The sequence below is a fragment of the Gorilla gorilla genome, chromosome 2 (assembly GCF_029281585.2).
Source record: "Gorilla gorilla gorilla isolate KB3781 chromosome 2, NHGRI_mGorGor1-v2.1_pri, whole genome shotgun sequence".
Lineage (NCBI taxonomy): Eukaryota > Metazoa > Chordata > Mammalia > Primates > Hominidae > Gorilla > Gorilla gorilla.
In genome coordinates this window covers 142,578,435-143,593,102 of record NC_086017.1, presented here as the reverse complement: position 1 = coordinate 143,593,102, position 1,014,668 = coordinate 142,578,435, and the positions used below count along the sequence as shown (strand labels likewise).

The following is a 1,014,668-nucleotide window of genomic DNA, read 5'->3' as shown; positions in this document are numbered from 1 at the left end:
CGCGTGCCCATGACCACGCCCCTCCGGCGTGTACCTTAGGGCCGCGCACCTCCGCTTGTGTCCTGCGGAGAGTAGGGTCGCAACCCGGTACTTAAGCTTTAAGTCCGAGGAAATCTTGTTTTAAATCACCTTTTTTTAGCTCTTGCCGTCAAGTGCCATGGAGCATCTGCGAGGCAGTCTGAAGCCTCAGCCTATCTCCTGGTTTGGCTGGATTGGGGCCAGCAGGTTCTTTTACTATTGAGACGTCCTGAACGACAGCAGAGCAGGGTTTAAGTTATGGATGCTCTGGAAGGTCTCGGAGACCAAATTCTCAGAGACGCCTAAGGCATTTGCAGGTAGGAATGCTGGAAAGATAGTTCTGGTAGCCCCATTTATTGTGTCCGGATCAGGTGTTTAGAAGTTTACTTAAAGCTGCTTAATCTTCAACTCTCTGAGATACGAATCATCCTCGTTTTGCACATAAGTTGAGGCCCAGCCTCAGAGTAGTGGATTTCATGTTTGCACCCAAGTAATTTGAACCCAGAACCTGTGCCCTCTAGATAACCATCTTCCTGAACCTCACCTGAGAGGGAAGTCAGGGCAGTGAAAAGAGGGGATATTGGGACTAAAGGATTCAGCTAGAAATTATGTGTTATCTGTGGGCAATGGTTTAAATAAGAAAGGTCAATGTCCACTCCCAGATCTGAGCCGTAAAGACCACAGTTTAAAAATTAGTGATTAGAAAAAAATAGTGATTCTGCTGCAGACTTCAAAGTAGAGGCAGTGTAGCGTGACCTGCATGGATACATTATTGTATAAGGGTTAAAGGTCTCTGATACGGAGTTGAATACTCATTCTTCATGGCAGTCCTGAAATTGTGATTTCTTGGCGTCCCCTTCAGCAAGTTGGCTCATTTTATAGACAGCGATTGCAGGATGAAAAAATGTGGAAAAATGGTTTTTACAGACTTTACCTCTTGATTTTATTAACCCTTTGCCCTACCTTAGGGCGGAAAAAGACTATTTGTGTTTATCCTTAGACTTTTCTGTAATGCAGCAGTAAGATAAGGTGCATGTAAGGGAAGGTACTAGGAATAGCTGGGTGTGGGAAGACAGAACCCGAAATAGAGTAGGAAGGGAGGAGGAGGAAAAAGAAACAGGAGGGCTGTGTTAAGGGGCCTTATTGGCTTATCCCATGGAAACAGAAACGTGTTTATGTGGTTACAAAGCCTTCCAATAATCCCAAAAGTAAATGTGGGGTATATTATTTCGATTTTATAGAAGCAGCAGACCCAGAGAGTCCAGGAGACTTGCTAAAGGTGACCTAACTCCTAAAGGTTGAGCCAAGATTAAGACACAGGGCCTGCCTGTAACATCAAGGCCAGTGAACTGTTCAACCTCCACACTGCCTCTCTGTTCAATATTTGAGACCAATAAAATCAATTCTCGTGTTGAGAGGAGCCTTAGGCATCATGAATTGTCCCCATCCTCTGTAGTGGAAAATTGCCTCACAAGACATCTTTTTCCATTGCATTTTTATAAGCCATTTTCCTTGTATTCAGCCAACTTGCACTCTCTTCTATGAGTAGTTATTTTGTCTTTGTTTCTTGCTCTTCTTGTATGTGACATTCATTTAAGGACTTACCAGTACAGCTTATCACCCTTTCCCACTCCCTCTCCCGTGCATATCCTTCTAACTACCCCTGCTACAGATACTCATTTTAAGAAACCATATTCAAAGTACTTTCAACCATTGTTCACAAGATGTAGTTTCAAGCCTTTTCACAACCACTGGTTGCTTTTAATTGGATCCATACCATTGGATCCTTCTTAAAATGCCACAACAAAATACAAGAGTCAGAGAGAGTAGGTCTTGTCTCTTCTTTCCCTATTACGTTAAATCAGTTGGATCCTTTCCCCACCCAACTCTTTTTTAAAGAGTGACAAATGCACACTTCTTTTTCTGGATTTGTCTTTTTATTCAAAATTGAAGTTTGCACTAGCGTTTCTGACACTTTCGTAGTGCAGATGTATCAAATTTACAATGTAAATTATGTGATGTACACTTAAAATATTTCACAGCTTTTTAAAAAATACATTTCACAGCCTTTTAGGCACCAATAGCCTTTATCAGTCTCCAAAGTTAGCATACAAGGCTGGAGTGATCTAAGACTTTAGAGAGCCCACAAGAATGTCAAACACTTGCTTATCTCATTCCCATTGCTGCTAAATTGACCTTCCTAATTATATCAATGCCCAGATCCAAAATAAATCCTTAAGAACTCATACCACTCAACAATGCTTGAACTATGTTTTCAGTACAGTAGCCACTAGCCCCATGTGGCTACTGAACACAGAATAAAAATTAAAATTGTTACGAAAAAATGTAAAATGTTGCATTAGCAATTTTTATATTGATTACACGTGTTAAAAGAAAAAAATATTTAGGCCGGGCACGGTGGCTCACGCCTGTAGTCCCAGCACTTTGGGAGGCTGAGGCGGGTGGATCACCTGAGGTCAGGAGATTGAGACCAGCTTGGCCAACATGATGAAACCCCGTCTCTACTAAATATACAAAAATTAGGCGGGCCTGGTGGTGCATGCCTGTAATCCCAGCTATTCGGGATGCTGAGGCAGGAGAATCGCTTGAACCTGGGAGGGGGAGGTTGCAGTGAGCCGAGATGGTGCCACTGCACTCCAGCCTGGGCAACAAGAGTGAAACTCTCAAAAAAAAAAAAAAGTATTATTTAATGATACTTGTTAAAGCTTGGTAATAGGCTGAGCATGATGGCTGACACCTGTAATCCCAAGGCTTTGGGAGGCCAAGTCAGGAGGATCACTTGAGGCCAGGAGTTTGAGACCAGCCTATGCAATGTAGTGGGACCCCATTGCTACAAAATAATAAAAATAAAAGAATTATCTGGGCATGGGGGCATGCACCTGTAGTGCTAGTTACTCAGGAGGCTGAGGTGAGAGGATCTCTTGAGCCCAGGAGTTCGAGGTTACAGTGAGCTATAATTGTGCCACTGCACTCCTGCCTGGGCAGCAGAGCAAGACCCTGTACCCCCTGCTCCCCACAAAAAAAGATTTTATTCAGTTTATTTATGATCATTACAATAGGTACAGGAGCCACTGCAACAGGGGCTTGCAGTAAGGGAGAGAGACTGGGCTCAGGTCAGAAAACGACACGGGCAAGTATGCATTTATCTCCAAGGAACAGTGTGTGGGGGTCAGTGGATGGAAAATTACTAAGAGAAAACATCAGGGGTGAGTGGGGATCCTGGCTAAACCTACATAACAGGATTCTTGCTAAAGACAGGCCAGAGTGATCAGACATCTTCTGGGGGAAGGTGAAAGATGAGGAATCTGATCACATATCAAGGGAATTTTGGCTAAACTGACTTAGCCAGGTTCTTTTGCAGACTAGACTTTTCAAGGAAGCACACAGAGGGGCCTAAGGAAAGGTTCAGAAGCCTGATTAAAATTTGGCTGAGCAAAGACTCTTTGTCACATGTGGAAATGATAATATTATGGCTGTATATTTGGTTAAATAAAATGTTATTAAAATTAATTTCACTTGTTTCTTTTAAGGAATGTAGCTACTAGTAAATGTAAAATTAAATATATGGCTCCCATTGTATTTCTCTTGGACAATACTGCTATTAGAAAATCTTGTGCAAGCAAACAGTGTCAGAAAACTACGTCGAGTTGGTGAGCTTGAAGCCTCCACAGAATCTTCTACTGGACTTCATTTTAATTTGTTATGTGATTGGTTGGTTGTTTGTCTTTAGTGGTTTTTCTCAAGATTTATCTGGCCACACGTATTTAGTTTTCTGTGTTTCTCTATACTGTAATTCAAATAATTGAAATTATTTACAACATATGACAAATTATGACATGAGAATTTCTTGACATATATACATATGTATCTGCATAAATATATAGGATCCACATTTTTTTTTTTGTAACTGATAGCCTGGCTTCCCCAGCTCACTTAATCTTACCCCAGGAAGTCTAGTTTTATTATTAATGTGAATGAAAATATCTTTTTAAATAGTATAATGATGTTCATATATAAAGGATTTTGAATTTATAATATTTTATTAACAAAAACATGCTTTCATTTAATTACAGGAAATTATCTAGATTTGATTATATTTTCAAAGATGGATGAGGAGGGAAAAGAAAATAACTTATTCTATGGTCTAACAATTTTAAACTATTATTGAAATTTTAACTGGTTAAGAAAAAGGCCTGTGTTCTTTTTCCTTATTAAATTTTACCACAACTGCTCTTTTACAATATATACACTGCTGAGGGTTTTCTAATTCAGGTGTTCTTACTAATTAATTCAAATACTTCTTGTATTATCAGATTTGAGAAAACTCAAGAACCTTATGTGGTTTTTTCCATAAAGGGTTTTGAAGTGAACAAGATTTCCAATCTGCTATGAAATTATTATATTCAGACATTTTTAGTCATCAGCACTTGAAGGAAATATAATGTAGTTTAAAAAACTCACAGGCAAGTTCGTTATCCTCTTTGAGTCTTAGTTCCCTCTTCTGTAAACTTCAGATATTGATACCTACCTTGAGAGACATTTGCAGGAGTTACATAATTTATGTAGAGCACTTCATTACTGAGCACACACTATAGTTAATATCAGGGTCTCCAGCTTGTTTATGTAATCCTTGTCCTTGAGTTTTTAAATGAAACAGGTTTGCTGTAGTTCTTATCATCAGAGGACTAACCAGATGCAGATAATACAGATAATAACTTATATAGAACAGTTCATTACTGAGCACACACTACAGTTAATATCAGGGTCTCCAGCTTCTTTATGTAATCCTTGTCCTTGCGTTTTTAAATGAAACAGGTTTGCTGTAGTTCTTATCATCAGAGGACTAACCAGATGCTAATAATACAGAATGTCAGATAAGCAGATATTCTGTATTATTAGCAGAATGGGGAAAGTTCAAGTGTTCATTCTTGACAACCATATTTGAATACTCCTATCATGAAACATCATTAAATAGTTCATTTTATTTATTATGGAGAACACAGAGTTGACTTGTTCAATTCATCTGTGAATGTTAACAATGCAAAAAAGACTTAGATGCATGGAATTTCGACAGTCACAATATATTTTAAAAATTGTGATCCAAAACTTGACCATGAGGAAGTTCTTAGAATGACAATGACTCATTCACGCCTAAATCAAGGTGAGTTAATCAGGTGCAACAAAAGCTTTTTTTTCCCACTAATTTTGTTAAAGATCATTGCAACCACATAGAAGGAAAGGATATCTATTCATTAATCTTGGATAATAACTTATTCATATTATGCCTATCTGAGAACATAAAACTTCATTACCCAAATTATTGCTGGCTTTGAGCATATAAAGATGATATGACTGTTATTTCCATGTAAAACTTAATTTTGTCAATGAAAAGATGATTTTTTTTTCTTTTTGTGAGCAACAGTAAATGAGGTGGCAGCCACCTACTTAGCGTAAAGGAAAATAAAACATAGAAGTAGTATTTCAAGCTCAACTAATTAGCTTGTAAAGTTATTGGTTCTCAAATCTATACAGTGAAGTCTGAGGAAAAAAAAAAGAGTAAATCAATGTAAACCAAAATAAAAAGCACATACTAACAAAGCCAATTTGAAAAAAATCTTACTAATATAGAAGAAACTCACATATACTAGTCACTGCAAATGTTAAAGTTACTTTGGGTCTATTCCTAATCTGCCTGTCAGACAAACTTTGAGAGTTGAAGGATTATACATCATACTACTATAGAGACACATGCTCACATATGTTTATTGCAGCACTATTTACAATAGGAAAGACCTGGAACCAACCCAAATGCCCATCAATGATAGACTGGATAAAGAAAATGTGGCACATATATACCATGGAATACTATGCAGCCATAACAAAGAATGAGTTCGTGTCCTTTGCAGGGACATGGATGAAGCTGGAAACCATCATCCTCAGAAAACTAACACAGGAACAGAAAACCAAACACCGCATGTTCACACTCATAAGTGTGAGTTGAAAAATGAGAACACATAGACACAGAGGGGAACATCACCCACCGGGGCCTGTTGTGGGGTCGGGGGAAAGGAGAGGGAGAGCATTAGGACAAATACCTAATACATGCGGAGCTTAAAACCTAGATGACAGGTTGATAGGTGCAGCAAATCACCATGGCACATGTATACCTATGCAACAAACCTGCACGTTCAGCACATGTATCCCAGAACTTAAACTAAAATTTTGTTTAAAGAAGGTTTTTTTTAAAAAAAGTCTATAACCATCAGCGCATGTATCCCAGAACCTAAAGTAAAATTTTAAAAAAAGTATGGTTTGAACATGTTAAGTTTTAGAAACCCTGTATATTTCCAGAGTAAATACTATTGCCTACCCAATATCATTTTCCTCTTCTTCCCTACAAGTTGAAGGTGGCAATGTGCCACCTAACAAGTACTACATCGTCAACCTCCTCTCAGATGGGCTGACCATATCAGAGATGACATAAGTCTGGCCGATGAAACATAAGCAGACATTGTTGGTGTGGGCTACCAGATTCAGCTAGTAGGTGTCCTTTTTTCCCCACCCTTTCCGTTTTTTGTGTGCCCAGAGCATAGTTGTGATGGCTAGAGCTGCTTGTCTCTGGGCATCTGCTTCATTTCTGAATTCATTACTCAATGATGTTGCATTTTTTAAGGGCTGGGCTGTTGAGTGTCACTGTGTTATTCATGCAAATAAAAAGAAATTAATAGAGTATTACTATTTCAGCACAATATAGTAAGAGGCTACCAATAAAAATAGCCACATTGATGAGCTTCACAGAACAAAGTGCAATTTTGTTTGGTATTCCTTTGAATCTCTTCACCAGAGTACAGCACAACTGTAATCTCTAAATACTACGTAATAATAAATAAAGTAGAGCAAAAAAGAAAATAGTGTACTATACTAGAAAGAAACAGAGGTTTAGTTACAGCAAGTAAGGTATTTTTTTTTTTCTGGTTTATAACTGTCTTCTGACAGTGTATTTACTTACTAGGGGATATATTTTTTCTCTACCTTACAAATGTTCAAATCCCAGTTCTACATTATTAGCCACTTAACTTTTGAGCCTCAATTTCTTTATCAATGAGATGAAGGTAATAATTCATGTCAACAACAGTTGTTTTGATATTATATAAGAATCAAGATATGCTATACTGTCTAATATTGATGAACCAATATTATTTAATATTATAAATGTATATAATACAAAAATAAAAGTCATAAACTCTAAAAAATGGGATAAGGGAGAGGGAGATAGTCTAAATGTGCCAATTCTTTATTTAATAATAGGGAGTGAATTAATACTTTCCCAGATTTTAAAAACCAAGAATGAAGGGCAGAAGGAAAATAACGTTTATGGATCATTTAGTAAGCACCACTCGTTCTCCGTAAGTGTTAACTTTCTCCCTTCCTTATATACCCTTTGTTTTCTTCCTCCGTAATTCTAGAAGCAGATAATGTAATATTTGGAGTAGTACTGTATTAAGTAAGCGTTTAGGGCACCAGGAAAGCAAGGACCATCAAGATGAAATAAACTTGAAAAGGATTTGCTAACTAATGTTTTATAAAAGGCATCAAAACAATAATCACAGTGGAGAAATTAGAACTTTGTTATGTTTCCTTCACTAATTTCATGAGTATAGAATTGAGGACCTCTAGCGATATAAAACCAGCTCTGAATTGGAGAGATTTAAAAAAAATCTGTGAAAATATGGAACAAGAGGCTTTATATAACTATGATGATAACAGGAAATGAAGATAGGCCTGAGAGATCAAAGGAGAGTTATAAGAGAAGGCTTTGCTGGACATTGAAAGTTTACCACGCACCCTGCTCTGTTAGAACAGCCTGTTGCTACCTGTTGCTAACCCCATCTGTACAGTTGAAGATGCTCCCCAACGTTCAGAGAGCTAATGGGATTTGTCCAAAGCCTCATAGTCAAGTAAGTGCCAGAGTTAGAATTTGAACCCAAATCCAGTTGGTTCCATGGCCCAGCATTCTCTAAGAGCAATCACTGACTGCTGTTTTTATTTCTAAGTCAAATGGTACGCTGTGAGTAAATGGAATAAACTGACTGAAATCTTCTTTTGGTCCTTCCTCTGGGAATTTTAAGATTTTATGTCATGACTAGAACATAAACTGTGTAGTGGTTATTATTACTGTCAGTAGGTGGGGGAAAAGATACGTACATATGGAGGTCACAGATAGTCTTAGGGGGATTACAAAGGTGATAAATAGAATTTCCACTGGAGAAAAAATGTATATGTTAATAGTTATTTAGAAATGTTGTAGTTATATTTTTCCTGAGATTCATTATCATTTCCACTCTAAGGATTTTCCAACATGTAGTCTTATTTATAGGCTTAGTTATATCAGCTTCCCCTTTATGATCTGAAAGCAGAGTCTTTCAAAAATTATATGAATAGATTGGATTAAGGAACTCTTTAAAAATGTACCAGATCATTAAATGTAATTGCCTTCTTATCCTTTTTTTCTGTATAATCGGAGAAGACATATACTTTCTTTAATATGGATTTCTTTAACCTATGTGTCAGTGTGTAAATATTGATTACTGGAAAACCATGTGTTAGTTCACTTGGGCTGCTATAACAAAATACCATAAACTTACAACTTATAAACAACAGAATTTGCGGGCGATTGGGTGCGGTGGCTCATGTCTGTTATCCCAACACTTTGGGAGGCTGAGGCAAGTAGATCACTTGAGTCAAGGAGTTTGAGACCAGCCTGGGCAACATAGTGAGACCCTGTCTCTACCAAAAAAAAAAAAAAAAAAAAAAACTGGGCATGGAAAAAAAAAACAAAACCCTGTGGTTCCAGCTACTCAGGAAGCTGAGATAGGAGGATCACTTGAGCCTGGGATATTGACACTGCATTGGGCTGTGACTGTGCCACTGCACTCCAGTCTGAGTGACAGAGTGAGACCCTGTCTCAATAATAATAACAATAATAATAATAAAGCCCAGAATGTATTTCTCCCAGTTCCGGAGCCTGGGAAGTCCAAGGTGGTAGCAGATTTGGTGTTTGGTGTGAACTCTCTTTCTGGTTGGTAGATGGTGTATAGCAGTGTCCTCATATCATGGAAGGGGTAAGGGATTTCTCTCAGGCCTCTTTTACAAAGGCATTAATCTTCCCAAAGTCCCAACCTCCTAATACCATCACCTTGCAGGGTAGGATTTCAACATACAAATTTTGGGGGGTTGCAAACACTCAGACTATAGCAATATGTAACTATTAGAAAACTATGTTTGCCATAAGATATTTCTGTATTTATATATGTTAAACATATAATTTAAGATTGTTTCCAAATATGAAAATGAAATAGCATTTATTTTTTAATTTAAATCTCTGTCAGCAACCAAATTGATTCTAAAACATAAACCCAGGTTTAGCAAAAATGTCCTTGACACACAGTGAGAAATTCAAATAGACAATGGTTTCACGGTGCCTTAGCTCTGAAACAAGTGAAAGTGGAAAATTCTTTTTATTGAACACTTTCCAAGAAAATACACTATTTCTTATTAAGGTTTTCTATGCTATCTCATATAACCAAGGAAAAGATATTCTAGTTAATCCAAAGTTCTGGTTAATTTGGGGCAAATTTTTAAAGAAATGTCGTATGTCATATATCATCCTATCTCATATATATCATTTATTGAACAGCTACTTTGTGCTGGGCACTCTACTAAGGACTTTAATGCATCAACTCATTTTATTTTCATAACACACAGGAAAACACTGTTATTATCCCCATTTTACAGATGACGAACCCAATACTTTAGAGAGGTTGTTGAGTTTTCCCCACGTCATATCACTAGAAAGCAGTAGTACTTTTCAAACCAGGTCTGTTGGATTTCAAAGTCCATGCTGCAAATCATTACATTTCATTTAGTACGTACGCTGTAGTAGCCATGACTTCCTCTTTCCTTAGTCATTCAGGAGTCACTTCTGGTTATCATTCTACTAAAAACTTATATTAGAGATTTTCAAATGAAGGAAAGACAGTGCAACTCTTTCACACTTGGTTCATAGAGCATTTTCTCAGAATAACATGGCTTACAGCTTGTGTTTTATTCTTACAAATATAATTTTATAATACTATATTATCTTTTTATTAAAATCTGTCCTACAGATAAACTATCTCCTCAAAAACATCGTGTCTAGGAGTACAAAATTTTAAATAACAGAAAATATGACTCGCCCACATCTGTAGCCTTCCTCAGTTCTAGCCCATCTGTAGGCTAAATTAGGAGTAAAAGAAATGGAAATAAAATAGTCTATTTCTAGTGAAAGCAAATAAATGACAAAGGGGAAGTAAAACTGCAAAATAATCTAAAATGAACTGAAATTAAACTGTGTAGCATTGAAGTTGGTGGATTAAAGAGGGGATTTTCATAGTTTTTTTTTTTAAGTAAAATGGCTGTATCTTAGTGTTTGAGTTAACTTATTACATAACCAGTTGACATGAACACAAGGTCCAAGTCTACATGACAGCAGGTAGATTAAGAAATCAGGTCCTGGAAGCCATTGGCTCTTTCCTTTGTTTCCCTTAGCTTTACCCCTTAACTCACATACTTCCTCTTCCATTTGGTAAAAGATGTCTTAAGAAAAGGAAAAACCTAGCTCAACAATGGGAACACTATCTCAATATTTTAAGAAGGGAGCAGGTGGATTTATTACTACCTGGGCAGTTAGCAGTGGTGATGACCTATACAAAATATGGGGAGGGATTTCTAGTTTTATCTACAAAAATGTTTAATATACTTGTCTTTATTTTCCTCTTCAGCTTTAATTTTTTTTTCGTTTTGCTTCACTTTTATCACCCTACCCAGCTTTACTCAAGCGGACTTTTGTATAGAAAATAACCAAAGGCATTCAGCCATCAACAGTTAAAGAGGCCTTCTATGTAGTCAGGCCATCTCTCAGCCAACATTTATTACAACAACAACCCAATTAATGTCGTTCTTAAGAGTCTGCTAACTTCAGTGGCATTTCAATTACACAATTTTAGGTTATTAGAGTGGTTCTCATTGAGAAGGGGAACCAAACATTCCTTGTTGCCCTCCCTTCAGGATATGCTCTTGAATATTTCTTCCACTGAAGGTTTCCTGGAAATGGTGAATCCAGTGCGGCAAAGCAGGTGGAAAGGGGTAGTGAGTTGGCTGTCCAAAAGAAAGTCTGACTGCCTCTGCTTGGTTCACCAGTGGCCAGCTAGGAATACCACAATCATTATTACAGATCATTCCCATTAACTCATAGTCCTGAGATCTTACTCAGGTCTCTAGCAACTCAGACTGTGAGTGGTAAATTTCAGTTCTGCCTGTTGAGGGGCCAGAGTGAACCATGCAATTCCCGAGACTCAAACAAGCCTCTGAAGAGAAGCTGCTTATCTGATTTGCATAAAAACTCTGACTGCACTAGTCAGATAGGGTCATCACAGTTTTAAGAATCAATAAATCAAAATTCCCAGATAAATTTTGAAGATCATAAAAGGATTTGTTTAGACTAGTTGAATATACTCTTTTATTAGAAGGATGGAGTTTTTACAAAACATCAATTTTTACCATAGCACATGAAATAACTACAAAACGCATGTAGTAGGAAGATAATAAATAATTCTGCTTCCCTGAGGAACTGATTTGACAGCAGCCCAAATAGCCTTCAAAGCGCTAATTTAGTTTCTGTCCCATCCTGCTTTCTGTTATACCTATTTCCTCCTTGTGACCCAGTATATGATTCAAATAGAAGCTGTCTAGGGTCATTAAAGCAAGCTGTTGCAGAAGCTGGGCTGTTGATTCAACATTTGGCAGACTGTTCAGTGAAAGCCTTGATTTCATTTTTGTTAGGCCAGCAAACAATAGCAGCACACTGGCTCTGCTGATAAAAAGAACAAAGAAAACAAACCAATACGACATTTATATTTCTAAACAAAAGAAGGAGGGGGTTTCTCCCTATTGCACACTTTTCTGGCATGAGAAAGTCTTAAGTAGCCAGAATGAGAACTGGTTAATTCTCTGATAGTAAAGGTTTAAAACCAAAATTCATAAAAATACATAAATAAGTAAAGTAGATAATTGTCTTTCTCCCAGCCCTTCACTTCCTACACTGATGACCCTCTTCTCTTCCTACTCTGTTCTACATTGCTATCTGCTCAGTACAATTATTCTCTTTATAAAGCAGGCTATTTAGAAAGGAAAAGATGCACTGCTTTGTAACCTTCATGCTGCCATGAGCAGTGTCCTGGTTTATAGTTCAAAGCTGATATTGACCAGCATGTCAGAAGAATTTGTACAGTACTTTCTACTTGTCACTGCACAAAATGGAATTTTGATGATAAAGTTAATCACTATAGATCCTAAATTAGGTAAAGCAAGAGCCCACTTCGGGTGCCTATATTAATAAAACAATCCAGGCATTAGACACATCTTAGTATGAACCTACATATCTCCAAAATTTTTGATCAGACTAATGATAGATAATCTGAGCACTGAGGAGAAATTTTTCATGGCTGAAAGCATAACTCATTACAATCAGCATAATTCTTATCTCCTTAACAAGCAGCAAATTAATAATGTCACATTAAGGAAGCTTGGGCTTTTGTTGATCAGTGTCTTCTGGAAACAGGCCTCTTGGCGCAGTCATATCCTGAATGACGCAATTTGTAAAGGGGTCTTAGTCTAACACAGAGAGGCTTCAGGCAAGCTCACCCTTATCTCCAGTGAGTCTTTTCAAACACTGTTTGCTGAGGTCCTTTAATATAACTTGTCTAATTTTTTTTTTTTACAAAAAAGCATGAATCAAAAACTGATGAGAAGCACTATATTGGAATCTACCACAATTAACATTTTGTGGTGGCATTACAAAAAAAGTTTCTTAATTTCACTGTGCTTTTCTATAGTACCCAAATTTTTGATATCGAACAAAATAAAACAGTAAAATATTTTTCAGAATCTTACCATTTTCTAGTTGCTGCATAGCTTAGGTAAAATTGAATGGGTGAGTAATAAATCAACAGAAAGTCTCAGTGGTCATTTCATAGTTGTATTAGTCCATTTTCACACTACTATAAAGAACTGCCCAAAACTGGGTAATTTAAAAAGGAAAGTGGTTTAATTGATTCACAGTTTAGCATGGCTGGCCTCAGGAAACTTACAATCATGGCAGAAGGCGAAGGAGAAGCAAGGCACCTTCTTCACAAGGCAGCAGGAAGGAGAATAAACACAGAAGGAGCTACCAAACGCTTATAAAACCATCAGATCTCATGACAGCTCACTCACTATCATGAGAACAGCATGGAGGAAACCGTCCCCATAATTCAATTACCTCTACCTGGTCACTCCCTTGACGTGGGGATTATGGAGATTATGGGTATTACAATTCAACATGAGAGTTTGGGTGGGGACACAGCCAAACCACATCAATAGTATCATTTTATTTGGGGGTAAGGATCAGAATCTAGGCATGACTTTGTTATCACAAGAAAGAAAATACCTTGTAAGATCAAACAGTAGGGAGAAAGAATACGGAATCATACTTTAGTTTGAGAGCCAGATGTACTAGGCTCTCACATCTCAGTGTGCATATGAAGTTTGAGTAATGTCCAGTCAGGATCAGAAACCTCTATTTTCAGCCAGAGTGGATTAGACAGAAGAAATGTCCACAGTAGCAATTTGATTTCTTCTCAAGTATACTTCTGCACCTTGGACCAAAAGAATCAGCATCACCTGGGAACTTGTTAGATCAGCAAATTCTCAGAATTTACCTTAGACCAACTGAATCAGAGTCTCTGTGGATAGGGCCCAGAATCTGTTTTAACAAGTTGAATGTGATTGTGATTCTGATGCACATTCAACTTACAGACCTACTGGAATACAAATTCAGTAGCAGTTTAGAGTGGGAACTTTGGAACCAGACTACATGACATTGAATCCCATGTCTATCATTTACTAGTAGTTCTTTAAGAAAGCAGAATTTAAGCAAGTTATTAAAACCCTTTGTGCCTCAGTTTCCTCATCTAAAAATAGGGCTAGGAATAATAGCTTTTAAATGTTTGTTAAGACTAGAGCAGTAAATATTTATGAAGCACTTAGAATAGTCTCTGACACATGCTAAGTGCTTTGAAAGTTTCCCATTATTCTCCTAGGACTGTAGGAATATCCAACTTAATGTTTCTGGAATCTCTAAGTCCCAATAGGAAAGCAAACATGTATCTCATATCAAACAAGTATCATGTCATTTATGCATTCGTTCATCAAATATTTATTGAAAATCTACTAAGTTTAAGGTATAATGATATGTTCTTCACATTTTTAGATAGTAACTCATAATCTTAAAAGACATATTTAAGAGTGCATTAGTCAGAAGCCCAGATGATGGTAACTGGATCAGACTGGGAGGGGTAGAAATGGAAAAAAAAAAAGCAAACAAACAAAAAAACCCCCTACTTTAAAGAAAAGTATATCTATTTAACCAAAAACAGAATAGCAGATACACATAATACTCCCTATCAATGAGGATTCCTAACCTCATCTTAACTTCTCTTCTAATTGTAATACTATTTTCCATGTGACAGTGGTGGACTGATTACTGTATTTGCTACCTCAATTTTGTTAAACATGCTTATTTAAAAGAAAGATGTATAACTCAATAAAGAATATAATTATTTCTTTTATTCAACTGATTTTGCTCTCTCCATTTTATTTCCACTTAATGAATTTGCCTGACAATCTTGATGCACATGTGGAAATTTTGCCTTTATAGATCAAAAGCTATCTCAAGTATTGGACTATAGGTTTTTTTGTTTATTTTATTTATTTTTACAATTTCTACGTATCTACTGTGATTCAGGTACTATCATCTGGTCTCCTGACATAATTCACTCTTAAATATGGCTTTTAAGATTATGAGTTAGATAAAAATGTTCAGCATCATGTCTTGAACCTAGTATATTTTCAATAAATATTTGATGAATGAATACACAAATGAATGGTGTAATACTTGTTTCATATGGAATACATGTTTGCTTTCCTACTGAGAATATGTGGATTTTCCCATCCTTTATTTATTTATTTAAATTTTTTTGAAACAGAGTATTCTGTTTCATCACAAACACAAAGATCTGAAACCCCATTTTTGAGCCATCTCTGTATATAATAAGAATCCGGCCTGCATCTGTCAGTGATAGAGAGTACAGTAAACTAAGATGTCCCTGAAGAGGCCATAGTATTGACAAAATTCAACATGATGGTGGAGTCTACACAAACACAGCAAACAAAACTCGGCCCTTCCACACAGCTGTCCTTGCAATGACTTCGTTTTAAGTCAACATCTCTTCATGCTGTGCATATTCCCCAATGTCTGCTTGATGAAGTACCACAATCGCCATGGGGTCTACTTTTCTGCAGTCTTGTGTAGATTTTGCTGCCACCCCAAAACCCAAAGGGATGTCTGCCATGGAGTACACCACCACTCCCTGGTACTGAGAACTATTTTCGGTGATTCGACCCAGACTATATTTCAACACATGGTTCCCATAGAGGAAGGACTGCTCTGCACCACGCTTTATCCACACTTTATACTTGGCATAAGGTGCAAGGTAATTCAGGGCTGTGATGTGAACCGAAACTTGTGGGTCTTAGTGACTTTTCCGAAGCAGGTCCCCAGTGACACCAGCTTGTCCCTAGAGATACTGGCATCCAGCTTCACAATCTTCTCACTCACATAGTCCACCCGGTCATTGTACAGCCAGAAACAGTAGGTGCGGTCGGGCCGGTCCAGCAGCAGCTGAAGATTCTCCCTGATGTACTTCACAATCTTCTCAAACATGACACGGGTCTCCTCTTCAGTCAAAGGCCGCATTTTCCTGCTGGGTTGGAACACCAGATCCTCGTGTCTCAGTCTTATTTATTTATTTTTAAGAGATGGAATTTCTCCCTGTTGTCCAAGCTGGAGTATAGTAGTGTGATCATAGCCTACTGCACCCTCGAACTCCTGGGCTCAAGTGATCCTCCTGCCTCAGGCTCTCGAGTAGCTGGGACTACAGGCACACACCCATACTTTTAATCAATGTGTATTATATTTGAGTTGTGTTTCTTGTAAATAGCATAGAGTTGAGTCATGGTTTTTAAAAATCCATTTTGACAATTTCTTTTTAAAAAAAAAATCTCACTTTTTTGAGGTCTGACATATAAAAGAAGTTTTTACATATAACTTGTATATATAAAATGTATACTGCTTGATGAGCTTAGGGAAAATTCCTATTTTTAAATTAGTATGTTTGGATCATTTACATTCATGTTATGATTGATATGTATGGATTTAGATTAATGGTACTACAAAATTTGGCTGCTGTTATTCACTTTTCAGAGTCTTCAAATACTTGTTCTTGCCTTCTGTCCAGGGTTTGTAATTACATTCAGTGTGTGAAAAGGTGTGAAGCATGCTTACTCCTTCTTACGTGAAACTGGAACTCTGGGGATAATTATTGTTAGAGCTCCCCTTAAATCTAGGGATCAGAGTCCAAGTTTTTGAATCTTACATGAACATTTTTTTTAATCAAATCACAATCTCAAATTTGCTTTTAAAAGCTATTTTCCTCCAGCAATTAAAACAGTGCTCTCCAAAACTCCCAGGATGGGCTGCTCAGAAAACTCTTCCCAGTACACTGCTATGGTTTCAGGAGTTCCCCATAGTTCGGAGTTGCTTGAGGTGAGCATTCATGATGTTGTAGACTTTTCTAACCAGACCAAACCAAATCACTAGATGGCTAGTGTCACCAAATAATTGTATCTATTTATTTTTTTTCAACCAATGTTTTTAAAGCATTTATTATGGGTCAGGCTCTGTTCTAAGTATTGGGGATGTAGTAGTGAACAAGAAAAGGCCCTTGCTCCAGTGGGTGAGGGGAAAGAAATAAAGACAATAAATATATAGAAATATGACTGAATCAGACAGTTTAAGTTAGTGCTAAGTGATATGAAGAAATAAAATCAGGGTAATGGGCTAGAAAGTAATGGGGATGAGAAGGACAGAGTAGCCGCTTTACTCACTTGGTCAGAGAAAGCCTCTCTAGAAGGTGACATTTGAGTTGAGGCCTGAATCTTGATAATAAAAGAATCTGGTGAAGAAATCGGTGGCAGAAGGTTTCAGGAAAGGAGAAATAAAATTGCAAAGACTTGATCTACTTTTTGTTCTACCTTTCCTTCTGCATTTCTAACCACAGAATTTAAATCTGCATGAGGAAAAGTGTTTTTTTCCCCCAACAGCTGGGAACCTTAATCGAAACTCGAAGTGTGTAAACTAAACATACGAACCTCAAACCATGTAAGCTACCCCAGAATTAGACTGATATAACTCACTCCCCAATATTTTTTTCTTCAGATCAGTGATACCCAAATTCTGGCCCAATATTAAGGGAATTTGGACAGAGTTTTAGCTAGGTATAATGTTTTGAAGGAGGGAGTCAGATCATCAGATTGTTGATAAGAAATCCAGATGCACTATTCCATTCTTTCACAAAAGACACCAAAACATATTATTTGCATTTAAATCACATTTTTAAACTGCCATGAAAGCAAGCATGCAAAGACCACCTGTGGACTGTAGATGGCAGACTATACCCACAAACTAGTGGTTGAACCCTCTGAGCAACCTCAGAAACATTTGGGAAAGACTATGGGCCCCAGGTTCTTGTGTCACAATGATTATACCATGCAAAAGATCTATAACAAGGATATTTACAAATGTTGGAACAATGGGAAGGTTCTGTATACTGATACCACTGAAGTTACCCCCTCATGGTAACGAGACATTTGAGAGGCCCTGCTCTGAGAAATACTGTTTTAGTGACTAAAACATCCCAGACTCAGCCCTATAGGATGAAAGCTAACATGTAAGTAGTACTTACAGATACTGACAATTGTCTGTGATTAAGACTGTTGAGAGAAAGCGGGTGGAGTGGGGGGGTCTTTGGAGTTCTTAGTACTTTCTAGATTGAAAAACAGTATCTGGTGCACTCAAGCAGTATAGTAAGAAAAGGCGGTAAAACTTCCAAAAATGGCATCTTTATAAATTGCATGATTTTGTGACATCAGCCATTTGCTAGCCTAGGGATTCTGTTTGGTTTGGTCTTAGAAAAGTCTACTGCATGATTCTATTTTTATGACTGCCTCGAAAAGACAAAATTATAAAGATGGAGAACAGATTAGTGGTTGTCAGGAGTTATGGGCAGGGGGAGGTGGTGACCAAAAAGAAATAGCACAAGGGATACTTTGGGGGGTGATGGAACTGTTTTATGTCCTGATTATGGTGGTAGATACAGGAATCTACACATGTGTTAAAATTTAGAGAACGTACACTCATACACACACAAAAATTTACTCAAAATAAAATTAAAGAGTAATATAAAAGAGATTTTCCTAGTAATAATGACTTTTCCCTTCAAAAAGCCATTGAAGAAAAGCAAGAGGTTGAAGAAAAAATGCTCATGAAGAAAAGGAGCCCAAATTCTCCACTCCCTCAATCACAGTTACCAAATTTTGCTCAAGTCTCTGCCTTATTCCATCAAAAATATAGCTATTGAGTGAGTCTAAGATAAAAGTCTTCCATAGATACATCATTGAATAATATACACTTATGCTTTAAAGAGTAAATGATAGTTGTTCAGCTATGAATTAGTATTCACTTGTATCATATACAGCTGGGACCATGAACTAGGTCTTTCACAAAATGAAAAAATTTTAATTGTAATTCGTCAAAAAATTAAATTAACAAGTTAATTTAATAATAAGCAGTTTAATTAATGGACACATAATGAGTATTTAGGCCTGTATTCCACCAACCCATTTATCTAACTTTAATATGTAATTAAATTTCACTAAAATTCATTAAAACTCAAAAGACATGCTCTTTTTAAGCTTCTAGTAGTACATTTTGTATCAAGGTGGTAAAACTAACCAATAAAACAATTTTGAGCTATATCTTCCTGTCTTATAGCAGTATACTATATTTCCTAAAACTTAAAGATTCACTTTTATTTGTTTCATTTCTTAAGATGGTATGTTCTCTTGCCAATGTGAAGCTCAAGGCAGATTTATTTCTCTTTACCTAAATGCATTCAGGTAGTTTTTAAAACAAATGCAACTTGTCTTGTTCAGAATGAATTAAATTCAGTGTTGGGAATAAGGAACCGGTTTTAGAATCCAGACCAATCACAGAATGGTGGCGTGATCCAGTGGGTCCCTTAGTCTGTTTTCCAACAGCCTATCTCCCAAATGAAAATGTGGGATGTGACTAGTGACATGTGTTTCCTCTCTAGTCACAGGAGTTCATAACAAGGTGAATTATACTAATTATAATACTAACTACCACTGCACTAGGTTATTTATATATGTCATCTAACTGGATTGTCACAGACCCTTATGAAATAGATGTTGTAAGTAGATCTGTTAACTACCAGAAATTTGAAATTTTGAAGTTTAATTCCAGCTCTGACATCCTGGATGTCATGACCTTGCAAAGCTCAGGATCCTTACTTCTACTCTGCTCCAAACAAGTCTTCCTTGCTAGAAATGCCTTCACTGTGTCATCTGCTGACCTCTCTGATGATGTCGGCTGTTGGGTCTTAGTTCTTTAAGCTCCTCAGTTGCTACCGTTACCCTGTAGACTTTTAATGGTCTAATAGTTGTTCCATCCAAGATGTTATTATTGCTTGAATTCACCTCCAATCACTTTATTTTCACTCCAATTGTGTCCGGAATTGGTGGGTTCTTGGTCTCGCTGACTTCAAGAATGAAGCCGTGGACCCTCACGGTGAGTGTTACAGTTCTTAAAGATAGTGTGTCCGGAGTTTGTTCCTTCAGATGTTCAGATGTGTCCAGAGTTTCTTCCTTCTGGTGGGTTCGTGGTCTCGCTGGCTTCAGGAGTGAAGATGCAGACCTTCACAGTGAGTGTTACAGCTCATAACGGTAGTATGGACCCAAGAAGTGAGCACCAGCAAAACGTATTGCAAAGAGCAAAACAACTAACCTCCCACATAGCAGAAGGAGACCCAAGCGGGTTTCCACTGCTGGCCCCCGTAGCCTGCTTTTCTTTCCCTATTTGGCCCCACCCACATCCTGCTGATTGGTCCATTTTACAGAGAGCTGATTGGTCCGTTTTGCAGAGTGCTGATTGGTGTGTTAACAAACCTTTAGCTAGACACAGAGTGCTGATTGGTGCATTTACAATCCTTTAGCTAGACAGAAAAGTTCTCCAAGTCCCCACCAGGTTAGCTAGACACAGAGCACTGATTGGTGCATTTACAAACCTTTAGCTAGACACAGAGTGCTGACTGGTGCGTTTACAAACCTTTAGCTAGACACAGAATGCTGATTGGTGCATTTACAATCCTTTAGCTAGACGGAAAAGTTCTCCAAGTACCCACCCGTGCCAGAAGCCCAGCCGGCTTCACCTCTCACTGGCACTTGCAGTGGGACTTTGCTGCATCTAGCGGGAGCACTCTGGCAGCCCAGAGTGAGCTCATCCCCTGATGAAGCCCAGCAGGCGCTGGCCGGCTGCGCCCAGTGCGGGGCCTGCCTCGCCGGAGCCCACCCAGAACCTGCGCCAGCCCGCGAGTGTGGCGCACAGCCCTGGCTCCTGCCCACGCCTCTCCCTCCACACCTCCCTGCAAGCAGAGGGAGCCGGCTCTGGCCTCGGCCAGCCCCATAGAGGGGCCTCCGCAGCGCAGCGGTGGGCTGAAGGGCTCCTCCAGCGTGGCCAGAGCAGACGCTGAGGCCAAGGAGGCACTGAGAGCGAGAGAGGGCTATTAGCATGTTGTCACCTGTCACAATTCAGTTACCCATTCATTGCATTACACTTTGTAATTGGGAGTTTGAACCATCTTAGAAATCGAAGTCTAAAGTTCCAGTAACTGACCAAACCTTTCGTCCTTCTGGCTCTTATTCCATTTAATCTCATAAAAACCTCTGATCTGCCTGTTCTGTCCATCTTCCCCTTTGTGTCAGCTCCACATCCTTTCCATCTCTTTTCTCCTTGCCCAGCTTGAAATTCACAACTAATCATTTGACTTTCTTAATGTCCGTCTCTTCCTTTTTTAAGCCAGCAATTCTCAGAGGTTCATCCAAGGCACTCAATGTAGTACCTGAGTATTGCTGCTGGTTATTTGGGGCCCAAGGGCTCTTCCGTCAGCAGGTGATGAATGCCACCAGCACTGGGTCCTTTCCTTCAATATTGTGGGTTCCCTTTTGGCCCAAGGTGTATCTAGAAATGTCATCTGGGAGCTAAGGCCTGAAACAGGGGCCTCGTGACTCTGACCAGTGCCCTATCTTGCTGTGGTTGAGCTGGTATCCAAGACCCAAGATAAAGTCTCCCCATCTATTTCCTCTTCTCTAGTCAAGTGGAAGGAAGGGAGCCACAAGCTGTGCAGCTTGGGGTTAGGGGAAAGGTGATTCCAGCACTCCTTTGGCTGCCCCAGTTGGTGTGATGCCCCCAGACCACTGTCTCTGGGCCTAGTTCAGCACAAGGACTTGCTTAAGTGTTGCAGTCCTTATGGCCTAGACTTCCTTTTAAGTTTTCTTGGAGACAGACAGCACTGTAACCCCCAGTGGCAAAATTTATGGGAACTCAAGTTTAAACCCCTGGGATCCATGATTCCTCTCTGGCTAGGGCTAGCTTAAATGCTCCCTCTATAGGCAGGGGTCAGCTGAGTTTAGTCTGGTTTTCCTTTCTGCTCTAACAGGACAGCACCCAGTGGCTGTGTTCTTCCACTCCAAATTCCCAGAGATGCTCTCTGCACCACTCCCTACCACTGCCAGGATGGGGGAGGGGTGGCCTCAGTGACTCAGGCCTGATTTTTCTATCTTTTCAGTGCCTCTTTCAGCGATATGAAGATAAAACCAGGTACTGTGAGTGCTCACCTGAGTTTTGTGTGTTTTTTTTTTTTTTTTTTGAGACTGTCTCTCCTTGCTCCTCAGATTGCAGACAGCCTATTGTGGGACCTTGTAATCATGTAAATTAATACTTAATAAACTCCCCTTTACATATATCCTGTTAGTTCTGTTCCTTTAAGAGAACCCTGACTAATACACCTCAGTTTTCTCATTTTGGGAGATTAGCTGAATTAATTCATGCTTATCTCTGAATGAGCACAATGTTAAGTACCCAATGTTAGCTATTATTAGTAAGATGAGTAAATTAGGACTCCTATCCTTCCCTCTACTTCTTTCTCTACTCTTCTGTATGCACTGTTCTCCCACCCTAACAACTTTTGTTAGCTTTGGTCATCTCTTCTGTAATCATAATTAATCCTTGCATGCTTTATTCCTTGGTTGAATCTAAAATAAAAAATATCAATGCACAGTATTTCTATTGTGATTGTGTTAACATTGTTTACTATCCTATGATTTCAAAGTGTCTTATTTTATTTTTTATTGTATGCCTTCATCAAACACTAAGATGATGTATCTGCCTTAAACATATTCCATCTTTGATAAGTGATGTAATATAATTGTTGAAGACGGATTTCCCAGAACCATCTGACTTCTTATTACAATCTGAACCAGCTGCCCTCTGGGCTGGATGCCAAGCTGTCATCCTGACTTTTTTTCACCCAAGTCCTGGGTTGGAGTCAGTGTTCTGGGATCTCAAGTTTTTACGTTTCTTGGACTTAATTCTTGTTCTGGCTGGAGAACATCTTCAAGTAATTTTCTTGAAAGAGTGCGTGATAAATCAACTTGATGAATTTTTACATGCTGGAAAATGACCTCAATTTTTCCCTCTCACTTTCTCACTTGATTGATAATTTTTACTGAGTGTGGAATGTTAGGTCCATAATTATTTTTCTCAGAAAGTTGAAGTTATAGCATCTAGGTATTCCAATAAGAAATTACATTCTTTTTTCTTTGTAGGACATAGTGGTCCCCCTCTAGAATCTTTCACAATGCTCTCCATGACCAAAGTGTTCTGAAATTTCTTGAAAATGTTCTGTGTTTGGGTCTTTTTTTAAAAAAAAATTCATCTTGTGGTCATGGTTACACTCATGTATACAAGTGGTAAACATTATTCAAAAAAATTGCATGTTGAATTGAATTGTACCATCAGGAAGAAGAAATCCTATAATGCTTAAAGCCTGTGCCACAACATTCAACGTTAGATTGTACCATTATGTATGGTTTCTCTAATTGTTTTATGTGTATATATGTTTAATGTCTTGAACTTCATCCTAAGCAGGAAATACATTCTTTTCTCGTCTCAGTCTGTCCCTGTCAGTCTTTCAGAAGACCAAAGGTGGTAATTTTGTGCATTAAGAATACCCTGGACTGAATGGTGCTCTCATGAGGCCAGGAAGATTATCTGTGTAGGAAGGAGAAAGGAGATAAAGTAAGTGACTTTAAGTAACTTGGAAAAATTTCTAGCCCACTGTACCCAGGATTTGTGTCCTTTGAGAAGGGGCCATTCATGATTTTCTATTGGCTTGTGGGAGGGAGAATGCATGTTTTTCCATCCTGGGAAACTTGCTTCATAGTCTGACTTCATGGCCAGACCTGCTTGAAGTCAACCAGTTACTAAAGGGCATCCATATACCTGTGTAATTTTGTAGATGTTGCATGTCAGCTTCATTGAGGTCATTGAAACTGGGCCCAGAGGAGATGCAATTTACTTTTATAATAAGGAAGTTAAGATGTAGCAAGAGACTAAAGAGAGTTGGAAAGATATCTGCCACCTACATTCAATATTTTTTTCTGTTTGACATTATTCTATTTTGTTATTAATAAGGTAACAAATCTTTGTAAAACCAACCCTTTGCTTGTTTCTTTCTTTCTACAATATCTACTTTCAGATTAAATTGTTAATAACTTAATCTGGCTCTCCTGTAGAATCTGTCTTTACAATTTTAATGCTTTTTATTTTTTAAGCGCTCTATTACATTTGACCTTGTTTTGAAATCTGTTTCTTTTGTTTTGTTGTGGGAGAATGCTGAGAATGTTGTGTTCCCTTAGAAAGAAATCCTCAATCATAGTAACAGTTTTAATAAGATCACAAATCTGCCTGTTGTTCTACCAAATGAAATTTCCATCACTTTAACAATAGTTGTCATTTCAAGATGTGTATAAGAAGATTGAAGAAAACCCCTGATATGATTTGACTCTGTGTCCCCATCCAAACAGCAGGTTCCCCTCATGCTGTTCTCATGATAGTGAGTGAGTTCTCACAAGATCTGATGGTTTTGTAAGGGGTTTCGCCCTTCACTCAGCTCTCATTCTCTCTCCTACCACCCTATGAAGAGGTGCCTTCTGCCATGGTTGTAAGTTTCCTGAGGCCTCCCCAGCCATGTGGGACTGTGAGTCAATTAAACCTCTTTTCTTTATAAATTAGCCAGTCTCAGATATTTCTTTATTTTTTTTTGCATTAGTTGAACCATAAAAACTAGTTTAATAGCTTATTTTAAAAGTAACATTGCAGTACATGATAATCATTATATGAAATAATTACATGTTTATAATATAATGATTTTCTTATGATCATGTTCTTATAATGACTGAATGCTAAAGACACAGTAACTGAAAAAACTTACCTATTATACTCCCTTTGACTTAGTATTTAGCATTGAATACAAAAGTTCCAATAGCTTCCATGTAATTAGGGAAAAAATTTACAAATGCATAAAATAGAAACCAAGGTGAATTCTCATGCTGGCAATCAAATAAAGGCTTTTTACTTAACCCAAACAAAAAAGTCCCTTCCTAAAATTATAGAAACTAAATATTACAAAGTATAAAATTGTAAGTTTCTGGTGAGATATTTTAAAGAATCTTTATCTTGAATAGTAGAGAACTGTATAAAAGGTGTTAAAGTTTTCATATTGGAAACTGTTTAAAAACAATGAATATCAAACTAACCAAAACCATTAGCAGTAGATGCATTATAGGTCAATTTATAGTTTTCCTCAACATTGAGAGCAAGAGAAAACAGCCTTAAAATATACAATGTTTAGACAATTGCAATATTTAAGAAATATATATACAATTTATAAAGATTTACAGCATAATTCTTTTTTAAAATCTAATGTCAGTAAGAATTATGCACTGGTGATAAAATGAATAAGAAAAGAGGGGGACAGGCACGGTGGCTCACGCCTATAATCCCAGCACTTTGGGAGGCTGAGGTGGGCAGATCACAAGGTCAAGAGATTGAGACCATCCTGACCAACATGGTGAAACCCCATCTCTACTAAAAAGAAATACAAAAATCAGCTGGATGTGGTGGTGCACACCTGTAGTCCCAGCTACTCGGGAGGCTGAGGCAGGAGAATCACTTGAACACAGGAGGTGGAGGTTGCAGTGAGCCAAGGTCATGCCACTGCACTCCAGTCTGGCAACACAGCGACACTCCCTCTCAAAATAAAAAGAAAAAGAAAAAAAAGAAAGAAAAGAACAATTATAATGCCAACCATTTGACAAAATGACACTACAGAAAATAAATAACCTACAGGTTTCACTGGTATTCCTTGACCATACAGATTAATCTGAAAATCCTAATAATGGAACATCCTTCAAACTAGAAAACATTTTGCAAAATATTTATGCTTCACTTTAAAACACGAATATCCTAAATTATTTATACCATCTTATCACTAAGGCCCTGTCTACATATAAAATAAGTAAAATGAGGAATTGAAATACTGTTTTTAACTGTAGCTAACCCAAGTACAGTGCTCTCCACCTGCCACCCCCACCCCAACAAAGTGTGTGTGTGTGACTAGGGGAAATTAATTAAAACTACAAACCAGAAAATAGCTGTAACTAGGTTTTTTGGTTTGTATTGGTTTTTAAGTGTTATAAAAACAAAGTGGATAAAGAAACAAAGTATCTTTTTATCAACACATTTGGAATAAAACCTGTATGGTGAGTTTGCGGTTTACATTAGCTATTCAAACTCTTTGATAATTGATCCTTCAATTACTATTGGTAATCCAAAAGAATTCAACCAAAGACAAAGAAATGCCTTGTTTAATGCCTCTTAAATATTTCGAGTTGAAGTAAAACTTTAATTTGCTAGGTATGTTAGTGTATAGATTGAAAAAAACATGAGGGAACAAAGAAAAGTACACTGGGATTATTATTTTAGTTTTCCTTTGGTATTAAGAGAAACAGTATCTCTATCAAATCTATTCTGTTACTTTTCTTAAAAAATATCAATAATTTGGCCAGGTGCGGTGGCTCATGCCTGTACTCCCAGCACTTTGGGAGGCCAAGGTGGGTGGATCACGAGGTCAGGAGATCGAGACCATCCTGGCTAACATGGTGAAACCCCATCTCTACTAAAAATACAAAAAATTAGCTGGGTGGGTGGTGGGTGCCTGTAGTTCCAGCTACTTGGGAGGCTGAGGCAGGAGAATGGTGTGAACCCAGGAGGTGGAGCTTGCAGTAAGCTGAGATTGTGCCACCACACTCCAGCCTGACAGAGCGAGACTCCATCTAAAAAAAAAAAAAAAAAAAAAAATTATCAGTAATTTAATGATATTTCTTAAGAAGAGTGAGAATATGACAACAGCTGACACCTGCTTTGTGTATTAAGAAAAATATGGTTAAAACATTTTACTTCCCATAATGATTTACCTATCATAATGATTTACTTTCCTGGAAAACTGAACCATTACATCATTTAAATCTGATAATGGATTAAGGACATCAGACTTTGTTTTCCAATTTTTTCTTTTGTGGGAGTATAAATATGGGGACATGACTATGGGACTATATATTTTCACATTGTTAGTGCATTGTTAATACAGTTACTTTTAGGTATTGTCTTTTAGTAGCATTATTAAAGTTAAAAAATAAAGGAAACAGAAGTAAAGAGTTTATAGAAGGATACATAGAAACATAGTACTTATCTTTGAGTGGAGACATTGGAATAGGTTTTTCATTCTATCCTTTTTACTTTATACATTGTTTATATAACAAATATCATTCAAGAGCAATGAAGATAGCTATATAATGCTATGGTGCTAACTTACCTTAGCACATAACCATCTTGATAATGAATAATGGTCAAATGGCCAAACCTACGAATCCGCAGAGATCACTTAAATACCTAAAATGATTATGGATCAGACATACAAAATACCAAATATAGGATACAGAAAAAACAACAACAAAAATTTCCCATGACTGAAGCCAAGGCTTTAAAGAAGACACACTTTCTTAGGTATTTTCAACTAAATGTTATCCACCTCAAAAGTGTTTAAGCCCATGGAATGTCCATAGATTCCAGAAAATTTGTGCAATTCTGCTTTTTTTTTCTGAGATGGGGTCTTGCTATATTGCCCAGGCTGGCTGAACATCTCGATTCTCCCACCTCAGCCTCCCTTATAACTGGGATTACAGGCACATACCACTGTGCCCAGCTTAATTCTGCTTTTCATATAATACTTCCCACTAGGCATAATCTAACTGCAGTGTGGGTCATCTTAATATAAATCAGTAATCTAAAAACATTTTAAACAACTAATTTGGTGCCATCCTAGAAAAGCATGCATAGTAACACAAACCCCAGAATATATGCCTCTGATTTACATTACAAAATTTAACCAATTAGCTTTTCTATTTAATGCTTTAAAATAAAATGAGGAATAATTTGAAAATTGAATAAGCCTAGAAAAATTGTAGCATTCCATATGTAATCCTAATTTACAAAAATTGTGGGTAAAACAGGTTTTACTTTTATATACCATGCTACTGTACCTAAATAAAATCTATACAACCATTTTGAGAGTATTTATATTGTGGTTTATGAAGTATGTATATCAAGAAAATGAGAAACTATCACCTATTTTGACTAGTATGCTTTAACAAAAAAAAAATTTTCTTACCCTAAATGGCCGTAAAATTCCTTTATGTTCATATCATAAATTTTATTAGGCCAAGAAGCTAACTAGTTTGTTCAAAGTAATGATGAAAAGGTTAGGGAAACAAAAGACAGTTATCAATAGCAGCTTTTAAAGAAGCTTCTCTTTGTTCAAGGAAACATTTTAATGTCCAATGTAATGAGAACTTTCTTCCTTTTCTAGTCTTAGAGTGTTTCTTATGGTGAAGTCCATATTTTCTTGAAACTCTTTATATGTATTGGTGATTGGAATTGCTAAACAGTTATTACACTTGTTTCCAAAAGGAAAATCCACATGCAGACACTCAATTGAAGGAGTGGGTTTAAATCCAGCTGGAGGAATGGAACTGCAACCAGTTGCAAAAATAAGAATATTGGCCGGGCACGGTGGCTCACGCCTGTAATCCCAGCACTTTGGGAGGCCGTGGCGGGCAGATCACAAGGTCAGGAGATCGAGACCATCCTGGCTAACACGGTGAAACCCCGTCTCTACTAAAATACAAAAAATTAGCCGGGCGTGGTGGCGGGCACCTGTAGTCCCAGCTACTCGGGAGGCTGAGGCAGGAGAATGGCGTGAACCTGGGAGGCAGAGCTTGCAGTGAGCCGAGATCCTGCCACTGCACTTCAGCCTGGGCGACAGAGTGAGACTCCATCTCAAAAAAAAAAATAATAATATCTTCCATTGTTGTTGTAGATTTACCATCTTCAACAGCCTATGAGTAACTGTTCCAAAACCCCAAAGCTTTTACATCAGGTAATGTGTGTACTGTAAAAAGATCATTAAGGATTTTTGCAGAAAGACTCTCAGGTTTATGACACAGGATGCTACAAATCTTCTGGTTAAGCCTGAATTTTCTCCAAAACACCAGGTTTTCAGACCCTACTTAAAACTTTCAAAGGGTGCTTAGACTCTGAATTACATGGTAGACAAGTATGTCTTTTACCACCATATATTTATCACTTAATGTCGTTATAAATCTGAGATATCCAATTAACTCAGGGTAGTTATAGCATTCATTTATTACTGACTTTAAGTTAGTAATTTATCCTGATTGTTTTGTTGTTGCAGTATTTATCCTGATTATAATCTGTGCCACATCAAAGTCTGAAACATCATCTAAAATTGGCTGGGTATTTTTTGGTCCATAAACAAGGCAGTTAAAGAAGGTTTTAGAAAAGAAACCAGGTGAAGGACCACCATGAACTAAATAAATGGCAAGCATTTTGCCAGCTTCATAGTAAAGATTCCCTTTCAGAGCTTGAGAATTTAGAGATAAGTTCTTTGACAAGGACCCTTCAAACAATGATGAGTTCTCAAGATGTTGCATTAAGACACTCAGAAATTCTTGCTTTGATCCAGGATGTCCACTTCCAAAATTATCATTTTCAATATCATATGCAACTTCAATTGCATATGAAGGATTAAAGTTTTGATTTCTGAATCCATCTAAGGCACGATTCCAGATATTGGCTTTATTGATACATAATCTTGTAGTTTTTTTTTTTAATTTGTAATCCTAACTCATTAATAGTGTTGATACATTCCTTCTAAATTTGCTGCCTTGCCTCAGTAGATCTTTACTCTGGAATACAGGTGACTGTCTGGGTAATTTAGGTGATGACTCTTCCAACAATCTGTAATCCCCACATTATTAGAGTTGGATAATACTGTTTTTGGCTTTTTGGAACACTCCTGAACTGTAGATAATACCCCTACATTCCAAAAACTCCCAATTTTGTTCCCATGACCGTAGTGAAGAGCAGGCTAAGTGTGTGTCACTGGAACCACAACACCGACAGCGCTTTATTTCCCATTTGCTATCAGGTGCATTATAGTCTCACCCTTCTTTGCAATGACATCTTTGAACATCACAGTGCTCATAGTGCTGCAGAAGCTCTTGATAAGCATTTTCCTCTAATTCCCAGGATGCATCTTTTTCAGGAATATGAATTCCCATTCTCAACATCTCTTTCTGAAAGATGTCACTATTATTGCATATTGTACACCTAAAGAAAAACACTCCTGCATTTATTGCTTGAACCTGTAAACAGTCTCTATGAAACCAAGCGTTCTTACAACAAGCACTTTGTAATATGTTATAACTTAGAATAGGCTCAATAAATTCCGAGCAAATGGTGCATGGTAAGGAGTCTCTATAATTATTAGATGTCATTATTTGAACAGGTCGATGGTTCCAACAAAATGATGTGAAATTGCCAGTAAACTGGAAAATACGTTCTCTCTGAAGTCCACATGGGAAATAACTTCGTTTACGTTAGGGTGCAACACATCCAACTGAAGCACCATTTTTTTCTTGCAAAGACAGCATTTCAGTTTAGAAGCTCTATTCACTTCCTTCCTGGTATCTTCTAATAGAAAACCATAAACTCCTTCTTTACCTCTCTGCCAAATTCCACTTGACATCAACAAAGAATAATAATGTACAGTGAGACTCCATTTCTCCTTAGTTTTCTTTTCTCCATATTTATTAGGACACTCATCCTTTTTTCGACAGAAAACACAAGCCACCTACCATCCCCACTGCCCAGCTGGGCAGTGGTCTTGGGGTGGCCCATGTTCCTGGTCCAGATTACTGGTCCAAGAGGGGTTAAAATGGACCTTGTTCAAGGTTCTGTGAGTCACCAGGTTTATTTTCATTCATTTTACAAAGCGCGCTCGGCAGAAGTTCCAGAGCGTCAGTGTCACTTTTCCTGGCCCGCTCTGCACCGCAGCATGCTGACCATGCACGGCCACATTCAACCTCAGGTATTTCTTCATAGCAGTGTGAGAACAGACTAATACAACCCCACACTTTTAAGAGTAGGCAGAGAGGTAATGAAAAATGATGTCTCATGTTTGCTTCTTTTAACTTCGTAAAATTCACAATAATGATGTTTTTGGCTGGAAATGATAGATTTCTCCCTTTGTTCATTCATTATTTCGTTTAACAAACACCTACATGGTATTTGTTAAGTATTAACTCCTTTATTCTTCATCACAATTTTTTTTTCTTTTTTTTTTTTTGAGATGGGGTCTCTTCTGTCGCCAGGCTGGAGTGCAGTGGCGATCTTGTCTCACTGCAACCTCCGACTCCCGGGTTCAAGCAATTCTCCTGCCTCAGCCTCCCGAGTAGTTGGGATTACAGGCGCCTGCCACCACGCCCAGCTAATTTTTTTTGTATTTTTAGTAGAGACGGGGTTTCACCATGTTGGCCAGGATGGTCTCGATCTCCTGACCTCCATCACAATTTTTTGAGGTAAGTACTATTATTATCCACATTTGATAGATGAGGAAACTGAAGTATAGAGAAGTTAAGTAACTTGCCTGGGATCATATGGCTAGTAAGTGGCAGAGCTGGGATTTGAACTCACGCTGTTTGGCTCCACTAGTTTATCCTCTTCTGTTTTCTATGTATGTGTCCCCTTTAGTCACTTCACTAGAATAGTTACTTCTAACACAAAGGTACTTGGTAAAAAGTTGATTTAAAAGACTTAGCCCTCTTTTATAAAATTTTAAAATTTAATTATAGGTGGATCAGACATATATGTGAAAAGATACTACCAAAAAAAGGTAAGAAAAAAAAGAAACAAAACTCCATTTTTAAAGATTGAAGGAGTGGTATAGAAGTTTTATTTTCCCCCATTCATTTTCTTTACTTCAAGTATGATTTACTTTGTATAGCCTTTGTGAGAGGGATGGAGGAGAGAAGTGGTGATGGCAAGTAGCTTTAGATGTTATAACAACAAAGGGTCACATATTAAAATTTGGCTTTAAATTTTCCATGGTATGCCAAAAGCTTCTATTTGTTATATTTGCTATAGATTTTTAAAGTTTATTTTTCCATGCTTGGGCTTGGCAAATATGATCACAGTAACCATACTACTATTCATTTAATAATAAAATGAGTTTTGGGAACAATAATTGTAATGGTTGATCTTCTTGAGGAGCCATCACTCTTTGTTCTCAAAACCACCATTTTAAAACATGCCTAATTCTTTGAATGCCTTGGCTCTTCAGGTGACACTTATTAAGATTAAATTTAAAAATCTGAGCTCATTTCCAACTTCTATTATTCCTTTTTCTTTTCTTTTTATTATACTTTAAGTTTTAGGGTACATGTGCACAACGTGCAGGTTAGTTACATATGTATACATATTCCATGTTGGTGAGCGGCACCCATTAACTCGTCATTTAACATTAGGTATATCTCCTAATGCTATCCCTCCCCCCTCCCCCCACCCCACAACAGGCCCCGGTGTGCGATGTTCCCCTTCCTGTGTCCATGTGTTCTCATTGTTCAGTTCCCACCTGTGAGTGAGAACATGCGGTGTTTGGTTTTTTGTCCTTGCGAGAGTTTGCTGAGAATGATGGTTTCCAGCTTCATCCATGTCCCTACAAAGGACATGAACTCATCATTTTTTATGGCTGCATAATATTCCATGGTGTATATGTGCCACATTTTCTTAATCCAGTCTATCATTTTCGGACATTTGGGTTGGTTCCAAGTCTTTGCTATTGTGAATAGTGCCACAATAAACATATGTGTGCATGTGTCTTTATAGCAGCATGATTTATAATCCTTTGGGTATATACCCAGTAATGGGATGGCTGGGTCAAATGGGATTTCTAGTTCTAGATCCCTGAGGAATCACCACACTGACTTCCACAATGGTTGACCTAGTTTACAGTCCTGCCAACAGTGTAAAAGTGTTCCTATTTCTCCACATCCTCTCCAGCACCTGTTGTTTCCTGACTTTTTAATGATCGCCATTCTAACTATTCATTTTTCTAAAACACACACACACATACACACGCACACCCTAATGCCTACATAATTAAGGTAGTTTTAGACCTCTGAGTTACTTCACAGAATCTTGATTAAGTGGACAAACCTGCATGTTCTACTCACCCTAGGGGTTATTGCATAGTTATTTTTTAATTTCAACTTTTATTTAGATTCATGGGATATCTGTGCTATATCCATTTGTTACATGGATAGAGTGTGGGATGCTGAGGTTTGAGGTACAAATGATCCCATCACCCAGGTAGTCAGTATAGTACCCAATAGGTAGTTTTTCAACCCTCACCCCACTTTCCCACTGCCAACTAGTAGTCTTCAGTGTCTATTGTTCCCATCTTTATGTCCATGTGTATCCAATGCTTAGCTCCCACTATAAGTGAGAATATGTGGTATTTGGTTTTCTGTTCCTGCATTAACTTGCTTAGGCTAATGGCTTCCAGCTGCATCCATGTTGCTGCAAAAGACATGATTTCATTCTTTTTTATGGCTGCATAGTATTCTGTGGTATATATATACCGCATTTTCTTTATCCAATTCACCATTGATGGACACCTGGTGATGGTAGTGAGAGGCCATCTGGAGTGGCTGCTGCCATAATGCCAGCTGCAGGAGGAAGGTGTGGCTGGGGCTGCATGCTCCATGGAGCCGGTGGGAGCTGGGGACAAGTGGGAGCCCTGCCCCTTCTGAGTTGGGGTGAGAGCTCCTTGGGTGCCTCTGCAAACACCCAAGCCATGGCTGCAGATCTGAGCATCCCTGTGCTCTCGCAGCCTGTGAGCAGGCAGGGGCCCCACCTTCCCAGGCACAGCTGCAGCCACCCAAGTTGTGGCTGTGGAACTGAGCCTCCTGCTCCACAGAGCAGGCAAGAGGAAGGAGACCCATTCTCCTGGGCATGGCCACAGCCGCTCAAACCGTGGCTGCAGACCTGGGCCTCCTGCTCCCTGGAGCAGGCAGAATGCCCCCCTCCACTAACTGTGCACCTGCAGCCATCCAAACCACAGCTGTGGACCCAGGCATCCTGAATTCTTGGGGGCCCAGGAAGCCCGCACCATCCTCACAGGCTCAGAAGTGCTTGCTCCTGCTGCCTGGCTTCTCCCTGCTGTCAGCACCTGCTCCTATCTTGGAGCAAAGTTGGGGCCAAGCCTAGGTGCTATTGCAGCCCGACTGGGAGTATACACACTCGGAGCAGTGCTGACATGCCAGCCCCTGCTGCTTTGGCCCCCTCTGGACTTTGGACTCTGATGAGCATAGGAGGAAAGCCAATGGGGTGCTGAGGGCAGCTCAGCACTGGCCTATGGGCACCCCTTGACAGCTACAGCCTGAGCACCATGAATGGCAGCAGGAGGCAGACAGGTTCCTGGGCTGAATGGGGTGGATCCCCAGTGAGGCCCCACCTTCAGGCTAGGGAGGGCCTGAAGGCTGGGGGTTGGGCTGCCAATCCCATGGACAGGAGTGGGAACTTATGGCACCTTTTGCAGGCCTGCTCATGGCTACCCATGGATCAATCAGCATGCACTTCCTGCCTTCTGAGACCCATAAAAGCCCCAGGCTCAGCCAGACCTGAGCAGACATTGGGATGACCAGCTGCAGAAAGGAGCTACCCTCTGCTGATAGCTGAATACTTGTTGGGACAACTTGCCTAGCAGAGAGGAGCTACCCTCTCTCCTAGAAGCTGAACACTCATTGGTAATACAGGAGTTATTAAGAAATTGTTTTTAGGCAGCTAGAAAGGGTAAAAGAATTCTCCGTGGAATTTTCCTTTAATAAAAAGCAGCCCCAAACCATTTCTTCTCTAACAGAAAGCAGCCTGAAGAGTCAGGCATAGATATGCAAATTAGGAGCTTTTATATGTAAATGCTGGCAGCTGTACCTGGAAGCCAGATACATTCAATATGGCATCTCCCACCCTCTTTTCCTTGTCACCACGTGTGCCAGTGTCATGACAACTTCCAGGTAAAACCACGTGTACAGGCATGATGGCCACCACCAGGTAGAGGCCCTATTTGCATAATAGAAGACTAGGGTGGGAGGGTCAGTTTTTCATGGGCTATGTAAATGGCACACGTGGTCAAATCTATCCTCTAAGCCCTACATAAATCAATCACTGCTTCCTCAAGCTTCTGTACAAAATTGATTGCATTCCGCCCCAAATCAGAGAACCTTTCTTGGGCAACCTGCTTTCTCAGCATGAGGAAGCCTTTACTCTTTCTCTTCTTTTTCTATTAAACTTTCCACTCCTGAGCCCACTCCCCGTGTGTGTCTGTGTCCTGAATTCTTTCTTGACTGTGACAAAGAACCAGGGTACATACCCCAGACAATGGAGCCATTTCATTGGGACACCCTGCCTGTGGAAAGGAGCTGCCCCCTGCAGTCTCCCCTGAACTGTTCTATCGCTCAATAAAGCTCCTCTTCATCTTGCTCACCCTCCACTTGTCTGCATACCTCATTCTTCCTGGTCTCAGGACTCACTGAATAGTAAGGCTAAAAGAGCTGTAACACAAACAGGGCTGAGACATGCCCCTTTCTCGCCACGTTGCAGGCAAAGAGAAGGAAAGAAGAGCTGTGGCCCTTCGGGGATCCCAGACCTGGGAGTTCCCCGAGGCAGGGCTGTGACTCCCAAAGAGGGAGTCCTGCAGTTCCTGGTGTCTCCAAACTTCTGGGCACCACTGTGTTCCCCATTGCCGGCCATAGAAGCTGCTTACGGTGTTTCTGGTCCTGCTGTAGCCTCACAGATAGCCAGCATCTGTCCCGGCACCTGGAGCTGCCCACCCTGCTACAGCATCCAGCATGTCTGATTGTGCGCAGTGGCCAGACCCCATGCTTGCTCACACACCCCTCACCGTTCCACGTCTGACTCACCCTTGACAGGTGTGGGACCCAGGCTGGTAGCATGAGCTGAGTACAGCCTGCCAGGCCGAGTGGGCAAAATGAGCCCAGTGGGCTCAGGCAAAACTCAGATGAAGGTGCCACTGGCCACAGAGGTTTCCAGCCAGAAAAACAACACCCCAGGGATCCTGTAACACTAGGTAGATTCCATGTCTTTGCTATTGTGAATAGTGCTATGATGAACATGAGAGTGCATGTATCTTTTGGTAGAATGGCTTATTTTCCTTTGGGTGTATACCCAGTCATGGGATTGCTGGGTTGCATGGTAGTTCTATTTTTAGTTATTTCACTAATCCTCAGAGAAATGCAAATCAAAACCATAATGAGACAGCCTCCCACACCAGTCAGAATGGCTATTATTAAAAAGTCAGAAAATAACAGATGTTGGCGAGGCTGCAAAGAAAATGGAATGCTTATACACTATTGGTGGGAATGTAATTTAGTTCAGCCACTGTGGAAGCAGCTGGAGATTTATTGCATGGCTTGAAGCAGGGTTTCTTAAAGCAAGGTCAGGAACTGCCTGCAATGGAATCATGTGTAATACCTAGTAAAAAGGCAGATTGCTGGACCCACTGTAGGCATGCCGAATCAAAATTTCTGGGATTGAGACCTGGGAATCTGAATCTTGAACACACATCCTAGGAGATTCATATGCACACTCAAATTTGAGAATTGCTGTTTTAGTTATACTTCTGGTAGAGTTTCTGTAACCGATGAATTTAAATTGGGGCTTCACAAGAAAAATACTCTGGCTTTAAATTGAGCAATGCTGTTATGTTAGCACCAACCATTTTATTAGTTATGATAATAAACAAGTAATTATAGAGGGCCTAATTTGAATCTGCCCAATGTGTATTTTTGAACAATGGCCAGAAACAAGTCTTAAGAATATTGTGCAAAGTTAACTGGAAAGAGGGGAGACCTTGTGGTTTAAAACCAGAAATATGGGGTTAAGGGGCAAAATTTGGGGGTAACTATTAAAAGGAAGGGCCAAATCCTCAAACTCTGAAAGAAAAATAATATAAACTAGTGAAAAGTGAAAACCTCAGTTAAATTACTTAACTGTGACACTCATAAGGGCAGAGGCTATAAGTGATTCAGTGCTGCACTCCCTGTACCAAACGATGGCATTTTTCTTAAGATTCCCTTTTAAAAATATGATGGAAACTATGGACCCTACTGAAGGCTAAAAATAGGTACTTAATACATGTTTGTGAGATTAAATTAAATTGTTTACATAGTGTTATTACTGGTTTCTTCCCTTCACTGAATGTCTTGGCTAGTGTTCTTAACTTTGACACAAGTATAGACCCATTTGCTAGAAAAACAAGTTCAGGTTTCCTGTTTTATGGTAGATGTACCTGATAGCAGTAACTTAACCTATGCATACCCTGTGAATGACCCTGTATGGCAGACCCACCTGAATGCGTGCTTGGAGTTTGGAGCTAAGGAATATGGGAGTGGCCAACATGGAGATTCATTCCTTACATATGAGAAACATCTAAACCCATAGCCCGTCCTGTGGATTGTGGGCCATACAGGGGATCAAGGCCTGTTATTTTGGGTTAAATGAGGTTTGCCAGGTAAGGCTTGTTAGGGGGAGGTGGTTAAGTGAAAATGCTATATAAATATAACTGCATGCCTTTTGCAAATGGTTGCAGTTCTCCTGATCAGCCGAACACCACTGAACTCTCTCCCCTGTATGTAATTTCCCCAGTAAAATTCCATGACTCATTTGCCGATCCTGGGTCTCTACTTGAATCTGGTGCCATCCCCACTGGAGTAAATAGGAGTTTGGCACAACACATATTTAGGGTAAAAAGACCTATTGTACTGAACTTCCCTTTCTCCCAATCTTTTACTGAATTAATAGAAAAGATGTTAAAATAAGAATTAAATCATAACAGTGCTAGAGAGAACATCAGCAGGTCAGATATTTTGAGAAATTCTTCAAAGATAAGCAGATGTGATCAAACCAATGAGGAAATGAAAACAGAGGAATTGAAGTCACTAGAGATGAATGCGGTTCTTCCCAAGGGAGCCCTGGGGAAGCTAGGAACTTGGCTCATCCATACAACATTAGGGAACTATGGAATACTTGTCAGGGTAACGCATTAAAGGGTGCATTCCCTATCAGCTTGTCATCCCCCACCTTCCTCCATAGACACAGGGTGGCCTCCTTCAAGATAAAATCTGGAGGAGTGCTCTCTGTGGAAAGGGGGTGCTGTTTTAGGGGGAAGCCTCCTAGTATGGCTGCTGTGCCTTGAAGTGGAAGCAGAGCAGACATTGTGGGACTCATATCACAGACGTGGAAGGGAAATTTTAAAAGGTTACAATCACTCTGCCCAGGAGATATTTACACAGAAACACTCACCTCAGCCATGAGTAAATTCCTTTTATTTTTTGATATGTTCCCAGCTGCCATACCACTTCCCTGCTCACAAACGCTACAGGGCACCTGCTGCTGTAACTTCTGCCCTTATATGGAACCTCAAACCTGCTCTTTCCAATCAAGTGAGAGCATCCACTTCAGACAATGGTCTTGTGCCTCCTTTAGACTAACACTTCCACAGATAACTGTACACTTTGGGCAAAATATAGAATACAGCTAGTTGAAAGTAGTTGAAAGCAATTGAAAGAAGGGGCAAGGAGTCAACATTTGAAAAAAGGGAATGGCGCTAGGTGAGTTTTTTTAATTTTTTTGTTTATTGTTATTTTTTTAATGGCTTTTGGCCTGAGGGCAGGCTCATCTGTGTCATGCAGGGGTAAAGGGTGGGGGTGGATGGCTAAAAACCCAGGTAAAAAAAAAAATCCATCGTCTTGCTGGCTTGAAATACCAGAGGACAGAGTTTGGGGGCATTCATCACCTCTGAAAAGTGAGAAGGAAATTCCCCAAAATTGAAAGCCAAAGAAGGGGAACCCCATACTGTGCATATAAATTCTGCCCAAATGCTGTGGCTGACCTCCACACTTTGAACTAACCATACACAGGGAAGATTCCAAGCAGCCTAAATGAAGACTAAAAGAATTGGACTGAGATTTGAGTTACTGCTCATTACAGTTTTTCAGCCAATTTAACTGCCTGCTTTAAAAAAAAGTTTTTAGAGGAACATAATAGAATAGCATCCAGAGTCTTTACAACATATTATTCCAATGTCTAAGACACAATCCAAAATTGGCCTACATAAAAGGAAACAGAAAAACAGAACCCATATAGGAAAAGACAACAAAGACTGGTCTTGAAATGACTAAGATATTGCAATTAGCATGTGAGAATTTTAAAGCAGCTATTCAAGAACTTTTCTTGGGGAAACACATACATGGCTAAAACAAAAACCAACACTAACCATCTCTATTAATCCTCCAAGCTCTTCATTTGTGGATTATGATTTACAAGAATTTGAGAAAAAACCATAGCATTAAACACAAGGTCCAAGATTAATAAACCCAAACAACTGAGCCCAGAGAAAAGAGATAATTTAGGGAGCAGAGGAGAACTTGAAAAAATTATTAGTATCCTTAAAGATTTTCAAGAGGACATTGCACTGATAAAATAATGAGGCTGCCAGGTGTGGTGGCATGTGCCTGTAATCTCAGCTGTTTGGGAGGCTGAGGCAGGAGGATCCCTTGAGCCCAGGAGTTTGAGGCTGCAGTGAGCTGTGATTGTGCCACTGCACTCCAGCTGGGGTAACACAGTGAGACCCCATTTCTGAAAACAGACAAACAAAAAACAGCTATGGTGAAAAAAAGAACAGTCAGTAAATACCAAAGAAAAGAATACTCGGAAGTAAAACAGGAATAATGGATTTGCTGAAGACCAAGTTGATGTTCTGGAAAACGAAATTTACTGGAATGTAGAGAAATAAAATAAATGGTGGAAAATATGAGAGAAAAGTCAAGGCATGGAGGATAGACCCAAGAAATTCAAGTTCCAGAACACAATTTTTCTTAGTTGGAGAAAGACAAGTGTCTTTAGATGGAAAAAAATCATGTCAGCCATACAGAATTAGACAGAAAACAAACAAAAACCCAAAATACCCATGCCTAAACACAACCTGGTGAAATTTCAGAACTCTAAGCTAAAGAGAATATCTTAAAAGAATTAGAAAAAGCAAAACAGATTACTTACATTGGAATGAGAATCAGACTGATAGACTTCTCATCAGCAATCCTGTATGCTGGAAGACAGCAGAATACTGCCTTCAACGTTTTGGTAGAAAATGATTTTCAGGGGGAGGAGCCAAGATGGCCGAATAGGAACAGCTCCGGTCTACAGCTCCCAGCGTGAGCGAGGCAGAAGAAGGGTGATTTCTGCATTTCCATCTGAGGTACCGGGTTCATCTCACTAGGGAGTGCCAGACAGTGGGCGCAGGTCAGTGGGTGGGCGCACCGTGCGCCAGCCGAAGCAGGGCGAGGCTTTGCCTCACTTGGGAAGCGCAAGGGGTCAGGGAGTTCCCTTTCCGAGTCAAAGAAAGGGGTGACGGACGCACCTGGAAAATTGGTCACTCCCACCCGAAAACTGCGCACTTTTCCAACGGGCTTAAAAAACGGTGCACCACGAGATTATATCCCGCACCTGGCTCGGAGGGTCCTACGCCCACGGAGTCTCGCTGATTGCTAGCACAGCAGTCTGAGATCAAACTGCAAGGCGGCAGCGAGGCTGGGGGAGGGGCGCCCACCATTGCCCAGGCTTGCTTAGGTAAACAAAGCAGCCGGGAAGCTCGAACTGGGTGGAGCCCACCACAGCTCAAGGAGGCCTGCCTGCCTCTGTAGGCTCCACCTCTGGGGGCAGGGCACAGACAAACAAAAAGACAGCAGTAACCTCTGCAGACTTAAATGTCCCTGTCTGACAGCTTTGAAGAGAGCAGTGGTTCTCCCAGCACGCAGCTGGAGATCTGAGAACGGGCAGACTGCCTCCTCAAGTGGGTCCCTGACCCCCGAGCAGCCTAACTGGGAGGCACCCCCCAGCAGGGGCACACTGACACCTCACACGGCAGGGTATTCCAACAGACCTGCAGCTGAGGGTCCTGTCTGTTAGAAGGAAAACTAACAAACAGAAAGGACATCCACACCAAAAACCCATCTGTACATCACCATCATCAAAGACCAAAAGTAGATAAAACCACAAAGATGGGGAAAAAACAGAACAGAAAAACTGGAAACTAAAAAGCAGAGCGCCTCTCCTCCTCCAAAGGAACGCAGTTCCTCACCAGCAACGGAACAAAGCTGGATGGAGAATGACTTTGACGAGCTGAGAGCAGAAGGCTTCAGAAGATCAAATTACTCTGAGCTACGGGAGGACATTCAGACCAAAGGCAAAGAAGTTGAAAACTTTGAAAAAAATTTAGAAGAATGTATAACTAGAATAACCAATACAGAGAAGTGCTTAAAGGAGCTGATGGAGCTGAAAACCAAGGCTTGAGAAATACGTGAAGAATGCAGAAGCCTCAGGAGCCGATGCGATCAACTGGAAGAAAGGGTATCAGCAATGGAAGATGAAATGAATGAAATGAAGCGAGAAGGGAAGTCTAGAGAAAAAAGAATAAAAAGAAATGAGCAAAGCCACCAAGAAATATGGGACTATGTGAAAAGACCAAATCTACGTCTGATTGGTGTACCTGAAAGTGATGCGGAGAATGGAACCAAGTTGGAAAACACTCTGCAGGATATTATCCAGGAGAATTTCCCCAATCTAGCAAGGCAGGCCAACGTTCGGATTCAGGAGATACAGAGAATGCCACAAAGATACTCCTCGAGAAGAGCAACTCCAAGACACATAATTGTCAGATTCACCAAAGTTGAAATGAAGGAAAAAATGTTAAGAGCAGCCAGAGAGAAAGGTCGGGTTACCCTCAAAGGGAAGCCCATCAGACTAACAGCGGATCTCTCGGCAGAAACCCTACAAGCCAGAAGAGAGTGGGGGCTAATATTCAACATTCTTAAAGACAAGAATTTTCAACCTAGAATTTCATATCCAGCCAAACTAAGCTTCATAAGCAAAGGAGAAATAAAATACTTTACAGACAAGCAAATGCTGAGAGATTTTGTCACCACCAGGCCTGCCCTGAAAGAGCTCCTGAAGGAAGCGCTAAACATGGAAAGGAACAACCGGTACCAGCCGCTGCAAAATCATGCCAAAATGTAAAGACCATCCAGACTAGGAAGAAACTGCATCAACAAACGAGCCAAATAACCAGCTAACATCATAATGACAGGATCAGATTCACACATAACAATATTAACTTTAAATGTAAATGGACTAAATGCTCCAATTAAAAGACACAGACTGGCAAATTGGATAAAGAGTCAAGACCCATCAGTGTGCTGTATTCACGAAACCCATCTCATGTGCAGAGACACACATAGGCTCAAAATAAAAGGATGGAGGAAGATCTACCAAGCAAATGGAAAACAAAAAAAAGGCAGGGGTTGCAATCCTAGTCTCTGATAAAACAGACTTTAAACCAACAAAGATCAAAAGAGACAAAGAAGGACATTACATAATGGTAAAGGGACCAATTCAACAAGAAGAGCTGACTGTCCTAAATATATATGCACCCAATACAGGAGCACCTAGATTCATGAAGCAAATCCTGAGTGACCTACAAAGAGACTTAGACTCCCAGACATTAATAATGGGAGACTTTAACACCCCACTGTCAACATTAGACAGATCAACGAGACAGAAAGTCAACAACGATACCCAGGAATTGAACTCAGCTCTGCACCAAGCAGACCTAATAGACATCTACAGAACTCTCCACCCCAAATCAACAGAATATACATTTTTTTCAGCACCACACCACACCTATTCCAAAATTGACCACATAGTTGGAAGTAAAGCTCTCCTCAGCAAATGTAAAAGAACAGAGATTATAACAAACTATCTCTCAGACCACAGTGCAATCAAACTAGAACTCAGGATTAAGAATCTCACTCAAAACCGCTCAACTACATGGAAACTGAACAACCTGCTCCTGAATGACTACTGGATACATAGCGAAATGAAGGCAGAAATAAAGATGTTCTTTGAAACCAACGAGAACAAAGACACAACATACCAGAATCTCTGGGATGCATTCAAAGCAGTGTGTAGAGGGAAATTTATAGCACTAAATGCCCACAAGAGAAAGCAGGAAAGATCCAAAATTGACACCCTAACATCACAATTAAAAGAACTAGAAAAGCAAGAGCAAACACACTCAAAAGCTAGCAGAAGGCAAGAAATAACTAAAATCAGAGCAGAACTGAAGGAAATAGAGACACAAAAACCCTTCAAAAAATTAATGAATCCAGGAGCTGGTTTTTTGAAAGGATCAACAAAATTGATAGACCGCTAGCAAGACTAATAAAGAAAAAAAGAGAGAAGAATCAAATAGACAATAAAAAATGATAAAGGGGATATCACCACCGATCCCACAGAAATACAAACTACCATCAGAGAATACTACAAACACCTCTACACAAATAAACTAGAAAATCTAGCAGAAATGGATAAATTCCTTGACACATACACTCTCCCAAGACTAAACCAGGAAGAAGTTGAATCTCTGAATAGACCAATAACAGGATCTGAAATTGTGGCAATAATCAATAGTTTACCAACCAAAAAGAGTCCAGGACCAGATGGATTCACAGCCGAATTCTACCAGAGGTACAAGGAGGAACTGGTACCATTCCTTCTGAAACTATTCCAATCAATAGAAAAAGAGGGAATCCTCCCTAACTCATTTTATGAGGCCAGCATCATTCTGATACCAAAGCCTGGCAGAGATACAACCAAAAAAGAGAATTTTAGACCAATATCCTTGATGAACATCGATGCAAAAATCCTCAATAAAATACTGGCAAAACGAATCCAGCAGCACATCAAAAGCTTATCCACCATGATCAAGTGGGCTTCATTCCTGGGATGCAAGGCTGGTTCAATATACGCAAATCAATAAATGTAATCCAGCATATAAATGAGCCAAAGACAAAAACCACATGATTATCTCAATAGATGCAGAAAAAGCCTTTGACAAAATTCAACAACCCTTCATGCCAAAAACTCTCAATAAATTAGGTATTGATGGGACGTATTTCAAAGTAATAAGAGCTATGACAAACCCACAGCCAATATCATACTGAATGGGCAAAAACTGGAAGCATTCCCTTTGAAAACTGGCACAAGACAGGGATGCCCTCTCTCACCACTCCTATTCAACATAGTGTTGGAAGTTCTGGCCAGGGCAATTAGGCAGGAGAAGGAAATAAAGGGTATTCAATTAGGAAAAGAGGAAGTCAAATTGTCCCTGTTTGCAGATGACATGATTGTATATCTAGAAAACCCCATATTCTTAGCCCAAAATCTCCTTAAGCTGATAAGCAAATTCTGCAAAGTCTCAGGATACAAAATCAATGTACAAAAATCACAAGCATTCTTATACACCAACAACAGACAAACAGAGAGCCAAATCATGAGTGAACTCTCATTCACAATTGCTTCAAAGAGAATAAAATACCTAGGAATCCAACTTACAAGGGATGTGAAGGACCTCTTCAAGGAGAACTACAAACCACTGCTCAAGGAAATAAAAGAGGATACAAACAAATGGAAGAACATTCCATGCTCATGCATAGGAAGAATCAATATCGTGAAAATGGCCATACTGCCCAAGGTAATTTATAGATTCAATGCCATCCCCATCAAGCTACCAATGCCTTTCTTCACAGAATTGGAAAAAACTACTTTAAAGTTCATATGGAACCAAAAAAGAGCCCGCATCGCCAAGTCAATCCTAAGCCAAAAGAACAAAGCTGGAGGCATCACACTACCTGACTTCAAACTATACTACAAGGCTACAGTAACCAAAACAGCATGGTACTGGTACCAAAACAGAGATATAGATCAATGGAACAGAACAGAGCCCTCAGAAATAACTCCGCATATCTACAACTATCTGATCTTTGACAAACCTGACAAAAACAAGCAATGGGGAAAGGATTCCCTATTTAATAAATGGTGCTGGGAAAACTGGCTAGCCATATGTAGAAAGCTGAAACTGGATCCCTTCCTTACACCTTATACAAAAATCAATTCAAGATGGATTAAAGACTTAAACGTTAGACCTAAAACCATAAAAACCCTAGAAGAAAACCTAGGCATTACCATTCAGGACATAGGCATGGGCAAGGACTTCATGTCTAAAACACCAAAAGCAATGGCAACAAAAGACAAAATTGACAAATGGGATCTAATTAAACTAAAGAGCTTCTGCACAGCAAAAGAAACTACCATCAGAGTGAACAGGCAACCTACAAAATGGGAGAAAATTTTCGCAACCTAGTCATCTGACAAAGGGCTAATATCCAGAATCTACAATGAACTCAAACAGATTTACAAGAAAAAAAAAACAACCCCATCAAAAAGTGGGTGAAGGACATGAACAGACACTTCTCAAAAGAAGACATTTATGCAGCCAAAAGACACATGAAAAAATTCTCATCATCACTGGCCATCAGAGAAATGCAAATCAAAACCACAATGAGATGTCATCTCACACCAGTTAGAATGGCGATCATTAAAAAGTCAGGAAACAACAGGTGCTGGAGAGGATGTGGAGAAATAGGAACACTTTTACACTGTTGGTGGGACTGTAAACTAGTTCAACCATTGTGGAAGTCAGTGTGGCGATTCCTCAGGGATCTAGAACTAGAAATACCATTTGACCCAGCCATCCCATTACTGGGTATATACCCAAAGAACTCTAAATCATGCTGCTATAAAGACACATGCACACGTATGTTTATTGAGGCATTATTCACAATAGCAAAGACTTGGAACCAACCCAAATGCCCAACAATGATAGACTGGATTAAGAAAATGTGGCACATATACACCATGGAATACTATGCAGCCATAAAAAATGATGAGTTCATGTCCTTTGTAGGGACATGGATGAAATTGGAAAGCATCATTCTCAGTAAACTATCGCAAGAACAAAACACCAAACACTGCATATTCTCACTCATAGGTGGGAATTGAACAATGAGATCACATGGACACAGGAAGGGGAATATCACACTCTGGGGACTGTGGTGGGTTGGGGGGAGGGGGGAGGGATAGCATTGGGAGATATACCTAATGCTAGATGACGAGTCAGTGGGTGCAGCGCACCAGCATGGCACATGTATACATATGTAACTAACCTGCACAATGTTCACATGTACCCTAAAACTTAAAGTATAATAAAAAAAAAAAAAAAAGAAAATGATTTTCAACCTGAATATACCCAGCCAACTAATAGGTAAGTGTGAGGGCACACTGTAGACATGTTTAGATATGTTAGGATCAGAATGCTTACTGTTCATGCATCTTTTAAAAAAATTGCTTCAGGGAAATAAAAAAAGAATACAAGAAAGAGGACACCGTGGGTTGTAAAAGAAGGGAAAGATGTGAAAATTTCAGAAAATAAAAGTATGTTTTTTAAAATTAATGCCTCTCCTTAGAAGAAATAAAACCAGGTATTGTTGACAGGATTGCCACTAGTGATTGAAACTGGTTAGGAAGACCTTTCACTTTGCATTTTATACTCTTCTGTATTATTTTATTATCTGCATTTATTTTTGTTTTGAATACAGATTACTTGCAGTCTTTTTTTTTTTTTTTTTTTTTGAGACAGAATCTCACTCTGTCACCCAGGCTGGAGTGCAGCCGCACAACTTTGGCTCACTGCAACCTCTGCCTCCCGGATTCAAGCAATTCTCATGCTTCAACCTCCCGAGTAGCTGGCATTATAGGCGGGCGCCACCATGCCTGGATAATTTTTGTATTTTTAGTAGAGACGAGGTTTCACCATGTTGGCCAGCCTGGTCTCCAACTCCTGGCCTCAGGTGATCTGCCCGCCTCAGCCTCCAAAGTGTTGGGATTACAGGCATAAGCCACCACACCTGGCCCATATTATCTTTTAATCCTGCTGTCAGAGATGTGTGAACCAGAGCGACTCCATTTTGAGTGAGGGCTAGCAAAATGAGGCTGGGACTTGCTGGGCTGCGTTTCTAGAAAGTTTGGTATTCCTAGCCTCTAGATGTTTATGGTTAAAGGAACAAATTAATAATGTTTACTAAACAGACCCAGACTTGGGAGTGTCCAGATATCCTGATATCTGGAAAACAAAGGCATTTCTAATTTTGCTTTAAAGATAATAATGTTAATTCTTGCAAAATATAGTAATTAAGAAATCAATCCTTTATCACAAACCCTTGTGATACAAATAAAAAAATTTGCCGGGCATGGTGACACGGGCCTGTGATCCCAGCTATTCAGGAGGCTGAGGCAGGAGAATTGCTTGAACCCAGGAGCCAGAGGTTGCAGTGAGCTGAGATCACGCCACTGCACTCCAGCCTGGGCGACAGAGCAAGACTCTTTCTCTCAAAAAAAAAAAGATGATATGGAAAAAGTGTTGTGAAAGCTCTTACTTTTACATTCTACCAACCCTGTACAAGGTCGGTGTCAGAGTCAAGCAATTAATAATCACAATTGGGATGGACAATTTAGCATCTAGGTCAGTGATTAGCAAATAATAGTTTTCTCATCCACGTTTGTTGAATTAGCATAAGATATTGTGGCTTATGTACTGATATGGCTGGCTACTTTATCAAGGCAGTAATTTGTCCTTTATTCTTGCTGCTGTAGATATTTTTCCCTTTCCCAAGCTAAGAAGGTAGCCACGTCTTGTGTTTTTTGTTTTCGTTTTTACCTAGGTGGTTTTTGTATTCCATCAGGAAGCAGACATTGCCAAGCAAGAGAAGACAACTCCTTCTTAGCCTTTTGTTTGCAATAACCTTGGCTCAGTGAGAGTTATGTAGAAAGTAAGTGCATGAAACTTAACAGGTAGAAGCTGTGGGACCCAAGGGGAGAGGAAGATTCCTGAGACTAACAGATGGAGTCGGGTTCTGGGAGGCGGTGGGGGCGATTCTGTGCTGAGCAAAAGTATCACCCCAGGATTGCACAGTCTCAGGCTGGTGGACTCCAAGAATATAGTCCTGGGAGCAATGGCACAGATATCCCCTGCCTACCGTCAGAAGACCATGTGGGCAGGGATGGTGAACTTAACAGAGACCAGCATGGACAGAGGTCTAGAGGACTCTTCTACAACTCCTCCCACCAGCTATTCTCTGGGACCTGAGGAGTTAGAGAACCCTACTGAGGAGTGAGATTGAATATCCCACCAACTGGATGGCTGGGGGTTCAGGGCAGATTAAAATTGTTTAGCATAAATTTTCAGCTTGCCACAATACTACCGTCCTTGACAGTGCTTGCTTGGTCAATGACTCATCTAGAGCATAAAATGAAAAATGATTCACAGTATATGAGAGCTAGCTGTGACTTCTATGTTCATCTAATTCAGATTCTTCATTTTTAGGTTAGGAGACCAAGGTAAAAGATGTAAAAGAACTAGGCCAGGTGTGATGGCTCATGCCTGTAATCTCAGTGTTTTGGAAGGCCAAGGTAGGAGGGTTGCTTGAAGCTAGGAGTTCAAGACCATCCTGAGCAACATAGCGAGATCCTGTCTCTACAAAAAATAAAAAAATTAGCTGGGTGTGATGGTGTGCACCTGTTGTCCTAGCTACTTGGGAGATTGAGGTGGGAGGATTGCTTGAGTCCAGGAGTTAGAGGTTGCAGTGAGCTATGATCATGCCACTATACTCAAGCCTGGGCGACAGAGTGAGACAATGTGTCTGGAAAAAAAAAAAGATATAAAAAAAACTTGTTCTAAGTCATAAGCCCAAAGCCAGTGCAGGGCTGAGACAGTGGGCTGTCAACCCTCAGTTGAGCTATGACTAGCCCTTATGAAAGTAAGATCTTACAATTTTAAATGCAATAAAAATGGAAACTTAAAAAATATCCAGATCTGATAGTGGAGGTATCTGATAGTGGCTATGTGTATTTTCCAGTTAATCCCCACTATAGAAATTGTGAACAGATGACCTGAGTCATACATAAAGTGGGTGATATTACAGTTCAAAAATTAAATACCTCTTCTGTAGACATTTTAAATATGGATATGTGTATGTATGTGTGTTAATATACAGACACACAAACAGAAATCTTTCTGCTATCAAACACTGGGCAGAAATTTCTTTTCAGTTTGTGTGTGTGCTTGCATGTGCATGTGTGTGTGTATGTGTATTAAACGTACTTAATAGTTAAATAAAAAGTTTATTTATAATTTATGATTGGGTCTTCTTTCGTAAGAATCACCCTGTATAATAATTCTTCTAGTCTAACTTCCCCCAATATCCAGTATTTTTCTAATCTATGTCTTTGTCCACCTTCTCACCCTTCACTCTTTGCAGGTAAAAGGCTGATTGGAGTTTGGCTTCTTATTTCTCTCCGGACAACTGTGGCAGAGAATACAACCATCCTATGCATAACAGCCTCTTTCTAGCTGAACAAGCAGCCTGCACTACCACTCCATTATGAGAAGACCTAGGTAGCCTGAGTGTTCATCCAGCAGCAGTCTGTGGGTCACTGTGAGTTCAGACCCTGCTCTGGGCAGATTCAAAAGGCAGGGTGTGAGGATGGCAATGCCCACATGGCAAAAGCCTGTCCTTCAGATGCGGCACCACTGAGAGATGCTGTGTCACAGGAGGTTGGCCTGGCTTATCCAGCTGTCTGTTCAGATGTTCCCATAGGATTCTCGCTGCCAGCAGAGTCCACGGCGAATGTGGATAAACAGCAGTACCATTAGGACAGCAGATATCAGGCAAAAGGCAACAGCAAAGATGACCTTTAGAACTGTGGGAAAATAGGAAAAGTATTAATGTAAAATTAATGCATTAGGAAAATAGGAAGATCACATGTGAGTGTTGCTTTCTGCCTTAATTGCAAATTTCAGAGGAGTTGCTAAAGAGGCCTTGAAATCAGCATTATGTGTGTGCTAAGAAGAGCACAGGACTAGGAGTCAGGAGATGACCTAGGTTCCAGTTCCAGCATAAACTTTGACCCTTGAGATTCAGCTCCCCACTGAAAAGGGAGGGTAATTAGCTGAAGTATTTCTAAGTCCTCTTATAGCGCTAACTTTATGCATTTTTTACAGTTAAATTACCAATTGTCCATGGTTTCAGGGTCAAAGGAAATTCTGAATGCTCAACTGCAATCAATTGGATCTAAAAGAAATGAAATCCTTCGATTTTTAAATTTGATTTTTAGGTAAATATTTGTTAAAGAGGAGCTCTTGTGCACATTTTGTCTCTATGGCAAACATTTCTAGCATAACTGTGTACTATTTCTAATATGTACCTTTATTTACACATATTCTTTTGATAGCTGACCAGTAAAAGCAGATATTTGGGGCCATTTTGTAATGAGATGCTAATTCATTATTTCATCTGGAAAGTTACTCTCCTATACACGCACCCTAGTCCACTATAGTATACACATCATAAATACCAGTTTGTACCATCTCTAAATGTATGTCTTTTCATTGTAAAAATATAAGGTTTCTTGTTGGCTTAGGCAATAGGAGAGCAAACATCCCTCTGATCCCATCAGCTCTTTCTACAGAACCCTAGTGCACCATAGAACACAGGTGAAAATCACTGATTTCACCTGACATTATCATTAAGAGAATGAGGAAAATAAGAAGCAGAGCAATTAGATAATCTGGTTATGGTTAAGCAGATAATTGTAATGGGGTTGGGATCTTATCAGTCTCATGATTTTAAAAACCATCTATTCAGTAATTACTTCCAAATATAAATCTCCAGCTCTGACATCTATCTTAAGCACAAGACTCATATATCCAATTGTATACTTGATATGTTTCTTTAGATATCTAATAGGCATTTCAATCTCAAGTCCAAAACTGAACTCTTGATCTCCCCATCCTCATTCCCCACACCAAATTTGCTCTTCCCAGAGCCTTCCCTCTTCTTAGTTGATGGAAACTCCCTCCTTCTGTTGGCTTAGGATAAAACTCTTGGAGTCTTCTTTAACTCCTTTATTTTTCTCACAGCTTACGCTATCAGGAAATCCTATTGGTCCTACTGAAAAATATATCCCAACACTGACTTCTTTTCTTCTCTGCCACCACCCTGCTTTGAACCACCATCGTCTTTTGCCAGGATCACTATAATGGCCTCTTATTTGTTCCCTTGTTTCTATCTCTCCTTTCCCCTTTGTAATTTTTTTTTTTTTTTTGAGACAGAGTTTCACTCTGTCACCCAAGCTGGAGTGCAGTGGCATGATCTTGGCTCATGCAGCCTCGACTGCCCAGGCTCAAGTCATCCCCTCACCGCACCCTCCCTAGTAACTGGGAATACAGGCATGCACCCCCATGCCTAGCTAATTTTTGTATTATTTGTAGAGATGGGGTTTTGTCATGTTGCCCGGGCTGGTCTTGAACTCTTAAGCTCAAATGATCCATTTGCCTCAGCCTCCTAAAGTCCTGGGATTACAGATGTGAGCCACCACACCTGGCCACAAGGCCACAATCCTTTTTTTTTTTTTTTTTTGGGAAATGGAGTCTTGCTCTGTTGCCCAAGCTGGAGTGCAGTGGCACCATCTCGGCTCACTGCAACCTCTGCCTTCCAGGTTCAAGGGATTCTCCTGCCTCAGCCTCCCAGCGGGATTACAGGTGCCCGCTACAATGCCTGGCTAATTTTTTTTTGTATTTTTAGTAGAGACGGGGTTTCACCATGTTGGCCAGGCTGACCATGAACTTCTGACTTCAGGTGATCCACTCACCACCACCTGCACCTCCCAAAGTGCTGAGATTACAGGCATAAGCCACCGCGCCCGGACCACAATCCATTTTTAACACAGCAGTCAAATGACTTAAAGTCAAATCATGCCACTTCTCTCCTTAAAACAAAGTCTGCAATGAATGCTCATCTCAATCAGAATAAAAGCTACAGTTCTAATGATGATAGTTTATGAGGATCCACATCATCTGTCTCCTATGAGTCCCCTCACATTTCCTCTCCTATTACCCTCCCTTCACTCCCTCACTTCTGGCCTCATAATCCTTATGCTGTTCTTCAAACATGCCAAGCAGGCCTGCCTTAGTGACTTTGCTATACCTGTTATCATGGCCTGAATGCTCTCCCACACATCCCTTGCTTTCTTTGCCTAAATCTCATCTCCATGAGACCTTCCCATTTAAAAGTGCATCTTGTACATCCTCCTTCACTTCACCCCAAATTGGCCATTGTGATCCTCATCTTCCAAAACACTTATTATGCTTATTATTTGTTATCTATCCCTCTCTCCCTCTAGCAGAACACAAGCTTTGCAAAGGCAGGAACTTTTGTCTTTTTTGTTCATGAATGTATCTCAAGCACTGAGAACAGTATCTGGCACATAACGAGTACTAATAAATGTTTGTAGAAAAAACTTAATGACTTAGAACTTATAAGTTCCCAACTCTTAGTCCAGTATTTTTTTTCTGATGATGCCAGGATGCTTCTTAGCATCATGAAAAGGTGATTTTAAGTTATACCCTGAGAGACAGTCTCATTAGAACTGCAGATAGATTTAATATAAGTTTAAGGCAACTAAATGAAATTGAAGAGGTAAAGAAAGGACTCAGTGGAAATGAGGAAGGCAGATACTAGTGATCCTTAAAAATCTATCTTCATGGCTGACTCTGTATTTAGAAATTTATTTTCAGTTATTTTTATGGGCTGTGTTGTCATAGCAGTCCGATGGAACATGCTTTTCTGCTCTTTATCCTTCCTTCTTTCCTTTCTAGACATGTGGTGAGCACACATGTACCAGGTAGGCTGTACTGGATGCTGAGGTTCCATAATCTCTGCCCTCGAGGAGCTCAGCGTCTAGCAGGAGAACCAGAAAGGTAATTACAAGATACTGTGATAACTACTAAAATGGAGGTGCAAAAGAAATGCTATTGAAACAAAGAGAAAGTTGCAGTCAACAGAGTGTATTCTATTTGAAAGAGAAAGAGTTTGGAAAGTCTTCTGAGAATTGAGCTGACCTGCAAGGTGAGTAAGACTTTGCCACGAGACAGAAAGAGTTTCACAAGGGCATGTTTAGGACATAATGAGGAGTTACACGTGACTGGAATACAGGCTTCAGGGAGGTGAAACCACATGTGTAAATGGGGGGCCAGTTTGTTTTTGTTTTTGTTTTTGTTTTTTGAGATAGGGTCTCACTGCATTGCTCAGGCTGGAGTGCAGTGGTGCAATCACTGCTCACTGCAGCCTCAACCTCCTAAGCCTGGGTGATCCTCCCACCTCAGCCTCCCGGGGGAAGCTGGGACCACAGATGTGTGCCACCATGCTCAGCTAATTTTTTTTTATCTTTTGTAGAGATAGAGCCTCACTATGTTACCCAGGCAGGTCCTAAACTCTTGGGCTCAAGCGATTATCCCACCTCAGACTCTCAAGGTGCTGGGATTACAGGGATGAGCCACTGTGCCTGGCCAGGGGCCAGTTTTTAGAGTGCTTGGTTTGACGTGGGGCAAATGGAAGTCATCAGCAATTATTACATATGGAAGTGATACAGCCCACTCTGTGTTTATTTTATTTTTATTTATTTATTTATTTTTTGAGATGGAGTTTCACTTCATTGCCTAGGCTAGAGTGCAGTGGCACGATCTCGGTTCACTGCAACCTCCGCCTCCCGGGTTCAAGCAATTCTCCTGTCTCAGCCTCCTGAGTGGCTGGGACTACAGGCGCCTGCCACCATGCCCGGCCAATTTTTGTATTTTTAATAGAGATGGGGTTTCACCTTGTTGGTCAGGCTGGTCTCGAACTCCTGACCTCAGGTGATTCACCCCCTCGGCCTCCCAAAGTGCTGTGATTATAGGCATGAGCCACCGTGCCTGGCCAACCACTCTGTGTTTAAGAAAAACAAAAACTGTGGAAAAGATAGGATGGTGGAGATACATTAGGCTTGATAGAGAACTATTGAAAATACCTTTAATATGACACTCAGGGCTTAGAACCGCAATTGTGGCCCTGGGAACGAACAGGAGGGAATTCAAGAGATGCAGTAGAATTAACAGGCTTTAGTAACAGGCTACATATACTGGTAAGGGAGGAACTGTGGTCAAGGCAATCTCGTGGCTTCTTGTTTGGGTGACTGAGAAGATAAATTGAGATTGGGATCACAAAAAAGAATTGGTTTGGAGTAGAGAAGATAATTTATTTTGTCTCCAGTGTGGGATTGAGACAGGTTACTATCCTGATAGAGACTATCAGTAGGCAGCTTGACAAAACAGGTCAAGAATTCTACAGTTAGATGTGGAAATAAGGATTGTAGACATAGAAGACAGAGGCCTGGGTATACTGGCTAATACTGAATGTGGAATGAGGAACCTGAGAACAAAGAAAAGACTCAGGTGAGCGTGTATGCTTTCTCTCCCTGTGATATTTATTTATTTATTTATTTATTTATTTTTAAATGATATGCTCCTTTGTACTGTAAAATATTTCAGGAGTTTGGCAGAGCATTGTCCTAGACACTGAGAAAAGAGAGCGTGATTAATTGTATCTTACTACAAAGAGATCTAGTACAGGTAATGACTGAAAAGGGTCTTCCTAAAACAAGAAGCCAGTTACAGCATCTGTCCTCTGCCTAAAACCTTTCCATGAGCACAACAGCTCAACTTGACCTATGGAGCACTTAGTGCTTGCCTCTGCAGCCTCAGCTCTCCACACATTCACTAGACTTTTTCCAGTTCCCAAAGTGCTCTATGCTGCCTTTAGCCTCTTGGCCTTTATGCATTCTCCTCTTTTGTCTGTAACATCCTCCTCTCTCCTCACCTTCATTCACCTGCTTAGTACCATTTCTCCTTCAGGTTTCAGTTTGAACATCACTCCTCCAAGAAGCCTTCTCTGACCCATTAGGCTAATTGCCTCTGCTGTGTTTTCTCCTGTATTCCCTTCATCGTAGAATTCACCATACTTTGCTGTTAGGGCTGATTTAATTATTTATTTCCTTGTCCACCCCTCCTCTCCATAAGGTCTGCAAGCCATATGGGGACAGTCTTCTTGTCCGCTGCTGTTTACTCGGCAAGCTTAATGCTTGATACATAGGAAAATATTGAGTACATAAGAGGTACTCAGTAAATCTATTGCTTATTAAATAATCATTTATCTTGACCCACCAATCCTATTTTTGGAAATTCGTCTAAGAAAGTAGTCCATAAGACACCGTGGAATGAAAAGTGAGTATGATATGGTAGAAATAGGATGTTGGAAAGTGTTAGGCTTGAATCCTGATCCTATTACTTGTGGCATGTTATCCTCTGAGGTTCACTTTTCTTCTCTGTAAATTGAGGATACTAATAGCTGCTTCACAATGAAAGAAAGGCCACTGAATTAGACACTGATGGCTTTCAAAAGAGAAGTTAAAAAAAAAAGAGATGACAGAAGGGTGGACATAATTTTACAGAATAGTTAAAGCATAAGATGGATGTGAGAAAATAATACAAGAACATGTAAATCATTAGTTCAAGAAAATTGAGATTGAAGAGAGTGAGGTGGAATAAGCACTTGATGGTGTTTTGATGAGAGGATATTTGGGCATTTTCATAGTATAAGGGAAGGAGCCAGTGCAGAGGAAGAAAGTGAAGTTAGCCAAGAGATTCCCTGGGGTCCTGAGGAGACTGTGGAGATGGGTTCACACTCACAGTGAGGTCAGCCCATGCAGGGAGGAATGTGGTTTCCTGAGGGACAGCAGCAAAGGAAGGTTAAAGCTACTGAGATATTTTTGAGATTGTGAGAGTAGAACTTAAAGGACTTATCAATAGATTATCTTGCTTATAAGAATAAAGAAAACAAAATGGAATCAGACTTTTAGGACAAACAGGCCTTCCTGCAGGGAGTAGGAAAAGTGTTCAGTAGGGGTGAATACATTTACCAAGAAACACTGAGAGACTCAGTTGAGGATGGAATAAAATGTTTACATTCATCGTTTGAAATGGTGACAATAGGCTTGGACTTTTGCTTGCTTCAGCTCTACTCACAGATCAGAATGAAAAAACCATGTGACTGACTTGATCTAGAGGCTTAGGTATTGGCATGGTGAGCAGTGTATGGGACAGGTCAGCGTTATAGCTGTCAGAATTGCCTAGGTTTAGGGCAGGAGTGGAGTGAGGAGTGAATCGGAGCATACCAAAGCAAGTTGCCAATGTCTTTAGCAAATGATGAGATATATTCCAAGAAACTGAAGATAATGGCAACAAGAATGAGGAAACAGGTATTTTAATCACATGGCCTCATCTTTGAGGGAGGAGCGGTGCTGGATATCATTGAACAAGGGATATCATTGAACAAGGGATATCACTGAACAAGGGATATCATTGAACAAGGGCTTTTAATAGCAATGGAGGAACATGAGAATGCCAAAACAACTATGCTGAAAACAGAAGTCAAATACGACAGACATGTTGGCACATACAAATGCGTATATGGCCAATGATTGGGTCTCTACAGTATAATCACTTTTGAGGCTCATTCATAGCTTCTCTCCTTATTTATAAATAAACTGAGTTCCAGGCTTCTGACTTCTGAGCTCAGCCACAAGGAAGTCATGCTAGGTATGCAGGGCTGGACATGTATTCAGTTAGCAAATATTGATTGAAGGCACAAGGTTCTAGGCGTTGTCTACTGGCTGAACACTCAAAGAGGAAACATGTATGGATCCTGCCTTTAAGAAGCTCAAGGTTGAATCTTGGGCGTGTGTATTTGTGCTGTAGATTCTCAGCTTTACAAAGATAATGAGAGAAAACTGGGACTTCTCACTAGTAGGTCTCCTTCTTGTGAAATAATTAGAGTTGGACATTGAGATGCGGGTGGGAGAGCACTAGTGAAGAAAGTCTGAATGTGTTAGTAAAATGTTGGAATTAAAGAAGCAGTTTGACAAATTTTATTATTTTCAAGCAATGTGCTATGGCCTTAGACTTGTGAATTTTCCAGCAAAGACTCTGGTGAATTTAATTGATACGATCTGGAATCTGGTTAAGTGAGCCTACTGGCACTAGCTAAAAACACTGCTTATAGTTATGGATAGAATTTAATGGGTGGAACCCCCTACTCTAAGGAGTAGGGTTGCAAAGTATCTTGCATATATAGGACATATCCTATATTTAATGATTTTGTCCTGCTTTCTGTATCGGCTTTTTCAGAACATCCTAAGTGTCCTGTATTGTTTTTTTTTTTTTTTCCAATGAATTACAAAAACTTGGCAGTTACAGCCTTTTGTCAAATTTATCTAGGCATCCTGTACTTTTATTTGCTAGATTTGGTGGCCAAACTAATGAGCCACTCAACCCCTACAATCTTCCATGTTTCAGCCTTCTCTGTAGTATCTCTCTTCTAAGGTGAGTGGCCACCCAGCCTAATGGGCACTTCTTACCTCAGGAGTTTCCCAACACTGAACGAAAATCTGTCTCCCTGAAATTTTTACCTGCTGCCCCTAGCATCCCTCTTTAAAATCATACTGAATAAATCTAATCCTTTTCTTTACAGAAGTTCAAATATTGAACTCACTGTATTAGAGGCCACCTCATGTCACAGACTCTTAACAAACTTTCTATGAGCCCAAACCAGTGGTGTGCCGGTAGGATTTGTAGCATTTAATTTCTTTGGTGAAAATGCTCCTGCCACATTGGAGCTGCCCAGGTGAAGTGGTTGAACTGAGAGTTGGGAACTGATGTACACATTCCACTCTTGAGATCTGTATGAGCGGGCTGCAGCACATCAATCCTTACATTTTTCTTTCTATTAACATTTTTTGCTGCTTAATCATATTTCACCCTACCTGCATATTGTTATTTGTGTTTTGAGGGAAAGAATTCTGCAAACATACCACAGGTAGATTTACAAGAGGAGGTGAGAGACTATGGAGAATGAAGGAGAAGGTAGGGTAAAAAATAACTCCTAAGTTACCAGGTATTGCTGCTCATCAAGATAGACAAGAGTAGGGTCAGGGGAAAAGGTAACAAATTTATTTATTATTTATTTATTTATTTATTTATTTAGACAGAGTCTCGCTCTGTCACCCAGGCTGGAGTGCAGTGGCGCGATCTCGGCTCACTGCAAGTTCCGCCTCCCAGGTTCACGCCATTCTCCTGCCTCAGCCTCCCGAGTAGCTGGGACTACAGGTGCCCGCCACCATGCCCGGCTTTTTGTATTTTTAGTAGAGATGGGGTTTCACCGTGTTAGCCAGGATGGTCTCAATCTCCTGACCTCGTGATCTGCCCACCTTGGCCTCCCAAAGTGCTGGGATTACAGGCCTGAGCCACCTCGCCTGGCCTCAAACTGATTTTACATGGTACAGTTGCTACCTTCTGCAGAAAGCCTTTCCTGACCTTCCTTACTTCCCCCACTCCAAATCTGGGTAACTCTTGTTCCCACAGTAATCTGTGTAGTCATAAGACATAGCCCTGGTTTTTCCGTGGTGTACAGTATATATCTCTTTTCTTCCCTAGTATATTGTGCACTTCCTGAGGGTGTTTCCTCAGCAAATTCCATCTTAAATAGATGAGGCAGAGCCATCCACAGCTTCACCTTTATCTGAAGTGCTAAAGTCCAAACTATATTTTCAATGTAAAATGTTCATTTAAGCCAGTCAAATCATTTTACTTTATATTAATATTTTCCATCTTGTTATACTAAAACAAAAACCCCAAACACAAAGGGAGCTCCTGAAATCTGCCTAGAGGAATTTTATTCTAATTAAATACACACACATACATTTTTCAAAGTTCATTATAAAAGCAATGCTTTTGAACTTCCTAATAATGACTTTATTCACTATTTTACATTTGGCTCACTGCTAGAAGACAGTTACAAGCATAGAAAATGGACCCAAGGACAAACATTTACTTGGGAGGGAAATAACACAAAGAAGCATATCAATCGATGTCTTTGTCAGTCATTCTGTGACCAACCAGGAGCGGGGATGGCTTTGCTCTAGATTCTGGCAGCCAGTAGAAACCATCTCTAGAAACCATCTCATCTTTATCCATAATGGTAATAGAGCACAGTGTTCTCTAGACATGTAGATCTGCCACATGGCAAAGCTATGATTTCTTCTTGCAGAGTGGGCAGTTTCAGCAGGACCTGTAAGTTTGCTTAGGTTTTCTGAAGATATCGGCATTAAAGACTTACACATTCCTTTTGTCCTCCTAACGTATTTCGTAACCACACTCTCAACATTCCAATAAGTTTTGAACTTGGAGGCACTTAGAACATAATTACATTTCTAATTTTGTTTCAGTTTGATATGTGTCCCTTCCTTCCTTTTTTTGGTAGAGACAGTGTCTCAATATGTTGACCAGGCTGGTCTTGAACACACCAGGCCTAAAGTGATCCTCCTGCCTCAGCCTTCTAAAATGCAGGGATTACAGGTGTGAGCCACTGTGCCTGGCCTATACTTCCTTTCTTAATCAACTTTGTTTTTATTTATTTATTTATTTATTTATTTATTTATTTATTTATTTATTGAGACAGGGTCTCGCTCTCTTGCCCAGGCTGGAGTACAGTAGTGCACTCTTGGCTCACTGTAGCCTCGACCTCCGGGGCTCAAGTGATCCTCCTGCCTTAGCCCCACAAGTAGTGGGACTATAGGCACGCACCACCATGCCCATCTAATTTTTTGTATTTTATGTAGAGGCAAGGTTTCACCACGTTGCCCAGGCTGATCTTGACCTCCTGAGCTCAAGTGATCCGCCCACCTCGGACTCCCCAAATGCTGGGATTATAGGCGTAAACCACCATGCCTGGCCTTAAATCAACTTTAGAGTCAACATCTCTTATCACTGGAGCTTCTAGAGAAACTCCATCACGTGGTGCTCTCTTTCCTGATGTGTTGTGCCCAAATAGCTTTTTCTCATCAGATGACTTATTTGCTATGATATATATACTTCAAGAGCTGCTATATGTATTACATACATCAAATCTTTCCGTAAAGTTTGATTTTTGTTTCTTTAAAAGGAACATAAATGTTCCAGGACCAAGGGACACAAAGAGGTTTTAATTTTTAGTTCTGTAGCCTCATATATTTTAACAGAAATATAAAAACAGATAGTAGCAGTTTTCCAGTGGAGAAAACTTTCCAGATGTCTCCACTGTATCTCCTTTCTTTGCCTCTCCTTGAGAGAAGGCTGGAACTGATGGGTAAATTGGTTTTTTGCCCATCAGCCTATTCACATCTTTCCTTCCTTGTTCTCACCCTAGATTGTGGGGTTTTTTTTGAAATCTGTTCCATTTCAGACATTTAAAGAATAGCCTTATCTAATCCTGCTCAAGCAAAATCTCAGAATCCTTAAATACAAAAGGTCCTGTGTGGCCAGTCATATAGTTCATGGGAACTCTATGAACTTTGACCTAAGCTTTATCTCTGATTATATTTTGGCACTGCTGCCCCTTTACATTAACACTGAAAAACAAAACAAAACTTAGCTAAGTTTTATGGCAAGTGGGGACAGGGTCAGGTGAAGAGGTAGCAATTGCCTGAGGTTGGGGGTCCCTAAAACATAAAATAATCATCCAAAGCCCATTTTCCTCAAAGCTGGGGGTAATGGCCAAAGTATGTTCTCAAAGCATCATCTGCCCTGAGAAAGGGCAGCTACTCTTTCTACAGAGATCTCTGTGCACACTAATCTGTACTGTCCTCAGTACCTTGATAGCTGTTTGTGGTCATACACTCCGTGGACCAGTCTTGAGGGATCACAGGGCCAACCAGCTCAGCAAACCTCTCCAGAGGACAGCTGGGGCTGCAGCCAGGTAGCATGAGGGGATACGGCTCGTGCTGCGTCTCATTCCGATAGTACATCTCCACAAAGTACTCCCTGGCAGACAAAGGCAGAGGAGAGAGCTCTGTTAGTTCTGTGTTGTTGAACTGCCACTGAATTTCTTTCCACTTGGACTATTACATGCCAGTTGAGGGACTAATGGAAAAACTTATGGGGAGATTTTAGCCAATTTAGGTGTGTAAATGGGGAGACTGGGGCAGGTGGGACAGATTTGCAGGGTGGAAATGGGAGGGCTGGTTTGTTAGATGAACAGGGACATAGGAGGTAGGCACCAGGATGCTAAATCAGAGGAGGTGGTGAGAAGTGATGGTTGCAGGGAGCTGGGTGGGACTTTGAGCCTTTGGATAAGAAGTGGGAGGCAGGTTGGGGGTGTTGGGTTTTCCTTCTCCTCCTCCCTTCTTTTTAGGCTTCTCATTTGCTCCTTTTTTTCTTTTTCTGTTTTCCTACTTGAGTATTTCTTTCAGTCCTCTTTCTGAATGTATCTCCCCTCTCCTTAACTAGGCTATAAACATGGAACTGAATAATATATAACATATGTGCTTGAATATACAGCAAGACTTTATCAGAAAATTATCCCTCAGAACAAAGATGTGGGTATGTGTTCCAGTCCTTCCATTGTGTCATGTTAAGGAGAGTTCTCTCAATGCTTTATCTCAAAAAAACAATGTACTATTTGGGAAGGTCCAATGGTGTAAACTAACCTGAGTTAAACCAGCGTGAGTTGCTTATGGAAGCCATTTGCTAATCAAGGAGTCAGGAGGGGAACTCAAGAAGGATTTAGTGATCCTTCTTTTGGTGGTAACCTTACAATGGCTACTTTTGGTTGTCATTATAAACAAGCCTTTTAAAACATCACTTTAAAAAGCCATATAAACATAGTAACAGCAAATATTCACTTATGTCTATAAGGCTGGGCGCGGTGGCTCACGCCTGTAATCCCAGCACTTTGGGAGGTCGAGGCGGGTGGATCACGAGGTCAGGAGATCGAGACCATCCTGGCTAACACGGTGAAACCCCGTCTCTACTAAAAATACAAAAATTAGCTGGGTGTGGTGGCACATGCCTATAGTCCCAGCTACTTGGGAGGCTGGGGCGGGAGAATCACTTGAACCTGGGAGGTGGAGGTTGCAGTTAGCCGAGATCACGCCACTACACTCTAGCCTGGGCAACAGAGCGAGACTCCATCTCAAAAAACAAAATAAAATAAAATAAAATAAAATAAAATAATAAAATAAGTAAAATAAAATAAAATAAAATAAAATATAAATTAAAATAAGATGTCTATAAAACTTACAAAAACCTCCCTAATATGTATTATGAATGGGTACTTATATCTTGGAATAACTTTTTCAGTAACAGCATCTTCGTCTTAAGATGATATGGCCTAGATGACCAATACTCCATCAAACTCTGTTATTCTCTTTCCATAGAATTGAATTATGGCTCAGAAGTGACCACATTGCCAAGACTACCTTGTACCTAGGTAGGACCAAGTCACTAATTTAGCCAGTAGAAAGTGAGCAGAAATTATATGTGTCCCTTTTAAAAGGCTGACGTGGTTGATAAGTGGGTTGCTGCCTCCACCCTTTCATTCCTTTCTACAAGCTGCCTGCAAGTGAGCACAGCACTCTTGAAACCGTAGGTCCAAAGAGGGAACCCTGGGTGCCTGAATCACCACGTGTGAATCACATCTATTAATGTACACCTGCATTGTACTGTTAGATGAGTGTGAAATTAATTTTCATTGGGTTAAGACTTCAAAAATCTGAGGTTCATCTATATAGAAGACAAAATTATCTTTATTAGTGAATATATCTGGGAAACAATTTTAAAAGACTCAAAATTGGCTTTAGTGGTGAAGACACAAGCCAAAGATGCATACAAAGAGTTTAGATAAAATCATTTTATAAAATGTAAAAGTGAAACAAAGCAATATTAACTTAATGAATTATTTTATATAGTCTATGATTTTAAATCTCTGTATCTAACCCAAAATTAAATCTTTAAAGAATCTTTAAAGAATCTGTAGAAAGAAACTGTTCTACAACCTGAACAGTTTACATATTTAAGATGGTTGAAAATCTAAAATATTCTCTCTTTCTGTCTCTCTCCGTATCTTCTCATGAGAAAATGTGAGATCACTTCACAGTCAGGATCACCTAATAAGCAGGCTTAGACAGAATTCGTTAACTCGAAGCCTCCTTGTTCCTAATTTAAAAGCAATCACGTTTCACCTTTGATATTTCCCTGGAGTGCCAATAAAAAAAATCCTAATATAACAACAAATTGGACTTGACCTTTACGTGGCCCTTGGTTAATTTTTTCTGTATGTCACTGCCTTTCAGTTGAAAAAATACTCCATACTTGATTCGTAATATAGATTTAACTCAGGGTCATAAAGGAAGGCAATTCAGTGGGAGAAAATGCTTCTGTGCACCAAGAAAGCAAGCTCTGGACCACTGGGGTCCAGAAACCAGAGAACAGGGAGGTACGAGTAGAGTCAGTAGCTTCTCTTGTCTTATCCCAAAGGAGATGGTGCCTGCTCCTGAAGCTGATCCTGGAATTTGGTTGGATTTATTAACTCTGTGCCCAGAGCTGGCCTTCTGATGGGCAGACTTGTGCCAGGCTTGTTATTAAGAGAGGGTTTTATGTCTCTAGTCGTTTCGTTCCCATTTTCTGCTCTATTTGGCCAGTCTCCATTTTGTGGGTCTTACCTCTCCATGCTGACTCTAGATATTTGAGAGCAAGGTTAACTAAGACCACATTTTAGTTCTAGTTCATTGTGCCTGACACTCAGTTAGAGGTTCAATAAAGAATGTATCTACCTGTCCCTAACTGAGCAGAACTCACTTCTTTGTAAGCAGTGAAGATATTGGTTGAGAATGAAGTCTCTGTGCTGTTACTTTCTTACTCTACAAATTCAGGTTCCAGAAAGCTACATCCAAGACTACAAAATTTGCAAGATGAAATACAGGGCCCATTGTTTAAACATTATTACAATTTAAAGATGGCCATAGCAGATCATTAAAACAAGCATGGGCTCTTTTGAGCCAGGTCCCCATGTAACTGCACAGTCAGGTTGGTGTGCAGCTATTGTGAATGCCTTGAGGGAAGGGCAAAATAGATCTCCCTGACTAATCCCAAAACAAACTCTGGGGTCACTGCCTTAACTCAGCCCTTTCCTTGCTCTTATTTCACTAATAATATCCCATGAAGTCTGGTGACTTGTTCCAAACACCTCCTTCTTCTCCTCCCAATGAGAATGTCATTGTCACAGCAGATAAATATTTTTGGTATGACCTTGGTGTGATAATCAATTATTCCCCAGTTTTTCCAGGACATTCCTGGTTTTAACAATGAAATTCACATGTTCTGAGAACACCAGATTTCGTGGGTCAATTCTGGTGAACTGGGACATTTGGCTACGCTAACTTTGACCCTTCTAATGGGTTCAAGCTAAGCTGTGGTCATCTGGGGAGGGCCACACCAGGTCACACAGAGGTAGACACCAGTTAGAAATTGTACTTTAAGAATCTTGACTTGTGGATATGAATCATCAGAAGCTGAGTGAATATGTTTGAATTCTTTAATTGAAAAAATATTATTATATAACCATCAAGAAATTTTTCTCTTGCCAAGTATATATACAATACATGCCTACTTCTTAGAATACCTTAATTTTTTTAAAAATGTAATTTCTGTTACATAGGCTATTTCCCAATTTTTTCATCTACTGTGTATATTATTTTCCAGTAAAAGTCTTCATGAAAAAGAAAAAAGAGACATGACTAGCAAAGATCTTGTTACCACCATTCTTCCCTCTGAATATAAAACCAAATCAAAGACAAACAGGCACGCAACCCTTAACCCAAAATAATAATAATGAAACCCAAGGTCCAGTGATACTGATTTTGAAAAGCACTTAGTCACTTACCCCTTCTCAAAGTACAATTCCGTCAAGTGGCAAGAAGCGTAGGGAGGAAGGAGTCCGTTGTAAACATCTAGCGCCATCTGTAGGCCACTCACAGTAGTGTCATGCTACAGAGATTGAAATCAATTTTATCGCCTGTTCAGATTCACATTCAATAGGTATGAAGCACTTGTACAGCACCATGATGGCTTCTGATTCAATTAAATTTCCCATGCGCCCACAATGACTTAATAAGTAGAGAAGGAAAGATTTTGGTTGAGCATTAGCGGTGTGCTAGGCAGTATGATTTAGATATGTATCATTATTTTCATTTAAAAGATGAAGAAATTGGCTGGGCGTGGTAGCTCATGCCTGTAATCCCAGCACTTTGGGAGCCCGAGGCAGGTGGATCACTTGAGGTCAGGAGTTCGAGACCAGCATGACCAACATGGTGAAACCCCATCCCTACTAAAAAAAAAAAAAAAAGCTGGGTGTGATGGCATGGGCCTGTAAATCCAGCTACTTGGGAGGCTGAGGCAGGAGAATCGCTTGAACCCGGGAGGCAGAGGTTGCAGTGAGCCAAGATTGCACCACTGCACTCAGAAGGTGACAGAGCGGTACTCCATCTCGATAAAATAAAATAATTTTAAAAATAATAAAAGATGAAGAAATTGAGACCCAGGGAAGTTAAGCAACTTGCTTAATGTCATATAACCCCAAATGGAAGAAAGTAAATTTGAATCAAGTCTCCTTAAGTGCTGTGCCTTTTTGAAATATTTTGAAACACATTAATGCTAGATTATATTTTTCTATAGATTAGCATCATCTGTGATTTAAAGTTGTGGAAGAATATATGAGGTTTAAATGTTTAGAGAAGATAAAATACAAGGAAGTATAGGGTGCAATTTAAAAATAATTGTAAAGCTAAATGTTTACCCCAGAGTGGCTGGAAGGTATAGGGGAGTGGTTTTCAACCCCCTTTCTGCCACTGATTAGCTATCTAATCTTAGGCAGTCCTCAACTTCCATATCTACAAAATTGGGATAACATTTGGCTGCCTAAACTGTATGGCAGCGTGCACATATTCAAAAGGCGTTAGAAGTAATCTAATAGAGAAAAAAAAAAAGGAGCTACGGATATGACATGCTGGAAGTCACACCACAAGTTAAAACTAGAAATCAGATTAGACACTACGACAATTGGCAGAAATGACTAGTTTCAGGCCTATCTCTCTCCAGGAAGCACTCTGCTCCTGCCCAGGCCTATTTCCCTAGTCTATACCATTTAGGGCTCCTGATAATAAACAAACTTCCTGGCATCTTCAGTCACCTCTTTCACCTTCTTGCATGAATGAAAACATGACTTTCTTTCTCCAGCCACAGCTGAGAAACCTTTTGTCATGGAGATGTGAGTGAAAGGAGTCAGCATGCTATGTCCTGTTTCCCTGCTCATCCCAGACTCCATGGGCAGCTATTAGAATGTATAATACAATTGCAGAATTTTCCCCAAACACTGTGTCTCTCCTTGGCTTCTCAGACTCTTCTCTCCCTGGCTTCTCCAAGATGAAAGCCTTTTCTACGATCTCTTGCTCTCTTTTCTTTCTACTCCCAAATGTAGCTCCAACTTTGAGTTGCAGTCCTTCTTCCCTTTCCTCCTTCTATTCTCTTTGCCATCTGAAGTTTTCTGCTGGGATGCCCCTGTGGCATTTCAAACCCATTGTCTAATCAGTACATTTGCCTGGCCCAAGACCACCTCCTTCCTGCCACTGAGAACTGAAATCTTGACTTCATCTGGGGGTTCACTTCTACATCATTGTCTTCCACCCACTTCCAATTCATCACTGAGAATGCACACTCAGCTTTTCTTGTAACCTGGCTCACTTCTTTTCCTCTCCTGCCACTGCCCTAATTTTAGGCCATATCCCCATTGTTCTAGACTATCACAAAAGCTTTCTACACCATATCCTGTTCCCAACATCCAGTCATTCTATAAAATAGTTAATTTCCAAAATGCTGCTCCTATCCTGTCACTCCTGCCCTGCCTTCCCTGAGCAAACACTGACAGGGGGGTTCTCCCTTGCTTCCTTGCTTCTTTCTACAATTAAACAAAGAAGCAGAAGGACAAGATGGCCCTTCAGCTGCCATCCAGCATAAACTTCTGACACTCCATATCAGGGCTGTCTAAAAAACCTTCCGTGATGATGGAGATGTTGTATATCTGTGCTCTCCAATTCAGTAGCCACTGGCTATATATGGCTATTGGACACCTGAAATGTGGCTAATACAACCGAGAGACTTAATTTTTCATTCTACTTAATCATAATTAATTTAAATGTAAGTAGCTACTTCTGGCTACTAGGTTCCATATTGAGCAGCACAGTTAACATCCACTAATTTGGTACCACCTTTTCCACACAACATTCCTGGCCTTCAACCTCTGTCCTAATAATTTACTTTATTTGTCCTACACACTAGTGAGGAACACTTACTAACCCCTTTCATCTTGATGTGTTGGATGTGCTGCCTTGTCTAGGAAGCCTTTCTGCTTCTCTTCTCCACCCTCTTGGAACAGAAGGGATGGCTAGATTTTCTGAGGTGCCAAAGCACTTGCCTGCATGGCATTTCCATCCCATTTTGTATAGTGTTTATGTTTGTCTTCTTGTTAGTTTAGATTATAAATCCCTTAAAGGACAGAATGATGCATTTAATTCTAAAAGCTTTGTGCAAGTGCCTACCACGTACAAGGAGATGGGGAAATGAAGATAAAAAAAAGATGAGGTCCTGTGCTTCAAGAGATCCCACACTTGAACAAATACATGTTAAATGAAGATGAAAATACTTACCGCAGAATACATGATAAGTTTTTTGTAGCTTGGTATCTGAGTTGCTCTCTTCATGTGATTGAGGATTTCATTTACCAGGACACCTTAAAGGAGATGAATCAATAACCAAACTGAACCAAACATAAGCTTCTATTTTAGTTCATTAGCTTTTTGTCAATTCATAGTTGCAGACTCTCCCTGCCATGAGTTAAGAAGAGGGGCAAAGATCTAATTTTATTGAGCATCTGCTCTGTGCTAGGTAATGTGATTTACATACTTTTTTTTTTTAAACTGAATCCTACGTCTCAACCCTCATTTTTAGGTAAGGAATCTTAAGTCCAAAGATATTAAGTGACTCACACAGCCAGGTAAGGAAAGCTGGATTGGCACACTAGGACTCTACCATACCGGCTTTTGTTAAAGCTCAGGTTAGGAGGCTGATAAGCTTGGAAGGAACTTCAGACAGCTTTTTCAGATCATAAAAGATAATTCTTAGCCCATGTTCTTCTCCAGAGCAGACCTGAAATGACAGCACAGCAGGTACTCCTCTGTTTTCACCCCTCTTGCTTCTACTCTCTGGCAGTCAGACCTGTGGGAGGCCATGGGAGAAAGCAGCTCTCTGGATGTTTGTACAGATCATGGACTATTCTCTGTGGACCATTTCTCCAGGTTACCCTAGGTGTCACTACTGGGGGGACAGCCAGCATCTTTAGCTTTCATTTGAGTTTCTGTCTGTCTTCAGTAGAGGAAACTTTTGCTCTTCACACTTCACATCTGAACACCTAACTGCTGTTGCTCCTGAGGTGGTGAAAGACAGATATAGAGCTTACAGTATTTATCCTATTTCTAGGCACTGAGGGCTGTGGGGTACCTTGTGGTGCCAAAACAGATCCTGTTTTAAGGACATGTTGCTTCAGAGATGTCTGTAACTATCTGGTGTCTCTGTTGGTCTCTTTACCCTGCATCATGTGCTCTCTTGGCTGAGAATGACCAGTAGGGTGTGTTAGGGTGTGTGTGTGTGTGTGTGTGTGTGTGTGTGTGTGTGTGTGTGAGTTGTAATGCGCAGGGCATTGATATTAACAGATTGACTATAATCTCAGGTTCTGTAGTCCACTCAACAAACACACACTGAGCAGCTATGATGCGCCAGATACTGTGCTAGGAGAATCAGACCTGGTCCCTGCCCTCCAAAAACTCATAAAATCGTAAGAAGAGACAGGTCTGTACACCAGTAAGTACAAAAAAGGGTTAATTAAGGAGGTAGGTATCTGCTGTTTCTATAAGATGCTGGAAATTCCTTGAGGATGAACAGGATAATCTGAATGTACATGTCTAACAGGTCTAAATCCCTCCATCTCAGAGATTGGTTGCCCTGTGGAATGCATTAGGGACTTTAGCTTGATTCACATGCCATGTTGGTGCTAAACTCTGTGGCCAAGCTTTTGGGAGCCATGACAGCCACCTGAAATCAGCAAGTTGCCCTTTGTCAACAAGTGCCTTTTGGTCAGGCTGCAGTTTTGGTCATGAATATATCAGTTCTTGGTTCTGGTATGATTACACCCTTATCCCAGGAGTGATTAGGGGTGACTATCATGATTATCCTCAGGCTCTGGCATATCAATATTCTGTTTTATAGGGGAAACTGAGGCTTGGAGAGGCTCAGCAACTTAATTAGATTATACAACTTGCAAGCAGAGAAGGAGGGCTTTAAACCTAGCATGTCGTGTGTCAAAACCTTTATTTGTAATCATTAGACCACGCTATAGTGGAAAGCTAGCTTCAAAGTTATCTGTTGTATCCTTTATTAAATCTTCGTAAACTAGACAAAAATATCATTGATCTGAAGACATAAACTTTGCTTCCTTCATTTCTAGTCTACAGCGGAGGTTGGCAAACTTTTCTGTAAAAGTCCAGAGAGTAAATGTCTTAGGCTTTGTGGGTTAAAAAATCTGTTGCAACTACTCAGCTCTGCAGTGGTAGCATGAAAGCAGCAATAGACAATGCATAAATGAATGAGTGTGAATGTATTTCAATAAAACTTTATTTACAAAACCAGGTAGTGGGCTGGATTAGGCATATAGGCAGTAGTTTGCCAACCTCTGGCCTAGAGCAGGAAGAGCTCTCTTTTCACTGATATGACCAGCCATATGATCCTAAATTTGCCCCAGGGATTTTTTTGGGGTGTGTGTGTGTGTGTGTGTGTGTGTGTGTATGTGTGTGTGTCTTACTGAACAGTGTCACCCCTGAAGTTAAATGATGAAATAAAAATTCTAGACTGGGCACAGTAGTTCATGCCTATAATCCCAGAACTTTGGGAGGCCAAGGTGGAGGATCACTTGAGCCCAGGAGTTCAAGACTAGCCTGGGCAACATAAGGAGACCCTGTCTTTGCAAAAAATTTAAAAAAAATTTAGCTGGGCATGGTGGTGCATGCCTGTAGTCCCAGCTACTTGGGAGTCTGAGGTGGGAGGATCGCTTGAGCTTGGGAGGTCAAGGCTACAGTGAGCCGTGATCATGCTGCTGCACTCCAGCCTGGAGGACAGAATGAGACCCTGTCTCAAAAACAAACACAAAAACAAACAAAAAATACAAAGAAACAAAAACAAAACAAACTAACAAAAAAACTAGCAAAGGTCAGAAGATGGCCCTGATGTGTCCACATTACTCTTTGTCACCTAGACAATGTGTGTTTTCTGTGCAGGAATGTGTTCAGCTGTTTCATCATTCAATAAACATGTAGTTGACAAATCTCTCTTGCCCAGCCAGATCTGAATAATAGTCTGAGCTTTTGTTTTGGCTGAACCACACAGGAGAAATTTTCCTGCTTAACAATGGCGCTGGACTTTTTCCAGAGAGCAGGACAGCTGGTTTCATACAAGTGCCAGCCTTTAGAATCCAAGATCAGAGAACAACTCAGAGAAGGACTCTTATAGACAGGCTAGTTTAATCTCCTCATAGGTAGTGAAACAGAGATCCAGACAGGGGAAGTGGCTTCTCCCAAATGTAATCTTCTAGTAGGCAAGGGAAATAAAAGAGGAAACATGAGGAAAGTGGAGCAACTCCATTTCTTATTCATATATACACATCCCTACATCTACTATTAGACTACTGTCAACTCCCGTCTGGTATAAAGCATGTTGGGATTTTATTCAAATGCAGATCCTGATTCAACTCGTTTGGGAGTGGGGCCTGTGTTTCTAGCCAGGTGGTAGTTGATGCCGATGCTGAAAAGTAGACTGCACTTTGAGTTGTGAGGGACTAGGTGCCTGAATCCACCATAACTAGGTTGGGGGAGATAAATCAAGAGTCCCACTTCCACCATTTGATGGGGCTTGCGACTGAGTCACACTGCTGGTACCTGGTGGGCCAGAAATGAGGCTGAGTGCTTATGTGGCTTCCAAGGCACCCTCTACATCTTTTGTTGTTAAGCACTTAAGATTGAGCTTCTTCCTGGGTTCTGCCCATACACACAGTCTGTGTCCTGCCTGGTAATTTTTTCCAACACTCCAGCTTCCATCCAAGACTCCTGTCTGGAGACTCTCCCTTCCTCAAGGCTGGATCTTGTTGCTCATGTGTTTAATGTGAAGTAAGGACTTGCACATTTCTACCAAGTCTGTCTCTGTGCCATGCAATCAGGATTTTTGTAATAGCAGGTCTACAACAACCTCATGTCGTTAATGGCCACTGTCCTAAATTTTTTGCCCCAACCTACTTTATTCATCTCACATGAATTTGCTCCTGACCATCCTGGTTTCATACCTCATTCCCCTGGTTACAGCTTGCCTCACTCTTTATACCTGGTGTGCAGCCCTGCTTTTCTAGCTATAATTGATTCCTTTTCTGGTCAGTGATTTGAATTTTTTCCCTAGTTAAGTAGCCTCAGTGAACAACCTCCCAGTCTGGTCCAGCCCTAATATGCTTTGCCTCTATGCATTCTCTTGGGATTTTGATGGACTTGTCCTGATGCTGTGGTGAATAGTGTCTGTCAATGGCTGGAATCATGATGTGATTGTATTAATCTCAAAATGCCTTGAATATGTGTGTCAGCCTGACTTGGACCATCTCCTGTGGCTTGGACTTTCCTCATTATGTCAACCTGACATGATGGACTTTCTCTTCTTCTTTATCCCTAGTTTTAATACCTATGATAACCACATCTAAGTCTGACACCTCATTTGGTATCTTGGCCTGCCCATCCAGTTTCTCTCATAAGCCCCAACATCTGTCCTTGTCTTTGCTGGTCCTGACTTTTTTCTTCCATCCACTTATCCTGATTACAAGAATCCAGCATCCTCTTGCCTCGGTCTGCCTTCATATGGCAGGGTGTCCTGTGCTATGAAGAGCCAGTTCTAACCAAGAAGAGGCATCACTGATAAATAAATCTCAACAGCTTTCAATGTCAATGAAAAATTTCAAGCTGTGTTATAAACTTGTCAATTGCAACATATTTTAACAGCACATAATTGGTCTGAAAAATATAACAATTAGCCTGAAAAATATATTTTATCAGCTTTCAGAATGACTACCACTCAGGGTTTCAGGAAAACAGGCCACTTTTGTCATACCTCCCACTTAAAAAATTCATCATATAGGCCACAAGACACAATTGGTTTTCATGTGGCTCAGACACAGATCCTTGATTTTTGATCTGGAGGGGATGGAAAGGATCATTTAGCTTTAGCTTTCATTTTCCAGATAGAAAACTAAGGGCCTGAGTGAGTAATAGTTATGATTATACTAACATATGACATTTATTGACAGTGTATTATGTACCAGGTACTGTTTGCTCTAAGCCATTTGAATACATACATTCATTTTAATACTCACTGTCTATGAAGTAGGTATCATTAATATCCCCATTTTGCAGAATGGAAGCTGGTGCAAGAGTGATTAAGTGAACTGTCTGAGATCACACAGTTGATTAGTGGAGGGAATGACTCAGACCTGGATCATTCAACCACAAATCCAATATGCTCCTCTCATTTTTTAATACTTACCCCCTTGGAGCCTAGATTTCTCTTTCTGCTTGTGAATTCCATAGAGGGACAGGAGGGACAATTCTGACAATTCTCTCAACTTAGTCATGGTGTCCTCAGTGGCCCAGGAGGGTAAAGTGAAATTGTGAACACTCTGTAGCAAAGAAAAAGGAAGAAAAATGTGTGTGTATTTATATGACTGTCCTCTTTGTTGACTTATCCTTTTTCACCTCACAAGAACTAGTAGGGCCAGACTTTCTTGTCCTGCCATTTCTTTCTAAGAGAACTTCATATTGTGATAAATAGTGGTATTGACTTTCAGAAGAGAAGCTTATATAAATGAATTTACCCATTCCTACCCAGTCCATAGCTTTTGGTTTAACTCTGGATCAGTGGGTGGCTCATATTTTGCAGAGTAAGGGTGCAGTAGGGAAATAATACCTCATTCCTTTATGAAAGGGTTAGAAATCTTTCTATGAACCTGACAGAGTTAAATGATATTTCCTGAAAAGCTGAATGGGCTGCCTGAGAGGCCAGTTAGGAAAGGCAATATATTTCTGGAGCCTTCAGTAATATATTCTCCCCTACCCCCATCAAGGTCTAGTTTGCTGACTTCTTTTTTCTTTTTTTTTTTTTCAGAGACAGGGTCTTGCTCTGTCACCAAGGCTGGAATGCAGTGGCCATCACAGCTCACTGTAACCTCAAACTCCAGGGCTCAAGCAATCCTCCTACCTCAGGCTCCTGAGTAGTTGGGACTATAGGTGCATGCCACCACAAGTGGCACTTTTTTTTTTTTTTTTTTGAGACAGAGTCTTGCTCTGTCATCCAGGCTGGAGTGCAGTGGCACGATTTCAGCTCACTGCAACCTCCACTTCCTGGGTTCAAGCAATTCTCTTGCCTCAGCCTCCCGAGTAGCTGGGATTACAGGCATGCGCCACCACACCCGGCTAATTTTTGTATTTTTAGTAGAGATGAAATTTCGCCATGTTGGCCAGGCTGGTCTCGAACTCCTGAGCTCAGGCAATCCGCCCACCTTAGCCCAAAGTGCTGGGATTATAGGCATGAGCCACTGCACCTGGCCACACGTGGCTAATTTTTAAAAGTGTTTTGTAGAAGTAGGGCCTCATTATGCTGCCCAGGCTCATCCTGAACTTCTAGCCTCAAATGATCCTCCCATCTCAGACTCCCAGAAGTGCTGGGATTACAGGCAGGAGCCACCACACCTGGCTGTAGTTCACTGACTCTTGAGGAAAGCCTGCACCTTGCACACAGTAGATACTTGGTAAATATGCGTTAAATGAATGGTTAAGTACAAGCAGGGCAGGTAGAGACCTTGTGCCAATATTTATTACCCGTTAGGAAGAGTTGATTAGGAGTCCCCCAGTTTCAAAGGCAGAATTAAGAGTGAGGGAAAGTGAGTTCGTGAAAGAGGAGACCAAAGTGGAGTGACCTACAGAAGAAATAAGTGAGAGAGATTTGGAAAAAATATCACATGACATGACCACATTTTGGAATAGCTCAGATCAAACTGTAGTAAGGAAGAAAAAAAAATTATGACTGGAACAAAAATGGGGGCTCTTGTTTTCACTGAAGAGTCTTTTACAATGCTAATGAATTCTCACTGAAATAGTTGCTGATGATAAAGTGAAAATACTGGGAAAGTAGCATGTGATTGGGTCAATTAACTCTAGGATGGATGGAGGCAAACTGTGTCATCTGTTATTAAGACAGAACTACGGAAGTAATTGCTGCCCCCCAGACTCTCACGATGACCTCAAAGTTAGAAGTCAATATGAATTAGGTGGGTGGTCAGAATCTTGCCCCATATTTAGTGAGCTAGTTGGGAAAACAGGAACAGAGAGTACTCCTTTTGTCCAGAAGGTGGAGCATGGTGAGTGAGAAACACCATGTAACCTTGAAAAGCAATCTTAATTTACCTGGCCACAAACGGTATTTCAAATGCATCGCAAAGCAAGAAAGAAGTTCTTTCTTGTTAAGCAAACATAAATAACCTGGCTTATATTTTGCTTGTTTATTTCTACATTCGGAAATCAGGTAATTTTCCCCTCTTTCTTTATAACAACATTGTTTTTTCATTAAGACCAAGGACAGGAACCCAGCATTTTTGAGTGGCTGCAAAATAAATAAGCTCCTACTGAATCCAAGGGGGGAAAAAACTAAAGTGGAAACTCATAGAAGAAAAGCAATTTTGCTTGTAGTTTTCTAAAGGGTGAAAACATAAATAATAATAGAGAGAAAAGAGAAGTCAGCATTTTCAAGTTAATATAAGGAAGTTGTGAATTATGTTTCAATGTCAAAAGAAGTATAAGTAATACATTCATAAAGAAGTGAAAGAAAAGATATTAATCTATTTCAAAATAAGCATAAATCATAAAATCAGATTGCAAGTTAACCTGTGATTTTTTTTTCTTTTACCTCACAATATAAAGGGTCGTAGACTTTACTCCAAATTCCAAAAAGGTCCTGGCCATGTAATCCTGAAAGTTTTCCCAAGGTAGCTATAAAATCCTGAAACACAAACAGAGAAAGAAAAATTCCTACACAGGTTTCTCAGCTTCAGCATTATTGATATTTTGGGCTAGACAATTCTTTGTTGTAGGGAGCTCTCCTGTGCATTATAGGATGTTTCACAGTATCCTGGCCTCTGCCCACTAGATGCCAGTAGCATTCCTAATCTCCCACTTGTATAACCCAGAATATCTCCCGACATTGCCAAATGTTCCTTGTGAGGCAAATGCGCCCCTGTTGAGAACCGCTGTTCTTCACAGAAAAATGCACCAGTAATATTGGTTATGATAATATCATTCCAAAGAATTTTACAAACATGAATTGATTATTCCTTATTATTACATTTGAAATGTAGATAGATGCTGGCTGACTGCCACATGTTCCTGGTTCGTGCTGGAATTGGATTGAAGTGTACTGCCTTAGATTCTTTTTAGAAGTGGGTAAAGTATAACTCACGTGTAAATATGTCCCAGGTGAGAAAGGAAAGCATATTTCAGGCCAAAGCATCCAGGAACATGCAACACAAATAGGGCTTGGTCTTTGGCTATACATATAAAACTTGGATGGAATGCAAATCTTTCGCTAGGTTCTGTATGTTTCTTGGAATATCGCAATAATGAGACCCAATGTTCAGCTATCTGACTGCTGAAATTGGCAGCCATTTCTGGGAAGCCTTTTGGAAGATATTGTCTGTCTGATGGATGAAATTTCTAGGGAACTACAATTTGCCAATATTAACCTCAATAGATTTTCATAAAATAATAGAAATTATTGTTGAAGAGCTCCTACTGCCATCTTCTCAAACATAAAAGCTCCAGGGCCAGATGACTGTCATAGAGGAATTCTACCAAGCTTTTCAAGAGTAAATTATTCTAATGCTATTTTAACTGTTCTGGAGCATAGAAGATGAAAGAAAACTTTCAAAAACTTCTTATGAATTAAGTGTAACACTGATACTGACAAAGATTGCCCTCAAAATAAAACTATTAGTTCAATGCCACTTGTAAATATCAATGCAAAAGGTGTAAGTAAAATAACAGAAAGTAATTCAATGTCACATAAAAGGAAATGGGTTTGATTTGAGAAATGTAAAGATTGTTCAACATTGGTAAATCTATGAATGTAATCAATCATTGTAATTAATCCAAGGAGAAAAATAATTTGATTGTATTAAAAAATGTTAAAACAATCATTCAGGAGATTAAACAACCAATATTGATTTAAAAAAATACACTCAAGAAAATAAGAAAGGTGGATATTTCCTTAATTTGATAAAAATATGTCTATTTTGGTTTAAAAGCCTGTATGCTTATTAGGAAAACTCCTCTAAAATCAGAAATAAGGCAAGAATACCCACTACCAACACTGCCCATAACATTATACTGTAAGTAGTGGCCAGTGCAAATAGGCAAAAGGAAGAAATCAGAGATACACATTTTTGAAATCTGGAGATACTGTAAACCTGAAACAAACTTAACAAAAAATGTAAAGACATATATGAAGAAAACCCTAAAATAATCTTTAAGATAAAACAAGTAGGAACATGTACCATATTCTTAGGAAGATTTGACAGTGAAAAGTTGCAAATTCTCCCTAAGTTAAATAAATTTAATATGATCCTAATGAAAATACTAAAAATTAAAAAATACTTTTGGAACTAGACAAGCTGACTCTGAAGTTCACAAAGAAAATTAAAACATAGCCATGGAAACTCAGAAAAAGCAATGAGGGATGACTAGCCCTTTAGATATTAAAGCATATTATAAAGTCTTAATAGTTAAAACCCAAGTTTTGGCTAATAAAAAATTAAACAGAATAAAAATTACATAAATAGACCCCACACCTATGGGAATTTTAATATATAATAGCTTCAATAAGTAGGAAAAAAATGAACTATTCAATAAACAATGATGGAGCAATTAGATAATCTTCCAGGAAAAAACTTAAACAGGATACCTTCTACCAGTATGAACTGTAAATGAATTCAATATATAAATGAGAAATGAAGCTAGAGTGGAATTAGAAGAAAGCATTGCAGATTTCCTTTATAACCTAGGAGTGGGGAAAGCTTTTCTAAACATGACTCAAAATATAGAAGCCATATAAGAATACATCGATACAGAACCTACATGGCAAGAACACGGTAAGCAGTTAATAGACAAACTTTTTTTTAAAAAATGCCATTCATTATCTGTGATATTGTGAAATATATATTTGGTCTTTTTTTTTTTTTTTTTGAGATGGAATTTCGTTCTTGTTGCCCAGGCTGGAATGCAGTGGCGCCATCTCGGCTCACTGCAACCTCCGCCTCCCGGGTTCAAGTGATTCTCTTGCCTCAGCCTCCTGAGTAGCTGGGATTACAGGCGCCTGCCACCATGCCTGGCTAATTTTTTGTGTTTTTAGTAGAGACAGGGTTTCACTAAGTTGGCCAGGCTGGTCTCAAACTCCTGACCTCAGGTGATCCACCCACCTTGGCCTCCCAAAGTGTTGGGATTACAAGCGTGAGCCACTGTGCCCGGCCTTCTATTTGGTGTTCATCTCCATTTTCTGCCATAGAATTCCTAAAATCCTTGGAGTCTCCAAAGTATGTCATTTGCATGCCAATGATTGATTGATGGCTGGCAGTCCCTGGCCAGCTTCAGGATAGGGGCTGGTCACCAGAAAGCCAAGGCCAGGATTAGAGTGTTGGGACTTTCAGCCCTACTTCAGAACCTCTGGGGAGGGGAGGGAGTTAAAATTTAAGTTGATAGCTAATAGCCTGTGGCTTAATCAATCATGCCTATGCAATGAAATCTCCATAAAAAGCCCAAAGGGAGAGGGTTCAGAAAGCCTTCAGAGAGCTGAACACTTAGAGGTTCCTGGAATGTGGTGGTCCTGAAGAAGGCAGGCAAGCTCCTTGACCTTTTCCTTATATCTTTTGTAATATCCTTTGTAATAACCAGTAACTGTGTTTCCCTGAGTTCTGTGAGCTGTCCCTGCAAACTGATCGAACCCAAAGAGGAAGTTGTGGGAACCCCAACTTAAAGCCAGCCTGTCAGAAGTTTGGAGGTCTGGACTTTCATCTGTGTCTGAGGTGGCGGGTTGGGGGCGGCCAGTTTTGGGGCCTGAGCCCTCAACCTGTAGGATCTGATGCTATCTCCAAATAGATGGTGTCAAAACTGAATTGGAGGCCACCCAGCTGGTGTCTACTGCAGAACGGGCTACCTTTTCTTGCAGAGAGATCCCCCATATTTGGTCACAGAAGTCTTCTGTCTGTGTTGATTGGTGTTTTCAAGTGAGAAAAATAGGAAAAAACACATTGAGTGTGTTTTTTTCACACACAAAATATCACAGACAGAAATGTTAAAATATATACAAAAAAGCTTCTAAAAACTTAGTAAAAGGAAAATCAATCATCCAAAAGAAAAATAGTCAAGGGATATTGATATAAAAGGAAATATAAATGGCATTTAACTGATGAGAATACACGGACACATAGAGGGGAAGAAGACACACTGGGGCCTCTTGGAAGGTGAAGGGTGGGAGGAGGCAAAGGGTCAGGAAAAATAACCACTGAGTACTAGGCTTTATACCTGGGTGACGAAATAATCTGTACAACAAACCCCCATGACACATGTTTACCTATATAACAAACCTGCACTTGTACCCCTGAACTTAAAATAAAAGTTAAAAAAGAAATACAATATCAAAAAACAAACCAAAAAATGGTATTTAACTAGATGAAGATACCCAAACTCACTCATCACAAGAAAAAAAGTACTATAGCACGATGTTGTACAGTAGTTATAATAGTGAGCTTCCTTGTCTTATTCCTAATTTTAGGGGGGATGGATGCTTCTAGTGATATTATTTTCCACTTACCAGATTGGCAAATATCCCCAGAGTGGTCCACATACTGTTGGCAAAGTTGTGGAGAAATGGGCATTTGCATGCAGTGCTGATAGAAGTAGAAAGTAGTAAAACCTCTTTGGAGGGTAAATTAATAATATTTCAGATTAACCCAGAATGTCTACTTCTAGGATATTATCCCACAGGTATTCTTGTGAAACTATTTAGATGCACAAGTTATTCATACATGCTGTTTGTAAAAATGAAAGATTGAAAAATGACCCATATTCCTATCAATAGGGGCTGGTTAAATAAATTATGGCATAAATATAAATATTACACACTTGTTAAAAAAAAGGAAAAGAAAGAAAAGGAGGAAACTCTTTACATACAGATATAGAAATATTTCCAATATATTTTCTTAAATGGAAAAAAAAAAAAAACAAAACCAAGGTGCCCAATCCTATGAATAGTATACCATTTTCGTGTAACAAAAGAAGAAACTATCAGAATATATTTTTATGTTTGTATATGCATAAGGAAATTGTAAGACTGCATAAAATACTACATAAAATACATAAAAGACTGCATAAAATAAATACATAAAAGACTACTAGAAAATAATGCTAGTGGTTACCTGTGGGGTCATGGAGGCTTCCACTGTATTCCTTTTGATATTTTCTAATTTTTGGACAGTATGAATGTATTATATTCAAAAGATTATTTTAAAAAGTACATGGCATTATATCTACCTTTTGTATTGTGCTGAAAATGGGTATTTTGCAAAATAGAAACAAAAAAAAAAGACTATCCTTTGTATATGAAGACAATAATCCCAGCCCCTCAGCCTGAATAAAGCAGGTGATTTTAGACTTATATTTATTCTCATCCAGCCATTTACTCACACCTGGCTCCTCTCAAGGCCATGAGTAAAGGATTCAAAAGGACTGGCTTGTCTATTGGCTTGTGACCCCTGTACGGGGAAGGGAAGCAGGAGTGATGACCTCCCTCATTAAATATTCTAACCCATTGCTGTAACCAGCCACTGACAGATGCATTCGTCCCATCTTTTTAAGAAGCCAAAGCTTCATCTTGTGTCTTGGCCCTCACACTCAAGTACCACTAACAAACTAACAAGTACCACTAAACAAAACTAGCTTTTAACCTTATAAGGGTGCAGCCTCTTCTGGAATTCCTCTGATTTCAAAGTCTCACTCTCAAGTTCTTGAAAACGAGGGCAGTTCCTGAAAGGCAGGTATAGCAACTGAGGATAAGAGAAAAATCATAAAACTGTTATGAGTCAGAAAAACTTTGCTAAATATGCTGCAGCAATATTTTAAGCCTCATTAGGTTCAAAGCAACCTTAATAAAAGATTCAAATGTGTTTTGAGCTGAGTGGAAATTCCAGAATTGGGGAGAAAGAATCAAATGATCTATAGGTCTTAAAATAGTAGGATATGTATTCAGAATTGAAAACCCTTTTTTTTTCTTTCATAAACTTGCCATAATATAACTGAGCTGTTGGTGGTAAATATTTACACTTCTCAATCTTCCACGTGAATAACTGTTATCTTGCTTCCTTCCCAATCACTTTCATTTCTTGCAGTAGGTGCACATCTGTACACACACACACACACACACACACACACACACACACCCCAACGCATGTATGTATGGAGAAAGGAATTTGATTCTGGAAAAAATCTTAAGTCAATTAACCACTCATTAACTTCAGTTTTTACAAATTTGCAGACTGTTAAGAGTACGTATTAAATACTTAGAAAAATATACTTCAAAAACCTGTTGTGAGGACAAAGTGAACTTCCTAAAATTAATTAAATTTTGACAATGTTTTATAATTTTAACTGTAACCCACAGGTTTGTGGCTCTCAAGTTTATTTTGTTGCCCTTACTTTCCATCTGTGACTAGTCCAGTATTTCCAGCCCTTGGTAGAAATAACTAATTTGGATTTTTTTTTTCCTCAAATTTAACATGTACAAGGCTAAACTTGTACGTGTTACAAGGGCCTTCTTGCTGTCCCTGAAGGCATAGGCTTAGGATCTCTGCATAAAACTGTTCCCTGCCTTGAACACTCCCCAACTGACTTCTACTCCTCTTCTAGCCATCCTTCCCCAGCCTCTATCATATTAAAATGAATTCAACTTCATTTTTAACCATTCCCTCTTTGTAATTTTCTCTGCTTTTGCTAGTGGCAGAATTTATCAACCTACTTCATAGTCACTTTTGTTTCTCTATTTTCAAAACATATCCCCTTCTATTTCAAAATAGACCTCTTTTTTTTATCTTCATAGTCCCCTCCCAGTCCTAGCCACCATAACTTGTGTTTCAACTACTGTGAGAACTTCCTATTTGGTAAATCAGTGTTCACTCTTTCAGCCATCCTAATTCATTCTCCACACAGCAGTTACACTAATACCTTTTATTATTATTATTATTATTTTTTTTTTTGAGACGGAGTCTTGCTCTGTCACCCAGGCTAGAGTGCAGTGGCGCGATCTTGGCTCATTGCAAGTTCTGCTTCCCGGGTTCACGCCATTCTCCTTCCTCAGTCTCCTGAGTAGCTGGGACTACAGGCGCCTGCCACCACGCCTGGCTAATTTTTTGTACTTTTAGTAGAGATGGGGTTTCACTGTGTTAGCCAGGATGGTCTCGATCTCCTGACCTCGTGATCCGCCTGCCTTGGCCTCCCAAAGTGCTGGGATTACAGGCGTGAGCCACCGCGCCCGGCCTATTATTATTTTTTAAGCATGAATCTTTTTAAAGTATCAATCAGATCATGTCATTTTGTGGTTCATGACCTTCATTGGCTTTCCATTTTACCTAAAATAAAATCAAAACTCACCACCACACAGACTACATCAAGAGTTTGCATGAGTTGGCCTCTAGGAACTGCACTGCCCTCTTTTCCTATTACTGTCCCTTGTCACTCCTCTCCAGCTGTCCCGGAAGGCACTGGCTTAGGAGCTCTGCCTAAAACTGTTTCCTGCCTTGAACACTCCCCCATTGACTTCTACCCCTCTTCTAGCCATCCTGGGCCAGTCTCTATCATATTAACCTGTTTCATTTCTTTCCAGGAACTCATCGCCATCTGACATTATTTTATTTTACTTCTTTATCATCTATTTCCTATAAAATATAAACTTGACGAGAGCCAGGATCGTGTCTGTTTTGTTCACTGCTGCAATGTCAATGCCCAGCACAGGGCTTGGCATATTAGTAGCTACTCAGAAAACATTTATTTTAAAAGTTGCTTCCTGTTCATCATTTCTGATTCTGTGTGTCACCTTGTCTTACCTTGCTTCTCTTCCTCTAACATCTTTTACCATCTCATTTCAGGCCTTATTTCTTAATTCCAGAATTGCGTCAATAGTTATTCTCTGAGGCTCCAGTGTCTTTTCTGTCCAAGCTACTGTCAGGCAAGTGCCCAAAAGCACCACTCATCACATGTGCATAATACTGAAGAATGTATACAGGTTTCTTTTATGTCCATTGCTTTTAGTCTAAATTTGCATGCATGGCTTTCAAATTGTTCCATAGGAGAAATTATATTGTTAAGAGAAAAAGCAGAAGACTGTTCATTAAAAGGCCTGGAATTTAATTAATTACTTCCTGGATGTTAGTTTTTTTCATCCACAAATTGAGTGAGGCTGAAAATAAACAGAATAATCACCGAGACATCTGTCCAGAATTTTGCAGTTTATAGTGTTTTCCATTTTTTAACTAACTTGACTTTCACAAGTCCCTAAGAAGAAGTTGGGTGGGTGCTATTTTCCCATGTTACAGAAAGGAAACTGAGGTTTACGGAGGTTACTCAAGGTCATATATCTGAAGTGGTAGTTGGCTCTCAGATGTAGGTTTTCCAACTTCAAATTCAGCCCTTCTTCTAACATCACACTGCCTTTCTTTGAACTCAAGATTCCTCCTGGCTATTAAATTTGGATTATCTAATCTGTGTCCAATATAATCAATTTTATTTTCATTCTCTTTCTAAATAAGAACTCTGGGCACAGAAGAACTGGCATTCTACATATTCACTCATGGTCATGTTTTTGTGCTGCCTTCCTCTCCTTCCTCCCTCTCCTCTGAGGTCTGGTTCAAGTTCTCACTCTCTTTATGAAGACCTGAACGACTGCCCTGTGGTAACTGCACGTAAGTCTCATTCTCTGACTTCACCCAGCATATGTGGCTTGTACTTGAAATTATTGCCCGCCATCTTATAATGTCTTCTACACATTTCACACATGCTAATTTGCTTTCATCAAACTATAAATTAGAAAAACTTCGCCTCCTATTTCTCTACAGCATTCAGCACAGCTAAATGCTAGGAATAAGCTAGTGTTGATTGGTTTCATTAGATTTCTTAGTTGATATGAGAGAATTTTTTTTACCTTAGTGAATCAGATAGATGGAAGCCATAGGTAGATAATGTTCCTTGCTTCCCTCTTTCTCTCCCTCACTCTCCCTGTTTCTTTCCTCCTCTTCTACTAGCACCTGCATTCTCTTTCTGTGTAATTTAATTACTATCATTCAGGATTAATTGTTAAATAGCTGTTGTGGTCTACATTTTGCTAAGTTTTGGTGCTGCTATCCAGTCTTTGTTTTGTTTTGTTTTTTATTTATTTTTGAGACGGAATTTCACTCTTGTTGCCCAAGCTGGAGTGCAACGGTGCGATCTCGGCTCACTGCAACCTCCACCTCCCAGGTTCAAGTGATTCTCCTGCCTCAGCCTCCCGAGTAGCTGGGATTACAGGCGTGCACCGCCATGCCCAGCTAATATTTGTATTTTTAGTAGAAATGGGGTTTCACCATGTTAGCCAGGCTGGTCTCGAACTACTGACCTCAGGTGAGCTGCCCGCCTCGGCCTCCCAAAGTGCTGGGATTACAGGCATGAGCCACCGCACCTGACCTCCAGTCTTTATCTCTGCAGAAAAGGCTGGTAAAGTGATTTTTTTTCTTTTTGGAATAAAATATTCACAAATGCTTAAGAACACTGGTAATCACAATACTTCCCTCATGATTCTGTGAAGGAAAAGAGATGTAAATAAATCATCCTGTCTTTTCAAGAAACAGCAGAAAAATGGTTGGAGTAGATTTAACTCCAGTGACTTTCTACACAGCCTTTGGGAAAAATCCTTAAGTCCCTAGATGCAGCAATTAAGTCAAATTTCTAGGGGTACTGGCAGGACAAAGAGGATAGTAACCTACCCCAGAGGTCACTGGGCAAAAGTCTGGGTCCAGCAGTCAGGCTAAGCTTCAGCCATAAAGAGATGCGATGGTCATGCCTATGATGGGACTGCAGGGAAATTAGGAAGGGATTCTTTGTCCCAAACTATTTCTTTCATATAGCCTTAAGTTTCACACCTGGAAGATTAGTTAGATTTATCTATTACTACTTTAAAAATACCCATTCCTCTGAAAAGATTAAAGAAAGCTTGGTCGGTCCCACCCTGTGTAAACACGTTTGAGAGTTTCTCTCAAACAGCCCCATTCAGGCAGCTTAGTTTATAGTACTGGTTCTCAAACTTGGCTCCCCACTGGAATCATCGAGGGAGATTATTTTTCAAACACTGATGCCTGGGTCCAACCTCAGACATTCCGATTTCTTATGGAGAGTGCCCTGGGCATCAGGATTTTTTTTAAAAACCACGTGATCCTAATATGCAGCTAAGTCTGAGAATCATGATTTTATAGGGAAGAAAATTGCTCTGGAATGAAATAGGCCTAGTTTTAATCCCAGAGTGATGCTTGCCAGCAGTGTTGCTTTGGACCAATTTGTTTGTTATTTAACCTCTCCAAGCACTTATTTCCCTCACTATAAAAGGAGAGCAAGAATATTGTCCATTCAGAGTTGTTATGAAAGGTAACACAATGATTCATATAAAATGTTAGGCAATGATTATGCACTCAAATCTTTTTTTCTCTACCTAGGAATGTGGATTTTCATGAGTGGAGGAGTGTTTGGCGGTATAAATATCTTTGGATAATCTGGAGAGTGGAGAAACCTGTTTGGGGCACCAAAAGCCTGGGAATTAAGGCAGAACACTGGGGGACTCGTCTCTCTCCCTCTCCCTCTCTCTCTCTCTCTGTGTATGACGATGAGGGGGCAAATTGCCAAGAGTTGCAAGAGTGGCAAAACAAAGTGGATCATACAGATCCAAAGAGAAATTTGGCTCCTACTCTCTCTTAGCTAGGGTTTTCCACGTCCTAAATTGTCCTTTGTATCTTTATTTAAGAAAGAATTAAAACTGCACAGCTCCAGGAGTGTCCAGACTCCCAAATCCACAACTGCTGAGTAGCCTGCCTTCCTCATTCTAGGTCCATCTGAAATCTCCTGGTTTTCCCAGTGTACTGACCTGATCTTCAGAAAGAGGAACTGTGTGCACCGGGATGGGCTGCCAGAGTAGGATAGGATTCCAGATGCTGACACCTTCTGGGGGAAACAGGGCTGCCAGGTTTGTCATAGCACTCATCAAAGTCCGGTCAACGTCTGTGCTTCGAATATAAACCTAGGGTAGGAAAATCAAAGCAGAAGCGAACATAAAGGGAACATGAGGTTTTTTTCTACAGAGCTGCCAAGGTATTAGAGAAAGGACAGGACACCCACAGTGAAATATTACAGACATTGTGCTAACATCAGAATCATAATACTTGTTAAGGAATGAGCAATATTATGATCATGGTACAAAGCAACCTGGTTGGCCAATAGTTGAATTGACAAATGAGATCAATTAAGCAGTGGCTACTTGTCAAGCCAAAGTATTTATTCAGGTGTTCATAAAATCTTGAAATTACTCATATTCACAAACTTTTTGGAACAAAAAGTTGCATAAAGAGGAATATATTTGTAAACAAGACCTCTGACTTGTATAAGTTCCTTGGAAAACAGGCAAAGCACTTTTATATATGCAGAATTATTTTAATTATTTCAAAGATCAAAGTTCCCACTTTTGGCTCCCCAACTTGCCTGTTCATGTTTATAGGACTCATTCAAGAATTTTCTATATCTCTTTTTTATATACTCTCCAAGTTCATAATGCTGCTCCATGCCCAGCTATGGGAAAAAAATAAAAGCAAAAATTAATGAAAGTAAGTTCTATGAATCACACTATCATAAAAATTTGTTGATTTTTTTTCATTATGTGTGTAGAGTGAACAATGGTGTGGTTTAATAGTTCCACAATAATGACACATATTTAAGTGAAAACAAAAGAGCTGTACTCTTTAGTTACAGTTTCCTGACTCCCTGAGAAAACTCATTTATCTTCATTAGCACTTAACATAGAGACTTGCACATAGTAAGTGCTTAGTTGATAGTTGGGTGATTGATCTGATTTAAGTAAATGGTTCATCTCTGACGTAGTGGGATCCTTGTTGGTAGAGCATTCAAAGAGACCCACTTGGTGGGGATTTTGTGGAAGAAGCTCAACCATCTGATGAGATTAGACTCGATGAATCTGAAAGTCTCTTTCAACCTCTGTGGGCAATGGTTTACTATCTGCCCAGTTTATCAATTCCTGCTTCATAAAAAAATTAGAGCATGTTACTCTAAGTGTGGTCTGTATTGGCTTCACTTAAAAGCATTATAGAAATCAAATTCTTGGGCCCCACCCTTGACCTACTGAACCAGAACCTTTGGGGGTGGAGCTCAAGAATATTTTTTAACAAGCTTCTGATGGACAGTAATCACTGAGATGCACTGCATTAGCTCAGTGGTTCACAACCATTACTGTGCATCAGAAACAAAATTATCCAGCGGTGCATGTTGAAACGCAGATTCCTCAGCATCTCCATCAGAGATTCCAGCTCATTAGTTCCTGAGTGGGGCCCTGACATCTGCATTTTAACAAGTCTCCCAAGTGATTCAGATGCACATAGTAGAGCACCATGCTTTGGAAATGCAGCATTCAAGTTTGTCTTTAATCCAGAGCCTTACTAGAGCTTTGGGAGCCAGAGAGGAGGTTGTTACGGTGGCTGCTGCTTGGTCCCACTTGTCATTTGCTTGTCACACTTGTCATTTGCTTGACAACCACTATAATCACTTCCCATCTAGGATGGGGACAAGGTGGGAAAGGAATAATATACCATGACCTGAGTAGCGGAGAAGCAGGTACTTTAGGTCTAATTGTGTTCTTACAGCTGACTTTTTAAATAGTCGTCTGTATGAAGCAGTGATTTTCACACTTTAGCATGCACAGAATCACCTGGAGGACTCAATAAAACACAGACTTCTGGGCTTTAATTCCAAAGTTTATGGTTCACCGGGTATTGCGTGAAGAATTTACGTTACTGAGAAGTTCCCACGTGATGGTGATGCTGCTGGTCCAGGGACCACACTTTAAAAACCACTGATCTAGACAGCCATCATCTTATGATTATGCATATTAAAAATACCTAGACAAGGCAGATTAAAAGTACCTAGACACTGATCTAGACAGCCATCATCTTATGGTTATGTAGATTTAAAGTACCTAGACAAGGCTGGGTGTGGTGGCTCAGGCCTGAAATTCTAGCACTTTGGGAGGCCAAGGTGGGTGGATTGCCTGAGCTCAGGAGTTTGAGACCAGCCTTGGCAACATGGCGAAACCCCATCTCTACTAAAAATATAAAAAATTAGCCAGGCGTGGTGGTGCTGTCCTGTAGTTCCAGCTACTTGGGAGGCTGAGGCACGAGAATTGCTTGAATCTGGGAGGCAGAGGCTGCAGTGAGCTGAGATTGAGCCACTGCACTCCAGCCTGCGGGGACAGAGTGAGACTCCATCTCAAAAAAAAAAAAAAAAAAAAAAGTACCTAGACAAGGGTAGGAATCTGAGCCCTAGAACCTTGTCACTTCAAATGTGGTCCATGTACCAGTGCCATTGTCATCCTTGGGAGTATGTTAGACATGCAGAATTGCAGGTCCCACATCAGACCTGCTGAATTAGAATCTGCATTTTGACAAGATTCCCAAGTGATTCATTTGCACATGGAAGCTTGAGAAATACTGCCCTAATAGAATCTGATGGGTAATCAAGGTTCTTCAGAAGAAGAACTCAGATCCTGCAGCCTAGAAGAATCTTTTGGTCTTAATGGGAAAACATAGCAACAGAACAGGAGTCTATACATAGCCATAGGTATTAACAAGCAAATCTGAATTTTTGTAGCCTCTCTTTCATTCAAAGGGACAGAAGATGGGTAGGCTATGGTGAGAAGAGCTTTGACCTGGGAGACAGAAGATGCTGGTCTCAAATAGCCTGCCTGAGTTTTCTCCTCTATGAAATATAGTCAGGGCAGAAATTCTCAGCCTTGGCTACACATTAGAGTGAACTGATCACCAAGGAGCTTCTAAAAATCCCAATGCCCAGGACACATACTAGACCAGTTAAATAAGAACCTCCCGGGCAGACATCAATATATTTTTTAAACCTCTCCAGATAATCCCAATGTTTTGGCAGGATTAAGACCCGTTAGTTTTTGAGACATTCTACTCTAAAGATTCTGTGACATTTTCTTAATTAATATATTTAAACAGATCAGGACAGAAGCAATTCACCTGGCCTTGTGGCTCCAAACAGAAGAGTCATCCAATCTTACAAGCAAAGGGAATAGGGCTTTGGAACAGTGACTAAACATGGCTTTGCTCCCCAGTTCACCTTCTCCTTAGATGCTCTTCAGAAAGTAGGGCTCCCTGTGTTTAACTGACCACTTATAAGGAAGGTCGAATCCCAATATATCCAGCTGACAAGAAATCATATTCTGATATCAGCACTTTGGGGAATCATGTTTCCCAATGCTGTTGATTCAGCTTATTGATTACAAGACTATTTTTCACTTTCTCATGTGAAGCCTAAGAAATTCAAATCCTGGCTTATGATTACCACTTGGCTCTCTTCAGCATTTCTAAGCTCATATAGTCTTTGTTCATGTACATCTCTTATATTTTAATAAAGCCAGAAGGGCAAAAAATATCAAAACAGACAATTCTATATACATTTCCCCTTGAGACTCATCAAGAATCTTTTTTTTTTTTTTTTTTTTTTTGAGATGGAGTTTTACTCTTGTTGCCCAGGCTGGAGTGCAATGGTGCGATCTCGGCTCACTGCAACCTCCACTTCCCAGGTTCAAGCGATTCTCCTACCTCAGACTCCCAAGTAGCTGGGATTATAGGTGCCCACCACCAATCCTGGCTAATTTTTGTATTTTTAGTAGAGAGAGGGTTTCACCACGTTGGCCAGGCTGGTCTCGAACTCCTGACCTCAGTTGATCCGCCTGCCTTGGCCTCCCAAAGTGCTGGGACTACAGGTGTGAGCCACCACACCCAGCTTCATCAACAATCTTTAGCTAAAAGTCCAACCAACCTGGGTGAGTTGGCCAAATCCTTGTGGCCATGAGGATTCCTTTATGGGGTCAGTGGGAAAGGTGTCAATGGGACTTCGGTCTCCATGCCGAAACACCTGAAAATAGATGTGAGAGAGTGATGTTACAGACGTCACTTGGGTGTTTTGCTTCTGCTCATTATAATAGTTTTTTTTTTTTCTAAATCATTGGTTTTAACTTTGGCTTCCCATTGTAATCACCTAAGGAGTTTTAAAAGATTCTGAGGACTGGCTTTCAACCTTAGTGATTTTTATTTAATTAGTCTGGGATGTGGCCAGGACATCAGGATTTGAAAAATCTCCCTGGATAAATCTCTAGTTAAGAACCACTATTCTAAGCTCACTAACACTTTCACTGTGTTTCAGGTAATGTAAGAATCAAGATGATCAGCCATTAGAAGGCAGGTGACACATAATGGAGATCGGTTTGTACATAAGATAGGACAGAAAGGAACACAAAGCTGACAAGAGTACTTTACTGCAGACAAACTCTGATAAGAAATATTCTTCCCTTAATGATTATAGTAATAGCGTTATAACTTTTTTTTTTTTTTTTTGAGACAGTGTCTTTCTCTGTTGCCTAGGCTGGAGTGCAGTGGCGAATCCCAGGTTCAAGCAATTCTCCCACCTCAGCCACCTGAGTAGCTGGGACTACAGGCGCTTGCCACCACGCCCAGCTAATTTTTTTATTTTTAGTAGAGACGGAGTTTCACCATGTTGGCCAGGCTGGTCTCGAACTCCTGACCTCAGGTGATCCACTCGCCTCGGCCTTCCAAAGTGCTGGGATTACAGGTGTGAGCCACCGCACCCAACTAGTATAACTTTTTCTTTTTTTTTTTGAGACTGACTCTCGCTCTGTCGTCCAAGCTGGAGTGCAATGGCACCATCTTGGCTCACTGTAGCCTCTGCCTCCCGGGTTCAAGCGATTCTCCTGCCTCAGCCTCCCGAGAAGCTGGGATTACAGGCACATGCCACCACACCCAGCTAATCTTTGTATTTTTAGTAGAGATGGGGTTTCACCATGTTGGCCAGGCTGGTCTTGAACTCCTGACCTAGTGATCCACCTGCCTTGGCCTCCCAAAGTGCTGGGATTACAGGCATGAGCCACCACACCTGGCAACATTTTATATACAATAAAAATAATAGATTTTTAACACCACATACAATTTGTGACCATTTTGAGCCAATGATTTGTTCATTTTTTGGAGATTAGGAGTAAAAGATTGCAGGTGGGGAGGTTAGGAAAGCTAATTCTCAATACTTTAATAACATACTTCTATATTTGTACCCATGTCATGCTATTGTGATTGCACATTTCTCTTTGGGAAGAGTAGTCTGGACTTTTGAAATCTTGGTGCTTTGATTCTAATATGCTTTCTCAGTATAATATCAAACCAAACACAAAGCCATCTTATGAGCAAAAGATAAGGAAAGAAAACACTGAAGAACTACAAGATGAAGTCTACACTGATGTCAGCAAATATTTTTAATATAGAGACAGCTGCATAACACCTTGATTTATCTGAGGTTACCCGTACCTGTACTTATACTACCTGGCTAAAATGTTCCATTGAAAAGTAAGCTAAGAACCTGCTCTTTTGAAATTCTGTAAAACAGAATTCAATAGACATTAAATAAGAAAACAGTCTCAGACTTTAGTCATTTTTGAGAAGGAATTCCAAGAAAGTGGGAGATACTTGTTTTGTGTCTCTAATATCTGAAGAAAACAGATATTTTGGCCCTTTAAACTAGTGACAAATTAAAACTTCAGTAGAACAGTCTACAGAAACAGGGGCAATGATGCAATAAATGTTAAGCAATCATTTTGGTCAGGTGAGAAATTACTTTCATGAATGATCCCCTGAAGGCAGGAAGGACAGCTGCATATTTTTTTGTGAGCACCTGCAGTTACTAGTCTCAGGGGTGACTTGGTCATGATCAGAAATGATTATGGTTAATCATTGATGCCTCTTTCCACAACTGAAGTACATTTTAGAGTTTTTATATCCCAGGTAAATGTGTCTTTGAATAACTAAAGTTGTTACATGGTTTCAATAAATTACAAACCCCACACTGTTTTAGTTTCTAGGGCTTCTCAACCTCAGCATTGTTGACATTTTGGGCTAGATAATTCTTTGTTGTGGGGGTTGTCCTGTGTATTGTAGAATGTCTAGCAGCATCCCTAGCCTTTACCCACCAGATGCCAGTAACATTCCCCAGCTGTGACAACTGAAAAAGGCACATTTTCTGCCATAGGGGCAGAAAATCACCCCAAGTTGAGAGCCACTGAGTTAGCCAAAGAGAAGTCAGGTGAGAGACATTGTAATAAAATAATTTACAATGCTTCCCACCAACCTATAACCACAACGGTAACTCCTTAACATTTTTTGAACACTCACTCTGTCCTGGAAACTGTGCTAAGTGCTTCTCATAGATGTAATCTTCTCATCAGTTCCACAAAGCAGTTACTATTATTATTTCCATTTCACAAATGAGGAAGTTTAGCTTAGTTAAGTGACCTGTCTGAACTCACACAGCATATAAGAAGTGGTAGAGTGGATATTCAAACACAGGCTGTGCCTCCAACTCCAGCGTACTTAACCACCTGTGAGAGCTTCATTTCTGCATGATCACACTCCTCACAGTCCCACCAGCTAAATCTGAATGGTCTGGGATCTAACGCTTCTTTATTAACTCTACTTAATATACTCTTTTCCTCTAGGATTGGAAGGGGTGTGTGTGTGTGTGTGTGTGTGTGTGTGTGTGTGTGTGTGTGTGTGTGTGTGTGTTTTGTATCAGAAGAAACCAAAACCTTGATACGGAAACTACCCCGAAGGCACTGTGAACTATGTATATTATTGAAAGAATAGAACTGAGGTTATGCAACTAAACGACAGAATGGCCTGAGAGAGAAAAACAAGTGTGGTCACCTTAGCAGAGTGTTTTGAAGAGCAGAGAACTGGAACATAATCATGAGACTTGGGCAAGTTTTCTCACTCTGGCCCATAGTTCAGAAATAATTGTACTCCCCTACATTTCAGTAGGTTTTAAGTGTTTCCAAGGTAGTTGCTCAAACATGCTGTCAACCCTTTGGAAGGGATGTCCTGGAGAAACACTTAATAAACCATTCTCCACTTCCAGGGCTGGAAATCAAAATGTGTGCACACACCCCTCCCGCAGGCAAATGTGAAGCTGGTGTTTCTTGAGCTTTTGGAGTTTCAAAATTCAGCTGGAGTTCTTGGACTATGCGAAGACGTTCTTTTAATTCTGTGGTAGAGCAATCTTCTTAACTGCTGCTCTACCAATTATTACCTCTGTGCTCAGTCCAGCAATCATACTCTATGAAATCCTTTAAAAACCTAAAAATACTTTATTAGCAATTAGGATTTTTACAGTAGTAGTGGTAATTGTAATAGAAAGACATCCAAGATAATAACAATTCCTGGCCAGGCACAGTGGCTCATGCCTATAATCCCAGCACTTTGGGAGGCCGAGGCAGGCGGATCACGAGGTCAGGAGATCAAGACCATCCTGGCCAACATGGTGAAGCCCCATCTCTACTAAAAATACAAAAATTAGCTGGGTGTGGTGGCGCATGCCTGTAGTCCCAGCTACTCAGGAGGCTGAGGCAGGAGAGTCACTTGAACCTGGGAGGCAGAGGTTGCAGTAAGCCGAGATCGTGCCACTGCACTTCAGCCTGGCGACAGAGTGAGACTCCGTCTCAAAATAAATAAATAAAAATAACAATAAAAAAATAATAATTCCTTACATTTGCACAACCCTCCATGGTTTGTAGAATTTTCCCCTGCTACCTCTTTTAATTATTACATCCCCCTCTGAGGACAGGTTGGCACTACTGCTGCACTGAGCAAGTAAGAAAATTATATATGATCAAAGAGATCATGTAGCTGTCCAGATCTCCTAATTCTCATGATAGTTGGCCCACTGTTTCCCCACCATACTACAATCACTTCACACTTTTAAATCATAGGTAACTGTTTTTAAAAGGACTTTTGGTTTGGTGCCCCCATGAATGAACCTGCTCCATTGAATCTGCTAAACAAATCTGGCTTGTGGCTTAGGGTGTGGAGAACCTGGTGTGTACAGTCGAGGCTATATCCAGTGGAAAATGTAAAGATATACAAAAGTGGAGTTTTTTTTTTTTTTTTTTTTGAGATGGAGTCCTGCTCTTGTTGCCCAGGCTGGAGTGCAATGGTATGATCTTGGCTCACTGCAACCTCTGCCTCCCAGGTTCAAATGATTTTCCTGCCTCACCCTCCCAAGTAGCTGGGATTACAACCACCTGCCACCACGCCTGGCTAATTTTTGTATTTTTAGTAGAGACGGGGTTTCGCCATGTTGGCCAGGCTGGTCTCGAACTCCTGACCTCAGGTGATCCACCCGCCTTGGCCTCCCAAAGTGTTGGGATTACAGGCGTGAGCCACTGTGCCCAGCCTAAAAGTGGAGATTTTTATCATGAGCCCACCACTGTCTCCAACAATTATCAACTTGTATGTGGCTAGTCTTGTTTCTTTTATATCCTCATCACTCTTAGACATTATATCATGTTCTATTGCTCTTTGCATAAATTAAAAGTCCTTACAAGGGCTCACAAGATCTTACCTGATCTGGTCCCTACCCACCTTGATATTCTCACCTTGATGTCCTCAGCTTACCCACATGGGCCCTCCTGCTGTTACATCCAATATACTAAATTTGCTCCAGCCTCAGGGCCTTTGCTCTTGATGTCCTGTCTGCTTTGAATGTCTCAAGTCTGCTTCTTCTCTCAGCATACACACCACTCATCAATTTGAGGTCTGTCCTGAAAATTTGACCTTTACAGAGAGACATCCCTTGACCATCATTATAATTCTTGCTCAATCTCTATCTTATCTCACTGTTTTATTTCAAATAAATATTCCCGATGTTTTCTTATTTTTTGTTTTTACTAAAATTAAAAAAAAATCTGGCTCCCTCCCTCTCCCTAGAAACTCCTTGAAAGCAGAACCCTTGCTGTCACAAGCACTGCTATAACCCCAAACAGTGCCTGGAACATAGTAATATGCAAAAAAGGCCTGTTCTGATGAATAGATGAATCTTGGATTGGGTCTAGTACTTCCAGGTACCTTATGGATTTCTTTCCAATCTTCTCATTTCATGAGGGTTTTTGATTGTCATCCTTATTTATCAGCAAGGTGTGCTATGTGTGCTTTTTTTTTTTTTCCTTTCTTTCATCTTCTTGTCTTTCTCCTCTGTCTTAGCCCATTTTCTGTTGCTTTAACAGAATACCTGAGACTGGGAAATTTATAAAGGAAAGAGGTTTATTTTGCTCACAATTCTAGAGGTTAGGAAGTCCAAGATCAGGCAGCTGCATCTAGTCAGCTTCTGGTGAGGGCCTTGTGCTGTGTCATAACATGGCAGAAGGCATGACAGGACAAGAAGGGGCACACTGAGAGCCAAACTGGCTTTTATGATAGACTCACTGACATGATAACTCACCCACTTCTGTGATAACCTATCAATCCATTAATCTGTTAATCCATTAATCCATCAGGAGAGTAGAGCCCTCATGGCCCAATCACCTCTTAAAGGCCCCACCTCTTAAGGCTGTTACATTGGGATTAAGTTTCAACATGAGTTTTGGAGGGGACAAACATTCAAATTGTAGCAGTCTCTATCCTATTCATTTGTGCCTTTGCTTCTAGAACAGTGAGTCTGCTTCCAGACTGGATTGAAGTCTCATAAACCATCATGTTCTCCTTTCAGGTTTGGAATTGGAGACACATCATAAAACTTTGGGATGATTCTGGAAGTCCTAAAAGGAACCCTATCTCCTACCATTAAATTCTTCTTATTGTTTTATTAGGGTATACTCTAAGTTGTGAAAATCTCTTGATGCACAAAGATAACTATGAGTAGAAGTCTATTTTATTTTCTTCTTTTAGGACCTAAGAAATAAATCCATTGGTAAAGAAAATTAAAAATAAAATAGTTTGGGCAGAAATAATTGAGTAATGTAAATGAGTGTCATTTCAGAGGTTAGAAGGAAAGCTGGCTGACCTTGAAAGGAATCAGCATGAGAATATGTTCTGTACTCCCCGTGAAGCAATCAGGACAAGTCTAATAAGACTTTGATCCAGAGACTGGGACGAACACAGAGGCCTGCAAATAAGGGAAGCTGTAAAAACTGTGTATTGTGTTGTATAGAAGATGTATGATATATCAAAAAAGGTCTGGGTTTTCAGTTGGTTAGACCTGGGTTCAAACTCCTGCTTTGTCAAGGTCCTGCTGGGTGACCTTGGGAAAATGATTTAACTTAACATTCTGCATGCCTCAATTTCCCTTTCCTTTCCTCAATTTCCTTTCGTGTAAAACACAAAAGCATTATTTCTCATCCAGGAGCATCATGAAAATTAAATGTGTAATATATGTAAAGCCATCAGTATAATACCGAGCACACAGGATGCATTAGATATATGGGATTTATTATTATATTTGTTATAATTATTTTTGTTGTTATATTATTCAGACATTTAGCTTAGCTACCATATATACTTCCTTTCCTGCTGACAATAATTTGCAGCATATAGGGCAAATGAGCACTACATATTGAGCAATGGGAAACAGCACTCTCCTTCGAGACATACCTCTGTTAATTTCTAATCATCTCTCCCTACTTTTATTTCCTTGGCTGAGAGGAATAATTAATTATTCCTTTGCATTTAGGATACTGAGAAGCACCCACAGGAATAACCTGGTTGGCTGAAATGTCTTGGCCAAATGCACCCTGAAAATTTGTGAAATGCATTGGCATAAATCTAGGGAGAAGCTCATGTAAGCAAACTGAACTGAGCTGGCTCAGTACCAACTCTCAGCACACCGTGCTGTTTCCGGCAAATGTCTTTGAAAAACCTGTGGTCTCCAGACAGCTTGGCTGTTCCTTGGATATAGTGATTAGGAGCCATACAGCGAGGGAGAGAGATTGTATGTAAGGTTGTTTGTGAACTGAGGCAGGAGACCTGATTTTTGCTTTTCAGTGGAATTTTATCTGGTCCATCTTTTTTTTTTTCTTTTTTGCAGAGATGAGGTCTTACTATGTTAACCAGCCTGGTCTTGAACTCCTGGCCTCAAGCAATCCTCCTGTTTCGGCTTTCCAAAGTGCTGGGATTACAGGTGTGAGTTGCTGCACCCAGCCTCTGGTACCTCTTTTTATAAGCCAACCCAAGCGACAGGGTTTTTCCCTGTTGTCCAGGCTGGAGTGCAATGGTGTGATCCTAGCTCAATGTGGCCTCACACTGCTGTGCTCAAGTGATCCTCTAGCTCCACCTTCCCTAGTAGCTAGGAGGTCCTTCATGTCCATAATGTGGAAGTTACCCATTCCAGTGTATAGATTATGTGCTGAGAATTTGGAGGCTGCTTCCATCAAGAATATCATATTATGCCAGGCGCAGTGGCTCACGCCTGTAATCTCAGCCCTTTGGGAGGCTGAGGCTGGTGGATCACCTGCGGTCAAGAGTTCAAGACCAGCCTGGCCAACGTGGTGAAACCCCGTCTCTACTAAAAATACAAAAACTAGCCAGGCATGGTGGCGCATGCCTGTAATCCCAGCTACTTGGGAGGCTGAGACTGGAGAATCACTTGAACCTGGGAGACGGAGGTTGCAGTGAGCCGAGATCACGCCACTGCACTCCAGCCTGGGTGACAGAGTAAGACTCTGTCTCAAAAAAAAAAAAAAAAAAACCCAAGAATATTATATTACTTGATTAAGAATTCTGCATGAAGAAAGTCAACCATGAAGAATGAGAAGAGTGTATACCTTGTAAGTCATCATTCCTTTCTTAACACTGGTGAAATGAGATGGAATTTTTCTGTCTTGGATCAGCTGAACTTGTGGGTTTTCTCTGGGTTAGGGAGACAGGATGCTTTAAAATGACATTTTTCTGTTTCTGGATGATATAATATGATGCATGAAATAACTTAAAAAACTCAAGTGGGTGTGTGTGGGAAATGAGTGGCTATGTAGATGAAACAAGATTGCATGGGTGATAGTCTTTGAAGCTGGTTGATGAGGACATCCAGATTCACCATATTTACTATTCTTTCCATATAAAGTTTAAAATGTCAGTTATCTCAGTGTTTTCTACAGGACATTGGGGAAAAAAAGAGGGAGGTGAATGCTGTAATCAAAATTTTGAAAACACAGTTTGGAAAACACTAGATCTTTTCCTTGAAAGCCACAGTGCATATTAGCATGTTAAAGATTTAGGATTACTGAATTAAAGAGACCTTTTAAACACAGTTTAACCCAGTTCTATTCCCAAAGCTAACTTGACTATTGAAACTGATTTTTTCCCCATGTACACCTGTTAACAACTTGTCAAACTAGCATTTCATGGGTCACAGGCACTTCAGTTAGTCTGAGAACAAGAACCAAGGACAGTTTCCTCCTCTTTCTGCTGAGAACAGCTTTTCAGAATTGGGAAGGATTTATTTTTCTCGGATCACAGAGGAAAAGCAAGGGAACCAGCTGCTGATTCAGAGTCAAGCTAATCCAGCAAACCTTACAGGGGGATCTCAGACTAGCTCCATGTGCTGGGTTATATACACACAGCAGGAAAAGACCATGTCTAGTGATAAAGGGAAAGGCATCCGGGGTCAGAGAGCCTGGGTTCAAATTCTGTCTCCACCATTCCATCTGTGTGACCATGGGCAAGATGCTTAACCTTTTTGTGCCTCAATTTCTTCATCTATAAAATAGGAATAATAAGTTTTACAAAACTTTATAGAATGGTTGCCAGATTTGGCAAATAAACATACAGGATGCCCAAATATTGCATGGGACTAAAAAATTATTTGCTATTTATCTGAAGTTCAAATTCAAATGGTCATCCCATATTTTATTTAACGACCTTATTTTAGAGGATTGTTGACAGGCTTATGTGATACAATTCATATTGAACACTCAGAACAGTGCCTTGTAAACACTCAATTGCGGTAAGTGCTTGCAGTAAGCACTCAATTGACTATTGGTTATTATCATTAATATTACCACTTTAATCATGGGCATCTTTTAAAAAAATTCTGGTTCTCCTAATAATTTTCTAAGAGTTTTCTCATTTGTATAAATTAACCACCTATAGTCAAATATTCTCTTTAGTCAATAAAAATAAGAAACTGATGTTTACTGGCTTAAGTACTTAGATGGACGTTGTTTTATAAGGGCCAAGAAAGATGTATTAAGTGGCCCTTCATCTACCATTAATGGAAGGAAATCATGGTAGGAAAAAATAGTTAACACTGGCTTTGTGCAATATTTGTTAATTTTTTTAGTTCTAAGAGAGCTAGCTTTGTATTTTGGCTTTCCTGAGGAAAGAATTAACTTGCAGTCCCTGAATATAGGAAACCCACAACAATTTGGTAGTCAAAGGAAGTTAGCCTGGGCTAACTTGGGCAAAACATGGAGGAGGGAATACATCATGTACAGTGAACTTGGAGTAACTTGGATTTCTCAGAGGATTGCCGCTCAACCAGCTTGTCACAGGTTTACAGTATTACAAGCACGGCAGATGCAGTACAATTTCTACAGTCCCTAAACTTGCTTCATGCACATGTTAGCAAGAAAACTACTGATAGAAGTACAAGCCTAGCTCACATGGCTTTCCCTAAAGAAGGCACACAGTATTATATATTTTTTTCTGCACAGAAGTCTGACAGCTGGTGAATCATTTGTAAATAAATTGATAGTTTGTTTCACTGAGTTTTCTGTCATTGTTGACTCATGACCTAGTAAGGATTTACTGGACTATAAGAATAATGATTCAAATAAGCACATGGGTATCATATTTTCTGTAGAAAGTAAAGAGTTTTGAATATCCCATGCTGAAAAAAAAAAAAAAGCCTGAACTTTAATTTTTAAGGAAACAGTGACTTTCCTTCAAATTATAAAAATAATTTTTGAGTATACTTGACAGAAAGAAAATTTACCTACTTATCATCCCACTTTCACTATCTCAAATAAAAAAATGTAGGGAAGAGAAAGAAAACGAGAGAGGAAAGGCAAGAAGCAGCTTAGAGGCTTAGAGGCAGAGAAAGAGTGAAACAGAAGGAAAAAAAGATACAGAAACAGAAAATCAGACTCTTAGGTAACATGATGAATCCCCTTCACTTTGCAAACCCTCTTTCCATCTATTTTCAAACATGTCAACAGTATATTTTCTTTTCTTGATATTATGCATCAGCCACCCCCCACCTTTTTTCATAACTGGTCACATGTACCAATGATTTTAATCGTCAACTAAATCTATATATCAGAAAATCATCCTAAAATTCCAAATTTAGATTCACTTTTATGCTTCAAGGTTGTTTACAAATATTTGTTCTAATTTCCTGATAAACAAAGGCGAAAGGACTACTTAATTCAGAAAATGACTGTTTTTTGGCTTGCAAACAAATAATCATTAAATCGAATGAAGCCAGCTCTTGGTACATAAACAGCGCCAGCTGTGGCTTCTTCTGGACTGGTGTGGCTGTCAAAAGGAATCTGAATTCAAGGCAGTTGTAAAGTAAGTAAATAAATAACATCAGCAAAAGCAAATAAAAAGCAACCCCTAAAAAAACAGCGACCAAAAAATATTTTTGTTAGGACACGTTAGGTCTTCATTAAGAGGAACTTGCAAAACTTGATTATTCACCTTCTGAGTTTGAACAGAGCCTGGTCTCTGGGAAACAATCCAAGGATAAGATGAAACCTGACGCTTGCCTTATCAGACTTTGCTGGGAACACAGTTTTAAGGAAAAAGCAATGAGAAAAGTCTACTTACCAAAGTCACAAACTTCAACTCCTTGGCTAGTACACTTCGGTCTAGCCAGAAAAAAAGCAGAAACAAGAAGCCAAGGCTAAGGCTTGCTGCCCTGGCCAGGAGGAGGGGTGCAGCTCTCATGTTGAGGAGAGCTGTTTCTGGCAGGAGTTAGGAGGAACTGCTACCACTTCAAAAGCCTGTAGAGGGGAAGCTATTTAATTAAGGGATTGAAAGGGAAGGAGGAGCCACACTCATAAATAGTAAAGTTTCCAGGAAGCGTAGGGCAGGTTTGGTATGTAAATAATGTCATGTAAATTTTGAGCTGAGAGAGATCACAGTTTCCCCATTTAAGTTAGGACACCAAGGCCAAGAGCGGGGAAAGCTGTTGATCAAGGTCACAGAGCATGTTAGCAGACATTTCTATTCTTGTTTTCAGTTTACTTTTATCTTTGTTTTTTTTTTTTTTTTTGAGACGGAGTCTCGCTCTGTCACCCAGGCTGGAGCGCAGTGGCACAATCTCGGCTCACTGCAAACTCCGCCTCCCAGGTTCAAGCAATTCTGCTTCAGTCTCCTGAGTAGCTGGGATTACAGGCGTGCACCACCACACCCGGCGAATTTTTGTATTTTTAGTAGAGATGGGGTTTCACCATGTTGGTTAGGCTGGTCTCCAACTCCTAACCGCATGATCCGCCTGCCTTGGCCTCCCAAAGTGCTGAGATTACAGGCATAAGCCACTGTGCCAAGCCAGTTTACTTTTATCTTTTCTTTAGATAGGGTATGATACAGCATTGGATTTGTGGCTGTCACTTGGAAAAGGGATCTACCCTGACTTTAGAAACCTTAGACCAGTGATTCTTAATCTGTCGGGAGTCCAAAGTTGTAGGACTGAAATTTGGAAGGAAATACAGGTGTTGACATATTTGGGGCCTATTTCCATGCCAAACATGGCTACTTTTTCAAAAACTCTCATGTAGCCTATAGAGGTATTTTTAAATTAAAGAAGAAAAGTAACAGCAAGTTTATTTTGAAAAATTTTAGGCTGGGCGTGGTGGCTCATGTCTGTAATCCCAGCACTTTGGGAGGCCGAGGTGGGCAGATCACTTGAGGTCAGGAGTTAAGACCAGCCTGGCCAGCATGGTGAAACCCCATCTCTACTAAAAATACAAAAAAAAAAAAAACTAGCCTGGTGTGGTGGCACCTGCCTATAGTCCCAGCTACCTGGGAGGCGAGGCAGGAGAGTCACTTGAACCCAGGAGGTGGAGGTTGCAGTGAGCTGAGACTGTGCCACTGCACTCCAGCCTGAGTGACAGAGCAAGACTCCATCTCAAAACAAAACAAAACAAACAAACAAACAACAACAAAAAACAAACAAAAGAAAAATTTTAGTCACACCTTAAGACAACTGGACATTACCTGTGGTATCTCAAAATTAGATTGGAGGTCCCTTTCCAAACCTGACAGAGTTTTTTAAGAAAGCAAAAAGCCCAAACCTACAATTCTATATTATTAGTCATCAACTTTGGCCATAAGCCTTAAATTTTGAGTGAGTTACATCCTTGCCTCTCCAGCTATGATCTCATTGGGGACACTACAAAAAGCGATCCAGACTGACGGAACTTTGCTTTCCATTTTCCCCAACCTGTCAGTTCCATCATAGGCTAAAACAATACAAACTTGAGGTGCACATTGAGATTTTGCAAGATGTGGGGGCAGAGCTGCCTGTCATGATATTTCTATCCTAATGGCAGAGGGAGAAAAATGGTTTACCCGCAACCTGTTTCATGGTACATTGTGCTTACCTGTGGCAGGAGGATTGTGTTCTTATGTGATCATAGGATGCCCTGGAATGTGGTATATGGGAGAACTGTTGCTTCTTCTGGTAGTAGGAAACATGCGCAAATGGGTTGGGTATGGTGGCTCACGCCTGTAATCCCACCACTTTGGGAGGCTGAGGCGGGCAGATCACTTGAGATCAGGAGTTCAAGACCAGCCTGGTCAATGTGGTGAAACCCCATATCTACTAAAAATACAAAAATTAGCCAGGTGTGGTGGTGGGAGCCTGTAATCCCAGCTACCTGGGAGGCTGGGGCAGGGGAATCACTTGAATCCGGGAGGCTGAGGTTGCAGTGAGCTGAGATCACACCACTGCACTCTAGCCTGGGCAATAGAGTGAGACTCTGTCCCCCCTCCAAAAAAAAAAAATGTGCAAATAATAAATGCATGTGTGATTAGGATTAGACATTCAAGGGAACTTGCAACTTTCTCTTTGCCATCACATTCTCGACCTGCCAGTCTACACTGTCAATTTTAATGGGTAAGATTTTGAGGAAATGGGTGCAAGAAAAAGGAAATAAAAATTGGGAGGTTTTCCAGTCCAGGGCATACATGAAGTTGATACATTAATCCCTGCTGTGTGCACCAGGCAATCTGAGAAAGGAAGCTCCAGCACCTACGTACCATTCACAGGGAAATTTCTGAACCACATTTCTTAAATTGTGCCAAATGTCTGATTCTGTTGAATGCCTTATTTTCTCAGCAATCCGCCTGGGTCCTTGTTCTGTCTCCTTCCTTGTCTCACCCTTGGACTGGTGCTTGGAACTATTTCAGCAATAGCCTTAGACCTTCCTGATAATGAAGACTGATTCTATAATCTACCTATACCATGTTGCACTGGTTGGATAAACCCTCTTTCTGACCTAGACCCTAATTTTTTCTGTGGTACTGCCTCTGGGGTCCTTTTAGCTCTTCAAGTGAGAATGGCAACAACAAAGTTTTCTTTGAAAACCAGAGAAAGGCTGCTTGAATTGAATACATCTCAACTCAAACTTAATCCAAGTTGAATTAAATGGTTTATACTTCTATCTCAATCATCACCCTCACTTCCACTTTGATCATTGAGTTATAAGGGGAGAAGAAGTATTCAAAGTCATAAATGTAGAGTCTTGAAAAACCTGAACACCATGAAATGGAGTGTAAAAGATCCTCAACTCAGATGAAACCTGTTTTAGAATGTTCTGTGGCACCTTGAACTTTGAACTCAATAAGGTCTTTGCAAAGACATAAGGGTCATCTGGGATAAATATATGGATATAGTATGTATTAATCCACTTTCATACTGCTGTGAAGAAATACCTAAGACTGGGTAATTTATAAAGAAAAATAAATTTAATGGACTCAAAGTTCCACGTGGCTGGGGAGGCCTCACAATCATGATGGAAGGTGAAGGAGAAGCAAAGGCACATCTTACATGGCAGCAGGCAAGAGAGTGTGTGCAGGGAAACTGCCCTTTATAAAACCATCAGATTTCATAAGACTTAATCACTGTCACAAGAATAGCATGGGAAAAGCCCTCCTCCACGATTCAATTACTTCCCACCAGGTACCTTTCATGACGTGGGGATTATGGGAGTTACAATTCAAGATGAGATTTTTGTGGGGACACTGCCAAATCATATCATAGTAACATCAAAAGTGAGATTTGAAAAAACACTGGGAAGTCTTTATGTAAGAGTTCAGTGTGTCAATAATTTTCCATGATTAGTAGGACTTACTGACTGAATCACTTGTGTTCTCTTGTTGTGCTTCTTTCTCTATATGTCAAGTGCTCAACCTCTAATGAACTGTTCTAATGAACAGTTAGAAAGTTCCATAAGTGGAGCAGGTTAGGATTTTTGAAAATCAGACTCCCAGATAGATATTTGCATGTAGGAAGTTTATTAAGGAGTGCACTCAGGATTAACTCCAGTGGGGGGTAGAGAACTAACCAAGTTTGGGCAGAGTCAGAAGTTGATTTGTGATGCAATATTGTTGAAGACCTCAGCTGACCCTGTTACAAGTTCTGAAGATAGGAGGGCCTTTCAGGGTTGTCTTGAATTGAGGTGAGGAGCCAGGCCTTTTTTATTAGCCAGTCGTTGGATGAAGTCTGCCCCTGGTAGGGAGTATGACCATGGATAAGGCAAAGGTGACTCTCTTCTGCCAAAATAATTCCCAAAGGGGTTGCTAGCTGAGTGATGTCAAACAAATTTCCAAGACCTAGGAGCAGTGAATGCTTGGGCAGTGTAACACAGAATCTATGATGATGAACACTTATCGGAAAAAAATTGTGATCCTTAGTAGATCACAGCCTATGAAAGCACTAAATGTGCCTCTGACCATAAGAGTCTGAGTTGGGAGGTGAGATCCATCAGTAAGTATATGGCTGTTCACCAGCATCACAGGGAAGACTGTGTTTAACCTGTCTTGCTTCTTATGGCCTTCATAATTGTATTATTTGACTCTCAGGGCCTTATGAACTATTGGGTACTCAATAATACTGATTGACCAACTGTCAATATAAATGCAAATGACTGCATCAGAGCCCTGTTACAATGTGAATTGCTTTGAGGCAAAATTTAATAAGATGGCTTTAGAATAAATGTTCTCCTCCTCTCAAACCATCATTTTGTGGGGGGCCTTTTTGCCCTCGGCATAAAATAACTATTTTATTGTTTAGTATTTAGACATACATCCCCCATAAAACCAAAGACTGTATCATAAGAATGTCATCAACTAAGTTGTGTGTACCTAGGGGATTCATGCAATGGTCTAACCCTTTAAAAAGTAAAGAAAGTGTTAAAACTTTTATTTCTGTTTATTTTTTTACCTAAGAAAGAAAAAAAAGATTTACAATGGAAATTTATTCACAATGGGCTGTTTTAAAATGGGCTATTATTTGGCCATTAGAAAAAGATCCAAGTACTGATACCTGCTACAACAGGGATGAACCTTTAAAATATTAGGCTAATATTCCTTCTAAAATAGAACACATATTTGTATGATTCCACTTATATTAAATGTTCAGAATAGAAAGATCTTAGGAAACAGCCTAAGATTTTTTAAAGATTGCCTAGGACGGGGAGAAAGGAGGCAGAGGGTGATGATGGCTGAGGGGTATGTGGTCTCTTTTTGGGCTGCTAAAAATAGTCTAAAATTGATTGTAATGATACTTGCACAACTCTGAATATACTAAAAACTATTGAATTGTACACTTTAAATGAATGAATTTTATGACATCTGAATTATATCTCAATAAAGCTGTTATCTAAATAATTTACCACAAAATAAATATTCCAATATTTAATATAAGCATGGTAATAGAAGTATATCCTTAATAAATAAACACATATCTATTACTTGTAATACTGATGGAGTCCATGGTTGAACCAGTTTAAACATTACTAAATAAAATTAATATTAATTATAAAATATAATTTATATATATATATAAACTTAGAGTATTAAAATTATCTATTGCTGTGAAACAAATGAACACAAACTTAGTGGCTTAAAACAACACACATTTCTTATCTTACCTTTTTCCTGAGTCAGGAGTCTAGGTATAACGTAAAAGGCCTTTCTGCTCAGGATTTTTCACACGGCTCCAATCAAGGTGTTAGCCAGGCCTGGGATCCTGTCCCAGCTCCTGTAGTTGTTGGCAGGAATCAGTTCCTTGCAAGCTGTTTGGGGGCCCCAGTTCCTAAATTGCTGGCTGCTGCATAGAAGCTACCTTCAATTCCTTGCTACTTGGGCCCCTCCAAGAGGGCTGTTTGAGTCATCAGAACATGCAAACTAAGGCAACAGAGAAACTTCAGAGATCATCTTTCCAGGACTTCATAAAATTTATCATGTGTAAGGATTACCCAAAGAGTTTAATAAAAAACAGACTTCTCCTGGGCCTCACTCCTGGAAATTCTGATTCAGTGGGTTCAGGCAAGATGAGGAATGATGTCCCACTAATACTTAATGGTGCCTAAGGCAAAAGGCAAAAATCATTAAACCAATCCTGTCATTACATAAAATTTTGATATGTTGTTTATTATGGATTGTTTAACATTAATTTTTATTTTTCAAAATTTTGCATTAAAATATTCCTTCTTTTGATTATAGGTTTTTGGTACACCTTAAGTGTTGAGCCCAAGGAGAATGCCTCACTCACCTCACACTAATTCCCAGCCGTGACTCTAAGAATTGGAAGCAGGAGATAACATACTTTTTCCTTTTGAGATGAAATGATCTAACTTTCTCTGATTCTCTCTACAAGGAAATGCAGGCTTGGGTGAGGTGAATCCAGCTTTGGCTGACTGTACTGAGGCACTCAGGACTGAATGGGACTCAGGACTTTTTGTCTTTTAGACTGAACAGAGCTGACCTCTAGCTACTCCTTGGACTGTCATTACTTGCATAGAGCTAGCCCCCTCATGCTTCCTGTGTGTAACAAAGCTGCTTTTCTCACAGTCAGGAGGCAAACATTGGCCTATTACTATTTCACCTTTAATACAGGCTTACAGAATGAACTTACAAAAATATGATGTAATCTCATTTTGTATAAATGTGTATCGAAGAAAAGACAGAATAGAGATGGGCCAATATTTTTAATGGTGATTTTTTTGGGGGGTTGATGGGATTATAGGTGTTTTCATTTTCTTTCTTCTACTTTTCTCTACTTTCCAAATGTCTTATAATGAATAGATATTTTAATTAAAATCAGAAAACATATTGTAAAATATCTAGCATTAACTTCATGATAATTCTCATTTGAGTGAGTATCAGAGTTATAGAAGGTAGGCCTAGAAAGCAATTCGCTTCATAACACTGTTCACCTGTCTTCACATGGGCCAACTTCTAAGCCATTGAAGAGAGAACTTTTTCTATCTTCTGCTCCAGTTTCTGACCCTGTCCCTCTCCGCTTTTCTTTGATATGTCTTATATTAAACAGATAACTTCTTGTAGTAGCATGAAAGTACAAGAAAACACAATAACTATTTAGAAAGTCCTGTTTGTCCTTAAGAACTTCTTAAATCAAACCAGGTCAATGGCCTATTAAACATATTCCACCACACTTAGAATAAAATCCAAAGCCCTCCATGGTATATAAGCTCTGCTTATATCTGGCTCCTATGACCTCTTCAACTCACCTCCCATCAGGCTTCTTTTGCTTACTCCATTCTAGCCACACTGATCCCTTATGTCTCAAATGAGCCACATGTGCTTCCACTTGATGCACTTTGCATTGACTGTTCCCTCTGAGGGAACACTCTTCCCTCAGATGGGCTGATTCTCTCACTTCACCTCTTTGGATGGCTTTCCTTGAGCACCCCAGTTAAAAGAGCAGCTTCCCCAGCAATCTCTATCACACTGCAGCAGGACAAGCTGCACACAAAACCCCTCAGACACCGAGTTAAAGAAGGAAGGGCTTTATTCAGCTGGGAGCTTCGGCAAGACTCACGTCTCCAACAACCAAGATCCCCGAGTGAGCAATTCCTGTCCCTTTTAAGGGCTCACAACTCTAAGAAGGTCCGCGTGAGAGGGTCATGATCAATTGAGCAAGCAGGGGGTATGTGGCTGGGGGCTGCATGCACTGGTAATTACAATGGAACAGAACAGGACAGGGATTTTCACAGTGCTTTTCTATACAATGTCTGTAATCTATAGATAAGATAACCGGTTAGGTCAGGGGTCAATCTTTAATTACCAGGCCCAGGGCCTGGCGCCGGGGTGTCTGCCTGTGGATTTCATTTCTGACTTTTAGTTTTTACTTCTTCTTTCTTTGGAGGCAGAAATTGGGTATAAGACAATGTGAGGGATGGTCTCCTCCCTTACTCCCCCCACTCTGAGACTCTCACTCAATAGTGGGAGTTCTCACTTTCATTTTTACTACCTGTGTCTTCTTGCAAGACAGATTGATAGTGATTCATATAGTACACTTGTGATGAAGCATTTTGGTGAACTAAGGTAGTGACGAAGCTTTTTATCATTTGAAGAAATGCAGGTAGCAAACAAGGGAGCAGTAAGAAGGTTTCTATTACTATTATAACTCCTATTATAAGAGTTTTAAATCTCTTTAGCGCTGGGAATCATTTTCCAAACATGGCCCTAGGATCAAATCTATGCCACACTTGAATGGGCACATGTGTCAGTTTTGTCATATTTCTAACTATGTCTTCAACTACTTGCCCTTAATCATCTATGTGTAGACAGGAATTAGTAAGGTTAAATTTTCTGCAGACCCTTCCTTCAGCTGCTAGCAAGTAGTTGAGAGCCAATTTATTTTGATAGATAGCATTTCTTATCTGAGTTTCTTGCCAGGCCAGAATAGTCAAGGCTCTGCCGGTCTTATTAGTGATTATTTCTAAGACAGCTTGTAACCGTATGATTCAGTTGAGCATGTAAATATGGGTTCATGAGCCATCTTGTGCCCAAGTACCAGGCCAATAATATTGTATGATTCTCTCAGGAGGCCATTCATCATCTTTTTAATTTTTTATAGCTATGCTTCTTTTTTGAGGGAAACACAGACAGGGAAGCCCAGGAGTTCATCTGTCTTTACGTGTAGTAGGAAGAAAAATGGCTTAATAGTGCCAATAACACAACTACCTGCCCACTGGTTGGGCAATTTGGCATAAGGTCTATGCCCACATATCCAGTATAATCCAGTGGGGGCTGTCTAACGGGTGGGTCCACACAGTTTTCAACTTTGGGAATTTACTAAATGGATTTTTCTTAGTGTGGTTTGAGCTCCACTAGGTGGCTATTTTTGTAGTATTATTATAATACAGTTTTTGTCCAAAGCAGCTGAGTCTTCCCACAGGAATTGTGAAGTCCTTCCTTACTCTTGCTATACAGTATTGTCTAATGATTGAAGCTTTTAGGACCTAGAAGTTATCAGGGTGATTCTTTTCGGCCGGGAATTCATCAGGGACTGGGTCTGTAGGTAATAATTCTTGGGCTTCCCATGGCCATTGATCTCCCATTACAGTTCCTCCACATACATAACATGAAGTGACATTGAGAGACTGGGCTATGTGCTTAGCTAATTGCAAAAACAAATTTCTTGTTTTTCCTGGAATTTCTGATACTGGCACATTTAGTTTATCATAGAAGGTTTGAAATACTGGCTCTGGAGAGCGTTTATAAACTTCTCCTCAAACCACAATATTTACTTGAGGATCCAGTCCAGCCCCATTGATTCCTAGGGTTACACGCTCCCCTTTTTTCCAGCAAGGATCAAGGGGGTTGGTTATTACTAGTTCTAAGGGGTTACACTGACCACTGGTAGAGGAAGGGCCACTTTTCCCTTTCTGAAGGTGGACAGGATCCTTTTTATTTTTTATCCAAGTAGCCTAAATAACACAAGACCAGTATCCACATTCATTTCCACACAGTTCTAATTCATGACATATATACTTATTTTCTGCCATATAGCTTCTTTCCTAATTAAGAGAACCACATCCTATTCCTAACTTATTACTATTAATGACAGCACAGGCATCAAACTTCAAGGTGACTTGTTTGGGCACCCCTTTTTCTTTTGTTTTGGCTAACTCTTTACTTGTATCATTTATGAGCCCCCACCAGTTCTTAGTCCTTAATCTTGTTTCAAAAACTGTGGTCATGGGAGGCTCAGTGGGTCATAACACACATCAGGTTGGTCATTTCCTGGGCTACATACCTTGCATAGAATAGCATTATACAAACAAGTTTTTTTTTTTTTTAGAGTTCTGGTACACTTATAATAATCATAAAATAATAGGACTGTAGTAATTTTTTTGTCCTACCTCAGTGACTTGATGTATACACTGGGAACAGTCCTCAGTCTGAGGAAGGTCAGTTGAAGTCCTTATTGTAAAAGTCCAAATTTTAAGGAAAATGAGTCCCGCAATGAGTTTTTTCATGCTTCGGCCATGTGTGGACCAGTCAGCTTCCGGATGTGACTGGAGCAGGGCTTGTTGTCTTCTTCAGAGTCACTTTGCAGGGGTTGGCAAAGCTGCTCCCGTCCACGTACTGCTCACAGTCTACTGATGTTTAAGAATGGTGTCGGAGGTTGGGACTGCTAGAATAAACTGAGTCCAACACCTCTAGACAGTTATGTTCAACTGGGCTCTCTGATACCAGGAGCAAGGTGGCGAGGTTTAGGGTGTTGCAAACTTCAGTGGTTATGCAGGGATTTTCACATAGCAAGCTTTGGTAGTTGGTTAATCTAGCATTTGTTAACCAATGGTGTCCTTTGGTAGTCATTAAAGTTACTACAGCATGGGGGGCCTTTATATTCAGGTTTTGCCTAAGGGTTAGTTTATTTGCTTCTTGTGCTAACAGGCCATTGCTGCCAGGGCCCTTAGACATGGGGGCTAGGCTTTGGAAACCCCGTCTAGTTGTTTTGAGAGATAGGCCACTGGCCTTGGCCAGGGCCCCATAGTCTGGGTTAAAACTCTAACTGCCATTTTTTTTCTCTTTTTGACACATAGAGTGTAAAGTGTTTTGTCAGGTAAGGTAGCCCCAGGGCTGGGGCTGACATGAGGTTTTCTTTTAACTTATGAAAAGCTTGTTGCTGTTGGTTGTAATAGATGTAGTTTATTCAATCTACATTTTTATTAACTGTCACCCACCAAAATATTGACTCAAATCCTGCAGCTATTTGATTTCAAGCTTTAAATTGATATGGTATTCCCTGTGGGACTCCAGTTGCATCTAAATAGACGTGAGAGTCAAAAGATCCATAAAGGGCTTCTCTCGCTTTACGATGTCTTATTTTTCCTCCCTCTGGTTTTTGAAATGCCAGGGTGAAAGGGATAGCCAATTGGACTAAAGTATAAGTGCCACTCCAGTTATTCAGCAGAGTGTGCCCAGGAAAGGTCCACCGCAATACCACCACACATCCGCTCGGGGATGAACAAGGGCTGACTGATTGATAAGCTCTTGAAACTTTTTAAGCTCACTGCATCCCTTCAGGTCTCCAAGGAATGCTAAGTTTCCTCCCTGTCATGAGAGACACGAAGTGAACTTAGTGTTGGGAGACGGAGGCTGGATGGCCCTCAGCGGCTGACCTGCAGGGTGCCAGATTTTGGGACATAGCAGAGAGAGCTTGGCACGACTTATTAATCCAGGCTGTGGAATCCTGGAAAAGAGCTACTATGCAGCCCATGCCTGGTTGACTGGAGGACCACCTTAGTGGAAAGGGGACAATCTGGGCCTCTGGCCTGTCATGCGCACAAGCATAACAATTACTTTTTTTTTAATGTGCAGATGAAATATTTGATCCATTCCAATGAGGCATTTGCATCTTGGTATCGTGTTTTAATTGCCAAAGTTTTTTTAAGTCTTTAACTTCTATGATCCTCTAGTAAAATGAATGTATTTTGGGAAATTACAAAAACCGGTTTGGGCAGTCCATCCTTGCTCTTTAGTGGTCCACAGAATGTTGGACCAACTACGGCATAAAAGCTCTATGTTGGGGAGCAAACTCCTGGTTAACACTGGAGTCTTTATCAAAATTTCCCTGGATTAAAACGTCCTAATTTACTAATGTCTAGTCTGAGGAGAGTCAGGAGGGACAGAGGTACTTTTCTGAAGTAGAGATCTGTCTTTGACTTGGCAAGTCCCCACAGGATATAACAAGGCAAGCATTAAATGCAATAGTTGGAGGCAAAATTGACTTGGTTATGTTAATAACCAGATGGTCAACAATAGAGCAAGGTGGTTATGTTAATAACCAGATGGTCAACAATAGAGCAAGGAAAGAAGAGTAATAGAACAGATGAAAGAGTTAAATTTTTCTTAGCTTTAGTTTGGTAGGGTTTTCCCCTGGGACTATGGCCCACGACTCTGGAGGGGGTGGCGCTTTGACTTGGGTGTGATGAGTTCATCCCTTTTCCGCTGTACGAACAGCAGTCTCGGTAGTTAGCAGCACAAAGTAGGTTCCTTCCTAGGCTGGCTCAAGTTTTTCTTCTTTCCTCCCTTTGATGAGAACGTGATCTTCAGACTGGTGCTGGTTTACTGGAAACTCTAGGGGTGGTACCTGTGCTAAAAGACTTTTAGTTTTGAGGGAAAGGAAAATGGAAGATAAACCAAGTATATAATTTCTAAGAAATTGACCTTTTGTTTTAAATATGGGGACATTAGCAATGGATTTAATAGTCCTTGGTGCCTTTCTACTGAGAAATTTCTTTAGCATCTATTTTTATTAGTTTTTAGACCAAGGAAAGCCAAACACCATTTTATATTTAATAGTGCTTCTTGTATGATTTTTATACCAGATAAGCTAAATTTCACCTTTATATTAGTGTGCTGTTAATGTTAAACTTAGTTTTAATAAAACTTTGTATACATATTTATTCAATTTTTAATGTTGGGCCATGAGGTAAGATTTTTATAGACTCTTTTTAACCTTTTATAATCTTTGTTAAAGAGCAGGTTAGTGCTTTAAGAAAAACCTGTTGTGTTTTTACTTTAATGTCCAGTTCACAGAAAAACTGGATGATACCCCTTTAACTTTAGCTAATATGTTTACATACAGAATTTTTTTATATATATAAAATTAAAGTTTTAAAACTTGCTTAAATCTTCAAAACAAAATTTTTTTTACCCTTTTAATGTAGGTAAAAATTTATATTCTTATGCTTCCTTATAATCCTTTTACCAAAGGTATATTTTACTTTCCTTATACACCGTGCACATAAACTGTTTTTTCAACAGTTTTACATTCAGGAGGCCTAGTTACTTTTAAATTATACAACATTTCTTGCATAAATTCTTTTTTTATAAGTTTTTTTCTCTTTCACGACTTTCACAGACAATTCTTTGACATGCCTCAATTTTCTGACTTATTACAAACATTTCTTTCTTTAAACAACCAGTTAATTTATTTCAGGACAAGAATTTACCATATAACATCCTTTTTACATAAGTTCTGCCCCCCCACTTTTTTTCCCTTTTTTTTTTTTTGAAGATGATAACCATTGTTTTCCAAAGCAAATTTCTTTTATGTCTGTGGACTAGATTGTCTAAGGCCACAAGATTAGAAGTTACTATAATATATGGTACACTGTTAACTTTTAGCAAACTTTACCTTTGTTGAAAACCTTGTAAGTTTGGGTTTTAATTATCCTTTTGCTATTAATAAGACCTTGTTTTGTCCAAATTAACTTAGAATTTATATAGGTGGCTTTTTTTTTTTTTTTTTTGTCCGTCAATTACCTGGGAGGAACCATCGATCATCCTGTCCTGAAGGGAGTTCCTCCTAGATCTGGTCCAACTTTTGTGTTGTAATTAAGATTTAGGTCCCCTGTTAGGAAACCTGCTGGGTTAAGGGAATTTTCAGTGGTTAATGTTAAATCATCCTCGTTTTTTTTTTTTTTTCTTAGGATACTTCTGAATTGGTGAGGTGTGCTAACAATGAGGTTTCCTCTAAAAGTTATTTTTTTACTTTTTTCTGTTAGCAAAGCAGTTGCTGCTACAGATTGAATGCATTTGGGCCATCCATGGGTTACTGGGTTAAGGATTTTTGATAGGAAGGCCTCAGCGCTTTCGGGATATGCCCTTGTTTACACTGACAACAAAGTGGTATTTGAGTGTTATAGGGTTACAGAGAATTCCTTTAATTATCAATTATAGGTTTTAAATTTACCTTGGCTTTTAAAGGAATAGGGTAAACTGTTTTTTTTTCTTAACTACTTGTATATCTCTCTCTTTCTTTCTTTGATTTTCTGTCTCTTTTTCTCTTTGACTTTCCTTTTGCCTCTGTCTCTTTCTCTCTGCCTCTGTCTTTCTCTCTCTCTCTCTGCCTCTCTCTTTCTCTCTCTCTCTGCCTCTCTTTCTCTCTCTCTGCCTCTCTCTTTCTCTCTCTCTCTCTGCCTCTCTCTTTCTCTCTCTCTCTGCCTCTCTCTTTCTCTCTTTCCTTGACTCCCTCTTTGTCTCTCTGTCTCTTCCTCTTTCTCTCTCTGCTGGTCTTTCCTTGCCTCTGCCAGCCACTTATGCTGCTGTTAGACCACTGTGGCGGGGGGTTGGTCTAAAACCAGCTGTAACCAAGTGTCTATGTATGGGAACCGGTCTGGGTGCCCTGGCTTACAGGTTACCTTGTGCCATGCCTTTGAAACAAGGGACCTGTCCAGCCTTCTTTCTGATGGCCAATCCACCTCTAATGCTGGCCAGTCTATTTCACACAAAGTTCTAAGTTTTCCTGGTGTCATAGTAAGGGAGGAGACCACCCCTCATATTGCCTCATGCCCAATTTCTGCCTCCAAAGAAAGAAGAAGTAAAAACTAAAAGGCATAAATGAAATCCACGGGCAGACAGCCCAGTGCCACGCCCTGGGCCTGGTAGTTAAAGATCAACCCCTGACCTAACTGGTTATGTTATCTGTAGATTCCAGACATTGTATGGAAGAGCATTGTAAAAGTCCCTGTCCTGTTCTGTTTCATTCTGATTACTGGTGCATGCAGCCCCCAGTCACGTAACCCCTGCTTGCTCAATCGATCACGACCCTCTCATGTGGACCCCCTTAGAGTTGTGAGCCCTTAAAAGGGACAGGAATTGCTCACCTGGGGAGCCTGGCTCTTGAGGCAGGAGTCTTGCTGATGCTCCCAGCCAAATAAACCTCTTCCTTCTTTAACTCGGTGTCTGAGGAGTTTTGTCTGCAGCTCGTCCTGCTACATTTCTTGGTTCCCTGACCGGGAAGCGAGGTGATTGGCAGATGGTCAAGGCAGCTCCTTAGGCAGCTTAAGCCTGCCCTGTGGAACATCGCTGTGGGGGACTCTGATCAGCCCGAGCGATGCAGATCCTGAGAGCACTCCCAGATAGGCATTTGCCCCAGTGGGATGCCTTGCCAGAGCAGCGCGCAGCAGACCCCCATGGAGGATCAATGCAGTGGCTGAACACCGGGATGGAACGGGCACTTGGAATCTGGACATCTGAAACTTGGTAAGACTAGTCTTGAGAACTTGCCCATTCCATTTGAGTGGAAGCATGGCCTGATCACCCAAGGTGTGCCTTTATCAGCACTTTGGTTTGGTTTTGGTTTTGGTTTTGACTTGGTTTGAATTGCTTGACAGGACCGGTCTTGGGAACTTGCCCACTCCATTTAAGTGGAAGTGTGGCCTGATCACGCATGGCATGCCTTTATTGGCACTTTGGTTTTGGTTTTGACTTGGTTTGAATTGCTTGACAGGATTGGTCTTTGGAACTTGCCTACTCCATGTGAGTGGAAGCATGGCCTGGTCACCCATGGTGTGCCCGTACCGGCACTTTGGTTTTTGTTTTCGACTTGACTTGGATTGCTTTATGCTTTGGTTTTGGTTGTGACCTGGCTTGGATTTCTGGATACTCTGATTTTGGTTTTGATTTTAGTTTGGTGTAAACTGCAAAACTGTGTGTGTGCCCTTTTTATCCGTTCTTTGTTTTGTGGTGTGCGTGTGGTGTGAGTGTAGCGTTTTGTCTCAAAGAAGCATCGGTCAGGCACAAATAAGCCCAGCTTACTAGGAACTATGTTGAAAAATTTCAAGAAAGGATTTAAGGGAGACTATGGAGTACTGTGACACCAGGAAAACTTAAAACTTTGTGTAAAATAGACTGGCCAGCATTAGAGGTGGGTTGGCCATCAGAAGGAAGCCTGGACAGGTCGCTTGTTTCAAAGGTATGGCACAAGGTAACCTGTAAAGCCAGGGCACCCAGACCAGTTCCCATACATAGATGCTTGGTTACAGCTGGTTTTGGATCTCTCCACAGTGGTTGAGAGAACTGCAGCATAAGTGAGGCAGAGAGAGAGAGACAGAGAAGAGAGAGAGGAAGAGACAGAGGCAAAGGAAAGTCAAAGAGAGAGAGATAAAGTCAAAGAGAGAGAGAAAGAGAGATATATACAGGTAGTTAAGAAAAAAAACCAGTGTACCCTATTCCTTTAAAAGCCAAGGTAAATTTAAAACCTGTAATTGATAATTGAAGGTATTCTCTGTAACCCTATAATGCTCCAATACCACTTTGTTGTCCGTGTAAACAAGGGCATATCCCGAAAGCACTGAGGCCTTCCTATCAAAAATTCTTAACCCAGTAATGTGCGGATGGCCCAAATGCATTCAATCTGTAGCAGCAACTGCTTTGCTAACAGAAAAAAAGTAAAAATAATAATAATAATAACTTTTAGAGGAAACCTCATTGTGAGCACACCTTATTAGTTCAGTTCAGAACTATACTAAATCAAAAAAGCAAAAAAGTAGCTTACTAACTCAAAAATCTTAAAGTATGGGGCTGTTCTGTTAGAAAAAAAAAGAAGGAAAAAAAGGGGGGGCAGAATTTATATAAAAAGAGTATTATATTGTAAATTCTTGTCCTGAAATAAATTAACTGGTTGTTTAAAGAAAGAAATATTTGTAATAAGTCCGAAAGTTAACGCATGTTGGAGAATTGTCTGCAAAAGTTGTGAAAGAGAAAAATGTTATAAAAAAAAGAATTTATGCAGGAAATGTTGTATAATGTAAAAGTAACTAGGCCTCCTGAATGTAAAACTAAAAAAAAAAATAACAGTTTATGTGCAAGATGTATAAGAAAAGTAAAATATACCTTTGGTAAAATAATTATAAGAATACAAATTTTTACCTACATTAAAAGGTTAAAAATATGTATATTTTGTTTTAAAGGTTTAATCAAGTTTTAAAATGTTAATGGAAAGAAAATTCTGTGTGTAAACATTGGCTAAAGTTAAAGAGGTATTATCCAGTTTTTCTGTAAACGGGACATTAAAATAAAAGCATAGCAGGTCTTTCTTAAAGCACCAACCTGCACTTTAGCAAAAATTATAAAAGGTTAAAAAGAGGCTATAAAATCTTACCTTATGGTCAAACATTAAAAATTGGATAAATATGTCTACAAGGTTTTATTAAAATTAGGTTTAACATTAACAACACACTAATATAATGGTAAAATTTAGCTTATCTGGTATAAAAATCATACAAAAAGCATTGTTAAATGTAAAATGGTATTTGGCTTTCTTTGGTTTAAAAACTAATAAAAATAGGGGCTAAAAGAAATTTCTCAGTAAAAAGGCACCAAAGACTATAAAGTCCACTGCCAAGGTCCCCACATTTAAAACAAAAGGTCAATTTCTTAAAAATTATATACTTGGTTTATCTTCCACTTTCCTTTCCCTCAAAACTAAAAGTCTTTTAGCACATGTACCACCCCTAGAATTTCCAGTAAACCAGCACCAGCCTGAAGATCATGTTCTCATCAAAGAGTGGAAAGAAGAAAAACTCGAGCCAGCCTGGGAAGGACCCTACCTTGTGCTGCTAACCACCAAGACTGCTGCTCGTACAGCAAAAAAGGATGGACTCATCACACCCGAGTCAAGAAAGCACCACCCCCTCCAGAGTCGTGGGCCATAGTCCCAGGGGAAAACCCTACCAAACTAAAGCTAAAAAAAATTTAACTCTTTTCATCTATTCTGTTACTCTTTCTTCTTTCCTTATTCTATTGCTGACCATCTGGTTATTAATATAACCAAGTCAATTTCGCCTCAAGCTATTGCATTTAATGCTTGCCTTGTTATACCCTGTGGAGACTTGCCAAGTCAAAGACAGTTTTCTACTTCACAAAAGTACTTCTTTCCATCCTGACTCTCCTCAGACTGGGCATTAGTAAACTAGGGCCATTTAATCCGGGGAGATTTCAATAAAGACCCCAATGCCAACCAGGAGTCTTGCCCCCTGATGTAGAGCTTTCATGCCATAGTTGGTCCAATGTTCTGTGGGCCACTAAAGAGCAAGGATGGACTGCCCCAACTGGTTTTTGTAATTTCCTAAAATCATACATTCATTTTACTAGAGGATCATAGAAGTTAAAGACTTAAAACAAACTTTAGCAATAAAGATAGGATACCAAGATGCAAATGCCTGGTTAAAATGGATCAAATATTCCATCTGCACGTTAAACAAAAAGCAATTGTTATGCTTGTGCACATGGCAGGCCAGAGGCCCAAATTGTCCCCCTTCCACTAAGGTGGTCCTCCAGTCGACCAGGCGTAGGCTGCACAGCAGCTCTTTTCCAGGATGCTACAGCCTGGAGTAATAAGTCATGCCAAGCTCTCTCTGCTGTATCCCGAAGTCCAGCACCCTGCGGGTCAGCCCCCAAGGGCCATCCAGCTTCCGTCTCCCAACACTAAGTTCACTTCGTGTCTCTCATGACAGGGAGGAAACTTAGCATTCCTTGGAGACCTGAAGGGATGTGATGAGCTTAAGAATTTTCAAGAGCTTATCAATCAGTCAGCCCTGAGCGGATGTGTGGTGGTATTGTGGTGGACCTTTACTGGGCACTTTGCCGAATAACTGGAGTGGCACTTGTGCTTTAGTCCATTTGGCTATGCCTTTCGCCCTGGCATTTTATCAACCAGAGGGAGAAAAAATAAGACACCTTAAAGCAAGAGAAGCCCCTTATGGGTCTTTCAACTCTCACATCTATTTAGATGCAATTGGAGCCCCACAAGGAATACCAGATCAATTTAAAGCTTGAGATCAAATAGCTACAAGATTTAAGTCTATATTTTAGTGGGTGACAGTTAAGAAAAACGTAGATTAGACAAACTACATCTGTTAAAACCAACAGCAGCAAGCTTTTCATGAGTTAAAAGAAAAACTCATGTCAGCCCTAGCCCTGGGGCTACCTGACCTGACAAAACACTTTACACCCTATGTGTCAGAAAAAGAAAAATGGCAGTTGGAGTTTTAACCTAGACTGTAGGGCCCTGGCCAAGGCCAGTGGCCTATCTCTCAAAACAACTAGATGGGGTTTCCGAAGTCTGGCCCCCATGTCTAAGGGCCCTGGCAACAATGGCCCTGTTAGCACAAGAAGCAGATAAGCTAACTCTTGGGCAAAACCTAAACATAAAGTACCCCCATGCTGTGGTGACTTTAATAAATACCAAAGGACATCGTTAGCTAACGAATGCTAGACTAACAGATACCAAAGCTTGCTCTGTGAAAATCCCCACGCAACCATTGAAGTTTGCAACACCCTAAACCTCACCACCTTGCTCCCGGTATCAGAGAGCCCAGTTGAACATAACTATGTAGAGGTGTTGGACTCAGTTTATTCTAACAGGCCCAACCTCTGAGACCATCCTTAAACATCAGTACACTGGGAGCCGTATATGGATGGCAGTAGCTTCGCCAGCCCCTGCAAAGTGACTCTGAAGAAGACGACAAACCCTGCTCCAGTCACACCCGGAAGCTGACTGGTCCACGCACAGCCGAAGCATGAGAAAACTCATTGTGGGACTCATTTTCCTTAAAATTTGGACTTGTACAGTAAGGACTTCAACTGACCTTCTGCAGACTGAGGGCTGTTCCCAGTGTATACATCAAGTCACTGAGATAGGACAAAAGGTTGCTACAGTCCTATTATTTTATGGTTATTATAAGTGTGCTGGAACTCTAAAAAGAACTGTTGTATAATGTTATTCTATACAAGGTATGTAGCCCAGGAAATGACCAACCTGATGTGTGTTATGACCCATCTGAGCCTCCCATGACCACAGTTTTTAAAATAAGATTAAGAACTGAAGACTGGTGGGGGCTCATAAATGATACAAGTAAAGTGTTAGCCAAAACAGAAAAAAAAAGAGGTGCTCAAACAAGTCACCTTGAAGTTTGATGCCTGTGCCGTCATTAATAATAATAAGTAAAAAATGGATATGAAAACACGGTGAAACCCTGTCTCTACTAAAAATACAAAAAAAAAAAAAATAAGATGTGGTTCTGTTAATTAGAAAAGAGGCTATATGGCAGAAAATAGGTACATTTATCATGAATTAAGTCTGTGTGAAAATAAATGTAGATACTGCTCTTGTGTCATTTAGGCTACTTGAATAAAAAAAATAAAAAAAATCCTGTCCACCTTCAGAAAGGGAAAAGTGGCCCTTCCTGTACCAGTGGTCAGTGTAACCCCTTAGATCTAGTAATAAACAACCCCCTTAATCCTCGCTAGAAAAAAGGGGAACGTGTAACCCTAAAAATTGATGGAGCTGGACTGGATCTTCAAGTAAATATTGTGGTTTGAGAAAAAGTTTATAAACGCCCTCCTGAGCCAGTATTTCAAACCTTCTATGATAAACTAAATGTGCCAGTACCAGAAATTCCAGGAAAAATAAGAAATTTGTTTTTGCAGTTAGCTGAGCATGTAGCCCAGTTTCTCACTGTCACTTCATGTTATGTATGTGGAGAAACTGTAACAGGAGATCAATGGCCGTAGGAAGCCCGAGAATTACTACCTACAGACCCAGTTCCTCATGAATTCCTGGCCCAAAATAATCACCCTGATCACTTCTAGGTCCTAAAAGCCTCAATCATTAGACAATACTGTATAGCAAGAGTGGGGAAGGACTTCACCCTTCCTGTAAGAAGACTATGTGGTGGAGTTCAAACCACACAGAGAAAAATCCATTCAGTAAATTTCCAAAGTTGCAGACCATTTAGGCCCACCCAGAATCCCACTGGGACTGGACAGCCCCCACTGGGCTATGCTGGATGTGTGGACATAGAGCCTACGCTAAGCTGCCTGACCAGTGGACAGGTAGTTGTGTTATTGGCACTATTAAACCATCTTCCTTCCTACTGCCCATAAAAACAGGCGAACTCCTGGGCTTCCCTTTCTATGCTTCCAGCAAAAAGTGAAGCATAGCCATAGATAATTAAAAAGATGATAAACGGCCTCCTGAAAAAATTATGCAATACTATGGGCCTGCCACTTGGGCATAAGACGGCTCGTGGTGATACTGGACCCCCATTTACATGCTCAACCGAATCATACAGTTGCAAGCTGTCTTGGAGATCATTACTAATAAAACCGGTAAAACCTTGACTGTTCTGGCCCAGCAAGAAACTCAGATGAGAAATGCTATCTATCAAAATAGATTGACTCCCAACTACTTGCTAGCTGCTGAAAGTCTGTAGAAAATTTAACCTTACCAATTTCTGCCTGCACATAGATGATCAGGGTCAAGTAGTCGAAGATGTAGTTAAAGACATGACTAAACTGGCACATGTGCCTGTACAAGTGTGGCACGGATTTGACCCTGAGGCCATGTTTAAAAATGGTTCCCAGCACTAGGAGGATTTAAAACTCTCATAATAAAAATTATAGTACTAATAGGAACCTCCTTACTGATCCCTTGTTTACTACCTGTACTCATTCAAATGGTAAAAGGTTTCATCGCTACTCTAGTTCACCAGAATGCTTCAGCACAAGTGTACTACATAAATCACTATCAATCTGTCATGCAGGAAGGCATAGGTAGTAAAAATGAAAGTGAGAACTCCCACTAATAAAATGAGTGAGAGTCTCAAAGCGGGGGAATAAGGAGGAGACCACCCCTCATATTGTCTTATGCCCAATTTCTGCCTCCAAAGAAAGAATAAGTAAAAACTAAAAGGCAGAAATGAAATCCACAGGCAGACAGCCCAGCACCACGCCCTGGTCCTGGTAGTTAAAGATCGACCCCTGACCTAACTGGTTATGTTATCTATAGATTCCAGACATTGTATGGAAGAGCATTGTAAAAATCCCTGTCCTATTCTGTTTCATTCTGATTACTGGTGCATGAAGCCCCCAGTCACATACCCCCTGCTTGCTGAATTGATCACGACTCTGTCATGTATACCCCCTTAGAGTTGTGAGCCCTTAAAAGGGACAGGAATTGCTCACTTGGGGAGATCGGCTCTTGAGACAGGAGTCTTGCCAATGCTCCTGGCCAAATAAACCTCTTCCTTCTTTAACTCAGTGTCTGAGGAGTTTTGTCTGCGGCTCATCCTGCTACAATGGTAACACCGTAATCTCCCTTAAATCCTTTTTTGAAAATTTTCAACCTAGTTCCTAGTGGGGTGGGCTTAATTTGTGCCTGACCCATGCTTCTTCGAGACAAAACACCAGGCTCATACCACATGCACACCACAAAACAAAGAACAGTTAAAAAGGGCACAAACATAATTTTACAGTTTACCCCAAACCAGAATCAAAACCACAATCAGAGTATCAAGAAATCCAAGCCAGGTCAAAACCAAAACCAAAGTATCAAGCAATCCAAGTCAAGTCAAAAACAAAAACCAAAGTGCTGGTACAGGCACGCCGTGGGTGATCAGGCCACGCTTCTACTCAAATGGAGTGGGCAAGTTCCAAAGACCAGTCTTACGAAGTTTCAGATGTCCAGACTCCAAGTGCCATTTCCTTCCTGGTGTTCAGCCACTGTGTTGATCCTCCACGAGGGCCTGCCATGCACTGCTCTGGCGAGGCATTCCACCGGGGCAATTGCCTACATGGGAGTGCTCTCAGGATCTGTGTCGCTCAAGCTGGCCGGAGTCCCCCGCAGGGATGCTCCACAGGGCGGGCCTAAGCTGCCTAAGGGGCTGACTCAATTGTCTGTTAATCACCTTGCTTCCCAGTCAGGGAACCAAGAAATGTAGCAGGACAAGCCGCAGACAGAACTCCTCAGACACCAAGATAAAGAAGGAAGGGTTTTATTTGGCCGGGAGCTTCAGCGAGACTCGCGTCTCCAACAACTGAGCTCCCCAAGTGAGCAATTCCTGTCCCTTTTAAGGGCTCACAACTCTAAAGGGGTCCACGTGAGAGGGTCTGGATCGATTGAGCAAGCAGGGGGTACGTGACTGGGGGCTGCATGAACCGGTACTTAGAACAGAACAAAACAGGATAGGGATTTTCACAGTGCTTCTCTATACAATGTCTGTAATCTATAGATAACATAATCGATTAGGTTGGGGTCAATCTTTAACTACCAGGCCCAGGGTGTGGCGCTGGGCTTTCTGCCTGTGGATTTCATTTCTGCTTTTTAGTTTTTACTTCTTGTTTCTTTCAAGGCAGAAATTGGGCATAAGACAATGTGAGGGGTGGTCTCCTCCCTTAATACCATCCTGTTTTATTTTTGTTATAATGCTTTAAATATCAGACATTATGTTATATATTTATTGTTTGCTTGTTTATTGTCTCCCCCATAAGAATGCAAACTCCATGAAAGCAGGAACTTGTTTTATTTACTGCTATGTCCTCATTGCATAGAAAAATACCTGGCACGTAGTAAGGGCTCAATAAATATTTGTTGAATGAATGAATAAATTTTTAATATGAGCATCCTTACTTATCAACTCCTTTATTTACAACAAAACAAAACAAAACAAACAAAATATGCATATATGTATATACACATATATATACATATATTGTATACATAAAAAAATGTTATGATATGTATATCCCAATGTGTTTTGAGATTTCCTTGTAATATCTCTATACTGTTTATCTGTTTATCCTGTTACCAGAAGGATGGGCACTTTTACCCACTTGGATGACTTGCTTTGGATAAATAGTCATGCCAATCTTTATCTCTTGGTTCTGTGACTTTCAAAGCTTTGTGATTTTCTAAGTCTTCTTCAGTAAGGCTGCTGCGTCTAGACTCCCTGCTGTTTTCTGTCAATTGGTGTGCGTTCTGGGAGAATTAATCTGCTGAAGGAGAGACATTTTTTAATTCCATATTTGATCTGAAAATTAACATAATGTCTTCATTTTATTTGATATATCTGTGTTTATTTTAATAAAAATAAAATTTTAAATTACTTATCATGGGGTACATACTCCATGATTATGTTACCCCCACCTCTCTAACACACACACACACACACACACACACACACACACACACACACATGCACTTTGCTGAATGCATCATCTAAGATAAATATACCCTCCTTTTGGAAGTATGGCAATATACTATCCTCAAAGGGGAATTACTGTAAGAAAAAATAGAACCCTTTGTGATGCTTAATGGGAAAAGCTTTGTGATAAGGCATTAAGGCATCCTCTGTTATGTCATAGTAAAATTAGTAATGTTGTGGCATCCCAAAACATCCTAAATATATCCATTTTATCTCATTTCATTCTTCTTTTTTACATAATAAACTTAATAGAGTTGACAAGAGTGGAAACTGAGCAACCTGACATTCATACTCTTTATCTGAATCTGCTTATTGGAAATAATGTTGAAGAAAGAACTGGTATTCTTAGCATGAGAAAAACAAAAATACTTCTGTAACATAATTTTGGATATTATATAGATACAGGAAAGAAAAAGATTTTTATAGTCCCAATTTTGGAAAATGAAGTAGTGGCTTTCTTTTCTCATCTGTTCAAAATTAACAATTAAATAATAATTATTGTGGTAATGTATAGACATTAGTGGATTTGACCAGTGATATGGTTTCTACTTGTTTCCCTGCTCAAATTTCATGTCTGAATTGTAATCCCCAATGTTGGAGAAGGGGCCTGGTGGGAGGTGATTGGATCCTGAGGGTGGACTTCCCTGTTGCTGTTCTCATGATAGTGAGTGAGTTCTCATGAGATCTGGTATTTTAAAAGTGTGTAGCACCTTCCCCCTCACTTTCTTTCTCCTACTCCCACCATGTAAGATGTGCCTGCTTCCTCTTTGCCTTCTGCCATGTTTGAAAATTTCCTGAGACATCCTCAGCCATACTTCCTGTACAGCTTGTGGAGCTGTAAGTCAATTAAACCTCTTTTCTTTATAAATTACCCAGTTTCAGGTATTTATAGCAGTGTGAGAATGGACTAATCACTCCAGATTATAAAGCTGCATGAATGTTTCAATCAGAAAAGTCTTTAATTCAAAAGGAAACCACAGGAATCACTATTTATTGACCACTTCTTCTCAGTCTCAGAAAGCCTGATAGGAGACTAGGGTTCTATAGCTGGAGAGTTTTAAAGTTAGTGCTGCTTCCAGAGTAAGGTCAAGAGTCATAAAGTATACCCCAAAATATCAGTTGCTAAAATATGCCAATTACTTGATTTAAAAAATACCTCAGCCTATAGAAAGTCTATCAAAAATATGTAATTGATTAATGTACTTAGTACCACGTTTTCACTTTACAAAATTATTTAATCCACAAAACAATGACTCACATCAAATGACTACCAGTCCACCTTTCTCCAAGTTCCCTCTGGGACAGAGTTACTGTGCTTAATCCTAAATCATCAAATCCATTGTACCTAACTCTGTGGAATGTTTTTTTCTGAGTTAGTTTATTTAGTTGAAGAATTACTATAAGGCAGTGATTTTCAAAGTGTTGCTTGGGGGTCCTGAGACCCTTCAGAGGGCCCCTGAGACTCCTTCAGGGAATTCCTGAGATCTAGTCAGAGGGCTTGTGGGGTCAAAGTATTTTCACACCGGCCGGGTGTGGCAGCTCATGCCTGTAATCCCAGCACTTTGGGAGGCCGAGGCACGTGGATCATGAAGTCAGGAGTTTGACACTAGCCTGACCAACATGGTGAAACCCTGTCTCTGTTAAAAATACAAAAATTAGCTTGGCATAGTGGCACATGCCGGTGGACTCAGCTGCTGGGGAGGCTGAGGCAGAAGAGTCACTTGAGCCCGGGAGGCAGAGGTGGTGGTGAGCTGAGGTTGTGCCACTGCACTCCAGCCTGGGCGTCAGAGCGAGACTCCATCTCAAAAACAAAACAAAACAAAACAAAACAAAAAACATTTCACACCAACACTAAAATATTATTTTCTTTTTTATTCTCATTCTCTCATGAAGATTCACTGGAGTTTCGCAGAAGCTATGTGATGCGATGACATCATTACTCTCATGACAAATTGAATGTATGCTTATGTATTCTTGTGTTTTACATTTTTTCAGTTTAATTTTGAATATTGTAAATATCAGTAGACACAACCCATATTAACTAAAGCTCTTAAGGATCCTCAATAATTTTTAAGGGTATAAGGGGGTCCTGAGACTAAATGTTTGAGAACTATTGCTATAGATAAGCTAATGATTCAAATGTTTTATTCATTCAACAAACATTTGTTGATTTTCTACTATGAGCAGAAAATGAGATGGAGTTCCGCTCAGTCACCCAGGCTGGAGTGCAATGGCATGATCTTGGCTCACTGCAACCTCTGCCTCCTGGGTTCAAGCGATTCTCCCGTCTCAGCCTCCTGAGTAGCTGGGATTACAGGCACCCGCCATCATGCCTGGCTAATTTTTGTATTTTTAGTAGAGATGGGTTTTCCATGTTGGCCAGGCTGTTCTTGAACTCCTGACCTCTGGTGATCCACCCACCTCAGCCTCCCAAAGTGCTGGGATTACAGGTGTGAACCACCGCACCCAGCCAAAATCCTTATTCTTTTGATGTTATCAAACAAAGCTAGAAAGTTTACAAGAGAGTGGAATAGTGGTATCTAGAAGCAGAAGCCAAAGAGACAAATATGGAGGCTAGCGGGATATCACCAACAGCACAAGATCACAATGTATTAGACCTGGGAAGGTAACTGCTGGACAAGTCAATCTTCAGCATTCTGAAACAGCTTCCTACAAGGAATGTCTATGGCCATCGACAGAGAGGACATCCTGTTATAATGAAAGAGAATTCCCCTGTCCTTTTTCAGGAAATGCGAAGAGCTATGTGAATGTACCTTCAGCATCACAGGGATCAATGCCATAGTTAAAGGAATATGTTATAAGTAAAGTGCGTGAATTCAGAGCCATAAACATCTGATTTATGGTGGTCTATACAAAATTCCAACAAGAAAGGAGGAGGAAAGTTCCCAGGGAGATGTTTCTTCTCTCTGCTTTATTTCAATCATAGCTGCTATTAATGGTCTTCTTCAGCTTCTTCTCTCTGTTTTCCCTTCAATAGACACAAACAAGTTATTGCTGTGGACCCATAAATTATTGATCTTCCAGAAGTCTCCCCTCCTTCCATTGTACCTGCATCTCATGCTTTCTTCCTCACACCAGCCTCTAGATAGCATGAGAGCTGTTGGCCTTGCCCTGCACTTGGTTAGTGTGCTGGTTGGCTCCTCCAGAAAGCAAACGCCAAGACAGAGTTAGAAGGGCACTCAATTTAGTAGGAGTAATGGCTGATAAAGGAGTAGGGAGGGAAAGGCTTCAGACTATAATGCAGGTCCAATAACTGGGAAAGGAGAGTGGAAAGAAGGAGGATTGGGTCTGGAGAGCCTCAGATTAGTGCAACCCAGAGAAAGACAGCCTGCAAAATGGGGGCTCCAGTGCAATAGAGGAATCTTGAGTGGGGCAAAAAATGTTCAGGCCTGGTACCCCTGCCATGCTCAGTCGTCTGGGGCTACCAGAAAAGAATGTGGCCTCAGGTCAAACACTAGAGTAAATCCCAAAGGCACTGCAGCTGGAGGATGTCAGCTAACTGCTCTCCTTGGAATTTATGGGCAAGTTTGTTTTTGAAAGCATATCTGAGGATCACACCTCCCTGGTTGTTTCTGTGAAGGGCATTTTTTATATTCTTGGCTTGGCATTGATGGGAGGAACAGTGGGATCTCAGTCTAGGTAATGGGCTCCTGACCAGAGTCCCCTTCTCAACCTCCGATGTTGGAACTTTCTTTGAAGCCTGTTGTCCACTATAGTATTCAGGATTCCTTTGGAGGCAAGTAACAGAAATCTAATCTAATCTGATTCATTTTAGGCCAGGAAAATAATTTTTTGCTTCATGTTACTGAACAAAAGGAAGGGAAAAGATCAGTGGGAACTTGGAATAAAACTGCCACTGACGTTCATCTATTCCATTCTTCTTCTCTCCTAGTTTGGCTTCAATTTTGTAAACTATGTATCTTTCCAATTGAAGCTAGGGCCAAGGCTGCTCTAAGCTTCACCTAAGAAGAAAGAGCTCTTCTCCTTCAATTTCAGTTGAAAAAACCTGGTTTTTGTTTCCATGCCTATTGCCTCATATTCATTCATCCAAAAAAATATTTATGGAGTGCCTATATGTGTCGGGCACTGTTCAAGGTTCTTACAATGCTGAAGTGAACAAAATAGATAAGTTTCTTTTTAAAATGAAATATATTTTAGCAGAGAGAGATAGTAAATGAGTAACCAAATAAATAAACAGGATAATTTCAGATAATGATGAAACCATCCCTACAGACTTCAGAAAGTTAATCAGAGTAGAAAAGAGGGGGAGAAATAAAAATAAAGCAAGATCGCAGCACATTCACCATTAATCATGAGGTCAGTTTACTCTCTGACCTGCCTACTAAGAGTTATTCACTGTCTGTTACCCCAGAGTCACACACACCTGTCACCACTTAACTGTTCTGTAGATAACAACTTAAACATTGTGAAATGTTGTTTTCCATTTGAGATATTCTTTCAGGTCGTGCATACCAGTGAAACTATTGATGTCAACTGGTCTGAAGGACCTCACTGATGCCCCATGAAAAGCTGACTTAACAAAGAATGCAATTTCCACATCCTGATGATTTCATCACGCTTACCTGACCAATTAATGACCTCAATTTTCTTGGCCCTTGCCCTCCATGATCCCCTTAAAAACCCCAGCGCAGAACATCTCGGGGAGATGGATTTGAGTCTCCTCCTATCTTTTCACTTGGCCACTCTGCAATCATTAAACTCTTTCTCTGCTGCAAACCCTGTTGTCTCAGCCTATCAGTCTGATACTGCACAGCGGACATACAAACCCATTGGTCCTGTAACAGTGAGAACTACAGTGAAGACAATAAAATAAGGTGACATGACTGTGAGTGACTTGAGGTGGGGGATACTTTAGATGAGTGGTCAGAGAGAGTTTCTATGAGGTGACATTTGAGGTGAGACTTGAATGCAGGAAAGGGGAGAGCCATCAGAGCATCCCAGGAAGTGTGAAAACCCTGAGGCAGGGAGTGAGGTTGTGGTCTCAGAGGAAAGAAAAAAGGCCAGAGTGACTGAAGAATTGTAAAAATGGGAAAGGGCAGGAGCAGACAAGGTCAGAGAGGTAGGAAGGTGTTGAATCACCCAGGATCTTATTGAGGCCATGGTGAGGAGTTTGGATTTATTCAAAACTCAATGGGAAACCAAATGGGGTGTTCTAATCAGGGGAGTGATATGCATTAAAAATTCTGTGGCTGCTTGTGAAGAATGAATTATGGAGAAGCAAAAAAGGGAATGAGAACAGCCTGGAGGCTAATGTAGTGGCCCAGGAAACAGATGATTGTAGCTTGGATCAGGGTGGATTTGGGGAGGTCAAAAGAAGTGAATGGATGAGAAAAATACATACTAGTATTGGATATGAGATGTGAGGGAGAAGGGTGAGAAAAGGAAAATAGCTCAGAGCAGTCTGAGCTATGTGAGATATGCAGAATTTATCAGGCTCAGAGAAACATGAGTATGGGACTTCAGTCACCTTCTCCACTATGTCTGGGACAATTGTTTAAAGGCATTTTGTTCCTGACTAGCTGCTACATCCATTTTCTTCCTGTTTTTGTGATACAAAGAACAATATACAGCCAATCATTAGCTTATGTTATTTTAATGTAAATTCTTGGTAAACAACTTAGGAACTGCCTCTTCTTTTACTCCTTAAAACCTCAACTAGTAACTGCTACTAATCAGGGTGTATATTTATGGCAACTTGAATCTATGCTCCCATGTGGCCATCCTCAAGCTTTGGACTCATATAAATTCTATACTTAATTTTTGTGGTCCTCATTATTTAAGGCTAATGGGAGAATCAAGGAGCACTCCTAGGCATTGGGCTTCAGAAATTGGGTGAATGGCAACAAAAGTGTCAGACACAGATGATGAAGCTTCAGAGAGACACAGGTTTATCTTATTCATTTAAGACATACTTTTATATCTCTTACTATCCTGGTTCTCAACCTTAGCCTCACACTGAAGTTACCTTAGAATTAAAAAAATAGGCTGGGTGCAGTAGCTCATGCCTGTAATGTCAGCACTTAGGAAGGCTGAGGTGTGAGGATAGCTTCAGCCCAGAAGTTCGAGATCAGCCCGGGCAACATGGTGGAAGCCCCGTCTCTACAAAAAATAAACAAAGGTAGCTGGGTGTGGTGACTTTCCCCTATCTATAGTCCCAGCTACTCAGGAGGCTGAGGTGGGAGGATGGCTTGAACCCAAGATGGCTGCAGTGAGCCATGATTGTGCTGTTCTTGGATCTCACGCAAGAATTTGAGGCATATCCATAAAGTGAAAACAAGTTTATTGAGAAAGTAAAGAAGCAAAAGAATGGCTACTCCATAGGCACAGCAGCCCCAAGGGCTGCTGGTTGCCGATTTTTATGTTTATTGATTATATGCTAAACGAGGGGCGAATTATTCATGAGTTTTCCAGAAAAGGGGTGGGCAATTCCTAGAACTGAGAATTCCTCCCCTTTTTAGACCATATAGGGTAACTTCTTGAAATTGCCATGGCATTTATAGACTGTCATGGCACTGCTGGGCATGTCTTTTAGCATGATAATGCATTATAGTTAGTGCATATAATTAATGTACATGTCTTTGTGACCTGTACCTTGTGCCAACCTTTTATCTGATCCTGTGACTTAGAATGCCTAATCTCCTGGGAATGCAGCCCAGTAGGTCTCAGCCTTATTTTACCCAGCCCCTATTCAAGATGGAGTTGCTCTGGTTCAAAGGCCTCTGACAATGCCACTGCACTCCAGCCTGGCTGACAGGGCAAGACCCTGTCTCAAAACAAAATAAAAACAATAAAACCCTGTGCCTAATTAGTTATTAGAGAATTTTTTGGAGATTTTAATTTAATTGCTACGGTATATCGGCTGGATATCAAGATTTTTAAAAGCCACAAGTGATTCTAATATGCCTCAAAATTTGAGAAGCACTGACTCATTACCTGGCTGGTTCTGTTTCAAATGCTTTACAGATGTTAATTCGTTTAATTCTCATAACAATCATGAAAATTGATCATAAGAATTGGGTCATTCTTCTCACACACAACTAAAACAGAGTTGAGAAGCCAGGGGGAACAAGCACGCAGGGTACAACATTGCTGAAAGAATGTAATTCTCTGCAAGCCCAAACTGCTTGTTGTAACCTGAAACCAGTTTTATCTCTATCTTCTGAGATAACGTGCTGCAAAGGCTAGCACTAATGCCCACAGCCACCATTCACCAGTTGAAGCTTTCTGACTCCCTAAATTCTTTCTTATGCTAATGAACTTTCTCAAAGAAGAATACATAACATTTCTCCTTTTTTATAAAACTGATATGGGAATAGGGCAGGGAAGTGCTGGGCGGAGAAGGGCGGGTCCCTGGCGAGGGCTCCACCCCCAGGCATGTGCCCACGGACCTAGGTGAGGACAGGCATTTGTTTTCAGGTCCAAATGTTACATTTCCCAAGACCACGCTGGCCCACCATGCCCCCATCCCCCCATCCTGTGCCTATAAAAACCCTGAGACCCTAGTGGGCAGACACACAAGCGGCTGGACATTGAGAGGATCACAGCAGTGGAAAAAGACACAAGCACCTAGACGTTGAGAGGAACGCACTGGCCTAAGAACATGCTGACAGACGCCGGTAGGCCAGCAGGCCTGCAGGCCATCAACCGGCGGAAGGACACGGACTTTGGCCCGGGCGGTATAAGGTAAGCCCCGCTGCTGGGCGGCCTGGCTCCAGGGGAAAGCAACCTTCCATTCCATCTCCCTTCTGGCTCCCCCATCTACTGAGAGCCACTTCCACTCATTAAACCTTGCACTCATTCTCCAAGCCTACGTGTGATCTGATTCTTCTGGTACACCAGGGCAAGAAACCCCATGATACAGAAAGCCCTCTGTCCCTGCGATAAGGCAGGGTGTCTGATTGAGCTGACTAGTACAAGCCTCCTACGGACGGCTAAACTGAAAGAGCACCCTGTAACACATGCCCAGTGGGGCTTCAGCTGTAAACATTAACCCCTAGACACTGCTATGGGGTCGGAGCCTCACAACCTGACCGTCTGTATGCTCCCCCTAGAGGTGTGAGCAGCGGGGCACTGAAGAAGCGCGCCACACCCCCGTCACACGCCCTGCGAGGGGAATAAGGGAACTTTTCCCGTTTCAAAACTGCTAAGCCGTTCTTTGCTACTCGGACGTACCCAAAGACCACCAGGTCTGTATGTATGGCCCAAATTGCAATTCTTTCTTCCCAAATAAAATATTAAATTTATGGATTCATCTCTACATGTTTATTTTGACTTTGACATAATTATATGAGAAAGGTACTATTATTAACTCATTTTATAGATGAGGAAATTAAGGCTCAGAAAGATTAAGTTGCTCGTCTAAGGTCACATGACAGAAACGGAGCAGGGATCCCTCTTAGGGCCCCCCTCCCCCCTTGCCAAGCATGGAAATAGAGGAAAATATTGAGTTCCTTCCGGGGAAATTCTAGGCAGTGAACTAGCCGCCTCACTAGCCCTGAGAAGTAAATAAGCAACTTGATAAGCAAGAAGATAATAGTAGCTGAAAACAATAGCCAAGGTAGTTAGAGTCCTGAGATGTTTGGTTCCCTATAGAAACTAAAGACAACATCTTAACATATGTCCCTGAGCTACTTTTCAGAAACACAGACCCCCGCCAAACGGATCCACTGGCCTGTAGACCTCAGATAAGGGGCGATTGAGAACTGAACTCTGACTGCCGTTCTTTTTTCTAAACTTCTTCCTTAGGAGCCTAAAGGACGTCATACCCATGGGCCAGACCTAACATTCCTTTCTGCTGATCCCAAGTTTTTAGACAAAGTTTCCCTTCCTTAACCAATTGCGAATCAGAAAATCCTCGAATCCACCAATGACCTGTAAGTTCCTGCTTCAATATATACTGTCTTTTTAGGCCAAATCAATATATAACCTCCACATATGCCTTAAAATTCTGCCTGTAACTTCTACTTCCCTGAAATTTATCCCTGCTTTTAAAAACTCTTGCTTGTAAGCTATTGCGAAGGTTGGGTCTTACAGTGTGAGCTGCCTGATTCTCCTTGCTTGGTGCCCTGCAGATAAATGCCTTCTTTTCCCCCCTGCTGCAAAACCTTGGTGTAGATGTTTGGCTTTACTGCACTGAGTGAGCAGACCCTGGTTTGGTTTGGTAACATGACTAAAAAATTACAAAGAAAAGGAACAGGAACACAGCTCTCTGGTCCTCTGGTATTTAGAGCTGAAACAGAGGAGGAGGGGCCTGAAAACATGAAGGCAGAACTTAGAAGGGAAACAGGAGAGTGTAGTGTTGTAGAAGCTTGGTGGAGAGAGTATTTCAATGAGGAAGTGGTCAGCTTTTTTGAAAGCCCTGAGTGTTTGCTGAAGAAAGACAGAGACAGAGAAGTGACCACTGGATTTGGCAAGATGAGGTCGTGTTGAGTCTGATGGGAACAGTGCCTGTGGAGTGGTGGAGATGGAAGTACAATCACAACTGATTGAAAAAGCAGTGGGAGCTGAAGATGTAAAAGTAGTAACCACCAAGAACTCTTTGGGAAAAATTAGCTAAGAAAGGGAGCTGAAAACTGGGAGGGGGATGGAGGAGATTTGAAGTTTGTGTGTATTCAAGTATTAATTTTGTATGATGATAAATAAAGAGTACAGAGGATGGTGGGCACATCAGCTCATGCCCATAATACTGGCGCTTTGGTAGGTCAAGCCAGGAGGATTGATTGAGCCCAAGATTTGGAGGCCAGCCTGGGCAACATAGCAAGACCCTGTTCCTAATTTTTTTTTTTTTTAAATTAGCCAAGCATGGTGGTGTATGCCTATAGTCTCAGCTACTCTGGAGACTGAGGCAGAAGAGGATCACTTGAGCCCAGGAGTTGGAGACCAGCCTGGGCAATATAGCAAGACCTTGCCTTTTAAAAAGTGGGGAAAAAAAAAAAAAAAAAGGAAAGCATTTTGTTCCTGACTATCTGCCTCACCCGTTACTTTCATGTTCCTAGAATTTTTGATATGAAGAACAATGTATAGCCGATCAGTAGCTTATGTGATTTTAATATAAAATTCTTGGTAAGCAACTTAGGAACTGCTTCTTCTTTTTCTTTAGAAACCTACTTGTAACTGCAGCTAATCAGAGCATATATTCAGGGCAACTTAAATCTATGTTCACAAGCTGTAGTCTTCAAACTTGGTCCAAATAAAATCTCTACTTACGTTAAGTTGGCCTCCGTTTTTTCCTTTAGGTTGACATTCCTTTGATCTTTTAATATGTTGAATTTTTAAATTTCTTCATTGAATCCTTGATCGTGTTGCATTTTTTTAATAGATGTTTTCTTTTTCCATTATTTTATTTTGGATTTTAAAATAGTGTTCATAAAATATTGGTCTATAGTTTTCTGTGTTATTATTTTCAGATTTTGGTGTCAAAGTTATACTGGTTTTGTAAATACTGATTGAATAGGCTTTTTCCCTTATGCTTTGGAACTATTTTAATAACACTGGCAAGCTTTGTTCCTTGTAGATTTGACCGAAGTTGATTGAACCCCTCTGTGAAATTGTCTGAATTTAGTGTTTTTAAAAGGGTAACCATTTGATCACTTTCTCAGTTTCTTTGTAGTATTTTGTGTCCTTGGTTTTCTCCATCTCTTTTGCTGTCATTTTTGGTAAATTAACTTACATTTAGTATAAACTTGTAATTTATATTAAAATAATCTATTTCATCCAGTTTTTATAAACTTTTAAAATTCCCTTTATGTGCATGTATATTTTTCTCACTTCTAAATGTGTTCATTTTGTATTGCCTTTTAAAAATTATATTAGCCAGTTAAGCTACCTATTTCATTGTTTTTCTAAGATTCAGTTCTTAGATGTATTTATTAGTCCTGTCTCTCTGTTTTTTTTTCTGTAATTCATGGTTTTTTACTTTCATCTTTCATGTTTCTTTTGGTTTACTTTAGCTTTCTTCTTCTAAAATGTTTTGATTTAAAAGCTTAATTTAAAAGCTTTGTCAACAAAAAGAGTCAAACTCTATAAAATATTTGAAGAGATTTATTCTGAGCCAAATATGAGTGATCATGACCCGTGACACAGCCCTCAGCCCTCAGAAGGTCGGGGTGCAGCTTGGTTTTATACATTTTAGGCGGGCATGAGACATCAATCAAATACATGTTAGAAATACATTGGTTTGATCCAGAAAGATGATACAACTCAAAGTCAGGGGTGTGGGATTCCAGGCTATAGGTAAATTTAAACATTTTCTGGTTGACAATTGGCTGAGTTTGTCTAAAGATCTGAGACTGACAGAAAGGAAATATTTGGGTTAAGATAAAAGATTGTGGAGGCCAAGGTTCCTTTGAAATCTTATTGTGGCTGCCCTTAGAGATAATAGATGGCAAATATTTCATATTCAGATCTTTAAAAGGTGCTAGACTTTTAGTTAATCTCTAGGATTGGGAGGGCCTGGAAGAAAAAGATCTAGTTATGTTAACAGAGATTCTTTACAGACACAAATTTTCCCCCACAAAGGACAGCTTTGCAGGGCCATTTCAAGATATGGCAAATAAACATGTTTTGGGGTAAAATATTTTGATTTTCTTCCTTGTCTCATAATGTTATGCCAGAGTCAGGTTGGAAAGCCACGGTATATAGGGTTAAATAAAACCCATCTGATGAGAACTTAGGGTTTATAGGGCATGACTCCCCAGACTCTTTAGATGGGAATTTGGGCAAGATAAAAAAATCAGTTTAGTCCTCAACTCTTTATTGGTTAATATTTAAAATGTTTAAAGTTATGAATTTTTTCTCATGGTTTTTGAGGTTTCCCATAGTTTCTCATGCATTGTGATTTTATTGTTATTTTCTAAATTATTTACAATTCTTTTCTTTTTCCATGTCAGATGGGTAATGTGCGGATGTGGTAAAAAGGTTTAAAAAAGGCTGCCGGGCACGGTGGCTCACGCCTGTAATCCCAGCACTTTGGGAGGCCGGGGCGGGTGGATCACAAGGTCAAGAGTTCAAGACCAGCGTGACCAAGATGGTGAAACCCTGTCTCTACTAAAAATACAAAAAATTAGCCAGGCATGGTGGCGGGTGCCTGTAATCCCGGCTACTTGGGAGGCTGAGGCAGAGAAATGCTTGAACTCGGGAGGCGGAGGTTGCAGAGAGCCGAGATCACGCCACTGCACTCCAGCCTGGGTGACGGAGCGAGACTCTGTCTCAAAAAACAAACAAACAAAAACAACAAAAAAAGAAAGGCACATCTCGCACATGAGCGTGAAAACCCAATAATCACTCTTATGAACTACAAAAGGATCTATTTACTTTACTTGATTTGAATTTTTTCTGAAACAAATTCAGAGAGAGTTTTAAAGTTTTTTGGCTGTAGGACACTTTGTTTTTTATTTTTATTCATTTTCAAAGATAAGCTACAGTCTCTTACTATAATTAAATTTTTACCTATTTCTCATTACATTTTTAGAAGTTGTTGACTTATGGATTTAGATGCTGCATAAAAGTTTACAATAATTAAATCTTCATTGTAGACAGGGGCATTTATCTTGATATAGTGACCATTTTTATAAATTTTTTTGTCCTACCAAAGTGGCAAACTTTCCCCGGTTAATACATAGATAAGCCTTTTCTTCGTATTATTATATATATATATATATTCTAATCTTCCTCCCATTTTGAGACTGTCCCTCATCAAAACAACCTACATCCCAGAGTGGTATGGTTTAAATGTACCCTTTAAAACTCACACTGAAACTTAATCCCCAGTGTGACAGTATTGAGAGATGGGGTCTTTAAGACATGATTGAATTCTGGGCGTGGTGGCTCACACCTGTAATCCCAGCACCTTGGGGGGCTGAGGCGGGAGGATCACCTGAGGTCAGGAGTTCAAGACCAGCCTGACCAACAGGGTGAAACCCCGTCTCTACTAAAAATACAAAATTAGCTGGGTAAGATGGTTCATGCCTGTAATCTCAGCTACTCGGGAGGCTGAGGCAGGAGAATCGTTTGAACCTGGGAGGCGGAGGTTGCAGTGAGCCGAGATTGCACCGAGCCGAGATTGCACCATTGCACTCCAGCCTGGGCAACAAGAGCAAAACTCTGTCTCAAAGAAAACAAAAAAAGACATGATTGCATGAGGGCTCTCCCTCAAGAATGGAATAATCCATCCATGGACTAATGGGTTAATGGATTATTATGTTATCATGGGAGGGGAACTGGTGGCTTTATAAGAAGAGAAAGAGAGACCTGAGCTCATGCTCAGCCCCTTTGCCATGTGATATCCCGTGCTGCCTCGGGACTCTGTAAAGAAGTCCCCAGCAAGAAGGCTGTCACTAGATGTAACCCCTCGACCTTGGACTTAGCCTCCTGATCTGTAGAAAATAAATTCCTTTTCTTTATAAAATACACAGTTTCAGGTATTCTAAGCAACACAAAATGAACTAAGATGTAATAAACAACCAGATGAATTTATAATTTCTACAGTTTGATCCACAGCTTCAATTACAATGTTAGAGTTTCAGATGTTTCTAGATCCTTTCTTAGCACAAAGGAAAATGTAGAATGTGGGGGAACATATTCCTCATAAAACCAACCAATGAAACTTACAAACGTATAACTTGGACAACAGAGGGAGCAGAAGGCTGCTAGATAGAGGTTTTCTTAAAGAATCCCCTGAGGAGCTGGTGAGAAATTCATGTTCCTGGAATCTCCAGATTTGGAAGGTTCAGTGGAAGCAGAAATGGGAATTTCAAGCAAGTACTACAAGTGATGTTGCTGAAGACCCATGTTGACCCCCTTAAACACTACTGTAGGGAAAGGTTTCTCATCTATTACCTCCTCAGGAAAGAAACACTTAAACATCAGGAACACGTATTAACTATTTTTTAGGAAACTTGAGGCTATGTTAACATAACAAATTGGCCTGGCACGGTGGCTCATGCCAGTAATCCCAGCACTTTGGGAGGCCGAGACAGGTGGATCACCTGAGGTCAGGGGTTTGAGACCAGCCTGGCCAACATGATGAAACCCTGTCTCTACTACAAATACCAAAAATTATCTGGGCATAGTGGTGGGCGCCTGTAATCCCAGCTACTAAGTAGGCTGAGACAGGAGAATTGCTTGAACCTGGGAGGCGGAGGTTGCAGTGAGCTGAGATTGCGCTGTTGCACTCCAGCCTGGGCAACAAGAGTGAAACTCCATCCAAAAAAAACCACCACACCAAAAACAAAAAACAAAAAAACCCATAACAAATTAGCTTTAGGTGAATGTTTGTCTTTTTTTCTTTTTTCTTCCAGAGAGACTCAATTTACTAGGCTGATGTTGCTGTCTTTCTTCTCTCCCTCCCTCTTCCTCTATTTTGCCCTTTATATTAGTTTCCTGGGGCTTCGCTAACAAAGTAACACAAACCGGGTGGCTTTCATAACAGAATCTTGGTTTTAATGTAGAGTATTAAAAGCCAGAATTTCCTGAATATAAAGCTGGTATTTCTTTCTTTTCTTTCTTTCTTTTTTTTAAACCATCCTGCTATATCTCTGCTAAAAGGTATGTGTGAGCCAAAAGTTTAAAGAAATGGCAATTTTATATCTTGGTATTTTAATTATTGACAAATAACATTGTTTTCTATCATGTATTTATTTAACAAGTATTTAATGAAATCTGAAATATACTGTCAGGATCAAGAGCTTGGCCCTCTGATAGTTCACTGAAAAATCAACTCACAATAAGGCAGATAATCAGAGAAAGGTCATACAAATTTATTTAACATTATACAAAAGAGCCTACAGAATGAAGACCCAAAAATAAAGGGGAAATTGCCCATTTTTATGCTTAGGTTCAACAAAGTATGGACAGCTGTGTAGAACTGTGATTGGACAAAAAGGGTAAGATCTCCTGCTAATGGACTGAGTGGGAAACCCAGCAAAGTCTGCCTAGATTCTTCTTGGCCTCTCTGAGCATTCAGTCCTTTCTTCTGGCTGTGGGGCTGGCCTCTCTCTGCAATGGGGGTCTTATGACTAAAACCACCTCTGCAAAATTATAACTGAGGGAATTATGACAGTTGTTAGAAATACCAAAATTGTTAGAAATAATTGGTGTGGCAAAGAAAAGTCAGCACGGAGACAAAAGATCTCCCAGCAAGGCAATCTTTACTTTCTGCAGAAAGGGTGCTCAATCGCAGATGGAACAATGGTGAGAGCACACCTGAACAAAGGAAAAGCAGACATATTTATCCCTTGTACATTTGGGTCGTCCTTACTGCTGTGTCCAGCATCCATTGGCTGGAGCTGAACCTCACAATCTTAAACTGATACCCGATTTGCTAATAGCCTAAAACTTTCCTAAATAGGTAAGTGCAAGGAAGAACAAAGAAGTTGCTTACAAAAGGTTTAAGGAAGCAATAACATTTCCAAATAAGGAATGGGCATAGACTGTGAGCTGGAACATGCTTGTGAGCATGTCCAACAGTTACATAGGATAGGGCTTAACAAAGAGTTATTAGCACAAAGCAAGGAGGCTTGAAGAAAGTCTTTACAAGAAACTGCCATTTCTAACACTTATGATTTATTCTTTAACAAGACGGGGAACTTTGAAGAGGAAACTTTTTACTTTCTACAACAGAAAGAAATGAGACCTAACCGACTCCGTCTTGCTTCTAACCTTTAAGCTGTCCTTGTTCACTCCTGGGGATAGGCCGAACTGACTTTGGGAAGGAATTCAGTTCATGGTTTGACTTAGCGGTCATGCAGCCTGGCTCCAAGAGTCTGAACCTCCCCAAATTGCTCCTGGGGATAACATCACTATTGTGAAACCTAAGATCAATGCTGGAGATATTTTGCAGACCCTGCACTGGATGGATCAGCTGACACCACTCAGACCTGGCTCAACCAGTTCTGCCATCCCACCCAGTAACAGAAAACAGCAAGAAAAACTCACTTCAACCCTCTAGGATTCCATCTCCAACCTGACCAATCAGCACTCCCCACTTTGCAACCCCCTGCCGACCAAATTATCTTTAAAAACTCTGATCCACTGAATGCTCAGGGAGACCTATTTGAATAATCATAAAACTCCAGTCTCCTGCACAGCTGGCTCTGTGTGAATTACTCTTTCTCCACTGTAATTCCAATCTTGATAAATCGGCTCTGTCTAGGCAGCAGGCAAGGTGAACACATTGGGCAGTTACATGACCTGTAGTCAAACGAGGCAAGTCAGATAATTTCTCTATGGACAGTTTTTTTTTTTTTTTTTTTTTTAGGCGGAGCCTTGCTCTGTCACCAGGCTGGAGTGCAGTGGTGTGATCTTGGCTCACTGCAACCTCCACCTTCCAGGTTCAAATGATTCCCCTGCTTCAGCCTCCCGAGTAGCTGGGACTACAGGCGCATGCCACCATGACTAGCTATGTGGCCAATTGTTACACAGAAAAACAGAGAGAAAATTAGAGTAATATTTTTAGGTTTTATGGCTGGCATTGTGGAAAAGGGGTTCTGGTTTCTATGAACCGCCTTGGGGAAGAGGGATAATAATTTCTATGGCCCACTTTAAAGTTCATATGGAACCAAAAAAGAGCCTGCATTGCCAAGTAAATCCAATCCTAAGCCAAAAGAACAAAGCTGGAGGCATCATGCTACCTGACTTCAAACTATACTACAAGGCTACAGTAACCAAAACAGCATGGTACTGGTACCAAAACAGAGATATAGACCAATGGAACAGAACAGAGCCCTCAGAAATAATGCCGCATATCTACAACTATCTGATCTTTGACAAACCTGACAAAAACAAGCAATGGGGAAAGGATTCCCTACTTAATAAACGGTGCTGGGAAAACTGGCTAGCCATATGTAGAAAGCTGAAACTGGATCCCTTTCTTACACCTTATACAAACATTAATTCAAGATGGATTAAAGACTTACATGTTAGACCTAAAACCATAAAAACCCTAGAAGAAAACCTAGGCAATACCATTCAGGACATAGGTATGGGCAAGGACTTCATGTCTAAAACACCAAAAGCAATGGCAACAAAAGCCAAAATTGACAAATGGGATCTAATTAAACTAAAGAGCTTCTGCACAGCAAAAGAAACTACCATCAGAGTGAACAGGCAACCTACAGAATGGGAGAAAATTCTTGCAACCTACTCCTCTGACAAAGGGCTAATATCCAGACTCTACAATGAACTCAAACAAATTTACAAGAAGAAAACAAACAACCCCATCAAAAAGTGGGTGAAGGATATGAACAGACACTTCTCAAAAGAAGACATTTATGCAGTCAAAAAGCACATGATAAAATGCTCATCATCACTGGCCATCAGAGAAATGCAAATCAAAACCACAGTGAGATACCATCTCACACCAGTTAGAATGGCAATCATTAAAAAGTTAGGAAACAACAGGTGCTGGAGAGGATGTGGAGAAATAGGAACACTTTTACACTGTTGGTGGGACTGTAAGCTAGTTCAACCATTGTGGAAGTCAGTGTGGTGATTCCTCAGGGATCTAGAACTAGAAATACCATTTGACCCAGCTATTCCATTACTGAGTATATACCCAAAGGATTATAAATCATGCTGCTATAAAGACACATGCACACGTATATTTATTGTGGCACTATTCACAATAGCAAAGACTTGGAACCAACCCAAATGTCCATCAATGATAGACTGGATTAAGAAAATGTGGCACATATACACCATGGAATACTATGCAGCCATAAAAAATGATGAGTTCATGTCCTTTGTAGGGACATGGATGAAGCTGGAAACCATCATTCTCAGCAAACTATCGCAAGGACAAAAAACCAAACACCACATGTTCTCACTCATAGGTGGGAACTGAACAATGAGAACACATGGACACAGGAAGTGGAACATCACACACTGGGGCCTGTTGTGGGATGGGGGGAGTGGGGAGGGATAGCATTAGGGGATATATCTAATGCTAAATGATGACTTAATGGGTGCAGCACACCAACATGGCCCATGTATACCTATGTAACAAACCTGCACATTGTGCACATGTACCCTAAAACTTAAAGTATAATAATAATAAAATAAGAAAAAATAATGTCTATGGCCCACTTTCGGGCAGAATGGGTCTGGGAGACAGGAGGTCAGGAGAAGATCAGAGAAAAAACTTTTGATTCTGAGGCCTTCATTTGTTTTCTGAGCCTCAACAATACTAGGCACTGAAGTAGAAGCTGGTGATATAGAGAAAAACAAAGCACATTCACTCTTGGGAAATATTTCTGAGTGAGGCAACTTAAATCAGATAAACTAATAATTACCTAAATTGTGTGTGCCCAGAGTGTGCAGAAAAGAGAGAAATTAGTTCTGTGTGTACATCTTGCCCTGAGCTTCATAGGCCTTCTTCCCTTATTCTCTGAAAAACTATGTCCCTCTTAAGTGAAGCCACCCCAGAACTTGAGATTACTTTCCTCACATGACCATAAGCTTTTGTACCAACCTTCGTTCCAGCCACTTACTTCTTACCTTCATATAAACTATTGTTTGCTCTCTACTCCCTCTGCTCTTGGTATGAACTCACTGTTCTGAGCAATAATCTGTGTTGTATGCCTTTTGGAAAAGAACAAAGCAGGTTATTTGGAAAGGGTGTTTCTCGTGTTCCCAAATAGATCCTTATAAGGTCAATCTATGTTGGCTCCACTGGTCAAGTTAAAAGAACACTGTCCTTTCTGGAGCATCTTTGTTCTTTGTTCCTTTACTTGAGTTACATATCCATAATATAAGAACACTGATCTTTTGATATTCAGCTAACAAAAATTTGTTGGGCATCTGTTATGTGCCTAGATCAGTTTTAAGTGCTGGGTATACAGCAGTGAATCATGATGATAAGAATCATAACAAAACAGAAAAAGATCTTGTCTTCCTAGAGCTTATATGAGAGTGAAAGAAGTAGACAATACTCAAACATAAATCTATGATATAGTTTTAGATAGTAACAAGTTCTATGAAGAAACATTAAACAGGATAAAGGGACAGAAACAAAAGATGCTTAGAGATATCAGGGAGGTGTCTTTGAACAGGTGACACTTAAGCAGAGACCTGAATAAAGTAAGGGAGTAAAGTGTGGCTTTCTGAGAGAAGAGTATAGCTGTGAGTAGTTGTGGAGGGGAGATCATCTAGAAAAGAGGAAAATATTTGATTCTGCTATTTTGTGTTCCTGGTGTTCTTTGTTTCTTTGGTACAACTGTGGTTTGAGACTGGACTTCATGGGGGCCTGCTTTCACATGGGTTACACGTGATGAGCTGACTGGGTTGAGTGACCCTAGAAGAGCAGGGGAAATTTGATCCCAGGTCTTCGTGTATTAAGTGAAGTTGTCATTCCAGCAGGCACTGCAGAGCGTGGAAGCTCAGAATTTGAACCTGGGTAATAAATCAGCTGAGTTATATGGTAGATGTCAGAGATCTCCATTTTACTTGGTAAGTAGCTGCGAAGACTGAGGGACATTTTAGAGGTGATAAAAATGTACTGTGTTAAAGTGACTTCCCATAATAGGTAATGATGCATTAAGATTTTTTTCCCTTCTGTTTTACCATATATTTTTCTGATTTAAAATTTAAAGGAAATGTTGATTAAGTGCCTTTCATGTACCAGGCATTTTACATATGTGTCTCATTTAATCCTCACGATAATGAGGAAAGAAGGCTCAGAGAGGTTAAGTAACTTGTCCAAGATCACACAGATAGTAAGCCGCAGAACCAACATTGAAACCCAAGTCATTGAAACTTCAAAGCCTATGAGTTCCTGCTTACACAACAGAGCTTTTCTCAGGCAGGGAGTTTTAGCTAAATTAGCCGGTAGGACATTTTCCTCTGAACTTAAAGTTAAAAAATGTCTCTCAAAGGAGGTTCCTCAAATCTTTGTATTGTATTGTGGGTTGAAGCAGAGGGAACTAGGAATGTTTGATAGGCAGCTATTTTCTAAGTTGATCTTGAGGTAAGTTCATAACATTGAAGGGAAGTGCCAATTGAATAATAATTTTCACACCACAGAGATGTCCTCTTTTGAAAGATAAAGGCTGACCCTGTTTGACAATATCTCTCACATGTGTTTTTTGCATCTCCTCATCCCAACTCTGCATCTATCGAACTTGAATGAGGAGCCAGAGAGATCAGGTTGAGGATATTATGTCTTAAGAGAATTACCACAGTTTAGCTTGACTCCTGGCAGAATCTGGATTTGAGTGTGCAATTCAAACACAAATATGTTTTAAGCATCTCCCGTAATTACTAATTGCTCGTTCATTTCTTATATTTTCATCAATGAGTGGTGTCATTTCCCCAACAGTGGTTTGAACTAGAAACCTTGGTGGTGTTCTAGATTTCTTCATCTCCTGAATCCTTGCATATTAGATAGTTACCAAATCCTGTCAAGTCCTATTTCTTAGATCCAGAATCTACTAAGGTGTAGTTAACATGAATCCAGAGTTCAGACCCCAAACTAGCTACTTACTAGTAAGTTAATGAACTTTTGTGCATCCATTTCCTTATCTTTAAATAATACTGTATTAGTTTCCAATGACTGTTATAAGAAATTACCCCAACTCTGGTGGCTTAAAACAATACAAATTCAGTGAATAACATCTAGTATTTGAGAGCACAAAAGGGTGACTACAGGCAACAATAATTTATTGTACATTTAAAAATAACTAAAAGAGCTGGGTACGGTGGCTTACACCTGTAATCCCAGCACTTTGGGAGTCCAAGGTGGGCGGATCACCTGAGGTCAGGAGTTCGAGACCAGCTTGGCCAATGTCGTGAGACCCCATCTCTACTAAAAATACAAAAATTAGCCGGGCATGGTGGTGCACACCTGTAATTACAGCTACTCAGGAGGCTGAGGCAAGAGGCAGACCTTGCAGTGAACCGAGATCGTACCACTGCACTCCAGCCTGGGCAACAGAGCAAGACTCCATCTCAAAAACAAACAAACAAACAAAAAACAAAACTAAAAGAGTGTAATTGGTATGTTTGTAACACAAAGAAATGATAAATGCTTGAGGTGACGGATACCCCATTTACCCTGATGTGATGATTACACATTGTATGCCTGTATTGGTCTCATGTATCCCATAAATATACATACCCACTATGTACCTATAAAAATCAAAAATTAAAAAACCCACAAATTTATTATCTCATGGTTCTAGAGGTCAGAAGCCTAAAATAGGTCTCACTGGGCTAAAATTAAGGTGTTGGTAGGGCTGCATTCCTTCTGGAGGTTCTAGGTGAAACTGCCATTTGCTTGCTTTTCCATTTCTAGAGGCTGCCTGTATTCCTTGGTTCATGGCCCCTTTCTGTCCTTAAAGCCAGCAGTGGCTGGTTGAAACTTTCTCACATGGCATCACTCGAACACAGACTCTTCTTCGGCTTCCCTCTTTCACTGTAAGGAGGCTTATGGTTTCACTGGGCCCATCTGGGTAATTCGGGATACTCTCCCTAGTTTAAAATCAAATGACAAGTAAACTTCGTTTCCTACACAACCTTAATTCTCCTTTTGCATATTGACAGTTTCCAGGGATTAGGACATGAGCATCTTTGGGGGACATTATTCTGTCTACCATAGCTGCCTATCTCATAGGGCTATTGAGAGGATTCAATGAGTTTTAGGCTATAAAGCACTTTGCACAATGCTTAGCATGATGTAAATAATAAATGTTATCCTTATTGGTGTGAGTATTAGCTTATGTCTTCAGTCTCTCCCTCTTTACCCTTCATACTGGACTCAGAGTTGTATTTCAGGAGACCGGTTTCATCCTATTGTCCTCATCTTTAGTTCTTACTCTGGGTCCTCCTCTGTTCCCCCGCTACACTGTGTTTTCTATACATCAGTTTACCATTCTCGCTCTCTTTCTTTTTTTTTTCTTTTTTTTTGAGATGGAGTCTCACTCTGTCCCGCAGGCTGGAGGGCAGTGGTGCAATCTCAGCTCACTGCAACCTTTGCCTCCCCGGTTCAAGCGATTCTCCTGCCTCAGCCTCCTGAGTAGCTGGGATTACAGGCATGTGCCATCACGCCTGGCTAATTTTTTGTATTTTTAGTAGAGACAGGGTTTCACTGTGTTAGCCAGCATGGCTCGATCTCCTGACTTCATGCCCCACCACCCGCCTTGGCCTCCCAAAGTGCTGGGATTACAGGAGTGAACCACCGTGCCCGGCCTCTCTCTCTCTCTCTTTTTTTTTTTTTGAGACACAGTCTCACTCTGTTGCCCAGGCTGGAGTGCAGTGATGCTATCTCAGCTCACTGCAACCTCTGCCTCTGCCTCCCGGTTCAAGCAATTCTGCCTCAGCCTCCCGAGTAGCTGGGACTACAGGCGCACTCCACTGCGCCCAGCTTATTTTGTATTTTTGTAGAGACAGGGTCTCAAACATTCTGACCTCAAGTGATCAGCCCACCTCGGCCTCCCAAAGTGTTGGGATTACGGGCGTGAGCCACCACACCCGGCCTCAACTTACTATTCTCTAATTGTTGACTTACCTGTCTTCCACCAGAATGTAAGTGATTGTGTCAAAGTGTGGTGCATGAACCAGCAACATTGGCGTCACTTGGAAGGATGTTAGAAATGCAAAATCTAAGCCTCTGCACCCCACCCCCAACCCCACTTTTGCATCAAATGAATCAAAATTTGCTTTTTAACAAGATCTCCAAGTGATTCACATGTCCGTTAAAGTTTGAAAAATATTGTTCTGAAATATAACTGCCTGATAAATTGTAGGCACTCAATAAATGTTTATTGAATAAAATAAAAATTATACCAGGCACTTGTGTTAGATGGGAGAAGCACAGAAATAACAGGCATGGTTTTCCACAGCTCGTTGAATGATTCTGCTCTTATATTTCTTCATGTCTTTGGATAGCCTACATGATGGTCATCTCAGAATGGTTTCAAGGTGCAAGCTTGAGCTCCTATGAAATTACACAGAGGCATCACATAGTTCAGATAGGCAAGGAATTTTTAATCTGTTTTGCTTACCACCATATCCTAACACCTGGGATAATGCCAGGCATATAAGCAGATGCTTCATAAATATTGTTGAATGAGTGAATCCGTGTGTTTTTTGTTTGTTTGTTTGTTTGAGATGGAGTCTTGTTCTGTCGCTCAGGCTAGGGTGCAGTGGCACGATCTTGGCTCACTGCAACCTCCGCCTCCTGGGTTCAAGCGATTCTCCTGCCTCAGCCTCCCAAATATCTGGGATTACAGGTGCCTGCCACCGCACCTCGCTAATTTTTGTATTTTTAGTAGAGATGGGGGTTTCAGCATGTTGGCCAGGCTGGTCTCGAACTCCTGACCTTGTGATCCACCTGCTTCAGTCTCCCAAAGTGCTGGTATTACAGGTATGAGCCACTGCGCCTGGCCGGCCATGTGTTTCTTTTTCCCCCAGTGGGAAACTTCACCACAAGAGGGACCCATTTTCAGCTCAAATCCATGCAAGAAGGTATTTCTTTCACCAAAAAGCCTCAAGATATACCATGCTTTTCTCCTTGTTCCACCACAGGAGACTGCTAATCACTAAGAACAAACAGGCAGCTGCTCTGGAAAGTAAATGTTTAAATAAGAAAGAGGGAGAGAAAGCTTCAGGGTTTGTCACCAAAGAGAGAATGTGGGAGTTCAGTCAGGCTGGTGGGAAAAATTTTAAGATGAAATTATAGGAATGAAACACAAACCCTCTTGGAAGGCCTGGGGGTTTGTGTAAAGTGTTTGGCTGAAGACAGCTGAACTCCCTTAAAAGCGTAGGGTGTAGATACATAGGAATATAGAGTAGTTTATCTAAATAGCTTGTTTACTCATGTGGTCCTAAGACCAACCTTTAATCAACCACGGGTGCATAATTTCTGTCTACTGGTGGATCGGCAACCAGGTCAATTACCCTGTAACAGTGTTTACTCAAGACCTTTGTCATTTAATCCATACTGAATAAATGTGAGCTTTGCTGGCTGAACGGGGCCACAGCTGCTACTCTTTACAGCACCTTCCTTGGTATCTGTGAGGGGCCCGGACCCTTAGCCAGACTGACAAGCAGAATATCTGTGTCAGTGTACGTTATTCATCCGTCATTGGGTCAGTGTCTGTAGGATGGACCCCCGCAAGAGAAGCCATTTGCTGGCCAACAATTCACATAGTAAGCAGGAGAATTCTTCATGGCAAAACTATTGGCAAAGTCTCCGTTATGAAAGTGTCCCTTGAATATACATTGAAACAGCTATTAAAAGTACAGGTTCTGGTCCAAGAAAACAGGGCAGATTGTACTGGGATGAAAACAGCGTAAGACTCAGAAGAGTGGATCAGCAGATCATAAACAGTGAAAGAAGATTTGAAATCTGGTGTAACAGTTCCAGTGGCTAAGACTTTTACCAGTTCCTTGGTGATGAGAAAATGGAAATTAATGCCAAACCTATCTCAGTAGATACGGAACTGTGTGCATGCTACTGGAGCTGTGCAGTAAACTCTACATGGTTCTCATGCCATAGTCATTCTTTTTGTTGTTGTTGTTTTGTTCTTTTTTTTTTTTTTTTTTTTTAGATAGAAAGCGATTTGCCCACTTTGGCCTCCCAAAGTGCTGGGATTATAGGCGTGAGCCACTGTGCCTGGCCCCATAGTCACTCTTAATGAATTGTTTGCTGTTGTCATCAAGCCCTGAATTAAACTGTACCTACAAGTATCGGCCTGGGTGAACACAGGTGACAGATGCTCAATGCTGAGATACAGGATAACTCCCTGTCCTCACTGGTTTAATGATGTTTGTTTTTCTCTAAGAATGTATTTGCAATATGTCTGCATATCTGTTCTCTGCTTAGAAAACACTGTGTCTTGACTCTCAGCTCTAAGTTCACTTTTATATCTTCTTTTACAGCCAGCATAAATGTCACCCTTTCCCAAGTCTTTCCTGACTCTCCCAAGGAGTTATTTTGACACTATCTCTGCCATCCCATAGCCTTTGTACATACCTCTCTTATAATACAGTTACTTAGTTACCTGATCATCTCTCTAGATAAACTGCCAACTACTACAGCTATAGGCTGCACCTGATTCTCCTTTAATCTTCCCCCTGACTCCCAGAGATCACCAGCATGTAGTAGGCACCTGTAAATGCTCGTAAGTAGACCTTGGTCTCATCACCAGGACAGGCAGCCAAGCCTCATTGGTTCTTGGAAGATGTTAGTTAAGGGACAGTTGACTTGCTGTGGGCAAACATCTGGCCTTTAATTATTTAGCTGGTTAAATAGACTGTGATTGTCTCTGGTTGGTAGTTGCTATCTTTTTTACAGGAGAAATCAATCTGCTGATATATCAGTTAGAAGACAATGTTATAGATAATGCTTATACATGGTGACCTAGTTGCCAACTGCATTGTATAAGCTAACAGTATCATAACACTTTGGATTAGAAAACTTATTATCATTATTATTAAGAAATCATTTCAATTTTTATTGCTGGAAGGACTTCATCTGGAATAGAGGCCCAACTAAAATGAATCAAAATTCTGCCTTTAGAAAGCTATTCAGCTTAATCATTTTGAAGACATGCCAATGGCAAACTACAAATTTAACTAAGGGTATTATGTTTCCTCCCTCTTTTTTTCCCTTCTTTCTTTCTCTTCTCTCTCTCCCTTTTTTCCTCCCTCCCTTCCTTCTTTCACTCTTTCCTTCCTTCCTTTTCCTCAGATATTTATTGAGCACTTACACTTTGACAAGTTTTTTTTTTTTTTTTTTTTTTTGAGACAGAGTTTCACTCTTGTTGCCCAGGCTGGAGTGCAATGGTGCGATTTCAGCTCACTGCAACCTCTGCCTCCTGGGTTCAAGCAATTCTGCTGCCTCAGCCTCCCGAGTAGCTGCGATTAAAGGCATGTGCCACCGTGCCCGGCTAATTTTGTATTTTTAATAGAGATGGGGTTTCTCCACATTGGTCAGGCTGGTCTTGAACTCCTGACCTCAGGTGATCTGTCTGCTTTGGCCTCCCAAAGTGCTGGGATTACAGGCGTGAGCCACTGTGCCTGACTTGACAGGTCTTTTTTAGGCATAAGAGATAAAAAGTAAAGGAGCCATAACCCCCTGACTCCCAGTTGCTTTCTTTCTAGGGCTTTTCATTTGGAAAAAAGGAGAGAGAAGAGAGAGACTTTGAAATTTGTAAAAATGAATTAAGAGCAAGAGTTGGCAGCTAGTGATCAGCTTTGCACCAGTTGAGACAGCACTAAAAGGGTAAAATGTTACATCTGATAGTAAAATTCATTATTTAATTGCCATAAATCTAGACTGTATTAATTGCTCTTACTATATTCATATTGTATCAAATGAATACAAGATGTGGCCCCTGTCCTTGAGAACTTCATCATTAGAGTTATATCTTTTATGGAAATTTAAGTTCTTTGTCAACATGATGAAAGGCTAGCATTTTTATGTCTATGGAAATGCTGGAGGAAACATGGTTCTAAGGGTTTGCCTTTCTAGTCTAGATCAGTAATTCTCAACATGCCATCCCCAAACTTCCAGCATTATTGTCAATTGGGAATTTGTTAAAAAGGCAAATTATTAGGCCCAAGTCAGAGCTACTGAATCTGAAACTCTGGGGCAGCAATCTATGCTTTAACAGCCTTTCTCTCTGTAATTCTGATGCATGCCCAAGTGTGACTGAGAACCACTACTCCAGTCTTGACCCTTGATATGCATAGTGTGGTCCCTGGACCAGCAGCAGTCGCTCGGAGCTTGTTAGAAATGTAAAGTCTCAGGCCCCAGTCCAAACCTACTAAATCAGTATTTGCACTTTACCAAGATTCTCATACGGTTTGTAAGCACATTGTATTTTGCAAAGCACTGCTCTAGACTAGATTATACCTTGAAGGGCATTGAGCCAGAGCCAGTCTATGACTCCTCCCATTTCAGCCATCAAAGCACTGAAGTAGAAGATAACAGGCTGTTCCTTCCACTTTCCTCAGCACTTGAGTGTCACTATCTAGAACTGGCATTTTGCAAATTTGGACAACATTGCAGTTTCTACAGAGAAGACTCTGCTCCTGTCCATGAAGACTGGGAGTGGTACCATATGAAACATAATCAGTTTGCTAGTACCAACAGATTGCTATTAAAATCATTTCAGTGTCAGGAGATTTCCCCTTTCTTAAGATATAATTAGGTTTTCTGTCTGGAGGAGGGGTAATACAGTTTCCAACGTAAGTGGGTCAAACAGATTTACAAAATAATGAGTAACAGGAGAAATTTGGAATTTCTCAGCCTGGTATTACTTTGGTATCAGGAAGGGCCAGTTTAGTTAAAGTGATGAATACAAGATATTGCAATTCTTCCCTAATGGATTGGTAAATAGCTGCTGTCCCTATGCCACCCCAGCTGCCCAGCTCTTCCTTTGGACTCTCCCTAGAGCTCCACATGACTCAGCTGTCTGCAATCAAGGTATTCTTGCCTGGCATATCAGGAGTCCCTAGGACCTTAAATAATGTGATTTGCAACTCTTCTGGTTTGTTAGTGCTCTTACCCTACCACTTGTTAGATAGAGTCAATCTTTACTACTTGCAGATTCCATATTTGTGAATATACTTACTTGATACAAATTTATTTGTAACTCCCAAATCAACAGTTGTGATGCTTTCACAGTCATTTGTGGACATGTGCAGAGTGGGTAAAAACTTGAGTTGTCCAACAAGTGTGGTCACAGGCTCCAAGGGTTTAGCCAGTAAACTCTATCAAACATTTGTAAAACAAGTAATTCCAGTCTTAGACACCGTTTTATGTAAACAGAGACTCATTTAATGAATTTAGCATAATTTTGATGTCCAATCTGATAAAGTATGAATACAAAAATCATAGCAGAATCTTGCTCGTTAACATGGAAGCAAAAATGCTATGCAAAAAATCAGGAAATTCAATGATGTGTACAAAATGTCACATAAACAAAATGGATTTTTCCCAGAAATGCAAGGATGGCTTAATATTAGAAAATCTTTTAGTGTAATTCTCCACCTTAAGAAACTTATGCCATGATCTCAATAGATAAAAAGAACTCCAATAATATTCATCATTTTTAAAAAGACGAAAAACTAACGCATCAGGAACAGATGGGAATCCCTTTAACCTAATAAAAAGTAGCCCCTCCACTCCCCCCAGTGATTAAGATGTTGTGACCAAAGGCTTGCAGGAACCTACCTAGTATTTCCTTAGGAGCAGTGGTTGAGTATTTGCTAAATGAGAGTTCCAGGTGAATTTATAGTACATAGCTACCGTGAATAATGAGAATTAACTGTATTTAAAATATCATCTTATGGGTGTGGTTTATAAGTATTTTAATCTTTACTCTTGAAAGCTTTGTGAAAAAATGTGAAGAGTGCTGTCATCTCACCTTTTCATTGGATTGTGACTGTTTTAAGGTACTTACTGGGTGGGAATGGAGAATGGAATAGTCAAATGTTGCAGAAGGATATTCTCTGCGTGAATGTCTTCATCTTTGGATTCCCAAGGCAGCATTTATTAAATATTTCCCAAGTATGGTTAATTGATCGTGCATCTTCAAGGGGAAATTCCACGAACCAGTGACGTAGTTGTGAGGAGAGATTGGGATCTAGTTAGATCCTTGACCAGTGATTCTTACAAAATTCTGATTCCTTTTGCTACAGAGTGGATGTGAGGTGCCATAGAGAGAGAAAGTAGTAGGGAGAGCACAAAGCCATGAGCAAGACAGACATGTAAACAATTCCCACTCTATAATCATAGCTATATTTGAATGGTTGTAGGAGAAGCTGTGGGAAATTGGAGGAGGAAATGCCTGCCTTTTCTAGGAGGTTTCATGGAGAAGGAGATATTTGACTTGTGTCTTGAAGTATGGAAAGTCATTTTATTTATTTATTTATTTGAGACAGGGTCTCGCTCTGTTGTCCAGATTAGAGTGCAGTGGCACAATCATGGCTCACTGCAGCCTCAAACTCCTGGGCTCACGCCATCCTCCTGTCTCTGCCTCCCAAGTATCTGAGACTACAGGTGGACAACACCTAATTTTTCTTTTTTTTCAGAGATGAGGAGTTTCTATGTTGTCCAGGCTGGTCTCAGACTTGGGCTCCAGTGATTCTCATGTGTCTGCCTCCTCAAATGCTAGAATTACAGTTGTGAGCCACCAGGGGAAGGATTTCTTTAGGTAGGCAAGAGGGTGACATTAATTGAGGATTGAGAGGGGGTAGAATTTTAGGCAGAGATAGGGGAATTAGCAGAGGAATGGAGTTGTGTCCAGAGTATGTGTGTGTGTGTGCGTGTGTGTGTAAGTGTGAGGGTGTGTGATATGTATGTGGAGTGTGTGGGGTGTGTATGTGTAGTGTATGTGTGGTGTGTATGTGTGAGGATGTGTGTGGTATGTGTGGGGTATATGTTTGTGTGTGTGAGTGGGTATGGTGTCTGTGATGTATATGTGTGTGGTATGTGTGGGGTATATGTTTGTGTGTGTGAGTGGGTATGGTGTCTGTGATGTATATGTGTGTGTGGTATGTGTGGGTGTGTGTGGTGTATGCGGTGTGTGTGACAGTGTGTGTGGTATGTGTGTATATGATGTGTATGTAGAGTATATGCGGTATGGATGGAGTGTTTGCATGGCGTGTGTGTGGTGTGTGTGAGTGAGTGTGATGTGTATGTAAAGTGTGGTGTGTGAGTGTGTGTGGTGTGTGTGAGTGAGTGTGATGTGTATGTAAAGTGTGGTGTGTGAGTGTGTGTGAAGGAGGCTGAGCAGATAAGAAGGGGACAAAATGTTGGGGATGGGGTGAGGGGTGGTGAGTATCCTGTGCATTCAGGGGTTTGGACTTGATCTTGTAGGCCCCAGGAGAGCAGTAACAGGTTTGTTTAGGAAAGGTCACCTTGCCAGCTGTGGGAAGGATAGTCAATTAGGAAGTCCCTGTGGTAATATTAGTGCTGGTGATGACCCACTTCGCATTCCCTCTCCAGAAAAATCTCTGTGCTCTTGGGGCCTTGAAAAGCAGACCAATACCTCTGATATCATTCTCTAAATTTAACCTTTTCAGACTTGAGTAGGCATACGATCTTCTTGTTGAAATGCAATTATGGTTCCATAGGTCTGGGTGGGGTCTGAGTCTCTGTAGTTCTAACGAGCTCCGGGTGATGCCAATGCTGTTGCTCCACAGGCATGCTTTGGAGAGGAAGGCTTCATCCTGTTTGCAAACTACAATAGCCTGGATTATAAAGAAATGTTGATGTCTGGTGCCACCCTAGATATTCTGATGCAATAGGTGTAGGCGTAGGGTTTAGGCGGGGCACTAAGAATTTTAAAAGTGCCCCAGGTGAGGGATCAGTTTTTTTTGTTTGTTTGGTTGTTTTGTTTGTTTTAAATTTTTCAATCCCTTCATGATTTTAAAAAATACACTAAAAATAAATTAATAGAAAAATAAAATTGAGAAAAAAGACTTGCAAATATAAGCCAGAATTTAAAAAAATTATCGTTAGATTCAACAGATGTGAAATGACTGTGTCAAGTTGCTATACAGGTTCTGTTTGCTTACTCTTCATTTCTGCACTTTTCTTGTTAGCGACCAGTAACAAAGAGTAGACCTACAACAGTCCTTGGACTACACTTTGAGCATCAGTACACCACACTCATAGCTGAAACCACCAGCCATTCAAGGAGGGCAGAGAATAGGGGATTCATCATTCCAGGAGGGCAGGAGCAATTGCTTTACCTTGGGATGGCTACTGGTGGCTAGAATGGGCCTGATGGAATGAGATTTCTTGCTCACTGTGTTTCCGGATTCTATACTACCTGGTGAGATCTAAGGGCTCTTAATGATTCCCTGGTGGTGGTGGTGGTGGTGGTGGTGGCGGTGGCGGTGGCTTCACCTGTCAGAAAAATCATTATGGAAGAAGAAGGAGGGAAACTTTTTCTAGCTTCTTGGGTCTTTCTCTATAAATCTTTTCTCTTTGCCTTCAAGTTTTGTTGTAGTATAGATATTGGGTTTAAACTTCCTCCTTGAGAATGGTGACAGCTACCTTCTCCCACGCTATATTTTGCAATAAGCCTTGTTATTTTGTACAGGTTATTTCTTTTCCATGCCTTAAAATGCTAGCTAAAACCCTTAGCACAATGTTACATAGAAGTAGCGAAAGTCATTGAGTGCCCATGAGTTGTTTCTGACTTTACAAAAAATGCATTCAATGTGTTACCACATTTTTTTCTTTTTCTTTTGCTGGGGGTGGGAATTTGTGGGGGTTACTCTTTATTAGGTTAAAGAAATTCTCCCCTATTCTCGGTATGTTAGGAGTTTTTCTTCTTTTTTAAAATGATGAGTATTATTGAGGTTCTTTTTAATCTATTGAGATGATGACATAAGTTCATAAATTTATTAAGTGGAGAATTAAAAGATTTTCTAGACTGGGCGCGGTGGCTCACGCCTGTAATCTCAGCACTTTGGGAGGCTGAGGTGGGCAGATTACGAGGTCAGGATATCGAGACCATCCTGGCTAACATGGTGAAACCCCGTCTCTACTAAAAATACAAAAAATTAGCTGGGCGTGGTGGTGGGCGCCTGTAGTCCCAGCTACTCGGGAGGCTGAGGCAGGAGAATGGCATGAACCCGGAGGCGGAGCCGAGATTGTGCCACTGCACTCCAGCCTGGGTGACAGAGCAAGACTCTGTCTCAAAAAAAAAATAAAAAAAAAAAAAAATAAAAAAAATAAAAAAATAAAAAATAAAAAAAAGATTTTCTAGTGTTATGCCTTCTAATGAAAGTATTTCTGGGAAAAATCCATTTTATTCATGTTTTATTTTATACACATCACTGGATTTGCTTTACTTTGTGTTTAGTATTTTTTGCTTGGTTAGTAATAAGAGTGTCCTGTGACTTTTCTCATTCATACTTCATCATATTGGACCTCAAAGTTATGCTAAACTCATCAAGTGATTCTCTGTTTACTTGAAAGAGTTTATAGAAGACTAGAATTACTTGTTTAATGAATGTTTCATAGAGCTTGCTGGTTAAACCCTTGAAGCCCGAAGTTTTTGTGGGCAGAGTTTTAACTAATGACTCAAATTCTATAATTGTTGCAGTGTTCACTTATTTTTGTAGTGTGAATACTCCCACCCTGGCCAACATCAAGCTACCAACAGTTTAACAATCAGCTCACAAAATTCTTTAATAATTGACTTAATGATTGACTCCTGGATTCCTGTCTGAGATGGATGCATGACACTCATTGATAGTGTTGTATCTTCTGGATTTTTAATTGAAATTGCATTATATTTTTCTACAAATTTATTCATTTCTTTGTTTCAAATTTATTGGCATAAAATTATACTATTCTCTTGGTATCTTTTAAATCTCGACATTATATTTAGCTATGTCCTTTATATTTTTATTATTATTTTTTTCCTTGCTCAATCATGCAAATAGTTTGTCAACTTTTGTCTTTGTTGGTCCTCTCTACTGTATATGTGCTTTATATTGCATTAATTTCTACTTATCCTTATTTTTTCTTCCATCTACTTTTGCTGGGTTTATTCTGTTTCTCTTTTCTTAACTTCTTAAGTGGGATGCTCTGTCTGCCAAGGTCCTGGTAAGAAATAGATGGCACAGTCAAAGGAAGACTTAAGAGAGTGTAAGGAGGAGAGTATTTCCATAAATGTGTCAGGGTTAAAGAAACCAATAAGAGATGAGTTACCCAGAACTAGCAACAGTAGTAAGCCTCATTACTCAGTTGTGAGGGGAAGGTAGACTCTTTCCAGACCTTTGATAAAGGGGCTGCTCAAAAAAGCCATGACCTTGGGCCTCTGCTAAAACCATGGCTTTAAGTAAGGAGGGAGCAGATATATAAAAAACCTTATCTCTCTTTCTAATCTCTTATGTCCTGTGAGTGTCACCCATTGAGTAAACCCAACTGGAAGTCAGCAGGAAAGTAGCTGGGATGATGCAGTCTTTACAGGTAAGCCTTTTGGAAGCACAGAACAATGGACAGAAGGGCAACCAATAGATCTAGAGGGGTGCCCTGAAAGTGATCAGCAGAGAGACTTAGCTATTGATTTCAGTCTCTCCCATCCTCTCATTGGTATATTTAAGGTTATATATTTCCTTTTAAGTACTATTTTAGCTGCATTTCATAAATTATAAAATGAGGTAGTCCATTATTATTCATTGCCGAATATATTGTAAGTCCTATTAAGATTTCTTCTATAACCCATGATGTATTCAGATGTATGTTTATTTCCATACATAAGCGGTTTTGTGTGTTTGGTATTTATTTCTAACTTAATCACATTGTGATCTGAGCTAGTGTGTCTGACACTAATTCCTGGAAAGTTTTTGAGACTTTATTTCCAGTCCAGTATATAAAGATTCCCTCTGTGTTTGAGAAGATTGGGTGTTTTGGTTGTAGTATTCTGTGTATGTCAGTTAGTCCTCAATAGATCAAGCTTCTTATGATTTATTCAAATTTTCTATGTCTTTACTGATTTTTGTCTTGATCTGTCAATTACAGAGATAGGTGTATTGAAAACTGTCATTATGATATATTTTTTCATTTCTCTTGTTTTCTGTCCACCTTTGCTAATACATTTGAAAAATATTTTATTAGAAAGAATTTAGTCAGTATTTCTTCCTGGAGAATGCATCTCTTTAAAATATGTGCCGACCATCTTATCTTTTGTTTTTCTTTCTGTCTAAAAGTCTATCTTGATGGACAATAATGTAGCTCTACTAGCTTTATTTTGGTTAATATAATAGTGACATTTCTTTTCATCTTGGCTCTTTCATCTGGAATCACTTTTCTTCTGTAGGATGAACATTCATTACAAATTTCTTTAGTGAGAATCTGTTGGTCCATCTGTTAGGCATTTGAAAATGTCTTTACTTGTTCCTGTTTTTCAAAAATGTCTTTCCTTAACATGTAATTCTGAGTGAACATTTATTCCTCAAGGGAATTATTTTCCTCTTTACTCATTTCCAAGTTTTAAAGTGCAATTTTCCTTGCAATTTCTGGGAGTTTGGATAGGGGGATCACTGAGGGCTAAGTGTAGGTTGAACCATAGAAAATTGTTTTTCATAAGTCAAAAATAATCAAATATTGGCAATTTCTTATGGCTCAACCTTAATTGTCTACCCTTATGCTCAAATTGGATACCTTTGGGAAATCCTAGCTTTAGATAGAGGTGTTTGCTATAAGATCATCCATGTTGTTTGGGCTGTGGGTTTTGTCACCTGTCCTCCATATTCTATGAGGCCATGGAAACAGAAAATCAGTAACTTGACCAGGCAAATGACTTCAAGGTAAGAGCCAACTTTAATATTCAGTTTACTTCTTCTCGTTTTTATTTTGGCCTCTAACTATTCCTTGGTTTCTTGCAAGCTTATCAATATACTTAAAAGATATTTTGACTATTTTAGTGGCATCATTTAGTTTTCAGTGGGAGTGGTAATGGATGCAGTCTGCCACACTGCCAAAAAAAGAAGTGCTTCTCTTTGTCCTTTTTTCTCATACATTTTAAAATTGAGGTATAATCCACACAGCATAACATTCACTCTTTTATTTATTTATTTATTTATTTTGAGATGGAGTCTCGCTCTGTCACCCAGGCTGGAGTGCAGTGGTGCAATCTCGGCTCACTGCAACTTCTGCCTTCCGGGTCCAAGCGATTCTTCTGCCTCAGCCTCCCGAGTAGCTGGGACTACAGGTGTGCACCACCAGGCTTGGCTAATTTTTGTTATTTTTAGTAGAGATGGGGGTTTCACTATGTTGGCCAGGCTGGTCTTGAACTCCTGACCTTGTAACCCACCTGCCTCAGCTTCCCAAAGTGCTGGGATTACAGGCGTGAGCCACCGCACCCAGCCATATTGACTCTTTTAAAGTATGCGATCCAGTGCTTTTTAGTGTATGCACAAAGTTATGTAAACATCACCATTATCTGAATGGAAAACAGTTTATCATCACCAGAAGAAACTGTACTTGTTAGCAATCACTCTCTATTTCCCTTTCCCCCAGTTCTTGGTAACCACTGGTTTACTTTCTGTTTTTATAGATTTGTCTATTCTGGACATTTAATATTAGTGGAACCACACAATACGTTGGTCTTTTGTCACTGGCTTCTTTTATTTAACATCATGTTTTCACAGCTCATCCGTGTTGTAGCATATATCATTAATCCATCCATTTTAATGGCTGGATAATATCCATTGATGGAGACACCACATTTTGTGTATCCATTCCTCAGTTGATGGACATTTGGGTTTTTTCTACTTTTTGTCTTTAATGAATAATGCTGCTATGAACATTTGTAAACATGTTTTTATGCCAACCTATGTCTTCAATTCTCTTGGGTATGTACTTAGACATGGAATTGCTCACTCATCTGAGGTCATAAAAGGGTGTCTTAAGATAAATATCTACATTCTAAAATTGGATTGCAAGGACTTGCTTGAGAGGTGATCTGTGGCCTTGATGACTTCAATCCCCCTGCCTTCCTTTTGCCCACTTCAGCTTTCCCTCTTATCCCTGAATGTGCTGCTCCCTCTGCTGGGAACACTTTTCACATCCTCCTTTCACTTTACCAATTCCTGCTAATCTTTCAAGTCCCAGCTCATATGTCATTGCCTCAAGGAAGTTTTCTTGACACCCCAGATGAGGTCAGGCACCTGCTTATGTGAATGATTTAGCATCCTCATTGTCTCTTTTTAGTTATTTTCTTTTACTATTAGTAATTTTACATTCGTAAGTGATTATTTGATTTCACATCTGTGTTCCTTGTTAGGCTGTAAGATCCATAATGGCAGGGAAGATGCCTGTAGTTGTTCACCATTGTGTCTCTAGCACCCAGAACAGTCTTGGGAATTAGTAAGCTTTCAATAAGTATTTGATGAATAAATAGATGCAGTGAAAGCTGATTGTAAAGATGCTACATTAGTTTGCTAGAGCTGCAGTAACAAAGTGCCACACATTGGGTGGCTTAAATAACAGAAATTTATTGTCTTTACAATTCTGGAGGCTGGAAGTCCAAGATCAAGTTATCAACAGGTTTGGTTCCTTCTGAGAACTGTGAGGGAAGGATCTGTTCTGGGACTCTCTCCTTGGCTTGTAGATGGCCGTCTTCTCTTTTTCAATTCACATCGTCTTTCCTGTAAGCATGTCTCTGTATTCAAATTTTCCTTTTTTATAAGGAGGAGAGTCATATTGGTTTAGACCCCACTGTAATTATATTTTTACTTGATTTCCTCTGTAAAGGCCCTGTCTCCAAATAGTGTCACATTCTTAGGTACTGAAGGTTAGTACTTCTACACATGAATTTAGAGGGACACAATTCAACCCATAACAGATGGTTATAGACTACTGCCTTTAATGGCAACTGGAGTTTGAGGCTGAGAGGGATGGCAAGTTCATGACAGTGTGTGTTTCAAAGGAACAAGCGCCAAGAGGCACTTAGCTAGCAATTAGTAGATCCAGAATGCAAACTCTTTCACCTAAAACAGGTTTGCTTATTTCCATGTTTGGATCTTTACCTACTGTGGGATAATGCAACCCTTTGAACATACAGGATTTCAAAACATATAGGTCTAGGGAACTTTTCCCCATTTCTTACATAATCTGTACGTAAAGGGTTTCATGGTAAAATATATTTAGGAAATGCTTCAGACACACTTGGCTTTCTTAGAGTGTTATAAGGCACATATACTAGAGACTCTGATAAATCTTGCAGTAAAGTGACTTCTTTAATCCAATATTTCTTGAATTTATTTATTTATTTTTACCAAGGAGTCCCCTCTTGGTGTTAACATGCTGTATCATTTGTCATTTATTATGTAATTTATTAACTTACTGAATCATTTGGTCAGATAGGTTTGGGAAATGCTAGAGTTTCTTCTGTGAGTGGGAGAGAGATGCTATCCCTGGTGACCACCTTTCCGTCTTTCCTCTCCTTATAAGAGGGTAATTACCTCTCTATATCTCTCTCTTCCTGTTTACATGTCACATTTAGGTTTTGTATGAATATCAAAAGCCCTGGCTGTGGCTAATAGTTTTGGCTGCTGTCACAGAAGATGAGAAGGTGGCTGTGTTTACTGGTGTAAGTTTGTTTACACAGGAAATATGCGAAGAAACCCTCCCTCATTCCACTGCTCTTAGAAACACTGCAAGCCAAACGTAAGATCTTTTCTGGGTCTCTAAGTGCCTCAGCGATGATTTGAGCAGTAGTCATGCATCTGTTGTAAGCTTTTCTTTGTTAAGATCCCAATTTTAAGAGCATCAACAGTATAAAATATCACACTTGAGTGGGAGGCTGATTTTAAAATGGCAGATGAGATAATAAGATCAGATTGATGTTAATTCCCTTGCTGCGAATCCCACAGACTTTTGTGAGAATGGAGACCAGACTTATTCTAAGGCATCTGCTTCTTCCCACGTTCCTCCCACTTGAGACTGAGGAGGCAAATTGCTTGGGGAAACCCCCAGTCACGCAGCTGTAGCCTCTCTAGAGATGGATAAAGCAGCACGTAGGTGAATGGTATTAGGAAGCAAGTGAGTCATTGCATTTTGGCATCATAACTCACCACTGTCTGTGGCACAGCAGCAATAGCCATTTTCCTTACGCAACATCTGGACATGACTGCATGAAGTTACCCATGGGATAACAAGAAGGCCGAGGAGAGAACATGAATTCCCTGACCTTCATCCCAGGAGCTCAGTTTGTCTTTGTTTTAGCTCTAGAAGTACAGCTCTAATTAAAACCTCCGTCAAGGAGGTGAGGCCTGGTCTAAAGGACCCCAGGAAGGCCACATTGGGCCAAGGGGCCAGTTAAGTTTAAGGAAGCTCGGGGGTGAGTTTGATGCCAGGAAACAGAGATAAGCTTGAATGAGCAGCCCTAAAGGGTTCTCTTAAGAAACATTCTCCAAAGTCCATTTGGCTTCTATAATTCTGAGGTTCTTTATCCTAGAAATACGTCAAGCCCTCTGCTAAATGCTTTACCTACAGGTGTTTTTTAATCTGTAAAATAACTCTATGACACGTGTTCTGTAATTATCCTTATTTTATAGGTTTTGAAACAGGTTCATAAAGGTAAAGCCACATGCCCAAGATCACGCATCACTAGGATTCACATCCAGCTCTGTCTGACACCTGAACCCCTGCTCTGCACCACCATGTTGCCTAACTTCATGAGGGCGTGCAGCATGTTATGAATGGAAATGCGCTTTCACAATCATCTCCCGCCATCTCTACTATAATTGTGTTAGATAAGTTGAGCAGGTATTATTATTCCCTTAGTGCAGAAGAGGAAACTGAGGCATAGAGAGGCTAAGTGACTTGTCCAAGGTCCTGTAGTGATAGGTGGTCAGATCAAGGGCCCAAGTCATATCTTCTCCAAGTCCAGTTTCTTCCCACCCCATGCTGCTCTTTGAGGTCTGCTGTTTTACAGCCCCTGCTTCTCTAGCCTGAATGTGTGGTCAGGGTTTGTGGTGAATGTGAAATCGAGTCAGAACCCAGTTAATTATGGAGAGTACATCATAATGCCCTTAGGATGAAAAATTATCATTATTGTTGTTTTTAAACACAAGACTCACCTAAAAACTTCCCATGAACAAAATCTATAGTTTAGTTGGAAATATAATTGTTTCACTGACCTGTTTCTTAATGCTTCTCATTATAAATAACAGGAAAACTATATGTAATAAAACTTTGACAAAACTGTAAGTTGCCTAAACAAAATCAGTTAAAAAAAAAGTAAAGTTTTTACTTTATGATCGCTTAAGGAGCCTGAGGATATGAAAATGGTAGAGGTGGAAGAAACAAGGGCCAGGAGTTAAAAGGGGGTGTTTGGTGAGGAAGAAAAAACAATGAATTGCAGTACTTTAAGAGCCACTGAAATGAAGCAGTATAAATCGCTCATTAAAAAAAATTATTTGTGAATTAAACTTTCAAGATTTAAAAAAACAAATAAAAATTCTGACAGATTATAGCCTGATCAAGGTGCTCATCTTGCCCTTACTTTTTATGAAATTATTAAAAATTATGTATAGATGACATTAAGATGTCTGAGATTTGATTCAAAATAATCCAGTGGGCAGGATAAGTAAACATGATTGGCCACTTGTTGGTAACTGCTGACACTGGCTGATGGGTACATGGAAGTTCATTATATTCTCTCTAGTTTTGTTATTTGTTTGAAAATTTCTATAGTACAAAGTTTTTTTTGTTTTGTTTTGTTTTTTTCCTTAAAGAAACTTTATTTCTTGTAGCCACCTAGTGCCATCTATTGGACGTCTATGGGAACTGGCCTTTAGGAGAGGAAAACTTGCTGAATTGCTAAGTACAACGCACAGTAGTTAAGAAGTGAGACTCTTGGCTACTCAGTTACTTCAAAGGACCAAACAGTGGGCAGTTGACAGGCTTGCTTCTACTTTTGGAGTCACAGAGTTGGGTATAGGTATGAAATATGAACTTTTCAGCCAGGTGTGGTGGCTCACGCCTGTAATCCCAGCACTTTGGGAGGCTGAGGTGGGGGCAGATCATGAGGTCAGGAGTTCGAGACCAGCCTGCCCAACATGGTGAAACCCTGTCTCTACTAAAAATACAAAAATTAGCCGGGCGTGGTGGTGTGTGTCTGTAATCCCAGCTACTCAGGAGGCTGAGGCAGGAGAATCACTTGAACCTGGGAGGCAGAGGTTGCAGTGAGCTGAGATCGTGCCACTGTACTCCAGCCTGGGTGACAGAGCAAGACTTTGTCTCAAAAAAAAAAAAAAAAAAAAAAGAAATATGAACTTTTTTATGTCTCAGTCAGGTAGTCATCTATAGAAACAAATAGCATATATAAGCTTTTTTTTTGAGAGACCTTAGAAAACCAGCAGTTTGGAGGGTCACAAAAATTCTATTATAACTTCTGAAAGTAGAAAATAATATTTTTATGAAATTGTTTCTGCACTAATGTGTTTCTTAGGTTACTCAGAATCTGTAACAATGATAGATTTTAGAGTTCAGAGCCTCATGGGTTGAACTTTTGTTGTCTCATGGTCCCTTGTTGATTTGACCCTCTTCTGGCCAAATAGCCAACTTGCAGATTGAGCACCATTTTAACCAGGAAAGGGATGGAAAGATAACCACTTAGTGTCTATTTTCTCCTGCTTTTTAATATTTTCTCATTTAATCCTCACAAACACTCTGTAACATTGGTATTGATATTAAAGGGCTGCCATAACAAAGTACCACAGACTGGGTGGCTTTGGCAACAGAAATTTATTTCTTCACAGTTCTGGAGGCTGGAAGTTCAAGATCAAGCTATCGGCGGGATTGGTTTCTTCTGAAGTCCTTTCTCCATGGCTTGTAAATGGCCATTTTCCCCATCTGTCTTCACATGGTCTTCCCTCTATGTGTTTCTGTGTTCTAATCTCTTTTTCTTATAAGGACTAGATTAGGGTCCACCTCAGTGATCTCATTTCATCTTAATTACCTCTTTAAAGGCCACATTCAGAGCTACTGAGGGTTAGGGGCTTAATACAAGAACTTTTGGGGGGACACAATTCAGCCCATAACAGTGTTATCATCGTTACCCACCCCCCGCTTTTTTTTTTTTTTTTTTTTTGCCAGTGATAGAGTGAAGACTTGGATTATTTCAGTATCCACCCCCAGATCTCATAATGTGGAAGTGGCACGGTCTGGATTTGAATCTGGATTACTCTCACACTCTTTTCTCTCCCACACTGCGTGCTGGTGTCCTGTTTACCCCTTTCTGCATGCCAGGAGACACTTCTTGTCTCTGACTTCCTCTTGGTGGAGCTGAACAGCACCCCTCAGGTCTCTGCTGCTTTGAGAACAAAGATTTTTGTCATTGCTTTTATTTTAGTAGTAAATTAAGGTTTTAAACCTAAACATTTAAATTCAGTTATATTTATTTCAGTAGAAACTGAAGGTTTGTACTGCTCATTTCTCCAGGGAAATAGACAAGGGCTAACCCAAATACTAAAGTAGTAAGACATTTTTGTCCTGATTTCCTTCTCTGTTGTCTGGGTTGCCCTTCTTGGCTGGCTCTTCAGGAGCCCCAAGCCTTGTTATCTTCTGCTTTTATCCTGCAGATAAGCTGTTCCTCAGTTTCCCCCTCCCTTCATTTGCTCCATTTGTCCATCACCCCATCTTCCCCTGATCTCTTCCTTTAGGAAGACGTCTAGAGTCAATTCCTTACTGCGTTTAGAAGGCTCACTTTGAGCAGATCAGCAGTGGCAAATCAGTAGGTGATTCAAAAGACTCTCAAGCTATAATTTACATCTTAGGAAAAGCCTGAATAGGTAGCTCTCATTTTTCACAAAATTTTTTCTTACCTGTCAATAATAATATTAACAATGAATCTGCCTGTTCAAGATGGCTGACAGAGCATACCTGTTCAATTGTCCTCCCTTCCCAAATTCTGTGAGAATGAACGAAGAAATATAACCATTGAACATAATAACTTATATTTCTACTTTCACGTACACTCATTTGATATTCACAACAAATCTGAAAGTTAGGCAGTAATGGCTACATTTTAGCTAAGGAAGCGAAGGCGCAGACAGAGACTAGCTTGCCCAAAGCAAACAGCCAATCAGTGGAGGAGCTGGCAGCGCAACCCAGATGTCCAGGATTGTCTCATTCAGTGCTCTAGTTTGTCGAGGTTATTTTGTTCTGCAAGTCCAACCATCCGACCAGGCAGCCTCAGTTTCTAATTGCCTTAGAATTGCTCATATGGTGAAACAACTTTATATCTAATTTAAAATTCAAAGGTCTGTTTTTGTTTGCATTAGATCTCAATTTACAGCATAGGCTGTATCTGGTCTTACCATCCATCCCTCCTGTAACACAGGCCCTCTCCAGAGTAGCAGAATTTTCAGTGGTGTGTGGGCGATGCCCAAGATTCATTGAGCTGGCCATCTTAGGCAGCTCTCTATCGCATTTAGTATTATGACAGTATCTATGTTTTGGTTTGGTGGATAAAATAATAATGCAATTTGATACATGGTTTCTTAAAACTTTTTACCTTATTGGTGTCTACCTGAAAGCAATGCCAAGTGTCCAGTTTCTAAAAGTGATGAGCAGAAATAGATGAGGCAGGTGTCTATGGAGAGTTTGTCTTGTCCTTGAATTCAAAAAGGTTTGAGAACCATGGTTTCAGATCATACTAAATAAAATGCAATATTCCTGAGCAGTTGTGTAAAGAGGAAATGCACCCAATCCACGGCTTTACTGACATCATTAGGCAAACGATTATTGACCAAAAGCTGTTTAGGATAAAAGTGAGCATAAATCCTTATACTGGCCAAGGCAAACAACTTTTAGCTGTACATGGCAGATAGATATGAGTGAATTCTACAAATGAAACCAAATCACGCCAGACAAACAAAACACTAGTACCTAAATCTGAGAATTTGAGAGCTGTCAGATAAGGTGGTAACCTACAAGATATATTTGATAACGAACAGATTTGAATATACTGACATTTAAAAATAACAATTTTTCTTATTTGCTCTATGCTTTTCAAGAAAATTTCTTATTTGATTGCATTTATTATAGAATTTGGGAACAAACTACTTGTTATTTTACTATATGGACATATTGACTGCTACTTTTTGGTTACATTCTCTACCACCCTCTGTATCTTGTTCACTGATTATGTATAGACAGTACATATTCACACACGTACTATGTGTACCACATATACAGATACACTATGTAGTTAGTGGCTACCACACATACATACACACATACACATCAGGATTATATTGCACATGATATATTGTAAGCTTTTCTCCCTTAAATATATAATGAATTTATTTGCATGGGAACAAATAGACTTATACATTAAAAAGTGCCTTATGTTCTAGGCCAATTTGTAAGCACACAGGCTGCTATAGAAGATGAGGCCCATATTACTACTGAATTTCCACCCAGCCGGCAATATCCATTGCTTCTGTACATTGGATTTAATTTTTTATGGTTTATCATTTCCAGATCGGTGTTCAGGGTTTAGGTAGCTGGTTGATAGAGAAGTATAGGCATTCCTTGTTTAGGCATGGGATGATTTCCTGGAACTGGGAGACCAACCAAATGAGCAAAATGAGCAAGAGGTGGTGTTAGCAGAACATAACCTCTCTGAAGGCGCTTTTCTGTAATTGATCTTGTAACTACCTTGAATTCTTTTTTTTTTTTTTTTTTGAGATGGAGTCTCACTCTGTTGCCCAGGCTGGAGTTGGAGTTGGCTCACTGCAACCTTCGCCTCCCGGGTTCAAGCAATTCTCCTACCTCAGCCTTCTGAGTAGCTGGGATTACAGACATGTGCCACCATGTCCAGCTAATTTTTTTGTATTTTTAGTAGAGACAGGGTTTCACCATCTTGGCCAGGCTGGTCTTGAACTCCTGACCTTGTGATCTGCCTGCCTTGGCCTCCCAAAGTGCTAGGATTACAGGTGTGAGCCACCACGTCTGGCCCTTGAATTCTTTTAAAATCTCCTAATTTTAGGAGATGCCTCAGGCCAAAGTTTTTTAGGCTATGATTCCCTCAATTTTGGTCATTCTTCCCAAGCTGCAGTGGTAATGCCCTGACTACTTTTGACAGGCACCCTGTTTTCCCTGCCGTTTCTCTGAAGGCATCTTGAGCTGCTTTAAAAGTTGTATTTTAATACTCAGTGTGATAATCTTCCTCGCCACTTTTGAATCACTTTCAGCACAATTACTTGCAAACTTTTTGTTATCCATCATGAGTCAAAAACCTTCAGTGGAACATGGCATGAGGGCAGGAAGAGACAAAGTGACCAAAGATAGTGGTGTAACAAGGGTGGTATTGGTGGGAGCAGTCCCCTGTGGGTGCAGGCAGTGAGTGGGCACATTGTCTGTAAAGAGCTTAAAAACAGTAATAAGACAAAAAATTGGTCTGCTTTGTTATCACTGAGCACCAGCAATTCTAAATGATGTCAGTGATAAAATTCTTCTCTGTAACTCAGCTGACTGTTCCCATCTGCTGCCGCTCTGGGAATACCACTGCTGAGCAAACACTAGATTTCCAGGCTGTGTCCACAGTGAAGGAAGCACAGTTGAGTTCATTAGTACTTTCTGGATGACAGCATTAAAATATCATAGCCACATGTGGCTGTTTACAGTGATATCAATCAAAATAAAATAATATTAAAAATTCACTTCCTCAGACACATTTTAAGAGCTCATTAGCTCTATGTAAGTAGTGGCTACCGTACTGGACAGTGTAGACATAGAATATTACCATCATTAATGAGAACTCTAGGAGACAGTGTTGCTTTAGACTACCAGCAGTCTGGCCATAAGAAAAACATATAGTAAATTCACTGCTCAGATGTACTGTATATAGTAAACATTATTGCATGTATTACATATATATAGTCATAATATTTATGAGAATAAATAGTGGCATAACAAGTCAGCATTTTATGGGGCAGCATTAAATGACATAGCATCTTTGCCCATAAAAGTTTGAGAGTAGTATAGCTCAATGTTAATATCAAATGCCCACTTTGTGCCAGATACTAGGCTAAATATTGGAGACAGCAGAGTAATTAATTGAATGCCTGCCTAGGAGTAGTTTAGATCTAGTAGGGGAAACAAAGAGGTAAACAAATATTACATTGCAGTGAGATAGTTATAATAATTGAAATGTGTTTATAGTATGTGGCCAGTACAAAGGAGGGCTTAATAAGCTATCTCTACCTTGAAGGTGGAACTTGGTATTTCAAGTATGTGTGGGAAAGGGCAATATGGCAATGTAATTGGAGAAATGAAGACCTAGGGTGATTTACTCACAAGGATCAATTTAGCTCAGGCTACTGTAAAAAGGAATAAACAAGGTGGTTTCCAGGCTTAAGGAAAAGGGGTGAGCTGTACTGCAAGCACTGATGTTGTTAACCTGGAGGATGAATTAGGTTGTCAGGATTAGAAATGTCAGCTGAGTTAATGTCATAGAATCACAGTGTCATAGAATCACAGAAGTCATTGTATGAAGATTGAATTATGAATAATAAGTATGAAATGAATTGGGGATAATGGCATGCTAAGACAGGGAAGTGGGGAAGAAATAATAAAGGGCAAAGTATAGCAGGAAAAAACAAAGAAGCATTATTTGACCCAATGTTGAGTCCCACCTAGAATAACATTTGTGCTTTTGGCCATAATTAAACCAGCAGAGTAACTGGAGCTCCAGAGTAGGGGTAGTTTTGTCAAACCCCTGGCTTCTAGGGACATTGGTGCCTTTAAAACACTTGTAGGGTAAATATAAACAGTACTTATTGCAGTGGCTCTCAAAATTTAGTGAACATAAGAATTACCTAAGGAGCTGTTAGAAGAGATTTTCTGGGCAAGTCCCCACTCCACTCGAGTATGTTTGGGATGAGGCCAATAATGTGCATTTTTAACAACCATCCCAGGTATTTCTTATGAAAGTGGCCCCACTGACCACAGTAGGAGAAATACTAGTTTATTAGAACAATGAAATGGGAAAGAAAGAAGTCAGGACACATGAAGTCTTCCTGGTCACTTCCCTTTCAAAAGAAGAGAAGGAATATACAAAGTGAATATTAGTTTTGATTTCCAGAGAAATTTTCATCTAAAGCAAATGGTAAATGGATTCCAGACATTGGCTATTACACGTGGAAATGAGCTGACCCCATTAAGAATAGTAAGAGGGAAATAATTGCTTGCACTTTAAGATTTATTTAATTTGCAACATAGGTTTATTAACAATAATTTGTTTATTTCTATAAATTGGGGACAAGGCTAGGGTTTGTCTAGCCACAGCTCTGGGTGAAATTCTAAGCAGACACTTAGTGAAAATCAGGTCTTTGTTGTAGCCAGCATGCTGCCTCTCCATTAGTTCTCAAGGATCCTTTTTAAGTTCCTCTGAGGAACGTTTCTCACTCGAGATAAAGGGGAAGCTCATTATCCCCCTAGGTCACCATTATTGATCTGCCCTAAACTTTCTTTCTTACCAAAATGAAGGGCTCTGCGTCAAGGGATCTTCATGGAAGAAAAGCTCCTCTCAGCACGCAGGGCACAAGATGGCTGATGTGGTTGATGTTCTGTATCCTTGGGGATAAAAGAGAGGAGAAAGGGTAACTGGGCTTCTTGGAGTAGAAGAGAGACAAAGTCTAGGAGAATGTGGTAAGGTGTTTTGAACCTCTAGGGCTTCCTTATGTTTGATGTGGGCGTTCTTTGTAACTCTAATTTAGTCATAAAATCCTTAAATGGGTAGTGTTTGGTCCTTATTGGATGGATGGCATGGGCAAGGGGGGCCCGGGGAAAGGGAAGTCTTGGAGAGAACTCTAAGGAAGGAAATCCATAAAAGAGGGAGGAGAACAACGTGCCCTCCCAGAAGCCTGCTGGAAAGGAAGGCTGATAGAAGGTGCCTAGAGATAAGGTATTGAGTCAGAAAATGTTAAACAGAAGAATGCCTTTGGTAAATGCTGAAAATCTTGTGGCGGCTTATTGTTATTGCCCTGATACAAAGTTCCATCTTCCTCATTTGCCTGGGACCAATATGTCTGAGCTCCCTCCTCCTGGACAGGAAAGTAACTACCTAGTCATTCTGGGGACCCAAAGACCTTGCTACCCAGTGGGTCTCCTAACTACCACTGAGCTGGCTAGACAAAAAACTTTCTGGGTGATGGTAGCCTTGAGGTTTGGCTAGGGTCACCCTCCCATGACCCAGCATAGGATTGGCTGGAGGCTGAGGCAGATGGATAGACTGAGGAAATTCAGGGCTGATGAGAAGGAAGCCACTGGCCCACAGGATCACTGCTGAAGCAGTTTATCTTCTCTGAGTTTTCAGTTTGAGGAAAATCTAACTATAGAACAAAACAAAAAGTCTCAAGTGCTATTTATATTCCCATGGAAACACTCTCATAATCTAAAACAGTGGTTTTCAAAGCGTGTTTCCTGGACCGGCAGTATTAACATCACCTGGGAAACTGTTAAAATTGGCAAATTCTCAGGCCCCACCCCTGACCTACTGCATCAGACTGTCTGGATCTTAGCCAAGAGCATTAGCCATCTGAAGAAAACATTTTCTCAAAAGTTCTGTAATCCTTATGCCCCTTAGCTCTAACTAGGTTACTATTTTGGAATTTGAGGAAAATGTTTTGGGCATGCCTCCCGCCTCTCACTTGGAGCACACAAAAGAATACCTAGTGCATAGACAAAACTCAATACTTCTATCTCTTCACCCATGGCATGAGCTCTTATTAATATATATGTTTTTTCCTTTTCTTTTCTTTTTTTTTTTTTTTTTTTGAGACGGAGTCTCGCACTGTCACCCAGGCTGGAGTGCAGTGGTGCCATCTTGGCTCACTGCAACCTCCGCCTACTGGGTTCAAGCAATTCGCCTGCTTCAGCCTCCCGAGTAGCTGGGATTACAGGCATGTGCCACCACACCTGGCTAATTTTTGTAATTTTTTAGTAGAGATGGGGTTTGACCATGTTGGCCAGGCTGGTCTCAAACTCCTGACCTCGTGATCCGCCCATCTCGGCCTCCCAAAGTGCTGGGATTACAGGCGTGAGCCACCGCGCCCGGCCCCTAAAAATTTTTATTTTTATTAGCATGGAAAATCCATAGCAAATTGTGAAGCTGCAGATCCCATGTTAACACCAAGGTCTTGCAAAATGTGTATACTTACAGGATGTGCAGATATCTTTGTAAAATTCATGGAAAGAGAAAGAGAAAACAAGGCGCACAGGCGCAGGCTCCAGAGAGGCAGTGACACCTGCTGCTCAGCCTGTGTGCCTTCCTGGCAGGTGCTTCCATTACTCAACCTTAATGACGGTGGTTCTTACAGTGGCTCTCGTGGCAGGCCTGCCTCTGACTTCCTGGTGCACCATCATCTGCTGCTGCCTTCAGCAGCTGCCATATTTTATTCCTCCCCCTCCATTTCTTACTTGAGTTGAATTCAGGTGAGGTTGCTAGATTTACCAAATAAAAATACAGGAAGCCCAGTTAAATCTGAATTTCAGATAAACATTGAGTAATTTTTATAGCATAAGTATGTTCCATGCAATACTAGGACATAGTCATACTAAAAATAATTTGTTATTTATCTGAAATTCAAATTTAAGTAGGTGTTTTGTGTTTTATCTGGTAAGCTTACTTTAAGGAAAAGGAATTACCATTTCCAGTTGCCTAACTCAGGAGGGGCATTTTCTTTTAGAAAGGAATATACTTTGCCATATAAATAAGGACAGCCTTATCTGCATACACCTGTGCTATCTATTAAGCTAGTCACTAGCCACCTATTAAGGACCTAAAATGGGACTAGTCTGAATTGTGTAAATACTGGGTTTTGAAGAATTTGTGTGAAAGAGACTATAAGATGTCTCGATGTTTTTTTACAAATAGGTTATATGCTGAAATGATTTTGGATGTACCGGGTTAAAAAGTATTGTTAACTCTCTTTTCGGGCTGGAACCATGGAGGGTATTGAAGAGAAGAAGAAGGTTCCTGCTGTGCCAGAAACCCTTAAGAAAAAGTGAAGGAATTTCACAGAGCTGAAGATCAAGCGCCTGAGAAATAAGTTTGCCCAAAAGATGCTTCGAAAGGCAAGGAGGAAGCTTATCTATGAAAAAGCAAAGCACTATCACAAGGAATATATGCAGATGTATAGAACTGAAATTCGAATATCGAGGATGGCAAGAGAAGCTGGCAACTTCTATGTACCTGCAGAACCCAAATTGGCATTTGTCTTCAGGATCGGAGGTTATCAATTGGGTGAGCCCAAAGGTCTGAAAGGTGTTGCAACTTCTTTGCCTTCATCAAATCTTCAATAGAAACTTTGTGAAGCTCAGCAGGGCTTCAATAATGTGCTGAGGTTTGTAGAACCATATATTGCATGGGCATACCCAAATCTGAAGTCAGTAAATATACTAATCTACAAATGTGTTTATAGCAAAATGAATAAGAAGCTACTTGCTCCGACAGATAATACTTTGATTGCTCGATCTCTTGGTAAATATGGCCTCATCTGCATGGAGGATCTGATTCATGAGATCTATACTGTTGGAAAATGCTTAAAGAAGCAAATAACTTCCTGTGGCCCTTCAAATTATCCTCTCGACAACTTGGAATGAAGAAAAGGACCACCAATTTTGTAGAAGGTGGAGATGCTGACAACAGGGAAGACCAGATCGACAGGCTTATTAGAAGAATAAACATGCCTACCACAATTATTTTTTGTAATCTAGCCAGTTAATAAACAGTACCTGCTCTCAAATTGAAAAAAACAAAAAACCAAAAAGTATTATTAAGATTAATGTAGTCTGTTTCTTTTTCCTCTTTGACTGTGGCTACTAGGAAATTTAAAATGGCATAGGTAGTTTGCATTCATAGTCCACATTCCATTTCCACTGGACAGTGCTGGCCTGGAGCTGGAGCCAAGTCCGGGAGACATAATGACCATCAGGCCAGGAGCAAAGTGCCACCCTTTTGAGAAAGTGTGAGATTCTCCTCATTATAAGCTTGTGGCTTAAATGGCTGGCGGTGTACAGGTTCTTCGAATGCAGTATTTATTCACATAGTTTTCATTTTCTGTCCTGACAAAAACTTGGTGATGTTTGAATGATTACAGAACAAATAGGATTGTGGTTTATGTTTCCCATTATGCATATTTGGCAGTTGAATTACGACATTAGATTGGGACACGGTGAGAGGGGGCAGGATACGGGGTAGGAGGAGGGGAGCAAGTTACAAAAGGCCCCAGTTCCGGGAAGCTGGGCTGAGTTGTTCTGTTTAACTTCTTCTTCCTTTATTCCTATGGTTTTATGATTGCAAATTGGCAGTGGCAGGGCAGCTCTGACTATATTTGCTAGAAGCAGATGTCCACATTAATTTAGATGTTTAGGGATTGAAAATCATAGAGGGTGGCGCTAGGAAATATAGAAAATGCCAATGAAAATTTTTGTCAGGCAAATTAAATCTTTGCAAGTCCCCCGACTTCTGAAAACTATTTACAGAACTGGATTCTGAAAGTGGGACATCTTTTTATAACATAAAATATCTGGGGATTTCAAGGTTTAGATCTAGGACTTCTAAGTCCTGTGTTTGATCTGCCAACCCCTCCCTCTTTCCTCCCTCCATTACTTAACCTTTTTCCCTGAAGTTCCTGGAAAGCAAATAAACATTCGTGAAAGCAAAGGAAACAAAAATTTAGGACCTTTTAGAAGCCAAGAACTTGGTCAATGGTAAAATAACCTGATCTTTACCAAGCTCCATTTAAAATGTTTATGCCAACCATGTCAAATTGAAGAATCAGTTCTCAGCTGTAGGATCCACCATCTGTTGATTTCCATTTTTTCTTCCTGATCTCACCACCCACTGTCTGGGATGCCACATTGCCCTTCACAGATGCTTTGCCACCTGATTCTAAGATGTGACATCCAAGATCTCCAGCCAGAAAAGGAGTTGCTGCCACATCTTGTATGAACTAGCAATCAAGTGGCTATTTCGTCCAGCCCGGTAGCCCTCCACCCACCCCCTTGGTCTTTCACTTGGCATTACTTTCAGTATCTTGAGGATTATTGTAGTACTGTGTAACGCATGGCCTTTCAGTAAGAAGAGTGTTGATGGCATTGCCTGGCAGAAGGAAGTAGAGAGCAGAGGCTTAGGGGCTGTGTGCCAGATGACATTTTGAGAGAAGGAGAACATCTCACTTCTTTGAAGGCTTGAGATCTCAGGTCCAAAGGAGACTGAGTGTGTAGGAGGAGTGGTAGCTACTGACCAGGAAGTTGTTGCTGGCTGCACTCCCCTCCTGATAGGGAATCCTGGATTGCCTACAGAGGGGTCTGAGGCAATTGCATCTGGTTTGGGGTTCTACCAAGTGAAGCTGGAGATTTGTAAAAGCTTTGTCATCTATTGATCGTTGGTCCTTGTACTATACCAATGTGGAGATGGAGACATAGTGCAATTTGCTTAGATTTAGGTGCCAAAAAAAAAAAAAAAAAAATCAGACGTCTCAGGCTCATCTCAACAGATTATATTGCCAAGTGTCAAGTATTAGACTATGACTTCATTCTCCTTATTTACTGCCTAATTATAGTCATGTTGTGCACCACTGTGTTTGTGCTATTTTGAGATTCAGCTATAAGGCAGTGCAGTTTATCACAGCAAATCAAAGCAGGTGAGAGGAAGGACAGGGTTTGGGTGTAGCCTAGTGTGTTTGATGGTGGTGAGGCATAGTCAGCAAGACAGAAAAGGAACAGGACCCAAGGGCACTGCAATCTCTCATCCTGGTTGAGGCATGAGATGGGAGAATGCCCCAACAGGTACAGCAATGATGGTAAATACAGGCAGATAGTTCCAGCTAGGGCTGGAAAGATCTAAAGACTTGTTCAGTCACACATCTTGTTGGACCTTAGTTGGGGCTGTTGGCCTGAATACCTACATAGAGACTGGTGATAGTGGGACATCAGCCTCAGGTGTTCAGCTTTTCCATGTGGCAGCTTGGACTTCCTCATAGCATGGTGGCTGGGATCCAAGAGCTAGGATCCCAGGAGAAGGAGGTAGAAGCTGCACGTCCTTTTCAGACCTAGCCTCAGAAGTCACACAGCATTACTTTTGCCATAGCCTGTTGGTGTAGAAGTCCTAAGCCGCTGGCCAGAATCAAACGGAGGAAACATGGACATTACTTTTCAATGAGAAAAACATTAAAGAAATTTGGGGCCATATGGTAAAACACAATCTGTCCTATGACCACAATTGTTTACTTTCCTCCCAAATGCAACATATATTCACTCCACCAAAGATTCTAGAAAAATCTCATTCCATTATTAAACCAGGCTCAGACTCGAGGTCCACATGCAATTGAGGCTCCTGCAGTGTGGTTCCTCAAGTCCATCTTCTTGAGTACCATCCTTCTCAATCTGAAAACCTGTAAATTAAAGAGACTGATGATCTGTCCTACAGTGGTGGAACAGGAATAGGATAACTGCAGTAGATACTCCCATTCAGAAAGTGAGAAAGTAGGAGGCACACAGCAGCCACTGGTTCACAGCAATTCTGAAATCTCCAAGGCACATGTGGCTAATTCCTTTATTAGGGCTTAGTTTGCTATTATACTTATTATCTGAGAATGATCTCCCATGGTTCTGGTCTCTGCCCTCTAGGCTCTGAGTTACTCTTCCTTGTCCTTGAGAAATGGACCCATAGGTAATGCTAGGAGATTTGAGAAGAGAGGAAGCTAGTACCTGGCTCACTTGTTCATAGGAAGCAGAGCTCTGGATCCTGGGTTTGGTTCTGGAGCAGGGATCTGGCAGTCCCTGGGCATAGAGACTGGTGATAATGAAACATACGGACCTGGTTCTTATAGTAGGGAGTAGACAGACATTAATGTCTCAGGCCCCTTACACAAAATGAGGGACTGGGCTTAGGTATTCTTTAGCTCAGGTAGGGTAGAGGACCCAGATAAATAAGGGAGTTTTCCTATAAGGAAAAGATTAAAACTATTTCAGTCCATGGGAGCTTGGTCAAATTGACAAAAAATATGCTTAGTTTTTTTTTTTTCTCAAGCCAAATTCACTTCCTAGAAGTAAATCCGGGCCCTTTGAGAGCTGAATTGCTTTCAGCAACATTAATATAATGCATTAATTTGCTATTCCTAGGTGATATCATGAAGGAGTTTTAGATTGAGGTAGTTTTCCTTCAGAGCTGCTAGAATATTTTAATTATTTCCTTATGGTATATATTTCGCTTACTTCCAAATGGGATTGAGGCAGTATACATCTAAAAAGATTATCAAAACAAAAATAAAGGATCAGAAACTATATAAATAAGTGTGCTAAGACTTAGGGTTAATTTAGTAACAATGACTGAATATTAAATGTGCTCTAAGCTTCATTCCAGAACATACTTTCATACAGCTGTGTCTATGTTTGGTATGTCTTTGAATATGCATAAGAGTCTAAGTATTTGCTTCTGGAAATATTTACTTCCAACTTCTTTAAAGATAAAGCATCTCATTTATTTAGAATGGAATGTTTGAAGTTGGAGGAGTCTTTAGAGATCATCAACTCCAGCTTCTTCTCTCTGCAGCTGAAGGCTGGAGGATCCAGAGAGATTCAGGGGCTTGCCCAAAGGTCAGACTGATTGATCAGAGTTGAAGTTGACTTCATAGCCCAGTGTTCTTTCCTCTATACCATAAAGGAGCAATTCTTTTTTTTTTTTTTTGAGACAGAGTTTCACTCTTGTTGCCCGGGCTGGAGTGCAATGGTGCAATCTCGGCTCACCGCAACCTCCGCCTCCTGGGTTCAAGCAATTCTCTTTCCTCAGCCTCCCAAGTAGCTGGGACTACAGGCATGCGCCACCACACCCGGCTAATTTTGTATTTTTACTAGAGATTGTGTTTCTCCATGTTGGCCAGGCTGGTCTTGAACTCCCGACCTCAGGTGATCCGCCCACTTTGGCCTCCCAAAGTGCTGGTATTACAGGTGTGAGCCACCGTGCCCAGCCCATAAAGGAGCAATTCTTAGAGCTGAAGTTTTCAGAGTCACTGTTAATTAATAATTTAATGAGAAAGGAAAAAACTATATGTTTGCAATAAAAAAATATGATTTGATATACACAGATCTGATTTTAGATATGAAGTGGCTCTAAACACACATGAACCAGCAGGCTCATGGCTGGGCAGTGGTAAATACAGGGAGACAGTAGAGTAGAGACAGGGTTAAGGGTAAGACTGTGAAGAGAGACCCCTGAGGGAGGCCAGAAGTTGTCCTCCTGGTCCCTGCTCACAGTGAGGCTCCAGAGAAGGTGAGAAGTCAAGTCTGGATGCCACTACTCTCCTCTTCAGCCATTCAGTGAAGTGAAAGCCATTACAAGTAGGATTTGGTCAAATCAAAGAATTTCAGTCTTGCATGTTATTTTCTGACTTCCAAGGAGTTAGAATTCAATCAGAGAAGCAGAACCATATAAGTGATATAAAATATTTATTATAGGGATGAGATCTCACGCAGTTGTGGGACCTTGGTGAGAGTATAGGTAAGTCTGTTGCTCCTGTGTCTAGTGCTGGGCCTGAAGTCAGCAAGGCCAGCAGTCTGGAAAGGAAGATCAATATGAAGTGGGGGAGAGAAAGGATAAATTGGAACCCACATCAGTCTCTCAATGCCTCCAAACCCTCCAACTCCAACAATGTTGGGATTTGCAGAATGGCTGACTCATTTCACCCCAAAGCTGTTCACAAACTTGGCCCAGGATTCAGAGAAGCTAAAGAGAAGATCCAGTAGGAGGTGGAGGAACTATGGGCCTGCAGCTGCCCTGATGGACAAAGTGAGCCACAAGATCAGTGACTATGGGCAGAATGCAACAGCACCTGCTTCTACACCTCCTTCTCATTGTAAACATGCTGCTGCTTCACTTCCACCTTCACATGTGCACATTTTCTTGTGGGCAACTCTGATAGACAACCATGCAGAGAAGGGAATTTCGGGAGATGTATTTCCAGCTTAGCTAAGTTGATTTCATACAAGCCACCACATCCATGAATTAAATTACTCTCCTTATTCTCCCAATAATCTTATATTCAGTGCACTAGCCAAAGGGTTGGTAAGCTTGCTATTTTTTTAATTCTTAGGAAAGCTTAGAGAGAGAGAGTATATGAGAAAAAAAGACATTTCATGAGACAAATTAGCAGAAGCATTCATGGAGGGACACACTGATCTCACTGATATGGTGGTCACACAGTAACTTTTAAGGAACAAATCTTTCTCATAAAACAAGGCACATCTCTACCTGAAATTGTAACTGCTGGACTAGAACAAAGTAATCTGAGCAGCTTGAATGTACCTTGTAAAAGGGCTTTTGTTTCATTTAGAAAATAACTTGAACCCTAGGAAAATCTAGATCAAGTTGAGAGAGAGAAAGAAAGAGGAAGGGGAAGAGAGAAGAGAGAGAGAATGAGTTTGAGAGTGAATTTTAGAGTAAAACATAGCACATTGTATGACCTCCAGGCTATAATAGAGTGTATATAAAGCATATATATAAAGCATGTATAAAAGCCCCTGAAGGCTTTTGAGAGGTAAACTGCAAAGCATTGACTAAATATATCATTTGGCCAATTTTCCCGTGACAATTTAGTTTGGTGCCCTTTGACTGGGACGTTCTTTTTTTTTTTCCTTTAAAAAAAATAAAATAAAACTAACATGTACCTCTCACCTGGCTGAAGGCTTAACAAAAACTTGAAAGACTTCCCTAGACTACAGTGCCAACAGAGTGGGAAATCTGGGCACAGGGCCTAAATTCAGATGCTGCTTCTCCAAGACCAGAAAAATAGACTAATATTATTAGCTGCATTTTGTTTTGATGTTAAGTGAATAATGAAAAGGGCTAAAGGACACCATGACTATCTGGGAAATAAAGAATGCCAGGTGGTGGTGTGCCCTGTTGCAGGCAGAGGGAGGCATTTGAGTTTGCTATTGAGTTAAAGGAAGAATTTGTCTCTGTCTGTGAATCAGGCGCAATCTGTTCACTAACTTAGAGGTTGCAGAGTAGCTTACCCTCAAGTGACATAACATGTGCCTGTGCTTGCCATTTCCACAATAGGCATGCAGCTGCTTTCTTGAGATGGTTTACTTCATTACATAATTTCTTTCTAATATTAGACCATAGGTTTTTCTTTATTGTGGTAAAACATTACATAGCATTAAATTTACCATATTAGCCATTTTTAAGTATATAGTTCAATAGCATTAAGTACATTCACATCATTGTGCAACACAGTTCTAGAACTTTTTATCTTGCAAAACTGAAACTCTGTACCAACTAAACATCAATTTTTGCCTCTCCAACCCCCTAGCCCTTGGCAACCACATTTCTACTTTCTGTTTCTATGGTTTTGACGCTTAAGATACTTCATATGGTTAGACTCCTACAATATTTATCCTTCTGCAACTGGCTTATTTCACTTGGCATAACTCGAAGTTCACCCATGATGAGGCATGGGATATAATTTCCTTATTTTTAAAGGCTGAGTAATATTCCATTGTGTATATACTCCACATTTTCTTTACTCATTAATCTGTTGATGAACATTTGGGTGGCTTCCACCTCGGCTCTGTGAATAATGCTGCGATGAACATAGATATGCAACTACCTCTAAAGATCCTGCTTTGAATTCCTTTGGATAATACCTACAAGTGGAATTGTTGGATCATATGGTAATTTTATTTTTAATTTTTTGAGAAACCTCCATGTTATCTTCCATAATAACTGCACATTCTCACCAACAGTACACAAGAGTTTCAATTTCTCCACATCCTCAACAAACTTTGTTATTTTGTTCTTTTGATAGTGGTTATTCTAACGGGTATGAGGTGATATCTCATTGTGGTTTCGATTTGCATTTACTTATAATTAGGGATGTTGATCATATTTTCATAGGACATAGGCATTTATAAGAACAAATATTTTGTGCAAAATAATATGGGGAAAAATTAAGGTAGTAAGGTTGAGGGTGAATCTTGTGGCCATGGTAAGAACATATTTTCTTTTTAATGTGGGATTGTATTTGAAAACGCTCACACAGTTTAATCATTTTGTTCTGCCATTATTTGGCCATCCTTGTACTTTCTGACTTGGTCCTCCATGAGAAGGTAACATCTGAATTTGTGAGTCATTAATTGTCAGGATTAGAAATAATTTAGTAGATCTTCTAATTGTAACATCCACATTTTACAGTTGAGTAAACTTTGGATTAAAAAGTGAAAAAAATTCAATTGAGAGCAATATCTTGATATAAGGGGAAAATCCTTCTGATTACTGAGAATTTTAATTTTTTTCCTGGATTCATTGAGGTATAATTGACAAATAAAATTGCATATATTTAAGATATACAACGTTATAATTTTATATACATATACATTGTGAAATGATTATTACAATCAAGTTAGTTAACACTTCCATTACCTTACATAGTTACCATTTTTAAAAATGGTGAGAACCTTTAAGGTTTACTTTCTAAGCAAATTTCAAGTATACAATACAGCATTTATTATTACCTATAGACACAATGCTGTACATTAGATCCAAAGAACTTATTCATGTTATAATGGAAAGTTTTTAACCATTTGACCAACATCACCCTATTTCTCCCACCACTAAGCACCCAGCAACCACCATCCTACTCCACAACTATAAGTTCGATTGTTTTTTAGATTCCTCACATAAGTGAGATCATATAGTATTTCTCTTTCTCTGTCCAACTTTTTCACTTAGCATGATGCCCTCAAGTTGCACCCATGTTATCACAAATGGCAAGATTTCCTTCTTTTTTATAGCTGAATAATATTCCATTGTGTCTGTGTATATGTGTGTATATATATGTGTATGTGTATATATATGTATATATATGTGTGTATATATGTATGTGTATATATATTATATATGTATATATAAGTATGTGTGTATATAATATATGCATATATATACACACATACACATATATACGCATATATATACTTATATATACATATATACACACATATTTCCAATAAAATCCAAGTATATACATATATGTGTATATACATACATATATATGTATATCACAGGTGTGAAGTGATATTTCATTTTGATTTGCATTTCTATGATGATTAATGATGTTGAGAACTTTTTTATGTAATTGATGACTGTTTGTATGTCATTTTTGAGAAAATGTCTATTTATGTCCTTTGCCCACTTTTTAGTTGGACTATTTGTTTTTTTTTCTATTAAATTGTATGAGTTCTTACATATTTTCGATATTAACCCCTTGTCAGATACGTGGTTTGGAAATATTTTATCCCATTCTGTAAGTTGCCTTTTCATGTTTTAATTGTCTCTTTTGCTGTGCAGAAGCTTTGAAAAACTTAAATTCTAGTTTCCATTATTAGTTTTATGGAATCTAGAAATATTAGGAAGTTTCACTTCCTAAAACCCTGTGGTTGAACATATTTTGAATAATTGCCACAATTTTTCTGAGATCTCTGCAAGATGTTTTGTTTTGTAATCCCCTCCTTTTTTGTGGCTCTGATGAAAATCGTTGAGTGCTAGGCTTTGGAATCAGACCAGATTATTTGGCTTATATACCTTATAATTAAAACAAACATTAACTTTTACTTTTACTTATGTTTTGAGAGCACTGAGAGCAAATTCATATATGTGATCTCATGATGGCAGAAGGTTAGGAATATAAGAGCAGATCAGTTCAGCTCCTATCTTGTGGCAGGTGCTGTTCTGGGCCTTATGGGGTTTAAACAATCTCAACAAATATGGACAGGATCCTCAAAACTAGTGCAGGCCTGACTATTCTTCCCAGAGTATCCTGTGTGTATTAGTCAGGATTCTCTAGAGAAAAAGAACCAAATACGCACACACACACACAGATATATATATATGCACACACACACAGATATATATATATATACACGCACACACACACAGATATATATATACACACACACATACATACATATATGTATATGTGTATATATATGTATATGCTTGCACACACACATACACACATATACATATAGAAAGAGATTTATTACGAGGAATTGGCTCATATGATTATAGAGGCTGAGAAATCCCAAGATCTCGTTAGCAAGCTGGAGACCCAGGATTGCTGATGGTATAGTTTCAGGCTGAAAGCCAGCAGGCTCAAGACCCAAGAAGAGCTGATGTTTCATTTTGAGTCCAGAGGCTGGAAAAGACTGATGTCCTAGCTCAAAGCAGTCAGGCAAGAGAAGTCCCCTCTCACTCAGCATTTTTGCTCTATTTGGATCTCAACTTGATTGGAGGAAGCCCACCTACATTAGGGAGGGCAATCTGCATTACTCAGTCTACTAATTCAAATGTTAATCTCATCCAGAAATACCTTCACAGACACCCAGAATAATGTTTAATCAAATATCTGGACACCCTGTGGCCCAGTCAGGTTAAAATATTAAATTAATAAGTACACTATGGTGACCACTGAGGGTTTCCAGTATGACTTTGGGGACATATGGACAAGTTGGCTAGCTGTGTGACCTTGGGCAAGTTATTTAACTTCACTGTGCTTCAGTTTTCTCATTTGTAAGGTAAAGATGATAATATTTCCTCCCTCATTGGATTGTCTTGAAGATTAAATGAATTAGTATTTGTAAAATGTTTAGAAGCATGAATGGCAAGTTGTAAATGGAACATGTTATATATGATTTTAACATATTTTAATAGTTGTCTGTGTATTTTGATGTACAGTAAAAAGAAATACAACTAGCATGATTTCAAGGATATTTTTGGTCAGGATGAGGCTAAGTAAAAAAACAGTAAGTTGATTTCAAGACAAATAGTGAGTAAATACTACTATAGGAGGTATGTGGAAATGATAAAAACTGTGACAATGGAAAAAGTAAGTGATAACATTTAGAAAATACCCAATTTTCTGAGGAATTTCCTGTAACTGAAAGCTTTCCTGAGATGTAGAACATTTAGTACTAAAACTGGGTAACTCTCCAGTAAACCAGGATGGTTGGGCACCCTGTATACAACTACAGCCTGATATTTATCCCACAAGCATTTTTTGAACACTTGTGTTGTTCCAGGCAGTGGGAGCCTCCAAAGGACCCTGCCTCTAATGTGCTCTAAGTAGAGTGGACCCCAGTCCATATCCTGCCACTGACATGCTTGTGATTTTAAGCAAGGCTCTTTGGCTTCTCTCAACCTGTGTTTCTTAGTGTACAAAAGAAGTGGTTGAAATAATGATCTCTAAAACCCTTCCAGCACTGGAGTTCTTTGATATGAAGCACAGAGTACATCTGCTACTGTTAAAATCTCAACTCCCACTGATGGCCAGCATGAGAAAAGAACAATGAGCAAAGCATGCATTGTAATTCTTTTCTTAGCTCTCAGTTCCAGCCTGAGGTAGGGGAGCCTCTTCTATGCTCCCAACCAACCAAAACTCTGACACAAAATGATCATCCCAAATGTAGGATCCCTTGGAAATGCCTGAATAATGTATGTGGCCTAGGAAATTGGCAGAAGAGAGACTTCTCAATAGGCTCAAACATGTAAGATTTACATAAGAAGCACCTGCACAATTTATTGGGGTGAGAGGATATGTTTATGAGGTCAGGAAATATAGGTTGCTGTAACTGTGGTTGTGTTTAGAAGTTGACAATGAATCTTTGGTGGCTGGACCAGGATAAATTATTTACTTGGTTGATTAAGAGACTCTCATCTAGAGTGTTGTTTCTCTTCATCAAATAACCTTTCGAAGTTGGCAATATTCCAAATTTCAGGCAAGTTATGTTACACAAGAGTGTAACTCACTGACCATCTGTTTTTGTGTGACTAAAACCATCTTACAGTTGTGGCTTGGAAAAGCTATCTCACACAAATTGTTATTTATATATATATTTTTCCAGAGTCAATTTAATGCAACAAATATCTGGAGTGCTAGTTATGAGCTCAGTTCTGTGAAGTCATGAAGAGGAATAAGAATCTCAGTTGCTAGGAGCCTTAGCTAAGAGAAGCTCGACAGGAATCCAGTCATCCACATTATATTGATGTTGCCATTTGTGGAGAATCTGATTATTTTTACTTGGAACTGAGGTTTGCCTTCTGTGAGATATGGTGGACAGGAATAAGGCTCTGGGTACTGGCCAGTCTAAGAAGAGTTTCTTGGCTCCTGAGAACTTAGTTTTCAGGAGTCCTGTCTTTTTTCATAATAAACCTCTTCTAAAGCTTGTAATGCCCAGACTTCCTTCAGACAACATTCTAATTATAGCTCCCCTGAGTCACTGGAGGTTTTTAGAACCAGAATGTTGAGAGAGAGAGAGAGAGAGAGATAGACTATAAAAACAAGCTTACCAGTGTGGGGGTATAGCTCAGGGGTAGAGCATTTGACTGCAGATCAAGAGGTCCCTGGTTCAAATCCAGGTGCCCCCTGTGCATTTGTGTTTTTGTTTCAGAAGAACATGGATTGACTTTGACTTCTTATCTTCTATGGCTCATGGCTGATTGAATAATAACTAATGTCCCTGGCTTGCATTCTTAGTACATGCAAGTCTAGGCCCTTTACGTTGGTTCTCCTCTATTTCTGACCACAGTTTTACAAGATACATACTTGTTTGCTTGTATTTCCATTTTTCATGAGGAGGCTGAGACTTGGAGATACTTAGTAATTCACTCAAGGTCAAAAAGCTATAAAGGGCAGATTCAGGATTTGAACTCAGAGCACACACTCTCACTGACTTAAGTATACTACACATACTGCTCTCCTAATGTTAAAATCTTTGTGACAAACTCCTACTAGGCAATGTTCCCACAGTCCTGTGATTGCCTACAGAGTTTTAGAACCTGTTGGCCACAAGGAACACCAGGGACTTAGTGACTGTGCCCATACTTTGCATTGCCCTGGGGAAAGCGAAGGAATAGGGTTTTATCCACAGAACATTTTCAGGGAGGTGAACAAGAACTGGTCTGAAGTTTAAGGAACTGCATTTTTCTGCTTTAAAGCTTAAGGATTTCTATTACCTTCCATCCTCTGTCCATTTCCTACAGCCAAATACCCCCACATTGGGTAACTTCATTCAGGACCCAGGCATGGAGCCAGAAGTCAGGTGTAACTCCCACCCACAATACAGGCAATGCTCTGTTTTTAGATCACTCTCAACAACATACACTGGGCACCTACTATGTACCAGAACCATGCAAAGTGTGAGCCCAGAGGTGAATAAGACATTAGCCCCTGCCCTCATTCAGGGTGTAGGCATATAGAATAAGAAAATAGAGTGTATGAGCTGTACCTAGCTGCGATAGGTGCAGTAACACAGAAGAGGCAGCAATTACATCTGTTCAGAGGAGGGGAGGTGAAGGTAAGCGTCTGGAGGAGCTGATGGCCAATCAGGGTTTCAAAGATCAATAATATCTTACAGATGGAGGGTGGAATGGAGGTGGGGTTGTGGAGAGGGATGGTTGCAATTCCAGGCAGAGGAAACAGTGCAGCCGAAGCTGAAGCCAGGTAGGTGCAGATGGAGGCAGCTGGAGCACAAAATGTGATATGGAGAGTGCCAAAAGATAACGCTGAAGCTGAGGAGGCAGGTAAAAATCAGAGAGAAGAACTGCATGTTGTGCTAAGAGACTTGAAGTTTATTGTGATGGCGTTTAAAGGGCAGTGATCTAGATGGACTTAGTTTTCCAACAGGCTGCTCTGGAAGCAGTACAGGGTGGATGTGGGGGGAGGCCGGGAGGGTATTTAGGAGGTGGTGGCACTGACAGTGCAGAGGTGGAGATGGATTTGAGCAATGTCAAAGATAAAATCAATAGTGTCTTCTGATTCACTGGAACTGGGGAGGAGAGGGTGGGAGGAGCCTAGAGTTGCCTTAAGTGTTTTGGTCTAGATGACCGAGTACAGGATGGTGGCATCTCCAATCAAGATAGGAAGGAGACTGCTCAGCTGGTTAAGCAGGTGGGCTCTTCACACAGTCTGAGCCTACGCTGGAATCCTGGCCCTACCACCTGCTAGCTGTGTGACCTAGGGCTAGATATTCCAATCAATCTGTGACTCAGTTTCCATCCTGTATACTACTACTCATGCCTATTTTATAGGATTTTTGTAACAATTACATGAAGGTTGTTGGTAGAACTTTTAGTACCATGCCTGGCATATCGAAAATGCCCAACATATGTGAGCTATTATTATTACAACAAAGCAAAATAGATGGAGAGGCAGGTTTGGACAAGAAGATGATAAGCTTAGGTTTGGGTATACTGGATTTGAAATCTGAGGCTCCTGTTGGGCATCAGATTGGGCGGGTGCTGGGAGTGGGTGTCTGGGGCCCGCAGACGGCTTGTGAGCTGGAGCTGTGGCTGCTGCTTGTTCCCTGGCCCCATGGCAGCTGACAGACCTCATCAGGGAAAATTTGTTGCAATGACAAAAATTTCCTTGATCTTTTGCTCAATCTTGGAGATGCACGAGATTGAGTTCTTAGATTGGAACTCAAAGGAATAGGAATCAGAGGTGTTCAAAATTGAGTTTTGGGCTTTGGAACATTCAGGGTGCTTTGTTTTTCTTTTTGGTGTTTTTTTTTTTTTTTTTTTTTTTTTTTTTTTTACACTGAAGTGGAATAGTTGGTCCTGGATGAGGTCCCTGTTAAAAATCTGATAAAAATATGCACAATATACAATATGTGCAAATACATAATATTTGCCTATAATTTCAGAATTGAACATGAACATCTGAAGTCAATTTGTGGATTCCAAGTTCAGATCTCCTCCATGTCCAATACTTGTTGGTAGCCCCTAATGCTCAAAACATTCATTGATGTGCCCAGAGATCTATGGGCAGCTGGTGGTATATTTTTTTAAAGCTGGAATATTAGACTGAGGATACAGCATTGAGCTTCAGGTGCTGGGAAGAGAATGAGTATAAATGCTCTGGGAAAAACAAAAGATGGTACAGCTAGGAGGAAACTGGGGATGAGTTTAAATTCGAAAGGAATCTTAGACACCAAAGGTATTTATGAGGTGTTTTGCAGGTCATAAAAATGGAATAAATGTTTTTTTTGAAGGTTATTGGCATCAAGGGGGTGTAGCTCAGTGGTAGAGCATTTGACTGCAGATCAAGAGGTCCCTGGTTCAAATCCAGGTGCCCCCTATGACATGCTTTTGCTCCTCTTGGCAGCTTCATTAAAAATTCTGGACTAGGGTAAGGCAAGCAAGGTGCGTAAGGCTCAAAATTTAAGCAGATACTTACTCTCAGGTTCATGCAAGTGCCTTGGCTCACTAGTTCCCTTATAGCAGAGCTACCATCTCACATAAACTCACCCTGCCTCTAATATGCACACACAAACCCAGTCATAAACCATGACACATACACACACACGTGTGCTTTCTTACATGTGTCTTTATCTCTTCTTTCTTGTATATTCAATCTTATTAACCAGGCACTTTTTCTCTCCCTTTCTTCAAGTTTTTTTATTTATTTTAGATTTCATGGAAGAGTTTATAAATTCTGTAAATTTTAGATTTACAGAAGAATTGTTAAGATAGCAATAGAGAGGTTTTGTATACGCTTTACCTACCTTGTAACATGTTAACATGTTACATAATCATGGTATATTTATCAAAACTATGAAATGAAATGTTTGAGGTGATGGATATGCTAATTACCCCCAATATGATCATTATACACTGGATACATTTATCAAGATATCACACTGTATCACAATTATTATATGTCCATTAAAGGTAATAATAAAATAAAAAAGACATGCTGGTCCAACACCATTTAGTTTTATTTTTACTTTGTGTCAGTATAGACTAGATGTATATATTTATGGGTTACATGAGATATTTTGATACAGGCATGCAATGGTGCAACACTGTTAACCAAATGACAGACTATTCAGATTTCTCCAGTTTATTTTTTCTGCTATTTTTTTTCTCTGCTCCAGGATTCAATCCAGGATACCATGTTGCATTTAGTTGCTATCTTTGTAATGTCTCAGTCTTCTTCAGACTGTGACAGTTTCTCAGTCTTTTCTTGTTTTTGTCATTTTTCTTTTAACCTTGACATTTATGAAAAATCCTGGTTAAATATTTTGCAGAATGTCCTCACTTTGGATTTGTCATGATTAGACTGGGGTTGTGAATTTTTAGAAAACCTGTCACAAGGATAATGTGCCATTTTTTTCATATCACATCAGGGGTGGGAGATAAGGCTGCAACGATTTAAGGTTCTGCTACACTGGTAAAACTTTTAGGGCTGGGTGTGGTGGCTCACGCCTGTAATCCCAGCACTCTGGGAGGCCTAGGCGGGCAGATCACCTGAGGTCAGGAGTTCGAGACCAGCCTGGCCAACATGTGAAACCCCGTCTCTACCAAAAGTACAAAAATTAGCCAGGCGTGGTGGCTGGCGCCTGTAATTACAGCTACTCAGGAGGCTGAGGCAGGAGAATTGCTTGAACCAGGGAGGCGGAGGTTGCAGTGAGCTGAGATGGTGCCACTGCACTCCAGCCTGGGAGACAAGAGCAAGACTCTGTCTCAAACAAAACAAAACAAAAAACAAACAAACAGAAAAAACTTTTAGGAGTCCAGCATCTGGGGCATATCAGCATATGCCTTCTAAAGTGAAAGATGTAGCTATGCCTTACACTGCTCACCACACAGAACAAGGCCCATTGCTTGGTGGGCCACTTTGGATTTTGGTGGCAATGTATTTTGATGTGCTTCTCTGGTATATTTACCAGATAACAATAACCCGTAAGACTGTCAGGTTTTAATGGATCCCAGACCAAGAAAAGGGTCTGCAGTAAGAGTAGACTATAGTGAAATCTGGTCTTCCATTTGAGTGTTATGACTTAGTATTGAAAGTGTATGTGTTTACAGGTATGCTCGTTATAGCACTATTCATAATAGCAAAGATATGGAATCAACCCAAATGCCCATCAGTGATAGACTGGATAAAGAAAATGTGGTACATATACACCATGGAATACTATGTAGTCATAAAAAGGAATGAGATCATGTCCTTTGCAGGGAATGGAGGGAGCTGGAAGACGTTATCCTCTGTAAACTAACACAAGAACGGAAAACCAAGCACTGCATGTTCTCACTCATAAGTGGGAGCTGAACAATGAGAACACATGGTCGCAGGGAAGGAAACAACACACAATGGGGCCTGTCAGGGTGAGGGGGAGGAAGAGCATCAAGATAAATAGCTAATGCATACGGGGCTTAATACCCAGGTGATGGGTTGATAGTTGCAGCAAACAACAATTGCACACATTTACGTACGTAAGAAACCTGCATGTCCTGCATAGGTATCCTGGAACTTAAAATAAAATAAAATTAAGGGCTGGGTGCGGTGGCTCACGCCTGTAATCCCAGCACTTTGGGAGGCCAAGGCGGGCCAATCACTTGAGCTCAGGAGTTTGAGACCAGCCTGGCCAACATGGCGAGGCAGAGGTTGCAGTGAGCTGAGATCATGCCACTGCACTCCAGCCTGGGCGACAGAGTAAGATTCTGTCTCAAACAACAACAACAACAACAACAACAACAACAACAAATTAAGTTAAAAAATAAAAAAAGAAAGTGTGTGTGTCTAGAAGCTGAGAGCAGTTTGGTGGGGTAGGTTGTGGAGATGTTGGTCAAAGCATACAAAATTTCACTTAGACTGGAGGAAAAATTCAACAGGTCTATTCTACAACATCGTGGTTATAGTTAATAAAAATGTATTGTATACTTGAAAATTGCTGGGGATAGAAAATGACTGAGGTGAGTCTCAATCAATTTAGAGGTTTATTTCACCAAGGTTGAGGATGTGCCTGGGCAAAAGGAACACAAAATCACAGTAATATCTGTGATCTGTGCTGTTTTCAAAGAGGATTTAGGGACTTCAATATTTAAAGGGGAAAGAGCAGGCAGTAGGGGAAGGAGGACAGAAAAAGGGAAGGAGAGTAGGTAAGAGGCAAGTGCTTGCACTCCTCTGAGGCTTTGTGCAGGGTTCACTGAATTCACATTTTACATGTGAAAAGAGGGGGTAGAGAAATAGTTGACTATGCATTCATCTCTTGCTCCGTGAATATGAATTTTTACATAAGATGAAGTAAAGATAGAGTGGAGGAAGCAGTCAAATATGCATGTGTCTCAGGTGAGCAGAGGGATGACTTGTAGTACTATCTTTGTCCTGTACCTGTGAAAATACAGGACAACATTGATTTATATAGTCAGGGTAAAATTCCATAGAACACTGTTTTAAGGTAAAGATCTTGGGACCCACAAGGAATTTCCTTCTGAGCAAATTGTAAGGGAGGCCTCCTAGGGTGGTATGTGAACTTCTGTCTTTGGAGCTATCTATTTAGAAACAAAATGGGAGACAGTTTTGCATGACTCAGTTCCCAAGCTTAACTTTTCCCTTTGGCATAGTGAGTTTGGAGTCCCTGAGAGTTCATTTTTCTTTCACAAGATATACAGTCATGCATCACTTAACGGCAGGGCTAGGTTCTAAGAAATGTGTTGCTAGGTGACTTATTCATCGTGCAAACGTCATAGCAATGTACTTACACAAACCTACTACACACCTAGGTTCTATGGGATAGCCTATTGCTCCTAGGTTACAAGCCTGTACAGCATGTTACTGTACTGAACATTGTAGGCAATTATAACACAATGGTAAATATTCATGTATCTAAGCATACCTAAGATAGGAAAGGCACAGTAAAAATGCCATATAAAAGAGTAAAATACTACTGTTGTATAGGGCACTTACCATGAATGGAGTTTGCAGAACTGGAAGTTGTTCTGGGTAAGTCACTGAGTGAGTGGTAAGTGAATATGAAGGCCCACGCCATTACTGTACACTACTGTAGACTTTATAAACACTATATACTTAGGCTACAGTAAACTTATTTTTAACAATTTATTTTTTTAATAATAAATTAACTTTAGCTACTGTAACTTTTTTACTTTGTAAACTTTAAATTTTTTTTTTAAACTTTTTGGCTCTTGTGTAATAATACTTAGCTTAAAACACAAATACATTGTACAGATGTACAAAATATTTTCTTTCTTTATATCCTTATCCTGTAAGCTTTTAAAAATTTTTACAATTTTTAAATTTTTATTTTTTTTATTTTAAAGAAATAGAGACTGAGTCTCACTATGTTGCCCAGGCTGGTCTTGAACTGGCTCAAGGGATCCTTCTGCCTTGGCCTCACAAAGCGCTGGGATTACAGGTGTGAGCCACCGCATAGAGTCAATTTGTTTGTTTGTTTTTTAACATTTTAAACTTTTTGGTTACTAAGATACAAACATGCACATTAGCCTAGGCCTACACAGGGTCAGGATTGTCAATATCACTGTTTTCTACCTCCACATCTTGTCCCACTGGAAAGTCTTCAGGAGCAATAACATGCACGGAGCTGTCATCTCTTGTGATAACAATGCCTGCTTCTGGAATTCCTCCTGAAGGACCTGCCTGAGGCTATTTTACAGTAAACTTTTTTTTCTTTTAATATAACTGGGAGTACACTCTAAAATAACAATAAAAAGGCCGGGTGCGGTGGCTCACACCTGTAATCCCAGCACTTTGGGAGGCCGAAGCGAGCGGATCACGAGGTCAGGGGATCAAGACCATCCTGGCTAACACGGTGAAACCCCGTCTCTACTAAAAATACAAAAAAATAGCCGGGCGTGGTGGCGGGCGCCTGTGGTCCCAGCTACTCCGGAGGCTGAGGCAGGAGAATGGCGTGAACCCGGGAGGCGGAGCTTGCAGTGAGCCAAGATCACGCCACTGCACTCCAGCCTGGGCGACAGAGCGAGACTCCGTCTCAAAATAAATAAATAAATAAAATAACAATAAAAAGTATAATATAGTTAATACATACACCAGTAACATAGCGCTTTGTCATTATCAAGTATTATGGACAGTACATAATTGTATGTGCTGTGCTTTTATATAACTGGCAGTAAAGTAGGTTTGTTTATCCCAGTATCCCCACACACGTGTAAGTAATACATTGCCCTACAATGGTATGACGGCTATGCCTTCACTAGGCAATAGGAATTTTTCATTCCATTATAATCGTATGGGACCACTGACATACATGCAATCTGTTGTTGATGGAAACTTTGTTATGTGGCATGTGACTGTATAAACAAATATATTTCAAATTATTTAGAAACTATGGTAATTTATTATGAGACAAGAATTGGGCATCTCATATTTAAAAAGCAACTTATTTTTGTTTTTCTAAACAATTTTTTGAAAGATTCAACCTTGAAATGAAGACCACCTTGTCTATGCCTATGAAGTAAAACACAGAATCATTTTTTAACCATTTTTTTTACTTTGAAAAAAAGTGTTTACTGCTCTGCCTTCCTTTCTAAACCTGTCCATGTGATTTTGTGATCTTTTCCCACTATAAAATCAAAATACCTTTATTGTATAAAACTTTAAACATACATCAAAGAATATAGGTAGAAAAAATACAATTTGACTGGATCTAAATCACTGTTTTTATTTTAACTGTTGTCTTTTTTATTTGTAGTTGTGTTCAGGCATGTGAATGTGAGTGGGTTGTTTTTGTGTGTAAATATTTAACAAAAATTGGAATACATATGTATCAGGCTTATCTTAAGCAGCATGTCAAATCTCTTTGGCCTTGACTATTTCTAAGGCCTTTGGCCACCAATTCTTCCCTGGCTGTCAGTGAGTAACCAGATGTGTGGGCTCTACAAACTGCACACAGACAAAAATCCCTACTGTCCTTTACCTCCTGCCCACACTGGATGCCACTCACCTCCCACTCTTGGCTTCCCTCTTGCATTTGAGGTGTGTGAATCCATGAGACGCACTTGGTGTCCCACATGCAGAATCTGGAAAGGTTGAGGAGTTAATGCACCATGGGGAAAACCTTTCACCAATGAGATACAAACATTGAGGGGTAAATTATTCTCCTTGGGACAGATTGTCCAGGGATGCAGTACATCATACACTCTCTTGAGAGGGAGCTTTATGAGATTAAGCAATCAGTTGCGCTTGTTATCACGTGATGGCCAGCTTGGAAATACAACCTTGAGCTAACTTAACCCTGTTTTTCGGCTGCACCTTCTTTTACCTAACTCCTGCTCCCAGTGATTGCACTCTCTGAAAAAATATATCACATAAGCTTCAGCTTCAAGCTCTAGGTTCTGGGGGTACTCAGGTGTAGCAGACACTGTGGATGCTCTGCCAATTTTCCTCTTAGCATTTACCACAATAGTTCACGCTGGCGGGATTCCAACTGCCAGTTTCTGCATCTCTTTTCCCAAGGGTTTTTCTGGCAGCCAGAGCCTATTCTGCACCCATTCATGGCAAGCTGAATGTGCCAGAGAATTAATGGCCTGTGGGAGCATACCTCCAACAATGACTGACAGAAATTGTTGTTTAAATACCCAGATTCCTTACACCCTTTGTGGGATAACTCTGAGCTGCGATACCTTCTAGATGGGTCCTGGAGTTCCTCAGTGGAATTAAGTCTGGTTTCCCACAGTATAATTTGCATAGTAATGCAAGCTTGATGGGTTGCTTTCCATTTTACTTTCTCTACCAGTATATTCTGGGGTCACCTCCCAAATAAAGTTGCACTTGAATTATTGACTTGGGGTTTGGATCTATGGGAACCCAAACCAAGACATCAGCCTAAGATCTAAGATAAAATTTTTCTTCTCCTTCTCCTTCTTTTTTTTTTTTTTTTTGAGACAGAGTCTCACTCTGTCACCCAGGCTGGAGTGCAGTGGCATGATCATGGCTTAGTGCAGCCTTGACCTCCCCAGGCTCAAGTGATCCACCCGTCTCAGCCTCTGAGTAGCTGGGACCACAGGTGTGTGCCACCACACCCAGCTAATTTTTGTATGTTTTGTAGAGACGAGGTTTTGCCATGTTGCCTAGGTTGGTCTTGAACTCCTGGGCTCAAGTGATCTTCCTGCCTTGGCCTCCCAAAGTGCTGAGATTACAAGTGTGAGCTACCATGCTGGGCCAAAAGACATAATTTTTAAAAGAGTTATAAACTGACTTTTAAAATGTAATAGTATATCCTATTCATGACATTAGATATTCTGAAAAATTTCTAAACTATATGGTTTAAATGCTACATGATATTTATCATGAATTAACAAAATTTATGAAAATAACATATTGGATATTTCCACTGTTTCCAACTTTTTTATCCAACTGTAATTGATCCAGCACTAAACACAGCTAGGTGAGCTTTGTCCCATGGGTCAGAATTACAAATTAATAAGCCACAGATGGATCATTTGTACACATGATGGAAAAGAAATACTCCATATGGAAATTTCCCCTGACTTCTATTTAATGTTTTTTGAAGATTGCGGTGTAGAATGGGTCCTTAGAGAAAAATCAAAGGATTCTCGATAATATTCTACTTTAAAAGAAAATGAATTGCATCCAAGCTTTCATTAAACAAGTTACTATCTCTGTCTCATCTCTCTTTGAAAATAAATGACTACTAAAGATCAGTATGTGGTACTTTGCTACCTTATGGATTGTTTTATTCTGGGGCAAATTGGACTTTTGCTTACAAAGGACTGTACTTCTTTCACTGTAACACAATTAGGAAGTCTTTACAGTTTTATTCCAGCTCCCTGAAATGATCTGAGGTCAGCTAAGTAACTTTACTGAGCTTTGCATTCTTCTTATTTGTACATTGGGGATAATAATATTCCCTTTACTAAATAACATGTCAATAGAGTACATGGCACATAGTAATTGCCCTGTAAGTGATAACAATTCTTATTTTACAGTGACGTCTTTTTCAATGGTGAAAGGAGTAGCAGAGAGTGGGGCCTAAGAAATATTAAGGGCGGTGTAGGGACAAGACACACAGATGTCTAGTTAGATTCAGGGGACATGAATGGTTCTCTGCTCAAAGATACCTCCTTTACACATTCTTCCTGTTGTGACAAACTTGGTCCCATACCCCTGAATGATCCCAGCCTTTCTACCCAAATCCTACTATAATCTAGCTCAGTACTTCTCAAAGTGGATTAGCAGAATCAGCATCACCTTGGAACCGGTTAGAAATACTAATGATCAGTTTCTGCTCAAGAGCTGCTGAATAGAAACTCTGGGCGTGGTGCCCAGTAAGATGTGTTTTTAAAAGCCCTCCAGGTGATACTGGATGCACATTAAAGTTTGAGAAACGCTGATCTATCTTGAAATTTTAACCAGACCTACCCAGTCACTCCTCGCATAGCCAGCTCCTGGAGTCCTGCCTAATTCAGATTCCCCCCTCTTCTAGCTTTCATTCTGAGCTCTTACTATTTGTTTTGTCTCAACTATGCATTGCTCTCCAGCTCTGATTTTGATAGCTCATCTTTAGCCTCATTCTAAGCCTCATTCTGACATATAATGTGATTTTGGCTTGCTCCTTGGTATCTGCGTGCTTGCTCCAATTTATTTTGGTGCAGTTTATCTCCTGGGACTTCAGTCTCTCTGGAGCTGGACCAGGAGGCCAATATTTCTACTGGGTTCCAACTCCTGCAGCAGGATTTGCCCATTACCAGCCCATCTTCCACGCTCAGTACTGCCCTGGGCTCTACAGCATGGGAGAAATAGAAGAACCTCTGCTTCTAGGACTCAGTCAAATGTGTAGTTCTTGCTTTGACTTTACCCCAATTTCTATCTGGAGTTCCTGCCTTCGTTCCTAGCTCAGTGCCCCATTTCTTCTGGAGCTGGAGTTCTGCCTGGCTCTTTCATTACTCTTAGTAGCTGGACTCTTGCTCTTTAGTCAGTATATTAATAATGTATTTCTGCATTAAAATTACTCCCCAAACTTACTGGCTTAAAGCAGCAATAAACACTTATTATCTCACAGTTTCAGAGAATCTGACATTCAGGAACAGCTTTGCTAGGTGATTGTGGCTTGAGGTCTCTCATGAGGTTGCAGTCAAGCTATCGAAGGGATGAAGACATGGCTGGGGATGGATGTACTGCCTCCAGGGTGGCTCACTCATGTGGTTGAAAAGCTAATGCTGGCTATTGGCAATAAGACCCAGCTCTTTGCCATCTATATGTCCCCATAGGACTGCTTGAGTGTCCTCATGACATGGCATCTAGCTTCCCCTACAGTGAGTGATTGAAGAGAGAGTAAGACATGCTTTTTAGGATGTAGTCCCTGAAATCATAAACCATGATTTCTGTCACAATTTATTTGTTAGAATCAAGTCATTAAGGGTAGTCTACACTCAAAGGGACAGAAATTAGTCCCCACCTTTTGAAGGGATGAGTGTCAAATAATTTACAGGCGTATTTTCAAAACACCATAGTTAGTCTTTGGAGAAATCTTCCTGCCAGTTATCACTCAGTTATTAAGATGCTGCACTTTGCTGGCCCATTTCTGGCAAATTCTAGAGGCTGACCTTTGTCTTTGTCCAGGTATTCTGTACTCTACACCAGACAAATAGCCCTTTTAATCTTTTTCAGTACTTAATCTAGGTTGAATTGATATTGAAAGGAACTTATATTAATTATAAAATTCAGCCATTTATTGAGTACTTACTGTAGGGATTGACAACAGGTCCATTTGTTCATTCCCTTATTGCCTGTTTTTAACTTGGTGAATGTGACATGTCCTAACAACAAATGCCTTTGTCAATAAGATAATAATTTGAGTTAATAAGTTTGAGTTTTTTGTATGCTAACAAGGCTCCAGCTGCCACATAAATGTATCCAGTTAGAGCATTACACAAAGCTGTCCAGCTGAGGGTCAGTAGTGGCTAAAATCCAGCTCCCACTCTGTAAGCCACAGAACTACCTGGTTGGGGTTGCATGTGCCTGGAGGAAAGGGAAGTTTTTCTAATGAGAACTGTGAAAATAAATAAAAATCTAAACTGTTGGAACTTTAAATTATTTTGAGTCTTAGAGAAATGTGATTATGGGGCCTGAGTCACATGATAGGCAGCTGTAACCCAGGCAGCTTTAACCTTTGTTTCTCCGATTATAGATTAGCCTTCTTCCTTAACTATCTTGTTTTGTAAAATGTTGTGACTAGCTACAGGGCACCAGGGCAGACCCCTTCCCTCTAACTGTTGATCTTCATTACAGATTAGCTTTCCTCTTACCTCTCATACAAATACTTCATGGTTATCACATTGTCTAAGACAAAATGTTAAGTATACTTTTTTATTTTATTGAAAAGGAAATACAAACAAGCTGTATGGAAAAGAAAACAAACTGTCACTAATTCAATGGTTGCAACTCATAAACCAGCCTCATATAAGAAACGCAACCCTGTTAAATTTCTTTGTTTTGTTCCTATGTAAGCAAAACCCTAACTTTTAACTGCAGAGCACTGACCTCATTTCTCCAGAGTCTGTGTTTACCAGATGACCATTACCAGATTTTCACTCGAATAAACTCTTTAAAAATGGATTCTGATCCTTTTGATTATTTCAGGTTGATAGCACAAATGTTCCATCAATTTGCTGAGCCTTAAACCCACAGGGCTGTACCTGACTAGGACTTTTTTTTTCTTCTTCTAATTCTTTTGTAGGTGTGAATAGGCTAACTGTGGCCCTGGTTGTGTCTTTTTCCGTCGCACATGAGAGAAACCCAACTCAAACTGGTTTTAGAAAAAAAGTAACTTAACTGACAAACCTAGGCTTTGTATTGGCTTTAAACATGGCTGGATCCATCTATCCAAGTCATGTTATCAGGAATCTGTTTCTCTCCTCTTGGATCTGTTTTCTCTATGTTAAGATTGTTTTCAGGAAGATTCCCTACATGTGGTGGCAAGTTGGTCAAGTTTACTCACTGTCCTCTTGGCAATCCTAGGACAAAAGGAAGTTTTTCTTCTGGATAGTTCCAGCAAAAGTCCTGTGATGAAGTCTCACTGGCCTATTTCTGAACCAGTCATTGTAGCATTGACCATGAAATTCTCTATTTAGCGGGACCTTCAGTCTTTGCATATTTCTGGACTAGGAGAGTTGGTCCTACCTCATTCAAACCACTAAGATTGGGAGTTGGTAGTTATCTAAGGAAAGGTTGGATTTTTTTTTTAATCAGAAGAAGAGGGACACAGATCATGGATGGATTAAAAAAATTGTATTTTCTATACAATCATTGGATTCACACATTGGTGTAGCTAGTCATTATAGAGCAGAATTGCAGAGAGGAAACTGAGTCCTCAGTCAGGGCTCCCAGCAGTACATCGCAGCCTGGGTTTGAAGAATGCTCATGGTATACTTTGGATGTGTTGTTTCTTGATATCACCAGTCTTTCCTTTAGCCTTCTTACGCTGGCTCATTTCTGAGTATTTTTCTGAGGACTGGGAACTGATATCACAGGTACTTACTCTTCTGAAGGGAGTTCAAAGAGTATTTTTCTCCTCATATATAGGAGGTAGGTTGACCTACCTGAGAAAAGCTAGAAGGAAGCTTAGAACTCTGGTGCTCTAAGAAATTCCAGTTGGTTGTGCCACTTCTCAAAACCCAAAAGTCTGATTACAAAGCAAGTGCACTACAGCAGTTTGAGGAGTCACTTGAGTTTACCCTGTTTCAGGCCATATGCTTCGGGATGGTTCATACTTGGATCAGGGCGCTAAGCCAATCAGACAACTGCATTTCTCTTTCTTCAGTAATTGATTAGGAAACAGAGTGACAATTCAAGTGCAGCCAATGCTTCTCAAAGAGGCTTTACCTGATTTTTTTGGGAAAGGGATCTTTTCTTTTGTCTGTTTACTTCCTGCAGGCCTTGAACTTGAAAGCATGCAAAGCTGGAGCTTTTGTAATCAACTGAAAACCATAAAGGCAGTCTGTTCTGTAGGTAGAGCTGCCAGTGCAGAGGATGTTACAGATGAGAGACAGAGAGAAAAATACCCAAGACCTGGTGACATGGTTTCAGCCCCTAGAGCAAGCCACTCCTGGACTTTTCAATTGTGAGACCCAGTAAATTCCTTGTTTTTCATGTTTTCTGTGACTTGCAAACAAAAGATCCCCAGCTGATGCATCCTGACACCAAGCTGCTCCAGTAATTACAGAGGTCCAATAAGGCCCGAGTCCTATGCTTAACACCAAAGCTCAGTTTTCCTACACTCTAAACCTTAATATCAGAATTCCATTTAGTCCCTTCACCCTGCTGAGCATGTTCCTCTCTTTGTAAATCTCTGATAATAAGTTATGCCACTCACTACCTACAGAGGTTGAGGACTAATTAAGAACACTTGTGAAATCTTTTGTTTTCATAAAATGTTAGCAAAAGGGCTCTGTACATTAATATCTCTTACTCTTGATTCTCCTGACTTCTTTTTAATGTCCCTTTTACAAAATAAAAATTGTTTTTTTAAAAATGACTATCTAGATTCCCTTCTCAAGGTGTAAACAGCTAAACTAAAAATATTTCTCTCTCTGACAAGAGGTGAGAAGATTTAGGGCTGGACTGGGTTTCTCTTTTCTGTTCATTTACTTTTCTTCCTCAATCTTTCTAAATTCTTGATTTTGGGTTTCTGGTACTGGAAAGATATGCAGTTATTCAGAAAATGCCAACACCAGTGAGCTGTCAACTTTACTTATTTGTTTTGAATCTAGGTTTGTTACCAACTGGTATCATTTTGAGAAAATATTCCATTGATTTGTGTGAGTTAAGTAGATTTAGTATGGAGGAAATTAACAAGATACAGACACCAGGAAAGAAAAGGAAAGTGAAAATATATTGGGAAGGAAGAGGAGAGAGAGAGAGAAGCTAGGAAGCAACATGAATTGAGTCAGAAAATATACTTGGATTAACCTGTGACCATGATGTCAAATTTTGGTTGGATAATAGAATATAGGTAGGGGTGCCAGATTTAGCAAACAAAAATACAGAACACCCAATTAAATTTAAATTTTAGAAAATGAATACTTTAAAAATATAAGTATACCCCACTTAAATATTACATGGCAATGCTAAATGTGAGATTATGGGGATTTTTCTTTTCTAGAGACAATGGGTTATCTTGTTAGCATCCTGGAACCTACAGGTGATACAAACTGCAGTTATTAATAATATGGTAAGACCATAGGATAGTTGCATTATAAGTTCTTGGAACATATAGCCTCTTCCTTGTTTCAACAAATGCCCTTAGCAGGACGAAGTATTCATATGTTCTTTCTTACCTCTCATTTAAGCACTATGACTATACTGTATGTAGTCATTTTATATATGTATATATTTTATATATGTATATGTATTTCATATATACATTTTATATATTGTACAGAAAATGTATATATAATACATATATAATATATACATAATATATAATATATATAATGTGTATATTATACATATACATAATATATATAATGTATATATTATACATATATGTAATACATACATAATATATAATATATACAAAGTGTATATTATATATGTATTGTATATACATTTTCTGTACAATATATAAAATGTATATATGTATTATGTATTATAATATATGTATTATATATTATACATAATATATACTATATATAATATATACAATGCATATATTATATCTGTATTATATAATATATACAATGCATATATTATATCTGTATTATATAATATATACAATGCATATATTATATCTGTATTATATAATATATACAATGCATATATTATATCTGTATTATATAATATATACAATGTATATATTATATCTGTATTATATATACGTTTTCTGTACAATAGATATTATGTAAATATGCCTGAGGAGGTCACTTTTCCTTCGTGTTGTTTTATTAGTGGCAAATATGTTATATATAAAATAATCATATATAATTAGTTAAAATATGTAAAGATATGACGTATTTTAATAAATTTTATGTGTATATATATATATTATAGAAAGTGAGACAGGGTCTCACTTTATTGCCAAGGCTGGAGTTCAGTGGTGTGATCTTGGCTCACTGAAGCCTCCACCTCCCTGGTTCAAGTGATTCTTCTGCCTCAGCCTCCAGAGTAGCTGGGACTACAGGTGCACACCACCATGCCCAGCTGATTTTTGTATTTATAGTAGAGATGGGGTTTCACCATGTTGGCCAGGGTGTTCTCAAACTCCTGACCTCAAGTGATCTGCCCACCTTGGCCTCCCAAAGTGCTGGAATTATAGGTGTGAGCCACTACGCCTGGCCACAAAACTTTTTATTATGAAAAAATTTCAAATGCACACAAATGTGGAAAGAATTGTAATAAATGTTTATTACCCTGCTTGAACATTTGCCAACATTTTGTTTGTCTTATTTGATATATTCTCTCTACTACCTTTATTTTGCAGGAGTATTTTAATGAAAATCCCAAATTTTGTGTCACTCTTAGATACTATGTTTCCTTAAATTTTATATTTCCTTTTCTGTTCTAAAGTATATTGTCTTAGTCTCTTTGGGATGTTATAATAAAATACCTTACAAACTTATAAACAATGGAAAGTTATTGCTCAGAGTTCTGAAGCCTGGGAAGTTTAAGATCAAGGTGCCAGCAGATTTGGTGATGGCCCTTTCTTCTAGATGGTGTCTTCTATCTGAGTCCTCACAGGTGGAAGGGGCAAACGAGTTCCCCCACGCCTCTTTCATAATGGCATTAATCCTATTGATTAGGGCTCTACCCTAAAGACCCAGTCACCTCCCAAAGGCCCTACCTCTTAATACCACCACTCAGGGGATTAGATTTTAATATATGAAATTGGGGGAACACAAACATTCAACCATAACATCTATCTCTTCTGTTGCCAAGCTTTCACTTTTCACCTCTATTTCCCTTCGTAAACTAATAAATATAAAAGTATTCTCTCCCCTCACAAGATAATATCCCTTGCCTTTTTCCTCTTGGAGTGTTCCTGCGGTTTGTGATCTCTCTTAGCTCTGGTAGCCTGTTCAGGCCTTAAGGTATCTGTTCGGTATTATGTGGTCAAGTAGCTGGGACCACAGGATCACAACACCACGTCTGGCTAATTTTTTTTTTTTTTTTTTTTTTTTTTTTTGTAGAGATGGGGTTTCGCTATGTTGGCCAGGCTGGTCTCAAACTCCTGGCCTCAAGCAATCTTCCAGCCTTGGCCTCCCAAAGTGCTGGGATTACAGGTGTGAGCCACCACGTCTGGCTTGGAGGGCTTATTAAAACACAGATTCTTAGCCTCACCCCCAGAGTTTCTGGTTAGTAGGTCTTGGCAGGGCTGGAGAATTTGTATTTCCACACCTTTCTTGGTGATGTGTTGTTGGTAGTTCAGGGAGTACATGTGAGAGGAACCGTTTAGATAGTAAAAACTGCAAACCTGAAGAAGAATAGAAGAATCCTTATTCTGTGCTCTCTTAGATTTAGTTTCCTCATCTATGATCAATAACTATTCATTTCTTCCTCATTTCCAATAACGATTTGCTGCTTTTAAGAGCAAGAGATCACTTTTCCTTCATGTTGTTTTGCTAGTGGCAAATCAGAAATGGTTTTGCCAGTATTCACTGATCTTGTAATCACTCTTGGAATCCAGCTGCATCTCTAGTGTAGAGTTTTGGGTCAACAAGAATAATGCTGAGCTTAAAGAATTGGACTCAGACTCTTGAAGTCAGGGGTTGATGAGAAGGTGGCTATAATCTATTCATTCAACAACTTCCTATTGAGCACCTGCTATGTGCCAGGTGCTGTTCTAGCCACTAAGATAGAGCAGGTAATAACATAGGGCCGTTGTCCTTATGGAATTTGTATTTTAGTGGGGTGAATAAAAAAGGGCAGTCTAGGTGGGGCCCAGAAATAGAAAAATAGAAAAAATATAGTGACGAGTCAAAGTTAAATAATAACCTGTATTTTTCTCTCATAATTCTGGAGTCCAAAAACCCCATGTCATTTCCACTAGGCTAAAGGCAAGGTGTTGGCAAGACCACACTCTCTCTGGAGACTCTGGGGGAGAATTCTTTTTGTCTTTTCCAGCTTCTAGAGCTTAATTTCTTAGCTCGTGGCCCCTTCCTCCATCTTTAAAGCCCACAGCATAGTATTTTCAAATCTCTCTTTCTGCTTTCATCACATTGCCTTCTCTTTCTCCTATTGTGCCAATAAGAGAAGATAGTTCGGGGCTGTGAAGACTGTAGACACAAGGTGGAAGATGATCCAGGAAGGAGGATGGGAATAATATTGGAAAACAGTGATCATAATCTGCTACTGGTGTCACATGAAGTTGTGTGGTCATATAGCAAAAAGGATAAACATTTATGAGAAGTTTTTCACTTGCTAGGAGTTTTACAGCCATTCCTTCTTTAAATTTCACGATAACCCTTTGAAGGATATACTGTTTTACACATTAAAAAAACCTAAGGCTCAAAGTACAACTTGCCCCAAATTGGATGCTTAATAAGTGGTAACATCAGGATTACAAGGTAAGCAGCCTGCCTTTACAGCAGAAACCTAAAGAAAGCTTTGCTACTCTAAATATGTTCTGTGGACTAGCAGCCCTAGGGTCACCCAGGAACTTGCTGAAATTGCAGTCTCAACCTCCACCCTAGACCTGCCAAATCAGAATTTGTATTTTAACAAGAGCCCTATTGATCCAAATACACCTTAAAGTTTGAGAAACATTGCTAACCAAGCACTACATTTGAAATGCAGTGAAACTACATTTTCAGCTGCTGTGAAGCTGGCTGAAATATCTTCTTTTTTGGTCTTTACTCCAACAATATTAGGAGGCCTAGTCTGATAAGTCATTTGGCTAAGCAAATAACAATTAGGAAAACCACGAACCTCCCCAGTTTCATGTCTCTGGGTCTAACAAAGGACACCACAGTGTATTCTAAACAGCAGTTACTTGTCTGCTGAGAGCTAAAATATTTGCTGACTCAGTTATTTCTCATCTTTGTGTGTGGCAAGTTCCAGTGTGTTAAACTATGGAGGAGAGAGTTATTACAACACTCTCTCTTACATCAGATGATAGTGTTAGCCATATTTTGGGCACTGCAATCATTGCACAGCAAGTAGAGAATCTTTCATAATTATTGTGCTTATGAAAGATGCTTATTTACAGAAGCTTGTTTTTACCCCAGGTCCTTGTTAGGCTGTTACTCCATTGCTAAACCTCAGAGTGTTAGTTTTGGCTGAATCAAGAAATAGAATAATAAAACAGAAGATGGCTAGTAGACTAATGTTTATTATGGACCACTTGCATTAGAATTACCTGGTGCTGGTTAAAAATGTAGATCTTGGTCGGGCACGGTGGCTCACGCCTGTAATCCCAGAACTTTGGGAGGCCGAGGTGGGTGGATCACGAGGTCAGGAGTTCAAGACCAGCCTGGCCAACATGGTGAACCCTCATCTCTAATAAAAATGCAAAAGTTAGCCAAGCCTGATGATGCGTTTCTGGAATCCCAGCTACTCAATGAGGCTGAGGCAGGAGAATCGCTTGAACCTGGGAAACAGAGGTTGCAGTCCACTCAGATTGTGTCATTGCACTCCAGCCTGGGCCACATAGTGTGACTCTTTCCCCCATCCCCACGTAAAAAAACATGTAGAACTCTGGGTCCCACCTGGAAAATTAGTTTCTAGGGGTAACACCTAGGAATTTTAACTTATAACATGCTTATCAGACAATTCTCATATAAACGAATCTTTGAGAATTATCATTGTATACCATCGGACCTAACCTTTGTTATTATATGAATTAGGAATCAGAAAAAGAGAGTAGTATAATGACTTTCAGTGCCTCACATAGAGTTACATTTCCCATTTCCTTTTATTATATACATGGATATGTATATATCAGTCTGGTATAGATAGCTGGCTTTTTAGGAGAAACTTTTAGATCTACTAGTATCTAATAAAGGCAGGGCTAGCTGCTTGTGAGTCGCTGAATGTGGGATAGGCAATTGGGTGCTAAAGAAACAGTAGTTAAACTTAAAACATCTCCTCTCACGTGATATTAAGCAACCATTTGTCACCTGAAATAACAAATCCACAGGATTTAACTAGAGTTAAGATAGCTGGCTGAGTTCCTTGAGTGATATGACATCATGCCACAAATTGCCAGGAGGGGACAGCAGAGAGCTGCCAAATGGCCGTAGATGCCAGGTGAACCAAGGTTATCAGTAAGGAGGACGTTAGAGTAGCAGCCAGGTGAACCAAGGTTATCAATAAGGAGGAGGTTAGAACAGCAGCCAAGAGCTGGCTACCCTAGGAGTGTCTGCTGGGGACACACCTAATTTGGGCAGGCTGAAACTTAGCCTTAAATGAGGAGAGCTGAGCCTGAAGCAGAGGCAGTTACCTACCCCCATGAGAAAAGGCAATGTCTGGGCCAGTGAGTGGAAGAGAGAAGCTGAAGTCAGGAATGCAAGCTGGCAAGTTAGGAGCGGGGGTAAGTGGTGAGTGTGTCGGAATGGGTTAGCTAATGGGCTGCCAGGGAGTACCAGCTTCTTCAGAGGTAGTTATCCTGATTCGCAGTATTCTGAGGGGTAATTGTCCTGGTAAGATCAGGAAACAGTTGGGTTTCTGACAAAGAACCATAAATTAAAACCATAACCATATTATTTAAAAACCTGGAACCCAATCCCTTATTTGAAAAACCCTTTGGTAGTGAGATTTTCAAATTATTTTTAGAAAATGCCTTAGTATTAGAAACAAACAAGACAGTATACGATTAAATACTGCAATAATAGTGTAATCAATACTTGCCCAATAAGTTTCAGTGAAAGGGGAGACCAATGAAGCTTTGAGTGGCCAAGGAGGACTTCTTTAAGGAAGTGGATGATCCTTAATGGATGAGTATGACTTAGGCGTGGAGGATACTCAGTGAGGCAAGGGAGAAAAGCTCAGTCCATTTGCAGGCTTGTGAGGAGGTCACTCATCTGTTTCCAGAGTGCCCTGAGTATGCTATGGGCTGGGGCATAAAGACATTAGTTTGACCTTTGATAAACTTGGTTTTGTTTGGATGGTTTCCAACAAGTTCTGAAGCAACAGAGTCCAGCTTCTTTAAACAACAGCAGTGTATCATTTACTTGAGGAAGTAAGTATTGATGCCACTGGCGTCTGACATAGGTAGCTTCCAATTAGATAGTTTGCTAGGGAAGATATGGTGCCTGATTCCTTCCAGCTGGGGCACCATAATCTTGACTCTGAATAGATAGAATGTAGTCAGTTCCTGTCTGGATATATAAAAGATGATAAAAGGTTTTTCTGAGAATGCTGTAATGAGAACCAGGTACAGTTAACTATGCAGTTATGCAATGAAGGACACAAGTGATACATCTTCTACCCACTAATGGGCTGGTGATTATCACTGTAATTGTGGTCTAGAAATTAGTTTATGACTCAGTGGGTAGACTTTCTTTGTATATCCCATCTCTCTAAATAATAGATCATGTTTGGCCTTTGTTTATGCATTTGTCTAGAATATGTCCTTTTCAATTTTTTTAAATTAAGAAATTTATTTTATTTTTATTATACTTTAAGTTCTGGGGTACATGTGCAGAACATGCAGGTTTGTTACATAGGTATACATGTGCCCTGGTGGTTTGCTGCATCCATCAACCCGTCATCTACATCAGGTATTTCTCCTAGTGCTATCCCTTCCCTACCCCACAACCCCATGACAGGCCCTGGTGTGTGATGTTCCCCTCCCTGTATCCATGTGTTCTCATTGTTCAACTCCCACTTTTCAATTTTTTATAAAAGTTGTCATGCCCTTCCAATATAACTCTTTAAAGCAGCAGTCCCCAACCTTTAAGGCACCAGGGACCAGTTTCATAGAATACAGTTTTTCCACGGAAGGTAGGGGTGGGGATGGTTTCGGAGGCAGTAGATTCTCATAAGGAGTGTACAACCTAGATCCCTCGCATGTGCGGTTCAAAACAGGGTTTGTGCTCCTGTCAGAATCTAGGGCTGCTGCTGATCTGACAGGAGCTCAGGCATTGATGCTCCCTCACTCACCACTCACCTCCTGCTGTGCTGCCTGGCTCCTAACAGGCCATGAAATGTTACTGTACCTTTAAAACAGGGGGCCCCTGTTTTAAAGCACTACCTTGTATTCAGGTTGGTGACACAAGCAGCTCTTGTTTCTCCAGTGTAGAATGTTTCTCAACGTTATTATTATTACTGTTATTTTTGGTCTGAGCAATTTGAAAGACTAACCTCTTTTCCATTTGTAGCAGTGGTTCTCTGTGGTAGTGATTCTTACAGAAATGGAGATAGGGTTGGGGTGAAGTAGGAAAGGACATATTAGCCATCCCCAAGGGGCACATCACAGAGATTCTGAAAAATCCTCTTCTCCTCTTCTTGAGGTGCTTTTAGCTAAGGAGCATTGCTATAACTTCAGGATTCAGGATACTGTGTTGTATGTATGTATATAGTCATAGATGTCTTGCAGTAATTTGTGTGTCTCTTTCTGCTGTTGGTTTGGGAAGGATGTTTTAAAGGCTTTTGGTGAATCCCTTTGGTGGGTTCAATCACTTCCCATTTGAGATCTAACATGAAGGCACATTCCTCATTGGGCAGTAACAAGGATGCCAGGATGGTTCTTGGACAACACCTCTATATTTCTTCCTGACAACTTGTTTAGAGGAAGCTCAGAGATGGTTATTTAATCATTTAACGCCCAATATTGGGATATGCATTCTTTCAAGAAGGTATTTCCTTCTGAGACATTCCTCAATGTCTCAGGACATCCATAGAAAATTATTTGAAGAAGATTAAAAAAAAAAGGTTAAGGTCAGTTTTTTGAAGCTACATGAAACAAGAAGGATAACTTAGATGAAAAGAAATGAACCACTTGATGGCCTCCAAACGGCAGAGCGTTATTAAAAGTAATTAACAAATCAAATCACAGGTGAACACAGCTTTAGTGAGTCCCGGCCAATAGTTTAAACAGTCCTTATAGGTTTATGCTTATTTTCTTTTGAATAGATTATCCACTCTCTTCTTGTCCTCACCCATTGTGCCTCTTCAAAGTGGTGGTGGGTGCATTAGAGGGTGTGGCTTATGTGACCTTGGCTGGTTGTTGGTGGTGGTGGGGTGACATTCTTGAACTGTGGATTGTTTTCTGGAATCACTGTGATCTCTGTGGCAGAAGGGCTGAGCTGGGTTGCTCCCCGGCTTGTAGAACTCCAGGGACAACTAGTTCTATCAGAGGGGTGTTCCACTGATGTCCGCCGTTGATGTTTTCTGCTTCTGTACTCCCATGATCTGGCCGCTCTTATTGCACCAGGTTTCCCTGTTAACTTAGCCCCCACCTTGGTTATTGCTATGCCATGGGTAACCATGAAGTCTGGCTGGGACTCCTCCATTGTGATCACTTCTGCGAAACTTTCCAGACTGATTTTCAAGAGCTTTGGGAAGCTTCTGGTCCCACTCATGGGACCAGAAGGCAGCTTTGGAGAGTTAACTGAGGCCTTTTCTCTGCCTACTTGTTTCTCATCAAATTTGATTTGAGGCCAAGTGCTCACCCTGGTGCAAGTGCAGATTGAGGAGTATTTTTCTTGTTGGCAACCACAAGCTGAACAGAAGTCTTTTCCTTTTTGGAAATTCCCTCAACTCCCTTTTACTGTAACTCTAATCTCTGGGACTCTAAGCCACAGAGGTGAGACTGAGATAGATCTTGCCTTCCTCTACCTCCTTTGTTAATTATACCATCCCTCAGGTTGAAAGTGAACAACTTTGGGCTTTCTATCTTCTCTACATTTTATATTCTTTCTGCCTAGGGCAGCAAGCCTCATGGTGAGCTAAATATACAAGGAGTAGCTTCCCTAAGGTGTATCCTGGCTCAACATGTGGTCCATGGGCCAATAGCAACGGTAGCACCTGGAAGCTTATTAGAAATGCAGAATCTCAAGCTCCACCTGGCCTGAGATGGATCAGAATTTGCATTTTTAAACAAAATCCCCAGGTGACCTATATGTATATTAAATGTTTAGAAGCACAGGTGTAGAAGAAACTGCATGATCTACCTTACTTAGGCTTAGGCCTCAGTAAGTTAATGAGGGTTAAAAAGACTTAGGAAATCTTTTTTCTCTTGAAAAAGCTTGCTTTTATAAACCATTAAGTTGCTACAAAATCCTATTTTGGAATTTTGAAGCTGAATATTAACTGTTTTTCTTCTTGCATAATTGCTATAATAATCATTAACCTTCTCAAGGGAAATAGATGTTTCTGGTAGACTACAAGAAGTTCAGTATGTGGAAATGCAAAAGAGAAAATTACTTTTATATTAAAATATTCTTATTTTGAAAAAAGAGAAGAAAATAATGACAGGTGAATAAAATGGTTAAGTTGGTCACAATATAATTTGTTATACTTAAGTTTTTCTTTTATAACTTATGTATATAAGCTATAAAAGAGTTATATAAAAGTTATATAAGGTTATGCTGATACTGTGCAGTTTGTTAGTAGAAAGCAAATTGATTTGTGTCATTATATTCACGCATCTTAAAGTATATTTCACCAAAATGCTCTAAAAAGGGAGATTTCATAAATTAGTTTGGAAAATGCTGTAAATTATATATTCCTCTTGAAGACTTGCAGTAAACATTATCATTATAAAGATGCTCCAAAGTCCTGCGAAGAATCCTTCTAACCTTATTTAACAGTTTCCAAAACTCATTTGACCATGGAATCCTGTTTCATGTAATATCCATTAGCATACCACATAACTTGTGTTTTCTGAAACATGTTTTAGAATATTCTAAAAACCCTTATATTAACTATAAAATGATTGCTAAGTCTAACTTATGGTGTCCTGAAGTTCCACCTGGTAACTCATAACTAGTCCAGACTGACCCAAGATTCTTTTCACTCCTCAGTAAAGTTGAGGGGCTATAGGACCTATTAAACTCTCTTGAGGCAATGCAACCACCCCTGCCTCACCAGTCCTGGACCCAGCTGCTGTGCCTTACATGTATTTGTATCTGGTTCTTGTTTTTTGCCAATCTCATCAACCTATTCAGCTGACATCACTGATTGCTTGCCTTTTCATTTGGTTTCACCCCAGATGCTACCTCTTAGATCTCTTTGAAATTGAGAACCAAACAGGTGATAAATAAGCCAACATCTTCCACCCATAACCCAACTCAGGCTCCCAGGCTGGATTCCTGAAATTCCTGCTGTTTGGGAGGAAAGTTGGACAATTACTGAAGTAAATAGATCTTAATGAGTCAGTAATGATCGCCTGACAGCTGTAAGAGACAAAGGCATGGCTTTGCAAACCCAAAATGAGGATACGTCATCTGCAAAGAATTTCTATGTCATTCCCTGGCATAGTCTTGGAAAAATTTTCAAATTCAGTGTGAGGCCAGTCTTGCAATTTCAGGTTCTTTCCAGTAGTATTCTATAGATGAAGAACATAAATGTTTAGAAAGTATGGTGTCTGAGAGATTTTTTTCCCCTTTTTCTCTTACACTGTAAAGAATCTTGTGTTTGAAAATTGAGCCTCATTCCACAGGAATGCATACAGCCAGTTGTGTATAGACGAACATTAAATATGTTCCATGGAACTAGTTTTGGTAAATATTAGTCAGAAGAAAGTCCTGTGGTCCAAAAAAGTTGGGAACTGCTGGAGATGTTAGTTGGAATATTGGTGGGGTTAAGATGGGATAAAAGAAATGCCAGAAAGCCAATGAGTTGTCAGAGGGTGGTTGAATCACATACCCAAGCTCATGCCATGGGCTTATGGTGGGTGGGATATGTTCGCTTGTCCCAGGACTTGGGTTTGGCCATATGTCTTGCCTTGGTCAATGGGATGTTAGCAGATCTGACATGAACAGAGGCTTGAAATATGCTTGTGCAAGAATTTCCTCCGTGTAGTTCCTGCCACTTTAGGCTGGCTGGGCCCCAGAAGCTGACCTGAATCCAACTGATAGCTCAAAGTCAAGCCCAGCCAACTTTCAGCCTGAAGCAGAGGTGCCCAGCAGAGCCCAGCCTAGATCAGCCAAATTATAGTAACCAGCAGATTTGTAAGTGTTAGAACAAATGTTTGCTGTAGGCCATGAAGTTTTATACTGGGTTAAACAAAGTTAAACAAACTTCTCTATTATATTATTTCTTAAAGACTTTAATGTGCTAAGTACATGGCAAATCATTAAGATGATCATAGAGGGAAAGGCGTTTCCCGCTGGACCCTTATTTTTCAGAACAACACATCCTACCAACGCAGGTAGAGATATAACTAGAGTTAGCCCCTATGGGAAGAGTAAATGGCCCTCTCTTCCCCCACCATCCTCCCAATGCAGCAGACCCACAGAAGTTCATTCTGAGAAGGATTGCTAACATAATGGCTTTCAAGGCAGATAGCTATTGGGTCACAGGTTAGGAAGAATAGTTTGGGGTGTGAAGAGGGGAAAGGTGAACATTTTGAGATTACTCCACATTTTATCTTCATGCACAAAGCTGTTAATATGGCTATATCAAATTATGTCTATATCAAATTATATTCATTCTTTAAGACATGGCTACAATGAACAGTATTAAGTGGAAAATGCACATAATCTCTCTGAGGCAAAGAATGTACCTAGATGTGAGGCATGTAAGAATGGGACTATGAGGTGTGACAATAAAGTAATCTATGAATTACCATGCCCGCTAGTCACTGGGATGTGTTTTCTAAGTTTATCAAGTGCATCACTTTCTTTTATGAGGGCTGTAACGGAGCTGTCGCCTCACTGAAAGGAGTCTTCTGCCTTTGGAAGGCCTAGGGTGGGCAACCTTGTCCTGCTCTACCAGAGGTCTCAAGGGGAAATGTTAAATTTTCCTCCTGGGCACACGTGTTCTTGGGTTTCTCTTTCCTTCTTACTCTTCTCACTGGTGTGATAAAACCCAGATGCTAACTAAGATAATGAGACCATAAAAGCCACTTGCTTCTAGCCTTTGGGACATAGGTTGGAAGAACTTTTTGTTTTTCCAGGGCCAGAGTAGTAAATATTTTAGGCTTTGTAAGTCATACAATCTCTATTACAACTCCTTATCTCTGTTGTTGTAGCATGAAGCCAGCCATGGATAATACTTAAATGAATGAGTGTGGTTGGGTTCCACTAAAACTTTACTTATAAAAATAGACAGCGGACAGGATTTGTCCCATGGACCATAGTTTGCTTCTTTGGATGATAAGTTCTTGCAGCTAGCATACTTCTGCTTTCAGGCCACCAAAGTGCATTGTAAAGAAAATGCATTTTTCTGAGATTTCCCCTATGCATATCTTCCTTATGAACCTGTGGCACAAAGCATTGGATTTGCAGATCCTGGGTTTATGTAATTTTTTCTCTATCTTTTTCTTTTTCAGATAGGACAAAAATTAACTTGTGATGTTCTTGTGAGATGAGCATGTCCCGTAATAGTTTCCCCTATTTTGCAAATGCTCTGTATTTACTTTTAAATTTTCTACAAAAGAGAGGATGTTGGAAAGCAATAGCAAAATAAATTGCAGTGAATTAAATATTACAACTTGATTAACTGCAAAAAAAGGCAGTTAAATTAGTAAGATAACCATCACTGAGACATAAGACACTGGTGTATTGCTTGTGCTTTAGAAGGATAGTCAGCATATTTGGCTTTGTGATAGGGCCTACTGGCTTAGTAGAACTATGAATTCAACTCTACACTAATGAAACCCATATCATCTGTACAATAGCATTCCTGCATTTCTGTGCATTTGAAATTTTAATGACACTACCTCAAAATACGGCCTAGATTTCTTCCTTTTTGTGAATCTTCTAAGTTTTGTGCTATCACTACTTCTTACAGGATAACTGCAGATAGTGTGTTAAAGCAAGCTGAAGTAGAGAGTTGCACAAGAAGTCTTGCCTGCTGCTCACGATCCACTTAATTGCCAGCTTTGCTGGATCACTCATCATGTAACCCCAAAACTTTTCTAAAGAAACAGCCAGAATCAAGGGGAAAGATCTGACTGATGCCAGCATATGGCTGCACTTTTCTCCCTTTCCAATGGCCTCATTTTCAGATGTGCAAAGGCAAAGAGGTCCTAGGAACCTCCGGCTTAGTTCCACAGTGAGCAGTTTCTCCAGTGACTAGGGGAATATGAAGAATGCAAGCAGAGAATTCTGGTACTAATTAAAAAAATCTCTATCTTAAATTTTACCCTATTGACTCTTAACTATGAAATATAATTAGATAATTTTCTGTCTGATTTTCTCCCCAGAGCTTATGTGTCCTTAAATCTCCTCATTTCAATGTCTAGTGAGTAGGATCAGGTTCATGCTTATTAGCTGATTTTCTTGAGGTCTATGAAGCCATTTCCAGGGTGAAAAACCACAGGAAATAGTCTCAAGTAGGAGAATGTGAGTAACTTTCTTCTAAAAGAGTCCAAAGCAGTAGCAGGGGTACATTTTCTTTGGATTAGTTCTTGATTTCAGTATGTAAAACAGGCAGGTTTTCTGATAAAAACAACAAAGTAGAGTCTGTTCAATACGTGAAGGACTTTGTCAATGACCCAAACACCAACATGAGGTAGATTACTGTAATTGCTGCTTCTATGACATCTTTATGACAGTAGTACCTTGAATGACCTAATGAGCTTATCAGAAGGGATATGTTTGGAAAAGCAGTTTATTTATGTATATAACATATTATATTTAATAAGGTCACAAGGTCAGATTTTATTTGCCTTTCTTTTGGGCATTCAGTGTCTATCTCACTTTTAGTACCAGTTCTTTGGGAATTTTATTGGTAAAATTTTACTCTCTGTCTTCAGAGAGAAACATGTTACCTAAGCCAATCAACTCATCGCATGCCTTCTAGCTACAAAGATGAACTTTGATTGGGTCGTAGGTTCATTACTAAGCCAATGACATATGTTCGGACTGTCACTGAGACATGGGATGGAAAGAAGCAGTCTTTCTACTGGGCTTGAATTGAAGAGAATATAGATCTTTGCATTGTTGCAGTGTGTTGCTCTCATGTGAGTGCTAAGACTGGGGTTAATACTTAGAAGGCAGAGCCAATAAATAAAGGTTTCTGGGAACATCCTTGAAGCCCTGATTAATCCATATCTGATTGCCCCCCTGCCACAGAATTTTAAATTATATAAGATAATAAATTCCCTTCTTGCTTAAACCATGTTGGGTTATGTTTTCTGTTACTTGCAAGCAAACAAGGCCTAAATATTCGGATATAGATGACCACTATTCAAGCTGAAAGGAACCTGAGGGTTGATCCCCTTCGACTTCTTATTTTACAGGAGTAAGCCAGGGTGGGCACCTGTCACATAGTCTGGTGGTAGTAGAAGTACATCTAACATCTGGGTCTCCTTCTTTTCCTAACTTTAAATTAAGAACTATATCCATCATTGGAGGTGAGATATTTTTAAGAAAGTTGTTTAATTTTTTAAAATTATTAACCTTTAGATATGCCAGTTTTGATGTCAGTTCTCATATACATTTATCTTCTAGAATACAATCACTGCTGACTTGCCAACTAAAACAAACAAAAATAAGAGTGATTGTAACAGGCCTTTGGCTTATCTATCTGAGATTGAAAATATAATATCTCCTATGGCTATATGATGGGCCTGTAATACCCTGACCTCTGCTACCTCAAAAATACATCCTACCCACTGGCAGGGTAAGTTGATTTTGAACCCAACTCCCACAGTGACTTCCAATCAGCCTAAGCTCTGTGACCTGTGAAGCTGAGCCCCTATTCTGCATCTCCTGGAGATGGCCTCTGTTCAGGCAGTCACCTTCTCTGCTTTGAACTGAGTCCCTGGTCATCCCCAGGGTTGATGCAGAGTCTGATCTTCAGCCATATTTCCCTTCTGACCCTTGCTGCACTCTCTTTCCAGGAATGTTTATATATGATTTGAACTGTGGTTCTCCTTATAAACTTCTGCTTATGTTCCCTTCTGCCTCATTACAGAATGTTTATGGTGTTTTCCTGCAAAGGTGGCCCCCAGGACTCCTCTGACCACATTCCTTGGGAATTCTGGAATATTTCTTTTTCGGAAATAGAGCAATTGCCCTAATTGCTGCCCTCAGAATACATTTAGCTACTACAGAATACCTGAGGGCCTAACTGAGTTTACAGACTCAAGAAACAGTAAATATGAGCCAATGTTTAAAAACCTATGGATTTTATATTGTGAGTATCCAGTTTTAGTCTAGTCTTGAAAGTTCGATGACCTGGCAATACTGTTTCCCCATTTTCACATGTCACAATTGATGGATAAAAGTTTCAGTTGCCCCCTTTGGAGAGGGTATGCTGCAGCCCCTCTCATTCCTGCTATCTGGCATCCAGCTTTGTCACGCCTTTACCTTATATGTCAGTCCAGTGTTCCTATGTGAGCTGGTAACCTCTTCCCAAGTTTAACTGGTCTAATCCTGTTCTCATCTCAGTTAGGTATTATTAATGACTCTTATCCTCAAGGAAGATTTAGTTCTGAAGTTCTCTGTGTAATTCAGATTATTCACATACTGATTTAACTGGTCTTAACTTATTTGCTATATATATGTGTGTGTGTGTGTGTGTGTGTGTGTGTGTGTGTTTGTGTTTTGGATTATAACTACCTTAGCAAGATAGGTACTTAGAAATATCTCTTGATTCGGCATTTATGGAGTAGCTACTATGTGCTAGCATAGTACAAACTTTCTAAATGAATGGTTCAGAAACCACCAATTTTAGAATCACCTCTGGTGCTTGCTAATGCATGTTAAATATATAGATTCCTAGGCTCCATCGTAGATCTACCATAACACATTATGTAGGTGTGAGGCCCTGGAGTCTGCATGTTATACAGGGTACTGTTTGAAACTTACCTGTGAGCAGCTCTCCAGAGTGGGCAATAGTAGCAGCACCCATGCTAGTGGCAGTGGCCGTGGCCTGAGCAAAATGATAAAAATGTGTTCCAGAAGGAACAATACCTAGAAATTCTGCTGGCCAGCCCTCTGCACAGTGGCCCATACAGAGTGATGGGCCCAGCTAGGAGGTAAGCAAGCCCATCAGAGTGGGCCATGGTTAAAGAGGAGCTGGACTGGAAGAAGAGGGGTAGTGCTTATCTAAGATTGGGTTCTCTGGGAAGCAGACTCTGAGATTTGAATGCAGAGAGTTTACAGCCAGTGCTCTCCAGATCAACCCCTGGGTGGGAATGAAGGAAGCACGACTGGGAAGAAAGGAAAGTTGAACTGAAGTGCAGAAAAAATGCCTCAGTCAACCTAGAGGGAGCTCTGGGTCTGGGATGGCCTTTCAGAGTTGTGCTAGATTGGGCCAATGCACTGGGCTCCTATAGTCCCCCATAACCAATCACTGGATGTGAACAGCCCTTGAGAAGACAGAGTTTACCTTAGTTAAGGTTGCTCTCTTCAGCTAAGAGGTACTCAGCTAAGAGCCTTCACCCTCCACTATTTCCAGCATCTAGAGCTATGACTACTTTAGTCCTGGAAGAGAGACTCTGGGTAGCAACACAATAGTACCTACTGTGGCAGAGTTTGGCAGGCTATGGCCCAAAGGCCACATGCAGCCTTTCATGTATTTTAGCAAATATGGTTTTATGGGACATAACCATGTTCATTATGGCTGTTTTCTTACAATAATGGCAGAGTTAAATGGGTGTGCCTAAAGTATTTACTATCTGGCACTTTAACAAAAGGTTTGCCATAGACACCTGATCTAGAAAGCAGCCCAATCCAAAGTATCTTTTCCAACAGGGATTTTGGTGTCACTTTCCAAATACTGGGCCAGTAGAACGAGGGAAGGGATAGGGGAAAGTGTGCAGTAAGGGGAACATTTCTACTCTGGCAGTAGGTCACAGCAGAAAATCTGCCTCAAGCCACTTAGGCATAAGGAGGTAACCTCTTGAGGATTCCACTGAGAAGGCTTGCAAGCTTGGCTAAGGGTTTTCTTTCCTTTACATGATGGGCAAAGAAGGAAGTCCATAATTATTTTCACCAGAATAATGTGATATATAAGAGACTTATACGTTCATACTTTAAAACTCATTTGCTACTAGAAAAGAGTTGCTTAACTTAGTGTCTCTTGTGTTTAAACAGGGCCTGTGAAATAAAGGGTTTGGGATATCCTGGAACCCTAAGGTTCATGTTAGAAGCAAGGAGAGGAGCCATTGCTCAGTCTCTATGGTGAGAGACAAACACATCTGAATGCCCAGTCAGCCAAGATGTGCATTTAAAACAAACAAGACTTCCCAAGTACTAGTAAGAGCTTGTTCATTTCAGTGGAGTATGTGGTGTTTCTTTATTATGCACTTAAAATAGGTAGTTTCTATAACAACAGTCTTAACTTAAATAGATGCATGCTCATCTCTTTGTTATGGAGGATAACATTTCAAAGACACTGTTCTGCTTTGCAAATCACTTTCAAGACAGAAAAAGATGTTCTGAGTCATAAATTCATAGGGGACTGAGCCTGTCTCACTAAATCTCCTCCATTAAACTCTCCATAAACTCCTCCATAAACTCTTAGTATTCTGGGGCAGAACCCAGCTACTTTCCAAGGCCAGCGGCCATTTCCCTCTGTGTAGCAGTACAATCGACTGCATTTGAAATCTTGGATCTGGGCTGAGACAGTTAAAAATGCGAGACACTCAGTATGAATGATCATCCATGAGCCTTCAGTAGGGGAAGTGGGAAGGAAGGTTCAGGACACCATGTAAGCATCTTGAAGGGTAAAGGCAGTATTTCCCAAATCATGAGAAAAATCAACTACACCAGAATCACCTGGAGAGACTGACTTTTTACAAAAGACTCCTGGGCTTCAATTCAGTCCTTCCAAATTGGATTCTGAGAGTGGGACCCAAAAATCTGGGCTTTGTTCAAACAAGTTTTTCTGGTAATTCTGATACACAAAAGTTTGAGGACCAGTGATTTAGCTTATCTTCTGTTCCATTGCTGCCAACCTCATTCAGAGGAAAATGTATTTAAATGGCCATCAAGAAGAATTCTGTGGAAAGATAAAATCATCATGGGGGACTTATATTCTGGTGGATTTGGCAATGTGGTAGTGATCCCATTAGAGTTTATGATTTTATGCATATAAACTGCAGGTCTTTCATTATTTTAAATTCAGCCAACAAACATTTAGGCATTTATTGAACACCCACTGTGTTGTAGGCAATGTGGCTATGCTGTGTGGGTAAAAAGTATACAGGGACGGTTGCGGTGGCTCACACTTGTAATCCCAGCACTTTGGGAGGCTGAGGCGGGTGGATCACTTGAGGCCAGGAGTTCGAGACCAGCCTGGCCAACATGACGAAACCCCGTCTCTACTAAAAATACAAAAATTAGCCGGGTGTGGTGGCGGGTGCCTATAATCCCAGCTACTTGGGAAGTTGAGGCAGAAGAGTCACTTGAACCTGGGAGGCAGAGGTTGCAGTGAGCAGAGATTGCATCATTGGACTCCAGCCTAGGCAACAAGAACGAAACTCTGTCTCAAAAAAAAAAAAAGTATACAAAGAATCCCTACCCTCAAGTAGGTTACAGTCTGGCAATTGTTTCTACTTCACAGATGATAGATTGTGGTTCAGAGATGTCAAGTGGCTTACAAAGATGGACTGCTGATAAATGACAGAACTGGGACTAGTTCTGAATTCCTGACTCCTGTCCAGTGAGTTCACCTTCTATCTTTTTAGATAAAATAAGGCCCTTAAAAATAGACTTGGCTTGCAACAAGCTAAGAACATGAAGAATCATACTCAGTGTATCTATCCCACTTTTTAAATGTTGCAGCCATCTTTCTCATTAACATTAGAAATACTTCTGTCATTTGAAAATGCTTCTGACTATGCAAGTCCCTCACTATGATCATGTTCAAGCCTTGAGACTTACTAGAATGAAAGGATTCTTTCAAATGAGGTTCCTGGAAAACTTTCGTAAGTACACTCTCTTAAAAGCAGGTCACAGAGGACAGTGTCAAATACTGCAGTGACATTGAATAAGAGGAAATGGAGATGGGGCCATTGAACATTGGACTTAGGAGGCCATTAGTGACCTTAGGGTGAGCAGTTCTTATCCAGTGGTATGGACAGAAGTCAGAAAGCAGGAGCATGAAGAGGAGCTGAGGAAGGAGTGGGAGAATTGTGCTGAGTTCAGACAGATGTTCAAGATAAATGTGAGCAGGTAAATGGTGGGAACCAAGGTAGGGGGCAAAACTAGGCCAAACAAATAGAAATTGAGCACAAGGAATGGTGGGTTAAAGCTGGAGTTGAGGTTATTTGCAGAGTTGCAGAGCAACACCCAGAGGCTGGTGTTTGCAGTTGCCCAAGTGGGCAGACCAAGCCTTGTTATAGGGGGTGGGGCTGCACAGACAGTTCTGGTGTGGAATCTTGTCCCTGAGAAGCCAAACACTTTGTTTCTCTGGCATCATTGTGCCTGACATTTACCACCAGAATAGGCTATGGGATATGTCTCTCTATGGAGCTTTTTCTACATGATAAGCCACCCTGAAATTTAGAGGTTGAAAACTACCACCATTGGTTTAACTCACAATTGTATGGGTTAGTTGGGTAGCACTGGGCTCATGTTGGATCTGTGGTCAGCTGTGGGTCAGGTAGGAAGCTCTACTTCTGGAGCTAGTCTGGCTGCTGGTTGAGGCTATAGGGGTGACTGGGCCATGTGTCTCTCATTAGCCAGCAGGCTAGCCTGGGCTTGTTCATGTTGATACAGTGGCTGGACAGGGTTCCAAGAAAAGGAATGCAAGGTCTCTTCAGGCGTAGGCTTGGAACTGGCACAATGTCATTTCTGCCACATTCTCTTGGCCAAAATAAGTCATGAGGCCAGGTCAGACTCAAGGGATTAGAAAATAGACTTTTGATGGGAAAAATTTCAAAATCACATTACAAGCAGGTCTGGAGGCAGGGAAGTGAATAATTGGGGCCACTTTTGCAAACAGTCTACCCAATTGCCCTCTGCTTCTATGAGCAGGCAGAGCCCATCAAATTGGAATGTAAGTCACACTTTGTAGTTTGCACAGAAAATCAACTCCTCTTCTCAAGGGGCATATCTGTCCAGGCACCTGCTGAGTGAATTGGTGGCAGCTCAGTGATTACATCCCCATTGCTTGGTCTTAGGCCTGGAGAGCAGGCTTCTTGGTCCTGATTACCTTGAACACACTCTGTAGTCCTTTGCATTTGAAATGCTTTTGGTAATTGCTTGCTACCCAAGGGAACCAGTTCTGGGAGGAATGTATAACAGTAGCAGAAATGAACAATACAAAAGAGGCAATCAAGCCCTATGACTTCTGGGAACATCCAACACAAAATGTCATCTCAACTCTACTCCCTGATCTCTTTCTCAGGAGATGACCAACAGTCCCACAAAACTGAAGTAATTAAGCAGTCAACTCTCTAGGTGATGGCCTTGGCAGACCTTCATATATAAAGAATTTTGCCTTTCTCCTTCATTGTCACTGTGCTGATGGGAGCTGCCTTTAGGATTTCTTTGTAGTTGAACAAAGCTGGTGATGGCCCCAGTGTACTTAGTGAACCCCTTTTATGGGATGGTGCTTGAATGCCAGATATGTTGCTCCCTCTTCACAGGGCATGCAGCCACCATTAACATTCCTCTTACACCTTTTGTGGGAATTACAAACTAATTTACAGAATGTATAATTAAGTGCTTCATCTTTCAAATGCTGAAAAAATAAACTGAGCATTCCTCCTTTGAGTTTGATTTTACTATTGGTGATTAGCAACATGATTCACTCTGAAATGGGAGGGGTGTGCTTTCAAGTATACCTTTTGCTTTTTCAAGTATAATAAAAATATTGGAAGCTCAGGACAGGTTTGTTTTCCCTTCCCTAGAAGTAGAGTTGAAAGGAAACCCCTTTCTTCTTATCCTTTGTGAATGATCATTTTATTCTTATTGGACTAGTGACCAAGGTCGTCATGGTCCACGAAGCATAAGACAACTACTAACACTCATGTAGCATTTTACACTTAGTGAAGCTTGTTTATACCCATTTCTCATTTCATACTCACAATAAGCCTGTAAAGAAGGTATTTTTATTCCCACTTTACACTTGAGAATTCTGAAGCTCAAGGACTTTGTATGATTCAGTCCTGCTGCTAGCAAAAGGATGAATGGGGTCTTTAGCCAAGTCAATATGATTTTAGAATTCCATGTGCTTCCTCCTCCAATGTAGAAGAGGGAGGAGTCAGCCAGATAAATCCTGTTTGGGGCATGCCTTGAGGTACTCCATTTCATCCCTAGAATTCTTCTGTGTTTGATACAACCAAGTGCTTCTCTTGGTGATATGTGGTCATTGTCATTGTTCCACGGACAAAAGTAGAGTTATGGCAGCACGAAATAGACAGGCAAACTTACCCATTAAAGGATGTTGATGTAACATTGTCTGAATGTTGGGATTTGATCATGAAGTCAGACCTTATTATGATTTCCCCTTAAAATGACATGAAAAGTATAGAGCAAGCCTCTCTGGACATGAGGCTGTATCAAAGTAATCATGCATTTTAACCCTGTGAACAGCTACATTACCCTCCCCACAGTTCTTTCATTTTATTATCTTGTCTCTGTTTTTTTTTTTTTGTCTCTACTAGATTGTACAGTTGGCACATGTTTACATCCCAAAACAGGCAGTATGTGTATATTTAATAAAGGAATCAATGGACATTTCTCCTTTCTTGGTTTTGGAGAATGAGGTCTAGGAGATCTTTGTTGGAATTTTCAGAAACTGCCAATGATCTCTTCTGTAGTAGATGTTTCACATACCACACCCATATCCCACTGGACACCCATCCACCTGATAGCACTTGCATTTCTTTGCCTGAGGGCCTTATCTAGTCACTAGAGTCTGCTTTGCCCTGCACTGGGCAAGATAGAAGTGCTAGAGAGTTTACATCCCCTGAGAGAAGTCCTTGCCAATGAATGATGGGAGCTGGTCAGTATGTACTCCAGCTCCCTCACCCCTCTGGGAGGATAACTTTGAGGTACATGGCCTCCAAAGTTTTTTCAGTGAGACTGAGCCCCAGTTACCTACTGTGGTAACTGGGTTGTTAATGTACCCTTAAAATGCTGTCTTCGTTTTCTCTCTCACTCCACTTCTCTCCTATTGGTATTTTCTTTACCTCACGAATAACTACTTGCATTCAGTTCCACTTGCAGCAGATTCAGGGTTTGCTTCGGAGGGAATGCAAACTAAGAAACCTTTGTACTGGAGCATTAGAGACACTTCCCTTTGCCAAGTCAGTAAGTGTTTGCTGAATGCCAATTCTTTGTGAAGTTCCATGTGTGGAGAGCAGGGTTTCTCAACTGAGTTCTCCAAACTGGGAGCTGATCATAATCCTGAAAGACCCTGAAAATATAATTCTGGAAAAATAACAAACAACACTACTGTTTTTCTTTTTTCTTTATATTAATTTTTTGTAGAGACGAGGTCTTGCTATGTTGCCCAGGCTGGTCTCAAACTCTTGGTCTCAACTGATCCTTCCTCCTCAGCCTCTCAACGTGCTGGGATTACAAGTGTGAGTCACCACACTTGGCCACTAAAGGACATTGTTTAAAAGATACTTATTTGTTTTTAAAAGATTTATTTGAGAAATATATAAAAACATGACAGAACACTTCATAGGCCACTTTACACAGCAAAATGCACAATAACATATTTTTGCAAGCATAAAACAGGTATGGTAAAGAGTCATGCAGGTATAACAATTATAAGCAGACAAACTATATTTATAAAGAAATAGGTCAAAAATGGAAATGTAACAAACTATAGAAATGATCCCTGAAAGTATAGTAGTAGGGTGGGGGAAGGGGGGAGGGATAGCATTAGGAGATATACCTAATGTGAATGACGAGTTAATGGGTGCAGCACACCAACATGGCACATGGATACATATGTAACAAACCTGCACGTTGTGCACACGTACCCTAGAACTTAAAGTATAATAAAAATCTATATAAAAAAATGGAAATGTACAAATGTATATTACTGTGGTTGGTAATTGTGTGACCAGCTTTATAACATCTGTCATCTGAAACACCGTGACAAATAACCTAAGTCTTTTGCTATTTGGTCAAAACCTGCCATGGGTCACCACTGCATATGCAGTCTCTCAAATAATCGAGATCTTGAGAGAGTTTATCTTTCACAAGTGCAGATGTACAAAATGGACATCTCTTAATTTACTGAGGAAGTTTCAATGTTGTTATATACATGCACAATGCTTACACACAACATCAACATTTTGATAATACACTTTACATAGAGTCAACTCTGCAAAAAATACATAAAATGAATTGGAACTCTCTAAAAGTCTCTAAGCAATTTATATCTCCAGTATTGAAAATGATGCAAATATGAGATACGTAGCATAGCAAATTGTAAAACATAATGCTGACAATTTAAAATAGTGGAAAAAAACTAAAAAAGGAAAAATAACCCCAGAAAACCCCCCAAGAAATGAAAAAGAAAATTTGACATATGGAAAAGTATATTGTGGAAATACTTTATGGGCAATTGCATGGAGATAGTCCCTAACAGCTGACTGATTTTCACCATCATTGACTATATTTTGAAGTCTTCCACAGTGAGGCATGGCTGCATTTTTTCTTTTAGGGCATGACCCACCTTGGAGAATATGCTCACTCTGGTGCTGCTCTTTTTAAAATTCTTCTATGATTTGCTGTACCCCAACATGAGCATTTTCTATTAAAATTTCTCATCTTCTGTGCCATCTTCCATGTTGCTTTGAGCATGTGGAAGTTCATTTCCCATGCACTCATATACAGACCAAAAATTTGGGAGAAACAATATTGGCGATGGAACAGCAACACTGTTGCATGTCTTCTTATTCTTCTGTGCATATAATTATTTTTGAACCAGTCTGTAACTTCATTAGACTTCTTCAGGCAAATATGGCTTTAACTCATAAAAGCTCAAGGAATTTCGTCAGCTGGAAGGAGACACATGATGCATTTTTAAACTGAAGTTTTCATCTTTGCCGTATCACATGGCCAATTCACTCATCTGAATTTTCTGTCAAATGCATTGGGCTGAATGGAAAAAAACAATTATTATTGGTAACAGCTTGAATTCACTTTCAGAAGCCTTGACTGTATATAATTCTAAATCGGTCATTGCGCTTTGAGATTCAATTAGACATTAGGAATTTTAGACTGTAGGGATTTAGACTTCAGGGATTTTGGTCTTTTGGGATTTCAACATTCAGATTATGGCATTCAGGATTGTGTCTTTTGGGATCATTATCCACACCCCATGGAGAAGTACCAGGGTGAATCAGGAGGCAGAGTGTGTCAGGGGAAAGCATGGGTGACAGCGTTTATTGTGGTTTTCATGGGAAGGAATGGGTGAGGCAGGGTCATGAGGATCATTTTAGGATTAGCTGTTTGAATAATTTTAGCAAGCTCTGGAACACAGGGACTGCTCCTACTTGGCTGATAACTGGCCCTGTGATAACTAGGGTAGGCAAGTAATATAGTGTATACTAGACTATTCTAGACTAAAATAGTATAGACTGTGGTAGCCTAAAAGGGGGAGAACTGGTTGGTTTGCATATCGAGGGCATGCTCTCAGAAAGTTTGATATCTTTAAGAATTAGCTAACTCTGGAAGGGGCAGTCCCTCCCAGATCCACAAGATGTCAAAGCCTCATAAAAATAGAGAAAATAAAAAAACATGATTAATATAATCCGCTTTTTTGGTTCCCAGCCCCACACCTTCAGTCCCTGGTTTACAATTCATCCCTTGCATCCTGGCTAGCTAAGTTACCACTTCTGTTTGGCCTTGGAATCCCATGTGTGAATTACCCCTTTGGAGAATCCTGAAGAGATGAATGCCAAGACTGTGGATCTATTCCTATCTCTTGGCCTGTGCCTCAGAGGATTAGACCCTGTACAGCTGAAGATGTTCTCTTTTTAATACCTCCCTGGATTAAGAAATGATTTGGCCACCCAAGAAACATAGAGGGCTAGACTCGACTCCATCATGCCTCTTATTGCATATAAGTTAATCAATAGCCATTGATTAGCTATAGAACATTGATTTCTATAGAATATGGGCCATCTGGTCCTGCATCAGCTCCCAGCCAGGATCTGTCTGGCAGTACCAGGTCAAGGGATGGGTGCCACAGAGGCTACAGTGAGATGTGGAAGCACATGGCTAGATCCAGCCATTTCTCGGGAAAATTACCCATCTTTAAGAGGCTCTTGACCCCAATAAACAGGACACAGCAGTGGCTATGTCTGGCTTTGTGGTCTGAACCAAAAGCTTATTGGATTAAATTAATTCATAGGAAGGGCTTATAATAGTGCCTGGCATGTAATAAGCCCTCAACAATTATTAACCATTATAATTAATCACTTTTACAGTGCCTGATTCTTAATGAAGACTCAATAAATGATGCCTTACCCCTACTACCAACTCATGCTACCCTGCACATACCATAGAATTTAAATGAATTCAAGTGAGAAAGTGATCCTGTAGGCTTTTGGTAATCTGCAAGGCACCAAAACAGTACAAGGGGAAAAATTCCTGGTAATAACTGCATTCATGATTTTTGAAGAAAATGAGAAAAAAATAGTAGATATGTATAAAAGCATTTTGAATATCTGACTCCTGTAAAGGGTTATAAATTGCTTAGCAGGGTTAAAAAATACATTCTCTTTGGGGAAACCTTACATTAGACATGCTGTGAAATTAAAACTTTCAGTGACATAAGAAAAACTTAAAAGTAGCTATAGAACATAGGTTTATTACATGTTGATAGACATTCTAGAATGTACATTTTGAAACAATTCACAGTAATTATTCCTTATGTTTTCTTATTCATTATCTTAGAATTAAGAGACTATTTTTGAATTTGAAAGCTATGTAAAAAGAGTGAGGTTCCCATTATTTTTCATGTACCCTAGTTATTCCAGAGAAAGTCAGCCAGGGGTTAAGAATATTTTATAAAAATAACCAGAAATCAGTTTGTTCTTATCTCTGCCCCCACTTGCCTAGTGGGACGTTGGTTTCCTCCAAAGGGTCCTGAAAGTCCCTGCAGCAGATCTCAAACGTGCTCTCCACTCCCCTGCCAAGCCTGCTTTTAGCCTTTTTCCTCTCATGCTCTGATCTGCTGTGGAGATTTCTTCCAGCCCTGCCCTGCCACTGCCTGATGGAGTGGTTGCTGTAGAAGGCTGTTATGCCTGTCCAAAGGCTGCTGGCACTGACCTCGTGTGTCCTGTAATGTCACCACAGAACCTGCTGCTGCTAATGTCCCCTTGATGGCCCAGGGAGATTATAAACAAACAAAGCTATATCTACTAACTTGTTTATTGCAGCTCCCTTTCTCCATCATTTAGACTCCAGTGTTCAGAGATTAGGGAAAAATCTGAGAGAGAATCACATCCTCTTCTCAGGGTCCTTCCACCCACCCCTCTAAGCCTGGGCCCCTGTCCTTGAATCACACCCGGCCCGCCTTTTCCCCTGGGCCCTAGTATTCTTCAGACTTGTCCTGACAGCCTAAATCCCAAGGTGAATGCAATTTGGGACTATTCTTAGACCCCTGCTGCTGTATTAATAAAGCCCCAGTTGGCAATTAATTTTAAAAATCAAGCGGATCTGTTTATTTGGAAAACAACCCACCTTACAAAGAAGTTGACAGAGTTTCTAATTCCAATAGATCCTTATAATTCCCTATCAGGAAGGCTCCCAAACAGTGCACCCTGGATTGATTTTACACAAGATGCATCTCACCATGGGTTCTGGAGTCTACCTGGATTTGAATCTTATCTCTGCCATTGATTTACCTGTGCAACCTGGGAAAGGTGCTTAAGTTCCATGAATTTAATTTATTTGTTTATAAAATAGGGATTGAGAAATCTTCTTTTCTATTTTTTAATGTCTGAAAACCATTGTTTTATAGATTTTCTCAGTTTTAAATACAATAGACTTTATTTTTGAGAATGGTTTTAGATTTTCAGAAAGGTTGAGGAGGTAGTATAAAGTTTCCACATACCCCATACCATTTTCTCTTTTATCAATATCTTACATTAGGATGGTACATTTGTCATAATTAATGAATCAATATTGACACATTATTATTAAGTAAAGTCCATAGTTAATTTTATTTCCTTAGTTTTTCCCTAATGTCCCTTTTCTTCTTTAGGAGCCTATCCAAGATGCCACATCACATTTAGTTGTGATGTCTCTCTAGGGTCCTCTTGGCTGTGGCAGTGTTTTGGACTTTCCTAGGTTCTGATAACCTTGACATTTCTCTTCTTCTTCTTCTTCTTTTTTTTTTTTTAAATATCTTCTTTGTAGGCTGGTTGTGAGCACTAATTGCTATATTTGAAATGTTTAATAGAGAATATGGCCCATAGTGAGACCTTAAAATAACTCGAAAGAAGACAAAGACCATTTTAACCTATAATAATGAGGGAGGGCTTTATTTTTGTGAATTCAAAGGAAGGACAGAAAATGGGATGGATACCTCAAGTGTACTTCAAAATGTAAAATTTTGGCTTTTAATTAATATTTGTCACAAGCAATTCATTTTCCTAGTACAAAGAATGTGAGGAGGATATTACTAGTTGAGGTGGGACAAATTAGCTAGCTGCTGTACCTTTAACCTGGGAGGTACCCATCTTAGGGTTGACAGGTGCAGCAGATAAAAATACAGGACACCAAATGAGATTTACATTTCAGGGAAACAACAAATAATCTGTTAAGGTAAATATTTCCGAAATGTTGCATGGGCGTCCTGTATTTCATTTGGCAACTCTAACCCTTCTTTCTCTCCTTGGGAGATTCTGGCACCATGTGACTTTCTGCTCTGGACATTTTACCAGATGTCTTGATGATTGACTGTGTCTCCCATGTCCACATCAAAAGATCAGTAACAGTTACCCGGATTCATATATCATGACAAAGAAAAGCAAAACCTTCTAAAACTAAACTCTGGAGTGTGGGTTATGAGCCTGCTCTGTTTAATAGATGAGGAGATACTGGCTGGAGGGCTTTTACCAGGCTCAAACCTTGAGCATCATCATAATTCTTAGTGCTTAAAAGGGCAGCTCAGAATATTCAGCACCTGCCTTTGTGGCTGAAGCCAGCCCCAGGAAACACTTGATAAATAGTCATAGTTATTAATATTTGCCCCTATATCACCTAGTTCCGCTGATCACCTGTAGCCATCTGTTCTAGTTCTGCTGTGTGAGAAGCTTTGATGGAAATGCCCATTAATCACAGCATCACAGCTGGCCTTTTGAGGATTGATGGCAATTAGTTGACAATATTTATTTGAGAAGCTGTATTACTTTGTGATAATATTACGGAACCATGAGTAAATCATGCTCCTCCCTACCCCTTTTCATTAATAATAAGAGCCACAGAGACATGCAGAAATTGCCACCATGTCTTAATTATCTCTCTAGGAAGCTACTTTTCCTGGACAGCAGGAACATGTTGGGAGGGGGCTGGGCAACCTTAGTCCTGGAAATTGCTCCTAATATTTCCTAGGAACATGACAGTTTGGAGCTTCCTTGGGGCCTTTAAGTGGCCACCTGCCTTCCCATAGTAATAGTAGATCCTAAGTGGGCAAGCTAGAATAATTAATAATAATTCTTAGGGGTGGGGTTATGGAGATATTGGCCAAAAGACAAGAGAAATAAGTTTAAGAGGTCTATTGTACAACTGTACAATAAATGTGATTATAGTTAATAACCTGTGTTGTGCACTTAAAAATTTCTAACACAGTAAATATTGTTTTCGTCACAAAATAAGTATGTAATACATGTTATAATTAACATATTACAACATAATCAATTAGCTCATTATAATCAAGCTAATGCTTGATTTAGCCAGTTCAAAATATATACATTAATCAAAACATGATGTTATTTACCATAAATAGATATAATCTCCATTGGTCAATTAGAAGATAAGTACTTCAAAAACCTCACTGATGGAAGTTTGCCAAAGTCAATAATAAAAATTTGCACTTGTAGGGGTCCTTGCATGACTCCTTCATGCGTTTTATCCCTTTGTGGCTTCATAGCAATTGCTGTAATCCCCATTGCACAGATGAGCTAAAGTGTGAGGATTTATTTCCTGAAGATAATTAAACTTTTAGGATTGGAGTTTAGATCACCTGACTATGAAACCAGGCCACATTCTCTCTGATGTCCCTGACTTAGTTTTGTGTCCACTTTCTAGGGAGGGAAGTTTGTTTCTTCAGCACTTGAAGAACAATTTTATGATCTCAGAAGAAGGTGTCATCCCTATTTGGCCTGATATTTAGGTTAAGGCATTATGGAAATCAGCAGATATTACAAATTATCTACTCCCTGAAGCCAGTTTTTAAACAACTACCAGTACACCATTGCTAACCCACAAAACAGGGCTTATCTCTGCTCTCAGTCCATATAGTTATTATTTTCTAAAAGAACTCTTTGCTAAATTTGCACTGTTCAGTATGGGAGCAACAGGCACATACGTCCATTGAACAGTTGAAACATGGCTAGTCCAGATCGAGATGTGCTGTAAGTGTAAAAAACACACTGGATTTTCAAAGACTTAATACAAAAAATGCAAAATAGTTCATTAATAATTTTTAAAATGTTAGTTACACGTTGAGGTAATATTTTGGATATACTTAAATAAAATGTAGTGTTAAGGCTAAGTTCATGGTTTATTTGTTTTTTTTCTTACTGTGGCTTCCAGAAAATGTTAAATTATATACATGGCTCACATTATATAGCTACTGGATAACAGTGGTTAGGCTATAAGCTTCCTGATGACAGAAACCATGTTTCCTCAGTAACTAGCACCCCATGTCTGCTACGTAGTAGGTTCAATAAATATGTATTGACTAAATGTATGGAAAGGGGTGGAGGAAAGAAGGTGGCTATATAGGCACCTTATATGGGACCTTATAACCCATTGAAAAGTATAACTGTTAGATTTGGAAATGTATATATAGAAGTCATACATGCAGACCAAGTTTTCTGCCAGAGGTGGAACACCATCTGTGGTCTCCTTTTAGAGGGCTCCCTGCTTCTGTAAGAAAATATTTAGTGACTGAAAACTTAGCACCTTAAGAGGGCATCTGCCCCTGCCCGTGCTCCAACAATCCCCACTGGATAGCCTTGTGCACACACACACACACACACACCCCCACCCCAGCAGCTGCTTCTTTCTTGGTGAGTAGTAACTCCTGGTTCTACCTGACTCCCTTTTTCTTGTTGGCCTCCCTCCAGGATCCTCTCTCTTTGCCCAGCTCCCATAGGTTTGGTAATGTATTAGCATGGTCTTCTGGGATTTTGAATTAGTTAATTCCCAAGGCACTACTGCCCCCTTAGTTGCTCCCTCAGCTTCAAATATTTCAGCTCTCAAATAAGGGAAGGGTACTGTTCGACACCTAGACCAAGCTTTGTAGGTAAAGACCATTGGCTTAAGGCAGCATCCAGGGATACTACTCAGAAAGAGGAACAAGGACAGCATACCTTCTCCATTGTCAAATGGCATTTATGCATGGAAATGCTTCCCTCCTATGGAATTGAATCTGTCTCCCAGAAACTTCCACCCATTAGACTATCTTCCTTTTCTTCCTACTCAACCTCTCATCATTTAATAAAAGTAGTCAATATTTATAGAAACATTTCCATGAGCCATTGGCTCTCTTAAGACTCTTATATCACTAATCTTATTTAATCCTCACAACAACCTTATGAGGTCGTTAGTATTATTAATTCCATTATAAGGATGAAAGAATTGAAGTTTAGAGAAGTTCAGTAAACTTCCCAAGGTCATCCAGAAAGAGTAGCAGAACTGGGATCGACTCAAGTTCTGATATGAAAGTCTATTAGCTGCATTTCTATACTGTGTTTTTTTTGGATCAGCTAATTCTACATTCTGAACTTCTCAGTCTCTTCACGGCTTCCTTCACAAATCTCTTCCTGCTTTCATATGATAATCTTTAAGAGTTTGAAGACAGAAGTCTCTTCCTCCCTAAATACTAGTCATAAGTCATCTATTTTTTTCAGGGTAGTCATTCTTATTGTGTTTCCTCATCTGGTTCTGGCTGTCTGACCAGTCCTTACACCTTAGCTCAATATTTGTCATGTACCATTTTAGAATTAGTTAGTATAGAGGACAGGTTGGTATATGAGAAAGTAACAACATATGCTCTTAAATAATTTTCACATATACTGTATCTTATTTGAGTCTAACAACAATCTTGAGAGATAGTCTTAACATTTTTAGATTCGATCACAGCGGATGAGAAATCAAGTGACTTATCCAAGGTTACACAGAATGAATTAAATAGAGCTTTAAACTTAGATCTTCCTATGAAAAGTTCATCTTTCCTTTTACTTTAAGTACACTAATAAATGATGTTGAGGTCCTTATGCATATCAGCACATTGCTCCCCTGGGACCTTGGACCCATGAACTCCTGCACCAGAGCTCCTTGGAAAGCCTGTAAGACAACTTTGACAGCCCGATTCCCTCTTTAAGAAATATTACAAAGGCTTTGCCATTTATTTATAAAGATGCAAGTTTTTGAAAGAGCAACTGCATCTTTCTAAAAAGGCTCACCTTTTGGAGAAGGTTACTTGGATGGCTCAGAAAAGAGAAATGAGACTGAAGGAAACCATTACAAATGCTGGATAAAAACGTATAGCCATGAAGGCTCCTGGTAGAGGACCTTATTTGTAAAGTACCTGTTATAGTGTGGGCTCTCAATAATTATCCATTTGAAGGACGGTGCTCACAGAGCCTTATAAAAGTGAAGACTAACCTTTCTCTGGATAAGGAGCAATCAAAGCCTAATAAGTTGAGATCATTTCTCAAACCTTAGAAATATTTAGGGACATAGCTGAAGCTAGAGCTCAGATTTACTTATCTGAGCCAGCCCTGGCTTTGGTTATAGCTTATACTCCAGCAGAACTCCTTAGAAAGACCTTTTGAAGGGTTTGTAAGTGGTTGCCGTGGTAACAAGGTTCCACAGGCACCACTGGGATGCTGGTAGTGGTGGTGAAGCTGTAATCAGTACATTTGACCATTGCTCCTAGTAACACAGCTGCCTTATTTTTCCATGGGAAAGGACTGGGGTATGCTCAGCAGCTAACAGGTTCAGATAGAAATGAAACAGCTCCATGAAAGGTATCTATAAAACCACCACTGACTTACATCAATAGGCCCATCTACTAAGTTTTCAGCACTTTCAGAAGTAGTCTTTAGTGGCTCTCTGCCACTAGAGTCACGATACAGTTAATTAGCATTATTTGCGCTGTTAGATGAGTTCTCACAACTTAAGCTAGTTTGCAGCCCGTTTTGCCTCCACTAATTCACTGTGAAACAGTAGTACAATTGTTCCTGGATGGTAATGTGAATACAGGTTGCCCTGATTTTATATCCCACTTAACCACAATGCATGTATATTAATAAGCATAATGGATGCCAATATACTGCTTTGCAGTTTACCAAGTACTTTTATAATCATTATCTTATTTCATCCACACAAGAGCCCTGGGAAGTATTTATTACCCACATTTTATAGATGAAGAGAAGAATTGAGCCTCAGAAAATGGAAACGTCTTATTAAAAATCACACGGCTGGTAGTGAAGGGGCTGGGACACGATTTTAGGTCTTTTCAATTGCAAAACTCTGTACTTACTACTTCACTGTAGTGCAGTACAAGGCCCTTTGCATGTTGTCTCTGTCTTTTTCTTTCTGTTCTTTCAGAGCCATCGAATCCTCTTTATTACACGCATTGTGGAACAATTTGCCTAGTTCTCCAACCACCATTCTGCTCATCAAATGGCTGCCTTTGGGTTCTCATCCAGAACTCTCCTTTAGCTCATTGTCTCCCTGGAAAATGTTTATTCATTTAAAAAACTCAAGTAAAATATCACCTCCTCTACAAGACATTTTTATAGCCTCTTGTCTTTATTACTAAAAGACTCGTTATTCTAATGGCATTTGTTTTCCCATGTGTCTCTCCCATTAGGCTATGAACAGATTGTGGGTAGGACCTAGTGCTCTTTTCTTTTGTATTGCCAGGACCCATTTTAGCTTTAGCTTCTAGAAACAAATAGAAATGGAATAAATACCTTTAGAAATGAAAGGCCCACATGTACTTCTAATTATTAAACATAATTCAGTTTCATTTGATTTATGTCTGTGTCATTCCTTTCTTTGCACTGACATGTCCTTGCAGAGGGTGATCTGTGTGGCCTCTCCTGGTGGCAAGGCATTCCATGGAAGTGGTTTACAAGAATACTATGAAGTATATCATGAAGGCACATTTGAATTTCCATGTGATTATGACATGGAGATTCCTTTTCCTCAGTGGCCAAGATTATTGATATTTATTATTGCTTCCCACTCTTCAGTTTTCAGTTTATAGCTCCTAATATTTTTTTTTAAGAAATGTGTCTTAAAATCACTGAGTACAGCATTCCATTTACAACCCTTGTTACTTGGAAAAATTTGAAAAATAACTTGTTCTTGGCTCAATAATGCTGAGCAATTTACGAGTTTCTCATCCCTTTATAAGAATACTAGAAACAATTCATTTTTTTCTCAGTAAAAACAAGTTTTTCAGTTCAGTCATTGTGAATCCCATACTTGTTCTTCTCAGTGAAGATAATGGACTGAGATAACACCACTTTTCCTGAATGAGAATAAGAGAATCACAGGCAAGTTGCCATTGGATTACTACAGCTTTGATTTGGCTAGAGTTTTCGTAGCTCTCCTCCTTTATATATGATTATAAAAAATTTATGTTTTCTCATTTAAAAGTGTCTTTTAGCCAACTACCTGCTAAGAATCAGAATATAGGAGATTTAAATATCATGAAACAATTAGTGAATGTGGCAGACATTATGCATTACCTTCCTTTAGTCCTTGCTAATAGGACCCCAGTATAATTCCTGGCAGCAATATGTCCAGTTTCAATGGAACACTTAGGATTCGTGTAAACATATTATGGCTTTCTGGCTCTGCTTTGCCAGATAATTGCTATCTCTGCCTCCTTGGAAGCTAGGGATAGAACTGGAATGTCAATGTGCTAAAGGAAAAATTCTCTAACTTGGCTGTTCCCACCGCTATTGCTTCTTGCTTTGGGACCTTCAAGTGACAAGTCTATGATAAAACACTAAATCCTTAGGAAGGCATAGAAAAGGATAGTAGTTACTGAATTTTTGAAGACACATTTCAGTTGCTGAACCACCCATAGATTTTTTTACCTCTGGGTTTTTAAACAGTAAACCATGGATGTCTTTTAAAGTTGAAGCTACTGGCTGTTAGACTTTTTGTTATTTGTAGCCTAATGCACACTGACTGATGTAATTAAAGTGAACAACATATTTCCACATCTGTAACAGCCACAGACTCTAACCCAGGGTAAGGACAAGTCTCTGTCAGATTATGAGGTGCTCCTCTACATTCTCTGCTTAAGTGTGTGCCACCCATTTATTCATAAATTCAGCTTACATTAATTTGCTTTTAATATGTGTTCTTTTCTCTGCCATCTAGGATCTTCTGAGCATTTTGTTTAATATTTCCAGATAACTGAGTAGTAGGTGAGCCTATTTCTATCCCAGCATTATAATGAATACTTTACTTTTCAGACTGTATGACTATCTCTTTGGTCTAAAGCAGTACTATCTAATAGAAATATAATGAGGGTGACATGTAATTTTTCTAAAAGGAGAAAAATACATGTACATTACAATACAACAGTAATATCTTATCCAATGCAATGGTTAGAGTGAAACGTAATCCTAGCAAACAATAAAGTTGTGTTTAATGGAAAAAATATTTTGCATTGCTTCAGTTTTAAAATGAAAATTAAATAAAATTAAAATTGTAGTTCCTCCGTTGCACCGGCCACATTTCAAGGGCTCAATAGCTACATGTGGCTACTGGCTACTGTGTTAGATAGGTCAGACCTATTCTCTAAACTCCTTGAGGGCAGGAACTGTGTTCTATCTAGGTTTTACCTTAGTTACTGCTTCTTCTGGAACCCTTTTCAGGTACTCCAAGATGGGGTTAAGTGCACCTGTTATGTGCTCCTACAGCCCTCTGTGCTAACTTCTATGGTGGGGTGCTTATACAGCCTGTGTTGCAATTACTTATTTCCTTGCAATTACGTGCATTTTCTGAAGATCTGTGTCTGATTCTGTGCACTGGAGTCTGCCCTACTCCCTCAGTCTGGTTGGTGCTAGGGCCTGTCTTGGACTTGCTGAGTTTCTTCTGCCTCCATCAGCAACTGGTTGTATGATCAGCCTCACTGCAGAGGCAATGACTCCACTGGCTTCCTGAGCCTGGGCTCCCCCTGGAGTGCTTCATCATGGCTTATGCCTTATCTTGATTTACATGTTGTGGTCTCCTGATATAGACTGGCCCAAAACCATGCTTGTACAGTCTTGGGATTTCCTGTTTCACCTGCCAGACTAGATTTCCTCCCAAGGCAACCTCAATTTACAATTGTTTGGGTTGTAAGCGACAGGTCACTCCTCCAGGGGATATTTTCTTGTAGTGACTCTAGATGTGAATAGTTATTTTGACAACATTCCAGCAGATGGCAGTAAAGTATTTTGAGCAAGGGTTACCTTTTTCTAGTTTGCACAAGGTCCCCGAATAAGCTAGCGTCTGTGCTGCCAGTAGAGCCCACCTGTAAATCTAGCAGAAGGATCTAGTTGCAGCTTCTTGCTCCTTTCCTCTCACCCCTTATCCTTGTAGTTAATGATACCTGGCCAGGTATAGAGAGATGTAGTAAATTGGAAAAGCCTCATATTTGGGGAATGAGATACATTTCTTTAATCTCATTTCCTGTTGCCAAGCATCACAGGATACTGCTGCAGGGACCACCTCCAGCTTGCCTCAGTCCTTGTACTCTGCTTTCATTCCCTTTCTTTCTGTAATCATGGTAGACAATGCCTACACTCTAGGATGATTCTGATTAAGCTGCTTGTATGGAGCATCAGTTTCTTTATGGGCACCAATTATGTTTATCTCTACAGATTGGAGGAACATTCTGTACAGGATTTGTTTTTTAAGAAATCCATTTAAAACCATTAGAAGGAAAGAGCAGAGAAATGAAAGGGCACTATCTAGTGGTTCTAAGAGAAGGAAGGTGCTGAAATGCTTATGATGCTAATTTTCCTTTTAGTCTCAGTTGTCTGGAGTAGAGGAATGGTATCTAACTGTTAGAGATGTGAGAGATCTATAAAGCTGTGAGCATCTCTATCTGCAGAAGTCCATCATCAGGAAAAATGCAGTTCTTTAATTACTGGCTCAATGAAGATGCATTTCAAAGTGCATTTGGGAAGGAGAATCTATAACCACCCTCCTGTAGGCCTATACTCCAGCCCTCAACTCAGTAGGTTCCAGGGAAGAAAGCACATCACAACATGTGGCATTCACTCAGTCTGTCCTGTTTCACAGAGCTGACTTTATCCCAGATAACCGCCCCCTTCTCCCCACCTTTTCTGGAAATGCATTTCTGCTTAAGAGAGCAAACTCAGTCATTATCTGGTTTGGTTCCTTTGGGGTTGGACTATTACAGATTATTTTTTGATGGTTTGGGGGTCATCTTGATAGAGGGATACGGCATCATGACATACTGTTCAGGAGAACTGCCTGCTGATTTGGCATGGTGGAAATTTTCTCAACTTTCTTTCTAGAATCTATGTAACAGATATGGCTAAGGTTAAAGGGAATTTGTCACATTGTGAGACATTTTATGCGTGTGAAATGGTTCTAGCATTGGTATTCATTGTCAAGTAGTTATGTAGCTTTGGAAATTTGTCCTTTTTGGATCCTGCTTCTCTTACATTAAATGTCAGATATGAAAGAGAAATTTCTGGAATTCTGACTTTGTGTTCTATGTAATTTGGAACATATTTCCACTGCAAATATTGAACTTCTAAGAGGAAGAATAGCAAATGCCTGGCACTTTGCTGCCACCTTGCCCATGATCAATTCCACTACTCCATTCTCTTGGTCTAGGCTTAGGTGTGGACTCAGAATCTTTCTCCACACAGTGCCTAGGAGGCCACTACCAATCACTTGAAGTTGACCTTTAAGGTGGAAGCTTCTTGCTGATCCTGGATGGTGAGAATTCAAGGTTCCACACTGTTCATCACATTGAGGTTTCCATTTTCTTATCAGCTTCTAAGGACAATTTGGTTTTCATGGCAACAGTTATCTTCACAGACTCACCAGGATAAACTCTCATATCCAATTTTCAACATATGTCAAGGAATGAATATCTGAATGTGAAAACAAATGAAATGAAATGCAGCAAACAGTAACAATAAGGACAGAGGCTATATCAACATTAATGAATGATGTTTGTGCTATGCTATATTAAGTAGCAGAGAGAGAGGATTTATAAAAAATCTTAAATTTGGTCTGGAAGAGCATCCTCACATCCCAGTATAGGGAAAAAAGTCCCGCTTGGCTAATAACTTGTTAGCAGTTCATAGTCTCTTTTCTTCAGGGACAAGAACCACTATGTTCAAGGCCTTACATCCTATGTACATTTATGCTAATCCTTGAATCTTATTTAAATGCAGTATTATGTAGTCAGTACTTATTCATGGTATGCATTTTCACTGGTGATTCTCAGACTTTATGGGTAACAGAATTTCCTAGGGAGTTTAAAAAAATATGATTTTGTGGGCCCCATCTCCACAGAGTTTGACTTAATAGGTCTGAGGCGATGCCTAAGAATATGACTTTTAAAATCAAGTCCCTCATATTTCTTAGGTCATAATTTGCAAAATGGTCATCATGCTCAGGTGAAATATTTCTCTCTTGAGCCTAAAGTCAAGTATGATGGCTTTCATTTGTCATGTAAGTGGCCACATGGTGCAATAATTTAATTCTGTGGTGCTCAGCTTGCGTTACGTGTTAAAGAGTAGATTCAGGAAGCTGTATAGTGAACAGTGGTGGTTCTTGAGAATGACCCCTATTGGCAAAAAATATTCATCTATCTATGTGATAATATTACACTTTTGGTATCCCCTGATGGAAAAACGTATGGAATAATAAGATGCTATGAGTTCAGTAACACAGCCATCTAGATTTCATTAGTCCCAACAGCACTTACGAACATTCCAAGGTCTTGGTGTATATATGTTTGAAATATATCATGTAGTTAATCAACACATGGTAGATTAGAAGACCTCATGAAAGAATTTCATATGCTAACCCATTCCATGTGTCTTCCTCTCTACCCTAAGGGGTTCTTGACAGAAATTTGAATTTTTCAGAATAAGAAGAAGCCCAGAAGACTTGAGTTTGAATTATACAAATAATGGATACTGGCTGAGTCATATAGTTACTTAATCCATAAACCTAAATTTCTGTAAAAAGATGATGACACATATATATTAGATATGCTTTTATTTCCAATTCAGAGGGTACATGTGCAGGTTTATTTCATCGGTATATAGTGTAATGCTGAGATTTGGAGTACAATTTATCTTGTCACCCAGGTAGTGAGCATAGTACCCAGTAGGTAGTTTTTCAGGCCTTGCCCCCACTACCTCCCTTCCCCTTCTAGTAGTCCTAAGTGTCTGTCGTTCCCATGTGTACCCAATGTTAAGCTCCCACTTATAAGTGAGAACATGCAGTATTTGGTTTTCTGCTCTTGCATTAATTTGCTTAGGATGATAGCTTCCAACTGCATCCCTGTTGCTGTCAAGAACATGATTTTGTTCTTTTTTATAGTTGCATAGTATTCCATGGTGTATATGTACCACATTTTCTTTATCCAATCCACCATTGATGGACACCTATGTTAATTCCATGACTTTGCTATTGTAAATAGTGTGGCAATGAGCATATAAGTGCATGTATCTTTTTGGTATAATAATCTATATTCCTTTGGGTATATAGATCATGGTTCAAATGGTAGCTCTGTTTTAAGCTCTTTGAGAAAGGTGATGTTAATTTTGTATAGTATCTTGCAGGTGCTCTCTTGATTTCTTATGTCTGGGTGTCTACCTCTGTAGCAAGATTAGGGAATTTTCTTGAATTATTCCCTCAAATATGTTTTCTAGGTTGTTTGTTTTCTCCTTTCTCAGGAATGCCAATAATTCATAGATTTGCACAATACAATTACATAATTCCATACTTCTTAAAATCACTTTACGTAATCCCATACTTCTTGAAGACTGTTCTTTTTTCAATTTTGAAGCCATTTTTTTTTTTTGTGAAGTGGTTATTAACAAGTCTATATAAGGTTAGGATTTCCAATTAAAACTTTTAAATTGAAAGCCTTCAAAGTTCAGTTGTATGTCATGTAGTGAGGAGTAGCACTGAATTTGGCATAAGACTTAATGACCTTACTTACAGCTTCCAAGAAATCCTTCTCAGTAGCAATTTTTCGCCGTGCTCTGATGGCAAACATACCAGCTTCTGTGCAGACACTTCTAATCTCAGCAGCAGTGCCATTTGGACACAGTCATGCTAACAATTCAAATCTGATATATCTTTCAACACTCATTGAATGAGCGTGAATCTTAAAGATGTGGGTCCGACCCTCTAGATCGGGCAAGCTAAATTCAATTTTTCTATCTAATCTCCCTGGCCTCATCAGTGCTGGATCCAAATTATCAGGTCAGTTAGTGGCCATCAGCACTTTAATATTGCCTCGAGGATCAAAACCATCAAGCTGATTGATCAGTTCCAGCATCGTTCTCTGCACTTCATTGTCATCTCTAGCACCATCATCAAACCGAGCCCCTCCAATAGCATCAATTTCATCAAAGAAGATAAGGCAGGCTTTTTTTGTTCTGGTCATTTCAAAGAGCTCATGAACCATTTGAGCCCTCTCACTGACATATTTCTGTACAGCTCAGATCCAGTAACTCGAATGAAGCACGCATCAGTCTGATTAGCAACTGCCCACACACAGAGTGTCTTCCTGTACTGGGTGGATTAAAGAGCAGCATGCCCTTGGGAGGCTCAATGCCAAGATTCACAAACCTCTCTGGATGAAGTAATGGGGTTTCAACTACTTCTCGCAATTTCTCAATCGCTCCTTACAGTCACCAACATCACTGTATGTGACAGGTTTTTCCTCCACCTGCATCATGGTAACTGTTGGGTGAGTCTTAGGAGGCAATGGAATGTGAATTTGATATTTATTTCTGTCCACACCTACTCTCATCCCTTCTTCAATGTCAGTGGGTGCCACCTGATCACTAAAGTCCATCACAAACTTGGCAAACTGCTTTACGTTGACAATGTATTTTGGGTCCTCTGAATCAGCATTGATTATCTTTGTACACCTGGCAACCTGTAAAGGCTGTTTACTCTGGAGTGTCTGCTTATCTGCAGCCAAATCCCAGAGTGCTGGTGGAGCCAGGCCAGTGTCAGATTCTTTAATACCAGTGAGCTCATTAATTTTCTTGAGAAGTTGCTGAATGCCATCTTCGACTTGCTTGATCTGCCTAAAGTAAGTGCTCTGACCATAAGTTTTCAGCAAGGCAATATCCGCCTCATCCAGAACTTGGATGGGCTTGTCATCCTTCTCATCATCTTTGGTCTTCCACTGATGGGCACCAAGGTAATCTGGCATTTTAGCAGTTCCAAATGCCTCTGCTCCTTACTGATTACATAGCACCTTCCTTTCTTCCGGTGGTGTCTGAAGACTGTTCTTTTTTAAAAATTATTTTTTTCTTTATTTTTATCTGACCGGATTAGTTCAAAAGAATAGTCTTCAAGCTCTGACAGTCTTTCTTCTGCTTGGGCTAGTCTATTGATAAAGCTTTCAGTTGTATTTTAAAATTCCTTAGGTGATTCCAGAAGCTCTGATTGATTTCTTTTTAAGATGTTTATCTCTTTCTTCATTTCCTGGATTTCTGTAGAAGTTTCTTTGTGTTGATTTTCAACTTTGTCTTGGCTTTTGTTGAGCATCCTTGCTCCATGGTTTGAATTATTTATTATTTCTGAATTTCCATTTTGGTCAGGGAACATTGCTGAACAGCTAATGTGATCCTTTGGTGGTGTCACAATGTTCAGATTTTTCGCGGTGCCAGAATCCTTACACTGGTTCCTTCTCATCTGGAGAGTTTGGTGCTACTAATTTTTGTATTTATTTTCATGCTGGTAGAATTTTTTTTTCTTTCCCTATATATATGTCCATTTCTCCCCTTTCCTAGAGGATGTGACTGTAGAGTATGTTGGGTAACATCTTTTGGCTTTGCTTCTATAACCCTATGCATTTTTGTGGGCAGTTTTATATTGGGCTGTGTGATTCAACTTACAGGCTGGTAGATGGTGCTGACAGGTATGAGCCAGTTGCTGCACAAACAGATGGGTATGTACATGGTCTGTTTACTGTGAGGCGCTCTCTGTTGTTTTAGGTGATGGGCTGGACAGTAGAGTGCTTGGTGCCCTGTGCTTCTTGCTCTGTGGGGGTGGAGAGACAAAGCTAGGCGGAGTTGGAGCCTTTGGCTTGCCCACGAATACCCCCATGGTGAGTGCGGGCACCAGCCCTGTCAAGGGTGGCTGGGAGGAGTTCCTGGTGAAATGCACTGAGATATCTGGGGCAGGGCAAGGGGCTGATGAGGGATCTGCACTGGCTCCCCATCTTTGATAGGTAGGAACATGGTCTATTTTCCTATCATGCCCCTGTTCCAGGGCTGATGACTCCTCATTCAGACACACACTGTAGTCTGTGTCTAGACCAATGTGTCTGAGAGCCTCAGAAAATGCCTCTTTTGTGATTCTCCATTAAAGTGGTTTGGGGCAACTTCATCACTCAGCCTGTTACAAATAGCTTTATGGCAGGGCTGTTCTCTGATATGATAGCACTGCTTCTTTGTGTAAAGGTGGGGGCTATGCCTTTGGGCTTGTGTGAGAAGTGGTCAGGTGCCAGCAGAATTTGAATGGGGTAGGTAGTTCCTCAGTTTCGAGGCCCCTAGATGGTCTGCTGGACTGCATGTGTGAGTCCTGAAGGGTCTGGGGCCAGATCAGGCTAGCTCAGGATTCAGGTGCTGACTGCGATAGAGAGGGGCGGGCTGGCCCCTGGGTCACTGGATGAACTCTCAGGCAGGGGCAGGCAGAATGCTTGGGTGGTAAGAACCTGAGGGAAGAGCATAGGCCTGTGGGGGTAGGGATTTCAGGACTCTAGACTGCAGCTGAAATGCTCATGTGGAGGCAGGGTGCTTGCACTGGGTACCAGAAGGTGGCAAGCAAAGGCAGGGAGTGGTGGGGTGTGCAGTCTGCCCAGTTCTTCATATCTGGGCAGCGGTGTCCTTGTTGGAGATGTGTGAAAGCATTCAGCCTCTTTGTTTCCACCTCAACCTGAGGGCAACAGGGGCGAGGGCAGAGGGTTTTTCAGTTATATCTCTTGGAGTTCCATCCCACAGGACCCCAGAGCTGCAACTTTCTGCAGTATCCAGGCAGGGGCAGCTGTGCTGGGAGCCTCAACTGGTGGTCCCTGCCTGGTGAGGAGCAGCAGAGGTGGGGTCTGCAGTTGGTCTGCTCCTCAGTACTGTGGCTGTAGCAGCTATCCTAGGGGCTTGCAAAAGAGCCTGTCTTGCCTGTCTTCCCTTGTTGGCAGCACACTGACAGCTGGTGTCAGACTGCTCCGGGATCCAGTGCTTGTGGTGCTCTATGTGGGCTTGAGAGATGTCTCTGCATGGACTCCAGATGGTTCTTCTTGTTGGTCTGCAGGACCGGATGGGTCGGGGGAGTTCTCCTGTGCCCAGGATTGCAAAGGGTTTGTGGGGACATTGTGGATCCCCAGTGGCTGTAATCATTCACTTTGTTCTTCTTTGTTCTCTGTGGGTCCCATTGCTTCTTTGGTGAATCGCAATGTGTTCTCTTAGAATATCCACTTGAAGAGCCAGTGTTTACTCACATTTGTTTCTTCTCTGTGGGAGCAGCTAGCAGGCATCTTCATATATATATATATGTATATACATATATATGTATACATATATATACGTATATATATATATTTTTTTATATATATATATATATAAAATATGATCTCGCTCTGTCACCAGGCTCGAGGGCAAAGGCCTGATCATAGCTCACTTCTATCTCCAACTCTTGGGCTCAAGCAATCCCCCCGTCTCAGCCTGCTGAGTTGCTGGGAGTACAGGCATGTACCACCATGCCCAGCTAAGTTTATATATATATATGTATGTATATATTACAGATGAAGGTATTGCTATGTTGCCCAGGCTGGTCTCAAATTCCTGGTCTCAAGTTGTCCTCTTGCCTCAGCCTCCCAGATCATTTTGATTATAGGCATGACCCACTGCACCTGGGTCCTAATGAGTGTGATATAAAGATTAAATGATGTAATGTATGCACAATTTTTGACTTGAAGTAGGCTGTCAATGTTAGTTTTCTTTCTTCTTTCAAAATAATTAGCAAAATGAATCTTTAAAACAATAGTCCCAGGAGAATCTGAAGCTTTAGGCTCTTCATTTTGATTTAACTCCAGTGTTCCAGAGGCTTTCCTTGTGTACATGAGATAGTTTGGGGGACTTTCTGTTTGGTGTTATGCTGGTGCTCTTTTGTCCTATGCTATTTTCATGGCTGTCAATTGACCAAGGGTCTATAAACACAGTACTGTCACAGTAATCTCACGAAAATCAGGTGCAGAATTGGAGTGGGCTTCTACAAGTTATTGGTATCTGACGCTACTGGTCATTAAAATGATTCTTGTCACTTGAGGAATGATACAGAACAAACAACCACCCCATCTCCTTTCACTCAAAGAGGAGCACAAAAGGTATCACCCATAATTAGTGTGTTTTGTTGTTAATGTTCCCAAGTCAAGCCTAGAGATGGAGCCAAGGTTATCACATCCATATAGAACATTCTTTTTCACCTCTAGTCAGGAGATAGCAGGAGGAAGTTTGTTTCTCTCTTTTTCTGCAACTATGCTACAATTTGACACTGAAAATACTCAGGCTCGAGGTTTAATTTGAATATCTATGGTATAAAATTACCAGTGTTCACATCCCCTAGCATTTTCCTGACAAATTAATTGCCAATACAATTTTCAGCAGTGGGTATGTGTGGAACGAGGCAGGGTGGAGAGTTCAGCTTATGGGAGGTAATTATAGGTGCCCTTGGCTGGGAAAGAGCACAGATGATGCTAAAGGAGCCAATGTTTTGGGTAAGCAGCACCTGCTCCTTTGCCAGCTCTGTAGACCCATGGATCTGGGAAACATATATAATTTGGAGTATTTAGGGTCTACCTTTGGTACACATAATTTAATCTCTTAATCATCGTGTGTTCTGTGGTTGCCGTGAGCTCTCTGAAACTGAACTGTGTGTCTCCATTACTTGGTTCTTAGATCTTTTCTCCATTTATTCAATACTCCAAGCCTTCAAAGCATCAGGATAAAGAAGGCAAACAGCAAAACTCTCAAAGGCAGAGAGTAAATAAGGCTATAAAGAGATTCTTCATTTTGGCTAGGTCTAAGGGAAGGGGCACTTTTGTTGATATATCTGAAAGTAAGTGGTCTCCTCTGAAAGAGGTGGAAAAACATTCTGTTGAGATGAAGCACCTGACCTTTTAAGAAATAATCTCTGCTTATTTCTAAGTATTCATTGGAAAATGATTTATCTCAAATATACACCTTTAGACAAGATGCATTAGTTCCTTTTTCAACCTAAGCCTCTCAGGAGTTGTAATCCTCTAGCATCTGAAGATATTTGCTGTAGGGGTTATTTTAATTTTTATTTTATTTAATTGTAAAAACAATAATAAAAACCAAGCAGACAAACAAAAAACTTAAAAAACCCTAAACTGGGGTGAGGGAGGATTGGAGGAGTAGATGGTTGAAGACCAGAACAGATATAAAGCCATAAACATCCTCCTTAAACTTTTTCAAGTTTTAAAAATACTAGCACTTTTATAGATTTGTTTTCATCTCAAAGATATTTTTGAAAATAAAGGGTTATAACATTATTATGTGACAAAGTAAGATAACAGAGAAGTGCACATTTGATTCCATTAAGTCTTGTTCTCAAGTTTTTCCTGTGATGTCAGTTGCTTTTAAAAATATGAAAGATCCAGTGAGAATGAGATAATATTTCTGGCACTCTAGTTCCTGGAATAATGGGATTGGAGAGAAAGGAATGAGGATATTTGCTGGCCAAGGTTAATATACAAGGGTTTCATCCTGTCTTCTTCATGAATTTGAATCTCATCACCCAAATATCTCAGCTACAAGGCTTCTGCTATGTTTTCTGGAAAACAAGTCCACTTTCAGAACTCTCACCAAGGTAATCACAGTCAGAAGATGCCAAGGTTGGGCAGGACCATCTACTCCAACTCTTTCATTTAACAGATGAACTAAGGTCCATAGATGGACAAGGGACTTACCAAAGATTGTCCAGCAGGTTAGTTTAGAATAAGGGCTAGAATCTAGGTTTTCTTTAAAGCAGCAATAAGCAAGTGCTATAGGAATAATCAGTTGCTTCACATGGATGTGGGCCCTGAATTCCTAATTTGGAAATCAGTTGTGCTCTACAAAATTCACAGATTCATGATGCTATTTGATACAAATGTCATCGTGTTGACAGTCAGGTGGACCTTGGAAACAAGAGAAAAAGAGAATAAACATTTATTGAGCATCTACTATTGCAAGAAACTTCCACTTTACTATTGCATGTGATTTTCACATCTCCCTGATGAAGTGGATATTATTTCTATTTTTAAATGAGAAAATAAAGGCTCAGAGAAGTTGAACAATTTGCCAAAGACCTTGTAGATGGTAATGTAGAATTTGAACCCAGAAATATGATTCAAAGCCCATCTAAAGTCTTTCCATTCACTCACCACTTTTTGCTTCACCTCATTACATCATTATTTTTGCTACTCTTTCCAATCCTAGGCAAACCACAAAGCAGGATCTAGATCATTAGCCTTATCATTGAATGCAGGCATTTATGGTGCATTTATCAAGTACTTAGTTTTGTAGTGGGTGTGTGGAAATGCCAAAGGGTAATGAGACCTTTGTGTAACTGAGAAGGGCTTTCTAGGTGTAAAGGCATCAGATAAGTGTGGCCTTCTATTTCAACTCGCAGGAAATTCATTTTCCCATGGTGTGCAAGGCCCTATGTCCTTGCTACTCAAAGTGAGCTCTATGAACTAGCAGTGTCAGTATCACCTGGTAGCTTTTTAGAAATGTAGAATCTCAGCATCCCACCCCCATTAGATTCTGCATTTTAACAAGATCTCCAGGTGATTTTTATTCACAATCAGGTTTGAGATGCACAGCCCACCTCCTCTCTGACCTTATTGCCCAGGTATAGTAGCCTTCTTTTTGCCCCTAAACATGCTTACCTGGCTCCTGCCTTATGGCCTTGGCATTTGCTGTTCCAATTGGCTGACCGCTTTATCTTCTAATTTTTTTTATGGCTCTATTTTGTTCTTCAGCTTTCTGCTCAAGCAATATTGTCTCAGAATGTCTGAGTGCTGACTTCCAGGGAACTGCATTATCTTGTTATATTTTCTCATAGTATTTATTCTCTGAAATTATACCATTTATTTATTCGTTTACATGTTTATTATCTCTTTCCTCACTAGACTGTTAAACTCCATTAATGCAGGAATGATTTGCCTGTCTATTCATTGTTTTATTCCCAGCACCTGGAACACTGCCTGGTCCAAGTTAGGCATTCAATATGTATTTTATGAATCAATAAATGAATGAACAATGGACAATATTTCACTGCTATTGAAATTTCGACACGTTGATACTAAAAGCTAAGATTATTTGTTTTATCTAACCAACCATGAATCAATGTGACAACAACAGTTTGGTGTATTTTCTGGTTTAAGTTCTTTGATGCTGCAATTCATGAATCAAGGAAAGCTGCGGGAGAAAGAAAACTCTCTTTTTAAACTTTTGTCAATGTCATAAAAATATTGATTTTGTTAGGGTGGCATTTGGGGATTTCAGACATATCTGTATAGGGAAGTTTTTCTCTTAATATCTTTTCAGCAATTTCCCTTGAAAAATGCAGATGTATAGATTTGGCACAGGCAAAAGTACTATGGAAACCTTCCCTTTTGATTCACAGGCACCTACAATGAAGTGGTTTGTTTCTTGGCTAAAAACACCAGTTTAGAGAGAGTTCATGCATACTTTACGAGCTGACTCTGCAATAATACACTGCAGATCTTCCTGGAAGGAACAGCAAAGGTAACTCTCTGAATTCTGATGAGACATCCTGGGAAGAACTCTTACACCTACTATTTATGAGAGCGTTATAAAAAAGAAAATGAGAAAGAAAAATGATTTCACACTTAATATATGTCAGGTGACTTAGAAAACAAGATCTCATTTTAATTATTGTAACAACTTTGTGAGATAATATGACCCCATTTTACAGAGCAACAAATGAAGATTCAGAAATTGAGACTTGTTCAAAGGCATCTTTCTAGTAAGTGGTAGAACTGAAATTCAAGTTCATGTTCTTTCCATCATGTTGCTGTCCCATTCTCAGTGAAACTCCATCCTCCACTAACTTCCCACTATATTTTGCAGTTGCCTTTATATGGCAACTTTTTGTGTGTGTGTGTGTGTGTGTGTGTGAGCCAAATTTCCTTCTGGTTTCAGAAGAGCACCCTAGAGACTAATAGCCTCATAAAGAATTTATGAGAAAAACAGAAGTGATGGTGCAAAATCTTCAGTACTGCATGGACAGGAGATGCTTAGATCTGAGGTGAGGAAATCCAGAGATGAATGTTTTGTTTACCTCATAGGATTGTGGCATTGTTAGCCACTCAATCCAACCAGATTATAATGTATTAAGAATTTGAAACATCAGCCATTGTGGTTTCACATACACGGATGTATATTATTTTGTTAGCCAGGTAATGACAGTCATTGTCAAGTGGAAGATCTAATCAGACTGAATATTCATTCATGCCTTGCTTTGTCAATAGGGAAAAAAATTTCAAGGACAATCGGATATTCTCTCAGATGACTGAATCTTTCTTTCCATCTACCTGAAGGCGAGGAAAGGAGGAGGGAGGGAGGTTTGGACAGCACATCCTCCCCGATTAGATCCCTGCCCTAATTCCTAGCCCTCTTTTAATTCTTTCATATGCCAAGAGGTCATTGTCCAATTCCTGAATTTCATTGCTCAATGTGTGACAGAATTTGGGTAATGCCCAGTAGATGGTGCTCATCTGCAACTTTCTGGAAATGGCATACCTTGAGCTTTTACAAAACTACTTTAAAAAGGTTTCGTTTGAGTTTAGAGACTTTTGGAAGACTAGAGCTTTGTAAAAGATACATTTTTGCTCATCTCCTGATTCATTATCCATCCTTTCAGGAATAAGAATTCAAAAGACAGGAGGGAAAGTTGCTTTCTTTTAGATTATAAAGTTGCTTTCTTTAGTTTATAAAATTTTTGTTAACTCCAGTATCTTCCATGGCTCAGAGGGAACAGAAAAAAACAAAAACAAAATCAAAAACAAAAACAAAAAAAACAAAACCAGCCACCAAATGATTAGGGAATGATTTTTCTCACTTTATTCCCATTTTGCTTTCTTTCTCACTTAGAGGATCTGAATGTGTCCTCCTCCCCTCTCTGAACACATTGTGCCCTAAGGGTTTTTATTTGGAGGTCATTTGCTTGTTACTCAAAGTCTCCTTCTACTTGAAATGAGTTTTCTTCGGAGTGATGGTGAAATGCCCAGAAATGTCTTCTTAACCTTTGATGTGCCTAAAGTTCAGCATCTCAACACTATTTTAATAAAATCTAGGCACCAAGTACACCATTGTTTCTACAGAGAATGAATTCTGAATTCTTCTTTCAGTGGAGTTGTAGAGACTGAAATCATTCTTTGGGCAGCAGTAACTCATCTCTTTGTTATCCTGGACTGTGATTGAGGGTGATCTTAAGAGCCTGTACACTTTGTTGTTCTTAAAAGGGCGAAGATGGGTAGTACCCTCCCAGGGGCAAATCTTAGCCTCTCCCTTTTCAGGACTTTGGAAATCCCATTTTCAAACTAGAAAATGCTTTACCTTAAATTCAAGTCTCCAGTCGTGTTTGTATCTTTTTCAGTTGTTGAGTAATCCTGTCTTGGGCAGGTGCAGTCCCATGATAAATTATAGTGTTTAATAATAATTTTTATCCTTTATAAAATTTATATGGGGGAAAATTCATGTGGAAAAGGGTTAAGAATACAGTTCAAGGGGGTAGCAGAATCAGATGAAAACATTGGTAGTGGGTAATTCCCTAAAAATCTTTTAGAAACCATGGGTCATTATTATCATCAGCTGACTGATGGGACACACTATTCTTTCTATATTCAGGCCTTGTCTGGTCTAAACAGAGAAAGGGTCCTTCAGTAGGGTTCATAAATATCTCCCAAGACCTTTGGGTCCAACTGAACAATCTGATCTTATTACAAAACATATTCTCAGTCTTTTGGTAAGTCTCAGAGGAATAGAAATATTAAGTTATAGTGGTAAGTACATAAGAGACAATGAGGCTCTGTTAATAATAAGCTATTGCCAGATGTACACAAGAACCATCCTACTGAGTATTTGGTGTTTTCTCCCAGAGATTTTTAGATCTTTCATTCATTTATGCATTTGATACATACTTACTGAGAATCTTTTACGTGACAAATACTTTTGTAGATAAGAGGTTGGAAAATGATGGCCCATGGGCCAAATCTAGCTCATCCAAGTTTTACTGGAACACAGCCATGCTCGTGTGCTTACATATCATTTGGCTGCTTTCATGCTACAATGGCAGAGGTGAGTAGTTGCAACAGAGGCTATATGATCTGCAAAGCCCTTTATAGAAAGAGTTTGTGAACCTCTTTTCTTAATAATGGAGAGACATCCATGACCTAAATGAGCCAGCATTTTGGGGAGAAGATATGGTGCTGGAGACAGAGACAATAAACAAGTGAATAAATATACTAAGTGCTATAAAGTAAACAAAACAGAGTGATGTGCTACAGAATGAGTAGGAGATGGAGGAGAACTTAAAATTGTGTGGCCAGAGAGGCCTTCCTGAGGGAGTTACATGTGCAAAGGTATATCTGAGTGGAGGGAATGTACATAAGGAGATCTGGAGAAAGGTCACTGGAGCTAAGAGAATAGCAAGAGCAAAGACCACGGTCTGGAATTAGGTTGGCATGTTCAAGGTGCAGAAAAGAGATCTATTTGTTTGAAGTGGAGACAGTGAGAGGTAGAGTGATAGGCAGTGATGTCAACCAGGTAGTCAGGAGCTGAATCAATGGGGCCTTATAGGCCACGATTCAGCATTTGGATTGATTCTAAGCACACCAAGAAGCCTTTGGAGGGCTTGAAGTGGGTAGTGACATGACCTGATGATGCATGCTTTCAAAGACCATTCTGAGTGTTAGGAAGTGGGTGGGAGGTGAGCAGGAGGGGAAGCAAGGAAGCTGATTAGGAGAACTCCAAGCGAGAGGGGATGAGAGCAGTGGTGATGATGGAAGTGGGTTGACTGGGTACACCTTTCAGAGTTATGGCCAATGAGGCATGCTAATAGATTGGATGTGAGGAGTGAAGGAAAAAGAGGATTAAACACGACTCTTAAATTTTTGAATTGAGCAACCAAGTGGAGGGCGGTGTATTTAAGTAAAGAACACTTAGGGTAGAACAACTTTGGCTAGGGGAGGTGGATGGAGTTCTGTTTTGGGCAAATTAAGTTTGAGATGCCTGTTAGACATCCAAGTGAAGAGGTCAAGTTAGCTGTACATACTTTGGATGATCAGAGTGGTATCAGAATCAGAAATATGAATTTGAAGTTTGTAGCATGTAAGTTATTTTCACAGCCATGATACTAGAAGAGATCACTTAGGGCAATAACATTGAAAGAAAAGAGGGGAGGGCTACTAAGTGGGTATAAACATGGTAAAGATCATCTCACAAAATGGGAAAAGTATGAACTGGACCAAGGTTCCAATTCTTTCCTGCCATCTTGCCAGCCACATAGCCTTGGTTGGGACCTTTTACCTCTTTGGTCCTCAGTTCCCTGATTTTAGAAAATGTTGAAAAATCTATTACTTTTAGCCTCTGATTTGAACAGCGGTTGCTTTTCAAATCATGTTTCTTATCAAGTCATGAGACACTTCTACTTGGAGGCATAAAGTTCCTTGATTTCCATATGTTCTCACTTGAAATCATCTTCCAGCTTTGTGTATCAAGGAACAGAAATTTGGGGGATCCAAAGTTTCAAAAATTTTTCCAGATCTAGACGCAGTTTAGAGGCTCCTGGCTTCCTGGCAACTTGCCCACCTGTGCTGATAATGCTGGGCAAGTGGTGATGCTTGTTATGTATAATCATCTGAGTTGATGTTATGGAGAGTAGCCATATCTCTACAGCAGAGGAAGAGCTATCTGCAGTCTGAAGAGTTTAGAGCAATCTTTCAGGGCCCTGTGCCTGAGTGTGGCTGGAGTGTGGCCAGGAGACTAATAATTGAGCAGTTCTGCCAGCTTTTTCAAAGGGATCCAGTGGACCTCTGCCCTCATTGCATCATCCTAAACTGGGGAAATGGATATTATTGTTTACACTGAATATTTTTCACCTGAGTCAGTCTAGGAGGGTTGATATCAGATCATCTTAGACTTTGTGACAGAAGACTCTGCATTTACAGAGTGACTAAGACAAGTTGCTCACCTTGTTTGAACTTAGTTTCCTCTTTCTGTGAAATGCATGTAATACCTGCTTTATTGGGTAGTATAAGGATTAATGGAGGTCATCTTTGTGAAAATGTCTGAGTCAGTATTAGTATTTTTTTTCCTCCTGTATACTCCTGAATTATTCTTAGCATGCTCTGCCCTGAACGCAATGGTGGTAAAGATGAGAACCATGACCATCCTTGGTAAGGATGTCTCAGAGGATCAAAGGGAATTCTATCACAGGTGAGAAAAGGAAGATTCACCTGTAACACTGAGGTGCTACTTCCTGTATGCCACTAACTCTCCTGTGTTACAAGTATGATGTGTTAATTTTATCATTAAAGACTACCTCCCTGACCCGCCCTGCACAGACACTGAATGTATTGAACTTAAGTAAACTCCACTTATTGTACATTTCTTCTATGTTGAAAACAGGCTATGATGTAAGGAAGCATGAGATTAATGAGGGCAGAGGGGTGAAACTGCTTCCAGCTTGACTTCCATCCAATGCTTGAGGCATCTTGGAGATTGTCAGTGATCTACAGAACTTTCCTATATATACAACAAGAGGAGTTAATTCAAGACCAGTGCATGTGAGTTTACTCAAACTTTAAAATGCTTATGATTCATCTTCAGATTTTGTTAAAATGAAGATTCTGATTTAGTAGGTCTGGAGTGGGGTCTGAGATTCTTCATTTCTAACAAGTTCCCAGTGATGTTGATACTTCTGCTTCAAGGACCACATTTGAGTAGCATGGTTCTAGATTTATTCATGGTCTTAAATGCTATGACTTTGTGATAGAGAATATAGAAAGCATACCCATCTATCCATCCATCCATCCATCCATCCGTCCGTCCGTCCATCCATCCTTTCAATGAATATTTATCTAGTGCTCAACATGGGTCAGGCCCTGTGCCAGACAATGGGATTATAGAGGAAAATGTGGCCTAATCTCATTTAGAAAGTCATACTCTAGTTAGGGAGACAGACATGAAAACAAACATTTTTCAGAATCACTCTGACCCAGATTCCTGGAACAGCAATTTCTTTCTTGTCCTTAAAATCCTTATCTATTCTCTGGCTAGGTTCCTTTAATTCACACATACTGAGGGTATCTTAAATGATATCATATAAGGCAGAAATCTGTTGGCATATCCCTAAGGAAAAGAGAACTGGACTCAGGGCATCACAGAGTTCCTTTTAAGTCTTTGCTCTTTTATAGCCATGAAACCTTAGTCAAGATTCTTTGGGCCTCAATTTCACTCTGTAAAACGAAGGAGAATCATACCTAGCTTGTTTAGCACACGGGATTTTTATGTAGCTTAAGCTGAAATAATAAATGTGAAAAGTGGTTGAAAACTTCAAAGTGATACACATGTGTAAAGAGATGTTTAGCTTCTTGTGTGTACATGCACTACAGTATTGTCTGTAATGGTGACAAATAGTAGAAATTATGTAAATGTCTCAAAAATGAGACTGCAGTAAGTTTTGGGCCATATGACTAGTACTAGTCAAGGGACTGTGAGCAACAATGACATGTTGCTAGTTCTACGCTGTGGCATTTAAGAGCCAATGTCCCCCTTCCATCCCTCCCTCCCTCTGGTGCAGAGACCCTGAAGGCCACACATACCAGATTGTGTAAATACATGCATGATGGTAGCAACCCAGATCTCTAAGTAACCATTTGGAGGAGAACCACATTGGAGATATCTTATTTCAGTTGTTGAGTAATCCTGTCATATACTGGCTTGTTTAGCACATGGGATTTTTATGCAGCTTAAACTGAAATATATGTGAAAAGTGTTTGAAAACTTTAAAGTGATACACGTGTAAAGAGATGTTTAGCTTCTCATGTGTATGTGCAGTACAGTATTGTCTAATGGTGACAAATAATGGAAATTATGTAAATGTCTCAAAAATGAGAGTACAGTAAGTCACCCAACCCATATCACAAGTTTTGTGAGGATAAAAAAGCAAAACCTTGTATCATGTTAAGCTGTTGAAACCTTAGAGTTGCTTATTATCACAGCATAGACTATCCTCTGTTGAAACCTTAGAGTTGCTTAATATCACAGCATAGACTATCCTATCCTAAATATATAATTAATTCCACCAGACTTTCTATGCACTTAGATACATAGGCAATTGCAAATATATGGTATTGCCATGCGTATTTTTGCCACAAATGCTTTTTTTACTATATATAGTATTGTAATTTATTATTTTTGTTCAATAATGTACTGGAGATATGTGTTATTTGGTTCATGTAGATCTACCTTATTCTTTCAGCAGATACAAAATATTCCATGTTAGACATATAAGCCATTTCTACATTGGTAAATATTCTCTGCCTCTCTATCTTTCTCAAATAGACTGAAATAAGTATATTTGTACCTGCTCCTTGGCACATGTGTGGGTGATTTTTTGGAATAGATACTGAAAAGAGGAATTGCTGAGTTATAGGACATTTAGATTTCAAATGCTAGAAAATACTGCCAAATTGCCCTTCAAATTAACTGTATGAACTTATACTTCCTCCAGCAGTGTGTAAGAGAGTCCATTTTCCATACCTTTATATTACTTCTTGAGTAGGAATATCTGAAAATTATTGCTTATCTATTGCCATGTAACAAACCATCCTCAAACAACCATTATATTATCTCTCTTGAGTTCATAGCGTTATTAGACTCAGCTGGGAAGTTCTGCTCCTTATGGTATTAGCAGGGGTTGCAGCTATCTGGGGGACTCAACTGGGCTGGAATCACTGAGCTGGCTTGTTCACATGGCTGCCAGTGGTGCTGCTGTCTCCTCCATGTGGCTTGACAGAAGAGCAGCTGGGTTCCTGGAGAGGAAGCAGGAGCTGCCAGTACTCTTAAGGCCTGACCTCTGAAGTAATCCCAGATATCATTTTCCCCATATGGTATTGGGTCAAAGCACTCCCAGGGCCATCCCAGGTTGGAGGGGAGGGCAAAAAGACTCAGAAATGGTTGGTGTTCATCTTTGGAGACTATTTACACAGTGATTGTATATTAAAAAAAACAGCAATTAGATCTTTGAATTTGAGTAAAGTTAAAGAAATGGTATCTGTGAAACTTCGAATAAACAAGTGGAGCTTAAAATATTTGATTCTTGCATATTAGGTTAATGTGCTCTATGCTAATCAGGTTGGAGAAATATTAAGCTCTGGTAGGAATTCTATTGGACTGAAGGTAAGTCATCCTGCCAGTAACTACCTAAGTCAAGGTGTGAACAAGCTGGAATTTCTTCCCATTCTAATTGTTTTCAAGTATACCAGTAGAAAACAAAATGAAGAATCGGGCTCAGAATCATTTCCAGCTACCTATCACATCTTTGGAAGCTTCAAGGTTAGATATAATGGAAAGCATGCAAAAAAAAAAAAAAAAAAAGAAAGAGGCTGAGAAGTGTACAAGGTCTGCAGCATTCAAACTGATGTTTCACTAATTAATATCCTGCTCCACAGATGATGCGGGAGGTGAGGCAAATGAAGGGGCTATGGTAGGAGAGGAGGGCAGATAGTTGGAGGCAAGTCCACAGATACCACAGGTGTATCAGATGGACCAGGACAGCTTTCCTAATCTGTGGTTTTGATTTGCCTACACCATTGCCATGTGGTCCATGTAATGATGGGAAGATATGTGGGCTAAAGGGGAAAGAGGGAGATATTTGTCATGTCTACCTGCTCGTGGCTCCTAGACAGGATCCTTTCTTTCCGCCTATTCTAGGCAAGATGGCTATGAAAATGTTTATGGTTTTGGTTGAATTATTTTAAATTTGCTGGGGAAAGGCCATTAAACACTAAATTTAGGGCTTCCCAAAATGGACACCGAGAAATAAAAAAGCTTTATTAAGGAATAACATCTCTGAAAAAAAAAAAAGGAAGGAATGGGATTGTGTATGGAGGAGAGTCTAGAGTGTGTTGCCAAACTGGCAAAGCATCTGCCAGCCAAATGGGAGAATTTGGAGGGAAAATTGCCCACTATAGGCATCCTGCATTGGGTGGAAATGCCTAGTTCTTTTATGAGGTGCCTTGCTTAGTCATTGGTTGGTGGCTGCCCTTAAAATAGTGTGCCTTTGAAAGTGGAGGCAGACCATGAGGTTGCTCACAGCTGGAGGCTGTTAGACAACTACATTCTTTCCAGCTGGGCAGCGAGTGCTTTCTTGAAAGATCTGACTAGTGCTTCTCCATGTCTGCCACATGTAACTTATCTTTCTCCAGTTCATTTTTTTCCCTCAAAGCTGCACTGAGAAAGCAAGCTTTGCAAGATGTCCTCTGTTATTGATTTCATTTACAGACTCTCCTTGGTTGCACGTGTTTGAGAGCAAGTTGAACTTGCTTAGGAGAAAAGGCAAATTTATTGCTCATGTCATTAAACCATGGGAAGGCCAGAAATGATTTGAAACCAGAAACTCAGATGCCCCCAAGATGGCTGCTGCCTCTTGTCTCTGCTTCTCTTCGTGTGATGGGCTTCTTTGAGAGTGCCAGAAGTAATAACTGCACTACACTTACTTCTCTCTGCTTCTGCCAACAGAGGAGAAAAATTGCCTTACCTTTCTGCTTGGTTCTAGTGTTTAAAATCTCAAGAAACGATTCTATGAGTCTGCCGGGGTTGTATGCCAATTTCTAGATCAATCATTACTGCCAAGGAGGCAAGGTAGAAAACTGGCAACTCCTATTTAAACTACATGATCCAAAGCAGCAATTCCCAGAAGCAGGGGAAGGGTGAAAAGGCAATGCAAATAAATGCTTACCCTAATCTTTCTTTTTCTCCCCCTAGTCCTAGCTTCATTTTCTAACTATTTCCAATGTCAGATGTCAGTTTAAAGGTGAATACATTCAATTTTAATCAGGCTTTTTGCGCAGTGTTCAGGCTGTGCGAGGCTTTATAACTCAAAAGAAGTGTTTCTCAGCCTTTTAAAGTTGATGTTCCTTTTGAAAGAAAATGAAGAATATCAAAACCTCATTCTTCCTAAACCCCAGAAATTTGGACATTTGTACCTCACCTGCTGCTTTGAGAACCACCACTAAGAAGATTTTTTTCAGTTTTATTTTTCTATAAGCTTTGTATCAGCTATTATAGCAAAACCACTCAAAGATAGTGGCTGCAAGCAATAAGCATGTATTTTTGCTCACATGTCTATGAGTAGGCTGGGTGTTTCTTCTGGTCTCAGCTGGACTCGCTTATGCAGCTATGCTCAGCTGTGGGTCGGGTGGCCACTTAGGTGATCATGGCTGGGTTTGATCACATATTTGGGTATTAGCTAGTTGTGGGCCAAACTAGGGCGGCTTCATTTAAAACAACTGAGCTCTGCCCTATGTGGTCTCTTGTCCTTCAGTAAGTAAGACCAGGTTTGTTCATATGGCAGTGACAGTTTCTAAGAGAATGAGAAGTGTGCAAAGCCCTTGAGACCTAGACTTGAAACCAGAAGAACATCAAAACCAATTAAAATCCAAGGGGTGAGAAAATAAACATCACCTCTTGGTGGGAGAAGCTGCAAAGTCACATTGCAAAACATGTGGATACATGAAGAATTGTGGCCATTTTTGAAAATGAATGATCACAGGTTTTTTTTTAAGAGATGACCTTAAACTTTAAAATATGGTCTTTTATTAAAATAGTAAGTTTTTCACACTACACCTCTTTCCTTCCCATATTTATAATTGTGGCACCTTCTGCCATCCTCCCTTCACACACCATGTACCTGTATGTTCCAGTTAATAAACCACTGCTTTGGAAAAGGACTTAGAATTTGGAGAGAATTCAAGGAGGGATTTTCCATCTGACCAAAATGGAGACACAGAGGCTGGGTTTACAGTGTGTATGAGGAGGATGGTTTAGATAAATAAATGAAAGGAAAAAAAAACCAGGAGATGAAGTTACCTCTGTAAAATGAGGGGGTGAGGTTGGATGACTCTTAAAATACTATCAGGATGGCACATATTGAACTTGAAATTTATAGTCTTTATGATTTACCGTGCCACTTTTCTTTTTCACAGAAATTCCCCCAGAATAATTGAATGGGCAGGCAGCCAGAGGAATGGGGCATAAAAGGGGTTTTAAAGTATAAAACAGAGTAATTTGGGATAGTAGCATGGAGTCAGAGCAAGAAAGAATAGTAACATTTGCTGAATTCCTCTTATATGCTAAGTTTTGAACTCTGAATCTTACGTTGTATTTTATTTTTCCCACAACCTATGTACCAGGCAGTATCCTTCCCATTTTACACAAGAAGAAATGGAGACTCAGTAATATTAAGAAACGCTCCCAAGTCTCACAGTTAGTGGAAACTTTGCTTTTGTTTATCCTTGAAAATCAGTGATTGGAGGGTGGTAAACCGAATAGGGACAGCAGCAGACCCTGCAGGCAGCTGATGGAGGAGGAGATGCAAGCTCTGTGATGACTGTGAGCCTCTTACAGACCTGCCCTACATCTCCTTTATCTTTGTATCCCAACTACTCAGCACAGCGCCCAACACATGACAAATATTCATGTTGGAGATATGATCATGCATTATTCTGCAAACACACTAGTGCTCTGTTGATGTGTAATTATTAGAACATGACTGAAGTGATGTAGAGTGTCTCAGTCTATTAGTGCTGCTATAACAGAATACCATAGACTAGGTAATTTATAAAGATGAGAAATTTATTTCTCACCATTCTGGAGCCTGGGAAGTTCAAGATCAATCTCTGGCATCTGGTGTGGGCCTTCTTGCTGCATACGGGGAAGGCAGAAGGGCAAGTGAAAGCAAATTCACTCCCACAATCCTTTAATAGTGGCATTAATTAATTTATGAAGGTGGAACCCTTATGACCTAAATACTTTCCCAAAGGCCCCACCTCCCAACACTGCATTGGGGATTAAATTTCCAACACATGAATGTTGGGAGGCACATTCAGACCATATCAGGGAGCAAACAGGTGAAAAGAAGGCATGGCTGAGGACCACAGGAAAATGCCAGTGAATGCCAATGAATGCCAAAGCCGGAAGTTCCATGCCTATCACTGTGGGGGTTGGGCATGGAGTGAGGAGGAAAGCTGCTGGAGTCCAGCTTTCTTAGCCCAATGGGATTGGACACTGACATCCTCCAGAAATTGCAAAAATCAGAATTGATGCTTCTCTCAAGTACTGAGAGAAGGAAACACCTGGAATCTCTCAGCTTTGCCACACCTAGGGGAAAAGTCAGCATTAACTGAAAAGAAAATATTCTAAGAATGGAATAAAATATAGGGAATAGACAATCTTTAGGATGCTTCTATATGCCATGAGGGTATTCTGCCTTATTATAAAATGACAGACACTGACTATAGATTCGCTATAGCAATGGGTAATGAAACAAGTGTTCACACATACAGGACTTTGAGTTTAATGCATACGTTGCTATTATTGCTGTTTTAATCAAACAACCAGTAGTAATACAATGGGAGGCTTTCTTCTTAAAATGATGGATAGGATAAAGATACCCAAGAAAAATAGTCTCTAAGACCTAAAGGTTTTGGTGATACATGATTTAAAATGATTTACCAGTGTGGTTCTAGTTATTATTGTTGTATAACAAACTAGCCCCAAAACTCACTGGCACAATATAACTACCTCATTTTTTTAAATTAATTACATCAACTTTTACTCTTAATTCTCCACACATTATAAACATAGAATATGACAGTTTTTACTTATGAGAGTATATATTTTTACTTATTAGCTCTGCAGTGTGCAGAGTAAAACTTGTTCTTTCCTCTAATCAGAATTTTTATGTGTTGTTACATTTTTTTTATTTTTGAAATCTTTTTTTTTTATTATACTTTAAGTTTTAGGGTACATGTGCACAATGTGCCTGTGGGGTGGGGGGAGGGGGGAGGGGTAGCATTTGGTGATATACCTAATGTTAAATGATGAGTTACTGGGTTCAGCACACCAACATGGCACATGTATACATATATAACTACCTCATTATATTCATAGATTCTGTGGGTCAGGAATCCAGACAAGAAATAGCAGAGATGGCTCCTTGATTTCCGGGGCCTCACATTCAAACTCTGGGGGTTTCTCAATGGCTTGGGGACTAGAATCATCCGGAGGCTTTTTCCTCTCATATGTTTAACAGTTGATCCTGGCTGTTGGCTGAGACCTCAGCTGAGCTCTGAGCTTAAACACCTACATATGGCCTCTCCATGGGGCCTAGTTTGGGCTAGGTTCTAAGAGCAAGTGTACCAACAGAACATGGTGAATATGAAGGGAATTTGCTAATCTAGGCTCAAAATTCACATAGCATCACTTCTGCTCTATTGATTGAGGAAGCCACAGAATTCTGCCAAGCTTTAAGTGGAAGGCACGTAGACCCCACCACTCATTGGAGAAATATGTGGGTTACACATGGGATGAAGGATGGTGTGGCCGTCTTTGGAAAACACAGCCTAAACACAGCCTATCACAAAGGCCTATTCCTTTTTTAATGATTCAATGTCTGGTGTCGTCATAACCAGCATCCTTCCTGGCACTAGACTATTACCACATTGGCATCATCCTGGACATGAGAAGAAACCTCTGACAACTCATTCTAAAAGAGAATGCTGGGCTGGAGATTGAGTAGCCAGAATTCCAGATCCAGCTCTGCCACAACTAGCTGAACCTAAGCTCCTCAATTATAAGGTTTTAGGAGTTTAAAATATTAAGATCGCTGCTCTTACTATGGAAAGAAACTTGCTCCTTGGGCATTAAGCTAGATTCCCAAACCCCACCCAAGGAGGTCTTTATACCAATCATGTCGTGCCGTACTTCTAAAAGCCTCTGGCCCTGGTGAGAGCAGATCTATGTGCCTCTTGACCCACCTCCCCACCCCCTACCAGTGCATCAATTTGTACTAGGGAATCTGGAATTGCCAATGAGAGGCTAACTAGGTGTGGCTCACTGTTGCAGAGGGAGATGTGTGGAGCTGTTTCCCACCATATGCCACTGATGCTAGAAGGCTGCTTTGCAGAAAGACAGGAGTAAGGACTTTGTGAAGACAGAGTTAGTGGTTGTGTGTGTGTGTGTATGTGTGTGTGTGTGTGAGAGAGAGAGAGAGAGAGAAAGAGAGCACAGCAATCACATTGATGAGAGAAAATGCAAGAGCACAAAAGTGAGGAAGCCGAAGTGAGTGACATTGCTCATGATTTTGTGGTCTCTGGTTTCAGCCTCTTATAATACCTGCTGTGCTTCATCCACTTTAGTTCTAAGACATCCCTGCAGTTTCCAGAAAATTTCCCATTTACTTGAGAAGTACAAATGGAATTCTATCCTTTTCAACAAATCATCCCTGACCAAGATGCATATTCCAACCTCACATACAGTGAACTTGACATTATAACCCAGATAAAACTCATCCAACTCAGAAAAATTCTCCTCCCAATCCTTACCAGTCACAGCCTGGTGCCCACATTGTAAAATCCTTGATGAGTCTCAGCCTGCAACTTTTTATTCTTTGAGGATATAGAAAACAGAAGAAGACAAGTTGTAAATATTTGGTCCTTTAAGAAACCTTACAGTTTAAAGACCAAGCCCCTTGTATTGCGAGAAAGGAACCGAGTCTCTTGTAGAGAGGGGAAGTGACTTGCCCAAGGTTGTCTACTAGTTAACAGTGGAGCTCAGATGAAAATCAGGTCTGATTGTCATTTCAGCCCCTGCCTGACTTCAAATCAGCCACAGCTACCAGGGAGAAAGCAGCTGATTGAGCAATCAAATATGTGTTTTACATTTACATTGCTTTTCTCTGCGCTCTGTTTGTTCTCATGGGAGTCAGAATCTATAGCGAGATGTTAACTGCCAGCAGCGATGAACAGATTTGGTTATTGCCCTGATGCAACGAGCAGTGAGAGTGGGGGAGAAAAGAATAATTTCATTTTAGGGGTCAAATTAAATTTGTGCAAGCCCAGCATGCTTCTGAAAACTCTAGCAACATAGCCTAGGTTATAACATGCACAAACATTGAAATCACTTGTGGACCTTCCCAGTGAGGGAAAGGAATTGATATAATGTCATTTTGAGGCCACTTCTATTTCCATGATTCTGATTATATTGCACCAAAAAGACAAAAATGTTTCTTTTCAACCTTTTATTCTGGAATATTTTAAACACATATAAAAATGGACAAAATAGTGTAATGGATCTCCAGATGATGATTTTTAAAAAAGCTTTATTGATGTATAATCAATATACAATAACTTGCACATATTTAAAGTGTACAATTAGAAAAGTTTTGACACACACACAATTGTGAAACCATCAACAGTCAAGATAATGAACATGTTTGTTACCCTCCCCCTCAAGTTTTCTCATACCCCTTTGTAATCTTTTTCTCTGGCAACTCCCCATGGTCTTTCCTCTTCTATATCCCCCTTCTCCTTGTCTGCAGGAAACTGCCATCTGCTTTCTGTCACTGTAAATTAGCTTACATTTTAAAGAGGTTTATATAAGTGGAATCATACACTGCGTACTCTTTTTAACGTCTGATTTATTTCACCAAGCGTAATTATTTTGAGATTCATCCATGTTGTTTCATGTGTCTGGCTCATTTCTTTTTTATTGATGAGTAGTATTCCATTGTATGAATATGGCAAAGTGTGTTTGTACATTTATCTACTGGTGAACATTTGCATTGTTTCCAGCTTTTGGCTATTAAAAATAAAGTTGCTATGAATATTTTAGCACAAGTCTTTGTGGGGATGTATGCTTTCTTTTCTCTTGTGTAAATACTGGAGTGGAATAACTGAATCATATATTAAGTGTACATTTAACTTTTTAAGAAACTGCTGAACTGTCTTCCAAAGTGATGATACTGGCTGGGCGCAGTGGTTCATGCCTGTAATCCTAGCATTTTGGGAGGCCGACTTGGGTGGATCACCTGAAGTCATCAGTTCGAGACCAGCCTGGCCAACATGGTGAAACCCCGTCTCTACTAAAAATACAAAAATCAGCCCGGCATGGTGGCAGGCGCCTGTAATCCCAGCTACTTGGGAGGCTGAGACAGGAGAATCACTTGAACCCAGGAGGTGGAGGTTGCAGTGAGCCGAGATTGTGCCACCGCACTCCAGCCTGGACAACATAGTGACTCCATCTCAAAAAACAAAACAAAACAAAATCTGAAAGTGATGATACCATTTTACAGTCCCATCAGCAATGAATGAGTTCCTCGATATCCTCACCAACATTTGGTATCATCAGCTTTTAAAATTTTAGCCATTCTAATACATACATGCTGTTATTTCATTGTGATACTTATTTTCGGTTTTATAATGATGAATTATGCTGGACATCTTTCTATGTGCTTATTTGACATCCATGTATCTTCTTTGATGAATTGTCTGTTCAAATCTTTTGCCCATTAATTTTTTTTTTACTTTTTACTTTTAATTGTTATATATTTGGGTTCAAGTTCTTTATCAGATACATACTTTGCAAATATGTCTACCAGTCTGTGGCTTGTATTTTATTCTCTTAATTGTGTCCTTTGAAGAGGAAGCATTTTAATTTTAATAAAGTTTAATTTATCACCTTTTTTCTTTTATGAATCATACTTTTAGTATCATATCTAAGATATCTTTGCCTAATTCAAAATCATGAAGATTTTCTGCTATGTCTTATTTTATAATTTGTATCATGTTATATTTTCCATTTAGGTTCAGGATTCATTTTAATTAATTCTTATGTATAGTAAAAAGTGTGGATTAAAATTTATTTTCCTAGCATATCCAATAATTCCAGTACCATTTGTTGGCAAGACTATTCTTTCTCCTGTGAATTGTCTTTACACTTTAAAAAATGACCCTGGAAATTTCAAGGAGGAGATTACATTTGATCTTTACTTTAAAGAATACCTTGGATTATAACATTTGAGTGAAAGGAAAGTCAGCGGCCAGAAGATTAGATAGTGTAGGACTCACAGGACAACACTGTTCAGACTCATCTCCTTTCACATCCCCTGACTCCAAATGCCCTGATGTAAGATCCAACTAAGCCAAATGGTATCTTGTGTTCTGTAGGAAACATGCTCTCTCTAAGCCAGAAGACTTAATAGGTCCTATTCCTTCTACCTGGAATCTCTTCGTTACTTCTCTCAACTATACTTTCCTCAGCTAGTCTGAACAGTCTCTTGGGACTTAGCTTTTGAGAAGCATTCATCAAACCCAACTCTATGTACCCATAAGACACGTTGCTAACCAGGTATGGTTACATAACTTTCAGGAGCTAGTGTGAAATAAAATAGCAGACCCTTGTTCAAAAAGTAGGAAAAAAGTCTATTAAAGATACTACAATACAAAGCTTTATCTTTTCTTCCATGATCTCTCTCTTGACTTGTATATTTATTTGCTATTTGCTATTTATTTTCTATTTAATGTCATCCCAAGTAAAGAAAAAATAAAATTTTGAATCATTAGCATAAATTTTACCATTCACCTCTATATTGTGAAATGACAGTTTAATTAAGAGCATTGATCTCATATGTAGAATCAGTGAAATTATAGAATTCTTGTTTCATAGCTTGTACATGCAATATTTTGTTCTTCCCAGTGAAAAATATACACAAAACTAACTTAACATTTCTAAATTTCATTTCTTGATAAATATTTCACCAATACTTTTTTTGAACTTTTTTTTTGTTATACTTTAAGTTCTGGGATACATGTGCAGAACGTGCAGGTTTGTTACATAGGTATACATGTGCTATGGTAGTTTGCTGCACCCATCAGCCCGTCATTTACATTAGATATTTCTCCTAATGCTATCCCTCTCCTAGCCACTGCCCCCAACAGGCTCTGGTGTGTGATGTTCCCCTCCCTGTGTCCATGTGTTCTTATTGTTCAAATCCCACTTATAAGTGAGAACATGCGGTGTTTGGTTTTCTGTTCCTGTATTAGTTTGATGAGAATGATGGTTTCTAGCTTCATCCATGTCCCTGCAAAGGACATGAACTCATCCATTTTTTATGGCTGTATAGTATTCCATGGTGTATATGTGCCACATTTTCTTTATCCAGTCTATCACTGATGGGCATTTGGGTTGGTTCCAAGTCTTTGCTATTTCCACCAATACTTTCTACCTTCAGCTTACTGATGAATAAGGAAGGAATGAAACAAAAAGGAACTATGAGTTGCCCTCTATTTTCCTTTCTTTCTGTGTCATCATTTTTAGCATAAGTGGTTGGCTAATATGGGGAAGTGATACAAACTTTTAAAAAAGAATATAATAGTGTTTCTTGGTCATATATGTTTGCTAGAATATCATTGCATTCCTTCTGTGTTTGAAACAAGTTCTGGTTTGAGCCTTAAGTGTGGCCTCTTGGGCTGTCAGCTGTCCCTCTCCCCTCTAAAGCACATGTAGAAGTAACTCTCTTTTCTTGTACTCACTTTGAGTCTCATTGAGCTCTCACACACTGTGGTCCAATGGAATTATTTGGTCACTTTGAGCCTCATTGAGCTCTCATGCACTGTGGGTCTAGTGGAACTATTTGGTCACTTTGAGCCTCATTGAGCTCTTGTGCACTGTGGGTCCACTGGAATTATTTGGTTACAGGGCATTGCAAATGCTAACTGCAAATTGTTTGGCAAGAAACAGTGAACATGCATGTCACATGTATCTCCTCTGATCAAACACATGCTCTTTTATAGAACGCAAGTTTGAAGATAAAATTACTAAGATTTTCAAGACAATGACTGCAGAGCATATAACCAGGGTCCTTCTGAGTGTGGGGCCCTTTTTGACTGCACAGGTGGCATACCTCTGACACCAGCCCTGGTGCTAACTCAGATCATTTATCACTGTATCATAAATGTCAGATGTCACCGTTGAGTTGTTTGGAAGTTGCATTAAAGTTGCCTTAGTCAAGATTCTCCAGTTAAACAACAAATAGGACACACACACACACACACACACACACACACACACACATACACACAGAGAGAGAGAGAGAGAGAGACAGACAGACAGACAGAGAGAGCACGGGTTGCGGGGGGTGGTAGATTTTTTTCCCCAAGGAATGGGCTTATGTGATTACGGGTGCTGGGGCTTGCAAGTCCAAAATCTACAGGGCAGGCCAGCAGGCTGGAGACCCAGGGAAGATTTGATTTTTCAGTCTTGAAGCTGAAGGCAATCTAGAGGTAGAATTCTTTCTTCCTTGGGAAACCTCAGTCTTTTTTTGTAAAGCCTTCAACTGATTGGATGAACCCACTCATATTATGGAGGATAATCTGCTTTATTCAAATTCTACCAATTTAAATGTTAATCACATTTTAAAAATACCTTCACAGTAACATTTAGACTGGTGCTTGACCCAAAACTGGGTACCATAACCTAGCCAAATTGACACATAAAATTAAGTGTCATAGAAGTAGGCTCTGAGGTAGATATCAGTGTGTAGGAAGTTTATTAAGGAGTTCTCCAGGGCCAACATTTGTGGAAGGGAAAGGAAGAGAATGGAGCAGTATTGGGCAGAGGGGAAAGCTGAGCTGAGATACAATCCCAATGTCAGCCAGACCTATGAGGAATTCTGCAGAGAAATGACAGTTCACATTTGTCCCAGTTGAGGGCAAAGGACTGGGCCTTTTTATGCCCATGTCAATCAGTTATTGGATATGAATTCCTCATATCCAGCAAGGGGGTGTGGCCTTGGGCAAGATGACTCTCTTCAGCCCAGGCATTCCCTCTAAGAGGCTAATAGCACTTCCAGCATGTGGGGGAATGAGACCTTTCACACCGGAGGGGGGACCAGAGTGCCACATCACAGCATCTGCCACTCTTAGCCTCCCTTTCCAGTTATACTTCCCAGCCCTACATGAGGGTCAGGATCTTATGTTTCCTCTGCACTTCTTACACACAGCCCCTTGTCTGGCACATAGTAGGCACTAAACAAACCTTTGTTGAATTAATCAACAAAGATACTGAGCAAAAACTAATTTTCTCTCACAAAAAGCAGATCCTGATAAAGAACAGAAAGGCCATGAATCCTTATGGAGCTTTTCACAATTCATGCAGCTCTTCCACATTTGTCCCATTTAAACTTCACAACAACCTCCTGAAGTAGGGAATGACTGTTCTCATCTTTCTAGATGAAGAAACTGATGCTCAGAGAAATAAACTGGTTCTCCTGGAGTCACAGAGTTAATGAATGGGTTTTTCAGGATTTCCTTTGCTACAGCTTAGAGTGATTCCATTATGCTGACTAAATATGTCCTGTCCTTCTTACCTAAAACATGGCCCTCATGGTTATGCTCTAAGGATAAAGTTAACTACAAATACTCTACCTTTGTTTCTCTGCCCAAAGAATGCTGCTGACCTGTTCTTCCAGAACCAGTGTGAATTAAGGGAGATCCACCTACATTTTGGGGGCTCACATTGTGGCTGCTGGTGTCAATGGTGGGTTGAGTGGCTCTAAATCATGTTGAAGCTACTTTAGTGACATCCCCAGGGATAGAGCTACTCCCTTGTCCTTGTTATATAACAAAGTTCCAACTACCCAAGCCAACTGGCCACCAATAACACAGGGTCAACCTTGAGGCTGTTAAGAGGAGGGAGATTTATGGGAGCTCCTCTTAAATGTTGCTTCTTTTACTTCCATGGTGTTGACCTTTAAAAAAATCCCACAGACCATCAGATGAAAGTAAAAATAGCCTTTCTTGGCATTGAATAATCTGACTTTCCTTGACGAAGAGGTCATAGATTTCCCTCTTCAGATGGTTTCTTCTTTTTTATTAACTAGCCAAATCTATTGAGGAAAGAGGATTCAACTCTTTGGAGGAAGAAAAATGGAAATGCTTAGGTAAAGGACATCTTTTTTTAAAGCTGCGTTGTTAGGTGACTTCCATTTGATCTTATAGAACCCATAAAGTATAGATCTGTGGGTTGGAATGATAGCCATAGAACTAAACTCTATTTTTTGAAAGCAAATAAGATGTACCTAAAATGTCTTCTGCTTCTTGGATGTCCTAATAACAAAGAAATTAAAACCAAAAGTCAAGATCCCATGATTCTGTGCTCTGAAAGTTATCTGTGATGTAACGGGAAACAGACTCAGATACAAATGGATTTTAGTCCGCCTCTGAATTTACTAGTTCTATGACTCTAAACTTTAATTACTCAACTGTAAAAGAGGAATAAAAATAAATGCCTTGCTTGGCTATTGCTTAGGTCACATAAAATGGAAGAGAAAGTTCTCTCTAAACAGTAGAGAGATTTTTACTAAAGTACTTTATTAGTCATAGGATTAGGAAGGATGAAAGATTTTTGAAAGCCTGTGCTAATTGGAAGTGTTGGGTACCAGGTCTCATAATTAATTGTCATGCCATATTTAATCTAATCATGAGTAACATGATAGCCTATGGGATTATTATACCAACAATTTGGATTCTAGAAAGCCCTGTGATATTTGAGTAACAAATTTGTGCTTTTTCAAATGGTAAATCATTACCTATTGGTGGACCCAAAACTACTTGACCTATTCTAATGTGTACAGTTCATGAGTTTTGACAAATGTGGAGACCCATGTAACTAAGATAGAGAATATTTCCATCACCGTAAAAAGTTCCCTTGAGCCCCTTTATAGGCAGTCCTCTCCTCCAGATCCCAGGCACTATGGATATCTATTTTGGTCATTAAGAATAGTTTCTCTTACATGTAAAATTATATAAATGGGATCATACAGTATATACTATTTGCATCTTCTTTCACTCATTATAATGTCTGTGAGGTTCATCCATGTGTGTGAATCAATAGTTCCTTTTTGTTGCTGAGTAGTATATTTTTGTTAGAGTACACACAATTTGTTTATCTAGACACCTGTTAAGGGTAGGCGATGGTCGTTTCCATCTTTGGGGGGGATTATGAGTAACATTGCAATGAACATTTATGTGCAAGACTTTATGAGAACATAGGTTTATATTTCTTGGATAAATTCTATGAATGGCTGGGTCTTATGGTTAGTGTAAATTTAATGTAATAAAAAGCTGCCAAACTGTTTTCCAGAATTTTACTTTCTCATCTGCAATGTACATGAGTTCCAATTGCTCCACATTGTCTCCAAAACTTAGAATTGTCAGTTTTAAAATTTAGCCACTCTAGTATGGATTAGTGGTATCTCATTGTGGATTTTATTTGCATTTCTCTGATAAATATATTTTAATGTGTTAATTGACCATTTGTATATCTTCTGTTGTGAAGTGTCTGTTCAGATATTTTGCCCATTTTTCAATTGGTTTGGTTGTCACTGATAGCTTTTAAAAATGAAACTAAATAAAACAGAATAGGAAATATCAGAATACATTGCATCTGGTATATTTTGTTTCATTGAACTTCTGTTTCAGTATTATACATATAACTACATGCATCTGTGTATACATATATACACACATATACATATATACTGTTTTGTAATCTTAAATACATTATTATAACTTAATATCAGATTTATTATTTAGTGATAAAAATATCCCGCTCCATATCTTAAGCCCATGGAAAGTCAGATTTTCTTGTACTTGAAGCTGAAAGCATATCTGTTCTGGCTTATGCTTCTATAATTTCTCCCTGGGACAACCTCTTTACATTCCACTCCTTACATTTTATGTAGATTTAGAGTTGTACATTTGAATAAATATACAGTGGATTGTTCATCTTGCTTGGTTGATTGCTGAAAAGGGGAAATCATTTCTAGCCACTGACATTTGGATTCATAAACTTAGATGGAAAAGTGGTAGGAAAAAGAAGGATATGCAAGATATAAAAGACCTTTAGAGAAGGAATATCAATTTTCAAATTGATAATAGTAGTTGTAGTTTTTCAGAAAGTTTCAGAATTTATTAGCTATGCCGTGTTTGGTTTTAGAACTTTGTATTGTCAGGGGATTTTCTCTTTTGACTAGTGACAGTGTTAAAATGTTTGCAACATAAATTCTCCGCATGCTATTTTGAAAAGAAGAAAGAACTTTTCTGTTCATTTTCAGTATATTCTACACATTAAAAACTTAAAGCTAAAACTACCCTTTTCATGGTTTGAGCTGTCCAGGAGTTTGTTCCACAGCTCCTCAATAAGGCTGAAAGATGTTTTGCTTCTTGGCATTAAGCAGCTGGCTAAGGGAAACATGTCCTCCATCCAGAGAGAGCTGTTTCCTGAGATCTTGCTTTTATTTGTTAGGATAATACAAGCTCCACTAATAAATAAACCTCCACATTTTAGGGTTTAATACAAATAGAAGTTTATTTCTATCTTATGTAACCATCCAATGTGGCTATTCCTGATGGGGTGGTGAGTGCATGAATGGGTGTCTGCTCCATGCAGTATGTGCAGTCACTGAAGGACCAGGCTGATCGAGGAGCTGCCATCTTCAGTATGTTCTTCCCATCATTTCCCCTGATCACTGGCATCTAACCAGAGAAAAGACCAGGGAAAGGAAGATCATGCTTGGCAGTATCTCACAGGCTGGGCGTGGATTTGTGCACATCACTTCCACTCCCATTCCTTTGGCCAGAACTCAGCCATTTGGCCACACCTACTGCAGAGGAGGCTGGTCCACTGTATTTGGCTGCTTGCTCAAGAAGAAGAGGAAAACTTGGATTTTGAGGCAGAGCTTGCAGTCTTTGTCACTTCACACTGTCCCTTTCAATTTCTGTAATTTCTTGTGGAGATAGTGAAACACAGAGACAAAATGAAGATGAGAAAAAGAATGTTTGCATACAGCAAGTGGGTGGATCCACAGGGGAACCCAGATATCTCAACCTGTCCTATTTTACAGACCACATGAACAGCCTCCCCCTTCCAGTCTCATCTCTCACATCATACTCCAGCTGCACTGGACTTTTAATTCCTCTAGAACTCCAGGCTCAGGGAATTTGCATGGGCTCTGATTCCTGCCAGAACACTCTTCCTCCTATTTGCTAAACGATATCCTAAGCATGTTTTGTGTCTCAACTTCAGGACTTACTCCTCGAACAGATTTTCTCTGAACTTGAAGCCTAAATTTGGCCCTTTCATTCAGCAGTCTCAGAGACTCCTCTTCTTTTCTCCCTCACAGCAGTGGTTCTCAACATGAAGTGGAGAGGGGGAATTTTGACCCCAAAGGACATATGGCAATGTCTGAAGATATTTCTAGTGGTCACAACTTGACAGGGGGCAGGTACTACTGGCATGTAGCAGGTAGAGAGATGCTGCTAAACACCCTACAATGCACAGACTGGCCCCTCACATCAAAGGATTACCTGACCCATAATGTCAATTGTGCTGAGGCTGAGAAACCCTGTTGTAACATTTATCACAACTTGTAAATATGGTTTATTTGTATGTTTGTTTAATGTCTATCTCTCTCACTAGACTAAAAGGGATAGTAACTACTCATTCAGTGTTCTTCTCACTATACTACACTGCATGACACTGCCTTCCCTGTATGCAGTCTGCTCATCACTGTGTTGGGTTTTGCAGGTTTCTGAGAAGGGGTAATATGAGTGGAGGGTAGTGGGTTTTACAAATTTGCCTCCAGCCCCACCCCCCAGACCTCCCACATCATACCTCCTCCTTCTCCTTCAATAATCAATACTCAATGCTCTAAGTCTTCTCTCTCCATCAATACTTGTTCCTCTAGCAGATTTGAAACTGATGCACCTTGAAGGTAAATGATAGATGATACTCCCAGAGGCCCATTGTAAGAATGAGATAATGAAATGTTATCTTTTCTAGATATTTTCTAGATCGTGGAATTTTCATCTATTTTATTTTATTTTATTTTATTTTTGAGATGGAGTCTTGCTCTGTCTCCCAGGCTGGAGTGCAGTGGAACAATCTCGACTCACTACAACATCCGCCTCCCAGGTTCAAGCAATTCTCCTGCCTCAGCCTCCCGAGTAGTTGGGACTATAGGCACTGCCACCACACCTGGCTAATTTTTGTGTTTTTAGTAGAGACAGGCTTTCACCATATTGGCCAGGCTGGTCTCAAACTCCTGACCTCGTGATCCACCCGCCTCAGCCTCCCCAAATGCTGGGATTACAGGCATGAGCCAATGTACCTGGCCCTATTTATTTATTTATTTTTGAGACAGAGTCTTGCTCTGTCGCCCAGGCTGGAGTGCAGTGGCACGATCTCAGCTCACTGCAGCCTCCACCTCCTGGGTTCAAGCAATTCTCTTGTCTCAGCCTCCCGAGTAGCTGGGACTACAGGTGTGTGCCGCCACACCCAGCTAACTTTTTTTTTAGTATTTTTAGTAGAGATGGGGTTTCACCATGTTGGCCAGGATAGTCTTGATCTCCTGACCTCGTGGTTCACCTGCCTCAGCCTCCCAAAGTGCCCATTTATTTTTAAAAGTCTTTTATTTTAACTAGGAAAGTAACATATGCACAGTAAGGAAGAAATAAGTAGAACAATAGAAGAAAATGTAAAAAGTCACTCATAGTCCCACCATCTGAAGAAAAACACTGTCCATATTACAAAACACTTTTCAACCAGAATTTTCTCTATGTGTAATATTGTGTGGGGTGTGTAGGTGTGTGTTCATTGTTTTTTTTTTTTTTTAGAAAGCAAGGGGACAAATAGTTGTTTTTATTTACTTGCTGAACTTAGATTACATAAATTTCCACATTGTACTAGTTTGAATTAAAACCACAAATCTAAGAACATTTGCTGGAATAGAATCTGTTTTATTGAACCTAAGTTACTCCTTAAATAGCATCATATACTTTAACAAAAAGTATAGGTACATGATTTTTTGGCCTAAAAATATTACCAAACATGGAATCATTGGATCTCAGACCTTCTAGCATCCTTTACCAAAGTTTATTTGTCTTATTATCTTGAAATAGGTCTTTATAAAAATATAGACTGTAACTAGAAACAAATATCTTTTTAAGACTTCATATAATTTCAAACTAGAAATCTAATTGAGAGACTTAATAAATTACAAACTTTAGTCAAAATATATTTTCAGTAATGACATTCCTAAGTTAGGCTTTCTGATGTCACACAGTTCTAGTACAAGTTATATAGGTCATTTCTCAACCTCTAAATAGATAAAAATCATCAATATCATATCTTGTTATTCTTTTACTCATTTGTTTGACATAGTGAAAGTACTATGTGAGAGGAAATTCTATTAATGAGGAGTCTTTAAAATAAATGTTATTAATTTTTTAATCATGTGAATAGAAGAGGAAATGAAAGTACTTTTAAACTGGCTCATTCTTTCTAATCTCTTTTCTGCATTTTAGTATTCCTTACTAACTTAATTTCTGTTTATTTGTTTGAACTTTTTTTTAAATTATACTTTAAGTTTTAGGGTACATGTGCACATTGTGCAGGTTAGTTACATACGTATACATGTGCCATGCTGGTGTGCTGCACCCACTAACTCGTCATCTAGCATTAGGTATATCTCCCAATGCTATCCCTCCCCCCTCCCCCCACCCCACAACAGTCCCCAGAGTGTGATGTTCCCCTTCCTGTGTCCATGTGATCTCATTGTTCAATTCCCATCTATGAGTGAGAACATGCAGTGTTTGGTTTTTTGTCCTTGAGATAGTTTACTGAGAATGATGATTTCCAATTTCATCCATGTCCCTACAAAGGACATGAACTCATCATTTTTTATGGCTGCATAGTATTCCATGGTGTATATGTGCCACATTTTCTTAATCCAGTCTATCATTGTTGGACATTTGGGTTGGTTCCAAGTCTTTGCTATTGTGAATAATGCCGCAATAAACATACATGTGCATGTGTCTTTATAGCAGCATGATTTATAGTCCTTTGGGTATATACCCAGTAATGGGATGGCTGGGTCAAATGGTATTTCTAGTTCTAGATCCCTGAGGAATCGCCACACTGACTTCCACGATGGTTGAACTAGTTTACAGTCCCACCAACAGTGTAAAAGTGTTCCTGTTTCTCCACATCCTCTCCAGCACCTGTTGTTTCCTGACTTTTTAATGATTGCCATTCTAACTGGTGTGAGATGGTATCTCATTGTGGTTTTGATTTGCATTTCTCTGATGGCCAGTGATGATGAGCATTTTTTCATGTGTCTTTTGGCTGCATAAATGTCATCTTTTGAGAAGTGTCTGTTCATATCCTTTGCCCACTTTTTGATGGGGTTCTTTTTTTTTTTTTGTAAATTTGTTTGAGTTCATTGTAGATTCTGGATATTAGCCCTTTGTCAGACGAGTAGGTTGCAAAAATTTTCTCCCATTTTATAGGTTGTCTGTTCACTCTGATGGTAGTTTCTTTTGCTGTGCAGAAGCTCTTTAGTTTAATTAGATCCCACTTGTCAATTTTGGCTTTTGTTGCCATTGCTTTTGGTGTTTTAGACATGAAGTCCTTGCCCATGCCTATGTCCTGAATGGTAATGCCTAGGTTTTCTTCTAGGGTTTTTATGGTTTTAGGTCTAATGTTTAAGTCTTTAATCCATCTTGAATTGATTTTTGTATAAGGTGTAAGGAAGGGATCCAGTTTCAGCTTTCTACATATGGCTAGCCAGTTTTCCCAGCACCATTTATTAAATAGGGAATCCTTTCCCCATTGCTTGTTTTTCTCAGGTTTGTCAAAGATCAGATAGTTGTAGATATGTGGCGTTATTTCTGAGGGCTCTGTTCTGTTCCATTGATCTATATCTCTGTTTTGGTACCAGTACCATGCTGTTTTGGTTACTGTAGCCTTGTAGTATAGTTTGAAGTCAGGTAGCGTGATGCCTCCAGCTTTGTTCTTTTGGCTTAGGATTGACTTGGCGATGCGGGCTCTTTTTTGGTTCCATATGAACTTTAAAGTAGTTTTTTCCAATTCTGTGAAGAAAGTCATTGGTAGCTTGATGGGGATGGCATTGAATCTGTAAATGACCTTGGGAAGTATGGCCATTTTCATGATATTGATTCTTCCTACCCATGAGCATGGAATGTTCTTCCATTTGTTTGTATCCTCTTTTATTTTGTTGAGCAGCGGTTTGTAGTTCTCCTTGAAGAGGTCCTTCACATCCCTTGTAAGTTGGATTCCTAGGTATTTTATTCTCTTTGAAGCAATTGTGAATGGGAGTTCACTCATGATTTGGCTCTCTGTCTGTTATTGGTGTATAAGAATGCTTGTGATTTTTGTACATTGATTTTGTATCCTGAGACTTTGCTGAAGTTGCTTATCAGATTAAGGAGATTTTGGGCTGAGATGATGGGGTTTTCTAGATATACAATCATGTCATCTGCAAACAGGGACAATTTGACTTCCTCTTTTCCTAATTGAATACCCTTTATTTCCTTCTCCTGCGTAATTGCCCTGGCCAGAACTTGCAACACTATGTTGAATAGGAGTGGTGAGAGAGGGCATCCCTGTCTTGTGCCAGTTTTCAAAGGGAATGCTTCCAGTTTTTGCCCATTCAGTATGATATTGGCTGTGGGTTTGTCATAGATAGCTCTTATTATTTTGAAATATGTCCCATCAATACCTAATTTATTGAGAATTTTTAGCATGAAGGGTTGTTGAATTTTGTCAAAGGCCTTTTCTGCATCTATTGAGATAATCATGTGGTTTTTGTCTTTGGCTCTGTTTATATGCTGGATTACATTGATTGATTTGCGTATATTGAACCAGCCTTGCATCCCAGGGATGAAGCCCACTTGATCATGGTGGATAAGCTTTTTGATGTGCTGCTGGATTCGGTTTGCCAGTAGTTTATTGAGGATTTTTGCATCAATGTTCATCAAGGATATTGGTCTAAAATTCTCTTTTTTGGTTGTGTCTCTGCCCGGCTTTGGTATCAGAATGATGCTGGCCTCATAAAATGAGTTAGGGAGGATTCCCTCTTTTTCTATTGATTGGACTAGTTTCAGAAGGAATGGTACCAGTTCCTCCTTATACCTCTGGTAGAATTCGGCTGTGAATCCATCTGGTCCTCGACTCTTTTTGGTTGGTAAGCTATCGATTATTGCCACAATTTCGACTCCTGTTATTGGTCTATTCAGAGATTCAACCTCTTCCTGGTTTAGTCTTGGGAGAGTGTATGTGTCAAGGAATTTATCCATTTCTTCTAGATTTTCAAGTTTATTTCGGTAGAGGTGTTTGTAGTATTCTCTGATGGTAGTTTGTATTTCTGTGGGATCGGTGGTGATATCCCCTTTATCATTTTTTATTGTGTCTATTTGATTCTTCTCTCTTTTTTTCTTTATTAGTCTTGCTAGCGGTCTATCAATTTTGTTGATCCTTTCAAAAAACCAGCTCCTGGATTCATTAATTTTTTGAAGGGTTTTTTGTGTCTCTATTTCCTTCAGTTCTGCTCTGATTTTAGTTATTTCTTGCCTTCTGCTAGCTTTTGAATGTGTTTGCTCTTGCTTTTCTAGTTCTTTTAATTGTGATGTTAGGGTGTCAATTTTGGATCTTTCCTGCTTTCTCTTGTGGGCATTTAGTGCTATAAATTTCCCTCTACATACTGCTTTGAATGTGTCCCAGAGATTCTGGTATGTTGTGTCTTTGTTCTCATTGGTTTCAAAGAACATCTTTATTTCTGCCTTCATTTCGTTATGTACCCAATAGTCATTCAGGAGCAGGTTGTTCAGTTTCCATGTAGTTGAGTGGTTTTGAGTGAGATTCTTAATCCTAAGTTCTAGTTTGATTGCACTGTGGTCTGAGAGATAGTTTGTTATAATGTCTGTTCTTTTACATCTGCTGAGGAGAGCTTTACTTCCAAGTATGTGGTCAATTTTGGAATAGGTGTGGTGTGGTGCTGAAAAAAATGTATATTCTTTTGATTTGGGGTGGAGAGTTCTGTAGATGTCTATTAGGTCCGCTTGGTGCAGAGCTGAGTTCAATTCCTGGGAATCCTTGTTGACTTTCTGTCTCGTTGATCTGTCTATTGACAGTGGGGTGTTAAAAGTCTCCCATTATTATTGTGTGGGAGTCTAAGTCTCTTTGTAGGTCACTCAGGACTTGCTTTATGAATCTGGGTGCTCCTGTATTGGGTGCATATATATTTAGGATAGTTAGCTCTTCTTGTTTAATTGATCCCTTTACCATTATGTAATGGCCTTCTTTGTCTCTTTTGATCTTTGTTGGTTTAAAGTCTGTTTTATCAGAGACTAGGATTGCAACCCCTGCCTTTTTCTGTTTTCCATTTGCTTGGTAGATCTTCCTCCATCCTTTTATTTTGAGCCTATGTGTGTCTCAGCACATGAGATGGGTTTCCTGAATACAGCACACTGATGGGTCTTGACTCTTTATCCAATTTGCCAGTCTGTGTCTTTTAATTGGAGCATTTAGTCCATTTACATTTAAAGTTAATATTGTTATGTGTGAATTTGATCCTGTCATTATGATGTTAGCTGGTTATTTTGCTCATTAGTTGTTGCAGTTTCTTCCTAGTCTCGATGGTCTTTACATTTTGGCGTGATTTTGCAGCGGCTGGTACCGGTTGTTCCTTTCCATGTTTAGTGCTTCCTTCAGGAGCTCTTTTAGGGGAGGCCTGGTGGTGACAAAATCTGTCAGCATTTGCTTGTCTGTAAAGTATTTTATTTCTCCTTCACTTATGAAGCTTAGTTTGGCTGGATATGAAATTCTGGGTTGAAAATTCTTTTCTTTAAGAATGTTGAATATTGGCCCCCACTCTCTTCTGGCTTGTAGGGTTTCTGCCGAGAGATCTGCTGTTAGTCTGATGGGCTTCCCTTTGAGGGTAACCCAACCTTTCTCTCTGGCTGCCCTTAACATTTTTTCCTTCATTTCACCTTTGGTGAATCTGACAATTATGTGTCTTGGAGTTGCTCTTCTCGAGGAGTATCTTTGTGGCATTCTCTGTATTTCCTGAATCTGAACGTTGGCCTGCCTTGCTAGATTGGGGAAATTCTCCTGGATAATATCCTGCAGAGTGTTTTCCAACTTGGTTCCATTCTCCCCATCACTTTCAGGTACACCAATCAGACATAGATTTGGTCTTTTCACATAGTCCCATATTTCTTGGAGGCTTTGCTCGTTTCTTTTTATTCTTTTTTCTCTAAACTTCCCTTCTCACTTCATTTCATTCATTTCATCTTCCATTGCTGATACCCTTTCTTCCAGTTGATCGCATCAGCTCCTGAGGCTTCTGCATTCTTCACGTAGTTCTCGAGCCTTGGTTTTCAGCTCCATCAGCTCCTTTAAGCACTTCTCTGTATTGGTTATTCTAGTTATACATTCTTCTAAATTTTTTTCAAAGTTTTCAACTTCTTTGCCTTTGGTTTGAATGTCCTCCCGTAGCTCAGAGTAATTTGATCATCTGAAGCCTTCTTCTCTCAGCTCGTCAAAGTCATTCTCTGTCCAGCTTTGTTCCGTTGCTGGTGAGGAGCTGCGTTCCTTTGGAGGAGGAGAGGCACTCTGATTTTTAGAGTTTCCAGTTTTTCTGTTCTGTTTTTTCCCCATCTTTGTGATTTTATCTACTTTTGGTCTTTGATGATGGTGATGTACAGATGGGTTTATGGTGTGGATGTCCTTTCTCTTTGTTAGTGTTCCTTCTAACAGACAGGACCCTCAGCTGCAGGTCTGTTGGAGTACCCTGCAGTGTGAGGTGTCAGTGTGCCCCTGCTGGAGGGTGCCTCCCAGTTAGGCTGGTCGGGGGTCAGGGGTCAGGGACCCACTTGAGGAGGCAGTCTGCCCATTCTCAGATCTCCAGCTGCGTACTGGGAGAAACACTGCTCTCTTCAAAGCTGTCAGACAGGGACATTTAAGTCTGCAGAGGTTACTGCTGTCTTTTTGTTTGTCTGTGCCCTGCCCCCAGAGGTGGAGCCTACAGAGGCAGGCAGGCCTCCTTGAGCTGTGGTGGGCTCCACCCAGTTCGAGCTTCCCGGCTGCTTTGTTTACCTAAGCAAGCCTGGGCAATGGTGGGCGCCCCTCCCCCAGCCTCACTGCCGCCTTGCAGTTTGATCTCAGACTGCTGTGCTAGCAATCAGCGAGACTCCGTGGGCGTAGGACCCTCCGAGCCAGGTGCGGGATATAATCTCGTGGTGCGCCGTTTTTTAAGCCCGTCGGAAAAGTGCAGTATTCGGGTGGGAGTGACCCGATTTTCCAGGTGCCGTCCGTCACCCCTTTCTTTGATTAGGAAAGGGAACTCCTTGACCCCTTGCGCTTCCCGAGTGAGGTAATGCCTCACCCTGCTTTGGCTCGCGCACGGTGCGCGCACCCACTGACCTGCGCCCACTGTCTGGCACTCCCTAGTTAGATGAACCCGGTACCTCAGATGGAAATGCAGAAATCACCCGTCTTCTGCGTCGCTCAGGCTGGGAGCTGTAGCTGTTCGTTGTTTTGATCAGATTCACTATGTAGGTTTTTCCTGCTCTTTTTATTAACTATCAGCATATGATCTGCAAACACGATTTTTAATATTGCTTTATAGTTATGCCATAATTTATTTCATATTTTAATTTTGGGGCAGTTATATTGGTTTCATTTTTTGATATTATGAACAATACTGCAATAAGCATCTTTGTACAGAAATCTTTTTGCATGTTTCTGGTTTGTCAGACTAAATTCTTACAGTGGGGGTGATAAATTGAAGGTTTTAAGACTATTAACATATATTATTAAATGAGGACAGTTATGTTTTGAGAATGGGATCCTTAGGCTAAAGGAGTGAAAGTCCTTCAGTGGAATTGCGGGCATTGGACCACTGTCGGTGAGGGGGAAGAAGGAGAGAAAACAGTGATGTGAAACATCAGTCTCCCTGGAAAGCACACTGGCTTTCAGAAGGTCTCAGGAGTAGAGTTACCAGACCAAGAGGGCAAGGGGGTTGCAGACCTAGAAGGTTAAAGAGAAGAAACCAAAGATTCATCCTGAAGGCAGAAACTTTGCCTACATTTAATCCCCACAGAGAGAGGGTAGCTTTGAGCTGCTTGCATAGCTTGAGGCTGCAGTCATGATCCCAGTCCCTCCTGAGGCTGTTGAGAGAAGGAGAGTGACTAGTCCTTGTTAGCATTTACCCAAAATGAGTCATGGAGAGAGAAATACACATTGGCAGGTTGAGTCTAAGCTACAATTGGCTCCAGGGCCAAAGCTTCCTATTCTCAGCTGCTTCTCATTCCAGACATCTTAATTCCCCCTTGTTCCCTGGGTGAGGCATTAACTACACAGTCCGGGGTTGCTGATGAACTCTGTGTGCCACCAGAAAAGAAGCAGGCTAGATGATTCTATCTTTTCTGGGTGGCAATTCTCTCTCTCATGACCTATTAGGAATCCTGGAGGTGCTTTTGAAAGCCTGCCGTGGCCTGGGACCAGCTTTCGTCTCTTAAATGAAAGATGCAAACGGAATGGTATCACTTTCAGAAGGCCACTGGCAAGGGGGAAAGCTGGGAGGACTTGGTGCTTCTCAGGAAGCCTGGGGTCACAGGCCAGGCAGGTTATTGACCAGAGAGGTAGAGGGATGTATTCTGCCAAGATTGTGTGGGGTGAGTCACTGCTGTAGAATACTAATAGCTTCTTAAGCAGGGATACAAATCCTTCAGTGGAAGGGGTGTTATTGTTGCAATGAGAAAATTCATTATCAAATGTTATACTTCAAGTAAGAGAAGGAAAGAAGAAAATGAATATTTATTGAGCTTTTATTAAATTCTAGGACCCTGCCTGGCATTGAACTTGCACTTTCTCATGTAGCCTGCAACCTGCCCTATGAGGTAGGTTTGTAAATAATATAAAAGCTCATTTATAAATGTGAGGAAATTGAGTTTCAGAGAGGCTATGCTGCTTGCTGAGGTCACAGAGGTTGGGGTAGGAACCAGGAAACAGAAGTGTGGCTGATGCCTCTATAAATAAATAATGTATATAGAAATGCATAAAAAATGCAGGGCCCTAAGATTTTGAAAAATAAATAATATATAAATTTAAAAGTTCAACATTTAGGTGCACTTTATTGAGGTATAATTTACATAATGTCAGAATTTATTCATTGTAAGAGTACAATAAGTAGTTTTAGTAAATTGATAGAAAATGTACCAATACCACCACAGCTCAGTTTTTGAATATTTTTATCAAGTATACTTTCTTTTATGAAATAAGGCTGTGTCTGAAATGGTGGATAGAGAAAATAATATAATTGCTGACATTATCTTTTCTAGATTCTAGAGGAAGGAAGAGGCTGTGGGTGCAGGGAACAGGGACCCACTATAGCTTCTTAGAGCAAAGCAAAGTGAGATTTCCAGAAGGGTGATTCTAAAAATCAGTGATAGCCCATATGGCATCACTTAAGGGGCTATGAAATAAACTGTGTGGAGGTCTCCTGGCATTGGTTAAGTAGATGTGCAGCATTAACACTTTCAAGTTATTGGCCTGCTGTTATAAAATTCCACTTATATTTATGTCAAGCTTAGACATTCCAGGATATTGAAACATTTAGATGTAGAAAGTTGAGATGATGACTCAGTGTATATTGTTCTTTCCTTGGCTACCTCTTGCATGCCTTTCTGGTTTTGGCTTAGACATCATTTCCTCTTGGCAGCTATCTCTGACTTTATTTTCCCCTCTTCCCAAGTATATTCCCAATATAATACTGTAATTATTGCTGTCATATTATTTAAAACTCTGTAGTATATTGCCCTTTTACCTCAATTCTTCCCAATTAGATTCTAAGCTAACTGAAGGCACAGGAAATCCTCCCTCCTGCTTCAGTAGTGCAGAATTCACTTTGATTTCATTTCACTTCTAGTTTACCTACAGAATTGGAAAGGCATAATAATCACATATTATATCACATTGAAATTTTGCTAGAAGGGGGCTAGAGAAGATTGATTGCAAAGTGTTAGAACCCACTGCTGTCTAAAGGCTAAAAATATATCAGAAAAGAGTATAAAATATTTCTGAATATTTGATATAGTTACATGAGACAAGGCTAAGGTGGTGTTGGTGGGGTTTTGGGGATGGGAGTAGTTTAAGAAGGAAGTTTCCAGTTATAAAAATAATACTTCATAAAGTCACATATGTAGTATAGGATCCCCTAAACTTCTGGATTATTTAGAAATTATTTATCTTCCCCACCCTTTAAATCCCAAAAATTTTGAAACTTTCCTAGATATTTAACATTCGACAATAGTTTTAAGCACTGACCCTGAATTTTCATTTGATTTAATTTTGTTTAACTCCAGACCTCATTTTTTTGATATTTAAAAATGTATAATATGTTGCCTGAAAAATGACTTTCTCATATGACATTTGCAAATGTTCTATCCATAGCAATTAGATTTTCTTTTGGCCGCCATTTAACTGTATGTTTCAACTAAATGAATGTCTGGAGTTTTATTTTAAATATGAAATTTGATGCTAGTAATTATTTAACCTCTGAAGTTCTTGTTGTAATATATTTCTTCATCTTCTTGTACTCTCTATACTCTTTGTGATAGACTCTTCAGCTGATGTGTATTTAAATAACAGTTTGCACACCTCAACAAAATTCCTCTATTGTTGTTTTGTCTCTTGTTCTATAAAATATTTCTTGCGTCTTGAAATTATTATTATTTTTTAGTGCTCTCTGGCAGCAAATGTAACTGCTTCTGATTTCTTTATTTACTTCCTTGTTTGTTTATTAAGACAAAGAGGAGTCTACAGTCTGGATGCTGATCTGGGAAGCGAATTATCTCCAATTATGTTTCTGAGGACCTGTGTCTCTTCCTGACTTGATATTTCCTAGAATTTCTTAATCTATTCTAGGGATAATTTGGAAGCCACAACAGAGACACTGCTAAACAGTTTTCAACTTTGGTGGCAAAGATAGAGCAATGGGTTGGCACTGATGGCCAAGGAGAAATGCTGTGCTTTCCTTCACAGGACAAGCCAGGGTTTCTCTTTCTCCTTTCTGTTTGTCGCAAAGCCATACTAAATTTTATACTAAATTGGGTTACAAATTCAGATGTAACCATAACAGTACTTTGTATTGGGTCCCACTGGGCACCTGGTGTGCCTTTGAGCCCTTTAGCAGTGACACACTAAAGGCTAAATGACACACTATCAATGCTTCCTGTAACCCTAAAGATTTAATTCAACCGACAATGACAAGATCTTGACTGCAAGAGCTGACCATCATTATTAATCTCAATGGTTTCTCTCTCCTTGTTATACTTCTTCCCCCCATCCCATACAATGTACACTTTATTTATTTGGGTCTCATGGGCATAGAGTTGCAATTGACATTCTTCTCAGTTCATGGAACACTATCATTACAGTTCCCTCTTTTGTTTCATTTTTATTTCCTCTTTCATGCCTTATCCTCATTCCCTCCCTGTATCCACAGCCCTCTATCTCCCCATGCACCCTAACTAATATGTCAGATATATATCCTTGAGTATATATGGATTCTTGGAAAATATAGCATGTGTGTGCATTTTTTAAGTTGGCACATATGGTGTTGCATTACAGCCTTTATTCTGATTTTGATTTTTATTACTCAACACTAACTTTTTGAGACTTAGCCATGTTTTTCTATTCACATCTAGTTCATTGCTTCTAATTCCAGCAGGGTTTTTCACAGTTTGAATCTACATTTTATTTTTCCATTTCCTTAGTGATGGATAAGTCAGGCTGCCTCCACTTCCCTGCTTCCACAAACAGAAATTTGATAAATAGCCTTGAGTCCTTTTGGACCTGGACAAGGATTTCTTTAGGGAATACATACAGGAGTAGGAGTGCTGGGATTTCAAGGACACACACTCTTATCTTCACTATCTACAACCAGATTTATTTTATTTTAGATTGATTTCTAAAATGGCTGCACAGGCTCGCAGTTTCAGTAGCGGTGCAGGAAGCTTTCCATTTCTGCACAACCTTACCAATACTTGGTATCATTTGACCTTCTAACTTCTACTAATGTGTTGGGTATTAAGTGGCATCTTATCATTTTTACTTGCATTTCTCTGATTATTGGTAATGTTAGCTTTTTAAATTTCTTGTTTTGTGAATTATCTTAATTTTTTGTTTAAGTTTTGTTTTTAATAGTTTCCTTTTTCATCAAACCATGTCTTATTGCAAAATGTATATTAATAAGTAATAACAAGCTTTCCTATTTTAGTGTGCACCCATGCCTCTATCTTTCTGCATGCTGACCATGGCTTCCTATCAGCACTTATAATCAATGAGTTAGTATAATTCTAGCTAAAATGAGCTTGATATATCTGTTGGTCTATATGGCCATTTTCAAGAAAACATAGCATTTCCATTGGCGTTTTAAAGTGGGGATAGAACATTAATGGCACACCTCTAAGAACTCCTAGGAATGTACTCTCCTAAAGGAAATTAAAATACAACTCTTCTAAAACCTAGAATATTTTTTCATGGATTTAGGAATCTTTAGGGCTGATTATTTGACTGATATATGAAGTGGTACTGCTTCACAAAGGAAGGGCTTTATAAACCCACACTGAGTGCTGCAAAGTAGGCAATGCTGTTAGAATAAGATATTTTTGTTTCTCTCAAAAATTCATTCATTTAAGAATATTTATTTAGAAGAATTAGATATAGATTATGCCTTTAGATACAGTCTAGTTATCACACAATGTTCCCACCTTTGGAGGTTGCATCTTTCTTCCAGTGATACTATACTTTTTCAAAATATTGTGGGACTCTTACTACTTTATAGTTATAAAAAAAAAATCTAAGTGACTATAACCTAGGTCACCAGTTTGGGACTAAGAACTCTGAACTACTCTTCAAGAGAGCTGAGTTAAAATTCAGCTTGCCACTCTTATCTGTGTGGCACTGTGCAAGATACTTAACATCTCTGGCAATAATCATGCCTCTCTTACAGGATTGGTAGAAATGAGACAAGATAGGTGAAAGCTCGAGCCCAGTGATGGGCACACAATACTTGCAAATATTGCTTATATTGAAATCCCAATTCATTTCAAAATCATATTGAGCTTCATAGAGTAGCCCTTATGTAGGTTGAAATCCAGAGAGGCTTGCCTTCTGATCAGCGGTGAATGAAAAAAATAAAATCCAGAGAGACAGAATGCACATGAGTATAGGATTTTGTTGGTGGTGTTTGGTTATGTCTTGGTGAGACTCCACAATTGCCCTCTGTTTTCCCTCACATCATCCTGACAGTGTCATCTGTCTGTGTGGTAACAACAGTGTTAATTTTGGGTGGTTACAGCATGACCTGAGGGATTCCAGAAACCTACAGGGAGAGGACTCTCTGTTTCTGCTGGACATAAGTTCATTCAACATAGCATTCCTAACTATGGCACCTATGACTGACAGAAACTGCAAAGTTGACCTTGGATTGTAGGGACAGATTTGTACCCTGCCTTTACTATTCAAATAAAGCAATTGTGAGTGTTTGAAAAATACCTGTCATTGATATCTTTCTTATGTCCTGTTTAAGTTCTTCTAAAGTCACATTCATCTTTTGGGTTCTAAGAATGCAGTGGAATAGATCCAGGTTCAAAGTTGCATTCTCATTTTAACTAGCCACATGACCTTGAGCAAGTCATTTAATCTCTTTGAGCCTCCATTTCCTCATTTATAAAAGGAAAAAAAAGGTACTGACCTTGCAGAGCTGTATAAGGATTAAATGAGACAATGCAATTAAACCCCAAGTACTTCGCCAGGCACATTGTAGGTTTTTAGTAAATTTTACATCCTTTCTGATTCACAAGAAAAAGTGGGTTGCTCTGTGAGTTGAAAGCCACATGTGTCAGTGTGTGATTCCAAATTGAGCATCCTTCTCAGATTCCTATCAGGTACTCTAAACTGCTTTCTTATTTTGACAGATGCTAGACTCTCTATTTGCAGGGCTTAGTCCTGTGACCATGCCAGTATGCAAATGAAGCCTTCTCAAGAGCTGCTGAATGTCAGGAAGACAGCACTTCTGCCAGACTATTAATGTGCTATCTATTGCCATTGCTGCTCAAGCTCTCAAGAGTACCTTTTAAGATTTTAAAACCAAAGAGCTTCAAGAGTTTGCCAAGGCAGAGCATACACTTTCTCATTGCAGCTTGAGAGAAAAGACTGGAGATAAGGACCGACAAGAGGTTCAGTGACTTATTCACTGGCTCTGGATGCAAATCTGTGCTGGAGTTCTAATACCATGGGGTTAGAGCACAAAGTTTTGAGGAAGGAGAATAAATAACATCCTGGGGAGAAGGAAGTGTTAACAACCTCATTAGAATGATGTGAAAAAAGTGGCCTACTCTGCCAGTATTGAGGGGCTCTTTCTGCTCAATTTGCCTAGGACCCATTTGCCAGGCTGGAGCATCCACAGCTAGGGTATGAGTCAAGGGTGGAAAGGAGAAAAATAAGGCCTATGTCAAGGAATGTCTGGCTGAGTTGGACAGCAAAGGTCTTTACCCAGGACTGCAGAAGGCAGAAGTCTGTAAATAGAACACAAAGCAAGAAGCTAGGGAACTCAGGTACTTTGTGGTCTATTTACAAATTTCCTTTGCATCTATTATCTGATATTAGCACTGTTCTCTAGCTTTGACCTGGGCTTTGCCCTTGAGTACTCTAAGACAACAAACCATGCATGAATATCAGAAGCCTGTAATAATAATAACAGTGTTAGTAAGGATTTTTCAGAGAAATGGAGTTAATAGAAAAAAACATATATAATAAATATATATGAAGATTCATTACAGATATTGGCTCACTTGATTATGGGGCCAGGAAGTCCCACCATCTGCTGTCTGCAAGCTGGAGAACCAGGAAAGACAATGTTGTAATTAAGTCTGAGTCTCAAACCTAGAACCGGGGGAGAAAATGGTATAAGCCCTGGTCTGAGTCTGAAGGTCTGAGAACCACGGACTGTAATGCCTGAGGGCAGTAGAAGATGGATATCCTAGCTCAAGAAGAGAGAAAAAATTCACTGATGCCTGTCCACATTGGTGAGGGAAAATCTTTACTCAGTCTACTGAAAACATTCTTACAGACACAGCAGAAGTAATATTTTACCAGCGATCAGGGCATTCCTTAGCCCAGGCAAGTTGACACACAAAATTAACCATCATGATTATTATTATAATGGTTATTATTTAAAAACTGGTGCAGGCTCTATTGTGTGTAAGTAGGTCTTATAGCTCAAAGGAATCAGGCAGAATTGTGCAACTTGCTTCAGTATATATTTCTAACTTTTGGTTTGTGCACTGGTTAGCTATTGTTATGTAACAAATAACTAGAAAGATCTTAGATGTATACAATAAGCATTTATGTAGCTCATATATCTGTGAGTCATTGGGGTATCTCTGCTTCAAGCTGAGAGTCCAGGTGGCTCAAGTCTGCTTCATTTGTTTTATTCTGAGGTTCAGGATGAAGGGACAGCTGCTACCTGGAGAACATGCTTTTCAAAGCAATGACAGAGGCATAAAAGAGCAAACAAAAATGTGTGAGCCTGTGAAGGCCTAGGTTTGGAACTGGCATACTTTCCCTCCTGCCCATCTGTATATACTTGGCCAGAGAAAGTCATATGATCAATCCCAAAGGCAAAGATTTGGGAGGTGTAGTCCATCAATGAAGGCAGGAAAAAAATTCTTTTTTCAGTCTCATAGCATAGAGCCTACATACAGGGAGAGCAAAGAGCTGGGGCCAGTAATACCAGCCATGAATTAATAAGGAGACCTAAATTTATGAAATTTCCATGTTATTAAATATCTTCTTATTCTTTTTTAAATTATTATTATACTTCAAGTTTTAGGGTACATGTGCACAATGTGCAGGTTAGTTACATATGTATACATGTACCATGCTGGTGTGCTGCACCCATTGACTCGTCATTTAGCATTAGGTATATCTCCTAATGCTATCCCTCCCCCTTCCCCCCACCCCACAACAGTCCCCAGAGTGTGATGTTCCCCTTCCTGTGTCCATGTGTTCTCATTGTTCAATTCCCATCTATGAGTGAGAACATGCGGTGTTTGGTTTTTTGTCCTTGTGATAGTTTACTGAGAATGATGGTTTCCAATTTCATCCATGTCCCTACAAAGGACATGAACTCATCATTTTTTATGGCTGCATAGTATTCCATGGTGTATATGTGCCACATTTTCTTAATCCAGTCTATCATTGTTGGACATTTGGGTTGGTTCCAAGTCTTTGCTGTTGTGAATAGTGCCACAATAAACATACGTGTGCATGTGTCTTTATAGCAGCATGATTTATAGTCCTTTGGGTATATACCCAGTAATGGGATGGCTGGGTCAAATGGTATTTCTAGTTCTAGATCCCTGAGGAATCGCCACACTGACTTCCACAATGGTTGAACTAGTTTACAGTCCCACCAACAGTGTAAAAGTGTTCTCATTTCTCCACATCCTCTCCAGCACCTGTTGTTTCCTGACTTTTTAATGATTGCCATTCTAACTGGTGTGAGGTGGTATCTCATTGTGGTTTTGATTTGCATTTCTCTGATGGCCAGTGATGATGAGCATTTTTTCATGTGTCTTTTGGCTGCATAAATGTCTTCTTTTGAGAAGTATCTGTTCATATCTTTTGCCCACTTTTTGATGGGGTTGTTTGTTTTTTTTCTTGTAAATTTGTTGGAGTTCATTGTAGATTCTGGATGTTAGCCCTTTGTCAGATGAGTAGGTTGCGAAAATTTTCTCCCATTTTGTAGGTTGCCTGTTCACTCTGATGGTAGTTTCTTTTGCTATGCAGAAGCTCTTTAGTTTAATTAGATCCCATTTGTCAATTTTGGCTTTTGTTGCCATTGCTTTTGGTGTTTTAGACATGAAGTCCTTGCCCATGCCTATGTCCTGAATGGTAAGGCCAAGTTTTCTTCTAGGGTTTTTATGGTTTTAGGTCTAACGTTTAAGTCTTTAATCCATCTTGAATTAATTTTTGTATAAGGTGTAAGGAAGGGATCCAGTTTCAGCTTTCTACATATGGCTAGCTTTGTGATTTTTAGTACTGTAATGAGGGTTAAGGTTTCCCTCGAATGCACATATGCCAAGCACAATGGGATATGAAATATCTTTGCATGTGTCATTTCCCTGTTCCAATGAACATTTATGAAGCCAAGCCAAGAAGTGAAATTGAAGTGTGAAGTTCATGGAGTTTGTCTTTTTAAAATGTTTTGTTTTGCTCTTGAAGAATAATATGCAATCCAAAAATTGCACAAATTATAAGCATATATCTTAAAGAATTTGCACAAATTGACCACAGCAGTATTACCAGCACCAAGATTGGTTTACAGAATATGACCTCTATCCCACAAGTTCATTCTATGCCACCTTCCAGTAATTATTTCTCAAGAGTAGCCACTATTCTGACTCCTAGCCCTATTGATGCCATTTAGAACTTTATGTAAATGGATTGAATCATTTATCGGATTCTCTCTTTTGAATGTGGAATCTCTCTTTTACGTGGATTTCTTCATTCTCTCAAGTTCCCCCTTTCTATGACTTTCTAAGTGTCATAAGGAGCCCTCCACGTTTTACATCCTCCTTAAGGGATTTCATATCTTATTGGCAATTTGACTGATATGCATCAGTGTGCTAGCATTTAAAAATCATTTTTATCTCTAAATAACAATAGTAGGTGTATCCCCTGGTATAGGTATTATGGGCAATGGTGTGACAGAAAGGGAGGCAGTTCTTTGGACCTTCTATATCTTCACTGATTTTTAATCTAGTCATTATACGATTTTTAAGAGAGGTATGTTTAAATCTGCAGCTATGATTGCTTATTTGTCTATCTCCCTTTAGTTCTATCAAGTTTTGCTTCATATACTTTGATTTTTAAAAAATATTTTATTAACATGTAACATGGAGAAAACCACAGAGTGATTAACCCCACACTTTAAATGTTTGTAATTAGATGCATATACATTTGTAATGATCATGTTTTCCTGACATATTGACCCTTTTAATATTTTTAAGGGTCCCTGTGTCTCCAGTCCATTAATGTACTTTGAGGAACTGGGATGATGCTAGGGGTGTGGAGCTTGGTGACCCTGTGGTGTGTTCTCTCCTCAGGACCACCCTCTGACCATGGAGGGAGTCTTGTTATATGAACCTTTGTATAGGTCAGGATCCTGGGAGAAAATAGATGACAAACTTGAAAATTTTAGTAGCAGAGTTTATTTTTATTTATTTATTTATGATCTGAGTTCTCCTCATGTATTTTGTTTGGTTTGTCTCTTGTGTTTGTACCAATGTTTTAATGACTTCCATCTGCAGACTTTATTTCAATTATTACATTTGATTAAAAGCTTAAATATTTTGGTTCTTTATTCATTGAATACCTTGATTAAAGATATTCAATAGATTTTGGGAAAAAATGCAACCAAAATTTAGGTGGCTCTTTGCACACATACAAGAAGAGAGTTTAATTAAGGAATTACTTATGCAGTGTGGACAGAGTTAAGGCAGGCAATGAAGGATGGGCAAGGCAAAAGCAAGGGGCACTCGCCTTTTGCTGGGAGAAGGCCTCGGTAATTAATCTATTTCATATTTTTCTTGCTGTATATGTGGGTGTGTACATGGTGAGGCTAAAATAATAATTCCATGGGATTTTCTGCTAATTCTAGACATTGAAAAACCAACAGAATGAGGACAAAGATAGAAAAAGTTTCTTGTTTGTATAAAAGTAATCATCATTCATGTATATTAGAAATCATTTAGGTAAAATTATCAAGCAGCATAACATGATTATGGTTAGCATTAGATGTATTATTCTATTAGGATTAGAAACTCAGCTCATTTTTACTCATCTTTCGAAGTTTCTAGACCACATTAGATAACAATGAATAGAAGTTTTGAAAAAGGTAGAACAGGTGTGTATTCTATTACTACCCCTTTTACTGAGCAAGTGAGTAACTTAGAGAAAATTCCCAGTAAATGAGTGCATGACATTTCTCTGAAGATATTGCTGAAGCATTTTAAGATCCTTGGAGGAGAGGTTTATTTTCTACCAGGGAAGAATCTTGGAGTTCCAAATAATGAAACAAATAAAAGAGGAGGAGGAGGAGAAGGACACTGGCCACAAAACAGGGCTCAATAAATATTTATAAGTTAATAGATGGAATAATCCTGCAAGAGTCATGTCTGTAGTTTGCTGCTTTTAAAATGCCATTAGCTTTTTCTACTTGTGTCAGAACAGTGATATATCAGGTAAACATCAGTCTCTCTATGTCCTCTATCTAGAATTTCCTTCTCATTCTTATTTGCCTGCAAACTGACTTCACTGATAGCTTCCTGGTAAATGGCTCCCATGAACTGTTACGGCTCATAAGTCCCATTATCTCTCTGAAAAGTTTCTTTTGTCACTTTGGAATATATTCTGCTGAAAATAAAAGAGAGGCCAAGTGAGAGAAGTTTAAACAAGGGATTTGCTTTTCTCACTTCGTAAAAGGCATAGAGGCAGGCAATCCAAGACTGGTGCAGCTGCCCAGTGATGCCCCTGGGAACTTGGGCTCCATTTTTCCATGCTCCGTCCTCACTGGGTAGCTCTTCATTCTCATGATTGTCACCTCATGGTCAAAGATGGTGACTGCATCTCTAGGCCTCATGATTGCATTATGAGTAGAAAGAATGGTGAATGGTGGAGGAATGTCTTCTTTTATCTAGGAAGAGGCACCCACCTCAGGGACTTTGCCTATGTTTCATTGGCCATACATGTGCCATTGGACCACTGCTGTGTATAAGGGAGGTTGGGAAGTTACATATTTTTAGATGGCTATATTGCTACCCTGAACAAATCAGGTTAGAAGGAAAGGAGTGAAGAAGGAATAATGGCTACTGCATAGACAATTAACAGTGTCTATATCAGCAACTCATCTGTTATGTAATTGTAGTGACAGGTTCTCTACTTTTGCTCAGTTTTCAAAGTCTGCTGTCTATATCAGATGACAACCAATAGAAGTTTCAAAAACGTAAAATAAATGTGTATTCTAGTGCTACCTCTGTTGCTGAGTGGGCATATTTCGCTTAAGACTTACCCTAGGAACTGCCCTTGCTTTATGCACATACAGACAGAAATGAGGCACACCTGTTCCTGCCCTCAGAGTCTATAACCCGAAGGATAGCATCAGCAAAGGGTCCTGGAGGTAAGTTGGACTCTCTGTTTCTCTTTTCTCTGCCTTTAAGAATAACAGAGTCCTTGAGTATGAGATACTCATTTGTTTTGTAGTGTCAGACACTGTAATTGGGATGCATGCTATATCTATCAAGTAAGAATCAACCCCCCTATTGTTGCAGTGGAAAAAAATAAAGAGAAACATTAATTTAATAGTTGGTGGCTTTGCGAAGGACAGTATAAATCCTGTTCAGATAAAGTTTCACTGTGTTGTTTGCCTGAGCTTAGCCTCTGTGCCAAGAGTATCATTCCTGAGTTTTTTTTTTTGTCTTCGTAGCTCACAAATATACCACTCATCTCATTAAACCAATATAATGGAGTAGAGTTAGCAAAATGACATCATAATACCATCATCTTGCATTTGTGTTTCATAGCCTTTTCTGCATACATCACTTTTAATTTGATTTCCACAATCACTGGTTAGAGTCAGGTACGGCACCAGGAGGAATAAGGTTCTATTGTAATGGCGAATGTCAGTGTTAGTTTGATGTGAATAGCATTGAATCTGTAAATTACTTTGGGCAGTATGACCATTTTCACAATATTGATTCTTCCTATCCATGAGCATGGAATGTTTTTCTATTTGTTTGTGTCCTCTCTTATTTCCTTGAGCAGCGGTTTGTAGTTCTCCTTGAAGAGATCCTTTACATCTCTTGTTAGCTGTATTCCTAGGTATTTTATTCTCTTTCTAGCAATTGTGAATGGGAGTTCATTCATGATTTGGCTCTGTGTTTGTCAATTGTTGATGTATAGGAATGTCTGTGATTTTAACACATTGATTTTGTATGCTGAGACTTTGCTGAAGTTGCATATCAGCTTAAGGAGTTTCTGGGCTGAGATGATTGTGTTTTCTAAATATAGAATCATGTCTTCTGCAAACAGAGACAATATGACTTCCTCTCTTCCTACTTGAATATGCTTCATTTCTTTCTCTTGCCTGATTGCCCTGGCCAGAGCTTCCAATACTATGTTGAATAGGACTGGTGAGAGAGGGCATCTTTTTCTTGTACCAGTTTTCAAAGAAAATGCTTCTAGCTTTTGCCCATTCAATATAATATTGGCTGTGGGTTTGTCATAAATAGTTCATATTATTTTTAGTTATGTCCCATCAATACCTAGTTTATTGAGAGTTTTTAACATGAAGGGATGTTGACTTTTATCAAAGGCCTTTTCTGCATCTGTTGAGATAATCATGTAGTTTTTGTCTTTTGTTCTGTTTGTGTGATGGATTATGTTTATTGATTTGCTTATGTTGAACCAGCCTTGCATCCCAAGGGTGAAGCTGATTTGATCATGATGGATAACTTTTTAGATGTGCTGCTGGGTTCAGTTTGCCAGTATTTTATTGAGAATTTTTGCATCAATATTCATCAGGAATATTGGCCTGAAGTTTTCTTTTTTTGTTGTGTCTCTACCAGGTTTTGGTATCAGGATGATGCTGACTTTATAAAATGAATTAGGGAGGAGACCCTCCTTTTCAATTATTTGGAATAGTTTTGGAAGAAATGGTGTCAGCTCCTCTTTGTACCTCTGGTAGAATTTGTTGTGAATACATGTAGTCCTGGGCTTTTTTTGGTTGGTAGGCTATTAATTTACTGCCTTAATTTCTGAACTTGTTATTGGTCTATTCAGAGATTCAACTTCTTCCTGGTTTAATCTTGGGAGGGGGTATGTGTCCAGGAATTTTTCCATTTCTTGTAGATTTTCTAGTTTATTTGAGTAGAGGCATTTATAGTATTCTCTGATGGTAGTTTGTCTTTTGGTGGGGTGAGTGGTGATATCCCCTTTATCATTTTTTATTGTGTCTACTTGATTCTTCTCACTGAGCCTGTATAGCCAAGACAATCCTAAGCAAAAAGAACAAAGCTGGAGGCATCATGGTACCTGAGTTCAAACTATACTACAAGGCTACAGTAACCAAAACAGCATGGTACTGGTACCATAACAGACATATAAACCAATGGAACAGAATAGAGATCTCAGAAATAACACCACGCATCTACAACCATCTGATCTTTGACAAATCTGACAAAAACAAGTAATGGGGAAAGGATTTCATATTAAATAGATGGAAAACTGGCTAGCCATATGCAGAAAACTGAAACTGGACCCCTTCCTTACATCTTATACAAAAATTAACTAAAGATAGATTAAAGACTTAATTGTAAAACCCCAAACCATAAAAACCCTAGAAGAAAACCCAGGTAATCCCATTCAGGACATAGGCATGGGAAAGACTTCATGACAAAAATACCGAAAGCAATGGCAACAAAAGCCAAAATTGACAAATGAGATTGAATTAAACTAAAGAGCTTCTGCACAGCAAAAGAAATGATCATCAGAGTGAACAGGTAACTTACAGAATGGGAGAAAATTTTTTCAATCTATCCATCTGACAAAGGTCTAATATCCAGAATCTACAAAGAACTTAAACAAATTTATAAGAAAAAAAAACAACCCCACCAAAAAATGGGCCAAGAATATGAACAGATACCTCTCAAAAGAAGACATTTTTGTGGCCAACAAACATATGAAAAAAAGCTCAACATCACTGATCATTAGAGAAATGCAAATCAAAACCACAATGAGATACCATCTTATACCAGTCAGAATGGCAATTATTAAAAAGTCAAGAAACAATAGATGCTTGTGGGACTGTGAAGAAATAGGAATGCCTTTACATGTTGGTGGGATTGTAAATTAGTTCAATCATTGTGGAAGACATGACAAAAATTCCTCAAGAATCTAGAACCAGAAATACCATTTGACCCAGCAATCCCATTACTGGGTATATACCCAAAGGAATATAAATCATTCTGCTGTAAAGACACATGCACATGTATGTTTACTGCAGCACTATTTACAGTAGCAAAGTCATGGAACCAACCCAAATACCCATCAATGATAAACTGGATAAAGAAAATATGGTACATATATACCATGGAGTACTATGCACCCATAAAAAGGAATGAGATCATGTCATTTGCAGGGACATAGATGAAGCTGGAAACCATCATCCTCAGCAAACTAACACGGGAACAGAAAACCAAACACCACATGTTCTCACTCATAGGTGGGAGTTGAATAATGAGAACACATAGACACAGGAAGGGGAACAACACACACTGGGGCCTGTTGAGGGGTAGTGGGGGCGAAGGGAGGGAACCTAGAGGATGGGTCAATAGGTGCAGCAAATCACCATGACAAATGTATACCTATGTAACAAACCTGCACATTCTGTACATGAATCCCAGAACTTAAAATAAAATAAAAACAAAAGTAATGGCAAAGACTACAATGACTTTTGTACCAACCAAGTATCATTTTCTCTGTACATAAGGAGACTGATGCTGAAAGAGTAGAACTTGGTTTAAGCCAAGTTCTTAGCAGGTACTTCCCCAACTTCAGATGCCAACTTGAAAACCCACTATGGAACCAGCTCCCACTTGATTTAGAAGGTCATAAATGCTAGCTTTCTAGCATTTTTGGTGATTTGGTGCTCATCTCCTGCTTTATTCACCTTTTTTCTCTGAGTCCCTATTTCTTATTCTACACACTTTCCTGATATGACAATAATTGGAATCATTCTCAACTCTCCCCTTGATCTTGTACCTGAGTTCTGATATGGTTGCTTGTTTGACATGCCCCCACTCGTTGCCCTGGTTAGTTCCACTCACACTCATGCTGTGCCCAAGGCCACTTGTGCTACCCATTATGGTGGAGCAAGTCATGCTACTTCCTTTGTATCAATTTGCCTTATCATCTTTATACAAATTTTCCAGCCACAATGTAGCTCTGTTTAGAATAAAACCATAACCACAGTATTACTTCCCTCCCAACTTTTAAATTTTCTGTAAAGACTAATGTATCAGACTGGCATTGCATCTTACATTCAGCTTATCATTGGTTCCCTGCAGCGTCTTCCTCACCTCCAAATCAGGAAGTCAGATTCATTCTCTTGCTTTTTCTTTGCAGTTACAAAATAGCTTTCTCTCCCTTTCTTATTGTCCTAATAGTTCTTAAAATTTGCTTGAGTTCTGTTTCTTGTTCTATATCCCTTTCATATCTGGAAAACCTATACAGCTACCTGACTTCTGTTTTTTCACCTTTTTTGGCCAGAGGCTTAGCTAATCAGGGTTATAGTTAATTGTTTCCTGCTACCTCAGACCTGTTTTCTATCTCTGTCCTCCGTGTTCCTGTTACTGGCAACAACATTGCTGGTCCCTCTTATCTAATTTTTAATTTCTCTGTTGTTGTGCCTCTTCCAAGAAAACTATATTATAATGTAGAGGGAAACCTAGGAAGGAAAAACTTTCCCAATCACATCAGCAACTTGTTGCATCTTTATTCCTGTTTACATCTCTGCCTGACAGCTGTCCCATAATTTCCCTGTGGACTGTGGCTTCCTTAACATGGAGTCCCATGCCCTAGTCCTCAGCCAGGTTACTGTTGGCATCTCTCAGTTATTTTCCAGCTGATAAGAATAGATTAAGAACAGGTGGCCAGCTTCTTTGGCCCAGAGCCAGGAAGTAGAAAGGTTGAATAAAAAATTAAAATTATTTTCAGTATTTCAAAGTTAAATCATCTTAGACTCCAAGTTGTGACCTGGAAGAGAATGTCAAAAAGAGAATTGGAAGAATGTGAAGAGGAAAATAATGGAGGCCCAGTATAACAAGCCCTAACTAGATTATTGGCCTCTAGAACTTATGTCCTATTTCCAGCTCTTCTGCCAACCAACTAGTTGTGTGATTTGGAGCAAATCAGTTCACCTTTTTGAATCTTGTAACTAGTCTAGTTATCAGGTCTTTCCAGTTTGAAGATGCTAAAAAAGAAAACAGCTAAATTATTCCATCTCTCTTTAGGGCATCAGACATGCCTGTTTTATTATCTTCTAAGTTTTATTCCCAAAGTGTGTTTATAAGTAGGAGTCATTTTCCTGGGTTATTCCCAAGGGTACAAACTAGAGACCATTCATTATCTAGTCTCTGTCTCCCTTTTTTTCAGCTTTATTGAGGTATAATTGACAAACAAAATTATATGTAATCAAGGTGACAATATGATGTTTTGATATACATATACCTTGTGAAATTATTGCCACAGTTAAATTAAGTAACACATCCATCATCTCATATAGTTACCTTGTTTTGCATGTGTAATGAGAACACTTAAGATCTACTCCGTCAGCACATTTCAAGTAATAATACAGTATTATTAAGTATAGTCACAATGCTATACATTAGATCTCTTTTTATAAAGAGACAGCCCTGTTCTGTGCCTTGCTCTTTTAAACACTAAGCCTGTGTCCTCCATTTTTGTGAATTGGTCTGACATAGCAGTTTTCAAATTTGAGAGTGCATCAGAATCACTTAAAAGTTTATTAAAATCATGGCTGGGTGTGGTAACTCATGCCTGTAATCCCAGCATTTTGGGAAGCTGAGGCAGGTGGATCACCTGACATCAGGAGTTTGAGACCAGCCTAGTCAACATGGTGAAATCCCGTCTCTACTAAAAATACAAAAATTAGCTGGGGGTGGTGGTGCATCCTTGTAATCCTGGCTACTTGGGAGGCTGAGGTGGGAGGATCACTTGAACCCTGGAGATGGAGGTTGCAGTGAGCCGAGACTGTGCCACTGCATTCCAGCCTGGGTGATAGAGAGAGACTTTGTCCCCCACCCCCCCAAAAAAAGTTTATTAAAACATAGACTGCTGTGTCCTACCCAAGAGTTTCAGAAGGTCTGTAATGAGGCCCAAGAATTTGCATTTCTCAATTCTGGCTCTGTCATTTACTGTTTGTGTGTCTTTGAGGAAATTTATTTTATCAGTCTAAGCCTTGGTTTTCTCATCCATAAAATGAGGCAAAAATATTTTGTTTCCTATGGTAACTTCTGCTGTGTACTAGTGCCTACAATTTTTCCAAAATTTATTTCCTATTCCCTTGTTTTCTTCCAACTTCATTTGAAATGTTCTAGGAAAATAATCAGATCATGGATTATCATTAGATAGCAACCATAGTCTCACAAGAAGACCATTTGGGGGAAATAAATATCTATTCTAAGAGTCTTCTGAAAGGATATAATTTTAGCAAGTTCAATAGAAATCTTTCTGAACACTCAAGAAAGTGAGAAGAAAAGAATCTTCTCACTTAAAACTCTCAAATATTTTTCAGTTATAGCATATGTGGCCCAGATATATTAGCATTTGTTATATATCTAGAATCTAAAGAGAATTATATCAGGTCTAAAATGAGGCATAGTATAATCACTGGACCTGACAGAGCAGGGCTGTCTTTTCTGTATGACCAGGGTGAGTCAGAGCTCTGTACCCCACTGTCCACCAGCCCCTCCCAGAGTCCCTGTCTGGCATGCCAGAATGCAGCACAGCCTCAGCTAACCCACCAGGGTGCTTTTGCCAGTAACCACTGCCATAGCACTTTCTTTGGAGGCCCCCCACCCCACCCCATGGGAGTGCTTTTGCTGACAGCCTCCCACCAGAGTGCTTCCTACTCATTCCCCCTGCCCCACCACTGCCCTAGACAGAGTGCTGTTGCCAGTGGTCCAGGAGCACCTTGACCCCTCCAGCCAAGCTGGTTCTTGACCTTGAGAAATTAGAGGACAAAGTCATGGGCACAGTCCCAGCCACCCAAGGTTAGAGCATGCAGACCAGGAGTGCCGAGCTGAGCCTTGGCCCTCTGAAAGCATCTAGAAATGAAGCCATTCACCTATACCCAACTTTCAGCAGAGTCAAACCCTCAAGGACAGTAACGAATATAAAACAAAAAGCCCTATCCAAAGAACTTTTTATTTAAATTCAAAGGATAAAGGAAAATCAGTTCTCACAGATGAGAAAGAACCAGTGCCAAAATCCTGGCAAAAGTGTCTTCTTACATCCAAATGATCATACTAGCTCCCTAGCAATGGTTCTTAACCAGATTGAAATGGCTGAAATGTCAGACATAGAATTAAGAATCTATGGCAAGGAAGTTCATCGAGATACAAGAGAAGATTCAAACTCAATCTAAGGAAAACAGTAAAATGATCCAAGGATTGAAAGATGACATAACCTTTTAAGAAAGAATCAAATTGAACTTCTGGAAATGGAAAATTTACTACAGGAATTTCAAAATACAATTGGAAGCATGAAGAATAGAACAGATCGAGCTGAGAAAAGAATCTCAGAACTTGAAAACCACTCCATCAAAGAAACACAGGCAGACAAAAATAAAGAAAACAGAATTTAGAAAAATGAACAAAACCTCTGAGAAACATGGGATTATGCAAAGAGACCAAACCTACAACTCATTGGCATTCCTGAAAGGGAAAGAGAGAGAGGAAGCAACATGGAAAACATATTTGAGGATACAGTCCATGAAAATTTCCCCAGTCTTGCTTTCAGCATGCATATTCAAGAAATTCAAAGAACCTGTTTAAGATATATATAAAGTAACTATCCCCAAGGGACATACCCATCAGATTCTCTAAGGTCAATGCAAAAGAAAAAATCTGAAAGGCAGCTAGAGAGAAGAGGCAGGTCAATTACAAAGGGAACTCATCAGGCTAAAAGCAGACATTTCAGCAGAAACCTTATAAGCCAGAAGAGACTGGGGGCCTATTTTCAACATCATTAAAGAAAAGAAATTCAAACCAAGAATTTCATATCCTGTCAAACTAAGCTTCACAAGCAAAGGAGAAATAAGATTCTTTTCAAACAAGCAAATGCTAAGAGAATTCATTACCACTAGACATACCGTACAAGACGTCCTAAAGGGAGCGCTAAACATTAAACATGGGAAAGAAAGATACATGCCACCACAAAAACCACACTTAAGTACATTTACTATTGACACTATAAAGCAACTATACAATTAAGTTCTATATAACAACTATCTAACACCACAATGATAGAATCAAATCTTCCCATATCGATATTGATATGTAAAGTTTCAGGATACAGAATCAATGTACAAAAATTAGTAGCATTTCTATGCACAAATAACATCCAAGCTGAGAGCCAAATCAAAAACCTAATCCCATTTACAATAGCCACAAAAGGAACAAAATACCTAGATATACAGCTCACCAAGGAAGTGAAAGATCTCTAATTAGAATTACAAAATACTGCTGAAAGAAATCAGAGATGACACAAACAAATGGAAGAACATCCCATTGTGCATGGATTGGAAAAATCAATGTTGTTAAGATGGTCATACTTTTCAAAGAAATTCACTATCCTATCAAACTATCAATGCCGTTTTTCACAGGATTAGAAAGAAACTAATCTAAAATTCATATGAAGCTAAAAAAGGAGCCTGAATTACTGAAACAATCCTGAACCAATAGAACAAAGTCAGAGGCATCAAGCTACCTGACTTCAAATTATACTACAAGGCTACAGTAACCAAAACAGTATGGTACTGGTAAAAAAAAAACACATAGAACAGTGGAACAGAATAGAGAACTTAGAAATAAAGCCACACACCTACAACCACCTGATCTTCAACCAAGTCAACAATAACAAACAATGGGCAAAGGACTCCCTATTCAATAAATGGTGCTGGGACAACTAGCTATCCATATGCAGAAGAATGAATGTGGACCCCTATCTTTCACCATGTACAAAAATTAACTAAAGATGGATTAAAGACTTAAATGTAAGACCTAAAACATTAATAACCCTAGAAGGGAAGGAGGCAAAGCAACATGGCCAAACAGAAGCTTCCACCAATTATCCTCCCCAAATTTGGAACACCAAATTTGACAACTATTTACACAAAAGAAACCCTCATAAGAACCAAAAATCAGGTAAGCAATCACAGTACCTGGTTTTAACTTCATATTGCTAAAAGAAGCATTGAAGAGGATAGGAAAGACAATCTTGAATTGCCAACAAAACCCCTCCCTCATCTCCTGGCAGTGGCCATGTGGCACAGAAAGAGAATCTGTGTGTTTGGGGAAGTAGAGCACAGTATTTGTGAGACTTTGCATTGGAACTCAGTGCTGCCCTGTTACAGCAGAAAACAACACCAGGCAGAACTCAGCCCATGCCCATAGAGGGAGCATTTAGATGAGCCCTAGATAGAGGGGAATTACCCATGCCAGTGGTTGGAACTTGAGTTTCAGCAAGCATAACCACTATGGGGTAAAGGGCTCTGGGGTCCTCAATGAACTTCAGTGGCAGTCTAGGCCACAAGGACTGCAACTCCAAGGCAAGTCCAAGTGCTATAATGGGCTTGGAGCCAGTAGCCTTTGGGGGCACGTGACCTAGTGAAACACCAGCTGGGGTAACTAAAGGAGTCCTTGTGTCATCCCTCCCCCAACCCCAGGCTCTGCAGCTTGTAACTCCTAAAGAGGCCTCTTCTATCTGCTTGAGGAAAGAAGAAAAAGGAGTAAAGAGGACTTTGTTTTCCAACTTGAATACCAGTTTAGCCACAGTAGGATAGGGCACCAGGCAGAGTCGTGAGGCCCCCATTCCAGGCCCAGTAGTACACACTGTGGGCCTTGGGTGAGACTCTGAGATGTGCTGGTTTCAGGTGTGACCTAGCATATCCACAGCTGTGATGGCTATGAGAAGAGACTCTTTCTGCTTGAAAAAAGCAGAGGGAAGAGTAAAGGGGACTTTGTTGTTCTTCAATGTAGGTACCAGCTTGACCACAGTGGAGAAGAACACTAAGGCTCTTTGGGTCCCCAATTTTAGGACTTGGCTCTTGGATGGCACTTGTGGTCCTACCCTGGGCCAGAGGGGAGACTACTACCCTGAAGGGTGAGTCCCAGGCCTGCAAAATCCACCACAAGCTGACTAAAGAGCCTTTGGGATGCAAGTGAACACTGGTGATACCCTGGCAATACTTCCCATGGGCCTGTGGTAGTAGTGGACATGAGGAGAGACTCCTCTGTCTGGAGAAAGAGGAGATAAGAGTGGGAAGGACTTTGTCTTGTGGTTTCAGTGCCAGCTTAGTTGCAGTACCCTAGAATATCAGATAGATTTCTAATGTTTCCAGCTTTAGGCCCTGGCTCATGGACAACATCTCTGGACCTGTCTGAGAACTCACTGCCTTGAAGGGAAGAACATAAAACTTACTGGTATTGCCACCTGCTGATTGTAGAGCCCTAGGGCCTTGAGGAACATAAGCAGTAGCCAGATAGTGGTTATAGCAGGCCTTGGGCAAGACCCAGTTCTGTGCTGGCTTTAGGTCTGTGCAAGCACAGTTCCTGTGGTGGTTGCCACACAAGTGCTTGTGTCACCCCTTCCCCAGCTCCAGGCAGCTCAGCACCAAGAAAAAGACTTTGTTTGTTTGGGAGAAGGTAAGAGAAGAGAACCAGACTCTCTGTCTGATAATCCAGAAAATTCTCCTAGATCTTATCCATGACCACCAAGGTGGTAGATACCTCTATGAGTCTTTAGGAACTACAGCATTACTGGGCTGGGGGTGCTGCCTAATGCAGATATGGCTTATATTGCAACACTTGAGTCCCTTCAAATACCCTGAAAGCCTTCCCAAGAAGGATGGGTACAAACAAATCCAGAATATGAAGACTGCAATAAATATCTAACTTTTTAATGCCCAGACACTGACAAACATCCACAAGCATCAAGACTATCCAGGAAAACATGACCTCACCAAACAACCTAAATAAGTCACCAGATCCCAATTCTGGAGCAACGGAGATATGTGACCTTTCAGACATAATTCAAAATAGCTATGTTGAGGACACTCAAAGAAATTCAAGATAACATAGAGAAGGAATATAGAATTTTCTCAGAGAAACTCAACAAAGATATTGAAATAATTAAAAAGAATCAAGCAGAAATCTTGGAATTGAAAAATGCAATTGACATACTGAAGAAGACATCAGAGATTTTAAATAACAGAATTGATCAAGCAGAATTAAAAATTACTAAGCATGAAAACAGGCTATCTGTAAATACACAGTCTGAGGAGACAAAAAAAGAATTAAAGAATAAAGCATGCTGATGGGATCTAGAAATTAGCCTCGAAAGAGCAAATCTAAGAGTTATTGGCCTTTAAGAGGAGGTAGAGAAAGAGTTTGGGGTGGAAAGTTTATTCAAGGGGATAATAACACAGAACTTCCCAAACCTAGAGAAGTCAGTAACATTGACTTAAATATGTCAATATTCAAGTACAAGAAGGTTATAGAACACCAAGAAGATTTAACCCAAAGAAGACTACCTCAAGGCATTTAATAATCAAACTCCCAGAGGTCAAGGATACTGAAAGCAGCAAGATAAAAAAAAATAATAATGTACAATGGAGCTCCAGTACATCTGGCAGCAGACTTTTTAGTGGAAACCTTACAGGTAAAATGCTTTTTTTCCCCCTTGATCACTAACTATGGTATGACAATTTTAAAATGCTGAAGGAAAGAAAATCTTTTATCCTAGAATAGTATATCCAGTCAAAATATACTTTAAACATGAAGGAGAAATAACAACTCTCTCAGACAAACAGAAGCTGAGGGATTTCATCAACACCAGACCTGTCTTACAGGAAATTCTGGAAAAAGTACTTCAATCAGAAATAAAAGAATGTTAATGAGCAATAAGAAATCATCTGAAGGTGCAAAGCTCATTGGTAATAGTAAGAACGCAGAACAACACAGAATATTATAACACTGTAACTGTGGTGCATAAACTACTCTTAAGTAGAAGGACTAAATGATGAACCAATAAAAATGATAAACCCAACAACTTTTCAAGACATAGATAGTACAATAAGATATAAATAGAAACAAGAAAAAGTTAAAAATCATGGGGACAAAGTTAAAGCAAAGAGTTTTTATTACTTTTTTTTGCTTGATTCTTTTTGCAACAATGTTAAGTTGTTCAGCTTAAGAAATGAGTTATAAAATAGTATATGCAAGCCTTATGATAACCTCAAATTTAAAAACATACAGCAGATATATAAAAAGCTGAAAGCAAGAAATTAAATTATATCACCAGAGAAAATTGCCTTCACTAAAAGGAAGACAGGAAGGAAGGAAAAAAGGAAGAGAACACCACAAAACAGCCAGGAAACAAGTAATGAAATGGCAGGAGTAAGTCCGCACTTATCAATAATAACATTGAATGTAAATAGACTAAACTCTCCAATAAAAAGATGTTGAGTAGCTTAGTGGATAAAAAATAAGACCCAATGTCCTGTAGCCTAGAAGAAACATACTTCACTTACAATGACACACATAGAGTGAAAATAAAGGGATGGAAAAAGATATCCCATGCCAAAGGAAATCAAAAAAGAACAGAAATTGCTTTACTTATTTCAGACAAAATAGACTGCAAGACAAAAACTATAAGAAGAGACAAAAAAGATTACTATATAATGATAAAAAGGTAAATTCAGCAAGAGGATAAAACAACTGAAAATACATATGCACCCAACACTGGAGCACCCAGATATATAAAGCACATATTATTAGAGCTCAAGAGAGAAATAGGCCCCAATACAATAATAGCTGGAGACTTCAACGCCTGCTTTCAGAATTGGACAGATCTTCCAGACAGAAAATCAACAAAGAAACTCTGGACTTAATCTGCACTATAGACCAAATGGACCTAATAGATATTTACAGAACATTTCATCCAACAACTGCAGAATACACATTTTTTTTTCCTCAGCAAGTGGATAATTCTCAAAGATAGATTATATGTTAGGTCACAAAACAAATCTTAAAACATTCAAAAGGATTGAAACAATATCAAGCATCTTCTCTAACCACAATGGAATAAAACTAGAATTCAATAACGAGAAATTTTGGAAATTATGCAAAAACATGAATATTCAACAATATGCATGCTCCTGAATGACCAGTGTGTCAATGAAAAAATTAAGCAGGAATTTGAAAAAATGCATGAAACCAATATTAATGGAAACACAACATACCAAAGCCTATGGGATACAATGAAAGCAGTACTAAGAGAGAAGTATATAACTCTAAATGCCTACATCAAAATAGAAGAAAAACTTCACACAAACAACCTAACAATGCATCTTAAAGAGAAAAACAAGAACAAACCAAACACAAGATTAGTAGAGAAAATAATAAAGATGAGAGCAGAAATACATGAAATGGAGAAAACAATTCAAAAGATCAACAAAACAAAAAGTTGTTTTTTTGAAAAGATAAATAAAACTGACAAACCTTTAGCCAGACTAAGAAAAAAGAGAAGACTCAAATAAAATCAGATGAAAAAAGAGACATTACAATGGATACTGCAGAAATTCAAAGGATAATTAGTGGCAACTATGAGCAACTGTAATGCCAATAAATTGAAAAATATACAAGAAATGGATAAACTCCTAGACACATACAACCTACCAAGATTAAGCCATGAAGAAATTCAAAACCTGAATAGACCAGTAACAAGTAATGAGATTGAAGCCATAATAAAAAGCCTTTTTAGCAAAGAAAAGCCTGGGAACTGATGTCTTCACTGCTGAATTCTACCAAACATTTAAAGAAGAGCTAATACTAATCCTACTCAAACTATTCCAAAAAATAGAGGAAGAGGAACTATTTCCAAACTCATTGTACAAAACCAGTATTACCATATATAAAGTAATCCTACTTACAATACCTACAAATAAAATCAAGTACCTAGAAATTAACTTAACCAAATAAGCGAAAGATTTCTACAATAAAAACTGTAACAGATTGGTGAAAGAAATTGAAAGAAACACAAAACAATGGAAAAATATTCCATGTTCATGAATTGGAAGAACCAATATTGTTAAAATGTCCGTAGGACCCAAAACAATCCAAAGATCAAATGCAGTCCCTATGAAAATACCAATGACATTCTTCACAGAAATAGAAAAAAATAATCCTAAAATCTATATGGAACCACAAAAGACCCAGAATAGCCAAAGCTATCATGATCAAAAAGAACAAAACTGGAGGAATCACATTACCTGTCTTCAAATTATACTGCAGAGCTACAGTAACCAAAATAGCATGGAACTGGAATAAAAACAGACACATAGGGACAGACCAATGGGACAGAATAGAGAACCTAGAAACAAGTCCATACATATACAGCAAACTCATTTTCACATATTCTTATTTATCTGTGGGAGGAAAAAATTAAAACAATTGAACTCATAGAGAAAGAGAGTAGAATGATGATTACCAGAAGCTAGAAAAGGTAGTTGATTGGGGTGATGGAAATGGGGATGTTTAATGGGTATAAAAAATAGAAAGAATGAATAAGAACTAGTATTCAATAGCACAACAGGATGACTATAGTCAATAATCATTTAATTGTACATTTAAAAATAACCAAAAGAGTATAATTAGATTGTTTGTAACACAAAAGACAAATACTTGAGGTGATGTACATCCCATTTATCCTAATGTGATTATTACACGTTGTATGCTTGTATCAAAATATCTCATATATCCCATAAATATATACACCTACTTTGGGCCCACAAAAATAAAAAATAAAACCCTTGAAGAAAACCTAGGAAGTACCATTCTGTATATCAGCCTTGGTAAATAATTTATGACTAAGTCTCCAAAAGTAATTGCAAAAGAAACAAAAATTAAAAAGTAGGACTTAATTAAACTAAAGTGCTCTACACAGTAAATGGAACTATCACCAGAGTAATCAGACAGCCTACAAAATGGGAGAAAACATTCAGAAACTGTATCCAACTGTATTGTCCATACTCACACTGCTATAAGGACATACCTGAGACTGGGTAATTTATAAAGTCAGGAGGTTTAATTGACTCACAGTTTTGCAGGGCTGGGGAGACCTCAGAAACTTACAATCATGACAGATGGGGAAGTAAACACGTCTTTCTTCTCATGCTGAGCAAAGGGGGGAAAGCCCCTTATAAAACAATCAGATCTCGTGAGAACTCACTCACTAACATGAGAACAGCAGCATGGGGGTAACTGCCCCCATGATTCAATTACCTCCCACCGGGTCCCTCCTATGACATATGGGGATTATGGAAACTACAATTCAAGATGAGATTTGGGTGGGGACACAGCCAAACCATATCACCAATAAAGGTCCAATATCCAGAATCTATAAGAAACTTGAACAATTCAACAAACAAAAAACAAATAACTCCCTTAAAAAGTGGGCAAAGCACATGAACAGACACTTTTCAAAAGAAAATGAACATGCTGCCAACAAACATATGAAAAAATATGCTCATCACCACTACTCTTTGAGAAATACAAATTAAAACCACAATGAGATACCATCTCATAACAATCAGAATCACTATTATTAAAAAGTCAAAAAACAACATACTGATGAGGTTGTGGAGACAAGGGAACAATTATACACTGCCGGTGGGAATGTAAATTAGTTCAGCTATTTTGAAAACCTTTGTGGAGATTTCTTAAATAACTTAAAATAGAACTACCATTTGACCCAGCAATCCCAGTACTGGTTATATATCCAAGGAAAAAAAAATTGTTCTACGAAAAAGACACATGTACTCGCATGTTCACTGCAGTACTATGTACAATAGCAAAGACATGGAATCAACCAAGATGTTCATCAACAGTTGATTGGATAAAGAAAATGTGGACTATATATACCATGGAATACTATGTAGTCATTAAAGTAATGAAATCATAGCCTTTGCAGCAATATAGATGCAGCTAGAGGCCATTATCCTAAGCAAAGTAAGGCAGGAACAGAAAGCCAAATACCACCTGTTGTCACTTATGAGTAGAAGCTAAATATTGAATACACATGGACATAAATATGGGGAAAAAAGACACTGGGCAATACTTGAGTGGTAAGGGTGCAGGGTAGTGTGGGTTGGAAGGCTACCTCTTGGGTACTATACTCACTACCTGGTTGATGGGGTTATTCATACACCAAGCCTCAGTGACATGCAATTTACCCATGTAACACACTTGCAAATGTACCCCTAGAATATAATATGAAAGTAGAAGAAGAAAAAATTTAGCATGTACTGTAATAAAAGAAACTTTACTACAAGAAGCTATAAATTGTACAATCGATTTATGAAAGCAGTATTGAAAAATCTAGATAATCCAAAAATAAATGAATGGTTTAGTCATAAAAAATGAGGCATAAAAATCTTAAGGAAATATGTAATTGTCATTTTTTATTATATTTTAATATGTAGGAATTAGGTATATCTGAATGGGTGGCTAAGAATATTTGGTATCTATTATTGGATTAATGACACAAGTTCTCTTATCCCAGTCATACGAATCATAGTAGGAAAGAGATAGGAAGAAGGGCTCTTGGATTAGGCAAATACAGAAAAAATAGTAAAGAGAGTTGGAAACTACTATTGTAGATATTGTTAGAGGAAAGTGTTTGAAATTCCTTTAATTCACCTAGAAAAACTCAAATATGTGAAGTCGTTCAGATATGAGTCCTTGCTATAATTTGTTTCATTGGAGATTCCATGAGATTTTACATAGACATTTAGATCATCTGCAAATAGGGACAGTTTTATTTCTTCCTTTCCAATACGTGTGTTTTTAAAATTCCAATGGCAACAACTTCCATTACTACATTGAATAAAAGTGTTGAGAATGAACATCCTTGCTTTGATCTTGAAGTTAAAGAGAAAGGTTTTCACCAGTAAGAATCATGTTAGCTACAGGTTTTTAATGGATGCTCCTTATGAAGTTCAGGAAGTTCCCTATATTCTTAGTTTGCTCATTTTTTGGTTTTTACATGTACAGGGTTGTTTAAACAAAACAAAGACTATAAAACAAAGACTATATATGGCATGAAAAGCCTAAAATATTTACTATCAAGTCATTTACAGAAAAGTCCAACCTTTAGTCTAAAGATAGCAATTGAAAGACAAAGATGATCAGAATGAATAAAAGCATCATCCACCTATATATTGTCTGTAAGAAATTCACTTAAATACAATGATATAGGTAGAATAAAAGAAAAATGGTGGAAAAGATATAACATGTAAATACTAATTAAAATAAAGCTGGAATGGATATATTAATGTAACACCTAGGAAACATCATAATAAAGAAAATTACTAGGAAAACGATGATCATTATATAATGATAAAATGGTCACTTTACCAATAAGATGTAACAATCTTCAATGTGTGTACATCAAACAGCAAAACTTCAAAATACTTGATGTAAAAGCTGACAGGAATGAATAGAGGAATTCAGAAATACACAATTATAGTTAGAGGACTTTAACACCGCTCTCCCAGTACTTTATAAACTGACTAGACTGAAAATTAGTAAGGATAGAGAAGAAATAAACAATTCCATGATTAGCAAGATTTAATTAGCATAGTCACAACCCATCCATGTGGAATATATGGTATATTCCACAACCGTAGCAGAATATACTTCTCTTCAAAGGCACATGAAAAATCATCAAGATAGAGTACATACTGGGTCATAAAACAAACTACAACAAACTTAAAATAATTTAAATCTTATAAAATATGTTTTATGACCTTAATGAAATCATACTAGAAGTGAATAACAAAGAGATAACAGGAAAATCACCAAGCATTTGGAAACTAAGCAACACACTTTAAAATAATCTAAAGTTTAATGAGAAAGTTTCAAGGGAAATAAAAAAATGTATTGAACTAAAAGTAATGAAAATGCAACATATCAAAATCTGTGGGATACGATTAAATTAGTGCTTACAGCAAAATTTACAGCAACAAATAAATGCCTATAGAGAAACAGAAGGCCAGGTGTGGTGGCTCACACCTGTAATCCCAGCACTTTGGGAGGCTGAGGAAGGAGCATGGCTTGAGCCCAGGAGTTCGAGAAAAGCCTCGGGAACATGGCAAAACCCTCTCTCTACAAAAAATAAAAAAAATAATTAACCAGGCATGGCAGTGTTGCCTGTAGTCCCAGCTACTCAGGAGGCTGAGGTGGGAGGATTGCTTGAGCCCAGGAGGTTGAGGCTGTAGTGAGCTAAAATCATGTCACTACACTCCAGCCTCGGTGACAGACAGAGTAAGACCCTGTCTCAAATTTAAAAATAAAAAAGAAGAAAAATCTCAAATCAATAAGTTTCCACCTGAACAAACTAGAACAAAACAGCAAAAATAAGACAAAGCAAGTGGGAAAGAAAAATAATAAAGATAATAGCAGAAGTTGAAAAAGTAAAAACAATAGACGATACTCTATATTGCTAACAATAGAGTATATACTATAGTGTACAGTTTATTGTTATATATATCTGTATCTATATTCTATATATACACTATATTTTTATTCATGGATATAAAATTGAATAAATAAAGTTGCCTCTAGCAATACTGACAAAAAGAAAAGAGAGAGAAGGCACAAATTACCAATATCAAGAGTGAAACACAGGATGTAACTTGCAGAGGATAAATAATAAGGGAATACTATGAGCAACTCTATGCACACAAATTTGACCATTTAGATGAAATAGACTAATTGCTCAAAATCTACAAATTATCAAAGCAAATGTGAAACAGATAATCTTTAATAGTCTTATAAAAACCTGACAAAGAAATCTCCAGGCCCAGACACTTGCAGCGTTGATTTTTACCAAATATTAAAAGAAGAAATAACACCAATTCTGAGCACTTTCTTTCATCAAATAGAAGAAGCAGCAACACTTCCCAACTCATATGGTGAAGGCAGCTATCCTGATACCTAAACCAAAGATAGTACAAGAAAGGAAACCTACAGAACAATATTCTTTTTGAATGTGGATGAAAAAAAAACCCTTAACAAAATACTAAAAATAGAATCTATCAATATATGGAAAGAATAATATAATATGCCCAAGTAGAATTTATTTCAGGAATGTAAGGCTGGTTCAACACTTAATAATCATAGTCAAACAATACAAACCACAATAAAGAATAAAAACTACATTATTAAATCAACTGATGCAGAAATAGCACCTGACAAAATTCAACACCCACTCATAAAAAATCTAAGTAAACTAAAACTTAAAGTAACTTCCCCAACCTGATAAACAACATCTTCACAAAACCTAACATAATACTTAATATTGACAGACTGAATGCTTTCCCCTTTTTATATGGGGAAAAAGGAAATGATGTCAGCTGTCACTCTCATAGTCAACATAATGCTTAAAGTCCAACCCAGTGCAAGAAGGAAAGAAAAGAAACGGCATAAGAGGAAGGGAGAAAAAAGATGTTTGTTTTTATTTTTAGATGACAAGATCGTCGTCATAGATGATGGCAAGGAGCCTACTAACAAACTACTAGAGCTTACAAATGAGTTTAGCAAAATGTCACTATAAAGAAAAATAAATCATATTTATACATGCTAGCAACAAACAACCCAAATGAAAATAGAAAAAAATTTTTTTATTATACTTTAATTTTAGGGTACATGTGCACAACGTGCGGGTTTGTTACATAGGTATAAATGTGCCATGATGGTGTGCTGCACCCATTAACTTGTCATTTAGCATTAGGTATATCTCCTAATGCTATCCCTCCCCCCTCCCCCCACTCCACAACAGTCCCCGGTGTGTGATGTTCCCCTTCCTGTGTCCATGTGTTCTCGTTGTTCAATTCCCATCTATGAGTGAGAACATGCGGTGTTTGGTTTTTTGTCCTTGCGATAGTTTGCTGAGAATGATGGTTTCCAGCTTCATCCATGTCCCTAGAAAGGACATGAACTCGTCATTTTTTATGGCTGCATAGTATTCCATGGTGTATATGTGCCACATTTTCTTAATCCAGTCTATCACTGTTGGACATTTGGGTGGGTTCCAAGTCTTTGCTATTGTGAATAGTGCTGCAATAAACATACGTGTGCATGTGTCTTTATAGCAGCATGATTTATAGTCCTTTGGGTATATACCCAGTAATGGGATGGCTGGGTCAAATGGGATTTCTAGTTCTAGATCCCTGAGGAATCGCCACACTGACTTCCACAATGGTTGAACTAGTTTACAGTCCCACCAACAGTGTAAAAGTGTTCCTATTTCTCCACATCCTCTCCAGCACCTGTTGTTTCTTAACTTTTCAATGATCACCATTCTAACTGGTGTGAGATGGTATCTCATAGTGGTTTTGATTTGCATTTCTCTGATGGCCAGTGATGATGAGCATTTTTTCATGTGTCTTTTGGCTGCATAAATGTCTTCTTTTGAGAAGTGTCTGTTCATACCCTTTACCCACTTTTTGATGGGGTCGTTTGCTTTTTTCTAGTAAATTCGTTTGAGTTCATTGTAGATTCTGGATATTAGCCCTTTGTCAGATGAGTAGATTGCAAAAATTTTCTCCCATTCTGTAGGTTGCCTGTTCACTCTGATGGTAGTTTCTTTTGCTGTGCAGAAGCTCTTTAGTTTAATTAGATCCCATTTGTCAATTTTGGCTTTTGTTGCCATTGCTTTTGGTGTTTTAGACATGAAGTCCTTGCCCATGCCTATGTCCTGAATGGTATTGCCTAGGTTTACTTCTAGGGTTTTATGGTTTTAGGTCTAACAGTTAAGTCTTTAATCCATCTTGAATTAATTTTTGTATAAGGTTTCAGGAAGGGATCCAGTTTCAGCTTTCTACATATGGCTAGCCAGTTTTCCCAGCACTATCTATTAAATAGGGAATCCTTTCCCCATTTCTTGTTTTTGTCAGGTTTGTCAATGATCAGATAGTTGTAGATATGTGGCGTTATTTCTGAGGGATCTGTTCTGTTCCATTGGTCTATATCTCTGTTTTGGTACCAGTACCATGCTGTTTTGGTTACTGTAGCCTCGTAGTATAGTTTGAAGTCAGGTAGTGTGATGCCTCCAGCTTTGTTCTTTTGGCTTAGGATTGACTTGGCAATGCAGGCTCTTTTTTGGTTCCACATGAACTTTAAAGTGGTTTTTTCCAATTCTGTGAAGAAAGTCATTGGTAGCTTGATGGGGATGACATTGAATCCATAAATTACCTCGGGCAGTGTGGCCATTTTCACGATATTGATTCTTCCTACCCATGAGCATGGAATGTTCTTCCATTTGTTTGTGTCCTCTTTTATTTCCTTGAGCAGTGGTTTGTAGTTCTCCTTGAAGAGGTCCTTCACATCCCTTGTAAGTTAGATTCCTAGGTATTTTATTCTCTTTGAAGCAGTTGTGAATGGGAGTTCACTCATGATTTGGCACTCTGTCTGTTATTGGTGTATAAGAATGCTTGTGATTTTTGCACATTGATTTTGTATCCTGAGACTTTGCTGAAGTTGCTTATCAGCTTAAGGAGATTTTGGGCTGAGACGATGGGGTTTTTTAGATATACAATCAGTCATCTGCAAACAGGGACAATTTGACTTCCTCTTTTCCTAATTGAATCCCCTTTATTTCCTTCTCCTGCCTAATTGCCCTGGCCAGAACTTCCAACACTATGTTGAATAGGAGTGGTGAGACAGGGCATCCCTGTCTTGTGCCTGTTTTCAAAGGGAATGCTTCCAGTTTTTGCCCATTCAGTATGATGTTGGCTGTGGGTTTGTCATAGATAGCTCTTATTATTTTGAGATATGTCTCATCAATACCTAATTTATTGAGAGTTTTTAGCCTGAAGGGCTGTTGAATTTTGTCAAAGGCCTTTTCTGCATCTCTTGAGATAGTCATGTGGTTTTTGTCGTTGGCTCTGTTTATATGCTGGATTACGTTGATTGATTTGTGTATGTTGAATCAGCCTTGCATCCCAGGGATGAAGCCCACTTGATCATGGTGGATAAGCTTTTTGATGTGCTGCTGGATTCATTTTGCCAGTATTTTATTGAGGATTTTTGCATCGATGTTCATCAGGGATATTGGTCTGAAATTCTCTTTTTTTTGTTGTTTCTCTGCCAGGCTTTGGTATCAGGATGATGCTGGTCTCATAAAATGAGTTAGGGAGGATTCCCTCTTTTTCTGTTGATTAGAATAGTTTCAGAAGGAATGGTACCAGCTCCTCCTTGTACCTCTGGTAGAATTCAGCTGTGAATCCATCTGGTCCCGGACTTTTTTTGGTTGGTAAGCTATTAATTGTTGCCTCAGTTTTAGAGCCTGTTATTGGTCTATTCAGAGATTCAACTTCTTCCTGGTTTAGTCTTGGGAGGGTGTATGTGTCTAGGAATTTATCCATTTCTTCTAGATTTTCTGGTTTATTTGCATAGAGGTGTTTATAGTACTCTCTGATGGTAGTATGTATTTCTGTGGGATCAGTGGTGATATCCCCTTTATCAATTTTTATTGCTTCTATTTGATTCTTCTCTCTTTTCTTCTTTATTAGTCTTCCTAGCGGTCAATCAATTTTGTTGATCTTTTCAACAAACCAGCTCCTGGATTCATTGATTTTTTGAAGGGTTTTTTGTGACTCTATTTCCTTCAGTTCTGCTCTGATTTTAGTTATGTCTTGCCTTCTGCTAGCTTCTGAATGTGTTTGCTCTTGCTTCTCTAGTTCTTTTAATTGTGATGTTAGGGTGTCAATTTTAGATCTTTCCTGCTTTCTCTTGTGGGCATTTAGTGCTATAAACTTCCCTCTACACACTGCTTTGAATGTGTCCCAGAGATTCTGGTATGTTGTGTCTTTGTTCTCATTGGTTTCAAGGAACATCTTTATTTCTGCTTTCATTTCATTATGTACCCAGTAGTCATTCAGGAGCAGATTGTTCAGTTTCCATGTAGTTGAGTCGTTTAGAGTGAGTTTCTTAATCCTGAGGTCTAGTTTGATTGCACTGTGGTCTGAGAGACAGTTTGTTATAATTTCTGTTCTTTTACATTTGCTGAGGAGTGCTTTACTTCCAACTATGTGGTCAGTTTTGGAATAGGTGAGATGTGATGCTGAAAATAATGTATATTCTGTTGATTTGGGGTGGAGAGTTCTGTAGATATCTATTAGGTCCGCTTGGTGCAGAGCTGAGTTCCATTCCTGGATATCCTTGTTAACTTTCTGTCTCGTTGTTCTGTCTGATGTTGACAGTGGGGTGTTAAAATCTCCCATTATTATTGTGTGGGAGTCTAAGTCTCTTTGTAGGTCTCTAAGGACTTGCTTTATGAATCTGGGTGCTCCTGTATTGGGTACATACATAGTTAGGATAGTTAGCTCTTCTTGTTGAATTGATCCCTTTACCATTATGTAATGCCCTTCTTTGTCTTTTTTTATCTTTGTTGGTTTAAAGTCTGTTTTATCAGAGACTAGGATTGCAACCCCTGCCTTTTTGTTTTCCATTTGCTTGGTAGATCTTCCTCCATCCCTTTATTTTGAGCCTATGTGTGTCTCTGCACATGAGATGGGTTTCCTGAGTACAGCACACTGATGGGTCTTGACTCTTTATCCAATTTACCACTGGGTCTTTTAATTGGAGCATTTAGCCCATTTACATTTAAGGTTAATATTGTTATGTGTGAATTTGATCCTGTCATTATGATGCTAGCTGGTTATTTTGCTCATTAGTTGATGCAGTTTCTTCCTAGCCTCGATGGTCTTTACAATTTGGCATGTTTTTGCAGTGGCTGGTACTGGTTGTTCCTTTCCATGTTTAGTGCTTCCTTCAGGAGCTCTTTTAGGGCAGGCCTGGTGATGACAAAATCTCTCAGCATTTGCTTGTCTGTAAAGTATTTTGTTTCTCCTTCACTTATGAAGCTTAGTTTGGCTGGATATGAAATTCTGGGTTGAAAATTCTTTTCTTTAAGAATGTTGAATATTGGCCCCCACTCTCTTCTGGCTTGTAGAGTTTCTGCTGAGAGATCAGCTGTTAGTCTGATGGGCTTCCTTTTGTGGGTAACCCAACCTTTCTCTCTGGCTGCCCTTAACATTTTTTCCTTCATTTCAACTTTGGTGAATCTGACAATTATGTGTCTTGGAGTTGCTCTTCTTGAAGAGTATCTTTGTGGCATTCTCTGTATTTCCTGAATCTGAATGTTGGCCTGCCTTGCTAGATTGGGGAAGTTCTCCTGGATAATATCCTGCAGAGTGTTTTCCAACTTGGTTCCATTCTCCCCATCACTTTCAGGTACACCAATCAGACATAGATTTGGTCTTTTCAAATAGTCCCATATTTCTTGGAGTCTTCGTTCATTTCTTTTTATTCTTTTTTCTCTAAACTTCTCTTCTTGCTTCATTTCATTCATGTGATCTTCCATTGCTGATACCCTTTCTTCCAGTTGATCGAATCGGCTACTGAGGCTTGTGCATTCATCATGTAGTTCTCGTGCCATGGTTTTCAGCTCCATCAGGTCCTTTAAGGACTTCTCTGCATTGGTTATTCTAGTTAGCCATTCGTCTAATTTTTTTTCAAGGTTTTTAACTTCTTTGCCATGGGTTCGAACTTCCTCCTTTAGCAAAAATCACCCGTCTTCTGTGTCGCTTACGCTGGGAGCTGTAGACTGGAGCTGTTCCTATTCGGCCGTCTTGGCTCCTCCCCCCGAAAATCAAAATTTAAAACATACCATTTACAATAGCCCTCAAAAATAAAATATGTAGGTATAAATCTAATAGCATATCTATGAGATCTTTCTATTGAAAGCAGTAAAACTTCAATAAAAAACAGTTAAAGACCTAAACAAATGGAGAGATATACAATATTCATGAATTGGAGAACTCAACTTAAAAAGATGTCAATTCTCCCCACAGTGATTTATTCATTTAATTCCATTTCTGTCAAGATCTCATTTAACTCCATTTCTATTAAAATGTATTTTTGGTGGATATCAACAAGCTTATTCTAAAGTTGTTGTGAAAAGGCAAAGGAACTAGAATAACTAAAACAATTTTGAAAAAGAATAACAACAGAAGAGTAATGCAATCTGATTTTAAGATTTACTATATAACTACAGTAATAAAAAACAGTGTGGACTTCATGGAGGGATTGTCACATAGACTAATACAACAATAGAGAGTTCAGAAACATGCACAGAAGTCCAGCCAACTGATTTCTGATAAACGTGCAAAACAAATTCAATGGAGAAAGCATATTTTTAAAATAAATGGTGCATAATGCATTTGGAATTCATACATGTTTTTGTGTCAGTAGTTCTTCCTTTTTTGCTATAATTATATTCAGTGGATGTACTATATTTTATTTATCTATTTTTCAAGTGAAGGACATTTGGGTTGTTTCTGGTGATTATAAATGAAGTGGTATAAACAGTAATGTTTAGGGTTTTTTTGCGAACATAAGTTTTCATTTTTCTTCGGAAATACCTAGAAGTGGGATTATTGGGTCATATAATAGGCATATGCTTATTTTTGAAAGAGACTGCTAAACAGTTTCCCAAAGTGGTTGTACCATATTGAATTTCTATCAGCAATGTATGAGATTTGCAATTGCCCTGCATTGTCACTCACACTTGGTAATGTCATTATTTTGTATTTTATCCATTTTATTTGTGTGAAGTGGTATCTCATTGTGATTTTAATTTTCACTTTCCTAATGATGAGTAGTATTGTGTTATGATTTCTAATGACTAATAACTCATTTGATATCTGTGTCTTTTTTGGTGAAGTGTCTATTCTTTTGTCCCCTTTTTGGGGGTTGCTTATGTTATTATTATTGAGTTGTGAAAGTTCTTTATTTGGGCTACAAGTTCTATATCAAAAGTGTAAGTTGCAAATATCTTTTCTAAGTGTATGGCTTATCTTTTCATTCTCTTAACAGTGTATTTCATAGAACAGAAATTACACAGTTTGATTAAGTCTCATTAACCATTCTTTTCCTGTTATCAATTGTGCTTTTGGTGCTGTAGTTAGAAAATGTTTGCCTAACCCAATGTCATAAAATTTTCTTTTACGTTTTCTTTGAGAAGTTTTATAATTTTAGGTCTTACCTTTAGGTGTATTAGCCATTTTGAGTTAATTTTTGTATGATATATAAGGTATGGGTCAAGGTTTTTTTTTCATATGGACGTCCAATTTTCCCAACATCATTTATTATTTAGTTCACTAATACTTCTTCAGTTATGTTAAATAACTTTATCTTTAAAATTTCTATTGAGTTCTTATTTTTAGCTATTATATTTTTCATTTCTAAAACTTCAATTTGTTTTTTTTATTTTACAAGGTCTTTTTGATATGTTCTTTTTATTTGCTCATTAATAATTTTTTATTTTTTTAAACATTTCATTCATATTGTTTTATATTGTGTATCCAATAATACAGTATGCATTTTTAAAGGTGTATCATCTTTATTTGTTGTTGTTTAAAGGTTTCCTTAAATTTTAGCTGTAAAACAAATATATCTACATTAACATTTTTTATTTTTAATTTTTGTGGTTAGATAGTATGTACATATATTTATGGGGTACATAAGATGCTTTGATATGGCATTCAATGTGTAATAATTACATCATGAAGAATGAGGTATCCATTCCTTCAAGCGTTTATCCTTTGTGTTACAAACAATCCACTTATACTCTTTTAGTTATTTTAATATATACAATTAAGTTATTGTCGACTTTAGTCACTCTGTTGTGCTATCAAATAGTTGGTATTATTCATTCTTTCTGTTTTTTTTGTACCCATTAACCATGCCCATCTTCTCGCCCAACCCCTCACTACCCTTCCCAGCCTCTGGTAATCATCATTCTACTCTCTATGTCCAATTGTTTTGATTTTTAGATCCCACAAATAAGGGAGAACATGTGATGTTGTCTTTCTTTGTCTGGCTTATTTCACTTAACATAGTGATCTCTAGTTTTATCCATGTTGCTGCAGATGATAGGATCTCATTCCTTTTTTATGGCTGAAGAATACTCCATTGTATATAAGTGCCACATTTTCTCTATCCATTCACCTGTTGATGGACACTTAGGTTGCTTCCAAATCTTGGCTGTTGTGAACAGTGCTGCAACAAACATGGGAATGCAGGTATCTCTTTGATATATTTATTTCCTTTCTTTTGGGTATATACCCAGCAGTAGGATTGCTGGTTGATATGGTAGCTCTATTTTTAGTTTTTTTGAGGAAACTCCAAATTTTTCTGTATAGTGGTTGTATTATTGTCTGCTACTTTTATTCATGGTGGCTTGTTTCCCTGTATATTGGTGATTTCATATTGTGAGCTCGTAATTAATTGATCTTATTCTGTGAGACACTGAGAGTCTAAATTGGAATTGCTGTCACCATAAAAGATTTGTATGTTTCTACCAGGAGCCAGTGGTTCTACTAATCTGGCACCACTTTTACTTTGTTTGAGAATCTAAGCCTAATGCAGAGGACTTAGGTTTAGTTTCTCATCTTGTTCTAGGTTTAGTCTCCCCTTTCTAATACTGGTTTCAACATTTGTCCTAGAATAAAAATGCTATCTTTTGCTCTTCCTTATTGTTCATCATTCTGGCTACAGCTCATTGTCTCTTTCCCACCCTCCCTCCACCTCCACCTTACGTGACCTATGTGGTGACATGTCTTACTTTCTTATAAGCTCAGCAATGCTTTGAAAAGATTGATTGTGTAATTCATTGAGGATCTAGTTATATTTTGAGTGCTTTTTTATGGCTTTTATAAGGGCTTTTTAGAACATTTATTAGCTATACTGCAGGAAGCAGAGATGTTTTATTTTTCTTTCTTTTTAAATGCTGTACCTAGAAATGGTCACATGTCATATATGTCATATCTGAATAAAAAAGGCCCAGCACTGTGGCTCATGTCTGTAATCCCCACACTTTAGGAGGCTGAGGCAGGTGGATCACTTGAGGTCAGGAGTTTGAGACTAGCCTGACCAACAACACCGTCTCTACTAAAAATGCAAAAGTTACCCAGGCGTGGTGGCAGGTGCCTGTAATTCCAGCTACTCAGGAGGTTGAGGCAGGAGAATCACTTGAACCCAGGAGGCAGAGGTTACAGTGAGCTGAGATCACACCACTGCACTCCAACCTGGGAGATGGAATAAGGCCCTGTCTTTATAAAAAATAAAAAAAAGAATTAAGACAAAAACTCATTTTTTTTTCAGGTTCACAGTCCAAGTAGGTTCTAGAGTAGCCTTTTACCCTCACTTTTCATTTTTTATTGACATACTGAGTGTAGACACTGTTAGTCATTCATCTTCAGAAGGTCTATGAGAAGAAACATCCTAGAAAATCTAGAACACATCCTAGAAAGCCAATTGCAGAGCACAATTGATTCTCAATCCTTTTCCTTTGGGATAGAGAACATTAACTTCTTTTTACTCAGTCATATTGGGAAAAAGAAAAACTGTAGATTTACGAACCTCGGTGGCACATGCTGTCTCATAGAAGCAATCATGAAACCTGTGGTCACAGTTTCTACAAGGGGCAAACGTGTGTCAGCTGGAAGGCATGGGAACTGTTCTCCATTATGGAAATATGGGTGGAATATTTCATATGTCTCCCAACTTTAATCTCTTTTTTAATAAAATAGATCTGTGTATTTTAAATAAGCCACAGAGGGCTGTAAAGAACTGGATTCAAGTGTGGACCCAATGTAAAGTTTTAAGAAAATTGCTATCAGGGAAGGTAGATATATTACCTGCCCAGTGACCTCTTTTCTAATAAGCATAATTTTTGTTCTCACTTCATTTGTTCTTTTTCGGTATTCATTTTGTTTAACACAGAACTGGACTTTCTTTTCTTTCTTTCTAAATCTAAAACAGAGTTTCTGTTTCTAAGGAAAAACATAAGTTAATTGAATTCTTGCTATGGTTTGAACATGTCCCCAAACGTTCATGTGTTGGAAACTTAATTCCCAATGCAACAATGTTGGGAGGCGGGACCTCTAAGAGGTGATTAGGTCATGAGGGGTCTGCCTTCATCAATAGATTAATGCTGTCATGACAGGAGTGGGTTAGTTGTGGAAGGAGTGTGTTCCCTGTAAAAACATAAATTTGGTCCACTCACCTATGCTCTCTTGCCTTTCTGCCTTCCACCATGGGATGATGCAGCAAAAAGGCCCTCAGCAGATGCGGTCTCTCTGTCTTGGACTTCCCAGTCTACAGAACCATGGCCAAATACATTTCTGTTCATTTAAAATTACCTGTTCTGTTGTATTCTGTTATAGCAGCACAAAGTGAACTAAAACAGTGCTCATTGCAAAACATGTTCTTATTTGTCCCGAAACTACCATCGCCTCTCCTTTCCCCCTTCCTATGAAAAGACAGAAATGTCATGTGTTTCCAATAAAGATAACAACTTCTGAAATATATATCAAGTGTATACTGTGTCAGGATAGGGCTGCCAGATAAAATACAGATTGCCTGAAATTTTTTTTTTTTTTCTGTATATGTAGCAAACCCTAGTCAAAAACCAGGTAGACAGGTCACTTGGGGTCAGGAGTTCAAGATCAGCCTGGCCAACATGGTGAAACCCCATCTCTATTAAAAATATAAAAACTAGGCATGGTGTGGTGGCTCATGCCTGTAATCCCAGCACTTTGAGAGGCCGAGGCAGGCAGATAATGAGGTCAGCAGTTCAAGACCAGCCTGGCCAATATGGTGAAACCCCATCTCTATTAAAAATACAAAAATTAGCTGGGTGTGGTGGCACATGCCTGTAGTCCCAGCTACTCAGTAGGCTGAGGCAGGAGAATTGCTTGAACCTGGGAGGCGGAGGTTGCAGTGAGCCGAGATTGCGCCACTGCACTCCAGCCTGGGTGACAGAACAAGACTCCATCTCAAAAAATAATAATTAAAAAAAAGAAAAAGAAACCAGGTAGGTACTTTACACAGTTTATCTGAAATATTTATGAGAAGACTACAAAAGACAAACAATGAAGTAGGAATTTGAATCCAGCTGTGTCTTGTTCTTAAGTCTAGACATTTCTGCATATTCCTTGTCCCACACTGACTATAGAAATCTATGTAACAAAAGCCATTGAGAATACACAGTGGAATTGATACCTGTGCTGAGCTTCCATCTTTTCTAGAACGAAGGCACTTATATCACCTAAGAATTAAGATTCTACCCAGAAACCCACAGAGAGTTTGAGAATAAATTGTCAAAAGGCTCAAATATCCAGAAAAAGAAGTGAGAGAAAAAAACTTTTACATATTTTGACCTTTTATTACTCTCCATGGTTTAAGACATAACATGTTCTGAAACATGATTTTTATAAGTGGCATACTTGGGGCCAAAAATATAAACAAAAAGCTATTCCCATCAGACCCCTCAATAGCTATTAACATAATTATTTCTAATTTTCCATTGAGTGAATGTTCTGTGATTTAATAAAGTGAATTATTTTTTAAAATTGCAAGAAAGGAGGCCTATTTTTCTTTAGCTTTAAAAGGATCAAAAATTTATTCTGAATAAAATTATGAGTGTGGTCATATAATAGTTGAAAGGCTAAGACAGCAAACTATCTCACACTTGTGTACCAATATGTGAGAATTGACCATTTTCAGACAGAAAATCAAGCCCAGAGATCTTAAGTGACCTCTTAGTGACCTCTCCACTGGCCCAGTATAATAATAACAACAGTGGTAGATGAAGTGAGGTCATATGTGCCAGTGGGTAGGATGGAAGTACATCTACAGCTGTATTTCCAGCTTTGACCATTCATTTACTACCTAAATGATTTTTGCAATGTCAGTATGCTCTTGTTATTTACTTATTTTCTTTAAATTATGTCTTTTTTCACTTAAAAATAAATTTATCCTTATACTAAGTAATAAATATTCATGAAATCATGTTTGATAAAACAGTTATGTGTTTATTTCCAGCAAACATTAAATCATAAACTTAACTTAAAATTTAAAATATCTCTTTGTGAGCCACCTAAAATCAATCGGTATACCCATGTACTCATGGTGTTATGTATATAACATTTTGGGAAATATTGTCTCAGAACAGGGGGCAGCAAATTTTGGCTGGCTGCCTGTTTGTATAAACAAAGTTTTATTGGAACACAGCCAGGTCCATTTATTTTTATATTGTTTTGGCTGTTTTTGTGCTATAAAGGCAGGTTAAGTAGTTTCTACAGTGAATATATGTCTTACAAAACTGAAAAATATTTAGTATATGGCTCTTTACAGAAAAGTTTGTCAATCCCTGGGTTAGAGGAACACTCCCCAGTTGGGTTTTGTCCATTTCTGTTACTGCCCTCTGGTTCTCATTCATGATACAAATCTCCCTCTCCTTGAAGTCTCTTTCATGAGAAGCAACTATTCTACCTTCTGTGAAGACCAGACTAGAGGAAACCTACTTAAGCATAGGCTGAATCCACAGAGTCTAATGAAGGTCTATTGACAGATCTCCACCAAATGTCTGTTGCCTTGAAAGGCATACATTTCAGTTTGCTGCAGAGACTAGCTATCTCATTATTCCCCAACCCACTGGACTGAACATTCCAGCATTTTTTTTCTCTCCCGTCTTCAAAATGGAGTGACATAAGATAAGATTTCAAGCTTGAAAACTGACTTTGAGTAAGAATTCAACATTGATGTGGCTGTCACCTCTAGCTCTGATATCTATATTCCTAAGTGCGGGCAGCTTCTGTTTAAGGTAAAGTTGAACATTGTTAAGCAGAAAAGCAATTTTCACCAGGTAAAATAAGGGGAAAAATTTGTAAATCTGTGTCACCTTACATTACACTGTCTGGCTTTTTTTTCAGTCATTTCTTGTGAAAGAGAATAAAAGTCCTCATATAAAAGAAAGTGAAATTTTCTAATTTTGAGGAAACAAGAGAAACAGCTCTGTGTATGTGTATTAGCTATTGCTGGCTCTGGAAATATGTTTTATCACTCTTATTACTATAACTGTAGATAATCAGGATATAAAATTAAAATTTGTAATATATATCCAGTTAATGAGATAAGAAAGTATCACAACTAAACATTTTTAGTATATTTCTTCAAGATGTTTGTGGACTGACTAACCAAATTATGAACAAACTATTGAGGCATTATAGAGAAGATAATGATTCATTGATATTGATGCATGTGTATGTATTTAAGGTGGGGAAGGATTGGAAAAATGTTCATAGAGGAAATTTTATTTCGGTCCTGAAGGATGAGTAGGAGTTTTCTAGGTAGAAAAGCAGGTGGAAGACATTTCATGAAAAAAGATTTGTTCTTCTCTTACAAGAGTCAGTGGTAGGATGTTATAAAAAGCACTAGCTGCATCTTCATTTTCCATATCAATTTTGACCTTGACAAGCCTTTAAGAATGTTTCGAGGTCATTTTCTGGGTCTGTTTGGTGGGTCTTTTGCAAATAAGTCACTTATTCTCAGGAAAAAATGCTTCCTTTTTCTTGGTTAAAGAATATATATATCCCCTAGTTTTTGATGCTTTGTCTTGACTCACTAAACCAAATGACTTCTGTAACTTGGTCTGTGATAGAGCAGTGGAGGTTCAGGTCTGAGAAAGGAAGCAAGACCTAGGCTTTGGCCATACTGTTACAGAAAGATTTTGTTCCCTGGGTGGCAGCTAAGAAACCTCCCTGACATATCTGCACATCACACCATGATACGATATTTTCCTGACTTCTCTATGGTTTGGGCCCTCCCTGCCAATTCTCCATTTGCCTCTGCAGCAGCAATGGAATCAGTCAGCAGATGCTGATATTATCTTTCTGCATCTGCAAGTGTCCCACAGGGCTAAGATCCCATGTTTCCTACAGTTCAGCATTTATCCTTCTCTCAGGAAATAGCATTTGTCCTGATGGGGAAAAGCAGGTGCATAAGCTTCTATACCAGGGACTCTGTACCCAAGAACAGAGAGATTTGTAGGGCCCTTTGCCAATGCAGGCTATCAGAGCAGCTTATGGTCTGCCAGTCTTGACAATTCCATGGAGCAGAGCAAGGGCTTTGTCATGATATCACAAACCAAAGGGGAACAGTAGAATAGGATCAAAGGCAGAAGGGTGGCTTTCATAATCTAACCAGAGGATATGAAGTGACAGGTTCTAGTTAAATTTGGCAGAGACATATGTTGTGGGATCTCATGGAGAAGCCTTTGGTTGTGTAGCCTGTACTTCAGGGGGTGGCGTGGGATAGACGCTCCAGCTTTTCCAGTATCAGTGTCATCTGGAGGAGGGCTGAAGTGACTCATCCAGGAAAGCCTCATGGCAGGCTGGGAATAAAAGGGAAAGAGGCTGGCAGTAGTCTACCAGGCCTCCTACTTGTCCTGAGTTTTTGCATCATAATGAGGTCCAAATGCTCTTTACATCTTCTGTGAACCCCTTTGGAGTTTATAGAATCATTGCATGTAGAAGTGGAAGGGATCTTCGAGTTTATCTGCTTCAACACTTTCATTTCAAGATGAACACTGAGGCCAAAGGAGGGCAACTGAATGGTCTGAGAATAGCCAAAATGCCCCACTCTCCAGTTTCCTCCCTCTTCTCTCTTCCTCCTGTCTTTCCTTCCCTTCCTTCTGCATATATTTATTAAATATCTACTATGTTCCAGTATTCTTCTAGGCAATTAAAACATGTCAGTGCATCAAATAGTGAAAGATTCCTGTCTTCATGGATCCTATTAGGAGACAGACACTAAACAACATACATGACAGATAAGTTACACAATGTGATAGAATGCGATAAGTACTATGGAAAAGAATTCAGAGTGGGATCCCTGTGGGTGAAGGAAGGGGAAAATGCAGTTTTAAATATGGTGGTCAGGGCAGGATTTATTGAAAAGGTGATATTTGAGCAAAGGCTTGAAGGCAATGACAGTCTGCTGTGTGGGTGTCTGGAGGAAGAATAGGCTAGGTAGAGAGAACAGCTGGTGCAAAGGTCCTGAGGTGGGAGTATGTCTAGTGTGCTTGAGGAATGACAAACAGGTTAGAGAGAATGGAGTGGAGTAAATGAAGAGTGGAAAGTAGGAAATGAGATAAGAGAAGTAGCAAGTTGGTAATTACTTTCTAAATAATTGTAAAGGAATTTGGGCTTTTATTCTGATTAAGGTAGAAAATCATTGGAGGATTTTGAGCTAGGGATAGTAAGATTTGATTTATATTTACAAAGAAAAATCCTGTGTGCCATTTGAGCATACACTGTAAGAGGGCAAGGGAGGAAGCAGGGAGCCCAGTTATGGTTCTTTGTTCAGAGCTCAGACAAAGAAATGGAAAAACATTCCGGGTATGTTTTTCAGGTAAAGCCAGCATTGTTTGCTTATAGATTTAATTGTGATAGGAGAGAAAGAGAAAAATCATGGAGAACTCCTGAGTGTTTGGCTTGAATGATAGAAAAGATGGGGAGATCAACTGAGATGGTTAAGTCTTGGATGCAGAAGGTTTAAGAAGGAAAATCAGTTTAACTTTGGACATGCTGAATTTGAGATGCCTGTTGGATACTCAGGTGGGGATAAATAGGTGGCTGGTTGTTGAAGTCTGAAATTTAGGAGAAAATTTGGGCTGAAGATATACATTTGGAAGTAGCCATTGTATATATGATATTTAAATCTGTAAGGCTAAAAATTTTGTCTGAATAATGTCTATAAATAAAGAAGACATGACCAAGGACTCAGCTCTGGGCACCTCAACATTATGAGGTCAAAAAAAGGAGAAACCAGAAGAAAGTAGACTAAGAAGACACTCTCACAGAGGTAGGAGAAAAGCCAGCAGAATGTGGTGTCCTGAAACCCAAGTGAAGACAGTGCAATTAAGGAGGGAGTGAGGAACTGTGTTAAGATCTGCTGATTGATCAAGGAAGGTGTGGACTGGAAACTGAAAAATTTGATTTAGCTATACACAGTAGATCTTCTTAAGAGCAGTATTGGTGGAATAGTTGTGGAGAAAGCTAAGTTGGGTTGTATTTCTGTGAGAATGGGAGAAAAAATTGTAGATTGTGTGTGTATATGTAATACCTTAAAAGGGGTTTGCTGCAAAGAAATGAAAGAAATGGAATGGCAACTAGAGGAAAAGTGAAAACTTCTAGAGAGGTTTTTGTTTTTTGTTGTTTTTTGTTTTTTTCTTAGATGGGAGAAACAACATGTTTGTAAGCCGATGGGGATGATTTAGTAGAGGGTGAGAGAAGAAACAATTGCTAGAAAGATATCCTTCAGTGGACCAGAGGAGATGATCAAGTACAAAAAGACTGTCTTTAGATAGGAGTATGGTTAATTCATGTGTTAGCAGGTGCAAAAATGGAATATGTGGCCTTGAAGATAGTAGGTGGGTGGAAAAGACAGTAGAGTCCACCAAACTTCTTTTGTATTATTTAAAATTTCTCCACAAAAAACATGAGAGTAAGAATGTGGGAGGGATTTTGGAGGTTTGAGGAGAGAAGGTGTAAGAAAGTCTTTTGAAAGAATGGGAAAATGAAATAAATGGACTAGAAAAGTATAGTGATCAACCCCCCCTCCCTCCCTCCCCCTTCCCTTCCCTCCCCCTTCCCTTCCCTTCCCTTTCCTTCCTTCCTTCCTTCCTTCCTTCCTTCCTTCCTTCCTTCCTTCCTTCCTTCCTTCCATTCTGTTTGCCCTTGCATGTCTACAACACACCAAACACTGTGCTCAATTTGCTTATCTATTTTCATTATCTGTAAGTGGAGGGACAACATTTTTTCTTATTAAAACTCTGTGGGAGAGACATCCTGGTACTAAGTCACCATCATGAATGAATAAGCCAGGCATCAAGCCCATCCACAGTCTCCAAGGCTGTTTCTGGCAGGTGACGAAGGATGGTTCAAAATGGGCAATCATAGTGCCACTGAGAGTTTTCTGCAGGAGGATAGAAATCCAAAATCCAGTAGTGAAACTGAGTTTGCCTTACTCCCACACACAAGTTCTCAAATTTCGTCATTGAAGGAGACTGTTCTCATGAGCCTGTTGGCTACAAATTTGATTTAGGTTATTTCTCAGAACTAGATTTAAAACATTTTGTTTATAATATAGTGTTTTCAGGATATGTCCTAGCCTAGGCAGCTCATCATTTGAATAAGCTAAAAGATTATCATTCAATATTTTTTTCAAGGACTGTCAACATCTCATAGATGCTTGGAAAATGTAATATGGATTGGGGATTGTCTTTATTCATGGGACCTAAGAGAGAAATATATAATATAATTTATAGATTGCTGTAATTACAAGTGGAAAACTGAAAACTTCATAGGAAAGGGAATGGCTAGGTATTCCATTCTAAATAGCTTTATATCTTTTCTAAAAATTCTGAGGGTTATTTCCAACAGTTTAAGTTTGGTTGTTTTTAATCTTTCCCAGCACATCACTGTGACCCTTATTTTCATTCTCTTGGCCTCTCCCTTAACTGCTCCCTTAGTGTATTCAAATTGTTTCCTTGATTAAGAGGTCTAAAGTTGCTCACAATATTTCAAGCTGGCTGAAGGTTGATACATAGCTCTAGCTAGAATGAAATGCATTTTAGAGGTTCAAATAGGAATTACTTATATTTCTAAGGGAGATAGTTTTTTAAAGGTTAGCTAAGAACACATTTATAATAGAGATGGTGCCATAACAGCAGCATCCCATTTGCCAGCAACCCACAGAGCTGCTTGTGGTTATGTGCACTGTTGAATGTGCACTGTTTTCAAGTGTGGATTCCACCACATACTCGCTGCCCATGCAACACTGCATCATGACAAATTGGTGTGGCTCCTCTCTTGCTTTGCTGTTGGTCACTTGTAGAATTCCATGGCACAGTCTGTTTGATGGGACAAGGCTCCCTCACTATGGGTCCATCAGAAGAGTAGATGTGGAACAAGTAAGAAACCCTTTGATGCCCACCCCAAATGACACTATCCTTAACATACACCATTCATGGTTGTGTGTAGGTGTTACACTTTACTGAAGAGTTGAAGGGAAAATGTTAAGCTGTAGGCTAAACCTGACTTTTTGCAAGGACCAAGGAAAAAACAAAAAGAATTAGCCCCTTTGAAGGTCCTCTGGCAGAATATCTTGTAGTTCCCAATATTACCCCTCTGCCTTTCCTCATGTCCCTCCCTGTCACACAGCTGATTGTGTTTTTTTTTTTTTTTTTTTTTTTTAATATAAGGATTGTGATTCTCTGCCCAACTTGTAGAAAATCCCACTCCTTACATTTGGGGCTCCAAAATTCTTGTCCTATATATAAAGCCCCTTAATTCTCCCTGAAATCATCTTCTTTCAAGGAGTTTGAGACCAGCCTGGTCTCAAGCGATCCTCCAGCCTCAGTCTCTCAAAGTGAGAGGGGCAACATAGTGAGACCCCTGCCTCTACCAAAAATAAAAAATAAAAAACTTAGCTGAGGATGGTGGTGTGTGTTCATGTGTCTATCTACTTAGGAGGTTGAGGTGGGAGGATTGCTTTAGCCCAGGCAGTCAAGGCTGCAATGAGTCTTGATTGTGCCACTGCACCCTGGCATGGGTGACAGAGTAAGACCCTGTCTCAAAAAAATCAAAAACCAAAACCAAAAATCAGCCAAGACCCAGTGGCCTCAGCAAGATTGGAATCCATAGAAGAGGAGAAAAATGAAGCAGGAGCTGTTTTATAAAGGCACTGTGCAGTGGGTTGGATGTAATACCATTGGCAACAGCGGTAGTAATAATAATAATAATTATTATAATGATGACAATAATTATAACATTAGCTAAATTTGCTAGAGAACCATCTGTGTGCCAAGAACTTTATAAAAACTATCTATTTGATTTTGAGAAACATCGAGCAATGTAGGCATTATTATCCTTGTATTTTTAGATGTCAAAACTGTGATTAAGAGAGATTAAATAATTTCACCAAGATGAGACACCTATTAAGAATAGAACTGGGATTTGAACCAAAATAGACATGACACACATGTCTGTGCTCACTCCACAGCATCTGTGTCCTCCCTAGGAAACTTTCAGTGGTCACTGAGCACCTCAGATACCTCCTTGGGAAGACAAAGGATTTGGAAGTTTGAGGTGCCAGGTATTCTCCAGGCTGAAATAATTGAAATAGTAGGATATTCTTGATAACTCTTCTTATAATGCGTGATCTAGAAAGCAAGAATTATGTTAAAATATAGAAGGTGAGTGAATACTTATTTCACTGGGAAGAAGAGCTTTCTTCCTGAGCATTTAAATTTCCCTGTACAGTCATCCCTCAGTATGCATAGGAGATTGGTTCCAGGACCTCCAGGATACCAAAATCTACAGATGTTCAAGTCCCTTGTATAAAATGATGCTGTATTTGCATATGGCCTATGCACATCCTCCCATATGCTTTCAGTATCTTGATTACTTACAATACCTGATGCAAGGTAAATGCTATGTAAATGATTATCATACTGTATTTTTAAAATTGTGTATTATTTTTATTGTTTTTTTTATTTATTGAGAATTTCTGGTCTGTGGTTGGTTGGCCTTGTGGATACAAAGGGCCAATTGCACTGTGGTGCCTTGTATCTTACAGACACATCCCTTAACATTTTTGCTTGAATGGGATGAGGTGAGTTTACTGCCATTTCATTTTTATTTCTGGAGAACCCCAAACAACTTCACTACCTATTTGCAAATGATCATTCAGGAAAAGTATGTTAAACCTGGGTTTATGAATACACTATCTATTTTCTATTTATTTTGCTTCAAGCACTACTTATGGATTTACCTGTATCATAATTACCTCTTGTAAAGTGAATTTTAAAGTATTCATTTTCATTAAAAATTTGCATGCACATGACTTAAGAGTCAAGTAGTGTTACAAAGTTTGATATGAAAAACAGTAGGCTTCATTTTACTCCTATTTCTTCCTCCTAAGAGGCAACCATTTTCATCTTTCTAAGTGAATACTTTAGATATTTACCATCATATCTCTAAAAAACATGCTTCTGTTAGGCATTATCTATTGGCTTCATAACTTGGGAGGATTTAATTCCCTCAATTTTCATATACCTCTCCATCCTATCACCACACTTTCCCTTATCCTGTACATGAATATAGTTATATCAGTTAGAGCAATACTCAGTGTTTACACTATGACAATGTAAATAATTTATGATTGAGTCACATAGTGTACTAGGATAACTTTTTTGCACTGTTTTTTGTTTTTCATAGTGAAATTATCCTTTATTTGTTTAATTTCCTATGCACCTTTCTCTAAGTGAAGCCAAAAAGTTCCACCAGCTGTCCAAATCACCTCTTGGTACATTCAGATGCATCAGGCACTTATACTGATGACATTTCCTTGAAGAAATCTGTCCTGAGTCAGTCTTACTTGCTTCATTGTGGGCTGGTGGGTGCCAGTTCCTTTTGTGTTAGGTGCCAGCTGCTATTCTGAAATGATCCTCCTCATCACCTTGAGGATTCTTGTGTTGTCTCCTCTGTTTCCTAAACTGCAAGTCATTTTCTTTTTGGTTTACTTTTTGTTTTGATGGAATACATCCACCTGTAAATGCCTGAGAATGGTTGCATGACAGGTAAACTATAGCTTTAGAGATACATATTTAAGTAGTTAAACTATAAAGTAAGACAAGGAAGTTTAGGACAGTGGTTACCTTGTGGGGCAGATAGTTTTTAGAGATTTGGTGGGGGGTACAATGGAAGCTTCTAAAGATGGCATCTTCTAAAGATGGCAATGTCCTTTTATCCCCCTAACCTGGTTGGTGGTTACATAGATGTTCCCTGCTTGATAAATCATTCAGCTATACATTTTGTTTTCTGCACTATTTTTTATGAGTGATAGAGTTGATCATAAAAAAGGTAAACATAAAAGAAAGGGTTTAAATCAACACTTGATATCTAGTAAACCTTTAATAAAGGTTAATGGTTTAATAGTTAATGGTTAATTAGTAATATTAGCTATTACTATTATTGTAAAGTCACAGTTTCAACCAATGGAGATTTTCCTACTCAAGGAACATTTAGCAACGTCTTGAGATATTTTTGGTTGTTTCATTTGGGGAACAGTGCTACTGACAGCTATTGAATTCAGGCCAAGGATCTTGCAATGCATCCTATAGTGTACAGCACAGCTCCCCACAGCAAAAAATTATCTGGCCTCAAATGTCAATAGTGCTGAGGTTGAAAAACCTTATATTGTAAAGCATTTCATGTGGTATGTAATGCCCAGATCTCAATGAATGGTCATCCCCTACCCAGCCACAAACTTCATTCTTTTCTTATATCTGTTTACAGCTTTCTTGTCATTTACATCACTGCTTCAATATGATAACAATGCATAGCTTCTTATTCATTCAGTCAAATATTGGATAAACTTTAACTGGTGAAAATAATGGAATGTCTAGGATTTTCTCTTAAATCGCTTGGTGAGGGTAATGTCCTATTTGCTGGCAATGAGCCCTTCTCCAGAGAGTCACTAGATATGTTAGGCATATGCTACATCCGCCTCCTTTTCTTCTCAATGATGAGTCATTTCTTGTCTTCATGAAGGCTTTGTCTTATAAATTCAACTATTTCATCACAGTCTGGTCCCTCAGGCAGCAGTGGCAAATGGTCAGTGGATATTATTTGCATCGTCTTTGCTTAAGCTCCAGGAACTTGGACCAATGGGTGCAATTCAAGGGCCACCGGCACATTGAGCGTTCTTTTTCTGGACATATCTAAAGATCTGTTGTGCTAGAGTGACTGGCTTTCTCCAGCCACAATGATCAGATTACTAGATTAAGATAATCTCAAATAATAATAATTAAAAAAATTAGACTAGATTACAGATAATCCAAAACTAATGTGTCATTGTTCTGCCCAGTTAGGAAACAACCTTGAAAAAGGAAGAAACTAAGTTTATACTTACCTATGGCATATCAATTTAATGGAACAAGTGAGAGTCAATGATTAACTTAGTTGCTCAATCAAGCTTTATTTGCCTTCAAAATATAAGTAGAATAGTACATTTGAACCTTTTAAGTCAAACAATTTTCTTGTAAGTTGTTTCATCCCTTCTCTAAACCACTCTGCCCCCAAAAATATGCTTGTTAAATGTTGGAATTCCAGAAGGTGAACTAGATACGACTTAACAACTCAAACCATCAGTTTGGACCTATTTCTGTTATCACAAGATTTTGTGCTTTTTCTTCATGGGCCTCAGGCAACAACTCTCTCCTGGAGGATTTCCCTTGATCTGCAGCATCCTGTTTGAAGCAATCCCTGGGTACAAATTTTAAACATCTATTAACGAGAGATTTTGATTATTTTAGTTTGTTTCTTTTGTGCCAGGATAAATAAAATTTCTCTTTCTCTGTAATATTAGTATTTGATCATTGTTCAAGACAGTTATTCGTGGTACAATTAAAATAGCAAAGATTTTGGCTTAGTTGGATCTGAACTCTGCCACTTACTGATTGTGTGGGAAAATTCACTTAACCTCACTGTGCCTAAATTTCCTCATCCGTAAAAGGAACAGGTACTTGTCATGGCCTGAACAGCTATGAAAATGGGGAGGGGGATTTCATGGGATTTTAGATGGGCAATTTCACCTAGAAAGGAATGTGGATGAGATCAGCAATTATAAACGTCACTAAATAGCTAGGGACTAGAAATCGTTTCCTGAGGAAGATCTGAAGACTTAAAATTTAGTTTGGCCGACTATAAAAAGAGAAAAAAGGAAGAGAAAGCAACTTTTCAAGTATCTATATGCCCAACATATGGTAGGTTACATTTACACATTTTCACCTTGTTTCATCCTTACAATCATCCTACAAGGTAGGTATTAGTTTGCTCCGTTTTCAGTTAATCCATAGACTTGCCAGAGAGTTATGCCATGGCCTACGCCCCTAGGCCCCAAAGATGAGCTGGACACAACAGATCCTTGCTGTGGATGTCAGAAGAGAGAGGGAGAGAGAGAGAGGAAGGGAGAGGGAGAGAGAGGCAGGGAGAGAGAGAGAGAGAGAGAAAGAGAGAAAACCAACTTAGCAAAAGGAGCAGAATTGGAGAGTTCCTGAAGAGGACGTGATGGCACTTCAGAGTTACAAGGATGTGGACACTCTTGATGCAGGAAAATTGGTTAGTCAAGCAAGAGGAAGACAGTAAATCCTAGAGAGAAACTTGGGAGGAAGGGAGGGAGAGAGAAGGGAGATATAGAGCTAGTTGGGGGTTGGGAGAGGGGAGAGAGAGAGAGAAAGAGACAGAGAGAGGCCATGTGGCTCATGAGACGCTTGGGGAGAGAGAGTATTGTGTCTCCGTGGCTGACTGAGGTCCTATTAATTCTGCATTTCTGAGTTAAGTGTATCCCTACCAGACATGTGCTGATTCAAAGATGAGATATTGGGAGGCTGAGACAGGCTACAGTGAACTATGATGATGCCACTGCATATAGCCTAGGTGACAAAGCAAGATCCAGTTTCTAAAAAAAATAAAAATAAAAAGGCCAGGCACGGTGGCTCACATCTGTAATCCCAGCACTTTGGGAGGCTGAGGCAGGCGGATCACTTGAGCTCAGGAGTTGGAGACCAGCCTGGACAACATGGTGAAACCCCATCTCTACTAAAAATACAAAAATTAACAGGGCATGGTGGCCTATGCCTGTAATCCCAATTACTTGGGAGGCTGAGGCAGGACCATGGTTTGAACCTGGGAGGCAGAGGTTGTAGTGGGCAACTCTTCACCACAAAATTGCACCACTGCACTCCAGCTTAGGCAACAGAGTGAGACTCTGTGTCAAAAAAAAAGAAACATTTAGATTGTTGGGTTGTTGTACTCTGGGGTTGTAGTTAACATTATAATATTACAAACAAACAAATACACAATCCCCAGCAAGCCTCTCCTGATTGTTGACTGACAGCAAGGCACTGTGCTTATAGACTACATGGATATAAAGGATAAACTTAAGATTTGTCGGCCGGGCGCGGTGGCTCATGCCTGAAATCCCAGTACTTTGGGAGGCCTAGGCAGGCAGATCATGAGTTCAGGAGATCGAGACCATCCTGGCTAACACAGTGAAACCCCGTGTCTACTAAAAATACAAAAAATTAGCCAGGCATGGTGGCGGGCACCTGTAGTCCCAGCTACTCAGGAGGCTGAGGCAGGAGAATGGCGTGAACTCGGGAGGCTGAGCTTGCAGTGAGCCAAGATTGCGCCACTGCACTCCAGCATGGAGACAGAGTGAGACTCCATCTCAAAAAAAAAGATTTGTCCTGGGGCTTCTATCTGCATACTTTCCCACAGCTTGCTCCTAAATTCCAGGCTTTGCCAGGCCAGTGAGAATGTGTGACGGTGGGGTTCCTAATTCTGTGAAGCTACACACTGTATTCAGGCCTGTATTAGTCAGGGTTCTCTAGACGGACAGAACTAATAGGATAGATGTATATATGAAAGGGAGTTTATTAAGGAGAACTGACTCACATGGTCACAAGGTAAAGTCCCACAATAGGCCATCTGCAAGTTAAGGAGGAAGGAAGCCAGTTGTGGGTCAGTCCAAGTCCCAAAATCTCAAAAGTAGGGAAGCTGACACTGCAGCCTTCAGTCTGTGGTCAAAGGCCTGAGGACCCCTGGCAAACCACTGGTGTTTAAGTCCCAGAGTCCAAAAGCTGAAGAACTTGGAGTCTGATGTTCGAGGGCAGAAAGCATCCAGCACGGGAGAAAGATGAAGGTGGGAAGACTCAGCAAGTCTGCTCTTTCCAACTCTTTCTGCCTGCTTTGTTCTAGCCATGTTGGCAGCTGATTAGATGGTGCCCACCCCGATTGAGGGTGGGTCTGCCTCTCCCACTCCACTGACTCAAATGTTAATCTCCTTGGGCAACACTCTCACAGACACACCCAGGAACAATACTTGGCATCCTTCAATCCAATTAAGTTGACACTCAATATTAACCATCACAGGGCCCAAAGCAGAGGGTTATTAATACCTGATCAACCCTCTCCAAGCCCCTACATGTTAATTGTCTACTCTGCTCCTTTCCCTTAATGCCAGGCCAGTTCAACAAAATATTTTAACAACAAAACAATTCCCAGTGGTTGTAGCCATCACTGTGGAATTTCTCCCCACCCTTACCCCTTACCATTTGCTTGTTCTTAATTTTCTTTAGTTCTGGATCTTCATACTCTGATATCTTGGTTCTATAACAATGAACTTGACCTCACTTCTGGTCTTCAGAGCAAGAACTTTGTAGCTGGACTCTCTAGTGTTAAAATTTTGTCTTCAGAATTTTCCTAACACCCCTGTGGTTCACCATGCTGCCTGAAGTCCCCTTGGCAGCATCTGGACCATTCATAGTTCCTTACAAGAGGAAGGGAGAACTCACATATCCTCTTGAGGTATATTTTTAACATCTGCAAATAGTGGTGGGGCAAGTAGCTACTGAATAGGGCAGCCTGTACATTGAGTCCCTTTCTTGAAAGCACTGAGATAGAAGTGAGAGGACAGAATTTAAATGAAGTAAGAATCCTGGGGTTCTTGATAGCTAGTGAATTCCCCCCTGTCACTGGAGACCTCAACAGGATACAGAAGAGAAGACTGGCAAATAAGAGGTTTATCTTGATGCCCCAAATAACTTAGGTGAATGGCAGGAATGCCATCATTCTGATAAACTGATTGATTGCTTGGTTCAGTCATTCATTCTTTTGTTTATCACACATTTATTAAATACCTACCATGTGCCTGGAACCCAGATTAACAACAAATCTCTTTTGCATCCATGAAATTCTTCAGCCTTTCTTTTTTCAAAACTAAGCATTGTATACTGTGGCCAGATGTGAGGCCAAAGGTATGAACAGGAAGGCCCCATTTTCACACTGTGCTAGTGGCTGAGAAATTACCAGGATAATTAGATTTGCCTTCATTTCTTAACAGCTAGTTGCACGGTGCAATCTGAGCTCTTGTGGAGGTAGCATAAGCACTTTAGAGGACAGTTCACGTGGAAAGAGTTCTCTGCTGAAAAGATAAGACAGTCACAGAGCAGGGAGTATATCCCTTGGCTTGGCCAGTGTCTGAGTCATTCTCTATATTCAGAAACTACAGAAAAGTCTAAAACAGAATTTCACATGGTTTGTAATCTAACTTTACAGATATAATCTTGTATACAAAATGAGACTTTATAAATATATATATACAGCATTTCTGTCAGGCTTTTCCCACTAACATTATATATTGAAAACTTTTCCACATCATTAAATAAGTTTAGAATATAATTTTAGTGGCTAAATACATTCCATTATTTGGGTGTGCCTTTATTTAACCATTTTTATTGATTTCGATTTTTTCTTTATTATAAGTATTGTCTCATGAATAATATTTGCATCTCTGATTGTTCTTTTAGATAGACTTTTTAGATAAAATACTGGGTTTAGGGCTTTTAACTTTTTAAAGCTTTTGGTTCCTACTACAAAAGTTTTTGTTTTTCAGGACGAAAGTATCAAAATGCACCCCTTCAGTGATGTATGCAAGTAACTGGCAAACTGTACACTCTCCAATATTGTATATTATTTAACAAATTTTCTACTATTGAAATAGTTACTGAATTATCTATTGAAGATTAAGAAGAGCTTCTTGCTAAATTTGAACGTTTATTACCCCTTTCTGAATTATTAGCCTGAGAAGGTTGAAGAGAGTGAATCAGGTGTCCAAAAAGCCATCATTACTTTCTGTGTTCTCTGATGTGACTTTGAATTGCTGCCAAGAGACATTATCAATGATTCCTGTTCTTCGCTCTCACCCCCTCAAAACTCTTGACTTGATGACATGCTGATTTTTCTCTTCTCCTTCTGGTTTATAAAGAAGTCAGAATGTACTTGGTGATATGATATGACTTGGATCTGCTGATTGGGATCTGGGAAGGGAAAGGTTACTCAGACTTTCTTATCTACACAGCATTTTGACCCTGACTTAAAATTGACCTCATGAAGAGAGTCCCAACTTCAGTTTGGTGATACCTACAGATGACTTCAGTTATATTCAGGGGTGTCATGAGATTTTTTTCAGAGGCAATTACATATAATTTAATTTGAAAATTAATTCAAATAAATCTTTTAAGAGGAGAAGAGAATATGAAATTAATGAAGTAAGATTTCTCAGCTCCCTGAAGATTGGCAAAGACTTCTTTAATGGCAAAGGATGCTTTTCTATGCTGGGTGATTTTACACTGTCAGGCTGAGGACAGTGAAGTAAGTTTGACTGAAATGGGACCACAGCTGTGATTATCTGTTTACTGAGATACTCTAGAAGTTTGGGGAACAGAACTAATTCTGGAAGCTAGAAAAGGTGCAGCTTGAATATATAATGTTGTGTCCAAATAATATGGCAACAAACACAAATATAATAATACTGGGTGGTCTGAGAGATGGGTTTCACCCAGAAATAATGGAGATATCCTAACAGGTAGGCATAATACAGTGTGAAAACAGATGACTGTTGTGATCTTACCAAGGTGATTGTAATTTTAGGGAAGTCTTTCATAAGATTTTATGTGTCTAGACATTGTGAATATAGGACCACAGCTCTAGTTCCTTTCTACATGGAAATAATAAGGTAGTTGAAAAACTTACAGAGATTGGAATCCTAGGCAGGCTAAGGAGGAGAAGGCCAGTTACACAGATCAGGGCATGAGGTTGCCACTTCATTTAGAAAAGATGAGTTCTGAAAATAAGATGTGTAAGCGGCCAACAAACATATGAAAACATGCTCAACATTTGCATCAGAGAGATGCAAATCAAATGAGACACCATCTCACAACAGTCAGAATGGCTATTATTAAAGGTCAAAAAATAATTGATGAGGTTATAGAGAAAAGGGGATGCTCATACACTGTTGGTGGGAATGCAAATTTGCTTAGCCCTTGTGGAAAGCCACTGGAGATTTCTCAAAAAACTAAAAATAGAACTGCCATTCAACCCAGAAGTCCTATTACTGGGTATATAACCAAAGGAAAATAAATTGTTCTACCAAAAAGACACATGCATTTATATGTTCATTGCAGTACTATCATAATAAAAACATCAGGGAATCAACCTAGGTGCCCATTTATGGTGGATTGAATAAAGAAAATATGGTACATATACATCATGAAGTACTACACAGCCATAAAAAAGAATGAGATCATGTTCTTTGCAGCAACATGGATATAACTGGAGGCCATCATTCTAAGCAAATTAGTGCAGAAATGGAAAACCAAATATTTCAGGTTCTCACTTACAAGTGGGAGCTAAACACTGGGTACTCATGGACATAAAGATGGCAACAGTAGATACTGGGGACCACTAAAGCAGGAAGGGAAAGAGGGGAGCAAGGGTTGAAAAACTGTTGAGTAGTATGTTCACTACCTGGGTGATGTGAACAATCGTACCTCAAACCTCAGCATCCCACAATATACCCATGTAACAAACCTGCACATGTACTTCCTGAATCTAAAATAAAAGTTGAAATTACATATATATTAAAAAAGGAAAAGATGAGTTCTATAACAGAGTTCATGGCCAGAGCTGCTCTAAAACCCAGGTAACAAAGTTGGGTAATGGAATGATGGGTAAGAGTGCTCATAGATAATGGGTAAGAGCTCTAGATAATCTCCCGGTTCAGAACTGGTTTGGCCCTAGGACAAGCTGGCAACTGAGGAATCAAAAGGGCCCTGCTGTGGGGTGAAGCAGTGGTACTTGGATTGGGACAAGGCAGGCCTGACACTAGACCAGGAAGACAGCACAGATAATGCAATTTATGGTTTTGTCCCTGTTTGGTATCAGCACAGCATCCTATATTTTGAAAGTATAGACTAAATTATGACAATTTTTCATTCATCCCTTTTACTTTCCCTTTTCTCATCTATTTTTCAGAAGCCAATCATCAACCTCCTATTGAGGAGGAAGAAATGAGAGGCCTGAGAAGGAAAGTGCATCAAACTCCCCTTACTAACATCATAGCTGTCAGGAAGGAAGCAGATGAGGGCTGTGGGGAGAGCCCATCCATCTTTTTTCCACTTGGGTGTTCTTAAAAAAGTGATTTATGATGCCAGAGCAGTCTTCCATCATAGCACACTTAGCATTTACTATGTTCATAACAAGTTAGAAAAGTTTTGTGCAAGCAGAGCTTGGGGAAGACAACTCTAAGAAATTCAGTTTAAGAAACATGGAAACATACTTTTCACTCTACCCTGGTCAAAACCTGTCTACTCTTTAAAGCACCTGTAATATCATGCAGTGAACAGATCATGGACCTTGGGGACCAAACAGACCTGGGCTTGAATTCTAGTTTCACTGCTTGTTAGCTGAAACTGATCCTGTTTCCCCATTCATATCATATCTACCTTACCTGATTCTGGGATTGTTTTGCATTAGTTTGTATAATTCTATTGGAAACTCTTTGTAGAGAGAAAGTATTACACAAATAAAAATGGTTACTGAGTGAAAAGGACCATCAAAATAATGAATCATCCGTTCTCCAAGTTAATCTTCCACCTCCAACTCTAACACTGGCTAAAATCTGGAGAGAAACTGGGAAATGCTTTAGGGTTCCAAATCACCAGAACTAAGTCAAAGTCAACTAAAAGTGCCATTCACAGACATCTTACATGCAGTCATATGCCAGGAAGGGAAGAGTTAGCAGGAGGAGGCTTGCACCCAATCTTTCTCTTTATTGGTGCAGTGCTCCAGAAAAGAAAGAAGACCAGAGACCCAGTCAAATATCCTGGTTAATAGGCTAAGTGTGGACTTCTTGGAAAATAAGCTCAGTCCTTGTCAATAGAAAGCTTTTAGCAGGATTCTAGAATTCTTATCATAAACCTGGATCCACAGATTTATGGATCTTGGCTCCCTGGAAAGTGGTAGGTAAGCTTGTCACTGTCTAAGCATAGATGACTTGTTCTATAAGTGATGTAAATTGTGCACATTGCTTAGAGACTCATAGGTAAATCTGAGCCTGGAGTGTTAGCCTGATGTGGCAAGAAAAGACTTTGAGGGCAGCATTGAAGGTACCAGGCCTTTCCTTGCTTTGCCTGTGCTTCATGATTATGTACATCTTTGATATCATTAGTTAAGCTTGACTGATACTGAGTAAGACCTCTGATTCATGTTAGTCTGATTTTACCACCTGACCCTCTGTGTTATCTCATATACCTTCCTTAAAAATGTGTTGAAGTCCTCAAAACAGCAATTACTTGCTCATTATTCCTTGGAGAGAGCACATGTTTTCATGGGCACTAATACAGCTGTATCCTGGACATGACTTAATGACACAGTGGGAACACCTGCCTCCCTACATCCAATGATACAGAGAAAGAACTGACGGAAGGAGTGAAGTCCAATTCTTTTCTCAGCCCTTTCTCTACACTTGACTCCTTCTCCACTACCCTCCCAGGACCATACCCACCAGGTCTTTCTCACCAGATGCTCTGTCTCAGTTTATTACTTCATTAGCCTTCATTAGCATTCATTGAGACTAATAAAACACACTACACATCCACAGTTTGTTATCTAATCTTCACCACTCACATGCATGTAAGCATCAGTGTAAAGTTTCATGCATTGGTAGAAGTGTTGTCTTAAGAGTTTTTCATCCACAAACATTTAACTTCCTGCTGTATCCTGACTGGGGAGAAATGCATTCCTAAAACCTTTGGCAAATGGGCCTGTTATATTTTGTACTATTCTGCTTCTATAAATTTATTCTATTATAGGTGTCCTTTGTATTAAAAAATTGGTTTGAGAGCAAAGGAAAAAATGTTGCTGCATGTGAAGAATGCCATCTTATTCCTATTTTTTAGAAGTATGTATTGAAAGCTTTGGAAGAGGAAGAGTCCTACTGAGGATAACTGTACGTCCCTTTCATTAGTCTCATTGTGCCCCTTGGAAAGACAGTAGTAAGCAATGTGGTGGGATGGTAAAACTTTAAGTGAGACAGTTTGTTAGGTGAGGAGGCCCTCTCTTTTATACATAGGAACTATATGAGCTTGAGCCATCTTTTCTCCACCCTGAGCCTCATTTGTCTTATGTATAAAATTGAAATAAATGCATACATCAAAAGGTTATTGAGAAAATGTGTTGGTGAATGTGAAAACAGTTTGTAAACTATAAAGCACTACAAAAAATATTTGATATTTCAAGTAAAAAGGGCTTGATCATTTTCTGGGGTCTGTGAGTTGTCCATCTTACCCCTGCCCCCACCCCTGATCAGCAGCTCCATAAACATTTAATGTGGGAAGTTAGGCTCTATCAGTCTCTTGGCAGACCATCTGCTAAGTGAATCCTGAGATCTGTTCAAAACAGAGCAGAAATTCAAGGGACCAAGATACATATCCACAGGCATGCATACACATAGATATGCATACAATCATATACATATATGCACGTATACACAGACATCCCTTCCCCCAAATCTCAGAGCTATGCTTTTTTTTCAACCATGTAGTGAAAAAGAAAAAAAGCTGGTTGTTTCTCCCGCAGCTATTTATAACACCACCTGGGAAAGCAGTTTTGGTACCTTACAAGCTGGTGTCTACATGTTGACTTAGGAGTTAATGATGACTGGTAAGTCCAAAGCGAGAGGAGAACCAGGACACCCCCACAGAAAGGGTCATCTGGGAGTAGAAATCAGGGATAAGACTTCAGATGGCAAGGCTCTGCTGTCATCTTTGTGCAGACTTTCTGATCCCTTAGCTCTGATCCCACCTCTGTAACTTTATGCTATTATCTTATGAGGATGGTTGAGAAGAGTGAGGTGCCATCACTGAGTTTTTATGATGTTCCATTTATTCCAATAGAGGCAGGAGTCAGAGAAGCAGAATAGACTCAGCCAGCTCGCTGGTGGTCCAGGAAATTGGAATCAAGGTATTATGTGTATAAGGCCCTGACTGGGATATTTATCAGTTTAGATCTGTATAGTTTAAACCAAGTATGTATATCTAGAAGTAGTTCTAAAATTATTTGACTTTTCAGCAGGCAAATATTGGGTCTTGTCTAAAATAGGACCTAGGAACACTAGATGTTGAATTATGGCTGCTCTTCATCTCAATTTCCAGACATTTGGTACAATGGAATCAGACAGACTTTGATTCAAACCCACAAACTAGTTTTCTTTCTTTTTTTTTTTTATTATACTTTAAGTTCTAGGGTACATGTGCACAATGTGCAGGTTTGTTACATGTGTATACATGGGCCATGTTGGTGTGCTGCACCCATTAACTCATCATTTACATTAGGTATATCTCCTAATGCTATTCTTCCCCATTCCCCCACCCCATGACAGGCCCCAGTGTCTGATGTTCCCCTTCTGTTTCCAAGTGTTCTCATTGTTCAATTCCCACCTATAAGTGAGAACATGTGGTGTTTGGTTTTTTGTCCCTGCGATAGTTTGCTGAGAATGATGGTTTCCAGCTTCATCCATGTCGCTACAAAGGACATGAACTCATCCTTTTTTATGGCTGCATAGTGTTCCACGGTGTATATGTGCCACATTTTCTTAATCCAGTCTATCATTGATGGACATTTGAGTTGGACATACAAACTAGTTTTCACAGCCAACATGGTTAAGACCTCGGCAGTTTCTTCACCTATAAAATGTTGATAATAATAACCATTTGGGATCTTGTAGAATAAAGGGAGAAAACATTTAGCAGTTGCCTGAGATGAAGTAGGTACTCACTAAATGATAATTCTTCTCCATGTCTTCCTTCCCACTTCAGGCTTCCCTTGGTGAATTTTCCCTGGACAACTCCCTCCATCTACAACTACTATTTAGGTTTAGAGTGTTTCAAAGTCACTTGGATATGTATGCAATTGTCTTCAAGCTAATAGAGATAATAATAGTACCTAACAGTAGCTATCTCATGGGTTCATTATAAAGGATGAATGATATAATACAAGCAAAACAGCACAGAACTTGGCAAGTAGCAAGTGGGTACAGGCTAGCTAAGATCTATTACTTGTCTAATGAGTAGAGAAGACAGGAAAAAAACAGTCCTTGAGCCCCGAGTCGATTCTATTCTTCATTGTTCCCATAGTGACACACCACAAGTCAGAAATCCTGAGTTTCAAAAAGTCTTCAAAATATTGTCCTTATTCCCAGTGACCTGACACTACAGTTCAAGTCAACTAGAACCCTGTCTATTTTCACCTGTATTGTTAGGCCTCTCTCAGTTAGATTTGTTAAGAATATTCCCCAGAAGTAGGCTGCAATGTTTCTGGAAATTCTACACAGGGCTTATTCTGTTTTGCTGGGCTTGGGGAGTAAGGATGAAGATGGGGCTGATGGTGAAACAGGAAAGGGGTGGGATAAAGATTAGGTGGTGAAATCTGGAAATCCTCCATTTTACAAAGGAAGAAACATGTCCTAATTTTATCCTTTTCTTGCTCTAGCTTCAGATCATGATGCAAAGCCAAACACACCTCCCCCAACACACCTACAGCAATCTAAGGACAACACCCGGTTCCAAATTACAGCTCTGTGTGCCAATTTTTCATACTCTGTTTTCTTTAGATACTGGTATAATTGAGACTCAGTTTTTTTTAAATTGCAAGAGAACAGAAAAAAAAAGTAACATTGATAAAGAGGTTAAAAAAATCCCTACTCAGAAATGCATATTTGCAGCATAAGAAACATGCAGCTATTTTCAGGTATGTGTAGTACTGCTCCATTAAACTGTAGAATTTTTTTAATGCTTCTCTTTCTGATAATTCCCTGAATCACAATGTGCAGAGAATGGAAGTATGTTATATGAATAGTGAAACAAATTTCTCTCTGTTTTTCTTTTTGCACAACAGGAAGAAAAATTACCATTTTAAAATGCAGAAAATTGAATGTAGCCACTTTTGCAGGCTAAGGAGGATTTTATTTTACATCAAAGGAGGTGGAGAATTAGGACTCTATCTTGATGCTCTCTTTGAGGGTAAAAATTGAGCTCCGTTTCTCCCAGGGCACCATCTCAAAAGTGAGGATGGCAGATAGGAAACAGCAGGGTTCTTCTGCATAATAAACCTGATACATTGAAGGACATTCTGAATTTCTAAGGACTGCCTAGGAAGTGATTGGGTATGTGAGAGGCAAGGGAGCTAGAAGAAGAGAGACAGGTGAGAGGATGCTACAGAGAACTAACTAGAGGCCCCTAAGCTGGCAGGGAGCCAGTGCCTAACCAGGGAACACAGCCAACAAGAGACTGTGAGAGAGAAGAATGCACTTGAGAGCAAAAACATCTTACTTTCCAACATTAAAAGGGTTTCTTAAATTATTATGGTCCCCATCCTGTTGCTTTGAACCCCAAGTAATGTTTGATTACACAGACACTGTGTTTATGGTGCTTTGTGTGAAGAATAAGAGTGAATTCCCAAAGGGTTAATGATGTGCAGGAAGAACTCCAGTGACAGGGGAAGCGGCAAAGTGGAGATTGAGGACTCAGTAGAAGCTGGAAACTTGATCATAAAATGAGATTACCATGGGACAGGTTAAACTCTATAGCAACCCTCAGAAACATTGCAAGGGACACTGAGGAGAGGAGCAGTGTGGGTGCTGAACTTTCCAAGGAAATGATAGAGGCTCTGGCAGTTCTGTTTGAAAATTTGTGGACACATAATTCCCAGAAGGTCCCCCAGAGGCAGCTGCTGTGTGTGTGTGTGTGTGTGTGTGTGTGTGTGTGTGTGTGTGTGTGTGTGCAGGGTAGAATACTTGGGTAAGGCAATTAACAAATGCTGACACCTTTTCCACACTTATCACTTCACACTTGAGAGAGCTATTTTGTATAAGCCACAAGTCTGAAAGAGAGTCTCAAAGCCTTGATATGTGCTTCTTGACCGTTGTAGGGGGAGAAAGGTGTGATACTTTCCCTCATCCATCACGGCCAACACTCCTATAACAAAAGGCATGTTAACAAAAGAAGAGCATAACAAATTTATTTACTCTAAGTTTTATATGACATGGGACCCTTCAGCAATGAACACTCAAAGACCCAGGGAAGACTGTCTATGTTTATGCTCAGGTTCAGTGAAGAATGGGGAGCCATGGAAACATGTGATTGGACAAAGGGACATGATCTAATGGTAACAGACTGAAGAGGGAAACACAGCAAGGCCTGTCTCTTCAGATTCTTCTTGGCCTTTCCCTGTAGCATTTTCACCCCTCCCCCAGCCTCCCCGCCATGAGGCAGGATCTCTCTGGAATAAGGTTCTTCAATGCAGAAGGTAGAGAGTGACCCTTCTAGGTTTTATGTATGGGTTGCTTTGGGGAAGAGGTGTTCTAATTTCTATTACCCATCTTGTGGAAGAGGAATTCTGCTTTCTATGGCTCATTTTGGGGAAGAAAGAGGGGTGGGAGACAGGAGGGCAGGAGAAGGTCAGAGAGACTTTCTCAGTATGTCAAGGTGCCATATTTTTGTATATCATATTCTGAGCCCCAACACAGTAAACTATCCCATATTGCTACATTAGATGCAATCTAAATGAGCAACACAGATATGACAGGTCAGGGGTAAAATAATTTTGTAGATAAACTTATAATCCTTTTATAAAAGAGGGTCAATTACATTCTTCTTTTCATTCTGCAACTGTGCTATAGATTCCTTTGCAGGGCTGCTGTGTAGACTCACGCTTTTTTGTGTACTGCAAGACAACACCTGGTCAAAGCCAGGAATGAGAGGCTGACATCAGCCTTCAGTCAGCTCAGATGTTGCGTGTCTGTCAGCTAATGGGGGACCAGAAGGTTGAAGGTAAAAATGCATGAGCTTATTGTCATTTTTCTTTTTATTTTACTTCTTTTGTGTCTTTTTGCAAATCTTCAGTGCTCTTTGCACATGTCTTCCGAATATTCTTATTGACTGGTCAAATCTTTAAACTCAATTATTCTGTCATCACTAAGGTGACATTTTTCAATCTCAAATTCTATAAAAAGATACTATGAAACACTAGACGATGTATCCAATTGGCAAGTTCTTGTGTTTTTCTTAAGGGAAATAAAGCTATTATTCTATGGGAGGCTTGGAAAATGAAAATTTTCTAATAAGAACTCCTATCATATTTATTGTTTGCACTACTTATCACAGGCAGATTTACTTTAGAATTATATGTATTGCAACTTGATCTTCCCAGCTAGGTGAGAAGGAGCCATGCTTTATTTACACTCTAAGGTTGGGAGGACAAAGAGATTTCACCTTGATACAATTGGTAGTGGCTGCCTAGAGCAGTATGTTGAGAAAAATGGCGGGGTTGTGTTTGAGTTGGCTCAGTAAGGGACTGCCACAATCAATTAATGATGCCTGCTGTGGGAATGAAAGAGTGGAGGATGCATGTATTATCTGGTCCTATTGTAGGTACTTTTTATAGGATCAACAGAATAGGTAGTCAATAGAACTTTATTTTATTTCATAAATAAAATCCATAACTATCAAAAGAGTTCTAGAATTATCACACTACCCCATCTTCTCTCTGTAGAGGACAAGGAAAAGTATATACCCAAGACCATATTACCATTCAAACCATGACATTCTTGATAGTCATAGGGGGCTGTATTAATAATTACACTGGGAAAGTAGATGTACACTGGGGTTGTTGCTGGTAAAGAAGACTTGCCTCAGGGTTAACCCCTCTAAGAAGACTTCTTTCAGTCTACCTTTCAGGTTAGGTCTGTGCTTCCAATAATATCCTATTCATATTTTGATCATGATACTTATCATACTCTGTTATACTTAACTGTTTTCTCATCTGCATCTCTCATTAAATATTCCATTTTTTGAGAGGATCAAAGTAAAAATCAGATATGAATCTACTGCACATAGAAATACATACACAATATACTATAGACTAAGTGTTTACGTCCCACCAAAATTTATTTGTTGAAACTCTAACCCCTAATGTGATGATATTTGGTGGTGGGGCCTTTGAGAGATGATGAGGTCATGAAGGAAGGGCCCTTATGAATGAAATTAGTGCCCTTATAGAAGAGACCCCAGAGATCTTCCTCACCTCTTCTACCATGTAAGGACATAGCAAGAAGACAGCCATCTATGAACTAGGAAATGGGTTCTGTCTCCAGACACCAAATCTGCTGATGCTTTGATTTATGGCATTCCAGCCTCCGTAACTATGAGGAATAAATTTCTGCTGTTTATAAGCCACCCAGTCTATGGTAGTTTGTTATAGCAGCCCAAACAGATTAAGACACAATAGGTGCTCAATTAACGTTAAATGAATAAAATTCTTGTTTCTCAAAGTAAAGTCACAAGGCCTTTCCCTCTACCTATTTCCCTCCCAACTTCCTTTCTTTAATATAAAAGAGTCCAAAGGCAGAAAGGGGGAGAATAGAGTTACTAACAAGTTGTTCTTCAGTCTGCTACCACAACATAAATGTTTTATTTCCAGAGGAATTTTCGGATACTGAAGCACTCTGCATTCATTGTCTTGCTTTACTTCTTCACTGTCCCATGAGAGCATGGCTTCAGTACTCTTGTTTGCATTCAACAGATATGAAAGCTGAAGACTATTTGGTTATACTCAGGCTCTACCTGTATACCTAAGGTGATACAACTACTTAGCAGTGGCAAACAGTACTAGGATCTAGGTCTTTTGGTTCCAAATGCAGTATGCAACTTGCTGCTCTTACTTAGAAAACTTAGTAAACATCATATGAAAACACTCTTTATACCTCCTTTGGTTCGTCAGTGTTGGCAGACTCAGTAGGAAATGAACTTAGGAAGAAAAAGTCTGTGAAAATGGTGACATTCATAAGATGCCAAAGAAGACAGTAGAGGGCTACAGGCCTCCATTTGTAACCTGCCTGGTTATATCAATTAGGAAAAGTCATAATGAAGCTTCTAGAATCAAATAATAATAGGAGACAGGGTCAACAGGCGAAGCTGAGATGCTAGAGGTACATGCAAAGAACAAAGTCAACTCTTCTTGCTCAGAGCAGCATGGGAAACAGGTAACGATAATTTTGGAAGATTGACCGCCTTATGAAGTTCAGAAAGTTCAGGTCCAGAAGAAAAGTGACTGTAAGGAACATTGTGTCAGACTTCAGAAAGACTGACAACAAAAATAGTCCACTCTCTCAGATACAGCTCTCATCCTCCTGCTTCTTGGTGGGAACCAATGCCCAGCAGAGAGCAGCTTGAGGTCTTTTAAATGATGATGACTGCTAGCAACTGGCTGAATGATGAACATGGCTAAGGGAGACAGCTGAAGCTCCTGGCAGAACATGTTCTCAGACACCCTGTTTTCGAGGAACAGGGAGGGTTACAGAATCAAAGACTCAGAAGAAAATATCGGAGTTGGGAGGATCCACAGCATATTAAGAGTTAGAGTCATATATATTGATGATAGTGTCATACCTTATCCTGTTTCACAACTGAGCGGTCAAATTTGGAACCATTTCATGATCAGATTATAAATCCTCCTTTTTTACTTTTTAAGGTTGCTCTGATTGGGCATTGGCTTTGCTAATCCTTTAATAACCCCAGTGCTTCATCCATTCACTTATTCATTTCTCTCCACTCATCCCCCCATACCCAAGGAGTTCCAACCCAGTTATCAGACTCTATTGCAAGCTTCTACCCACCGGATTTGGGGTACAGTGACTTGCTGCTGTTGGTGCTTTTCTTTACTCCCATTTCAGTGGTGGTCACATTGTCCGTATTTTCTTCACTAATGGAAGGTGATTATGAAGTTGAGATATCATTTGACAGCTCATGGTTGGTAATGTTTTATTTTTGTTTTTTCTCATTTCCCACTCTGGAGCCACCAATGAAATATTAATGGGCCCTGTGGGAGGTTTTCCTTTATTTAACAGCTAAATGTGTACAACGATATAAGGTATTGCAAAAAACATACTCAGAGAAGGAAAATTAAAATCAATAAGGGGGAACTGGGGTCTCAGGACAAGGAGTGAGAAAACTCATGAAGCATCCTTTGTAAATCTGAGACAGGATAAGAATGGAGGTTGTAAAATCTCAAACGATATGGAAAATCTTAATATGAATTTGTTCACCAAAATTTCGTAAGAAGTCGGAAGAGCCAATTCCGGGATCACTAAAAAAAAGGCATGATTTCATGCGGCAGGCAGTAAACATATGAGATTTGTAACAAGAGGTAGTAGAGCTGAAATACTATTTCTCTGCAAGGAAATAGATGCATTCACTGGCAAAGTCTTCCTTCAAATTATTAGGGGAACCGAAGGGCGTATGAGCTAAATCACTAATTCAGATGCTGACATAATTGAAGACTATGACGACCTTCAAAACACATTTCTTGGAAGTCATTCTGAGAAACTAAAATCTAGGTTGATAAATTGTGTTTCTGAACTTAACAGTTTATTATTGGTGTTATCAATGATGTTACTATTTCATAAAAATGTTTCATAGGCTCATTCTAAGAGATTCCAAAAAATCGAGGCAGTTTATTTCAATAAAGGCCCTCAGATGTTATAATTCTTTAACTGTTTCATGGTCAAAATAACTTCTTTTTTCCTCTACACTTGCAGAACACCTTGTTTCAAGGTAGTCTTGGGTCAGGGTTTCTTGAACTCATAACTTTGTAGACATTGGTCATTGACTACTGTCATTAAATTTTGCTGTGAAGATTGTGAAGTCAGCATCTATTTTTCATTCTCATGACTTGCTTTTTTCTCTACTAAATACCTGAATAAATTTTTTTTAACCTCAGAGTTCAATAACTTATTATTTCAATAATTCTCTCACAATTATTAATTTCTCCTGGAACATTTTGTGTCCTTTCAGTATGTAATTTTCTTTATTTCAAGGAGAATCTCTTCTACTATAACTTTTAATACTTTTTCTGTCCGATTTATTGCATTTTCTATTTCTGGAATAATAATATGCCTTATGTTGGGCCAGTTTTTTCTTCTGTTCTTTGCACCTATTATCTTTTTTTCTTATTATTCTGGGCTGTTCATCTTTTTTTCACTCTGTGTTCACTGTGATTAAGTCTTCCTTATATTTGTAATTGTTTTCAGCTGTGTCTATTATACTCCTTGTTCCATGATGGGTTGTTTTGGTCCTTAGCTTGTTTCCTTATCTTTGCAATTTCAATTTTTCTCTCATCCAATTTAAAAAAATCTTTTGTTTGTGGTCTTACTTTACTGATTTCATTTTCTGTAGAAACCTATAGAAAGATGATCGCTTGCAGTACTGTTGGAGAATTTTCTTCCAAGTTAGCTTTTTTTTTTTTTAAACAATTTTTGGCATTTCCCTCTATCTTCTGTCTTGCTTTCTCATTTGGCTGTAGTATATTCTCTTAATGCCACACTCTTACACTTCATCTTCCATGCAACTCTACGCAGAGTTTCCATTTGTTCTAATAATGTGGACTGATTCTCCTTGACTCTTTTCTTACTTTATCAGTGACTTCTTTGTCTACCTTTTCTGAGCTGCTTTGAGGTGTGCATATTGAGTTCTAATTATTTAAAAAAATAGCAGTGGGAGAGATTTTGGAGAGTTCTTCTGGGGCAATATGTGACCTTAGAAGGACCTGGAACTTCTCTTTCTTCTGAGACTTTGTCAAATGTCTTGTCAAAACAAGACATTTGACAAACAAACTTGGTATTTAACAACAAATCAGGACTCGTTGCCCTTGGCTGGAGCTGTTTTCTATTCTTGTGGTGGGGAGACAGGGCAGAGATATCATCTTACTTTAGATAAGTCCTCCAAGTCAGTGTGGCCCTTACTTACATCATCCTGGTTGTTTCACATTGCCATTTCTACTCACCTGTCTTTCCCTCATAGCCATTTCTATTCCTACCAGTAGAAGAATAAAAATAAAACAGTATCAGAAGACTTCGTTTCTCATTCACAGTTCTGAGGGGAGAAGTGAGTCTTCCTCTGTTCTCAGTGTACCCACTTCCACACCCTAAAACATGATTTTGGGGTTTTTTTTCATGCTCTGTTAAATCCCTATTATTATTGGGGATGGTTAGATCTGGGTGGTTCTAGCCACTTTGACTTCCTTCTTTCTTCTCTCAGCCTGGGGATGCCCAAGTGGAGAGTGTGAAGTGGTAGGAATTCCTCCCATTCCTTGGAGTTGCCGTGGTGATAGGCACACGTGTTGAGAGCATTTCTATGCCTTCCCCCACATTGCTGACTCGTTGGGGGCTCACTTGGGGACTGTTAGTGATAGTACTCACGTTTGTTGATTTCTTTCTTTCACTCAGCACTTATTCTGCTAAGCTGCACTGGAATTACCTTCTTCATTCCTTGGGTCAGCTGCCATTTTTTAAGTTTAAATAATAATGTTGGTTGTAGGTAGTTCTTTTAACTTTTTAATAAGGTATTGTTACTGTTGTTATTATGGTTATGTCTTGGGAAGAGGAAAACCTATGACCTGCCCTTTTACTTGCCAGAACACTTCTCTTGTTACAAATCATTGTTTTTATTCATTTTAGAGGTGCTTCTAGATGGGTGTTTGTAGCAACAGTGACAGTTTAATGATATGTTACAAAAATTGGATTGAGGGAAGGTAAGGTTGTTTAACACTAGTGTTTTTGATACAGTCCTCTGGGGTTCTTCCCAGATGCTAGGAAATGTTCTGACTGAAAGTTCATCCAGGAAAACTTTTCTACCTTTGGGGAATATCCACATGGAACAGTAAAAATGGCTTAAAATCAAAAGGGTATAGTAGAAAAACCACAAGACTTTCTTCCCCCTAAATAGGCTCAGCCTCAATTCCACACACATATGTGATTTTGGCCAAGTTCTTAAACCTCTTTAGGATTCAGATTTCTTATCTATAAAAGGGAATGATATCCCTTATTATACAGACTTATGTGGAGGATTAAATGAGATGACATGTGCATTCAAAGAATCCAGTCTAGCATCTAACACTACTTGGGTGCTGGGAAATGGTAGTTTCTTTCTTTGTTTCTCCCCAACTGCCTACCCTACCCCCATTGTCCTTTGTGATCTGCAGATATGGCCACCTAATCTGAGCTAATAGGGTAGAGACCACTTTGCTCAATGAGGAAATGAGTCTGGGAACCTGATAGACATCTTATGTTTCATGGATGCTTTTCCCACCTTATAAAATGATCTCCTTTAACATAAAGATTATGAAGTGAGATCAGATGGTTAGCAGGTGGTAAACTATTTGCTTTCTGATACATCCCTATATAAAAGGTTATGCTTTCCATTAAAATTGAATTCGTGTGAAATCCAGGAAGTCATCAAAAGTGATTATATACTAAACTAATTGTTCTCCCAGCAAGAGCTCTTGACAAGGCCCAGTAAGAATGAATACTTATTAATAAAATGTAGGTACAGAAGGCTGAAACATTTCATTTTAGATGATTGCAGTAGGCATAATTTTTTTGTTTGCCCCCAGCCACGCATGAGGAAAAGGAAGAGTCACGCAGAGAACTGGACTGACAGAGGCACTGTAGGGGATGACAGGGGTGTGTCTGAATTAGAACCCAATACTTGACTTGAATGCCAGCTTGAGAAGTGCCCCACATTGTGTTATGGCCATGGTTACCTCCACTGAGTGAGAGAGATAGCTTGAAAAGCCCAAAGAGGAATGGATGAGCTGGCATGGCATGCAGCTTGTGGCTGCAGAGACAATTAGAGACAAGTTACAGCAGAAACGCGACTGCCACTCCCTTTGTGGGATTATGAAATTGAGCCAAATGTGTAGAAAATGCTCTCACTCTGTGTAGCCATTGTTGCCTTTCCTGCAGGAACGATCTGGAAATCTTGGGAAGAACCCACTGTTCATAGGTAATAACAAGCCACAGCAAATTGACACTTTCATTAATACAATGTGTAATGAAAGATGAGCCATACCTAATTAGACTTCTGATTAGCCAGTGGATCACCAGATAACCCCATTTGCTTTCAAAACTTGATTCTTTACAAATTATCTGTTTTCTACTAAATAAACTAGGTAATGAAGGAACATACCTCAAAGTAATAAGAGCCATCTATGACCAACTCACAGACAACATTATACTGAATGGGCAAAAGCTGGACACATTCCCCTTGAAAACCAGCACAAGACAAGGATGCCCTCTCTCACCACTCCTATTCAATATAATTGGAAGTCCTAGCCAGAGCCATCAGGCAAGAGAAAGAAATAAAGGTAATCCAAATAGGAAGAGAGGAAGTCAAACTATCTCTGTTTGTAGACAACATGATTCTATATCTAGAAAACCCTTTGTTTTCTAAAATAAAAATAAAACAGTATCTGAAGATTTCATTCCCATTCATAGTTCTGAGGAGAGAAGTGAGTCTTCCTCTGTTCTAAATGTACCTTCTTCCACACCCTAAAGGCACGTTTGGGTCTTTTTTTTTTTTTTTTTTTTTTTTGTCATGCTCTGTTAAATCCCTATTATTGTTGGGGATGGTTAGATCTGGCTGGTTCTGAAAAGTTAGCCTCAGCCCAAAAGATCCTTCAGCTGATAAACAACTTCAAGTTTCAGGATACAAAATCAATGTACAAAAATTGATAGCATTCCTGTACACAAACAACAGCCAAGCCGAGAGCCAAAACAGAAATGCAATCCCATTCACAATTGCCACAAAAATAATAAAATACCTAGGAATACAGCTAACCAGGGAGGTGAAAGATTTCTATGATGAGAATTATAAAACACTGCTCAAATAAATCAGAAAAGATACAAATAAATAGAAAAACATGATATGCTCATGGACGGGAAGAATCAATATTATTAAAATGGCCATACTGACCAAAGCAATTTACAGACTCAGTGCTATTCCTGTCAAACTACCAAAGACATTCTTTACAGAACCAGAAAAAACTATTTTAAAATTCATATGGAACAAAAAAGAGCCCGAATACCCAAGGCAATCCTAAGCAAAAATAAAAAAGCTGGAGGCATCATGTTACCCAACTTCAAACTATACTACAGGGCTACAGTAACCAAAACAGCATGGTACTGGTACAAAAACAGGTACATAGACCAATGGAACAGAATAAAGAGCCAAAAAATAAGGCCACACACTTACACTATCTGATCTTCAACAAAGCTGACAAAAAACAAGTGACAAGGAAAGACTTCCCTATTGAACAAATGGTGCTGGGATAACTGGCTAGCCGTATGCAGAAAGGACCCCTTTCTTACACCATATAGAAAAATCAACTCAAGATAGATTAAAGACTTACAGGTAAAACACCAAACTATAAAAACCCTGGAAGACAATCTAAGCAATACCATCTTGGTCATACGAATGAGCAAAGATTTCATGACAAAGACACCAAAAGCAATTTCAAAAAAGCAAAAATTGACAAGTTGGGTCTAATTTAACTTAAAAGCTTCTGTACAGCAAAATAAGCTATCAATGGAGTAAACAGGCAACCTACAGAATGGGAGAAAATATTTGAAAACTATGCATCTGACAAAGGTCTAATATCCAGCATCTATAAGCAACTCAAATTTACAAGAAGAAACAAACAACCCCATTAAAAAGTGGGCAGAGGACATGAACAGACACTGGTCAAAAGAAGACATACATATGGCCAACAAGTGTATATAAAAAAGCTGAATATGGCTAATTATTAGAGAAATGCAAATCAAAACCACAATGAGATACCATCTCACACCAGTCAGAATGGCTGCTATTAAAAAGTCAAAAAATAACAGATGCTGCTGAGGTTGTGGAAAAAAGGAAACACTTATATACTGTTGGTGGGAGTGTAAATTAGTTCAACCATTGTGGAAAGCAGTATGGTGATTCCTCAAAGAGCTAAAGGCAGAACGACTGTTTGACCCAGCAATCCCATTACTGGGCATATGCCCAGAAGAATATAAATCATTCTATCATAAAGACACATGCATGCAAATGTTCATTCCAGCACTATTCACAATAGCAAAGACATGGAATCAACCTAAATGCCCATCAATGACAGATAAAGAAAATGTGATACATATACACCATGGAATACTATGCAGCCATAAAAAGAATGAAATGTCTTTTGTGGGAACGTTAATGGAGACTGAGGTTATTACACTTAGCAAAATAACACACAAGAACAGAAAACAAAATATCTCATGTTCTCACTTATAAGCGGGAGCTAAATGATGAGAACTCATGAACGCAAAGAAGGAAACAGCAGACACTGGGGTCTACTTGAGGGTGGAGGGTGGGAGGAGGGAGAGGAGCAGAAAGATAACTATTGGGTACTGGGCTTCATACCTACGTGATGAAATTATCTGTACAACAAACCCTTGTGACATGAGTTCACCTATGTAACAAACCCAAACAGGGTTCACATGTACCCTGAACCTAAAATTTAATTTAAAAAAAAAAAAAAAAGAAAACTTTGCCAGAAAAGATTGCAAAGCCAAAAAAACCTGACCTAATTATATGTTTCATTGCTTCCATAATTATATTACTCTGTAGATAATAACATTTGCAATGAGGATTTTGTTCTTAATTCACTCTGAAGAAACATTATCAGCATTGAGATTGTTAAAAGTGCCAAGCTTTAAAGGAAACCCTACTGGGCTCAGAACACACCCTTAGAAATATTTCGTCCTTCTTAAGTTGTGGGCTCAATTGTGTCCTCCCACAACTCATATGTTGAAGTGCTAACCCCTAGTGAGAATGTGACTATATTTAGTTATAGGTAATTGAGTTAAAATGAGGTATTTATGCTGGGCTGTAATCCAATAAGATTGCTGTTCTTTCTTCTAAGAAGAGGAAAGTTGGCCACAGACACATGCATGCAGAGTGAAGATGATGTGAAGACACAGGGAGAAGATGGCCATCTACAAACCAGGGAAAGAGTTCTGAAACAGATTCTTCCCTCACAGTCCTCAAGTGGGAACCAACCCTGCTGACACCCTGATTTCAGACTTGTAGCCTCCAGAACACTGAGGCAATATCTTTCCGTTGTTTAAGCCCCCCGAGCCTGCGGCACTCTGTTACAGCATCCCTGGCAAGCTAATACATGCACTTTCCAGTTTTTCCTCTAATACCAACTTCTCTGGCCTTGTTTCCTTTTTCCCTTCTTTCACCTCATCTGTCTCTCTAGTATTCATTCTAAACTGTGTCCCTTTCTTCCCATGGTTAGGTATGAACATCAATGGGAGTGAAATTGAAAGATGAGAGGAAATTCTAATATATGAAGTTTCTGGTTAGTTGTAATTGAGGTGAGGGATAATTTCAGTTTTAATAAAATGTATTGCTTTAAATATCAACTTCCTGCAAATGACCACTTGATAATATTTATATTACTTTTATCAGGAAATCAGGCAGCTTTCTAGGGATCTTATGTTTGGTAATAATAGCAGAGAACATCAGAACAATGAGGCTTTAAAGAATAAAATTTTTAGACACACTTTAAAACCCTACTTTAAGACCTTTTCACTTTTAAAACTAGAAACTGATCATCCGACACTAATATGATGGAAGACTAAATTATACCGTTGAAGAAGTGGGAGAGTAAAATTTCATCAGTTAAGTGAGTATGAAATTTAAAGGCTTTAAAATGTGTCTTTAAAACATTCTCTTTCAGCTCATAAATGTAAAAACAATATAAAGCTCAATTTGGGTTCCCCTTAAAGTCGACCCTAAGTCAAGGATTTTTGTTAAGTGATTTATTTGGAAGTTGATCCCAGGAAGCAGAAGTTGGGGACAGGGCAGTAGACCCAGGGGTCAGAAATCCAATAGAGATTTTTTAATGAGTGGGTGATCACTATGTGCACAAAGGGCTCAGTCTCAATGAGGAGCCTCGGAGAGACTATCTAGAACACACCTTAGCGTTGTCCCATGAAAGGACAAGGAATTTGGAATATTTATACACAATTTCCATTTACCCTTGGTTGAGAGTCACTCTTGGTGGCATTGACTTGCTTATATTTTGGCCTGCTCCATGCTGGTGGCCAGAGGTGGTGGCTGTCTGACACAAATGTAGGCAGTTATCTCTGTATGCCAACTGTCCACAGGTGGTCTCAGACTTGGGCAGAGGAAGCTTGGTGAGGGGTGGGAAGGGAGGATACCAACAGCATTTGCTACAGTTAAGTAAAACCCATAGTCAAATAATGCTATACATTTGAACTGTCCAGGTATTTTTGAATTAACACTAAGTGATCCCCAAGTCACATGGATTTTTGCCTTGTGAATATCTGAAATCACCCAGTTCATCCATCCTCACTGTCACCACATGGGTTTAGGCCACCATCATTTTTCACCCAGATCGCTATCCATCCCTGCCTCCAGTCTTGCTCATCATCAGTCAATTCTCCACCCAGCTGCTAGAGGGAGTTTTCTAAGGTGGAAATGAAGTCACGCCAGTCCTCTTTTAAAAATCTCCAATGACTCCTTGAAGTCTACTCTTCCATGACCTGCCTCCCTCCTGTCTCTTCCCTCTCATGATTCCCACTGGACTTATGCCACTGAGTCAACAATCAATCTCTCTTTCCATCTCCAGACTCACCTCCATCTTCCTCATGCCTCTCTCTTCCATCTCTCTCCCAACCATCTCTACTTCTGGATTTTTATGCACACAATCCTTCCTTTGCCCTTTCCTTCTCCCTTACTCCCATTTTTCTGACTGCCTCTTACTGACTCTTCATGTCTGAGCCTAAATATGATCTCTACAGGAAATTTTTCCTTTTCCCTAGACCCTGTTAACTCCCCCAGACTTCCACTGCCATAGCAGCTTACAAATTCTCTATACAATTTCACTATATTTTATTAGAGCTGTTTCATGTCTGCCACCCATGAAAATATCAGTCTATCTGTTTTTGGCTTTATATCTTCAGTGACTAACAGAGTACTTGACACATAACAGGTGCTCAGTGTCTATTTGTTGAGGGAAGGAACAATGTTCAACATTTATTTTTGATTCAGTGCTTCTATGATTCCCCGAAGGAGGCATTCAGGAAGAATAAATGAACCTCAAATAAATAAACTTGCTACTTGTGGCAATTTTAATTAGAGGCTGTGAATTGTAGTGTCTGTGCACTAGTGTTCCATGTTTTTTATGGATGAGAGAGTACTTAGCAAATACAAATGGGGTTTGATGTCTAGTTGATTTGATATCTGTAAGAAGCAAAGGTATTATGTATTGAATCTCTTCCTACAAACCTGTAATCTGAACCACACTCTTAAATGACCTGACCAATATCTTTTTTTATCCTACTTGTGGTGACTTTAATTGTAAACCTTGCTAATATTGGTAGGAAACAACAGGTGCTGTTTTCTAAGATGGAAATGAAGTCACTCCAGGTGCTGGAGAGGATGTGGAGAAATAGGAAAACTTTTACACTGTTGGTGGGACTGTAAGCTGGTTCAACCATTGTGGAAGACAGTGTGGTGATTCCTCAAGGATCTAGAACTAGAAATACCATTTGACCCAGCCATCCCATTACTGGGTATATACCCAAAGGATTATAAATCATGCTGCTATAAAGACACATGCACACGTATGTTTATTGTGGCACTATTCACAATATCAAAGACTTGGAACCAACCCAAATGTCCATCAATGATAGACTGGATTAAGAAAATGTGGCACATATACACCATGGAATACTATGCAGCCATAAAAGAGGATGAGTTCCTGTCCTTTGTAGGGACATGGATGAAGCTGGAAACCATCATTCTCAGCAAACTATTGCAGGGACAAAACACCAAACACCACATGTTCTCACTCATAGGTGGGACTTGAACAATGAGAACACTTGGACACAGGAAGGAGAACGTCACACACCAGGGCCTGTCGTTGGGTGAGGGGAGGGGGGAGGGATAGCATTAGGAGATATACCTAATGTAAATGACGAGTTAATGGGTGCAGCACACCAACATGGCCCATGTATACATATGTAACAAACCTGCATGTTGTGCACATGTACCCTAGAACTTAAAGTATAATAATAAAAAAAAATTGGTAGTCTGGGGTTGAATAGTAAAATCTCTGAGATAATAAAGGCAGAGAGGATGTTTCTGTGGTCAGTTTAGAAAGAGTCATGTTTCTGCCTAAGGCAGATAACTTTTTAAATTCGGGACAAATCTGAGAGCTACCCTTTCTATCCTGAAAGAGCAGAATGTTAAATGTTACTTCATTGATGCAGAATAGATGAAATAAAGCGACTTCCAGTTAGAGAAATATAGGAATGGAAAACTAGGTCAAACAGAGAGAAGCCATTCCCAAGGCAATGAGCAACAGCATTTGGATTTAGCAGAGCATGTTTGAATAACTGCTCTAAAAAATAGTCAATAAAGCCTCTGCATTAAGAAATGTAACGTCGAGTGGTTACTAATCAAGAGAATAAAAATTTTCTGCCAGTCATGGTAAGGCAGCCATGCTATGAGGACTGTTACATCACAGAATGATGCTGAGAAGAAGCTCATTAGAACCCATATAATGTAAGAAGATAGCATATCCAGGCCAGACCACACTGAAGGAAATTCACTTGGTTATGCCTACTTCCATGCCTGGAACTTTTGCTTAGGATTTTTGCAGTTTCTGGGAAGGAGGCTGTCTTAGACAATTTTCCTCTGCTATTACAGAAGACCACAAACTGAGTTATTTTTAAAGAACAGCAATTTCTTTGGCTGACAGTTCTGGAGGCTGGAAAGTCCAAGATCCAGAGGCTGCATTTGGTGAGGGCTTTTTTACTGCATTATAACATGGTGGAAAGGCAAAGAAGTATGTGAGACAGAGAGAAATGGGGTCAAAGTGGGTTAGTTATCCCAGGAGAGGGTTCCTGATAAAAGAAACTCAGTCCTGGGATAACTAATCCACTTCCATAAAAATTAACACCTTTATGAAGGCTCCACCCTCATGACCTAATCACCTCTTAAAGGCCCCATCTCCCAATACTGTTACATTGGTAATTAAATTTCAACATGGGTTTTGGAGAGGACAGTCAAATCATAGCAGAGGCAATGGAACTCAAACATGATACTATGAGTATATATTCTTTATACTGCAGTTAGTGATATAGTAAAACATATAGAGATCTCATCTTCTAATGGGGGTTCAGTTATACTCAAATAAGTCTTCTGTTATTTTCATAAAATTCCAGCATTTAAAAAATATACATAAAAACTGAGTGTTACCAAGATGTTGAATCCTCAAATGGGCAAAGCCATACAAGTAATTCCTCCTCTCCACTCGTCCAGAATCCCAAATAAACTTCTGTTTGCATCTGAAACAATGGGTAGAAGAAGAGTTATGCCATCTGGAACTTACATTCTTATTGGGCAGAGGTAGTATCTTGCCCAATAAGATGGTATGTCCCATACCATCTCAGCATATATGGATATACAACTATGCCCTGTAAATCACTATGAATGTAGTCATGGAAAAATATGTAGTGACAACTGCAGACTCATTATTAGCTGTAGCCAGCACCCATCTCTCTCTTTTTAATGATATTCCAAATTGTATTCAATAAGCCATACTTCCCTGCACAACCCAATTATTTGGGGAGTGGGAAGCTTAATCCATCAGCATATTATATTACCCTGGTCCCTGTACTGGCTCTTTACTGGCCATGTGGCCTAAGTGATCTAATCAGAACAAACCTTGGAACTTTTGCTTAGGGTTTTTGGATGGGAGTGTTTTCTCTCACCCCTTGGACCTGTGGATGTGTAGCCTGAGCAGTTGCAGCTATATCACAGTATGCCAGAGAAAACAGAACCAGAGTTACTGGATAAAACCATCTTTGATAATTATCTTGCCTCTGGATTCTTCTAGCTACATAAGCCAACCAATCCTTGATTGTTTAAGCTAATCTGCATTCATTGTTCCTTATAACCAAAAATATTGCAACTTGCTTTCTTGTATACTAGTACTAAGAATTATGAAAATTCGTTTTGGGGTTAAAGCATGCAAGAAGAATAACAACATATTATTTATTAATTCAACAAATATTTATTGAGAGTCTACTGTGTACAAAGCTCCATTCTAGCCTTGGGTATAGAATGGCAGATGAAATAGGTAGTAAGTTAAGGAATACAGACAATGAAGCCAGCAAATACAATACAAGTTGGTAAATGCTATAGTAGCATAAGTATAGACTACTGGTAGGCATATAACAAGAGCATATTATTAAGTGGGTCCCTGACCCCCGAGTAGCCTAACTGGGAGGCACCCCCCAGTAGGGGCAAACTGACACCTTACATGGCCGGGTACCCCTCTGAGACAAAACTTCCAGAGGAACGGTCAGGCAGCAACATTTGCTGTTCACCAATATTCGCTGTTCTGCAGCCTCCGCTGCTGACACCCAGGAAAACAGGGTCTGGAATGGACCTCCGGCAAACTCCAACAGACCTGCAGTTGAAGGTCCTGACTGTTAGAAGGAAAACTAACAAACAGAAAGGACATCCACACCAAAACCCCATTTGTACGTCACCATCATCAAAGACCAAAGGTAGATAAAACCACAAAGATGGGGAAAAAACAGAGCAGAAAAAATGAAAATTCTAAAAATCAGAGCGCCTTTCCTCCTTCAAAGGAACGCAGCTCCTCACCAGCAATGGAACAAAGCTGGACAGAGAATGACTTCGATGAGTTGAGGGAAGAAGGCTTCAGACAATCAAACTTTTCCAAGCTAAAGGAGGAAGTTCGAACCCATGGCAAAGAATTTAAAAACCTTGAAAAAAGATTAGACAAATGACTAACTAGAATAACCAATGCAGAGAAGTCCTTAAAGGACCTGCTGGAGCTGAAAACCATGGCACAAGAACTACGTGACGAATGCATAAGCTTCAGTAGCCAATTCAATCAACTGGAAGAAAGGGTATCAGTGATGGAAGAGCAAATGAATGAAACGAAGCGAGAAGAGAAGTTTAGAGAAAAAAGAACAAAAAGAAATGAACAAAGACTCCAAGAAATATGGGACTATGTGAAAAGACCAAATCTATGTCTGATTGGTGTACCTGAAAGTGATGGGGAGAATGGAACCAAGTTGGAAAACATGCTGCAGGAAAACTTCCCCAACCTAGCAAGGCAGGCCAACATTCAGATTCAGGAAATACAGAGAATGCCACAAAGATACTCCTCGAGAAGAGCAACTCCAAGACACATAATTGTCAGATTCACCAAAGTTGAAATGAAGGAAAAAATGTTAAGGGCAGGCAGAGAGAAAGGTCGGGTTACCCACAAAGGGAAGTCCATCAGACTAACAGCTGATCTCTCAGCAGAAACTCTACAAGCCAGAAGAGAGTAGGGGCCAATATTCAACATTCTTAAAGAAAAGAATTTTCAACCCAGAATTTCATATCCAGCCAAACTAAGCTTCATAAGTGAAGGAGAAATAAAATACTTTATAGACAAGCAAATGCTGAGAGATTTTGTCATCACCAGGCCTGCCCTACAACAGCTCCTGAAGGAAGCACTAAACACGGAAAGGAACAACCAGTACCAGCCACTGCAAAAACATGCCAAATTGTAAAGACCATCGAGGCTAGGAAGAAACTGCATCAACTAACGAGCAAAATAACCAGCTAGCATCATAATGACAGGATCAAATTCACACATAACAATATTAACCTTAAATGTAAATGGGCTAAATGCTCCAATTAAAAGACCCAGTGGCAAATTGGATAAAGAGTCAAGACCCATCAGTGTGCTGTACTCAGGAAACCCATCTCACGTGCAGAGACACACATAGGCTCAAAATAAAGGGATGGAGGAAGATCTACCAAGCAAATGGAAAACAAAAAATGTCAGGGTTTGCAGTGCTAGCCTCTGATAAAACAGACTTTAAACAGACAAAGATAAAAAAAGACAAAGAAGGGCATTACATAATGGTAAAGGGATCAATTCAACGAGAAGAGCTAACTATCCTAAATATATATGCACCCAATACAGGAGCACCCAGATTCATAAAGCAAGTCCTTAGAGACCTACAAAGAGACTTAGACTCCCACACAATAATAATGGGAGACTTTAACACTCCACTGTCAATATTAGACAGATCAATGAGACAGAAAGTTAACAAGGATATCCAGGAATTGAACTCAGCTCTGCACCAAGCGGACCTAATAGACATCTACAGAACTCTCCACCCCAAATCAACAGAATATATATTCTTCTCAGCACCACACCACACTTATTCCAAAATTGACCACATAGTTGGAAGTAAAGCACTCCTCAGCAAATGTAAAAGAACAGAAATTATAACAAACTGTCTCTCAGACCACAGTGCAATCAAACTAGAATTCAGGATTCAGAAACTCACTCCAAACCACTCAACTACATGGAAACTGAACAACCTGCTCCTGAATGACTACTGGGTGCATAAGGAAATGAAGGGAGAAATAAAGATGTTCTTTGAAACCAACAAGAACAAAGACACAACATACCAGAATCTCTGGGACACATTTAAAGCAGTGTGTAGAGGGAAATTTATAGCACTAAATGCCCACAAGAGAAAGCAGGAAAGATCTAAAATTGACACCCTAACTTCACAATTAAAAGAACTAGAAAACCAAAAGCAAACACATTCAAAAGCTAGCAGAAGGCAAGAAATACCTAAGATCAGAGCAGAACTGAGGGAGATAGAGTCACAAAAAACCCTTCAAAAAATCAATGAATCCAGGAGCTGGTTTTTTGAAAAGATCAACAAAATTGATAGACCGCTAGCAAGACTAATAAAGAAGAAAAGAGAAGAATCAAATAGACGCAATAAAAAATGATAAAGGGGATATCACCACCAATCCCACAGAAATACAAACTACCATCAGAGAATACTATAAACACCTCTATGCAACTAAACTAGAAAATCTAGAAGAAATGGATAAATTCCTCGATACATACACCCTCCCAAGACTAAACCAGGAAGAAGTTGAATCTCTGAATAGACCAATAACAGGCTCTGAAATTGAGGCAATAATTAATAGCTTACCAACCAGAAAAAGTCCAGGACCAGATGGATTCACAGCTGAATTCTACCAGAGGTACACGGAGGATCTGGTACCATTCCTTCTGAAACTATTCTAATCAATAGAAAAAGAGGGAATCCTCCCTAACTCATTTTATGAGGCCAGCATAATCCTAATACCAAAGCCAGGCAGAGACACAACAAAAAAAGAGAATTTTAGACCAATATCCCTGATGAACATCGTTGCAAAAATCCTCAATAAAATACTGGCAAACCGAATCCAGCAACACATCAAAAAGCTTATCCACCATGATCAAGTGGGCTTCATCCCTGGGATGCAAGGCTGGTTCAACATACCCAAATCAATCAATGTAATCCAGCATATAAACAGAACCAATGACAAAAACCACATGATTATCTCAATAGATGCAGAAAAGGCCTTTGACAAAATTCAACAGCCCTTCAGGCTAAAAACTCTCAATAAATTAGGTATTGATGGGACATATCTCGAAATAATAAGAGCTATTTATGACAAACCCACAGCCAACATCATACTGAATGGGCAAAAACTGGAAGCATTCCCTTTGAAAACTGGCACAAGACAGGGATGCCCTGTCTCACCACTCCTATTCAACATAGTGTTGGAAGTTCTGGCCAGGGCAATCAGGCAGGAGAAGGAAATAAAGGGTATTCAATTAGGAAAAGAGGAAGTCAAATTGTCCCTGTTTGCAGATGACTGATTGTATATCTAGAAAACCCCATCGTCTCAGCCCAAAATCTCCTTAAGCTGATAAGCAACTTCAGCAAAGTCTCAGGATACAAAATCAATGTGCAAAAATCACAAGCATTCTTATACACCAATAACAGACAAACAGAGAGCCAAATCATGAGTGAACTCCCATACAACTGCTTCAAAGAGAATAAAATACCTAGGAATCCAACTTACAAGGGATGTGAAGGACCTCTTCAAGGAGAACTACAATCCATTGCTCAACGAAATAAAACAGGACACAAACAAATGGAAGAACATTCCATGCTCATGGATAGGAAGAATCAATATCGTGAAAATGGCCATACTGCCCGAGGTAATTTATGGATTCAATGCCATCCCCATCAAGCTACCAATGACTTTCTTCACAGAATTGGAAAAAACTACTTTAAGGTTCTTATGGAACCAAAAAAGAGCCCGCATTGCCAAGTCAATCCTAAGCCAAAAGAACAAAGCTGGAGGCATCATGCTACCTGACTTCAAACTATACTACAAGGCTACAGTAACCAAAACAGCATGGTACTGGTACCAAAACAGAGATATAGACGAATGGAACGGAACAGAGCCCTCAGAAATAATGCCACACATCTACAACTATCTGATCTTTGACAAACCTGACAAAAAGAAGAAATGGGGAAAGGATTCCCTATTTAATAAATGGTGCTGGGAAAACTGGCTAGCCATATGTAGAAAGCTGAAACTGGATCCCTTCCTTACATCTTATACAAAAATTAATTCAAGATGGATTAAAGACTTAAATGTCAGACCTAAAACCGTAAAAACCCTAGAAGAAAACCTAGGCAATACCATTCAGGACATAGGCATGGGCAAGGACTTCATGTCTAAAACACCAAAAGCAATGGCAACAAAAGCCAAAATTGACAAATGGGATCTAAATAAACTAAAGAGCTTCTGCACAGCAAAAGAAGCTACCATGAGAGTGAACAGGCAACCTACAGAATGGGAGAAAATTTTTGCAATCTACCCATCTGACAAAGGGCTAATATCCAGAATCTACAAAGAACCCAAACAAATTTACAAGAAAAAAACAACCCCATCAACAAGTGGGTGAAGGATATGAACAGATACTTCTCAAAAGAAGATATTTATGCAGCCAACAGACACATGAAAAAATGCTCATCATCACTGGCCATCAGAGAAATGCAAATCAAAACCACAGTGAGATACCATCTCACACCAGTTAGAAAGGTGATCATTAAAAAGTCAGGAAACAACAGGTGCTGGAGAGGATGTGGAGAAATAGGAACACTTTTACACTGTTGGTGGGACTGTAAACTAGTTCAACCATTGTGGAAGTCAGTGTGGCAATTCCTCAGGGATCTAGAACTAGGAATACCATTTGACCCAGCCATCCCATTACTGGGTATATACCCAAAGGATTATAAATCATGCTGCTATAAAGACACATGCACACGTATGTTTATTGCAGCACTATTCACAATAGCAAAGACTTGGAACCAACCCAAATGTCCAACAATGATAGACTGGATTAAGAAAATGTGGCACATATACACCATGGAATACTATGCAGCCATAAAAGAGGATGAGTTCCTGTCCTTTGTAGGGACATGGATGAAACTGGAAACCATCATTCTCAGCAAACTATCGCAAGGACAAAAAACCAAACACCGCATGTTCTCACTCATAGGTGGGAATTGAACAATGAGAACACTTGGACACAGGAAGGGGAACATCACACACTGGGGCCTGTCGTGGGGTAGTGGGGATGGAGGAGGGATAGCATTAGGAGATATACCTAATGTAAATGACGAGTTAATGGGTGCAGCACACCAACATGGCCCATGTATGCGTATGTAACAAACCTGCACACGTTGTGCACCTGTACCCTAAAACTTGAAGTATAATAATAATAAAAAGCATATTATCATTTAGGAGATTCAAGGGGAGCTTTCAGCAGAAGGGAAATTTCTTTAAATACTTAAAAAATCAGCCAAAAATTGTTGTGTGTGTGTGTGTGTGTGTGTGTGCGTGCATGCACATGCACATAAAAGGCATTCTCAGAGAGGAAACAGCATGTGGGAAGGCTTGGAAACAGAGGTTGAAATATCTGAAACAAACGCAAGAGCTGGGTAGGGTGGATTCATGCCCGTAGTCCCAGCACATATGGAGGCTGAGGCAGGAGGGTTTCTTGAGCCCAGGAGCTCGAGGCTGCAGGGAGTCATGATGGAACTACTGTACTCCAGCCTGGTGACAGAGGGAAACAGTGACTCAAATTAAAAAAAAAAAAGAAGGAAAGAAAAAATAAATGAAGAAAGAAATTTGTCTGGCTAGAGCACAGATGTTGGGGAACTAGAGAGGGTCATAGAATGAGACCAAGCAGGAAAAATAGAAAGGACTGGATCATGCAGGACCTTGCAGGCCAGGCTAAGGAGTTCAGATGACCCTAGGAACAATGGGAAAATATTGAAGGGTATTAGGCAGAGAAATGGCATGATCTAATTCACTTTATTGCTCATTCAAAGGAAGTCAATTTGAAAGTAATAAACTAGCGACAGACAAATTCAAGACCAGAAAATATGTTACCAAAAATGCAGAAGTCAGGGGAAATAAGGCCATCAGGGATTAACTAAGCTGTTATTAAACAGGTTTTGATAGACGGAGAGAGTCAGAGAATAAGCAAAGGAGACAAAGGGAAGAGGATTGAAGACAGACTCCAAACAAAGGATGGAAGATCAAGACAGAGCCTCACAGGGAGAAAGAAAAGGAGTGCTGAGTGGTTGTCTCAAGTGACCTTGCTTTTAAGAGAGAGGAAAATTAGTTTGTCAAAAACAGTCCAGTTGTCATCATGAACCAATTACAGATTTACACCAAGATGAATGCATTTGATTTAGACTATGTTTTTGAAGTTAAAAAACAGCTCTCTCTAACCTACCTCATTCCCTCCATTGAATAGATTGTTCTCTGCAAACATATACAGATGCACACACATTACATACTATCCAGAAGACAGCTGGGGAAGTGATTTCAGTTTTGTCATATTTAAATAGCTATGACATTTGGTTGTGTTAGTTTTTCTTCTTGTTTCCATTCTACTGGCAGAGGTTGTAGTGGAAGAAGAAACCTCAGATTTATTTAGTCTTGGATTGAATCTTGAGTTTCCCCACTTACTAGCTGTGCCTCCTTGGATAAATTATTTCATCTCTCTATGACTTGATTTTATCCTATCTTAAAGGGAAATAAGACTATCATCTTGTATCAATTAACTATTGCTGTACAACAAACCACCTCCCAAAGTCAGTGGCTTAAAATAACAAACACTTGTTAGTTCATAGTTCTGCTCTGGCTCAGCTGTTTTGGGCATGGCTTACTCAAGTGTTTATGGCCAACCGAGGGTTGACTGGGGGTTGGTTTCCTAATCTTGCCTGGGCTGTCTCACAGGTTTGGGCTTCAGTCACAATGGCTCATCTATAGCCCATCTCTCATTCATCCTCCAAAAAGAGGGCCTGGGCTTGTTCTCATGGTGGCTACATGGAAGTATGCTAGACCTCCTACAGGTTTAGGCTCAGAACTGGCAGAATGTCACTTCTGCTGCATTCTATTAAAAACACATCACAAGGCTAGCCCAGATTCAAGTGGGTGTAGAAATAGACTATTCTACTTGATGGTAAGAGCCACAAAGGCACACTACAGAAGGCATGGATATGTGGGGTGGGGGGAAAAATAATGATACTTTTTGAAGCCTTCCAAACTCTTACCCTGCATTACTGGGAGAGTTTGATGACACCATCTTGAAGGTTCCTAGAACAGTGCCTCACTCACAGATGCTCCATACCTGTTAATTTCTCCCTTTCTATATATACTAACAGCATGACCAGAAACACTGTAGATCATCCATTGCACATTGCAGTAGGAAGAGGTGATAGAAACAGAACAGATAAAGTTATTAATACATGCCTCAGCATTACTTACGCTTGTTTCAATACGCAAGTGTTTTTTAAAAAGATTTTCAAAAGAGGAAAATTACAGGGCTTGCTTTTAGAAAATGTAGGCAATGTGGTTTCTCTCTTGCTCTTCTTTCTCTTTCTCCTTCCCTAAGAATACCCTCAGAATGATAGGATTTCACCTTATCTTCTCTAGAGGAACAATGCGTTATTTTGGTCTGCCTTTGATCACTGGTGATTCACTTTAAAGGCAGGGCTGCTGGAAAAATGCAGAAAGCAGAGTTGCAATCAGAAAAACGACTATGTAAAAATGGCTTCCTCTGGCTCTGTCCTTGATTCCTGGGAGTTTTTTGAGTCACTTCTTAATTCTTTTTTTTTTTTTTTTTTTTTTTTTTGAGACGGAGTCTCGCTCTGTCACCCAGGCTGGAGTGCAGTGGCACCATCTCGGCTCACTGCAAGCTCCGCCTCCCAGGTTCCCGGCATTCTCTTGCCTCAGCCTCCTGAGTAGCTGCGACTACAGGCGCCCGCCACCACGCCCGGCTAATTTTTTGTATTTTTAGTAGAGACGGGGTTTCCCCGTGTTAGCCAGGATGGTCTCGATCTCCTGACCTCGTGATCCGCCCGTCTCGGCCTCCCAAAGTGCTGGGATTACAGGCGTGAGCCACTGCTCCCGGCCGAGTCACTTCTTAATTCTTTTGCCTGTAGAGAACCTGCTAGTCTGAGAAGGGTAGGCAGAGTACTGTTTCTCTGGCAGTTCTCATCAATATTCTCTCTGAGTTCTGCCAGGAGTTAACTGGCGAGTGTATTCCTGTGTAATTTGCCAAGGAGATGGTTGACTTACATATGACAAGCAGATACAGTAGGGCTTTTACTTCAGAAGTAAACAAAAATAATGGATTAAGTTAAATTACCATCCTAGTGATTTTACAGAATGTACCAAAAACCAGCAAATTAGGCACAGCCTTTGACTCAACTATTCTAATTTTACCCTAAGGTAACAAACAGAAAAGTTGTCTTTTTTAAGAACAAAGTTTTAATTTGTGATAATTTTAGATTTATGGAAAAGTTGGGAAGAGAGTACAGACAGTACCCATATACTTTTCATCCATTTTCCCATAATGTAAACAGAATACATTGCATTGGAACATTTGTCATAATTAAGAAGCCAACATTGGTATATTACTATTAAGCAGACTCCAGACTGTATTTGGCTTTAACCAGTTTTTCCATGAATGTCTTTTCTTCTGTTCTGGGATCCAATCTAGGGGATCACATTGCATTTACTTTTCATGTCTTCTTGGTATCCTCTGGTCTCCAGCAGTTTCTCAGTCTTTCCTTGTTTATAATGATATTACAGTTTTGAGGAGGGCTAGTGAGATTTTATAGAATGTCCCTCAATTTGGGTTGGTTTCTTATGATTTCTTCCCTCCACCAAGAATAGCCTCAGAATGACAGGACTTCACCTTCTCTTCTATAGAGAAATAATGTGTTACTTTGGTCTGCTTTGATCACCGGTGATTCACTTTAAGGGCAATTCTGTTGGAAACCCCAGAGGATTAACCCACAGAAGCCCCTTGGTTGGGAATTTACTTCCATCTGTAGGCTAGAGAAAAGGTCAGCTCCCATTGACATCAACCGAAAGGCAGGCCTATGGACTGTGCTCCCAGGCTACCAACAGCAGATAGTTGTTTCTGGAGAAGTGAGTCCATATTGATTTAAAGGAACAGATGTAAAGCAAGAATAGGATTTTCCTCAGTGGATCCTATCCTCCCCCATAGGACCCACTCTCCCCATCTCTCTCTCTTCCCTTCCCTTCCCTTCCCTTCCCTTCCCTTCCCTTCCCTTCCCTTCCCTTCCCTTCCCTTCCCTTCCCTTCTCTTCCCCTCCCCTCCCCCTCCCCCCCTCCCCTCCCCTCTCCCTCCCCTCTCCCTCCCCTCCCTCTTCCCCTCCCCTCCCCCTCCCTCTTCCCCTCCCCCTCCCCTCCCCCTCCCCTCCCCTCCCCCTCCCCTCCCCCCTCCTCCTCTCCTCTCTTCCCCCTCCCTCCATCACCCTCCCTCCCCCTCCCCTCCCCTCCCCTCTCCTCCCCTGTCCTCCCCTCCCCCTCCCCTCCCCCTCCCCCTCCCCTCCCCTCCCCCTCCCCTCCCCTCCCCTCTCCTCCCCTCTCCTCCCCTCTCCTCCCCTCCCCCTCCCTCCCCTCCCTCCCCCTCCTTCCCCCTCCCCTCCCTCCCCCTTCCTCCCCTCCCTCCCCCTCCTTCTCCCTCCCCTCCCCTCCCTTCCCCTCCCTTCCCCTCTTTTCCCCTTCCTTCCCTTCCCTTCTCTTGCCTTCCCTTCCTTTCCCAGCCCTTCTTTCACAGGGTCTCTCTGTCACCCAGGCTGAAGTGAAATGGTGTGATCTCGGCTCACTGCAACCTCTGCCTCCTGGGTTCAAGTGATTCTCCAGCCTCAGCCTCCCGAATAGCTAGGATTACAGGCATGCGTCACCATGCCTGGCTAATTTTTTTATTTTTTGTAGAGATGGGGTTTCTCCATGTTGCCCAGGCTAGTCTGGAACTCCTGACCTCAAGTGATCTGCCCGCCTCAGCCTCCCAAAGTGCTGAGATTACAGGTGTGAGCCACTGTGCCTGGCCCCACTTCTGTTTTCTTGATGATTCTTTAGGTTTGGCCAAATTAGACTAGGGTCTAATCAGGAGTACCTAATATAAACCATGCTCATGGAAGCATTGTGCACAACAGTAAAAAATTAGAAACAAATGCTCAACAGTAGGGGATTAAGTTAGGCATTTTTCTTGTTATATCCATATATTGGGGTATTTTCTAGCTATTATAAATTGTGATGTCGATTAATATAGACATAAAAAGGCTGCTTGCCTAAGAATATATAGTAAGATTTCATTTAACAATTTAAAAATATCTATATGTAAATGTGGTTTAAAAACTCAGCATACTGCCTCACCTCAACCCTGTGAAGAAGACATTTTTATCCTGGTGCCTGCCCTGAAGTGTCCTGTGGCCTGGCCCACCCCTGTTATAGCAGTTTACTTTGTCTCCGCAGGAGCCAAGGCCCATTGCTCCACACAGATGAACCCTGTGACCTAGGAAGAAGTTTTCCCTTCCTGGGACAAATTGCACACATCAGAAAAATACTGCCCATCAGAAGGAGTACACAAAGACAATGGGGCTAGTGATGTCTTCTAAATTTATTGCAAGGAATAAACAAGATAACATATAACCAAATAACACATATGAAATTATTTAGCTCAAGGTAACTATAGATGCTGAAGGTAAGTATAGATGCTGAAGGTAACTATAGCTGCTGAAGGTAACTACAGATGCAGGCCAAGCCTGAAGAATCATCAAGAAAACAGAAGTGATGGGGAGAGTGGGTCCTATGGGGGAGGATAGAATCTGCTGAGGTAAATCCTGTTCTTGCTTTACATCTGTTCCTTTAAATCAATGTAGACTTATTTCTCCAGAAATAACTCTCTGCTGTTGGTAGCCTGGGTGTGCAATCCAGAGGTTTTCCTTTCCATTGATGTCAAATGGGAGCTGACCTTATCTCTAGCCTATAGATGGAAATAAATCCCCAACCTCCTGTGGGTTATCCCTCTGGCGTTGATTTCTATGTAGTGGTTTGCACTGGACAATGATCTCCTGAAGAACTAGGAGAATATTTTGTCAACCCCAATACCTTGGGTGGTATTTAATAAAATTAACAACACCAGTCTTCTGTAACATTAAAGCCTCCCTGCATCCTTTTCATGTTCCTTTCCTCCTTTCACCTTTAAGCAGTTTGGAGTGCTCAAACTGCCTCATCCTCTCTTCTCCAAACTATTAAAACTGATCATTGAGAACTTTTCTCACCTCTGGGCCCTTATAAATGCTGTACCCTGTGCCTGGAGTGATCTTCCCTCTAGTCTTTGTGTGCTGGCTCATTCTCATCTGATAGTTCTCTATTCAAACGCTCTCTCCTTAGAGAGGCCTTTGGACCATGCTATCCAAAGAGGCATTTCCCAGTGACCTCTTATATCATTAGACTTTTATTTCCCTCACAGAACTTATGCTAATCTACAGATGTTCTTTCTTTCACTATCTTTCTCTCCCACATTCTGCCCTCTACATGACTCCCAACCTGTTTGTCTCTCCTTCTTTGTTCATTTTGTGTCTCCATGACTTGAGTGATAACTCCATGAGGCAGAGACATTACCTAGCTGGTCCATCATTGTATCCCTAACACCAGCTCAATATCTATTGAATGAATCCAGTGGAGGTAACTTACTCATTTCTCTAACTTTACTTTCCCTCTTCAACCCTTTCCCAGTTTAACATTAATCACACTTGCTGCTCAAAATTCTTTAATGTCTTCCCATGACCTCTTGCTGATGTGTCCAAATATTTAGATTTCACAGAGCAAACCTCAAAACACATTTCTTGGGTTGCTCTTGGCTCACAGGACTTTTATTCTATCAAGTAAGAATATTTTTTTTAAAATGGCAAAGCCTCATGAGAATTAATGACAAGAATGCAGTGACTAATATTAACATGAAAATATGAAGATATACTCTCAAAAAATTAATTTAGTTATATAAAATGCTTCCAGTTTTTCCTATTTTACCATGGATTAAGGAAAATTCTGAATTACCACTCAGTATATTGGAATGAATATTTCAAGGAATACAATAAAATCTCAAGTCAATCTTACAAGGCCCTTTGTATTTATGCCCCTGCCTGCTTGTTTGCCTCAGTTCTTGCTCCTTTTCCTTCTGTCTTTATGCCCCAGATACAGTGAATTATTTAATTGCTTGAGGTTTTTTGATTATGCCTTGTCTGTGCTTGACTTGGAGCCTTTGTCCATGCTGCTTCCTTGGCTGGAGAGCCTTTTTCTCTAACCTGCCTGATTAATTTCCACAGGTCTTAGTTTCTGCATTGTCTGCTTTTTGAGGTCTACCCTGACTCTTCTGATCACATATAGGTTTTCTTCCTCTTTATTTCCTCATGGGTTACCTCATTTTTGCAATAGCCATGTGGGGTTGAAGTTGTTTATTTCTTGTCCCCTAATTAAACATAAACCCAATGAAGAAAAAGACTATGTCTTTTCATGAGGTACTGCTGTGTAATGTTCTAGATGTTAGATATTGTTATGGTTTGAATGTGTCCTCTGAAATTTAATTTAATCCCCAAGGCAATAGCATCAGATGTGGGGCCTTTAGCAGATGATCAGGTCATGAAGGCTGGGATTAAAGCCTTTATGAAAGGGGTTTTACACTGAGTTTGGCCCTTTTTGCCCTTCCTTCTTTTCTACCATGTGAGGACACTGTGTTCATCCCCTCTGGAGAATGCAGTAACAAGGTGCTATCTTGGAAGCAAAGAGACCAGGCCCTCACCAAATACTAAAACTGCTGATGCCTTGATCTTGGACTTCCCAGCCTCCAGAACTGTGAGAAATAAATTTCTATTGTTTATAAAGTACCTAGCCTATGGCATTTTGTTAAAGCAACACAAATAAACTAAGAGAGATAACAGTTAGGAAAAAGCACGAGAATTGTAGATTGTTTAGATTTCCCTCTGCCACCCTAGGTGGGGATGAGAGTGCATCCTGCCCCTGGTGACGTTCAAGGGGAAGAAGACCAAATGGAATTGAGGGTGTCTTATGCTCTAAACCTTCTGGAGAGAGACTTTTCTTCTTCTTGCTGATAGACTGATACTCTTGATATAGCCAATGTAGGGTGGGGATCTAGGACAAAGGGTGTTGTAGGAATCTGCACTGGCACTGAAGGGGCACAAGGAGAACTTGGGACTCAGTTGACTAGTGAAAGAGACCAGACAGAAACTTGGGCTTAATCTCCAAACTGCTATTAAGAGTTATACATTTGCCTAGAACATCTTTATTTCATATACATCTCATGTACTTTTAATATACTGAGGGCATTAGAAACAGGTAGCTGGAAAGGACTGAGCATTTTTAGGACTGAGGGAATGGTGGCTTTAAAACATCTGAAAATCATTTGATATTCCTCTCACCAAGGGGTGGGTCTATGTTTCCTCCCCTTGAATCTAGGCTGATCTTAGTGATGGGTTGATTTCTAAACAATTTAATCATCTTTTGGAAAGAGTATTTATAAAACATTTTTTGATTTCTTAATCAGTAACTCAGAATATATTTGAACTTCCTCTTAACAATTCAGGTCACCATAAACATCACTTACTTTGCCCTCTGTGACTGCTCTGTGTTTTCTGCATGGTCATTTCTGATTTTTACAGAATGTGATTTTAAGATCTGCAATGATGTTGTTTTCCTCTCATTTTCTCTTTGAATTCTTTAGGTTTTCTTTACATGACTTTTTTATTATCTTAGAATTATCTCATGAATTCTAGTAAAAGTCTTAATAAGTTTTTTAGGTAACTTGTTTTCCTCTGTGAGTTTCAACAAAGGAAACTATTTAATTTCAGTTTGAATTCAAAGCTATTTCTCCAACCTTCACATTTTGTGTCCTCCAAGTTGTTTTCTGCTTCTATTTCAGATACCAGTAAAGATGTCATCTGGCCAATTTGTGTGAAAATAGAGAATAATTCTCATCCAAACCGCCTGTCTCTGGAAATAAGAAAAGCTCTGAGGGTCTCCAAAGTTACCAGAGGAAGGCTGAATTTTATGGTGATTGAGAATATTTCCAAGCTTATGAAGAAAAAAATATCATTAGTCTTTTCCATGGTAGAAAAGAGCCTGTAACAAAAACAGTGATACAGTGGATGGGATGATGAGACCCTTGAAATAAGCAAGGATGGACCAGAAACTGGTAACACTCACCCATGGAATTTCATTATGAAGTCGTGGCAAGGGCCAAGCCGACCTGGATTTGAAACCCATCTCTTCAACGATGTAGATTTTGACAACATATTTGATTTCTCTGGGCCTCAGTTTGTTATCTGCACAAAAGGGAGATATGAATGGTTACATTATTGGATTGTCATGAACATTAAATAGGATAATGTCAAATCATTCAGCCAAGTTTCTAGCATATAGTACAGGGTCAAATATTATCTTTTTTTCCCACCAACCTCTTTTCCAGGAAAATGCAAAGCTACTCTTTAGCCAAATTTTAAAACAGGGGATATTTATTTTGGGAATCATTAATACCCATCTGCCCCTTTTTTGGTCCACTGGACATATTGAAATGAATGATTAATACTTATCACTTCATGGTGTACACATTGTTTTGTTTCTTATGTCCAGAGTCTAGTCCTTAACTCTAACCAAAGTAAAGGAAACTAGAAAGACACACGCTTTTTCAGTCATTAATAGAAAATTGTCCAGGTAAGTTTCTGATGGTATATCAGTTAGAAATAATATTTAGCTTATTGTAATAAAAAGCTGAAAACAGTAGCTTGAGTCAATGGAAGACTTTATTTTTCTCATAATACAGCTGACAATAATGTTGTTGCCTTTATGATATCAAAGACCCAGTTTCCTTTTATCTTTCTGCTTAACCTGCCTTGGCAAATGCTTGCTGCTTCATAGTCACATGATGGCTGACTTACTGTAACCTTCAGGTAGAAAGAAAGGAAGAGGTAAAGAGATAAAGGTACATCCCAGCTGACTCAGTATCTCCTTCTCTTTGAAAACTCTCACAGAAACTGCCCTATAACTTCTACTGACATCTCATCTCAATGGCTAGATCAGTGCTATATAACAAAACTTTCTGCAATGATAGAAATGTTCTATATCTGAACTATCCAAGATGTTAGCTACTAGCCACTTATGACTGTTTAGCATTTAAAATGTCACTTGTGGCACTGACAAAATGAACTTTTAATTTTACTTGATTTTAATAAATTTAAATTTAAATAGATACATGTGTCTAGTGGCTACCACAGTAAATAGTGCAGGGCTAGACCTTAATCACATCACTACCCCATCTGCAAGAAAAGCTGGAAAATGAAGATTTGGAGCTAAGCACGTTGCTACCCTCCACAAAATTATGTTTTTCTTAGTAAGGAAAAACAAACAAAAATGAATATAGGCTGGGCAAATAACAGCCTCTGCAACCAAGGGATATTTGCTTGCTAATATTCCTTAAGCCCAGAGGAATGGAGTGCTAATGGGTTTATCATAGGCATGAAAAATGGTGTGTCTGGGAAGATATTATGTAGTTAAAAAGCAGAATCTTGGAGCTGGAGTTCAATCCAAATACTTTCTTTTTACAATGAGAAAACTGAGGCACAGAGGGACAACTGAGAGACCTCATTAATAGAGCAATAGGAAAATCTGCTCTGAAATTATACAGAGCTATTTAGTGGCCTTTATAACATCACTCATGATAAAATGTAAAATCTCAGAAAGAAAATGCCCTCTGCCTATGGTTTTTAAAATACAGGAAAGAAAAGCTAGAGAGATTTTGATGCCACCTATTGGTAGACAGAAGTATAAACAGCCCTTTCATAGCACAGGTTGTTACCCGGTGTTAGAGGCACCACAGGTGGTATAGGGTTCTCATAAAAAGGAACGACAGACAGTGGAATATTTAATTCCTGCATCAGCTTGGAACATGTATGTTCATTTTCCCTTGATTCTTAGCATCTTAGAAAAAGTGCTTTCTTAGAGTGTTCCTTTCTGCTTTCCAGTAATACATCACACCTCAGGCATATACAGAAACACCAGAGGAAGACATATCAGTCAATTCTCAAAAATCACTTGAAATAGAAAAAAAAGAACAAATTTTTGAGCTATAAATAGCCCTGGGGTGAGATTCAAAGTTCTTATATGATCCACAGCCTCAAAAATATATCCTGTTATTTACAACAGTTTCTTTTAGTAGTTCTTACAAAAAAAAAAAAAAAGAAAATAAAAGGAAACAGAAATTCAATTTCAAAACTAAATGCTCACCCTGACTCATTCAGGGAAGGATCCAAGGTTTTTGATGCAGGGCACTGACTCTCTGCCTGTTTTTCCCCTTCATCATCTGCTCCCCTTAAAAAATGGTATCAACTGCATTGGTAAGAATCCACATTTCTTCCCTTTTGTTCCCTGGCTTCATTCCAGGATTTCACTTGTCACACTGATGGGTGAGATGCCTTTCATATTGGCATAAGACACTGAGCGGATGCCTCCTCTTATCTTATCAAACAGAAACCCGGCGAGTGAATCTACCCAGAGCTGAAGCTTCCTTTGCAACTTGGGAACACCAGGGCCACAGTGACTTTGTGGCTTGGCTTTAGATAAATTTGACCATGGCTGTAGAACCCAGCAGCTCAGAATCCATTAAAAGGAGAGCTGGGAGGAGGTGAGTGATAGAGACAAGGGGATTTTGATGTTACAATTGTTGAGGGGACTGTGGCTGGCGGGCAACTTGCTGTGGGGGCAGTGATTGAAAACATGGATTATTAGCTGGTTACAAATCTTCATTTGTACAGATGAGCTGTTGATTTCATATAAGAGGTGGGAGTAAATTCTGCTTTATGTGCCCCGTAAAAAGCTTCTTTGAATTTACCTTCAGTGTCATGCCTTCAGAAAAAATTCCAAGTTTCTGGCATAAAGCTGCACATGTTTTCTGCGCACTGGCATGCAGGCAACTGTTTGTTTCTAATTACGGAGCTGAAGCCTGCTGGCAAGGGAAACCATATTTGTCACAAGTTGTAGCATTGTGTTTAGTCTGTGTATCTATGCTTTTAACGTGTAGGGCCAAAGATAACTATGTTGTTTTTCTTTTTCCCTATGAGCATTGACTCTATAACTTCTTCTCTATTTATTTTGTAGATATAGTAAAACTTTCTTGGGCAGGTTGTTGTAAAAATTAAATGGGATGGTAAGTAGAGTGCCTAACAGATTGCCTGGAAATAGTACATGCTCAGCACATCTTAATTCCTTTTCTCTCACCTGTAATATAAGAAGTTTATGTTGAATGGTCCCTATGGTATTTATATTATTTTTAATTTTATAAATGTAGAAGGTGGTAGACACCTTTCTAGGCACTGGGGTTATAATTATGAACAAGACGACAAAACAGACATATCCTTTGCCTTCATAGAAATTAAATTTTAGAGGATACAATTAACATGCAAGGAAATGCACAATGAGTTTCCTTCTTCTTCCTTCACCTTTGCAAGTTCAATCCAATTCAAATTTTGAGTTTATCTCTGAAGCTACCTCTTAACAAAACCTGGAAGTAATGTTTTTGGACTTAACATTTTCATATTTAGTAATCATACACTGGTTTTGCCTGCTTAGCATCCATCTCCTCTTTCCTGGTAGGAGGACCCTGAATATCCCTTGGAGAATTGTCCCTGTGTCTCACTCGCAATGTGTGTAGATCAGGTGGGGCTCCATCCTGGCTCCAGGAGTGCTATAGAAGACATCACATGCTCCCAGACATTGTGGAAGTCCTGGCCCATTAGTGTAATTCCATATCCAAAGGTCACAACGATTGACTTATGCATAGCCATGTGACCCAAGTTTTTGCAATCAAAGCAAATCCAAGGATTTCTGTGGTAGTTTCAGTGTACAGAGAAGCTCCCTGAGGTCCTTTCCAGGGTCCATGTTTAGTGTTATCCTATTTCAGAAAGGCTTTAGAGGTGACTGAAAGAAGAAAAATGTTATTTGTATTCTGTCAGAAGGTTGTCCCTTTGTTTATCAAAGATATTTTTGTCTACTTCTATAGAACAATTAAGAGGGGGTCCTCCTCCTTACCCTATTGGTTCTCCTTTTCTGGACTTTGAAACTGAGAACTTCATGGTTAGTGAAAAGATTTTGGCTAATATCCCCTCCAACCTTCAGGTTGGAGAGGCTTTGTTAGATAGCCCCTTAATAGGGTGAGAAGGAAGACCTTCCATCTCCCCTCCACGTTAGATGTAACACACTCTATACCATCCCAATGTCAGAAAGAGACCGTCATTCACTTTACTTCATTAATTCCAAAGTCCAATTTGTGAGTCTGACAATACCAGTGTGCGGAGAGAATTTAGTTGTCTAGTTTGTCTATGGTAGCAGACATAATCAGAAACAATGCCCTGTATTTGAATAAGTTCATTTGTCTGAATTTGAATAAGTTTGAAATAGGAAGGCCATACTTTCTCTCTAAAGTGCTTTAAAACATGTGGAAGTGGTCACCCCTTACATAAGACAGCATATTTATATCTATCTTTAAGCATAAGTACTCCCTAAGTATTTATCTTATTTGTGAGGTAGATGTATTCAGAAATTCATCACGAGATGAAGAAAATACTCTTTGTCCATTAATTTACTCATGCATTACTTACTAAAAATAATTTCCAGGCTCCTGCCATACGCCAGACAGTTTTGTAGACACGAAGGATACAGAGATTAGCAACACCTTTACCATTTTTGGTGACAGTTAAGCACCCATCTAAGAAGTTTTCTTTGGTGAGTGTCAGAAAGTGTAACTCCCATTCCCCCCACACCCCCGCCGCGATACGACCGCTCCACCCTAGAGTGGAGATGGAGACCAAGCACTTGGAGATCTAAATCAAGTGTCCCCAGGAGCTCAGTTGAGCGACAAAGCTGAGCAGAAAGCCCAGACTGTGGGCGCGGCAGGACCACGGAGAGCGCCGCCGCCAAGGCCTGGGCGGGGCCTGAGCTCGGGTTCCCGGGGCAATGCTCGTCTCCGTCAGCAACCCCCAGGGGGCGCTCGCGCGAAGGTTTCGGAACTAGTCTCTTGCCGGGTTGCTGGGTGCATGGGTTTCGTCAGAAGGTGGAAATCTCTCTGTGAGAAGCTGCCATCTCCCCGCCACCCGCTCGTCCCCTTCTCTTTCTGCCACCCTCCTTTCCTTCCTCCCTCGCTCCACTCCACTCCCTCCCTCTTTTCTCAGTATCCTCCTGTTTACTCTCCGAGTTAACTGAGAGCCGACCTGCCATCTCCAACATTTTCACCCTCTTCCCCCACCCCCATCACCGAGAATGGAGTCAGGGTTTCCAGAGAGACCAAACTCTGCTCTCAGCACCTTTCCCAGCCGCTGTTGCTAAACTGACCTCGGAGGACGAGAGGGGAAGGAGGTGCGACGCCCCTTACATCAGTACGTAACTACCACACCAACCACCTCCACTTCAAAGCAGGATTTTGCATCCTGGGGGCGGGACAGACCTCGTCCCGGGCTGAATTCTCTCTCCACTCTTCGAGATTGGCACACCCAGGTAAGTAAATGCCAACTCTTCATTCCTGTGTTCCTGGGGCGCTGTGATTGCAAAGTCTGTTGGGGCTGCTGCGTAGCAAGACCAACTTTTGAGATGCACTGGTTCTCGCTCACATTTGCACGTTTGTCATTGCTGTTGTTGTTTTAAAAAGCAGCAGCAAGCAACGTCTTTAATCTGAAGGGACTTCCATCCCCTACCTCTCGCCTTCTGACATTCACCCAACTCGCCCAGGTGGGGTGGGGCGAATGGAGTTGGGGAGAAAGACCGCGGAGGGGAGGGTACAGCAGGGCACGGGTGAGGGATAGGTCAGGGAAGTCCCGAAGGCGGAAGTAGGGGTACGGTTTTCAAAATCGGGGAAGGGGAGGGGAAGGGAGTTCTGGCTGAAGTTGCAGCTTCCTCTCTGACAGTGAGAAAGCTGTGGGACATTGTAGTCCCTTCCAATGGCTTGACCTGGCTGCGGTTGGATTCAGCCTCTCAACCTCTTCCCCCACACTTCTTACAATGAGGTTCTAATAATATTTTAGTTGACTCTTCTCAGTGTTAAAAACTAATGAATAGGCTTGCAAGTGCTTTGAATCAACCTAGTCCTTCAGCGCTTCTTCCTCTATGGAATAAAGTAGCCAGAAGGAAAGGGGGACGGGGACAGGGGACGGGATTGGAGGGACCACTGAAACCAAGCCACAGCTGAGTAAGGAGATCATGACCCCGCGTGGTATCACAGACACACGAGAACTGTTAGGGCTGAATCCAATGGAGATAATTAGGAGGTGGTCCACGCCAAGTCAAGCGAGTGCTGATTACCATCCGGTGAGGAGCAGGCTAAACCCTGATGAAAAATGCTCCTCCTTCGTCTTGGAGTAGGTGGGCTTTAAGGCCCTATTTCCCATTCTATGTTCCAAATCTGACCGCGCCCCCGAGGCACCCCAGGGCGCCTTGGCGGATTGCCTTTCAGCCCCAGAACCTGCTAGGCTCCAGGGAAAGTCACAGGCGGCAGAGGTAATCCAAGGGGCGTAAATCTATGAAGGGCTTGATGTGGGTGGTTGGGAATTGGAGGGGGGAAAGGTGAGCAGAGTGAGGCGGGAGGGGGCTAGGGAAGGGAGAGTGCTCTGGGAAGCTCTGCAAGAGAGACATATGAGAACCTCTCCCTCTACACACACACACACACACACACTCTCACAGGATTTCAGTGACTTGTGGGAAAAGATGCCTCAGCACCTTTACACCCTGTGTTCAAAACTATGCAAAACCAACTCTTCATCCTCTTGCTGCTTTGCCAGGGATTTTAAAAGCACTGTTCTGGTTTTTCTTGGCTCACTTGGTTTTGTTTCCTGAACAGCACTTTTGAGCTGTGCAAGATACTTTAATATGTTATGTTTAAATGAAACTAAACCCTGCTCATTCGCGCGCCCGCGCGCGCACACATACACAGGCGTACACAATTACCTTAACTTCAAATAAAGTGTTCTTTTCTCCCTACTCTTCTGTTCCCTTAACAATCCCTATTCTCAAAGGCCTTTGTGTTTTATTTTCTGCTTTATAACAAAACAAAAAAACACCCACTGTCCTATGACACAGGTGTTTTGAATCCATGCCAATTTTTGTAGTTAGTATATGCTGGTTAAACCACGTAGCATATCCTCCAAAAAGCCAGAGGCAAGCAAAAACTTAATTTGATGCCCTTCAAGTTTCGGAAGGTCCCATTTCTTTTTATTAACCAAAAGATAAGATGAAGCTCAGCATGGCTATGGCTCTGATTAGATAACTTCTGATATTTTCATTTCCCTTACCGAGCTGCTGCTTCTAGGCTGAACTCATTTTATTCACCTGCCCATTTTTAAAGAGAGACTGACAAAGTCACTCTGGCAGGTCAGGACTCAGAGTTAGTCAAAAGTTCTCACATGTAGAGAGGTGCAAAAAATAGAGGGAGGGTTGGAAAATGCAGTCAGAACACCTGTGTTAATAGTGCATACTAATAAAGGCCAACATTTTCTCCACTATCTGTCATGGGAAGATTCTTATGGTTTTAGAGGATCAAACTCAAAACACATCAGAATGAGGTGATTTTTCCATTAACATTACATAAAAGGATATATTGGTCTATAGCAATAGTAGATGTTTAATCCTGGGCAGTTTTGTATGATTGTGTGAGAAGAGATTGCCTGTAATTGAACCAAACCTCTACTTATGTGTTAACAAGTAAAAACTCCCATGGCCATCAAACTTATGACTTTCCTGTGAGTGGTCAACCTTATTTTTATTCTCCCGGACACAGGCCCAGCATATTTGACTGGGAGAAGGCACAGATGCAGTACAGTAACTTCCCAGTTTGAGATAGTTGCTTTACTAGAATTCCTAAATATTTCTTTGAAAATAGTTGCTCTGAGTTGTTTCTTAAGTGTAAAAAGAAGTTAAAAGACTTCCTGTTTATCTCCAAGTCTCCAGTAGCAACATGACATTTTGGTGAATTATTGGTTTGTCTTAAGGGGACTCTGGTTTTAGAGGTTTTAATTAAAAGGTGTTTGTTCTAAAGTATACTTAATCTGCTTGTGTATTTCTAATTAAAAATACCTCATTTCAGTTAGTAGGAAGTAAAGATGTTATCTGTTTATAGAGAAGTTTTATGTAATATTCCAAAAAAATAGAAAAAAGCTTTGATTCTTTTAAATAATTAGATTATTTGAGCCCATTATTATGACTTAAAACCTTGAGGTTATACTGACTATAAGAAACAATCACAGACCAAAAAAAATGGGTTAATGGTGGAATCTTTATTCTCATATGTATTTGAATCTTTTGGAATTAATACTGAACACATTTATAAGGTTTGCACTATGCCTTCTTCTGACTTCGCTTCGAAAATTCTTTGAAATGTAACACCCTAGAACATTATGTTACCTTTATCCACATAAAGAAAGGATCTTTTCATTTAGAGATGAACTTATTGAAGATGAGCCATCAGTGTTTTGTGTAATCAATACCACACATTTTCAGAGTGGTCTGAATCCAGAACAAAGAATGAGACAGGTACTCTGATGATATCAACTTGGCTAATTGGGTAAAAGTCTCTACACTAGTTGGGAAAAATCACTTCATGCATCTTTGTATTTTTTAATCAGTGGTGTGTAAGAAGATCTGTATTCCGTGCACTTTGAAGAGAGAAAGGGCTAAATTTGTGTTCCATATTTGATCTTTCCATTTTTGTCTTGTTAATATTTTAAAAGAAAAACAAAAACCTTTGCAGATCCATTCAGTAACCCAAAGTCATATTTCCTTGGCAACAGTAGCCAGTACACTAGATTTACAAAATATCAAAATAGAAAAATTTAAATGCATTCAAAATAAAATGTCACATAGTTCAAGACCATTCTTTGGTGCATTAAAACTGATCTTCCAACATGTAATAATACAGTTGCCTTTCTCCTGATTGAATGTAGATGGCAAAGAATAGATTACTGATTTTAATTCTTTTTAAGATGTCCCCAAAATCTTATAATATTTTCTTTTCAGGGAAGCACATTATGATGATAATTTAGGTTGGGGTTACACATCCATTTTTTGGATGAAGTATTTATGTGATAGTTGATGGTAAATCCAAAAATCAAGCACAATAAATGGGTCAGGTAAGATGCATCATCTTTTCTATGTTATTTGAAATAAACAGTCTATAGTAAGGCCTCAATTAGTGTTAAACTCAGTGAATATCTCCTAAACTTGTGACTGCATAATAAAAACATATTAGTGCCTACATATACTTTCAGGTTTTCTTTTTCTGTACTAGAAACTGCAGTTATGTGGGAGCTTTCTGTTTGCTGTATGAACTACTAAATATATGTGATATATTGGATATATTTTCTCCTAAATCAGCACATCCTAGGAAGTCCTTTATTTGTCTGCTGTATTCTTTGGAAACCCTCTTGGGAACCATCAGCTTTTAGCTCAGTAAATATTGAGGGTTGGAAGACAAGTCTCAAAAATAAGAAAGTGATAAGGATGCCTTCTTTGGGAAAGTTTATTCCAGTCCTATTATTTTAGTCATAGGGCTGGAAGGGGAGCCCATTTAAGCTGATCTGTGATGGACTCATCTCTAAACTGATCAGCAACTTTCAACAGTGCAATATTTACCCAATAAATGTGATTGAATTTGTACAAAGTCATTGTCTGCAGCCATCTCTGTTAATGTGCATGTTCTATGACTCTCAGAACTGGAAGAGAGCTTAGGGATCATCTACTGACTCTAGCAATTTAATTTGACAAATGTGGAAACTAAAGCTCAAATAAGTGACTTCTCAAAATCAGGAGACTCATTCAACAACCCTTCTGATTACTCCCCTCATAAAGCAACTCAGGTTCCCTGGAGATAATTACAGCAGTGGCGCCAATCTCTGGCACCATATGTGCACTGCTGATCTTTATTAAGTATGAGTTAGGGATGATTGTGGGGGTGTCTCCCACCTCCATTAGAGCGTTAAGAGGAGTAGGCTTGGGACTTATTACATTGCTGTCTCTTGGAGCCAGTGCAATATTTACCCAATAAATGTGATTGAATTTGTACAAAGTCATTGTCTGCAGCCATCTCTGTTAATGTGCATGTTCTGTAAAAAATTGCTCATGCATAGACTTAGCTTTCTATTTTAAATGTCACAATTGAGTCAATAAAGTAAACAAAGAGAGTTTATGAGTGTTTACAGTTCCAGGAACACACAGAGGAATCCTTTATTCTGTTTTAAATTAAAGCGTCATTCAAGAAGAACAAACTTTCTTAAATGTTGCTTTTACATCTTTGGCTCAGAACACAGTATTTCTAACTTTGTTTTTCTTATTACTTAGGAAACTAGAGAAATTTCTCCTTGGAAATGTCAGGGGGAAAATACAGTATTTCGGATTAACTTTAGAAAGCTCAGGTTTAAGCCTTATTGACCAGCAGACCTCTTTCTTATGCAAGTGTAGGGCAATTCATTGCACCTTGAGGTAGGGGAGGAGCAAAATCAGGCTGGCAAGGGTCCACGGCAGGGCAAGCCCTAGGAGCTGGTGAGTCTAGAAGGACGGACTAGAGAGAGCTGGCATTGGAATGGACAATCGCTAGAGGGCGCCGGAGCACTAGCAGAGTCAACCTCCGGGACCCATAAGCAGGGCTTCTAGGATAAGGAATGGAGTTTGACCCAACCCCAAGATATGCCCTGTGGGTATTGGTTTTCTCAGGTGCATCTGACTCTCCGGCCTGGATTGCCTCGCTGCGGAGAGGGGACAAAAGGTTTTGCCCTGAGCATCTGGTGGTGTCTTCCAGTGCCTGGTTAGGTTGCTCCACGGCTGGACAGTCTGACTACTCTCAAAACTCCTCGTGACAGGCCTTTTTGGGGTCTGATCGCCCTTTGTTTCCTTACACTTGGGCCTGTTATCAGAAGAACTCTGAATCCGGAAATACCTTGTTTAAATTTGGGCTACAGTTTTCAAGATCCAGGCATTTGGGTGAATCACTTAACCCGAGTATTAGGATCTGGAAAATGGAGCTAGTAATTGTTGTAAATGTGAGGTGTTTAAAAGTGTCTGGCATTTTAGTGCGTAGATAAATGCTACTTCCTGTGCCCATTCTCTTGGGAGTTCTCCCCAAACTTCACCCTTTAAAAAAAAAAAGAAAAATTAATAATATATTTTACTTAACACAAAATTTAAAAAATAATCATGTAATCGATATAGAGATTATTGAGATATTTTACATTCTTTTTTTTTCTAGTACTAAATCTTTGAAATCTAGCATGTCTTTTTATACTTACAGCACATTTTAATTCAGATTTGCCACATTTTAAGTGCTTAATGCTCCTATGTGGGTAGTGGCTACCCTATTGAAACAGTGCAGATCTATAAGAAGAGAAAATAAAATTACTTTCGCCATTTTTCCTTTTTGTTAAAGGTTAGCAATAATATATACAATGCTTGGCACACAATAGGAGCTTAACACAGGTTCACTGTGATTGTTATTTGCTATCACCATTTTATTTTTAAATGGGCCTCTTCTCCCATCTCTTATCCCTTCCCCCATCTCTTACCCCTTCCCCCTCAGCAGAAGGGTCTCATTCATCTATCTGTTGAATAATAATTGGTCACAGCATTTATGTCAAAAGCTGTGCTAGGCACTGGGGATAAACATAAAAAGTTGAGGCACAGGCAGACTGGTGAAAAGAAACATTGAAATTGTGCTGTTAAGTGTGAGGAGAAAGATGAACAAATGATGCTAGGTAAGAGATAAAGAAGGAGATATTTGGTTTGTCTCAAAGGACCTGGGAAGTGGTCCTTTACAAGTCCTGTTACACTAAGGTGTTTTTCCTCTCCCTGTATTTCAAGGAAACAGGTGGACAGAAGGTAATTTTGAGGGAGAAGTGGAGGGGGTGGCATCTCATTCAGCAGGCACTTTGGTTTGTATGTTAGAGATTCTAAAATCTAATACAGGGCACCATGCCCTGTATGTAGTAATTTCATCAATATCATGAAGTAAATGCCTAAATCACTGACTTAATTTATTTAAACAGAAAATGATTTGGAAGGAAATGTAATAGAAATATAACCAAGAACCTTTACCATTAAGTGATGGGTCTGAAACAATCTAAATAAGAACTCTGTTTTAAAAACATTGAAAGGTGTATTTCATACAAATATCCATAAAAATGAAAAATAATAAGGGCAATAGAATGGCCAAAAACAATACTTTATCATTATCATTAAAGACAAAGAAGGCTTTTAATATGTTAGCAGCCACTAGCATTGCAAGATGACTGAGGTGATGTCTTTGTTATCTTCGGAGCAGTTGATTCAACAGGTAACTCAGAGATATAAATTTCAGTGTCAAAATGGAAAAGTCAAGGAGTTTTGCACCTGACATTGTGCTAATGTGAAACTAGGGATGGACACCTTTGATCATGTGTGTTAACGTTATCTGGCCAGGTAGACTGCAGAGCTCCCGAGAAGCCATTGTCAGATTTCTTTTGCTTGGTGGCCTTTACTTCCTGTGACTTGACTGATTGTGAATCATATTGGAGAAAAGGCATGATAAGAGGAAAAGAGTGGAAATAGTTGATTTTTTGGCAACTAATAACACTCATGGTAGCTCCTAACCTGATTTAATTTTAAAAAGATGGGAAAATAAATGCCTCTTATGGAATAAGAGAATGTGAGAACTTGGCAATCCCATAAAATTATGCACACCCCTCCCATTTTCCAGATAAGAAAAAAGAGACTCAGCAAGGTGAAGTGACTCGCTCAAGCTCGTTGGTGGCCTAGTTACAGCAGTGAGAATAAAGGCTTCTTCACTTCTGGGCCTGGGGTTCTTCTCTGGCCCATGCCACACCACACTCCCCTCTCCTCTCCACTTCATGCTTCAGGGGGTCAGAACTCTCTCTGTCTTGCTCACAACTGAACCCCAAACAGTGCTAGGTACCTAGTAGTTACTCAAAAACTTTTGGTTGACTGAATGAAATAAGCTGTTTCTTTCTTCCTCAGTCATATCAGGAAATGTGCCAAGAAATCACGGGGTTGCAATGCAGTTTGATAAAGACAAATATGTGTTAAGTTTTGTTATGATAAGGGCTTAAGCTTTAAAAGTAAGTATACTTAGTTTGAACGCTGGCTCTGGCACTTAATAGCTGTTTTGCTTTGGGGAAATTACTAAACCTGTCTTCCTTATTTCCTCATTTGTAAAAATGGAGATTAAACCATATATATAAGGCTGTAAGGCAGAAGAGAGGCCTTGACTCACTGTATGTATGCACTCAATGTTTTTTTCCTACTTTCCCAACGTTGCTCTCCATCCATCCTGAGAAGATTTAAAGTGGGATATAGTACTTCTTTTAAAAAGTAATGTTAATTTATTTCAGATATTGCATTTATCTTGCAGAAAAATAAAATTATTTAATTACATAAATATAAATACACGTCACTAGAAGTATATATTCTGTGGGTTAGATATTATAGTGCTGTTTTATAAATAATTTGGTCAGTTGTCAAAACACTGGCAACTGGGAGGAAGAGGAATGAAATTTAAGGTATCCCTATTCCAATTCAGACCAGGGCACATTTATCCAGTCCATGCTTCATAAGATCTTTGCTTCTTGGGCTTGGATTCTCCAAGTTGAAGTTAATTCTCTTTACCATACCCTCTCATGGCCTGGCTATGCTTCAGCCCCTGCACTGTGTGCCTTGTAACATGGTTATTCATAGATATGACCATGTCTGTAGCATGTTGCAAGCTTTTCCAAGTAGCAGTTGTATATCACACTTCTTGATATGACTCCAGAGAACCTAGAACTTTTTTGGCACATAGGATGCTCCCTCTGTCACTCTGGGTGCATCTCCATTCCCTTAGCAAATATCCTGCATCCAGGCAAAGCATGCTTTTAACTTACTCAAAATCTATTCTACACCTGTTCTCATTTATTAAAAATATTCTTCTTATATTTTGATTATTGACTTTATCATATAATCCAAATTGATATATGAAGTTATATGACATATTACTACTGCACATAGTTGTATCTGTAATACAACATATATTGTACTTCATGAAAAATTTATAATATTTTTCAAGGATTATTTTGACTATGTGTGTGTTGTACTTTATGCATTGACTTTAAATCATAGTCCTCACCTCAAATGTGCTCCACTATATTTGCAAGACTATTCTGTGTGTTGTATGTAGGTAGGTAAGATTGTTTATTGGTGAATGGCATAAATTTTAAGTCAGCAATTCCTAGGTTTGAATTTCAGCTCTGCTTAACCTGTTGAAGCTCAGTTTTCATAGATATAAAATGAGAATAATGATTGTGTCTATGTTATAGGATGGCTGTGAAGCTTGCTGTCACTTGGAAATTACTCAAATTGCAACCTTTATTTGCTGGTGGCATCTCTTACAAACTAGAGGCTTATTAGTAGTTAATTACCCTAATGGTAATGGTTTGCTGTGTTGCAGGGGAATTGTGAAAATTAGAAGTGTGTTTATGAAGGTATGGTAGATATCAGCAACAAAATGTATGCTTTTCAAAGCTACTGAATCATTTACCCTTCTTCTCCCTTTCCTCCTCTCCTCTCTCTCTGTTCCTACTCACAAATTTTATGCCCAGCCACAAAAGGTGACTCAAGCGTTACATGCTGGAGTTTCTCTAAGATAAAACTTCCTCTGTTTCTAATGGTTCCAGCTTTATTTCAAATGAAAGGTATGTTTAGTACTGGCCCCAGGAACACAACCAGAATACAAAATCAATCATTCCACCCTACAAGACCAGCAGCAGAAATTTATTGTATTTGACTTTGTTTCCCCTGCCCTTGTCCCAAAAGGATCTTAGGCTGCCAGCATTAGACAACATATTGGGTATCTCTCTGTTACGAAAGTCTAAAATGTTACTGGCATAAAATACTATCTTTAAGCCATGGTTCTCAAACTTGAGGATGAATCAGAATCTCAGAATCTCCTGGAGGGCTTGTTAAAGCCCGAAGTGATGGGCCCTTCCTGTGGAATTTCTAACTCAGTGGGTCTAGGGTAGGAGTAAAATAATTTGATTTCTAACAACTTCTAAAGGTGATACTGATGCTACTAGTTTGGACACCACACTTTGGGAACCAGTGCCTTAAATATTTACTTTATGTAGACAAGCCATGAATTTTGTCTCCTGTGTGGTACCACTGAGGACAGCATTAGTGGTAAAGAAAGGGATCTGGCGTTTACTGACCACCTATGACATTTGCCATCTGCCAGGTACCTTATGGAGCACTTTATACACATTATTCTATTTAAGACTCACAGCAACCCTGTCAATCAATTTATGATTATTTATTGAGACCCTATCATGTATCATGTAATGTGCTGTACTAGGCTTTGGTAATGTGGGATGAACGAAACAGACATAATCCTGACCTTCTGGATATTATATTTCAGCAAGGAAGACATGCTTGAGCAAATAATTATAAGGGTGATTAGCCTGATATATAAAAAATGGAAGACCAGAGAGGCCAAGTAAATTGGCTGTGATTACACAGCAAGTGGGAGACAGAGGAGACAAATAAAACCCTTAAAAACCATTTTGCTCCAAAACGTACAGTCCTTCCGCTAAAACATAGGTGCTCAAACTTTTAATCCACAGGGTGCTTTACACTCTTAATAACTATTGAAGACCCCAGGGCCGGGCGCAATGGCTCACACCTGTAATCCCAACACTTTGGGAGGTCAAGGTGGGCAGATCACTTGAGGTCAGGAGTTCGAGACTACCCTGGAAAACATGGTGAAACCCCATCTCTACTAAAAATACAAAAATTAGCCCAGCGTGGTGGTGTGTGCCTGTAATTCCAGCTACTCAGGTGGTTGAGGCAGGAGAATCTCTTGAAGGTAGGAGGCACAGGTTGCAGTGAGCCGAGATTGCGCCGCAGCACTCTAGCCTGGGCAACAGAGCAAGACTGTGTCTCAAAAAAAAAAAAAAAAAAAAAAAATTACTGAAGACCCCAAAGAGCTTTTGTTCATGTGTATTAAATCTATCAATATTTACTGTATTATAAATTAAAACAAAGCAGTTTACCTGTTAAGAACTGCTGTACCAGACCCATGCTGCAAATAGTAACATCTTTTCTAGACTCTGAACGTGAATTTGTTTTGATGATTTTTGTAGCCATCAAAGATGAGAAACTTCTCATCTCCTCCTAAACATTTGTTTTAAACCCAAGAGCTTCTTTTAAGCCTTAGCCTGTATGTCTTGTGATGGTGACTTGCTAAATAAAAGGCTGATCTGCTTTGGAATTGCCTTTTGAAATATTTAAATCTTTATTTATTTTAAAAAGCAACAGTTAAAGTATCAATCACGGACCAAACTAAGATGTAGTGGCTTTATTATCCCTTGAAGGATGTAGCTGAAGGTGAAGATAACAGCTCATAAAAGTTTGTGAGCAGCATTGTGTTTGAGTTTCTCTGGGTACACGGCACTGCAAAGGAAGCCCCAGAAAGCAGGCTGAGGGATCACTTCTGCTGCCTCATTAAAGCAAGAGAAAAAAGATGAACGATTGGACTAGAGTGCGTGAGGCTTTTATATAATGTTGGCAGCTGAATTATGGGTTAACGACTGAAATACTGCCCTTTCCCCTCATTTTAATTTGTTATCTGATGGGAATGAGATGTTCTATAGATATTTTATCTTGGTGTGTAATGGTCCGTGGTTGTTCAGACACTTTGATGCTCTGGCTGACTCTGAATGCTTTATAGCATCATTAAGTTTAACTGAGTAAATTCAACTGAATCGGGGCTGACATAACTCCATGTGGTTCTCAATTGGTGATCAATGAACTCAGATTTCCTTTTATTTTTATGGAAACAAGCGAATGACGGGGGCTGCTGGAGTAAGGTTACTGTGATTATATGGATGTAGCAGATCCTTGGATAAGAAGTTAGAAAACAGGGAATCAGATAGTTATCTGACTGTTTGGTCTTTTTGACACCAAACATCTAGATCACTGGTTTGCTGAACAACTTTTAAAATTTTTATCCAGATGTTTGACATCAGGCACAACTCACCACCAAACAAGTCAAAAAAGTGCAGATGATCATTTGTCATTTTAGTAGAAGCTGAAATTCACTGTGAAGCATCTCTGCCAGCTGACCTCAGGCAGCATGGATTTTTTTTTTTTGTATAGCATCTTTGTGTACAGGAAATACATTTCTGGAGAGAAGCACTTGCAGGAAGGTCCAAGCATCAGTGATTGTACGGCAAGTTATACCTGTTTTTTTCTGCAACATCAAGCAGGAATCTGTGCTGTCCCATGAGGGGCCACCTCCTGGGAACTCTTTTACCTGAGTTTCTTATTCTTTAAAAAGTTGTGAGTTACTTGTCAAGAATTCTCAAATTTTGACTCAATGGTTCCATGGGAACAATGCATATTCTCACTCTGAATGATGAACCCTGTTGGTTTCACAGATTGCTAGGGCTGCTTTTAAGAACTCCTTTTCTCTAAAGCAGGCACAAACAGGGAAGATAGGTGGGTTACTCACCTACCCCTGCCCAGGGAATGGGCTCAGGGAAGACCAGACCTGCCTTCTGATCCTACATGTCCATGTCTGCCCTGTATTTGACTTGCCAGTCAAGCTAAGCAGCCTGGAAATAGACTTGCTGTCTTCAGCAGAAATGGTTGACAGTTATTTTCTATGGGGTGGAATAATAGGGACCTGCCTAATCCCATGGGAACATCATCTTCCCTATGCTGGGGAGAAGAGGTAATATCCAATTTGGGAGGCCTGGTTCTTGGTTACTTAGATCGAAACTTCTATTCCACTTTGCTTGGATGGAGAGAAACAGTTCTATTTGTGAATCCGATTCCCTTCCTGTGTTTTGTGAATACTTCCAATAGCTGGTTACAAAGTTTACTTCCTAAGCTCCTTGTTCTGTGATTTCTTTCCTTTATACATACATTTTTAACTTCTATGAATGGGGAGGTTTGAGGTAAACTAAGATCTGATTAAGGCAAACTTGAAGTCTGCAGCCCAAAAAAGGTCATTGTCAAATGAGATCCAGTAGAACAGGGATCAGCAATCTGTAGCACATGTGTCAATTTCAGTATGCACACTTTTCTCATAAATAAAGTTTTGTAGAAATACTGTCATACCTGTTATTGTCCATAGCTTCTTTCACCCTATAATGTCAGAGCTGAATAGTTGAAACAGTGACCACATGATGTGCACCGCCTACTATCTGATTCCTGATATAAAAAGTTAGACAACCCCTGCATTTGGAGCATATTTTTATTTGGCCATCTCCAGGAACCTACATAGGAAACATATATAGAGTTCAAAAAATCCAAAGGACTATTATTCTGAAATATGAACTATAGGCCAAATAGCTAAGTAGTAGAACTTTGTTGCTATGCATTGTGAGGATCTTGCACACAGTAGGTACTTGTGGCATGAATGATTACATATTTCTAGATGAATGACTTATGGTGTGGGTTCCATTTACCCATTTATAAAATCAATGTGTTTTATTTAATCTCTAAGGTTCCTTCTTGTATGACCATTCTACATAATATTAGCAAGAGAGGTGATGAGGCAAACGTAAACACTTTTGATTCTCTGCATCCCAGTGTGCCAATGTGACAGCCACGGTCTCTTGAATCACCATCAGTCAGATTCATTTAGCATCAGCTGGAATTATCAGGCAGGTACAAAAAGCATGACCATCTGCTGTCACAGTGCTATCAAGAATCTTACCTGGAGAGAAACAAGGGGATTTAAGAGTTGAGAGCATCAAAGTTATGCTTCGTGCTTGTTCTGAGTTGGCTTATGGAAGTGGGGTTGAAGAACATACTGTTTGTTTGTGTTCAGCAACATTTGAGACTTCCTCGTGTGCAGGTGCAATTTTGGGCATGTTCCAGATGTGCGGGGCTAGGGTTAACAGTGTCCTGTCATGACCTGCTGTGAGTGCCTTCACTCATGTACCAAAATCATAGGTGAAAATCACACTTCCACTGGTTTCCAAAATTACTCTTTAGGGAGTTGGAGAGCTATGGATGAATTACTTGGAAGGGCAGAGATGATGGTGATCACCTAGCTCTTATTGTCCTCCTTCCATCCCCCAGGGAAAAAAAGTGTAAAACATGTGATCCTGAAAGAAATGTTCATGCTCTATGATATGATTAAGGTAGCTGACTCCCAATTCAAAGCATATACTATGCCACCCTTCAGGAACTGGAGTTCCCACAGTTCCCCTTTCCTGAGAAGACAGCCGGGGTTTCTCTCAGCTCAGCTCCACAGATTTGACCATGGGGTTATCATTTATTAATTTAGACATTTTAGAGGGAGGCACGCTGTCTCTGCTGAGGTGTGAGCAGAGCCCCAGCCTCAGCCTCCACATCAGAATCCCAGGCTGCACCCAGAGTTTTCCTCTCAGGCACTCCAGCCTTCGGAGTGCTGGGATTCAGACGGAGCAGCCCTGCCTGCCTCCCATCTGTGGTAAGTGACTTACTCTCTATGGCAGGATGGGATGGCTGAGAGCAGGCAGGCAGTGAACAACCTGGGGCTGAGGAGGGGGAAAGCCCTTCACAAGCTCTTGTCTCCCATGTGCAGGACACAGGTCACTTTTTTCCATTTGGGAAGAGAAGGGTAAGAGGAACAGGATGGGACTGACACTGGCATGATGCAGTTTGTGCCGCGTTCTGACTCTTGTACCTTTAAGTTCCAATTTGGAATCGGTTTGACTTTAATTTAGAGATCCATGATGGTGGCGAGAATGTCCTTAATGAAGTGTCACAAGTTTAAATGGCCTTTCCCAGCAGACACAGGCTGTAGGGCTAGTGGGCACGGACAGACGGACACAGGAATGTTGCATAAATAGACTTTGTCTGGTCCTCTTGGCTGAAGGGCAGCCTTTGTTCCTTTTTAGACTTTTTGTTTCTGACAGTTCTAATTCTTATTAGAACTTTTGAGAACCATTACTCAAAAACAAAAAGCAGAGGGATTGCTTTTTGATCTGCAAATCAAAAGCATGAATTTGGCTAATATTACATTTCAGTAAAGTGGCATCATTGGGTCAAGGGAGAGCATTATGCTGAATTTTCCTGAATGCTGAGTTTTTTTTATCAGTTGCCTTTATTATTCTGTTTTTAAAAGTAAATGGACAAACTATAAGTATATGATTGTAAACCTTTCCTATTCCTGTAAATGTAGATCTTTATATGTCTCAATAATATATATCATCATTCATCAAATTTATTTTTCAGATGCATTTTGTCACAGATTTATGCAATACTGTACCTATTAATTTGAATCAAATTGATTTAAACTTTAAAACAATAGCTGTATGACTATTTCTCCTACTCACCAAGGTGGGCTTAGACTTCATGTGCAATCAAGGTAAAGTCTTAGTGTAGAAGTTTTTTTTTAATAAGAAATGAGACTGTTTCTGTAGCTTGGAAGTGAAGATGCTAATATTTGGTCTCACAAAATTGGACATAATTTAAAACTTCAACACGCTTTCTTGCTTGTTTTATGTGTAAATATTGTTCCTGGCTTTGAGAACTTCAGAGCTTTTCCTTTTTTTTTTTTTTTTTTTGTTTGCTTCACAACTCCTTAGGAATGTGAAAATGGAAAGGTAATAAAGGAAAATCTTTTCAAGTTAAAACATGATTCATAAAGGTGACAGCCATGCCATATGTGAAGAGTGATTAACAGCTGCAGAGTCTGCAAACAGCTTTTTAAAAAGTTCTTGATAAAGCAGAGTTTCCCATTATTTCACGTTTTGGTGGTTGCTCAAGTGCATCGCCCTAATTTTTCTAAGCTTCATTTTATTCTGTAGCAATCGAATCACTCTTCAGGTCCCAGCAGTGCTATATTAGGGCATGCTTAAATATTTCATGTATATCCCTGGTTATTCTTTCAGTGATATTTTCAATTTCATGACAATGATGTGGTATATTAAAGCCATAATCTCCTCTAAAGCTGCCCATTTTATTTCTGCAGCATGAGTTTGGATAGGCAGATATGAGAGCATTTCCAAGGCTTGCCCATTTGGAACTGGTTTGCTTTAATGTAGAGAGTTGTGATGGTGGTGGAAAAGTGCTTAATGAAGTGTTACAAGTTTAAATGGTCTTTCCTAGCAGACACAGGCTGTAGAGCTGGTGGACACAGACAGATAGACATAAAGATGAGGGGTGCTAGGGGAAGAAAGTCCCTACTTCAAAATTCAGTTGTCATTTTAGCAAAATAGGTGAATTCTAGAAAATGCATTTTCATGAAACTCAATTGGCAAATTAATCAATCAATCACTCTTTTCCTGATTAGCAAACCCCTGACAACTTGCTTTGCTTCTCCTCAGGAGTACAGGATAGTAGTTTTAAAATATTGTTCATGCCACAGTTCCCTTGGAGAAACTGCTAAAAACTATGGACTCTCTAACCAGAAAAATCAAGCCCACATAATTGTGTGCATCTGATTTTGGGGGTTTATGGACATCCCTAAAGCATACACCTTCTTTTCCCATCAAGAACTCCTTCTTGGTCTCAGCAATAGATGTCTTCTATGTGGCAAAATTATTTTTTAAAAATATATACATTAACACACACTATGGCATTTCTGTTAGAGGGAAAAGGGAGCAAATGGAGACGTCTTGGGTAGGCTCTTTTTTAGGATTGCCACAAAGAGTTGTACATTTGCCAAGATTTGGGCATCCAACCTTCCTGTGTTGTCTGGGGGCACACTCTGAGTTGAGCATCTGGGTCTTTAGGGGTGGGTGGAGGAGGAGTGATAGCCGCGCCTCAGGGAGTTGGCAGTGAGGGAGGCATGGCTGTGTGCCAATGAGTATCCTCAAAGATTCTCCCCTGCCCCCACCCCGTGGAGCCTCTGAGCCCTGATTCCCTGATGGGCTGCCTAGGAAGCCGGTGGGCTGAGCATGTCATGTGATGCCTTGGCACTAATAAGAGGAGAAGGCCTCCCACTGTAACTCCTGTTGGAGAGCCAGTGACATCCCAGGCTTTTGCCCAAATGTCCTTGAGTTCTACACCCTGAGCCTTGAAATGCAGCTTTTCTGGGGCTGACTTCCCAGGATCGGTGGTGCTGTACTTGCAGGAGATGGTGTTTGCTGGCCAGTGAAGCACAAAATCAGAGTGAATGTGGTTCACATACAGCTTTATGTAGGTGCATCAACGAGCCTGGAACTAGGTGCCGGGTGCCCTCGAAGACACCAAGAGCTATTTTGGAAATAGAAAGGGAACAAGTATATAAAAATGGAAGATCCAGAAATACAAGGGTAAGACTTGTCCTTTATTCCTTCTTTTCCTCTTTTTTTTCCATTCTCCCTACTCTTCTTTTCATCCTTTCTTCCACTCCTTTTTAATCTTTCCTTCCATTTTCCTTTCCATCCTTCCTTCCTTCTATTCTTCTCTCCTTCTCTTTCTTCCCTTCCCCCATCTTCTCTCACTCCTCCCTTCTCGTCTCCACTTTCTTCTCTTTTATCATTTCCTTTCGTCTTTTCTTCCTTTATATCCATCTGCTCATTCCTTACCGCCTTTCTTCAATTCAACAGACATTTTCAGTTGTTTACCATGTACTGTTTCTTATTAGCTTGTGTGGAATTTTGATTCCTTTCCTTCACAACAGGTCTACCTTCCGGCTACCGAGGGACATTTTTGTCCTGCATTACCTTTCCCCAGCTCCTTCTTTCTTCTTTGCTTGCCTTCTTTAGTCATGTGATCGGCTAGCATATATTGAACACCTACCACATGCAATTTGCTGCCTTAGAGAAAAAAATCTAAAATAGTGATGGACTTCACTCTGAGGGAGGTTAAAATTAAATTTAAGAATTGAGGTACACACATGTGAAAAGGCGATAATAGTGTTATAGTTACATGATGTCACCAAACAGGAATGTGAGATGATGCAAGACAGTGTGAATATGACTGCTAGATGAATGAAGGAGAAGCCTTTTGAGTCCTGAGGACGGACCAATTTGTGAGATGGGTGGGTTTGAGAAAGACTTATAGAGAAGGAGTGTAAACTAGGTTTCCAAATAGGATTTTAATATTCAAAGAGGAGAGAAAATTTCAATCCAGGAATTGATGTAAGTAAAAGTGCAGTGGTCTTTATTTTTGTTACCCCAGTTTTTCAAGGTAAAGTTCCAGGAGAACCTGTTTTTCTCTCTCAGGGTTCCTCTGACTTCTTCACTCCTGGACACTGCCATCTCCTCTTCAGTGTCCCCCAAATGCCATTTCTCTTCAGCTGGTGATGGGCTCAGGGGAGCTATCTAGTCTATCTCAGACCCATTCTTGATCAGTAGATTGGTCACTTTATGTTGCAGGCAAAAACCTGCTGACAGTGGAAAGCAAGTTGAAGAGAGAATGTTGAAATATAAGTCCTAGATCGGTGGTTGAAATTCCAGACTTTGATTTTTGTTAAGATCTAGGGTAAGCCAAAGCATGCTTCTGAGGCTAATGGTCTGACACAATGGATATCTCAGAGAGCCTGGGAGTCAAGAATTTTGTTTGGAATTCCTAGGTCAAGTGGTCTAGTATGATTGAGTTCAATCCAGGGTGTGATACGTGGCATGCTAGTGAATTTTTGCTTTATTTGTATTGCACAGCTCAGGATTGAAAGAATCTTAGAAGTTATCTTGTCTTTTACATGGTCCAATTATATAGTCTGGAAAAGTCTCCAATTTTCTTACTCATTGATATGTACATTTATGTAACCTGTGTTTTTGGATGTTTTCATAGCAAATGTATGGTTATAAGCTGAAACCAATTCAAATCATATAGTTTCAATATCCCCAATCCATGGGGGATATTTTCAGGTGTCTGAGAAGCTCCAATTCTAGGTTCATGTCTGAATCTTTTATGGAAATGACTTGCATAAAATCCAGCTGAGATGCTGTGTTTTCAGCCTAGCTGTAGAAGTTGAAGATTCTGTTTATTCCCTCTGAGGCTGGCATTTCTCTGTGATTGTTCCATTTGATCCCTTCAATGGCTTAGCCTCATCAGCAGCATTGCTTGGGAGATATAGGTTGTTGAGGTCCCTCTGCTTGTGGCCTTTTGATTTTTGTCCTTGAGTAAAGAAAACAATCCTTTTATCAAATATTTGCCAGCTGCTTAGGATACACATTTCTTAATTGGTACGTTTTGACTGATTATTGAAAAGTTTACGTTCCGACATCATATCGTATATGATATATGTGTTGGGTGTGTGTGTGTGTGTGTGTGTGAGTGTGTATGTCTAAGGAGTTAGAAGAAAGGACTCTTTTTCCTTCTAAGGACAGCAGTTGATTCTTAGAGTCTATTGGAGCTTTCCTTCCCTTCTTTTATCAGGTGAAACTTGGTTGAAAGGGTTACCTTCTAGCAGAAAGGAAGGGGGAAGATATGCCTGCTGGTAAATGTAAGCCTCACTGTAAGCTCTCCTAGAATGCTGTTGTCAAAAGGAAATTTTGATATTATTTTATTTAACTCTCTATGTTATAAATAAGAAAAACCTAAGCCCAGAGATGTGCAATAATTTGAGCCAAATTATCTTTGCAGCAGATTAAAGATAAACCAGGATCAGAGTATAGCTTCTTTGACTCTGAAATAATTAGATGCAGAGAATCTTTGTAACCTATTATAAAAATATGTTAGGCAAAGAATGCAATGATAAATAAATTATATATTTGAGCAGCAGAATAAATCAAACAGTTTTGTTCCATATTTCATTGGAAGTGATTTAACAGAAGTTTAAAAAGCTTTAAAAATAAGAGATAAAATTAATTTTAAGAATACAGAGATATTTTACAAAAATAATAGGATCCGTTTTAAAATATTCTTGGTTAAACAAAAGTCAAATTTTTTCCACACGACTTTCTCCTAACATGATACAATGACTTTGGAAGTATATAATACTAAAATAATTAAAAGCTATCCTATTGCTCAAAAACATTAAATAACTATTTTTTGAATGACAGAAGCCAAGAACACAATATATTAGAAGACAATAGAAATATAACCCTCCTCATATACACCATGGAATGCAATTAAAACTATAACTAGACTACAGTTTCTACTCCCAAATGTCAATGTTAAAAAGAACAAAGAGATTAAAATAGTATATAGAATTTAAAACATTTTAACGGAAAAAGAAAGAAAAAGTAAAATGGAAATAATCTGGATACTGAGGAGGAAAAAATCAAGTGGTCTAATGAACAAAGTATAATTTCTAGCCCAAGCTTGATAGTGCCTCTTTCTCTCCCTCCTCCTTCTCAGGCGACCCTAGCCCTTACCTCAGTCACTAGGAAAGTCAGGGTGCTTGTTCCCTGCCCTTCTCAGAAACAGGATCTTGGAGAGATAAAGAGATGAGGAGTGGGGGTGGGAGGAGCATTCGGGGGGAGGAGTAGGCTGGCCCAGGGGTCATTTGTTCTACCCATGTCCCCTTAGGGAAGGCTCTGAGAGGGTGCTCCATTCCTGGCTGTAGGTATATTCCCAGGGCCTTCCAGCCTGCAGCTATTGAAGGAGGGGCTTTCTTTACAGAGCTGCAGACATGTCTTCCAAGGCTCTTCACTGGCAGCTGCCACTCTTAGAGCTCAGCTGTCTTCAGGAGCCCTCAAGAAAGGGTAACATTCTCTACATCATGGGAGAGTGGAGCAGGAGGAGTTTACTGATAATTATGCACAATTTGGCTGAGCTTCAACTCAGACTTTGTTTGTTTTTTTCCCTCCTCTCAGAGTCACTACTGACAACCCCAAATACTTATTGATCACCTATATTGGTTGCATTATTGTAAGCAGCATTATACAGAAGTTAGGACCACAGGCTCTAGGGCTGGGATGCCTGAGTGCAAATCTGGGATCCACCACCTCTAGCTGCATTGTCTTGGGCAAGATATACAAACTCTTTGTGTCCCAGTGCCACTATTTGTCAATATGGAATAATAATAATACGAGTTCCCAACTCATAGGTTGTTGTTGTGAGGTTATTAAATGAGAAGGGACTTAAAACATTTTGAATAGTGCCTGGCACTGAATAATTATTCCCAAAATGTTAGCAATTATTATATTATTCTAAAATACTAGGCAAGGTTGTAATAATACGAAGAAGTATAAAATGCCATCTTTACTTTGGAGGAATTATGGTCTAATCTGGGGAACTGAACATTTTTTAATTATGAAAAAGAAGTTGACCTTGGGTTCTGATAATTAGCAAATGAAGAGTTGTGATGTCTGAGGATATATCATCATGACTTCCTGCTGCTGTCTATTGGTTACAGATGAGCAGAGGTTTCCTGTTTCCCAATAAAGGGTAAAGCATGTGGTCAATGTAATGTCTTCCAGACCCTAGCCCTCTGAGAAATCTTCCTTGTGTTTTATTCACTCCTAAAAACAACAACAACAAAAACAAAATAAAACTTCTGGTTATTCAGGTATAACTCAATGTAATTGCCTAAATAAATACAAGATACATGAATTCTTTTTATTTTTTTTTATTTTTGAGATGGAGTCTTGCTCTGTCACCCAGGCTGGAGTGCAATGGCGTGATCTTGGTTCACTGCAACCTCCGCCTCTGGGATCCAAGTTATTCTCCTGCCTCAGCCTCCTGAGTAGCTGGGATTACAGGCGTCCACCCCTATGCCTGGCTAATTTTTGTATTTTTAGTAGAGATGGGGTTTCACCATGTTGGCCAGGCTGGTCTCGATCTCCTGACCTCAGCTGATCCACCCGCCTCAGCCTCCCAAAGTGCTGGGATTACAGGCATGAGCCACTGTGCCCAGCCAAGATACATGAATTCTTAAATATGCCGCTGTTATTAGGACCTTCTCTTTGGTGGTTGTCTTTTTAGTATCCTGAAGAAATGTAAAGGAGACCACCTGACTAGCAGACTCTTGGTTTATTAATGTCATAGTACTTAGACAGATGCCATGGAAGCTAGTGTTCGGATATATCTTAGAATGAAGCATCCATGCTCCAGGTAAGTCCCTTTTCTTACTGCATTACATCAATCTTCTCAGTTTAATTTTCTTGTCAGCTTAATGATGTCAAGGATAGAATCAGAGGAAGGACTTCCCACCATCGCCATCTTACCTGCTAATTTCTATTTGCCCAGGAGCCTCTTGGTGGCTTTCACAACTTGTGTCTATAAGCTGAGCTCAGGTTCTGCCCACCCACACCCAGTACCACCTAAAGCAAGGATCAGCACACTGTGACCAAGGAGCCAAATCTAGTACCACCTTTTTATAAAGAAGGCTAGCTGGGTGCAGTGGCTCACACCTGTAATCCTAGCACTTTGGAAGGCCAAGGTGGTCAGATCACTTGAAGCCAGGAGTTTGAGACCAACCTGGCCAACATGGTGAAACCCCGTCTCTACTAAAATTACAAAAATTAGCCAGGCATCGTGACACATGCCTGTAATTCTAGCTACTCAGGAGTTTGAGGCAGGAGAATCTCCTAAACCTGGGAGGCAGAGATTGCAGTGAGCGGAGATCGCACCTCTGAACTCCGGCCTGGGCGACAGAGCGAGACTGTCTAAAAAAAACAAAAACAAAAGAAAAAGCAAAAGAAAGCTTTATTGGAATACAAGGGTATAGACCCATGATTTTATATATTGCCTGTGGCTGCTTTTGTGCTACAATGGCAAAATTGAATAGTTGTGACAGGGACCATATGGGCCCCAAAGCCTAAAAAATGTACTATCTGTCCCTTTATAGAAAAAGTTTGCTGACCTGTGACCTAAAGATTAGGCATGCCAGTCCCATAAAGGAACAGAAAGAAGTCTTCCCAAGGCAATACAGGGGGCAGAAATCACCAAGGTTCTACAGAAAGGGAAATTCAGAATATGAAAGGATAAGATAAGAGTAATAAGGTTGCCTGTAGAACAAAGGGGATGATGTGTTAACTGGAACACTTTTGACACAGGCTCCTGTTGCTTAAGCTGTGGTATATGTTTCTTCTAATCCCAATTGAAATTGTCCCTCATAATATGATTTCATCACAGAAGTCACATGCAGTATTACAGTAGTGAAAAATGTTATGAGTTGCTTTGAAATGAGGTCCTATTCTCTCATAGCTATTCTATGCTGGCTGTTTACAATTTCAGAACAAAACTGTCCTTTGGGATTTGACTTTGCTTTCTTAAATGATGATTCTGAACTAGGCGATTAGGGTTTCCCCTTCCCCAGCTACTAGGGCCTCCTCATTTCTTTGCAGGTACTAGGTTTTTCTGGGCCACCAGCTATGTGTGAAGTGTCTCTAAGGAATGTACATGTGGCAATTGTTTGCCATTCCCTTTCCATCATTAAAAGGGCCACAAGGAAAACTTAGCAACGGAGTGTGAAATCCAAGCTTTTTTACAAGGAATCCTGTGCAAGAGCTCAGGAGCTACTTGTTTTCCATATGTAGTTAATCCTGTCTGTGCAAAGAGGTTGTCAATCTGATCCCAGTTCTCTGCCAACTCGTTTTTGTGATTTTGAGCAAACCGCTTTCTAAAGCACAAGGGATCTATCTACTGTGGGCCTGAGCTCTGGGACTCTTCTGCTCAGCAGGCTGTTCACTGTGGCTCAAGAGTGCCTCCATCCATGTAGGGTGACTTCGCTAATTTGCACAAAGTCGCCCTATGGGCTAGCAGCAGGCCTATCCCTTCCCATTTCTGAGCTTCAGTTTCACCAGCTAAGAAAAACGGAGGAGATGGTTTCCAAGCTATTTTCTAGCCTTGGAGCTTTAATTTGGAGGTCCTTTGAGACAGTCTGTGCAGGTTGGGTAAGCAGCTGTCTTCATGCTCTGTGGTGCTCCCCTACTGGGGTGCCTTTGAAGCTATCAGGAAAAGCCATGTGCCAGGAAGTTCTTGGGGTTTGGAAAAAAGGGAGCTGTTGAGTTCCCCTAAGGACAGGACTCTAACAACTAGAGGTAACAGCATTAAGGCAGATATTGGCTATAAAGTGGGAGGAGGGGTGTCAGACCAAAGGCAGATGTGGCTATGTCTGGCCTGATTTTGCTCAGCTTTGGAGCAATGAAGAGAGTCACGGCCCCTCTGACTACATGCACTGTGAGAACATTTGCCTAAGTATCATGTATCGACAATCTTTTCTCCCTGACCGGGCCATCACTGGGGTTATGCCTGGCCACTGAAAATGGGGACCTGGACACAAGTGTCCAGATACCCGGGCTGAGCAAAGCAACAATAATAAATGTCAATTAGGTGCCCTGTGAGCTGTGAGTACATGATGGTGAGGCTCACGTTGCAGGAGTCAAGGAACCCTCTGAAGAAAGAGGCCACGACTCTGAGCATTCTTGAGATTTCTGTCAAACTCAAGCTAAAATTTCCTCAGATTACTGAAGCGTTTGGTAGATTTCTCTTAAAAACCGTATTTTGTTCTTTTCTCCTCCCACTTTGTTGGACCATAATAATCAGTGCTTAGTTATTTGTAGCTGTGTGTAGAGAGGGTGCTAAATGCTTTCTTGTCATCCCATGTAATTTAAACTTCACGCCAGGTTAGGTGTAGCTGGTTCTGTCTGCATTTGGCCAAAGAGGAAACTGAGATTCACTGAAGTTAGGCAATCTGCCCAAGGCCATAGAGCTAGAAAGTTCTGCACCTAAGATTTAAACTCAGAACTTATAGCCAGGTGATAGTACTTTTCAAAGCCACGCCCCATGCCTCCCTATACTACCTTGAATGTGGCTAATTTAATTGCTAGTGCAATGAGGCTGCAGGCAAAGAGAGCACTTCCTTATCTGTTTAGAGTTAACATAACCCAAGGGTTCTCAACTTCAGCATGATTGACAATTTGGGCCCTAGAATCATTTGTTGTGGCTATCCTGTGCATTATAGGAAGTTTAGTAGCATCCCTGACATTTACTTACTTGGTCCTAATAGCAGCTTCCCCATCTTTTCCCAACTCAGTTGTTAACAACTTAAAATATCTCCAGGCTTTGCCAAATACCCCCAGGGGGCAAAATTAGTCCTGATTAAGTGAGAGTTACTTACATAACTAAATGTTTACCTGCCATTAAAGAAGAAATCTCTGCATACATAATTTTTTTCCACTGGCTCTTCTTTTTCTCCTCTTTTGTACAAAAATTCTGTTATGAATGACCTGGGTCATTCTCCCTGCCTGACTGACATCCTGGAGTGTGTCACTGAAAACCTTCACCTTGCTGGCATCTTCCCAAATTTCTCAGACACCCTCTCTTTGAGCCTGGAGCCTCCTGGGGAAGTATTAAGAGCCAACCAGCTATGAAAACAATGTGCTCTTCCCTGTGCTAAGTGCCTCTTCTTAGGCAGTAAAATGCTTCAGTGGTATGAACATATGGCATCAACATGGCCTCTGAAAACCATGCTGGGTGTTTAACAAGCATGGAGGGATGGGGACAGGCTGTGATGAGCTCTGGAGGCTTACAGAACAGGACCTCCCCTCCCCCAGGAGCAGAGGTTCCTCAGGGATCTTGACTCCACATAGACCAAGGCTTTGTGGGAAAGAGAGCTAGTGCCTTGAAGCTATTGCATTTTTTTCCTTTAATAAAACAGCCTGCAGATCCTGACATCTGCCACAGACAGAGACAGAGCAGCCATGTGACCCAGTGCCAGCTCTTACCTCTGACTCCAGACAGGCATTCTGCTGAAGTCCACCTTCTATTAGGTAAGAGGATGTGGGCAGCTCCGCAGTGACCCACTGCATTCTATGTGCATACCCTCCCTCCTGAGGGCAGGGCCCATCAACTTTGAGAGTTCTAGGCCAAAATAAACAGCCTGGAGCATTGGTCACAGAGCAGGTGTCAAGGCTGCTCAGCAGCCTGGTTTAATAATCCCAGGATGCAAAAGGCTAGAAGGATCACTGGCATATTTTTCTAGAAAAGTGGACTGCCTGTGAATTTTTATAATAATGCTTAGAGTGAGACATCTCCTTCTTGAGTGATATCATCAAGATGATGTATTGATAATGAATATTTTTATGGGATTTTTTTAAGAAAAAAACATAAGTTTTTGGAGCTAAATAAAACCACCAGGAAAAAATCATTAGAAGTTTAGGGAGCTCTTCTTCATAAACGAATTTATGGGCATATCTGACTGAACCCATAGCTGACAGTGTAAAATGTACACATGTCTGTGCACATTCATGTCCATGTGCACAAATGTGCACATATACTCTTTTCTTCATATGGAAAGATCATGGGGCTTCTGGCCAGATGAACCTGTTTAAATTCCAGCTCAGTCACTTCCTGCATGTAAAGCATGGATGAGTTGCTTAAGGTCTCTGAGCTTGTTTCCTTGTCCTTAAAATAGGAATAATAGCTATATTATGGCATTGCGATTAAGGTTAGAAATAATGTATTAGAAGTTGCAAAACATGGAAGGTACTTGATAAATGATATTATTTTTATCAACACAGTGTCTTCATATGAACCTTAAATAAAACAGATACCAAGTCTGCTCTAGAATTGATATTTTTAGATTACTCTTCAATAGTTAGGTTGTTACACCTAATATTTACTCCATTTCACTCGAGACTGGGTGTGGGTATTTTTTTCATTTTGTATACCTTCATTCAATCCTCATTCAATAAGAAATAATAAGTCATATTCCAAGAAACTGAATTATTCCCATATAACATCTTCAAGACTCCAGCTTTTCATTCGTTCCACATTTATTAGCACCTACTGTGTACCAGACACTGATCTAGGGACTGGGAATTCCACAGTGAAAACCGAGACAAAACCCCCTGCTTTCCAGGAGGTTACATGCACAATGTATTCCAGCCATGCCTCCAACAAAGAAATGTGCCATTCAAATTGGAGCTATCCATTGTGAACAAACTTTGTGCCACACTCTGTGCTGATTGCTTAGGGAAGACGGGTGCAGTGATGAACAGAAACCCTGGAATATGGCAATGATGGTGGGTGTGTTGGGTAAGTGACACATGAGCAAGTGACTGTGAGACAGAAAATACAAAATCATGACAGGTGTCATGGCAATCCAAGAATTGGTTTAGAATAAATTTATGATGAATAATTCATTAAGGCTTACTAAGGAAAGTTGAATACAGTGCTTGGAAACATAGTATGTGAATGTTTTAATGAATGAACTGTTGAATTAAAAAAAAAAAGGGCTGCTGTGTATGGTTGTGCAGGTTTCACATGGCACAACTCCAAGGCATACCATTTAAATTGTGGAGATAGTCAACGTGCAACTTACACGTGCAGCAATTCTGCCAAACATTTCACCCACACGTCTCATTTAATACTTCCAACAATTTAATACTTATGTCGTGTTTTCTTCATTTTGCAAGCATGGAGTTGGGGATTCAGTGAGGTTCATAAAGTGAGTCAGTAGGGGTACTCTTAATTGGCATGCAGACATGTCTGACTCCAGAGTTGCTGCTTGGAGAATAGGAGAAAACAGTCCCTTGAAGATTAAACTTGATAATTTGAGTCATGTCTCATCTTTGAACTAAATGCTTAGGTTTCTGGGGTCAAAAAGAAGTGAAGACAGGGAAATGATTACTTTTCCAGATTTTGGGCTTCAAGTCATGAACTCTGTAAGACCCTTGCCCTGTTTTCTGTTACTAGAACAACATCATACTCTTAGCTCTTCTTCCTCATTTCTTCAAGAGAAGAATGGATCATACATTCTAGAAAAATCCACCTGGTAGAGGTGCCGAGCACATCACAGTCATCATTAACAAAAAATAAAGGATAACAGCCCTGGACCAGCAGAAATGAGCAGCTGTCATTGTAGGAACTTTTATTATAGCAGAGGCTCAGCTTCTCAGCAGGGGAATTACATCCAACTCAGATGTGCTGTTTCTTTTAGAACTCATTTTTGATATCATTCCATTCTTGAATCAGCAGCAAATGAGATAATACAGTATCAGGTTGGTGTCTTCTCACATCTAGTTAATTGTGAAATAACAAGTCCTGCTCCACACTGCCCCTTTGCGGTCTGGGCACGTCGTGCCCCATTGTGACCTTGGACATCCAGTTACTTCTGATTGCTCATTGCTTCTCAAGGCAATTTATTTCTCAATCAACTTTTTAACACAACAGCTCAGCCCAGAGAACAACAACAACAAAAAAAAAAAAATGGAAAGAAAGGTTTATGTCAGGTTAAAGAAATATTGTGGATATCAATGAACACAATTTTATAGTTTCAGGCAACAGAGGATTTCGAGTTGTATGATTTTGGAAGAGGAATGCAGCAGAACTGATTTGGAAACATCTTGCTTGTTATGCTGTAAACTTCTCTCAAAATGTCACAGTCTGTAGATACTTAGAGAGAGCCTAAGTTGTAAACAGGCTTTGCTTCTTCTATGCTGTTCATTTTTCTTAAGGCAAGCGGGGGAGGAGTAAGAAAGATTTCTATTTTCAAGTTATATGCTTGATTTCTTCCCAATGACCCTAAGAGGAAGAAATTATTATCTCAATTTTATTGATGAGGAAACTGAACTCTTCAGAAGTCCTATGGCCCATGGTGGTGTGTCCAGGTTCTTCATCTCTGGATTGACTCCTGCATAGCCATGCTTTTTCCATGATATCATATATTTTGACAGTCAGTGAGGGGCCACTTTCCTTAAATAGAAGGAGGAACAAGTTCTGTGTTAGTAATGGTAATATCCCCTGCAGGTAAATAAAACAACAACAATACGTTGAGATCAGTGAGTAATTACTCTTTGTCAGATGGTGTACTGGATGTTATATTCTCACAGAACTGCAGCAAGGAAGATGCTGTTTTCCTGCTCATTTGACAGCTGATGATGTTGAAGCTCAGAGATGTTAATAACCTCCCCAGGGTCATACGGCTGTTAAAAGTACCCTAATCTTTGTAGTATTATGTTTTGTTTTCTCTGTTAGACTTCAAACTTCCAGGAGGCAAGGACTGTTTCTTATTACAATTCACCCTTGAACAATATGGGTTTGAACTGTGAGGGCTTTTAGAAGTGGATTTTTTTTTTCAGTTAAATGCAGGATGCAAAACCTGCATATATGGAGGGCTGTCTTTTTTATACATAGGTTCCAGAGGACCCACTGGGAAACTTGGGTATGTGTGGATTTGGGTATATGTGGGGGTCCTGGAACCGGTATCCTGAAAATACTGGGGAATGACTATAATTTCCTTATACTGAAAACCCCCTGCAAAGTGCTTTCCGTGTGGTAGGTCCTTAGTAAACACTTGAATAGATGAATGTCAACTGGTCCTTAATTCTGCCCTCCCTCATGCTTTTGGTCCCTTCATACATGTTGACCAATCCTGTATAATCAGGTGAACAGATGGAGAAAAAGGATGTGTTAGTAGATTGTTGTCTTCCTTTTGTAAAGTATAGTAGCCTATAGCTATTATATATATATGATAGAAATATAAACATATATATGTGTATATATATATGTAAAAATGGCACATTCATTGTTTTGTTGTTTTTTGGTGACTATTAGGATAGGATAGGTCATGCTAACTTGACAGATAATCCCAGTGGCTTAATATAATTGAGTGGCTCTCCAGGGCAATTGTCCTCCGGTATGAGTGGTTCAAGAGACTGCCTTGATCTTTGGCTTTGCCATTTCAAAACAAGGCTTTCTTCATAGTCACCACAGAGAGCAACTGGGTGCTGTTTCTGTTTTGTACCTGTCATTGAAGAGCCACACATCAGTTCTGGTCACATCTTATTGGCTGAAATTAGTCACATGGCCCCAGTAGTCCACTAAGAAGGTGGAAAAGAGGAATTATCTTTTGCGCCCAGAAGGAGAGAAAAATGGATGTAAGTGAGCTCCAAAAGAATCTGTTCTAGTGGTGTTGGTTCTTTATTTTTTTTTCTACCTCTGAGTCATAGAAAGGATTTGAGGTAATGGCTGTACTACCATGAGATTTCTTCAGAATAGCTTCATGGTCTTGCAGTTCCACTGGGAATGTGCTATTACATTCATTTCCAAATGCTTAACCATAGTGGCTCATGTCCAACTTTGGCTATTTGAAATTTCTTGATGTTGGTTATACCAGTAGCTGTACTTTTTTAAGGGTAACATATTTCCTGTAAACCATCAGGAATGTTTTAGTGCAGGAAATTGTTTCATTTTCTTTCTTAATACTGTTTCATAGGCTGGCTTAACTTGAGTTCTTGCTTTTTTTTAATGTCAGTGTGAAAACCTTTTTCATCAGATTGTTAAAATCTTCACAATACAATGCTAAGTAAACTTAGCAGAATATAAAACTATATCCCTTATGATCCCAAATTTCTCTGTCTTTCTGAAAATTGTTGTCTGCATCTTTCTGTCTCTGTCTCTCCACATGTACATACACACATATGCAGACATACATGCATCCTATACTGGAAATTAGTACACCAAAATATTAATATCAGTTATCTCTGAGCTTAAGGGTTATCTTGATTTTCTTCTCTATATGCTTTCCTAAATTTAAAAAATATACTGAAAAATGCACTTTTGTTTTGCTTAGGTGTGTTATAATCAGAAGATACTTTTATATAGACATAGATATAGAATGGATTTTTTAAAGTATCTATTTTTTTGTAATTTTCACAGAAGAGAATTAAATGATGCTCATTTTAGATTACTTACCTGCTTTGTTGCCTTTTTGAAGCCATTTAGAACTTGCAGACAGTGCTGACAGAAGGGTGTGGAGAGCAGGATAGGAGGGAGATGCCATTCAGAGAGGAAGAGACCATCATTTCCATCATGAAATCCAATTTAATCAGGGTCAGCCAGCCCCTGCATTGCTCTCCCCTTCTACTCTTTCAGGTTAGTTAATTTGGGGGCATCTTCTGATGAATGCCATCTTGCAATTAAAATGCTGATGCCGGCAAGTTTCAGCATCTCAGCTTCCATGGCCCCTAGCTGTCAGCAGCCTTGTCTTTTTAATCAGGATCTATATTGCTCCCTCCTATCAAGTAACTTTTTACTTTCCCAGATCCCAATAAACTTGGATGGAGAAGAGAGACATCAGCTGAATTTTAATTTAATCATTTGCTTCTCAGGAAGCATACTAAAAAGATGGCATTATGATGGGTTGTGTAATATAATTAAAGGACAGTGTGCTTGTTGAGGTCTTACTCCCACTGACTCCTCACCCATTGTAGAGCCAGGGTGAGCAGAAGGTCTGTCACCCAGAAGCAGGTGGTGAAGATGGCTTTTCACAGAAGTAGTAGAGAGAGAAGGGCCCTCAGCTGTCAAGGGCATCACACACCTGCTCTCTGAATCATGAGAGCAAGGACATCAGAGGTCTACTAGACTGCTCCTCAGGAATAAATTATCTAGGCAAGGTCCTGGGGTCAGCAGAGGGTGAGTAGACTGGTGGGGGCTTTGTGGAAAAGCTGATTAGACCTACAGCTTAAAGCCTCTCTGAAAAGAGAGCATCATCTAAAATAGGCTGAGGAGTTCCTCTCTGTGACAAATAACCCTGTCCTCCCTCACTTGTCCCCTTAACTGCATAATTTCGCTAAAGAGGCAGCCATGATGTCATCTATGTGATCCATGTCAATTCACATGCATATGAATGTAGTGTGTACATTCAATGCATACGCAAGCCGTATCAGCTTATATCTGCCAATGATGAGCAAACAAGCAGATTGTGTCTGTGACAATGTGTTTCATTCAGAACTCACAGTTAATTCATTTAACTCTGTTTTTCTTGTACCCTAAAGTGCATATGAATCATCTGGAGATCTTGTTAAAATGCAAATTCTGGCTCAGTAGGTCTGGAATGGGGCCTGAGATTCAGCATTTCTACTCAGGTTCCAGGTGATGCTGAGGCTGCTGATCTAAGGACCACACTTTCAGTAGTAAGGACTTAACTGACAGCTGTTGTCTTCATTGGGATCATCAGCCTATCAGAAGGGATAGGCTTGGCAAAGTTTGGCTTTTTGATCCATTCTTCTATTTAAATTTTTACTTATTACAAAGGTACTTGTTTAAATATGCACTTTGATATGTAAATAACTCTTAAAAGAATTGACTCATGGGTTTTTTGTTTTCGTTTTTGTTTTTTATACCAAGAACAGAAATGTCCAAATGGACACCATCAACTGATTTTCTGCAGATGCAGATGTAACAGAAACACGCCTCCTCACATAAATCCTGTGTCATATTTTCACACACTGCAGGCTTCCTGAGGACAAGTGTCAATGCTTCAGGCAGACAAATGCTTAATAAAGACTTTCTTGTCATTCTCCACGTTCTTTTAGTGCTATCTTTTTGGATAAACTTGGGAAAAAAGAAGAAATGTATTTGAGTAAGATGTGGCAAGAAAAATTAGAGAAAATCCTCTGGAACTTCACTGCCTTGTATTCTTGTTGAAATCAGAGTTCATCTCCTTACGAGAGTTTCATAAAAGTGACAAGTCAGCAACACATTAATGAGAGCCTTAGTTCCTGTCACTGGCCTTTTCTTCTTCTGAGGCTTTCTGCCAAGACATGGGTTTAATTTAATATCTCCATCTCCGCAGCAATTGGTCTTTGACCTTTGAGATTATTCTGAATGCCATGGTGTACTATTGAGATGATAAATGGGGCATATAAGGGGACTCAAGTAAGCAGACATGGGGGCTATCACCATAGTGGGTGTGGGTGCCAGAGGTGATGATAAGATTGGCAGCCTAACAGATTTTTATTAGCTGGCGCTACTGGGTCTGTGATGATATCATCCTTCGGAAAGGAGCCTGGGACTCACTGGGAACAACATAACCTGGTTAAGGAAAATAAAAGTGTTTGGAAAGGATCATAAATGGGAAAAAAACACAAAACCCCTACTCAGCAGCAGCTGATCTAGGGAAGTTAGGAAAAGAAATTTTGTTGTATATTGGTTACCAGAATTAATGTCAAATGATTTATTACACTGAGCAAAGCTTTAAAAGCTACTGTAATTTGGAGGGACTCAGTGGATATGGATTTTGACCTTAATTCAGCCCTTTAGTCTCTGGATATTCTCCTTATTTGTGGGGTGGATAGAAAGAGAAAGGCTGAAGGGCCATCTTTTATTCACCTCATGCAGACATGAAGAATCTGTAAGAATTTTTGCTTTGAATCAAATACTCAGTATGGATGGAATTCTTTTTTTCTCCTCTTCCTCTTCATTTTCTTCTTTCTTTCTTTCTTTCTTTGTCTCTTTCTTTCTCTCTCTCTCTCTCTCAGAATTACAAGACTCCTGGCATTTCTTACGGTCCATAACAGCAGGCTTTGAGTTTCTTTGTGATGCGTTTGTATGGTCCATTTGTAGCCAGCCAGATTTCCTTTATCATTTCATTTGTCATACATTGATTGAAACAGCAACCTTGCTGACATTATCTACTCATCATACTTGGATAAGAGTTATTCTTTGCCCCTTCACGGAAGTGTTTTATTTTGGTTCTTCTGAATTAAGACTACTCATAATCCTCATCTGTTCAAATAAAGTAATCTTTTCATTGACCTAGCTGACCTTCTATTCTCTAGCCGGCAAACTAAATCATTTGTTAGTCAGGATTTCCTTTAATTTGCCTTGCTTTTTTGATCAATGATAATATTCAGATCTTCCTCCTTTTCCCTCCTTGTAACTCTTGCATCTACAATATGAAGAGTAGAGAGACCAAAATTGGACATTAAAACAACTTAAACAACTTTGTTTTGACATGGTCTTCACTGGTTTTGTTGAGGGCTTGTTCTGAGTGGATCTAGGCAAGCTTCTTAACATTTCTGTGCCTTAGTTTTCTCATCTGTAAAATGTGGTTGATTCTACTACACAGCCCACACGATTGACGATTGTGGATATTAAGTGAGATATAATGTATTATCCATTTTCCTTCCTTTTTTTTTTTTTTTTTTTTAAGAAATATGGTCTCACTCCATTGCTCAGGCTGAAGGGCAATGGTGTGATGATAGTGCATTGTATTGTTCATTTTTTGATGTCTCTTCAGTGTATTTAAAATGCTACTGTTTTAAGACTTTTGTAGTTGTTTATTCTGTCTGCCTGCAATGCTTTTCTCGTGATACCCAAATTGTCAGCTCTCTAATTCCTTTGGGTTTTTTACCCAAGAATTTTCTTCTCAATGAGAATTTCCCTTTTCTAAAATTTTATCTCTTCCTTAACACTTTATGGCCTTCTTCCTTGCTTTATTGTTTGTCCTTAACTCTTACTAGTAACTAATAAATTTGATATTTTATTTATTTATTATTTATTTTATTATTTATTGTTTATCGACTGTTACTTCCTCTCCCCACGAGTAGATCATGAGGTCAAGAAATTTTGTGCTCTGTTTTATTCCTAGCACCTGGGGATAACATAAATATTTGTTAAATTAATGCAATGTGCTTAGCACAGCTTAGCACATAGTAAGTACTTGTTAAGCACCACATTGTGACTGGGAGAACTTATAACACCTTCCCTCCATTTAGTATCTAAATTCTATAGCTGAATCCAACTTTGTCTATCTTTCTGGGCCCACTCAGCATTATTCTTGACAGTGTCTTCCTTCCTTAAATCCCATTTTTATGATAGCATTATCTTTTTATCTATCCTATCTTGTTCTCTGATTAGTTCATATGAGTTGGTCCGATCTTCCCAACTATTTTTGCAAGCTTCTTGTTAGCAGGAATAAATGACTCAGACTTTTTTTTGCCTATTTCCTTCAGCATAGGGGCAGAGTGGATGTACATTGAGTGTTGTTGCTAAATCAATCTGCATCAAGAAAATGTTAAATGACTACAGGATTTATCATTTAATTAACTAGAAACCATATAAACAATTGAATGGAGGAAAAGAAATAATCACTTTTAATGAAAAACATGCAGTAAAATGCATTTACCTGTGTGAATTATTTGCCCAGTACTTGTCTCCATCACATTAGTATGCTCTAGCTGCACTAGCCTTCTTTTCTTTTCCAAAGTTTTACTATGAAAAAAATTTGAATGTGAAAAGTTTAAAGGATTTTACAGTAATCCTTTAAACCAGTGCCAGTTCTACCACTAAAATTTTAAATCAATTGCTTTATCATATCATATATCTCTCCATCTACCCACCCTGTTATCTATTAATCCATCATATATTTTGGTGCATTTCAAAGCAAATTGCAGACATCAATACATTTCTCCTTAATTACATCAGTATATATTGAAATAGAGCTTAATATTGCAACAATCTTTCTGATTCTTTTCCAGCATGGAATTATTTTGCCTGTTTTAGAACTTCATATAAATGGAAACATATAGTATGTACTCTCTTTTGCATAAGGCTCATTCACTAAATAGTAGTCTTGAGATTCATCTATGTTACTGCATGCTTATTCCTTTTAATTGCTAGATTGTATTCCATGGCATGGATGATCCCCAGTTAGTTTGTCCTTGCACCAGTTGATGGATATTATAAATAAGGCTGCTATTCATACACATTTGTGTACAAAGGCTATCTATTTTTTTTTTACCTTGGATAAATACCTATAATTGAGATTTCTGAGACAGAGGGTGCACTGCCCTTCCTTTTTCTCCTCAAACATACCAAACTTTTCCCTGCATTACACTACTCTGCACTAGCTCTTTCTTTTGTCTGGAATGCTATTTTCTGTGTATGAAATACTATTGCCCCTTATTATCATGTAACTGCCTCTTTCATGCCCCTCAAATCTTAGCCTCCCCTGCCCACCCATTCTAAAGTAATCACAGTCCCTCTTAAGCATGTGACTCTGTGTTAATTAGCTGCATAGCATTTCTCATCATCCGGTAATTTTGTTTTCACTCATTATAATATAAGCTAGAGATAGGATCCATTTACTACTATCGTTCCGTAATCCAAAATGGTATACAATAGCTAGTTTTAAACAACCTAGACTATTCTGTGGTGAAAAATAGCATAATATGTACTAGGTACTCAGTAATCATGGGATAAGGAAGCAAATAAAGAATGAATAAATAAAATCTCAATGGCTAAAACCTTACCCATCTTTTTCATTTCTGTATCCTCAGTACCCAACACTAGTAAATGCCCACTATGAATTTGAGAGATGAATAAATAGGAACAGTTTCTCAGTGGGTCAGAAACACTTAAGAAAATGCAACTCTGAAAAATGTTTTCTTTCCTGTCTTGTCATGTGAAGGCAGTTAATCCAATTCCTCAAACACATTCAATACCTAGGTTAAAATGGGTCACAGCTGGGGATTCACAGCATCCATCCTACATGGCTTGATGTTCAGAGAGAAATTGCTAGAGGCAAACTGGAAAACACATTTTTAAGCTCATGTGAACAGACTGGCTCATTAATCTGCTGTTTAGTGGTGCTAAAATGTGTTCCTGTAGATTAGTTTTCTGGTAGTCATTCTAATTAAGGAGGTAAGGTTGAAGGAAGAAACACTTACCTTACAGGATAGTTAGTACACACGTGGGATCAGCAATTGGCCATGGTTTTCTTGTCTTGCTCATGGATTGTTATCCAGGATGCCTGCAGCTGCATCATCAGGGGATCTTTGAGGTTCAAGGGTAGGAAACTTTAGCATTTCTATGCCTTTAAAATTCCTGGTGTGGTAGAGAGGGAAAAGAGAGAAAGAATGCTTCATGATATCTACATCCAGGTCCTTCCTTTCTCAATCTAGCTAAATGCTATGGTTTGAATCTGTCCCCCAAAGTTCATGTGTTGGAAACTTAATCCTCAATGCAACAGTGTTGGGAGGTGGGGCCTAAGAAGAGGTGATTAAGTCATAAGGGCTCTGCCCTCTTCAATGGATCGGTGTCATTATCATGGAAGCAGGCAATTATAAGAGAGTTCAGCCCTCATGAAACAGCATTTTCATTATGCCACTCTCCTACTCATAAACTTTCTACCTTTCTCTGCTGCTTGCAAGATCATGTTAACACTGCAGCCTAGCATTCAAGTACCTGCCAAATCTGGCCGCTTTGTTGCCATCAATCTAAGTTTTTAAATGTTCATACCTGTGACCATGCTGAGCATTCCACCTAAAATGTCTTTCCCATACCTATAAAAATGTTCTCCATATTGCACCTAATAAAAGAAGCTCTGGTTCTTGACTACAACAAAAGATATGAGGCTGTACATTAGTTACATTAATACTACCAATGGATTCGTGAACCTACTCTTAATCTGTAAAATATATCTCTTTTTCTCTCTTCTAGGCCAGCCCTTTCATTTTATTCACATAAAGAAAAACAAGGAACAGAGAAATTTATGGGCTTGATCAACATCACATAGCTTCCAGATAGCAGAGCCAGGACGAAGGGAAACTAACTGAATATTAGATACTGAATCCTTAAGTAGACCATTTCTCAGGAGTCCCCTTTTTGTTGCTGCTTGTAGCATTAACCATCTTCAGCTGTGTGAAGACCAGTCTCTACAATGGGGAGGAGATGGAACTATTTGGGCTGAAGCTGGCCTGCAAAATTTGTTTCTGTGTTTAGGATAACAGCAGCTGTTGGAATGACTGAAAATTTAATTCTGGAGTGGTCTGCCCTTTCCATTATTGGTTACAAATAGACTTTTAATATCCTGGGAAGTAATTTAGAAAGTTGCAGAGATGCTGTAATCTATGGGCCTATAGTCATATAGTCTATATGACTATAGGTTATATCAAAACTATGGTGGAGAGAGGAACTTTTACTATACCTGAGTTAGGGGAAGGTGTTTCCAGTAATAATGCAAGTGCTAGCATTTATATGGCCCCTCCACTCCAGGCCTATTGTTATATTATTATTTCCATGTAAGAGTTCTCAGTGTTGTCCAGTCATTCTCATTGATATGTAGGTCCTCATAATTCTTAAAGCAGATGTTCTGTACATTTTGGACTGTTTCAAAAATGCTGGTGCAAACTTTCTAGGTCTCCTGAAACTCTGGACTGCTCCATTTCTGGAAAGAAAGGCTCTTTTTCAAAGCAATATGGCCATTCCCTCATTATCCTCTCCTAACTCAGAAATCAGAATACGCCTTACAGAACTATGACAATGAAATCCCATGAGCCTGAGGATTCCACAGACACTATAGACCTATGCTGTAGCTCATAACCTGTCAGGAGAATCTGATCCAATCACATCTGGACTTCGCAACTAGATGATATCTAAGTGGAGCGGCCAGATGAGTGCTGGACTGCATTAAGTACCGTCACTGCTGCTCCCCTAGGCTTGGTGGTGTGAGGATTTTCTTCTGTTCCTATCGTGGACTCTCTCTCCCGTTTCTCTTTTTTTATTATTTTCTCCATTTTACTCTGACATTATTGAGTGTCTCCTTCTAGTTCTCATCTTTCTCTGCCTTCACTGTGGGCAATGACTCTTTTCCCTCCTACTTGTTGACTTTTTCATCTCCAGCTTTTCTGCCTTCCTGCCTGAGTTCACTTTATTTTTAATAGAGTTTCTCCCCTGGTTCTCTTCTTTCTCCTCCTACTCTCCATGTTCTTCCACAATCCCCCAGCTATAAATTACCCAAGGCATCCAACCTTTTGCTCTCATGGAGAAATGAATAATTAAATCTCCAAAGGAAGACACGTGGATTAAATCAGGCACTTAATTTCTTCAAAACACAGCATTCTATGGTGTCCTGTGCAAATGGATGAGTCACAGCCAATTACTTCAAGAGGGAAGAAAGCTGAAGTTTGGCTTGATCAACAGCATATATTTTTTTAAATGGATTGTGCTAGTGAATGTCAGATATTGCACAGGAATGACACTTCCAAATTCAGTAGCATGAGCCATGGAGTCCTAACTGTGATGCATGTGATAGTGATAGAGTTTACTGACCAAGGGATGTTGGTCATTTCTTTGATATAATGAAATACTGCAAGTTCTGAGCTCTTCCTTGCTAAATATGCTGCAGTGGCAATTCATTTGTTAGAAATCATCTGGTTGACAAACCAGGGAATAGAGATTCTCTTAGGGACCACATCGAGGTAATAGACTTGTGAGACTTGAGTAGTAAGTGCTCAGAAAGTAGTCAACATGTACTATGTAGATGATTTCTCAGGAATAGGTAGTCCATGAAGGAGGTTGGGAAGATTCCCATGCTGTCAACTGCTAGGCAGTTGCCAGGCTAAATGGTTCCCTCTGGCTTTCTTCATTTTACTGGCTTTCAGGCTTTCCAAGGACTGGCTGGTTTGCTTTCAGAGTGGTCTCATTTCATGGTATCTTTTCTCACACTGAGGCATCTTGCTCAGGTAGTGGCCAAGTAAGTGCAGGTGTCAGGATCTGCTGTCATGGTTGGATGCAATGTTTTGTGAATGGAGTTCCTGAAGAAAAGTGAAGAAGCATTATAAACTTGGATATTGGGAAGCAAAAGGCCTCCACAGAACCTTGAAGGGGGGTTATCATTTAGAGACACATGAGAAAAGTCCTGGATACTGGATTTAGAAAGAATAAACATACACAAACTTAAAGAGATAATGATAATATTATAGAAATATCTAAGTCCTGGCTCAACCCATGAAATAGCTATGTGTTGGAACTTCCTTAAATGAACAGGTGTGTGAGTGTGTGAGAGTGTGTGTGTTTGTGTGTGTGAATTCTGATTTGAGAATAGATAAAATTAAAACTCTACAGCTGGGCATGGTGGCTCATGCCAGCATTTTGGGAGGCAGGGGTTGGAGGATCGCTTGAGCCCAGGAGTTTGGGACCAGCCTGGGCAATACAGCAAGATCCCCTCTCTACCAAAACAAACAAACAGCAAGACCCTTTATGTTACCTCCTAGAGGTAGGAGTCAAGGAAGAGAGGCACCTTAAAAGTTGAACAGGAAAGAGAGCAATACATTTTTATTAAAAAATTGTTTGGCATAGCAAGGATTCAAGACCCTGTCTCTAAAAAGAAAAAAGTATTTGGAAGCATATGCTTTTGGTTACTTCTCTTTTAACATTGATTAAATGCTTTTCTGTACAAGTGACTCTCATTATAGAAAAGGTTTTTAAAAATCTGTTTTATCCATCTCCCCAGTGTATATGCTACTCTAAAAGTTTACATCCTTTGGGAGGAGTAGGTACTATTTTAAGCTAATTACTTGCTTTAATGTATTCAGACCTTAGGGATGGCTTCAGGGCCCAGTACATAGGGTTCTCCCAAAGAAATACACAAACCTTCAAAAGAATTTAATTAATTTATATTACCTGAACTTTGAAGGGCTGGAAGTGAAAAATCACACTAACATTGCACTTCTCAGACTTTAATGTGCATACAAATTGAATTGCCTGAAGAATTTGTTAAAATGCAGATTCTCCTTCAGCAGGTCTCGAGCAGCTGCCAGATGGTGCAGCTGCTGCTGCTGGTCCATGAACCTTACTTTGAGAAGCAAGAAGCTGACATTTCAAAGTATAATTTCATTATACTTGAAGTTTGGGGTTATCTTCAATTTTTCTTACGTAAGTTTATATTTTACAAAATATAACTAAAAAACTCACCTTACTGATACTTTTGGTTGGAACTGCGTTGATTCTACACAATATTAAATCTTCCAATCCATGAAGTTGAGTTATACATCTTCATTTGTTCAGGTCTTTAATTTTTCTCATTAGTAGTTTTTATAGCATATGAATCTTGTACATATCTTGCTAGATGTAGACTTTCATCTTTCGTGCTGATCTAGATTTTACCTAGATTTAGATATTACATTTTTAGTGCCATTATAAATAGTACTTTTGCAAAATGCAAATTTTCCATTCCATAGCTAATATATAGAAAAGTCATTGATTTTTGTATATTGTCTTTCTACAATGCAACTTTGCTAAGCTCACTTAGTTCTAATGGCCTTTTTGTAGACTTCTAGGATTTTCTATGTAAATAATCATTTTATTTGAGGACAGAGACAGCATTGTTTCTTGTTTCTTCCTAATTTGTATGTCTTTTTCTTGTATTTTTGCACTAGTAAATATCTCTACTCCGATATTGAATGGGACTGTCTTACTGGTTCTTTTAAAGCTTGGAATATTATTCCAAGCAATAATTAGAGAAATGTAAAGTTAGTGTGTTAAATTGAGAGCATTACCTATTAACACATCTTTGAGTATTTTTTATTCATAGTTACAATGGTGCAAAAGAGAATTTTTCCTGTGGGTTAGAAAACTTTCTAGAGCTCATCTTCTACCAAGGGCTTTGATTCTGCTTCTGCTGCACTTTAGGATGTTGGTCTTATGCAGAACCCATGTTTTCACAGACAAAGTCATGAAAGTGAATGTAAGAACTTTAGTTTCTAAAGCTATGCTTTTTTTTTTTTTTTTTTTTTTGCCACTCCTGCACACAAAATCAGGGTGTTTTCTGCTTGGGTGACCCAGAGTTGAATAGTTTTAAGTAATAATATTTCTCCATGATCATCTTTTGCTTTTTCAAAAGAATGCTAGTCATGAAATTAAGATTTCAAGTTTCCTGTATCCTCTTTAAAGGTCCCGAACCTGGACAGCATTTATCAATCTACTTAACTTCACATAGCAAAGGAATTCATCAAAATATTCTTCCTTTTGAACGTTAGTGCCACTTGTGATACTTTCATGAGTGAAGTGATAGAGAACAGAACAATTTTTTATGGACCTAACTCCTTATTGCAAGGTAATGCAATTCTTCATTCTCTAGGTCTGCTGAAAAGCAAGTTTGCTGAAAAGCAAATCATGTGCCTTATCCTCCATTATCTCTTCAACCTCCATTATCTTTGTATTAGTCCATTCTCATGCTGCTAATAAAGACATACCCAAGACTGGGTAATTTATAAAGGAAAGAGATTTAATTGACTCACAGTTCAGCGTGGCTAAGGAGGCCTCAGGAAACTTACAATCATGGCAGAAGGGGAAGCAAATGTGTCCTTCACATAGCAGCAGGTAGCAGAAGTGTTGAGCAAAGAAGGAAAAGCCTCTTATAAAGCCCTTAGATCTCGTGAGAACTCACTCACTATCACTAGAATGGCATGGGAGTAACTGCCTCCATGATTAAATTACCTCCCACCAGGTCCCTCCCACAACACATGGGGATTATGGGAACTACAATTTAAGATGAGATTTGGGTGGGGACACAGCCAAACCATATCATTCTGCCTCTGGCCCCTCCCAAATCTTATGTCCTCACATTTCAAAACACAATCATGCCTTTCCAACAGTCCCGTATGTCTTAGCTCATTCCAGCATTAACCCAAAAGTTCAAGTCCAAAGTCTCATCTGAGATAAGGGAAGTCCCTTCCACCTATGAGCCTGTAAAACTAAAAGCAAGTTAGTTACTTCCTAGATACAATGGGGATACAAACATTGGAACCATTCCAAATGGGAGAAATTGGCCAAAACAAAGGGGCTACCGGCCCCATTCAAGTCCAAAATCCAATAGGGCAGTCATTAACCTTAAAATTCTGAAATGATCCCCTTTGACCACATGTCTCACACCCAGGTCATACTAATGCAAGAGGTGGGTTCCCACAGCCTTGGGAAGCTCTGTCCCTGTGGCTTTGCAGGATACAGCTCCCTTCCAGCTGCTTTCACAGCTTGTGTGTCTGAGGCTTTTCCAGCTGCATGGTAAAAGCTGTCAGTTGATCTACAATTCTGGAGTCCTGATGATGGTGGCCCTCTTCTCACAGCTCCACTAGGCAGAGCCCCACTGAGGACTCAGTGTAGGGATTCCAACCCCACATTTCCCTTCCTTACTGTCACAGCAGAGGTTCTCCATGAGGGCTCCACCCCTGCAGGAAACTTCTGCCTAGATATCCAGGCATTTCCATACCTCCTTTGAAATCTAGGCAGAGGTTTCCAATTCTTGTCTTCTGTGCATCTGCAGGACAAACACCATGTGGAAGCTGTGAAGGCTTGGTGCTTTCACCCTCTGAAGCCACAGCCTGACCTGTACCTTGGCCCCTTTTAGCCACAGCTGGAGCTGAAGCAGCTTGGACATGGCAGGGTACCATATCCTAAGGCTGCACAGAGCAGGAGGCCCAGCCTAGGAAACAATTTTTCCCTCCTAGACCTCTGGGCCTGTGATGGGAGGGGTTGCCATGAAGGTCTCTGACATGCCCTGGAGACATTTTCCCCATTTTCTTGGTGATTACTTACTCAAATTTCTCCAGTGGGCTTGAATTTCTCCCCAGAAAATGGGTTTTTCTTTTCTATCGCATTGTCAGGTTGCAAATCTTCCAAACTTTAATGTTCTGCTTTCTCTTGAATGCTCTGCCACTTAGAAATTTCTTCCACTAGATATCCTAATCATTTCTCTCAAGTTCAAAGTTCCACAGATCTCTAGGGCAAGGCAAATGCTGCCAGTCTCTTTGCTAAAGCATAGAAAGAGTCACCTATGCTCCAGTTCCCAACAGTTCCTCATCTCCATTTTAGACCACCTTAGCCTGGATTTCATTGTCCATATCATTATCAGCATTTTGGTTGAAACCATTCAACAAGTCTCCAGGAAGTTTCAAACTTTCCCACATCTTCCTGTCTTCTGAGTTCTCCAATTCTCTAGGAAGTTCCAAACTTTCCCACATTTTTATGTCCTCTTCTGAGCCCTCCAAACTCTTCCAACCTCTGCCTGTTACCCAGTTCCAAAGTTGCTTCCATCGTTATAGCCATGCCCTACTCCTTCGGTACCAATTTACTGTATTAGTCCATTCTCAAACTGCTAGTAAAGACATACCAGAGACTGGGTAATTTATAAAGGAAAGAGGTTTAATTGACTCACAGTTCGGCATGGGGAAGGAGGCCTCAGGAAACTTACAATCATGGTGGAAGGGGAAGCAAACATGTTTTTCTTCACATGGCAGCAGAAAGGAGAAGTGCTGAACAAAGGGGGGAAAGCCCCTTATAAAACCATCAGATCTTGTGAGAATTCACTATCACAAGAAAGCATGGGAGTAACTTCCCCCATGATTCAGTTACCTCCCACCAGGTCCCTCCCATGACACATGGGGATTATGGGAATTATAATTCAAGATGAGATTTGGGTGGGGACACATCCAAGCCATATTAATCCTCCCTTTTTCCTTCAACAATGGATATCCTGGACAAATAAGTTACACTAGGACAGAAAAAGAAAGGGACACCAACGATTATTCCAATAAATTTTTGAAGTATACAGTTCCAAATCAGGTATTTATTTTATTGTAAAAGATCAAGAAAATGAAAATAATCCAAGTCTTTTCATATTTTATTCTATACGTATTATGTTGTCAAGTCATATAACATTTCTCTTACATATTTTATTGAATATGTACTTGAAATGCTTCATACAATATAATTGTTATTGTGTTTACTGGGGGCAGGGGGTGTTTAAAAAAAAGAAAACCAAAAACAACATTTATTCTACACATAACACACACATAAAACATTTATTCCACCTCTACATAACAATAGTTGTTTAGACTTAGGCACTAAAAAATTGGCTAGAACTCAAAACTCAACTCAGTCCTTGAACCAATAATTTTTTAGTAAAATAACCTATAGCCTGCACAATCATAATTTAGACAGTGAAAATTATTCTTTCATAAAACTAAACTTACTGATTGTATCTTTTCTTTTAGAGAATTAAATATAGATAAATCTTTCTATCTTGGAGATGTGGTCATATAAGTTTACAGAGACCTGTATGACACACAAAATGATAAATGAAGATACATTATTTTAAATGTCTCTTCGATTTTACAAAGTTACCAGTGAAACAATGGGCATTGCAATTCATCTGAAGAGAATGTGGGCTTTGGCTACAAATTCACAATAATCCATTATTTTCATTATGCCCATAGTCCAGCAACATTCCCCTTCCAAATGGAGCTTCCTGCCTTTCCTTCAATGGCTTCCCAGAGCCCATGCATTACATTTAAGCCTCTTTAGTCCAGGATTCTGGGCCCTTCATGCTTGGTTATAAGCTTGCTCACCCTGGTCTCACCAGAACGTTATTCTCACTGTACTACTACGTGTTTCCCAAAATCTAAAAGCAATTTTGCTTTTTGATATTTTTGACATGGTGTTATCTTGGACTGGACATGCTTTCTCCACCCATAAAATTTGGATTTATTCCTCACCTATCACCACCTCAAATTACATTGTTTTAATGAGCACTTTCTTGTCTCCCAGTGAGAGAAAATATGTCATTCTTTTGGCTTTCACAAAAGTTGCTTCTCTCTCTTTTCAGCACTAATTTCATTCTGTCTTGAATTTTCTTTGGTTCTTCTCATATCTGTTTTCCTGGTAGAATACAGCACCATGAGGGTAGGACTCTTGGTTTACGGGTTCCCAAACTTGCGCAATTCTTTGGCCATTGTTACTGCTCAAGAAGAAATTTTTAATACATGTATTTGTAGTTAAAGCCTCTGTTTACTCATCTACAGTGTTTGATGAGAGCTTAATGTTTGATATTCCAAAGCGGTATTTTATGCTTGAAACAATCTATGCTACCTGAAAGCCTTTAGGGGCACTTAGTTGACCTACAGGGACTCCAGTAAACTCTAAACTCCTATATTTTCATGTTGAATCTGATCTCAATAGCCACCAAAAGGTTTTATTTCTTTTAGAAGGATAATAATGCAATAATGCATCCAGGTCTGCTGCTTATCTCCTAGAGGTGATGTTCATCATCTGCCACCCTTTGTGTGGCACCTGAGAGTCATTCAGACAGGTGGGCTTTGAACACACCTTTAAAATGCACCACTCTGAGAAGCAAAACAGCAGTGCACACAATTATAAGCAGTTTCCTAAGCATGTATCTCTATATAACATAGTCAACTATTAGTTTATGAGTCCTAAAGGGAAGAAAGAGGGGAAATACATAGAAAAGAATAATCTGTATTTAACTTTTGAGCTTTGGGGTCTTTATGTCCGCAGTGAAACATAAGTGGGCCTGGCATTACAGTGATCCAGGTTTATGTGAATCTACCTCTTCCTCAGCTATGCTGACCCTGGAAAAAGAGGTATCATTGTCAAACATTTTTTAATTTGTGGATTTATTTATAAATCTTATATTTGGAAAACTATGTTAACTAAAAAATAAATTTACATAAAATTGAGATTATTCTGGTAAGTCTGGAGAATACGGAAACAATAAGGACAGTGTTCCTCCCCATTTTTGTGCATGACACCCTGATTTTTACAGGTGTGCAAGTGAGAACACTCAAAGTCATCTTTGACACCTTTGTAGTCAATCAACTATCAAGATTTGTCTATATTCCTACATGAATATCTGTAAACTAGGCCCATTTCTGTCTCCATAGCTATTGCCCTCATCCAAGCTAATATCATCCTCTTTTGGTCTACTAGACTGACCCTCTTTCTGGCCCCTCTCCAACTGGCTCACCACAATGCAGTTAGAGTAATCTTTTTAAAAATGCAAATCTGATTATGCCACCCTCCTGCTTAAGCCCTTTCAAAGGCTTCCCATTGCTCTTAAGACAAAGACCAGAATCCTTAACCTGGCTCATCAAGCCCTGCTTTCTCTGGCCCCTATATGGATCAGTGACCTCATTGTTTACTGCTAACTGTCACTTCTCACTTTCCAACCATATTGACCTTCTTTCAACAACTCAACTTCACCCTGTTCTTATAGCACGTATCTCATTTGGGATGAGTAAATATATGTGTGTTTTATGGTCTAATATCCATAAATCCTGGGGGAAGGGGAACAAGCATTTTCCCTGACTTGTTCATGTCTGAATCACCTACTCATAGCACATGGCAGAGACTTACTATGGTATTTGTAATTAATGAATAAATGTACCACACTAATTATTTGCCCTCCGTAGACTGTGGCTTCCTAAAGGAAGCCAAATGCTTATTCATGGACCTAATATTCAACAGCCCTGTGCTTGGCACATTATAAGCACTGGGTAAACATTTATAGCAAATCGACTCGTAAGTCACCCTGACACTAGTCTAGAGCTTGAGACTCAAAGTAAGATCAGATGCTATCGAGCATCAGAATTGCTTGGGAACGTGTTAGAAATCTAGACCATCAGAACCTACATGGGTTCTGCATTTTTCCCCCAGTATCACTATTTTGTTGTGTAAAGTATACTAATCTAAAAGTGTTCAACTTGGCTGGGCATGGTGCCTGGGATTTATTCTAATCCCAGCACTTTGGGAGGCCAAGGCGGGTGGATCACGTGAGGTCAGGAATTCGAGACCAGCCTGGCCAACATGGTGAAGCCCTGTCTCTACTAAAAATGCAAAAAATTAGCTGGGTGTGGTGGTGCATGCCTGTAATCCCAGCTACTCAGGAGGCTGAGGCAGGAGAATCGCTTGAACCTGGGAGACGGAGGTTACAGTGAGCTGAGATCATGTCATTGCCCTGCAGCCTGTGTGACAAGAGCCAAACTCTGTCTCAAAAAAAAAGTCTGTACAACTTAATATGTAAAGTGTACTAACCTAAAGCGTACAACTTATTGTGTCAATTGTGTTACCTTTTCCCACATCAAATGTAGAACATTTCCAGCACCAAAGAGGTTTTCCTTCTTCTTTTCAGTCAATACTCTCCCAGAGGCAACCACTGGTTTTACTTCTACTATCGTTAATTAGCTTATTAGCTTTTCATGTTCTTGAACTTATAAAATACCACTATTTTTTACTTAATATTTTCAGAGTCTGCATTTTCACACATCACCCACAAATCACACATTTGAATGTGTGCACATTCAAATTCGAGAAGTGTTGTTATGGAGCATTCATTCTCACTCCTGGCTGCACATTGATATCAATTGATGCCTAAGTACCACTTCCAGAGATTCTGATTTAATTGGCCTTGAGTGAGGACTGGACATCAGGACTTTTCGAAAATTCTTAGGGGATTGTAATATGCAGCTGAAATTTAAAAACACTGTTCTGTCTATCCTTAAGTTCTTTGTTTTTTGTTTTTTGTTTTTTTTTGAGACAGAGTCTCGCTCTGTCGCCCAGGCTGGAGTGCAGTGGTGCGATCTTGGCTCACTGCAACCTCTGCCTCCCGGCTTCTAATTTTTTGTATTTTTAGTAGATACTGGGTTTCACCGTGTTAGCTAGGATGGTCTCGAACTTCTAACCTCGTGATCCGCCTGCCTGGCCTCCCAAAGTGCTGTGATTACAGGCGTGAGCCACCGGGCCCAGCCTCCTTAAGTTCTATGTTGCACAATTCCTCCTGTCTCTGATCCATGCTAGGAGAGAACGGTCGTTACCTCTCAGAATAAGGCAGATCTTGCCTAGAGCAGATTTGCCTGCTTTTTTGTTTGTTTGCTGCTTTTCTCATCTCTTATCTTCCCTAGAACCTAAAGGAGATGCACTTAAGCCATTAGGTTGTTGCTCTCATAATCCTGTGGGAACAGTGGTGTGCTAGAGCTGACCCATACTGGCTTGTGAGGGCAGATTGTGTGCTTCCAACTATATACAATGTCGTTGAAATTATTCAATGACATCATGTTGGTAGCTTGAACTTGGCCATGGTGGGAATATTTACACAACAGAAATTGGCAAACACTACCAATCAGGTTCTGTTTCCTCCCTGATTTCCTCCTAGAGAGCTGGTTTGCCATTACACACCCCCTATAGGTAAATACTGCTAAGGAGAAGGGCTTAATCTGGTTAAAGCAGTTGTAAAATGATATTTCAGTAGTCTTCTCAAGTGATGACTTTTCCTAACCTCAAATTTACCATTTAGCGGTTACTAATATGTTTAAATAATGTTTTCAGTGCATCTACTCCTTTGGGAAATATAAAAAGATGGATATAATTATCATATTTCTTCCATCCATCTTGGTTGAAAACCCTTAGAATTATTTCCAATAGTCACTATTGTCTGATCTTGTTTAGGCCATCATCCCATTATGCTAAGTCCATGGGCAAACATAACAGGATGATGGCCTAAACAAGACCAGACAATCATCCCATCATCAGTGTTGTGCTCAGTACATGGACTAGGTAGCAAAAATCAGTGATAGCTTTTATTACAGCATCTCACTTAAGGTTTTTCATTGAATATAGTATTCCCTTGGAGTTGATGGGCATATGACTTAATTGGTTTCAATTGGTCATTGAATCCCACTGATTACAAAGTGATCCAATATATTTTTTATTTTGTATATAAACCTGTGGGGCAGCACTGAAAAAGAACTTATGATTCTCAGTGTTTAAAATAAGATCTGGAGTCAGATAAACCTGTTTTTGAATCTTGGCTCTTCTACTCCTATTTGGGCAATCATAGGCAAATTATAATGTCTGTAAGTTCCATGTTTCTCATCTTTAAAATGGTTATTAAAAATAGCTTGCAGGATTATCTTGAGGATTAATTAACATAAAATAGAAATGCACTAAGCTTCAAACGTGACACATAGTAAAACACTTAATATCTTTGGTTGGGTCCCCAGGAGCAGACTCCAAGACAAGGATTTGGGTGCAAGTAGTTTGAGAGGTTGTTATAGACTGATGTGTCCCTTTCAAAAAACTGATATGTTGAAATCTTAATCCCCAGTGTGATGGTATTAGAAGGTAGGAACTTTGGGAGGTAATTTAGGTGATGAGGGTAGAGTCTTCATGAATGGGATTAGTGCCCTTACAAAAGACACCTTAGAGGGCTCTCTAACTCTTTCTGTCATGTGAGGACACAATGAGAAGTTGACACTCTGCAACTTGGAAGGGAGCCCTCACAATGCTGGCATCCTGATCGCAGACTCTCAGTATCCAGAACTTTGAGAAGTAAATTTCTGTTGTTTATAAGTCATGCAGTCTATGGTAATTTGTCATAGCAGCCCAATATAAGACAGAGGTCACCCCAGGAAATACTGGTAGGTAGGTGGAGAAGTCAGACAAGAAAGAGAAGAAAGCCAACAAGGAGTGGATTACCACACACATTTGCATTGTGAGTAATTGGAGCTTAATCTTACTGGGGAACTCTGAGAACCAATGTGGAAGATAGACCTCAGTGGTATCTCCCTAGAAGACAGAAGAAACTGAGGTATTAATCTACCAACTCCTATCAGTCATCAATTCTTAATTCTCTGGCACTACAACCTTCCATGTATATGAGCAGAGAATGATCCAGTGACCAGAACAAGCCCTTAAGGAAAGTGATGTAGGTGATACAGTTGGAAGATGGGCCAGCATATGCAAAAATCATTCAGGGAAAAAGGGACATAGGCAGGCACTGATATCTATAGTAGCTCAGTAAACACTTGGTAGCAGTAGCTATATATGGGAGGGTTTTTGTGCCAGAAGCTTGTTTACACATCAACTACTTTGATAGAGGTGGGGGAGAAGAGTTAAAGCAGCATTAGTTCATCTCCTAAGGTTTGTCCCAGCTCTAATATTTACAAATATCTCATGGTGTATTTCTTTCTGTATGCACAAGCACTGCTCTTTTTGGTGAATTAAAATCACAAGAAACCCTTATGCAGTTTTACTTTTAATAATGGGAAATGGTACTGTTGTAACCATTAAACTCTAATATGATAAAAGATAAGTTTATCTAGAGGCAGTGCAGTTCAGTGTAAAGACCACAGGATGAAGAGTTAGGAGATCTTTGTGGAGTCTTTACTCAGTCATTTACCATTTGTGTGGCCTCTGAAAGGAGTAAAAATCTCCAAGTCTCAACTGAAAGGAAAAAATTACCTGCCTAGCTAATGTGTTATAGTGAGAGCACATGGAACAATGCTTTGAAGAGGAGTTGTCTCAGATGCTGAGATCTACATAGGAGCAGTCAAGTTTTCTACCACTCAGCAGGGCAAAGTGCTTCTGGTTGCTTTTGGCAGGAGTACTGAATTCACTGTAAGTCTTGATGATTACCTTGTGCTTCTCCTATATCCACAGCACTGAAGTAATTTGTGATTTGAAGACACAGTGACTCTCTTGGGGCACATTAGACACATAGATATAAATCAATTGATTCCAAGGATTCTGTGCAGCTGTTGTCTTCGATGGAGATAGTGGCTGCAACTGCCTGTTTCAGTTTCCTCCTGGAAAACTCTTGATATCAGTCTCTGACATCTTGGAGTATTTCTTTGGCTCCACAGACATTAAGGAAAATCATCTATAGAAAATGTTTATATAATTTTATCTTTGCTTGTTCTCAAATCCAAGGGATGATCATGCCAAAATTTTAGGAGTGAAATATGTCTTTGCCCACAGTGTGCCTACCACTTTATAAATTATACCCTTATACAAAGTATTGGTTTTGAATTTTGGAACTAATTATAACTAGGTAAATGCTTAACTGGAAGACTTTGGAATTTCATGAAGTTAGTGCCTTTAAAGTTATGCACTTTAAAGAGATCTTTTTGTATTAATTAGGATATCCAGTAAGTCTTTTTGTGCAGCTCCACATCGTAGCAAGGAATTTATAATATGTATGTATTTTAAAGATGCATGTGGCATTCTAGCAATTACACAGTCTCAGTGTGATATAAATGTAAATTAGTCTTACCAGATTCTGTATTTAAAATTGTAGTGTAAACCTATATACATTTTAAGGGTGAATCCTACTGTTAGAGAAAAATAATTGCATCAATTTTCAATAAACTTAGACAAATATGGAATTAATCTAAGTTAACTACTAAGACCCTAAACTTAAGTAACTGAGAACTTAGATATTTACAAGGTAATGGTTATTAATCAGAAAGCCTAAAACTTACAAAAATATTATTCAATATTAGTGTTCTTATAGTATTTTCTAGTTTCAATTTTTAGACAAAAATTTTGGTAACATAATTTGGAAAATAAAAATGATGAAGTAATTAAATATACTAAAAGATAATTGTCTCATCTTTTTCTCTTTAAAGATTTTGTTTGCTCACGTCAATGTTATCTATCACTTTAATAGAAGCATAAACTTTAGAGCATCCATGATGATAATGTAGGCAGAATAGTTTTAGATAGTATTTCATATATATGTAATTTATTGTAAGCCAATTTAAAGTTTCCTTATTATAAGCCAATTTAAAGTATTTCATATATATGTAATTTATTATAAGCCAATTTAAAGTTTCCAATTAAAGTGAAATATATTTCACACACATAATAATAAAATAAATCTTGATCTTTCTAAAAAAATCAACATGTACTTTCTTATGTGTAAACAAAAAAATTCATGCAAGTAAATCACAATAATATACCACCAATGACTCTGGCAATAAAGCACACAAATAATAAAGTAAAAGTTATGACCTTCCATTAACCGTAAACACTAATCCTGGTAAAGGGGATGAGAAATTGTTTATAATAACTCAGCACATAATAACTGTATTTGAGAAACCAATTACTGCTTTTATATGGCTTCAGTTTCTCAGTCTAGCACTTCATTTTTGCAATAAAGGACCTGAGTATGTTTGCATCCAGTGCACAAAAGGTGTGCAATGAATAACTGCAGTTTAATTGGGCTCTTAAGAATTCTGATATCTTCATTAACTTATTTCATGACAAATGTATTTATATCTTTGCAACTGTTTTTACTGAATTATATACATAAATTTTTTAACCAGTTTAAAATGGCTCATCTGTTAAGAGATCTGAATGGATAAAGTTTTAGTAGTAAGACAATTTATCTTGATAAATGAAGTCAAGCAATGTAGATTTAGCAAGGTTCCAGAGGTTTCAGTGATCATACAGTGGACCTTTAAAGAAACAGATAAAGAAGAGATTCGATCATAATGGCAGAAGGGAGGCAGGACTAGATTGCAGCTCTGGACAGAGCAGTGTGCGGGTGCTCATATTGTGAGTTTTAGCTCCATATTGACTGCAAGAACAAACCAGCGATCCCCAGAGGACCCACAGACCCTCTGAAGAAAGGGGTCTGCTCCTGCAGGACCTGGGAGACATCCCCAAAACTGTGAGTGATCCAAGTGGGAAAGGGAGACCCTCCTCTCCCAAACACACACTCCTACTGGAGAAGCTGAAGGTCTGTTTGTGGGAGAAGTTTCCGACTTTACTTGGAGCTGAGTCAATTTGGAGAGCTGAGTGAAATACAGGGGTAGAGGAAGCAGCAGAAAGGCCCTGGGAGCTTGCTGGGTCTCCTAGCAGGCCACTTCTGCCTGGCACCACAGTGATCCAACGCGAGATGAGCACTGGGCAAAACTATACGGGGAGAAGCATATCTATAGCTCAACTTTGTAACAATTTGAACTGGATGAGAAGCCTTCTGGCCAGAACTCGGGGGAGGGCACAAATCTGGTGTGCAGGCTCCACAGGCGGGGGAAGGACCAAGCCCTTTGGAGTGAGACTGGCTCTTCAGTTTGTGTGGGAGCTGGGTGAAGCCTGTGACTGCCAGCTTTCCCCCACTTCCCTGACAACCTGCGTGACTCAGAAGAGGCGGCCATAATCCGCCTACATACACAACTCCAGTGACCTGGGAATCTCACCCCCATTCCCCACAGCAGCTGCAGGAAGACCTGCCCAAGGAGAGTCTGAGCTCAAACATGCCTAGCCCCGCCCCCACCTGATGGTCCTTCCCTACCCACCCTGGTAGCAGAAGACAAAGGGCATATAATCTTGGGAGTTCTAGGGCCCCACCCACCACCAGTTCCTCCCCATTCTACCACAGCTGATGCTCTCTGGAAAGGGCCACCTCCTGACAGGAGGCCAACCAGCACAAAAATAAAGCATTGAACCACCAAAGCTAAGAACCCTCACAGAGTCCATTGCATCCCCCACCACCTCCACTGGAACAGGCGCTGGTATCCACCACTGAGAGACCCATAGACGGTTCACATCACAAAACTCTGTGCAGACAACCCCCAGTACCAGCTCAGAACTGGGTAGACTTGCTGGGTGGCTAGACCCAGAAGAGAGACAACAATCACTGCAGTTTGGCTCACAGGAAGCCGCATCCATAGGAAAAGGGGGAGAGTACTACATCAAGGGAACATCATGTGGGACGAAAGAATCTGAAGAACAGCCTTCAGCCCTAGACCTTCCCTCTGACAGAGCCTACCCAAATGAGAAGGAACCAGAAAACCGTGGTAATATGACAAAACAAGACTCATGAACACCCCCAAAAATCACACTAGTTCACCAGCAATGGAACCAAACCAAGAAGAAATCCCTGATTAACCTGAAAAAGAATTCAGGAGGTTAGTTATTAAGCTAATCAGGGAGGGACCAGAGATAGGCGAAGCCCAATGCAAGGAGATCCAAAAAATGATACAAGAAGTGAAGTGAGAAATATTCAACGAAATAGATAGGTTAAAGAAAAAAACAATAAAAAATTCAGGAACTTTGAGCACACTTTTAGAAATGTGAAATGCTCTGGAAAGTCTCAGCAATAGAATTGAACAAGCAGAAGAAAAAAATTTAGAGCTCAAAGACAAGGTCTTCAAATTAACCCAATCCAACAAAGACAAAGAAAAAAGAATAAGAAAATATGAACAAAACCTCCAAGAAGTCTGGGATTATGTTAAACAATCAAACCTAAGAATAATTGGTGTTCCTGAGGAAGAAGAGAAATCTAAAAGCTTGGAAAACATATTTGGGGGACTAATAGAAGAAAGCTTCCCTGGCCTTGCTAGAGATCTAGACACCCAAATGAAAGAAGCAAAAAGAACACCTGGGAAATTCATCCAAAAAGATATTCACCTAGGCACATTTTCATCAGGTTATCCAAAGTTAAGATGAAGGAAAGAATTTTAAGAGCTGTGAGAGAGAAGCACCAGGTAACATGTAAAGGAAAACCTTTCAGATTAACAGCAAATTTCTCAGCAGAAACCATACAAGCCAGAAGGGATTGGGGCCCTATCTTCTGCCTCCTCAAACAAAACAATTATCAGCCAAGAATTTTGTATCCAGCAAAACTAAGCATCATATATGAAGGAAAGATACAGTCTTTTTCAGACAAACAAATGCTGACAGAATTTGCCATTACCAAGCCACCCGTACAAGAACTGCTAAAAGAGCTCTAAATCTTAAAACAAATCCTGGAAACACATCACAACAGAGTCTCTTTAAAGCATAAATTACACAGGACCTATAAAACAAAAATACAAGTTAAAAAGGAAAAAAAAAACTCAAGATACACGGGCAACAAACAGCATGATGAATGCAATGGTACCTCACATTTCAATACTAACATTAAATGTAAATGGCCTAAATGCTCCACTTAAAAGATTCAGAGCTGCAGAATGGATAAAAAGTCACGAACCAACCATCTGCTGCCTTCAGGAGACTCACCTAACATATAAGGCCTCACATAAGTTTAAAGTAAAGGGGTGGAAAAAGGCATTTCATGCAAATGGACACCAAAAGCGAGCAGGAGTAGCTATTCTTTTATCAGACAAAACAAACTTGAAAGCAACAGCACTTAAAAGAGACGAAGAGGGACATTATATAATGGTAAAAGCCTTGTCCAACAGGAAAATATCACAATCCTAAACAGATATGCACCTAACACTGGAGCACCCACATTTAGAAAACAATTACTAATAGACCTAGGAAATGAGATAGACAGCAACACAATAATAGTGGGAAACTTTAAGACTCCACTGACAGCATTAGACATGTCATCAAGACAAAGTCAACAAAGAAACAATGGATTTAAACTATATGGAACAAATGGACTTAGATATATACAGAACATTTCATCCAACGACTGCAGAATACACTTTCCACTCAACAGTGAGTAGAACTTTCTCTAAGACAGACCATATGAAAGGCCATAAAATAAACCTCAATAAATTAAAAAAATTGAAATTATATCAAGCACTCTCTCAGACCACAGTGGAATAAAACTGGAAATCAACTCCAAAAGGAACTTTCAAAACCATGCAAATACTTGGAAATTAAATAACCTGCTCCTGAATGAGCATTGGATCAAAAACAAAATCAAGATGAAAACTAAAAAATTCTTCAAACTGAACAACAATAATGACACAATCTGTCAAAACCTCTGGGATACAGCAAAGGCAGTGCTAAGAGGAAAGTTCATAGCCCTAAAGGCCTACATCAAAAAGAATTAAAGAGCACAAACCGACACTGTAAGGTTGTACCTCAAGGGGCTAGAAAAACAAGAACAAACCAAACCCAAACCCAGCAGAAGAAAGAAAATAACCAAGATCAGAGCAGAAATAAATGAAATTGAAACAAAAAAATACAAAAGGTAAATGAAACAAAAAGCTCGTTCTATAACAAGAGATATAAAATTGATAGACCATTGGCAAGACCTATATATATATAGGCCTTTTTGATGTAGGCCTTTAGGGCTATGAACTTTCCTCTTAGCACTGCCTTTGCTGTATCCCAGAGGTTTTGACAGATTGTGTCATTATTGTTGTTCAGTTTGAAGAATTTTTTAATTTTCATCTTGATTTTGTTTTTGATCCAATGCTCATTCAGGAGCAGGTTATTTAATTTCCAAGTATTTGCATGGTTTTGCATATATATATATATATATATATATATATATATATATATATATATATATATATATATGATGGAATACTATGCAGCCATAAAAAAGGAATGAATTAATAGCATTTGCAGTGATCTGGATGAGATTAAAGACTATTATTCTAAGTGAAGTAACTCAGGAATGGAAAACCAAACATCGTATGTTCTCACTGATACGTGGGAGCTAAGCTATGAGGATGCAAAGGCATAAGAATGACACAGTGGACTTTGGGGACCTAGGAGGAAGAGTGGGAGGGGGATGAGGGATAAAAGACTACAAATATGGTGCAGTGTATACTGCTTGGGTGATGGGTGCACCAAAATCTCACAAATCACTAAAGAACTTACTCATGTAGCCAAATATCACCTGTACCCCAGTAACTTATGAAAAAATATTTTTAATAAAAATCTTTAATGATGTAGGAAAATTTAAAAAAAAAGAACCGCATAGAGGAGATGCTTGAAACTGAATACCATAGCAGTGGTTTCTATTGTATGTGTTTGTGTTTGGGTGTATATGTATGTGCGTGTGTGTGTGTTTGCATGGTATGGGAGGTGGCTAGATAGTTTCTTTTTTGGGTGATTGTCAAATGTAAATTCACTGAATTTTAAGCATAGGATGCAACTTCAGTTGTAGGCTCTAATTGAGGTGTGAGTGTCTCTTATCCTGTGCTACTTTTCACAACCCTGAAAGGAGAAGGTGCTGTCATAGCTAATTATTACTCTATCTTGTTTATTACTGTGACAACAAAATGGTGTCTTGCTTGGACTAATCATCAACTATGTGGTAACTTGGTCCACTTTGAAACAATTTAAGTGCAACTTTGGAGCCCTCTCACTGTGTCTCCTTTACCCTTTAGCTCCAAGATGCTTGAATATTGTTGCTCAGAAGAATTAGTTAATATTTGATTTTCATCTTTACAAAGACTCTTAGGAAAAAGAATAAGGAAGTTTTACTTAAAGTGGGTTTATTAAGAATGATAATGTGGCCGGGCTCAGTGGCTCATGCCTGTAATCCCAGCACTTTGGGAGGCTGAGGCGGGCAGATCACCAGGTCAGGAGTTCGAGACCAGCCTGACCAACATGATGAAATCCCATCTCTACTAAAAATACAAAAATTAGCCGGACATGGTGGTGTGTGCCTGTAATCCCAGCTACTCAGGAGGCTGAGGCAGGAGAATCGCTTGAACCCTGGAGGCAGAGATTGCAGTGAGCCAAGATTGTGCCACTCCACTCCAGCCTGGGTGACACAGTGAGACTCTGTCTCAAAAAAAGAAAAAAAAAAAAAGAATGATAATGTTGTTCCTTTATCACCTATTAATTTTTTTTAGTGTTTGGTGTTTTTAGTGTTAACTGTTTATCCCTTTCAGATATGGAAAAGCCAACTGCCAAATACTTTCCAGTCGTTATACAATTAAGTCATTTCCTTTGGCTTTAACTCAGAAGTAATTTCCTTGATCTTTTTTTATGATTTCTCCCCCTGAGCTTCCCTTAATTGCTTTTCCTCTTGGGTATTGATGCTAGATATAATATTCTGACATACACCCCAGGAGAAGACTTGTTTTCTCTTTCCTTCTATTCTCCTCCTCTTCTACTTTTTAAAATCTTCACTCTCTTTAAAATAATAAAAACCAAAGTCTTTTTCTTCTAGAGCGTCTCAGACCCAAATTGCCACATAGTGGTCTTATAAAGGGAAAAGAGCTTTGGTGAACTTTATCAAAGTTTTTTTGCTGTTGTGTTTTCATTTGTTTGTTTGTTTTTATATGAAGCAAACTTATTTTTTAATTGGAAAAATAAGCCATGGTCTAAGTATTAAAAAAAAAAATTAAACCCTACAAAAGTAAGTCTCACTCCTAGCCCAGGCTTCTGACCCTAGCGTTCTTTCCCATATACAATCATTAATACCACTGTGACCCTTCTAGAAACACTTTAAGGTAGAATGTTTTACAGGAGGTTGAGGGAGGGAGAAAAGAATGAAAGTGCATTCTTTAAAAAAAAAAAAAACCAACAATATTGACAGATTATTAAGTTTTAAAAAAAAGTCTTGTAGTTTTTTTTTTTAAATATCAGCATCCATAAGTCTACTTTAATCTTTGTCACAACTGCATAGTATGGATATGTTATCTATTTTACCGCACCATATCAGAGGACATTTAAATTATTTAATTTATTGTTTATTATGTTTGTTTATTTCACTGTTACAAGCCATGATGTGATGGTCATCCTTATTTGCATGTCATTTCCTCATAACGTGATATATTTGTTGGATAAGTTCTGTGTACACTAGGCATGCATATCTATGCATGCATATATATGTTTATGATTCGAATACACAAACAGAAGTGCTAAGAACTTCAGCCTATACTCTGATTTCCCTACCTTACAAAGTCCCTTAGGATAGCAACTGGTACAAAATTACCTCATTCTTTTCAGGGTCACCTTTCATTTCCCTCCATAGGTGTAAATGTCACGGTGTTTATTTCTGCAGTGTAGGCATTCAGGGCCTGCAGGAGCAGTGTGGGTAGATTTCCCTGGATATGAGGTGAACTATGCTGAAGAAGTTAGAGCCAGCTGCACTCAGGGCTTGTCATAGTTTTAGAATGTTTTCATAGAAGCCTAGGCTGATAGCAATGGGAGAAGCCTCGGGTAAATGAATCCAATCCTCCCCATTCCCAAAGTAGAAGGACTAGGCAGCTAGGAGAAGTCATTCTCATGCCCAGGTAACTCACTCAAGTTGCCAACCAGGGTTTTTCTATCACACCATGAAAACCTGTGTTTCTGTCCTATATTTCCTGGAGGCTGACTTTCTTATCGCTTCCTGTTTCTCCTCATGACTTTGACTGGGTTCTCTTAACTTGCAGGCTTAGTGTTGAAAGGGACACTTAAAAGCCCCAGAACCTAGTTAAAATTTGACAGGCGGTTCTCTCTTGCAGGATAGGTTTTGCCAAGTCCCCTGAGGCTGCAATCTCAATTTGATGACGGTTTTAAAGCCATTGTTAAAAATGAATAATACAAATTTTGAAAAAAATTTGATAGTTCTCTGTCTTTATTTCTCTTTATTTATTCATTTATTTATTTGATTTTTGAGACAGGGTCTGGCTCTGTCACCCAGGCTGGAGTGCAGGGGTGCAACCTCCGCTCGCGGGAACCTCCACCTCCCAGGCTCAAGCCATCCTCCCACCTCAGCCTCCCGAGCAGCTGGGACTACAGGTGTGCACCACCACGCCAGGCTAATTTTTGTACTGTTTATAGAGACAGGGTTTTGCCATGTTGCCCAGGCTGGTCTCAAACTCCTGAGCTCAAGCAATCCACCTGCCTTAGCCTCCCAAAGTGCTAGGATTACATACGTGGGCCACTGGGCCCAGTCCATCCCTTTTTCTTTAATCCCTTTTGAACAGTCTGAGGTGGTAAGAGAAACAATGGGCAGATAGGCTTGGCCCTGTTCACAGAGTATGGGAGGCAGGAAGGAGCAAGCAGAGACTTTTCTGTGAATGGTAACCTTAATGAATCAGATCACATTTGAGTTGGCCCTTTTCTCATTACAGGCAGAGAAGGTGGATGCTGCTTGGTATCTTTTCTCAGCTGAATCTACTTCCAGACAAGCAGGTCATCTGTCAGAGTCATTTAAGCTGAGTGTGCTATGACAAGGAGAGTTGGGAAGTCGGTACATATGTGCATGCATGTATTGGGTGTGTGTATGTGCACATAGTATGTATATACATGTGCATTCACTGTATATGCGTATATACATACATGCACATGTGTGTATAGATGCAGGCATATGCACATAACACATATGTACACATATATATGCACAAGAAATTTTACAATTAGCATTGTGAAGGAAAATAGAAATTAAGGACTTTCATTAACCTCTTCCAGGGAGAGAAAAAAGAAACTAATGTATTAAGACCTGAGAACAGAAAGTTCTGACAAAAGCAAGAGTGTTTCCCTTTTTAGAATGAAAAGTCTCTGGTAGGACAGATTCTGTCCAAATACCTCCTTTCTACCACAAACAGGATTTTAATGACAGCCCTTCCCTGGTAAATTTACATGGAGGTATCTCTATTGACTCTTGTTGCCATGGTGATTCAAAGAAACTGGTCTGGGACTGCAGTTTGGGATAACATTTTTCAAATAGGGTAAGGAGCCCAGGAATGCAGACTTTGTGGCTTGACAATCTGCTCAATTCTTAGGGTAAAAAATAACGTTACGCTTGGCAAACCAATTATGTTTTTGACAAGATAAATGCTTTTGACGTTATTCCTATTCTTCCTGGGTAATAGTTAAGTAGATAAACAAATTAAATTGACCTTAGAGATAAAAATTCATGCCCATTCTTCCACTGCTATAACTGTTCAAAACATTCTTTCCAGATTTCTTTGGAATGGATACATTTTGATGTGGGAGAAGTCATTCAGCATAGTGAGTTGAAAACATTAATACTGGTATCAAATTGCCTGAGTTTGAATACCAGCTCTGCCACCAGCTCTGCTGGGAGACCTTGAAAAAATTACTTAAACTTTTTGATTCTCAGCTTCCTGTTTGCCAATGGAGATGATAATAGTATCTATCATTAAAAGCTGTGCTGCAGAATAAGTTAATTAATATATGTAAGGCAGTTAGAATCATGCCTGACCCATACCAGAGGCTATAGAAATATCAGATATCATCATCATCACATATTTCTATTATTATTATTACTACATTGATTCTTCTTGGGAAAAAATTGACATTTTTTTTGCACCCTACCTAGATGGACTCTGGGGAGAAGAAACAGTCCATAGAACAGAGGCTTGGTAGAACTTTGAAATGACAGGAATTCTTTCAGGATCACCTAAAAATCTTCTTGAACACAGCTGAAAATCTCCAGCCTTTCTTTTCTTCCTTTAAACTGAGGTTTCATTATCTTTTAAGAGGGCTATGATACCACAGATCCGTTGTACAAAATGACTTTTTTCCAGGTCACCACACACACTGTGAGTTTATGCTAAATCCCACTCTGCTGTTACAACCAGTTGGGATTTTTAGGGCCAAAAAGGTGAGTTAAGGGGTGTATGTACATTGATGAAATAAAAGGTGAGACTTAAGCTAGTTGTAGACCTTTGTATGCTCCAATTCTTTTAAAAAAATATATGAGAAAGCTGGGACTTCAGAGAAAGATTAGGAGTAAAACCGATTGTATTAGTGCTTTGTTGCCAGGCTTTGAGACTTGTGATTTCAGAATGGTAGATCTGAGATAAGTTCACTGGGAACATCTGGTCCAGCCTTCCCATTTATGGAGGAGGAAGTAGAATCCTAGAAACCTGAGTAGCTTGCCTGAGGTCAGCTAGGGAGGGAAGAACAAATGCAGGATGAGAGCCTAGATCACTTCTGGCCCAGTTCAGAGCTACCTTAAAAATAGAGCCATTTAGAGCTCTGTACTGTATGGCCTTCTCCCTTTGTGTCTTCAACCAGGTCCTGTTGTGAGCTGTAGGAATGGGTTTTTTAGCCCCTTGACACTGTTGAATGATTCTTCTCAGATGTGAGGGGCACCGTTTGTTCCATGAGAGCAGCAGCTTCCTTGGGGGCCCATTGTTTTTCTTTTGAAATTCCAACAGGAAAGACCAGAATTCCATGTTCCCAGTAATGCCATCTGTTTATTTGAAAGGGGACAAAAGATCACTGGGGATTGGCATTTGTTCCAGCTCTCTGCACTTTACCTCATACAAAGAAACTCTGCTTGTAAGTGCTATGATGAGGCTCCAAGTTGGCTAGCTGAACTTGAGGAATTCATCGGGCAGAGAACTATAGACTTTCAGTCATACAGAAGCATGTACTTGTTGCTGCCAGTGAGACCTTTGTGCACCAAGGAAGTGTTGATGTGTAACCCTTAGTATTTTCATTGGCTTCAGCATCTCTGAGAGAACAGCATTTACTGTCTTCTGAGAGGATAGGTATTTCTTTTTGTTGATTTTTCTTTTTTTTTCCCTCTCTCTCTAAAGGATAGAAGATAAGAAGTTTTATAATCCTAATCCTGACACTCAGTTGCCATGAACATTTTCTTCTCTTAAATGTATGTCCTTTGCCATTCTCTCATTTATCCATTCATCCAACAGTTCTTTCTGTAAACATTCATTAAACACCTACCAAGTGCCAGACACTGAGCTAAATGCAAGAGAAACAAAGGCAAATCATATGTAAGTCGAAGGAACAAGGGGAGAGGGAAATTGTTGGGACTAGAGAAAATAGCTGTCATTCTAGAGGGGCATGCCTGCCTGGGGCTGTGGCCTTAGCTCAGCTACAGGAATGGGATCAACTACAGTGACTTGGAAGCTGGAGGGCAATGGTCTTGCTCACTCTCCTGTTGGTCTTTGCTTCCCTGCCAGTGTCCCCCATTGACTGCCCCCAGATGGAAACCTAAGGGCAAGATACCCTTAGAGGCCCGACTTCCAGGGAATATAGCAAAGGTAGAGAGTGCAACTGAAGGGCCAAGAAAAATATTGAGCACAGTAAAGTTTAGTAAATGAGTTCAGATAACCCTCTGGGGCAAAAAGGAAGGCATTTAAACTTGTAAAGGAATTACTTTTTGCTTGTTAAATTTTAATGTAGTGACTGGAGTTTTTGGATCTAATGATAGGGAATCAGAGAAGCGTTGAAGAGATTGTGGTTCTGTGGTATAAAAAAGATAGTTCCAAATGTTTGCTGGTACTCTCATTGAGACATGGAATTACCGTTCCTTCCATGCGAGCTGGATGCCTTTTACTGGTCTTCTTTGACCAGTGAAATTCAGTAGAAGTGATGTTCTAGAACTTACAAGTCTAGGTCATAAGAAGTCTTGCATATTATGCGTTAGAACATTCTCTCTGGGAACTTTAACCTTTGACCCACCCTGTAAGAAATCTAACTACCCTGAAACTACTGTGTCAGCACTCCAGTTAACAGACCCAGCTGAGCTCTGCCTTCTAGATGTTGTCCCCACGGTGTCAGACATGTGACTGTAACCATCTTGGACTCTTTAGATCTTTCTAGCTGCCAGATGAACACCGCTGAGTGACCTCATCTGTGCCATATGGAACAGAAGAATCATCTAGCAGATGATCTAGTGATTTGAGAATTGATCCTTCTCAAATTCCTGGCCTACAAAAATTATGAGATAAAATTAAACGGTTTTTGTTTTAACCCACTACATTTTGGGGCAGTTTGTTAGGCAGCAACAGATAATTGGGAAATGCTGCTACCCTCTCAGATTGATGATCCGTTCATTCTATATCTACATTAATAATGGGAAGTAAAAACAACCCTCCACTAACCCCTACACATACATATATTCACAATACAACTTTAACCTTCCATTTCTATGATAAGTGATCTAGCTAGATCATGAAATCTAATGTGAAGCTGTTTAACTGTGGAGGTATTTTGATATATGGAAGTGGAAAATGTGATAAAAAGCAGTAGCTCTAGAGGACCTAGAAAGTGCAGCATAAGGAAAGATTATAAACCCCATCCCCTTAAATTGCCTTTAAATAAAAGTTTAATTAAAAAAACTATATAAATTATATGCTTCTTGCCCAAATGCCCCATCAAGGAAACAAACTTATTCATGTCAGAACAAACTTTGAGATTAGACCAATTTCTAAGAAAAAAATGCAAGAGGGAAATGTGCAGCTAATGAGACTTAATGGGGAAAAAGAGCTAATATTTATTAAGCACAGTATTGGTCAGCATACACTGGATTATATCACCGTAACAAATAAGCTCCAAATCTCAGTGACTTGTACAAGAAAAGCTCATGTCTTGCTTTGGCTACAGGTCAAAGTTAGGTTGGTATCTGTGTGGGGGTTGGTGTGTCTTCACTCACTGAAGTTATGCAGAGACACGGATAAGTGAGGCTTCATCTCAACATGTGATTCCACTATCTCTAGAGTATTAGAAAAGGGAAATGGCAGCTCATATACTGATTCTCAAAGTGAAACAGATGACTCGCATTTCCATTTCACTGGCCAAAGCAAGTCATATGGCTCTATACCCAAATTTCAGAGGGCAGGGCAGTTTGACTGGAAGAGGACAGAGCTGGAAATCCTTCGTAAACAGCACCAATTATGAACACAAGCATCTGTTATGGAGCAGGCACTTTGCTAGGCATGTCTCATTCAATTCTGACAAAATCCATTATATAGGTAGAAGACAGGCCTACAGAGGTCAAGCAACTTGTCTGTGGTTACACAGCTGGTAATTGAGGAGGAGAGCCTGGAACTGAGGTCCTTAGGTCTGATTTCAACGTGCATGCTTTTGTTTTGTTTTGTTTTACTTGACATGATGCTCACCAAGCATATACATGTCATTTAGGAACTAGAGAGGACAGTGAAGATAATTTAATAATTTTATTTGTATTTTGGAGTCACTTTAATCTATAAAGCACCCTGCTGCCCCTTAGACCTGTGCTCTGAAGTGCACCAAGATGGTTGGTAAGTTACCGAGTCTCCACTGTGTTGAGAGCACTGTTCTTAGTCAGTGAGAAGAAAGAAAAAAAATCTGAAAACAGCCTCAAGTGTCCTTGAGAGTTTATCATATGCTAAAAATTAAGAGACAAATATCCTTTACAAAAGGCTTACATACACTTAAACAGCCTACTTACAGATTAATACATGCTGCATCTCTTAAGTTTGAACAAGGTGTTTTATTAGATTGGTGCAAAAGTAATTGTAGTTGTTGCCATTACTTTTTTTTTTAATACTTTAAGTTCTGGGATACATGTGCAGAACATGCAGGTTTGTTACATAGGTATACATGTGCCATGGTGGTTTGCTGCACCCATCAACCCGTCAGCTAGGTTTTAAGACCCGCATGCATTAGGTATTTGCCCTAATGCTCTCCCTCCCCTTGCCCCCAACTCCCTGACAGGCCCCGGTGTATGATGTTCTCCTTCCTGTGTCCATGTGTTCTCACTGTTCAACTCCCACTTATGAGTGAGAACATGCAGTGTTTGGTTTCCTGTTCCTGTGTTAGTTTGCTGAGAATTGTGGTTTCAAGCTTCATCCATGTCCCTGCAAAGGATATGAACTCATGCTTTTTTATGGCGGCATAGTATTCCATGGTGTGTATGTGCCACATTTTCTTTATCCAGTCTATCATCGATGGGCATTTGGGTTGGCTCCAAGTATTTGCTATTGTGAATAGTGCTGTAATAAACATATGTGTGCATGTTCTTTATAGTGGAATGATTTATAATCCTTTGGGTATATACCCAGTAATTGGATTGCTGGGTGTAATGCTATTTCTGGTTCTAGATCCTGGAGGAATTGCCACACTCTCTTCCACAATGGTTGAACCAGTTTACACTCCCACCAACAGTGTAAAAAAGTATTCCTATTTCTCCACATCCTCTCCAGCAGCTGTTGTTTCCTGACTTTTTAATGATTGCCATTCTAACTGGCATGAGATGGTATGTCATTGTGGTTTTGATTTGCATTTCTCTAATGACCAGTGATGATAAGCTTTTTTTCAAATGTTTGTTGGCCGCATAAATGTCTTCTTTTAAAGAAGTGTCTGTTCGTATCCTTTGCCCACTTTCGATGGGATTGTTTCTTTCTTGTAAATTTGTTTAAGTTCCTCATAGATTCTGGATATTAGACCTTTGTCAGATGGAGAGATTGCAAACATTTTCTCCCATTCTGTAGGTTGCATGTTCACTGTGATGACAGTTTCTTTTGCTGTGCAGAAGCTCTTTAGTTTAGTTAGATCCCATTTGTCAATTTTGGCCTTTGTTGCAATTGCTTTTGGTGTTTTAGTCATGAAGTCTTTGCCCATGCCTATGTCTTGAATGGTATTGCCTAGGATATCTTCTAGGGTTCTTATGGTTTTAGGTTTTATATTTAAGTCATTAATCCATTATGAGTTAATTTTTGTATAAGGTGTAAGGAAGGGGTCCAGTTTCAGTTTTCTGAATATCACTAGCCAGTTTTCCCAATACAATTTATTAAATAGGGAATCATTTGCCCATTGCTTGTTTTTGTCAGGTTTGTCAAAGATCAGATGGTTGTAGATGTGTGGTGTTATTTCTGAGGCCGCTGTTCTGTTCCATTGGTCTATATATGTGTTTTGGTACCATTACCATGCTGTTTTGGTTACTGTATGCTTGTAGTGTAGTTTGAAGTGAGGTAGCATGATGCCTCCAGCTTTGTTCTTTTTGCTTCGGGTTGTCTTGGCTATACAAGCTCTTTTTTGGTTCCATATGAAATTTTAAAGTAGTTTTTTTCTACTTATGTGAAGAAAGTCAAGGTAGCTTGATGGAAACAGCATTGAATCTATAAATTACTTTGGGCAATATGGCCATTTTCACGATATTGATTTTTCCTGTCTATGAGCATGGAATCTTTTTTCCATTTGTTTGTGTCTTCTCTTATTTCCTTGAGCAGTGGTTTGTAGTTCTCCTTGAAGAGGTCCTTCAAGGAGCCTCTTGTAAATTGTATTCCTAGGTATTTTATTTTATTTGTAGCAATTGTGAATGGGAGTCCACTCATGATTTGGCTCTGTGTTTGTCTATTATTGGTGTATAGGAATGCTTGTGATTTTTGCTCACCGATTTTGTATCCTGAGACTTTGCTGAAGTTGCTTATCACCTTTAGGAGTTTTGGGGCTGAGATGATGGGGTTTTCTAAATACACAATCATGTCATCTGCAAACAGCAACAATTTGACTTCCTTTCTTCCTATTTAAATACCCTTTATTTCTTTCTCTTGCCTGATTGCCCTGGCCAGAACTTCCAACACTATGTTGAAAAGGAGTGGTGAGAGAGGGCATCCTTGTCTTGTGCCAGTTTTCAAGGGAATGCTTCCAGTTTTTGCCCATTCAGTATGATGTTGGCTGTGGGCTTGTCATAAATAGCTCTTATTATTTTTAGATATGTTCCATCAATACCTAGTTTATTGAGTGTTTTTAGCATGAAAGGGTGTTGAATTTTATCGAAGGCCTTTTCTGCATCTATTGAGATAATCATGTGGTTTTTGTCATTGGTTCTATTTATGTGATGGATTATGTTTATTGATTTGTGTATGTTGAACCAGCCTTGCATCCCAGGGATGAAGCTGACTTGATCGTGGTGGATAAGCTTTTTGATGTGCTGCTGGATTCAGCTTGCTAGCATTTTATTGAGGATTTTTGCATTGTTGTTCATCAGGGATATTGGCCTGAAATTTTCTTTGTTGTGTCTCTGCCAGATTTTGGTATCAGGATGATGCTGGCCTCATAAAATGAGTTAGGGAGGTGTCCTTTCTCTATTGTTTGGAATAGTTTCAGAAGGAAAGGTACCAGCTCTGCTTTGAACCTCTGGTAGAGTCCAGCTGTGAATCTGTCTGGTCCTGGGCTTTTTTTGTTTGTTTGTTTGGTAGTCTATTAATTACTGCCTCAATTTCAGAACTCGTTATTGGTCTATTCTGGGATTCGACTTCTTCCTGGTTTAGTCTTGGGATGGTGTATGTGTCCAGGAATTTATCCGTTTCTTCTAGATTTTCTAGTTTATCTGTGTAGAGTTGTTTATAGTATTCTCTGATGATAGTTTGTATTTCTGTGGGATCAGTGGTGATATCCCCTTTATCATTTTTTATTGTGTCTATTTGATTCTTTTCTCTTTTCTTCTTTATTAGTCTGGCTAGTGGTCTACCTATTTTGTTAATCTTTTCAAAAAACCGGCTCCTGGATTCATTGATTTTTTGAAGGGATTTTTGTGTCTCTATCTCCTTCAGTTCTGCTCTGTCTTGGTTATTTCTTGTCTTCTGCTAGCTTTTGAATTTGTTTGCTCTTGCTTCTCTAGTTCTTTTAATTATGATGTTAGGGTATTGACTTTAGATCTCTCCTACTTTCTGATGTGGGCATTTAGTGCTATAAATTTTCCTCTAAACACTGCTTTAGCTGTGCCCCAGAGATTCTGGTACATTGTATCTTTGTTCTCACTGGTTTCAAATAACTTATTTATTTCTGCCTTAATTTTGTTATTTACTCAGTAGTCATTCAGGAGCAGCTTGTTCAGTTTCCATGTAGTTGTGTGGTTTTGAGTGAGTTTCTTAATCCTGAGTTCTAATTTGTTTGCACTGTGGTCTGAGAGACTGTTTGTTATGATTTCCATTATTTTGCATTTGCTTCGTGTTTTACTTCGTATTATGTGGTCAATTTTAGAATAAGTGTGATGTGGTGCCGAAAATGTATATTCTGTTGATTTGGAGTGGAGAGTTCTGTAGATGTCTGTTAGGTCTGCTTGGTCCAGAGCTGAGTTCAAATCCTGAATATCCTTGTTAATTTTCTGTCTCATTGATCTGTCTAATAGTGACAGTGGGGTGTTAAAGTCTCCCACTATTATTTTGTGGCAGTCTAAGTCTCTTTATAGATCTCTAAGAACTTGCTTTATGAATCTGGGTGCCCCTGTATTGGGTGCATATATATTTAGGATAGTTAGCTCTTCTTGTTGCATTGATCCGTTTACCATTATGTAATGCCCTTCTTTGTCTTTTTTGATCTTTGTTGGTTTAAAGTCTGTTTTATCAGAGACTAGCATTGCAAACCCTGATGTTTTTTGTTTTCCATTTGCTTAGTAAATATTCCTCCATCCTTTTATTTTGAGCCTATGTGTGTCTTTGCATGTGAGATGGGTCTCCTGAATACAGCACACCAGTGGGTCTTGATTCTTTATCCAATTTTCCACTCTGTGTCTTTTAATTGGGGCATTTAGCCCATTTACGTATAAGGTTAATATTGTTACATGTGAATTTGATCTTGTCATCATGATACTAGCTGGTTATTTTGCACATTAGTTGATGCAGTTTCTTCATAGTGTTGTTGGTCTTTATATTTTGGAATGTTTTTGCAGTGGCTGGTACTGGTTTTTCTTTTCCATATTTAGTGCTTCTTTCAGGAGCTCTTGTAAGGCAGGCCTGGTGGTGACAAAATCCTTCAGCATTTGCTTGTCTGTAAAGGATTTTATTTCTCCTTTGTGTATGAAGCTTAGTTTGGCTAGATATGAAATTCTGGGTTGAAAATTCTTTTCTTTAAGAATGTTGAATATTGGCCCCCACTCTCTTCTGGCTTGTAGGGTTTCTGCAGAGAGATCCACTGTTAGTCTGATGGGCTTCCCTTTATAGGTAACCTTACCTTTCTCTCTGGCTGCCCTTAACATTTTTTCCTTCACTTCAACCTTGGAGAATCTGACGATTATGTGCCTTGGGGTTGCTTTTCTCAAGGAGTATCTATAAGCCCGTGACTGGAGCTGCTGCCTTTCTTTCAGAGATGCCCTGCCCAGTGAGGAGGAATCTAGAGAGGCAGCCTGGCCACAGCCGCTTTGCTGCCCTGCGGTGAGTTTTGCCAAACTTCCTGGCAGCTTGCTTAACACTGTGAGTGGAAAACCACCTACTCAAGCCTCAGTAATGGTGGATGCCCCTCCCCCCACCAAGCTCAATCATCCCAGGTCGACTTCAGACTGTTTTGCTGGCAGTGAGAATTTCAAGCCAGTGGTTCTCAGTTTTCTGGGATCTGTGGGAGTGGGACCCACTGAGTGAGACCACTTGGCTCCCTGGCTTCAGCTCCCTTTCCAAGGGAGTGAACGGTTCTGTCTTGCTGGGGTTGCAGGTGCCACTGGGGTATGAAAAAAAAAAACTGCAGCTAGCTCAGTGTCTGCCCAAACAGCTGCCTAGTTTTGTGCTTGAAACCCAGGGCCCTGGTGGTGTAGGCAAGTGAGGGAATCCCCTGGTCTGTGGGTTGTAAAAACCATGGGGGAAGCATAGTATCTGGGACAGATAGGACAGTCCCTCATGGCTTCCCTTTGGCTGAGAGAGGGAGGCTCCCCCAGCTCCTTGCACTTCCCGGGTGAGGCAACGCCCTACCCTGCTTCTGCTTGCCCTACATGGGCTGCACCCACTGTCTAACCAGTCCCAATCAGATGAACCGGGTACCTCTGTTGGAAATGCGGATATCACCTGCCTTCTGCATTGGTCTCACTGGGAGCTGCAGACTGGAACTGTTCCTATTTGACCATCTTGCCAGGAGTCCAAAAGCTTTGCCATTACTTTTAATGAGAGAGGATTCCTTTTATATAGCAAATAACAAAATGTTGGAACTTGTTCAGGTATAAATATTTATTATTCTAAGCAGGGTGTAGGGCAATATAGAACAACTTTTTTTTTTGAATCAGGGACTTTTTAAGAATCTGCTGAAAGCCATTTTCTCTCTCAGGAAAATGTATTTACTCACTGGATTTTTTTTAACTGTTTCTGGGGTTCCACAGATGCATTTCTCCACTGGAAGTCCATCTATTTGTTTAGGATTTCATGGTTTAGATAAATATTCAATTATAAATGTTTAAGTTCTTATAACAGTACTTGCCACATATTAAGTGCTCAATAAATGTTGTTGAATGAATGAATGAATGGAAAGGGGAGGAAGGAACATTCGAGATATAGTTCTAGTCTTCTCTAATCCTGTAAGGAGTCCAGTCTATGCTCTTTGTGTATGGCTGTGACTCAGAAGGATGGTCTTTGTTTTGTTCTGGAGTGTCTGAGCACATTTTTGTTGTGGTGGTGGTGCATTGCATGTGAACTGGGCCTTGAGAGAAGTTCAAATACTGAATGAAAATAAAGTAATGGTCTGATTATAACTGTCAGATCGGGTGGTTAGACTGGTTCCTGAAACATAACCAATTCCAAGGCAAAAGAAAAGACGTCTCTTCATCTACCCTTAACTTAGCACCTGCTGAATAGTAGGCACTTGTTAGGCATCGAGGAAATAGATATTAGCTGTAATGGAAGCATGGACAACTTGCTATGGGATCATAGAAAAAGGCAGGGCCTCGAGGAGCAAATAGGAGTTTGTCAGGTTAGAAGGGGAGTCTACTCAAAGGGGAACAGCAAAGGTCTGGGCAATTGAATATGCATGGAATTCTGAGCATTTCAAACAATCTAGTGCTTTTTTAGGCACTCAAAAATGTTGGCTAGGTGAATGCATGAATGACCATTAAATGAGATGATCTAGATATGGCCAGATGAGATAGAGATAAAGATGAGAAACATTTTGGAAGTAGAATGGGTACGACTTGGTGATATGTATGCAGTAGCAGATCTGGATCTGAGTAGGGAAAAGGGAGAAGGGAGAGAGATAAACAGAAAATTGTTTTTCGATATTTGGTATGTGTGACTCTTGGTGATGTCACCTATGTTGTCTCTACCCTTTCACCTGCTAGTCTGTCTTTAAGGTCACTTTTTGAGGATTGTAATGTGGGACCATGAGCCCCCTTCAATCCTGTACGTTCTATCTTTAGTCCTTTAGGTGTGGATCTTAAGAGTCAGGAATAGACAACAGAGCAGGGATAGGAGAGTACTTTTGGAGAAACATAACATGCTTGTTTGTAAGTGGGTAATATATTGGATGAATATTTCAGTGGCTGTTTCTTTTCAACCATACATCCTGACTGACCATTCGGGTCACAGAAAAGGCTGTAGCTTAGCACAGTCACCCTGTGTGTGGCTCAATTCCTATCCCTGGGATTTAGGATGATGCTTATTTGTTGAGCATTGCTTTTGATGAGCTCCAGGTGTTAGCACAGCAACACTGGGAGGGAACCAGAGTTACTGCTCTTTAACCAGTGATAAAACAGGCTCAGGGTGATTCCTTACCTGGCTAGGGTCATAGAGGTGCTACTGAAACTCAATCCCTTAGGATATAGGATTTAAATTCTAATACAGCACTTAAGGAAACATTTAAGGAAATGATTTCTTAAGGAAAAAAAACTCATTCTATGAAGGAGTTACTCTAAATAAAATTGTTTTCTGTTTCTTCTTCTTTTTAACTTTCTCTACAAAAGTATGTTCACGTGGAGGAAAATGCCCTGGATGAAGAACCAGGTGATCAGGATTTTAGTCTTGGTTCTGCCCCTAGTTACCTCTGTGGTCTTAGAGAAACCTTTGAACATTTCTGTACCTCTTTTTCTTGTGACATCTCTCTGAGTTTGTACCATTGTTATAGGACCAAGCTTGTATGCCTGCTGCATAGTAACAGACCAATTACACTGAGACAGCAGGGTTTACAGCGGAGAAAAAGTTTAATGATTGCAGATCACCAAGTGAGAAGATGGGAGAAGACCCTCAAATCTATCTCCTTGAGGAGTTCCGGACTGGGGTTTTAAGGGGATTATGGAGGGTAAAGGGCTGAAAAATTGGGGTTTTTCATTGGTCAGGGTAAGTGCGATGAAATAATCAGGATGTGGAAACTGCATTAATTGAGAATCCAGCTCTTTGGGGAGTTCTTCAGACCAGCTGGCATCAGTGAGGTTCTTCAGACCAGCTAAGTCAGTAGCTTCATCAGCATGCAGGACCTGAGGGAATATCTCAAAGGGAAAAGCTTAACATTTTATAATGTTCAAGTTCTTATCTATAGAACAGTTAAGGGGAACTATAATCTTGTAACAGGCTCTATATGATTATTGGACAATAGGCAAACAACTATGGGGAAGCAGGTCAGAGAGCAAGCTGACCTCATGACTAATGCTGAATGTGCTGCAAGCTTGCTTTATTTTCAGTTCTCCCTCTCCCTTCTTCTCTGATTAACTTTATAAAGTTTATAGGGACAGTTTTACTATCTGTCTCTAAAGTTTTGGTTAGCTGTAATAGCCTATATTCTTTTTTCTTCTGATATAAGTTATGGTAATGAGACATCTTTCAAACTGTTTGAAATTAACTGTGGATTGAAAAGTAAATCAAACATATCATAAAAATAAACATTGTCAGAAGATATTACCAGCATTTTTCAAGCAATAAGGGTTTCTGAAGTAATATGATTATAAATCCCTTTTATGCCAGTCAGCGTGAATATCTCCCTCCCTCTCCTCCCTCCCTCTCCACTCGTTCTCTGCTTTCCTCTCTCCCTCTCTCGCTTATCTCACTCTGTCTCGCTCATGTACATATGCCTCATACAGTGTATTGTAGGGCTCACAATTATTTTCAAGGCTATTTCCATCAATTTAATGATCTGAATATTTAGAAACACCTAGAAGTATGACATATTACTTAAATTTGCAGTAGCGTTTTAGTATACAGATGATATTTAAAATAATAGGGCTAGTCATTAAAAAGAAACAAGGTTCTTTCAGGCATTCATATTCATAGCTTAGTATCACTGTAATTCAGGGCATTATATTATGTTTTAATTTAGGTGGCTTTGTGTGAGTGGGCAGCTCAGGGAGTGGGGCGAGTAAGGGGATCAAAACAGATCACCCTAAATTGCAACTGAGAGTTGGTACAATGTCCCCTTATTTTCCAGAGAGGCATGATTGTGTTTCAGTGTTATAGGCAATTACACAAGTAAGCTAGACTGGGTGGAAGATAAATATATATTTTTTAATTGGATTTTTTGATTTTCCAATTTCCACAATGTGATGGTGTTTTCGACAGAGTTCCTCAGTGGTCCCTGGATAAGAATGTTAAGGAAATTGGTGTCTCAACTTTGGTGCTATCTCTAGCATTCTGTCCAACTCAGGCATATTGGCCTGGGTGAGTGATAATCTTATCTAAAAGTACAGTGTTTGAACTGTACTCTACACACTTTACTTGTATTTATCTCATTTTATTCATCATAAAACCTTCCAGGATTGGGGAATGCAGGGGTCCTTATTATTAACTCTATATTATATATAGGATAATTGAAGCTTAGAAAGGTGTATCAGGCCGGGAGCCGTGGCTCACGTTTGTGATTGCAGCACTTTGGGAGGCCAAGTCGGGCGAATCACGAGGTCGGGAGTTCGAGACCGGACTGGCCAACATGGTGAAACCCCATCTCTACTAAAAATACAAAAAATTAGCTGGGCGTGGTGGCGGGCACCCATAATCCCAGTTACTCAAGAGGCTGAGCAGGGGAATTGCTTGAATCTGAGAGCCACATGGAGGTTGCCGTGAGCCAAGATCGCCTGACAGGTGGAGGTTGCAGTGAGCCAAGATCGTGCCATTGTGCTCCAGCCTGGGCAACAGTGCAAGACTCTGTCTCAAAAAAAAAAAAAAGAAAAGAAAAGAAAAAAAGAAAAGAAAGAAAGGTGTATCAGTTGCCAAATGTCACATAGCTGAGATGTAGTAGAGTTTGAATTTGACTCCAGATCTCTGATTTAAAAGAGTCTGAGATAGTGCAGTGTTTCTCAAACATCAACTGCATCAGAATCGCCTAGGGGGCTTGCTAAAACAGCTTCCTGGGCTCCATAGTCACAGTTTCTAAATCAGCAGGTCTGGGATGGGCACCTGGGAAAAGTGATGCTGCTGCAGCTGGTTTAAGGACCACACTGAGACCATTGGTGTGATGTACAAAAATGAAATTGTTAGAATCAGGCTGCCTGGATTCAAACACTGGCTCCACTAAGGGCAAGAACTGGGAATACTCGCTTTATCTCTGAGCTATTTATTGCTCATCTATACCTGCTTCACAGAGTTGCAGTGAGGATTAGATGAGATAAAGCATTTCAGATGCCTAATGGAATGTCTGGAATGTAGAAGCAACTCTGTAAAGTTACCCATTGTCATGTTTCTTATTACATTACACTGCCAGGACTTAGCTAGTCTTTCTTATGCTTTGAGACATATATTCTATTTCAATGTCCCATTATTTGCCTGTCCCACACAGGTTGTTTTCTATCAAACTCTCAGGTATTCTTTATCTCCTTCTTCCACAATTACTGTCTCTAGCTTACATCCTTCTTCCCCCAACCAAAAATTCAGTGTTTAGAAGTTTTCACATCTGCTTGGAAAGAGTAAAACTTCCAAACCTCTGGCTTTGCGGTTTTGCCTCAACTTTAATTATCTCCAGCTAATCTGCGTCTCGTTCACTTTCTGGCACAGAAAATGCAGTAGAATTGTTTGACTTGAGAAATTCTCTTTGAGAATAAGCTCCTTGAAGACAGAGGCTGTGTGCAACAAATCTTTGCCCTTCTTTGGAGCAAAAATGCCTCCCACAGTTAGCAGGATCTGAACGAATACTTGGTGAGTGAATGGCTAAGTGAGGGAACTGGAAGGCATGAGGTCAGAAGAGCTTTGCCACCCAGTGTGGATTGTTTTGCCATTGTGGAATTTGTTTTCCTCAGTGAAAGGCTCGCATTAGAATTCAGAAATTTTAATTCTATACCTTTTCAGTTACCCTCTGTACACTCCCCTGGTCAAATGGTTTCTTATCCAACAGTTTGATAACAGTGCTGATAGCAAAAGGCTCTGTGCATGTTCCTCTTTAGCTCTTTATAACAAGCGTCTCCTTACTGGGTACCTGGTGCTGAATGGAACACAAACCATGCTAGTGTACACTATGGAAATTTTCTTTTTCAAAATCCCCTTGGCTCAATTCAAGAAGCTATTATTTTTGTTCCAGGATCAGGCTGATGGGCATGGAGACATTATTATCCTTTGGTAAGGACTGTTATTTTTGCAGTTTGGAGGATGCCCTAGATGTATTCTGACAAGAGTGGATCTCCAGTAAGATGTGCTGTGATAACAGTATAGATGTCAGCAGTTTCTCACTGAGTCCCAGTGTGGGGTTATTTTGCATCCCAATTCATCCTAAGTAGGACACGGCATTGAATTGGGAGAGGTTGCCTCACATGCAAGATGATCTAACACCTCATCCTGAATTAGTGTGGCTATAACACATGTAGAAAACAATGGCAATTTAAAAAGATATTTTATAACATGTTTTGTTCCTGAAGACAAAAATGTCAGCATGTTTTGATAAAATGTATAAAAATTTAATGAAGAATATAACAAGGCTAAACCTTGGGGATAAATTCTACAGGTCTTTAATTCTCTTTCTCTCTCCATTCTAAAACAAAATTAAGTAACAGAATATACTGCTATGTCTCACTTGCCAACACAAAGTATTTTCTCATAATCTTTATATATTCTCCAAGATTTAAGACTACAACTTTCATTGGCTATGAGGAAACCAATGGGATGGATAGGACACACTTTATAAATCAATCTCAATTATTTTTGGATATTTATATAGTTTTCAAATTATTTGCATTATAATAAATGCTGTATTGAACTTTAATTCATACATATACATTTTTCTGTACGTTTATGGTAATTTCAGCTTAAAAACTACACAAAAGTAGAATTTTACTGGATTACAAGTAATGAGTATGCTCTTCTGTTTCATAAATTTCAAGCTACATTTTTAATGTAAATTATTCTAATACTTAAGATTTTGTTGACGATGGAGTTATAGAAAACCTCAGTAAACCAACATCCTTTAAAGAAATTGACTTGGTAGTCCCAAATATGCCCTTATCAATCCCACATATCTCAAATATAAGAAATACATCAAGCCAATAAAATTTGAATGCAAGTTTCATCAAGCCTCAATGAACTGGTAATTATATGTATTTCAGAGAACACAAAAAGAAAAAAAAAGGCATCAACTCTAATTTATAGATAAGTATTACTTTGACACTGAAACCAGATACTGACAGTAAAATAATTCTAATGACTGATCTTATTTAAGACCATAAATGAATAATTCCTAAATAAAATGCTAACATATAAAAAATCTAGTGTTTTAAAAAATAGGAGAAGAATTTATTTCAGGAATGAAGAAGTGAAAGATGGATTTGTGTATCAATATCTATCTATCTATCTGTCACCATATTAATATCTAAGAGATTAAAGGAGAAAACATTAACATTGTCCTACTAGGTATAATGGATTTTAGCCTGAGTATCCTAGGCTGTATCTGCTGGAAAGCAGAGCCTGATGCACAGATTATAATGTTGACACTTTGAGGGTATAAATCCAAGCAGTGATTGAGGAAAATAGGTGATGTGAGGCAAGAAAAGATATACAGCGATTGTGTTGCTGTGCTGGCCACCACTTCCATACAAGTTCAGAGACATTCAGTTGCAAAGGCGTTTAAGCATATTCCCTCTGCTTATGGGAACTTTTCTAAAAGGTTTGTAAGAGGAAACGGCACCGCGGAGGGACAGGAGTGGAAATGTATCTGTCTGGTTCCCTCCTGACTCTTGCTTCCCATTGGTCAAATTTTATTCCACAGAGATCTAATACTTCTATACATTTGGCAACTTGGTAGTTACTCAAGAAGCCATTTCCCAAGCCCTGTTTTGTGGCATTTCATCTAAGACCAGAAGTGGAGGGGAGATTCAGCAGGTCAGACTACCAACCAAGAGAGAAGGAGGCAGCTGAGGGAATGTAGAAAGCATACAAAAAAAAAAAACAAACAAAAAAAAAACCAACCTTACATACAATACCACACAGAAAAAGCATTGCGTGCAACTTAACACATTTTTGTGAGAAAAAATAAACAAAAAGAAAACCTCTTAACCAACTAAGAAAGAAAGGGAAATTACATAATATGATGAAATACCATAGTAGCAGTGAAGGAGGGAATCCAAAAGCTATGACAAATTTTATATTAGTAAGCATTTAGAAATGGTACTGTTAAGTCGGGTATGAGACAAGGATGCACATCTCCACTGCTACTAATCTACCTTGTACTGAAAATCCTAGCCCTTCCCACTAAAAGTAAAACAAAACAACAGAAGAAAAAGGAAAAAAAACCACAGAACTTAACCATATGGTTACAGGGAAGATGGAACATGCGATTTCTAGCTGGTGGTTATGTGCTCAGCTGAAATTGGTGTGCGTATCTGTGAAGAAGGAATACTAAGGGGAGGGGGCGTATCTCTAGGCGAAAGAAAAATGTGGCAATTAGGCTCTGGACTGTAATTAGTAGTTTCTGCCACATCTATATGAGAAAAAACCCTAACAGAACCCACAAACTTTATTAAAAATAACAAGGGAGTTCAGAGGATTTCAAGATAAAACGTTGACATAAAAAATCAATAGTGAACCCTATGTCAACAGTAATCAATTAGAAAATGAAATGGATAAGCACATAAATTATAATAACACAATATTTATAATAACTAGAAATAAATTTAACTTCCAAGTGTACAATATTCTTGCAAAGAAAATCACAAAACTTCTCTTAAACACATAGAAGATAGTAATTCTTTTAATGATGTTAATTCTTCACAAATTAACCTGTAATATTGGTATAATTCCAATAAGTTATCTAATAGAATTTTTCGTAAAACTGAGGAAACTTACTCGTAAATTTATATGTAGAAGTAGTTGACCAAGGATAGCCAAGACAAACCAATCAACAAACAACAGGAAATGAACAAAGAGCATCAACAGGAACAAAGGAAGAAAAACCTTTATGAGATGCTCAGTCTCTCTAGTAATCTAATAAATCCAAATGTAAACAAATAACCACAAGTTGACATTTTATGTGCCTCGGATTCATGGATGTTAAAAATAGTAATACCAAGAGTTGGAATGAATGTGGGGACTCTTGGATCTAGTGAAACTTAGGGTAGAAGTGAAATAGGTACACACATTTTGAATAACAATTTGCTAACTTCTGGCAAAATTGATGATGGCTATATTTTAATATCCAGGAATACTACTTGTAAGTATAGTCAGTCCTCATTATTCACAGATTCTGTATTTGTGAATTTGCCTGCTTTTGAAAACTTATCTGTAACCCTCAAATTAATATTCATGGTGCTTTTGCAGCCACCTGTAGACATATGCAGGGCTGTGAAAAATTTGAGTAACTTGACATGCATGTTCCCAGCTGAGGTTGAACAAGGCAAAACTCTGCCTTCTTCTCTCAATTTTCATACTTTAAACAAGTTTCCTATCTGTGTTTGACTTAGTGCCATAATCTTCAAAGGTCTGTGCTTTTATTTGGTGGTTTTACTATTAAAAGTGGCCCCTAAGAGTAGTGCTGAAGTGTTATCCAGTGATCTGAAATGCAAGAAGGCTGTGATGTGGGTTACTGAGAAAATAGATGTGCCAGCTAAGCTTCATGCAAGCATGAGTTACAGTTAAGTGGCTGTGAGTTCACTGTTAATGCATCAACAATATATATGAAATTAGTTGACTTTTAAAAGAAGCACACATAAAACAAGGTTTTTATTGATTGAGTGACAAAAATATTGTGACCAGAAGTTTTTAGGGGCCTAACCTTTTATTTCCCCCCAACAGCAATGGTTCAGTATTAGCTTATTCAGTGTTCAAAGTGACCTTATACAACATAACTACTGCAAATAACAAGAATTTATTATATATATCATAAGAAACTCTCACACATGCTCCAGAAGATATGTATAAAAGTATTCATTATTTGTAATGGTGACAACATAGATAACAATCCTAATGTCCTTCATGAAGGGAATGGATGAATACATTGTGTTATATTCATCCAAGGGAATACCCTCAGTGCTAGCATTTTAATGGAGGGACATATAATAAAGAAAATAACTATGTAAAATATACAATACTTTAAAAGGCACTAAGCATTATGGAGGAAAATTAGGCAGAGAATGGAGATAATAAGTGAGTCCTGGGGGGTAGTATGCTTTGAAATTTTAATAGGATGGTCAGGGAATGCTTCCTTGCAAAGGTATAAATAATAATTTGATCTTCTCTTCTTATTTCATAAGGTAGAACTTATTGAATTTATTAAATAGCAGTAGCAGATGTTCTTATTTTATTCTTGACTCAGAATCTAGCAAATAGTAGGTGGTGAATAAATGTTTACTAAATGAATGCCTTCATGTTTCATCTTTAAATATTATTTTAGCTATTGATAAATACTTCTGCATTTTGGTACTCCTAAAACCTTGCATATCTTTTCGTGTTTCATTGAGTATTTTAATTGGAATCTTGGAAACAGTGTTTTAGATATTGTCTGCTTTCCTCCATTCTTCTCTAGATGCCCATGATTGACATTTTAATCTAAGTGGAACATCATATCTGATATGAATTGATGCTCAATGAATGTTTTAAAAATTCAGTTAATGAAGAAACTGAGTGGGTGAAGGGAGTACCTTATTTATCTTGATTTATAATTTTCAAATAACCAAGTATTTGGTAAGTGGGCTTCTTTATGTTCTTTTGTTTTAGGCCCTGCAAATCATAGAGATGGGCTTAGCAAAGGGTATTACCATTTATTCAGCAATGATTGTGCTCTAGATTCAAGGCTCAGTCCTTTACATATAATCATGACAATACCCTGCAAGGTTTATATTATCTCTACAGATGAGAAAAAAATTTAAAGAAGTTTTGTGAATGTCTCAACGTCATGCAACCTGAACCATAGCAGAGCTGGCATTCCAACCCAGTTAATCTGACAGCAAAACCCGTTCTCTTTTCTTCACATAATGATACTGGTTCCCAGAGTCATAATCAGTGTCTTTAGAATGGCCTATTTATTTTTGTGTGTTTTTTTCCTGCATGGAATTTTATATTAAGTCTCTCTGTACTAAAGCATATCAGCAGATTGGGGGAACCACTTATTATTTTCAATTTAATAAACACTTATTGAGCTGCTACATGAACTGTTTTTAATGCTTTTCCAAAAAAGTGACCTTCTCAACATGATAAAAAACATTTCTGAAAAACTGATAGCTAAAACTATACGCAGTGGAGAAAGATTGAAGACTTTCCCCATAAGATTAGGAAAAGACAAACACACTAAAATCACACACAGCTAGTGTATAGTTGTATTTCTTACATTAACAATGAGCAATCCAAAAAAGAAATTAAGGAAACAATTTCACTTACAGTAACACCTGTATTAGTCCGTTTTCACACTGCTCTGAAGAAATACCTCAGACTGGGTAATTTATAAAGGAATGAGTTTTAATTGACTCACAGTTCCGCATTGCTGGGGAGGCCTCAGGAAACTTACAATCTTGGCTGAAGGCAAAGGGGAAGCAGGCACCTTCTTCACAGGATGGCAGGACCCAGTGAGTGCAAGAAGGGGAAATGTTAGACCCTTATAAAACCATCAGATCTCCTGAGAACTCACTATCACAAGAACAACATGGGGGAAACTGCCCCCGTGATCCAATCACCTCCACGTAGTCCTGCCCTTGACATGTGGGGACTATGGGGATTAAAATTCAAGGTCTGATCTGGGTGGGGACACAGAGCCAAATCATATAAACATCCAAAAGAATTAAAAAACTAAGAATAAATCTACCCAAAGAAGTAAAAGACTTGTACATTGAAAACAATAAAACATTGCTGAAGAAATTAAAGAAGACCTAAAAAACAGAAAGACACCCCATGTTCACAGAGTGAAAGACTTAATATTGTGAAAACTTTAGTACTATTCAGAGTAATCTATGGATTCGATGCAATTCTATAAAAGATTTCCATGACCTTTTTCACAGACATAAGAAAACCGATCATGCTGGTGAGGAGATGGAGAAATAAGAACACTTTTACACTGTTGGTGGGGGTGTAAATTAGTTCAACCATTGTGGAAGAGAGTGTGGCAATTCCTCAAGGATCTGGAACCAGAAATACCATTTGACCCAGCAATCCCATTACTGGATATATACCCAAAGGATTATAAATCATTTTACTATAAAGATACATGCACACGTATGTTTATTGCAGCACCGTTTACAATAGCAAAGACTTGGAACCAATCCAAATGCTCATCAATGATAGACTCGATAAATAAAATGTGGCACATATACACCAAGGAATACTATGCAGCCATAAAAAATAATGAGTTCATGTCCTTTGCAGGGACATGGATGAAGCTGGAAACCATCATTCTCAGCAAACTAACACAGAAACAGAAAACCAAACACCGCATGTTCTCACTCATAAGTGGGAGTTGAACAATGAGAACACATGGACACAGGGATGGAAACATCACACACTGGGGCCTATTGGGGGGTGGGAGGAAAGGGGAGCAAGAGCATTAGGACAAATATGTAATACATGTGGGGTTTAAAACCTAAATGATGGGTTGATAGGTGCAGCAAACCACCATGGCACATGTATACCTATGTAACAAACCTGCATGTTCTGCACATGTATCCCAGAACTTAAAAAAAGAGGGGAAAACAAAACAAAACAAAACTGATCCTCAAATTCATACGGAATTGCAGTGCCCCCAAATAGCCAAAACAACCTGAGAAAAGGAGGAATAACTTCTTGATTTCAAAATTTATGATAGAGCTACAATAATCACAACAGTGTGAAATTGTTGCAAGGGTAGATAAATAGGCCAGTAGGATAGAACTGAGAGTTCAGTAGTAAACCCATCTTTCTATGACCAATTGATTCTTGACAAGAGTTCCAAGACCTTTCAGTGGGAGAAAGAATAGACTCTTCAACAAATGGTGCTGGGACAACTGGATATCTACATACAAAAGTATAAAGCTGGACCCTCACCTTAACACTATATATAAAAATTAACTCAAAATAGATCACACACCTAAATAAATATAAGAGCTAAAGCCATGAAAGTAATTATTTATAACGGCTATGAATGCTTAGATTTGACACCAAAAGCATGATGAACTAAACAAAGTAAACAAATTAGGATTTATCAAAATTTAAAAACTTTACCAAGAAAGTGAAAAGAGACTTTACAGAATGGGAGAAAATATTAGAAAGTCATATTTTAGATAAAGGTCTGATATCTAGACTATATAAAGAACTCTCACAACTCAACAACAAAAATTTAAGCAATCAAATTTTAAAATGTGCAAAGAACTTCAATAGACATTTCTTCAAAGAATACAGACAAAGGGCCAACAAGCACATAAAAAGATGTTGACTACCTGTACATCCACGTTCAGGGCTGCACTATTCACAATAGCCAAAAGGTGGGAAAAGCCCAAATGTCCATCAACAGGTGAATGAATAAACAAATGTTTTATATCCATACAATGGAATATTATATATTTAGTCATAAAAAGGAATAAAGTACTGATACATGCTGCAATCGGAATGAACCTTTAAAGTATTATGCTATGTACAAGATACCAGACACAAAAGGACAAACATTGTATAACTCCATTAATATGAAATATTCAGAATAGAGAAATCCATAGAGCTGGAATGTGGATGGGTGGTTGTCAGGGGCTGGGGGAAGTGAGGGATGGGGAGAAACTGCTTAATGGTAAGGGATTTTACTTAGAAGTGATGGAAATGCTTTGGAACTAGATAGAGGTGGTAGTTGCATAACATTGTGAATGTGCTGAATCCCACTGAATTGTTTTCTTTAAAATGGTTTCTATGTAATGTGAATTTCACCTCAATAAGTTATTTCTAAAAAATTATGGCTAGCTACCAGAGCTTCTAGTAGGTTTGAGATGGGTAGCAACTTGTCTATTCTTAAAACATAGCACACATGGTTCAGATGTGCAGCAAGGGTTGTGCACTGCTGGCCTCCACGCGGGCAGTGTCCTGGAATCTTTCTAAAGCATTTTCTCATTATCCTATTCCTATCTTCATTTTACCCTTATAGAACTTGACTCAGTGTATCATATTCTCTATGTGTGTGTCAGGTTAGGTCCTCTAAGAAGGAGATGCCAAGACAGAAATAGACAAGCAAGAGATTAATCTGGGGGAAATAACTACAAAAAATAAAGTGGGAAGAGAACAGAGTAGGTAGAAAGAGCTTTCAGACTACGATGCAGTTTCTACACTTGTACAAAGAGAGAGGAAGGAAGAAGGGTTGGGTAGGAAGGGCCTCAGACTTCAGTTGAGCCCTGAGAAAGTTTCACCCAGGAAATGGGGAGCTCGAGAACAAAGACTGCTCATCAAAGGAGTTCTGCACTGGGCTGGAATCACCCATCTCTAGTTCCCAAACTATTCTCTGCCATTGGCTGAGAGCAACTCTGAGAGAATGTAGCCTCAGTGATGAATGCTGGTATGGATCAGAAGGTATAGCAGCTGGAGGATGTCCACCAACTACACTTTTGCCAATAGGTTCTCTTGCAGGAAGATTTGAGCAGCATATGCCCATGGTCATTAGAGTGTGACACTGGAGGAGTTTTATCATCTCTCTGAACTGCATTTGCAAAATGGAGTTAATGTCATTTTTGTTACCAGGTTTTGAGAGGACTAAATAAGATAAGTAAAAAGTATCTGGTATAGTATGTGGACTTAATATTAGTAGCTGACTATAATTCTTTTTCCATTAACACATATGAGCAAACTGCGGCTCAGAGACAGAAAACTACCTTCCTGAAGGCCACATGGCTAGTAAGTGCCAGGTACAAGATTAAAATCCAGCTTAACCCAATGTCCTACATATATTATATTCAGGCACATACTTATCTAAAAGTCTATGCCCAATTTTTGGAACTAGGGACTGCATGAACACTCTGTATTCTATAAAGCTGTTCATGGAGAAACATCTGCCAGCCCTGGGATGCGCACATGTGTTGATTTTACTTAATTTCCTCGTGGCTGACTTTCCATTGGCACATCTCAGAGAAATGCCAAGCATCTTCTCTCATCATTAGATGCATATTGGCATTTGAAGCTTTTGGAAGGATGATACACTTCCAGCACTGAAATATTCATCTTCAAAAAACAGTATCTTAGGAGTAAAAAAATTAAGATGTAAATAGATTTTATTTAAATCTCGCCACTTCCACTACACAAACCCACCAAGTTAAAACAGCAAGACTGGAAATGACTCTTTTTTTTCTTTTTGCATGTCATCTGTAGGGAGAGAGAGGAATAGCAGCTGCTCCTCATCTGGGGCTTTGGTGTCATGGCAGATAACCAGCTGAGGGCCTGAGGAGAGCCCTCGCCATTACATTTCTCCTGCTGCTACTGCTGTTGTGGAGAGTGAAATATTAGTAGTACTAACAGCCAGGAGCAACCTATGGGCAGGAAGACCTTACAGTCACGCAGCACCTGTAGCCTCTCACCCATTTGTCTCACTTCACTAGCTTTTCTGGGTGTTATTTAAGAACTCAGCAGCCCATCTCTTCCTACCCCAAATTGCCCACACCGTGAAGTCATTTGTCAGCTTCCACTGTGGAAGGGATGACACCAAACTGCTCTGGGCTTTCCCTGCATGTATTCTTTTCTGAAAAAAACAAAAAAACAAAAAAAAAAGAGAGAGGAAAGAGGTTGAGCTTTGCCATGTTTAGGAGATGAACATCTGGCACCCAGTTAACCTTGCAAGACAGTGTTAGACATGGGATTTAGTTCAATTAACATTTTTAGTGCTGATGACGGCTAGGTGCTGGAGATTTGGAATTGAAAAAAATAGTTCTTGTCTTCAAAGAGGGACACTCAGAAGCAAACAAGTTCCAACCCACCGTAATAAGCATGGTGATAGAATTAAGATATGTATGTGACAGAGAGAACAATGGTATAGGGTATGTGTGTGATGGGATATGTGAGGCCCTCAGAAAAACTTCTGCAAAGGCAGGGGATTGAAATCAGTCTGGTATGTTTGAGGGGACTTTAAGAATTGCTACAGCGTAATGCACAAGGAGGGAGTGGTTTTGTACATCATACTAAACAATTTAGACTTTATGAGGTTAGTGAGGGGAAGCCAGTGGAGGATAGTAAGAAAGTAGGGGAGATACGAGGTCATGTTAGTGTTTTTAGAACAATTCTGTGCTAACTTCTGATGGATGCTGCAGGAGAAGGACTAGAGGCTGGGAGATTGATTAAGAAGCACATTAGAGGAGTCCAGGTAAGAAAGGAAGAACAGAATTAATGCAAATGGCAGTGGCACTGGAGAGAAGGGTGGGGGAGATGTCCAGAGCTTTTGAATAAGAAGTAATAATAACAATATATAATAGCTACAGAAATAGTAGTAATAATCATTAGTTGCTGTTGCTGTAGTAACATTTATTGAGCTCTCAGATCTGTATTAGGTCCTGTGATATGTAAGAACTCTTTTCATTTACAACAATCCAATGACGTATTACAGGGACACAATTCCTGATCCATCATTCTAAAATATTTTAAATTCTGAAACCAAAAAGTTTCTCCAAACCCATTTGCAGTAAAGCTTGAACAGACTTCTGAACTCAGTGGAAAAATCTGACTTGAAATGACAGGAGGCTATTTAGGCTTTATTTATGTTACCACACATTTTTGCTGTAGGAATATAAATGTTTTTGATTGCAAGGTGCTCCTCCAGACCCTCCTGGCAATGTTAACCGAATATGCAAGAGGTGATATAATGCCCTCCGTGGGTGTTACAAATTATACTTTATATCCTCTTTATTACTTTTGTAAATTCCAAAGCTTCTGGATTTCCATAACACATCTAACACCAGGGGTTTCAGATAAGGAATTGTGAGCCTATAGTTTTCACTTATGGCTGTGGAAATGGAGGAACAGAGAGATTAAGCAATTTGTCCAGAGACATACAAATAGGTGGTGGCAGAACTGGATGGGAATTCAGCTTTTTTGGACTGGAGAGCCTGCACTTTGAACCATTTTTGCACTGTCTGCTTAGGTTGGCAGGAAGAGATCTTAGAGATCATTTTACAGATGAAGCAACTGATGTTTCTTTTTAACTAGCTTCTGGATATGGCAATGCCTTGCTTTAGAGGGATTAGAAGAGAGGAAGAATTTCCTTACCAAGTTTACTCAAATAAGTCCTTTGTCCCAAAGAAAAGATTCCAGGGCAATGGAGGAAATTTCTGGGGTTGGAGATTGGTGGCCAGCTGTGGCAGATTCATCAGGTAAAGGTGAAAGATAAGAGCTGCCCAATGTCATGGGGTGCCAGATCAAAGGCACTGGAATAAGATTCTGGTTCTCACTTTTCAACCAAGCAAAATAAAATGAGCTCTCTCTCTCTCTCTCTCTCTCTCTCTCTCTCTCTCTCTCTCTCTCACACACACACACACACACACACACACACACACACACAAGGAAGCTAGAAGAAACCTTGCCAAAATATTAACTGTGGTAGACTTTGGGTGGCAAGATTATAGGTGATTTTGGCTTTGATTCTTAAAGCTTACATTTTTCACAATGGTCACTTTGTGCTCTTATAGTTAGGTAGTAAGCTTTTAAATTTTTTAAATTATAAATTACACATTTTAAAGAGAGAGAAAGCAATAAGTGCCTTATAAACAGGAGACAGTCAGTAAATATTTGTTGATTTTCTCAATTAATAGACTTATGCTCCTTGCTAATTGCCCATGAATACCAGGAAGTTTAACGGTAACATTTTTAAATACTTAACTTAAATACTTGGAGTTATTTTATGTTTTACAAAATATTTTTCAATTTTTTTAACTATAGTTTTTTGATAAATTTATTTATTCATTGCAATAACAACATTTAAAAGGAATCCAAATATTTCTATGTCATAATGGGTTGTTTGGTAAAAATAAAATAACACTTACATAATAAACATTCTAGTAACATGAGAGAAATTAGGCATTCTTTTAAAGCTAATTAAAACCTAATTTTACCTGTATTAGGTTTTAATAAAAGAACTAAAGTCTTATATTGTCAAAGGGTTATGATATTTTATACTCATTAAGATTAAACAATAAAACATCTGTAAGCCACAGAAGGAAAATTTTTTATTAAGCAGCTAACTTGTGCAAGGATGATTAGGGGACCCTGAGAAAGTGGTTGGCTTAATCTCAGTTTTTAAAATATGTATGCTCTAAACCAGAAGTTTTAACATTCTTTAGCCTTTTATTGAATCACTTTATAATATTTAGCATTAAAGTAACAATAAATTACAACAGAAGTGCTGCATGGCATGATTTTTTTCAAATACAACTTTTCTTTGGGCCTTGGTTTTCTCATCAGTAGCTGTAGATAATAAGATGTATTTCATAGTAGTGTGCTGTTAAATGTTTAACAATCAGCTCTTATAAAAAAGATAGAAAGGGAGAAAAAAGCTCAGATTTGCAGTGTTTCCTAACTCTGTGGTGTAAATTTCCCCGCTATTGCTGAATTCAATGTAACATTAAGTCATAATTAAATATAATATTTCTTTCCTTACTACATATATAATGCATGTAAATTATGTTAGCATAGATAATAGTAAAATGTAGTAAAATAATTAGAAAGTGATGCTTTTGGGGTATTTATTACCTTCGTTCTTAATATAATTTTAACCTTTTTAGTTTAAGTATTATTAATGGTTGTATTTAACAACCAGCTTGCAAAATTTCTGAAAATTTAACAGTTGATGCTTTGGAGCTAGCGCAAGCCAGCTCCAGCATTCCACTCACTAAGTGTTATGAAGATTAAAAAGAAATCATTAATTTTAAAATGCCTAATAGTGTCTTGGAGGATCATAGGTCTTAAGTAAATCTTCATTTTGTTTCCTCTTATTTCATGTTTTATTAAGCCCCATCCTACTCCTCGGAGTCCATGACAGCATCTTTAGTTTTAACACCAATTCCAAAGACGAAATAGCTTCATGCACTGTTTTGAATATTCAGACAAACTGGTAAGCAGGATTTACTTACTATTATTCTGCTAAAAAGGGTCAGCTTGAATAGAAAGAAGAAAGACACCGACATCTCCATCTACCTTGTAATTGTGTGTTCCTGGTCACAAAACCTCTGTGCCTGTTATTCACTGCCCCCTTTTTTATTCTGGATCAATAATTCTTTAATTTTCCTTATCCTAGAACTGGCCTAGAAGAGAGAGTTACCTCATAAGAAAATCAAATCTGTTACTTTATTCAGCTTCAGGTGAGAGTTCTAGGAGGTATTTCCACTGGTATACTGGAAACAATATACACCCTACTAATTTTTTTAGAGTCACTTTTTGTTTTATTTATTTTCAACTATAAGCCATGTTATTAGAAGCCTGTATGTACCAGAGTTCATGTAGTTTTCTTTAAAATATATTTTATTGTGCTTTTTATACATGAAAGGTAAGACATGCTCAATGTAAAAAACATGAAATAATACTGATAAATATAAAGACAAAACAAGTTACTAATACTTCTGCAACTCAGAGAGGGCCACTATTATTTCTCTCCCCTGTGTGCATGAGTTATATAATTGGCATCATACTATATTTCCAGTTTAGTATTCAGTACAGATAATTTTTAATAGCCATGATTAATCTAGAAGATTCATACATTATGTATGAGCATTGTTGGAAACAAAGTTTCATTAAATGCACAAACCTGTGTTTTCTTTTTTTACATAAATTATCATAATGCCTTAATTTCATGAATTAGTTGTGGGGAATTACACTTGCCAATTGAACATAATATTATTATTTACACTCAGCTTCCAGGACAGGGTTAGAACACATACACAAAAATGCACACAAACAGGTAACACAAAACACATATTTTGGGGACAAACATGAGCACAAACTCCAGCTTTGTTACTTGTCTGGCTGTGTGACTTAGGGCAAGTTACTCCAACTCTTTGTGCTCAGTTCTCTCACATGTAAAATGAGAATACTATTAATACCTACCTGAAAGTGCTTAGGATGCAGGAAGCACCTTATGAAAGATAACTACCGTATGTTCAGTTTTGACAGGCCCAATCCTGCCAGCTTGAATCAGAATAAGATGAGCCACTGACTATAGCAGCAGTGGTCAGAGGATGAACTGTGGGGATAAAATATATAAGTGTTTAGAACTGTGCCTGACACTGAGTAAGTGCTTTGTAAGTGCTGTCACTGGCTGCCAGTTTATGTACAAGTTAATGGTTAACTTATCATCCAAACTGAGAAAGTTTTGAGAGTGTTAAGTGTAATACTTTGGTTTTAAACAACAGGTGAAAACCAGGACTGTCTGGGGGAAATCAGGATAATCTTAGGCAAACTGAGACAGATATTCCACCCTACGCATCCACCCAGCTCTTCCAACTTTCCGGAATATACACTGTTAATAGTTTCTTAAAACTTCTCCTTTTCTTCATAAGTGTGCAAGCAAACATACATACATTTTTAAAATTTTTCTTCCTTTTTACACAAAAGATAACATTCGCTGTGCATTGTTTGCTGCTTCATTTTTTTTCACTTAACAATAATACATCCTGGAGATCACTTCATTGCAACACAAACTGCCATCCTTATTCTTTTGTTGTTGTTGTTGACAGCTGCATTGTATTCCATTGTTTGGATATACTATTACCTTATTTAACCAACTCTCCATTGGTGGATTTTAGATTGTTTATAATATGCAGCTACTTCAAATATTGCTGTGATGAATATTATTGTACATAGGTTTAGAGAAGTAGAATTGCTGGATCAAAGGGTATATGCGTTTACAATTCGGAATGGTATTGCTAAGTCTCCCAGCATAAATAAGCCTTGTACTAATTTGCATTTCCATTAGTGGTGCAAGAGAGTGCCCATTTTCCCATAGCATCAACAGCAGGCTATATTGACAAGTTTTTGTTTTGTTTTGGAAGTTGACAGTTATTTTAGTATAGTTTGAATTTAATAATATGCTACAAAGTAGTTGTGATGGTAAGCATCAATGTCTTATTTCTGACTTGAGTGATATGCCCTTTGAATTTCCCCATAAACCTGATCAATTTTATATGGTTTGGCTCTGTGTCCCTACCCAAATCATCTCAAATTGTAATCCTCATGTGTTGAGGGAGGGACTTGGTGGGAGGTGATTGGATCATGGGGGCATTTCCCTCCATGCCGGTCTCCTAATAGTGCGGGAGTTCGCCCAAGATCTGTTGGTTTTAAAAGTGTTTGGCAGTTCCCCCCTTCTCTCTCTCTCCTGCTGCCTGTGAAGAAGGTGCCTGCTTCCCCTTTGCATTCTGCCATGATTGTAAGTTTCCTGAGGCCTCTCCAGCCATGCAGAACTATGAGTTAATTAAACCTCTTTCGTTTATAAATTACCCAGTCTCAGGTAGTATCTTTATAGCAGTGTAAAAACACTAATACATTATTGTTTAAGTTGAGACGTTTTTTATTATATTAAGTCTTTATGTATCCCTAATTGTTGGATATTTTATCAAGTTTATTTTTTTATTTAAAATTTTTTTAATGATTTTTTTTTTTGAGACAGCATATCACTCTGTCACGCAGGCTGGAGTGCAGTGGTACGATCACAGTTCACTACAGCTTTGACCTCCCAGGCTCAAGTGATCCTCCGATCTCAGCCTCTGGAGTAACTGAGACTACATGTGCACACCACCATGCCCAGCTAATTTTTTTATGTTTTGTAGAGACAGGGTTTCACCATGTTGCCCAGGCTGGTCTTGAATTCCTGGGCTCAGATGATCCCCAGCCTTGGCCTCACAAAGTGCTGGGATTATATCTGTAAACCACCGCACCTGACCTTTTATCAAGTTCTAAAAACACTTTTACAATTCAGCTCTTTCTTTCTTTAGGAAAATCTGTATTTTTATTCGAGTATTATCTTGATAATTATAAATTAATTTAATACCCTTAGTCCTTTATTTATCTTACCAGGATCAATTAGTAGTCACAAGGAAGCATGCTGACTTTTTTCCCTCTTCTGCTTCCTCTCTCTTTCTACCTGATTTTAAGAAATGATATTACGTTTCTTATTGGTTAACTTTGTGTTGTTAAATGTGACTGTATTTTATTATTTGATTTATCAATTTTAAATGATATGGTTTGACTGACAGATGCTTTATATGAGAAATTAGCAATCTTACTCCATCTTTAAACTCCTTTCCCCCTTTCCCCATCTAATTTCTGTTATTTGCATGTATCTACACAGTCAACATGTTAACATATTAGCATTAGAGTGTTGTTTCCGTCCCAGCACCCTAATACTGACAGTTTATTTTGGTCTTATTTGAAGAGTTAAATGTATTCAGTGCACTGTTTGTTTGCCATACTTTCCTCAGTCATCTCATAGTTGTCCTCTAGTATTTTTCTCAAGAAAGACTCCAAATTACAATATATCTGTAATTCCTATATGTTCAAAAATATTAGTCAGTGGCCTTTATAACTAAAGGACAGTTTGGCTGTATTTAAAATCTTTAGCTCTTAATTTCATTCTGTGAAAACCTTGCAAGTGTTGCTATATCATATTTCAGTGCAGAATTTCTCTGTAGAAAAATCGGATGCAAGTCTGATTTATACCCCATGGTTTTGCATGGTTGCCTAGGCAATTCTTTAGAGCGTGTGATAAACTTTACTAAGACATGTCTCAGTATTGACTATTTTTGTATACATTTCTTGGTACATGCAGTAACTTTTTAATATATTTAATGCTTTTATTTCAGGATTATTTATTTATTTCTTGATTGTATGTTTTTAATTATTCTGTTTCACAATTACATTTAGCTTTCATTTAGTTTTGTTCATTGGAAACTGATTATGCATAGGTTGGTTCTTCTTTGCTTTTCTCATATTTTTCATTGTCTCTCTAATCTTTAATTACTTTTTCTTTCTTTATCTTTATGTGCCTTTTTTTTTGCTTTTCTCATTTTTAGTTTTTATGTCCTTTACTGTGCTGTCTTATGTACTCTTCTAGTGTCTTTTAAAATTTCTTCTTTGTCTGTGGTTTTTTCCCTTCCTGCTTGTTTCCTGGTTTCTACCAACTCTTTTCTTCTTGTTGTTTTTCGATCTATTGTCTGATTTCTTATATTTCTGCTCATTGTCTTCCTTAGAAGAAAAGGGGGATTGTTTCATTAAATTTTTAAAACTAATGGTAAAATGTGTTCATCACAATTTTCATACGTCCATGACATTTTCTAAGAACTGTGCTTTGTCTGTAAGATTTTTTTTTGCTCTTTTCCACATTTTAAAAATATTTTCTTTGTATCATGTCTGTGCCAGTTCACTTTTTATTGCTCTTCAGTGAGCAAAAGTTTGATTTTCCTGAATTAGTTATGCATAGGAAATTTCTCTTTGAGGTGATGAGAGTCCAGAGTAAACTTAAGGGTTCTCTCCTTTGCTGCTGCTGCATAGACAGACTCATCTTATTATGTCTGTGCACTCTCTTCTCATCTTCTCTGAACCAGATTTAGTACAGCAGGGCTTCTGCTACCAGCTCTGCTCACCCCACCCCCATCCATTGCAAAAAAGGGATATGTCTTCTGCACTTCAGGTAAAACCCTCACTTACAAATGAGGAAATCCATCAGTGTTGAGTTCCTTTATAAGTCTATTTATTCATTTTTTTCCCTCCCAGGACAGCTTCTGCTTGCTCTGAGCTGCTTTTGGCAGCTCTTTTGTATGTTTTGATGCTCTGTAGCTTAAATTCGTCTCCTAGTCCCAATAAAAATGGAGTTTGAATTTTTAAAAAATTGTTTATTACTTTTATATGATTTTCATGAGAAGAACAAAAGTGTTGATTTATGCATCAATGAGCATATCAGAAGCCCTGAAGACTATTTCTGCCAAAATAAAAAACAAAGCAAAACAAAGCACGAGGTCTATGGTTCTGAACTGTACATTGGCTGTCTCAGCCTTAAGTTATTCCTGGGTTTTCTTAATGCATAAAGGAGAATTCATATCCTTCTATGAATCCACATATCCTCTATAAAGACCCCATTCACTGCCCTCTCCCCTACAAAAAGCCTATAGTTGATGCTTCCTAGAATTTTCTAAACATAAACCTCTAACTCTTCAACTTCTGCAAATATTTTGTCTTCCAGCTTGCTAGATTGACGTTTGGTTGAACTCCTAAGATATCCCTTTCCCTTATGCCTCCTCAAGCAGAAGCTATTTCTCAAAGCCACATTACCAAGGCATACTATCTTCTCCCTGTATCTTCTGGTCATACAGTTTTGATCATTGAAGGCCTTGTTCAGTCTTACTTAGCCCCTTGCCTTCTGCTATTATCCTAGAAAATGTTTCATTTAGTTAATCATGCCAAAAAGGACTCGGGCCTCACATTTTCTTGGCTCCTTCCCTTCTTTAGCAACTTTTTCTCTCCTCTACCCCATTTATTCTATTTGTCTTTCCTACTCTTGGCTTTGGTCATTAATACAAAACCCTAACTCCAATATCGCTAATTAAAACATCCCACTTTCCAGGTCACTTGCTCAAATATCTCTGTACAGTGATTCTATTACCTTGTTGAGATGTCCAAGTTATTGATTTCTTCAATTCTACCAGCCCCTTCCTGTTTCATTTTTATTCTATCCAGATAATATACCATGGCCTTCACTTTAATCTCTCTCTTGCAAGTACTCTCAATCCATTGCGACTGCCTGATCCCAGCCAAACTGAACCCAGCTACTTGCTGACATTCAAAGAGCTAGCTCAAGACCGCTGGAAAAAAATCACACATGGGGGAAGGATGGTATCATTGTCAATTCATAAGCACCAACAAACATCTGGGCCCTCAGTAATGCCAAAATATGTTATTTAATTTCTTTATTGAATTTTTTCTTTATCACAAAATACTTATTAATATTTTACATCCTCCTAAAATCTCTAAACTTCTCCCAACCTTCTTCAAATGACATCTTCCTGTTCACAGAAGAAATAGAAGCCATCAAATAGGAAATCTCCCTTTTTCCAGCACAATATGGACAGACTTACCTGCATTTTCTTCCTTGATGATTAATGGAAGAAGCATCCCTTTTCTAATCAGCAGCCAATGCCTTTTTAGGTACTCCAGACTTCACCCATTCCCCCTGCTTTAGTAGGTATTCCCTCTAGCTCCCACAGTTTTGTCTTTGCTCCGTAACTGGGTTATCCTAGGAGCCTGTATCCCTGTCATGTCATACTTTATCTCAGCAAACTAACACAGGAACAGAAAACCAAACACTGCATGTTCTCATTCATAAGTGGGAGCTGAGCAATGAGAATACATAGACACAGGGAGGGGAACATCACACACTGGGGCCTGTCAGGGGGTGGGGGGCTACAGGAGTGATAGCATTAGGAGAAATAATGTAGATGACGGGTTGGTGGGTGCAGCAAAGCACCATGGCACATGTATACCTATGTAACAAACCTGCATGTTCTGTACATGTATCCCAGAACTTAAAGTATGATTAAAAAATAAAATACTTTCCCTTGACCTTGCACCTTTTAGTGACATTTTATAACAAACATCCTAAAATATGTTTGTACACTTGCTGCTTCTACTTTCTTATCTCTCATTCACTTTTTGATTCACTTCAATCAAAATTCCTCACTTTTTGATTCACTCCAATCAAAATTCCTCACCTGCTAACTCCACCTAACCTGATCTTGTTAAAGTCAACAATCGTCTTCCTAAATTCAAATAGTTACTTTTGAATCTTTGTTTTGAATAACTCATAACAGCATTTAACATAGTTCTATCAAAACAGAACTCTTGATTTCCATCTCTGTACCCTAAATCTCTTCCTTTGCAGTGCCTCCCTTCTCAGAAAAAAGAAGCTCCATATATCTAGCAGCTCACACTATAAACGTAGGCATATTTTTTCATCTCTCTCATGTTCTATTCACATAACCACTTTTCCTTTCTTTAAAAAAATACTTATCGTTTATTTCTCTTCTCTAACTGTAATTTTGTATCCTTTGACCAACATCTTATTTCCCTTATCCCTTAGCATCTGGTAACCACAGTTTTACTTTCTGCTTCTATGAGTTTGATTGTCTCAGGTTTCACATATAAGTGAGAACATGTGTGTTTTTTTTTTTTTTTTTTGGTCTTTCTGTACGTGGCTTATTTCACTTAGCATAATGTCCTCCAGGTTCATTAATATTGTCACAAATGACAGAATTTCCTTCTTTTTAAAAGATAAATGGTATCCCATTGTGTATATATATTACATTTCCTTTATTTGTTCATCCATTGATGAACACCTAGCTTAATTAATTTCATAGCTTGGCTACTGTTAATAATGCTGCAGTGAATATAAGAATGTAGACATCTCTTAGACACACTGATTTCAAGTCCTTAGGATCTGTACCCAGAAGTGGGATTGCTGGATTATGTGGTAATTTTATTTTTGGCTTTTTGAATAACTTCCATACCGTTTTCCATAATGGTCGTTCTAATTTACCTTCTCACCAACAGAGCACAAGGGTTTCCTTTTCTACACATACATATTCCACTTTTCACGAAGCCTCTCAAATTTTCTCCTAGAATGCTTTTCAAATATATTCCCTTTTCTTCTTTTCCTTTGCCACTGCTTCAGTCCAAGATTTTGTCATTTTCCGACTTGACTGCTGTAATGACCTCCTCTCTATTCTCTTCTATTCCATCCTTCCTCTTTCCCAATCCATTCTTCACACTGATCCAGAGTGATTCATGATGAACTTACGTGATGTCAAGTTATTTACCATTGCCCTTAAAATCCGGAATCTTCAACATAGTCCACAAGGTACCATCTAACCCTTGGCTACCTCTCAAGCTTCACATTCCTCCTGTTCTCAGTGTGTCAGCCATGTTGACCTGAAGACTTTGCATGCTATTCTTTTTTCTTTGAGATAGAGTCTTGCTCTGTTGCCCAGGAGCACAATCATGGCTCACTGCAACATCCACCTCCCAGGTTCAAGCGATCCTTCTGGCTCAGCCTCCCGAGTAGGTGGGATTACAGGCACCCACCACCACACCTGGCTAATTATTTTTGTATTCTTAGTAGAGATGGTATTTCACCATGTTGGCCAGGCTGGTTTCAAACTCCTGACCTCAGATGATCTGCCCGCCTTGGCCTCCCAGTGCGTGCTCTTCATTCTGCTATTTCACCATGTTGGCCAGGCTGCTTTCAAACTCCTGACCTCAGATGATCTGCCCACCTTGGCCTCCCAGTGTGTGCTCTTCATTCTGCTTGAAGTGTTCTATCAATTATGTGGCTGACTCCTACTCATGTACCAAATTCAACTTAAATGTTCCTTCCTCAGAAAATTATATTCTGATCCCTAAGGGTATCTCTCTTATAATATTTCATCATGCTGTTTACCCTTTCTCCATGGCCTTTATCCAGTTATGTAGGTATATATTCATACACTTCTTTATTTAACATCTGTCTCTTCCATAAGGGTCCGGGTCAGTCTTGTGTTCCACTTAATCATGAGTACCTAGCACAGAACATGACATAAAGCAGGACCTCAATTGATATATGTTGACTGGATGATTGAAAAGGAATCCAGGCTGGGCTCACTTTGACACAGAGGTATTTAATGGCATAATATGTCATATTTCAGATAGCCAGGTTTCCTTTCAGGATTCTATACTGTGACCTTGGAACTGAACCAGCTGATTTTATGGTAATGAGGCCTTTCAAATAGTCAGCATGTGTATACTTCTGTTTACACTGTTGACCTTTGGTTTGGAGACCTCCTGTCCTCCTGTCCAAACCTATTAGCTGACATGTGAGATCTTTCTGATATTCACAGCTAGCCACAACATTCAGGAAAGCCCATGAATTTTCCTGTCCCCTGACTGCTATGTGCATGGGAAACATTGCCTTTTCACTGTAGTAGTTATAGCCATATATGGTTGGTGTTCACTTGTATCATGGTACCAAACTAGAAGTATTTTGAAGGTCAATAAACTTGGAGCTGTAAGAACCAAGGAGATTGTTTTCTCTTTCTTAGAATAATATAATACTAGAACTGGCGAGTACCTTATAGCACTAACCCAAACCTTTATTGTACAAGTAAGAAATTTGAAGCCCATAGAAGTAAAGTAATTTCTCCAAGGTCAAACAGTTGTGTGACCCCTTTGTTCACTATGCCCTGCATTTGTCTCAGGGACAAAAAATGTGCCAACTGACTTTAGGCTGATTTTTGGAATTTTTTTTCTAAGTTGTAAAGAGGTAGAGCAAAACAAAGACAGGGATGAAATGGGGGAGGGGACATGAATGTTCTTTGTGATATAACGGGAAGACTCTATTTTTTGTCTCTCAAAATTGTGATCATAATTGCAATTAGGTAAGGATACCTAATTGCACAACTTTCCTTGGTCCACAGAAGTCATATGAACATAAATTCTAAAGGAAGTCCTAAAACACAGTCTCCAAACCCATTATTATGATGCTTACTATTAATACAATTAGGTATGAATGTTGTTCTCTTATGGACACAATTCCCTTTGAAAAAGAATGTTGCTGGTGAAAATGAGATTAATCTTCTCCTTCCTGAGAAGACCTCAGCTGTTTCTTCACTTTTTAATAAAATGGGTTTACCAATTTTGTCTTCAGTGAAATAGTTTTCATTTCCTGTCTTGAAACATTTTTGCAGTATTTGTACGCTGAGGCTGAATTTTGTTTAGTGGTAGTTGAGTTTCAAGAGCAATATTGCAAAAGATCCTGCCAGTCTAATCGGGAGAGCAAGTTTTGTTGGCTGTACTTCCTACCATAACTGAAACTTCCCTGAAATTTATGGGGAATGAGTAAGTGTAAGTTGTCTTTGCTAAAATATCAGGTAGTGATATTTCCTGTATGAAGTATTGACCTATGCGTTAATTAGAAATATTTCTAATCAACACCCTTACCATCCTGTAAGGGTGAGCTCATTCTTTCTCACTTTGCAAAAGTTCATTTGTCTTATCTCATAGCACCTTATGAGAGGTGCAGGCACGTGAAGAGAGGTAGAAATTTTGAAAGCACCTGTTTCTGAAACTCCTATAGTTATAGGAATCAGGTGTGAGAGCTCCCCCCTATTCAATAAGTCCTTTGCTACTTAAGGGAAAGAAGCCCTAAAGGGTGGCAGCATTTTTCTTTAAGCTCCCATATGTGAGGGCCCAAAGAGAACCACATATAATTGGGAACTTTTCACCTGAGTCTGTTCCAACTGAAACAAGGAAGGGAGTTATTATTCACTGAGCAATTACTATGTGGCAGACAGTGTACTAAGTGCTTAATAGGATTACCAAATTACAGGACTCCAGGAAGCATCACTCACATTGCACTTGGTATAAAATGTACCAAGGACAGTTGTGCAATTAGATATTCTCACATTTATTATCACAATTATACATCTGTCCCATAGATACCCACACCAATAAATGAGTCCTTTGGCTTCCAGTTTTTTTTTTTTTTTAAATTGGAAATCCAAGTAGAAGATTGGAAGAAAGAATGAGGTCAGGGTGTACGTTCCCCTGCCCCTTTCTCTGCAAGGTCACCCTGAGCTGGTTGTGTTACTGATCTTCTCAAGGTAGCCTCTTCTATATGACCCTTTTCCTCTGGGCTCTGTCTCCTTCTATTTTCCCTTTGTACATATGGGTTACTGCAATGTCCCTTGATGGTCTGCTGTATCACACTCATCCTAATTTCGGTGTGCCATCTATTTCCTGTGGAGACCTTGACTCAACAGGATGAATGCTTTCTGATTAGAAAGTTAAGGCACTTTCCACTACCTCTTGTTAACAACCATTGGAAAGTGCCAATACTTTAACATGACTATCTATTGAATTAAATGAAGTCACTTGCTGCTGGCAAGACCTCCAGGGGATGCATCTTAAGTTCCTACTTGTAAAATCTCCACAGTACATTTGTAATAGCACTTGCAGACAAGAGGACCTGTCCTGCATGTGGATCTTATAAATGGTGCTCAAGTGATTGCCCATTGATACACAATAGAATAGTACTTCCTATGAAAAGTGTTCTCTGCTCCCAGAATCTTGTCAGGCAGCCAATACCACCAATGCAGATTCATTCAATAGCAGTAAGGCTTTGCATCTCCAGGAGAGCTCCTTTAAAGATTAAAAACCCCTGACAGGGGTACTCACTTTTGACATAATGGTTAATTAGTTGGTGAGCTTTCCAAAAATAGAGGTAGGCAGAAAAGAATGGGACACAGAAGGGGGTGAATTTTGATAAGGGAGGGAGAATGTGCGAAAGAACAGCATTTGGGGCTTTGCTGAAGGGGCAGATCTGTGCAGATCTGTGAGGGAGCCCTTGGAGGCCAAGGGCACTGTCTAACAGAGGCCCTGTGAAGACATGGAGAAGGGGCAGAAATCAGACGTGAGACTGCTGATTTTTTATGTATTTTCCAACAAAAGAGAAGCCCAAAGCAGACAGATTTTTATGAGTGAGTCTCAAACTGGAGAAGGTCCCCATGAAGGAATAAGAAGGGTGAAAAAGTTTTGGAGGGGATGTACCAAAGATCATTCAAATCCTGGTCTTTACCTGGGATCTCTAGTCCCTAGTGGGCTTAGTGTTTGTAATAAGGTGGTATCTGTTCTACTTATCTGGCATGAATGAATGAGCAGCAAGTAAGTGCTGCCACCAAATGATTGGTGTTTTCTAACACAAGATCTGAAAATCTTTTTTTTTTTTTTTTTTTTTTTTTGGTGAGGACAAGTTGGGGACTGATGATTGATGAAGAAAGGAGAAGAGGAGAAGATGACAGGATACATAAAATTTAAACCTCACTGAACTGAGAAATCTTAACCAGCCCAGAAGCAGGGACATTTCTCTCTTTTCAAGGCCTCCTTGATGGAGAGGGGACCTTGATCTAGAAATCAGAGTGGCTTCTTTGCAACTGTAGTTTAAAAGACTATCTAGATCTGCTTTTCCTCAGCTAGTCCTAGGACTAGCCCTCTCTACAGGACACCATCCAGAGCCTCCTCACTCATGGTAAATATCAGAAGCCAGGCTTCAGTGCAGAAGCAGCCAGCTGCTGCTCATTCCCTTCCATTTTTCATGTCTTGACAAAGGTGTCAGGGAAACAAAAGCTTCTCAAATGGCAGCTTCCCCTAGCATATGCCTGGAGGCCTGACACTCTCCCATCTATACCAGTCTTGTCTGGCTGGGGTGTGGACAGCACAGTGGTCACTTCAGGATGTTTGCTGTAACAAGCATGGCCAAGTATAGGCATAGACAGGACACAGTTCTGTTTCCTTGTGTTGATCACACCTCAGGCACATTCACTTGAATACAGCTTCAGGTCTGGAGGTAGACTTGGGAATGGTTTTTAAGGCCAGTCACTGCCAGGATGTTGTTGCTTTTTCAGGTTCCTGTTTGTAACAGATGGGTGATTTGTACTAATGAATGGCAAAGAAAAAAAGGCATTGAGGGTCACTGGCTTGAAAGGCTTGCTCCTTTGAATAGATTTGGGCTGCTTTCATGATAAAATTCCCTTAAAATTTTTATAGCCAAGTAGATTTAAAGCAGGAATTACAAAGCTTTTGTGTTAAATACAATCCTAATCATATCTGCATTTTTTTTAAGAAAAGAAGACTGTTGTAAATTTTAGATAACCTGTACTTTAATTCATGGATATGGTATTCATTAATTATGGTATAATTAATACATGCTTATTCTGGATTTTGAACAGCGATATCATATAAGAACTCATGTTTACACATTTTGCTTAATGCTTTAAAACATAACCCTTCCTGTTTCTCTGATATAAAAGTAATATATGCATGTTCACTAAAAATCTAGAAAACTTTATTTACAACTTAGAAAATACCAAAATTCGCAATGCTAAAAATTAAAATCACCTATAATCCCATGACTGTGAAAGAAATTAACATCAACATTGTGGTGTATTTTTCTCTAGGCTTTTATCTCATGCATACATCCAATTTTCTTTAGCGGTTTCCATATATACAGTTAATGACATCAATAATGCAAATAGAAAAAATATCAAAAATACTTTTCTTGCCTATTTCTGAGGTTGTCTTTGAATGAGTGTTCTCTCAAGCATGATCCAGCTACTTCTATGTCCTGCTACAAAGACAAAGCCAGAAAACCATGGTGGCGATGAGGGAAGTAGAGAGAGGCAGAGAAAAAAATGAAACTCTGGTTAATACTAAGAACAGAGGATAAACTGTCCTGCTGAATGTATTTGGATAATTGTTTTACACTGGGGACAAAAAGATTATTTCTTTGATTGATTGATTAATTCATCAGTTAACAAACATTGATTGGCTTCTTAATTTGAGCCAAGCACTGAACTTGGCAGTGGGGTAAAAATACAAATAAGATATACCCTTGACCTCCAAGAGCACCCAGTCTGGAGTAGGATCAGATAAATAACTGCAATGACAATGAGATGTCATGACAGTAGTAATTGAGCCACACGAGTGAGTGAAAGACAAGTCATTTGTAGTGGTAGGAAGGAAAGAAACATGGAGATGTGATGGGAGAAGGGCTCTGTGTGCTATATTAGGGAGTTTGCTCTTAATCATGAAAGTGCCTGGGATCCACTGAAAGATTAGAGAGGGATGTTAAATGATAACTTTTGTATTTTAGCCAACACAGTTGGAAACACACAAGACTTTGACAACAGAGAGATGCATGACTCTCTGAAAAGCAAAACAAAACCAACCAAAAAACAAACAAGAAAACAAAAAAGATTCTTTGAATCTTAATTTACCCATCTGTAAAATGGGAATGATGATGACTATTTGAAGGTTGTTATGAATATTAAATAAGATAGTAAATTATAAACAAAAGTCACTGAAACTTAATAGGTGGTCAGTAAATGGCACTAGCTATTGTTAGTTGCAAGGCATGCAAGGTCCTTTAGGCCAGCTTGTTCTGTCTTGCTCCTTCCTCTCTCCCACACCCTAATTCTATAACTCAATTCTGTACCCCTCTCTTATTACCCCATCCTCAGACCCCTACTCCTTCGCCCAAGCTGTTCCATCTCTCCAGTAGGCTTTTTATCTTTCTATTGCCTGCTTTAAAACTACAACCCATCCTTCAAGACTTGACTCAAATAGTCACCTTTCTCTAGGGTATTAAAGGAATTTTGGAGACAGAAGAGAAATGGAACATTTCTCACTCAAAATTGGGAGACTGAGTTTAGAAGGGTGGGATTATCAGTCTCTGACATTTTGCTTATTGAGGTTTGCAGGTACCAACTTTAAAATAATTCATTCCCACTTACAATAGCTGAACATCAAAGTGTGCTCCTCTGGAGGAAGGTCCACGGATTGGTAACTGACTCAGGGATATAAGTTTTCATTTCTGGGTTCATCTCCTCCTTCCCCTTCTCAAGAAACTTTTCTTGTTTTACTGACATTTTTATTCTCCTATATCCTCCTATATCTCCACATGTTTCTTTTCATTATAATTGTTTTCGTATTTCATGTTGTTCATATCTTTATTTTCAAATCTATTTGTTACAAGTATTATTATTTTTCATCTTAAATTCTTAGTGTGTCGGTTCTAGTAATTCCGCTTCGATCAACAAATGTTTATTGTTGAATTGTCTTTGCTTTTTTACAATGCTTGTCACAGGCTAACTCAGAAGGAAGACAGCAAAGACAGTTAAAAGTTTCTCTCCATCCCAGTTTTTCACTGCCAGCACTCCATCACCTTGGGGTTTCTCATAATTTTTTTGTTAACCCCTCTGACTCACACCTGCCTCTTCTTTCTCTAAATTCTCCATGGTTAATTCTATCAGAGAGAGCCCAACAGCTCATGCTAGTTGGCCATCTTATTAATTACCTTTAAAAATTACACTTTATTTTATTTAACTTGTGTATAGTAAGTTTAAATTGTGTGTGTATGTGTTGTGTGTTTGTTTCTATTAGTCTCTTTATTCCATCTGCAGAGAAGAAAGAATCAATTGTGTTTCTGACTTTCTCACTCTCCTGTCCAGGAAGGTGGAAAATATGTCTCACGTCCCTAGGTTCCCTGAAATTCTCAATAAATGCAGGATAATATGGTGACTAGTCACCAAAAGTCAGAATGCCTATGTTTATTTCTCAAGCGTCCATTTGATGTGTAGCCCTGGAGAGGCTGCCCAGTCAGAAACTTAATACTTTCTAGATTAGGAGTGTCTTAGTGCATCCTACAGAGGGTCGATGCAAGAATTCGAGGCATTTACACATGTATGTATTTTAGAATAGTGTTGGCCACATCATAAGAATACATTGATATATTTTCTCTTCTTTCTCTTCCTATTTTTTTCTCCCCTATCCCCAAACCAAATTTTGTCATTCAGGCAGAAGGGTATAAATCTTTTTTCTTTCTCTCCTTCAAGGAGAATCTTTTGAGCACAATGGTAAGTTTATTTTTTATGTTGTGTACTAGTTGATGGAAATTCACAGATGGAAAGATGGAGGGCCTATACCCTCATGGAGGTTATGGTTTTGTGGAGAAAGCAGGCAAAAGTTACTTGATGAATTTGATCAAATGACCTAACTGTGCTGACATCACGGTGATCCCAGGGTGTTATGAGAGCATTGAGGTGGGACAACCAACTCAGCCTAGGAATGACTCTGGGCGGCTCTGGCTCCTTAGCCACCCAGATGTTTGAGCTGAAATGCATGTTGTGTGGGTTTGTGTGTGTGTAGAGTGCAAGGGGGAAGAGAAGGGCATCCAAAGCAAAAGGAAAGTACAAAATTCTGAGAGAGAGAGAGAGAGAGAGAGAATATAGAACAAGAGACAGAGAATCAGAGAGAGAGAGAGACTTTTAGCAATCTCAAAATGACAAGAGGAAGGAATCCACAGGTTTTGAGAGTGAAACTTCTTTATGAAGATGAATTCACAGAAAAATTCAATGTGAAAAGAAAAATCTTGCAATCAGTGCTTGTGCCTGAAAAACAGGATCTGTCCTGACTTAAGCTGTGCTTCAACGTTGCTACTAACAAGGTTACAGTACCATTTGGAAAAACCAAAGAAGAGGTGGGAGCTGAAGGAGAACAGAGAGCATGTTGCATTTGTGATCCTGCTGTTTGAGCCCCAGGGACATATAAGTCACCAAGTCATTCCATCAGCTGGTTGATAACATTCACATTTACACTAATTAGTTTAAGGGTTTAATTTCCTTTATAGCCAAAAAGTATACTTTATGTCGCCATTGTTTCTATTACATCCTTTCTAGGGACTGAAAATACTATTGCTGGTCTAGACACACCTCTATACTAGTGGTTTTCAAATTTTGATGCATATTAGAATAGCCTAAGGAATTTTTAAAAATGTCAACATTCAAGCCTTACTCTATTTAAATTAGAATATCTGAGATAAAACACAGGTGCCAGCATTTTTTTTAAAAGATCGCCAAGTGATTCCTGGGTGCAGCAAAGTTTTGGAACCACTGCTGTACACATTTCAAGATAATTTAGTATTTTCTTTACATTCTAGATCCTTTCACTCTCCTGTTTGGTAATTTTTGTGATTTACACTAAATCATTTCTATGATGATGTCTATGATATTTAGTGAAGTGCTTGAGCTAAGTTCACGGCTGAATTGAGTGGTATGACTCAGGTTTCTGCTTCTCTTGCCTTATGCCTCCCACTCCTTCACTGATAAGGTTGGAAGTTAGGATGGGGGATGAAGATGAATACCTATCCAGGGAAGGAAACAAATAAGGACTTAGCAGCTGTAAGGGAGACAAGATATGTCATGTGGCTATCATTAGCTATACCTCCGATGAGAAGAGTTCAGGACTTTTGTTCTTTCACTGTCCTTGATGAGTCCCCAGGGGACACGTAATGTCTGGAAGACCCTGCAAGTAGCCACTATCACAAGGTGAACCACTGACCAAAATCTCTCTCGAGTCTCCTGTTCTGTTGAATTAAGCTGGGCCACATAAGAGTCAGGAGGGTCCCTTTGGTCTTTTGGATTCAGAGAAGAATAAGGCAGCCACTGGCCCCTTGGTCCCTTTAGTCTCTCATTCTGGGTCTTACTTTTGGTGGAGAGAGGAGGATTAGAAAGAAAACCTTGGGGTGGTATGGGAGTCATTTTACTTAGGGCCTGAGGCTTAGCTGACATGAGCCACTAGCCCATATGAGGCATCTTTTACCCCAGACCCCTCTTTGGTTCTGTTGGATTTTTTTTTCTATTTTTTTTTCTATTTTTTTTTTTTTTTTTTTGAGACGGAGTCTAGCTCTGTCACCCAGGCTGGAGTGCAGTGGCATAATCTCGGCTCACTGCAACCTCCACCTCCCAGGCTCAAGTGATTCTCCTGCCTCGGCCTCCCAAGTAGCTGGTACTATAGGCATGCATCACCATGCCCAGCTAATTTTTGTATTTTTAGTAGAGACAGGATTTCGCCATATTGGCCAGGCTGGTCTCAAACTCCTGACCTCAAGTGACCCACCCACCTTGGCCTCCCAAAGTGCTGGAAATACAGGCATGAGCCACTGCGCCCAGCCAGTTCTGTTGGATTTTCTGCACATCCCCTGCCTCTCACAGGCCTTATAGTCCCTGCTCCACATTCTCAGAACTAGTGAGATCTCTCTGCACAGTGCAAGAGTCCTGAGGGAGCAGATAGAATGTTTGGCGACAAGATTTTATACATACATACACACAAACACACATTTTTGCCTCTGCTTCTTTGGTCATACTATCAGCACAAAAGAGGACTACGATAAAGCAAAAGTTATTTGTAGCAGGCTTTTTCGTTGAACTAAACTCTGACTTTCAAGTAAAAATAAAGTTAATTCATTTTTAAACCTCCCATGAGCTAATTTCTTTACAGAACTTGCCAGAGTCCCACATGTTCAATGAACTGGTCCAACTTATAATTAAACCTATTTGTTTTAAAGGTTTTGGCCCAAACCAAAATATACAAACAACTTTTAACATGAACCATTTTAATTTACAGTCTTGATCTATAATAATTATTTATCTTTAAATCATAGTTCTTTCAAATTATCTGAGCTTTAAGTGTGGGCACTTGGGCATTTGCTATTAATATATTCTGGACCAGAGGACAGGAGAAATAGAAACAGACATTACACTTTTAGAGGATACACTGTATTTGTTATTATGCTTGCTTCTTTTATGTCTATTCTCTCTTCTAATTCTCACAATAGTCTTGGGAGGTAGCTATTACTATCTTTCTTTTTAGAATAAGAAAACAGAGGAACAGAGAAGTTATGTCACAACTAGAGAATGTTTAACGAATTAATGCCCGTGAATTTCCAAAGCACTTTCAACCATATGTTATGTAGCACCCAACTGATACTCATCCATTTGAGCACCTCATGCCCTCCAGATGCAGCATGCTGTTTCCATGTTTTCACCATTCTTTGACAACTGGTCATACAGATGGGCATTTCCTGTCTTCTTTTCTTAGCCTCTCCAAATTTAGATCGGGCTCTTGGCTTTAGCTTAAGACCTGTCTCTCTTAGTTTATGGATGAGGTAGTGTGATTCCGTGTAAAGCCACTAAACCAGTTCTGGCATGAAGAAGGCTGCTTGTGTTCTTCACAATAGCGAAGGCATGGAATCAACCTAGGTGCCCATCAACAGTGGATTGGGTAAAGAAAGTGTGGTACATATACACCATGGAATACTACACAGCCATATAAAAGAACAAAATCATATCCTTTGTAGCAACATGAATGCAGCTGGAGGCCATTATCCTGAGTGAATTAATGTAGGAACAGAAAACCTAATACCACATGTTCTCACTTGTAAATGGAAGGTAAACATTGGGTACTCATGTACGTAAAGATGGCAACAATAGAAACTGGAGACTACTAGTTGGGGGCAAGGGTTGAATAACTGACTATTAAGTACTATGCTCAGAATGTGGGTGGGTGATGAGATCCATCACACTCTGAACCTTAGCATCATACGATATGCCCCGGTAACAGACCTGCACATGTGCCCCCTGAATCTAAAATAAAAGTTGAAATTATATCAAAAAGAGCCTGCTTGATAAATATTACCTTTCTTCTCTCTTCTCTCTAGTTTGGACCAAAGCATGTCTATCTTCTCTGGGCTTTGTGATCGCTGACTTGGTCTTTGCTAATTACTTTGACGATTCATCATGTATCTACTTGCAGAACTCTCTTTTATGTTAACCCTAGTAACATAATGATTGTTTAGCACTTACTCTGTGCTCTATATCTGCATTGTTGCTCACTGAATCCTCACAACAGTGCTAAGGTGAATCCTGTTATTAGTTCTATTCTGCAGATGAGGAAACCAAAGTACACCTTGCCTATCATTATGGTTAGTAAACCATGGAGGTAGAAAATGAACTCAGGATATCTGATTAAAAAAGCCTATACATTTACATGTCATACTCTAGTTCCTTCCTTGAATAAATATTTCATGTACTTGATCACTCTGAAAGTTTTTCAAAGGCAGTGACCACGTTTTATTATTTCAGAGCTCCTCATGGCACACAATCAAGTATTGGGCATATGGTAGGCGCTAGGTAATTAATAAGTTGAATTTTAGGGGTCTTAGGGATAAAGGGAGAGTATTTATGACTATGAACATCTCTTTCCAGTTATCTGTGAAACTATGAGGATTTGCCTTATTTGCTACTTGGACTGTTCACCTCCAGTGAAATAGACAAACACTAAGACTGGAGTCTGAGAGACCTGAGAGTTAAAGAATGTACTCTGGTGTTCTAATCCAGTTGGAGGTGGAAGTAGGAATAGTTTGGTGCTTTTTGCCCAGAAGTGACATCATTTCTTCTTGGGGGAAGTGAGTTTCTGAGATGCAGAGGCAAAGTTGTCACTCTCGTCACCCACCCTTTGGTGCCACCCAGTAAGTGTCAACTGTGTGGGAGCAATGTTGTCAGCCCATCAGGTGTGGATGGGAAGCCTTTGTTCTGCTCAACAGCTTAACTTCTGGTTATGCCATACCACTGTAAGGATACCAGACCATCAGACATCTTCTTTAGCTTCAGCCATTTACCATGTAAATCTGTCTTTGAGGCAGTATCAATGACAAGCTCAATTTGGGGAGAGGGAGGAAGGAGAATCGAGGAGCAGTGCCCTTCTAGATGAAATGCTTGGAGTCTTACACCCATGAACATTTCGTTCTGAGATTTGACAAACAAATGATGAACATTTGTTTCAGAACATTTGGTTCTGAGATGACACCATAGATCATATTTGTTATATTTCTAGGTCAACTGACATTTTAAGGGCCTAGTTCCTGGTTCTGGAGATTTTTTTTCTCCAGAAAAAAAATCCACTGATTTTTTTTTTGTATTTAAAATGTTTTTATTATAGAAAATTTCAAAATAATAACCACTGATTTTAAAATACCCCCACACCCAAGATATCTGTCATCAGTTGATTTAGGAGGCTCCACTTCCAGTCTGTCCTGCCTTGAATATTTGTCAAACAGTCCTTGATCCTTAGCCACTAGGACTTTGCAGACATGTAAACTAATAGCTATAGCATGTATGTGATAATTAGTGTGAGAGAAAGCTAAACCAGAACTGTAGGAACACAAATTAAGGAGTGACTAACAAAGGTAAGGGGGAGGTCGTGAAAATTTTGTCAAGGGATTAAAATTGGGCCAGGAAGAGAAATAAACGAGTAAAAATGTTTTCATGTTAATAAATCTACATATAATTCCATGGGCCTTCTAGGACTTGAAAGTATGAGAAGGAAAATGAGAATAGAGCAATTTACAGTGTCCGGAGAATAGTGGGCCTGATCAATAAAGGTAGCTAAAATCAGTGATTCTAGGCTAAGAAATGTAGGCTTTGGCCTGTAGCATTTATGAATCCACAGAAGGATGTTGGGCAGCGGAGTGACCTGATCAGATTTGAGTTTAACAGTTTGCCCAACATCCCTAAGCAACTCACACCTGCTGACTGCAATGAGGAATAAATTACAATGGATCCAGGCTGGGGAGAATGAGAGAAGTGACTCTGACTCATTTGAGGTTTGTTTCCTTAGCTTTTGCCTTATCTCTATTACTGCTTTCTTTTAATTAAATTTTGTCTATTTTAAAAAATTCATATATTCACTTATTCACTTGCTTATTATAGTTTTCTTTATAAGTATCACCTAGTTCGATGTTAAAGATAATCTAATAGGGTGTTGGTCCTTTAGTAAGAGAATTTTACCTCTTCATGATCAATAACATATTATATACGTTGACTCTATTTCTGCCACCTATTATTTACTTTTTAAGTAAAATTTTATCTGAGTACAACAAACATACAGAATAGTGCACACATTGTAAATATACAGCTGGGTGAATTTTATAAAGCAAACCCTCCTAAATCAAGATGTAATTTATTTCTGCACCCCAGAAGCCTTCTTGTATCCCTCCCATCATTGCATTCACAAAAGGTAACCATTGTTCTGCCTTTATCATTTGGCCTGGTTTTGAACTTCACAAAATTGGGATCATACAGCATGTACTGTTTTGTATTTAGCCTATTTTGTTTAACGTTATGTCTAGATTTATCCATATTGGCACGTGTATCAAACGGTCCTCCATTTTCATTGCTATATGGCATTCCATCTTATGAATTGACCACGATCTAGTTATTCCCCATCCTTTTCTTAGGCTGCATGTTGCTGTTGTTATTTCTAATTTACTCACTCAGGATTGGAAAGAAATCTATCCAGCTGGCATTTACCAGCGGACAGATTAAGTGGAGTCTCATCAATCCTCTTCACTATTCACTTAGTGCTAGCATTTGCTACTTCTCAGTTGACTATCTGAAGGTCACCTTGATATACCTGACTTAAGTTGCTGAATCCAGCAGGCATTTATTTAGAGTAGACCTTCCAGGCTAGAGCTGGAACTCTGACTTAACCACAAGCTCAGCACCCAGTGTAGTACATGAAAGACAGAACCTCCTACACTGCACTGTTTCCTGGGCATTCTCACTTCAGCTCCCTACAACACTTTTCATAGTAAATAAAATATTCCCAAATGCAATATGCCTCTAATTGTTACTCTTTAGCCTCTAGCATTTTAAAAATGTTTTTTCTTCTCTGTTAATCATTTGTCTTCTAATGTGTTTCATGTGTCTTCTAATGTGTTTCATGTGTCTTCTAATGTGTTTTTGTGATTAAATAATTTTGGGAAATATTATACACCATATCTCCTTTTTGGAGATTCACAGTGCAAATTAACATAGTAATGGCTCTAAAATGTCCTGTTACAAAAAAACTGTTTTATGTTATAAAGTCTACCATTGTTCCTTTTAAGATTATCTATTAGCACCTCATAGAATAACAGTTCCATAGCACACAGCTCTGTAGAAAACAGCCAGAGGAAACTCCAAGTGTGTTTTTTTTGCTTATTTGTTATTTGTTTTTTCCTTTCTGGTATGATTGTCAGCTTCTGAGTCTGTCTATGGCTATTTTAATGGAAATATGGCAGACAACAAGCAAACTCAATCTTTTCTAAATATTTGTTTGCCTGTTCATTTCTCCATCAGCCTGGAAACTCCATGAAGATAGAAACCTTGTCTTTTCATCTTTGTATCTGCCAGTACCTACCATGGTTCTCAGCACATACTCGAAGTATTAAATAAATATTTTGTGTCTAAATGAGCGTGATATCACATTCTGGGACTTCCAGCATTAAGGGACTCAAATTGAACTGTAAAATGAACCTAGATCTTGAGGTATGTAAGGGGAGGAAGAATAATATTATACACAAAATCCTGCACTTTTGAGTTTAAAAAATCTGACTGAATTCTGCTTCCTCCATTTTTGGGTTGTGCAATCTAGCAATTTATTTAGATTTTCTGAATCTCAATTTTCTCATTTGTAAAATGGAAACAATATCAACAGCTACCTTCCATAACTCTTGAAAGGATTAAATTTGATCGTATTATGGGAAGCACTGGGACAGACACATAATTACCCAAAAATGCTTGTCCATGAGTATTACTGTTGCCTGTGAGTATTCTACATCTGGTGCTTGTTTCTCTGGTCTCTCTCTACCCACACTGGGAACTGCATGTTTTCTTGTACTGGAGTTCTTTTCACATTTAGTGAGAACTAGAAATCCACAGAATTCTCAGCTGCCATACACAAGGCATCTGCCAGATTTCCTCCTCATCTGATAATGTCTTCCACAGTCTTGCCCTGGTCCACTGACTTGATCAATTCAGCCAATGTTCCCTTCTGCAGCAAGAGGCCCTCTGAAGTTTCTCTGTGCTAGTGGAGAGACCTTGTGTCTTTCTTTTTCTATCTATTCCTGTCAAACTCCTTCAGTGAATATGCATTTCTCACATTGTTATGTGAAAGCAACCCCACTTGGTATTCAGACTGAAGAAGTCTCACTATTAAAGAGCGAGAGAGAGAGAGAGAGAGCAAGAACATATGAATTTGGTGTGTGTCTGTGTATGAATGTTGACATGCCGACACCACTCCTTCCATGTCTGTAGTGGCTTTCCTCCTCCCCAAAGCATCACTCAAATGTCTGTGATAGCTGGTCATGAGTCTGATTGCAGCGACAAACACGATGTATCTTCCAACATGTCCTCCCTTTCAAACATCCCTCTCTTCAACTTCAAAAACACTCGGCTCACATGCTACTTCTTCCTAAATTCTAGTCTCTTCTTTGTTTTCATCCATAGCAACACTAGCGAGGTCATTTACCACAAAGCTTATGTCATCCCACTTGGAAACTTTTAGCAGAAACACGATTACACATTGGACATAAAGGTACTGCCACGTTAGAAAGAAATTCTGAGAAGAGCTTTGCTCCAATATTGTCCCCAAGGTCTTTCCTCATGAGTTGCCACTTCACTGCTCCATGCATGTGGATTGCAGACATTGCTAGTGAATCATGCTATTCATTCTCATCCTGTCTCCACAAGTAAGATGGGCAGTCACCACCAATCAACAGGCACTGGCAGATGATGAAAAGCCTAGCAGCTAAACTTGAGCCTGTTAAGTCTTTTGAGCACTTCTGCATCCAGTCTCCACCAAATAGGGCAATGACAGACTTATCTTATAAAAGAGTCCTGTTTTCATGAGTTGCTTTGTTCTTTAGGAAAAACAAAGAAAACAAACAGTAGTTCAGTATGTCCAGTGCATGTCACTAGTCACAAGTTGCTATTTCAATTTAAATTAAAAAAGTAAATTAAAAATATATCTCCTCAATTGCCCTAGCCACAGTTCAAGTGCTTAATAGACACGTGTTACTAGTAGCCACTGTATTGTCCATCACCAATACAGAATGTTTCCATCATTACACATATTTCTACTGGGCAATGCTGAACTAGAGATTGTGCTCTTTATCCTGAAAAGGTATTTCTTTTTATACTTTGTTATCTTTTCAACCCCCTCTTCTTTCCCAAAACACACCATGTTGTCCTCTGCCAACTAAGCAAAAGCATGTCAATAAAAAAGTACGTGAAGCAATTCTTAAAGGAGACAGAGTGGAAGCAGAACAAGACCCATAAGTAGATCAGTTATCATGCTTTCTCAAGTAAACTGGCTTCTGGCTTCATATGTTGTCTGTCGTTTCTCCCTTTGAACATAAGAATAATCCTGCTCTTTTTTTTTTTTTTAAACTGGAGACACAAAATCCACATTGTGAGCCCCCCAGCTTCCTGTTAACGTGACCCTAGTGGAAGAATCCAAACTATGATTTTATTAAGAAGGTAAAATAACTGAACAAAAGAAGACTAAGATTTGATCTTTCTACTTGGTAAATTTAGTTGCCTGAGAAACAAGAGCAAATTATTTCAGTGCCAAAATAATAAAACATTATTTAAGTTTGCTTTTTCTCTCTCGTTCAGGAACTATAGTTGCCTTTGGTATGCCGGGAAAAGGAGGGGCTGTGCCAGGGAGAAGATAGTCATTTATACGATTTCTCTTGCGATTTAGTTCAAATTTAACTCTTAAAACTTTCTGTCAGCATTTAAAATTATTCAGTTACACTTATACATCAAATTCTTCTCCTGAAGATGGGAAACATTTGAGTGCTATAAAGTTAATATAAATGTGATGCAATAAACATAGTTACTTTCTGGAGAAATCTCATCTTTATGAATCATTGTTAGAGTCAAAATTGTAAGGCCAGAATTCCTAAGAACATCAATGTATCTGATTCCATATGCACATTTCCCCAAGAAGTTGTTTTTCAGGAAATGAGATTTCTGCTGGATTTTTTTCTTTTGGTCTCTCTGTTGTCTCAAATTATAAAGTTCAGGAAATGATTGAAGTAATTATTTATTGCATCTGAGAGATTTGGTATGGTATGTTCCAGAAAAACATTCATGTATGCATATTGTCCATTTTGAATGCATATGACAATTGTCATATTATTAATTCATGTACTCATATTGTCGTATTATTCATGAAAACCATGGCCTTTTGTGTTTCATGTGGTTTGTATCTGTGTTTGCTGGGTGTTGTAGCTCCACCATCTATAACTCCTCAAATGCTCAGTGTTTGAAATAATCAGAGTAGGGACATTAAGTTCTTAGACCCTCAACTTGTTGATGAAGCTACCATTACGCATAGAGTGACTTGAGCAGCCTTGGGAATAAAGGAAGTAAAGTGAATTTTTAAGCACTGCCAGAGCACAATCTCAATACATACACTACACCTTAGAGATTTATTAGGATTGGAACAGGGTTGAAGTTTGCCTTGGCATGGTCTAAAAAGAAAGTAATTGTTAAGCAAATTACAAATCATCTTATAAGAAATGGTCAAAAACACAGGCTTTAGAGGCCACTAGACCCAGGTTTAATTCCTGGCTCTGTCACTTACTATGACATTGGGATAAGTTATTTAACCACCACATCCATAAAATGAGGCTGACAATACTGATCTCAAGAAGTTGTCTCAAGGAATAAATAAAACAGTGTGGTTTATTACTGTAGTTAATATTAGTAGCTAGGAAAGCAAGTTTTTATTTTATTTTATTTTATTTTATCTTATTTTATTTTGAGACAGAATTTCACTCTTGTTGCCCAGGCTGGAGTGCAGTGGCGCAATCTCGGCTCACTGCAAACTCCGCCTCCTGGGTTCAAGCGATTCTCCTGCCTCAGCCTCCTGAGTAGCTGGGATTACAGGCATGCACCACCACACCCAGCTAATTTTGTATTTTTAGTAGAGACAGAGTTTCTCCATGTTGGTCAGGCTGGTCTCGAACTCCCAACCTCAGGTGATCCACCCACCTTGGCCTCCCACAGTGCTGGGATTACAGGTGTGAGCCCCCGTGCCCACCCGAAAGCAAGTTATTTTAAAACGAATTATAGAACATTATATGTTTGATGAGGACAAAAAGTATAAATATATACAGCTTTTCTCCTTTTCCCAACCTCTTGGGAAGTCAGTGTTTGTACTGCCAAAATGGGAGCAGAGGGGCCCTGAGCAGGGTGTGTAATGATTAAAGTCATGAGAGGAAAGAAACCCAGAGGGCCGATTAATTTACAAAATAAAGGACTCTCTGTGAAATGTGGGGGAAGAAAGAATCTAAAATCTAAAGGACTTAGAGAGAAGGGGAGGAGACAGAGAGAGGGAGGGACAGCCACCAGGTGACATTCAGGGAAGCTAGATGGGCCAAGAAAATTTTGGAAGATGTTCTGTGGTGTAAATCCCCACCTGTCACTTTTTTTAGAGTCTTGTTAAGCAACTAACCTATAAGGAGGCAGAATAGCAAAGTGGTTAAGGGCATAAGTTCTGTATTTGGAGGTCCTGGGTTCAAATCCTTGCTTTACCACTTTGTGGCTGGACAGCTATGTGCAGTTGTTGTACCTTTCTAGGTTGCAATTTCTTGCCTATGAAATGGAAATGGGTGTCCTAATAGGTCCTACAAAAGGATTATCCCAAGGATCCAGTGAAGGATTATCCTGAGGATCTGATGACCTATTGTTGAATGCTGGGAAGATATATAAGAATTTAAAGAATGTTCTATGAACCTAGTGGTCCAATTAAAAAACAACAGCAATGATCACAGTAATTTGCATTTATTGAGTGCTCATTATGGCCCAGATACTCCTCTGAAGACTTTTATGTGGATTAATTCACTTAATTCTGAACACAACTCTACAAAGTAGGAACTATTATTATCCCCATTTTAAAGATGGTAAAACAGATATGGAGAATTCAAGTAACTTACTCAAGGTCACACAACAAGTAAATAGTGTTAATGGTAGTGAATCCATGTGAGTTTGCAATTCTTGCTCCCTCAGAAGAAAGAATTTGACCAAGGAGGCATAAGGCAGAAGGAGAGACCAAGGCAAGGTTTAGAGCGGAAGTGAAAGTTTATTAAAAAGCTTTAGAGCAGGAACAAAAGGAAAGAACATACACTTGGTAGAGGGCCAAGCAGGCAACTTGATAGACAAGTGCACAGTTTGACCTTTTGACTTGGGGTTTTATATATTAACACTCTTCTGGGGTCTTGCGTCCCTTCTTCCCTGATTCTTCCCTCAGAGTGGGTTGTCCACATGCACAGTGGCCTGCTAGCACTTGGGAGGGGAGCACGAGCAGTGTGTTTACTGGAATTGTATGCATGCTCATTTGAGGCATTCTTTCCTTACCAGTGGAATGCCCCTGATGGTTATATATCAGTTAAACGGTACCATTTTGGCTCTTAATATGCATGCTTGAGCCTACTGGCCCAACTGCTGAAATCTTATCCAAAAGCTGCTGATCACCAGTTTCAGGTGTTTTCATCTATGGAGACTGCCTTTCCCTGGCACTGGCTGTGACTAATTATTATTTTAGAGAGACAGTGTGACAACTGCCTGACCATCACCTGATGGTCGCCTGACATTCCTGATGAAGTGGGGGGAGCCCTCTCTTACACTTCTCATGCCTGACTAGCTACCTAGTTTAACAATAGTAGAGCTGTGATTCAAACTCAAATGCTCCAATACTAGATCTGTACTCTTATCCCCTGTGTTATCCTGCATCTCATATACGAGTGTCTGTTCCTAAGATAAGTAATATCTGGGGGAAGTTTGCCTTGTTTTATAGATGCTTGGTTTGTACTCAGCAACCTTGTTACTCAAGGTGTAGTCTGCAGGCTAGCAGGATCAACAACATCTGGGAGCAGAATCTCAGGCCCTACTCCACACTCTTGAAACAGAAACTACATTTTAACCTGCTTCCCAGGTGATTTGTGATGATGGTGAAGTCTGAGATGCACTGCTCCAGAATATGAAACTTCAGGCAGGTGGACTATCTCATTTATGCCTCCATCTCTTACAGTGTCCAGCACAGTGCTTGCCACCTATGGGTAAGTTCAAGACAGATCTCCTCTTGATCTAAGGAATGTTGCCTAGGAAATGGATTGACAAGTCTGAGTGGAATAACACCTTGTTAATCTCTGGTTGAGCGAGTGGATGTTCAGTGCCTCCAGCATTCAGCACAACATCAGGCACATAGCAGTTCCCTTATACACGTTTCTTGAATTGTGATGGAAATGTTGTGAGATAGAGACATCCAGCACCCTAGCCTTCCCTGGATGTACTATGACATTTTAAAAGGCTGAATAATGCCAAGGCAAGCAGAAGAGTGATTATGCACTTATTCTTGACACAGTCTTAAGACAAGCTCTGCTCAATTGGTTCCCCTGTGAACTCAAGCTGATTCTCTTCCCTCTTGAGTTCTCTATTGTCTTTGTGTTGTTTGCAACTCATTCAGAAACTAATTAAGTTTCAGGATCAGTTTGTCCTGTTAGAGAATGTGAATATGCTGAAGTGGTAGTTTTTAATAACTTAAATTATCTCAGTGAAAGGACAATTATAATTTGTTGCTAAAATTGGCCAAAAGTCAGCTTTTATCAAAATAATTCTCAACAGACATTAGTCTCCCTAAAACCAAGGTATTGTGTGAAAGGCAACAAAGAGGATTTAAATCAGCCATGGAGAATGTGTTGATAATCGGTCTATATTAATCCTGTTCTCTAGCAGTGTGTGAAATTACTTGTTTACTCTGCTTCTCTGGGCCTAGAGGTAGCTGATCACTCGTTGACAGAGCTGTATTTTGTGATCACCTTTCAGCAGTGAGCTTCAGCTGGACCAAAGCCAAACAATTTGATTTCACTGTCCTGTGTACCACCTCCAAAGTCAAGGTCAGGCACAAGAACTCATGAACTCCAGTATATTTTGTCAGGGCTCTCATTTGTGCAGGCACCGGGAGGTAAGCTGTGGACCCTGAGTATAATTGTGAAAAGTTGGGAATTTTGTCTTTAGTATCTCCATATTGCTTTCCTGTACCCTATCCCTCTAGAAATGAAGGTTTATGTTGGCTTCATCACCAGACCAGAAATATTACCAAGATGAGCACTACTGGGGATCCAGTAAAGTATAAGAAGTAGTCCCTGATCTAAAGGAGTTTACACACACACACACACACACAACTTGGAGTGCCTCTTGAATCTGTTTGTATTATTAATAATTATTGGTTGCTAGATAATATTACCACAAAGTTAGCAGCTTAAAACAGCACACATTTATTATCTCACTGTTTCTGTAGGTCAGAAATACTGTTGCAGGTTATTTGGATTCACTGTCTCCAAGTCTCACAAGTCTGCAATCGAGGTGTCAGTCAGGGCTGCTGTCACATCTGAGGTTCAACTGGAGAATGATCTACTTCCAAGCTCACATGGTTGTTGGCAGAATTCATTTCCTTTCAGCGTGTTGGACTGAGAGTCTCAGTTTCTGGCTGCCTATTGGATGAATGTTACCCTCAGTTCCTTGCCTCCCAACATGGCCACTTCATTAAAGCCAACAAGGGAGAGAGTCTCTTATCAAGATGGTGTCATTATCTGAGGTGTCATAAAGGCAGAGATGACATTCTATTGCTTTTGCCATATTTTATTGGTTAAAAGCAAGTCACAGGTCTCACCCATACTCAAGGTGAGGGTGGTATACGGGGCATGAATACCAGGAGATGGCCATCTTAGCCTCTGTCTGCCACACCACTCCTAATTTTTAATTCCAGCTGTACTGTTCTAGTTTAGCTCTTTTCCAGACAGAAAACAGAATCATCTCTATTGATTCAAGAGATTTTAATGAAAAGAACATTTACAGTTTTGTGGTCAAAGTTAAAGGAATTCATATGGAGGTTCCTAGAGACCAGCCATTGTGGTAAAATAGACCCAATGATATTCTGCCTACATGCCCTTTATCCAGCAAGTGCATCCCTCCCTCAAGGACTTCCAAGTGTTGACTGATAATGGCTCATGGCTGCCTCTTTTCTTGGGAATGCCTGATTGCTTTCAGCCAAGGGGAGGAAGCAGCAAATCTAAGAGTTTATGCCCCCTCATCCCTAGCATGACTTTCTCACATGGAGTTAAATAGGCTGAACCTCTTTCCTTAATGGTACAATTCATGTCCCAGAGCCCCCATGGAATAAGATTGAAGCTGTACTCCAGCTGAGACCACCTCTTTGCTTCCTGCACTTTTCTTCTCTCCTCTGAGGTAAGGAAATCAAGTGCATCTGAATCCCTGTTTCAGGCTTTGCTTCTAGGATGCCCACCTTAAGACTGGCAGGAAAACATTACAACCCATAAGCCTGAAGGGGTAAGGAGAGGAAACAGTGTTGTTACTAAGGCCAGTGATATCTGAAGGCTTGCAGATAGAGCTATGGTCATTTGCTTGGCTACTGCTAAAGATCAGGGTAGGAGTTGGGAAGAAATATGCTGTTCTCTTTCTCCCCCCTTCCCCAAAACTGTGTCCCTTTAGTGAAACCCAACATAACACTTGCCAACAGTGTGCTGGCAGTCAATGGAGGCAAGCCTTTTAGGGCCCTGAGCAGAGGGAAGAAAGTAGAATCAATGGGAAAAGGAGGAATAGAAGTGAACAGCAAAACAGCCTCATATGATCACAAATGTTTTTTCTCTCCTGCAGTCCAACCATCATATTAGTACTAGACTGATCTTTATCAAATATTTATTTGATCATGCCCATTTCCCAGCTTCAAATCCTCTGTTTCCCGTTGCTTAAAGAAGTGATCCATAAAATTTCTGAATCATTTATTCCATGATTAAAAAAACTCTAAACATGTGCCTCCAGTTTATATGTTTATTCTTTTATAAATTACTTAAATTTACTATCGTTAACTAATAATTCAGAGCAAGAACTACATACACTTGATATAGAATATCCTATCAGTGATTGCATGTATCAGTCCATATTTCAAGAAGCCTTGATAATTTTTAATTATCTTGGGCAACTATTGACACATGTATAAGATTGCCACTATTGTAAGCAAGTATGATGGCCAACGAGAACCTCAGACTAGGAGAAAAATGTGTCACCTCTGCTATTTCATGGTGTTTGGTTGCCTACATTTTTTTTTTTTTACATTCAATAAGATTTCTTTGCAGTAATCCATTGGAGAGGTAGGGATAGTTAAAACTAAATATCATCATCTGAAATTCATTTAACCAGGCCCATGTGAACCAAAACTGTTGTAACAACCTGGAAATGAATAAATGAGGGAGGATGAGACAATTGACCCCTCTGCATTGTGGAAATCCTGTCATTCCCATCAGATGCCTTGTGAATTGCACATAACATGTGACTATCTTTTATATGGACCAAGAGAGGGCTTTTATGGAGTATAGGATTCCCATAGAGCCAGCTAATGCTTTGGAAAGAACACTGATTGAAGAATAAATTGTCTATCCCAGGAAGTTGATAAAGCAGCTTCACAATATTAGAAGAGCTGTCACCATTGTTTTACTGTCTGACTTGTGAACCTGTGAGAGTTATTGGCTCATGTGTATGAATCCACAGATAAACTGATTTAAAAGATGAGTGTGTGCTCTTAGATGGAGGGTAGTATGCTCAGATTGTACAGGTTTCAAATACAGAAGACATTTAAATGGGCTTATAGAAGTTTGGTCTTAATAGTGAGACATCTAAGAGTTTTTCAGTTGGTAGTGAAAGCATGAATGATTTTATCTGGAGATAAGTCAGAGCACAATAACAATAGCTACCACTATCAGAGCATCCACAATATACCTGGTATTGTGGTAATCACATTACATATATTATTTAATCTGCTCTTTACAGCACCTCTTCAAGATAGATATTACCATCTGAGACATTAAATACCCTGCCCAAGGATACATGGTCAGTGAATGGAGGAGTCAGGATTTGAATCGGGAATTATGTGTCTCCTTGACAGAGTCTTTTTGCATTATACCTCACAATCAAGACTGATATTAGAGATGTCCCATTCTATCGTAGCTTGCATAGTATTTTACGTACAATATGTATGTAAAAATACAATATGTATTTCCTAACACATGTTAAAACAGTGGATTTGGAAGAGATGGACATGGCATGATCCTATAAGGATAGGGAAAGTTAGAAGGACAGTGATGGCTCTTGCAGATAGGAGAGGTCAGTGAAGGCTGCAGAAGAGGAGTGTAGATTCCAAGGAGCCAGTAAATGCATTGGGAAAAGCGGAATTCAGGAAGATATTGATTGAAGTATAAACTGTTCTTATCAAACAGTTGATTAAGAGAGTTTGTAACACACTTACAAACCTGTCTGAACACAAAGCCATCTTTCCACCAGCTGATTCTTTCTCTCCCTTTGCTTTGTTGTAAATTTCATTTTCTGTATACTCTGTCACCTATGTTGCTGTAGTGACTGATCTGCTCACAACTTGTAAAAATAGAGGGAAAATGGTTTATGAAGCTATAGACTTATAATCTGTGCATTTTCTGTATTTGAATAGAATTTATTTACAAATAGAAGGGATGTATGACTCTGTACGGAGGTTGAAATAAATCAAGGATATTTGTTGTATCCACTGTTCCTTGGTACATTTGAACAGTTCTCCAGCTAAATGTTTTACCTGTGGTAAAAATAGCTTTGGGCTGGCTGATAGAAAACTGGTACTCCAGCCCCAGCTCTGCCATTAGAATAATTGCATAATATGGGCAAGCTGCCAATCCTCTCTGAGCTTGAATTTTTTCATCTGTAAAAAACAAATGTCCCAAAGTCCCTATTAATGTTCACTTTGGTAGAAGATAGAGCAGTTCTCATCCTAAAACTAATTTCCCAACACATATTAAAACCAGAATTGCAACTCTCCAAAACTACAAATTTCCCTTACCTAAGGGAACTGAGGTTCCTTTTACCTAAGGGAACTGAGGTTGGTAAACATTTTCTGAAGAGGGCCACATAATAAATACTTTAGGCTTTTTGGTACTTGCAATCTCTATTGCAACTACTCAATTCTGCCATTGTGGTGAAAGCAACCGCAGATAAATACATAAATATATAAATGAATAAGCATGCCTGTGTTCCAATAAAACGCTATTGGTGTGCAGGAGTGAGTGTGTGTGCATGCGTGTGAAATACATAAATACATAAATGAATAAGCATGCCTGTGTTCCAATAAAGTGCTATTGGTGTGATTGAGTGTGTGTGTGTGTGTGTGATGCGTAATGCTGAGGCATAGCCATCATCCTGTAAAAGAGGTGGCATGCTGTACTCAGTTAAACCTGGTGTAGTGCTGGTACCAAGGGGAAGCTCACTAAATATTTGTGGAAGAAGGGAAGGAGAGAGAGAGGAATTATTCCCATTTTATAGATGAAAAAATTCCACTGCAGAGCACCAATGCCATGTGAGGTTGAGGAAGCCATTGTCATTTTCCCTAGTGAATCTACAAAGAAACAATTCCATAAGCAAGGTATTGAATTTTGCTCCTAAGAGAATCTTACACGTTCAGTCCTCTTCAGAGAAGGAGAGGACTGATGGCCTCTGGTGGATCACTGGGGCTCTGGGATGCAAAGTGTTATTATAAAGATATCACATGGAGAGCATTTCTTCATGTGTTTTTTGGCTGCATAAATGTCTTCTTTTGAGAAGTGTCTGTTCAGGTCCTTCGCCCACTTTTTGATGGGGTTGTTTGTTTTTTTCTTGTAAATTTGTTTGAGTTCATTGTAGATCAAAACCACAATGAGGTACCATCTCACACCAGTTAGAATGGCAATCATTAAAAAGTCAGGAAACAACAGGTGCTGGAGAGGATGTGGAGAAATAGGAACACTTTTACACTGTTGGTGGGACTGTAAACTAGTTCAACCCTTGTGGAAGTCAGTGTGGCGATTCCTCAGGGATCTAGAACTAGAAATACCATTTGACCCAGCCATCCCATTACTGGGTATATACCCAAAGGACTATAAATCATGCTGCTATAAAGACACATGCACACGTATGTTTATTGCGGCACTATTCACAATAGCAAAGACTTGGAACCAACTCAAATGTCCAACAATGATAGACTGGATTAAGAAAATGTAGCACATATACACCATGAATACTATGCAGCCATAAAAAATGATGAGTTCATGTCCTTTGTAGGGACATGGATGAAGCTGGAAACCATCATTCTCATTAAACTATCGCAAGAACAAAAAAACCAAACACCGCATGTTCTCACTCAGGTGGGAACTGAACAATGAGAACACATGGACACAGGAAGGGGAATATCACACTCTGGGGACTGTTGTGGGGTGGGGGTAGGGGGTAGGGATAGAATTAGGAGATATACCTAATGCTAAATGACGAGTTAATGGGTGCAGCACACCAACATGGCACATGTATACATATGTAACTAACCTGCACATTGTGCACATGTACCCTGAAACTTAAAGTATAATAATAATAAAACAAAAAAACAAAAACAAAATAAAACAAAACAAAACAAAAAAACAAAAAAAAAAACAAACAAAAAATAAAATAAAGGATATCACATGGAAATGGGCAGGGGGCCTGCAGTGCTTAAATGTAGCTGCTATTTCCACAAGTTCAGAATAGGAAACTTTGTGCTTTTCTTCCCCATCACTTTCCCCCTTCTGATTCTGAATTCTGATATGGCAAGTGGGAGTGGGAAAGGGAAAGGTGAGAATGGGCTAGTGCATTTGGGGACAGGGACTCAGATGCTGGGCCTCTGTCTTGGAGCTGGCTTGCTGAGAGCATTTTGAGAAGAGGGCAAAGTTTTAGGGGTGGGAAGTATGGCTGTTTCTTCAGAAAGAACAATATACTTCTCCATGCCATCACATAGGAGTTGAGTTGGATTTTTAGTCTTGAAAACTTGAGATGTGATTAAATTGATGAACCAACAAATCTGTACAATTTCACACAAGCCATACACTTATTGAAGAGCTGGATTACAGTTTGCAGCCTATTGAACTAATTCATTAATTTTATTTCACAGGCTAAAAATTTTACTATGCAAATATATGCAAATCATACAAGAAAATAGTGTTCTTAACCAAGTGCAGCAGCACCTGTTTTTTGTTTGTTTGTTTCCTTTGATTTGTTTCACTGGAACTGTGTCACTGGGTTGGAAAGTGAGATAAATACCTTCAGTGTTTGAAACTGTGTGTCAAACAATTTTCTGAAGGGTGATTGGGAGGCTTTCTCCTTTGACAAATATTGCAGTGATTGGCACTTCTTTTTTATTCTTTTACTTGCCTAAAACAGAATGAAGAAGATGAGCAACATTTATGAGTCCGCTGCCAACACACTGGGAATCTTTAACAGCCCCTGCCTGACCAAAGTTGAGCTGCGTGTGGCGTGCAAAGGCATTTCTGACAGAGATGCCCTTTCCAAACCAGACCCCTGTGTCATCCTCAAGATGCAGTCTCACGGGCAGTGGTTTGAGGTAGGCATGTCCAATGAAATGGACAGAACCATGGCTGGATGATTGGCTCAAAAATGTTTTGATATTTTATATCTTCAGGTGGTTTATTTTGATGAAATAAGAAATTTGAGAAGTGAATATGATTACATTTCAATCATGATGTTTTGATGTTGCTGTTTTGATGTTGTGGATATTTTGACATTTACCCTTAATTCATGAGCCTAAGACTTTTTAGGTGTTTTTGTTAATTACCAAGAAATACTCACAATATACTCTTCATCCCATGCCTACTCATTGGCAACACACAGGTAGCAAGAGGACCAGGAACAGACGTGAACCCAGACCCCAGACTGGGCCGGGGTGAGAAAGTTCCAAAAACTGGTTCCAGAGACAAAGTCTTGTGGCCAAGGCAGAGTTCAGATTAGACTTAATTAGAATTTTGGGACTGGTAGCTTTGAGGAAACAGGTTTTAGGGGGTTGAGAGAGAAGTGACTACTCAGATGGAATGAGCTCAGTAGATGACAGTCCTATCCATAGGTCCCGAATTGAAAGAAGGAACCAAGAGGACAGGTATGAGCAAGTTAGTCCCATGAAATATCTGTCTGCAGTAGAGGGCAAACTCCACTTTTGGGAGCTGGGCTGGGCTACTTACTATCCAGGGTAACTGGCCAGAACTGAGGAGTAGGGACCAAGACTGAAGTCCAGTTCTCTGACCAAGCCCAAAACAGGGTGACTGTTGGACAGAGCTGACACAGGACAAGTCGTAGATCTATGGAGAAACATAAACTCTTGTTGTGGACCCAAGAGAGCCACGTGGGAACCCAACAACGATAATTAAACCCAGTCTTCAGGACTGAAGAAGTGACTCATTCTAAGCCCCATGGCTTTATGGGGCTGAGTGGGATGGTTACCTCAGTCTGAGTTGGTTGAGGACTGGAGAAAGATGAATCCTGCATGTGGAAATCATGAGTAGATTCAGAAGTAAGGAGATGGGGATGGCAGAAATAGGAGGAAAGGGCTGGGGGCCTACAAGCTCATAAGGCCAGCATGCAGTTTTAACCAGCTTTGGAAGGTAGCAAAACTACATTCAGACATCCCCCAAAACTCATGTGTAAAATATCCACTTGGAATGTTTCCTAAGACACACTGTTTGCTGTGCTTGTGCAAGGCAGCTGCTCCTTTGGCAGTGGTGTGAATGGAATGACATTTCTGTGAGTCATTCTTCAAAGAGCGATGGGCCCCCATGTTGTTAAGAGATGACTTGGGTTTTTAAAAAAAGTTTATTCTGGGAAGGATTTATTCATTTTTGTGCCTGCTAGACTCTAACTGATCACGGACCCAGTGGAGAGAAGCTCTAGGAAAAACAGTGGGGTTCTTTGTATCAACTGTGCTACACTTGGCGAGATGTTTCTCTGACTAATGGTGGTACCTGGGGAAGAACAAGGGGACACATCATGAAATATTTATTTTTTGGAGCAAGAACTTAAAACAATATGACCTAAACTTTATTGGGTACTTTTTAAGTGCCAGGCACTAGTCTGGCACTAAATTACCAGTTTAGTTCTTTCAAAAATTGTATGAGATATTATCCCCATTTTACAGGCAAGGAAATGGAAAGACAAAAAGTTTAAGGGTTTTCCCAAGAGCAGTCAGCTTGTAAGTGGAAAAGCTAATATTTAAACCCATACATTGGAGCTCCAGAACCTGAGATCTTTATTGCTATTTTATAATTGTGCTGGACACTGGTATCAGTCTTTGGTGGTTTGTGTGGCAATATTTTAGGTTGAATTCTGCGGCTAGGTTTTGTTTGTTTATTTAAAAATCAAAACAAATTGGATAAGGACTGATTTTAAGTTTGTTTGTTTTTTTTTCCTTTTTTGCATCCAGGTACCTAGTCTAAGTAAGCCTTGTTTTTAAAGATCTAGCTGATGTGAATGGAGAAATAGGGAGGAGAAGAGGATGTAGCAGAGGAAGCAGTTCTTATTCTAAGAAAATAAAGTACTCAGAATAAGGGATTTGAAGCCATGCTGATCAGAGCACAAATAGACCTGTTTTTGATCCCTTGGACCAAATTCTTTAAGCCTTCAATACTATGCTCACCTGTTTATAAACAGCCGGAAGGTGCCCCTCTAAGAGACAGTCTTCCACTCTATAGGAGAAAGAAGGTTCAAAAGACCCGAGAGGCAGCATGTTTAATTGTATGTAGATATGTGATATCAGCCACTTCTCTGAAAGAAAGGCTTGATAGCAGTTAGTGAGCAGGTGAAATTTAGGTGAGGAGTCAACATACATAGAAAATGAATGCTGATAGGCAGATTGGGGAATCTTAATTTAACTTCAGGCCTATCGAAGGCTTAGAATGTAAATATAAAACAGTATTCATGGGAGTCTTAATACATAGTATCTTTTTTCCCTTCTAAATATTCTCATTGACTTTGTTAGTCTTATTATTTTTTATTTAACAAAACTAAATGGAATGCCTACATTATAAAAAAGTAACTCCTTGGAAATTACAGGCAAGAAATCCATCTACTTCTAACCCATTAACATAATTCAACTATTATTTGTACATCTTTATTTTAGTCTTTTTCTTCTGGCATGCATATTCTCATGTGATTATTATCATGCTTGTAAAATTTTCTTTCCTAATTTTATTGCTTAGTAGTATGTGCTTTTCCTCACACTGCTACAATATTGATCATTGTAATTTCAAAGCTGCATAATATCCCATCAACTGGATTTAAATTCATCAATTTTTTCACTTTGAAATTCCTTCCAGATATACCCTATTTTAAGTAATACTGCAATAAACATCGTTGTGCTTGAGGATTTTCCCTTCTTTTTGGATGAGTTCCTACAATAGATTCTGTTAAGTAGAACTGGTATGACAAATAATAGGAAGCTTTTGAGGCTTTTGATACATATTGTCAAATAATTTTTCCAAAGTGTCCTATTAAACTATAGCACACAGCTACCACAAACTTTGCCACCCGTGCACAGTGATAAGAACCTTGTGCCACAGTGTAAATTGATTCATGGCTTCCTTTATCTAGAAAGTCTCACTCTATAACCATTAATATCAGCTTAATTGCTAGCATGCTTAGTCATATGGTTCATTGATATTGTGGTACTTCTAGAAGCAGTTTAGCAAATTTTGCTCTCTTAACAATATACAGTAAGGATATAATAATAATAATAATAAAAAAACCAAAGTGCATGCCAGGTGGCTAAGAGAAATAATTAGATAATTAGTAACAAAGAAGCTGAAAATACTGAAAACCTAAATAGGGGCTGTGAAGAAACCCAGGGATGAACAACAGGAACTCTGCTTAGGGCTGGAGCAGTCATGTGTTGGAGTCAGCTTATATAGTCTCTTGAGAGCACACTTAAATATTCAGGAATTTTGCAAGTCAGGGAGTATTTACACCACAGACACTGGCAAATGTTTCAAATTAAGGGTTCTCTCCTTTCCCCAACCCTCTAAGGGAGCCAGCACTCCTCTGGGTGACAGGGACAAAAGGAGAAGATGGTAGTCCCAGAACCAAACAGCTGGGCCATCCAGCAGAAGCTGGATCATGGTTGGAGGACTCTTCTGAGCAACATTTCCAGCCCTGCCTGCAACTCCTCTATTTTTCCTACTCCTACCAGATGGGTCCTCCAACCTGCCTTAGCCTCCCAAAGTGCTGGAATTACAGGTGTGAGCCATCATGCCTGGCCGGAAATATTTTCATTAGGTGAAAACTCACAGTAAATCTTTAATAATGGCCATGATTTTTATTGACAGAAAAGAGGGAAGAAAAAAAACTTGACTTTGAAATACATTACAAGCTGAGAGTTTCATTTCATACCCTTTCATTTTCCTAATTTAGGATCATATCCTTTAAAAAAATCCTTCTTCATCAACTCCTGGCTATGTAATGATGGCAATATATGGTGACAGTTAAGTGTAATGATAATTTAGAATGCTTTCCATCTTCCATCGAGGAGTGGAAATAATATCTTCCTGCTTTCTGGTGAGTCCTGATGTGTTCACTAGCTCCTGGAACTAAGCATCATAATCAAGTGGTACAAACAAACACTTCTTAGACAGTCAGAAGGCAAGGACTCTTGTGAACTAAAGACTTATATTCAGTTCACTGGAGCATATGCTCTATTCCTGGGCATGCCTGGGTAGAATCAAGCTCATGAGTGTGTGGCCCTTGGCAGTGACCCTATGATTGGAGGAGTACTTGTTCTCATTGGGAACACCCAAATTATACTCCAAACTTCTAGGCGGTTACTTCAATCACCATTAATTCAATTTTTTCATTGAATTTTAATACACAATCATTGAGATCTTTCTTGGAAGCTCTAAGTAATTCTGAAAACTACCTACCTTTGGATCAATTCCACATGGAAGCATGTTATGATGAACCATGGGCTTTGGTGAGTTGTTGGTAATTATTGTTAGTGACGATTAGTGTGGTTATATGTAACACATCAATTATCAGTGGACTCTACTACAAGATTATTGTTTGTAGTAATATATCCATATAGAGTTTTATATTCACAATATCCATCCACTTATGTTATTTCCTGCTGATAATAGCTCTGTGAAAAAGCAACACAGCTATTTAACCCCAGCATGTATTGAGCACTATGGCTTGTGTCCTCAAAGACCTCAGTCTCCAGTAATCTCACCCTATCTTAGAGACAGAGAGCTGGGGTCTCAGACAGTCATGTGACCTTGAGAAAGAGGACACTACATGAAATCTTGACTTAAATCTTTTTCTTTCCCTGAATGTGTGGTAGGAAGACCATCTCAAGGGTGCCTCGGTTACCTTAATGTGGAGGGGGCCTAAAATAAATCATGCCATAGTGGTGGTTGTACTAATTTACATCCCCACCAACAGTGTACAAGGGTTCCCTTTTCTCCACATCCTCACCACCATTTGTTATTGCCTGTCTTTGGATACAAGCCATTTTAACTGGAATGAAATGATATCTCATTGTAGTTTTGATTTGCATTTTTCTGATGATCAGTGATGTTGAGCACCTTTTCAAATGCCTGTTTGCCGTTTGTATGTCTTCTTCTGGGAAGTATCTATTCATATATTTCACCTATTTTTTGATGAGATTATTAGATTTTTTTTCCTGTAGAGTTGTTTAAACTCCTTATAATTCTGGTGATTAATTCCGATCCCTCCACTGTTTTTCATTTTCTCTTCCCCCTCCCCACTCTACCTACCCAGATATAGGGTTTGGTCACCATATGACCTAGCATCCCTGTTAGCAGCACAGAAGGGATAATGTGTGCCCATGTTATTGAGCTTGCCCAGAGAAGTGGGCTGTGGAATTTTCTTGGCTAGAGGGCTTGTGGAAGAAGTCAACAAAACAGGTTTCTCTCATGCTTGGGATAATAGTGGGCCAGCACCCTTTCATGTATTAAACCATGAGGATAAAACTCAAAATAGCAATTTTACCTATACCTAAGATATTCAATTTTCCATTGCTCCAAAGCCTAGAACTTTTATGAAAATGGGACAAGCAATATTAACATTTATGTGATGAGTTAAAGTAGCCATCAATCTGTGTTGATGCCAGTTATGTATTAGTTATTTTACATATATTCTATCCTCACAATTACTCTGCAATAAAAGCTTTACTAACTAGAAAAGATAGCTAAGGCTTGAGAATTAATACATTGCCCAAGGTCATACAATTAGTAAACAGTAAAGCTGGAATCTGGTTGCTTCCAAAGCCCATGTTATTTCTGCTTTTTCAAAGGTTGCAAACTTGAATCTGGTGGCCTTTCTGTTGCCTGCAGACATATTTTGTCTGGTTTTCACAGTGTTCTAACAAGCTTTGTAGTAATTGCCGTAACTCAAAGATCATGAGATTTTTCATAAAACTCCAGATTTCTGGTTTCTTCTGAGCAACCAGAAAATCTGGCAATGTGGGGTCTTTAATCCTATGGCAACAATGAGCTGGTGATAATTAGCATCTTCCCTCCTTAACAAAATACAAGCTTCGTGCTTGTGCCCCCTGCTAGCCAGCCTGCTTCACTCACTTGCCCTACAAAAGTGGCCCCTGGAGGCGTTTGAGTTTAGACTACACTCCCACACTCCCTTGACTAGGTCTCTGAACACTGTTAACTTCCCAGTTGTGGACATAGACGAGAGCTAGAAAATGAAAATTAAGTCAATTAAAACATTCCCTCTGGATATCACAGACAAGCTTCTTTCTCAAAAGATTTTCTGTTCACACTACGTTGACTTGCAGGGTTTGGATGGGTAACACCCAGCATGACAGATGATAAAAAAACGACAGTTTTCTTCACTTGTTCACAAAGTTTGCACTGTGATTTTGCATCAGACTCCCATTTGGGAAAACTTTGATGTTGCTTTATACCTCCCCCTTAACACATCCTTAATAAGAATAATTGTTTAAAAAAACAAAAAAGAAAAAGAAAGCTGATCTTGGTGATATTAGAAAACTTACCCTGAGTATTGAATATAAAAGAAAACAAAATCAAATATTACAGCCAGATAATATTTTCTCCTTGTTGCCTGGGGTCATGTCCCTGTGACCAGAGGCTGATGGTTCCATGATGTTCAACTTTTAAGTGATGCACTTAGATACAGGAAAATAAGATTACTGGATTGCATATGTGACTAACTGGATTCCTTATAAGTAAAATCTCAACATTTTCAATGTCATAATGTCTGAGAACAGAATTACACAAGAAGGGAAATTCAGGTTACAGATGAGCAAAAAGTATTTGAATTGAAATCTGTGTTGCCTCTTAATTAATTCTTTTGTATGCCCTGAAGATAATTTCATCAGCCAGAGGAATAACATCTGGCTTCCTGCACAGAGTAAAACACCATGACGTTAGCCTTACTCCCATCCTTAGCCTGAAGAACTGGCAAGCCACATTCTGGGCATTCAAGTGGAGCATTGGTCCCCAGCAGTTTTTATAGTGTACCTTGAGACCCATGCTGGTCATTTGAAAGATGGAATTACAGATTGGAGAAAGAGTTTGAGAGGGCATGTACAATTAGGAGTCTTCTGCCTCTAGATTGAATCACCTTCAACATTTCAAAGGAGGTATTTTTGACACTTTTCCTGAGTGCCTATTTGCATGTTTAACTAGAGTCACTATTGATAATTATCTCCTTAAAAGTCATATTTCCTTTGTAATTTCAATCTATTTTATCTCTTTATTAATGACAATGATGATTTATTTATAATACCTTAAATATATTGAGAGTACTTAAACAATGTATCAGGTACTCTCCTAAGCACTTTATATATATTGTCATATTTAATTATCAAAACTATCTTGCAAATTGGGCTCATCTATATTTTATTTTATTTTTTCCATCCTCTTTTTTTTTCTTTAAGAGACAGAGTCTCTCTCTCTGTTGCCCAGGTTGGAGTGCAGTGGTGCAATCATAGCTCACTGCAGTCTCAAATTCCTGGGATCAAAGAATCTTCCTACCTCAACCTCCCAACTAGCTAGGACTATAGGCACATGCCACCACACCTGGCTAATTTTATTTTTCATAGAGATGGAATCTTGATACATTGCTTAGCTGGTCTCAAACTCCTGGCCTTGAGCAATCCTCCTGCCTTGGCCTCCCAAAGTGCTGGGATTACAGGTGTGAGCCACTGTGCCCAGCCTATTTTTTTCTATTTTTATTGAGGTATAGTAGACAAAAAAAATTGTATATAGTGTAGAGGCACAGAGGTGTTAAGTAATTTGCCCCAGGTCACACAAGTGGTAAGTGAAGGAGCAATGACAAATTGAACCCAGACTGTCTGACTTCAAAACTGTCCTCCTGCTATCTTTCACTGTCCTCCTCTCAGAATAATGAGTACCAGACTGTTTGCTATGCACCATATGCTAAGTCATTACATGCATATTCATATAATCCTCATGACAGTATTATAAGATAGGGACTGTGATAACCCACTCTACAGGTGAGAAAACTGGCATTCACATAGGAAATGTATATGTTCAGGTCACGAGACTAGTGAGAAGTGGGATTAGGATTTGAACTCAGATCTTTGTGTCTCTAATGCCCATGATGTCTTCATGACACTGCACCTCTCTCATCCGGTTCTCTGTGGAGGCAGAATAACCCAATGAATTACCACTAGTCTATAAAATTAATGTTTTTCTCTCCTTTGGTTCTAGGCATCCAAATTATTCCTTTCATCAATGTCCTCATCTAAAACCGTGTGTTTCATGTTAATCTGGAGTATGTGGTATTGATATTCCTGCTCGTTAGGAATCTGCCTTCTTTTGTATCCAGCATTTACTTCTATTAAGCCTGTCTTTAAACCAAACTCTTAATCATTGCCAAAATTAAACACTCATTTTTCTGGCCATGGATTTTAGAGCAAGTATTCCTGAACATTTTGTAGAGAAAAACTATGCTTAATGTCTAAGATCATAAGGTAAATAAAGGTCATGGTGCTGATGGTCCCTGATCTCAGGATGGTGAAATAAGGTAAGGCATCCATGCCTCTTAAAATGTGGCATCAGGAGGTATCAAGTACAATGGAGGATTTCATCAAGGGGAAGATAGTGGAGCAATGACATCAGGGACCTGCACTCTTCACTTCTGTTAATACCTTCTACAACTCCATTAAGAATGGTCATGTGGTTTGTGATCAATCAAAACTCAGATACTTTCTGTGCAAACTGTGCCAAGACAAGATTTTGCTATTTGATACTTGTGCAATTATTTTTTTTACTCTTTACATACATATTTTCCCTATTAGAGTTCACCTTTGTGGTTTGTAGGGGACGTACATTGTTTGCACTTCAATTTCTCATCTTTTGTGCTACTTAAATCTCCCAGGTTTGTGCTATTAGTTTGGTTTCATTTAATAGTATTGGTTTAAAGAATATCTGTTAAACATAGGATTTGTGTTTGTTGTGATGCTGTGATAGTAATCGGAGTGAAGCCCATACAATATTTACAGTTTGTATGCTGCCCTTTTTATCATTTCATAATAAAGAATATATATGTATATATATGTATATTACCAAAATTAGTCATAAACCTCATTTTAAATGATTGTATGATATTTCACATACAAAATCTACCACAGCTGGTTGAATGAGCTTTCCATTATTGGATATGAATTTTCAAAGCTTTGCTATTAGGAATAATTACAGGATAAATTTCTTATATATATGGGACATCTGGCCCCAATCACCCTGTATCTGAGATTTTTTTTTTCCTAGAAGTAAAATTATCATGATAAAGAGTAGGAACATTCTTAAAGTGATCCGCCCACCTCGGCCTCCACTGGGATTATAGGCATGATCCCCTGGCCAGGGATTAGATAAGTTTTTTAGCCATTGAAATTCCTGGAATGAGGATTGAAGTTTTTCATTGTTTATTTGAACCCTGGGCCACAAACAGTTCTCAGCTTCTCCAATCTGATTCACCAAATGTTAGCTTGAATTTCAAGGTTTCCAAATTGTGTCCTGAGGTAGCCTAATTACTTCAGAGGTACTGCAATTATTTGTTTGAAATATAAATACAATTTCTTCCTTTTTATCAACTTTAGTGAGATGATTTACATATAAAATATATCAAAATGCATTCATTTTAGATGTTCAGCTTGATGAGGTTTTACTTTCCAAATGGATTAACTTGTAGTTTAGTTTGTTAGTATAAATTTTCATTTTCAGTTTATGAAAAACAAAAAAAATAAAATTAACTCAGGATCAAGATGAAAAATTAATGTAAAATTATTTTGTAGAATGGTTATTTTTAAGAAATTACTTTTAATTGACACATTGTAACTGTATATATTGATAGGGGACAATTTCATGTTTTATATAATTATCCAGTCAGAGTAGTATATGCTTCATCTCATGCATTTATCATTTATTTTGTAGTTAGAATTTTCAAAAGCCTCTCCTCTAGTTATTTTGTAAAAAAACAGCATTTTACTATTAACCATTTTCACTCTACTGTGCATTAAAACACCAGAAGGTATTCCTTCTAACTGTAACTTTGTACCCATTGACCAACATCTCATCCACTCCTCTCTCCTCCCCTTCTCAGCCTCTGGTATCCACTGTTCTACTCTCTGCTTCTATGATACCAACTTTCTTAAAAAAAGATTCTACATGTAAGTAAGATTAGACAGTGTCTTTCTGTGCCTGGCTTATTTCACTTAATATGAAGTTCTCCAGGTTCATCCATGTTGATGCAAATAACAAGATTTCACTCCTTTTTATGGCTAGATAGTATTCTGTTGTGCAAATATATCACACTATCTTATCCATTCATTCGTTGTTGGACATTTAGGTTGACTGAATATCTTGGCTATTGTAAATAATACTGCAGTAAACATGGGAGTGCAGATATCTCTTCAACATACTGATTTCATTTTCTTTGGATATATGCTTGGTAGTGGGATTGCTGGATAATATAATAGTTCTATTTTTAATTTTTTGAGAAACTTCCATACTATTTTTCATAGTGGCTGTACTAGTTTACAGTCCCTCCAATAGCGTGTAAGTGCTCCCTCTTCTTTACATCCTTGCCCACACTTATTTTCCTTTGTCTTCTTGATAATAGCCATTTTAACTGGGTAAGGTATCTCATTGTGGTTTTCATTTACATTTTCCTGATAATTAGTAATATTGAACATTTTAAAAATTTACTGGTTGATCATATGTATGTCTTCTTTTGAGAAATGTCTATTTAAGTCTTTGTTCATTTTTAAATCATGTTATTTTTTTTAATGTTAAGTTCCTTATATATTCTGAATGAATATTAACCCTTTGTTAGGTGTCTGGTTTGCAAATATTTTACCCCATTCTGTAAGTTGTCTCTTTACTCTGTTAACAGTTGCCTTTGCTGTGAAAAAGCTTTTTAGTTTGGTGTAATCCCATTTGTATATTTTTGCTTTTTTCTCTTGTGCTTTTGAGGTCAATTTTCTGGACTAGTTTGAGGAGAATTTGTATTAATTATTCTTAAATATTTGGTAGGATTCAGCAGTAAGGCCATCAGGTCCTGAGCTTTTCTTTGATAAATGTCTTTTTATTACTCACTCAATTTCTTCACTTGTTATTGGTCTGTTCAGATTTTCTGTTTCTTCATAATTTAATCTAGGTAGGTTGTATGTGTCCAGGAATTTATGTATTTCTTCTATGTTATCAAATTTGTTGTCGTGTGGTTGTTAATAACAGTTTAGACTATCTAAAGGTTTTGTCAATTTTATCTTTTTAAAAAAGTGACTTCATTTCACTGATCTTTTGAATCTTTTTTTTGTAGTCTATATATTGTTTATTTCTGCTCTGAGCTTTATTATTTCCTTTCTTCTATCAATTTTGGGTTTAGTTTGTTCTTGTTTCTCTAAGTTTCTTGAGGTGCACTATTAGGTTGTTTATCGGAAATCTTTCTTCCTTTTTGATGTGTTTCTTACCATAAATGACCCTTTTAGAACTGATTTTGCTGCGTTCCACAGGTTTTGGTATGATGCATTTCCATTTTTTTATGTATCCCAATAAAAATTTTAATTTCTTTTTTAATTTCTTCATTGACCCATTGGTTGTTTAAGAGTGTGCTGTTTAATTTCCATGTATTTGTACAGTTTCTGAAGCTTTTCTTGTTGGTTTCTAGTTTTATAACATTGTGATCAGAAAGGATACTTGATTAGATCTTTATATGCTTAAGGCTTGTTTTATGGCCTAACATGTGATATATCCCGGAGAACATTCCATGTGAATTTGAGAATAAAGTGTATTCTTCAGCTATTGGATGAAATGTTCTGCAAATGTCTGTTAGGTCCATTTGGTCTATTATGCAGTATAAGTCTGATATTTATCTGTCGAATTGTTTGTCTCGATGACCTGTCCATTATTGAAAGTTGGGTGTTGAAGCCTCATATGATTACTGTATTGCTGACTACCTCTCCTTTTAGGTCTAATAATATTTACTTTATATATCTGGGTGCTCTGGCATTGAGTGCCTATATATTTACAATTGTTATATTCTTTGTTGAATTGATTCCTTTATTATAATGCTCTTCTTTGTCTCTTTTTACAGTTTTCTACTTAAAGTCTACTTTATCTGATATAAGTATGGCTACACACTTTTTGTCTCTGTCTGCATGGAATATCTTTTTTCATCCCTTCATTTTTAGTCTATGTTTGCCTTTAAAAATGAGGTGAGTCTCTTATAGGCAGCATGTAGTTGGGTCTTGTTTTTTGTCTTTTAACCTACTCAGCCACTCTATACATTTTAAGTGGAGAATTTAATCTATTTATATTCAAGGTTGTTAATAATGGATAAAGGGTTACTTCCACTATTTTTAGTTGTTTTCTGATTGTTTTTTAAATTCTTTCTTCCTTTCTTTCTCTATCATTGTTTCATCTGGTTTGTTGGTTTTCTGTGGTGCTAAGCTATATTTCCATTCTCTTTCTTATTTGTTTATCTGCTGTAATTTCTTTCTTTGTAGTTACCATGGGGCTAATACAAAGAGTCTTGTAGTTAAAATAGACTATTTTAAGTTGATCACAATTTAAGTTTGGTTGCTTAAAGATACTCTAGACTTTTTTCTCTGCCCTCCATTTATATTTTTGTTGCCTTAATTTACCTTTAAAAAAATCCATTATGTGTTCCTTAGTCACTAAATGTAGCTGTTGTTGTTTTTGACTATTTTGACTTTAAACCTTTATAGTAGAGGATTAAGAGATTTATATAGCACCATTATATCACTGGGGTATTCTGAGTTTAATTTATAAATTGACCTCTGCTGGTGAGTTTTATACTTGCATGTGTTTTCATGATAGTACTTATTGTTCTTTTATTTCTAGCTGTAGCATGCCCTTAAGCATTTCCTGTAAGGCTGGTCTACTGGTGATGAATTCCCTCAACATTTGCTTGTCTGGAAAGGTCTGTATTTCCCCTTCATTTCTGAAGAATAGCATTTCTGGGTCTGGTTTCAAGGTGGCACTGAGCTGTAGCAGCTTAGATCATGGGGGTAAGAGGTAGTTAAGGTGGCTTCCACATCAGTGGCAATGCAGCTATGCAAATATTGGATACTCTGCAAACTGAATTTGGGACCTGTGAGGATTCAGAGTCTCTCCTATAGCAAGGATTTTTATAGGGGCAGTGGGGACTGTTTGGGGATCTCCAGCTTACCTTTTTTCTTGTAAGATGAAGTCCCGTGAACTCTGAGCTAATCTTGGCAGGAGAGACAGTGTGGCAGAGGTGAGACTCTTTGCCTCCCTCTCTATGGTCCTATCCTGGGCTTTCATACTCCACAGAGATTTTTTACCATTCCCATGGTGCCCTTCAGTGTACTTCTTCAGTTATTCTAGTTGAAAAGTAGTTGTTTATTGGTTGTTTTTGTCTCTTTTTGTGGAGGTGAGATGAGCACCAGGTAATTCTAGTCAGCCATCAGTCTTGCTTAAGCCATGTAATCAAATGCCCATTGATGATAGACTGGATAAAGAAAATGTGGTACATATACACTATGAAATACGATGCAGCCATAAAAAGAATAAGGTTATGTCCTTTGCAGAAGCATGGATAAAGCTGGAGACTATTATCCTTAGCAAACTAACACCAGAACAGGAAACCAAATACCACCTGTTCTCACTTACAGGTGGGAGCTAAATAATGAGAACACATGTACACATAGCAGGGAACAACATATACTGGGGGCTATTGGAGGGTGAAAGGTGGGAGGAGGGAGAGGATAAGAAAAATAACTAATGGGTACTAGGCTTAATACCTGGGTGATGAAATAATCCGTACAACAAATCCCTATGACACAAGTTTACCTGTGTAACAAACCTGCATGTGTATCCCTGAACTCAAAAGTTTAAAAAAAAAAACTTGTAGCTTGATGAGTTTTGATTAATGTATACACCTGTGCAACCACTATCCCAATTATAGAATATTTTCTAAAATATATTTTAATATTTAAAATATGTAACAGAAAACAACCCACATACCTAAATTTGATTTCTCTCCAGCTTTATTCAGGTGTAATTGTTATAAAAAAAAACTTCATAAAATTAATGTATACAATTTGGCAAGTTTGGATACGTGTGGGCACTCATACTGGTATCACCACAATCCAGATAAAAAAAAATATATATCCATCATCTTCAGAAGTTTCCTTGTGTCTCTTTGGATTTTTGTTTGTTTGTTTTTCTGCTAAGAACCCTTAACATGGGATCTGTCCTCTTAATAAATATTTAAGTACACAATACCTTATTATTAACTATAGGCACTATGTGGTACAGCACATCTCTGGGAATTACTGTAATTTTGCAATTATTAAACAACAACTTCCTGTATGCCCCCTCCTCATCCCTGGGTATCCATCATTCTTTTGTCAACTTCTATATTTCTGATTATTTTAGATGTCTCTTATAAGAGGAATCATGCAGTGTTTGTCCTGTGACTGGCTTATTTCACTTAGCATCATATCTTTCTGTTCCATAATGTCTTCCAGATGCAAATAATAGATGTTTCTTATTTTTCAATGCTAGGTAATATTTCATTGTATGTTTATACAACACTTTCTTTGCTTATTCATCTGTTGGTAAACATTTGGATTGTTTCCATATTTTGGCTATTGTGAATAATGTTGCAATGAACATGACAATACAGGTATTTCTTCAAGAGCCTGATTTCAGTTCTTTTGAATATATACCCCCAAAGTGGGATTGATTAATAAGATGTAGTTTTCTTTTTAATTTTTTGAGGAACCGCCATACTGTTTTCCATAATGGCTGCAGCGTTTTATATTCCCACCAACAGTGTATAAGGGTTCTAATTTCTCCACAATCTCACTAATGGTAGGGTTTCTTTTTTGCTAAAAAAAAAAAAAATAATGCCTATGCTTACAGGAGTGAGGTGATATCTCATTGTGATTTTAATTTTCATTTCCTTGCTGATGAGTGATGTTAAGCACGTTTTTATATACCTGTTGGCCATTTTTATGTCTTCTTTGGAGAAAAGCCTATTCAGGTCCTTTGCCCGTTTAAAAAATCAGGTTATTTGTGTTTTTACTATTGTGTTTTATGAGTTTATTATATATTTTAGAAATTAATTCTTTTTAGATATATGATTTACAAATATTTTATCACATATCATAGGTTCCCTTTTCAGTCTATTAACTGTTTTCTGTGTCACGCATAAACTTTTTGGTTTGACACTATCTCACTTGTCTGTTTGCTTTTGGTGCCTGTGCTTTTGGTGTCATATTCAAAAACATTGCACAAATCAATTTTGATAATTTTTTTCTATATTTTCTTGTAGTAATTTTTCAGTTTCAGGTCTTATGTTTAAGTCTTTAATCCATTATTAGTTGATTTTGTTATGATGTGAGATAAAAGCTCAATTTCATTCTTCTGCACATGGACATCTGGCTTTCCCAACACCATTTATTGAAGAGACTATCCTTCTCCATTGGGTGTCCTTGGCACCCTTATCAAAGATCAGCTAACTGTAAATGTGACAACACATACACTTAAAGGCATAGATGCCTTTAAAGTGAAGATGCCACTAATTCTCAGATTGTGTTGCCATTGGTTGACATTACAGTAAATGACAGAACTTTCAAGTTATACTAAAATACCACTCAAAACTATTAAACATTTTGGGGTTCTGTGAAAGGGGAAATATGGTTTCATTACTAAAAAATATTTGAAATTCAGAAAGAGTGACATAAGAAGAAAAATAAACTCTTGGCTGGTTTATCTCAGAATCAAACTTAACTATTTGTAGTGTGATCCACCAGGCTTTCATTCAACCTGAAATTACTTTGCTAAATGACTTAGGAAGCTGTTGTACCAGCCTGGCTTGATCTGAGGTCAGTTTGGAAACAAGGCAGGGATTCACCACAGGTTAACTGTGTGACCTTGGGAAAGCCACTTAACATCTCTGAGCCTTTTATATTACTGTATCTCTGAATGGTTGTCAAGATTAAATAATTGGCTAGCAGGATAATGAAGGGGCTGATGCTATAAGCCCTGGAATCACACTGCTTGGCTTATCCATGTGACCTTTTGTAAATGTCTCAACTTCCCTATGCCTGCATTTGATCATTAGTAAAATGAAGGTAACAACAATAGAACTTATTCCATGGGTTTATTATAAGGATCTATTGAGATGATGCTTATGAATTATTTAATATAGTAGCTGGTGCATAGTGAACACTTAATAGATATTCAATACTTTTATATTAAAGGGAGATAATGCATGTAAAACTAATGTGAGTAGTGGATCACTTAGTTCTCAGCATGTAAAAGACATTATCAGATAATACTTATGTCGAGGTATGTTTAATGCCAGAGATAAGTTTTTGGTCTGCTGGCCAACCCAAGTATTCTTGGGTCCATTTATCTTTGTAAAATAGAGAAATTTTAGGAAGAAAATTTAACAATTCTCTAAGTGTCTGCCAAGTTTCTTACTAAGCACTTTGATTGATCTGTTTCGACTTTCCTAGTGGGAAATTATCTAAGTCTCCTTATCCCCTCCACTCTCTGCATTTTGAAGAAGATAAATAGACTTGGAGCAACTTCATTCCACTTGTCTGTGTTCTCTAATCTACGGACTCGAAATCTCAGAGAAGCCATACTGATAAGCTTCCCTTCCCATCTTTGCTTCTGTGCCAACGTTGTCCCCCACTGTTTGTCAGTTTTAGAAGAGAAGTAACAAGAAAATTCTTCCCTTCTGGAAACTCCAGATGTTCTTGGGGTCAGTTTATAGGCTAATTAAATATTTTATCTTGATTTAAGATCAGAAATGTTCAACTCCCTATCTTGGATAGTCTGTTTTCAAATATTATATTTCAAGAGCTCCTTTTCATCGGAGAAGTTAGTCCTAGAGACTTTTTTTTTTGAACCCAAAGACTAGTTCCTGTTGAAAGATTATAGTCTTGAAACTGTGTATCAAAGGAAAAAAATTTTGTTACCTTTTCCCCTACTTTGATCAATGTTGGTCTTTTCAAACTGACTTCTGGAGAAACTAGGATTTGTAATTGGGGAGCATATTTTAGCCTACTTCAATTGAAGATTTGCTTAATCTAGTTTCTTCCAATTACTACTGTTATGTGACAATTACCCTGAAATGTAATAGGTTGAATTGAAGCAACCATTTTATTAAGCTCATGGATTCTGTGCTTCAGGACTTTAGGCAGAACACAGTGGATTACTTATTCCTGTTCCACAATGTCTAGGACCTCAGCTGAGAGGACCAGAAGGCTGGGGATAATTTATTGGCCAGAGTTTCAGATCGTGTGAAGGCATCTTCACCCAAGTGTTAGGCTAGGACTTCCAGTTGGAGCACCTACAAGTGAACTTACCTACGTGGCAATCTCTCAGGGTAAGGACATAGACCCTCCTTCTTAATAAGAAGAGTGTCAACTTTTTGCCACATAGTTAAACCATGGACTATACCTGGAAACATTAGTTAACTAAGGAGCCCATCTTATTGTCATAGGTTCTATAATTAGTTTAAAGGATGTGGATAAGAGGAACATAGGCACATTTACATTCCAATTCTTATTGAGGGAGTTTTCTTAGAAGCTTGAAAGATGCAAATGTACGGCTTGAAAAGGAAGGACTTTCTACCCTGAACATTAAACTCAGGAAATGCATGGCCTGAAAAAGCACAACAAGAAGAAAATACAAAGTGAAGTCTACCACCTCTGGAAATAAGAGAATAAGAAGAAATAAAAACATCTTCATAGCCCTCCTACATTTGTTTTTTCACTGATTCCTCACAATACAGCCTACTGAGGTCAGTATTTTCATTGCCATTCTACAGATGAGAGAACTGAGATTCAGAGATGTCATAATAACATTTCTGTATTCGTCTGTTTTCATGCTGCTGATAAAGACATATCTGAGACTGGGCATTTTACAAAAGAAAGAGGTTTAATTGGACTTACAGTTCCACGTGGCTGGGGAAGCCTCACAATCACGGCAGAAGGCAAGGAGGAGCCAGTCACATCTTACATGGATGGTGGCAGGCAAAGAGAGAATGAGGAAGATGCAAAAGCAGAAACCCTAGATAAAACCATCAGATCTTGTGAGACTTATTCACTACCATGAGAACAGTATGGGGGAAACTGTCCCCATGATTTAATTATCTCCCACTGGGTCCCTCCCACAACATGTGGGAATTATGAGAGTAAAATTCAAGATGAGATTTGAGTGGGGACATGGAGCCAAACAATATCATTCCACCCCTGGCCCCTGCCAAATCTCATGTCCTCACATTTCAAAACCAATCCTGCCTTCCCAACAGTCCCCCAAAGTCTTAACTCATTTCAGCATTAACTAAAAGTCCATAGTCCAAAGTCTCATTGGAGACAAGGCATGTCCCTTCTGTCTAGGGGCCTGTAAAATCAAAAGTAAGCTAGTTATTCCTAGATATGATGGGGGTACAAACATTGGGTAAATATAATTGTTTCAAGTGGGAGAAATTGGCCAAAACAAAGGGGCTACAGGGCTCATGTAAGTCCAAAATCCAGCAGGGCAGCCACATCTTAAAGCTCCAGAATGATCTCTTTTGACTCCATGTCTCACATCCAGGTCACACCGATGGAAGAGGTGGGTTCCCATGGTCTTGGACAGCTCCACCCGTGTGGTTTTGCAGGGTACAGCCTCCCTCCCAGCTGCTTTCACAGGCTGGCACTGAGTGTCTGTGGCTTTTCCAGGTGCACAGTGCACTGTCAGTAGATCTACCATTCTGGGATCTGGAGGACAGTGGCCCTCTTCTCACAGCTCCACTGGGCGATGCCCCAGTAGGGACTCTGTGTGGGGGCTATGACCCCACATTTCTCTTCTACATTGCCCTAGCAAAGGTTCCCCATGATAGCCCCACCCCTGCTGCAAACTTCTGCCTGGGCATCCGGGTGTTTCCGTACATCTTCTAAAATCTAGGCAGAGGTTCCCAAACCTCATTTCTTGACTTCTGTGTACCTGCAGGCTCAACACCACATGGAAGCTGCCAAGGCTTGGGGCTTGCACCACAGACTGTCTATATTTTAATTCCAAGCTCCACATTGGCGCCTTTCAGCCACGGCTGGAGCAGCTGAGACACAGGGCACCAAGTCCCTAGGCTGCACATGGCTCAGGTTGGGGACCCTGGGCCCAGCCCATGAAACCACTTCTTCCTCCTAGGCCTTCAGGCTGGTGATGGGAGGGGCTGCTGTGAAGATCTCTGACATGCCCTGGAGACATTTTTGCCACTGTCTTGGGGATTAACATTTGGCTCCTTGTTACTTATGCAAATTTCTGCAGCTGGCTTGAATTTCTCTTCAAAAATGGGATTTTCTTTTCTATTGCATTGTCTGGTTGCAAATTTTTCAAACTTTAATGCTGTTTCCCTTTTAAAACTGAATTAATAGCACCTACGTCACCTTTTGAATGCTTTGCTGCTTAGAAATTTCTTCCACCAGATACCCTAAATCATCTATCTCAAGTTCAAAGTTCCACAAATCTTTAGGACAAGGGCAAAATGCCACTAGTCTTTTTGCTAAAACATAACAGGAGTCACTTTTGTTCCAGTTTCCAACAAGTTCCTCATCTCCATTTGAGACCACCTCAGCCTGGACCTTATTGTTCCTATCACTATCAGCATTTTTTGTCAAAGCCATTCAACAAGTCTCTAGAAAGTTCTAAACTTTCCCACATTTTCCTGTCTTCTTCTGAGCACTCCAAATTGTTCCAACCTCTGCCTGTTACCCAGTTCCAAAGTTGCTTCCATATTTTTGGGTATCTTTTCAGCAACACTCCACTCTTCGTACAAATTTACTATATTATTTCGCTTTCATACTGCTGATAAAGACATACCGGAGACTGGGCAATTTACAAAAGAAAGAGATTTAATTGGACTTACAGTTCCATGTGGCTAGGGAAGCCTCACAATTGTGGGAGAAGGCAAGGAGGAACAAGTCACATCTTACATGGATAGCAGCAGGCAAAGACAGGAAAGGAATATGCAAAAGCGGAAACCCCTGATAAAACCATCAGATCTTGTGAGACATATTCACTACCGTGAGAACAGTATGGAGGAAACTGCCCCCATGATTCATTTATCTCCCACCAGGTCCCTCCCAAAACACGTGGGAATTATGGGAGTACCATTCAAGATGAGATTTGGGTGGGGACACAGAGCCAAACCATATCAGTTTCCAAGATCATATAGTCAATATGAGTGGAACCTGCTCTCTGAAACGCTCTGACTTCAGATTTCAGATCCTGTGGTCACACTGTGAGTCCTCTCTTGCTGGTGTCCACCATGCCTAGTTCTGCCCGCTTCCTAGAGACTAGTGTACCCATTGCTGTGGGAGACACCTACTTCTAAACAAGCATCTCCATCTCTGACATTTGGTCATTTTCTTATCCATTCTCCATCTACTGCTTGAGATTTTCCCAATTACATTTTACAACTCTAATAAATATTTCCTACAATTCAATGGCCAGAAGCAGTTCATCCTGTGGATGAACCATGATTTACCTACCAGTCCCTAGTGGTGCACAGATAAGTGATTCATTCTTTAACTCATTCAGTAAACATTTATTGAATTCCTATTATTTACCAGGCACTTTTCTAAGGGCTGAGGATACAGAAGGGAACAATACATGGTCCCAGCTTTTGTGCTAGTGGGTAGAATAGAAAATACACAATAAATGTGTAACACATTGGTAAACAATGGTAAGTGAAACAAAAATAAAGCAGGAAATGGGGTAGTGAATGATAGGGGGGCTTGTTTAAAAATTATGACCAAGAAAAACTTATCTGAGGAATATCTGCACAGAAATCTGAATGAGTAAGCAGTGAGCCATTTGTATATAAGGACAGAGTATTCCAACAGAATAAAGGGCAAAGGCCATGACATGGGCATTTGCTTAGCCTATTTAAGGAATAAAGTTTCAGTTATGCAAGATGAATAAGTTGTAGAGATCTTCTGTGCAACATTATGCCTATAGTTAACAATACTGTATTGTGCATTTACAATTTTGTGAAGAGGGTAGATCTCAAGTGTTCTTACCACAGTAATAAAGAAGGGCAGCAAGGAGGCAGGGAAGTTGTGAGGCACTGGTATAAGAAAGCAAGAGTGAGAGAAAATGATCTTGTAGAGGCAGCTATGGTTCAAATTATGTAGGGCTTTTTAGGCAATGGTAAGTGTTTGGGGTTTTATTCCATATGTAATGGGAGGCCATTGGAGGATGAAAGTACAACTGCTTGTGATAGATCGTGTGGAGAGACAAAAATGCATGTTGGAGATGACTCAGGAGGCTACTGCATTTGTCCAGGTGAAAGCACTGGTAGTTTGGATCAGGTAATAGCCATGGAGAAGATAATAGTGGTTGAAAATGAGCTGCATTGTAAAAGCACACCCCATAGACTTTGCTAATGAATTGAAAGTAAGGTATGAGAGAAAATGAGGAGTCAAGAATCATTCCAGAGGGATGAGCAATTGGGTGAATGATGATGGGTAACACTGGGGGAGGGGCAGGTTGTTTCCAGATTGAGGTTGCATCAATAATTCTACCATGAACATGCTTCTAATATTGAGAGACAATATGGAGTACTGGTACAGTGTAACTTCAGTCACAGACTGTCTATACTTTGAGTTCCAGCTCTATTATTTATAGGTTATAAGATCTTGTAGAAGTAAATTACCTCCATTTTCTCATCTATTTAGGTTGGTGCAAAAATAATTGTGGTTTTTGCCATTGAAAGTAGAGCAGAACTGGCCTGGCATGGTGGCTCACACCTGTAATCCCAGCACTTTGGGAGCCTGAGTCAGACGGATCGTGAGGTCAGGAGATCGAGACCATCCTGGCTAACATGGTGAAACCCCATCTCTATTAAAAATACAAAAAAATTAGCCGGGTGTGGTGGCGGGTGCCTGTAGTCCCAGCTCCTCAGGAGGCTGAGGCAGGAGAATGGTGTGAACTCGGGAGGCAGAGCTTGCAGTGAGCTGAGATCGTGCCACTGCAGCCTGGGCAACAGAGCGAGACTCCGTCTCAAAAAAAAAAAAAAAAAAAAAAAAAAGAGCAGAACTGCAATTACTTTTGCACCAAGCTAATAAATAATGAGAACAATAAAAGTACTTACATTGTAGAGTTGCTATAAGAATTTAATGCACAATAGTGTCTAGCACTTACCATTACATAGCTGTTAGGCATCAATATTATCATTTATATATTTAAGTGAAATATGATTGTTTTCTTAGGAAGTGCTGGGTTAAAGGATATTCATATTGGGTAAGCTTTACAAATTACCCAACTGCCTATTTGGAATGATCATACCAATGTGTTACTACAAGAAATGCAAATAAGGCAGTTCTTTAAACAATATTTTAAATATTTATAGTTTAATATTAGACTCGCTGACTCTTGCCCCAGTCATACAATGAATACTTCCTTGGCTTGGCATGAGTTGAGCTCACTTAAATGATTCTAATTGCATTTGTATCTTTCTTCCAAAATTATCTTTATGTTAGGAAGTTTATTAATTATTTACATAATATGACACATATAAAATACTAATATAATTAAACCATAACTTATTAACATATTATACAGTATGTGTGAGTTTGTGAGAGAGATGTAGGTTGTGTGTGTGTGTATTAGAACTGAAGAATGAATTGAAGCATCTCTACGTTGTCAGTGTTAATTCTGAAGGATCGCTGTGCCTGATGCTGTGCCTTATTTAAAGAGAGGAAGAGAAATTGATTTAATAATCTGTCACATTATACAACACAAGAAGAACTTGAGAAGAAAAAGCACTCTGGTATTCTTAGTAGGAAGAAAAATATTGTGACAGCTCCATGGAGAAATCTTTGTGTGCAGAGAACTGGTAGAAATTATGGTGATGAGTTAAGGATGTTAGAAAATATATTGCTTTCATGGAATAAATTTGACCGCTTCACCACAACTGCGGAAGGCTGTTTCCCTCTCTTACGTAAGGGGAATAAGGAAATAGAAGCTCCAATTGTTTTTTCCCTTTTTCTCAGTTCTTAAAAACGATTCATTCTGCCATTTTCTCTGGAGATTTCTGAAATATTTTATTTAACTGAGGTGGTATAGAATAACAACAAAATATAATAATACGACAGACTTGTGGAGTTTAAGCAAAAGAGTTTAATACCTTAGTGTTAAACTCTGGCATCCTGGAGAAGCCAGATTGTAGTTTAGTGAATAATAATATTAGAGAATTGTCAATACCTTCCAGCTAAAGACCACCAAGAACACACCTATAATTGAACAAGTTGGGTTTATTGCTCACTACCACAGGGAGAATACACCTCGTGGGGAACTGTGAAATATCTTAGTCAAAGAGTTTAGGAAAGAACTTACAGAATTTGAGTTAGTGGTTCAGGGAAGGTTTAACAAAGGACAGCTTTATTCTGGATTAGAAGTTGTTGAGAGGCCAGGACAATTCTATGTTTGAGTACCTTAATAAATCTTATCTAGAAGAAGGGGAGAATAGGCCAAGGCTAAAGCTAAAGGTATAATTGGTAAAGAAGCAGCAATCACTCATTTTAACCAGGATAGGGAGATGTTTGGTTATTGTTGTGTTTTGGACAGCGTTCATGTTTTTGTCTCCAGCATGATTGTGGAACAGTCTGGTTTTTGTCTTTCTCCATTATGGGGATGGAGTGTCCTTGCCTTATGTTGATGTTCTGTGAACATTTTATTTGTTTAACAGAAAACACTAAAGCTCAGCTGTGAGTACTGGGCCAATTTCAAGCAGTACAAGGCCGGGCTGATAGCACTAAGTCAGCTCCCAGATAGCAGAGGCTACTTTTTTCTTAGAGTGCAACCTAGAAATTAAGCTGTTATACTTCAAAAACATCTTCCTAACAATGGGCCAACTTGTTGGCTAAGCAAAGAAAAATCTATTATAACACATCTTGTGTTCAAAGCAACCTGTTTCTCAGCTCTCTTATCCAAAGAATGGTACTTAATGTTTGCAATGTACATGCATTCCATAAGTTTATTTTTCTCTTTAATTTAACCCCAAATCTGCCTTCTACTTTTTCTTTATCTCCCTGATCAGAGTTAGAGGTAAAATTCCCCGGAGCTCTTTTGAAGACATTCAAGTCTCTGCTCATCTCTCCTACAGAAAGCTTTTAAAGAAGCCCTCTGAGTCTCAGACAGGGCATGAGTTTTCACAAGGGATCTGGCCAGGAGGATGTACCTCATCTTTAAAAAGGCAGTTGGATGGCTTCACTTCAGCTCCCACTTCATTGTGATTTGGGGAAAGTCATCATTTTCAATTTTGATAGCATCACCTGGTCACTGACATTCATTCAATAAATAGTTGTTAAATATCTACCATATGCCACCAAGGGTGGTGGCTCATGCCTGTAATCCCAGCACTTTGGGAGGTCGGGCGGGCATATCACGAGCTCAGGAGATCGAGACCATCCTGGCTAACACGGTGAAAACCCGTCTCTACTAAAAACACAAAAAATTATATGGGCGTGGTTGTGGGCGCCTGTAGTCCCAGCTACTCGGGAGGGTGAGGCAGGAGAATGGCGTGAACCCGGGAGGCGGAGCTTGCAGTGAGCCACTGCACTCCAGCCTGGGCAACAGAGTAAAACTCCATCTCAAAAAAAAAAAAAAAAAATATATATATATATATATATACAGAGAGAGAGAGTATATATATATATATAGTATATATATATATATATATATATATATATATATATATATATATATATATATATACTATATGCCATGGACCGTCTTTGTCATGAGATATGAGAATGAACAGTTATGATCCCTGTCCTCATGAAGCTCCTATTCTAAAAGGGACACAGAGATGTATGAATCAATGTTTTTTTAAAGGTTTGGGTAGGGGATTCAGGGGAAAGCATATTCAACTTTACATTGGGAAGAGGAGCCCAGGAAATTTTTATAGAGAAGATATTACTTGAAGTAGATCTTTGGTAATGAGTCTGCCAGGTATATAAGGTAGAGAATAACACTGTCTAGAAAGGGAAAATTATGCTGTGTGCAAAGGTCTGACCTCAACAGGGGAATCCAATCCCCAATCTCCAAAGCTTGAAAATTCTAATGACAAATGGTTCTTAGTAGGACCTTATAAAGGGGTCATCATCTTCTTGGCTAGAGCTCTGCCTAAGCCATATGCCCAGAAGATAATATCTCTTCTATTTTTAAAAGACCTTTTGAGAAGGGGAGTCTGTAGTCATCATAGGCGGCCGATGGGCATTGAATTATGGAAACTTTTTAGCACAGATGGTGTTCAATAGCACTCAGGGGGGAGAGGAAAGGATGTTTCAGGAGGGGTGGGGGCCAGTTTCTGAGGGTTTAATCCTTTGAATAAAGAATAACCCTGATACAGCCTTAAACCTGAATTAGATTGCTTATGTGCCAGCATTTTCCCATTAATTTATCATAGAAGATACAGTATGTTAATGTCGAATAAAACAGCTGGCTTCTTTTACATGTTGAGATTTTAGGGAAGGATAGAGAAGCTTAGGGAAAAAGTCATTAATGGAAACACACTTACATTAGTTGCATGATTTCAGCCTTGTTATGTATATCCTTATTCATATATCTCCCATAGAGTTCCACACTCATTTCATTCACTTTAATCACAGTTTTGTCTCTTAGACAATCTCATAAACTCCATGTGATTTTTACTCACTGACAAACTAACAAACACTCTGAGTATGTCTCTTTCTAGCACGCACACACACACAAACACACCGTTATGCACTTTTAGATTCAGTTCACTAATAGTTAAGTTAGTAGGCTTACCAAATGAAACAGACGCACGATATCAATGCAATAGGAGACAGTGTCAGTTGTACTTTCAATGGAATGTTCCAAACTAAACAAATCAATTTCCTAGAAGTTATTTATTCAAATACTAAGGGTAGGGCAAGGTAAGCGTCATGAGGGTGAGACCTTTGTCATTGAATCTCCAGAACCTAGAACAAAGCCTGGCACCTGATTGGCACTAAATATTTCATTGCATGAGTGAATGAGGTTCCTTCTTGCTGTATTTGATTGTTTGGAAGGTCTGTATATAGAGATAAGCGCATACCCCATCTAGTTGTAGCATATCTATTCTTAATGGAATATTTTATTTCCTTATAGCAAACGGGTTAAGAATGTCTTCTTGTTATTTGAATCATCTAATCAGCATGAGATTTTGCCCAAGTCTTTCTTTGGAGGAATGCCCTCTGATAAATTTTTCAGATTAATTATTTTTATTTTATAAATCCTAACTGTATAGCTAAATAAATTTCCAGAAAATGAACACACCTGTAAAACCAGCATCCAGATTAAGAAACAGAACATCAACAGCGCTTCCAAAATTCCTCTTTTGCCTCTTCTGTTTACTGCCCCTCATTCTGTGCCAGGAGTAACCACTCTTCTGACTCCTATCAATGCAGATTGTTTTTTATTATCTTTGAATTTTATGCAAATATATATCATACCGCATGTGCTCTTTAGTGTCTGGCTTCTTTCATCTAACACTATATTTGCGAGATTCATGGCATTGCATGTAGTCATTTGTTCATTATCATTGCTGTATGCTGTTCCATTGTATGGCTAATACCACAATTGATTTATCTATCCTACTGCTGATGAACATAGGGGATGCTTCCAGTTTAGGGCTATTAAGAATTATTCTGCTATAAACATTCTTGTAGATCATTTCAATGAGCATATGGATACATTTCTTTTGGATAAATACCTAGGAATGTGATAGGCGAGACTATGTTTAGCTTTAGTAGAGATTTTCAGTTTTCTACAAGGTTTGTACCAATACGCACTCTCAGCAGTAGCATGTAAGAGTTCTGATTGCTCCACATCTTCCCCAACATTTTATATTGCCTGTCTTTTTCATCTTAGCCATCCTGGTGAATATGTAGTAGTGTCTCAATGTGATTTTAATCTGCATACCTTTTATGAATAAGAAGATGGACAGTTTTATATATTTGCTGGGTATATGGGTGTCCTATTTTGTGACATACCTCTGTGTAATAAATGTTTCATTTAAAGACCAGTTGCATGTCCATTTTGTATATGTGTCCCCAACCTCAGCAGTCATTGTCCTTTTAACCTGTTTTCAATTTACTCCTACAGTCATTATTGTAATAGTAGCCAGTGGCCTATTAATTCTCAGCTATTACAGTCATATTTTTTCATTACTCTGTATTGTGGAGCTTTATACTGTTACAATTATTACTTATATTATTAGTGATATCTTTTTATTCAAAATACTATTCTTGACTCATTTTTATTATAATCATCATCCATTATGTCATAGGCTTCACAGCAATCAACATTGCATCCCTGTACCCGCTAAGAGTATTTTCAGCTACGAGTATCAGAAAACTAGGCCAGAGGATCTTAAACAAATAGGGTTTTTCACATGTAACAAGAAGTTTCTGGTTTGCGTCAGCTGCTTCATATCACCACCACGAGCCCAGATTCTTTCTTACCTTTTTTCTCCCCTCCCTAGAGAGCTTTCTGCATTTTTGTGTTCATGGTTGTTGCCCCCGGACACAGAATTTGACAGAATTGCCAAATGTATCAACATTTTAGGCAGGAAAAATTATAACGGGCAGAAGGCAGTACCATCCATGTCTGGAATCCTTTTTTAAAGGACAAAATTTTGTCCCTACAACACTGCTCAGTTGATTTCTGCTTATATCTCAATGGTCATTTAATGGCCAGTGTGTCTCTGGTTACTACTAGATGCAAAAGAGGATGGAAAACTAATCATTAGCTTTGAAACTCCTAAAGCAGAGGAAGGCAAGGGAGAAGGATGCTGGTTTGGTGTCAAGAAAAAAAAAAAAAGTACAGTATTTGCTGTAGATTGTTAGAGAAAAGAAACTACAAACAGCAAGCAGAATCAACTCATTTTTAGCCTTGGGGAAAATAGCACTAGAATGGTTTTGGAAAAATAGATAATTCTCTGTGCTGGTGCTGGTGCACCTTCTACATGGTACTCACTGTGATTTAGGGAGCATTTGCTGTGTGATTCCTAGCAGGTCTTCTGGTTAGTGATGTACTCACACTTCATTAGGCCCTGCCACCTTTTGTCAGTTACTGCATAGATTAACCTTTAGCAAAATTGGTGATAACACACACACATGTGCACACACTCAATGAAACAGAGAAAAAGAATGTCTCTTTCTTTCTTTTTTTTTTTTTCTTTTTTGAGACGGAGTCTTGCTCTGTCGCCCAGGCTGGAGTACAATGGTGCGATCTTGGCTCACTGCAAGCTCCGCCTCCCAGGTTCACGCCATTCTCCTGCCTCACCCTCCCGAGTAGCTGGGACTACAGGTGCCCGCCACCACGTCTGGCTAATATTTTCTATTTTTAGTAGAGACGGGGTTTCACCGTGTTAGCCAGGATGGTCTCGATCTCCTGACCTCGTGATCCGCCTGCCTCGGCCTCCCAAAGTGCTGGGATTACAGGCGTGAGCCACCGTGCCCGGCCGAGAAAAAGAATGTCTCATAATAATAAAACATTCTCACAAAAAATAAAGAGCATGCCTTTCATTTGGTTGTATTCGTAGTTATTTATTTATTTATTTATTTATTTATTTATTTTGAGACCGAGTTTTGCTCTGTTGCCCAGACTGGAGTGCAGGGGTGCCATCTCGGCTCACTGTAACCTCCGCCTCCTGGATTCAAGCGATTCTCGTGCCTCAGTCTTCTGAGTAGCTGGGACTACAGGCGTGTGCCACCACACCTGACCTTGTAGCTTTTTTATAAACTAGATGAATATTATGTGTTTTTGTTATTGGTAAATATGGGAACTTCTTTACCTCTAGAAAGATGGCTCATTTCTATTTTAACTGCACTGAGTATTTACAATGAAAATTCCAACCAACAAAAACCTAAGAAACTGTTTAAGTTTGTAAAAGCCCTATGAAATTTCTAATGACAAATGGAAAATTGGTTTCTTAAACAGATTATCTTTGTACAACACCCCAAAGATTTAGTCTTTTTTTATTATACTTTAAGTTTTAGGGTACATGTGCACAACGTGCAGGTTTGTTACATATGTATACATGTGCCATGTTGGTGTGTTGCTGCACCCATTCACTCGTCATTTAACATTAGGTATATCTCCTAATGCTATCCCTCCCCCGTCCCCCCACCCCAGGACAGGCCCGGGTGTGTGATGTACCCCTTCCTGTGTCCATGTGTTCACATTGTTCAATTCCCACCTATAAGTGAGAATATGCGGTGTTTGGTTTTTTGTCCTTGCGATAGTTTGCTGAGAATGATGGTTTCCAGCTTCATCCATGTCCCTACAAAGGACATGAACTCATCATTTTTTATGGCTGCATAGTATTCCATGGTGTGTATGTGCCACATTTTCTTAATCCAGTCTATCATTGTTGGACATTTGGGTTGGTTCCAAGTCTTTGCTATTGTGAATAGTGCCGCAATAAACATACATGTGCATGTGTCTTTATAGCAGCATGTTTTATGTTTTATAATCCTTTGGGTATATACCCAGTAATGGGATGGCTGGGTCAAATGGAATTTCTAGTTCTAGATCCCTGAGGAATCGCCACACTGACTTCCACAATGGTTGAAAGATTTAGTCTTTTTTTTAAGTGATAATGTATCTATTTAGTGCCTTCTGTGACAGATGCCTCATGCTATAAAGAAAACTCATGGATTTCAGAGTTTAAAATTTAAAGATGAAATCCCAGATATTTTACTTACACATTGAGTAGGGCTAGGAAAGTTGCTCAGTATCTCAGCCTACAGATCTCTGGTTTGTACAACAGGAGTACTGCCTATTTCATAGATTTATTGTGACAATTAAAGGGTATCATGTTATCAAATCTCCTTAGTCAAGGCCAGATTGCAAAGGCTTTAAATGTCAGTGTAGAGATCTTACATTCTGTGGAGATTTGGGGTCTGAGATGTAGATAGGTATGTGAGAAATATTCATCAATAATATACACGTGATTTTCCTTTTTTAATGTTTAATTTGACTTTAAGCCACAATTTTTTCCAACGTTTCCCATTGTCACAAGGAACTCCAGATGTGAATATTTAAATTTAATTTTTTTACCATAAAGTTGTAATTAAATGATTTCAGTGAAACAGGTTTTTAAATGAAGTGAATATATTAAATATAACAATGAATATGAAGTAGCATTTTATTTTAAATTCAGCCCAATTTATCTGCAGAATTTTCAGATACATAAATTCATTTAATCTCTACAGCAAAGTTGTGAAGTCAGTGGTGTTACCTTCATTTCTAGTAAAGAAACCAAAACTTAAGAGACCTTGTGATTTTACCAGGGTCATACAACCAACAGAGAGAGTTTTCAGGCCTGGGCTGTATCTCATTCCCCATTTTTATTCCTCGTGTTTGGCCCAGTGCCTGGTATGTGGTAGGTGCTCACTAAATATTTATCAAAGAAACAACTGAGGCCAGGTGCGGTGGCTCACGCCTGTAATCCCAGCACTTTGGGAGGCCGAGGCGGGCGAATCACAAGGTCAGGAGATTGAAACCATCCTGGCTAACATGGTGCAACCCCGTCTCTACTGAAAATACAAAAAATTAGCTGGGCGTGGTGGAGGGCGCCTGTAGTCTCAGCTACTAGGGGGGCTGGGGCAGGAGAATGGCGTGAACCCGGAGGCGGAGCTTGCAGTAAGCCGAGATTGCGCCACTGCACTCCAGCCTGGGCGACAGAGCGAAACTCCGCTTCAAAAAAAAAAAAAAAAAAAAAAAAAAACTGAATGAAGGAATAAGTAAATCTCAGACCCCAAGGCATTGAAATAGTTTTAAAATTGAGATGAAATGTTCAAATGGCACATTCCACATTGAACAAACACTTTACTGTGGAGGTTGAATCATAGATAGACAAAAATTATTTGGAGGTGGAGGGGAAGGTTATCTAGTTTTCCACTCCTCTTCCCACAGCTGTTCACTCAGGAATGGCCTGAGAAAGGAGACAAGAGGACAGGTAGTGAAAGAGGAAGCCAAGGAGCCAGGGAGAAGGTACACAGGATGTACTACCACTTTCCAGGTGTCCTGGGGCTCAGTGCATCTCTCATCACACTGTGAGAGTGATAAGGTCCATTTATGGGTCAGTCATCCTTCTAGAGAGTGGACTTCTCAGGGGCAGGGACTGGGCATTAGTCATTACTGAATTATCAGCACATATCCTGGAAGTCAGGGTTTCATAGATATTTGTGAACATGAACTAGGCAAAAAGATGTGCTAAACGAAGTGTTTCTCATACAACAGAATTTTATCTTCTCTAAATAAAGTCTCAAGAACACCAGATGCCTCAGAGTGGTCTCAAGGTCTAGTTATAGAGCCAGTGGGGTAGAGCTTGATCTCAAAGATCAGAATATTCAGATAAGTAATCAAATCTAAGAAGAGGGAGGGAAGTAATTCAGGTTTCTCTGGCCAAATCTCAGAGCCCAGCTTTGCCACAGTAATAATTTCCATCCCCACCATATCAATCAGGGTCTAGTCAGAAGAAAGAAACCACACATTATTTTAAGAGAGATAATTTAATATAAAGAATCATTCACTAGGAATTAAGGATGTGAAAAGGCAAATAAGAGCAACTCCAGAAAGCACTGTTCACCCTTGGGACTGGGAAAACAAAGAGAAAAGGTTGAGATGGCATGGTCCTAGCCATCTGAGAATTCCCAATCTTGCAATAGTTAAGGTAAATGGAATGATGACATAGTGTGATAAGAGCTATCTTTTCATTAAAAGTTGATATTGTAGGACCATGTAAGATGGTATCACTATTTATTTTCTATTACCGTGCAAAACTTTACCTCAAACCTTAGCGGCCTGAAGCAAGAAAAATCATGTATTATTGCTCACATTTTCTGTGGGTCAAGAATTAAGACAGGGCACATAAAGGTTAGTTTGTCTACATGATATCTGGAGTCTTTGCTAGAAAATTTGAAGGCTGAGGGATGAAATTATTGGAAGGGTCATTCACTCACATGTGTGACATATTCACTGGGGGCCTAGCTAAAGGTGTTTCCCAGAATATCTTGACGTGGCCTTTTCATATGGCCTGAACTTCCTCACAACATGGTGTTTGGGTTCCCAAGTCAATTATCCCGAGAGAGAGAGAGAGAGAGAGACAGAGAGAACCAGACAGAAGTCATACTGCTTTTTATACTTAGTCTTACGTGATGTTCAATTTTATGTGTCAACTTGACTAGGTCACAGGGTGACTGATTATTTCTATAAGAGTATTTTTGGATGAGATTAACATTTAAGTTGGTAGACTGAGTAAAGCAGATTGCCCTTCCTAAAGTGGGTGGACCTTATCCAAGAGCTGAAGGTCTGAGTAGAACAAACAGGCTGACCCTCACCCAGGTAAAAGAGAATTTCTCCTGCCTAACTGCCTTGAAACTGGGACATAAGCTTTATCCTGCCTTTGGACTTGAACTGAAACATTGAGTCCTCCTGGTTCTTGGACCAGCTGGTCGTCAGACTGAACCTATACCATTGGCTCTCCTGGGTCTCTAGCTTCACTGACTCACCCTTGCAAATCTTGGGAACTGCCAGTCTCCATAATCATGTGAGCTAATTCCTTATAATAAATCTCTCTCCCTCTCCTTCTCTCTCTCTCTCTCTGTTTCTTTCTCTCTCTCTCTCTACACACACACACACACACACACACACACACACGCATACACACGCATACATCCTATTGATTCTGTTTCTCTGGAAAACCCCGACAAATACATCTGAGAGGTCATGCACTTCTGTCACACTGTTGTTTGAGGCAGTTACAAAGGTCCACCCAGGTCAAGGTAAGGGAACACGGATCTCATCTCTTGATGGAGACGTGTCAGTGTCATGGTATAAGAAGGATATGTGGGGCAGGATATATCTTGGTGTAGCCATCTTTGGAAAATGTAATCTACCACAGCATCTTACTTAGCCTGGGCTGGTATGGGGTTCACAGAGGCGATAGTGTTCCTGCTGGATTCTGAATGCCCAGGAGGAGCTGGTCAATGAAAAAGAGAAGATAATTTCAGGTACAAGGTAAAGTCAGTCATAGTTCCAGAGGTAATAGGTGGATTTATATCTAGAAGATTACCAATAGCTCATTATGTTTGGTTTTCTTGAATGTTAAGGGTCTGAACTTACCACATCCTTATTTTTTCCACAAGAAAACTGAAGTTGGTATCGGTCAGACTGAAGATATTACTGTTGAGAGAAATGAGGGTATGTTATTTTGAGACTAGTTCACCCACTGTTCTCCTACTTCCTGCTCTATCTGGACCCACAGAAAATGTTGATACACTTCATTCCCCAATGAAGCAGGATAGCGCATGCTTCCAGGGTGTGAGCATAAAAAGCTGAGGAAAAAGATGTTAAGATGTCACCAACTCTGCTCAGCTAGCTGTTTTCAGCATTCTGAAGAGCATTCTCGGTGCTGAAATCTGATAAGACAGTCCTATTCTTAAAGATCTCCAAGGAGACTCCTCAGTCATCCTTAGAATATCTTATTTCAATTTCCAGCAACTCTTCTTATCAGGGCAAATCCCACTGATTCTTATCTTTTAACCAAGATTACCTTCCAGGGCACAGGAAGTCATTCTCCTGTTCCATCTTCAGTTGATGGAATTGTAAGACAGTTGGCCACCATCAGCTTGGAAGAGATAGTCATAAATGTTTTTCTGTTTCTGGTTCTTTCTCCTTTACCCTTCTTATTTTATCCAGGGATTACTTTATACCTCTGCAATATGTTTTCTTCATTCATTCCTTCATATCTCTTTTCCTCCTACTCTGAACTCTTGGAACTTTCTCCATGGACTACTAAAGTGGCTTAATAACTGGTTTCCCAAACTATTGTCTTTCCCCACCCCTTATCACACTAAACATCAGTAGGACCTCTTCATGGAGGATGTTCAACAAAGCTTGTGTTCACCTAGAAGACAATTATTGAATTACCTTCCAGCCTTCTCTTCTTCAGGCTGAGTAATCTTACTATCCACTCCCCCACCAGACAGTGGCTCTATGTGCGTCTCTAATGTGGCTTAGTGTGCTATCTGCTATCCTGAGTCTAATGAATTCCAAATAGAAACCTTCTGGTAGCACCATCGTTAATTAGCATCCTTTCTCAGAACATCTAAAAGAAGTCGGCCTCCCTAAATGCTGGGATTGCAGGTGTGAGCCACTGCGCCTGGCCATGTTATATATTCTTTTTGACTTTTTAATATTCTCTAGCTCTTTTTTAGACACTTGCGGCTTACCACTTTGTATATGATGTATTTCAAAGTATCTTTGAATACTTTGAAATTATAATTTGAGCTTAAGTGTCTTGTCTGTCATAAGAAGGTTTTACTACCATTTATATGGATTTGGTTGGTTTTAATCTTACTGTACATGAAAATGTATTTACCTTTAGTGACTGGGCTTCTTAAAGGTTGGCAGTTTTGAATGTAGCTGGACTCTAATCCTAGAACACATCAATATCATTTCACATGACAATGTTCTGGACCTCTGGCACCTGTGAAAATACTAACTTACCATATAGTCTCTTTTCATGTGCTGAATTTACAAAATTTGTCTGAAGAGGATAGCAGAATGTACATTGCATATTTTCCTGAGGTCGGCACATTAGACTTGATGGCTTTGTGTGTCTGTCTTTTGGAATGCATTTGCATGTCTTGAGTGTCTGGAAAAGATAAAAACTCTGCCATCGTATGTTTAAATTTGCTGTTTAGAAAGTGTTTATCCATTGCAGGCTGGGCGTGGTGGCTCATGCCTGTAGTCCCGGCACTTTGGGAGGCCGAGGTGGGCGGATCACTTGAGGTCAGGAGTTCCAGATCAGCCTGGCCAACATGGTGAAACCCCATCTCTACTAAAAAATTAAAAAATTAGCAACATGTGCCTGTGATCCTGGCTACTTGGGAGGCCGAGGCAGGAGAATTGCTTGAACTAGGAGGCGGAGGTTGCAGTGATCTGAGATCGCACCACTGCACTCCAGCTTGGTGACACAGCGAGACTCTGTCTCAAAAAAAGAAAGTGTTTATCCATTGCCTTAATGTTAAACAAGTTATACAGTCTTTCAGCTTTGAAATTATATGTTACATAATACATTGTCAGTTGATCATAATCATAAATAATTACGTTTCATGTCAAAAAGATCTTAAAAATCCCAGCCATCTAAATATGTTTCCCAACTCCATTAAGTAATGTAAAATAATATTTGTATTTATGTTCAGATGTTGAAGCTGTTGTTCTCAAATAAAACTACACTTTAGAAATGAAAAAAAAAAAAAAAAAGAAGCTGGTTTCGGGGGAACAATATGTCCCAACAAAACTAATGAAGTTTGGAAGTTGGCTGTTTAAAAAAGAAGGAGGGGAAGAGGAGGGGGAGAAAAGAAAAGGAGGAAGGAGAAGGGGAGAAAGAAGTGGTGTAGCCCAGCTGTGTACTTGTTCATGCAGAGTTTATCGGACTTTTCTCCTTGACTTCCTTTCCCTGTTCTTTGATCCCCTCACCCACTAACTTCTTGTCCTCTCACCTCAAAATTGTAACCACTTGTGTTTTAATGACCACATTGTGCCCTCTTTGTGCCTGATTATTAGCAGCTAAAGCCCTCATATCATAAATCTGTGTAAGTATGGCTTCTGTCGACAAGACCGGTTGCTCCTTGAGGGTAGGAACCATATCTTAGTCATCCTTTTAACTCTAAAATTTTAGCACAGTGTGTGGCAAAAATTAGATGCTGAGTGAATATTTCATAACTGAGTGGATAAACAAATTATTAATAACTGGAAGTGTTTTGCCTGTTTTGGGTAAGGCAGCCATGTGGGCCCTAGGATTGTATCCTGTTGTGAGTCCACTAAGAGGCTCCTGGAAAGTTGCCCACGCTGTGTGTTCTTCTGAGGACCCTCTTTTTATCATCCCCAGGTCATAGCTTAGCTGTCATTTCCTTGAGGAACCTTCCCTATCTACCCACAACCAAATGTTGCTCTTCCTTCCTTCTTAACAAAATTAAGGAACTCTAAATATGTTCCCTTGTATGTCTCATGTTGTAGACAATGGCATATTTTACTCTTTAATTATTAATTATCTGTATTCACCTTCAAGCTACAGGCCCCATGAGAGAAAGGCCTATTGTATTATGCTTTTGTGGTACTTACAGTGCCAGACAGACAGCCTGGTATGTTGTTGGTTTTCAAAACATATAAATGAAAATATGTATGAATGATTAATAAAAGCAGGATTCTTTCCTATGAGTCTTAGTCTTCTCTCTCCTCTTTTTCTCCCAACATACAACTGTAATCATCTATGTAGTTATGATTGTGCTGTGAAAAAATAAAGTCACAATAAAATACAAAACATATAATGCATTGTTCAAAAACTCAGCAGCATCTTTTATTTATGATTTTATCTAAAAATGTTCCATTATTATAAAATATGCAGAAGTGAGGGATACATGGCTGGCAGGTTTTTCTTAAGTTATGAAAAGCTGAGCTAACTAATGGGCTTCAGCCATCTCTGCTGTTCATAGTGAATGGGCTATCACAGCTGTTTTGAGCATCATAGGTGCCATTCATATACTAAGAGAATAGTATTACTGTTAGAAATATTGAAGAGTTTTATGTACAAGAGAAAAAAATTAATAGTCCTAATAAAATCCTGAAATATTATTTCTATTCTTTATGCTTCAGCTGCTAAGGGCTGTCAGAGCACAACACTACAAGCTAAGCCAACAATGTGGAGTCTGGGGGCTCACTCAGCACAGTGAGAAGCAAGGTTGAGTTCCCCATCCCTTCATTTTCTGGAAGTAATAAGATTTGTCCAGGTGTTTAAAAAAAAAGAAAACAGACAAAAACCAAAAGAACTAGAGCTGATATGGAGGGGTTGAGAGAATGGGGTGTGGGAGGAGAAATAAGGATTTCTTTTTCTATTTCCTAAAAAAATTCCTCTTGAAATCTTGGCTTATTTCTTAAAGGCTTTGAAATGCACCTCACAGCAACCTTGGTAACGTGGTACTTTTTGATCATTTGCCTAACATTTCTGATACTGCATTCTGATTTCCTCCTAGTTCTTACTTAGATACTTTGGGGAGAATATGAGTCCTTTACAGAGGTGGTGTCCAATATCTACTCAATTCTAAAGAGACGGTCGTTCACTCTAATTTGTCATAGGAATGTTTTTCTATGTGGAGGACAACATGAGCTACTCCTGCGATGTTCTAGTCACTGATGGATGTTCCATTAGGGTTTGTCTTTCAGCTTACACCTGCCAATGGTTACTATTATCTATTTAGAGAGAAGTAGGAAGTGTGTTGGGCTTAGGTGTCAGAAGTACCCTGTGTTCAAATTTTAGCCCCATTGAAATTTTCAGCAAATTATTAAATCTGTAAAATAAAAGTAATAATTTCTATAATTGTGTCAGTTAGAATTTATTTGGGCTGCAAGTGAAGTAAATAAAAGCATTAGTTATTGAAACCAAACATAAATTTATTTTTTTCAAATATTAAAGAATTCCAGAGCCTGCTAAAGCAGATGCATGGAGTCACTAGGAATCAAGGTTCTTTATCCTCTTGCTTCGCCATTCTCCACGTGCAGTTCTACCCTGTGGTTCCAGATCTACATGAGCTCCACGTGTCAGTCTGCATTTCAGCCAGAAAGAAAAAGGAAGGAGGAAAGATGTGCATGCCTGCCTCTCTTTAAGGGCCTTTCTGAAAATTGTAACGATGCTTCTGCCAGAACGTAGAGAGGTGTCATGCCTAACTGTGGTAGGGGGCTGGGAAAGATAGGCTTTACTTCAGGTGGCCATGGGTCAAGATAAAAAATGAGGGACCTATTTAAGACAAAAGAAGTGACATCAGGGGACAATTAACAAATCTTTGCTACCTCCATCATCTGAATATTGTGACTATAAAGTGAGAAGATTTATACAAATAAACTTTACAAGTTGTTAAATTCTGTATTTTTGGCAGTTTTCATTATTAGAATATCATTACTACTATTTTTTATGGGTAGAAATGCAGAAAAATTAAAGACTAAAGGAACTAGGGTTGTCCATTTCTCAAACAGCAATTATTAGGTAAAGTGTCATTCTGGTGAGTTATTGTTGAGATCTGTCTTTGAAGGATTATTGTGAGGAAAACACATCATTCATTATCCATCAACGTAGAGGATGAAGAGGACCAAGAGAGAGACGGTTCATCTCTTTCATTTTACAGATGAGGAAATGCGGTCAAAAGAGAGGATGTTATTTTTCCAAGGCTGTAAAATTGGTTAGTGGCAGAACCAGAATTAAAACTCAACACCCTTGGCAGAATATTCAATATCCTGTCCATTGCATGTGCCCTACCTCCCTCAAATAAAAATTATAGTATGAGGGATAATTAAACTATCAAAGGTGGTTGTGGTAGAAAAGTTACTAGCATTTTCTGAGAACACAAGGGACTGGCATTTGCATGGAGGGCTGGACGAATTGACCTCTCAAGGAGACCCCCACCCATATGCCTTCCTTCAGGACTGGAGTTAAAATTCACAGTGGCTCATTCAACATTGCCTCTGTGTCCTTTCCTTCTTAATCACAGAATTAATATTGGCCACTCTTTGGCTATACCTTGATTTAATTCTTATCTAATTCTTAAAATCTGTTTAACTTTTTGTTCATTCTTTGTTTGCTGCATTCTGGATCCAGGGTTCTCACTTTATCACCTCCTGATGTTTTTTGTCATCTTAGCTTTTCTGACCTGCTCCGAACAGCTGTGCCCCAAAGAGCGGGTGAGGGAAGGCAGTTCCTCCTGTGTGTCATAGCCCTCTAAACACCTCTTTCCCCACATTGGGGAAGCCTATTTCTATTTTCAAAATGTAACCTTTAACTTCTTTGATGAACACTGGCAGCAAACTTTTAACACACTTGCAGCCCCACCAGCTGCCTTTTTGATTTCTCACCTGAATTTCTAAGGAGTGCTGCTCACTAGTCGTTACAGTCTTTGTGTTTTACGCCTGGTGTTTTGTTTTAATGCCAGGTGGTGTCTTATTCCTGTTTTGGCCTTTTCTCTGTTATTCTCTTCTGTGCCCTCTTTAATTTAAAATGACTTTGATTCTTTGTCCCAGCAACGTGTTCTCTGTTGTGTCAGGTTGTATGCCTTTGTCTTTCCTTAATCTCCTCTGGCAAACTTTATTAATTCACGTAATTTTGCTGTGCTAAGTGGGAAATAGTCACTTTACACAACAGCAATTACCTTATGAATCTTCCCTGTTTCCATGTTATCTGATCTTTTTACATGTCACTTATTTTTCTTTTGAACCTGGATTCTTCAGCCTGAGTTTATATAGCAGAAATTTCTAGTGCCTACCCGATTCCATTGTTTATTTTTTCACTGAAAGAATTCTGCATTGAGGGCATATGAGAGAGAGGCAATTGTATTCAGCTGTAAAATTACAGTTTTCAGCCTCCCTTGAATCTAGGGCTGGCCATGCAATGGTGCTCTTACCAGTAAGATGTCAAACAGAAGCCTTAGCAAACCTGAGCAGGGGATTCCTGAAAAAGTTTGGCTTCCCATAGATGTCAGCCTTTTCTTCTTGCTCCTTTCTCATTCCTCCTCCCTGGAACTGGGCACAAGGAAGGAAGCTGCCACTGTCATTTTTCAACCATGAAAAAGGCCCAGAGGATCCCAGAGACCTCAGCCCTAGCATTGTGGTACACTAAACGAATGCCAATAACTTCCTTGCTCCAGAATTCCTGTTAAAAGAAAAAGCCTCTGATGAGTTTGCATCACTATTGTGGGAGACTCTCTCACTCTCAGCTGATTGCAATTCCTAACTGATCAGATTATAACTAAATAAGTTCAGCCTTTGTTTTTGGCACTGTGATGTGCCATCCAGATCCTGTATGTGGAAGAATTTGTTGCCTTAATCTTCGGCAGTATTCTCAGCAGACAATCTTCAGCTGTTAGTCCTTTCAGGGATTACCTCAGCTCCAGAAAGCCTCCTTACCCAAAGTCATGCACCTTCCTGGAGTGGCCCACAAGCAATAAATGATGTGTGAGCCTGTAAAGGCCTGGCCATATTGGCCCAACTTGGGACAATGCCAAAGGTCTATTTACAGCTCCCCATAGAAGTGTCAGTGGCTTGTCACTGGGCCTACATCACAGCTTAACTTTTCCCTCTGCCCACTCCTGATTTCTATTCTTCCCATCCACAGGTACTGGTCTCAAAGGCACACCTTAATAAATACCTGTGCACTAGGATCTGTCTCCAGGTCTGCTTCTTGGAGAGCCCAACTTGTACACGTGCTAAATTGCTTTTCAGTCTACAGATGTGTATGGCATGCTGCTCAATACCAGGCTGTCTGCTATGCCTTGTTTGTTGGTGGTGGAGGTCAGAAGCACAAAGATGGATAAGATGCAGCCCATATTCAGAAGTAGCTTTAGTGGAGGAGCCAGGCACATAAACAAATAATTATCTTGTAGGGTGATGGCTCCCTTATAGGGGTGATTATATGGGAATATATGGGACAGGTTGAAAAACCACCTGCGACTCACAGAGAAGGCCTTATAAAGAATGCGAGATTTGGGAGGGGTCTTTAAGAATATGATGGTGTTTACCACAAAAAGTAGGAGGTGAAGGGCATTTTTAAAAGGACTACTATGCATTAAAAAATATAAGAGCTTATTACCAACCAAAAAAATTCTAGGACCAGATGGATTCACAGCCGAATTCTACCAGAGGTACAAGGAGGAGCTGGTACCATTCCTTCTGAAAATATTCCAATCAATAGAAAAAGAGGGAATCCTCCCTAACTCATTTTATGAGGCCAGCATCATCCTGATACCAAAGCCGGGCAGAGACACAACAAAAAAACAGAATTTTAGACCAGTATCACTGATGAACATCGATGCAAAAATCCTCAATAAAATACTGGCAAACTGAATCCAGCAGCACATCAAAAAGCTTATCCACCATGATCAAGTGGGCTTCATCCCTGGGATGCAAGGCTGGTTCAACATACACAAATCAATAAACGTAATCCAGCATATAAACAGAACCAACGACGAAAACCACATAATTATCTCAATAGATGCAGAAAAGGCCTTTGACAATTCAACAACCCTTCATGCTAAAAACTCTCGATAAATTAGGTATTGATGGGACGTATCTCAAAATAATAAGAGCTATTTATGACAAACCCACAGCCAATATCATACTGAATGGGCAAAAACTGGAAGCATTCCCTTTGAAAACTGGCACAAGACAGGGATGCCCTCTCTCACCACTCCTATTCAACATAGTGTTGCAAGTTCTGGCCAGGGCAATCAAGCAGGAGAAGGAAATAAAGGGTATTCAATTAGGAAAAGAGGAAGTCAAATTGTCCCTGTTTGCAGATGACATGACTGTATATCTAGAAAACCCCATCATCTCAGCCCAAAATCTCCTTAAGCTGATAAGCAACTTCAGCAAAGTCTCAGGATACAATATCAATGTGCAAAAATCACAAGCATTCTTATACACCAATAACAGACAAACAGAGAGCCAAATCATGAGTGAACTCCCATTCACAAGTGCTTCAAAGAAAAAGAAATACCTAGGAATCCAACTTACAAGGGACATGAAGGACCTCTTCAAGGAGAACTACAAACCACTGCTCAACGAAATAAAAGAGGATACAAAGAAATGGAAGAACATTCCATGCTCATGGGTAGGAAGAATCAATATCGTGAAAATGGCCATACTGCCCAAGGTAGTTTATAGATTCAATGCCATCCCCATCAAGCTACCAATGACTTTCTTCACAGAACTGGAAAAAACTACTTTAAAGTTCATATGGAACCAAAAAAGAGCCTGCATCACCAAGTCAATCCTAAGCCAAAAGAACAAAGCTGGAGGCATCAAGCTACCTGACTTCAAACTATACTACAAGGTTACAGTAACCAAAACAGCATGGTAGTGGTACCAAAACAGAGATATAGATCAATGGAACAGAACAGAGCCCTCAGAAATAACGCCGCATATCTACAACTATCTGATCTTTGACAAACCTGAGAAAAACAAGCAATGGAGAAAGAATTCCCTATTTCATAAACGGTGCTGGGAAAACTGGCTAGCCATATGTAGAAAGCTGAAACTGGATCCCTTCCTGAAAACTTATACAAAAATTAATTCAAGATGGATTAAAGAATTAAACATTAGACCTGAAACCATAAAAACCCTAGAAGAAAACCTAGGTATTACCATTCAGGACATAGGCATGGGCAAGGACTTCATGTCTAAAACACCAAAAGCAATGGCAACAAAAGCCAAAATTGACAAATGGGATCTAATTAAACTAAAGAGCTTCTGCACAGCGAAAGAAACTACCATCAGAGTGAACAGGCAACCTACAGAATGGGAGAAAATTTTTGCAGTCTACTCATGTGACAAAGGGCTAATATCCAGAATCTACAATGAACTCAGACAAATTTACAAGAAAAAAACAATCCCATCAAAAAGTGGGCGAAGGATATGAATAGACACTTCTCAAAAGAAGACATTTATGCAGCCAAAAGACACATGAAAAAATGTTCATCATCACTGGCCATCAGAGAAATGCAAATCAAAACCACAATGAGATACCATCTCACACCAGGTAGAATGGCAATCATTAAAAAGTCAGGAAACAACAGGTGCTGGAGAAGATGTGGAGAAATAGGAACACTTTTACACTGTTGGTGGGACTGTAAACTAGTTCAACCATTGTGGAAGTCAGTGTGGCGATTCCTCAGGGATCTAGTACTAGAAATACCATTTGACCCAGCCATCCCATTACTGGGTATGTACCCAAAGGATTATAAAACATGCTGCTATAAAGACACATGCACACGTATGTTTATTGTGGCACTATTCACAATAGCAAAGACTTGGAACCAACTCAAATGTCCAACAATGATAGACTGGATTAAGAAAATGTGGCACATACACACCATGGAATACTATGCAGCCATAAAAAATGATGAGTTCATGTCCTTTGTAGGGACATGGATGAAGCTGGAAACCATCATTCTCAGCAAACTATCGCAAGGACAAAAAACCAAACACCGCATGTTCTCACTCATAGGTGGAAATTGAACAATGAGAACACATGGACACGGGAAGGGGAACATCACACACCGGGGCCTGTTGTGGGGTTGGGGGAGGGGGGAGGGATAGCATTAGGAGATATACCTAATGTCAAATGACGAGTTAATGGGTGCAGCACACCAACATGGCACATGTATACATATGTAACAAACCTGCACGTTGTGCACATGTACCTTAAAACTTCAAGTATAATAAAAAAATATATATATATATAAGAACTTAAAAGAAAATGCCATGACTGAAATACACGTGATTTTCTGGTAGGACAGGAGATGAGGCCTAGATAGGTGAATTGAGGCCAGATAGTACATGGCATTATATAAGCCTTCGGGAAACCATTTATATTTGTTTGGATCAAAATGAATGTCATATAAGAATTTTAGGACTTTTGAAAGATAAATTAGTGGCCATGTAAGAGGTAGATTAGCTGGGGGAGAAACCAGAGGTAAGGAAACCACTGAAGAACCTGGTAGGATACTTTGGCAGTAGAAGATGAGGTATTGAGCTAGAGCAGGAACTGTGGGTACAATGAGGATGTGACAGATTTAGGAAATTTTATGGGAGAATTATCAAATCTAGGAGTCTCGCTTATATGCATGGTGAAGAAGAAGGTGGAGTGAAGATGACTGAGAATTTTGTACCAGGAAATATTGTCGTGGTACTCTCAAGAGTCAGGATAGGAATTATGAGAGATTTGAGATATCAGAGACCAAGAAGACAACTTGAACTAGATTCCTAAAACACAGAAATGTCTCTGGACTGCAAATATAGGTTTATAATGTACCAAAGTGTTTGTGTTACTTGAAGCTCTACATCTCTTTGATGTTGTTCAAAGAAAGGATATAGAATAAAAAAAAATTGCAAAGAAAAGAGCCCCTGGGTAACATCTGTGTCTACTGGGACTTGAATAAATACTGCTTAATCCTGAGTAGGGAGATGATGTCTAAATATTGGTGCCCTCACTTCTCTTCATTAGTATGCAGAGTGTAACTCCCTCTTTTACTATTCTAGGAAACTGTAGACTAGCTTTATGGCTTTATTTATCTTTTGTGCATTTTCTGGCCAAAGCTTGCCCATTTTTATGCTCCTGAATTCCCTTGTTATTATATTAAAGGAAATGTCCCATTAGTGTTCTCAAGTCTAACAACTTCCAATATTTTCTTATTTCTCCTTTAAAAAGATGAGATATCCTAGGCCGGGCTTGGTGGCTCATGTCTGTAATCCCAGCACTTTGTGAGGCCAAGGCCGGTGGATTGCCTGAGGTCAGGAGTTCGAGACCAGCCTGGCCAACATAGTGAAACCCCATCTCTATTAAAAATACAAAAACATTAGCCGAGCATGGTGGCAGGCGCCTGTAATCCCAACTACTCGGGAGGCTGAGGCAGGAGAACCGCTTGAACCCAGGAGGGGGAGGTTACCATGAGCTGAGATCGTGCCATTGCACTCCAGCCTGGGCAACAACAGCAAAATTCCGTCACACACACACGCACACACACACACACACACACACACACACACACACACACACACACACACACAAAGATGAGATATTCTAAACTCAGAGTCATAAGATGACTACTTGTACAAAAAGCAAGAGGAATTTTGCAAGTTCAAATCCTTAATCCTTGAATCAGGAGAGTTTTCTGCAGTAGAATCAGACTCAGTCCTGAGCACTTATTCTATAAACTTTTTGAAAGCACAACTTTTTGGTGAGCAGTAAACAATAACCTTATGTTGAGCTGAATCAAATGGAACTGAACCAAGCCTATAAAAATGTCTTCAATAAGGAATGTTTGACAATCACTACTGACTCCAAATATGTGGTTTTCTATAAAGTTTGGTTATATATATGTATGTTTCAGAAAGTCTAAAATGGAAATATTAATATATGTGTGATTATACTTAAGAATAAAACTCAAACTCACTTTTATATGAAGTGGACAGAAAGTGATGACAGAAGAAGCAAGACATACTAGACATGGGATACCGCTTAGGAAAGTAGCATTTGCACTGATGTCCAGAAATCGGACAGAGCACTTTTTTCTCAGAGATTAAAGACAAACTCACAAATCAGGTATTTATGCAAAGCCAAACTCAACTGTCAGTTGTGAGTATCTTCTGTGTACTAACACTGTGGTTTACTTGTGTCATTGTTGTTTGTTTGCATTGATTGGCACACAGATGATAGGTAGTTACTTTATTCTTCTAGCATCTTCTGTGACATAAGCAATATAACCCCTATTTCCAGATGAAGAAACCAAGACTCTTTGAGTTTGATTAATTTAATCATGTAATCCAAACCTAGACTCAAAATAAAGTCTATCTGACCTAAGGTCATGTATGCTCTCCGACTTGTTCACACTGTTTCCATTAAATGCCTTATTAAAATGTGTGGAGAGCTTCAATGAGGGGAAGTAAATACAGTTTCCAGATGTCTTAATTCTCTGAGTTGGGGCAAGAAAATCTGAAGAATATCTAGACATTTTCTCAACTATTTCCCATTCCAGATCCTGCCATTTCTTTGTTGTGTTTTATAGCTATAATTAAAATGAGCTCAATTAGTTTTTGGATTTTTCATGTCTTGTCCCTTTCCTCCGCTTGGGTTCTACATAATCAATAACCCTCAATTAATATATGTACCGTTTCTAAAATGTTATCCTTGCCACTTAGTAACAATAACTAAACTATTAACTCTGGCGGATTAGCTTTTTACTGTGACCATCATTGTCTCCCAAACATATCTTATGGAGACATTTGTTTTCATGCTTTGTTGTGTGATGCACCAACATAACTTTACAGACACAGAAGGACTGACTGATGACAGTTAAAGACCAAAGTGCCTTAGTTTGTCTAAATAATGACTTTGGCGTTGTCATATGTATGTATAAGATAAAACCTAGAACAAGGTGATTTGTTGAGGATAAGAAAAAACAATGAGAGAGATTATTGCTGACTTTAAATAGTGTGGAATGATGGAATCATTCTGCAGATGGATTTGCACTGATATTTTCTATTTTAATTAGTTTCTGGCCTATGATCTATTGGGTTAGTATTAGTACAATTTATTTAAGTAAGGTGAATGCCTCTCTTTGCATGTTTTCCCTACAGAATCTGACATATGAGATTCTTTCTAGCATAAAGTTCTTGAGAAACTAAAGACGTTTGGGTATCAGCAGAATTATAGACTGAATCCAGGGACACTTGTCATCTGCAGTGGATGTAATTCAATGATTGGCAACATTAGCTGTTTATTGGAATCTTGTGGGCACCATTGGTGCTCAATCTTGACTATAATGCAAATTATTTATGGACCTTTAAAAATTGCTGATGCATAAGTTCCACCCCCAGAGATTCTACTTTTATTGGCCTGGAGTGTGGCCTGGGTGTTGGAATATTTAGCCCTCTCTGACTCACCACCCACTCTCAAAAAGTTTCTAATGTGTAGCTGAGATAGATGCTAAATTTGAGGGAAAGTAATTGAAACAGGGACAAAGGAAAAAGACTAGATTGGGTTGCAAAAGTAGCCAAAAGGAAGTCAACTGTAGGTGGTTTACAATGATGAGTATTGAATAGAGAAGAGCATCTTGAGGAACAGCGAGTAGCCATCACATAAGAACAAGATAAGGAGCCCAGCCAGGATTTGTGGCTGGCTATCTTGGGGAGCTTCATGGATGAGGTTACCGTATAAATTCTCATATTTTAGAAATAAAATGGAGTGCTGTTTATAATTACACTGAACCAACAGGTATACACCAGGATTCTCTTGGACAGACTGCAGTGCATGGACTTTCTTAGCATGGGTCTCATTTATGACTTCTGACACTTACATCATTTGGCTTGTGTAAACATGTCCTTTATAAATTAAGAAAAATATAATAAATGTTTTTGAACTCTAATAATATCATTCCCACAGCTCCACTAGCTTCTTTAGACAGTGATTCTCAACTTTAATACAAATAGCTGGTCCTCATTTCCAAGAGATTCAGATGTTGGTGAGCAGAGTCCAGACATTACTCTTTCTCTTTTAAAGCTTCCTAAAAGCACTGCTTAAGAGGGAAGGAGTTGTTCAAGCTCAAAGTGTTTGCATCCCTTTGTGGAGAGTTGCCTGATGTCAAATTGCAATTTTGTAAAGACTGATTTTGGTGATTTGTATAATGAACGTTATTGCCTTATAGCCACAACTCCTAGGTGTGTTTTGCTCCGTTTGCTGTTAAGATTATGTAGCCGCTATGTAATGGTTTAGGCACTCATAGTATTTAAGTTGCCATAACCTTGGGAAGAATTTGAGAGTGATCATTTCCAAATGTTTCACTGGTGTGATGACATTCAAGGGAGAAAAATGTCTAAAAGTGTTTATAAAAGTTTTAGAATGTCATGATACCTAAGATATCTTTCATGCCAATTTCTAAAAGGGCCACTACGGATGATAAGTAAAATAAAAGCATGTCTCCTTGTGTTTACAGTAAATATCAAACACTGTCTCATTGTGAATATAACCAACTTGTCTTATCCAAGTTTCTATGTAGATGATCTGTGCTTCTCTGTTTTCTTATCTTTTATCTGGGGCTGCTTGTCTTTTGAGTAGTAGTTAAATTATAGTTCATTAGAATAGAGAACAAAATACAAAAGGAGAAAACCAACTCAACTATTTTCATTAATGGATCTGTTGATAGGTTTGAATGGCAGGAAAGTATGAAGCTGGAATTGAAATGATGCTTTTGCATTACCTGTTCAATGCAATGGATTCAATCTTTTTTCACTCCTTATGTTCTCAGAGGACAAATCATGGTCAAAGCTTTAATTCTCTTGGCTTTAAGACTTTGAGAGAAGTTTGAAGATATAATTGTGTAAATTAACTTGCAAACATGGATCATTGATATTTTTAAATTAATAAAAATCTCTAAAGAAATACATATATATAGTTATTCTAAAAAATTGAATTGTCAAGAAGACTTATTTGCATAATTTAGAGAACTTATTCTCTTCCCAGCACCTGTGTGGTAATATTTATATGGGCTACATCTGGTGTGAAGTTTTTACTCTTTCTTTAATTTTTTTAAGCACCTAACACCTGCTGGAAATTGCTATGTTGTTAGGAGAAATGAGGGTTGTATTGGATTTTTCAGTGGATTCTACAATGTAATTAGTCTAGGAGTGTACCTGGTTGAGCAGCAGAAAGGATGGGAGGTGGAGAGGCATAAAGGGCCGTAACAGGCTTTCCCTCTGCTGTTCCACAGAGTATTTCTTTCACTGACCCTTTCTTAGGAAGTGGGCACTAGAAAGAACATCCCATCCTGGAGCCAACCAGCACCAATTATCTATAACTGTAGAATGTCATATCTGAGGCCTTAGAGAATTTCCAGAACCCAGATCTTTTCTCTAAAATGAAAATAAGGCTCAGGGAGACTGAGAAATATCCCCCCAAAGTCAAGCTAATCAATTTTAGTAGTTCTCAGTTCATTGCTCACTTTACTGCATCCTACTGTTTAGCCAAACATTTACCAACCCTAGGGCTCCACTGACTTGTTCTGGGAACTTTAAAAATAAGGAAGCATTTCCTGCCAAACAGTGAATGATGAAACTGCTGCAGTAACCCACTCTTCACGTTTACCTAATTTATATTGCAGGGTTCTATTTAAGATTTTCAGAGTGAAGAAAGCACCCACAATCAGTTCTGATGCTAAAAATATATGATACCCATTGGCCTAAAGGGTAATTTCCTTGAATACACTTTTAAAACACTAGAATCTTGCACTAGTATTAGCACAGAGTATCTTTCAATAAGGTGTTGTTTAAAGAATGAGAAGGATAGAAGAACATGATTTCTAATCTTTCATTGCACAATCCTTGAAGCAAAGATTTGACACATGCTCCAAGGTGGTATGTATATATGATGTAAGTCAGGGATGCTAATGTATATACTTGAAGCATTATGTCTTATAAACAGAAATAACTAATAAAAATATGTCCTCTTATTCCATTGAATGAATGAAATCATATATCATCATGGGGAAGAGCACAAGCTCAACAACCTGATGGTTGTCAAATCCCAGCTTTGCTATTTATTAGCTCTGTGACATTGGGTAAGTTTTCTGTGCTTAATTTTGTTCATCTGTATAATAGGGGCAACAGCAATTACCTCATGGGAGTATCAAATGATTTAAGGCATAAAGCTTTAGAATAGTACCTGCTATGTAGTGTAAGCATTCAATAAATATTAATAATTTTTATTGTTAGCCAGGAAGGATCATGCTTGGAAAGTCCTTTTGTGGACAGTGTTTCTAAGCTTCCATCATTTCTCAGTAGGTTTTACCTATTTACCATGTTTCCCATCCACATGTGTGTTCTATTCTCTTCCAGGACCTTAGTGCAGAAACTGGATGTGAACATCCCATCTTCTAGACAACAACAAATATTCATTATATTCTGTACAACTACAGAGTGTTAGAATGTATGATATATTTGATTTCCTGGCTCATTCACAGTGATGCCTTTTTTTAAAACATCTGAACTTTGACGGAGTGAGTATGTGATCCCTATGAAAGAGATGACTAGCCAGATTACAGGTATGATGACTCATACATGTAATCCTAGCACTTTGGGAGGCTGAGGCAGGAGGAATGCCTGAGGCCAGGAGTTCAAGAGATGACTATGTAGAAACCATGTAAGACATGGTTTATGTTTTTATAAACATAAACCATAAACATAAAACACGTTTATGTTTTTCTAGGTTCTACACATATTGGATGCACCAAAGATATTTGGTAACTTGAATAGACTTAATAGATAGAAGTTTGATATTGGTGATTTTCCTTTTATTTGTATCAGATTGTATTATCAAAAGTTCCTGGCCTGTGTTTTGAGGCCAGATATTTAGAAAATACTGAGAATCTTGGCAAATAGGATAACCAGTCTGAGCAAAATACCTGTTGGCTTAAATCTCAAATATATTTCTGATTTCAGTGGTTATTCAGTCAGAGGAGAACTCAGAAAGGCAGGCATATGAGACCAAGTGCAGAAATAAACTTACAATAAATTTTATTTTATATTAACTCAATATCTGTTTATTAGAAAGAATCAGGCTTGGCTGCAGAGATAATGGTGATAAATACAGCCAGATATATGATGACGGATTTAGCTGAGCAATGTCTGGAAGAGGTCTTTATAAGCAGAGACCCAAACAAATTCTTCAAAATTAAATGGCTGCATTTTCATCACACACACACATACACACACACCCTCACAAGGCACAGTTAGGAGAACAAATAACTACTTCGGTCAAAACAGAAACTCCAGAGCCCAGGCTTTACCTAACTGTGCAAGGAATGAGTGTGAGACAGACAATGGAACTGATGTGTTCTAAACCAATTCGAGAGGGTAGAGCTGCCAGAAGAAAAAGATTCTTTTAAGCAAAATCTGAAGCCACCTTCATGAAACATAGAGACTACTTTATACTACTTTACAATTAGAGTGCTGTGAAAGATGGAGCAATTATTGGCAAGTAAAGAGCTGAAAATATCTGCTTGTGTGTAGAAACTGTAGATGGGCACCCTTAAGCTTTTGTTCCCTCTCTGTCAACTCATTGAATCCAACCTTAGTGGGCAGAATTCCATTGCTACTGCAGTGATAAGAGATTAGTGCCAGAACCAAGTTTCAATGCCTTAACATATGCTAGCCAATGCCCAAGTGGGAGATCTAAGACTTTGTCCAATCACAGAGCAATGAATACCATGGGGCCCAAAGGAGAGAGACCTAACAAGTGAAAATGAATCAGTTGATATCAGGCACCCATCATATTTTCTTGAACATTGAGAACTCAGACCCAGAAAGAGGCTTATATGAAATACACTGACCTAAAACAAAAGCTATTATACTTTCTCTTGAATCTGGCTTTTCACTGGATTCTTGTTAAAAGAAGTTACAGAAATACCGTATCTTGGTTGTAGGCTTGTGCAGGCCCATGGAGAAAGGTTTGATAGGCAAACATTTGTTTATTATGCTATAGATGCACATAATTTAAATAATTGGATTATGTTAAATGGTACTCTTCAAATAATCTTCTCCAATTTTCTAGGGACCCTCAAAAGAAAAAGAAGGAAAGAAAGTGGAAATGAAAGGAGGGAGAGAAGGAGGAGGAGGAGGAGGGTGGGGAGTAATGAAAGAGGAGAGGGAATAAAGGAAGAACAGAGGAAAAGAATAAAGATGGAGGGAGAGAAAATAAAAGAATCACAGACACACACTCTCTGCCTAAAGATGTTGAATAATTTTTTATTTTGGTAATAGAATGGATAATGTAGATGCTTTACATGGATGACAGTGAAAATGTTGGTTGTTTATCCTGAAATAGAATTTTTCCTCTTTGGGATTTTGGGAATCATTTTTAACCAATTTTTTAAAAAATTGAAGTAAATATGCATATAAAAATTTTGTCCAGGAGCACAAACTGATTCAGTTTGATGTTCAATGCATAGTCATTTGACATGTTTATACACTTAGGTAAAAATCACCCAAAACAATATATAGAATAGTTTCATCACCCAAGAAAATCTTTTCATGCCCTTTTCCCCTTACAAGCTCTTCTTCCTCAAGAAGATGACCACTACTCAGATTTCTATCCCCATAGATTAGTTTTGCATGTTCTTGAAGTTCATGTAAATGTACTCTTTTTTGTCTGGCCACTCTCTCTCTCAACATTATGTTTTAGAGATTTATCTGTGTTGTTTTAAATATCCATAGTGTGGCCCAAGTAGTATTCTATTATTTGGATATACTAAAATATTTTTTATTCATTCTCCCTTTATGGACATTTGTACTATTACCAGTTTTTAGCTATTGTGAATAAGGCTGCGATGAAGATTCTTATACAGGTTTTTAAATGAGCAAATATTTTTGTTTCTTTTGGGAAAATACATAAAAATGAAATTGCTAGGTCATATAGTAAATGCATATTTAACTTTATAAGAAACTCCAGTCTTTTAAAGTGGTTATACTATTTGACACTCCCTGCAAAAGTGAATGAGATTTCCAGTTGCTCTACATGCATGCCAACATTTGATATTGTCAGTCTTTTTCATTTTAGCCATTTTAGTGGGCATGAAATATTACTGTGGTTTAAATCATATTCCTTGATGACTAAATAATGTTGGGTATCTTTTTATGTACTTATCGGTTACTATACATTTTCTTTTATGAAGCATCTGTTCACATCTTCAACCATAAGTTTAAAAATTGGGTTGTTTATATTTTTATTGATTTGTAGTTCTTCCTATGCTATGAATATTTGTTTTGCAAATATTGTTTCAATGGCCTGCCTTTTCATTTTCTAATAGTGCCTTTAAGAGAAAAAAAGTTTTGTTAAACTTTGATTAATCCAATATATTATTTTTTTCTTTTATGTTTATTGCATGTTGTATCTTACCCAAGAAATAATTGTCTTTCCCAAAGCCACAGAAATATTCTCTTGTGTTTTCTCCTTGACATTTTATAGTTCTAGCTTTTCTTTCAGCCTATAATCCATCTCAAATTAATTTTGTTTATAGGATAAGATTTGAGAGTATACACACACACACAAGTATCGAGTTGTTTCAGTGCCACTTGTTAAAATATTTTTACGCTTTTTTCCATATTGAATTGCTTTAGTGCCTTTGTTGAAAAATAGTTGATGTAGTGTTTGTATAGATTCATTTCTAAACTCCATCCTTTTCCATTTATCTATTTGTCTATCCTTATATCAGTATCACACTTTTTGATTACTATATTTTTATAATTTATGAATTCACATAATCTGAGCTCTCCAGTATTCTTATTTTTCAAATTGCTTTGGCTCTTACAGATCACATGACTTTTTATAGAAATGTTAGGATAAACTGGTCAATTCTTCAGAAAATTCTGCTGGTATTTTAATTGGGATTGCTCTGAATCTATCAATGTGGGGAAAATTGACATCTTAACATGTTACATTTTTCTTTAAAATATTTAAAAAATTTCTCTTAACAGTTACTTATAGTTTTCACCATATAGTTTGTACATGCTTTGTTAAGATTATCCCTAGGTATTCTATTTATTTTTATTTTAAATTATTATATTTTTGTATTATTATTAAAAACAAAAATACAATTGATTTTTGTATATTGAAATGGTATCCTGTGACTTTGCTAATTTATTTATTAGTTTTATTTGTTTTAGATTCTATGGGACTTTCTGAGTACAAAATAATATTGTATGTAAGTAATGACACATCACTCCTGATCTAATTTTTTTTTTGTCTGTTGCACTGGCTGAAACATGCAGTACACTATCGAAAAGATGGAGTGATAGTAGAAATCTTTACCTTGTTCCTGATCTTCAGAACAGATGTTTATTGTCTCACCATAAAATATGGTGTCAGCTCCAGGTTTGTCATAGATGTGCTTTATGACACTCAGGAAGCTTTATTTTCCAATATTCTGAGAGGTTTTAACATGACTAGGTTTTAAAATGTTATCAAATAACTTTTCTGCAACTCTTGTGGTGACAATATGCTTTTCTCCCTTATTCTTTAGTGTGATGAATTCTATTGATTCATTTTCAAATATTAAACAAACTCTGTGTTTCTTAGATGAAACCCACTTAGTTGTAATGTATTATCCTTCTTGTATATTGATGGGGTTTTTTACATTGCTTACATGTGCTAATATTGCAGTGACACATAACCACATATTTTTCTACTAGATTTATTTCCTGGTAGGAAATCTATTTCTGATCTCTAAAAGGGCCTATTAATATATCATACCCTTAATACTCTGTAAGTACATAGAAAATATTTTAAGAATAAAACGTATGAGTGAACAAATTAATGTATATGCATTTGTTCTCCCATGTCTCTTTCAAAAGTAGGTTTTGCTTAATAAAAAGTTCAGGCTTGACCTTGCATAAGTCAGAGTGCCTACAGCTTCCCATGGTGTGGACTGGTGTCAGTGTGGCTCCATTTTTACCCATGGATGGAGGGGTTATTCATAAGACTGTGCAGTTATCAGGAAAGGGCTGGAATCCTAGTTTAGGATCTTTTGCTGCCAGGAAATCCACTTCTGCCCATGTCCCTGTTTCTTCATCTATAAAGTAACAAGGCTATATGTTCTAAAAGACCCCTTTTATGTATAAAATTCTATATATCTGCAGGTGGTAACTGAATTGAGGGAAAGCCAGGAATAGAAACCAGGTCTCTTCAAGCCAAGATAGCTATTTCCTCCACTGGATTGCTCTGCCTTCCTCTTTCTAATACTGACTGTTTAATGCTGGTTGTTTGGAGGCTTATTAAAATTGTTCAGCACAAGGAAAACCTGTTCTCCATCGCTATCATCACCAACTTCTTTGAAGTGACGCTATAAAATTTGTTACACCGGTCTGTATGAATGTGAGCATGGAAGTCAAACCCTTCTTTACTGACATGTTAATCTCCCCTTAGAACCTTTCTGTGTGTATGATTCATTTGGAGGGTAATGGTCATATCTATGTTTTATAATTGTCTAATCCTGATTTTTTTCAGCTTGTTATATTTCCTGTGCCCAACTGTTACACAGCTGGTGCTAAGCTCATAGAATATTCTTCAAATCAGCCTTTGGATTTTCTCACTGAGTTTTGTTAAGGAGAGATTAAAAATATTAATTTTTAATTGAATGAGTAATATCCAAATATAGTCTCATTTTTAAACCTTCAAACATGATAGATAGTCTAGGTCCTTATAAATCACTCACTTTCTTTCCCAGTCAGCTCCCAAGAGGTTATCCATTTGGTCAATTTTCTTATGTATTTACATACATACATGTACCTAATGGAATCTAAAATATGATATAAATGCTATGATGCAATGCACATTTTTTCAGTACATTCCCTCATTGTGTTGTTTTAGTTCATCAATATAATAGATGGTTCTGCAGTGAAGGTTCTTATGTTGTCTTGTACACAAGTGCGGGAGATGTGTGAGGAGGCAGAATTGCTGCATCATGGAGTATGTACATATTTAATTTTAACGGGTATTATCCGAGCAAAATGGTTAAGAGCATAGCTCTGAAATCATATTACCCAGGTTTGAATTCCCGCTCTGTTACTTACTAGATGTATGATTTGGATCTGGTTAACCACTCTACAAAATGGGGATAAAATCTCGTAGGATTGTTATGGGGGTTAAATGAAATGATATGGGCAAAACACTGAAAATACTACCCAGCGTATCCTCCACTATCAGTTCACTGAAACCAAGCACCATGCCTTACGGATGTTGTGTCCCTAATAAAGTGCTGTACTTGGCACATATTAGGATGTCAGTAAATTCTTATTGAACAATCTTAGTTACATACCTAAATGGCTATTCTTCCACATAGCTGTAATAGCTCCTTGCATAAGATGAGAAGTGGAGTCACGCTTGAAAAGAAGCATTTATTGAGATCTTCTACTGGCATACATCAGGCACCATGCTGGGTGTTCTACATTCCCTACTTAATTTAACTGCCCTATGATCAGATAATTGGGGCTCAGAGAAGTTAAGTAACTTGTCCGAGGCTACATAGCTAGTAAATTTGAATTCAAACTCAGTGTTGTCTGCTTTCTTATACACTCCAAGGACAGACAGCAGAATGCCTTCATTTCCTGTAGACATCATCCCCCTAGGAGAAGGTACACTTTTTCTGGAGATGTCATAACCCTACATCAAAAACCCTTAGAGAGTATTTTTTAGAAAGAGAAGACACTATTTTAAAAATCTAGTTAACATTAAATTGAGAAAAATTCTGGATCTTAGCAAAAAAAATTTAAAAATGTTTTAAAATTCAGAGAAATGGAAATGACGGATTGTGTCAATTGTTGCAGCCAAAGTAATACTCCAATATTAAGGGGATAACAGTCATGAATACTGCAAATTTTATACACAATAGAATATAGCATCTATACTCACAATGAAGAATAGAGTTACAGCACAGACCAAGAATGCGATACTCCTAGCTTTTTATGCCTGGGTTTAGTACTGTGTCAGTTTGCCATTGCTACAATGATGTTGTGGAACAAAGAACCACAGAAACTCTGTGGCACAGGAATAGGACTTTATTTAGCTCAGACATCTGTGGTTGGCTGACAGCCAGGTGATTTAGGCTGGGCTCCTTCACATTCTGTTTGGTTGGGGCAGCTCTGTTCCATGAATTTTTCATTTTCTTCTTGGGACCAAAGGGCTAGCCAGGCTATATTCTACTCATGGTAATGGCAAAAGTCCCGGAGAGCAAGAATAATCAAACAAGGACTCTTAAGGCTTGGGCTCAGAATTGACATACCTTCTGATATCGTTTGGATTTGTGTCCCCGCCCAAATCTCATGTCCAGTTGTAATACCCAATGCTAGAAGAGGGGCTTGGTGGAAGGTAATTGGATCATGGGTGTGGATTTTCCCCTTGCTGGTCTTGTAATATTGAGTGAGTTCCCATTAGATCTGCTTGTTCAAAAGTATGTAGCATCACCCCCTTCTCTCTATTCTTCCCGTCTGGCCATGTAAAACATTCCTGTTTCCCTCCCCTTCCATCACGATTGAACGTTTCCTGAGGCCTCTCCAGCCATGCTTACTGTAAAGCCTGAAGAACTGTGAGCCAATTCAATCTCTTTTATTTATAAATTACCCAGTTTCAGGTATTTCTTTATAGCAGTGCAAGAAAGGACTAATACACAATCCCTTCTGCTATATTCTATGGACAAAGAAAGTGACATGGACAAGGCCAAAGTCAAGATGTGGGGAAATATGCTCTGTACTTGTACTGAGAGGATCTTCAGGATCACTTAGCAAAGGATATAATTCAGAAAGGGTGAAAAACTAAAACCAATGATGAAATCGACCATTAGGATTGTAATCAAAGGGTTCCCTGAGGAAATGTATTTTCTGTACCAACTTTGGTTGGGCAGGTAAAACAGAAAGAGGAGGTGGATGATATCTCTGTGTTTTGGGGGTTTTTTGTGTGTTTTTTTTTTTTTGTAATCACTACTGTCATTCCACCAGTGAGGCTGTGATGAAAGAAAACGCCTTCTTCAATCCTCCCTTCCCTATGGGCACATGGAGTGAAGAGTAATTTAAAATGAGCAGACTGCTTGTAGATTTTTCAGAACACCTGCATCTTATTTTAGAAGCAATTGACGCTCTTGGCCTGGTTTGTGCTTGGGCAATTTGGAGTGATTAAAGAATTTTGCATTTCTCAAGTGCTCCTGTCTTCAGATGAACCAAATTGGGGTTGAGCGCAAATCTGCAGGTTTTTTTTTTTTTTTTGGATGCACATTTAATTACTAATCACCTAAGAAAATGTCCAGGATACGAAGTTTCCAATGCCCCACTTAGAATTCACAGCAGAATAAATTTAGAAGCCTCCCTGGCAAACTCCAACTCATTGGCTTGGTACTTTTCCTCCTTTCCTTTCTTATATTTAACAACAAGTAGTCCTCCCCTCTTTGTTTTGTCATTTTTGCTCACATGTTGCAGGCTTGAAGGAAGTCAGCTTCAAAGGAATGCTCTTTAAAGGAAAGTTTTAATTCTGGTGTGGGGACTAGTGTGATGAGATAAAGTAGGGAGAAGAGTGGGGCATGAATGGGATTAGAGACAGCCAAGAGATATTGAAACAAAGAGGATGTTTTAGAATGTATTAATACGTTTTTCCCTTTTTTATTTGCTTGTGACCTCCACATTCAACTAGAGGAAGGCTTTGCCTCCAGGAAGGAAGCCATAAAGCAATAGCAGAAAGTGAATGTGTAGCTTTTGATTGTCTTGAAGACTAAAAGGATTTCCTGAATTGCAGAAGCTCCCCTTATGTAAGACTCAAACTTATCTGGCAATAATCATATAATTTTATTCTAAACTCTGGTATAGAGAAGGCCCAGACTATGAGCACAAGAGAGGTACTATCTGACAAAAAGTGGACATACAAGTCTTCTGCAGAATGAAGAAGGAGAGTGTTTAGGAGATAAGTCTGTGGTGCCACAGGGGACCCCAGCTGTGCAGAGCCACAGTTGCAATGAGGTCAGAGACCTACTACCTAAATCCTGGGTGAAGTGAACTACTTTCACCCTCGAGTTCAGAAGGGACTACAAGGAGGAACAACACAGGACCAGGCAGCCCTCCACTGCTTCTAGGAGCATTCAAGCTTCCTCATCCTCCCAGACATGACCACAGAAAAGTGGGAGGGGTGGGGAGACCCCTTAAGAAAAAAGAGAAACAGCCTTGACAAGGAATTTGATGCTTGAGTTGACAGAGCACTAACCTAAAGGAGCGTGAAGAACTAGAAAGCATATTTTAATGCAAAGAGTGTTACGTTTTATTGGTATATCCCCTGTAGGATTTGAATGGACCTATATTTTGGCATTTTTAATACCTAATTAGCAGCAACCCTGAATTCCACTACCTATCGACCCCCATTCTCTTTCCAGTTCTGCCTCAAGTTGGAAAATGATCAGATTTACTCTCTGAGCAGACAGGGCCAATAATACATTCATTTATGCTTAATCATATATGCCCAGGATAGCAGGAAGATAAATTATTCAGAACATTAGTTTCCAGAACTAGTTACACTAGCTAAGACTAAAGATATTAAAATAAAGGGAATTCCCTTCTTTACTGGAGGAGAGACAGAGAGGTAAAGGGCATATGTATAAAACATGTCAGACAAAGCTGATACTTAGTGGGCATAGTGGTGATGAGCAAAGCCAAGCACGTATGAGCAAGTGGACCCAGGCCTAGCCATGGAGGGAGATGAGACAGAAGCCTTAGGAGACCAGAATCTGCGAGAGGAATGGCAGGAACACACACCTGTGAGGAGCCAGCAATGAGATGACATTACACTTGAGAGAGACCATTAGGCCAAGTTAGTCAGAGTCTGAGGGGAGATGGGGCAGATGCTATAATCATCATCCTTCATGCTCTTCCTACGATATGACTTTGACTTCCCTCCCTTCAAGCTGTGGGCTGTAGGTGGGCTTGTGATACTATGTGACTTCTGAAGCAAAGATCATGGAAGGAAATGGAGCTTCTGCTTAATTTTCCGGGAGTGTCCACCTTTGGAATTAGCAGCTGTCATGCTGCAAGGAAGCCCTAGCAGCCACATGTAGGTTCAGCTTATGGAACTGAATGTAAAATCTCGATGCTCAGCCTGCCATCTGAAACAGTTTACCAGTGTAAAAGACGTAGGGAAATACTTTCTTGTTTCTCTACTCAGGTCTGAACCAGAAAACTGAACAGTCATCTCCTTACTGTGTGGGTAGGAGTTCACAAAGCAGCCAGTTTATTCTATTTTTGCCATGTTTTCTGTAAATATTTCTAATAAATTCTGTCTGATTCATTACCTTTATCCACTTCCTGAACAAGTCCAAACCCTTAGCACCACTCTTACTGCATCTATTTTGAGACAGTTTTTCCCTATCAACAGCCAAAGAATGGGGATAAAGGGAAGCTGGCTGTGCTGGGGAAACTAGAATGATGTAATGGGTTTTTACAGATAAAGTTCTGGCAATAAAGCACAGTGAGTGAGGGGGAAAGAATCCAGGTAGTTGGACATGCAGGGAATTTCTGTTAATTCATTCCCTCAAGAGTGTTGGAAATATATGCAGTAAGGAGAGAAGAAGATACCAGCAATTCCAGAGGATCTGTACTAAACGAACACCTCTTGGATCCTGGAAATCGTACCAGATGTTCTTGATGAATATGTACTTACTAAGTGCCAAGAACTTTTAAGTGATTTACATGTATTAACCCATTACAATAACTCCATGAGCTAACTACTATATTTTTACATATAGGAAATTTTACATATAGGAGATAGGCACAGAAGTGTTAAGTGCCTTGCCCAAAATTGCTCAGCTTGTGAAAATTTGAATTTAGGCAGTCTGGCTTCACACCTTGTGCTATTGACCTCTATGCTATCAGGCTTTAAATGCTTAATTTAATTATAGTTAACTTTGCAGAATTGAGAATAAAAGCAAGGATGCAAACTGGCAATGTTTACCCCATTTCAGTAAGAAATGGAAACTCAATCCTCAATTCACTGTGATTAGTTTTCTGTCACAATACAAAGCATGTAAATATCCAGAATTTTTTTCCTCTAGTGTCCAATCTCTGCCACATTAAATACTAGAGGATAGCGGAACACCCTCTACATAAACTTTAGGCCAAAAAGATTAGGTACCAATAATTTTATGCCCTCATCGAGTTGCTTTTATTGATTTTTTATTCATTTATTCAATCAATCAATCAACATGTTTATTAAGTGCTTATTGTGTTAAAGGCAATGAGTGGAAGTAGCTGAAAAATACCGTTAGACATATTTGAACTGCCTTGGGCCACATTCTATCTCTTGACTGTCGTGGGTTCTCAAAGGTATGGCATGTTTCTCATAATGAAGTTAAGTAGATTAAGGGATTTCTGTTACAGTTAACTTTTAGCCTTCAGAAGATTTGACTATGATTAAATGGGTGAGCAGTATAAATTCTGGAAGGCAGAACTGCATAGTAAAGAATAAAAACTCTGGCATCAGAGACAACTGGGTTTGAGTCCTCGGTTTGCTATTTGGATGTAACCTCAGGTAAAACATTTATCTTTTTTAAGCACTGATTTCCTGTTGTGAAGAAGGTTGTAAATAGTGTTGTTGTGAAGATTAAGTGAGATAATATATTTGAATGGTAGAGTATGATAGCTGGCATAGAATTACTATTCAATACAAGTTGATGATGGTGGGTGGTTATGATGATGCAACAGCCACATATAGTCAGAGGTCAGTATTTTAAATCATTTTTCTAAGGCTTTTAAGCAGGCCTTAAAGCCAGTGAATACACATAAATGGAATCAAAACACTGAGTCTATTTTTCACTTTGTTAGGTGATTTCACAAGTCATCGTTTTCTCTCCCCTGATTTTGAAATATAGTTTGAAGTAACTAGTGAGTGAAGCAATGGTTATTAAATAACAAAGGTATAAACTGGAAGTAGCAGATGAGATAAAGCTCACAGCTCACAGTAATTGCACTTTTTGAAGAGTATTATCTTGCATAGTGTACAAAATATGCTTATGTGTCATGTAGGAGCCATGAAGTTTTGAAGAACTTCAAAAGAGAAAGAAGGTTGAGGCTAAGGAAGATGCAATGTGGCTATGTATATAGGTTCTACAATTTAAAAATTAAAAATGGAATAGGAGAGAAAATGATAATAACACCTTAACTGATGGCTGTTGTGACTATTTTATGAGCTAATATCTTCTAAAACTATTTGGCATAGAGTAACTAGTAATATGTTAATAATCATTACGATAACAATTTAGCTTCAAGGAGCTCACAGTCTGGTGAACACACTGGACTTGAAAGAAGTGAGGAAAACATCGCATATAAGAACATACAGAGATGGGCTGGGCGTGGTGACTGAGCATTTTGGGAGGCCGAGGCAGGCAGATCATCTGAGGTCAGGAGTTCGAGGCCAGCCTGTCCAACATGGTGAAACCTCGTCTCTACTGAAAAATACAAACATTAGCCAGGTGTGGTGGCAGGCGCCTGTAGTCCCAGCTACTCAGGAGGCTGAGGCAGGAGAATTGCTTGAACCTGGGAGGCAGACGTTGCAGTGAGCTGAGATTGTGCCACTGCACTCCAGCTCCAGCCTGGGTGACGAAGCGAGACTCCATCTCGGGGGGAAAAAAAAAAACATACAGAGATTCTTGGGCTAATTCATAAAGAGTGCTTTTACCTGTCTGAGGAACTAAGCAAAATGTCATAATGACCTTAGAGAGTGAGCAGACATTTGTGTATGCTGTAACTGCAACACAGACTGGGGCTAAGGAGGGGACGAGGATGAGGTGTGTGCAGAGTAGTAACCAGAGATAAGGAAATGGAGGGACAAACGTCTTTCTAATTTTCCCTCTCCATCTTTCTGTTGTTTTTTGCTGCTCACCTTCCCCATGCTTCCCACATCTTCTAGCAGCTCTATCCAAGGGACATTTGGTTGTGTGTGTTAAGGCCATATTCAGACCAAGTCAGGGAGAAATAATCCATGCTCTTTGTAAAGGTTTCATGGCAATACATTCCCTCAATCTCCTCCCTCAATATGAGGCTAAGGAAACCAGAACAGAGGGGCACATTTTGACCCACGGATAAAGGGGACAAGGCCCCTAGAGTGTGCCAGACTCACACTTCCAGTGCTTGATAGATGGAGTATCATTTCATCCTCACAGGAACCCTGCAAGGGAGATCTCCTTGCTCCCACTTAGCACAAAAGAAAACTGACGCTCAGGGAGATTTTTAAAAAGCTGGAACTAGGACAATTTCAAACAACAATCTAGAAATAAGGTACTACCTGTTCAAACAGCCTGCTGAATATTTGGGGAGAAAATAACTCCTTTTCACCGTGGACATTGTCAACACACGTTACTTCATCTTTTAAAAATGTATCTAAAATGTGTTGAATTGCTTAATAAATAATCACACTTTCAATGTAAACGCTCTTCTTTTCTATGTGCTCCATATCGCTTTGCCCTCTTTATTTGAGCAACGTACCCTGTAGTGTGTAAATAAGAGATGACAGCTCCTATAATATGTGTGGGTGAGGAATGGGTTCGATAAAACAGAAGCATGCATAATTCAAATAGCAAGCCCTGTCCCACTCAGTTTATGCATAAAAAACTTGCAGATTCTCTGATTTTCTGCCAGCAACTGCCTCCTCTTCCCCTCCCCACTGCCTTCCAGAAGTCTCTCAGAATCATATCCGGCATGGTGTATAGAGATAGGAGTAATAGGGATAAGACTTGTTTTTTCTGAATTTTAATTATTGTCATTTAGCATTTGCTCAGTGTTTTGTGATGAATATCGTTGCGTTTTACTTATTTTTACTATGGGCAAATTGAGAAGCCTTTAATCATAAAGGCAGCCCCAACCCAAGGTACCCTTGCATAATAGTGGAAGGGGTGAGATTAGGAGTAAGCCTTTAGAGCACCGGTGCAGGACTCAGGATATGGATTTGTGGCTTGTTCTTATATGCCGTATTTGTCTTATGGGTAAATGCTGTGTATCGTTTTGATTTTTCCTATCGTGGAACACTTTTCAGTTATATGTCTGGTGGAATCAAGTGTTTCATGTTACTTTTAAATGTACATAGGTGGCTTAATTTTTTTTATTTACAATTCAGCAATTCAGATGTGAAGAGATATGGCTTTTTTTTTTTTTAACAACAGAATATAACTTGCTTCTGAGCCCTCATTTCTGGTTGGTGGTGATGGAAACCTTAGCTTGCCTGTTGGAGGTAACTGTCACTTCCAATTCACTGCAGTCTTGTCCAGGTTAACACAATCATGTTGGTGTAAATAGTCAACCGAGGATTTAAATAGTCAATTCAAAATGCAAACTTCTTATCTAAGTCATTCTCCCCTCTCAAGGAATTTCCCCTTCCTGTCCTCTTTCCAGTATGTTATCTGGGTTCAGAGTGGGTACTTGTATAACTACACAACACAGAGGAAGAGAGTCCAGTTCTCATGCAGTCATCTGGATCCCTGCTGGCCACCTCTGAAGTAGTTGTCTATATCCACTGTGCTAAGTGCTCTTGGAAATGGATCCAGTTGGTCATTAGCGGAGCTCTAGAACCTGCTGATGGTTCATGGTCCCTGCCAACTTCCTCTCTATGCCCTCCTCATTCAAAGTGAAGGTTTCTTTCAGCTTATTGGCCCTTTGGCCCATTCCCATTCTTTGTAGAAATTTCTGCAGACCACATTCAGCCACTGGAAAACCAAAATATGCTTTCTCATCTCTCTCCTCTCCTTCACGATGCCATTCTGCCATTTCTGTTTTGTGGTAGACAGGTTGGCCCAGGCACTCTAAGGCCCAGGCTGGCCCAGGTTGGCCCAGGCACTCCAAGCCTAAGTCCATTTACAGTTTCTATTCCATCTATTCCTAAAGAAGGAGGCAGAGGGCAAGTCTCAACTCGTGTTTCAGCACTGCTGTTTTACACACACACACACACACACACACACACACACACACACACACACCCTCTCTCCAGGCATCTCTAACTCAGGCAGAACTTTTATTTCCTCCCAATATGGCAGAAACCACCTTCAATTTCATATCAGGATATTTCCTTCTTTATTGTTTATAGTTAACTTTGCAACTGAGGTGATCTCCAAAGAGGCTGATAGATGAAGACTAATTGCTAACTGCACTCCCAGCTGCAACAGGCATGAAGGAAGATATGGGTGGTCCATCTCCATGTTCATTACAGTGATAGGTCAGCTGTCTCCAACCTTTTTGGCATCAGGGACTAGTTTTGTGGAAGACAATTTTTCCATGGACGTGGGGTGGGGAAGGAAGGAGATGATTTTGGGATGAAACTGTTCCACTTCAGACTCAGATCATCAGGCGTTAGATTTTCATAAGGACCATGTAACCTAGATCCCTCACATGTGCAGTTCACAGTTAATGCTCCTATGAGAATCTACTGCCTCCACTGATTTGACAGGAGGCAGAGCTAAATGCTTACTTGCCCTCTGCTCACCTCCTGCTCTGCAGCCTGGATCCTAACAGGCCACAGACTGGTACTGGTCCATGGTCCAGGGGTTGGGGACCCCTGTGTGATGATTTCTATGCATGCTTAGTGATGTAATTTTGCCTTTCTAAATACCCTGTGTTCACATCTAAATTCTCTATGCTCTCTTCCTATTTAGAAATCTATTCGCGTCATGACAATGAAAGGGGAGGCAGTTTATACTTCTTTGGAAGGGAATAACCACTTCCTTATGGGACTTTAAACCAAACATTGATTCCCTATCCTTTTTTCTGCCAACAAGAGGTTGAAACATGAAGACCTGATACTTCCTATGTAACTCCTCTCTTCCTGAAGTAGCTTGATGGTTCTGTCTAACCATTTGAGCTTATTATGGTGATAGGCTACACTTATTTGAAGAACGAAAACAACATTTCTCTCCCTTAAGAAGTGGTGATGAATTGGGGAAGAACAGAGTTCTGTTCTCTTCCCACAGAGAAATGTGTGGGTGCTGGCAGGAGGGAGAGAGCAGAAAGAGAAGGAAAGGTTAAAAGGAAGTCACACCACTCCTTGAGAAGTTTCCTCAAGAAGATGACACAGCAGGTGGCCCCACATCAAGATAAATGGTCTCACCTGAGACTCCCCTGAGTTGGTGTGAATGCCTGTTTATATAACTACTACCAGAAAACCACTCCAAGTGCATTTTCTACCAAGATTGGGCCATTAACAAGCCAGAATTCGTATTCTAGAAGCCTATATGGGGATATGGGGACATACAACTGGCATGGCACAAAAAGCTAGTTAATAAGCACCATAAAGGACTCCTCAAAGGGCTGCCAAGAACTCAGGGTGGTGTCTGAATGTGTTCGAGAGCCACATCATCTCATCTGAAGTTAGCAACTGCAGCACTAACACAAATATTTGTCTTGCTGCTTTGACAGTCCTTTGATTAGAATTCTAGAGTTAACTAGCTAGATATACCACACACTCAGCTGAGAAGAAATTTAAATCAAACTGTAGAATTAAAATCCTGTTGATAAATATTTTGGCTGACTGTTTCCTACTGAGGCTGGCATTTAGCCAACATATTTGTTAACTGGGCTGCGATTTGTTCTTTTGGATTCCAATTCACTAGTTCTGTGTCACTCTTTGGCTGCTGACAGGGCTCACTGCAGAGGAAATTCAAATAAAAACTAATAATGATCCAAATGACTAATGGAATAAAATTGGAAACTAATTGAGAAAATTATAGAGGAGAAAATCAGCTGAACTTGGAGTAGAAGATATAAGGCTGACTATGCTAACTCCTTCATTAAAATGTTTCTACTCACCCTGCCAGATGTGGCTTTTCCCTTTACTAACCTAACCCCTCATGGCACTCACCAAGTTCTCCCTCATGCTACATGAATGTATGTATGTATATTCATGATTGTTTCCTCCTGACTGGATATTAAAGTCCATGAAGTTAAGTGCACTTCATCCATCTGACATTGCCTCGTATAGGGCCTCATACATGCTAGATAATTGAACTGCAAAAGAATAGAGCTATAATGAAACTTTGCAATGGCATAATGTAACCCCTCCTTTAACAGGTGATAGAATTGAGAACTAGAATATTTTAACAATCTGCCTGGGGTTACCTGGTAGTGGCAACACAATAACTAGGTGCCAGTTCTCTTCACTTTCAAGCCAATAGTCTTTTTTCTTTTTATAACATTATTACATGCTCACATGTTACACATACATATGCTGTGACAAACCCATGTGTGACAAAAATATAAAGTACAAAATAAATGTATACTATAAACCCACCACTCAGAATAATCACTATCAATATTGTACTATATATGTATAAATGAATATATGTGCATAAAATAAACATGTTAATATATTGATATATAAAATTAAAATGTATACGCAAATATGTAATCTCACTATGTTAATAAATATAAATGTTTATCAACACTATTAACTAAATATATAAATCAGCATAAATTAAGTAAATATATATTTTAATATAATGTATGATATATATTTTGTACCTTGATTTTAAAATTAATTTTACATTATAAGCATTTTCCCATGGTGTTATATTGTCTCCATCAATATTATCTTTATAGATTACCTTGAAAAGTCCATTGTGTGGACATAACACGATTTTTTTGACTTATTCTCTATAATGTAGATTTTTTAATTATTCAAAATGTTCACCATTTTAATGCAAGTATTTTCTTTCAAAAAATCTTTCATCATTAAAATGCAAAGATATGGAGGGCAGCATTGCACACAATTCTTGTCCTCACCTCAGATTTTTTTTTTACAAAGGTGATTTCTAAAACCAGATAATGAACTATTTAAGGCTTTTGATACATATTACAAGATTGTTTTCTAAAAAGCTTACACCAATCTGTACTCCATTATTTTCTGACTCTTTTGAATAAAGTGTTATATCAAAATTGCTTTATTTTAAAAGGCTTTATTTATTATCTGAAAACTAAGAATATATTTTATTTGGTCTAAGAAAACTTATAACTCAGAAATTTTATATTTTAAGTCATTGTAAATCACATATATTTACTAAATACATTCACATATGTGCATATATATATATACACACATATTCATGTATATGAATATACATATAGTAACTAGAATTTACTGAAGGTATTGAAGTACTTTTAAAATGATGTCCTATCACCTGAGCTTATTGCTTTAAAAATAAAAACAAGTACTTTTATAGTATAAAAGTATTTTAATACCTTCTGTATTAAAGTTCTATGAGATTCTTATATAGCTTTTTCTCTCTGTCAGAATTTTCTTTTGGTAAAAGTCTTTAAGGAATACTTTAATGTTCATCAACATTATTATTATTTTAATATGAAATTTTAATGTTATTTCCTTTACTATTGATTTTCAGAATTTGTAGGGTTTATTTTTAAATATATTGTATCACCCACGGAAATAAACTAGTTAAGTGCTTTGCATACCTGTGTATTTCTTACTGGTCTCTGTGGGGTAAATTTGTCAGCAATAATAGCTGAATTTTCTCTGTTCTCTGTTGCATTATCTTGGGTGCTCTAATAAGACTAGTGCTTCTAAGCACTGACTAACAGAACTATATCATAATCTTGTTCTTTGTATTTTTTCTAATATATATTGAATATGAAGCCTTTAAAATATCCATTTGCATAGAAAGAGTCAACATGAATGTCTTATAATTTTGTCAAATGTATTAGTAAAACAAATTTTAAGGTCATAAGTTTTCAAAATTATTTTTTGACATTTTTATTTTGAAATAATTTTAGACTTAACATAGAAGCTGCAAAAATTGTACAGAGACTAGGAAAAGCACATCTATTGAGACAGAAAGTTGCCTAAAGCTGAGGATGGGAACAAAGGTGACTGCAAATGATTCTAAGGTTTCTTTTGAGGGTGATGAAAATACTCTAAAAATGGTGGTAATGGTTTTGCAACTCTGTAAACTTACTAAAAACTGTTCAATTATACACTTGAAATGAGTGAATTTAATATTATGTATATGATACTTCAATAATGCTCTTAAAAATATATTACAGAAAGTTCCCCCATACCCTTTATCCTGTTTCCCCCAAGAGCCCAAGAGAACATCATATATAAGTAACCTTAGTACAATTATCAAGACTGAATTTGAATTTGGTACAATAGTATTACCTAAATGACAGATATTATTTGGATTTCACCAGTTTTTCCATGTACTTTCTCTCTTCATCTTCTTTTTGCTTTTGGTGGAGGGTAGTATATAGTTCTATCAATTTTATTACATGTATTACATGTGTAGATTTGTACAACCATCACCACTATCAGGATATAGATCTATTCTATCACTCCCCCCCAAAAAAAGTCTCCCTGTGTCATCCCTTTATAGTCACTTATTTCCCCATCCACAGCTTTGGCATCACTAATCCGTTCTCCATCACTGTAATTTTGTCATTTGAGAATCTTATATAAAGTGAAATCACACACTGTGTAACTATTTGGGATTGGCTTTTTCACCTCAGAATAATGTCTTGAGAGCCATCCTTTTTGGGTATCAATAGTTTGTCCCTTTTTATTGCTGTGTAATATCTCATGATATGGACATCCAACAATTTATTCAACTGGTACAGGACATTTGTACTGTTTCCAGTTTGAGGTGATGAACATTTATGTACAGGTTTTTATGTAAATATACATTTTCATTTTTCTAGTGTAAACACTCAGGAATGGGGTTGCTCAGTCATATTTGTCAGTTTATAAGAAACTATCACACTGCTTCCCAAACTGGTGGTACCATTTTACATTCCCACCAACAATACATGAGAGATCCAGTTGTTCTGCTATCTCATCAGCAGTAGGTATTGCCAATATTGCCATTATTTTAGCAATGCTAATAGATGTGTAGTAGTATCTCATTGTGGCTTTAATTTGCATATTCCTAATATCTAGTGATATTGAACATCTTTTCATATGCCTATTTGCCATCTGTGTATCTTTGGTGAAGTGTATTTTTAAGTATTTTACCCATTTTTAAATTGGATGGCTTGTTTTCTTACTGTTGAGTTTAGAGAATTCTTTATATATTCTGGTTATACAAGTCTTTTGTTGGACATATGACTTGCAAATATTTTTTCCCAATCTGTAGCTTGAGTTTTCATTCTCATAACAGTGCCTTTAGCAAAACACAAATTTTTCATTTTGATAAACTCTAATTTACCAACTTTCTGTTATGGATCATGCTTTTGATTTCATGTCTAAGAACTCTTTGCCTAATCCTTTGTCATGCATAGACAGATATTAATTCTTCCTTTTCAAACTATATTTCTTTTGCTTGCCTGGTTGCACTGTGCTATCTTGAAAAGAAGTGGTGAGAGTAGACATGCTTGCCTTGTTCCTGATCTTTGGGAGAAAGAATTCAGTCTGACACCATTAAATATAATGTTAGCTGTAGGTTATTTTGTAGATTCTCTTTATCATGCTGAGGAAGTTCCCTTCTGTTTCTACTTTGCTGAGAGTTTTTAGCACAAATGGGTGTTAAATTTTATCAAAGGCTTTTCTGCTTTAATTAATATAATCATACACTTTTTTCTTTTAGACTGTAAATATGGGAGATTGCATTAACTAATTTTTGAGTATTGAACCAACTTTGCATCCTAGAATGAACCCCACTTGGTCAGGGTATAGGTGTCTTATCCCTTTTATGTATTTACATTTTGTTGAGAATTTTTGGATCTATGATCATAAGGGCATGGTTCAACTCTCAATTTCATTTTTTAAAGCCTTTAAAAATGCTATTCTGATCTGCGCCACTTGTGCACTGCTACCCAGAGGCCAACCTGAAACCAGTGTGATATTTCATGCCATAATTCATTCAGTTCTCAAAGTTTTTGCTGTGTTGATTGTGGTCAGTTTCCTGCATAGGTCACTTCAGGGTAAGCCTAGGACTTCATACACAGATTGAAAAGATTCCTTTCCTACCTCTCTCTTCTTAGTAATCCTCTCCAACTGTGGGAATGGGGGAAGGTAGAGGGATGCTGCCTCTGCTTACCTTTGCTTAGTGAGGGACTGGGGTAGTTCTACAAAGCTCCACTCTACTCTATCTGCAGCAGCCATGCTTGGGGAGGAGGAGAGTCACCACCTCTTCATTGACATGTGCCCACCTCAGGAAGGGGTAGGTTAATAGGGCTCCATTGCACAGACCCTTTGGGAAGTACACTTATTGGGGAGAGGCAAAAAAGGGACATCCCTACCTATATGTCACAGCTAGGCTGGTGGGGAGTGAGAAGGGAACTGCGTCCTTGGTGATATTATTAGGGCAGGTAGGGTAAAAGGCTTCTGTCTTACAAAGCCTCCTTCTGCTCAGTCCTCTGAATGGAGGAAACAGCCTTTTCCTGGGACTTTTTTTTTTTGAGATGGAGTCTTTCTCTGTTGCCCAGGCTGGAGTGCAGTGGCGCGAACTCGGCTCACTGCAATCTCCACTTCCTGGGTTCAAGCGATTCTCCTGCCTCAGCCTCCAGAGTAGCTGAGAATACAGGCACGCCCCACCACGCCCAGCTAATTTTTGTATTTTTAGTAGAGATGGTATTTCACCACGTTGGCCAGAATGGTCTCAAACTCCTGACCTCAGCTGATCTGCCCACCTTGGCCTTCCAAAGTGCTGGGATTACAGGCGTGAGCCTCCGCGCCTGGCCCCTGGGCCTTTTTATTCTGTACCCTTTTGTGGTCTGAGTTGCTGGCTTCTCTAGCACACAAACCAACATATAGATGAGACAAAAATATATAGGGAACTCACGGTCAAGGCTTCCTTCATCACTAGCCCAACCATCTTTTTGAATCCATCTTTCAAAATCTTCTGGATAAGTGCTTTAAGTGTATCCAGGGTGTTTGTTGAAATTAGCAGAAGTAGGGTGTAATGTGCTTATTCCATCCTGACTGGAACTTGAAGCTATCATTCTATTTTTATTACTAGTGAGATAGAATTTGTTTTCTATGTTTGTTATTAATTTTTATTTCCTGTTTTAATTACTTACTCATGTCCTTTGGCCAATTTCAAATGAGACCTAGATGTTGTTCTTATTATTTAATACCAAAATTTTATATATTTACTTTATACACTACCTGTTTACAGTAACTGTATTTTCTGTCAAGTAATTTCTCCATGTTTTCTTTTTGTTTTCATTATTTTGCATAAATCTATAGTTTTTTTCTACTGTGATTTCTTCTTTTTACCTCCTAAGATCACATAAGCAATCAGTTAAGACTTTAGTTTTATGTATTTGTTTTACCTTTAAATCATAATCTATCTTGAATTGATTTTTATTTTTTTGTGAAAAGTTGTGGTAACTTGATTTTTTTTTTCTCTCCAAACAGTTATTGATTGTCCTGGAACTCTTGTTTACTTAGTGATTCTTTACTAACACATATAATTACTGAATGAATACGCTTTTTCTTCAAAGAAGAATTTCTTCACCACCCACAACTTTAAGCCTAACAAATCATCTCTTGAAATTTAAATAAGAAAATAAAGTCTAACTTCTCTTATAAAAGGTGACATAGAATCTCCTTGTGTTCACTCTTCTACCCCTCCCTCACCAATCCACATCTAAAGGAATAAACAAGTGCATGAGCCAAACAAAAGAAATAAGAAACACAAATTAAAGGAGATAATTAAGTCTGGCTGTTCCATAATACTAATAAAGGAAGAAAATTCAGGAAGATAAAGGTTATTATAAAATCTAAAAAGGGAATTTAAACCACAAGCTTTCACTGTAGTCTGCATTTTCCTCCCTGGCTTTTGTGTTTAAAAAATGAGAAACATATAAATATTTATTGCCATCTTTTCAAAATATAAAATTAAAATTGGTGTTCCATAAATAAGTGATTGTATCTTTCTCAGTTTGCAGATATTTCATGCTTTCCTGCTTAATTTTTTGAATTATTCAAATAATTTTAACTAACCACTTTAATAGCTATATAAATATAAAGACATATCTTCACCCTCAATTGCTCTGGCTTTTGTACAGAAGGGGGAAATATGCCCCAAATGTCAATTTCCTCTTGCAGCACTATATGTGGCTCTCACAGTGGAAGACGGAAGCACCGTGAAATGTGGGATACACAAGATAACTGAAAATGTGAGATGTTCTTGATGAGTTGGTGGTGACCTTTGCAAATTTCTCCAGTTTTGAGGAATTGTCCTTGAGCAAGTCAGTCCAAGCAGATTTTATTTTATTATTTTGAGACAAGGTTTCGCTCCATCACCCAGAGTTGAGTGCAGTGGCACAGTCATGGCTCACTGTAGCCTTGACCTCCTGGGCTCAGGTGATTCTCCTGCCTCAGCCCCCTGACCAGTAGCTGGAACTACAGGCACATGCCACCACACCCAAGCTAATTTTTGTATTTTTTAGTAGAGGTGGAGTTTCACTATGCTGCCAAGGCTGGTCTCAAACTCCTGGGCTCAAGTGATCCGCCTGCCTGGGCTTCCCAAAGTTCTGGGATTACAGGCATGGATCACTCCTCCCAGCCCCAGGCAGATTTTATATCATGATACTTTGGGCCAGCCCTCTTCTGATATAAATGGAATGCTTAGCTGTAGATATTGAGAGATTATCCTGTTTCCAAAGAACTCTCTCTTATCCCTATCATTTCCAGTTATTCTCCATTCAAAACTGGCTGGGCTTGCTGTCTTAATCTATTTGGGCTGCTATAACAAAATATTATAAACTGGGTGGCTAATAAACAACATAAACTTATTTCTCACAGTTCTAGGGACTGGAAAATCTAAGGTCAAGGTGTCAGCAGATTTGGTGTCTAGTGATGGTGCACTTCCTGATTCATAGACAGCACTTTCTTGCTATGTCCTCACGTGGCTATAGATACAAGGCTCTGGGTTCTCTTTTATAGGCACTGATCCTACTCATGAGGGCTCTGCTCTCATAAATCACCTACCAATGGCCTCACTTCCTAATACTATCACATTGAGGATTAGGATTTCAATATATAAATTTTGACTGAGCGTAACAGTCTATAGCAGTCAGTCTATAGCATTCTGCCCCTGGTCCTCCAAAATTTGTGTACTTCTCATGCAAAATACATTCATTACATCCTAACAGCCACAAAAGTCTCAACTCTTTCCAGCATCAACTCTAAAGTCTAAAATCTAAAGTCTCATTTAAATGTCATCTAAATCATATATGTGTGAGACTGAAGGTACAGTTTATCCTGAGGCAAATAATTGCTCTCCATCTGTGAATCTGTGAAATCCAATAAGGTATGTGCTTCCAAAATACAATAGTGGGACAGATGTAGGATAGACATTTCCATTCCAAAAGGAATAAATAAGAAAGAAGAAAAGAATAATGGATCCCAAGTAAGTCCATACTGCAAGGTAAAATCCATGAGATTTTAAGGCTCAAGAGTAACCCTCTCTGGCTTGATGTCTTGACCTTCAGGCCCACTGAGTGTGTCACCAGGAGACTGCCTGGCAGTCCCATCTGCAAGGTTCTGGCAGAGACTGTCTAGTCCTTGAAAGAAAGGCAATGGTCCCCCACTTTTTAAACCATGAGGTAGATGATCTCTGACTCTCCTTTGTGTTCACTCTTCTATTATCTTGAAGAATAGAGCACTAATTCTGTGGTTCTCCTGTGAAAGCCAATACATCTGACAGGTTTTCCTCATTCCTTCCCATCTCCATCAAATTAAGGATTAGGATTTCAACATATGAGTTTTGGGAGTTTACAATCAATCTATAATACTTGCTATATAAGACTTCTATAACAAACTCCTCTAAAGCTGTAATGACATTTTAATATTAATGTCAATTACAAAGTATAAGCTATAAGCCCATTAGATAGAACTTTGAACCCCTGACAATGAGAACTCACGTTGACCTGAATGAACAGAGAGTATTTTGGTCATTAAAACTAAAAGCTAAGAATCTTTTTGACCAAGAAGGGAATTAACATTTAAAACACCTGGTTTGTGCCTTTGTACGTTATATTATTTAACTGTCATATCTCATATCAGCAAAATCGGCACTATTTGCTCTATTTTATGGATGAAAGAAAATACAACTTAGATTATTTCTCTAGCTCAAGGCTGCAGAGTCAGTAAGTGATGAGGTCAGCACTGAAATCCAAATATTGAATGACAAAGTCCGCACTAACCACCCTCGGACACTAGTGACACAAGAGTTGATGTTAAACATGAAATCTGGATATATTGAAGCTCAAAATGAGACAGTTATCCCTTAAAATTTTTTTTATCCTGATAATGTATAAAAGAAAATTTTAGTTTTATATTACAGCTTATGTTTCTGTATCTTTTAACATTTTTGTGTTCTTCATTTTCAACATAGAAGAGAAAGACTTCAGACTTAGAACATTAGGCCAGCAATAGTACCTTGCTAGAATTTAATAAATTTTTTAGTTTTCATAATTTGTATTTTGATTTTTCTCATCTATTTGTGCTAAGTGATACTGATTTTCCATCAGTAGTAGTAATACAAAGCTCCAGTGTTTAGATATATTTAATTTTAATGTGTCAATTTAAAGAAAAAACAACATCTAAATATAAGTAACGGTGACATTTGAAAGACTGATGTGTGGGAAGCACATATTTTGTTTTAGATGTGATGCTAGAAATTCTTAAAATAATGTCAATGCTTGAATAATATGATGTGTAATTTCCTCTAAAAATTCTCAATATTCATTCTGTGCCATAGACAACTGAATTTTTAAAATATTTATCCCAGAACATGACAATGTTTTTCTTGCACCATAAAGAAAAGCTTATTGTTTCAATTTTGAAGGATTTTTAGCAATGTTATATACTAGATGAACTACCTAGAAAAATTGTAGTTTAAAAACAGTCCTCCACTCCTAGGTAAAATAACTTTTACCTGGAGTCCTACAGGTAAAATTTAAAAATTGACCTAGAACAATTATTCTAACAGTATATTTAAATATATTTTCTAAAGTTTCCATACTGAAGTTAACCTCAAGGAAGACTTTCCTTGTATCTTTGTACCTTGTACCTGTTTACCTTTTATCTGGTACCTTGTACCAAAAGCATCTAATGCAAATTTATTGACTTCTTCAATAAATATTTATTCAGTACCTACTATATGCTAAGCATTGGACACCTGGGATGTATCAGTGAACAAAATAGACATGATTTTATGAAGCTTGCCTTTGTAGAACTAATTGGAAAAGAGAAACAATAAATAATATATAATAATAAGTAGTAAAAAGAATGTAATAGCTGCTTCGAAATAAGAAAGATTGGAAGGCAGGAGGGTGTTGAGATTAGGATTGTGATTAGGGTTGTCTGAGCAGGCTTCATTGAAGGTGACATTAAGACAAAGACTTGAAGAGTCTCTCGCCAGTAAGAGTAGGTAGAGGAAAGTACAAGCACAGTCCCAAGGGAGAAGTTCAAAAAATATCAAGGAGACCTGAGTAGTTGTAGTGTAGGGTGTAAAGCAGTGGAATGGTGGGAGGTGAAGTGTCAGAAAGGAGATAGAATAACAATGATCTATCTTATCTTTTAAAAGATTCACCCTGTCAGCTGGTTGCCAGAAGAGAAATAAGAATGAAAGCTGGAGGACAAGATAGAAGGACATTATAATAATACAGGCAGGAGATGAGAGTAACTTGGACCAAGGTGGAGGTGGAGAAAAGTGGTCATATTCTGGATATATTTTATAGATAAACAATTTCTGGATGAATTGGATATGGAGTGTGTAAGAACAAGAGGACAGTGCGGGATGGACCATTGGAGGGTGAATCACTGTCACTGTAGCACAGAGATAAATTCACACTAGGTATTTGGCTGTTGGGCAGCCAGATTTTAATGGAATCTTCTAAGCTCAAAAAGGTTTATATAAGAGGAAAAATATGTAAAGTGTGTGGGCCTTGCCTCTATGACCAGGTAGATCTGAATTATGACCACCACTTCTTGCTAGAATCTTCCATAGTGTTGACTTTTGAAGGTGTTCGTGTATGTGTGTATTTGTATAAACATAGGATCTTGTTAATTTTCATCTCTAAAACCCATCACTAATGACTTAATTGAAATACAACTCGGTGTTCTGCTAGTAAACAGTCCTGATGTGTATGAAGTATGTATGAACAGTGATGTGTATGAAGGTTATCTCGAAAACAAATGATGCTTAATCCAACCAATGTTTCCCCATCCTCTTGTGAAGAGTTGTCACTTCTGATTTATTCTAGCTTAGTATCATCAACATTTGTTAAGCAGTGTCCCACTGGGGTCTTTGCTCCTTGATTTGTTGTTTTTTTAAGTAATCATATGCTGATGAGATTGGGTTGCAGATAAAAGATAGTAACTAAATTGCACCAATGAAATATCAGTTTGGGTGATTCAGCAGAGGCACACATTTTATTTGACAAGTATTTACTAACCTTCGGCCATGTGCCAGGCACTGGGATCGTAATGGTATAAAGATACTGTCCCTACCTCAAGGTGAATGATGATAAGGTATGCTCTAGAGCTGTGACATTACTAGTGAATGAGGAAGAAAGAGATGGGTTTCAAATGTATATTATTTGTGTACATAGAAAACAAAGATATTCTATATAAATTCTCAAAAAATACACCATTTCTCAAGAAACATACCATTAACCAAACTTCAGCAAAAGTATTTGATGTGGTTTGCTGTGTCCCCACCCAAATGTCATCTTGAATTGTATCTCCCAGTATTCCCACATGTCATGGGAGGAACTCGATGGGAGGTGATTGAGTTATGGGGGCAGGCCTTTCCATTCTTGTGATAGTGAATGAGTCTCACAAGATCTGATGGTTTTAAAAATGGGAGTTTCCCTGCACAAGCTCTCTCTTTGCCTGCTGCCATCCATGTAAGACGTGACTTGCTCCTCCTCACCTTCCGTCATGATTGTGCGGCCTCCCCTGCCATGTGGAACCTTAAGTCCAATAAACCTCTTCCTTTTGTAAATTGCCCAGTCTCAGGTATGTCTTTATCAGCGGTATGAAAACAGACTAATATAGTGTTCAAAGATTCTTCTCTCAAATAGTACCTGTCTCTGAGACTGAAGTTGTTTTGTTTTTTTGTCTTGTTTTTCTATTTTGTTTTGTTTTTAGAGTCAGGTCTTACTGTCACCCAGGATGGAGTGCAGTGATGCAATCACAGAAGCTCACTGCAGCCTCAAATTCCTGGGCTCAAGTGATCCTCTCACCTCAGGCTCCCAAGTGGCTATGATCATCAAGAAATAAGTCAAAATAAGAGTTCAAGAATACAATGTGTGAACTCAACAGTTCCCCTTCTAAATATTCATCCAAGAGAAAGAAATATAACCACACAATGACTTACACAACATTGTTCAGAGCAACTTTCTTTGCAGCAGCTCAAACCAGAAATAATTTAAATTGCATTCCACTTGAGAATGGATGGACAAATGGTGGTATATTCATACAACGGGGCAACACTCAGCAATAAAAAGAAAAAATCCAATGCTTATAATAGCATGGATAAATTTTGTAGACAATTTTTTGACTGATGGGAGTCAAATATTAAAAGGTACATACTGTATGATTCTATTTACATGAACCAAAAATAACCAAAACTAAGCTAAGGTGTTATAAATTAGGGAGACACTTTCTTGGTTGATGAAAATATTCTATATCTTGATTATAGTATTGATTAGATGAGTATATACATTTGCCAAAACTCATTGAACTGTGCTCTTAAAATCTGTGCCTTTTATTATAGGCAAATTAGACTCTCAATAAAAAAAGAGCAGTGAGGGGAATAAAATTTAAGGATTGAGCAATCAGAAAATTACATTAAATAAATTTAGACTCTAAGCAATACGATGTTATAGTGGCTTTTTCTAGACAGTAGGGATGCTACTGCCATATATATGACTTATCATATTAGGGTATTTTAAATTGTTTCTTCTGTTTCTTTCTCCCTCGTTGAAATATGAGCTCTTTGCAGGAAGGAGCTTCGTGAAGAGCTCAGATATGCTCTTTTTGAGGAGCATAATGCATGTCACAAGGTATTTTTTAAGAATCTGTCAGGTCCTCAGCCTAGGAAAATCATACAAGGTACCAGACTGGTATCTTGCAAGGTTTGCTTTAAAACTGCTCTATATTTATGTCTTGCCCCATCTGGATCTGCTCCATGTTTAATTCTCTCATTTTTTTCTTATTAGTTTTTCATTTGTTTCTATTACAAATTCAACTTAAAAAGCATACTTTCCTACATTTCCATCCCAACACCCAAAGGTGTTGACCTTTTCTTATGATATAATTAAGGGCCAAGATTGGAAGTAAGTATTCTAAAGCATAACAGCCATTGTGGTAAAAATAAAGGAATTCTCTAGTGAATTTGATTCGTTCTGCTCTATTTTGCAGGTTTTTTGCATTATGGGTTATTGTGTTTAGGTCATAAAATGTTTCACATCTTGCTGTGCTAGCAGCTATATCTTTTGTCCATTGCTGCTTTTCTTCAACAAATACAAGTGAAATAAGGCAAGAGGCTACCACTGCAGGTGAGTCCATGAGACTGGCTGCCCATGAGTAGCCATGAATTACTGTGTCTACCTGGTTTGCCACAGTCTTACTTCACTCCTGAATAGATGTACATTAAAGTCATGTGTGCAGTGAGGCAGCTTTTCATTACTGGCAAGGCTAAAGAAACTTTGGAATAAATGGCTTATTTTTACAATGCAAAGTCTGATTTCATACCAGAACACATTTTAGATTATTTGGTGTCTTTGATTGGGCATAAAAGCAATTGAGAACTGGGCTGAAAGGGCTTAATGGTGTTTTATTCAAAGTGATAATCCTCTGAGACATTATTCTTCTCTCAAATAGTACCTGTCTCTGAGACTGAAGTTGTTTTGTTTTTTTTTTTTGTTTTGTTTTGTTTTTAGAGTCAGGTCTTACTGTCACTCAGGATGGAGTGCAGTGATGCAATCACAGAAGCTCACTGCAACCTCAAATTCCTGGGCTCAAGTGATCCTCTCACCTCAGGCTCCCAAGTGGCTAGCAGTACAGGTGTCCACCACCACACCTGGCTAATTTTAAAAAATTATTTTTAGTAGAAATGGGGTCTTGCTATATTGCCCAGGTTAGTCTCAAACTCTTGGCTTCAAGTGATCCTCTCACCTCAGCCTACCAAAATGTTGGTATTACAGACATAAGCCACTGTGCCTGACCTGAGACTGAAGTTTTAAATGCATCTTTTCTGAATCCCATAAGAGGATTTCTGAGGGTAATTCAAATTTGTTCCTTTGAAGAAGAGCTATATAATACATGTAAGAACTTCAAAATAGAGCAATCTCCAAAGAATAGGGAAGATAGGGAATTAACAGTGAGAAAAAGCAAACAAACAAACAAACAAACAACTTGGGCTGTCTGTGAAGACACAGAGCTCATTGGATTCTGATGACTAAGAAAAAGACATCCTGGTCAGGCCCAGGGGCTCATGCCTGTACTCTCAACATTTTGACAGGCTGAGGCAGGAGGATTGCTTGAGCCTAGGAGTTTGAGAGCAGCCTGGGCAATATAGTGAGACCCCATCTTTACAAAGAAAAAAATTTTTTTTTAATTAACCAGGCATGGTGGCACGCACCTGTGGTCCCAGCTACTGAGGAGGCTGAGGTGGATTGCTTGAGTCTGGTGGGTGGAGGGGATGCAGTGAGCCAAACTGCACTACTGCACTCCAGCCTGGGTGACACAGTGAGACTCTGTTTCAAAAAACAAAAAAAGAAAAAAGAAAAAGACATCCAGAAGTCCTGATGTTTTAGAATATACAGTACATCTATGTGTCTACATTTACAGGGTGAGGGGTGCTCTTAAGAGCTCAACAAATGGTCCTATTGAAGGAAGACAATGTTTATGATGAGGTTTAGGAAAGAATGTTAGCTTAAAGAGCAAGTGACATAAATTTCTTCGTTTACTTAACCTCTCTAAATTCTGAGTGACCTGGTACAAGGAAGCTCATCCAAAAGGGGGCCTATAAAGACCCAAGGGCATATAGAATATAAACGCTGCTTGGAAATTTTTCTAAGAATGTGGAAAATTACTTCCAACTCTATTTTGCTGTTTTCCTTTTATTCTGACCTGTGTGGTGTGAGAGAATGGATGAAAAGAAGGCTTATTAAAGCTCTGAGGTGGGGAGGCAACTCAGAATGTTCAGAAATCACTGAACAGAGTTAGAATACCTGATCTTGTCTCCTGGCCCTTATCTGTACAGAAAAAAATAAGGCTTTTATAAATTTCCTTTCAGCCCATTCTAACTTTCTTTAACTCTGGCTCAAATCTTTTTCAGTTTGAAATGATCCTCGACCCTTCTCTTTTTCAATTTACCCAACTGTCTTCATGTGGAATAGTTTGTATCTTTAATCATTTGTGTTGCTCTTCATCAAAAGATGGTTACTGACAGAAGTTACCAATTTTTTTTTTTTTGACGGAGTCTCGCTCTGTTTCCCAGGCTGGAGTGTGCAGTGGCGTGATTATCAGCTCACTGCAACCTCTGCCTCCCAGGTTCAAGCGATTCCCCTGCCTCAGCCTCTTGAGTAACTAGAATTACAGGCGCAACACCACACCCAGCTAATTTTTGTATTTTTAGTAGAGACGGGGTTTTACCATGTTGGTCAGGCTGGTCTTGAACTCCTGACCTCATGATCCACCCACCTCAGCCCCACAAAGTGCTGGGATTACAGGCCTGAGCTACTGCGCCCTGCCAGAAATTACCACTATTTTATTTGCTGCTCTGAGGCTCACTTTAAGGATTTTCTGCAAAAACTGCTCATATGGACCCCATTTCTCACTATTACTTTCATTTGGAAAATTTATTACTATGACACCAAAAGCTGCTAAGGAATCTCCCAATAGATCCCTTGTGGGGCTCTGAAGCTCTTAGGTCCTTCAAAGGGTCCCGCTTTTGCAAAATCAATCAACTCATTTCTACTCCATTGATGGTGGAAGTTCAAGTATCACCTTTTATGAGAACAGGACTAGAGGTCCCACTTGAGTAGTTCCTCTAAGACTTCAAGATTCCATGCTGCTATGAGGAATGTTCAGGAATATCAAGCCCATTTTGCTTCCTGCTCCCCAATTTGCTGTCCACTCCAAGCCTCCATCCAAAGGTACTCCCCTGATCCAAGGTACTCCAGCAGCAAGCAGAAGGACAGTTTTTATCCTTCTCTAGTTTGTCTGACTTTCCTAGTTCAGATTCATACAAAACAACAGACACCCCAACTAACTTTTCTCCTGAAAGGATTCATATGCTTAATCTGCTTTCACTTATACAACTTGCTGATTTTCCTCTGAGAGAAGTCTACACAGGCTTACTTGCTTAAATGTGAATAAAACTGAGACCCAGAAACATTAAAAGGCCGATAGACCGCTGACTGGTCTTAACCTCTCCAGTCCCACCCTGTTTCCCTCCATATTCAATAAAAGGATAAGGCTAGGCACCAGGTCATGCTGTATTTTCATCATGTTGTATTTTCAAAGGTTGCTGATGTACCATAAAAAATTCCGTCTTGATTATATACTCAAGAGTCCCCTGGTAAGCTGGGGATGGATAGTTAGATATGGATAGTTCTTTTTTAATCTTTGAGTTCTGTATTTCTTTTTAAGCCACATTTTTGCCCAATTCCTGTGTAATCAGATAACAAGAAAGATATCAGAGCTCAAGTTTCATCTGGATAACTGGGTTATGATTTCATAGAATCATGGAATCACAGTGTTAGATGGGGCTTCTCACACCTTTCGTTTGATAAATAAAGTACTACAGACTAGAAAGTTTAAAAGACTTGTTCAACTCATTAGCTTTTAGATTTTCTGTCTTCTAGATCAGTGTTTTTATTTCCTGAGTGTTTAGTATGTTAAAGATTCTTTGTTAGGTTCTGTATTCTGCCCTCTGAATCAAGAAACAAGCCCTCATTCATTCATTCATTTAACAAGAATTCATTGTAATCTCTTGCTGGGTGTTAAAGGAGCTGCAAAGAATTATGAAATATTGGTTGTACCCAAATCTTACAATCTGGTTACAAGTTTTAATGTGCACACTAGTAGCTCCATTTTTTTTCATTTAAATAAGATAAGAAACATCTGGCTTGCTACACTTAATATTAGACTGAAAACAATATTGTTTTGATGTATGGTCATTTAAACTCTGTAGCATATGCTTATCTTTAAATATTTTGCAATGTGGCTGATGAAAGCAACTTGGCCTTCATACCTAACCTTTAAGGAGAGGGTGGTTGCAGTGTGACTTTGCAACTCCAGTTATTTTTGCATTCATTAGAAGTTGCTTCAGAGATGCTCTAAAGCTCATCCTCCATCATTTGCTTTCAGTAAGGTTTTTAATTACTGCACACTCAGTGAAAATGAAAGTTCTGACCCTGTCTATATTCAGAACATATGGCACATTTCAATCCCATCAACTCGTGGTGATGGGATGTGACAATCTCCAAGAGGCTGATTTCTGAACTGTGACATTGCCAAGCTTGTGCCTTGCTGGCATTTCTATCATGGAAGGCTCAAGAGCGTTGCAGTCAGTGTCAAATACAGGGGACCTTGGGCAATTTGCTAACCTTTCCACACATTCATTCAGTGAAAATTGCCCAGCAATCTGTAACACTACAACCTGCAAGCTTGCAATGAGGACTGAATAGTATGTGAAGCATCTAGCACAATGCATGGCACATAGTATACTTTCAATAAATATTAGTTTCCTTCCTCTTTTTCCTGCATAAAAAAACTTGTGATAAGAAGTTAAGCGTACAGACCGGGCGCAGTGGCTCATGCCTGTAATCCCAGCACTTTGGGAGGCTGAGGCAGGCAGATCACGAGGTCAGGAGATTGAGACCAGCCTGGCTAACACGATGAAACCCCGTCTCTATTAAAAAATACAAAAAATTAGCTGGGTGTGGTGGCACATGCCTGTAGTCCCAGCTACTTGGGAGGCTGAAGCAAGAGAATCGCTTGAACCCAGGAGACAGAGGTTGCAGGTGAGCCGAGATCGCACCACTGCACTCCAGCCTGGGTGACAGAGCAAGATTCCATGTAAAAAATAAATAAATAAATAAAATAAAAGGGAAAGAAGTGTACATTGCCACTTATTTCTGCCTCCTTGCTGAGAAATAAGGAAAGTACTAAAAAAACAAACAAGTTTAAATATATGAAACAGGAATACTTCCCAAATGGTCTCTTAGGTATATGGATTATTCTGTGGCTGCAAGAGTGAGACAGTGAACTGGATATATTTACTTTTATGCAAGCTAATTACCTGCTGACTCTGTAAAATCGTGTCTGGGCATTTGGTTCCCTGTACAGGTACAAAAGCTAGTCAACTTTCCAAAGCAGACAAGAGCATCAACTTTGAGAGCAAAATAGCAAACTTACGATCAGATTATCTTCTCCTTGTTAAATTAATGAAATCTGAATTATATATGGATATGAAATTGGGGTGAATGTGAAAGGAGAAAAAAGAGAAAATGGTTATTTTCTAACCCTTGTTCATTCATTACTTTGGAAAGTGGTTCATTTGAGTGAAGGCTAGGGTTAGTCAGTCTATGCTAATCTGAGAATAAGGGAAACTGAGTTAGGGAACACCTACAAATTTCTCTTTGGGATTTTTTGACAAAGAACCAAATTTCAAATCCTATAAAAGCAGTCTGGTCTCAAAATGACCAAATAGCTTTTGTTGTAGGCTGAAGATTTAAAAATCTATGTAATTTATTTTCAAACTTGAAAAAAAAATTTATTGTACACAGTTGGCCCTTGCGTTAGCTTTATTGCCTTTTATTCTGTTTTGTAAATCCAGTTGCACTGAATTTACCAAATATAAGAATTAATTTTTTTCTCTACCTTGGTTATTAGGAGTATATGTAAGCAATCTCCCAAGATTACTGAAGTGTTTACCAATTCCTTCTTACTTCCTGGAAGTGGTATTTAACATTACACTGCTACTGGTAATTAGGAATAGACAGTCCCTTGAAGAATTATTCGGGGTGGATTTTGTCAAGTTTTCCTATTGTTCAAAGGAGTTTATCAAATATAAATGGGAGGCATAAGGACCCCTGAGGAGACTCAGAGGTCTGGGAAGCAGGAAGGGATTTGGACAGCATAAGACTACAAAAAGTAAGATGATTTGATTTGTGGGCATAAGAATAAATGAGTAAACTGCAGTTAAATGTGTGGAAATTTACATTGTCGTGCACAGCTATGTTCCTCCTTTCTAATATACCTTCATTTCCTTTTGTGAAATGAATTACTCCCCAGTTTGTGTAGTCTTGATGGGAGAAAAATTCCATGTGCTCTCATCTACAGTGGAAACCAACACACCACACCCTTTCTGTCCTGTTCCTGATATAGCTGTGGCAGCCAAACAGTCTGAAAAAATATTTTCTCCAGGCCTTTCATCTTGAATGAATAATGAAGGCTGGAAGGAATATTTGGAAGTCACACATCGCAGCAGCTACATCAGCAGAATGGACAGCATCTGTCCAGACTTCTCACAATAGGCAGATTGCTGGCTTCATGTTTCTTAGCCTTTCAGGGGTCCGTCCAGTTGCCAAACTCATTTCCCCAGCCTTCTGTGGATTCTCTAAATTCCCAGTATTCTCTAACAAATGTCCTTTTCTGTAAGTTAGCCAAAGCTAGTTTCTATTGCTTGCAACCAAGAAATTCTAACTTATCTAGGCCTTCATTTTAAGCTTGCCTCAAAATACATTACACTTTATCAATGAAAACGTTAGATTATCAGTGGAGAATTCTTAAAATGAAAAGGGCTCTGGAGATTCTGTAAGCCAACCTCCTCCTCCTTCTGCAGTTTTCTGGGGCAAATATGAGACATGTGTTGATTACCCTGTAAAATGTGGGAAGATTTTGGCATAAAGGTTAAGTGAGTTGGCAAGATGTGTCTTTCCAAAAAATGGAAAGAAAGGGAACACAGTTCCCTTGAGACCTCTATTGTTTACTTGTTGATGGATTGAGTTGATGTTGGACAGGCATAGGAATAGAGTGGCAAGAAGTATCATTTAAAACCTGTCCAATATAGCATTCTTCACCCTCAACTGCTCACCAGAACTGGTTATTTCTTGTTACTCTCTGCACTTGTTTCTTCAACTGTACAGTGGAGATGAATACTCACTACCTCATAGAAATACTGAGAAATTTAAAAGAGATGAGTGTGTGTTTCTGGGATCAGAACCTAACAAAATACTGAAAGTTATTTTTAAGAACAGAAATTGTTATGATATGCATTACAATGGGATTTTCCTGGATACCAGAACTTCTATTAGAAAGAGATGTTTGTAATAATTACAAATGCAAAATAAGTAAAGCAAACATTATTTGCATAGTATGTGTTGCATATAGAAATGTAGCACTCAGGTCCCCCTGCAAAGGACTTGTTGCCCAGCTGCTGAGAATGCTGTTAACTGGCAGCCCCTGCAAGGACTGTCTCAGCTGCAGAGAGCCCCCTCACCAAAGATCATGTCCTTCTGTGAGCAGCCACATTTATTGGCTGTTGGATCAAGGTGTGATAAATGTCCTGGCCATTTCAGCCCACTGTCAGACAGCTCTGTCAGGCCATGATAGCTCCAGAACTTCCCAAGAGATTAGGCAAGGCTGTCACTGGGCCGTCATCACAGCACAACTTCTCCTACTGCCCAACCTTGCTTGTTTCCCTTTCCTCCCACAAATGTTAGTCCGAAGGGCATTCCTCAATAAATATCCTGAATGCTAAACTCAGAATCTGCTTTCAGGGGAACCCAATCTACAACACCTTGTATTGGGCATTTTATATTGGATTGTTTTAGGAAAATTGTGAGATAGACCTAATATTTTTCCCATTGTAACAAATGAGGGAATTGAGATTCAGGGACGTAAGCAACTTGTCTAAGGAAACACATGAAGTGACAACACTGGGACTCAAATGTAGTTTGGTTTGATTCCAAAAGCCAATTCTTTCCAGAAATTATTAATATATCTCTTCTTAGTCAGAAAGAACAACTTTCTCCCCCAGAGGGAGCAGCTGGGCCCTGCGCTTTGGGCAGGGTCAAAGTCATACTTTCCACATCATTGTTTAGGTTGGTTCAGAGGAGATTTCCTTTTGCCTTTATTCCTTGGCATTCTTCTCTACTTCCTGTGTTAATGCCTATTGTTTTAGCCTAAAAATAGCAAGTGTCAGCTTTTACACATTTTCAAAAATTTCAATGTAATTATTTAAAAATAGGCTCCGAAATTTTGTTTTCTCTCTGTTGGCAACCGTGGTTGCTATGGAGTTCAAGTAATAGATTGTGATGTTTAACACTGAATTAATTACTACTTCTCACTCCTAGGGAACATCTAATTATACATATTCATGCCAAGCAGGATGTGGTTTTAAGGAAACTGTGCGTGTGTGTGTGTGTGTGTGTATCTGTGTGTGTCTGTGTGAATGTGGGTGTCCCTTTACTGTAAAAGGCATACTGGGGAAGGGTCTTGGTTTGTGATCTTCTGTAAGACTTATTTGTCCTCCTTAATTACATTTTCTCCTACTAAGTCTAGCCTATATTGAGATCAAATTGTTCTCTTATTCATCCAAATGGCTTTTCCTTTTACATGCTAATGGTGGCCTCTTTTATTTTGAACATTATGTTGAGATAAAGCAGAGTGATTTCCTCTACTTCTTCCCTCAGTTTTGTTCTCTTGATCACATGTATCATGAGTAGTGAAGTATTACTGGATGTATACTTTTGGAATCATATATCTTTTGGAATCACATACCCTCCTGAGTCTGAAGCCTGGTTTGTTTGTGTTTTTTTGTTTTGAGATGGAGTCTTGCTCTGTCACCCAGGCTGAAGTGCAGTGGCACAATCTTCGCTCACTGCAACCTCCATCTCCTGGGTTCAAGTGATTCTTCTGCCTCAGCCTCCCAAGTAGCTGAGTTTACAGGTGCCCACCACTACACCTGGCTAATTTTTGTATTTTTAGTAGAGATGGGGTTTCACCATGTTGGCCAGGCTGGTCTCAAACCCTTGACCTCGTGATCTGCCTGCCTCAGCCTCCCAAAGTGCTGAGATTACAGGCATGAGCCACCACACCCAGCCTGAATCTTGGTTTTACCACTTACTTAATTTATGGCAGGTCATGTCAGGATTCAATCTCAACAACTTCATAAAATGGGGATGATATTATCTACTACATGGAGTTGTCACAAAGATTCAATCAGGTTTTAAACAAAAACATTGTGCTTCTTGTTTCTCAAACTTTAATATGCAAGATAGAGATCTTGCTAGAATATAGATTCTGATTCAACAGGTTAGGCATAGAGTCTAAGGTTTTTCATTTTTAACAGGCTCCCAGTTGATGTTGATGCTGCTGTTCCATGGACCACACTTTGAGTAGTGAGAATTTAAATAATGCTGGGCACATACACAAGGTCAATGCATTTGCAGCTATGAGTATTGGCCCTTAATTAGTCTTTATCCTATATCTTTTGAACAGAAGAGCACAAAAATTCACACCCATTAGTGACGTGGAGAAACTAAGGCACGGACAAGAAGATCCTATAATGTTAAGACGACTCCACTGGATGTCTCTGCTGCGTTTTGTAGCCTTACCCTGTGAAGCTTCTATTTTTCCCTGTATGGGCTGTTGCAACTCCTGCTGCTCCTAATGGGAGTTACCCAAGCATGTATTGAGGGAAGAACATAAATCCTGTGGTGTTTTTATATACTCAACTAATAAAGCAGTTTTGTGTTTTACCAAAAAAAACCAATTTCTTGACACTGACAGTAAGGCATTGAAAAATTTACACCTGTTGATTGACTCATCAGATGACCATTTAAAAAATTGGATTTAGGGTGTTCCTTTGAAAATGGAGCTGTGGCTCAAAAGCTTATGAGACCTAAGTGGTTGAAATTGCACAAAGCCACAAGGTGCACTTTTTGAATACTGAAATGCAGCCCCTTGCTTAAGAGATCCTGAGATTCTTACAAAACAAGAGTTGGCAACCTTTCAGATGTGAGTAGGTGGTGTTTCTTTTATTTATACTCTTTTCATTTAGGAGAGGTGGTAAAATGTTGCTTATTCAAGAAGGTTAGGACAAGACTTTTCTGTATCCCTTTTCAGTCATTCAAGAGAATACGTCTCTCTGTAACTTCTGCCATGAACATCAGTAACATAATTTTATGTTTCATGGGCCTCCTGGCTTCTTTCCAGGAATTTCTGTGTTGTTCTGGCCTGCACTTTTTAATCATTTTTCCCTTGCTGGCCTTTGCCACTCTATCTTTTTGCATCTTGGACCAAGGCTAATACGTACCTACCACTCTTCTTTTTCCCTCAGGCTTTCCTTCATCCACATCTCCATAGGACAGGGTGGAAAAACAATGAACACCAAAGCCCTCCAATGGCTGTCTTGGCCCAACATGTTTTGACTCCTTGCTAACTTCTCTGACCTCCTGTCCTACTATTCACCCCTCATTTACTGCATTTGAGCCACATAGACTTCCTTGCTGTTTCTTGAATATAACGGATATATTCCGCTTTAGGGCCTTGGGTTGTTTCCTTTGCCTAGAACTCTCCCTGCTCCCAACCCCTTCATAGCAGCCTTGGTAACTCCCTCCTCTCCTTTAGCCTTACCTTCGCAATAAAGCCTTCCCTGACTATTCATTTAATATTGCAAACTGCACATCACGGCTACACTCCCACTCCCACACTCCAAATTCCCCCAACCCTGCTTTGCTTTATCTTTTTTCCACAGTGCTTGTGACCTTTCCACATGTAGTGAACTAAAGTATTTGCACCTCCTCATTCTTTCCCAACATTGCTGATTTGTGCTGAAAATGCCCTTTACGCCCACATTAGGCAAATGTAAGTCTTCAGAAACAGCAGAAATACTTCTTCCTAAAGAAAAGTTAAAGCTGTTCTATGTCTTAATTTTGATGGTAGCTATACAAGTATACACATTTGTCAAAACTCATCAAAATATACACTTTAAGTGGGTGCAGTTTACTGTATGTAAAATATACCCCAATAAAGTTGATTTTTAAAAAGAGGGTGTAATCATAGACCTTGGGTCATGGTGTAGGTATGGGGTAGGCTGATGTTATAGGGTAGGGGTAGAAGTTGGCATTTAGGAAGGTATATTTCTTCCTGGGAAATAGTGTGGACAAAGAGGTCAGTAAAAAATTACATAATGCAAATCACTCCCTCTGGCTTTGAGTGACTAGAGAAAATCCCTGGGTGTTAAGCTCATTTGCTTTGTCCTTGTTGGCGCTTCTCTTACTTGTAGTTGCTGTTAGAAATGAGAAGATCTCAGGTCAGTTTAGTTGTATCTTGTTCTAAAGTGAGTTGATTCCGTTTCAATCCTAAAAGGGGTGGGGATTAGAATCTAACTCAGAAAACTGCAGTTTTCATCTGAGAAGAAAACTGCTCGTATTTCCTGTTTGAAAAACAAGCTAGGAAAAGTAAATGATTGATCTCTTCTCATGTTAATAAATCCCTCCAAAAATTTCCATTTTAAACTTTTCAAAATGAGTCAGGCAAATCACTGATGGGAGAAAACACAGTCAAGGAAAGTAACAACAATAAAAAGAAGATATAAAACTAAATTCCATTGCCTATGAAACACTCCCCATGATAGCATGGAAGGTTTGAGAAAAACTCATCAGTACCTGAGTATCAGTGTTAGCCCTGGACATATTAAAACCTATTGTCCTAAACTTGGAAAAGTCTTTAAAATGCTCATAGAAGCACATATAATTAAGTAGCTATAATTACAGTGGGTTTTAGGATCTTTTTCCGTACTCCAAGTATTCTATATGTAACAGTGAGAGAAATCTAACACAGCTGACTCCATCTTGCCTCTAACCTCACGAGCTAACTGCCTTTGCTCACCCCTGCACATAGGCCAAGCTAACTATGGGAAGAACTTAGTTTATAATTCAACTTTAAAGCAAGGATAATAGTCCCTTCCCAAAACCAACTCCTGAGTGTATAAGGAGGGTGTACACACAAGTAGCAATGTTATGCTAAAGATTTATAGGAACACTGTGAACTAACCAAAGACAAAGAAGTTCTGCAAAATCTCTGGACCTCTGCTGATACCCAGATGTCTGTGGTCACTAGTTGCCTCCTGATCGCAACCCCTTGTTTGTTCCCCTTTCCCCAGTATAAAAAGAAGCTTGAGAGTCATGTCTTTTCAGGTAGTTCTTTAGGATATAAGTCCACCATCCTCTTGGTTTGCTGGCTGTCTGGAATAAAGTCACCTTCTTTGTTCCAACACCTTGTCTCTCGACTTACTGGCTGCCAGGTGGCAAGTGACACAAGCTTGGACTTACTTACATATGTATATAGGCAGGTTCTGGAATCTTCCCATACTGGAATAGATGGCAAGCTCCTTGTAAAGTACTCCATGACATACTAAAACTTCCATTGCTCTAAATGTTATCAAGAGGATGTATCTGCCTGTATCCTGCTCCCTCAAGCTAGAATTTAGCTAGCAAATATAAATCTTGTGTGTGAATGCGAGAGGTCAGATTTATTTCAGGTGCTCTTAGATGTCTCCCTAAAGTTAACCCCATTTTCAATTCTTATCCGAAGAATTTTTTTCCCATCTTCTCAAGTAAAAAGTATTTGAGAATGCTGCTTTCTTTTTCACTTTATTTATAATATCAGTTTTCCAATTTTTTGATCTCAGAACCTAATTCCTCATATCATTCTTTAAAATATCTAGTGATTCTTTCTGATTTGCATGCTAAATAATACTTCCTTCTAATCCTTTACATATTATGGATATTTTTAGATTGCTACCACATCCACATTTACCACCTTCTATTGCTCCCTACTGGGTCTGCCCAGCTAAACTATACGTATTTAACTCTTCCTGTCTTCCTTTATCCACCAGACCAGCCAGTCTCTTAAAATGGTGTTGGCCTCCTTTAGAACTCTTCTTGATTGTTGATGCCCTGTGACCCTGCAGATCATCTCTCTGAGATGGCATTTGAAGGCACTCTTAAAATTGCATTTCAATATTTTATGCTTCCATTAAAAATAAGCAATACAGAAAGAGTCTTGTGGTAGTGATTAATGATGTTTGTCAAGTATTCCTAGTTTTCTCCCTTCTGTACACACAGTAGGAACGCATTTCCTGGGCCCTTATGATTGGCAGGGGCTTGTGACTGGCAAGTGAGTTATGAGTAATGAATCACTTCCAGACCATGAAAGACCCTCTAGAGTGCTGTTTTCTCTCTAGAATGGTGACTGCCAATGTTCGAGATAGTGGCTGCTCTGTTAGCCTTATTTCTTGAGTTGCTACAATGAAGAGAAACTCTTATGCCAAGCTCTACAGTCCATGTAACAAGAACAAGGAATATACTCTTGTCATTTTAAGCCTCTGAGACTGGGGAGCTGTTTGTTATTGGAGAATTACCTAAGTTGTCCTAACTGATACAACTCTAGCAGATACCCTTAGATGCCCCCATGTATATAGGTGCCTATGTTACACTCAGCAGTCTGTTATAATACAGTTTTGAATATGTGAACATGGCAAATCTCTACTGGATCCTATACCATATAAAATTGATGCCTTTACCTAGACCCTTGCCATGTGTCAGTCAGATAGAAATCAGTCCAGAAGAGGTAACACATTTTGAACCTCTTGTCAAAGACACAGAGACCCAGGATACAGAAAAACTAGGTATCCCCCAAATCTTCAACACAAGAATTTCAAAATCATGTCTGGTATAATTAAGCATATTGGATCTTGGACTCAAATACTGTGACAGCAGCAGGAATAAATAAGTGTTCTGGGACTTCTCCTTCCCAGAACCCAATGCTTCGTAGCACACAAATTACTCCTTCAGCTGGCTGCCATTTGATATTTCTATTTAAAAATGAAATCAATGAACTTATTTTTCCACTGAAAAAATGGTTAACCTGTTTCTCTCAGACTTAGATAAAATGGAATGTTTTAGATAAGCTACTTTTAAAAGATTTTGAATGTAACTTAATATCATCTTGGTTCATATTTTAAATGTGTGTATGTATGCATATGTGTGTATACATACATACAATATAGAAAAAATATATTTTAAATATATATTTTAAATAAATACATATAAATAAAATATATTTTTAAAATATGTATTTTTCTATATTGTATGTATACACACATACATATATACATGTTTGTGTATACATACTATATATATATTTAAAAAATGAATGGATTTTTGATATTTTAACTCCTTCTATTCTATTACAACTACTCTCATTTCCCTCTTTTCTTTTCAATCTTTATCACTATGGAAACATATTTTACAAACTTCAATTTATATTACACATAGAAATTTTGTTCTTTGTATTTTATCTGCCATTATTTTATGGATTCTTTAATTTCAACATAGTCTTCCCAGATTTTCTCCCATTTTTATCGGAATAAGTTTCATTAGACTGAAATTCTATTAAATGATGTGAAATTGCCATTTATAGGTCAAAAATAGTTGAAAAGACAAGTCAATATAATACAATTTTCTTAACTATTCTTTAGTGGTTGAACATGCTGATTGTTTTCAGATTTTAACCTCAGAATAAGTCTTCTTTAAGTATCCTTATTCATTGATTTAAAAACTACTTTTTTAGTATATATGCCCAGATATAGGATTACTACCTAAAATGTTATTCTTTCCTTTATTCCTTTCTGGTGAACTTCCATGTATCCTTTGAGATCCAACTCAAATGTTTCCCTTTTTGTGAAGACATTAAATATCCTCCCTGCTCCCCACAACACTGTACGTATTTTGCAGCACTAACTCTTCCGTGGCTCCTGAAAGTTTCAGTCTACAAGTCTGCCTTCACTGGCCTCTCAGCTGTAACTTACTCTCTTGTAAGTCATCTGTGTTGCTAACAGTGCTTGGAACACGGTAAATGCTCAATATGTGTTATGAAATGGAATGAATAAATGGTTGTGCATGCTCTCAGGCACACAACATTTGCATGTGATGTTTGATATTTAGCCCTAGGGCTGTTGGTCTCAAGGCAGAGCTCTGAAAAGCTCAGATTCTTTTGTTTTTATTTGAAGAGGTGGGAAGTGTGCTTTGAGCTAATTGACAACCAGTAGGCTCCAATATCTTTGTTTTTGTCCCTCAGCCCTGGTTCCTACCTTAACTGGATATTCACCTTTCTTGGCATCATACTGTGCTAAATATTTGTCTTTGACTTTTTCCCCTTCCTGAGCATTCATTTTGTACTTGCCCTCCACTCTCCAAGTTCAATCTCTTTGGTTTGCTTTCACCTTAATGTCTGTAACTTTATTGATTCTTTAAAAGAGTTGTTTTTATGTAAATGCTTCCTGGTTTTTTTTTTCTTCTAATTTTACCAACTTATTTCCACCTTCTTTATTCCTTCTTGGGGAGCCATAAAGACTGCATCCTAATTGCAATCCTGGATGATTTTGACTAAAAGTTAGGGTACAGAGTAAAATTCTCTAATTTGTTCTTTATGGACCTGAAGACAGGCAGGCAGCACACTAAAATTTCTAGTGAGGACTATTGATTTCCAAGCCCTCCTTCATGGACGGCGCACTCTCCTATACTTAAATATCAAGCAATACCCTGCAATAGTGCTTCTCTGAACAGGAGTGTTCTTTCTTTTGCCAGTTGTTAGCTGTGTGACCTTGAGCAAGATGCTTAACTCTTTGAGACTGTTTCCTAACCAGGATATTTATAGCTATCACACGAAGATGAAGAGGTTAAGTGAGATGATGCACTTAATATTTCAACTCCTTAACACAGTGCCTGACACAATATCCATGCTTCCTAAGTATTGATGTACTCTTTATTTTGAAATGTTTCATCCTGATTAACTATACTATTTGTTAACTTGAGAAAATCTATATAATGCCCTACTGCTGGGACACTCAGAGGACTAAGAACTTTTATATAAGGGCTAATTTGAATAATATTCTCAGAGAGAGACTTAGAGGCAGGGTTGGGACAGAAGGAAAATGTGGAAGGGTGAACTCCCATGGAAGGTACTTTGAATACATAGTAGAGGCTTCAGTTCATACTAGGTGACTTTTCTGTGGGATGCAAAGCCATTCACTGAGTTGTCCTTCTTTCATTTCTCTTACCATGCTCTAATGTCCCAACTCAACATATTTACATTATTTCCAGATAGGAAAACATCTTTATATATATATTTTTTAAACCACTCTACTGAGATACAATTTACATATAAAAAGCTGCACATATTTAAAGTATACAATTCCATGAGTTTGAGAAGTATATACCCATAGAACCATCACTATCATCAAGACCATAAATATATGCATCATTTCCTAAAGTTTTCTCCCACCTCCTTTATTATTAAAATTATTAATATGTGTATGTGTGTGGTAAGAACACTCAACATAAGATCTACCCTCTTATTGTACACACTTCAAGTATATAATACAGTATTGTTAGCTATAAGCATTATACTGTGTAATAGATCTTCAGAGCTTATTTATCTTGTGTAACTAAAACTTTGTACCCTCTAATCATCACTTTTCCATTTTCTCCTTTCCTGGTAACCACCATTCTACTCTCTGCTCTATGAGTTTGACTATTTTAGGTTCCATATATAAGTGAGATCATACAGTATCTTTCTATTTCTGGCTTATTTCACCCAGCATAATGCTATTCGGGTCTATCAAGGTTGTCACAAATGGCATGATTTCCTTCTTTTTTAAGGCTGAATAATATTCTATTGTATGTATACACCACATTTTCTTTATCCACTCATCTATCAACGAATGTTTAGGTTGTTTACATATCTTGGCTACTGTGAACAATGCTGCAATGAACAAGGCAGTGCAGATATTTCTTCCAAATCCGAATTTCAATTCTTTTGGATGTATACCCAGAAGTGGGTTTGCTGGATCAGGTGGTAAATCTATTTTTAATTTGTTAGAACTCTCCATGCTGTTTTCCATAATGGTTGTATCAATTTATACTCCCACCAACAGTGTACAAGGGTTCCCTTTCCGCCAAATCCTCATTAACACTTAACTAACACTTACCTTTTTTTAATCTATGATTGCCTTCCTAACAGGTGTGAGGTGGTGTCTCTTTGTGGTTTTGATTTGCATTTCCCTCATGTTTATATTTTCTTGGGAGAAATGTCTATTCGGATCCTTTGCCATTTTACAATCAGGTTATTTGGGAATTTTGTTTTCTATTTGTGTGTGTGCTATTGAGTTGTAGCAGTTCCTTGTATATTTTTTATATTAACCATTTATCAGATATATGACAGACAAAAATATTCTCCCATTTCAGAGGCTACCTCTTCATTTTGCTGATTGTTTCCTATGCTGTGCAGAAGCTTTTCATTTTGGCATAAACTTGTTTATTCTTACTTTTATTGCCTGTGCTTTTAGTGTCATATCTAAAACATTATTGCCAAGACCAATGTCAAGAAGCCTTTCCCCTACATTTTCTTTTGGAAGCTTTATGGTTCCAGGTTTCACATTTAAAGCATTAATATCATTATATGTTTATGAGTTCTCTACTTCTTTCTCCTCCTCCTCGTCCTCCTCTTCTTGATTCTTCTCTTCCTTTTCTACCTCCTTATTCTCTTCCTTTCACTCTTTTCTTCCTTTCCATGACTCCTTTTCAATTCTTTTTCTTGTGTATTGCAAAAGAAGATTTTTGTCTATTGCAAGGATAAAGTCTAATATCCTGATTACTTAAACCTACTTCAGATAATTGATGACCCTTAAGAAATACTGTCAGCTTTTGTCATAGATAGCTCTTATTATTTTGAAATACGTCCCATCAATACCTAATTTATTGAGAGTTTTTAGCATGAAGGGTTGTTGAATTTTGTCAAAGGCTTTTTCTGCATCTATTGAGATAATCATGTGGTTTTTGTCTTTGGCTCTGTTTATATGCTGGATTACATTTATTGATTTGCGTATATTGAACCAGCCTTGCATCCCAGGGATGAAGCCCACTTGATCATGGTGGATAAGCTTTTTGATGTGCTGCTGGATTCGGTTTGCCAGTATTTTATTGAGGATTTTTGCATCAATGTTCATCAAGGATATTGGTCTAAAATTCTCTTTTTTGGTTGTGTCTCTGCCCGGCTTTGGTATCAGAATGATGCTGGCCTCATAAAATGAGTTAGGGAGGATTCCCTCTTTTTCTATTGATTGGAATAGTTTCAGAAGGAATGGTACCAGTTCCTCCTTGTACCTCTGGTAGAATTCGGCTGTGAATCCATCTGGTCCTGGACTCTTTTTGGTTGGTAAACTATTGATTATTGCCACAATTTCAGCTCCTGTTATTGGTCTATTCAGAGATTCAACTTCTTCCTGGTTTAGTCTTGGGAGAGTGTATGTGTCGAGGAATGTATCCATTTCTTCTACATTTTCTAGTTTATTTGCATAGAGGTGTTTGTAGTATTCTCTGATGGTAGTTTGTATTTCTGTGGGATCGGTGGTGATATCCCCTTTATCATTTTTTATTGTGTCTATTTGATCCTTCTCTCTTTTTTTCTTTATTAGTCTTGCTAGTGGTCTATCAATTTTGTTGATCCTTTCAAAAAACCAGCTAAACTAGTTCAACCATTGTGGAAGTCAGTGTGGCGATTCCTCAGGGATCTAGAACTAGAAATACCATTTGACCCAGCCATCCCATTACTGGGTATATACCCAAATGACTATAAATCATGCTGCTATAAAGACACATGCACACGTATGTTTATTTCGGCATTATTCACAATAGCAAAGACTTGGAACCAACCCAAATGTCCAACAATGATAGACTGGATTAAGAAAATGTGGCACATATACACCATGGAATACTATGCAGCCATAAAAAATGATGAGTTCATGTCCTTTGTAGGGACATGGATGAAATTGGAAATCATCATTCTCAGTAAACTATCGCAAGAACAAAAAACCAAACACCGCATATTCTCACTCATAGGTGGGAATTGAACAATGAGATCACATGGACACAGGAAGGGGAATATCACACTCTGGGGACTGTGGTGGGTTGGGGGGAGGAGGGAGGGATAGCATTGGGAGATATACCTAATGCTAGATGACGAGTTAGTGGGTGCAGCGCACCAGCATGACACATGTATACATATGTAACTAACCTGCACAATGTGCACATGTACCCTAAAACTTAAAGTATAATAATAAAAAAAAATCTAAAAAATAAAAAATAAAAAAAAATTAAAAAGAAAAGAAATACTGTCAGCTTTTTTAGCCTGGTCCCCTTGGAAATATTTATTACCTTTTCGTGTTACATTTGCAAATCTCTACAATAACCTATCTGGTGATATTACCTTTTCTCATTCATATTAAATAAACATTGAAGCTTATGATTTGTTTGTCCACATTTGATTTCCTATTAGCATATATTCCACTGGTTCTTCATTAACCCAGGTGTATTTCAATTGTCAATCTTATCTAATATTTATTACCACACAGTTGTGTTTGAGCCTTCATATTTTGACCTCACTTTTTTCTAGGTATTTATTAAAGCTTTGTGTATAAAGGGGGAAGGGGTATTCACTTTCTCTTGCTTGTTATAACAAATTACTGCAAATTCAGTGGCTTGAAGCAACACAAATTTATTATCTTACATTCTGTGTGTTTTAAGTCTGACAGATCTCACTGGCTAAAATCAAGGTGTTAACAGAGCTGTGTTCCCTCTGGAGGATCTAAGGGAGAATTCATCTTCTCATCTTTTCCGTTTCTTAGAGGTCACCTGCATGTCTTGGTTTATAACTCTATTGCCTCATCCTTAAACCAGTAATGATGGGTTGAGTTGTTCTCATATCACATCACTCTGACCTACTCTTCAGCTTCTCTCTTCTACTTTTTAGAACTAGTGATTACATTGGACCCACCAGGATAATTTAAGATAATCTCCCTATATTAAGTTCAGCTGATTAGCAGCCTAATTTCCATCTGCAACTTTAGTTCCCCTTTGCTATGTAACTAACATATTCACAGGTGTACCCGCACACATGCACGCACTTACACAAGCATGTATGTCTACACTCTCCAAAGAGATGTTCTGTATCATTAGAAAAACCACAGGCTACTTTTACCAAAGATACATGTTCTGTCCATTCTGATGCTTTTGGGTGAAGTATCTTCTGGAAAATTACTAGCTTATATTACAGTGCTTAGTTTACTGTTCAAAAAAAGGCCTTTCAATACAATAAATTCTTCTGTAAATGGGCAAAGAATAATTTTATTCTTTTCCATTTTATAATGAAAACTTGCCACATTTCTTTTTCTATATTCTAAGAACCTCAATACTAAGTTTATTAGATAGGTTTTCTCACAGAATGTTTCTTTACTGCTTTTTCCCTAATTTTCACAAATAACACATGAAACAGTTCTATTCAAAATATTTTAAAAATTGTATAATGAGCTTATTTTTTGAAAATTCAAATGATATAGGATAAGGCAAACTTGTTGCTACATTTTGATGACCAATTCTTAAAAAATAATTATCTCCCATCTTTTTTTTTCTCTTTGAGTTTTAGTTTGAGTAGTTTCTATTGATTGATTTTTGAGTTCACTGACACCTTATCAAAGTATTTCCTCATTATAGTGACTGTGGTTTTTATTTATAAGATTTCCATTTGACTTTTTCTTATAGTTCCTATAAATTCTTCTTTTATGCATGTTGCCCACTTTTTCCAGTAGAGCCTTTAAAATATCAGTCAATTGTTATTTTAAATCCTCTGTCTGAGAGTTCTAACATTGAGCCATTTTTCAGTCTAGTTCTGTTAATTAATTTGTCTCTTAACAGTGAGTGGGATTTTTTCTTGCATTTTTGTGTGTTTTGTAATTTCTGATTGAATGATGGACATTCCGTTTAGGACAGTAGACTCTGGGGTAGAGTCCTTATACCTGAAAGTGGACATGCCTCTTAAATTGCTCTGCTGTTAGTGTGGGGACTTGAGTCAAACTAGCCAGGAGCTGAGCTGAGTTTCAGTGTTGCTGCTATGGTTACTTTCAGTTCAACACTGGCTTCAAAGTCCTCTAGCATTACCTTATGCTTCATGCCAGAGAGTTTTTCTCAATGCCTCCTTCCATTTGCCTTTGTCATTCATTCATTCATTCAACTAATAACGATTAAATATCTTCTATTATGTACCAGGCACTGTTCTAATTATATAAAAATAAGACGGGCAATGTTCTTGCTATTATGGAGAATATATTTGAACATTTTCTACTATTTCTTTTGCTTTTAAAATACATGTTCATTTTAAAAAATATATTTTAAAATAATAAATATACAAGTGAGAATGTGGGGAAATAATTTACCTCATATTTTTCAGATTAAGATATTAATGGCCATGCTCATTTCAGAGGATAATTAGGCCTAACTGAATTGTATATTTTAAAAGTGTATTCCCCTATGACCCAGGGATTTCACTTCTCTTTTTTTAACCTGCAGAAATAAATGTACATGTTTACATGGAGGTTAACACTAGGACATTCACTACTACATTGTTTTAGAGAAAAATTGAGGAAAAAATATATGTCCATTAATAAGAGAATAGACCCTAGTTCATGCATACACTGTGAAATAACATGCAACAGGTATAATAGAGTAGATCTGTAATCTGTATATAATGACCTAAGTATCTCCAAAGCAAAATGTTTTTTAAAAGGTATAAAATTATATATGCAATGATACCTTTTTAGAAACAATTTTTAAAACCCAAAACTATAAATTTGCCTGTGAGATGCCCTTTGCCCTGAACAAAGGCACGTGTGACTTTATGGTGCTTCAGTGTCTGGCTTGGGGCAAGGAAACTTTTGTTCAAGTGTCCCTTTCCCTGATACCTACACTGACACCCATCATAGTCTTTTCCCTCTAGAGGGTCACTGTGTCCCCTTCCCTTCATCACCACCCCCGCCAGGCACTGGCAGCATAGAATACTCGTTCCTGATCTCTAAACTCTGAATTTCCTAATAATTTATGGCCTTACCACAAATGCAGGTCCCTTGCCCTGGTGTTATGCATACCTTTCTCTTTCTCTTATCTCTTTCTCCTAATCCTGGTAAACCTCTAGTGTGAATAAGAGAAGCTTCACTTTACCTCCTGTCTCTGTTTAAGCAATTTGGGGATCTTTGAAAACTACAAACTTCCTCCCTTCTTAACCATCTCTCAGAATGGACGTTAGGTTTTTAGAAACAAATCCAGGAAGACTTTTGTGACATTCATTCTTCCTTTCATGCTACCACCTTGTTCTCCAGAGGCAAGGGACATGGAGTGACCACATGTTAGAAACCAGAGCAAGAAAATGAGGGAATAGCTTTGTTGTAGTTTGTGGCTTCTAAAAGTGCCTAAGAGATATTTTTAAATAAAATTTTCACTTTTTCCCTACACCTCTGTCTTAACATCTGCTGACCAAGTGTTTTCTTGCTCCAGGCTGACAACTATAAAAATTGTTCCTATTTCTTTTTTTTTTTTTTTTTTTTTTTTTTGAGACGGAGTCTCGCTCTGTCACCCAGGCTGGAGTGCTATGGCACAATCTCAGCTCACTGCAAGCACCGCTTCCCGGGTTCATGCCATTCTCCTGCCTCAGCCTCCAGAGTAGCTGGGATTACAGGCGCCCGCCACTATGCCCGGCTAATTTTTTGTATTTTTAGTAGAGACAGGGTTTCACCATGTTAGCCAGGATGGTCTCGATCTCCTGACCTCATGATCTACCCGCCTCGGGCTCCCAAAGTGCTGGGATTACAGGCATGAGCCACCGCGCCTGGCCAATATTTTAATTTTATGTTCTAATTAATACTTAAGGCAAAGTTCATATTTTAAATTAAATATCATTTAGTTTTATGAGGAAGGATGGCTTCCAGCCAACAAAAATGTTCTCATTAACTTCCCAGGTACTTTTAGGAAGACTCAGATAAAGTTTCAAACATCCAGTTATATTTAAGACCTGCCTGAATATGGCTGCACAGTATCTAATATCTAAGTTATTCACTAGCATGGTTCTAGCTGCATGTTAATAAAAGTAAAGTGACTGGAATTTCATGATTTCCCATTATTTATATGTACATCTGGAAGATTTTATTTCCCAAAGAAGGCTGCAATAATACATTTTATTCCACACGCTCCTCTTAAAATGTGACCTTTCCACATTCATGGATATGACAGGCAGAGTCTATTTCTCTTTTTCTTGGACTTGGGCATACCTTTGTGACTGCCTCAACCAGTAGGGCACAGTGGAAGTGTCACTATATAACTCCTGAGGCAATGAAAGAGCTGCAGCTTCTCCCTAGATCTGTCTTAGAACACTTGCTTTTGGTACCCAGTCACTACCATCTCACACCCAGCTGTGAGGAATCCCAGGTTACATGAAGAAACCATTTTTATAGGTGTTCTGGCTAACAGCCGGCATCACCCAGCAGACATGTGAGGGAGGCAGTCTTCAAGATGACTCCAGCCCCTGTTAATGTCTAGCTGCAACTTCATGAGAGACTCTGAGTGAGAATCATTTAGCTGAGCCTACCCAATACCCAGACTGTATGAGATAATAATAAATGAGGATTGAATTTGTTTAATACCTTTAAATTTGTTGTTTTGTCGACAGATATAACTAGGACAGCACATTGGACCAAAAACAACCCTGAATTCGAAGTGCCAAATTGTTGAAATCACTGGCTTGTGGTTTCACTGTTACTAAATTTTTCCATCCATCTCTTTATCTTGCCACAAACATGGGAAGCACGAGAGCTCCCTATCTCATACATCTGCAAAATCGTACTTTACACTAGCTATCCAAAATAATGTATCTTTCCAGGGCACCAGGGAGAGCAAGCAATGGCCTTCCCAGGGAAAAACACATCTTTCAGTTTTGCAGCAGGTAGTGTATGATTCATACATGGGTTGATTGGATGGGAATGAGGAGAGAAAAATCACAGAATGGGCAATAAGAATTCTGTTGGTTTGACTCAAGGCAAATGAATCTGGGAGTACTCAGGATAGTGCTCATTTTGGAATTTAGTCTGCTTGTGACTATTTCCCTTAAATAATAAACCATTCAAAACCTAGTGGCTTAAAAACACCATTTCTTTAACTCACTATTATGTGAGTCAGCACTTTATGCTGTGCTTAGTCGGGCAGTTATTCTGGTCTCAGATGGACTTTCTCATGTGTCTGTGCCCAACTGCAGATAAGGCCTCGCTGATGACAAGGGCAAATGGGAAGACTGGGCCACATGTCACTTGTTCTCTATCAGGTTAGCCTGAGCTTAGTCACATGGCAGTGGAATAGCTCCAAGAGAAAGAGCAGAAGCATTTAAGCCTCTTCTGGCCTTGGTTTAGAACAGGCACACTGCCACTTCTACCACATCCCATTGGCTGAAGCAAGTTACAAGGCCAGCCCAATACAAGGGATGGGGAAATACATGATACCTTTTCAGCAGATGAATTGAAAGTCACATTGTAAAGGATGTTGAACACAGGAAAAGGTAAAAGAAACCCATTTTTGTGATCATTTAGCCCTTGTTTTGGTTTATTATTGTGCTAGTCCTACAGATCAGGTTATATAAAGCAGTCTGATATGAAGTAAAAACAGCTGGATGCTAGGCATTTATTCACAAGGCTCGAGTCATATCTCGGGAAGATATAACTAGGTTTGTGAGTAGTTCAGATATTCTATAGATATTTATAATTTGTATTTTTTAATACTTGCCAGCTGCTTGACATTAACATTTTCCCTGTAGTGTCCCAATTTCTTGTGTCTGAAATCATATGGGTTCTGCTTATAGCAGACAAACTGAGTTCCACCAAGATATACAGGTTGGTAATGATTAAACCAGTGTGAATGAATAGGGAGGAGAAAAGTTTCAGAACTTCTACCTGACAGTTGAATCAGAGAATCACAAATGTTCAGTGGTAAAAGAGAATTTCAACCAACCCCTTTAACTCTGATGGGATGGATTAATCAATAATGATTTGTGTGTATTAGAGAGGGAGAGAGAGAGAGACTAATTGACTCTAGATATTTATAGGCACAAAAGAGATAAGGTGAGAAAAATAATTAAGATTTATTGATTTATTGTGCTTGTAACTAGATTTTATAAACTCAGATGCTCAGAGATGGAGTCAAACCTTAATAAGAACTTTAATTTCTCATTTAGTAAGAGATTAGTCTTTATGGTTTTCCACTCTTCCTAACCACCATTTTGATCACTGCTTAACGTTCCAGCAATTAGAGGTACGTAATTTACTTAACCATTTCCCCATTGTTAAATACTAATATTGTCACTAGTTCCTTATGTTTACAAATAGTGCTGCAGTAAACATTTCTGAGCACAGCATGTTCTCCTCAGCTTGGGTATGAGCTTCACAAGGGCAGAGAGTTGTCTAAAGTATGGGTTTTCAGTGGCTAGAACAGTGCCTGGCACAAAGTACGTGCCTAACAACATTTTAAAATATCTTTTGAACAGATAGGGTTGTCCTCATATTTTAAATTCTTTACTCAGGAGAGATTCCCAGATGTCTATGCCTTCAGAGTATTCTTACCTAAATATCTCCTTTGAGGAGAACAAATCACATACACAGTTTGTCTTCAATGTAGAAAAACTTGATAGAGACAGTTACCAGCAAAACTTCCTTTTGCTTTTGTTCTCTAGAAAGAGATAACAAACTAAATGAATAGGACTGACTGTATTAGAAAGCTGGACAGAGAAAGGGAAGAGAGTTAGCATTTCCTGTTTTCTGCTATATGCCAGGCACTGTGCTAAATATGATACTGGCAACATCTCATGTCATCCTCACAGAAGTGGGTGCAATCATAACCATACTCAAATGAAAATTCATCCCTCTAGGACATTATGTAATTTGTCGAATTCCAAGGTTATCCACCTGGCTAGTGGTAGAGCCAGGATTTGAATTCAAACATTTCTGGCTTCAAAGCATTTCTTCTTCGTCTTTTTATTTATTTTTGTAACCTTTCACTACCTCCCTGGAAACTGAATTGGATAGATAACTTAGAAAATCCTCCAACAAACTAACCTTAAAATTTTCTAATTCCAGTCCTGAGTCCATACAGGTTTTCCATCTGAGGCCAGAATGCTAAAACCCAAGGCATTAAAGTGCCAATTTAGGGAAGATTGTCTCTGTGGGTTGCTGACCTGCTCTGCAGTGACTTTCAGCTTTGCTTTATCAAGACCTGGTCCCTCTTTAAAGATTGTCAGGAGAAAAGCAGCATCTTTCTCTATGTCCATAAAATATACTGTTTTCAATGATTCAGTTTTGAGCTCTCAGCCACATTAACAGGTTTTCAGGGGAGATTCCAGGGTTTCCCTCCGTGAACATTTTGTGCTTTGAGGATGATGCTAAGGGTCTCAGCTTAGATGTCTGTATTTTGATGTCATTTACGGCCTTGCTGTGAGAAATTCAGTGCATTGTGACACAGGTCTTTCCATTAAACAGTGTCTGTCCGTGCTGTCCTGAGCCCATCCCAGGCTAAGTGCAATGTATAGTCAGCATCTGCTGACTGCCTCCCCCTACTTCGATTTTGTAACACAGAAAGTGCAACTGGGCAATTTGTCAACATTTTTCTTCTGTGCAAACCAGAAGAGTTTGTAATAGTCTACTGTTCTATACCCAGAGCAGAGGGCTGAGGCTTTTGAATGATAGTTCCTAGTTTTCTTGACCCTTTTCTGTATGAATTACCTTGTTAGAATAAACTGAGAATTTCCCACAGACTTTAAGTTGCAGACTTCCCAGATGAGGAAATGCTCTACTAGTATAACCGCAGAACAGTGACATAAGAGACTGGACAAGGAGTAGAAGTGGTTGACTTACTCACTTAGTCCATTCCCTGTTCTCTCCCATATTTCTATGGCCTCAAATCTCTGGTGCCCGTTGGAAAGGAAGTCTTGCACTCTACTTTGATCAGGTGACCAGAACCTGATTCTCACCCAGGTCCTTCTGGTCATGCTCTGCATTAACCTTTCTCTCTTACCTTAGATGCAGAGCCTGATTTATGAAACCGACCCTGAATTTATCTCTTCCCTGAACTTCCCCCACCCTATTTCCTAGACCTGAAAGATCAGTCCATCTGATTAAAACCATTTTATTATTACTACTATTACCCTAGCAGTGTCCCTGTCTACATTCTTTTTTTTTTTTTTTTTTTTTTTTTTTTGGCATTTGGCTTAGTTCTTTTCAAATCCTAGCATGGCTTGGAGGCATTGCCGCTAGGCAATGTACCTGGACTGAGTCCTGAAGTTGAGCATTTACTGAATACTTATCAGCACTCAGAAGCCTGAGAAAATACTACTTGAGTACACTACAGTTTATACTCTGGAATATTTTGCACTATAATGCCCAGTTTTGGAAAGCACTAACCCACAGTTGAGTCATGTCTTTGATAATAAGTAACGACCCATAGCTCTCCAACCTGCCCGATTTCTCATTTATTGACTGACATATTACTTTGGCAGAGACCTTTAGGACACCTGATTTTGATTCTACTATTGTTTCTATTTAAGGTCACAAGGCAACTTTTTTTTTTACCCTAATCTTATAGATTCAACTCTTCAGCAGTGATATTATATATATATATATACACACACACACACACACACACACATACACACACACACACATACACACACACACACACACGTATATATGTACCATATATATATGTACCATATATATATGGTAACTATATATATATATGGTACATATATATATGGTACATATATATGGTAACTATATATATATGGTACATATATATATGGTACATATATATGGTAACTATATATATATATGGTACATATATATATGGTACATATATATGGTAACTATATATATATATGGTACATATATATATGGTACATATATATGGTAACTATATATATATATGGTACATATATATATATGTATGGTTTCCAGTGACTAGACAGAAATTTATTGGGAAATGCAATAAAGTGCAAAAACAAAGCTGACCCTATTTCAATCTGGAAAGCAGCATAAGCTTTTTAGAAAATTCCAGGTACTGTCTGAGTACTGATTGATTGGCCTGCTGTGGGCATTACTAATAGAAGCAGTTTATTTCTCCAAGGCCCTTTGAAAAAATGATGGAGGCTACCCATGAGTATCATCTGAGAAAATATATATTTATGTACCACAATCCAGGGTTCCAGATACTTACTCTACTAGACGTAAGTCCCTACTTGTATTTTAAGCTCTGTCCTTTTTCTCATCTCTACCTTTTTCTTTACAACCCACATGGGAGACATTTGAAAATTTTTCTAGATGAATTTTTGCTATGATGATCTGATGCATTTACCTCTAAAATAGTTCCCAATCCCATGCCCTTCTTTTCACCCACACTGAAGACTTCTTAGTGTTTCTCTTAGAAAATTAAGAAGTTGCCTGTTAGGCATGTCTGCTTTTGGCCTGGCCTTCTTCCATTGCTACCAAAGTAGGTCTCCAGGAGTATATATCTAATCGTGTCACTTGCTTATTCCAAACCTTCACCATGGAATGAAGGCCACACCCTTAGGATGACATTCAAAGCCTCCACAATTATAACCCCAATATTCCTTTTTTTGAATGATCTCTAACCTGGCTTCCCCAGCCTGCACATGGACAACATGAGGAGCAGTAGGAGGGCCTCATGCAGGGCTATTATTCCCACAAAAGTTACTGCACTAAACAGAATTGAGAGAGTCCCTACTTTTCTCACCTGTTAAATATTTTGTCAAGTAATAGCTCAGATCCAATGGCTCAGATGGCCATTTATCCGTCCATCTAGTCATCAGTAAATATTTGGTGAGCAGTTACTCTAGTGTTATGCACTTGCAAGGAGCTAAGAATATATAGGTTTCTAAGCTGTCTTCAAGAAGCTTGTCATGTGATAATGGTAGGAGACCTGCAAACAGGTCTGTATTAGTAGGTGTTAGGAGAACTGCAATACAATCTCAATAGTTAAATAGGGGCACAAACTCTCTTGGCATGGTTAGGAAAGGTTTTCAGGCATCACATATTCTCACTTATAAGTGGGAGGTACACATTGGATAGGTACAGACACAAAGATGGCAACAATAAACACTGAGAATTACAAAACAGAGGAGGGGGACAAGTGTTTAAAAACTACCTATCTGGTATTATGTTCACTACTTGGGTGACAGGATCATTAGAAGCCCAAACCTCAGCATCACACAATATACTCATGTAACAAACCTGCATGTGTACCCTCTGAATCTAAAATTAAAAAGAAAAAGAAAAGGTTTGCGGGAGAAAGAGATGTATGAAATACACACACACACACCCCCACACAACACACACACACGCACCAACAAAAAACAATCCACATGAAGACAGACCTGATGTTTAAGGATCTTGGAAACTAAAGACTGCTCTATTACACTTGTTCTTTGATGATAGAGACAGCAATAACTCTAACTGCTGGCATTGGCCACTTCATTACTAACCCTAGGATAATCTGCACATGGAGGCCACTGAATTGTCATGCTGGGTATGTTTTACCAGTGAGTGATTGCAGTGGCTGAAGGGGATCCAGGCTTCTATTTAAAACAGTGATTGTATGTGGCCCCAAATTTAGTGATAGAGCCTCATTCAGGGTTGCTGAGGAATGTAGGAAAGGGAGGAGGTCGTGAAATAATATTACTTCAGTTTATTTAATAGTTAAATTCAGATACTGGGGGTAACAACAAAATTTTAAAAAACAAAATTAAAGACAAAACCCAACACCAGAGTAGGTAGAAAATAATTATCTTTTCCAGCATAGTCCTAATTCTGTGAACCACTCTTGCCCATAGGGTAGGCTCAGTGAGATGAAATGAAATACACTCTTGCAGGCCCGTGGAGGAGGATTCTGAGCCTAACCCAATTCCTTGGGTGCCATGTCTTAAATGAGATTATAATAGTGGTAATATTTAGTATCACAGCTCTGCTCCTTGCCTTGGTCTTCATGATGCTGCCCAGAGCTTAACCTTTAATGAGTTTATTTTTGCTTCAGGAAAATGTCCTTGCCCAGCTAATTGTGTCTTTCCTAACTCGATTATATCTGGTCTCTCATGGGATAACTTAAAAAGTTAAAAACATATCCGTGGTATTGTTCATATTTTTTTTCTTTCGGAGCCAGTTTTCAAAACTCCACAAAGTGAATAAATACAACTTAAGCTCTTTGGAAATTCCTTGTCAGGAGAGTTTGAAAAAAAAGTGTCTTTAATTGACTATGGGACATGCAAGTTCAATTTAATTTCAAAGTGTAATGAAGTTAAGCTTTGCATGATTTTATCTTATTAATTTCTTTTGGGTTTGTGGTTTTTTTTAAAAAGTGAAGATGGAAAAATAAAAGCTTCCAAGTAATCACTTTTCTTGGTGAAATTTGACTTATGGATGGCATTTGCAGTAATACCATATTAACAGAATATGATATACCACCTGATATACATTGAGGTGTCCTAATTCAGCTGATTATTTGATCAGGCTGAGAAGAGAAGAAGAAGTCATTCCTTGCTTGCTTCTAAACACTTGCCTAGTTGAGAAAAAGTTGGAAGGTTGAAACACTTCCTTTCTGGACTCTCAAATATCACAAAAAACTATCATATCAGACTCAAAGATCACTTCTTCCAGGAAGCTTTTTTTCTCATCACCACCTCATAAACTAGGCTGGATGATGTTCCTAGGTGTTAATTTTCATAACACTGTAGGTATACATTTAACATCAGACTTAGACCATTTTTTGTGTTTGTAATGATCTGATTTTATATGTCCCCTAACTCTCTTATGGTGTGATATACTTAAGGGTAGAAACAATATCCTATTTATCTTCCCATTGTCTTGTACAGGTCATGAAACAGAGTAGGCCCCTGGTGGTGACTGAATGAGCATTGCCTGCATCCCCACACATACATCTTAATTGGCAGATACTTGTGAGTGAGGCCTTTGAAGAGTGTTCATTTCATAATTACGGCACAGGTTCAATGATAGAGCACCTGAGGTCCTATGTCCCATAATTGGCTATTTGTGGGTGTTGTAGACTGAATGTGTTCCCCCTCCCAAATACATATGTTGAAGTCCTAACCCCCAAAGTGATGGTATTTGAAGATAAGGCCTCTGAGGAGGTTATAAATGTTAAAGGAGGTCATAAGGGTGGGACCCTAATCTGATAGGGCTGGTGCCCTTATAAGAAAGAAAGAGCCACTAGAGGTCTCTTTCTCAGTCATTTGAGGACATAGCAAGAGAGCAGTTGTCTGCAAACCAGGAAGAGAACCCTCACTGGGAACCAGATTGGTGGGTACCTATATCTTGTACTTGCCAGCCCCCAGAGTATGTGTAAATTTAAACCACCCAGTCTGTGGTATTTTATTATGGCAATTTGAGCTGAGTAATGCATGGGGTAATTTTATTCATTGAGTGCACTTGTAGACAGGCCTCTACACAGCTCATTCAGTGAGTTTTGATGTAAAAGGCATCGATGTGTTATATCTGAGCAGGATAGCTTATATATCTCGGAACATCTACCTTAGTGTTAGTGCACGATTACCAACCAGATTGCCATTGCTAGATGGAGGATAATACTTAACCCAGCCTTGTGTATCTATTGTATATGAAGTGTCAGTAAAGTTTATAACCAGAGTTTCTCATTTCCGTGGTCCTAGTTCCTGCAGAATAGATGAAAACATGTAATGAGCTGTCCTGAGTGTTAGCCTCTTCTGGGATGTACATTTGGCAAGCTTGCAATACAATGTAAATGCAGTTTCTGGTAGAATCTCTAGCGAACCCTTTTGGCCACACTCTGGGAGTTCTCTGTGACAAAATGAACTGGTTAGTCTGGATTAGTCAGTGCTGTAAGCCAGTCACCATGATGGTCCCTTCATGCTTCAAAAATCATGGAAAGAGCCCCAGTCAATTGGAGATTTCCTGTACTGCCTTTACCCAGAAGCCACCTCTTGCCAGAGTTCAGGGCCCCTTACTCAGAAAATATTAAATCTGAGAAAAGATTGAAGGTAGGTCATTGCAAATCATGAGGGGTGTGAAGTATTCTGCTTTGAGCCCATCCCTCCTTGACAAATAAAAAACGCCAAGAAAGATGTGCTTGATGGGGCCAGCATCTCAATCTAGAATTCAGACTTTCATAGCTGAAGAATATCAAAGCCACTGTGACCTATGGAGTTTATACAGCATGGGGTAAAGCTGAAGTGAAGACATGTCTAGAGGTTGCAGGTGACTGGCCCTATCAGGAGTAAATAGAAACCATTCTGCCCTTTCCAGAGAAAGAGAGAACAGTCTGCTGGTTGAAGGCAAAGCCTTGTTACTTTTGCAAAGAAAGTTAAACTTGCCAACGTCATTAGATGAAAAGACTATGTGTGTATTATTCTAACCACAAAGCAATGGCAGTGAGAGGAAGGCTCCTGCAGCTGCTTCAGTGAGCCACAGTGGCACTGATGCTCTTTGAGTGGGAGGTTTCTGTTCATTTGCAAATGCGATGACATTTTCAGCTTTTTGTACCAGGAACGGAAGCACCTTGGGAAGCTTGTGGTTGAATGCATTCTCCCTAGAGAGCAGCAAATTAGGTTAAATTCATTTACTGATGGAGGGTCCAGGTGAAGGGGACCCTGGGGAGGAGGGGGCAGATGGTGTGTGGCAGTGACTTATTCTAGTTTGAATTGACTTAGAAAAAATGTATTTATTTGCTTCCTTTCTCCAACCTTCATCATTTCCTCCAAAGACTGCAAGCATAGACTTATACAACATGTCCTCTTTGCAGAAAGCTGTGAGGTGGTTGTGTGCTCTTGACCTGAGGGAGCAGGCCCAGAATCAATGAATGTGTCTGTAATTAAACTCTGGGGGTTGAGACACCCAACTTCATCCAAATTAGAGATTCAATTCAACAGCAAGTTTGATAAAAAGGGAGGTCGGTAGTGACCAAACTAACCCTGCTACGTCGTTAACGAGGCTGAAGATGATTCCAAAATGGCTTAATGTGGCAGAAGTCTTCTCACAAGATGGCTATGATTCAAATAACCTTGGACAGCTGTGATGGAAGAGCAAATAAATAGCTCCTTTTACAAAAAAAAAAACTCTGTCATCTCCTCTAGCCAAAGATATTAGAGCCCAGAGGAACCTTATTTGGTGCTGAGTCCACCCTTTCAATTTCCAAAAGAGAAAAGAACTCTGATAAGTTAAATGACTCCCATGGAATTGGAGATGTCAACTGAAGAATGATGAGGTTCATAAATGTGGAAACGAGAGCCTTATTTCTCATAAAGCATTGCAACCTGCATGGTGGCCATTCTGACAGACTGGGAAGCATAGCCTCTGGCCAGGAGCCAAAAACAGACTCTTCAAGGGAGGAGAAAAGGGAACAGGAATGTGCGCTGAGGTGGCCACATTTACATATTTAGCAAGCTATAAGAGGAGTCATAAATATTTTTAAAAGGAGAAACACACACATTCACAATTGAGCTTCATGATTCTCCAGGGGACCCATGTTCAAAATACAGCCTTGTTAGCGTGACCCGAGGGTGGTGTTTTCAGCCCTCTGATGACAAATGTGAAGCACAGGACACAAAAGCCCCTAATGTACACCCTCCATAGACCGGCCAGAACCACTTCATAGTCAATGGTCTCTTATCAGGAAGAAATGCGGGTCAGCTGTTTTGTTAAAACCACAAAAGGGAGGGGCAGTCATTACTGGTTAGTTGATATCAGTGGTAGAGTCTCTGTAAAGGGCTGGTTTGTGTTTGGTCCTTAGGGAAGAAAGCTTAATGGTGATTATCAAGTGAGGGGATATTACAAGGAATGTCTGACCTCACATACTGTCATGACTGAGAACTCAGTTTTCAAGATTACTCTGAGGTCCCCTTGGCCAAGAGGGGTTCTGTTCAGTCAGTTGGCGGATTTGGGATCTCATTTTTATTTCTCGGAGGCTTTTATTAATATGTTTCTCTGTGCTTTGATGCTTATGCCTCTCACTCTGTAATTCTGAACCCAACCATTGCCCTATAGGCGGTGTCTACAAACCAGGGGTCATCCAACAGTAACAATAAGAATATTTCCAAGTGCTGACGGAAAGAGCTCTAGATTTTTTTTGTCAACTCACTAGCAGATATTTGACTCACTGGAAGATTTTCTACTGGGATAGAATATTTCACCTCTCTCAATAGCAGAGTTTTCATCTGCAAAATAAAGCAATAAACAACTAACCAAAATAGTAGTACTGCCATGGCTAAGCCACGACAGATGGCAGTGTTGCAGAAATAAGAAAAATGTTCCCTCTGGTGGTTGAAGATGGGAAACACACCCTTTCCTCTGGGCTGACTTTCCCCTAAGGGAGGCGACTGCCTTGGTGAGGGACTGAGTTTCATTCCCCAAGCTTTCATCCAGGCACGCTTTTATAGCACACAAGCTACACACTCATATGTGGGAACTCTGGTACTCAACTACCTAGTACTCAACTCAAGCCTCAACTACCCAGGGAGTTAAGGGAGAACATAAGGAAGAACATCTACCTATAAAAGTACGTTGTAAGTTTTAGCACTCCTTATCAATGCAAGTCCTATTAAGATATTGAAAGTGGAGGAATACAGGGAGATCCTTTATAGCAAAATCGGGCTTGGATATCTAAGTTGAAATTCATTCTACCACTAAGGGCTTTATACCAAAGTCAACCACATCCCTAGAAATGCAGTGTCCAGCTGGGTGTGGTGGCTCATGCCTGTAATCCCAGCACTTTGGGAGGCCGAGGTGGGTGGGTCACAAGGTCAAGAGATCGACACCATCCTGGCCAACATGGTGAAACCCCGTCTCTACTGACAATACAAAAATTAGCTGGGCATGGTGATGCACGCCTGTAGTGCCAACTACTCAGGAGGCTGAGGCAGGAGAACCGCTTGAAGCCAGGAGGAGGAGTTGCAGGTTGCAGTGAGCTGAGATCATGCCACTGCACTCCAGCCTGGCAACAGAGCAAGACTCCGTCTAAAAAAAAAAAAAAAAAAAAGTTGTTTCCAAAATTGAACTGGATTTTCAATGAGTATTTTCTTGAGAAAGTTCCCTGAAGGATGATCATAAAGGTCTGTATGTCAGGATACATCCCAAGGAGAAGTGTCATTCCTCAGAGGCAGTCAGAGATGACTCCTGTTTGCATGGCATGTTAAGACCTTGATAATCCCGCATACATATGCATACATTCTTACAGTCACTGTCCGAGTGAATTGTAATTATTTGAATAAATATGCATGTAAACATGAGTTAAAAAACTAACTTGATAATTCTGTTGCTTCTTAGGATGGCTGCATACCATAGGCAAGAAAATGGGAGAGCAACCACTGACAAGCTCATAGAAACAGGGCATGTGATATGTGAGTGACTGGAGAATGCAAGGAGTAACTCCTGACATGAGGACTCTAATCTCATGTATACAGACATGAAGGTTTACAAGTCTGTTGCCCTCTTCTCTGACTCTCTTCTCTTTAAAGAGGTGATATTTGAGCGGAGACCTGGGTGATGAGAAGGAGCCAGCCAATGTGCCAATCTGAGTATTAAGTATTCCAGAAAAAGGAAATAGCCAGTGCAGAAGTCCATAGGCAGGTACAAATTCTGTGTGTTTTAAAAAAGAAATAGATTTGTATATTTGGATCTTAGTGAGTGAGAGAGATAGTGACTATGTATCAGAAATGCAGATGCTCCACCTACAGAAATTCCAAATCAACTAGTCTAGGGTGGTGCCCAGGCATTGGTGTTTGGGATTTTTGGTTGTTGTTGCTGCTGCTGTTGTTGATCTTGTTGTTATTTTAGGTTCTCCCAGTAATTCTAATCACAGACTAAAGATAACTGATATAGAGCTTTATAGGGTATGGGAAAAAGTTTGGCTTCTAAGAACTATAGAAAACCACAAAGAATTTTAAGCAGGGGAGTGATGTGATATAATCCATGATTAAAATTTCCCTCTTGATCCTGTGTAGAAGATGGATTGAAAGAGGAAAGGGTGGCAAGAATGAGGAAAACTGTGAGTAGGCAGTGGCAAATATCCATGAAGTCACTCTTGGTCTAGTGGAGAAAAAAATGGACGGCTATGAGAAATGTTATTAAGGTGTTGTCCTTCACAGCTTTACCTAAAATGTTTATTTGCTGATGGATTGGATTAGATTTTGGGGTATGGGAAAAGACGAATGACCAACAGAATTTTGATTTAAGCAACTCAGTGCATTGTGGGGCCACTTATAGAAACAAAAGACACTGTAGTGTCACATGGGTGCACATGGGAGAAGGGAGTGGAAAAAACAATTCTGGTTTTGGCATGTTTTGTTGGAGATTATATTTATATATATATATATATATATACACACACACACACACACACTGGAAATACCTACACTGTAAATATATATGTGTGTATGTATGTATATACACACATGTACACATTATACACACACACCCCCCACATATATACATGTGTGTGTATATATATAGACACATATATATACGTGTGTATATATAGATACATATATATACGTGTGTGTATATAGATACATATATATACGTGTGTGTATATAGATACATATACATACGTGTGTGTATATGAATACATATATATATACGTGTATATATATACACACACGTATATATATACACACACACACATATACATATATATATGTATGAGATTTCCAGTGTAGGTATCTGGTCGGCAGGTACACATTGGGATATTCACATTGGGAACTTAGGAGAGAGGTCAAGTATATGTATAAACATTTGAGTTTATATGGTATATAGATGGTATTTCATGCCATAGGTTGAGATTTCTTCAAGAGCGAATGTGGACATAGTTTTCAGGTATGGTAATGTTTAGGGCATCCAAGGCAAGTAAGCACTTTTTGGGTGAATTAAAATTGAGTATAAATACTCTGTGCAGAGCACTCTTGCACTGGTATTAAAATATCTTTCCTGAAAATGAAAAGGAATCTGAAGTGGAAGAAAATGGAACTAAAGAATTTATTATATATAACTTCGCTGATTGATTTTTCTCTTATAAAAGAAATTGGATGGAAACATATATGAGAGGGGGGCAAGAATAAACTTTTCAATGGCAACACCCCTATATCATTTCATGTTATAGTAGCCAAATCTACCAAAGAGAATCATTGCAACCATTCCTGCCTCATGTCTCTTCCCAGGCTGGTCCTCTCTGCCAGGAAATACATAGGCATTTTCTGGTCCTCGTTTCCTTAAATTCTGATGCAAGCAGAAAATTGCCAGTTCTGTTACTGAGTAATTATAGCCCTATATCTGAAATAACTTAATGATGTCTTCTGGCAGCCTTAATGCCAGACTTAATAATGAAATGAGTCCTCCACCAACATGGCCCCAAGGCACCAAGTGGCCATGGGGTTGGGGCTTCCCAGAGAATCATGAGAAATTTCTCCATCCTGCAAGTGTATCAATAATTTACCTGCCTTCCCAATCTTATATGATCTGTTAATTGATTCACCTAAGTAACAGACTTCAAATCTGGGGAAACACCACCCCTGGGACAAAGTGATGATTTTCTGAAGAGTACGCAGTCAGGGCTTAATTTGCAGATCTTCCAGTTCCATCTGTACTGTTTCCTAAAATTGAACTGCCTAAGAACTCATACTTCTTACACCTTTTCAAATAAAGTAAGCTTGTCAGCACTGGGACACTGTCTATAATGACAGTAAACCCTGTGGTTTACTGAAACCTTCCGAGTGCTAAACAAGGGGCCATTTGAAATATTAGTTTAGGTGTTGAGAAAATGGATAACTATCCTGATTCAGTAATCAAATCTTTCTGAAAGTCAGGTTTTCCAGTTCTTTTCTTTCCACAAAATTGAAGGTAGACCTCATTGACTTGTCAGTTGTTGGATGACTAAAAATAATTTTTGCTGATAAATCACTGTGGTTTTGATATACAGCTTGGAAAAAGTACAAAAAAAAGAGTGACAAGGCTATTACAAAACTTCCATTCATGTCAATTTATTTATAAGAAAAAATTTCTCAGTTGTAAGCATTTATTAAAATGAAAAATAGGAATGTACTTGAGGCTGAATCTCATTTATCCTAGTGGTTGGTCATATTTATTCATGGATCCATTAAGTAATTGTGGGAGGAGTAGCCATTCATCTCATTAAAGCTGCATGCTGAATTGTAATTTTAAATCCAGTAATCATCAAAATGTAGACTATAATTTATTGTTTTGATCAATGTTGTACTTACAATTGTAATGAAAACTCAATCCGAACAAAAATCTTTAACACTTTGAGTTATGGAAATTTTTTTTGGTAAAGATTACTAAAGACTGCACAATAAAACATGTTAAAGCATAAAATTGTATTGCATTAGGCTAAAATTCTATGAGGAAAATAAAATGGAAATACTGTTTGAAGGGGGAAAAGGAAGGTTACAAAATTTGTTAAAGAAGGCAAATTTGTTTGTTTTTGTATTTGTATATACAAATCAGTGGGGTTTTTTCTCAAATAAATGATAGGATTTAATCACTATGGCATCAAATTATCACTCTTCAAATGACAGCTGAGGAGCACCTAACTGAGCTGGCAAGAGAAGTCAAGAAAGAGTTTCAGATGAGGTGATGCCACAGCTGAGTCTCAGAAGACAAGCAGGAATTCACAGGGTGGAGAAAAGAAGGGCAGGATTTCTAGACGGAGGGGGCATCTGGCTTTCCCAAATAGCCCTCATGAGGCTTGGCCTGTATAGAGAAATTTAAATTTCTCAATTAGACTCCTAAGAAAGGTGCCTGTTAGAGCCAGGCAAGGAGTGACTGGCAAACAAAATGAGCAATTTTGGGGTAGGGGGTATCCAGACAGGTCCCAATTGGCCTGCAGAACAAAGAAGCACCCCTGGGGAAGGTGAGCTTTGGCTAAGCAGCTTAGTTAATTTTTAGATGTCCCTGTGTTCCTAAAACTCTGTGACAGCAAGACTTGGGTATTTACTGCTTTGTGAGCACAGGAGTTAGCATAGTCTTTCATTAAAGGTCAAACCAACCCAGGGAGAAGTATATAAGTCCCATATCTGGCTGGCAGGAAAAGGAGACAGGACCTTGAATTTTCGAAAGTGTGCATATATGAATCCAAGTTGGTATTATACTGCCAGGCTGCCTGAAATGGATAGGTAGAATGGGTAGGTGGTATTAGGGAGACGATTCTCCTTGATTTCCTCTCCTATTTCTTGTCACCCAATGTCCACTAAATGATCTGACAAGGGGAGGTGGTTAGAAGGAGAATGGAATTAGAGGAAGAAAACAGACATAGATTGAGTGCCTACTTACATGCTTTAAACTTCAGCACCATATAATCCTTGAACTCTTGGGCTAGATGTAGGGCTCCTTTTTGTGCTTCTAAGGTTGCTTGTGCAGAATTCTAACTTGATTTTCTCTATTCTGCAGGGATTTTTTTTTCCTTGTGTATATGCCCCCTCAAAATCAAGACTTTCTTAAAAACAGAGGTTATATATTCTAACATTCTGGACCCCTAACACAGGACTTAGCCTAGTAGGCACTCAAATGCTTAATTAACTGAATTTTATTTCTTCAGTGGTGTTTTACATTAAATGCCTCATGGAATAATCATAGCAAACAGTGACATAGTATGCAGCATGTACTGGTATTGCTTTACTTGCTCACTAACCTGCATAATCCTCCTAAAACCCTGTAAAGTGGCAACTATTATGATCTCCCATTAAATAGAGGGACATCAAGTGACACAAAGGTTAAATAACTTGGCCGTAGTTTCACAACTAGTGGTAGCAGAGCTAAAATTTGAACCAAGGCAGTCTAGCTCCCAAGTCTATGCTTTGAATTGTTGCTATATCACATTGTTCCTGCCACACTACTATTAGGTGGATATTTATAACCTCATTTTGTAAAAGAAGAATGTGAGTCTCTGAGAGTACAAGGGCGTCAGTCACCCAAGACACACAGCTAGTAATTGACAGGTCTGGGATTTAGATTCAAACATGTGCAGTTCCATATTTACTATACTCTAGAGCAATGTGTACGTCTCCAGAACAGGAACCATTATCTTAAGTATTTTGACTGAGGAAAGTGAAAGGATGTAGGATGAGTAGCCTAAGATGGGTGGCTGGTAAACACCCAGGACCAGGTGGAAGTTTCCTTTATTATTAGCCTCTTATGTAAAAGTCTTTCTCTTTCTCTCTCTCTCTCTCTCTCTCTGTGTGTGTGTGTGTGTGTGTGTGTGTGTGTGTGTCTGGTTGAGTTCTCTGAATATCATTAATATGTGCACAGTGTGAAAATTTTAGCAATAAAGAAAAGAATGTGGAAAAACCATAATTGTCATCATTCTACCATCCCGAGATAATCATTGCCAATAATTTCTGTTTAGTATTATATATGTGTGTGTGTATGTATAAATATAAGTAAATTTAAATTCACAGTTTATATTTGACTTTTTTCCACTTAACGTTATAGCCTCAGAATTTTCTAATTTCATTAAAAATCCTTCAACTGTGTGATTTTTAATAGCTGCACAGTAATTGGATAAATCATAATTTATTTAATCCTAATTCCCTTATAATTGGATATTTATCACTGTTTATATCTTAGATAATTTCTTTAGGGAAAACATTTAAAAGTAGACTGGTTGGATGAAAGACTTTATGCATATAGACAAAGTGTCCTCAAGAAAAGCTGTATAAATTTACTCTGCCACCAAATCTATAAGTAAATTCCATCTCCCCAACCTTTGTCAACATTGAGTATTACCTTTTTAAAATCTATCACTTAGTACCTAAAAAACTTTCCCCTCAGTTTTAAAATTGTAACTCATTGATTATTAAAGAGGCTAAACTTTTTCTGTTATGCTCTTCATCATTTGTATTTTTTCTTTTTGAAATTGTACATTCAATATCATTTGCCATTTTTTTCCATTCGGGTATTTTTATTAATCAGCATGCATAACTTCTTTATTTATTAAGAATATGACTTGATCTGGTAAAAATATTTTTTAATTGTTTATTTGTCTTTTGTTTTTTTAAATTCCAATTGCTCATTTGTCTTTAAATTTGAGCAGATTTTTCTTGTATATGGAGGTTTAAAAATTATGTCTGAAAACTATGAATTTCTTTTGTAGGTTCCTCATTTGCTTCTAAAATTTGAATACCTCAAAATCAGAATCATATTTACCTATGTTTTCTTAGACTTAAGGTTTTAATTTTTATATTTAAAAATCTGGTACATTTGCCATTCATTTTGATGCATGTATGATACAAGTGCTAATTAATCTTTTTCTCTCAGTAATTATTCAAAAATGATATATTGGACAGTCCTTTTTCCTGTGGTTCTTAGACAATTCTCTCCTAGTGTTTTATTGAACAAACATCTGCACCACCTTTATAAGATAAAGGGCACTGTGATATGTCCTGTACGGTCTTCAGATTCATAGTTTCCAGATTCTGCCTTCCAGGAACTTATCACCAAGTAGGGGAAAGTCAAGCTACCAAATTAACTCTTACACAAGATGGAAGTAAGAGAGAAGGCAGACATCTTGGTAATTGCCTAAAGCTTCTATCACAAGAGTGATGAAATTGCATGGCTAGTTACTCTCATGTGTTACTCAGAGATGCACCACCCAGATCCTCCTTCAAGAAAAGTTGATGCCCAGCTTTAGGAAGGGTGATCATCAGAGAGCCTTCAGCTGCCAGATCCATCAGGGTCTGCCTTGGTTGCAGAACACCTCACACAAGCTCTGCCCTTTGCGGGGCATCCAGTCAGTAAATTAGTGGGGCTGGGATATAAAAAGCCTTGTCATGTGGGCTAACACAGAGCAATTCTGACAGATCGTATTTGCTCCAGAGCTCCCCACCAGGTTGGCCAAGACTTTATCAACCCCACATTGCAGTTCATCTTCTCCCTCTGCTGAATCCTGTTATTTCTGTTTCTTCCATAGATGCTAATCCCTAATAAATATCTAACCCCCTAAATCTACTTCAACATCTGCTTCTGCAGAAGTCAATCTGTGACATCCAGCATCTCCCTCCCCATGTATTGCTCTAGACCAAGTTGGCAAATCAGCCCTTCCAAGGTGTCTATAAAAACTTAATTCTGGAGACCCAGGAGAAATCTTACAAATGACTTTGGTGTACCAGGAAATGAACTGAAGCATGATGGGTGCATCAATTAGCAAGTAATTTGAATTTAAAATGTGTGAAGATACAAATAGAGAGGCAGAAGTTCAAGTCGATAATAACTGATGTGCTCACAGAAGGTGTGCAGGAAACTGTCTGGCAGTCAGAGAGAGCATGTGCTGGTGCTAACTTCTCAGAATGTGATTATAGAAAGATAGCATCATTCCTTCATATCCAAAGAGAAGACTTTTTATTTTCCCCAGACAATACAAATATGATTTCTAAATGGTTGCTGTGTAATAACACCTAATATTTACAGAGCACACTATGGGCCAAGCACTGCGCCATGTACTTTTTAAGGATATTCTCATTTAATCTTCATATTGTACATTATTTGTACCATTCCTATTTTCTTAGAAAGTTTAATTATCTTGCCCAATGTCATAAACACTGGAAGTGGTGGGGCAAGAATATGTATGTACCTCATCAGCCTAAATACTGCTTTACCCTAGGTGCCTTGGCCACTAATCAACTGTGTGACCTTCAAAAGTTACTCTCACTTCTGCTTCTCAGAAATAGACATATAAGTGTTTATCTCATGGAGTTATTTGGATGATTACACTAGAAAAGGTAATGTAAAGCCCCTAAAATTTTGTCTGTCACAAAGTAAATTCTCCACAAATGTCAGTTGTCAATATCAGTGTTATTTTTAGATGTCCTACGTGAATTTCCGTATTGTCTGAAGTATGTTTCACTTCTAATAAGGGATCACACATGAAAAGTACTCAGAAACTTCCAGTCACTCTGGCAAACTCATCTGACATATAAAGAACTCTGTCTTCCAAACACAAAGAAATACTAGACAACATAAATGTATAAAGTAAACACAAAGCTGAGTTTGAAAGTAAGGCAAGGCCATTCTCGGTGCCAGAAATGAAGAAGAGGAACAAAGCCAGATTTCTGGGCAGAAGCCATTGATGACCAGATCATAAAGCTATAAGATCTAATTATTAGCCCTCAGACCTGGAGAGCTGGTGCTTTAACCAATGCCTACCTTCATGTAAAACAAGAGAAGAGGCTTTGGGCCTTGAGGTTAAGCCCCTCCATAGATATGGAAGTTACCCTGATTAGAGAATGAAGAAAGGAACCTGGCAAAGAAAGCATCATGAAAGCTGGTCATATATGGGAGTACTTAACACAGTTCTGATTTATACTATCTGAATACGCAAAGGCCCAAATCAAGATAACAATATATAAAACATGTATCCTAGAATTTATGGCTTCCTTAAGGTCTTGGCAGAAGCAAACATAAAACCCATGCATTAGGGACAACTCCAAACCCTGAGCACCCAGACTCACAAGAAATACAATTCCTGCTGAAGATGATCTCACAGACAAAATGACAAAACACCAGGGAATAAGCCACCATGAGAGAGAGAGAGAGAGAGAGAGAGAGAGAGAGTGCTGGCAGATGTAACAAACTGTCACATTTTTACCCAAAGAACAAGAAGTAATAAGACAATCTGAAATTAAAGGAAGTATTTTCAAAACATACACTAAGTCAAGAGGAGAGAAACAATAAGAAAAAAATAAGAAAGAATGGAAATAGCAGCTCTGGAGATTGGGGGAGCCATGGAGTAAAGGATTGGGAGAAACCAAGTGGTCGTGGGGTCACAGTAGGCCTCATGGGGAAGGTGAAAAATAAGCAGAAACATGAAGGAGGTGACGGAGGTAATGAAGCAGGCATCTGGAAGAAGAGAGTTGCAGGTGTTGGAAACAAAGGAAGCCTTCAAGGCAGGACTATAGCTTGTATGTTTGAGGATAGCAAAGAGGGCAGGATAGCTGAAGAGTGTGACCAAGGAGAAGCGTTAAATTACTTAATCTCCCTAAGCCTCAGTTTACTCAGCTATAAAGTGGGGAATATGTACTTCTCAGAATTGCAAGGATTAAATAATTTAAGCAAAGGAGCCATGTCTATGGGACAGTACTGGTCTGGATCCTTTATGTCTGCTATGTCCTCACACCAAGCCTCTGAGTTAGGTCTTAATATCTCCATTTTACACATAAAGACACTGAGGCTTCAAGAAGTTAAAGATATTGACCACAAAAATAGTGAGAGGTGCAACTGGGATTTAGACACAAGCCCATTTGTCTCTAAATCCCAAGTTCTTTCTACAGTCTTCATGTGAAATAGCCAAATGCAGTGATGGGTATATAGTAGGAGATTGGTTGCAATAATTCCACTTTTTAATTAACTTGAACCAGATATCTCAGTAATAGATTCTGTCTTAGTTTTGGTGCCCCTCAAAGTAGAGCCTAAGGCAAATATTGGAATATAGGTATGTTATTTGAGAGGCGATGTCAGAAAGCAAGAATTAAGAAATGGGGAAAATGAGACAGGGAAGAAAATAAAAAAGATTGTGGAAGACTGTTACTACTACGGGCAACTGAGGCCCAATCCCGCTGGAGACTTTTTGAGGAGCTATGTAGAATGCACCTCAGAATTTTCCCTCCCAAGGCAGAGATGCTCAGACGTTAACCCTTCAATTTCTGAATCTCATGGGTTCAGGGTTACCCCTCAGTGTGATAATTCACCCACACTTGCAGGCTGCCTCCTACATGAATTCCCATAGTGTCAGAGAAAATTCAGAGGCTGAGAAGCAAAGAGATGCAAAGGCTTATGGCTGTCTGCCACAGCTGCGGCAGAAATCAGAGGTGGGTTGGGGCAGAAGTGAGGGTGCTATAAATTATTCTATTTTATATTAGGTACCAGTGCAGGAACCAAAGAGAAGGAATCACCTACAGACCTATACTGATTTACTAAGAGGAAAATTTTATGATAATCACAAACACTCAAAGATAGAACAAAGGGCTAGGAAGTAATATCGCCCTGCATAGAAAGTGCCAAGCAGGGAGGCTCATTGGTCAGGAACTCAATCATTGGTCAGACAGGTGGACCAGTTAGCTTTTAGGAACATTCCAACCCTGAGAGTCTATGACATTGTTTATTAAATATACACTATTTGTCGTAAAATGTCAGCACAAGTGAGAGTTAAAAACCTTAAAACTATATTGTATATTTGCTGAGCAAAATTTCTCTGAGAAGTTCAGATTACTTTCCTATGGTGTCAGAACTTTAGGACTTCTCACCGTACTTCAGCTAAATAAATCATCCTGGAAAACCTGAAATAGAATCTGACTTCTGTTGTTCCCTGGGCAGTCTGTGGTGTAGATCACTGGACTCAGCTCTCTTGTCCTTTGACCAGAATGTCTGGTCAGTATGGATAAACAACAGGAGATGACCTTGCTGAATTACATTAGCTTGCTTTCCATCACAGCTTTGCCCCTTTTTCCTGTCCCCACGCAATAGCTTTAAGAGCACAGTTTTTGAAGTCAGATGGTGCTGGCTTTGACTGAAGCAGAAAATGAAGTTAATAAGAGGATATCAATATACCCCAGTGAACTTAGGAGAACTGGAGAATCAGGCTTGAACCATACAACCAGGCTGCAAAACTGGTATCATAAAAAAAATCAAAGTCACTAAGCATTAGACACTAAGGCTTCCATCATTGCCAGTTCTGTGCTGGGAATTTCATTTTGTGACAATTACTACTGCCACCACCTCCAGAGAAAAAGCTCTACTTTAACCTAAGTCAAAATCCAGCCCAGGTCATCTGATGGCAGAACCCAAGTGTTATAACTGCTTTAACCTTCAATAGAAGCTGGAAAATCCCCCATCAAGATTTATAGGTAACTAACACAGAAGGGGAGCTCAGACATGGATGGCCAAAACTGATGCCCATTATTCACTACTAGGCCTATCTCATAGGGTGGTTGAGAAGATCAGATATGATATTGTAAGCACTAAAAATTAGTACTTGCTTATTATAGTGGAGGTTCCAGGCTTTATCTTAAGAGGACATAAGGATTAGAGGAAAAGGCAAAATGCTTATTCCAAGGGTTGCATTTGTCGTTTTAATTTTTATCAGCATTAGTGAAATGATTTCTTTCTTCTTTTTATGGGTACTCACACTGATGACATTGCCATCATTGAAGATGGCTGGAGCTAAGCTGTACACAAAATCATTATGGTTTTCTCTCCCAGCCAGGATTCTTAGACCATGATAAGCAGATTGTCTCCTTGACAACTATAATTGAGCCCCTCTCAAGAGTTGGCCACAAGGTTCTTGCTTATTACTGCCTACTTATTTAAGGTCAGCAGCATGGGGCCAAACACCTGGCAGCCTCCAAGCCAGGAGGTGCATATGTCTCATAAAATCTATGAGGGCTCACTTCACTGAGAAGAGATGGATTTTATCATTTTCTTTTATGGAAAAGTTTAGCATTGCATAAAATCACAAGAGCAGAAAATACAATTTTCTACATCTGCAGAAAATGGTAGATCTACATTTCTATTCATCATCATTCCCTACCAAGGAAACCTGGAATCTCTGCCCTTCTGTTGCCATTTTTTCACCATATATTATATTCCCTAGTAGAACATTTTAAATCTAGTGCCTAATTCCAGAAATCATGTAGAGCCTCTTTGAAATAAGATTAATCTTCTCAAAATAACTAGGAGCAATGTACTTTACTGTGTATGTGTGTGTGTATGCATGTGTGTGCATGTGTGTGTGTATTACTTTAAATCGATGAAATAAACGGAACTGAATTTATATATGTCTAAAGTGCATCACATGTGTAAAGGTAAGAATTAAATTATTAAATTCTTCAATAAAATTCTAAAGTGTTCATAACATATGACCTGCTAGTGAACATTAAATGTTTGAATAGAGGTGAGACAGTAATAGTAAATAAAAAATCTTTTGCATTGGCTGTTTCCTTTCACTAAGATATTATATTTTTATTTTGAATTTTAGAAACCATCATCTTTAGAATTGGCCAAATTGATTATTCTCTTTACATGCTACAAAGCTTGACCTCCTTGGTTGGAAGTCCTTAGAGTTTTGAAGATACTCAAGAGCATATTGAATGGAAGAAACAAAGAAAGGCAGAAATATAAAAGTAGTGGTATTTTTAAAATACATGTAACCATTCCAAAGCACTTTCTTATTAATTATCTCATATTCTCATGTTCTCATTCATTCATTCACTCACTCAAGCATTTGACAGACAACTCTTGAGCACCCTCTCTGTGCCAAAATCAGCAGTAGACACTTAGAGGTGGCAATCAGAAAAGCCCATCACTGTTTCAAGAAATTGTCACAGTAGGGCCTGGGTGGTAAGGTTTTTGTGTGTGCTCCAAATAACAAGGAAAATAAGACAAAAAATGTGAAGCCACTTACTCAAGGAAACAAGTCATTGGTATCTGACAGGGCTGAAACATTAACTAAGCTTTCTGGCTTAAATTAGAAACCCCAAAGTTTGTAAGATAGTGTATTTAATACAGGTCTCACTGGCATATAAACCCAAAATACTGATTTTTGAGCCAATGAGTTTACACTTTTGTGGCCTCACCCAATGGGTGTTTTTCTTTGACTTCATCCAACTTGAGTTTGAACTCGTCTACATATCTTAGCTGCAAACACTAAATTTCAGTCATATTTCAATCTTTTATTTAGAAGGAGACTATACATCACTCTGCTACTGAGATTCTGAATGGCCTTCACATATTTATTGTTCATTTGTTATTTGTTCATTCCTGGTTTCTTCATTTTAAATATTCAAATGACTGGAATAAAATTTGAAGCATTAATTCTGATAAACACAAGATGGGGGCCAGATTTATGCCATCATCATCTTTATGAAAGGCAAGACAGTAATGTGTCTTGCAACAGCTTTTCTGCTCTTTTAGTATATTTATTCCTGAAAACTGCCTGGTTCCAGCCATAGCTAGACTGTTAGTGTAAAATACCAGGGGAAATGTCTTCGCTGCTCACTCAGAAACTTTGTTTGAGTTCTTGGTAGAGTGGGACCAAAGTTAGACCCAATTTTATTTTATCCATACCTGGGTTTACTGACAGGCAGAAATGAAGTGATTTGGGGGAATTTTTTTTGTCACACCCACCTCATTAAAACATTTAGCCAGGTTCATTCATGGAACTTTGAGGAGATGCCTGAGCAAACTGGTTTTCACCATGGCCAAGGTTCATGACCACCTCTACTTCCAGACCTTCACTGTCCTCCTGTCCAGCCACACGGACCTCAAGCTGTGCTCTAGGTGCTGTTTCCATATCTGCCCCTATGGATCTGCTGACAGGTTTAGCTTTTCCAGTTTGCCCTTTGGTGCTGTCTTTTTTTTTTCTTTCCAACTTCTATTTTAGGTTCAAGAGGTACGTGTGCAGGTTTGTTACATGGGTAAATCACATGTCATGGGGGTTTGGACATTTGACAAAATGTACAGGTAATTTTGTCACTCAGGCAATCAACATAACACCCAATAGGTAGTTTTCAATCCTCATCTTCCTCCCACCCTCCACTCTCAAATAAGCCCCAGTGTCTATTTTTCCTCTCTTTGCGTCTGTGTGTTCTCAGTGTTTAGCTCCCACTTATAAGTGAAGTATTTGGTTTTCTGTTCCTGCATTAATTTGCTTCGGATAACGGCCTCCAGCTCCATCCATGTTACTGCAAAGGCCATAATCTTTTTATTTTTATGGCTATGTAGTATTCCATGGTGTGTATGTACCATATTTTCTTTACCCAGTCCACCACTGATGGGCATATAGATTGATTCCATGTCTTTGCTATTGTGAATAGTGCCACAATGAACATGCATGCATGTGTCTTTATGATAGAACAATTTATATTACTTTGAGTATATACCCAGTAATAGGATTGCTAGGTTGAAAGGTCATTCTATTTTAAGTTCTTTGAGAAATATCCAGACTGCTTTCAACAGTGACTGAACTAATTTACATTCTTGCCAGCAGTGTATAAGTGTTCCTTTCTTCTACAACCTTGCCAGCATCTGTTATTTTTTGACTTTTTAATAATAGCTATTCTGACTGATGTGAGATGATATCTCATTGTGTTTTTGATTTGCATTCCCCTAATGATTAGTGATATTGAGCATTTTTTCATATGCCTGTTAGCTGCATGTATGTTTTATTTTGAGAAGTGTTTGTTCATGTCCTTTGCCCATTTTTTAATGCAGGTTGTTTTTTCTTGTTGACTTAAGTTTCGTATAGATTCTGGATATTAGACCTTTGTCAGATACATAGTTTGCAAATATTTTCTCCCATTTTATAGGTTATCTGTTTATGCTATCGATAGTTTCTTTGTTGTACAGAAGTTCTTTAGTTTAATTATGTCCCACTTATCAATTGTTGTGGGGTTTTTTTGTGATTGCTTTTGGAGTTTTTATCATGAAGTCTTTGTCCAAGTCAATGGCCAGAATGGATTTCCTAGGTTTTCTTCTAGGGCTTTTATGGTTTGAGATTTTTACATTTAAGTCTTTGATCCATCTTGAGTTGATTTTTATATATGGTGACAGGTAAAGGTCCAGTTTCAATCTTCTGCATATGGGTAGCCAGTTATTCCACAACCATTTATTGAATAGGAAGTTCTTTCCCCATTGCTTGCTATTGTTGGCTTTGTTGACAATGACATGGTTGTAGGTGTATGGCTTTATTTCTGAGTTCTCTAACCTATTCTATTGGTCTATGTGTCTTTTTTTTCTACGAGTACCATGCCATTTTAGTTACTGTAGCTTTGTAGTATTGTTTGAAGTTGGGTAGGGTGATGCCTCCAGTTTTGTTCTTTTTGCTTAGGATTGATTTGGCTATTCAGGTTTGGTTCCAAATGAATTTTAGATTTTTTTAAATCTAATTCTGTGAAAAATGTTGGTAGTTTGATAGGAATAGCATTGAATCTGTAAATTGTTTCAGGCAGTTTGGTCATTTTAACAATATTAATTCTTCCTATCCATGAATGTGGAATATTTTTCCATTTGTTTGTGTAGTCTCTGATTTCTTTCAGCAGTGTTTTATAATTCTCAGTGTAGAGATTTTTACCTCCCTCGTTAGCTGTATTCCTAGGTATTTTATTCTTTTTGTGGCTATTGTGAATGGGATTGCATTCTTGTTTTGGCTCTCAGCTTTGATGTTATTGGTGTACAGAAATGCTACTGATTTGTTTACATTGATTCTGTATCATAAAACTTTGTTGAAGTTGTTTATTAGATCTAGAAATCTTTCAGCAGAGACTATGAGGTTTTTCTAGGTATAGTATCATATAGTATGGGAAGAGAGATAGTTTGACTTCCTCTCTTCCAATTTGGATGCCCTTTCTTTCTCTTGCCTGATTACTCTGTCTAGGACTTCCAGTATTATGTTGAATAGGAGTGGCAGCACTGGTTTTGTATTACCCTACAGTTCTATAATCTGCGAGCCTATCCCCCTGGGCTGTATTCTCATTCCTGAGAGAAAAGGTAAGACAGGAAGGAAAGAAAGAGTTTCTACCCTGTTCACAGTGTCTGGGCTACCCTTGGAATTTTCCCAGCTTGCTCTTTGGCACACTCTCCAAAAGAAACAAAGTTTCTGATCTGTCACATAGTAGAGTTGAAACAAAAACACAGACTATGGAGGGAGTAGGTAAAGTCTACCATTTATACCCTCTACTTTATGCCAGAAGCTGTATTTTACATGTGTTTCCTGTGGTGGTAATGATGATAATTCCCACTCTACAGATGAGGAAGCTGAGGTTAAAGGAGGATTTATGACTTGCCCAATGTCACATCACTTGTAAGTGCCAGACAAGAATTTGAACCTTACTCCAAATCTATACTCTCTCCAGGACAGGCTGCTTCTCCAAGGCTTAAGCTAGACATACACTCCTGGGAAGGGTACATGATAGGAGGAGGGGCAGTGGTACCCATGGAGTGGGTCAGGCAAGGAGCTGGCCTTGGGAATGTGCATGCAGTATGAGTCAGTGCAGTGTTCTAAGGGCAGAAGAATAGAAATAGGCAATGCAAGGAGTTCCAATGGACAAAAAGAAACCTGTCATTGATTTCCAGGGAACAGGCTTGATGTTGGAGTTCAGAGTCGAATGCTAATCTTGGAGGACAAGGGCAAGACCAAGGCAGGCTTCCTGTGCAAACAGCAGTTTGTAAAAATGGAGAATACAGTCACCAGGGAGCAAAGCACAGTCCTGCTGGGAGACTATGTTTTGACAACTGGGTCAGAATCATACAGAATCAGTGTGAGTCTCCTACCTGATGCCAGAGCTGTGAAATTCCCTCAACATATCTTCATTAACCAACAGCTGCAATAAAGGGGAGTATTTCACCTCCAGGCCTGCTCAAGAGGAGATCTCCATGTGGTTCCTTTCAGCCACATCCAAGAATAGGTGCTGGCTGCTTTCCATTGTACATCCTTACCACTCCTACATTCATAAGGTCCACTCTTGGTCATGGGGAGCTTAAGATTCTTCTGAAATATTCAAAGTGTAGTGCCAATAAAGTGTAATACCAATGGGATTATAAAAGTCTTGGGATATATATTGAGTCTATATGGCTGCTATTGATGAGACAACCGCCCAAAGAAGGCGGTCACCATACATCCTGATGAACAGGACTCCCTAGAAAGGCACTTAGTCTTCTCCTGGGATCCTCTGAGCTTCTTTCTCCAGTGTGATCATCCTCCAGCAGGACAACCTCATCTACCCTTTGGGTAGGTATTCCTATTCTTTAGCCATTCCTCCCCACATCTACTTATAATATGCTTTGTTTTTGTTATTTGAAATTCCTGAATTCTTGAAACTAAAAAAAAAAAAAACTTGAAATGCTATTTTCTCTGATTCAAAATCACCTTAAAAATTCAAAGCTGAACATATCTCACATCCCTTTCTGTCTGCATTTATACAGTTGTAGCCCTGCTTTAGGGCAGAGTGCATTGGAAGCTTTTCCTGGTTTATGAGTACTCAGGAGAGGTTAGGTTCAAATCAATACAAGGGAAAGATACGTGAGTTACTATAATATCACCTCCACTTTAACCATAAGATAATGCCCCTTTCAGGAAGATTAATGTGTGCTGTTTAGATTGCATCTTGAATGAGGCGAAATCTGTGTGTGGGTTATAGTCCAATGGCTGTACCTTTGAGGGCAAGAGGACCATGCATCTCCAGCTAGAAAATGTGAAAATACAGCAGCCACTAGCCAACTTCCCTGAGCTGCTAGGGCACAGGAGTAGCAGTAACTGATATATAACGTAATGAATTGCCCTGTCATACCTTAATTCAAGCTATACATACTTGCTTCAATGTGCTTCTTAATGTTTGCCAGGTCTCCCTAAATATCCATGTGGCAGACGGAGGATGAGGAAGGGAGTTATTTTCTCCCTAAAGAGAGGTCCTTAATCAACTATCAGCTCTTGACGAACAAAAGGCATTGTCCAACAAGATGCAATAATGTTTTGTATTAGGCGAGACAGCCCCATTTTTGATGGTTTGGGGGAAAATACTGGTTTTGGAGATGCTGATTGTTTCCAATCTAAGCAGTTTTGTTCAGTGTTTTCCCCAAATTGTCATCTGCTTTATCGCTAGGGGTATTATTCTCACTTGGCCTCAGTACATCAGTTTGAAGCTGACTGGAACAGTTTTGTCTGAAATAAAGTTCCCACAATCACACTCTCTTCTTATCCCTTGTGGGTGGTGACAGGATGCCAAGGTGAATGTTCAACAAAGATGCCATCAGCCTCCTCTCTCTGAATGCTCTGATTTCTCAAAGCCTCCCATCAGGGTGTTGGAAGTTCCTCAGACAGTGAAAGGAATATAGGTCCTGGACTCAAATTGGAATCCTGTTCTACCATTTGCTATCAGTGAAACTCTGTTTCTTGAAATCCTTGAGCCTTGGCTTCCTGACCTATGAGAAGGGACACAATCTTACTGAAGGGGAGGTATTGACATCAGGTCCATAACAAATATATTGATAGGTGATATACCACCACCAACTGAGTAAGATGCTTCATTGGTTTGAGAGGCTTACTGGAAAACTAGTGAGAAGTTGGGATGGGAGTGAGAGAATGACCAGGTCAGAAGATACTCCAGGGTAAGCCGGGAAGGAGAGAAGAGGTAAATGTGAAAAAGGATATTCAAGCCTGAAAGAGGACACCTGGGCCCAGAGCCTGAATGTGAGAGTAACTGTTTGTCTGCTGCTTCACAATTATCCACCTCTGGATCACATTTGTGCATGAGGGCTTAGGAAGCCAGGGGCCTCTTTAAACTGGTGCATTTCTTGTGCCTTTATCTTCATGATGTGCTTTGCCCTCTAAGGCTTCTCTTATCAGCACATTGTGGTTTTCTGCCAAATGCAGAGAAACCATGACATTTGCACTGTTTCCTTTGTCTTTGAGTTTTGAAGCCTGGTATATTAGTCTGTTTTCATGCTGCTGATAAAGACATACCCAAGACTGGGCAATCTACAAAAGAAACAGGTTTAATGCACTCACAGTTCTATGTGGCTAGCAAGGCCTCACAATCACGGCAGAAGGTGAAAGGCACATTTCACATGGTGGCAGACAAGAGAAGAGAACTTGTGCGGGGAAACTCCCCTTTATAAAACCATCAGATCTCATGAGACTTACTCACTATCACAAGAAAAGCATGGGAAAGACCAGCCCCCATGATTCAATTACCTCCCACTGTGTCCCTCCCATAACACATGGGAATTGGGAATTGTGGGAGCTACAAGTCAAGATGAGATTTGGGTGGGGACACAGCCAAACCATATTACCTATCCCCATTCTCTTTCTCTAGCATCTTTTGGACATTTATTGTGTACCAACTAAAATTCTACCCCACCAAAGATGTTAATTTCCTGGAAAAAAAGAAAATGATCACTGAAACATGTCTCAAAAAAAGTCAAAAGTTTTAAAGAATTTATGCTTTGGGCTGTCACAATATATTCAAATTCTACTGCCCATAGCCCCAGACACTTCTCTCCTTTTCTTCCCTCCTTCTGTAGGACCCTGGGCCATTTCACAGGGCCTTCTTTGGAGGTGAAAAAAGGAAAAGACAAAAATTTTTTAAAGCTAGAATAGAAAGAAGCTGATTGGGTTATTTAATTTACTAGCCTTGGGGAAAGAGATCTAGGTAAGAAAGAAGAAATTAGACCAGATCAGTTAAAAGATAGTTTCTGAACTGCTCTTGGGTTTTGTTTTCCCTCCCTGTTTGCTTTATCTCTTATCAGCCAAAATAATTGAGGCAAATGTTAGGCCAAGATTTTAAGAGAGGCCCTCACAAGTAAAAGAAACTGCTGTTTAACAGTTGGCTTGAAAAAAGACAATTTTCAAAGAGGCTACATAGTGTGGTGCTATAATTTTAGATTAGTTGTAATCAGGAGAAGCATTTTAAGAACCATATCTAGTTTAGAACCTCTGTGTATTGCAGCAGAGATAGTGGACGAGAGGCAGGGAAGTGAAAGGCAGCAAAGGGTCTCCCCAGCTTAGCTTTCCTCTAGTTCTTGGTAGAAGCCCCTGAAGCACCAAAGAGAAGGACTGCAAGGGACATCATATTGCATTGTCTTGGTAATTTTGTGAGCTTCATGGTCAGTCAGGCCTGGGTTTAAATTTCCTCTCTGTTATTCTGCCAGTTAGAATGCTTTTGATTGCAAGTAACAGATTATGCAACTATTTATTGATAAAATTATGAATATTACTATGAACCCAGGTTCTTTCATACTTTTGCTCCTTCATTTAAAGCATGTTGGTTTTCACATTCAGGCTGGTCTCACCTTATAGTAAGATGGTGGCCACTGCACAAGACATTATGTCCTCACTCTCCTGTGTCTACAAGAAAGAGGTCCTTTTTTTTTTTTCTTACCTTTTTTTTCAGTGTAGAAAATATATTGCGGAATTCCCTCAGCAGGCTTCCCCTGCTGTATTTTTGGCTAGAACTAGATAGAGCCTCATCTCTAAATCAGTCACTGACAAAAGGCCATTTGGGGTTTTAACTAATCATGGTTCATCTCTGGGTAGGTCCCCAGCTTCTATGAGGACCCTGCCTGCTGGAAGAAGCTGGAGTTCTGTTAGCAAGGAAGAAGGGAGTAATGACTATTGAACAGGCAATCAAGTGTCTAATAATCCTAAGCCTCAGTTTCCTTAATGAAATAGTCTCAAAATATATGTTTTAAAACATTAGGCACAAAGATATGTATCACCCTGCTATCTTAAAAGAGCAGACATTTGGATAGCACTGAAAATGTCCAGCAATAGGAAATGGTTAAGTAAGTTTGGTTAAGAAACTTAATACAGTATTAAGTAACCATTTAAAATATTTGTAAAGAGTTTTCTTAACAGGTTAAAATGTTTACAGTAGCACATGATGTAGAAAAACAGGATGCGAGATTTCACAGTTATTAAAAATCAAGACCCAAACAAGATGCTTTGGATAGGGGATTTTAAAAAAATAGATGATACAAAAGATATCAAAATTCTATAGTGGCTATATGTGCATAATTAGATCACAGGTGATTTTTTTTTTTCATTTAAGTCTTATTTAAATCTTCCTTGGCCAGGAGCAGTGGCTCACGCTTGTAATCCCAGCACTCTGGGAGACCAAGGCAGGTGGATCTCTTGAGATCAGGAGTTCGAGACCAGCCTGACCAACATGGCAAAAGCCTGTCTGTACTAAAAATACAAAAATTAGCCGGGCATGGTGGCACACACCTGTGGTCCCAACTACTTGGGAGGCTGAGGCAGGAGAATTGCTTGAACCCAGGAGGCAGAGTGTGAAGTGAGCCGAGATCACACCACTGCATTCCAGCCTGGGTGACAGAGCAAAACTCCATCTCAAATAAATAAATAAATAAATAAAACTTCATTAATAATCATGTATTGTTTTATCATTTTAAAAACAAACATTAATTTGTACATTTATTAAAATAAAACAGGTATGTCCTTGCTGATGGCAGCTAAATCTTTCCTTAAATCCCTTATATTCCTCTCTACAAATATGAAAATGCTGGCCTAACAAACCATGGCTAGTTTTTCTTTATTATACTACCTCATTTGGCAGGCTATGAGATTCCAAATTGAGAGTCAACGGTGTTTTGCCTATGCTGGATTTTACAACATTCTGTACTGCCTAATATGTACTAGATACCCAGTAAAGTGCTTAACTAATTCTATCCCTTTGTCATCTACCCAAGTGTTAGTTCAGTCCAAAAGAGTCAATGCATTCTAAAAAGTTTTAAATAGATTTTTGCATTCGTGATCACTTCCTAGTTCTTAAGGAAACACTGTCTCCCATGGTGTGTCTGTTAATGCTGTATACAGGCAGCAAGCACATCAGCCCAGGGGCACTTCAGTAAACAATGCTCACTGGGCAGCTCTATGTCCAGGCTTTCCCCATGCACATTCATGATGTAGTCTATAAATCATAAGCTCTCAGAAGGAGCAAAACACCAACAGAAACACAAATGGAAGAAATGTGCTAATATTAAATGACATGCTGTGAGATCTGGGGTAGATAAACATCTCACCCCACTGCACTCATTTCTTCCAATTGACAGAGCGTTACCAGGCCATCTGTGTTTCACAAATCTGAGTAGAAACACAGGTGACTTCACATCAGTAATTTATGCTTCAGGGGAAATTATGGCTTCTTACACTTGGGGCTCTCTGATGAGTCAGCTCGAGGAGATGCATATAGGGATTCTGATACTGTCAAGAATCACTAAGTGAAACTCCCTTGCATGTGACTAATGTGGAGATGCTGCCTCATAGCTCACACACTCTGTACACACTGTCTGACAAAGGTTCTATCATCACATTTACTGTGGCAACACTCTTGAGATCTCACTCTGTAGTTCCTTACTAATACCAATTAATGGTTATAATAAAATTTATTGAATCTGTTTATTCATTTAACATGGATTTTTTTCAACATCTGCTACATGCTAGGCACTTTCTTGGCATGGTGTAGGTATGGGCTAAGTAGCCTTCTCTTCTTTGTCATTCCTTCCTCTCAGTGGCACTGAAGATGGTGCAGCCAAGCCTTGTGATGCTGCCGCTTTGAGGAATGATAAAACTGTTAAACCTCCTGGGACATCTCCCTCCACGAACTTCACTGTAGCCTCATTCCGTTCATTGCCTGTTCATTTGCGAATGGATACTGAGTGCTGTGATGGCTCAGAAAAGAGCCATAACTCTCTTAAAATTAATTGAACTCAGTGTAAATGTATGGGCAAAAATGACTGTATCTGGAAATGTGTGTGTGCTCAAACAAACAAACAAAAAAAAATTAAAAACCCAGCTCCAACCTCTAACTGTGTAGCAGGAGTCTGACATGGAACCAGGAGCACATGAAGCCATTTTCAGATAGTATCAACCTAATCAGAGTGGGGATTTTGAAAAATCAATGTGGATTCTGCATCCAAATTTCCTTGTCACTGGCTGTCTTAATCTGTTTGTGTGTTGCTATAAAGGAATACCTGAGGCTGGGTAACTTACAAAGAAAACAGTTTTATTTGGTTCATGGTTCTACAGGTTGCACAAGAAGAATGGCACCAGTATCTGCTTCTGGTGAGGGCTCAGGCTGCTTCCATTTATGGTGGAAGACAAAGGGGACTGGGTGTGCGCAAATCATATGGCGAGAGAAGAAGCAAGAGGGGAGAGGGGAAGTGCCAGGCCTTTCAACAATCAGCTCTTATGGGAAGTTACAGAGTAGCAACTCTATTACTCACCCCTCACCCTTCACCCAAAATGGGCATTAATCTATCCATGACGGATCTGACCCCATGACCAAAACACCTCACATTAGGTCCCACCCTCAACATTCGGATCGAGTTTCAACATGAGGTTTGGAGGGTCAAACATACCAACTATAACAGTGACAAAACAAAACAAAACAAAATGCTGTATGGGTGACAAAGCGAGACTCCATCTAAAACAAATAGAAACAAAATAAAATTATAAAGATTTTTTATTGTTTCTTCAACATCTATTGATCGAGCATCTATTATGTTTCAGTCTCTTCACCAGATACTGAGGATATAGCATTAAAGAAGTCAGACGTGCTTCTTACTTTCATGGAGCTTAAACTTGGTGAGAGAGAAACTTTAACAAATAGGCATATATAAATATGAAACTATAATCAAGATAAGGACTATCACGGTCATCAGACACTGCTTTTAGCCATGACTTTTATAAACAAATTTTCATGTCTTCTGGCTTGATCAATAAAATGAAATATCCAGCTTTTGAAAAGATATGTAATGTCTCCATATTTTTCAGGCACACAACTCTAGCACATAGCTTTTGAGTGATGTGAAGTCTTTAGAAGTTTAGATTCAGGGATCCAAGTCATGACATTTAACCCAGTGAGATAGGTAAGTCAGGGAGGTTTCCAAAGATGAGAATTTTTGGTGGCAAAACCACGGTATAAACTGGACCTTAGGTGGCAGAAATCTCAGAATATCAACTTTAGAAATTGCCTTTGCGGGCTTACAGACAAGCAGGTGGTTATAAGCACTGAGTAAAGGATCCCAGCCCTCCTTAAGCTATCCCAGACCTTCACTCTGGCCTCTAGAAGAGTGCCCCCATAACACCCTGGCCTCCTGGAGCTTCCTCTAGGTGTTGGCCCTCTTGTTGCTAGCTCCACCTTGTCTCCCCTGGTTGCTAGCTCCACCTATCTCTGATGAGAGCTCCCCTGCAGCTCGTCTGCCTCACTGAATTTGTGGAGTGATGAAGTTCTACCCCGCTTTGCAGGGAGAAAGGGAAGTCACTATACCCGCAATTAGACAGGAAGTACAACTTCATTATTTCTTGGCCTTCCTTCCCTCCTCTCTAACCTTAAGCTTTTATTGAAGGCAGTGATGGTTATTGTTGGTTGTCTTCTCAGAAGGGGTGTCTGTCTCCTGATTTATTCTTTTCTTTAAAATGTGGAGTAAATTCCAGGACAACAGGAAAAGCTTCATTCAAAATCCTTTCACATTTGCAATACACTAACACAAAAATAGAAAGTCAACAATTGCTTGTGAAGACATGTTGGGTGAGTGAGTGTGCAGAATACATTTTGTGCTGTGAAAACAAACAAAAGACACACAGACACACAAAAACTCCTATATATGGAAATGATAGAACTTGAGGTCATTTCAAGGTTGAGGTTCTTTTTTTTTTTTTTCTTTTTTTTTTATTATACTTTAAGTTTTAGGGTACATGTGCACATTGTGCAGGTTAGTTACATATGTATACATGTGCCATGCTGGTGCTCTGCACCCACTAACTCTTCATCTAGCATTAGGTATATCTCCCAATGCTATCCCTCCCCCCTCCCCCCACCCCACCACAGTCCCCAGAGTGTGATATTCCCCTTCCTGTGTCCATGTGATCTCATTGTTCAATTCCCACCTATGAGTGAGAATATGCAGTGTTTGGTTTTTTGTTCTTGCGATAGTTTACTGAGAATGATGATTTCCAATTTCATCCATGTCCCTACAAAGGACATGAACTCATCATTTTTTATGGCTGCATAGTATTCCATGGTGTATATGTGCCACATTTTCTTAATCCAGTCTATCATTGTTGGACATTTGGGTTGGTTCCAAGTCTTTGCTATTGTGAATAATGCCGCAATAAACATACGTGTGCATGTGTCTTTATAGCAGCATGATTTATAGTCCTTTGGGTATATACCCAGTAATGGGATGGCTGGGTCAAATGGTATTTCTAGTTCTAGATCCCTGAGGAATCGCCACACTGACTTCCACAATGGTTGAACTAGTTTACAGTCCCTCTTGCTTTTTTACTGAAGTGAATGCATCAAGAACTGTGCAAACCCATCTTGAGTGTTTTGGGGCCCAGAACAAGAGTAGTTTAATTCTGAGAATAAATTGAAGCTTTAATTTTGTCCCATTAGCCAAAAAAAATGTAGATAAGAGAAAATAAGTTATGTTCTTCTCATAATACAGCTCCTGTTATTTGACTTATAGCGGGCTATTTCAAAGGTGGGATAGACAAAAAATCACTCAGAGTTCAACCCAAAATAAAGGAGGGAAGAAGCTCTTTCCCTCCATTAACAGTTGCAATGTAAATTTTAAGACCAGCAAAACTGTTCTTCCAGGAAGCATAGGCAGGAGAAAGTAAGCAAATAGGAATGAAGAAAGAGGTTTTCTGAACATACACACAGTATTGCTTGTCCTTTTAGTTGTTCCATCACCACTTGTTGAAGGCAGCATTTTATCCTCGCCTCCTATACAGGTTATCATCACTGTGGCTTGAAGTGTCAGGTAATCATTTTTTTATGGACATAACTCACATCTAAGCTCCTTACTAACTTATAAGAAAATGCTTGAATCTTTCCTTTTCAGCACAGACCAATCAGCTGGTAGCCATCTTGTCTGCAAAAGTAGCTGTTAGGTTTAATACAGTTAAATCTTCACTCAAACATACACCTTCATTTACAGATGGCCATGTCTCATAGTTTTTCAGAGGAAGGGAACCAGGCACTTGAGTTTTCTTCACATCTTCCCAGAACCTTGAGAGAAACAACCACCAGTAGTATTTCTTAATTTCACTTGTATAGCAAATTGATTTTAGAGCTTCCCAACCCCATCCCTGTGCTTGCCCTCTGATGAATGAAGTGTATTCAAGGAGAGGAACAGTGAAATAAATAAGTTATCTCACCTAACACTAGGAAATCCATAAGCAAGGGAAAACTGCATGGGCAATAAAATATAGGTTTTTCTGACAGCACGAATGGATGAACCCAAGCTGGAATGAGGTCAAGGCTTGCAGACATTTGTTGTAACTTCACATCCTCATGCCAGATGTGGATTATAATTACCATTGGCTCTGCCTAGTTCTCAGGCCTATTAAATATTTAAAATGTCTTTTTCTAGCATATATAAGATGCAAAGAACTTAGAATTTTCCTTCAGTAAGCAAATCACTTTAAGAGAGTTGGAGGTAGCCTTTCTCTTGAATCATGGCCTAGTTTGGGGCTTGAGTTTCTTTCCAGGGGACTCATTCAGTATTCATGTCCAATCTGGTTGCACGGCAGGGAAGTGTGGCATTGAGTTTGTGGTGCAGAGGATAAAAAAACAAGGCAAAATCATCCATGACAGCAGAAGGAAATAAATTCAATTTTTTCAAAATCTTTCAACAGCTGATCAGAGGGAGCCATTCCCATCCTGCTTGAGATGAAGCTGTTCAGCAGACATCCCCCAGGACTCTTCTGATTAAAGCAGTTTTTGCATAGTGTTAGCCAAAATCTCAGCCAGTTCAAGGTCCTTTAAGTACTACACTTTCTTAAAATTGAAAGATTCTATTTGATACCAAAACAACACTGGATGGAAAGAAAAGATCAACATGAAGGGCATTTACACAAAGGAGGATTCTGATTCAATTTATGTCCCAATGGATAGATTCATTCTGGGCTCAGGATATTATGTTGCCGATAGAATTTTTTTTCAAGTCTCTGCTGTACGCAGTTTAGCTTGTCGAGTGGTCTGTTTTCATTTCCACTTCTCCATGCAACAAAAGAAATTGAAATTCCTGGGCTCTGACAGCTTTCTGGGCTGCCTTAGTGACCTATACAAGCCGTCAGAAGTCAGGACCAGCTCTAGAATGAGTGGGTGCAAATGTTCCCGAAAACCAGCTCTTGGTTTTCCGCAGAAATGGTGGGAACAAGAGAGCATTGACACTTCTGATATGTGAAACACTGCCTAAGCCTGATTACAATCCTAAATCTCAGCCTCCTCTTCCACTAGGTATTTGAATTCCAGATATACTAGTCAAGGGCTGCATTGAGCTACTTTTTATAATCTCTGTGTTACTCTTAACTAGACTTGAGTGGAAAAATGAAGTGGCAAAACATCAGAAAAGCCTAAGACCCAGACAGTCCAGAAATTGGATACTTGGTTTCCAAATAGAATACCAGGGTGTAGGCTCTGTGTGGTAAGGGTACTTGGCTTTATGGATGCAAACACTCAAAATGTGTTTTTCCTAAAAAAATAAATAAACATATAATCTGAGTGTGAATGTTTGGGGTAGCAGGGATTTGGGGAACTGAAAAGAAATCTTTCTGGCTCAAAGTTATCCTTATGGTAAGCAGATTGGGTCTGAAGCTATTGTTTTGAAGAAATATTCACTGAAGCAGCAGAGGAAAAAATTGTGGCTGGGGCTTTTTTTCCTTTCAAGTATGATAAAGCATGAACAGTGTCCTCTCCTTGCCCAAAGGGAAAAGGGGACATTATTTCCCCAGCCTCTCAACTGTGCCCTAGTCAGGCCGAAGGGAGCCAACTGGGCTATTAATATGAAAAGATGCCACTCACAGGGTTCAGGCAGGTCCTGCCCTTCTTTGTTGAGTCCTGCATGTTTTGTAATCAATCTGAACTGGTTTTCTTCAGTTTTCTGTAAAGGGCCACCTCTAAATAGATGTCTCAATATGGTTTGTCCCTCCTAGATAGAGGGCAAACCAAGTGATGAAAGATCTTTTCCTAAATATCTAAATACAGTACACACACACACACACACACACGCTCACACTTAGCACCTTCCACACTGTGTGCCTTTACTATCCCTTAATTAGAGTGTCATAGGTAAGTTACAGGCAAAAAAATCAAAGTCGAAGAGAGAAAAAGAGACTTTTTCCCTTCCTTGCACACATATATTAATGCCTACGTTTAGATTTCAACGTTTCTGTTATGATTTATTGTGGATACAACATTAACAGGCATCCACATAAGGAGAAAAAAATTACTTAAAACCCTGCTTCAACAACAAATCTAACTGTTTTCATTTTTTCTATTCCTTTCCTGTCTCCATCCCAATGTTAGCAACATGTTATTTGCCATTTATCTTTGAGTTTACAGCAGCATAGCTTGTGATGAGCATCACTGATTTATTAGCAGATGTTCAGGATGAAAAAATGAAACATTAAATATGATTGTAAAATGTATTATGAACAGATAAAATGAAGAAAACTGTGAAAACTGTGCATCTTAGAACTGAGGGAGCATGTGACTTGCAATTTCATTACATATATGATTTTTATCTGGTTTTTTTCTAATATAACGAGCATTTTGTATGGCTGTATCCAGTTTTTAGAATTCTAATTTTTATAACATCAAATTGTGTTATCAAGAGACATCATATTGGACATTCTACTTTGGCAAATATTTAATCCTCTTCCTAGTGCTGTGCTTGAGCTGGCTGGTACCAGCTTTTGGGAGCCAATTGTGCCCATCTCTTCCCTATTCTGAGTTCAGTGACTTCAAATTGGTAGCCGGAAATTGGCTATGATGCAGGTATTTACACCTTGAAAATTGGCAAATGCTACAAACTTACCAGCACCACACTATCTATTTCTGTTATAAATAATACCATAATGACATCTTTGACTAAGCCTCTCAGTGTTTTTCCCTTCTGGTACCTGGAAGAATTCCACCACAGGGATAATGATAAAGAAGTAATAAACAAAAGCTAACACTTCTTGAGTACTTGCTATGTGCCCGATACTATGTAAAACACTTTGCTTAATCTTCAAAACAACCCTACAAACTAGGTATTATTATTTGTAATTTCATTTTACAGATGAGAAAACTGAGGCTTAGAGTATTGGACAAAACTCAAGTAGCTTGGCCGAAGCCACACAGCTAATGAGTGGCAGGCCAGAGTCTGAAATGCAGGCAGTCTGGTGCCGGAGGTTATCCCTTGAACCACAGTGCAGTCAGTAACATTCCCAGGACTCTAGCTCTGAGCACCAACAAATGGACCTTCTGATTCCCCAACCTATCAATTTCAAGGCCCACCTTCCCTGTCATAGCCCAGTAGAATTCATATATTCTGCCTGGTCACCCTGATGCTTGACAGTATAAAGCTGCTAGTGCCAGATCCACTTAGGATGTCCATTGTCTTTCTTGCACCATTTGGTCCCAATAGTCAGTAAGTTGAAGCTTCCCCTTCCTCATATGTCTTCAGCCCTCCTTCATCATAAGTTTTTCCTTGCAGCCTTCTTGGTGATGTAGCAATCCTTCACAGGATTCTAGATTTGCCTCAGCTTCAGCGATGTCACTTCCATCAACACATAGATTTCTGTCTTTCAAATTCATTTTTTGTTCCTTAATCTGAGAGAAGTTAACTGCTGCCTCTCTCAAAGACCACCAGAAAACCTATTGATCAAGCAAAGATGATTAGACTATAGTAAAGGACCTTGACAGAGTCCTCATAGTGTCTAAGATGGGGGAAGTGAAGGGAGAATCTTTAAAGGGTTTTAGGGTCTGGGCTAGGTAATTTAAGGCAGGTTTGACAAGACAGAGAACTGGTTGGGACTGGGAAGAATTTATGATGTAACAGCGTTTGACTGGTGGGCACGGTAAGGTGAGTGGCCTAAAGCAGTTCTTGATAAGCAAAGCCATTAGTCCTCATAAATAAGCTGTTAGGTTGTCTCATGGTCTCATCTTCCAAATACAAATATAGCATTTCTTAGATTAATTAACTAAATTACTTCTGGTTGTTCCCAGTAAGTTTAGCACAGAAAGAAATGCTTGGTTCCAGCATTGCTTATCACAGAGAGGGAAGCATGATATTTTCAGTTCCCAGGAAGAAGAGTTTTTCCACTAATGCTTATGAGTTCCCAAACACGAAGGAAGCCTTGATCCCTTTGCTTCTCATAACAATCCTAATGTCACGATTCTTTTACGTGGCTTACTCTTTCCACTATTCACAGGCCCTCATGCTAGAAGCTTGAATCAAGTCTCTTTGAAGGGAAGATAATACCAGTGACAACACAAGGCATCATACTCCTCCTCTAGGAGTTGCTGCCTCCTGAAATCCACTGGTATCCTGGATTTAGATCTATCCTACACTTTTCTGAGGGCCTTTTCTGGATGGAGTGACACGCAGGTCATTGACAGGAGGCCTTTGTTAAACAATCTCAGAACTCTTCAGTGTGTCTAGTCATTGTTTTTCCTCATAAGCCTGTTGGGAAGATGTACAAATAGAAACCCTGGTAGCCTGTCTAGACTCTTAGGGTTCTACCAGTAAATACACAAATTAAATATTTCAGTCATATATTTCTTGCTAAATGGACAAAGCAGTCTTCTTCTTTTGAGTTGTGATCACAGGGTAATTTCCAGAAGCAGGACCATGGGGTAACAGGAAGTGAACATTTTCATAGTTCTTAATTTACATTGCCACATTACTTTCTATAGAGGAGTGTAACAATGTATACTGCTAGCAGGAATGTGGGAATGTACAATTTTCACCGCAGTATAGCTAGCAATAGATTTTATGTTATATATGTTACAATTTAGTTATAATATTATTTTTCATATTCAGACTTCCAATTGTTTCATTTCTAAGGGACTTAACATTTGAATATAATTTCTTCATAACAATGATTAGAACTAAGAGATAAGCAAAAAGAAAATTTCAGAAGCAGGTAAAGATGTCACCCCAAAATAACTACTGTTATTAGTTTGAAATATCTTGATAGACCTTTAAGGTTTCTTTTTATGGCTATATTCTCTCTTTTTTTTTTTTTCTATAAAACAGGGTCACACTGTTCATCCTATTTTATAACCTGCTTTTTTTTGCACACTCACCCACCTGCATATTTTGAGCATTTTTCCACAAAAATATTCCATTGTTGTGAGATAACATAAATAGAGTTTGAGAACACTGAGTTTGGAGTCCAATTGCTGGGTTCAAATGCCTGGTCAGACATTTAGCAGCCATGGGACTTTGGGCAAGTTATTAAATCCTTGTGGCTCAGTTCACTCACCAGTGAAATAGGAATCATAAAAGTATTGCCTCATAGGGTTGTTATGGAGATTAAATTAAAATTTTAAATGCTTAGAGACCCTGGCACATAAGATGCACCCTGTAAGTGTTTGCTAAAAACAATATTGGATGCACCATAATTATTTAATCAAAGTCATATTATTGGATATTTCTGTTTTATTTTCCTTATATTACAGAAAATTCTGCTTTAGACATTTCTTAAAATAAATTTCTAAGTATTAAGTTGCTTGATCAAAGAACATACACATTGTTAAGGCTTTTGTTATATATTGTTGAATTTTCCTCCAAAAAAATATCCCCTACACAGTGTAGGAGAATACTATTTATTCCTTGATGTTAGCAACCAATTTCCTTTCAGTCCTTTGCCTTCCTGAGACAGGTGAAATCTGGGAGGTAAACTTGATCTGATTAGACAGCCAGAAGCACAATTTCCTGTGACCTCTTTGTTCTGTCCATCATAATCTCCTCATTAGCTAGCTAGGACTTCATCTATGCCAGGGAACATTAGCCACTTATGTGCTATTTTAAAGTGAAAAATGATAACTGGTAATATTGCATTGAGGACTATCATTAACTTGAGCTAAATTACACTGCGACGTCTCCAGAAACACAAGGAAGATTTGGAGGAAGAATAACCTAAGTTATTATAAGTACACAATAGCAGTAGACAGGTTTATCATAATGCACACTCATGAAGGGTATACTGCAGATCAGCTGCATCAAACGAAGGCTACTTGAATGTGGCAGCTGTGATTCACGTTATCTCAGTTATTAAGTCAGTTGCTAAATCACATTCATCATAAGACTTTATTACTTGTCCGATTTGAAAAGGAAAAGCTCATTGTGCAAGAGGATAAAATGCTTGCTGCTTTATCATAATTAAAGACACCTGCATCAACTCAGAACTTCTTGGGGGAAATATAAATTACTATATCTGGAAGGTATTCTAAATGGTCATATCCTGTATAGAAAAGATTGGTTTTTTGTTTTCCTAAAAGAAATTATTTTGTGGTATATGTATTCTTTCCTGCCTTGTCTCCTTCCCCATGGGAATCTCAGTGGGGTTGGTCTAGTTACTTTTGTGTATGTGGCTTTTTTTTCCTGTCTTAACATGTATAAGCTTTAATTGCAATATTGGAAAAAAAAACATAATAAACCTTTGCTGATACTCATGATATTCATAAAAATATCATGATATCCATAAAATAATGATGCTATCTATAAAATAATGATGATATCTATAAAAGTAATGATATTCTTTTATGTTGCTATCCAGGCTTCCTGCAGAAAGCAATGAAATTTTACATAGCAAACCTTTCTATTTCAAGGGGCAGTTATAGAATTCTTACTTAATATTGCTCAGATGTCAGCTCTCTCCTATTCTGGTTACCCTTTTTCAGCTCAGTCAGATATAAATTCCATGAATCTACATTTTTTTTCTCTTACATTCACTGTTCTATCTTCAGCAATGAGAATGATGTGCAGTATACAGTAGGCACTCCATAAATAGATATTGAAAGAATCAATGGATGAACAAGCAAATGAATAACACTTGGTAAGTTAATCACTATGACCCTCAGTTTCTTCATCCACAAAATGGGAATAAAACTGCCTGCATTCTAGGGCTTTTGTGAGGATTGGATGAAGTCTGGTATATCAAACATTTAATATAGAACTTGGCAAATAGTAGCTATTAATTTGAATGACCACGAGGTGATCTTAAGTAGATTTCAGAAATGTCATATAATAGATTTAGACACTGTCTTCCTGGGTGCCCCTTAATATTCTGACATACAGAGAGAGAGAAGTTGTCAACTTCTAGCCAACTAAGGCTTCCTTACTTAGGATAAGTGAACTTAACCACAGAGAGAATGAGGATTTGATGGAAGGGGCAGGAGTCATGTATTTTAAAAATGTGTTTCCTTTTGAAGTAAGCATCAAAGTTGTTAGAAAGATCCTTAATAAAATAAGCATCATGGTGGGTCACTATTTATATTTCCCAAGCAGGGAAACCTCATTTGAGTGTTATCATTTGCTCCCTAATTGATTGACTATAAATAGTAATACAGCCATTTACCTCCTCTCAAAAAGGCCTCCTGATTGTTCATTTGAGCATTAAAGCAATGCTAATGCAGGGTTTTATCTCTTCTCAGCCAGATAATTATGATTTTTGAGAAATGCCCTGATATCCTACCTGCTTCTATTTCCACATCTGTTTTTTCTTTTTTCTTCACACTGTTATTGAGAGTTAACCCAAGACATCACTGTTGAATGGTAAAAGTTCTAGGGTCCCTAGAGAAACAGCAATAGCACAGAATTGTAAAGGTGCTAAGTGCAGGTGTTAGCTGCCTTGGGCATCTGGTTAAGCTTGCCCTAAACCATGTAATGGTCTGGAGGAGTCGAGAGCCATCCCCAACCTCTGCCAATTGATAAAAGCTCCCAGAACCATACTTTTTGTGGGTTTCTACCTCTACAACCTCCTTTTTTTCCTGTACTACCCATTCGTCATTCCAGACAACATGCCCAGCCTTTTCATAAATTTTCATTTTAAAAATTCCATTTTTCTCAAGTGTTTTGTGACTTTGGTAATCTGATTAAGAATGAAGGTAGTGTTAAGCATGGTAGCTCATAGTTCATGGCTGTAGTCTCAGCTACTAAGCAGGCTTAGGTGGGAAGATGACCTGAGCCCAGGAATTCTAGGCTACAGTGAGCTATGATTATGCCACTACACTCAAGCTCAGGGGACAGAGCCAGACCCTTTCTCTAAAAAAAAAAAAAAAAAAGTACGAAGTGAGGTGGAAGAAGCCTTTTCTTATTTCATCACTTACCCTCTTCCACTGTCTTCCTCTACCTTACTGTCTCCTACCTCTTGAGAGGAAAAAGCAAATCTTACCCCAAGTCTCAAGCTAAACAATTCTATCCTCATTCAGGCCCTGAAGGCTAAGATTCTACTCTAAGATGAATTTATTTAGGCATCTTCTCAACAAGGAAAGTGTGTCTCTTCCCTCAGGGAATTCTTTATCCAGCTGCTAAGAAAATTAAATCATCTCCTTGAATCTTCTTCTCTTGCTTTGACCGAGCTCATATCCCCCATCTCATTTGCCACCCCTTTGACCCAATTACCACCCAAGATATGAGAAAGGATAGAACTGGTCATCTCATTTTGTGAAGAAGGGCTGACATTAGTTTGTTTCCAAATTGCCCTTTTAAAAAGAAAAAGTGTCACATATTTAAGCGTTTTGGGGAATGATGTATCTGGTTACTCATGGAGTGCAAATGAGAGCTTCCAAAGCTTTGCTGGGCAAATCATCCTCAATAGCAAAATGATTTATCTCATCTAATGAAAATGCAAATGGGTGTGTACCCTGTACCATAAGGGTGACTCTCTCTTTGGGAGAAAAAAATGGGGAAAAGTCTAGGCTTTCTGCTACATTTGGAGCTGAGATGACCTCCTAAAGTAAAGCATAGACACACGTTACATGGGAACCTGAGTTTGATTAGTAACCAGGAAACTGGAAATAGTTTTTTTTTTCCTCCAAAAAATTACTTTAAGGAAGAGGTCAGATTCAAATACCAAATCTGCAATTCAATAGTTATGCATACTGAGGCCAGTTAAAAATCCTCCCTGAGCCTCTTTTCCTTCATCTATCAAATAGTAGCAAGGATGCCCACTTCACAGAGATGCTGTGAGGATTAAGTTACATAATCATATAAAGTCTCAAGAAATGCCAGTCTTCTTTCCTCTCATAATTCAGACAAACTCCTACAGATATAACTTAGGCAGTCCTTACAGCACTGCATTTCACTTCAATAAATTTGTTCTTAAATTACAGTTATGATGGCATTCCAGTAATAATGGAATTGATTCTTTTTTTAAAAATCCACACTATTTGTACTCTGACAAACAAAGTTGTTACTAAGATTTTTACATAAGTGAGTATCACAGTAGGTCACAATGGCAAAGAATTTTCTTTATAGTGGAGGAAGTACTATTTCAGAAGTGGCAAAGCCACCTGGAGCTGATCCTATAAAACGGATGCCAGATAACTTTGTAATATTGATGACCTTCTGCCCTCCACAGCACTTAAGGTACATTAGAGTTCTGTCTTTAGAATAGCTAGTGAGGTGCCTAATAGATTTATTCACATTTGCGGGAGGAATAGTGCTGGAATTTTCTCATTTCTCATTATGCTAATTACTGCTTTAAAGAACTTCCCTGCAGATAGGTTTTAAAGAACCTATAAACTTTCTTTAAGCCATTATGCAATTTTCTATTAATTATCTTAACAATCATAAAGTGGTTGACAAAGCCTGGTAAGTACAACATCAGTACTTGATTGCAGTTCCATAATTTTCACCCCCACTACACTTTTTTTTCTTGTAAGATGACTTCGTTGGGATCTGATCCAACTTCTTTCTTGCTTGGCCTAAGGGCTCCATGTCCATTTGTTTGCTTGAGTGGCAGGGGAAGGACAGTTGATGCTACCATTAGATGAGTATTAGGAACTCCACTTTATAAACTAGAGTTGAGCTTTGGGGAGAAAGAAGAACTTGCTAATCTTGGCTTGGTCACAGTAAATAAAAGAATAGAAGATGGCAAGAACTCAAATTTCTTGGCTTGTAGTGACAAGCTTCCTAAAGTAGGCTGATGAGGATTCTGATGAGGGTTCACACTGGCAGAGAGTTGTAGGATATCAAACCTACCCTGATACATGAATGGTGGCTTCATCCTAGAGTTCCAAAACCAACTGGTTACCCCTAGATCCTGCCAACCTCAGTGGCTTTTCAGCATCCATCTCGTTCATTCCTTGTTGCCCAATGACCTGTGTAAGGCATGATTCCTGATTTGTTCCATCCTTCTTGCTTGGATTCTTCTACTTTCTGGCATCCCCATCATCCTACTAGGGCTGGGCAAGATTCCCATTGGTATCCTAACCTGTTTGACTCTCTCTTTGAGTTAGGCACGTGTATTAGTATGTTTTCACTGCTGATAAATACATACCTGACACTGGGAAGAAAAAGAGGTTCAATTGGACTTACAATTTCATATGGCTGGAGAGGCCTCAGAATCATGGTGGGAGGCAAAAGGCACTTCTTACATGGCAGCAGGAAGAGAAAATGAGGAATAAGCAAAAGCGGAAACCCCAGATGAACCAATCAGATCTCTTGAGACTTATTCACTATCACAAGAATAGCATGGGAAAGACCAGCCCCCGTGATTCAATTGCCTCCCCCTGGGTCCCTCCCACAATACCTGGGAATTCTGGGAGATTCAATTCAAGTTTAGATTTGGGTGAGGACATAGCCAAACCACATCAATCTGCCCCTGGCCCCTCCAAATCTCATGTCCTCACTTTTCAAAATTAATAATGCCTTCCCAACAGTCTCCCAAAATCTTAACTCATTTCAGCATTAACCCAAAAATCCACAGTCCAAAGTCTCATCTGAGACAAGGCAAGTCCCTTCCGCCTATGAGCCTGTAAAATCAAAAGCAAGCTAGTTACTTCCTAGATACAATGGAGGTACAGGTATTGAGTAAATACAGCCATTCCAAATGGGAGAAATTGGCCAAAACAAGACGTTACAGGGCCCATGCAAGTCTAAAATCCAGTAGGGCAGTCAATTTTTAAAGCTCCAGAATGATCTCCTTTGACTCCAGGTCTCACATCCAGGTCATGTTGATGCAAGAGGTGGGTTCCCATGGTCTTGGACAGCTCTGCCCATGTGGCTTTGCAGGGTATAGCTTCCCTCCTGGCTGCTTTCATGGGCTGGCATTGAGTGTCTGCAGCTTTTCCAGACAGATGGTGCAAGCTGTTGGTAGATCTACCATTCTGGGGTCCGGAGGACAGTGGTCCTCTTCTCAATGCTGCACTAGGTGGTGCCCCAGTAGGGACTCTGTGTGTCCCCAAATTTCCCTTCCATACTGCCCTAGCAGAGGTTCTCCATGAGGGTCCTGCCCCTGCAGCAAACTTTTACCTGGGAATCCAGTCATTTCCATACATCTTCTGAAATCTAGGCAGAGGTTCCCAAACCTCAGTTCTTGACTTCTGTGCAACTGTAGGCTCAACACCACGTGGAAGCTGCCAAGGCTTGGGGCTTCCACCCTCTGAAGCCACAGCCCAAGCTGTATGTTGGCCCCTTTCAGCCATGGCTAGAGTGGTTGGGACACAGGGCACCAATTCCGTAGGCTGCACACAGCACAGGGACCCTGGGCTCAGCCCATGAAACCACTTTTTCCTCCTGGGCCTCTGGGCCTGAGATGGGAGGGGCTGCCCTGAGGGTCTCTAACATGGCCTGGAGACATTTTCCCCACGGTCTTGGGGATTAACATTAGGTTTCTTGCTACTTATGCAAATTTCTGCAGCCGGCTTGAATTTCTCCTCAGAAAATGGGATTTTCTTTTCTATTGCACTGTCAAGCTGCAAATTTTCTGAACTTTTATGCTGTGCTTCCCTTATAAAACTGAATGCCTTTAACAGCACCCACGTCACATCTTGAGTGCTTTGCTGCTTAGAAATTTCTTCTTCCAGATACCTAAATCATCTCTCTCAAGTTCAAAGTTCCACAAATTCTAGGGCAGGGGCAAAATGCCACCAGTCTCTTTGCTAAAACATAACAAAAGTCACCTTTGTTCCAGTTCCCAACAAGTTCCTCATCTCCATCTGAGACCACCTCAGCCTGGATTTTATTGTCTATATCGCTGTCAGCATTTTGGGCAAAGCCATTCAACAAGTCTCTAGGAAGTTCCAAACTTTCCCACATTTTCCTGTCTTCTTCTCAGCCCTTCAAACTGTTCCAGTCTCTGCCTGTTACCCAGTTCCAAAGTTGCTTCCACATTTTCAGGTATCTTTTCAGCAACCCCCTTACTTTACTGGTACCAATTTACTGTATTAGTCCATTGTCATGCTGCTGATAAAGATATATCTGAGACTGGGAAGAAAAAGAGGTTTAATTGGACTTACAGTTCCACATGGCTGGGGAGGCCTCAGGATCATGGCAGGAGGCAAAAGGCACTTCTTACATGGCAGTGGCAAGAGAAAATGAGGAAGAAGCAAAAGCAGAAATCCCTGATAAACCCATCAGATCTCTTGAGACTTATTCACTATCACGAGAACAGCATGGGAAAGACCAGCCCCCATGATTCAATTATCTTCCCCTGGGTCCCTCCCATCACACGTGGGAATTCTGGGAGATACAATCCAAGTTGGGATTTGGGCGAGGTGCAGCCAAAGCATGTCAGCATACTTCAACTACCAACCCTGGACCTCCAACTCAAGCCTTTGCTTTTGAATTGCTAAATTCCTGAGAACTGTCACTAATGGCCCAGTGCCAACTGGAGCCCCTTAGGTGTTGGCTGTCTCCACTGGGGTGGTCCTCTCTTGCCATTTCCTGGCCAAAGCTGGCCACTGTGACAGACCATCTATCTTCTGCCATTCATTTTTCCCATCCCAAGGTAGAGCATGGATGAATGATAATGCAATGTACCTTTCTAGGTGAAGGCACTTTGGAATGACTGGGGTGGTTTCAAAGTAAGAGAAGTTCTGCCCTATAATGGTATTTTCTGATTCAGGCTCTAGATAGTGAGATATCTACCCAGGCAGACTCCTATATGGGTATAGTAGACCCTGAAACTTTAGAATTCATACGGTAAAATTGGAAGTCTGAGCTAACAATAACAAATGCTCTTGAGAAAGACCTAATCTTTTCTCAGCATCTGATAAGGGGGAGCTGAACAGGTGAAGTATCTAGCTGTTAATTTTATGAGGTCACTAACACTTTAGCACTCATCAAGATTTAGGGGCCTAATTACCAAGACTATTAAGACTTCTTGAGTTTGGCAAGAGAAATGTAAAAGTGTTTTAAACACCAAAGCTTTTTGTCATTTTTTACTCACTGTTTCTTTATAGACACTGACTAAACCCTAGCTTAACACTTGGCATGATGTGCACTGCCCTTGGATACATTCTTGGTGGATGATAATAAATGGATCAGGAGAAATTAAATAATTTCATTGGCATTCTCTCAGAAGGAAATAGAAACTTTATGGAAGAACACAGTCAAAAATTTCTCTTGGATATGCCAGGAAAGGTTTGCAGTTTGAAATTGTTGGAGAGTGCATCTGGAAAATGCTTCAAAATACTAGCAACCCTGATAGTTTCCAGAATAAAAATGTCTAATGTGATGGGATAGGTGAATCCTAATATGATTTATTTTACAATAATAATGTAGACAAGTGGCCTTTGTATTTAACAAATCGCATTACACAACACACAAAGGAAGTAATCAACATTAGAATGTGTGAATTCTGACTAGATCTGATGCCTGGCTTCTGAATATTAAGAAACCTGTCAAACTCACTGTGACTCCCAGCAAAGCAGCTGTCAGATTTATGGTTTCTGAAAACCCAGTGTAACAGTAATTGATTTGTAATTGTTTTGTATTCTTTCATCCCTGCAGGTTATAATAGAGGCAGTGGATAGAATATCAATTAGTTTCTTGGTGTAAATACAAGTAAAGTCAGTGGTAGCAGTTTTCAAATTTAATTTTTTTAACATCTGAGGAGGAAGGAGTTTATTGTAGTTCAGCAATAGTCATCTGTCACAGGTCCATATGGCTGTTTTCATAGTAGTTGCAACCACTGTCTCCTCCCCTGTGGAGGTTTGCGCTGCCTTTTCTTATTCAGCCAATAGCTTAGTTTATACCATTCTATAGCAGATTATGTACTCACAGCTCCCTTAGTGGCTCAGTTATTTTCTCACAATGTATCTAGCAAAAAAAAAAAAAAAAAAAAAAAAAAAAAAAAAAATGACCTATTCCATTTATTAGGTAGTTAGGTCCAAGCAACTGAGCAAGTCATTTGAAAAAGTAATGCATATAAATTTAAGGAAAAATAATTTAAATTTTACTCTTTAATAATCATATTTATGTATTTATAATAGTATGATATAGGAATGTGTTCAACTTTTCGACATACACAATTTATCATATCTTGAAATCATATCGGACCCCACCACCCTCATTTCCTGTTCCATATTTAAGCAAACTGCCAAAACTCTAGTTTCACAGAGACATCATGACATTGAAAAGAATATAGTAGAGTAACTTAACATTGAAAACATAAATTACTTAAAGATAGTATTTAACAGGGTATTCATCAAATACAAAATACCTCTGTGTTTCTCTTGAAAACATCTGGTGTTATCCCTGAGTTCACTGTGGTGCCCAGGGGTGCCTTGGTTTACCCAGTTTGGAGCCATGACCCATAGCTTCGTGACACAGGAGCACCTGATTTATACAACTTCAACTATACTCTTTTGCTGTTGGAAGCTATTCTCAGGTTCAGTGTTACACATTTTTAATACAACATGGTCCCTAAATGTATATCAACTAATTCAACTTATCCACATACATACAAAGAATCAGAATCTATTCCAACACAGGGGGAAAAGTTAGTTGTTTTGGACTTATTGAGAGATAGTATATCTATATTTGGTATGTAACTTAAGGTATATTTTTAACTTTTAAATGTTTTTCAAATACATGGTAGTCACACACACACACACACACACACACCGTTTTACATAAATATATAATTGTGATCTTGTCATCACCTTTTAAAAGAGCAATCTCTTTTTTTTCTTATACTTTTTTGTTTGGTTCCACCCTCTTTTTTCTCTTTCAATATATATTCCTATTCAAATGTAAATAACTTGGAATATAACCTTTTTGGTTTTTCTCTTTGCCCATGTAATCTTATATAGATATTGACACACAAAATAATATGGACACTGGTCATTGATTTATATGATGGAAACACAGTGCCTATCATTTCTTATACCTTGCTTTTTTCCATAAAAAAATACCTTATGAAAATCTCTGCAAGTCAACTGATATTCACTCTTTCAAATGGCTGCATAATATCCGATGGCATAATAAACCACCCTTTATTCTCCTGCCTATGCTCTTGTTGATGGGCATTCATCATGTTTCCAGTTTATTTGGCACTAAAAACAGTGGTATAGTTCATATATCTCTTCATATTTTTTACATGGTGGTGGTTTTATTTCTAAGGGGTATATTCTGAAGTACAGAATTGCTGGGTTGGACGACGTAGTTAACATTTTAAAAAAAATTTAAAGTAGATGTTGCTAATAGTTTGCCCCAAAGTCTGTAATATCCACATTCCCACCATTAATGTATGAGTAATCTTTGGTGCTATATCTCAAGCAGAATAGATTTTATCTTTTAAAAAAATTTTAACCAGTCTGATGGAAGTCAAGCTATACGTATTGTTATTTCAATTTGCAATTTCTTGAACATTACTGAATTTGAGCATTCTGAAATATGTTGGCTATTTGGATTTTTCATTTCTGTGAATTATCTGTTTATGTTCTTTACCCAGTTTTCTGCTGTATTGTTCATCTTTCTCTTAACAATTTTCAACATTTTATTATACATTATTGGCATTAAGTTTTTGTCATTTGAATTGTCTTGTACCTAAATTTCTTCTACATGTATCATTTGTCTGTCGACTTTCATTATGAGATTTTTGGTCACACAGATGTTTTATTGTTTTATGTAGCCAAATATGTTTACTTTTAAAAACTTCTATGTTTCTAGACTTAGTTAAGAATGATTCCTTTTTCCCTAACATATACATATGTAGTTACAAAGATTTTCTTGAATTTTTTTTATTGTTTTACTTTTTCATTATATTTGAGAATTTAGGGTCTCTAGACATGCTTTTTAATTTCAGTATGGAGTAAAATGAAGCAAAATTTTACTTTTTTCTGAGGTTATTAGGCAGTTGAGGACTTATTACATAATTTATTTCTTTCCTCTGAGATGGACTTTTCTCATGAATAAATACTCTTAAATACTAGCAACCTTTTCTGATCTCTCTATTTTGTTACATGGATCTATTTGTTTATTCCTATACCAAGCCTATATTTATTTGAGCAACATTAGCTTTTATATTTTATATAAAATTTATATTTTATATAAGATTTATATTTTATATAAAATTTATATTTTATGTTTTATTATTTTCTAATATCTGGAAAAAGAAATTTCTCCTCACCAGCATTTTCTTTTCACATTTTTCTTGGGTAGACTCAAGTATTTCTTCTTTGATATAAATTTGGTGATCATTTTGTCAATTCCCCCAAAACCCATTGAGATTCTTATTACAATTGCACTAAATTCATATACTAGTTTTGGAGAAATTGTCATATCATGACATAAAATTTTACCATTCAAAATCTTGGTATGATTTGCATAGATCTCGTCCTTCCAACTGATTATACAAATTTCTTCAGTTAAATGTTGTGTCTTTCATGTTAAAATTAATTGCAGCAGTAGTCTTCCATTTCTGAGAATATGGAATACATGTACTTTTCCCCATTCATCTCACTAAATATGGCAAAAACCTTGAACATTAAATGTAAAACAAACATAAGAATACATTAACAGTTGGAAAGAAGGATGCAGACTGGCTAGGGACCTTGAGACCCAAAGAAAATGACATAGTGGTGATTTCTCTTCATTTTTTGTTTGTTTTTCTGCCTCATATATCCCAGACCAAGAGCTGAAGAAGCCAACAACCAGCAAACATTAAAGTGTGCTGACAAAAATGCCCCAACAGAAGCCTACTCTCCTTACCCAAAGGACCAGGAAAGGGACAGCCAAGCTAGACAAAAAAGGTTTTAGACAATAATTACTCTAGCCAAACACCAGAGAAAAATACTGTGGCTCCACCCCTGCCCATGCCAGCAAAGACCAGGTGGGCAGGGGAGACTTCTACCCTCTCAAGGCTATAATAAGATGACCTAACACCCTAGCCAGGATGGTGTCAGAAAATGCTAAGTAGGGAGCTGGAGATTTCACCCCCACTGGCTGGTAATAGCTCTCCAACTTGCATTGGGATTAAAGATCACATGGTAAATGTGGGCTTTCACTCCTAACAGGTAGTAACAAGGCATCCTTCCCCCACCTCACTGGGGAGGTGTTAGAGGAGGCCTAGTACAGAGTCAGGACTTTAACCATTGCCCAGTAGTAATGAGGCCATCCCTACTATGGTGGCAGGGGAGACCAGCTAGGGAAATAGGACTCCCATTCCTTCCCAGCAATAATAAGGAGCCTCAAGCTTTGGCTGTCAATGGAGGCCAGGTAGAGAATTTGGACTTCTATCTTCACCTGTAGTAATGAGGCAGTTCCCCTGCTTTCCCTACAAAAGCAGTGTCAAAAAAAAAAAAAAAAACAGCTAAACAGAAGATTTAAATAAGATCCAGAGTCTCAAAATACATACAAAAAAATGTCTAGGTTTAACTTGTCATACCAAAAGCCAGGATTATCTCAAACCAAATGAGAAAAGACAATGTATTCCAACACTAAGATGACAGAGATGTTAAAATTATCTGAGAAATATTTTAAAGCAGCCATAATTAAAGTGCTTCAAAGAGCAATTACTAATACACTTAAAACAAATGAAAATAAAATGAAAACCTCAGCAAAGAAATAGAAGTATAAAAAAGAACCAAATTTAAATTTTAGAAATAAAGTATACAACAACTGGTATTAAAAAGCTCATGGATATGTTCAACAATAGAATGGAAGAGATAGAGGAAAGAATCAGTACATTGGAAGATAGAACAATAGAAATACCTAATCTGATCAACTGAGGAAAAAAATAGATTGAAAAAAATGAATAACACTTCAGAAACCTGTGGAATTATAAGATGGAATATTCATGTTGTCATAGTCCAAGAAGGAAGGGATAAATAAGGCAGAACTAAAAAAGTACTTGAAGAACAATGGCAGAAAACTTACAAAATTTGACAAGATGTAAACCTACAGCTTCAACAAGATGAGTGAAACTTCAAGCAGGGTAAACCTAAGGAAATCCATGCCAAGATACATCATAATTAATCTTCTGAAAACCAAGGACAAAGAAAAAAATCTAAAACCAGGTAAAGAAAAATGACATTTTGCCTATAGGGTAAAAACAATTTGAATGACAGCAGATTTCTTATCAAAAGACATAGAAGAAAGAAGGAAGGGGCATAATATTTTTCCAGTTCTAAAAGAAAAGAACTATCAACTCAGAATCCTATACCCAGTGAAAATATCCTTCAGGGATGAAAGAGAAATCAAAACATTCTCAAATGAGAGAAAACTAAAAAAAAATTGTCACCAGCAAACCTACCCTAAAAGAATGGTGAGACAAAGTTCTTCAAATAGAAAGGAAATGATAAAAGAACATTGGAGCATCAAAAAAGGAAGGAAAGGCAGTACACAAAAATATAGAAAAATAATAGGCATTTTTTCTCCTCCTGAATTCCGCATTATGTTTGACAGTTGAGGCAAAAATTGTAACACTGTATGATGTGGTTCTTAAGTTTATGTAGAGAAAATATTTAAGACAATTCTATTATAAACAGGGATAATAAAAGGACATTGGGGAAAGTAAAATTTCTATTATGTCACTTGATCTGGTAAAATGATGCTACTCATAAGTTAGGTATATACAATGTAATACCTAGAGCAACCACTAAAAATAATACTCAATGAGATGCACTAAAAAACGCTACATAAATCAAAATGAAATTTAAAAAAATGTTCAAGTAACCCATAGGATGGCAGGAACAATAAAACAGAAAACAAACAAAAACAATAAAATGGTAGCCTTAAATTCTACCATATCAATAATTACAACAGATTTAAATGACTTAAATATACCAATTGAAAGACAAAGATTGAGAAGTTGGATTAATAAACACTACCCAGTTATATGCTCTCTATGAGAAACTTCAAGTATAAAAATACAGATAGGTGCTATAGTTTGAACGTGTCCCGCAAATGTCAGGTGTTAGAAATTTAATTTCCAAATTCATATACTAATTGAAGATGGGACTTTTGGGAGAGAATTAGAATTAGATAAGGTCACTCAGGTGAGGCCCCATGATGAGACTGGTGGCTTTGTAGGAAGAGTAAGAGAGACCTAAGCTAGTATAGTTGCTCTGTCTCAGCATGTGATGCCTCCCACAATGTCATGGCACAGCAGGAAGGCCCTCACCAGATGCTGGAGATATGCTCTTGGACTTTTAGCCTCCAAAACTGTGAACTAAATAAATTTCTGTTCATTAGAAATCACCCAGTCTCAGGTATTCTGTTACAACAACAGAAAATGGATTAAGATTGTAGGTTAAAAGTAAAAGGATGAAAAAAGATATATCATGCAAATATTAATCTAATGAAAGCAGACGTGCCTAAATTAATATCAAATACATTAAACTTCAGAGTAAAGAAAATTGCCAAAAAAGAGAGAAATCTTATATAATAATAAAAGTAAGAATCCATTAAGAAGACATAACAATCTTAAATGTGTATACATGAAACAACAGTTTCAAATTACCATAAACAAAATCAGAAAGAATTGAAAGAAGTAATACACAAATTCACAATCAAAACTGGAGACTTCAGCACACCCCTCTCTCAGCAATTGATAAAACAACTAGACAGAAAATCAGCAAGAATATAGAACTCAAAAACATTATCAAGAAACAAAATCTTATTAAGTTATGGGGCACTTCACTCCAAACCAGCAACGTGTACATTATTTGCAAATGCCCACAGGACATAATATTAAGATAGACTATATCTTGGGCCTCAAGGCAAACATCTACAAATTTAAAATAATTGAAATAATATTGGATGGATTCTGTAGCCATAATAGAATTGAACTAGAAATCAAGAGCAGAAATGTAACAGGAAAAATCTTCACTTGAAAAACAAACAACAGACTTCTGCATAATCCATGGGTGAAGCTTGTATTATCCTGATCCAAAAACAGTCTCAAGGGAAACGTAAAAATACATTGAAGTGAATGAAAATGAAAATACAACATCAAAATCTGTGGCATGCAGTTAAAGAAGTGCTGAGTGCACTTCTAATACATGAATGCACATATTAGAAAAGAGGAAAAACCTCAAATCAATAACCTAGAAAAATAACATCAAAGTAAATCAAAAGCAAGAAGAAAGAAGGAAATAATGAAGATAAGAGCAAAAATAAACAAAATTAAAAATAGAAAAACAACAGAGAAAGTCAGTGAGGCAAAGAATTGTTTGTTTGAAAAGATCAATAAAATTGGCAAATCCTGTAACAACTGGGAAATAAAAAAAGAGAGAAGACACAAGTTATCAAAATTAGGAATGAAACCAAGGATATTGCCACACATCCTGCAGACATCAAAAGGATAATAAGATAATAATACAAACAATTTTGCACACATAAACTTGACAATTTAGACAAAATGTCAGATTTATCAAAATTTGACATTCAGCATTTGACAATGTCACTTTATGAAAAACACAAACTGCAAAAATTAACCCAAAATGAAGTAGATAATTTGACTAGTCCTATAACAATTAAGGAAATTTAATTTGTGATTTAAAAGGAGATCTCCCAACCCGGATGGTTTCACTGGAGAATTCTACCCAATGTTTCAAGAAGAATTAATCCCAATTTACACAATCTCTTCTAGAAAATAAAAGAAAGGAACACTTCTAAATTTATTTTATAAAGCTTTTATAATCCTGATATCAAAACCAGACAAAATAATTATAAAAAAAAGACCAGTATTCCTCACGATATAGATGCAAAAATTCTTACCATTAGCAAATAGAATTCAGCATTATATAAAAAGAATTATACACTATGACTAAGTGGGGTTTATTCCAGGGATATAGGACTAGTTTAAAATTTAAAAACCAAAGATTGGTTTAAAATTTGAAAACCAATCAATCTATTACATTGCCATAATATAGTAATTCATATAGTACCATATATAGTAGTAATCCATATAGTACCATAATATAGTAATCCTGTTAATATTATATGAATATTAACAGGCTACAAAAGAAAATCACATGATCATATTGATGCCAAAAAAGCATTTGAGAAAATTTAATATCCATCTAAGACAAAAACTCCCAGAAAAATCAGGATAGAGGAGAACTTCCTCAGCTTGATAAAGAGCATCTACAGAAATCTTACAACTAATATTATACTTAATGGTAAAAAACTGAGTGCTTTCCTCCAAAATAGGCAACAAAGCAGGGTATCTGCTGTCACTACTCTTTTTTAATATTGTGCTAGAGTATCTAGCCAGAACAATAGGGTAAGAAAAGAAAATAAGCATAAAAATAGGAAAGTAGGAAATAAAACTGTTCCTATTTACATATGAAATGAATGTCTATATAGAAAATTCCAAAGAATCTACCAAAAAATTCTAGAATGAGTAAGTGAGTTTCGGCAAAGTCAGTTGCATTTCTATACACCAATGATTAACATGTAGAAACCAGCTGGGCGTGTGGTACATGCCTGCAATCCCAGCTACTTGGCAGGCTAAGGCAGGAGAATCACTTGAGCACAGGAGTTTGAGATCAGTCTGGGAAACGTAGTGAGACCCTGTCTCAATTTTTTTAAGTGGAAACCAAATTTTAAAATACTAAAGTGAAGACCAACATTTACAGTTGCTAAAAAACAAAAAACAAACAAAAAAAGTTCTTATCATATACAAAAATCAACTCAAAATGGACTAAAGACTTAAATGTAAGACCTGAAACTACAAAGCTACTAGAGGAAATCAAGGAAAAACTCCATTGCATCAGTATAGGAAAGAATTTTTGAATAAAACCTCAAAAGCACAGACAACAAAAGCAAAGATAGACAAATGGATTATATCAAACTAAAAAGCTTCTGCACAGCAAAGTAATCAATCAACAGAACAAAGAGACAATCCATAGAATGGGAGAAAATAGTTGCAAACTATACATCTGATAAGGGGTTTAGATCCAAAATGTATAAAGAACTCAAACAACTCAACAACAAGAGAAAAACAAATAACATGATTTTAAAACAGAGGCAAAAGACCTAAATAGACATTTCTCAAGAGAAAACATACAAATGGCCAACAGATATATGAAAAAATATTCTACATCACTAATCATCAGGGAAATGCAAATCAAAACTAAAATAAGTTATCTACTCATTCCTGTTAGAATGGCTACTACCAAAAAATCAAGAGAAAATGAGTGTTTGTGAGGATGTGGAGGAAAGGAAACCCTTATACACTGCTGGTGAGAATGTAAGTTAATACAGCCATTATGGGAAATAGTTTAGAGGTTTCTTAAAAATTAAAAATAGAACTACAATATAATCCCACAATCCCATTGCTGGGCATATAACCAAAGGGAATAAAATCAGTATATCAAAGAGATATCTGCACTCCTATCTCTATTGCCATACTATTCACAGTAGCCAAGATATGGAATAAACCTAAATGTCCATCAACAGATGAATGAATAAAGAAAATATGCTATATATACACATTGGAATACTATTAAGCCATTAAAAGAATGAATTTCTGTCATTTGTGACAACATGGATGGAACTGGAAGACACTATGTTATGTGAAATAAGTCTGGCACAGAAAGACAGATACCACATTATCTCACTCATATGTGAAATCTAATAAGTTGTTCTCATGGAGGTAGAGAGTAGAATTGTAGCTACCAGAGGATGGGGAGAAGAGGGGAGAGAAGGCCTTGGAGAGAGATTGTTCAGCAAGTACAAAATTACAGATAGAAGAAATAAGTTCTGCTGTTTTATTGTATGGTAGAATGACTAGAGTTGACAACAATGTATTGCATATTTCAAAATACCTAAGAGAGAGAGATTTTAATGTTCTAATTACAGGGAAATGATAAATGTTTAAGTTGGTGGACATGCTAATTACCATGGTTTGATTATCACACTATATATGTGAATCTAAACATCATGTTGTACCCCATAAATATGTACACTTATTATCTGTTGATGATAAATTTTTTAAAACCTGAAACACTAAAGCATAAATCTAAGAAAACATGTACAGAACTTGAAGCTGAAAACTACATAATGTGAATGAAAGAAATGGAAGATCTAAGTAAATAGAGACACATGCCATGTTCATGGATTAAAAGACTGAAAATAATAAAGATGTCAGTTCTCCCCAAATTTATAAACAGGTTTAGCATAATTTCTATAAAAATACCAGCAAGATATTTTTTAGATATAGACAAGGTTGTTCTAAATAACAAAAGAAGTAGAATAGCCAAAACAACTTTGTAAAAGAAGACTAAAGTGGAAAGAATTAGTTTGCTCTATCTCAAGAATTGCCATATAGCAGCAGTAATCAAGACTGTGTGGAACTGGCAGAAGGGTATACCCATAGACCAATGTAACAGAACAACAGAGAAACCAGAAATATACCCACAGAATTACACCAAATTGATTTTTGACAAAGGTACAAAAGCAATCCAAAACCGGTACTGAAGCAGTTGGACATTTATAGACAAAGAAAAACCTTGATTTAAGTCCCATACATTATTAGGAAAAATAACCCAAAACGAATCACAGACTTAAATGTAAAGCATTAAACTATAAAACTTTCAGAAAAAAATAGGAGAAAATTTTGGGGCTTTAGGGTTAGGCAAAAAGTTCTTAGACTTGACACGTGCAGCATAATCCACAAAGGCAAAAATTGATAAATTAAAATTTCTCAAAATTTAAAGCTTTGGTCTGCAAAATACCCTTTTACAAGGAGGAAAAGACAAACTACAGCCTATGAGAAAATATTTACAGACCACATATCTAACAGTACTAGTGTCTTGAATATATTTAAAAATCTCAAAACTCAACAATAAACAGACAATCCAATGTGCAAAAGACATGAAGAGACGTTTCATCAAAGAGGACATAAGACAGCAAGTAAGTACATGAAAAGGTGTTTGACATCATTAGGCTATTATGAAAATTAAAATTAAAACGAGATACTATTACATACCTGTTAGAATGGCTGAAATAATAAATAGTGATACAGCAAATGCTGTTGGAGATTTGGAGAAACTGAATCACTCATGCTTTGCTAATGGGAATGTAAATTGGTATAGCCATTCTTCAAAACAGCTTGTCAGTTTCTTTAAAAATTAACATGCAACTACCATACGACTCAGCAATTGCACACTTGGGCATTTATCCCAAAGAAATTAAGATTTGTGATCACAAGAAAATCTGTAGACAAATGTTTATAACACCCCCATCTGCAGTAGCCCAAAACTGGAAACAGATGTTCTTCAACAAGTGAGTGCTGAAACAAACTGTGGTACGTCTATATCATGGAATTGTACTCAGCAGTAAAGAGGAACAAATTACTGATACACACAACAACCTGGATGAATCTTCAGAGAATTATGTTGAGTAATAAAAGCTAATCTGAAGAGCTTACATACTGTATGAGTCAATTTAAATAACATTCTTGAATTGACAAAATGATAGAAATAGAGAACACATTAATGGATGCCAGCAGTTTAGAAGTAGGTGAAGGCATAGAGAGAAGTGGTTGTCACTATAGAAGGGCAACATGAGGGATCCTTGTGGGGATAGAAATATTCTGTATCAGTGTCACTATCTTGGTATGATATTATGCTATAGCTTTGTAGGATGTTGCCATCGGGGGAAACTGAATAAAGGGTACAAGGGGGTCTCTGTATTATTTCTTACAATTGAATGTGAATCTACAATTGACACAAAATAAAAAGTTTCACTAAAAAGTAAATTTAGTTGCAAGATTTTAAAAAGTCTTCTATCACTGTTATAAGTAGATAGTTTCCTCTCTGAGTACTTATTATTAAAATAGAGAAAAACCAATCACTTTTTAATAAATTTCTGTATTTTTTACTTTGTTTTCAGGCATCTTACCAAATCCTCTTATTAATACTGATAGACTTTATTTGAGTGTCTTGGTTCTTTATAAATATGCAATCATATAATTAGTAAAAAAAAAAAAAAGTCATTTTAGCTATTTTAAAAAATATATCTGCAAGTTTTTAAATTTTTCTTATATTGCATTCAAACAACTTTTCAAATAATATTAAAGGATAACAATAATGGAAATTTTTGTCTAATTACTGATTTTCATTATAATGCTTTTATTGTTTTATTTATTATATTTAGATTTTATTTGCTTATAGTTACTTTAAATGGTTTCCAGCCCTTCCTATTTTACAGTATTGTTTTTAGCAACTATAAATATGATCATGTGTTTCCCTCTTTTAATGTATTGATGTGATTAATTACACTGATGAATTTCCTGATATTTAACTCTCTTTGCATCACTGGAATAAACTATTTGATCATAGTGTATTTTTGTGTGCACCACTGGATGCTTTTGCCAGTGTTTTATTTAGAATTTTCACATTTACATTCTTAAATGAGGCTGGTGTGTACTTTTCTATTTTTCTACTTTTTTGGGTTTTGGTATTAAATTTATGCTTGTACCATGAAATTAATTGGTGAGCTGTCTAGCTTTCTGTGTGGCCTGGAGCAGCTGAAGTTACATTATAATTATCTATTTTGTAAAGGTTAGATAAATCTCAGCTGTGAACCCATCTGGTCCTAGTGCCCTTTTCAATGGTAGATCTAATCACCTTCACAGGCTGGTCTACAGTTGGTCTATTTAAGTTTTCCACTGCCTGTTAGATAACTTTGAGTCATTTATATTTTGCTAAAAAATTATTTCCCATTGGAAAAGAAACACACATGATATTATTTTAATCCTTCCTGAATCTGTCATTATTCTTTTATCTGTAATCAGACTGCTAGCTGTTGGTCTGTTTTATTTTATTAAAGAACCACTTCCTAAATTTACTTATTACTTCTAATATTTTTGTTTCTCTTCGATTTTGTTGATGTGCACCTTTATCTTTATTAATTCATCCTCTAGTTTATTCTGATTTATTATTATTCTTGTTTATTAAGATGAATATTAAGTTTCTATATTTTTAGTCTTCCTTCTTTAGTAGTAAAGGCATTTAAGGCTATGCTTTTCCCAAATAATAAAATTATCATTCCCATAGGTTTTGGTGGGAAGTGTTCTTTCAGTTGCTTTCTAAGGTGTTTGAAATATCTATTTTTATTTTTCCTTTAATACAAGGATCTCTAGGAATTTTGTTTTTAAATTTCAAAGTAAACAGGATTTTTGGTCACTTTTTAATTCTTTATTTTTATTTTTGTTGGCTTTTGTTCAGAGGATGTGTCTGGTTTTAACTTTATTGATTTTACTTATTGACTAATGATTAAGCCAATTTACATAAATGTTCCATATACATAAGAGAAAAAAGTGCAGTCTTCCACTCAATGAGGGTGTTTACATATATGTATACATGCAATTATATATACATATATATGTATGTATATGAATACACACACATGCACAAAAAGACTTACTATTAAGAATTGGCTCGTGCAACTATGGAAGCTGAGAAGTCCTAAGATCTGTAGTTGGCAGTTGGAGACCCAGGACAGCTGATGGTATACTTCCAATCCCAGTCTAAAGGCCTTAGAAAAAGGAGAGCCCACGGTATAAATTCCAGTCCAAGTCTTAGTCCAAAGCCAGGAGAAGACCGGTGTCCCAGATTGAAGACAGGCAGAGAGAGTAAATTTTCCCTTATCCAGCCTTATTGTTGTATTCAGGCCTTCAGTGAGTTGGATAAGGCCTGACCCCATTGGAGAAGGCAATTGGCTTTACTTAGTCTACAGATTCAAATGTTACTCTCATCCAGAAATACCCTCACGGACACATCCAGGATAATATTTAACCAAATATCTGGGCACTTTGTAGCCCAGTCAACTTGACACATAAAATTAACCATCACACCCCTCACAGTTGCAAGATGGGTGGCAAGATGGGAGCTTCAACTTCAAACATCACATCCTCACATGACAAAGACAAGGTGAAAAAGAAGGGATAGAGGGCAAAGATGTTCATTCCTGCACATATCTTTTTATAGGGGAAGAACTCATATGTTTCCAGAAGCCTCCAATAATTATCTTCTCCAATTCCATTGGCCAGGATGGGAATGGGGTTACATGAGCAGGCTGTGGCTACAGGGGAGGCCAAGATAGTGAGCATCTGGCATTTTCAGCCTCTACAGTAGGAGGCTGGCTCACTAGTAAGAAGAATGAGAGAAGAGCCGCAACTGTTTTGGCAAAGTTGCCCGCCAAACCTCTTTCCTGCTTTCATAGTCAGGCAAATCTTTCTCTAGTATTATAATTATAATTAAAGTACCAACTCTTTGCTGTGTCAAGGTGCTTTATGTGTTCCCTGTTTCAGTAACATAAGATTTTTCAGAAAACTTATTTCCCTGACTTTTGCCTTTTACCTCATATGAGAACTTTGAAATACCTTGCCCCCAACCCTCACCCCACCCTATTCCATTCCATCAGTAGGTTTTTCTGAGATGGCTTATTATTTTTAATTCTAGACTGTTATGAGAATTCCCTTAACAGATTGGCCCTTCTATTTGAGAGTCCTTTCCCAGCACATTCTCAGACTGTCTAGCTTTATCTCATTAGGTATAAATGTGGACCTGATATGTCGTCAGTTCACACTGGTATACCTATCTTGGTTGTTTACAACAATCATCCATTCTGACTAACCCTGCATTTGCTCTGCTTGGATGATGCCTTTACTGAATCAGTTGTTAATATTTTAAATACTGTTGTCATTTACTTTACATTATGCTGGGATAAACAAACAGTGAACCAGAAATACAGTAGAATTTACATTATGTTAGACAGTAATAAGTGCTAAGGAGAAAAATTAAAGCAGCAAATGGAAATAGGAAATGTTAGAGGGAGATATTAATGTTACAGATAGGGTGCAAGAAAAAGCTTCAATGAGAAGACATTTAAGTACAGATCTGAAGGAAATAAGAGAAAGAGCCATGTGGATATTTAGAGGAAGAGCATTCTGGCAGAGTTGACAGCAAAGGCAAAGGCCCTGACACAAGAGTATGCCTAGGATGTTCAAAGGAACAGCAGAGAGGCCAGAGTGAAGGGTAGAGTGGTATTATATGAGATCAGAATGGTAATAAAGGAGTGTTTGTGGGCAGGGAGTCAGACTTTAAAGATTACAATGAAAAGTTTGAGTGAAATGGGGAGTTGTCGGAAGGTTTTAAGCAGAGGAATTGTATCATCTAACTTGAGTTTTAACACGATTACTCTAGCTTCTGCATTGAGACTAGTTTAAAGAGGACAGGGGAGGTGAAGGGGTACTAGCTAAGACAGTATCCTAATAATCCAAGAGAAGAGAGAATAGTGACTTGGCATAAAGTGGCAACAGTGGGAAAGGTGAGAAGCAGTGAGATCCGGTATCTATTTTAAAGGTAAGACAACAGGATTTGGTGGTGGGTTGGATATGGAAATGTGAGGAAAGGATGCATTTGGTATGACCCTAAGGTTTTCGCTTGAGCATCTAGAAGAACGGCATGGGAGGGAGGTAGTTATCAGGAACACTATGGGCATGTAAAGTTTGAGCTGCCTCAAAAGATGTTCAGGGGAGACATCTGGGCCTGAGATATCCATTCATATATTTTATTTAAAACTATGACAGTGTATAAGATGACCTAGGGAGCCAGTCTAGAGAATTAAGCCTTTGATAATGCCAATATGGACAGCTGAACACAGACATTTCCTTATGCATAGATGAGGAGTTCCTGCCTGAGACAAGACCAAGAAACACCCAGCTGTATCAGTCACAGGCCAGCTCCATCTGAAGGCACAGTGACAGTTTGAGCCTTAGTGCCTTACATCCCATATCTCATACCCATATTACCTTTATAAACTTCCTTCTTTCATCCATGAGGTCTAGTGAGTGTTTTGTCTCAAGAAGCCAATTGGTTCTGTGGGTAAAAGATAAGAAGTATCTCTTCCCATTCTGTGCTTACTATTCTTGAAAAAGAATTAGGGCCAGTCGCTTTGACATTCATATATGGTACAGAGAGAGGTAACTGGGATATGATGGGGTTGGGGGAGCAAACAAAATACAACAAATAAAAACCTGGAACAGAAAAACTGGCTTTGTGTTCAGCATTGCCAGGAGCAAAATGTGTGATCTTAGACAAGTTACTAAACTTCCTCAAGTGTCAGTTTCCTCACCTATAAAGTAAAGATATTGATTGTATCTACCTTGCGATGCTTGTGGCGTGTAAGTACAACAGCATGTAGTAGATGTTCAAGAAATGTCATCTTCTTTCCTTTACTGGCCATAGTGGCCAAGGAAAAGCCATTTAAATCCACAAAATAATCCTTAAATTTCCATGTTAGTTGTTTCTTCTCTACCAAACTGTCTACTTTCCTATAGTCACATTGTTTTAAGGTTACCCAGGATTTGTTTTAATCAGGTATGGTAAGACATGCAGACACAGAAATGACTGTCCTGAAAGAAGATGTTTATACTCACAGTTCCTTAGAAACAGGAAGCACAGCCACAGGGGGAAGCAGCAGCATGGGTCAGGAGGCAGAAAGAGAGAGGGGAAAATGTACACAAGAGCCTTTTCTCTGTGAGCAAGAAGTGACAAGGCAGGGTAGGCAGGTGTAGGATTGACAGTTTAACTTCAGTATCCTCTGAGGCAGAAGAACTGTCTCTAGCTGTACCTGGTGATTAGGGCAGGGGAATGGCCCAGAGTGTAAAAAGTGAATAAAAAAAGATGGTTAAAGGCAGGGGCTCTGGACTGGTTTGTTTGGCTCTGCAGGTGAGCTTTTACTGTCTCCAGGAATTAGCTAGCCTCGAGAGGACTGATCCCTCCAGGGTCAGCAAGTTTCCATGACTTCGAAGTATAAAAGTATAGAAAATAAAAAGCAGCCTGGCCAACATGGTGAAACCCTGTCTCTATTAAAAATACAAAAATTAGCCCCGTGTGGTGGCAGGCATCTGTAATCCCAACTTCTTGGGAGGCTGAGGCAGGAGAATCACTTGACCCTGCAGGAAGGAGTTTGAAGTGACCTGAGATTGCACCACTGCACTCTAGCCTGGGCGACGAGAGCAAAACTCCATCTTAAGAAAAAAAAAAAAAGAAAAAGAAAAATACATGATGAATATGTACATATTATGTTTTGTTCGTGTTTGTGCATTTGCATTGAATCAAGAAAAATGACCTCACATTTGATTAAGCAAAATCAAGGAATTGCAAATGAACCATGGATAGTCCATAACCACTAAACATATCCCCTGGGTAATTAAAAACTATCCAGTCTCCGGCTATCAAAGCCAGAAAAAAAAAAAAATGAACAAACAAAAAACCCACAAAACCAAAAACCCCATATTTAAAATCACATATAGAATTAGAATTTCAGGGTTGGAAGAAACCTTAAAAATGAGTTCATTCCCCCTCCCTTCCCCATCTGTTGCTTAAATTTCTTCTTCATGCCCATTAAGTAAGTGGTGTCTTTGGGTATTTCTGATTATATGAAAGGTCTTCCTTTATGGAGCCAAAATTTGCTTCCTTTGGTCGCCCACTGGTTAATTCTTGAAAGCCTGATGTCTTGCTGTACAAATACAAAAAACATTCAGCTCAGCTCCCAGCACAACTGCCAGATCAGATAAGATGTGTATAATGGGATTGCAGAACTGCTTTTACTATCACAAAGAAGAGCCACTTGTATTTGTCACATGTGCTGTATATCTAAAGATGCTACTTATGATAATTTATTTTCTGTCTTTCTTTGAGCTGGGGCAGGAATGTCTCCACCACAAGGCACCACAGAGTGTGGCCAATAAACACTGCCACACAGAATATCTATCCTGTGCACTCAAGGATTTCAGCAGAATGAATGGTACCTTGAGTAACACATCTATTATAAACTGGACTCTATGCATTAGGATGGATGGAGATGTATCTAGCTTAATGCTGAATCCCTAGGGCCCAGTGCTGAAAAAATCATATGCACTCATTCAATCTTCCTTGAGTAAATAAGTAAATGCACGGAAATCAGTAAAAATTGCTAATTGGAATCATTTTGGAAGAATTTACTTTAGATGAATAAATAAGACATTTTAAAAGAAGGTTTTGGTTGCTATTTTTTTTTTTTAAAGTCCTCTAGGAGGCTAAGTGTAAGCACTGAAATCATTGATGTTGTCACAAGAAAACAATATACCTTGGGTTACATTTCCTGAGCCCTCTAACCTGTTGAGCAAGGGGCCAGCATAGCAGGGCTATTATGTAGCTTCAAAAAGAGAATGAACATTGGGGACTTAGCACAGAGCTCATGATAAACTCTTGAAGTCCTCTATCTATTGTTGACTTGCTACTTCTTTAAGGTCCTGAGAGTGCCCAGCCCTGTGCTTGTAAAATGTAGGCATGCAATAAACATCAATCACTTGATCATTTTAATGATGCCGACAGTGATGATAGTGTGATGGGAAATTTCACCACTTAAGATTTGACCCCACTCACTAATAGTTCTTTCACCTTATGAAGGATCCAGCAATGTCATCCCTTCATTGTATCAACATAATTAATGACAAGTGAGTAGGAGTGATGCCAGAGTATTAGTGGGAGGTGACTCTAAAAGAGACACGACACTCGAGACCATCCTGACCAACATGGTGAAACCCCATCTCCACTAAAAATACAAAAATTAGCCAGGTGTGGTAGTGAGCGCCTGTAGGCCCAGCTACTCAGGAGGCTGAGGCAGGAGAATTGCTTGAACTCGGGAGGCGGAGGTTAGAGTGAGCTGAGATCGTGCCACTGCACTCCAGCCTGGGTGACAGAGCGAGACTCCCTCTCAAAAAAAAAAAAAAAAAGACACAATACTTCATAAAAAGAGGCACTGAATGTACTTAAAGACAGGGGAAGCAGAAATTTTAGAATGAAAAGGAGAAAAAGGAAGAGAAGGATTTTTAGCTCTTCTGATAAAGAAATTATCTTGTGACAGTCTTAGGGTAATTTCCATAATGATTCATTCAACCCAAGTGGTTGGTAGTGAATTGAAGATCTGTTGAGATTAATTTTCTGATTACCAATCCTGTTTATTTATCAGGAACAGAAATAGGAGAAAAAAGTCTACAATTGGAGAGCTTTGTGGTGTGTGGAGTAGCTTGAATCTTCTAGAGTAGAAAAGGAATTGATATCATCTGTGATAGTCTAGAACATTCTAGCACTCAGCCTATTGCAAGGTAGAGACAAGGCCCAGACAGTCATGGTTCAAGTAAAATAATGTGATCCCTAAACTCTGGGTGTCCACCCCACCATGCTTTCTCTCAACCCTTGTGTAAGCATCTTCAACTTTTTTTTTTTTTTTTTTTTTTTGAGACAGAGTCTTGCTCTGTAGCCAGTCTGGAGTGCAATGATGTGATCTCGGCTCAACCCCCGCCTCCCGGGTTCAAGTGATTCTCCTGCCTCAGCCTCCCGAGTAGCCGGGACTATAGGCATGCGCCACCATGCCCAGTTAATTTTTGTATTTTTAGTAGAGACGGGGTTTCACCATGCTGGCCAGCATGGTCTCAATCTCTTGACCTTGTGATCTGCCCACCTCGGCCTCCCAAAGTGCTGGGATTACAGGCGTGAGCCACCACGCCCAGACAGTAGCTTCAACTTTTACATTAACAATTGTAGTAAAATGTTGCAAACTCTTTGGTTTCAAGAGGAAGTCTTTTAGAAACTACTAAAACAAAAAGTGATATATATGAAAATAGGGCAGAAGAAGTGGATGCCAGTCATTGGGCCACCATGGAAAACAAGTCCAGGTATTAAGTTAGTTACTGCCACATGGGCACTACCCTGGATTTGTCACTGGGCAGGGCCTGAGACTCATGCCTGAACAAAGCTGTGTGGCCCTACTTAACTGTGGAGAGAAGGCAGGGGGACCTGTGGCACATATTGAAATCTGCCCCAGGCTGTGAAGAAACCCAGCTATTTCTGCCACTCTAACTTCTGAGCTAGTTTCATGATGATAAGAATTTGTAGTAACTTGGATTTGGCTTCAGATAGAAGCTTAACATTTTAGGAGGAGGTAGGGGAGAGAAGTTGATCAAGAGAGACATCAGGGAAAAATAGAGGCAGGGTCTATGGAAATTGGGCAAAATACCAAATGCATTCATAGGTGTCTCATTTGTTTATTAATTTAATATAATAAAAAATACTGAACAAACAGTATGTTGTTGGCACTTTGCCAAGCATGGAGTATGAAGTCAACTTGCCCCACCAGTGTTTTAACTTCTTTGCTGTCAGAGAAAATGCCTCTAAAACATGTAATAGAGATGTATATTTTCTTAACACTTCAATGCAAACTTCTTAAAATGTCTTTGGTTGGGTATTAATATATGTATTTCATGACAGAGAAAGAGAGGGCTAAACAAGTTGGAAAAATATTAGAAAACCTAACACATTTATTTGCTACAGAACTCTTTAAGACCCTTTAAAATTGTTCTGCATGATGAGTTCCTAAGGGAAGGGTACAGTGGGAAGGGTTCTCAAACCTTATTTGACTGCAGAACAGTTTATTTTCTGGAGCTGCCTGTAGAGCTAGTGTTCATGAAACACGCTTCAGGAAATGCTGCTTTAAAGTATATTAATCATCACATTTAGAGGACATGCAGTAACATCGGATGATAATGCTCTGCTATGTGAGCCCACCATCTCAGTCTGGAGAGGTGTGAGGTCCTCTCTGACTGATGTTTGCGCAGTAGGGTTCCTGGGCTAACTCATTTCCTGGCATGGCCTAGTTCCATAGGGTTGCTTTTTTAGGAAACTGTTTTTTTAGAATTTTGTTTCAGATGTTGTGAGGGAAAGGCCTTACTAACAAAACCACAATGAAAGGCTGAATGTGTGTATGTGTATTTATGTTTAAACCCTGATGGTGAAGTGCTGGGCCCTAGACCTTGTAGGCACACTGTGCAGGAAGCTGTGAAATAAGCAGTTTGTGTGGTGAGATGAGAACTGCACCAGGAATCAGGTGATATAGCTGGATTCATACCTCAACTGCCAGAGTAGTTACAGAAATTTGAGAGTGTCTTTTTTTGGGGGACAGGGGAGGGACAGGGTTTCACTCCTGTTGCCCAGGCTGGAGTGCCTCAGTGCGTTCATGGCTCACTGCAGCCTCGACTCCCTGGGATCAGGTGATTCTCCCACCTCAACCTCCTGAGTAGCAGGGACTACAAGAGTGTGCCACTATGCCTGGCTAATTTTTTGTATTGTGTTTCTAGTAGAGACAAGGTCTCGCTATTTGTCCAGGCTGGTCTTGAACTCCTGGGCTCAAGGGATCTGGCTGCCTCGGCCTCCCAAAGTGCTGGGATTACAGGTGTGAGTCACTGCATGGCCTGAGAGTGTCATTTTAATATCTATGGACCTCAGTTTCCTCTACTAAAAATTAAACCACAGGAATAGATGAGGAATGACATACATGTGACACAGGAGATACTCCTACTCCTCCTATATTCAAGGCGGGCATTGCTAAGTGATCATTCTTCTCACTAAATTCAGAGACAGCTTCAGATATGTTCCCAACACCACATTTCCACCAATCCCTCAATTGAGAGACAGGACGAAACCCACTGCCATTCCTATCCTTAATGTTCTCTAAGAATTTAAGATCCAAGGTTACCGCTATCAAGAACATACATCTACAATCCTACCTTTTTCATGGTAAGAGCAAAGTGTTAGGGAGGGGTGACTGCCTCCTGATTTACAACAAAGTGCCATGGGAAAGAGAAGTGGGCATAGGGTGAAGGGCTCCTCCCTAACCAGTGGCATTTGGAGAAGTTCCACTTGGATCAGGGGACTAATTCACAATTTGGTCAATTGGGAATTGACTAATAAGCAGGACAAAAATTTATGATTCTAAAGGACTTGGTGAAGGAGAGGGAGTTTGGAACCCGAGGAAGCTGATCCCAAGCTTCAGGGCAACCCCCATCACTTCACCCTTCCTTGGAACACCTATCGTGAGGAGGGTTGAGGCAGGCCTCAGCAAGGCCACCTTCCCAATCTGCTGGCTGCTGAGCATGTCAGACCTGGGGTGCATATGCAGCATCCCGCAGATGAGTTCCTCTTCACTATTTTCAAACATCAATTAATAAGAAAACCAAGGCTCTCCATCCTCGGATGACCTCTCTGGAGTACTCCACAGCTGTAACAGAGAAATGAGATGGTGGGAACATCCTGTTAATAACCAACATCTGAGTGAAGTGAAAATTGCTTTACACTTGTGTGGGATTAGACTCCAAGCTTCTATAAACTGAGCATCTGACAGTCACTGCAAGTTCGAGTGACTGCAATCCAACACCTTCCTGCTCCCAATCTTGGCAGGCTCTGCCTGCTTTTAGCAGGCAGGCATGAATTTTGTGAGGCAGTTTCTGATTGCTTGATATTTATGTGCCAGCTTACAGCTGGAGTGTGGGGGTATATGGCGGTTGATTTAGGACTGAAAAACATCTTTTATGTTATAGAATCATATCTTGTCCTCTGGCCTGGAACATTTTGATTTCTCATGAGATATTCTAGGGGGGCTTTAGCCAAGTGGAAGGAACTTAAAGAGCAAAATATAACAGGAGGAAGAGAAAGTTTGAAGATTGGTAAACACTGTGCTGGACACTCAACGGTCACACTGAAGAGACTTTTCAGGGTTTGTTGCCCAGACGATGGTGTTTGGAGCATTGAGCATTCTGAATGGCCCCACTTGAAAAATTGCTGTGGTCAGATGGTACCTGAATATATTTGTCTTCTTCAAGAGAGGTGCTATGTCATGGGAAACAGCTTTAAGGGAAATCTCAAGTAGTTCCATCACTCGACAGCTGGGTGACCTTAGGCAAGTTAACCTTTTTGGTTCTAAGTTTCCTCATGTGTAAAACAGTAAGTCATAATATATAGTTGTTGGGATGATTAAGTGGAATAAGGTATGTAAAGTGGTTTAAATAATTCTTGGTGCATACCCATTGCTCAGTAAATGCTCCTTATGATCCATTGTTGAATAACATTGGGAAATATGGTGTTGTCACTAATAGGAAGTTACCACAAAAATCACATATGGATTAAAAGTTTTCAAAGTTTTAAAAGCCCATAATTCATTAATCATGAACCATCAGAATGGACACAATTTCACCTGCCCTTGAGATTTAGAAGCTCTTCCAGGTTCTGTAATATCTTGAAACATTTTTAAGAGCATTAAGGAATCAATCAAAGTTCCAGCAGAAAAAGAGATGATCATGAAGGGACCACTTCAAGATGTGTGGGCAAGGTTAAGGGAACCAGCAAGAGACTCTGAGATGCCCTGGGACTAGCAATAGTCAGAAGCTACTATTAGAGGGACTTGGTGGGCAGGCAGCGGTGGCAGTGTTACTGGAACCCAGGGAGAGCTGGAGCTTTGCAGGAAGGGCGGCTAGGAGGACCTGTAGACAGAGGGTACACCATGGGTTTCTCCTGTCTTCTAGTCTCCTACTGGTGCTTTCCATTGGCTGAAAGAAGGTGAGCTGGGCCAAGAAACCTGAATGAAACAATCCACATGTGGGCTGGTCTCCTGGTACATAGCAGAGCAGAAAGACCTGGGGATGTAAAGGAGAATGGATACCATATTCACTAACTCTTGTTTCACAAATAGCGAGTGTGCCAGTTAATGGAGTGCTTGATTGGATAAAACATCCAAATAAACCAACTTTGCCCATAATACGATTATTTCTTTCATTCATTCCTTATGTCCTATAGTGACATAAGCAGCAGTCAAAATGGCAGCTTCCAAAGAAGCAGGAAAGTATTAGCATATAAAGTATTGGCATATAAAGTCTGATCCAGAGGTTGGGGTGTGGTATTCAGAGTAGATCACACACTAGCCCTGGTTCCTGGTTGTCATCCACTTTGGAGCTGAGCCATAACAGTTGGAATATAGTATTATTGGTTCTACAACTTAACTGTGCATTGGAATCACCTGGGTAGATTTTTAAATTGCTGATGCATTGGTTCCCCGCCACCCCCACACAGTTTCCAAATTAATTGGTTTGGAGATCCCCAGGTGGTTTCAATGCAAGAAAAGTTTGAGAATTACTAGTATATATGTTGGCATCACCTGGGAATCTCCAGGCCAATTAAATGTGTGTGTATTATACAGGATTTCACTAAACTACAGCAAGATAGAGCTGGCACAGGCTAGAGCAGTACTGTCCACATGTGGCTATTTAAATTTCAACAAAATTAATTTAAATTTAAAATTCCATTCTTCAGTCCCACTAGCCACATTTCAAGTGCTGAATACCTACATGTGGCTAGTTTGGACCATGAAGAACATCATGGAAAGTTCTATCACACAGCACTAGGACAGTGACAAGCCCCTCAAGCTGAGTGGACTGGGGCAAAAGACAATGAGGCATACAAACCGAGAAATCAGAAAACAGCTTCACAAACTGGACACTCACACTGGGGAAAAGGAACAGCTATAGAGGACATGCAGCATTTGGCACTGGAAGATGTAGCTGAGATCTATGCTTCTGTGGCAAATCAGGCAGGATTTGCTCAGGCTCTGTGTGGATGGAGCCAGCAGCTTGAAGGTACTGAGGAGGCCAACGAAGGAAGGGGAAGACCCAGAACATATTAGCACTTGAGACCTCTCTGATGGTACCTACGGGGGATACTCATTTCATTTACTTCTGAGCCACATTCCTAAGCAAGGATGCAACCCTGCTGTCTGCTTTGAATAGCATAAGTACCAGGCTATGTCTACTGGTGAAACGAATGTCTAGCTCTAGGTTCTCCGGCATGTTCATCCCAGGGGATCCATAAGCAGAACCCAGTGTGCCAGAGGCCCTGTTACTTGAGAACCAGCTTAAGTGCATGGCAGGAGGATGAAGGCAGGGTTCAATGGATTGAAAGTGGGAGAAAGACACTTGTCATGCTGGATCACTCGTTCAGTTTAATCTGGAGTATTTGAAGGTTTTACTGCTTGATGGGTGAAGAGCGCTTTTTTGGAGATATATCCATTAAGTGGTGCTGCCAGTCTGGATATTTCTTAAGTAGAATGGTGTATTTGTTTACTAGGGTTGCCATAGCAAAGTACCACAAACTGGGTGGCTTAAACAACAGAAATTTATTCCTTCACAGTTCTGGAGGCTAGAAGTCCAAGATCAAGATATCAGGATGTCAGCAGAACTGGTTCTTTCTGGGGTTACTAGGAAGAAATTGCTTAATGCCCCTCTCCTGGCTTTTGGTAGTTTTGCTGGAAATCTTTGGCATTTCTTGGCTTGTGATGAGGAACAAGAGATTGCACCACTCTGCTCTCTTCCTTTGTGTTCACATGGCATTCTCCCTGTGTTCATGTCTGTGTCAAAATTTCCCATTTTTATAAGGACATTAGTCATATCAAATCAGGAACCCACCATACTCCAGTATGACCTTATCCTAAGTTAATTACTCTGCCACAATCCTATTTCCATATGAAGTCACATTCTAAGATACTGGTATATGAATTCTGAGGGATAAAACTCAACCTATAACAAATGATATAGTATAATAAAAAGAGCATATATTCTAGAGTGAGAAAGACTGGATTTGAGTCTTACCTTTGCCACTACTTTTCTGATACACAGTTTTATTTTATCATTTGCAAAGTTAGAATGATATATTTAATCGGATCTTTTGTAAAATGATAAATCAGTCAAAATGAACCACTATTTTTATGTATCCCTAGGAAAGAAAAAAATTTTTTCCAATTATACTATGACATATCAATTATAATATGCATCCCAATTTCAAAGATATTCCAATTAAACAATATATCATCAATTATAACATGCATCCCAATTTCAGAGATATTCCAATTAAACAATGGTATATCATTAATTATAACATGCACTCCAATTTCAAAGATATTCCAATTAAACAATGGCATATAATTAATTAAAACACACATACCAATTTCAAATATATCAAACTGTGAAATAAAAGTATGTTTTAAAGTTGATGAGGGTAAGGCTTGAAGAAGATAACATGCAAGTGCCTTCTGCCTGAGCAGAAAAGTTACCATCACTGTCGGTCAACACCTAATTTGCCATCCATTTCAAGAAGGAATTTAATAATTTACTAGGCAGGAGGCAGCTTCCACCCAAGTTGTTAAGGAGAAACAAAGGCTGTCAAATACTCAGGCATTTTTTCAGTCCTAGGAACTAGTGAGCAGGAACCCCTGGTCCATGTGGCAGATCAGCCAGACAGCCAGAAATGATGCAACCTCAGTATGTAGACATATCACACAGAAATGGCACAAATCAATTCAAGTTTCCACGTGAGACTTTTTACACAACCAGCAAACGGTTAAGGAGTTTTAATCCTAACAAAGTAGAAAATCCATTTAAATTGAAAATTAAAACCATGTCTCATCAGCACCAACCTATCTCTCTCTGTTGAGTGATTTTGAGATCTGCAACTTGTTTGTTGCAGCTACAGAGCAAGCCACTAACTCTGAGGCCAGTCACTTAAAATCAGCAGTCACAAGCAGCTGAAATCCTGAAATTGAATAATGCTATTTCTGGTGGCTTGGTGACTCATTTTATTATCTAACTTTTGTGTGGTTTAATATGTCTCCTTGGAAGTTACATGGTTTGAAAAATTGCCTGTAATAAATCCTTTATTTTTAAACATAAAGCCATTCTTTATTCAGAGAAAATTAGTTTCTCCCTACCCTCACTAAATAAATATTGACAAAATATTTAAAGAATATCAGTTTGAAGGAATACCTAATTATAAGCCTGCCCTGAGGGCCTCTTGTCTCTCTCTGGCCTATGATGTCATTCTTTACCAAGACCTATTACCCATGGGATGATAAGGGCCTGAATTTCTCCAGGAAACCTTAGAGCATTCAGTGACTGACAATAATTTTGGCTTTTGCCTTCACCTCCTCGCCACTGATAGCATCACACGATTTAGCTCTCACTTCTCCCGCAACTTTGCCTGTGGCAGTTCCAGCCCTTGGAAGTCCCAGAGAATAGATGGCCATTGTACAAATAGTCTTGAATTGTTTGTTGATGACACATTGTCCCGCACACAAGCCAATTTTTTTTTTTTTTTTTTTTTTTGAGACGAGTCTCGCTCTGTTGCCCAGGCTGGAGTGCAGTGGCCTGATCTCTGTTCACTGCAAGCTCCGCCTCCCAGGTTCACGCCATTCTCCTGCCTCAGCCTCCCGAGTAGCTGGGACTACAGGCGCCTGCCACCACGATGGGCTAATTTTTTTTTTTTTTTTTTTTGTAAGTAGAGACGGGGTTTCACCATGTTAGCCAGGATGGTCTCCATCTCCTGACCTCGTGATCCGCCCGCCTAGGCCTCCCAAAGTGCTGGGATTATAGGCGTGAGCCACTGCGCCTGGCCACACAATCCAATTTCTATGGGCAGTGTTCAGGGCCCCCACTGTATCTCAAATATGTCCAGTGGATAAATCAGATCTCCAGAGACACAACTGCAGCCTCAATCATTGACTTTCCCTATCAGTTCCACATCTTATGTTTGTTGTCTGGCTGATGCATTACTTTGAGCAACAGTGTTTATGAAAAAATGCTTCAAATTTGCGTAACTATATAGCATAGAGGTTAAACACACAGGTTCTGGAGCTTAACTACATAGGTTCACATCCCACCTCTGCTACCTACAAGTTGTGTAAAATCGGAAAAGTTATGGCGGTCTCTCTATCTCCCAATAAGAGAGGATAATAACAGTACCTACCTCATATTGTTATAAGAATGAAAACAGAGTGCTTGTCAAAAGATTTGAAAAGCTGCTTCATCAAAGAAGATACACAGGTGGCAAGTAAGCATACGAAAAGAGCCTCAGCATCATTAGTTTTAGGAAAACGAAAATTAAAACCACAATGAGAGACCACTCCACACCTACTAGAACTTAAAAAGTTAAGCAAAAATCTCTTTCACTCCTACATATTTACCCAAAAGAAGAGGAAATACATGCCCATACAAAGGCTTGTACATGAATATGTCATGCAGTTTTATATGTAATAGCCAAAAACTAAACAATTCAAATGTCCATCTGTAATTGACTGGGGGCAATAAAAGGATAAACTACTGATAGGACCACATGAATAAATCTCAAAATAATTGAGTGAAAGATTAAAGACAATAAAAGACCACAGATTATGATATACATTTATATAATATTATAAAGAATACAAACTAGACTATAGTCTCAGAAAGCAGATCAGTAGTTTCTTGAGAATGGAAGGAGGGAAGGTTGAGAGGATGAGGATACACAGGGGTAAGAAGAAAGTTTGGGTGCATGGATATGCTCACTCTCTTGATTGTGGTGATGTTTTCACAAGTATATATGTGTCAAAACATATTGAATTGTATACTTTAAATAGATATATACTTTAAATAGATGTGGTTTATTATATGCAAATTATGCCTCAATAATGCTGTTTTTTTTTTAAATGAGCACCATGATAGCAGGCCTTCCAAAAGTGTTAGTTGTTATTGACTTTATTATTAGACTGAAAAATGTTTTGGATTTTTTTTTCTTTTTTATGAGACGGAGTCTTGCTCTGTTGCCCAGGCTAGAGTGCAGTGGTGCGATCTCAGCTCACTGCAAGCTCCACCTCCCAGGTTCACGCCATTCTCCTGCCTCAGCCTCCCCAGCAGCTGGGACTACAGGCGCCTGCCACCACCCCCGGCTAATTTTTTGTACTTTTAGTAGAGACGGGGTTTCACCATGTTAGCCAGGATGGTCTTGATCTCCTGACCTTGTGATCCGCCCGCCTCGGCCTCCAAAAGTGCTGGGATTACAGGCTTGAGCCACCGCGCCCGGCCGTGTTTTAGATATTTTTAAAAGCTTCTCATGAGAAGCAATATTCAATGGTTGAGTCTCTCACCATCACACCATAATCTAGCTGCCTTTTTCCTTTCTAAGGATGCTCATGAATTGAGGAAAGTAGTCCAGACTTTGAGGTCAGAAGGCATGAGTTCAAGTGCCCACTATGACATTCAATACCTGTGCTGATATTTAACCTTGACTTTTCTCATTTGTAAAATAGTATACAACTATATCACATGATAGCCATAAGAATCAAATTTTAAAAATGGATGTGAGCATGTTCTGTAAACTATAAAGCAATGTGAATTTATCAGTCATCACGATTAGGGAAGAGAGAAGATAAGCATTCACATTTTTGCAGACTGGATAACAGAGGGTAAGCAAGATTAAAATAAAACTTGACCTCACACAACAGTATGAGATAGACCCTACATCTCCTCATTTCCCTTAGGACTGATGTTCCCACACCAGAATTCTCTAGAACGCTTTTTTAGAGATTTCTGGGTCCTACCCTATACTCACTAAATCAGAATGACCTGGGGTTAGGGAACAGGAATCTGAGTTTTAAAGAAAGCCCCCACCCACCCCCCCAGTTGATTAGGATGCAGCTGGTAGCACCAGTAAGTGAATGATCTTTTGGGAAAAACTGCCTTGACCCTGATGCCTCTCAATGAGAAATGAACAATCCTAGGCCCTGTTGCTCATGTGAAACCTGGATTTAGCCACCAGAAAAAATAATGCATCTTCCATAATAACTGGAAATGCAGAATATTTTAAAACATCTTTCAAATATGCATTTATTATTGCAAGCACTTCGCTTATTGTCATTTTCCTGCTTTTCCTGAGCAGTTATATTCAGGATTCTTAGTGGCTTTCTGATTATCCCTGGAAATCGTCTGTCTTGCTAATGCAAATGTTTATCACTTAATGTCTTTCCATCTTGTCATTTCGCTCAAAAAACCAAGTCACTCAGTGCTGGCAGCTTACCTTGTATAGTGTGTATGAGGTGTGTGGCTTGATGCCAACATGAACTTTATATCTATAAGGGAATGCCACTGGAAAATCAAGAGTTAGAAGAAAAGTACCAGAATTGGTGCACATCACTTATTTGTGCCCTTTGGGGCAGTTAAAGGAGAATAACAAAGACTAGAGTTTCCATCACCTGTCTTCTATCATCTAAACCTATTCAGCACTCTCTTCCAACAACAAGGAGAGCAGGTGCCCTTTCTGTGTCTTGAGGATGTCAAATGCACCCACAACATACTTCTTGGGGTTATTTCCAAATCCTCTATCAAAAGATACAATATAAATATAATTAAATCTCTTATATGGCTCATTATTTCATGAATTTGGACCAGATGTTGCAAAAATGCCTCTAGGGGCCAGGAAGAGAAATTAAATGAAGGAGAAAGGCCTGGAAGTTGCTGTGAGAAGTGAAGAGTAAATGCTTTGTCTAAATGGGACAGTCTCCAATTGTTGCCATGAAGAAATGTGGCCCAAGGTTGCCAGATATTCCAAGTTTTTCTAAAGGAAGGGTAATAAAAACGGCTACCTTATTAAGTGGGAAAATGAAGGGAAAAATACTTTGAGTAGGACAAATAAAGTACCTTCAAGTCAGCTTATGCCCGCAGACTACCAGTTTATGATCTCTAATTCCTATTATTCAAAACTATTATCCCTGAACAACAGAAAAATTATGCTGATATAGTAAATTCTTGTACCTGCACAAATGGCCAGTGGCATAATCAGTCCCATCACCCTCTGAATGAACATCATATAAGAATATAAAATTTAGCTCAAATAGAAGCTGGGTCTTCCTGGGGAAGCTGGAACAGGCAGATAACCTTTGGTCAGAACAGTAACTTGTAAAATTCTAGTCAGCAATGGGCTGGAGATTGGTTTTCTGGATGCCTGTTTATTGGATGGGGACATAATCAGAATCATACTCTTCTCCTTGCAACCCGGATTGTCCATCCAACCAATAATGGCAGGTAGTGTTCCTTAAAGGACAGTTTTCTCTCACATACATCCCTGCATAGGAAGGGCTAGGGCTGGAGACAAAGCACTGAACTGAAGAATGTTAGGGGTGGCTAGAACAAATATCAGATTTTCTTTGCTAGGCAACATGGACATGCATAATATGGTTAAGAACTGCTTTCCCTTTATTGAGAGACTATTTTCCTATACTCATATGAAAGTGAGATAAATGCTTTTCATAGTTTGTGCTAACAAATGTCAGAAAACATCCAATAAACCATATTTCTATTTGAAAGCTGACAGTACATAGAGGTTCCAGTTGATTTGTAAAATAGGAAGGATGGGTATCTCTAGTACAGGGATGCTATCGAATCTTGGGTTATCTATAACTTAGTCTTTAAAAGCTTCCCAAAATATAAATGGTTTTGTATATTTTTACTTGTGACAAGTATGTAGGAAAAGAGCCTTAGTGATAAGGATCCTAGTAGAAAACAGATGGCATACCCAAACAGTTTAACCTAAAGGACTAAACTCTGTACACGGGAATGGGCAGGGTTAAAAGAGCCAAGACAGAAAGTGAGGCATCCAAGACATCAGAGAAAGCAACAACAGGAAGCCATTACTACCCCTCAATGTGAAGGGACAAGAGAGAGGCACTATGTTACCAAATCCCAGCAAAAGCTCCCCGTGCAGAAGGAAGTCTGCTAGCAGAATGTGTGTGTATAGAGGCATGCCTGCACCTCTCTGTTCTCCCATTCTCTGATCTCCTGCAAAGTCCTCCATTTGGCTGACTCCAACCAGAACCCAGAGGGCAAGGGTGCCAGGAAAATCAATCCATAGACATCAGCCTCCTATGTCACAGAATAGTGCAGAAAGTGGCAGAGATGTATTAATATCTGAGAGAGGGGGACAACTGAAAAACTATTATCACAGAAGACAAAGGAAATCATAGCTCATGGAATGTTAGAGCACAAAGGAACTTTTCAACCTCTAATCTAATTTTCATTTTGTTGATGAGAAAACTGAGGCCCAGGGAAGTGAAATGAATGGGTGAACATTATACACTTAATAAAGGGCATACTCGAGACCAAAGGCAGTTATTGTCTTATCTATTCTCATGGTTTTTCTACTTCATTATGCTGGAAATCATGGATTAGGAAACTTAGAGTTGGCTAAAATGAGACACCTACATAGCACTTTCTCCATTACTGTGCCCACCAGACATCACTAATCAATTACAGATTTCTTTCCTCCTGAGCCTAGATGTGACCTCAGGCACATTAGGCAGGACAAGGTTGAATCAATCAATCATTTATGCACCTGCATAAACCCAGTGTACTCAAAAATTTTTACTGTTCATAATGTTCACCCACTCATTTCAATTCCCTGGACCTCAGTTTTCCCATCAACAAAATGACATAATGATATAATGATACAATTTTGTATAATTCAAACTCATGCAATGAGCTCTAAATCTTCAAGTTATTTACATGTCTAACATTATTTTCTTCCCTAAAACTCGTCTAATTTTCTGAAGGTATTGCCTGTACTTTGTACTTTTGGACTGCCCACCCAATGACTTGCTGGGGAGCGTTTATGGTTGGGAAGAAGGGAAGTGCTCTGAGATGAATTTTCTTGAACGGTAATAATAAAAATAATCCTTATCTCTGATAGGTTTTCTCTTTCTCCTTGCAGGTTGACAGGACTGAGGTGATTCGCACCTGCATAAACCCAGTGTACTCAAAACTGTTTACTGTGGACTTTTACTTTGAGGAGGTTCAGCGCCTGCGGTTTGAAGTCCATGACATCAGCAGCAACCACAACGGGCTGAAGGAGGCCGACTTCCTTGGTGGCATGGAGTGCACACTTGGCCAGGTGGGTCAACAGACATCCCTTCCTCCTCCTTGCCATCCTAGGGCCTTTCTTCCTGCCCCCTTTCCCTCTCTTCCCTCATCTAATCCTTGCTTTTTCCTATTGATTGTATTTTCTTTAACATGTAGCATTTTACAACTTCCCAGGTGGTGTCATATCCATTATGTTTATGTAAAGATGATTCTGCAAGTCTGTACGATTTCTTATTTTGAAAAATTCAGAACTTTCTCTTCTGAATTCCCCCACTGTGTCACTCATTTATTCAACAACTATTATTGAGCACTTATGTGTCTGGCTCTATGCTCTTTTCACATGTCTGTTATAGCCTTATCCTGTTTCACTATAAATTTCCATCTCCAACTCAGCTGTGAGAACCCCCATGCAGCAAGTATATTCTCATTCACATTTAGTCGACATCTCTGGTACCAAAAATAGCCCAAGGCAGAGGCTAAATGGATACTCAGTGAATGAATAAAAGCTCTTAATTTTCCCAACAATAATATGAAATAAATATCAGTATTATATCCATTTTATCAGTGAGAAACCTGAGACTCAGAGAGGTTAAGTGATTTGATGAAGGCTCTACCTAATAAGTAGCAGTGTTAGGACTCTACTAGGTCTTCCTGACTCTAAACTTCATCATTTTGCTTCTGTAATACTTTTCCTTTTTTCCTTTCCTTTCTGTTGTACCCAGAAATGCAGTAAGTGAGTCAAAAAGTAAAAACAGTCCCTGTGCCCAGATAGTGGATAATCTTACTGGAGAAGGCATAGTAATATGCACTTCAAATAGAGCAGTTCATTACAAAATACCCTGGGCTCTCTATACAAGGTTGTAAACCTTAAAGGAAGAGAGAGCTTTTTTCTACTGGGTAGAGTCAAAGAAGGCATTGTGGGACCAAAATCTGAAAAAAACATTATCTAGGGATTGCAGAAGAAAGAGGAGGGGAGACTTCCAAGTAAGAAAGCAATAGAAGCAACTCATAGGGGTCAGAACAAACGTGGAGGGGTATGGGGTGGGAAGAGACCACTTTCCCTGACTGAATCAAGATGCTGATTTACTGTGAAATTGATGAAGCTTTAACATCAGATCCCCTCTCTCATGTGGGCCCCTTCCATGGCTCTGTGTCACATTTTTATTTTGTACTTTTTTTCTCAAAGAGAGATTCCAAATTATATGTCTTAAGACCCACAAAATCTGGGTTCACCTCCTGTCAAGGTAAGGGTCAGGTTTAAGGATTTGTCAGGAAGAGTCTACCTGACAAAGAGATGGCAAGCATATATATTTGCTTGTTCATTTGTGCTTACCTTGCTTCATGCCACTTATCACTAAAAGAAATTTCTCCCAGTGAGCACTAAGAGACAAAATAGACAGTGTCCTCAGTTCCCCTTTTCCAGAAAATATAGTGATTAATTTTCTTATTCCTTTAATGAAAGTCAAAAGCCCAATACCGAAATACAGTTGAGGGGAGACAGAAAGAGAATCTGAAATATTCTCCATTAACATATGTTCTCTAATGACTTTTGAAGAGTTGATGGCAGATAGTTCAAAGGATCTTGCCAGGTAAAATGTCCACTAAGTAGGTATTAAGTGAATAAATGCATTGTGGATTTGAGATGAAATCCTGTTTCTATTTAAAAATGATTAAAATGGCATCTTTTATAGATATGTAAGCCATGCCAAGATTCTCCCTTAAACAATGGGCATCCCTCCTATGCATAAATTTTATATTTTGTCACAAGAAATAAAGGTAGATCCGGCCAGGCGCGGTGGCTGACGCCTGTAATCCCAGCACTTTGGGAAGCCAAGGAGGGCAGATCACGAGGCCAGGAGATCGAGACCATCCTGGATAACACGGTGAAACCCCATCTCTACTAAAAATACAAAAAAATAGCTGGGCGTGGTGGCAGGCGCCTATAGTCCCAGCTACTCATGAGGCTGAGGCAGGAGGATGGCATGAACCCGGAAGGCGGAGCTTGCAGTGAGCCGAGATCGTGCCAGTGCACTCCAGCCTGGGTGACAGAGCAAGACTCCGTCCCAAAAAAAAAAAAAAAAGGTAGATCCGTGTGGGAATCATGTGGACTAAAGATCTTTTTTTTTTTTTTTTTTTGGTCCAAAGCTTTGATAATTTTGTCTATTTGAATGACCCTCAAACTCAGATCTTTAGTCCCTCACAAGGCTCATCTTTCCAAAAGCCAGTAAGTCCTTAACCTTGCAAGTAAGACAGGCATTATGCTAGGTTTATGCTAGGTGCCAGTGACACTGTGGTGAGCCAAAAACATAATCCTTGCCTTCAAGCAGCAGTTTAGTTGGGGATAAAGATGGAATGAAAATAATTACACAACAATTAATTAAATGGCAATCATCATAAGCTTTGTTACAGAGAAGTACAGAATAAGAGAGCAAGCATTGGGAGACTGGCATCAGGCAGAGAGGGATCAAATAAGGCTTTCTAAGAGAAGAGACATTTACACTGACTTGAAGGGAGAGTGAGAGTGCATCAGGTGAGAAGAAAGAGGAAACACATTCTAAGCAGATGGGAACATTATACACAAAGCCTCTGTATTCAGGAAGGAGTTTGGCATATGGTGCAGAGCATCTTCATTCGGTTTTTCCAAGAAGCCAAATCTGAGGTAGGAAGTCAAAGGAGGTGAAGGAAACGCCACAGTGGAGAGGAAAAGTGAGACAGGATAAGCAGCCTACAAGGGAAAGTGGTCAAGTAGATACCACCGTACGTAACTGGAGCTTAACTCTGCTGGGGAAATTCTGAGAGCAGTGTAACGCAAACATTACAGATATTTCATCCTGGGGATGAGGGAACTGGGACATTTATACACTTTGTGTATATATACTCACATCAGCCATGAAGAACCATTCCTAGCCGGGCGCGGTGGCTCACGCATGTAATCCCAGCACTTTGGGAAGCCGAGGCGGGCGGATCACAAGGTCAGGAGATCGAGACCATCCTGGCTAACACGGTGAAACCCCATCTCTACTAAAAATGCAAAAAATTAGCTGGGCGTGGTGGTGCATGCCTGTAGTCCCAGCTACTCGGGAGGCTGAGGCAGGAGAAACACTTGAACCCAGGAGGCAGAGGTTGCATTGAGCCGAGATCATGCCACTGCACTCCAGCCTGGGTGACAGTGAGACTCTGTCTCAAAAAAAAAAAAAAAAAAAAAAACCATTCCTGTTCCTAAGGTGGGAACATTAATCCTCTAGTCCTCCAACATTTCTGGCCTACTGTGCAGGTAGCAAACTCCAAATATCACAAAGAGCTTGCAAGCAAAGAAATACAGATGCCGGTGGTCAAAGTCAGTGATGGGCACTCAAGTCATAGGGCCTGGGAATATGAGTGGGGAGCTGACAGCATCTGTGGATTGCCTATTTAATACCCAATCACCCACTCTTGTAGCTGTTGATTCTGATCACTTTCTGATCATTTTATACAATGTGTCTATGTAGAAAAGAGCCCTATCCCTAGCTCAAGAGTGAATCCTGAGTGATCTCAGCTAATCACATGAATCTCATCACCCACTTGCAAGAGTTTGGTTTAGAGGTAGGTGTGTGTCCAGTAAGACATGTGGATTTTTCTTGGAAAGGTTTCCTAGCCTAAAACAAGAGACACACATGAAGAAACAGTTCTTCTTTGCCTGTGATTCCTGCAACCACTACAGCCATCTTGCAGCAAGGCTGAGGATGAGAGTGACCCTTAGGGGAAGTCAGACCCAAAAGATGTGGAGGGATGGGCCTGACATTCTTTACCTGGGACCCACTCTATCTATGGATGCCTTATTATGGGAAAATAAAATGTCCTGTCATTGAAGCTGTTTGAGATGGGAATTTTTATTCCTTGAACTGAAAATATCATGATGGAGATAGCACGTATGAGGAACTAAAAAGAAGGCCAGGCTGGCTGGAGTGGGGTGAACAAAGGGAAACTAGGGGGTTGTGTTGGATTAATTTTCTTAATCTCTCAAAAGAAGGAATGTGTGGAAGTGAGCACTGAGAATGAGATTACAAATAGTCCTTTCAAGATACGTTTTTGGTACTTTTGAAAGAACTTACATACTGATCATTTCATTTGACCCTCTTGACAGCGTGGGAAGGACAAGAATCATTATCTACATTTTATAACTGAGGAAACTGAAGATCAGAAAGATTTAATGTCTTGACAGGGCCTAAACTGGAAGTCAGGAGCTTTTGATTCTTAATCCAGAGCTTGCTTCTGTCATGACCTAGGGAAGGATGAGAGGAGGTCACCTGTTCTGAGAACTCCTTCAAGATCATGGCCTAGATGAAGCAAATGAGCAGCAAGTGACTTGTTCAGTGTATCTCTAAACCATGTTTCCCAAACTGTACTGATCCACTTTGAGGTGACATGCTGGCCTCTCTGGATATCTTGCATGTTCTTTGGCAACCACCCTCTCATATTGTCAGCCAGGTGATTGGTGGGGTTGGCCTTTCCCACACTTTTGGGTAGGCACAGAATATTACATTTGTGTGGCCACAGTGATTGGCTCAAGGAAAGACATGATGACTCTTTTAACACTATAAATTTCATTCATTCATTTATTTCTTCTTTTAATGACATAGCAATTGCATGCCAAGCTTTCATAACAAACATTTAGCAAGTACCCTGGATATGCCAAGTATACCTGGCTAGGTGCTGGAGACACAAAGATGAAAAAGGAAGACAGAGGCCCTGCCTCAGAAAAGCTTATAATTATCTGAGAAACACAGACTGGTAAATAAATACTCAAAATGCATATTACTAAGCAGTACAATGGAAATGTGAATCCATGGGCTGTAGGGGAAAGACCTCTACCTAAAGTGAAGCAGGGGAGTCTCACAAGAAAGGTGTCTCTGGACCTGAATCCCTAAGGATAAGTAGGAATTCACCAACAGAGAAAAGAAATAAGGACTCTTGGGACAAAATGACTGGTACACGCAAAGACACAGCAGCATGAAGGGAATGACAGAGAACTCTTAAGTGACTTAGCATGGGTGAGCGGTCAAGTGAGGATGTGAAAAGGATAGAGGATGCCAGACAGAAAAGAAAAAGCCTGGTCCTGATGCTTTTAAGTGTTTTTCTCTAAACTTTGGAGAGCCTGGACTTGATGCACTGAGGTCCTAATTGGGGAAAGGACAAGATTGGATGTGTATATTAGAAAGATCACTTTGGCCGAGCGCAGTGGCTCACGCCTGTAATCCAAGCACTTTGGGACGCTGAGGCTGGCGGATCACGAGGTCAGGAGTTTGAGACCAGCCTGGACAACATAGTGAAACCCATCTCTACTAAAAATACAAAATATTAGCCAGGCCTGGTGGCAGGCGCCTGTAATTCCAGCTACTTGAAAGGCTGAGGCAGGAGAATTGCTTGAACCCGGGAGGCAGAGGTTGCAGTTAGCCGAGATCATGCCCAGCCCAGGCAACAGTGCAATACTCTGTCTCAAAAGAAAGAAAGAAAGAGAGAGAGACAGAGAGAGAGAGAGAGAGACAGAGAGAGAGAAAAAGAAAGAAAGAAAGAAAGAAAAAGAAAGAAAGAAAGAAAGAAAGAAAAGAAAGAAAGGAGGGAGGGAGGAAAGAAAGGGAGAGAGGAAGGAAGGAAGGAAGATCACTTTGTCATTCCCCATAAACGGTGGATAGCAGGGAAACCAATTAGGATACTAGTGCAATAACAGGAAGGAAATGTGGGCGGCAGTAGTTATGTAAACTGAAAAGAGGGGGCCAGAAAAGAGCCTGTCCAAGAGCAGAATCAACAAGCCTTGGAGATGAGGTGAGGGAGGCGGAGTTTGCAGGTGTCTGGCTTAGCTAACTGGGGGAGCGATTTGGCTGTCTTTAAGGGGAAATCAATCTTGCCCAGGATGGGGGTGAGGAATATAACATGACGCTGGCCTGTTAAATGCAGATGTCTGTGGAGAATTCAGAGGAGGGTGACAATTGGCAGCTGACATGAATATAGAATAGACAATATAGATGTGGGAGCTTAATCCCTATAGGTGATAGCTGCTAATATTAGAGTGGATGAGATTCTTTGAGGAGGCTGTTTTATCTTTACTTTTGAAAGGAAATTTTTTGAACGTGCCATATATAAACAAATAATAAAGAATTAAAAAATCAAGGCATATGTAAGGACATCTCTTTCCACTGTCTTTCAGATAAAAGTGTGAACTCGATGTTGTCTTTAAGAAAAAAAAAAAAAAAAAACCTTTGTTGAGTGTTTTTTACATGGAGTAATATGCCAGACAAATGCATTTGTACTAAAAGCTTTGTGAAGGACAGGCAGAACTTTTTACCCTTTGTGGTTTCACAGGTTTTGACACTTTGGCGTGAATGGGGGTTTTGCTCTTTTCTCTAAATTGCTCCTCTCCAGTATGATCAAGCAAAAAGAAAAAACATCAACATTTTCCTTCTTTAAAACTGCAGAGTAAAAAGAAGGTCCTTTTTCCTGTGTTCTGCCTAGATAGGCAAGGAATGGCTAGATGCAGATGTTGGGCACCCCCGGGCAGGGCAGGGTCAGAGTCTGAGGCACTGTTTCCTAGTACTCACGTGTACATGGTGTGGGGCCTGATGGTCTGGGGTCAAATCCCAGCTCAGCTGCTCTCAACTTGTTTGTCCAGAGGCAAATTCTTGCAGCCACTTAAGCCTCAGTTTCTTCATTTGAAAAATGGAAATAATAATAGTGCTGACTTCAAGAAATATTGCAAGGATCAAGTAGAATAATGCACATAAAATGCTTAACAGAGTCCCCGGCATGGAGGGAGCACTCGGGATGGGGAAGCTGTTATTACTGTGGCAAGAATCTAGGAAATGATGGGAAGAGGCAATGCTTGTAGAGACCAACATGTTTTCAGAACAAAGGGGGAAACATAAAGGGTGAAAACATTGTGAGAGAGCACCTATGTCCTGGGCAAGTATAATAGTAAAACTGAACTTACATTGCTCAGGTTTGTCAAGTATTTTACTTAGTTGGATTTTAAATATTGTGTGTGTACACACACGTACACGTGTATTTATTCTTCTGATACTATTTTTAAGTAAAAATTGTTTTAAATCAGGTCTCTGAAATAATTTGGGGCAATTATTTTAATTTGGGCCTTAACTGTGGCAAGACAGGGATTGCCACAGTTAAGGCCCTAAAGGAAAGATAAAGTGACTTCCCCAAAGCCACACAGGAACTCACACATTCAGAGTCTGCCTCCTGAAGGCTGCTGTAGTACTCGCTCTGTCTGGCTGAGTTTGCCACATTCTCACTCAGCCTTGTGAAACAGCAGGACTCCTGGCCTTTAGGAAAGGAAAATAGAAGCCTTAAGCATGCTAGAAACTGGCATTGGTCATAAAGCTGAGTATAAGCACAGCAAGTGACTTCACACTGAGCAAAAATGCCAAATAAAGCAAAGAAGGCTGAGGTCCTCAGGGAAACTCAAGGCAGAATTGACCATTCTTGACAGATGGATGAGGGGGATGCATCACGAGGACATAGGGTACTCAGAAGCTGCCTCTTTCTGGGTAAGTTTTGAGACCTTCCTTAGATTTCTGTTGCCCAAAAGAAATCAAGGAGCTAAGCCCCTCTTCTGCTACATGCAATAGTGGGTATGCCAAAGAGAGATGTGATCCTTCACTGCCTAGAACAGCAAGCTGACCTTCTTTAATGTGATGCATTTATTTTCTCTTTCACTGCTTATTAACTCATTCATTCATCCTCATATTTTCCCACTTCATCCACCAAAGACAGTGGAACTGAGTCATAAATAAGAAAAATAATTAAAGAAATTTTTAAACTCCAGGCACTTTTATTTAGTAGGCACTGGGTGAAGCTGTTGCTATACTGCACTTCATTTAATCAGCACAACATCCCTGAGAGGTAGGCACTACCATTATTACCATTTTACAGCTGAGGAAACCGAGACTGAGTAAAGCTCAGTAAGTTATCCAAGGTCACACAGCAAGTTGTCGATCTCTTTAGCTCCAAAGCCCTGTATGATCTTTTCCATCTATTCTAATAGCTTGTCACTAACTAGTATAAATGATCAAGTAGCATCTATGAATGCAAAGTCAAATTGGAGTTGACCTGGCTAGTTTTTGGTGTCTTGTTTCTTCTTATTTGTCTTACACAGAGCTGATAGAGACAGACTAGGAATCCTTTTGCAGATAAATGGGCTTGATCATCTTCCCTCTGGGCTTCTCTACTGAATTTACTTTAAATATAATATGGCTTCTTAAAAAATGGCAATGTGTCAACCTCCGAAAACCAGAATCTTACAAACTCAGCACCCAGAAGGTGCATTGCTCTGGCCTTCCTTTCACCTTCAACCATGATGAAAAAATCCCTTATCAAAATTCAGTGGTTGCACCTGGGTTTCATCATTGCTTTTCTTGCAGGCATTTTCTCTTCTCAGTGGTTTGGAGGACAGTTATGACTGTGTGAAGTCATCTTCTCTTCATTGTTGTGTGGCTGTTCTTCAGTGTATGTCTCCTCCAGAAGTTCAGAGGACACCTGTCAAAGCCAAGAACTTCCTGCTTTCTGTCTTCATAAGTGGGGCTGGGAAATCCGTGACACCTTGAAGAAGTCCTGGGCCGTCAGGAGTCCTCTGACCCTTATTCATGAGAGAGGGATTATATACCATCTTCTCTCAGGGCAGTGGTTCTCAAACTTGAGCATGTGGCAGAATCACCTGGAGGCATATTAAAATACAAATTGCTAGGCCTCACCCCCAGAGTTATGATTCAAAAGATCTAGGGAGAGATTCAATAATCTGCATTTTCTAAGTTCCCAGGTGATGCTTATTCTGCAGGTCCAGACATCACATTTTGAGAAGCCCTGCCCCAATGCCTCATGTAAGAGGATGCTAATGAATCTTGGACACTGTATTACTAGTTTCAATCAAGAAAGGAACCAGTGTTTTGGGTAATTATCTGGAGAAATTGAAGAGGACATAGAAAACATCTGGTGAACAGAAAAAAGTTGCATTATAAAGTTTACACTACAAAAAGGCCAATGTACACAGCTTTCAGTTTATGCTCTTGGTAAAGATTTTGAGTGCCAAAGTTTTTTCTCCCATTCATTAAATGCAGTTAAATGGACTTATTATCCATTGGTTTCCTTCCTGACATAAGTGAATGTTAGGATTATGTCAGCCACAGTGGTCCCTGAAAGAGTGGGCAGACCACAAGCTATTGATCAATGGGTATTAGGTTTAGTGTCGGGATGAGCCAGGTTGCTGAACACTGGGTGTTTTGATGATGCTGAGGGTGTTACCCAAACTCAATGTAATGTCCACAGCAAGATTCCACAGGTTAGCATTTTGTTGCATACTATCTAATATCCTCATGGTATAAAATTGATGACCCAGGGAAGTCAAATTTACACATTACAGCAGGGAAGTCATTCTCCTTCTGCTTCTCACATGCAAAGCTTGCCCTTACTTTGCAGAATTACTGCAAGCAGAAGCCATGTGAGTGATGAATGATGTCATAAGTAATCACATCATCTCAGCTCCCATGGACTAGATAAGAAATCCTGGGAAGTAGTGCCGTTTTTTTTTTTTTACTGCTGTCTGTTCTGCTCATAGGCAGCTGGGATTTAAGTAGGGTGGTTGTGGGTGAGAAGGCCCCATTTCTACAGGGAGAATATAATTAATTCTTGCTCTTTTTTTCTAACTTCTAAACAGGCAAGGAATCATAACTTTGGGTCCTAGAAACATCCCTCTGCTTTCTCTGGAGTCCTCCTTTTATACTTTGAAATCTCCTTTAGTGTCCTGGATTGGAGTCATGAGTCCTATGTCTTGATCTGCCATCAACTCTCTGTATGGCCTTGGGCAGTTTGCTTAACCTCTCTGTGATATGGTGACTTCATCTATAGAACAAAGGTTTTGCATTTATTCATCTCTAAGTTCCTTCCAGTTCTAATAGTCAATGATTTTCATTCATCTCTTTCCTTTTCTTGTTTTTGAAATTCAGCATCTCTCCACACATTCTCATTTCTTTTCAAGACACTCTCTCCCCCTTCCACTACCCTTTCTCATCTCATCTCAGCATGAAGTATTTATCTCACGTAAAATCATAGATGTCGTTCAGTCATAGATGGTATCATTCTACCTACCTGGTAGCCCCCAGGAAAACAACTGTATTTAATTTCAAAGTTAGTTTTAAAAAGATGTATTTAGTGACAATTAACACAGGCCCTTTTCCATATACACTCACATTCATTAGTATGATACTTCTACAAGCTCAATATTGGTGCAGAGAAGGAGGGTAAGAGCTTTGGAGCTGGATGACAATTTGCAAGGACTAGTGTATCAATGCTAAAAAAAACAGCTACAGGTGCTTGCCCTGATCCTAATCCTTTAAGCCAGGCTGGTGCAGGGCACCCAGCCCCCAGACCACCCTATCAGTGTGCCCTGGGCCTACCTACTCATCCAGGGAGCCACTTATGCCACCTGGGTTGGCAGGTGGCATAAGGCAGTTTCTCAGGACCTCTCCCACAGCTTCCACTTTTGTTGTTTCCAACCAGCTTTCATTTCAATCCCATTTCCACCAGCTCAGAAGTACTGGCTGTAAATCTAATTTAGATCACTATCTTCATGGCATTTACACATACTCTTCCAGTCATTCAGCCTTTGTGTTTCCCCTACAAATGCTGCCATGCTGCACCTTCTCGATTATCAGCATCCTGGCTGCTTTAAATAAAAATGTATGTCCTTGTCCTAGCCCTAAAGCATGAAACACTCCAACACCATAAACTGAATTCATAGTATGACAAATGGCCAGTTTGTTGAAGTCTAATAACCAAAAAGCCAATTCACGAAATAATATATTAACCCCCAAACCAACTCTCTTCCAATTACTTTTATTTACTAAAAACTAGATTTCTTGAACTATTGATAAAGTTTACTACAATTATTTTAGAAGTTGTGAAGATTTCTGGAATATTTGTTGGTTTAGACTGCTTATGAAATTTAGTTATTGGTTATCATGAATGTTTCTGAATATCAAATGTAGCCATTAAAAAGCTAACCTGTCCCAACAGGGGATTAAAAATATGGTGCTAACTATTAAAGTACCCATTTCTTTACAGGCCAAGAGACTTGGAGGATATATTTTTAAACGTTAACGGTGATGACATCTAGGTTGTGGGATTATAGATGATGTAGGAAATTACATCTGTGCTTTTGTATTTCTAAAAGGAAACTATATCACATCTATGATTAGAAAAATATTACAATAAATGTTAGGCAAAACATCATAATAAGACCCGCATGCTGACTTCAAAGAACTCACACTCAGGTGGAGGAGTAAGACACGTAAACATTGTGTAGATTTTTAAACAAATGTGGAAGAACTTTAAAACTTGTAAAGAATTCTAATTTGGGAAATTTACAGGAAATAGTTTTGGGGGAGGTATTTGCTGAAGCTGTGCTTTCTGTGAGGTTTTTGAGAGATCAATTTGCAGATGTTAGTCCCCACCCCTTTGTCCACAGGGAGGAGAGTTGGCTGGGCTAATTTGATTCTGATCTTTTGAAATATTATTTTTGATTACAGAAGAGACCCAGGAGGGCTTGGGGCACGAAGAACAAATAAGTTAAGGAATATCTCTGGAACTGAAAATGAGGTTCTGAGATTCCTCTAAAGTCTAGACTCCTCATTTCAAGCTTTATTTGGGAAAGAGAATAGTTTTACTTTAAATTAACCTAATAAAGTTGAGCGGGAGGAAAACAATAACTGCTTGGTTTACAAAAGCATTCCCACGAGTCTTGGTTTCAGATTCACAGACAAAATGAGGCCGGGTATGAATTAATTAGCTTTGTTTTGCATGGAACATGAGCCATCAAGGGCCCTTCCCATGTGAGCACAGGTCAGCAAAGGTGCATGCTCTTGGGCCTAATCTCCAGGTAAGCCCGGGGTGGGCTGATTACTCGTGCTTCCCTCACTCTTCTTCAGCATCTGCTCATCAGGATGCTCAGGCCAGCACACGTTTTCAAGCCAGTTATCAGAAACAAAGGAAAATATATCCCCCAAACTTCTCTCTCCTCACTGAGATTCAAACCAGTAAAGCTGGTATTACAGTAAATGTGCTGACAGGGCACCACTCAGCAAGACCAAATCAGAAAAGCTTAAAATTGAGAAGACAAAAGCAGTGCTGAGTTTAGCCAACCAGAGCAGGCATCTCTGTGCTGCTCTCTGGTGCTCCTGGACAATGCTTAAATACTCTTTATGGGGGAATTCACTTTTACATATCAGGTATTGTGAGAATGATAGGGTAACCTATGACTCAGTTTGCCCCTGCCTCTCCGGTTTACACTTACTATCATGGCTTAATTATTAACACTGTCCCCTCTCACTTTCAAAAGTGTCCCAATTTGGCCAATATATTTTATGACCACTTGATGATAATAAATCATTTTCATAGCTAGTATTTAGTAAGAGCTGATCACATGCCAGGCAATCATGAGCTTGGTGCTATCAACACTATCATCATTATTATCATCACTAGGCCAAGATTACATGCCTCCTGAAGTGGCAAAGGAAGGGCTTAACACCTAACATTTGGATTCAGTCAGAGTGCTAAACTACTTTTCCCTTACCTTTAAGCTACATTACCTCTGAGCTTTTGTTTTATAAACTTAATGAGAAAAAGATTCTTGTCCCTTTATGAATGCCCCAGGTCTTCCCACTGACTTCCTCCTTGGTTGTCAATCGAAGGGAAGAAACTGATTTTCAGGGGGTCTTGTTATATCTCAGATATTATGTTATGTGAAGCCCCGCTTGATAAATTATGAATTAGGCTCTGGGAGCTCAACTAATTCACCAAAGAGTACACTGACAGTAAGTTGCAGAGCGAAATTTCAAACCTAAGTTGTTCTGATTTCAATACCTGCCTTCTCATTATACCACCTTGCCTACTAAGCCGCTTTCAATTTCTACAAGCCTGTGTAAATTTGAAAAGGTAGAGTAGCAATTCTTCCCAAATGCTGTCACTGTAAAACTGCCCACAGAGTGAGGATAAAAGTGTCCTTCCTCACAAGTTGATAAATTGACTCCTATATCTAAAAAGTGTCTTTTTCCCAGCTCAGGCAGACCTGTAACATCTATCTGCAAACGGACACTCCACCAAAATACTCTTGGACCAAAAGGTCTAAGAAATGTATAGCAGTTAGACCCCATCTTTCCCTTGACATGGATCTATTGTTTATATGGCAGTTAAGGGTAACAGTAATCTGAAAATAACTGATATGTATTCAATGAATAATGCATCTATCTAATGCTCTCAATAATAATCAAAAGCTAATATACATGTACTCACTTATTCAAATAAATATATATGGATTCTTTATCCGCTTATTGGAACTTACTATGTGCCAGACACTCTTGCAGGCACTGCAGATTCAGTTGTGAACAAAGGAGGCAAAGCCCTGCCTCATGGAGCTTACCTATTCCTACATGATACAATAACAGATAATAATGATCTCATGAAAGAAAGCACACATGGGATAAGAAATAGAGGGTGGCGGGAAGGGAGTGGGTGCTAATTTAGGTAGGAATGTCAGGAAGTCAGAAGAAAGTGTAAAAGTGTGGGCATGAGCCATGTAAAGACAACCAGAAAAGTGTTCCAGGCAGAGGGAAGAGCAAGAGTTCTTATATTCTGCCAGACCCTATGCTGAAAGCTTCGTACCAATTATCTCATTTAATCCTCACAAAACCCCTGAGGGTAAGTGTCATTATTTCTTCATTTTGCTGCTAAGCATTTGAACCTTGAAGTAACTTGCTTAGGAGCACACGATTTTCTAATGAGGGAGACATGAGTTAAACTCAGCCTTCTGGCTCTGAGATAACATCCCCACCTCAACTACTAAACAGTTCCATGCCTTGGTCAGTCTGCAACAACCTCTTTGCCAGCACTTTTAACACAAGATTTAGAGAATGGCTGATTGCTGAGAAACAACATCTGCAAAGCCTGCATCACCAATGGATCCACAGGGATAGGGCATTTAAATGATTGGGTCCCCACGTTCACCAGATACGGCACTCTAACAACTGCTGGGATCTCTTGCTGCTATGACTCTCCTTCAGCTCTGTTAGAGGCTGTGGGACCAGCATCCCAGGCTCTTCCTCCGGACACCCAAGAAATTCTCCCACATGATGTCAGTTTAAGCCAAGCAAGAATTTTCCATCCCTCCACTGCATTATTTGTAGGAAATGGCTTTATTGTTTTTCTGTATGCAAAGATAATATAGGCTCATTGCAAAAACTATTTAGAAACAGAAAAAATAAAATCACCACCATTGAGAGATAACTAATAAAAAGCCTACCATTAAGAGATAACTACTAAACATCCTGATATCAGAATTCATGTAATGTGTCCACTTACCGTGGACATTAAGGCTGTTTACAGTTTTTTGGAATTACAACATTTTTATGAGTATTATGTTATATGTGTGTGTGTATATATATATATATAAATCTTTATGCCCTCAGACACTGATTTTTTTTAGAATGAATTAGTAACAGTGTATTATTTGACCATTCATTTTAAGGTCCTTGGTATAAACTGCCAAATATCCCCAAAGAAAAACTGTAGCAACTTACACTGCCCCTTTCAGTGCACAAAGGTGCCTTTTCCCTGCATCCTCAGTAACACCTCCAACTTCTCACTTGCTTTCTTTTGAAGCTTCTATCACCACAAAAACAAGGATACAGCCTCTGTCCCAGTTGAATGTCCCCCCACAGAGCCTTCGCCATCCCCAGCCTGAGCAGAGAAGACACAGAGGAGAGTGTGTCATCCCTCAGCTCCCCCTTGGCCTTGGGGACTGGTCCCATCAGAGGGTTTATTCAGAGGCTGAGGGTACAGTGAAGACGGGAGATATCACTGTGGTTCTCAGCTTGGAAGGCTGCCTCACTCTCACACTCTTTTCTTTCTTTATATATTCCTCCATCAGCTCCTGCCCTTCCACTTAACATCTATACTTGGAGACTCTTAGCTCAGGACTCTTCTTTGAGCCCAGACTCATGTATTCAGCATTCTCTACATATTAATTCCACTTGTATGACTCACAGACATCTCAAACTCAGCAGCCCAAAACCAAGCTCTTCATCTCCTCTTGCCCTCTCCACACCCCTTGCCATCTTCCCCTTCCTCTAATGTGTCTTACTCACTCAGTAGCTCCTTCTTCCCAGGAGCCAGAGGTCCAGACCCTAGGGGCTTTTCCTCATGCCTCTCATTCACTTTCTATCCCACAGCCCATCAATCAGTCATGAAGGCCCATCAATTCAGTGTCTCAAATATCTCTACTATCCACCCCTTTTCACCCCTTCCACAGCCAGGACCCCAGTCTAAGCCAATAGGTGACTATAATTATCTCTACGTGGGGATTTATTGAATGGGAGAGAAAAGAAGAGGAAAATAGCATTTCCCAAACATTTGTATATGCCTGATGCTGGGATCTTGTTAATGCTCATTAGATATACAATAAACCCATGGAGTAGAAAATAGTACCATTTCACAGATGAGGAAACTGAGGCTCAGAGAGGTTAATCTGCCCAGGGTTCCATACCAGGGAGACTATTTGGAGCCTTATGTGTGATGCTTGCTCTACCATTCTATAGCAAGAGTGAAGCTAGGGGGCTGGTTCAGTGGCCCTTGTAGTGGTTTGAGTAAGAGGGAACTCTCCTCAATGGTAAGTTCGTTGAGGATAAAGAGTGAGCGTGAATTTCTTTGTGTATCTCATAAGGTTTAGCTCAGGGCCTGATCAAGTCCTGCCTCTGTCATTTATCAGAGACAGGAGAGTTTAGCAGTTAAGGGAATGAACTCTGGAACTGGACTGTCTGGATTCAAACCCCAGCTCTGCTAATTACTGGCTATGGAACCTTGAGCAAGTTACTCAGCTCTCTGTAGTGGGCTAAACAGTGGCCCCCAAAAATATATGTCCATACCCTGAGTCCTAAGTCCTGTGAATATGAATTTATTTGAAAGAGCCTTTGCAGATCTAATTAAGTAAAGGATCTCAAGACAAGAAGGTCATCCTGGATTAACCAGGTGGGCCCCAATTCTAGTGACACAGAGAAGAGAAAAGGACCACGTGAAGAAGGAGGTAGAGTGAGGCAACCACAAGCTGAGGAGCTGCAGCAGCCACAAGATGCTAGAAGAGACAAGAAGCAGAATCTCCCCTAAAGCCTCTGGAGAGAGTGTGGCTCTGCCAATACCTTGATTTCAAACTTTTTCCCTCCAGAGCCATGAGCACATTTCTGTTGTTTTAAACCACAGAGTTTATGGTCATTTGTTATGGAGGCCCTAGCAAGTGAATATATTTGGTCAATGAAAAGAGTCAAACTATGTAAAATATTTGAAGGGATTTATTCTGAGCCAAATATGAGTGACCAATGGCCCACGATACATCCTTCAGGAAAACCTGAGAACATGAGCCCAAGGTGGTCAGGCTACAACATTTTAGGGAGACATAAGACATTAATCAATACATGTAAGATATACATCAGTTCAGTCTGGAAAGGCGAGACAACTAGAAGTGGGGTGGAGGGCATCGGGATCATAGATAGATTCAAAAATTTTCTGGTTGGCAATGGGTTGAAACAGTTAAGTTATTGTCTAAAGACTTGGAATTAATAGAAAAGAATGGCTGGATTAAGATACGGGGTTGGTGAGACCAAGATTTTATCATGCAGATGAAGCATCCAGGCAGCAGGCATCAAAGAAAAGATGGCAAATGTTTCTTATCAGACTTGAAGAGTCTTAAAGTCTATGTTGATGTTAATGCTGGTCAGCTGGGCCTGAATCCCAAAAGGGAGGAGGGTATAATGAGGCATGTTTGACTCCCCCTTCCTATCATAGCCTAAACTAGTTTTCTTAGGTTAACTTTGGAATGCCCTTGGCCAAGAGGAGGAATCCATTCAGATGGTCAGGGGGCTTAGAATTTTAATTTCGGTTTACAATTCTGTATACCTCAATTTTCTCATTCACACGTAAGCTTATAATACTTACCTTGCAGAGCTGTCATGAGAATTAAGTGAATCAATACACATAAGGCACTTTACAGCGGTAGCTGTCACATAATCGGTGATTTCAAAGTAGTGTTTATTATGACCCTTTAATAGTTGTGTGACCTTAGTTATTTTTGAGCCTGTGGTCTTTTTCCCTTGAAAAAGTAATAACAAAAATACTTAGCCTAACTATAGTATCTCAAAGTGGGAGTTTGCCTCTTTCACTTAAAAACGGTCAAAGAATTCCTTCAAGCATCTTCTGTCCTATGAACTGCTAACATTCAGGTGTCAAGCCTCACTGAAGACAACTCACAACCCACCAAAGGCAGTGATTGAAAAGATACCACGTGCCCTTGACCCGACAAAATGCTCTGGCCAGGACATTAGGTGCTAGGGGATGTGGGTCCTTTTCTCTTTCTCCTGGCTGCCACCTGGTGTGGCTAGGGGAGGGAGATGAGAAGTGGAGGTGGGGGTGAAGTGTGGGGCAGATGGCCTCTGACTAATAACTGAGCCGGGTCATTTGTAATGATGACAAGGCATTACCCAAGAGATGAGGCAAAGGTGTATAATTAATACACAAGCAGTCCTTAAAACTCTCTCTGAAACCCTCCTTCCATTCCTTCCCTTGCTAATGAAGTCAGAGTCAGGGTAAAAGCCTGTAATTACACTTGAAGTAATTAGAACGCTGTGAAATGGAAAGCTTAAGACAGGAAGCCCAAACTAATGGAATACCTATTGCTCTTGCTATTCTGACTCATCCGTCCTAGGATGGTGCTTTTGTAGGTCTCCACTGGGGAGCTGAAGACTGTACTGAATTTGCATAAAATGTAGACACACATGCACATCACCCTTTCCTTCCCCAGAGTGGCCAAGAAAGTGTCAGCATTGTGCCTTCCTCAGTTTCTACAACTTTTACCTATTAATGAAAGACCAAATCAGCAGAACAGATTAATTTAAAAGCCCTTCCAAAGATAATTTTTAAAAATCTGAGCATTTTATATTTAAACTGTTTTTTACATGCAATTCTCCCTTTCTAGTTCAGTGCTTCTCAACATCAATGTGCCTGCAGAGCACCTGAGGGTCTCCTTAAAATGCAGATTTGGATTCAGTGGGTCTGGGGTGGGGCTGAGATTCTGCATTTCTAACAAGCTCCCCAGCCTTGCTGCTGCTGTTGGACGGGGGAGTGGTACACAATGTGAGTAGCAAGGATAAAGTCCTTCTTGGTCCCACAAGTGACTTCACTTTCCTCCACAGCAACGATTCCAAACTTCTCATGTAGAGCTTGAAAAATGAATAAAAATTTTCGATTGAAGGGAGAGAAGAGCAAGTGAGGAGGAAGAGTGCAGGAAGAAGGGAAAAGTGGGTGGGAAGGTAGGAAGGGAGGGAGGGAGGTAGGGAGAGAGAATGTGTGTGAGTTCGTGTATGTGCATGATCAGGTGTCTCTTCTTATAAGGATACCAGTCCAGATTGGGGCCCTACCCTTATGACCTCATTTGACCTTAATTATCTCCTTAAAGGTTTTATCTCCAAATACAGTGACTCTGGGGGTTACAGCTTCAATATGGGATACACAATTTCATCCATAACACTAAGTGACCTTAGATGAACTCCTTAATTTCTCTAAGACTTGATTCCTTCATCCCAATTGCTTGGAGACAAGAAAGAGTTAAATCATTAAATGACAAGAAATGATCATTAAATGATATTTCATAAATGATCATTAAATGACAAGAAATGAGTTCATCTAATTAGCATTAAGTGTTCCACATATCATATGTCACAGAATAAGTGTCTTGGTTGTGTTCCTCCAGACACAGTCAAGCATTGGAGGGTAAGTAGATTATTTGTGAGGTGAAGGAAACAGCAGGAGAGAAAAAAGAGAAGTGAGATAGCAAAGAGAAAACAGCCAATAAAATAAAGAGTGCATTAGTTAACAAATCACCACTGGGAGAAACTGGAGCTTCATTTCACTGGGACAAGTCAGGCACCCATATTGAACAAACACCCAGTGTCAGCCCTCACTACTGAGACAAAAGAGCCGAGATATTTATGTACCAAAGACCATCAGTCACTGGTTGAGATCTGCTTCCAAGGGATGACTACCTCCCCACTTCCATCTTGCTATGCTTGTGGATAGTAGCCATGGATACCAGATGAAACTTTCAGGCAAAGAGATGCCTGAATTGGCTGTTGGAAGCCCTACCAGCTCTGCAAGAGGGAGGCCTGGGAAGTTCTGGGCAGGTTTTCCTTGCCTGCTACAGTGAGAGACCAGGAAACCTTAGTTCTCTGTAGTGGTTGGTCCTAGTAATTGTACTAGGAGTTTGCAAAACACTAGAGAGACTCCTGTATCAAAGAAATCTCGGGCCAAACAAGTGTAAGGAATGCTTGTTTCATGGGATTCACAACTAAAGCTCTGTTGAAGTCCTGTAGTTGAAATGTTAAACTTTGTATAATCCTATAAATTCCAAACTCATTTACACAAACACTTTTTCAAATAATATGTATTTACCTTTTAAGGAATAAAAGTTCTATAATGCATGTTTTGGGGCTATCAAATTAAAGCTAGCACAGATTTCACTACATTGTAAGATGTTTTTAATCTGTTTCTACTCACCATTGTAGCCTATGAACAGTAACTGGTACCTAGAAAGTATTCAATAAATATTTGTTATTGTAACTGTTTTAAAGAATATAAAAAAAAATTTCTGAAAATATTTTCAATAAAAACAGCCTCACGAAAAATGACTCTCTAGTTCCAAAAATGACTGTTTTGAAAGACTTCGGAATAAAGTTCAGCTGAATATAAACTTGTTAAAATACTGAGCAGTTTATTCTCCTTGCTTTGTTCCCACTTAATGAAACAGTGCATTTTTCTAAAATTGAAGACCCATGCTGTTAGAAGCCATTGTCCACTTTACTAGAGAAGAACCACTTCTCCCCAGATCCATGGGTGGATGCAGATAAGAGGGCTAATGGTACTAAGCCCTCTCTGGTCCAACCTTGCTAAAAAGAGTATTTCAACTTCTAAATCCTCCCTCTGCACTTCACCCTTTTGTTGAATACTAAGGTTTGCAGCTGTGACCCCATCATAGGGTATAAAGAATCAAATTAAGGAACTTCTGACAAATGCATCCCTTTTAACCTTGATGTCAGGCACAATTTGCTATTTGTTGGCCTCAAATGTCAGCTGAAGCCAGGGTGAGAGTCCTTGTGACTGTGACTTTCTCATCTTCTGTCAAGACCTAAAGCATTTTTGAGCTGGGTGCAGTTGCTACAGCTGCAACAAAGTATACATGATAAGTGGGATTTGCAACAAATAGGCTTTTCTCTATAGATCACTGCTCCAATTGGGCTTCTTTGCTATTTTTGCCCAACTGTCCTGAGAATAGCAACATCAATGGCAACTCATTTCTTGTCCATCATTATTACAATGAAAAATTCGAAACCCTGATTATTACTCATTCCTTGGAGCTGAGGTGGAAACCTCGAGGCTGTAAAACACCACTTGTATACCCAAATGCCCATTTCCTAAGAAGGGATATTTCCTGGGAAATTGCTTATCTTCCTAGCATTTGCAAAAGGCAAAAGCTGGCATATAGTAGCATTTTCTTCATTCCCTGCGAATGGAACATTGGTATTTCTAGATAAGGGTGAGGAGAGAGAACTATGGCCATCCAGGTTCTCTTGGGATTAGTCTCCTTTACTCTTCCTTGAATAAAGATAATGTGAATCTTGTAAGACACTGTCTGTAAAATGGTCTACCCACACCTGCTAATGCAATGAATGGGCTATTATAGGGCCGAGAGGGTTGTTGGGGTCTCCTGACATCAGGGGAGTAGGTGACCAATGTGGATGAAACACAATGACAATGGACATTAGTATTTCTGAGACCAGATTTGTTTGGGAAATGGGATACGTTGCCTTTCTTTAGTCAGCTGTTGTCCTGGCTACTGCTTACAGATGACCCTTGTTTTGTCATTTACTCATGTGTCTTCCCCACTTCCCTTGCTGGAAAAAACCTGCAGAGAAACTGTAAGCTCCATGAGGTTAGACATTGCATCAGATTTTACTTACCACTCTATTCTTAGTGCCTACCACCAAGTCTAGCATACAGTGGGGGCCAAATAAATATTTGTAGAATGAATAAAGCATCTGTAACATAATATGTACTCCTTAAATGAGAGTTTCCATTGCTACATTGCTGTCATTGTTGTCATCATCATCACAATCATGATCATGATCATCGTCATCATTACCAGGTGATTTTTTTACAGAAATATTTTCTCTTCAGATTATAGCAGACTGAACATCAAGATCTTTAAATCTGCTTGTCCTAGAGAAGTTCTCTGGACTTCTTGCATTTGGCACTAGTAGAGACTTGGTATTTTCATTGCTGTAACACAGAGACAAAAATAAATGAAAATTTCAAAGAATGAGTTTACCTCCTGGCCTTTCATGGTGATCTCCTTTCCTATCTTTCTGTGAATAATATGTGTACAGTATCATTGCTCTCTGCTAATAAAAAATTACTTCAAAACTTAAAAAAATTACTTCAAAAGCTTAAAAAACCAAACATTTGTTATCTCAGTTGCTGTATGTCAGGAATCAGGGTACAGCTTTTCTGAGTCCTCTTCATATATTTTTGTCTCTGTGTTACCGCAATGAAAACACCAAGTCTCTACTAGTGCCAAATGCAAGGGTATCTCATGAAGCTGCAATCAAGGTGCAGTTATCTCAAGGCTCAACTTAGAGGAGAATCTTCTTCCAGGCTTATGCTCCTGGCTGTTAGCCAGAGACTTCAGTTTCTTGCCACATGGTCTGTCTATAAGACTACTCACAATCTGTCAGCTACCTTCCTCCAGAGCAAAGGCTCTGAGAGAGAGAAAGAATGAGAGATAGTGGTAAGATATAAGATATCATCTCGTATAAGATATAAGATAGTGATAAGAGATAAGTCACAGTCATTTTGTAACCTATTCTCAGAAGTGATATCCCATCACTTTTGTATTATTCTATTTTTTAGAAGCAAGTCACTGGGTCCATCCCACACTTGAGGGGAGAATATTACACAATAGCATAAATATTATGAAGCTATGATCATTGTGGACCATGTTCAATAGAAGCTTCCAGCCACAATGGATGATGTTGTTCCCTCTAAGCATGAGTGTAGCTTCAACTTGGTTCTTTTTTTTTTTTTTAATTATACTTTAAGTTCTAGGGTACATGTGCACAACATGTAGGTTGGTTACATATGTATACATGCGCCATGTTGATGTGTTGCACCCATTAACTCATCATTTACATTACGTATATCTCCTAATGCTATCCCTCCTCCCTCCCCCTACCCCACAACAGGCCCCGGTGTGTGATGTTCCCCTTCCTGTGTCCAAGTGTTCTCATTGTTCAATTCCCACCTATGAGTGAGAACATGCGGTGTTTGTTTTTCTGTCCTTGCGATAGTTTGCTGAGAATGATGGTTTCCAGCTTCATCCATGTCCCTACAAAGGACATGAACTCATCCTTTTTATGGCTGCATAATATTCCATGGTGTATATGTGCCACATTTTCTTAATCCAGTCTATCATTGATGGACATTTGGGTTGGTTCCAAGTCTTTGCTATTGTGAATAGTGCCACAATAAACATACATGTGCATGTGTTTTTATAGCAGCATGATTTATAATCCTTTGGGTATGTACCCAGTAATGGGATGGCTGGGTCAAATGGTATTTCTAGTTCTAGATCTTTTAGCCCTTTTCTCCTTTGAGAATCATGGGTTGCCAACCAACCATGGCTTCAATGCCTTGTCAAACTTCTCTTTCAAAAAAGGAAGAAAGAGGAAAAAGAGAATGGGGCAAGTTCTGCTAGGAATAGCTTTCAATATGATGATGATTTTAGTTGTCATTGCACAGGTGCATTGGCATTGAATGATGAAGAGAACCCCAATTACTCCTATTGACTTGTCTGAGCATCAATTTTCTGATGACTTCCTAATGAATATATTAAAAATAGAACTCTAGAAGTTATATTTAGCCCTTCAGTTCCTTTCCCTCCCTGCATGCACCCCATCCCCCACTTTGCCTGGAGGCTTAATGATATATTTGAGATCATTTTGAAACTTTATCTACTTTGTCTTAACGTACATGTTTAAAGTTGTCTGTCTAATTTTAATATACATCCTTCATCAACAATTAAGCCACCTCCCAATTGACTGCATTATCTGTAATTCTTCACTCACTAACTCTCTCATATCACACACCATAAGAAGAAAGAGAAAAGGGAATAACCTATATTAGGAGAGGTTCATTGACAAACCCTGAAATATAAATTGACACAAATGTGAATGCAGAGTTTTGTAAAAAGAAAAAAAAAAGGTTTTAAAAATAGATCTGCAGTTAAATGACTAGTATCTCTACCTTTTGTTTCCTTTTGTGCAGATTGTTTCCCAGAGAAAGCTGTCCAAATCCTTGCTGAAGCATGGGAACACAGCAGGGAAATCTTCCATCACAGTAAGCAAGCACTCCCTAAGCAGCTGTCTGCCTGAGTGGAGAGCCTGGGCGGACTGGCCAGCCCAAACCGGACACTTGGGAAGCAGACTTTCTAATATTGGGAGTTGGTGCCACAACTACTGAACTATTGAAATCACTCCCTTATTTTTCTTTCTTTCTCTTTTCTGACAATACAATTTTGATCCTTCTAACTCTAGGAAAAATAAAAAAGGAAAAGCATTTGAAAGTAAGGTTATTTAATTCTAGTGAGCACTTCTTCAATTGCAAGATACATTTTAGTGGAGGAGAAAGATGTAGTTGTTGAGCACAGTGAGATTACGGAATTGTCTAGCATTTTCACACCATCAAAGCTTCAAAGCTACCTGTCCTTGTCTCTCATTTATTTTGAGAATTAAAATTTTGCTTTGACAGCATTTACTTCAAGGTTTGGTTTGCTGCCTGACAAACAAAGAGCTCAGCATTTAACACTCCTCTTTGATATAATAGTTTGGAGGTTTACTGTGTGATTAAGTAGCCACTAGCCACATGTGATTATTTAAATTTTAATAAAACTATTTAAAATTAAAGTAAATATTCAGTTCCTTAATCACACTGGCCACATATCCAGTGCTCAATAGTTACAAGTGGTTAGCAGCTACCATATGGGACAGTGTAGATTATAAAACATTTCTATAACTGCAGAATGTTCTATTGGGTAATGCTAGAAGTACTTCTAAATAAGAGCTTACATTTTCAAATGGAATGCCTGGTATTTGAAAGTTTGACATCTTCTATTAGAGACCTTGAAAAAGGTAGAGGATGTTTTCCAACCATTTGGATGTATGGAGTGAAAAAACAAAAAGACAAGCAAAAGAAACAAGGTAGAAAAAACTACAAGGAAATTCTGAATTGCTAGAGAGGCAAATTGCCAGAAAGTGAACCTCTTGAGTTATTTTGAACATTCCTTTTTAACTAGAGAGAAACCAATTTTTTTTTTTTTTTTTTTTTTTTTTTTTTCTGAGACAGTGTCTCAGCCTGTCACCCAGACTGGAGTGCAATGGCACGATCTTGGCTCACTACAACCTCTGCCTCTGGGGTTCAAATGATTCTCCTGCCTCAGCCTCCCAAGTAGCTGGGATTACAGGTGCCCACCACCACACCCAGCTAATTTTTGTATTTTTAGTAAAGATGGAGTTTCACTATGTTGGCCAGGCTGGTCTCCAACTCCTTACCTTGTGATCCGCCCCCCTCGGCTTCCCAAAGTGCTGGGATTACAGGTGTGAGCCACTGCACCCAGCCCTGATTTTTTTTTTTTTTTTTTTTTTTAAGCACAGGAAAAAATTCAAAAGAGCTGTCAGTGAAAATTGTGGTCATTCTCACAAGAACTTACCTGAGCTTGTTGCTTGAATATTTTAAATGACACTGTCATGTTAAAGCTTTTTCTTGACTGCCATCTTCAATCATGAATCAAAGTGTTCTTTGAAGACACTGATGGTGCTCTGAAAAGCTATGGACCCACGGGTTCACTCCCAAAGCCGACAAAACCAGTAGATCCAGGTATGAATTTGCTATGGTTCTTTCTCAAAAGAACAAAATCTCATCTTGCCATATTTTCTCTGAGATATCCTGAGATTTTCTTTCTCCACACATCCAAGAAAAGTTTGATCTTTTTCTTTTCTTTTTTTTTTTTTGTTTTTTTTTTTTTGAGACGGAGCCTTACCCAGTCTCCCAGGCTGGAGCGCAGTGGCACGATCTCGTCTCACTGCAAGTTCTGCCTCCCGGGTTCACGCCATTCTCCTGCCTCAGCCTCCCAAGTAGCTGGGACTACAGGCGCCCGCCACCACACCCGGCTAATTTTTTTGTATTTTTTTAGTACAGATGGGGTTTCGCCATGTTGGCCAGGATGGTCTTGATCTCCTGACCTCGTGATCCGCCCGCCTCGCCTCCCAAAGTGCTGGGATTACAGGCGTGAGCCACTGCCTCTGGCCCCATTTAATTTTAAGTATTTAAATGCTCCTCAACTTTGAGTCTTTAGATCAAAACATTGGCTTTAATAGCTTCTAGAAAACACTTGAAAAGGTGCATGAAATTTTCTAGGTCTCTGCAGATGGTGAAAATCATAACTTTCATCAGTTTTCCAAAGGTGTCTGTGACCACAAAATACTTAAGGGTCAGTAATCAAATGAAGTATAAGAAGCATTAAGGTGGTAAGGGACAAAAGAGGACCAAATGAAAAATACAAATATGATAGTTCTTGGGTTATCAACCAGTTCTGGAGTTTTTCCTATATACTTGGACTCACAATCTCTACTCTCAGTTGTTCACACATTTTTGGGTCTATCTGTCTTAAGGTAGCCATCTTAGCTTTAAGATTAAGTGTAAATAATTTAAATTTTTCAAAATATTTGGAATATTACCACTGACTATTGAAAGTATATGGACCCAACTCACAATGGAATTGTTGAGTTTCAGATAGAAAAGAGGTAAAACTGAATTATCAGTATCTTGATATAAGCAATTTGATAAGCGTATCCATGTGCTGTGGCCACAGAATACATGGTGAATCCTAACATTATTTATAAAGGTTTTAACTTATCTGCAACTTGACTGGCTTCTAGATTTTTGTTGCTTTTGTTGTCATTATTTTTCTCCTGACTTTCTCCACCAATTTCTGCTCCAAGGCTTTGTTGAGAGTCACTAACTATTAAGTATTAGAAAATGACCTATTATGAGAAAGTCTTTTGGACAGTAATTTCTTCACTTATACCAAAATCTTTGTCAGGAATGGTCTGTACTTGGGTGTTAGGGCTTAAATCCTTAAGTATACCCATATCTTCATATGGTATGGGACAGTCTTTTGAAAAATAGGAATTAGAAAAATTTGACATAGAAACTAGTTTATTCCAACATTTCTTGTTGGTCTCACTCAAAAAGAAATATTGCTGTTTTTCCTTCTCTGTAATTCTCTTTACCAAAGGGAGACATTGTAGTTAATTAAAGAAAGACTATCCAATGCCATGTGACCTTTAAAGAAAGAAGCTCTTCCAAACTGCTCTTCTATTTCTTCCTTCAGCTTGGGTCCCCTCTCTTATGTTCTCATGCTCAGTATAAATGGTGTCTAGTTATTTACCATTGTCTATTCCAGGGAGTTCCCTTGAATACCTAGAATTGCTGTGCTGTAGTCACTAGGTTTGTGGAAAAACTCTTTGCCCAACATTTGTCTTTGTTGAGTTTTGAACCAAACAGGAACTAAATTTGCTCATGGGTTCTGGAGCTAAGGAGTTCACCGACTGTTGCAGCTGATGTGTGCTTTTTCCTTTAGGTGATTGCTGAAGAATTATCTGGCAATGACGACTATGTTGAGCTTGCATTCAATGCACGGAAATTGGATGACAAGGTAAAGTGTTTGGCATTAACCTTATTGAAGGAAGAACAAAGCTAGCACACAGTTTAATCAGATTTCCCCCTGCAACTATTTTTCCCTTTCCACCCACATTATCAAACAGATCCAAAAGTTCAGAGAGGTCTACAAAGTAAAGTTTCCCCCACATTAAGGAGCAATTAATGAGAAAGGGAAGGGACTGTAATTAAAACAGGACAATTCTATGACACCAAGACTGTTTCCAAATGCCACCGGTGAGATGTGCACAGGTAAATATGATTTAACCCGATTTCTAGGGACATTCTAAGGGAGAGGAGAAGATGTGAAAGGGAAGAAAAATGACATTTATTGAGCACCTATGTTTGCCAAGTACAGGTTTAAGAGCTTTTTGTGTGGTATCACATTTATTCATTTGTACAACTCCTATTTATCGCGTATTAATAGTCAGCCCATTTATGCATTCACTGGTTCACTCTTTTATTTGTTAATTTGTTCATTCATTCATCATTCATTTTCCAAACCTTTGTTGGATGCTTGTTATGCATGAGGTGCTGGAAAAAAGGCATATCAAAAATGGACATTCCACTCTCACATCTGCAACCTGGAATTCATCACTGAAGTAAAACATACATCTAAAAAACAAATGATATAGTAATAATATATCCACAATAGAATGTGATAAGGGATATATAATAGTGTGTCCTGGTAAGGCCAACTTATTCTACCTGGGGACATCAGGAAATACTTTATCCTTATAAACTAATTATATTTGGATTTTAAAAGTGTCTTGAATAGATTATATGAAACCATCACAGACTGCTCCATTCTTAACATTAGCATGAACTAGGTGCTGGGAACTGCAGTGTGCATAGATGTCAGTTGGGAGCAAGCTTTTAACTTCACCTTTTCACAACTGTTATGCTCCTTCTCCTTCATCATCTCCCCAAATTTCAGAAAAACTCACAAAACTTCTTTATAGTATCTTCCCTGGTGCTATTATAAGCCACTGGGTCAGTGTATAGCAGTTTTAAGCTACTTGCTTAATGGCTTATAATGGTTTCTCTACACTTAGTAGGCTCTTAAGTACCTCTAATTTGTCATCTAACTGATTTATGTTATAGTAAAAGGGGGCTTGGAGGTTTGTTGGACCAGTTGGCTTTGAAGTGTTTGAGCAGTTTCCCTTTAGTCAAATGAACACTTGCTCATAGAATTGAAAGAGCCCCCTGCAGCACTTACAATGGTTCTAAATGGCTATTCCCACCATTGGCTGTACTGATTGTCCAGGACCCTGGTCATTGCTGAGCCTGAATGCCCCAGTGCTGGAGACCCCAGTTCCTTCATAATGTGACTGTGTCTTGTCCAGATCCTTAGTAATTCAGAGAACAAATCAGAGGCCTTTGCTCCAGTTTGGACTGGAAGGTAAATGGTCTCAGATAGAAAGAGGGTAAAGTTGTAGAATGGAGGAGTAAAATGATAACATAAAGATCATTTCACACAACCTCTTCAGGAAATGAGGGCTCAGCAAGGTATGATGATTTACACAAAGACACAACACTGCTGCTCTGGCTTTCTATTGCTGCATGGTAAACCATCTATTGTGTGTGGTAAACCATCAAATCTAGCAACCTAAATGAAGAACTATTCCATTATAGCTAATGATTGTGAGGGTCAGAAATTCAATCAGGGTTCAATTGGGCAGTTCTGCTGTCTATGATGTTGATGCAAGTCACTCAGTGGTACTCAGCTTGTGGATGAGCTTGTCTGGAGGTTCTACACTAGCTCTACGCACATGCCTGGCACATGAGATGGCTGAATGGCTGGGCTTAGCTGGAACAGTCTACCAGAGTGCCTACATGGTGGTCCTGGGGTAGTCACACTTCCTTTAGAGTATCTGGCTTCTCCCAGAGAAAGCATTTCAAGAGAACAAGGGAGATGCTCGGTGGCCTTTTCTCACCCCTTCCTGGCCTTGGAAGTCATGCATCATCACTGCTGCTGCATTCTTTTGGTTGCAAGTAAGTCATAAGGCCAGCCCAGATTCTAGGACTCCACATCGTGTTAGGGCAGTGGCAAAATCATACTGGAGAAAAAGCATGTGGACTATGAACTTGTGATGGTCATGTTTTCAAAATGCAAACTGCCACAATATTTTTGTGATAGAAATAGAATAAAATAATATAATTATTTCATGTCACATCTGGAAAAATAGTTCCCAGATGCTCTCAAGGAGGACCCTTTTCTAGCTTTTAGCATTAAACAATTTTATAACTATCTACACGTTAGCAGTTAAAACTTACTGTATCTAGTTATTGTATGACTAAAAGTCACTATAAAATAAACAATGCTCCTAATTTTTTATTATGTTAATGAATATCATGAAAGTCACTAGTTTCTACATACACTTAAAAATTGAAGTATGAATATGTAGGAAAAATATGCTATATCCAATTCAGACGGTGGTTGTAGAATGCCTGGATCTCCAGTCCCTTGGCAGTAACTCTGGTAGCCCCCAGGAGTCTACATACTTTAGGTAGAAAGCCACTGTCTAATCCAACTGCCTTATTTTATAGATGAAAATTTTAAAGTTCAGAGATGTGGCATGACTTACTGAAAGCCACACAGGCACACACTCACAAAAAAATCAGTGCAAGAGAGGGACTCAAAGAGATTGCCTGACAAAATCTAAGTCTTTTGGAGCAGAGAGTTAATGAATAGAAGGTGGTTTGGTCTCAGAATATGGAAGACTTGGAAATATTTTCATGTATTTCAGGGAAGTAGGAAGCCAGGAAGAGGGGAGGTAAGAGGGGAGGTAAGAGGGGAGGTCAGGCAGCAGTCCTCCAAGTGTGATGCATGGTCCCAATACCTTTGCAGAGGAACCCATGAAGTCAATACTATTTTCATAATAATGCCAAGACATAATTTTCTTTATTCACTCCCATTCTCTCACACACGTAAAGTGGAGTTTTCCAGAGGCTGCATGATGCCTAATATCACAACAGATTGAATATAGCACAAATATAAGGATTCTGCTGCATTCTATTAAGCTAATCATTAAATTGGTTTGCAAAAATGTAAACTAATACCATTCTTCTCACCATTTTTTAAGTTTGGAAAATATAATTATAATAATTTTTCCATTAAAATACTATTTTTGTTATGATACAGTAGGTTTATTTTATTATTTTTAAACAATGTAACCAATATTTTAACAATTTAACAGTTTTATAATATGGTAAATATTAATACATACAACAAAACAAAAGCTCTTTGGGATCCCCAATAACTTTTAAGACGAGTTAGTGGGTGCAGTGCACCAGAATGGCACATGTATACATATGTAACTAACCTGCACAATGTGCACATGTACACTAAAACTTTAATAAAAAAAAAAATTTTGGAATAAAAAAAAAAAAAAAAAAAAGAATGTAAAGGGGTCTTACGACCAAAAGTTTGAGAATCCCTGTTATAGGGTATATGGGAAAGCACTAAGTACTTTTGCAAACCACAGTGACAGAGAAATGCACCATTCTTTTTGACAGAAACAGTCATTTTTAACTTGTCTTTCAACAGACTAGCAATCATCTCCCCACTCTTCAATGAGAGTGAGTACATAAAATAGCTTAGGTTTGTGATAAATAACTTATTTATCTAATGTTAATGCAATTCACTTAGTAGAGAAAGGGACTTTCTAACTTGTAAAGCATATTTGTTACATTAGCAACTAACTAGTCGGCAATTAATCTAACAAGTAAGTAGAGACAGAAATGTAATAATCACTTTGGAACATTCAAGCTGACAAAGGATTCTTTCTTTTCTCATTCTTGAGAAAGTATTCATATTGGTGCATTGGAACTAATTCCGACACTGGTGGTCTCCATATATGTAATAGTAATCATTATAGACTGCATTTTCAGTGTTCCCATGATGCTAGTTTGATGGGGTGCAATATAAGTAAACAAATCTGTCTCTAAAGTAGAGGTTGGCAAACTTTTTAATAAAGGGCTAGTTGATAAATATTTTAGGTTTTGCAGGACACCTGATCTCTGTCCCCACTGCTCAGCTCTGCCTTTGAAGCATGAAAACAGCCATAGACAATACAAAAATGAATGAGTGTGGCAGTGTTCCAATAAAACTTTATTCACAAAAACAAACAGTAGGCCAGATTTGGCTCATGTGCCATAGTTTGCTGACCCCTACTCTAAAACAATGTAAAATCTCTACCTGCTGTGATGTGATTTTACTATGTTTAAGTATGCCTGCTTGAAACTGTAATCTGGTCTGCATTAATGATAGAAAATTATAATTATTGAGCATCTATTATGTGCCAAGTATCAGGTGTCTAACCTACATTATCCCCAAAACTCATAAGCATATTCCCAGAAGTTAGTATCTTTATTTCCATTTTACAGATAAAGCATACTCAGATCAGGCATTTCCCAGAGTCACAAAATTAATAAGCTATACAGACTGGATATGCCTGCGTCTTTCAGATAATTTCTTCTAGGTCCAATATTCCGTTTTCAAGATCACCGTCATGGGTATGAACTGCTTCCTAATTGCTTATCACCCTCTTACTTAGCTAAATTTCTTTTATATTGAACTAGAAAAGCAGAATAATATGGTCTCTGTGTTATTAAAGAATTTTATGACAGCAACACTTCAGTAAAATGCCCTATTCATTCATCTTTTTTTGAACTGAACTGTCCCAGTGGCCATCTTAGTGCTAATAATCAAGTTTTAAAAAGCTGAAAATTCCAAATTAAAGTGACCACACAATTAGACCCAGAGTTGTTGTTTTGAAGCTATGAATTTCTGAGCGTACACTTGAGATTTTGAGGTGCTTATGAATTATTTCATTTCCATGAATCAGATGCCTTCTTAATAGTAATCACCCCTGATATTTGTATAGTTTTTTACAAAATGCCTTCATGAATTTTTTCTTCTATTGATAATCATCATAGCAGCCAACGTTTTTTTAATATTTCAACTTTTATTTTGGATTCAGGGATTACATGTGCAGGTTTGTTACATGAGTATATTGCATGACACTGAGGTTTGGAGTACAGTTGATCTCATTACCCATGTAGTAAGCATAGGACCCAATAGGTAGTTTTTCAGCCCTTGCTCCCCTCCCTCTCTCACCGCTCTGGTAGTCACCATCATCCACTGTTCCCATCTTTATGTCCATGTGTACCCAATGTTTAGCTCTCAGAAGTGAGAACATGTGGTATTTGATTTTCCGTTGCTGTGCTAAGTCCCTTAGGATAATGGCCTTCTGTTGCAACCAGGGTGTTACAGAAAACATTATTTTTTTTATGGCTGTGTAGTATTCTATGGTATATAAGTGCCAAATTTTCTTTATCCTATTCAATGTTGATTGGCACCTAGACTGATTATATGCCCTTGCTATTATGAATACTGCCTTGATGAACATACAAGTGCATGTGTCTTTTTGGCAAAATGATTTCTTTTCCTTTGGATATATACCAGTAATAGGATGGCTGGGTTGAATGGTAGTTCTGTTTTAAGCTCTTTAAGAAATCTCCAAACTGCTTTCCACAGTGGCTGAACTAATTTACATTCCCACAAACAGTATATAAGTGTTTCCTTTTCCCCACAGCCTCACCAACATCTGTTATTTTTTGACGTTTTAGTAATAGGTATTCTGACTGGTGTGAGACGGTATCTCATTGTGGTTTTGATTTGCATTTCTCTCACAATCAGTGACATTGGGCATTTTTTCATATGTGTGTTGACCACTTGCGGGTCGTCTTTTGAGAAGTGTCTGCTCATGTCCTTTGTCCAATTTTTAACAGGTTTATTTATTTATTTTTGCTTTTTGAATTGTTTAAGTTCCTTATAAATTCTGAATATTAGATCTTTGCCAGACAAATAGTTTGATAATATTTTCTCCCACTCTATCAGCCACTTGTTTAGTCTGTTAATAGTTTTTTTTTTAACTGTGCAGAAGCTCTTTAGTTTAATTAGGTCCCACTTGTCAATATTCTTTGTTACAATTTGTTTTTGTTGCTTTTGAGGACTTAGACATAAATTCTTTGCCAAGGCCGACATCCAGAATGATATTTCATATGTTCCCTTCTAGGATTTCTATAATTTGAGGTCTTACATTTAAAGTTTTATTCAATCTTGAATTAATTTTTGTATATGGTGAAATGTAAGGGTCCAGTTTCATTCTTCTGCATATTGCTAGCCAGCTATCCCAGCATTGTTTATTGAATAGGGAGACATTTCTTCATTTCTATTTTTGTCAACTTTGTCAAAGAAGATATGGCTGTAGGTATGTGGCTTTATTTCTGGATTCTCTATCCTGTTCCATTGGTCTTATGTGTCTGTTTTTGTCCCAGTACCATGCTTCTTTGGTTATTGTAGCCTTATAGTATAGTTTGAAGTTGGGTAATGTGATGCCTCTGGCTTTGTTCTTTTTGCTTAAGATTACTTTGGCAATTCAGGCTCTTTTTTGTTCCATATGAATTTTATAATAGCTTTTTCTAATTCTGTGAAAACTATGTTTATAGTTTGATGTAAGTAGCATTGAATCTGTAGATTGCTTTTGGCAGTATGGCCATTTTAGCAATATTGATTCTTCCGATCCATGAGCATGGAATGCTTTTCCATTTGTTTGTGTCATCTATGATTTCTTTCACCAGTGTTTTGTAGTTTTCCTTGTAAAGATCTTTTACCTCTTCGGTTAGATGTATTCCTAGGCATTTCATTTTTTCTAGCTGTTGTAAATGGGGTCGTTCTTGATGGAGCTCTCACTTTGTATAGAAATGCTACTGATTTTTGCACATTGACTTTGTATTCGGAAACTTTGCTGAAGATCAGTTCTAGGAGTCTTTTGCCATAGTCTTTAGGGTTTTCTAGGTATAGAATTATATCAACGGCAAAGAGAGACAATTTGACTTCTTTTCCTATTTGGATGCCTTTTATTTCTTTCTCTTGCTTGAGTGCTCTGGCGAGGACTTTTAGTACTATGTTGAACAGGAATAATGAGAGTTGACATGCTTGTCTTATTCCTGCTCTTAAGCAGAATGCTTCCAGCTTTTGCCCATTCAGTATGATGTTGGCTGTGGGTTTGTCATAGATGGCTCTTATTATTTTCACGTATGTTCCTTCACTGCCTAGTTTGTTGAGGGTTTTTATCATGAAGGGATGTTGGATCTTATCAAAACCTTTTTTTCTATGTCTATTGAGATGATCATATGGTTTTTGATATGTGTACGTTGAACCAACCTTGCTTCCCAGGAATAAAGTGTACTTGATTGTAATAGATTAAATTTTGTTGTGCCACTGGATTTGGGTTGCTAGTATTTTGTTGAGGATTTTTGCAGCTAACGTTTTTTCAGTCCTCACCATGTACCAGGCAATGGACTCAACACTTCCCATGCACCAGCTCCTCTAATTCTTCTATGTCACTATGAGGCAAAGGATGATACTCCTTCCATTATGAATGGCAAACTAAGCCTTGGAGAAATTAAATATTTTGTCCACAGTTATTCAGATTATATGTGGTAGAGTTGAGATTTGAAAGCAGCGCTAAAGCCAGTATGCTGCATATAGATTTTCAGCTACCTGAAGACAGAGGCCATTCTTGACCTTTCTTTCATTGACATTTTAGTATGCCCTCCTGACAATAACTTCTTGCCTAATTCATTCATGGTATTTAAAAAGAATGCAAAATAAAATAGAAAAAGCATTGTAATATACAACATGTAAACATGTATACAACAAGCAAAAGAAATAGGGTACTAAATTGTACATAGATCATGATTACAAAATTTTTAAAAAGAAAGACAGAAAAGTATATGTAGAGTCTAGAAAAAGATTTACCAAAATTCTATTGATGGTTATGGAATTTTGAGTTCAGTTATGGATTCTTTTTTCCTTCTTTTTATTTTTGTCATCTGTTTTCTATATTTTTCATTTTTAAATAAAAGTGATGGTAACAAAAGTTTTAAATTAACAGTAAAGAGGGAAAAAATGAGAAAGTTCTTACATTGTGGTTAGCAGTTTTTAAGTATGAATCATAAAAACATCGCCTGAGGGACCAACAATCTATTTAAAGAGGCAAAGCGTGAAGTTACAGGAGGAGCCCTAGGGCATGTAGGAACAAGCTACTTAGCCCACATCCATAGGGAAAGGGAGAAGAGAAGGAGGTTTTAATTTTTTAAGATGCATGTAGAAACAGAAACTGGCCTAAGGGGCAAATGAGTAAATGCATAGAGGTGGGAATCAGCTAGAAGTGCATCTGAGAGAGAAATGGGCCATTTTGGGGGAGAGACGATGTTTGAAGGGCAAGATTATGATGAAAGCCACCATTTTGGGGTCTTGACAAGATGAAGGCTGTGGTAATCTAGCACCTTCAGAAATAGAGTAGTAGCGGATGTTCCAGACTCTGGGTGTTGTGGAGCATGGTGTTTGGTTCCTGGTTGCATGGGAAGGAAAGCAAAGGGGTAGATATTCCCACCTCTCATCTCCTCTTTCTAACATATACTACAAGGTTTCTAGACTGACATTCTTCACTGCAGAGCCAACTATATTACTTTTCTGCTCAAAATCCTTCAATGATTCCCCCTGCCTCTCCAGGCCAGTGCAAAGACTTCAGATGAGCATTTAAGGCCCTTCACATCATGGGGCCAACTTTGCCAGCATTGTCTCCAATTCCTCCCCTATGCTTCCCTAGGCTATAGTCTTATTAAATTACTTGGGGTATCCCCCTCTATGTCTGTTAAAAATTCATCAGCTCCCCTCTCTTCCCTCAATACTCCTTGTACCTTCATTCATTCATTCACTCATTCACTCATTTATACCTAGCCCTAGGTTATATTTATTTGTATACTTTTCTTACCAGCAACCTAGATGGTACTTTGGAAGACTGAGATCAGGTTCTATCTGTCCTTATATCTTAACATCAAGCACAAAAACTGTGATCAGTATATGTCCTACAAATATTTTGCTGAGCTGAAGACTAGGATGACTGGTAAAGACATTGATAGTAAGGAAAAATTTAGAAGTAGAGACCAAACAAAGGAAAATAACGAGTTTGACTCTGCCTTGCTTAACATTTAGGAATAATAAATGACTTTTAAGGCAAATATGGGCTTAATTCTACTTTGCTAAAGTCTAGATTTCTGGAAAAAAATTACTTGGTGAAATTCATAATAAAAATGTGATGGTGATGAATAAGGTTTTTGCTCAGATAGCCTCCTATCCTATACCAGGTATCCATTCACTTATTTATGTATTTATTCATTCATTCAATAAACACTATGTACTACTAAAATCTAGACACTATGGAAAATGCTGAGGAAATAGCAGAAATATAAAGGAAAATAAAGTTTCTCCTCTTTGAGATTTATAATCTACTGGGGGTAAAAGTCAAGTTTTTAAAAGAGATAGAGATAGCTTCCATTTCCAACAATGAAGCACTTATTTATTTTACATCACTCTCTCACTAAAAACAAATATAAACACTAGAAAAGACACAAGAGACATGTATTTGAGAGTCCTGAGGCAGTGTAGATTTGAGGGGCCAAGAAACTGGACAGAAGAGAAACCCATGGAGGTGCTTAAGACATTCTGTGCAGATTTTCCACTCAAGGGAATTCCTCAAGGCTGATTCCTAAAATAGTGTGGATAGAAAGGCTGGGAAGCCTAGTTTAAAAAAATAGCTACTAAGAAACAGAAACTGAGCAGAGCTTTTGGTGGTCTCATGGGACTGGGGAGAAAAACTGAAGTTCAGGGCTATTGAGAGAGCAAAGGATAAAGACTCATAGATGCATCAGAGAAGACAAGTAGTCCAACAGTATGAGTGGCTTATCATCTCAAGGCATTTGCTAATTAGCAAAAGCAGCATAGAGAGAAACTGAACAAAAACCTAGAGCTAAGAAATTATGAAAATAAACAGAGCATTTGAGGTTCTCACAAATAAAAATTGGCATTGAAGACTTGTCAAGGAAGAACACCCCTCGTGAACACTCAGGTTTTCAGTTAGGGTCCTTTAAGGACTATACCCAAGGAGTAAAGGAAATCAGAAATAGATAGGGGCTTTAAAGACATTTGAAGAAATTCATCCTCGAAATAGCTTAATCCTAATTGGATTCAGGAGACTTCTCCCATTATAACCACTTGCTAGAAGCTAAAGACTCATGTAAAAACCTTCATAATCTTCATTACACATTGTCTACTATTTAATAAAATATTAACAAGCATACCAAGAGGTGGAACTAAGAAAGAGATAATAAAAACAGACCTATAGGTGATCCAGACATTGTAGTCATTACATAGGCATTAAAATAACTATAATGAACCTGTTTAAGACAACAGATACAGTGATTTTCAAAGAACTGGAATTTGAACTGATCTTTGAAGAATACTTTGAATTTCAACTAACCAACTACTGACTTTACAAAGAACTTAGCTTTCAGATGCAGTCCATTCTAGCCAAGAGTGGATCTCAGGGATGAGGATCAAAGGAAGAAAGGGTGGGGCCATCATCACAGGTAAAGAGAAGAGAGTTTGAGTAGAACTGGGCAGGAAGAGAGGACAAGCATGGCCTCCCTTCCACATATAAAAAATAGGAAATCAAGAGGGTTTTCCTGTTGATTAAATATTCCTGATTGATCAGGACTAGATCAAATGCAGGAGGAAAAACAATTCATTGATGTTTATCTATTTTAGGATTTCTTCAGTAAATCTGACCCATTTCTGGAAATTTTTCGTATGAATGATGATGCAACTCAGCAGCTGGTGCACCGAACTGAGGTAAGAGTCATCTTCAGCTATGCCCTCTTATCTCCTAAGATGATGATAAATTGACCTGTTTGGAGAAACGCCTTTTTTTTTTTTTTTTTTTGTTGAGGTGGAGTCTCGCTGTGTCACCCAGGCTGGAGTGCAGTGGCGCAGTCTTGGCTCACTGCAACCACCGCCTCCCAGCTTCAAACAATTCTCTGCCTCAGCCTCCTGAGTAGCTGGGACTACAGGCACCCACCACCGTGCCAAGCTAATTTTTGTATTTTTAGTAGAGATGGGGTTTCACCATCTTGGCCAGGCTGGTCTTGAACTCCTGACCTCATGATCCACCCGCCTCGGCCTCCCAAAGTGCTGGGATTACAGGCGTGAGCCACCGCGCCCAGCCTCCTTTTATTTCTTAATGTCTGTAGATATCAACTAAGGCCTGAAATCATCAGTGTCCTCAAGAAGGTTCTGCCATTTTTAGCTTGGTTTTTTTTTTCACTTTTAATCCTCAATTTAGTTGTCAGAAGAGCCTTTCTAACCCCAATTTCTATTGTTAACTTTCAAAACAGACAATTAGCAACTTATTCATAATAAAAGTATAAATACTAGCTATCATTTAATGAGGCTGTTTAGGCGTCTAGGTGCCAAGCATTAGACTGTTATTTACATGCATAATTTTATTTCTCACAAAAATTCCTTACACATGATGATGATGATGATGACCCTCATTTTACAGTTGAAGAAACTGAACTTTAAGGAGGTTAAGTCACTTTCCCAGGTCTCACAGCTAACAAAGGATGGAACTGAGGTTTCAATTGAGGTTGTTTGACTCTGAGCTTCATGGTAATTTGGGAAGTCAATCTGCTTCCCCAGGGAAAGTACATACATTGCACTGATGTCAGTCCTATCATATGAACACCTGATCTTTCTTAGCAGCCACTTAGTCTAGTTGTATCTCCTTCTCACTCTTCCTCTTCTCCAAGTGGCCCCAACTTTATCTCTCATTACCTTACCCCCTACTACCCACTACCACACACACATTCAACAACTAACCACGATCTCCATTTTTCATTTTATTTTACTTGTAAGCCAGTCCAAGAGGGATTTTGTAGGCGTGAGGTACATTGATAAGAAGGAAGTGATATACTTGTGCTGAATTACTTGGAGCTGAGAGAAGACCCAGTTATGCTTGCATACCATTTGCAGAGTGAAAAAAAAAAAAGAAACCCCCATGACTTTCATAAGGTGATAGTGTGGTTGCTATATCCCCAAAACATCACATTGGAAATCCAATTTCCTGAAGTGACAGAGTTGCAGGTGTTGTTAGGGGAATGTTTCATGTCATTGTTATGATAGACAAAAATTAAATAGCCTTGGATGGGCTAGCTGTGGATATCATCTGATACAAAATTGATATCTAATAAAATGTGTTTAATAAAAGAATAAATAAATAAATGCTGTTAAATATAAATAGTATGTCTATTGCATGCTATAGAACAATGTAATTCTTTGGAACTTAATCCATGAAGAATAAATTGAGGTGCAGCTAGCACAGTTGCCCTGAGTGGCATCTCATTACCACCACCAAAAGAGGTCTTTCACCCGTTAAGTTTCCTTATGTGAAACAAACTTCTTTTGAGGGAAATAGAGCAAGATGGCCAAATAGAAGCCTCCACTAATCATCCTCTAATTATCCTCCCCATAAGAACACCAAATTAAACAACTCTCCACACACACACAAAAAGCACCTTCATAGGAACTAAACATCAGGTGAATGACCACAGTACTTGGTTTTAACATCGTTATCACTGAGAGAGACACTGAAGAGGGTAGGAAGGACAGTCTTGAATTGTTGATACTACTCCTCCCTCATCCGCTTGGTAGTGGCTGTGTGGTGCAGATACAGAATCTGTGTGCTTGGGGAAGAGACAGTGATTATGGGACCTTGCACTGGAACTCAGTGCTGCCCCATCACAGCAGAAAGCAATACTGGGCATAACTCATCCTGCGCCCGTGGAGGAAGAATTTAAACCAGTCCTAGCCAGAGGGAATCACTCACATCAGTAGTAGAAACCTGAGTTCTGGCAATCTTTGCCACTGCAGGCTGAAGGGCTCTGGGGTCCTAAATAAATTTGAAAGGCAGTCTAAGCCACAAATACTGCAATTCCTGGGCAAGACTGGTGCTCTGCTGGACTCATAGCCAGTGGGCTATGAGGGTATGCAACCTAGTGAGACACCAGCCAAAGTCACCAAGGGAATGCCTGCACCACCCCTCAGGTGCATGCACCACCAAGGAATGCGTGCCCCATACCCTAAGCAGTGCAGCACATGGCTCCAGGGGACACTCCTCCCTCCCACTTGAGGAGAGGAGAGGAAAGCATAAATATAACTTTGTCTTGCAACTTGGATACCATCTCAGCCACAAAAGAATAGGGCACCAGGCAGAGTCCTGAGGTCCCCATTCCAGGCCCTAGCTCCGAGATGACATTTCTAGATAAACCCTGGGCCAAAAGGAAGCCTACTGCCTTGAAGGGAAGCAGGATCCATTACCTTCTGAATAAAAATCTCTTGGTCCCCAAATAATCAGCAATTGTAGCCAGGCTGTACTCGCCATGGGTCTTGGGTGAAACACAGAGACATGGTGGCTTTAGATGTGATGCAGTGCATTCCCAGCTATGGTGGCTGTTGGGAGAGATTCTGCTTGAGCAAAGGACAGGGACAAGTAGAGGGGACTTGATTTTGCAACTTAGGTACCAGCTCAGCCACAGTGAGACAGAGCAGCAATTGGGCTCTTGGGGTCCCCGATTAAAGACTTTGGCTCTTGCATAGCATTTCTGGACTGGCTTTGGGTAAGAGAGGAGTCCACTTCCCTGAAGAGAGAGAGTCCTATGCCTGGGAGCATTCACCACAAGCTGACTAGTGAATATTTGGGCCTTGAGTGAACGTTGGTGGTAGGCAGGCAGTACTTGCTGTGGTCCTAGGGTGGTGGTGGCCAAGGGAGAGGCTCCTCTGCTTGTGGAAAGGGGAGGGAAGAGTGGGAAAAACTTTGTCTTATGGCTTGGGTACTAGCTCAAACACAGTAGAATAGAGCATGAGGTGGAGTCCTAAGGTTTCCGACTGCAAGCTCTGGCTCCCAGATGGCATTTCTGGACCTGCCTGGGACTGGGAGGAACTCACTAACCTGAAGGGAAGGACATAGCCTGGCTGACTTTGCCATCTCCTGATTGTAGAGTACTAGAGCCTTGTGTGAACATAGGTAGTAGCCAAGCACGGTTATCCTAGGCCTTAGGTGAGACTCAGTGCTATGCTGGCTTCACATCTGACCCAGTGCCGTCCAGTGGTGGCAGCCACAGTGGTGCTCGTGTCACTCCACCTTCAACTCCAGGCAGCTCATTACAGACAGACTCCATTGGTTTGGGAGAAAGTAAAGGAAGAGGAGAAGGGTTTCCACCTGGTAATCCAGGGAATTCTTCCAGATCTTATCCAAGACCACCACTGTACCTCTACAAGTCTGAAAGAGCCCAGCATCACTGAGCTTGGGATGCCCCCTAATGCAGATACAGTCATAGTGACCAAAAACAGACCACGACACCCAAATCCCTTTGAATACCTGGAAAGCCTTCCCAAGAAGGATGGTACAAACAAGCCCAGACTGCAAAGACTACAATAAATATATAAATCTTCAATATCCAGGTATACTGGTGAATATCTACAAGCATCAGGACCATTCACAAAAACATGCCCTCGATAAACAAACTAAATAAAGCACCAGAGACCAATCCTGGAACAAAAGAGTTATGTGACCTTTCAGATAGAGGATTCAAAATAGTCTATTTTGAGGAAACTTGATGAAATTCAAGATAACACAGAGAAGGAATTCAGAAGCCTATCAAATAAATTTAACAAAGAGATTGAAATAATTGTAAGAAATCAAGCAGAAATTCTGGAGTTGAAAAATGCAAATGACATACTATATAAGGTATCAGATTATCCTAACAGCAGAATTGATCAAGCAGAAGAAAGAATTAGCTTGAAGATAGGCTATTTGAAAACAGACCATCAGAAGAGATAAGAGAAAAAAGAATGTTTAAAAATGAAGCATGCCTACGAGATCAGGAAAATAGCCTCAAAAGGACAAATCTAAGAGTTATTGGCCATAAAGTATAAGAAAAAAAGGAGATAAGGGTGGAAAGTTTATTCAAAGGGATAATAAGAGAGAACTTCCCAAACTTAGAGAAAGATATCAACATTCAAGTACAAGAAGGTTATAGAACACCAAACAGATATAACCCAAATAAGATGACTTCAAGACAGTTAATAATCAAACCCCCAAAGGTCTAAAGAAAATACCCTAAAAGGAGTAAGAGAAAAGAAAAACAAATTACGTACAATACAGTTCTAATACATCTGACAGCAGAATTCTCAGTAGAAACCTTAAAGACCAGGGGAGAGTGGTGTAACATATTTAAAGTGCTGAAGGAAAAAACTTGTATCCTAGAATGGCATATCCAGCAAAAATATTCTTAATTATGAAAGAGAAATAAAGACTTTCCTAGACAAACAAAAGCTGAGGGATTTCATTAACACCAGAACTGTAAAGGAAGTTCTTCAATCTGAAACAACACAACATTAATGAGCAATAAGAAATCATCTGAAGGTTCAAAACTCACTGGTAATAGCAAATACACAGAAAAACACAGAATATTATAATGCTATAATTGTGGTGTGTAAACTACCAATATTTTGAGTAGAAAGGGTAAAAGATAAACTGGTCGCATGTTTATAGCAGCACAATTTGCAATTGCAAAAATATGGAAACAGCCCAAATGTCTATCAATCAATGAGTGGATAAAGAAATTGTGGTATTTATATACCATGGAATACTACTTAGCCATAAAAAGGAACGAATTAATGGCATTCACAGCAACCTGGATGGAACTGGAGATTGTTATTCTAAGTGAAGTAACTCAGGAATGGAAAACCAAATATTATATGTTCTCACTTACAGGTGGTAGCTAAGCTGAGATACAAAGGCATAAGAATGATGCTATGGACTGTGGGGACGCAGGGGAAAGGGTGGGAGGGGGTTGAGTGACAAAAGACTACGAACTGAGTGCAGTGTATACTGCTCAGGTGATGGGTGCACCAAATCTCACAAATCACCACTAAAGAACTTACTCATGTAACCAAATACCACCTGCCCCCAAAAACCTATAGAAATAAAAAAATTAAATAAATAAAATACATTTCTGTGGGGAAAAGAAGACATAACAATCCCTTAGAAAGAAAGTATAATGAAATACTTTTATTTTTCTATTTATTTTCTTTCTATGAAAGGAAATTAAAAAATATTAACTACAACAACTTTTCAAGACAGAGTCATTAAAATAATATATAAACAGAAACAAAAAGTTAAAAAGCTGGGGGACAAAGTTAAAGTGTAGTGTTTTTATTAATTTTTTCTTTGCTTGTTTGTTAGTTTGTCTGTTTCTTTATGTAATCAGTGTTGAGTTGTTGTCAGTTGAAAATAATGGGTTTTGGTACGTAGTCTTCAAAAGACACATCTCACATGCTAGGTCTCTTGACACATATAGGCTCAAAATAAAGGGATGGAGGAAAATTTACCAAGCAAAAGGAAAAAAAAAAAAAAAGCAGGGCTTGCAATCCTAGTTTCCAACAAAACAGACTTTAAACCAACAAAGATCAAAAAAGGCAAAGCCATTACATAATGGTAAAAGTTTTAATTCAGCAAGAAGAGCTAACTGTCCTAAATATGTATGCACCCAACATAGGAGCACCCTGATTCATATAGCAAGTTTTTAGAGACCTTCAAAGAGATTTAGACCCCCACACAATAATAGTGGGAGACTTTAACAGCCCACAGACAATATTAACAAATTATCAAGACAGAAAATTAACAAAGATATTCAGGACCTGAACTCAGTACTGGATCAAATGGACCTGATAGATATCTACAGAACTCTCCATGCAAAACAATAGAATATACATTCTTCTTACCACCACATGGCACTTACTCTAAAATTGATCACATAATCTCAAGCAAAATACTCCTCAGCAAATGAGAAAGTACTGAAATCATAAAAACAGCTTTTTGGACCACAGCACAATCAAATCAGAACCCAAGACTAAGAAATCCACTCAAAACCATACAAGTACATAAAAACTGAATAACCTGTTCCTGAATGATTTTGGGGTAAATAATGAAATTAAGGCAGAAATCAAGGAGTTCTTTGAAACTAATGAGCACAAAGACACAACGTACCACAATCTCTGGGACACAGTTAAAGCAGTATTAAGAGGGAAATTTATAGCACTAAAATGCCCAATCAAAAAGCTAGGAAGATCTCAAGTTAACAACCTGACATCACAACTGAAAGAACTTGAGAACCAAGACCAAACAAATCCCAAAGCTAGCAGAAGACAAAAAATAACCAAAATCAAAGCTGAACTGAAGGAGATAGAGAGACGAAAAACCATTCAAAAGATTGATGAATCCAGGAGCAGGTTTTTTTTTAATAATATTATAGTAGACCACTAGCTATACTAATAAAGAAGAAAAGAGAGAAGATTCAAATAAACACAATCAGAGATAATAAGAGGGATATTACCACTGACCCCACAGAACTACAAACAACCATCAGAGAATGTTATAAACACCGCTATGCACATAAACTAGGAAATCTAGAAGAAATGAATAAATTCCTGGACAGATACACTCTCTCAAGACAGAACTAGGAAGAAATAGAATCTCTGAACAGACCAATAACGAGTTTTGAAATAGAGGCAGTAATAAATAGCCTACCAACCAACCAAAGCCCAGGACCAGACAGATTCAAAGCTTAATTCTACCAGATACACAAAAAATAGTTGGTACCATTACTACTGAAACTATTTCAAAAAATTGAAAAGGAGGAACTCCTCCCTAACTCATTCTATGGGGCCAGCATCATCCTGATAACAACAGCTGGCATAGACACAACAACAAAAAAAGAAAACTTCAGGGCAATATCCTTGATGAACATTGATGCAAAAATCTTCAGCAAAATACTGGCAAACCAAATCCAGCAACACATCAAAAAGCTTATCCACCATGAGGCTTCATCCCCAGGATGCAAGGTTGGTTCAGTGTAGGCAAATCAATAAACGTGATTCATCACATAAACAGAACAAAAAACAAAAACCACAAGATTACCTCAATAGATGCAGAAAGGGCTTTCAACAACATTTAACATTCCTTAATGTTAAAAACTCCCAATAAACTGGGTATTGAAGGAACATACCTCAAAATAATAAGAGCCATATATGACAAACCCACAGCCAACATCATACTGAATGGGAAAAAGCTGGAAGTATTCCCCTTGAAAACTGCCACAAAACAAAGATGCCCTCTCTCACCACTCCTATTCAACATAATATTGGAAGTTCTTGCCAGAGCAATCAGGCGAGAGAAAGCAATAAAGGGCATTCAAATAGGAAGACAGGAAGTCTAACTATCCCTGTTTGCAGATGACATGATCCTATATCTAGAAAACCCCATCGTCTCAGCCCAAAAGCTTCTTAAGCTAATAAACAACTTCAGTAAAGTCTCAGAATACAAAATCAATGTGCAAAAATTGCTGGCATTCTTATACACCAACAACAGTCAAGCCAAGAGCCAAATCATGAATGAACTCCCATTCACAATTGCTACTAAAAAAAAAGAGTGACATGCCTAGAAATACAGCTAACAAGGAAACTGAAAGATCTACCAAGAGAACTACAAACCACTTCTCAAAGAGATCAGAGATGACACAAAGAAATGGCAAATTATTCCATGCTCATGCATAGGAATAATCAATATCATTAAAATGGGCATATTCCCAAAGCAATTTATACATTCAATGCTATTCCTATTAATCTACCACTGACATTCTTCACAGAACTAGAAAAATCTATTTTAAAATTCATATGAAACCCAAAAAGAGCCCAAATAACCAAGGCAATCCAAAGCAAAAAGAACAAAGCTGGAGGCATCATTGTACCTGATTTCAAACTATATTACAGGGCTACAGTCACCAAAACAGCATGGTACTGGTATAAGAACAGACACATAGACCAATGGAACAGAATAGAGAACTCAGAAATATGACCACCCACCTTCAACTATCTGATCTTCAACAAACCTGACAAAAACAAGCAATGGGGAAAGGACTCCCTATTCAATAAATTGTGCTGGGATAACTGGCTAGTCATATGCAGATGATTGAAACTGGACCCCATCTTTACATCATAAAGAAAAATTAACTCAAGATGGATTAAAGACTCAAATGTAAAACCCAAAACTATAAAAACCCTGGAAGACAACATAGGCAATACCATTTAGGACATAAGCATGGGAAAAGATTTCATAATAAAGATGCCAAAAGAAATTGCAACAAAAGCAAAAATTGACAAATGGGATCTAATTAAACTAAAGAGCTCTTATGCAGCAAAAGAAACTATCAACAGAGTAAACAGACAACCTAGAGAATGGGAGAAAATTTTTGCAAACTATGCATCTGAATGAGGTCTAATATCCAGCATCTATAAGGAACTTAAACAAATTTACAAGAAAAAAAACTCATTAAAAAGTGGGCAAAGGTACCCTGAAACTTAAAGTATAATAATAATAAATAAATAAATAAAAAAGTGGGCAAAGAACATGAACAGACACCTCTTAAAAGAAGACATACATGTGGCCAACAATCATATGAGAAAAAGCTCAACATCATTGATCATTAGAGAAATGCAAATTAAAACCACAATGAGATACCATCTCACACCAGTCAGAATGGCTACTATAAAAAGTAAAAAAAAAACAGATGCCGGAGAGGTAGTGGAGAAAAAGGAATGCTTTTACACTGTTGGTGGGAGTGTAAATTAGTTCAACCATCGTGGAAGACAGTGTGGTGATTCCTCAAAAACCTCAAGACAGAACTATCATTCAACCCAGTAATCTCATTACTGGATATATACCCAAAGGAATATAAGTCATTGTTATAAACATACATGCACATGTATGTTCACTGCAGCACTATTCACAATAACAAAAACATGGAATCAACCCAAATGCCCATCAATTATAGACTGGATAAAGAAAATGTGGTACATATACACCATGGAATACTATGCAGCCATAAAAAAGAATGAGATCATGTTTTTGCAACGACGTGGATGGAGCTAGGGGCCATTATTCTTAGTAAACTAATGCAGGAACAGAAGACCAAATACAGCATGTTCTCACTTATAAGTGGGAGCTAAATTACGAGAACACACGGACATATAGCGGGAAACAACACACACTGGGGCCTATCAGAGGGCAGAAGGTGGTAGGAGGGAGAGAAGTAGGAAAAATAACTATTGGATACTAGGCTTAATACCTGGGTGATGAAATAATCTATACAACCAACCCCCGTTCAACGCATTTACCTATGTAACAAACCTGCACATCCTGCACATGTACCCCTGAAACTAGAAGTTAAAAATAAATAAATAAAATAATGGGCCAGCCTCAGTGGCTCACACCTGTAATCCCAGGATTTTGGGGGGCCAAAGCAGGCAGATCACTTGAGACCAGGAGTTGGACACCAGCCTGGCCAACATGGTAAAACCCCATCTCTACTAAAAATACAAAAATTAGCTAGGCGTTGTGGTGTGTGCCTGTAATCCCAGCTACTAGGAAGGGGGCTGAAGGAGCATAATTGCTTGAACCTACGAGGTGGAGGTTGCAGTGAGCTAAGGTTGTACCACTGCATTCCAGCCTGGACAACAGAATGAGACTCCATCTCAAATAATAATAATAATAATAATAATAGGTTATAACATAATATTTGCAAGCCTCATGGTAACCTCAAATTGAAAAACAACAGATACACCAAAAAAAACCCAATAAATTTAAAAAAACATAAACCAGAGAAAAATTACCTTCACTATAAGGAACATAGGAAGGAAGGAAAGAAGAAGAAGGAAGAGAAGACCACAAAACAACCAGAAAACAAAAACCCTAATGGCAGGAGTAACCCCTTACCTATCGATAATAACATTGAATGTAATGGGACTAAACACTCCAATAAAAAGACATAGGGTTGCCGAATGGATAAAAACAAGATCCAGTGATATTTAGACTACAAAAAATACACTTTACCTATAAAGAGACAGACTAAAAATAAAAGGATGGAAAAATATATCCCATGCAAATAGAAACCAAAAAAGAGAAGGAGTAACTATACTTACATCAGACAAAATAGATTTCAAGACAAAAACAATGAAAAGAGAAAAAAATTATATAATGATCAAGCGGTTAATTCAGTGAGAGAATATAGCAGTTGTAAATATATGTGCACCCAATACTGAAGCACTCAGATATATAAAGAAAATATTATTAGAGCTAAGGAGAGAGATAGACCTCAATACAATAATAGCTGGAGACTTCAACACCCCATTTTCAGCATTGGATAGATCATCCAGTCAGAAAATCAACAAAGTAACCTTGGACTTCATCTTCACCATAGGCCAAATGGACCTAATAGATATTTACAGAACATTTCAACTAATGACTGCAGAATATGCATTCTTCTCTTCAGCACATGGACCATTCTCAAGGATAGACCATATATTTGATCACAAAACTACTCTTAAAATATTCAGAAAAATTGAAATAATATCAAGTATCATCTCTGATGACAATGGCATAAAACTAGAAATCAATAACGAGGGATTTTGGAAACTGTACAAATACATGGAAATCAAGTAATATGCTCCTGAATGACCAGTGGATCAATGAAGAAATTAAGAAGGAAATGTAAACATTTCTTAAAACAAATGAATATGAAAATAAAACATACCAAAACCTATGGAATATATGAAAACAGTACTTAAAAGAAAGTTGATAGCTACAAATGCCTATATCAGACAAGTAGATAAGTTTCAAATAAACAACCTAAAATGTATCTCAAAGAACCAGAAAAGGAAGAGCCAAAAAACTCCAAAATTAGTAGAAGAAACTAATTAATAATGATTGAATCAGAAATAAATGAAATTTAAATGAAGAAAATAATAATATCAATAAAACAAAAAGTTAGTTTTTTGAAAAGATAAAGAAAATTGATAAAACTTTAGCCAGATTAAGAAAAAAAAGACAGAATACCCAAATAAATAAAATTAAATCTGAAGACATTATAACAAATACTGCAGAAAATTAGTGGATCATTGAGGTTACTATGAGCAACTATATGCCAATAAATTGGAAAACCTGGAAGAAATGGATAAACTCTTACACCCATACAATCTACCAAGATTGAACCATAAAGAAAGCCAAAACTTGAACAGATCAATATCAAATAACAAGATCAAAGTCATGATAAAATGTCTTCTGGCAAAGAAAAGCCTGGAAACTGATGGCTTCACTGCTGAATTCTACCAAACATATTGGTAGAATTTAAAAAAGAACTAATACCAATCCTACCTGAACTATTTTAAAAAAGGAGGAAGGAATACTTCCAAACTCATTCTATGAGGCCAGTATTGCCCTGATATCAAAACCATACAAAGATACATCAAAAAAAGAAAACTACAGGCCAATATCCCTGATGAACATTGATACAAAAATCCTCATTGAAATCCTAGCAAACTGAATTCAACAACACATGAAAAGGATCATGCATCATGACCAAGAGGGATTTATCCCAGGGATGCAAGGATGGTTTAACATAAGCAAATCAATCAATGTGATACATCATACCAACAGAATGAAGGACAAAAATCATATGCTCATTTCAATTAATACTGAAGAAGCATTTGATACAATTCAACATCCCTTCATGATAAAAAAAAATGCAAAAAAACTGAGTATAGAAGGAACATACATCAACACAACAAAAGCCATATACAACAGCCCACAGCTAGTATCATGCTGAATTGGGAAAAACTGAAAGCCTTTCCTCTAAGATCTGGAAAAAGACAAGGATGCCCACTTTCATCACTGTTATTCAACATGGAAATGGAAGTCCTAGCTAGAGCAATCATAGAAGAGAAGGAAATAAAGGGCATTCAAATTGAAAAGGAAGAAGTCAATTTATACTTGTTTGCAGATGATATAATCTTATATTTGGAAAAACCTACAGACTCTACCAGAAAACTGTTAAAACTAATAAACTCAGCAAAGTTGCAGATAAAAAATCAACATAAAAAATCAGTGGCATTTCTATATTCCAGCAGCAATCTGAAAAAGAAATCATGAAAATAATCCCATTTATAATAGCTACAAATAAAAGGAATTCACTTAACCAAAAAAAGTGAAAGATCTCTACAATGAAAACAGTAAAATATTGATGAAAGAAACTGAAGAGGACACAATACAATGGAAAAATATTCCATGATCAGGGATTAGAAAAATTAATATTATTAAAATGTGCATACTACCCAAAGCAATCTACAGATTCAATGCAATCTTTATCAAAATACCAATGACATTCTTCACAGAACTAGAAAACACAATCCTAAAATTTATATGAAACTATGAAAGACCCAGAATAGCCAAAGCTATCCTAAGCAAAAAGAACAAAACTGGAGGAATCACATTACCAGACTTCAATTTATACTACAAAGTGACAGTAAACAGCACGGTACTGGCATAAAAACAGACACATAAACCCATGGAACAGAATAGAGAACCCAGAAACAAATTCATACACATGCATTGGGTTCATTTTTGATAAAGGTGCCAAGAACAGACATTATGGAAAGGATAGTCTCTTGAATAAATGGTGCTGGGAAAACTGGATATCAATATATGGAAGAATGAAATTAGACCTCCATCTCTTACCATATACAAAAATCAAATCAAAATGGATTAAAGACATAAATTTAAGACTTCGAACTGTGAAAATACTAAACAAAAACATTAGGGAAACTCTCTAAGTCATTGGACTGGTAAAGATTTCTTGAATAATACCCCACAAGCACAAGCAACTAAGCAAAAATGGACAAAGGGGATCACATCAAGTTAAAAAAAAAATTCTGCACTGCAGAGGAAGCAATCAAAAAAGTGAAGAGAAAACCCACAGAATGAGAGAAAATATTTGCCAACTATCCATCTGACAGGGGGTTAATAACCAAAAGATATAAGGAGCTCAAACAACTCTATGAGAAAAAAAATCTAATAATTCAATTTGGAAATGGGCAAAAGATATGAATAAACATTTCTCAAAAGAAGACATACAGATAGCAAATAGATATGTGAAAAGGTGCTCAACATCACTGATCATCAGAGATATGCAAAACAAAACTGCAATGAGATAGCACTCACCTCAGTTAATATTGACTTTTTTGGATAAATTCAAAAGGCCATAATAAATACTGGCAAGGATGCGGAGAAAAGGGAACTGTCATATACTGTTGGTGGAAATGTAAATTAGTATAATCATTGTGGAGAACAGTTTGGAGGTTCCTCAAAAAATTAAAAATAGAACAACCATATGACCCAGCAATCACACTGCTAGGTATATACTCAAAAGAAAGGAAATCAGTATATACAGGAGATATCTGCCCTCCCATATTTATTGCAGCACTATTCATAATAGCTAAGATTTGGAAGCAACCTACAAGTCTATCAATAGATGAATGAATAAAGAAAATGTGGCACATATACACAGTGGAGTACTATTCCGTACTCTAAAAAGTACAAATAAAATTCTGTCATTTGTGACAACATGGATAAAACTGGAGGTCTTTATATTAAGTAAAATAAGCTAAGTACAGAATGACAAACTTCACATGTTCTCACTTATTTGTGGGAGCTAAATATTAAATATTAAAACAAATGAACTGATGGAGATAGAAAATACAATGATGGACAGCAGAGGCTGTGAAGGGTAGTAGGGGAGGAGGGAAGTAATAATGGTTAATGAGTACAAAATATCTAGTTAGAATGAATAAGATCTAGTATTTGACAGAACAATATGATGACTACATCAACAATAATTTATTACATATTTTATAATAACCAAAACAGTATAAGTGGAATGTTTCTAACATAAAGGATAAATTCTTGAGGTAACAGCCCAAAAAATAAAAAATTGAAAGGATGACTATTGCTGTACTTCTCTTCCAGAACCTCCTCTCCTCTGCTCCTGAGAGCATTCTTCTCATTGATATTGGTAAATTCTCCTGTTCCCAAGAATTTCTATAATATCCCCCATTACTCTAATGGGGAGGTGCTCCTAGAGTTTCACAAGGAACATGATGGCAAGGTTTTCCAATGAGTGAAGCAACATGACATTGATTTCTCTTGCTTTCTCAGTAGATACAAAATAAATACCAGGCAAAACTGTTCACTTGTGGGTAGCCTGCATGTACACACACACACACATACACACACACATGTACACTCATACATACACACACATAAAGATTTTAACTTCAGAGGAAATTTCTAGTTGCTATTGAGTTTTTCAAAACTGTTGCATGAGACATCTTCACTTTTTAGCATTTTCATATAAAGTTGGGAAATTTATTTTAACCCAAACAATTTTTTACCTAATTCTCCTTCTTGCTATCACTTTAATCATCCTAAGGGTACTAGAACACATGACAAAGTCACACAGAAACATTATTTCTCCACTTCAATGCATTAGAAGAAATTTAACAATGAGTCTAGGATCTAGTTATATTAAGGAATCCGGTGGAAGAGGGAATCACTTATAAAATAATTATGTTATTTGGATAGATAATTAATTAAAAAACAAATTCTAGGTCGGGTGCTGTGGCTCACGCTTGTAATCCCAGCACTCTGGGAGGCCGAGGTGGGCGGATCACCTGAGGTCAGTAGTTCAAGACCAGCCTGACCAACATGGAGAAACCCTGTCTCTACTAAAAATACAAAATTAGCTGGGTGTGGTGGCACATGCCTGTAATCCCAGCCACTTGGGAGGCTGATGCAGGAGAGGTTGTAGTGAGCCAAGATTGCACCATTGCACTACAGCCTGGGCAACAAAAGCAAAAATCCATCTCAAAAAAAAAAAAAAAAAATTCCAAGACTTCCACTAACTAAAAACTTCCTAAGTAGAAAAATGAATATGACAGAATTCCATTTAACTTTATTTGTATATCCCCTAGAGCAGTGGTTCTGAAACTTTGTGCCTCAGAATCACCCAGGAGACCCACCTCCAGAGTGTCTGTCAGTAGTTCTGGGTGGGGACTACAAATTTGTGTTTTTAAGAAGTTTCCAGGTGATGCAGCTCCTGCTGGTCCAGGAACCACTTTGGGAATCCCTGCCCTCAAGTACACAGTACAATGCTAGGCACAGAGCAGCTACTCATACATTCTGAACCAAATTGAATTATTTGAACCATAGTTATGGCAAGATAAGATTTGACTCATATAGATTCTTAGGCCAGGATTAGCCAAGTTTGTGATTAGTAAAGTGGTTTTAAAAGGGTTTTCCTATGTTATAGACATAGTTTATAATCTTAAGATCTGCCTCGTCACGCCTTTCCAGGATATTCTAATTGAGTTGGTGATAAGCTAGTATAAGTATGGTCCTGGGATTTTTCTTCTAGAAACTTCTCTTCTGACTTGCAATCTGATGTGACTCAAGGTCACAGATTACCAGACCATCCAATTATTTAGCAGCAGAGTTGTCTTGCTATACCCTTCACCCCGCTAAGAGTCTTTACCTTTGCTGACCCCAAGAGAAGAGAATTTATACTGTAAGACTGACCGTCCTACAGAACTGATAATTCTCTATCAATGGGCAAAGGCAGCCCTATCCTTAATTTCAACTCCTTTTGATATAGAAGGGATCACTCTCAGCATCCACATGCTGGAAAATATTATTGGCATTATTCATGAAACAACAGCCAGGACAGTGACCACAGGAGTTCTGTGCATAATGACCTGCTTAGTGGGTACCCTTAAAAGATTTACTACATCAAGTTTTTATTAAGGCGCCTCTTCCAGGCTATTGTTCTTTTCATAAGCATCACAATGGTTTCTCAAGCAGTTTTAATGTGGAAATGTGAAAATGTCAAGCATTTCTCCCCCACTCACCACTCCTCTCTTTCTTTTCCCAGGTTGTGATGAATAACTTAAGCCCAGCCTGGAAATCATTCAAAGTATCCGTAAATTCTCTATGCAGCGGAGACCCAGACCGCCGGATAAAGGTCAGAAATCTGTGTCCAAGAAATGGGATTTTTTAAAAAAAGTATTTAATCTTCCTATTTCTTTTCAAAATAATATTGACAAACCCCAAATTTTCTTTACACTGTACTGAACCCTCTCATCTTTTAGCATCTTGATGGAAGAAACAAGGGCTATTTCTTCTTCTAGAGCCATTGAAGCTTATGTGAAAGCCCAAAATCAATTCCAATTGTGTTATATCAAGAGGCAAAACCCATGTCTTTTGAAAGACAAAACCATGGCAATAAATTCAGGTTATAAATGAGAGTTATTAAAATGAAAATAGTGTCATATCAATTATCTACTCTTATATAACAGAATAATGCAAAATTTAGTAGCTTAGAACTAGAATCATTTATTTAGCTTATGATTCTGAGTACTGACAAGTTGGGATGAACTAATCTAGGTGATTCTTCTGTTGATCTTGCCTGGACTTTCTCAGGCATTTGTGGTCAGCTACCCAAGAGGAGGGTGGTTCTGCTTCTGGAGGTTGGCTGGCTGTGGTCTGGAATGAGAGGAGGGGTGGGGCCATATGGCTCTCATCATCCCCAGGCCAGCTTGGACTAACACACACAGTGAACTCAGGGTTCTAAGAATGCAAGAACAGAACCCCATAAGACCTCTTTAGGGCCTAGGCTCAGAACTCACACAGGTCACTTCCTCCACAGTCTAGGTCAAAGCAAGTCACATGGTCATTACAGATTTAAAAGGTAAGGAGATAGACTACATCTCTTGGTGGAAGAAGCTCCAAAGTATTGTGGCCACTTTTTCGATCTATCACAAAGGCTTTCTGAGCACCTTGGGAATGTAAAAGTTGGAAGAAAATATGCATTCAAAGTCACCAAAGGAAGACAGTAGGCTGAATGCCAGAAGCAGATTTCAGGAGATGTTTTTATAGGCCATGCTCTGGCCTTTCCTCTACCTTGAAAGTCTAGACGTTCCTTGTTGTCAATGGCCCGGAGGTGATTCAACCAATTAAGGATAACTAAGCAAATTTACTGGAGACTGGTGCCTATAAACTAAAAGGCCAATTGATTAATGTTCAGTGAAAAACACAACCATCAAGCAGTAATATCAGCTTCACCAGGGCATTTTCTTGTGGGCAAACCACAGAGAAGACAATCATCAGAAGGTTGCTGTGATTGCCTGAAATCAGAACTGGGTAACTGAGACAGTTCATGGCTTCAGACTCTGAAAACCAGGAGTGCCCACCTCCACTGTCCATCAGGCAGACTAAACATTCATGTTGACTTTTCAGGACAACTAATCCCCTGGAAAGTGTTAGCTGGGTAGTTGGACACTGATGATGTTTGCCTTAGTAGCTTTACATTTTCCTCACTACTTTTGCCCCACAAACCTTCTGACAGATAAAATTTTTTGATTCATCGATATGATCTGTCAGGTTAGAATCCCATCTGATTGGTTAATCCCAAGCTCTTTAAGGTGGCTTTATATGTCTTTGCTTAAACCCATTCTGTATGAGCTTTGCAGTTGAACTCTTAGCAGACATGTTCACTTCCATGTTCTTGAGGAGCAACTCAGAGTTGCACCTGGTATCTCTGTAAGAACTGAGATATTTCAAGCCTCAACCCCACTGGAAACCTTCAAGCCAAAATCAGGATTCCTGGCTATTTGGTCCTTCATGTGGAAGCTCCTATGCAGAATGGCCAAGAGCTGTGACTTCAGGCATAGGATGGCAATTATCACTTACACTTTGAGTAGCACCCTCCTATTCCCAGGGAGGTAAATGACCCTCTTTGGCCAGAAATAAAATAATACCTCCTTCAGCCATATATCAACTTTTTATGAGGAGTCATTAAACTTTTTATGAGGAGGATAAAAGGAGAGGGTCATCTGTAATGGAATAAATAAAAATGCAGAAAAGGAACACTTGGTGGCTTTCTGAGTGCTCTGCTGCCTGTAGAGAAATAAGTGGGAGGTAAGGAAATAGATGATTGATTGATAGATGATAGAGGAGAGAAAGAAAGAATGTGAGAAGGAAGAATAGAGGAAAAGAAGGAAAAAAAGAAGAAACGAAAGAAAAAGGAAGGAAGGGAGGGGGGAGAGAAGGATCAGGGTTTCTCCACACGTGCACTATTGACGTTTGGATTTTCCTGTGGGGAGCTGTCCTGTGCCTGTAGGATCCTTAACAGCAACCCTAGCTACTAGATGCCAGTAGTATTTCACCCCCGTCACATACACACTCACACACCCTGCTGCCTGTGTCAGTCTGAAAATCAAAAGTGTATTCAGACATTGCCAAATGTTCTCTAGAGTATAAAATCACTTCCAGTTAAGAACCACTGGTATAGTACATCAAACTTATTATACATTAGAGTCACCTGGGAGCCTTGTTAAACTCCTCAAGAACCTATGAAAATGTTTTAATTTCTTTCAAAATCAGAAGAAGAGAATGAACATGTAAGATTAACTAAAATATTCTAATTTTTTTTCTTGCATCAGAAAGCAACGAACTTTTTAGGGTCCATGAAAATCTGCTGTGTTAAAAGGGGCCCATGAAGGCAAAAGTCCCAATGAAAGTCACACTGTGTTCCTATCCCAAACATCTTGTCATCTCATCAGAAAATACTTCAGTATGTATTGCTAACATTGCTAACAGATAATAAATCTTTCCATTAATAAAACTATAAAACATTATTCTTACGAATGCTAACTATACTTCCTTAATGCCACCAAATATTCTGCTATTGTTTATGTCTGCCAGAGTCTCTCATTTATTAAACAATTGTTTCTATTTGTTTAAGTGAAGATTTAAACAAGGTCTAAGCACTGTATTTGACTGAGATGTCTCTGAAGCCTCCTTTAATCAGTTCGTTCTCGCTCCCCTTTTTCTTCCCCCTGTAATTTACTTAGTGAAGAAACCAGGCTGGTTTGTCCCATAGCATTTCTCACATTCTGTGTTTCCTATAAATGCATATTTAGAACTTGATCAGATTTCAGGGTCTGTTTTCTGGCAAGAATGCCCCAGTATTATTAAGAATTTGTGGATTTTTTTATATATTTCAGTGTTTCCATCTATTTCAGTTATTATAATTCCTTTGAAATCTTAAGTTGTCCCATATTTGGCCAATAAAAGCTTCTTCAAGTTGGCTCTTGAATTCTTTTGATATAAACTTAGTAACGTCCTTGCTTAATAACGTCCTTGCTTTCTGGAATGAATTTTTGACCTAAATCAACTTTGAAATTTTACAATTCTTTTTCTTCATTACATATATATTTCTATGGATGCAGAGCCATATTTTAATGTCTCTCAAAATCATTCCTCTCCATAGTATAGGTTTCCATGGACCTATAGCCCATGGAACAGTCAGGTTCATTTGTTTCATTTTGTTTTCAATTTTTAGATATTTTTTCAAATTTAATTTTGCCTTATAATTATATTAAATGTTTACATGGTTCCAAAGTCAAAACTGCAAAACAGGGCATATTCAGAAAAGATTAACTTCCATTCCTGTCTCTTCTACCTTTTACCTTCATTTTGTAGCATATTTTGTATGCTATGTTTTGTAGCATATTTTAATACCTGGTACAGCTAGCCATACCCACTTCTGTATTCCTTGCTTTCTTAAGGGTTTTCCTGGATATTTTACCTGTTTTTTTCATTGAGCTTTATAAACAACTTATCTAATACCAGAAAAAAACCCAAAACTTGATAATATTTTTTTGAGATTGCATTTAACTTGTGAATTAGGCAGAATTTTCTCTTTATAATATTGAATCTTCCTATCCTAGAATATGGCATGTCTTTTCATTCATTCAAGTCTCCTTTTGTGTTTTGCAGGAGTGCTTAATATTTTTTCTCTTATTTTCTATGTACCTCTTAGAACCTCTATTGTTTGCATAAATGAAGGTCATTGAATTTTTTCTTAAACTAATATTTGTTCTCTTATTGTTTATAGTAATTTTCCCATTAACTTTTTTTCTTTTTCTCTTTTCTTTCTTTCTGTTTTTTGTTTTGTTTTGTTTTGTTTTGTTTTGTTTTGTTTTGTTTTGTTTTGAGATGGACTCTTGCTCTGTTGCCCAGGCTGGAGTGCAGTGGCGCAATCTAGGCTCACTACAACCTCTGCCTCCCAGGTTCAAGTGATTTCCCTGCCTTGGCCTCCTGAGTAGCTATGATTACAGGCGTGTGCCACCACACCCAGCTAATATTTATATTTTTAGTAGAGACGGGGTTTCACCATGTTGGCCAGGCTGGTCTCAAACACCTGACCTCAAGTGATCTGCCCACCATGGCCTCCCAAAGTGCTGGGATTATAGGTGCCCAGCATGTTTTTTTCCAAATATATAATCATACTACTTGAAAATGGAGATAGTTTTTATCCTTACCCCTTTTTTTCTTCTAATACCCTCAATGTGATAGATGGCAGTGGAGGTAGAGGGCCTCCTTGTCTTATTCATGAACATAGTAGAAAATTCTATAGTGTTTCCCCATTAATTCTGGCAGAGATTAATTTTTCTGTAGAGACAGAGTCTTGCTATGTTGCCCAGGCTGGTCTCAAACTCCTGGGCTCAAGCAGTCCTCTCCCTCAGCCTTCTAAAGTGCTGGGATTACATGCGTGAGCCAATGCACCTGGCTGGGATTCATTTTTTAATGTAACTCTAAAGGTATCAGACACTCAGTGCTTTCTCAGCCATGTCTACTGAGCCTTAAATACCTATGATATTCAATACAATTAAATACCTTAAATATTCAGATCATATTTTTACTAGTTATGGTAACCCAAGAGATAACACCACAACATGCTAAAATGTCTTCTGAACTGCATAAAGGCATTACACTACTACTTTCTATGGCATCCTTGACATGCCATATTCTAGGATAGACGCAATATATATTATTTCTAAAGCATATTAGAGTTTATAAGGCCCTTATAAAAATCATAATTTCATTTACTTCTAACCACATTGTGAGGTAGGTTCCATTATCTTCATTTTACAGATGAGGAAACTGAGACTCAAAAACCCATGTTGTTAAACATCAAATTCAATGTCGTTTTAATCAGATTGCACTGCCTCTATTTTATTGTATTATACTTATTAGAAAATAAATCATCCTGATAAGCATATTTCTTGACCTTTTCAACCAGAATGATTTATTTACCATTATGCTAATATTTAACAGAAGATTTGTCTATATGTAACATTTCATAAGGTCTGAGACACTAAAGGAAAGTCTCTCAATAAAACTATAACACAATGCTTACTTATCAATGTATGATTTATAAGAAAATAAATTACTCTCCCAGAAATATGTACCTCTTAGATTCTAGGAAATATGGCATTAATCATTTTATTTGATTTGATCAACATATTGTTAATACCCAGAACATATTCTTTAGGAGGCAATGTTGATGTTCAGAATAGATTCTTCCAGAGGGTGTTCTTAGAGAAGAAAATGGTGAGAGGGTACTGTCAGCAAGTATTTATTCATAACCCAATTATGCCTAGCACTGTGGAAAACTGTCATGCCAGAACAATCTTGACAAACACCATATAAACACCCTGAGACCATTTAATCACATGTATTATCGGGCCATTTTCTATCTCTTTCTCTAATTTCCAAACCACACAAGTAACATGGATACTTTCCCCTATACAAAGTTCATCAAGCATCATCAGGGTATGGCTGATAGGAGCTATTTGCCTTGAAGGGGAAAACTAAGGTGATAGCACCAGTTGTTCTGGATCAATTCACCCCCATGCCTTATGTAGGAGAGAGGCCCGGGTTATTAACTGAGCCCATGGTGCAGTAAAGGAAATGGCAGAAGAGGAGAAGAAGCAGGTCCCCAAAGTCAAAGTAGATGGGAGTAAGACCCAGGAACCCACTAAGGGGTGAAAGGAGGCCCAAATACAAGTCTAAAGCAACCCCTGAATGACATTTCACCCATGATTCATCTCGCTTGTTCTTTGCGCCGTCTGTCTTAGGCTGCCATGCCTGGTTGATTTAAAACAGCCATGTTCTTGAGTTGCCTTCTGACACCCCCAAAGCTGGATTCCTGGACAATCAGAAAAGTGCTCTGTTAAATCAGAATCCCACACTCAGTTGTCCTGGAGTCTTCATTTTAACAATTTTCATAAACAATGCTGGTACAGGCCATTTGCCAAACACACATTGAGAAATACTGTCTTTTTTTTTCCTTTAAGTTTTTTACTTTATTATTTTTTTAATTTATGTTTTTTTTACTTTAAGTTCTAGGATACATGTGCAAAATGTGTAGGTTTGTTATGTAGGTATACATGGGCTATGGTGGTTTGCTGCATTTATCAACCCATCATCTATGTTTTCAGTCCCACATGCATTAGGTATTTGTCCTGATGCTCTCCCTACCCTTGCCTCCCACCCCCTGACAGGCCCCGATGTATGATGTTCCCCCTCCCTGTGTCCATGTCTTCTCATTTTTCCACTCCGACTTATGAGTGAGAACATGTGGTGTTTGGTTTTCTGTTCATGTGTTAGTTTGCTGAGGATGATGGCTTCCAGCTTCATCCATGTCCCTGCAAAGCACATGAACTCATTCTTCTTTATGGCTGCATAGTATTCCATGGTGTATATGTGCCACATTTTCTTTATCCAGTCTATCATTAATGGGCATTTGGGTTGGTTCCAAGTCTTTGCTATTATAAATAGTACTGTGATAAACATACGTGTGCATGTGTCTTTATAGTAGAATGATTTATAATCCTTTGGGTATATACCCGTAATAGGATTGCTGGGTCAAATGGTATTTCTGGTTCTAGATCCTTGAGGAATCACCACACTGTCTTCCACAATGGTTGAACTAATTTACACTCCCACCAACAGTGTAAAAGTGTTCCTATTTCTCCAAGCCTCGCCAGCATCTGTGGTTTCCCAACTTTTTAATAATCAACATTCTAACTGGTGTGAGATGGTATCTCATTGTGGTTTTGATTTGTATTTCTCTAATGACCAGTGATGATGAGCTTTTCTTCATATGTTTTTTGGCTGCATAAATGTCTTCTTTGGAGAAGTGTCTGTTCATATCCTTCACCCAGTTTTGATGGGGTTGTTTGTTTTTTTCTTGTAAATTTGTTTAAGTTCCTTATAGATTCCAGATATTAGACCTTTGTCAAATGGATAGATTGCAAAAAGAGAAATGCTGTCTTTCTACTGATTCTCCAAACCTAGCTGACTCACTACAGGTACCACCCTTATGTAGTTCAGCACGGTTTCTGATGCCTTACTGTGAGGCTGAGTGTATATGTATATGTGTATGTGTATGGATACATTCTGTTCTTCCTCCTGTAAGAAATCCTTAACACCTGTTTTTTGATTACATCCAACTATTCATATCTTTCTTATTTCATGTGTGACCAGGCCATCTTCAATTGAAATTGTATTTTCTCCACAAATTCACTGTCTTTGCTTTGGCCTCTCTGAGCCAGACTGACACACTACTGCCAAATGGATTTGAGTCCATTCATAGCGTTTGCCTCAGAACTTCCCCCTTTATTCCCAGCCTCATGTGACTCTTAACCCCTGGGTCCCTACTTGCCTCTTATTTTGCCTCTAATCTTTTGGAATTAGTTGCATGTTTGTTTTCGTTCTGTTTCAAGCTGATTTTTTTCTAGCAAACTTTCTAGCTCTTACTGCTTGGAAAGGAAAAGACAAGTTCCAACCCCCAGATCTGAATCCTTGGCATTGATCCCAATTCAGCCCCATAATTCCCCCAAACCCATAGAAAGGGCTTTAATCATTAGATATGAATTACATCAACATTTCACGATTATTGGCGCAAAACACAGGCAGTTGGAATTGAGGAGTCCACTGCTATGTTCAGTATTGTTGGAAACACCTGCAACAAAGAACCTGGCATTTCTAGGCAATTGAAAGCAATTTCACCGTCCTCTCTATGTGCCTTATATTTGTAACAGGAAAAAAAAAATCCTTGGATAGCTCATAGTCCTCTTGAGTTTTCTGGAGATCTGGTCAGATTCAAGTGCTTTCTTTATGGCCTTCTGGACTCAAGAGCTGCTGCTTTTGTGCCTGTCAATAGTTCAGTCTGCCTAAATGTCCTGGAACTTACCTGATTGCAGACTCATGGAGGTGTCTCTATATTGGATCAGCCATAGCACAGGAATTCTTGAGTCCACTTAACTAAATGGCACCCCTGAGTACAGCAGGCTGCCTCTACTGAAATCGGAAATCAATACTGCAGCGTGAAAAAGCAGTAGCCAGCTCAAATAGTGTTAAATCATGCAGGCTTCTGAATTGAGAGAAAAACTACATATTCTCTCAACTTTAATAATTCTTTCTTTTCATTAACATTATCATCTTATATTACAGGTGAGGAAATTAAGAACCTGTGTTTTCGCAAATTGCTTATAATTACAGAGCTTACTTTACACAGCTTTAGTTTAAACCTGGGTCTCTCCTGCTCTATAATTTCTGCTCTTCAGTATTTAAAAAACAGCTAATATTTACTGAGCACTTACCAGGTACCAGACACTGTGATGGGCACTTTGATTAAATTTTCTCATTGAACCCTGTAATTGTTCTAGGTTAAGCAATGCTGCAGTAACAAAGAGCCCCTGTGTAATAGAAGTTAATTTCTTGCTCACATAACAATCAAAGGTAAAACTTTTATATCAATGTGTGCCTCTCCTTCATGAAGTAGTCCAGTAACTCAGGTTGCTTCTATCTTGTGGCTCATCCATATCTTAGGGACTTATTTTTGTTTGTATCCATCAGGCAAAAGGGGAAAAAATATGAAGAGGCCTCTCTCTAAAAGTTTTAGCTGAAAACAACATCTAGCATTGTTGCCTATATTCCAATGGGTAGAACTCAGTCACATAGCCACAGTAAATGGCAAGAGAAACCAGGAAATGTGGCCTAGTAGGATGCCTAGAAATAGAAGGAAACAGATTTTTGGTGAATTGGCTGGCTCTTCCACAGGGAGACACTCTCATTATCCTCATTTTGCAAATGGGAAAACTGAGACTAACAAAGATTAAATAAATAGCCTAAATTCACAGAGCTAGTCAGTGGCATTGAAAGGATCAAGTCTTTATGACTCTGGAACCTAAACTCCATACCAGAACCTAAAGTCCAATAAAACTTTCCATGATGATGGAAATATTCTGTATCTGTACTGTTCAAAAGAGTAGCCACTACCCACATGTGGCCAAAGCAATTCTTTCCCAACCTCTCCTCTCTTTCTCTTCAAGCCTCCTTCTTATTTTCAGTCCTCCCATTCTGGTATCCCATCCCCTTTTCTTCAAAACACATCATCCTTCCCATCCACCAAGGAGAAAATTTTGCCCCTTCATGTGTCAAGCCTATGATGCTAATGGGACCCCTCCTCTGCCTAGTCTTTAGTGACTCCAAATTGGAAGAAATGGGCTGTTGTACAAATGGGGTCAATACTAGGTGCTTCAATGTCAAAATAACTTTTTCATTAGTAAAAATTAGATCTGATTTCCTTACTATCTAAAAAGAGAGCCTACCTTGCCAAAGCAAGTGCTAGTTTGTTTGTTTGTTTCCAAGAAACCATATAAACTGATCTTACATTAAAAAGAATCTTGGGAGTTAGTGTTTCAGTGGGGAAAACAGAAAAGTTCTGGACAAAGATGGTGGTAATCGTTGAAATACAATATGAATATACTTAATGCCACAGAGCTGTAAATTTAAAAATAAATGGCAAATTTTGTTATGTATCTTTTACCACAACAAAAATTAAATTTAGAAAAAGCCTTCTTCGTGTTAACATGACTTTGAACCTGCTCCTTGTGAAACAACTGCCTGACATTATTGTACTACAGTGTATTTAATGCCTGCCTAAAGCTGGCATACCTTACCTATAATGGCTCTTGTTCTCTCGGCAATCTGGGATGAGGGTATGGCAGCTCCTAAGCGATTCTTTCTGACTCCCAAATTCCTCCCTTTTGGAAACCCTTGCATGCAAAGGGTACTGTCCTTCCTTGCCCAACCATTATGAGGGAAGAGGCCAAAAGAGATGGTACAACCTGGCCAAACTGTTTTATTGAAAAAATTATCCATGGTCATGCTCTATCTTTGATTTTTTTAAAAAATGTTTTTGAAAAAGTCATCCTTGGAAAACACTTTGCAAGTCTAAACTAAAAGTATCAGATGAATGCTATTCAGTGCTCTGATGAGGTCTCTAGTTGAAAGTAAAGAGGTAGCCCTCTTATTATCTGGGTGGACATTTCCCTACTAGAGAGAATGTCCATCTAAATAAATTGCAATTGCTGCAACTGGAAGCAGTTTCCTCACATTATTTAATCCATCTGCATCCCCTTCTGCACTGAAAATGGATAGCTAACCAGCTACTGGGAAGATACTTGGGGAAAACTGGGACGTGGGTAAAGTTGCTTAATGATGAAGGGAAGGATTATTCTGAGTAGAAATTCTGAGAATCCCCCAGTGCAATTTTGTGTTATTATTCAAATTGACAGGACTCACTACTCTGTTTAAATAATGCTGTGTTCTGGTAACACTGGTTATGCTGGTTGCTCTTAGTTGATTGTTTATTTAGTTTAAGATATTTTTAATATGAGTTACTCTATAGTTTATTCCACTACTTTGTTCACACAGAAACTGAAAAAGTTGCCTCAAGATCTCAATTTTCATTTTTGCACATTTGGAAATGTTGTTTTTAACCTAGCCTTGTCAACAGGAAGATTTTCACAAACTGGATTGACATCCCAAGATGCCTTTTCATTGAGTCAGTTTCTGCAGGGCATCCAGCTTCTCTCCCACATTTTAAACATTAAACCAGAATGTTGTTTGAAAAAGATGAAAACATCACAATCCGCAGCCATCCTGGGCTTCTTTTCTGGAAAGCATTGTCAGTATAATCATCAAATAAAACATGAAGAGACCTGTCTCTTAGGAAGAAGGTCAGCTTTCATAAAGAAAGAGTCCTTGAAGCAAAGGGAAATGACCCTTTCTTAGATGCTTGGCAGAACAATCCCATAGGCCCTCCTTCTCAGGAGCTGGAGGAGGTATCAGCATCTCCTCAAAGATATGGTGCCTGTAAGACCCCACCTGTCTGCAGAGTTTATACTTCCCAAAAAGATTAAGGAAGGCCAGGAGGACTTTGTGTGGAGCACACAAAACAAATATCAAGAAAGAGCAAATTGACTGACCTGATAAGAAACAAATTATTTTCTCTCTGAGAGTGTGTGAATTGTTCCTCCTTGGGAACCTGAGCTCATTGAAAATGAGCATAAATAATTTTGGACAATTCCAGTAAAGAGAAGAAAGTTAGAATGATCATCAATCCCACATCCACCCCATGCAATTTAGAGAGAAACCAGGTAGAGATGGAGAGATGCCTCCTCATGTTGCCTACAGAGGCCACTCGTGCTGCATGGCTCCAGTCAGGGTCCCCGTCTCACTGGGTCTAGTCTCCAGCTTCTTTGCTGGTACAGGAACTCAGCTTTGTCCAATCACTCAGACTTAGTGGGACCTGGAAGAACTGACTCATGGCAAAAGGCAGATGCATAAGTCAGGAGGCCAACATAGTAATTTACAAAAAACGAAAATAAATAAAATATAAATAAATAAATTTGGCAAGAACTATAATTATCAAGCTCCATACAGGGAACCTCTTTCCTGATACCTGAATACTTTTGGAGCAGAATTAGCAACCAAAATACGTTATTTGGTGAGCATAGAAAAATCAAGGCAAGGGCACATGAGGAGTCTGGAGAGTGTTTACTCTGGTCAGCAGTTGTGACTGAAAGACTCAAGAGTCTGGAACATCTGATTAAGTTAATAAGGTGCTTGATCTTAAAAATATAGATAATTCAGCCGGGCACGGTATCTCACGCCTGTAATCCCAGCACTTTGGAAGGCCGAGGCGGGCAGATCACGACGAGGTCAGGAGATTAAGACAATCCTAGCCAACGTGGCGAAAACCCGTCTCTACTAAACACACACACACACACACACACACACACAAACACACAAAATTAGCTGGACGTGGTGGCACATGCCTGTAATCCCAGCTCCTCAGGAGGCTGAGGCAGGAGAATCTCTTGAACCAGTGAGTCGGAGGTTGCAGTGAGTCGAGATCACACCACTGCCCTCCAGCCTGGAGACAGAGTGAGACTCCCTCTCAAAAAAAAAAAAAAAAAAAAAAAATACAGATAATTCTAGGCTTTCATTTACTCATTAAAGCTGATCTCTGACTCCCAATTCCTGAGGTGAGCCACGGTATATCTTCTCAATGTATAATTTGCAAAAAGTTAAAAGTATGACTCTCATTGAACTATCAAATGAATATGTATCAAAAATTTTATTCAACTCAATTGATGAGGTAACCAATAAGAAGATAAAACTTCTCCAAGGGCATTTTGGATAATTTAGTTTACATAGTCTTTTTCTTTAAAAAGGACTAAAATTTCTAGATACAAAATTAATTAATGTCTTTAGGGGCAATAAACCATAAACTTCAGGGTCATCTTTACACCAGAAGGAAATCATTGCATTGTATACAAGTTTAACATGTATAACTTTACAGATCCTGAGCCCTCAATTATTAATAATAAATAGTAAATAGCAGAAACGAATAATGGTAAATTCTTATAGGAAAATATATCATCCTGGATGGGCCTGTTAAATAATGATTAAGTATGGCATTGAAAGGGCTTACGGTCACACTCTCGGACTTGTTTTCAGGTTGTGGATAATTTTTCTTAACAGGCTCAAGTAGCTCCTGAGTTCACATTTCTAGAAGATCCTGATATATGCCTGAAATTCCCACCTGTCCCTCTTCATTGCCTCCCCATCTCTGAATAGCTGGCATGTTCTTAACATTCAGGTGTCAACTCAAAACTGAAGTACTCAGAGATGCCTTCCCAGACTTCGTTGTTCATACATACATTCCTCCAGTTACTCTTCATCTAATCACCATCTCCTTCATGGCACTTACCACCATCTGTGATTACATTGTTTATTTGTTTACATGTTTATAGTTTGAGTCCTCTACTGAAATATAAGTGCCAAGGTCCGTGGGAAAGGAACAGGCCTATGTAATTCACCTCTATATCCTCAGCCCCTAAAACAGTGCTTGGCATATAGTAGATTCTTAATAAATGTATGCTTAAAGAATGAATAGATGGATAGATGGATTGATAGATAGATGGATGGATATATACACAAGCCCATAGTTACATTAGCTCGATACCATTGATGACATTGTACCAGATTTTTTGCTATTTGGTCTCACCTTTTAAAGATCCCTAGAAAAATACCCCTCTTATCTACTCATTCTTATCTCCACATATATCGATGCTAGTGATTAGGTTAATTAGGTTAATGTTTCCATCACATCAGTTATGACCTGGGACACTTCCTTTAATTTAAGACAAGTCTACATTCATCATGGAAGCTTTCTTTCCTCATTGTCATGTCTCAGAGAACATTCCATTGCTACTCATTTGTCACCATATTTTCTCCTAACATTTTTTTTCCTTAAATTGAAACATATCTTTCCCTCCACCAGCCATAGGGAGTTAGAAGAAGGAAAGGAAGGAAGGGAAGAGTCTGGAGAATGAAGCAGCCAACAGAGAAAAGCACTCCTTCAGGAATGAGGGGCTGGAATGCAAGTCACAAAAAAAAAAAAAAAAAAAAGGAAACAGTATTGTGGCCACATCTGGTTCTCACAGCATAGCTTTTGGAGGGGAAAGAGGCCTAAAATCTTAGAAAAGGAAGGTAAAGAAAGTAGCCTTGTGGATTTTCTAAATGTCAGGTCCTTTTTATTTCACTGGCGTATTTTATGGTTTAGTACTTTGCTTCTTTGAACAGTTCCTAGAATACCAACGATCAAGTCTAGTACTAACAATGATAAATCCTGGTTTACCTTTAAGCAATGAGATTTTTAATAGAATAAAGTAGAAGAGGGATGTGGGGTGAGTGAGACAAACAGGATTCAATTAAGTCTTAAAATGGGTGAGAAAAGAAAGATCATCCTTTGGATTCTGACCCTCAGAACTTTTTCTACAACCTACTTGTCTCCACCCCCCTGCCCCCCAACTTCGGTTTCATTTCCTGTGGCAATTAACTTTACTCAAACATTATGTTGACCACACGGCATGCTTTATTGCACCGGTATTTAAAACATGACAGCTATCCCATGAAAGAGTAAAATCACTAAATGGACTTGTCAGGAAGCATTACCTCTAGCTCATCTGCCCTGCAGACCAGCTGGCCTTCTTCATAAGCTCTCTTACAATGCAATCACCCCTGCTACTCCCAATAATCAAACTGACTCTTGAAGGCATATGATGTAACGAACCACAACAGACCTTAAGACAAGGTCAGCATATGATCTAGAATAATATCATCAAACTTTAGCAACATCAGAATCTCCAGGAAGGCTTGTTGAAACATACATCATTGGGTCCTAACCCCAGAGTCTCTGATTCAGTAGGTGTGGGGTGGGGCCCAAGACTTGCATTGCTAACAAGTTCCCAGATGATGTTGATGCTGCTGGTTCAGAGTTCATGCGTAAAGCATGATTCATATAGAAGAAATAGTCAAGAGACAGTTTCAACAATACATTTCCCTCAATTCACCCATCTCCACCTTAAAATTTCTCTATATCTGCATCCACTGTTTCTTTTTTATGAAAACAAGTTTATCTGCCCACTGCACTCCAATTCAATTACTCAAACACTCTTTCCCAGAGTGTTTTAAGGCAAGAAGGAAGCTTTGGAGTCATCTCTCAATAGTTGCTTCTTAAATTAACACTATTGACATTTGGAGTTGGATAATTCTGTGCAGTGGGGGACTGGACTGGGTATTGTAGTATGGTTAGTGAGCCTCTATCCACTAGTTGCAAGTGGCACTGCCCCCTTCAGTGGTAATAAAATAATATGTCTCTAGAAACTGCCAAATCACCCTTGTTGAGAACCACTACTCTAGTCAATTGTATCTTTACTCTCTCCTTCTTTGTTGGGATTTAAGGGTGAAAATTCATCGCATGCCTTCCTGAGTTGGGGCCAGTTGAGAAACAAAAACAGAACTTGAAAACATGGCCATCAGAATATAATTTCACTGTTGCTAAAGCTGGCCCCAGTGCACAAGCAGGAATGCTTCTCCTGGGAGATGTTTGGATTGTGATTAACAACAGGTGAATGAATTCTGGCTTTAAACTAACACAGAAACAGAAAACCAAATACTGCATGTTCTCACTTATAAGTGGAAGCTAAATGATGAGAACACGTGGACACAAAGAGGGGAACAACAGACACTGGGGCCTATCTGAGGGTAGAGGGTACAGGAGCAGAAAAAAATAAAAATTTGATACTAGGCTTAGTACCTGGGTGACAAAATAATCTGTACAAAAATCCCCATGACACAAGTTTGCCTATATAACAACACACCCATACCCCTCAACCTGAAATAAAAGATTTAAAAAAACAATAGATGAGGAAGCCCACAGCTAATCTTAGGTAGGGAAAAAAATAAATGTATAAATACCAGGTGGGACCACAGTGGCAAAACTAAGGCAGTGGATCTCAACCTTGGATTCATATTAGAATCACCTGAGGAGCTTTAAAAACCACTGGTACCTAGACCCCACCTCAGACCAGTTAAATAGAATTTCTGAGTATAAAGGCCAAAACATCAGAAATTTTAAAAAGCAGCCAAGGTGATTATAATGTGCAGTCAAAGTAAAGAACCACTGCTTAAATTAATAGACTGAGAACATTAAATCCCTTGTTAGATTTTTCTTTAGGGTATTAAGGAGACAGCCCCTAGTCTGATACAAGATCTCTCAGTGTTTCTTAAGACTTTTTCAGTCACAAAATTCTGCTGACGTGTAAGTTGCATAAACATAATAGGCCATGAAATATCTAGAGGCTTCAGAGTAGGCTTCCTACTTCAAGGGCCTAAGCCAGGAACTTGAACGCATGTGCAAAGACCTGGAAGTTTGTGATTAATAGGCTGAATGCTGCAGCATTTTAACGTGTTGGGGAGGAGACCTAGGGCAGGAAAAAATATGACAAGGTTAGTGAGGTAAACAGAGCATTTGGATCATGTTAAGGAGTTTTAATTTCTATCCTGAGAGCAATGGGAGGCACTGAGGGCCTCTATGCAGAAGAGTGATGTGGTCATATTTGGATTTCTGGGATTAGGACTCTGCCTATTTTGTAGAATTTGGATTGCATGAGGGCAAGGCTGGAGGCAGGAGGTCTGGTTAGAAGTCGTATCAGTGGCCAGGCACGGTGGCTCACGCCTGTAATCCCAGCACTTTGGGAGGCCGAGGCGGGCAGATCACAAGGTCAGTAGATCGAGACCATCCTGGCTATCATGGTGAAACCCCATCTGTACTAAAAAAAATACAAAAAAATTAGCCAGGCGTGGTGGCAAGAACCTCTAGTCCCAGCTACTCGGGAGGCTGAGGCAGGAGAACAGAGTGAACCGGGAGGCGGAGCTTGCAGTGAGCCGAGATCGCACCGCTGCACTCCAGCCTGGACAGAGCGAGACTCCGTCTCAAAAAAAAAAAAAAGAAGTCATATCAGTAATCCATGTGAGTTAATTGCTAAACAGGGATGACCAGAACTTGGTACCAGATCACCTTTGGATATAAAGAGAGGAAGAGGAAAGACTTAACCCTGATTCTTGTATTGGTCACGTGGATGAAAAATGGTACCATACCTTAAAATCAGACCACTGAAGGAGCAAAAGGTTTGGGATGAGAAAGATGAATTCAGTTTTGTACTTGCTGAGTTGAAGGCATCTACAGACTATACAGTGGGCAGTTGGCCCAGGATTGTATCAAATTTAGCACTGGAAGTCCCACATCTCAGGAAACCACTTAGTCCTGGGTGAACCAGGACAGTTGGACAACATGGCAGTTGCCTACATAAGTTTGATTCTCAGAGAAGAGAACTCAGCAGGGACATAAATATGAGTTGTCAGTAAATATATGGCAAGTGTGCGTATGTACATGCATGTAAGTGCTCATGTGTGTGTATGACTAGAAGGAAAAACACCAATCTAATAACAGTATATTCTTCTCAGTGGTTAAATCATAAAGCTATTTATTTTTTTAAATTGGCTTTTAATTTTCTAACTTAATAATATATAGTTTAAAATTCACACACACATTTTTAATAAGCATGCCAATTTGTTATATTTGCTGAGAACTTTCTAGTTCCTGTTTAAAAATTCAAAATGGAAATAATTATTTTTAAAAGTCCTAGAGAGTTTTCCCAGTATGGGCAAGTGTATTCTACTTTTGTATAGTGATATTAGACAACATTAAGAAATAGACTACAGATCAATTTGGTTAGTACCTGGTGACAGTCTCCTAAATTCCAGTGTCTACTTAGGCTTAAAGTAACCTGGCAATAGGAAAATCACTTGGAGATATGAACTAAACTAATAGAGAAGGCTGCTGTCCTTCTACATTTTTATTAGCTTTCTAAAATGAGTTTATCATATACTACCTTGCTCTGTTGTTCATTCTGCAATGACAACCTACACTACACAGTAATCAAGTATGTATTTGAGACTTAGCAGCCGCACCTAATTTCTTTGGAAAGCATATGGGCAATGATTTCATCAGCCGTTTATTAAAACAAGTAAGCTAAAAATGATGACAGCAATCCTCAATCTGAGTAACGAAGAGAGCATGGGAGAAGCCTATGTAAGTTCTGGATCCTGTAGAACTGGGTACACCGGTGTTGGGATTTGAAGCCTAGGACTCCTTAGAATCATGTGGTAGAGACCTCAAGGTATTCCAAGCACTTTATTATCCCAGTGAAAAAAACTGAGAACCAGAGAGGAAAAATTACTTCCCCGGGACCACACAGCTCATTAGAAGCCAGACTAAAACTTGGATCTGGACTTACAGAAGGGAAAAGAGCATTAAGACAGTATTGTGTACCTACTGTGTGCCAGGAACTGTGCCAGGTACTACCCCATATTCCATCCCCTCTGTCCATACAACAAAATTGCAAGGTTAACAAAGAAGGAAACTGAAAATCAGAGAGTTGAGTAAGTTCCCGAATATTTGCAGACCTCTTGAGGGAAGAACCTGAAGTCCAGGTCTGTTTAACTCTAAAGTCCTTTCTCCTAAGGCTTCCTAAAGCCTTGTGTTTCTTCTGTCAGGCCACACTACCTCAAAACTACCATTCTGATATGTAGGCTAAATGAGGAAACAGGTTCAATTGATCTCCTAAGGCAGGAGAAAAACAAAATAGTAGATGTGTTTATCTATCATCTTCAGTAATGAAAGGAAAAAGGAAGAGAAGAAATACCAACGACTTTCCTGAGATTTAATATCACCCAACACATTTCAGGTGAAGTGCCCTTAGGTGTGGACAGTTGGGAAAAAGAGGTCTCAAGGGTTTTTCTAAGCTTTTAATAAAAGCTCAGAGAGCCCCATGGTGTTCAAAATATCTCAGGAGGATCCTGCATATATGTGGGAGAAATTATGTATGGGAAGAAAGGGGAAGGCCCTTTGAAGGATTCTTTCTTGCTTTTCTGAGTCTGAAGTCAGAAGTAATAAAAACTCTCTTTTGCCTTTCTGCCTACATTGTATAAACTGTATCTATTTTCTAATGCTTTCCTCAACATTTTCTCTTCAGAGCCTCACCTAGGAAATAGCACAGGAATTAATATTCTCATTTTACAGATGAAGAAAGTGAGACGTAGATTAAGTAACTGACACAGGATATCATGGATAACTAGCAAAGGTGGGAAGAGAAAGTGGGAAAAAGAGATGTGGTTTGAAATGGTTTACCATTTTTTACTATGCATTTCTATCAATAAAAGCACCCTTCAATGTAGGCACATTTTACTAATTGCAAGCATTTACTATTATACTAATATAGTATGTATGTTTTAAATTTTATGCAATAATCGAATTTTTAAAGGCTATGGTTAAAAAATAATACAGATGAAAGTGCTTATAGTTTCTTCCTTCACCTAAATTATGATGGTCACACCCTAGGGTGGCCCCTATAAGTCTCACCCTCTAGTAGTCATGTTTTTGTGGAATTCCCTCTCCTTGAGTGTGGGCAGGATCTATAACTCTCTAAGCAATAGATATGGCAAAGGTGATGGGATATCTTTCTTATGATTATTTTTTATATCATATATGGTTGTATGGAAGTGGTGAAGATGTAATTAATATCCCTAATCACTTGAATTATACCTAATTAAAGGGCAGTTATACTAGTGGGCCTTACCTAATCAGATATGCCCTTTAAAAGATGGCCTAGGCTTTCCCTGAAGTCAGAAACTCCAAGCAACAGAGACTCTGTCTCTCAGTGTCTGTCTTCTAAGAAACAAGCCACCGTGAATAGTACAGCCACAAATTCTGCCAATAACCTGAGGGAGCTTGAAATCAGATCCTTCCCTAGTCAAGCATTCAGATGAAAATGCAGCCTACCTGACACCTAGATTTCAGCCTTGTGAGATACTAAGCACACAACGCAGCCACAGTGTAATTGAACTCCTGACACACAGAAAGTGTGAGATAACAAATGGGCCTTCTTTTAGGCCATTATTGTGTGGTAAATTATTACACAGCAATATAAAACTAATAGACCAATAGAGGGTCTTTTGTACCCCTTAGGTTTTGCATACCTTATGCACTCTTTTAGCCCTTTGCCCACAAGATCTAGTTTCATCTTCCTCCAAACCCTATAAGAATTGATATTTCTGTAACCACTTTGGGAGTGAAGTGACAGACTCAGCAGGCTTAAGTGACTTGCCCCAGCTCTCACAGTTAGAAGTGAAAGGCAAGAGACTTGAACGTCAGCCTGGAGATTAGAAAGAATAAAGCCAGTTCTTCTAGCTTCCTTTTGTTGTTATTGTTGTGATTGTTGCATCCAACTGGCCCTATAGTGTGCCACAACATAAAACTATTTCCACATGGCCGCCCTCCCCTGCTGGTGCCTCTCGTAATAGGAACTAGCTTTTTCTCCTGGGTTTCTGCTAATTTACTGTCCTGAATTCTTCTACTTCAGCACTGATGCATTGTAGGACCTGTAGCTCTTCAGTGACAACAGTGGGTTCTGTGTTCCACTGTTACTTACACATGAGAAGAATCTGTGTGAGAACCATCTATCAGGGCTGTAAAGTTACCTGACTATAAAGTTCAAACAGTTGACTGCTTCAATATTAATGGAGCTTGTCATTCTGAGAAGCAATTTGATATGACTTTCCTTTCATTCTACTGTGGAACAAAGTACCAAAAGCTGCTGCTTTTCACAAATAAATTTTTCACCTGGGCACAGCTATTCGAGTACCTGTTGTTCATGTGTTTCCAGGTCTCAGGTCTTGCAAACTCATTACTAACCAAACCCAGGGACATAGAGTTAAGGAGGAAAATGCTTGGTTTCCATGCTTGCCTTGCTGGAGGCCATTTTCCTCTAATAAGAAAGACTTTTGCTGAACTGGAATGACAGGAAGACAGGCAGCACTTTTCTTCCACCTACTTACAGGAATTGGGCTTCTGTGGGCATGGCCCAGAGCTTAGTAGCACCCTCCCTGGGCCTCATTTTCTTTAGTAACCAAATGGAGATAATAGTACCTGCCCTTATTTCATAGGGTTGGTTCATTCACTTATTCACTCATTCATTCTACAAATCTTAGATTATCTTACTGTATTCCAAGATAGCCACATGAAAAAATTTATAATCAAGAAGCAGAGCTGGAATTTTCAGAACCATGTCAATTTCAAATATTTAAACTATTTATTCTTTAACAATTATAAGTAATTGCTGAATATCTTTTAAGTACCATCTGTTTTAATTACATTAAATATGTAGTCATTCTTTCAGTCATATATAAATCTTCTTTCAAGACCTACCCTCTATGAAGCACCATGCTAGGTTCTTAGGATATGGAGATGAATATCTCTATCATCAGGACATTCAAAGTGTAATGGGGAAGGCTGATGTCCATGAATAAGCAGATAGGTTTTTATTATTTATTTATGTATTTAATTTTGAGACAGGGTCTTGCTCTATTGCCCAGGCTGAAGTGCTGTGGCACAACCACAGCTCACTGCAGACTTGGCTTCCTGGGCTCAAGCAGTCCTCCCACCTTCAGCCTCCCAAGTAGCTGGGACTACAGATGCATGCCATCACAACTGGCTAATTTTTGTGTTTTTTGTAGAGTTAGGATTTCACTATGTTTCTCAGGCTGGCCTTGAACTCTGGGCTCAAGCAGTTTTTCCTCCTCTGCCTCTGAAGATGCTGTGATTCCAGGCATAAACAACTATGCCCAGCCACACAGACTTATTTTAAATTTTAAGTGAAGAAATGATAGGGAATGAAAAATCCTTAGAGCACCTATCCCGGGATGGGGGAGAAAAATGATATTGTCAGAGCTGCATTTCTGATAGTTAATCTGGTTCCATGGACTTGAAGAAGAGAAGAAAAACAGAGTGCTACTGTGGTTCAGACAAGAGATGAAGAGGCCTGAAACGCAGTCACATTGAGGATAAAAGAGCAAAGGAGTCATTTGGAGACTTATTTAAGCAATAAATTTGGTAGGAAATGTTATTGCCCAGAGACCAGGTGGGAAAGGGTAAAAGGGAAAGTAGAGAATCAAAATTCCTCTCCAGTTTCTATTTTGAGTAATTTTTTCCCATCAGCCATGCAGGGTAGGTTTGTTATTGCCATTTTACTCAGAGAGCCTCAAGATCAAGTAACTAGAAAGATCAGGACCAAGATTCAAACCTAGGCCAACTAACTCCAAAGTCCATGCTTTTTGCTAAAAATCAAACCTCCTCTAGGATCTTCATATGAATCTGACAATGTGCCCCTATTCTTAGATCCAAAAATCTGTTCCCTGGACAATTAGATGGGGCAAAGGTAAAGAAAGGACATGGCAAGATTAGAGACAGTGGAGGGCAGGCAAAAGGTGGAATCATAACCATGCTTCTCTTCCGTCCACCTCCTACATTCCTTTGCCAATGCTCTTCTCCACTAGCTGGTACACAGTTCTTGGGGTTCTCCTGGTAACTTGGTCCTGTCTGTAGAAACCAACAAAGGCAGTTTCCACAGTAACCGTTGGCAGTAAGATTTACTGGGATGGCTCACAGCGTCTCCAGGTATTGAGATATATCTTATGTATTCTAAAAGGAAAGGCTTAAAAGATGACAATCAGGAAGCTTCAGTTGGCTGCTTGCTTACTAGCATTTCTCAGGCTCCGTCTTTCACTTCAGCTCTGATTTGCAATACAGAACCTTCTGCCTGGCCAAAGCAGTATCTTGACAGTGGATAGGAGCTATTTTACCCCTCAGAGTTACCTCTGAATCTGCACAGTAACTATAAGACAGCTGCAGGCACAGTAGAATACCCCTCTTCCCCTATCTCTGCTCTGCTCCCCAAGACTAGAGGCTGGTGATTCAGATGACAGAATGGTACCATCTGTGAGTAAATGCTCTGCATAATCCACAATGATTTCCAAGGTAACAAAGATATTCCCCAGCAGCAACAGAGCCCAGAGATGGTACCTACCTGTACTCACTGGATGCCTAGAACTTTTCAGAGCTTTTCCTCATCCTGACATGCTTATGTATCTCTTTTTCTTCAACCAGCTCATTTGATTCCTAGCATTGTTTTTTATTTTTAATTTTTTGTGGCTATATAGTAGGTGTAAATATTTATGGGGTTCATGAGATATTTTGTTGCAGGCATGCAATGTAATATAAGCACATCTTGAAGAATGGGGTATCCATCCCTTCAAGCATTTACCCTTTGAGTTACAAACAATCCAATTACACTCTTTATTTTAGAATGTCCGCTGTGACTGTCCTCAGCAGGACTCTCTCTTTCTGAATTTAGCCCTGCAACATGTGTTGGACCTTAGAAACATGGGGGAGGTTTTTTGAGGAGGTTTCCAGAGGACAGAATTCAACCTTGTGTTTTTCTGCTATACATAGTGAGCTTTTCCTCACTGTGGCGAGAAAACTATATAGTTTTCTGCTATATGTATGTGAGTATTTTCCCTATATGTAGGGGAAAGGATTTCCTTTGTTTCACAGAGTAGGTCATTTCAATGAAAGTTATGAAAACAGGAAATTATATTTTTATATTGATTCATTTTACAGAAGAGGAAGAAAAAAATATGTTGCTCTGGAAGGGGAAAAGAATCCTTTGGCCTAACTCTTCATTCTTGGTACATTGTATGTTTTAAAAGAAATGTAACTAGAACTCTTCAGTATCCTAGACTGGTACGAAATGACAGATTGTCTATTATTTTCCTTCTGTTTGTGTATAGTTTGTCACTTTTTTTCAGCAGTTTGTGTCCTTAGTGAATCACAGCGTAAGATTCTAAGCACTTTCTGAACAAAGTAACCCCCGCATTAGAAATTGGATACTATGCAACCGTTGAAAAGCAAGGCCTTTCATGCATAGGTTCTTGAGCCTCCTGAGCCTTTCTCCAAGGTCAAGGTGAGGGCTCCACTCACAATTCTGAAACTCCTCTTTGTGACTTTAGACAAATAACCTTCCTGTGCTTAAACTGCATTACCTACAAAGATGGTAATGCCTGCCCCTAGCCACTTCTCAGTTACCTTTTTTGAGGAAGTGAGAAAGTCTAAAAAGGACTTTGGATCCCTTTAAGGGACCTGTTATTTTAGAAATGCATTATTGGGAGTCAGGGCCACATAATCAGGGCAGTCAGATATTTGCCATAAAGGCTCTTGAGACTTCAAAGAATAAAAAAATCAATGAATTGCTTACTTTATCAAAACTCTGTGTTTGAAACTTTGGATCTTTTAAAATTTATATGATTATAGTTAAGATACTTTACTTCTCTGGACCTCTATCATTAATAAAATGGGCATAAAATAGTACCTGTCCCATAGAGTTGTAAGAATTAAAGGAGGAAATGAAAACAACACACTTAGCATATAATAAATAGTCAAAATGCATGGCCAAAGTGACCTGTATTAGATGTTATGATAGATAATTAAGATGTTTTGTTGGTGAGACATCAAATAAAATGAAACATACTTGTGTTCTCTGAGGCACCAGCCCCTCCTGCAGAGAGTCAGTGTTTCCAAGAAAAAAAAATGGCCAAACATAAAAGATGTGGAGATATTATCTGTAACTAGTTATAATGAGGTCTTCAAAAATATATAACTAACTCCAGCTCTTTGTTCTAAAGGATGAGTCCCATTTCAAGGTAGGTACGATGTTAGTCTGGACATCACAGATGGATAGTGGCAATAACAGCAATGTAATTCAAGATATCCTGTATCCTTTCAGTTTGCAGAACCATTCCAGTCTTCCAAGTTTTTCCCATTTTTCACTTCTAGGCAACAATGGTTTGGAACCTCCAGCATCTCTGTTGGCAGTAAATTCCTAGTTCCAGTTCATCAGAAGCTTTTTGCTTGTGTGACATTACTCTTGGTCTCCTCTTCCTTATCTGAAAATTTTATTGACCTGCAATTAAATTATCTACAGTTGGAATAATTGCTTGCTGTTTCTTTGCTTCTGACCACTACTGGAAAGCCATTTGGACTTTAGATTGCGCCCAGCTTTCCTTCACCTTCCTTGATTGTGCTCCTCTTATGTACCTGCTAATTTTATCTAGAGTCCAGAGCATTCTTAGACCTTTTCCATTCCTGTAAGTCCCAGAGGATGACACTGACTTGCTTGAGGTCACAGAATCAATCAGTTGCTTGAGATAAGAGGCAAGATCTTCTCATTCCTAATTCTGTGATCTTTTCACTTCTTGCATGTATGGCCCCTTCTTGTATAAGCATAAATGTGATTCATATCTAAAATCTGGACATGGAAAATGGGCTAAGCTGAAAATAACTGTTAGCAAAAACATAAAGTAGTATTTTTCAAAAGGTAATCCCCCTAACCAGCAGTGTCAGCATCACATGGGAACTTGTTAGAAATGTAAATTCTCAGCCATGCATGGTGGCTCACACCTGTAATCTCAGCACTTTGGGAGGCCAAGGCAGGTAGATCACGAAGTCAGGTGATCAAGACCATCCTGGTTAACATGGTGAAACCCTGTCTCCAATAAAAATACAAAAAACTAGCCAGGCATGGTGGCGGGCACCTGTAGTCCCAGCTACTCAGGAGGTTGAGGCAGGAGAATGGCTTGAACCCGGGAGACAGAGCTTGCAGTGAGCCGAGATCATGCCACTGCACTCCAGCCTGGGCGACAGAGCGAGACTCCATCTCAGAAAAAAAGAAATGTAAATTCTCAATCAAGCTCCACCTAAGACCTACTAAAGCAGAAATTCAAGCCCTCTGGGTGATGCATGCTAAAGCTTGAGAACCAATGGTACAGACTATGCCAAAAGTGTGTACCTTAATTACAAAAGGCTATTAAGTGGGCACTGTATTAGTCCACTCTCACGCTGCTATGAAGAAATACCAAGACTGGGTGATTTATATGGAAAGAGGTTTAATTGAGTCACTGTTCTGCAGGGCTGGGGAGGCCTCAGAAAACTTACAATTGTGGCGGAAGGAGAGGCAAATATGTCCTTCTTCACATGGCGGCAGCAAGGAGAAGTGCCAAGCAAAGGGAGAAAAGCCCCTTATAAAACCATCAGATCTCATGAGAACTCACTCATTATCATGAGAACAGCAGCATGGAGGTAACAGTCCCCATGATTCAATTACCTCCCACCAGGTCCCTCCCATGACACATGGGGATTATGGAAACTACAATTCAAAATGAGATTTGGGTGGCGACACAGCCAAACTATATCATTCCACCAATGGCCCCTTCCAAATCTCATGTCCTCACATTTCAAAACACAATTATGCCTTTCCAACAGTCCCCCAACATCTTAGCTCATTCCAGCATTAACCCAAAAATCCAAGTCCAAAGTCTCATCTGATCCCTTTTGCCTATGAGCCTATAAAATCAAAAGCAAGTTAGTTACTTCCTAGATGCAATGAGGGTACAGGCATTGGGTAAATACACCCAATCCAAATGGGAGAAATTGGCTAAAACAAAGGGGCTACCAGCCCCATGCAAGTCCAAAATCCAAAAGGGCAGTCATTAAACCTTAAAGTTCCGAAATGATCCCCTTTGACTCCATGACTCACATCCAGATACCTTCCACCAGATACCCTAAATTATCTCTCTCAAGTTTGAAGTTCCACAGATCTCTATGGCAAGGGCAAAATGCCACCAAACTCTTTGCTAAAGCATAGCAGAAATCACCTTTACTCCAGTTCCCAACAAGTTCCTCATCTCCGTCGGAGACCACCTCAGCCTGGAATTAATTTTCCATATCCCTATCAGCATTTTGGTCAAAGCCATTCAACAAGTCTCTAGGAAGTTTCAAACTTTCCCACATCTTCCTATCTTCTCCTGAGCCCTCCAAACTGTTCCAACCTCTGCCCATTTTACCCAATTCCAAAGCTGCTTCCACATTTTGGGGTATCTTTATAGCAGAACCCCACTCTCTGTAGTACCAATTTACTGTATTAGTCCATTCTATGATGCTATGAAGAAATACCCTAGACAGGGTTATTTATAAAGGAAAGAGGTTTAATTGACTCACAGTTCTGCAGGGCTGGGGAGGCCTCAGGAAACTTACAATTATGACAGAAAGGGAAGCAAGCATGTCCTTCTTCACATGGCGGCAAAGGGAAGTGCCAAGCAAAGGGGGAAAAGCCCCTTATAAAACCATCAGATATCATAAGAATTTTCTCACTATTATGAGAACAGCAGCATGGGGGTAACTGCCCCCACGATTCAGTTACCTCCCACTGGGTCCTTCCCATGACATGTGGGGATTGTGGGAACTATAATTCAAGATAAGATTTGAGTGGGGAAACTGCCAAACCATATCAGCCATTAATGCATAAAATTGTGTTAGGATTTCACAAGTAGACTTTAATTTTAAGTCTATTATTTTACCTGGAAGACAAGGTAAGATAATAACTTTTCAAGGTCCAAGGTTTTACTTAAATTAGCAGAAGTGTTCTTAGGGCTCTGCAGGGCCTGGCTGAAAAAAAGAGCACAAAGTTTAGGGGAGATGCTGCCAGAGGCAGGCAGGTATTCCTCTTGATGGAACATTTACTCTTTACTGCCCAATTCAGCTGACATCAAATTTCTCTATAGTCTTACACCATGTTGTTTTGCACATGTATATTACCTTCCTGGTCTCTGGAGATATTTGAATATTCTGAACACTATTTAGTCTTTTTAAGTTTTTTTATTTTTTATTTCAATAAATTTTGGGGGAACAGCTGGCATTTGGTTACATGAATAAATTCTTTAGTGGTGATTTCTGAGATTTTGGTGCATCAACCATCACTCGAGCAGTATACACTGTATCCAATGTGTAGTCTTTTATTCCTCGCCACCCCTCACCCTTTCCCCCAAGTCCCCAAAGTCCAATGTATTATTCTTACGCCTTAGCGCCCTCATAGCTTAGCTCCCACATATGAATGAGAACATAGGATGTTTGGTTTTCCATTCCTGAATTACTTCACTTCGAATGATAGCCTCCAATTCCATCCAGGTTGCTGCGAATGCCAATATTTTGTTCCTTGTTATGGCTAAGTAGTATTCCATGGTATATATAAATACCACAATTTATCCACTGGTTGATTGATGGGTATTGGGGCTGGTTCCATATTTTTGCAATTGCGAATTGTGCTGCTATAAACATGCATGTACAGGTATCTTTTTTGTATAATGACTTCTTTTCCTCTAAGTAAATACCTAGTAGTAGAATTGCTAGATCAAAAGGATACTTTTAGTTCTTTAAGGAATCTCCACACCGTTTTCCAGAGTGATTGTACTAGTTTACATTCCCACTAACAGTGTAAAAGTGTTCCCTTTTCATTGCATCCACGCCAAAATCAATGAATTTTTATTTTTTTATCATGGCCATTTTTGCAGATGTGAGGCGGTATTGCATTGCATTGTTTTGATTTGCATTTCCCTGATACTTAGTGATGTTGAGCATTTTTCCATATGCTTGGGACCCATTTGTATATCTTCTTTTGAGAATTGTCTATTCCTGTCCTTAGCCTAGTTTTTGATGGGATTTTTTTTTTCTTGCTGATTTGTTTGAGTACTTTGTAGATTTTGGATATTAGTCCTTTGTCAGATGCACAGATTGTGGAGATTTTTCTCCCACTCTGTGGGTTGCTTGTAACTCTGCTGGTTATTTCTTTTACTGTGCAGAAGCTTTTTGGTTTCATTAAGTCCCATCCATTTATCTTTATTTTTGTTGCATTTGCTCTTGGGTTCTTGGTCATGAAGTCTTTGCATAAGCCAATGTCTAGAAGGGTTTCCCCAATGTTATCTTCTATAATCCTCATGGTTTCAGGTCTTAGTTTTAAGTCTCTGATCCATCTTGGGTTGATTTTTGTATAAGGTGAGAGACGAGGATCCAATTTCATTCTTCTGCATGTGGCTTGCCAATTATCCCAGCACCATTTGTTGAATAAAGTGTCCTTTCCCTGCTTTATGTTTTTGTTTGCTTTGTCAAAGGTCAGTTGGCTGTAAATATTTGGCTTTATTTCTGGGTTCTCTATTCTATTCCATGTGTCTATGTGCCTATTTTTATACTAGTACCATGTGGTGACTATGGCCTTATAGTATATTTTGAACTTGGGTAATATGATGCCTCCAGATTTGTTCTTTTTGCTTAGCCTTGTTTTGACTATGCAGGCTCCTTTTTGGTTCTATATGAATTTTAGGATTGTTTTTTCTAGTTCTGTGAAGAATGGTGGTTGTATTTTGATGGGAATTGCATTGAATTTGTAGATCGCTTTTGGCAGTATGGTCATTTTCACAATATTGATTCTACCCTTCCAAGAGCATTGGATGTGTTTCCATTTGTTTGTGTCATCTATGGTTTATTTCAGCAGTGTTTTATAGTTTCCCTTGTAGAAGTCTTTCACATCCTTGGTTAGGTATATTCCTAAGTATTTTATTTTATTTTTTCAGTTATTGTGAAAGGGGTTGAGTTCTTTATTTGATTCTCAGCTTGGTCACTGCTGGTGTATAGCAGAGCTACTGATTTGTATCCATTAATTTTGTATCCTGAAACTTTGCCAAATTCATTTACCAGTTCTGGGAGCTTTTTGGATGCATCTATAGGGTTTTCTAGGTATACAATCATATCATCTGCAAACAGTGACAGTTTGACTTCCTCTTTACTGATTTGGATGCCCTTTATTTCTTTCTCTTGTCGGGTTGCTCTGGCTAAGACTTCCAGTACTATGTTGAATAAAAGTGGTGAAAGTGGACATCCTTGTCTTGTTCCAGTTCCCAGGGGGAATGCTTTCAACTTTTCCCCATTCAGTATAATGTTGGCTGTGGATTTGTCATAGATGGCTTTTATTACCTTAAGATGTGTCCCTTCTATGCTGCTTTTGCCAAGGGTTTTAATCATAAAGGGATACTGGATTTTGTCAAATGCTTTTTCTGCATCTATTGAGATAATCATGTAATTTTTGTTTTTAATTCTACTCATGTGGTGTATCACATTTATTGACTTATGTATGTTAAACCATCTCGTATCCCTGGTATGAAACCCACTTGATAATGGTGAATTATCTTTTTTTGATATGCTATTGGATTTGGTTCACTAGTATTTTGTTGAAGATTTTTGCATCTATGTTCATCAGGGATATTGGTCTGTAGTTTCCCTTTTTTGTTGTATCCCTCCCTGGTTTTGGTATTAGGGTGATGCTGGCTTCATAGAATGATTTAGGAAGGATTCCCTCTTTCTCTGTCTTTTGGAATAGCGTCAATAGAATTGGTACCAATTCTTCTTTGGATGTCTGATAGAATTCAGGTCCAAATCCATCTGGTCCTGGACTTCTTCGTTGACAATTTTTTATTACCATTTCAATCTCACTGCTTGCTATGGATCTGTTCAGAGATTCTATGTCATCCGGGTTTAATCTAGGAGGGTTGTATATTTCCAGGAATTTATTCATCTCCTCTAGTTTTACTAATTTATGCATGTAAAGATGTTCACAGTAGCCTTGAATAGTTTTGTGTTTCTGTGGTATCTGTTGTAATATCTACCAATTTTTTTCTAATTGAGCTTATTTGGATCTTTTTTCTTCTTTTCTTGGTTAATCTCGCTAATGGTCCATCAGTTTTATTTATCTTTTCAAAGAACCAACTTTTTGTTTCATTTATCTTTTGTATTTTTTGTTTGTTTTAGTTTTATTTAGTTGTGCTCTGATCTTCCTTATTTATTATCTTCTGCTGGGTTTGGATTTGGATTGTTCTTGTTTCTCCAGTTCCATGTGATGTGACCTTAACTTGTCTATTTGTGCTCTTTCAGACTTTTTGATGTGGCATTTAATGCTATGAACTTTCCTCTTAGCACTGCTTTTGCTGTATCCCAGAGGTTTTGATAGGTTGTGTCACTATTATTGTTCAGTTCAAGGAATTTTTTAATTTCCATATTGATTTCATTGATCATTTGGAAGCAGGCTATTTAATTTCCACATATTTGCATAGTTTTGAGAGTTCCTTTTGGAGTTGAGTTCCAATTTTATTCCATTGTGGTCTGAGAGAGTACTTGATATAATTTTGATTTTCTTAAATTTACTGAGACTTGTTTTGGGGCCTATCATATGGTCTATCTTGGAGAATGTTCCATGTGCTGATAAATAGAATGTATATTCTGCAATTGTTGGGTAGAATGTTCTGTAAATATCTGTTAAGTACACTTGTTTTAGGGTATAGTTAAGTCCATTGTTTCTTTGTTGACTTTCTGTCTTGATGACCTATCTAGCACTGTCTGCAGTATTAAAGTCCCCCACTATATGTTGCCATCTGTCTCATTTCTTAGGTCTAGTATGAGTAATTGTTTTGTAACATTGGGAGCTCCAGTGTTAGGTGCATATATATTTAGGATTGTGATATTTGCCTGTTGGACTAGTCCTTTTATCATTATACAATCACCTCTTTGTCTTTTTTAACTGCTGCTGCTTTCAAGTTTAGCTATTCCTGCTCACTTTTGGTGTCCATTTGCATGGAATATCTTTTTCCACCCCTTTACCTTAAGCTTATATGAGTCCTTCTGTGTTAGGTGAGTCTCCTGAAGACAGCAGAAACTTGGCTGGTGAATTCTTATCCATTCCGCCATTCTGTATCTTTTAAGTAGAACATTTAGGCCATTTATATTCAATATTAGTATTGAGATGTGAGGTACTATTCTATTCATCATGCTATTCGTGGCCTGAATACCTTGTGGTTTTTTTTTTCCATTGTGTTATTGCTATATAGGTCCTGTGAGATTTATGCTTTAAGGAGGTTCTATTTTGGTGTATTTCAAGGATTTGTTTCAAGATTTAGAACTCCCTTTGTAGTTCTTGTAGTGCTGACTTGGTAGTGGCAAATTAGCTCAGCATTTGTTTGTCTGGAAAAGGCTGTATCTTTCCTTCATTTATTAAGCTTAATTTCACTGGATACAAAATTTTGGCTGATAATTTTTTTCTTTAAGGAGGCTAAGAATAGGACCCCAATCCCTTCTAGCTTGTAGGGCTTCTGCTGGGAAATCTGCTCTTAATCTGATAGGCTTTCCTTTATAGGTTACCTGATGCTTTTGCCTCACAGTTCTTAATATTCTTTCCTTCATCTTGACTTTAGATAACTGGATGACTGTACCTAGGTGATGATCTTTTTGTGATGAATTTCCCAGGTGTTCAGTTTCTTGTATTTGGATGTATAGATCTCTAGCAAAGCTGGGAAAATTTTTCTCAATTATTCCCTCAGGTATGTTTTCCAAACTTTTAGATTTCTCTTCTTCCTTGGGAACACCAATTATTCTTAGGTTTGGACATTTAACACAGTCCCAAACTTCTTGGAGGCTTTGTTCATTAACAAAATTTTTTTTCTTTGTCTTTGTTGGATTGGGTTAATTTGAAAGCCTTGTGTTTGAGCTCTGAAATTCTTTCTTCTGCTCATTTGATTCTATTGCTGAGACTTACCAGTGCATTTTGCATTACTCTAAGTATTTCACTGATTTCCAGTAGTTGTGGTTGTTTTCTATTTATGCTATCTATTTCACTGAAGAATTTTCCTTTCATATCCTGTATCATGTTTTTTATTTCTTTAAGTTCGACTTTACCTTTCTCTGGTGCCTCCTTGATTAGCTTGATAATCAACCTTCTGAATTCTTTATCTGGCAATTCAGAGATTTTGCCTTGGTTTGGATCTGTTGCTGGTAAACTAGTATGATCTTTTGGGGGTGTTAAAGAACCTTGTTTTGTCATATTACCAGAATTGTTTTTCTGGTTCCTTCTCATTTGGGTAGACTATGTCAGAGGGAAGATCTGGGATTCAAGGGCTGCTGTTCAGATTCTTTTGTCCCACTGGGTGCTCCCTTGATATGCTGTTCTCCCTTTTCCCCTAGGAATGGAGATTCCTGAGAGCTGAACTGTAGTGACTGTTTATGCTTTTCTGGGTCTAGCCACCCAGCAGAGCTACTGGGCTCTTTACTGGTACTGAGAACTGTCTGCAAAGAGCCCTGTGATGTGATTCATCTTCAGGTCTTGCAGCCATGGATACTAGCACCTGCTCTGGTGGAGGTAGCAGGGGAGAGAAGTGGACTCTATGAGGGTCCTTAGTTGTGTTTCTGTTTAGTGCACTGGTTTTGTGTTGATTGGCCTCCAGCCAGAAGGTCGTGCTTTCAAGAGTGCATCAGCTGCAGTCCTATAGGGAGGATGCAAACTTGACCTAGGGACACCTGGTCAAGTATTAAAGTTTCTCAGGTGGTGTGCAGGGCCACAGAGCTTCCAAGAGACTATGACCTTTGTCTTCAGCTACCACAGAAGGTAGAGAAAGACCACTAGGTGGGGGCAGGGATAGGAGTGTCTGAGCTCAGCCTCTCTTTGGGCAGGGCTTGCTGCATCTGCTGTGGGTGATGGGGGTGTGGTTCCCAGTCCATTGGAGTTATATTCCTAGGGGAATTATGGCTGCCTCTGCTGAGTCATACAGGTCACCAGAGAAAGACAGCAGTCACGGGCTTCACCCTGCTTCCATGGAGCCTGCAATCCTAAAGGCCGGTCTCACACTTACCAAGCAAACCCGCTCAACAGCACCAAGTCTATTTCCAGGCAGTCAGTGACCAGGGCTAAGAACTTGCCCCAGACCACAAGCTTCCCTGCCAATAAGCAAGCAGAGTCACAGTTTTTTGGCATCTCAGGGAGCCTGCAGCAGTGATCCAGTTCCTTCAAAGGGTCTGTGGATTCTCTTGGCTTTACTGGTATGTTCCTGCAGTAGTTCTTGGAGCAAAAGTTCATGGTATAAGTCTCCATACACTGCACTGTCTATCCAAGCAGGAGCTGCAAGCTAGTCTTGCCTCCTATCTGCCATCTTAATCCCTCTCCCCCGTTTGGTCTGTATGCAGGATATTAGATTGATGTGTCTCAGATAACACTGTGTAGTAGAATTTTCGTGATGTCCTATTCTGCATTCAACAGAATGTTCAATATTGGCACAGTCCAATAGGGCTATCCGCAAGACATGTGTTACTATTGAGTACTTGAAATATGGCTAGTGGAAGCAGAGGAATTGAGTTTTTAATTTTATTTAATTTTAATGAATTTACATTTAAAGAGCTGCATGTGGCTAGTGGCTACCCTATTAGACAGCATAGGAATAGATATATTGATCTAATATCTTACACAACGTTGATTAAGTAGAAAGGTAATTGTATACTTTTGAACAGTATTTAGAAAACTTAGAAATTGATAAACCTAGAATAGTCTTTTTAAGAATTAGCAGGGCACTTTTAGGAACACTCCAAAAGTGATTATGTCTAAATCATTTATTAGAATAGTGTGACAAAGTTAGGAGCCTTCTGTTTATGATGGGTGTTAAGTCATTCTATGACCAGCAGGTTTTCCAAGACTTTTTACAACTTCGGCTCTTAGAAATCTATTTTAAGTGGGAAGAGGTTACTGAACCCAAATTTGAGAAAAATCGTGGAAAATACAAATGCTCTTCTACAGAAATCATGCAAAAGCATTCCAAAAATCAAAATTTATTTTTGATCCTTATGATTGAGCAATAAGTCACCGATCAGAGACCTGTCATAATCAAGTTTTTCAAAGGGATAAGCTATAAATGAAATAATTTGAACTTTAAAAGATCATATGTGACTGCATCTGAGTACCATTTGATGTGTTATTAATTTATTTTTTCAGATATTTTTAAGTGTTTGGTAATTTCCTCGACCAAAAGGAAAGACACTGAATCCCCCCATTTTCCACTTAGGATGATTTCAGCTTATGAAGTAATGACATAAGACCTAGGATAGTCTCTCTTAAAACATAACTAAAAATTTTTTAAGCTTTACAGTTTCTCACATGAATTCTGAAAGAAAATTGCTTCAATTTTTACCTTCTTATCCTCTCATCTCCTTTCCAGTTATGAGATATTGTCAGACTCAAGAATGACAATATTGAAGGTCTGGTTAGGTTCAAGGTGGAAGTAATTATATTTACCCAATCTAAAATTTTCATTTCAAGAATGGAGGTAAGCAAATGAGAACAGACTATGAAGTTACTGGATATTACTGGCCTCTAAACTGGAGACCTAGGTTTAATTGTCTCTAGAATTATTTTGCTGGCTGATGTTCTGCAGAATTGGATTGTGTTGATAAATGAGTTTGATTACTTACTTTCTTCATTGATTCTGACAGCTACACCTGAAGAAATTATTCAAAGTGAAGTATTATTTCTAATCTAGATTTCCTATGGATAAAGCTTTGGCAAAATATTTGCCAATCTTGGCATTTATATATTATAAACTTATTAAGTCAGTGAATGGATGCTCAGCATATGCAGTTTATATGACTATTAAATGTGTTTCCAATACCTGAAGGATAAATATGCATGTTGGGAGTGAAGATACATTTTTATATCACACAAATAGTAAGATAAAGAATAAGAGTATATTTTTATTAAATGTACCAAGGGTTGCAATATAATCTCCAAAATTAATTGAGGTCAATATGGCTAACCATCCCAATCCCCAAATATATCAAAGGCCTTAAGCATGTGCATTTTTTTAGCTCCACAATTCTATTCTTAAAAATTTGTTCTATGGAAATAATTATATATGTTCATATTTATAAATGAAATGGCCAACATAGGTGAGTAGTAACAATAATAGTAGAACAATTTAAATAATGTAATCCTCTTCAGCCTTTACAAATAATATTATAAAACAATGATTCTAAATAAAGAAGGGAAAGGGGAGTGAACCAAAATCATCTGCCAACTTTTTTCTTTCTTTCTCCTTTCTTTGGGTTTATTCTGTTCTTTTTTTAAAAAAAAAAATGTTACGTTGAACATTTGGCTTATCAATTTTTAGCCTTTCTTCATAGCGAGTACAAATGTTTCAGGCTTTAAATTTTCATTGATGGCTCACTTTTAGCCATATCACACAAATTCTAATACTTATCTTTATTGTCACTTAGTTCCAAGTAATTTTTGGTTTCCATTATTATTAATTATGTCTTCACTTATGAGTTACTTAGACAGCAGACTTTCAAAAAATTTTTAGTTAAATAGAGATTCAGTTGTTTTTAAAAAATCAATGTTTGTATTTAGTAGTAATAGTCACAGAACATGGTCTGCCTCATATGCTTCTTTGACTTTTGAGACCAGCTCTTTAGTCTAGTCCTAACCAGAGGTCAACTTTTATAAAGATTTCTGTGTGTTTGAGAAGAATAGGTACTTCTACCTTACAGTGGGTACCTATAGTGTGGTAGGGATGGGGGTGGGGTAAGGAGGTGAATGAAATTTTAGAGAGGCAATGATGGAAGCAAAGAGACCAAATAGAAAGCTAATTGCAATAATTCAGGCAAGAAATGATGGTGGAATGGACTAGGGAGGTAGTGGTGAAAATGTTGAGATGGAATTAGATTCTGGATATATTTTGAAAGTAAAACCAACAAGATTTCCTAAAAGATTTGATATGGAGTGCCGGAGAGAGAAATCTTAGCCTGAGCAACTGGAAGGTAGAGATACTATTAGCTGAGATGGGGAGGACTGCAGGTGGATCAAGTTTGGGGTAGAAGACTCAAATGTTAGGCACCAGAAATGGAGAGTTAGAGTAGACAGCAGTTCAGGGGAAAGGTCTGGACTGGAGAGATATGGGATCATCTAGGTCAATGGTTCTCCACTGGGGTGCTTGGGGCAAGTGCTATGGGCATCTAGTGGGTAGACATCAGTGATGCTTCTAAACACCTTGTAATGTTCAGGATAGTCCCTTACCACACAGAATTATAGGACCGAAATGTTAACAGTGCCAAGACTGAGAAAACCTGACCTAAGGCCTGAGCATAAGAGAAGAAAAGGTGCTCAAGGACTCAGCTTTGGGGCATGCCTTAGTAGGAGTTCAAAGAGATGGGAAGTGTCTATCAAATAATTCTAAGGTGTGTGTCTAGTAATACTAGGGAATAAAACAGGATAGTCTTATGTCCTGAAAGGCAAGTATTTATAGTATATTAAGGAGGAGGAATTCATCAGCCTTGTCAATGCTGTTGATAGATCAACAAAGATGAGGACTGAAAATTGCTCTTTGAATTTACCATTGTGGGGTAATTGAAAAGACCCCATATTAACAAGAGTAATTTCAACAGAGTGGTGTTGGCAAAAGTCTGACTCTGTTACTTACTGAGTGAGTGACTTAGGGCAAGGTACTTAGCCTCTCTGAGTTTTAGTTTCCTCCCTTATAAGCTGAAGGTAATGATCTACTTCATAGGGTTGCATGAGATAATGGGAATAATGAGGCAGAGCACAGTGGCTCATGCCTGTAATCCCAGCACTTTAGGAGGCCAAGGTGGGCGGATCACCTGAGGTCAGGAGTTCGAGACCAGCCTGGCCAACATGGTGAAACCCCGTCTGTACTGAAAATACAAAAATTAGCCAGGCATGGTGGTACACGCCTGTAATCCCAGCTACTCAGGAGGCTGAGGCAGGAGAATCACTTGCGCCCGGGAGGCGGAGGCTGCAGTGAGCCAAGATCGTGCCATTGCACTCCAGCCCAGGCGACAGAGTGAGACTCTGTCTCAAAAAAAAAAAAAAAAAGTGTTGGGGAGGGAGGAGAATTATGTGTAAAGCACCTATCACAGAACTGGCACATAGTAGGCCCTCAAAAAATCTAAAATCTCCTTCCACAACTCTCCCATTCATCTCCAGTTTCTCTCCTCCTGCTACCCCTCCTACCTTTCCCCCACACAAAAACTACTATTTCAATGTTTTATCAATACTAAATACTATTTAGTATTATAAGAGGCAATTCTCTCATTAAAATACACTTTGTGATGGGGACCATATTTCAATGATCCCTTATTATTATTATTAACTGAAGAAAAAGAAAAATGTTAATGATTTCAGGTTTTCTGTATAAGGTAATACCTTGAACTAGGAGAAAAACAGGTAGCAATTTAAAAATACAGAGTCACAAAGTAATTTCTCATTAAATTAAATACTTCATTGTTGAATTGAATTGTTTATTAAGTCTTTTTTCGGTTTGAAACTGCGCAAACCCAAATCAGTAGCTCCATTTTCTAGGCCTACTGAAGTTCCCTGTATCTTTCCCACATAAAACTACTATACACAGAACTTTCAATCAAAACCATAAATCCCCAGAGAGACATGTCGAAGGATGGGGATTGGATTGGGGAAAGCTAAAGACATAGAAAATTGCTCTTTAAAATATTTTACTCTGGAATTTCCACTGGTTTTGTCTTCTCTTGGGATTCAGAAAATGATTATATTAACTCTAATGATTTTATGGTGACTTTATAAAAAATGGATTTAATTTTAAAAGGTCAAGGGTAGCCATATTCTGAGAAAAAAGATATCTGAAAACATGTCATTCTGCATGCAATTGTAATTTCCACAGAAGTAAAGGCCTGGGAGGTCATCCAAGTAATGAGATTTCGTACTAATTCCCCAGTTAGTCACACACAGTGAGCTCACAGTCCAAGTGGCTTCAGACTTCTCTCGAAGCTGAGGTGGCTGGAGAGGAATTCTCCATGATTTAGAACTTCCGGGTACCCTGATGTAGTCCTAATCAGCAGCCTGATTCTCCTATCTGCTGAGTCCCCAAAGAGAGGTTTTTATCTCCCTATCTCTACATCTACTATATTTCATTGAGTCTAAGACACACATTTTATTCATATTCTTCTTATGTCTTGGAAATCAGGTTTCATCTTATAATCTATTGCTATTGGTCAGTCTGTCCAGAAGAACACTTTGTGTGATGAAAATATTCTATATCTGTTCCATTCAATATGGTCACCCCTAGCCACATATGTCTCCTGAGCACTTGAAATATGGCTGGTGCAACTAAAGAGGTCAATTTTTAATTTTATTTTATTTTCATTGTTTAAAATTTAAATAGCCACATGTGTCTAGTGATGGGCCTAATGGACATCATAGGTGCAAGTCACATTCTTACAGGAGGGATTTAACTTTGTTTCTTCCACTCACTTGAGAAATGACTAACTTGAGGCTCCTTTAAATTAAATTTTCTGTTCGAGATTTTTTCACTGCACCAGTAGTGAGTTCAGACTGAGGCCCTGAGTACAGTAGTTCCCCCTTATCTGTGGTTTCTCTTTCCAGAGTACCAGTTGCCATTGGTCAGCCACAGTCTGAAAATGTTACATTACTACTCATGCCCTTTGGGGCTATGATTAAGTAAAATAACAGTTACTTGTACAAAAGCAGTGTGATACTGTGACAGTAGATCTGATCATCAAGATGGCCACTAAGGGACTAGCTGGCAGGTAGAATAGATGGACAAAGGGAATGATTCATATCCTGTGTTGCAGGACAGCGTGAGATTTCATCATGCTACTCAGAACACATGCAATTTAAAACTTACAAACTGCTTTTTTCTGGCATTTTTCATTAAATCACAATGCCTACATCATTCACCTCACTTCTTCTCATCATAGAGCAATTTTATCATCTCATATCATCACAAGAAGAAGGATGAGTACAGTACAATAAGATATTTTGAGAGGTAAGGGAGAGGGAGAAAGAGAAGGAAAGATGGGGAGAGAGAGAGAGAGAGAGAACGAGAGAGAGACCACATTCACAAATGCCTATTACAGGCATACTTCAGAGATGTTGTGGGTTTGGTTCCAAACTACTGCAATAAAGTGAATATCACAATAAGGAGAGTCACACAGATTTGGGGATTTTCCAGTGCAAATAAAAGTTATATTTACACTATTGACCAGGCACAGTGGCTCCCACCTGTAATCCTAGCACTTTGAGATGCCAAAGTAGTCAGATGACTTGAGGCCAGGAGTTCGAGACCAGCCTGGCCAACATGGTAAAACCCCATCTCTACTAAAAATACAAAAATTAGCCAAGCGTGGTGGTGCATGCCTGTAATCCCAGCTACTTGAGAGACTGAAGTATGAGAATTGCTTGAACCTGGGAAGCGGAGGGTGCAGTGAGCCAAGATCACACCCACCGCACTCCAACCTAGGCAACAGAGTGAGACTCTGTGTCAAAAAAAAAGTTATGTTTACAGTATCCTGTTCTTTATTAAGTGTGCAATAGCATTATGTCTAAAAAAAAGATGTACATACCTTAATTTAAAAATATTCTTGCTAAAAAATGCCAATAATCATCTGAGCCTTCAGTGAGTCATAATCTTTTTGCTGGTGGAAGGTGATATGGTTTGGCTGCGTCCCCTCCCAAATCTAAACTTGAATTGTATCTCCCAGAATTCCTACGTGTTGTGGGAGGGACCCAAGGGGAAGTGATTGAATCATGGGGGCCAGTCTTTCCCATGCTATTCTCGTGATAGTGAATAAGTCTCAATGAAGGCAGAAATAAACATGTTCTTTGAAACCAATGAGAGCAAAGACACAACATACCAGAATCTCTGGGACACATTTAAAGTAGTGTGTAGAGGGAAATTTATAGCACTACATGCCCACAAGAGAAAGCAGGAAAGATCTAAAATTGACACCCTAACATCGCAATTAAAAGAACTAGAGAAGCAAGAGCAAACACATCCAAAAGCTAGCAGAAGGCAAGAAATAACTAAGAGCAGAACTGAAGGAGATAGAGACACAAAAAACCCTTCAAAAAATCAATGAATCCAGGAGCTGGTTTTTTTTGAAAAGATCAACAAAATTGATAGACCACTAGCAAGACTAATAAAGAAGAAAAGAGAGAAGAATCAAATAGATGCAATAAAAAAATGATAAAGGGGATATCACCACTGATCCCACAGAAATACAAACTACCATCAGAGAATACTATAAACACCTCTATGCAAATAAACTAGAAAATCTAGAAGAAATGGATAAGTTCCTGGACACATACACCCTCCCAAGCCTAAACCAGGAAGAAGTTGAATCCCTGAATAGACCAATAACAGGCTCTGAAATTGAGGCAATAATTAATAGCCTACCAACCAAAAAAAGTCCAGGACCAGACAGATTCAGAGCCAAATTCTACCAGAGGTACAAGGAGGAACTGGTACCATTCCTTCTGAAACTATTCCAATCAATAGAAAAAAAAGTGAATAAGTCTCATGAGGTCTGACGGGCTTATCAGGGGTTTCTGCTTTTGCTTCCCTCTCATTTTCTTCTGTTGCCACCATGTAAGAAGTGCCTTTCACCTCCCGCAGTGATTCTGAGGCCTCCCCAGCTATGTGGAACTGTAAGTCCAACTGAACCTCTTTTTCTTCCCAGTCTTGGGTATGCCTTCATCAGCAGTGTGAATATGGACTAATACAGAGGGTGTTGGGATGTTGCCTCAATGTCGATGGCTGCTGACTGATCAGGGTGGTGATCGCTTAAGATTGGGGTGGCTGTGGCAATTTCTTAAAATAAGATAACGATTAAGTTTGCCCCATTGACTCTTTATTTCATGAAAGATTTATTTGTACCATGTGATGCTGTTTGACAGCATTTTACCCATGGTTGAATTTCTTTCAAAATTGGAGTTAATCCTCTCAAACCCTGTCACTGCTTTATCAACTAATTTTATATAATAATCTAAATTCCTTGTTGTCATTTCAACAATGTTTATGGAATCTTCACCAGGAGTAGATTTCATCTCAAGAAACTATTTTCTTTGATATTCATAAGAAACAACTCCTCTTCCATTAGTTTTATTATGAAATTGCAGCAATTCAATCACATCTTCAGGTTCTACTTCTAATTCTAGTTCTCTTGCTATTTCTACCACATCTACAGCTTCTTCCTCCACTGAAGTCTTGAATTCCTCAAAGTCATCCCTGAGCATTAAAATCAACTTCCAAACTCCTATTCATGCTTGTAGTTTGACCTCCTCCCATGAATCATGAATGTTCTTAAGGCATCTAGAGTCATGAATCCTTTCCAAACTATTTTCAATTTACTTTGCCCAGATCCATCAGAGCACTATCTATAGCAGGTAAGCCTTACAAAATGTATTCCTTAAATAAGAAGACTGGAAAGTCAAAATTACACCTTGATCCATGGGCTGCAGAATGGATGTTGTGTTAGCAGACACAAAAACAACAATGAATCTCCTTGTACATTTTCATCAGAGCTTTTGGGTGACTAGGTGTGTTTTCAATGAGCAGTAATATTATGAAAGGACTCTACTTCTGAGCAATGGGTCTCACAGTGGACTCTAAACTTTCAGAAAGCCACGCTATAAACAGATATGATTATGATGCCATTCAGGCTTTATTCTTCCATTTATAGCACACAGGTAGAGTAGATTTAGCATAATTCTTTTTCTTTTCTTTTTTTTTTTTTTTTTTTTTGAGATGGAGTCTCACTCTGTCACCCAGGCTGGAGTGCAGTGGCACAATCTCAGCTCACTGCAACCTCCGCCTCCCAGGTTCAAGCAGTTCTCCTGCCTCAGTCTCCTGAGTAGCTGGGATTACAGGCGCCCACCACCGCACCCGGCTAATTTTTGTGTTTTTAGTAGAGACAGGGTTTCACCATGTTGGTCAGGCTGGTCTCGAACTCCTGACCTCATGATCCACCCACCTCAGCCTCCCAAAGTGCTGGCATTACAGGCGTGAGCCACCGTGCCCAGCAATTTAGCATAATTTTTAAGGAACCTAAGATTTTCAGCGTGGCCAGTGAGCATGGACTTCAACTTAGAGTCACCAGGTGAGTCAGCCTGTCCTTCAAAGATCTGAAGCCAGGCATTGACTTCTCCTCTCTAGCTAAGAAAGTCCTAGATGGCATCTACTTTTAATATAAGACTGTTTTGTCTATATCAAAAATTTGTTGTTTAGCCTAGCCATCTTCATCAATGATCATAGCTGGATCTTCTGGGTTACATGCTTTAGCTTCTCCATCAGCACTTGCTGCTTCACTTTATACTTTTATGGTATGGAGACAGCTTCTTTCCTTAAACCTCATGAACCAAATTCTGCTAGCTTCAAACTTTTCTTATGCAGCTTCCTCACCTCTCTCAGCCTTCAGAGAACTGAAGAGAATTAGGGACTTACTCTGGATTGGGCTTTAGCTTAATGGAATGTTGTGACTGGTTTGATTTTTTATCCGAACCACTAAAACTTTCTCCCTATCAGCAAAAAGTCTCATTTGCTTTCTTACCATTGATGTATTCACTTGAGTAGTACTTTTAATTTTCTTCAAGAATTTGTTTATTGTATTAACAACTTGACTAAGCGTTTGTTGCAATAGGCCTAGCTATTGGCCTCTTTAGGCTTTTGACATGCCTTCCCCACCAAGCTTAATAGCTTTTGATTTAAAGTGAGAGACATGTGACTTTTCCTTTCTTGAACATTTAGAGGCCACTTTAGGGTTATTAACAATATTGGCCTAATTTCAATATTGTTGTATCTAAGGAAACAGGAAGGCCCAAGAAGAGGGAGAGAGATGGGAGAATAGCCAGTTGGTGGAGAAGTCAGAACCCACACATTAATTAAGTTCACTGTCTTATAGGGACACAGTTTGTGGCACCTCAAAACAATTACAATAGTAACATTAGGATCACTGATCACAGATCACCATAATAGGTACAATAATAATGAGAAAGTTTGAAATATTGCAATAATCACCAAAATGTGATGCAGAGACATGAAGCAGCACATCCTGTTGGAAAAATGACACTGATAGACTTACTCAAAACAGGGTTGCTGCAAACTTTCAACTTGTAAGAAATGTAATATCTGAGAAGCAAAATAAAACAAAGTGTGCCTGCATTGATTATTTTTGGCAATCTCTTACTGTGCCTAATTTATAAATTAACCTTTATAGATACATATAAAGAAAATCATAGAATATATAGGATTTAGTTCTATCCATGACTTCAGGCATTCACTGGAAGTCTTAGAACATATCCTTCATGGATAAATGGGCACTACTGTACCAGCTTTGGTTCAAATTTTTGGAAGAGATTTTTTTTCCTGTCTCTAGCCAATACCAAAGTTGATATATGTACATTTTCTTACTGTCCCTTTCTGCATAGTGAGCTTTTTTTCTCATTTACTCTTACCCTCAAAGGGTAAATCTATAATGTCTCAGAATTAGGTAGAAGTCTCCTGTTAAATTCCTAATTTTGGATGCTTTTAACTTTATAGTAGGACCTGAAATAATGGTGCTTCCTTCAATCAATAATGACTTCAAGCCAATAAAATATGGTAATATAATTTATGATACATAATAGAGGCCTAATAAATGTTTGTTTAGAGAGAATGGAGAAGGGATGAAAGGACTAATTGGGCAATAGAGTTTGGATGTTTCTTTAAATAATAGTTCCTTGACCCCATAGATGTTTGAGGGGAGGAGTGTGGTTAATTGTACTGTTAACTTTTGTTTAGATAAGAAAAGGAGGAATTGGATAAGGTATATATGAGACCCTGGCAAGGTGCAAAGAGAGAGAAAGGCTTAATAATGGATGTGTCAGTCAGAGTTCTGGCAGGAAAGAGATGGCGAACCTAGATGGATGGAATAGCACCTGCCATGGCCTGTTTATGAACTGGACTAGAGCTCTGTTTGCATAGGGTAAGGACCAGAAGCTAAAAACACCATTTTGAAAATATCTCTATGAGCTTCTGTGCATAAGAAGTGCAGTTCTGGAGTCAAGGCAACAATGATACATCCCATGAGACCTCACAGTTTTTGTAGCACCCAATCAGATAATAGCCACCTGGTAAAGTGCTATGTGAGTGTAGGGAAAGAGCATGTTTTAAATAGAACCAGTCTTAGGAGAAACGTTATTCCGCTGAAGAAACTAGAAAGCACAGGCAATGTTTGCCTCCCGAAAAATTACTCCATGTTAAGATTTATAGGTTCTAGGTCTCTCAAATTAGTTGAATCTACTTGGACTTGGGGTTGAAACTCAATGTATAGTAAGTTCCATTAGTGATAAAAGAGAATGAAAAGAATATGGAAAGTTAATAGGCTTTCTAGAAAATATAGCCATTTGTTATTATGGTTCATTATTCCGCTATGTAAAAAAAATGGTTAAATTGACGAAGGGACAAAAAAAGGCTCTGGGGAAAAGGGTATACTTTTCATGGTAAGAAAATAAAGTCCTGTGTTTTCTGGTGCAAGGACAGGTTACTTTTCCCCAAGGTATGACCCTGGCAATTTCTGGTCAAAGCCGCAATTCCTAGAAACCCGGACCCAGATATCAGCAGTTAGGAAAATATGTATCTTATGGTTAAAATGAGAAAGCTATGTTCTAAGGGCATATGTAGCAATGGGACACAGTCACAAGGAAGACAGCCAGGGTCTGAGCAGCCTCAGCAAACTTGGTGCGTGAGATAAGCAATGGTCAGAAAGACGGCCAAGTCAGACTCAGAAAACCCAGGTGGAGTCATGGCAGAACAAAAGGAAACAAAATCCAAATTCGTAGACAAAACTCAGAAAGACACCAATAGCAGAGAGTAAAGCAAGGCCAGGCACCCAAAACTAAGGAGGATGGTGAGAAGGGTCAGACCTTCCAGAGCCAAAGGGCAGGTCAAGGTGGTAAACTGCCATGACAAATAAGGAGAAAAGGAGCTATACTCCCTTTATGTTTTACCCATATGTTTTACCCATATCGGGTAATGCCTCATACAGCGTAGATACCCATTACCTATTGAATGAATAAATAGGCCCAACAAGCAGATTTAGAACACTGGAAACAGGTCTTCCTAGTTCAGCCAACTGAACTGGTTTAGCTATCACCTAAATCAGTGCTTCTTAAACTTTAATATGCATAAAATCACCTGGGGATTTTGTTTAAATGCAGATTTTGGTTCAATAAGTCTGGGATGGAACCTGGGAATATGCATTTTAACACAGTTGTGACTGCTATGCTGCTGATCCACAGATCACACTGCTCCACACCAGGATTTGAATAACAACAGCCTTGACACAGAAGCTTGAACTAGCTTTTTGTTAAGGCATAAATCAATTTCAGGAGGGAGGACTGCAAGTAGAAATAAAGAAGCACCTGCCAGGAGTAAGGAAGTGAAGTCTAGTCAAGAATGACAGTTCTTGAGAGGAGTGATTTGAGAAACTCTCTTGTGACTGCTGACAGCTCCTAGCCCAGCAAGAGGAGACCTGGGTAGCCCAGAATTGCACATCAAGATTTTTTTATTTTTGAGGAGGGAGGGGAGATGGAATATTTAAAATTGTTTACTCACAGGAGCCATCACAAGTTTTCATAACCTGAACAAAAATCATCACCCAATGACGGATTTCATTTCAGCACACTCCATCTGTCTTGTTGCATAAAAATAAAAGTTCAGGGTTTTTTTTTTTCATTTTAAGTATGTCACTACAGTAGAGTTTAGTGACATAAAAAGATGATATAAAAATAGAATTGATGGTGTAGCAAAAGGTAGAAATGGGGACTTTATAGACATTGCAGACAGAATTATCATATTAACTCTTTGTAGTCTCCAATTAAATACCTGGCCCCTCCTCTATCCTTGTGCTTACCGTCCTCTATGAACTATAGCATTTGGTCTCCATTTAAGGAAAATTTGCATCATGCTTCTGTCTCTTCTAGACACCTATTGATGCGGCTACCAAGCAACAGAACAACAACAACAACAAAAAGTGATGAAACCCAACTTGAGCTATGATAAACTTCTGTGTTCTAGGGCAGTACTTTCAGAATCACGGACAGTGGCAAACTCCTGTGGAGGCAGATCTCTTTGATTTCAGTATGGGCCTTGCAGCTATCTCCCTCTTGCCACTGTGCAGAGGACAACAATTTTTGACCTGCTCTAAGTGTCCACCCTCTCCTGTCAATTATTTCCCCCTTCCCTATATTATAGGACTGTTCCCCACTGTGCATATACATAGAAGACAACATAGACTTTTCCCCATAAGCAGGTGTTGCATATATATTCCTAGAATTAGGCACCCATATATTAAACAAGTTTTCCAGGATGTATCTGTAGCTCCTAGACTGTTTCACATTGAATGCCTGCTCTGCTTCAGTATGTCTCTCTCAGCTACTGACTGTCAACCTACATCTGTTCATGTTTATTAAGTCTAGGAGATGGCCTTCAAGACTTTTAAATGAGGGACACTTTAGGATAGGATTCACAATATGTTTCATAGTATAACAATCTTAAGATCATGTGTGAGTAATCAACATTCTAATTTATTGATAACTGAGCAAACTTAGGTTGCCATTCTTCCTAGTGTAGTATAGCAAATGAAACCATGTTTACAGCAGGGGATTAACTCCATTTCCTAAAATCAAAATTGGGAGTAAATAAGTGAGGTAAAAGGAGGTTCCCAAGAGGGATGAAACCAGACAACAGACCACAGCCAGTGGTCTATCCTTATATGAGGCCAATGCTTACAAATAATAAACCATCTCTGAGTTACAGAGACTCAGGAGACATGAGCTTAAGAAGCTGATTGATTACAATTAGGGAAAGACACATTGGAATGTGACAGCTAAGAACATTTCTTTTTTTCTTTTTCTTTTTTGAGACAGGGTCTGGCTTTGTTGCCCAGGCTGGAGTGCAGTGGCACAATCTCGGCTCCCTGCAACTGCAGTCTCCACCTCTGGGGCTCAAGCCATTCTTTCACCTCAACCTCCTGAGTAGCTGGAACTACAGGCATTCACCACCATGCCCAGCTCTTTTTTTTTTTTTTTTTTTGTATTTTTTGTACAGATGGGGTTTTGCCACGTTGCCCAGGCTGGTCTCGAACTCCTGAACTCAAGCAATCTGCCCACCTTGGCCTCCTAAAGTGCTGAGATTACAGGTGTGAGCCACCGTGCCTGGCCTACATTCCATTGAATGGCATAATTTTTAGGAAACATTATTGTAATTTCCTCAGAATAGGATTTATGGACTACAAGTTTCATGGGGAAGATTCTCCAAAGCTGGCCCTAAAACCTGCAATATCTGAGGGATAATGGCCTAGAGGATATCTGACATGGTAGCATTAAAAGAAGTAAGAGAGGGCTGGGCATGGTGGCTCATGCTTGTAATCCCAGTGCTCTGGGAGGCTTAGGCAGGAGGATTGCTTGAGGCCAGGAGTTCAAGACCAGCCTAGGCAATATAGCAAGGTCCTGTCTCTACAAAAAAAAGTTTTAATTAGCCAGGTGTGGTGGTGCACATCTGTGGTCCTAGCTACTCCAGAGGCTGAGGCAGGAGGATCACTTGAGCCCAGGAGTTTGAGGCTGCAGTGAACCATGACTGTAGCACTGCACTCCAGCCTGGATGACAGTAAGAGACCCTGTCTAAAAAAGAATAAAAAAAGAGTAAATGACCATAGGAAAGGCACAGTGAAGTGGAACATTTTCACTGGCAGTTATAAGGAACAGAAACTCCATGGGTCTCAGAGTCAAAGGAAGACATTAGGGCTTATTCACCCAGAAATGCGTGCTAAGTCAAGGTCAACACAATCAACTTTGAACTTGGGTCTTAGTTTTGCCTCCGTGCTGGTTTTTGCTAAGGATCCCTCTTGGATACAAGAGCCTTCCTACTCATCATGGAAATAACAGACAAAAGCCACTTGATGATGGTGTTATGAGTTTCCTATTGCTACTGTAACAAAATTAACATAAAATTGGTGGCTTAAAGCAATGAAAATGTATTATCTTATAGTTCTGGAGATTAGAAACCCAAAATTAGTCTCTCTAGGCTAAAACAGGTGTCAGCAGAGCTGCATTCCTCTGGAGACTCTAGGAAAGAATCAATTGCTGTTACTTTTCCAGCTGCTAGAGGCTACCTGCGTTTCTTAACCTGTGACCCCCTTCTAGCAATCACAGCACCCTGACCTCTACTTCCATTATTGCATCTCTTTCTTTGATTCCTACTCACCTGCCCTCTACTGTAAGGACTCTTGAAATTATATTGGGCCCACCTGGATAATCTGGGCTTCTCTTCTTGTCTCAAAATACTTAATTACATTTGTTAAGTTCTTTTTGCCATTTAAAGTAACATATCCACAGGTCCCAGGGATAAGGGTATGGACATACTTGAGGAACCATTATTCTGCCTACCATCAGCAGTGTCTTCACTGAAGGACAAAAAGCATTTATCTATGCTGAACATGGTGAGTAACTCAGGACCCAAAGAGCTCAAGGAAAATGGCTCACTGTTCCAAAAGTAAAAGGATTTACCATAGCCTAGTTTGTCAATTTAAAACCTTTAAACACTTAACATCACTTCTTGCTCCAAGAAACTCTCTCCTTAAATCATTTTCTTGCAATACATCATCATTATTTTTTAAATTAACCAAACAATTACAGCAATTTTTGTGTTCTGAAAACAGGAACATGATAGTTGGCTTCTCTCCCAGAAACCTTTTACATTTCTTTTTACCTATGAGTGTTATGAAAATCATCTCCAACATATGCAACCAGAGCAGCACACTAGCATGCTGCTGTGTCCTGGCTAAAACTCTCCTGGGATGCTCACACCCAAGAGAGCCTGGCAGAATGGCCACTCACTACTTTTGCCCAATTAGAGGAGGATTTTGTTGCTAGGCAGGGGTTTACGCTTACAAAACTTCAGACAGAAATGCTAATCAGAGACTGAAGGCTTTACTTCTCCTGCAATCAGTCAAGTCCTGTCAATTCTACCTCCTTAGTCTCTTTCCATCCCTCCCCTTTCCTCTCCAACTTTATGCCTTTTCTCAAGGCAGTGTGACACATTGCAGGGATTCCCCAAAATGACTTGATCGTATTAACCATCTAGGGTGTATATTAAACATGCAGATTCCTAGGCACCTCACTTAAAATTCTTATTCTAAGTCTTGGCAAGGGCTTTGGAATCTAAGTGTGTAATAAATACGCCAAAGTGACTCTTATTATTAGGCTAGGATGGGCAAAACTGACATAATGAAATAGGACGGGCTTAGAAATCAGGCACACCTTTGTTTGAACATTTTTCAAGCCAATGAACTTGGAAAAGTTACTTAGCTACTCTGATCCTGTAAAATGAAGAGTTCATTGGTTGTTTGGAGAGTTGAATGGAATCGTGTGTGCATTTCACCGCACACAAAGCCCAGAGTTCAATAATTGTGAATTATCTTCTCTTACCGCCCTTCATGTCTCTCCCTATATTATAATACCTGTCATATTATAGTTTTTACAGCTGAGGGATGCTGACTGACTCTGCAAATGTCACAGAAAGACAACCAGACACACTTGTCTAAGTCCTGTGCCAGGACCTTCCCTATTTGTCCAGTTGTCAGCTTCATCGTGTAATTACACAGGCTTTCAGAGCTCTCCCTGCTACACAGCTTCCTCTCATTCACAAGAAAACGGTGGGCTTAATCATGTGAGACCTTGTACACCATCATGGGGATTTAGGCTTTTTCCAGTCCTTTGTGATTTTCCTTTCCTAAGGTCTTCAAACTAGATATCCTTATCTGCCTCCCTATTTTACCTACAATCAATCATATCCCCTTCCCCAACAATTGCTCCCTTGCAAGCTCTCTGCTTGACCAGGTCATTTTCCTCCTACTCTGTGGGCAACAACTTTACAAGTTTGTCCACAATGTTTTTTACCTGTTCACCTGCCACACTGTTCTTCAAAGCTCACATCATATTGCTTTCCATAAAACCTTCCACAATATCCCTAGACTAACACCCCAGGAATACAGGTTGTCCTTAAACCTTGGGTTACACACAAGCCTTTAAATATGAACCACTCTATGGTGCTCAGTCAGCCGGTAGTCATGGGCCAATGCTGTCTCTCTCCTTGGGAATGGGGACCTCTGCTTCTCCCACCTCAACAGTGTATGCTGTATGAACACACATGGCTTTGATCGATATGCCAGGCATTGTGAAATGCCTTCTCTCACAAATACTTCAGGCTTGAACACCTAATCTTGAGTGGTAATGGAACAGGTTTTTGGGAGGTCAGAACAAATGCAGAGAAAACACATTCTACCTTAAACTGTACTTTCTTTCCATAAATATCCTAGAAATGCTGCAAGAAAGCCCCGATACTGTGGAACATACAGGTAGAAAACTGAAGGACTAATACAATTTCCAGTAGCCCAAAGGATAGTAAGCAAGAAAATGAGTTGTGTCCACAGTTAATAATAATAATGTGTTGTATACTTCAAAATTGCTAAAAGAATAGATTTGTAATATTCTCCCCACAAAAAAGTCATAAGTTGGTGAGGTGATGAATATGTTGCTTAGCTTGATTGAGTCTTTCTACAATGTATACATAGATCAAACAATCACAATATACCTCATAAATGTACACAATTATTATTTGTCAATTAAAAATGCATTTAAAATGAGTTAAGCATCCCTTTCTATGCTTTTACAGCTGCCTCTGCCTTCCCAAACTACCCCAGTATTCACTCCCCCACACCTTGGGTAGTCAGCCAAAGTCTCCCACTAGAAATTTCTTGAGACATTCCCTATATCTCCAGTAGTTATCTTATACCCAGTTCCAAAGTGATGTCTCCCATACCGTGAGCTCACCTCCCCATACACACTAAATTGTAAGTTTCTGGAAAACAGGTACCACATCTTGTTATCTGTGTGTCTTCAGCATTTAACACAGTATCTGTCACAAATCTGCTCTGGAAATGGAGTATGTATGAATGAAGGAATTAATGAATGAATGAATGACTTGACTGATGGTGAGTTAATATTGGTGTCAAACAGAACCCTCTGAAGAAAATGGTCACAGTGACCAAGAAAAGACTCAGAATTAAAGTCTTTCACTCCATGGAGAAAATGGTTTGTTGGAAATAAAGAAAGTTCCCACCTTCCAAATGGAACCCATATATAACCCAATGGAAATTATGACTTAATTTGAGGAGAATTCCTATAATAGCAACGTGTTGTGCAGAAAACTGAAGATACAAAAAAGACTTTGTCCTTAAGGATGGGCCTCTGCTATAGCACAGGGAGTGTGGCATGGGAAGAAAGTGAGGGTTATGATAAAGATCAGCATTTCTATTGCAAATTTTAGTCTACACATGGTTTTCAAATAAATTATTTATTGAAAAGGCGTCTGTATTAGAAATCAGAGTATCTGAGTTTCCAAAAAAGAGGCCTCACCTCCGAACTTTAGCTTCTTCACCTGTAAAATGAAAATATCTCTACCCATCTGCCTGGGTTGTTGGGGGGATCAAATAAGAAAGGGATGTGACAGCATTAGAGCTATTAGAAACAGCCCCACAAAATAAGTGACTGAATAAGTCAGTAAGATGAATTTTTTACTGCATCTGAGCTAAGAGCAGGTAGAGCAAGGCTTTAAAAGCAATTCTACCATGAATAAATTGTGTGGTGTTGGTTAAGTAATCTCCCCTTCCACAACCTTAGTTTTCTGATCCTTAAAATTAGAGGGTAAGAGTGGAATGATCTCCAAATTACCACTTAACCTAAGATATGATTCCTAAGACCAAATAGAGAAAAGGCAAGGTAAGTTCCCGTTTAATGAATCAAAGAATACCAGCTTCCTTGGGGCATTCATCAGAACGGAGCTCAGGTCCTATAAATCTACATCATACAAGTGACAATCAGAAGCACATTGTCCTCTAGCCTATGTTACAGCTGTGCTTGTTAGCAGCATGTCCCTAGCCCTCATTATCCCTGATGGACCTGAACCATTTGGCCAAAGCCTTACTGGGATTGCCAGAGCTCATAGTTATTTATAGGTGCAGTTCATCAAAGGCTTTGAGCTTTCCTTTGTGGTGAAAGCTGATCTCCTTGACCCTCACTCTATACCTTTTTCTTTTATGTTCTGTCTGTTCTTTAATTCCTTGCATTTTTATGTGCCTTCAGTTCTGATTAATTCGAAGCTGTACAGATTTTACCATACTGATTCATCAGTTGGGAGGGATCAACAAGAGGAGGAGAGAAATACTATACCAATTCGGCACACAGAAAACCTTAGCTCAGAGACCTGAAATGAAGGTTTGAGGGTAATGGGACCAAGAAGCATCACCTATGTGCCAAATCTGTCACTAGGAACTTTTCATAGGAGTTTATGTTGGTTAGGCTATTTTTATCCAAAGGAATTTGGGTTACCTCTAGTTTGGGAAGATTTTATAAGAATTCACCTGAAAAAATTGGAAAGACAGGAAATCTGGCCACACTCCCAGGATTTCTGGAAGAGCTGAACAGCCAGGGCTCACAGTCCTTATTGAATAGCTCAAGACTCAGAAAAATCTTTCAGAATTCAGAGCAGCCCTAACAACTGGGTCATCTGGTTAACCTCCTAGGCAGCAGAGGTTCGCATTTATTCTCATGCTATACCATTATGGCAACTCAGCTATCACATTGTTTTCACTATTCTCTTGCTCCTACTCCCACAGCTAACTGCTTTATTCTTTTTCTCTGTCTCAAGTTCTGATTGTTTCAGTTAGTCTCCATTGTTTATGATGAGTAAAACTTCTACATCAAGTCACCTCATAGGCTCTGGTCAATGTACAGCTTGGTTGTCCTTAAACAAGGTACCCATTTCTCGTCTTTCGTCTGTGGCCAGGGGAGCATGGGCATGAGATACCATTATAGCAAGTTATATGGAGAGAAACCCTCAGAAGGGGGCTGTGGCGGGGGTGGAGTAGCAAATGTTCTTTTGTGTGTGTGTGTGTATGTGCGTGTGTGTATGTATGTGTGTGTGTGTGTGTGTGATGGGGTTTTGCTCTTGTTGCCCAGGCTGGAGTGCAGTGGCGCCATCTCAGCTCACCGCAACCTCCGCCTCCAAGGTTCAAGCAATTCTGCTGCCTCTCAGCCTCCTGAGTAGCTGGGATTATGGGCATGCAGATGTTCTAAAGCCTAGACTGCCCAGTAAAGTGTTCAAAGTCAGTGTCATAATAGAGCCTGAGATGCCTATATAAACCAAACTTCTCTTCCTATAAAAAACTTATGATCTATAAAAATAAATTCCAACTCAAAAAGCACATAAACAAAGGTTTTAAGAACACTTTTATGTACCATATTATTATTTTACAATTCATTCTATACCACTCTATTATTCATTGACTAAGGGTTCTTCCATTAGTGAGGTTCCTAATGTGTTAAAATACAATTTACTTTATCAAAGTGTAGTGGTGGCATAACTTCTAAGCATCATCTGTTAGAATGAAGTACACATGTTCAAGGTTGCATTTTATTTAACTAATGGTATTGCTATGGTATTATTTTCTGTGATAATCTATTGCAGAACTGAGTGCTTTAGATACATTCCATGAGACCAGGGCTTTTCTATGAGCTGGAGACCTAAACTGTATTTACAACAGTGTTACTTCTCTGAGGAAAATAATGTTCTGAATTTCAAACACCCAATTTACCATAGGAACATCCATAGTTTAATTGTTTAAATATTGAAAATTAATGCAGTTTTTCTCTACAAATCTCATATCACCTGATACAAGCACCACTGAATCAGCTGCCTTCAGCAAACATTTTTAAAGGCTCTGCTCATCACAGCAATCTTATGGTATTTGATTCTCTCCATGTCTTGGTAAACAGCGCAAATATGAGGGAAAGGAAACTGTATATTTATCTAAGACAGTGGTTCTCAAACCATGGTCCTAGGAATAGCATATCATCATCTGAGATTGTTCAAAATGCAGATCCTCAGGCCTTACTCCAAACTTACTGAATCACAAACTTTGTGGGTGGGTCCAGAAATCTGTGTTTTAACAAGCCCCCCAGGTGATTTATGTGCATACTAAAGTTTAAGAATAGTGATCTAGGATACTTGTGTGAGCTTCCTAAGACCGCAGGGAGACTCTATTTTCCCTGAGAACAATGCAGTATACCCATAACTTGGCTAAGAACAAGAGTATTAAAAACAAGATATTAAGACATCTGGAACAAGGTATTAAGATATTAAGAACAAGTATTAAGAACAAGGTAACTATTGTATCTCTAGTTAGTTCTGAGTGAGGGTCAAATCTGGGAGGAAGCCCTACCTAAGAATGAATGCCATATACATTGGTTTTTTTCACCATTCTCTGTCCTTCCCTTCTGCTTCAGCAGGCTGCCCCCCACCCCACCTCATGTCTAATCTCCTTCAGTTTCCTACATAGAATTTTCTCCTACTTCTTCTGTCAACCCCAAGTCCAAATTTCCTTTCAGACCTACTTCAAAAATGACTCCCTACAGGAAATGGTCTATATTGTCTCTCAATTACATCCATTAAGCATTTATTAAACACCTACTTTTTTTCCTGGCACAAGTTAAAGAGACACATGAGTATCAGACACTGTTCTCATGTCCAGTAAGGATGCACAACAAATCACCCCTCTCCTTTGCTTTCACTCAAACCTTTCTCTGCAGTTCCTAGTAAGTTATCACGTAATTTCACTTTGGTTTTCACCTTCTTCCAGCATATATTTATCTTCTCTGCTGTTTGACAGGTTTCTTGAGGGCAGTGACCATGATTTTAAACTCATTTGTACATAGTATGTTTCCTAACAGCCTACTGAGCACATGCTGGGGACATGTTGGGTTTAATGAATGAGATCACAAAACAATATTATAGACATGTGCAGAGTGGATTCTATACCTTCAGAGTAAGTCTCACTGTCTTTTATTTCTCTGCCTTTTGATCCACCCCTTACCCACTGACTTGGGCTACAAACCAATAAAATCCTCAAGACAACTCATTTGCCTAAAAGTGGATTCATGTTTCTCTATGCGGGGCTGGTGAGGAATCCAAACAAGTGCCAGGCCAGCCACTGGGCCAAATGACAATCCACCAAACTCTTAATTAAGTTTAAAAATACATCTTAAATACTGTTCTTTGGTACCCCTTTTTTTGGTTGGAATGATGTTTGGGCTTAAAAAAATATCTTGTAGAATCCTGACTCAGGGCCAAAGGATGAATTGGATGCCGTCAATTAATGGAGTTAGACAGAACCTGCCAAATAAATGACCTGTACGTGACCAGAAAGACACAAAGGGGAGTGATGGTCTGTTTAGCAGTGATGAGGTGTCCAAATTTTTCAGCTGAACTAGGTTACAGGCCAAGCTGTATTCTCCAAGAGCAGCTGCCTAAAGGTTGCTTAAAAATTCCCTTTTGACTCACATGCCAAAGCAATACTTAGGTTTACAGAGCACATACCTGCCTGCCAAGGTAGTTATTTGCAAATATGAACAACATTTTTGCCATATTTGCCAATTTGCCCCTCTTTATAGATCAAAGCTGCAGAAAGCATCATAAAAACTAAACTTCTAGGTAAAGACAGAAAGAAAAGAAGGCAAGATTCCTGTGGCTCTCTTGGAAACTCATGATGAGAAAATCATCACCATTTTATCCATAAGATGTTGGGGTCTTGAGTCATCAGAAGACTTTGGTACCTGCTACCTGATCTTGGGGCTTTAGTGAAGCCACAAGAAACTAGAAGGACTTACCATGAAAAATGTATGGTTTTGTGAAAAACAGAGATGAGATGGTAATCTCACTTAGGCTCACTAAGGTTGTCAGTAGGAGGAAGAACCTCTGGTAAGAAAAAGAAGCTCAACTATAGGACCTAGAATTGCTAAAACTATTCACTAATTAGCAGCCTCAGATGTACTCTGTTTTCAAGGTAACTCAACTTCCCACTTAACTCTGACCCAACCATGGACTCCTCTGGGTACTCTGTGGCCAAGCTGTGACAAGACCAGAACATTCAAACCAAATGTCTCTGAAAGACAGAAGATAACACAGAGAAAATAAATCTAGGAGTTGTATGAAACTAGAATGATCTTTTTTACAAGATACGACTTCCTCTTCAGGGCTTGCAGTTCTGCAGCAGTGACTAAGGTAATGACATTCAGGTAGTTCTTTTCCTCCTAGCACACATGCTACCATCAGTGTGTTCTAGACATACATGCCTCCTGACTCAGCAGACTGGAGACCAACAATAGGAAATAGGTTTTAATTTTATTTTTCAGCTGTGATCAATAGACAACAACTAACTGCCATGCTGGATTGAGGAGGAGTCTAACGTAGGTTTTATCTCAGCTCAGTGAGGAAATTATATGATGGATTAGTGATGTCTTGCATGGACGAAGATAAGAGGATAAAGAAGGAGTAATCGGGGGATGAATGATAATGCCTGTGCCCGGTATTTGCCATCCTAGTCTAGATCTAAGAGAGAGATGCCAAGAGAGAGGTACAGGATTCTCTCTTTCACCACTCTATGGATCTGACTCCTCTTCCATGACAAATATGTGAATTAAGGCCTCCTCACTTCAGGGAAAACCTTACCTAACCACAGAGGCCCAATTTCCATGTGCAACCATGTTAGATTATTGCATAGTAGCTTCAATATTCACACAAAAGAAACACTAGTATTTTTTTTTTTTTGACACACAGTCTCACTCTGTTGCCAAGGCTGAAGTGCAGTGGCTCAGTCTCAGCTCACTGCAACCTCCACCTCCCGGATTCAAGTGATTCTCCTGCCTCAGCCTCCTGAGTAGCTGGGATTACAGGTGCCCGCCACCACGCCTGGCTAATTTTCATATTTCTAGTAGAGATGGGGTTTCACCATGTTGGCCAGGCTGGTCTTCAACTCCTGACCTCAAGTGATCTGCCTGCCTTGGCCTCCCAAAGTGCTGAGATTACAGGCATGAGCCACTGCACCCAGCCCATTTTTATTCCTGGAATGAATTATGACGGTTATCTTAGTCTTCCTTTTGGTCACACAAAACCTGGAGTTTCTAAAGTTACAAATAGCTATCACAGGCAAAGAAGCTGACCCTTCTGGGTCACTGTAAGCTTTGCAAAACAGTCCATACTTGGAGAGAAAACCTGACTTGGGCTCATTTACCGTGACTTGGGCTTATTTACCGTGACTCGGGCTCATTTATCCTTGCTCATGGTGAAGTTTATAGGCATTTCTCATTTCTGGCAAGCTGAGAGAGGAGGAAGAGTTATAAAATGACTTCAGTAAGGGGAAACTATTGCAGGAGAGTGCAAATTGCTAGTTTTAAATACAAATGTCAGAAGAAAGACTAAGTGAAAGCAGGGGCTGGTATGCAAAGGAAAACAATTATGAATGGGGAAGACCTAAAAGAAAGAAAGACATTCTAGATCAAGAGGAAGGGAGAGGTCCTCCATATGCCCACACAAAGGACATCAGTTAAGGATCATGCTAGACAGCAAGATTGGACTGAATCTCAAGGTGTAGCAACCAGCTTATTTAAATAAGTAAGTCCAACACTTATAGGCACTTTAGATCTAAACAGCCAAGAGCAACAATCAAGATAGGGAAGTGCTGAAACATCACAAGTCAACCTCCATATTCCACATGTGGCCCAATGACAAGCATTTATACAATATGATTGATTACCCTGCAGTTTACTTTGTCAATCAGTCATGAAGTTAATTACATATTACTCTTGGGCACTATTATAAACAAGGGTATAGCAAATAGTGATAAATTTAATGGTCCTTAGCATTCAGCTATTAAATTGATGACACAGTCATATCAGCATTGATGAACATGGACTTTCTTCATCAAGGATAATTTATATCAATAAGTATAATGGGCTATCTCATTCTCCTTTGGCCAACACATTATTCACACTGTTATAGGCAGTGAATCTATTAGTAAATGAGGAAAAAATATGTTTTGTTTTCTGTTTTTTAAAAAAAGACTCCTGATAAATGCTGATTATAAGAAAACAGGAATTTTATATCACGGACATAAAGGTTAAAGAAAATGTGAGCTCACCATAAAACTTGCTGAAATGGAAAATTAAGATGGATTCTAAAGAGAAAACCTGCACCCAACTGTGGCCTCTCCAGGAGGAGCCTTTGAATTGTCCTGTTCACCTGCCTAGAATGCTCTTGTCTTCCATCCACTCCCCATACACTTGGATGATTCCATTCCTCCATCAGTCATTGTTTTAGATGGCATGTCTTCCAAGAAGTATTCCCTGACCTTCTGGACTGAGTAAGATGCCAATCTTAGGTCAGGTCCTCCAGAAGCAACCCTGAAATAACTGATAGGAGAGTGGAAAATTAGGACCAGAGAGGAGAAGGAGACAAGCAAAAGTAGGATATAAAGCAAAATCTCAGGAGAATTTTGGCCCAGTCCTGCCAGGGATATCTAAAAACAGTGTAGTCACATCTCAGTTGTCTCAATGAACAACATTTAAACCTTGCTGTGTGTCAGTCACTGGTAAGGATTTCTCCAAGCACTTCCAGTACTGCACACTCAAGGAGAACAATCTAGCAGCCTCAGGACAGCCCTCCAACAAAGAGGCTGAGGTGCTGAGTGTTGAGAGAGAAAAGACATCAGGAACTCTGGTGTGCCTCAAAATGATAAAGGAATTCAATGTGACATGAGTAGAACATATTGATAGTATCTGCTTCACTGGCCCTGCAAAGGGTTCCTGTAGCACCCTGAAGACTCTCTAAGATAGCATTTACAATGCTGCATTGTAGTTGCTTAGTTACTTTTCTGTGTTTCTTGCTAGATTATAGTCTTTGTGATGGAAAAAGCAATGGCTGCCTTGTTCAGCATTTTATCTACAGTGACTAGCACAGTACCTGGCCCATGGTTAGTATTCAAAAAATATTTGTGAAAGGAGGGAAAAAGGAAAGGAGAGGGGGAAGTTTGTTTGGTGGAAGTATTATACTAGTGTAATACATTACACACTCAAACAAAAACGAATCTTGGTAAAACATTTTTCTTAAAGGAATTATGCAAACCTACTTTACTCATTCTGAGCATGAAAATCTTGGCTGTAAAAGTTGGATATCGTCCATGCAGCCCAAGAGTTCATTTGTAACAGTCCAGTAGGGGCTCTTATATCAACTAGATGAGGGGAGAATAATAAAACTCCTCGTCTGGAATGAAAGCTATAGCCATTTTACTATATGGTCAACCTGAACAAACACAAATATGGCAACGATAATGTTTATATTAATTCCTAGCTTGTTTTTATTAAATGTTCTTGAAAATTCTTAGCTAATGTGGGCTAGAGAACCAGCTCCATTCCAATCACATCTAGATTGTATTTTAATCTTTCATTATTCCCTTACATGTATCATTTAACATGTATTTTTTAAAAACTAAATTCTCAGTGGCTTAGTAAAATGAAGATGTGTTTCTTAGTCAAAAAAATCTAATCAAGTTTTTCTTGGGCAGTCTTCATACAATGATTCAGGCATCCTGGTTTTAAACACCTGTGTCTTTATCATCCCACCTTCTTCTAAAGCCTAAAGTCTCATACCTCCAGCTGGTGGATAGGAAAAGAGAATGGAGAGAGCACACCGCATTCCTAACTACTTTAGTCCAGAGGTGAAACACATCACATTCCCTTGATGGTGTCTAGTCAAATGGCTAGGAAATGTACCCATCCATCAACAACCCTACACTGGAAAGCACAAATATTTGGTGGATAGCTAACCAACCATGTCGGTCATTCAACAATTACTTGTAAAGCACCTAAAATATACAAAGTTCCTTGTTAGCTGTTGGGAATAAAATGGTAAGTTAAATAGAAGTGGTTGCAGCCCCATGGAGCTAGCTTACAGTTTTGGGGGTAAATATACATTAATCAAGTAATCATGAAAACATATGATCCCAACTTTGCAATGAAGGAAAAGTACAAGGATAGAATAAAGTTTATAACAAGCTAGATCTAGCCTGAATACCTGAGGAAGGAACATTTGGGCTGATATCTGAAATTGGAGGAGGAGTATCTAGAAAAAGTTGGAGAGAAAAGCATTCCAGGCAGAAGGAAGAGCATGTGCCAAGGCCCTGACATAAGTAGGAAAGAATGCCTGTGTGGTTGAAGCCTGACAGTGAGAAGGAAAATGGGGGTGTCAGGGAGGTGGGGGAGTGTTGTGGAATGAGGCTAGAGAAGTAGGCAGAGACCATCAGGGCTCTACAAGCTATGGTAGGGATTTTAGACTTCTTCCTTCTTACTATGTGTTTACTATACCCTTCTAGTCACACATTGGTTTATGAAGGTTATTTATATAAATATATTCATACAAACCTTCACTATTCTTGCCCTTCCTCTCAGTTCTCCACTATTATCAACCTCCTAGAGTATCCTTTCCTTAAGGCCAGTTGATTTCAATGAAAGTTGTCTTCCTCCCCTTGGCTCCATTTCAGCAGGCATAACCAACACTGTGCAGAGCCCCAGGCACACTGTGGGTTCTCATATCTCAGTGCATTTAGCACACACTTGCTGCTCCTTGTACCCAGAAGACCCACATCCTGTCATACTTCAGGCTTCATTGCATTCATCCTTCACAACTCAGCTCCCCCACTCAATTCTACTGTAAGTCCTTCACTGGCTTTCCTCAAACTCCTGGCTCAGTCAGATTGCTATCCACTCCAAACCCACCGTACTCCACATTAAATGCACCACTAGCATAGCACTTATTAAATTGTGTAGTTGGTTTATTTGAACTGACTTTCCCTACTATGTTCCAAGTTTTTAAGGAAAGGGATAGTTTTCATTTTCATTTCCATATTACCGGTGTCTTGCCATTATTTTATACATAGTAGGCACTCAAAATATAGCATTAATTGAATGAAAAAATTATTTCTCAAGCTTCTTTCACAAGACACTAATGTCACTATGAGTTTTACCTAAATTCAGTTACATAAACAAGTTACTTTCTTGGCCAAATAAGTTGGGGAAGATTGTATATTATGCCCTAATCTTAACAATTATTGACAATGTAGTAGATGTATAGAATACAAAATTTAAGGAAGCAGCTGCTGTCAGCTTAATGCAAGCGGCAACCCTGCACTTGTAATACCCTAAGAATGGCTGCTTCCTTAAATGTTGTGCCCTTGGTGGCTGGTTTACCTCCTCCTAGTAATAGGCATTGCACACTGTCATTTCAAAGGCTCTGAGAGTTTCTGCAATAGCAAAAATGGTTTAACTTCTATCATCTCAGGGTAATCCAAATGTATTTTAGGATCTGGCCCTTTTAAATTTTTCATTAATACCTATTAACCTCCCATAGTACTGATGCTCTTTGAAATGAACTTTTAAAATGCTTTGCCACTATACGGATTAATACATTTTGATGTGTGCTTTTTCAAAAATGATAACCTTTATGTGGGAAATGGAGTTTAGATAGAAACTTGGGTCCATTTATTAAAAACTACCTTTGAAAATACGTTGAATGTTATGATAGCCAGAAGAAATTTCTAATTAGGTTCCAATAATGTTGCTGGCCTCTCAAAGTAGTTATAGATGAGACCACTTTAAAAGGAGGGCCATTTCCATCAGTGAATGGATGGGTTTACATTTCCAGGTAAAGAAGATCTGTTTTATCTCTCCAAAGACAAATAAATCTATTGGTCTGTCCAATGATGGGATGAAATGAGAAGAAAAGTTCAATTACTTGGGAAACAAGCCTGATGGGATAGGTCAGTGGCCCTGCTTAACACTGCCAAAATCTCAGCTCTCTGCTTGTCCATCTTGCAAATGTGTGTCTGACTCCATCTCGGTGGAAGGAATAGGATGTCTTCCTGGCTGACTCAAAGAACCAAGTCATTTTATCTCCCAGGAAAGTGATCCACCCAAAAGTCTGTCTATAATAATTATTGTTTAGAGGAGAATTGATTCTCTTTGACAAACAGAGTTTCAGTGGTAGCAATGTTAGGCTAACAGCTTAGTACAAATTTTTGGTTTTCTTGTTTCATCGAGGAACTTCCAAACTGTTTTTCTCACACTAGATAATTAAGCATCATAACTCAGTGAGGGAAAGATTGGCCAGAAATGGCTGAATCTATGCAGAAAGGCTAAGTGATGTAGAAAATAAGTTTCTGGGAACTGAAATAAATCACGTCACAAATAACTAAACAAAATTTCAGAAAAAAAGAGAAATATTGTATTATCTTAAACTTGGTTTCTAGACATTTAGAGGGTGGCTGGAGTAAGTCTACATAAGGTTCCAGCCAGCAGCCAATTCTGGAGTGAGGAGAACCCAGGATCCAGACCCAGGTCAGATATGATGGTTGCCCAGTGGAGCCAAGACTGAGAGAATCCCAAGGATTGGCAAGGCCCTAAAATGTCCTGACGATTTTGTACCCAAGGATAAACTAGACATTCAGCCCAAGTAACCCAAAGAAATGTTGTGGACACTAGACCAGAGCAGGGACCAAGACGAATAGTAGTGATAAAACGGAGGGTCCAGAACCACGTGTGTGAATCTGGCTAGATGTCTGAGTGTCTTTTCATTATCTGAGGGTGGTCAGTCCAATCTATTATAAACACCCAGAATTGGCTTGGACATAGCCGTCGCAAAACTATTTTGTGTGGATCATTCATGTATGATTGGTTAGGAGTAGCTAATTTCTCCATGCTTTTGGGATCTGCATTGTTCTCTTATTCTAAAACAAAATTTCAAGTCCTGAACACCTATGATGGTTGCATTAGGCAATAATTAAGAGAAGCAAGTAAATGAGTTAGAAATACATAGTAATCAAATTACCTGGCTGTGCCAAGACTTCCTCCTGTCTGTCAGTAAATCCCACATTGCCCATTTGTGGTTTGCAGACTGATTAAGCTATATAAATGGAATCATCTGTTCTTTTCTGGTCTTCAAGCGCCTTTTCCTCCTCAGGGATCCAACGGAAGGTTGCCTCCAGGCATCAAATCACAGCAATCAATAAACCACCACGAGTAGCATGGCTCATTTAGAAACAGAGACACAGGCATTTTGCTAGAAGAAACAATGATTACCTGTCATGGGTTCAGAGACTTATGGTACTTATTAGAAGTCAAAGAATGTGAGACTTTTCATGGCCAAATATTAAACTATTCCTTGGCCCTCAAACCTGTTCTTGCTGTGATTCACATGTAGGTGAATGGTATGCTCAATGACATTAACCAAAAGTTTGGGGAGTAATCTTTAATTTCTTCTTCCTCCTTTTCTTCTCCCTCAACTCCAACATCTACATAGATATTTAGACTTATAGTTTTTACTTCCTTAATATCTTTATAATCTTTCCAGTGTCACAGATTTACTTCAAACTCTCATTGGACTTCTATTTCCCTTCCCACTTCATTCATTCTCTACTTAACAGCCTGAGTGGTATTTCTAAATTGCTACTCTGATCATGTCATTTCTCTGTTTAAAATATTTCACACTGAATTGCCTACAGAACAAATATGAGTCCATAATGAATGACTCTGACCAAATAATTCTGTGGAATGCTCTAGGGCTTAGTAAATGCTGGGGTGGATTGACTTTATAAAAATAGTGAAATACATAGATTATAAGATGGGAACAATAGACACTGGAGACTACTAGAGAGAGAGAAGGAAGAGGGTAAGGGCTGAAAAACTACTCATTAGGTACAATGCTCACTACCTGGACCACAGAATCATTCATACCCCATGTAACAAAGCTGCACCTAAAATAAAAGTTAAAATTATTAAATAAATAAATAAATAAAATAGCATTCTGTCTCAGCTTTCATATAATCAGTGCACAGAAAGTTACATAAAACATAGCAGACACTCAAAAACTATTCATTCAAAGAAGAATAAATGAGCCATGCAAGAGAATAAGATTTAAATTCTAACTTCATCCCTTTCTAGCTTAATAATCTCAATAAAGTTACCTAGCATTTCCTGGGCTTCAGTGTCCTTCAAAATGTGGTTACCAACACTGGTAGGATTCAATGAGATGTACTTAGAGGACTTAGCCAATGACTTAGTGGCACACAGAAATAATTTAAATGCAGTCTGTATTAGCAGCAAATAGGTTAACATGACAAAAGGTATGTACTTCTTAGGCATCACCTATACAGGGTACTTTACAAGAAAATTGGGGAGTTGTGACCTCTGACTGCCAAGACTTGGAACCCACATTGCACATATCACCCCTGTATTAGTCAGGATTCTCTAGAGGGACAGAACTAATAGACTAGAGATATATATATAAAGGGGAGTTTATTAAGTATTAACTCACCCAATCACAAGGTCCCACAACAGGCCATCTGCTGGCTGAGGAGCAAGGAAAGCCAGTCCGAGTTCCAAAACTGAAGAACATGGAGTCCGATGTTCAAGGGCAGGAAGCATTCAACATGGGAGAAAGATGTAGGCTGGAACGCTAGGCCAGTCTCTCTTTTCATGTTTTCCTGTCTGCTTTATATTTGCTGGCAGCTGATTAGATGGTGCCCACCCAGACTAAGGGTGGGTCTGCCTTTCCCAGCCCACTGACTCAAATGTTAATCTCCTTTAGCAACACTCTCACAGATACACCCAGGATTAATACTTTGTATCCTTCAGCCCAATCAAGTTGACACTCAGTATTAACCATCACAACCCCTAATCAGTCAATCAAAAGGCATTTACTCAGGTCTCATCATGCAACTGGAATTCATGTTTTTCAATAAGGTTAGGAAATCTTTCCCCCATATCAAATGAGGATTTTGCAATTTTAAAAGTTTAGTTTGATGTTCCAGTGGAAAGATCAACATCTGTTGGAGTTAGAGCTATATTAAGTAGAAATTAATGATTTTAGAGTTTGCCTTCTAAAATCCCTTTCCATTAGAATTGTCTTTGTTGAGCCATTATCATCTAGAATGGATCCAGTGACATAGAACAGAAATCTGGAAGTGTGGGGCTCTATTAATAAGAAGCATGATGCAATTACTCTTCCAAAGTTGATCAAGTGTGATCCCACTGATGGATGGAATGACACCAGTAAAGAAAAGGTAAATCCTTAGATTTCTAAATCATTTTAAGAATAGGACAAGAATTTAAGGAATATTGAGTCCAGTTCTTTCTCCAGGTAAGACAGCCTTTAGCCCCTGGAAAATGAAGAATCCTATCTTAAAAAGGTAATGGCCATTCTCTGACCAATGCTTCTTCCACTGAGGACTATGCAGAACAATTGTTTTTGTAAATCTTGATTGGATTTGAAAGGAAAATCTTTTCAGAATGCTGAGACTCTTTCTTCAAAATGCCTGTCTCCTCATGGTGTCTCTCCAATGTGAGATGTGGACAGATTTCTGTTTTGTTTCACAGCACATATGGCAGATACTGTGTCTCAGCCTCTTGAGCTCTGGAACTAGCACAGCCTTTCTGTCTTATAACCCTGGGGTTGTAAGGTTATGAAGTTACAAATTATGTACCTAACCTAAATTCTAAATAAAATATGCATTTCTATATCACTTCCTACTGATACTCTAAAACATTTGAAGAGATTTATTACTTACTTAGCATTTGTGAAAAGTGCTCCAAGATTCTTGCATAAAAAATCCATCACATTTTGCTTTTGTTCACTCATTCATTCATCCAAGCAACACTTATTGAGTCCCTATTAGGTGCCCACTTTAATTTTTCATTTTTTCAAAGTATAATTAATGTCTATTTTTACCACTAGACTGTAAGATTTATATAGAGATTACTCCATCTATCTTCCCATCTTTATTGCTGTTTAAATTGCACTTATGTATCTTTTTTGCTGTTCTTCTATATACTGCACATATATCATTTCCCAACACAGTGTGGGTACTCAATAAAGACTTGATAATGAGTGAAAATAAACCATCAAATAAGATTGCTTCCTGCTATGAAACAGATCCAACTCATCCAAAGTAGGTCTAGAAAATACAGACAGGTGGAGATATAAGTCATAGAGACAGACAGTCCTAAACCCAAAAAAATTGTAAAGGAGAGATCCTTATAATTTCAGAACTTTTCATAGCAGTGCTTCATCAGATGTTAAAAGTAGTATGCATCATACCTCAACAGCCAACTGGTCTGTTCTGCATTACTGAGTATCTATGCATTAACTAGGAATTGTGTTCTTATTTGCAATTCACATAATAAAGTTTCCTGAATCCAACCACCCATCAGTCCCCAAATAAAATAACTGGTTCTCACATAGATATTACACCTGTAAATTTGGTAGAAGAGAGTGGTATAGGTTGAACCAGTGCAGAATGACTTTGATAATGAAGACAGAGTTCTCATTGAAAGCCTGGGGCATAAATCACTGTCAAAGCCTGTCTCTTTACTCTGTCCACACAACCATGGGAGTTTCAGTCCTCCTAAGGAGTAGTGAGGTGTGAAGTTAAAAGGTTTGGACAAGCATTTGGGAGCCTCTGAGGCTTATCTGAGCTAACCAAGCCTCCCAAAGCCATAAATCTCCAATGAAAGCTTCCAAGAGTGACATATTTCTTGTGGAATGTCCCCTAGCTTGGCTGCAATCCAGAAGAGCAGAGATGTGTGAACTGACAAGATAAAGCCAACATACCCATTGCCCTTCCATCTCCTCCTGGGCATTTCTTAGTCTGGCTTTTGTGAGTGTAGTAACATTTTAGGACTGTATTTGCCTACTTACAGCAATACTGCATTGAATTATCTTAAGGAAACAGGATGGCCCTTGATTGTTGTTTTCTCTCTATGGATGGGTTTTCTGTTGTTGTTGTTGCTGTTGAATTGAAGAATACAGTGGGAGCCAGGACATAATTGCTGCCGTAGTCACAAACCACAGACTCCTGGGTATTCTGCGTAGTGTTTCTGAATATGTCCAGAGACCACATGCATCCAAATTAGCAAGTTGCTTGCTTCAAAGGCAGATTCTTGTAACCCACTCCAGACAAGTTAATCAGAATCTCTGGAGGTAAGTCCTGGAAATCTGAAATTTAACAACTCTTCTTAGGTGTACTAAATTCTTAGGCATAAAAACTTTTTATTGTGGTTCCTCCAATGCAAATTAGTGTTTTAACAGATGAGGACTGAGGCCCAGAGGAATAGAATGATCTGCCCAACGTCTCACAGCTGGTACACTGGGACCCAAATCTGTGCCTTCCCAGGTCTGTCCTTGATTCTCTACAACATCCCCCGCATCTCCTAGGGCATTCACCAAAGCATAGCACAAGTCCTATAGAGAAGTGCTTTGAGATACTTGCACCATCTCTGGGGCATGTAATCTGAGGGAAGAAGAGAGCCTTAACTGGACAGATTACATTCCAATTCTGTGCAGGCTATCATGTAAACAAGAGAGTAGAGAAAGTATCTCTACACCATCCAGTTGTCCCTTCAGGCTCCCAGCAAATTTTCCTGCTCTACCTGTCCTTACCTTATGCTTAGAAGAGGGTCTGATATTAGTAATTTGTTCTTCTGTATAAATAAGATAAAGAAATGTTATACTTGCATATGTTGTTTACCAGGTACTACCAGGTTTTTATTTGGTCTTGGAAGCCTTCCCTGACTATCTGCAGTGAACACTCCCAGACAACCCTTGGTGCAACCTCCATTTTTGCCACCTCCACTGCATCACTATTATTTATTTGCACGTCCATCACCTGCACTATATCATCAGCATCTTGAGGGATGAAACTGTCTTGCATTTTTATATTCTCTTTGCCAGCTCAATTCCTAGTCTATTGTAGTTGATAAAAAAATGTGTGTGTGTGTATATGTGTGCTTGTGCATATAATAAATCCTTGCAACAACCTGGCAAATAGAACAAAAAGTAATTCCCACCATAGAGATGAATGAACTGGGTAGCCAAAGGCAAAGTGATATGAGGATGATTACCTAGTTGTCCAGTGAAACAGAGGAGATTTGAATTGAATTCTGAATGACGCCGAGAATGCTGCTGTTTCCACCATACCAGAGCACTACCAAGTTCCCTTTCACCATCAAAGTGTTCTCTCTCCTAAAGGTATTGACTTCTTTAACCAATTCTCTGATTTTGGAAAAGGAAGTTTTGCCCCATTAATGAAAATGTAGTGCATTAATGAAAATGCAGAATGTAAACTGAGAACTGATTTAGAAGAAAAAGAAAAAGTAGCAAAGTCCACAGCCAGAGAGTCTAGAATCAGATAGAGAGCAAGATACAAGGAGCACATAGAGGTAAATGGTGCGACAAAGTCTGTAAAAGAAGTTTATGCTTTGAGATGCCCCTTCTACTAAATAATATGGTCTGAGTTTCAGGATTAGAGGAAGCCTTATTAGTCTGGACACATGCTGCTAATAAGGAAGGTGGTATAACCCCAAGATAGCACAGAGCACTCCACGCAGATGTTATGCCCTAGATGCTCCATGTTTCCTCTCGAGGCTGGGGTCAGAGTGGGAGAATAGGCTAGGCAGGGAAAATGAGTGGTGGATGACTGTGCACAAACTCATTTACGAGGCCTGTACCTGGTGGTATGCCCAATATTTATAATAGATCTTGAAACAAAGACTGGTGGAAAGACCTGCATTTTACTTGGTCTTGCTCCATCAAGCAAAGCAGACTTCTGATTCCCCTCCCCTTTTAAAGTTAACCCTTCAATCATTTCCTTGCAAGTTTCAAACAGGTCTTTGGACACATTCATCTACAGGTCACTTGGCTACTTCATGGCATGGATCATGCCATACCCTTCTCCTATGCATCATCTCCTGTTTGTACTACCCTTGAGGCTAATAATAGCTAAGGGCCCTTCTTCACTGTCATTGTATTAGAAGCTCACATGAAGCATTAACCCATAAACCAGGGAGAGTCATGTTACATGGATCCCAAAAATTCCAGCACCATTTCCTCTCTTTGCTGTTGCCTTGGTGCATGGATACCTTAGTGTGTGAATATCAATGCCATCTATGGCTGCTGGACATCCCAGATGCTGGTACTTCTACCATCCTTTCACCCTCAGTCCCCAAGAAACAACCCAACTGCATAGAGATATAGATCAACCCTCAGGATGCCCAAAACTGGATTCCTGGGGCTCTTGTTTCATCAAAATCACTTCCTCTGTTCTCTTGACCCATGTCATTATATTCCTTGCTGTTTGGGGAAAAAACACTCTTTAAAGCTGGCTTTGTATTTATAGCCACCTCCCTAGACTGAGACATGAGTCTGTGGGGACAGAGCCTGGGGACAAACCTGAGTAACTGTCACCAGACTTTGCTTAGCTGTGCCTCACCCCTCCAGCATCCAGTTCTTTTTTCCTGGACCCATCTTGCCAGAATACTTTCACCTCACCTTAGGTTGAGTCCATCAGAAGATACTCAGGCCCTTGTACAGACAGATTTCCACTAGTCCTGCCCACCAGTCTAGACAAGGTGGATCCCAGGGATGAACATGACTGAGGCCCCAGCCCAGATCACCACTTCTGGAATTACATCTATGTAATTTTGATTTAAGAAATTCTCTCCTTCATTTAGGTCCTATTTATGGCCATCTTATAGGGTCTGCCCTCTGGTAGGAAGAGTTCTATTTCATTCTATTTGACATTCTGCACTGCCAAATTCAGAAGTCCAGATCAGAGTGTTCATGTTGTAAATGAAAGGTTTTCTTTTAACTCCCATCCTAGCAGCTAGGTTGATGTCAGAGGGTTGTTGTCAAGTCTACAGTGAGAAAAACACAATAAAATTAAGGGACAATAATCAAGGGAACTTGACCCCTCTTCCCATGTACACAACTGGCCAAAATCTACCCATATTCAAGTCACAACCTGCAAACAAGCTGAGATATATATTTGGTATTATTTTCATAGATGTTTACAGTTCTGTACAAACCATTAAACTAATTTTGTGTCAAATGTTGTCACTGAATTTTTAAAGAAATACATCATTCCAAATACTAAATTATGGATCAAATTCTCATAAATCCCTAATAATTGGTGGACCTAATTATGATTATATGTATTTGCCTAAGAGCTCCATAAAATGATAAAGTATTGCTTGACTTCCTAAAAGCTACAGTTAGAAGACTGGTCTAGACTGAGTGGTATGAGAACACAGTTTGCTTTTTACACTTCTGACCCAATTGGCCTTTAATTTTGATGGTCTGGATTTAAAATTCATTTTGTAAATAAACCCAGTGAGGCTCCTCCTCCATTGACCACTTTGGGTAATTTATTTTTGCGGGGGGGGACAATTTTAAAGAGTGTCTATTATCAAAGAGAAATTTTAAAACATGTATATTTATACCATGTGGTTAGACATCGTAGAATTAGTTGGTTAAAAACAAAAGAAGGAAAAAGGAAAAAGTGCCATTGGAAAGGTACATAGCAGAAGTAAACTATGAAGATATGTGGTATAGTGAAAAGGGCCCAGGACGTGAAGAAATAAAGCCAGATTCACAGCCTAATTCAATTCTTGCTAGCTCTGTGTTTTGGAATAAATCACCGTCAGTTGCTTTATTGTATTTCAGGATCATCATCTATAAAAAATGGAACCTCCCATTTCATGGACCTCTGGTGAGGATCACCATGAGACAATAAACAAGTGACTTTTAATTGTCAAAGGGATATAATGATACCTAACAAAAGAAAACAAAGGGAGTATTGTTCATCAGGTATTGATAGTTAACAATTTTATTGCTTTAATATAATTATCCCAGGCTTTGGAACAAAGATTGAAAAAGAGACAAAGATGCAATGCCACATAACTGGAGAATTTTGGACGGGATCTCAGAGAGCATTCATTCCAATTCTCATTTCCAGACACATATTTTATAGAGTAGGAAACTGAGGCATGGAGGAGTTGAGAAGCTTGCCCAAGGTCTCACAGCATTATCCTGAGAGCTTGAAATAGAACTCAGGTCTCCTGCTGTCCAGCTCCCAGCAACCTCTACAGTCCCTAAAGCTGTTTCTAGAATCCCATCTCTTCGATCCTGTGCCTACAACCCATGTCAACAACCATTAAAGCATATTATTCAGTTCGATTGCCTCCTTTAATAATTAACCAGTTTATTACAATACCTTCCCTTCCACTTGCAGTGCAGAGACAGGGCCAAACACTCAGAGAATTGTCATAGACTCAACTCAGGGAGAAAGGCCTCTTTTGTTTGCTCATCAAACATTTATCTGAGTTCTTACTTGTGCCCCAAAACTGTGCTACCTTGATAAAAATCTGTGATCAGAAGTCCTTCAAGTGGTGGATATACTCACAAGCCAGTGATTACCATGTAATTAGCAATATGTTAAAGCAAATATAAATGGATTACATAGAAGTTTAGAGCATGGTATGACTAAGGAGCCAGGAGAAATTTGACAGAGATTTCTACTTTACCTGGAAAAATGATAAGTTGTGACATTAAAAAAATAAAAATTTTAAAGCCAAGAGAAAAAGAACATATTTCCTTTAACTGTGAGAATTGTGCACTGATCAGCAGCAGTTACATTATTTGATGATCACAGTTTGGACAGCTGGTTTCTGCCCACCAGGAACTGAATCAGATTCAGATCATTTGAACTCTGATGTCAAAGTCAGTCATATTTTCAACACCCTGGATATTCTTTTTTTAATTATTATTATACTTTAAGTTCCGGGTTACATGTGCAGAACGTGCAGTTTTGTTACATAGGTATACATATGCTATGGTGGTTTGCTGCACCCATCAACCCGTCATCTACATTAGGTATTTCTCCTAATGTTATCCCTCTCCTAGCATCCCCCCACCCCCCAACAGGCCCCGATGTGTGATGTTCCCCTCCCTGTGTCCATGTGTCTTCATTGTTCAACTCCTACTTATGAGTGAGAACATGCAGTGTTTGGTTTTCTGATCTTGGATATTCTATAACAGCAGTAGTTGGTTAACCCCTCTGTTCTTAGTTTCTTCATCTGTTCAGTAGGGATGATAATAATAATGTCTCACTGAGGATTACTGTGAAGATTAAATGAGTCAGAGCATGACAAATGCTTACAACAACACCTGGGACAAAGTGAGTGTTCAATAAATGTTGGCATTTTAGTATGAGAGGACCAATTGAGTGTCACTGAAAACTCGTTTCAGAACGTTACTACATGAAAACCAGGGAAGAGGTGAAGAAAGTTATATCGGTCAGAGTTCCTCCCAAGAAACAGAACAATGAGGATGTACATATATTAAGAGATTTATTGCAAGGAATTGGCTATTGTGGGGGGCTGGCTAGGCAAGTCCCAAATCTGTATATCAGGCCATCAGGAAGGGCAGACTGGAAATTTTAGGGCAGGAGCTAAAGATCCTGTCCACAGGCAGAATTCATCCTTCAGAAAAGCCTCAGTGCTGCTTTTAAGGCTTTTCAATTAATTGTATCAGGCCCATCCAGATTATTGAAAAAAATTTGCTTTACTTAATTTTTAACAGCTTTTTTGAAATATAATTGGTGTATAAAGATGCACATACTTAATGTGCACAATTTGATGACTTTTGACATACGCAGACACCTGTGATACCATCACAAGCTGATTGACATATCCAACACCTCCAAAAGTTTCCTTGTATCAATTTACTTATTTATTTGTTTGTTTGTTTGTTAGAACACTTCACATGAGATCTACTCTCTTAACAAATTGTGAAGTGCACAATACTATACTGTTCACTGTAAGCACTATGTTGTATATTACCTCTCTAGAACTTATTCATCTAACATGACTAAAACTTTATACTTATTAAACAACTCCCCAGTTCGCCACCTTCCAGCCCCTGGCAACCTCTATTGTATTCTCTGCTTCTATCAGTTTGACTATTGTACATGCTTCCTTTAAGTGGAATCATGCAGTATTTGTCCTTCTATGACTGGTTTAGTTCACTTAACATAATGTTCTCCACGCTCACCCCTGATATGGTTTGGATATTCATCCCTTCCAAATCTCATGTTGTAACGTGATTCCCAACGTTGGAGATGGGGCTTGGTGGGAGGTGTTTTGGTCATAGGGGTGGAGTCTTCCTGAATAGCTTGGTGCCCTTCTTGCTGTAATGAGTGAGTTATTGCTTTGAGTTCACACAAGAGCTGGTTGTTAAAGAGTCTGGCTCCTCCTCCCTCACTCTCTCATGCTCCTACTCTCACCGTGTTACACGTTGGCTCCCCTTAACCTTGCACCATGATTGCAAGCTTCCTGAGGCCCTCACCAGAAGCAGATGGCAGCACCATGCTTTCTGTATAGCTTGCAGAACCATGAGCCAACCTAAACCTCTTTTCTTTGTAAATTACCCAGGCTCAAGTATAATGATGTAAGAACACACTAACACAGTCCCTGTTGTCACAAATGGCAGTATTTCCTTCTTTTTTAAGGCTGAATAATATTTCATTGTATGTATGTGCACCACATTTTCTTTATCCATTCATTCATCAATGAATATTTAAGTTATTACCATACCTCAGCTATTGTGAACAATGCTGCAATGAACCTGAGAGTGCAGACATCCTGTTCAAGATGTTGATTTCACTTCTTTTGTATTTCCACCCCAGTGTGGGATTGCGGAATCATATGGTAATTATATTTTAAATTTTTTGAAGAACCTCCATATTGTTTTCCATAGCTGCTCCACCATTTTATATTCCCAACAACAATGTACGAAGGTTCCAATTTCTCCACATCCTCACCAATACTTGTTATCTTTTGTGTGTGTGCATTTTTAAAAATAATAGCCACCTTAGCAGGTGTAAGGTGGTATCTCACTGGAGTTTGATTTGCATTTTTCTGATAATTAATGATGCCAAGCACCTTCGTATACACCTGTTGGTCATTTGTATGCCTTCTATAAGAAATGCCTATCCAAGTCTTATGTCAATTTTTTTAATTGAGTTTTTTTGTTTGTTTTGCTATTAAGTTGTAGGAGTTTCTTGTTTATTTAGACAATTAAACCTTTATGAGATACATGGTTTAGAAATATTTTATGCCATTCCATAGGTTGCCCGTTAATTCTGTTGATTATTTCCTTTCTGTGCAGAAGCTTTTTAGTTTGATGTAGTCCTATCTATCTATTTTTGCTTTTATTACCTGTGCTTTTATCATTATATCCAATAAATAATTGCCAAGACCAATGTCAAGACTTTATCCTTATGCATTCTTCTAGGAGCTTTATAGTTTCAAGTTTTATGTTTCAGTCTCTAATCCATTTTGAGCTGATTTTTGTGTGTGATATAAGGTATAGGTCTAATTTCATTTTTTATGTGAATATCCAGTTTTCCCAACACAATTTGTTGAAGAGCTATTATTTCCCCATTGTGTATTATTGACACCCTTCTCAAAGTTCAGTTGAATATATATGCATAGTTTTGGTTTTGGCCTCTCTATTCTGTTCTATTGGTCTATTTGCCTATCTTTATGCCAATAAACAATATTTTAATTATTGTAGCTTTGTAATGTATTTTAAAATCAGGAAATGTGATGCCACCAGATTTGTTCTTCTTTCTCAAGATCATTTTGGCTATTCTGGGTTGACAAAATTTAATACAATTTCATGATAAAATCATTCAACAAACTAGGTATAGAAGAAATGTACCTTAATATAATAAAGACCATCTATGACAAGCTCACAGCTAACATCATACTCAATAGTAAAAAAATTAAAAGCTTTTCCTCTAAGATCAGGAAGAAGACAAGTATGCCCACTCTCATCATTTCCATTTAACACAGTCCTGGAAGGCCGGGCAGGCGTGGTGGCTCACGCCTGTAATCCCAGCACTTTAGGAGTCCGAGGCGGGCAGATTACGAGGTCAAGAGATCGAGACCATCCTGGCCAACATGGTGAAACCCCATCTCTACTAAAAAAAAAAAAATATTAGTTGGGCATGGTGGTGTGCGCCTGTAGTCCCAGCTACTTGGGAGGCTGAGGCAGGAGAATCGCTTGAACCCAGGAGGCAGAGGTTGCAGTGAGCCGAGATCATGCCACTGCACTCCAGCCTGGCAAGAGAGCAGGACTCCATCAAAAAACAAAACAAACAAACAAACAAAAAAACCATAGTCCTGGAAATTCTAGCCAGAGCAATTAGGGAAGATAAAATAAAAGGCAAACAAATCGGAAAGAAGAAGTAAAGTTATCTCTGTTTACAGATGATATAATCCTATATGTACAAAACCCTAACGGCTTCACGAAAATAAACTATTAGATCTAATAAAGTAATTCAGGATAAAATAAAGTTGCAGGATAAAAAATCAATATATAAGAATTAGTAACCTTTCTATATATTTACAATGAACCATCTGAAAAGGAAATTAAGAAAATACTTCCTTTCACAATAGCATCAAGAACAGTAAAATACTTAGGGATAGACTTAACCAAAGAGTTGAAAGGCTTCTACACTGAAAACTACAAAATACTGATGAAAGAAATCAAAGAATACACAAATAAATGGAAAGACCTTTCATGTTCATGAATTGAAAGACTTAATGTTCAAATGTCCATACTACAGAAGTAATCTATAGATTTGAAGTTATCTCCATTAAAATCTCAAAGGCATTTTTTACAGAAATGGAAAAAGCAATCCTAAAATTCATATGGAACCACAAAACCTTCTTTACTTTAAACTGATTATAAAATGTTTAACCACATATATAAAATAGATTGTTGTTTGATTGAATAACTTGGAACTGTTAGCCAGATAGCCTTGTTGACACATGAAGCTGACCATCACAAAAAGCTAGTGTACAATAAGTTGGCATAGCACATTTCTTTTAATGGGTTCAAGGCAATCATAAAACAAGAGTAGGAGGGAGTAACCCGATCCCTCAGACCCACTTATCCATGCACTCTACAGACAGAGCTGAGGACCCCAGGGACAATGCACAGACTACTTGCCTTTGCATCCTTTTGTGTGGAAACAGTGAGCAGGTTCTTCCTCTGTATTGTTTGGTGTGCTCACTAAACCTTAGAGGATTCTAGTAGTTTACAGTTTCAATCAAAGAATGGGGATTTTACACAGAGCAGACTCATGAGACCTTGATTCTAAGCTCCTGCTTCTATTAAGAGGTAGCATGGCATAACAACAACAGTAACAAATATATATACATATATATGTGTGTATATACACATATATATGTATATGTATATACACATATATGTGTGTATATACACATATATATGTATATGTATATACATATATATGTATATGTATATACATATATATGTATATGTATATACATATATATGTATATGTATATACATATATATGTATATGTATATGTATATACATATACATATGTGTATGTATGTATATGTATGTATATGTATGTATGTATACATACATATACATATATGTGTGTGTATGTATATATACATACATATACATATATGTGTGTATGTATATACATACATATATACGTATATGTGTATGTATATATACACATATATATACACATATACATATATGTCTGGCACATAGTACACACTATATACTTTTTAACTATTATAATTTGTGTTTGTGTGGTAGTGATGAAATCAAGGAGGTACGAAAACCAGATTTTAGTCCACCCTGTACTGGGTGAACTGGCAGAAGTCACTTATCTGTCATCAATTTTCTTTTCTGTAAAAGGAGGGGGTTAATTAGACCATCTGTCAAGCTTATGCATTTTTAAAGATATTATACCTAAACTGCTCTGTGAGATGTAAGAACCTGAGAAGGTTTTCTGGCTTGTGATAGTTTTGAGGTGCTATGCTCTCACAGATGTGTCAAGGCCTTCTTATTGATTCACACCAAGGACTCTGCCTCTGTCTCAATTTTTCTGCAGGGTGGTTGATCTGTTTACTTTTCACCAAGATGCGTTCCTCTGTCAGCTGCATCAGAGCTGTCATAAGCCAGCTTCATGCCAGGGAGAGAAGGAAAGACAGTGTTTCTATTTGTCTATTTCACGGTGTCTTTCTTCCTTTGGGATCCCTTCTCAAAAAGGTCAAAATAAAATTCTGCAACTGCCCTGATGAGGAATGCTAGCTGATTGAAGAAAGAGTCCTCTGTAAGCAGCACTGCCAGCTGCTGAGAGGCTCCTGATGGAGTTCTGCCAAGCCTGACTCATCCTCCAGCTCAGGGAGGCCTGCTGGTCACTCCCTTTCTGCCCCAGCCAGAGAGCACATTGCAAACATCTTAAAGACTTGAGGTTGGCAGCTTAAGGGGGAACAGTAATTCACCAAAGCATGATGGAAAATCTAATGGAGGGCAATGAAGGGGTGAATGGGATGTGTGCCCTGTCCCCTAAAGAAGGGAACTCCTGCTCTTTCCCATTTCAGGGGAGTGTTAAAAAAAAAGTTGCTCCCACTTCTTTTCTTCTATTTGCTTCTGCCTCCTTTGCCTTTTTATTTGATCCTTCCAAAGGTAAAAGACTAAGTATCTGATGTCAGATGCAGGCATTCAGTGAGCTGTACTTACTATCAGGCAAAGTTATGAGCCTCAAATACAAGGTCCCAGGAACCACTCTTCTTCCTCTTTCTATGTCTAAGCCCAGCAAGATTTCTTCTGCTCCTTTCTCCAGGTAAGGAGTGTGTGAATGCCAGGGTCAATAAGGAGGGGCTGGCACAAAGAGAGAAAAATATCTGATTGTAACAGCAGATCAATTCAGTGTTTTACAATGTGATGATCACAGTGCACATCCTGAGTGATTTTCCAAATTACTGAATCATTTACTTGTTCCACTGTTCATTGAAAAATGAGGTAGAACTTCATCCTACCTTGAATTAAAGGGGTTCCCATCACTCCTATCAAAGCTACATTGCATTGCATAGCATTTCAAGCAGAATGAGTTAAGCCTTTCATTGACTTCATTTTGTATCCTTTGCAACTAGAACTAATCTTAGCATCTCTGAATTAGAAGAAAGTTTAAAAACATCCCACCAAATTTTCCATAACTGTCTGCTTGACTTTACTACATTTTTTGCATGTGGTCCTGCAGTTTCTGCTTGAACATTTCCAGCAATAAAACACTTTTTAACAAACAGATTCTTTTGTTTGGTACAAGTTTATTAGAAAATACTTCCTTTGTTATTTCTTTGTAACCTCTTAAAATTCTGTTTTTCCTACTTTTGGAATCAGAAGAAAATAAATTGTAATGCCTATTCCTACGATAGTACTTTAAGTACTTGGATGGTTCTTAGACTAAGTTATGCTGCAGTAATCTCAGTGGCTGAAAACAACAAAGGTTTATTTCTTACCCACACATAGGTCATCTGAGAGTTCTGTACTACCCTCACTTAGGGACTCAGGTTGGCAGAACAGCCATGGTATTTCCGTGGAGCTCCACTGCTCCACAGTATTTCCGTAGAGTTCCACCCCTAGATTTACCTGTCAAGCTGTCTCTCCACAGTCCTGCTCCCCATTCAGTTCTTGGTCATTGCAGTGGGCCATCTCACACTGCTCTCTGGTCTGCTTTGTCCCCACAACATGGACACAGCCCCTCTCTTTTATTCTCCAAGTCACCATCAGCATAATGATGTTATGGGTAGCAGATTTGCTGGAGTCTTGGGGTTAATGGAAGAAGGACAAATTGGGAGAGGGGAATGGAAGGGTGACGTATATAAATAATCTCACCTTGAAAATTAGACATCATAGTTTCCAAAATTCCTTGCCTGTCTCTCCCCTCCTCCCACCCCAAACTTGGGTCCATCTTCAGCCCTCTGAGGAAACCCACCCTAATTTCTTCTCAGTTCTCATGTCTTGGTCCCACCTCTGTGTCTCTAGTTGTTATCAAAGAGAAAATTCAACTTGACCATTACCTTTTTCAGCAGAGAAATGTAGCTCCTTTTGTCTTAATCTCTTCCATTCTTATTTATTCTAATGAATTCTCCTTCCTAACCAAAGGGCTTCTTAATATTTCTTAGGCAAAATAATTATCTGCCAAATCCTCCATATTTAAAGAGATAGCAGAAGCTGAGAAATTAGTTTTTCTTGATGTCTTAAAAAGGTCATTGCAAATGTTTTTCATTCCTACCGACCCCCATTTTAGAGAAATTTTCAAAGACTGTAAGTGTGAGGGTTAATATTAGGGGTCAACCTGATTGGATTGAAGGATGCCTAGGCGGCTGGAAAAGTCTTGTTTCTGGGTATGTCTCTGAGGGTATTGCCAGAGGAGACTGCCATTTGAGTCAGTGGACTGAGAGAGGAAGACTCACCCTCAACATGGATGGGCACTATCCAATCGGCTGCTAGCATGGCTAGAACAAAGCGGGTGGAAGAAGGTGTTATAACCTTGCTTGCCTGCCGAGTCTTCTGATTTCCTTCTTTTTCCCATGCCGGATGCTTCCTTCCACTCTTTCTGCCCTTGGACATCAGAATCCAGGTTCTTTGGCCTTTGGACTCTGGGACTTGCGTCAGTGGCTTCCTGGGGGCTCTCAGACCTTCAGCCACAGACTGAAGGCTGCACTGTCAGTTTCCCGGGTTTTGAGGCTTTCAGACTTGAACTGAGCCACTACTGGCTTCCCAGCTTGCAGACGGCCTAACACGATGGGACTTTGCCTTGTAATTGTGCGAGCCAATTCTCCCCAATAAACATCCTTTCATATATACATATATCCTGTTAGTTCTGTCCCTCTGGAGAACCCTGACTAATACAGTAAGCATGGATCATAAACGGCGAATTTGGGAGTACTGAGGGAGTCAGATCATGAAAGACCTTGGAAGACCTGCTAGCCAATATACATTTTGATTTTAAGCAGGGAATTAACATAATTAGTGGGTTATAAGGGGGATAGGAGTACAAGTGAGACAAGGAGACAAGCTGGGAGACTGTTGTAGTAATGCAGATGAGAAGGAGCAGTAGGAATAGACAGAAGTGCTGGAGTCAAGCCATAGTTAGGAGACAGAATGGAGAGGACCTGATGTGGGAGGGTGAGTGGAAAGAGGAATATCAGGAATGATGCCCAGTTTTCTGTTTGTAGCAACTGAATGAGTGTTGATGCAATTCACTGTGACAGAAAATAAATGAGTAGGAATAAATTTAGGGGGAAACAATGTTTCATTTTAGACAGATCATATTATAGATCTATGAGGCATCCTGCAGGATCTGGGAACAGATTACCAAGTCAGATTTTTCAGGCAAGACCGGCCAGTGGGATCTGCGCCCTGAAGAAGAACTAAGCTGCCTCTTAGATCCCCAATATTCCAAGGAAAACCTCTGAGAAAAAGGTCCCCTTTGCTGCGTTGATCTTATTTGAGGTCTGAGCTTCCATCTAAGCCAAATCTTTGGCTTAAGATGTAGAAATGATATCTAAAGTGCTGAAGACTCCAATCCAGCCTCCACCCTGGGAATACGTGGAGACCTCCTCTTCACTTAGATGTGTGACCAAGCACAGGGATTGCTGCTGATTCAGTCTAGTCACTCTAAAAAGTATCACTCAAGAGCTGAATATTTAGCCCTTTTGTTAGAAGTGAATGGTTGCATCTTGTGTGTGATGGGTGCATAATATTTACCAGTGTGGTAAATATCTGGTATTGTCTGTGCACTATTTTCCAACCATTTTTCACATAGGTGCGTTTAAAGATTTTTTGCCTTCCTAATAATTTTTGCTGTCATTGCTATTTTGCCTTCAGAAAAAAAAATAGAAAAAGAAAAATGTGATTAATATGGCCCCATTCAAATCATGAAGCAGGAGCTGCCATTGTGAAAGCTATATACATGGACTCAAGCACCTAAGGCCAATGTAAACCAGGGAGGCTACCTGCTATGCCTAAAAGAGTACTGGAATTGGAAGCAGGGCACCTGCCTTCAAGTCCCAGGTTTTCATTCACTAGAAGGTCCCTTTGGCAAGTCACTTATCTCCCTTGGGTCTTACTGGCCTTATCTGAAAAATGGGCAAATCATTGTAGTCACTGCTGCATCACAGGGCCATTTGCAGATTGCAAAAAGTCCAAGTAAAGGGCTATAGAAACCAGAATTACATCCCACATGCTCCAATCTTAGACTCCCAGGCTTTGGTTCCAGACCAAACATCTTTCATCTACTCTTTCTCCTAAAGTTAACATTGCCTTCACCTGCTGTGGCTACATTCTTAATTTTTTAAGAAAGATAATTGTTTTCTCTTACAGTGCATAGTATGGGACTGGGACTCCAATGGCAAGCATGACTTCATTGGAGAATTCACCTCGACATTCAAGGAGATGAGAGGAGCAATGGAAGGGAAACAGGTACATGGTCAACCACTTTTGGTTTTGCCTCCAGTCTGTATGATGCATCCTTAGAACACAGCTACCAATGAAACAGCGAGAGGCAAAACATCAATATATGATTAAGTGTGATAAGAAAGGTGCATGGTAGGATGTGAGTACCTAGATTCTAGAACTAGCCCAACCCAAAGCAATTGTGTGTCTTTGGACAAGACACTGACCCCAAACTTTACAGTTTCTCCATTAGTAAAACAGAAAGGTTAGATGAGAGTATTTCTAACTTCCTTTACCTGTGTAGCACTGAAAAAGTGACTTAATCTCTCCATGCCTCATTTTGCTCACCTAAAAATATAAGAGTGATAATTGTACCTACCTCATAGAATTTTGTGAAGATTAAATGAGACAATCCTAGGTGACAGCAGAGCACCTAGCACATAGCTAGCATTTCCAAAATATCTGCTATTAACAGTAGTATTCCTTCTAGGTCTATATTTCCATGATTTGGTGACATTAATAATACTTTCATGCCTTGGAGAAATTATTTGAATCCTCCAAATTTTCATATAGGTACCAGGTTTTCTTCTAGTTCCATCATTTTACTCTTACACATCTGATGCCAAGACCTGTACACAAGCACTACCACATACCACTAAGACATGTTGTCCCACACAGAAACCCAAACCCCTTCTGTGTTTCCCTCAGATACACACATTTTCATATCATATAATATCTAGACAGACAGACAGACAGACAGACAGACAGACAGACAGACAGACAGACAGATAGAGATAGAAAGTCATCTGGGCCCAAATCATGCAACTTCTCCTTTTACCTGTTTATTGTTCACCTGCCCAATTTCCAGCTGAAATACCTCTTTGCCTGGGGGATTTCTCTATCTGCTGGAGCCTGTTTTATCCATGCCCAAAAGCAAGATAGAAGTGTGGAAGTAGATGTAACAGGAGGTAGCCCTCAACAAATAACTAATGGAAGTTGGGATATAAATACGCCAGCTCCCTTGCCCTTCATTTGGCAAAACTCTGAGGTGTGTGCTCTATACAGTTTCCCAGAGTTCTCCAGCAGGCCCTAGTTATCCACAGTGGTAACTGACTTGATAATGCACCCTTTCTGGGATGCCTTTTCTATCTAATTTCTCACTCCTCTATTCATGCTTCCTGGTATCACCTCCCAGATGGCCTACTTGCACTTATATTCTTGCCTCAAATTTGCTTCTTGGGGAACTCAACCCAAGACACCTGCCGTTCTTACTCTGGAGTTCACTGTCCTCATGGAGCAGAAAGGAGTGAAAGCAGAGGGCTCAGTGCTTTTGAGAAAGTCTTTTTCTTTAGAGATAATACTCTGTGCCTGTTCTGATCAGAAGTGCTAATTAGAGATGCCTCAACTCATTTTTCAGCTCTCTCATATGTAAGGTCAGGATACAGTCAGACTGGATGGAAATGAACTAACACTTTTTTAGAGTCAGAAACTTAATCTGAATGAGACCTTTTGTTGAACACATACCTTTGGTCTGGAAACTCAATGGAAACAATGACAGCTTTCCACTTAGTTCCTGCAAAACCTGCTGTAAATGCTCTGTTAGGTACTCAGCATTACAAGAAACTTGTCAAACACCCAGAGACCATCACCCACAAGCCAGGATGCAGAGTTTCAGAGCCACAGTTAAAACCAACACTAAATTATAAGCAAAGTCATTCCCAAGATAACAAGGAATATAGCTAGAGAATATTGCTCTATTGAATATGCAGAACTAGTCCTATTTAGCTGCTAAATCAATGATAGCATTCATACCACCTGCTAGAGTTCTAAAGAGTTTTATAAAGTTTTGCCTTATCCACTTCTATGAATAGAAATAGTCCAAGCAGTAAATATGGGAAATATTTCATCTTATTAATTAAATATTAAAAGTAAGAATGTAACACATATCATAAATGAAATATACCAAAACCTAATGCTTTCAAACAGAGAGAAATCATTTAAGTTCCACTGAGGAAATGGACCATATGCTAATGTGCTTTTCTGAATCACTGAGATACCAGAAAAACTTTAGTTTAACTACCCAGCCACTGTTTTGTTGTAGTTATACGGTGGGAAATATTCTGTTATTTATTGTTTCTACAATATTTATCGAGTAGCACCTAGTAAATTCCAAGCACTGTGACAGGCTCTAAATGCACTGTGACTGGCTCTAAATGCACTGTGACTAACAATGCTGACATGGTCTCTGCCCTTCTGAAGCTTACAGATTGGTGGGAGTCAGGATAGAATGTAAACACAAATTTAAAAAGTTAAAATGCAACTACAATTTGTGACAAATGCTATTACAAAACTAAACCAGTTTCATTATAAAAGTGTGCATCTAGAAAAGATAATCTGACATTTAAGTTGAGGTCCCTTAAGGATTAAAAAGAAGCCAATATGTAATGAGTGAGAGAAAAGCATTTGAAGTAAAAGGAATAGTAGTGCAAAGTACAGAGGCAGGGATGAGCTTGGTGTGATTGAGGACCTGGAAAAAGACCAGCGTATCTGAAGCAGAGAGTGAAAGAACCATTCATAGGATGTGGTCAGATATAGAGGCAGAGGCCAGGAAAAGCAGATTCTTCTAAAAGTGATAAGAGCATGTGCAAGCTGTGCTTTCCTATACATTAGCCACTAGCTACATGTGGCTATTTAAATTTAAATTAATTAAAATAAAATTAAATAACAAGTTAAGTTCCTCAGTCATGCTAGCCACATTTCAAATACTCAATAGTCTCATGTGGCTGATGGCTACTATATTTGATAGTGCAGATTCAGAATATTCCAATTATTGAGAAAATTCTACTGGACGGTGCTGCAAAGTGTTCTAGCTAGAGAATGACATGATTGGTTTTAATTTTTCAAAATATTACTTTTGCTACTGTGTAGATAATTAAAGAGAGACAAGGGAGATCTGTTAGGAGGCTACCACTATAGATAAGAAGTGATAATGACTTGGGTTAAGGAAATAGTCATAGAGATAGATAAATTGGAGAGACTTAAGACATATTTTGGAGATACGAGCTACAAGGTTTGTTGAAGGCTTGGATATAGGGAGTAAGGGAAGGAGGAAATGGTTGACTCAAGGATAGATTATTAAATTGTGCCATTTCCTGAGGTAAGGAAGAATTGTGGTAGGGAGGTCCAGTTTATGAGCAAGTTTTCAAAATTTGGTTTCAAAAACTGGTACTCAGAGGAGAGGTTTACCCGTAAATATATTTTAGGAGCCATCAACTAAGAGAGGACATTTAAAATCAAGAGAATGGATGAGTACACCTAGGGAGAGGGGACTGAAGAGAAGGTACAGGAGGCTCGAACCCTGAGGAATCTCAGTATGTAGCATCAGAGAAAAAAAGAGGAGAGAGCATCTTTCAACTTTCCTTTTCCTGTGGGAGTTATGATTCTATAGGTACAGGGTAAATTCTTAATTAACCTTGATTAATTATTGAATAACATTTATAAGTATCCTTAGTTTGGGGTGGCCAAAGGGGATACTTGCAAGAATAGGAGAGCTACTCCAAGACCTTCTAGAAGAAGGCATTGTGGTTAATAGTGCAGGCTTTGGAATGAAACTGATGTGGGTGTGAATCCCAGGTCTACCAGTTACTACCTGTATGACCTGGGAAAGTTCTTTCTCTTCTCTGAGCCTCATCTTCCATCTGTCAAAGTGGGCTGTGGGAAGAGTTAAATGGGATTGGGAAAGTAAAGTGCATAGCCCATAGTTATATGCCAACTTCATCCCAAGACAGATGCAAACTATTTAGATCTGGTCCATCAGGAATCCCTACCCACCTCACAAGTACAAGGACCCCAAGTATCTATGGGTTTGATTCAACTTCCTCGGAGCCCTCTCCTGACTAAGCCAACCCATACTTGCTCATCTTAGCCTGAGAAGGAAGTGAGTAGATTTTTCATGGATGATCACTATAATTTTTAACAGAATTCAAAATCTTTAACTCAATATATCCTGCTTGATAGAAGAAATTGAGATTAATAGAAATCATTGAGAATGACAAAAAATGGCACAGCTAATTTTAGTGTCTTTTCTTTCCAACTGTTTGGTAAATCCCTAAACCACCTGTTTTACTGAAATATTAGAGGAAGCTTTGGGGCAAAAGACAATATCAGTTTTGATAGGTTTGGGAGGAACTTGGGCTCTTTTGTCCAGAAATACTAAATCTACTTTGAGATGGACTATAATTCTTGTTTATCAAGTTCTACCCACTTGGAGAGTAAATGAGAAGAAAATCTGAGGGAGGAAAGAAAGACAACATTCATTATGGACAGATTAGGAGATTAGGCCTTTAAATGACAAAAACAAGGCTAGGGGTCTGATTTTAGATTCTGCTTTGAATGTTTTCTTCTTTCTTTCTTTCACCCAAGAATTCCATATTTTGAAGGAGTCATAGAGGACTCTTCACTGGTATAAGATCTCCCTCTTCCAAATCTTATGTAGTTGCCCAGTCCTGCTGGCACCTTCCAGTGATGAGAAACTACAGTATCAGTTATCTGTTGCTGAGTGAAAAAATTAGCCCAAAACTTCCTGGCTGAAAACAACAATCACTATGTACTCAACATTCGCTGGGTTGGCAGTATTGGCTGAATTCTTCTCTGCTTCACATAGTGCTCCACGTGGTACCAACAGAACTCACTCATGCATTTGTGCCTCAGCAGCCAGGATGGCCAGGATATTTCTCCAGGTATACTTTTATCCTCCTGGAGACCATTGTAGGCTTTTCAATATGGCCCTGAAAACTTCCCAGAAGCAAGAGAGGAGCCAGCCCCAATACACAGGCGCTTTTCAAGCCTCTGCTTATATCACATTTGCTAATGTCCCATTGGCCAAAATGAGTCATGTGACTAAATGCCTCATCATTGTGGGAGGGAGCTACACAAATGCATGGACACTGAGAGGAATAGATTATCGGAGGTCACTGCTATATCAGCCTATCCATTTGCACCTGCCTCAGAAACTACTTCATTTTCAGACACTTCTAATTCTCAGGTAGTAAAATTTTGTCTCTTGAGTAGAAATCCGGAGATTCAGCTTTCATAGGTTGGTGGGCAGGAACATTCAACAACTCTTGGATATTTGATTCACAATTGGTTTTGTCCCATTAAATCTTCTGTAGGCTGGAGACCTATTCCCCTTAGTTACCAGCTGACTCCTTAATTCCCAGCCACTCCTGTCGCTCTGATCTTATCCTTCAAAAAGGCCCCTTTGGAGATCTACTGTGTCACTTTTGGGACATAAGCCAATCCATTATTTTAGTTCTCCATGAAGTTCTGTGTAAATTTATTATTGTCCCTAGTAAATTTCTCTAGCCAGCATTCACTATTCCTAACCTTTTGAGTCAATTCTCAGGCAGTAAGCCTTAGTACTTGGTCATCACTCAACTGTGTTCCTGCAGATTTCTTCTTCCCTGTACTGCTTTATTTGACCATATTAATAGTAAGCATTGACATGTGCCAGGCCCTGTTCTAAATTTATTACAAGGATTAATCAGTCTTCACAATAATCCTATGAGATAGAGTATAATTATAAGCTCCATTTTGCAGAGAAGACATTCAAGACATAGAGCAATCAAGTAACTTGCCAAAAGTCACATAAGCAGGGAAGCGGAGTTGGTGGGGTTCAAACCTAGAAGTCTGACAGTGAGTCTCACTCTCAACCACTCCCCCTATTGCTCCTCTAGATGCAAGAGTTACCACCTAGAGACTATTTGTCAGCCCTCCAGTTCAGTTTGTCCTCAGCAGCACCTAGGAGCTTGGCCTTATTGAAAGACTCAGCTTTTTCCTGAACAGATTCTCATGCTATGACCCTTCTTTCAGGTGCAGTGGGAATGCATCAATCCCAAGTACAAAGCCAAGAAGAAGAATTACAAGAACTCAGGCATTGTGATTCTGAATCTGTGCAAGGTGTGTACACAACCCTCTCTTCCAGGAGTATGAAGCTAGGGCTATCCGAGAAGAAGAGTTCAGGTGGTGTGATCAGAGGAAAAGAGTATCAAAAAGATGTGATCTTTTAAAATAAAAATTTAAAAGTCATGTATTAAAGAACATAAAATGAGAAATGTAAGCATGGGTGGTCGTGGAGCTGTGGCAGCGCAGTGTCACTGTCCTCTCCCCAGGGACAGTCCTGCCCCAAAGACAGGAGAGTTCCGCTGATAGGTTAGGATCATCTCTGCCCAGAGCAGTGCTAGAGGGAGATCTCCAAATGGGGAAGCCAACATTTCTAGAACACCTACTATGTGCCCTTCACTGTGTCCAGTGGTTGTTTTGTTTGGTTTGGTTTGGTTTTGGTTTTGTTTGTTTGCTTTGTTTTGGGACAGAGTTTTGCTCTGTAACCCAGGCTGGAGTGCAGTGGCGCGATATCGGCTCACTGCAACCTCTGCCACCCAGGTTCAAGTGATTCTCCTGCCTCAGCCTCCCAGCTAGCTGGGACTACAGGTGCCCGCCACCATGCCCAGCTAATTTTTTCTATTTTTAGTAGAGATGGGGTTTCACCATGTTAGCCAGGATGGTCTCGATCTCCTGACCTCATGATCCGCCTGCCTCAGCCTCCCAAAGTGCTGGGATTACAGGCATAAGCCACCGTGCCCAGCCTGTCCAGTGTTTTATATGTGGTACCTTATTCATACTGAAAGCATACCATAAAAACAAGACAACAGGCAAAGATTAAAGGGCTTAGGAATTCCTTCCAGAGGGGCTACAACTTTGCAGAGAATCACGTGTGCTAATAATTAAACTTCTTAACTCAAATCTGGGAGTGATGCTGACACTAGTTGAGTACTTACTATGCAAAAATAACTATAATAAACTCTGTTTAACTCTTACCACAACCCTGAGATGTCTACTTTCAATTGAGGTTATGTACCTAGCTCAGAGTCACACAAGTAGTAAATTTAAGAGCTGAGATTTTAACCCACGTGTCTCTGACTCCTCCATACAGGACTCAATTGCTATCCAGATGATTGATGTGTGTGCATGTTGTGTGTGTGTGTGTGTGTGTGTGTATACAGGCATACATATACGTGTATATGTATATGTATATGTATATGTATATGTATATGTATATGTATATGTATATGTATAGAGGCCAATGTCAGGGATATTTTGGGTTCTATTCCAAACCAATGCAATAAAGCAAGTCATACACATTCTTTCATTTCCCAGTGCATATAAAAGTTATGTCTACACTATACTGTAGTCTATTAAGTATACAATAGCATTATGTCTAAAAATGTACGTACTTTAATTTTAAAATACCTTATTGCTAAAAAATGCAACAGTCATACGAGCCTTGAGTAAGTCATAATCTTTTTGCTGGTGGAGGGTCTTATCTGGATATTGATGGTTGCTGACTGATCATGGTGGTAATTGCTGAAAGTTGGGGTGGCTGAGGTAACTTTTAAAAATAAGACAACAATGAAGTTTCTCATTAATTGACTCCTCCTTTAATGAAAGATTTCTCTGTAGCATGTGATGCTGTCTGATAGCATTTTGCCCACAGCAGAACTTCTTTCAAAAATGGAGTTAATCCTCTCAAACCCTGCCTCTGCTTTTTCAACTAAATTTAGGGAATATTCTAAATTATTTCTTGTCATTTCAACAGTGTTCACAGCATCTTCACCAGGAGCAGATTCAAGAAACCACTTTCTTTGTTTATCCATGAGAAGTAACTCCTCATCCATTCAAGTTTTATCAGTTGTAGCAATTCAGCCACATCTTCAGGCTCCACTTATAATTCCAGTTCCCTTGCTATTTCTACCACATCTCCAGTTTGTTCCATCACTGAAGTTTTGAACTCCTCAAGGTCATCCTAGAGGGTTAAAATCTACTTCTTCCAAACTCCTATTAGTGTTGATATTTCAACCTCCTCCCATGACTCATGAATGTTCTTAATGGCATCTAGAATCATGAATCTTTTCCAGAAAGTTTTCAATTTTTCTGAGATCTATCAGAAAAACTACCGTAATGATAGTTATAACCCTATGAAATGTATTTCTTAAATAAGAAGACTTGAAAGTTGAAATTACCCCTAGATTCATGGGGTGCAGAATAGGATATTGTGTTAGCAGTCATGAAAACAACGATAAAACCCCTTGCACATCTCCATCAGAGCTTTTGGGTGACTAGGTCTATTGTCAATGAACTGTAACATTTTGAAAGGAATCTTTTTTTCTGAGTAGACTCGAAATATTCAGTAAATCATGCTGTAAACAGATGTGATGCCATCCAGGCTTTGCTGTTCCATTTGTAGAGCATGGGCAGAGTAGATATAGCATAATTGCTAAGAGTGCTAGAATTTTTGAAATGGTAAATGAACATTGGCTTCCACTTAAAGTCACCAGCTGCAATGGCCCCTAATAAGAAAGTAAGCCTGCCCTTTGAAGATTTGAAGCCAGGCAGTGACTTCTCCTCTCTAGCCAGGAAAGTCCTGATGGCATCTTCTTCTTCCTTGTTCTACAATGAAAATCTGTTGTTTAGTGTAGTAACCTTCATCAAATGATTTTAGCTGGATCTTCTGGATAAATTGTGGCAGCTTTTCCATCAGCATTTGCTGCTTTACCTTACACTTTTATGTTACAGAGACAGTTTCTTTCCTTAAACCTCATGAACCAACCTCCTCTGCTAGCTTCAAACTTTTCTTCTGCATCTTCCTCACCTCTCTCAGCCTTCACAGAATTGAAGTGAGTTAGGGCTTTGCTCTAGATTAGGTTTTAGCTTAAGGGAATGATGTATCTGGTTTGATCTTTTATCTAAACCACTAAAACTTTCTTCACATAAGCAGTAAGCCTATTTCACTTCCTTATCATTTGTATATTCACTGTTTTAATTTCAAGAACTTTTACTTTGCATTCACAACTTGGCTGTTTGGTGCAAGAGGCCTAACTTTTGGCCTACCTCAGCTACTGACATGCCTTCCTCACTAAGTTTAATCATTTCTAGCTTTTAATTTTAAGTAAGAGATGCATGACTCTTCCTTTCACTTGAACACTTAGAGGCCATTGTAGGGTTACTAACTGGCCTCATTTCAATAGAGTAGTGTCTCAGGGGATAGGGAGACCCAAGGAGAGGGAGAGACATGAAGGAATGGCCAGTTGGTGGAGCAGTGAGAACACACACAACACTTATCAATTAAGTTCACCATCTTATGTGGGCTTGGTTCATAGCACCCCAAAATAATTACAACAGTAACATCAAAGATAACTGATCACCGATCACCATAATAGATATAATAATAATGAAAAAGTTGGAAATATTACAATTACCAAAATGTGACAGACACAAAGCGAGCACATACTGTTGAGAAAATGGCACCAATAGTATTGCTCAATGCAATGTTGTCAGAAACCTTCAATCTGTAAAAAATATAAAGTTCAATAAAGTGAGGTACAATAAAAGAAGATACACCTATACATATATGTATGTGTGTGTATACACACACACAGATGGTCCCCAATTTACGATGACTCAACTTATAATTTTTTGACCTTATGAAGGGCTTATTAGCATGTAACCCCACTGTAAGTCCAGGAGCAGTTGTACATACATGTATTTATGTATATATACAGTCATGCTCTGCATAATAACATTTTGTCAATGATGGACCACCGATATGACAGTACTCCCATAAGATTATAATGGAGGTGAAAAATTCCTATCACCTAGCGACTCATAGCCATTGTAATGCAATTACTTTATTTTTAAATAAATTCAGTGTAGCTTAAGTGTTTATAAGGTCTACAGCAGTGTATAGTAATAGTCTAGGCCTTCACATTCACTCACCTCTCACTCACTGACTCACTCAGAGCAACTTCTAGTCCTGCAGGCTCCATTCATGGTAACTTCTCTATACAGGTGTGCCATTTATTATATTTTATACCATATTTTTACTGTGCCTTTTTATGTTTAGATATGTTTAGATACACAAAGACCTACAGTTGTGTTACAGTTGCTTACAATATTCAGTACAATAACATGATGTACAGGCTTGTGGCCTAGGAACAATAGGCTATACCACATAGCCTAGGTGTATAGTGGGATATACCATCTAGGTTTGTGTAAGTATACTGTATGATGTTCACGCAATGATAAAATCACCTAACAGTGTATTTCTCCGAATCTATTTCCATCATTAAATGACACATGATTGTATATATGTATACGTGTGTGTATGTGTGTGTTTATGTGTGTGTATACATACATAGATATATGTTTCCTAATATATTAGAAGGAACCTAATATGTATATATACAGGATCATATCCTTACATAACAAGATAGTGAAGGAAAAGAGTAATCGGTCTGCTTTGGGTCATATCCCTACCCTTTACACCAATTGCTGGGACTAGGGGATAATGTCTTATGACTGGCCATTGTATTAATCTTTTTTTTTCAATATTTTTTGATGCTTTGACAACTTTGGGCCTTATGAACCTAAGAGGGACTACTCTCCCAATGTTAGCTAATTCCTACAGACAGCAAACAACCTGCCTTTTAGCATGCCTTTGATATACAAACCAATCATTTTTTAGTTCAAACCCCCAATCACCTCCCTTACCAAACTCTCACACACCAAGCCAATGTTCTCCCACCTTATATGCCCCTAGGGTCAGGTCTCACATAACTAGAAACCACTCACATGGTTTTGATAGATTTCAAAACCTGCTGAAATCATTCAAACTATCCAATCCTAGGCCTGCTTAGCTGCTTATCCTGCCTCGCCCACTCCTTCCTATGAAAAAAAAAAAACCACACAGTAAATGGTTTGCGCATGCTTTCCCTTCATTGCTTTTACTTCCTGACCTATCCTGGTGCTTCCCCATGTGACCTTCCTGTGTGGCATAACATGCCTCCTATCCTTTGAAGAACTGTGAGCAATAAACTCTTCTTACAGATACAGACATCTGTCTCCATGTCAGGCATCTTATCATAACTGTACAAATCAAATCCTGGGTACATTCTAAACAGTTATGTGACTATCCTTGTGCTCAAAGAAGCAGGAGAAAAGATCTAGATTCAATGGTTATCTTTCTCCTTAAGGTGACTGTGTACACACAATTTTTTTTCTTCCATGAGTTGCTCTTAGAGTTCAGTGCTCAGAAGCACTGTTATTTTGCTCACTTTCAAGTTCTTATTTCTTTGATATGCAGACACAGTAGCACAGTGTCCCAGCTATCAGGCAAAGTATTACCATCAGGACACCAAAAGTAAGCACTATTTAGAGGCCAAGTGAACATCAATTCTAAGAAAAGTATGCCAATAGATGTGTGCCACCTGGAAGTGGTATCTAGAGAGACCAACACTGATTTTTTGGGTCAGTCTCTAAGAAGCTTCCTGAGCATTAGATGGAATCCGAGAAGTGACAGTCAAAAATTACAGTTACTGGCTGTCCAGGTAGAAGGATCCAGACTGTAAGTACTGTATGTGTTTTTCTAATCACTGTAGTCCTAGAATCTAGTGCATAGTGAGTATTCAATAAATAATTGTTGAATAAACGAATACATGAATATCACCAAGAGCCAAGCCAAGCAGCAAAATCACAAAGAAATGTAAATTAAGACCAGAAATCCCTAAGGTACTTGAGAACACAGAGTACCTTAAGGCAGCTGGCATAACACAACAACCATACTGACTTCCAGCATAGAGGTCAAAAGGATAGAGTATGTAACCCAGACTTGCATCATTTGAGTCTCAACTCTACCATTTATTAGCATTGTGATCTTGACCTTAATTTCCTCATCTATAAACAGGATACAATAATAATAGTTGTACCACCTTCATAGGATTGTTCTGAGAATTAAATGAGGTAAAAGATGTTAAGTACCTGTCATTCAGTAATGCCCAATAAATGTTAGTCATTGCTGTTCATGGCAGGGGAAGCATTTAACTAACTGGAAATTGTCAGTAAATTACCTTCTCAGCTAATGGTATTTTAAAACTGCCTATCTAAATTACCTGCATATTAAGAATGTCACCAGGACTGGGACTTAGACACAGGGAGGCAAGACTGAAGTCAAGTGTGAGACATCATTGATTTCAAAACAGTAGTGACACTTGAAAATATAGTTTTAGTCTCACTTCAGAGGCATAAGCTGATTAAAATTTGCATAAACCATAATAGAGGGGAGCAATGGATGGATATTGGCAGCATTCATAGGCCCATCTGTATTGATATTGCTTTCCTTCTCTCCTTTAACAGAACAAACTTAACTGACCCATCTTTTTTCAATGATGTCTGTCTGCCCTTTCCTCTGGTTTAGCAGCTTATCAGTCACCAACCTTTAGGCCTCCAATATATCAGGAAATAGACTGTGCTGTTATTAACCCAGTTTCCTCTCCCCTCCTATGCAGATTCACAAGATGCATTCTTTCTTGGACTACATCATGGGTGGCTGCCAAATCCAGTTTACAGTAAGTTGTTTTCATGTTGATTCCTTGATTCTTATTCAGGAATCAAGAGATGAGGGGTGGCACTGGGTTTGGGGGATAAGGAGACAAAAGCTTATTAAAACCTTCAGGCAGCTTTGTTCAAGTCTCATTGTTGAAGCGTATGGTATCATGTTTTTGAAATGTGTTCACACTTCTGTTTTCTTTAATAAGTATGGTTTTCAGCATCATATCAGGAAATTTATGCCACTCAACATCAGGTGGTCTAGGAAATCCTCCTAACGCTTCCCATTTCTTCAGTAACTATGTGAGGCATGAAGCAGTGTAGCCTGTCAGATTCCATCACTTGGTGAGAAAAATTGAAAGGAAGTAAGCCATGCAAGTAAGTTCCACTGAGCCAAGGCAGATGCCATGGTTGTGTTCATGTGACTAGACCACAGCACCAATGTCATACCCAGTAGTCGGGACCAAGAGTAAGCCATACAAACAGTTCATTAGGCAATGAAAAGATGAATTCCAAAGATCGGAGAACCAGGCCGAGGTCAAGGTTGAGAAGTACAGTGGGTGTCTATACTCAGTGAATGGATCAAGGATCATCCCCTGTATGTAATTTGTGTGCCCTTGGGATTTACACACCCCTGATGTATATTTGACTGGGTAGGCTGAGTCTTTTTAAAGTGCCTAGGTAGGTCAAGGTTGTAAGTCCATCTGCACTGGAACAACTGACTTTCACTGACTTAATGTTCAAAATCCTCCTAGGTTTGGTCAGATGTGACTTCCAGAAAAAGAATCCCCAGATGGCAAAAGACAGATGTGCTAGAACCCTTTGGAAAGCAATGTGGACGTAAACAAGAGAGATGTAACTTGTACAGCATTTATTTCTCATCTTACAGAAATGTACTAATGAAGCTCAGCCCTGTTCAGCTCCCTGACTGGCTCAGTCATTTGAAAAAAGGAAAGAAAATGGGTTTCAATTTTTAGTCAAGCTTTGGGCCCAAGAGAGTAGACAGGACCAATATATTCCTGGAGCCAGGGAAGATGGTGCTCAAAGGACTAAAAGGAGTCTCAAAGGGATGAGATAAATGGTCATTTACTAAACTAGCTTCTTCTTAGCTAGGGAAGTATCCTCTGTCCTAATCTCAGGGAGGTCTACCTATGTCCTTCCTAAACTTGGGGTATTGTGCATTTATTTCTGAACACTTACAGGAGCAAATTTTAGAGTTTGGTCACCTCTTTAAAGTCTAAGATTCTCTAATGCACAGCCAGCAAGCCTTCCTACATTCACACTGTCACATACAGAAGGTAGCAAGCATGTTCGCTGAGGATACACATCTAACTCTAGCTGTCCTGTGGGCTCATTGCTGCTCTGAGCATACCCATATGGAAGTATGGAAGCAAGTAATGTCATAAAGGAGAGCTACTGGAAATAGTTTCCCAAGATCTTAGGCAAAAACTTGCCTAAGGAAACTATTTATAGCTTTTCAAGGGAAAGCTCTATTGATTTCAGTCTGGTTTAGATTTTGTAGATCCCATGCTCTTGAACAACTCTGTATTCAACCTTCAGGGGCTTGCTCTGCCCTTCAAATTGTGCTGCAAAGAATCAGCCCCAACAAAAATTAGGTGCTGAACCCCAACCTAAAGGGTTCCCAGCTCCACATCCTGACTTTCAGATATCCCTGTGCCCTGCCTTGTTCTCCCCTCCTTTCTCAGTCTGCTGACCTTCCCCCACTGAGAGTACCACTTCAGTGTTTGTCACCAACAACACCCCAGTTGCAGCTCCCCATGCCCTCCAGTGTCAACTGATAGACCTGTGGGAGGTGTGAGTGAGGAGAGCAGTCTGGAGCAAGGAATGAGAAGATGAGAATGTACAGATGAATGCTGAGGAGAAGGGGGCAGCCAACAATAGTTCCTCCCCGAAGCCCTTCCTCCTGTAGGGTTTCAGGTTGGGGACTCAGAAGAGAATTGCTAGGTATTCTATTCCCAGTGTTCTACTAAAGGAAACATACCAGTCACTTCTATGTCATTTTCTTCCAAAATTAAGTCAGCTTTCTCATTATAAATGTTTTATTGCTCAAGTGGTGCAACTTAATTTAAATTATAAGCTGTAATGCAAATCGTTAAGAAAAAGTATCGTGTCTTATTTAATTTGGTCTGTAAGTGTTTATTATCTGCCTGGTTATTTTACTGAAACCATCTGGCAACATGAAAAGGAAGTGGCAGAGAGATGAGAAGTGAAGAGAGGAAGGTTTCCTGGCATGGAGATGGGCAGAGGAGAGAGAGAAAAGGGATGTTTCATTGCAGTAATTATACCTCAGAGGCTTTCAGAGGCAAAAACCCCCATTGGCACATTATGTGACCCTTGGCTCCTGAGCAACCAGGGAGCTTTAGCCAACACAAATTTTTGTCTCCCTGGAGAAAGGCCTTCAAGCACCAGAGGTGACATAAAGTTCTGGATGTTCTCCATTTCCTCCCCTAGAGCCACTTTCCATCCTTCTCCACTCTCCCTTCTGTGCCCCAGGAAGCAAGCCTCCTTGGATGCACCACCCAAGCTCTCCAGCTCTTAGCTTTTGGTTGGATTTGACCAACGAGAGGCACCCATCAGAGATCAAACAATAGGAGGCGAGAGAACTTGAAATATTTATTTCTCTAGCTGCCTGCCTGCTAGGCTGTGGTTTGGCAGCAACCTTCTTCCTGACAGGAGGTCACAGTTCCTGTCAGGTGCCCTGTCCTGAAGATACTCCTCTTACTGAATTCTAGTAACTGCTCCCTCCCACTCTTTCTGGTCAGTTTCCATTAACCTTTTCCACATGTTCGTGAATTGTCCCTTTATTAAACTTCCTCAATCACCTTTTGAGTGGACTTTTTGTTTCGTGTAGTGGCTCTGACCAATACAAAATATAAGCAGGGGCTAGGAGAAAGCCTTTGTATCTTCCATAGATGCTGGTGCTTCTGGTTCAATTTTAAGAGTGTTAAAGATGGGGGCATCTTTCTCCTCAGCTGCTAAGCTGCTCAAAATACTTTTGCTGAATTGTAATAATTGAACCCTAAACCTTCAAAGGGAGGTTAGATTTAGAAAAAAGAACAAATTGGATAAATAAACATGATATTGGGGTTTTGCTTTAAAAAGCATCCCCCATAAACTTAAGTATTTATGCACCACTATATTCTAATTATAAATACTAAAACCTTAATTAGGAAAATGAATAAACAGGATGTATTTAGGGGAGTATTGGGGAAGCAGTTTGGGGTCAGAACTTGAAGGGCTTTGAATTTTGAGGTAATTTGGTGGATAATGCATGTTCAAAAGGATATTGACGAGGGCCTTGAAGCAACAGGCACATGCTTTCGACAAGTAAACCTGGGTGTTTGATGGTGGTGTTGGGGAAATGAGAGATGAAGCAAGCAGAGATGGAAGCCCACTGCCACAGGCCTGGTACCAGGTAAAAAGAAGCTAAACAAGGGTGGCAGCAGCAGGAGAGGTACTGTGGAAAGAGAAGCACTAAGCCTCTGCCTAGAATACAATGAGAAGACTGAAAGCAATCGAAGCTTTTGTGCCTGACTGACAGAGCATAGTGGACCTGGTCAGGGAAATATGCGAGGCAACAGCAGCTGTAGGCAAGATGATGAATTTGGCTTTGGACACGTTGGAGGTACTTTCAGGTATCCCAGTGGAGATGGTACTTATAAATATGGACCTAGGTTTCAGGGGAGAGTCAGGAGCTACATGTATGTGGCTGTGGATGAGATGTCCCAAGAGAAGAATATAGAAGGAAAAGGGGCCTGATGACAAGAAATTGTAGAGGACCTCTATCTGGCAGCAGAGGAAAGACGGGCAAAGAGTTAAGGGAAGAAATGCCAGAGGAGAAGAAGGCCCAAGGGGAGGCAGTAACTCAGATGCCCAGGAGGAAAAAGCTAAGGTTAAGATCAAGGGCAACAATCTTGCATGGAAAGAGAAGTCAGAGGGTGAAGAACATGATGAGTAGGTAGGTGTATATCATCTTCAAAAGAGCAACTTCAGCATAACGAGATAGGTGAGACCCAGGAGTTAGAGTGTAAACAGAAGGTAAGGAAGTGAACACAGCAGGTATAAGTATTCATTCAAGAAAGTTAACAGTGGGCCGGGCGCGGTGGCTCACGCCTGTAATCCCAGCACTTTGGGAGGCCGAGGCGGGCGGATCACGAGGTCAGGAGATCGAGACCAAGGTGAAACCCCGTCTCTACTAAAAATACAAAAAGTTAGCCGGGCGTAGTGGCGGGCGCCTGTAGTCCCAGCTACGCGGGAGGCTGAGGCAGGAGAATGGCGTGAACCCGGGAGGCGGAGCTTGCAGTGAGCCGAGATCGCGCCACTGCAGTCCAGCCTGGGTGACAGAGCGAGACTCCGTCTCAAAAAAAAAAAAAAAAAAAAAAAAAAAGAAAGTTAACAGTGAAGGGAAGGCAAGAGGTACAAGGAGGATGGCAATTTAAAGATTAAAAGAGAAGAGATTTTAAGCTCGAATCGGACTATAAGCAGAGGTAACAGCCCAGTGGAAGGAAAGAGATAAATGATGCTAAAAAGAGCCCTAGACAGTCAATGATTCTTATTCTTTTTTGGTCACATGAACACTTGAGAATTTGATACATGATCTATAGCCTCTTACTGGGAAGTGCACACATCCAGTTTTGCATGCAATTTGGGGAGGTCAAGGGAACTCCTGAAGACAATCCTTGTACCTCACATGAATCCTTGAGTCATAAGAACTCTAGAGCAACTAGTATTGCAGTCTTTGAGGAGGTGGGTGCAGGTGAAACAGACCACAGCGTGAGAGATTGGGTTTGGCACATGGTAGAGCAGCTAAAAATAAAACCAGATACTAGAATTTCACACACAAAATACAAAGTTATAGATAACACAAAACAGACAGATGCCGTAAGGTATTTGAAAAGAAAAAATGGTAGAAAAATCAAAGGTTTTTTTGGAAGGTTATTGCTTTTTCATATGCTCAAAAATGTTCATTGTAACACAGATTTTTACACAGGCACTCTGTCAGCAACCTAAATGTCTAACAATAAGGTAATGGCTATGTAAATTACAGTATTCCTTTAAATACTATGATATTTAGTATCATAGTATTTAGTATTGACTATGATAAAGCCTATTTAAATTATAATTCTAAGGTTTAGATAATAACATGAGGTCATGTTTATGACATAGTGTTACAAAAATGTAAAGCAGAGTTACTCTATGATTACAACTATATATATATATATAAAATACCTAGAGAGGAAAGAAAAATAAAATACGACTTACCAGCCTAGTGGCATGGTGAGTGATATTTTTTTCTTATTAATTTTAAACGGACATTTCTTTTGTGTCATTTTTAAAAATTGAAGATAATATTGCTTTCTCTTACCTCTGACTATAGTTTATATTTTAGTAATATAATAAGCTGCTGAATGCAACTTCTCCCAGACTGACCTTCAAACCTAAAAATTTAGATCACTCATTAAAGGTTCTCTCAGGAAATCTTTTTCTTTCTTTCTTTCTCTCTTTCTTTCTTTCTTTCTTCCTTTCTTCTTTTTTTTTTTTTTTATTTTTTGTTTTTTGAAACAGGGTCTCACTCTGTTTCCCAGAGTGCAGTGCAGTAGCACACTGGAAGCTCACTGTAACCTTAAACTCCTGAGCTCAAGTGATGCTCTTGCCTCAGCCTCCTGAGTAGCTGGGACTACAAGCATGTGCTACCACACTGGCTACTTTTTAAAACAAATTTTTGTAGAGACAGGGTCCAGCTGTGTTGCCCAGGCTGGTCTCAAACTCCTGGCCTCAAGTTATCCTTTCATCTCAGCCTCCCAAAGCACTGGGATTATAAGTGTGAGCCACCACACCCAGTCTCAGGAAATCTTTTCTAACCCTAAAACATTTAGGGCATCCTATGTCCACACTGTGGCCCAGTTTACATTTTTAAATCTTTATTTTACATCCCAGATTGAACACTGATCTACTCTGGTGTCGACCTTCGAGTCTGCTTACTGCTTAGTGAGCCCTGCTTACTGAATTTCTATGCAAAGCCAGGGTACAATGGGTTAAAGAGGCAAATGCTTTGCCATTTCCAGAAAATGAACCAAGTAAGTTTAGGTGACTTTCCCTATTTTCCTATTTAACTGCCCTCTTAGAAAGTTTTCTGAAAATAGAAAAGAATAAAAATGTGACATTATTTAAGAAATGGTCCAGACCAAACAGTATGTCCACCTACAAGGTTCATTGTATAGGTCCAAATTGTACACAGCTATTTAAAAAGAAAAGAAAGAAAGCTCCCCAAGAATGTGGTCCCAAAGGTAGACTGCAGGTACAACTAACCAGAGGTTGTTACACAGCAGCTTCCCTTAGAAAACGTTGAGAAGGTTCACAAATGACCTGTTTGGCAGATGAAGGGAAGGGATCTGAGGAGCGGGGTTGTTTCATGTAAGAATCTAAAAATGCCCAAAGAAAGATGCTCATCATTTGCAACCAGCCTTTTCCCAGGAACAGCTCCACACACTGGGGACTTGGTGTCATGGAGGGAGCATTTTGCATTCTTACTTTACAAGGTTTGCAAAGCTGCTCCACAGTTCTGCTTAATAATGAGCAGTGGCTTCCTGGCCAGAAGGAAAAAGCACTGGGCACCTGTTCTTGTGCTGCCTGCAGAGAAGATTGGAGCACATACCAGAACCACAGGTTTCCATAAATGCTTCCTATCAGGAAATGAAAACGTGGTGGCTCTGCAAGCTCACCGGTTTTCAGAAAACCAGGCATCAGTAGCCACCTCCACACACTGACATTTTTCAGTCATTTTCTTGCTTTTATTTCTCAACTTAATCCCATCTTTCACTGCCTCCCTGTTGCTTTCTAAAACAAACCTAACCTTTCACTCTGCTCTCTTTCTACTAATGCTAACTTTAAAGAGCACAGAGAATTCTTGGTGGAAGACCACCCCCTGAAGATAGATATTTTATCTCCAGCTTCATAAATGAGGTTTTAGGAACCACTACTTTCCAGAAAATAAAAACGAAAATATTTTAGCTGACTCTTACTTAAGACTGTCCATTGCTGTCTAGTCACATGATAAAATTTTTTTTATTAAACCATGAGAAGTATAAAATGGGCTATATGGTAAGAATCATAAGCCTATTTCCTTTTTCATCAGTTAATTTTTAAGTTCATACCCTCCCCTAGGTCTATATGAGAATCTCCTGAGATGAAGTGGCCTCTCTCGTTGTCATAGACGTAGGGGCCATTGCCATGGGAAAAGTGGAAACCCTAGAGGCCTGACTGAAAAGAAATAGTAAAATTTCCACCAGGCATGTTTGAATGTTTAAATAGTAGCACCAAGAACAGGCAGCCCAATACTAACCTTCTAGCATTAGCCTGTACCTTGTTTCATTATCTTCAAAATATATTATTCTCTTCTGTCCCCTCAAAACCTGGCCATTCCCTTTCCCTAACTGACATCCAACTCCGCATTCAAGTGGTCACAAAATCCTATTCATTTTCTATCCTTACTTTCTTCAATCACTCTTTCCTTCTCACCATTATCTTTGCCCCACCCTAGTTAAGCATAAGAAAATTATTCCAAGCCTGACAATGAAGAGTTGATAGGAATGAAAATGACATAGTAGGGTCAGTATTGGAGGTAAAGCAAGAGACGTACCTGGGGTGCAAAATTTAAGGAGATTCTCACTCTGCGGATTTTGCAAGTATAGGGTCTGCTGAGAGTGAGTGCCTCCTTGGGTTTTACAAACTAGGCACTTCTTTTTGCCTCACCCCATCTCCAGCTCTGATATGTTTTTTTTTTCTATTATTTTAAAATATATTGTTGCCACAATCTATGTATGCTTGTCCAGACATTACACACACTTATCTAGATATAACATATTCATCCAGGTGATATACTCTGGCTCAGATGCTGCCACTAGGTGCCTGCATGCTAGGAGAATTTTGCCAATGCCTAGGAATGTTTCTTGAGCAGCCATTTTTCTTTATGGATTTTTTTCTTCTGGCCTATATAACCCGATTTCATTGTCTAGTTTTATATCAAGACACCAGCATGTTTTTGTCATCACAGAACACCCTTAACACTTCAGAAGTTTCAGTCAGGCAACCAGCACATGGGACAGATTGTTAGCTTTAGTATCAAGAGGCAGAAGCATGATGCCTTCAGAGGTAAGGAGGTGGTGACCCCTGATGGAAGGCATCATGAATAGAAGTGAGGTGGGCCACAAGGTGTTTGTTATTAATAATAAAGTAGCAACACCTGCCAATGATTCACTTTTTAGATAAATTAAAGCAGAATCAAGGTAATCTCCATAACAACATCTTCACACTCTCTAGAATTCCCTGGAGTACTAACATGCTTTCCTCAGTGGAAGAGAAAGGGGTGGCTTTACATCTGGCCTTCCCAGCATTACTTTTACCTTTTAAACACTATGTACACCTGTGCAAGGTGCCATTATCCCTTAAACATGTCCCATTAGGAGTAAAAGGCTGAGAATGGTGTATGTGAGTTGAGCTTGGTAAACCCAGGAGGGCCCCAAAGATATGATTTTCTCAAACATTGTCTCTCAAACATCTCTGGAGTGCGCCTCTCAGAAATTTTCCTGGAATTATCTGCATGAGTTTGGATCTCTATCTTGTTGAGGCCTCATTGATGGATCCTGAGGTGCTCTTCACCTCCTTCTTGTTCAGAAAATGCATGTAGGTTCCTCTCTCCCACCAGCTTTTCATCGTAGTCCTTGATTAAAAGGGCCTCACCTATGGTCTTCCTTTTTTTTTTTTTCTGGTGGGTTGGCTCTCACCTTCAGGATAAACCTGTCCCAGAAGACACTGGACTTTATTGGTCTCCCTAGGTTACCTCCAGTCATCCTCAGTAACAATCATCTCACTATTGTGTGTACAAACATACATACACACACATTTCAGTTTTCCTTTTCTTAACTTTTACACCCATTTTGGTCACGAAGAGTTTATTCAAGGCAATTCTTCCCCAAATTGCCATGGTTGCCTCCTAGCAAGTCTCCGTACCTCCAGGCCAAATCTCCTCCATTTTTTATTGGAATAATTATACCCATGAGAAGTCCTGGTGTTTTGGTCATAGACATACATGTTCTCCTGGATGTATGATGGCGTAATGGAAAAAGGTAGAAAGGAACCATATAGACTTGGATTTAAACCCAACTCCAAGCCTTCTTACCCTATGTCACATGAAAATGGAGTAATATCATGCATATAAATGAAGTAATATCATGCCCTCTGTGTCACACACAGTTAGCACAGTGCCTGACACAGAGATTATTTCTCTCTTCTTTCCTTTGTTATCCAAAGTAAGGGAATCTAAGGTTCAGGGAAGAACTGCAATTTTTCTTCAGATAACCTCTTTTTTTTAACATACTCTTAGTACTAGCATTTATCAGTAGGCATCCCCTGATTTTAAGAAATCTGGGTATTCCGAAAACAGAGTTTGAATCCTACCTAAGTTTATTTTTGACATAGTTCTGTGGAGAGGCAAGGAAGAAAAAGAAAAAAATAACAGAGATGAACACGTAATTTCATGAAAGAAAAGAAAAAAGCCTATAAATGAATTAATGTTAGCCTATTGCTTTTCTTTCCTAGTCACTTTGATTTGATTGCAGGGTACAATATCAGATGTGACTAACATTTTTTTCCCCATCAACTTATACCTTAAGAAACACAAACACACACATGGCATGTGTTCTCTACCCTTTCAGAAATAATGTTCCACCTTCCTAGAACCAATGGTGCATTCCAGTTATTTGTTGTAATGAAATTTACCAAATATAACACAAATAACATTTCCCATTATGATTCCCAAGATCATATGAAAAAATAGAGCCTTTCGGGAATAGTAAGCCAATGAATGTATTCTACTCTACCCCAGAAGGAAATGGAATTATGCAACATAAACATTTCTTTCTTCCCATATGACTTTTTATTTTAACCTTCTTCCCTCGAAGCTTAAGTGGCATTTTTAAAGAGATTTTTGCTGGGTTAACTTTTATTTAGATGGTGGTGATGTTGGAAATTAGAAGAAGTGTTTCTTCTCATTTTAACACCCTCGGCTTAAGCATTTTTCGTTCTTTCTTTTGTTATTAAGAAGTGTTCAGTGACTCAACGTTTACTTACACGATTATGATACTGGGGGTCAGAAGAAATTTGAGAAGTTGAAGGATAAAGGACTAGTTGGTGGCAAGACAGGTTTCCCTTCTCCACTTCCCACTCACAATGCAATAACATTCAGGCATCCCCTTTGTTGTAGGCAGGAGTTCTTACATGAATGAGAACCAAAATATTGAATGCCTTATAGGGAGCTGCTCCTTCCAGAAAATTCGTTATAACCACTCTAACACATCTCTCTGCATCTGGCCACTCATGGAAACATGACAATGGCTTTGGTATGAAGACTGTATCTTTAACACAGAATTTGGTTTTAAGGGATCTTACCTATGCCGCGTAGATGGAATTGTTCTGCCCAGGGAGTGTAGAAGTCTTTTCTTAGTGAACTGTGAAATTGGAGGGCAGATATTCTATCCTTACTCTTGCTGCCTGGTGAGATGGATCAACAGCATCTGGGCTTTCTGATCTATGTCAATCTCAAGTTCCTATTAAACAGAGAGAAGAGAGTGCACTGGTGGGAAGGGAGACTGAAGACTGCAGAAATGGCCTCAACCAAATTAATAACTAGTTTTTCAAGCAAATTAGTTTATTCTCTTTCTTTATTGGCAGGGTATGTAATGTGCTACTGTTTTTGACCCGAGGCCAGGTCTCTCTCATGACTGATCACAATTCTTAGGAGATGCATCCACTTTAAATTTACCTTTTCTTGTATTTTTCTCTTTTAGGTAGCTATAGATTTCACTGCCTCAAACGGGGACCCTAGGAACAGCTGTTCCTTGCACTACATCCACCCTTACCAACCCAATGAGTATCTGAAAGCTTTGGTAGCTGTGGGGGAGATTTGCCAAGACTATGACAGGTAAGAGGCTTCAGGACATTTGGAGCCTTATCATCTCTCATGTGGGTTCAGATGGTCTTTGGCTGATCCTGGGCAGAAAGTGGAAATTAAGTCTAGTAGCTCCTTATGTAGTGACTTCAAAAGTTTCATTCCCTCTGTACTAGAAAAACTAAGTTTGTACCTTGCTCACGCTGGTCACCAAACAAAATCCTTTCTCAGCCTTCTTCTCTCAATTGACTTGCAAGACGATTGGATAGCAATTTTGGTTTCCATTTTGTGAAGTCGTAGCCTGTGCCTTGCTACTCAAAATTGCTTATGCACTAGCAGCATTCTTTTTTTTTTATTATTATTATACTTTAAGTTTTAGGGTACATGTGCACATTGTGCAGGTTAGTTACATATGTATACATGTGCCATTCTGGTGCGCTGCACCCACTAACTCGTCATCTAGCATTAGGTATATCTCCCAATGCTATCCCTCCCCCCTCCCCCCACCCCACAACAGTCCCCAGAGTGTGATATTCCCCTTCCTGTGTCCATGTGATCTCATTGTTCAATTCCCACCTATGAGTGATAATATGCGGTGTTTGGTTTTTTGTTCTTGCGATAGTTTGCTGAGAATGATGGTTTCCAATTTCATCCATGTCCCTACAAAGGACATGAACTCATCATTTTTTATGGCTGCATAGTATTCCATGGTGTATATGTGCCACATTTTCTTAATCCAGTCTATCATTGATGGACATTTGGGTTGGTTCCAAGTCTTTGCTATTGTGAATAATGCTGCAATAAACATACGTGTGCATGTGTCTTTATAGCAGCATGATTTATAGTCCTTTGGGTATATACCCAGTAATGGGATGGCTGGGTCAAATGGTATTTCTAGTTCTAGATCCCTGAGGAATCGCCACACTGACTTCCACAATGGTTGAACTAGTTTACAGTCCCACCAACAGTGTAAAAGTGTTCCTATTTCTCCACATCCTCTCCAGCACCTGTTGATTCCTGACTTTTTAATGATTGCCATTCTAACTGGTGTGAGATGATATCTCATAGTGGTTTTGATTTGCATGTCTCTGATTAGCATTCTTAACCTACTGAATTTGAATCTGCATTTAACAAGATCCCCAGATGATTTGTGTATACTTTAGAGTTGTAGAAGCACAGGTCTATTAGACATTATTACATCTGATCCTCACATTAACACTTATACAGTATGTATTCCTTAAAAGAAGGGAATACTGTACAGGAGGTTAAGTAATTTGTGCACTATCACGTAGCCAGAGGCAGGACTTGAGCCCAGGTCTACCCACTCCGCAGCTTAGCCTGTAATCACTATGCTTCACTGACCTCAAAAGCTATTGGTAACTTCAGCAGAGGGTGTGGCACATGTATGTAGCCAGGTGCGTGTGTATGTTTGCATGTATGTATATAGAAAACATGATTTTAAGATCAAATCAATGTTCTATTTATTCTTACTTGATGATAAATATTGACCTTTCCTACCAAGAAAATTCCCTGTAAGGAGTATCTTACATAAATTATGTTAAACTGAATGTATTCTGCCTTTCCAGTAGTTTTAGAATGAAGTAAAGGAATTTAGGTGCATGCATAAGGAAAGCTTTTTGAAGTGAAACTAATGTAAATATAAATATGTGTAAATCTCAGTTAACTCCCTGGTGTGATTGTAAACCAAGGCTAGTTAGTAATGAGCAGCAACAAATTGACCTTTCAAACCAGGAAAATAAAGAAAGCAACTCCATCCTTTAGGTTTCAGAGGAATTTTGTAAGATAGCATGATTTCTGTTCTTTCTAGTGTCATAATTGGTGATAATCATACTAAAAACCTGTTATCCTCCTCACCATGGGAACTGACACATTTTAAGGACTAGAATGTACAGGGAAACTAATAGGACAGAGCAATGGGAAAGGTGCAGTCAATCTCCTGCCTGCCTGTGTCTCTGGATTCAGCTTGGTCATCACCAGTAACTCAAATGTAATACAAAGCCAGTTGGGGAATGAATGAGCAGGTCCAGTAAAATCAAAGAGCTTTAAACACTCAGGCCCTTGCTGATAATTCCTCTCCTGTACATCCAGGAAAGAAGTCAATAGTTATTTTAAATTATCTTTTTGGAAAAACACCTCTTATACTTAATCTTGAGGTATTGACTATGAAGATAACTTGAATTTCAACACTGATTTCTTCAAGCCCCAATGCAAGCAGTGGGTGAGGGGGTTCCTAGAGAGGTTTATAGCATATGAAGATTTCCACCAGGGAGAGAAAAGACTGGCCAATTGCATCCACTACATTGGAAACTTCTCCAAATGTCCCCAAGACACAAAAACAAGAATTTTCTTCCTTCTTTATATCACACACACAGATGCATACACACATTAGTAATCTAGTATAATAATGTGTGCACATATTGAGAGACAAGAAGGGGGAGAGTATCTTCAGGATTCTCAAGTTTTCAATCTTGAAATGCTTGCAAAAGATAAAGTAGGTAAATGCACTTAACACAAATGTCAAACAGTAGATGCTTAATTAAAAAGTTAACTCTGAATCTGCGGGGAAGAAAGCAGTCTCATAATAAATTACAAAGAGAAGACTGATGGGTTTTCTAGAAATGAAGATAGTAAGCCTCAGAGCCCTTATTATAGTTCTGCAGCAGATTTAGTGGATGATCTGGAAGAAGCTGCTGAACGTCTCCATTTCCTGATTGCCTCACATGCAAAATGCAGAGACTATAGTCGGAGTGGCATGTATATCTTGTAAAGCTTTTATCCCTTTGTGAGCCAGACAAAGTCTGGGGAGCATTTTTTCTTCCCTCAAAAATGCAGATTCAATATAAAAATAAGATATAAGATATGAAACCTTAAGAGTTACATGAAGAATCATCATAAGTGATTGTTTTAAAATTTTTAATAAAGTAAGATTGACATTATCATCCCCAACTGACCAAGAAAATCAAATTTCTACAGCTCAGTGGAGCAATTCTTTTTTCCATATAAAGAAAGCAGCTCAACATTAAAATGGGCAAATACTTAAGGAAGAAGAAGGAGGATTGAAAAACTCCAATGCTCCTTTTAAAAAGCTCCCTAGAAGAATGTGTATTGCAAGCTGCTCACTTGAAAACTGACAAGGTTCCGCTGTTTCTCTTTTGTGTGGGTGGATAGACAATAGGCAGAGTCAGGAAATTTCAAGTCGGGGCTCTGGAATTAATTTATTCTCACATCAAAGTCAGTGTGGTTGGGGCTCAAAATGAAACACTTGAATAAAAACTGACAGAAGGCATTGTTCCCCCTCCTGCAGTGACACAGAGGTTTCTAATCCCCATGAGCCTTAGAAATTCCTCCCAGCCTCTGGCAGCCAAGAGTTTTCTTTTTGCCTTGTACAGTCATTGCTACCAGGTCATTATGAGGTGATCCATGAGGTAGAACAGCTTGAGAGATGCATAAAACTCTTTTCAGGATGGCCTTGAAGGAAAGCTTCCCGCAGACAGCTTGTCCTCAAGCCTGCCTGCCTGTTCTGTCCTTCAGCCTCTGAAAGAGATGGTGCTGCTCATTTCCTCTGCCTTTGACCACCCACCCCAGCACAACTACTTGTACACACACACAAAAACACACACGCATGTATGTGCGCGCACACACACACACACACACACACACACACACACACACACACAGGCCCACAGAAGCTCAAGTTGTAGCACTTCTCCAGCTCCTGTATCCTGGTCTCCCTAGTCTGCTCAAAGCCAAGGTGACATCTTTTCCTTGGGGCCAGCAGGGATATGGGTCTCTGAAAACCTGAAATGTTCTCTAATAAAAAGCATGGTCTATCTGCTATCAAGACAGTACAGAAACTGAATGTGTACATTTCTTGGAAATATGGATTGCCATTTTATGGAAGTGTCTATCACAGAATGAGACAGATATCAGAAACCAAGGCAGCATTTCTCCATGATGTACTAGTTATGGTATGAGAAGACAAAGTTAGAACTGAAACCCAATCTGACAGGTATTTTCAAGTGTAGAGCAGTTGGTTAGTGATGAGAAGACAGTTCAAATCACGTGCTACCTTGTCCACTCTACACCAGTCAGTGGTCCTCAGCCTTGGCTGTACATTGAAGCCATTCGAAAAGCCTTAAAATGTGACGATACCTGCACCCCACCCCAGAATCTCTGATTTAACTCTCTGGTGTGCATCCTGGGAATTAGAATTCTTTATCCTGCTAGGTATCCAGGGTTGAGACCCAGTGTTAAATCATGAGAGATGGCTCAGATGCAATGGCTAAGGTCCTATGCAGCATCTATTTAAGCCCCAAACACCTCATGGGAAGCTGTAAAGACAGAAAAATTAATGAAGCACAATTTTTCCCCAAGTAGCCCACAATCTCATTGGGCAGAAACACGTGTAAATAAATTACAGCCCAGCATGGCCGGGGAAGTGTTGCCCTGTGTCGGGATGGGAACTGTATAAAGGAGGGAAGGGCTAACTCTGTCCTTTGTGGGAAGAGGGGTGGTCAAGGAGGGAGTCCTGGGGATGATAATTTCTGGACTGATCAGAATTTGGCCTTCAGCTTTGTTGTTATTAGAATGTGGATGGATTTGTTCTCCTTTTTCTGAATCATTAGACCAGACAAGCCTTCTATGAGGACAGAATCAACAGGGATGATAGAGAGAGCATGGGGAACTGGTGACAGTTAGACCCGGGCTCAAACCCCAGCTCTGCTACCTCTGTTGTCATAAGATTTGCATTCTATGGGCCTTGGTTTTCTTCATTGTAAATTGAAGATGTATCACTTCCCTTGCAGAGCAGTTATAAGGATTAGATATAAAGCAGCTGGCTAACACAGGTTCTACCTTTATAAATACTCAATAAATGTCAGAAGTTATTATCTTTAATACCCTAGATTTATGTTTCAAAAATGATCTGAACACAAAGGGAGACAGAACTATTGTGTCAGTTCTAAAGTTCACTTTGGACCAATGATCTTTAAAATATTTTTGCTCATGTACTTTTAAAAAAATTATTAAAATGTATAGCTGTCACATTTTTTCACTGAAATCTGACATTTTTCATCATGAGTTTATATAGTGATAAAGAATGAAAATTCTAATGTGTTGTAAGTTTGGACATTTTATAATAAAACTCTTACATAACTCTTGTGACTGAGTCAAGTGGAATCTAAATGCTGTAACTATTTGATATCCACCATCATCCATTTTGTAAAAAATGAGCAAGCTCTTCAATGTGAGTTGAGAATTGTAATTGTTTCTTCCTTTTCATCAACTTATATTTCCATTCTCCTCCCTCCAAAATTTTATCCTAATGTATCTTAATAAAATTGGTTTGAAATTCTGTTATAATCACTGTATATTTCTGTAATAAAAATATAAATTTAAAATTTTTTAGTTTCTAAAAATTTCTAAGATGAAAAGATTCAAAGTATTTTTTAAAATCTGAGTTTTATTACAATTATTACTAGTGCATAATTGATCAAAAGAACATAAATGTACTAGAAATTTCAGTATAATTTTTGCCTATAAAAACCTATCAGAAATCAGCTCTTACTGAAACAGATAATGGGGTGTTTTTACAATTTGTTTATAGACCTGTGGATGAGTGCTACCTATTACTAGAATGGGAGAGTCGAGCATCAATTCTAACTCAGTCTTTTGCTCTTATCAATGTAAATACTAAGAAAACCTGTTCTTATAAATAAGTGTATGGAAATAAATAACTTGACTAGCAGTATTACTCAATTCTTTCAAGTTTAAGTTATATACCAAAAAAAATTACATAATGGCCAATCATCAAAACGTTTTCTTCAATGAACTACCAGCTGACATCAGCACCTGCCAAAATTTATTTAAAGCAAAACTTGGCAACTACCTGACTTGCAAAAGGATTTTTTTCCCCTAGTGAATCATTCATGTTTATAATTATTCTTCTTGTATATGATGCTACAGAGTTTTTACACTCTGGAGCAATGGACTATGATGGTTAAGATTCAGAATAGGTAAAAGAGAAGGATAAGTGAAAGGGAAGGTATGAATGGAGAACAGGTCTCTCCATCACAGGCATTCCCAGAATATCAATTTCAGCAAAAAATACATATGGATGTAGAGGAACTGAATACTGATTTCCCTTTAAAAAAAAAGCCATGTCCTCATATCCCCAGAAGTGCTTTGCATTTCCAGGTACCCCAGTTTTAAGACCTCTGCTTTAGAGAACAGTTTTTATTAAATGTCTAGGTGCCCTGAGATGCCATATTGCTGTGAGCTTCATTTCCTTATGGATACAGTAATTTTTCTTTACGTTTATTAATGTTTTGATTTATCTCAAAATCTTCCTTAACAGAAAGGAGAAAATGGTGGTTAAAAATAAATCTTCCATCTGGAGGTCATTTGACAATAGCCATTCCCTAAGAAGGTCAGGACAGCTTACTCATTACCATTGAAGCACGTAGGTTTTTTTTTATTGTATTTTATACTATTTTATTCTGGTGATAAGAAAGATTGCCTTTACCCATGTGGTAATATACCCCTCAATTTTCCAGATTGTCTGTCTTTGTCAATCATTTTCCCAGCAGTTGCTAAATGGCCCTTTGCTGGGTGCTGAGTGGATCCAATCTTGAGTTCTTAAAGCGTTAGTATACAGATGCTTTCTTTTGTGTTCAACTTGCTTTCTTTTACTTCTTGTATAATAAGACTCTTCTCTGCCTAGTTTTATTTTAAAACAGAAATAATGGATGTTTAAATCCATTGTGCTTAGGCTTAAAACTTTTTCTTTAGTGTGTTTATTAGTTAGAGGCTTTCTGGTGGCTAAGTTCAGAGAATTTATCCCTCCTGGCTCGTTATTATTCCCTTGTAGGTGAGGCATTTTCCCTACCTTCCTACTCTTGAAACTCGATTACATAACAATGCATCATGCTCAGCAAACATTGAATCCCCAAAAGTGGCTTAGAAAGTATAAAAGGAATATCATTAACGCTAGAACACCATAGAGATTAGAAATGGATGGAATGTTAGAGCTTACCCCTCCTAAACTCATCAAAAAAAGAAAATAAGGGTGTGGAGACTCCCAGTTTCTCTATTTTGACTTCTGGGTCATCCTCGAGTGTGAAGGACCAGGATCCATCCTCCACCCAGAAAAGCCTTACTTCAGGCTTAACTAGAAAGTACCCTAAAATCCCCCTCACAGATCTCTTCTCACACCTACCCATGCTTGTTTTGTTTAAGGAGGAATTGCTGAGGCAAAGTATCTCAGTATGTCCAAGGACCCAGAAGTATATTTTCTCCTATCTATAGCTAATCCTTCATAAGCTGTTGTGAGTCTCTATTTACCCACATTAATACCTTATCTAATACCTGCTAGATGCAATGCACCACAAAGCCTGGATTGACCCAACAGTGAGGAGAAGTGGGAGTTGGTGATTTTCTGGAGAATTTAGACTTCGATTTCAAAGCATTCCAGCTTCCTTGTATCTCCCAGCCCCTAACCCCAAATTCGATACAATTGGCTATGTTTTGGTAAAGTTTTGTCAAAACCATCATTGGCTAGTAATGAGCTCTTATCAGTCAGGTGGTGATAAAGGAGAATCTAGCTTTGCTACTTTGACTTTTCTGTCAGCCTGGGGATTGGTGGGGCTCATCCCTTTTTCCTTATAGATGTTTAGGACAGTGAGCCCTAACCTGAATTGACTGAATATACCAAGAACAGGGAAATGTAGGAATTGTTCCAAAGAACGAATCTCAGTTAATTTCTTAATGGGAGAAGAAATAAAAGGTAGATGACATGAGAAGGACATGTCCTTGCCAAGAGCCCTATGGCGACAGCCACCTGACAGCACAACTATTCGATTAAAGAGGGTCTTATTTGTTGTCTAGGCAGGGGGTCAGATTACTGGAAGTACTAGTAGAAAATCACATTTAATACTACACATAATCATTAAATTATAATGGTATAACAGAAAGGTATGGGCTTTGGAATCACACAATTCTCCTTGGTAATCACCTTAGGCCACTTAGCCTTTCTGAGGCTCTATTTACCTGTAAAATGGAAATAATAAGTAGGTGAAGCTTCCAGGATTGTGTGAGAATTTAATAAATAGATACATCATCTAGCAGGGGGCTGGTACATTGTATGCATCAATAAATGTTAATTATTCTCTTCCCCATCCTGTCAACTATAGTACAGTAAAGTTAGAGTTAAGATCCAATATATGTGAATGCATAATTAAGAGAGAAACTCCAGTGTGCATAAGATAACTCAAACCAAAGGATATGTAAGTGATTCTCTCAGGTTTTCACAAGAATCCTCCCTTCTTTTCATAGCCACATTTTAATAATTAAAATTCATGGATTATGTACTCATTAACTACTGAGCACACATTCCATGACAAGTTCTATAATAAATGGTGGGGCAGGGGGCAGTTGAGGCAGAAGACAGTAGAGATATAAAGATTTTAATACCAAAGACAGGGTCTCTTTGAGTTCAAAAAACAAGAAAAGACATGTAAACAACTTATCACCGCTTGTATGTGATAAGGTGGTGGGCACAATGAGTCATATAGAGGGAACCAAGCTCTGTCAAATTAGCCAAACTTACAAGCTTTCCACTGCTTGTTTTTTGCTTTTGAGATAGAGTCTTGGTCTATTACCCAGGCTGGAGTGCAATGGTGCAGTCTTAGCTCACTGCAGCCTCCACCTCCAGGGTTCAAGCAATTCTCTTATGCCTCAGCCTCCTGAGTATCTGGGATTACAGTAGTGCACCACCATGCCCAGCTAATTTTTGTATATTTAGTAGAGATGGGGTTTCTCCATGTTGGCCAGACTGGTCTTGAACTCCTGGCCTCAAGTGATCTACCCACCTCAGCCTCCCAAAGTTCTGGGATTACAGGAGTGAGCCACTGCACCTGGCCCCATTGCTTTTTAATATCCATTTGGATTCAGTCTTATCTGTATTTGAACTCTAGCTCTAATTAGTGGCATGATCTTGAGCAAGTCACTTTACCTCTCAAGGCATTTCCCCACCTGCAGAAGGGGAATAACTATCTCTCCCTGTAAGTATTTTAAAAGATGATACATACAAAAGGTTCTAACACAGTCAACCATAACAGTTACCTAGTTCATGGTCACTTTTCAAAGGAAACAAAGTTGAAAGTTGAAGTGGAGGCCATTGATGAAAGGGTAGGACCATTTTATTTCTTAGTATAGAATCTAGCAAAAAAACTAAGGGAGGAAGTTGTAGACTAATGACTGTAATGAACTTAAGGGGCTGTTTCTTGATTTTAATTATCCATGCTATTGCTACCCCCATCACCACAGACAATGAAGAAGCATGAGTCAGCACTGGCATAGCAACATGGCCTAGCAACCTAGTAATGTAGGTTAATGTTTTTCTTTCTCATTAAATGAATAAATGAAGCAACTTGTTTTTTCTTTTCTTCATTTTGGTTTCAGTGACAAAATGTTCCCTGCCTTTGGGTTTGGCGCCAGGATACCTCCAGAGTACACGGTGAGTGAGTGGAGATGGGATCTTCTTCCACTTCACTGTGGTCAAAGGATAACTTGGGTCTTCTTTGCAGCAGTCTCACACTCTTGACTCTGACCTAACTATGTCAGTAGGGCCTAAAGAGTCAGAAATTGTCTTCAGAATCAGTGAGATTAACTCGCCAGGGCCCGTCTCTTGATGAAACCCTATCTCCTGGTATTTTGGATGGGTCTTCTCAGAGGTCCAGATGAAGAGTGTGATTGTTTAGTTTCTTATAAATGTGGTCAGAGTCTGAGAAAACACTCAAGAAGTTGATCTCCAGGGGCTCAGAACCTATCCACTCATATATCCCCTAGGAAATAGAATGTTATTGGCAATGCCAACTGGGAAAGTCCGTGACAATGGAGTCTACACACTTTCTTATCCCAAGTCTCCGAGTCCAAGTCTTGTATGGGAGACACAGAGAAGTTGTGAAGAAAGAACTATTATGACTTAGAGAATTGGGAAGCTGAAATGTTCTTATGAAGACATTGGAATCCTATTTGGTTTTGATAATGATTTCTCATGACCGAAAAAAGGCAAAGATTGTGTGTAGATAAATTTGCACTGTAATAAGGCTGAGACACTACTGTGATATTCTAGATGCTCCTGTAGAACATTCTCCACAGAGAACTCGTGCCCACTAGGTGGACAGGGCCTTGGAGAGACAGCAGGGTACCTCTCCCAGCCTCCACCTTACCAGTGCCTCTGAGGTCTGAGCTAAGTACAAACAACACTGCCCAATCCTCAATTTCTCTTTTACTGGCTGTGTCTGAGCCACAGGTGAGGAGGTAGATGCTGACATTTGCTCCCTCACTAGAGCCGTCATATAAAGGGCTTTCCCCTTAGGTATCCTTTTTGAAAGAGGAAATCAATATCCCTGTTGCTCCTAGAGTGAATAGTGGATGGAATGGCTTGTGTCCCTGACCTGTTCTCCTTCTTTCTTGCCTTGTATTCCACACTGGCCTTTCTGCTGGGCATAGCTACATAATTCTAGAAGCATTTATTAGAAATAGAGCTTGTGGAGAGAAAGAATACAGAACAAGAGTTATCAACTGGTGGCCTATAGACATTATTCAGGCTGCAAATATGTTATATTTGACACACTTTTAAAAAACGAATTCAGCAATTGCATATATAAAATGTCAGATTTCTGGCTTCTCTTGAAAACCTGAAAGGCCTGGCAACACTAAGATTAAAAGATGACCTATACAAGAATAAGCTGGAGCTGAGGAGATATAGGCCCCTTCAAATCGGGAATGTAAACAGGTGAATGCCCACTTTCTTCATAGAGCTGCTGAATAGCTCAATAGCCATCAGCCCAGCTACCCAGGGATTCTTGAGTTTTCACCACATCCCCACCAGGTGGTCTTCCAGCCTCAGGTTGGCCCAACAGGGCTGAGGACAGAGCTGTGCACCATACCTTTTTCTCACTAATGACATCTTTTTGGTTCCCTTCCTGGAGTAACTAATCTTTCTTGCTGTTTTCTGAAGTCCTCTTGTTCACTTGATCCCCTAACTCCATCCTTCCTGTCAGCAAAATCCCCTGGTTATTCTTGTTTCAATAGGCATCTCTCACATTTCCCCATTTCTGGTCCCCTAATTTCTCCCATTCCTCAGACAAGCACTGATGATTTGAGCAGCTCAGGTACCCCCAGGAGAGTTTACAAGGTTGCCACAATTTACTTCTTAGGACAAAATCTCAGAGTATGCATTGAAACTGAAACACAAGCACCTCTCTTTCTTAGTTTGCACTTTCTCAGAAACAGATCTTGAGACAAGGGTTTGGACGCAAATACTTTATTTAAAAGGTGAGGGAAACCACAATAGAGGATGGGAAGTGGAAGTCAGCACAGAGTATATTATCAAGTCAGTTACCGCTGTTGGCAACTGGTGCTTAACTCTGCTGAAGAACCCTAGGAGACAATATACAGCACACATGGACCCCGAGGGATAAGGGAGCTGGGGTATGTATACATCACCTCCTGTTAATTACTGATTACTCCCAAGGGTCACTTTTAGCCTGTCACTTGGGCAAGCAAGGCAGGCCCTGGAGGCCAAGAAAAAACTTAAGGTAAACAAAGCAAATAAGATGACTGAAGTCAGCTGGCTTACCTGGAAGTGCTAAGAGCAAGGGACTAAGATAAGCACTGAGAGCATCACCAATCACCTCCCACTAAGAAAACAGGTGTCTTTTAACACAGTGACCTAATTTATAGATACCCAAAAGAGTCACAGTTTGGAAATATCCTTTGAAATGAAATTCTCCATAAAATACCAAATGATTCAATAAAAATGTCCAGATGCCAGAACATCTATCTTGTTTTATCAGGTTTTTGGAAAGAAAAAAGTAAACAATATGTTATTTGACCTTGTGCATAGGTTCTGCCAGGTAGAGGAATTTGTGTTGAAATATTACAAAGTATATTACTTTATTATGTTTCCAAAAGTAGAGTGCAGTCTGTTTTACCTGTAGGTATGTGAAAATCCTCCTGCCCTGTAGTTCTGCATATCACGTTAATGATTCTTAAGTGTCAACTGCTTAGCTGAAGCTTTTATAACCATTGCTATCTTCAGCAGACAGCTTGGGTTATTGAGGTTTTTTGTTTTTATTTTTGTTTTAATCACTGGGTCCAAATAGAGCTCAGCCAAATCTAAGCCTCCAGTCTGTGGCCAGTTCTATCTAGCAGCTATTCGAAGTGATCTTTCTGAAATCTTTTCTTGGATTTTTTTATAAGTCTTATTCTCCCCTCCTGACAGCATTTATCTGATTCTGGAAAATCTTCCTGTCACCTCAACTCCACAGGGAGCTTAGAATTCACCCTCCGTCTTATATTGATTGTGTAAAGGCTTGAAATGGTTCCTGCTGCTTAACACATAATGAATGTAATGGGCATTTGTTTGCAAACTCTAAACCCCAGTGCCTTCTTACTGGATTAAAGTTGTAATTCTTCTTTCTTCCTGTTTTTTAAATTTTAATCGGTGTCTAGGTCTCTCATGACTTTGCAATCAACTTTAATGAAGACAACCCAGAATGTGCAGGTAAAGCACAACGTGAAAGAAAGCCAGTGTCACAGTCCTTCCCTTTGCACCTTTCCCATTTTAGTTCATCTCTGCTGGTGTAGCATATTAGTTACGATTGTCCGCAGCATCTCTGCTTTCTGTATCAACATAAACCATGCTACTCCACAGGCAAGAGAAAGCCATGATAACAGAGCAGGAAAATAAGAACTGGAAAAGACAGAATGCAGAAGAGGTCTTGAGTGTATGGCAATAATGTTGATCCCAGTCCGGGATTCCTTGGGCCATCATAATAATAATAATAATAAATGAAACTTCACCTGGTAGGCAGTGATACAATATCCCTCTTTCTGTTTTCCAAATTTTCATCAACGGTTTTTTTTTTTTTTCACAACTTCATCTCTGTGCCGATATAAGGAGAGGGGGGAACATGGAAATCATTTCCCACTTTCAGCATATCGGCCAAGGACATAGCCTCAGCGAGTTTGAACAAGCAGCATCATGGCTTTGTGCCAGAGAAAGCCTGCTCAAAGGTTCTGGTTCATGTTCCATTGTTTCCAGCCAGAATTCTCTGACATGATCTCACAAAATAATGATATTGAAACTATGATAATAATTATTATAATAAATTTTGTTCTAGAATGATTTTTTCTGGTTTCTAACAGAGCCAAGTACCTATGTTGCTATGAAGATCATAAGACATTTTTGCATTAGAAATGTCCATATCTCTCTCTTCTTGTCAAGGAGGAAGGAGGCTAAATCAGGATTAATTCAGATCCAGTAGAGTGTGTAAGGCATCTAGTAGTTAATGGCCAAGAATATGATATCAATACCATTGAGTCTGAACATAGTAACCTCCAAGACCCAATCTCCATTCTGCCATTTTTCCCACTAATGTATTCTTCATCCTCAGTTTATTATGGATTAGACTTTCCTCATCCCCAACCACCCCCATTCTGCAACTGTAAGAGTGGTTTCCCCCACAGCAGAATGAAATATAAACCCTGGTATTCACCTGTTTTATACGCTTAGAATTCATCTGCCTGATACTTTTCAAGAGGAAATCAAACTTGCTTATCTTAGGCAAAAGCTCAAGAACCAAAAACACATAAGGAGCTTCTATTCAGCATCACTTAACTTCAGAACCAGACTGCAAAATGACTTGGCATCTGTCTTTAGAATGATAGGCTTTGGGGCAGGGCCAAGTGGGTGCAGGATTGCCAATGAGGTTGGGAGCATGTATGTAAGGGCAGAATAGAACAGAACTTGCTCATCTAAAATACCCAAGAGCTATTTTGCAGTGCACGGTGGTTATGGAGAATAATCTCAGGAGGGAATTGTGTGGATCCCTCTGGCCAAAAACAGGACTAATGTGCTATTTCAGAATAGAAAGGGATGGAAGGATGAGCTGAATAGGGGAAGGCAAGCGATAACACAGGCACAGACAACAAGAGGAGCCACTTGAATAAAAATCATTTGTAATGAGATTATTGCTGTGGGATCAGAATGATAACATGAAATGTGCAGTCAAGACGTATCAAGTACTAGGAGAAGCTGTATAGATAGGACTGCCTCTCCTGGCAGAGTCCCATCCTTTTCTATTTCCTGGGCTCATATGGTCTCAGGATGGAAGCCCCCCTTTAAATGAGGGGTTGTCCATGATGATAACCATCACTTATCTGTACTCAGTGCCCAGGAGATGAGTATATCAGCCACTTTGCTCATTCATCACACACTTGGTGAGCATTACATTTGCTCGATACTGCCTCAAGCTCTTTGGGGAAATACAAAAAATAAGTAAGTCATGATTCCTGCCCACAAAGAGTATAACATCTGGAGAGACGGTCATGGGAACTCCTGACTCTTATAGAGGGCATGGGTAGTATCTACTAGAGTCAACAAGATCGTGTGGAAATAAGTGCAACATTGAAGCTAGCTTGCTAGTGGCTAAGAACACAGTGCTTAGAGCCAGGCAGACCCAAGTTTAAATCCTGAGTCTTGAACACACTTGCTATGTGACCCAGGGCAGATCATTGAACATCTCTAAGCCTCTGTTTCTTCACCTATAAAATGGGTATAACATCTATTTCATTATGCTATGAGGAGCGAATGAAATCTTATATATAAAGTAGGATATTAGGGAAAATTTTGTGGAAATCATTGCTTTTGACTTTAGCTTTTAAAGAGGAGAATGATTTCAGTGGGGAAGGAGGCAGCAACACTAGCAATGTGGTATTCCTTTTTATCTTAAGAACATAAACATGATGTTGATAAGGACTATTTGGGATATTTAATGCTTTACTTTTGTGTGTGTTTGGCTATAAATATATTTGGAGTGACTCTGGAGCTGTTGATCTTTGCCAATTTCACCTCAGGAATTCAAGGAGTTGTGGAAGCCTATCAGAGCTGTCTTCCTAAGCTCCAACTCTACGGTCCCACCAACATTGCCCCCATCATCCAGAAAGTTGCCAAGTCAGCGTCAGAGGAAACTAACACCAAGGAGGCATCGGTAAGGAGGGGGCTATTTGCCTCCTAAGGGGAGCTTACTCTTCCTCACCTGGATATTGGCCGTAAGACCCATCTCACTCTGACAATAAATTCCAACACTTCTACCTGTGTGAGTTTGGACAAATGACTTAACCTCCTCCTATCCTCAGTCTTGACATCTGAAACATGGGGATAATCACACCCATCTTTGCTGGGTTGTGAGGCTAAGAGATGACACATGTCAAATGTCTACCACATTGTCTGAACACAGGAGAAACTCAACAATGGAAGCTACTATATTCACTAAAGTATGTCATATCCACCTCCTGTCCTTGAAAAGAAAAAAGAAAGGTTTAAAAATAAGCTTGCTTTTTAAGGTACCCATACTACAGATGGAAGCAAAGCACCACGGAAGTAAAACAATGGATGATTCTGCCTCCTGGTGGTAAAGCGCAGCAGCACAAAACATCACAGCAAAAATTGGTTTCATATTCTATTGCTTTTCTTAAGAAAAATGCAAACCAAGACCAGAGTTTGAGTTTTGCCCCTAATATTTTAGAAGTAAATATATTACCATAATAACTTCTGTATTTATTTTAATAACATTAATACATGTCTTTTTAGCTTTATGATTTTTTCCAGATTTAGTGGAATATTACCAATGTCTGAAGTTTGCTCTGTAATTTTATCCTGGGTACTGAGTTTTTATTTAAAAAAATACTACTCCCTTATCTTCTTACATCAATTCATCTAACCTTCTTGCACTGTCTGCATGTTCTCAGCCTTCCTTCATGTTAGAATGGATGGAGGACCATGCTCCTACCTCATGTCAACATCTTCTTTTGTGTACTTGAGCACATCTCCTCTGAATTATCCAGGAACTTTGACTCTGCAGTTATATTCTCGCTCTTTCTCCTATCATCTATTGTTTTCTTTTCTATTTCCCTTTGTACTGAAGACTCATTCCCATTAACAAGTACTCATTCAATAATATCTCCTGCTTTAAGTTAATATCTCCCCCTTGACTCTGCTTTGCCCTTTAGCTACTGTCCTTAACTTTTTCCCGCTTATAATCTGCACTCCATGCAGAAACCAGATTGATCTTTTAAAAATATAATTAGTTTTGCAGCATTCCTTTGTTCTAAATTCTCTAATACTTCTCATCATACTTGGAGTAAAATCTAAATTCCTGATATGGCTTAGAAGACATTATAGGATCTAATCTCTGCCTACCTCTCTGATCTTAATTCTTATCACTTTCTCTTTCACTCCCTATATTTCAGCCACACTGACCTTCTTGCTGTTCCACAAACACACCAAATATATTCCCACCTTGAGGCCTTTTCACTTACTGTTCCCCTGCCAGGGTTTCTCTCACCCAAACCTCCATATGATCCATTCTCTGACTGTGTTAACATCTCTGCTCAACTCTCAACCCCTCTGAAAGTTCCCCCTGGCTACCTTATCTAAAATAGCCAACCCACCCACCCACACCATGTCTCAGCTTTACTTTTCTTCTTAGTACCCATCACCATCTGAAATATTTTAGGTGCATCTACTAACCTGTATATTTTATGTCTCTCTACTTTCATATGGAAGCTCTACAATAAGACTTGTTCACTAGTATATCCCTAGTACACAAAACAATGCCTGCACACAGTACATGCTTAATAAATACTTACTTAAAGAATGCATATAAAGCCACTCTATTGTTCATATATATATGATGAAAAGTACTTTACATTTTCTTTTGTAAAATTGGTGTGTATCTTAAATATTGCACATCTTATATGCCAGAAAATACAGTGTTCCTGTTTTCATTATAATTTGAAGTCTGTCCTACTTGAAAAGATCCAAATTCCCAAGGTCCCTAGAGAGAACAACAGTCACTGCATGTCTTTGGTTCAGTCCACTGGCCCTTCCATACATCTCATTATCATCTTCAGCTACTCCAGGCTTGGGTCATTGAGTGACATGAGCAATTCCTACAAGGGAATAGGAAGTTTGAAGCAAAATTTTGTTTTAGACTCATAATTTTTCCATGTCCTTTTATTAACATAGTTGACGACAGTTTCAATCTGCTACACAACATCCATCAGGTGACCCATGGCTATCCATAAGAAACAAATGGGTCTGATCTGTGGGGCATGTTCTCTCATCTCCTCTGTTCATTACATCATGTTCTTGAAATCACTAACCAGTGGTTTGACTATGAAAAGGACTGGAGACCCTGGGGAGCTAAGTGTGTGCTACTTCAAATAATTACTTTAGAATAGTGAATATATAAAACTGTGGATATATTAGCCTTTATGCTGGGCAGAGACACTCTGTAAGCTGAGATCTTGTCCAGCAGTAATGCTGAGGATTTAATCCAAGCCAAGTCTTTTCCAGGTGTGAAAGCTAAGAAAATCATGACTCCTCTCTGCTCATCTTTCCTCTTCTTTTCAGAAGCCATGAACACTATTAATTTTGTTTTTTTTGAGACAGGGTCTTGGTCTATCACCCAAGCTGAAGTGCAGTGGCACAATCATGGCTCACTACAGCTTTGAACCTTTTGGGCTGAAGCAATCCTCTGGCCCCAGCCTCCCAAATAGCTGGGACCAAAGGCATGTGCCACCATGCCCAGCTAATTTTTATATTTTTTGTAGAGATGGGGTCTTGCTATGTTGCCCAGGCTGGTCTCAAACTCCTGGGCTCAAACAATCCTCCTTCTTTAGCCTCCCAACGTTCTGGGGTTATATGCATGAGCCAATGCATCTGGCTAACCACCAACACTTCTCAGGATTATAGACCAACATCTCCACCAGTGCGTGGGCCCTGCAAGGCTTCCCCAGATGCATCTCTTTCTGACCACAGAGGTCTTGGAGCAAATTTGAACCTTCATAGATGCAAGATTTAGGAATAAGGTTTGGATGTGACCATTATTTTATTTTATTTTTTAACCTTTTTTCAGCACCAGAACCAATTCTTCAAATGATAACTTGCTTAGAAACTCAACATATAAAATAGACTTAAAAAATACACTATTCTTGCCAAATTTGGTCTAAGGAGTAGAGTCAGAAACTTGTCCATTCTCTTTAGCTCCCTTATCCTCAAGAGCATCCAAGGTATCCCTAAGGGCTCCCTGGGGCCCGGTTTAAAAACTGGATGATCTCATCCCCTCTGGGGTACCAGGACTCACATGGCTAAAAAGAGAACAGAACTAATACAGGTCTGGATTTCAGGCTGATATAGAACAGCATGATTTTTGGCCATCACTCACTCCCTCAGGGATAGCTGGGTCTGCAATGAAAGGACAGGTCATTAAATGGGACTACAAGTAAGAAGCATCCAACCCACACATCTCCATATAAATTACCCCTATAGACCAAGAACATAAGCTTTTCCCCAGAGGTTTCTCCTGTTCTTTGAAAAGTCTGTGGTCCAGAGTCCCTTGTTATCTCTAAGGGTCATAAACTTGAACATCTTTGGCAAGCTGTGCCAGGGAGTCTGTTGCTATAGGATTTTCCCCTTGATTTTGTGGAACTCTTCCAGGTAAAAAATGCCCCTCTTTATCTAAACACGACCTCAAGTATATTCAAAGACTATAATATTTCATCCATGAGCATTTTCCCAGTCTGACTTTAGAAGGAACTGTTATTGTTTGCTTTATTGGAAATTTCTATCAGGTTTCGATCCTGCAGTCTACAGCCTAGTGCCTTTAGCTAGATTAAACCTGGCAGGATCAGATTCCAGAATCCTGACAATCTCTTCAGACCAGGAGTTCTTAAACTTTTTGTTCCACAAACCCCTTTAGCAGCTGATAAAGTTCATAGATCCCTTCTCAGAAGTGGTTTTTTGTGTTTTTTTGTGTGTGTGTGGTTTTTTTTTGTTTTGTTTTGTTTGAGATGGAGTCTTGCTCTGTTGCCAGGCTGGAGTGCAGTGGCAGCCCACTGCAACCTCTGACTCCCTAATTCAAATGATTCTCCTGCCTCAGCCTCCCGAGTAGCTAGGATTACAGGCACGTGCTACCACGCCTAGCCAATTTTTGTATTTTTAGTAGAGATGGGGTTTCACCATGTTGGCCAAGATGGTCTTGATCTCCTGACCTCATGATCCGCCCACCTAGGCCTTCCAAAGTGCTGGGATTACAGGCGTGAGCCACTGCACCCAGCCAGAAGTATTTTTAAATGTACAACATAAGACCCATATTATAAAGTAAACCAATTATATTGAAATGCAGTTAGCAAAATATTTTTAAAAGGAAGATGGAGACATCATAAATACAGTAATAAAATGCTTCTGTATTTACATTTGAAATTATGAGAACCAGTAGTTTGTCTAATAATTCTGTAATTTCTAAGTTGTGTTAAACATAAATAATACATTGAAATATATGTAGGTACTGCAATATAACAGGAAAATATGTGTTTTTTTATTAATAACTAAGCCACAAGTAGAACTAATATTAATTTGATTTGTTGATTACACTTATAGTGAAAAAATGATAAATTTTACTTAGAGATTAGTGAAAATAAAAATGTAATTTACCCCAAGTTTACAGACTGCCTTAAATCTTGCAGTAGTCCATGGAGACAGGTTAAGAACCCCTAGTTTAGATCAGCAGTCAATAAACTATAACTAAACTAAACTGTTTTTCAATGGCTTGCAAGCTGAGAATGGTTTTTAGATTTTTTAATTGTTGAAAAAATCAAAAGTAGAATAATATTTGTATTTTGTGACATATGAAGATTTTGTGACATTAAAAATCAGTGTCCGTAAATAAAATATTATTGGAACACAGCCTCTCCCATTCATTTTAAATATTGTCTACGGCTGTTTTCACACTACAGTGGCAGTGTTAGGTAGTTGTGACAGAGACCATTATGGTCTACAAAGCCTAAAATACTTATTAATGTCCCTTGACAAAAAATAGTTTCCTGACCTCTGCTGTAGACCATTACGACCCTAAAGTTTCTCAATGTGGTAGTATGACTATCAGGTTGTTCTATTTCTTAAGGCATTTATCAGGTAGGGGAGATTCATCCACTGAACTCTAAGATCAGATCAGACAGGAGTTAGGGGAAGGTAGAGGATAAAGGTAGGAGACACAGAAGTGTGATTCACTTGAGGGCCCACCTGCTCATGAAACAGAAGTAGTCTCTTTTTGGATGTGCCACCTGCCCTGGTCTTCCAGGTGCACTCTAGAGAGGGTGACTTATGATTCTGGTATGTCCTATACTCCTTCCCTCTATCCCCAAACCACCAACGTTGCCTCTTTCTGCTGCTTCTCTCTGCACCTCCCTACTGCCTCCACCACTTCATCCTACTGAAAGCCTTCTCTAAACTCTCAAGCCAACTTCCTTGTGAACATATACAACTCAGAAAATATAGACATAGAAGGAAACATACAACTTGAATGAATCTGAAAACCAAACTGGGAATTCAGTTAGGACTAGGGGTGAGTGGTTAGTTAATGGACATGGAACAGAATTAGCCTTTACATTAGACTGTATGAAAAGCATTCAGAACATGTGGCTATCTTCATCACAGTGTGAAGTTCACCTACCTCCAGCTTACATTTTTCATTTAAAACATTTTTTCAGGCTCAACGAAAAAAATGAAATTCTTTAGTACTACCAAACTATTTGCAACATTAAGTATATGATTCTCAAAACCAGATGTTTTCAAAATGTCACTCTTCAATCTTTCTCCTTTGAAGTATGGTAACGTGGAATGGCTTAATCTCACACTTACTACCTATAAATGTTGGGCATCTTGCAGGATTATATTGAAAGTTCCTTTCTGTTTAGCCTGAGCTGCATCTGACTAATCTGCTTCTCTTTCCTCTTACCAGTAAAGGCCATCATGATGCCTCTCATGTTGACTAAAAATAGTGATGACCTCCAATGGGTCATCCTTCTCCAGGCCCCAGAGCACTTTCCAAGGCTTCCCTGTGCTGCTGAGTACAGCACCTTTCCTCCAATTCCCATCTCTGCTAAGTCATCTTCCAGCTTTCCAGATGGAAAGGGGCCAGGCAGGCTGCAGGCCAGAAGTCAGGACTTAAAGCAGGAAGCCATGGGAGCACTGCAACCTTCTGCAAGTGTGCCTGGAGAAGAGCTGCCACCTTTGTGGCACATGGCCTTCAGAGGGAGAGACTGCAACCCTGACCCTCTTATAGCAGGACTTTAGACTAGTGCCATCCAGTGGAAATATAACACGAGTTATGTATACAATTTTAAATTCTTCGGTAACTGTATTTTAAAAAGTAAAAAGAAACAGAGAAATCCATTTTAATTATATATTTTATTTAACCCAACATAGCCGACATATTGTCATTTTATCATGTACTCCATATAAAAAAATTATTAATGAAATAATTTGCATTCTATTTTGTGTAATAAGTCTTCAAAATCCACATGTATTTTATACTTACAGCATGTCAATTTAGATGCCAAGTTATCATAAATACTTGATCTTTGTTTAGATTTTTATAGTCACAGCTTAATTTTAATAACTACCTCACTGACAGTTACAAAGAAAGAAAAAGTAGATTAATCTACTGAAGTTGTTCCAAACATACTTAAAATGTTTCTAATAACTGAATTGGTTATCCAATTTTAATGTTAAATTTAAATTCATTACAATTAAATAAAATATAAAATTCAGTTCATCACTTGTTCTAGCCACATTTCAAGGGCTGAGTAGTCTCATGGGGCTAGTCATCATTGTATTGGATGTCATAGCTTTAGATTTTTAAATATCTTCAAGTAAAGAAGATCATATAAATTATTGGGTCCCACCCCTCATTTGAGAAATGAAGAAGCTCAGACACAGACGAGTTAAGGGATCGTCCCAGGGTCTCACAGAATGAGGCTTTGAAGCCTGTCCTCCTAACTCTTGGCCTGCTGCTCTTTCTTTGTAACTGTCAGTGAGGTAGTTATTATAATTAAGCTATAATTGCCATGCCTACCTTTAAGCTCCATTCATCAGAACCCTAAGCCTTTAGGACTATCAGCACAGACACTCAAAAAATGTCTGTCATCACTGTTGCTTTGGTCAATGTGCAGTGAGGCCACCTGGGTGTCTAACTGGTATTGTATTGTCCTTGTCTCCCTCACCTCTTCACCCCCCCATCATCATGGGGCATCTGACTGCAGCAATACTTCATCCTGCTGATCCTGACAGATGGTGTTATCACAGACATGGCCGACACCCGGGAGGCCATTGTCCATGCCTCCCACCTCCCCATGTCAGTCATCATCGTGGGAGTAGGGAACGCTGACTTCAGTGACATGCAGATGCTGGATGGTGATGATGGGATTCTGAGGTCACCCAAGGGAGAGCCTGTTCTTCGAGACATCGTCCAGTTCGTGCCCTTCAGGAACTTCAAACACGTATGCATATACACATTGGGGCACTTTTCATGGAAGAGCAGAACCAAAGCATGCTCATCTCCCACATTTGTCCACCAATGTTTATGGTGATCCACCATTCTTGAAGCAACACCAGCTATGCTCTACATACCCTTGCTGTGGGAGATGACCTGGCTTAGCTATCCCTTCCTGGGCCACGTCATCTCCCACAACAAGGATATATAGAGCATGACTCTTTGGAGAAAAAAATTATAAATTGAGTTACAGATCAGGAGCCATGCTAACTATTGTAGGCAAAATTTCACTGATGCTTGCCCTATAATTCATATAATTTAGGATCTCTAGTGCATCTAGGACTGCCTACAGATGGGCAGCTTGTTCCCTGCATAAAGGTGCCTGCCCAAAGTACCAAGCAGAAACTGAAATGCAGCTTATGTTTTGCTTGTCAAGCTATGTGGCCTGGCAGAAGTCTGTGTTTGCCTTGGCAAAGTATATTTCCAAAATGATAGAAACCTAAATCCTCTATAAAAAATATAGTAAGCAGCATCAAAAATTTATTTAACCCCCTCAAAACAAGATGATAAAGTTAGTTCAAAAGAGTATATAAGGCTGGGCGCAGTGGCTCACCCCTGTAATCCCAGCACTTTGGAAGGCCAAGGTGGGTGGATCACCTGAGGTCAGGAGTTTGAGACCAGCCTGGCCAACATGGTAAAACTCCATCTCTACTAAAAATACAAAAATTAGCTGGGCGTGGTGGCGGGCGCCTGTAATCCCAGCTACTCGGGAGGCTGAGGCAGGAGAATCACTTGAACCAGGGAGGTGGAGGTTGCAGTGAGCCAAGATCACACCACTGCACTCCAGCCTGGGTGATGAGAGTGAGACTTGGTCTCAAAAAAAGTAAATAAATAAGACAGTTAAAGTCAGTGGGAAAAAATGCTGAATAACTTTGCTAAGGTAGATTGAAAACTGATTAATGACCAAGAGGGTTAAAAAAAAAAAAAAGTAATCTTTGAATTGCCCTCTCTATGGGCCAGAAATCGCCTGCTATCAGTTTTCTATAAATTAATACCTAACTTTACAGTCTTGGGCTCTTACCAGTAAGAAATAGTAAGTCAGTCAAGCAGCATTGCATTCCCCAAGGGCCTTGAGGCAGAACCATTAGACAATGCTCTAGTATGACATAGAAAAAATGCTCAGTAACAATTTTTCCACCTTCCCAGGTTTTGATACATTGTGTCCATGGAGGAAGGAGCATTTTTTAAATTTCCACAAATCCCTGCACCTATTGAGCTGAAATCACCCAGAAGGACATCTTGAATTCATAAAAGCCTCCCTTGGGGCTAATGGTAGTCCTGAAGACCCCTCTAGAGTATCCTAGCTGTGTCTAGGCACCTGTGGGGGTAACTTGGGTATTACTGGATAGCCTTTGTGTTTTTTGTTTTGTGCTTCTTGTGAAAGCCACCCAAGAGCACAGCATATGCCCAGCCCCTACTTTCCACTGAGGCCTTGCCCTCTGCACTGCTGCAGATGCCAACAATACCATCCCCAGGGCTGGTGACTAAACTTGAGCTGCCCTGGCAACAGGGAATCTTCAGAACTTTCAGTACCGTGAAGCTTATCTGTGGTCTCCTTGGAAAAGAAGAGAATCCTCTCCTTTCCATGCTACCGAGTCCCCTCTGTCACCTGAGTCATTAATGCAGTGAGATGTGTCTCCACATCTCAAAGACCCCTGCTGGAAAGTATCTTCATTAACTTCCACTGCAGTCCCTCCCTGCATAGGGCTCAAATCAGTTATTTGGGTCAGGCAGGATGCCATCCCCTCCACTTCAACCTTATTTGGTAAAGCCTTTCTCCTCCAGTCAAAAACTCATTCAAATGAATCCCTGACATTCTTCATACTGAGTTTATCAGATATATCCAGACACATCTGACTCCCAATTTGGGTTCACACTGGAATCTCACCTATACTGTGTAAGGAAATTTCAGATGAGAGGTGGAAAGCTAAATGGATCATCAAAACAATGATCCATCCATCCTCCCACCCCCATACATACTTGACTGTAATCCTGGTACCAGTCCTAGTGTGAGAGCCTTTAGCATATGCTCTTCAGAAATTGCTGTTTGTTGTGCCACCTTCTTTGGACAGGCTTTAAAATGAGAATTCAGATAGATCACCAGCTCAGCAGCCTCAGCTGAACCCTATATTTCATGACCTGCCCAGACTTCATAGGGAAGTAACTGCACATTCCAAGGCTCCTTGGATGATGAGGTATTGTTCATAACTGTACTGCCACACATTACTACTCTACTTTTAAGGAGGGCTGCAGTGTAATTAAAATCACTGAAGGAGCAGAAAATCAATCCCTGGCTACAGAGTTGAGTACAGAGAGAGTTTCTAAGTAATAGCAACAGCAGTCAATCTTCCCACAAGCTCCCAGGGCTGTGCATGTGGATGAGGGGTAATTGTGTTGTTATATGCCATCCTCAAGTTTCCCTAGGAAGAGATTTTCAAATAAAGGTACTCATTAATGAAAGAGACGCACTAAGCCCTAAAGTTGTCTGCCTATGGACAGCAAGGAGTAGAGTCAAAAAGAAGTAGTATTCTTTACAGATGGATGAGCTAGAGCAGGCTAAATTTGCTGCAATTATGTTCATTAATGAAGCTAGTTTCTCCCTAGGTGTCTAAGATGGAGGAAAGGGTGTTCTTCCTGATTTTAATGCTGTATTCTTTTCAGACAGACAAAATAGATAGACACATCACTGAATACCAGTGATAACTTTGCATAGTGCAGCAGGATCAAAGAGTTCACTCTCTAGGAGATTCATTAACTTCCCCAAATCACCCTCTCTCCCCTCTGCATCCCCCACCTCCCCACTTCCCCACACACACTTGTGTGCTGACACAATGTCACTGAACTATGAAAGGTTCTAACCTCTACCCTCAAGTCTCCTCCTCTTCCCCAAAACACTTACAGAATGCTTGTTCTGTGCAAGGCACATGCTAGTCACTAGGACCACAATGAAATGATAGAACCATGGATCCACGCCTCAAGACATTTACTGGAGAATTGCATGACTGGGAGAAAGGTATTAGCAGAAAAATCACATGCTAAGCAACCTGTGGGTGGTTGAGAAGAATTAAAATGTTGTTACAGGACCTCAAAGCAGAGAGAAGTAGCCATGGGAAAAGGCTTACAGCTTAAGTTAAGTGTTTGAGGAAAGACAGAGCCTTGGAGAGCAGGGAATTTTGGGAACATTGTCAACAAGAGGAATGCTCGGGGCAGAGCAAGGAAGTAGGGTGCTGCTCACAGTCTCTGTGCTACACAGATTCTCTGGCTGCTCTGTGAATGACCAAGGAAGAACACCAGGCGCATACTCACCCATCTTATCTTCATGGATTTCAAATTAGATTTTGAAAGCCATTTCATTACCCAAACTAATCTACTTTGAATTCAATAAGCCATAAATAAAAGGGAAGGTAGCAGCTTAAATCATTTTATGTAAGCCATTAACTCATGAATTGCCTCTCTTTTTCTGCTCTGCATGATAACTCAGAGCTTTAGAGTTTACAGGGCACAAGTTATGTTATGGTCTTTTTTCCTGCTCATATAACAGAATATCATAGACTGGATAAAGAACAGAAGTTTATTTGGCTCATGGTTTTGCAGTCTGGGAAGTCCAAAAGCATAGCACCAGCACCTACAAGGGTCATCTCATGGCAAAAGTATGGAAGGCACAAGCAAACATGTAAGACACAAGGAGAAGGAAAGCACAAGGGGCAGACTCTCTTTTATAACAACCCACTCTCATGATAACTAACCTGCTCCCATGATACTGACCTCTTATGAGGCCCCACTTCCCAACCCTGTTGCATTGATCATTAAGCTTCCAGCACATTAATTTAGGAGACACACTCAAACTATCATATGCTTTAAGCTTTGTGACTCTGGGCAAGTTATTTAACCTCTCCATGCCACAGACTTTCATCTATAAAATGAGGTAAATGATACATGCATTGCAAAGATAAGGTGTTGTCTATATGAAGCTTAAGATAGTGCCTGGTCCATGTAGCTGGTTAATAAGTAAAGCTTTTATTACTGTTATTACCAGCTTCATTCATATTCTTGACCCTTTCCCACCCAATACATGTCCCCAAAGCCTTATTTGCTTGCCAGCACAGATATGCAAGGGGATGGGGGATCCTTTGGGAACAATGCTGTCCAATATGGTAGCCACTAACCACATGTAGCTACTTATGTTTAAATTCATTAAAAGAAAATAAAATTTCAAACTCAGTTCCTCAGTCAGACTTGCCTTATTTCAAGGACTCAATAGTTGCATGAGACTGAGAACTCCCATACTGGACAGCACAGATATAGAATATTACCATCATCAGAGGAAGATCTATTTGACAGCCTGGTTTAGGAATATTTTTTGCTGCAAGCAACAGTAAATCCATCTTACAGGGATTACATAAATGGTTTTTAACCAAGGGTAACATTATGCCCCAGGAAACATTTTGGAATATCTGACATTTTTGATGGTAACAAATATGGGGCTTCTATTCATATCTAGTGGGTAGAGGCCAAGGATGCTGCTAAACTTCCTGCAACGCACCAGACAGTCCCCCACACAAAGAATTATTCAGCCCCAAATGTCAATAGTGTCAAGATTGAGAAACCCTGGATTATACAAATAGAACGTATTTTTCTCATGTAGCTGGAAGTTAGGGGCTCATTGCTGCTGGAGTCAGTGATTCAATAGTGTCAGAGCCAGCACATTGTGATTCCCTTTGCTTTTCCTACATAATGATAAAATGGTTGCTATAGCTCCAGTAATCACATTCTATTTCAAGATAGAAAGGAAGAGGAAAGGGACATAGGGCCAACTGTGTCCAGAGCATGTTGGCTGAAGTCCCAAACTAAGTCCTGGACTATTACAATGGCAAAGGGATTAAACCAAAATGTTCATCAGAAATGTACAAGTCTTCAAGGCTGGGTGCGGTGGCTCACGCCTGTAATCTCAGGACTTTGAGATGCTGAGGCGGGCGGATCACATGAGGTCAGGAGTTCGAGACCAGCCTGGCCAATATGGTAAAACCCCATGTCTACTAAAAATATAAAATTAGCTGGGCACGGTGGTGGGCGCCTGTAATCTCAGCTACTCTGGAGGCTGAAGCAGGAGAATTGCTTGAATCCGGGAAGCGGAGGTTACAGTGAGCTGAGATCGCACCACTGCACTCCAGCCTGGGTGACAGAGTGAGACTCCGTCTCAAAAAAAAAAAAAAAACAGAAAAGAAAAAATGTGCAAGTCTTCCAGAACACTAGCACCATGACCTCCACACACTTTTACAGAGTTCCGAAATACTACTCCTGCTAATATTTCATATTTAATACTTTTACTACTCCTGTACTTAAAATAAATACATACACCTTTAAAAATAGCACATTTTGGTGATTTTTAATTATCTGAAAATTTTTTTGCATGTGTAGCCCTGAGTCCAGAATCTGTTAAACTCTTGTATTGTTGAAGACTTTTCACAAGGAAAAAGTCTTTTAACTTTTAACCAGGAGAGAACAAAGGATGGAACTGGGTCATATTGTTATCCCTAGATGTAAAGGAAGCTGGAAAATCAAGGATTTGACTTTCTAACCTTTGTATGAGAAACAGCCAGGGAGGAAAGGGTATAAATGACTTTTGTATCTGCCCCAGTATACACATGGACCATGGTCTAACACACAACCCTGAGCAGTTATTTATAAAATAAAGGGATATCTGTAGATCACAAATGTCCATCATGCTATGACATCTTCAAAATGTGAAAGATCACTTGAGAAAAACTCTTTACAGTGTTTTCAGATTGCTTAAAAGATACATGTCTCTTATTTTGAGACTCTGTGAGATAGAGTGAATTATTTTTCTTTTCTCTTTTGCCTCTAAGAACAGCGGGGCTTAGTAAAGTTAAATGGCCAAGTGGCAAGCCACATAGAAAAGAAAGAACTGAAAACCAGGTCACATGGTATTCAGTCCAGCCCTCTTTCTTTTGGAATCTCAAACACTTGTTAAGTCTGCCTCAAGTTTTCAATCTCTTCAATAATAGTTAATAATGAGGCTCAGGCCATTGAAATTGCTTGCCCAGGGGTTGTACAGTTAATACTAAATGCCAGAGCCAGGAGTAAAGCCCAGCTCTACATGACTCCAAAGTCCATGTATGATATCAGCTTCAACCTTTCTCTGCTACAGAATCATCACCATAAATCACATGGTCCTCCTGTGCCCCTACCCCAAAATCATGCAGTAGATCCATAAGGCTGATAGAATAAAGGCTAAATGAATTAGTGTGGTATTCAAGACTCTCCATCACCTGGTCTCAAGCCAATTTTCCAACCAAATGCCCAACCAATCCTGCAACTACCCCTAAACCCCCTCATCCCCCACCTGCCATACACACTTCCTTCAGCTCCATCAGGTAACTCACTATGCCTATGATGGTCAAATGCCATTCCCCTACCCCTTCTCTATGTATTAAAATATGCTCAGCTTAAAAGCCACCTCCTCTTAGAAGCCTCCAAGATAAGTTAGTCTCTACGTTTTTTATGCCCTGGCCTCACTGTTTGTGATTCTCTAGAGAAGAGCTTCTCAAATTTTAATATGCATATGAATCACTAGAGCATCAAGTTAAAAGGCAGATTGTGATTCAGTAGCTCTGAGTTGGGTCTGAGAGTCTACATTGCTAATAAGCTCCCATGTAATGTGACACTGCTGCTCTATAGCATGTGTCATATTCTACCTCATAGTTAATATTGGCCATGCCTAGTTCCCCTCGTGATTACAGCCTTCCTGAGGCAAGAACCATAGACCCTCAAACCCTAGTGTGGCACCTGGAACATAAATAAGTGTCTAAAATTGAGTGAAAATTAGAAATAAAACTGCAGAACAATTCATTCTCCCATCCAACTTTTACTCGTCTTCAGATGTAAATAGTTTTATAGTTTGAGACAGGCATAAATATATATAATAATGAAATTAAAGGTCCATTTTCCAACAATCTGACAACTATTGCTTGAAGTAGACCCTTGACAAATAATGAATGAATGAAAGCGAATGAAACTTAGCTGCCCAGAGCAGGACTCAAATCTTTTAGGTTGAGTCTGATTCCTTGACCAGAAGCCAATGTCATGATGATTTCTTCTTCCCTGCAGGCATCTCCAGCTGCCCTGGCAAAGAGCGTGCTGGCTGAAGTCCCAAACCAAGTTGTGGACTATTACAATGGCAAAGGAATTAAACCAAAATGTTCATCAGAAATGTATGAATCTTCCAGAACACTAGCACCATGAACTCCCCACACAGTTTTACAGAGTTCTGAAATACTATTCCTGCTAATATTTCATATTTAATACCTCTACTACTCCTGTACTTTAAAAAAAAAACAACATATACACATTTAAAAATAGCACGTTTTGGTGATTTTTAACTATCTGACAATTTTTTTTGCATGTGTAGCCCTGAGGCCTGGATCTGTTAAACCCTTGTATTGTTAACTTTTTACAAAGAAATACAGATAATAATAACTTACTATTTACATTACAGCATGTCGCCTTGAAATAAAATGGTATCTGTATCCGTTTTTTATACAGGTTTGTTGAAATTTTGCTAAATTTCTTATCTTTACACTCTAAAGCATTTTGAAACATTTACTGAACGTTGATAGACAAAATATACTTGGTTTTATCTGCTATAGGATGAGAGACTTTTTAAAATGGCAGATGCATGGACTGTATTTTGCATGTTTAAAATAAAAAAAGAAAAACCCACATGGTTTTTGCAGTTGTTATCTCTAATTCCTCCCTGCTGAGAATGGTCTCTCTACTAAAGAAGAGGTTTATTTACTTCTTCTTTCTGAGGTGAGTCTTTTTGAGGTAAGTCTGGGTCATCTAGCTCAGCACCTCTCATACTTTATACTGTGTACACAAATCACCTGAGAGTCTTATTAAAATTCAGATTGTGATACATAGGTCTGTGTGGGACCCAAGATTCTGCATCTTTAACTAGGTCCCAGGTGATGCTAATGCAGTCCCTGGACTATACCAAAAGGAGTGAGGATCTAGACTTTAGGGTGTCATGATGGAGACCATCAAAAACAGCATGGCTTCTAGTCTGCTTGAGAATGGCACCTCTTCCTGACAGTAGCACAAAAGTCCTGCCTGTCTCCAGAGGTGACAGTAGAAAGTAATGAGACTGACTCCAGAAGCTGCACACCTCAAATCAGTCACGCTGCTTTATACTCACACCTCTTCCTTAGATAAGACTAGAAAGTGCTCCTCCTGGCCAGTCCCTGCCCTCTTAAAAGTGGCATCACACACCACTGCATGGATGGTGTCAATCTCTAGAAGTGACCTCAGAACGTCTTCACTGGAACCACAACAATAGAAACTTACACATGGCAAATGGCTATGCAGTACAGCTCCCGATATCTGGTCCACTAAATTGACCTTTGAGCTTAGTGTGGGAATTTCTTGCCTCCTTTCTATCACTTCTGAGAACAAATTCTATAAGCAGAAATGCCTGGAATTATTGTCTGGGGTCGAGATGTTTTGTTTCGATATAAGCTGGCCAGTCTGGAACCAAAAGGACGAATGTTTAACTTGTATAATCTTCTTGCAGGGAAACAGGCAAGTGTTTTTGCAAGCATAAAAGGCACAAAGTGGAGTTTATTTTTGGTCAGAGAGATGAAGAAGTAAATCACAAGGCAAAATTTGTTGTTTGTTTGAAGAGGGGAGCAGTATTAACAAGCAAATAAAATGCCTTGTATGATTTCCAGAGTTACAATTATAGATCCTAATCTTGCAAATACATGTCACCAAATGCACAACATTTTGGGAACGATGGTAAAATTGTATGACTGAAAAAATCATAAATATTTAAGCTATATTGTTTTATTAATAAATTGGGTACTTACAGAATTCTTCTAAGAGTTGTGGTCTTGTTTCTCTTTTCAAGGCAATTTCCTAACAATAATTTATTTCACGTAGGCAATGTGGCCTCAGAGTAGAAGTAGCTCTTTCACAGTCCAGTGGAAACATGGATCACTGCTTCTAATAAACAAGAAATTAAAATATTTAGGTGCAATGTTACAGAAATATCTGGTGATTATATCTAACCCCAAACCAAGACATGAACTTACATGTCTATATACCTGGAACACAGTAAACACTCAATAGACATTTAATAAATACAGAGATGACTAATAAAATAAGTAAATGAATGAATAGTCTTGTTAATATGCCTTATGATCAATCTTTAATCCACTGTAGATTTCACAGGTAGGTTAAGTGTTTGTGTCTATCAGTTAAATGATGCACCCTGTCATTCACAAAGATCTGTTAGGATCTCTACACTCATGTCAGGATTCCTGGAGTCTGTGAGATGGGGCAGAGAGGACAGAGTGCAGTTGGCCTGGCAGAACCTTAAGGCAGTTTACTTTCCTTTTCACAGTCAGACTCAAGTTCATCTCAAAAGAACAATAAAAATAATATCTATGAATTATTGAAGGGTGTCTTAGTCAGGTCAAGTTGCTATAACAAAATACCATAAACTGGGTAGCTTAAACAACAGAAATTTACTTCTCACAGTTCTGAAGTCTGGAAAGTCAAAGATCAAAGTACAAGTCAATTTGGCTCCTGGTGAGAGCTCACCTCTGGCTTGCAGACAGCCACCTTCTTACTATGTCCTATCATGATAGAGAGAGCGAGCTAGCTTTCTGGTCTCTTCTTATAAGGGCACTAATCTCATCACAAGGATCCCACCCTCATGACCTCATCTAAGCCCAATTATCTTCAAAAGTCCCCACCTCTTCATACCATCACATTGAGGGGTAGGGCTTCATATATGAATTTTGGAGGGACACTAATATTCAGTTCATAACAAAAGGTTACTGTGTGCCAGGCACTGTTCTAAGTGCTTGTAATGTACTATCTCATTTAATCCTCCTAACATCCTCGTGAGATCGGTAGTATTAATAGCCTTACTTTGCAGATGAGGAAACTGAGACACAGAGAGATTAGGTAGCTTGCCAGGATTGCACAGCTATGGAAGTTCAGAGCCAGGATTTAAATATGGATACTCCTAAACCCAAACTCATTGTATAATCCCCATTTCGGCTATCCTTCTTGCACTATACTCATTCATTTGCCATATCAAGCAGCAGATTATTAGGAAATTTGAGAGAAATTAGCCTTAAAATATCCTTTGCTCCCAAATTCAGAAAGATCCGTCTCATCTGATGATCTCAGATTGTTGTTTTGGGCACTTGGTGTCTCATGATGTACAACATCCCTCCCTGAAAGCAATAGAAAATTCTCAAGCCACAACCAGGTCTCCCCAACTTCTTGCCATCAAGGAGACCATTTAGGTTGGACATTACAAATACAGATGCTTCCAAGAGCTGCGCAAGCCATAGGAATAACTAAGAAAAAAACAGGTTTTAACAGAGGGACATAAAGAGTAAAGTAAGAAGAATGGAGGGAAACTGGAACGCGTGTGTCCAGAAGAAGGCAGCTGCTACCCAGGTCCAGGGGCCATGCAAGAATGTGGACCTAATGCAGCCAGCCCATCCAGTTTTTTAAGAAAACTGAAAAACATGGTATTTCACATAAAACCTACTGATCTATAAATATTGAAAGCTCATTTAAAATTCAGTAACTGTTTAAAAAGACGACAAGAGCTGGCTGGGTGCAGTGGTTCACACCTGTAATCCCAGCACTTTGGGAGGCCGAGGCAGGCGGATCACCTGAGGTCAGGAGGTCGAGACCAGCCTGGCCAACATGGTGAAACCGCATCGCTACTAAAATACAAAAGTTAGCCGGGTGTGGTGGTGCATGCCTGTAATCCCAGCTCCCCAGGAGGTTGAGGCAGGAGAACCGCTTGAACCTGAGGCAGAGGTTGCAGTGAGCCGAGATGGCACTACTGCACTCCAGCCTGGGTGACAGGGCAGGGCAAGACTCAGTCTAAAAAAAAAAATTGCAAGAACCAATCTCTGCAAGTCAAATGAAAACTACCTCTGGGCTTATGTTTGCTCTGTGTGCAAATTTGGAACCACTGAGTTATATCTGTGTATGGCCTGCTCTCCACTGGGTCTCAATAGATAATATACACACTTTAAAATTCTTGAAGACCCTAAAGAGGCTTTATTTCTGTGGCTTATATTTATTAACATTTGCTATATTAGGAATTGAAACTGGAAATGGAATATATTTATTAATTTATTTAAATAGAAATAATAGACCCATTACATGATAACATAAATAAAATACTTTCATAACAAACTATACTTTCAAAACCAAAAAATGGTCAGTGAGAAGTGCAGCATTGCTTTATAATTTTTCAAATCTTTAGTGCCTTGTTTAATAAAAGATTGCCAGATCCTTATATCTGCTTCTGTATTCAATGTGTTGTGAAATGATGTTTTGGTTAAAGTACAATGTTGAAAACCTGGCCTCACATGGATACGTAGTTGGAAAGAGGAGAGCTATTTTTAGCTTTTTCAGGTAATTGTCCTTTTTACCACATCCAAACTCAACAAGCGGTAGTTTTTTAAAGGTTAGTTGCAATGTAGAATATGAAATCATATCAATAAAATTGTCCTAGCATTTTCAATGGTTCTTTTACCCATGCACTATTTTGTAGCATCATGTACTGGGCATTCAGAAAATATTGATCCACTCAGCTATTTAGATGTTCCGAATGCTTGCACAGTTTGTTTTATAATATCAAAAAACCCTGCATTTTCTATTGCTGTACAATATCACTGCTGATCTCACCAGACAGTCTTTTAAGTATGGAGAACTTGTCAAATTATGGTGGCAGGTTCAGGCTTTCCAAAACTCTAATCTTTGTTAGGAAGCTCAAATGTTATCATTGCCAACAAATACTGTCAGTTGTTTTTCTTGAAGTGACAGGCTCACTTCAATGATTTTTAAGAAAATATCTCCCAAGTCTAAATAGCTCTGGCTTATCTGTCAGTCATTTTACAAGTAAAAATGATGTTCTATGAGGAAAAAAAGCAGCTAGATCAGCTCCAAACACAATGGCATGTATGCGTTTCCTTGAGGCAACCATTTTAGGTTAAAATGCAGCAAAAGCACTTTCTGGTGCTTTGCAATTTGTCTCCCAGCATTTGAAAAACATGAACTCACGGGTCAAAATTAAATAAAAATAATAATTTTCCTACTGCACCAGGAACAGTGTTAAGTAAAACTGTATGTTTCTTCTTCAAGTGTGTGATGATGGTGAAAAATACAGGGAACACTAGTACCGTGTGGTGCCACTTTCTTGATGTGAGCTAAAGCCCCAAAAGTTTTACCCACCATCGCTTTTGCACCATTGATGCCAGTGTCAATATAGAGAAAAAGGTGAAAAACATTTTAATGTTATTATGAAAATAGTTTTTACCTCAGAGACCCCCTGAAAGAGTCTCAGGTACCTCACTCTGAGAACTGCTTTTTATAGCCTACTTGCCAAAGTTGTATTTGTTTGCTATTTCTGCATAACACATCTACAAACTTAGTGTGTAAAAACAACACACATTGATAATCTCACTGTTTCTATAGGTCAGAAATCCAAGAAGACTCAGGTGCATCCTCTGCTTAAAGTCTCATAAGGCTGAAATCAAGGTGTCAGTAGGGCTGTGTTCCTTACTAGATGCTCTGGAAAGAATCTGCTTCCAAGCTCACTCGGGTTGTTGGTTGCAGTTGCAGAACTGAAGTCCCTGTTTTCTTGCTGGCTATCAGCTGGGCAAGAAAGTAGAGGGGAGGGCAGTGTCAGGGATGGTGGGGTGGGGGCAGACACAATCTTTACTCTGAAGGGCTTCTCACATTCCCTCTCACCCTCTCCATGGGGCCCCCTCCAGCACTGATGTGTCCTTCTCAAACATTGACTCTAACTTCTTTTTCTGCTGTATTTCACTGACTCCAGCCAAAGAAAGTTTTCTGCTTTTAAGGGTTTATGATTAGATTGGCCCACCCAGACAATCCAAGATCCTAAGCTCTGTAACCATAATTATATCATTCAAGTCGTAAACCCATAAACAGAACATGTTTATGGGTTCCAGGGACTAGGGCTTGGACTTATTTGGGGGGCCATTCTGCCTACCACAAAAGAAATGCAAAATATTACTAGATGATTCTTAGAGTAAATGTGGGTTGTTCAAGAATCGTAAAAAGGCTTCCCATGGTAATAGAAGAAAAATACAGACCAAGTCAAGGAGTGGTGTTAAAAAATACTGCTGATTCTAGACCTTGCCTAGGAGAGGTTATTCTAAATCTGCTTGAATACCTCCCGTTTTTTAGTCTACCCCACTTGATAAGCACCAACCTTGCACTAGGCTTGGGGTGAGAACTAGGGGGATGGGAGTTAAAGTGAGAGAGGCAGAGATAAAAATATTTGGTCCCTGCTCCTGGAGGAGCTCACAGCCTAGAGCTGCCCTCTGACTCTAGGACTTTGGGATTCCATTAGACATATTATATATGCCTTAACACCTAAGACATTTACTATTTGTGGACTTTCTCACGAAGATGTTCTCAAACATTGAAAGTAGAGTAGTGGTGTAGGAAGAGAGGTAAGGACACAGGTGAGAAGAACAATCAAGCCAGTCAACCATGTTTATCATCATCCCCTTCCTTGCCCTCCACATGAAATAGACAATCAAATCCCTCCTTAAAAAACTTCTACTCTCTAATCCTGTCTTGACTCAGTGCCTTCCTCTTGAGCATGGTATGTGAAAATACCTGGTGTTTTCAAGCCAAAACAACATGAATTCAAATCCAATCTCTGCTATTTAAGAGTGGGATGGTATCTCTGAGCCTCAACTTCCCCATCTGTAGAAGAGGGAGAATGATTCCTACTTTGACAAATTGCTGCGATTTCAGATAATGTATGCAAGCACCTTAGAACAATGTCTGGAGGTTGTACTCCCTGAAAAGCAAACTCTAAGATCAAGATTAGAATGCAGATAGACTATTAAGGGAGTATTATCAGGATCATGAACTGCAGAAGGAAAGAAAAGGAAGTGGCACTCTGATCCCATAAGAAGCTTTGAAGGGGCAGCCCTTTGAAGTGATCCCAAGCTGGGGAAAAGGGGCCTGGCCTTTATACCCCATCATAGATAAGCCAGCAGATACCTCAAAAGAAGGGTTGGTTTTGGTCTTTGACCAAACCATCTCTTTCCAACTAAGGAAATTTCAGAAAAGTTGAGCCTCTGGGTCTCAGCAACTGGAAGAATAAATTCTCAAGCCTGAATGGGGAGATCTGGGTTGCAAAACACAACATCTATGACACCTGGCATTTGCCACACTACTCGGTATATTGTGACATTTGCTATTATTACTGCCATCTTTTTTTGTTATTAATTTTTAAAATTTTTATTTATTTTTTGAGACACAGTTCCACTCTTGTTGCCCAGGCTGGAGTGCAGTGGCGCAATCTCGGCTCACTACAACCTCTGCCTCCCAGGTTCAAGCAATTCTCTTGCCTCAGCCTCCTTAGCTGGGATTACAGGCATGCCCGGCTAATTTTGTATTTTTAGCAGAGACTGGGTGTCACCATGGTCAGGCTAGTCTCAAAGTCCTGACCTCAAGTGATCCACCCACCTCAGCCTCCCAAAGTGCTGGGATTACAGGCGTAAGCCACCACACCCGGTTTTTATTATTATATTATTTTGTTGAGACACAGTCTCACTCTATCGCCCAGGCTGGAGTGCAGTGGCGTGATCTCAGCTCAATGCAATCTCTGCCTCCCAGGTTCAAGCGATTCTCATCCCTCAATCTCCCGAGTAGCTGGGATTACAGGCACCTGCCACCGCACCCGGCTAATTTATGTATTTTTTTAGTGGAGATGGGGTTTCACCACGTTGGCCAGGCTGGTCTCAAACTCCTGACCTCAGGTGATCCACCTGCCTCGGCCTCCCAAAGTGCTGGGATTACAGGTGTGAGCCACCGCGCCCGACCCCGGCTAATTATTTTCAATTTTTGTAGAGATGGGGTCTTACTATGTTGTCCAGGCTGGTCTTGAACTCCTGGCCTCAAACAATTCTCCTGCCTCGGCCTCCAAAAGTGCTGGGATTACAGGCATGAGCCACCTCGTCCGGCCTCTCCCTGAGTAACTTCAGTCACTGGTTTCACGCTCACAGTATTAGCGTACCCAGTCGTTGACGCCAGGCATAGCGTCCACACTCGTGGCTGCAGTCCTACCATACAGCAAGGGCTCACCACAGAACGAACGCAGTGCAGCTGGGAGAATACCGGAGGTCTGAGAGGAACCTAAGAAGTTCCCGCCCCTCCTCTATCACATAACAGTCGGGTAAAGTGAGGCCGGGAGAGAGAGGCTTCAGCGGCTCACCAGGCCCCCGTGGGCCTGGATCCAGGGCGTGAGGCTGTGCGCGTGCTCCACGCTGAGTCCGGCCCGGGTGTCCCCCAGCTCGGCCACGCCCCGGCTCAGCTCCATGGCCAGGGCCAGGGGCTCCTGGGAAGGAGGCGGGGGCCCGGGGCATGCTCGGCTTGGGCGAGAGCTGTCCTCCCGGCTACAGAACAGCTCCACCAGGCGGGCGAAAGAGCCGGAGGCCAGGCTGATCCGCTTGCTGCGGCAAGGGCGGGGTCCGAGGCCAGCAGGGCTAGGCGGAGATTTCAGTTGCTCTTGCTGTTCCAGCCGCTGGGCCACCAAGGCATAGAAGTCTGGAGTAGCTGGGCCAGGCTCTGAACCATAGCAGGGGCGGATGGGCAGAGACCAAGGCAGAGGGGACTCAGAGGGGGCTGCTCCTCGCCCCAGGGAGCAGGGAAGACATCTTCGAAGGCGGCTCAGGAAGTCTGTTGGCTCTTCTTGGGCAGGGCTTCTAGGTGGATTTGGAACAGGAGACCCAGCAGCCTCACCACGCCTAAGGAAGGCAGCTAGGACCCTCAGCGTGTCTTCCCGGAGCCCCAGCTCTTCAGAGCCTGCCATGGAGGCACCTGATCTGGGGCCCCACTGCCGCCTCCTCCACTCAACTTGCCACTCAACTCCTACTGTCATCATTTTTACACTTCTTTGTATAGCCACTGCTCCTGACTTATTCTAACCTTATCCCCTCTTGTCTAGAATGTAAAAGATTTTCCTAACTGGTTTCTGTAATCCGTATTACTTTCATCCAATCTGCTCTCCATACTGCTGCCACAGTGGTAGTTATGAAATAAATCTAAGCATCTCTTTGCCCTGCCTAAAATACTTTAGTGGTTCCCCACCAACTTCAGAATGAAATCCTAATTTTTGAATATGACCTTCAACATAACATGCATCTGACTTTCATCCTGATCCTTGCACACTTTTTCTGCCCACTTTTAGCCACCCCGCCCCACCCTACACTGCTAACAAACTCTTCACATTGGTTTGTTGTTTCCCCCATCCCACCCCTTCACCCAGTTAATGTCTACTTATCTTGGGAGACTCAGCTCACATGTCAACTCCTCTCAGAAGCCCTCCTAGGCCTGGCACGGTGGCTCATGCCTGTAATCCCAGCACTTTGGGAGGCCAAGGTGGGCAGATCACCTGAGGTCAGGAGTTAGAAACCAACCTGGCCAACATGATGAAACCCCGTTTCTACTAAAAATACAAAAATTAGCCAAGCATGGTAGTGCACACCTGTAATCCTAGCTACTCGGGAGGCTGAGGTGGGAGAATCGCTTGAACCTGGGAGGCAGAGGTTGCAGTGAGCCAAAATTGTGCCACTGCACTCCAGGCTGGGTGACAGAGCGAGACTCCGTCTCGAAAAAAAGAAAAAGAAAAGAAAAAAAGCCCTCCTAAACCTCTCTTCCCTACCCTAGATTAAACTAAATATTTACCTTGTGGATTCCCTTTTTACCTGTGCATACCTCTGTCAGAACTTTTCTCCCCACCTAGTACCTCAGTTTCTCCCAGAGAACAGAGCCTTGTCTTACCTTTAAACTGAGACCCTATTTAGTGCCCAATATGTGATTAGAGCATGCAGAATTAAATCTGTAAGAGAAGTCATCCTTCTGGTGGGAGGGGAACCACTTACAATAGACCCTCAGTGCAGTTTTTTAGGAAATATAGCTGGCCTAGCACTTTGGGAGGCCGGAGAGATCGAGGCCACCCTGGCAACATGGTGAAACCCCATCTCTACTAAAAATACAAAAATTAGCTGGATGTGGTGGTGGGCGCCTGTAGTCCCAGCTACTTGGGAGGCTGAGGCAGGAGAATCACCTGAACCTGGGAGGTGGAGGTTGCAGTGAGCCGAGAGATCACACCACTGCACTCCAGCCTGGCAACAGAGTGAGACTCCGTCTCAAAAAAAAAAAAAGAAAGAAAGAAAGAAAGAAATATAGCTGGTAAGCACAAATCAAATTCTGGTGCATTAACTGTTATTACACCAAAATTATCAGTTTAGCACCAAGATTTTGAGGCAAACATTATTAAGTACAACAAGCTTATAATACAAGAAAATGTGACCAGTTTCCCAAGGTTTATGCAATGCAATTATGTAATTCAGGTGTCCCCCACGTTTCTCCAGCCTTCCAACAAAATATCCCGACAGGAATGTTATCATCCTATTGGGGTATTTTGTTGGAGCTAGATAGAGGTGGTGGCTCACAACATTTTGAATGTACTGTCACTAAATTTTCCACTTTAAAATGACTAATTTTATGTTATATAGGTTATGTTATGTGAATTTCACGTCAACTTAAATAACACACAATAAAATGTTGTAATACCCCAGTTTATTAGATTAGCATGCCACCCAGTCACTCACCTGGGTCCCCTCCCAACCCATCCTCACCTCTCACTTTGGATGTGGCTCCAGGTTCCTCTGCTGATTATCTCCTGCCCTTGTATCACATTAACAGATTTCTAGGTGGCTGCATTTTTCTTTAAATCATACCCCACACCCACCACCCCTGATACCACCATGGACACATTTTCCTTGCTTAATCCTCCAAAGTGCAACCAAGAACAGAAAGTAGTGTTTAACAAAGCTTTCCTGAAAACTTGTAGTGAACAAAGGAAATTATGATGCAAAAGAGATAAACATAAAACTGAATCCTGTGTTTGCTGTAAGAAGTCATGGGCTATAAAATACATTGTTAATTTAATAACTCAGGAGAAAAGAAAAATCTCATTAAACATTTACAAAGGTTTGATTTTAAAAATTTCATAGTTGCCAATAATAAGACAAATTTATCCCTGCAATTCCATTATCCTTTCTTCTTCAGTGTCAAAATGCATCTAAGCCTTCTTCATATTGTTAGTTTAAAGGTTCTTCTGCCATTTGCAGTTATACAGAGCATCACAAAGAAATGTTGGTATTCATAACTGTGTGTGGGATCCTGACCTTTTTGGGTCTTTAGTATGTATAATGTAATAATCAAGCTTACTCAGAAACACTGAAGTTTTGTAGGCATTTCTTATTTTATTAAATGTACAGTGTTTTCTAATTTTAAAACCCCAGTGTAAATTCATAAAGGTGCATCAGGCTGCCATTCCATTCCTGTTTGTGACTCCTGAGAACATAGCAGGATTCTAAAACTCCAGCCTTGTTGATGGAACAAAAAATGCTTTTTCCTAAAAAGTAAATATGGCTTCAAGCTCTGAAATAATTTCTCTAGTGTTGCCCAGGAATTTATGAGGGAAAAAATAGATTCAAAAATATAATGGTATCTTATACTATACAGTGTTCTTTTAGGTATATAGAACATACATGCATATATATAACTTATATATATTTTTTATATATATATTTTATATATATATATGTTATATATATATTCACTTTTACAAAATTTGAAAGCACGCCTGAGTTTGGCAGGGCTTACTCTAAGGTGGGCAGACACCGCTTCCCCATTAATGTTCCCATCCTGATAGCCAGAGTAGTTTCTAAGACAAGGATTTCTTTTACTGGTGATGAACAGTTTTGGTATATTTCAAGAGGAAGATTTTTTTCTTCACTCTTGCATATTGAATCATTTTTCCAAGTAATGTAAAAATGCTAAAAAGGACTTGCCTGCATTCATTAACAACCCAGAGGTAATCCTTGGCAATGCTGGGATCCACTGAGATTGCAATCCCTGCATCATGGAAAGCAATTAGAGCCCCAAATGTCAAACCCAGGTGGAATGGAGTGTGGGATATTAAAAATATCTACACCCACAGGAACTGAATTAGACTGAGAAAATAATTTCATAATCTAAACTAATTCATTTAGAATTTATTAAGCAAATGAATTGAAAGTGACTAAAAATATCATTAAATTATAGCCACAGCTCAGAAATTACCATCCTATTCTGTCTATGTTTTGTTTTTAGTATCTTTAGGATCAAAATGAGCTTACCTGAGCTGCCCCACATGGGCTGCCTCATCTGTAGGATTTAGTCTTTATTTTTTTCCTGCAGATCTCAGCCCATCCTAGAAAGTACATTTGTCTATTCTAGCAAGAATGGATAACAAGCTGATCTGATCCTCCAAAAGAAGGCAGAATCATTACGACTATGACCAAGAATTTTGGTGCAAGGCAGAAACAGATTCCCCAGAGAATGTGTAAATTTAGTTAACCTCTCTGACCTTCAGGTTTCTTATTTGTAAAATGAAGACAATATTATCTACCTCTTAAGAGTTCTTGTGAGTACTTAAGAAGATAATATCTTTAAAGTGTTATATCAATGTATGGCACATCATAAAGGTGTCTGTAAGTCATTATTTATAGCATAATGGGCAAGTTGTACAGCCTAGAAGGCAAAAGCCTGGCAATACATAAATAAATAAAGCAAGCTGAAAAAATGCAAAAACCTATAGCATTTCATGGCCCTCAATATAGTGACTAGCTCATTGATAAATGTTTGACCTGAGCCAGGCCAAATAATTCAAACCTAGGACTTTTGGGCTTGGATTATTTTGCTGGAGCTCTTAGGAGAATAGAACTCCTTTGGTGTTACTACACTGTGAGAATAGGAATCTGAGTGTGCAGGAGGCCATCCTGCCACCTCATGGAAGTGAGGCCAAAACAGAAGAGAGCAGAACATAAGAGATAAAATTGAAAAAAGAACAAGATAGCATCCTGATGGCCTCAGTTGGGCTCTGGATCCAGCATTGCCTAAAGTGAGATCTACCATTGAAATTTTCAGCCACAAACGCCTATGAATTTTCTTTTCATTTAATTCAGTTGAAGTTGGACTTTTGTTTCTTGCAATTAAAGATTTCTGACTAATATAGCTTGGCTTTTGGCAGAGAGAAATATAGTGGGGCAGAGGTAGACAGAGGCAGTGCTGCACGGCCATTCCTCCTCTACCCCACCAGCCACAAAGGGAACTCATTCCCATGACCGCCTTTCTGGTCCTTGAACCCTTATGGCAAAAAGAAGTATCTAAATTAATATGATGATATTGCTAATCTAATATTTTATTCTAAGTATTCTGCCCTAGAACCTTGGAGAACAGGTTCATCTTTGATTTCCCCATGAGACTAAGCACATAGCTAGCAGATAGCATGTAGACAGCAGATGCACATAGGATTTGGAACACAGAGGTGCTTGGATATTTGTTGAAGAAGGCAAAAATATTGCCCAATCACCAACCTCTACTTCACTTTCTTACATGAGATGGAAAAGAGACAGAGGCGGTTCAATTTGCTGTAGCCTAGATCAAATCATTTGAGTTGCCACTGCAGAGAAAAGGCAAAAGGACAGACCATTATAGTGTCCTCCTCTCCTCCATCTCTGGGAAACCACTGTGTGCCTTCCCAATATTTTCTATCGACCGCTCCTTACTATTTCCCTGGTGTGCATTATATAATGGCTCCTTACATATTTTATTTCAGGATTTGGAATAAGATGATTCGCACTTATATGCATAATACAATGGGGCGAGTAAAAAAAATCTCATATTCCTAGAAGCAGGAAGGACACAGTGATTATGGTGTTTTCTAAGTTTGCTGGAAGTTTGATGGGGGGAACTGAGGGTTTGAGGGAGAATGGCTTCTTGTCCCCCATGCTGGCTTCATTTTCTTCCTCAGAAGACCACTGTGCTTTAAAGCCCACGAAAGTACCCATTGCAACCAGCACCTTTTTTCTGCTTGAGACCTCCCATGTGCCCATTGTTGGGACATTCCCCTGTGCTCATGGGAGAAAGTGTCCAGTTTAGATGACGAAGACTAGTTCCCTTAGAACCAATGTTGATATATCTTATTTTCTTCTCTGACCAAGTCACAGGCTTCTTTTTGCAAAGGACTTGCCTACTCATAATGACATTTTACATGTGAACATTTCCAATCTAATTGATGTTTCATTTTTTAAATTATTGTCCCCTTCCTTTCTGGCCATAACTTAAGCAAGGAGACATTTTATAAAGAATTCTGCTTTCAGTCTCCCAAAACAGCAAGCTCAAAGGCCGAGGATCACATGAAGTGGAAATAATAAGAATGTGAATTAGGAGACCTTGGGTCTAAACCAGGTTGTACTAGGTAAATGGCTTCACGGGGGATGTTTCTAGATTTATTGTCTTGGACAATTTACCTAACCTCTCCAACCACAGTACTTTCCTTATAGATTGTCGTGGGAATGAAATGAAATAATATTTGCAAAACATTTAGCATAACACCAGACACTACATAAATAAATTCAAAAGTAAATTTATTATTGGTGATTTTATTACTGCTATTATTACTGTCATGTTATAACAGGAGTTCCTTTGCCAAAGAACACACATTCTCTCAAACAAATTATCATTCCCATCATGATGAACTCACTTGAAGGAACTTGTTTTCTTTTAAAGTCAAGTCTGCAGACACACCTGGCATTCTCTGCAATGCTCCTGGACTGGGGATTGTGAACTTCAAGGAGGAAGAAAGAGATGGAAGGAAGACAGGCAAGTGCACCTTGTCCAGAAAGGAGTCATGGCTTCCTGGTGCAGTTAATGATGATGATGCTGCTGACAATGTTTTTAAACAGTGAAAACACTACTTTTGCATATGTTGTATTTCCATAGTAGTAAAAGGAAGCCAGCAAACGTGAAGATAAAGGACACTAGAGGCCAAAAGAATGACGACAGGGTCTCCTAACATCTTCTTAGGAGTCTTGCATGATTACATCAAGATGAATTATTCATGCTAAAAACACCAATGATAAAGTTAGAAAAGGATGTATGGAGATTTTTTTATAATGATTATAATACCTAACAGAAAGTGAATATAAATATTATTATTAACAATTGTTGTCAGCATTATTTTAGTTCTTACCATGTGCCAGGTACTGTGTTGAGCACTTTATATACATTATTTCCTTTAATCTGTACTGTTACCTTGTGAAGGAAGTATTTTTTTATCATACTTTAAAGATGAGGAAGCTCAGAGAAACTAAGTGATTCCCCGAGATGCGTAGAAATAGTGACAAAAATAGGATTTAGTATTTGAACCAAGACCTGATATTTCTTAAAAAAAAAAAGCTCTTGGCTATTATATGAGTATACCAATATTAAGCCCTCTGCTTCTGCTAACGTTGCTGGTGGAGGAGGCAGAAGCATGCCGATGGGCAAGACAGAAACTCTTCCTTTTGCTAGATGTTTGGTAACCCAAGTACAGGCCTTTTCACCCAAGTCATAGTTCTGGGGTTGCCTCTACTCCTGCTGGTATGGTAATTCTGGCTACTTTCTCAGTATTTCATACCAGATTTCCACATATTTTTGAGTTTTTTGTTATTGAAGTATACTTCACATACCATGAAAGTCACCCTTTCAACATGAACAGGTCAGTTGTTAGTACATGCACAAAGTACACGCATCTGCAACCATCACTTCTAAGACTTCCAAGTGTTTCTGGAGCTCTTCTTATAAATACGGGGTTCCTGCAAAGGCCAAACAACCATATCCTACGATTCTGCCTTTACAGAGTTTCCAATTTAATTGAGAAGCCATGATTTAGAAGCTTGAGGCTTCTCACTACTTATAATAAAAGAGAATTATACCATGCAAGAATATAAATATATATGTATATTATACACACATACACACACACACACCACAATAATTGCTAAGAAAAGAGGGGAGCTAACAGCCAGGGCTATTGATTATGAGAAAGTCTTCATGGAGGGGGCAGGCCTAAGGCAGGCCTTGCAGATGAGGGAGAATTGGAGAGGTGGTGTGAGCAAGGAGGGACATCAGATGCAAGGCTAAATGGTTCAAGTGTTAAACTCTTACCAAGCATAACTGTTTGCCCTACTGAGAGACTGGCTGAGACTTTAATAGGAAATAAAAAAGAGATTAGATGAAGTACAGTGATTTCACCCAGAAAGCACCTGGTCTATTTCAAGGTAATTTATATAATTGTGACCAGAAGCTCGTCTCAGAAGCTCAGGTGTGTTGCTCATTCGCTTCAGCAGGATGTGTGCTTTGTGAAGCAAGGATACATTTGGACCTAGGTTGGAAATTCCCACTCTAAAAAGCCATTTTGTTCCATTTTGAAATAAAGGGACAGTGAAAGCTGTGCCCCACGATGCTTCATGGTTACTAAAACTGCAAAGGCATTTATTTCTGCCTGGGCATAAAGAATTATTTTAAGCATCATCTCCCGGGTTCCTTGGTTACTAAGGGAATCCTGTCTCGTCTCAGCTCAGTGGCACAGATGGGTAAGTTGCCATGACGATCCTGAAAGGCCTGGTTGGAGTCTAATACCACAAACGGAGGGACCACTGTCACCGCGTGACCCCTGAAAGCTAGCAGTGCCCTTTCTCCCCCTTGCAGCTTGTCCATTCCTCCTACTGGACCCACATCAGCTGCCCAGTCCTTGCCACTGGGGGTCACAGGCACAGTGGAAAGGGAGCTCAATGTCAGCGGCTCACCCTGTTTGATGGTAAATCTCCCCTTCGGTCCCAGACTGTGCTGTTGACGCTGGATCATAGTCAAGTCCCCATATCCTTTTGGGCATATACAATTCTTCAAGCCTGGCCTTTGAAGGGAGGACCCACTAGTTTTTTATCCAAAAGCTACACCGGGTAGCACAAGAAAATATGGAATAAAGCTTATTTTTTCTCCTGTAAGCCAGACAGACATAGCCTGAAGCTTTTTCACAAGGTAAAAACACCCCACACAATAATTGCTAAGAAACGGGGGAGCTAACAGCCAGGGCTATTGATTATGAGAAAGTCCTCATGGAGCGGGCAGGCCTAAGGCAGGCCTTGCAGATGAGGGAGAATTGGAGAGGTGGTGTGAGAAGGAGGGACATCAGATGCAAGGAACTGTCAGGCTAAATGGTTCAAGTGTTAAACTCTTGATAGTCAGAATTGGTCAATCCCTGCAACTACCTAGATGCAACTTCATTATTTCACATGGACATATGCGTGGTGCTTGTGGTTCTAAAGATGGCTGCAACAATCTTCCATCCACGTGTTCTTCTTACAATGTGGCTTTGCCATGTTCACATTCAGGGGTGGGTCTGTGTTTCTTCCCCTTAAATATAGGCCAGCTTGTGACTGAAGTCAAGTGACACTATGTGACTCTCAAGGCTAGGTCACACCAAAGGAAATCTGGTTCTCTTGGCTAGCTTGCCCTGGGAACCCAACCACCAAATTTTGTACGTACATCTCTGCTTTGGCACTTACCTCCTCCTGTTTACCTCCTTTGTCTTTTCTGCTACACTGTGAGTTCCTTGAAGACTGAGATTTTTGTCTTGATGCTCTAGAGTAGAAGAAAAATGGGAGAGTGATTGGAGATTTTAAAGCCAGACAAACCTAGTTTTGAATTTCCACTGTGCTACCTATTAGCTAAGTGTTCAAGTTGCTTACCTTTTTTTCACTCTTGTTGCCCAGGCTGGAGTGCAATGGCACGAACTTGGCTCACTGCAACCTCCACCCCCTGGGTTCAAGCAATTCTCCTGCCTCAGCCTCCCAAGTAGCTGGGATTACAGGCGCCTGCCACCACACCCGGCTAATTTTTGTATTTTTAGTAGAGATGGGTTGCTCCACATTGGTAAGGCTGGTCTTGAACTCCCGACCTCAGGTAATTCACCCATCTCAGCCTCCCAGAGTGCTAGGATTACAGGTGTAAGCCACTGCACCTGGCCAAGTTGCTTACTCTTTAACTGACATGCACTCACATATGTAAAATAGTGAACATATCTATCATTATTGTCAGGAGAAACTTCGATGGTGTCTATTCCGAGCCAATTACCTGACATATAAAATGCCCAATAAGTAACAGGTATTAACATTGTTATTTTATCTTCTACATTGAGTGAAGTGTGATTCAAATTCATTTGATTATTTAAGCAATATTTGTTGAGCACCTACTACTAAAAACTGTGTATTTCACAGTTGATATGCAATCAAGTGTTTTTAATATATGGATGTACAAAATAATGCAACTGATCATTAATTTGGATTTTTAAAGGATATAAGCCTTCTTACCAAAAATTACTTTTTAAATTTCAACAGCTTTTGGGGTACTAGTGGTTTATGGTTACATGGATGAACTGTATAGTGGTGAAGTCTGAGATTTTAGTGCATCCTTCCCCTGTGTAGTGTACATTGTAACCAATGTGTAGTTTTTTAAATCCCTCACTGCCAACTCACCTTCTCCCTTGTGAGCCCCTGAAGTCCATTATACCTTCTGTCTGCCTTTATGTACCCATAGCTTAGTTCCCACCTATAAGTAAGAACATACAGTATTTGCTTTTCCACCCCAGGGTTACTTCACTTAGAATTATGATCTACAGCTCCATCCAAGTTTCTGCAAAAGACATTATTAAATTCTTTTTTAAATGTCTGAGTAGTATTCCATGGTGCATATATACCAAATTTTCTTTATCCATTCATTGGTTGATAATTGCAATTCTGAATTGTGCCATAATAAACATATGCATGCAGGTGTCTCCTTGATATAATGGCTTCTCTTGGGTAGATACCCACTAGTGGGACTGTTGGATTCAATGGTAAATCTATTTTTAGTTCTTTAAGAATTCTCCATACTGTTTTCCATAGAAGTTATACTAGTTTACATTCCCACCAGTAGTGTATAAATATTTACTTTTCACCACATCCATGCCAATATGTACTGTTTTTTGACTTTTTAATAATGGCCACTCTGGCTGGGGTATGGAGATATCTCATTGTGGTTTTCATTTGCATTTATCTGATGATTAGTGATGTTAAACATATTTTCATATTTTTTGTTGGCCATTTGTATATCTTGTTTTGATAAATGTCTCTTCATGTCATTTGGTCACTTTTTTAAATCTTTTTTTATTATACTTTAAGTTCTAGGGTATATGTGCACAACGTGCAGGTTTGTTACATATGTATACATGTGCCATGTTGGTGTACTGCACCCATTAACTCGTCATTAACATTAGGTATCTCTCCTAATGCTATCTCTACCTCCTACCCCCACCCTACGACAGGCCCCGGTGTGTGATGTTCCCCTTCCTGTGTCCAAGTGTTCTCATTGTTCAATTCCCACCTATGAGTGAGAACATGGCGGTGTTTGGTTTTTTGTCCTTGCAATAGTTTGCTGAGAATGATGGTTTCCAGCTTCAACCATGTCCCTACAAAGGACATGAACTCATCCTTTTTTATGGCTGCATAGTATTCCATGATGTATATGTGCCACATTTTCTCAATCCAGTCTTATCACTGATGGACACATGGGTTGGTTCCAAGTCTTTGCTATTGTGAATAGTGCCGCAATAAACATACGTGTGCATGTGTCTTTATAGCAGTGTGATTTATAATCCTTTGGGTATATACCCAGTAATGGGATGGCTGGGTCAAATGGTATTTCTAGTTCTAGATCCTTGAGGAATCACCACACTGTCTTCCACAATGGTTGAACCAGTTTACAATCCCACCAACAGTGTAAAAGTGTTCCTATTTTTCCACATCCTCTCCAGCACCTGTTGTTTCCTGACTTTTTAATAATCACCATTCTAACTGGTGTGAGATGGTATCTCATTGTGGTTTTGATTTGCATTTCTCTGATGGCCAGTGATGATGAGCATATTTTCATGTGTCTGTTGAATGCATAAATGTCTTTTTTTGAGAAGTGTCTGTTCATATCCTTTGCCCACTTTTTGATGGGGTTGTTTTTTTCCTGTAAATTTGTTTGAGTTCATTGTAGATTCTGGATATTAGCCCTTTGTCAGATGAGTAGATTGCAAAAATTTTCTCCCATTCTGTAGGTTGCCTGTTCACTCTGATGGTGGTTTCTTTTGCTGTGCAGAAGCTCTTTAGTTTAATGAGATCCCATTTGTCAATTTTGGCTTTTGTTGCCATTGCTTTTGGTGTTTTAGTCATGAAGTCCTTGCCCATGCCTATGTCCTGAAAGGTATTGCCTAGGTTTTCTTCTAGGGTTTTTATGGTTTTAGGTCTAACGTTTAAGTCTTTGATCCATCTCGAATTGATTTTTGTATAAGGTGTAAGGAAGGGATCCAGTTTCAGCTTTCTACATATGGCTAGCCAGTTTTCCCAGCACCATTTATTAAATAGGGAATCCTTTCCCCATTTCTTGTTGTTGTCAGGTTTGTCAAAGATCAGATGGTTGTAGCTGTGTGGTATTATTTCTGAGGGCTCTGTTCTGTTTCATTGGTCTATCTCTCTGTTCTGGTACCAGTACCATGCTCTTTTGGTAACTGTAGCCTTGTAGTATAGTTTGAAGTCACATTTGCCCACTTTTTGATGGGATTATCTGTTGTTTTTTCTTGATGATTTGTTTGAGTTTTGCCAAGAGCAGCTCAGTTGGGGAGACCCTAACCCAGTGGTGCTAAAGGAATTAAAGACACACACACAGAAATGTAGAGGTGTGAAGTGCAAAATCAGGGGTCTCACAGCCTTCAGAGCTGAGATCCTCGAACAGATATTTACCCACATATTTATTAACAGCAAGCCAGTCATTAGCATTGTTTCTATAGATATTAAATTAACTAAAAGTATCCCTTATGGGAAATGAAGGGATGGGCCGAATTAAGGGGATAGGTTGGGCTAGTTAACTGCAGCAGGAGCATGTACTTAAGGCACAGATCTCTCATGCTATTGTTTGTGGCTTAAGAATGCCTTTAAGTGGTTATCCGCCCTGGGCGGGCCAGGTGTTCCTTGCCCTCATTCCAGTAAGCCCATCACCTTCCAGCGTGGGTGTTATGGCCATTGTGAACATGTCACAGTGCTGCAGAGATTTTGTTTATGGCCAGTTTTGGGGCCAGTTTATGGCCAGATTTTGGGGACCTTGTTCCCAACAAGTTTCTTGTAGATCGTGGATATTAGTCCTTTATTGGATATAAGGTTTGCAAATATTTTCTTCCATCTGTGGGCTGTCTGTGTCAGGCCTCTGAGCCCAAGCTAAGCCACCATATCCCCTGTGACATTTGGTGTCGTGACTCGGATTGGGGGACCTCCTTTGGGAGATCAATCCCCTGTCCTCCTGCTCTTTGCTTTGTCAAAAAGATCCACCTACGACCTCAGGTCCTCAGACCAACCAGCCCAAGGAACATCTCACCAATTTTAAATTGGGTAAGTGGCCTCTTTTTACTCTCTTCTCCAACCTCTCTCACTATCCCTGAACCTCTTTCTCCTTTCAATCTTGGCACCATCCTTCAATCTCTCCCTTCTCTTAATTTCAATTCCATTCTTTTCTGGTAGAGACAGAGGAGACGCATTTTATCCATGAACTCAAAACTCCGGCGCTGGTCACGGACTTGGGAAGACAGTCTTCCCTTGGTGTTTAATCACTGTGGGGACACCTGCTTGATTATTCACCCACGTTTCAGAGGTGTCTGATCACCGCAGGGATGCCTGCCTTGATCCTTCACCCTTAGTGGCAAGCACCACTTTCCTGGGGGGCAAGCGGGAAAGTGGTGCTTTCCTGTCTCTACCTGTGCTTTCATGTCTCTACCCTCTCTTTTCTCTGGGCTTGCCTCCTTCACTATGGGCAAACTTCCACTTTCCATTCCTCCCTCTTCTCCCTTAGCCTATGTTCTCAAAAACTTAAAACCTCTTCAACTCACAACTGACCTAAAACCTAAATGCTTTATTTTCTTCTGCAACTCCACTTGGCCCTAATACAAACTTGATAATGGCTCTAAACGGCCAGAAAACGGCACTTTCATTTTCTGCATCCTATAAGACCTAGATAGATAATTTTTGTCAAAAAATGGGCAAATGGTCTGAGGTGCCTTACATCCAGGCATTTTTCACACTTCATTCCCTCCCTAGTCTCTGATCCCAGTGTGACTCATCCCAAATCCTCCTTCTTTCCCTCTCACCTGATCCCTCAGTCCCAACCCCAAGCATCACTGAGTCTTTTCAATCTTCCTTTTCTACTGAACCATCTGACCTCTCCCCTCCTCCCCAGACTCCTCCTCAGGTCACTCCCTGCAAGGCTGAATCAGGCTCCAATTCTTCCTCAGCCTCTGCTCCCCCACCCTATAATCCTTCTATCACCTCCCCTCCTCACACCTGATCTGGCTTACAGTTTCTTTCCATGACTAGCCCTCCCCAACATGCCCCAAAATTTCCTATTAAAAAGGTGGCTGGAGCTAAAGGCATAGTCAAGGTTAATGTTCCTTTTTCTTTATCCAACCTCTTCCAAATCAGTTAGCATTTAGGCTCTTTTTCATCAAATATAAAAACCCAGCCCAGTTCATGACTCATTTGGCAGCAACCCTGAGACGCTTTACAGCCTAGACCCTAAAAGGTCAGAAGGCCGTCTTATTCTCAATATGCATTTTATTACCCAATCCACTCCTGACATTAAATAAAGCTCCAAAAATTAGATTTTGTCCCTCAAACCCCACAACAGGACTTAACCTCACCTTCAAGGTGTACAATAATAGAGAAGAGTTGCGATTACTTGCCTCTGCTGTGAGAGAAACCCCAGCCACATCTCCAGCACACAAGAACTTCAAAACGCCTAAGCCACAGCAGTCAGGCATTCCTTCAGGACTTCCTCCCCCAGGATCTTGCTTTAAGTGCTGGCAATCTGGCCACTGAGCCAAGGAATGCCCGCAGCCCCAGATTCCTCCTAAGCCGTGTCCCATCTGTGCAGGACCCCACTGGAAATTAGACTGTCCAACTCACCCGACAGCCACTCCCAGAGCCCCTGGAACTCTGGCCCAAGACTTTCTGACTGACTCCTTCTCAGATCTTCTCGGCTTAGCGGCTGAAGACTGACACTGTCCCATCACCTTGGAAGCCTCCTGGACCATCATGGACACTTTGGGTAACTCTTACAGTGGAGGGTAAGTCCGTCCCCTTCTTAATCAATATGGAGGCTATCCACTCCACATCACCTTCTTTTCAAGGGCCCTGTTTCCCTTGCCTCCATAACTGTTGCAGGTATTGATGGCCAGGCTTCTAAACCTCTTAAAACTCCCCTATCCTACCTGTCCGAAAACTGGACAAGTCTTAAAGGCTGGTTCAGGATCTTCACCTTATTAATCAAATTGTCCTTCTCATCCATCCTATAGTGCCAAACCCATATATTCTGTTCTGGATCTCCAAGATGCTTTCTTTACTATTCCTTTGCACCCTTCACCCAGCCTCTCTTTGCTTTCACTTGGACTGACCCTGACACCCATCAGCCTCAGCAACTTACCTGGGCTGTACTGCCTCAAGGCTTCAGGAACAGCCCCCATTATTTCAGTCAAGCCCTTTCTCATGATTTACTTTCTTTCCATTCATCTGCTTCTCACCTTATTCAATATTTTGATGACCTTCTACTTTATAGCCCCGCCCCTATAAATCTTCTCAACAGGACACCCTCCTGCTTCTCCAACATCTATTTTCAAAGGGATATCGCATATCCCCCTCCAAAGCCCAAATTTCTTCCTCATCTGTTACCAATCTCAACATAATTCTTCATAAAAACACATGTGCTCTCCCTGCTGATTGTGTCCGACCAATCTCCCAAACCCCAATCCCTTCTACAAAACAACAACCCCTTTCCTTCCTGGGCATGGTTGGATACTTTCACCTTTGGATACCTGGTTTTGCCATCCTAACAAAACCATTATATAAACTCACAAAGGGAAACCTAGCCGACCCCATAAATCCTAAATCCTTTCTCCACCCCTCTTTCCATTCCTTAAAAACAGCCCTAGAACTGCTCTCACACTAGCTCTCCCTAACTTACACACAGCCAAAGTTCAGGGCTGTGCAGTCGGAATTCTTACACAAGAGCTGGGATCATGTCCTGTAGCCTTTCTGTCCAAACAACTTGACCTTACTGTTTTAGGCTGGCCCCCAACATTATTCCTGATACCACACCTGACCCCCATGACTGTATATCTCTGATCCACCTGGCATTCACTCCATTTCCCCAATTTCCTTCTTTCCTGTTCCTCTCCCTAATCACACTTGGTTTATTAATGGCAGTTCCACCAGGCCTAATCGCCACTCACCAGCAAAGGCAGGCTATGCTATAGTATCTTCCACATGTATCATTGAGGCTAATGCTCTGCCCCCCTCCACTACCTCTCAGCAAGCTGAACTCATTGCCTTAACTCGGGCCCTCACTCTTGCAAAGGGATTACGCATCAATATTTATACTGACTCTAAATATGCTTTCCATATCCTGCACCACCATGCTGTTATATGGGCTGAAAGAGGTTTCCTCACTACGCAAGGGTCCTCCATCATTAATGCCTCTTTAATAAAAACTCTTCTCAAAGCTGCTTTACTTCCAAAGGAAGCTGGAGTCATTCACTGCAAGGACCATCAAAAGGCATCAGATCTGATCACTCAGGGCAACGCTTATGCTGATAAGGTAGCTAAAGAAGCAGCTAGCTTCCAACTTCTGTGCCTCATGGCCAGTTTTTCTCCTTCTCATTGGTCACTCCTATTTACTCTCCAAATGAAGTTTCCACCTATCTATCCCTCTCTACTCAAGGCAGATGGTTCTTAGACCAAAATATATATATATATATCTCCTTCCAGCCTCATAGGCCCATTGTATTCTGTCATCATTTCATAACCTCTTCCTTGTAGGTTATAAGCCATTAGCCCACCTCTTAAAACCTCTCATTTCCTTTCCATTGTGAAAATCTATCCCCAATCTGCCACTCTTGACTCCCTCTTGGAGTGGATAGATGATCTTTGCTGACAGAACAAACTCCAATACTTTCACCCTGATGAAGTCCTATTCCTTACTTTTATACTCACTCTTATTCTAGTTCCTATTCTTATGCTACCCTCTCTACCTCTCCCCAGCTATCTCCACCACACTATCATTCTTACTCACTCTCTCCTAGCCATTTCTAATCCTTCTTTAACAAACAATTGCTGGCTTTGCATTTGTCTTTCCTCCAAAATTGCTGAGGCCTCGATTTACCCACTGCTGAAAAAGGAGGACTGTATATATTTTTAAATGAAGAGTGTTTTTTTTTTCTTTACATAAATCAATCTGGCCTGGTATATGACAACATAAAAAAACTCAAGGATAGAGCCCAAAAACTCGCCACCAAGCAAATAATTATGCTGAACCCCCTTGGGCACTCTCTATTTGGATGTCCTGGGTCCTCCCAATTCTTAGTCCTTTAATACCTCTTTTTCTCCTTCTCTTATTTGGACCTTGTGTCTTCCGCTTAGCTTCTCAATTCATAAAAAAATGCATCCAGGCCATCACCAATCATTCTGTATGACAAATGCTCCTTCTAACAACCCCACAATATCACCTTCTACCCCAAAATCTTTCTTCAGTTTAATCTCTCCCACTCTAGGTTCTCACAATACCCCTAATCCTGCTCAAAGCAGCCCTGATAAACATCATCCATTATCTCTCCATACCACCCCCAAAAATTTTCACTGACCAACACTTCACGACTATTTCGTTTTGTTTTTCTTATTAATATAAGAAGACAGGAACGTCAGGCCTCCGAGCCCAAACGTAGCCATCATATCCCCTATGACCTGCATGTATACATCCAGATGGCCTGAAGCAACTGAAAATCCACAAAAGAAGTGAAAATAGCCTGAACTGATGACATTCCACGATTGTGATTTTTTCCTGCCCCACCCTAACTGATACGATATAACCTCCCCACCCCGCCCTTAAGAAGGTACTTTGTAATATTCTCCCCTCCCCCCTTAAGATGGTACTTTGTAATATTCTCCCCTGTTCTTAAGAATGTACTTTGTACGCCTATCCCAAACCTATAAGAACTAATGATAATCCCACCACCCTTTGCTGACTCCTTTTTCGGACTCAGCCTGCCTGCATCCAGGTGAAATAAATAGCGTTGTTGCTCACACAAAGCCTGTTTGGTGGACTGTCTTCACACAGATGCGTGTGACATTCTGTTTACCCTTATGATGATTTCTTTTTCTGTACAGAAGCTTTTTTTTTTTATTTAATTTAATTTAATTTTATTTTTTATTGATCATTCTTGGGTGTTTCTCGCAGAGGGGGATTTGGCAGGGTCATAGGACAATAGTGGAAGGAAGGTCAGCAGATAAACAAGTGAACAAAGGTCTCTGGTTTTCCTAGGCAGAGTGTTTGTGTCCCTGGGTACTTGAGATTAGGGAGTGGTGATGACTCTTAACGAGCATGCTGCCTTCAAGCATCTGTTTAACAAAGCACATCTTGCACCGCCCTTAATCCATTTAACCCTGAGTGGACACAGCACATGTTTCAGAGAGCACAGGGTTGGGTGTAAGGTCATAGATCAACAGGATCCCAAGGCAGAAGAATTTTTCTTAGTACAGAACAAAATGAAAAGTCTCCCATGTCTACCTCCCTCTACACAGACACAGCAACCATCCGATTTCTCAATCTTTTCCCCACCTTTTCCCCCTTTCTATTCCACAAAACCGCCATTGTCATCATGGCCCGTTCTCAATGAGCTGTTGGGTACACCTCCCAGCCGGGGTGGTGGCCGGGCAGAAGGGCACCTCACTTCCCAGTAGGGGCGGCCGGGTAGAGGTGCCCCTCACCTCCCGGATGGGGCGGCTGGCTGGGCGGGGGGCTGACCCCCCCATCTCCCTCCCGGACGGGGCGGCTGGCCGGGGGGGGGGGGGGCTGACCCCCCCACCTCCCACCCGGACGGGGCGGCTGGCCGGGCGGGGGGCTGACCCCCCCACCTCCCTCCTGGACAGGGTGGCTGGCCGGGCAGGAGGCTGACCTCCCACCTCCCTCCCGGACAGGGCGGCTGGCCGGGCAGAGGGGCTCCTCACCTCCCAGTAGGGGCGGCCGGGCAGAGGCGCCCCTCACCTCCCGGATGGGGCGGCTGGCCGGGCGGGGGGTTGACCCCCCACCTCCCTCCCAGACGGGGTGGCTGCTGGGCGGAGACGTTCTTCACTTTCCAGATGGGGTGGCAGCTGGGCAGAGGGGCTCCTCACTTGTCAGACAGGGCGGTTGCCAGGCGGAGGGTCTCCTCACTTCTCAGACGGGGTGGCCAGGCAGAGACGCTCCTCACCTCCCAGACGGGGTCGCAGCCGGGCCGAGGCGCTCCTCACATTCCAGACGGGGCAGCGGGGCAGAGGCGCTCCCCACATCTCAGACGATGGGCGGCCGGGCAGAGACGCTCCTCACTTCCTAGATGGGATGGCGGCCGGGAAGAGGCACTCCTCACTTCCTAGGTGGGATGGCGGCCAGGCAGAGACGCTCCTCACTTTCCAGACTGGGCAACCAGGCAGAGGGGCTCCTCACATCCCAGACGATGGGCGGCCAGGCAGAGACGCTCCTCACTTCCCAGACGGGGCGGTGGCCGGGCAGAGGCTGCAATCTCGGCACTTTGGGGGGCCAAGGCAGGCGGCTGGGAGGTGGAGGTTGTAGCGAGCTGAGATCACGCCACTGCACTCCAGCCTGGGCACCATTGAGCACTGAGTTAACGAGACTCCGTCTGCAATCCCGGCACCTCGGGAGGCCGAGGCTGGTGGATCACTGGCGGTTAGGAGCTGGAGACCAGCCCGGCCAACACAGCGAAACCCGTCTCCACCAAAAAAATACAAAAACCGGTCAGGTGCGGCGTGGTGGCAGGCTGAGGCAGGAGAATCAGGCAGGGAGGTTGCAGTGAGCCGAGATGGCAGCAGCACAGTCCAGCTTTGGTTTGGCATGAGAGGGAGACCGTGGAAAGAGAGGGAGAGGGTTCGGCATGAGAGGGAGACCATGGAAAGGGGAGAGGGAGAGGCAGAGGGAGAGGCAGAGGGAGAGGGCTGTACAGAAGCTTTTTAGTTAAATTAGGTCCCATTTATTTATTTTTATTTTTATTGCATTTGCTTTTGGGGTCTTACTCATACTAATAATGATTTTTTTAGACCTCCAAAGGAAACTAGAAAATAGAATACTGGCTGGGTGTGATGGCTCATGCCTGTAATCCTAGCACTTTGGGAGGCTAAAGCAGGAGGATTGCATGAGGCCAGGAGTTTCAGTCCAGCCTGGACAACACAGCAAGACCCTGTCTCTACAAAAAAATGAAAAATTTAGCAAGGCATGGTGGCACTCACCTGTAGTCCTAGCTACTCTGAAGGCAGGCAGGAGGATCGCTTAAGCCCACAAGTTTGAGGCTGCAGTGAACCATATCATGCTACTGCACTCCAGCCTAGGTGACAGAGCAAGACCCCATCTCAAAAAAAAAAAAAAAAAAAAAAGGTAAGCAAAACTAAATAAAGAAAATTGAACAGTTTCTCTTAAAATCTTGATGTTATATCTCAAAATATTCCAAAATCAAATTCTGTTTGCTATATGAGTTACCAGCATTTTGAACTTTGGGCTTAATTGTCTATAATAGTTTTCCATTTCTGCTATAACAAAGTACCCAAAGCTAAATGTCTTAAACAACACAAATTCGTTATTTGACAATTCTAGGGGTCAAAAGTTTGACACAAGTCTCACTGGGCTACTATGAAGGTGTCTGCAGGGTTGCATTCTATTCTGGAGCTCCTACAGGAGAATATATTTCCTTGCCTTTTCTAGCTTCTAGAGGTCACTGCATTCCTTGGCTTGTGGACCCCTTCTTCCATCTTCCAGGTAAACAATGTTAGGTTGATTCTTTTTACATTGCATTTATCTTACCCTTCCTCCATTGTTAACATTTCTCACCACAGCCAGAAATGTTCTCAGATTTTAAGGACTCATGTAATTACATTGGGCCCACCCAGATAATCTAGTATAATCTCCACATCTCAAGGTTCAAAACTCTAATTACATCTGCAAAGTCCCTTTTGTCACGTAATAAAGCACATTTACAGATTTCAAGAATTAGGACATAAACATTTAGAATAATGTGACTATTGTGGCTGGGCGCAGTGGCTCACACCTGTAATCCCAGCACTTTAGGAGGCTGAGGCAGGTGGATCACGAGGTCAAGAGATCAAGAACATCTTGGCCAACATGGTGAAACCTGTCTCTACTTAAAAAAAAAAAAAAAAATACAAAAATTAGCCGGGCATGGTGGCGGGCCCCTGTAAACTCAGCTACTTGGTATGCTGAGGCAGACAATTGCTTGAACCCAGGAGGCGGAGGTTGCAGTGAGCCTTGATCACGCCACTGCACTCCAGCCTGGTGACAGAGTGAGACTCTGCACTCCAGCCTGGTGACAGAGCGAGACTCCATCTTTACAAAAAAGAAAAAAAAAAAAGAAAGAATAATATAACTATTGTTTTCTACCTTCCAGAAGGACTTTCACTTAGAAGACTAGAAGGGGCCTCAGCTGGACAGATGAACAGGCAGAGAGGTGAAGTGATTTACTCTGTGTCGCACTGCTAGTTAAGTTTAGACCTGAGATTGAATCCCAAGTCTCTTGGCTCTGAGTTCACAGCCATTTTTAGAATGCTGCTACCCAAAATGTGGTCAGCACTGACATCATCTTGAGCTTCTTAGAAACGCAGACTCTCAGATCCCACCCTAGACCTAATGAATCAGGTTCCGCATTTTAGCAAGATTCCCAGGTAAATCTTGTACACATTCAGGGTTGAGAATCACAGGCTTTCAACATCACGTGGGCTCTGAAAAGCCTCCAATGAGGTTGCATAGGAATTGAATGGGTGAATATCTCAAGCAGTTCAGCCTCATCATTCTCTCTTGAGACTGACTGATTCTGATCTAGACTGACGAGACGCCTAAAGATGCAGGCTTAGCACTATCATCATCAATCTTTGCTGGTCTGGGGCATCCTCTGGATGCTAAGCTGAGTGTTCCAATAATGTGCTATGCAGCTTTCTCTTCTAAGGAAAGAGGCAGTACAGCAGATCAGTTAAGCACTTGGACTCTAGACAGCCTGCCTGGCCTCAACTCCTGTCTCCGCCACTTACTTAACAAATGTAAAGTTTGTGCACTTGAATGACCTGCTCATCATCTCTGTGCCTCAGTTTCCATATTTGTAAAATGGGGATGAGACTAACAGTACCCACTTCACAGGTGAGGATTAAATAAGTTAATATATGGAAAGCACATAGATCAGTGTCTGCCACTTAGCAAAAGCAATGCAAATTTTAGTTATTTATCATCTTTCAGGGAACCCCTAGGCCTCCTCTAAGTGGAATCAAAATCCTAAATGAACTCAGTCTTTAGAATTTCTCCAGATTCTGTATCTGTAAGGCTCAGAGGGGTAATCCTGATTATGATTCTAGGTGACTAGAGTATCCACTGGTTTGGAGCTATACTCTGGCCATCAAAACTACACTGGCATTGGGAAGAAGACCAGGGAGGAAGAGATGTCCTTTTGAAAAGCATTGGTTCCCTGGCATGTGATGCTACATTGTCTGTTGCTAATATTTTTTCTAAGTAATCAAAGAACTTTAAAAAATGGACATTAGTATAATTACATTAAGTTTTGAAACCTTAAACCCAGATTACTACATGGCCATACTGCTTTTTTCTATTTTTTTAAGGCTTTCTTCAAGCCAAATGAATTTTAATTCTGATCATCTCTTGGAATCCTAAAGTCTGTGGGCTTACTTGGGAATTTACAAATAAAAATTATGTTTTAAAAGCAATATATTAAAGTTACAAATTGTGATTTGGCCTTACTGAAGGACATTGAAGCGGAATTCATTCTCTTACTGAATGAGTATCTGTGGATTTTGCAATACAGCCTTTCAAATTTTCTGTTTCAGCCAGCAATGAAATCTTAAAGTTCAAAAATCTCTTAAAGTTTATTTTATCTATATCCCCATTGAATGCTTGACTCACCTTCATAACATCTTTACTGATTTTAAAATATGCTAGATTCTCACAACTTGAGAAAAATGGAGAAAAAAAAGGATAACTTAGTAAATCCAAACTCATTGTTTAAAAGATTTTTAATTTCAAATATAAGGCATGTTATAAACTAAGAGACAGCATAAATGAATACTAAAGTGGAAATTACCCAACACAAAATTTACCATCTTGCAATAATCCAACTATACAGGATATATCACAAACATTATAAGAGCTAATGGTAGAGCCTAACGGCAGGAACACATATAAAAGATTATTTCCAGTGAACTCTTGCTTTGAAATCTGCTCCTTCTATGATGATTCTCTTGTATTGAACATGGCTTTAGTAATTCAAAAATGAATCTATTCCTAATGTTTTATTTAATAAGAGAAGGTTTATGAGATCATCTGTTGGTCTGAATTAGCGGAGTAAGAGTTATAGAACTGTAGCACTAAAAAGAGAAAGTGCAAGTTATCTTCGTTCCAATAAGGAACTGAAATCTTAGAGGGGCAAAATGGCATTACAGTTTCAGGGTCTAAGGCAGTGTCTGAAGGATGACATCAGAAATAACAGGAAGCTCTAGGTCAGTGCCTGACTGCCCTAGAAAAGCCTAGGCTGGGTCCCTTGACAACTGGGCCTGGTAACTGTCAGCAGCATATTACAGTGACTAAATCAAGTATGACACCACTCAGCCCTGGCTGGCAATCAGGAGACACATTTTTCACGACAGCAGACAAACCATGTTTTACTTTGATTCAGTTCAGCGGTGGTGCCTGCTGTCAAGGTCCTCCTTATGGACTAGGAGATATTTGTTACTATGGGAAAAGGTCAGACCAAATGGCTACCTCTTCAATCCTCACTGACCACTGCATGTGATATGTTTACTTACCGATTTTCCTCTTTAGCCTTAAAGAAATTCCAAGGCAATGACATATTTGTCGTAGAGCCAAAGAAACAAAATGTCTAAAAGCATAAGCTCTATCTATGGTCACAGTCTTTGGCTCTACCAGTTAATAGCTGGGTGATTTTATTTCAGTTATGTAATCTCTGTATGCCTATTTTCTTAACTGTAAGATCCAGATAATTGTACTATTGTCACAGCAGATTGTCATAACAATCAAGTGAGAAAATACACTGAGAGTAAAAATGAATACTATTAGTAACTGGACTGCAGTGTTTATAGCAGAACATCAATACAATATTTCTTTTTTTTTTTTTTTTTTTGAGATGGAGTCTTGCTCTGTCACCCAGGCTGGAGTGCAGTGGCTCAATCTCGCTCACTGCAAGCTCTGCCTCCCAGGTTCACACCATTCTCCTGCCTCAGCCTCCCGAGTAGCTGGGACTACAGGCGCCCGCCACTACGCCCGGCTAATTTTTTTTTGTATTTTTAGTAGAGAAGGGGTTTCACCATGTTAGCCAGGATGGTCTCAATCTCCTGATGACCTCGTGATCCACCCGCCTTGGCATCCCAAAGTGCTGAGCCACCACGCCCAGCCCATCATTACAATATTTCTTAGAGACCGTACTGTAGGCCACACCACTGCTGCAAAATGACTAACAGTTCCTTATTCTGAGTGATTCCTGCTTTCTTATGAACATCATGCCCACTTCCTCTCTGTTCTTCCTGTCTCTAGAACAAAGACTATCAAGATATCCAATTGCTGAACTGTCCTTTCTTCTTGACGGCATCCATTCTAAAACAAGTTCCTGCTTCTCTGATGCCACTTTAAAATCACTTAGCCTTAAGTCCAAATTTCATTTCAAGCCCCCTCCCAGGTCACTCTTTTGGAAACATCCTCAGACATATGCTGTCTTTTGCTGCATCAAGCTAATTAAACTCAACTTTGTATGAGTTCACGTTTTCTTCTAGTAGCCTTGGCGTATGGGCTTCCACAATGCTGAGCACATACTCTAGCACACCATATGGATAAGAAATGTTAGTTATTGGCAGTAGTACAGAAATCTTCTTATTCTCAACTTCTTGCATGTAGCACACCTCAAAACATGTTTGTTCAGTGAAGAGCCATCCTTAAGTATCTGGGAAGCCAGGCAGCATGGCTGGAATGAAGAGATGTAGTTTTTCCTTCAAGGTCCAAAATATTATTGAAAAGTGTCTAAGGTAACTGCAACAGCAATGAGTGGAATGAATGGACAAGCAAAGCAAAGATTTTTTAGCCCACTAAAGTCCAAGTAATGGCCAGGAATTGACCATTGTCTGGACCTGTTAAACCAAGATAGCCAGATCTCTAGTAAAAAGAGAAGGTTGAAATAGCTACACTTTAAAGTTCTTATTTCCAAATTTCTACAAACAGTAATCTGACAAATAAGGGAATTAGTAGAAGAATAAATGTCCTAGTCACATACATGGTTATTAGGCTAGATCTGGAACCCAAGACAGGGGATTTTTTGTGCAGAAGGTGTATTAGCTATCTATTACTGCATAACAAATTACCCTAAAGCTTAATGACTCAAAAAAACAGTAATCATTTATTTTCTCTGGCAATTTCTCCTAGTCAGTAATTCATGAGCTGCCTGGCTGGGAGATTCAGGCTTAACGTCTCCATGAGATGCAGCCGAGGACTGGTGGATCCACTTCCTAGGTGGCTCAGTCATGACTGGCTAGTTGATTCCTCTTTATATGTTCCTCCCTGCAGAGCTGTTTGAGTGTCTGCAGGAAATGAAGGCTAGCTTTCTCCACAGGGAGCAATCCAAGAGACAAAAACTGAAGTAACAATATGTTTTATGATCCAGCCCTAGAAGGCATACATCATTTCTACGGGTGTAGTCTATTGATAACACATGCCAACCCTGTTTCAGTGCCAACTCTGCTCCTCTGCCAGATGTGTTGTTTTGGACCAGCACCTAAATTCTGAGTCAGTTTCCTCATTTATAATAGAAAAATAAATACTTCCTTTCAGGACCTTTTTTTATGATTAACAAATATAGGATTACCAAGCGCTGCTTAGCATAATGCATTGCCTCACAACGGGCACTATTTAGAAGTGTCTTCATTTTCCTTAGCGTCCTCAGGAAGTCTGTCCTTATTCTTCTAAAGTTTAAACTCTGAACATCCCTTTTATTTTACCCCTGGAGAGGCGAGTCAGTCCCCACCCACCCCTACCTACTCCAACTCAGATCCAAAGTAGGACAACGGTGGAAGCGGAACTATAGTTTCCGGGGAGCGACTCGAGTGCCCGGAGTTCATTGTAAAACGCACCGGAAGTGGGTCCGGCGGCTTTCTTTCCGTCGCGGAGGGCATCGGCCGGCGACCGTTCCGGCGGCCATTGCGACAACTTCCCCACGGCTACTGCGTCCACGTGGCGGTGGCGTGGGGACTCCCTGAAAGCAGAGCGGCAGGGCGCCCGGAAGTCGTGAGTCGAGTCTTCCCGGGCTAATCCATGCCTGGTTGGAGGCTGCTGACGCAGGTCGGCGCCCAGGTGCTGGGTCGACTCGGGGACGGCCTGGGTGCTGCCCTGGGCCCGGGGAACAGGTAGGAAGGTGTGAGGGTGTCCTACCTGCACAGTTGCGTCCTGAAGCAGTGGAATGGCCTGGTGCAATTGGGCCTCCCCTGGGTGGAGGAGGAAGGGGCTCTGTTGAGACGTGGGACACAGAAGAATAAGGGCCGTTAACCTAAGGAAGCACGTTCTAAGGGGATTGAAGTGGTGATTTTTAAAAAACGCTTATGAGCCAGCCACTAGCAGCGAACGCTATTAACAGCAATCATATCTTACGATTAGTGAGCGTTTGCCAGGTACTAAGCGCTCTGCTAAGTGTATTAGGTGCCTTATGTAGCCTCACGGGAGCAAACTCCTATCATAAGGTTTACAGATAAAACTGAAGGTTAGAGAGGTGAGTTAATTTGCCCAAAGTCACTCAACTAATAAGTGGAAAATTAGGAATCTAGCCTGAATTTATCTGACTACAAAAGGAGAGTAGACTGCAGAAAGCTTTACTTCTGTTCTGACCCTCCATGCAAGAATTACACCCGTTCTTCCTGACCTCCGCCCACTAAGGTCTTTCTTGGTACGTTCACCTGTTCAGAGGTCATGCCTTTTGTGGATCTTTTAACTTTGCACACCCAGTTTCTTCACTTCTCTGAACCTAGGCCATGTCATTGCAGGGAGGAGGTGAGCTTGTTAGACAAAGATCAGCATGCCACCTTCTGCCACCTCCACTGAATGTAAAACTATTAAGGTACACTTCCAAATGGGTTAGTGGCTTTTCATGTCTATAGGTAGAACTGTTTTTTTGGGAATCTGTTTATCTGCGGGGAGAAGATGAATTTTTTTCTCCAGGGTAACGACTAACAGTTTAAATGTGAGCCTTATCCGAAGGAATGTGGGGGGTGAGGAAAAGGTTGGAGACCTGAAAAAAAGGTATACAGAATCTAAGCCCTTTCCCAAGGCCCTGACTACACTTTCCAATTTGTGACTTCCCTTTTCTATATTAAGTGGAGGAAGTTTTTAAATTGTGGTTTGGTTTTATTTATTTTTTCTTTTTATAGAACACACATCTGGCTTTTTGTTAGAGGTCTTCATGGAAAGAGTGGTACATGGTGGGATGAGCATCTTTCTGAAGAAAATGTCCCATTCATTAAGCAGTTGGTCTCTGATGAAGATAAAGCCCAATTAGCAAGTAAACTATGTCCTCTGAAAGATGAACCATGGCCTATACATCCTTGGGAACCAGGTGATTATTTTGTATTTGATGAGCTCTCATTTCCTAATTACTGTGTGGCTGGACACATTTAAAATCGTAGTGACTGCTTGATAATTTATCATTTCTTGAATTTATTTTTCATGTGCTGCGTGTGTTTTATTGTGGTTTGTTTTGCAAGTTTATTTCCAACCTCCTAGTCTAGTTTCAGTGAATGTCTGATGATAATAAAGACCTCCTTGAGAAGCTGTTTTATAGGTGAAGGGAGAATCATTCTGCATAGATTCTCTTGTTTACTTCAGCTAAAAAGAATATAAGTCAGGAAAGAAAGGCTGGAAGAGTATGATGTAAATTGTAATGTGTTGCATGGATGTTCAGTTGGGATGCTCTAGCACTGTAGATTTGGGAAGCATAACCCCTGAATTAGCTCTTTGTGTCTAGAAGGATGCTAAACCCATGTGTGGCCAGACCAAGAGAAATAAGGCCTTTTCTATTAAGTGTGTGGTCCCTGGTTAGGGTTTATTGTGACAGTCGAATTGGATAGTTATCAAAACTTCTTAGTGAGGCAACTTTACCAGTTTATGCAAAGAATCTAAGTGTCTTGTTGTAGACTGACATATTTTAGCAATGTATGACCAATTGTGGCATCTCTATAGCCTCAGCTAACTTCTCAGAGTTTGAGTGATAGATGTTTTCTAATGAATAAAGTTGGGTAAGAATTGATACTAGGAAAGCAAAATGATGGATTTATCATGCCCTAGATGAATGCCATTATTTAAAACCAGAATATATCTAACTTATCTGTTTTCTTTATTTCATATATTTATGTTTGTTCATTTTACAAATATTTATTGAGCACCAATATGTCATGCCAGGCATGGTTGAAGGCACTTACATCTGTAAAGAACAGTCCTGTTTTACTCTGTGAATATATTAGCATATTTCTTATGTGCCTGCTCCTCATACTGAAACCTGATTTTAGGAAAAACGATTTCATAATGTTGGTGAATGTTGCAAAAGCTTTTGTTCACATTGCTTTGGTTTTAATTGCCAGGTTCCTTTAGAGTTGGTCTTATTGCCTTGAAGCTGGGCATGATGCCTTTATGGACCAAGGATGGTCAAAAGCATGTGGTCACATTACTTCAGGTAAGAGAGAAACAGAAGACGTAAGAGATATCTATGTGTTTCAAGATCTGTTTGTGCAGACCTTAACAAGAACTATTTGTGTCCTGAAACATGGAACTGTATGGTGAAGAAAGGGGTAATGTTGAACATAAATAGTATTAAAGAACTTATGGTGGTTTCAGGAATGTTCTCACTCTTGCCTGAGCAGTGGCCTTCTGATACTGGTATTGGGATAACTGGAGCAATGAATTTTTTTTTTAAGTATAACCTAGCCTTTTACAGATCCCCTTGTTTACTTCATAATCGGAAAAAAATCTCAATCCCATTTTGTTTTCTTTTATGGAGTTCTTTCAACTCCAGATTACAGTTTTGATCTTTTTGCTAACAGAATATAATACTCTTGTCTGGTGAGGCTGTATTTTGTTCACTAAGGTAAGCTATAGTCTAGTGGGTAAGAATGTGTGTCCTGAGACCAGAATACCTGAGTTGCAATCCTGATTCTGCCACTTACTAGTGTGTTCCTTGGAGCACTGTGCCTCATCTGTAAAAGATACTCTATTCTGTAAAAGAAATAATTGTGACCTACTGCAAAAGGTTATTGTGTAGATTGCACAAGATGATAAATGTCAGGCACTTGAAACAATGTTAAGTGTCCACTAAATATTAGCTACTATTGTCTTTATCATTATCATTGTTGTTATTATTATTATTATTATTATTATAGAAAGATACTGGTAAGAGATAATCACTCCCCCAATCACTTTGAACAACTCAGTTGATCTTGGGGCTTAGTCTTAGGCAAGTAATGATACAGGTGATGTAAAGTAAGAGCTCATGCAGCTAAGTGCTTAGAGTGCTAATAAGGCACAAAGAGTCTATAGATCCTTTGCAAATTATTATTGGCTCTGAATGATCAAGTATAAGACAATAGTTTTGTGAACTCTGAAGAAACTGGCAGGGGCAGGGGGCTTTCAGTAATGGCTGGTGGGATTGTAAATTGGTACAAAACCATTTTGGAAAACACTTTAGCATTATGTGGCAAAATTAATACGAGGTAGCCTGTAGTCTAGCAATTCCACTTCCAAGTATTACTAGAAAACTTGAGCAGCAGCATCACACTTAACGCCAACAAACTAGAAATAACCCAAGTCTCTGTCCACAGTAGAACAGGTAAACAAATCATGTTATATTCACATAATGAAATGTTGTACAGCAATGAAAATGAACAGAATAGAGCTACACACAATATAGATGAACCTTACAAATAAGTGAAGTAAGACATGGAAGAGTACATAAAATGCATAAAATCTGATTCCATTTACATAAAGTTTAAAGCAGGCAATACTTTCCAATATAGTAATTATAAAGAAAAGTAAATAGTTACCATAAATGTGAAGAGTTATTTCTAGGGCAGTGCTTCTCAAACTTTAGTGAACCTCAGAATCACTTAGAGGTCTTATAAAACACAAAGATTCTGATTCAGTAGGTCTGGATTGAGGCCTGAGAATCAGTGTCTTTATTAAGTTCCCAGGGAATCCTGACACTGCTTGTCTGGTGACCATACTTTTGAGGACTCCTGCTCTAGGGTAAAAAGATGAGGAGGTGATTGGGAAGAGACACACATGGGCTTTTGGGATTCTACTTCTTGAGCTGGGTAGTGGTTACATGTATATTTTGTTTATACTCATTTTGTTGTATATGTTCTTTTCTGTATGTATTTAATCTTTTTTTTTTTTTTTTTTTGAGACGGAGTCTTGCTCTGTCCCCCAGGCTGGAGTGCAGTGGCGCGATCTTGGCTTACTGCAAGCTCCGCCTCCCGGGTTCTTGCCATTCTTCTGCCTCAGCCTCCCGAGTAGCTGGGACTGTAGGCGCCCACCACCATGCCCGGCTAATTTTTTGTATTTTTAGTAGAGATGGGGTTTCACCGTGTTAGCCAGGATGATCTCGATCTCCGGACCTCATGAGCTGCCCGCCTCGGCCTCCCAAAGTGCGTATTTAATCATTTTTTTTTTTAATTTATATTTTTAAGATTGTGGTTGGTGTTAGAGGAAAGATGAGGTAAGTAACTGTAGGGAATTCCTATTTGTCCTAAGGTCTCAATGTGGCTGGTTTGTAATGTTAAAATATATATTGGCACATGCTTAGTTTTTTTATGTTTGTTTTTTTAGGTACAAGACTGTCATGTCTTAAAATATACGTCAAAGGAAAACCATAATGGAAAAATGGCAACCCTTTCTGTAGGAGGAAAAACTGTATCACGTTTTCGTGTAAGGATGTATTTTCATAGCTAGAATACTGCATTTTTCATCAGTTTCAAATCTGGATGAGTTTATGTTTTGAGATTGTTCCACAGCCACAAACTTGCATTTGTTTGTGAGGTAAATTGTGTATTTGGGGGAGGCAGTCTGGCACAGCCATTTTGCCCAGGAGTCTTGGAGACTCTTGAGTTTGTTCTAATACCTCTCCCTGTATCTGGAACAAGTAATTTTACCTCTCTAAGCTGTAGTGCTTGTATATCTGTACAATGGGAACAAAAATACTACATACCTAATAGGTTTATCACAAGGATTAAATTAGGTTTTTCAGATGTGCTTGGAATATAACAGACACTCAGTAGATTTGGTTATTTTGTTATCGTTTTATGTTTCATTTCACTTTCTTCCTGTGGAAAATTGTCTTAACTCTTGACACCAAGAGCATGTGGAAATTAATTTTGTGTATTCTGGAAGGAGCTTTCAGTGTTTGGGAGAAAGCTGTGTGAGAACCCAAATCAGATTTTTTTTAATAAAGCGTTTTTTTTTAAGTAGAGTACTGAGTTTGTAGTTTAAGTTTGGAAAAGCTGCCCAATGAGTATCCTGTATTGAATAACTAAAACCAGAAAACCTTTCTCAAAATGGTGATGGTTTTCAGTAAACATCTTTAGGTTTACTAGAACACATTGCTTATCTCTAAGACAAACTTTTTTTTCATTGTAAACTGTTTATGAAATGAACAAGGCGGAAATTAGGATACAACCCATACTCTCTGACTGTCAAAACTATCAGGTGTTTATCCTACTAACTACTCTATTTTCTTATAGTTAACTTTTATTGAACATTTATTACATGCCACGTGCATAAGCATTACGCTTTTTTCATTTGTTACTTCATGTAAACTTTTCAGCCTCTGAGGCTAACGCAGTTAACTAACTCATTCAAAGTCACCCACTGGTAGAAGGTAGAGCGACAGACACCAGAGCCTTACTTAACTGTGTCTTGATATCTACCCCCTGGGAGCTCATAAGCTAGTGAGGAAGTTACACAAATAAACCAGCCATCCCAGTACAATATTATAAATCCAAGGAGCACAGAACCGGAGACAGCCAATTCTGCCAGGGAAAATCCCAGGAGGTTTCACAGGGAGAACAGAAAGGAAAATGGGTGTTACAGGCATGCCAGAGAGAATGGCCTCTGCAGAAGCAGAGATGACATGGAAGAGCATGTGTGCTTGGGGAGAGAAGTGTAATGTGGCTGCATTTTAGTGTGCAGGCCTGGGCCAGTGTTGGGAGGGTGGTGAAGCTGCAGCTATCAAGGTAGTGTGTGAGGTTTAGACTTCATCTTATGGACTTTGAGGTGCTTTCTGAATTCTTTAACTAGGTCAGTAACTTGTTCAGATTGTTAAATTAGTTAACTAAAATTTTAAAAATCTGATAGGAGGAAAGGGTTTTTAGGAGATTGTTTTAAGAGATCAGGGGAGAGTTGATAAGAGCCTTTAGAAGCAAGGCAGTTGCATTGAGATTGGAAGGGGCAGGGATTGGGAAGGACTGGGTGGGAGGACACAACTAGGTCAGTGCTGATTACATACTCTGGGATAGGAACAAGGAAAAGGGAAGCTTTGGAGGAAAGATGTTTGAGATGTTCACAGGAAATCATAGTTCTATAAATGGTGAGAAATACTGATTAGTCAATAAGTGGTGGTGGAAATCACTGAAATCTGTGACATGGTTTATTTTGTTTCGTGTTAGAGAAGTTAGCTATTTTTGAATATTATGGTAGCATACTCCATTTATTTTTCTTTAAAGCTTTGTCATAATATCTGTCCTGCTATTCTTAACAGTTTATTGACTAACAAACTTGGGTTTCACATAACTCCATAGTAATTATAGAGTACAATGAGATATTTATGGGAACTTTTTAAAAAAATCAAGTGTTTGACTTTTTAAAAATTTATTATGTACCAGCCTTCATATGAGTAATTCTTTGGTTTGATAGATGCCACTGTTTTCTACTTGATTGTACTTCTGTGTTTTTGTAATGACTAGCATCATCATCTTCATTTTCATTACAAGTTTTGTAAATTGATGCCTTCATGGCCTTGATATTTGTAAATCAAGCATGCTAGGGTAATCCCTTCTGCCCCAGCCAGGTCTGTGAAGATTGCTTCCTCTGAAATATGAAAACAAGTGATGTGGGATCAGAAAAGTTGAGTTCTAATCCTGATTTCTACCTTTAGGTCCCCTATACTCACCTTTTGAACATCTATTTTCTTACCCATAAAAACAAGGAATAGTACTTGATGGTCTCTGAATTATCTTCCAGTTCTGAAAGTCTCACATTGGTTCTCTGAATATTTTAATTCTCAAGAAAAAACAAATTTGGAGAAAAAAAGTACATGGGAGCTCAATTTATTCTATTTTACTTAGTGATAAAGATGTGTTATAATCAAAATTTTATGAAAGTAATACTAATAGTATTACTATAACAGTACTAATAATTAATATTACAGAATGATAGGTATTGCATTTCATAGTCGAGGCTGTTCACACATTTTTTTCTCTTTAGCTTATTCTGATAGCTTTATTCTCTTCAGTGGTTACATAGCACAGCAGGGTGATTTGGATGTTGTGTTCTAATGTTGTGGTGGATTTTGACCCACTTAATTTACGTAAACTTTGAAAACTTCACTTCTCTAGCATAGAAAGTACTGCAAGGGACCTTCTTTCTTCAAGATATAAAATTTCTTCAAGATACAAAATTTCTAAGTCCAGATGACATTTATTACAATAACAAGAAAAAGCTTTGTCTATAAAATGACCTTTCTTCAAAATGAAATGTGAAAATGAAGTTTTAGAATTCTTTGTAAATACATCATTTTTGTTTGAAAACAAAGATTTTTTAAACTAAAAGTATCCAGACTTCCATATTATAGCTCTCAGGAAAAAATGCAAATCGATTGATTATAGAGGATTTTTTAAAAAATGAAGACCTATGAATATAAAATTTCATATATCTAAACATTTGGAAATTAAATCACTTTATAATAGTGTTAGAACTGTTTTCTTTTAATCTGTAAAGAATTTATGCCTCCAAGAAATTAGACTACTTTGCCTTTTTATTTTGTACCTTATTATAAATAAAAACTGAGGTAGTACATAGTGTTTTTGAATGAGGAAGTTAAGTGGCCTTAAACATTGATTAAATCAATTCATCTTAGGAGGAGAGGCATTTTCATTGTGGGAAGGATAATTGCAGAGAACTTTGAAGTGGGGGAAAAGAATGCAACCTCATAGATGGGATTATCCAAGTGTGACAGTACTGTCAGTCTTTTAAATTGCCTTTTGAAATCATTTACTTATTTAGAAGTTTGAAAAAAAGAAAAAAGTCTTTTACACTGCTTCTGGTTTTAACTCTACTTGAGCATTTGGTTTTCCTCCTGACTGAGACCTAATTAGTTTTATAATATTTTGATTTTAAAAGAAAAAAGTATTTACTATTAGTAAAATTGGATGATAATCAAGAAGTATGTTTTACCTTGGTTCTATTTATGGTTTAGTCTAAAAAGTTACTTAGGATAAAATGTTTATATATATTGTCTGTTTTGTATTACTAGAATAGTAAAGGATTTTCCTCAGAAGCTTCCAGATATGCTTAAAAAGCTGGCATTAACAAAATAATATGCTTTTAAAATCATGTGGAATAGGTGAATGTCAAAAATAAACTTGAAGTCCATTCTAAAATTTAATAAATCTGAATTTTATACATCAGGAAAATAATTTCAAGGAGCCATACTGTTAAGTGAAAATTTTGTGTTTGCTCTTGTTGCAGAAGTGAGTATGATTGAAGATGAAAAGCAGGGGACTTGATAATAGTGGTGTCGGGTGTTAGTGTTAATTTCAGCATGTAGGAAATAAAATAATAGAGAATGATTGGAATGAATTTGTGTTATCACTCTTGTGGAGGAAAGGATAGCTTCTTGAGAGAACTCTGTGAGGTATAGAACAGTCTTCAGTGGACATCAAAGTAGAGCTTCTCGGCATTTGTTGTAGGCTCCACTGGAGAGCCCCAGGGGGATTCCTGGTAAGTTGTAGACTGATCCAAAAATTAAACTGTGTGCTTACAGGCCAGTGCCACCCAATTTCATGTCAACTATAGGCAACTGAGTAAGTTATAAGTACTAATGGTTTACATTTTAAACTGAACAAGTAACTAAAGTTTGCTAAGTATTCACATATCATGTTCTACAAACAAGTCAGACTCTGCAGGCACTTCATTGGAATTTGGGGGAAGGATACTTTGTTATTATCAGTGTCATCTTGAGTTGGTTAGGGTTTTTTAGTTGCTGCTATTCTTGCTTTTTGAAAATTACAATTACTATTGGTTTGGTTTTATAATAGTTTCTTGCTGATTTGTTCGTCCTCAGAGCAAGTCATGATATATCTCTTAGGCCTATACTTTTACAGTAACTAGACCTGAAGATTGAGGCCACAAACACAGTAACGTCATGTTCCAAGAACTGATGCAGCAGAAGAGTAGAAAAGTGGGAGGAGTTAGACAAACTTTATACCCAGATGGTTGCCTGTCCTTTATCTTCTGTTTCTTTTCATCGTTGGTTTAGCCCACTTCTTTATTGTCTAACTTGCCACTGTGCTTAGCTGTAAAGTTAGAGACACAGATGAATAAAAAACAGCCTTTACCATCCAGGTGCTCACAGGTCAGCATGCTGACCAACATTTGAGTAGATAAGTGTATGGTGATATGGACAGTAATTGAGATATTCCAGTGTCTAGTGTTGGCATAGACAAAGGAGCAGTGTGCTCTGGTAAGGCTGCTCAGAGAGGGATCTGGATAGGAAATATAACTGAATTTAGTACTAGAGACATGTACTTATATTTCCCAGTGTGAAGAGTGCCTCTTTCACCAGAATAAAACCAACACAGATACATCTACCTGCTGTTCCCTCTTCCTCAACTTTGAAGCTTTGGAGATGCAGGGTAGGGAGGAGATCACAGATGAAGAGAGTGGTGCAGACAGATTCAGGTAAGCATACATGGAGTACCATAGCCATTGGGGGCCTGCGGGTTCTTCATTTATGGTTAGAAAGTTGAGGGAGAGCGAACAGCAGGAAAATAGATGTACTGTGTTATATTGTGATGAAAGAGGCACTCTTCACATCAGGAAATAAAAAGTGGCATAACTTTTTTGTCAAGTCCTATAGCAATCTATATCGAGTCTTAAGAATTAAGGTGGGGGGAAGACCCAGGAATTATAAGAAAATAAGATGTCCATAGGTTTTGTTTTTAGTGGCACTGGTTGTAGTGATATTTACAATAGCAGGACAGAAGGCAGGAGTGGAGAGCAGACAGCAGGATCTACCAGGAGCTGGGGATATAGCAGCAACTAAAGCAAGTCTCTGCTTTCAGGAAGCTTAGATTTGGGTAGGTTTGGGGGTGAAATGGGGAGGCTGTTACGTAGAACAGGGGTCCCCATCCGCCGGCTGTAGACTGCTCTGTGGCCTGTTAGGAATGGGACTGCACAGCAGGAGGTGAATGGCAGGTGAGTGAGCATTAGTTACCACCTGAGCTCTACCTCCTGTCAGTCAGATCAGTGGCAGCGTTAGATTCTTATAGGAGCGCAAACCCTATAGGAACTGTGCATGTGAGGGATCTAGGTTGCATGCTCCTTATGAGACTCTAATGCCTGATAATCTGAGGTGGAACAGTTTCATTCTGAAACCATCCCTCTTGCTGCCTCCACTGGTCTGTGGAAAAATGGTCTTCCGTGAAACCAGTCCCTGGTACCGAAAAGGTTGGGTACTGCTGACATAGAAACCGTAAAAAATGTGTATCATGACACATGGAGATAAATGCTTTGAAGGGTAATACTAAAAATATAAAGGATTTTTCTCGGAAGCTTCCTGGTATGCCTAAAAAACTGGTATTAATAAAATAATATGCTTTAATAAAAGCAGGCTGAGGGGATAAGTGACAAAAAATGGTGCTATTTCAGATTGAGTAATTAGACAAGGTAAGTTGATATTTTGATTGATACCTGAATAAGTAAGGGAGCCAGTCATGCAAAAATATGGCAGAAAAGCATTCTAGACAGAGGCAATAGGATGCGCAAAGATCTTGAGGCCAGTGTTTGATGTGTTCTTGGGCCAATAAGGGAGTGCATTTTTTCTGAAGCAGGGTGAGTCAGGAGGAGAGTAAAAGATGAGGTCAGATTGTGTAGAACATTTTAAACCATGGTAAGGACTTAGGACTTGATTCTGTAAGAAGTAGAAGCCACTGTAGATATATGATATGGCTTGAGTTTTAAAATGATAATGCCAGCCTGTGAATTGAGAACAGACTAGAGAGTCAGAAGTGTGGAAGCTTGGAGACCAGTTTGGAGGCTATTGAAATAATCCAGGCAGAAGATAGTGGATGAGGTTGACATTGGGATGGGGTGGTAAGTGGTTGGCGTGGGCTGTATTTTTAAATAGTCTGGAGGAATTGCTGATGAATGGGATGTGGAATGTGAAGAAGAAAAGAATCAAGGGTGACCTTAAGATTTTTGACCTATACAGCAGCATTATGGAGTTGCCTTTTTTATTGAGATTTGGAAGAAGGCCTGGGAAGGGCAGGCTTGGTGAAGGGAGTTGAGTTCAGTTTTAGACACGTTAAGCTTAAGTTTCTATATGACATTGAAGTGGAGATAATGACTTGGCAGTTGGACATGTGAATGTATAGTTCAAAGTAGAATTTGGAATTGAAGTTAGAAATGTGCAGACATTCACATATATGAGAACCGAGAGAGTAGTAACTGGAAGCCAAGAGAAAGTCTTCCATGGAGAGAGTGGTCACCTGTGTTAAGCATTGCTGGTAGATTCAGTAAAATGAGTATCAACCAGTGTGGTTGACCGTATGGAGATCCTTGGTGAATGACAAGCACTTTGCATTGAGTGCTAGGAGCTGAAAGCACTGATTAAACTGGGTTCACAGAATGGGAGGAGAGAAAGTAGACTTGGCAAGTCTTTCCAGGAGCTTTGCTGTAAGGGGGAACAGAAAAATTAGCTAAAGAATATGTGGTCAAGAAAAAGTTTGTTTTAATATGTGAATTATTGTGACATGTTATGTATAGTGATAGGAAGTTCCATTAGAAAGGGGAAAAAATGAAGATTTCTTAGAAGAGAGTGGGGACAATTTCAGGAGGAAACCATTGAATAGGTGAGAAGGGGTGGGAATTAGTGCTTTTAATAAAAGTATGGAGAGCTCATCTATCAGCATGATTTCCAGCCCTAGTTTGACACAGAAATCATGTGAGGTGCTTGAAAATTAGCAATGCCTAGACCCCACACTAGACGGTGAAATTACAGTCTCTAAGCAGAGGGCCCTTGCCGTTGGCATTTTTTAGAAGCTCTCCATGTGCATCTCATGTGTAACCTAGAGTGGGGTGGGAGGATAGTACTGTTAATATATTAGCGCTGGTATAGACAATTTGATTTGGCAAAAGCATGGAGAAGTTCTCTTAATTCTTTTATTTGATCAACTCAAGGGGAGGAAGAGGAAACAGTGCTGAAGATTTTAGAAAAGGATGTGACTTAGTTTCCTTATAGAGTGTGAAAATGATTTAACCAGAGATATGTAGGTATCTCTAGATATAACCAGGCCACATTTGAGATTCTGAAGTTTGTGGTCATAACATTTAAATGTAACATACCGTGTTTTCTTCCAGTTTAGAATAAGTGCAGAATAGGCAGAGAGTTGATTTTTCGGGGTTTGGGTTCTTAATTCAGACAGTCTCCAGTCAGAATTTAAATATGAGCACAACTCTTTATTTTCCTGCAGAACAGAGGTCTTTCCCATTGTGCTATATTTGAACACTATGTACATGGTTGGAACCTAAGTAGTAAGATTATTCAAAGAGATGTAATAAAATATAGCTATAAATCTCACCTCCCTTAAATAAGGGGAATTGGGTGCCCTTTGTTCATTAAGGAATAAGGTATGCTTTGATTTATTTTCTGGGGTGTTAATAACTTGGTTTAGATCTCTATGCATTCAATTCCACTTTTAATATTCAATGTATTACTTATATGTGCTGCTTTTCCTCTAGAAAGCTACATCCATATTGGAATTTTACCGGGAACTTGGATTGCCGCCGAAACAGACAGTTAAAATCTTTAATATAACAGATAATGCTGCAATTAAACCAGGTAATTTGAGGTTGGGGAGAGGAGGGAGGTAAAAATACCCAAATATGCAATTTGTTTATTGTCAGCCCTTTCAATAAAGCTACATCTAAAATGCAAAGTCTCAAACACTTACTTTTAAATACAAAACTGTATCTCATTTTGTTTTGTTTTTTTTTAGTGGAAAAACCTGTAGATAACTCTTTGCTTTCTGTGAGAGAGGGAGGAACACTTTTATTTTTAATGTAGAGAGAGTTTAATATTTGAAAAAGCCACCTCAAAGAAATACACTAACTTTTAAAATTCAAAGATCGTTGTTCACAGGCTGGCATTCATGAAAAATAGCCAGGCTCTTGCTTAGATAGAAGAACTGGAGAAAATATAATAACAGAAGGGACTGACCATAGCACCTCAATGTAAAGATTCTTACTTAAAATTTCCAAGATATTTTGCCTAATCCGTGGACTGTCAAAGAGTAAAGATTTGGCATATGATTATATTGGCTCATATGGTTAGCAAAATATAACATTTTGATGTCTGAACTTCAGAAAAGCTCCCTGATCTCTGAACTTGAGTTCTGACAAGAAGACAGTAGAATGCTGTTTTAAGATTTGGTATTTAATATCTGAACTAAACTGCTTTAAGTAAAATACAGTTGCAGTAGGCTTTTATTGGTGTGACAGAGGGTCAGCCTTGATATAAGGTAGAATTAAAAGTATTCTTTGAAGTTAAGATTTTGCAATTTTAAGGCAAGGTAAATGGAATTAAACAAATATAAAAATTAGTAGAGGTACTTGGGCCATTGTATATTAGAATAGTTTATAATGGAAATACTTTAAATATAAAGGGATAGTTCTAAAATATTTGGTTGTGTAGACAGTTCTGAAGCACTTTTTAATATTCTCTTTGGTATTAACACATCTAACTTTCTTAAACTCTTTGTTTATGTTTATGATAAAGATAAAATTAAGCCACATTAACTTTTGCTGTAGCTCAAATCATACAAAATTGTTTTTGGGGTCAAAAATGGTCAAAAATCAGCAATTCAGCCTCATAAAAGGTCACTTAATTTCTTTTTAAAAAATACTATTTTTGATTGACAAATCATAATTATATACATTTATGGGATACAGTGTGATGTTCTGATAATATGTAGACAATGTGGAATGATTAAATGTCTATATTTTCTTCATTCAAGGTTTTTCTCTGCCTATATAAATCCAGGTTGGGTTATAACTTAAAGGAAATTCCCCCCCTGCAATCTTACAGCACTTTGCTGCTTGTATTAAATAAACTATAACTATAAATAAACTTTCAGTTACATTCTCTACTACAGTGGTTTCTGCCATTTAAAAAAATGTATCTTATTTGATGATGTTAATGTTTATTCTTCACCAAGATAATAAATTTCTTGCTGTCAGGGGCCATGTCTTATATTCTTATATTCTTGAATTTCTAGCTACACGTATTTGTAAGTGCCCTATAAATGTTTGCTAATTGATTGCCAAATAGTTCTCGTAAATGTTACTTTCAAGTTTATGTAAACAATATTATGAAGGGCTTTGATTCATCACAAAATTTAAAACTTTTTAAAATAACATTTCCCAAGTACATTTAAAGTAAGACTTTATTTGCATACAACTAGTTTTGTAAACGTTTCTATATAAAATTTAATAAGAGTATCTATAAAGGCAATTTTTTGCTATTCTAATTATCTAGGCATGAACTGGAGAACTATAGTTTATTGGTACAATGAAGAGTTCACCCAAAATCTGATATGTAGAGGCTTTATATAGATGTCATACATACCATGATCATTACACACCATATGAGGGACTTGGGTTCAAGTAATTGTTTCCTGTTTGTCCAATGGGTGCAAGATATTTAATGAAGCCCCAACATTTTTTGGTTATTCTTGTTTTTGTTTTCCCAATGTGAAAACAAGAAACATATCTTAATTTAGTATACTGTTATTCACTAAAACAACCAAGAATCATCAAATTTATGTGTTTGACAGCAAGAACACTGTGTTGTCATGGGAATCACTCATTTCAAACAGCACCACTTTTGGTCTCTGTGAAGTCAATCAAAAGACATATCTGTTGAATAATTGCATTGTTTGGATGTTTCTAATTGCAGAAGAGAATCTCTTACCATTTTTGAAATCAGCTAGAAGCCTTCCTGGATATAGTTTATGTTGAATAAAGTTGTTTCTGTGCTGTCAAATTTCATATTGATTTTTCATTTTCTTTTCATAAAGGCACTCCTCTGTATGCTGCTCACTTTCGTCCAGGACAGTATGTGGATGTCACAGCCAAAACGTAGGTCCTCTTAGCAAGTTCTCTTTTCCTTTTGTTTTCATCTATTAAAAGAGAACAGAATAAGTGAAAGAAGTACAGTCTTTCAAGTCAGTGAATAAAGGATAAATATATTTCTCATTCTGATTTCAAATCTTTCATGTTACCTACACTGGTTTTTAAATTGTGCCAAATTAATTGTATGTAAAGAGTTCACATCAGGTTATAGCTTTTATTTTTATTTGTTTTTTTTATTATTATACTTTAAGTTCTAGGGTACATGTGCACAACGTGCAGGTTTGATACATAGGTAGACGTGTGCCATGTTGGTTTGCTGCACCCATCAACTCGTCATTTATATTAGGTATTTCTCTTAATGCTATCCCTCCCCCAGCCCCTCACCCCTGACAGGGCCTGGTGTGTGATGTTCCCCGCCCTGTGTCCAAGTGTTCTCATTGTTCAGTTCCCACCTATGAGTGAGAACATGCGGTGTTTGGTTTTCTGTCCTTGTGATAGTTTGCTCAGAATGATGGTTTCCAGCTTCCATGTCCCTGCAAAGGACATGAACTCATCTTTTTTTATGGCTGCATAGTATTCCATGGTGTATATGTGCCACATGTTATTTATCCAGTCTATCATTGATGGACATTCGGGTTGGTTCCAAGTCTTTGCTATTGTGAATAGTGCCACAATAAACATATGTGTGCATGTGTCTTTATAGTAGCATGATTTATAATCCTTTGGGTATATACCCAGTAATGGGATGGCTGGGTCAAATGGTATTTCTAGTTCTAGATCCTTGAGGAATCGCCACACTGTCTTCCATAATGGTTGAACTAATTTACACTCCCACCAACAGTGTAAAAGCGTTCGTATTTCTCCACATCCTCTCCAGCAGCTGTTGTTTCCTTTTTAATGATTGCCATTCTAACTGGCATGAGATGGTATCTCATTGTGGTTTTGATTTGCATTTCTCTAATGACCAGTGATGAGCGTTTTTTCATGTGTCTGTTGGCTGCATAGATGTCTTCTTTTGAGAAGTGTCTGTTCATATCCTTTGCCCACTTTTTGATGGGGTTGGTTTTTTTCTTGTAAATTTGTTTGAGTTCTTTGTAGATTCTGGATATTAGCCCTTTGTCAGATGGGTAGATTACAAAAATTTTCTCCCATTCTGTAGGTTGCCTGTTCACTCTGATGGTAGTTTTTTTTGTTTGTTTGTTTTTGTTTTTTGTTTTTTGTTTTTTTGCCGTGCAGAAGCTCTTTAGTTTAATGAGATCCCATTTGTCAATTTTGGCTTTTGTTGCCATTGCTTTTGGTGTTTCAGTCATGAAGTCCTTGCCCATGCCTATGTCCTGAATAGTATTGCCTAGGTTTTCTTCTAGGGTTTTTATGGTTTTAGGTCTAACATTTAAGTCTTTAATCCATCTTGAATTAATTTTTGTATAAGGTGTAAGAAAGGGATCCAGTTTCATCTTTCTACATATGGCTAGCCAGTTTTCCCAGCACCGTTTATTAAATAGGGAATCCTTTCCCCATTTCTTGTTGTTGTCAGGTTTGTTAAAGATCAGATGTTTGTTTCTTCAACATAAATGATAATTTCATTTCTTTTGATGCCTCAGTTTTCTCCTTTTTGTTGCATGATAATTCTGCAGGGATTATTCTGACTAGGAACCCTCTGAAAAATATGCCATTGTTTACAGATGCTCTGGGATAGGTTTGTAATCACAGAGATTGAGCCAGAGCACCTTTTATCAAAAGAAACTGGGGGAGTGCTAGTATCACTTTCCTTCACACGGTTAAGATGCATTCTTATTAGTTTCAAATATAGGTCATTGCAAAAGCTGCTGGCTGCTTTAATAACCTTCATTTCGCTATTTAGAAATGAAATGTGGGATAGATTGGTAATAAGATGAGTCTTCTTTTTAAAGAGATTGTAAACCTGTCCCCCTTTTTTTTTCCTGCTTCCTGATTATCATGAACTTGTTCCTAGTTACAAGAACCCCTGAAATCACTGGTTCCTTGGTAACTCTGTTTTGCATTCCTTTGGCAGAACTCAAAATATTGGAGCTTAAAAGCTTTGATTTGGTTAGTTGGGGAAATACGTGTGTTGTAAATCAGATTATTTTACTTGTTAATTTTTGAATTATTGCATATAAAATGCCACATAGTAATTTTGTTAATTTATACACAGTTAATGTTGTGTGAATTCCATTGTGTATTTTATACAATATGGGATATTCTAAGAAACCATGCAAAGTCAGAGGCCTTTGTTAACATTTGCCTTGTGGCTAGAGCCTAGCTTTTCAAATGCCTATCTTCAGTGAATGCTTTCATCTCATATGCTTCTGTTTGGTTTCCTTGGCTTCTTTAAAGTGATTTTTAAAACTTTAGCTGCCTTCTTGTAAGCATAAAGTAAAAGAGGAAAACTTCTGTTTTTTGGTTTTTTGTAAGATCATTTTCATAGAAAACAAGATTATGTAAAGCCATGCACCAGCTTCAGGATTAAATAGCTGGTAAGAGTTGGGGGAACAACCAGCCCTGGAATTTAAAGTAGTGACAGTCAACTCTGGAGAAGTGAGGACCTCCATTTGAGAAGATCACCACTGTTGTATGGGCTACAATACAATATTCTGTTTAACTTTTACTGTATTAACAGTGGGGCAGGGTTTTCCTCACATGTGTGTGCATATCTTCATGAGGTATTTATTACTTACGTGAGAATGAATTGGACTTTATTTGACCTTTTGCTAAATGTTACCAATAACTATAGCTCTTGTAGCTGACATGTTATTATTGCTGTAAGGTGCTTTTAATTTTAAATGCTTGTAAATTTATAGGATTCGTCGTCCTTCTCATCTGGAACTGTTTTGAATTTCCTCTGAGTGCAGCATTGTATTCCCAGCTGCATACAGCCCTAGTTGCCACTGCCTCTTCTCTCTGCCACTGACTTCCCACGTCTGTACATGTACACATACATGTGCATACATTTGTTTAACTTTTTTTTTCTTTTTTAAACTCCTCTCTCTACTTTCCTTAATGCATTTAGGAACTTTTCGGCTCTATCTTCTGGATATTAATCCTGTTAGAAGGGTGAACACTAGGGGAACAATATGTGCAATGCCATGGTTAAGGGAATGATGAAAGGACATGGATTTATAGGCTGGAGCAGTGGTTCTCATGCTTGAGTAGGCTTTATAATCTCCTGGAGGTTTAGTTGAGCACAAATTGATGGACCCCACCCACGGAACTTCTGATTCTGTAGGTCTGGGGTTAATACCTGAGAATTTGCATTTCTACCAAGTTTCCAGGTGATATAGATGCTGCTGGTCCGGAAGCATACATTGAGAACCACTGGACTGGAAAATAGAAGCTCATCAGTTAAACCACTTTTCCTCCTCACTCCTCTACCTAGCACAGAATTCAGAATGCCTTTCTTTCCTTAACTCTGCTTGAATTATAACATACAAACATCTGTTTAAAAGCAAGCAAGTTTAATGTAATTAAAATAACATTGCCAATAAAAGTGGGTATTTATTACATTTTAGTTAGCATAAAACTGAAAACTAGTCTGTTTAGTAATTGGCTTCATTATCTTTTCATTACAAAAGAGAAAAATCTCAATCCCTAATTTCTTAATTTTTCTCATGCTGTAATGTATTTTAATTATCAATCTTCACTTATATTTTTAGTACTAGATTTCAATGTTTCAATGTTATACCTTCAACTTTAATTGCTGAGTTAAATGTACTTTAGAAATAACTAAGAAAATTTTTTATAGGAACAAACACTGTCTGCATTTCAAGAAAATAGTGTTAGAAGTATCTGTCTACCTCAGGAATGAAATTGTCTGCAGACAGTTTTTTAAAAAGTGGCCAGTAACCAACAGTAACAGCTTCTTGAAGATATACTTACAATTTTTAAGTGTTCCTTTTAAAATAAAATTTTGTTAGGAAACTTGCTTACATGAAAGATACATTGTGTTTACCTATACTGATGTTGGTTATAATTCTCTAGATAAATAGGTAAATTTACCAGTGTCACGTTAGGGTGTGAGGTGAATATATAATTTACCAGAATTCATTTTAATTTTTACTTGTAATATCAGCAATAGTTTTTCATCAAAAGGATGGTAGAAGACAAATTTTATTTAGATTGTATGGGGAAGATTTTTACATCTAATAAATAAAACTGCCTAGCAGAACATTTTTACATAGTTTTATTATACTATCAATAGATAATGAAGCCCAGTCTTTGAAATATGGCAGTTTATGTAATTCATTCCAAATAAAATCTTTAAACTAGCATGTATCATGATGTCTTTTCTCCCTGCCCCTACCCTGGGTACATTTTTAAGGTTTATGTTCTTGCTCTATAGTAGCAATTATATTCCATTGTAACTTTGAATAGATGATGGTTTAGAGTCTAACATTTTCCCATTCTTTCAGTCTCGATTATGAAGAGGGAACAGCTATAATGTATAAATAGTGAGTAAACTGAGGTATGACTGTTAATTCTATCCTCAACATAGGATGTTTAGCCCATTTTTTTTCTGTTGAATTCTGGTGGTGCTTATTATAACTTGTAAAAAAAAAAAAAAGGAAGAAAAGAGAGAAGAATGAAACAAAGAACAAATAAAAAGAAAACTAAAGATGCTTTCTGCTGTGGTTAGGGAGCAGTGTTAGGTATCTGCCTGAAAGGACTTGAAGGACAGAGATGGTAGTGATGCATTCGTAATAGCATGGAGAGACACTTCCTGCTAGGTGTCTTGTTGAACTTTGAATTCATGACAGTGCATACCTGAAGTAATTTTCCGTCTGGTTATCTGTAATTTATTTATTTACTTAAAATTTGAAGTCAGAAGACTTCAGGTACTTAAAATATTTTTTTCTTTCTGAAAGAAGGATAATTTAAAAATCTTGTCTACAAGTCTGGGCTGATTAAAACAACTCATATTTTCAGGAATAATCTTACTACTTTACAGTTGTCGGTGTCCTTTACCCTTTGGTCTCAAAACAGAAAAATAACTACTTGACAATGTTATCATTAGTAATAAAATTTTTTTTTTTTTTTTGAGATGGAGTCTTGCTCTGTTGCCCAGGCTGGAGTGCAGTGGCACGATCTCGGCTCACTGCAAGCTCTGCCTCCCAGGTTCACGCCATTCTCCTGCCTCAGCCTCCCGAGTAGCTGGACTACAGGCAACTGCCACCACACCCAGCTAATTTTTTGTGTTTTTAGTAGAGATGGAGTTTCACCATTTTAGCCAGGATGGTCTCGATCTCCTGACCTCGTGATCTGCCTGCCTCAGCCTCCCAAAGTGCTGGGATTACAGGCGTGAGCCACCATGCCTGGCCAGTAATAAAAATTAAGGGGAGTGGGGTGGAGGAGATTAGGTATTGGAGCACCTTGGCACATTTATTGAGATTCAGTTAGTTTGGATCCTTTCATTTAAATACCAAAATGTGTAACGAAGTATTGTTGCCTACCAAAGTCAAAGATGTTTAAACTGTCAACATGGGTTCTTAAAAGAGTAAAGACTTTGTGGGCTGTATACCTAGCCCAGTACACTGTTGAGTGAAGAGTGTCTACATACTGTCAGAAACTCTGCCCGCAAGCTCATTGTTCTAACTGGTAGATGTTTGTTGTAAACTCCGGAAGGAGAAAGCAAGGTATGTGCTGCCTTCAGGATACAGTTGCTGTGCTGTCCTGTACATTTTCAGTTTTATTTCATTTTTAACAAGTAACTTTATGTACTGGTTATTCAAAGCAGTACGTTTTTAACGTATTAGTGAAAGAATTTTCAAGATGAGTGATTAAACTATAGAGAGAAATAATCTTTGTAAAAATTAATCCCTCTTAAATCAGTCAAAATGAATGATTGGAGAGTGGTGTGTTGGGGTTATATTTAGTTGTTGGGTTAAAAATTTTATTAGTGGTCATCTATAGTTGCCTCCTTATTTCCAAAGCAGCGTGTTTTTACTCAAGCTCAGCAAAATTAAGGCCTAATAAGAGGCAATGTAAGGTGGTGGCTAAAAGCATGGGCCTTTCAGTAGCTCTGTGACCTAGATAACTTTGTTAATCTCTTTGCTGCTTCATTTTTAACATAAGAATAATTGTAAATGTACTTCATAGCCATATTACAAAGATTGAATAGAAAGCTCTTAGCTCAAGGCCTGGCACATAATAAATGCTCAGGAGTATTAGCTACTATCACTATTATTGATGTTGCTGCTTTGTAATTAGTTTCAATTTTAAAAAGAAAGATCCATGTTTTCCTGAATAGAAAATATCTTTCGAAATGAATAGAAAACATGACGTTATTAGGAATTCAATTCTGGTGTTTTCCAATACATTAAGTTTTGCCTTTATATTTTATGTAACAAAGTAGTAGCTTTACAAAACACTCTAGGTAATTTTAAGATCACATGCTATCTATTGTATCTGGAATTTGCAGAGTAATGAGGATGCCCTTGAAATGGCTTCATACCTCTCCGATTTGCTGGAATATTTTAATATTTTTCTTCTAATCTGTTTCTTGAGAGGCACTATGACCTGGGTTGAAAGCGTGGCTGGATGTTTCCATTTCCAGCGATTTGATTTTGGGCAAGTGGCTTAACTTGTGGGGATTTCGATTTCGTTATCTTTAACCTGAGGGTCTGAGGCTAAATGGTTTCTAAGGTTTCTTTCAGTTCTAAAAATCTGTTTCCAAAAAATAATTCCTTAGTTTTCCAAGTGGCATAACTCACCCTTATCTATACTAAAGAAATAATACATGACAGTAGATTCATAGCTCATGGCAATATGGCTTTCTAATCTATTGAAGAACATTATATGGCTGAAGACCTTCAGAAAATTTGTGTCCTTTCATGATATTGTAGAATTGTTTATTTGTGTTTTCTTTTTTGAGAAGAACAGAGTGTGCCCAGGACAACAAATGTGGTGTTCTGGGTTTATTTAGTGCAGTTGGGAAATTGAAGGAATCACTGCACAGTTGACTCTTTGTACTATTAAATGAGCTAGATTTGATGTCAGAAAAGCCATAAGCAGTGCACTCCTCGCACTCTTGTTGATAAAAATGTTCCCAGTTATTGATGGGAAGTTTATGGTTTTTAGACAGAAATCATATACCTGCATTTCAGGTCATGCTGTCACAAATTCATCCTAAAGAGTTACAGCTATACTGATATTCCATGCCACCTTCTAACTCTATGTGAATGGAACACCAAGCAACTGGAAAATTCCACCATGACTGACTTGTGGGCTCAGCACCTGTTCATCACTGATCAAGTAGGTTTAGACAGCAACACTGAATTGGGTAGAAATTGACTGCCACACTTTACAGGGATCTTCAGTAGAGATGCTATGTGGAAATGCAAGTAAGTAGGAAACATCTGAGTGAGTTTGCTGAAATGAGGAGAAGCTATAGTAAAAGATTAAAATGTTTGTGCCATATTAGTTCATCATGAGTTAAAAGCTAATCTTGAGGGAGATTGTCAGCTAGCTAATAAGCCTTTTATATACATGTAATATGTTTTGGCAAAAATTAATTCTTTTTTGTTTATTAGAATTTTTTGTTTGTTTTAAAACTAAGAACATTTGGATAGTTTGAATCTAAAGCATAGTAAAGTGATTATTATATCCTACCAGAATTTCTTTTGATGTTGATTTAGACATTTTGCTTTTATATTCAGTAATACTTTATCACAGTTAAAAGATTTTATGTTAATTCATTTTTTTGAGACGGAGTCTCGCTCTGTCGCCCAGGCTGGAGTGCAGTGGCGCGATCTCGGCTCACTGCAAACTCTGCCTCCCGGGTTCATGCCATTCTCCTGCCTCAGCCTCCCGAGTAGCTGGGACTACAGGTGCCTGCCACCACGCCCGGCTATTTTTTTGTATTTTTAGTAGAGACGGGGTTTCACCGTGTTATCCAGGATGGTCTGGATCTCCTGACCTCGTGATCCACCCGCCTCAGCCTCCCAAAGTACTGGGATTACAGGCCGTGAGCCACCATGCCCGGCCCGATTTCATCTTAATTCTAATCTGTTTTATAGGTTCATTTCAGCTCAGTGTTGATTTTAGCTAGAAACCCAGGTGAATCTCCATTTTCCTGTGAATCTCCATTTTACCATAACAGAGAAGCTGCTTTTTAAACCAGTAATTTCTTCACCTTCCCACCCCCAATTCTATTTATTAAATTTTAAAAATGTAGCCTGATTTGGGTGTATTCTTAAAGAAGTCAAGTGTCCTTTCTCCATATGGTACACAGTTACTGGTTTTTTGAGTGATATGTGTACAAGTCACTTAAACTTCTTACAGCATAAAGAAAGAAAGTGAAAACTTAATTTGGAGGGCATACTCGTAGACCTTGCCTGACTGTGCTCATGGCCAGGCAGGGGGGACAGTGTATGCAAGAATAATTTGGAGTTCCTGCCAGCTCTAAGCAGCTTCATCAGTGGCTGGATAAATTGCAGGACTCTAAACATTTCCCTGAAGAAAAAAAGAAAACTTAATTTGGAAATGGTTCTAATTGAAAAACCTCTACTTAGAGTATGGATTTTGATTTTTAAAAATTAAAAATCAAATATTTTGGGCTGGCCATAGTGGCTCACACCTGTAATCCCAGCACTTTAGGAGGCTAGAGTGGACAGATGACTTGAGGCCAGGAGTTTGAGACCAGCCTGACCAACATAGCGAAACTATGTAGAGATGTAGCGAAACTAGTAGAGATGTCTACTAAAAAGACGAAAAATTAGCCGTGGTTGCAGGTTCTACTTGGGAGGCTGAGGCATGAGAATTGCTTGAACATGGGAGGTGGGGCTTGCAGTAAGCCAAGATCACACCACTATACTCCAGCCTGGTAAACAGAGCGAGAGTCTGTCTCAAAAAAAAAAAATCGAATATTTCACAGGTGATGCAACTTGATATTGAATACTTGGTTGTTTTTTCATGACAATAGTGGGAAGATAGACAATGTAGTATGAAGGGTGTTAGAGGCAGAAGGAACAAAATGAACAAAGGCATGGAAGAGTGGCTTATTTAGGGACTCATGGAGTAATCTGCTATGACTAAGATTTTTCAGTGTTTGGAAGTCAGGTTGGATCCAGTTATAAAAAAACCTTATATATAAGCTATATATATTACTGGGGAACCATCTAAGTTTGTTTGCTTGTTTTTTTTAAAGCAGAGTACAAATTTATGTGATTAGATTACCACCTTGGGAATTCTGCCCTAGTGGCTATGAAGGATAACTTGAAGGAAGAGAGATGTTTGGTTTGTTTCTTAAGCACTGCAAGTGAATGGCTGAGGTACTTCCAATTGGATATGGTTGGTACATCTGTAGAATGGGATCATGGCAAAATTCTTGCCAGAGTGCAAGATTATGGAACTCCAGGTTATTACTAATAACTTCAGGGGTCTAAAAACTTTTTCTCAAAGAATGGGAAGTAAATATCTTAGGTTTGCAGACATTATGTTCTCTCTTGCCCGTGAGAGAACTAACTTATTCTGCCATTACAGCTCTAAATTGGAGATAGGCAATATGTAAATTAGTGTGCATGACTCTATCCCAATAAAACTTTATTTACAAAAACATACAGCCAGCACAGGCCAGTTTGCCAACCCCTCTTTTAAACCTTAGTGAGAAGAGAATCAGAGGCAGCAAGAGGAAAGAGATTTCTCAAAGAACATTAGGGAAGCAGGAAAATAGGGAGGAAATGATGACAATGGAAAGGAGCGGGACGTTAAGGGGTAGAGGAAAACCCTGTGGAGAGATTCTATTTTAAAAGATCCTATAGAAATCTAAACACCGATGTTAAGAAATTACTAAATTTTTTAGGTTGTGATAATGGTATTGTGGTTTTGTTCTTCAAAAGTATTCTTATCTTTTAGAGATCTCTACTGAAATATTTGTGAATGAAATGATAGGGTATCTGGAGTTTGCCTCACAATAATCTATTGGAGTTGTCAGAGGAGAGGAACAGATGAAAAAAATAAATAGGCCTTGAGTCGATTATTGTTCAACACTGGATGATGGATACATAGGGATTTACTGAGTTAATCTCTCTGCTCCTGAATATTCCTTAAAACTTCCATAATAAAAAGCTGTTTTAGTAAAAGACTTGGATTTGGGATTTGGGGATTAACCTCAGAGTGAATTCCAAAGAGTAATTGGAGAGGAAGATGGATTGCAGAGAGTGGATGGTTGATGAGAGAAGGAGAAGCAGTTTGTGTTCCAGTGAAAGAGGAGGAGGGATATGAAGGGAAAAGAAGGTAGGAGAATCCAGTGGCTTCTCAAGGGAGATACTCAGGGGATGGGAATTTTAGAGGAAGTTCTCAGAGGACACAGAATGGATGGGTTTAAAAGCAGGTATTTGGTCACTCTTCACCTTATGGACATTTCGTTTTATCCCCATAGACAAGTATATCCAGAATCATGCAATGAAAGGCAGTTTCTCACAAAGTAAAGAAATACATGATGGATTTATATTAAAACCTGTGTGTCTCCTGGTAGGCATTTGTCACAGTATAGCAAGGGAATACAATTCTCATAGTAAGAATCTCTAGAGATTTATAGAATTCAGCGGGAAACATTAAATTGTGCATTCCCTTCTGCAGGATTATTAGCCATACTTTTAAGCTTCTCCCCTTTTCTTCAAACCATCTTTTCAAACTAAAAGGCATGCCCATTATACAATAATTGGAAACTGTAGGACAGAAGAAAGGAGACTTAATCCCCTGTCTTCCCAGGACACAGCTATAGCCAGTAACAAATTTTACTCTGCTTCTCTAGACTGGGCGCTACAGCTAAATAATACACAGTTTCTACCCTTCGTGCACTGAAAGTGTACTGAGGGGAAATGGACTGAGAAGCAAGGACAATAATGTTTCCTAGATTAAATGGTACATCTGAATTTCTATATTTTAGTATAGATACTCTAAATAAAATACATCTTTTATGTCTTCTTAATTTTCAAATATATCTAACTAAAATTGGGATCTCTATGTTCTTTCCACTTTAAGCTTTCCTTTATTTGATTTTTTTCTGCTATGATTAATTAAAAACTAAGCAGAAAATGGGTAAGGGATATAAAATATAAAGTATGTTGTATATTATTTTTAGTAAAATGAAGATTTTATTTTATATGACCTGTGGAAACCTTTTACTTGAAATGTGTCTGGCTGTACTAAGTATAGATTAGTTCATTTCTTGCTTTTGTTTTATTTTTGTTCTCAAGTTGAGTGACAACTGAGAGTAGTATAAATACCTGTACCTCCCATGGATCAACAGGTACAGTCTGTTCTCCCTAATCTGAATTCAGCCAATAATTTGTCATGTTATTTGTGTTTTGTTCTTTTGTTTAAAGGTTACTGAAGAGGTTCTCATTGTACAGAGTATAACTGCATGATGTATTCTAGAGCTAGATTGAAAAGCAATCTGTAATTAGCCAACAGATAATTAGCACTTTCAGGATACCACTTTTATCTTATAATTATTTACTCTTAAATTGAGCTAAGTTATCTTCTGTAGTTCACCTGGCATGTGTTCTATTGGTGCATGCACTCATGCTCTCTTTTTAAGTAAGAGATCATCAGTTTTAAGAACACAGAAGTACCAGTAAACTTTCTACCAAGAATGGCCAATGTAACATGTTCATTTAGATTAGTGTTGCCAGTCTCTCTCTCTCCTTTTCTCTTTGAAGTGTTGTTTGCCAAATGATATGGTAAGTTCAAATTACTCTTTAGGTATTTCCTTTTCATTTTTAAATTGCCAAGCACTGTACTTTCCAACTAGGTTCTAAAATTCAATGGTAAGTGGAAACATTTGTTAAATTTCTAAAGCATAAAATATTTGATTATTCTCTTCTTAGATGTTAGTTTACATAATTAATAGTGGGTTTTTATTTAGTATGTGTTATGTTTTAGCTCTTTGATCAGGTATACACATTATCTTGAGTTTTCACATCCAAAAAATTATAGACACACTCTTCACGGGCTTAATGTGAAGAATGTGATGTAAGCTATGTTTAAATTATTCTTATAAAAGTAACTTTTGACCTATGATTTGATAGTATTCAGCTGTTAAGTTGTACATGTAATGTATCATTTTTGTTTTTAAGTTTGAGGTCTCACTATGTTGGCCAGGCTGGCCTCCCCTGACCTCAAGCAGCCCTCCCACCTCAACTTCCCAAAGTGCTGGGATTACAGGCATGTGCCACCAGACCCAGCCTTATCCTTATTTTTAGAGTGGATTTTTGATGTATTGAAAACAAACTGTATTATTCACATAGGCTTTCTTCAATCCATTGCTAATTGTTTGCTGAATGTATAGCAAAGTCCTTGTGGAAATAAGTTTGTTTTTATAATCTTTTTCTTTTTGTCCTCCTTGTAAATGGCCTGAACAGTACACTATATAATAATAGCTAACATTGGTGGGGTTAGAGAACACTCTGTTAAAAATATGTTGATGTATTATCTAGTAAAAGGTGAGAAAAATCTTCATTTTAAGAGTAAAAATATGTCACATGCCTGGCATGGTGGCTCACACCTGTAATCCCAACACTTTGGGAGGCCCAGGTGGGAGGATCACTCAAGGCTAGAAGTTCGAGACCAGCCTAAGCAACAAAGCAAGATCCCTCTATCTACCAAAAAAATTAAAAATTAGCTGAGTGTGGTGGCATGCACCTGTAGTCTGTAGTCCTAGCTACTCACGAGGTTGAGACAGGAGGATTGCTTGAGCCCAGGAGTTTAAGACTGCAGTAAGTTATCACTGTACCACTGCACTCCAGCGTGGTTGGCAGAGTAAGACCCTGTCTCTTAAAAAAAAAAAAAAAAAAAAATTTAAAACGTCTAGTACAGTCTGAGAATTTTTTCCAGTCTTTTTATTGTGTCATTTATACTGATATAATCAAAGACAAATTTTATTTCTAATTGACACATTGCAGTTGTATTTATGGGGTACAAGTTGATGTTTTAATATGTGTGTATATTGTATAATGACCAAATTAGGGTAGTTACGGTACCTGTTACTTCATGCGTTTATCATTTTTTTGTGGCGAGAGCGTTCAAAACCATTCCTAGCTATTTTGTAATATATAATAATTTACTGTTAACCATAGATAACCCTAGTGTACCATAGAACACCAGAACTTATTCCTTCTATCTACCTATTAACCAACCTCTCCCCCTCCTCCTCATTCCCATCCCCATCCTCTCCCCAGTCTCTGGGTAATCACTGTTGCACTCTCTACTTCTATGATAGCAACATTTTTTAGATTCCACATGTAAGTGAGATCATACATTATTTGTCTTTCTGTGTCTGGTATATTTCACTTAACATAATGTCCTCCAGTTTCATTAATGTTGTTGCAAATGGCAGGATTTTATTTTTTTATGACAGAATCATATTCCATGTGTATATGTGCCACATGTCCTTCATTCATTTGTCTGTTATTGGACACTTAGGTTGATTCTGTATCTTGGCTATTGTGAATGATGCTCAATAAATATAAGATATCTCTTCAACATGTTGATTTCATGTCCTTTGGATATCTACCCCATAGTGGGATTGCTGGATCATATGGTCGTCATATTTTTCATGTTTTGAGGGATGCTTCCATTCTGTTTTCCATAGTGGCTATACTGATTTATATCCCCACTAACAGTGTATGTGTTCTCTTGTCCACGTTCTCACCAACGCTTGTTTTCTTTTGTCTTTTTGACAGTAGCCATTCTAACTGGAATGAGATGGTATCTCATTGTGGTTTTGATTTGCATTTCCCTGATAATTAGTGATTTTGAACATTTTTCATATACTTGGCCATTTCTTTGTCTCTTTTTGAGAAATGTGTTAAGATATTTTGCTCATTTTTTAATTGGGTTACTTGGGGTTTTTTTTTTAGTTGTTTGAGTTCCTTTGCAGTTATTTTAGGTTTTTTTGCAGTTCTTTTAGTATATATTTTAGATATCTCTTGTCAGATGTAGTTTGCAGATGTTTTCTCCCATTCTGTAGGTTGTCTCTTTGCTTTGTTTCTTTTGCTGTGCAAAAAGCTTTTGAGTTTGATGTAATGTGTCTTTTCTTTTGTTGCCTGTGCTTTTGAGGTCTCATTTAAAAATACTTGCCCAGCCCAGTATTATGAAGCATTTCCCCTATATTTTCTTCTAGTAGTTTCATACTTTTTTTTTTCATTAAGTCTTTAATCCATTTTGAATTGATTTTTGCATATGGTGAGAGAGAGGGGTCTAACCTCATTACATGTGGGTATTCAAGTTTTCCAGCACCATTTATAGAAGAGACTGTGTTTCCCCAGTGTGTGGTATTGCCACCTTTGTCAAAAACCAATTGCCCGTGATGTGTGAATTTCTTTCTGGGCTCTCTGTTCTGTTCCATTGTTCTGTGTGTCTGTTTTTATGCCAGTAGCATGCTGTTTTGGCTCCTGTAGCTTTGTGTAGTATGTTTTGAAGTCAAGTAGTATGATGTCTCCAGCTTTTTTATTCTTACTCAGGATTGCTTTGGCTATTCATTGTCTTTTGTGGTTCCGTATGAATTCTAGGATTATTTTTTCTATTTCTGTGAAGAGTGTCATTGGTATTTTGATAGAGGTTGCATTAAATCTGTAGACCACTTTGTATAGTATGGCCATTTTAGCAGTTCTTCCAGTTCATGAACAGCGGATAGCTTTCCATTTACCCACATCCTCTGCAGTTTCTTTGATCAATGTTTTATCATTTTCGGTGTAGAAATCTTTCACTTCCATTATTAAGTTTATTCCGGGGTATTTATTTTTTCGTAGCTATTGGAAATGGAATTGTTTTCTTGATTTTTTTTTTCAGATAGTTCACTATTAGTATATAGAAACACTACCAATTTTTATATGTTAATTTTATATCCTGCAACTTTACTGAATTTATTCTAACAGTTTTTTGGTGGAGTCTAGGATTTCCTGTATATGATATATCATCTGCAAATGGGACAACTTCTTCCTTTACAATTTGGATACCTTTTATTTCTTTCTCTTGCCTAATTGCTCTAAGACTTCTAGCACTGTGTTGAATGGAAGTGGTGAAAGTGGGCATACTTGTCTTGTTCCTGATCTTAGGGGAATCGCTGAAAGCATAACATCAGTATGTTTGTCATATATGGCCTTTGTTGTTTCAAGCTGCATACTTTCTATACCTAATTTAGTGAGCATTTCAGAAACAAACTTTAATAAATTCTTTAGCTTTAGTGTTGTTTGCTTTCTACCTGGATCATGGGGTTAACAGAATTTGAAAATAGAGTGATTTCATTTTAAAAGGAGATTTTAGATTAGTAAGAAATTGTTACTCTCTGATTTTATTTCTCCATTTGTTTCTTCTCAACCCTGAGATGAAGATCCTTCTGATATCTTCTAAGATAGAATTTGTTCAGCATTTAGAGCATTATTTTTTTCTATTTAGTCGTCTATTATACTAGTACCTATTGCTGCCTAACACATTATCCTAAAACTTAATAGCTTAAAATAACAAACATTTATTACCTCAGTTTCTGTGCTCAGAAATCCCATTGTAACTTACCTGGATGCCTCTGACTTGGGGTCTCTCCCAAAGCTGCAGTCAAGCATCAGCCAGGGCTGTAGTCATGTCAAGGTTCTAACTGGGGAGAATCTGCCTCCATACCTACTAATAGTCCATTGCCAGACCTCAGGTCCTTCGTTAATAACTGGAGACATCCTTGCAGCATGTCTCTCCATAGGACAGTTTACACTAGCTGTGGAAGTTGGCTTCCTTCAGAGCCTGGCAAGCAAGAGAGTACCAAGATGGAAGCTACAGTCTCTTTGTAACCAAATCTCAGAAGTGACATCTCATCACTCTTGCCATATTTTATTTATTAGAAGCAAGGGACTAGGTTCACCCAGACTCAAGGGGAGGGAATTAAGCAAGAGCATGAGTACCAGGAGGTGGTGATCTTTGGGTTCCATCTTAATAGCTGCTTGCCATATCTGTTACAAGTACTTTGAAACTTCTAGAGCTTTTCCATTTTTACTGTGTCATCTTCACAGAATTAGGATGATAAAACTCCTGTTCAGATAAAATTCCCTGTGCTTAGCTTGCTGGTGTCTCACAATCTTGAATTAATCATTTTATATAGAATTAGACTCCAGGAAGGGGCGCAGACCAAGACAGAGATAAAGGAATGTTTATTTGCAGTTTTACTTGTATAGCCTTTTCTAGTTATTTAAATAAGAAGCTTTGTTAAAACTCTAACAAGAATGTGTACAGTTGGTACTAGAAAGTGTACAATTGGGAATGGTCTATGCTCTTTTCATTATGTAAATTCTAACGTTTGTTTTGTTCAGTATTGGTAAAGGTTTTCAAGGTGTCATGAAAAGATGGGGATTTAAAGGCCAGCCTGCTACGCATGGTCAAACGAAAACCCACAGGAGACCAGGAGCTGTTGCAACTGGTGTGAGTATAACTAGTGAAGCTCTTTTTAATGCTAAATATTCAACTTCTGCACATGTAGTCCTCAGTCCGTCCTTGATATGAAGTCATATAATTTTAGTCTGACACAAGGGGGCTCCATGTACTTGTCACCCTTTTATGGATCCTTGCCCCTCACTCATTTCCCAGAGCCAGACTAGAATTAGTTATATTCCACAAGGTTAGCTGAGCATCTGTAGTTTGGCTGTATATACCCTGAGTCTAAATTTAAAATGTACTTTGTGCAAATGTTGAATTCAGTTTGTCTTTTGAATTAGTATCAGTTAACAATTCTGAAATAATTTTCTGTGAATTGTAGGATTGAGTAGATAAGTAAATGTATTGATAATGGAGCTAGGTTTCTCACTGTTGGAAAAGGGCGTTAAAGTATGAAAATGGGAAAATTAAAATGAACCCTATAGTGTTGAATTCAAACTATAAGTATGCATATACTGTTTGGTGGGGGAGGGGAATGCATGCATGCACACAAGGAAAAATGTAGCACACAGAGAAATGGGTGTGTGTGTGTGTGTGTGTGTGTGTGTCTTAGTTCTGTCTACTGGAACATTGTAGTCATATATAACAGAATATATTTGTAGAATGAATAAGAGTGATACTTAGTCTGTAATACTCAGAATTGTCTTTTAAGCCTGTTGGTTACATATTAAACATATCTAATGCCATGATGAGGTACTTCTACTGAGAGTTTCACCTGTTAATGTGAGAGCAGCTGATGGAAAAGTGTTTATATTGTGAGAATTCATGTGTTACAAGAAGCTGTTCCATTTTAGTCATAATTCAGATTTGCTTCTTTAGATGTAGAACTATTATCTGTTATCAGAGCCAAAATCAGAGACTGTGAAGCTGTTAGATTTATGTAAATCAGAGAAAACCAGGGCTAGACAAACTAGTATTCTGATAACTAACTCTGTCCTTGAATAATTTTGGTCAAGGAAAGTAACATCTAAAGCAAGGAGCAGTAGGACCATTCCAGCACCAGTGGTATGGATGAAGTCCATTAAGTCAGTTAATACAGAAGATGAGTTCAAAACAGGCCTGGCAGTCCATTTTTTTTCTTTGAATGATGGTGTCGCTGTGTCTGTATGCCCTTGTCCTTCTTTAATTCTTAGCCAGTATTAGGTCAGTTGTTACTGAGTTTTTCTCCTATATCTGCTTCTTAGTCTGTATTTATTTTATCAGTCTAGTCTCATTAGAAAGGAAATCCTCTAGGAGTAAATATGTCTAAATCCGTATTTAGTTCCTTACTGGGACCTAGCAGAATAGGGGAAAAATAAAACATTTTAATAATTTATATTTTTAGTTTGCATTGTGGTTTGATCAGTGCTGTTTAAAATTGATAGTACTTAAAAGTGTTAACTTTAGTTTTCTCATTTAGGATATTGGCAGAGTCTGGCCTGGAACTAAAATGCCTGGAAAAATGGGAAACATATACAGGACAGAATATGGACTGAAAGTAAGTGTTACAAGTGGTTCTTTTTAGGAACAGCTAAATTGTCTAAATGCAAAGGCAGCAGAATATGTATTTAATCTGTGTCTGTACCATTGTTCTAAGAGGCTTTAAAATTATTGAGGAAAAGAGGATACATGAATTGCGTGTGTGTGTGTGTGTACACTCTAGTTGTAGTAATGGTGGTAGTAATGATAGTGTATATTTCAAGCCATGAAAAGTGCAGTCATTAAAGAGACAAAATTAGTAGTCCACTCTTGGACCTGGAAGATTTTTACAAGATATTGTTGCATGAAAAAAGTAAGATTCAGAGCATTCAGTATAATACTCGTTATTGAGTAAAAGATTGAACAAAATCTCTCTACGTGTGTATGTTGCTGTGCCATCATATAATCACAGAAGAGTGGAAGCGTATATACCAGGTTCTTGGATTATATATCAAATTGTGTGTGTGTGTGTGTGTGTGTGTAAGTGGATGTAGGTAAGGAGGAGAGTGGGAGACAATCAAAATAGGAGGAAACAATAGCACTACAAAAGGATTATGATATACATCTGTTTTTATAAAAAATATCTGTGTATATTTAAAAGAGAAGTTGAATTCAATCTCTACCAATGAGAAATGTATCTAAGTAAAACTGAGTTATACTATAATGGATGCTGTATAATTATATTTCTGTTAAACAACTAATGTTTATATTTGTTTGCATGTATGTTTTAAAGTGTAGGAAGTACAAAGAAGAAAATAAGCCACCAATAAGAACAATACCCAAAGACAATCACTGGAAACATTTTGGTGCATATCCTCCCAGTCTCTATTCTGGATACCTTTTATATATAAATTTTGACCAGGAGAAGTTTTCAAATTTTATATAATTAAACCTAAGATTTTTTTACCCCTTCTATTACATTTATACTCATCAGAGACCATCTATTTGCTGTATTTTCTTCGTGTGTGTGATTTCAATTTCTGTAATATTTAATACTTATTCATTATTAGATAGGAGCCATGGGTCAAACTTGATTCCTTCTCCAAATATTTTATTTTCTCAGTACCATTTTTTGACCAATCATTCTCTCCCATTTATGTACGTTTTTTCTCCACATGAAGATCTTTTGAGGACCATCTACTCAGCCCACTTTCTTTAGAAATTAGAATCAGTGAGGTTGTGGCTTCTCCAGACTCTAGTTATAGCAAGCTAGTATTAACTAAAAATAAAATAAAATTGAATTTCCACTTGTTATTGTTAATGGTGCCAACAGAGTCCTTTGAAATATCCAAATAGTCTTGATCATTCAGTCACATCTCTATTTAAAATGAGAGTTTTCTACTACTTCCATAAGATATATTTGCTATGGTCTTCTATTACAAGTCATCCATAGGACTTGAAGTTTTTCAGTTCTTATTCAACATTCTGAAGTACTGGTAAGATTATTACTTTACAAGCAACTTACATCCTCAGCTTTTAGTAACATTGTTTTAATACAAGTATATCCTAAAATTTTTGGTTTTATTTCATGCTTTAGGTGTGGAGAATAAACACAAAGCACAACATAATCTATGTAAATGGCTCTGTACCTGGACATAAAAATTGCTTAGTAAAGGTAAGTATAAGTGTCTTCTTTTTTTTCCTTTTTTTTTTTTTGTTTCTTACTTGCAAGCTAACAAATTACTCTCTTTATTTTCTATTGTTTATATATGTGGATATTTGCCATAAAGTCTCCTTTTTCTCATATATGTGGCTTATAAATAAATGGCTGTTTTTCCACATGTTCTCTCCTGAATCTTTCTGCTTTTTAGTAGCACCTGAGTGAAAAAAATGCACAAGATAACCTGTATTCTATTTCTTTCAAACCAAGAACCTGTGAAAAGGGTAAGGCTGTGTATTAGTCCATCCTAATAGAATGGATGGACTCCTATAAAGAAATACCTAAGATTGGGTAATTTATAAATAAAAGAGGTTTAATTGGCTCGTGGTTCCGCAGGCTGTTCAGGAAGCATGGCTAGGGAGGCCTCAGGAAACTTACAATCATGGCAAAAGGGGAAGGAGAGACGGACATGTCTTACATGGCTGGAGCAGGAGGAAGAGAGGGAAGGGGGAGGTGCTACACATTTTTAAACAACAAGATCTTGTGAGAACTCACTATCACGAGAACAGCAAGGGGGAAGTCTGCCCCCATGATCCAGTCACTTCCCACCAGGCCCCTCTTCTAACATTGGGGATTACAATTTGACATGAGATTTGGGCGGGGAAAAAAATCCAAACCACATCAGGCCAGTAAGCAGAAAGACCTTCAGGAATATGAGAAGGATATTTGGAAAACTATTGCCAAAATACCAGTATATCTCTGTCCTTCCAAAAGGAACATGTTAGCTTTTTAAAGTGCCCCATCTACAAATGAATGGATAAAGAAGATGTGGTGTGTGTGTGTGTGTGCGCGTATGGCTGAAGAATATTCTAGAGAATGCACACACACACTAGAATAATCTTCAGCCATAAACAGAATGAATTGCTATTGTTTGTGGTGACATGGATAAACCTGGAGGACATTATGTTAAGTGTAATAAGCTAGGCACAGAAAGACAAATATTGCATGATCTCACTTTTATGTAGAATCTAAAAGTTGATTTCATAGAAGTAGAGAGCAGAATGGTTTTACCAGAGGCTGGGGGAAGATAGGGGGGAGGAGAGCTGGCGGAGGTGGTCTACAAGCACAGAGTTAGTTAGGAAGAATACATTCCGGTGTTCTGTTATATAGTAGGGTGACTGACTATAGCTAATAGTAATGTATATTTCAATATAGATAGAAGAGAGGATTTTGAATGTTATCACTATAAAAGAAATGATACAAGTTTAAAGTAATGGATATGCTAGTTATCCTGATTTTATCATTATACAATGTATATGTATTGAGACATCACACCATACCCCATATATATGTACAATTATGTGTCAATTATAAGTAAACCCTGCCCCCACCGCCCCCCCCCCCAAAAAAATGCTTTTTGGCTTTTAAAAGAGTTACTTTGACAAACCAGAAATACATGAGGTAAAAATTGGAATCATCAAAAGTGGTTAAAGGTAGACATTTGAGGGGGAGCTTTTTTATTATTACTAGCACCATGCTCTGATTATATCTTTTAAGTGTTTTTCTTAAAAAAAAGAAAAAAGTAAAAAATTTGTACCGATAGCTCAGATACATTTTAATAAAAACTCTTTAAGTTCTCAGAGACTTACTTCCATAAAATAGAAAATAAATATTCTGCCTGGAGTTTATTCCAACATAATACAAATTTTCTTACCTCTGAGTTTTGAATCTTCCATGCTGAAAATAAGTTTGTATTAAAAGTTATGTCAGCTGTTCTCCAGAGTATACTCTTCATTGATTTTCCAATGATAGCAGCAAAGAAATAGTGAAACTTAATCCTCTGATTTTTTAAACTCAGTGTTTCCTTATATATTTTTTTCATTTCTAGGTTCCATTACTAGCATAGGGAATAATTTTTTGAAATCTTGCAAGGAATAAGAATTTTGCTTTTTAAAATTACCTTTCTGAGACACTTCACTTACTGACTGGATTATTCTCATTTTTGTTAAAGAAAAAAATGCATTTAAGCCAGGCCTGGTGGCTTGCATCTGTAATTCCAGCTACTCAGGAGGCTGAAGTGGGAGGATAGGATCACGTGGCCTCAGGAGTTGGAGGCTGCAGTGAGCTGTGATCACACTATTGCCTTCTAGCCTGGGCAACAGAGTGGGACTTTGCTTAAAAAAACAAAAAAAAAAAAAAAAGAGAGAGAAAAAGAAAAATGTATTTGATGAATTTTTGTAAGTTTTGTTTTTTCCTTAAGTTTGCAGGTTTTTAAGTTTAAGTAGGTTTCTAGTCCCCAAGTAAGGCAGTCATACTTACAATGACAGATAGTTGAAGCCAGAGTATTGTCATTGTACTTCCCATAGTATTTTGTCTTCATAATTCATATGAAGACATATCTTCATATCTCTGGCCCCACATTTCAGATCACAGGTTATAAATAGCACAACCTGATAAAGGAGAAGGATTATTTTTTATAATAAAAGTATACTGGACACCAGATTAATTTTTAAATGTCAAATCCTCCTTTTCTGCCTATTTTTCTACATAACATGATTCTAGGCTGGTTTTCTAGCTGAACCTTACCATTAATTGCTGTGACTTCTCAAGTACTACTACAATATCTTCTCAAGTACTTCTACAATATCCCTGTTACCAACAGAGATGAATGGTCAATTATCTTGAAAAACTATAGTACATACGATGACATTCTGATGTAGTTGTATAAATAGTTGATAACCAGTAACATTTATTACTCAGATTTATTGCCTACTTCAATAAAAGATTACTTCCAAAAACTCTATTCACTTTCATAATCGATAATAGTTTGCCATCACTGAAGATACTCAGAAGATACACCAAAGAATTCTGAAACGGGAGTCTAAATACATTTTGAGAAACTGGCATCAGAACAATGTCTAGTCCCTTTTGAACTATTAACACACTAGTGAATATATTTTCAGCAAGTATATTTGTATAATAAACACGTCCTTTAAAAAAATCTTTGAAATATGGTGCTTAAATAACTTTCTTTTGTAACCTTAAAGTATCTGCCCAGGCATTAATTAAGGTATGAATTTGGGGAACATTTCGTAGGTTTGTGTTTTAAATGGTAAAACTTGCTATGTCCTTTCACTCCATTATTTCTGTTCTTCCAATGACTGCGTAGCAGGTAAATTAGTCCTTCCTTGCCTATGGGTTTTGAGCCACTTCCTAGTGGGCAGCCAACTTTGTTAACATCCGCTCACTTCTTGGGAGCTTTTGTTTCCTCAGAGTACAGGGTTATCAATAACTTTTAAGATTCCAAAGTTAGTAAAGATAGTCTTAGAGATGACCAACCTATTTAATTGGCATTAGCTTTTAGTTTTGCTGTTTGGATTCACTAAATGTATTAATGAAGACTAAAGAACTATTGTTTACAGCATAATAAGTATAAATGTATGTTCTAAAATACGGTTCATTCGTGTTCATTCCTATGTCCTACATATCATTTATTTTCAGATTTGCCTGGCTTTTGTCTGTCCTTCCCCCACATTTTCTTAAAAGATTTAGACTGGTTTGCTGATAGACATAAAAAGAATGAGGTAGATAATTGAGGGAGTCTTGGTGCAGGCAGGGAAATAATAAACCTGAGGTAAGATTAAATACACAAAAATACATATGGGCTGCAGACCTTTGGCCCTCAACTTTTGCACCACTAAGACAAAAATGGTTGAGATGTCATTTACGTTTCAGATCCATGAATTGTAATACTTAGATTTTACAAACAGTGATTCCGTCTAAAATATTTCTCAGGTATAATAGTTCTATAAAAGTGTGAAAGCAACTGAGAATTATCTCTTTGGGTCTTTGATGACTAAATTTTTATTTCTCAAATTAGCACAGAAAGTTTTGTTGTGATTGGTTTTATTGGTTTTTTTGCTTGGGTTTTATTTTCAATCCTAAATACTGAGCAAGTTTAAATTGGTAAGAATATGACTTTTTCCCTTCTTAAAGTTCAGCCTAAGATTAATGGATTGGGGGGACAAAACTAAACAAGTTGACTTTCTTCTGGGTAATTTACTGATAATTTCTTGAAACAATTTTAATAAGAGGGATTAAAGTAGATCTGTTTTTCTGTACTAAGCTGTTCCTAGCAGCTGTGTACTTTATTTCAACCAAATTATTCATTTCTTATTGCTAAAGTAATTATGCCTCATTTTACTCTGTGTATATAATTACATGTAATTTTTTTAAAAACTTTACTTATGAATGAAGGCTGTAGAATGAGTCAGAAGTTCTGAAGAATCCAATAATGTTTTCCAAAAATAAAACTCAACATTTTAGATCACATCAGTACCTATATTAAAATTGTTCAGTCTGTGAGTTCACAGATATAATTAGAATTTTTGAGAATATATAGAGTTAACAGAGCTCTTACAAAGACTCATAGGTCTGTTATTGTTTTTGCTAAATATTATTCTGTCTTTAACTTATCAATAAGAATGTATGCTCTGACATACATTGTGCTGCATTTATTGTATATGAAGATAGGATTGGTTCTTGTTGCTCACACCTATAAGCAGAAAAATGCACTAAGGCCATGGGAGTATTCAGTGCTAAATCAAGAATGATATAAAATAGTCTCAACTTAAAGGCCCTTACCCAAATTTGAAAATGCTGAAGAATTATCTTTAAATTTTCCATCAATACAGGACTTTTTTTTTTTTTTTTTTGACCATGGGACATAGAAATACAATCTTGTTTGTTTTATTTGTTGGAGAAATGACTCTTTTGGTAGGGGAAGAAAAATGTAAGCTAATTTCCTTAATAAGAGGTGATATTTTTGATTATGTGCTCTTAGAGTTAAGACTAACAAAAATGCTAGTTTGTCAGGTCATTATATTTGAAAATGAATCCATATAAATGAAATTCAAGTAGTAATTTTAGAATGTGATTTCATCCTGTGGGGCAATCCTAGAGATTCTTACAAGTTAAGATACAAAGTAATAATTGGTGATTTTATCCTTATAGCTTCTTGAGTTTCTGTTACTGGATTAGTCATATTTTTTAGAATTAAAGGAAAGCATTGACTGAGTTCTTTTTACTCTATTTATGTAACAGTTGTGTTATTCACGTTAGAAAATGTAGTAGCGGGTATTTCTTTGATTATGAATAATAGCTGAAAAGTCTACCTTTAAAGAACTTAATTGGTATCACTTACTAAGATTTTTGCCTTCTCTCAGGTCAAAGATTCTAAACTGCCTGCATATAAGGATCTCGGTAAAAATCTACCATTCCCTACATATTTTCCTGATGGAGATGAAGAGGAACTGCCGGAAGATTTGTATGATGAAAACGTGTGTCAGCCCGGTGCGCCTTCTATTACATTTGCCTAACGTCTTTGGACGTGGCAGAACCTTACATACTCTGTGAGCTTCGATGAGCCAGAGTGATATAATAACCACCAGAAATCATACTCTCCTTTCTTAGTCACAACAAAATCACACATGTCATCTTTGTCAAGGGCATAAATATATCATTCATACCCCCATTAAATTTTGTTAGAAAAATTACCACATTAAATATATGAGTTAAGTAGATTGGATTTGCTGAAATTGGTGTTGGGCATATTAGCAAAATATTCTTAATTTGTGGACTCAATTCTTTTTTACTTCATATTTCCCAAGTTATCTTAAGATGTCTGTAAATTTAACTTTTATTAAAGTTTTGTCAATCTTTGTGAAATAGTGGTTGTGGAACAGTAGAAAACCATATGGGGACTATAGTGCAACCTATTTGGGTAAAGAAACCATTTGCTAAAATGGAGAAAGTAAATAGATTTTTATTTAAATTACAGAAACATGTTAAAGGCCGGACAAAGGAAAGACAATAAAATCATAAATTATCGGTCCTGTTTACATTTTTGTTGGGAGAGGTGATTACTTTTTAGTTTTATCACTCAATTATAAGATCAGTGTGTTTTGGTTTTGTTTTGTTTTGTTTAGGCAGGGTTTTGCTGTGTTGCCCAGGCTGGAGTGCAGTGCAGTGGTGCGATCTTGGCTCACTGCAGCCACGACATTCTGAGCTCAAGTGATCCTTCCACCTCAGCCTCCCAAGTATCTGGGACTATAGGTGCCCACCACCATGCCTGGCTAATATTTGTATTTTTTTGTAAAAATAGGATCCCACTATGTTGCCCAGGGTGGTCTTGAACTTCTGAGTTCAAGCTTTTTACCTTCCATGGCCTCCCAAAGTGTCAGGATTACAGGCATGAGCCACTGCACCCAGTCTGCCTTTCAAAAAGAATTTATAATGATCTAAGATTGTATGTTCAGCAAACTTTTATTAATCATGTATTAATCAAAATGCTAATGGTTTGTGGGTTTCTTTTTAATTGTATGAAATTAACATGTATTTACTAATGGCTAGTCATGACAAATAAGCTTAACCATGTGTAAAGGCAGACCTCAGTTTAAATACTTGATTTCCTCTGAACCAGATTCTTAATTCACATCATCCAATACGTTTGTTAGTCATAGTGTTAGATTTCCATGTGCTATACTGTCCTGGTTATATCACGTTTTTCACTTCAAATCCAAAGGTAGCCACGTTTTTTAAAAGTTTTTATTTATACTTTATCTTATTCCATTAAAAGTGTATGGCAATTGATAGGAAATCCACTCAATAAAATAGAAAAATAAGAGAAAAATATTTAGGATAATATAAATTAGAATAGGCGGTATTTTGGGGGAGGGAATAGTGTCAATGTCATATAGATGAGCAGGTATGCTGTGCAGAGGTGTTATATTCAGATAGTTTGGTTTTGAGCTTTCTGGGTGCTAAAGTAAAACATAACATTATTTTTTACATACTGTTCGTTATTCATGAGTTTGATTAGTGATAATAATAGACTATCATAGTCTTTAACTGGAGTAGATTACATTTAAAACCACCACACCATATTTGGTTAAAAAAAATATATCAAACTAGAAATTTGTTAACTTGTTAAAAGTTATCTCTAGTAATCATCATATACTAGGGTAAAATGCTAGAAGAATTCTTTTCAGGGATCAAACAAGGATACCCTCTACAACTTCTATTCAGCAGTATTCTTGGGTGTCCTAGCCAGTGCAGTAAGACAAGTAAAAGTAATGAGATAAATTGGAAAGTAGGAGCAAATCTCATTATTTGTAAGAAATATTTACCTAGAAGATGAAAGGTAGACAACTGACAAGCTATCAGAACCAACAGAGTGGAAAAAGGTAACAGTACAAGATTAATATACAAACATATAGCAATATTTTATGGGAAAAATGGATATTTATTTATAATAGCAATTAAAAATCACCTAGGGAAAGCCTAACAAGAAATATGCTAGAGTCTTATGTTCTTTTTTGAAAGATAGATAAGAAAACTTCAATAATGGGGAAGAATATCATGGCCATGAATGGGAAGGTTATATTGTAAAGAATTCATTTCATTCCTGTTTTAAAACTCTCAATAGGACTTAGAGCTAGTCAAACTGATTCTAAAATTCATGTGAAAGTGTAAATTCAAGAATAGCCACTACTTAAAATGGTACACGTTAGATATGCCCCCATACTATGCTTAGGAACTTATACAGACATACCTTAGAGATATTGTGGGTTTGGTTTCAGACCACGGCAGTAAAGCAAATGTCACAATAAAGCAAATCACAGAATTTTTAGTTTCCTGATGCATATAGAAGTTATACTGTACTGTAGTCTATAATGTGTTTCAATAGCATTGTATCTTTAAAAATATACGTACCTTAATTTTAAAATATTGTCAGAAAATGCCAAAGATCTTCTGAGCCCTTAGCAAGTTGTAATCTTTTTAGTGGTAGAGGGTCTTGCCTCAAAGTTGATGGCTGCTGACTGATCAGGGTGGTAGTTTCTGGAAGGTTGGGTGGCTGTGGCAGTTTCTTAGCATAAGGCAATGGACTTTGCCACTTGATTGACTCTTCCTTTCACAAAAGATTTCCCTGTAGCATGGAATGCTGCTTGATAGCATTTTGCCCACAGTAGAACTTCTTTCAGAGTTTGAGTCAATCCTCTCATACCCTGCTACTGCCTTACAACTAAATTTATGGAATTTTCTAAATCCTTTGTTGTCATTTCAACAGTGTTCACAGCATCTCCACCATAAGTAGATCCAATCTCAAGAAACCACTTTCTTTACTCATCCATAAGAAGAAACCACTTTTACTCATCCATAAGAAGCACCTCCTTATCTGTTCAAGTTTTAGCATGAGATTGCAGCAATTCAGTCACATCTTCAGGCTCCACTCCTGCAGTTCATTCCTCCACTGGAGCCTTGAACCCCTCAGAGCCACTCATGAGAGCTGGAATCAACTTCCAAACACCTGTTAATGTTGATATTTTTACTTTCTCCCATGAATCATGAATGTTCTTAATGGCATCTAAAATGGTGAATCCTTTCCTGAAGGATTATGGCAACTTCATATATTAAGGACTATGGCAACTGTAACCTTACAAAACATATTTCTTAAATAATTAGAGTTTGAAAGTCACAATTACACGTTTATGCATGGACTACAGAATAGATGTGTTAGGCATGGAAACAACATTATTCTTGTACATCTTCATCAGAGCTCTTGACTAACTTAGGTGCATTGTCAGTGAGCTGTTATCTTGCGAGACAAATGGACAATTATTTCTGGGAGAACATAAAATCTTTTACCTGCATTATTTGTGAAAAAGGAATCAGTATATGAAGGTAGCCAGTTGCCCAGACATAAGAGGTTTTGACGAAGGCAGGGAACCTTCTGCACTTAAAGACCCTGCCCCAAACTTACCATCTTCTTTCACTATAGTCAGTGGTCTGTGGATCTGTTTTTGAGTTTTAAAATAGCATTTCTGATCACCTTCCAGGATTACAAGTATGATCCCTGTCTTCTAGAATCAGGGAACAAAACTTTCACTCTCACCCCCCAACCCCAACCAGTCCCCACTGCCAGCAGCTTCTACAGGTACATATCCTTTGAAGAGGATCCAGACTCCATTCTGGCAAACTGAGTGGCCCAGACGAACTGTGTCGTCCTCTCCAGTTGTGGAATACCTAAACCAGTCTGCCTAGTCCAACACTACAAAATGTGATTTCCCAAGAACCTTAGGGTTACTATTTGTGGCTACAGCACAAACATTTTGCCTCAGAAGCTGTCCTCAAATATTCAGCTCGGAAATGGAAGTCTGCCTACTATAGATAGGGAGTACATGGTCCCAGTACTCTCCTGCTCAACTCTCTGGATCCCAGGCAGTACTAGAAGCCTGCTCTTGAGCAGTGCTGACCACTGGACAGATACGGTGGCAATTCACTTCTCAGCAGTGGAGCCGTCTTGGGCCTGAGTTGAGCTTGAGTTTGATTTACTGTTTTAGATTTTGTCTTGAAATGGAGAACCTTTTCGTAATTAAACTTCATTCAAATTAGACATTTGTTCCAGCATACTTGGTACTAGCTATTAGGAATAAAATATGGAAATACTGAACCTTGGATAATTCTCTAAGTCTTATAGAGGCCCACAGATTAAGGGATACTTTCAAGAGTATCCCTTACACTACTTAGACTACTGGTCATCCTTCCTCTCCAAGACCTTTATCCTACCTGCTAGGGTAGCCGAAGCTGAAATGCAAATGTTAATTAGTCCTATTTCCACAGTGACCCCTGGCATGGGTAAATTGGATGATGCCAGCTGTCACAAACATTAAGTTGTAAATGAAAATATTTCTTACAGCAAGTATAAGGATATAATTTACAAGAATATTAAGCATTTCAGAATCAGTAGTGCTTTTGAGTCAGTAGTGCTTTTGCAGTCTAATGGTGAGGTACAAATCTGCTTTTCAACTTTCCTCAAGGGGTAGAATATAAGGATGACCTTTACAGCTAATTTCCAAAGGTAAATTTGCAGATGGGACCTGACCATGTTTCAGCACACATGGAGAAATGTGTATAGAACTATGGCCTGTTTTTCTAGTGTAAAGAGTATTAGAATACAGTCAAACACACGGAAGCTGAATTCGTACTTAGGGTTCCTCATATGCAGAATGAATTCCGTTAGTCTGTAGGATTACTTGCCTTACATCCAGTAGCTTATTTTGTTGTACTAATCAAAAAACCCCTCTTTGAGAAAGAATGTGTCAGAGTGAAGTCTCTCCTGATTCCAGCAAAATTGAACCTACGCCCTAAATCATTGCCCGAAGAGAGACTGTTGGCTGTGTCACAGTGAAAACCCATGATGGGAGGAAAGAGCAGTGTTCAGACTGCTGACTCTGAACCTGTTATTTGGACCTCTGGGATGAATACCTTTAAATGTTGGTGTTATTCCTCATTTTTGTCAGTGTAGAAACACAGTGTGGGCTTCCTGTGGCACTGAGTCTTGGAAACTTGTCTTCTAGCCTGGAGTGTGATGTGCTTCTACTAGCTACATTATTTTTCTATGGCTGATTCTTTTCCCTTGGTAGGATGTGTGTGATTCTAAAAATGCCTTTTACTGCCTGTTTTGCCTGAAGGTCACCACTTGGGAAGTTTTCCCCACTTTTGCAGGAACTATGGCAAGAAGAATGTTATGTTTCTATTATGGTACTTTTCATGTTACTGCTTATCATGCTTTTATGAACAGTTTTATAATGGAGCACTTTCGTGATGAGGTAGGGCATGTTGCTGATAACTTACTGAACTGCTGAACCAAGAGAGTGAAGACAGGCAGACAGAAGCAACTCACTATGCTATGAGGCCACCTTGGGCAAACATCTTCAATAGCTTTATAATCATGTGTTACTTCATGGCTGCCTGTTTTCTCTATGGGAAGAAGTTCTTCACATGAGAGTTTATTTTAGTAGTGATAGATAAAGCTTCTACTCTCTTCAGGGACTTTTCTTAAAGTTGACTTTACTATAACAACAGACAGTTCTTCAGTTTTCAGTTTTATTGCTGTTTCTGCTAGAACACCTCATCCACCAGCTTGGCCCCATAAATGATAGTGGTCTCTCAAAGCATGTCCTACCAGACAAATGAAGACTGTCATTCAGACTTTGCCTCCAGCAATTACCTAGGATTCCCTGGAATAGGAGGACTCAGTGTCATTATCCCCTCCAGAAAACAGCCAGTCCTGAGCATGCAGGGTTGCCAGCCTCAATTTCATCATTTTTTTTTCTGGTTTTAAATGTTTGCAAACAACAGTCCATGTCACATGTTTTATTCTTTTTAGATTAATGAGGTGGCCTGTTCAAGTTAGACAGGCCATATTAATTTCAGTGAATGTGGTCCTTAGCACCACAAAAGCAAACAAATGATTTTAACTCAACTGGACAAAGAGTCTTGGCATAGTAGGTGCGTAATTGTTGGTTTTTGGATTTGACTGGAGAGTGAGAGTTGTGATTTTGATTCTCCAAAAGCAGACTATATGAGCACCAAGTATATTTTAGGTCATTTAGAAAGTTTGTTGTTTGAACAAATGAGGATAAGACATCCATCAGTTTTTGACACTGCACCAAATCTGCTTGATTTCAAAAGGAACTAACTAAACACTCCATCACAGGAGTCCTGACAAAGATGCACGGATGGCTATATTAACGAGACTGTGTCAAAATGAATAATAATAAATGGCTGTCTTGAGAATCCAACGTAAATTTCCTTATCTAAAATAGTGGTTTGTTTAAATGATGAAGCAAAGATGGCATTGGAGCTGTTGGCTGACTGTCCCTTTTTTTTTGTTAACTGCAGAAGCACGGAATCTGATGCCCTACCTTGTGGGGTAATGGTGTGCTTATCTCCCCCTCCTCAAACAGAGTTTGGCACGTTGCTAATAACCACCAGCCTACTGCTAAAATATCAATGACAGAACAGAAGAAATAGATATTTAGGAAAACATAAATCAAAGCTGAGGAAGTAGGCAAAAAAAAAGTACTGATAGCAAATAAAGGAAAGATCTATAATATTGGGACAGGCAGCATCTCCCTGCTCACATGGTAATTTTCTTTAGCCAGTAACCAACGAGGATGCCTGCCATGGGAAGAAGGTGTGATTTTGTGATTTAATGATCCAAAGCCCATTTTTAGACACCACTTAGCCACAAAGAGAGGCCCAAGTTTCTGTGGTCCAGGAGTCATTGAGATAAGTATTTATGACAAGGTCCACCCAAACACAAGGGGACACAAGAAGGGGGCATGTCAGGCACAGGGAATTTTCACAGTGGCTTACAAAGGCAAGTCTTACTCTCACCTAACACAGTAGTTCTCCACACTGGCTGCATGTTAGATCCCCACAGAAGAGCTTTTAAAATCCCCAATCCAATATTCTTGAAATTGGGGGGCAGGAGAGAGTAGGAGACCCAGTCATCAGTGGTTTTTAAAGCTCCCCAGTTAAATATTTAACTCCCGTTTGAAGAGGGGCTAATAAGCCGAGATTAAGAAATACTGACCTAAAACAACGTGACGTAGACAGGCAAATCATTTGTGGAACTCAGGCCAGTTAATTGGTCATCTCCCTGAAACAATTTAAATTTTAGAAAATTCTGTACAAATGTAATAATAGTGATGTTTTATATGTGTATAGTATTTTAAATTTTAAGGTGTTTTTATGTTCATGTGAGGTTGCTCTCAGGAAAATGCTTAGCATCTTGTAAAACTGCAAATGTTAGATATCATCAACCCAGTGTTATAATTGAGAAAACAAGCAGAGTGCAAGTCTAGGATTTATTTGGAGTCTCACCAAAGAAGTGGCTGGCAGAGCCTAAAATTGGGGCACTGGACACTTTCCTATATTCTTCTATCCTGGGAATCATGATTTCCTTTGAAGAACGCTGTAAAATGTTGAGTGTATTTGTTTTTGTCTGTTATGAACTGTGATTGGCCTCACACATAAATAATGAATTCTTTTAGGTTGCTTTAGGAATGTATTACTTTAGTATCTCAAATCAATAATACAATCACAAGTGAAACAAGCTGTCAGTCTTGCCTAAAGTTTTTAAGTTAGGGTTGTCCTGCATCTGCACCAAGTATCAAAGGTTTAAGAAAGAGTACTGAGAGGAAAAATTGAGAATGAAGAAAGTTTTATCCATTAACTTAGTTTCTGTTTTTACAAACTGGGATAGATCAAGATTGTTATTTTCTTTTTATGGCTGAATGTTTTAGTACAACTCCAGAGAAACTGGTGTGGAGATGGATAATCTTGAGTATAGGATGACATTGCACCAGCAGATTCCTAATGGTTGACTTAGTAATCGATGAATCCTCCTTCCCAGGCCTCATCAGGGCCACTCTCCCTTAATACTTGAAGTTTTGAGTCAAAACTACATGGCATTTATTGAACACCCACTGTCAGATGTTTCACACATGGTCTCTCATTTAATCCTCAATCACCCCGCCAGGTAATTGTTATCTTTGCTTCATAGATGAGAACATTGAGACTGAGAGATTGTGTAACTTTTCTGAGTCAGATATCTAATGAGTGGCTAATGTAAGACTAAGAGTTAAAGGTTGCCTCTGCACTCCAAGTCATTCATTCTGAGAAGAACCCCAGCTTCCAGTCACCCAAGTTTCCTAGCCATTCTGGTGAATGCTGCTGCATAAGCCCTCTCTTAAGCTTTGGGGAGAGATGAATCCCCCTCCCCTGTGTCATACCCAAAGACATGGCATAGACAAATTTTCTGGGAGGCAGTTTCTCCCATGTATCCAAAAGAAAAGAAAGTGTGCATTGTGTCCTTTAAGTTCTCCACTTCCCTCTTCTCCCATCACCTGAGCCAGGAAGACAGTTGAAAGAAGATTGCTAGAGCTTGAATGAGGGTGGGCCAATTCACCTACTGGACTGCAGAACTCTGGGTGATGCCATTCCTATTTATATTTGAGTGAAACTGCATATTTTTCAGGGCTGTCTTCACCATCCTCAGAGGGGAAAAGGGTTGAGTATGTATTGGGGGGGCTGAGTGCTGTTGAGGATAAATTGAAAATAAGGAAAACATTTGCCCTTTCACTCCAGGTTGCTGGTCAAGATGGTCAAATTACCCTCTCAACAAACTCCAAAATTAGACTTGAGCAAGGGTCCTGGGCCTAACAGATATTGTTTAGACCTGGAAATAGCTCTGAGCAGTAAAACATGTGAAACTTTTTTTTTTTTAAATCTTGGAAATGTTTCCTTATTAGTACTACAGAGCTACGTCTGAAGGCTCTAGGGGAGGATTCTTTTTGCCTCCCAGCTTTTAGGGGCTCCAGGCTTTCCCTGGCTTGTGGCTGCCTTTGTTTTCACATGGCCTTCTTGAAACTTTCTTTAAGAAGACAAATTCTTAAAAGACAGTTTCCGGAATATCAAAGAAGTCATATAAGCCAAAACTGCTGAGTCATCTAAGGATTGATTCAAACATTAAAAGAGAGTTCTTGCAGCTTTTTAAGGACGATGTTCCAATTTTCTCTCCACCTAACAAAGTGGTAAGGTACATTGGACAGGACAGAGAGGCACCCTCGACTTCTGCGTGTCTCTTCATGGACAGGCAGACCTAGGAAGAATATCCGTGGATGAGTCATTTCTCTTCTTTACTTGATAAATTAGGTTGACCTAATCAACCTGATTAGGTTGATCTGGCCAACTTTAAGAAATCCTCTAGTGATCCTTTTCTCTTACCATTAAGCAGAAAAGTGTCCGAACGTCGTGTTGCCCTTAAAGCATAACATTACTTATGTAATTTCCCAACGGAGAATGCATAACCTGGATCTAATCATTGAGAAATATTAAATCCCACCAAAAAAAAAAATGTATTTCTCCACACTCCTTGGTGGCCTCACATGTACACATCCCCAGGGGTCACCCACCCCCCAACCTTGACCCCTCCTTGTGAGCTCAAAAAAAATAGAGAAGAGAATGTATTCTTCAAAAATGTCAAATGTGTGTCTTTTATGGCAAATCAAACCACCTTTTAAAAGAGAGGAAAGACAGACTTGGTGGCACGCCTTTGACCCTCTCTCAAAAAAAAAAAAAAAGACGGGAAGGAAGAAAGGGAGATCAACTGGAGGCTTTTGCGAGTGGCTGATTTGAAACTGGAACTGTAATTCTTCGGTTCCACTTTAGTTTACTTAAATGTATTCCCTCCCATTTATCCAGAAGGAGTTGGACATGACAAATGTTCATTGAATTCTTGTTTACTAAAGACTTAAATTCAGGAGTTAGGAAAATACTTGAGGTCATGTTTCCCAATACTTCCTTGTGGGAAGGAAGGATGAAGAAAAGAAGGAAGGAGAAATAAGTGATGGCCTGGGAACATCTCTTTAAACTACAGATAGAGCCTAGGGCTAGAATTAGCACTGCAGAGCAGTTGTGCCAGCCATTTCTCCCCGCTATGAATGATGCTTGCATCTGAGGGTTCAAGCCTAATCTGTAGACAGTGATCTAGGGCACATTCCAGGGTCTCTGATTCTGCCAGTGCTTCTAGTAACACAAACTGATGTTTCTAAACAGAGATGACAGACTCCTAAGAGATGCTGAGAAGCTGTTAAAGGCTAAAGAAGGGAGCAGCATGCACGTTGAACCCATTTGTAGTTTTCACTGGTGTCTGATAATTGCTTATTGCAGAACACAGAAAGCCAAGGTCTGCATGCTTTCAATTGATGCCATGGAAGTCCCTGCCTTTTCCAGGTAGTTCTGTCCCATGGGGCAGAATATAGAGAGTGGAGCTCTGAGGAAAAGTCTCCAGATTTTAAATTATATTTTTCTCAAGAGAATTTTCTTTAATGTATGATATACTGGCATTTCCTTTTTGTGTACAGTTTTTCTAGACTGTAAATTAACAAATTATGAATTAATCATACAACATTAAATCTCATCAAACTATTGATAATTTTCCAACAAGCACTTTACTACCTGCTGTGTTAAGCAGGGCTTTCTACTATTATTTGATCCACCTAGTTATTTTATTTGCTTTTCTCTGTTCTGGTTTCCCTTCTGCATCCCCATGTCTAGTACAGTGCCTGGCAAATGACATCTAGAACTTCCAGAAGGCTTATTTGGTAAATGGATGAAATGAACATAGAATCTTCTTCATCTTCATCTTTTTATTTCCTTGATTATTTGTTTGATTTTCTCTCGGTTGACTTCAACACCATAGTGATATTCTTGTAAAAGTTTAAGATCATTCTAGAATCTTACAAGCCAATAGCACATCCATGTACCCTATGCATATTACAGAAGATATGCCCATTAGAAATGTTGGTCAGATTAAAACTTTAATAAATGGAGAGCAGACCTGTTGCTGATGAAGAGACTGCATACCACAAAATTCCCTGTTATTTCTAAGTTAATTTGTAGGTTCAACACAATGCCATATTCCACCAGCGTTGAGGAGAGCCATGAGTAGAAAAGGCATGGGGGGTATAATTTTGTAAAAGTGGTTCTAAAATTCATCCAGAATGATACGTAATAGGGTCAAGATTTATCTTTCCAGACTCTAAACCATAGACTCTGTCTTAAGAATGAACAAAGTGCATGTGGTACTAGCACAACAATAAGTAGATTTAAAAAATAGAACAAGTACAGAAAAATACTTTTAAAGGTCAGCTTACTATTTTTAAACTTGGAAAACAGGAATCCGGAGTTCATACCCATAATAATAAATAAACAAGATAAAAGGGAGGACTGTCGATTACAGTAGAATGTTGAGTACCAACTAATAAATATAGTAGGGGTGTTAGAGTTGGAAAATCCAACTTTATTATTAACTTCATTATTTTGCAACCATCATGACAAAGATTGGTTCACATAAGAATCATCAATGGATACTAAATCTAGGATTAGGGAGGGATAGATTTTGTTGGGGAGCAGGATATGTGTATGGTCTTAAAGTGTCTCCCCACAGCTTGCTTATTAGTAAAAAGAGGAAAATTCTAACTATACAATGATTACTAAGTGAACAAAATTAATATGTCAAATGAGGGACAAATGAACATCATTTGTCACCAGATATGAGACACCAAAGACATAACATCACTTCTTACGTAATATCCCAGCTGGGAATGCATAACCCAGATGTAATCATTAAGAAATATCAGGCAAATCCCACGAAAAGAAAAAGAGAATTTCTTCAAAAATGTTAAATGTCATAAAAGACCAAACAGAAGACTATATATACCACATTAAAAGAGATTAGGGAGCCATGACAACTAAATGTAATACCTGATGCTAGACCGAATCCTGTATTGGATCAATTGGTAAATCCAGAATATGTACTTTAGATAAAAATGTTATCAATGTTTACTTGATAACCCTACTATGGTTATATAAGAGAAACTCTTATTTTTAGAAAATGCACACTGAAGGTATATAGAGGTAAATAGATATGGGATATACAACTTAGTTATTCCCAAATGTTCAAGAAGAGGCTCAGAAAAAAATATTTAGGTAGATGATAGAGATATATAGGTAGGTAGTAAAGTAAATAATAAAGCAAATAAGGGCAAAATATTACCAATACATAAATCTGAGCAAAGGGCATATGAATGCACTGTACTATTATTGCAACTTGTGTGTAAGTTTTAAATTATTTCTAAAGTTTAGAAATACATACAGTTATGGTTCCATTTATATGAAGTTCAAGAATAGGCAAAACTAATATTTTATATGAAGTTCAAGAACAGGCAAAACTAATATGTAGTACTAGAGATCAGAATTGAAATTGGCAAGTTACTTCCACAGAGGAGAGGATATTGACTGGGAAGGAGCTTACAGGAGCCATCTGTAATGTTGGAAATGCTCTGTATCTCTATCTGGGTAATGACTACGTGAATGTATATGTTTATATGTAAAATTTTATTGTGTTCACTTAAAACTCATGCACTTATATATGCTATATCTCAGTTCAAAATGAATTTAAAATATTTTTTATTAATTGTCTGTTAAGAGCAAGTCGTGTATGGAAGGGTGGAAATGGAAAGTAAGGGATATAATGAAGGGCTGTCAGATGGGCTCAAAAGTGAGTAATAGAATGGTGCCGAAGAAAAACTTCAAAATTTGCCTCAAAACTTTATAGGTGAAGCAACTATTTTAAAGCACCATAGAACCATGCACAATAGAATAATAATAATATACCTTTACCCACCATTGCTGAAGGGATTCTAAGTCAGAGAAGGATTGTCAGAAGAGTTGCTTAGGAAAGATATCCAGGAGACTTGAGCTAGGATTGGAAAGGAAATTTAGAAGTTGGAGGGAAAGGGAAATATACAGCATACTTCTTCCAAATTTATCTTCTTTGACCATTTATGTAAGCTTTTAGGTTTGTGAGGCCTTTGTTTGAGATTAGTTTGATCTTTTTAATGCACAAATATAAAACTAAAAAATTAACACCTATAAGATAAAGAAATAAATGAACATCTCTCTCTGAGAAGAGGCTTTTAAAAAGGACTGTAGTGATAGATTCTCAAAACATGAGGCTTCGAGATAAGGCTGGCACCTACCAAGTCAACAAACTCGAATCAGCATTTATGGAGGACCTCTCCCATGTCCTGGACATTGTACTAACTCTGGGGAGACCATGATGTGGAGCTCATAGCCCCTGCCTTCCAGGAGCTTATATACTTATAGGATTATGTAACAGAGTAATATTAAGAATGGCAAGTTGAGACTTCTGAACAAAGTGAAATGAGATCATGTTTTTTTTGCACCTCCTTTGCTTCAAAACATAGCAGTGATAGATTAAGTATAAAAACAGACATAGCCATGTTTCACAACAAGATAAACCATAAAAGGAAAAAAAAAACATAAAGCAGAGAATAAACTGAAGCACAAGACTCCTAGGACATAGGTAAGAAGAAAAATGGTAGCAGTGGAATTTAAGGGGACCAAAATGCTTCACCCAAGAGGAGAGACCAAAGCCAAACTTGTTGCATGAAGCCAGAGGTTCAGAAGGAATTTCACCACTCCAACATCTACATCAAATGAAGACAAGAAAGAAAAACTGTACTGCTGCCTATGGCATTTGCTTGCCTGAGGATGTGGGAGATCACCTTTGAAATTTTATGACACCTAAGGGATAAACTAAGTTTTCATTGGCTCAGTAACAGGAATTGCAAAGTCTTCAGTTATCACTAAAGGTCAGGATCCCTTGAGGCCATTTTGTACTGCAGGCTCAGAAGCCAGATAGAAGCAACTATGCAAACATCAAATAAGGACAGACGAGCATTGAAATATAAAGACAAATAGAAAATACTGCCTTTTTTTTTTTTTTTTGAGATGGAGTCTCGCTCTATCACCCAAGCTGGAGTGCAGTGGCACGATCTTGGCTCACTACAACTTCCACCTCCTGGGTTCAAGCGAATCTCCTGCCTCGGCCTCCTGAGAGCTGGGACTACAGGTGCGTGCCACCATGCCTCGCTCATTTGTGGTATTTTTAGTAGAGACAAGGTTTCACCATTTTAGCCACGATGGTCTCGATATCCTGACCTCGTGATCCACCCGCCTCCGCCTCCCAAAGTGCTGGGATTACAGGCATGACCCACCACACCTGGCCCAGAAAATACATTGTTAAGAGGAAATAAAATGTCTCCCATTCAAAATCCAAATTCTAAAACATAAAAAATCAATGCAAAGAAAGAGCCAATATGGGTCAGGAGCGGTGGCTCATGCCTATAATCCCAGCACTTTGGGAGGCCGAGGCGGGCAGATCACTTGAGGTCAGGAGCTCAAGACCAGCCTGGCCAAAACGGTGAAACCCTGTCTCTACTAAAAATAAAAACATTAGCTGGGCATGGTGGAGGGCACTTGTAATCCCACCTACTCAGGAGGCTGAAGCAGGAGAATAGCTTGAACCCAGGAGGCAGAGGTTGCAGTGAGTCAAGATCGTGCCATTGCACTCCAGCCTGGGTGACAGAGTGAAACTGTCTCAAAAAAAAAAAAAAAAAAAAAGCCAATGTGATCAACAGAACAAATGTCTTCCATATAAAATTAATTTATGCAAGAGTTCAACAAAAGTCTTAATATGTTTAGGATACTGCTATGGTCTGAATATGTCTTCCTAAAATCAATATGTTGAAACTTAACTGCCAAAGTGATAATATTAAGAGGTGGGACCTTTAGGAGGTGACTAAGTGATGAGGACAAAGCCCTCATGAACAAGATCAGCACCCTGATTGGTTTGAGGTTCAAGGGAGCTATTTGCCCCCTTTTTCCATGTGAAGACACATAAGGAAGTGATATCTTGGAAGCAGAGAGCAGCCCTCACCAGACACCAAATCTGCCAACCCCTTGATTTTTAACTGTTCAGCCTCCAGAACTGTGAATAAAAATAGATTTCTGTTTTTTATAAATTACCCAATCTTAGATATTTTTATAGCAGTAGGAGTGAACTAAAACAGATGCTCAAGGAGGTAAATAAAACTAAATTTTATTCAACATAGCAAGAAATTACAAAATAAAAATAGGCAGATAGGAAACAAGAATGGATTTCCATGAAGAATTTAAAATGCTAGAAATGAAAAAAATATTTAATACAAACTTTAGATGACTAAAAGGAGAATTAAGAAAGAAGATAGTACTGAGAAAGTCATACAAACTATAATAAATGTAAACGGATTAAATTTACCTATTAAAGATCGAAATTGTGAGATTAAAGAAATACCAGCTAGATGTCATTAATGAGAGATCTCCTAAAACCACAAAGAAGGGTTTAAAATACTTTGAAAGGAAAACTATGTGTATCAAGAAAATATTAACAAAAAGAAAGCTGGTTGTAGCAAGATTGACATCAGACAATGTAAGCAAAAACTGTTAGCAGAGATAAAGAGGAACACTAAATAATAATACAAAAAAAAAAAAAAGGGGCTGGGTGCAATGGCTCATGCCTGTAATTCCAGTACTTTTGGAGGCCAAGGTGGAAGGATAACTTGAGTCCAGGAGCTTGAGACCAGCATGCGCAACATAGCAAGACCCCCATCTCTACCAAAAAAAAAAAAAAAAAAAAATTAGCTGGGCATGGTGGCATGTACCTGTAGTCCTAGCTACTTGGGAGGCTGAGGTGGGAGGATCACTTGAGCCCAAGAGTTCAAGGTTACAATGAGCTATGATCATGTCACCATACTCCAGCCTGAGCAACAGAGTGAGACCCTGTCCCTTAAAAAAAAAGAAAAAAAAAAAGTAAAATCTTTTATCAACAACTTTTATAGTTATTACATGTTGGACACAAACAATTTCATGTACACCAACAGCAGACTAGGCTACTCTGACCATAATGGAGCAAGAAAAAAAAAAAGGTCTCTCTAAAGTTGTGTCCAAACACAGAAAAAACAAGAACAATCCAACCCATTAAAAATGACCAAATATCCCCCTTTTAGCTAATATGAGTGATTACTTGTTCACAAATTACAGCCTTTAACTTGCTTTATTCCTCTCATCTCCTATATAAAAATTATTAAGGCGTAATAGAATTGCTCCCACTTCTAGACAGCACTCAATTCAGAGCAAAACAATACTTTGAATTCTCTCCCACATCACCTAACACAAGTTCATATTCCTGTAAACAGCCTTACCCTAACATATTGTTTCAGAAATGCCTCATGGCCTCTTTTGATGTGGCATTTTCCTTACTGCAGCAAGCCACTGAAGGGACTGTTTAATTACAGTGTATTCCTTACACTTTGGCTAGAGGATATTGGTAGCTCCATTTAACACATAAGAAAACAGGCACAGAAAGGTTAAGTAACTCAGTTACACAGGATATTGGGCTGCAAACAGTGGTCCTCAATCCTGGCTGAACATCAAGTTCTTTGGAGATAGGGCCTAAGTATTCATATATTTTAAAAGCTCCTTACAGTGATATGCAGCCAAGATTGAGAAACATAGATGATGTCTATAGCAGTACTTCTCAAACTTTCACATCCCTATTTATCACTTGAGAATTTGTTAAATAAAATGCAGATTCTGATTCAGTAATTTTTGGTGGAGCCTGAGATTCCACTTTTCTAACAGTTTAGCAGGTGATGCTGATGCTGCTGGCCAACAGAGCATATTTTGAATAACAGGGTCTAAAGTACCTTACAGCTCCAAATTCACTGACTTTCTAGAAAAGTGCTTTGTTTGCTGGGGGCAGTGGCTCCCGCCTGTAATCCTAGCCCTTCGGGAGGCTGAGGAGGGCGGATCACCTGAGGTTGGGATTTCAAGACCAGGCTGACCAACATGGAGAAAACCCGTCTCTACTAACAATACAAAAATTAGCCAGGCATGGTGGCAGGTGCCTGTAATCCCAGCTACTCAGGAAGGCTGAGGCAGGAGAATCGCTTGAACCCAGGAGGTGGAGGTTGCAGTGAGCCAAGATCACACTATTGCTCTGCAGCCTGGGCAACAAGAGCAAAACTCCGTCTCAAAAAAGAAGAAAAAAAGAAAAAGAAAAGTGCTTTATCAAAAATTTTTATGTATTCATTTATTGAACACATATAATTTATCCAGCAACATCCTAGGCAGTGGAAATACAACAGAAACCAGACAGAAAATGTCTCTGCCCACCCAAGTATCAGGCTGTCCAACTAAAGCAAGGAGTCTGGAGACCTAGGATCAGCTTTTTATGCTTCCACTGTAGCTTGGTGACTTTGACGATGGTTGGGATCCTGATATCTTCCTTCTAGCATTAACATTTTATTTTATTTTTCCCCTGAATAGTATGATTTGGGGAATCATACGTTGTTTCTAGATGCATTTGTTTGCTAAAATAGCAGGAATGGTGTTGGGGGAGGAAGGAAAACCAATATACAGGTCATGAAAATACAAAGTATGTTGTTATTTTAAAACCACAGCAACTATAATGGAATTTAAAAGTAAATTATTTAGCGTCCACGAGCTAATCCCCCAAAGATTATCAGTTTTAAAGTAGGTCAGACTCTGAGACTATGTGTCTCTAGACTGTACCTATAATAAGTAAAATTCAAATGTTTTCATTGCTCTTGCATTCAAATACTTTGAATGCAAATTTTATTATTTTTGCATTCAAATTTTAATTTGTCTTCAAAAGCATTCTACTGTTGGGAGCTTGAGGAACATGTTAACCCTGTCTTTTGTGTTTCTCCTGAATGGGAGACTAGTAAAGCCAGTTTATTTAAAACTGGAATTTTCTTTCTCTTAATGTGTGGTTAGTTCTAAGGGGTGACAAAAGCGAAAAGCAGTCCTTGACACCTGGAAGCTGGCCTGGTACTGTCAGCTGGGCCTTGGTGTTCTCCTGTCGAACACAACTCTTTCACAGAAAAACAACATCAGAGAAGGCCACTCAGTGACCCTGATGGATCAAAACAAAATAAGACCACACTGTAATCATGTCTGAACACGAAGCATGAACATTGTCCAAATCACAAAAATGACCAAACATCCCACATTCTAGCTAATGTGAGTGACTTCTGCTTCTTTGACACTTCCAACTTTAGCCTTGGTCTATTCTGTCCTCCTTCTAGACAAGATTTACAAAGTAACTTAATCATAGAATTCTCCTGGCATATAGTGGCCACTCACGATAGAATTGTTGAATAAAACTCCAAATTCTTAATTTCATACACTCCTTTCTCTGACCACTATTTTCTGTTCTAGCTCATCTGCCTTATCTCATATGCACTGATCTTACTGAAAGCAAAGCCTAGCTTTTCATCTTCTCCAGGCCTGGCCTCAGCAGCTGAACATTGCTGGAGAAAAATCACACCACTTTAGGTTCATGAACTTGGGCAGTATCAGACTGCTCACACATATTGTGGGGCTTGTAGGACAGATGATGCAGGATATTTTCCTGGTGGTAATGCTGAGCAGTGTTAAAATCTGGGGAAGGGAAGAGAAGTTTGAGATGGAACTGAAGGTGTGATGGAGAAAACAGAACTTCCAGTATTCAGTTAGGCAAACATGACAGCCTGGGGCTGGCGGCAGAGGAAGGCCAGGTAAGTTGACACTACTGCTGTTTGTTTAGAAGTGGCTGGAAACACCGGGGGCTGAAACCTTTGCAGAAAACCCTTTTATTTTCTGAAATGATCACTCAGTTCACGCAATTCCAGTGTTCCCATTGCAATGTTTAGCTCTCACTTATAAGTGTACCCAATATTTAGCTCTCACTTATAAATGAGAACATCTAGTATTTGCTTTTCAGTTCCTGCATTAATTTGCTTAGGCCTAGTTGAGAAGAGAGCTCAGTGGAGCTCAGCTAAAGTTTGGTCAAGGAGGGAGTCTTTATCAGAGCTAAGAAACAGTTTAAGAGGGCAACCCACTTGGGTCCCCTTCCACACTGCGCAAGCTTTGTTCTTTTGCTCTTCACAATAAATCTTGCTGCTGCTCAAAAAAAAAAAAAAAAAAAAAAAAGAGTTTAAGTAGATCTACTGATATCATGGAGGATAGTATAGAAAGTTCGTACTGCTGATCTCCAGGTTTCTTGTATGTGAAAGAAAAGTCCAATCCCTAATTTGTTTTGAGAGAAATTGTTGTCTCCAATATGAGCTGAATACAGTTGCTAACTGATACATTCCTAATAACTGACCTCCCGTGAATACTTACCATGGGTTCAATTTTGCTGCACCAAAAACTACTTCGCTTCCTAAAACCATTTTGATGAGGTACCTGTGTTCTGGAGTGCCCTGTGGGGTTGGTCAAAGGTTTGTCAGTCCTGTATCAGGGTTCACCTTCTTCCGCCACCTCATTCTTCTTGCTCCCTGCCTCTTCTACAGGTATTGATCTCTAAAAAACATCCTGTGCCCCAAACTCCATCTCAGCCTCTGCTTCAGGAGATCTAATCAGATATACACTCTGTGATTTATACTTGCTAGGGTATATCTGGTTCTAATGGTCAGTGTGGAAATAAAAAGGGAGAAAAAATAGTGTAGAGAGCAAGGACATGGGCAAGCCTGGTTTAAATTCTGTGCTTCCTAGCCATGTAACCTTGAAGTAATGATTTGAGTTTTCACATCTTTGAGAAACAAATAATATTCTCTCCTTTAGAGAATTATTATGTGAATTAAAATGAGTTAAGGCTAGGCATGGTGGCTCACACCTGTAATCCCAGCACTTTGGGAGGCCAAGGTGGGTGAATCACTTGAGGTCAGGAGTTTGAGACCAGCTTGGCCAACATGGCAAAACTCCATCTCTACTAAAAATACAAAAATTAGCCGGATGTGGTGGCATGTGCCTGTAGTCCCAGCTACTTGGGAGGCTGAGGCAGGAGAATTGCTTGAACCTGGGAGGCAAAGGTTGCAGTGAGCTGAGATCACTCCATTGCACTCCAGCCTGGGTGACAAAGTGAGACTATGTCTCAAAAAAAAAAAAAAGAAAAAAAAAAAGTTAATGTTCCAGGCACAGTGGTTCATCCCTGTAATCCCAGTGCTTTGGGAGGCTGAAGTGGGAGAATTACTTGAGGCCAGGAATTCAAGGCCAGCCTGGGCAACATAGCAAGACCCTATCTCTAAAAATTAGCCAGACATGGTAGTGCACACTTGTAGTCCTACCTATTCGGGAGGCTGAGGCAGGAGGATCACTTGAGCTCAGGAATTAGAGGCTGCAGTGAACTATGATCATGCCACTGCACTCCAGCCTGGGTGTCTGTTACAAAAAAATTAAAGTTTAAAAAGTTAAAAGATAAAATAAAATGAACTAATACACGTAAAGTGCCTGGCATATATAATAGTGTATGCTAATAACATTATTACAACTATTCTTTTGGCAAAACCTTATTGTCTTCTCTGCTTCATACAGTGACCTACATAAAAGAGCTATATATCAAATGCTTATTAAGCAGCAAACACTGAGATTTATATGTATTTTCTCATTTAATGCTCATGGGAACCCTATAAGGTGATAGTTGTTACCTCCATTTTACAGGTGAGGAAGTTGAAGCTCAGAGAAGTTGAATAACTTGCCCAAGATCACATAGCAAGTAAGTATTAGAGCCAAGATTCATATCTGGGTCTCTCTGTGTCCAGGAGCTAAAGGCATAACTATTTTGCTGCACAGCCTTCTGTCCTGTGGCTCGTTCCCCACCATGAAACCCTTATATGGGTAGTGGAAGCTAAAATAAAGATTGTTAGTTTAATATTAGGCATTGGAAAATCTCAGGGAGAATAGATATAAAAATATTTACTTATATGCATTTATATTTGTATTTAAAAATTTTTTGTGTGTGTGTAGAAAGATAACCTCAACACATGCCCTGGATCAAACTAGGAACATGACTGAAGAATAAAATTGCTCCTCCTGCAAAGATGGAAGAATGTTGAGCTCTGTGAGAGCTCCCCACAGCATGAGGAAATAAAGGGGTTGAAACCAGAGAGAAGCTGAGTGGAGACCAAGCAAGAAGGCAGGAAAGTAGGAGCCAGGAAGAGACAGTGAGTAGCAAGGTACAGGTGGGAGGATTGGCGGAGGAACTTCTGAAAACAGGGATCCCTGATATCTGATATTAACTGACCTGCTGTGTTTACCCACAGGGCCTCCCAACCCCAGAACTATGATTGCCCCCACAGACCCAGTAGCAAAGGCTCCACAGGAGTGTGAGGTTTATTTGGAGAAGGCAAGGAAAGAAAGTTGGATCCAATGTTTGGGTGGATGCAAGGCAGAAAGAAGGAGGTGGCTGCAAGGGACAGCAATCAACAGAAGCAGGAAGTCAGAGCAAGCAATAACTACAAAAAACATGTGCCTTCAAGAATCCCCCCAAATATAGGGGGGCCAGGATTCTGGAGGACTTGAGACAGTCCAGTGGTGCTAGGTTGGACAGATTAAAAGCCAGCTGGGTGGCTTCCGCCTGGTGTCGACTGCACCTGCACTGGCAGATTCAGGGCCTTGGATGTTCCCACCAAGCCCTTTAAAGGATACTATTGGGGGCAGGGGGAGAGAGAGATGCTGTCCCACCCCGGGTTACCTAGAAGCATGTAGGGGACAGGGAGGAGGGTTTTCTAAGACTGGGGCTGGCTCTTCCTTGGTCTTGCCTTAGGCTCCAGCTCTCACAGTTCTCCAGTGCCTTTGAGATCCTGAAGAAGGGAGAACCTCAGAAAGGGTTGCTGAGGGCTGCAGGGAGTCATGCACATGAGTGGGTCCTGCAAAGACCTAACATTTTCTCTCCTCTAACCACAGTAAAAATAAATGCCTCTAATATCAATACTTATAAGGTTAAGTTCTGCAAGTTAATGGAAATCACTGAAGAGAAGCCACCTGGAGGGAGAAAAACAAGGGGGACATTAACAGCTATCAACTAGTGAGACCCAAGTAAATTAGACTCATAAGATATTGGCTCCCTATAAAAGCAAAAGATGACATCTTGACATATGTTCTTGAGTTATTTTTTTCCCCAACAAATGGAAAATGTTGACCACCATCAAGTAGACCTCAGTTAAGAAGGAATTGAGAACTACATTCTGACCATTGCTCTTTGTTCTAAATTTCTTCCTGAGGGTCCTGGAAAAGGTCATGCCCACAGACCACACCTTAACATTTCTTTCTGCTGACCCCAAGTTTTTAGCAAAAGCCTTGCTTCCTCGACCAATTGCAAAATCAAAGAATCTCTGAATTCACCTATGACTTGTAAGCTCCCACTTCAAGATATCCTACCTTTTTGGGCCAAACCAGTATATAACTTCCATGTATTCACCTATGATTTTACCTGTAACTTCTGCTTTCTTAAAATATACCCCTGCCTTTCAAAACCCTTGCTTGTAAGCCATCAGAGAGTTCAGGTCTTAAGCATTAGCTGCCTGATTCTCCTTGCTTGGCACCCTACAATAAATGCAATAATTTCTCTTGCTGCAAATCTTAATGTTAGTGTTTGGCTTTTTCTGCACACAGGGCAAGTAGAGCCAAGTTTAGTTTGGTAACACAGCCAAGTCAATCTCCATTTCCCAACCCATGGAGCTGTGAGAGATTAATAAATTACTACCTTTGCTTTAAGGTACTAAATTTTGGGGAGATTTGTTATACAGCAATAGAAAACCAATATATTTCATTATATATCTAAATTTCAAGTAAATTTTCATTTGAAAAACTCTTGCTTAAAACAATAACAACAACAAAAAATTATAATAGTCTAATCCAACTTTCTTAATTCATTGACGGAGAAACAAGCCATGAAAGGTCCAGACAGTGACATAACCAAGTCATGGCAGAGCCAAGACTAGCACATAACCTTGATTTCTACTTAATTCCAAAATCTATGGCCTATGCATCTATTACTCTCTATCGTTCACTGCTGTCATTTCAATAGAGGTGTTCCTAGTCATTTTCCAGATGGGAAGTGTCATAGCGAGGCTATCTTTACAGGCTATCTTTCTACTTTCCTGAAGGATTCTATTCAACGAGATTAGATATTCAGGGAAGAAAGTACTAAGAGTGTTGTTTAAAGAAAAGACTGATTTATCCAACCTAGTTATTAAGACAAGTACCAAGATATTCTTAAGTTTAGATAAATATGTTCTTCAGTGTTGATTTGACAGGAAGAGTTGAAGTAAATGGTAAAAGAACTTACTGTTAATCACTACCCTGAATATAATGAATGATGAGTTGGAACTTTATGGGCCTTTTAAAAAATACATGTATTTTATAAACAAGTTTAGAACTCCTCGATCCATTAACTAAAAAGCTTTGCTGCCCAAGCATGTCAATTTCCTAAACACCAAATCAGTGATTTGCTGCATAAATAAAGCAATCAGAGTGATGAAAATAGAAGGCTTCAGCAAAATCCACTTCTGAAAGCTGCTGCCAAAGGGAGAAGGGAAAAGCATTTTCAAGCTAAAATGTTGACTGAAAATGACCTAGAATAAGCTGAAAATTATCACTTCTCCCTGAAACCTACCGGTTAATTATGCTGTTTCACAGCAAGGTAGGTATAGATGCAGCTGGGATAAAAGAGAAATAAACGCACATTCAGAGAGAATTCGAACCACAATTTCGTTGATGGTATATTACATGCCTTTTTTTTCTAACATAGGCCAGGTTGCAAATGTTATGCTGATTTCAGTAGTAGTTGTGAAATTGCTAGAAAATGGCTACAAGTCTTTGCTCTGTCTTTTCAAATGACCTATTACCAGATCTCTCATTTCAACACTCCCTTTTCATTGCTTATTTATGTTCCCATCTGGGAGCATATGGCAGTGATGTGGGAGAAGCCCCAGAACTTGCTGAAGTTCTGGTTGCTTCCTCAGACTGTATAGCAAAAACTAGAATGTCTCTTATGTGCAACTGCTGGGGTCACTGCAACTCTAGAGGAACATTCTTTCCCCTCAACGGACTCAAGATATGCTTTATATTATTTAATTTTTATATAAATATCACCTACTTATTGAAGACAGACATTAATAGGACTGTTAAAACAATTAGAGCAATCATATTAGCTCATGCAGCAGGATCATTTACTGAGAAATCAATTTGTAGATTTCCACAACCTTCTCTCCTCAAGTCCTAAACTGGTATTCAGGTCCATAATATTTCCTTGCCTTGGGGATTCTTGTAGAGGAAATAATAGAAAATGCTTACAGCTGAAAACATGTCTTGATTTTTGTGAAACCCTTGACCTCAACAAAGAGCTCAGTCTAAGATGGGCAGAGGGGAGCACAGAATCCCTAGAAAAGTAGTAGAGAGAGAGACTTCCCCTGAGACAGAGAAGAAGAAGAAAGATCTGTGAATGCAGGCCCACAGCCTGGTTTGTGGCAACACCTTTGGAAAGGACCCTCCAGAGGGGGAGGTATGTGGTGCACTCAGCAGGAGTGGACCCAGGTTTAGGGGCCCAAAACTTCTGGAGGACTCCCTTTAAGGAATTTACACAGAATAAGTCACCAGTGTTAATATTTATTTAGAGTAAAAAAAAAAAAGATTGCAACAAATGAAAAATTAAAATGTTCTAACAGAAACCACATGCATTATAAAATCCAGAAAAAAAGTGATAGTTTGATTAATTAACTGCCCACCACACTTCTATAATTTTTTTCTCTATATTTTTAATTGTAAATTCTTTTATCTCTTTTTTCATATAAAAGTTCTGTAACATTATTTTCTATAGAGAAAATGGAAAGATTGTATATTATCTTACATGGCTGATTGAAACTGTTAATGTTTTGTTTTATTTTTTATTTGTTTTTAATTTTTATGGGTATATAGGTATATACATTTAGGGGCTACATGACATATTTTGATAGAGGCATACAATAATCACAGGATAATAATCACATCAGGATAAATGGGGTATCCATCACTTCAAGCGTTCATCTTTTCTTTGTGTTAAAAATAATTGAATTATACTCTTAGTTATTTATAAATGTACAATAAATTACTGTTGTCTGTAGCCACCCTGTTGTGCTATCAAATACCAGATCTTATTTTTTTTTTTTTTTTTTGAGACAATCTTTCTCTGTTGCCCAGGCTGGAATGCAGTGGCAGGATGTCGGCTCACTGCAACCTCTGCTTCCCAGGTTCAAGAGATCCTCCTGCCTCAGTCTCCCGAGTAGTTGGGATTACAGGCATGTGCCATGATGCCCAGCTAATTTTTCTATTTTTAGTAGAGACAGAGTTTCACCATGTTTGCCAGGCTGGTTTTGAACTTCTGACCCCAAGTGATCTGCCTGCCTCGGCCTCCCATGTAGATCTTATTCATTCTATCTAACTATATTTTTGTACCCACTAACCACCCCCACTTTTTCCCACCCCCACTACCCTTTCCAGCCTCTGGTAACCATCATTCTATTAATACTTTCTATCTCCATGAATTCACTTGTTTTAATTTTTGGCTTCCATACATGAGTGAGAATATATGAAATTTGACTCTCTGTACCTGGCTTATTTCACTAAACATAATGTCCTCCAATTCCATCCATGTTGCAAATGAAAGTATCTGATTCTTTTTTATGGCTGAATAATACTCCACTGTGTATATGTACTACTTTTTCATTATCCATTTGTCCATTGATGGACACTTAGGTTGCTTCTAAATCTTGGCTATTGTGAATAGTGCTGCAATAAACATAGGAGTGCAGATATTTCTTTGATATGCTGATTTCCTTTCTTTGGGATGTATACCTAGCAGTAAAATTGCTGGATCATATGGTACTTTTGTTTTAGGTTTTTGAGGAACCTCCAAACTGTTTTCCATACTGGCTGTACTAATTTACATTCTCACCAACAATGTGTGAGGGTTTCCTTTTCTCCACATCCTTGCCAGCATTTGTTATTGCCTATCTTTTGCATAAAAGCCATTTTTACTGCAGTGAGATAATATCTCATTGTAGTTTTGATTTGCATTCTCTGATGATCAATGATGTTGAGCACCTTTTCATATACCCATTTGCCATTTGTATGTCTTCTTTTGAGAAATGTCTATTCAGATTTTTTGCCCATTTTTAAATTGTCTCATATTTTTTCCTATAGAGTTGTTTGAACTCCTTATTCTGGTTATTAATCCTTTGTCAGATGGATAGTTTGCAAATATTTTCTCCCATTCTGTGGGTTGTCTCTTCACTTTGTTGATTGTATCCTTTACTGCACAGAGGCTTTTCTATTTGATGCAATCCCATTTGTCCATTTTTGCTTTGGTTGCCTGTGCTTGTGGAATATTACTCAAGAAATCTTTGCCTAATTGCTCTAAGACTTCCAGTATTATGTTGAATAAGAATGCTGACAGTGGGCATCCTTGCTGTGTTCCAGATCTTAGAGGAAAAGATTTCCATTTTTCTCCATTCAATATGATACTAGCTGTGGGTCTGCCTACATTGCTTTTATTGTGTTGAGGTATGTTCATTCTAGACCCAGTTTTTTGATGGTTTTTATCATGAAGAAATGTTGAATTTTATTAAATGCCTTTTCAGCATCAATTGAAATGATCATATGATTTTTATTCTTTATTCTGTTGATATGATGTATCACATTGATTGATTTGTGTATGTTGAACTGTCTTTGCATCCAAGGGATGAATCTCACTTGGTCATGGTGAATGATCTTTTTAATATGTTGTTAATTTTGGTTTGCCAGTATTTTGTTGAAGATTTTTACATCAATATTCATGAGGGATATTGGCCTGTAGTTTTTTTAAATGTATCTTAGTCTGGTTTTGGTATCAGGGTAATACTGGCTTTATAGAATGAGTTTGGAAGTATTCCTTCCTCCACTTATTTTTTGAGTTTGAGAATTGGTTTTCATTCTTCTTTAAATATTTAGTAGAATTCAGCAATGAAGCCATCACGTTTAAGCTTTTCTTTGCCAGGAGACTTTTTATTATGGCTGTGATCTCATTACTTGTTATTGGTCTTTTCAGGTTTTGGATTTTTTCACAGTTCAGTATTTGTAGGTTGTATGTGTCTAAGAATTTATCCATTTCTTCTAGATTTTCAATTTGCTGGCAGATAGTTGCTCATAGTAGTCTCTAATGATCCTGTGAATTTTTGCAGTGTCAGTTGTAATGTCTCCTTTTTCATCTCTGATTTTGAATTTTCTTTTTTTCTTAGCCTAAAGATTTGTCAATTTTATCTTTTCAAAAAAATCAATTTTTCATTTTGTTGTTCTGTTCTGTTTTTTGTTTCAGTTTCATTTATTTCTGCTTGATATTTATTATTTATTTTCATCTACTAATTTTGAGTTTGCTTTGCTCTTGCTTTTCTAGTTCTTTAAGATGCAATGCTGGGTTATTTGAAATTTTTCTACATTTTTGATTTAGGTAATTTTGGCTATAAACTTTCCTCTTAGTGCTGCTTTCGCTGAATCCCATGTTTTGACGTGTTGTGTTTTCATTTTTGTTTAAGACATTTTAAAATTTCCTTCTTAATTTCTTCATTGATCCACTGGTCATTCAGGAGCATATCGTTTAATTTCCGTGTGTTTATTTAGTTTCCAAATTTCCTCTTGTTATTAGTTTCTAGTTTTATTTATTTGTGGTTAGAGAAGATACTTGATATGATTTCCATTAAAAAAATTAAGTCTTGTTTTGTAGCCTAACATATGGCCTATCCTTGAGAATGATCCATGTGCTGAGGAAAATAATGTATATTCTGCAGCCATTGGCTGAAATGTTTTACAAGTATCTAATCTATTAGATCTATTTGATCGATAATGCAGATTAAGCCCAATGTTTCTTTGTTGATATTCTGTCTGGAAGATCTGTCCAGTGCTGAAAGTGGGGGTGCTAAAGTCTCCAGCTATTATTATATTGGGGTCTATCTCTCTCATTAGCTCTAATAGTATTTGCTTTATATTATATCTGGGTGCCTTAGTGTTGGGTGCATATATGTTTACAATATCCTCTTACTGAACTGACTCCTTTATTGTCATATAATGACCTTCTTTGTCCTTTTTATAGTTTTTGTTTTGAAATTTATTTTGTCTGGTGTAAGTATAGCTACTCCTACTCCTTTTTGGCTTCCATTTTCACGGAACATCTTTTTCTATCCCTTTATTTTTAGTCTGTGTGTGTCTTTATAGGTGTAGTATGTTTCTTGTAGGCAACAGATTATTGGGTCTTATTTTTTAATCAGTTTAGCCACTCTGTTTTTGTTGTTGCTGTGATTTGTTTGTTTGTTTTTAGAGACTGGGACTCCCTCTGTTGCCCAGGCAGGCATGCAGTGGTGCACAGTTATAACTCACTGTAACCTCAAACAGCTGGGTTCAAGCAATCCTCCCACCTCAGTTTCCCGAGTAGCTGGGACTACAAGTGTGCACCACCACACCTGGCTAATTTTATTTTTTGTAGAGATGAGGTCTCACTATGTTGCCCAGGCTGGTCTTAAACGCCTGGGCTCAAAGCAATTCTCCCACCTCAGCCTCCCAAAGTACTGAGATTGTAGGCATGAGCCACTGTGCCTAGGCCACACTCTATGTCTTTTGATTGGAGAGTTTAGCCTGTTTACATTCGATGTTGTTAGTAATAGATAAGGACTTAATACAGCCATTTGGTTATTTGTTTTCTGGTTGTTTTGTGGCCTTCCCTCCCTCCTTCCCTCCCTTTCTTCCTTCCTTCCTTCCTTCCTTCTTTCTTTCCTTCCTTCCTTCCTTCCCTCCTTCCTTCCTCCTTTCTTCCCTTCTTCCTTCCATCTATCCTTCCTTCCTTTTTTGTGAAGGTGATTTTCTCTGGCAGTAGGTTTTAATTTCTTGCTTTTTATTTTTAGTTTTTTTGCATCTGTTATAGGTTTCTTGATTTAAGGTTACCACAAGGCTTAAAAATAACATCTTATAACCCATTATTTTAAACTGATGACAACTTACCATTGACCGCAGAAACAAACTAACTAATGAAGAAGCAGAGAGAAAATTAATAAAAACTCTAAACTTTAACTTCATTCCCCCTGCTTTTTAACTTTTTGTTACTATTTATACCTTATTGTACTGTCTATGTCCTGAAAAGTTGCTGTAGTTATTATTTTTGAGAGGTTCAAATTTTAGTCTTTCTACAACATATGAGTAGCTTACACACTACAATTACAGTGTTATAATATTCTGTGTTTTTCTGTGTACTTACTATTATGTGTGAGTTTTGTACATTCAGATGATTTCTCATTGCTCATTAACATTCTTTTCTTTTAGATTGAAGAACTGCCTTTAGCAATTCTTGTGGGATAGGCCAGGTGTTGATGAAATCCATCAGCTTTTGTTTGTCTGGGTTAGTTTTTATTTCTTCTTTATGTTTAAATGATATTTTCACTCAGTATACTATTCTAGAATAAAAGTTTGTTTCCTTCAGCTCCTTAAATACCACTCTGTCCTGGGCTGTAAGGTTTCCACTGAGAATTCTATTGTATGTATTCTATTGTATTATTGGAGCTCCTTTGTATGTTATTTATTTCTTTTCTCTTGCTGCTTTTAGGGTTTTTTCCTTTATCTTTGATCTTTGGGACTTTGATTATTAAGTGCTTTGAGGTAGTCTTATTTCACTTAAATCTGCTTGGTGTTCTATAAACTTCTTGGATTTGAATATTAATATCTTTCTCTAGGTTTGGAAAGTTTATTTGTTATTATCTGTTTGAATAAACTTTCTACCCCAATCTCTCTCTTTACCTCCTCTTTAAGACCAATAACTTTTAGATTTTGAGGACATTTTCTATATCCTCTAGTTTCAATAACTCTTAGATTTTTCCCTTTTGAGGCTATTTTCTATATCCTCTAGTCATGCTTCATTCTTTTTTATTCTTTTTTCTTTTGTCTTCTCTCACTCTATATTTTCAAATAGCCTTTCTTCAAGCTCACTAATCCTTTCTTTCACTTGATCAATTCTGCTGTTGAGAGACTCTGATGCATTCTTCAGTATGTCAATTGTATTTGTCAGCTCTGGAATTTCTGCTTGATTTTTAAAAAATTATTTCAATCTCTTTGTTAAGTTTATCTGACAGGATTCTGGAATGTTTCTCTGTGTTATCTTGAATTTCATTGAGCTTCCTCAAAACAGCTATTTTGAATTTTCTGTCTGAAAAGTCGCATATCTTTGTCACTCTAGGATTGGTCACTGGTGCCTTATTTAGTATGTTTGGTGAGGTCATGTTTTTCTGGATGGTCAATGCTTGTGGATGTTCATTGATGTCTGGGCATTGAAGAGTTAGGTATTTATTGTAGTCTTTGCAGTCTGGGCTTGTTTATACCCGTCCTTCTTGAGAAGTCTTTCCGAGTATTCACAGGAACTTATGCATTGTGATCTAAGTCTTTTGTCACTTTAGCTGTATCTGCATTAGGGGACATTCCAAGCCCAGTAATGTGACTATTGCAGACTTTTATAGGTACTGCCTTTGTGGCCTGGGGTAAGACTCAAGAGAATTCCCTGGATTACCACGCAGAGACTCTTGTTCTCTTCTCTTACTTTCCCCCAAACAGAGTCTCTCTCTGGGTTGAGCTGCCTGGAACTAGAGGAGGGGTGACACAAGTGCCCCTGTGGCCCCCACCAATAGGACTGCAGTGGATCAGACCTGAAGCCAGTGCAGCACTGGGTCTCACCCAAAGCCCACAGTGACCTCTGCCTGGCTACTGCTGATGTTCACTCAAGGCCCCGAGCTCTTCAGTCAGCAGGTGGCAAATCCAGCGATGTTTGTGTCTTTCCCTTCAGCATGGCAAGCTCCCCACCAGCCCAGGACTGGTCCAGAAATGCTGTTCAGGAGCCAGGGCCTGGAGTCAGGAACCTTAGAAATCTGCTCTATTCTACTGTGGCTGAGTTGGCACCAAAGCTGCAAGACAAAGTCCTTCTCACTCTTCTCTCTCATTTCCTCAACCTGAAGGAGTCTTTCTTCACAGCCACCACCACCTCAGGCCTATGGCGAGTACTGCTTGGCTACCACTGACGTTTACTCAAGGCACAACGGCTCTTCAATAAGCTTGCGGTGAATGCTACACGTCCTGGGTCTCTCTTCTCAGGGAAACGGGCTCCCCTCTGGCCTAGGACAAGTTCAGAAATGTTGTCCAAGACCCAAGGCCTGGAATTGGGTACCTCAGGAGCCAGTTTGGTGCTTACCCCACTGTGGGCCGAGCTGATACCTAAGCTGCAAGACAAAGGTCACTTATTTTTCCCTCTCCTTTTCTCAAACAGAAGAAGTCTCTCCTTGCGGCCACCACAGGTCAGACTATGTTGGGTCTCCCCTGAAATAAGCACAGCACTGGGTCTCACCTAAGGCCCACAGAGAGTACTACGTGGCTACCACTGGTGTTTATTCAAGGCCCAGAGTTCTTCAATCAGCAGGTGATGAATCCTGCCAAGACTGGGTTCTTCCCTTCAAGGCAGTGGGTTCCCTTCTGGCCCAGGGTGTACCTAGAAATGTCATTCAGGAGCTAGGGCCTGGAATGGTTTTCTGTTATACCATGGCTGAGCTGGTATACACATTGCAAGACAACATCCTCCTTACTCTCCCCTCTTTTCTCCTTAAGTGGAAGGAAGGAGTCTGTCCCACAGCTCTGAGCTATGCTCCTGGGGTTGGGGGATTCGGGGAGGGATGATGCAAGCACTTCCTTGGCTGCTCCATCTGGTGTCTCACTAGGGCATGTATATCCCAAGTCCACTGGATTCAAAGCCCAGTAACACTGGGACTTGATTAGGATATGCAGTCCTTGTGGTCTAGAATACCTTGCAAGTTTATTTAGAACCCCAGAAGGCTTTAGCCTGTGGCGATGGGATTAGCTGGAACTCAGGTTCCAGTTGCTGGAAGAGATGATTCCTCTCTGGCTAAAGGCTGATCTAAATGCTCCTTCCATGGGTGCCAGCTGAGTTCTGCCCTGTGTTGCTTTCCACTATTGTAGGGCAGCACTGAGTTTCAATGCAAGTTCCACAGTCACTGCCCTGTCCCTCCCCCGAGTACACAGATTTTCCCCTCCACATCACGTGGCCACTGCCAGGGGATGGAGGAGGGGTGGTGCTGGCAATTCAGGACTGTCTTTCCTACTCTCTTCAGTGCCTGTTTCCTTGATATGATGTTAAAACCAGGTACTTTGATCACTTACCTGATTCGGGATTCTTATGGAGGTGCTTTTTTGTGTGGATAGTTGTTCAATGTGTTATTCCTGTGGGAGGAATGATCATTGGAGGGTTGTATTTGGCCATCTTGCTTCTGTTAACATTATTTAATTTTTTTTTTTTTTTTGAGACAAGGTCTTGCTCAGTTGCCCAGGCTGGAGTGCAGTGGCATGATAATAGCTCACTGCAGGCTTGATCTCCTGGGCTCAAGAGCCTCCTCAGTAGCCGGAACTACAGATGTGTGCCACCACACCAGGCTAATTTTTTATTTTTATTTTTTGTAGAGATGAGGTCTTTCTATGTTGCCCATGCTGATTTCAGACTCCTGAGCTCAACCAATTATTTTGCCTTGACCTCCCAAAGTGCTGGGAATACAGGCCTGAGCCACTGTGCCTGACCTGTTATCATTATTGATAGCTCTGAAAAGTTTCTTCGATCTTTAGTGCTCCTTATTGTGAAGTTATATAGGATTTCAGAATTGTGGTTGAGTTAACAAATTATCCAGTTGCTTTCACATATGCACTGGAAGATTTTGAGGTATGTTTTATGTGAGTGGGTGTAAAAATTGCTTCTAGGTATACTGATTGCTTAGTGCACACGAATTATCCAATCAGTATACTTAGAAACCATTTCTGTGCCCAGTCACATACAACAAACCCTGTATTAAGGGTTTGAATTTATATATGAGCCAATGTCTACAAAACTCTCCTAAGAAACCAGCCTGCTACCTTGCTAATGAGTTATCAACCTCACAGGTGTTAAGAAAGATCACTTCCTGGCAGGCCAGGAACTTTAGAAAATTGGGTAGACTTCAAGACGATAAGAACTAACCAAATTTACAGGTTCTCCAGGACAAATACGGTGGAAAGGTTTATTGGTCTTTGTTTCCAAGCTTTGGGTTAGGAAAGAAAATAGAGACTTTCCCAAGTTCAATTTGAGAGTCCTAATCTTTGACATCTTCATTTTATACTTGTATGAAAGTCATTTATATAATGTTTTGAAAAGTATTCTTTAACACCTACACTATAAATATTCCAGCACTTTTGTAATGTGCCTCCATAGCCCAATCTTCCCACCCAGTTTATACTGTACAACCAGATTAAGCTTCCCAGTGCCCAGCTCTGACTATATCACTCCCTTGCTCAAAACACTACAATAGCCTCTTCTCTGGATTCAAGATGGTTGGTATTCAAGCCCTCTTACCATCATAACCCAGCCTCTCTACATCTACCCTGGGCTCCGGGCACACAGAATTCTTCACCTCCCCAGATACCTTTTACTCTCTCACCTCCTCACAATTACTCTTATTGTTTTCCCTGCATAGAATGGCCTCTGGTTAAATCTTCCGTCCACCTCGCAAAGCTTTTATCAAATACCCCATGACCACCAGCAGATATTCTTTCTTCTGTACTCCCACAGTCCTTTGATTTGAATATCCTTCAATCACATTTCATGTTGGTCTTATAGTCAAAACTAGATTTAAACACTTTAAATTCTTTGAGGACGGTGTCTAGCCCAGTATTATGCATACAGTAGGTACCCAATAAAAGTTGATAACAAATGAATGAATGAGCAAATTGGTTGATTCATTATACCATTTACCTAAATGTAATGGTTTGCTTTTTGTTTTTAAGAAAGAATGAACGCTATTCCTTACCCTTATTGTGTGTGTCACCTTAAATATTTTCTTGTCATCCTTGTCTTAATGGGACTTACCTCAGAAGACAAGGATTCAAGTACAAGTAGTTTATTTAAGAGGTTATCCAAGAAAATACCAGCAAAGGAGTAGGAGAGTGAGTCAAGGAAAAGAAAGAGGCAATAAAGGATATGTTATTAAGCCAATTCCCACTGTGAGCAACAGGAGCTAAGTCCTCTTGGGGTGATCTAGGGGGTAGTGCAAGACCCTCTTCAGAGCTGTCCCAACCAACAGGTGAGGACTCTGAGGGGGTATTTATCTACCAATTGGGTGAGTGTTGCTTCTAGGGATGTTATCTCCTGAAACTTCTAGCTCACCCTGCACACAGACCAAGCATACTCCCTTGGCCAGGCAAAAACCTTCAAGCTGAGAGTCAATGGGGTTTGCAGCATGCAACTATCAGTGTGCTCAGGGAATGTAGGTGAGACACCTACAGCTTGTGCTATAATACTGGAGGAGCTCCCAGCCAAGCAATTCCATGTATGTACTCCAGTTAAAGAGAAAAAACAAGTCCCATTCTCCCACCGTCTCTCTGTGTGTCCAAGGATGAATTTTTTTTCTGATTATACTCTGACATTGCAGGGTTCCATCACAGTCCTAGATTTAGCATTATGGTTTTGGAATATATTGATGGATCTCAGGAGTCAAGACTCATTAATGTTTGGCCATAAAGGAAACTAGACGTCTGCATTTTTTTTTTTTTAAGATTGTATAATGTGGCTGGGTGCGGTGGCTCACGCCTGTAATCCCAGCACTTTGGGAGGCTGAGGCGGGTAGATCATGAGGTCAGGACATCGAGACCATCCTAGCTAATATGGTGAAACCCTGTCTTTCCTAAAAATACAAAAAAAAAAAAATTACCCAGGCCTGGTGGCAGGCGTATGTAGTCCCAGCTGCTTGGGAGGCTGAGGCAGGAAAACGGCGTGAACCCGGGAGGCTGAGCTTGCAGTGAGCCGAGATCGTGCCACTGCACTCCAGCCTGGGCAACAGAGTGAGACTCCGTCTCAAAAAAAAACAAAAAAACAAAAAACCAAAAAAAAAAAAGGTTTATCAATTACAAGCAAGATGAGGCTGGTTGAGACTTCTGCTTGCCTTTATGGTATTACTTCTCTATGCATTTAATGTGCTCCCTCTGAGCTCTATTTAGCATGCTATTTACTGTGCTGGGAAGCAGAGGGAGGAGGAAAGGCCAAATGCTAGAAATTTGAATCATCCTTGTTAAAAAGATACTCTACATGCAAATAAGGAAAGAGAGGAGGGAGGTTCATATCCCTCTCCAAGGGGTGCTTGAAAAGCAATCACAGGAAACCATCTGATCACCTCTGGAATGGAAACCAGAATGGAACACAGATTTGGGAACCCAGTGGGTCATGAGACATTTTAATTGGTGACAAAATTTAACCACCAATATGCCGCTCTACTGGTAGATGGCTGATTGTCAGTTCAGAGTGGATAATTACACCTGGAGAAATGCTACAGGCCATTAATTTATGCACCAAGCTGCTAGTCCTCTACCACTTCCCTTCGTCTCCCTCCCCCATCTCCAACATGCTTCTTATCTCTCCGTGGTTCCAGTGTTCTTAGAGGCACATTCAGACTTGTAGTTATACTCAGGAACAGTGGTTCTCAAACTTCAGCCATATCAGCATCACCTAGGAGACTTGTTAAAACACAGATTGCTGGAATATACTCCAGAGTTTCCAGTTCAGCAGATCTGGGGTGAATTTACAACTGTAACAAGTTTCCATGTGATGCTGATACTGCTGGTCCAAAGATCATACTTTGAAAACTACTGCTCTGGGAAGAGTAGCAATTGGAGACAGATCTTTAGGGCCACCAAACATCTGCTCAGTCTTTACAAAACTGGTGAAAATATAGCACATATTCCAAAAACCCATGCATGTCACTTAGCTCAGCTTTAGGCTGAAACTATCAGAACATCCCATGCTGGGCCTCTGAATTTTGTAATTTGCATCAGAAAGACCTCAAAAATTATCTGATCCACAATGGTCTACATTTTTGTTTCTCCTAAAAGCTTGTGGATTTTACTTGAGACCCCAGATGCATTCTTTTCATTAAATCTTTCACTCCCAAAAAGCCAAATAGCTGTCTGGTGTAAGTGTGACTGCTCTACATATGGGAAAAAAGAGTATATATCCCAGGAATCAAATCTAGAGATTATCATGGACCATGAACCAGTTGAATTGTTGAATTTAATGGAATTTGGGACTGGGGTCTTCTGGCTAAATAGTTGTGTCACTCTGGTTCCCTGGTCCTTTCTTTTCTTTTCTTTTCTTTTTTTTTTTTTTTTTTGAGACATGGTCTCACTCTATCACTCAGGTTGGAGTGCAGTGGCATGATCATGGCTCACTGTAGCCTCGATGTCTCAGGCTCAAGCAATCCTCCCACCTCAGCCTCCCAAGTAGCTGGGACTACAGGCATGCACCACCACACCCAGCTAATTTTTGGTTTTTTGTAGAGACTGGGTTTTGCCATGTTGCCCAGGTTAGTCTCAAACTCCTGTGTTCAAGTGATCCACCTGCCTTGGCCTCCCAAAGTGCTGGAATTACAGGCGTGAGCCACTGTACTGGCCATAAATCCTTTCAATTAATTTTCTTACTTCAAGGACAGCCTTTGGGTCACAACTGGGAAAAAAAAAAGTAACACCTTTGGAAATTAGAGCCCTGCATCCCAATATCCCAGTTCATTATACTTAATGGATGCTTTAGGCATTAGAATTTTATTTTCTCATAGAATACTCGGAAAGGCTGAGTGGTCAAGAAAAAGGAGTACTCAATTTTTTTCAAAAGTAGAATTCCTTTATATGGTCAATTTTTTTTTTTTTTTTTTAGATGGAGTCTCGCTCTGTCACCCAGGTTGGAGTGCAGTGGCACCATCTTGGCTCACTGCAATCTCCACCTCCCGGGTTCAAGTGATTCTCCTGCCTCAGCCTCCCCAGCAGCTGAGGCTACAGATGTGCACCACCATGCCCAGCTAATTTTTGTATTTTTAGTAAAGCCGGGGTTTCACCATATTGGTCAGGCTGGTCTCAAACTCCTGACCTCATGATCTGCCCACCTCAGCCTCCCAAAGTGCTGGGATTACACACATAAGCCACTGCACCCAGCCGGTCAAAATATTTTATATGTTCCCTTGCCCAAGTGAGTACCTATTAAATAGAAAGATAACTGACCCTTTAAAAGAAAACCCAACACCTAATGTCCCCAGCTTGGAACTACAGTCCAGGCTCAGCAGTTAGATGCTCAGTGGGTCATGGTCAGGCAGGCCACAGGGACAAATGAGTAAAAGTGATCAAGTTGAGATGGGAGGTAAGGCGAGGCAAGCAGGCAGGAGCTAGGAAGCAGGAGTTCCCAGAAGCTGGAATAAACTCAAAAGTCAAGAACAACACAGCATAGACAAGAGATTTTGAAAATGAGGGAAGATATGGCCACCTTGCTTCTGGCAGAAAGTCTTCTCTGTGTCTGTGGTTATATTAGCATCAGCTGATGCTAGGACATGGCCCTCCAGAGTCCAGGACTCAAAGTATAGATTAGTACAACAATCCTCAATACTTTACAGGGTCTAATAATGTGGGTCTAGGAAAGAGAAGGCTAGGAAGCAACATAACGATTAGAAGTCCAGATTCTGAAACCAAACTGCCTTTGTTCAAATTCTGCCTCTGCCACTTGCTAGCTGTGTGGCATTGGCTGGCCCTGAATTATTTGCTAGAGCTGGCTTGTCTGGTTCCTGAGAGCTGATTGTGCATATCTTCTCCCAACTCTCTGCTCAGTGATATTCTGTTGGTGGATTGAAATCAGCCATAGTAGGTATGTTCACATCATGGAAACCTACTGCAAATCAGGGCTTCCTCCATACTATCTCCACCCCCAGAGCTGGTTGTTAAGCATCTACCAGCATACCACTGCTCACTGCTAACATTTATGGGGCTCAGAATAAGAGTATAAAGACTTATCATGTATACATCCAAATATTTAAAAGTTATAGATTATTCTAGCAAACTGTCACATAGAATTATTCTATCTTCAACCTTGGCAAATATATCTTCATAATGACCTGGAGTACCTCCTTTTTTTTTTTTTTTTTTTTTTTTGAGACAGAGTCACTGTGTTGCCCAGGCTGTACTGGAATTGCTGGACTCAATGGTTCCTCCTGTCTCAGGCTTCCTAAGTAGCTGGGACTACAGGTGCACACCATTGCACTTGGCTCTGGAATGCCATTTTTTAAACTTAGAATTCTAATGCTCTTCAGAGTTTTGTGTTAGGTGGCAATGAGGGAAGAGCCAGCCCTCCTATTTTCCCTCTCTTTCTACTCTGCCCCCAGCTCCCTTCCTCACCATGTGAGGACTCCCCATCCTACACACTCAAGCTGCCCCCAAACCTCACAATCAAAATAGCTGCTCCTTGGCCATCCCTCTGGCCCTAGGGTACACACATGTGAGGGGAGGTCCACACTCCGGAGGCCAGCCCTGGAGGAAAATCCTGCACAGGACCTGGAAGTGTTCTCAGGGCTGTTTGGGCAGGGAATTCTAGGGTACATGGCTGTGGTCTAGAAGGTAGAACAGAGCCTCCTGTTAAGCAAGCATCTTGGCCCCACTAATTCCTCATCCCACAGGGAACAATAGGCAAGAGGAGACCAGAATGGGGCCCTCTAAAGCCTAGGGCCCAGGGTTCCTGTTTTCCAAGTCTAAAGGAGGTACTGACTTTGGGCCAGTTACTTAACCTCTCTGTACTCAGTTGTCTCTTTTCACTATAAATGGCAAATAAGAGTAGCACGTACCTCCTAGGGTCATTATGAGAATTAAATATGTTAATACTTGTGCAGCACTTAGTGTTGGCCCGTAAGTGCTTGTATAAGGTTTTGTTACATATATAAAGCAAGTATTCATGATTTGAAATGCATACTGGACTGGAAGTCTAAAATCCTAGACTCTAGCCACTGCTTGCCATCTATTAACTCAGGGACATTCCTTCACTTCTCTGAGACTCAGTTTTCTTATCAGTAAGAATGAGAGTTGGACTAAATAATCTTGAAGATCCCATAATTTACCATGGTTTATTTTTGTAATTAGTAGAAATTCCAGAAAAATCTTGTATTCACAAGGAAAGAAAAGATACGATAGTTTCCATGGGGAGGAAAAAAATTATCTCTAAACCTAGTATTTTTGACTGAATTAGAATTTTAACCACATATAACCAAATGTCATTTAAATTTCTCCCTCCCTAGGATATATAATTTGAAGGGTATTCTTGTATTAATTATGAGTTTAGTATTATATTTTGATGACATTTACATTTGAAGAATCCCAGGCTGATCCTTCCAGGTCAGTGGCAGTGGAGTGACCTGCCCCTCAGCAAGGCTGCAGATACAGCTGGCAGTGAGGTACCACACAGATGGTGGCCAATCTCCATAGCTCCTCTCGCCTGTTCCTTCCTCATCTCAGCAGTGCTCAAGGATTCTGTAGCAGTTATCTATTGCTGTATAACAAAGTAGCCCAAACTTAGTAGTGTAAACAGCAACTGCCATCTATTATTAGATCTTTCACAGGTCTGAGGTCTGACTAAGCTCAGCTAGGTGGTTCTTACTTGGGGTCTCTCATGCATTTGTTTGTATTCAGATGGTGGCTGGGGCTGGGGTCATCTCAAAGTCTTCTTCATCCACTTGTCCAATGCCTGGGTTAGGTAGACTCAAGTAGCTGGGAGCTGGAACAGCTGGGGCTGCTCAGACATCTCTGCTCTCTCGACATGGGCTCTGCATCTGGTCCCCCAGTACAGCAGCTTCAGAGTGGACCTATTTCTTGCATGACAGCTGAGAGAACAAAAGGTGCATGTTCCAAAGAGAGACCCAGGCAAAAGCTCTATCACTTTTCATGATCTAAACTTGAAAATCACACAGCATCACTTTTGCTACATTCTATTCATTAAAAATGAACCATTAAGTTTGGCCTGTATGCAAGGGGAGGGAAACTAAAGTCCACCTCTTGCAAAAAGGAGTGTCAAAGAATTTGCAGACATGCTTTGAAACCACCACAGATTCCTCACACAGAGATTGGATGAAGTTAGAACACAAGGAAATAGACAGCAGCCTCCCTTCCCAAGGAAGTTTGTAAGCCTTGGGGAAAGAAGAGGCCAAAATGAAGTCCGCAGGGACCAAGTAAGGAGCCACACTCCTCGTAGAAGGCTGGGAAATCCTCAGGCAGAGTGGGGCTTTGTTGGCCTGTCTCTTCAGAGTCCAGCACAGGGTCAAGCATGCCCTGTAGGTGAGAGCCCTTACTCTCTACACCAGGAGAAGCTAGTTTTTCCAAGTCTGTACTCTTCTGCCTGTAGAATCTGCCCCTTCTTGGGGAAGACAGTGACTAGCTGGACCAATTCTGTGATTCTGAGGGAGTTTCCTGAAGCAAAGCAGTTCTTTTGAACACTAGACCTACCATCGTTTCCCTACAACTAGATTAAGGGTTGGGGCCACTTGGACAGTACATCTAGCTAATAACTATGTATCTAGGTAGGAAGAACATATTTACTAGAACTCCTCTCAGAGAGAAGGTAAAATATGATAGAAAGAAATACTCTGATATTTCTTTGATGTTTGAGTCTCAAAGGGTATACTTTAGAAATGCTTTAAAATTGTCTTTTGTCACATAACAAACCACCCAAAACTTAGTGGTTCAAAGCATCAATAATCCATTATTTCTCATCATTCTGTGGTTTGACTGGACAGTTTCTCTTCTAGTCTTACTGGGGCTCACTCTTGTGGCTGTATCAGCTGGTTTGGTTGGGTTTTGAGGCCAAGATGGCTTCCTTTGCATGTCTGACAATTGGTGGTGGCTGTTGGCTGGGGCATCTCAGTTCTCCTCCACATGGTTGCTTATAGTCCTGTAGCCAGACTGGCTTTCTTACATGTTGGTCTCTGGGCATTGTACCAAGTAAAACATGTAGTGCCTCTTAAAGCCTAGTCTCAACAGTTGATAAACAACACTTCTGCCATTTTATGTTGGTCAAAGCATGTCGCAAAGCTAGCCCATATTCAGAGGGGGAGGAAACAGACTCCACCTGTTGGTGGGAGGAGTGGCAAAGGAGCGTGCATATTGGGATGGGAGGAATTTGTAGCCATTTTGTTGCACTCTCCCTCAAGAAACACTTGATTTCTTCTAAGGAAGGTGGGCCCTGGAAACTCAGGACTTAAGGACCAAAGCTGAACTGTTTGGGAACACTAAGTGTGAGACTGAGCCCTGCCTCCAGCATACCCCATCTCTGCCCTTACCCCTCCCTCAATCCCCCAGCTATCATCTGAATGTATATCTTAAGGCTATTTAAAAGGGTACTAAGTTATTAGCCTTACTGCATTAGTACCCACATGCCTCAGTATGACCTTACCTGTCCACTACCCCATGCCCAAAATTTATGGCAAAGATTCTCTGATACCCACTGAAGGGAGAACACCCAAGTGGCCGTAGAAGATCCCATCAACCTGAGAGATGAAATAAACAAACAGAGGGTGGCCACACCATTTAAAAATAGAACTCTGATCCACAAACTCAGCAGCAACCAGTCCAGAAAGCCAAACCACCTCTGCAGCAATTGGTCTAAAATGGTCCCAACTTGGCCAGCTTCCAACTCAGGACCAACCAGAGAAAACCAAATATGTTCCCCAACCCAATCACATAGGATGCCTTGCTTCTAGTTAGCCCATTTCCTGCTTCCCCATACCAACAACTTCCAATCTAGCAAACATGAAGCCTTCCCTTTTCATACTATAAATCATTTACACTGCATTGCTTGCCTTTGAGTCTATGCCAACCAAAAGGAATGGAGGCCAACTCTCTTGCTATAGCCAACTCTGAATACATAGTTTCTGTTGATTTTCATTAGAGTGGTCTTCATTTATTTCCACGAACCCAAGGGTTTCCCTCTAAAAAGGACTACAGAAGTAAGTTTTGTTGAGAGGTGGTAATGGTTTGCACCTGGTAGCAGGGGAGCAGGTGAGAACCAGAGGGTTTCTGAAAATATTTTAAAAGGAAGCTGTAGGAGTTGCTGATGGATCAGATATGTGGCGAGAGAAAGGTTAAGGATGACAACAAGTTGTGGACCCTAAGCAACTGGGTGAATGATGAAACCGTTTTCTGAGACGGTGAACATTGGATCAAGAGTTTAATTTTAGACATTTTGAGGTTACAGTTGAAGGTATAAATTTAGGAGTCACCAACTAGTAGATGGGCCTTAAAGTCATGACAGTGGATGATATCACACTGGGAAACACCATTTCTTTTACTCAATATGAATTGAGCACTTACTATGTGCCAGGCATTATTTAAGCTTTGTGGATTTAGTGGAAGAAGACATAGACACTGGCCCACCATTGAGAAGTATATAGTATGAATTAACAGCACTGTATTGTACATTTTAAAAACATTTGTTAAGAGGGTGGAGCTCATGTTAAGTGTTCCCGCTATGATACATTTTTTTTAATTGCAGTTTTGAGATCTTGCTACTGGAGTTTATTCATGCCGGTGAATAGGGGACAAATATGAGAAGCAGTAATGAGAGATATGACCCAGCAGGAGACTTCTGAGTTGAGACTTAACTAAATGATGATTTGTTGTTACCCAGGTGAAATGGAAAGAAGAAATCATTTCTGGCAGGGGTAAGAGCATGTGCAAAGGTCCTGCGGAAGAAGAGAGCTTGCCATGACGGACAGACAAGAGGCCATTTGGGTTATGAGCTCAGAGGTGGAGGGGCAGCCTCATGGGAGATAAACAGGCAGGGTCTAGACCATGTAGGACCTCATAGGACATGGAAACATGCAGAGTTTGGGTTGTTGTTTTCTAAAAACAATGGGAAGCAATAGGAGGATTTTAAGTGTGGAGGATACAGGATCTGATTGGTTTAAAATACAGGGTCCCCAAACCTACCCTTGGAGACTCTGATTTAGGAGGTCTGGCCTGAGACTTAGGTTATTTGAATTTTCAGCCAGCACCCCAGGGCATGCTGTCATATGTATGAACCCCACTTGAAGAAGTACTGGGACATTCCTATTTCTCAAAGTGTTGCTAAGCATCCAGTGACACTAAACAAGACTTGGGCATTGCAGAAGTTTGCCTCAGAAAGGGATACCTGTGGCCAGGTGCAGTGGCTCACGCCTGTAATCCCAGCACTTTGGGAGGCCAAGGCGGGCAGATCATGAGGTCAGGAGATCGAGACCATCCTGGCTAACACAGTGAAACCCCATCTCTACTAAAAATACAAAAAAAAAAAAAAATTAGCCGGGCGTGGTGGCGGGCGCCTGTAGTCCCAGCTGCTCAGGAGACCGAAGAGGAGAATGGCATGAACCCGGGAGGCGGAGCTTGCAGTGAGCCGAGATGGTGCCACTGCACTCCAGCCTGGGTGTCAGAGTGAGACTCCATCAAAAAAAAGAAAGAGAGAGAGAAAAAAGAGAAGAGAAGAGATACCTGTGCGGTTTTACCAAGGCCGTATGCTGCCTGATTAAAATAGAAGAAAATGCATGGAGAGGAATGTGCTACCTTGCAGGCACAGAAGACAGAGGACTCTGTCAGCCTGCTAACCATGTGTGTGCTCCCAAGACAGCCAGCTTTGCATAGTTTCTTTTCTGTTCATGGTGGTTAAGCTGGGCTTTTCAGTAGTTGGATTTCAAAATTGCAAGTTCATAATTCCCAAGACTGGTGTTTGGAGAATATCAGCTCCAAACTTTGGGAAATCCCTGTCCAAGCTCCTCTTCCTATTCTCCTTGCTGCTCATACAAACCTTTTCTCTGAGAAGTTAGTACCCACAATATTTGACTTCAGGTTACTAATTTGTTGACAAATATCACTGTAGCTCAGCCAAACCCTCACCCCTCACCCCTTCTGTACAATGATTTGTCTTCATGCCCCTTGCATTCCTGAAATGAAAAAGAGGCAACAGAAAAATAATCAGCAATTATGACTTTATTACGTATAAAATTTGAGAGTTTATTAAAAACAAGTATGATCTAAAGGAAACGAAGACACAAAAAGGTATTTGAATGCTTTTTCTTGGTCTCATGAGAATCTGGGCAGGTGATGGTGGCTTGAACTAGGGTTGTGACAGTGGAGATAGAGAGAAATCGACTGAATTGCCAAACAGTTTAGAGGTAAAAGCAACTGCAATTTCACCTTTAGTCCTTTGACTAGATTGCAAAAAGAGTTCTCAAATAATTACTAGGATTTTTCATGATCAGGGTGACAGGATTATGGGAAGGTTCTTCCTTAAATGACAGAATGCAAATCTCCCAGAGAAAGATAGCACCATCTCAATCCTTTTCTAGCCTTATCACCTTCGTGTGACTGACTTGACCAGTGTCATGCACAGGAGTCCCAGCCCAAAGGCCTTCCTGGCCTGGCAGATAAAGTAAAAGCCCCTCTACTTGGAAAAGAATAAACAGTGGTCAACACTATTGCCAGGCAACATGAGGAGTGCTGAGAACAGTGGGGATCTGCAAATCAAGCCTGCGTCTGGAAACAGCAGTTTTCCCAGCCCAGCCCATTGCTAGCTCCTGACAAGGTGAGCACAGGATTGCTGGTTTCTGCCTTTCTAAGAGAAGCCAAAAAATGTGGATTTTTCAAAAAGTGTGAGATCTTTTCACTTTTGAATATTGGAAATCAACTCAAACTTTAAGAAACTCTGTTGTCCAGACTGTATGCTCAGACATTAACTCATTTAATCCTCACATTCATCCTATGAGGTTAAGTGTGATTGTTCTATTCTGCAAATGAGAAAAACAAGTTTCAAACGGTGTGGGGCTTGCTCTATTTTAGTCCAAGATCATAGGCCTGAGTTTCTGTATCTGTAGAATGAGGAAGGGGTGGTTTCTGAGTCCCCTGAACTTGGGTGCGAGGGTCTGTACCAATGAAAATGTAGGCCGTTTGCTCAGAAACAAATCCATAGGCTTCATCATATTTTCAAAGAGATTCCTGATCCAAGCAGGCTGGGTGTCACCATCCCAGAGAGGACTGAATGAATTCTACCAGGTAGTCAGATGTCCAAAAACATGAAAAGATGCTCAGCTTTCATGTAGTCAGGGAAATGTAAATGAAAGAAATGGGCTTGTCAGAAAGATTAAGCTATGCATGTCTAAGTGCACATGGCTGGTGCAGTGAAACTGTAAATGGTTCATTCAATCATTTATGGATCCTTTGGTCACCCACTTTTCTCTTTCTGTCTGTGGTAGTTCTAGAGCTGATACATGTTGACATGTGCCCAATAGTGTCACAATTTCTGTGCGCCAACCTTCAAGGAACAATTTTAAAGCTCAGTGCTTCAGATTACACTGTTCAAGGCCAATTCTAGCTGTTTAAAACCATTTGGGTGTCTTTTTACTGGTTTTATAACACCCTGTCCTCCTCTATACTGCAAAAAAATTTTCAGTAATAATCATGGAATGAAACTAATCGTAATGAAGATAAAAAAAGAAATGCAGACTGAGAATGTTTCTATTATTGTGTTATATATGTATAATTACGCCAAAAAATTAAAAAATTAAACAAATATTGTATTACAAAAAGGAAAAATAATTATTGTTTTAAAATTATATCAATCTGATTTTTGAAAAAAAATTACCAACTTTATCTCAGTAATGAAAACATTATATTTCTGTTTTAAAAATATTTTTATATTTCAGTTGTTTTTTGGGGAACAGGTCGTGTTTGGTTACATGTATAAGTTCTTTGGTGGTGATTTCTGAGATTTGGCACTCATTATCCAAGCAGTGTACACTGAGCCCAGTGTGAAGTCTTTTATCCCTCACCCTCCTCCCACTCTTTCCTCCAAGTCTCCGAAGTCTATTGTATCATTCTTATGTCTTTGTGTCCTCATAGCTTAGCTCCCACATAGGAGTGAGAACATATGATGTTTGGTTTTCCATTCCTGAGTTACTTCACTTAGAAAAATGGTCTCCAGTTCCATCCAGGTTGCTGCAAATGCGATCATTTCATCCCTTTTTATGGCTGAGTAGTATCCATGATATGTATATATATATTATATATATTATATATGTATGTATATATACAATATATATTATATATGTATGTATATATACAATATATATATTATATATGTATGTATATATACAATATATATATTATATATGTATGTGTATATACTATATATATTATATATGTATATATATATACCACATTTTCTTTATCCACTCCTTGATTGATGGGAATTTGGGCTGGTTCCATATTTTTGCAATTGCGAATTGTGCTGCTATAAACATCTGTGTGCAAGTATCTTTTTCGTATAATGACTTCTTTTCCTCTGGGTAGATAACACAGTTGTGGGATTGCTAGATCAAACCGTAGATCTACTTTTAGTTCTTTAAGGAATCTCCACACTGTTTTCCATAGTGGTTGTACTAGTTTACATTCCCACCAACAGTGTCAAAGTGTTCCCTTTTCACCACATCCACACCAACATCTATTTTTTTTTTTGTTTTTTGATTATGGCCATTCTTGCAGGAGTAAGATGGTATCACATTGTGGTTTTGATTTGCATTTTCATAATAATTAGTGATGCTGAGCATTTTTTCATATTTGTTGGCCATTGGTATATCTTCTTTTGAGAATTGTCTATTCATGTCCTTAACCCACTTTTTGATGGGATTGTTTGTTTTGTTCCTGCTAAGTTGTTTGAGGTCCTCGTAGATTCTGAATATTAGTCCTTTGTCAGATGTATAGATTGCAAAGCTTTTCTCCCACTCTATGTGAGAGAGAAAAAGCTGTCTGTTAACTCTGCTGATTATTTCTTTTGCTGTGCAGAAGCTTTTTGGTTTAATTAAGTCCCATCTATTTATCTTTGTTTTTGTTGCATTTGCTTTTGGGTTGTTGGTCATGCTGTCTTTATCTAAGCCAATGGCTAGAAGGGTCTCTCCAAAGTTATCTTCTAGAATTTTTATGGTTTCAGGTCTTAGATTTAAGTCTCTGATCCATCTTGAGTTGATTTTTATATAAGGTGAGAGATGAGGATCCAGTTTCATTCTTCTACATGTGGCTGGCCAGTTATCCCAGCACTGTTTGTTGAATAGGGTGTCCTTTCCCCACTTTATGTTTTTGTTTGCTTTGTCGAAGATCAGTTAGCTGGAAGTATTTGGCTTTATTTCTGAGTTCTCTATTCTGTTCCATTGGTCTGTATGCATATTTTTATATCAATACCATACTATTTTGGTGACTGTGTTAGTCAGAGTTCTCTAGAGGGACAGAACTCATAGGATATATATAGAGAGAGAACTCTGAGGGGTTGAAGGGGAGTTTATGAAGTGTTAACTCACACGATCACAAGGTCCCACAATAGGCCGTCTGCAAGCTGAGGAGCAAGGAAAGCCAGTCCCAGTCCCAAAACTGAAGAACTTGGAGTCTGATGTTCGAGGGCAGGAAGCATCCAGCACAGGAGGAAGATGTAGGCTGGGAGGCTAGGCTCTCCTAGTCTTTTCGTGTTTTTCTGCCTGCTTTATATTCTAACTGTGCTGGTAGCTGATTAGATGGTGTCCACCCAGATTAAGGGTGGGTTTGCCTTTCCCAGCCCACTGACTCAAATGTTAATCTCCTTTGGCAACACCATCACAGACACAACCAGGATGAATACTTTGCATCCTTCAATCCAATCAAGTTGACACTGGGTATTAACAGTGACAATAGCCCTATAGTATAGTTTGAAATCAGGTAATGTGATGCCTCCAGATTTGTTCCTTTGCTTAGGCTTGCTTTGGCTATGTGGGCTCTTTTTTGGTTGCATGTGAATTTTAGGATTTTTTTTTGTAGCTCTGTGAAGAATGATGGTGGTATTTTGATGAAAATTGCATTGAATTTGTAGATTGCTTTTGGCAATATGATCATTTTTACAATATTGATTCTACCCATCCATGAGCATGGGGTATGTTTCCATTTGTTTGTATCATCTATGATTTCTTTCAGTGGTTTTGTGATTTTTCTTGTAGAGGTCTTCTACTTCCTTGATTAAGTATATTCCAAAGTATTTTAATTTTTTTGCAGCCATTGTAAAAAGGGTTGAGTTCAAGGGGTCAGATTCTCAGCTTGGTCACTCTTGGTGTATAGCAGAGCTACTGATTTGTGCACATTAATTTTATATCCTGAAACTTTGCTGAAGTCATTACCAGTTCAAGGAGATTTTTAGATGAGTCTTTAGGGTTTTCTTGGTATATAATCATATCATCAGCAAACATGACAGTTTGACTTCCTCTTTACCTATTTGGATGCCCTTTATCTAATTCTCTTGTCTGATGGCTCTGGCTAGGACTTACAGTATTATGTTGAATAGAAGTGGTGAAAATGGGCATCTTTGTCTTGTTTCAGTTCTCGGGGGAATGCCTTCATCCTTTCCCCATTCCATGTAATGTTGGCTGTGGGCTTGTCATAGATGGTTTTATTACATTGAGGTAAGTCCCTTGTATGCTGATTTTGCTGAGGGTTTTAATCATAAAGGAATGCTGGATTTTGTCAAATGCTTTTTCTGCATCTATTGAGACGATCATGAGGTTTTTGTTTTTAATTCTGTTTATGTGGTGTATCACATTTTTGAGTTGCATATGTTAAAGCATCCCTGCATTCTTGGTATGAAACTCACTTGTTCATGGTGGATTATCTTTTTGATACATTGTTGGATTCTCTTAGCTAGTATTTTGTTGAGGATTTTTGCATGTATGTTCATCAGGGATATTGGTCTGTAGTTTTCTTTTTTGTTACGTCCTTTCCTGGTTTAGGTATTAGGGTGATACTGGCTTCATAGAATGATTTAGGGAGGATTCCCTCTTTCTATTTCTTTTGCTATAGTGACAATAGGATTGGTACCAATTCTTTGAATGTCTGATAGAATTCAGCTGTGAATCCATCTGGTCCTGGACTTTTTTTGTTGGCAATTTTTAAATTACCATTTCAATCTCGCTGCTTGTTATTTGTCTGTTCAGAGTTTCTATTTCTTCCTGGTTTAATCTAGGAGGGTTGTATATTTCTAGGAATTTATCCATCTCCCCTAGGTTTTCTAGTTTATGCACGTAAAGGTGCTTATAGTAGCCTTGAGTGATCTTTTGTATTTCTGTGGTGTCAGTTGTAATATCTCCCATTGCATTTCTAATTGAGCTTATTTGGATCTTCTCTCTTTGTTTTGTTTTGTTTTGTTTAGTCTCATGAATGGTCTATCAATTTTATTTATCTTTTCAAATAAACAGCTTTTTGTTTCATCTATCTTTTGTAATTTTTTTGTTTCAATTTCATTTAGTTATGCTCTGATCTTTGCTATTTCTTTTCTTCTGCTGGGTTTGTGTCTGATTTGTTCTTGTTTCTGTAGTTTCTTGAGGTGTGACCTTACATTTTGTATTTGTGGTTTTTCAGACTTTTTGACATAGGCATTTAATGCTATGAACTTTCCTCTTAGCACCGCTTTTGCTGTATCCCAGAGGTTTTGATAGGTTGTGTCAATATTATTGTTCAGTTCAAATAATTTTTTTAATTTCTATCTTTATTTCATTGCTGACCCAACAATCATTCAGGAGTAGGTTATTTAGTTTCCATGTATTTGCATGGTTTTGAGGGTTCCGTTTGGAGTTGATTTCCAATTTTATTCCCCTGTGGTCTGAGAGAGTACTTGATATAATTTTGATTTTCTTAAATTTGTTGATACTTATTTGGTGGCCTATTATATGGACTATCTTGGAGAATGTTCCATGTGCTGATGAATAGAATGTATATTTTGCAGTTGTTGGGTAGAATGTTCTGTAAATATCTGTTAAATTCATTTGTTCTAGGGCATAGTTCAAGTCCATTGTTTCTTGGTTGACATTCTATCCTGATGACCTGTCTAGTGCTGTCAGTGGAGTATTGAAGTCCCCCACTATTATTGTGTTGCTGTTTATCTCATTTCTTAGGTCTAGGAGTGATTATTTTATAAATTTGGGAGCTTCACTGTTAGGTGCATATGTATTTAGGATTGTGATATTTTCCTGTTGGACTAGTCCTTTTATCATTATATAATGTCCCTCTTTGTCTTTTTTTAACTGCTGTTGCTTTAAAGTTTGTATTGTCTGATATAAGAATAGCTGCTCCTGCTCACTTTTGGTTTCCATTTGCATGGAATATCTTTTTCCACCCCTTTACCTTAAGTTTATGTGAGTCCTTCTGTGTCAGATGAGCCTCTTAAAGACAGCAGATACTTGGTTGGTGAATTCTTTCTGCCATTCTGTATCTTTTAAGTGGAACATTTAGGCCATTTACATTCACCTTAGTATTGAGATGTGAGGTACTATTCTGTTCATTGTGCAATTTGTTGCCTGAATATCTTCTGCTTTTTTTCATCATGTCATTATTATATAGGTCCTGTCAAAATTGTGCCTTAACGAAATTATATTTTGGTGTATTTTGAGGATTTGTTAGAGCTCCTTTTAGCAGTTCTTGTAGTGCTGGCTTGGTAGTGGTGAATTCTCTCAGCACTTGCTTGTCTGAAAAAGACTGTATCTTTCCCTCATTTATGAAGCTTAGTTTCACTGGAGACAGAATTATTGGCTGATAATTGTTTTGTTTAAAGAGGCTAAAGATAAGACCCCAATCCCTTCTAGCTTGTAGGGTTTCTGCTAAGAGATCTGCTGTTAATCTGATAGATTTTCCTTTATAGGTTACCTGATGCTTTTGCCTCACAGCTCTTAAGTTTCTTTTCTTTGTCTTAACTTCAGAAAATCTGATGACTATGTTCTGAGGCGGTAATTTTTTTTGTGATGAATTCCCCAGGTGTTCTTTGAGTGTCTTGGATTTGGATCTCTAAATCTCTAGCAAGGCCGGGGATGTTTTCCTCAATTATTCCCTCAGATATGTTTTCCAAACTTTTAGATTTCTATTCTTCCTTGGGAACACCAATTATTGTTAGATTTGGTAATTTAATGTAATCCCTTCTTGTCAGGGATTACAAACTCTTGGAGGCTTTGTACATTTTAAAAAATTATTTTTTCTTTGTCTTTGTTGGATTGGGTTAATTTGAAAGCCTTCTACTTGTTTGATTCTATTGCTGAGACTTTCCAGTGCATTTTGCATTTCTCTAAGTGTGTCCTTCATCTTCAGAAGTTGTGATTGTTTTTTATTTATGCTATCTATTTCACTGGAGACTTTTCCATTCATATCCTGCATCTTTTTTTTTTTAATTTCTTTAAGTCAGACTTCACCTTTCTCTGGTGCCTCCTTTATTAGCTTAACAATCGACCTTGTGAATTCTTTTCCTGGCAGTTTTTCTCCAGCAATTCAGAGATTTTGTCTTGGTTTGGATCCAATGCTGGTGAGCTAGTGTGATCTTTTGATGGTGTTAAAGAACCTTGTTTTATCATGTTACTAGAATTGTTTTTCAGGTTTCTTCTCATTTGGGTAGACTGGGTCAGAGGGAAGATCTGAGAATCAAGGATTGCTGTTCAGATTATTTTGCCCCACAGGGGTGCTCCCTTGATGAGGTCCTCTCCCCCTTCCCCTAGGGATGGGGCTTCCTGAGAGCCAAACTGCAGTGATTGTTATTTCTCTTCTGGATCTAGCCACTCAGCAGAACTACCAGGCTCCAGGCTCGTACTGGAGAGTGTCTACAAGGAGTTTTTTTATGTGACTCATCTTCTGGTCTGTCGTCCGTGGATACCAGCACCTGCTCCGGTAGAGGTGACAGGGGAGTGAAGTGGACTCTGTGAGGGTCCTTGGTTGTATTTTTCTTGAGTGCACTGGTCTTGTGTTGGCTGCTCTCCAGCCAGGAGGTGGTGCTTTCAAGAGTGCATCAGCTGCAGTAGGATAGGGAGGATACAAGCTTGTCCTTGGTCAGGTGGTGTGCTGGGCCACAGAGCTCCTAAGAGATTATGTCCTTTGTCCTTGGAGTTCCTCGGCTGTCCCATGGAGCCTGCAGTGGCAATCCACCTCCTTCAAAGGTTTCTCTTCTCTTGCGGATTCTCTTCTCTTGGCTTTCCTGGTATATTCCTGTGGTGGTTCTTGGAGCAAAATTTCACGATGTGGGTCTCCACATGCTGGTCTGTCTATCCGAGTGAGAACTGCAAGCTAGTCCTGCATCCTATCCACCATTTTCCTCTGAAAACATTACATTTCTTGATTTTGAGCTTTAACTTCTGCAAATGTCAGTTATTTTGTCAACATTTGCAAATTCGTGTTAAAGAAATAGCCAGATTTCTCCACCTATCTTCACTCACAGTTCAGTAAAAACCCATTACTAATTTTAATTTTGAAAGTTTCTTTAACACGAAGCAACAGATAAATCTTTAGAAAAGTCTTAAGCATAAAGATAAATTAGAGATTAATAAAAATCACATTTCACAATAAATTCCAGAAATTGTACCATTGTTCACATCTTTGTTTCTTCAGGATTGACCTCAGTGGATTTCAAATGTCTCTGCAGTTGAAACACTTCCACTAAAATATTTTTGCCAGAAAACTCATTTTAACATTCTATTACATTTTAGAAAATCTCTGAAGGTTCCTCTTCTACTAAAACTTAACAAATGATTGAATAGTGAACACTGACATGATTTGATCCACTGCTATAGAGTAAATGTCTAGTTCTTGGTGAAAATAATCAAGGTATTCAAATATTGCCCTTGTGATTTCTTGGCACTGTAAGACCAGTACATTTTATCATTTTTCCTGGCACTCTTCTTCAACATTTGATTATGTTTTTCTATGGAATTATTTATTTCCTTATTTTTCATGGTTATTGTGTTGTTCGTGGGCTTCTCCACAATTTCTGTGCACCAAACTTCAAGGAACAATTTTAAAGCCTGGTGCTAATGTATCTTCAGAGTACATTATTCAAAACTGATTCTAACTGTTTGGAAATATTTTTGTGGTTTTTTTAATCTCAAAAAAGAAAAATTGCGTTCAGCTATCATGGTTTATTTTAACTCTCCTGTTTAAGCACAAAAATGTGTGGTACCACAATGGCTGCATATGTAAACCACACCTGAAATTAGTAAGAATTTTTGAGAACCTCATAAATTTACTCTTGAAACAAACGTGTAGCTGAGTCCATGGATGTTTGAGGCCAAGTACATAACAGGGATTTGAAGCTTTACATATGTATTCTATCTATTCTTAAGACTCAACAGTAACCACAGAAATTGCCTAGAAGTTAGGCCAATGAAAGATTTTTGAGGGGAGGGATATGTTACCAATAACACTGTTTAGCATGGCCAATGTCTGGTGATAATAAAAAGCAAACCAACTTTTAGTCAGTTTTATTACTGTTTTTGTATCCTCTACATACAGTGTGACGTTTTATTGTTTATACCTTGGGCAGCTACTCCCACCGTACCACCCTTGGTATGCTAATGTTGACAGATGTTACATTCATTAATGATTCTGAGAGTCATTAAAAGATGTGATAGCGTGCAGTGCTGGCCAGGATGGGGGTGTCTGGAGTAGGGGGAGACAGAAGAGGAAAAGAGAGGGCAGATTACAGTAGACTCATGCATTGCTGGAGGACATGGAGATCATTCTAGCCCTTCGATAGGATTTGTCAATAGCTATTAAAATTAAATGTAAACATTCCTTTTAATCCAACAATCCTACTCCTGGGAATCAATCCTGTAGAAATAGAAGTTTTAGTTTATAAGGATCTATGGCCAGTAATGTTTATTGGGCATTACTTGTGATAGAAAAAATGAAAAGAAGCACATCAATAAGGGAAGATTGGAAATATTGTCATATGTCTGAACCATGGAATTCCACACAGCCACTGATAATTAGATTTGTACCAGCCAACTTAGAATGATTTTCATAATGTTTTATTAAGTGAAAAAAGAAGGTGGGCTAAAAGTGTTTATCAACAACAACAAGGCCTTATGCGTGTGAATATGTGACTTTGTATGGTTGTAAGAGCCTAGAGAAAAACTTTTATGAATCAAAGGGGTCATGCACTCTTGGTTTATTAGAGAGAAGAGAGGGGAAAGGCCAAAGGAGGAGAAAAAATATTTTAAAAGCTGTTTTTAATTGTGGGGCTCTTCTTTATTTTCTTTTATCTACAGCTTTTTACCATTTATGTAAAATTATGTGTGTGTCTGTACATAGCCACAGAGGGCTATGAAGAGAGAATGCCAGCAGACTCTCCAGCATCATCCACTAACACTGTCTAAGATGACAGAAATGTGCTACATCTGCACTGTCCAAAACAGTAGCCATGAGCCTCCTGAGCTGCTGAGCACTTGGAATATGGTTAGTGTGACCAAGAAAGTAAATTGTACTGTACTGGCTAAACTTAAATAGTTTAACTATTGTAGACAATAGTTTTCTATAAGCAATAGAGTGTGGTTTATTTGTATTTTCTTCCTTCTACTCTTCTATAGTGTTTAAATATTTCTATAGTTACTAATTATGTAATCAGAAAAAATTGGGGAGAAGTAGTATGTGTAGTGATTAAGAGCTCAGAGTTAGATCCAAACAGCCTGGTTCAAATCCTAGACCTCCTTCTTCATTGCTTAAAATTTTGAGAACATTTCTTAATCTGAAATTATTTCCCTCACTGTACCTCAGTTTTCTCACCAGTAAAACGGACATAATCATGATACCTATGTCATGGAGTTATCATGAGGATTAAATGAATGTATACTTGTAAGTGCTTAGAACAATACCTAGCACATGGCAAGTGTTTGATAAGATTTACAAATAGAAATATTATTGGTTGTACTTGTCAAGGGTCTTAGTTGCAAGGAATAGAAGATTCTGGCTAAAGAATTTACTGAATAGATACTTGTGACTCACAAAAATGTTGATGTGTCTGGAGGATCAAGTTCAAGGCCAAAGGGCAGATCCCAAATGATATCTCATTACTGGTTCTGGTGAGGAAGCCACTGTGCTAATGTTGTCTGAGAGTAATTGCTTCCCTTATATTCCAGAGTAAAAGTCTTTGCTGGTGCATCAGATTGGCAGAGCATAGATCACATGTCTGTGCCCTAGCTGCAAGGGAGTCTAGGTAAGCAAGCCCTCTTCTAACACTTTCAGCTTCTGTTGGGAAGGTGACCAAAAGTTGGGAGCTCCCTGCAAATAAAAATGAACTTCATGTGCTGGGCAGCCAAAAACAAAAGATTTTTAAAATATACAATAAATGCCATTTAAACTAGGGAAAGGCTGGGGAGAAAGGGAAACTAATGTAAAATTTTTAAGTAGACCTGGATTCTGGACTCATTAAATACATTTTAGGGGTAACTAGCTCTCTGAAACCTTGTTTTTGTATCTGAAATCAAAGTGTTGAATCAGATGAACTCTCTGGATGTTGATGCTGTGAAGTGTCACATTCTCAGATCATCTCTGTGGTTGGCATGACTTGAAACAAAGAAACAAGAAGATCCCATAATTACGCTGAAAAAATGATTATTTTTTTCTTAAGTCACCCCAAAATTTGTATTTAGAAATGGACAAGGTAAACATTTTTATAGGAATTTTTATTTCTTCCTTTAAAGTAACTTGTCAGTATTATACTGTTGGTTATTGGATTTGAGAGAAGACCTTCTCTCTCCAGACCCAAAGCCAGTCATCTTGTGTGCTCTGAAATGGACCAGACTATTTTTAAAAGGGAGAGAAAGAGGTGCCATGAGGTGATAAAAGGGACAAAAAAAGGTAGACTTTGTTTCTGTAAAAGTTTTTTGGAACGTGATAGCTTTTTTCATGTCAGCCATACTCAGAGATAAGTGGGAAAAACTCCTGTCTAGTTCTCCCACATCTGCCATGAAAGTTACTAGGGTTCTTATAGGCTTTTCTTCTGAATTACTATAACATATATTTAGGATTATCCCTATTTCATCTGAAAGTTTTTATTTAAATGTACTGCTTGTTTGCACATGTTTGTTTAAGTTTTGCTGAAATCTTAAGTATCATTCCGTGACTTCTTAATTTCTCTTCCTGTGGGGGGTGTTTCTCTTACTTCATAAACTGAAGACAGGGCTTTCCAAAAATGTTCACATCCAAGCACTCATAAAAATTGTATTTGTATCTGAGGTTACTTCAGATCCTGAGTTGTCTTGGGGACTCCAGCCTAACCACCCTGAAAACTGAGGGCACCAATGATGCTGCCATCTGTCACTTTCGTGGTTCACCAGTGTGTGAGGCACTCCTCAGAAAACTCTGGCCTAAGCCCATGGGAAAAATTAAGTTTGATATACCAAAGCAGTCTTTACATACAGTTTTCCAGGGATGGGTCTGCTAAAGCATGCAATATATCAGAAAGGATAGATTTCATGAAAGTGAAGAGAATGGTGGACTAGCCCAGAGATCTGTTTCAGTGAACTGAAATGGATGAGGAAACTGAGGCCCAGAAAGATAAGTGACTTGGCCTAGGTCACACAGCCACTTGGCAGCAGGCCAGGCCGAGATTGCCAGGTGAAGAACCCTCTCAGTTCTATCAGTTAGAAGAGGTTTGGCCTCAAACTTAAGCATTGATATCAAATGCATTTTATAATCTTGGAGTTTTATTTTTATCTAATAATAGAGTTCTGCAAATTATAATCTTGGGATTTACCCAAGCAATTAGTTCAATGATTCTTTTGTAAAGTTTGTAGACACTGGGGTTAAAAAGGAACGAAACAGTACTTTATTTTAAGCAGCTTAATTAATGTCTTTAGCTACTCCATCTATTTATCGCTTTATTCTAGAGTGTTTTTGCAATGCCCAATTCTTTGGCAGTGTATAGAGAAACACAGTTATTAATTACTATTATCATAATCACTTCACAAAGCAATAAGTACTCATACTTCCTAGGATTGAAAGTTTCACACCAACATTCCTCCAAGATAAGCATCTTTAGAGTAAAATATTCATATGAATCATCAAGAGCTATTATTAAACGCTTTTCAGAGTTTCTGAGTCATTACCTTAAAGATTTAACTTAGGTTTACTTTGAGAGGAAAATGGAAGGCTAGCATTTAATATCTTTTCTTCTCCTGTAAGAAGTGCTGGTTCTTGACTAGGCCTCCGTGGGCGGCCTTCCCTACCACTCTTATGGGGGAAGTAGACTCAGAGGTGCATTGTGTCTATAAGGAACATGTTCAGGCCTCTTCCCCTTTCTGTTAAGGTGGTATACGAGCATGGACTGCTGGTTCCCTTCCCCTAAATTTACTGCAGATAGCTCCAGAAGCAGATGCAATCAAAGCTCTGAGGAAATTATCAGTGACACCCAAAAGGGTGAGAATGCCCTGGAGAGACAGAAGGCTGTCTAGCGTAGGAGTGTGAGGAATGAGTGGTGGCAGGCTGGGGCAGACAGCTGGGCATGTGCAGCAGGCAGAGGGGATAGTGGAGGAAGGCCTTTGGGTTCTGCCTTTTCCTCTTCACTGCCTGGCTTTAAATGAATCCTTGCTGGTCCCTTTGCAATTGAAACTGGCAGCATCAACACAGGCTGCTAGTGTTGTCAGGGTGCATAAATGTACTGCAAAAACCCTGTTGGGATGAGGGTTGATGAAAACAGGACTGGCCAGCTGATATTTAACATCCACTCATCCACCTCTTCCACATAAAACTCCCTGGGATGGCAGATTTTAATCTAGGCAACTATTGCCCACAGGAGTTGCCTAGCAGAGTGGTACCAAAAATAGTAGCCTATCGAATTCTGTGGTATCTGGAGCATCCAGCTCTGGGGTTTATTCCTTCTCTGTTCTTAAACTCACATGGAGGGATTCAGCTCCTGCTTAAAACACATTACCAGGCAGGGTAGATTAAAACAGAAACATGATTTCCCAGGGCAATACAACTGTCTCCTAAAGACAACAAACGTTGACTGGAACTTATAGAGCAAGAGCTTAAATAAACAACAAATATAACTCAAAGTGAGAATGTATTAGCAATCTGAAGCAGGAAAAGAATGTTTCAGAGGTATATACATATGTGAACATTTATCAAATTGTACACTTTAAATATGTGCAGTTTATTTTATGCAAAGTATACCACAGTGAAGCTGTTAAAAAGAAAACTAACCACTTACTCACAAAATAAAATGCAAATCTAACAATATCACCCTATTTAACACTCTTCAATGCTTTCCCAATTATCTTAGGATAAAATTCAGTCTTTAGAATGTGGCTTGGAAAGCTTGCATGATCTGGTCCCTACTCAATACATCCTTTCCATACCCAAACTCTCAAATAGGAGACCCAGACATCTCAATTTCTTTCAATTCTTGGGTCTGCCTCCAAGCATTTGCATTCTGTTATTGTTAGCATTTTTCCCATATTCCACCCCTACACATACATATACACATTTACCTGGATAATTGCTTTAGGATTCTGCTTAGATGTCCTTTTCATGAAGCTCTCACTGACCATCTCTCCCACCCCCGTGACTGGGTGGAATCCCTCCTATGCGCACCTACAGTACTCTGGGCTTCCCATATTGCTACAACGTGGGTGTAGTTTATTTGACCCCGCAAGTCTCATGTTGAAATTTGATTCCCAGTATTGGAGGTGGAGCCTGGTGGGAGGTGTTTGGGTCATGGGGATGGACCCCTTATGAATGGCTGTCTGATGCCATCCTCACTGGGAGTGAGTCCTCATTCTTTGTTCCAATCAGAACTCATTGTTGAAAAGAGCCTAGCACCTCCCTCCCCTCTCTGTTGCTCCCTCTCTCACAATGTGACACACTGGCTCCTCTTTGCCTTCTGCCATGAGTGGAAGCAGCCTGAAGCTTCTGCCCACAGCAGATGCTGGCACCATGCTTCTTGTACAGCCTGTAGAACTGTGAGTCAAATAAACCTCTTTTCTTTATAAGTTACCCAGACGCAAGTATTCCTTTATAGCAACAAAAATGGATTAAGACACATAGCTTATCATGTATCCCTCTGTCTTGTGAGTGCCTGTTTACTTCTCTGATGCCTCACAACATCCTGTGAGAATGTTTGAGAGCAATAAATGTCCCTGTCTTGTGTATCGCAGCTCCAGTGCCTTGGATACTATCTAGAATATGGTATATTTGTTTATGATTCAATCAATAAGTCAGTGGAACATGGAGGATCCGAGAGTAAGTCTTAATACCAAATTTAAAGGAAACCGAGGACAACCCTGTGAAAGGGAGAGAAGCAGGGAAGTACACGGGTAAGAGCTCAAGCAATGTCAAGTAGACTTGGGTTCTCATATCAGCTCTGTCACTTAGTAATGTGACCTTGTGGAAGCTCCCTAACCTCACTGTGCCTCACAATATCCTCATCTGTTAAGTGGAGATAATAGTGATACCTATTTCATTGGATTATTTTGAGGATAAAATGAGATAATCTGTGTAACTTCAGGTTCAATGCCTAGTTTGGCCCAATAAGTGTTAATTATAACTAAACAAAACAATATCATAGTGCTTAAGAGCAAAAAGAACTAAATAATAACAAAAGCCAGTCAAATAAATGTTTCTGGTGTTACCAAAATGGAAAAGCCAGTTATAGGTAAGTAGCAGATTTGATCAATGGTAGCTCAAACTTACAGCTTAGCCTTACAGGCTTTCTGCCCAGTTTTCCTGTAGTGTTGGTGAGTCTAAGGGTACTGAAGTTTGTGTTTCATGTTTTTGGGATTTCTGATTTTCTTCAAAACCTTGCTGAAGTAATATCTAGAGCTGCGGAGCCCATAACAACGTTCTAGCTAGGGAAGGTAGGGAGGAGATGCCACTCTCTGCTTACACGTGAAGAAGCCCTTTGCAGTGGAGACTGTGGTGTGTTTCCTGGAACCTCCACTCTAGGACCGAAGCATTCATTCCTCCAGCTTCTAGGTGTGTTGAAGTCCAACACTCAGGTGAGACCCTATCTGGGAATTTGCCATGGCTAGAGAGAGCTACCTCCTCAAAGTCTCTTCGCAGGGCGGCCTACATCTAACAGCTGATTGAAGTGGGAGTACAAAGGCATCAACCTCTCACACCAGTTGGGCACATCTCTGAAGGCCATTCTAGCCCCAGGCCTCCCTGTAGAATTGACCTCTGTGGTGGGTGCATAGCAGTTCAGCATTTCTCTCTGCCCAGTATGTGCCTGAGAGCACTTATCAACAAACTCCTTGCCTGCACATCTCAGGCTCAGAAGCTGCTCTCCTGAAAACTGGACCTGCGACTACCATCTCTTGACCCACTGGATGCCTTAATGCCCATATATCCAGGTGTCATTGGGCAAGCAGTCAATGCAGAGATTGGCCACCTTCTCTGAAGCTGAAGCAATGGGGCAGCAAAGAGTGTCTGTGATCAGAAGCATAAAGGAAAATTGCCACCATCCTTAGGAATTTGACATATGGAGTTATATTTCAGACAACATTTTGGGGAGAGGGCTTGAGTTTATTGAATGATCAGAAGAAAAAGGTATTTAGGATGGAAATCTGGGAGATCAAGGCACAGTTGACTGAACCATTCCAATTCCAAATTGTAAGCTCCATGAGGGCAGGGATTTTTGTCTAGTTTGTTCATTGCTGCATCTCTAGCCAGACCTAAAACAGCATCTGGCATATAAGAGGTACTCAATCAATATTTAGTGAGTCAATGACTATGGAATTCAGCAGAGGAGAGGTGGTCAGGGAAGGAGGCAAACCTAAAAAGCAAAATGAGAAATGTGACTTAATTCAAGTCCTAGAGAGGGAATGAGGCAGTGAAATTTGGCGAATCAGATCATGAGCTGTGACCACAGGCAGATTTGAGTTCAACTCAGGCTTTGCTACTTAGTAGCTCTATGACTACTGGAAAAATCATTTAGCCTCTCCAAGACTCAGTTTTATCATCTGTACAATGGGACTTATATTAAATATGGTGATTCTGCAAATTAAATAAGGTGATTTGCATGACATATTTTGTACATAGTAGACACTCAATTATCTGTTCATAAGGAGGCACATATGGTACATACATATGCATACACACACACACACGCACAATCTCAAGGGATTCTAGAGTAATAGTGTTTATAACATGCTTTCATATCCCCAAGAGGAAGAAGTATGCTACTTCGTCAGTTGTAAAAGGCTTGATAATATATTGGCTTTAAGGATGACACAAATTAATGCAAAAAACATGTGAACAAGTGGAGCTTATAAACTTACGAGGCTGCACCAGCCCATTACTTTGAGTCCTAACCATATGACTAAGTTTTTAGTTGCTTAAGCAAATAAATGTTATCAAACACCCTTTGAAGAACAAGTTAATTTGAAATTGAAGTTTTTTCTTAAATTGACCATTTGAGATATTGCTGCTGAGGTTTAAATATTCAGCTTTGACTTAAAGTAGAACAGTTATGCCAGATAGGCGAGAGGCCATTTGACCCTTTTATCTCTGCCCAAGTATTCTAAACAACACAAGCTATTGACACAGATTGGCTATGTTTTTAGTTACCACAGTATATAAGCTGCACAATCCATTTCTGACTTTGGTCTCTTATTAAATATGGGGTGGAAGTGGGTAGGCTGTCAAGGAGAACCAACAGTTTCATATAAATCCTTCAATTCCAGGGAATTGTTTGAAATCAGGCAGAAAATACAAGTGTCATTTGTGAACCTTTTATACTTCAATTGACAAAAATAATCGTGTACTTAATTTGGAGACAGAGTTCTGCCTTCCATGACACCTTTATTGTGGTTCTCTTCCTCTCCTCATTGAATGGTAGCCATGAAATTTGATCCTATCCCTCTTGGCACAGTGACGGCTTTAGGTCGCCCAGGTCTCAGTCAATCAGCTCAATCCCTTCCTCTGACCACAGGGATTGGTTCAGGGTGGACCAATCATTGCAAACGTAAGGACTGTCTCTTAGATTCAAATAAGGGGAACCAGCCTTGAGATGGAGCCTTCGCTATACATATTAGAGTCTAGTGAGACAGAAAAACTGAATTATCAAGCCCCTGGATCAAATTCCCCTGAAACTCATATATCCTGAGATTTTTCCAGTATACGAACCAAAAATGTTTAAATTGGATTTTCTATTACTTACAACCAATGACTTCATAAATAATACATGTCTATCAGCAAATAAAAATGTATTTGCATTTCCAAAACTATATTTGACTTCCTACATTCCATGACAGCGGGCTCAGCACACAACTCCCTGTATTGGCACGTATAATAAAGGGAGATAGGCTTACTTAAGCAAAATGATTTTTATTCACATCAGAAGTAGAGTTTGAGTCCTGAATTTGCACTTTGTTTGTATGTGAGCACTGAATTTGAGCTATAGAGTTCCAGTCATTATGGCTGCCTCCATGAGTAGTAATTAAGCAGTTACTGCTCAGAAAGTCATGCAGAATCAGAATGAGATCTGGCACCCACCTGACAGGTCCAACATCAATGAGGCAACCAGACAGGCAAAACACCTTAATATCCATTAGCCAATGAATAGGTCAGTAGAAATTAAGGGTGAGTGCCCATACTTCTACAGGGTTAACTTCAAAAGGTCAGTTTTCTAGCTTGCTTTGTCAACAAGAAAGGGCAGATGGGTTTGCTTAAGGAAGTTCGGAATGAAGTTTATTAGTGAACTTACCCACCGTTTTCTTCCTGTCCATTTTGTTTGGTCTTCCATAATTGGTAAGCAGCATTTATTAATACATGTTCCTGACATAAAGCTATGAAGTAGGTTTTCCTCTTCTAGTAAGAAATTCGGTCAAAACCACCCAGGTGCCCACATCTCAATTAAAAACAAATAAAAAGACGGGAAACAATTGGGTAGTTCTACTAGTTTTTAATATTCTGTTTTTTCACAGCCCAGAATGTTCTAATTGGGAATGACAAGATTGCAGATCACAGGCAGAGCTGGGAGGTTTTCAGCCAAATTTAATGATACCTGAAAAATCCACCATTCTTCCAATGGGCTTGGTTTACTGGAAATAACACCTGCTGTAAATAACTTACATCTTAGTATATGGGATAAATTGCATGAATAGTTTTTTGTTGGTTTGTTTGTTTTTTGAGATGGAGTGTCACTCTTATTGACCAGGCTGGAGTGCAACGGCATGATCTCAGCTCACTGCAAACTCTGCCTCCTGGGTTCAAGTGATTCTCTGGCCTTAGCCTCCCAAGTAGCTGGGATTACAGGAGTACGCCACCATGCCTGGGTAATTTTGTATTTTTAGCAGGGTTGGGGTTTCACCATGTTGGTCAGGCTAGTTTCGAACTCCTGACCTCAAGTGATCCACCCACCTTGGCCTCCCAAAGTGCTGGGATTATAGGCGTGAGCCACCGGGCCCGGCTGCATGAATAGTTTTAATTCTCCACCTCTCCTTGTATCTATTCCCACCTGTTAGCATTTGACTTTGAAGTTCCTCTTACCAAAACGCAGAATATATTTCCCTGCCTCTTAACTTTGGGTTCAGCCGTGTGACTTCTTTCACCAATGGAATGTTAGTGGGTGTGGTATCACTAATGGCTGGAAAAGCACTTGTGTAATTGTTCCTTGCTTCACTGCTGTAACCAAGAGATGAACATCTTGATCTAGCCCACTGGTCCCAGGAGAAGGATGAGAAACACATGCAGCAGAATCAGTCCCAGCCAAGCCCAACCCAGAATAGCTAACTCCAGGCCAGCTGGAGGGCTGCAGACACACAAGCTAAATAGATGATTATGTTGCTCACTGCTGACATTGTGTGTTGTTATAGAGCATGATTGTGGTAATTGTTAATTAATGGAATGTCAATTAATTGTTATTTAATAAAATCCAGGGTGCCCCATGCCTCCTTCTGAACATAATTTTGTTTCCATTTTAGTAATGCCTCTGTAGCTCCATTTTTTATCCTTGAAACTTTGTGGTTTTTCCCCGATACTAACTTAATACCTTGACATCCAATACAGAGCTCCAAGGGAAATGTGGCTTGCCTAAGATTTTTAGCAAAGACTTTTGTTATACCATTGGCTATAACATATGAACTTGCAGGCTTAACCTGCCCACTACAACAAACATATGACAAATTGCCACCAGCTGTCATACTAGCAGATCTGCAGTGACGATTTACTAATTCAATTCCCTTAAAATGTTATAATGGGCCAAGTGTGGTGGCTCATGCCTGTAATCTCAACACTTTGGGAGGCTGAGGCAGGTGAATGACTTGAGCCCAGGAAT

General features: G+C 39.1%; 4 protein-coding genes, 2 long non-coding RNA genes, 3 other non-coding genes and 5 pseudogenes across 14 annotated transcripts; 7 read left to right on the top strand and 7 right to left on the bottom strand.

Annotated features, from left to right (window-relative positions):
• Positions 1-15,389: 15,389 nt before the first annotated feature.
• LOC101149583 (60S ribosome subunit biogenesis protein NIP7 homolog) lies at positions 15,390-15,931 on the bottom strand (annotated as a pseudogene).
• Positions 15,932-28,055: 12,124 nt separating this feature from the next.
• On the bottom strand, positions 28,056-30,618 carry LOC115934022 (G2/M phase-specific E3 ubiquitin-protein ligase-like; annotated as a pseudogene).
• An 18,206-nt stretch (positions 30,619-48,824) lies between these two features.
• Positions 48,825-100,182, bottom strand: ACP3 (acid phosphatase 3). The gene is made up of 11 exons (XM_004036317.5): positions 99,670-100,182; positions 88,832-88,927; positions 85,463-85,549; positions 84,852-85,004; positions 79,642-79,740; positions 74,556-74,648; positions 72,141-72,273; positions 67,166-67,248; positions 64,348-64,451; positions 60,280-60,449; positions 48,825-49,423 (listed from the first exon to the last, which is right to left on the bottom strand). Exons 1-11 carry the CDS (start codon positions 99,787-99,789, stop codon positions 49,305-49,307), a joined length of 1,257 nt encoding a protein of 418 aa, XP_004036365.4. The 5' UTR covers positions 99,790-100,182; the 3' UTR covers positions 48,825-49,304.
• A 30,390-nt stretch (positions 100,183-130,572) lies between these two features.
• CPNE4 (copine 4) lies at positions 130,573-878,322 on the top strand. 5 transcript variants are annotated; one of them, XM_055383287.2, is made up of 21 exons: positions 130,582-130,886; positions 131,949-132,076; positions 246,650-246,771; positions 247,189-247,294; positions 251,677-251,834; positions 374,915-377,671; positions 503,963-504,143; positions 688,421-688,600; positions 712,024-712,095; positions 715,397-715,471; positions 726,155-726,238; positions 742,321-742,410; positions 823,474-823,572; positions 829,417-829,503; positions 835,944-836,003; positions 846,849-846,982; positions 856,430-856,484; positions 859,490-859,541; positions 861,896-862,029; positions 869,147-869,383; positions 876,565-878,322. In XM_055383287.2, the coding sequence occupies exons 6-21, from the start codon at positions 377,619-377,621 to the stop codon at positions 876,697-876,699; spliced, it is 1,728 nt and encodes a 575-aa protein (XP_055239262.2). In that variant the 5' UTR covers positions 130,582-130,886; positions 131,949-132,076; positions 246,650-246,771; positions 247,189-247,294; positions 251,677-251,834; positions 374,915-377,618; the 3' UTR covers positions 876,700-878,322. The 5 variants fall into 5 exon arrangements, with proteins under 5 accessions (XP_055239261.2, XP_055239262.2, XP_004036364.2 ...); XM_055383286.2 differs by lacking the exons at positions 246,650-246,771; positions 247,189-247,294 and having other exon boundaries at positions 130,573-130,886; positions 374,915-375,045; positions 377,518-377,671; XM_004036316.5 differs by lacking the exons at positions 246,650-246,771; positions 247,189-247,294; positions 251,677-251,834 and having other exon boundaries at positions 374,915-375,045; positions 377,518-377,671.
• Positions 135,432-135,507, bottom strand: LOC115934242 (uncharacterized; annotated as a pseudogene).
• LOC134758094 (large ribosomal subunit protein uL30-like) lies at positions 171,700-172,867 on the top strand (annotated as a pseudogene).
• TRNAC-GCA (transfer RNA cysteine (anticodon GCA)) lies at positions 184,043-184,114 on the top strand. Its single transcript has one exon. It is a non-coding gene; the product is annotated as a tRNA-Cys (tRNA).
• On the top strand, positions 186,753-186,824 carry TRNAC-GCA (transfer RNA cysteine (anticodon GCA)). Its single transcript has one exon. It is a non-coding gene; the product is annotated as a tRNA-Cys (tRNA).
• On the bottom strand, positions 238,872-240,182 carry LOC101148030 (26S proteasome regulatory subunit 7-like; annotated as a pseudogene).
• Positions 420,340-885,424, bottom strand: LOC101152959 (bcl-2-like protein 12). Of its 2 annotated transcripts, none has more exons than XM_063704193.1 (3): positions 884,406-885,395; positions 878,322-878,457; positions 420,340-420,531 (listed from the first exon to the last, which is right to left on the bottom strand). In XM_063704193.1, exon 1 carries the CDS (start codon positions 885,350-885,352, stop codon positions 884,744-884,746), a length of 609 nt encoding a protein of 202 aa, XP_063560263.1. In that variant the 5' UTR covers positions 885,353-885,395; the 3' UTR covers positions 420,340-420,531; positions 878,322-878,457; positions 884,406-884,743. The 2 variants fall into 2 exon arrangements, with proteins under 2 accessions (XP_063560263.1, XP_063560264.1); XM_063704194.1 differs by lacking the exon at positions 420,340-420,531 and adding an exon at positions 846,463-846,608 and having other exon boundaries at positions 884,406-885,424.
• A 5,582-nt stretch (positions 885,425-891,006) lies between these two features.
• LOC134758092 (uncharacterized) lies at positions 891,007-910,674 on the bottom strand. Its single transcript, XR_010132928.1, has 3 exons — positions 910,629-910,674; positions 893,985-894,060; positions 891,007-891,499 (listed from the first exon to the last, which is right to left on the bottom strand). It is a non-coding gene; the product is annotated as an uncharacterized lncRNA (long non-coding RNA).
• MRPL3 (mitochondrial ribosomal protein L3) lies at positions 908,902-951,415 on the top strand. Its single transcript, XM_019024200.4, has 10 exons — positions 908,902-910,997; positions 912,012-912,196; positions 913,218-913,309; positions 915,457-915,555; positions 923,644-923,743; positions 925,980-926,040; positions 942,348-942,456; positions 943,868-943,945; positions 945,464-945,541; positions 950,752-951,415. The coding sequence occupies exons 1-10, from the start codon at positions 910,906-910,908 to the stop codon at positions 950,902-950,904; spliced, it is 1,047 nt and encodes a 348-aa protein (XP_018879745.1). The 5' UTR covers positions 908,902-910,905; the 3' UTR covers positions 950,905-951,415.
• LOC115934198 (small nucleolar RNA SNORA58) lies at positions 934,362-934,498 on the top strand. Its single transcript, XR_004070020.1, has one exon. It is a non-coding gene; the product is annotated as a small nucleolar RNA SNORA58 (small nucleolar RNA).
• A 19,915-nt stretch (positions 951,416-971,330) lies between the features above and the next one.
• Positions 971,331-973,268, top strand: LOC129532678 (uncharacterized). The gene is made up of 2 exons (XR_008678518.2): positions 971,331-971,405; positions 971,657-973,268. It is a non-coding gene; the product is annotated as an uncharacterized lncRNA (long non-coding RNA).
• The last annotated feature ends 41,400 nt before the right edge of the window (positions 973,269-1,014,668 follow it).

What these genes read in the sequence shown, in the direction of transcription:
- LOC101152959 (XM_063704194.1), bottom strand. Translation starts at nt 885,424, where the DNA reads ATGATGACAGTAGGAGTTGAGTGGCAAGTTGAGTGGAGGAGGCGGCAG.
- CPNE4 (XM_055383286.2), top strand. Translation starts at nt 377,619, where the DNA reads ATGGCTGTAGAACCCAGCAGCTCAGAATCCATTAAAAGGAGAGCTGGG. An exon ending in GCTGCCAAATCCAGTTTACA is followed by an intron (nt 836,004 to 846,848) that starts GTAAGTTGTTTT and finishes TTTCTCTTTTAG; the next exon opens with GTAGCTATAGATTTCACTGC. An exon ending in CTAACACCAAGGAGGCATCG is followed by an intron (nt 862,030 to 869,146) that starts GTAAGGAGGGGG and finishes ATCTGACTGCAG; the next exon opens with CAATACTTCATCCTGCTGAT.
- ACP3 (XM_004036317.5), bottom strand. Translation starts at nt 99,789, where the DNA reads ATGAGAGCTGCACCCCTCCTCCTGGCCAGGGCAGCAAGCCTTAGCCTT. An exon ending in AGTTGAAGTTTGTGACTTTG is followed by an intron (nt 88,928 to 99,669) that starts GTAAGTAGACTT and finishes ATCTATTTTCAG; the next exon opens with GTGTTTCGGCATGGAGACCG. An exon ending in GAATTGTACTTTGAGAAGGG is followed by an intron (nt 60,450 to 64,347) that starts GTAAGTGACTAA and finishes TTTGTCTGCCAG; the next exon opens with GGAGTACTTTGTGGAGATGT.
- MRPL3 (XM_019024200.4), top strand. Translation starts at nt 910,906, where the DNA reads ATGCCTGGTTGGAGGCTGCTGACGCAGGTCGGCGCCCAGGTGCTGGGT. An exon ending in ATGTGGTCACATTACTTCAG is followed by an intron (nt 913,310 to 915,456) that starts GTAAGAGAGAAA and finishes TTGTTTTTTTAG; the next exon opens with GTACAAGACTGTCATGTCTT. An exon ending in CAGGAGCTGTTGCAACTGGT is followed by an intron (nt 942,457 to 943,867) that starts GTGAGTATAACT and finishes TTTCTCATTTAG; the next exon opens with GATATTGGCAGAGTCTGGCC.